Source organism: Mesoplodon mirus (genome assembly GCF_964341445.2).
Source record: "Mesoplodon mirus genome assembly, chromosome: X".
Taxonomy (NCBI): domain Eukaryota; kingdom Metazoa; phylum Chordata; class Mammalia; order Artiodactyla; family Ziphiidae; genus Mesoplodon; species Mesoplodon mirus.
In genome coordinates, this window is record NC_138981.1 from 82,029,238 (window position 1) to 83,182,670 (window position 1,153,433).

The 1,153,433-nt window shown below is 37.2% G+C and overlaps 2 protein-coding genes and 1 pseudogene across 6 annotated transcripts; all 3 read left to right on the forward strand.

Moving 5' to 3' along the window:
• Nucleotides 1-57,905: 57,905 nt before the first annotated feature.
• On the forward strand, nt 57,906-943,939 carry DIAPH2 (diaphanous related formin 2). Of its 4 annotated transcripts, XM_082609566.1 has the most exons (29): nt 57,906-58,355; nt 123,768-123,800; nt 126,348-126,524; nt 146,384-146,488; nt 151,729-151,749; nt 271,540-271,679; nt 295,491-295,565; nt 295,644-295,713; nt 298,297-298,433; nt 301,299-301,407; nt 319,325-319,435; nt 324,753-324,871; nt 326,747-326,863; nt 329,582-329,700; nt 337,087-337,151; nt 340,418-340,522; nt 344,693-345,007; nt 346,583-346,697; nt 453,172-453,273; nt 455,109-455,203; nt 494,993-495,094; nt 508,145-508,384; nt 533,919-534,048; nt 635,130-635,254; nt 714,727-714,891; nt 747,288-747,423; nt 783,344-783,439; nt 933,048-933,114; nt 943,458-943,529. In XM_082609566.1, exons 1-28 carry the CDS (start codon nt 58,221-58,223, stop codon nt 933,089-933,091), a joined length of 3,303 nt encoding a protein of 1,100 aa, XP_082465692.1. In that variant the 5' UTR covers nt 57,906-58,220; the 3' UTR covers nt 933,092-933,114; nt 943,458-943,529. The 4 variants fall into 4 exon arrangements, with proteins under 4 accessions (XP_082465692.1, XP_082465694.1, XP_082465691.1 ...); XM_082609565.1 differs by lacking the exon at nt 933,048-933,114 and having other exon boundaries at nt 57,907-58,355; nt 943,458-943,939; XM_082609568.1 differs by lacking the exons at nt 123,768-123,800; nt 933,048-933,114 and having other exon boundaries at nt 943,458-943,939.
• On the forward strand, nt 272,414-274,879 carry RPA4 (replication protein A4). Its single transcript, XM_082609569.1, has one exon. The coding sequence runs from the start codon at nt 273,267-273,269 to the stop codon at nt 274,044-274,046; it is 780 nt and encodes a 259-aa protein (XP_082465695.1). The 5' UTR covers nt 272,414-273,266; the 3' UTR covers nt 274,047-274,879.
• A 73,222-nt stretch (nt 943,940-1,017,161) lies between the features above and the next one.
• LOC309796913 (protein ripply3-like) lies at nt 1,017,162-1,017,695 on the forward strand (annotated as a pseudogene). The gene has a single exon. The product of its transcript is annotated as a protein ripply3-like (transcript).
• Nucleotides 1,017,696-1,153,433: the final 135,738 nt, after the last annotated feature.

Genomic DNA, 1,153,433 nt, shown 5'->3' on the forward strand with positions numbered 1-1,153,433 from the left:
GGACTAAAATACCTTCATTTTGGATACTTTTATATATTTATTTATTTGGCTGCACCAGGTCTTTGTTGCAGCATGTGGAATCTTCGTTGCCATGTGTGGGATCTTTAGCTGTGGCATATGAACCCTTAGTTGCAGCATGGGGGATCTAGTTCCCCGACCAGGATCAAACCCGGGCCCCCTGCACTGGGAGCACGGAGTCAGCCCCTGGACCACTAGGGAAGTCCCCATTTTGGATTTTTTAAATGAATATAAGCTTATTTTGACTCACTAAATGTTTTTTCTTAAATTATATTTTATCCAATACCAATATTGACAGCAGTTTTCTTTTTGGATGTGACTGTCATACATACATTCAATCACACATTTCTTTTTGGCATTTCTAGATGGCTGAGTTTTGTGAGTCTCTCTCATAAACAACACATGGTTGAGTGGGCTGTCCCTTTATTCAGTATCAGAATTCTCATCCTTCATGAGCCTGTCTCCCTGAAGTTGAAAGGGAGGGTTAGATCAGTAAAACAGACCCATTCTCAAAGGAAGGCTGTAAGGGGTAGACATACCACCTCTTATTATTTAAATGAGCCAAAATAAAAGTTTTAAAATCAGTTGGCTCTAGCAATCCCACTCCTGGGCATATATCCAGAGAAAAATATAATTCAAAAAGATACATGCACCCCTATGTTCATAGCAGCACTATTCACAATAGCCAAGACATGGAAACAACCTAAGTGTCCATCGACAGATGAATGGATAAAGAAGATGTGGTACATATATACCATGGAATATTACTGAGCCATCAAAAGGAATGAAATAATGTCATTTGCAGCAACATGGATGGACCTAGAGGTTATCATTCTAAGTGAAGTAAGTCAGAAAGAGGAAGACAAATACCATATGATATCACTTACATGTGGAATCTAAAATATGACACAAATGAACCTATCTACAAAACAGAAACAGACTCACAGGCATAGAGAACAGTCTTGTGGTTGCCAAGGGATGGGGAGGGATGGATTGGGAGTTTGGGATTGGGAATGCAAACTATTATATATAGAATGGATAAACAACAAGGTCCTACTGTATAGCACAGGGAGCTATAGTCAATATCCTGTGATAACCATAATGAAAAAGAATATGAAAAAGAATATAACTGAACCACTTTCCTGTACAACAGAAATTAACACAACACTGTAAATCAACTATAGTTCAATAAAATACATTTTTGAAAAGTCAGTTGGCCAAATTGCAGGAAATAGCAGTAACATAGATTGAACCTGATCAGGCTTGGTGCTTTAGTAACTCCTTTCCCACCCACAGGTAAGGTCATAGATGCCCCACAAAGGTCACTGCCTCTAAATGCTAACACAGAGAGGTGATATTTCCTAGAGACTTTTCCTCATCTTGCTTCTCAGCATGCTTGCTCTACCTTGGCAGCCTTCTGATTGCAGTCACACTGCTTAACTCTTGTTTCCTTACCTCTCTTCCCTGCTCCTTTGACTTGGCTCCCTATATGAAATATCTGGCCCCTCCACCAACTTGGGACCTATGAGAAATTTCAGTTTCAGCTATTAGTCAGTACTATTCCTGAACTTCTCCATCTTTTGGATGCTATTTTATATTTTGTGGGTATGTTTGGCTCCTTCACTAGGCTGAAAGCACCTGTGTCTTACCCACTTTTGTAATCCCCACCTGGCCTAGTTGAGTACTTTACATGTGCAGGCACTCAATAATGTAAAATAAAGAAGGAAATAATAAAACAAACTATGAGAAAAAAAGAGAATCAAAAAAGGGGGAAAAAATGACTCTTTAAGAATTGTGTTTACATAAAATTGAGATGTGATCAATTGAATGAGGATTTGTCTAGATTGGTTGGTTTTGGTTGTGATAGTAAAATAATTGTAAATATCTATAATCTGTGTGTGACCTTAATTGTTTCTTTAGACTCTTCTAATGAAGCTAGGGAGGGCAGGGTCCAATCATAGTACAATCCAATCAATCTCTCACCCTCCAATTGTTGCATCTCTGGGATCCATTCTCCCTTCCAATTCAACGGGGTGGAGCAGAATCAAGGAATGTGGTTCACATGGTTCATGAATGGCTAGTGATGGTTTTTCTCCTCCTTATGGCATTTGTCATCTCTGCCTCTGCTGCTCCAGACCTGTGCCCTAACAGAAACTACTGCTTCTGTCATACCTCTGGATGTCAGCCACGATGCTGTAGCCTTAGTTGTTTTTCCATTCCATTCCGACAGTCATTTCTGCCCTTACTTGTACATCAGTGTATTACTAAGCCACAAATAGCACTGCCTTGTGCTTTCAAGTTCTTAGGATGACTCTAATGCTAGAGCTCTTTTATTGAACAGTTATCTATCAGAGCCAGCACCACCCCCGACACGGAGCCTTCAGCACAGCACAGCCCCACGCATGTTCTACTCAACCACCCCTTCCTCTCTAACACAGACCACTTTCTCCTAATCAAAGAAGTTTACCTCAATAATAACTTCCTTCAAAGCTGTTCTTTCCTATCTATGAAACTGAATTCTTATTCAAAGGAGGGCTCTTATTCTCCCAAAACTCAGGGAGGGGTATTATTGTTTGGGGCAGATGTTAATTTCAACTTACCCAGTTATTATAACTCATATCAGAGTCCTTAAACCCTCATTTAAGTAAACCCCTGATGGGTCTGTCTTCCTGGGCATCTAGATATGCCTGGACATGTTTCCATCCACAGTGAGTACTTCTACAACCTAGCCTCTCACTCAAAGACTCCTGCTATACTTGAGTAGTTTTATAATTAAAAAATAATAAATGAACTTGTGAGAACCAAATGAGAGCAAGCCTGTGAAAGTGCTTTGCAAATGCAGTGTATTATAATTAGTTCCTTATTGTTTATTTGTTTAATAGAAATCCATGTCCATGGTGGAAGTGAAGGCATCAAATAGCAAAGGTTTAAAAAATAAAATAAAAGACAGAACTGATTAACTGTGGGAGAAATCAAATTGACAAACACATGAAAATTAATTCAAAATCTATGTATAAATAGAATTTCTGTGGCCCTACTGGAACGTAGTAGACACTTGCCAAATGAACAGAGATAAAAGTTGGAAGATGGTCCGGGAGTACCTAAAAGTAGTCATACGCAGGCTGCATATGTTAGGCAACAGAAATCTAAATGAAACTATACATCATGGAGAATTACAAAGCTTGACTCCAGAGGTCAACTGTTTGGGTTTAAATCTGAGCCCTGCCACTTAGGAGCTCTAGGTGAATTTTGACAAATTACTTAATCTTAATTTCTCATCTATAATAAATTAGAGGTGTCATAGTACCATCTCCCCCAAGTATTACATGAGTCAATACATATAAAGCAACATGAATAAACTTTACAATTCATCTACTCATGCCATTGTTTTTCATGGAAGTAAATTGGGCTAGAGTTTACCCAAATTTTCACTAAAGTGGGAATTTGGGGACTTGTTTTTTCAGTTAGGTAGAATTTGGTAAATGCTATCTGTAATTGAAATGAAAATTATTTAGTTTTAAGCAAAAGTTAAGGAGTAATCTAGAATATTCAAGTGGCTTAAACAATCCCCTTTTATAAAACTAGTTTGTTTGCCCTTTTGCTCACAATATGGGCAAAGGGACACACTATCATAGGACAAGATCAAGAAATAACAGTTGATATTAAAATGATTAAAATTCTCATTTACTCAAAATGAGTGCTATAAATGGAGATTACTTTCACAATTGCTATAGAAAACATAATTAATATTCATGTGCAGATACAGTTTTATTTACAAATATCAGATAGTTTACACTGTACTTTGTTTTAAACTACTGCCATAAATGGAAAACAGTTTTACTACCACTATAGAGAGTTGAATTCATAATCATATGTAGAAATAGCTGAAGCTCTGAATATTAGTGAATGTATCAAGCAATTCATCCTAAAGTACAGCTTTATAAAAGGAAATTACTTTCATAACCATTTGAGAGCTTAATTACTAATCAAACATAGATACAGTTTTAGTTACAAATATTAGAGTTTATTGTGTAATACTTGAAAATAACTGCACTCTAAAAGCATTTATTTTCAACAATTCTTGAAAACCAAATGCTTAACATAAACCACAAAATGTTCACCATAACAATACTTTCAAAAAGCTGTTTACTAAAACATGAATTTGGAGCAATAGTAAAAAAAAAAAAACAAAAAAACAAAAAACGATTTGGATACCAGCAATGCTTATATTCTCTCCCAGAAAGGCATGGAAGTGAGTCAATCACATTCCCATTGGTCTAAAAGAAGGGCCGTCTGCCAGAGTCCTGACTCATATGCAGCCTGTTGGCCATATTTAGCCGTGGAGCCTGTAGTTGATTAGCTGTGCTCTGACAATAAATATCCTATCATTGCTGACCAGGAAAATCCCTGCAGTATAGAGAATTTCTAAGACTATACCATAATTCATGTTAACCAGATAGACTCTGTATACATGAACACCCTTAATATGAAGATCTGGTTTCATGATATATATCCTTGTGGAATTTAGTTAAGCAGATAATTAATAGCTGATCCTCACTCTAGTCAACTCAACAATTTCAAGGCTGGTTATCCAGTTTCTGGGGTTATCCATGCCCTGCTTTTTCTCCTACCACTTCCTTTGGATGACAGCCTTTTGACCACGTCACTGTTCATTAGCACCTGCAAAGGATAACTGAAAGCAGATGAACTCAAACCACTCAATTATGCTTCTCATTAGCAGCTCTACTGAGGGTTCTGTACAGGAGGTGGTTGCAACTATTAGGTAAAATTAGGTTTCCAGATTATCAGTGCATTTCAATTATCCACGTTGCTTCTGCCCCTTATGACCCTGCATAATCTAGAGTTGGCCATCTCTACATTATTTTCCTGGCCAGATGGAGAAAAAAGTGGATCTTTAATGAGAAAATTAAAGATACTGGCTATTTGTTCTCTCATTTCTATTGAGAGTTTTCTCCCTAGTCCCTTTTTTGTATAGCTAATGCAAAAGCACACAAGGTTCTGCAAGAATGCATACTAATTGTTATTTGTTTAAATTATTACTGTAATTGGTAAAACCCTGAAAGTCATCTTATGAACATGTGGGTATTTAGCCACATTTCTCACATTGGAAGGGCTTTTTGACTTGGCAACTCATACTAACTCAATCAGAAATACTGTAGCTAGGGAGTGCCAGTAATAATATGCTGTTAAAGGTTTATCCTATGATGCATGAACAAGGGTGTGTCTCCAGGGAAAACAAGACTTGTTTATCTTTCTAAAGCATGAAATACTTTAGTCTCTTGTAATCTTTGTTGTTCTATGCATTTGAACATTTTTATTATAAAAGTAGTACAAGTTTATTTTAGAAAATAGAGATAACCATAGAAACTGTCTATAATCCCACCTTTGAAACCAGTTATCATTTTGTGGTATACACTTGCAGAACTTTTCTTATCAAAAATAGATTAGGGCTTCCCTGGTGGCGCAGTGGTTGAGAGTCCGCCTGCCAATGCAGGGGACACGGGTTCATGCCCTGGTCTGGGAAGATCCTGCATGCCGCGGAGCGGCTGGGCCCGTGAGCCATGGCCACTGAGCCTGCGCGTCCGGAGCCTGTGCTCTGCAACGGGAGAGGCCACAACAGTGAGAGGCCTGCATACCGCAAAAAAATAATAATAATAAAAATAAATAGATTAACCCCACATCTCTTCAAGTGGGCTCATATGTAATATTGTTTTCTAACTTGTTTTTTTCACTCATATGTCAGGCAGGTTTTACTGTACTCATATGTACACTTCAACAATATTCTCTGAATTGGCTGAATAGTATTCCATTGAGTGAATGTGCATAAATTTTTAAAATCCTCTATATTTGTCTATTTAAACAGTCTCCAATTTTTATTATAACAAAAGCCCTGAGAAACATTCTGGGATGTAAACCTTTGTGCACATCCTTAATATTACCTCAAGAGAAATTAGTAGAAGTGGAATTCTGGATCAAAGGTTATGGGTGTGTCTCCAAATATTCGTTTGCTTAACAAATGCCATAATATTAGCCATACTGAGTTTGTACAGATTTTTTACAAGAATGAAATCAGTAATACACTCCTTAAGATTTCACTTTTAGAAAGTAGTGTAACTTCTGAGTTGTGTGTGTGTGTAGCCCTTTTAGTTTAATATGGTGTGGCTGGTTGTTACTCTGATATTGTTTTTGCTAGTGGTTTCCACCTTGTACACATATGTATATTTAATTTACAGTTTACTGGTATCAATCAATTTAAGAGGACCAATAGGCACCAAAAATATTTAATTTCTTAGTGAATTATCACAGTAAAACACTAAATGAGTTTATCTTAATGTGCTCATTAATCTACTATAATAAAATCTATTCTGTCCTTGATAGATATTCTGAAGATTCTTTGTACTGCATCATATTCAATCTCAGAAGTAAAATCAAAAAACAACCCCCCAAATCCCCACTCACAGTTTTGTTGACTTAAACAAGCAACAATGAAATGATTAGTATCCACCACCACTGCCATCCTGCCCCCTTGTCAAGGAAGAAACATATTATCTGAAAATGTATTGAAATCTCCAACCTATTTTTTTTCTAACATCCCCAATCTTTCAACTACCAAGCCTTTTCCATCTCAGTAAATATCTCCATCTTTCCATTTTGCTCAGGGCAAAAACACTGTCATCATCCTTGATTCATTCTCCTTCTCCCACGTGCCATGTCCTATCCATCAAGAAATCTCATTGGCTCTACCTTCAAAACATACCCTCAGTCTGATCAGTTCTCAAAGCCTCCACTGCTATCACTCAGGTCCAAACGACCATCATCTGTGTTTTGGATTACTGTAGTAGTGTCTTAACTGGTCTCCCTGCTTTGGCCTTTTTACTCCTACAGTTTATTCTTCACACAGCATCCCAAGAGATTCTTTTAAAATCTATGTCAGATCAAGTCACTCCTCTCCTCAAAACTTTCCAATGGCATCCCACCTCACTTTGAGTCAAAGCCAAAATCCTTACAATGGACAACAGGACCCTACAGAATATATCACCCCTTCACCCTTCAGTATTCTCTGGACCCCTCTCCTGTTGCTCTCTCCTTTTCTCAGTTCACTTCAATGGTCTCCATTCTATTTGTCTAAAAAGCAGCAGCCATAGCGAACTTGTACTTTAAGATAGAGTCCACATGGCTATAGAAATAGTGGTCGATAAACAATCCACTGTAATGAGCTCAGTGTGCTTTGTACCCCTCACTCATCCACTCTGTAACATCCCATACTCATTTCTTAAACTTCACTTAGTCAGCAAATAGTTATTGAGAGCCTATTGTATTCCAGACACTGTTGTATATGCATTCATCAGTAAACAAAACGTACAAAACTTTCTACCTTAATAGTTTCCATTCTGTAGGGGGAGTGTGGGAGGGGAACATGATAAGTCATTTGTGAGGTATGTTAGGAAGTGATAACTCATGTGTGTATAAGTGCCATGTGTGGGGGTAGTTGTACTGCTGCTCCTTGCCACAATGTCGTATTTGAATTTGACATGTTTCTTGGGTTGTGTTTTGGATAGATCATAGATTCTATCTACGTGCAATATCCTGGCTTGTGATGTGGTTCTCACATGAATTGGCTATTATATGTGGTGATCTTCCTGCACTTTCCAGCATGACCTGTTCCTTGAATTTACTTTTACTCATTCCATTACTTTAACAGGTAATGCATTTATCTCCCTGCCCTCCAGGCCATTAGTAGAAATTATGGCTGACATCTTAAGAATTTGTTGGTGATCTTCTACCACAACCACTTCTTCCCTTCTATTTGGTCTTCTCTCTTGTTTATGCCTCAGGCCTGCCAGTGGCAGTCAGTGACACCCATAATGCATTCCTTCACCCCAAAAGTTTGAATGAAACTGCCATAGTCAGAAATGACTTATTGACCTGTAAGGAATTAGACCCGGTGAGTTAACTGGTTATTTTCCTAGCAATATGTCCAATTCTAGTTAGAACCAGTGTATTTAGGTTTATATTAGTCCATCACTGACCCTGAATATGTACAAATATCCAGAATACTTCTGGGCTTCCTTGATTTCTCAATCTGAGATTTTGTTTGACTATGAGATAAGGCTTTGGGTTATCCCTAAGGGTTTCAGGCAAAACTGAATTTCTTAATCTACTGAACAGCCAGACTATTCAGATAGGCAGAATTTAATTGACACCTATTTAGGAGATTCTGTCTGGAGATGAGTTATGGAAAAATATAGCTCCACTAGAAACTTTTCACTTTTCTCTCTTCAAAACTCTGATTTTCTTCTAGCCCAGCCATGTTCACAGGGGTTTTAAGCGGATTAATTAGTGCTTGAAAAGCACCTTTCTACATGAAAAGTAGCTAAGTACTAATATAATCTTTTAAACTCTGGATGTTTGCCTTTTTTCATTCATATTGCAGTTCTAATTTCATACTTTTTCCATAATGTCACCAGATTGTAGGTGAGCTCCCAAAATAGAGAGTTACTAGGACTAAAACTGTTGTATGACCCAATATGCAAAATAGCTCTGGGAAAGGAATGCTGAAATTGACTTGAATGTAGCAATGGCCTATTCTTTTAAAAGGATTCTTGTTTATTCAATGTCATCACAAACAGCTTTTCAGAGATTTGGAAATGAGAGCATTTTGTATTTGGTGTAGAGCAAAAAAAGCTATTTATGTAACAGTCATCGCAGATTAGTTAGAATGCCAAGGAAAGTTTGTTTCAAAACTCAGACTTGGAATTTGAGTTTAGCAATAGATTAGATTAATTTTCATGAAAATCTTGGTATTGTAAGTTTCTTCCTCCTTTCTTAAACTTTTCATTACATTCTCACAAATAAAGCTTAACAGGTTGTGATGACATATTTCTCTTCCAAGACTGATTAAAAAATATTCATTTGGATTTATAACCAAGTGTCTATGAGAAAAACAAGTCAGAATATTAAGTCTACAGGCAATACAGGAATACCATTGAATTGTAATGACTTTTTATCTTATTTCACCTTTCCATGTATCTTGCAAAAAAAAAAAAAAAGAAAAAAAATGGTAAAAGCTAATAATCTGAGCTGAAGCTTCCAAGTTTTGAAACAAGCAGGTTACTGAAAGGTGGCTGAAAGAGCATGTGGGTGTACCATTGTTTTTAACTCTGAACAAGTTCAAACTTCGGTAGCTGTTCTATAATTAGTACCTAGACTCTTTAATAAAGAAAGGTTTGACAAACAACAAGGTCTTACTGTATAGCACAGGGAAGTATATTCAATACCCTGTGATAACCCATAATGGAAAAGAATATGAAAAAGAACACATACATGTATAACTGAATCACTTTGCTGTACAGCAGAAATTAACACAACATTGTAAATCAACTATACTTCAATAAAATTTTTAAAAAAGAAAGAAAGATTTCTTAGTTTGTTGCATCTACCTGACGGAATGAGGATCTAATCTTCTCCATAATTTAGATAATGATTACTTAATGGTCTTCTGGACTAGCCCTATGCATTACAATGTTAAGGACGTCAAAAATTTAACTACCTTGTCATGTTAATTATTAATTTTGCAAGCCTTACTTTGGGAAATAATGCTTTATTTGTTTTTGCCCTTTTAGGAATTCTGTAGTACAGTCTCTGAAAAATTAAGTGAAGAAAATTGATAGATTATATCACAAACAAAGATGTGTACATTAAATTCTGATGTCATTTTTTTTTTTTTTTTTTTTTTTTTTTGTGGTACGCGGGCCTCTCACTGTTGTGACCTCTCCAGGTGCGGAGCACAGGCTCCGGATGCGCAGGCCCAGCGGCCATGGCTCACGGGCCCAGCCGCTCCGTGGCATGTGGGATCTTCCCAGACCAGGGCACGAACCCGTGTCCCCTGCATCGGCAGGCGGACTCTCAACCACTGCGCCACCAGGGAAGCCCCTGATGTCATTTTTGAAACTACTGTTTCATAAAAATATGAGTTGAAAATTTATACCATAAAGTGTCTTATGAATATATGCTTTCAAAGATATCAGTTGCATTTAGTTAAAACAACCATAATGAATACAGGAGGAAAGCTAGAATACTGGACAAACTATTATTAATGAAAAACGTCAGAGAAGTATCATCTACGATAGTCAATAGATAAACTAAATGGCTAACTTCTAGGAAAAAAAGTGCTTCTATGAAAACAGTAGTATCCTCACATCCTTTCGTGCTTACATTTTAAATTCAGTAAATAAAGGGTGAGCATGTGTTACTTTAGCTATGGATTATAAAGTGTTTAAGACATGGAAGGCTAAGAGTAAGAATGAATGACCAAATATCAGTGTGTATAAAAGGTTAATAGGGAGGTGCTACAGTCCTATGTATGACTGGTGGGGTTGCAGTTTCACCAATTTATTAAGAACCAGAGAAGAATGAATATTAGAGTTAGTCAAGAAGGGGGGGGGGCGGAATTACAAAACACTCCTGGGGAACTAAGCAAATGTTATCATTGGGCAACAGATGAACACTGACAGATACAATTTAACATCTCTGCACACAAGTCAATGCACATTGGAAAAAATTAAGCTGGCTTGCGTACCCTGAACGATTCTGAATTAGTTCATACATCCTAAAAAGGGTGGAAAACCCTTAAATGTCCAACACAGACAATTCAGTGAGATTGTCTGCTCAGTGTTCAGCTGTGGTCAAATGCTAAGCAAAATATTAAAGCATTTTGAAACAAATGAAGAATTAGTCAAAAGATATAATGATACACCACATACATATACCTAAGGTTTGTGAGCACAACATGCACAAAATAATATATATGTACATACAGTAGTTATTTGGCCTTGTTTAGAGCAAACAAATATCTTTCAATTTTATTTTGGTGTCATGAAACATAATTAAGGATATACTTAGCATTTCACTATGCCTTGGTGTCATCAAATAAAATAAAATATACAGAACCACAAATGTTTAGCATTAAGTATGTCTGGAAGAGAGTGTGTAATCATAATAGAAGGTAGTATGGGATAGTGACAGCATAGGCTTTGAAATCAGACACACCAAAGTTCCAATCCCACTGCATCTATAAAATGGCAATCCTTAGCACATGAGATTAACCCACTGTGTAGTTTACTAATTCCCAATAAGTGAGTGTTTGAAAAAAATGCAGATTTCCTGTCATAGATATTCTGATAGCTTTTCTAGATCTCAGTAGGTCCAACTGAACTGCTTATACATTTCTTTAATAAATGTTTTTACTGAAAGATAACAATATGCATTCCAAAAAGTATACAAACCACAAGCATACAGCTGGATGAATTTTCACATAATGAAAAGACCTGTGTGGGAGTTCCCTGGTGCTCTAGGGAATAACATTCAGCACTTTCACTGCTGTGGCCGGGGTTCAATCCCTGGTCGGGGAACTGAGATCCCGTAAGCCGTGCAGTGCGGCCAGAAAAGAAAAAAGACCTGTGTAACCATCACCCAACTCAAATAGAACATTATCAAACTCAGTCTCCTTCATTCCCCTTCCCACTCATCATCCCCCTCCTATCCAAAGCTAATCACTATTTATTATCATAGATTAGGTTTGTGTTTTTGAACTTCATATGATTGTAATCAAAGACTATGTAGTCTTTTGTGTCTGACAGCTTTCACTCAACATTTTTTGTGATATTCCTCCACATTGCTGTCAGTGGTAGTTGTTTGTTTGTTTTCATAGCATTGAATTATCTGAATATACCTTAGTTTATGTGTCCATTCTCCTGTTGATAAACATTTATTTCCTGGCTGTCATATGATGCTGCTGTGAAATTTCTTGTACATGCTACTGGTGAATCTATGTATGTATTTATGTTGAGTGTGGAATTCCTGGGTCATAAGTTAAGCGCATATTCAGCTTTAATGAAGACAGGGAAGCAGTTTTCCAAAGTTGTTGTACCAATGTACTCTTCTATCAGCAGTGTATAAGAATTCCTGCTGCTCCACATCCCAGCCAACACTTAATTTTGAAAGTTGTTTTTTTTAATTTTAGTTATTCTGGTGGGTATCATCGTTTGCTATTAAAACATGTTATTTAGTGCTAGGAAGAAATGAGCTATTAAGCCATGAAAAGACTGGATGAATCTTAAATGTATATTACTAAGTAAAAAGAAGTCAACCTGAAAAGACTACATACCATTTGATTCCAACTCTGACATTCTGGAAAAGACAAAACTATGGAGACCATAAAAAGATCAGTGGTTGCCAGGTGTTAGGGTGGAGGGAGGGATGAATGGGCAGAGCACAGAGAATTTTTAGGGTGGGGAAACTATTCTGTATGACACTATAATGGTCGATACATGTCATTATACATTTGTCAAAACCCATGGAATGTACAACACCAAGAGTGAAGCTAATGTAAACTATGGGCTTTGGGTGAAAATGATGTGTTGATGTAGGCTCCTCATTTTTAATAAATATACCACCCTGGTGGACAATGTTGATAGAAGGGGAGGCTGTGTGTCGGGGGGTGGGTAGCGGGTATATGGGAACTCCCCATACTTTCTCCTGAGTTTTGCTGTGAACCTAAAACTGCTCTAAAAAATAAAGCCTATTAAAAAAAGTAAAGTAAAAGCTAATGGTTCCTGGGGGGATACACTAAGGAAGTAGCCACTGTGGGCTTTATCATAAGAATACAGAAAGGCTGAGAACTGCAGAAATTTTTAAAAGCGTGCAAGCTTTTACTCATACCCATCAACTTCTCAATTAAAATGATGTTTCTATTGTCTTCATTATGTAGGAATGGGAGGAAAAAATGGGAATACATTTCAGGGCCTCTATTTATTTCCTACTGAGTGGGGTAGGGCTGGTCTTTATGTAGGTAGTCACCTACCTGGTAGAATATGAGAGATGCTTAACGGCTACATTTGACCTAAAATCTCACCTGCTATCCTGTCATAGAATCACCTTCTCCTCTCCTGGATTGAAATGTATCCTGCCTGCTTCTCATTTTTAACACATCTAGTATGTTGCTCATCACCAAATGACACATAGAAGGTGTTCAATAATTGTTTGTTGAATAAATTAGTTATTGATTCTGATTTTTTAAAAATAGGATAAACAGCCCCCCACCATATAAAAGAAAAGTTGAGTTCTCTCTTTTTTTTCTCGAACTTGTCAAATTCTTAAAGCCCAACTATCTCCCAACTTTCTTTTAAACTACTCTGTTTATTTTGCTTCTTACAAGGGCAAATAACATGACTTTGAAACAAATACACTGTTTCAAAGGGGTTTGACAGTCATAGTCCAGTTGATTTTGAACTCATTGATGGTGCAGTTAGGAATGCTCATAGTTGATTTTGAACTAATTGATGGTGAAGTTAGGAATGCTCATTCTCAGATGGGCTGATTTCCACATTTGGTGTATAAAATGTATATATAAATGAAAATTATTCATACCTTTTATTGACTGTTTCTCCTGGTAGAAATGTCAGATGGCACTCTAGAGCCTTTACATATAATGAAAAGTAAAGTAGAAGCTATTTCTATGTGTTCAGCTTTATTTCTTGTTCTTTTCCTTTCTGTTATACTCCTCTTAAGGCATTATTGCTTCTTCCTGTAACTTCCTGCTTCCAAGCAAAGTGGCAACAGTGAAGATCTTCTGTCACTACCTCACCACCTGGTCCGGCCCCAAATCACTATAATGCCATCACAGACAGACACCTATTTCATTCCTAGCTTTCTGATTGGTGAGCCTTGGATTTTGTACTGATATATAACTAATCTGCTTTGGAATTAAAATAGTTTGGGATTCTGCAAAGTACTCTAGGAAATGAAAGGTAGAAACAGTAATTGAAGTAAATCAAAAAAAAAAATCACACGTTTGTATGAAAACCATCTGTGATGAGGTTGTGGCAGGGAAAAAGAAAAGTTAAAAGTGAAATGAGCCTTTGTCCTTCTGAATATGAGATGAATGTAAAGTGGGATCAGGAAAAAAATTCCCCTTGGAGTGTTTTATTATCCAATCCCAGAGTGTGGGATTTAACCTTCCCCTCACTATTGGGCACTGTGTCAGAAAGATGTGAATTAAATATATAACTAAAAATACACTTGATGCCTAGGTATCTAGGCCTTGAAATGATAATTTAGCAAATACTATCCTAGAGTCTGACTACTACAAGGAGTGGTTTCCAAACTTACTTATGAGCATGGTCCCCCCAAAAATACATTTTATAAAGTAACCCTTTCTTTTTCAGTTTTTCCTTTGACATGCCAATAAAGCTCAAGTGACCATAGTCAACAACTTCCTAATCCATATTTCTAGCTCGTGAGAACCTAGTTATTCCACAATATCTGGTTTTCTCCCATCACACAAATATCCTCTCTTGTATTAGAAGCAGTCTTCAACTGTTTAAGAATAGCAGCAGGGGGAACTCCCTGGTGGTCCAGTGGTTAGGATTTGGCACTTTCACTGCCGTGGCCTGGGTTCAATCCCTGGTCGGGGAACTGAGATCCCGCAAGCCTCGAGGTGCGGCCAAATACAAACAAATAAACAAAGCAGCAGAACATCTGTAGAAAGAGCAGTTTTTCTAAGTCTTTTAAGTGCCCCTTTAAATCCATTTAATTCAAAAGACAGTAGCAATAAACCAAATCCTACTAAGATGAAATGAATGATTACAGTTCTCTCGTTACTTTTGTCCAAATATGAGCTCTTGGTTTATGCAAACAAGTACAGAAGTTTAGGCACAACCAACCCTTTCTAGTCATGGTTATTAGACTTTGGACATCACTATTTTCACTGTGAGATGGCTAAACGGGCTGATAAAAAGTGCCAACCTACTCTGCCCTTCAGCTCGACCAATAGATTCAGCTCGATAGATTATCTCTATCTCAATCTACTTAGGAATTTTCTGAAAACACTAAGTTTATATAAATGTCATCTTTAAAAGTTAAGGCTGTATTATCACTGCTCCTGAGAGATAGTTTTACAATTGGAAAAACATACTTAAATTCTCTCTGGTTATCAGAGATATCAGAGTTTGGATCATTACTTAACCATCTCCTCCTGTAGTGCCAATCTTGGTGAACCATCTGATCACCCAAGACAGAAACCTGAGAATCATCCTTGAGATGTTCTCCATTTCAAATTCATACATCCAATCTATATTGATTCTACCTCCTTGATATATTTTGAGTCTCTTCTAGAGACCTATAATTAATAACTTCAATCTGGTCTATCAATTTCCATTTCTACTACCTTAGCTTTGGTTTTTAATCACCTAGATGATTATAAATCTCCTATCTAGTCTGCCTGCCATCAGTCTCTCCTCTTCCAAATGTTCCTAAATATTCTAATAAAATGTTCTCTCTAAAATGCAATGGTTAAGTCATTAAAAAATCCATAAGAGATTCTCTATTGCTTTTACAATGAAGCCCACACTCCTTAATATGGGTTACAAGGAACTGGTCTTTACTTACCTCTCCAACTTCATCTCTGGTCTCCTTCCCTTCATAACTCCAACTAGTTTGGCTTCCTTGCAGTTTCTTCATTCTGAAAGCTTCTCACTCCACACCTTTGTATGTGCCATTGTTTCCTATGCTTGGCAAATTTCTCTTGAACTCTCTACTACCAAACTCCAGTACTCTTCTTATTACTTAGAATTGTGTTTAACAGTACATAATAGAGAAGTGGCTACAATGGCTTAAACAAAAACCCAAAGGAAATAGAAGTTGTATGGTATCATCAGGGACCGAGACTACTATTATCTTTTTATTTTACCATTATTATAAGGAGGCTCTTGTACTCATGGCTGTGAGATGATGATTCCATCTCTAGGTTTCATATCTGCATTCCAAGCATGAAGAAAATGAAGAGTGAAGAACCTATCAGTTAAGTTCATTTTCATTGGGAAGAAATGATTTTCAACAAAGCCCTGTCCAAGAGGCTTTCACTTACATGGTCACTCATACCTAGAATGGGTTATGAATGGGTAGGCAGTTTTTAACTAGACACAATGCTGCCTCAAAAAATCAGGGTTTATTTGTATGCAGGAAGGGGAGAATGGATAATGTCTGCCACATCCTTTTACCTGGCTACCTCTTACAAAATTTGGATCAAGTTTCACCTTCTCTTGGAAGGTTTTTATGACACCACAAGTTTGGACTCAGTGTTATCCTGTGTTCCCAGACTAGTGCCTGTAAAATAGAAGGCACTCCATACATTTGGTTGATTGAATGACTTCATGAAAGTTACATCTATTCCTTGTGCTTTTAGCATGCCATATTGTAATCATTACTTTAGATGCTTGCTCCTTCATGAACCTATCATTTTCTAAGGCCAATGGCTGTGTTTTATTCACCTCAGTATTCCACAGTATCTGAAATACAGTAATTTAATAAATGTTTGTGGAATGAATATGTAACAGAAGACATTTTAAGATGAGATTTTATAAGCAAGTTGCACTACTCAGAAGGAAATAAAGATTAAGTTTTCCTCTGTGTTGGGAAATGGCAGCAGGCATCTATCTAAATAAAGTTATCACAGGAATATACTAATCTTAGTGTCTAGCTTAGAACCCCAACAGCTAACTAATCCCAGTAGCTGGAGCCATTCTATTTCTGCCCATGGGATCAACTTCATCTCCAATTCTGGAACCATAATCTCAATGATCAATACTGCCACCTTCATTTTAGATCTCATTCTGACATCCTGCCTTATCATAACCAATCTTAGCTTCATTCCTAACCTAGAATTCATGTCCAAAATTTGTCTTTGTGATTAGGTTCTATCTGCATTAAACCTTATCTTCATGACTTGTTCCTTGCCATCTGTTACAAGACCTCTCTTATACCAATTGTTGGCCTGTCTGGATCTCAACATATCATCTGGGCTCTGTTTAACTGTCTGGACCTTTTCCTAATGACTGCTGCTTAGAACTTTCCAGATTGCCTGCCTCTCTGGCTGCTTGACACCTGTAAGTCTATCTAGGTTCTCAGCCCCATCCTTCCCCTCTCTGGCTCATTCTGTCAGTTCAACCAAAGGCTGGTTCTGACACTTGTAGTGGGGCTGGGTTCACCTAAGAAGCACTTTATCAGAGAAGACCTGGAATCAAAAAGGGAAGCAGATATTTGATAAGAATTCTGAGAAATATTCACATAGTTGAATGAAACCAAACTCTTTATTAAATACTTAATTGTCTCAACTAATTTGCATAATGTTTTCTGTTTCTTAAAAGTCTTAGGAATATTGCTTATATGTGGAATCTAGAAAAATGGTACATATGAACTTATTTGCAAAGCAGAAATAGAGTCACAGATGTAGAAAATAAACATGGTTTCCAAGGAGGGAAGGGGGGTGAGATGAACTGGGAGATTGGGATTGTCATATACACACTACTATATATAAAATAAATAACTAATAAGGACCTACTGTATAGCACAGGGAACTCTACTCAATACTCTGTAATGACCTGTACGGGAAAAGAATCTAAAAAAGAGTGGACATATGTATGTGTATAACTGATTCACTTTGCTGTACAGCAGAAACTAACACAACATTGTAAAGCAACTATACTCCAATAATTTTTTTTTTAAGTCTTAGGAAGTCAACAACTGCATTTTTCTTTTTCATATAAGTGGTGGTTACCATCAACCTTTCTATTTCAGATTTATGGTTGTAGCTGCAGGACACTGTAAGTTTAGTGTTTTTCACAACAGAGTTATCTTGTTTTCTCATGGCAATTCTTAGTTAAGTGGAGGTGTCAGGAAGAAGGCAAAAAAAAAACCCCTAGCATATCTGCTTTTTATGAAATATCACTATATGTAAAGTTGAATCCTCTCCTTTACAAAGAATGATTCTGCCTCTATGCCCAGTTGTCTACATAGGGGACAATTCCTCCTTACTCCTAGTGTACTTATACACAGATTCACCTGAAATAATATGTATAGAGGTAAGTAGCAGATAATTCATGTCTGCACAAATATTGTGGAAGTGGGCAGATTCATTCAAGTTTCTATGGCTCATACATTAGGGCCTATAGTCACTAGTTTCATTATAACAAAGCAGAAGGATGAGTCCTTCTCTTCAACTCTTGTGAATGAGACCTGCTAATTTTCTTAGTCTTCTATCCATTTTGCTAAAAATGGTTCAGCTATCATCAACTCTAACTATCACAGCTTAAGGGTGCATAATATAAATAGCAAGTGCTGGGGCAGATTTGCCAAAATTGTACCATCCCTTATCTCATGCTGCTCTGTGTCTTAGAACTACAACTTAGCACAAGTGGAGTGGACGTGTACAATCCTGTCATTCCCATCTCAGTACTCTCATGTAAGTTCAATTGTTTTTTATTGAAGTATAGTTGATGGACAATATTATATAAGCTACAGGTATACAATAATGTGATTCACAATTTTTAAAGGTTATACTCCATTTATAGTTATTATAAAATATTGGCTATATTCCCCATGTTGTACAATATATCCTTGTAGCTTATTTTATACCTAATATATAATACTCTTAATCCCCTACCCCTATATTGCCCCTTCACCACACCATCCACTGGTAAAAACTAGTTTGTTCTCTATATCTGTGAGTCTGCTTCTTTTTTGGTTATATTCACTAGTTTGTTGTATTTTTTAGATTCCACATGTAAGTGATATCATACAGTATTTGTCTTTCTCTCTCTGAATAATTTCATTTAGCATAATGTCCTCCAAGACCATCCATGTTGCTGCAAATGTCAGCAACAGCCTAAATGTCCATCAACAGATGAATGGATAAAGATGTGATACACACACACACACACACACACACACACACACACTAGAATACTACTTAGCCATTAAAAATGTTCACCCTTTATTGAGAGACTGCTACGAGCATGGTCCTGTGCTAGACAGAGGACTATAAAGAAGTCTGAGACAAGATGCCTGACTTCAGGAAGCTTACCATCTAGTTGACTGGAAGAGGAGACAGAAGTCTGAGTACTATGTTAACAGTCAAAAGCTTAAATCACAACAGAAAATCACAGTATATGTGAAATTTCAAACTCAGTTTAACTGCCAGTAGGAGTTATACCCTCTGTGCCCCCCACGAACAGAAAAGCAACCAGCCCTACCTTACATGGCTTTTCATAGAAGAAGGACACTTAATAGGAAATCAGATGATCTCACAAAATATACTGTATGACAAATACAAACATTTCCTTCATTTTTCAAATATCACAGAAAAAATACTCCTCCCTCACTTAAGAAAAAAAGTCTAAGTGCCTTGTCAAATAGTGTCTACATTGTACACCTTGTTCTTGCATTTTGAATGCATTCCTAACATAATTTAACAATGAATAATAATTTATGAGTCAATGCTGATACTGTTACAGAGGAAACTAGTTAAGCCCTGAGAGAAATAAACAAGAAAATGGGTTTGAGAAGTCAAAGGAAAAGTTCTTATATTTCAGATCTCTCCTATACTTCTCATCCATATTCTCCAACTTAAAAAAGAAGTTGTGTCTGCCAATTGGTGGCCTGACCTTAGACTAAGTTTAATTAGTTAGCGGTCTTCTCTAGCTGTCATCTGGCCTCATTTACCTAGGCTGTAACCACAGGCCAGTACATTACTGAAGCGGAGACTCCAACCATGACCTTTTTGGTCTACTGAGCTGCAGTGATTCAACAGCTCATCTGATCTACCTCTTCTTTCTACTGTGCCCCAAACTGCATCGCTCCTACAAACTTTCACTTCCCAGACTTAGTTCAGTATTTTTCAAAGTGTGGTTTGCAGACTAGTGCACTATAACTAACTATGGTGTTTGTAAAAATGCCGATTCCAGCACCCTCTTCTCAGAGATTCTGATCAAGTAGCTATGGAATGGGGACTGAGCATATGCTTTTTCACATGTTCCCCTTTGTGAAACTCATGCTCACTAAATTGAGGATGCTAATACAACTAGGGAATAGGACCTAAAGCCTGTAAGACCAAACTACTGTAGTCAATGGCCAAGATGGAAATAATTCAATTTGCTGATAACACATTTCATGTGAATGAGGGTCACTCAGGAAGCTTGTTAAACATACATAGTTCTGGGTCCTATTTCCAAAACCAAAGGAGTTATAATCACAAGATGGGCTTGGACATCTGTATGTTTAAAGGGCTCCCCTAGGTTATTCAGATGTATTTTATCAGTTGAGATCCACTGCACTAGATCAATTGCTTCAAGGTGTCCAGCAGCTGGCAGAGTGAAAGAGGTTACTTACAGAAGGCCAAGGCACCCGTTCTTCATTATTGGAATATACTTGTTTTAAAGGGCAAAGCTACACACATTTAAGTGCTTAAGGGATACTTTACACTGAATGTGGCTGGAGTAAGCACTGCAGGGTTTGGAGATGGAGGGAAGCAAAGGTTTGCAATACTATGGAAGAAAGGAGGGAATTAAAAGTGGTACAGTGAGAGGTAGGTGATGACAGGTCCTGGGATAGCCAAGTGTTTCTTCATCTGGCTTCACCCCCTTTTTATTCACAGCAAATCACCCTCCCACTCTGCATCATGAAGGGCTGAGGGCTGAGTCCTTAAAGAAGAAGCAAGCACCCACATGGAGATAGTAGGGTTCTGTCCTCAGCCATTTGAGCTAGTCCTATCAGTTCTGTAAATATCAGCAGAATACCCTCTCCCTAGCTGGAGGAGGAAAGTAGGACAGCATGAATAGACACAGAGCCATCTCATTTTGCCACCTGTATTCTCATACCATCTGCTGTTACTCTGTGCTCATCAGTAACCCACCTAGCTGGTAGGCGCTGTGCTCAGCTGGAAAAAGAGAACACTTCATCCCATCCCACTGCCTGTAGCTTATGACTGTCTATTAATTCCCACTCTCTTTTTCCTCTGGGTCTGCAAGGATGTCTTAGGAGTAGAGGTGACAATCAAGTAGAAGAGCGAAACTGATTTAAATCTACTACTGAGAGTCATGATCCCTTAACACAGGGTTCCAGGGTCTAACTGAAAAGGAACTCAGGGTTAAAAGGAAGCATATAAGAACTCTTCCCACAGAGCCTATTTCAGTCCATCTCCTGGAACACATCATAGTCTACCTCCAGGCTTTAGAGCACCAAACTCTTTCCAAATGTCTAGATCCATAATCCAATCACCTCCTGGATATCATCTAAATGTTGCACTAGCATCTCTAATGTTGACTGAAAAAAATGCAGAACCTAAAACTTGAGAATTATGTTTTATTTAGCAGAGTTTCTGAGGACTTAAGCCCAGAAGACAGCCTCTCAGATCGCTCTGAGGGAGTGCTCCAAAGAGGTAAGGGAGGGGCCAGGATACATAGGAGTTTTGCAACAAAGCAGGTAGTTGGAACATCAAAAGATTACTGTGAATTAAAGAAAAACAAACATCTCAAGTTAATGAATTTAGCACTTTTCTATGTATGTATGGGAAGATGCAAGAGTCTGGGCTCATTGAAATCATTCCTTTGATATGCACCTTAACTGTCTAGGGCCAGTATCCTGCTTTTCTTCATCATAATACCCTCTGGGTGCACAGCTGGGACAGCTGCAGTGTCTGAGGGCTTAATGGCTGCAACATCCTTTGTTTACTGATATGGCAGGTGACATTTTTCATCCACACTAACACTGCATATCAAAAACTAAACCTATCTCCTCCAAACCATTTCTGGTAATGACATTACCATCCTTCCAATTAGAAACCTACAGGTTGTCTTCAGTTTCTCCCTTGACTTTATCCTCTACCTTCAGTCAAGACTTTGGACCGTTACTGATCCAAGCAGTAATGACTAGGACACTGCAAAACAGAGAGGAAGGGATGTTTAGGAGATAGCTGATAGGACTCACCTCTTGGAACACACAATAGCAACAGTATCCTTCACATCTTCACTACCCGGCTTCTGGCTTCCGGTTTCTGTCCTCCTAATGCTTCCCACTCACAGACTTGTTACTCCCCTGTCCACAAACCCTCAGTTTCTCCCCAGCCTTACCTTCAACCCCTCTTCCTGCATAGAAAATGATTTTTTAGCTTTCTCCCACTACTCCTCTACTTGTAATTTGAACTTTAGCCAAATCATACCATTCCTCTTTTCCTGAACACATCTCTTGTTTACCAGTGCCCTTCCCATTGTTTGAAAATTTCTTCCCCCCTCCATCTGTTAAAACCCTTATTCATTCTTCAGGGTCCAGCTCAAAGGCTACCTCCTCCGGCCTCCAATTGAATGCATTCTTCCCTTCTCTGAACTAAGAAGCACTTTATTTCTTAATGCTGCTCATCACCTTCTGCCTTACACACCCTTCCCCCACCTAGGGGATGAAATGCTTGTATTTCCACCACAATTCCGAGCAGTACCTTTCCCATAGTAATTACTTTAAAATTGTGTTAAATGAATGAATTTCCCCTTTTTCAACTTCTAGGGAGATTTCTGTAGAAACCTACTTTTATTAATAATAGAGAAGCTTTCCTTCCAGCCCATGCCTTGATCTCTTTCTGTGTCTGTGTCTGTCTCTGTCCTCAAGTCTAGCTCCGTCTCTGCTGCTTTCTCTATCTTTGTCTCTCTCTGTGTCTCCCCACCCTTTCCCTTCCTCTATCTGGCACTGTCAACCTGCCTTTCTGCCTCTTTTTTCATGGTCATTTCCTTTTTACTGTTGATGTGTCTTTAACTTTTCCCTGCATTGTCTTCCTCTGTCTGTTCATTTCTGTTTCTCTGACACCCTGCCCCCTTCTAACCTGGAAGTCAATCTCTAAAGCGTTTTCAAAGCCTCGCTTAAACTGTAACTCAAAGTCGAGTGTTATTGGGTCTTTAAATTTGGAACTCAGACGGAAGACTAAAGTCTGAAAACCCTGTAACTCAGAGGCAAATCAACTTTTCAGGGACAGGTGACATCAGGGCCTATGGGAAAGGGTCTGAATAGAAATCCTCAGACATTCTGAATGCCTACTTTACATGATAAGGCATTAAGATATAAAAGGTGGCCCACAACAGCTAATCATAATAACAGTGCTAATTTCTCTAACTCTGGCTTCAAAGATAAGGACATGTCAGAAAGCAAACAAAAAGTTCTAGAAAATCATTGACCTCTTTGGCACCTTGCCCAGGAGACTCTAAGGATTCATATATAAGTATGAAAGAATTGAAACGAAAGACACTTGATAATAATAATGCCAATTCTTTTTTTCAGTGTCTAATGTGAGACAAATGTCTTGTACACATTAATTTATTTAATCCCCAAACATTTTATGGAGATGGAAACCAAGGTTGAGGGTGGTTAATTAACTTCATGATCAGTCATCCTTAAGGAGGAGAGCTAGGATTTGAACCCAGGTGTTGTCTGATTCCAAAGCCTGGGCTCTTAAGCGCTCTAGTTTTTTTCAAACTTGTCAGGTTTTAAGAATCCCCTGAGTGGTCATTAACCCTTCAGATTCCTTAACCCCACCCTACATTTACCAAATTCCAGAGCAAGGGCCTGTGAGTCCATTTGTCTAATGAATGACCCAGGTGATTCTTATTTTGGGAAAAAGTGCACTCCACTAAATAGCTTCCCTAGGCATAAGGTCGAGGAGAGTTCCATTTCTCTGGTAGCTCCTAGCACCCCTTGCTCCACTCTCCTCCACTCAGTGCCTGTCCTAGTCTCTCCCCAGAGAATTGAAACACACCCCCCCCTTTAGCTTCTTCATTCAATCTTTTTTTTTTAGTGGACATCTATTTTTTTTTTTTTTACTTTTTATAATTTCACCTGTCTTCAATCTATGGCTTGAGTCAGAAGTACCCACCCTGGTGACATCTGAATTTTGACTTGAATTTTGATCAAAGTCATAAGGAAATGGAGCTTTATTGATGGAATGAAAGTGAGTAGTAGAGTATGCTGTATTCATGTGGGGGGAGGGGATATGAAGGGGTTGGAATCTTCCTGATACTCTTAAAATCAAACCATGTAGATGATTGACTATTTCACCTTTTTTAAAGCCCAACCTTTATTGTAAAAAAGGTTTTCACTTCAATTAGTAGAATGGATCTGATAACTAACACCAAGAAAATGTACAGGCTGAAAATACAAAATAACAAGGACTTACTATGTACTAATTGTCAGGCCCTATGCTCAGTGATTTACATGAATTTTCTCATTGAATACTCCCAAAAAACTTGTCAAGTAGCTGCTTTAGTTATCTGCATTATATAGATGAGGAGAAAGGCTCAGAGAAATTACTTGTCCAAGATCTAAGATTCCAACCCAGGTTTGTTTGACTGCAGTTTGTACACTTAACTCGGCTGCACAGACTCTACTACAAATAGGTCTAAGGAAGGTTTAGGAAATTCACTGATTGTAGATCCCTAATGAGATATGAAAGGACATTTTAGGATATTCAGGGTGTTTTGAAAAACATTTTGAGGTTATTGCTTTGTAATGAAAGCACAGGGTACTTCCACCAAAATATCCCTTGGTATCTTGGAGAGAGTCACTGATTTGATCCAATAAGGCGTTTCCTGTGTTCTTATTTTCTTAGGTTTACCAGCAACTAATTCCTTTAGTCAGTTAGGATACCATTAGGAGCAGTTGTTTCAAATTCACTATGAATTCAGAACCATTTTTATGAATCCTCAGAACCCCAAATTTCTCAAATTTATAGACTCTTATGTTTTTAAAAACATAATCCCAATACCTTTATCATAATTACTTAATAACATCCAGTACCCAATCTGTGTTCAAAGTTTCCCAACTATCCCTAAAATATCTTTTTGTTTATTTAAGTTAGTATCTAAACAAAATCAGCATATTGCATTATGTTGGTATGTTTCTTAAGTCTCTAATAATCTATAATAGTTCCCTTATCTCATTTTCCCATGCCATTTATTTTTTCTTAATAATCCAGGTCACTTGTGCTAAGGAATATCCCACATTCTGGACTTGGCTCATTGTATTCCTGTGCTATTTTTAACATATTGCTCTGCCATTTCCTAATTTATCGATCTTAGACACTATTTATCTACTCCATGCTATGAAAGATGAGGATTTGGCTAACATATTACTCTGTACCTTTGTACTTCCCTCTTTCTAATTATCTTTTCAACATCTTTAGGAATGGAATAAATACAGAAGATTTTTTTTTTTGAAGAATCCATATATATATATACTTACTTGCTTTTTACCAAGTAACATCTTTATTTACTCTTGGCTCTACCGTAAACTACCATATACTATAATAAACTATCTTTTACCCAATGTAGTAGCAGTGAGGGAGTGGAGAATAGAGATTCAAGATATATCTCAGAAAAAGGTCGACAGTATTAAATGAGGGAATGAGGGGGGGAAGAATGACTGCTTCCTGAAATTAATGATTGCCTAATTTCTGCCTTCAACAACTAAGTACATGGTGGTGCCATTCAGAAGAATAGAAGAGGAGAAACAGGTTTGGGGAAGAGGTTGGGGACACAGGAAGAAAACTAATTCAGTTTTTGATACTGAGACATGGGATATCTATAAACAATCATGTAAAGATGCCCAGTAGACCAATGGAAGTATGGATCTGGAGATTCAGAGAGATACATGAGCTAGAGTTACTGATTTGAAAGTCATTAGTTTAAGGGGTGATAGTTGAATCCATGGGCACAGATGATATTGCCCAAGGAATGTATGAAGAGTAAGGAAAGAGGAAGACAAACAACAAAACCCTAAGGAACACTAAGATTTAAGGAGACAGAAGCAGTTGTTACCATGTATGATAAGAACCATAATAAACATATGCATGAGATACCCTAGTGACTCAAAATAAGATTGATAAACTGGGTAGGGAGAAGTTAAAAAGGTTTTACTTTGGTTTGGATATTGATGGATGTATAGAAGTGTTCTAATGGGATGAGTGTCAGGAAAGAAGACAAACACCTATTTTACAAGGAAAACAGAGGACTTCAAATGAGAGTTCTCTCAACTATCTCCCACTATGATACACACCTGTCTAGAATTGTGTTCCTCTAAGTGTGGTCAACAATTCACTTGCATAAGAATCACAGAGGGGCTTTATCGAATTGAATATTATTGGGTTCCACCTTAGACCTACTGAATCAGAATCATTCGGGTGGGGTGCATGAGGAATCCGCATTTTAAACAAGTTCTCTATAAGTGATTCTGAAGTAGATGGTTTGCGTGCTAAATTTTGTACAAACTAGGGTGTGACCATGGGAACATTTGGCTAAAGTGGAATGGAGAGAAAAGGCTTTGGAGATGATGAAATCAAAGAATTGTGATCTTCAAGTTGCTACTCTCTTCTTGCCAGTTTTAGCAGGAAGGCCTAGTGGGAAAATGGGGAATAGGGAGATTTTGCAAAAGTATAATGACACCATCTGTTTTCCGTCATTAGAAAGGAAAAATGAGCCAGATAAGACTAAGAGGAAAGCAGTTTTCCTCTGAGCTGGTCCTATGTCAAATACAGGCACCCTGATGAAAAAGAAGTCAACAGTTGATTTGGTTGATTGAATGTGGTCCTCAACACAATAACAACAGCCAACAAAAACAGCACACTCATGAATCCCCCTGATTTTGTTTTCACATTTTATTGGTTACCTGGCACTTTATACTCAGCTCTTCCTAGTGAATTCCTCTTACCTGAAGTCACTGAATGTTTAGTTTTTCATTTGATCAGTAATTTCAGGGATAAAAATGTCCATGTTTCCCATAATTTTTATCCTGAAAAGAGGAAATCTCAAATCGATCCATTGTCTACTGTTCAATCAGAAAATATTTCTATCTATGTCTCCATAAAAAAGATAACTATATGTTTGGAAACACACAATTTGAAGTTCATTGTGAAATTGATTACTCTTGAGAATTAATTTGTGTCCTTATGGAATCCCAGGCATTGTGAAATTGATTACTCTTGAGAATTAATTTGTGTCCTTATGGAATCCCAGGGATGTACTCTCAAACTAAGTTTGATGGCCTATGAATATTCTGCTATGGCTAGAAATATTATTCTTCTGAGAAATTAGCTAATAGATTTTGTATTTTGTCAGAGCAGCTATCTACATGGGTCTCCTGAGTTGGGTATATCTTGCTGGAAATGCACTTTAACTTCAAAAGATTGTAACATATTACTTTGTTTTGAGGAAAGCTGTAACTATTTCTATTCATTCCTTGTAATTTTTCTAGGAAACAAATCACATCATAAAACAACTGTCTCCTTTGAAAAGACTACTATACAAGGCCCTTTCCTGTGATAAAATTAAGTCAATTCTGGTTCTGAAATTAAACCTGAAGAATAATAAGATTTCATAAGATAACTAACTTTTCTCTTTGTTGATCCACTAATTCCATTTATCATTCACAGTTTTCTAAGATACATTTCCTGGCTCACATACTGTGCTAGTAAGTCACTAAGGCAGGAGTCGCAGATGATAGCCCCTGGTTACACAGAAGTTAGAAGATGCTTTACAGAATATAAGATGTGTGATGAGGAAATAAACTGTTACTTCTACTGTGATTCCACCCAGGAACTGAGGGATTATGTTGTTAAAGAAAAGAACCATGAAACCTAGAGAGAGAATAAGGAATTGTCAGTGTGTGTGCATAAATTTATATAAAAGAAAGATACTAGAGAAAATAAATAAATACTGGGTTACTATAAAGGTATATGATCTGTAGAGGAGAAGAAGCTCTAATGTAGTGTATATAAAATATTCCCAGAGAACCATGAGATTTCTTTCTTTTTTTAAATTCCATACTTACCAAACCAATCTTTTAGTTACTGCATTAGTTTGCTAGCTATTGTATTAGTTGCTAGGGCTGCCTTAACCAAGTGCCACTGACTGGTGGATTAAAAGGAAATTTATTTTCTCACAATTCTGGAGGCTAGAAATCTGGGATCAAAGCATCGGTAAAGTCAGTTTCTTCTCAGGCCTCTCCTCAGCTGGAATATAGCCATCTTCTCTCTGTGTTCACATGGTCTTCCCTCTGTGTGTCTCTCTGTCCTAATCTCTTTTTATAAGAGCATGGGTCATATTGGATTAGGGCCCACCCTAATGACTTCATTTCATTTTATCTACCTTTTTAAAGGTAGATAAAATACAGTTATAGTCTGAGATACCAGGGGTTAAGACTTCAATATATGATGACATGTGTCATCAATATATGATGACACAAATGAACTTATTTACGAAACAGAAACAGACTCACAGACATAGAAAACAAATTTATGGTTACCAAAGGGGAAAGGGAGTGGGAGAGGGATAAATTAGAAGGTCGGAATTAGCAGATACAAACTACTATATATAAAATAGATAAACAACAAGGTCCTACTGTATAGCACAGGGAACTATATTCAATATCCTGTAAAAAACTATAATGGAAAATAATATGAAAAAGAATATGTATATATATGTATAACTGAATCACTTTGCTGTATACCAGAAACTAACACACCATTATAAATCAACTATACTTCAATTAAAAAAAAAAGACTTCAACATATGAATTTTGGGAGGATAAGCAATTCAGCCCATTAACAGTTATTATTTCAGGTTTCCACACATATTAATACAAAGAAAGGTCCCTGTAAATATATATCATCTAATATAAATTTAAAAATTGGATTTTTTGCACAATCTAGCTGACTGTGAGTTACCTTTCTAAAGGTATAATCTGCCTGGGGGATCAATGTTCATTTCTGGATGCCTACTCTGTTCCAGGCACTGGCATAGGTCCTAGAGCTGGAAAGACAAACACATTTCTTGAGGAGTTTGCAGTCTGGAGGAGGGGAATCAATATAAACAAGGAAGTACAATAAAATGTGCTAAATATTATTACAGAGGAGATGCAATGTTGAAGGAGCAAATTCAGCTAGACCCATGGTGACCCAACCAAGATAAAGGAATATATTAAGCTCTAGAATACTGCCTAATTAATACTATTGCATAAAGTATTAGAGCTTATTATTTTCAAGAAAATTTATTCATCTATTTAATTTTTGCCTAAAGTCTTAATACCCATTCCATGTAGATATTCTTTTTAATAAAAACTTTGTAAAGTGCTGTTTATATTTGTAGCAAAAACTCAGCAGAAATATGTTCATTTTTTGTCATAATATGATGATCATGACCTTGCAGAGTGTGTTACACAAATTAAAAATCTATTTTGATAAGATATTATAAGCTAAGCCACCACTGAACACAAGGATATATGTAAGAACTCTGAAATTCAAGGACAGTTTTTTAAAAATAAACAAACTATACATGAATTGTTGCCAAGAACTAGAACAATCCCTAATAATATATAAGAACCAGGGTAGAGGGGCTTCCCTGGTGGCACAGTGGTTAAGAATCTGCCTGCCAAGGCAGGGGACACGAGTTCGAGCCCTGGTCTGGGAAGATCCCACATGCTGCAGAGCAAATAAGCCCGTGCACCACAACTACTGAGCCTGTGCTCTAGAGCCCATAAGCCACAGCTACTGAAGTCCACGTACCTAGAGCCTGTGCTCCACAACAAGAGAAGCCACCACAATGAGAACTCCGCTCACCGCAACAAAGAGTAGCCCCCACTCACTGCAACTAGAGAAAGCCCACGCAGCAAAGAAGACCCAACACAGCCAAAAATAAAAATAAAATAGTTATAAAAAAAAGCACCAGGGTACAGAAGTAGTGAAATAACCTGATATATTATCAAGCACTGTATCACTTAGCAGATACCTATTTTATAAAAGTTATCCTGAAGTTATGATACACTTCAAGAACCATCCAATGGTGTCTAAATTATTTTTCATAATACCACCATTTTCCTGATAACCAAGGATAAATTGATCACAGATCTCTACATATACCAGTGAATCTTCGTTATACAAATAAAAAGAAATATGGCATGACAAATGCTAACAAATTAAGGATGAAGTTGTCAAGGGCTGATAAACCCATTCCATAAAGAAACCAATTTTTTCTTCCTATTGATTTCTTCTTCCTTGGCTTTCTTGAAATAAAATACATAGTTATGTGATTTAGCTTTGAAATATGTAAAATGAGAAAGTTGAACTAAATTCATTTTATGGTCCTTGTCAAGAACTTTGAAGAGTCTGAGATTTTACCCTATGTACAAGTTAACAAGTTTGGCACAGTTTCATAGATGCTGGCAAAAGACGCTGGGGTCAGAAACAAAGGACAGTTTATTAACACCAACAATAGCATTTGCTAGAGTGTCTGCACTTGTACCAGGTTCTTGAGCACGATTTCCCAGAGGGTGATGCAGAGAGGGCTGGAAAGATACCATGCAATAGGGTATATCTTAAGAGAGGAATGCTGAATTTGTCACCTTATAATGGGTAGTCATCTCAGGAGGAAAATACTATCACTTTTCCATGGCTATTCACTACACAAAAATTCTTTTTAAAAAAATTGAGATATAATTCACGTACCATAACATTTCAAAGTGTACAATTCAGTGGTTATGAGTATATTCACAAAGTTGTACAACCAGTCACTCCCCATACCCCTCCCCCAACCACCAATGTACTTTTGTCTCTGGATGTGCCTATTCTGGACACTTCATATAAATGGAATCATACAATATGTAACATTTTGTGACAGGCTTCTTTCACTTAGCATAATGTCTTCAAGGTTTATATATGTTATAACATGAAACAGCACTTCATTTTTTATGGCTAAATAATACCTATTGCATGGATATAACACATTTTGTTATAGCTTACATCACTTGTAAGCTGATGGGTATTTGGATTGTTTCCATCTTTTGACTATTATGAATAATAGTGGCACAAATATTCATGTACAAGTTTTTGTGAGGACATATATTTTTAACTGTCTTGAGTATACAACTAAGAGTGAAATTGTAGTGTCACACGGCAACTCTATGTTCAACTCTTTTAGAAACTGACAAACCGTTTTCCAAAGCAGCTGTACCATTTTATATTCCTACCAGCTATGTATGAGGGTTCCAATTTCTCCACATCCTTGACAACACTTGTTATTTTCTGTCTTCTTGATTATAGGCATCATAGTGAGTGTGAAGTGTTATCTCATAGTGGTTATTATTTGCATTTCCTTAATGGCTAATGATATTGAGCATCTTTTCATGTGCTTACTGGCCATTTTCATATCTTCTTCTGAGAAATGTTTATTTGAACACTTTGCCCTTTTTTACATTGGATTGTTTGTCTTTTTATTGTTGAGTTGTATCACTTTTTATATATTCTAGATACTAGATCCTTATCAGATATATGATTTGCAAATACTTTCTTGATGGTGTACTCTAAAGCACAGAAGTGTCTAATTTCAATGAAGTTCCGTTTTTTGTTTTGTTTCGTTTTATTATACATAAGGAACCAAAGTCAGAAATATTTACACCTATGTTTTCTTCTAAGAGTTTCATAGATTTAGCTTCTCCACTTAGGTCTTCGGTCTATTGTGAATTAATTGTTGTATATGATGTGAAGTGGGGATCCAACTTCTTTCTTTTTCATGTGTATACCCAGTTGACTCAGTGCTATTTGTTGAAAAAATGACTATTTTCCATTGAAAAGTTCCTTTGTCAAAAATCAGTTGACCACCAAGGAGAAAATATAACAATTGTAAATATTTATGCATCCAAAAAAGGAGCACCTCAATACATAAGGCAAATACTAACAGCCAGAAAAGGAGAAATCGACAGTAACACAATCATAGTAGGGGACTTTAACACCCCACTTTCACCAATGGACAGATCATCCAAAATGAAAATAAATAAGGAAACACAAGCTTTAAATGATACATTAAACAAGATGGACTTAGTTGATATTTATAGGACATTCCATCCAAAAACAACAGAATACACATTTTTCTCAAGTGCTCATGGAACATTCTCCAGGATAGATCATATCTTGGGCCACAAATCAAGCCTTGGTAAATTTAAGAAAATTGAAATCGTATCAAGTATCTTTTCCAAACACAATGCTATGAGACTAGATATCAATTACAGGAAAAGATGTGTAAAAAATACAAACACATGGAGGCTAAACAATACACTACTTAATAACGAAGTGATCACTGAAGAAATCAAAGTGGAAATCAAAAAATACTTAAAAACAAATGACAATGGACACACGACAACCCAAAACCTATGGGATGCAGGAAAAGCAGTTCTAAGAGGGAAGTTTATAGCAATACAATCCCAACTTAAGAAACAGGAAACATCTCAAATAAAAAACCTAACCTTGCAGCTAAAGCAATTAGAGAAAGAAGAACAAAAAAACCCGAAAGTTAGCAGAAGGAAAGAAATTATACAGATCAGATCAGAAATAAATGAAAAAGAAATGAAGGAAATGATAGCAAAGATCAATAAAACTAAAAGCTGGTTCTTTGAGAAGATAAACAAAATTGATAAACCATTAGCCAGACTCATCAAGAAAAATAGGGAGAAGACTCTAATCAATGGAATAAGAAATGAAAAAGGAGAAGTAAAAACTGACACTGCAGAAATACAAAGGATCATGAGAGATTACTACAAACAACTCTATGCCAATAAAATGGACAACCTGGAAGAAATGGACAAATTCTTAGAAATGCACAACCTGCTGAGAGGGAAACAGGAAGAAATAGAAAATATGAACAGACCAAACACAAGCACTGAAATTGAAACTGTGATTAAAAATCTTCCAACAAACAAAAGCCCAGGACCAGATGGCTTCACATGAAATTCTATCAAACATTTAGAGAAGACATAACACCTATCCTTCTCAAATTCCTCCAAAATATAGCAGAGGGAGGGACACTCCTAAACTCATTCTACGAGGCCACAATCACCCTGATACCAAAACCAGACAAAGATGTCACAAGGAAAGAAAACTACAAGCCAATATCATTGATGAACATAGATGCAAAAATCCTCAACAAAATACTAGCAAACAGAATCCAACAACACACTAAAAGGATCATACACCATGATCAAGTGGGGTTTATTCCAGGGATGCAAGGATTCTTCAATATACACAAATCAATCAACGTTATACACCATATTAACAAATTGAAGGAGAAAAAACATATGATCACCTCAATAGATGCAGAGAAAGCTTTCAACAAAATTCAACACCCATTTATGAGAAAAAAACCCTGCAGAAACTAGGCAAAGAGGGAGCTTTCCTCAACATATTAAAGGCCATATATGACAAACCCACAGCCAACATCGTCCTCAATGGTAAAAAATTGAAACCATTTCCACTAAGATCAGGAACAAGACAAGGTTGCTCACTCTCACCACTCTTATTCTACATAGTTTTGGAAGTTTTAGCCACAGCAATCAGAGAAGAAAAAGAAATAAAAGGAATCCAAATCGCAAAAGAAGAAGTACAGCTGTCACTGTTTGCAGAAGACATGATACTATACATAGAGAATCCTAAGGATGCTACCAGAAAACTACTAAAGCTAATCAATGAATTTGGTAACGTAGCAGGATACAAAATTAATTCACAGAAATCTCTGTCATTCCTGTACACTAATGATGAAAAATCTGAAAGTGAAATCAAGAAAACACTCCCATTTACCATTGCAACTAAAAGAATAAATTATCTAGGAATAAACCTACCTAAGGAGACAAAAGACCTCTATGAAGAATATTATAAGACACTGATGAAAGAAATTAAAGATGATACAACTAGATGGACAGATATACCATGTTCTTGGATTGGAAGAATCAATATTGTGAAAATGACTCTACTACCCAAAGCAATCTACAAATTCAGTGCAATCCCTATCAAACTACCACTGGCATTTTTCACAGAACTAGAGCAAAAAATTTCAAAATTTGTATGGAAAAACAAAAGACCCCGAATACCCAAAGCAATCTTGAGAATGAAAATGGACCTGGAGGAATCAGGCTCCTTGATTTCAGACTATACTACAAAGCTACAGTAATCAAGACAGTATGGTACTGGCACAAAAACAGAAAGATAGATCAATGGAACAGGATAGAAAGCCCAGAAATAAACCCACACACATATGGTCACCTTGTCTTTGATAAAGGAGGCAGGAATGTATAGTGGAGAAAGGACAGCCTCTTCAAAAAGTGGTGCTGGGAAAACTGGACAGGTACTTGTGAAAGTATGAGATTAGATCACTCCCTAACACCATACACAAAAATAAGCTCAAAATGGATTAAAGACCTAAATGTAAGGCCACAAACTATCAAACTCTTAGAGGAAAACATAGGCAGAACATTCTATGACATAAATCACAACAAGATCCTTTTTGACCCACCTCCTAGAGGAATGGAAATAAAAACAAAAATAAACAAATGGAACCTAATGAAACTTCAAAGCTTTTGCACAGCAAAGGAAACCATAAACAAGACCAAAAGACAACCCTCTGAATGGGAGAAAATATTTGCAAATGAAGTAACTGACAAAGGATTCATCTCCAATCTTTGTAAGCAGCTCATGCAGCTCAATAGCAAAAAAACAAACAACCCGATCCAAAAATGGACAGAAGACCTAAATAGACATTTCTCCAAAGAAGATATACAGACTGCCAACAAACACATGAAACAATACTCAACATCGTTAATCATTAGAGAAATGCAAATCAAAACTACAGTGAGATATCATCTCACACCAGTCAGAATGGCCATCATGAAAAAATCTAGAAACAATCAATGCTGGAGAAAGTGTGGAGAAAAGGGAACACTCTTGCACTGCTGGTGGGAATGTGAATTGGTACAGCCACTATGGAGTACAGTATGGAGCTTCCTTATAAATCTACAAATAGAACTACCGTATGACCCAGCAATCCCACTACTGGACATATACCCTGAGAAAACCATAATTCAAAAAAGACATGTACCAAAATGTTCATTGCAGCTCTATTTACAATAGCCCAGAGATGGAAACAACCTAAGTGTCCATCATCGGATGAATGGATAAAGAACATGTGGCACATATATACAATGGAATATTACTCAGCCATAAAAAGAAACGAAATTGGGTTTTTTGTAGTGAGGTGGATGGACCTAGAGTCTGTCATACAGAGTGAAGTAAGTCAGAAAGAGAAAAACAAATACCGTATGCTAACACATATATATGGCATCTAAGGAAAAAAAAATGTCATGAAGAACCTAGGGGTAAGATGGGAATAAAGACACAGACCTACTAGAGAATGGACTTGAGTATATCGGGAGGGGGAATGGTAAGCTGTGACAAAGTGAGAGAGTGACATGGACATATATACACTACCAACCGTAAAATAGATAGCTAGTGCAAAGCAGCTGCATAGCACAGGGAGATCAGCTCAGTGGTTTGTGACCACCTAGAGGGGTGGGATATGGAGGGTGGGAGGGAGGGAGATGCCAAGAGGGAAGAGATTTGGGAGCATATGTATAACTGATTCACTTTGTTATAAAGCAGAAACTAACACACCATTGTAAAACAATTATCCTCCAATAAAGATGTTGAAAGAAAGAAAGAAAGAAAGAAAGAAAGAAAGGAAGGAAGGAAGGAAGGAAGGAAGAAAATCAATTGACCAGGGAATTCCCTGGCAGTCCAGTGGTTGGGAATCAGTGCTTTCACTGCTGGGGGGACCAGGTTCGATCCCTGGTCAGGGAACTAAGATCCTGCAAACCTTGCAGCATGCCCCCCCCAAAAAAAATCAATTAACCATAAGTGATTGGTTTATTTCTGATTTATAAGAGTACTACACAGTCTTGAATACTATAGCTTTGTAATAAACTTTGCAATCACGAAGTTGACAAAATCCAACACTGTCTAGCCACTTGTTTTTTTTTTTTTTTTTTTTTTGGCTGAACCATGGGGCTTGTGGGATTTTAGTTCCTCTACCAGCGATTGAACCCCCATGCTTGGCAGTGAAAATGCAGAGTCCTAACTGCTGGACTGCCAGGGAATTCCCTGTCTAAACACTTCTATTCAACATTATTACTAGTGGTTTTAGCGTGTGCTACCCAGCATGAAAGAGAAATTAAATACATCCAGATTGCAAAGGATTAAGTAAAACTGTCTTTAGATGCAGAAGACATGATTGTTTATATTGAAAATTCAGTAGAATTTACCAAAAAGCTACTAGAATTCATAAGTGAGTTTAGCCAAGTTGCAAGATATAAGACCAGTATATAGAAATCAATTGTATTTTTATATACTTGCAATGACCTATAGGAAGCTAAGATATTTAAAAGTACCATTTATAGTAGACCAAAAACTATAAAACATTTAGGAACAGATCTGACAAAAGAAGTGAAACCTTTAAACTGAAAACAGAAACCATAACTGAGAGAAATTAGAAAAGACCTAAATAAATGGAGAGATACCTTTTTCATGGATTGAAGGACTAAATTTTGTAAGGATGCCAACTCTTCACAAATATATCTGTAGAATCAATGCATTCCTACAAAGACCCAGAAGGCTTTTTTAAAAAAAGAAATTTACAAGCTGATTCTAAAATTCATATAGAAATGCAAGCAACTTTGAAAGAGAAAAGTTAGAAGGGTAATGCTATCTAATTTCAAAACATATTATAGAACTACAGCAATCAAAACAATGTGGTATTGACCTAAGATAGACAAATAGATGAATAGAATATAAACGGTCCAGAAATAAACCCACACATATAGAGACAACTGATCTTTTACAAAGGTGTGAGAAAAGTGCAAGGTGGATAGAAGATGGTTTTTCAACAAATGGTAGTGGAACAATTGGATGTCCATGTACAAAAACAAAAATAAAACCAGAATTTCAATCCCTTACACCATTACAAAATTTAACTCAGAGGAGGGATCATAGACCTAAATGTAACACCTAAAACTATAAAATATCTAGAAGAAAACATAGGAGAAAAATTTCGTGAACTTGGGTTACGCAAAGATTTTTTAGATATCATACCCAGTGTACAGTCAATAAAATAAAAATCAGTAAATTGTAATTTCATCAAAATTAAAACCTCTGCTTTTCAAAGGACACTGTTAATAGAATGAGAAAACAAGCCACAGATTTGGGAGAAAATATTTGCAAAGCATATATCTGATATAAGACTTCCATTGAGAATGTCAAAACTCAATACTGAGAAAACCGTCAACCCAATTAAAAATAAATATTGGAGCAGATACTTCAGATATTTAGATAGGAAATAAACAGTGAAAGGATGCTCAATATTACTAGTCATGAGAGAAATACAAATTAAAACCACGAGATACCACCATGCATCTATCAGAATGGCTAAATTAAAAGACAATGGCATTAACAAGTAATGCCAAGGACATAGGACAACTGAAACTCTTATTCATTGCTATTGGGAATGTAAAATTATACCATTTCCTTGGAAACACTTCGGCAGTTTCATTTTTCTTTTTTTTAAATCCAGTTTTATTGAGATATAATTGACATATAGTGCTGTATAAATTCATGGTATATAGCATAATGACTTGACTTACATACATAATGAAATCATTACCACTGTAAGTTTAATGATCATCCATCATCTCATACAGATATAAAATAAAAAGAAAAAAGTGTCTTTTCCTTGTGATGCAAACTCTTAGGATTTATTCTCTTAACTTTTGTATATAACATACAGCAGTGTTAATTATATTAATCATGTTGTACATCTTCTTTGGATATCTAAAAAAAATTTATTTGAGACACATTTTAACAGCTTTATTGAGGCATCACTGATATAAAATAAATTGTCTATATCTAAAAGTACAATTTGATACCTCTGACATATTCATATCCTCATGAAATCACCACCATGATCAAGATTATTAACACATACCTCAGTCCCAGAAGATTCCTAAATCCCTCTCTAATCTGTCCCTCTTGCCCCTACAGTCTCCCTCCCGTGATGCACAGGCAACCATTGATTAATTTCTGTCATTATATATTATTTTACATTCCCAAGAATACTGTGTAATGAAAATGGAATCATATACTATGCATTATTTTCTTTTTCACTTGGTATAATTATTTTGAGACATCTATTTTTTTCCATATCAATTGTTCATCCTCTTATTGCTCAGTCATTCTGCTGTATGGATGCACCCTAATCATGGCAGTTTAGTTTACCATATGACCTAGCCAATTCCACGCCTAGGTACTTTCTTGAAAGAAATGAAAGCCTATGTATACATGAAGACATACTTGAATACACAAACCGTGGTATATCCATACAATGGAATACTACTCAGCAATAAGAATCCAACAGCTTGGCTGAATCTCAAAATAAAGATGCCGAGTGAAATAAGTCAGAGGAAAAATGAGTATATACTATAATGATTGCATTTATATGAAACTGTATAAAAATGCAGGGTTTTTTTCTGTCACTAATCTACAGTGACAGAAAGCAGATCATCGTTTGCCTGGAGACAAGCTTGGAGTGTGAAGGAGGAGCTACACAGGGGCAGGAGGAAACCCTTTTGGGTCGATGGATATGTTCATGTCCTTGACTGAGCTGATAGTTTCACAAGGTTATAAACATATGTCTTTTTAAAAGTATTTTATTGTGGTAAGAACATTTAACAGGAGATATACCCTCTTAACAGATTTTCAAGTGTACAATACAGTATTATCTATAGGCATGACTTTGTACAGCAGATCTTTAGAGTCTATTCATCTTGTAAAACTGAATTATATCTGTTGATTAGCAATTCCCCTTTTCCTCCCTGCCCTAACGCCTGGCAACCACCATTCTATTCTTCATGTCTATGAATTTGACTATTTTGGATACAAATTTTATCAACTCATACACTTTATTTTATTTTTATTTTTTTACAACTTTATTGGAGTATAATTGCTTCACAATGATGTATTAGTTTCTGCTTTATAATAAAGTGAATCAGTTATACATATACATCTGTTCCCATATCCTTTCCCTCTTGGATCGCCCTCCCTTCCACCCTCCCTATCCCACCCCTCCAGGCGGTCACAAAGCACCGAGCTGATCTCCCTGTGCTATACAGCTGCTTCCCACTAGCTATCTACCTTACGTTTGCTAGTGTATATATGTCCATGCCTCTCTCTCGCCTTGTCACAACTTATCCTTCCCGCTCCCCATATCCTCAAGTCCATTCTCAAGTAGGTCTGTGTCTTTATTCCCATCTTACCCCTAGGTTCTTCATGACATTTTTTTCCCCTTAAATTCCACATATATGTATTAGTATACGGTATTTGTCTTTCTCTTTCTGACTTACTTCACTCTGTATGACAGACTCTAGGTATATCCAACTCATTATAAATAACCCAATTTCGTTTCTTTTTACGGCTGAGTAATAATCCATTGTATATATGTGCCACATGTTCTTTATCCATTCATCCGATGATGGACACTTAGGTTGTTTCCATCTCTGGGCTATTGTAAATAGAGCTGCAGTGAACATTTTGGTACATGTCTTTTTTGAATTATGGTTTTCTCAGGGTATATGTCCAGTAGTGGGATTGCTGGGTAATACGGTAGTTCTATTTGTAGATTTATAAGGAAGCTCCATACTGTACTCCATAGTGGCTGTACCAATTCACATTCCCACCAGCAGTGCAAGAGTGTTCCCTTTTCTCCACACTTTCTCCAGCATTGATTGTTTCTAGATTTTTTCATGATGGCCATTCTGACTGGTTTGAGATGATATCTCACTGTAGTTTTGATTTGCATTTCTCTAATGATTAACGATGTTGAGTATTGTTTCATGTGTTTGTTGGCAGTCTGTATATCTTCTTTGGAGAAATGTCTATTTAGGTCTTCTGTCCATTTTTGGATCGGGTTGTTTGTTTTTTTGCTATTGAGCTGCATGAGCTGCTTACAAAGATTGGAGATGAATCCTTTGTCAGTTGCTTCATTTGCAAATATTTTCTCCCATTCAGAGGGTTGTCTTTTGGTCTTGTTTATGGTTTCCTTTGCTGTGCAAAAGCTTTGAAGTTTCATTAGGTTCCATTTGTTTATTTTTGTTTTTATTTCCATTCCTCTAGGAGGTGGGTCAAAAAGGATCTTGTTGTGATTTATGTCATAGAATGTTCTGCCTATGTTTTCCTCTAAGAGTTTGATAGTTTGTGGCCTTACATTTAGGTCTTTAATCCATTTTGAGCTTATATTTGTGTATAGTGTTAGGGAATGATCTAATCTCATACTTTCACAAGTACCTGTCCAGTTTTCCCAGCACCACTTTTTGAAGAGGCTCTCCATTCTCCACCGTACATTCCTGCCTCCTTTATCAAAGACAAGGTGACCATATGTGCGTGGGTTTATCTCTGGGCTTTCTACCCTGTTCCATTGATCTATCTTTCTGTTTTTGTGCCAGTACCATACTGTCTTGATTACTGTAGCTTTGTAGTATAGTCTGAAATCAGGGAGCCTGATTCCTCCAGGTCCGTTTTCGTTCTCAAGATTGCTTTGGGTGTTCGGGGTCTTTTGTTTTTCCATACAAATTTTGAAATTTTTTGCTCTAGTTCTGTGAAAAAATGCCTGTGGTAGTTTGATAGGGATTGCATTGAATTTGTAGATTGCTTTGGGTAGTAGAGTCATTTTCACAATGTTGATTCTTCCAATCCAAGAACATGGTACATCTCTCCATCTATTTGTATCATCTTTAATTTCTTTCATCAGTGTCTTATAATTTTCTGCATAGAGGTCTTTTGTCTCCTTAGGTAGGTTTATTCCTAGATATTTTATTCTTTTAGTTGCAATGGTAAATGGGAGTGTTTTCTTGATTTCACTTTCAGATTTTTCATCATTAGTGTTCAGGAATGACAGAGATTTCTGTGAATTAATTTTGTATCTTGCTACATTACCAAATTCATTGATTGTCTTTAGTAGTTTTCTGGTAGCATCTTTAGGATAATCTATGTATAGTATCATGTCTTCTGCAAACAGTGACAGCTTTACTTCTTCTTTTCCAATTTGGATTCCTTTTAGTTCCTTTTCTTCTCTGATTGCTGTGGCTAAAACTTCCAAAACTAGGTTGAATAAGAGTGGTGAGAGTGGGCAGCCTTGTCTTGTTCCTGATCTTAGTGGAAATGGTTTCAATTTTTCACCATTGAGGATGATGTTTGCTGTGGGTTTGTCATATATGGCCTTTATTATGTTGAGGAAAGTTCCCTCTATGCCTACTTTCGGCAGGGTTTTTATCATAAATGGTTGTTGAATTTTGTCGAAAGCTTTCTCTGCATCTATTGAGATAATCATATGTTTTTCCTCCTTCAATTTGTTAATATGGTGTATCACGTTAATTGATCTGCGTATATTGAAGAATCCTTGCATTCCTGGAATAAACCCCACTTGATCATGGTGTATGATCCTTTTAGTGTGTTGTTGGATTCTGTTTGCTAGTATTTTGTTGAGGATTTTTGCATCTATGTTCATCAATGATATTGGCCTGTAGTTTTCTTTCTTTGTGACATCCTCATCTGGTTTTGGTATGAAGGTGGTGGTGGCCTCGTAGAATGAGTTTGGGAGTGTTCCTCCCTCTGCTATATTTTGGAAGAGTTTGAGAAGAATAGGTGTTAGGTCTTCTCTAAATGTTTGATAGACTTGCCTGTGAAGCCATCTGGTCCTGGGCTTTTGTTTGTTGGAAGATTTTTAATCACAGTTTCAATTTCAGTGCTTGTGTTTGGTCTGTTTATATTTTCTATTTCTTCCTGTTTCCCTCTCAGCAGGTTGTGCATTTCTAAGAATTTGTCCATTTCTTCCAGGTTGTCCATTTTATTGCCATAGAGTTACTTGTGGTAATCTCTCATGAACTTTTGTATTTCTGCAGTGCCAGTTGTTACTTCTCCTTTTTCATTTCTCATTCTATTGATTTGAGTCTACTCCCTTTTTTTCTTGATGAGTCTGGCTAATGGTTTATCAATTTTGTTTATCTTCTCAAAGAACCGGCTTTTAGTTTTATTGATCTTTGCTATCATTTCCTTCATTTCTTTTTCATTTATTTCTGATCTGATCTTTATGATTTCTTTCCTTCTGCTAACTTTGCGGTTTTGTGTTCTTCTTTCTGTAATTGGTTTAGGAGCAAGGTCAGGTTGTTTATTCGAGATGTTTCCTGTTTCTTAAGTTGGGATTGTATTGCTATAAACTTCCCTCTTAGAACTGCTTTTGCTGCATCTCATAGCTTTTGGGTCATCATGTCTCCATTGTCATTTGTTTATAGGTTTTTTTTTTTCCTCTTTGATTTCTTCAGTGATCTCTTCGTTATTAAGTATTGTATTGTTTAGTCTCCATGTGTTTGTATTTTTTACAGATATTTTCCTGTAATTGATATTTAATCTCATAGCATTGTGGTTGGAAAAGATACTTGATACGATTTCAATTTTCTTAAATTTACCAGGGCTTGATTTGTGACCCAAGATATGATCTATCCTGGAGAATGTTCCATGAGCACTTGAGAAAAATGTGTATTCTGTTGTTTTTGGATGGAATGTCCTATAAATATCAACTAAGTCCATCTTGTTTAATGTATCATTTAAAGCTTGTGTTTCCTTATTTATTTTCATTTTGGATGATCTGTCCATTGGTGAAAGTGGGGTGTTGAAGTCCCCTAGTATGAGTATGTTACTGACAATTTCCCCTTTATGGCTGTTAGTATTTGCCTTATGTATTGAGGTGCTCCTTTGTTGGGTGCATAAATATTTACAATTGTTGTATCTTCTTCTTGGATCAATCCCTTGACCAGTATTTAGTGTCCTTCTTTGTCTTTTCTAATAGTCTTTATTTTAAAGTCTATTTTTTCTGATATGAGAATTGCTCTTCCAACTTTCTTTTTATTTCCATTTGCATGGAATATCTTTTTCCATCCTCTTACTTTCAGTCTGTATGTGTCTCTAGGTCTGAAGTGGGTCTCTTATAGACAGCATATATATATGGGTCTTGTTTTTGTATCCATTCAGCCAATCTGTGTCTTTTGGTGGGAGCATTTAGTCCATTTACATTTAAGGTAATTATCGATATGTATGTTCCCATTCCTATGTTCTTAATTGTTTTGGGTTTGTCATTGTAGATATTTTCCTTCTGTTGTGTTTCTTGCCTAGAGAAGTTCCTTTAGCATTTGTTGTAAAGCTGGTTTGGTGGTGCTGAACTCTCTCAGCTTTTGCTTGTCTGTAAACCTTTTAATTTCTCCATCAAATCTGAATGAGATCCTTGCTGGATAGAGTAATCTTGCTTGCAGGTTTTTCTCCTTCATCACTTTAAATATGTCCTGCCACTGCCTTCTGGCTTGTAGAGTTTCTGCTGAAAGATCAGCTGTTAACCTGATGGGGATTCCCTTGTGTGTTATTTGTTGTTTTACCCTTGCTGCTTTTAGTGTGTTTTCTTTGTGTTTAATTTTTGAAAGTTTGATTAATATGTGTCTTGGCATATTTCTCCTTGGATTTATTCTGTATGGGACTCTCTGTGCCTCCTGGACTTGATTAACTATTTCCTTTCCCATATTAGGGTTGTTTTCTACTATAATCTCTTCAAATATTTTCTCAGTCCCTTTCTTTTTCTCTTCTTCTTCTGGAACCCCTATAATTCAAATGTTGGTGTGTTTAATGTTGTCCCAGAGGTCTCTGAGACTGTCCTCAGTTCTTTTCATTCTTTTTTCTTTACCCGGCTCTGCAGCAGTTATTTCCACTATTTTATCTTCCACATCACTTATCCGTTCTTCTGCCTCAGTTATTTTGCTATTGATCCCATCTAGAGTATTTTTAATTTCATTTATTGTGTTTTTAATCATTGCTTGATTCATCTTTAGTTCTTCTTGGTCCTTGTTAACTGTTTCTTGCATTTTGTCTATTCTATTTCCAAGATTTTGGATCATCTTTACTATCATTATTCTGGATTCCTTTTCAGGTATACTGCCTATTTCCTCTTCATTTGTTAGGTCTGGTGGGTTTTTATCTTGCTCCTTCACCTGCTGTGTGTTTTTCTGTCTTCTCATTTTGCTTATCTTACTGTGTTTGGGGTCTCCTTTTTGCAGGCTGCAGGTTCATAGTTCCCGTTGTTTTTGGTGTCTGTCCCCAGTGGCTAAGGTTGTTTCAGTGGGTTGTGTAGACTTCTTGTTGGAGGGGACCGGTGCCTGTGTTCTTGTGGATGAGGCTCGATCTTGTCTTTCTGGTGGACAGGTCCACGTCTGGTTTTGTGTTTTGGGGTGTCTGTGGCCTTATTATGATTTTAGGCAGCCTCTCTGCTAATGGGTGGTGTTGTGTTCCTGTTGCTAGTTGTTTGGCATAGGGTGTCCAGCACTGTAGCTTTCTGGTCATTGAGTGAAGCTGGGTACTGTGTTGAGATGGAGATCTCTGGGAGATATTCGTGGTTTGATATTATGTGGAGCTGGGAAGTCTCTTGTGGAGCAGTGTCCTGAAGTTGGCTCTCCCACCTCAGAGGCACAGCACTGACTCCTGGATGCAGCACTAAGAGCCTTTCATCCACACGGCTTTCGCGCCACCCTAGTCTCGAAGCTCCCGCCCCTGCTCCTCAGGCTGTGTCCCCATGGGAGGCGGGGCTGCGTGCTGTCATACACTTTAATATGTGTAGTTTGTTGTCTGTCAATTACACCTCAATAGCGCGTTCACATAACTGCGATAAGTAATAATTGTAGTTAACAGTTAATGAGTACTTACTATGTGCCAAGTACTGCACTAAGCATTTTCTATGCATTAATTAATCTCATGCTGAAAGCAACCTATGATGGAAGTATTATTCTTAACCCCATTTTATTTATGAGGAAACTAAGGCATAGTAAAGTTAAATTACCTGGCCAAGTTCATAATGTCTCATAAAATGTGGAACAAACCATAATGTGTACTTCATCTCATGATGGTAGCTGAAATGTATTCAGCACCTTATGTAGCAGACCCTGAGTCAATCATTTGACATGCACTATCGCATTTCCACCTCATCAGCACTATGAAGTTGCTACTGATTTACAGAGGAGGAAACTGGCACAGTGGAATGAAGCAACATGCTCCAAATTATATAGTAAGTAGTGGAGGAGCGGAGATTTGAATGAAGGACCTTCATCCCTCAGGTGATTCCCAGGATAAAATAGGTTGAGAACTATTCTGTTAAGAAGTTGTACCTGTGGACCAACATGCAGATGGATCTGATACTTGCCTGATTAGACAGTTCACTCTTTGCCTGATGCTGAACACAGTCGTTTGTTGTGTGGATCCCTCACTGCTTTGGTCCACCTGTCTGAGTAGATACTCAGGTACTGACTACACCTTGCATTGCAGTGGAGCCTGCCAAGCCTTACTACCTGACTGACTGCCTCCTTGCCCTTCCCCACCACCCCCAAGCCACACTGTACAGATAAATTGGTTCTCCCAGATCCTTGACCTTAAATACCTGGGTCTCTACCACTCCTAGTTAGTTTCCTTTCCTTACAGCCTTGTGTTACTGATAACCGTAAAGACTCCTAGCAGAGTATATCCACGTTATGACAAAGACTAGGTCACAAACTATCTTACTCAGATTTAAATGTATCTCCTTTCTTATAGATCCATTGATTTCTGTTCACTTTAGAAATTTCATGCACAGCTGAGAGCTGTTAATGTGGAATAAGATGGTTTCACAAGCCATACTCCCTGCTGAAATATCAAGGGCCTGGATTACAGTAATGTCTTATTTCCTTCATGTGTGAACTCAGATAATTTTTGAATATAAATATATCCCATCTCCTTGATCCCATTGCCACCCCTGGAGCTGCTTGTTCTCTCTGGTAGCACAATATTGAGTGTCAGGGGCATCAGCGTTTTCCTTAAGTATCAGAAGCAACCAATTTGCCTCTTTTGCTCATCTACCACTGCTGTGCTTTGCTCTACTCCTGACAGCTCCTGCTGGGTTGGATTTGATCCTTTTCTTCTACCATTTACTCCTGACTCTGTTCTCACCCTTCGTTCAACATTTGGTCTCTCATTCCATTCCATTTATTGCTATATTTTAAACATGCAGTTTAGCACTTTGAAAACATCTGAATGGAAGTGTTGTTCTTGGGATGGCATTCGGAGAGGTACAATTCAGGATTCCCCCTCCTTCATTCAGTTCCATCTCCCTTGCTGGTACCTTGTTGTTCTCTCTCCTGTGTCCTATAACCCTCCACCTCATGATTTGTTTTCTTTTACCCCAGTGGTTCTCAAACTTGAGCATGCATCGGAATCACCTGGAGGGCTCGTTAAACACGAATTGCTGGATTACACCATATAGCTTCTGATCCAGTAGGTCTGGGTTGGTGCTCTAGAATTTTTAGTTCTAACAAGCTTCCAGGTGATGCTGATGCTGTTGCTCTGGGGACTATACTTTGAGAACCACTGTTCTAGATCAACACTGTTCATACAGATCACCGTTCTATCTCTAGGGCTTGTCTACTAGGTCCTTTCTTGTGAACTGCCTTGATGTGCACAGCTGGCAGGTGTGGCTAAGAATCCTGACCTCTGAGGCCCACATGGTAAACTCTCTGGATATGCCACCATCACCCAGAGGCAAGTCTAAATCAGAGCCCCTGATCTTGGGTTACTCTAAAGGTAGAAACTCACTGCGCTCTCTAGAGGTAAGAACTCAGAATCAAGATGTAAGATTTATGTGCTAAAGCTTTTGAAATGTATTTCTAAAATGTAGCTTGCTGTCCAAATTAAGCTAGTTCAGCTATCTAGAAGTAACTGAGAGGAAGAATAAATTTAGAAAATGAGGTGCAACCTACTCCTGAATAACCTAAATGAATGTGGTCTCTCATATTCATACTCATTCTCTCTGTCATTAGTAATTTGGATATGTTTGTATGTGTATAAATTAACAGGACAAATTAAGGATTACCTATGTGCCTATCTATTTGTGTGCTTTCTGTATGTTTTTTAATATATAAAGATACATCTAGGCATTTTTTAAGTTAATGTAATTTACATGATATAAACCTCTAGCACTTAGAGCAGGCTTCCAGCACACAAATAAAATATGGCAGGCAGTCTCCTTTCTGATACATTCTGAGTACTGCTCCCCCTGGCTATTAGCTTCAACTTGACTCCTTGAACCTAGCCTCCACCTTACATAGTCCCTGTACCCTGGGTCTGGTCACAAGCCGACTCCAGCAGAGACTTTCATAGAGCAGTGAGGGGGTTAGAAGTACTACATCTGGCAGGAGGGGGAAGATAATGAACTAAGCTGAATAACAGAGAGAAAGGACGGAAGGGAGAAAAGAGAGGAATTAAAGAGAGAAAGAAGCCAACAGACACGTGTATGTCAAGAGTGAGTATTCTCTGAAGAAACTAGACTGTTTTTATTGTTTGGTTGATGAACTGTCTCTGAAAGCCATCTCAAGGGTGGAGTTCTGAGCAACGTTAGCTTTATTTTAATGTGAGTATAGTCTTCCAAGTGGGTATTGTTTCCAAGAAGAAATTGCTCACCAGTTTCCCAATTTCTGTATTTATTATCACCAAAGGCTTCATCCTTTCTGACTTTTCTGCTGGCTACCATATCTTTAATGTCTGACCTCTGTGTCATTGTACTTTCCTGGATCCCATCTTACCTGTCCGAATGTTTTTTTAGCATCCCACCATCCAATATCAAAAATGTTTCTTTTCCCAGATTCCCAATCTGCATTCTAGTATCCTGCTATCACGACCCTCCCTGTCACTCAGTACTGAAATCAAAGAGAACCTACCAGGAGTAGTAAACTTTGTTAAGTGATATCCTTGGATGATTTCTTTCCCTCTGTCCACACTTAAACATGAGCTTTCAACAAACTTCTTTCTTTGCTTCCCATAACCCTCTATACTCTCTTCCCTGGTTATCTTACCTACTGCCACATCTTCACCTAATAGTTATGTAAATGACTGTAAATCTTCATGTCTGTCTCCAAACCTTCTCAAAAACACCAGACCTAATGCCTAATGCCATTTCCTTCTGCAGGCACCTGAAATGTGGCTTCTTTCATACATAACTCAGTATTATATTTTCCAAGTGTACTTCTCCTCCTAGATTCCTAATCTGCATTGCAATATTATCACTCTCCCTGTTATTAAGTATTGAAACCTCAGAATTTCTTCTACTTTTCCCATTCTCCCATTGCCTATAACAGGTCATCAAATCCTGGGACTATTACCTGTGAAATCTGTTCCCATCTTTCCATTCTCTTTTCTACTGCCCCAAGTCATGGTCTTATTATCGTGAGACTATCAACGAAATATCTAACTAACTTCCCCTGGTCCCTTTAACCAGCCCAACACAACCATGCATCTCATATCCACCAAGCAATAAAGTTAAGCTATGGATGCCTCCCGGCTGTTTACTACTGATTCTCTTTTGTTTCTTAAGACACCTTCTCCCTAGGATCCTGACTCTACCTTACAAACTCTTGGGTCTACAAGCCAAGTCCAATGGAGACTTTAGTCCTGTGCATTTTTTTTAAATTTTTTAAAATTTATTTTATTATATTTTTTATTTTTGGTTCTGTTGGGTCTTTGTTGCTGCATGCGGGCTTTCTCTAGTTGTGGTGAGTGGGGGGCTACTCTTCATTGTAGTGCACAGGCTTCTCATTGCATTGGCTTCTCTTGTTGCAGAGTATGGGCTCTAGGCACATGGGCTTCAGTAGTTGTGGTACGTGGGCTCAGTAGTTGTGGTGCACAGGCTCTAGGGTGCACAGGCTTCAGTAGTTGTGGCACACAGGCTCAGTAGTTGTGGCTCGTGGGCTCTAGAGTGCAGGCTCAGTAGTTGTGAAGCACGGACTTAGTTGCTCTGCAGCATGTGGGATCTTCCCGGAACAGGGATTGAACCAGTGTCCCCTGCATTGGCAGGTGGATTCTTAACCACTGTGCCACCAGGGAAGTCCCAGTCCTGTGCATTTTTACATTAATTAATTGACTGATTGATTGCCACACCGCCTGGCTTGTGAGATCTAAGTTCCCCGACCAGGGATAGAACCTGGACCACAGCAGTGAAAGCCTGGAATCCTAACCACTAGGCCACCAAGGAATTCCCTATTTATTTTTGACTCATTGGTTATTCTTAGCAGATTTTGCCTTGGCTCCTCCTTCTAGCTCCTCCTTCTCTGGACTATCTTGGATACCTACATGATGTCAGGTTTCTATTGCTGGCACTCAGGTTGAGCTAACATACTTATTCCCCAATGAGAGAATGGCTTTTGAAAGTGGTATCCTAATATATCCCCCACCTCTAGTTTCTCATCTTACAACCATCCTACATACCAATGCCAGAGCATTCCCCTAAAACATACGGCTAATCATGTGTTTTTCCTGTTCATATATCTCTCATGATTCTCCACAGCTTAAATAATAAATTCAGAGTTCAGGATGGCATTTCAAGACTTCCCACCTTGGTCTCATTGTGTTTTCCCAGCTTTATCTCCCACTATACCATTACAAAACCTACCCTCCAGCCCCATTAGATGACTAGTCAGTTTCCAAACTCAGCCCACATTTTCCTTTCTCTATGCTGTAGGTCATGCTGTTCCCTCTTTCTCAAATGCCCTTTTCTCTAATTTTCAGCTTTTGGGATACTACTTAAAGGTCCAGCTTTTCCATGAAACCTCCCCTATTCTCTTCCTCCTATATGCTTCTGTAACATTCTCTTGCAGTTAAATGTATACTTACTCGTCAGTTGCCTTGACTACATCCTAAGCCCATTGAGATCATTCATAGTGCATGTCACTTATCCTTAGCACCATGCCCTAGATATAGTTACTACTCAATATGTGTTAATATATTATTTAATTAAAATTATATGTATAAGTTCTAATATACTAGCTAAAATAAAATCTAATTACTTTACAGTTTTAATAATCGAAAATAGTGTAAAAGGGAAAAAAAGCAATCTTTTAATAACAGTTATATATTATCAAAGGGCTGTGCCTGTGATGGAAAAGATTTATTCTGTAGATTTAGGATCAAGCTTGGCCCTGTGTGTCTTTGAATTTGGCCACTATCAAAGCCAAGGCTTTAAGGCATTTTGATGGTGTAAAGCAACAACATGGTGAGGGATTAAAGGATGGAAATTCTGATGCAAATCAGGGTTGGTTCATAGAGTTTAGAGGCAGGTCTTCCCTTGTATAATTTCAGGGTGTGAGGTGAAGCTGCTAGTACTGATGAGATGGCAGCTCACATTAGCCTTTCTGTTTTGAAGGCAGCAGAAAGCCAATGATACAGGGCTACTTGAGAAAATAAATAAATACAATAAAAGTAGCAGCAAAATAGATATCCTAGAATCTAGTTTTCAATTAATCATCCAATGATGAAAAGTCTTTCCCAAAAATTTTCATAAAAATTCATGTGCAAATCTCAAAGAAGACCTCCTGAATGAATCTGATGTACATTTTAGCTTCTAAAATGTTATAATGGAACACTTGAAAGTAAAGGCCTATATATTCTCTGCTACTGTATTAGGTAAAACACAATTTAATGTAATTGGTTTCTGGGTTTCTCTGTTGAATTCATTTATGTAAACTTCTAAGAGTTATTCTGGTACATAATGTATACTTGATTAAGTATGCTGCTTGTGGTCATTTCCATAAAACACTAGGCCCTGGGTCAGAAATAAATTCTTCTGTTATATCACTGTATAGGAAAATCAAACCCCAGATCTCCTGGTTTTGCCAGGAAAGGAGGGGCAAGGTTGGTGTTTGTGTGAAAATGTCAACTCTTTGGAATTTTAAGTAGGTATACGTCACTGTGTGTATAACAGGGGAGGTGGCTTAAATAACTGATCTGTATTTGCATCCAAGGAAAAAATAAGTAATAATGAACAAATAAAAACTGATGTGGGATGCTTGAACCTTGAAAGTATTATTCTCAGAGAAAGAAGCCAGTCACAAAATGCCATATATTGTATGACTATATTTATGTGAAATGTCCAGAATAGGCAAATCTACAGAGACATAAAGTAAATTAGTGGTTGCCTGGGCTGGGGGTTGAGGGGGGGTCTGAGGAGTGGTTTGGGAGAACTGGGGAGGGAAGATGGCTAAGGAAGGGATCCTTTTTGGTGCAATGAAAGAATTCTAAAATTGATTGCAGTGATGGTTGTACAATTCTGGGAATATACTAAAAACCACTGAATTATACATTTAAAAAGGTGAATTGTATGTTATGTGAATTATATCTCAATAAAGCTGTTAAAATTTATGTGGGAGAATATGTAAAACAAAAATAAACCTATTTCAGGGGCTTCCCTGGTGGCACAGTGGTTGAGAATCTGCCTGCTAATGCAGGGGACACGGGTTCGAGCCTTGGTATGGGAAGATCCCACATGCCGCGGAGCGGCTAGGCCCGTGAGCCACAACTGCTGAGCCTGCGCGTCTGGAGCCTGTGCTCTGCAACAAGAGGCCGCCATAGTGAGAGGCGCCTGTGCACTGCGATGAAGAGTGGCCCCCGCTTGCCACAGCTGGGGAAGGCCCTCGCACAGAAACGAAGACGCAACACAGCAAAAATAAATAAATTAAATTAATAAACTCCTACCCCCAACATCTTCTTAAAAAAAATAAATAAAAAAATAAACCTATTTCAAAGACTTGCCTAACTACTGATGCCCAGATATGAAAATGTTTTTATTGTTTACAGATGTCAAACAGGTATTCCTTAATTTTCATTTAGTTGATTATATTTTGAAAATGTCAGAAAATAAACACAAACCACAAAGTAAAAGAGACAATCAATTTTAATTGCATAATTGTAGTCTCAATTTTGAACTATACTCATCTTCAAGAGACTGTTTATACTGATTTTTTTAAAAAATAACTCAATTTCATTAAATAGATAGCATCCCTATAACCACCAATGTGTGCTTCTGTGATCCACATAATTTAGCAAGCAAATTGAACGTTTTTCTCTCACTGTTTATTACTACATTTATGTCCTAGTAACTTATAGATTGGACAATTGCCATTTATGATCTGTTAAGCCACTCTTGAAAAGCACTCTGGGGGCTTTGGTTAATGTAGAACAGGAAGTCTGTTCTTTGTTAGAAGCATATTTTCCAGATAAAATTCAAAGGGTTGCTTTTCAGCATACTGTATAAAACCATAGATAGCACGAATCTGGGAATTATCAGTCTCTAGCAGTCTCAACATTTTCCCCAAAAGGAGACATGGGCACTATTATCTCTTGGACTAATTTTTGTGGGGCTATATCTTAGCAGCACCAAACCCTGTAATCATCACAACTCAACACATTACCTTTACATCCAGGTAAGTGACCACTATTGGTCATTACTGTTTCCAGGTCTTTTCTTGTTGTCCACTTTTCTTCTACTGGGACCAATCCTGCTTCTACTCAGAGAGGATTTAAAGAGCAGTATTTCAGTAGTTTGGTGGCTTAGCATGCAGTGGGCCTATTGCTTCCGGTCCTTCTTAGATCTCACAGACCAGTTGAAGTAACTGGGTCTCTTGGGTGCTATTTTTTTTTTTTTTTCGGAATGTGGGCCTCTCACTGTTGTGGCCTCTCCCGCTGCGGAGCACAGGCTCCAGACGCGCAGGCTCAACGGCCATGGCTCACGGGCCCAGCCGCTCCGCGGCATGTGGGATCTTCCCGGACCAGGGCACAAACCCGTGTCCCCTGCATCGGCAGGCAGACTCTCAACCACTGAGCCACCAGGGAAGCCCTTGGGTGCCATTTTTATTTGCCTGTCTCTGCCTTTTCTCGTGGACTTGACCTGACATGCCGATTGGCTTGGTGCACTACCTTGTTTAGCACTGTTTTGCCAGACCTCTTAAGGGATTGTTCATTTGTTTCTTAATCCCAAACCCCGTGACTGGATTCCTACTACGTACTGCTTGCTTCATTCTCTGCCTAGTGCCTGCCACCAGAGTGGATTCTATTCTCTGCCTGCCTGACAGGACATCCATCGTTAGACTTCCTGAGTTTAGCTGTCTGCCTTCCTGCCTACTGTTACACAACCCTTCTGCTTTACCAACCTTTCCAGACTCTTTCTGTTGGTGACTACAGGAACCTTGTTAGCTTTCCTGTCCTGCCCTAATGAGTCTCTTTAGTGTCTGGGTATCAGGCTCCTTGGTCTGGCTCTGCCTGCCAACAACAAGTACCTGTTAAGATACTATCTCCCAGTTTACTACTAGGTTTTTATTGCCTTGGGCCAACGTCTTAGTAATTCTTGTTTACTTTTTCATTCCCTTTGTTTCCTGTATGTAATCTGCGGAGAGGAACAGTGTGTTCCTTTAAACATCTCTTGGATTCGTTCCTTTCTCTTTAGTTCCTCTGGGGCTACTCTAGTTCCCATCCTCACGACTTTATCCAGCAGGACTCTAACTAGTTTTAGCTAGAGTTCAGCACTGGTGCCTCAAAGGGTCGCCTCAGAGGATAAGAGAGAAGCCAAGCGGTCATGAGGACTGCAATCTCCATTCCCACAGTAACTTCAAACAAGGTCAGCTAGATTTGTATCTGTTGTTGTACATACTGAGCTTCTGTAAAGGTTTTGTTTGGGGGAAAAAAATTCTGCACTGAGAGAAAAATAAGTTGGAGAATCAGTGTCCAGTTATTCTGCATACCACTGCCAGACCAGCTCCTTAAAATATTCCTTTATTTTATAACATTCCTGCTAAATATCCTTATCAGTCACTACTATTATGTCTTATATTTAAATCTGTTTACATACTGGGCAAACGCTATGGGGGGAACCATGTTTCCTACTATTATTCAACATCTATGTTCTCACCATTCTACTCAAGCCCCACTGGCTCCTCTACATTATTGGTCAGTATTGTTTCCAGGCCATTCCATGTGTTGTCTTTTCCTTACTTCCTTTCTTTGCTTTGGCTATTCAAGTATGATTTCTGCTTCAGCCCTTGGCAGTTCAAGTTCTTCTTGAAAACTTCTTCTTCTATTCTAGGCCTGACAAATCTCACCCCTTCTCCACATTATCCTGAATTTCGGGTCAGGACCTCCAAATTAGGCAGCCAATTTGCTCTTACTGTTCCACACATTCGTTTCCTTGTTTGTTTTCTCAAGCAGATTTTATACCTTTGATGGCAAAGAATTTATATTTTACACTCTGTTCCATTACAAGCGTTTGTGTACCACAAATAGCACATTAGTGATTGGTAAGTAGGATAATGGGGTCATTAAAATTAGGTGGAAGGCCAGCTGGTTCACGTGTGAAGTGTTTTAGCACTTTAAGTTTTGACGTGATCAGGAGCCAGCTTTCTCACAATTAAAGAGAAGCCTTCACAATATGAAGACTTTCAGAAAAAAAGAAGAATCCTGCACAGAACTGCCCCTTTTTTTTGTGACTGGTTTAGTGATTTCAACAACCTCTAAATTTCCCATCACATTAAACTAGCTGGTGAAGCTGTGAGTACTGATAATGAAGCTGTGAAGACCTTTTACCGTGTGATTCTAAAAAGTTGGTTACTCCTCAATTACATTTTTAATTCTGATGAAAATGGCATCTATTGAAAGTAAATGCCCTTGAGGATTCACATTGGGGAAAGAGGAAGCGTGAAGTCTACCAAGCATTGATGGCTGTGATGCTGGGTGCAGATGCCAGTGGAGATTCAACCTCCTGAGTGTTTTTATTAGGATGGTTATTGTTTACATTAGTGCTCTGATTACAAATTTGCATTGGGTTTAAGTGACCTTCCCTAACCACGTTTCCCCAGAAGCCCTGTTATCTTTAGTGTGCAATTTTGCAGAACAGGAGATTCTTCAGGAAGACATATATGCCTTTAGAGCAGAACATCTGGTACTTTTTTATTCACACAACATCTAGTTTGGTGTTGCCCATGTAGTATGTGCTTAATAAATACTTGTTTATTCTCAGGCAACCTTTAATTCATAAATATTTTTCCATAACCTTGGAGGTGGTTATTTCTTACTTTTGTCTAATCCATGTTGGCTTTAATTTCTCTATTAATGGCCCAGATTGTTTAGATGAGAACACGTAACAGAAGGGAGACACAGAAAGCCAGAGTGATACTAGTAAGGATCATCAGGATGAATTGGGAGATTGTGACTAACATATACATACTAATATGTATAAAATAGATAAATAATGAGAACCTGCTGTATAGCACAGGGAACTCTGCTTCACTTAGCTGTACAGTAGAAACTAGCACAACATAGTAAAACAACTATAGCCCAATTGAAAAAATAAAAAGAAACCTCTGGGGTAATGGATGGCTCTAAATCAGTTTGAAGAGAGAGCCTAGCAGCCTTTTATCTTTCTTTTTTCCCAGGGCTGGCTTTTAATGTTAACCGGGTGCTAAGCTCATGAGAGGCCAGAGGGAGAGACTACAAGGTCAGCGGGTCTAACACACACTTTTGAAGTCCCAACTGATGGTAGTACCCTTCTTCTTGCTGCAGCATCAGAGAAAAGATGTCTCTCCATCCACCTGCCTATTTGTGTGTCCCAGGAAGGTAGAGATAAAGAAATGTAGTGGGATCAGCCCTAGGACTGCACTTGGTGAGGTGCCTGGTTCATAATCAGTGGACAAAGTGTCCTTGCAGGGAACCAGTGGCTCCTTTTGTGTGTTAGCTTCCAAGAGAGGCCCTGATATTTGAAGGAAGGAGGTTGGTTGGTTGGTTTGTAATGACTGTTTACATTAACTGGAACAAAATGCTGAAAAGAAAACAGCCAGAATTAAGATGGGGCTGAGATAACCACAATAAAGTCAAATGTAAGCCATCTCAGGGACAAACTTTCTCACTTTTTGCAGTACAGATTATGCATCTTTTACATGTACCTCTCATTTGACTTCACCTGGCCTGAGGATGGTGAAACCCAGCCTTACACTCAAAACAATGTTGATCCATTTTCAAATATTCACACACTCAAAACAGAAGTCACTTGTATTACAACGCCTTCACCGCTTTTAAAACCAGACCAATGAGATCTACAAGTGGGGACCTTCATGATCTGGAAGCTGCTCATCTGTTCTGCTTCTCTTGCCAAGAGCAGCCCCCATCCGTCACCTCCGATTTCTTAACCACAGAGTCTCTGCACATGCTATGGTCATTTCCTTTGCCTGGGATGCTCTTCACTCTCCTTTTTTGCCTTGTAATTGCTCAATACTTTTTTGTTTAATATCCTTCCCGATAGGCAGAAAGTTCCACAAGAGCAAGCCACATCCGTCTGGTTCACCACTGGATCCTCAATGCCTAGCAGGGTATCTAACACTTAGTAGGCTGTCAACAAATACTTAGTGTCTTCAGTCAGACCCTTAAGACTCAGCTCAAACATCATCCTCTTTGGTAAGGTGTCCTAGAGTCTCTGGCACTCCGGTGGTGACCCCCCTCATGTGCTCCGTGGGCTCCCTGTTCCTATGTGTTGCAGTGAAGTGCAGTCATTAACAACTGGCCTCTCCCAGTAGACTAGGAGGTTCTAAAGGGCAGGACTGTGAGCTTCATCCTCTTAACCCACAGCACTCTGGATATCACCTGGTATACTCTAAGGATCTCAATAAAGATCTACTGGGCAGATTATTAAGCAACATTTGAGCTTGGGGGATACTCAGCTATGGCGCACATCCACATCTCTCAAACAGGAATTACGTGAAAGCAGTGGATAACCAGGTCACATCTTACTGCAGCGACCACTTCTATGCCATTTTTCAGGGGGGGGGCATTTAAGTAATTCAAATCACACTTGAGTGTGTGTGTGTGTGTGTGTGTGTGTGTGTGTGTAGTGAGTTAAATTCAGAATATACATCAAATTTTAAGTCAAACAGGAACTTCAACAAAGCAAAGTTACCTTAGGGCTCCTTGCCCACCCTGTCTGGGAGCATGTATTCCCTCTTCTCTGCTGTCCTTGGGTAGTTTACCACCTGCACGATTAAAAAGAAAGTTAATGACAATGGCAAAGCCAGGATTAGGACCGCTTTCAGATGTCTAACATTCTTTTTATTCTACTTTCCAAGTTAATTGCCTCATCACAGTCACACCTACAGCATGGTCAAATTTATCCTAATGCACTCTCAAAAAATATGTTCATAAACATATTAGCTTCAGCATAGCAGAATTTAGGTTGAGGGGGAGAAGGGCAAAAGGGTCATAGCCTGAAGATATCTGAATAACAGGCACATGAGCATGTTTATAGACCTGGGATCTAAATGTACACTTCAGGTAGCTTCTCTAGATTGTAGGATGGTGGTTCATTCAAGTTCTGCCCGGCCCCGCTAATGTTCTCAATGTGAACTTTATTTTTAAAGCGGCGTGGGCCTCTTCCTGACAACTGCAGGAGGAAAGATTACGAATACCAGTGGTGCCCTGTTGCTGCTGCTGCACCAAATCACCTAGCATTTGTCTAGAGATTTACATTTTTAACAAAGCTTTGACACACATGATCTTATTCGCTCCCCACAACAACTATAAACCTAAAGTAGCTCAGGAAACTGAAAATAGCCCTCAATCCAATTGTTAGCTCTCCATAGGTGCTTTGGCTAAAGAGCCTTACACCCCCTCGGGATTAAGCAGTGGGCGCCTGCTGCTTCTACTACCTGGCAGCCTGGGAATAAAGGAACTACTGTATTTCTTTGGTGGCAACGCAATCATGGCAACAGGAAGCACCCACTCCTTCCAGTTTCACCCGTACAGTCTGTCTAGGCAATTAATCAGCGCTCCCCGTGGCGGTTTTCCTACAGGATGCTAGTTGCCTTGCCAGTCAACCCCTCCCACGGAGTGGAGCACAACCACACCCCCGGCGAGGCCTCGGCCAGCCGGGAAAGGTGCTCTGGCCTACACGAGTGGAAGCGGAGACTCAGATGAAACTCACACGTGAATCCTGCCGGGCCTCACTGTCCCCATCTCTAAAATGGGCTACACCTCCTCTCTCTTGGCTAGTTCCCTCCCATTTCACGCTAGGCCCCTAGGAAGGGAAATCAGTGCTTAACCGCAGCTTAAAGTCCTTTAGTTTGGCAGCTGTCGCCGCGCCGGGCATGCTCAGTAGCCCGGCCGGCTCGGCAGCAGGAGTAGGAAGCAGCTTTCCGCGCCCGGGCGGCGGACTGCGGGCACTTTGATGAATCACGTGTGCGGAGGCCCTCTTAAAGAGATAGGCACCTACTTTCCCTCCACCCTAAACACCACCCTGAGGGCGGCGGCGGCGGCGACCGTGGTAATTGCAGCCGCTCGGGGGCAGGGCTTGCCCCAGCGCAGAGTAGTGGCAACGGCTTGTCGCGTCGGGAGCCCCGGGGACGTGAACTCGGCAGACCCACTCTCTCCCCCTCGCAGGAGGAGGTGCTGCCGAATCCACGCGGGGCAGCGGGACCGCCCCGAGGGGCTTCCTCAGTGGAGAAGAGGCGGGGTTCCAGGGCACAGGTGACAGGGCCGGAGAAAGATGGAGCAGCCCGGGGCGGCGGCGGCGTCGGGCTCCGGAGGCTGCGGCGAGGAACCCGGTGGGGGCCGAAGCAACAAGCGGAGCGCGGGGAACCGGGCCGCCAACGAAGAGGAAACGAAAAACAAACCTAAATTGGTGAGTGCTCCCGCAGCCCCCGCCGGCCTTGGGGACAGCGAGAGCCCCGGGATCCTCCTGCCGTTGAACACGGGGGGACCCGGGGCCCCCTCCCAAGGGTGACCGCGACCTCGCTGTGCAACTCCGGGAGCCGCTAAAGCAGCGGCCACGCCGAGGCGCGGAGACGGCGTGGGGGCGGAAGAGCACCCCCTTCTCCACTTAACCCCTTTCTCCCTCTTGGCAGCCCGGGAGGCGGTGCGGGAAGGAGAAAGGCCCCACCCCAACTTGGGGAGACCCCGAGTACCGGGTAGGGGCTGTTGTTTGTCTAACTTGTGGGCGCGAACCTTCTTTGCGCGATTCCATTCCCCTCCCACCCTTGTCAATTGCTGGGTTTTTGCCTCTTAAAGCTTAGGGTTCGGGCAGGGGAACCTAGCTCTTTTTTTCAGTCCCACTACTTGGGAGCCCACCCACAGACTTACAACCCCCCCCCCCGCAAAACTACCAGTTAACCAACCGAACAAAAAATCCCCAAAACAACAACAAAAAACACACAACGTAGGCCCCCAGTCTTTCTACTTGACCAGATATCTAAGGAAGAGGCGCCTACATGATTTTTTTCCCCTTGCCTCTCCATGTGCTCTTCCAAGAAACATTTCTTTGGAAGAGTGGGGGGAGCGTGGGAGTTAGAGGCTGGGTGAGGTACCACCAACTGTCGTGTGTGTAATCGTCAGAGTCGTCCAGTACTTCCAGTTAGTTGATTAAGAACGCTCAAAAGCAGTAGGCAGACCGCACAAATCTCCCCGTCCTGAGAGTGTGTGCCCCCGTGGGGAGCAGTCCATTTCCTGCCCCTGACTTCATGTGCAGAGGAATGAAATCTATGGGGCCTGGTATTAGATTGAGAAATACTGGAGTGTCTTCAACTCATCAGTTAAAACGGTTCCTCTTTTTTTTTTTTTTTTCCGCCTTCAGCTTATAGGAAAATGGTTTAATAATAGTGAAACTTAAAAACAGGTCAAATTCTTACCGTATATTGGCCAGACTATTTTTGCCAACCCTGGCAAATATTAGGCAGACGTTTATCAATAAACTTTCTAATTTGGGTGGCAGAGGGGATATGGTTTTCCAGCACAAATTCAGCAAATACTCCTTCTGTCTGAAGGTTCTTCGTTTAGGTCTGGAGCACAAGCCCCATGTTGCATATCTAGTTTTCTGTTTTAACCAGCAACTTGGTTATAATAAGGAAGGAGGCAGTGACGTATAACTATAGCCTTTTCTTAGGGTATCTGGCCATTTGGTATGTACCTGTTGTGCTTCTCTCCCTTGCCTGCTGTTTGCCTTTCAATTATGAACTGTCCAGATTGGAAAACAGTGACCAAAGTGTTATCGTTACAGGAAATATGTAATAGCCTTCCATTATGTGGAAAGGGACATAGTGGGGTAGAATAAAACAACCAGTCTAAATTCTCATTAATTCCACCCTAACTTGAGGCAAATTAAGAATTACTTGATGTGTCCTCTTATCCCCCCCCCCCAGGTATTTACAAGTGAAGGAACTGAGTCACAAGCTCTTTGTGAATTGTCTATACTGGCAGGGGGTTAATGGGATTAATGGGTGCCCCTATTATAAAACTTAGAAAAGTTTTGTGAGTGTATTACCAAAGTTTAATGTATTTAAAAATCCTGATGTTGAAATTTTATCAGTTTGCGGTAAAAGAGTGATCATGTTTCTTTATTTCTTTTTTCTTTTTGGATCCAGTACAAAACTGGTTTAAACAGTGATTAAAAGTTTAAGCAAGGGCCTCCCTGGTGGCGCAGTGGTTGAGAGTCCGCCTGCCGATGCAGGGGATACGGGTTCGTGCCCCGGTCTGGGAGGATCCCATATGCCGCGGAGCGGCTGGGCCCGTGAGCCATGGCCGCTGGGCCTGCGCATCCGGAGCCTGTGCTCCGCAACGGGAGAGGCCACAACAGTGAGAGGCCCGCATACCGCAAAAAGAAAAAAAAAAAAAAAAAAAAAAAAGTTTAAGCAAAAGTAAAAGCGAACTGATAGTTTCCGCAGAGTTTGGTACATCTAGCAAGAGCCTTCCACTTTTAGGATGTATGAGCTCAAGGAAAAGCACTTATCTCTGTCTGTTAGTAACAACACCTTGATTCTATTCTTCCCATCCTTTTGGTCATTTGTCCTGCTTCATCTTTTATGCTTTGACAAGGTAACTAGATAGTTATGAGATGGTATCACTTTCAGTTCCTAGCTAACACTATTTGGTGTTGAGTATAGCTTGATATAGTAGAACAAGTATTTGAATCCAAGAGTTTGTGAATATCAATGGGAACTTGCTTTTGTACTCAAAATAATTTTTGAGCCTTACATGATTTTACAAGCAGATATGTCAGAGTTTATAAACATAAATTTAGGAAGACATTTCAGCACATTTTAAGGCAAGAAAGTTGACCAAATAATAAGACTTGGAAAACTTTTAAAGGAAATGCCTTACTCCTTATTTTGAGTTATCTTATTGAAGTGCTCAACATGTTCTAAGGCCATGTAGAGAGGAGTTCATCTGGGATTCTTAAAATACTACTGGTAAAATAAAGCTTTACCTAGACTAAATTTTATTATTTTGAGTATTATGTTGTTAACCACTGTAGTAGTCCTTAATTGTGTTTGTGTGTGTGTGTAAAGGTGTTGTGGGGGATTGTAAAAGAGAGCCATATGGTAGTAGAAATTATTTGTGTAGGTGATTATGGGGGATAAGGGCTCTTAAACTGAAATCATATGAAAAAATTTGAGTGTATGTAGGTACCTTCAGTTTTCTGGGCCTCATAGTTTTCATCAGTTTCTCAAAGGCATATGTCTCCTATAGAAGAATAAGAGCTTTTGGGTTACCAGAGAGAGAGTAAAGGAAATGCCAGTTGATTCCACTTGAAGAGACTGGGGAGAGGAGGAGGTCACCGACAAGGGAGAAGGGCAATAACACTGACCACATGAGTGGTAGATATTGAAGATACTGCGTCTGGGAGTAAGCGGTTAATTACACACAACTATATAGTATTAGCTAAAATGAAAGTTTTTACTGCATAGAAAATTTAAATTGATAGCTGTGGTATAGTGGATGTGTACAGTATAAGGCTTGTGATTCAGTTGTTTTCATTTAGTTTCTCATTGTTCTGGGAAACTGGAGAAGGAAGGCATGTTTTCTATAGAGAGGAACTACTTTCATTTATATCCTCAACCTTTTGATGGGTATTAGAATTTTTTCAGAGCGACATTTCAGGACTCTTAACGACTTCTGCTTGAGATTAATTAAATCAATTTGACAAAGCTTACTTCCATTTTCTTCATCTGTGCATCCTCATAATGACCCTTTTATTTTGGTTCTTTTTAATGAAGGCAACCTTGTTTTGGACTCATTACAGTTTGGATAATGCCTTAGTAGTAGAGCTTTGTATTTTATGTAACCATCTGGTTAGGCCCAGATTGTAGCATGTCATCAAACAGCATGAATCTTAATTAGTAATTTGATGTCAACCATGGAATGTATTTTGTCAACTCAAGTAGTACAGAGAGCTCTAGAAGTGTCATGAAGGGGACATCCTAAATCCCACGTTTTTAAGGCAGTGACTTAACCATTAGAGAAGCTAGTGTTAAGGTAGAACCAGCAGTCCTCACACACATACCATGGTGTAGAGTGGCTTAACATTCTTTGATGTTTTTGCATTTTGACTTTGTGTTTCTGTATAATTCCTGAAGCCTTTGGTTGCTTAGATAGTAGAGTCACGTTAGTAACTTGAAATAACAGAAGTTGATGTTCTGGTTCTTACATAACTTCCTGAGTATTTGGTTATTTCTTTTTAGTTGGATAAATCATGTTTTGATTTTAATTGATAAAGGCTGTGCACAGTGTGTTCCTGTATGACACAAACACTTACTGAGCACATACTACGTTCTAGGCATTATTCCGAAGATTGGTGATACAAAGTGCCGTTGTCTAGTGAGGGAGACAGGGAAGTTAATTAATGACTATAGAGTGGTGTGATAAGGAACAATGGGAATATGTATTAGCAGGGTGATAATAGAAATGTGGAGAGGCATCTGAATCTAATTGGATGCTTGAGTGTGGTAAGGAAAGGCTTACCATAGTAGGTGACATTTGCACCAAGGCTTGAAGAATAAGGCATTAATTGAAGAAGGGGAGGGAAAGGCACTTAAGGGTGAAAGAACAATGAATACAAAGGTAGAGAGACATGGTAGCATGTCCAGTAAAGAAACTGTGGATAGATGGTAGTGGCTGAAACAAAGGTTCCATATGGTAGACCTGTTAGAAAAGAGACTGAGTCCAGGTCATGATGGGTATTTGTATGCCACGTTAGAGTTTCAGCTTCTTTCTGAAAGCCATACTAAGTCATTGAAGAAATGTTAAGGAGGAGACTGAGCTGATCAGAATTGTGTTTCAGAAAGAAACTTAATACGGTGGAGAATTTCTTGGACAGGGATGCCAGAATGGAGGCAGGAAGACCAGTTAGGAGGAGCAGAATGGCATAAGAGTTTGATGTTTAGGGTTAGAGACCTGGATTCCAATTGCAGTGCATCCACTCATCCATTTCCTAGCTCATCCATTTACTTGGCATATTTCTCTACATCTCAGTTTCCTCCTGCTGATTCGTTGCCTCTCCTTCCTGCTACCCACCTTGAACATCTTCACCAAGTTGGGAAATGTCCGCCATATTTCTCCTTTATAAATCTAACCCGCCTCTCACAGTCCAGCTGGTGCCTCATAATTCTCTCATTCTTCCATCAAACTTCAGCTTACTGAAGGCTCTTCCTTATTCTGAATTCCTATCATGGGTCTGAATGTTATATGCTGATCTCATACCTCCAAAAGATTTTAAAGTGCTTCTGGGCAAGGGTCCTGCTTTATGCCTATTCTTGAAAACCTTGCAGACCAGTGCTGGTGTGCAGAGCTACTCAACAAATGATTATTAGCTGGGAATTCTTTCCCTATAGGCCAGAAATTTTGAGAGTGTAAATTGTTGAAAAGAGGCTTTTTGAAAAAGAAATGTGCCATTTTTTCTCTTAGAATATATGCTCCATCAAATGAACCTCTCTGTGTCCTTTCTCTAATTTTGAAAGTTGAGAAACTTCTTGGCTGGACGATCTCATCCCTTACTGCCTCGTTTGTTTGGTTGGGTTCTTGTGATGTCACAGCCTGAACTTCCATGTGAGGAACCAGTATCAAAAAAAAAAATGGTACAAATGAACGTATTTACAAAACAGAAATAGAGTCAGAGATGTAGAAAACAAACTTATGGTTACCATGGGAGAAAGGGGGAAGTGTGGGAAGGTGGGATAAATTGGGAGATAGAGATTGACATATACAGAGTATTATATATAAAATAGATAACTAATAAGAACCTACTGTATAGCACAGGGAACTCTTCTCAGTACTCTGTAATGACCTATATGGGACAAGAATCTAAAAAAGAGTGGATATAAGTATATGTATAACTGATTCACTTTGCTGTACAGCAGAAACTAACACAACCTTGTAAATCAACTATAAAAATTAAAAAAAAACAACTGATGATGACCGAAGTAACATTTTATTGGTATTAATAGGAGATATCAGATTATTGGCTAAAGAATACTGAATGGAGGACCAAAGGACCTGCGTTCCAGTATTTATTCTATCTTTTAGTTGCTTGTGATCTCTGATGAGCCATTTAATACCAGAGGTTTGAGCCCTTGATTAACATCTGCCAGTCAGCGATAAATGCTTTCCTGATTTGCTTTACAAGATGGTTTAGATAAAACACAGTAATGAATGAGAAAGCATATAGGAAATTCTATATTGCTATGCAAATATAGAGCATTATTGTTAACCCCTTACATTACCTGAATCAAATGTATTGTGGTTGGATAGTTTAATGGCTTTCTTGCAATTTGATAGTTCTAAGATTATTATTGTACGAAGTGCCATAATATGGCTGTGTGGTGATTGATTGCTTATTCTCTCTCCAATTCCATTTGTCCATTTGAAAGATTATACATTCTGTCCTTCTGCTAATAATTCTTTCTGTTTAATGAATACAAGATGTGAGTTTAACTTTTATTTTTCACTCTAATTTTTTTAAAAAAGAATCAGGCTATCCTTTTCTTTCCATGTATCAATTTGAGGCATTTAAAATTTCTGTTAAGAAAGCTTCACTAGATACCTATGACAATTCTGTCTTGTCAGGCAGCTTACTGCTGTTGTACAAATAAGAAAACTGAGTCACTGATGTGTTAAGGAGTCTGACCTAGAGATAAGTTTAAAAGTTCTCAGTTCTCTTGTCAAAGTTAGCTATAGCACTGAGTCATTATGCTTCAGGCACTCTGAAAGTGAAAAATTATTCAATCTCTTTTTTTGTTCCTTTTTGGAACAATTATCATTGTAATCCACCTAGATTTCACTCTGAGTGTCAAGAGCTCTGGCAGTAGCAACATGTCATTGAAGTAAAATTATATTCTTTTCCAACCTGGTCTCAAAGAACACTGTAAATAACAGGATGCTCTGAAAATAGTACATACATAATATATGCTAATTTACATGAATCAGCACATTTGACTAAATAGCACTGGATATCAGTAGCACCATAGGGATGATTATTGAAGACCCAACTTTCTCCTGGTCCTATATTCCATCTGCCATGAAGAAGAGACCAATTCCTTCTGTCAGATTTTGGCTGTTTGATATTTTCTTTTGTCTCATGACTGAAGAAACTAAGATGATGGACAGATGACTTGAAATACAGTTATATACTTGATATCCAAGTGGGCGTCTTGTAGAAGATACTCAAGTGGAAGACAGCTCAAAAATGATGCATGTAAAGGGAGGCTGAGATACATTTTCACGTAGCTATTTATTATGAATGTAGTAGAAAGAAATCAATTCACACTAATTTAAAACTTGTTTACCTGATCAGGCTGAATCCGTTTCAGTCTAAATGATTTAGTTGGGTTGTAGCTTGAACAGACATTCAGCTGAATCCTGATCCTTGCTTGCTTTATGTGAGGTGGCCTGGGGAAAAGGGTATTGGTGCCTTTCTCATGAAATAATGTAGAAAGCAAACTCTTACTTACACAGTAAGATTACACAGTGTAAGCACCACTTACACAGGCTTTGCTTTAATGAAGGTTTTGCTGTATTGCTTTAGCGAGAGTCAGCTACATTGCTACCAGATACAGAACAGCAAATCGGCCTCCAGTCTCTCCGTCTGCTAGGGCTCTATGTCATGGTGCCTAGTGCAAGTGAGAAGTTTCTCAGCTGGCTATTCAGGCAGGCCTAGGTAGGAATCTACGACTTCATTAGGAATGAATGATTTCACAAACGCTATTGATTCAATCACCTGGCAATTCTGGTATTCATCCAAGGGAGAAAAGATTTTGGGTAAAATCCTTAAAAAAAAAAAAAACAAATGCTATTTGTTCTTCTGTGACAGATATCCACATGCTTTTGTAAAGATCTGCTCAAAATTATGAGGAATTTTTCTCTACCTTTAATTTGTTGGTCTTTCCCCTAGCTAAAAGTATCAATAAGAGAGCTAAAATAGAGTTTTCACTTTAGTTATAATATGGGCTAGTTAATAAGGCTTTTTTAATAAAAGGTATGAAAAATTTCAACATACTAAAAAGTAGAGAGGATAGTATAATGAACCACCATTGGGTATTATACCATTAACTATGTATAGTAGTTATTTTGATTTTCAACATTTGCTTCATCCATCCTTTATTTTTTTCCGTGCTAAAGTACTTTAATGCAAATCCCAGATATCATCATTTTACTCCTGCATACTTCAGTGTGCATCTCTATAAAAATTACTGACTTTGTCACATCTTTAAAAATTAACATATTCCTTGGCATCATCTAACACTCAGTTCATAATCAAATATCCCCAGTTGCCTCAAAAAACAGATTTTTAATCTCATGTGTGCCTAATTAATGTACATGTCATCGAGCTCTTTAAACAAATACAGCTTTAAATTAATGGTAAAATGTCGTTCAAAGTTGCTCCACATAAAGTGCTATCATAAAGTATCAGCTCCAGTTAAGTTCACTTGTTTCTTTAATTCTGTAGAACTATCTGGAAAGTTTGACTGTACAAGTGTGGAGAGGCTCCTTAGAACAGCTACTATGTGTTGAGAAAAGAGACCAAATTAAGACTTTTGGCTCCACTCACTAATTGGGTAATCACTCATTCTTCATTTTGCAATTTGTGGAGTGGGGTTATATGCAAGAATTTCCCTCCCAGGGAAATTGTAGACAGTTGGGCAAAGGACTGTCTTCTTGAGCTCTGTCAATAAAGGGTTCATGTAACTCTTTGATACACACACACATATAACTAAGTTTATGTTACTAGCTCTAGTTTCAATTTCCATACACAGGCCAATTTGGTACTTGAAGTGTCTTTGTTTTTTTAGCCTTTTTAATACACTCTAAGTTGCCGCATGTGGATAATTGGGTGAGCAAAGCTTTACAAAGAAGTCTGAACTATTAAGTTTCCTTATTTAGACATTTGTGGGGTTAAAACTGAAAAACCAGGCTACACTAATGAGGTGATAGAGCTGGGGATGGGTAGAGTGGGTAAGTGTGAGAAATCGACTTGGGCAAAAGGCCTACACTCCACACAGATTTACTAAAGAAATTGTGTAACCACTACCTTCCGGACAGCAATTTAGTGCTGTTATTGTGCTGTGCGGCAATAGGCATATAATTTCTTGAGCTTTGCGGACTCAGGTAGCTTTAGGCTGGCAACCCATCTCCACCCTGCAACTTCTAAGCTAACCATTTACTGACCCAATCAGGTGGGAGATTTTTCCTCAAAACAGGAGATGAGTGATCGTTGTTGGGGCTGGACAGGTGGTGTTTTTCATCTTTCGTTTTGGTCGAGGGAGGGACAACTCTGGAGGTGGTGTTTTATGTGCTTCGAGATCAATCACTGATAAAATCTCAAAGGCTTAATAGCATATTATGCTGGCTGAAGCTGCTTAAGGAAGATTCTATGTGGAGAAAGCAAGACCTTGTGTAGACTGCACACTGACATTTTGAACTTAAACGTGTAATCGAGACCAGGGCCGCTGTGTATGGTTGGGCCCCGCTCATGGGTGTGAGACCATAGAGGTCACATCACTTATCAAATCATTTGCCTAGCCACAGGACTGTGACTTCCGGGGACCACTTTTCCTAGTTCACACAGAGGTGTCATACGGGCTAGCTACTGCAGTTAAGACCAGTTGGATTTTATTCTCACACCAGATGAGAAATTCAGCAAGGCACAAAACTTATGTCTCATTTACCACAGGTGTTTTCCATTTGTCATTGATTCGGAAAAAACAGTATAAGCTGTCCATGTATGTACTAGGTTGTCCTAAACCTGCTTGTGAATGATTGCAGCCCTCAAATGTAGAGGGCTGTGTCTTTGAAGATCTAGGCTACAGGTTCAATACGTTGATTACTTTCTCTGACCTAAGGCTCCTCCCTTTCTGCCCTCCTCCTAGTCATTTTCTTGACTTTCTTGTCCCGCAGTGCTTCACATAGTTACAGATTGTACAGGTAAGACTGCATTTTTTTGAAGTTTGTGTCATAACTCCAATTTCTCTTCACTTATATTGCCCACGATTCAAGGCAAGAACTTATGGAAAGTTAAGATGGGTTAAAATAAATTTGGCAGAAACATTTCCTCTAATAATATGCTCTGCAGTCTAATACCTTGTATTACAAAATCAATGTGTTCCAGAAGAGTCAGTGTGTACACAGAACGTTTGTGAGTAGAAATAATCTTTTCTTGGGCTGACCTCACAGCTTGTTTTTCATTGGCAGTGCATTAGCTTGCATTCCCCCCCCCCTTTGGTTGAGTAGCTAATGGTCTTTAAACAAGCTATTAAAGGGAAGAATAATTTTACAATGCAAAAAAATAAAAGTGTCCTGGATTTTATCCATGCTGGTGGTTTGGCTTTTCATGTATTTGTTTTACTAAAGCAGGGCTAACTCATGTTTTCTGATCTCTAAATTCTCAGGCTTGCTGCATATATCCTATGCTTGCTTCATCAGACCGTTTTCAGATGGTCTTGTGAATTTCTGAGAGATCCAAATCCTCCACTTTTATATAAGCCGAGTAGGTCTGAGACCAAATACGAAGCTTTAAGTGGCCATATCTCTGTATAAAATGGAATTGAGGCATTAGCTATACCTTAAAGTAGGAATTGTGCAGGGCTCCATGCTCTTTCTACCAGCTCTGTTGTAGCTAATTGTGGATCAAAATGTTACATTACAAACCCCTGCTTTCAACCCTCCCTTTAAGTAATCTATTATCACTTGCATGTTTCCAACCCTGAAGATCATCACCATCATTTTCACTTGTTTCTGCGAATATTATTAATGGTGTATCCTATGGCATTACAAAATCAGCAGTAACATACAGAAGGGTGGCCAATGGATAGGAAATCAATGACTGAATGTGAAAGATTTATTTAAAAGCATTTCCTATCTACACCTGTCATCAACCATGTTGCCATAAACTAGTAGAAACTTCATTTTGATCTTAGTACCACCGCTTCGTGTTTTCAAGGTGCATCTTATTTTATAGAATCATGCTATACAGAGTTGAAATAAGCTAAATAGGATATCTAACTGATCCTATTAAGTTGTATTTTTTTAAGAGTTTCTGGCAATTTAAAAAGTTTATATAGAGAGTAAGCTAACTACTTCTTAAAATGTAATGCTGGGCAAGTCATTTATCTCTTTTCTCTCTGGGTGTCAGTTTATTCTGTAAAATAAGGGAGTTGAAATAAAGTCTTCAAGGTTCTATTCAGTTCTGACATTCTGGGAGTCAAAGGTTGTTGAGAGCTGTAATGAATCTGCCCTAACATAAATACATGACATCTGGGTTCTAGTTAGAAGAAAAGTTGGCAGTCATGAAAGATGACTGTTTAAGGCTGAATGCTAAGGGTGAAAATACAAGTTAACTTTACTGTCCTGTTTCTGGAGTCTGAGTTAGCCTAGTTCAGTGAAGGTAACGTCAACATGGTTTTAACCATGCATTGTGTGCAGGGCCCTGCTGGCTCTCCTCTGGGTCATCCTCATCCTTGGGTGGTAGCCTTGGTTCACTGACCAAGTGCAGTACTCAAGCCTGCCCAGAGCTGATTCTCAGTAACCAGTAAGATCATACGTGCCAGTTGTTACCCTAAGTACCTTGCATGTATTGGGTTGGCTAAAAAGTGCCTTCAGTTTTTAAGTAAAAATAAAAGACACATTTTTCATTTTTACCAAGAACTTTATTGAACAACATATTCATGCTTTTGTTCCACTACTTTCTGCCATTTTTCAGGCAACTTCATAATTCCATCTTCCCAAAACTTTTTATCTTTTTGAGCAGAGAACTGTTCCAGGCGCTTTTTTTTTTTTTTATTTTTTTATTTTTTTGTGGTCAGGCTCCGGACTTGCAGGCTCAGCGGCCATGGCTCACGGGCCTAGCTGCTCCGCGGCATGTGGGATCTTCCCGGACCGGGGCACGAACCCGTGTCCCCTGCTTCGGCAGGCGGACTCTCAACCACTGTGCCACCAGGGAAGCCCCCAGGCGCCTTTTACAGTCTTCCAGGGAACTGAATTTTTTTTCCCTTAAGAGAATTCTGTAAAGAATGAAATAAATGGAAATCCGAAGGTACAACGTCTGGTGAATAAGGCGGATGAATCAGAACTTCCCAGCCAAGCTGTAACAGTTTTTGCCTGGTCATCAAAGAAACATGCGGTCTGGCGTTACCCTGATGGACGATTATGCGTTTTCTGATGGATGATTATGCGTTTTCTTTTGACTAATTCTGGACGCTTTTCGTCAAGTGCTGCTTTCAGTTGGTCTAATTGGGAGCAGTACTTGTTCTAATTAATTGTTTGGTTTTCTGGAAGGAGCTCATTAATTGAGGACTCCCTTCCAATCCCACCATATACACGTCACCTTCTTTGGATGAAGACCGGCCTTTGGTGTGGTTGGTGGTGGTTCATTTCTCTTGCCCCATGATCTCTTCCATTCCACGTTATTGTACAGTCTCCACTTTCCATCGCCCGTCACAATTTGTTTTAAAAACAGAACGTTTTCATTACGTTTAAGTAGAGAATTGCATGAGGAAATACGGTCAAGGAGGTTTTTTTTCCTTAACTTCTGTGGAACCCAAACATCAAAGCTATTCACATAACCAAGCTGGTGCAAATGATTTTCACTGCCTGATTTGGATATTTTGAGTATGATGGCTATCTCCCGCGTGGTATAACGTTGATTGTTCTCAATGTCTCGATTTGATCACTATCAACTTCAACTGGTCTACCTGACCATGGAGCATTGTCCAGTGAGAAATCTCCAGAACGAAACTTCGCAAACCACTTTTGACATGTTCGATCATTCACAGCACCTTCTCCATACACTGCATAAATGTTTTTTTGCATTTCGGTTGTGTTTTTATCTTTCTTGAAATAATAAAGCATAATATGCTGAAAACGTTGCTTTTTTTCTTCCATCTTTAATACTAAAATGGCTACACAAAAATTCACCAATTTTATTAAATCTTTTTTTTTAAATGCATGCTGATATGACAGCTGTCACGTACAATCTAAATTATTTTGAATGAAGTTAAAGACAACTAAGTGCCATCTTATAGGAAAAACCGAATGAACCTTTTGGCCAACCCAATAATTGTCAAGAACCGTGCAGGGTCTGGGGTTTTATCCTGCTTACCCATCTGTTGCAATTTCCCGGATGATTACAGAGGACTCAAGACTCCCAGGTCAGCGACAAAAGATGTTTTTTTATTCATTACAAAACCAGTAACCAGAATGTCAGCATGACATGCTGGTTCACTACAGTCCTAAGTCCCATGAGGTAGCCCAGGACGGATGCCTACCCAGGCAGTCAGTTGCATTACAGGAGAGGAACACTGAGCTTGGTGGACTTCCCACTTTTTTTTTTTTTTTTTTTTCGGTACGTGGACCTCTCACTGTTGTGGCCTCTCCCATTGCGGAGCACAGGCTCCGGACGCGCAGGCTCAGTGGCCATGGCTCACGGGCCCAGCGGCTCCGCGTCATGTGGGATCCTCCCAGACCAGGGCATCGAACCCATGTCCTCTGCATCGGCAGGCGAACTCTAAACCACTGCACCACCAGGGAAGCCCAACTTCCCACTTTTATGGTAAGCAGAAGCAAGCCTGCTCTTTGTCTGGGGAGGATTGATATTAGTACCTCATCATCTCGGTCACTTGCTACAAACACAACCTTGGGAAGTGGCCTGGCTGAAGTGTTGTCGGGCCTTTCAGCCTTGGCAAACCCAGCAAGAATGTGCAGGGATGCTTGGGTATTGATGGCGGATATCCTCCCCCCATCAACAGTAATTCATTTGATCCTCACAACAGTTATTTTGTAGGTGTGGAGAAAAGGCTCAGAGCCAATCAGTAACTTGCCTGAGGATATGTAGTGGTGAATTTGGAATTCAAGACCAGTGTGCCTATAAAAATCCATGTTTTTAACCAAGATTTTGCATATATTGCCTAAGACCGTAAAGTTCAGAGTAGCTCTAAATTGACCTGAAGACCTAATGGTTTTCTAGACTGGTGATTGTTGGACCTGCTCTAGATTTGCACTATGCTTATGTCTAATTTAGAAGGGAGAGTTCAGGGTCCTTCCATTTTAGTGCAACTGATAATCAAAAGTTAAGATTCTTTGAATCACTGCCATGAAATAGTGGGTCAGATATGTGACCACTTATTAGGAAAGAGCTGTGAGGATGAAAGTGATGAGGCTGTGGATTTTAAGGATGCATGGATGTAATTCTTAAAAATACCAGTCTGGCTTCTATCAAATAATGTCATGTTCAACATAAGGCCTACTGTACTTTACTACTGTTGAATATTCCATATGATTCTCTCTCTATCTTTCTCTCTTTTTTTTTTCCTTTGGTCTTTTTTTTTGTTAGCCATGAAGAGAGTAGTTTCTGAACTGGTTACTTTACAAGCCATCCTGCCTGCTTCATCTTGTAGTTTCTATCTCTCCTTCCCTCCCCACTCTCCTTCTGTTTGTGAAATTCTGTGTGAAGTAAAACTGCTTTGGAAAAGCTAATGCTATCTCCTATTATACAAGTACACGACATGCATTGTTTCTTGTTGAGGGGAGTGCCAAGAACCACCTACCTTCTCCTGCTGCTTCCTTCTCCTTCCTGCTTTGCCTAAATATTGGCTGCTAAAAAAGTGTGGCATATTCAGCCAAGTGCTATCTTTTTTAATTAGGCTGCTCAAACTGTTGTGACAAACTATTTTTGCGTTAACATGTTGACAAGTAATAGAGTCCTAAACTATGGGCTTAGGTGCCAAGTGATATGGAAGTTCATAATGTGATTTGTGGTCTAGTTCCTCAGCCTTAACCATCATTCCTCTCCAAAGGAAAAGGGAACCTTCAAACAAAATGTGATTAGTAAAATAGATCATGAATACACCAGTATATGCCTGGAATCAGGCTATTTCACACTTATGATCACTAATCTTAATGAGCTGAAATTTCTAGGTTGGTTCTTTTCATGGAACTATGTACCATCAGTATGTACCATAGAACTATGTACCATTCTTTTCATACAACTATGTACGAACTAGGAGGTAAAGGCTGTCTTAAGCTCACATGATGACATAAACATAACTGGGGCAGCAGATAATTAAGCAGACTGAGTATTTAAACAAATTTTGTTTTTCAAATATCCATCCTATCTCTTCTTACAAATTCTTGTTTCTTCCAAATATGGTAGTGGTTGCTGATGTCCTTCTTTGGTTTTTGACCTCATCTAACACAAAGAGCTTTGTGTTTTGGACGAATATTTAAGGAAGGATGTAGCATTCCTCTGTCCCCCAAAGTAGGTTCTTTTTCTTTACACCGGTGGTTCTCAGTGAGGTACAGTTTTACCTCCCAGGGGACACTCGGTAATTTTTGATTGTCAAATGTCCAGACATTTTTGATTGTCACAAATAGGGGAGGAGGATGCTGCTGGTATCTAGTGAATAGAGGCCAGGGATGCTCCTGAACATTCTATAGTGTGCAAGACAGCCCCCCATGACAAAGAATTATCCTACCCAAAATGTCAATAGTGCCAAGGATGAGAAACCCTGCTGTGGAACCTATGACTTTTTGTTTACCTAGCCTGAAAAATGCTTGTGGCTCCTTAGCTATTCTTTACACTTCGTTCTGTCCTTTCCTCTGTATTGAGACACGGGGCCAGATCTTCAAGGAAGATGTCTTCAAGGAAGCATCGTTTATTTCATTGACTCCCACCAATTTTATTTTCATTTCTTTCCTTTCCATTACTGGATATCTGCTGGGCTGGAGTGTTTATAACTTTGTAGCTGTAAACGATGCCTCTTATCGTTTATCTCATTTCCAACCTCTAAGAAAAATACTCATTCTCATCCCAATGCATTTAAAAGGCTGTTTTTCCATCTGCTGATTCCTTGATACCTCAACAACTTTTGACACTGGTCACTTTTAAGTCATCATCTATACGGATTTTAGATTCCACGGTCCAGTCTTCTCTGGCAGCTTCTGCCTCTGAATCGGTTGACTGCCAAAAGTAACAGCTTTCCTTGCCTCCCACCTCAAAAATTTTTCTGCTCTTTTCCACGTCCAGTTGCAGGCAATCATATGCCTCTTCCAGTGCTACCTGAATGCAGTTGATGCCAAGCCTTTCTAGCTATTCTGACTCTCAGTTCAATACTAGGTCGTTGTGTGCTGGAAGACGTCTCCTAACTATGGTGCGCTGCTACTAAAAACAGCATATAATTGTTGATTCATTTATCTGAGACCCATCTGAAACCTGAAATACTTTATGGCAGTGGTTTTAATATTCTTCCTCTTTGCAGGGAAAATAAAAATTAACTTGACACCCCTACCCCTTTAACAGACAGACAGACAGACACACACACACACACACACACACACGGTATTTATTAAGCTTACTTACTTACTCACAATGAAGTTTACTCTTGCCTCACTTACCACCAGACTGTATTACTATAATATTAGTCACTGACTGACCTTTACGGTTTCTGTTCCATTTGCGATCAAGGCTAACTTCCCTGTTTCACCAGTGAAAGTCAGTGACTACTTCTCACCCAACTCATCAGGACCAGGCTTATGTTCATATTTAGGGTTACTGTTAAGTTACCTAGTTTTATCTTCTTATCTTCCTTTTTATGTTTGCACATTTATTTAAGTGAAGCCATTAGCTCTGTTGGTCCATCTGCCTGAGATGACCTCTTAACCTTTTTTTTTTCTCTTCACAGTGAATCTACGTACTTTCCTTCCATTTTTTTCATAAATTCTTAAAATCTTAATTGCCTGATTGAAAGTGTTATGGTCAACTTCTTCCCCTTCAACTTGCAATTTCCCATAGAGAACCAGTTCTTTCTGCAACATGCGTGGCCGTGTTCACGGTTGTGCTCATTATAAATGGATGTTACGGTGTATGACCATTCCACACATCAAATCCTCATTACGTATGAGGCACCATACTGAGGGGATAAACACAACTACACATAGGTCTTACTCTTGAGGAGCTTGTGGCCTAGCGAGAAAAGAGGTACAAGTGAGTCTCAAGTAGTAAGTCCTATGATGCACAGGTGTGGGCATAGTGCTCTTGGGAATGTCACATACTGAGCCTGGCAGGGAAGAGAGAGACTTGGCAGAGGCCATACTGGAATCTGAGTCCTGGAGAATTAAGAATAGTTTGGTAAGTTTAAAAGGGAGGACGTTCTCAATAGAGGGATCATCATGTACAGACGTTTAGAGTTATGGAAAAGCAGTTTTGTTTTTTTTTTTATTTTTAAGAGTCGTTGATTTGAAAATGTTAAGATCTGGGAGGGAAGGAAGGCTGTGACAACTTGCTTTGTAACCCAATATGGATGATCATATGACGCATTTTTTCACCAACTCTGTAAGTGAGGTGGAGAGAGGGAACTAACATTCACTGAGCACCTACAGCGTTCCAGGCATTGTTTTGGGAGCTTTACATTACCACCTGACTTAATTTTTATCCTAAATATATATGGGAAGTATAGTTATTTCCCACATTTTACAAAGAAGGGAAATGAGTCTCAGAGGTTAATTCTGATTCCAAAATACACGCTCTTTTATGATAGCATGCTGCCTTCTCAGAAGTAACAGATTGTATTTAAAATTTAGAAATGAACTATATTCTACTTTATGAAAATCAACTTCATATTTTGTATTTTTATATTTTATTTTTCCTCCTATCACAAACCTTACTAAGAGTCTAATAAATGTATCTTAACACATTTCTTCATTGTTAGACTAAATTAGCTGAGAAAGAATAGAGCTTGAGGACCTGGCTGGGAGTTGTCCACAGACATCTAATTTAGAGCTGAATATGGTTTGTTTTACCACTGAGGATTTGGGCAGGCTACTCAGGTGGAAAAGTTCTAGCTCTGAAATTCTTGTTCAAGGCTTAATCTAATTTAATAAGTGTTTCGGAGAAACCCACCCCAGGACTGTGCTAAGCTTTATTAAGGTACTAAAATCAATAGTCGTGGCCTGCTAGGAACACAGACCTAGGGTGGCGGGGTTGGGGTGGGGGATGTGGTAACTGCTACTGCACAGGCAAAACGCGCTGAGAATGTACTGCCGACTTCGTGGAAAGGTTGGCAATAGAAGAGAGTCTTAAAGTACAGGGAGTCCTTCTTAAACAAACAATGGTGGAAAGTGAAGAGGGGGCATTCCCTGTAGTGAGAACAGTACGTACCACTGCCAGGAAGCTAAGGAGTTTGGGCAAGTTTGAGGCCTTAAGAGTTTTAGGCCAGGGAGACCCAGTTGTGCAAGTGAGAGTGGTGGGCAGGGAGAGAGCCGCTCCATCACAGTGAGGCCAGATGCTTCTCTAAACAGTTTGGACCCCATTTTGTAACCCTGGAAGAGTATCTAAGCAGGGGAGTGAGGTGATAGGCCTTACAATCAGACCTTCCTTTAGACTTTTTATAATTCAAAGTATCATGAAGTCTAAAATCTTTTGTCAAGACTCCATGGTAATTGGCCTGTTTGTAGTATAAATAGAAAGGCATCTATTAATTCTGATACCTTTTGGCATGCTTTTATTTGACAGCTTTGAACTAGTGAAATTAAACATGTACCGTAAATAGGGCACTTTGATAACTTACTGTTTTGTAGCGACCTAATTGGCCCTCGCTCCCACCTTCTTCTGTAGATCAGTGCCCCTAAGTATACAGTGTTTTGTTTTTGTTTGCTTTTTTGTTTTTGTTTGTTTTTGTTTTGTTTTTTGCAAATTGATACTGCTGTAAAGGTCAGGTAACTTACATATAATGCTGCTGCTGTCATACTGATGTGTTCTGTTCTGGGCTGAATTACAGTCCCCAGAATAATCCCACAGAAGATGCAAGATTTATGATGCACAAAACTAGGTAAAATTACCCTCACTGAAGTCTTGTCATGATTTGGTTGTTTATTTCTATTTTCACTTATGAATCTCCTAGGACAGTGTAAGAAGAGATGTGTTGCTCCCAACTATGGCAAAGTCATCTAAGGGCTATAATTTGAACTCAAGTCCCCTACTTAGGATAATTCACTTAAACAGGTGAGCTTTGTATTAAAAGACACTGTCAACTTAGTTTTATTACTACAGCTTTTAAAGCTTTTATTACTACAGAGGCCCAACTAAATTTGAGATAAGAGCCAGAGGAATGGAAATTTGTCTATATGCAAAGGATTTCACATACCCAGGATATCAAAGTATGTGTTAATCTGTGTTCAAATCTAGATTTTGCACAAAACTTGTTTTGTAACATGTGACTGAAATAGTATCTATTATCATTGTTTTTATTAATTGTTATGTTGATTTGAACATAAAATTTTAAAAATATGTATAGGGTTTTGAGGTTTAGCTGCTCCCTTAAAAGTAAAAGTAAACTCTCTTTCTGTTATATACGTAACTGTTATTCAGTGTTTTCATTTAGTTGAGGGTAAAGCTATCGATACTTAGGCCAAAATGGAATGTTTTGTGGTTATTTTCTCTTTCTTGAGTTTAGAGATGTTACCTAGCATTTGTTTTACTGAAAGCAAGTGATTATTTTTTGTGCAGTGGTTTGTAGCTATAGAAACAGAACATTATTTTGCAAGGTATAGGCTGGGAAATTTTTCAAGCTCCTTGTTGCATTACAAAATTATTCTAAAAAGACATCGGTCTGTAGGACATGAATCATCCTTTGCTAGACAACTTTCTCAAGAGAGATTTGTGGTTCTTGCAGAATCCCTTTTGAGCCTCGAAGTGCGAAGAGTATTACTACCAAAGCTGAGGACAAGAATTCTCTGAGTTATAAATACATGGCCGTATGAAAGGCGCTTGAGCAGGGGCTCCCCTGGTACGTGAGAGCCAAAAATATTGCCTGGCTTTTTGCCTCCCCTTCCCAGTGATGTTGCCTTGGGACTTGGTGACCCAATCCTGAGTAGGAATTAAGTCTCTGTTTTCTTTCTTTCTCAGTGACCTCCATAAATGTGGTAGTGCTGGAAACAATTTACTTCTCAAGTCTCTCTCCCACTCGCCCTACCATCTGACTTTATTGCCTAAATGTAGGGGCTGATGAGAGGCCTGAACTTTTTCCTTTGCTACTTGCCCCTCCCCACTCCTTGCCTAATAGTGGGGGATGTATTTTCCCTTAGACATTATTCCCTTATTTGATAAATATCGTAGTGCAGTTCAGTTTCCTAATATTCTATTTAATGCTGAAAGACATAGAGTTGTGAAATAGAGGTGCTTGTTATCAAGGGTCTTACAATATTATAAGGAGAATATAACTTGTATACATGTCAGTATTTGATTAGTGCCATATGAATGACTGGGATTTAGAGACAGGAAAGATTAATAATTTGGGTTGAAATACACTAGGAACTGACTCACTAGGTACTTCTTCCTCCCTCCCCCCACATTCCTCATGGGGAAAATGCATTCAGAATTCAAAACAGATCCCGCATGCCACGTGGTGCAGCCAAAAAAAAAAAAGTTATAATAAAAACCAAATAAAACTTTTAAAGTTGATTTCTTTAGTAAACAAAATGTTCCTGATATTTTTAGAAGACCACTTTATATTCTAATGCTAATTATAACCATTGCCATACTATTAATGAGAGATGCCCAGTACATTGAAATAAGTAATTTCTTGATAAGTCTAACTGGTTTCATATGTTACTTGAAAATGTGTTTATGAACGAGCACTATTGTTCAAAGTTGAAACAGGTATGATGCTAAGTTGTATTTCCCTGGGACAGCAAATGAGAATATTTAAGGTATTTTAAATGCATTAGAAATACAGTTTCCATTCTTCTATTCTTCTCATTCCCTCTAATCCTGTAGATTCCCTTTCATATAGATTTGTGAAAAAAGTGATTTTAGGACCACTTGCCTGAAGGCCACCAGAAAAGCTTGCTAAAAAACATAGATTCTGGAGCCCCAGTGAACCAACCGAATGAGAATCCTTTTGGTGTGGGCCCTGCGAATCTGCACTGATAAGCTGCCCAGATGATTCTGTACCCTAAAGTTGGAGAACCAATAATCTCATGCACAGTTTGCAAAATGGCAGCCCTGCAAGTCACATCCGGCCCACAGATTTGTTTAGTTTGGCTTGCAGTCTTGGCAGTATGGTTTTGAAAATTTGATTTCTTTGCCAGCTCTTAAAAATTGGGATTTTACACATTTAAATCCAAATTTCTGGCTTCCCTTGAAACATCAGTGTAATTTTGTAATACTGAACCCATGTTCCCATGTGGCTGTCAGCAGTCCACTGTACCCATTTGAATGGGCCAGGTATTCCGAGATTAACCACAGTCCACCCTTACCACATTTCATCCTGGGGTCTAGTGTTAGGTGACATTTACTTTCCTACGGTTGAGCTGCATCACCCAGTTATATCCCCTGCTTAGAATCCGTATGCATTTGAGTTTTTGACTCTGAATCCAAAAGTTAAAAAATAGTGAGGAAAAATGTTTGGAAAGAGGTGAGATTGGAGGCTGGGAGACCAGAGGATTTATTACAGTAGTAGAGATAAGAAATGAACTGCTGAACTAGGACAGGGGTAAGACTGGTGGAGAAAAGGAGGAAGTTTAGTTATGTAGAAGCTGCCAACCTTGGTGACTGACTGAATTGCGGTAGGATCTGGAAGGGAAAAGGAAGAACAGGCATGGTGGAGTAGGGAGAGAAGGAAGTAGGTGGGAAGATGAGTTTGGTTTTGGACACAGTTACTTTAGGTGATTGTGGGACATCGTTGCTAGGTACTGAGGTATAGCTTGTTAGGGAGCAGAGACCCTCCCTACTGTGTTAGAGGAGAGGATGACTCTGAGAGGAGCATATAAAAATGTCCTGGATCTATGTGTTTTGATTGAAAAAGCATATTAAAATATCTGCCTGCTTTCCTAATGCAAGCTGAAAAAAAAATCTACAAAATTGTGACTAGCGGGAATAGACAGAAAATAGCAAATCGTCACCTTAACCTAACCCCGGAGGAGGCACTGAACAAAGAATCCCTTGGCAGAGGTGTATCCAAGTCCCTTGAGTGTGAGAGATTTTTATCTAAAGCATCAAAGGTTAGCAAAGGTTGACACATTGCTGTAGCATATCAAGATGACACAGTGATTTAGTGACAACCACTGCTTTCCTGCAAATGGTAACTTTCCTTGATCTCTTCTACATTTTTAGTTTTGCTTTGTGAGTATTCGTTAGTACTGTGGACACTAGGAACACGCTGTATTCCAAAGAGTGTTTGTAAGACATTTTTTCTTTTTTTATATCTCTGAAAACATTGTTTCTTTGGGAACATGTTATGTAGGGAGGTTAGGTTCCCAGGGTAGCTCCCCCTTTTCAAATCTGACTTAATGTACATTTCACATGACCTGTTTTATTAATAGTATGAGTCTGGACTCTGGGAGCAGTCATGTACCATATAGTGTAGGAACAATGATCCTTCCTGTCTCTTTTCTAGGTACCGGGCTGACCCTTGGCAATATTTTGAAATTAGTGAATTTTATCTTTGGGATTCCCCAAGTCCCTTTGTGTACCCCTTTTCTATACAGTGGTGCCCCTCACTTCAGATGACACCCCTCCTTCTGTGATCCCCCCTCCAAGATCTTCCATGTTCCTTAGTATTCCAAAATTCATTACCCCTTCTTGCTAAACTCCTCATTTCTGTCGTATAGCTTCTCTCTCCTAAGTATCAGAACGAACTAAGTTATGCTAAAATCATTTCTGCTGGTGCAATGTTATTGTTATTTTTAAAAGACGGTTGTTAACAAAAATTAATTGCTCGGTAAAATATCCAGCAGGTAGCACAGGAAAGTGAATAAAGTTAGTTAATGAAAGAATGTTTTAGGGGAGTGGTTCGTTATATCAGCAGCCCTGATTTAATATTTTCACTTGGGAATAATTGCCTCTAAGCTCTTTCTCCTTTTGAGAAAGAAGTCTTGCCTCTTCACTTATGAGCCTATCTCTCTCAGAGCTTCTCTGTATTCATGACTGCTTCCATGAGAGAAGCAGAGAGGCTTGTGGAGTTGAGGGTAGGTAAACAGGGCCAGAAGAGTGACTCTTCTAAGTTTGAGACTGCTTATACGACCTTTTGAGTGAAGGGTATATTCCAAGATGGCTTAATATAAGCAGCAATTAACTAATAAAAAATCGTTTCATATTTCTTACCCACAAATGGTGAAATGCAATTTCTAAGCTCAGACAATTTGATTATTGAGGCAAATGATGGATAGTATTAAAAGCATTGGTTTCTAATAATTTATAAACTACCTTCTGTTCTTACCTGTTGAGTTGTATGCTTACCAAAGAGTCGCTTTGTTCACAAACCTATACTGCCAGCTGTAATTGCTATTTTAATTATATGCTTTACTTAAACATCATGAAATTGATGAACTGTGTGAGAAAAAAGAGATACTCCTATGAAAATTAAGTAGAGTGTTTTGCATGAGTTAATAAAGCAGCTGAAAAGATCGCCCATTGTATTAAACACAGAAAGTCTACTTTCAGAGGCAACTGAAAGTCTAGGGAAAAATTTAAAAAAATCTAAAAGGATTCCTGTGGCTTTGCAGGTATCTTTAAGTTCTCTCTTCTAAAGAAAATGCAAATAGTAGGGAATGCATTGAGGGTGTGGTTTATGAAAGGAAAACTGCTCTGAACTCTCGCTAAGGAGCCTATATTAAAAGAAAAGGCCTTCGTTCTACATCAGAAGATTAATGAATGAGGTGTATTTCATGTTGTAAGTTACAATAAAACGTTGAAGATAATTTTTACTTTTAATGATTCCTCACTTTAATCAACTTTTAAAAAGTAACCACCCACTGGACCTTATCATGTCTGTACAATACTATACAGTAAAGGCTCATTTTCCATGCTCTGAAATGAAATTCTAGTTAGCATGTCACTTCTTTGTCATTACTGGGCATAGTGAGGGACCAACATGCCTTCAAATTGCTTATTGAATGACCATGGTAGTCAAGCAGATTGTATTCTCATTTTTCAAAATTGACTGATCACAAATTAATTTATTATAACTTCCTTTCCATGAGAGATGAAGGCATTTATTTTTTTTTCTCCCATTTTTTTTTATTAGTTTCTGCTTTATAACAAAGTGAATCAGTCATACATATACATCTGTTCCCACATCCCTTCCCTCATGCATCTCCCTCCCTCCCACCCTCCCCATCCCACCCCTCCAGGCGGTGAAAAAGCACCGAGCTGATCTCCCTGTGCTATGCGACTGCTTCCCACTATCTATCTACCTTACGTTTGGTAGTGTATATATGTGCATGCCTCTCTTTCGCTTTGTCACAGCTTACCCTTCCCCCTCCCCATATCCTCAAGTACATTCTCAAGTAGGTCTGTGTCTTTATTCCCATTTTACCCCTAGGTTCTTCATGACATTTTTTTTTTTAATTCCGTATATGTGTGTTAGCATACGGTATTTGTCTTTCTCTTTCTGACTTACTTCACTCTGTATGACAGACTCTAGGTCTATCCACCTCATTACAAATAGCTCAGTTTCGTTTCTTTTTATGGCGGAGTAATATTCCATTGTATATATGTGCCACATCTTCTTTATCCATTCATCCGATGATGGACACTTAGGTTGTTTCCAGCTCCGGGCTATTGTGAATAGAGCTGCAATGAACATTTTGGTACATGTCTCTTTTTGAATTATGGTTTTCTCAGGGTATATGCCTAGTAGTGGGATTGCTGGGTCATATGGTAGTTCTATTTGTAGTTTTTTAAGGAACCTCCATACTGTTCTCCATAGTGGCTGTACCAATTCACATTCCCACCAGCAGTGCAAGAGTGTTCCCTTTTCTCCACACCCTCTCCAGCATTTATTGTTTCTAGATTTCTTGATGATGGCCATTCTGACTGGTGTGAGATGATATCTCATTGTAGTTTTGATTTGAATTTCTCTGATGATTAATGATGTTGAGCATTCTTTCATGTGTTTGTTGGCAGTCTGTATATCTTCTTTGGAGAAATGCCTATTTAAGTCTTCTGCCCATTTTTGGATTGGGTTGTTTGTTTTTTTGCTATTGAGCTGCATGAGCTGTTTATAAATTTTGGAGATGAATCCTCTGTCAGTTGCTTCATTTGCAAATATTTTCTCCCATTCTGAGGGTTGTCTTTTGGTCTTGTTTACGGTTTCCTTTGCTGTGCAAAAGCTTTGAAGTTTCATTAGGTCCCATTTGTTTATCTTTGTTTTTATTTCCATTTCTCTAGGAGGTGGGTCTAAAAGGATCTTGCTGTGATTTATGTCATAGAGTGTTCTACCTATGTTTTCCTATAAGAGTTTGATAGTTTCTGGCCTTACATTTAAGTCTTTAATCCATTTTGAGCTTATTTTTGTGTATGGTGTTAGGGAATGATCTAATCTCAAACTTTTACATGTCCCTGTCCAGTTTTCCCAGCACCACTTTTTGAAGAGGCTGTCCTTTCTCCACTGTACATTCCTGCCTCCTTTATCAAAGATAAGTTGGCCATATGTGCGTGGGTTTATCTCTGGGCTTTCTATCCTGATCCGCTGATCTATCTTTCTGTTTTTATGCCAGTACCACACTGTCTTAATTACTGTAGCTTTGTAGTATAGTCTGAAGTCAGGGAGCCTGATTCCTCCAGCTCCGTTTTTCGTTCTCAAGATTGCTTTGGCTATTCGGGGTCTTTTGTTTTTCCAAACAAATTTTGAAATTTTTTGTTCTAGTTCTGTGAAAAATGCCAGTGGTAGTTTGATAGGGATTGCATTGAATCTGTAGATTGCTTTGGGTAGTACAGTCATTTTCACAATATTGATTCTTCCAATCCAGGAGCATGGTATATCTCTCCATCTATTTGTATCATCTTTAATTTGTTTCATCAGTGTCTTATAATTTTCTGCATACAGGTCTTTTGTCTCCTTAGGTAGGTTTATTCCTAGATAGTTTATTATTTTTGTTGCAATGGTAAATGGGAGTGTTTTCTTGATTTCACTTTCAGATTTTTCATCATTAGTGTACAGGAATGCCAGAGATTTCTGTACATTAATTTTGTATCCTGCTACTTTACCAAATTCATTGATTAGCTCTAGTAGTTTTTCGGTAGTATCTTTAGGATTCTCTATGTATAGTATCATGTCATCTGCAAACAGTGACAGCTTTACTTCTTCTTTTCCGATTTGGATTCCTTTTATTTCCTTTTCTTCTCTGATTGCTGTGGCTAAAACTTCCAAAACTATGTTGAATAAGAGTGGTGAGAGTGGGCAACCTTGTCTTCTTCCTGATCTTAGTGGAAATGGTTTCAGTTTTTCACCATTGAGGACAATGTTGGCTGTGGGTTTGTCAAATATGGCCTTTATTATGTTGAGGAAAGATCCCTCTATGCCTACTTTCTGCAGGGTTTTTATCATAAATGGGTGTTGAATTTTGTCGAAAGCTTTCTCTGCATCTATTGAGATGATCATATGGTTTTTCTCCTTCAACTTGTTAATATGGTGTATCACATTGATTGATTTGCGTATATTGAAGAATCCTTGCATTCCTGGAATAAACCCCACTTGATCATGGTGTATGATCCTTTTAATGTGCTGTTGGATTCTGTTTGCTAGTATTTTGTTGAGGATTTTTGCATCTCTGTTCATCAGTGATATTGGCCTGTAGTTTTCTTTCTTTGTGACATCCTTGCCTGGTTTTGGTATCAAGGTGATGGTGGCCTCGTAGAATGAGTTTGGGAGTGTTCCTTCCTCTGATATTGTTTGGAAGAGTTTGAGAAGGATAGGTGTTAGCTCTTCTCTAAATGTTTGGTAGAACTCGCCTGTGAAGCCATCTGGTCCTGGGCTTTTGTTTGATGGAAGATTTTTAATCACAGTTTCAATTTCAGTGCTTGTGATTCGTCTATTCATATTTTCTATTTCTTCCTGAGTCAGTCTTGGCAGGTTGTGCATTTCTAAGAATTTGTCCATTTCTTCCAGGTTGTCCATTTTATTGGCATAGAGTTGCTTATAGTAATCTCTCATGATCTTTTGTATTTCTGCAGTGTCAGTTGTTACTTCTCCTTTTTCATTTCTAATTCTATTGATTTGAGTCTTCTCCCTTCTTTTCTTGATGAGTCTTGCTAATGGTTTGTCAATTTTGTTTATCTTCTCAAAGAACCAGCTTTTAGTTTGGTTGATCTTTGCTATCGTTTCCTTCATTTCTTTTTCATTTATTTCTGATCTGATCTTTATGATTTCTTTCCTTCTGCTAGCTTTGGGGTTTTTTTGTTCTTCTTTCTCTAATTGCTTTAGGTGCAGGGTCAGGTTGTTTACTCAAAATGTTTCCTGTTTCTTAAGGTGGGATTGTATTGCTATAAACTTCCCCCTTAGAACTGCTTTTGCTGCGTCCCATAGGTTTTGGGTCGTCGTGTCTCCATTGTCATTTGTTTCTAGGTATTTTTAAATTTCCTCTTTGATTTCTTCAGTGATCACTTCGTTATTGAGTAGTGTATTGTTTAGCCTCCATGTGTTTGTATTTTTTACAGATCTTTTCCTGTAATTGATGTCTAGTCTCATAGCATTGTGGTCGGAAAAGATACTTGATACAATTTCAATTTTCTTAAATTTACCAAGGCTTGATTTGTGACCCGAGATATGATCTATCCTGGAGAATGTTCCATGAGCACTTGAGAAAAATGTGTATTCTGTTGTTTTTGGATGGAATGTCCTATAAATATCAACTAAGTCCATCTTGTTTAATGTATCATTTAAAGCTTGTGTTTCCTTATTTATTTTCATTTTGGATGATCTGTCCATTGGTGAAAGTGGGGTGTTAAAGTCCCCTACTATGACTGTGTTACTGTCGATTTCCCCTTTTATGGCTGTTAGTATTTGCCGTATGTATTGAGGTGCTCCTATGTTGGGTGCATAAATATTTACAATTGTTATATCTTCTTCTTGGATCGATCCCTTTATCGTTATGTAGTGTCCTTCTTTGTCTCTTCTAATAGTCTTTGTTTTAAAGTCTATTTTGTCTGATATGAGAATTGCTACTCCAGCTTTCTTTTGATTTCCATTTGCATGGAATATCTTTTTCCATCCCCTTACTTTCAATCTGTATGTGTCTCTAGGTCTGAAGTGGGTCTCTTGTAGACAGCATATATATGGGTCTTGTTTTTGTATCCATTCAGCCACTCTGTGTCTTTTGGTGGGAGCATTTAGTCCATTTACATTTAAGGTAATTATTGATATGTATATTCCTATTCCCATTTCCTGAATTGCTTTGGGTTCGTTATTGTAGGTATATTCCTTCTGTTGTGCTTCTTGCCTAGAGAAGTTCCTTTAGCATTTGTTGTAGAGCTGGTTTGGTGGTGCTGAACTCTCTCAGCTTTTGCTTGTCTGTAAAGGTTTTAATTTCTCCATCAAATCTGAATGAGATCCTTGCTGGGTAGAGTAATCTTGGTTGCAGGTTTCTCTCCTTCATCACTTTAATTATGTCCTGCCACTCCCTTCTGGCTTGTAGAGTTTCTGCTGAGAGATCAGCTGTTAACCTGATGGGGATTCCCTTGTGTGTTATTTGTTGTTTTTCCCTTGCTGCTTTTAATATGATTTCTTTGTGTTTAATTTTTGACCGTTTGATTAATATGTGTCTTGGTGTATTTCTCCTTGGATTTATTCTGTATGGGACTCTCTGTGCCTCCTGGACTTGATTAACTATTTCCTTTCCCATATTGGGGAAGTTTTCAACTATAATCAATTCAAATATTTTCTCAGTCCCTTTCTTTTTCTCTTTTTTCTTCTGGAACCCCTATAATTCGAATGTTGGTGCGTTTAATGTTGTCCCAGAGGTCTCTGAGACTGTCCTCTGTTCTTTTCATTCTTTTTTCTTTATTTTGCTCTGCAGCAGTTATTTCCACTATTTTATCTTCCACCTCACTTATCCGTTCTTCTGCCTCAGTTATTCTGCTATTGATCCCATCTAGAGTATTTTTCATTTCATTTATTGTGTTTTTAATCGATGCTTGATTCATCTTTAGTTCTTCTAGGTCCTTGTTAACTGTTTCTTGCATTTTGTCTATTCTATTTCCAAGATTATGGATCTTGGAAATAGAATCTTGGATCAGCTTTACTATCATTATTCTGAATTCTTTTTCAGGTAGACTGCCTATTACCTCTTCATTTGTTAGGTCTGGTAGGTTTTTATCTTGCTCCTTCACCTGCTGTGTGTTTTTCTGTCTTCTCATTTTGCTTATGTTACTGTGTTTGGGGTCTCCTTTTTGCAGGCTGTAGATTCGTAGTTCCCGTTGTTTTTGGTGTCTGACCCCAGTGGCTAAGGTTGTTTCAGTAGGTTGTGTAGGCTTCCTTGTGGGGGGGACTAATGCCTGTGTTCTGGTGGTTGAGGCTCGATCTTGTCTTTCTGGGGGACAGGTCCACGTCTGGTGGTGTGTTTTGTGGTGCCTATGGCCTTATTATGTTTTTAGGTAGCCTCTCTGCTAATGGGTGGGGTTGTGTTCCTGCCTTGCTAGTTGCTTTGCATAGGGTGACCAGCACTGTAGCTTGCTGGTCGTTGACTGAAGCTGGGTGCTGGTGTTGGGATGGAGATCTCTGGGAGATTTTCGCTGCTTGATATTATGTGGAGCTGGGAGGTCTCTTGTGGACCCGTGTCCTGAAGTTGGCTCTCCCACTTCAGAGGCACAGCACTGGCTCCTGGCTGCAGCACCAGGAACCTTTCATCCACCCAGCTCAGAATAACAGGGAGAAAAGGTAGAAAGAAAGAATTAGTAGAAGAAAGAAAGATAGAGGGAAAGAAAGGAAGAAGGGAAGAAAGGAAGGAAGGAAGGAAGAAAGAAAGGAGGGAGGGAGGAAGGATGGAAAGAAAGAAGGAAAGAAAGGAGGGAGGGAGGGAGGAATGAAAGCAAAAGGAAGAGTGAATGGAAGAAGGGAGGGAGGGAGGAAGGAAAGAAAGAAAGAAAGACAGGAGGGAGGGAGGGAGGAAGGAAAGAAAAAGAAAGTGGAAAGAAGAAGGGTGGGAGGGAGGGAGGGAGGAAAGAAGAAAGAAGGAAAGGAGGAGCGGAGGGAGGGAGGGAGGAAGGGAAGGTAGGAAAAAAAAGAAAGAGCAGGTAAAGTAAAATAGAATAAAGTATGAAATATAGTAGCGTTATTAAAATTAGAAAGTAATTATTGAAAAAAAAAAAAACGGACCGATAGAACCCTGGGACATATGGTGGAAGCAAAGCTATACAGAGAGAATCTTACACAGAAGATTACACATACACATTCACAAAAAGAGAGCAGGGGGAAAAATCAAAAATCTTGCTCTCCAAGTCCACCTCCTCAATTTGGAATAATTCGTTGTAAAAAGAGGAAAAGGGGGGAAAGTCTTAAATCTTGTCCTCAAAGTCCACTTCCTCAATTTGGGATGATTCGCTGTCCATTCATGCACTCCACAGACGCAGGGCACATCAAATGGACCGTGGAGCTTTAATCCGCTGCCTCTGAGACTGCACAGAGAGATTTCCCTGTCTCTGCTCTCACAGCTCCCGGGTCTCAGCCTTGGACCTGGCCCCGCCTCTGTGCGTAGGTCGCCGGAGGGCGTCTGTTCTTCGCTCAGACAGGACGGGTTTAAAGGAGCCGCTGATTCGGGGGCTCTGGCTCACTCAGGCAGAGGGGAGGGAGGGGCGCGCAGTGTGGGGCGGGCCTGCGGCGGCAGAGGCCGGCGTGACGTTGCAGCAGCCCGTGGCGCTCCGTGCTCTTTACCGGGAAAGCGGTCCCCGGGTCTCGGGACCCCGGCAGTGGCGGGGTGCACAGGCCCCCCGGAAGGCGGGGCGGACAGCGACCCGCGCCCGCACACAGGCCCCGCGGCGGCGGGCGGCGGCGTCGGCATGGGCGGCGGCGGGGGGCAGCGGGCGGCGGCAGCGGCGGCCGCCCACGCCCGTCTCCGAGGTCCGCGCCTTACCCGCGGCTCGCGCCTGTCTCCGGCGCTTCCCTAAGCAGCCCTCTTAATGCCCTCTCCTCGCGCACCAGGAAACAAAAGGGAAAAAAGTCTCTTGCCTCTTCGGCAGCTCCAGACCCTTTCTCAGGACTCCCTCCGGGCTAGCCGTGGTGCACTAACCCCTTCAGGCTCTCTTCCTGTGAAGGCATTTATTGAATGTGGAAATTTTATTTTGTGGAAATGAAAAAGTAGGCAGTGATTTTAATATATAGTGATTGAGTTCTTGTCTAATTACAGAATTTTTTCAAGAATTTATCCAGGGGTAGACTTCCTGGAACTTTTGTGGTCTTCTTAGGTAGTGTTAAGGGATTCTATATATTTGTATGTTGACATTTATCACAGTATTCTGCATTTTTGGTAGGATTTTTAGTAGGGAGGTTGCTAAGTATCATTTATGAGTGAGGTCTGATAGGGGGACTCTGGAACCTTTCCCATATCCTAACGGGTCTTTTCAGTCATTCAGCTACCTAGGCTTACTCTGATCTGACTCAGCCTTCAAGGTAGGATGAATAAAGCAATTTGTCCCAAGGAGTTTGCTGGACTTTTGTCCCTACTGTATTGAGAAAATAACATACTTAACCAAGGATCCTTTATGTCTTTTTAATGTTAGAATGTATAATAGTCAAGTGGTTAGAAATCATATGCAGAGGAGTATACCATATCACGATCTTTACTGCAAATTGCTCCTTCACTGTCCTGTCTGCCATATTCTTCCTGATATTTAAAAATTTGAATTGATTGCTTTTGATGAGCAAAAAAGAAATTTCCATTTTTCTCTTGTTCCTTTGTGTGGATTAGTGCCCTGGATTTGAAGGGCTAGTGCTAGTGAATCTTTGGATAACATATAACACCCCATGATTCCTCTCCTCAACTTCCCCGCTGTAGGATAAGAGAGAAAATTAGCCACTGGTTGGGAAAGTAGTTTTATAGTTTGTGTATATGGTAAATATTTTGTTGATTCAAAATGATTGAATGCTTATGTGTTACTGTGCTAGCTGGATACTTAAATGGGTGAAATATCAGAGAAATTATATGACGTAGAGAAGAATGGGTCTCAGTTTTTTAAAAAAAATTCTCGTTTTTTTCCTTTTCAGAAAGAAATTTTTCTTTTAGTTTACTACTGCTGTGTTTATCTAAGTCAGTTTTAGATGCAGCAGTCTACTCAAATATCATAATGTTTGCTAGCATTTTCTGTTCTTGCATATAATCAAGGTGGGCTTTTTATAGAAAACAAGTCTATAGTAAAAACAAAATTAAAACCCCCAAACTTCTAAATGGACAGCATTCTTGACAAACAGAAGTGATTATCTGGCTAGGTATTGAATTCTTAGAATTTTGAACTCTGCTAAATAAGCGGTTTTATTACAAAGCTGCTGTGAGGGTAACAACCTTGACTCTTCTGTGACTTTGGCCACATTACTTCACTGTTCTGGCTCTCCTTTGTTTTCCATATCTGTCATCTTCTCTACAATCACAATATAGTTTGTTGCAATTTTGTTCCTTCCTTAAGCCTATCAACCTTGTTCCTAACTTTGTGTTTCAAATGTCTTATCCTCTTTATTGTTGTTGCCTCCTTTGTGGATTTTGTTTATGATTTTTCATCTTTTCTTTCTAGAACTCTCCCAGCATGGTTTTTACTTCCTCCTTCTCTTTCATCATTTTTTTTCTTAAAAGGATTTTATTTTCTTAAAAATTATTTTTCTTAAAAGGATTTTAGTTTTATCAAAACAGTATATGTATATAATTAAGGTCAGTGGTACAGAAAGGCTTGTAATAAATAGTAACCTCTCATGCCCCATCTCTTTACATCCCTAGTGTTCACCAGTGGCAACCCCTTTTAACTGTTTTGTCTGGTAGTTTGCTCCTTATCTCCAAGTAGTATGCTTATACTGCTGTGTCTTACCTTATCTATCTTAGATACTATCTATTGACTTCTTGGTATGATAGAAGAGGATTGAGCTCATTGCACCCCTCACCATTCCATGCTTATCATCACAATACTGCTATCACTGTTTTTAGTTCTTCTGGTTTAAGAGTATACCTTCTTTGATCTCTTTTTACATGATCACATGTGATTTATTTGAGACCAGTGAAGAACAACATTTAAAGTCCATCTAGATTTTTTGCAAATTTTATGCATAGATTCTCTTTTGGTCCCTTTCTGATCATTTATATTTGAATTGGTTTGGCTGCTTACCATGAAGAGTGGTATGGGTGTGTGTGTGTGTTCCTGTTCACATGCTTGTGTGTGTGCACGTGCACACCCCAGTACATATTTCAAAGTTCATGCATGTCAGAAAAGATAATAAAGACGAGCTGGAGTAATTCACAGCCTGAACTTGAGTTTGTTTCAATGCACACATTCTCTCCTAATTTTGTTTTTATTTCCTTTACTCTGAGAGCATGTCCTTCTTAGTTTTTGCAATCAGTGGTCTTGGCAGCAGTGTCAGGCTCATTCCTGCCTCAAGGATAGTGCGTGTTTATTTGATTTTAAAATAGACTTTATTATTATTATTTTTAAACCAGATTTAGATTCACAGCAAAATTGAGCAGAAAGTATGGAGAGTTCCCATATACCCTTTACCTCCACACATGTACAGCCTCCCCTTCTATCAACCTCCAGCACCAGGGTGGTATATTTATTACAAATGAGAAACCTATATTGACACATCTTTATCACCCAAAGTCCATAGTTTACATTAGCTTCACTCTTGGTGTTGTACATTCCATGGGTTTTGACAAATATATAATGACATGTATCGACCATTATAGTGTCATACAGAATAGTTTCACCGCCCTAAAAATTCTCTGTGCTCTGCCCATTCATCCCTCCCTCCACCCTAACGCCCGGCAACCACTGATCTTTTTACGGTCTCCATAGTTTTGCCTTTTCCACAGTGTCATGTAGTTGGAATCATACAGCATGCCGCCTTTTCTGATTGGCTTCTTTCACTAAGTAATATGCATTTACATTTCCTCCATGTCTTCTCATGGCTTGATAGCTCATTTCTTTTTAATGCTAAATAATATTCCATTGTCTGGATGTACCAGAGTTTGTTTATCCATTCACTTACTTAGGGATGTTGTGGTTGCTTCCAAGTTTTGGCAATTGTGAATAAAGCTACTAAAAACATCTGTGTGTGGGTTTTTGTTTGGATGTAAGTGTCAACTCCTTTGGGTTAATACCAAGGAGTGGTAAGAGTATGTTTAGCTATGTTTAGTTTTATAAGAAACTGCCAAACTGTCTTCTAAAGTGGCTGTATCAAGAATTTTGCATGGGCTGTTCCTACAGCCCCCACTTATTTTCTAGTTAAACCTCTATTCTTCCTTAAGACCTCAGCTCAGTTCTCTCTCATCACCTCATTGACTCAGTAATTTCTTCCCATTGCATGCTGTCATAGCACATGTATCTCTCCTTTATAGCACTTATCATATTGGAAGTTTGTGCATGTGATTCTTTAATGTCTGTCTTTCCCGCAAGTTTGTAAGCTGTATGGAAGCATGGATCCTGTTTGATTATTTGCTCACCAATTTATCTTTAGCACCTAGCACAGTGTCTGGCATTTTAGCAAATATTTCTTAAGTATATACTGAATGAACGAATGAATGAATGAGTAAATAAATAAATTGCATCAGTGTTCTTTTTCCATGATGATTGATAATTATGTTTTGATTTGGCAAGTTTATTTTGCTTGAAGAATTTTACCTAGAAGACTGCAGAAAAAATAGGCAAAACCATTTGAAACTTCAGGTCAGAAAAGATGAGCCACAAAAGTTCTCTAAACCTCAAAGTTTGTGTCTCTGTGTTTATCCACACATAGGTACAGATACTTGTGTATGTGTATTTTTAAGCACTAAGAATAGCATGTTGTCAAGTGAATTAATCAATTTGTGATGGCTGTTGACCAAGCAAAGAAAAAAATTCTTTTTTTTTTTTTTTTTTTTTTTTTTTTTTGTGGTACGTGGGCCTCTCACTGCTGTGGCCTCTCCCGTTGTGGAGCACAGGCTCCGGGCGCGCAGGCTCAGCGACCATGGCTCACGGGCCCAGCTGCTCCACGGCATGTGGGATCTTCCTGGACCGGGGCACGAACCCGTGTCCCCTGCATCAGCAGGCGGACTCTCAACCACTGCGCCACCAGGGAAGCCCATTAGGTAATTCTTTTGGAGAAGTGTGTCATTATTAAACAAGAGAGAATTCCTGACTTTTCTTGAGTGCCATGAATGGTTAAATCATGAAGTGGAAAGTTCTGTGTGTTTTATAAAAATCACTATATTAAAACTTTGCTTGCATTCTTGGGACTTCCCTGGTGATCCAGTGGGTAAGACTCCACACTCCCAACGCAGGGGCCCCAGGTTCAATACCTGGTCAGGGAACTAGATTCCACATGCATGCCGCAACTAAGAGTTTGCATGCCGCAACTAAGAGTACACAATGCTGCAACTAAGAAGTCCACAGGCCACAAGTAAACATGCCGCAACGAAGGTCCTGCATGCCACAACTAAGACCTGGTGCAGTCCAAATAAATAAATACATATTAAAAAAATAAAACAGCTTACATTCTTACAGGATAAATGTATACTGCACAATAAAAAATACATATAATTTAAATCTTAAGACTTGTATGTGGTTTATTTTTGATAATCATTTGATTATATTTATAATATTATATTTTAATTATATTTTAATATCTGTGGAGCAAAGCATCCATTCGAATCATTCACTTTTGTGCACCACAATATCCTTGCAGTTGAAAGTGAATTTCAGAACAAAGATTTTCAATTCAGGGCAACAATTATTGAATAACGATGCAAGCTATTAATGGAGCCAAATCTCATTGAAAGTCACACTCTAGGGACACTGATTGCAAAACTTCACTTGTTTTGTCTGGATTATATATGCTTCCTCATGGCAATATCGATTAAACAGTGAAGATTGATTCTCTGTCATCATTGGAATTAAGCAGTCATAGTTAAGAGGAAGTGGGACATGTATAAGATGTAATGTGATGCTTTGCCTCATGTTTATTTCTATTTTAAGCTTCCATGACCTAAGCCAAGTATTTTTCGAGAAGTTTGATACATAATTAAAACGAGTGTCTTCATGTTTGATTATTGATGAGAAAAGATGAGGGTTTGAGGGAGTGACTGCTACTCAGTGTATATTTAAACATAGCCAAATGTAAGAATCTTGTCACAGAAATTACTTCATAAACATAATGTTCCTCCATTGTCTCCTTTACTTTTGGACTATCTTTTTTTTTTTAAATGTCTTCTGACATGGCTGCAAAACAAAAGGCACAACCTAGACCCTTTTATGTATTTTGGGTACCTTTCTTTTGAACTGGGTCAACCATAAAACTCTTTCAGTCATCTGGTTAGGGTGTAAAACCTGTTCTGTCAAAGTGTTAAAAAAATCTCAGATTACAGATGATAAACTAAGGCTATAATAAAGTCCACAAATCCTTGTAAATACGTTCAATTGTTGTCCTTCAGTATGGTCACCCTGGGTGATGGGGTTTTGTTTTTATATTGTAATGATGCTGCTACCCTTTTCTCAGAATGCCTTTTGGAATGTTTGTGAACTATATTCAGAACCAGTTTATAAGACACATAGAAAGCCACATTCAAGGTCACATTTTGCTTTGAGTCTGGCATATATTTGAGTGCCTGCATTGGTAATCAGCTTTTACGACATTTGAAAGGGAACAGGTGATTTGAATATGTACATTCTAGTATATTAAAGAATAAACTCAGTCCTGTTATTTTTTTCATACCTTGTAAATGGAGGTAAGTTGGTTACTTATAGTCATTTATCTATCTGTCTATCAATCTATTTAAATAGCTTTATTGAAGTGTAATTGACATGCAACAAACCAGACATATTTAAAGTGTACAGCTTGCCAAGTTTTGCATATGTGCACACTGTGAAGCCATCACCTCAATCAAGATAGTGAAAATGTGGGACTTCCCTGGTGGCGCAGTGGTTAAGAATCTGCCTGCCAACACAGGGGACATGGGTTTGATCCCTGGTCTGGGAAGATCCCACATGCTGCGGAGCAGCTAAGCCCGTGCACCACAACTACTGAGCGTGCACTCTAGAGCCCACGAGCCACAACTACTGAAGCCCGCGTGCCTAGAGCCCGTGCTCCCCAACAAGAGAAGCTACTGCAATGAGAAGATTAGACCCCGCTCTCTGCAACTAGAGAAAGCCTGTGTGCAGCAACAAAGACCCAACACAGCCCAAAATAAAATATAATAATAATAATAATAATAATAAAAAGAACCTCGGGCTTCCCTGGTGGTACAGTGGTTGAGAGTCCGCCTGCCGATGCAGGGGACATGGGTTCGTGCCCCGGTCCGGGAAGATCCCACGTGCCGCGGAGAGGCTGGGCCCGTGAGCCATGGCCGCTGAGCCTGCGCGTCTGGAGCCTGTGCTCCACAGCAGGAGAGGCCCGCGTACTGCAAAAAAAAAAAAAAAAAAAAAAAAAAGAACCTCAACCTTTCAAAAAAAAAAAAAAAAAAGATAGTGAGCATGTATCTACCCGTTCCCACAAAGGGGTTATGCCCTTTGTGAGTCCCTCCCTTTCCCCTTCGTCCCAAACCAAGAATCGGTTTGCATTTTCTTTCAGTTTTCTGAAAGCATTTCTGTATAATTGATTTTGGTAGAATACACCAGTGAAGCCATAGTGCAGTGGGTCTTCTCTCTCTTTTTTTAAAAATCAGTTTTATGGATCTTCTTAAACAACTTTTGGTTTTATTGATTTTTCTATATTGTTTTTCTACTTTATTGATTTCCATTTTGACTTTTATGATTTCCTTTCTTCTGCTTGCTTTGGGTTTCAGTTGCTCTTCTTTTTCTATTCGTTTAAAGCAGCAGCTAAGGTCATTGATTTGAGAACTCTCTTATTTTCTAATATAAATATTTTCTTTGTTATAGATTTCCCCCTAGTTCTTGCTTTTGTAGCATCCCACAAATTCTGATATGCTTGTGATTTTCTTTTCCTTTAGTTCAAACTACTTTCTAATTACTCTTTTGCTTTCTTCTTTGACTCATCTGTTATTTAGAAGTGCATTTCATTCCAAATATTTGGAGAATTTCCAGAAATCTTTGGTTTTGATTTCTAATGTAATTGTACTGTGGTCAGAGAATATACTTTGTATGACTTGAATACTTTCAAGTTTATTGAGCCTTTGTGGTAAATGTACCATGTGTACTTGAGAAGAATGTGTATTCTGTTGTTGGGTGGAATGTTCTAAAAATGTCAATCTGATCATGTTGATTGATAGTGTTGTTCAACTCCTCCATATTCTTGCTGATTTTCTGTCAACTTGTTCTACCAATTATTGAGAGAGGGATATTGAAATCTCTGACTAGAATTATAGATTTATCTGTTTCTCCTCACAGTTCTATCAGTTTCTACTTCATGTATTTTGAACTTCTGTTATTACAGGCATAAACATTTGAATTGTTATATCCTTCTGATTCATTGACCCCTTTATCATTATGAAATGACCTTTTTATCCCTGGTAATATTTTTTTTTGCTGTGAATTCCACTTTGATATTAAAATATAGTTACTCTAGCCTTCTTTTGACTTGTGTTAGCATGGTTTATCTTCTTCCATCCTTTTATGTAACATGTCTTTCCTTTCTCCCCTTAGCTGCTTTTAATATTTTCTCTTTATCACTAGTTTTCAGTAATTTGATTAAGATGTGCCTTGGTGTAGTTTTCTTCATGTTTCTCGTGCTGGGGTTCATTGGGCTCTTTGGATCAGTGGGTTTATAGTTTTTTTTAAAACATATCTGTAACATTTTTAGCCATTATATCTTTAAATATTTGTTATTCACCCACCCTCTTTTCCTTTGGGATTTCAATTACACATATATTTGATTATTGAAATTGTCCCTCATGCTACTGATGCTCTTTTCATTTTTATTTGTTTTGTTTTTCTTTTCTCTGTTTTTCATTTTGGATAGCATATGTTTCATTTCTACAGCATATGTCTTCAAGTGCACTGATCTTTCCTACTGCAGTGTCTAATTTGCCATTAATCCTATCCAGTGAATTTTTCTGCTCAGACATTGCAATCTTCATCTCAACACGTTCAATTTGGGTCTTTTTTATATCTGCCATATCTCTACTTAACTTTTAAAACATATGGAATACAAGTTAAAAAATAACTTTTAGTGTCCTTATATGTTAATTTTAACAGCTGTGTCAGTTCTGGGTCAGTTTTCTTTTTTTCTTCATTATAGGTCATATATTCCTGCTTTTTTGCCTGCCTGGAAGTATTTGATTGGATGCCAGATTTTGTGAATTTTACCTTGTTGGATTGTGGATATTTCTGTATTGCTGTAATTATTCTAGAGTGTTGTTCTGGGATGCAGTTAAGTTACTTGGAAACAGGTTGATCCTTTTGGGTCCTGCTTTTAAGATTTGTTTGGCAAGACCAGAGCAAGGTTTAGTCTAGGGCTAATTATTCCCTTGCTACTGAACAAGAGCCTTCTGAGAGCTCTATGCAATGCCTCATTAATTATGAGTTTTTCCAGTCTGGCTGGTAGAAACAGGTTTTCTTCCTGGCTCTGTGTGAGTGCCAGGCAATGTCCTCTCTCTGAGCTTCTTAGAAGGTTCTTTCTTTTCCCATCCTCAGGTGGTTTTCTTACATACATGCACCATTCAGCACTCTGCTGAACATGTGGGGTGGACCTCCACAGGTCGGCTAAGTTTTGTCTCTGTGTAGCTTTCTCCTTTCTGACACACTGCCTTGTGAACTCCAGCAGTCTAGTATCCCTGGATTCTCAGTTCCTCAACTCAGGTGGTTGGTCTGTAGAGCTTTGCCTGGGTCCCTTCCCTGAGCCACAACCTGCCCACTCTCTCAAGGCAGTATGTGGGGGCAGTTGTAGGGCTTGCCTCATTTTTTTTTTACTGTCTTTGAGGGATCACTGGACCTTCTTGCCTGATGTCTAGTGTCTTGAAAACCATTGTTTGAAATATTTATGTCTCTCTTTTATTTTTTGGTTGTTTCAGGCAGGATCGTAAGTCTAGGCAGAACTGGAAGTCCTAGACACATTGAAAAAAAACAAACCGGTTTGACATAGCTAATTAAACTGATCGAGATTTCTATGTTTCTCTTTTTCGCTACCTCTTGCCCCACCCCAGCACCTGGTCAGTCTTGGCTGAATGTTAGCCAACCCCTTGCAACTTTTTTACTTAGTCTCCAGGTATAATCTCTTGGATTTAGGTCAAAACTGCCGACCTAACAATTACTTTACCTCAATCTGGCAGTCTCTTTTTATTATGGTCAATAATTGTTTGGCAATTCCTTCCTTTACTGAGCTGGGTTAGTTCAGAGAAATTGCATACATAAAGCTTGTCCCTGTTTCCAAATTTTTTCCTCCTAACTGTTCTCTTCTTGGTCATGTGATACATCTATTCCTTTCTGGTTGTTTATTACAACAACCTTTCCAGACTTGGTCAAAATTTTATCCTTCTGGGCTCACATATCAAAGTCTCCAGCTGAAGCATGTATCATATTTTTACTAGAAACTTAAAACAGAAACAGAATTTTAGTGCTAAGGATAACCTTGCAGTTTATCACTTATACGTAAGGAGATTGAGAGTGTACTTCTCAGTCTTTCTAGTAAGCTGCCGTTGATGTTTTGCCTTGTCACACAATATTTAAGATATTTTCGTCCTTGATTTTTTTAAAAAAATATATATTTATTTATTTATTTGGCTGTGTCGGGTCTTAGTTGCGGCATGTGGGATCTAGTTCCCTGACCAGGGATCGAACCTGGGCCCCCTGCACTGGGAGTGTGGAGTCTTAGCCACTGGACCACCAGGGAAGTCACCATCCTTGATTATTTTAAACATTCAGATATAACCTTTTTAGAATGCTTTAAATACATAATATAATTTAGGGATTATTTTATTAGTATAACCTCACATATTCTTTAAGCTGGAACATTCTCATTGGTCCTGTTGACAGGGAGAAGACAAGGCGGAAGAAAATCAAAGTCACTGTTCACTAAGAACAAATGTTACATTTGTCCTGCCTGATCACATCAACATGGATTTTGGCAGACAATTTCCCATCAATTTGACAGATTTTATTCGTGATAAATGTACTTCTAGATGGCTTGCAACAAACCACTCAGTTATAAATGGATATTTCTGAAGTAATCCTTTCTAATTCATTTTCAGTTCCAGGTTTTTCCCACTCCCTTGAAACTGTACCGTATAATGATTTATTTAAAACATATTGGATGTAGAGACTAGTAGCATATTAAATACATGATCTCATTTTGTACTGGTTTTCCCCCTCCTGTTTCCATTTAGTAAGACTGTTAAGTTTGTGGTTCTACCTTCTTTCTGGAATTCAAGGGAAGCTTCTGTTTGACAAAGCTAGGTCAGAGGGAATGAATTCTTCACTGTTGACCATCTCCTAAATTTATATTCCAATTGTCAAGTCCTTGAGGGATTAAGTTAAAATACTCATCTTGTATGTTGCTGAAACTAAATTTAGGGAGATGAAAGCAGAAACTGGGAAGGTTTTTAATCTCTGTTGTAGGGCTTATTATGTTAGATGGGAGTACCTAATTCTTTTTCTACATAATTTAAATAAAGAGAGTAAACATTTTTAATGCAAATCCAAACTGAGAATTCATTTTATAGAGATCATTAACATTTATTTTGTGAAGTTTTCCTTCTGTATTTTTTAAATGCAAACACCATGGGAAGATCTTCTCATATGTGTTCATCACTGCATTTTTGTCACATACTATTTTGTATTTTACAGTTGGTTAGTCAAGTGCTGACTAATGAACACCTGAAAAGGTCTGTGTGTTATTGGTGTCAGAAAATAAATTCAATAGCTTTTATACACAAGCTGAGTCATACCGGCTGAGTTCATGTGAGTGATCAGGGAAGCATGTGACCTTTGTGCTCCATAGCTCTCTGCTCGAATTCTGAAAGTAAACTCTGTAAATGACCTAAGATGTCAGTTTAAAAACTTCCCTTGGTTTTCAGCTATCGAAGATGGTAAGATGCTGCCATCTGTTCTGTGATGGATCACACCATCCCTAGTTCTATGTTTGCTAATTACTTTGTGAAGGTATATTGTTAGCTGGCATGACAATACTGCATACAGGTCAGAGAATATTATAAAATGGTTTTGCTTAAGTTCTGTGTCCCTCGGGTTTCTAATCAGTAAAATGGGGATAATACTAACATCTACATTACAGGTTTGTTATGGGGATTAATTAATTAAACCAAAGCACTGAGAATAGTGCCTGGCACATAGTAGGTTCTCAGTGAATCTTAATTAGTAGCACTAAGGGTAGTGATGGTCTCTCTTTAGGTCTAGCTTTTCTTTCTTTTTGTATACACATGATTAATTAACACCATTCCTTGTTAAATGGTCACCTCTACAATTTGGCAGTTAAACAGAGTCTCATTCATTTCTATCCTTTCCTCCCTCTCCCTGCCCCTCCCTCTCCTTCTCATTTCTTCCCCCTCCTTCCCACTTTCTCTCCCTCCCTGCTTCCCTCCATTGCATTTCTTGGACTTGTTGCTGTCTAGCTGAAGCAGTAGTAATAGACTCAGGATGTAAATATTGCACTTTGAACTGTAGCAGTTTGATTAGAAGATAAAATTTGAAGCCATATATCCAGAACAGGAAAAGAGACCCAGATGTCCCTTTCTTTGGTTTCTAATTTATGTTTTTATAAAATTCAGATTAAATTTTGCAATGTATTTGAACACTGATTTTTAAAATAAACTTCCTATTTGTTTCTTGTTATTTTATTCCCCCACCTAACAAGCAATCAGGTAACTAGGGTGAGGGGGGAGGTCACTTTCCAACAACCACCCCACCCCCGGGTTTCTGAATATGTAACTTCCAGAGCTGTGTATATATAATAATTCCTTCGCGAATGATCCCCTCGCCGATCAACACACACACACTTTTTCTTGGCCTCATAGGTAGGGATGTGGGTAAACTTAATCAGCTAGTCTGGTTGGTCAGTGGAAACCATAGAGATTACAGATATTTCTTAAGATATCTTTAAGTGAATGTTATGACTATGTTTTGAAGGTTAGCTGTTAATTTCATGTTTTTTAGGGTGCTGGTAATTCTTTGCTCATCTGGATTTTTCTCTGTAGATTTATTTTCTTGGTTTTAAAATTCTTCTATATTGTTCTCTTTGATTACTAACTTCCTAACCCCCCACCCTCTTGCCCTCTAGCTGAGTTGGCTGTGGTGGCCCTAAATGCCTATTATATGTTCTCTTTTCTAAGGTCGGACCTGTTTCTTCTTTGGCTACTGATATTTCTTTAGCTGTCATTGAGTTCTTAGGTGCTCTTATTTCTCTGATATGTGATCAGAGAAATATGTGATTTCTCTGATGTATTGTTTAGAGCATTGACTTTGGAGAATAACAAATCTGGATTATCTTGCTTCCATCTTTTAACATCTTCAAGCCATGATTAAGTTAAATTATATCTATAAGCCTTGGGTTGCCCATTTGTAAAATGGGGATAAATAATGGAATGTACGTTAAGGGTTGTTGCATAAATTAAATCTTCAAATATATGTAAAAATGCTTAGTATGGTACTTAGAACATAGTTACCCCTCAATAAATGATAATTATAGTTATGCTTTTATTGTTGGCATCTATATTATAGCTTCCTATCCCTTCTCCTCTCTTACCATTTCAGCTTTGTGACAACCAGTGTTTTGTCTCAGAGGTTCTTTATGTGATGGACGGTTCCAGTGGTGGGAAGGGCTATTATCAAACCTGAGAGAGATCCTATTTAAATTGAGAAATTACCAGCTTCCAGTAATTCATTTAAGAAATGTGTAGCTGCTCCACGGGCCATTAGCTAGGTATTGTATAGTGAATTTGAAGGATTTGGGGGCTGATCAAAGAAAATAGATATGACCACAAGATGACAGTAGTACACAGTGAGCTTTATTTGGGTGATGCTTTGGCAGATTTGCAGTGGGGGAAGCCCCCTCATAGCCTGAGACCTTCCAGAGACAACAGCAGGGAGTCACTCACTACCCAGAAGGGGAGGAGGGCAAGGGAACACCTTGGGGTGAGGAGGATCAGAGAGGGAGCATATGTGTCTAGATGATGTCCCTCAGCAGCACAATGGGGAATCTTTGGGTCAGAGAGCTCCAGAGGACAGCAGTGATTGCGTTTTTTTTTTCTTTTTAATAGCTACAGGGATTATTTTATCTTTGGCCAGCAGATGTTGGGTGTAGTTTCACAGTGTATGCAAACCAGGCAGCTTCTAATGGCTGAAAAATCTGCGTATTGGGGTGATATTTAAAACAATTGGATGTGTAGAAATTTGCATTTGGTACCTGTGGACTTTTAATGGGTCTTAGCTGCTATAAAGAGGTAGACAACATAGGGCCAATATACAGAGGCCATCTTTTACCCATTTATATCACATACCCCAAACTATTTAAGAGCCAGTCCCTACCTCAAGAAATTCCTACTCTCTGGTGGGAAATTACATACTTTGATAAAATGCTATAATCGAGGTTTGAACTAAGACCTTGGGAGTGACATTGAGAATGATACCCTCTAGGAATTAAAAAAAAAAAAGATGCCACTTTTGTGATGTTTCCAGGTTCTTTAAAGCATACGCTCGCCGATGCAAGCACTCAACATCATTGGCAGACACCATGCTTCATTGACTTTTGAGTTTTACAACTCTGCCTCCCTTTTAATGTCTATGGCTTACATGTTCATGTTTAGTCACTGTAGCTTTGGGCCTACATAAAGTTTCATTTCTGCATTTCATGTAGAAGAAAATGCCTCTCTTAGCACATTATATTATGTTATTACTAGAAAGGGAGGAGGTCATTCTAGTACCTTCCTAAAATAAATGGTTACTGTTTAAAAACTCACCTAGGAAGGCACTTGTGCATAGTTTGTGAAATTTGAGATATTAAGAACTCAGTGGATATCTGAAAATGGAGAGACTTTTCAACTTGGTAGGTCAAGTTTGTACTTGAACAGGTGCACTGTAAGTACTCTAGAGGCAGCCTTTATGAAGATAGTTAGGTCCCAGGACAATTTTTTCTTTTTTAATGGAAGGGGTGTATATTGCCCTCGGTTTCCCAGTTAAGATACTCCAGGAGCTTGAACCCCTCCTGTGTTACTCTCTAAACCCTTATACTGAAGTAAGTTGCCAGTTGTCTCTCTTCTATCCCCTTAAGTACCATTGCTAGGGTAGCTAGCCCTGCCTGCAGAAAGGGAAAACCAAGTTTTTCACATCCTGGGTTAGAATGTATATTTTCTACAGAAAGTGTTTCAAAGAGGATGCAGTTGGAACACTACTACTAGTGCTAATCTGAAAAGTGTATTATAGATGAAATAAGAGTTTGTAAACTGAGCTGGGAATTCAACCATCATTGAGAACTTTGTCTCTGTAGCAAAATATAGTAGCAGAACTGAGTCTATATGTTGCTTCAGGGCTATAAAGGGCCCATGTGTGTCCAAAACTTCAATATTATTGATGACATGGCGGTTAAATAAGTAATTTTGTTAAAAATAAGTATAACATTGTTAGCAAATAGAATGATACTTGAAGAGAACTCAAGGAATTTTGTAAAACTCCTGGCTATGGTTTTGATGGTGGCTCATTAATTTGGGGCTAGACCTCATGACAGTACAGTAAGAGAAATTCTATAAATCTTGAAACACACCTATATTTGTACTTCAGTGATCTACTGATTATAAATCTTTCCATCAGTTGCATAGCAACGTTTTTCAAACTTCCCAATCTCTAATTGACTAACCTGTTATAAAGCCAAATTACTCAGCAGTGAGGAAAATAGAAATTTGAACAAATGTTATTAAAATAAGTTCAGAACTTCTCAAATTACCCTTTATAACTTAGACTTTCTCTGTTTTATCAAAGAGCACCTCTCATTGATATCTGAGTGTTATTGGCAAGTTTAACATGGCTGGAGTATTATGAACAGAGATGTATATGTATCTCTTACTGGTTTTTAGGCACCCCCAGGGAAGAACTTGATTCTGCTGGTCAGCAGCCTTTGTTGGTCAAACAATTGCAGAAGAGGTTAATAGGTTCATCATATTTTCCAGCTTTGTGTAACAAGTGATCTATATATTGATGGATAGGAGACACCACTATTGTCTTAAAGTCTAGGTGAAAAGGGAAAAAAAGAGTTCTTTTTTTAAAATAAATTTATTTTATTTATTTATTTTTGGCTGCATTGGGTCTTCGTTGCTGCGCGCGGGCTTTCTCTAGTTGTGGTGAGTGGGTGCTACTCTTCGCTGCGATGCGTGGGCTTCTCATTGCAGTGGCTTCTCTTGTTGCAGAGCATGGGCTCTAGGCGCACAGGCTTCAGTAGTTGTGGCTCATGGGCTTAGATGCTCCATGGCATGTGGGATCTTACTGGACCAGGGCTCGAACCCATGTCCCCTGCATTGGCAGGTGGATTCTTAACCACTGCGCCACCAGGGAAACCTTAAGAACCTTTTTATTTTTTTTTAATTTATTTATTTTTAGTTTTGGCTGCATTGGGTCTTTGTTGCTGCATGTGAGCTTTTCTCTAGTTGTGGTGAGCAGGGGCTACTCTTCGTTGCAGTGTGCGGGCTTCTCATTGTGGTGGCTTCTTTTGTTGCTGAGCACGGGCTCAGTAGTTGTGGCTCACGAGCTTAGTTGCTCCACGGCATGTGGGATCTTCCCTGGCCAGGGCTTGAACCCGTGTCCCCTTCACTAGCAGGCAGATTCTTAACCACTGCACCACCAGGGAAGCCCCCCAAGAATGGTTTTTAACATCAAAATTGTTTGACTGAAAAGTGTCTGTGATTTTGCAATATTAAAAAAAAAAAGACTCCTCTTGTGAGCACACCAGAATCACAACTAGCTGCTGGACAGTCATCGACAGGAAGACACTGGAACTCACCAAAAAAGATGCCCCACATCCAAAGACAAAGGAGAAGCCACAGTGAGACAGTAGGAGGGGCACAATCACAGTAAAATCAAATCCCATAACTGCTGGGTGGGTGACTCACAGACTGAAGAACACTTATACCACAGAAGTCCACCCACTGGAGTGAAGGTTCTGAGCCCCACGTCAGGCTTCCCAACCTGGGGATCTGGCAAGGGGAGGGAGAATTCCTAGAGAATCAGACTTTGAAGCCTAGTGGGATTTGATTGCAGGATTTCGACAGGACTGGGGAAAACAGAGACTCCACTCTTGGAGGGCACACACAAAGTAGTGTGCTCATCAGGACCCAGGAGAAGGAGCAGTGACCCCAGGGGAGACTGAACCAGACCTACCTGCTAGTGTTGGAGAGTCTCCTGCAGAGGTGGGGGGTGGCTGCGGCTCACCGTGAGTACAAGGACACTGGCAGCAGAAGTTCTGGGAAGTTCTCCTTGGCTTGAGCCCTCACAGAGTCTGTCATTAACCCCACCAAAGAGCTCAGGTAGGCTCCAGTGTTGGGTTGCCTCAGGCCAAACAACCAATAGGGAGGGAACCCAGCCCCACCCATCAGCAGTCAAGTGGATTAAAGTTTTACTTAGCTCTGCCCAACACAGCAACAGTCAGCTTTACCCACCACCAATCCCTCCCATCAGGAAACCTACAGAAGCCTCTTAGATAGCCTCATTGACCAGAGGACAGACAGCAGAAGCAGCCTATGGATCAAAAACCACATTGACCGAAAGACAGACAAGATGAAAAGGCAAAGGGCTATGAACCAGATGAAGGAACAAGATAAAACTGCAGAAAAACAAGTAAATGAAGTGGAGATAGGCAACCTTCCAGAAAAAGAATTCAGAATAATGATAGTGAAGATGATCCAGGATGGCGGAAAAAGAATGGAGGCAAAGATCGAGAAGATGCAAGAAATGTTTAACAAAGACCCAGAAGAATGGAAGAACAAGCAAACACAGATGAACAATACAATAACTGAAATGAAAACTACACTAGAATGAATCAATAGCAGAATAACTGAGGCAGAAGAATGGATAAGTAACCTGGAAGACAGAATGGTGGAATTCACTGCTGTAGAATAGAATAAAGCAAAAAGAATGAAAGGAAATGAAGACAACTTAAGAGACCTCTGGGACAACATTAAATGCAAAAACATTTGCATTGTGGGGGTCCCAGAAGAAGAAGAGAGAGAGAAAGGACCAGAGAAAATATTTGAAGAGATTATAGTCAAAAACGTCCCTAACATGGGAAAGGAAATAGCCACCCAGGTCCAGGAAGTACAGCGAGTCCCATACAGGAAAAACCCAAGGAGAAACACACCGAGACACATAGTAATCAAATTGGCAAAAAATAAAGACAAAGAAAAATTATTGAAAGCAACAAGAGAAAAATGACAAATAACATACAAGGGAACTCCAATAAGGTTAACAGTTGATTTCTCAGCAGAAACTCTACAAGCCAGAAGGGAGTGGCATGATATACTTAAAGTGATGATGAAAGGGAAGAACCTACAACCAAGATTACTCTACCTGGCAAGAATCTCATTCAGATTCGATGGAGAAATCAAAAACTTTACAGACAAGCAAAAGCTAAGAGAATTCAGCACCACCAAACCAGCTCTACAACAGATGCTAAAGGAACTTCTCTAAGTGGGAAACACAAGAGAAGAAAAGGACCTACATAAACAAACCCAAAACAATTAAGAAGATGGTCATAGGAACATACATATCGATAATTACCTTAAACATGAATGGATTAAATGCTCCAACCAAAAGGCACAGGCTTGCTGAATGGATACAAAAACAAGACCCATATATATGCTGTCTACAGGAGACCCACTTCAGACCTAGGGACACATACAGATTGAAAGTGAGGGGATGGAAAAAGATATTCCATGCACATGGAAATCAAAGGAAAGCTGGAGTAGACATTCTCATATCCGATAAAATAGACTTTAAAATAAAGAATGTTACAAGAGACAAGGAAGGACACTACCTAATGTTGAAGGGGTCAATCCAAGAAGAAGATATAACAATTATAAATATATATGCACCCAACATAGGAACACCTTGATAAATATGGCAACTACTAACGGTTATAAAAGAGGAAATCGACAGTAACACAATTATAGTGGGGGACTCTTAACACCTCACTTACACCAACAGACAGATCATCCAAAATGAAAATAAATAAGGAAACAGAAGCATTAAATGACACAATAGACCAGATAGAGTTAATTGATATTTATAGGACATCCCATCCAAAAATGGCAGATTATACTTTCTTCTCAAGTGTGCGTGGAACATTCTTCAGGATAGATCACATCTTGGGTCACAAATCAAGCCTCAGTAAATTTAAGAAAATTGAAATCATATCAAGCATCTTTGCTGACCACAACACTATGAGGTTAGAAATCAGTTACATGGAAAAAAATGTAAAGAACACAAACACATGGTGGCTAAACAATACCTTACTAAATAACCAAGAGATCACTGAAGAAATCAAAGAGGAAATCAAAAAATACCTAGAGACAAATGACAATAAAAACAGGATGATCCAAAACCTATGGGATGCAGTAAAAGCAGTTCTAAGAGGGAAGTTTATAGCTATTGAAGCCTACCTCAAGAAACAAGAAAAATCTCAAATAAACAATCTAACCTTATGCCTAAAGGAACTAGAGAAAGAAGAACAAACAAAACCCAAAGTTAGCAGAAGGAAATAAATCATAAAGAGCAGAAATAAATGAAATAGAAACAAAGAAAACAATAGCAAAGATCAATAAAACTAAAAGGTGGTTCTTTGAGAAGATAAACAAAATTGATAAACCATTAGCCAGACTCATCAAGAAAAAGAGGGAGAAGACTCAAATCAAGAAAATTAGAGATGAAAAAGGAGAAATTCCAACAGACAACATAGAAATACAAAGTATCCGAAGATACTACTACAAGCAATTCTATGCCAATAAAGTGGACAACCTGGAAGAAATGGACAAATTCTTAGAAAGGTATAACCTTCCAAGACTGAACCAGGAAGAAATAGAAAATATGAACAGACCAATCACAAGTAATGAAATTGAAACTGTGATTGAAAATCTTCCAACAAACAAAAGTCCAGGACCAGATGGCTTCACACGTAAATTCTATAAAACATTTAGGGAAGAGCCAACACCCATCCTTCTCAAACTCTTCCAAAAAAGTTCAGAGGAAGGAACACTCCCGAACTCATTCTATGAGGCCACCATCACCCTGATACCAAAACCAGACAAAGATACAGCAAAAAAAAGAATATTCCAGACCAATATCACTGATGGATATAGATGCAAAAATCTGCAACAAAATACGAGCAAACAGAATCCAGCAACACACTTAAAGGATCATACACCATGATCAAGTGGGATTTATCCCAGGGACGCAAGGATTCTTCAATATATGCAAATCAATCAATGTGATACACCATATTAACAAATTGAAGAAGAAAAACCATATGATCATCTCAATAGATGCAGAAAAAGCTTTTGACAAAATTCAACACCCGTTTATGATAAAAACTCTCCAGAAAGTGGGCATAGAGGGAACCTACCTCAACATATTAAAGGCCATATATGACAAACCCACAGCAAACATCATTCTCAGTGGTGAAAAACTGAAACCATTACCTCTAAGATCAGGAACAAGACAAGGATGTCTACTCTCACCAATATTATTCAACATAGTTTTGGAAGTCCTAGCCTTGGCAATCAGAGAAGAAAAAGAAATAAAAGGAATACAAATTGGAAAAGAAGAAGTAAAACTGTCACTGTTTGCAGATGACATGATACTATACATAGAGAATCCTAAAAATGCCACTAGAAAACTACTAGAGCTAATCAATGAATTTGCTAAAGTTGCAGGATACAAAATTAATGCACAGAAATCTCTTGCATTCCTATACACTAATGATGAAACATCTGAAAGAGAAATTAAGGAAACACTCCCATTTACCATCGCAACAAAAAGAATAAAATACCTAGGAATACACCTACCTAGGGAGACAAAAGACCTGTTTGCAGAAAACTATAAGACACTCAGGAAAGAAATTAAAGATGATACAAGCAGATGGAGTGATATACCATGTTCTTGGACTGGATGAACCAATATTGTGAAAATGACTATACTACCCAAAGCAATCTACAGATTCAATGAAATCCCTATCAAATTACCAATGGCATTTTTTATGGAACTAGAACAAGAAATCTTAAAATTTGTATGGAGACACAAAAGACCCCGAATAGCCAAAGCAGTCTTGAGGGAAAAAAATGGAGTTGGAGGAATCAGACTCCCTGACTTCAGACTATACTACAAAGCTACAGTAATCAAGACAATATGGTACTGGCACAAAAACAGAAACATAGATCAGTGGACGAAGATAGAAAGCCCAGAGATAAACTCATGCACCCATGGTCAGCCTATGATAAAGGAGGCAAGGATATACAATGGAGAAAAGATAGTCTCTTCAGCAAGTGGTGCTGGGAAAACTGGACAGCTACATGTAAAAGAATGAAATTAGGACACTCCCTAACACCATGCACAAAAATAAACTCAAAATACATTTGAGACCTAAATGTAAGACCGGACACTATCAAACTCTTAGAGGAAAACGTAGGAGGAACACTCTTTGACATAAGTCACAGCAAGATCTTTTTTGATCCACCTCCTAGAGTAATGGAAATAAAAACAAAAATAAACAGATGGGACCTAATGAAGCTTGAAAGCTTTTGGCCAGCAAAGGAAACCATAAACAAGACGAAAAGACAACCCTCAGAATGGGAGAAAATATTTGCAAAGGAATCAATGGACAAAGGATTAATCTCCAAAATATATAAACAGCTCATGAAGCTCAATATTAAAGAAACAAGCAACCCAATCCAAAAATGAGCAGAAGACCTAAATAGACATTTATCCAAAGAAGACATACAGATGGCCAAGAAGCACATGAAAAGGTGCTCAACGTCACTAATTATTAGAGAAATGCAAATCAAAACTACAATGAGGTATCACCTCACACCAGTTAGAATGGGCATCATCAGAAAATGTACAAACAGGGCTTCCCTGGTGGCGCAGTGGTTGAGAGTCCGCCTGCCAGTGCAGGGGACACGGGTTCGTGCCCCAGTCTGGGAAGATCCCACATGCCGCGGAGCAGCTGGGCCAGTGAGCCATGGCCACTGAGCCTGCGCGTCCGGAGCCTGTGCTCCGCAACGGCAGAGTCACAACAGTGAGAGGCCCGCGTACCACAAAAAAAAAAAAAAAAAAAAAGAAAAAAAAAGAAAATCTACAAACAACAATTGCTCGGGACGGTGTGGAGAAGAGGGAACCCTCTTGCACTGTTGGTGGGAATGTAAATTGATACAGCCACTATGGAGAACAGTATGGAGTTTCCTTAAAAAACTAAAAATAGAATTACCATATGATCCAGCAATCCCACTACTGGGCATACACCCAGAGAAAGCCATAATTCAAAAAGACACACAGACCCCAGTGTTCATTGCAACACTATTTACAATAGCCAGGTCATGGAAGCAACCTAAATGCCCATCGACAGATGCACGGATAAAGAAGAAGTGGTACATATATACAATGGAATATTACTCAGCCATAAAAAGGAATGAAATTGGGTGATTTGTTGAGACATGGATGGAACTAGAGACTGTCATACAGAGTGAAGTAAGTCGGAAAGAGAGAAACAAATATCGTATATTAACGCATGTATGTGGAACCTAGAAAAATGGTATAGATGAACCGCTTTGCAGGGTAGAATTTGAGACACAGATGTAGAGAAGCAACGTATGGACACCAAGGGGGGAAAGCTGCGGGGGGGTGGGGATGGTGGTGTGATGAATTGGGCAATTGGGATTGACATGTTTACACTGATGTGTATAAAATGGATGACTAATAAGAACCTGCTGTATAAAATAATAAATAAAATAAAATTCAAAAATTAAAAAAAAATCCCAATTAAAAAAAAAAAAAGAAAATTTGAATCATCTGCTTTGACCTGTTCATGTGTAAGGGCCATTATGGTAGTTCTTGAGTTGCCTATACTTTTTCATGCAAAGGGACATACAGTTAATCATTATTTCATGTTGTAATTGGTAATTGGTTAAACATTACATATAAAGCTTCAGAGGCTACGTATAGTTGCTGGTTTAGTTTAGTTTTATAGTTGTAGCTCTTTTTAAAAATATATATATATATATCTGAGTCACTTTGCTGTACAGCAGAAATTAACAGAACATTGTAAATCAACTATACGTCAATAAAATTAAAAAAAAACTACAACTATAAAACTAAACTTATATAAGTCCCCTACATACAAACAAACTCCATTCTAGGAGAGCGTTTGTAAGTCCAATTTGTTTGTAAGTCCAACAAAGTTAGCCTACGTACCCAACTAACACAATTGGCCATATACCACTGCTTTTACACTTGCTTCCAGACATCCTGGGCTTGAAATAAAGACACCATACTACTGTATCTATACAGTACTGTATAGTAAAGTACACAAAAGCACAGCCACTTGTAGAGGATGCACACATGTGACAGTGTACATCAGACACATGGTCTAACTTATGTGATTAGACATGCAAACGCATGTTTGCATCTTTGAAAGTTCGCAACTTGAAAGTTTGTATGTAGGGGACTTACTATATATATGTGTGTATATATATATATATATATATATATATATATATTTCTTTTACATTATGGTTTATCACAGGATATTGAATATAGTTCCTTGTGCTATACAGTGGGACCTTGTTGTTTAATAGTTGTGGTTCCTAACTCCACCTCAGTTAATTCAAAACGTGAAGAGTCCATTGTGAAAAACACTGTTAGAGTGGAAGAAATTTGAGGTTTATCAGAATAAACATTAATACAATTGATGCTTTGCCTAAAATCACAAAAACAGTCAAGAATTTAAAACTACCTGTTAGTTTGTTATGATACTATTTGTAAAACAGTGACATAAATGAAATTTTTCTGCAATGTGTTATTTTGACAGAATTTCTGCCACTATCTTCAGATGGAATTCCTCATCTAAATGGAAACTAAGTAAAAAACCATTTATGGAACTATATAGGACAGAAGTTTTAGAGGGAGTTATCAGTAATCAGCATAGAATCTTAAGCCAATGGGGAAAAAATTGAAGTTTACCAAATTTGATAATTTTTTGCTAATCCTAAATTCTTCGAAAGATCCTTTTGAAGTTTTCTGAAATTTTAAATCATTTTTGTCTATCATATAATTATGTTTTGCTTAATGTTTAAGTGTTCAATATTTGTTATAATTAGTTATTTTAAACATCTTTCCTGTACGACTGCAAATAAACTGTTTTGTTTTCTGTGGGGAGAAGGTTGTCCACTTTCACTTTGGAAGCCATTTTTACTAGTTGCACCTTTGGAAACATGTGTTCCAGGAGCTAAACAACTGCCACACAGTTGAACTTTTAGACCACAACCTGTTCCTGAATTGGGAATTGTTTGCAAATTCAAGAATATTAGTTAAAAGTACTAATTGTGAAATTAAATCATTGGTTGACTTTCCTAAAGATATGTATGTTATTATTATGTTATTATTATGACGATGTCATGTTAAGATATTATGTCATTATATGTATTATTACAACATACAAGAAGTATGTTGTAATAATACCTTATTCACAGCTCAGGTATAATTTTCAGTTTTAGGCAGTTCATACTCTTGAATCTTTATAGAGGAGTGAATTATTTTGTTTTGTCAGATTAATTTTGCAGCTACATCAGAAAACTAAATGATGTGGTTATTTATAAAAGCTACTTGAAGTAGATAAATGGCAAGTCATTGTGAGGTGAAATATCTCCAGAGTGATAATCATAGCCATTTAGAGGTTATTTGTGTGTTATAAAGATAGTAATCACAACAACAGATATCAAATTACTCCATTTAATACAAGCAGCAATCATATGTCTGGGTATAGTTGCCTCAATAACATGCATAATTTTAAACAAAATTATATATAGTAACTGCCTTGCCTCTATTCCTATTGCTACTATCATAGTCTAAGCTCTTATCACCTCACAACTGGATCTCTCTCTCTCTCCCTCTTCTCTGTTTGCATCTCCAATTCAGTAAATCATGACAGGTTTGAGTGCAGCTCTGTGCTAGAAAGAGTGCAAAAAACTGAGGACACAGTGGGGACCAAGAGAGACCTAGTCCTTACTACATTGAGTTTACAGTATAGCCAGAAGACCGGCATTGATAGGGAATTATAATTTGATAATTGGGGTGTGTTCTAAAAGGAGAAGTCAGGAACCATGGGAGACGATAACAGGACCAACTTCAGCTCAACTGAGACCAGAAAGGGTGAGTAGGAGATGGGCAGATGAAGAAAGAGGGGGTGAGGGGTGAGCGCCTGAAGCAAAGTCTACACGGAAAGGCCAAGATTGAAAAAGAACTTGCACTCTAACCAGTATTGTTATATATGATGAAGACACTTCATCATCTTATATATATATATAAGATGAAGACAGATTTCAGAATATAGATAGAGGTTTTAGAGCTTGGGTTCTACTCAGACCTAAATGCTAATTCCAACTGAATAATTTATTATCTTTGTGCATTTAGGCAAGTAACTTAATGACTGCAAACCTTGATTTCCTGATCTGCCAAATAGGACAATAAATTCCTATATCATAGGATTGCTGTGAGTATTTAAATGAGGCAATGCATGTAAAGCTCTTAGCATAGTTCCCGGCATATAATAAATGCTCAGTAAATGGTGGCTAGTATTTAGGTAGAATAGATCCAACTTGCTGATCTCTGCAAGCTGCCTTTTTAGCCTTTGATTCCTTCCTCAGTCTATCCTGAATATTACAACCTACAACCCTTCTCTGAAATGCTAAAATCTGAAAGTTCTGAAAACAGAATTTTATCATTTGGTCCCGAAACCCAGCCTGGCTTGAGGCTGTATATAATCTTTACTTATCCTGTCTTGTGGAGTATTCATGTTTCCCTGCTAACCTTGAATGCATTTGATTTAGGGTGCCAGCCCAGCTCGCGCTGGGTGTGTTTTGTAATATATGGTACACATACCATATTCCTTTCTAAAATGTGAAGCACTCTGAATTCCAAAACACATCTGGCTTCAAAGGTTTCAGATAAGAGATTGTGGACCTGTACCACCCAAAGTCATCTTTCTAAAATTCCACCTTCTCCATGTCTGTCTCTGAATCAGGAACTCATAAGGACCCTCGATGGTTGTCAGACATAGTCTAGACTACTCCTTGTGGTTTTCAAGACTGTCTCTAATCTGTCCCCACTGTCAACTGAAAAAATGTACAACCTAAAAGTTGAGAATTATGTTCTATTGGGCAGAAATTTCTAAGGACTTAAGCCCAGAAGACAGCCTCTCAGATCGCTCTGAGGGAGTGCTCCAAAGAGGTAAGGGAGGAGCCAGGATACATAGGAGTTTTTGCAAAAAAACAGGTAGTCAGAACATCAAAAGATTACTGTGAATTAAAGAAAACCAGACATCTCAAGTTAATGAATTTAGCACTCCTCTAGGTATAGGAAGATGCAAGAGTGTGGGCTCGTTGAAATCATTCCTTCGATATGCACCTTAACAATCTAGGGCCAGTACCTGCTTTTCTCCATCCTGAACCCCATCAGGATGCACAGTTAGGGGTGGCTGCAGTGGCTGAGGGCTTGATGGCTGCAACATCCTTTGTTTACTGATGTGGCAGGTGACATTTTTCATCCCCACCACCCTACATGTTCGAAATTTAATACCCTCTAACTTGAACCCTTTGTTTCCTAAGGCTGCTTCCCTAAAGTAAAATGTTAACACTGCTCCCTGTCTCATTTCCTTTTCTTCCTCTCTTTCTGTCTATTCAAATCCTACCCAGCAATTAGGGCACAATTCTTTATAGTTTCTTAATGAAGCTATATTTATTTCTTCTCTAAATTCCTATTGTACTTAATTTATTCACCAAATATTTGGGCAGGTATGATGTGCCAGCTACTGCTCTAAATGTTAGAGATCCAAAAGTGATTAAGAGAGGAAAATTAAGGGCTCTGCTATTAGGGAACTTGTTTTCTAGAAGCTAGAACATAAGTAAGTAAATAGGTAAGTGAACAGATAATTTCAGGTAGTGGTTCTGCTATGAAAATAGTAAGACAGGACATGTGATAGTGCCCAGGGAGGAAGAGCAGGAACATACCTCAGAATCTCCTCTGTGGTTAGTTTTCACTCCCTGGTTAGATTGTAAACGCCTTAAGGGCAGAATCACGTCTTAAACTTCTCTTTGCCACAAAGTGCTCAGACTATGATGAGTTCTGAAACATTAATGTTTGGTGGAGACATCTGTCTTCTTTTTAAAACAGAGAAGGTAAAAATTTATTTATTAAATATTGAGCTCCACTTGGCTAACCCATTGATCTAAGAGTATCTATTATGTACAAAGTACTGTGCTGGGCAAAGATGGCTTTCTTTTCATTTCTGTTGCTTTTTATTCGTAGAATTATAAAAAAAACTTTCACGTCCCAACAGTTTTCCCATTTGAAATGGTTTAGTACCTACAGAAGAAGTTACTACTTGAAAAACATGGATTATTCATGCAATTGTTTTTGATTAATTCAGGTACTAAGTGACTTCCTCTAATTCATTAGCATGAACGTTTTTTAAGACCTAAGTGGCAAACATACATTTCTTTAAAAATTTTATTTTTATTTCTCCATTAATTTCTTTTGATTGAGGTATAGTTGATTTACAGTGTTGCATTAGTTTCTGGTGTACAGCAAAGTGATTCAGTTTTCTTTCCTCTCTTTTTAATTAATTTTTATTGGAGTATAGTTGCTTTACAATGTTGTGCTGATTCAGTTATACATACATACATATATGTATTCTTTTCCAGATTCTTTTCCTGCATAGATTATTACAAGATAGTGAATATGGTTCCCTCTGCTGTACAGTAGGTCCTTGCTGCTTATCTATTTTATGTATAGTAGTTTGTATTTGTTAACCCCAAACTCCTAATTTATCTCCCCAACCCCGTACCTTTCCCCTTTGGTAACCATAAATTTGTTTTCTAAAACATATGTTTCTTGAGCGCTTCACCCCTAGTCCTTAAGCTGAACATGTCTCTTTAAATCCCATGCTTCGCACACTGCCAGCTGATCTATCATCTATTCAGAAGTGCTAATGGTGATGGAAGAATGCAGTGCCTAAGAGGACATGTGGGTGTCTGAAAATGCCCCTTAGTGTTAGAAAGGAGATGAAAGAATGTTTTAGAGTAATTTTAAATACAAGAAGTAATAGTTCAATGGTTTTGAAAGCCAATTTTTTTTCCTCCTGTCTTCTTAGAATCAAACCCCTATCTACGATGATCTCAGTTCTAAAAATCAGATTATATATACCTTTGTTGGTGAAACACAACGGAGAGATACTCAACTAAAACAATCTTCATAGTAAAGGGATTTGAATGGCTGAACAGAATGTTCAGCTTGGTTGCCAGATGGTTAAATAGCCTTGAATTGTCTTGATTGGTCTTGCTGATTTGTAAAGTTCAGGGTGAATCCAGGACCTGAAAAGTTGAAAGGCAGCACTTTGAAGAATAATTACTTCCTTCTGTGACTGCTGCTGATCTGAATCAGTATTGGTCAGGGATGTCATCTAGAGATTTCAAACCCTGGATCATTGGTTGAGATGGATGGCCTTTCTTAAAGGCCCTTCTTACTTGGAAAGTATATGGAGGTTATGATAGAGTACCACCCGAACAGTGCTCTCAGAACTTCTCTGTTGTGATTGTTCTTTCATTCATCTGATCTTTGACTAGACTACAACTTCCGTAAGGTGCATGCTTATCTTGTTTATGATTGTATTCCTAGTGCCCAGCACTGAACAGATGCATAGTAGATGCTCAAATATTTGTTCAATTGAATTGAACATGCTTTTCTATATTATATTGCCCTGCCCTAATTAGAGATTAAGAAACTTAAGCTGGGTAAATAATTGACCCTTCATCTTTATTGTGATGGCCAACTTACTTTCTCTAAAAGAGGAGAAAATAGTCAAAGTCAAAGAAGTGTGGCCAAGTTTTTGAGTTGGTGGTGAGACTTTTGAATGTATGCAATTCAGTTGTCCAATTTCTGTGGTACTGGAGTAATTTCAAGATGTTTATAAAACATTGTATTACCATGTAACATTAGCCATAAGAGAGTAGAATCTTTACATCCTGCTGTTTTTGTTAATTTCTGCCTGATCGAGAAAATTAAAACTTAATTTTCTTTTTTTTTTTTTGTCCCAAAAGCATTATAACATTACAGTCATTAAAAACAGTTCTTTAGGAAAACAAAATGATATTTGAACATTCTTCTGTCCTTTTTCTTTTTAATTTGTGTTCTGAAATAAATGAGAGGGTAGAAAATGCAATTACTACCTAGCTACTTTCAAGCCTTATTGATCAGGAACTTCTCTGAGAGTTCATTAACTTGGCCTTATGTTGTTTCATCATGTGTCTGATACAGTCGGGTGTCTGATATGTATAGGAGATATAGAATGAGAATAGATTAAGATAGGTAGCAGAAGGAAGAGGTGAATTAAAAAATGAGAAATGGGGGCTTCCCTGGTGGCGCAGTGGTTGAGAGTCCGCCTGCCGATGCAGGGGACGCGGGTTCGTGCCCTGGTACGGGAAGATCCCACGTGCCGCAGAGCAGCTGGGCCCGTGAGCCATGGCCCTAAAACTTAATTTTCTTGCAATAATGGCTCCTACATTTCAATCAGAACTTCAGCATTAGAGTTTATAAGTAAATCATCCATTTCTCTTATTCTTAAGGGGTTGAGACTCTGGAGTGAAACTTTTATAATTATGCAGTACTCATAGAGTACTGTAGTAAGTTATATTTAATATAACTGATCATAAATGAAGTTTAATAAACTCTAATTGCTTGACTAATTCACAAGCGTATTGCTTTTCAAGAGTAGATTTTTTTTTTTTTTTTTTTTTTTTTTTGCGGTATGCAGGCCTCTCACTGTTGTGGCCTCTCCCGTTGCAGAGCACAGGCTCTGGACACGCAGGCTCAGCGGCCATGGCTCACGGGCCCAGCCACTCCACGGCATGTGGGATCTTCCCGGACCGGGGCACAAACCCGTGTCCCCTGCATTGGCAGGCGGACTCGCAACCACTGCGCCACAAGGGAAGCCCTAGAGTTGATTTTAATGAAAATATATGGTCACTATACTTATTGGTGTAATATGCCCTCATCCTAATGACCATTATCATTAGATTTGCAATAAAAACTTACTAAAATGACTTTAATCAGTGCTTTTAATTCAGGGGTGTGACTCTAATAAACATTTTTTGGTCATTTTTTGTTGTTGTTTTAACTCCATAGTAGCTGTATAGTTTGTACACAGGAGTAAAATCCATAATGTCTGCTTGCAAGTGGTGTGAGAGAGAGAGGTGCATGCACCTATATAAATTACATTCAGATAAAATTTGAGAGCTTGTCCCTGTAGAACATCATTATAAATGAGACTGTATCTTAATACAACCATTTAAAAATGTTTTACAGGTCAATTCACATAAAAATGACTGCAATTGAATCTTGTCAAAGAGATAGATCTTTACAGCTCTCTGAACTTTTTACATGTTGGTGGTGTTTTTGTTATTGTTCTCCTTTGGTAACTTTCTCTTTTTTTGACTAATGTATAAAAAGAGTTGTGCGGCAGAAATAATTTATTTTCTATTGCAGATAACTTAAGTTTAATTTATACAATAATTTCAATGTGCAGTGGCCAAAAATGGCCCCCTCCTAAACTCAAACTCTACAAATGTCCTTAAATATTTTTCTTTTCAATAGACCACATTTGTCTCTCTTTTCTGAATAGTTGTAGAGTTCTAAGTAATGGTCTCAAGAAGATATTTATGACAGCAGAGTTTTACATGAGGGAAATCTATGAGAAAAATATCCATATCAGTCAAATGTGCATAGTTATATAGGATATCCAGTCTGTAGTTGAATGAAACTTGTAAATCAAGAAATCATAAGCAGAGCGTTTTTCTTTATGGTTCTCTATTACAAGTAACTGGGATAATTTTTTACATGAATATAATTTCCTCTTTGTCTTAAGGTGCTCTATCATTCTTTTTTTTTTTTTTTTTTTTTGCTGCGGTACGCGGGCCTCTCACTGCTGTGGCCTCTCCTGTTGCGGAGCACAGGCTCTGGACGTGCAGGCTCTGGATGCGCAGGCTCCGCGGCATGTGGGATCTTCCCAGACCGGGGTACGAACCCGTGTCTCCTGCATCGGCAGGCGGACTCTCAACCACTGTGCCACCAGGGAAGCCCTCTATCATTCTTAAGGATGCCTTTTAGGAAAAAATAGTCTTTAAGAAGACACTAAACAAAGCATAGTTCTCCATTTTTGACCACGGGTCCACATTTGGTTTATTAATAACCAAACTTTAAACTCAAGGGAAGCTCTAGAAATAGAAAGGTACCTAGCCGGATTGACATTCCAGTAGAGGGAATGTGCACAAACAGGACATAATGAGGCATGCGGTGGGAAAAGGATTTCCATTTTTCCATAGCACACAGATCATTGAGGGAAGACGTAAAAGGTAGCCTAGGGCTGAATAATACAGGGCTTTGAATGCCATATTAAGGGTATTAGTCTTTATTCTGTAAGTCATCAGGAGCCATTGAATACAGATGGGCAAGTAATAGTCATTTATAATTTTTTATTGAGTTCTGTGTGCCAAACACTGATCTAGGAATTAGGGGTACATCCCTGAAACAAACAGATGAAAACCTTGGTTCTCATGGAGCTCACAGTTTTAGTGGGAGAAACAGACAAAAATAAATTATAGACTCTGTGAGAATGTGGTAAGTTTTATTGAAAAAAGGAAAGCAGAGCATGCTAAAGCAGGTCAGGAGAGTGTGGAGGAGGTGGGTGTTTCCATTTAAATAGGATGGACAGAGTAGGTCTCCCTGAGCAAGAACTTGAAAGGGGGAGGAGTGATGGAGGAAAGCATATGGAAAATGGAAAAGAGCATTCCAGGCACAGGGAAGAGACAGTATATGTGGCTTATTGCCTTATGGGGAACAGTGAGGTGGTTGCTGTGACTAGAGCTGAGTGAATGAAAGGAACTCTATCTAGTAGGAGATGAGGTCAGAGGAATATGAAGAGTATGCAGCTCCATAGGGCCTTGCAGGCTATTCTAACGATTTTGACTTTCACTGGGAGTGAAAATAGGGCACCATTGAAAAGTTTTGAGCAGAGGAGTGACATGATCTTCTGACTTGGGTTTTTTTTTTTTTTTCTGGACTAAAGTCCATGGTTTATTCAGATTTCTTTAGCTTTTTCTTTTCTTTTTTTGACAGGAAAGTGGTATTTATTGGTGCATGTGAGTAAGGAAGGGACAGCCTCAAGGCTCTCATGAGTGCAGGGCCTGCCATGTGTCCAGGGGGGCATGATTAGGGATGTATTTGACCCCACAGCCATCTGGGAGGAGCCGCTTATCTGCCACCATGTTTTCAAATTCATCTGCATTAAACTTAGTAAATCCCCACTTCTTGGAGATGTGGATCTTCTGGCAGCCAGGGAACTTGAACTTGGCCCTGCACAGGGCCTCAAACACGTGCTCCTCACCCTGCAGCTTGGTGCGGATGGACATTATGACGTGGCCAATGTGGACCCTGGCCACTGTGCCCTAGGGCTTTCCAAAGGCACCGCGTATACCTATCTGGAGCCTAGATTGGGGGCAGCATTGCCAGTCACGAATGTCCACTGGAAAGGGCTGTCTCCAGGGTCCCTTAGGGCAACGCATACAGGCAACAGGCTGCACACACTACTGAGGAGGCTGCTGTTTGCAGCCGTTGCACACCTGACCCCCACAGGGAAAAGAGCATGGTTGGTTTAATTGGCTGCAAACTGACTTGGGTTTTAAAACTGTCACTTCCTCAATGTGTTCAGAATGAACTATAGCAGGGTAAAGGTGGAAAAAGAGAGATAGGTTAGGAGGTTCTTACAGAAATCTAGGGAAGAGGTGATGTGATGGTGACTTGAACCAGATCTTTGCTTGAAGAAGATGACTTTGGCAATGAGGAGAGAATGGTGGCAGAGGTAATTATTAGGAGGCTACTGCCAGTGATTAGACTCTAAACTGGGATGGTTTGTGCGGGAATGAAGAAGAAACTGCAGAAAGATCACCGTGGAACTTGACAACTGTTTTGGCTGTAGGGAATGAAGAGAGGGAGGAGACCAAGGTGACATGGAAGTCTTAAAATTGGATGGTAACCATTACCATAAACATGACCCTTTTTTTTTTGAAAGTCTGTCCTAACACTCTGTGACAACCCTTGGTGCTCATGTAGTGTTTCCACTGGGTTATTAATTATATACCCACTTTTTCCTACTCCATTGTCCCTCCTATTACCCACCTAGAGAGCTGAGAGAACAGCTCTGATTCTTACAATTGTGGCAGTAGTAAGATATAATTAGGAATGAAGAATTATGAAAGACCAAAGAATCTAAATTTGTGTATAGCTTGTATATGAAGAATAATCAGCTGCTGGAAGAATATTAGTGTATATTGGTCAGAATGAATTTAGTAGGTGACACATAAGACGTGTTAGGGAAGGACTTTGGCTGCCAGGGGAATGCTCTTCAGGATGATGCTTGACCCCCTGGTAATGATGGCAAAAGGCAGTTACCCAAAGGAAAATGAAACTGATGGGGCTTGGGGCATATCTGTGAATTTGAGGTTACCATGAACTGTTTCAATTCAGTAGTTCAACCCTAATATCCTACAGCTTACTTATACCACCTGAAGGGGCCATATGTTGACTAAGAGTTAGTATCTAGTGACAACCAGATCTGTGGTCCATGGGTGAGTCACTTAGCCTCTTCAAACTTCAGTTTCACCATTTGTAAATTGAGAGGTTTTGACCATATTATCTCAAATTTCATCCAATTTAATAGTGTCTAACTCCATACTGTGGGATTTAATATGGACAAAAATATGTTAATTTCAAAAAAGAGAGAGAGTGGAGGTGGGAGAAGAGGAGAAAACTCAAGTCTCTTCCCATAAGACAAGGTGGAACTATTGCTAGCAATGCTTTTTTGTTGTTGTTGTTTCTGTCCCCCATGATTAAACTATCAACATATATTCAATTGAGATACAGACTTAAGGCATTCAAGACAAATGTGTACCTTAACTTAGAGAATTTGACTAAAATCTTATTTTCCCTGAATTTACATATTCACTTTGAAGATTTATATGTTTCCAATCTTGAGTTTATAACCTCAAAGGATGGGAAGAAAAAAGCAGGGGTTGCTTGAAGAACTGTATAATCTGTCTAATAAATAACACAGGTGGACAGGTACATATCTGGATGGTAGCAGGGTAGTTGAGGCACTTTTGAGACTTTGACATTTCTCACTCTGATTTTACATGACAGGAAATCATGAAGCTTGTTACTGTGCATAGAACAGTTTTCTGTACCCCACTGGGAAAATTAAAGAGAAAATACCAGATAGAGATAGTCCTAGGGTGGACTGATCTCTCTTAAAAAGGCTTCAGTTCTGATATAAGTAATCCCCCTTCTTTTCTTTCTTGTAGGCAGTAAAGATTGGTTGGGGTTTGTGTCAGCAGGATGTGATGAAGACATAGTACAAAGATGTAGAAGTGTAGATCCCTGAGGGAATAGATGGATTAAAAGTAGAAAAAGAAGTACACTTATAATAATATATTTGTCCCAACTGATGGAGGGGAGGATGATCTTTAACAGCACTTAGTTGGTGATATTTGAAGACAGTTTTATGAGATCCTGTGACGAAATAATTCTCACTTAAAACTCTTAATGGAATTCTCCCCACCAGTGATACGACCATATTTTTCTTAGTTAAAAGGGATGTGAGCATGCATCATGTACATCATTCAGCTTCTGTTTGTTGTAGGAAATAAATATACAGGTTGTGGCAGAAGGGTTAATTTCAGTTCCTAACAGGCTATTTAAAAAAATATGGTTCTTTCCTAATCACATCTCTTAACTAGCACTACAACATATTTCAACATATTTATAATATAATAATAACTGCTTTCGTGCTGATTGTATGTTATTGTAAGATCTTGAAGCATCTTCTGAATCCTGGAAGATTACTAAATTGTTAGCTGTTACTTTCTTACTTTAATATTGCTTTATTATTCCAGTATTGTTTGTACTCTATGTGGTAGTTTTTATTAACCACTGTATTTTATTAACTAGAGTATACCATTTCCAATGATTCTCAACATCAGAAGTAGAAAACCACATGCAAAAAAAAAAAAAAAAGAAAGTGTTGGGGTTTTTGAGAAATGGGTGTATATTAACAGATTCAGTAAGTTCAATGTTATCTAGAATATTTATAAAGGTGTTCGTTAAATTATCTATCAGATGCAACTGAGTTCTAGACTGAGCTGTTTCATTATATGTCATTACTATTAAATGTGACATTTTTCCTGTTGTTCATGTTTTTAAAAGTTTTATGTATCTCAAAAATATGATTATTCATTCTAAAACTTTGAAAAATCTTGAAAGGGCTTATGACATTTTTATATCTGTTCTCACAATTGAGCACTGTGGTAGTGATGTCTGTTCCAAATCTGACTTTGGGAACTTGGGAGTCATCTTCAAAAATGAAGAGACACCCCCTTCACCAAACCTTCATTTTTAATCCTTAATATGTTGTTTTTTTCTTTTGTAAAGAATGTGTTTATAGATGTAAAGTTTCTAATTCTCTTTGAAGAGTTATAGTTGATAAAATAAAAAAATGAGAATCATTCAATTATTTTCTTGTTTGATCTATGAATTTCTCTTATCTGACAGGTATTTTTTTTTCCTTTTTGGTTTTAATAGAACATTCAAATAAAAACTTTGGCAGATGATGTGGTAAGGTGGACTTAGTAGCATGTTATTACCTTACTTATGCATGTTGCCTTTTTATTAAAGTGGGTGGACATTAAAGCATTGATATATGTAAAGATATAAAAAGTCTAGATGTTTACAAAGTACAGTAGAAGGAAGAATTATCAATAGAGTGGCTTTTCTTTTTCTTGATGTAAACATAATCAATTGTATGTGTTCTCAAAATAATTTTGATATTACCATCCTGATATATACCTTAGCCAATTTTTAAAAATCTGTATAAATCTAACTCTGGGAAACACAAATGCTTCCTTTCTCAATAGACATATAAATTGACTCTGAATATGTTAAGCATTAATATTAACAGTAAAGGATATTAATTTAAAATGGAAAGGAAGTTAAGTTCATTATGTTAGAAATGTGGTATTACATTTAAAATCCTCAAATATTTTTGATCTGAGTCTACCATAGTAAAACTTATTAAAAGTTATGGGCTTAAAATTTAAATGTGCCCTTTTATAGCTAAACTTTTAAAATGGGGTATTTTAAGTATTTTTTCTTTGTGAAATTACCTGTCTACAAATAATGTAGAATATCGTTCATGATTTAAGGAAGTGAAAGTATGTGGCTTAACTTTATTTTCTTATCAAGATATAGCTGAAAGCAAAAGCCAATTTTCTAGATGGAAGTGAAGGGCACAGTGGAAGATCAAATATATATGTAAATAATGCTACTCAGTAAAAAAGCCAGCACTGCAAAAGTAAATATTAAGTGATATGAAGGGAAAGGAACAGAGATATGTTGATTTAATGGTCGATTGCATATTTAAATGCTTTTGTGTCCACCATATCTTTTAGTGGAATTTGACTCTTGGTTATATACTCAGCTTATTTGGGATTGCTTAATGTTTTTTCTTGAGTTGTTTGAGTTATATCACATACCTAATCTAACTTAATTTTCCTCAAAGACATTCAAATTTAAAAGAAAATATGAAAATATAGAAGGTGATACGAAGAAATGAATCTTTATGTGAACACTGGTCTAGGAACCAGGGACTCGTGAATTTAGCGAGTCACTTTTTCTGTGAAACGAGAGAGTCGGCCTAGATGATTTTTCAAGTTTCTTCCCAGCTCTAAAATATTATGATTTACATAATCTCTTTGTAAGCAACCATGTACTAAGATCATTTTTGGAATCCTAAATAAGCTGCTTAAAACTGCTCATATTTCTTTCAAAGTACACCTTTTAGAAAAAAAGTGTTCTTTGAATCACAATAAAAAGTATGTTCTTTTAATGGGGTTCAACAGAAGTCGACATAATTGTGGTAAGAACTTCTGTGATGCTTTTTGTACTGTTGAAGTGATTTATAAGGACTTGGTAATGTGGCAGTGACGAGGCACTGTCCTGATATCTAACATATCTGCTTGTTTAATGTGAGCTGACAGTATGCATGCATGTGCTTCCTAACAGAAACCAGAATAAAACTGAGTTGTATTCAGTTTTATGGTCATTACTAATTTTTGATGTCCAGTGTTCTGTGGTTTAAAACAGAATGGCCTATTTACATGCAAGTGGAGTCGTTAACTCACTTTATGTGAAATCGCAAGCTAATTATTAGAGATTGTACGCGGAATCAATGGTTCCAAGTCAATATCCATAAAGTAGCAAGTTCTTCATAGTAGTATTTGTAGGAATAAGATATTTCTGTTTATGTTATATTTCCAGGGCAAAAAGGTAATGTTTTAAATTTTGTTGTGCTTCCTTGTTGGTCCCACTTTTTAGGGAAGAAAAAGGTGTGTGTAATAATAATAATAGTAATAGTAACAACAACAATAGTAATAAATAGTAGCTAAGTACACAAAACATATAACTTATTTAAATCCCACAATAACTGTTTCTTTCTTGCTTTCTCTGTCTCCCCTTCCTCCTTCCCTCCTTCCTTCCTCCTACATACATTAACTTGTTATTCCTATTTTAGAGATGAGGAAACAGTCATAGAGAGACCAAGTAATTTGCACAGGGTAACTGACCTAGTAAATTGCAGATTCAAATCTAGGTAGTCTGGCTCCAGAGTCCATGCTCTTAACCATTATATTCTACTACTACACTACCAAAGTATTCATAAATACTTGTCACAAATATTTTGGCGCTTTGAAGAAGAGAAACATTACTATAATTTCCCCCTTAGATTTGGATATTCTTTTCTTTTCTTTGTTTTTTTTTCTCATAGTTTGAAAGTTGCCGCCAAAGACACGTTCTCTCTCAAACCACCACACGACTTTGAGGCCGGACTTTTCTGACCTAGTTACTGTGCAGAACAGAAATGACAAGGGACTAAGTTTTACTTTTGAGGAATACTTTTCACTGCCTAGATTTCTGTGGCTGCAGAGCTACTTCAAGGTTTCAAAATAGTACAATCTCTAACTGGAGCTTGCTGCTTAAAATATCATTTTGTCAAAAGACAATAATGATATATATTATCCTAAGTGCTATTTTGATGTTTCAGTTCTTCATGTTCGTTCGTGATTCTTGATCTCTTCCTTAGGGCTTCTTGTTTTTCTCTGTTTGCAGCGTGACCGAATTACGAGTTTTAGAAAATCTACTGTCAAAAAAGAAAAACCTCTTATCCAACATCCTATTGATTCTCAAGTTGCGATGAGTGAGTTTCCAGCGGCTCAGCCATTATATGATGAACGATCTTTGAATTTGTCCGAAAAGGAAGTACTGGATCTCTTTGAAAAAATGATGGTAAGTTAGACCCCCTGATTTTCTTGTAATTTTAAAATGTATGAACCCAGAATAGCACTGGGTTCTAAGTAGAGCTGTTTGTATGGACTGTGTTTATATCACATAAAGGGGAGACCAGAAACTTGTTGATACAACAGAACTGTTTTTGAAAGCATCTGTCTTTTTGAGCTATAATATGTCTGTCTCTTCCACTATGAGCTCCTAAAAGCGGGGGCTGTCTTACTTATTTTTATTCTCTAGTATTCAGTGGTCTGTGGCACACTGAATCAATTTTTTAACTACCTAACTTGTGTATCTGTTTCTATAAAGCAAAACAGGCCTAAGTCCACTTTTCTGAAAACAATATAAGGTATCTTGTTAGGTATATGAAATAGAGTTGGAAGGACAGAGTGTAAACAAAACAAAACAAAACAAAACAGTAGAAGGGAGAGAAGAATGAATTCCTCCAAGTTTGTTCTATTATCAACAGTCATACCATCTATATTTTCTAGCACACTTCTTATATTTTATAGCTTGTGATCTAGACTATTTCTTATATTAGATAATAAATATAATACTTTGATTATTCAGCAGTTTATACCAAGAGAGGGGAGAGATGAGGCATTGGACCATCTTGGATTGGTTTGCTTCATCAGAGAAGTGGAGATCCTGATTCATGATTCATTAATTTCTAATTCTGTCCCACTTATCATGGCAGATTTTTTTTTGTGTGTGAATCTCTATTCATTTTGAGTTAAGGTCCACAAAAGTTTCAAAGGTCTCCTTACCCATACCAAAAGAAGAGGTTAAGAATACTGGAAATCTAGACCCTTCTACTCTGCCCATTGTGGAACATCTTGTTACCACCCTGCCCCCAACCCCACTAGTAATTGAAAGTCGTTGAGTGAATACAAATTCCCTTTATCTTTAAACTTTTCCTTTAATGTTCCTTCTGTCTAGCCAGAGCTGACATCCAGCTTTTCCCTTGTCACAAGTCCTGACATTCCCACTCTCTTCAGCCTTTCCTCCTAGTCCTATGGTATACCCTCTTTCCTGCTGCTCCTTCTATGACAAATTCTTTGAACCATCTTTCAACAACCCTTTCTCTTGTAAACTCTATTATCTGCTGACCAGCCATGATGATGATAGCATCTGGCTATCCTTTTGACCCTTCCCTTGCTATTCGTTTTGGTGATTTCAGCTATTACATTGATAACCTTGCCATCGCATTGTTGCCCTTAGTTCCTTGGTTTCCTGAACTCTGACCTTTGCATCCATGTATGTAGCTAATTATAGACATAACTACACCTTGGACTGTGTCACTCTTTGGAATGATTCCACCTCTGAGATCTTTAGCTCTGAAACTCTTCTCGGAAGCTAAACAACCTATATTACCTTTTCCAGGCCCTTAATTTTACAGGGCATGTTTGTGTACTGGTTGAGAGCTTGGACTTTGGGGTCATTCAGCCTTGAGGCTGAGTTCTGGCTCTGCCATTAATCACATTACCCTGTGAAGGTGATACATCCCCTCTACACTTTATTTTCCATAACTGTAACAAAGGCATAAGAGGGTCTACCTCATATGGTTATTTTTAGGATTAGAGGAGATGATATTCCTAGAATGTGCCTGGCATAAAACTTTCTGTAAAAATAATTTTATAAATGTTTGTTGCATTTCCTTCCTTTAGCAAATAAAGCTCTGTTCTTTCTTCAGTTGCCCCTCAATTTGCAACTCGGTTGTCTTATCTTAATCACCCCAAACCAACAACGACAGAAGCAAACATTCTTTGACATTAATCAAACTTTTAAATCTTATTTTAAACTCTTCTTCTCTTTACTCAAACTTCACTCAAATGATAATTACTCCTTTAATCAGCTGACCAATCGGTTACTAATTTTTGCAGTAGTGAAATAGTTCTTTTAGTTTATCAGTGGTATTGCCACCCTCCAGTTCACTTTAGCTCAACACTTACGGGCCTTCTTCCATGCCATTCATTTTCTCAGTCACTTCTAATTGCTTTCCAAATCCCATTGGTTCTGCTTTTTTTTTTTTTTTTTTTTTGCAGTATGCGGGCCTCTCACTGCTGTGGCCTCTCCCGTTGTGGAGCACAGGCTCCGGACGTGCAGGCTCAGCGGCCATGGCTCACGGGCCCAGTCGCTTCGCGGCATGTGGGATCTTCCCGGACCAGGGCATGAACCTGTGTCCCCTGCATCGGCAGGCGGACTCTCAACCACTGCACCACCAGGGAAGCTCTGGTTCTGCTTTTGCAGTGACTTTTACATCTGTTTCCTCAGTTGCCCTCCAGATGCTCTTGCCCTGCTTTAGGCAGTAGCCCTCTCTGGCTTTTTCTCGTGGGCTACGAAAGTAGCCTCCTATCTGGTCTTCCTCCTGTCCTCTAGGTTTTGCCTCTTCTAATCCAGTGGTGATCTATTCATGATTCTGAAACAGATTCCTTTTCCAAAGCCCCAAGTAGGCCCTTCTGTTTTCACAGTCATCTTCTATTTCCCTACTCCATTTCCTCCACTGTGCTTCTAGATGACTATTTCACACCTTTACTTTGCTGCTCAATCCTCAGAACTCTTACCCATCTCTATGCTCTGCTGATGAGCTTACTGTGTAATTTACTGAGTAAACTGAAGTGATCAGAAGAGAACTTCCACAGACTCTCACCACCACATCTACCTAAGTTTGAGTATCTGCAGTCTTGCTACCTATCACCACCATAGATGAAGTTTTCATCTTCCAGTCCTTCCATTTGTGTACAAGGTTCCATTCCTTTAGACCTACTTACTCAAGGACATTGCTCCAATCATTTTCTCCTCTCTCTTCTGCCCTTCCCAGCAGCATATAAATGTGCTATCTCACTTTACAAGTTTTTCATGACCTTATCTCCCTTGCCTGCTACCACTGTATTTTTACTCTCCTTTGAAGGAAGACACCTCCTAATGATTTTGTTTATATTCACTGCCTCTGATTTCTCTTGTCTTAACTTTCTGTCTTAAACTCACTCTAGCTAGGCTTCCATCCCACCATTCCATCAAAATGGCTCTTATCAGTGTCACCAGAGATCTTTATGCTGCTGAGTCCCATGTTCAGTTTTCAGTTCTCATCTTAACTGACCTATCAGCAGCAGGTGATGCATTTGGTCATAAACCGCCCCCTGCTCCCCCTTTATATGTTTTTCCTCCTATCTCTTTGGCTGCTGCTTTTTAGTCTTCTTTGCTGATTCCTTTTCATGTCCTCAACCTTTAAATGTTGGAGAGGCCCAGGGATCCATCCTTGGACATGTTCTCTTCTCTAGCTACACTATCTTCTTTTGTGATTGCAACCAGCACTGTGGCTTCACATTCCACTGGTATGCTCACAATTCTCAAATTTATCTACAGCTTAGTGCTCGTGTCTGAACTCTAGACTCTCATAATCAAACTTCATAATTGACATCTCTCTCTGATTGGTCAGTAGACTTCTCAAAAGTAACATATCCAAAACCAAACTGTTGATATTCCCCTCCAAACCTGCTCCTCCCAGTATCTCCCCCTTCTCAGTTGATGGTATATCCGTCTGTCCAGTTAGTCAGGCCTAAAACTTTGGAATTGTCTTTGTCTACTCTCTCTTTCTCACATTCTACATTCAATTGACTAGGAAACCCATGCACTCTTCCTTCAAAGTACGGTACTTACAAGAGCTGACCATTTCTTACCGCCTTCACTGGTCCCATACTGGTTGAAGCCTCACCCAGGCTGCTACAATAGTGGTAGGACTATTAGGACTCACACAGTTCCTCATTGGTCTCCCTGCTTCCACCATGACCCTCTGCAGTATATTCTCAACACAGAAACATTACCCTTTTAAAACCTGAACAGGCTTCCCTGGTGGCGCAGTGGTTGAGAGTCCGCCTGCCGATGCAGGGGACACGGGTTCGTGCCCTGGTCTGGGAAGATCCCACATGCCGCGGAGCGGCTGGGCCCGTGAGCCATGGCCACTGGGCCTGCGCGTCCAGAGCCTGTGCTACGCAACGGGAAGAGGCCACAACAGTGAGAGGCCCACGTACCACAAAAAACAAACAAACAAACAAACAAAAAAAAAAAACCTGAACAATGTCATGTCACTTGGGTTCTCAAATCTCTACTATGGCTTCTTATTTCCCTCAGGGTACAAAAGCCAGTATCCTTATAAGAGCCTGTAAGGCCCTGTATGATCTGATCCCCACTTTACCTCTTTGATATCTTCCTCTACTATCCTCTTCATTAGCTTCAGTGACACACACATGACTTTTACATGATGATAGCTGTAAGCAAAAATGATTCCTGGCACTTATAATTTTTTTCAATTTGTGTACAGCATTTACTATGTTTTCAAACCTTTTACAATGTTTCCGTTTTGTGGTTTCAATTTTAATTCTAATGTTTCCTCAACAAATTACCACTTTCCTCTTTAAATGTGTTACGTTTTTAAAAAGATTTGCTTGTGGATTCATAAATGTGACTTAAAGAAAGGTACAACTTGGTGCCACATTTTCCCTAATGAGAATTTTTCCTTCCATGGGAATGTTGGAAAAGGAAATCAGACAATTATGATTTGCTTAAAAGTAACAACAAAAGATCAATAAAAAACTTTTTAAGGGTTGTATCTCTTCTTTGAGAGAAGTCTACTTGTACATTGAACATTTTGAATTTTCTTTATTATCTTTAGTTTGTCTGTAATCAGGTTAAGTGAACAAGTTATTTTACGAATTTTCACAGCTTTCATTTACTGTGCACCCTTGGGCCCAGCATGTAACTGAACAGTTTACATGTATTATTTCAGCTGATCTTTGTGACAGTGCTGCAAAGTAGGCAACATAGTTATACTCCATTTTTCAGATAAGGAAATTAAAGCTTAGAGAGAGGCTAAAGAAATTGGTTCTGTAACTTGCCTTAGCTAATAAGGGGCTGAGCTCAAACTTAAATTTAGGTACATAAAATCTAAAAAAATGGCATTTTGGTAATCTCTATCTTTAATAATATTTCATTTAAGCTAAATGTAAAATTAATACACATTTTTTGCACTCATACTGAGTGGAAGTAGAAGGCAACTCTGAGGTACATTGCCTCGCAGGTAAAGCGAGATGGATGGATTGTTTCCTATTGATGACAGAAGGTTCTTTTTCCAAGTTATTGCTTTTTACAGAGCATCAATTGAAAAGAAAGAGGGGCTTCCCTGGTGGCGCAGTGGTTGAGAATCTGCCTGCTAATGCAGGGGACACGGGTTCGAGCCCTGGTCTGGGAAGATCCCACATGCCGCGGAACAACTGGGCCCGTGAGCCACAGCTACTGAGCCTGCGCATCTGGAGCCTGTGCTCCAGCAACAAAAGAGGCCTCGATAGTGAGAGGCCCGCGCACCGCGATGAAGAGTGACCCCCCGCTTGCCACAACTAGAGAAAGCCCTCGCACAGAAGTGAAGAACCAACATAGCCAAAAATAAATAAATAAACAAATGTGGGTTTAAAAAATAAATAAAAAATAAAAACTGGAAATAATAACAGTCCTTTAAAAAAAAAAAAAAAGAAAAGAAAGAGGCCCACAATTTAGTTTTGGAAAACTGTTCAAATGCCATCTTCATAGTTGATTGGGAGAAGACACTTAAGTCGTCAGAAGTTGATTTCCAGATATGAAATTTCCCTTTTTTATTTCATTCTTTGTAGGTGTCCTTCCATGTACAAATAATGTAATAGATGTACTTGTCCTACTTGATGGCTATTATGACAATCTTGTCTCTCTTGATTCTCATCCTTCATTGTGCTATTCCTGTTTTCAGACTTTTTACACTTTAGAGTACTACAAATGTTTAGACCATTGGGCGTAAACACCTTGTATGTGTTTTAAGATAGCATACCTTGAGGAGTGAAACATTTAAAATAATTACATAAAATAGCACAACATTATAGACAGTAACAGGGTATGAGACGCTTGATAAGAAACATATTACGTTAAAATTGCTAATATAATTTATTATTTGGAATTTCTGGGGGCTGATATATTTTGGTGAAACTTTTGGTGAAAGCTTAAGTAATGAAAGGCAATATTCAAATAAATCCTCTATTACTCTGATAATTGAAACTCTTGTTATGTCTGAGGATCATATTTGTCAACAGAAGTTCTCCCTGTACAGGTTTGTAGATGTAGATAATAGGGCAATGTTGGGCTCAATCTGAAATTACTACAGATTTTTTTAAAAGTATTAATTCTTTTATTGGATTACTGTAACTTTAACTACTAATAGCTCATTTTAAACATCACTTGACACTTTATAGCCAAGTAAAATCCTGGGATGAGTCCAGTTAACTGAAAGATCTGAATGGTTAGGTTTTACTTTACTAGTGAGTTAGTAGATTACTAACGTTCCATTGACACTGACATCTGTTCTACGCATTGATATGCCACTTTTCATATTGTGGCTGCTCAAGGAAACAAGTATAGACAGATCTTCTGAGTAACGGTATCCATGGCTATTGCTGACAGATGTAAAGTTCTAAATTTGAAACTTTTAGATGATTGCTTTTTTCATGGAGTGCACGCTATTTATTATCAGTGTGTCTTCAGTAGTTTGTAAAACTGGATTTTGTACTTGGAGTGTAGTCATTGCCTATTAATTGAAAATTAGAAAGTGGTTCTTTTATTAAAACTTTCAGGAGCAGAAAAAAATACCCTCACTCGTTTTTATATGATTTTTATAATTACCTGCATGGGGGTAAACTATACTTGCTCTTTAAGATTCCTGTTCCCCTTTTCTGCCCAGTCGTGTTTTCAAATCTTCCACAAGTGGGTAAAGGTAGTAGGACCAAGACAACAATACTGCTACCACATTTTGGGGAGGGTAACTTTAAAAGATGACTGAGCTATCGTAATATTACATATCGTCTTTAACCCCAAATTCAAATTTGAATGAGGTTCATATTTATCATCTTTTTCATGTTAATCAGAGACATTTTGTATTGTCTCTAATTAAGACTGGTGAAATATCTTCTCCCTTACACTTTAAATATAAGGAAATTAATAATGCTGCAATTGAATAACTATTCAACCTGTTAAGGTATCATAGCCTTTGAGCTTACTGAGAATAACTGAACTGGTCTTTGTACATTGAGAATACTGCTTAAGGACTATTAAATGTTTAATAGCGATAGCTCATTTTTGAATAATGCAATTAGAGCAAGGAGAGAAATGTGTCTGGACACTGTCCATTTCCTTTTGAATATTATTTCCCTTTTGTATGCAACTGTTCTAAAACTGTTTTTTTTTTTTTTTTTTTTTTTGCTTAGGGGATAGGGGATTTCCATTTTAAGCTTAAAAAAATAAACATACAGAGATGTCTTGGAAGTTCAAGTTGGAATTTAATTTCTTTTACCTAGTACAGGATCTATTGAGTGGAAATCCAGCTGGTGTTGGTCACATTAGAGTCCTACAGATATGTCAATAAGGACTGTGTTTTAATATAGGTAATTAAATAGTTTGATTGTATACAAAAGATGAGGCTAGTGATGATTAATGATTTATGATTTATGGTTAATTTCTAGGCACACCTCATTTCAACTTCCGTTATTAAAGGCAATGTTTAATATATGATTCCACATGCAAATGTGATGTTTTATACTTTGTTTCTGTTCAGCAATTTACATTAATATATTTTGCATTTTGGGCTTAATTTAATGATTGTACAGTCATATGCAATAAATATTAAATTATCTGCCCCATATTCCATCTGGTAGAACTCATAAATAATCCCAAAGCTTTTCATTTTGTTCTCTCATTTTTGCCTTTCATCAGTTTTGAGAGCCTGTTTGACTTTGAACCCCAGGTGCTGTCCTTGTTTTCCCCTGACTGCTGTCATGGGTTTCTTTCTCACCCAACATCAGTCTTTTAGGAGTTGGTTAGCTTGGATGAGAACCTTTTAGTGCTCTCAGCATAAGTACTTTTAATTAAAGGTTAGGTTACTGTAAAATAAGTTATTGGTAACATAGGTCTTAAAATCTATAATAAGGCATGGAAATAATTTTCAGGAATGTCTAGATCCTTAGAAATTATCTAGATAGCCTACTTTCCATTTTTTACATTTATATTTCCAATATCCTTACTCTGTATCATTGGACTGAGAGAACACTGGCATCATTTCTAGTCATTTTATTTTCTTACACACACGCCCAAGTAAAGCATATAAAGGAGGAGCAAAACTTACCCTGTAAACAGGTCTCAAAGTTAGCTAAGTCTGGGTCACTTTTAAATTTCCTTCCCAAATATAATTCTCACCAAAAGTTCACAAATGAAGGAGTAGTAAGATAGAAGTCCCAGGAAGAGGAATTACGGGAACTAGGTTTGGAAATTTACTCTGATTGTAGCTGATAAACTTCACAATTCACTGATTCTGTTCTTGATTTGTACATAGAAATGTTTCCTAAGGTATTTTTTCTGTTTGAAAAGTTCCACTAGTGTTTTATGCCATGAAGGCATTTTCACGACTGTGTATTGTTATGTGCAGTGTGCCAGGTCATGTGCTACATGCTGCAGGTACACAGATAAATCCAGTTCCTCACTTGCCCCCAGAGAGCTCAGAATTTAGTCAGGGAGGTAAGCAAGTAAACACAGGATTTCCATAGTAGTAGGACAGCTGTGAATAGGCTACTGTGAGTACTTAAGCCAGCACAGGGGCTCAGGGAGGAAACAGAGAAGATCTGAATATACTACGAAACCCAGTGTCACTTCTGAATTTTCAGTCTTTATTTTTTTGACATTAAAGTGTTCTCAAAGTTTGAATGACTTAGTTCATCAAGGTCCAGTGCCTTCTATATGCCAGGTACTATTCTAAGTTCTGAGGAGAGAGAGAGAGAGAGAGAGAGAGAGAGCGAAACTCAAGGAAAATCCCTGCTGTCAAGGATAGAGGTGATATAGCAGAACGTAAGGTGTAATTGTGGGAAAAAAAAAAAAAGAAAAGCAAAGACATATTTCTGTGTCATGGAGAAGTTTATTTGACAACTCTCTACTGAATGCCAGATACTTTGTTAGGTGCAGGGGAGCATAAAGATGACAAAGACACTATCCCTGCCTCTAGGTTTTTATTTTGTATGACTCCCAAGGTAAGAATAGCTTTTATATTTTTAAATGGTTGCAGAAAATCAAAAGAAGACTGTTTCAGGGCACATGAAAATCTGAAATTCAGTGTTCATAAATGCAATTTTGTTGAATGCAGCCACAACCATTTGTTTACATATTGTTGATGGCTCATTTTACACTGTAACTGCAGAGTTGGGTAGTTGTGACAAAGACCCTGTGACCTGCAAAGCCTAAAACGTTTAGTGTCTGGCCCTTTACAGTAAAAGTGTCAACCTCTGGACTAGTGTAGTAGTCTCTAAACTTTCTGATTAGCTATCCCATTAGAAAAAAATTATATATATATATATATTTCAGCAAGTAACACCAATATGTTTTATTTATAAAATATATACATATATGTATGTACTAATACTATGTATAAAATGCAGACATAGAAAAGAATGAGAAAAACATGCAATGAACAAGATTTTAAAATGATTTAAAATGAGTTTATTTATTAATGGCGCAAAAGCCTTTGCTGTCGCGATTAATAACTTTTTAGTGAGAGCAATGTCAGTGTGTCATTATTGTTTATGTCTTGTTTTAAAAAAGAGACTAATTAGAAGGTTTCGTTCCGAGTCCATTTTATTTTGATATTTGGTTTAATGTCTGTTATAGTTGAAACATAAATCTGACAACGATGCATGGGTCCAAGTGGAACGAGAACATCATTAGCAACACTTATTAAATCATAGTATTAACTTTGCTCAGTCCAATCCATGAATCAAGCAAAAGTTTCCTGCTGAGCCATGGCTAGTAAATTTCCATCTCCCTTGATGACGGTCAGTTGTTCTTGGAACTAATCTGGTGTTGCGTTTTTATATTTGTGAATAAATTGGTTCAAAATGGGCTTTAAAAAAACGGGCTTCACTAGATGTCATCAGGGACATGGGCTTTTTGCATTTTTCCTTCCACATACTTAATGTGTAGACCCTCGCCCCCATGTTTGTCTACTCATATCCACTGCAGACATTGTACCTAGTACCCGGAAGAAGAAAGAAGAGGTGAGTCATGCAAGAGTGAAGGAGACCCACCTGGCAGTTGGGTCTGCCAGTGTGTGGCTTTTTCAATGAAGTTCATTTGAAAAGCAGTTACTTTCTCACCAGTTGTTAACTCTTAAGGGATTACTCGTCCTTTTGTGAATGAAAAATGCCCAAGTCATGTGAAACTTCAGAAGTTTTAAAATACTTTGTCATGAGATAGCTGGAGATCTATCTGTAAGATACATGTTTTCATACTCACTTCCTGTATCATTTTAAAATATTGTAAATATTTACAGTATTTGAAATATCTTGCTTTTATAAACAACAAGAAAAAACACCTACATTCTTGACTCTGCATACCACTGTGTGTATTTTGATTTCAACTTCTTTCTGGCAATGGTTTGAATTTTATATGTGGGCTAACCTTCCTTACTCAGGAATGCTTCCCACTTACAGTTTTTTTCATAAAACATCCTTTTATTAAATAAATCATTTATTTTGACAGTATGTTTTCTCTGTTACATTGTTCCATTAGCAACTCAAAGAAAAGTAGTTTTTATATTTCATTATTGGAACAATCTAGCAAATAATATAAGCTGAGTTGTTTAAAAGAAAAAAAAAAACAGCTGTATTTTCATTCAGCTGTATGATAAACCTCCCGCACTGAGTAATTTTTCTAATACTTGTTTTAGCAAATTTTCAGCAATGATTTCTATGTGTCTTCTGACAGTATTTGCTGACAAAGGAATGTGTTTTCATTTACTGCCATGTTGTTTTGCATGTATTATTTCAGCTGCTTCTACCAAGTGTTCCCCCAGTGTCATGGGAACTTGTGTCTTTTGCTATTAAAGAAAGAAAACATGCAAAAGAGTCTTCTAAACATGTGTCATTAAGTTTACAAAATTTCACTAAGTACTGGATTGCGTATCACATGATTCTAATTATTGCTGAGAAAATCGAAAAAGCTTTCCTCATGGTCTAGATGTTTGGATTTTAAATGGTCTGCAAGTTTGAGGTAGCTTTATACTATCATTAGCTAATATTTTTAAGGTGCAGTATGCACATAAAATGAGAGTCATCAGTGATGATTATGATGATATACATGCATATTTCAGATAGTTACCTTACTAATTTTTAATCTTGTGGGACCAGCTTCTTATCAGCCTTATATTTTTATTACTTTTATCTTATGATATGATTGATGAAAGTCTCAGACTTATGAGTAGGAGATATAACAGTCTAGTATTTTCTTGTTCCCCCTACTTGCATTATTGGTATTATCTTATTATCCTCAATCTGTTGTCTTTGCAAGAATCTTTTAAAGCTACTTTTCAATTTTGTTGTTGTTGTTTTGAGGCTAGACTTGGTTAAAACTAGGTAAAATAGCCTGTAAGTCCACTTAACCAGGTACTTGTAAACTGCAGTACGTTGCAGTACACTGACAGTGAAAAAATATGCATTGTGAATACCCCACTCTTCCCTTGAGATACCTCATGTACCATTTGGACTTATGGATCCAGTGAGGGCTTCAGTGTTAATCTCATGTTAAATATTGAAGCTTATTTTCTTGTATTTTGAAGAAACATCAATATTTCACAAACCACAGTTGATCCTTTATGTAATCTTTGGACTCTGGACACTGGTTCCATGTTGAGCTCAGGATTAAGGATTATGGGAGAGTGAAAATAATATTTGAGTTTCCTAATAGCTAAATAGATGTTCTGAGTTTACCTTCTTGATGGTGAAGAGGTATATGTAGGTGTTCATAGTTGTAGTTTCCTCCAATAGGCCCTGAAAGTAGAAATAGCTGAAGACTTTTTGTGTAGTACTCAGTAACATTCACTTAATTTCATGCTTGCTTGCCCCAGCTTTTGGCTTCATACCATTTGTAGAGATAATGTATTTGGACCATTTTTTTCCCCTTTAACTTTGTTTTCCATGTAAACTTCTATATGTTATGCCACTACATTCTATACAAGTAAACTTAACTGGATCATTTGAAGACATGAGGTAGTTAATTAATACCAGGTACAATTGGCTGTTTATTTACTTATGTAGAAAATTCCTGATGCTTTTATTGGAATTTTAAAAAGAAATGTTCTGTCCTTTCTAGTTCTAGTAGAGGAATTATCTATGGAGCATATCTTTATATGAACATTTCTTTAGAAGAGAATAAAGAAATAAATGTAAAAATCCATTAATTTATAATCTTAAAATAATCAAAGATAACTATAATTGCTGTTCATGCTAGGGTATATTTTTAGGTACTAAGGTATCATTAGTTTATTCTCTTCAGGGGTACAGTTCCCCTCGAGATAGAAGTTAAAGAATACTTGAATAATTATTATTGAGAAGCAGAAGGAAGAGGGCAAGCATTTGATGGTGAAGTCAAGTTCAGATTTACAAACAGCGAGTGGAAAATCCAGCCTTAAACTGGGATCAGTGCATGTTGAAGAAACAGAAACAGTTACTTTATAGAAAATATATAGACATTTTTAGCAACTGTATAGAAAGAAGGAGCAAGTATTACTTCTTATAGAGGAGGAAAAGATGTAAAAACATAAAGGGTTGACATTTACCTTTCATAAAACAAGTGAGGAAAACAGTGGAAGGGTTAGGAAAATAGAAAATGATGTTAGGACACGAGAAAGTTTAAAAAATTATACTGTCACCTGTTTAAAGATTCACTCGGGGGTGAGAGGGAGAAAGAGAGAGAGAATGAGAATGAATGAATGAATGAAAGAGAGTACAAATGAATGAATAGGCAGCTGGTTCTACTTTTAACCTTCTCATTTGACTCTATTCTTATACGGCTCCTCAGTTATAACTTTAAGAATACAATGTGTATTTGCTGAAGAAATGAAGGAGTTTGTGTATAATGGGAAAATTGCATCATGACATAAGTGGTAGGAGAAAAAATCGTTTAGTGTTTACAAATATGGCTTGATACAAATATGATACAAATATTATAAGTGGTCAGTTATTTACTTCAGCATTTCTTAAATTACAAAATACCACATTCTTCTCATGTATTGTGGAAGTACTAACTAAATGTTAAATACACTAAAAGCTTGCTTTTGTGTTTTGAGTACTATAAGAACTCAGTGTGTTTAACACTACTATATATAAAATAGATGACCAATAAGGACGTACTGTATAGCACAGGGAGCTCTACTCAATATCTTATAATAACCTATAATGGAAAAGAATCTGAAAAAGAATATTTATGTGTGTGTATATATGTATATATACATATATATAACTGAATCATTTTACTGTACACCTGAAACTTAACATTGTAAATCAACTATATTTCAATTAAAAAAAAAACTCAGTGTGTTTAGAAGTAATTCCATATTCAATTACTTTTTTTAGAATTAATATTGAATTATGAGTATTGCTCTATTTAGTTTTATGATTGTATTTTAAAGCTGGAATTAATGATTTGGAAGTATTAGCTGCCTAATTAGTAGTATGCTGCTTCTTTCTGTAAAAATAAGATGAGTCATTATGGTCTCCTCTGTTCATGTAAATGGTACCTAGTTCCAATCAACCTATGCAGCAGATTTATAGGCATAAAAAATGTTTGTGACTTTTCTCTATAGATAATTCCTCTACTAGAACTAGAAAGGACAGGACATTTCTTTTTAAAATTCTAATGAAAGCATTCCTCACTTGTTTTATGAAAGGTAAATGTCAACCCTTTATGTTTTTACATCTTTTCCTCCTCTATAAGAAGTAATACTTGCTCCTGTCTATACAGTTGCTAAAAATGTCTATATATTTTCTATAAAGTAACTGTTTCTGTTTCTGCAACATGCACTGATCCCAGTTTAAGGCTGGATTTTCCACTCGCTGTTTGTAAATCTGAACTTGACTTCACCATCAAATGCTTGCCCTCTTCCTTCTGCTTCTCAATAATAATTATTCAAGTATTCTTTAACTTCTATCTCGAGGGGACCTGTACCCCTGAAGAGAATAAACTAATGATACCCTAGTACCTAAAAATATACCCTAGCATGAACAGCAATTATAGTTATCTTTGATTATTTTAAGATTATAAATTAATGGATTTAAAATTATAAATTAATGGATTTTGTGGATTTTGTGTTTGTGGTAAAGCAAATTAAAATATTTAGAGAAAAGCTCCTAAATATCACATTGGTTCAACAGATATTTATTAAATGCCTGGTACATTCCAGGAATGCATACTCTTTGCTTGGAAATACAAAGAAAAAAAGAACCCAGTTTCTTCCCTCAGTTAGCTTATATTGATACAATATAGGAAATTAATATGGAAGAATAGAATGAAGATAGTCATTTCTAAATGAGGTGCTTTGAGGGAAATCTGAAGAATTAGCAGAAGTACATGAGTTAGCCCAATATGGATTTGGGTGTGGTGGAGTACGGTGAGGTGGGATAAGATGGGGGTTAATAGATGAAGAGGGTGCTGAAGTTGACAGCATTCTAGGCAGAGAGAACAGCATCATGAACAAAGTAATGGAAGTGTGTAATAGCATAGTGTATGTAGAAAAACTGCAAACAAGCTTGCATCATTCAAACCTAAGGGGTAAGATGAAAAGTGGTAAAAAAAAGAAAAAAAGGGTACAAATGAACTTATTTACAAAACATAAGTAGAGTCATGGATGCGGAAGACAGGCTTATGGTTACCAGGGGATATGGGTGTGGGGAGGGATAAATTGGGAGATTAGGATTGACATATACACACTACTATATATAAAGTAGATAACTAATAAGAACCTGCTATATAGCACTGGGAACTCTACTCAATACTCTGTAATGGCCTATATGGGAAAAGAATCTAAAAAAAAAGAAAAAAAGAGTGCATATATGTATATGTGTAACTGATTAACTTTGCTGTAAACCTGAGGCTAATACAATATTGTAAATCAACTATACTCCAATAAAAATAAAACAAAAAAAAGAAGGGCCTAGGCCATTTACAGGAAAAAAAAAAGAAAAGAAATGAGACCAGGGAAGTGATAATAACACTAATAGCTAGCATTCTTTGATGGCTAGTTAATATACACGAGGCTTGGGTTCATGATCACAATTAATCTTGACATTCCTCTGAGGTCTGTATTCTCCATATTCCCCTTAGTGTCCTGCCTGCCTCCATGATTCTAGTCTGATAGCATGATCTTAGCAGTGTGTGCCATTGAAAATTGGATTAGAGGTACATGGTAACAGAGAAATGTCACTGGAAGGAGAGCAAACTCTCTACCTAGAGGCTGCCAAAGGTGACATTACCACACTCTTGAGCCTGGCTGTGACGTGTACAAATACAATCTTGTCACTGTTCCAGAGTCGATTCTACTTGGGGATGCAGATTCATGCTAACTACATTTGCAGGAGACTATAATTTAACCAGAACGTTATGAGATGGTAGGGACGTAGTCCAGCGTACATGAGCAGTATTTAGGGGGTTTTGATGGAAACAAACACAATATATGAGTCAGCAGAATGATGTACTTGCCAATAAACCCATAAAATCTGAAGCTGAATTAATAGAGGTATAGTATTTCAAGATGAAGGACGTGGAAGTCCTTTCCTTCCTTGGATTTATCAGACCACAGAGTATTTGAGAGAGACGCTGAGCCATGTCACACGAAGATAGGTTGAAACTGGTAGGTATACTTTAGCCTGAAGGAGGGAATGTTGCCTTCATGTAACATTTACATGTTCCTTTAGTTTATTCCCCTGTCCAATCTGATTATCATTTCTCTTAGTTCGGACTCTTATCACTAGTTACTTGAATTACTTCAATAGCCCAAATTATTAAACATAAGAGAATTCATTCTGGCTACTTTAAATAGAATATATATATATATATATATATATATATATATATATATATATATAGACACACACACACACACACACACACACACACATTAAGAGGTTCGAATCAGGAGGGTTGCAAAACAGGCTCCAGGTAACATTATTATAGGAATAACTTCCAGAACCACACAACTGAAATATCTGATGAAGGAACTGTTGCCACCCCAGAACCATTTTGTCAAACTGTTGTGATAAAAAAGACACGTCTGCTGCCATCAATTCCATAACCACGTCATCTCTGTTGACACCCGTACCAACGAAACAGGTGGCTTACTCATGGCTTGTTCCCTTACATACTTCTGAATCTACATCTCCTATGCATGAATTTCATGGGTGGAAACTAAGCTACCTTACCTGTACTCTGGTTATAAGGGAGACTGACAAATGTGGTTTTTATGGATTCTTCCTTGATGGGGCTGATACTGGGTGAGTGTTTAAAATGTAGAGGGCATGTTCAAGTGCTATTGGGCAACCAACCATGACAGAAGCCCACTGTGGTCTGGTAGCTAGTCTCTTGACCTTCACTCAGATTTTTCTCAAGACCCAAATGCTGATGAAGACTTATTTGCTGACCTTCCCATCTATCCTCTGTGTTCCCAAAACGTCCTCTACATGCCTCTGTTATAATGATTTGTTTGCATGTCTGTCTTCCATACTAGACCATGAATCATTTATTTTTTATTTCTTTAACAGACAAATATAGCATTTACTAAGTATCAGGCATTGTTCTAAGTATTTCACAACTAATAACATTTAATTTGTAGGCTCAAGCACTCTTTCAAATTTGCATTCCCTACCCAGTCTAGCATAGTGCATGGTGCATGGTATGTGTTCAGTAAATAAGTGATCAAAAAATTTAGAAAGTAGAAGAGAAAAAATAATGACACAGTCTTTCCACCTTAATATGATATTAATATTTTGTTGTATGTGTTTTAGATCCAGTCCTCCAAGGAAAAACGGCAAAAATTAAACTGCCCTATAATGGGATGGGCTGCCTGTAGAGGTAGTGAGTACCGTTAGCTGAAGTTGACACAGAACATAGATGAGTGTCTGTGGACTTTATAAAGTGCCATCCAGTCTCGTTTCTGTGATTCTACTTTGATTCAAAGACGCTAGGTCTAGTCAGAGAAAGAGAGCCTGCCTTCAAGTAAGTCATTAACAAGTGGGATATACAAATGAGAAATAAGGAGATAAGACAGGAAAGGTAGAGAAGTAGAGACAGTGATAGAGGTGATTGGGAAAGGGGATAGGTATATATACATGAAATTTATAAGTATTGGTTGTGAATTAATCATCATAGGAGTCACTGCAGTGGATGCAACTATAGATCATGAGATTCTTGCTGTCACTGAAGTTACTATTCAATTGATGCAGTTTGATTACTTTTTATGTATTCTTTGTTTTTTCCCCCCACATTCTCACATATGAATCTTTAAAATAATTTTAGTATTTTTCTTTGTTGGCCTATTAGTTTACTTGATTAAAAAAATAGTAATGGTTAGAATTACTAAGCAAGTAAAGGGATAAAAATACTGATTTCTTTTTCTGTTTTTAAAAAATTGAGATACCATTCAGATGACATAAAGTTCATCCTATTAAAGTATACAGTTCAATGTGTTTTTTTCATATATTCAAAGAGCTGTGCAACCATCACAACAATCACTTTCAGAACATTTTTATCACCCCCAAAATAAACACCATATCTGTTGGCAGTCACACCCCAATTCTCCCATCCCCCCCTTACCCTGCCCCTGACAACCTCTAATCCACTTTCTGTCTTTATAGATTTGCCTGTTCTGGATATTTAATATAAATGGGATCTTATAATATATGGCCTTTTGTGACTGGCTTCTTTCATTTAGCATAATGTGATTTCAAGGTTCATCCATGCTGTAGCATGTATCAGTACTTTATTCCTCTTTGTGGCTGAATAATATTCAGTTGCATGGACATATGACATTTGTTTATCCATTCATCACTTGATGGATATTTGGATTGTTTCCACTCTGCTGCTGCTGCTGCTATGAACATTCATGTACAAGTTTCTATTTTTTTTTAAAGATTTTTTGATGTGGACCATTTTTAAAGTCTTTATTGAATTTGTTACACTATTGCTTCTGTTTTATGTTTTTTTGTTTTTCTGGCCCTGAGGCATGTGGGATCTTAGCTCCCTGACCAGGGATCAAACCTGTACTCCCTGCATTGGAAGGCAAAGTCTTAACCGCTGGACTGCCAGGGAAGTCCCCATGTACAAGTTTTTGTGTGAACAGATGTTTTCATTTCTCTTGGGTATAAGCTGAGTCATGTGGTAACTCTAAGTATAACTTTTTGAGGAACTGCTAGACTGTTTTCCAAAGTAGCTGCATCATTTCACATTCTCACCAGCAGTGTGTGAGGGTTCCAATTTCTCCACATCCTCACCAACAATTGTTATTACCTTTTTTGTCATAGCCATCCTGGTGGGAGTGAAATGTTATCTCACTGTGATTTTGATTTGCATTTCCCTGATGAATAATGATGTTGAACATCATGTGCTTATTGGCCATTTGTATATCTTCTTTAGAGAAATGTCTATTCAAATCCTTTGCCCACTTGTATTTGGGTTATTTGTCTTTTTATTGTTGACTTGTAAGGCTTCTTTTTATAATTTATATACAAGCCCCTTATCAGACATATGACTTGTAAACATTTTCACCCATTCTGTAGGTTGTCTTTTCATTTGATGTTACTTTTTGAAGCATAGTCCTTTCCAACTTGATTTTGTGACCCTTCAAGTGTGTCTTAATGTAGCGGCCCCCAACCTTTTTGGCACCAGGGACTGGTTTTGTGAAAGACAATTTTTCCAAGGACAGGGAAGTGGGGGATGGTTCAGGCCGTAATGAGAGCGATGGGGAGCGATGGGAAGCCGCAGATGAAGCTTTGCTCACCTGCCGCTCACCTCCTACTGTGTGGCCCAGTTCCTAACAGGCCATGGCCTGGGGGTTTGGGGGCCCCTGTCTTAATGTGTTGCAGGGGTTAACATGAGTTTCAAAATGAAGAAAAATATTTTTTCTAGTGAAAATATTATACATGTGTGTGTATCACAATATAAAGGAAGATTTCCAACCAAATTAAAGCTTATTGAACCTCAAAACAATGTGTTGTCATGATATTTTTCTCTACAGTGAGTAGTTTTTGTTATCCCTATACAGGTAACTATGTTTCTGATTTTTTTTTTCCAAATTCAGCAACTTCTCATGAATCTTTCTTCAGTGACATATTGTAGCTGTATATTTCCTGTTAATTTACAAATCATATTTGCTCTTCTAGTTAATAATTATCTTACGAGAACATATGCCAAATAGTAAAGTGTTTTTTTATCTGTTTATTTTTGCTATCAGTGTAAATAAATAGCTTTGCTAAGGTATGATGTATATCTATGCTATAAACTGACAGTTTGTTCTATGGAATAGTTAAAAGTTTTTTTTTTTTCTTTCTGCTCATTTATTGAGTAGGTAGGGATATGAAACATTATTATATGGTAAAGTTTATATAAGATTATGGTATATAGAGTGAAAAATAATAGTGAAGGAGCCAGAAAAATGATGGTTGTTGTTAGTCATAGCATGACTTTCTATTTTAAGACAAAAAATATTGTTTTCTTTTTCTTTTTTTAAAATTTATTTTATTGAGGTATAGTTGATTTATAATGGTGTGTTAATTTGTGCTGTACAACAAAGTGATTCAGTCATACATATATATATATACATATTCTTTTTCATATTCTTTTCCATTATGGTTTATTATAGGATATTGAGTATAGTTCCCTGTGCTATACGGTAGGACCTTGTTGTTTAATATTTATTAATCACTTTTGAAACTCGTAAGCAGAAATTTGATAATGCTCACAATAAATGTTCTTTTTAACAGGAGGACATGAACCTTAATGAAGAACGAAAAGCTCCTTTAAGAAACAAAGATTTTACCACCAAGCGTGAGATGGTCGTCCAGTATATTTCTGCTACTGCCAAATCTGTAAGTAGTGAGAATCTCCTGGCACCCACATAATGAGCTTAGCGTTATCTGCTTAAAAAGAAACAAATCTTGGCTCTCCAAGTTCTTACCTCTATGTACTTATATAGACTTGTAAAGGAAGCATATACATGTACTTTAATACATTTTGTATATATTTCAAAACTGTTCTTAATTAAAGAGCCTTCCATTCTTATAAACAAGACAGACTAAGGATAGAGGGCTCTGAGTTAATCCAGTAAGTTTTGGGGCTGAGTTTTTGTGCACTTACTAACAAATGACAGCAATTTGCAGGTATTCCACTTAATACACAGTTTGTTACATGAACATTTCAGATTTTGAGGGAGAAGATACAAACATAGCCTAGTCACAAGATTTAACTAAGTTTACGTTAAAGCTATATGTCCAGTATCTGCTTGCATGAAATTTTTAGCAATGTTTTTAATAAGCAGTTTTGTTTTTTTTCATTATTTTCTGTGATGCTAACTATGTAAACTACCTCATAATTGTTATTGTACAGCTAAATTTAACACAAAGAAGGGTGTTTAATAGGAGCTTTAATGAACTCTGCGCGAGTCTCAAAAGACTTGAAAGTAGGGTTCATTGAAAAGACTTGTCTTCAGCAGGAAAATCTTCGTGTTTTAATGGAATGTGTTGCTTTGTTCATTTCCTAAGGTGCTTCCAAAAATAGTCTTCAGGTTTGATTTATTTTTGTAAGAAAAAATGTATTTTTTGAAATGGTGAAATATATCTTTTACATTTCTGTAAAGAAGAAGCTTTTCACATTTAGAGTTCATAACATCACTATATTTGTATATATTATATACATGTGTGTATGTATATATGTATGTATCACACACAGTGATTTTATGTTTGTGTAATATGTATATCACACACACACACACATTTACATTTAAGACATACATATTTTAAATTTAAAAACTTGACCAGTGAATAAAATAGCTCTTCAGTGGAAAAATATGTTCTAAAGTTATTTGGCTATCCTATTAATGCTATTTCAGTACAGTAATTGCAGTGGCAATTACTGATGCATTTTGCCCTGAATTCTACAATTGTATTGATTGCATATTGTACCTCAAGCAAACTAAATCTGAATGCTGAACTATTTAAACATAACGCATTGCAGCTCTGCCAGAGCAGAGCAACAGCATGTTTTTTAATTTGCTTCTGGTATCCAAGGGCAGAAATATGTTTCAAGTGATAAGTGAAATTTGCCATGAGCATCGTTTTCAATAGAATTAGGTGAGGCATAGGTTTTGCTTTGAAATTCTGATGAATCTCCTCATTTTTGTAGTTAGCTTATTGTTCACAGTAAAATGCTTTAGGAAGTGCAGGGTGTACATTCAATGTTATTTTTCAAATACCTAAAGGCAAATACACTAGTAAATCTATATAGCTAAATCTGAGTGCAAAGTACAGATAATAATACATGAATAATTGTGTGGTATTTTTAATGATAAGATTTTGTTAGTGTTTCTGGCTCTGTTGTTGTTTTTGTTTGTGTAAGTGGGACTAAATATAATCAAGATTGTATGAAGCTCTTACTCCTTAACCTTTTGATATCGACTCTATGTAGAGCTTGTTTTCACTTATCCTATTGTTTCCTCTTCAACTGACCAGAGAGATGCACACTTTTAATTTATAGACTCATTTTTAAGATTAAAATGCTAAACTTTGGGTAAACATTGGATGAGCTCTCTACAATTGCTTTATTTGAAACATGGAAATTGAATGTTTCTCAAAAGACATGAAAATACTATATTTAAGGTGTTAGGCTCAAAATCAGTACTATAACTATTTAGTATGTGATCCTTATTTGTTTCCTTTAGCACACATAGGAGCACCTGATGTGTGTACAGAACTTTCATTAGAGCTCTAAGGTTATACATTTTATTTGCAAATATTTTTCATGGACCAAATATTATGATGAAAGAAAGCCTGTTGATAAGCATGCTTTAAAGCTTTCTCACTTTGGGGAGACATTCATTAGTGCTGTGTTTTCTGTGGCGAAAACAAAGGAAATTGCATATGTGATTTCCTTTTGAAGGTGATAGGGATGCCATTCAGTGACAAACCATCCTCTCATCTTTTGACCTCTTCGTGATCATGATAATAAAATTTGCATAAATTATAACCTAACCTATGCCCATTTACCTATGTGTAACCAACGTTTCCATCCTGCTGTCTTTTATTAGGCTTTAGATATGCTTTGCTTGTCATACTTTTTTATGCTTACTTTTTCATTATATTGATACACTGATTAAAAATGTTTCCACATTTAAAGTAGATATGATTGTAACCACTTCTTTATGAAAATGCTTTACAAGTAGCCAAAACTTTCATCTTGAAGTAAAAGCAAAGTTAAGGACTACAGTCCATGGTGGAAAGGTCTTGTAGTCATATGTAAAATGTGTGAAAATTATAGTTAAATTTAAACATAAATTGTACATTTCCACCTTTAACACCTGCATTAGTCATTTTGTATGGAGTTGAAAAACAAATAAAATATGAGCTCAATAAGAGACGTGGGTCATTCTCCTGGGTTTGTGGGTAAGGACCGTAAAGCAACATGAAACTAATACACAGGTTTGGGCTCAAAACCTGTTTCTAAAGCAAAGGAGAGTCTTTTATTGTGTAATTGACTATGCCAAAATTAGCCTGGAATAAGATAATATATAAAGGAAATTGAAAGATAATGATGAAAACTATTGCTTAGTTTTTTGTTTTTGTTTTTTTTCCTTTTCAAGTTCCTTAGTAGAGAATGTTGACTTGTGTGAATGCGAAGGAAAAAGTACCTTGAGTAACTCTGTCAGTGATGAATCGACTTTAAGGGAGTGGAAAAGAGCCTCTTCTCTGCTGGAGCTGTACTCATTTGCTCATTGTAGCAAGTGCAGTTATGGACCTGATCTAGGGTAGTTAATATGTGTAGATAATTTGGCCACACATAATCTGGAAGAGGCTTTGTTTTCAAAACACCAACATATGTTTTCAGAAATGGAAAACCAAGCTTTGTTAATATTGCAACACTGTCATATCAATTCATAATCCTGAGAGGCACAAGACATAAGTGACTTAGAGGGAATGTTGCATGTTATTTTTTAACAGCATATATAGATGTTTATGAGGAAAAATTAGTCACTGAAATCCTAACATTAGTTTGCCAGATGTCAATGTCCTTATGAGAATATTAAGAAACTAGCTTATTTCTAACTTAAATCGCAGTCTTTGAAGTTAAGATTTAAAAATATGTAAAATTATATTTTCATGAAGATACATTGAAAGGTATCATTGACTTAAAAAACTCTCAATAGGAAATAATTCAAAATAGTGATACCAAATACATCTCTAATTTTTTTTAGATTGACCCATATAATAAGCATTTGAGAGCTGTAGTATATTTGTATGTCTGTATACATATATTAATGGTTTTGCCTTTGCCATTATCAGATATTTTCTTTCTCAGGTCTTTTCGAGGCATCACCTAGATATGGTGAACAATTGAACCCAAACATGACCAAACCAGTTTCTTTTAGCTTTCCTTGTCTCATCTAATCTCTTTGCTGTATGTGCTTTAGCTAAATGCAATCATTTTGCAATCGGAATGAATCATTAAATGGGCCATATTCTGGTCGTTTCACTGAGTATAGACCTGCCTTAATTGTTAAGAGGGCTTGCATTCATTTTTTTAGCTTCATGTCTGTGCTAAATAAACAAGGGACAAATAAGATCTCCGTCTTTTTGGTGAGAGGAAATAATTTAGGTCAATAGCATACCTTTCAATTCAGAAGGTGGTTAATGGCACCACAGGAGCTTTTATTCAACTAGATAATCACTGCCTGTAAATAGTCTGTTGAATGAATATTTAAGAAAGCTACTTCTCTATTTGGAGATTCATGGATTCCTCTGAAATAATTTACTGGGAAACTGTCATTATCTTTTTGTATCTTGCAGTATCCTGTTAAACTTAGAATTCTTATTGGGATTTCAATTATATTTGATTTTTATTTTTAAAGTACTAGTTGAAAAACAGAGCACATAGTGATAATAAAACTGCTATCAGATTAATGGTTTTCAATTTTGGATTAGGTCTTTTTTGAACATTGCTTGATATTCAAGTGTAGGAAACTGATAACAATGATTTAGATTGGATTTTAGTATAAAATTATGTTTTAGGACTATGATTTATTTTATTTTATTTTTTTTGCGGTACGCGGGCCTCTCACTGTTGTGGCCTCTCCCGTTGTGGAGCACGGGCTCCGGACGTGCAGGCTCAGCGGCCATGGCTCACAGGCCCAGCCGCTCTGCGGCATGTGGGATCTTCCCGGACCGGGGCACGAACTGGTGTCCCCTGCATCGGCAGGTGGACTCTCAACCACTGCGCCACCAGGGAAGCCCAGGACTATGATTTTACTTCTTGCTTTCTTAAACACAAATTCTCAGAAATTCTCTTTTCTCTTAACCATTAGGAAAGCTCAGTCGAGGTTGTAATTCTTGAACTGTTTCCTCCTTATGAATAACTATGTTTAAATACAAACTACTTCTTTGTCTTCACATTATATACAAAACTGTGCTCTTATAATAGAAATTCTAGGATGACCTAGAAAACTAGAATCATAAGCAATCTATCTGCTTTGTAATTTTCAAGTATAATATAAAACAATATTTTAAACCTTAAACTCATAACAATATAAAATATTCCAGTTTTCAACCTAAAGTTTATTTATTAACTTAATGCATGACTTTAAATGCAACATTTATATTCTAAAATACACAATTTCAACCTTAATAGTATACCTGTTAAAATAAGGAAAGAGAAAAAAAAGCAATATTTGGAAAAAAATTTGATTTTCTTGTAGTAATTTTTTTGAGGGGTTGTGGGCTGATAAAATATCTGATGCCTGATTACACTTAATCTTGTGTTACTTGATGTTTACACTGCACTAGCTGAGAAGCCCATTACAGAAAAAAAAAAATCCTCAAGTAAAAATCTTTTATGTGGAATCTTTATTCTGCAGACTTTACACATTTTTGAAATATGGTAGAAATCAATACTGATATATTTGTGTTAGCCTCTAGATCTAAAGTATTAAAAGTATACAGGGGGGTAGCTATTTACTAATTTACTAAACACTTAACTTCTGTGAAAAGCTTCTGATTACTAATACTGTTGCTGTTTGTTTTTTTTTACACCATAACCACTCTCCGTTGACCACTGCATGCAGATAGTTGGAAGTAAAGTTATGGTGAGTACAAAAGATGTGTTTTACCCTTAGAAGTGAATTTGCGCTTTTGGGGATTGAGTGATTTTTGCTTATAGTATTTTATATGTTGGGTTCTTCTTTTGGTGTATATTTTACCAAAACAGTGAGGTGAATATTAAGATCAGGTGAATAGAATTTAGCTATGGTAAGTATCTTTCCTGTGGCTTTGGGAAATGCTTTAGAAGTAGAATATGCTTGTATACTCTGTCTTAGAAAGTTTTACTTCTTTTTAAATTTTTTTTCTTTTTTTTTTCGTAATTGTACCCGTGTCAGTCTTTATGATTCTGATAAAACTGTGTGTTTTACCTCAGTTTTTCAGGACGGCAGGCAGAGACTCCTAAAAGGTTGGTTTATGCTAACAGGAATTCTTATTGAAGTATCTGACTTTGACTTTAGTATCCCTGAGCACATAGTGTAATGAGAGCAACCTTTGATGTTCAGTCAGGAGACCCGTGTGCTTGTCTTTGTTGGGTGCTACTCATCAGCTCTGTGACTTTGAGCAAGTCACGTAGTTTCTCTGAGGTTCAGTTATTAAGTGGGTAAATTGGCTTGCATTATCTTTTAAGGTTCTTTCTGTTGCTGTCTTCTAAAGGTTCTTTTACTACAGACACTGCATTTCAGTGCCACAATTACATGATACACTATTATATCAATACACCAAAAGTGGCGTGTATTGTAATTAAGAGCTATTTGTAATTATCTTGCCTTCATGATTAAGCAGTCTGCATTTTGAAAACAGGCCAGGAAACATTATGTTTAGCATTATCAAGTACCATGGTATCTAGAATAGTAAATATATTTACATTTGTTTTGCTTTTAAAAATTGAAGTCCTCTTTTTTTTTTTTTCTTTTTGAATTCACGTGACATTTAGGGGAAAACAAAGCCATTCATCTTTTGGGGTGATTTCAAAAATCAACAAATATTTCTTCAGTGCTTATTATGTGCCAAGAACTGTGCTAGGCACACTGATGACTGGCAAATAAGAATGAGATGAGACCTTATAGTTTCAATAATATATGTTGAAATAATCAAACCTTAAATTGTGCCGGCTGATTGTAAGTGTAATAGGAATACATGAGCAGGAGAGAGAAGTAGGGTTAGAGTAACTAGAGAAACTCCATGCAAATTTCTTGACTTTCAGGATCTGTTGGCTGAGATTTGACAGGGGAGGAAAGATGATGGAGAAGCTCGCAGATTGTGGAAGTAATATTGAATGCAAAGGCTTGGAGAAAGAACCAAACTGTGTTTGGGAGGGGGTGGGGGGAGAAGAGGGAAATGAGGGATGAGGTTGACTTTGTTGGAACAAAGAACAAAAATGTAAATTGGAAAGATTCAAAAATCAAGTTGAAAGAGGATCTTGAAGTCCAGGTAGAAGATTAGAAATTGGTTGGGGCAAGCAAGTGACATGAGGGAAGCAGGGCTTAAGAAAAATAAATTTGATAGTAGTAGGTAGGCTGGATCAGGCTAGTGGTTCCTAAAGTTGAAAGTTATCAAAATGCAGATTTTGTCCTTCATGGGGTTTGGGATAGGGCCAAGAACTCTGCCTTTTTATCAAGCACCACAGGAGATTCTGATAAGGTAGGCTCAAGAGCTGACTTTGAGAAATACTGGATTAGGATAGAGAAAGATTTGTTTGGGGTGCTACCTAGGAGACATGTGTGAGTCAGTGGGGACCTGCATTAAACTGGAGGCTTAGGTGTATAAGGGTGGGGTTAAATAACAGAGTTTGGGGTAATGAAGGAATCTGGAGCTCATTTTAATGTGGACCAGAGCCAGCCTATATTTCTGGTCTTGGTACCATAAGCAATCCAATGGCCTATGCCAGAAGCTACTGAAAGATTACTGATTTCTCCACATCCAGTTACCAAGTTGTTTCTCCTAAATAACTCTCAGCTCTCTCCCCTAATCTCAGACCCATCATTTAACACACCTGTGACTGCCCCAGTCTCCTCAATACTCTCCTAGTCTTGGCTCTCACACCCCACCCACACATGCTCTACATGGTTACAAGAGATACTGCTTCTACCCCATCAAAACTTTCAAATGACTCCCTATTCCTTTTGTGATCTTATCCCCGCTTCCTTTTCTTTTTTTTTTTTTTTTTTTTTTTTCGGTATGCGGGCCTCTCACTGTTGTGGCCTCTCCCGTTGCGGAGCACAGGCTCCGGATGCGCAGGCCCAGCGGCCATGGCTCACGGGCCCAGCCGCTCCGCGGCATATGGGATCCTCCCAGACCGGGGCATGAACCCGTATCCCCTGCATCGGCAGGCGGACTCTCAACCACTGCGCCACCAGGGAGGCCCCCCACTTCCTTTTCTAATTTCACCTCCAGCTGCATTCTTACATGTGCCTGTCCTCCGTCTGTACAGGAACACTTGGCAATTCCTTAACATCCTATTCTTTAATCCCTCTAAATCAAGCACATTCTGTTTCTTTGAGCCAGAATGCCCTTTTCTTCTTGAGTGTGCCCAGCAAGCTCCTAAATATCCATCAAAATTAAGCTTCATGTCAGTCTTTGAAGGAGAAGCTGTCTTAGATAACACCTTCCTTTCCATAGCACCGTGTATATAGCTCAATTATAATATTTAGCACATTTTATTATGATAAGTTATATGTTTTTCTTCCCCAATGAACATAGCTGGTGCCCTCAAAATACTAGGTCTAATGGGGAAGGTGGACAGGAAAACAGAATATAAGATAGGGCCTGAAGATGTATAGGAAGGGTTGCAAAGTGGCTGCTTATGGTTTAGTGAACAGTTTCATCTTGTCTGAGAGTGTTTTGAAAGACACTATAATGAGAAAGATGTTATGATTGATCTACAGTGAAATGATTTCATACCCATTGTTTTATCTGTGAGCTGTTTATTATGTTGGAGTTTGCAAATCCTGAACTAAGGGGAGGACACTCTAGGGATCGACCAGCTTCTAGAGGAAGTGATGAGGGAATTAATTCTAGAGTTTAGCTGGGAAGGGTGCTTTCAGGAGGAAGGTTTTTTGTTGTTTGTTGAGACTAGAGAGAGGAGTGAAGAAAAATATTTAAAATTACTAGTTGAAAGTCAGGTACAAAAGGGCTTATTTTTCGTGGTCTCACTAATCTACAAAAGATGGGAAGTGTTTGTTGATAAAATGGACAGATAAGAATTTCATAAGAAGTGTTCAACAGAGAAGAAATCCTAGAATAACACTTTAAGTATTCTGGTTGCCTAAAGACTACATATGTTCGTCAAAAAATGAGTGATGTAGAAGTCAGACTGAAACTGGAAAGATGGAATATGTAATGAACCAGGTCTTCATGACCCTGTCTTCCTTTTATCTTTCCAATGTTGATTAGAAGCAGGATTGGAGGCATTTGAGGTCCTCCTGATCTCAGACTACCATTAGCCTTAGTTTTCACTATTCTCTTTCAGAAATTTACTTTACAAATCAGGCTGTACCTGAACATAACCACCCACTCAGCCTCAAGCAGTCTTGCTTCTGACTTGGCTCATTGGATCTTTTTTTTTTTTTTTTGCTTCAAATATTTTCCTTCCTGTGTCAACATTCTCCCCATCCTCAGCTCTTCCATGAAGTCTATCCCAATGACCTTCCCCCCCATTCCCCCACCTCCTGATTTCCTCCTAATAATTTCTCTGAACTTCTATAGCACTTTATTTTTAAATTTCTTTTGGAATCACTTTCTACTCTATTTTATAGTTTCTATTACATTATGTATTCTCTAAGGGCCTTTTTAATAATACACCTATATTACTTTAGTTTATAATAATGTATGTCCTTGAATAATACTTTCTGTTACCGTGCAGGTCTGTCTTTTTATGTCCACAATATAGACCCTGTGAAGGGATACAAATTTTAGTAGAGGTCATGGATTCAGAGGCAAATAGACCTGAGCTCAGATTCCAACTCTGCTACATACTAACTGTGTGACCTTAAATAATTTACTTAATGTCTCTGAACCTCAGTCTCCCTATTAACACAATGAGGATAATAATACTCAATTCAGGACGGTTTTGAAGTTTATTGTTTATATTTAATATATTTAACATATTAAGAACTTTGCAAATAGCAGGTCTAAATTACATTTTTTTGGTTAAATGCATTAAATTTTATGAAATGCTTGGTATGACAGGCATAAAACATGAAGATAACATGGTAAAACAAGATGAGACTTTGAGCTGCCTCTTTTTTTTTTTTTTGCTAAGTATTCAAGATGTGTGCTCTTTAATAGAGTGATTTATTCTGGGTCAAGAATGTTGGGAGGGATTTGGCTGGGTGGAAGAAAGAGAATGTTTTGCCTGTTTATTGGAAGCTATGTGTTATGTGGTATAGATTATTGCTGGGCTTTGAAAAAAATTCATATATGGTCTCAAGATAATATAACAAGGTTATTTTAAAGATTTAATAAGATAGTTGAAGATTTGTTATAGATACTATCTAAGAAAGGGTAGAATATCTTCTTATCAATATCTTAAAATAGCAAAAGAGAACTTAGAGTAGGATAGAGATAGAAAGAACTGAGTGACTTTTTCATTGGCTTCTAGTTATAGGTAAGTGTTGTAAACTTTTAGAAAGAAAATAAATTGTTTTTATTATTTAGTAACACATTGCATGAAACAGGTTTGGGAATCAGCTAAAATGACTAATTTGATTTCACTGCAAACCAGGAATAATGTATCCACAGGAGGAAGAAGAACCATTCTTCTGTGGGAAAAAAGGGTAAAAATTGACATGATTACATGATAATTGGAAAATAGAATTATAATGACCAGACCTAACAATGTTAAATATAAAGTAACTTAATGACAGAAATAGTTGAGCACCTAGGACAAGCAGTAGGGTTCTCTTTTGGGATAGTGTTTATTTTGGCATCATAAAAACCTGAATTTAAATCCTGATTCAGCACTCATTCATTCTCTAGGTCTGGTTAATCTCTGTAGCCACAGATTCTTTTCTTTTTTGGATAAAAATTTACTGCCCACCTATTATGTGCCAGACACTATTCTAGGTGCTTGGATGATGAACCATTACAGATAAATTCCTCATGGAGCTTATATTTCTACTTGGGGAGGCAGACAGTAAGACGCATATCAAATATAACGGCAGGTAGTGGTAAGAGCTATGAAGGAAAAAAAGTAAGATGAGAAAGCCGAGTGTGATCAGGGATGTGCTGCTTTAGATAGGTGAGCTCTCTGAGCAAATGACATTTGAACAGAGACATGAGTGAAACTGGAGAGAGCCAATGCAAATATCTAGGGAAGAGCTTTACAGGCAGATAGAGCATCAAGTGCTCTGGCTTTGAGGCAGGAGTGTGCCTTGAGTATTTGAAGAATTGCAAAGAGGCCACTGTGGATGGAGTGGAGTGAACCAAGGGGAAGTACGGGGGTGTTTTTGTTAAGGTGACTAAAAACATAGGTTAAGTATATCAGGGGGTTGTAAATGTGGAAAGGTAGGTTAAGGTCATTTTAGGAGGGGTATGCCAAGGAGATGGTACTTTAATAGTCAGTGAGGAATCCTGGAAGGTATTGAGCAATGGAATGACAAAATCTGAGTTACATTTGGGGAAGATTAATGGAGCAGTGGAAATTAGAGAGGTTAGAGACTGGGGCAGGGAGATCAAGCTGGGAATTGTTGCTGTACTTGAAGTAATAAGACCCTGGAATGGAGAGTGGTTAGTGAAAACTAAATGGAGGTGATAGATGAGAGAGAGAGATTGCAGAAGTAGAATATATCAGCCTCAGCAAATGATGAAAAAGGGCAGAGGAGATGTGTGAATCAATAATGAGTGAATTTGCAAGCATGGGTGACTGAAGTGATGGTGACTTGAGCCTTCATGGAGAAGTCAGGAGCAAGACTACGTTTGGAGTAAAACAGGATGAGTTCAGTTTAGACATGTTAATCAAGGAGAAATTAGTAAAATCACAGAAACAAGAATAAAGTTATTGCCACGCAAGACCATTTCTTTGGCACTCGTAGCATAGAGTAGAATTTTATAATTAGGTTTTCTGTTTCAAGCACCTACTTTAACTATTGTAAATATATTCTCTGCACATGCTGCTGAACATATGTTGTTTATCATTCTAATGACATTTACCTGTTTATAAACCACAGCCTCATTACCTGTACTAGGGAATGAAGGTCATGTGTGTTTCTTGTTGACTCAGTGGACCCGGATAGAAAAGAGCTAATCATTTTGTTGGCCTGTAGTATTGCTTACTAGATAAGCCATTTTATGTAATTAGGATGTCACATTTGTACGTTTTGCAGTGTTTCTAAATAATCTGAGTCAAAAGGACAGCCCCATCATAGGTGAAGGGTAGGTACACATGTATGTTTCTTTGCCCTAATTGGGGCATGGCAATTTTGGGCACGATTGAGTGAATATTATAGGACCTTTTTCTCAAAATAGAGTCAGATGAATTTGTTTCCCTAGGCTGTTGAAGAAGTTCATGCTGAAAGAAAGTTCCTGTTAACAGTAAACTTATAGCCAGGCTCAAAGTAATAAATTCAAAATGCTATTGATGTGTTTCTTACTACAAGCTACCTACTAATTATAATAGCCATAAAATACCACTAAGCGTGGCAGTATGTATTTGTGGGCTGTTAAGCTGCTATTACATTATTAAATTGAAGTTTTATTAGTTTACTGATCTAATAGTATCGTCATGATTACTTCATGTAACGTTACACTTGTGTCAGACCAATTATTTGAATATAGCCTGTGAAAAAAAGATCAAATCTTACTTTGCTGTTTCTTTTTTAAAAAAATAATTGTATGGTCCAGAAGGGGGAGACAAAACATTGATTATTGGAGTTTGAAGTAGCTGCTTCCTGATAAAACATGGCTTTTTTGTACGCCAATTTGATTGTTTTTTGTTCCTCTTTCTCTTGTTACAGGTTTAGAAATTGTAGGATAGTTGCTACTGAAAAATATTTAGTTTTATGGTGGTGACAATTTGTTAAAAATCTAAATTCAATCAGAATAAAAATAATCAGTGCAATTATTTTTAACTAGTATATATAAAGTAGAAAATCTCATTTGGTAATCAGGTGAAAATAAGACCTAAGACTGTTTAATGAGGGTATATTTTATAAGTGATCTTTTAAAAATAGCACAAGCAATATTAACATTCCACTTTTGGTCTTTCCTAATTTCATATTCATTATGTGCAATGAGTAGCTTCCTTCCCATTTCCTTATGTTTTGATACTTCAAGCTGGCTTGTGTATTATACTTGTTTTGGATAGGAATATCTGCATATGTTTTGAAAAGTTTTGTTATTTAAACCTCCATTCATTTTTAGAACAATTTCTTATCAGTCCCTTCCCTTCCAGTGCATTGTCATAAATTACATTATTTTATCATGCCAGATTAAATTCATTGTTTAAGGAATGCTAAGATAATGTCAATTATAAAATATTAGCAAGTCATCTTACCTTGGGCATTTGGAAACATCGAAAAGACAGTATGAATATTGACTTTCATTTAGACATATATTTTGTAAATTGATGCATTAATATTTATGAGTATGGAGTAGTTATGTTTTATAGTGTATCCTGATATTAGAAACAAAAAGATATCCTTTTCATGTAGAATTCTGCACTGCAAGTTTATTTTCTGTGTATTTTGCTTGTGATCATGTTAAAATTTTCGATTGAGCTTCTTTCTCTGTGTATATCATCAGGTAAAAAGAATACATTTAAAATCTGATGCATGGTATAAGACATTTAACACTCATGTAGTTATTATTTCATATTTATTAAATTTTTATTTATTTTTTATTTTTAAATTTTTTTATTTTTCTTTTATGGCAACAATTTTTTAAATTTATTATTTAATTTTTTTTTTCAATTATGGCAACAATTTTGATCAGCCATAGAGCATGAGATAATTACATGAGAAGTGTTTTTTTTTTTTTTAGTTTCTGCTTTATAACAAAGTGAATCTGTCATACATATACATCTGTTCCCCCATCCCTTCCCTCTTGCGTCTCCCTCCCTCCCACCCTCCCTATCGAGAAGTGTTTTTTAATGTTTGTTTTGGTTGTTAAATAGTATGGTCTCTATACCACATATCCTTTAAAAGCTCTGTGTAAAATTTACTGTTACCATTATAAAACAAGTGGCATGACACAGGGATATTTCTTACGAGAAAATGCTTTCTTGATCCAGGTAGGGTTGTCAGCAGGGGAAAAATTAGACACTCTAAGATGATTATCAATATTAAAGAGTTACCTTAACTTACTGTATATCAAATTTTGGTCTTTTTCTCACATGTTTGATTTCCCATTTCAGTTAATCAGATTTCTTGTTCTTGCTTATTTGTTAGGAAAAGACTGGTTGAATCATAATTAGCTCCTTTGAATGGGGTAAGGGCAGAATAAGATCATCTTAAAAATGCCACCTTAGACTTATAAAGTGCTTTGGAGTTTTTAAAGCCCTTTCACACATTTTCTCATTTGAGCTACATGCTATATGTATTTCTGTAGGTCTGTGCATCATTTTTTCAGGAAGACATTGCCTCCATCCCCAGATTCCTGGGGTCTGGCCATTTTCCATGGAGTTTTTTTTTTGAGTGGTATATACTGTCCAGGGTATTTTGTCAGTGGTCAACAGATATTCATAACGTGAATTAGTATCCAGTTTATATGCTTGTATGAAATGCTTTTTGAGCCTAATGCTTTGTGGGCCTGCATCGCTAAATAATGGTCATGTGACTAGTAACATTTAAGGTAATTTTTTTTATTGTGGTCACCATAATTCAGATACTGGATTACTGCATTCATTGCATGTGCTATTCTAATTGTGACCACAATTGCCTATCAAAACAATATTGAAAACAAAAATGAATTTTAAGAGCGTCAATCAAAGGTACAAAAAACTTTCCAAGTTCATTTTTTATGCTGATCTGTTCGTAAATTTTTACTAACCTGTCATGGCTCCTTTCTTCAACGAATTTGTGATCTAAGGAGAACATAATTGCTCATGCAGTGTAATTCTTGTGCTTTGAGTATAGTAACTACTTTGTATACTTTAGGTGAATCATTTATTTTCATTGATGATGATGCTTTCTTGGCAGAGTGGTTTGCATCCAGAGAGCTGTTTTACAAAGTGTGATTGGCACCTGTATACTAGGTAGATAGAGAGTGTGTGTGCATATGTGTCTGTGTATCTGTATATCCATCTATCTATCCTCTCAGAGTTAAATGAGGTCACATAGGTTCTCTCTATGTTCGAAAGCTGAGAAGTTATGAGAACTGAGACTTTTCCTCAGAATTATTTCAGTTTTTCTTATTGTGTGGAATGTTTTTGCATACAGTGAGGTAAGTATATGTTATGGGCTGAATTGTATCTCCCAAAAGTCCTATGTTGAAGCCCTAACCCCCAGTACCTGAGAATGTGACTATTTGGAGATAGGGCCTTTAAAGAGTTTATTAAATTAAAATGAGGCTGTTAGGGTATACCCTAATCCAATCTAACTGGTGTCCTTATAAGAGGAAATTTGGACAAAGAAACACCAGAGGAATGCACAGAGGAAACACCATGTGAGGACACAGAGAGAAGGTGGCCATATGTCAGCCAAGGAGAGAGGCCTCAGAGGAAACCAACCCTGCTGAAACCCTGATCTTGGAATTCTAGCCACAGACTGTGAGGAAATAAATTTTGGTTGTTTAAGCCACCTGCTCTGTAGTTTTGCTTTTCTCATCATCTTCTTCTTCTTCTTTTTTTTTTTTTTTTTGTTATGACAGCCCTAGCAAACTAATACAGTATATAATATTCATTCTGTTATATTCAACACGTAATAATAGCTAACCTTTAGAGGGCACTGAGTGCCAGGAACTACGCTAAGTAAGTTTCATGTAAAAACCAATTTAATCCTCATAACAATTATCACCCCCATTGTTTGGAGGAGGAAAGTGAAGCTTAGGAAAGCAAGTACATTATCTGGGGTTGTACAGCAAGTAGGTAAGATAACTAGGACTTGAATCCAGTCAGACTGAGTCCAGAGCTTGGCCTCTTAACCAAAACCTGAGTAAGAATTTGGTAGATTCCAGGCAGTTATGGATAATGGTCATCACCATGGGTGCTTACTTTTGCTAACATTATTATTATTTTTAAAATTTATTTTATTGAAGTATAGTTGATTTACAATGTTGTGTTAATTTCTGCTGCACAGCAAAGTGAGTCAGTTATGCATATATATTCTTTTTTGTATTCTTTTCTATTATGGTTTATCACAAGATACTGAATATAGTTCTCGGTGCTATACAGTAGGACTTTGTTGTTTATCCATTCTATATATAATAGTTTGTATCTGCTAATCCCAAACTCCCAGTCTATCCCTCCCTCATCCCTCTCCCCCTTGGCAACCACAAGTCTGTTCTCTATGTCTGTGAGTCTGTTTCTGTTTCATAAATATGTTCATTTGTGTCATATTTTAGATTCCACATATAAGTGATATCATATATTTGTCTTTCTCTGTCTGACTTACTTCACTTAGTATGATAATCTCTAGGTCCATCCATGTTGCTGCAAATGGCATTATTTCATTTTTTTTATGGTTGAGTAGTATTCCATTGTATATGTATACCACATCTTCTTGATCCATTCATCTGTCGATGGACATTTAGGTTGCTTCCATGTCTTGGTTATTATAAATAGTGCTGCTATGAACATAGAGGTACATGTATCTTTTTGATTTATAGTTTAGGACAAACACTTTTAAAAAAATACTCAACAAATATTTTAATTGAGATATAATTGACATATAACATTCTATTAGTTTCAGGTATACAACATAATGATTCGATTTATGTATATATTGTAAAATGATCACCACAATAAGTCTAGTTAACATCCATCACCCCACATAGTTACACATTTTTCATCTACTCTAAACAACTTTCAAATATACAGTACGGTGTTATTAACTAAAGTCACCATGCTGTATATTACATCCCCAGGACTTATTTATTTTATAACTGGAAGTTTGTCCCTTTTGAACCCCTTCACCCATTTTTGCACCCCACCCCTCCCTGCCCCGGCCTACCTCCAGCAACCACTAATGTCTTCTCTGTATCTCTGAGTTTGGCTTTTTGTTTTTGTTTATTAAATTCCACATATAAGTGAGATATTTCAGTATTTGTCTTTCTCTGTCTGTCTTAACTTACTTAGCATAATGCCCTCAAAGTCCATCCATGTTGTCACAAATAGCAGGATTTCCTTCTTCTATGTGGTTGAATAATATTTCACACTATGCATATGTACCACATTTTCTTTATCCATTCATCCATTGATGAACACTTAGGTTGCTTTCATGTCTCAGCTATTGCAAATAATGCTGCAGTGAACATCATGGTGCATAGACCTTTTACTGTTAGTTTTTTGCTTGTTTGTTTGTTTCCTTCAGATAAATATCCAGAAGTGGAATTGCTGGATCATATGGTAGTTCTATTTCTAATTTTTTGAAGTAGGACAAACACTCTTAATCACCATTTAGGTCAAGAAAAGAACTAGTTTGTTGTATTTTTTAGATTCCCCATATAAATGATATAATACAGTACTTGTTTCTCTCTGTCTGACTTATATCACCTAGCATAATGTGCTCCAAGTCTGTCCATGTTGTTGCAAATGGCAAAATTTCATTCTTTTTTGTGGCTGAGTAGTATTCTATTATGTGTATATCTATATCTATATCTATATCTATATCTATATCTATCTATCTCACATCTTCTTTATCCATTTTTCTGTTGATGTGCATCTAGGTTATTTCCACATCTTGGCTATTGTAATAGTGGTGCTATGGAACATTGGGGTGCATATATCTTTTCGAGTTATAGTTTTGTCTGGATATATGCCCAGGAGTGGGATTGCTGGGTCATATGGTAGTTCTATTTTCAGTTTTTTAAGGAACCTCCATACTCTTCTCCATAGTGGCTGTACCAATTTACATTCCCACCAACAGTGTAGGAGGTTCCCCTTTTCTCCACACCCTCTCCAGTATTTTTTATTTCTAACATTTTTATTTAGTCCTTCACGGATTGCTAATAGGGGATTATCTTCCACCAGCTGGAGAATGCTTCTAATCACACCAACAGCACAGAGAGAGCCCTGCCTATCACAGAGAATTAAGTGCCGCTATGCAAATGTTGCTCTATGGGCCAAAAATGACTGAGTAGACATGGTCTTTGTGCTTTCATAGCAGATATTAAAAAACAAGTAACGTTACCTCAGATGAACAGAATGTACTGAGCAACATAAATGTGAGGAAAGAGATACTGCTGCTTTGTAAACCAAACATAAATATTAGAAATAATCCCATTATTAGGTATTACCTTTAATTTCTTAAAGCCCTTTTCCCTGTGTCTAAATTAGATTAGACATTGTGCTTCTTCAAGTTTTATATCATCAGTGTTCACCTTTCTTATGCATTATTGCCTTTTATAATTAATTTCAGTTAAACATTAGTTTTGTTTAATTAAGATTGTGTAATTAAAATGCTTATAAGCTCCCAAAGGGCAAGGACTGTGTCTTAATACTCCTTAGACATTTTAAAATACACTAGGCTATAACAGCAATAAAATAATTAAACATCCTTTTGTTCAATCTCTGCATATTCACAATGCCTCTGACACTGAACTGTATAAAAACTGAAATAAGAAAGGTGCTTTCATAATGCTTTTCAAGAACAGAAGTCCTCTTCCACTGGAAATGCAGTCCAGCATCTTAAAATCTTATTTTTTTCAAGAACAAACTAAATTTATCCTATTGCAGTTCAGGCCCCTTTCCTCTTGATACGTTTCCTACTTCCACTGGGGACAGTTGTTCATCATCACCCAGACAACCTCTCCTAGGACCTTGTAGATTTAAGTGGCCCCTCAGTTTCCTCTTCTCCCACTTGCTTTAACTTTTCCATATCGTGCTGCCTTCTGTTTAATTGCTTTTGGACTGTACAGTTTAGGGCTTCAGAACTGTAAGTGCAACTTGATAATACACCCATTTTAAATGCTCTCATTCTCATTTTACTCAGTGTGTGTAGTTTCTTAGTTTTAACAGTGGCACTGTTGATAGCGATTGTGATTTTTATGTACAGATATGACTAAAATTAAAGACTGAGAACCGTCCCCCACCCCATTCTTTTCTCATTATGTAGGAAACTCCAAAAATAGCTCCTCATCACATGAACTAGAAACATCCTGGATGTTTCACCTGGAGTCTTTCTCGAATTGCTTGCTCACAGCTTGGTGTACAAGGTAAACCATACCCATCCGTAAGCCACCACACAAAATGGATGCTTAGAGCGTAAATTATAACATAGTAGAAATTACTGCATTTGGACTCAGAAGACCTGGTGTTTGGCTCATGGCTCTGTCTCTTAATGGCTAAGTGATTTGGGGTGAAGCACTCAACCTTTTCTGAGCCCAGGTCTCTTTATCTGTAGCTCTCCTGACATCCTAATAGAATTATGAAGTACTTGGTAAACTGCAAAACACACTGCACATAGAAATCATTATTATGGTACTCATGAAAGAAATGATTCTCACGGTAGTTCCTAATACACATTTTTTGGAAGAAAGCGCTAAAGCACAACTACTGCTTACAGTGACACATGCACGCAGGCATTCATTCCTTCATTCCTCAGGATCAGTTTCGAAACCAGTTGTAGTTATAATTGTTGTAAAAGCTCAGGTCTTCTAAGAAGGCTCCCCGGACCACAGACTACATTTAAAAGCCACCCTTTTAATGAAAAGGCACAAGGAACCATGAGAATTATCCCCAGTCTTCCATCTAAATATTAAAATGTCTGCATTTGAAACTGCACGGCCATGGTCTCATTTTCTCATTTCATTTGAACTCTTTTCTTCAGCTGAATATTGTATATACTCTACAAATTAGGGATTCAGCAACTTCTAAACTAAAGTCACATGAACTCAGAGGTGGGAAAGTTTCTGGAGTAGTATTTTGATATTGTAGTAGTACTTAAGAATTTGGGCTTTTTTTTTTTTAAGTAATGCCAAATGTTTACGTACAAAAGGCCATGTTACCTTTAAATATGTTTTAAACCAAATATATGACTGAAAGCAAATACTTTTCAAGTTTGTTATTCTAAGAGTAATACAATATGTTTCAGAAAATTGGATAATGGAGTTAAGGAGAGGGAATTAAAAAAGAAAAAAAAAAAAGACCATACCCTCATAACCCTAACATAAACCACAGTTAGTAATTTGGTACTGATAGCCAGTCATTTCTCTGTTGTGTAGTTTTATTTTTAACATGATTTCTATCACTCTTTGTAGCTATACGTCTTCAGAAATGCATCTCTATTTTATGATGAGGTAAACTGATACAGATGATTTTTGGTAAATTGTACCTTCTGATATCAAAGTCGTATTTTAACCAATCCCGGCACTCTCACTTCATTTAATTACATTCTGGTTACTGTAAACACAGTATCTAGAGGCATTTGATGCCTTGTATAGTTATGGCATGATTTTATATTTAGTAATGTTTGAGTATGTGGACAGTAATAGGCCATTTTTACGTGTTTTCCTGGGTTGCTTAAAAAAAACTAATGAAAAAATGTCCATGATCTATCTATTCCATTATTGGATGAACATAATATACAGATTGCCGTCAAGATATGAAACAACACTAAATCTCAATTTTCTCAGGTAACTATTTATAATATATTTTTCTTATTTATGAGATATGAATAATTTAGAGAAGAATCTAGAGGTGTTGAGTGGATATTAAGTAGCAGAAAAGTGTATCAGTGACTCTCATGAAATTGTGTAAACCTCTATATTCATTACTTTGGGGGGGTGCGGTTGAATTACTGTTGCAAATGAAGCAAGACCATTTGGAAAGATTACTTGTATTAAACAGATGACTAGGCTGAAGTAGCTGCAAAAATGATTTCATGCTTTTGTTTTTAATGTAGTCCAATTATACAATGTCACATCAGATTGTGTGTGAGTATACAAGTGCATAATTTTAATTTTATTTCTGAGTTGTCACATTTTAAGAAATTGATTAAAATCACCCAAAATATTTGATAAACTTTTCCTATATAACAAATTAACCATTGCCACTGAGTTAAAGCAAGATTGAAAGTTTGGCAGTCAGTACCTTTATTAAAGGAACAGATCAATTATTTTATAGTTACCTATTTTGTCCTTTGTAGCAAGGTATTCACTACCACATTTTATAATTTGCTTTAATTTCTTATTTTGAAAAGTTTCAAATCTGCAGAATCATTAAAGAATATTACAGTGAATATTCACACCCGTCACCATGATTCTCTAATTTTTTCACATTGTCATATTTGCTACATTCTCTTTTTATTTTTCTACTTCTCCTTTTTATTCTTTTCTGAGTCTTAGTTGCTGATATATAACTCTTTACCCCTAAATACTTTAGCATGTATCTCTCTCTCTTTTTTGAACATCTTTATTGGAGTATAATTGCTTTACATTGTTGTGTTAGTTTCTTCTGTATAACAAAGCCAGTCAGCTATACGTCTACATATATCCTCTTATACCCTCCCTCTTGTGTCTCCTTCCCACCCTCCCTATCCCACCCAACTAGGTGGTCACCAAGCACTGAGCTGATCTCCCTGTGCTATGCGGCTGCTTCCCATTAGCTATCTATTTTACATTTGGTAGTGTATGTCCATGCCACTCTCTCACTTCTTCCCAGCTTACCCTTCTCCCTCCCCATGTCCTCAAGTCCATTCTCTAAGACTGCATCTTTATTTCTGTCCTGCCCCTAGATTCTTCAGAAACATTTTTTTTTTTAGATTCCATATATATGTGTTAGCATACAGTATTTTTCTCTTTCTGACTTACTTCACTCAGTATGACAGACTCTAGGTCCATCTACCTCACTATAAATAATTCAATTTCATTTATTTTTATGGCTGAGTAATATTCCATTGTACATATGGGCCACATCTTCTTTATTGATTCATCTGTTGATGGACACTTAGGTTGCTTCCATGTCCCAGCTATTGTAAATAGTGCTGCAGTGAACATTGTGGTACATGACTCTTATTTATTTATTTATTTATTTATTTATTAGTTTCTGCTTTATAACAAAGTGAATCAGTCATACATATACATCTGTTCCCACATCCCTTCCCTCATGCATCTCCCTCCCTCCCACCCTCCCCATCCCACCCCTCCAGGCGGTCACAAAGCACCGAGCTGATCTCCCTGTGCTCTGCGGCTGCTTCCCACTATCTATCTACCTTACGTTTGGTAGTGTATATATGTCCATGCCTCTCTTTCGCTTTGTCACAGCTTACCCTTCCCCCTCCCCATATCCTCAAGTCCATTCTCAAGTAGGTCTGTGTCTTTATTCCCGTTTTACCCCTAGGTTCTTCATGACATTTTTTTTTTAATTCCATATATATGTGTTAGCCTACGGTATTTGTCTTTCTCTTTCTGACTTACTTCACTCTGTATGACAGACTCTAGGTCTATCCACCTCATTACAAATAGCTCAGTTTCGTTTCTTTTTATGGCTGAGTAATATTCCATTGTATATATGTGCCACATCTTCTTTATCCATTCATCCGATGATGGACACTTAGGTTGTTTCCATCTCCGGGCTATTGTGAATAGAGCTGCAATGAACATTTTGGTACATGGCTCTTTTTGAATTATGGCTTTCTCAGGGTATATGCCCGTAGTGGGATTGCTGGGTCATATGTTAGTTCTAGTTTTAGTTTTTTAGGGAATCTCCATACTGTTCTCCATAGTGACTGTATCAATTTACATTCCCACCAACAGTACAACAGGGTTCCCTTTTCTCTACACCCTCTCCAGCGTTTATTGTTTGTAGATATTTGATGATGGCCATTCTGACAGATGTGAGGCGATACCTCATTGTAGTTTTGATTTGCATTTCTCTAATTATTAGTGATGTTGACCATCCTCTCATGTGTTTGTTGGCAATCTGTATATCTTCTTTGGAGAAATGCCTATTTAGGTATTCTGCTCATTTTTGGATTGGGCTGTTTGTTTTTTTTTAATATTGAGCTGCATGAGCTGCTTATATATTTTGGAGATTAAGCCTTTGTCCATTGCTTCATTTGCAAATGTTTTCTCCCATTCTGAGAGTTGTCTTTTCATCTCATTTATTGTTTCCTTTTCTGCGCAAAAGGTTTTAAGTTTCATTAGGTCCCATTTGTTTATTTTCTTTTTTTTTCCATTTCTCTAGGAGATGGGTCAAAAGGATCTTGCTGTGATTTATGTCAGAGTGTTCTGCTATGTTTTCCTCTAAGAGTTTTATAGTGACTGGCCTTACATTTAGGTCTTTAATCCATTTTGAGTTTATTTTTGTGTATGGTGTTAGGGAGTGTTCTAATTTCAGTCTTCTACATGTAGCTGTCCAGTTTTCCCAGCACCACTTATTGAAGAGGCTGTCTTTTCTCCATTGTGTGTTCTTGTCTCCTATATCAAAGACAAGATGACCATATGTGTGTGGGTTTGTCTCTGGGCTTTCTATCCTGTTCTATTGATCTATATTTCTGTTTTTGTGCCAGTACCACACTGTCTTGATTACTGTAGCTTTGTCGTATACTTTGAAGTCAGGGAGCCTGATTCCTTCAGCTCCGTTTTTCTTTCTGAAGATTCCTTAGGCTATTCAGGGGCTTTTGTGTATCCATACAAATTGTGAAATTTTTTGTTCTAGTTCTGTGAAAAGTGCCAGTGGTAGTTTGATAGGGATTACATTGAATCTGTAGATTGCTTTGGGTAGTAGAGTCATTTTCACAATGTTGATTTTTCCAGACCAAGAACATGGTATATCTCTCCATCTGTTTGTATCATCTTTAATTTCTTTCATCAGTATCTTATAGTTTTCTGCACACAGATCTTTTGTGTCCTTAGGTAGGTTTATTCCTAGGTATATTATTATTTTTGTTGCAGTGGTAAATAGGAGTGTTTCCTTAATTTCTCTTTCAGATTTTTCATCATTCATGTACAGGAATGCAAGAGATTTCTGTGCATTAATTTTGTATCCAGCTACTTTACCAAATTCATTGATTAGCTCTAGTAGTTTTCTGGTAGAGTCTTTAGGATTTTCTATCTATAATATCATGTCATCTACAAACAGTGACAGTTTTACTTCTTCTTTTCCGATTTGGGTTCCTTGTATTTCTTTTTCATCTCTGATTGCTGTGGCTAGGACTTCCAAAACTATGTTGAATAAGAGTGGTGAGAGTGGGCAATGTTGTCTTTTTCCTGATCTTAGTAGAAATGGTTTCAATATTTCACCATTGAGAACGATGTTGGCTGTGGGTTTGTCATATATGGCCTTTATTATGTTGAGGGAAGTTCCCTCTATGCCTACTTTCTGGAGAGCTTTTGTCATAAATGTGTGTTGAATTTTGTGAAAAGCTTTTTCTGCATCTGTTGAGACGATCATATGTTTTTTATCCTTCAGTTTGTTAATATGGTATATCACATTGATTGATTTGCATATATTAAAGAATCCTTGCATTCCTGGGATAAACCACACTTGATCATGGTATATGATCCTTTTATTGTGCTGCTGGATCCTGTTTGCTAGTGTTTTGTTGAGGATTATTGCATCTATGTTGATCAGTGATAATTGGCCTATAGTTTTCTTTTTTTGTGTGACATCTTTGTCTGGTTTTGGTAGCAGGGTGATGGTGGCCTCATAGAATGAGTTTGGGAGTGTTCCTCCCTCTGCTATATTTTCGAAGTTTGAGAAGGATAGGTGTTAGTTCTTCTCTAAAGGTTTGGTAGAATTTGCCTGTGAAGCCTTCGGGTCCTGGGCTTTTATTTGTTGGAAGATTTTTAATTGCAGTGTCAATTTCAGAGCTTGTGATTGGCCTGTTTATATTTTCTATTTCTTCCTGGTTCAGTCTCAGAAGGTTGTGCTTTTCTAGGGATTTGTCCATTTCTTCCAGGTTGTCCAATTTATTGGCATATGGCTGCTTGCAGTAATCTCTCATGATCCTTTGTATTTCTGCAGTGTCAGTTGTTACTTCTCCTTTTTCATTTCTAATTCTGTTGATTTGAGTCTTTTCCCTTTTTTTCTTATGTGTCTGGCTAATGGTTTATCAATTTTGTTTATCTTCTCAAAGAACCAGCTTTTCATTTTACTGATGTTTGCTACTGGTTCCTTCATTTCTTTTTCATGTATTTCTGATCGTATATTTATGATTTCTTTCCTTCTGCTAACTTTGGGTTTTTTTTTCTTCTTTCTCTAATTGCTTTAGGTGTAAGGTTAGGTTGTTTATTTGAGATTTTTCTTGTTTTTTGAGGTAGGATTGTATTGCTATAATCTTTCCTCTTAGAATTGCTTCTGCTGCATCCCAGAAATTTTGGGCCGTCGTGTTTTCACTGTCATTTGTTTCTAGGTATTTTTTTTTTATTTCCACTCTGATTTCTTCAATGATCTCTTGGTTATTTAGTCATGTATTGTTTAGTCTCCAAGTGTTTGTATTTTTTACAGTTTTTTTCCTGTAATTGATATCTAGTCTCATAGCATTGTGGTCAGAAAAGATACTTGATACAACTTCAGTTTTCTTAAATTTACCAAGGCTTCATTTGTGACCCAAGTTATGATCTCTCCTGGAGAATGTTCCATGAGCACTTGAGAAGAAAGTGTATTCTGTTGTTTTTGGATGGAATGTCCTATAAATATCAATTAAGTCCATCTTGTTTAATGTATCTTTTAAAGCTTGTGTTTTCTTATTTATTTTCATTTTGGATGATCTGTCCATTGTTGAGAGTGGGATATTAAAGTCCCCTATTATTATTGTGTTACTATCAATTTCCCCTTTTATGGCTGTTAGCAGTTTACTTATTGAGGTGCTTCTATTTTGGGTGCATAAATTACAATTCTTATCTCTTCTTTCTGCATTGTTCCCTTGATTATTTTGTAGTGTGCTTCTTTGTCTCTTGTAATAGTCTTTAAAGTCTATATTGTCCGCTATGAGAATTGCCATTCCAACTTTCTTTTGATTTCCATTTGCATGGAATATCTTTTTCCATCTCCTCACTTTCAGCCTGTATGTGTCCCTAGGTCTGAAGTGGGTCTCTTGTAGACACCATATATACAGGTCTTGTTTTTTTTTTTAATCTATTCAGTCAGTCTGTGTCTTTTGGTTGGAACATTTAATCCATTTACATTTAAGGTAGTTATCTATATGTATGCTCTTATTACCATTTTCTTAATTGTTTTGGGTTTGTTATTGTAGTTGTTTTCCTTCTCTTGTGTTTCCTTCTAGAAAAATTTTAAATTCATCTATTGTGTTGGTCATCATTGTTTATTTGCTCTTTAGTTCTTCTAGATCCTTGTTAAACTTTTCTTTTATTTTCTCCATTGTATTTCCAGGATTTTGGATCATCTTTACTATCATTACTCTGAATTGTTTTTCAGGTCAACTGCTTATTTCCTCTTCATTTGTTTGGTCTGGTAGGTTTTTACCTTGCTCCATCATCTGCTGCGTATTTCTCTTTCTTTCATTTTGCTTAACTTAATGTGTTTGGGGTCTCCTTTTCGCAGGCTGCAGGTTCGTAGTTCCCATTGTTTTTGGTGTCTGCCCACAGTGGGTATGGGTAGTTCAATGGGTTGTGTAGGCTTCCTGGTGGAGAGGACTTGTTCCTGTGTTCTGGTGGGTGAGGCTAGATATTGTCTTTCTGGTGGGCAGGACCATGTCCAGTGGTGTGTTTTGGTATTTCTGTGAACTTATTATGATTTTGGCAGCCTATCCGCTAATGGGTGGGGTTTTGTTCCTGTCTTGCTAGTTGTTTGGCATGGGGTGTGCAGCTTTGGAGCTTGCTCATCGTTGAGTGGAGCTGGGTCTTAGCGTCAAGATAGAGGTCTCTGGGAGAGGCCTTGCTGATTGATATTAGCTGGGGCCAGGAGGTCTCTGGTTTTCCAGTATCCTGAGCTCAGCTCTACCACCTCTGAGGCTCAGGCCTGACACTGGTCGGAGCACCAAGACCCTGTCTGTCACATGGCTTAGAAAAAAAGGGAGAAATAGAAGAAAGAAAGGCAAAAATAAAATAATTAAAATGAAAAAAAAAATTTAAGTATTATTAAAATAAAAAATAAAAAAGTAATATAAAGAAAAAGAAGAGTGCAATGAAACCAGTAAACAAATCCACCAATGATAAGAAGCACTAAAAACTAAACTAAGATAAATATATAAGTCAGAAACTAGTCAGTCACGTATGGCAAACCCCAAGTCTACAGTTGCTCCTAAAGTCCACCACGTACGTTTTGGGATGATTCTTTGTCTATTCATGTATTCCACAGATGCAGGGTACATCAAGTTGATCGTGGAGATTTAATCTGCTGCTCCTGAGGCTGCACAGAGAAATTTCCCTTTCTCTTCTTTGTTCGCACAGCTCCTGGGGTTCAGCTTTGGATTTGGCCCTGCCTCTGCATGTAGGTTGCCCTCTGGCACCTGTTCTTTGCCCAGACAGGAGGGGGTTAGAGGAGCGGCTGATTAGGGGGTTCTGGCTCACTCAGGCCGGTGAGAGGGAGGGGTATGGCATGTCGGGCTAGCCTGCGGCGGCAGAGCCCAGTGTGATGTTGCAACAGCCTGGGGCACGCTGTGTGTTTTTCCGGAGAAGTTGTCCCTGGATCACGAGACCCTGGCAGTGGCGGGCTGCACAGGCTTCTGGGAGGGGAGGTGTGGTTAGTGACCTGTGCTTGCACACAGGATTCTTGGTCACTGCAGCAGCAGCGTTAGTGTTTCATGCCCATCTCTCGTGTCCACACTGATACCTGTGGCTCACGCCCGTCTTTTGAGCTTGTTTAGGTGGTGCTCTGAATCTCCTCTCCTTGCATACCCCAAAACAATGGTCTCTTGCTCCTTAGGCAGGTCCAGACTTTTGCCTGGACTCCCTCCCGGCTAGCTGTGGTGCACTATCTCCCTTCAGGCTGTGTTCACGCAGCCAACGCCAGTCTTCTCCCTGGGATCTGACCTCCAAAGCCCAAACCTCAGCACCCAGCCCCTGCCTGCCCCGGCGGGTGAGCATACAAGCCTCTCGGGCTGGTGAGTGCTGGTCGGCAGTGATCCTCTGTGAGGGAATCTCTCTGCTTTTCCCTCCGTACCCCTGTTGCTCCGCTCTCCTCCATGGCTCTGAAGCTTCGCCCCCACCACCCGCCATCTCCACCCGCGAAGGGGCTTCCTAGGGTGTGGTGGATACCTTTCCTCTTCCATGGCTCCCTCCCACTGGTGCAGGTCCTGTCCCTATTCTTTTGTCTCTGTTTTTTCTTTTTTCTTTTGCCTTACCCAGGCATGTGGGGAGTTTCTTGCCTTTTGGGAGGTCTGAGGTCTTCTGCCAGCATTGAGTAGGTGTTCTGTAGGAGTTGTTCCACATGTAGATGTATTTCTGATGTATCTGTGGGAAGGAAGGTGATCTCCATGTCTTACTCCTCCACCATCTTGAAGGTTGTTCTCTTCTGTGTGTATCTCTTAAGAACAAGGACCTTCTCCTGTATAAGCATAGTGTAATTTTAAAACACAGAGAATTTATCACTGATACAATACTGTTACCTAATATACAGCCCATATTCATGTTTCCCGAACTATCCCTTTGGGAATGTCTTTCATAACTTCTTTTCTCTAGAATCCAATCAGAGATCACATGTTATATTTATTTGTCATATCTTTCTAGTCTTCTTTAACCAAGAACAGTTCCTAGACTTTAAAATTTTATTTCATTTCATTAGTGTTTTGATGAGGGCAAACCAGTTTTACCTTATGTTTCTCAATTTGCATTTGTCTAACTGTTTCCCTATAATGAGATTCAGGGTAAACATTTTTTTCAAGCATGCTACGTGGGTCTTGTTTTTCCTCAGTGTATCACTTCCTAGGGCACGTGGATATCAATTTGCCCCATTATTGGTGATGTTAAGGGTGGTAGTTTGGTCGAGAAGGTATCTTCCATATTTTTCTTTGCAGTTAACAAATGATCTGTGGGGTTATACTTTGAGATCACATAAATAACCTGTTCCCCAGTGTCATTTCACATAGTTTTAACGTTGGTTGATGATTCTTGTCTGAATCAATTTATAACTGGGGTTTTTACAAAATGGTGATTTCTAATTTTATCATTCCTTCTACATTTATCATCTAGCATTCTTCTATTTTTTAAAAAAAATTTATTGGAGTGTAGTTTATTTACAGTGTTGTGTTAGTTTCAGGGGTACAGCAAAGTGAATCAGTTATACATATACATATATCCACTCTTCTTTTTTTTTTAGATTCTTTCCCCATATAGGCCATTACAGAGTACTGAGTAGAGTTCCCTGTGCTATACAGCAGGTTCTTATTAGTTATCTATTTTATATGTAGTAGTGTGTATATGTCTGTCTCAATCTCCCAACTTATCTCTCCCTGCCCCCATCCCCTGGTGACCATAAGTTTGTTTTCTACATTCATGATTTTGCTTCTGTTTTGTAAATAAGTTCATTTGTACCCTGTTTTTTTTAGCATTCTTCTTTAAAGTAGAACTTTCCCTTATTTCCCCTTCCCCTTTTATTTTTTAAAGAAATATTATTATGGAATAATGGATTCATTATTTAAATACTGTTCGCTGCCTTAGCTTATTGGTAAAAACTCTGTGAAAACCTTTTAATTACTTACTGAAAATAACAAATAAAAATAAGCAGTTATTATCTGTTTTGTTTGAACTTTATGAGGTAATTATACACATACTAGTTTATTAACTCTCATCCAGGAGCAGTTCTGTTCCCCTCACCCCAGCATTCCAGAAGAAAACATTAGGTATAGTGGAATCTGAAGTAATGAAATGTCTGACATGATCCATTTATTCACTGCAATTGCTATATTTGGGCCTCACTTAGTTTCATTGCTGCATATTCCTTCTGAATATTCTAAACATTAAAATCTACTTTTGTATCTTATCAGACATAAGAAAGCTTATATCAGATTGCTATTTGAATCAGAATGCCTTTAGACATCTTTATTTTCAGAGTTCCAGTGTCTTTACAAAGTCATGAGAGTTTACCTTTAGCTGTTATCAAGCATGAATCTATAAACACCCACAAATGTGTTTTCTGGAAAAATAAAATCATTTGTATATAGGAATGTGGGTTGCCATAATGTTTGATCATCCAGAGCAATGCTTTTCAAACCGTCTCCTTGCATGCTCTCCACCCGAGGCTTTGGTAGATGTGCTTCATGATTTCTGCAGGTTTTTTCCCCAGTTCCATGTAAAAAGAGAGGTTTACTTATTTTAAAAGGTTACAAAAATAACACCCATGTTCAAAGATATCCAGATAAGTAATTTATAAGGCCAGATGCATTCATTTTTGTGTACACTTCAGAATGTAGCTTCTCTTAGCATCTTTAATTTGTTTATTTATTTATTTCCTTTTGGCTGCATTGGATCTTCACTGCTGTGCACGGGCTTTTTATCGCAGTGGCTTCTCTTGTTGCAGAGCATAGGCTCTAGGCATGTGGGCTTCAGTAGTTGTGGCAAGTGGGCTCAGCAGTTGTCCCTCACGGGCTCTAGAGCACAGGCTCAGTAGTTGTGGCACACAGGCTTAGTTGCTCTGCGGCATGAGGGGTCTTCTCAGACCAGGGCTCGAACCCATGTCTCTTTTATTGGCAGGTGGATTCTTAACCACTGCGCCACCAGGGAAGTCCCATCTTTTGGCATCTTCAATGATAAAATGTTCTAAGATTGCAAGAGATGCTGTTTTAAAACTCTTAATATGTATAGATATTTATTTGTGAAAATGTGGGTTTTCTTCATATAATACAACTAAAATGAAATGTGTAAATGATCTATATGCTTTGCTTAATAGAACTATAGCTCTTTTATAAAACACCTGATGTTAGATGTTTCTGTTTATTCAAATAGTCACATTGTTCTTCTTGATTGACCTATCAATTCCCACTAATGGAATACTATTTTAATATACATGGAAAAAAGGTTAGTCTTTGCAAAAAAGTTTGTAAACTACCAGTCTTAGAGAAAATATTCATTTGAATATGTAAATTTAGGAGACCCATTATTTAAAGTATATGTGTTTGTATGAATTTTAAGTGTATTTCCTTTCATGGAACATTGAATCAGGACTTTAAAATTAGCTCTCCTTGATCCTAATAAAATAAAGGGTGAAAATTAGGAATTTGTGCTGCTCTTAAGTAAAAACAAGAATCATTTTAGTGGTCTGGATCGAGGGGTTGTGAAAAGCAGCAGTCACACTTACCTGTAAATCTGTGTGGCTGAAAAACAGATTGTGGCAAAATGGTCAAGGAACTATGAGGGGGGCAGCAATCTCATGGCATTACTGTATTTCAAAGCTGACACTGGAGTTTGTATTGTCCATAAGATCAAGGTAAAGTTTAGCCAAAAGTTTTGTGGCCCTTCACAATCTATTTCCAGGTTCTCCTTATTACCTCTACCATATTCTACTGTCCAGTTTATATCTGTATCTTGATTTCTACCCTTCCAATTAGTCTCTTTGAGTAATTAGGATAAGTGACTTCTTTTTAAAAATTTTATTATTTTATTGAAGTATAGTTGATTTACAATGTTGTGTTAATTTCTGGTGTACAGCAAACTGATTCAGTTTTTTGTATATATATTCTTTTGCATATTCTTTTCCATTATGGTTTACTACAGGATATTGAATATAGTTACATGTGTTATACAGTAGGAGCTTGTTGTTCCTCTCTTTTATATACTACTCCCAAACTCCTAATTTATCCCTTCCCCACCCCCTTTCCCCTTTGGTAACAGGATAAGTGATTTGTGAAATTTCATTATATAAGCATTACTTGCTGTCTGGTTAGGGAAAAAAGCATATTCCTAATTGTCAAAATTATCCTTCGGTTCTACACTCAAAACTATTTTCCTAGAAATATTATGTCCTATAAATAAGAAGAGACTACATAAATATACATAAGCATTTTATGGATGAAGGTAGAGTATGGGGTAATTTCCTTATGTAAGGAACAGCTGTTAATAAATTAATTCTTTAAAATCCTGTTTATATAACTTTATAATGCCTGGAGAATAGCTTAGGTAAAACGTTATACCCAGATAAGTGTTACGTGTAAATAGTGAGAGAATGAACTAACACTAAAATATATTAAAACACATATATTTATAAATTTAAGTACCTTATCTTACTTACAGATGTCAATTTTCAGAGATAAAATTCATACTATTGAAAACAGAGGTGTAAAAATGATCCTATAGTGCTTTTAAATTCAAAGGTGTGAAATCTATATTATGACTTTTATCCTGCTATTTAATGTTATATAAGCCCTACTTTTTGTCCTCAATATTTCTTATTTATTTATAAAATATTTATTGAATATTTATTGAATGTACCAGGTATTTTTCTAGGTACTGAGGGAAGAAAAACAATACAGGAAGAAAGTTCCTTAGAACTTAAAGTCTAGTTGGGCTAGTGTTAGAGTAGATCACTGAAACAATATGTTTTTTTGGGTAAGTCTCAATGTCTTCACTCTAAGGGGAGCAGAGGTCACATTTTCTAGTGTGTAAATTGATCATTTTATTTTATAAAACACAGTTGCTATTAGCCTCTCATAAAGTATTTTCTTTCCCCACAAGGTCTTAGTTAGCATTAACCATCGAGTGCATTAAATCAGACCATACTGAAATCTTAGTAGTAAGCGAAGGCTAGATCTTTTGATACTCGTGAAACAATCAGAACAAATAACACTCTACAAGTAAGGGGTGGGGTGGGGATCTACCATGGAGGGGAGAAAAGCCCAGAATATCTGAGTTATGACTAAAATGGGAGGTGGCGGGGAGAGAGAAAGAGACAGAGAGAAAGAGAGAAACACAAGAGTGCACCAGGCAGGACCAGAGATACAGCCAAAGAAGACTTAGGGATTACATTTTACACATTAAGTCCTTGGTTTGATGGCAAGAGAAAATGGCATGTTCTGTTTGCCTGGTAACTAACTAGAAAAGCCTAGCCTTCTTGCACAGAAGCTAAAAAGAGAAACTAAAAAGTGAGAGAGAGTGGAGGCGATCAGCAATAACATCAGCATTTAGTGGCTTGTGGATGTTAACATCCGCAAGTCACTGAGACAGATGCAAACTAGAGATGGTGGTAACAATTTTCCAGTGGACTTTAGAAGGAGTGATTGAGGTAGCTGGCTGGTGAGAGACGTAATAAAGACACGTGTAGAAGAGCTCTGTATAGCAGCAGGTCAAGGAGCAAAGAGGCTTTTAGACTAAGTCACAAGGCATGGCCTCTGTGGTAATTCTCAACTATAGATGAGGAATGTCAGCAGTTTGAGAACTACTCTCCCTCCTCCTACCCTTGATTCTGAGAATGGACACATGCAACTAGAAAAAGTTCCCTCCCTTCCCCCTGTGGGAATCACTCCTCTATTCTGTGTTTTATGTCTGTCCAAAAAAAATCTGCTGGTACCTTAATAACTCTGAAAGGTATTGTGTGAATGTGGAACCCATGACACACACTGATCAGTCTTTTGGCCCAAGGTACCATCCATCTGCATCTGAATATCCCAGTTTTATCGGTAGTATATTGTAATGTGTTCGGATCACTGGGATGTATAGTCAATGTCGATAGAGACAAATTTCAACCAAAAAACTTAAAATAGATGCATTGGAATGGAAACTTTCATTTCCCTGGAATATATTTTCCTAGAATGTCTCATTCCCTACTGATTGTAGGTCAGGAGGCATTTTGCTTTATTGATCCACTTTCCAGCTATTTGGGATTTTAATATTCCACATAGGTGCACTGGCTTTCTTTGTGAATAATGACACAGCCAGATTACATAATTACAGGTACAGAATTCTCTCATATGGCTAAAAATAATACTGGAATAGAATGAGTGTGTGTATCATCTTAACGAATAAGCCATTTATTTTTATTAAAATATTAAGATCCATATTCAGACTTCATCTGATTTTTTTCATTGTCCATTGGTTTGAATCAAGAAATGTATTCTGGCTTTTGATTTCTTATAGTTATACATGTATGGGATTGGCAATATTGATTGGAATATAATCCAGTCCTTCTAACTTTGGTATATTAGGAGGAGGCTCCTCCATACACTAAAACCCATCTCAAGTATATGTAAAAACAGTAGTGTAAATATAAGCATCCACAATTAAATGAGTGTAATTAAAATCATCAGTTTGGCTATCAGGGTTTATAAAAGGTGTGAAGTTTGAAAAAGTTAGTGTGGAGGTGGTTACATATCCCTGCACTATGTAGAGGACTTGCTTAATTAGAGACAGGAAGATGTGATGGTATGTGGTCCATGAGTTTAGAGGGCAGTGAGTAGCATCAGGGCCCGGATGATAAAGCTGGACTTCAGTGGAGTCTATTTGAACTGTCTAGATATTGGGTTATTGTGGAGGAAATCATCAATACAGAATGGAGACCTTAGAAATGTTGGCTGGACTTTGAATGCAATTTGGAAAATAGCCATTTCTGGAAGGTTGGCTAAATCATAGTCAGATAATCAAAGATATGGTGAGCAACAGTGGTTACAAAGGCAGCCCCTGGAGTCAGTCTGCCTAAGTTTGAATCCTGGCAGGCTGTGTAATCTTGGTTTTCTCATCCGTAAAATGGTGATGACAAAAAATAGCATCTACTTCCAAGCTATGTTGTGAGAATTAAATGTTAGCCACTGTTATGGTTGTCATTACTAGGGGAGTGAAATGAATATGGTTTTGGACAGAAAAAATGAATTAGGCTTGTAGAAGTAGTCAAATATAAGTGGAAGTATCTGATTAGCTGCTGGAGAAGCTGAATAGAAATTAGGTAGAGGGGGAGAGCAAGATTTGTTACTCTGTAGGTCTTCATATAGGAGCCATAGTCCAAACCTTAGAAAACATGGGCTCCCTGAGGGGGAGAGAGTGGACAGAAAAGAGTTGGGGGACAAAAAGTGTATGCAAGAAGTGCTCATGTTTACTGAGCAGAAGGATGAGCTGGAGCTAATGGCACAAATACAAGAGCAGAGGAGGATGTCTTTGAGGAATAGACATTAGCAGGGAGGTGAGTGAAGTCAAGTGAGATTTTCACAAGGTGGAGGAAACCTGTTTATGTTTGAAGAAACCAAGGGAGTTAATCCAAAATATGATTGTACCCACAGGCCCTTTTCCACAGAAAGGTACTATAAGTCCCCTGTCACCGTTGGTGAAACTTTACACCATTGTGTAGTATAAAATTTAGTGCAGTACTAATCAAGAATTTGGCAGCCCAAATGAAATAAACAGGCCCTTGATAACCTCTGAAGAAGTCAGTAGCCTACTGTAAGCGCTCACCTGATTACCAGGGAGTAACTAAGGTGCTGTGGAGAACGGGGCTTCAGGTAATTAGAACTTGGAATTAGTCAGGTCTGTTGTGAGTAGCTGGGATTGTAAGCAGGTTTGGGGAGAGTATTAAGTATGGTAACAAATATCGTCATCCCTTCATGTCCACTGGGGATTGGTTCTGGGACAATCTACTCTCCCTCTCCCTCCCCCTCCCCCTACCCCACTCCGGCTGTGGGTACCAAAATCCAGAGAATGCTCAAGTCCCTTATATAAATTGGTGTAATATTTGTATATAACCTATGCACAACCTCCTGTATACTTTAAATCATCTCTAAGTTACTTAAAATACCTACTACAATGTAAATGCTATGTAAATAGTTGCTGGTGCCTGGCAAATTCAAGTTTTGCTTTTTGGAAGTTTCTGAAATTCTTGTTTTTCCTGAATATTTTGGCTCTACTGTTGGTTGAATCTGCGGATATGGAGCCTGCAGATACAGAGGGCCACTCTACAATTTAGTTATTCAAAATGTAATTCCTAATACAGAAAAGATAACAGATGTATTTAGATCAGTTTCTGTTTGTGTTTAAAAAAAGAAGTACAAACTACTGATTCCAGTTTGATGAGCACTGACAATGTTACTTGCATAGCTATTTAACAGTGGGAAGAAATACTTACAGGAAATAAAGGAGAGAGCCTCAAACTGAAGCATCTCATCCTGCTTGACTTCCAGTGATGACAACACTCATCCTTTTACTTTACTTCAGTAACAATTTAATGTTTTGTTTTGTGGACTAGACTCACTACAGTATTAGGAAGAATTCAGAAGGTAAAGGATAGTCCTGGTCAATACCGTGTATGGTATTGCTAGTAAATTTTCTTTTAGTATAGCGTGTTCCAAATTTTAGAAAATGTAATAATTGAACCTAGTATGCAAGCAGTAGCTTCTGTAAGAAAATAATTGTATATTATGTACTGTGATGTAAACCTTATTGCTTGCTTTGATTTATATGCAAATATTTCTTATTCTTATAGTTTACATTGCTTTCAGCTGCTATCTTAGTTTTTGTGTTCTAGACTATCTCCATTTTTTTTTTCTATGGTTACAGTAACAAAATAGGCGAGCAGGAAAAATTATGGCTACTTCCTGTCTCATTTTATATATCTGCTTCAGTCATAGTACCAATCTTTTCAGCAACCAGTGTTGTTGATGTCATGAATTTACAGTAAACCTGTGGAATTTACATATATAAAACATAGATGTCATGCTGGTGAATTCAACTTACAAACCATGGAATAGAACTCTTGCAGTGAGGCTATTAGTTTCAGGTAATTTAAATCTCAGTGGGAGCCAAGAAATGGATTTTGAACTAATATATTTTTGAAGTCTTCAAAGATAGGAGATCGTAATATTCTGTGTAAAGAAAAATAAGTTGGTGATTTTTTTAAGGTAAAGAGGTTTAAATTTTTTTAAAAAGTAGGTTATTTATTTTTGGCTGTGTTGGGTCTTCGTTGCTGCACGCGGGCTTTCTCTAGCTGCGGCGAGCAGGGGCTACTCTTCGTTGCGGTGTGCGGGCTCCTCATTGCGGTGGCTTCTCTTGTTGCAGAGCATGGGCTCTAGGTGCGCGGGCTCAGTAGTTGTGGCTCGCAGGCTCAGTAGTTGTGTCTCATGGGCTCTAGAGCGCAGGCTCAGTAGTTGTGGTGCACGGGCATAGTTGCTCTGTGGCATGTGGGATCTTCCCAGACCAGGGCTCACACCTGTGTCCCCTGCATTGGCAGGGGGATTCCCAACCACTGCACCACCAGGGAAGTCCCAAGAGGTTTAAATTTAATGAAGTGATTAAAAGTAATTTCAAGATTTATTTGCCCTTTATAAAAATTGTTTTTCGTGGCTTAAAGGAAATTGGTTAAAAAATTAGGATCCTTTTCAACATAATGCCAAATAGGATGGAACATACCATTCAACACTGGGAACTTTTTTTAGTGGGAGGAAGGCAAAATTGTTTGTTGGTGAGGACCGGCACAGGGCCTGATGTCATTTATTCACCAATACCATTGTTGATGAGGATGGTGTGATCACTCTTAAGGGATATTTTATACTAAATTTTGTTATCAGGCAAAACGATATCTTGATAAAATGTTTTTCTAATTTTAGAACTCGAAGGAAAATTTAGAACTATTTTAAAGTGTAGTTAGTAGTAAGACTCAGTTAATTTTCAGACTCTGCCACTCAGGTGTTATAATTGTTAGCTCCTTTTCACACATTTGTTTTCTAACAATAATGGTGTGTAATGGTAGAGATCATAAGTTTGCTCTTCGTTGACACTGCTACATCACTTCCTGCAAACTTCGTAGACCTCTAACCTGGAATTCTAATAATTTGTTTACTTCTCTCTCTTTCAGGAGATTATGGGATCCTGGAGGGTTGGGACATGTTTATGTTTCTATTGCAACAAATCTTGCATAGTGCTTGATACTTAGTTGATAGCTGATAAACTCTAAGAAGGTGCTGACAACTAACATTTAAAGGTCTGGCAAAACTTAGGGGCCCACGACCCTGCCTTTTCAAAATATTTTGAGGAAAATTAACTAACGGCCCTAGTATTACCCAAGGAAGCATATAACTTGTGCAAGTCAAATTATGGGTCAGAGAAAATTGGAATGCCTATGATGGAGTAGTTAACATCTTTTTGTTTCTAATATTTCAGGCAGTGTCATTTTCAAGAGGACTGTTTGTGACTGTGTCCTTTACACAAAGGCTGTGTTTAATTTTTGTATTCCTATTAAGCCTATTACCTAACATTGCCAGTGATGCAATTGATGATGCTCATTAAAATTTTGAATGAATGATCAGGGTTTCCTGGTTTACTGCCAGCATACCCTCCCAACTCTCCCACTAGATGATAAGCAGTTTGAAGGTGGGACCCAAGTATTAGTCATTTTTAAATTCTCCTCTGTCCCACATTCAAAACAGTTCCACATGTATAGTTGGAGATTCCCAAGACCACTCCCACATTCAGAGATACACTAGAAGGACTCACAGGACTCAGAATATGGTTCTACTGACAGCTAAGATTTACCATAGTGACATAGTGAGGATACACCACCAGATCATAAGGGGAGAAGTACAGGTGAATTCTGGAGGAATCCATGGGCAGGCTTCCTTATGCTCTCTCTCTCTCTCTCTCTCTCTCTCTCTCTCTCTCTCTCTCTCTCTCTCTCTCTCTCATAAGGGGTCACATACAGTGTTCTCTTCCCTCAACAGTGAAAATGAAACAATATATCTGCAATATTTCCACCCAGGGGAGCCCATTAGGGAGTCAGAGCCCAAGATTTTTACTGGGGGCTAGTCATGCAGGCGCTATGTTTAGCATGTACCAAAATTCCAGATGCCCTAAAGTAAAGCAAGCACTCAGTATAATCCACATTATTTGTACAAGCAGGCACAGTAAACTGTCCTTACCAGTTAAGGAGCAGTGGGAACTCGCCACAAAACCAAGTTCCCAGACACCAGCCAAAGGTAAACCTTGCTAGCAAGCCTTGATCTTAGACCTGCTATGTTAATGCTTTTCTACATGGCGTGGATTTGTATGAATACCACTTTGGGTAGGAGAAGGAACCTGGATGGCATTTCTTTTTATTACTTCATAATCGTCTTATGCTTAATTCATTAGGGAGATTAAGGTTTCTGTTCTTTATTAGGGGTGCCTTTAATACCTTGGTGGTTTAAATGCCTGTTCATCAGCTTGGGTTGTTACTAAATTCCCTTCTGGAGCTTTATGAATGTACCAGACATACCTGTCTTCCCCATCCCCACAACAGAGCTTGCTACAAGTACAATTGCTTATACTCCATGTCCTCTTGCAAATACAGTCAACTAGGCCATACTCTCTGTTGATTCCTGGTTACAGATAGTTGTTATAAACCCACATAATATTATAACAGCTTCTATTCTGAGTGTTTAATTTTCTTTATTTTGGTTGGTGGGTTGGGGTATTCATAGGATAGGAGCTAAGAAAGCAATAAAACAAAGGAAAAAGTGAGGATTCCAGAAAATCTGGGCATATTGTTGTAGTATCACGTCCTAAAATGTTCAAAGCTTAATTTCTGAGCTGTTTAGATGAATCCCTGATAGATGGCATCTCCATGGTGATTGATAGACAATCACCTTTGATTACTGCTTTATGTAGTTTTCTGTGATAACATGTTTTCTGATTTTAAAGGTTTCCATCAATTGGGCTTTACCTTCCTGCTTTTTGGAATACAATTATGGCAGTTTTGTATTCAGCAGAGGTAGCCTGATCAGAAACTCAGTATTCTGGCTGATCTCAACTATTTGCAGTATGGCCTGCATTTCTGCAAATTAAGAGGAAAAAAAAAGACTCTTGTGTGTCTTAGAAAATTGTGGTGTCAACTCAGGTTCTCACCCAGTTAATCTTGTGTTTTGAAAAGAAAAAAAAAATGAAAGGTGCTATTGACAGTGAGATGTGACAGCTAACAGCAGAAAGAGGAACTATAAAAATATAGCAGTCTTTGGTTATTTCACAGAGAGAAAAACAGCCCGCTGCTCTTCAGTGGTTTCAGAGGGCAACTCTGTATTATTGCACAGAATAGAAATTGATCTTGATGAGGAGTCATCAAGGGGAGATTGAATGTATTCTTCATCAGTGCAGTCTAGGCATAATATATTTTCAGCAAGTTTCCATCAGGAATGGTTAGCTTCCTCCCCTCCCCCCCCTTAGTTGTTATACTTAAAGAGATATCTTTCAAGTACCTATACAGCACACATTCATAGATCACTGACTGCTGGATAAAGGACTCGTATTTTGTTCTTCTTATGAAAAGCTCATGGGATAAATGCATATCTGTGCCTTATTCAATAATATAATTAAAAAGGTTATGGGTATAACTACAGAAGCAACACACCAAGTGCAAGAGGGAAATATCCAAAAATACCTGGTAAAATGTGGAATGCATTTTGCATGTTTTCCTCCTTGCCTCACATTAATATTTCTGAGATTGATATTCAAAGAAAACAATTGGTCACAAGTAAAATATATTATTTTTCAAAGATGTTTCCTGTTCTCGATGAGGCAAAGAAGTCTTAAACTTGGTGGGGAGAGGGAAGACAATTAAGCCTAGAAATAGGATAAAAGATACTTGAACCCTCGTGCCATCTCATGGGGAGGAAAAATCTTCCCACTTTTCAGACTTCAGGTAAGCAGTTCTTTGGCAGGCTGGCAGTTTTACTTATCAACTGGGAGAGGACTTACGCCAGTTGGTTATATAAAGGTCCACCACAGCCCCAGCATCTCTGCTAGGTAACTTTCTATACAGTAACATTTACTGACCACTTGCCATGTGGACCAGGCACTGTGATAAATGGTTTTCATGGATAACCTCATTTAATCCTCTATAACCCTATGGGGTGGTCATTATTTTTATCTCCAGTTTAGGAAGAGGCTGATTCAGAGAAGACTAACCCACTGAAGGTTGGTTATGCCTGATGCTAAACTAAGATCCTGTAAGCCGGGTGGCAAGGCGAAAAAAAAAAAAATTAAGGCAGTGCTCTTTTCCTCCCCGCCAGTTTTCAGGGCTTCCTCTGGACCCCATCCCTCGTTGCAAGGGAGTTCAGGGCTTAGAACTTCTGTTATTACAATAACACATTATTTTATGTGTTGACTGTGTTTTTCAGGATAGCCTTGGAACTTGAGCATTTTATTTAAACTTGTTTTTCTTATTAAATATGTCCCAGCATTTTTTGCCAAATGATTTGTACACTATCTTTAGAATACAACCCACTTGTAAATTGGGACTGCTTCTATAACACAGATAGGGTTGGGGATAGTTTTTCTATCAGATTAGATTGAATATTCCAGTTTGAATCCTGTGATATATAGGAAATTGTGTATGCTGCAGTTAGTTTAACACTTCAGTTGCTATAAAAGCATAATTTCAATAGTATGTAAATTTAATGTAACTTTGGAGACAGAGTTGCTTTGTTCATTTCAATGTTAATTTATTTAAATTTTAGATATTTTAAAATAGGTTTGTTTGTGTAGGCCTGGTAATGTTTTTTGTATTTCAATATCATTACATTTGGAAATGAAAGTTACTTTAAAATGAGCTCCAAGGAGGTGTTAGTTAAATTAGTAGTAATGAGTTTGGTGCTTTGGAAAAAACTATACTTGTCAATGAATACACATAATGAAACTGCAGTAAACTCTCTTTGTAATGCTGCCGTTACAGGGTACACTACCTGTTAATGAGGACTAATTTTGCTATCTCATGATTTTACTATATACAGTGATCGTTTCAGGAGCAGTAGGACTTTAACATATTAAAAGGTCTGCTATTTTGGGATATTGGAGTGTAGGTTCTACCATATTAGAACTTTTGCTTGAGGAACACATACTTGGAACCTGGTTCCAGAATCTTATATAACCATTGGAGAATGATGAAAGAGATCACTCTAGCTTATCTATTTTGATTTCACTCCCTATTGTGTACTTTATTACTGATCTTTCTTATTGTACTCTTTTCTTTGTATTCTATTTCCACACTTAAAAAATAATTTTATACAAATAGTACAACTATCTTGTAGAAAAGTTAGTCAAGAAACCAGACTCCCCTTCCCACCCACAATGCACCTTAATTTTACTATCTTGAGCAAAGCAGTGTTAGTGTTTGTTTTATTTTTTAGTTTTACTCAACAAGATAGTATGGTTATCTTTCCATGTCAAAATATATAAAGCTACATAATTTTGAATGGCTCCATGGTATTCTTTTATGTCAGAGATTTGGTGGATTCCCCATCCTCCAACAAACAGCAGACCATTTGGGGTGGAGGGAGATGCTCTTGGGCTTACCTGGGGGAAATAAAGCAGAGGTGGAAACATAGAGTTACAGAGGGCATGTGGGTCCAAGTCAAGAGGAGAAAGAAACAAGGTATGGATCGGTGCATAAGCAGTGAACTCTAACTGAATAACTCTGTCCATGGAGAATGGAAGCTTAATGAGTGACAGAGTCCCAGCAATTGCATTAATTAGATAAATCTGTCCTTCCAGGGGAAGAAGGAAGTGAGGGCTTGGACAGGAGTATTCTAAGTCTTCTTCCTAGTGCTGTTCCCTTCCAGAGAGCAGAGTGAAAGTCTCCTTCTCTCTTTGGAAACATATCTCATACCATTCCACTGTTGAAAGACATTTGGATTATTTTCAGTTTTTAACCGTGATAATTCTAAAGTGATCATCCTTATTTATGCAACCTTGAAGAATTATTTAATTTTTTTGTCTTTAGATACAAGAAGTAGAATTTCTGGGTCAGGGAATACTCCTATTTGAAGACTTTTGATAGTTGTTACTAAATTGCCAACCCTCACTTATATCTTTTTTGTTCCATTTTTATTAGGGAGGTTAGGATAGAACTTTAGTATTTGAGTACTTACTGTGCACTAGGCATTTACTTTTATCTCATTTAATCCTCACAATTCTGTGAGGTAGATGGAATTCTTGTTCTCTTAGAGATGAAGGAACTGAAGCTTAGAGTGATAAAGTAACTTGCCTAAAGTCACGAAATTTGTGGAATAGAATCAGGAGTCAAATCCAGGTCTGATACCAAAGTTCCTGGTCTTTCCACTGTGTCAAGATGCATCTTTTTTATTCTTCTTTCACATTTCCCTAATCATCAAGCTGAGCTTTGCTAAAGAATGGGTTATTGGGACTGAGGACATGATAGTAATTGAAATGAATGTCCCTGGATTTTGTTTTTCTCTACCTCCACCCTGTTCCTGACATGAACCATTTAATATCTTATTGAGATCATCACTGTTCTTTGACCAGAAACATCAGTCTTTTCCAATCATACAATAAGTTATCTTCTTTGTCAGAAAGATATATATATAAGAAAGGAGATAATGCAGAGCATAAAAAAACATCCTATCACCTGATTAGGGGAATATGGCTTGAGGTAAAAAAAAAAATAATTTGTGGGGTGATTTTGTGCATTGGGCTAATTTCAGAAAGGACGTATTGAACTTTCATGTGCAAAACACTGGACTAGGCACTGCAAGAGTAGTATGATAGAATGGAATCTCATTCACATCAAACTTACAGTCTAGTTCAGAGAAAAAATATACATGCGTAGATATATATATATATGTGTGTGTGTGTGTTTGTGTATTATTTTCATAAGAACTTAAATAATATAAGACAATATGTAAAATATAGTATAGTATACAGTCAATATTTAAGTGTCGTGGGGATATAGAGTAGAGGAAAGCTGTTGAGGTAGAAAGACAGAGACAATATGTTGTTCATATGTGTCTCCTTAGTGCTGATCACAGTGCCTATATCCACAAAGTAGGTACTCAATGAATAATACTCATTTATCAATGGATAAATGAAAAATCATGGAAATAGACTTTTGAGTGGACAGGGACTTTAGAAGTCAAGTGGTCGAGTTTCCCAAACTAGTTCAAATCTACTTGGAACATTAAAATAACCAAATACCATTTCACACTCATTAAATTGCCACCCCCGCCACCACCAATATTCTGATAATATCAGGTACTGGAAACTCTCATTTTCTGCTCATAGGTGTTGTAAATAGGTACAGTCATGTTAGCGTGTAAATTGGCAGCATCAATTCAAGTTGAAGATAAATATTATATATCCTATGACATAAAAAATTCTCCTTTAATATATAGACACTAGAGAAACTCTCACCTATGTGATTGTATTAACTTCCTAGGGCTTCCATAACAAATTACCACAACTTTCATGGCTTAAAACAACAGAAACTTACTGTCTCATAGTTCTGGAGGCCAGATATGTGAAATCAAGGTGTTGGCAGGGCCATACTCTCTACAAAAGCTCTAGGGGAGGTTTCTTCCTTGACTCTTCTGCTTCAGATAGCTCCATATATTCTTTGGCTTGTGGCTGCATTCCTCCAGTCTCTTCTTCTGACTTCACATAATCTCCTTTTCCCAGTGTGACTCTCCTCTGTGTGTCTTTTATAAGGATACTTTTCATTGGATTGAGTACCCACCTGGATAATCCAGAATGATCTCATATCAAGATCCTTAACTTAATTATATTTATAAGAATGCTTTTTCCAAATAAGGTCACATTCACAGGTTCTTAGGGTTAGAATGTGGACATACCTTTTTTGGGGCCACCATTCAACTTACCATTTCAACAGAGGTTTAGAGCAGTAGTATTTGTACTGAAACTAAGCCTAACTTCCATGCTGTTTGTTCTGGTCTTCTAGTAGTTCCTGATACATGGCAGGTTATTTCATTACCACGTCAATAATTGAAAACTAGAGAGAAGAGTGATTATGGCTTTATTGCATTACTTTTAAATTTATTAAGGCTAGTTTTATGACCTGGCATATAGTCTATTTTATTGAATGTTCCTGGTACACTTGAAAGAGAAGATATATTCTGAGGTTGGTTAAAGTGTTCTATAAACATCATTTAGATCAAGTCAGTTAATAGTGTTGTTCGAGTCTTCTATATTCTTAATGATTTTCTGTCGACTTATTTTATCAGTTACTGAAAGAGGCATGCTGAAATCACCGACTCTAATTATGGATTTGTCCATTTCTTCTTTAGTTATGTCAGTTTTTGCTTCATGTATTTTGGAACTCTATTATTAATTATATACACATTTAGGATTGTCTTCTCTATTAATTGACCATTTCATAATAATGGACTATCTTTCTTTATCTTTGGTGATATTCCTTGTCCAAAAGTCTACCTTGTGTGATATTTATTTAGCTACTCCAGCTTTCGTATGATTACTATTTGCATGATATATCATTTTCTATCCTTTTACATTTAACCCATCTGTATCTTTATATTTAAAGTGTGTTCCTGGTAGAAAGCATATATTTGGGTATATATATTTTTTATGCTGTCTGATAATCTCTGCCTATTAATCTCTATGGTCAATACATTTACACTTAATATAATTATTAATATAGCTGTATTTATGTCTGTAGTCTCATTTGTTTTCTGTTTCATCTGTCCTTTGTTCCTTTATTCTCTTTTCCTGCCTTCCTTTGGATTAAGTATTTATTTTTTTATAATTCCATTTTATCTCATGTATTAGCTTATTAGATAAACTTCTTTATTTTAGTTTTCAGTGGTTGCTATAGGGTTTACAGTATGCATCTTTAACTTGTGACAGTCTAGCTTAAAATGATATTGTATATATTCCTGTATAATGTAAGAACCTTACAATATCATACTTACATTCTTCCCTCTCATCTTTTGTTTCATTGTTGTCATACATTTTACTTCTACATATGTTATAGATCTGACCTTACATTGTATTATTTTTTTCTTCAAATAATCAATTATACTTTAAGGAAAACAAACTAGAAACAATGTCTTATCTATTCTCATTCTCTATTTCACAGGCAGTTCTGGCACTCTTCATTCCTTTATGTAGATCTGAGTTTCTATCTGGTATTGATTTCCTTTAACCTAAAGAACTTCCTTTAAATATTTCTTGTAGTGCAGGTTCTCTTCAACTTGATTCTTTCAGATTATGTTTGTCTAGTAACATCTTTATTTTACCTTCATTTTTGAAGGATATTTTCATGGGATACAGAATTCTAAGATGATAGGTCCCCCCCTTTGGTTTTCTTTTTTTTTTTAGCACTTTAAAGATGTCATCTCTTCTCATATGGCTTGAACTGTTTCTGATGAGAAGTCAGCAATCATTTTAAACTCTGATCCCCTCTATGTAACATGCTTTTCTCTCTGGCTATTAAGGATTTTTTTTCCTTTATCATTGGTTTTCAACAATATGATTATAATGTACCTTGTGGTTATTTTATGTTTATTTTGTTTGGGGTTCGTTGAGATTCTTACATTTGTAAATTGATATTTTTCATCAAGTTTGGAAAATTGTGGGTCTTCATTCATTCACATATTTCTTTTGATTTATTGCTTCACCATTTTGGGAGTTTCTTCTGTATTATATCACATTATATTGTCCCATATGTCATTGAAGCTCTCTGATAATTTTTTAACCATTTTTTTCCTTTCTGTGCTTCAGATTGGTAGTTCTTATTGACATTATTTCTATTTCACTCATCTTTTTTTTTTATTTCAGTGTCTAATCTGCTGTTAGCCCATACAGTGAAATTTTCATTTCAGATATTGTAGTTTTCAGCTCTAGAGTCCTATTTGGTTCTTTTTTTATAGTTCCATTTCTATTCTTGTTGTGTTCATGTCTTCTTTAAATATTGAATATACTAATAATATGTTTTAAAATCTTTGCCAGCTTTTCCTGCCATCTCTGTCACTTCTATATTTGTTTCTATTGGGTGATTTTCCTTGTGTCTTTGAGTCATATTTCCCTGCTTTTTTGATTATCTGAGAATTTTTGACTGGATTCTAGATATTAGAATGTGACATTGTTGAATATTGTAATTTGGTTGTCTTAAAGCATGTTAGGCTTTGTTCTGGCTGTTAATTTATATGTAGATCAGCTTGATCATTTCAAGACTTGTTCTTAAACTTTGTATGTATCTAAAGTAGCATTTTCTATAGGGCTAGTTTGGCTCTACTTCTAAAGTGTGGACTTTTTCTGGTCTCTGAATACTCAATGAAGTCTTTCCACTCTGGATGATCAGAATGTCTCCCAGCCCTGTGTGATCTCCAGCAGGTGTTAAGTTTATTGTTTTTTGGTAGTCATTCCTTCTCTAGTACAGTAGTGTTCTCTGCCCATCCTCATCAAGTCCCCCTTACCCTTGTTCAGATTAGTATTCAGCCAAAAACTCAAGGAGACTCCACTGTGGATGTCTGGAACTATTTTTCTGTGGGGCTTTCTCTTCTCTGATACTGTACCCCATAAATCCAAACTGCCTCAGCCTCCCTGATCTTGCATCTCTCTCTCTTCAGCTCTGTAAGACTACAGTACTCTGCATAACTTCCCCCTCCCTGAACTTTAATGGGGAATGTGCCTCCACACACAAAACTGGTATGACTGTAGGGCTCACTTTGTTTTCTTTGTCTCAGGGATCACAGCCCTGTGCTGCCTGTTGTCCAATGTCTGAAAACAGTTGTTTCATATATTTTGTATAGTTCCCTAGTTGTTTACAGATGGAGGGCTAGTCTAGTACCAGTTACTCCTTTATGGCCAGAAGCAAAAGAATTCCCTAATATAGCTTTTATAGATGGATGAGGGGTATTTGGTTGCCTTTCTTTAGTTAATAGACTTTTGAATTTGTGTTCATTTTTTTCTTGGGTGTTGCATTTAAAAAGTAACCTTTCTTAATTCAAGGGCAAAATTTTATATACATAAATATCTAGATAAAACCATGAGGTAGCTGTCTAAGTTTAATTAGTCATACAGACTTGTTTGTGGGTTGTTTTTAGAATTCCTGTATGTATGAGAGACATTTATATGCTGAATTTGTATGTAGTCTGTTTCAACTAAAGAAAGTTATTACAATTGTGACCTACATTTTTCCATTGTATTTTATTCACTAATAGCCAAGTGTTTTGATAGAGCGTAAAGCAACATTTTACTTGTTTCTCAAATCCCTTGCTATGTTCTCTTGCAGAATGAAATTTTTCACTATTTATGTCATAGTACAGAATATAGAATATGAAAAAATAATTGTCCACTTCTCTTAACTGCAATTACAGTTTGAATAGTCTCACAAGATACATTTCTTTTTCCCCAGACATAAGTGAAGCCTCTTTTGAGTTCAGAGCTAAAATTAAGGACTGTTTTCGATTGAGTCCCTAGGACACTCGTTTTTTCATTCTAGGCAGCACTATCTCATTTTTACATTTCCTGTGTTGTCTCTGTAGATGGTTAGAAAAGCAATACTTCATCAAAACGATGGGTTCCTGCCAGCACCCCTCTGTGAGATGGTTATTAAAAGCATGTCCTTTCCTCTCCAATTCAGAGTGCAAGATTTTCACTGAGGTTATATGCTTGAGTTATTCTGACACAAAGGAGAGGGGAGTGAAAACAGCTCCCAAACCTGGGTTTATAGCCTTCAGTATCATTTGGTATTTCAGTGAACTAGGTGAGGTGGTTCTTAATCTTTTTCTACCTCTGTATCATTAACGCGGTTGATCGTCAGTGAGAGCTGCAGTCAAACAAAAATGGAAACTTTGTAATTTATGTATAGCTTTAAAAAGGCAAAGAAATGAAGGATTATTGCAGTTGGTGCAGTCTCCGATACAATTAATATCAAATGCATATAAATCCTATTAGAGATCTGTCATGGGTGAAAAAGGAATATGAAAAATGCGTGACCTATCTTTATTAGATTCAGTTAGAGAGAGACCATACGGAGCTAAGGAGCTTTACGAACTGCATATTAATCATAACCAGTCTTCTGAGATAAACCTATTTCTTGTAACTTATCAAAGCTGTACAGAAGATTAGTCATTCCCTTTGGTAAAAGAATGTTTTACATATTGTTCTGAGTTTTTAACATCACAGCTTTAAAAACTGATTAACAGATATTTTAATACTAAAATATATCTCATTGAATTATATAGCTTAGGCAGCTATTATCCTGTAATGACACCTCAATAGGGAGATGGGCTCTTTGTCAAAATCTCTACATCATTGTTTTGTTGCATATTGAACAAGACACTCTAGGGAGTTATATTAGAGACCAGACAAAAGAACTTTGCTACAGCGAGCAATCATTAAATCATGCAGAAATATTTCTTTCTTAAATCTTTACTTTAAGCAACAATTGGTAGTTGCCAGCACCATTTTTTTAATGTCACTTTCAATTCCTGAAGTCTTTTATCTCTGAAAAGGAACAGATTTAGCTTATGGGGTTGGTTAAGACCATCATGTTAATGCACAATATTACTAAAGATAGGGGATGTATAACAGCTATACTCTGACAAAGATAATTAAGATAGTATTTTAAAAACATGTGAGACGGTTTCATATGATTATGAAACTTTTAGATAAAACATAAAGAGTAACAGGTTTAAGATGTATTTTCTATTGTTGGTTCACAAAACTTAGAGATGTTGAGTGATTTAAACATTCAGTTTCTGACCTCCTGTTGTCACTTGTGAGTGCCCACAATGCATTGTCTTGTCGATAAAAATATAAAACTACATCATGATGAAGATATGTAATAATATATGTCATTTTATTACTTCATTTTAATTTTTCTAAAACAATAGGCTTATTTAAAAAGTTAAAAAATATGGAAGTATACCCATTAAAAATAAAATCTCTCATTCTTCCCATCCTATACTCTAGGGGTAACTACTGTTAATAATTTGGTGTATAATCCTTCTGCATATCTTTAAAAAAACTCATTTATTGAAGGAAAACACATAAAAGTGCACAAATTATAAGCAAGCAGTTCAATGAATTATCTCAAAGTCAATTCACCCTCATAACCAACACCCAATTCAAGAAGTAGAACATTGCCAGTTCTTCCCAATTCCTGTTGCCTTCCTCCTCCCCAAAGATAACTAATAATTTGACTAGAAGCACTAAAGTTTAGTACTGCCTCTTTTGTTTTTTGGCTGCTGCATGGCCTGTGGGATCTTAGTTCCCTGACCGGCGATCGAACCCACAATCCCTGTAGTGCAAGCGTGGAGTCTTAACCACTGCACCACCAGGGAGGTCCCTAGTACTGCCTATTTTTGAACTTTATATTAATTGAATCATAGAGTATCTCCTTTTCTGATTCTGGGTTCTTTCACTCAACCCCTTGTTTGTGAGACTCATTCACAGTCTTGAATGTAACTGTGGTTTGTCATTTTTTGCCCAGGTTGGCAAACATTTTCTTTAAAGGGCAAGATGGTAAATATTTTAGACTGTGTATCATTGTAGTCCCTGTCACAACTGCTCAGTTTGACTGTTGTAATACAAAAGTAGCCATAGACAATATACAAATGAATGTGGTTGTATTCCAATAAAACTTTATTTACAAAAATAGGCTGCAGGCCTGATTTGGCCCATGGGCCATAGTTTGCCAACCCCTGCTGTACAGTATTCCATTATATAAATATATCAAAAGTAACTTACCCATTCAAATATTGACACACCTTTTTGTTTTGGCAATGAATACTGTCATACATGTGTTTTTGTATACATGTGCATGCATTTCTGTTTGGTATATAGAGTTGCCTCCTCAAAGGTTACATACCTAGGTTCAACATCAATAGTAATGTCAAATGGTTTTCCAAAGTGATAGATTAATTTACACTCCTACCGGTAGTTACACTCATCATCAGTTGTTATTGTCAGTCTTTTTAAGAGATATTTTCCTTACTAAATTAAGTTATACATAATGCATGATGATATTTTCATTAAAAAATTAAAACATTAGAGACTCCATATATCAACTTATATTATCTAATCACAAAAGTCCATATAGAAAATTTTGTATAATATGTTGGCCTCTCATTTAACCACTTATTTTCCTTAATCCTCATATGTTAAAGGAGCGACACAGCATACATTGTGTAAATTATGTATTGAACTGATTGAACTGACTTTTATTCTCAACAAATATCTCATGGTAGCATTAGGGTGGCCATGCAGAACAAAGGAGAATACTTCAATCCTAGATAACATAATTTCTGCACATGTACTCTATTAATAGCCTTTTCCGAGGTTATCTATGACCTTTAACTTAGAGTCCAAATCCAAAGTCCTTTTCTCAAATGTCATCTTCTTGAAATTCTTTTTTGGCATTTGGTATCAACTACTATCCATTCTTTCTTGACCCTCTGGTGCTTTCTACCTATCTGTACCCTGTTTCTATTTCCTAGCTTCCCATTTTCCTGCCTCAATAATTTTGCCTAGTTCCTGAGTTTTTGTTCAAGGCCTTTATTCTCCTGCTGAAATTTGCCTGCTGTGATGAGTTCATATTATCATCCTTATGTGTATGCTCTTTTTTTTTTTTTTTTTGCGGTACATGGGCCTCTCGCTGTTGTGGCCTCTCCCGTTGCGGAGCACAGGCTCCAGACGTGCAGGCTCAGCGGCCGTGGCTCATGTGTATGCTCTTTTTTAAATTTTATTTATTTATTTTTGGCTGTGTTGGGTGTTCGTTGCTGTGCATGGGCTTTCTCTAGTTGCAGCGAGCAGGGGCTACTCTACGTTGGAGTTCGTGGGCTTTTCATTGCAGTGTCTTCTCTTGTTGCGGAGCACGGGCTCTAGGCGTGCGGGCTTCAGTAGTTGTGGTGCATGGGTTGTAGAGCCCAGTCTCAGTAGTTGTGGCCCACTGGCTTAGTTGCTCCACGGCAGGTGGGATCTTCCCAGACCAGGGCTGGAACCCATGTCCCCTGCATCGTCAGGTGTATTCTTAACCACTGCGCCACCTGGGAAGCCCGATGTGTATGCCCTTAAATTTACATCTTTGATCCAGACTTCTCACCTGCCTTCTGATCTTATATTTCCAGATACCTAGAAGATATGATTATTTCACCTCATCTTCTCAAATTTAAATATCTAAAGTGAAACTCATAATATTCACCATTTATTTTCTCTTTTCTCCTTCCCCGCAAAGTCCCAACCTCCCCTTTACTCCATTTAACAAACACAGAGTAGATGGAAGTGTTTTATTAAGCTTTGATAACTAGGAAGGAATAGAACAATTTCTTATTTGGTTAAATGAAAGGAAAGGGAAGGAATGGCACATTTGATAAAACTCGTATTAGGAAAGAAATGTATAACTGTATTCAAAATGATATGAAGTACTGTTAACTTGGATATTTGTTCACCAAATATAACTCATTTTACAGCTGTAGTTTGGGGTAGTTAGGCAAGTTAATTTTGGAAAATAGTATAAGAGTAGTGCTAGATCATTCTAATTGAACAATGATCATAGTTCAGTTCTCTCTAGTGTTCCAAAAATAAAGTTCTAAATATATGCTAAAATTTAAAAATAATTTATTCAGCATAAATAAGTGATAACTATCATCTTAAAAAAGGGATTGCTTCTGGGTGGTTAAGAAAAAGCATGTCTTTCCAGTGAGGCACTAATATTCTCTGAATCTAAATGGAGTTAGTTTAAAACTTTTGAGAAAAGCATATAATTAATCAGAGTGTCATTTCCAAATGTGGAAGCCCTTAATCTCATAGGGAATGGGGAGAGTCACTGAAATTCTTTAATATCCTTGATATACTGCCAACATGTAGGGTACTTAGGTGAATTTGCTGGTAAACTAACATAGGTAAAATAACATATATTTGGGTGCCTACTATGATGCAGGCATTATTGTAGCAGCTTATAAGGACAAAGAAAAAAAATACACACATGTATGTTCATGTACATACACATGCATATATGTACACACACATATAGATAGATAGATAGACAGATAGATAGATAAAATCCCAGGTGTAAATGCTGTGGTGAAAAGAATGGAAATAGACCAGAGTAGAGAGTACCAGGGGTGAGGTTTACAATTTGAAGTAGGATGGTCAGGATAGGCATTGTTGTGATATTTGAGTGAAGATGGGAACAAGGTAAGGGAGTGAGCCAAACAAACACCTGATACAGTGTTTATTTAGTAGGTTTTTTTTTTTAATTTTTTGCCTTATAACAAATTTAATCAGTTATACATATACATATGTTTCCATATCCCCTCCCTTTTGCGTCTCCCTCCCACCCTCCCTATCCCACCCCTCCAGGCGGTCACAAAGCACCGAGCTGATCTCCCTGTGCTATGCGGCTGCTTCCCACTAGCTATCTACCTTACGTTTGGTAGTGTATATATGTCCATGCCGCTTTAGTAGGTTTTTAATTTACTTCTCACTTCATTCCTGAAAGGATTCAGTGCCTAAATTAGTTAGTAGATCAAAACTGAAGTAAAACGTGATACAGTGACATTTTCTGCCTTTGATAACATAAGGGAACCATGCTAGGGAAAACGTAGTTTACTCTGGGGAAGTGGTCTGCCTGGACTTTTGTTTTACTGTCGGCGTGCTCTCTGGGGTTCCATGCTGCCCACAGTCGTCACTGAGGGTAGGTATGTCACTGTAATGTTTCCTCACCTGATGAAATTGACTTAGATTGGAACATCACCTCAGACCCTGAACCTGGTTCTTGTGGAGTGCAGATTTTCTAATCTAAATATCCAATGAGAAGGAATGCCAGAAAGTTTACTGGAAACACCTACGTAATGTGAAGCCATTGTAACAGTGATTTTTTGGAAATAATTCTGCCGATGTTATTATCTGCTGAGTGAAATAATGCTGAATTTCTGGTAAAGGTGAAGGCAGATAAGACCTAAAAGTAGTCCTCAAATCACACAGCATAGGAAATTACCTATTCCAGTTATGTAGCATCTGCTCTGGTTGCTGACTTTCCCCATTATTCACCATCACTGTAATTGAGAAACCTGGAATATCTAGAAAGTGAACCCTGAATAGATGGCTCTTAGTTTGTTATGTTACTGCTAAGTATCATTGGAATAAATAGGGGTGTTGTTTTCCCGGATGTTTGGTGATTATTCTACACAGAAACCTAATAGTTGTATCCTGACTTTCCAACTCAGTATTCAGAATTCTAGAATCTGTTTGGGGAATTTTCCTTCTACTTTTATGTAGTTTTATAGATAAATCTTCAGTTTTCCAATATGGCAACGTATCACTCATATTAAAGTGAGAACACACAGGGCTTGTAATTTGAAAAATTAAGGGTTAGCTATTACGTTTTATAGGTTCTAACTATGTATGATCCAATGTACCTTTGCTTAGTTTCCTGGCTTCTGGTTTCTGTTAAACTGGAATTGCCACTTTAACATTAAATGTTAAATATCATATGTTTCTTTAGCTGATTGTATATGTTTAACTCTCGCAACAAGGAAGGAGAGGTATTGACATCCTGGACTCATTAGTGAAGGAACCAGGTCAATAATAATCCAGCTGGGCCAGTGGACAACTTTAAGTAAGGCAGGGAGTATAGGTAAACGTCATTGGTTTAGGCACCTAGGTTTCAGTGTTGAAGAGGAATCATTGATAGTCTAGGAAATTGAGAACCAGAGTCTGGGACCCAGGAACAGCATCTGTGCTAAGAAAAAAGTCCTAAATAGATGTCAGAGATGCTCGGCAAAGGAAAGAGGATACCAGGAATTCATAAAACTTGATATGGAGCTAAAGGTTTTATAGACCATGAGCTTTTCTGCTGAGAAGCATATAAGCGCAGAAAGTACACTTAGAGGGACTCTGGTCCACGAAGCTCAGATTAGGAAGGAGCCCGCTCCTACATCTACTGTCCACCACAGATGAGATTTAGTGTTGCAGACAAACAACAAAATCTCCTTGTGGACCTTAAAAAATACGTGAGCCCTTTATGAGGTCCATGTTTCATATACATTAAAAATAACATATCTCAAAGCACAATCAGTTTAAAAATTGTATAGTTTTTTGCCCACCCTTAATTGGGAAGATTTAGTTTCTTGACCTTTTGTATTACATATCACTCTCATTCCTAGATACTTTAATAAAGATGCCATCCTTCCCACTCCTATCTTCACAATGGGGCTGATTTAACAAATACTCAGTAGATAGGCAAAAATCTCACCAGCATTGATTGGTAACTCAAAGGAGGTGTGGATATGGAATAAAGAATAGAATTATAAAATTTACAAAATGCCATCAATTGCACCAGTACCTGTATTACTCTAAAGACTAATCATTGTTCTGCATTTATAGTGACAAAAGATTTTCTATTAGGCAAAAGAAAAAAAAATGAATGTGCATTCTTTCCTCATACCACCTCCTATTTTTTTTTTTTTAATATTTTCTTTCTTGCTTGCTTTCTTGCTTTATTTCTCTTTGGCTGCATTGGGTCTTCGTTGCTACGCACGGGCTTTCTCTAGTTGCGGCGAGCAGGGGGCTACTCTTCGTTGCGGTGCGCAGGCTTCTCATTGCGGTGGCTGCTCTTGTTACAGAGCATGGGCTTTAGGTGCGCAGGCTCAGTAGTTGTGGCTTGCGGGCTCTAGAGTGCAGGCTCAGTAGTTGTGGCTCACCAGCGTAGTTGCTCTGTGGTATGTAGGATCTTCCCGGACCAGGGCTCAAACACATGTCCCCTGCATTGGCAGGCGGCCTCTTAACCACTGTGCCACCAGGGAAGTCCCTACACCTCCTATTTTGAATGTATGTGCAAGGCTGGTGTAAATCTTGTTTAACAGTTTACAGTAAAAAAATGTATGTGCTTCACATACACACGGTAATGCCTAATTGTCCATTAAATAAGACATTTCACATTTTCAACATGAACGGTTTCCTACTTTTATTAAGCCATTTATTCAACAGAGGAGGGCTGGCACAGCAAGCATTAGTGTAGATGTTTTTCAACTACTACTGTGGCAGGAATGTCCAAAGAAATACATTTGAAATACCACACTGAGGAAAAAATTCTTTAACGGAAATCCAAATAACACCAAAAAATGATCATTACCATTGGACTATAAGATTAGTCTACAGTTTGATTTTGTGACTTTTTAAGGATATCACCATTTAAAGATATCTTACCATTTTCTCTTAAATCATCTATTGATGATTGTTTTAAATTACACAATGCCAGGGATCTTCACTTTATCCTCTTTTATCACTTAAAAGTGGCTTCTTAGACTACCTTGAACAGTATATGTATATGTATTTATGTGTTTTAAAAGTATTTAAAGATATGCTTGGTAAAGATGTTATTAATTGCTTATTGCATATTTCATTGATTGTTATATCAAATAAAAGAGTAAATTATTAAGTTTTTGGACACCCAGACACAAATGATGTTTCCTGATATTCCGTGGTGTCCTTTGGGTATTTGATGTAAACAAGATCTCCATCTCTCTCTCTGTCTCTGTCTCTCCCTCATTGTGGTTTTGATTTGCCTTTTCCAGATGATTAGTGATTAGTGACGTCGAGCATCTTTTCATGTGCCTGTTGGCCATTTGCATTTCTTCTTTGGACCAATGTCTATTCAATTCTTCTGCCCATTTTTAAATCAGGTTTTTTGCTTTTTTGATGTTGAGTTGTATGAGCTGTTTATGTATTTTGGATATTAACCCCTTATTGGATATATCATTTGCAAATACTTGGGTGACGAGAGGGAAGTGTGCTGGTGGGAAGGGCCCATTATTTCTTTAAGTAAGTTACTGCCCTTTTTTCTCTCTCTTACCCCTTGGGACTGGTTTAATACATTTATTAGTCTTCTCATTTATATCCCTTAGGTCCCTTAGGCTTTCTTCACCCTTTTTTATTCTTTTTTCTTTTTGTTCCTTTGATTGGGTAATTTCAAATGACTTGTCTTCGAATATGCTATTCTTTCTTTTGCTTGATCAACTCTGTTGTTAAACACCTGTAATGGATTTTTAGTTCAACGGTTGCATTCTTCAGGTCCCAAATTTCTGTTTGGTTCTTTTTTATATTTTCTATTTCTTTGTTGAAATTCTTAATTTGGTCATTTTTCTGAGCTCGTTGAGCCTATTTTTGATAGCTATTTTGAATTCTTTGTCAGTAAATTCATATACCACTTTCTTTTTAGAGTCAGCTTCTGTAGATTTTTGTTCCTTTGGGCCATTTTTCCTTGGTTTGTGTGTATGTGTGTGTGTTCATTGAACTTTGTGTTGTTATCTGTGTATTTGAAAAAAGAACCAAGTCTCCAAGTCTTTAGAAACTGGGAAAGGCCTTCACCAATCAGCCTTGCTAGAGATTCTGGCAGCCTCTCAAACCTTTTTTCTAGACATGTATTTTCTGGACTTGTGTGTGTAGATTTTTAATTGAGGGACATTTCCATATTTTTTTTTCAGGAACTTGTAATCTCTTGCGCTCTCTGATATCTGTCTGCTGTTCTGTGGGTTCTGTGAAGCAGCAGCATGTCGCTCAGCTCTTTTTTTTTGTTCTCAATGGCCCCCAGCTACCTAGAGTATGCCACGTCTCATCAGTTCTCCAAGTCAGGCCCCACTCTCTTGGGCAGCCTCACCCAAAAATTCAGAACATTGGATATATGGCCCAGTCTTCTCTTACCCTCCCCAGGGAGAAGCCAGGAGCTGGGCATTTCCTCCAAACTGCATGGCTCTGTGTGGAGGATGGGTGTGTGTGTGTCTATGGTACTTACCTGGAGTGCGAAGCCTCTTAACTGGTTTCTGGATTTCTGACCAAGAAAATTGGTCCAGGTATTGTTGTTGAATCAGTGTCTCTGTGGGAGGAAGAGGAGTTTGAGGCTTCATAGTTTACCATATTGCTGACATTGTTCCCTTATATGGTTGTCTTTTTTATCAGTGTGTGAAGTGATAAGAAATTAATTGAAGATGGAGAATAATGGTGCTTTTATGATTTATTTTTGTAACTTTCCAAATCATCAGATAAATATACCATATTTAAATGCAAACAAAGACATTAGCTTTTGACATATTGGGGGCTATTTTTGTAACAAAGGAAAGTTGAATACCGTATTCCCTTCTTGAAAATTAGTGAAGTGTGCTAGTATATTAAAAGCTGTAAAAAGTCTGTTGTTTAACTTTTTAAAAAAACAGTATTTCTCAAACCTGTGTTATCAAGGAACTCCTTTTGGGATAAAGGGAATAATAACCACTAACATTTTGAATCAAGGCACTCCTTTTTTATTGTCTACAGCTAGGTAAATGCTGAATGGTATGTTTAAATATAAAATAGCCCTGAGTCACATATGGCTATTTAAATTTAAATTAATTTAAATTAAATAAAGTTAGATATTTAGTTCCTCAGTCACATTAGCCACATTTCAAGTACTGGTAGCCACAAGTGACTAGAGACTACTGTTATCAGACAGGAAACATATAGAATAAAACTTTTTTTATCATCATAGAAATTTCTAGTGTATAGTGCTAGTATAAATTAAACTTACTCAGTTTTGATACTTACGAGTAATTTAAAATGTCAGTCTTGCTATTTGCTTGTTTATCCTTTCAAAAATGTATTTGCCCTTAATGAACAGACTAGAAAATATGAACTATGGGCTCTGGAAAGAGGATGTAATTTTAATCTGCCAAGTATCCAAATTTTATTAAAAGCCCTATCAAGAAATACTATCTTTCTGGGAGCCTATTTGAAGGAATAGTAGTCCATCCATCCTTCTAAATCAAGGATCAGCAAATTGTGGACTGTGGGCCAAATCTGGCCTGCCACCTGCTTTTCTAAATAAAATTTTATTTGACCCTAACTATGTCCGTTTCTTTACATATTTTCTATGACGGTTTTCATGCTACAGTGACAGAGTTTAGTTGCTACAGAGACTGTATGCCTTGTAAAGCCTAAAATATTTATGATTATGAGTATTATTTTTAACACAGTACTACAGGCAATTTACCATGAAAGACACTGACTACAAATCAGCCCAATTTGGTATGCAAGATGAAATCAATTTTCCATATCCTATGTATAACCGTGGATCAATCCATACCCATAAATGAGTTATGTACTTGGATCCATTTTCTTGCTTATCCCGTGTCCCAGAAGAATTGTTTTTTACTGATTTGTTGTTTGTTTTTAGATTACCCTGAGGAATGTTACAAGAACTGCTCGTCTAAAAATCTGTTACTACTTTTAATATAGCAATGCTATTGTGGATATGGTTCACTATATCATTGGGTCCATTTTATGAAAACCCACATGAACCATATTTTTCAAGTGTAAATGCTAGAAAAACCTTTGCTTCCTTGAAAAGTAACTAACTGTATTTTCTTTCTTTCTTTCTTTCTTTCTTTCTTTCTTTCTTTTTTTTGATTTGACCACCAGAAAATACAGTTAAATCTTTTCTGTAACATTTTTCTTAATCTCGACCTGTTCTGATTTACATTTTTTCCTATTCCTGTTTTCTATTTTTAGCTGTTTAACAATAATAACAGCTGTTTTTAGCTGTTAACAATAATCTTGCAAGACACTTCAAATTCCGTAAGAACAAAGCAAATTATAAGTAAACATTAGTGATTTATAACTGTTCAAATTTTTTTACAAAATTCATGTAAGTGATCAATATCCTAGGCTGCCCATTTTTCTAGGGCATTTGATATTTGAGTCATTTTACCATTAGAGGCATTTCTAGTATCAATGATAAGTTTTATAAACTGTCTGTAAGCTCTTTCTTGCTCAGTTACCTTATGATCAATAGCACATGGTATAGAATTCCTTAGAAGTAGGAATACAAAATCTAACTGTAGTCTGTGTTTCTCCATATGGCTTCAGAAGCAGAACAAACCTGTGCAATTAAGTATGTTTGTTTCTAAATCAGTATTTGAAACTTACTGTATAATCATTCATTTTCTCTTTCATTCATTGATTCATTCAAGAAACATTTAGTGGATGCCTGCTATGCACTGAGCTCTCTTCTAGGTGCTGGAGAAACAGCAGTGAACCAAAGAGACAAAAAGTTCCTTCCCTCAAAGAACTTACATTTTATTGAGACTAAACTTCAATGCCAGTTCAGTAAACTCTTAATTATTGAGATGATTAATGGGAAAGATTGTCTCTTTGTGCCTTCTCCTCACATACACCAAAGTTGCTTCATTTTCTAGTTGAGAACCATGGCCTTGTTTGCTGTGGCAATAAAAGAGACAAATAGGCCAGATCCAACTGGAGGCAGAGGCATGGACTCTTGTTCAACCTCATTGTATTGAGGAATATGGGCAAGAGTGAGCTGATTAGAAATATAGTTAGTTGATCCTAAAATATTCTGGGAGGGGGTTTATGTTTCAACTAAGACATAGATGAAGACATACTCTTTGAGATCTAATCTATTCTTAGAGGTAATCAGGATCATTCACAGGTGATTGGTTTTAAAAATAAAAATGCAAACCAGTTAAATGTATTTGCTGAAAAAATATCCATTGGACACGTAGCATGTATCAGTGTTCTAGGTGCTGCAGATAGAGCATTGAATAAAAGAAACAAAAATCCCTGCCCTCATAGAGCTTGCAGTGAAGATTAGTGACCAAGTGAACAAATAATTGATTAATAAAATAAGACAATCATAAATGATATGGAGACAAAGTGGAGAGATATGATAATGACAGAGTGACTTTTTTTTTTTTTTTTTTTTTTTTTTTTTTTTTTTTTGAGCAGAGAAAGGTTTATTGCAGGGCCAAAGAAAGAGAACGGGTAGCTTGTGCTCAAAAACCCCTGAACTCCCAGAGTGAATCTTTTAACTTGATATTCAAAGAAGGCTTTTCTTTCTTTTCTTTTCTTTCTTCTTCTTCTTTTTTTTTTTTTTATGAGCCCAATTCTTGCATCTCCTCATATCTAGGAAAGCACTAAATTTCTTCATGGTGATGTCTGCTCCTTGTGACTCGTAACCCTCACAAGACCTTCTGCAAAAACTGTGTGCTTGATTACATGTACTCCCCCTTCACCAAAATCTCATATATACTGACCTCCCCCTCCACCCCCCACCACCTCTTTGGAGCACTTTCTCAGAGCTACCTGAAATGCTGTCTCCTGGGCTATAGTTCTCATTTTGAAAGAAGGCTTTTCTAAAGTAGTGATTTGTATTCTGAATCCTGAATGATACGAAGAAACCAGCCATGGGACCATCAAGCCAAATGCCCTTCCATGCTAAGGGAGCAGCTAATACAAAAACCTTAATGTTGGAAAACTCGGCATGGTAGAAAAACAGGAAGAAAGTCAGTTTGGCTGTGAAGTAGTGTGAGGGCCAAGGGATATGGGAAGAGAGCACACAGTGAGGCAGGGGCCAGATCAAGTATAGTTGTTTATGTATACCAACTGAGTGAAACAGCTTTCTATCTTTAAAATAAAACCACTTCTTGAGTAGCCCCGAGAACTTTCCAGCTGCTTATAAGACAGAAGGAAGTCATAATAATTTAGGCTTCACTTAGTCAACACAGGCAAACTCATGTTCCAGTCTTTCATTTTAACTTATTTGTTTTATATTCTCCTTGGCTCTTTTCTCCTTTTGGCTAAACAGCAGAACCCATTGACTTTTTGCTTTACTCTAGATTTCAATCATTGACTTCCTTGCATATGTGCACATAGAGGGAGCTGTGACAGCCCTTGAGCTGGGGCAATGAAGGCAGGAGAAGAGAGCTTTTGAATTGCTGGATGGGTAGGTGATCAATGATGGTCATGTCTACATCTCCCAGGTGAATGCATCAAACATTTAACAATTTTGAACTTGTGAAAAAAAATTGGAATTAAAGTCAATTCTCTAAAGAATATATCAACAGCTTTTAAAATAGTATTTTTTGTTCTTTTAAGTTACCTTTTGGCCAAAGTGCAAGTTTTCAATCTTAAATCTAACGTCAATCACCCTCCCATAATTTTAAGACTGGGGTTTTTATTGGGCTCTATTATATAGCTTTTATTGCCTTTGAAAGTAAGAGACTGAATGTAACTCTGATAGTTTGCTGTCACTAATACAGGTATTGAGTCTTACTTTTAGCTCTTAAGAAAGTTATTTTCACTTTGGAAACACTTTAAAGATGCATTGAGCTTTTTTTCTAAAGCTGTATAATCCATTTACATAAGACATAGTAACACAAGTTTCCCAAATACAAGGCTCACAACAGGCAAAATTATATACGTCTGCCTTAGATTTTCCTGTAGAATACATTGTTTGGGCTGCTTTTAAAACATCAAAAGTCATTCTTGCTACGTTGTGTTTTTTTTTTTTTTTGTCTCGACTTTTTGAAAGTTTCTATACTCTTTCCTAGGTTACATATATATTATAAAGTGCAGTTAAATCTCATGAACAATGGTCTTTTAGACCTTCTGAGTATAAGAAACTGTCAAATTCACATTAAACTCTACTTCCTTGTATTGTCAATTTATTTCATGAATATCAAAAAAATTATTATATAATGATACAACTTTAAAACAAAGGAATATTGTGTTTGGTTTCCTGAATATTGTGTTCCTCTCTTCCCTACCTTCCCAGTACCCACTGGCTTGCTGTTGGATTGTGCATGAAACTAAAGGGAGCTTGAATACATGAATGGTCCCCTAGTATTGTTTGAATGAAAAGGATACTGTTAAATCAAGGGTGGTTTTTATACCCTTGAGCACATATTATTTAAAATGTTAATCAGACAGGTAGCTAGTATTCACAATTGTTGCTACTGGTATATTTCTAAGAATGGAATGTGACAGATAGAGGAAGAGTTATGGCAAGAATCCTTTTCTAGTTTGAGAAGTTACGTTAGATACTCCAAATCAGAAGGGGAAAGTGTTGCTAGAGTAACTGACAAATTATTGAAGGGAAAATATAAATTGATCTCCTACCTCACACCATACATCAAAATAAAATTCAGAACACCTAAAGAATTAGGTGTAATGATATAGAAGACATAAAAGAAAAAATATTTTTGACTGTAGACAAATTAGGAACTTTTGTAAGTCAAGAACACAGTATGCATTATTAAAATGCAAATAATGAATTTAGAACAACTTTATAAAATTTTGATAATGGATTAATACTTTTCTATATGTGTTCTTACTCAGCAAAAAGAAAAATAAATATCTTAATAGAAACACGAGCAAAGGTAATGAACATGATATTGACATAGCATAAGTTACATATATAATGTACGTGGTATGTATGTTATGTACGGGTGGGCTTAATGTGGGTGTGTATGGGCATGTATGGCTGTGCATTGGGTCTGTATATGTTCAGCCTTACTAGTGGTAAAAGAAATGCCTATTAAAATAATTGTGCAATTTAATAAAAAAGATATAAAATAATTATCTGATCAGTGAGGGTGCTGAGAAGCATGTAATCTCATTTCTTGATGGTTGATTTATAAAATAGTACAGACCTCCTGGAAGGCAGTTTAGCAGAATGAAACATAAGTAATACAAATGTTTATAATGACATCCAGCAGTTCTAATTCTGGATGGAATGTCCTAATGAAGCAGGTGTATAAAGAAGATATCTGTATATGGAGGTTCACTTCAGCATTATTTCTAATAGTGAAAATTTAGAGCATAGATGCCCAGTAATAAGAGTTTGTTAAGTAATTATTACATGGTAATTAAAACTAATCTTCTATATATTTAATTATATGAAAAGATATCCATGATATATTAAGTGGTAAAAGCAGGATATGAAATGTATATACAACATATAGTATGACCTCAGTTTTGTTTAACACTATATTGTACACAGGAAAAAAAAAATAAAACTATGTGCTAAAATGTTAATAGCAGTTCTCACTAAATGAGAAATGGTGGTGATTTTTATTTTCTTCTTTTATGTTAACTTTATTTTCCAAATTTCCAACGAGTCTGTGTTAGTTTTGGAATGAGACAAAAGGAAAAAATGATCAAGAAGAAGTTGGATTACATTATTTTTATTCTCAGTGTTCACAGTGTAGCATTCATTGATAGAATTAATAAACTCTTTGTATCTGCCTTGTTTATCAACTCAGAGTTTAGCAAGAAGAAATATTATTTAAATTCCATTTTATTTATAAAGGATGAAAATATATTTTCTGATTTTTTTCATGATGTGAGGGCAGAGGATGAAGGAACCCACAGCAATTCTTTTGCCTACCATTTCTTTTAGATATTAAAAAAGACAAATGTGTCATATGTCCTGTTGATCTAAGGAAAAACAAGAAAACAGATACGTAAATATCTCCACCTTTCCTTCCAAACCCTGACCTTCTGATCATATCTGGATTTTACCTTTAGACAAGGCATCATATTAGTAATTTATTTTGACCACATTTAGGGGGTTTTATATTTGGTGAGACTATAATGACAATGCATTTAATGGGAGTTAACATTTAGAAATAGATTTGTAACCAAGTTTTTTGTTTTGTTAATAGACTGGGAAGCTAAAAATAATGCCTTGTAAGGGCAAAAATTGCAAACAGATGAAATTTAACTGAGCACCAGACATCCAGAGTTGAAGAGCACACATGGGGGAAATTGTATGTCCTTAAATTATCAACTTATTGGGACTGAAATGCTCTGGTACAGATGTGAAGAGTAAAATAAAAACAAGTCTGATAGTTGGTAACATCTTCGCATGTGCTGTCTGTATTACAAATAAAAGTCCCACGGTCCACACTCATGGCAATAAGCTCTTGAAAAACAAACAAATAAATGCTTTGCAATTTCAGTTTTAGATAAGGTATTCAGAAAGAGATGATAACATTGTGCATCACTGTAAGGGACAAATATACTAGTTTAATTTACCTACAGATGTTCATCAGGATGCTTTTCCCTCAAAGTGTTTTTGATGTTCTCGAAAGACCAATCTCATGAGCTATTTAAGGAAATGTCAGTTAATTTGCATATGCAAACAGTTGGGTCCATGGACCATATGATTTTATCCCCTGATTATTTATGTAAAGGTTTAAATTGAACATATACCACATATTAAAAACCTATGCTGCATATTAGCAAATGCATATTAGCAAAGACAATCGCTTTGCTTAGGCATATCTCTTAAAGTGAGACCTTTAATCCTTTGGTAAGTGGTCATTTATATGTAACTGAATAAGCTTTTCTCTCCCTCACAAGTATTAAATACTTTTCTAATCAGATAAAGCTTTCGTTTTGAAAAACTTCAAAATTCTGATGTAAATTGTTTGATTACTACATTTATTTTCTTTCTTTCGTTTAAAAAAAACACTATTTTGCTAAAGAATATTGTCTGTTATATAGCGAACAGACTTGTGGTCGCGGAGGGGGAGGGGGATGGTTGGATTGGGAGTTTGGGGCTAGCAGATGCAAACTAGTATATATAGGATGGATAAACAACAAGGTCCTACTGTATAGCATAGGGAACTATATTCAATATCCTGTAATAAACCATGGTAGAAAAGAAAAAAACAATAAATAAAAAATAAAACAATATGAATGGAGAGGGAAAAAAAGAATATTGTCAGTTATATCTTCATGGAGATTTTTAAGTGGAGTTTTTTTATTGGCTGTGTTTATGTGGGTAGAAAATTATGCTAAATCACAAAACTAGAAACAAGAGCTATTTCTTGCTATGTAAGCAGGTTTACTAGAAATCTAGATAACTATACTATTCTCTTAGATCAAATTTCTTTTATCAGTTTGCTTTTCTTGTTACAAGAGAACATGTTGTATTAGCTGGCCCGTAATGATGATTAGTTTATGCTATACTTCAGTGTTCCACTGGCACCTTATACTTAATATACCTAATATAGACTCCGTCAGTTTTCCTTATTACCCATGTTAGCTTCCCCTCCTCTGCTCTTTCACATTAAAATGTGAAAAAATATATTTGCAACACGTGTGACAAACGCCTCATGCTCTTAATATACAAAGACTTTACAAAATAAGTACAAGCAAACTAAAACCCCAATTTAAAAATGGCAAAACCCGGGACTTCGCTGGTGGTCCAGTGATTAAGACTCTGCACTCCCAGTGCAGGGGACCTGGGTTTGATCCCTGGTCAGGGAACTAGATCCCACATGCCACAACTAAGAGCCTGCATGCCACAAAACTAAGACCCCCACGTAGCCAAATAAATAAATAAATATTTTTTTAAAATGGCAAAACCCTTAAGTGGGCAGTTTACAGCTAAAGAAATATAAATAACCAATAAATATATAAAAGGTACTTTAAACAGAATTAAATAAATGTAGATTAAACTAGCAGTGGCATAACATTTTAAAAATGTAGCAAATTAAATTAGCAAGGGTTAAAACGTCTGATAATATGACAGTAGTGTAAGAGCTTGTATGGTGACCAAGCACTTTCTTCTACTCTTGGCACCAGTCTTTTCCCTGTCATCTTTTAGAAGTGAAATTTCATGATGTCTATCAAAATTTGTCCCAGAAATTCCAGTTGGGATTTATTCTACACTTAATCCCATATAGACATAAAAAGATACAGGTATAAGAATATTGGAGGCAACTTGTCTATCAGGGGAGGATTGGTAAAATAATCTGCCATCACTCTTTCGCTGGCTCGGTGCACTCCAACCACACTTGCCTTGCTGTTTCTTGAATACAGGCAGGCATTTCCACTTCAGGGCCTTTGCATTAGCTAGTCCCTCCACTTTGAAAGCTTTTTCCCCAGATTTTTTACATGACCTACTCTTTCTTGTCAATTAGGTCTCCGTTTAATTATCACTCTTCAAAGAAGCCTTTCCTAACTACCTACCATAAAGTCACTCCTTCTCCTCATCATATTACTATGTATTATTTTCATCGTAGTAGCTATTAGTATTTGATATTTTCTTGCGTATTTCAGTATTATCTGTTTCCCCAGAATAGGGAAAGGCAGTATATAACTTGTTGATTGAAAGCATTGACTCTGGAGCCACAGCTGGGTTTAAATTCTGGCTCTACCATTTACTATCTGTGGGCAATTTTAACTTAATCTTGATGTATTTCACTTTCGTCACTTGCAAAACTGTGGGCGAGGATAGAATCTACCTCATAGACTTGCTGTGAGAATGAAATGAACTTTAACATTTCAAGCAATATTTGAGACATGGCAGATACTCACAAAATACTTGTTGATCAAGTGAATTAAATTATCATTCATTCATGCAAAAGAATATTATAATATACCTGAAACATTGTAAGTTAATAATACTTCAATTTTAAAAGGATTTTTAAAAAGAATCATAAAAAAAGAATATTATGAAACCATTTCAGTGAATGAGGTAGATCTGTGTGTTTATATATGAATGGACTTCAAGATGTGATGTTAGTGAGGATAGGCTAGTTACACTGAGATGTTAACTTCAGAATTTAACCTCAGTCCTTAAACAGCAAAGGCTTATTTCTTACTCATGCTCCATGTCCGTCACGTGTCACTGAGGGTCTCTGTTCCATGTTATTCTTACTCAGGATTCTGGCTCTGCCATATTACAAAAGGAAGTAGAAGATGTACCATCCTTCACTCTACTTACACTGCATCAACCAAAATAAGTCAGATAGTCACATCTAACTTCAAGGGATAGGAAAGTACAGTCCTATTATTTTACTCTAAAGAGGAGAACTTGAAATATCTGTGAGCAGTCATTAGTAATGGGAATATAATTGAGAAAAAAGGGACAAAAGAGCAGGTATGGTAAGAGCCTATTTTTTCAAAGATGTGTGTGTGTGTGTGTGTGTGTGTGTGTGTGTGTGTAAAGTTCTTGGATTTATATTATAAAAATGTGTGGAATAATCCACAAAAAACTCTTAACAGTGGTCTGCTCTGGGAAGTGGGATATTTACTTTTCACATCACACCTTTATGTACTGTTCGATATATTTTTCAGTGTGCACATGTGTTACTTTCATGACTAAAAAAAGTGTCTCTCAGCTTCCCCTCATCTATACTTTGAAAATGTGCCATGACAAATGTTATTAAAATTGAGTCAATATGAGATGCCGTATTTTACATCTCACGGAGAAGGAAACTGATTTAGTAACAAGGAAAAAAAAAGAATAAATAGATGATTTTCTGCATAGAGAAGTATAGAATGGGTTCTTTAAGGACCAGCGGCAGTACTAAAGTTCTATAAACTATCTGGTGGAGGGAGTTTGCATGGTAAAATTTCCAAGCTTACTAGTCTTCTGGGTAGGTATGAACCAGGGAAGCAGGGGCAGACCACAAAAAGATTTTTATATCACTTTGCACTTGGTTAGAAACATGACACAGGGAGGTGATATATTTCTGATCTCTTAAAATTGCTGTCAGCAATTATTCCAGGGCTTTTCCCAGCTTGAAAATTCCTAACTTTCATACTTCTTAAAAAGTAAGACATGAAAAGATACACCTGTGTATGATTTGCAGACAATCGAGGAAGCATTGATTTCAGGTAAAAATCACTTCTGTTTAGATTTTTTGTAATTTGTAATGACTTGGGTAGATTATATGCCTAATTATTTCCCTTGTTGTTTACCTTTTTTGGGACATTTTTTGGAAATGCATACTTTTTGAGGGGGAGACACAAATCATGGAAGTTCTGTATGGAGGCATGAATTTAGCTTGTAAAGTAGATATAGTGATAAATTGAAGGACTTTTGAAATTAAAAAATTAATGAATAATATGCAGAGTGTCATAAGAGATTTATATAGAGAAAACACTGTGAGGGTATTTGAAGGAAGATTTTCTATTATCTTTAATTGCTCTTTGTAATGTGTTTGTAAAACTGGTGTTATATTTTTATTTTAATTAGTATTTAAAGCTATAGTTAAGGTAAAAAATTATGATTAAGTATATATTTTAAATATGTATTTTGGTTCTGTTTTCATAGCCTTGTGTTAAAATGAGTAGTGTAGTACTTACATTTTACATAGGAAGGCAAACACAGTCCTCTCCAAGACTGGTCAAAAAATTTAAAGGGTTAGATTCAGGTATTAATATATATCTCACTATATAAGAGTGAGTCCAGAAAACTCAGATGTGTCTGTAGGTCTTTCACTTACTCAACTGGTTGACTTTTCAAAGGGGTTTATTACCATCCAGCGATATGCTTGAAAGCAGTACTTTATGTGCTTTATACTCTTACATGATCATATTGAAGACAACAAGATTTCCTCAACATTACTGAGCATCTAGTCTGTCAAGGAATGTTTCAATGTAAATATTGTTTCTTTAAATCTGCTGCATTTAGATTGCAACATTCACCACGTACTTCTTGGCTGGTGATCTGTATCAACTAGTTAGACTAGTATTCTGCTCAACAGTTTGAGATACATCTTGAAGAAGTATTTTGAAGTAGGTGTCATGTGCTTCCTTTCCTTAAATTTCTAGTAACTCTAAGCTTTTCCCTTTAGTAGTTATGCATGCATAATTAATACATTTAATAAAATGACCAGATATGATATTCAAAATGGATATTAAAAGCAATATGGTAAAACACAGGAACATGTAATATACAAGCTTGCAGATTCTTTCTATATCTGATATAGATGGAAACCCTCATTTAAATTTTAGTAGTATGCTACATTAGGAAAACCAAGCATATTTGGTAAATATTACTTTTATCTTTTGATCATATTTTCAAAAAAATAATTCTTAATGGAAACGAAAACATGTTAGGTCATAAATAGTCAACTTTTCTTCCATACTCTATTGTAGAGCATGCTGGAAAGAAACAGAGAAGACAGGCCTACTGTTCAATTAACTGTTGTTTACTGAGTTCCTATTATTTACTCAACACTATAATTAAGTATGGAGAATATAGGAAGAAAGTATAAAATACCTTGATTTCAAGGAAGTTAAAATTTTCTTGTTTGATCTTCTGAGAGAGGTTAAATAATTTGTCCAAGGAATTATAGCTGGTCAGGGCAGAACTGAGAGAGAGCCTTGTGATTCCAGAGGTATTTTTATTACTATGTTAAATTGTCTCTTCCATAGCAGGAAAGACTTCGTGGAGTAGATGACAGTTGAATTGGATTTTAAAGGATGTTACTGGGAGAGGAATAAAAAAATGAAATTTTAAAAATGGTAAGGAGGAAGCTGGTTCAATCCAAAAAGAAGGTGTGTGCTAGGAAGTAAGGAAATAATATAATAATAATAATGACAACAGCAGCAATAAATATAGCTAATATTATTTGGACACTTACTATGTGTTGAGCATTGTTCTGAGTGCTTTTACTACATGAAATAATTTCACCATCACAGCAACATGAGGTAGGTACAGTTATTATTCCCATTTTATAAGTGGGGAAACTGAGGTCCAGAGAGCTTGCTTGCTCAGAGTTCCACATGTAGTAAGTGGTGGAACCAGTGTTTGAAGCCTACGGTAGTCTCGCTTTGGAGATCATACTCTATCTAATCTTTATGCTGTGCTGCCTCTGTGTAAATTAGTACAGAGTGGTAAAACCAAGCCAATGTAGCCAGTGTAGTGAATCCACTGAATGTTAAAAAGCCTCTGAGAATTGAGAGAGAGGAAGGGCAAGGGCAAGCTCTAACAAGGTTCCTCAGTTTCTATTGTTACTATGTAGCCAGAGCATGGGCCCTGCCTTCTATCCTCTACCTGCCCCCTTCCAAATAGAGGTGAAAGAGATCTCTCCCTTCCCCCATGGCCACCTGAGCTGACCCCAGAGGGGCAGTAAAACCACCTAAAAATTCTTGGGTTACATGGAAAACCCAATCACCACCCATGTTTGGTGATTTTAAAGACTTTTCTAAAAGAGAAGGGGACCAAAGACTTTTCTAATCACCTTTCACCCTCTCCTACCCCACCGGGGCTAATGCCAAAATAGAAGGGAGATATTTCTATATTTTATTAAAATTAAATATATTTTATTTAATTACTAAATTAAAGTTAATTTTTTTAAGATTTTAAATATTCATTGCTTTGGAAGTATATTGTCTTATCAGGTTTTGTTTTAGATTTTTTGTTTAAAAGATTTAAAAAATTTAAGGTACTTGATTTTATCCAAAAGAATGTTATTTAGTTATAAATACAGTTATCTACTTAACTCTAATACGGTAAGTTCTTCTCTACTGTGAGGGTAGTGTCTGAGTGTCACATTTGACATTGGCCTAGTTTTTACAATTGCACCACTGTGGTTAAGCATGGAGTCTTAACTACAGTGGTGTTCAGGGCCTTGAAAGCTAGACAAGACTTTGTACCCAGAGTCCTTGCCTTATAGGATTATATAATCTAAATGATTTAGAGAACTTTTGTTGTCCAGAGTTTAAGGTACTCATAAAAGGCTGTTTGGTTATGGAATGAATTTTTCTCATGATAAATGACTGTTCTCAAAGGCATATTGATTTCCATATAATTAAATAACTAGTTATACTCTAGTTTATTAGCAAAACAGTCTAGGATTTTGCATAATTTAATGATATAATTAATGACTAACTATTCTTCTTTCCTCTGATAGGCTAAGTAATCAGGCTGACCTAGACCAATTATTTATACTCATTACAGAATAGAAAAAAAATAGCTGCAAAATATTATTTTGCATGATGACTATATTTCTCAACTTCCAATCTTAAGGCACTTGATTAATTTCATTTTACAGCAGTACAGGTACACTTAATATAAGGAATAGAGACATTCTAGCCTAAAGAGTGGTAAAATAAAATTCACATGCAATGTATTCCTTTTCTTTTGTGCTTTAAAGAAAAATGATGTCACTGGGAAGCCAAGCACTCATATTTTAGATAACAGTTATTATATATTAGGTAAGGGTGTTTTGCGAAGTATGGATATAAAAATCTGAACTATATGTCACATTAGGTAATGACCAGTTCCCAATGCAACTGTATAAATAGCTTCATGGATGAACATGTTTACATCTTACTAGCAGCTTACTGTGTAAGAGTGTGTGTGTGTGTGTGTGTGTATGTGTAGCTGTGGGAGCAGCAAGTGAACTTCAGGGTGAGGTAGTGTAGCCTCCCCGATTGATCAAGTCAAAGTAAAGTAACTAGTCAATTTTACTTTTTAAGGGCACTGTGTTTTCTTTTTCTCCTTTGGTGCCTAGAATAGTGCCTAGAAATAGTAGGTGGTCAAAAGTTTTGATTGCATTTTTGTAAGTAAAAAGGAGACTTGGATTTTGGTTATAAAAATATTTATGCTACCTTCAGGGACGTGTGTATGGTATCAAATAGGATAATTCTGTAATTAAAATAGAGCAGGCAACACATCAGAACTATTTTACTAAGGTTTTTCATGTGTGGCTTCTAGAATTTATTTCCCACAGTGTAAATACAGTGTGTTCATCTATTGATCCCTTACTTCTTATTAGGCACCATGCTGGTACTTTTACAGATGTCATCTTATTTACCACATATTCTGACTCAGAATTTCAGCAAGCTGCCCAATCATTTGCTTGATAGTAAGCACCGGGGCTTTTATTTGAACTCAAGTGCTTTTTCTCTTGAATATCCATCCTTGCTGGTAGTAAATCTTCTTCTTCTGAGAGTGGAAGTAATCTTTAGAAACATCCGACATTTTATGCCTTAAATTTGATGAATAAGATGGGTGACAAAATTAATCAAATCCTAGCCTTAAAATATAAAGCAATGAGACATGTTTTATTGTTTGGGGGGTAAACTGTCCCTGAAGGTAATTCCTTCATCCAGAAAGGACGTTCAGAGATGTTTTCAGCAGTGGCAGCATAATTATAGTGTGTATCTAGCCCCTGAGATAACTGTGATAGGCAGTTCACATTTGGAAGATTAAGTTCTGTTTGTTATAAAATGAAACAGGATAGGTATTTTATAGTCACACTTTGTGATGCCAAAGTAAATCATTTTCATGCCATTATCTAATTGTATACATTGTTTTAAGAGATGTAAAGAAATATTATATTAGAGTACAAAATTATATCATTTATGGTAGTGTGGAACATTTGATCATTTCTAAGGGAAAATTTCAAAAGTGTTTAGTTCACCTCAGTTTCTATAGCAGAGCCTCTAAAGTCTCATTTCTTTAACAGGGCCTTGTGGGTGTTCTAAAGGAATGATTGAAATGAAAAGAAATGAGAGAATCAAACAGTGTACCATAATAGATGAAGTGGAAAGTAATTATGTTAATGTTAACTCATTATGAAGCTCCAACCATTTTTACCTGCTCATTTCTGTGTGGAAACCTGTGCAGCTGAGATGCTGAATAAGAAATTCTTGTACAAATGAGCCTAGAGGCATATTTCTAATATTGGAACTAAGCCTATACAGAATTGTAATGAATTTCCCTAAGTCAGTATTTAAATGTGCTACCAGAGAAGGTACTTCTCCTGCCAGAAAATTTGGATTCTAATGTTTATCATCAAATTTTGAGTCATATATTTGAATCTTCATAGCTGCATATAATTCTCATTTGTTAATTACAGGGGAAAAACTGAAACCCAATACCACATCTACATCACGTAGAGTGTCAGATTTTATAGGATGTATGCAGCTAAGAGAAGTATTTTAGAGAAATTATAATGAAAGGATTTATAAGGAAAAAATGTTAGCAGGCCAAAATGTTGTGGATAAATACATCTTGGCAAATATGTGCTGAGGAGTATTTTGTAAGGAAGCAGTTGTCAATTATTTATTCAAGAAGTTTGGCCAAGGGGTGAAGAGCAGGTGCTGTGTTTATATACAAATTCAGAATCATAATCATATATATATCATATAATCATACACACACACACACACACACACACACACACACACACGAAGATACATGAAATGCTTAAGACATTGGGATTTGGAGTTAGGTAGAGTAGATTTAAGCCAAGTCTGTCTGACTCCCAAACCAAAGCTTTTATTCATGGTCAGAGAAGTTTAAAAATGTCATTCCCTAAGTGCTTACACTGCTCCCCTCGTTGCATAGATCTTTTTTGCCCATGTCCTTTTCCTCTGTAGTACTCATCTTTCCATCATCATGTATAATAAAGTTTAATGTTCTTACTTTCTACAACTCAAAGTTCCTGCCTGTATTCAGGAAATAAAATATTGTAGAGAATATTTTTGACTATGTTAAATTGCCAACCATGATTTAATTACTTCTTAGAAAAATGATATGGTGTCATTTTTAATTTTAAGAGACTTAGTGTTTTTCCTACAACAATGAGCAGCTTCTAAAACAATTATGTTCCTAAAACAATTAAATATCTAATTTTTGTCAAATTATGTTCAACATTAATTTAAGAGTTTAATTGAAACAAAAGAATATTTTACCTTGGGCATGAACTTTTCTTTTCCTACTGTCAGTGTGTGAATACTTTTAAGCAATAAACTTAAATTTCATTTTCTTAAAATTAATGTTGGTGCTTATAATGTTCTTTTGTACATAGTGGTATTTAGTGTCAGTCTTTTATGTTTGGAACTTTTAAAACATTTTTGTGTTATTCCCCACAAAGATGCAAGAACTAGTTATACTTTATTTTACCCTTTTAACAGTGGAGTCATGATAGCATAGAATTATTGCACCAGAAGGCATGTAAAAATTTCAACTAGAGCGGAGCTGTCTCGAAGAAATATAATGTGAGACACACATATAATTTAAAATATTCTAGTAGCCACATTTAAAAAGTAAAAGAAACAGGTAAAATTCATTTTAATAATCTGTTTTATTTGATCCAACATATTCAGAACATTATCATTTTAATATGTAATCAATAAAAAGTTATTAATGACATATATTACATTTTGGGGGTACAAACTCTTCAAACTGGTGTGTATTTTACATGTAAAGCACATTTCAATTCCACCTAACCACATTTCAAGTGATCGGTTGCCACACATGACTTCTGGCTACTGTATTGGACAGTGCAGATCTGGAGTGTCAATTTTTTTTCCATCCAAATGTCCCTGATGATATGGCATATGAGAATAGTGCTAATGGCTTACCAAGTAGGACATACCTCCCTTGTAAGGCATTATAAGAAAATCCGGGTGACAGAAGCTGTCTTCTGTATTTTTTTGGGGGGGGGAGGGGCAGTGCATTTCACATGATCTGATGAGTATCCCACCTGAAGTAGGGGAGCCGCCTTCTCCACTGAGAATCATTGATCTTACTTGATCTCCTTATCTTACCCATGAGGAAATGAGGTCCAGATTCATTCCAGGGCCTATGTCCTGGGATAAGGTTGGCAGTCTCAGATTTCTTTCTATCCTGCGGTTGCCTTTCCCCATGTTAGTTTGTTCACTTTTTGGCATAAATCTGTTTTCCTTCTGCTCCAATGTGGATATCTAATGGAATGGAGACATCACATTTCACTAATGATGGTTCTCTGGATGCTATTTTTCTTTTTAAATGTCCATTGCCTCTATTCTCTTTGAATCTCTACCTGTTATTTAAGTCACACCCTGTTGTAGATTCAACAAATCAGAACTAATTGCTTAGCATTTTGAAAATAAATTGCCAATCTATTCTCTGCTTTGAAAAACATCTCTCCTCCCCGTTATTAACTGGTAGTGTCTTTTTGTTCCTTTTGAAAGTGTCTTTCTACTACACTACTACCACCAAGATAACAGTTACTGATCATGTGCTTAGTGTTCTTCTAAGCCCTTTGCCTGAATCATCTCACATAATCTTTTTTTAAAAAAAATTTTAACTTTTAATTTTTTTTAAACATAATCTTTATAACAACCAAAGAAGGTAGCTTCTCTTGTTCTCTCTCTTTTTTGAAGTGAAGAAATTGAAGCTCAGAGAGTTGAAATGACTTGCTCAAATTCATACGACCACTGAGGGATGAGGTTGGTGGGTCACATTCAGGGAATCAGACTCCAGACTCATACTTAATCATTATTCTTTGTGCAACCCCTTTTTCTTTATTCTTTACTCTGCTTTGTGTGCCATCTGGTAGGATTGTCCTATATGTGTAGATGGGCTTGCACTCTCCATACTTTCTTCTTTATCAGAGGGAAATGAGTTACCTGTTTGCATGGTTCTTTGGGCTCTTCTAAGCATTTGTAGGGTCTCCTCTTCCCTTCACCTTCATGCTGGTGGTACCCTCTTACCAAATAAGGTCACACAAAGCCCATCATGTGATGGCTTACTGGGAATTGAGAAATTTAGAATTGAGAAACGGAGGACAAACACAAGAAGAACTCAGGAAGTAGATGAAGCTGGCTCACTGTGTTCCATTCATCCGTGTTCCACACTCTCTCCAATGAACTGTCTCTTGAAATAATCGCCTTCTTCTTTTTATTCCCTCTCCACTTCCATGTTTATAGGCCAGGAGTTTTAGGAGAGCCTCCCAGGTTGTATGCTCTTACCCCTTGAAAGTGCCTCCAGAATTATTATTCAAAAAATAAATCGAATCATGTTGTTCCTTGTTGTCTAGCAATGGTCCAGCTCAGTGTGACAGGCAGTCTCCTTAGCTGCCTGGCTTTCCATCCACACTGCCTGTCATTCCCTTCCTCCCCACTCTCCATCCCCCACAAACCTGAACATTCAGCACTCTGGCCTAACTCTGTTTATATTTCCCAGTGCATTGCAAACATTCTTGCCTCTGTTCATGATATTCCTCATTCACAGAATGCCCTCCTCCCTCAAGCCACTGTAAAGGTCACTGTTTTCCATAATGTCCCTCCCATCCATTGGAATTATTCTTTTTTTTGGCACTCTCATAACACATTTCTTTTCGCAGTTTTCTTGCTTTTAATATTGTATGGGAGTTTTATGTCTCTTTTGTTTCATAGTAAACTCCTTGGGCTGGAAAGAAACACAACTGGCATTTATTGAGCATCTAGGTTCCAGGCCCTATGCTAGGTATTTTTAATTTATATCTGCAATCCCAGCACCGACGTAGAATATAGTAGTGATGTAGTAAATATTTGTGGAGTTTTATGTTGTTTACAGCTTTTAAAATCCATTAGAACTCCTTTTGGAGTCCTAACTGAGCAGTTCCATATGGGGAGGAAACTGACATGTATTAAATGCCTAGTAGGTGCTTTATACATATAATTTCATTTAGTATTGGCAATAACCCTGTGTGGTTGGTAGAGTTTCCCCATTTTTTTTTTTTTTTTTTTTTTTTTTTTTGTGGTACGCGGGCCTCTCACCACTGTGGCCTCTCCCATTGCGGAGCACAGGCTCCGGACGCGCAGGCTCAGCAGCCATGGCTCATGGGCCCAGCCGCTCAACGGCATGTGGGATCTTCCCGGACCGGGGCACGAACCCGTGTCCCCCACATCAGCAGGTGGACTCTCAACCACTGCACCACCAGTGAAACCCCGAGTTTCCCCATTTTAAAGATGAGGAAACTGAAGCTAAATGAAGTCAACCAGTTACCCAAATCATGCACCCAGTAAATGGCAGAGCTAGGCTCTGAATCCAGGTGTGACTGAAGGTTGCCTCCTTAGATTTGAAAATACAGACTTAGGGTAAAGAAAGCAACTTTGGAGGTGGTAGGAGGTAACAATCTTGGCTAACTAGATCAACTGAGTCAAGCATGATGAGTATTATGGTGCAGGCATTTCGACCTGATAACTCTTACCCAAGGTGCACTAGTTTAATTAAGTTGCTTATGTTCCTGTTTCCCTATGTTGATGTATACTATACTTTGGAAGGGTTATTATTGGTAATGTACTTATGTGAAATGTAAGTTAGTAAAAGATGGCTGTAGAAGGATTCTTCTAAATTAGTAAAAAGTTTGAATTACAGAATTTTTCTTTGAAAGAAATATAATGATTGGGAGTAGGTTAACAGCATTGTCCAGTAGAGGACCTTAGGAAACATGATTTACTGAATGTATAAAAGCTTTTATTAATTAGCATATCAATTATTTGTCAATAAGTAGGGGCTTTAGAAGTATTTTGGGAAGAGGTAGAAAAGTAGCAATGCTATTAGTCGAGTGGCATAATTTATGCAGTCCTCATACGGCCCTATGAGATAGGTAACCCGAGATTTGTAAATTGAGGTTTGAAGAGGTTAAAGCACTTGCTTAAATTACAAAGTGAGTAAATGGTGGATTAGCATTCAAATATATATTTTTCCAGCTCCCCCCAAGCACACGTCCTTTCAAATATGCCAATAACTAATTTCAGTATTCTTTCTGTACTCTGTTACTCCATTAATTTTATTAGCAAATATATTTCATAAGTAGTACAAAGATGAATTTCAAAATTGCTCTATCAATAGGCATCTAAAATCTACATTCATAATTCTTGACTACATATGCTAAATGAAAACATATTATAACCATTTAAACTGCCATCAGTCAATTCCTTCTTTTCAGTTATGCATAAGCTTTACATAGGTGAAGTGGCTTATTTTTCATTAAACATGCTTAAACGCACAATTTGAAGGTAATAGTCACTCTGTCACACCTTTTAAATGATATTAATATTTTTCACTCTGTCGTTTATTTCACTTTTCCTTTACTTTTTGGAAAGTCAATTTTTTTTCTTTCGGCTTCAGCCGAAAGAAGATAACATAAAATAAATCCCATCCTTTTAATGTCAATAGTAAAATTGTCATTGATTTATATATAAACTCTGAAGATCTAAATGCTAAATTGTTTTTGGTAATCAAACTTCCTAACCCACCATAGTACACGGTGATAGCTCTGTGTCATATGATTTTGTGGATAACAGTAACCCCAGTGAGTCTAGGAGATTTATGTGGACACACAGATTTTTCAGGGATATTTAACACATTGTAGAGGAAGTGCTATTTCACATCAATATACTAACCCTCTCTGAACCCCCATTCATTGAAAACACTGATCACACCATTCATTACTCAAGCCAGAACTCTTAAAATCTAGCAAGCTTTAACAGTCTCCTTATAATTCAGTTGTGGTTATGAAATATGAAAAATAATATTTTAAGATTTATTTAAAGACACTTTGGTAAGGAAAACACATTTCTTCTTACCCCATCATTAATCCTGACTTTATGTATGGGCTGGTCCCACTTATCCTGGAGGCAGTTAATCATTAAACATTTTTAGTGGCAAAAACCTCTCCTTATAAAAAGATTTTTGTCTTCCTGTCATAAATTTCTCATTTTTCTTCCCGGATTTTTAAGTTAGAAAATGCTGTAAATATCTTAAGGAAGCATTGCAATTTTTCTGCCAAATTAAAATGATAGCTGTCTAATATCGCCTGTTCTTGTTTGTAAGTGTCATGTTGTTTACTAGTTGATGACTGGTCTCTTCAGAGATAGTTATTCAGAGATAGGTATTCAACCCTTTGCAAATATACACTGTGTAGGGGAGGGGAAAATTTCCTTCTACCCTTCTAGGTTCTTCAGTTGGTCTAATAATCAAATGGACATAAGACAGATGAACAAGCGAAAAACAAATTTAATTTTGGATGTATGGGAGTCCCATAAATGTGAGACCCAAAGGCAGTCAGGTAATTGAGACCTATATAACATCCTGAGCTAAGGAAAGGGATAGATAGGGGTCTGGGGGATACAAAGGAGAGGAAGGCCATTCACAGGAAGAAGAGAGGAGATGTTTGGAAAACTAAAGGTTGTCTTGCTATGCAGATAAGCTTCTTAGGTAAAAAGGTATCTCTGGTCAAAGCTCTCTTCTAGGTACAGGCCTTCCTTCCAATGTAAATTTAGGCAGTTGAGGGGGAGGGGGAGAGGTAAAGAGCTATTCCTGAATCTTTTGGGTTTTGATTGCCTTTATCTCAAAATGATCCTCATGCCAAAGTGACATATTTTGGGGTGGAGATTCTGCTCCCCTTCAACTGACTACTTTTCACACAGACACTAGGATGACTACCTGATTAAAATGACATTAATCCTATTAGCCAAAGCCAAGGCTAACTGCTAGGGAAAAGAACAAGCCATCAATAAATTAAAGAACATTACCATCTTGATGGGCTCTCCCTTTAAGTATGTAGAAGTCGATTTATTGATGAGGCACCATTTCCATGTTCAAAAGACAGGGATGTGTTACTCTTTTCTTTAATGAGATGATTAATAATTTTCCCTGTTTCTGTTTCTGTTAAGCCAGATTAACAAATAATTATCCCATGAAGGCAAGCAGGGAAACTGTGCATTTACAATTATTATTTAGGATGAATTTTATTCAGTGAAGCCCTTGACACAGATTTGCATATAGCAAGAATATTTTTGTATTTCACCTTTAGTTTTTCTAATTTCACCTAATATAAAGTATAAGTTAAAGCAAAAGCACCATTTACAGTTGAGTGTGAAAAGTCCTGGCAGTGGTAGAAAGAAAAAGGATTTACTTCAAGCAGTGCATTTCTTTGGATCTCCATGATAGCACTATACTTTATATATGTTTATTTGAGTTCCCTCAATTGTGAAACCTGCAATTTAACGGAGTTAAACTTTGAACTAAAGCAAATGTATAAATGTATCCAATTATATTCATATTCATTGAGTCCAGCTTCTAATTTAACACATTTAACAAAGCAAGGAAAGTTAAAATATGCATATCTTGAGTATTATAATTTGCATTTGAAACTCTGCAGAATCTTCTGGCTGAATGAATCAATAGTGCAAATATTTTTCTAATTATATATTTAGTATTCTTTAATAGTATTTTTGTAAAGTCTAAAGTGTTATGTAAAAGATAGGTTTGTTTGTTTTTTTTTTTTTAAGAGAATCTGGCAGAGATTTTGGTCCCATGTTTCAAAGTACAGTAGGAATTCTGTCTGATATCTCAATTGCTTTTGGAATGCCTAACTTGAGTTCTACATTGTACCTATTTTAATGGTATAGCCACTGCAACTGCTGGACCATTCAGGCCTAGTGGAATCAATAACTATGTTAATAAGTGTTTCTTGAGAGAGGATATCCTGGCTTAGATACATTCCTTATATATGCATTGCCTTTTATTACTGACTTGTTGTCGTTTTAGTTGCTACCACTCCTTTGTTCCCATTCCCATCCCTATGGCCCTCATCCTTTGCTGCTGCCTCTGTGGGTGAAAAGACAAAATATAAGAAGAAACTTGTAGCAGGGCCTTATAACAATTTCCAGTATCTAAAGAAGTGTGGTGTAGAAGCAGCAGCAGACTTGTGCTCTGTAGGCTCAAAAGGAATAAGTAGAACAAAGGAATACGTTACCGTGAGGCATGTTTCACATTAATAAAAGAACTAAGTGATTGATAGCTCAAGATGCCCAGATATGGAATGTCTGCCTTAAGGGATATTGAATGCACTGTTGACAAGGCAGTGAACGATAATGGAAAGAAGGGGTGAGCTTTGCAATCAGACAGATCTGTATTCCAATTTTGGCTCTACATCTTAACAGCTGTGTGGCCATAAGCAAGTCACTGAATGACAGAACCTTAGTTTCTTTATCTCTAATGTGGGAGATGGGGCTTACCTTGCAGGTTGACATAAAGGTTAAGAGATGGTGTGTGTAAAACTCCTTAGCATTGTGCCTGGCATGTAATAGGTACTCAATGAATGGTAGTTGCTGTTGTTACTGTTTTATTCATTTTAGGAGTGATCCAAGGTTACTCTTTAAAAATGATATTGAAGAATTGCACAAGGTAGTGAAATAAATTTGATCATTTGTGTTGTCCCATCTACCTTGCTGATATGATCTTATATCACTTTTAAAGATAAGTGGTTGCCTGGTACTGAGCACTACCCTTCTCTCTCTATGGTATAGTAACTGGGTTAGTAGTTAATGGAGAGAAAACAGGATTATGCCTTGCTCTCCAGACCCACCCCACTCCCCCCAGCATTTTAAGTGAAAATGTATGTTGTCAGTCAGGAACATTTTATTCTGATGATGATTTTTTTTTATGGCTATGTCAACCACTACTCTTTTTTTTATTCTTCCCCCACTAATCTAATCTGGAGCTATAGTTCATGTAGACCTTCAGAGCATACTCCAAGTCTTTCTTTCTTTTTTTTTTTTAATTAAAAAACATTTTTTTGGCTGCATCGCAGCATGTGGGATATTAGTTGCCTGACCAGGGATCGAACCTGTGTCCCCTGTAATGGAAGCATGGAGTCCTAACCTCTGGGCCGCCAGGGAATTCCCCCCAAGTCTTTATTTCTGCCATGCCCAACAATGTGTGTGTTCCACAGCAAGCAATGGTCAATGTTTTTGTTGAATACGTGGATACAGAGGTTGAGCTTTTTGGCAATTTCATGCATTTCAGCCTGTTGTAAGTAAATTGACCATTTGCTCAAAATCAGTCAACATTAAATTCTTAAAGTAATTTTCATGTCTGCGTTGCTGATAATATTTTTGGGAAAAAGTAGGAAATTGAGGAGAATCATGGTAAAATGCAATGCATTCACTTTTAGTCTGACTTTTTGAAGAGAATCTTAAAAGGTACAAGCCTCGGGGCTTCCCTGGTGGTGCAGTGGTTGAGAATCTGCCTGCTAATGCAGGGGACACGGGTTTGAGCCCTGGTCTGGGAGGATCCCACATGCTGTGGAGCAACTATGCCCGTGAGCCATAACTACTGAGCCTGCGGGTCTGGAGCCTGTGCTCCGCAACAAGAGAGGCCGCGATAGTGAGAGGCCCACACACCGTGATGAAGAGTGGCCCCCGCTTGCCTCAACTAGAGAAAGCCCACGCACAGAAATGAAGACCCAACGCAGCCAAAAATAAATAAATAAATTAATAAACTAAAAAGAAAAAAAAAAGTACAAGTACAAGCCTCTTCGCTGGGAGGTTGTTAAGTGATAAATGATAGTGACAGGAGTAGTCATGATTTTTTCCATAAGAGTTTTGGGGATCAAGGTAAGAGAGAATTATATCCTAAACCTTAACTTCATTAAATGCCAACAAAACTGTCACTTGTCTTTTCTTTGGTCATCAGAATTATTATCTAGAACATTATCAATTTATGACAGTAGCATTGGGATAATGGGTTTCTGATTTTATGTTATATACTTTTCAGGTTTTTTTTTTTTTTTTTTTTTTTTTTTGCGGTATACGGGCCTCTCACTGTTGTGGCCTCTCCCGTTGCAGAGCACAGGCTCCGGACGCACAGGCTCAGTGGCCATGGCTCACGGGCCCAGCCGCTCCGTGGCATGTGGGATCATCCCGGACCAGGGCACGAACCCGTGTCCCCTGCATCAGCAGGTGGACTCTCAACCACTGTGCCACCAGGGAAGCCCAGGCTTTTTTTTTTTTTTTAATTTATTTGAATCTAGTATGTAAAGCATAAACATTGTTTTCAAAGTTTGCCTCACTTTGAGGTGCTTCTTTCCCCAGGGATGCCCATTGTTTGCATAGGGCCAAGAATTAATGATACTGTTTTTTCCTGATTTCTATTAAAGATATTTTTTGTTACCTAATCCGGTTTAAACATTGGCTCCTTTTTCTCAACTGTCATTTGTCAGGCGGTGATACCTGATAAAAATCTTTCGTCGTGAATGATGAAGTTATCAGAAATTTGGAATACTTTTGGATTGAAAATAATTACACGGTAAAATATTGCAAAAACTATCTGTGAATGAATAATGAACCAATACATTTTCTATTCACTTAGCACATATGTAAAACAGTTGTTCAGAAGAATGCAGTAACTTTTTTATTGCTTAATAGCTCAGTAACCTTTTAGTGCCTCTACAAATGCAGAATAATTCCTTAAAGTGTGGCAGAATAATCAGAAAAGCTTCTATTGTTTTTTTATTGTAGCACTAAAGGGACTCACACTTGGTGCTTTCCCATCATTTCTACTTCTGTTCTTCTAGTAAAAAACCTGGGAAAAATTATTCCTCGACACCTTGTGATATTTCTGTCCTTAGGGTTCAGTTATTTCAACAAGGTACTCCTGGTACAGTAAATACTAAACTCCATTGGATCAGATCCTTATAGTGTTAACGGTCATAATATAACGTGGTTAATTGGCATCAAATTGAGCTCATATCTTAAAAAAAGTATTTCTTGTTAAGTATAGACACAATCCAGAGAGAGACTGCCTGGTGAGATAATAATAATAATAACAATATGTAATCCTTACTGTGTGCCAAACATTGTTGTGTGCCCCACCCACAAAGAGGCCAAACAAACCAAAAGGTCAGAGTTTGGTGCAGATACAGGTTTATTGCAGGGCCATGCAAGGAGAACGGGTGGTTTGTGCTCAAAAACCCTGAACTCCTTGATGGTTTGGGGGGAGAAGTTTTTAACAGGCAAAATTGGGGGTGAGGGCTGCAGGGGGTGTGGCTTTCTTCTGATTGGTTGGTGGTGAGATAACAGGGCGGTGCTCCAGGAATCTTATGCTCAGCCTGAAGTTACCTCCTCCACCTGGGCGGGGGCCAGGGGGCCTTAGTTTCTGCAGAATAACTCAAAGGTACTTTGTCATGTATTTTCCTTGTGGAGGAACCGGGACCCTGCCCCTTCGCTGCACTATTGTTTCTTTCTTTTTTTTTTTTTTTGCGGTATGTGGGCCTCTGCGGACACGTAGGCTCAGTGGCCATGGCTCACGGGCCCGGCCGCTTCGTGGCTTGTGGGATCCTCCCGGACCGGGGCACGAACCCGTGTCCCCTGCCTCAGCAGGCAGACCCTCAATCACTGTGCCACCAGGGAAGCCCTGCACTATTGTTTCTTGACTGATCCTCCCTTGTCTCTGCATCCCCTCCCTTCCTAGATTAGCAACTGTTTGAATCTAGGAGGCTGAATGAAGCCTATTTCCTACAAACAATAAATGGGGAACATGGGGGACACGGAAAGGATTTGTGCCCAGGAGGACCCCACAGGGTCCTGCTTAGTTTTATCACCACATCCCAATGAAGTAAGTAATATTTTTATTCCATTTTATAGAGGCCTAAACTGAGGCACGGAGAGGTTAAGTAACTTTCCCAAGAATAGTAGCTAGTTAAGTGAATCCACACAGGTAATTTGACTCAAGGATCTATTCTCTTAACTATTATGTTATGCAGCTGGTAGATACTTTAAGAGGCTACCATGCTTCCTGCTTTTTTCCCTATTTCATTTTCAATTGGCCTTCATTAATGGAGAAAACATAGAAAGGGGAAAAGTAGAAGCTCTTCATTTTCACCTGTTTATTCCATCCCTAGTGTCTGCCTCTGTATGAACTGTCTGAAGTCAGTAAAAACTATTATTCTGTCTTATGATTTTAATCATGGTAATTGCTTCATTCTCTGAGGCATGCAGCACTTGAAGTTATTTTCAAACATATTGATTTTCTACATTTATAAATGCTGGTTTAAATAGCAATTGAAATAGAAATTAATAAAGCAAATAATGTTTGGTTTGCATGGTATCTCAGTTCTGAGATTAGGTAATAAGATGAGCAAAGATTTTGCCTAGATCTTATCTCCCCACCCCCATTCTACGGTGAGGTACAGTGATAATTACTATTCATAATGATAACCCTGAGAAGGCATCAATATCTTTGCTCCCTAGAATATACTTTTCGAAGCAGGAATGTGGATACTTCTTTTTCAGAAGTATTTTAATCAACATGGGTTTAAATAACAATAACCAAAAAAGGTAGTGCAGTCATGAAAAGTTTAAAGTGAAAGTTAAATTTACTACAACATAGCATCATTCATGCCAAACAGTCATTCCGGTTAATCAATATTTGGATTTTGAAAAAGAAGTAATTGTACATGTGCTGTACGAATTCCACTGTAGTTGAGTCACAGGGCATATTGATGATGATATTTTGTTTGGTATGGTAGTTAAAGCTTTTTAATTCAGATTCCTACTTAGTTCAAAATAAGTAGGAGTGCAAAATATATATTACCTATCTGTAAAACCTCACCTTATTTTATAATGTCAACTATCTTAGTCCATTTCATATTTTAAACCTGAAGTGGTAATTGATTTTAATTAAAATTTAACAGGTTGAAATAAAATAGACATCAAATTTCTCTTTTATTTCATTCCAATTCAGCCAAACATCTTTTGAATGTGCTAAGCACTGAACATTTCAAAGACCATTAGGAAATGGTTCCCGTGCTTGTAAGCTTTTTCAAGTATCTTGTTGGTCAAATTGATCCAGTTTACCAAAACTTAGTTTTAAGGAACATTCTTCTTAAAATTATTAAATGACTGTGTTCTTCTATTGAATGTATTCATGTCCAGTTTAATAGCACTTAAAGTGAATGCAGTGCTTTTTGGTGGGTGTTCATAGTTCTCGGAGATTTTACTTGTCTCATTTTCATGTTGTCTTTGTAACAGCATTTTGAGGAATATTTGTTTCTACGCAGCTCCTTGCTGCTAGAACTAGAGGGAGCTGGGGTGCCGAGGGGGACTCTCTGCAGAGGGAAAGATACAAAGGCAAGTTGACATATGGGCCTGGATTGGTAATACTTAAGAACATGGAGTCTGAGGACCAGAGTGAGGGAGGAGATTGGGTGTGTTGCAAGAGAGGGAGATGTCTTGTCCTGGGACCTGCAGGAGTCCTTAGGACAGACCACCAAGTGAGAGTCCTTGGCTCCTCACAGAAAAGAATTCAAGAGCGAGCCAGAGTAAAGGGAAAGCAAGTTTATTTAGAGATACACATTCCACAGGCAGAATGCTGTCCTTCTCAGAAGGCGAGAGCAGCGCCAGGTCGTGGGGTCGATGGTTTTTATGGGCTAAGTAATTTCATAGGCTAACGAGTGGGAGGAATATTCTTGCTATTTTGGGGAAGGGTGGGATTTCCCAGGAATTGGGCCGCTGCCCACTTTTTGGCCTTTTATGGTCCTCCTGGAAATTGTCATGGCGTAAGGGGTAGTGATTTTTCGTATTACAGTGAAGGTATAATGAACTAAAGGCCAGTGACTGGACTATTCTCAAAGCCACCTTGGTTTCAGCTGTTTCTAGCCAGTCTTAATGGATCACAGTAGCTGAGCCCCTTCTTCATCATCTAGTGTTTGTGTCCTGTCCCTTCCCCTTCTGTCTCAGGTGGAAGAGTTAAAGAGTCTGAGGTCTCCAAAACCTAGAGCTCTGACTCCCCAGTTTTCTTTTGTTCTGCCAATCCAATGTGACTCATTTGAAACTTTAAAAATAATTGAGAAAAACATTTCCAATACACCTTGTAAATTCTGCTAATTGATCTTTCTGGGAATTGACATTTAGCAAATAGGCTTTTCTGTGACTTATCTAGAGCCCCTGCTGTCAAAGGGATCCCAAATGAAAATGGAAGATAATGATACTACCAATAGCAAGTTTCAGGTCAAAAATTGCCTTAAATAAATCTGAATCTCAAAACAACCCACTGAGGAGTGCAAGGATTATTATCCCTATTTAATATCCCTACTTAATACTTGAAGGTTCAGAGAGGCTGAGTGATTTGCCCTCAAAAGGCAATGAAAATGGAGGCATCGGGACTTGATTCTGGTGTTGTGACTTATAAGGCCAGTTAGTGTTTTTCCTTTAAGCCATTCTGAAGACACACACTTTGTATAGATAATTTTAATTTTAGATTTCTGAGGCTGGGGGTTGGGGTAATGGAGGATGAGGGGTGAAAGAGTACTTCAGTTTGCTTAATTGATGACACATTTCTGTGTACTTGTGCTTAGTAAATCTGTCTTATAAGGAATTATTCCAGGAAGTTTTAAACATTTATTTTTATAGACACAAATTAACTTGTATACTATTAGTTTAAACAATATTAGTAGAATGTTATTTTTGTATATGACAGCATTAGATAATACTAAGTGCTAATCCGTGGATTTTACTAGCTCACAGCCCTATTCTAGATGCCCTTTTCAAGTTTTCAGACTTGGCAGGATCACACAGCATTTTCCGGTTTAAGACTCCTATTTATCTTAAGACAGAAAGAGGTTCTGTTGGTTCTCACATTAAAGAGAAATTCCCATTTCCCATTAATATATTCAAATACATTCACTTCAAAGATACCTATACTGCTAAATAGATTCGTCACTGTGTCTTACTGTTCCCTATTTTAGGACTTTACTTTTCAGAAATAGCTGTAAAACTTTCTTAAGCATTATGAAAATATTTCTGAACCCATCTTAAAACACTATTTACTATATATGTCATTAGTTATAGCTTCTAAAATGGGTTAATTGCACTTCAAGACTATAGCATTTTATTGGTTTTATTTTTTGAAAGCTGCTTTATGTTTCCTAGTTTAATGGAGGATAAGTCAGTCACGTGATGTGTATATACTAGATTTAAATGTTTAGTGCTTGCTTTTGACAACTAGGTAAAGAAGATCTATATACTAGCTCTAGATTTATTTTTGAAATTGAAGAATCGTGCTTTTAAAATTATTGTGGGTAGCTTCAGTTTGTATCATAGTGTACCAGCACTAATACATTACTGGCGTCACCTTATATGATGTATGAAAATATTAGGTACTATGGTATTGGTGAAATTTCTTTTCCCCCTGTATATCTTTTTTTTTTTTTTTTTGCGGTACGCGGGCCTCTCACTGTGGTGGCCTCTCCCGTTGTGGAGCACAGGCTCCGGACGCTCGGGCTCAGCGGCCATGGCTCATGGGCCCAGCCGCTCCGTGGCATGTGGGATCTTCCCGTACCGGGGCACGAACCCGTGTCCCCTGCATCGGCAGGTGGACTCCCAACCACTGCGCCACCTGGGAAGCCCTCCCCCCTGTATATCTTATTCGATTTAATCCAAAGCTAAGTCTTTCTACTGGTACTAGATATGTCCTTTACATCACAATGAGAGAGTCTAATAATAGTGTACAAAAATTTATATCAAAACTAACAAAAATACAAATGGCCTCGTTTATCTTTGCAGCAGTTAAAGGAGACAAACGAAAATGCAAAGTAGTGACATGCAGGATAAAAAACATGCAAACCTTATTTTCCTTGCTGAGCATAGCTTGTTCTATTATGGGTTTTATATGAACATACTTTGAAATGAAATGCCATTAGTTAAAAAACAAAAAATCAGAAGTACTAACCAAGTGGCAGGCTCAAAACAAAATCTTTGTATTTTAGGTATGTCTCAGAGGCATCTGAATTGAAAATTGAGGTATTGAGTGAATATTTTATAGCAGCTATTGTTTTTTTTAAATCTAAGCTTCCTTCTTAGCTCTAAAATTCTTAATCTAATTTGTGCTATGTTCTACACTTTAAATTTCTTAAATTTCAATTTTATATTTTATGATTAGTCCCTCTTTGTTTAGAATATCTCTCTAAGGTAATTAGTAATTTATACCTACTCAGAATTTCTCTGAACTGTTGTTACAGTCAGATAGTTTTTCTTCATTTAATCAATTAGAGACACTATAGTATGATTAAATTCATGTTTAAATGTATTTTACCCAAATTAGAACTGAGAGCTGAGGTTCTAGCTTTGGCATTAAAACCCCAAACATTTCTAACCCTTACTGTAATACCCTTCAAATTAGGACTGGGTTTATTATGTATGTAGCTTATGAAAGAAAGGTTTATGTAGCCTTCTGGTTTATAAATAAATATGATCCATATTGAGAAAGGAATATGTTTTGTTGTATATTCATTTATTAAATATACATTTTTCCATTGAATACTGTGCAAGCAGATGCAGCAGTAGATAAGTACAGCATAGTCCCTATCCTCATGAAGACAGGGGAGACAGATATAAAACCAGCATTCATTTTAATTATCCTAGGTGCTCAAAGGAGACATCCAGGAGATTAAAGGAACTAGTTTGGGAACACAGGGAAAGCTTCCCTGAGGAATTGGTATTTAAGCTGAATCTTTAATGATGAATAAGGATTAGACAATCAAAGAAGGTAAGAACATTTTTTCATCGTGGGCAAGTTAAAGTCTAATATTTAAAAAATATATATAAATAGAATCAGGGATGGAGGATAATTAAAGCTAAAAATTTAAGCTGTTTAAACATTGTGAGCTCTAGAACAGCATGGAAATAACAAAATATGCTAATGTTAGAAACTTGCTGACGATTAATCTTACTGAATCTAGATTTTATTTTGAATGAAGGCCACACTTTGGTTCAACTGCCTGTAACTGGAGTATTAGGAAGGAAATATAGCAGCCAGCCAAATGTCAATGGCTACTTTTTTTTTTTTTTTTGACTGTGCTGGGTCTTCATTGTGGCGCGTGGGTTCTTCTTTGTTGCCGCGTGGGGGCTTCTGTAGGTGTGCTGCACAGGCTCCAGAGTGGTTGGGATCAGTAGTTGTGGCGTGCAGGCTCGTTGTGGCACGTGGGTTTAGTTGCCCCGCGGCGTGTAGGATCTTAGTTCCCTGACCCACGATCTACCCCGCGTCCCCTGCACTGGAAGCCAGATTCTTTTTTTTTTTTTTTTTTTGCGGTACGCGGGCCTCTCACTGTTGTGGCCTCTCACGTTGCGGAGCACAGGCTCCGGACGCGCAGGCCCAGCGGCCATGGCTCACGGGCCCAGCCGCTCCGCGGCATGTGGGATCTTGGCGGACCGGGGCACGAAACCATGTCCCCTGCATCGGCAGGCGGACTCTCAGCCACTGCGCCACCAGGGAAGCCCTGGAAGCCGGATTCTTAACCACTGGACCACCAGGGAAGTCCCTCAGTGGCTGCTTCGATTAAGAACAAAATGTGGGGAGGAGCTTCAAGATGGCGGAAGAGTAAGACTCGGAGATCACCTTCCTTCCCACAAATACATCAGAAATACATCTACATGTGGAACAACTCCTACAGAACACCTACTGAACGCTGGCAGAAGACCTCAGACCTCCCAAAAGGCAAGAAACTCCCCCACGTACCTGGGTAGGGCAAAAGAAAACAGAATAAACAGAGACAAAAGAATAGGGACGGGACCTGCACCAGTGGGAGGGAGCTCTGAAAGAGGAAAGGTTTCCACACACTAGGAAGCCCCTTTGCGGGCGGAGACTGCGGGTGGCGGAGGGGGGAAGCTTCGGAGCAGAAACTGACACACCACTGTAAAGCAATTATACTCTAATAAAGATGTGGAAAAAAAAGGAACAAAATGTAGAAAAACAAACACTTAACAAAAACTAATCCATTAACATATGTGTGTGTGGAATGGAGGGGGAGGATAGTTTCAAACATGAAAGACGCTTATAAGAAGCCAGTGTGATATCGAATTCTCCATGTCATTTAATAAGCAAACTACCCACGACTGGGTGTCTGACCTTTTGACCCAAGTAACTCATAATTGAAGTGTTTGCTAGATAATTTTCATCCAACAAGAAATTCTAAAGTTTCTGTTCTAGGTAACTGTATGCTTGGGCCCCCTGGGTGATAAAAGGTGTCTTATTAGCTGCCTTCAGACGCCCCAGTTCTCACAAAGTTAAATAAGTTGTATGGCTGCCAAGTGAGTTAAGATTTAAAAATAGAATCCAAGTTTTTGTGTGTGTGTGATGCACTCTTACTGTGGTGACACTGTCTTTCAAGTTTGTGTTGTTTTTCAGTAGCACATCCTAATTAGTTAGATTTGTATACTTCAGAAGAGTTGAATGTTTATTTGTTCTAAGATTTTTTAAGAAAGGAGAAAAAAAAAACTTGTTCAGAGGCAGAGAGGGGAAAACACAAACTTTCTGATAATTCAAAGCTGCCTGTACCAACTCATTCACTCTTTCAGCAAGTATTTATTGAATGTTTCTGGTGTATGGTGTTGAAGGGATAGCCTTAAGAAAGAAAAAACATGATCTTTGCCCTCGAGGAGTTTTCAGTATAACCAGTGAAATGAAAGATATGCACATTCTCATCAGACCATGAGATGGAAACAACAAGTATCCTTCTGAATTCAGGGTTGGTTTTGTTTTGTTTTGTTTTGATGTTAGGGAGAGATTGAAAATACCTTAGTATTTCATTTCTGATGTGTTTTACGTGAATATAATGTGAATGCTCTTTGAGTATACATGTTACAGCACTTGTTGGAACTTTCTGCAAATTTATTTACATCATCTGCAGGTGTGCATTCTTTCCATTTGGATAGGAAAGAGTGAAAAATACACTCAAGAATAATAATTACCTATTTTAAAAAACGTTCAGAAATTGCAAATTTTTACTTTAACAGAAAGATTTATCATAGCAGTGAAAGTTCCAAACTCCTGTTTCTAAAGCTACTGTCCATATCTCAAGGAAACACTTAAAATCCACTTAAATACAGATTTCTAAAAATTTTCCTGCAATGTTGTTAAATGCCCATAGAAAAATCCATCTTTTAAAGGTACCACACCAAGTAATCTTAATTGTGTTTCACATAGTTATTGAAACTTATACTGATTTTATTTTGTAGTTAGGCATTTCTTCCCATTCAGACATCCCAATTTTTCTTTAAAACGGCTTTTCTACATGATGTAGAAGAAAACACTGACCAAGAGTAGCCAAAACAGTTGGGATCTGTTGTTTCCTGGGATAAGTTGTGTGAGTTCAGCATCACACTCAGCTTGCTTGGACACTGTTTTCTTTGTTCTGTTCTTATCTGCCCTGAATATCACACGTGGTTGTTATGAGGATTAAATGGCATAATATATGTGAAAATGTTTGTAAGTTATAACTTGCTATGTAATGTCAAGTACACTTATTATAAGGAAGCTAAGCTATAAGTGTTTTTATCCAGTAGAGGAAGTTAACCCTATGCGTGCTATAAAAAAACAAATCTGAATTTCTCTTCCTGTTAAAATGATTTATTATTATGTCACAGTAAATGTTTGAAGCAAAGTATATACCTATAAAAATTCTTTTTTGCTGATATACCAATGATAAAATCTTTGATGGATACAAAGGTATTTAGTAGTATGTGAAGTAAATTGACAATGTTCATTTGATTCTTTTGAAGCACATATATAGAGAGCTTTAATTTTGTATTCCAGGCTACTAGAGAAAGTGATTCACAGTGTATACAAGTTATTTCTGCTATGTATTGGCCCATTTCAGCCTTGAGGCTACTGTGACCACCGATGTAGTGGCCCATGGTGAAAAGGGAGTAAATTGACAGCCATGAGTCAAAGTTTTGGAACTTGGTTGAATTCCATGTGGGGTGGATATAGATGAAATCAAGGTTCAAAAAGATGTGGGAAAGTGGCATTTGATCTGGCGCATTGACGATATCCAAGGAGTCTTCTGATGTGGTAGTTAGGATGCAGCTACTTGATCTTCTAGACAGACCTTTGGCAGCATTGTGGGTCCAGGTGGTCAGTGGTTCGGAGGAAAAACACTTGCCAAATTTTCGGGTTCATAATGTAGGGTGCTGTCTTCGATTCCTAGGGGAAAAGGTTAGCATGATGCCAAGTTAGCTAGGGTTCAAGGCAAGTTCCTATCCCAGCAGGGGATGTTTACCCTAAGTATATTGGGCTTTAGACTCAGGACAGCAAAGGTAAATCTCGACACCACTTATAGGCAGTGATGAGGATCTTAAATATTTTGAGTTTCCTTGGTCATAACCGAGCCTGCAGATTGAAGGAGTCAGTGCCTGGAAGTAGCCAATACAAACCTGATAGAACACACTAGCACCATGAAACATGCATCTGCAACATTACAGATATGTTTAATTCTCTCTGCTTTTGTTGACTTATAAGGGTATTGATTGATATAACCAAGAAAAAGTTGAAAAATACCCCTAAAGACAATAGAACCCTGGACTAGAAATCAAAGAGGCTAGAGTCACAGGTGTTGTTTTTGTCTCATCTTCCAGCTGAAAGCTAGAATTTTTTTTTTTTTTTCGGTATGCGGGCCTCTCACCGTTGTGGCCTCTCCCGTTGCGGAGCACAGGCTCCGGACGCGCAGGCCCAGCGGCCATGGCTCACGGGCCCAGCCGCTCCGTAGCATGTGGGATCTTTCCCGACCAGGGCACGAACCTGTGTCTCCCGCATCGGCAGGCGGACTCTCAACCACTGTGCCACCAGGGAAGCCCCTGAAGGCTAGAATTTTGAGGGTCAGGAGGAGCAAGAGAGTAATTTGCTGACTATGTACCTAAATTAAATATTAAATTCTCAGTTTGATATTTAGTAAAGTGATTTGCTTCAATAGCATTTCTTTATGACAATAATAACCAGTTAAAGAACACAATGAAATGGTTAAGATGGTAAATTTTTTATGTTATGTGTATTTAACCACAATTTTAAAAAAAGAACACAATGAAAAAAACTCATTCAAAATAGTAATAAAGTATAAGATGACTTGAATGAAATTAATAGATGTATATAATCTACATAAATAAATCTACATCACTTGGAGAGCTATAGAAAAAGATGAGAATACATGTAAAGACAATACAATTCTAGATGGGATGAATAAAGACCATAAAGATAAATTTCTCTTTTTAAATTTATACATTTAACATAATTATAATGAAATAAAAACAGACATTTTAACTGAATTGAATCTGACAAGAGTGTTATATATATGGAAAAGGAAACCGGCAAGAATGTAAAATACCATTTTGAGAACCAGGGACAATATTTTGGTGGTAGGGGAGAAGAAAGAGAGAGAGAGAGAGGGAGAGAGAAAGGAAGAGAAAGTGTTTTGTAAGTGTATAATATAAGGAGAGGAGATAGCCATCCCAACACCATTCATTAATCTGCCTATAAGTCTCGGGGGAAAAATAGGTCCATAAGTCATATTGTATACCAAAATCATAGATTAAAAGTAAACAGCAAAGTGAAAACTTTGTAAGCTTTGAAGTAATTGAAGTTACAAAAGAAAAGGTTTACTCCTTTGAATAAATAAAAGCTAAATTATATGGAAAATATAAAAAATAAAACACTGAAGAAATATTTACAAGTTTATCACACAAGGGATCAATGTTGTTAGTATCTAAGTACTGCATAGAGCGTGATGGAGACATTTAGTTTTGGATAGATAAATCTGTAAAAGAAATAGATAATTCACATAAGTGGAAATAAAATCAGGAAAATGGGGAAAATTTTAACGTACCAACTGAGAAATGCACATTTTGAAAATGAGGTATCATTTTCCATCTATTCAATTGGAGCAATAAGATTGACATTACCTACTACAGTGAAATTTGTACCTTACTGTATTGTGCTGGTAGAATTAAATCTGTTTGAAAAGCAATTGGACAGAATATACAAAATGCTTATACCCTTTGACCCCTGTTATATAGTATACTTCAGAGAATTTATCCTGAGGAAATTATTCAAAAGAAGGAAAAAGAGATTCCTTGCAGGATTGTTCATACTAATGAAAAATCAAGGTGGGTGGAAACCTTAATTCCAAGAAGAAGGGAATGCCTAAATTATGGGCCAGACCCTTAGGAGAATATTATCTAGGCACTAAAATGACTTATATAGGCTGTGTGGGAAAATGAAAGCATTCATCTGATACAATGGTTAAAAGAAATTACATGAATGGTGTGATGTATGCTTTCAGCTATTACATTTTAGTAAGCCTATGATCAAAGATTGGATGACAGTGTAAAAACTGGCGTCTGGTATGGTGGGATTTTTAATGATTTTTTTTTTTTACATTCTCCTGGCCAAACTTATTTTTAAGGGGGTGTAGAGAAAATAAAAATGGCACAGACTTCTAAGAATAACATTGGGAATGCTAAAGCGTGCTGCTCGACAATTTGTATTGATCATGTTCTGTGGACCAGGAACCACTTTAAGTGTTTTAAGTGTTTTGCATGCATTCTCTCATTCTGAAATGAGAGAAAGCTGAAAGAGAGAAGGTTTTGGCGGGGTATACTTGTCTCCAAATCATTGAAGGGCTGTGACAGCAAAGCACGATTAGAATAGTCATCTTTGATTCCATTGCGGTAATACAAAACAAAAACAACTATTATCAACAACGTAAAAATGTTAAGGAAACAGAACTTGACTTAATGGTAACAAACCAAAACAGCAACAAACCAAAACAGCAACAAACACACACGTGTTCCTCTTTCTGTATTCTCCACCTCTGGAAATGGGCATCACCGTATATCCGGATGCCTGAGCCAGAAACTTGGCCTTCCTTGTCCTTCATTCCTTGCACTTCCTTATTCTCAGCTTCCATTCTGATATCAAGTTCTCTTGATTTTAACTGCTCAGATATTTCCTAAGCTCATCCTTTCCTTCCCACTCGCAGTGTCAGTTTCCCAGTTTAGGTCACCATCCTATTTACCTAGCTTTCACCACCAGCCTCCTAACTGATCTCTTTTCTTCTGTCCTTGTTTCTTTTCCTTCCATTTTCCACACAAATCTAAACATTGCAGCTTAAAACTCCTCAGTGATTTCACTTTGCTAAATAAAGTCTAAACCTTTTAAAGGGGTTTTCAAGGGACTTCAGGCCTTAGTCTATAATTACTTCACCAGCATCTGCTCCCCAGCAAATAAATTGATTATCTCTGTAAAACACATTTTATCTTTTCCCATCACTGAGTCTTACAGTCTCTCCCTCACCTGTCAAACCTCACTCAAGCTTTTTCCTATGTTCTCCAATTCCTGCTTATCCTTCAGGTTTCATCTTAGACATTCTTTTCTCCATGAAGCCTTTCTGGACATCTGGATCTGATCCTTCTGTGTTCTCATCCAACCGTATGCTACCCCCTTTCTATTCATATTACTAGAAAATAAGGACCACCCGTGTAGAGCTCATTGTCTACTTGGTTTACTCCCAGATCCTCAGTTTCAGCAGATTGGGCCCATAGGAGCTGCTCAATATGTATCCATTGAATGAGTTTCTCTGGTTTTGACCTACAGTGAATATTGTAAACTCCTTAAGATTTGTATTTTCAACTTTCAATTTGAGCACCGTCTTCTTAATCATCCGTTTGTTAACACCAAGCACAAATGCCATACACAGTACATCTTCAATAATGGTTTGAAATGAATGAATGACTCAGCATTTGAATGAATGAATCATTGTAATGGTGACACCTCACTGAGGTTAATAAGCATTCTTCCCCTCTTTAAGTTCCTTGAAGGCAAAGACTGTCTCATTTGTCTCTGTTTTACCTATGGTACCTAACATAGTGACTTATACATGGTAGACACTCAGTGGATAATTACCTTGAGTTCCCAAGATTGAACACTATTTAGAAAGTTCCAACTAATGCTAGTGTTAATTAGTTGATCTTGACCATGTCCGGAATTTGAACTTTAGCTAGATTTCTCTGTATATTTATGTATGTGTGCCTGTATGCATGTCATGTCAACATACAGTATTTAAAGGTAGAAGACTGGTTTCATATTCATTTATACTACTTAGTGACCATTAAAATGATGCCCTCACCCTACAAATAGTCAAAATTCTCTTCTCATTGTTAGGTTGTTGATTTGTTTTACTGTGGCTGTTTTTGTGTTGATCTTGCAAGGGACCCTGGGTTGCTCTGTAACTTTTAAGGCAAAGTCCAGGGCTTGTCCTAATCATTCACTGTGTAATCAGTGAGAGCGTATTAGGATTTGAGAAAGAATTTTTAACTGAAGGAAATAGGTGTGGGAAACCCTTTATGGGGAAGGTTCTTTTTTCTTTCTTTTTTGCTTGATCATAGAACTTCAGGTGACATGTAATCCATATTCCTTCACCTCTTCCTCCCCTCATCAGTGTGTTTTACTTATAAATGTCTGCCTATAGAGATGCGTCTTGAGGCCTGTTTTAACAAACAGAAGGTAATACATATTTGAATAAACATCCTCTTAGTGATTGAGGTTGAAAGTGTACAAACCTTTGTTTGAAGCAAGAGAGAGTTTTCCTGCTTTGTTATGAGGGAAGGGTTTTCTTTTGTGTCCTCAAGTTTCTTTATTCCTTTCTCTTTTTTCTTCTGTATTGTTTTGTATCTCTCCTTTATTATTATTGTTTTAATTCTTTCATCCCTTATCTCTTTTACTCTCACCTTTTGTTTACTCAAGCCTTATACCTATGTATATGAGTAAATTCAACCAAAGCAGATGGTAGAGCTTTCTTTTAAAAATATTTAATATATTTTAATTACAAAAGTAATCATTTTAAATTTAGAAAATCTGGAAGTGCAACAAGTTTTGAAGAGGAAAATATACATCTAAAATTCTATTACTTAGGGATAATTACCATTAACATTTCCATAGATTACCATTTGAATGATAGAAACATTTTTACATAATTGAAATCATACTGTACAAAGAGTTTTGTTTCTCATTTCACATAACAGTGACTCAAAGATATATTTCCCCATCATGAAAACATTCTAATGGCTGCATAATATTCCATTTTAAGTAGATGCCATAGTTTACCTCCTCATTTCCCTACATTTGATCTCTTAAAGTGTTTACAAGTTTCCTTTTCAAAAAAATGATGTCTTGAATATCTTAAAGCATAAAGCTTGGTCTACAATTCAGATTATTTCTGATGCTAGATCCCTAGAAGTAGCATTACTAGGTCAAAGAGAATGCATACTTTTTTTTGAGGCTCTTGGTTCTTCTTACCAGATGGCTTTCTAGGAAGATTATGCCAAGCCTTCATCTTGCTATCAGCATTGTGAAAGAATTTCTATCTCACCCCATGGGCAGGGCTTTTTTGGGGGAGGGGAGATGGACTGGCTTTTTAGTTGCTTTAATTGTATTCTGTGTCAATAAGTGCATAATTTCTGTATAGCTGTGTGTACTGAATTATCAAGTGAATCCATTAAACACAGTATGTTATTTTACGAACACATTTGAATCTTACACAATGTATTTTGAAGGCAGCAGTCACCTGTTATATTTTTTCTACACTTGGAATCTTTTTTTGTGCTGAGTTATTACTCTGTGATATTGCACTACTCTGTTAAATCCCAAACTAAAGCAATTAATTTTTTTCTAAGTTCAGTATCTTTGTGGCTTTGACAACTGAGCCAGGACTTTGAAGAGTCAGTGATCCTGGACAGTATTTTAGGGCAATGAGAAGTGCCAAGGCATAAGAGAGAAAGACTAATGGATAGAACACTGGACTAGAAATCAGATGCCCTAGGCTCTATTCCCAGTTCCATTTTTCATTGTGTATCATGGACAAATTTGATGAAAGAACTTGCCCAATCTGTAAAACAGGGATAATACGTCTCACTTTACAGGGATGCTAGAGGGATTAATGCAATATTTTTTTTTCAAATACATTTGTGTTCTTCAAAGAGAATTCTAACATTAGAGATCAAAAACTAAGGTCAATGTAAAATTTGAAAGTAGAAGTTAATTTTTATACTTTCAAACTTTTATATCCCTAGTTTAGTTTGTTAACTTAAAGCCTTTATTGGTTACTTATACAAAGTATAGATTGACTGCAGTATTTCCCCAAATGTGGTAAAAAGTGATACTGGGTTTATGAACAATTAGTTTCTACTTTAAAACTTACATCATTTCACATATGTTCTTCTGTATTTATCATATATTACATTAAAATGAAAGAAGGAGAATCAATTCTTTAAAAAAACCACCATGAGTTAATATGGCGAGTCTAACAACAGTAGACAAGTATTTTGCTTTACTAGTTTATGATATTTTTATTTAAGAAAAGGTCTATGAAACAGTGACATGAAAAAGAATTTCTTTATCCTCATTGCTTGAGTCAGTGTTTTTTTCTGAATTTGGCAAAGTTCTGTCTATAAATTGATCTCCCTTTTTCTAATCTAGAATAAGTATTTTCTAAAAATAGTAGAAACCTTGGGATGAGTAGAAGAGTTAGGTGACAAATTTGAATAATCCATAAGCCTCATTTAGAAATTTTCATTAAAAACTCGCCTGGTAAAGAAAATGCTATTCAACCTGACTTAGAGCTCCTTGAGGACAGGGGATGTTGCCTTAGACATCTTTGTATAGCCAGTGCCTAGCACATAGTGGTACTTAGTAAATGTTTAATGAGGAAATTAATCTGTGGGTTGAGATAAGATATAAAAGTAATGCATAAAGGTAATCTGCTTCCAAGAAAAATAATATGCAGTAGGAGCTAAAATGTTCTTTGAAATAATATCTTAGATAAAAATAACATTCCACACATGTACCACACTTTTCTAGAATTCAAAGCATTTACCACTCTTTAAAATTCACATTTCTAATGTGGAAACTATGCTGGGTGAGGATATTTCAGACTGGTTCTATTTTGACCACCAAGAGCTCATACTTTGTGTAAAGCCATACAAGTTATTATTATCTGGGAGAAGAGTAGCACTTTTGCTCTTCAATACTTGTTTTAGTTTTGCTTTCAGGGACTTAGCCAGTTTGATAGTGAGTCTGTAGCAATTTTCAGTATTCCAAGGGAAACTCGTGTTTTTGAATGCTTTGGAATGTCGGTAATGTTTCAAACTGGTTTTAATTTGGGGGGCCATATTTAGTGGTAATGGCACATACCATTTTTGTGAATTGTCACAAATTAGTTGTGATATCTACATCAATACATTTATTAGTGTATATGATATTTCTCATAAAAATGCTTCCCTCCACCCTGCATGCAGATTTGTGTGCTTCAATAAATGAAAAAATATAGTGGAGGAAAGAAGCCTCCTCCCTCAACCCTAGGATTTTGTAGAGTGCTAGTAATGTAAAATATATATCACACATTGAATGATAGATATATTCCTGAAGAATTACATAAACCATTACAAAAAAAGTCACTGCCCTTGGGGAAATCTGCTGAATAAGTAAAACTTATAGTGGCTGGTGGATGAAGCAAAGAATTATTGAGAATAATAATGGGGCAGTATGTAAACTCGGGAGTAAGTAATATGTTTACCTCTGGACAGAGAATAAATTAAAAATTTGGGAAGTCATATGGGACTCAGGATCTCAATGGAATATCACTTTTGGGGAGAGATTTATGCTCTCAGGGGTGTGTGTGCTTCTACCCCATATTTGGTCTTGATAATGGCCACTCTCTCTCACAGGCCCCAGGCAATATCTTTAATCCTTATTTTGTCCCAGAACTGTGGAATGTTCAGGCTGCACATGACATTAGAGATCATCTTCTAGCCCCTCATTTTCATAAGAGGAAGAAACAGATTGGCCCGCAGAATCTTTGTATGTTTCATGGCACAAAGCAAACGATGGCTGAGCCAGACTTAAAATCTAAGTGTCATGACTTCCACTCCAGTAAGTTGCCCTCTTTAGCATACTGCCTCCTTAGTATTATTGGTGTTGTGTTTTAATTGGCAACTTAGACTAGCACAGTCTCTCGTACCACATTCTGCTCATCTAAAATGACACATGTGGGTTGTCAACTGGTCAGATCAAATGGACTGATTTATAGATCCCAGTGTGATGAAAAAGGAGAGTTGATCTTTGTGATCCTTACACAAAGGAGGTTTGCATAAGATCAGGAATCTAGAGGTTTGTTTCCAGGAGTCACAGAAGATATAGCTTTCTAAAAGTAAGGGAGTCTGACTGAAGGTGAGAAGTTTGTTCCCATTGCAGGTTAATGAGTGTATCGGATATATATATATATACTAGGCAGTATTTTAGGAAAACATGCCACAAATTCTATCAAATTTGTGTCTCATGAAAAATCACCTGTAACTCATCTACTTTCCAAATCTGGTGTACGTCTGTGTTTACGTGTATGTATATTTTTGTGTATTAAAGCAGCGTAGTTGAAAGCTCTTGTTGTGTATCCATCCATCCATTATCTCCTGTGTTCTGAGCACTATGCTATGGACTGGGGATACAGCCCAAAAGAAGAGAAACAAAGCCCTTGCTGCCATGGGATTTATATTTCAGTGAAGGCAGACAGGTAATCAACAGATGAATAAACAAAGAACATGCCAAATAGTAATAAACAAAGAATATACCAAGTAGTAATAAGAGCCCCTAAAAGAGTGATGTGAGTTTTTTAGGTTGCTATTTTGAGGGTGGGCTATGTCATGTAGGATGGCCAGAGAAAGCCTGTGTGAGGAGGTGGTATTTGAATAATGGGAAGAAGATAACCATGCACATATTCAGGAAAAGGGCTTTCCAAGCTGAGGGAAGAACATGTGTAGAGGCTCTAGTGTGGGAATGGGCTTGAGGTGTTTGAGTGCCAGATAACAGACCACTGTGGCTGGGAAGTAGTGGATAAGGATGGGATGGAATCAGATGAAGTTGTAGAGACAGGTAGGGGCAAAATTACACAGGGCTTTGTGGACCTCAGCAAGGAGTTCAAATGGACCAGAGTTTGTATCTCTACTACTTACGAACTGTGTGTGTGACTTCAGATAAGTTTTGTAACTTCTGTGAGCCTCAGTTTTCTCATTTGTGAATTGGGGATAATTATTCCTCTTCAGGATTGTTTACAAGGATTAGGATAATAAATGTTAAGTGAGTTAATACAGTGACTGGAGCATAGTACACTCAAGACGTTGGATGTTGATGATAATGCTAAGCAATAAATATCCATTGCATACCTAACTATGTGTTAGGCATAGTGCTGGATACCTTACATTTATTTATATTTAAATTTTCAAAACAATTCTGTAATATATAGTGAAACTCAGAAAAATGGTTACACACAGTTAAACATTCCTAAGTAGCAGATATTGGATTCAAAATCAAATCTCCATGATTCCAAAGTCAGTTTCCTCCCACTATATTAAGGGAGTAAAGCAATTATAATGTGTTGGTTGGTTTTGTATTTAAATGCACTTTGTGACTGTATACATGCTTTTAGAGATGAAATTAATCTCTGATGTTACATGAATACCTTTTGCCCCGCAGGAATACCAGTTGACATTCCTCTCAGTGCTTAGGATAATGTCTTGTTCCTTCTAGAAATACTCTCACTGTGTTTTTTAACTAAGTGGATCTGCATAACAATATGAATACTTGCCAACAACATGCCACAACTTTTGAAGAAACCTAAGGAGTCTTCAGGTTTTTTGTTTTTGCAAGATTTCTTATTTTTTCTCAAAGACATATATCATATAGCAGCCTCTTCTTCTTCTTCTTTTTTTTTTTTTTTGCGGTACGCGGGCCTCTCAATGTTGTGGCCTCTCCCGTTGCGGAGCACAGGCTCCGGGATGCTCAGGCTCAGCGGCCATGGCTCACGGGCCCAGCCGCTCCGCGGCATGTGGGATCTTCCCGGACCGGGGCACGAACCTGTGTCCCCTGCATTGGCAGGCAGACTCTCAACCACTGCGCCACCAGGGAAGCCCCAGCCTCTTCTTTTGAAAATGTTTTGCCCTCAATTGTACTAGATGGAAGTGTCAGAATAGTGCATTAACCTACTGAGCTCCATATGGCTGACTTTTTGGGTTGTTTTACCTCCTCTTGTTTTGTTTAAAGGAATGCAGAATTGGCGGCAGAGCCCTCAGACTGGTGTCAGATTTGGGTAGTGTAAATTGCTGTGTTTGGAGAGTAAACATGCGCTTTAAAAAATCACGTGGTGTACTTTTTATTCTTTGATGTACAAAACCCTCACTGAATATATTTGAGAAGTTGAAAGGCTCATTCATTTTGTGAAGTTTAGAAAGACATTACTGATTGTCTAAACTATTGAAGAGATTTAACATCAATGTTTTACTTTGGGTAAGAGAAGGAAATGAAGACTTTTCGAGATGTGTGTATATGTTGGGTTGTTAGATTATATTCATTTTCTCTCTGAGAAGTAAATGACACACTAAAATAATAAACCATTGTAGGTAGACCGTGAAGAAATGTTATTTTTAGAATAATTATTTTGATGAAACAGGAATGTGGGTTCTCTTATAATCAAATTCTCAACTTAGGTCTTTAGAGGTAAGAATGCTACCAGCTGAAACAGATGGTTGGTAATCTATGAAAGTAATGCCATAATATTGGGTAATTTGATCCTGCTGCTTCTATTGGCATAATCTCAAACTGTAACATGATATATTATGTAGCACTTATGAGCCAGAACCTTGTTTGTGCTTTTATAAAAAACTCTACGAAGACTGCATTCTCTAGTACTAGCTCGGTATTCTTATCAGGGTGTTCTTTCAAGTTAGGCTAGGGCTTTGAACAAACAGTGTTTTGTGATATTCATTGTATATGATTTGAGAACTAGAATTGGTTCTCATGCTTCAGAGATGAATTATTTATCACCAAATGTCTTGAATAACTTGTAAATCCATCACTACTGTAGAAAATACAAACAAATGTTTAACTTTGTTAGGTAAAATCAGTCTTTTGAAATGAAACCAAAAAAGATCAGCTTCCAGGTATTCTTAGAGTTTACATATACAAACCTGAACAAATCTTTCCTCTTTTAAACACTAACCAGAAGACTGTCCTCCTAAAATACTATTTGATCCCAAAGACAGTTTCTTTAATTAAACTGAACATTTATGGAGTAGCTGATTTTATTGTAAATAAATTGTCATTTTTAATGTTGCAATCATTTTTTTAGAGACCAGATCACAAAAAGGGAAAATTGAGTATTCAGTTGCATATGTGCACATTCAAATGTCCCCTCCCTTTCACATATTCTTCTCGATTTATAAAAAATTCTATTCTGTACTTCTTGCTGTCTGTTTCTAAATGTAAGCACTAATCAGATTTTCTTACTTGACCTTGTTTTCTCACTTTCTATATTTTCTGTGGGAATCTTGAACCAAACTTTATCACTACTAATATGGAGGCAGTGTTGTTCCATGTTTAAGCACACAGGCCTCAGAGTCAGGATTTGGGGTCAAATTCAGGTTCTTACTAGTAATGTGACCTTGTCCAAGTTCCTGAAACCTAAGTTTCTTGATTTGTAAAAATGCAGATAACATTATCACTTAGCTCAGAGGGGCTGCCTAAATCTGGGAAGCATGTTAATTTGCCCATCTTACTTGGCCCGGCATCCCCATTCACTTAGCTAGGTGAAGTAAGTCTAGGTCCTAAACAATCCTCTAATCCAGTCTTGTCTTTTTAACTGCAATGTTTATAGCTATCGCTTCATCATATTCTTCCCCAAACAAATCTACTGCTCCATTCTCTCCCCCAACTGCTTTTCTACACACTGCCCAGCTCAAGCCATCATTTACAATACAGATATATTTGTCATTCCACAGCCTAAATCCTTCCAGTGCTTTTCTCTCACCTATGGCAATTTCTCAGATTTGACCAAGATATAGCCCCCTTTTAAAGGAAAAGCCTTCTCAAAGACCCCAGTGTTAAAATATTTTAATTAAACTGTTTAAATGTGTGCCAATACAGAATAAGATTTACACTCTGCCCATAAGTCTTACACACTTTATAAAAAAATATACGTGTTAAAGAAAAATACAAAAACCAATAAAATTTAAATCAACATTATTTTAAGTGATAAATGATGTTCTGAACCTAAATTGCTATTTACAATGTGAAGATACTACAGTACAGGAAGGCATTTTTTTCATTCTCTGTGACTAGAGTGCCATAAGATGACCCAATTGTACCATCCGTTTACTACATCTGTGGTTAAATTTTGACTAGTCTAGCAAGCTGCAATGTCATTTGCTTTTTATTTGGTGCAAATACATTGTTTTGATACTGAGACCATCTCTGTTCTCATTAGTCTGAGATAATGAAAGTCATCCTTCCCAGTAACAGTGTGATCCTAAATGCAAATGTGGATGCTGAGATTAGGTGGGGGTAACATGGTTATCCCGATAATCCAGTTAATGCAGAGTTTTATCACATTATCTATCTGACGAAATGAAACTGCAGAATTTTAAGTTATCTTACACAAGTCAGAGGCCATTAGAAATATGTTTGAGGATCCCAGTTTGAGAAATGTTACCTCTGAGCTCCAGTTTTATTTATCTACTAGCAAGTTGGCAAACATTGTGCCTCAGTGTTTATTCTGACTTCTTACTAAAATAACTTGATCTGCCTTGGGTGAACATGCACTTACCTTTTACAGCTTGCCTGACCATCTTCCCCCAAATAAAATCAGACCATCTATCCTTCAAATTCCCGTACCTCCCCATATCTACTTCTGTCACGGCACTTATCACATTGTTTAATAAGTCTGCTTATTGCCCCTCACCCTTACCCAGAGTGTAAGCTCTTTGATGGCAAGTGTATGTCTTGGCTTGCATCTGTACTCCCAGTTCCTGGAACCTCATGAGAACTCAAAAAATGTTGAGTGGGACTATTCTAATATGAAAAAGACACCGTATGCAAAAGAGATAGATTATTTTGTGAAGAAACTGAAAACCTGACTAATCGTGTGTGTGCAGAGAATATGGCAGTCAATTAAAATTTTATATTTAAAAAAGAAAAGCTTCTGCTTTAGTACACAAATGGAGGCATATTCTGAGTCATAGATTCAAAAGGGCAGGACCTTCAAGATCATCCAGCTCAGTGGGTTTAAACTTTATTTAACATCAAAGCAGCTTATCCATAAGAAATCAAATGTGGAATAGGAATATATAAAGCAGATAAACGTGCAAATGTCCTTATTCTTGGGGGAGAGAAGATAGAAGATATGGACACTCCCCCGATGAGCCTTCCTCTGTACGCATCCCCTCTTCAGCCCCCAAAGCAGCCCCGAAAACAACTTAAGGAAATCTGTGGGCCCTTAGAATACAGTTTGAAAATAATCACCTTATCTGCCTAAGGTAGAAGTCTTTTCCTGAGCATTTCAGAAAGATAAGCAGCCCAACTCAGCATCACCTGAACAAGGTGACCAGAAACTACTAATTTCATACTACCAGTATTTCTTTCATTAGGCAATTTTAAAAGACATTTCTCATTAGATTAAGGATAAAATAATATATAATGGCAGCAAACATTAATTGAGTACTTATTATATACCAGACATTATTGTATTTTACATGGATTCTTATTTCATCCTTATAACAACTCTGAAGGTAGATACAATATTATTCCCATTTTGCAGATAAGGAACCTGAGGCCCAGGAGGTCAAGTAATAACTTGACTAAATTCACACAGCTTTTGAGGGTAAGGAGTATTTCTGAAACTTTTTCCCACCTTTCCTCTTTTTGTTATAATCCGACATCGAAAGCAAATTGTACTCCCTTGAAAATAGTTCTGCCCTGTCTTCCAAAAGGAACTCTCTATTTTAGATTCTAGCCGGTTTCTGACAATAATTTGCTAGTTAGACAGTCTCAGGCAAGTCATGACTTCTCCATGGCTCAATTTTCACAGCTGCAGAAAAGAAAAATGGTTTTAGCAGTATCTTCCCCTGGTGTTAGACTCAGATGCAAGAGTATATAGGAAAAGTTCTGAAAGCTGTTTGTGCTATAGAAATATAAGGCCTTTTTGATGTCTAAATCTATGAATCTCATTCAGTGCCGATGACACACATCCATTTATTTACATGTCAATCAGTCATAGATCTTTTACTTTGTTTTTCTATGCTTTGGATATTTTACTATTGATGCACCATTGATAAAGGTAGGCAAGGAACTGAATAAAATTCTGTGTGTTCATTTTGGCTGATAGCACTTAGTAAAATGTTTACAAGGCTAGGGGTCTAAAAATAATAGGGAAATTTTTTGTTTTGTGGAAGGAATTTTTCTTTATTTCATTTACGATTTATAGCTTCATTACCTCCTTAAGATGTAGTTTCTATCTGGGCTATAGAAAACATTTATAATCTGCAAAAGTATTATTAAACTCTCTTTGTTACAGTGTCTAAAGTTACTCTTAGAATTAGGTCTAAAAATGGTAAAGCAGGGAGGGAAAACATTATACTTAAATATCTTTTTTTAAATTAAAAAAATTTTAATTGAAGTATAGTTGATTTACAGTGTTTCAGGTATACACCAAAGTGATCCAGTTCTATCTATCTATCTATCTCCTTTTTCAGATTCTTTTCCATTATGTTATAAGATATCAAATACAGTTCCCTGTGCTATACAGTAGTAGGTCCTTGTTGTTTATCTATTTTATATATAGTAATGTGTATCTGTTAATCCCAAATTGCCAATTTATCCCTTCCCCCCTTCCTCTTTGGTAACCATAAATTTGTTTTCTGAATATCTTAAATATCTAAATATCTTATTCTTAAATATCCTTATGGTCTTTGCCCAACATAACAAATGCTGATGAAGCTTTCCCTATTGTTCTTATCTTTAAATGGTACATGAAGAAACTGGTTATCCTATTGGACATTATCATTGGTGAAATTCTGTCCACTTTCTTGTTGTATTTTGCATAGGTGAGCTTTCTCTATTTGAAAGGGTAGCATATTTTTTCTCCCTTCATGGGGCAGAGGATAGAGTGAATATAGTGCCAGTACAAAATAGAGAAAACAGACACCTGTAAGGGTTCTTAGCTTGTTTTGTACCGTGAGCTCCTTTGGCAGTCTGGTGAACCTGTGGGCACCTTCTCAGAATCATGTTTTTAAACGTAAAGCACAAACTACATAGGATTAACAAGGAAACTAATTATATTAAAATATACTTATCAAACTATTTTTTAAACTTATGACACATTCCAGAGAAATAGAAACTTATGTTTGCACAGAAACCTGAGGACGAATGTTTATAGCAGTTTGTTCATAATTGACAAAAACTGGAATCAACCCAAATGTCCTCAATGGGTGAATGGCTAAATAATTGTAGTATATCCATACCATGGGCTACTACTCGGCAATAAACAGGAACAAACTATTGATATGTGCAATTATTTGTATGAATTTCCAGGGCATTATGCTGAGTGAAAAAGCCCATGCCAAAAGATTACTATTGTATGATTGCCTTTATATGACATTGACAAAATTGTAGAAATGGAGAATAGATTAGTGGTTACCGGGGGTGGAGGGTTGTGGAAGGGACTTGAGTGTGGTTGTGAAAGGTAACGTGAAGCATCCTTGTGGCGGTGGGAGTGTTCTGTATCTTGATTTTGGTGGTTGGATACAAGAATCTACAGGTGATCAAATTGCAAAGAACTTAAATACACACACACACACACACACACACACACACAAATAAGTGCAAGTAAAACTAAGGAACTCTCATTAGGATAGGTGGGTTTTCTCAATGTCAGTATCCCAGTTGTGATATTGTAATATAGTTTTGCAAGACATTACCACTGGGGGAAAACAAGGGTTTCTCTGCATTTCTCTTATAACTGGGTGCATATTTACAATTATCTCAAAATAGAAAGTTTAATTAAAAAATCGAGACAGTAATGGGCTTCTTTACAAGATTTTTTTTTTTTTTTTGGTGGTACGCGGGCCTCTCACCATCGTGGCCCCTCCCATTGTGGAGCACAGGCTCCGGACGCGCAGGCTCAGCGGCCATGGCTCACGGGCCCAGCCACTCTGCGGCATGCGGGATCCTCCCGGACCGGGGCACAAACCCGCGTCCCCTGCATCGGCAGGTGAACTCCCAACCACTGTGCCACCAGGGAAGCCCCTTTACAAGATTTTTAAAATAACAAGACAAAGTGGCAGCTCGTATAACTAGTGGAATTTTTAAGAAATGATGATATTTTACTTTTTAAAAAAATAGTAATTTATTTATTTTTCGCTGTGTTGGATCTTTGTTGCTGGCTTTCTCTAGTTGCGGTGAGCAGGGGCTACTCTTCGTTGCGGTGCGAGGACTTCTCATTGCAGTGGCTTCTCTTGTGGTGGAGCACAGGTTCTAGGTGCGTGGGCTTCAGTAGTTGTGGCACGCGGGCTTCGTAGTTGTGGCTCAAGGGCTCTAGAGTGCAGGCTCAGTAGTTGTGGTGCCCAGGCTTAGTTGCTCCGCGCGGCATGTGGGATCTTCCCGGATCAGGGCTTGAACCCGTGTCCCCTGCATTGGCAGGCGGATTCTTAACAACTGCTCCACCAGGGAAGCCCCTGATATTTTAATATACCACCACAGATGTGGTGTGTGGTGTGATAGGAAAATATCTGTGACTTCTGTTAGTCACAGTGACCAAGTGGTAGGTGCTGCTTATACACTGTGGTCTGTTGCCTACATTCCTAATTGAAAGAGATGCTAAATTCAAGTCAGCAGTTACTGAAAATAAAGATGTCATTTTTCCCCTTCCAAGTTTGCATACTCCCTGAATTGGGACCCAGGGTTAAGAAGCCCCTGGGTTACTTTCTATCTGTTTACATTTCATTATCTGATATTTCTCTAGGGCCTCTGTCAAATAAAAGATAAACATAATGCTTAAGCTTTCTCTTAATCAAGTACAGTGAGTGGTGATAAGGTCTCATAAAAAATGCTAGTAGGCACACACTTTACAGTTTTAAAGATTTACTGGGTGTCCATTCACTCACATGCACGTTGTTCATTATAATTGCTAAATACTAGTTTTAAAAGGCAAATATGGATAGATTTTTAATTTTTTTCTTTTGGCTGTGTTGGGTCTTCGTTGCTGTGTGTGGGCTTTCTCTAGTTGTGGAGAGCAGGGGCTACTCTTTGTTGTGGTGCGTGGGCTTCTCAGTGCAGTGACTTCTCTTGTTGCAGAGTGTGGACTTCAGTAGTTGCGGGGCATGGGCTCAGTAGTTGTGCACGTGGGCTCTAAGGTGTGTGGTCTTCAGTAGTTGTGGCACACAGGCTCAGTAGTTGTGGCTTGTGGGCTCTAGAGCACAGGGTCAGTAGTTGTGGAGCACGGGCTTAGTTGCTCCGCGGCATGTGGGATCTTCCCGGACTAGGGATCGAACCTGTGTCCCCTGCATTGGCAGGTGGATTCTTGACCACAGTGCCACAAGGGAAGTCCCTGGATAGATTTTAAGTATGGAGTAGACCACTTGTTTATTGTGTTTGATATGAAAAAGAAACATGTCAGACTGATTGCTAATTATACAGATTGACTAATTTTGAATATCATTAAATATTTTAATTAGCTTTCTCTAGGAAATCATTTAATGGTGGTTTAGCTTCTCATTGTTAATGTCTCTAAGAGTGTCTAGATCAGATAAGGCTGTTGTTTTACAAGAAATGAAGTTTAGTGTTTGGGGATCAACATTCTACTTATTAAAATATCACCCTTTTGTTTCAGTCAATGATAAAAATTAAAATTTATTGTGTGTTTAACTGAGTAATTATTTGGTGTTATTATGAAGTATTTTCTTCCATACTCCATAAATTATGTGTTTCACAACAAAAGAAATAACAATAAGGCCACAGAATTTAAATATGTGTTTCGGGTTTCCTTGTGTACTTGACATTTCTAATAGTACGTGTGCTGAAAGAATGATTTAAGTATTCATTCTGTGATGGTTTTAGATTCTATAATTTGGGGGTGAAGAGCTTAATCTGGTATTTAATATATAGAAGCTTCAATAAGTAAACAATAAATGTTTTCTCATAGAAAACCTTACACTTAAAACATTTTAGCTAATTATACTTAAATGAACTTAGTCAAATTCTTTTGAGACAAATGGTATGTATAGTCTGAAGAATGATGATGCTTTCACATTGTACCTCTTAATCCCCTTCACCTATTTTGCCCATCTCCTACCCACCCCCACTTGACAACCACCACTTAGCTTTTTGTATCCATGAGTCTATTTCTATTTTGTTTTGTATGTTTGTTTGCTTCATTTTTTAGATTCCACATACAAGTGAACTCATACAGTATTTTTCTTTCTCTGACTTGTTTCACTTAGCATAATATCCTATAGGACCAACCATTTTGTGGCAGTGGCAAGAGTTCATTCTTTTTATAGCTGAGTAATATTCCATTTATACTAGTAATCCATCTATTCAGATTTTCTCTTTCTTCATGATTGAGTCTGGGAAGATTGTGTGTTTCTAGGAATTTATCCATTTGTTTTGTTTAATTTGTTGGCATATAATTGTTCATAGTAATCTCTTATGATCCTTTGTATTTTTGTGGTGTTACTTGTACCTTCTCTTTCATTTCTGATTTTATTTGGGCCCCCTCTGTTTTTTTCTTGCTGAGTCTGACTAAAGGTGTGTCAATTTTGTTTATGTTTTCAGAGAACCAGCTCTTTGTTTTATTGATCTTTTTAAAATTTTAGTTTCTATTTTATTTATTTCCTCTTTGATCTTTGGTATTTCCTTCCTTCTACCAACTTTAGGTTTATTTTCTTCTTATTTTTCTAGCTCCTTTAAATGTAAAGTTAGATTTGTTTGTTTGTTTCTTGGGATAGGCCTGTATTTCTATGAGTTTTACTCTTAGAACTGCTTTTCCTGTGTCCCGAAGATTTTGGAATGTTCTGTTTGCATTTTTATTTGTTTCAAATTATTTTTTGCTTTCTTCTTTGATTTCTTCATTGACCCATTGGTTGTTTAGTAGCAAGTTGTTTAGTCTCCACACATTTGTGTTTTTATTCCAGTTTTTTTGCTTACTATTGATTTCTAATTTTATACACTTGTGGTCGCAAAAGATGCTTGATATGATTTCAGTCTTCTTAAATTTATTGAGACTTGTTTTGTTACCTTACATATGATCTAAACTGGAGAATGTTCCATGTGCACTTGAAAACAATGTGTATTCTGCTGTTTTTAGATGCAGTGTTCTGTATATATATTAAGTTCATCTTGTCTAATGTGTTGTTTAAGGCTAATGTTTCCTTACTGATTTTCTATCTGGATGATCTATCCATTGATATAAGGAGGGTAGGGGTATTAAAGTCCTGCACTCTTATTGTATTGTCTCTTTCTTCCCTTATCTCTGTTAATATTTGCTTTGTATATTTAGGTACTTCTTTGTCTGGTGCATAAATGTTTATAAATGTGATATCTTCTTGTTGGATTGACTCTTTTATTATTGTGTAATGCCTTCTTTGACTTTTGTTACAGACTTTGTTTTAAACTCTATTTTGTCTGATATAAGTATTGCTACCCAAGCTACCTTTTTATTTCCATTTGCATTGTATATCTTTTTCTATCCCCTCATTTTTAGTCTGTGAGTTTCTTTAGGTTTGATGTGAGTCTCTTGTAGGTAGCATATAGAAAGGTCTTTAAAAAAAATCTATTCAGCTATACTTTGTCTTTTGATTAGAGCATTTATTCCATTTAGAGTAATTATTGATAGCTATATAATTATTGTAATTTTGTTAGTTGTTTTCTGGCAGATTTTGTAGTTCTCTGTTTCTTCTTCTCTCTCTCTTCCCTTGTGGTTTGATTATGTTTAGATTCTTTCTCATTTTCTTTTTTGTATTTATTATAATTTTTTTTTGTGTGTGGTTACTGTGAGGTTCACATATGACATCCTAAGTGTATAACATAGTCTTTTAAGTTAATAGTAACTTAATTTGGAACACATTCCAAAACTTTATATTTTTACCCCCCTCATATTTTATGTTTTTACTGACACAATTTACATATTTTTACTTCATACATCCCTTAACTAATTACTGGTTTTTCAAATAGTTTTACTTCTTTTGTCTTTTACCCTTCATACTTGCTTTATAAGTGATTGCTCCACTACCCTTATTATTTATTCATGTTTTCCAGTGAGATTTTTACCTCTTTATGTTTTCTTATTATTAATTAGTTCCTTTCCTTTTTAGCTTACCGAAGTCCCTTTAACATTTCTTGTAATGCTGGTTTAGTGGTGATGAATTCCTTTTGCTTTTGCTTATCTGGAAACCTCTTAACTTCTCCTTCAATTGTGAATGATTACCTTGTTGTATAGAGAATTCTTGGTTGGCAGTTTTTTTCTTTCAACATTATTAATATATCTTGCCACTCCCTTTTGGCCTGTAAGTTTCTGCAAAAAATCTGCTGATAGCATTATGGAATTTCCTTTGCATGCAATAAATTGCTTTTCTCTTTCTCCTTTTAAGATTCTCTCTTTATCCTTTACTTTTACCACTTTAATTATAATGCATCTCAGTGTGTTTTCTCTTTGCGTTCATATTATTTGGAATTCTCTGGGCTTCCTGGACCTGGATATCTGTTTCCTTCCACAGATTCAGGAAGTTTTCAGCCATTATTTCCTCAAATAATTTTTCTGGCCCCTTGTTTCTTCTTCTGGGACCTCTGTAATATGAATGTTATTCCACTTGATGTTAGGATATGTTCTCTTATTCTGAGTATTACTTTTGGTCCCTGAAAAAGGTCTTAATTATAAACTATGTGTCCTGCAATGGGAAATGACAATATATGAATTAATCTCATGATACTACTGTTTTGTATAAGTTTTTATCTTACAGACCTTGATTTGATAATATTAATATAGTTTATACTATATTTTTCATGCAATTAAAATCAATTTTCAGTGTAAATTGCATATAAAATTATTTGAAACGTTGTTATAATTAATATATTTATTTTAAAGTACCTTTTATATTTTGGAGAAATTAATTACTTACCTCTAATAACTTCCCTTTACAAGATGTTTTCCTTATATAATACTAGAGAAGCCATCTAAAGGTTTAGCAATATATTCAGCTTTGTATAACCCACCAAATACATCATTCTTAGAAAAAATAGATAGATCAACTTCTGTCAGGCACTTGTTTTTCATTTCCTTTTTCTACTGGAATTCATGGGACTTACGATGAGAAATTGACTTTTCGATTTCTTATGCTTTTAAACTTATAAGAGCCTCTCAAAAGCACACTGTGAACCTTTGTAGATATAATTCCAAATTTGTAAATCTATAACATTGCTTTTTAAAAAAAAATCTTTATTGGAGTATAATTGCTTTACAATGTTGTGTTAGTTTCTGCTGTAAAACACAGTGAATGTATATATGTATAACATATATATATATATATATATATATATATGTTATACATATATCCCCATATCCCCTCCCTCTTGAGCCTCCCTCCCACCCTCCTTATCCCACCCCTCTAAGTCATCACAAAGCATGGAGCTGATCTCCCTGTGCTATGCAGCAGCTTCCCACTAGCCATCCATTTTACATCTGGTAGTGTATATATGTCAGTGCTACCCTCTCACTTCGTCCCAGCTTCCCCTTCCCCACTGTGTCCTCAAGTCCGTTCGCTACATCTGCCTCTTTATTCCTGCCCTGCCACTGGGTTCATCAGTACCATTTTTTTTAGATTCCATTTATATAGCATTGCTTTTTCAGAAAACTGTAGTGAACAATAACACACTCACTTGATTAAAGTAGCCAAAGAAACCTGACTACATTAGGGTTTATAAATCATGGTCGATAACAGTAATGGCATTACTGTTTTCATGACAATAATATTGTCCTTCCTATTTGAAGATCATACCACTGATAGTAATCGTTATTTTGTGCACACTGTAGTTGAAAAGACCTGTGTACAATCAATAGTTTTTCCCAGTGTCTGCAGCAAGACACCTTTACAGCCTAGAACTGTGAAGCCTTTCCTCAATTTATAAATAAATCTGTATTTACATTAAAGAATGACAGGTCATACTCAGACCAGGTTATACACAGACCAAGTCAATTTAAAATCAGAAGTGGTATCTCCACTGCAAACTTAAAATATTCTTTTTAGAATATTGCATGTTTGGTGTTTTTTGTTTTTTTTTTTTTTGACTCAGGAATTGCAATCTTGGGCACTTATCCAAGAGACTTGAAGACATACAAAAACTGAACATGAATATTGATAACAACTTTGTTCATAATAACTAAAAAAATTAGAAACAACTGTCATTCAATGGATAAATGGTTAAACAAACAGTGGTATGCCGATGCCACAGAATACTACTCAGCAATAAAAAGGAAAGAGTCATCAATTTGACAACTGGGATGAATCTCCAAGGAGCTATGCTGAGTGAAAAAAGCCAATTCCCACTTAGTTATGGTGTACAGTCCTTATTAAATATGCTGTTGAATTCAGTTTGCTACTATTTTGTTGAGAGTTTTTATATCTATATTTATATACTGGTCTATAGTTTTCTTTCCTGTGGTGTCTTTGTCTGGATTTGGCATCAAGGTAATACTGGCTCTGTAGAATGAGTAAGGAAGAGTTCCCTCCTCTTCTGTTTCTTGGAAGAGTTTGAGAAGAATTTGTATTAATTCTTCTTTAGAGTTTCATAGAATTCACTACATTTTTTTTTATTTTTATTTTTTTGTGGTACACGGGCCTCTCACTGTTGTGGACTCTCCCATTGTGGAGCACAGGCTCTGGACACATGGGCTCAGCGGCCATGGCTCACGGGCCTAGCTGCTCCGAGGCATGTGGGATCTTCCTGGACCGGGGCACAAACCCGTGTCCCCTGCATCGGCAGGTGGACTCTCAATCACTGTGCCACCAGGGAAGCCCAGAATTCACTATTGAAACCATCTTGTTCGGGACTTTTCTTTACTGGAAATTTTTTTAAATTACTGATGCAATCTTTTTACTTGTTGATGGTCTGCTGAGATTTTCTATTGCCTCTTAAGCCAGTTTTGGTAATTTGTATGTTTCTAGGAGTTTTCCATTTCATCTAGGTTATCCCATTTGTTGGCATGCAGTTATTCCCAGTATTCTCTTACAATCTTTTTTACTCATGTAAGGTCAGTCTTTATGTCCCCACTTCCATTTCTGATTTCAGTTGTTTAAGTCTTCTCTCTTTTTTTTCTTAGTAATTCTAGCTAAAAGTTTGTTAATTTTGATCTTTTCTAAGAACCAACTTTTGATTTCATTGATAATCTCTATGAAAAGAATAGATAATTCTATTTTCTATTTTGATTCTCTCCTTTCTAATCTTTATTACTTCCTTTATTCTGCTTGCTGTAGGTTTAACTATCTATATTTTTTTCTATTTCCTTAGTTGTAAACGTAGGTTGTTGATTTGAGATCTTTGTTCTTTTCCCTTTACCATACTAACAACTTTTTTATTGACACTAATATATTTTTTTGAATTTCATTTTATTTATTTTTTTGTACAGCGGGTTTTATTTGTTATCCATTCTATACATATTAGTGTGTATATGTCAATCCCAATCTCCCAATTCATCACAGCACCACCACCACCCTCTGCCACTTTTGCTTCCTGGTGTCCATACGTCTGTTCTCTACATCTGTGTCTCAATTTCTGCCCTGCAAACTGGTTCATCTGTACCATTTTTCTAGGTTCCACATATAAGCGTTAATATACGATATTTGTTTTTCTCTTTCTGACTTAATTCACTCTGTATGACAGTCTCTAGATTCATCCACGTCTCTACAAATGACCCAATATCGATCCTTTTTATGGCTGAGTAATATTCCATTCTCTATATGTACCACATCTTCCTTATCCATTCGTCTGTTGATGGACATTTAGGTTGCTTCCATGACCTAGTTACTGTAAATAGTGTTGCAGTGAACACTGAGGTGCCTGTGTCTTTTTGGATTATGGTTTTCTCTAGATATATGCCCAGTAGAGGGATTGCTGGGTCATGTGGTAATTCTATTTTTATTTTTATTTATTTATTTTTTTAACAGTACGCAGGCCTCTCACTGCTGTGGCCTCTCCCGTTGTGGAGCACAGGCTCTGGATGCGCAGGCTCAGCGGCCATGGCTCATGGGCCCAGCCGCTCCGTGGTATGTGGGATCTTCCCAGACCCGGGCACAAACCTGTGTCCCCTGCATCGGCAGGTGGACTCTCAACCACTGTGCCACCAGGGAAGCCCAAATTTTAGTTTTTTTAAGGAACCTCCATACTGTTCTCCATAGTGGTTGTATCAATTTACATTCTCACCAACAGTGCAAGAGGGTTCCCTTTTCTCCACACCCTCTCCAGCATTTGTTGTTTGCAGATTTTCTGATGATGCCCATTCTGACTGGAGTGAGGTAATACCTAATTATAGTTTTGATTTGCATTTCTCTAATAATTAATGATGTTGAGCACCTTTTCATGTGCTTCTTGACCATTCGTATGTCTTCTTTGGAGAAATGTCTATTTAGGTCTCCTGCTCATTTTTGGATTGGGTTGTTTGTTTTTTTAATATTGAGCTGCATGAGCTGTTTATATATTTTGGAGATTAATCCTTTGTCTGTTGATTCATTTCCAAATATCTTCTCCCATTCTGAGGGTTATCTGTTCGTCTTGTTTGTAATGTCCTTTGCTTTGCAAAAGCTTTTAAGTTTCATTAGGTCCCATTTGTTTATTTTTCTTTTTACTTCCATTACTCTGGGAGTTGGATCAAAAAAGATCCTGCTATGATTTATGTCAAAGGGTGTTCTTCCTATGTTTTTGTCTAAGAGTTTTATAGTGCCCGTTCTTACATTTAGGTCTCGAATCCATTTTGAGTGTATTTTTGTGTATGGTGTTAAGGAGTTTTCTAATTTCATTCTTTTACATGTAGCTGTCCAGTTTTCCCAGCACCACTTATTGAAGAGACTGTCTTTTCTCCATTGAATATCCTTGCCTCCTTTGTTGTAGATTAGTTGACCATAGGTGTGTGGGTTTTTCTCTGGGCTTTATATCCTGTTACATTGATCTGTATCTCTGTTTTTGTACCAGTACCATATTGTGTTGATTACTGTAGCTTTGTAGTATAGTCTGAAGTCAGGGAGACTGATTCAACCGGCTCCGTTGTTTTCCCTCAAGACTGCTTTGGCTATTTGGGGTCTTTTTTGTCTACATTCAAATTTTAAGATTTCTTCTCCTAATTCTGTAAAAAATGCTATTGGTAATTTGATAGGGATTGCATTGAATCTGTAGATTGCTTTGTGTAGTATAGTCATTTTCACAATATTGATTCTTCCAATCCAAGAATATGGTATATCTCTCCATCTGTTTGTATCATCTTTAATTTCTTTCATCAGTATCTTATAGCTTTCTATATGCAGGTCTTTTGTCTCCCTAGGTAGGTTTATTCCTAGGTATTTTATTCTTTTTGTTGCAGTGGTAAATGGGAGTGTATCCTTAATTTCTCTTTCAGATTTTTCATCCTTAGTGTATAGGAATGCAAGAGATTCCTGTGCATTAATTTTGTATCCCGCAACTTTACCAGATTCATTGATTAGGCCTAGTAGTTTTCTGGTGGCATCTTTAGGATTCTCTATGTATAGTATCATGTCTTCTGCAAACAGTGACAGTTTTACTTCTTCTTTTCCAATTTGTATTACTTTTATTTCTTTTTCTTCTCTGATTGCCGTGGCTAGGACTTCCAAAACTGTTGAATAATAGTGGTGAGAGTGGACATCCTTGTCTTGTTCCTGATCTTAGAGGAAATGCTTTCAGTTTTTCACCATTGAGAATGATGTTTGCTGTGGGTTTGTTGTATATGGCCTTTATTATGTTGAGGTGGGTTCCCTCTACGCCCCCTTTCTAGAGAGTTTTTATCATAAATGGGTGTTGAATTTTGTCGAAAGCTTTTTCTGCATCTATTGAGATGATCATATGGTTTTTCTTCTTCAATTTGTTAGTATGGTGTATCACATTGATTGATTTGTGTATATTGAAGAATCCTTGCATCCCTGGCGTAAATCCCACTTGATCATGGTGTATGATCCTTTTAATGTGTGGTTGGATTCTGTTTGCTAGTATTTTGTTGTGGATTTTTGCATGTATATTCATCAGTGATATTAGCCTGTAGTTTTATTTTTTTGTAGTGTCTTTGGTTTTGGTATCAGGGTGATGGTGGCCTCGTAGAATGAGTTTGGGAGTGTTCCTTCCTCCGCAACTTTTTGGAAGAGTTTGAGAAGGATGGGTGTTAGCTCTTTTCTAAATGTTTGGTAGAATTCGCCTGTGAAGCCATCTGGTCCTGGACCTTTGTTTGTTGGAAGATTTTTAATCACAGTTTTAATTTCATTACTTGTGATTGTTCTGTTTATATTTTCTATTTCTTCCTGGTTCAGTCTTGGAAGGTTATACCTTTCTAAGAATTTGTCCCTTTCTTCCAGGTCGTCCATTTTATTGGCATAGAGGTGCCTGTAGTAGTCTCTTAGTATGCTTTGTATTTCTGCGGTGCCTGATGTAACTTCTCCTTTTTCATTTCTAATTCTGTTGATTTGAGTCCTCTCCCTCTTTTTCTTTTTAGTTTTTGCAGTATGTGGGCCTCTCACTGTTGTGGCCTCTCCCGTTGCAGAGCACAGGCTCTGGACACGCAGGCTCAGCAGCCATGGCTCATGGGCCTAGCCGCTCCACGGCATGTGGGATCTTCTCGGACCGGGGCATGAACCCATGTCCCCTGCATCAGCAGGCGGACTCTCCACCACTGCGCCACCAGGGAAGCCCTCTGTCTCTTTTTCTTGATGAGTCTTGCTAATGGTTTATCAATTTTGTTTATCTTCTCAAAGAACCAGCTTTTAGTTTAAATGATCTTTGCTATTGTTTTCTTTGTTTCTATTTCATTTATTTCTGTTCTGATCTTTATGATTTCTTTCCTTCTACTAACTTTGGGTTTTCTTTGTTCTTCTTTCTCTAGTTCCTTTACATGTAGGTTTAAATTGTTTATTTGAGATTTTTCTTGTTTCTTGAGGTAGGCTTGTATTGCTATAAACTTCCCTCTTACAACTGCTTTTGCTGAGTCCCCATAAGTTTTGGATCGTCGTGTTTTCATTGTCACTTGTTTCTAGGTATTTTTTTATTTCCTCTTTGATTTCTTCAGTGATCTCTTGGTTATTTAGTAACATATTGTTTGGCCTCCATGTGTTGTGGTTTTGATGTTTTTTTCCCTGTAATTGATTTCTAATCTCATAGCGTTGTGGTCAGAAAAGATTCTTGATGTGATTTCATTTTTCTTAAATTTACTGAGGCTTGATTTGTGACCCATGATGTGATCTATCCTGGAGAATGTTCCATGAGCACTTGTGAAGAAAGTGTGATCTGCTGTTTTTGGATGGAATGTCCTATAAATATCAATTAAATCTCTCTGATCTATTGTGTTATTTATAGCTTGTGTTTCCTTATTAATTTTCTGTTTGGATGATCTGTCCATTGGTGTAAGTGAGGTGTTAAAGTCCCCCACTATTGTTGTGTTACTGTTGATTTCCTCTTTTATAGCTGTTTGCAGTTGCCTTATGTATTGAGGTGTTCCTATGTTGGGAGGATATATATTTATAATTGTTATATCTTCTTCTTGGATTGATCCCTTGATTATTATGTAGTATCCTTCCTTGTCTCTTGTAACATCCTTTATTTTAAAGTCTATTTCATCTGATATGAGTATTACTACTACAGCTTTCTTTTGATTTATATTTGCATGTAATATCTTTTTCCATCACCTCACTTTCAGTGTGTATGTTGTTCCTAGGTCTGAAGTGGGTCTCTTGTAGACAGCATATATATGGGTCTTGTTTTTGTATCCATTCAGCAAGCCTGTGTCTTTTGGTTGGAGCATTTAATCCAGTCACATTTAAGGTAATTATCAATATGCAGGTTTCTGTTACCATTTTCTTAATTGTTTTGGGTTTTTCTAGGTCCTTTTCTTCTCTTGTGTTTCCCACTTAGAGAAGTTCCTTAAGCATTTGTTGTAAAGCTGGTTCGGTGGTGCTGAATTCCCTTAGCTTTTTCTTGTCTGTAAAGCTTTTGATTTCTCCATCGAATCTGAATGAGATCCTTGCCAGGTAGAGTAATCTTGGTTGTAGGTTCTTCCCTTTCATCACTTTAAATATGTCATGCCACTCCCTTCTGGCTTGTAAAGTTTCTGCTGAGAAATCAGCTGTTAACCTTATGGGAATTCCCTTGTATGTTATTTGTTGTTTTTCACTTGCTGCTTTCAATAATTTTTCTTTGTCTTTAATTTTTGCCAATTTGATTACTATGTGTCTTGGTGTGTTTTTCCTTGGGTTTATCCTGTGTGGGACTCTTTGCGCTTCGTGGACTTGGGTGGCTCTTTCCTTTCCCATGTTAGGGAAGTTTTCGACTATAATCTCTTCAAATATTTTCTCTGGTTGTTTCTCTCTCTTTTCTCCTTCTGGGACCCCTATAATTTGAATGTTGTTATGTTTAATGTTGTCCCAGAGGTCGCTTAGGCTGTCTTCATTTCTTTTCATTCTTTTTTCTTTATTCTTTTCCACAGCAGTGAGTTCTATCATTCTGTCTTCCAGGTCACTTATCTGTTTTTCTGCCTCAGTTATTCTGCTATTGATTCCTTCTATTTTATTTTTCATTTCAGTTATTATATTATTCATCTCTGTTTGTTCTTTAGTTCTTCTAGGTCTTTGTTAAACATTTCTTGCATGTTCTCGATCTTTGCCTCCATTCTTTTTCCGCCAGCCTGGATCATCTTCACTATCATTATTCTGAATTCTGCCTATCTGCATTTCATTTAGTTGTTTTTCTGGGGTTTTATCTTGTTTGTTCATTTGGTACGTAGCCCTTTGCCTTTTCATCTTGTCTGTCTTTCTGTGAATGTGGGTCTTTTTCCCACAGGCTGCAAGATTGTAGTTCTTCTTGGTTCTGCTGTCTGCCCTCTGGTGGATGAGGCTATCTAAGAGGCTTGAGCAAGTTTACTGATGGGAGGGACTGGTGGAGGGTAGAGCTGGCTGTTGCTCTGGTGGGCAGAGCTCAGTAAAACTTTAATCCACTTGTCTGCTGATGGGTGGGGCTGGGTTCCCACCCTGTTGGTTGTTTGGCCTGAGGTGACCCAACACTGGAGCCTACCCGGGCTCTTTTGTTGGGGCTAATGGTGGACTCTGGGAGGGCTCATGCCAAGGAGTACTTTCCACAATTTCTGCTGCCAGTTTCCTTGTCCTCACGGTGAGCTACAGCCACCCCCCACCTCTGCAGGAGACCCTCCAACACTAGCAGGTAAGTCTTGTTCAGTCTGCTATGTGGCCACTGCTCCTTCCCCTGGGTTCTGATGCATACACTACTTTTTGTGTGCCCTCCAAGAGTGAAGTCTCTGTTTCCCCCAATCTTGTTGAAGTCCTGCATTCAAATCCCGCTAGCCTTCAAAGTCTGATTCTCTAGGAATTCCTCCTCCTGTTGCAGGACCCCCAGGTTGGGAAGCCTGACGGTGGCCTCAGAACCTTCACTCCAGTGGGTGAACTTCTGTGGTATAAGTGTTCTCCAGTTTGTGAGTCACCCACCCAGTAGTTATGGGGTTTGATTTTATTGTGACTGCGCCCCTCCTACCGTCTCATTTTGGCTTCTCCTTTGTCTTTCGGTGTGGGGTATCTTTTTTGGTGAGTTGCACTGTCTTCCTGTCGATGATCGTTCAGCAGTTATTTGTGATTTTGTTGCTCTTGCAAGAGGGAGTGAGAGCACGTCCTTCTACTCCACCATCTTGAACCAACCTCAAGCATGTTTGGTTTTGATACTAACATTTTGTATCAGAGTAGGGTGGTTGTGATTATTAAACTGACCAAATTTCTTTTGGTTCTTTGTGTAGTGTTTTAGAATAGTACAAACACAGTCACCCTGGCAAGTATCTCCATTCTAATGATTTTCAAATTAAGGAATCATTTCAGATTATGAAAGCTCTTTGTTCACCTAGCTTTGCAAGAGCATGATGTATGCTAATTGCTAACTTTGCATTTTTTTTTAAAGATCAAATGGGCACAGTGGTAATTTTCATTAATCTCATACAGAGCAGCTAATTAAAATTTCCATTATTATCCATCCATTATCTAGTTGTTTCCTTTGTTCAGTATCAGAACAGGATGTTAATAATAAACCATTGTTGTATTACAGCCCTATTAAATACAGTGAGAATTAGTTTAATCTATTGCACTGTTTTGTTTTTAGATGATTTCTTTAATATTATGCTGCACCATATTGATTTTGCTGAAGATACTTTGACATTTTGTAATAGAGAGTTCAGAATTAAATACTTGTTGCTTTAATTTTTTACTCAATATTGAGAAAAGGTGACATACAGTAAAAAAAAAAAAAGAAGTAACCCAAGGACCAGAATGTTAGTGTTTTATTCTTGCAACCTCACTAATTACATGAACTTGGGAAATCAACTTGATTCTCTGTTTATGTAATGAGAGCATTAGAACAGCTGGTCTTTTAGGGCCAGTCCAGCCTTTCCATGCTATCATGTTTTCATAATTTTCAAATATGAGGTTATGTTAAAACCACAGAGTCCTCCTAAGCTTGATAAAAGGCATTTGTTCTCTAAAGTTATATGTCTTCTGTCTTGCTCCATTACATTGTTTGATTCCATTCCTTATAACTGTAGAGTATCCTCAACCATATAATTTAAAGCAGTTTCTAAGGCTTGGAGGAGGGGTGAGTCCCAAGGTGATAGGCTGGCCCAATTGTTCCATAAAGAATATCTCACGCACAACCATGTAGAAGAAAGGATCTAACATTTTCTGAGCACCTTACTCTGTCTATGAGCCAACACATATGAAATGCCTGTTTTTGGCACTTGGTATGCATTGTTTTACTTAAGCCTCATAACAAATATGAAGGGTCAGTGTTCATTACCCCTTTGTCACAGATGAGCAAACAGGTTTATAGAGATCCATTCAGTCGTCTGATCAAAGATTACCTAGAAGGTAGGTGAAGGGCCATGATTCATACTCAGTGGCAGTTTGAGCCATCCCCAGCATACCATATACTGTCTAAGTTTACCTGTTCTATACAAGCATATCTGAATATATTATAATGGAATGTCTCAGGACTGTAATATTCTGAAGTGAAACTAAACTGAATTTGAAAGCTTTGGCATATTGAAGCTCATCATTCATTCACCTGTTTGGTTATTCACCATTCATAGATCCACCATTCATTCAAGAAATATATACTGAGTACTTAACTGTGTGCCAGGTACTGTGTTAAGATCTGGAGATACAGTAGTGAACAAAATAGGCAAGTTTCCTGATTTGTGGAACCTATGTTTTAATGAGGAGGACACAGTAAACAAGTAAAGTGCTAAACGTCATAAACTTATATAAGACTGTTGGGCCGAGACTTAAATGATGAGAACCAGCAATGGAGAGGTCAGAGGTAAGAGTCTTCCAGGCAGAGAAAACAGCAAATACAAAGGTCATTCTACAGGAATAAGCCCTATATATAAGCCTCCAGGGGAGTCAGTATGGCCTTGTCATCCATTAATTAAGAAAATAAGTTTGAGGATCATATGAAAGTGAAAGTGACAGCAGATCTGCAAAATTTTATACTATAAATGTTTTTTATTCCTTTTGGATCTGTAGCCTTAAGAGATGGGTAAATAAGTTATAGAAATGTGGAAATGATTTCACGATGATGGTTTTACTTACTGTGCCATCTGTGTGGTGATTCATTCAGTAGACTTTCTGAACATCTACTATATATCCTACTAAACCAAGAAAAATCAAGTCTGTGGCCATTACACAATATATGGGAGCAAAAAGTATGAAATTGTATTCCTTATTCTGTAATTGTTATGGACAGATTCAATAACAGCACACTTCTGTGGAGGCTCACTAAACCCCATCACTGTGTTAGATACTTGGCATACATGGAGTTCCCAGTCTGGAAGAGAAAGAGACACACATAATGACCTTTGCCCCAGTGTCTTAAGTGCTATAGTAGTGATAGTGTCACAGTGGTACAAGGGAACAGAGTTCCTGTACAGAAGACTTTATCAGACTTTAAACATTTACTGTTTAATGGAATTTTTACAAGTTCAGACATTAAGAATGATTGACAATTTCTATAGCAGGAGGCATTCTCAATAAAAAGCCAAATAGTATGAAACGCTAGGGAATCTATTTCTCATTATTAACATATTGGTTTTTTTTAAACTCTATATCCTCTAATGATATAACTTCTGTCAAATTGGAAAAAAAATTGCTTTCCTTCTTCTAGCTTAGATACTTAGCAGAAACTGAGTGTAATTCATATGAACTTACAAAATGGGACTCAAGCTAGGGTTTTAATTCAGGGGGATACATTTGTAATACAGGAAAGGGGCAGTTATGATTATGTAGATCTGGAATGTGAAACTATGAGTTATTAGTACAATGAATGTGTTGATGATGTTTTCCTCCCAGCCTGTTCCCCAAACTACTTACATAGTTATGGCAAGGTGATGAAGCTAAGGAGCTGTGATGAGATAATGAGTTCTAGTAATAACCCCATGAATATTGGAAATTAAGCTAAAAACTAGTCGCTATCAGATAAATTCATTTAATGGCTTTTTAAGATTACTACAGCATGGGATTAACATAGTTAGGAAAGAATAGTTAGGAATTGGTGAATGCTTTACACTAATTTGTTAACTAACATGCTAATTGGAGACTATATTGTTTTGCATTTTAATAAACATTTTCACTTGGTTTTCAGATAGGGTGATATTCTGACATATTTCAGTAGATTTGGGTTATGTATAATGTTTTGCATTAAATTTTGTTCACTGTATTTTGTAGAATAGAATATAAATAACTAGGAAAATTAATAAGATGACTTCTAAGTGCTCATCCTGTGGGTTAAGGAGGACCAGCTAATGTTAATCCTAATGCCTGGATTGTAAATTTTAGCATCCCTGTCTGTGATACTTTATGCTACTGAAGTCCATATTCTGTTCAGGTTATGAGTACCATCAGTGTAATTTTCCTTTAAATGAGGCTGAGGAGAGTGTTGAGATATATACAACATGATTTTACCACGTGAGTTTTATGACCAAAAGTTTTTAAGCACCTGGCACTCTGTACATATTTTTATACGGTAAAATATTTGCATATTCTATGCATTATTGTATTTTAAATGTTAAAAAAACCCTGTTGTTTGTCTAAAATAATATCTTTTTTTTTAATAGGGAGGGCTGAAAAACAGCAAACATGAATGCACTCTGTCTTCACAAGAATATGTTCATGAATTACGATCTGGTATTTCAGATGAGAAACTTCTTAATTGCCTAGAATCTCTGAGGGTTTCTTTAACCAGCAATCCTGTCAGGTAGGTGCTTTTTTGTTTTGGTATGATTCATACAATTTGTACTGTATATAATTGTTGGGACTGTAATCACTCACGTCATGTAAACCTCACATTTTTCTGACCAGAAGTCTGATGTTAGTTAGTAAAACAACAATGTCTAATTATGAGTTTGTAAACATTTAAAAATATATAGCTAATCTGATCTCTAATAACATGCAATTTTAAGAATACAAATATTAGTTGGATGGTTAGGTCCTCTTTTATTATGTAAAATATGGGTCCAGAAGTTAAACATCCACATTTATATGAAAATCTGTACTCGGATAACAATTATTATCTATTTATTTATAAAATAAATTAAGTACATTGGCTCTATGATATTTTTCCTTTTTAACGTGATAAGTAAATATAGTTTTGTATTCTACAAGTTTTAGATATGTCATTCACACATTTCTGTAGTTTGGGATAGCAAAATTAGTTAATTTTAACCAATAAAGTAAGTAAGAAAATATTAATAAACTCCTCAAAAATCTACACATTTAGGCTATTACCTAGGTACAGAGGATTTTTAAGGAAGAAGTTCTTGCCAATGGTGGATTCCAATAACTGATGTTCTTTTATTAACTATAAAAAGCTTTTCAGTTAATTACACCCCAAATAAAATGTTTTTATAGGGAAAAATAGATTTTCAGTGTAATATGAAAATATTCTGGGATCTACTTACATAATTACTAAAATATTAAGTTCAGAAATGACTGGATAAGAGTATATAGAAACCATATTTTGATTTTATTCTTGTTTTTCCTAATATATGATGGGATTTGTACTTCCCCGACCTATCCACAGAGCCTTGAAAATAATTTAGAGCTCAGTTGTTTCATTTGAATTTATGTATAAATTGAAATATACTATTTATTTTTACCGATAATGCATTTGGCAGAATAACTGGAAAAGCATAATTCTACAATAAAAAATATAAAAAGGTAATGGTAAGATATGACTTGCGTTTGAATACGATAATTATTCAGAGGTGGCCGTCTTGCCATTTTTTCCAGAATGCTTCTGGTTTTAATGATTTGAAAAAGTTTACTGGTGGACAGTAAACGCGGTGTGTCGTCCCCCCTCCCCCTCTCCCCCGCTTCAGCCTCTGCCGCCTCCACACAAAAACTATACTGAACTTATTTCTCTGAAAATTGCTGTTGAGTGGTTGAGTGAGTTGAATAAATGAGTCTTTCAGAAGTGACTACAGAAGTCGTTACATTTAGGAATGAAGCCGGGTTTGGGGGGAACCTAGTAAAAATACATTTTTATAAAGATAGCGGGAAAGGTTTGAAATTACACGCGGGTCCTTTAAGATGTAGGGGAGCAGCCACCCGACAACTCCAAAGAATTGTGGGGCGAAGTGAGAAGATGGCAGGTCTTGATTGGTTAGAGACAGCTGCATCCTGGCGGGTGATTGGCTCCACAGTTGCGTGGGGCTGCTTTTGTCGTCACAATCCCAGCATGCCATTGTAGCCGTTGTAGCCGTTGTAGCCTGCCTGTGGAACTCGCGGAACTTGCTGACGGGAGCCAGACACCACCTCCTCGTCTGCCGGAGCTGCCCTTAAAATGAATAAGAATGGGTTTGGGAGCTATGGCGACATCTCTGCTGCAGGCGGAGCCGTCGGAAGCAATGACCCACCGTCTCAGGGCAGGGTAGGTCTTGCTTTTAAGTCCATACGATACAGGTCCCGAATCCAGGATATTATACCTTGTTGTGTAAACCAGCTGCTCACCTCCACTGTGATTGATAATGTCTTCACGATTAGGGGAATCGAGGTTTCCCTAGTCTCTATCGTGGGGATAATCAGGCAGGCAGAGACGGCTGCAAATTCCGTTCTTTACAAGATTGATGATATGACCACCAAGCCTATCAGCGTCCGCCAGTGGGTCGGCAGAGATAGAGCAAAGCAGGGGATAACTCTCCTTCCAGTGGGAGTATACGCCAAAGTGTTAGGTATCCTCAAATGTTCTGCGGAGGTGAAGAGCCTTGAGGTGTTGAAAATCCGTGTCCTGGAGGACATGAACGAGTTCACCACACATATTCTAGAAACGGTTAACGCGCACATGATGCTGGATAAAGCGGCCTCTGGGCAAAGTGTCCCTGTTGTTCCCTCAGAAATGGATGAGGCCCAGATGCACAGCGAGTACCACCCCGACTTCATCCGGAAGGAGGTGCTGCATTTGATTCACGAGTGTCCTCGACAGGAAGGCAAGAGCGTTCGTGAGCTCCAGACCGAGCTTAGCAACCTGAGCATCGGGACCATCAATCAAGCCATTGAGTATCTGACCATCGAGGGCCACATCTACTCCACTGTGGATGGGGAGCATTTTAAATCTGCTGATTGAAGCACTGAAAACTTTTTTTCATTTTCTGAAGACCCTGCCTCCAGTTGTGACTGAGTTTGACTGTTTGACTTTTAGGAAGTAGATTTCTTTAAACAAAAGATTGGAACTGGCATCCTTTTGGAACTTCACTGCTTTTCCAACTGCTTTGAACTTTTCTATTTTTCTAACTATATTTGAAGCTCAGAGGGAGATGGCGATGGATAAATTGGCCTTTTTGTAGAGTTTACCAGCAAGCAAATGAAAACACTCTTGGATAGATGATTTTGGGGGAGAAAAGGTATAGAAAAAGTTGAAAATTATTAGTTGCATGGGAGCTTCTTCTTCTGAAATACCTACATATTAGGAGAAAGTAGATGCAGTCAAGGAGCCAGTTAAGAGACAAAAAAATATTCTGTTGTTTTTACATTAGACTTATTTTCTGTGTTTGGATTTAGCATATTATAGTCATATTAGTATCTCTTGCTAAATATAGTAGTTGATTAATTCAGATGTGCTAAAGATAGCAGTTTATGAATTCAGGCACTCAGTTCAAATGTTCATTTAGTGATTTGCTCTTACACTGTAGGTTTATGTTTTTTAAAAGATAAGATTATACTATGTTTAAATGGGAGGGTCAGCTTTGACTTTTTTTCTTAAAATATGATTAATGATTGTTTCAAATACAATATGGAGATATTTGGATTAAATTACAATCTCTTGTAGTTGCATAGTACACAGATACCAGACTTTATGTAAGTTTCATGTTCTGATGTATTATTTATAGTACTAAATGCTCTGTTTTATGTATAAGAAGGTTTTATTCTTGTAGGGTAGACAAACAAAAAGTAATAGGAATTTTATTAAACTTTGCAAGTTTAACCAAAATTTATTTAAACGTTTTATTAAAGCATTTTTGCAAATCTTTACCTCCCTGTGTGATTTTTTTCTAAATTCATTTGAAAAGCCTATAGTTTTGTTTTTGAAGATTAATATTGTAATTATCCAGAATAATTTTTTTCTTCTCTATATGATATCAATAACATACATCCTATTTGTAATAATACATTTTAGTATAGGTTATATGACTTATGTGAGGCTTTTAAATAATTGAACACACTAAGCACTCAGTTGTACATACACTGAAGATGGTATCTTTCAAGTTACTAGCTCTGTTACATTAGTGGAAAGAAAAAATATATACATTCAGATAGGTAGAAGAGAAAATCATTACTTGTCTCAATCACAAAAAGAAGGTGCAAAAACAGAAAATCTCTTAAAAGCCAACAATCCATACTGTTAGAATGTGGCCTCTTTTTGCCAGTTCTTAGGAATACTTATCAACAGTTCTTGCTTAAGCTTCCTGAGGCATAAATTTAACTTTTCTTCCCTTCAAAAGCAAAGAAGTCATAAATGACATTCTTTTGAAAACCACAAATGGTTAACATACTATAAATGTGTTTGTTATTTAAATTATCAGACGTCTTTCCAAATTCTAGTCTTCATAAATATAAGAAATTCTGAACTACTCTTTGTCGAAAAGGTTGCCTGCCCTGGGGAAAATCATACTGAAGGAGAGACAGATGAGGGCATATTTCTTCCTCAAGATGTCAGTGTGGAAAGAAATAGTCTAAGAGACATAATATTCTTTTGTGGTATTACTTATACAAATGCTGGAAGCCTGAGATTAAAATCTGATATTTATGACTTCGTAGGTCACTTTCCTAATTGTCAAGTTGATTCAATTGGCAGTTGGCTGGGTAGTCACCTTTCCCCTCACTCTAGGAATATTCCTAGAGCCAAAGAAGCTTTTTGTGGCTGCCTTTGTGCCTGGGAACTGACGCTATATGTATACCCGAATTTAAGGCCAGGGACCACCCCCACTTCCTGCCTCATCCTTTGAGGGGGACTGTCCTCTATCTTTATGACTTGGGGTACTTTTTAGCTTTGTTAATTACCCTAGCACCGCCCCCCCCATTCTTCTTGTGTTTTACTGGGTTTCTGCTGCAGGTAAGGGACTGCAATGGAAGAATACTAAGTAGGTCTAGCTATAATGCGAATGAAAATCAAACATTTTGAGGCAGAAACAATTGCTAGATTGCCATACATGCATATTTAGTGCATGTTAGGGGTACCAGATTTTTCAAATTCCTTTTAAACCATCCACTTGGTATGCAGACTTCTTTTTCAATTTTGTTTAGATGGTGAATAAATTTGGCCAGTGCTCCCCTTCCTCTCCAGTTCTGCCCTGTATGTGAGCCAAATCTTTGAGGATAAGATAGAAATCCTGGGGAAATACCATTGACTATTTTCAGCAGGGACATTTAACTCTGAGGAACCTGATAATTGATAATTATAAGCCACTGGGGGTTGTTTTTCTATGGCTCATAGGCATAAGAAATGTATGCATTTATATTGAACTTGATTCTAAATGAACGGAATAAATAAATTTGAAAATGTTTTCAAGTCAAAGCTAATACTGTCATCACAATTGTTAGTACTTGTTTTATTTTACCTACTAAATTTAGATTTATATTTTGAGTAACTTATACATTGTATTTTTACAATTTCCATTCACATAATGATGAATGAAAAAAGGTAACCACTGAGAATTCTTTAGTCATTAAACCGTTAGTGAGCACCTACTATATGCAATAGGAGTTAACTTTAATTTTAATAAGCTTAAATTTAATTGACTTATGAAATGCTTATCAAAAATAATAATAGTTAATATTTTAACATTTATATAGTACTTATTATCTGCTAGGCACTGTTCTAAGAGAGAGAGAGAGAATGTGTATGTGTGTGTCCCTGTGATTTATAATCAAGGTCCCTGTACCTCGATTTATATTTCCAGCTTAGACCTTTCTCTTGAAGTTCAGACCCCATCTCCAAATGTCTTCTCAGATGCCCTACAGGCATCTTTAAAACATTAAAAAATAATAGCAAGGAACGCTTAACATATATACCACTTTTTATCCCCCAGGAAATGTTCTAAGAACTTGAAATACACACATACAACCAGGGAATCATTATGATTAGTATTAATATTGTTCTCATTTTATAGATGAGGAACTTGAGGCTAAGAAAGGTTAAGTAATTTGCTCCATTTTAATGTTACATGGCTAGTAAGTGTCAGAGCTAAGGTTCCAATCCTGTGTCCTTATCCACTTCTTTGTACTACCTCACAATAAGGAAAGTCTTTTAAAATATCCTCCTTTCATTCTTGTCACATACTAAATATTTTGACTTTATTCCTTTCATTAAAATTTGCCTGACTTGAATTTTTAAAAAAACACTCTGAAATATTTCAGCAACAAGTATAGAGAGTATAAAAACACCTCTGTATTCATTACCAGTTTAAGAAACAAAATTTATTTTTACTATAGTTGTAGAGAACTTAGCCATATAACTCATTAATGTTTAATGGCACTATAACATCCTTTGAGCCTGCATTTTCACTGATTAAAAAATCATCTGAAAGTCTACATCTTCTATAAACCAATGCATTTATTTTTTGAAGTGTACTATCTTAAGAATATATATCATTACATTGAAAAGTCTTCTTCGTATGACCTCATGGCTCTTTGTAGAGAAATTTGGGACTCCTTTGCTCTATACATTATGGATGATACCTCTAGTAATTCAAATGCCATCCATGTGATATTATTCCTATTTACCATTATATGATAAATCAAGAAAGCTTTTTAATTTTACTATTGAGAGTTGCTATTTTTTTGTTTGTTTGTTTTTTGGTAATACCTTAGGTTGGAGCAGTTCAATGAATAGCACTTAATATTATGTAGTTTGTTTTTATATAGCAGTTGGATATCCCAGAAAGGAATAACAAATTCCCCTTGTCCATATGGGGCCTGCATAGGGAGCTTACATTCTAGTAAAAGAAGTCAGACAATTAAAAAATATCTGTATTTATATATACACACACACATACATACATACATACATACATACATACATACATACATACATAAAATGTCAGGTTGTGATCTTTCCTGGGGACAGAATATTGCTATTTCATATCACATGGTCAGTGAAGGCCTCCCTGACTTTAGTGACATGCGAGCAGAGATCTAAAGGAAGTGTGAGAGTGAGCTGTGTTGTCCACTGGAGGAAGAACATTGTTAGAAACAGGAAGCAGCAGCAGCAGCAGCAGCAGCAGCAAATGCTTGGCCTGTTCCAGGAATGTCAAAGAGGCCAGTGTGGCTGGAGGCAGAGAATTGTGAGCCATTGGTAGGACTTTGGCTTTTACTCTGAGTGAGCTGGGAAGCTGTAAGAGGGTTTTGAGGAGAGTAATGGCCTGACCTGACCTAGGTTTTTAAAGGATAACTCTGGGTAGAAGCAGGGAGACCATGTAACGTGTTGCAGTGAAGGAGCTAGAAATTTCACAGGAATTCTAGAAACAGCCGTATAGCTGTGCTTCGTGGAGGGCGATATGGAAGGTCACTTGACATCCCAAGGTAGTCCTAGAGCCTGATTATTTTTGTCATGAGTTTTCAACTCCACAGCAGAAATTCATGGTGCCTCTCCCTGATTTATTCATTGTGAACATGGACTCTATATGAGTCTGCTTCTTTTCCTGATATTAACTACCTGGCCTTCGCTGTATTCCTCATTTAGAATTCTTAATGGGGAGATGCTGGTCCCCATTTGTTTCTGCTCTGGCAAAGCTTTTCATGCCAGGCCACCTCAGCCTACAGGCCCACCTATATGCTGGCCACACCTCTGGTCAGGTGACCATCTCTAATCGAGTCAGTCGTGTCCTTGGGAAGGGAAAGGAAGGCAAGGTGATGTCCAGAATTTGTCCATCTCAGAATGTGTCTCTGGAGAGTGTTGCCCTAAGAAAAGGAGGAGGGGCTTCCCTGGTGGCGCAGTGGTTGAGAGTCCGCCTGCCGATGCAGGGGACACGGGTTCATGCCTCCGTCCGGGAGGATCCCACATGCCGTGGAGCGGCTGGGCCTGTGAGCCATGGGCGCTGAGCCTGCGTGTCCGGAGCCTGTGCTCCACAACGGGAGAGGCCACAACAGTGAGAGGCCCACATACTGAAAAAAAAAAAAAAAAAAAAAAAAGGAGGAAATCAATGTAAGAATAAACCCAAGAAAGAGAATAATTTGTATAATAATAAGTAAATTATATAGAAAACAAAGAAAAAATGGCATGTAGAGGGAAAAATCACCTTGAATGCATCATGTCTTATTTGTTATATAACAGTAAAAGAATCCTTGAAATTCAACAGGAATCATTTAATATTATTCTTCCTTACACAGAACTATCATTAATGAAATTAAATTTTGTTAGCCTTGTTCTCTTTATAAAGAAAATTTTTCTGGATACTAAATTATGAGAGAGAGCATGTTATATGATAGAGTACCACTAGAATGCCAGTCATGATATCTGATTTCCAGGCCTTGATTTCTCACTCTCTATGACGTTAGTCTAATCAGTGAACTCTTTGGGCCTCAGTTTTTCCATATGTAAATGAGATTGGAGCCTTCCAGCTCTAAATTTCTATGTTCTGTGTTCTCTTTTGCTTAGTTCCAATCCTCTTACTTTTGCTATAGGAACAAGATTATTGTTAAGAAATGATTTTGAAGAGTGAGAAAAATATTCCTCTATTAAGACTAAATGATTTCCTAGCATTCTGTTAGTTTCTTGCATTTGTAAATATATTTTACCAACTCTGGACAGTTATTTAGTTTTATTTTATTTTTTTAAAGGTATTTAGTTTCCTTTAAAATATTGAAGGAAGCAGTGTCTGTGTCTCTGTTACATAACTATTTTCCAAAGCTGATATTCATTGGAATCTGGGCATTTGCCCTCTTCATGGCTCATTTGCTTCTGTACCACAGTTTTAACTGATTTCTTTTTGTTCAGCCCCTAGTAAAATAATAAATATATAGACACTCATACACACACTAATAGCTTTACTAAACATTTTCAAAGCACAGTCATTTCAGAATATTAAACAGAGTCATGATATTCAAATTCATATAGTATTTAATCACTTAGATGATAAAGGCTCTAAGAAAGTAATTTCTTTATATTATTTTCTGCTAATAGCAAATATTTAAAAATTCCTTTTATAAGCCATCATTAACTGACCATATCCCAAATCACTCCATTATTTTACATTCCTTCAACATTTATTTTGTACTGTACACATTCACCTGTACCTGCTTATGCTGTATAATAATTTCATGCATGTATGTCTGCTTTTCTCATTTCGATTTTAGACTCCTCTGGGGAAGGGAACCTCTTGCCCTCTTATTTGTTTCATGATGGCAGGTACGGTGTAATTTATATACAATAATGTGTGATTTGATGTAGATGTTGACCCACCATCAGTAAAAACCTATGCTTCTACAGCCATGAGAATGAATTTGCATTAATCTGGCTCTATTTTGTGGCCATGCATTTTAAGATGTAATCGGAGAAAAAGAATGAAGCAAACTTCCTCCATACAAGAGTGAAACCTATTGGTTTGATTTGAACCATATTCATCAGCTACAGACAACATAGCATGCTTTCCACGATGGTCTTTTGTGGTTGCATGGTGAGTTAATGAAACTGAATGTTTACAACTCTATTTAACACCCTAAAAATCCATGAGTTTTGACTATAAAATAAATCCCAATCTGCCACCACAAATCGTATTAGACTTTGCACATACCATGGTCTGTGTGTTTCAGAATGAACAACTATGTTATTTACAGATTTTTGTTCATATTCCTCTACTAAAGTTTATGAAAGGAAGCAGTGCCTGCTGAGAAATGACCAATGAGTTTGGACAATTTTATTCCCAGCCAACCCATTACAGGATGCATAGGTATTTGGCAGTACATTTTATGACGATCCAAAGAAATGTGTAGCAATAAATCATTGTCACTAAGCTTTCTCAACACATGACAAAAACAGGAAATACTGGTTTGAAGAATAGTATGAGAGTTGTGATTGTGTAGAATTCTTTCAGAGTTGTTGCTGAAATTGCCTTATAGCTTGAAGGGTATGTTACCCCACTAGGAAACTGTTTTTTTTCTGTTTTGCTTGGAATCTTAGTTATCTGCCAAATTCATGGCATAGTGTGTATATTCCCTTTCTGTGACGATAGCTTCCTCAGCCAATCTTTTCAAGCAGATGAAAACAGATAAAATATCTTTTAGAGTTTCTGTAGGTGTAGTTATTTGCATTACCTCTGACATATTTGTTTTTACTTGATATTTTCGAACTTCATTTTAGATTTAAACATTTTTCTAGCACATTAATATGCATTTTAACATAATCATCATAATGAAAATAGCTGACTCTTGTCAGTAATACAAATTAGGAATAGAAAGTACTTTCTGAATTATGGGTGTTAATAACTATTTGAACAGCCTATATTAAATGCATTAAAAGCTTGGCAAAGCAGCTGACACTACTTAGAAAGTTAATATAACGTTAGATGCAGATCAATACTCTAAGAACATTTTGCACTGGACTACTTATGGAAAGCAGAATAATGAGGACAATTTTTTATGGTGCAGAAATGGGAAGAGGACTTAAAATTGTGAGCACATCTCATAAGGCAGCATTATGTGCAGTATTGTGAAAGCAGGGTTGTATTTTAAATTTGTTCACTTTAACTTTCAAATGCATAAATCATTTTAGAAGACCCTAGTACATTTTTACATAGACTAGAAAATAGTAAATTCAGAGTAGTTATGTCAAATTGTATGCTTTCTTTTAAAATCTTGGTCAACAATTTGTATTAACAGCAACCATGTTGGCTCATTTAGCTAAGTTGGTCCCATAAATATTCAGTGACATTGAATTTTAATTATATAATATTAGCTTCAAAACAGAATTTTAACTTAATGCAGATCCCGTATTATATCTCATAATAGAACCAAACTAGATCTATGTGTCCTATATTATTTTCAAAAAGAAAAACATAGGAACAGCAAATACTGACTCGGGTTTCTGAAGTATTGTTTCAGTTGGAGAAGATGTTAGAGACATTAAAGTAGAATAAATGATGGCTCCTATGTTGGTATTTATTTTATTATTATATGACATAGGAAACTCCACCAAGGCAATGCATTTTCTCATTTAAATGATGTGTTTTAAATTTGAAAACCAATATGTATATATAATAATTGTCTAAAATAATTAGAAACTTGTAACTGGACATGTAATTATAAAGGTATATAAAATCTAGCAGCAGAGTCTAGGCACAATAGTTAAATGGATTTCTAAATAGAAGGTGAATTTCTTTCCATTTAAAAATATCTTATATGCATTTTATTGTATTTTCTGTATATTCAAAACTAGCCTTGGGAAGAAAATGCTTATAAATATGTGTTGTTTGAGATATTTTTATTTTGGTTTATATGAATTAATTTAAGTAAAGGTCTTAGACACATACTAGAGTTTTATATACTTATTATTATGGGACTATTACTAAAGCAATTGCAGCTTTCAATAAGAGATGCAGATATCCCAATACCATTAAGATGAGGGTAAAACTACAAGCTCCAAGTAAGGCGGGAACGTGGTAGTTTTCAAAAAGTCTAGGACAATGTCAGGTAGTGATTTGAGTATAAAAATAGTTCCAATTTTCCCCATAGCCAAGGGGAAAAAAAAGGCAGAGTATTGACAGACATAGCTGTTATCTGATGAATGACAGTGCATTTATTTTTCAGGGAAGGACATTCTTTCTGATTCTAAACTCAGAGAATTTTATTTTGTGTTTCTTTAAATGAGGGGTATTGAACAACACAGTAGAGTGAGTCTTTGATAGTTTTCCATAAAGTACAGAGGATTTCTGTGAATGTCCATTTCCTCCATGGGGCCTTGAGTTTAAAAAAAAAACCAAAAAACCACAAAGACATGGTATTTCTACAAAGACCCAGAGTAATAGTACTGGTATACAGCTTCCCCATAATCCAAGCTGCTACCAAGGTGTACTTGAGTAATGTCCCTGAGGCTCTCCCTCTGGAATATCTCTCATCTCTACTGGACTTTTGATAGGAGCTGGATAGCTGACAATTCACAATTAAGATGACAGCTAGCACCTGGAGCGCAGGTATTCTGTGTAGTCGATTGAAAGAAGATCCATGTACACTAGATAACAGTGTTTGCTTTATGACCCCAGCTGTTTGATTGGTGTTAGATAATGGGCAGCTAGTTTAGGGAGATTTCCCACCTGGTCAATAAAGCTGTAGGTGTATGTCCTCTCACATCAGGCAGTTTAAACCTGAAAATCTTCTGTTGAGATGGAATCCTTGAAGGGAGAACATAGAAGGCAGTATAACATTGTAGTGTACTTTGAAAAAGTAAATCAGCTTCAAGTGAGATAGCTAGCTTAGTAGTCTGCCATATGAATGTGAATCTCAAACCTTCATATGCTCAGAATCAACCCACTCCTATTTGTTAGGTCTGTTCTGCAGCACCCAGCATTACTGAAAATACGTAGATTTGGTCTATTTTGGAGGGTGCTGCCTGAGTACTGAGTATTGCTATAGGTTTTTTTTAGGGCAAGGCTATGGTACCATACCACCCTTGATACCAGCTTCCAAGAGAGTTACCTGGATATTGTTTCTTAAATTGGTGCATTCAACATTCATTCATCAGAAAGTATTAAAGACTAAGTGCTAAGCTGGAGTGTTAAATGGATTTAAAAAAAATTGAGTTATCATAAATTTCCATGTGTGAATTAGCATTTGTCAAAGAATAAGAATACCCTGAAATGAATCCAGCACTAAAACTATATTAAGCATTTTTCTTTGATATAGAAAATGCTTGGTCAACATTATAAGCATCAATTAAAATGGCAAAATATTTTAATTGTAAGTGGTATGGGACATTGCCCTAGGGATATTCTCTGACCTTATGACATGTTTTGTATCTTGAAAAAAAACTTCTGTCAGTTTATTTCCTCATCATTACTTTCTCCCAGGAATAGAATGCAGGATACGCTGTGCTGTGTTACCATGTGAGCTTTTCATTAATTTTGGTTTCTGCTATTATTTAGTATTGTTTATACATGACAGAACTGATTTTACATGTTGGAATCATGTGTTTGCTGATGACAGTAGTTTGATGCAAGCATTCACCTTCATGCATTTCTCAACTCTTTCAAATGATCTTGGAAAATTGGAGTAATAAAAGTTAAGAAGAGACAGCTATAGAGGAGTTAATTTTGAGGGGCAAGAGCAAATTATACATGCATATGGATTTTTCAAATATGTGGCTGGAAATTTCTGAAAGATATTGATAGGAGGGATGCTAGATAAATATGAATTATCAAATAGTACTGTGGAGATACAAGCACCATGCTGAACACATACTGTGGAGCTTAGGTAAGCATGATTCTGGACTTAGAGCACTCATCCATCTATTCAAGGATTTGGCTCTGAGCCCTGTGTGTATGATTTGGGATCATCTTTGAGACTCCTTGTTCATGACACTTGCCCATTTTCTTATTTGCAATATCTCTTGCCTATTTTTTACGTTTCCATTGTCAATACTTTAGTTCAGGTCTCATTCCATTTGCAGACAGGAATTGACAGAGGAACTGATTGTCCAGCAAAGAGTCCACTGTTCACTGGGTTTGTTTGTTATAGCCAAAGTGAGCAAGGCAAAGTACAGAGGAATAGAGAAGTTAAGGAGGTTAGCAGGAAGTGTAGGGGAGGAAAAAGTTTTACTCCACCCTCTTAGGGTCCCTGGCTGTGTCTGAAAATTAAACTGACAAAGATTAACAGGAGAAAAGCATACAAATTTTACTGAATTTTTACATATACATAGGAGCCTTCACAAGAAGATGAAGACCCAAAGAACTGAACAAAGCCAGAAGCTTTTATACCTTTTAGACAAAGAAGCAACAAATTTGTGAGAAATTGCCAAGACAAAGGGATTTGGGCTAGGGGTAGTAAATGGTGAAGAAGTAAATAGGATGATAAGGGTTAGTTTAACAAAGTTTATTTATACAGCCTTTTGCGCCCTCAATTCCCTGCCTTGGATGATAAGAATGTGTTTCCTTCATGTGGTACATACAGGCAGGATGGGTGACTTTTACATGGGAGATTTATCTCCTGCTTTCATGGAAGAAGGGGCTGGGATGGGGAGCAGTGAGGTCAGAGTGACCTTCTTGGTTCTGCCCTTTGCTCAGACTCCTTCAGCTTAAGATATTCATTATGCCAGGGTGCCATATTTTGGGGCATTGTGTTCTGAACTCCATTGGAAGCAATCTTAAGATGGCTGACCACTTCATTAGTGCTAGGTAAGGAAGCAAGTAAGGCTAACCAAGAACTATTATTCCCAAATTAAAGTTGAATGGCTCCATTTTTTCCAGGTGCTTCCTAATACTTGATTATTGTGTCAGGCCAAATATCAACTAACAATTGCTACATTTTTTGATGTGGATGTTTACAGATCTGTGCTTCACTGGTATGTCTACAATCTATAATAATGAATTGCAATATGGCAGGGCTCTGCATCTGTGCTGAGCAAGTTAACTATTTTATTTATTGGTATATGGGAAGAAGAAAGAAAGTATATGTTTGTATATCCCTGATGTGTTTATTATCTAAAGTTTCCCTTGCTTCTTGATAGAATCCGTAATAAATAATTTTAAAAAATCCCTCACTGGTATTGCTTTCACATCTAAATATACACATTGATGATATTTGAATATAGTTTAACTTTTATCCAATATTCCTTCATGAAAGGAAAATAACCAAAAAACTTGTAACCACTAATTGGTGATATATTTGTTAATTGTTGATAATATAGTTGAATGGGAGGTATGTAAGGACTGAGGAATGGTTGATTCCAATCATGGTTTTGCCATTAACAAGCTCTGTGATCTAAAACAAGTCAATAAAATTCTTTATTTTCTTCATCTGTAAAATGAAGGAGCCAATATGGAGTAACTTAGTTTAATTTCACAGCCAGTAAAGCTACTCTTGTGAGTGCATATTCTTTCATAGAGGTTCGTTTATAAATGAAGATAAAACCTTGTTGTTAATTTAAGTTGTGTTTGTTTCGGTTTTTAACTGTTCCAATTGAAAAGAAAGTCCTTGCATTTTTGAAGGAGGTCAAAGTTACTTAAGCAGTTAAAGCATTATGCTTTCTTTAAAAAGCATTCATATGTTTTGAAAGACTTATCAAATATGTAACTTTAGGAGTAGCTATGTTTCTAGATTTTTCTGAAAGTGAGTGCAAGGCAGGTTGAATATAGTAGAAGGCTAATATTTCTTTCTTAGGGACTTTATACTGCATTGTAATCCTATAAAGGTTTTATCTGTATGTAATATACAGTTTATTATTATTGTTTTGTTGTCATTGCTTTAGATGATTTATATCACTGTGGAAGAGAAAAATAGTGACTTTTTTGGTTTAATTCGTGTTAGATAAGCCTTAACAGTTTTCACGGTGTTTAATGTGGGGTTATTAAAGATTTTGACTGTTCATTGTTCAATGATTATGTTTTGAAAAAAATTATTAAATTTGGATGTATTAAGATGTTTAACTATATTTAAGAGTGCACATATGTACATACAGGTACACACATAATTTCCATAGTATCTTTCTCAGTTTTAGGGGAAGGGGCTTTTAAAATATTATATAAAGATAAACTAGAAAAGACCAGAAATTTACCATTACAGATCACATTCTGAGACAATAAAACATTTGAACTTGCTGAGATTTTTTGACATCCACCATGAGGACCCAAAGAAATGGTTCCTTGTGGTTTGGTTGCAGTTATCCTGTGCTAAAAATATTCAGGAACATAAAATTTCTTTGATCTTTGTCTACATAGCTATCACACTCTATAATGAGTCTTTAATTATATGTTTTTGGAACTGCACCTGGTAGGTGAGAAGGACTGTTGCATTTCTGTTGTTCAGTCATCAAATAGCAATTATCTTTCAACTCTCCTTACCCCTGTTACCATGAAAGAGCATTCATTGACCTTCTCTGCTGCCCACCAGAACTAGTTAGTATAACATGCAGATTGGTGTAGGAAAAAAGGAAATGTGTGGCGGTACGTGCTAATACATCTCTGTTTTCCTCCTTGCATTCAAAGAACTTCTTACCTTATTCACAATAGATAAACTTGGTGTCCGCTCTCTTTCATTTCCAGGGTTTATAAATTAGGAATGTGATTTCCTGGAGTAAGTTCATTTTAACAAAATTCCACTACTAAAAGAAATTGGACGTCCTGTGGAGTGTGTGATAGAATTTTAACTTTATTACTTAGCTTAGGAAAATAAACCAATACATTTTTCTTGTGGAAGTTAACATTTTATTATAAGTTTGACTGGTTATATCACTAAGAAGATGACTTAAGTATGCTAACATAATTATATTCACAATTTCAGACATATGAAGAAAATTTAAAATATGACTGGCTTTTGCTTGAATATTTGGAATGCTCTTTCTCCCTGCTTCCCCTCTATTTACTATAGATTAAAGACTCTATTTTTAATTTCATTCACATTTTTGGTACATTTTGTTTTCATCATTACATTAGGCTAAGACCATCTCTTATATTTTTCTAAGAATACTTTTTAAAGGAGGGTGGAGAGGAAAATATTCTTTGTTCGATAGCCTTTTGGGCATTTTAACAGATTTGGACTTAAGCCATTATGACTATCTCCAAAGTATTGATAATTTTGAGAGCTTAAGAAATTTATTTTAATAAATAAGAAACTTTAATCCTTTGAGGGAGAATTTTACTTAAACTATTGCCTTCAGGAGATTTTTATATGTAACTCAGGCATTTACAATTTGTTGTGAGCAACTCTTAAAAAAATGTGTGAGTAGCATGAAACAGAGCAGGATTTTTCCAGTGAGACCTGATGGGGAGAATAAATGCAGCCAGGTAAAACCCTCTTAAGGAAAAAAACAGAGGATATAGGGAAAGATGGAGTGTCTTCTTTGGTGTTTTCAAAGGAAATTGTAATCTGTTTCAATACTGAACTCAAAACCACTGAGAGCTGGAAAATTGACATATTCAACCTTTTTATGAATCAGGTGAAATAGGTGGTCAGTGAATATCATGCTTCAAAGGGATTTGTACAAATATCTGGAAATGGTAGAGTTACAAATAATAGATATTCTAAATTGGTCAGAAATGGTTCATGTACTAATCTACCATGATGAATAGTTTCAAAGGACATTGAAATGCCCAAGGGTATTGTATTTACTTTCATGTAGACAAACCTGAGTGGATATATATATATATATTTTTAATCTGGTTAAGACCAAGGCAGTCATAGCATATACAAATCCATGTTGTTTTCATTGTTAACATTTAACTTTTTCACGGATATATGTTATTGATAGTGGAATTATCTATGAAGTTGATTTGGCTGAATAAATTATCCTTTAAAAAGGTTGAAAATACTAGGTTTTTCTTGGCTACTGTTTGGAGATATTGATCTGTAGACTGAAGGTATGATACTGTTTGCATTGGGTTGTGCATTGGTTTTAATCACCCAGCACCCTTTTTCTTTCCATAAGGACGTATAACTAAGGTTTGGTTTTAATTTCACTGAAAACATTACATTGGCAACATTGGTATTAAAATGAGATGTTTCCCTGGTATTAAAATATGTAAACACCATTTGCAATTATCTTTAAAGTCTCCTCAACCCTTTGAATTAGTTGTTTCGTGTCTTATAATTTTACCAATTTTCTCAATTTCCCCAAGAAACTCTGGACTATCCTTCATTTTATTTGATGTTCCAGTGATTTGGGTTGTAGTATGAGATTACACATGGGAATAGAACACCATTAGAGAGAAATAAAATTCTTTGTACAGAACACATAACCCTCTATACTAGCCTTTAGCACTGTACAAACAGTGATAAAGGGATGACATGACTAATATTGGACTTCGGCACATGAGACCAATTGCCTTTACTGCTTATGGGACTCAAGATAGAACTTCCTAATTTTAGCTTTAAGCCTTTTGAAAGAAAGACATGAATCTGGACAGTCTAATTATAAATGTGCATGTAGTCACTGCTTCCTGTTATGTCTGTATTGCGTATAGTATACTGAACTCATCTGTCCACTAATCTGATTTTAAGTTATATTTACATGAACTGTAATTAAATAATTCAGAGCCTGAATGTCCAACTTACGGATAAAAGATTGAAGTTTTTGGAAACTGTGAAGGATTTTCCTTTACATTTATGTGTGAGGGAGCAGAGCATCATTTCCTCGTAAAATAGGCACATTTATAGAGTTTTCCTCACTTTGTTTTGCCCTGGAGAGCTAGAGAGGGGAGAATCTTGCTTTCTCATGGACTTAGGGTTCAACGAATCCTCTGATACTTTCATTAAATATAAGATTTTCTTTCCTTTGATCATGCCAATCAGTGTAAGTGGGCCCTTTAAAAATAATGACCTCAGAAGTTCTGAAAGCCTGGGGTAGATTTCTGTTTTAAAACCTTGATATATTTTGATATCTTTCTGTCAGAATTATGCATGAACTATAAATAGACCTCTCTCTCTCCACATCCCCCTTCCCCCACCATCATAACTTCTATCTCTATTTCAATGTGAATTGGCCAGCATTAATATAGTAATGAATATACACAAAGTTGAATAATAGCAATAAGTTAAAGAAAGCACATGATGTGATATGAGTGCCAAATATTTAAATTATGAAATCTTTTCCAAAAAATCAATCAGTAGAAGAAGTTTAGTGTCTACTTAGATTCTTCTGCATATTTCATACAATTAAAATAATTTTCAATAAATGAATGGATGAAATGTTATTAAGTGTTAATATTTTTGAAAAGGAGTCTTTAATTTATGCCTAAAATCATACTGTATTTTGGACAAGAAGATTTAAAGAGCATTCAAGATTTTGATTTTTAATACTTTCAGAAATATCTTAATACAAGTTCACTGTGCACGATTTCATTTAATAGTCACAAAGGCCTTCTGGGGTACAGGTACTATTCTCATCCCTATTTTAAAGCTTAGAGGTTTTAAGTAATTGATCAAAAATAACACAGCTAGAATATGACAGAGATGGGATTGGAACCTAAATCTATCTTCTTCTAAAGCTTATGCTCTTAACCATGTCACTCTGTGATCTCACAGAGATATTCCATTGATGAATGGAGGCTTATTTTTCTGACCTTTGAGTAAACTTGGGAAAAGATCTCTAATTTTTAACTTCTTGAGCAATATAGGGGTGTTGGACTGCCTTATAGATAGCCACACCTTTTATACCTAAGGTCAGAAAATACTGTCTCATTTTGGGTCAGTCCTCTTCTTCCCTAGAAAATTTTCCTGGCTTCTTTTTCAGTGTTCAGTTCTAATCTTGGACTCTTGCTCACTCATATGTTAACTGTCCTCACTTATCTTTCTATTGTTTTTGTTTGGGTGGTTCATTTGTTCCACCTGGTCCCTGTCAAGTCATGGTTACAAATATCACCATGTATTTGTAGCATGTGAAGACAACTCTTTAACGTAGGTAACTTGATAACATAAAATCACCAATATGTTAATACCAAGAAATGAGATTATGGAATCACCAATATGTTAATACCAAGAAATGAGATTACGGGCTATAGCCCATCTTAAAAAAAAAAGAAGTATAAGCTACATCTGGCTCTGTTCTTTCCAATAAGCTGCCATACCTAAATTTGATTGGAAGTTTTAGTTGGAGTCACCAGATATCTTTCTTTAACAGTATTTGGTAGATTTCTTATGAAGCTTAGGACTTTGAAAGACAAGAAAAACGTGGGTTGAAAAGTACCTATCACACCTAAATGAATGAAGTAAGCTGTTAAATAATACAAAACATGTAATTCTGTGTCTAGACATAGATATGTAGGTTTAAGCCCAATATAGTTCTGGAACAACCACTAATTCTTCTTCAATGAGTTATTGTTGGAGCCATGAGCCAGATGTTACAGGAAACTATGTACTGGTCCTGTTAGTAATTTCTAATGGTATGATTGAAATAAACATGGGCTTTGGAGTCAGACCTAGGTGTGTGGGTGTAAGTCCTAGAACTGATACTTGTTGAATGATATTTTGCAAGTTACTTAGCCACTTTGCTTCTCAGTTTCTTTATGTGAAAACACTTTTGGGAATGGCTAAAGTCAAAAAGATTGACAATATGAAGTGTTTGAAGGATCTGGAGCAATTGGAGCTGTTACACTTTGCTGAAGGAGTCCCAAATGGTATAGCCACTTTGGAAAGCAGTTTTTAAAAATTTAAACATGCACTTATAATAAGACCCAGTAATTCTACCCCTAGTTATTTTCCGAAGAGAAATGAAAATATATGCTTACACAAATACTTACATGTGAATGTTTATAGCAGCTCTATTCATAATCATCAAAACCTGGAAACAACCCAGATATTCATCAACTGATGAATGGATAAACAAATTGTGTTATATCCATACAATAAAAAGGAATGTACTACTGATACATGCAATAACATAGTTGAATATCATAATATTTATGTTAAATGAAAGGAACCAGACACTGAAAGCTGTATACAGCATGATTCCATTTCTAATGACATTCTGGAAAAAGCAAAACTATAGGGACACAAACCAGGTAAGTGGTTGCCAGGCAACTGGGAGTAAGGAAAAGGGATTGACTACAAAAGGGGAATGAGGGAATATTTTGGTGTGGTGGAAATGTTCCAAATCTTGCTTGTGTTAGAGGTTGCATGACTATATTTTGTCAAAATGATGAATTTTACTGTATGTAAATCATATCCCAATAAAAAGAAAGGGAAAAAAACTTGTGTTCAGAGTGGTTATGGAAATTATAAGAGATCATCTTCCTCGCCCATTTTTTCTGCTGCTTGGTTCTTCATTTCCTCTGTTGCTTCTGTGTCTCATAACTTTGGGGTCCATGATAAATTGCAATTTCTTATTTCAAAGCTGAGATACTACAGAAAATTGATGGCTTTATCTTTTTCTGCAATCTGAGTCAGATTTTAAATGGAGTGATCAACTGTATTTTTATACTTCTAGATATTCCAGTTAGTACTGCATAACTCAGAGCTGGAATTGGCAGACTCTGTAAAATATACCAAATATACTTGCTTTGACTGGATTCCTCATCTCTGTTCTGTGGCAGTGGGAGTGTATATTATGGTTGGGAGGGTATTTAGAGCAATCTTGAATTTTGAACCTGGGGTCCTGCTTGAGAAAGGCTTCCTCCACTTCTCAGCAAACCATTGTTCTATGCCAGGGGTTCTCAAACTTGAGTGAACATCAGAATCACCTGGAGGAGTAATTAAAACACATTTCTGGGCTGCACCCACAGAGTTACTGAGTCAGTAGGCCTGGGGTGGGACCCAAGAATTTTGTATTTCTAACAAATTTCCAAATGCTGTTGATGCCCCTGGTTTGGGGCACACACCTTGAGAACCACCGATTTATACTTACTCTGGTGTTGCAGTATCAAAATTCCTACCTACATACAGTAGCCAACATTTTGTTTATAAACCACTTAATCATTTCATGGCCACTTTTGTATTGGGTAAAACCTAAATATATGTATATTTATATATAGACTCTCTCTATATATATATACATATATATGTATATATATAGAGACAGACAGACAGTAAGCATTTGGCTAGAGGCTACAGAGTATTTGATGCTTAAAGACAGAGAAATGGCAAGACAAAGGAAAAAAGGTATGCCTAGCTGTACCCCTTCCTCTTCACCTCTTGAGTGTCATCCTACTATATCGTAATTATTTTATTCCCCTAGCTACAGGCTCCTTTTGTACTCCCATTCTCTCTACTTCAAAAGCTCTGAGGACTCTTACCAGTCCTCCTCTGTGCATTGCCCTAACATATTCTCAGTTAAGACTTTTCACTGCCTACTTTGTAATAAATAGGCCCAGCCTCCTCACACTTAGGTTTCATGATTGTATCCAATTTTTTTTTTCAGACCGATAATAATTTTCACTGAATGAAACCAACGTACCATCAGCTGCCCAAATTGAAACAGCCTGGGATGTGTGGGTGACTGATTTCAAGTGAACAAATAGAAATCATGGTCTTGTATCAAATACTTCCCTAGACCAAGAAGCAAATAATCCTAATAACTTTAATAGCACTAGGTATAAAAAGAAACGGGTAGAATTTAGAATCTTTAAAGAATTTGTGAGTGTTAAATTTAAGGTAGATTATTTCATCTTTCCAGATGCCAAAGCAGATACTGAGGGCTGTATATATAAATTTGTTCAGAATTTCTGTTATTTTAAGGTTGCTGTAGGGTATTTTCTGCTGTTAGGATATCTGCTGATTTCTCTCTGTGATAGATTAAATACAGTATTTTATGTTTAGAGAGCTGATGTCCTTTTCTCCTTCTCCCACCACCCCACTGATTATCGAGTCTTTAGAGAAAATAGCTCATTGTACTGGTTGATTACATGCCTCAATTGAATAGTAGCTTGCTGCCAATTATCATTACAATGCCATATTGATTTTTTCTCATTTCTGCTGTGGAAATTAAAGCAGAATTTGTTTAAAATGAATTTCCATATATATTGTGGATGTGATTGGTTCCGAATATTTGAGCTATTTTTAAAATGTATTTTCTTCAGTGATCTGTTATTTTTACTGATAGTCTCTTAGAAATTTAGGTATCTTCTTTGTCGATAAGCTTTACCTTAGGTAGATATGAAATGTGATTTAAAAACTGTGGAATTGAACTATAATCATGTTTAAATATGTAGAGTATACATTTTAATTATTGCTTCACAGGCATCCTGCTGTATGTTAACTTACATTTGTAAAGTTCTTGGGCAGTATGATTCTGCTGATTCTCTTAACCACACAAGTCAGTAAATTTAATTAAATTTTAATTAGAAAATATTTAGTGTTGACTATATGTAATCCATTCTGCTAAGCATTATGGGAGGCAGAAAGATGAGTGAGATCATATAACAGTCTTCAGAGAATTTATAATCCAGAAAGGTGGGTAAAGACACTTGTGGTATGAATCATAATGTCAAGTAGTAAGAGATGCACAGGCATTTGAATGCACGGGCATTCAAAGGGAAAATAATGCATTTGGATGGAGGACTTACAGGGAAAAAAAACATTAATGGAGGAATTGACAGTCAAGTTGAGCCTTGATGGGTTGGGAGAGATGGAGTTGGAGTTACCTTCTGGGAAGAAAGAATGAAAAATGAGGTCAAGCAGGGAAATGCAGGGGAGACTCCAGGAAAGAGAATATGTCTGATTTTTATTGGAACATGTGGTCTAAGGCCTGAGGCTAGAAAGGTAGGTTGAGGCTTGATCAGAATCAGGACTTGAAATGTGTTAAATAGTCCAGAGAAAACTTTTGGACAGAAGACTGTGGTAATCTGGCATTTTATAAAATGAATAAAAGAAAAGAATGATGCTGCAGAGACCCTAGTTGGGAGGCTTCTGCCATATTAAAGGAAAGGTAACTAGGGCTAAATTAGAACGGTAGACAATGAAAGGGGGTCATTCTAGAAGTAGAGTAGTAGTAGGGTAGGGTCATGACAATAAGTCAAATCAAGTTCTCCATGATCAGTCTTCAAGTCTTTTGTCACACATGGGACTTCATCTCCTGCCATTCTTGCTTCTAAGCCTGCTTGTTCAGCTGTGACCACACAGGTCTCCTCACAGATCCTGGAACATTCCAAGCACACTAGCTACCACCTCAGCACCCTATTTGCTTTTATTCCCTCTATTAGGAAAGTCCTTATTTCCTTCAAGGCTCTGCTCAAATATCACCTTATCAAATAATCTTTCTCTGACTACACATTAAAAAATAACATCCTGGCTCTCCTTATTCCATTTGCCAAGGTTTATTTCTCTTCATAGTACCAAAACATTGACATTTTATTCTATAGTTATTTATTTATCTTCTGTCTCCCTTTTAGTAGATGGTAAGCTACATGAGGGTAGGGGCTTAGTTTGTTGCCAGTTATATCTCTGTCACCTAGAACATGCCTGGTACTTAGTGGGAACTCAATAAATATTTGTTAAATGAATGAACAGAATAAATGCAAAGGTGAAAGAGGTGGCGGATCAAGAAATTATGCCAGTATTTAAAGTCTGAAGGATGAAAGGGATAGTAGTATTATTATCAGAATATGGAAGAGGGGAAGAGGTGTTGATTTAGGAGAACAGAGACATAGGAGAAGAGAAATTTGGCTTTGTAAATTCAGGCTTAATTATTCGACGCAGGTGAAACAACCAAGGCAGTGCTGTAGAATGGGCAATCTAAAATGTGAAGAGAAGTCTGGGATTGAGGTAAAGATCTCTGAGTCATCCCCACAGAGTCAATACTCAAAGCAATGGGAGTGGAAAAAAGAAGGACAAGCAATATAAAGACAGGATTAACAGATCTGAAAATCAAAATTTAATTTGGGATATTTAATGTTTTAATTATATAAACTTATACTTTTTTTTCTTGTTTATTTAACAGCTGGGTTAACAATTTTGGCCATGAAGGTCTTGGACTCTTGTTGGATGTGCTGGAAAAGCTTCTGGACAAGAAACAGTAAGAATAAACATGAAAAAAAATCACCACGGGGGACATTTTTAAGCACAACATAATATGTTTTTTCTTTTTATTCAGGCAAGAAAATATTGACAAGAAGAATCAGTATAAACTTATTCAGTGCCTCAAAGCATTTATGAACAATAAGGTAAGTAGTATTTATTTCTGCCTCTGTCGCAAAAGGTGAGAACTTGCCCGACAGACACTATGAAACAGGCAAAATAGTGGATGCTTACTCAGTTTTCAAAAGGGTCTTTATAATGCAAATCATCATGAGTTTCATTTAAATATTATTTAAAATATACTTTGCTTCACAAAATATTTATTGGCAGGTTTTTGCAATCATGCAAACCTACAAGTCTTGTTCCCAAATCAGATAATACTCTTTTTTTTGCATGGTAGTAGGAAAATTTAAATGGGATAGGTTGAATACCATTTCCTTACAGAGAGTTTTTATTCTAATGTAAAGGACAATTCAAAGCTATGATTTGATTTTTTTTTTTTTTTTTGCTGAGAACATTATAAGGTTAAGATTTTTCTTTCTTTTTATGTTCAATTAATGTCAGTGAGTTAACATACATAAAAGACATTTCTGGCACATACCAGGTTTTCTTTTTGTACCTGTGTGATACCACTTGCATTATGAGGGGCTCTAGGAATGCCAGACAAGGGTTTTTCTTCTAAAGGTAGCCTTTGCTCAGGTTATGAAGTTAAAGTCATTTTTTCTATAAACTTGTTTTGTTACTATCTTAGACATGATTTGTGCTATATTCCTATAGGTAAAATACCACTGACTAATTCACTAATTGAATAATTCCCTTTAGATGGTGTTTTAATAATCTCAAAATATTTATTAAAAATAACTAATTATAACAATAACCCAAAACTTGCCAGAAGTGAAATATAGCTATTAATAGCCAATGCAGTAAGATTATCTACTTAAGTAATCTGCAATCTTTCTTAAGTGTGTGAGATTATATATAAGTGTGTGTATATTATACACACATATATCAGCATTTTTTGGCATGTGGAACAGATGGATGCTTGCCAATTGACATGAGTCTCCCATACAGAATATACTAATTGTGCTGTTCTTGGAAGTTTCTTCCAGAAAGATTTCCATCAGTACTAGTACAGAATTTCTGAACTTCTGAGCTCTTAGTCTTTTGTGACAAAGTTATGCAGAATCTGATACCTAACAAGAAAGCAGTTAATGAACATTGCTTCTCCACAGCTCAAGATGAATTTCTTTTTTCAATTGAGGGAAACAAAGAAATAAAGGAAAAACAACACAGTACTAGAAATCAGGAAATATAGTCCATGATTTGGACTATACAATGCATGTAATAATAGGATCATACAAAGCAACCCATTGTCCCTTAACTTCCATTGCTGTAATATTGCTCTGATGTTTAGATTGATGGTTTTCCATCATTTCTCATATCTTCATTTTTATTTTGAGTATGTCCCTACACATTACAAACTACTTTTAATAATAAAATGGAAATTTGAAAAATTAAATGATTTCACTCTCAGTCTAACTGATTTTTAAAGTTACTTTAAGTTTGGTAATTGCATGATAACCATCTCTCTCAGTTTTACACATCACTTATTTTCCTTACTATTTATTATTTACCAGCTACCTTTATACTTACGTAGTCCTTCTATTTTTCTTTGCTTCTTTTTAATCTCATCTCTTCCACTTCCTTTTTTTGTCTTGTCTCTGTAAATTTCCTTATTTATTATGACCTCGAGTAAAGTCATATTTAAGATCTTTAGCTATGTTTTTTTTAGCCCTGAATTCTTTTAGAAGATAAATTAGGAACCATGAAAATATTCAAATGTGTGGTGTTTAACTAAAGGATAGCTTGAAATGGCAATTTTGCTCCAATGAAATGTTGTCGGATTTCACTGTTAAACTGTAAAAAGAAGCAAACATATTTCATAAGAAATCTGAGAAATACTTTGTGGGACAAAGATCAAAGAAAATATTACATTCCTCATGTAGTGAAAACCTGAGTTTTGGGCTTTCTTCAACATTTTTTTACCTAGTCATTCTTATGATGCACATTTGCATGCATATATTCAAGCCTAGAAAATAAATGAAAATGGTGTCTGGCTTCTCTGCCTAGTTGACTGTGACACTTAGTAAAACTCAGGCTCCATTTCTTTCTGTTCATAACTTTTGTAATGCAGCACAACTGCTTGAAAGAGGGAGGCTAAGAGAGAGAAGGTACGGGAAAATCCAAACAGAGGTCTACTGCTTCTTTAACTGGCATGTAGTATACAAAAGAGCTTTTCAACGTTTTACCCTTTTTGTTCAACTTAGTTTTCCATACAAACATACTGGAGAATTTAACCATGAGTTCCAGACATCTCCAGGGAGACCCAGTGACATAAGTAGAACTGCTTTAGAAAAACATATCAGTATGTGCTTTACATATTCTTCTTTGTTGAGAAAATATTGATTGTTCCCATATTTCTTCCAAATTTTTACGGAAGTTTTAGGCAGGCTAATGGAGATCATATCTGACCAAAGGACCAAAACTCCAAGATGCAGTCATTTCAAATAGAAAACAAACAACTGCATTTGAAGAACATTCATCTAATTAAGTAGAACCTCACTGTGGAGGTATTGGTTTTTAGAAAACATTGTTTAGTTGCTTTTTAAATTAAAGATGTGTTCGAAAAACATTTTGAATGAAAGTTGATTTTTAAAATTTTTTTTCAGTTTGGATTGCAAAGGATTCTAGGGGATGAAAGAAGCCTTTTACTGTTGGCAAGAGCAGTTGACCCCAAACAACCCAACATGATGACTGAAATAGTAAAAATACTTTCTGCTATTTGTATTGTTGGAGAAGAGAACATGTACGTATTGCTCTATTATTATATTAACTGCATAGAAAATGACACTTGAGAAATTAACAAGTCCTACTTTTGTGCTGTTTCTTTTGATAATTTGCATGAAAATAGTATTAAATTTTAGAAAAAAAATACTGGTATTTTTACCTTATCTATTTGGATATTAGCTTTTTTTCATTCTTTGAAAAATAGGTTTAAAAAATAGAATCCTAATGGGGGGTTCTTCAAAGTTGGATATTCAAAGTGAATGCATAGAATTTTGTCTGGTTGAAGGTAAAGCAATTATTAGAAAAGTGGGAAAAGGTCAGTTAAAGAGTAATTTTGGCTAAGCACACACACAGGCACACACATATACATACCCTACACAACATACACCCTCACACATGCACATCACAAAATTTGACTTCCTTTACTGAATTAACTAGATGCTTTATTTTGTACTATAATTTTATTTTATTTTTTTAACATCTTTATTGGAGTATAATTGCTTTACAATGTTCTGTTAGTTTCTGCTGTATAACAAAGTGAATCAGCCATACATATACATATATCCCCATATCTCCTCCCTCTTGTTTCTCCCTCCCACCCTCCTTATCCCACCCCTCTAGGTGGTCACAAAGCACCGAGCTGATCTCCCTGTGCTATGTGGCTGCTTCCCACTAGCTATCTATTTTACATTTCATAGTATATATTAGTCCATGCCACTCTCTCACTTCGTCCCAGCTTACCCTTCCCCTCCCCGTGTCCTCAAGTCCATTCTCTATGTCTGCATCTTTATTCCTGTCCTGCCCCTAGGTTCTTCAGAACCAATTTTTTTTTTTTTTTAGATTCCATATGTATGTGTTAGCATACAGTATTTGATTTTCTCTTTCTGTCTTACTTCACTCTGTATGACAGACACTAGGTCCATCCACCTCAGTACAAATAACTCATTTTCGTTTCTTTTTATGGCGGAGTAATATTCTCTTGTATATATGTGCCACATCTTCTTTATACATTCATCTGTCAACGGACACTTAGGTTGCTTCCATGTCCTGGCTATTGTAAATAGTGCTGCAATGAACATTGTGGTACATGACTCTTTTTGAATTATGGTTTTCTCAGGGTATATGCCCAGTAGTGGGATTGCTGGTTCATATGGTAGTTCTATTTTTAGTTTTTTAAGGAATCCCCATACTGTTCTCCATAGTGGCTGTATCAATTTACATCCCCACCAACAGTGCAAGAGGATTCCCTTTTCTCCACACCCTCTCCAGCATTTATTGTTTCTAGATTTTTTGATGATGGCCATTCTGACTGGTGTGAGGTGATACCTCATTGTAGTTTTGATTTGCATTTCTCTAATGATTAGTGATGTTGAGCATCCTTTCTGCCTATGGTAAGTGAAAAGATGAAGCAATATTAATGGAATGAAATTAACTGGTTGGAAAGAACAAAAGGCTGTTGGTAACTACTCAGAGTGCACATAAGTGCCAATTTCAGCAAGTTGTTGCTGACTATGCATTAGATCATTTCTTCTTATGGAAATAATATTGAGTTAGAAGCAAAATTACAGATTTGATATCCAGTTGGTAAGAAACCATTGTGATAAAGATTGTAATACCTGCTATGGACATGAACTAAAATATTTCTTCTGAACACTCTGTGTGGCAGTAATCATTTCAGTTTGAATTAGAATGGGGCAGGCAAAGATTTAAGATTCTTCTAATATCTTGACTTCTCATACCTCTTGGAATAAAATGAGATGTTGCTTAGTGCTGGTTCATCCTTTGAAACCAAAAAACAAACACTGAACAAAAATATTATCACACAACATTAAGTCTTATCTCAGTGAGAACAAACTGAGCATGAGATAGCTTATGCAGATAGGCTTCCTTCCGTAGGTTTTATAGAAAAATCAGTTTATACACAAGTAAGAAATATTTTTCTAGTCTGTTAGGTTTTCAGTACTTAATTCATATAATGCACCCTACCCTGGTATATTTTATGAGTTAATTATAATTTCAGATATAGTTTGATAATAGTTGTATACTACATAGAGGTTAATTTGACTCAGAGACTGTACAGAGATAGTTTCCAATATTTTTGTTCAGGTGAATAAGTTTCTTGTGCTCGGTAATTATAGATGCTTCTCTAATTTACTGTGCTTTCTCTTTTAGGTTTTTTTCCTTGTTCCATTTTCAAAGAATCCTGGGTTTTTTTTTAAGTTCTTTAAAAAATATTTACGGGCTTCCCTGGTGGCGCAGTGGTTGAGGGTCTGCCTGCCGATGCAGGGGACATGGGTTCGTGCCCCAGTCCGGGAAGATCCCACATGCCGCGGAGCGGCTGGGCCCATGAGCCATGGCCGATGGGCCTGCGCGTCCGGAGCCTGTGCTCCGCGGCGGGAGGGGCCACAGCAGTGAGAGGCCCGCATACCGCAAAAAAAAAAAAATAATAAAAAATATTTACTCTTTTCAGCACTTTATTATAAAATTGCAGTCCATTTACACTTGAATAAACTTTGAATAATTGTAAATGCCATATCATGTTTAAGTGACATTAATATCTATGTTAACACATGAAATATCAAAACCTGAAACTTAAAATTTTAATGTTTATCAATTAAGTTTTTTTTTTTTTTAATGTCACCCAGAAAAATTATTTTCCTCAAGACTTTCAAATCGAATTTTCATTTTGGTGCCCTAAAGTTATTTAACTCTATCAACATTTGACTTGTAGAAATATGTGGACAAGAACACAAATCTTAAATTGTAGTGGTCTATATGAAAACATCAAGCACCAGAAAGAAAACAGGGAAGACTGTATAAGGGATAACCCATATTCATATAGTATGTATAAGATGTATTTCTCATTTCTATTTTTTTTCTATAGTCTAGATAAACTTTTAGGGGCTATAACTACAGCAGCAGAACGAAATAACAGAGAACGATTTTCACCAATTGTGGAAGGATTAGAAAACCATGAAGCTTTGCAATTACAGGTGAGTTAGTTTCCGGGGTTATATTTAGAGTATTGGTTTTGTATGACACCAACTCCATTTTAGCTAGCATTTAAATAGAAGGGAACATAAAAATGAAATTCTTCCTTTTGCTTGGTCATTCATAGAAGCTAAGGTTTTGTCTGTGAAAATGACAATTTGTTTAAAATTAGGAAAAGTACTTTGAATTATTATAAATATGATGATCATGATTATCATAAATATTTGGGTAGAAATTTAGTAATTATTGTAATAAGCCATGGAAATTAAATCCTTAGCAATAATCAGGGCAGGAGGGCAAATAGTTCAGCCAGTGCCATTATCCTGAGGGTTAATGAAGTCTGTGTGGGCTTGTTGTAGAAATTTAAGAATACTAAACAAATCTCTTTTTTTGTGCCATTCACGCAGCATTCAGAAGTGTCACTGCCCAGAATAGGGAGGATTGAATTGCAACACTTAGGTCATGGTCTGTCTCATAGCCCTGTGTAGACCCAGCCTACATTTCTTCTTTAGAAAATGACAAAATTTGCTATCTTTTCTTAGATGGTTTCAGGAAATGAGCCATTTTGTGAAAGATAACATTGTTCTTTAGTGATGAGAACTCTTATTTATTGACCGTACTTATCATGTGAGATCCTGGACTAAACATTTGAATTTACATATACTATCTAGTTTAATTCTCACAATTCGGCTATGTAGGTACTATTATTATCTCCATTTTGCTTATGAGACAAATAGGCTGAGATTAAATAACTTGTCTAAGGTGCCACAGCTTGTAAGTGGGACAGTCAAATTCGCTGCCAGGTTTGTTAGTCTGTGGTGCCCATCTCTTTCTTTTAGACAGTGTTTAGCATTTAATGTACCATGGGAAACACTTTCTGAAATATTTTTTAAACACTTGTAGTGTCATTCAACAAAGAGAACATGGGTCCACGTTTATTTTATGAAAGTACTTAGTAGTGAGTGTTTAAATAGTAAAATTTCTTATCTGATATAAAAACAAAGAGTTTCTTTTCCCCTTTTTAATTTTATTGCTAAGTGTAGTTACCTGTTTTCACCAGAGTTTCAAACTATAGTAGGTAGATAATTTGGCTTGTCCAAAGAAAATACTGTAGTGTTACAAAACTATAATCCCTTTCCAAATACTTGAAGAAATTTGTTAATTGTTACTTCTACTCCAGCTATGATGAGCATTTCAGATAGACTTTTATGGTGTGCCTTTTATGGCCAGTGTACTACATTTTTTAATGCTTGGGGGATTTCCTTTCAGTGCTTTCCTTTTTTAAATATACTTCTTATTATACAATTTATTTCAATAAAATTTAACATATATACTGAAAGGTTTGGAAACTGTCTTTTTTAAGATGACTTCTTGAAATCTTTATTCTTGTTCCTGTGCTTGGGCTTACCTAACTAAATCTCATTGACTTTCAGCTGTATGTAGGAGTTTGTACTTGTCTTGCAAAGTTTGCTTAGGAGGAATTAAGTGTTTTATCTATATTCAAAGTTTTCATTCCTCACTCAGATCACTCACTCACTCAAAATCACACAGCTGTTGAGAGGTAGAGCTATGATTTGAAGCCAGGTCTACATGATGCCAACATTTGTATACTGTATTGTCTGACCTTTAAATGACACCCCTGCAATAGAATAGTTCAGCCCACACAATGAGGTGGGAATGACATTTTCTAGCCTTCACAAAGCTGGACTGAATGGAATGATAAAAGTGTCAAGTTTTTAACAAGTAACATGGAAGAATCATAGACGTCTTGCTAGGTATTCAAGAAATTGTTGAATACTGATTATAAATGCAAACATATGCAAATCACAATTTGAAATTTCCTATTTTTATGAGGTACGAAAGTTAGTGATTTGTTATATACAAAGCCTGGTACTCTCAGAAGAATTGTGAAGTGGGTCTGTTTATTTGGATTATTTCACATGGAGGAAAAAATATCTAAAAGTTCAAAACTATATTCAGAATACAGAATGAAAAACAAAAGTTTAAAATCTGTTGTTTAAAGAATGAAATGAGTGCTGTATTTTAACAGAATTACTTTTCTATTTCTGTAGTATCCTGAGACTTCTCAAAAGGTTATTACAGACTCAGAAAGTAATTCTGTTAAAATACAGGACTAATTATATTTTTAAATAATAACTACATACCTCCCACCCCCACCCCCCTGCTTTTTGGATTCCAAAAGAGGTTATTAAGTTCTCACAGAGGTTTTCTAGCTCATATGTAAAGTGAAATTTTGTACCTGTGATAGGAGTTTTATTATCTTCAGTAGTTCAAGAAATAGACAATAAATCATATATCTTCATATGTTCTCTGTTCATTGACTTTCCTTCAGCTGAGTAGCCTTCTCAAGTCTCCCCCATACTACAGTGCCTTCTTTTGATCCTACTTATCCTTCGAAGTAGCTTCTCATCTTATTTTTTTCATTTTATAGTCTAAGTCTCTAAAAGAATCATTCACACTTGTTTTCTCTGTTTCCTAAATTACCTTTCACAACTCAACTTTTTCACAGTTCTTCAAAAGGTTGAATCTTTGAATTTCAAAGTCCAGTGGCTTCTTTCCAATCCTGATTGCTTGGCTCTATTGGTCACTCCCTCCTTGAAAATTTTCCTGCCTTTGGCTTTCTAGGCACCGTCCTCTCCTTGCTCGCTGACTACCTCTAACTGTTCTTTCTCTATCTTCTTCGTGTGTTTCTTCTTATTTCTTGGCTATTTTATTCTTTATGTTCTTTTCTTGGTCCTATTCTGTCATCATTTTTGTTTATACATACATATGGATACACATATACACACGTATATAAGCTCATATACATATACATTTATATGTATTGATACACACATATGTGAATGCTCTCAATTACTTCTCTAGCTTTAACGTCCAACTATGTTCTAGTGACTCCCCAGGTTTTAAGTCTGGCTCATATCGGTATTCAATCCTACCTGTCCAAATAACTAACTGCATGTTTTAGAAGCATCATAAAAATTCAAAATTAAATATAGCATTTATAAGCCATGTGCCAATGTTCTAAATACTTTAATATGTTATGTCTTTTTTTTTTTTTTTTTTTTTGTGGTATGCGGGGCTCTCACTGTTGTGGCCTCTCCCGTTGCGGAGCACAGGCTCCGGATGCACAAGCTTAGCAGCCATGGCTCATGGGCCCCGCCGCTCCACGGCATATGGGATCTTCCCGGACCAGGGCACGAACCCGTGTCCCCTACATTGGCAGGCGGACTCTCAACCACTGTGCCACCAGGGAAGCCCAATATGTTACCTCATTTTAAAACTCACAGCAATTCTCTGCTAGAGATAGTAGTAGTATCCCCATTTTATAGATGAGTAAGCTGAGGCTCACAGAGGTTAGATAACTTTTCTAGGGTCACATAGTAAATAGGAAGTAAAGCTCACTTTAGACCCTAGAGTATCTGGCTTCAGAGTACTTGCTCTTAACCACTATATGGTACCTCCTCTTAGTAAAATGAGCTCATTTTCTCTTTCCCTTAGCATGATTTCCCCCCTAAAATAAGTCTACTCTTCTTCCTGCCTTTCATTTTAGATAATAGAGAGGTATCATTTTCTTCCTGATCTTTGGTTTTCCTCAAGACTTCATTCTTCTTTGTTCCCTGCATCCAATTAATCATCAGTTCTTACAAAAGACTATGAATCTATCCCAGTCTGTCTACCTCCACTGTCTTTATCTTCTCCCAGCAATATAATTCCAACAATTTCCTAATTAGTACCCCAAACTGATACACTCTTCCCCAAAACAGAGAAATGTTTTGTACTACTGTTGGTTATCCTTAAAAAATAAATCTGATTCTAACATAGTAGCATTCCTAGAAACCTATCTATGCTCATGACCCATTGCTTGATAAAAGTGAAAAGCCTAAACATGATGAATGACCTTTCTCAATGTGGTCCCAACCTAACATTCTGGCCTTACAGCCCGTCACACTCCCAAATGTACCATATGTTTTAGCTATACTAAACCTGGTGTTTCCCAAATATGCTGTAGCCTTTTAAATGCCCTCAAACATTTTATCATGCAGAACACTTTGCTTGGAATAGCAACGCTTCCCCAGCCATGTCCCTTTCCTCTTGGTAAGATTTAATGAGGACACAAAGGGAAGGCAAATTTAGGTATGTCCTGCATAAGTCAAGGAAGGCTTCAGTGATGAGGTGATGCTTTAACTGGGTCTTGAAGGATCAATAGGAATTTTCCAGAAAATTATCTTTACTGATAGAAAACCAGTACTCTGGTAGGGTGGGAGGCAGAACGGCTTCCAGTAGGTAAAAATAGAGGCCAGAGTAGTCTGCCAGTCTCTTCACAAAAGACAGAGTGAGGTAATAACAACATATAGTTGAAACTGATTTCTATGTAGCCCAGCAGGAAAAGCTAGGGTACACTGAGCATTAGTAACAGTTGTTTTTTTTTTCCCCTTTAACTTTTATTTTTATTATTAAAAATTTTTTTTAATTGAAGTATGGTTGATTTACAGTGTTGTGTTAGTTTCAGGTGTACAGCAAAGTGATTCAGCTATACATATACGTATATATGTATGACTGTATACCTATGAATGTGTGTGTATATATATTTTACATTCTCTTCCATTATAGGTTATTAGAAGATATTGAGTATAGCTCCCTGTGCTATAACAGTAGGTCTTTGTTGGTGATCTATTTTATATATAGTAGTATGTATATGTTAATCCCAAACTCCTAATTTGTCCCTCCCAATAATAGTTGTTTTTGGAAAGAGAAAGTCATAGAGTTAACCTCCAATGATGTATTATAAAAACCATCCCCAGTCTTCACAGGCTTCTATTAGTCTGAAAGGTGCAATGTCTTAAAGTATTTCAGGAGCTATGTGCAGAAGTGTTTTTATTTTAGCATGATTTAATACATCTAAAAAATGTTGTCTAACATGCTGAAAATAATAAAAAAATTGTGCATGTTATAATTAGATATGGTACACAAAAACATAGAAGTGAATATACAGTTGGTTCACTTATCCTGACCTCATCTATTTGAGAGATTTATCATTTTGGAATATAACTCAGAACCAAAAAAAAAAAGAAAAAAGAAAAAAAATAAAATAATCTGAGTAGCCTACAAAATGTCACCAAATCCATCAAGTAAGCCTCATGGTGACAAAGACCTTTTGGCCTTTAATCAGAGCCTATTAACTCTTTCTTCCTATGTTATCTTAATGGGCCTGATTTTCTGTTTTCCATCCATAGCAGACAGGAAGCATGAGTTGGGAGGTTGGTAGATGATTTATTCCAGACTCGTACACTGAGATGATGAAGAAGCAACAACTGACACAATGAAAGCAAGGGAGAAGGAGATAGAAACATAATAAAAGAGTGGAACTGGAATTCAAAAATTATAACATTTGGTTTATTTGGCATCAGAGCATATAGCCCTGTGTCTCTCAATAGCTCCTGAGGGCATCTATGTGTTCCATCATCTCTCACTAACTCACATATTTAATCATGCCCCTGAGTCAGCAAAAAAATAAAATAACAAATTATACCTAGGATATTTTAAGAATGTGGGAATTCTGGAATTCTCTTCAGAAAGAGTTCCATGCAAAAACAGATGTTCATGCTTAAATAGACAAACCCTCACGCATATGGACTGATTCTCTGTAGCTCGATTCTTTCCACAGTGGTTCTCAAGTGTTGAGATTTTACTCTAAGCATACTTATAAATTAGCTATTAGTGCACTCATACCATCACATATGAGAAAGTAGCTTTGGATAAATCATTTATTATTTGTCAGTAGAGGTACATTTATAATAAAACAAGGCACTGAAGCTATGAATAAGGAGGAAATTTGTGGAAAAGTAAATGAGTGTGTTAAATATTGTGTTGAAGGAATGTCTGATATACTTAGGAAGCTAAATAACTATTGATTGGCAATTTTATACTACTAACATTTTAAAACTAGAATTAGTACAATGGGGGGTTGTATAGAAATATTTACAACATGTAGTCATGTTTCAAGTACAAAAATAACTTCGGAGTTAAAGAAGGATGTCTTCTATTTTAAACCTGTTTCAAAGTTGAATAATTGCCAAATCGACCATTTTTGGTAACGGGGAATCACTAGTGACCTCTGTAATATAAAAAGGAACAGATAGTTTGGAAGTCATCATATTGGTTTCTACAGCACCATTCAATGCTATTGGTCATGCTTGAACAAGGCTGTCTCCTCCCTCAACTTCTATGATACTAAGCTCTCCTCATTCTTCTTCTACCTCTTTGTTACATGTAAAATCTCCTGTCTCTATGCTTGGCCTTAAAATATACTTATTCCTAGAGGTTGATCCATAGTCCTTTGATCCTTTGCTCTGGTCCTTTGCTCATTCTGTACATTGTCCTTGGCAGCATTATCCATCCTTATGACTTCCACCAGCACTTCTATGTGATGAATCTCTCTGAACTCTTCCATTCCAAGTACATACTGACTCACAGATTCCATATATTCAGCTGCCTTCTGACTGGACTTCAAATTCAGTATTGTCCTTAACTGTACTTTTCTTCCTTATCTTCATCCTCTCCTTCCTACTCCAATCCACTCTCCAACCTTCACCTGCCTTTCTCTCTTTATTTACATCTTTATTGGAGTATAATTGCTTTACAGTGGTGTGTTACTTTCTGCTTTATAACAAAGTGAATCACCTATACATATACATATATCCCCATATCTCCTTCCTCTTGTGTATCCCCCCACCCTCCCTATCCCACTGCTCTAGGTGGTCACAAAGCACCCAGCTGATCTCCCTGTGCTATGTGGCTGCTTCCCACTAGCTATCTATTTTACATTTGGTAGTGTATATATGTCCATGCCACTCTCTCACTTCCTCCCAGCTTACACTTCCCCCTCCCTGTGTCCTCAAGTCCATTCTCTACAGCTGCGTCTTTATTCCTGTCCCAACCCTAGGTTTTTCAGAACTATTTTTTTTCAAAGAGATATTCTTTCGTTGTTAGTGTATAGGAATGCAACAGGTTTCTGTGCATTAATTTTGTATCCTGCTACTTTACCATATTCATTGATTAGCTCTAGTAGTTTTCTGGTGACATCTTTAGGATTCTCTATGTATAGTATCATATGCAAACAGTGAAAGTTTTACTTCTTGTTTTCCAATTTAGATTCCTTTTATTTCTTTTTCTTCCTTGATTGCTGTGGCTAAAACTTCCAAAACTATGTTCAATAATAGTGGTGAGAGTAGACAACCCTGTCTTGTTCCTGATCGTAGTGGAAATGGTTTCAGTTTTTCACCATTGAGAATGATGTTGGCTGTGGGTTTGTCATATATGGCCTTTATTATGTTGAGGTAAGTTCCCTCTATGCCTACTTTCTGGAGGGTTTTTATCATAAATGGTGTTGAATTTTGTTGAAAGCTTTTTCTGCATCTATTGAGATGATCATATGGGTTTTCTCCTTTAATTTGTTAATATGGTGTGTCATATTGATTGATTTACATATATTGAAGAATCCTTGCATTCCTGGGATAAACCCCACTTGATCATGGTGTATGATCCTTTTAATGTGCTGTTGGATTCTGTTTGCTAGTATTTTGTTGAGGATTTTTGCATCTGTGTTCATCACTGATATTGGCCTATAGTTCCCTTTCTTTGTGACATCTTTGTCTGGTTTTGGTATCACGGTGATGATGGCCTTGTAGAATGTATGTTTCTCCCTCTGCTATATTTTGGAAGAGTTTGAGAACAGTAGGTGTTAGCGCTTCTGTAAAAGTTTGATAGAATTCACCTGTGAAGCCATCTGGTCCTGGGCTTCTGTTTGTGGGAAGATTTTTAATCAGACTTTCAATTTCAGTGCTTGTGCTTGGTCTGTTTATAATTTCTATTTCTTCCTGGTTCAGTCTCAGAAGGTTGTGCTTTTCTAAGAATTTGCCCATTTCTTCCAAGTTTTCCATTTTATTGGCATATAGTTTTTTGTAGTAATCTCTCATGATCCTTTGTATTTCTGCAGTGTCAGCTGTTACTTCTCCTTTTTCATTTCTAATTCTGTTGATTTGAGTCTTCTCCCTTTTTTCGTGATGAGTCTTGCTAATGGTTTATCAATTTTGTTTATCTTCTCAAAGAATCAGCTTTTAGTTTTATTCATCTTTGCTATTGTTTCCTTCATTTCTTTTTCATTTATTTCTGATCTGATCTTTATGATTTCTTTCCTTCTGCTAACTTTGGGGGTTTTTTTGTTCTTCTTTCTCTAATTTCTTTTGGTGTAAGGTTAGGTTGTTTATTTGAGATGTTTCTTTTTTCTTGAGGTAGGATTGTATTGCTATAAATTTACCTCTTAGAACTGCTTTTGCTGCATCTCATAGGTTTTGGGTCATTGTGTTTCATTGTCATTTGTTTCTAGGTATTTTTTGATTTCCTCTTGGATTTCTTCAGTGACCTCTTGGTTATTTAGTAACATATTGTTTAGCCTCCAAGTGTTTGTATTTTTTACAGTTTTTTTCTTGTAATTTATATCTAGTCTTATAACGTTGTGGTCAGAAAAGATACTTGATACGATTTCAATTTTCTTAAATTTACCAAGGCTTCATTTGTGACCCAAGATATGATCTACCCTGGAGAATGTTCCATGAGCACTTGAGAAGAAAGTATATTCTGGTTTTTTTTGGTTGGAATGTCCTATAAATATCAATTAAGTCCATCTTGTTTAATGTGTCATTTAAAGCTTTTGTTTCCTTATTTATTTTCATTTTGGATTATCTGTCCATCAGTGAAAGTGGGGTGTTAAAGTCCCCTACTATGATTGTGTTACTGTCAATTTCCCCTTTTATGGCTGTTAGCATTTGCCTTATGTATTGAGGTGCTCCTATGTTGGGTGTATAAATATTTACAACTGTTATATTTTTTCTTGGATTGATCCCTTGATCATTATGTAGTGTCCTTCTTTGTCTCTTCTAGTAGTCTTTATTTTAAAGTCTGTTTTGTCTGATATGAGAATTGCTACTCCAGCTTTCTTTTGATTTCCATTTGCATGGAATATCTTTTTCCACCCCCTCGCTTTCAGTCTGTATGTGTCCCTAGGTCTGAAGTGCATCTCCTGTAGACAGCATGTATATGGGTCTCGTTTTTGTATCCATTCAGCCATTCTGTGTCTTTTGGTTGGAGCATTTAATCCATTTACATTTAAGGTAGTTATCAATATGTATGTTCCTATTACCATTTTCTTAACTGTTTTGGGTTTGTTATTGTAGGTCTTTTCCTTCTTTTGCGTTTCCTGACTAGAGAACTTGCATTTGTTGTAAAGCTGGTTTGGTGGTGCTGAATTCTCTTTTCTTTTGCTTGTCTGTCAAGGTTTTACTTTCTCCATTGAATGTGAATGAGATCCTTACTGTGTAGAGTAATCTTGGTTGTAGGTTTTTCCCTTTCATCACTTTTAATATGTCATGCCACTCCCTTCTGGCTTGCAGAGTTTCTGCTGAAAGGTCAGCTCTTAACCTTATGGGGATTCCCTTGTATGTTATTTGTTGATTTTACCTTGCTGCTTTTAATATTTTTTCTTGGTATTTAATTTTTGATAGTTTGATTAATATGTGTTGGCATGTTTCTCCTTGTATTTATCCTTTATGGGACTCTCTGTGCTTCCTGCACTTGATTGACTATTTCCTTTCCCATATTAGGGAAGTTTTCAACCATAATCTCTTCAAATATTTTCTCAGTCCCTTTCTTTTTCTCTTCTTTTCCTGGGACCACTATCATTCGAATGTTGGTGTGTTTAATGTTATCCCAGAGGTCTCTGAGACTGTCCTCAATTCTTTTCATTCTTTTTTCTTTATTCTGCTCTGAGGTAGTTATTTCCACTATTTTATCTTCCAGGTCACTTATCCGTTCTTCTGCCTCAGTTATTCTGCTATTGATTCCTTCTAGAGAATTTTTAATTTTATTTATTTTGTTGTTCATCGTTTGTTTGCTCTTCCATTCTTCTAGATCCTTGTTAAATGTTTCTTGTATTTTCTCGTTTCTATTTCCACGATTTTGGATCATCTTTACTATCATTACTCTGAGTTCTTTTTCAGGTGGACTGCCTATGCCCTCTTCATTTGTTTGGTATGGTGGGTTTTTACCTTGTTCCTTCATCTGCTGTGTGTTTCTCTGTCTTCTCATTTTGCTTAACTTACTGTGTTTGTGGTCACCTTTTCACAGGCTGCAGGTTTGTAGTTCCCGTTGTTTTTGGTATCTGCCCCCAGTGGGTAAGTTTGGTTCAGTGGATTTTGTAGGCTTCCTGGTAGAGAGGACTGATGCCTGTGTTCTGGTGGATGAGGCTGGATCTTGTCTTTCTGCTCTGCAGGACTGTGTCCAGTGGTGTGTTTTGGGAGTGTCTGTGACCTTATAATGATTTTAGGCAGCCAATCTGCTAATGGATGTGGTTGTGTTCCTGTCTTGCTAGTTGTTTGGCATAGGATATCCAGATATGTAGTTGGTGGTCATTGAGTGGAGCTGGGTCTTAGTGTTGAGATGGAGATCTCTGGGAGGGCTTTCACCATTTGATATTACATGGAGCCAGGAGGTCTCTGGTGGACCAGTGTCTGAACTCAGCTCTCCCACCTCAGAGGCACAGGCCTGACACCTGGCCAGGGCACGAAGACCCTGTCAGCCACGCAGCTCAGAAGAAAAGGGACAAACAAAGCATGAAATAAATAAATTAATTAAATAAAATAAACTTAAGAAGTTAAAAAAAACATTATGAAAAATATAAAAATTGAAAAAAAAAAGAAGGAAAGAAGAGAGCAACCAAACCAACAAACAAATCCACCAATGATATCAAGCACTAAAAACTGTAGGAAAAAAAAAAAAACCGACAGACAGAATCCTAGCACAAATGGTAAAAGCAGAGGTTTACAGACAAAATTACAGAAAGAAGTATACACATACACAGTCACAAAAAGAGAAAAAGGAAAGAAAAATCTATATATAAAAAAAGAAAAAGGAAGATAGTAACAAAATCAATAAACAAATCTACCAGTAATAATAAACTGTAAATACTAAACTAAGATAAACATAAAGCCAGGAATAAGTTAGATGCAGGAAGCAAACCCCAAGTCTACAGTTGCTCCCAAAGTCCACCGCCTCAATTTTGGGATGTTTCATTGTCTATTCAGGTATTCCAGAGATGATGGGTATATGAAGTTGATTGTGGGGATTTAATCCACTGCTCCTGAGGCTGCATGGAGAGATTTCCCTTTCTCTTCTTTGTTTGCACAGCTCCTGGAGTTCAGCTTTGGATTTGGCCCCGCCTCTGTGTGTAGCCCGCCTGAGGGCATCTGTTCCCCACCCAGACAGGAAGGGGTTAAAGTAGCAGCCGATTAGGGGGCTCTTGCTCACTCAGGCCAGTGGGATGGAGGGGTACAGAATGCGGGGCAAGCCTGTGGCGGCAGAGGCCCCCATGACGTTGCACCAGTATGAGGCATGCCATGTGTTCTCCCGGGAAAGTTGTCCCTGGATCACGGGACCCTGGCAGTGGCGGGCTGCACAGGCTCCCGGGAGGGGAGGTGTGGATAGTGACCTGTGCTTGCACACAGGCTTCTTGGTGGCTACAGCAGCAGCCTTAGCACTTCATGTCCGTCTGTGGGGTCTGTGCTGATAGCCGCGGCTCACACCCATTTCTGGAGGTCGTTTAGGCGCTGCTCTGAATCACCTCTCCTTGTGCACCCCGAAACAATGGTCTCTTGCCTCTTCGGCAGGTCCAGACATTTCCCGGACTCCCTCCCGGCTAGCTGTGGTGCACTAGCCCCCTTCAGGCTGTGTTCACACAGCCAACCCCAGTCCTCTCCCTGAGATCTAAGCTCCGAAGCCTGAGCCTCAGCTCCCAGACCCTGCCTGCCCCGTGTCGGGAACAGACAAGCCTCTCTGGCTGGGGAGTGCCGGTCGGCACCGATACTCTGTGCGGGAATCTCTCCGCTTTGCCCTCTGCATCCCTGTTGCTGTGCTCTCCTCCGCGGCTCCGAAGCTTCCCCCTCCGCCACCCACAGTCTCCTCCCGCAAAGGGGCTTCCTAGTGTGTGGAAACTTTTCCTCCTTCACGGCTCCCTCCCACTGGTGCAGGTCCCGTCCCTATTCTTTTGTCTCTGTTTATTCTTTTTTCTTTTGTCCTACCCAGGTACGTGGGGAGTTTCTTGCCTTTTGGGAGGTCTGAGGTCTTCTGCCAGCGTTCAGTAGGTGTTCTGTAGGAGTTGTTCCACATGTAGATGTATTTCTGATGTATCTGTGGGAAGAAGGTGATCTCCGCGTCTTACTCCTCTGCCATCTTGATGGTTTTCCAGGCCTGCCTTTCTCTTGTTTGCCCATTCCTGGTTAACCTTAGCATTGTCCACCAAGTAGCATAAACGAGAAACATAAGTCATTTTCGAATATACTCTTTCTCCATCCACCATTCCCTCAGTCACCAAATCCTACCAATTCTACTGCCTTAGTGCTGTACTTTCCTTCCTTAGCATAACAGTATCTACCCCCCGCCCCCGCCACTTTTTTGTTTCAGGGCGTTGTCACATCTCAACGTTTTATAATTTCCCTGGACTCTTAAATATCTTCTACCCTTCATTTCACCCCCTTTTAAATCATTTTCCACAAAGTTATACTTCTGAAATGCCATTCTTGTTATATCACTGCTTAAAATCCTGTTACATCTTCCAACAGCCACTAAGAGTAAAGTCTAATGCTAGTCCACAAAAAATATCAATACTTCATCATCTAACTGTGGCTTTGTCTCTAACCTCATATTCCGTCATTCTTCTGCATATAGTTTTTGATCCAGTTATACTGTACCCAGTTCCCTGAACATTTTATGCTATTTTGTCTCTCTGCCTCCATACCTTTGTACTTGGCAATGCCGTGCCTGGAATCCTCCATTTTATGACTTAATAACTTTCTCTGTACGTTTGTATCTTTCTTCGTTGGTACTTATTTTGACTCAAACCATCTTTTTTCCTAACTCCTGCTGGGCTGGATAAAGAAAGACCTTGTTAGTGTCAAGAAAGTACTTAATAAGGTCAATGTGTGACAATGTCAATAACATTTTAAAAGCACAACTTGTCACAGCTAATGGCAATATGGATAATCTGTCTGAGAATGTCCTAGAGTTGGCAATTATTGTACTATATAGCTCTGTGAATTGTGATCAAACAAATAGATGTTTGTAGTTTTCAAAGCTGGTGAGTTACAGTAAATAAAAGGTTCTAGCATTTTCCCAGGAATTTTGTGAATATATTTTATGTTTAAATATTTTCCCTCTCTATCACTTAAGAAAATGAATGCAATTTCTTTTTGTAGTAATATATCTCGTCAATAAAATTTGAAACATTTAATGACTATTCACCCATTATATTTTAAACATTTTATTGGCGGCAGTTAGGGGTTACAAAGAAAACCCTAAACAAATACAGAGCCATATCTTTAGGAAGCTTGAAATTTATTTTGTGATATTTCACTCTCTATACCACACTCCACACCCCAGGATGAAGACAATAGCACCCTGTGACTAAAGAATGGGTGATTATAAAGAATAGGTGATTATTATACAAAGAATGTATACTATTATGGTAAAAGAAGGATCATAATGTTATAGAAAAATTGATAGTAATTCAGTTTATTGTAATTATGCATGGCAGAAATTATTGGATGCTTTCTCATTGTATGCTTTTATCTACATTTTTATGCATTTGTTAAATGGGTTATATAGATATCATGTAAACATTTCCATATAATATAGGGAGATCATTTAATAACATTGCAAATACAGAAACTTTTTTTACTGGTTAAAACTCATAATCATGGTTCTAGCCTAGTATGTTTATCAATAATGGAGAAAATTCAGACTTCCTATTATTTTTGAATTTTAGTTCTCATGGAAGCTGAATTTAAATCAAATAAATATGGCAGACCATTTTGAACCTTAGATACATTTTAAAGAAACTAAGCAACAGATGAAATCTGGCTAGTGGACTCTGATTTCTATTTAAAGGCACTTGTTTTCTTTCCAGTACAGGGAAAAATGCTATTCAGCAATGCCTGACTTGTGCATTATAGTGTGGTAGAAAGAGTCTACCTAAAAGATTCTACCTAAAAGACTAAAAGTCATGAGGCCTGAGTTCAAATTCAATCTTTGTGTTTTATTATTAGCTATACAGTCTTGGGCAAATCATCTAATCTTCCTAGGTTTTCAGTTTCCTTATCTTTAAATGAGGATATTGGACCGGAGTATTTTATGTTCTTTCTAGCTTTCAAATCCCGTAATTCTTTATTTTCTATCTCTGGAGTTAGAGTTTTGTTTTTTGAAAGTAGATTGATTTTTCATTGTAAGAGGACAATATCGTTCAGTGATGCTCTTAAAGATTTATATACTTGGAAGTCAAACAATGCCAATTTTGAAAGTTCCATTATTCAGAAATGAGTTTTATACTGCTTTGGAGCTTAGGCTTTAGATATTAGGCCAGAATCCTTTTTAAAGTGTCCAGTGCAGTGCTATTCAGTCAAACTTTCTGCAGTCTCCTATATCCGTGCTGTCCAATATGGGAGCCACTAGCCACATGTGGCTGTTGAACACTTGAACTGTAACTAATGAAACTGAGAAACAGCATTTTAAATTTTATTTAATTATAATTAAGCTAAATTTAAATTGTAGTCAGTGACTCTGTATTGAACAGCATGCTCGTGTGTGTGTGTGTGTATGTGATGTGTGTATTTGCGTGCACATCTATGCTGAATAGGGAGTGGAGGGAGTAGGGTGGCAGGAAGTAAAGGAGAGTGAGGGACCATTGTTTTGGATGATGGGATGCTGTCCATAGGTCACTGTTCAGGATATATATAAAGTGGGATGTAACACATTCCAGAAACCATTTTCTATCTCCCTTCCTCCCTTCCCCCCACCCTTCCTCTCTCTTCCTTTTCTATCTTTCTTTGTTTCTTTGTTTCTTTCTTCTTTCCTTCCTTCCTTCCTTCCTTCCTTCCTTCCTTCCTTTCACATTCCATTATGTATTATGATAACCACTTCATTTTTATTGAGGTATACTTGATAACCATAAGATAACCATTTTATATACTAGACAGCATATTAAAATAATTATATGTTTTTCTAATTAACCTATAGTTTCAAAGTTAGGTATTCCCAATATTTTAAACATGAATTAAATTTTATTATCTTACCCATCCTTAAAATATTTTGTTGTGTTAATCTAGGAATGGAGTTTATGAGGCATCTGGAATGTGCTGAAAATTATACTGTATTTGGAGTAAAGTGATATGTTTAGAATCATGAATTTCCTCCTTGCTGTGTCACCTTGTATAAGTTATTTATCTGCTTTGAGCCTCAGCTTCATCATCTGTGAAATAAGGATAATAGTAACACTTATCTCATGGTTTTTGTGAGGGTGAGATTAGATGGTGAATTATGTAAAGCTCCTAAATTGTCTAGTAACAAAAACTAATACAACACATTAATGATGATAATAGTTTGGAGGTTTGTATTTAGCTATGAATTCAGAATCCACACAATGGGTATTTCATATTTTACTTAAATAATAATATACTCTGCCCTATAAACTAATTACATTTTAAAAATTTAACTTTGTAAATAGTGACAATTGGATTGATTTTGTTCCTATCCTCTGAAAAGGGCAGTAATTGTGTAGCAGTATAAAGGAATGGAGATAATTAAGATGATTCTTTTTGTTCTCCACATTAATACAATGTAAATATTCCTATTAAAGAGCATTGCTTTAGCAGATTATGTTGAAAAATGACATGATAGTATGAATATTCATCTTATGCTATTTGTAAGTAATTAAATATCTTTTAGAATTTGATAAACAATAAATAGTACATTGATAAACCAGTGCTATTACCTGTTTAAACTACTGACTTCAAAGTATGTGGTATTTTTTACTATAGTCAATGGATGTAACTTCTTTTTTTAGCATTTAGTTATATATTCATACATTGTGTGTTAAGTGAGTATTTAAAAGCATTGCAACATTTATATTATTAAATGTAAAATTATTTTGATGTTACATTCATTAATTTTTTTGGCTTTTACTATTTTTATAATTTCCTGATCCAAATACTTTTATTGTATAAAGGTACAATTCCAAGACTCATTAACTTGTTTCTTATGGAAATGTTCTCTTTGCTTGTAGGGTATTAATACAAGCCATTAAGCTAGAATTTCTTCTGGCAAGAACAATCCTAGCAGATGGCAACTTTTCTCTCTATTAATTTTGGATTGGACATGTATTTTGGCTTGTTCTGTCAGGTCAGAGTTGTAACATAACAAGAATCATTCATGCAGATACAGTCATAATATACCTATGGACTCATACGCTGTGCAAACTTATATTCCAGCCTACTGAAACTATATGAAGACTTAAACATTTTCTTACTGTAAACAGGAAGGTTAAGTAACCCATTAAGGCACAAGCATCATAATAACTTATCTGATATGACTTTTGAGGTAATGCCAAGTCAATGGCAAATATTTAGTCAGATGTCTAAGTGATTTAGCTTGACATTTGAGCATTCATAAGAATTGGACTGAATTGTTCAATTATCATTTAGATAGCTAGTAATGTTAGAGACAACCTCGATAATCCCTTTTAATGCATGCAACTTTTGATTTTTGAACCTGGATGTGAGCTATATAGGCTAATCTCCTCCAAAACAGCTTAAGTGCATAAGATAAAGGTATAACAATAAATGTAATATAGCTTTTAATATTTGTCTCTACTTGAAAAAAATCACTATCATAATAACAGGTCTGGATGAAGTCAAGTCAAAATACATTTGAAATATTTTTCTTTTGCTGATGTGTTTTTCCATACTAACTATTGATTTATTTGTGCTCCTTTCTATATATACTTAACATATTTACTAAATCTGGTATTTTCCAGTGGTCCCCTTGCAGTCAGCTCTTTGAACACAAGACTCATTGCATACCTTAGAAATAATAAATTTCAATGTGCAGCCCTTCACTTAAACTATTAGCCAATTGCCTTATACGTGAGCAGCATTTTCCAAAAATGAGGAATAATCTTTGGAACACTTGGCAGTTAGCATTTGGTTGACACTCTCCTAGCTTGCAATTAATGGAAAATAACTCCCTCCTCTTTTATAAAAGGGAACCTCAATAACAGAAGAAAACCAAAACCCATTTTCCAGCGTCAGTCTAAGTAATGAATCACCTTTACTTGAAAACAAGCTCTTATATTTACTTTATCATGCAATGCACATTAGTATTTGTGTCATAGTGCCTTCTAGTTTATCTTAATTCACTTGCATTCATTTTTTATATAGTAAATTAATTCATCTTATTCATATAGTTTAATACTCTATATTTTGTGCAAATCTATCCAATAATAGAATGGAGAGAGTGTAACTCAGTGTAATAATACCTCTAAGTTATCGCTGTTCCCTGTTTAACATCAGGGTACTTTTATAGCTTTGTTTGATTTATTTTAGAAAAGTGTTTATAACCATATAGAATTGAGGCCAAGCACCCTCTGAGGACAGCTGGATATGAAAGATACATTTCATGATCTTTTTAAAGGGATCCATATCCACACTGTTGGAACTTGGAGTTTCTCAGAGAAAGTTTAATATTCCTTCATATTGTTTAGCAAAGCATAGCAGTACTTGACCAACCATCATATCTTCGTTAGAATTTCTCTGGACATTAGAAACTCTATTGTTAATGTTTTTGTTTCTACTGTAAAGTCATAATCATTATACTTATATAAACATTTGCATTTCTTGATGTATTTCATAATATATGTATGTATTCCTTTAGTAAATGGAAAAAAATTATCTGAATGCATTAAATATTTCTTTAATTAAAAAAAACTTTTTTTTAACAAAGTTTACTTTCTAATTGCAGGTGGCCTGCATGCAGTTTATAAATGCCCTTGTCACATCTCCTTATGAGCTTGATTTTCGAATACATTTAAGGAATGAATTCCTTCGTTCAGGACTAAAAACAATGTTACCAGTAAGTGGAATGTGCACATTTATTATGCTTATGAACTTTAATGTTTTTCTCTCTTTAGACAAAAGTACTTTCAGCAAAGTAAATAAATGTGCCTTGCCGTTTCCTTTTGTAAAGCACTGGACATTTTGTAAGCTTTTTGATGTTGCAGTAGCGTTAGTCTCTACATACAACTGATGATTTGGAATTCAGCTAATGGTATGTCCAGAAGTGATGGCTTTTTTGGTCTTCTTGAAGTCGAAGGGAACTTTTCTTTGACTTTGAATACTGAGAACATAAGAGACTGCTATTTTTTTGCCATTTCAATTTTTCATTAAAATTTTTTGCTTTCTTCTTTGATAACTTAGATTGATTTCCTTTATATTCAGCATAAGTATGCATAAAATTTTGATTAGTATATTCTAGACACATAACATAAGGTATTCTTGTTATAAATCCATAGCAACTTTTCTAAAGAAAAATTTTATTTCTTAAGTTGAGTGTGGATATCTGTGCTAATTGTGATACTGTTAAAAACATTTTTGAAATAACTTTATAGGCTTGTTCTAAGATAAATGAGCACACTTATTCTATAAATAGAAATACAACTACCATGACTTTATACTTAGTATGTTAACTAAAGAAGGATTTTGTTCAAGACTGTGGCATTTTTAAAGAAGACAAGTAAAATCTCACTAGTTTCTTTATTTAAGCTACTTAGACCATACCTGATAAACAAGAAGTAAATGTAGGGGTGGGGAATAAAAGGACTGAGGAAAGAAAAAACAAAATAAAACAAATGTCAATGAGCGTATATATAGGGTATTCCTAGGGTATTAGAAATACCAAAATCAGGGATATTTCCTGGTGAGGGACTAGTGTGTAGCATGCATCTGTAACTTGTCTTCTGATAGTCTTAACTGAAAGTAGTTGAAACTCATCATCATAAAATATACAATTGGGTCTATTGAAATCCATTTTAATAAGATATATGATTGGATCTGTGCGGTTTTAGAAATTTCTATGTCAATTCCACTTTGGATGGTTCTTTCATCCATGACTTTAAAAAGCAAGAAATTGGTTGCAGTGAATCAAAGCATCATCGTAAGTGACCCGAATAGAGGTTCAATATGCAGTTAACTTAGGCACATTCACTAGTTATAGTGTATGTAACACACTTATTCTTTTTTTGTCACAAATCTCTCCTCATGAAAACTCTGTGGTCTTATGTAGCTAGAGGTAATATTACAGTCCTCATTCTAGTGTGCTTTTGAGTTGCCTACTCAGTGTTTCCATCCTTGTCCTCTCGGAACTGGTCCTCTGTTTCTGGGAGAGTAATCATGTCTTTGGACAGTTGTTGGCCTCAGGGGCTCCTGAAGGTCCTCTACTCATTTAGTAATATGCCATGTTTTTCTGCCTTAGTTGTTGCTGTCTGCTCCAGCTTTCATTTCCCTGTGTCTATTTATAATTAAACATTCATTTTTTACCTTATGCTACGGAATGGCTGGTCAAGAAAACTGTGACTCTCAATTTATTTAAGTCCTCATCTTTTCAGAAAGGGTAGGCACAGTATCTCTTGTCCTTACCTTTTGCACGTTTGCCAGGGTGTGCTCATTTCTGCTGGGTTCAGTGGTCTCATGGTATTTTTCCTTTGGTTACATTGACAGCTAAGATTTTGCATCAGTGTTTCTTAGCTACACTTTCGCATTGGCCCTGTAGCTGTATATAAAGCCCCTTGCGGTACCCTGTACCTCTTAACTTATGCTTCCAGTTAGATTTTCCTTTAACTATCACATCCCTTCAGTATGCCCTGATTCTTAGATCTCAGGGATCCTTCAGCAAGAGGAAAGTGAGAAGTGTCATGTTTCTGCCTCTTAAAGTTTTGGAATAGAACCTACAAGGATTCTCAATTTCTTTTTCTTCCTGTGACAATGGAGTGAAATATGGCTAAATAGGGCTCTGGTTCTCAAGAAGTTGGGCATGTCCCCCTAAAGAGAGTCTATCAAAATCTTATGGGGGGTAGGGCAGAGATGTTTGGTTTGAAAGAAAGTAATCCTCCCCAGGTATTTCTGATATACAATATGAGAATCAGGATCTAGGCAGATAAACCCTGAGATTAGAGGTCCTTCCCTTAATACCATACATTTCACTACTGTTGTTGTTGTCCTTGAAGTTTTATTATCACAACTTGGAGCAAAAGTCAGAATGGTCATGCTTTAATGTATACTAGATGTACCTAACATGTCAACTGCTGTCTAGCTATCTAATTTACTAAATATTTAAATTTCAACCACTAGAATTTATAGTAATATCAAACATCTTTTACACATGCATGGAAGCCTAATAATATATTCATAATGAGTCTTTAATATCCTGGCTTTTATCCTATTTACTCTTATTTTATATACTGTTCTAACAGGAGGAGCTTGCTAGTTTTCTGGAATATATCATATTCAAAGCAGCAAATTAGATGTGGCTAGGGCTAATATAAATTGTTGGTACATGGCTCAAAAATTATAAATATCTGGAATCATTAGGTGTTGGGGAAGAATAGTTCTTAGTATTTCAGTAATCCCTGAGACCATCATTGTAGTAGAGTGAAACTTTTGTTTCATATAATAATTAGAATCCTCAAGACAAGGACAGTTATTTTAATTACATTCTGTAGAAATTTATTTTCAAAATTTGCCCTGTCTCTATAGATAAATTATGATGTTTAAAGAGAGTTTATATTTCACTTACATGGAAAATTTACTTTTCATAAATTTGCTTTAGTAATTTGGGACAAATGAGTTATTAAACAGTATGTAGTGATTTTTAAAATAGTATTTTCTCTGTAGTTAACTTACATTGATTTCTTGTGAAGTTTTCTCCATCTGCCTTTTAGTTAGTTAAATAAATTAAGAAAATTTTAGATAAGTCAGATATGTGAAGGAACAAGATAGTAAGAAATTGTGTCTGTAGGCAGCAGGCATTCTTAACCTCTTTTAAAAGACCGACAAACCCTTTCTTACTCTTTTGAAGACTCAATTTTGATTGCTTGACTGGTAATCAGTCATGTACTGGTAATGGACTTTGATTTCCTTTGAAGTACACCATATTATAGAGACTTATTTATATGTTTTAGAGAATCTGCTGAAAATATTCTGTATCTGTACCGCAAATCTGTTTAAAAAATAACTGAAACATATTTACAGTATTTCACGTAATTATTAGTAGTGTAATTCAGTAATTTTATGCCATTCTTCATTTAAAATATAAACTTCAGTGATGCATTTCCCTTTTTTCAATGGGGTATCTGTCACATTTGTGCTATATGAAACTCTTATTAATTCATTAAATGTTTATTTTATCAAGAATTTTTGAATATACCTTTCAAGGTTTGACATTTGAATGAAAGGAAGATTTTTATATATGTGTGTGTATGTAGATATGCATATATATTTTTACAGAGCATTATTAATGAACACTATGAGATATTTCATTTATACATATCTATATTTTTATATTGTACTGTACATGTTCATATACTATATATCTTATATAACTAATGTGTTGTCCTAATTAAAAACTGAAATAAATATTTAACCAGTTATTTTCCCTGAAAATATTTTAATCATGAAGGTTGAGTCCATGTTTTGTAAAGTTCTGATGCTGATTAAATGACAGTATTTAATTAACTTGTTTTTTCTATTTTCCAAACATATTTGGATGTGTTAAAGTCTGATAGTGAACATCTAAGAAAGAATATCTTGTGACATAAGAATAAGGAAAAATTCCATATTATAAAGGTTTTTTTTTTTTGAGAGAGAATGAAAGTATATTCTTATCAGCTCCTTACATTACACATGAAGTTTTTATTTTTTTTACATCTTTATTGGAGTATAATTGCTTGACAATGGTGTGTTAGTTTCTGCTTTATAACAAAGTGAATCAGTTATACATATACATATGTTCCCATATCTCTTCCCTCTTGCATCTTCCTCCCTCCCACCCTCCCTATCCCACATATTAAAGGTTTTTTCCTGCAATGACCGGCATATTGGGTGTGTCTGGCTCCTGCTCTTTTCTGAATTGAGTTCAGAAATCACCTGATAATATAACTCACCAATGTTAGATAACTTTAATTCCAATAAATTTCTTCATTCCCTTTCAAAGTGGAAAGTTAGACCTAAAACAAATTATTACTCAAGAGGAAACTAAGTTTAAATACATGTATTTGTTATGTATTTTATATGCAATTATATAGAAACATATTAATATTTTCATATGCTCTGTAGGTAAATTATTATGTATGTGAACGTTAGAAAAAGAACATCTAGAAATTGCATAAATTTGTGTTTGGCTTCAGTAATACGCGTTGCATCTCCATTTAAAGTCGTCCTATTGAATAAAAATAGAAACAAGAAAATGGATCCGAGTTTGTTTTATCGACCTAATTTGAAGTACACCGTGCTTGCATTTCCTTTTAGAGTTCAAGCTCAGCTCTGAACATCCTAGTCCCTCTTTCGGTATCACCCTTGAGCATCCACAGTTGTGATTATCGATTTGGGTTTTGAAAGCGGCAACTTAATGGACACATATTAAAAGATATTCCAGGTGATATATATTAAGCCCAACAATCTCTAGTGTGGCATGCTTCCAAAGATTTTGTTTATACTATGATTTTGAAAATTATCAGAGGTTTGTAATGCATGTGCTTATAATGTATTACAAAAACAGGTCTTTGATGCCCAAGTTGGTATTCTGTGATTCGGCTAAGCAAAAATAAAAGATGGGGGAGGAGGCTAATTTTGCATCTTGATTAAAAAAGTCCTGACGCCTTTTTGCTTTAAAAATCACAAAATGTCATTTAAAGTAAATTTGTTTTTACAACTTTCCACGCCATACTTGGGACTGTTGTGCTTGAATATATCCTTGCATTTGTTCTTCATTAATACAATTGATCTATATTCGCATTTTTTGCCAGAGGCATATGTGAATATTCTAACTGCATGAGTTCTTTTGCGATCTTTGATTAGTGTGTTTAGTCAAAATGACAGCATTTAATTTGGGTTTGTAGCAATTAGTTTTTTTCCGTTGCGAAAGTGATCGTTAATTTTTTAATGTGAATTGTCAAAATCTGGAGCATGAAAAGAAATGCGGTGAATGCAATGAGGTTCTTTCATTTTAAAATAGAAAAACAGAGTACATTTACTTTCTTTCAGGAAACCAAGTGCCTGGGTCAATATTTGAAATCGCTTCTGTGTATGTAGATGAATAATAGTGTCAGGCCTTTATTGCCAAAGTATGATGTTGTTAAACTGTTATTCGTCTGTTAATTTTTCTGTTTATATATTAGGATCTGAAAGAAAAAGAGAATGACGAGCTTGATATTCAGTTGAAAGTATTTGATGAGAACAAAGAGGACGACCTAACTGAATTATCACACCGTCTCAATGACATTCGAGCAGAAATGGAATATCCTTTTGACGAACCACAGAAATCATTTTGCATGTACTGTGAAAAAGGGATTTGTGGGTGATTTTGTGAACCATTATTAGAATTCTTGTCTGCCAGCCCAATTTATATCCATTTATTTATATTAGAACTTCACGATGATGCTGTCCTTGAGATTCATGTTGAAGAATTGTCAGACTGTCCTGATGATTTACACAGACTGTATTGAAATCCGCACAATGGCTTGCTGCATTATAGGTATACTCTGCTCAATGGTCTTGAATAGACAAGAACCTAAGGCAGTATTCCTCATGGATAAGGATTTTTTTTGGGAAAAGGTCAGTGAGTTCATATGTGACTATAGGTAATATACTTTTTCAGTTTATTAAATGGTACTCCAGTGACTTAGAGATATCATTCAATTCAAATAGATGTCTTATTCTCAATCCAAATATTTTGGTTCTTTAGTGGGGGGAAAATGTTTAGATGTGATAGGGTCTGACTATAACAATGATGCTAGAGTAGAAGCATTTGAGTCAAATACAACTAGCACATAATCTTCCTATGGCAATGATTTTATACAAAATGATTTTAGATCTGAAAGATTGTTGTCATAGCATTGATGGCCATTTGTTTCACACCCATTAAACTTCTTACTTATGGGTTCTGAGGAAATTGGGAAATACTTCGGAACCAAAATGACCTTTGAGCTGGACTTTTTCTCTATAACGTCTTCTTCCATCTTCCTCCTCACTCTACAGTGCTTTGCTTGCATCTGCCTTATTTATACACACTTCTTTGTGCCTATGAGATGGAGGGCACAAGTGTTTCAACTTTTTCCTCCAATGTTCCTATCAAAGCATCTTACACATGAGTACTGGATAAGTGCAATGAATAACAGTTTTGTTATTATGAGAGATAATTTCTAGTAATTATTCTTCATCAGTGACTCTAGTCTACAGTGGTCTCCATAAAATTAAATGATTTTTATATCAATTAATAAATATCTTGCTTTATATAAATTTCTCTTCATCAGAAAGCTATTTTTGGATCTATTCCATAGCCATCAAAAGGACCTTATGAAACTTTAACACAACACTCTTACATGGGGTCTAAGAAGTAATCCATCATATACTTAATTCTATTTCAGAGAAAACGTTGACATTTCAGGTTATTTTTAAGATGCTGGATTACATCTCCTCTTCTCCTTTTCTTTTACATCGATTTTTCTAGGTCCTCGCTTTTCTTATAAAAGTGAGTCCATTTTTTAAATCTGTTTTCTAGTTTACTAAAAGCATTTAAACTTCTACCACTCTTTTTATATCCTAAGAAAAATATGTTTCAAGTTCCTTATCAAATAATGACATACAAATAAATGCAAACAGTAATGATTTCATATGTGGTAAGTATTTCATCTGTATAAAATAAAACTGGTTTTTATGAACTTTTAGCAGCCCACACAATGCTTATTTGCATTACTATCTTATGTGGGCAGTGAAAAGACAGGAATATTGGCTTGCATGCATTAATATAGGTTTCCATCACAACCACAGGAAGGTCAAGAAAAAACATTTTCATTAATGGCATTGCTGTTCCAATGGTACCAACTATAAGCTGGAATTTTAAAATATAATGAACAGCTGATAATTTAAACGTTTAATGGTTAAATGGTCTTGGAAATACTCTAAGTCTCTTTCACTTGTTAAAAGATTAAAGTGATCCATAGATTAAATTTCTTTATGGAAATGTTTGAAATACTGGAACATGGAGTTGAAGGTTTAGAAACAGTAATGCAAGCAAAATGATATATCAGTGTTTTCAAAACTGAAGCTGCTTTTGTTATGAATGAAACTGTTATCAAGAATCCTTGATTTTTTTCCTTTACTTACTTTCCACTGATATGAATGAAGTGTACCATCTTCTGTATAATATGTTGAAGGACACTGCTGCTGAAAATTACTTATTATCCATTCTACAACATTTTTTGCTCATCAGAAATGATTATTATATCAGGTAAGAAGCTGTTATGAGAGTACAATTTGTATAATTTGAATTGGATTTTAAAGGAAAATTAACAATGTAGTGGTGTCTAGACAGTATATGCATATATATATATATATATATATATATATATATATACATGGAGTATAAGAGTTTGATGACTCTAGATAACATTTTTTTCAATCTATTTTTAATTGAGCCAGAAGAATATACTTATAAAAACGGGGTATGCCATTTCAGTAGCAGTGAACCCAACAGATTTTACTGACCCTATGATGAATTTTTTTTGTGGCACAGAGTAAGCTCTGAAGAGTCTATGGTAGAACTTTTAAGTCCTCGTACTTTTTTTTTTTTTTATGTTCAGTCCACCCTATTCTTCTAGGTCTCTCTCTAGCTGGCTGAAGCCGTGTGTAAGATCTGAGCCAACGGACTTGATTGGCGCCTCCTGAATTTCTTACCCACAAAAATGTGAGGGATAATAAGATTATGTTATTGTTTTGAACCACTAAGTTCTGAGATGATTTTATGAAGCAATAAGTGAAAGGAAATGGGAAATATTATTCTGGCAAGCAATATACACAGGTAAACATAAAGTTCAAATAGTAAAGGGAAAAGAGAAGCGTGGACATCATAGGACATCTAGCAGTATCTGCCACACTTCCCATGAATTTATATAATGTGGTGGTAGGAACAATAGAATATAGAGATAGTATCACTATATTGTAATGTGGTAAAAGTGCTTTAGTTTTAGTGTGCACAGGGTGTGTGGATGTGGATATTTTTTTGAACCTGGTAGCTGAAGGAAGCCCTCTTTCAGAAGTTTAATAATAATAAAAACAGCAATGATAAAATTTGCTATTTAGTAAGCATTTTAAGTCCTTGTATATTTTAATAAGACTATTGTTATTCCTCTTGTATTATCTAGAAATAGGTGTGATCTTATCTAAGAAAATAATAATACTAATATTTCAGCTTTATACACAGCAATGTAATTCTTCTAAATAAACGAATATAATAATAATCCATAAAGTCAGAAATTTCAGAGTGTAGTTCTGGGAATATATCTGAAAACCAGAAAATTAGAGAAGGGTTTCTGAATGACTGAAATTATCCATAAGTTGGTGACCATGATCTTATATTTAACTGTTTAAGAGACTCTTAGTTGTTCTTCATACTCTAATATGCATGAAATTCTAGCAACCTAGGTTCTCTGATTTCTCAAACCTTGCTTGATTAAAGGGCAAAGGAAGGCTACCATGGGGTCGGGTACAGTCACAACAAAAATGACAATTCTAAAGTCCATAGAGAACTATTATAGTTTTCTTTATAGTTCAGGCCAGTTGCAATAACTGATGGGCATCATGATGTTACAGAGACATAGAAAAATGTTTAAAATATGCTGTTTTGTTTTAAGCAGGAAAGACAGTAATCCAACCAAAATGATTGTTGTTTTCTCAAATAAGTGCTGACAACTAAAGGGGTACTGTGCCCATGGGTACACAGTTACCTGGGGAAATAATTTGTGTGAAACCGTCCATTTCTCAGTAACTTTGAATAAACGAGAAGTTGTTCTAACATGACGTCCTTTTCATCCTGAGAACATCCATGTGAGGTAGATGTGCGACTAGCACTTTTATTCTACTTATGGATAATTAATTTGTCCTGAAAGAGAACCATTGTGTTTTCCCTGTTTACCCAGAGTCATTGACTAGATTCATTATAATCCAATATTGTTTACCCTAGATCTGATGATGACTTGAAAAAGCCTCAGATGTGTAATACATATTGCTATTTATTCTTATCCTTGAGATCAGCCCCATGACAAAAGACATATAAGAGCAATTAGAATATGTTTGGCTTTATTTGCAAACTTTTAGTAGGTTGGCTAGTTATCAGCACACTAATTTTAGGGATGTTTATGTCATAGTTTGTCCATAGTAGTATTTCTTTCTGATTTTTTCTCTATTGAACTTATTAGCTGCTGATAAATACTAAATTTTCCCCGAATTTTAATGCAAAAAGTGCCTTTTTAAAATTTTTGCAGTATGTAAGTGGTCATTTTTAAGGCCAGAATTACCTTGATAGATTACAGAATTAGGAAATGTTTCAAACCTTTGACACTGAACAAATTGAAGCTATCACCATGCATATTTAGTGTGTATGCTTCTATAAAATGGATCTTTTAAAATATGTGTATAAATAGATCTTTGGAGTAGTCTGTAACATAAGCGGCTGAGTCCAGTTTTGTAAAAGCTGTTATAGCTATCTTGAGTAAAAGTGTGGCAGTAAATTCAATACATTGTTTGCCATGTAATGCCAAGGTACTCATTCCTTATTGAAATTGAGAACTTGGAGAGGCCTAGAACCATTTCTGTATCCATAGATGTAGAACTAAAGAGTCATTTGTTTTTATTAACTTTAGGAACAATAGCTTAATTTAGTAGATAAGGTTGATAAGTATCTTTGAACACAAGCATGAATCCCTGCAAACTAGAGTATTAAGTCACTAAGTGTTCACAGCTGATTATATTACAATGGGTTTTGCACTATAACATCCAACCCATCTTTAAGCTTAGGCATATTCCTCCTGAGTGAGTGTAATGGCTAGAAAAGAGATTTTTAGCCTGCTAGAAAATGACCTAGTTTTCTTTATCATGCAGAATCACTTCTTAAGAAAATTGATTTGTATAGGTAGAAAACGTATTCAAGATTACTTCTTCTTTTTTGCAGGCCACAGTATTACAAAATAGTTGAGGAGTGTGTTTCACAGATAGTGCTGCACTGCAGTGGTATGGACCCAGATTTCAAGTACAGACAAAGACTAGACATTGATTTCACTCATCTGATAGGTATGTGATATAATCCTCAATGTCATTTGATTGTGTTTTACTCTCTTTTGTCTAATAGACACTTTTTAAGTGTAGCTCTCTCACTAAACTTCCTCTATTAATACCTGGTAAGTCATTGTGTCTGTGGGTACTCATTTGCTATAACTATTAATTATGATGATCATGAGAGTTCTGCCTCTGTGATTGGAGATACTAATCTATTTGTTAAGTTTCAACACTCTTGAATTCAGTTTAAAGTCAATGCCGCACCAAAAACATTATATTAGGGGTGAATGCCTTGCTTTTTAGAAACATGACTCTGAAATGCATTGATTCAATTTATGCTGGTACATTTATGGTTTTGTTGTGAACAACAGGGTCTAATTAGTAATGCTATGTTATTAGTGTTCAGGTCTGAGAAAGGAAATACAGGTTGGTTTCAGTAACTTAAGACCTTTTAATTCTATTAAAGTAGATCATTTTATATTTTCATAGAGCTTAGAGCTAGGAAAGAATTTGAGATGATCATGTTCATCTACTTGGATTGTTGTGGAAATGACCTTATATTATCTGAGACTGGTAACTAGCTACAGTTTCTGGAATAATCTCTGAAGGATGATGTGAAACCTCTTTTGTGAAATATACTATGCCATATGACCTTATAGTTAAGCAGTTTTATTTATACCTAGTCGAAATCACTACTGCTACGATTCAAGCATGAACTCATTTGTCTTTGTCTTTAAAGGTAGGAAACAACAGCTGTTGAATGCCAGTTATATGTTATTCTTCACTCCATAGCCCAGGGAAGACTCACAGTAATATTCAAAGATGAATTCCTTGTTATTTATCATGTATTATTCTCATCTGATTGTGAAACTAATGCTCACTTATCATAGGCAATCTGGAGACTTATGTAAGTGACAAAATAAACCACCAATTACACTTTTCAAGCTCAGTACATTTCACCATTACTCACTGTTCAGCTCAGCACGTCTTGTTATCTCCATCTTCATCTCTCTCCCTCTCTCTCTCTTACTCTCACTCTATCTCCCTCCCTCCTCTATTCCTCTTCTATATATCTATATGCTGATTTTTCATGGAGCGTTATATTATTAGAATTTTTCAATATTAACCTGCAAAGTGTGACTTTGAATGTCTATATAATATTCCATTTTATACAATGTCATAATCATCTTGACCAGTCCTTTCTTATTGTACACACAGATTGTTTTCAGGTTTTTATAATTATAAATGAATTTACTGTGAACATCCTTTATATAAATATTTGGCTTCTTCTCAATATCTCCTTAGGATTGACTCCCCTGAGGGTGTGAACTTTGAAAGGCCAAATGCTTCTCAGAAACCCGTGCCAACGTACCCTGCCCCTGCAATTAATGTGAATGTTGGCCTCACTGCATATTTTTCCCTGGGCTTAATGGACTCAGTAGCTTATTTCATATTTGTTGAGAGTTATAAGGGACTGTTTCCAAATACTTGTATTGGCTTACAATCTATTATGGACCATAGTTGGTGCATATACGCTACTGTTGATTTTGGCTAACTCATTCAGTGTTCAGTGGATATTTGTTTTGGGTACTGTGTGCCAGGTACTTAGGATTGTGTACCATTAATCAAGAGCACTGGGGTGGGAAGACATGAAGGAATCAGGTGAGAGAGGGTAGTCAGTATCAAAAACCCATTATGACTTCATCCACGTATCATCTCTGTGATTGTGAACAAATCATTTAACTTGACTAGGCTTCAGTTTCCTCAGCTCTAAATTCAGATAAGTCATATATATGTGTGGTCCTTAATGTTTTATGCTCAGATGTCTTGAGTAGCTGATGAAGGCTATGCACCTTTCATTAGAACACACACACATACACACACACACACACACAGATATTAGCTGGTGCTTGAAGAACTTCTAGGAAATCAATGGATCTCTTAAAATAAAGATCATCTGGACTTGAGGAGCATAAGGTCTCTTCTGATTTCACAGGTCTGTGAGTCTAGTACTTTTTTTTTTATAAATCAGATCATATCCTGACCTAAATTTCTTCAACGCCTTCCCATTGAGATTTTTATTTTTGTAACATTTTTATTGGAGTGTAATTACTTTACAATGTTGTGTTAGTTTCTGCTGTATAACAAAGTGAATCAGCTATATGTATACATATATCCCCATATCCTCTCCCTCTTGCGCCTCCCTCCCCCGCTGCCTATCCCACCCCTCTAGGTGGTGACAAAGCACCGAGCTGATCTCCCTGTGTGATGCGGCTGATTCCCACTATCTATTTTACATTTGGTAGTGTGTATATGTCAATGCCCCTCTCTCACTTCGTCCCAGCTTACCCTTCCCACTCCCCATGTCCTCAACTGATTCTCTACCTCTGGGTCTTTATTCCTATCCTGCCCCTAGGTTTGTCAGAACCTTTTTTTTTTTTTTTTTTTTAGATTCCATATATATGTGTTAGCATATGGTATTTATTTTTCTCTTTCTGACTTACTTCACTCTGTATGACAAACTCTAGGTCCATCCACCTCACTACAAATAACTCAATTTCATTTCTTTTTATGGCTGAGTAATATTCCATTGTATATATGTTTCACATCTTCTTTATCCATTCATCTGTCGATGGACACTTAGGTTGCTTCCATGACCTGGCTATTGTAAATAGTGCTGCAATGAACATTGTGGTACATGACTCCGTTTGAATTATGGTTTTCTCAGGGCATATGCCAAGTAGTGGGATTACTGGGTCATACGGTAGTTTTATTTTTTGTTATTTAAGGAACCTCCATAGTGACGATATAAATTTACATTTCCACCAACAGTGCAAGATGGTTCCCTTTTCTCCACACCCTCTCCAGCGTTTATTGTTTGTAGATTTTTTGAGGATGGCCATTCTGACTGGTGTGAGGTGATACCTCATTGTAGTTTTGATTTGCATTTCTCTAATGATTAGCGATGTTGAGCATCCTTTCATGTGTTTGTTGGCAATCTGTATGTCTTCTTTGGATAAATGTCTATTTAGGTCTTCTGCCCATTTTTGGATTGGATTGTTTGTTTTTTTGATATTGAGCTGTGTGAGCTGCTTGTATATTTTGGAGATTAATCCTTTGTCAGTTGCTTCATTTGCAAATATTTTCTCCCATTCTGAGAGTTGTCTTGTGGTCTTGTTTATGGTTTCCTTTGCTGTGCAAAAGCTTTGAAGTTTCATGAGGTCCCATTTGTTTTTATTTCCATTTCTCTAGGAGGTGAGTCAAAAGGGGTCTTCCTGTGATTTATGTCATAGAGTGTTCTGCTTATGTTTTCCTCTAAGAGTCGTATAGTGTCTGGCCTTACATTTAGGGCTTTAATCCATTTTGAGTTTATTTTTCTGTATGGTGTTAGGGAGTGTTCTAGTATCATTCTTTTACATGTAGCTGTCCAGTTTTCCCAGCACCACTTATTGAAGCGGCTGTCTTTTCTCTATTGTACATTCTTGCCTCCTTCATCAACGATAAAGTGATCATATATGTGTTGGTTTATCTCTGGGCTTTCTATCCTGTTCCACTGAGCTATATTTCTCTTTTTGTGCCAATATCATACTGCCTTGATTACTGTAGCTTTGGAGTATAGTCTGAAGTCAGGGAGCCTAATTTCTCCAGCGCCATTTTTCTTTCTCAAGATTCCTTAGGCTATTCAGGGTCTTTTGTGTTTCCATAAAAATTGTGAAATTTCTGGTTCTGGTTCTGTGAAAAATGCCATTGGTAGTTTGATAGGGATTGGACTGAATCGCTGGATTGCTTTGGGTAGTAGAGTCATTTCCACAATGTTGATTCTTCCAATCCAAGATCATGGTGTATCTCTCCATCTGTCTGTATTCTCTTTAATTTCTTTCATCAGTGTCTTATAGTTTTCTGCCTACAGGTCTTTTGTCTCCTTAGGTAGGTTTATTCCTAGGTGTGTTATTCTTTTTGTTGCTGTGGTTAATGGGAGTGTTTCCTTAATTTCTCTTTCAGATTTTTCATCATTAGTGTATAAGAATGCAAGAGATTTCTGTGCATTAATTTTGTATCCTGCTACTTTACCAAATTCATGGATTACCTCTAGTAGTTTTCTTGTAGCATCTTTAGGATTCTCTATGTTTAGTAGCATCTCACTTGCAAACAGTGACAGTTTTACTTCTTCTTTTCCAATTTGGATTCCTTTTACTTCTTTTTCTTCTCTGATTGCTGTGGCTAAAACTTCCAAAACTATGTTGAATAATAGTGGTGAGTGTGGGAAACCTCGTCTTGTTCCTGATCTTAGAGGGAATGGTTTCAGTTTTTCACCATTGAGAATGATGTTAGCTGTGAGTATGTCATATATGGCCTTTATTATGTTGAAATAGGTTCCCTCTATGCTTACTTTCTGGAGAGTTTTTATCATAAATTCATGTTGAATTTTCTCAAAAACTTTTTCTTCATCTGTTGAGACTATCATATGCTTTTTATCCAGTTTGTTAATATGGTGTATCACGTTGAATGATCCACTTGTGTCCAATGGCACAGGATAGAAAGCCCAGAGAAAATCCCTCACACCTATGGTCAACTGATCTATGACAAAGGAGGCAAGGATATACAATGGGGAAAACATAGTCTCTTCAATAAGTGGTTCTGGGAAAACTGGACAGCTACATGTAAAAGAATGAAATTAGAACACTCCATTACACCATACACAGAAATAAACTCAAAATCGGTTAAAGACCAAAATGTAAGACTGGACACTATAAAACTCTTAGAGGAACACATAGGAAGAGCACTCTTTGACTTAAATCACAGCAAGATCTTTTTTTGATCCACTTCCTAGTATAATGGAAATAAAAATAAAAATAAACAAATGGGACCTAATGAGACTTAAAAGCTTTTGCAAAGCAATAGAAACTACAAACAAGATGAAAAGTCAACCCTCAGAATGCGAGAAAATATTTGCAAACAAATCAATGGACAACGGAGTAATCTCCAAGATATATATACAGCTAATGCAGCTCAATATTAAAAAAAACAAACAAGCCAATCAAAAAATAGACAGAGGACTTAAATACACATTTATCCAAAGAAGACATACAGATGGCCAAGAAGCCCATGAAAACTTCTCAACATCACTAATTATTAGAGAAATGCAAATCAAAACTACAATGAGGTGTCACTTCACACCAGTTAGAATGGGCATCATCAGAAAACGTAGAAACAACAAATGCTGGAGAGGGTCTGGAGAAAAGGGAACCCTCTTGCACTGTTGGTGGGAATGTAAATTGATTCAGCCACTTTGGAGAACAGTATGGAGGTTCTTTAAAAAACTAAAAATAGAATTACCATATGACCTGGCGATGCCACTACTGGGCATATACCCTGAGAAAACCATATTTCAAAAATACACATGCACCCCAGTGTTTGCTGAAGCCCTATTTACAATAGCCAGGTCATGGAAGCAACCTAAATGCCCGTTGACAGACGAATGGATAAAGAAATGTGGTATATGTATATATACAGTGAAATGTTACTCGGCCATGAAAAGGAATGAAATTGGGTCATTTGTAGAGACATGGATGGATCTAGAGACTGTCATACAGAGTGAAGTAAGTCAGAAAGAGAAAAACAAATATCTTATATTAACACATATATGTGGAACCTAGAAAAATGGTATAGATGAACCAGTTTGCAGGGCAGAAATTGAGACACAGATGAAGAGAACAAACGTATGGACACCAGGTGGGGTAAGTGGTGGTGGGGTGGTGGTGGGGGGGTGATGAATTGGGAGATTGGGATTGACATGTATACACTAATATGTATAAAATTGATAACTGATAAGTACCTGCTGTATAAGAACATAAAATTAAAAAAATATGATAATAAGCATCTCTGTCACCCCCTAAAATTTCTGCATTCTCATTTGTAGTCCTCTTCCCATGTTTCCCCCTTCTCTCCATTGTGAGACAATCACTGATCTTCTCTTGGTATAGACTAGTTTTCTAAAATTTTATGTAAATGGAAACATACAGCGTGTACTGTCTTTGCTGGCTTTTTTCATTCAGCATAATTATTTTGCGGTTCATTTGTGTTGTGGTATTGGCATGTATCATTTGTTTTCATAACTGAGTACTTTCACGGTATATCGATATAGCACAATCTGTTTATACATTTACTTGTTGATGGACATTTGGATTATTTCTTAGTTTTAGCTATTATAAATAAAGCTGCTATGAGCATTCACATACAATTCTGGGTATAGACATATACTTTCATTTCTTTTAGGTAAATAAATAGGTATAGGATGGCTAAGTATAGGTATACAGAATAAACTGTGTATACAGTATTGAGAATATTTCCCAAAAGAGGTTCTTCACTTATTTATATTTTGGAGTGTTTGATTAGACCTGAGAAGTTTGATGTTTGTTTTCTTATTTACGTAATACTATATTCTGCCCCTGTTCAGAAGTTGTTCAAGTGAAATCTTCCTTCAGGAAGCCTGAATTAATGAATGTTATTGTATCCTCCCCTGTAGCCTTATTTTAAGGCCATTTTGAGCCTTAATAATCTTTTTTTAATATGATATTTTAAGATGAGCTTGTTGATTTTTTTAAAAAAATATTTTATTTTTAAAAATTTTTGGCTCCATCGGGTCTTTGTTGTGGCATGCGGGATCTTCGTTGAGGTGTGCGGGATCTTTCATTATGGCACAGGCTCTTCGTTGTGGTGCGGGCTCTTCGTTGCATCGCATGGGCTTCTCTTGAGTTGTGGCGTGCAGGTTTTCTTTTCTCTCGTTGTGGTGTGTAGACTCCAGGGCGCGTTGGCTCTTTAGTTGTGGCGCATGGGTTCCAGAGCATGTGGGCTCTGTCGTTTGCAGCACGCGGGCTCTAGGTGAGGCGCAGGAGCTCAGTAGTTGTGGTGCACAGGCTTAGTTGCCCTGCAGCATGTGGGATCTTAGTTCCCTGACAAGGGATTGGACCCGAGTCCCCTGCTTTGTAAGGTGGAATCTTTACCACTGGACCACCAGGGAAGTTCCTGATCTTTAATAATCTTAAGCATAGCATAGATTCTTTGGCACTTCTCCACCCATAATAAACTACAAAAAATTTTTAAAGAGTTCTATAATTGTTAAAGTTGGCAAATAATGGAATACCTTTAAAATGATGATGATTGAGTCAAATATATTCTTGGATGCTAGGTTTTGTGCCTCAACAATACTATCATTGAATTCAGTTAGTATACAAAAGAAACCTGGTAGTTTATATTTTATGTGCAGTATAGGTCAATTTCCATCTAACAGCAATTGACATAAAAATGATAGTTTACATAGTAGAATTATAGGCTGGTAGCCATTATTTGCCTAGTGATCCAATGCAATAATTTCTAATCATTTTTCATCAATCTTAATAGATTCTTGTGTGAACAAGGCAAAAGTTGAAGAAAGTGAACAAAAAGCAGCAGAATTTTCAAAGAAGGTAAGACTTATCAAATATTAGCCATAATTATGAAATGTAAAATGTAATCACAATACATATTCTACCTTGTTTCCTTATGTGAGGCCTTATAAATGTTGTTTCAGTTATATAGTTCTTTATGTTTCTGGATTCAGACACCACCACAGAATATTGATTTCTTTCCCAGTAGGATAAGGTTGCTACTGTTCCCTGCTCATCACCTTTAATCCATTATGGAAGAATAACACTAACCATATTCTACTAAACTGATAAATGAAATAAAATTAGATTGCTGGAAGCATATAGTTTGAAATGGTCAACCAAAACACATTCCCCCATTGCTTTCCTGCAGCTGTCACTTAACAGTAGTTAGCTCCTTGGAGAACTGTGGAGATGTTTAGCTAGTCTTATCTGTTATGTTCTTTAAATCAGTGCTATTGATAGAAACAGAATGATGCAATATTTTCTTTCTCTTTGTCTCTCTCTGCTTAGACTTATCTTCTTTGAATTTTGTAATTACCATTTTTAAAGTGATGCTGCTACTCCATGTATGTAGTCTTAGTGGAATTTGAGGTTCCCCTTTCTTTGTGTAATGCCTCATGTAAATGCCAACTTTATGAATATCTGAATTTTATTTAGATCTCAGATGGTCTTTTCCTTATTTCATGAAAGCATAGCTACAATTTTATGAACTTCTACGGAAAGTTGCATTGTTTGGTTTTAGACCCTATAAAGCATTAGTATAGTATTTCTCTCCTGTTGGTGGAAGGAGAAGGATTGAAGCCCAAGTCTAAAAGCTCTACAGTTTTGAGTCTTTTGACAGCAAGATAAAGTGCTTACATATTGCTGTCTCTTCAAAGTTATGACTTACCTTGGAGATTAAATAATCACTTTTGCTATCACTCTAGAAATTATAGAGTATTACTGAAGTTACTTCAGGGCATCTGAAGAAATGTTTTCACTCTTTCAGTTACTAGAATAGATTTTAAGAGCTTGAGCATAAAATGTTTGTGTGAAGCCGTCATTTTTATTGGTGAAAGAAACTGTATATTTTTCGATTAGTAGACCTTTATATTTCTAATGTTCTTGTTTTAAGTAGCACATTTAAAATTCCCTTTGGAAATCTTAGGATCTCTTTTTCTCTGGCACTGTAATTAGATACCACAAGGCTGGAGCAAAATTGTGATGATCTATCTGGTAAAAATTTCTGTAAGCATCTATTATTGGAAAAGGAGTCCTGAAATAATAAAAAAGAAATTTCAGTGTTTGATGCTTTATTCTCCTCACCAACATTTAGAATGAAAACATGTATGGTCTCCCAGTGGTTATCTGCGTACCTTCTCTTATTCTGGGTGATTTTAAGAGGCAGTATAAAGTAGTAAAAAAAAAAAAAGAAAGAAAGAAAAGAAAAGAAAAATGAAGGGGGACAGCTAGAATGAGAAGCGGTAGTTGTAAGATCTGGTCTCAGTGTTTCTGCTAGTTAGCTGTGACTTTAAGCCATTTGCTCTCCTTGGATCTTAATTTTTTCATCCTTAAAAGGAGAGAATAAGGTTAGTGGACTTGTAAGAAGTTTTCCAGCTCACATATCTCAGGCTTCTCTGTAGGTTTACAGATTAAGATCATTTTAAATTACAAGCAGAAGCCTTGTGTGCCTCTCCGCAAGTGTACCAATAAACCATTTGTAGAGCAAAATTGTGTGCTTGTGTGGACAGCATGCTTGAGAAGCACACAGGAGAAGATAACACTGGCAAGGAGGCTGGGAGTATAGAATCAGATCAAAATTTTTTTAAATATTTATCTATTTATTTGGTTGCTCTGGATCTTAGTTGCTGTAGGTGGGCTCCTTAGTTGTGGCAGGGGGGCTTCTTTGTTGCGGCAGGCAGGCTCCTTAATTGCGGCTCATGGGCTCCTTAGTTGTGGCATGCAAACTCCTAGTTGCGACATGTGTGTGGGATCTAGTTACCTGACCAGGGATCGAACCCAGGCCCCCTGCATTGGGAGCATGGGGTCTTAACCACTGTGCCACCAGGGAAGTCCCAGAATCAGATCAATCTTAACATGGATACTAGTGAAGTCCAAAAAGCTCCATCTTCTCAGTGACCTGGGAAACAAGGTCATTTGCTGATACTGAAGGATCAGGGTAAGTTTGAAATGTAAAGAGATTAGAAACGATTTGGACCAACCTCTGTGGGACATTTTCCCAGGACTCAAGTAAAGATGAATAAAATAATTAATTAAGTAGTATTGCAGGTTTGACTCAAACACTATTATCCACTTTGCTCACCCACTCTTTCTTCAGACTGGATCTGAATGGCATTTTATAATTTCCAAAGGTCAAGTCTACTATGAGGAGGAATATTTATTAACAGTAAACACACTTTTTCCTTCTTCCACAAACTCTAAAGGCAGTTTTTGGCAGTAAGATATATCACTTTTAAAAACATAAATAACATTTTTGGAATAATGTATAGACTTCTAAAATAACTTGAAGTGACAGTGACAATAAAGGGGAAATGTTCTATAGCTGGACATGAGCAGTATTCACCTGGCTGAGGTAAGTGCTGGGCAGGATGCAGTAAATGGATAGTCACCATTCTGATGGTCTCTTTGGCTTAGCACGCTGTAATTTAACCTCTCATCTTCCCTCTTATGACATTTTATACAAGTGTTTTGGTTAAACATCTGAATGAGAATGCCATTAGAGCATATATCATTCTACTGTCAGATTTTGTGGAGCATCACTTTTTGAATGCTAGACAATTAAGATTATAATAAAAATAGTCTGATTTGTATTAATGTACATCCGTTTGAGCGTTCTAAAAGTACAGTCTCTTATCAAGATTAAATATAGTTTTAAAGAGTTGAACTGCTTGATTCCTAATTTTTAGGTTTCATTTTCTAATTAAATAAACTTAAAAGTATGGGATGAAACATTAAAAAAATGATTAATTCTAAAACCTAACTTTCAATAACAAAACACAAAAATGTCCATTATATATGAAGAGAGCCTTCTTACTCCACCCTTTTAAAATTTTGTTTAGTATGTTTTTTTTCAGAAGTGAAAATGGGTTTTTTTACCTTGGGCTGGGGACATAGTTCTTCTTTACTACCACCCCATCCCCATGGAGGTGCTCAATTGCCATAAAATAATCAAGAGCTCTGATTTTCTGAGTGGCCTGGGAAATTTAAGTAGCAAAAGACACTCCACTTATTTAATACATATTGTTGTTTAAAGCTTTCTCAAAACTGTATTATTAAGTGTACATTTATGGTGGTGATCATTGCAGTTCGATGAAGAATTCACAGCTCGACAGGAAGCTCAAGCTGAGCTTCAAAAAAGAGAAGAAAAAATCAAAGAGCTTGAAACAGAAATCCAACAACTTCGAACCCAGGTAATGAAACAAGATACAGACTTTGTGTCATGTCACATTGAGTTCGAAGGTAGAAAACTGTCTTGTTAGATGAAGGGAAAAAGGTGACCAGAAGCAGACTTTCTGGTAGTTTCCCATTTTACTTGAAATAACTACAGATTTGATTTTCCAGGACAATAAATCATTTTAATGTTTGGATAAAAATATGGCATTCATTGCATAAACTGCCCTGACTATTTTTTAAAGGAATATATTACACAAGCAAAACTCTTTCTTGAGATGAAATTTTCATGATGATTTGAAAAATTGGATGCATAGTATTTTCTTTCAAAAGGAATGTGGAAATGCTCATTAAAGCTTTTTGAGATCTCTTTAAATCTCGACTACCATAATTTCAAAATCTATAAACTTTATATTTCCACCAACATTCCCTATGATGAAAACCCCCCATATACACTTAAAATCTTAATTATGGTGTCTAAATTTTAGAGCTGATTACATACTCTCAACACAACATATTTTTTAAATGAATATAAAGAAACATAAGATTAGTTCTTAGCCTCATAGATGCCCAGTAGGGTGTTTGTTGATTGACTAGGTCTGTTTCTGTCAATCCACTGAAAAGTGACTTCAGAAGTCAACAGTGAACTCCACATTACCCAATGCAGTGGCCTTTTCCTACCCTTAGCCTCTTTCACTTATCTGTAATATTTGGTAATTTCTTTTCACTCAATCTCTCCTTTTTGTGTCATCTGACTTCGTTTTCTACATGTCTCAGAACTCAGTTTCTCTTTGTTTTCATCCTCCAAATGATGACATTCCCCAGTGTTCTGTCCTCTGCTCTTTTTCCTCTGTATGTCCTTGCACTAATATCCCATCCAATATCATAAATTCAAATATCACCTTTTAGTAGGTGTCAAGTCCCCTGGATTTGTCGTCTATTTCCAGCTCTTGATTAGATCTCTGCGTGGGCAGGTCCTGCTGCATGTTGAAATCAAACCCATTATTTGTGGTCACTTCTCTGTCCTCAAACCAGCTTGGTCTCCATTCTTATTTGTTTAAATTTTACCACCAATTTTTTTTTTATTGTGAAGCTGAGTTGTCCTGGCCTTTTCCCCGCCCTGCCTCCTGACAGATTATTAAATTGGTCACTGTTTTATGTCAGTTCTTTCTCTTTTTTACGCTTTGCATCAAAACCCTGAACCCCCCAGGGCCACTCTCTCATTCCATCCTGCCTGGAATATTACAATAGTTTCCAAACTTTCCGCCATGCCTATAGTCTCTTCCTCTTCAGATTCATGCTTTATGTCAGTTTCAAATTAATCTTCTTAAAACACTGCCCTGATTATTGTCACTCCAGGCTTTAATATGTTCAATGGTTGCCTGTTGCATTCAGGATTAAAGAAAAAAATCTCCTTCCCGGGAATTTGAAGGCCTTCTATCCAGGGCTCCCTTATCTCCCCTTTGCAGCCTCGTCTCTGCTCCCCTAACTCCAGCCTCTGTTGCAGCTAAGTCACCTTTCCTCCTCCCTTCACATGTAGAATTTACTGTCTCCACACTTTTCCTTTGGCCAGCATTTCCCAGACATTAGTTACAGAGATGCTAATAGGTTTTTCATGAGGAAAGCATTCCATAGTCCAATAAATTTGGTACGCTTGAAATTCTCCTCTTAGAGATTCATCATTCTCATTAGCATACTAAAGGGTCTGAGATGGCCTACATTAAAGAAACCTGTCGAACTATTTTTCCTATAGCTTTCTCAAACTCATTTAGCCACAGAACCCTTTATCTCAGACCACCTATTAATATCTCCTGCAGAAGAGTTTGTTCATGGAACTTAGTTGAGAAATGCTGACTTAAATTATTCTCTCTCAGAAATGCCCTCCCTTGCTCCTCTGTGCCAGTGAAACATCTCCTTTAAGGATCAGCTCAGTATAACATCCTTTGGAAAGCGTCACCCAAAACTCTGGGAATTTCTTTGAACTTTTATATCACTTTTGTAGACCACTCCTATCATATTTGGTGGTGTGCCTGCTTTATCCCTTCCCCTGCAGCATAAACACTTTGAGGACAATGTCTTTACTTCCTGTGCTTACTCTTATTAAAGTCCCTACTGCACCTAGCACAAGGCCTTACCATTTAATTGTGTAGTTGCTTATTTATTATCAACGGATCTGGAAAAGTGCAGAGTCACACAGTACTTTCTAGTGCACCCCAAATTGTGTCAAATAGTAAATGGTCCATTTGCCGTATTCAATTCTCAATACTCTATTGTGGTCTCATTTAATTGTTCCATTCCTAATAGTTCATAGGAGGGAAGAAAAGGGCTGATATGATTTGATTTTAAGGCTGGTGGCATTTGAGACTTTTATTCAATTTGTAAAATATCTAATTAACTTGAGTAAAAAGTCATATTTTAAAGTAATAGCATTTTTGTGGTTACACAAGTTTTATATCATAAACATGATCTCATAGAGGCAAAATTTTATGTTTATAAACAAGCATTACTTTCATTTTGCTGTCAATTAATACAAATTATGGGATATACATTTTACCTTTCAAATTATTAAACAAATCCATTTATATACAAAATTTATAGGGTAAATTACTAATTTACTGAACTTTTCAGAAAAATTATTTTAATTTTCCTCAGAATTTCTTTGCTATTTCAATCAAGATTGGAAAAATCAGACTGTTTTCTATAGTTTTGCTGCATTAAAAATAAAATAGAAAGAATTTGCATATTTTATTCCTATCCTTCTTCCTAATCTCAGGAGGGGATTGCATTCCAGGAGAGGATTGTCATTTAAGTGTATAAACACTTTAGTTGTATATATGTATATACACACATAAACATTCATATGTGTGAATAAAATATTTGTGGACAGTGTGCACTGAATATTAGGAGAAACATTTCTGTGATGCTGTTTACCTGTGATTGTTAATTTTTAACATTCTTGTAAATGGGTCAATCCTTTAAGTTGATTGTTTCAAAAATAGGCTTCCACTTATTTATTATGTAAAGATAATACTAAGTTTGTTTAGTTCAATTAAGTAGTCTGTGGAGGAAATTCGTATTAGTAAAGATTAGAAGAGTTTCTCCCCAAATTAAAATAACACTATACCAAGACATGTTAATAGTTTTAAACTTTTCATTCAGTTAGTGTAATGTCATATCTCAATTACAGAAGATGCGTGTTCATTTGTAGGACTTTCTTAGGAATGTTTATAATTAACAAACTCACTTTTATATTCATTTTCATTTCGGAAAGTAAACCGTTGTCATCAGTAATGGTTTAAAGAAACAGGTCCAGATTAATAATCAAAAAGTGGGCAATATGGAATGCAGTGATCTCCGTCAGCTGTCATCCATCATTATTAGAGAATGAGCTTGAAGTTTCTTTCTGATGGGAGAAATAAGTTATAATCTGCTCATACTGCAAGCTGTAATTAATTCCACTCAAGGCAACTGACACCCATTCATTAGGAGCTAGTCTGTTGTAGTGGAAAGAGGACTGCCTTAGATATGAGAAGAATCACATGTAAATCTTAATCATATTTCAGACTGTGTGACCTTTGGTTAGTCATTGAACCTCTTTGCAGTTACAGTTTCCTCATCTATAAGCGGTGAGATAAAAATACCCAACCTACATTATAGGGTTATAATAAGGATGAAAAGAAATAATAGATGTAAAACCATTGATAAACCTGTATTATTATGCAATGGATGTTACTTAGCATTAATTCTTGGTATTAGAAGATAGCTAAGTTACTGGTGCTATGAGACAGACTCTTCGTGTAAAGCTAATCGTCTCCAAGGGAATTAAATCAGTTATTTTGTATTAATCATCCCGTATTCATACCAACTAGTCTTAACAGGCCCAAGCCATATACAGTACTTCTTCTTTGCATATATTTATAATGAAAGGTAAGTTTCATTATTTTGGAGGAGTGTTTCACAAAATCTTTGAGCATGCCAACTTTCCTAGCGTTAGTATATTAGCAGAGTTAGTCATTATCCAGGGTTTAGAATGCTTACCAAAAATCTATGCAAGTCTTTTTCATGTATTCTTAAGCCCTTAGATGTTGCTAAATTAAATAAATCTTAAACAACCCAACCACAAATGTCTACTGATAAGTTTTCTTTGATACTATACTTTACTGTAAGCATTGGGTTATTTTATATTTCAGGGACATGGACTCTCAGGTTCATCAGGAATTCCAGGCCCTCCTCTACCACCTCCATTGCCAGGTGCTGGGCCACCCCCGCCCCCACCTCCGCCAGCACCACCTCTACCCGGAGGAGGTCCCCCTCCTCCTCCACCTCCTTTACCCGGGGTACATGGAATAGCATCACCACTGCCTTTGTTTGGGGGACCTCCTCCACCACCTCCCCTTGGAGGAGTTCCTCCTCCTCCTCCGGGAACAGTTGATCTGCCATATGGAATGAAGCATAAAAAAATATATAAACCTGAGGTGTCCATGAAGAGGATCAATTGGTCAAAGGTAATACTATGACTATAGCTTTATGGCTTTGCCTAGTCATAGTTGCTCATTAATGTGTGAATGATGTATTGCTACTTATAAGTATGATATAATAATTGAGAACATGACCACTGATTCTTTTGCTTTCGCTTGTGAGTTCACCGTCTTATATTCATCTTTCATAGCTGGAGAATTGGAAACTCCACAGACAACTTGAAATTAACATAGAAGACAAAAGGAAAATCAAAGTGAAAGTGGTTTTAGAGAATAGTATATGAAAAATAATTTTGATTCTTTTACCAATGTTAACTTGAATTGCTATAACATTTCTTAAATATAATCTTTGTATTAATGGGCCTTTTTAGTTATGTTTTTCTTAGAAAATTATTAGTTTTTTTTTTAGTTTTAAACTTTCAGATAGTGTGGAATCACTGGCAGTATTCAGTAGAGACATAAACTGTTTTTTTATATGATGTGTGAAAGATTTTTCTTTTGAATGTTATTTTGCTTTATTATTATCAAATAACATGTCTTATAAAAAGCTTATTATCAAGATTGACACAGTCCGCATTCGCTGGGAACGAATCTAATGAAAATACAATTAACCAGGCCACCATTTGGGGAAATGTCTATTCCAAGAACATAGTTACAGTGATATCTGACAGTATATACATATTAAATTGGTTTGACCAGAATAATGGTTAAATCATTTTTAAAATTAAGCATAAACTTATGCTTTGCTCGTAAGAATAAATGAGGTATAAATGTTTTTGGAATGTAGTTATTTTTTGTTAGGCATGATGGACCAAACTATAGGACCCAGAAGCTGCTGGCCCAGTTATCTGTGTGTGTAAATGTAATGATATGTTAATTTAGCAATTAAGCATATAGTGTAATGGCACTTACATATCACAAAGCATCATGATATGTACTGGAAAATGCACAGTTCTAATATTGGGTTTCAGTGTAGTGGCTGAGAGCACAGTTCTGTGGAGCTACACTTCCTGGGTTTGAAAGCCATCTTCACTATTTACTAGCTTGGGCAGCCCCTCAGTCTTCCTGGAGCTCAGTTTCCTCATCTTTAACATGGAGATAATAACAGGTCCTACTTCAAAGGATTATTGTGAGGATTAGATGAGATGAATTAATGTGTGAAATCACTTAAAGGAGTACCTGACACATTTTAGGAGGTATGTAAGTGTCAGCTATTATGGTTATTTTCTGCAACCATGGGAAATTTACTTTTCTGAATCTCAGTTTCCCCATTGTTAAAAATCCAGGAGCAAGAAGAAGGTATATAAGTTGGGGGGAGGGATTTACTAAATTATTTTTAAGATTCCTTCCAGTAGAAGATTTTTTAAAATGTAATTTGCTACATGGCCTGTTGCTGTTGTGTGTTTTTCTGTACACTAGTAGAAGTCTGTGACTTTCCCACTGAATGTTTACTTAAAAAGTGTTGTTTTGATAGATCCTAAAATTGATTTAGTAGGTAGATGAATAAAGGTGATATCATTCAACCTTGGTGAAAGTGAATTCTTTGAAAAATTAAATATGAAGTAATAATTTAGAACCTTACCTTTGTTATTTTTGTTTCAGATTGAACCCAAAGAATTGTCTGAGAACTGTTTCTGGTTGAAAGTTAAGGAAGAGAAGTTTGAAAATCCAGATCTCTTTGCAAAATTGGCACTGAATTTCGCTACCCAGATAAAAGGTATATTTTATTTTTTAATATAGAGTTCTTGTTCTGATATATTGAATTCAGTGCTTTGCTAAAAATTTCTAGTAATATGTACATGTATAATTTTTTGGGCAGAGTCAAACATAATTAGATTGACATATTAACTGTATTTTACCTAACAACGAAAGAAGGATAGCTTTTTTCCTATTAAATTTATTTTGCATAAATGTTATTATTCATCTGAAAATATGGGTTTTATTTTTATTGTTTAATATGTAACTTATACTCCTCTATTGTAAAGTTGTCATTTTTACTGAGAAGCAGAGGGGATGAATCTGTTGATTCACAATGTAAGAGAAAATAATGTAATTGGAATAAGTTTGGTGCCATCGTGCTTATGTAGTCTTACATTTGTACTAATCCATTTTGTTTTTTTTGGAAATTTGATAAGTTTTTTTCTATAAGCAGATTGTCTGGAATAATATCAAAATCTGGTACCTAATAAGTGTATTTTACTGATTTGATAATTGAGTGCCTTCTTTATGATTAGATTCTTAACCACTTATGAATTTCACACATAATTTTGGTACTATATAGATAACTTCTCAATCTCATAATTAATCATTGTGGTTTGTGAAATTTTGGTATTTTATTTTAACATTACTATTTTACTAATTATCACAGAATTGATAGCTTACTTAAGCATAGGAGTTTTTTCAGCCTGAGTGAGTCTTTACAACTAAGAAATTGATATATTCCACATGGCCATGCCCTTGGAATTAGCTCCTTTACCATTCATTTGTCTGATTTGTCACAACATGCCTTAGAATGTGAGAATGTGAATTTTGGAAGATTCAGAGAGAGAGAGAGGGAGAGAGAGAGAGGTGAAAATTATTCCTTTTCAGCTCTTCTAGCTTATCTTGAACACTGGAGGTACTTGTACTGTATTTGTTGTTCCTTGTAGATTGAAGCGCACACACATACAGAAATCTGGGGTGATTAGAGTATTCTGAAGAATTTTGACATTTAAGAAAATTCCTGCCATTCAAGTCTTTTGCTTCCCTTATTTGCTCTACTAGACTTCACATTTAAAGGATTCTTCAAGGACTCCAGAGATTACTATTTATTATAATCACTTTTTTTAAATTGAAAAAGTAAAACATGCTTACACATCAAGGTATTAATAATAATAATAATAATAAAAAGATGTGTGGTAAGCATATCCCTTCAATCGCAGACTTACAGCTTCTTCCCAAGAGAAACCACTCTTACTGATTTCCCACATTGCCTCCTAGAAATAGTCTATGCCTCTAGAAGCATATGTGTATATATCATTTTTTGTTTTTTACTTCTTTCTGTTTTCACTTTATATACTTGGATATTATTCCATAGTAGTTTATGTTTATCTACTTTGTTCTTTTCACATATTGCATGGTATTCTGTGGTATGGGCCTATCTGAATTTATTTACCCTGTCTCCTATTGATGGATATTTAGATTATTTCCAGCCTTTTGCTATTTCAAGCAATGCTGTGGCAAACGTGTATCTACATATATGTTTGTGCACATAGGATCTATCTGTAGGATAAATTTTAGAAGTGAAATTCCTGGATAAAATGCTGTCTGCATTTATAATTTTGATAGATATTACCAAATTTCCTTCCAAAGAGTTTGTGTCCACTTATAGTGTTACATCTAAAATACATATGAGTATCTGTTTCCCTACAAATGTTGCCTATCTCAGAGGTGAAATGGTAAATCATCCATGTTATAATTTTTACTCCTTAAATTAGGAGTGAAGTTGAGTAGCTTTCCTTCTATTCAAAGGCAATTTTAACCTCTTTTTCTGTGAACAGCTTCCTCTAGTTATTTGCACATTTCGTGTTGAGCGTTTGTTCTTTTACTTATTGATGTATTTGTATTGAGTCCCATAAGAATTATAGGTTTCATAAAATTTCAGAGTCTGTCTGGACCTTAGAAGTGATTAAGCCAAACTCTATTTTACAAATGAAGAAAGTGGAGTTTGAAACATGGAGGTTATTATAAAATCTATTAGAGTTTCTCAAGGTAGTGTGGTATAGTGGGAAAAGCCCAGAGGAAATGGAGTCATACATTCTTGTATTTCAGCTGTGATACTAGTAACCTCTGCGACTGAATTTTCTCATCTGTAAAATGAGAAAGACTAATGTTTAACTAGAAGTGTGAGAATTAAATAAGGTTATATATTTAAAGCACCCAGCATGGTGCTTGATATAGCAGGCACTCAATAAATATCAATCCCCCTTTCCCTTTCATTTAACATGATGCTGTGTGTGTGTTTGTGTGTGTTTTGTTTTAGCTATTGACACTTCTTACAACTGTTAATTCAGCAAGAGACTTCCATGCTCTTCTGAGCAGCACTTGGAAAAGCTAGTCAGTTAGAGTAGAAGCCATTCTTACTCTGGCTGCTGAAACATAATCAAAGCAAAGTAAAACCAAAGTCATGTAAAGGCTCTCACGTACTCACTACTGAGAATTCTGCATTTCCATTCCTCTTAACTCTGATTCTCTGAATTTTCTATGTGATACTACTACCTCTTCTACTTTCCTAATTTTGAATATTTGAGTCCAAATTAGGTCAGGAGCACCTTTCAGTACCATTACTTTTACTAAGATTTATTTCTGAAGGGACATTTAAAGGAACAGTTAAGCATCATAGCATATTCCATAACATAGCCAAAACAAATTTGAATGATACAAACTTCCATTTGTTTTGATAAGTATTGATTGATCTTAACTCTAACAGCTGAAGTTCCTTGTCACTTGCAGTGCCTTGATTCATAATTTGGTCAATAGGTGGCAGGATCAGTAATAAATCAGCTGGAGGCTCTGGCTCCAGGCAACTCAAACCACACTGCCCTGGCTTTCCTAGCTTCAGGGCACCACTTTTTTCCCTATTCTGCTGCTGTTTGCCACTCACGCTGCTGTGTTCTGGAAGGAGCAACATACTCGTTGTTTCTAAGACCTATTTCCAAAGCTCTTAGACCCAGTGTTCCAAAACCTCTGAGAATTTCCTCCTTCTGCAAGGGGTTTGGAAAGCTTATGTCTCTCTTCTCCCTAAATGCATTGTGAAGCATTACTGGTCTGTGTTTCAAGAAAATGTTTCACTTAGGAGTTTATAGTTGCTTCAGATTGCTAAATAGAAAGAAGTTTTAAAATAGGCTAGTTCTGATACCTATAATATTTAAGTGTGTAAATGTTTAATATAGGAAAGTACCATCAAATTATACTTTCTATTTGAATCACTTATTCCTAGAGTTGTAGAGAAAATTATTCTAAATTTCCTATTATAATCCAAAATGTTTCCATCTTAGGAGAGAATGGATCTCTCATTTCATTTAATTTGTATTTGTTGGGTACCTACTATGTGCAAGGTCTTATACTAAATAGGAGGGATATAAATGAATAAGGTCTTGCCTTTGAACCAGGGAACTCATCTAGTCAGGGAGAAAGAAAGAGGTATACTCCACTTAGTCAATTTTTATTAAATGTTAGCCTAGATAGTTTTAAGAAGCCAAAGGAGCACAAAAGAGAAACAGTTAATTTTGACTAGGGCAAATGGAGATCCCAGAGGCGGTATAATTTGTTCTGGGCCTTGAAATTTAAGCAAAATTTCAATAGGGGGAGAAGGAAAGAAGACATTCTAGGCAGAAAACACCATTAGCAAAATATGGAGAGGGTGAAGTGCATGCTGTGTTGAAAGCACAGCCTGTTGGGTTGGGACTTGGAGTGAAGGTGGTGAGGTGAATTTCACACTGAGGAAATGGGGTTTTGTTCTTTAAGCTTAGGGGCCCAATAATTTGATGATTAGCCATTGAGCGGGTCTTTGGAGGACAGATAGGTAATGGGAATTCACAGATAGATGATGGACCATTGATTGTGAATCAATACCAGTAGTCTAGACAAGATGTGATGATATCCTGATCAGTAGGAGTTCTTAATCTCTGTAGTTTCTTCTAGTTCCCAAATCCTGTGTCCTCATGCTTATAATATTTAGGGTCTTCTTACAAGCCATAATGATGCTGTATGACAAACTAGATCTCAAAATGCTCTCTGGATTAATGACAAAAAGTGTATATATTAGAGGCAGTTGGAAAAGACTTAGTATTGGGTTGGCCAAAAAGTTTGTTGTCCGTAAGATCTTATGGAAAACCCAAACACACCCGATACTTTGGACTGTATATCATACATGTAACTGTTGGAATTTGCATATGTGTTCTAGTTTTATTATTCAAATTGATGATATTTGGGGACATATGAACAACAAGGCTATAATAATAATGTCATTTTCCTTAAAAATCTATGGTAATTATAGATAATAGTGATATTATATAAGAATTAAAGTAATGATGGTTAATATTAACTAAACTTGAAATAAATAATAAAATATGTAGGTTATAACTGCTAATTCTAATTAGAATTTCTAGGGTTCTCTAAAGGCTTCAGGAAGAACAAAGATAGTGTGTGTGGAAATTGTAAGCAATTTCTTTGGTTTTAATGTTGCTTGGAGGAAATTTAAGAAATAAACATAGAAGGCTAATAAACTTTAGCTTCTTCAATAATATATTTCTGTAGTGTAATTTAGCTTTAATAACAGAAAATTGAGGTGTTATAAATATTTCAAATGCATATAAAGATCATTTTGCAATGCTTGAAATATTGGGCTAGCTTCAAAATTATGGTGGAACTGAGTCTGAAGATACATTTATGTAAAAGCACTTTTCCTCTAGGATCATATTTTAAATTATGTTTCTTAGTCTTAAAATCAGCTGGTTGCTTTTGAAGATACCCACCCTTGTTTGGTTGCTTAACACAGTCTTATATATTTAGCAAATCAATGAAAGAAAAACCAAAAAAGTGTTAAAATCTAATTTATCTCTGTCTTTATAATATAGGAAGTCTTGGAATTGACTTCAAAATAATGAGATGTCAGTCTCAGCACACACTCCTTATAAATGGTGCTAAGGTGTCCTGAGAGACCTGGTGTCTTAACAAATAATTTGTCATCTTAATGACATAATATACATGCTTCTTAGTGTAAGCGTTAATATGTAAGGGAACAAACCGAGAAGGCTTTAATTTTTTCAGGCAGCCAGCTAAAAACCATATATAATTTAATCATTCTTATTATATCTAAATTCTTTGAATATATATATTATCACCTTATCAAAGATTTTTTCATTATGAACATTTTAAGTGTTTTAACTTAATGATGACTCATGTTTTCATTTCCAGTTGGCTTGTGGAAGAGGAAACAAAGAATTCATGAGCCAGAGGTCCATGCCATTACTTAATTATAAGAGTCACTAATTGTAAAGAGAAATTGAGGCAGTGTATCTTTAGCCTTCTGAATGAGTAGGCTTCAAAATAGCTCTTTCTTTACATATTGGTGATGGTATGGTGACTGTACTACTACCTACACCATCACTACTAATAACAATAATAATAATAGCAATCATAATAATGACAATAATAGCAGTAATATCACATATATTAAGCATTTACTATGTCCCAAGAGATGTGATAAGCATTTTAAATTCATATCTCATTTAGTCCTCACACCAGCCCTAGATAACCTATATTATTGTTTTATAGATGAGGAAACTGAGGCTATGGGAATTAAGAATTATGTCTTGTTTACATAGCTAGTAAGTGGCAAAGCTGAGGTTTGAACCCAGGTTTGTTCTTAATCACTTCCCCATGTTGTAACAGTGGCTTTTATGCCCTTAGTAATTTGTGTGTTTTGTTGCATAGTTAACTGATCCCCCTTTTTTTTTTTTTTCTGTGGTAGGCGGGCCTCTCACTGTCGTGGCCTCTCCCGTTGCGGAGCACAGGCTCCGGACGCGCAGGCTCAGCGGCCATGGCTCACGGGCCCAGCCGCTCCGCGGCATATGGGATATTCCCGGACCGGGGCACAAACCCGTGTCCCCTGCATCGGCAGGCGGACTCTCAACCACTGCGCCACCAGGGAAGCCCCAACTGATCCCTTTTTAAAGCTATAGTTTCACATATATTATCTTGTGAAATGTGTAATCCTATTATTCTGGCACTGAAGATAGTTCTTTAGAACTTAAACCAAAGCTAGGAAGTTGTATATTTGGAAGGGAATAAGGTTATTTTTTTTCTATGACTAAAATTTTTAAGGCATTTTTTGAATGGAATCTATCAGTTGTAAAGCATTGCTATGACTTAAGGTCTGTCTCTTCTAATAATGAATGAAGGAATGTGGTCTTCATGTCATTAGACATTTGGTAAGGATATATTAATATACATGGGGTACATAAAGTAATGAAATCAGTTTTTCATGGGGCTCCTTTGAGGTTAGCTTTATAACATTATAGACACCTTGTGTTATTTTAATATGACACTTTTTAGCTATGAGTTAGTGAGACTGTCTCTCCCCATTTCAGTAATTTTTGCTTATATACATTGTATGGATTAGGCACAATAACAGGTGTTCAGTTGATAGCATTTACAATTCACACAGATAATCATTCTCATTTAGAATTATTGTTCTAGCTAAATTAGTTTTATTTTGACAAATAGAAATTATTTACATTGAAATCCCATGGAATTTTTTCACACAGCTATATAAAATATAATGGGGTGTGTTTTGGTCCAACTGTATATTGATGGCATTTATACCAGTTCCAGACTATATATTTTACATGATATAAGAAGTAAGGGCAAGAGGTTTCTCTAATTTGTTTAAGAGAAATATATTTAATTTAGGGATATGCAAATCTTGTAGCTTTTCTGAGGCATTATATATAAGTAATCCTTTGGCCAATTAGTCCTTGTGGGTAAGAGTAAATTTAATTCTTTATTTTTAATAGGTTATTCAGTAATATCTGGGTGTTATCTTGTTTTCACTAATTTTAAACTGTGTTTTTTGGGACCATTATTATAATTTTCATTCATATCATTGTTTTTTGATTTGCTTATGTTTTTATTTTTTCCAGTTTTATTGCAACATAATTGACATATAACATTGGGTAAGTTTAGGGTGTACCACATAATGATTTGATATATGTATAGATTGCAAAATTATTACCACAATAAGTTTAGTTAACATCCCTTAACTCACATAGTTAGAAACTTTTTTTCCTTGTGATGGGAACTTTTTTTTTTTTTTTTTTTTTTTTTTTTGCGGTACGCGGGCCTCTCACTGTTGCGGCCTCTCCCGTTGCAGAGCACAGGCTCTGGACGCGCAGGCTCAGCGGCCATGGCTCATGGGCCCAGCCGCTCCGCGGCATGTGGGATCCTCCCTGACTGGGGCACGAAACTGTGTCCCCTGCATCGGCAGGCGGCCTCTCAACAACTGCACAACCAGGGAAGCCCTGATGGGAACTTTTAAGATTCACTCTTAGCAACTCTCAAATATACAATACAGTATATCGTTCACTATAGTCACCATGCTGTACATTACATCACCAAAACTTATTTATTTTATAACTGGAAATTTGTACCTTTTGTCCATCTTCACCCAATTCCCCTACCCCCTATCCCCTGCCTCTGGCAACTACAATTCTCATCTCTGTTTCTATGAGCATATCATTATTTTAAAACAACGTTTAACATCTTGTAGGTGTGTTGATTGAGTGAGCTTAATTTTGTTATTTAGTGCCCTCCAGATACTGTACGGGAGATGACTCAAGAAATTAAAAATTATAACTTAAAAATATCAGTTCCATTTTAACACAAGTTCCTAGGAATACAGTTACACTTGAAAATGGCTTCACATTTTTGTGGAAGTTGGAAGAATTTTAACTTTTTATTTTATTGTTGTGGATAATGTTAGTTGCCTATAGCTATTGATACATAACGAATTATCCTGAAATTTAGCAACTTAAATGAACACACATTTATTTTCTCACAGTTTCTGGAATCGTGGCAGAGCTCAGCTGAGTCCTCTGTCTCAAGGTCTGTCACAAGGCTGCATGTGAGGTGTTGTCAGGGTTGTGATCTAATCTGAAGGCTTGAGTGGAGGGTGATTTTTGTCCACCCATATGATTTTTGACAGCATTCCGTTCCTCCAGGACTGTTGGACTGAGGGCCACCATTCGTCTTTGCTTGCTTTTATCCAGAGGCTGCCCTCAGTTCCTTGCCTCATGGGCCTCTCAGTAATGCAGCTGACAAAAGGCAGTTTGCTTCATCAAATTGTGCACACCCAGAAGAAGTGAATAGAGAATAGAAGCAAAAGGGAAGTCACAGTCTTTTGTAGCCTGATTTCATCATTGGAAGCAATTAACTAGGTCCAGGCTTCACACACGGGGAGGAAATTTACTCAAGGGCATGAATACCAGGAGGCAGGAAGCATTTGGAACCATTTCAGAAGCTGCCTACCATATGGATATATACAATTTGATTTCTCAGTAAGTACAAATGCTATGGCATCTCTCTTCTTGATGACTTCAACAGAATCCTAAGTAGTCTGGTCTCTCTGCCTTCCGTCCTCTTTCCTTGTGATCAGTTTTCTACAACCTAATCAGAATTGTCTTTCTAAAGTATAAATTATCCTGGCACTCCTATGCTTGGAACATTTCACTGACCACCCCTTGTCTCCTAGGGAACCTAAACTCACGCATTTCAAGGTCATTTGCCTCTTCACTCTCCCTAAAACATCCTCAGGCTGGACTCTTTTGTTCCTGGAACAGAGACACTTACAAGGCTTTGCAACTTCTCTCTGAACCTTCACCAATTCTTCATTTAGCTTCTGTTTATATGACACTTCTGTCAGAATGCAGTATTCATAATATATTATAATTGTCTTCATTCATTTGACTCCCCATCAGACACTGAACTTGTTGCAGGCAGGAAGAAGTGTTTCCATTTTGTTTACTGTTTTTTCCCAGTATGTAGTATAGCTTCTGGCAAGTATAAGTGTGTTTGATGAACACACAAGAGAATTACAGTTATGTGTACTTAGTTTCATAGTACCAAGCAAATAAAATAAAGTATGGGTGCTAACCCAAAATTTAGGCACATAGTAAGAAGTGTGTGTGTATTTAATGATTCATTTGGTGATATATATAATAGAACCTGTTTTTTGAAAATCCTTCTTATAACTGATTAAATACCGGAGATCTACATAATTGAATCTGGCTGTGGTAGTTTGTTAACGTTATTTTGCCATTTAAGTTCCTATGATTTAGTAATTCACTTCATTTAGGGGTGTGTGTGTGTGTGTGTGTGTGTGTGTGTGTGTGTGTGTGTGTGTGTGTGTACTACCACAGATTTTTGTTGAAATTTTCAAAAATGAAAGCCAGATTTTTTTCATAGTGGCCTGTGGTTGATTTAGTCAATAATTTTTTTAAATTTATGGTTGGCCCACTTAAATAAACAGAAGTTTAGTGTGCTAAAGTGAATGTCTATTTCATGATTTGTTGTTTGATTCTAAGCAAACTACTTAGCTTCTTATTGTCTCTAAACAACAATAAAGTAGAATAATGATCAGTAAAATAGAAAAACCATCAATCGGAGCCTTGTGAGAATGAAGATAAATACATATCACAGACTCAACAAAACTGACAATTTTAACAATTACAAATGTTAATATCTGTTGTGCACTTACTATATGCCAGATTCTTTGTTAAGTGTTTTCCGTGGATTATTTCATTTAATTTTTTCATCTGTCCTATGCTGTAGGTACTATGATTGTAGCCATTTTACAGATGAACAAAGTGGAGGTAGAAATCAAGCTCAAGCAGGATGATTCCACAGCCCATGTGCTTCACCACTTTGCTTTGCTTACTCTGTGGGCAAAGTCATGGAGATAGGGTTCATTAGAGCAAGACTGAATCCACAGCCTGTGCTTTTCAACATCACTGCATCTCTCTGTAGTATGATTGTGCCAATTAAAGCTCTATTAACAAAAACCTCAATTCAGTATACCCTTGTCTGTCCCATAGGACAAGGATAGGCTATTTATGTGATCTTGCCCTTTTAAGTACTTTATTCTTGTGCACTCAATGCTACCTAGCTTATGTAGAGTATTAATGTATTTCTATTAATATGACCCAGTAAAATTATACTCATAAAGTGACAGAACTGAATGAATCAATTTGCCCACTAAACAAACAAACAAACAAAATGTACATATGGTGTGTTGAAAAACATAGCTCCCAATATAAAACCAATCTAGAAAGAGTGACAATATATTGAAGTTCCTAGCCACTCTTGGCTAAGCTCTCCACATATGTGTGGTGTGCCTTTAGTTTATCCAGTGGCCCAGTACTAATACTAGTCTGATGTTTCCCTGCCTCCCCAGCACCATTACCTCATGCTCTTTGTCATGTGTTGACACTGGCTTAAGGATCATATTTTTAATTTAAATTAATTTTATAGGAACCTAAACAAACTGTGTGATGCATTCAAATGGCAGATATAACTCTTGTGAATTGTCAGTGTTCCCTCCATGCGAATGGCTTACTGAGAGTTGACTGTGTCTGGCTTCACGTGATAAGAATAGACTGATAACATGCTCCTGGCAATGTGTGAGCAATGTGTTGTTTCCTAGCATGTAATTGCTTTTAATAGAAGGCAGCAAAAGTAACTACTCTTTGACATGTGATGCTATTAGGATGTTTGTAGTTGTCTTTGAAAAGAGAAGCTAGTGTGATTAGGTACCTTTTGTTCCATTAACAGCAATAATAAAGACGCTATCACTCCTCTCCTAGGTTTTACTTACTATTTGCTCTTTCAGTACCATTCAGATCACATTCTTGTTAATTATTGGCATTTCTATTCTATTTCACATGCTTTTGTTTTCCCAATGCTGACAATTTAAGTATTTTAATAATTTATTGTATTATCAAATGTTAATATATCTGTATGATGGATCAGAATATGGTTCTAAAATCCTTGTGTCATAGTTTTATAGACATTCATTGTATAAATAATATTATCATTTGGCATTACACAGCTTCTTAATCCATTTTAGGGCATAATCTGACCACATATAAAGGTGAAATAATAGGAAATTAATTTCATAGATTTGAAGCAGGATTTGGGGACACATCTAGCCCTTTTAAAATTATTTCCAACAGAGATATAGTTTAGCTAAGGGATTCCTTTAGAATTTAAAATTCCTTAAAAATTTGAAACTTTTTATCCTTTCCTGAGATGACTTCTAATTAGCCATAGTGTTTGTTAGGTTCACTTATATATAACCTATGAAAGCAGTGAGATTTTTCATATTATTTTCTGCTTGTTATTTGGTTTACTAATGTCTGTCATCCGTATAAAAAGATGATGCTAACTACCATAATTAATAGGGCATGGTACTATTTTGATTTCCAGTGGTAAGAATGTTTTTAAACTGATCATTTCATCTATTTTTGCCTAATGTTTCTCATGACCAGTGATACTCATTTATGATGACAGTGGGTTAGGGGTAGAGTTTGTGCCCATGGTGCACAAACCAGGTAACTGACTCAGTAAGCCTTGAACTCATGATCTTGGTGTGGTGTTATAACCAATTTAAACAATATGATGACAAAGGTAACTGTCACTATTTTAAACAGCTTTTTCTATAGTAGATATGAACTTGATAGTGTTTGCTTTCTGCAGTAGCAGTGCGTGACAACAGCTTCATACTGTAGGGTTCTTGAATTGTTTAATATTGAAGACTTACAAAAGTGCTTTTTAAATTTAGTACCTTACCAGATAAGGATATAACCATATATTATTAATCTTGTAGAAAAAAGAGGCAAGCCAATTAATTCTTAATTTTGCTATTTTCAGGGACATAACTGAATATATTTTAACTAAGCTTTTTTTGAGAGAGATAGTAACTTGTACAAAGCCTTTTCATCATTATCTTAATATTATGGTATCATTTTCACTTTGTTTCAGTGATAGTCTACATTTCTTCATACCTTCAGACATCGAGGCAATTCTTTATTGTTATCAGCTATTATTATCATTCTCTTAAATTTAATAATTTTTTCAAAATACCATTATCAGTTTCCTTGGTGGGCAGATTATATTTGTGCCTTGACGTTTATGTATTGCATAATATTTGCTTGGGAGTTATTACCAATAAATAAGTTTATTAAATTAGACTAGACCTTAGTTAGGATCTAATAAAGTAGTAGTCTTAAGAGTTTGCTCTGATTTTTATGAATATTACAAGTGACTACAAATGGCTAATCTTTTCTTTTTATAATTTAGTATTTATGAGATGTATGTGACAACTCTCAGTTATCTGCTTTAATAAAGTAGAATGAATGTATGGAACTGTTGGGGGTATAACTGGAAGGTAAAGGCAATTAAATGTTTTTATAGTGGTCTTTTTCTTGCATTTCAGTATCTTTAGCTCAGGCCTATTTGTGTTTTTTTGGATTAGGAGTAAGAAACAAAAGAAGCTGTGAAAACTACTGTCCTTTGGCAAGATCTACTAGGGCTTGTTTAAAGACTTTTCAAAGATAATTTTTAAACCCTTGTTAGCAGAGAGAAAAATGTGCTCTTGGCCTTTGGAAAACCCATATTGGTCCTGTCTCATACCTTAAGTTTCTTCTACTGTGCACATTACAGAAAACTGTGTATCTACTATTGAATTTCTTTATGGTCATAAGGATTGCAATGGATTTGTCCTGTTTGGGGTGCTATTTTAAGTTGTAAGACTCTCTTTCTGTAGATTGTCTTAATTCCCCCATCTCCATTTTTTGTCTCTTGTAGCAACAGTGATATTGTTGGTAAGGGTCCAACAAACACCTCAGGATTGATATGGTTAGAATTGCAATAAATACATGTAAAACGGATTCATTCGTGAACTGTGGTAGATTCAGTTTGGTCTGTGAGTGTTCTGTTGGCTGGTTACCAAGGGTACTCTGTATTTCTTAGCCACTCAGCAGTAGACAACCAGGAACATACATATGAACTAGAACTTCAGTGTTTATCTAATGGGAGAATATGGATATAGTGACAGAGAAGAGTTGATTCAAAACGTGTTTGTTACATACCATACATTCTTCTGAACTTTTTATATATATGAAATCATTTTATTAATCCTCAGGAAAGAAAACCTATGAGGTGATGTTCTTATCTCCAGTTCTATAGATGAAATAACTGAGTCACAGGAAGATTAAGTGACTTGCCCAAAGGTGACAAGGGTAGAAGATAGCAAAGTTGAGTTTGAACCCAGTGCCCTTACTTATGCTACAAACTGCCAGGTTCCAGTTCATTTATGTAAGTGGTTCAGTCAGTCATATAACCGGTAATCTAGGTTCCTTTTATTCATTTATGAAGTATATATCATAGAAACCACATTCCACTTCCACTGGCCCGATACATGCCTACGCAGGTCTGGGGTTTATCTGGAAGCCGGAATGGGTGGGTGTGACAGCAGGGAAGAGAGTTAGTCTGGTTCAGTGATAGACGCTAGCTGTGGGAGAATTTCCAGACTATCCACATTTCTGAGTTGCTTCTGTGTCTGAACAATATTATTCATTCTTGGCATCTAAGTGTCCTTGTTTTAGAATCAAATCTTGAAGTGGCATTTGCAACTTGAGAAGGACATGAAAAACTCTTAACAGCAGTTGCTGCTGTTGTTTTAAGCCCTCCAACTGTGTATTAATTCTTACCAAAAAGTCTCTCCTACTGTAACTGCTCTGTAGGAAGGGTTTCAGAATTCCCTTATTAGGAATTACTGCAAAAGGTTTTTCAAGTTTATTTCACTGTTCTCTTAAAAGAATTCTTAACAGATATCGCTATGTCTTATATTTGATATAGTATTTATATATTGATCATTATCCCCTACTATCTACCCTTACTAAAAAGGAGGGGGTTAGAGTCTGTCAGTAATGTTCTCTCTTCCTGGAGGCCTCCAGTTCATCTAACTCCTAGAAACACTGTAATATAGGTACCTAAATTACATTTCACATGTATAATGTAAATATTAATGCTTTCCTAATAGTCTTTTGAAGTTTGGGGTTTTGAATTTCAAGGTCATTTCCAAATGTCTCCTAGGAGGTGACTGTGTGTAGCAGTTGCAGGCATGACATATTTCTTTGACCGAAAGGAATCAATATTTCAACTTATCAACAAGCATTTTTTATACTGTTTCAAATAGATTGCTTTAGCCAAGTTACTGAAAATGTGTAAACCATTTGAAAGATTGTGGAAAGTTTAATTTTATAACAGTTTTTGTCAAATTAGTTATTAAATTGAAATCATGCTATGTCATTTTTATTTTTTGTATGAAAAGCACCTGATCATTTATAAGAATAATCTATTGAATGCACATCAGTACTGGCTTGCTAAAATGTTGGGTGTCCAATGGGCATTCCCTTCAAATTTTCTGCCCTTTCCAATTTTGAATTAAGGTCGGATTAGAGAGTTTACAGAAAATATTTGAAATTTGAATCAGCAAAAGAGGTTATATAATGGGATTTGATATGTTAGTGATATTAATATGTGCATTTGTAACATATCAATAGTTGGACATTATGAATAATGAAACCTATCAGTTTACCTAGAATAAGGTTGCTTTGAGAATTTCTGAACAAATTTTAGCCTGAACATTGCCATTAAGGAAATTCACCTTGGAACCAAGCAACTTTCCATGCAGAAACTAACAGAGTTGCCAGGACATTGGAGCCTGTGGAATGGCTGCTTATAGAACATCAGTATTTTACTTATCATATTAAAATTCATCATTGTGATCTTTGGAGAGGAAAGGAAAGTATGCCCTACTTTATTATTTATATTATGTATATCTGAATAATAGAAATACAAAACTTAAGCAATTAATGTTTTTTAAATTAAATTAAATTTAATTTTTTATACAGCAGGTTCTTATTAGTTATCTATTTTACACATATTTGTATATTTGTATATATGTCAATCCCAATCTCCTAATTCATCCCACACCCACCCCCCCCACCGCTTTCCCCCCTTGGTGTCCATACGCTTGTTCTCTACATTTGTGTCTCTATTTCTACCTAAGCAATTAATATTTTAATAATGCCTTCACTCTTTAGGATGTGTACCCTGAAATCTATAGAATTAAAGCAACCTATTTCCTTTACCATATAGAGGTGGGCAACTGGGGCACATGTAATATTAGACAGCTCTTTGCCAGTCAGAATAGACAATATTTTGATATACTAATAACTGTTAGTGAAGGCACTAGCTATGAGTTAAATATACCATCTAATAAGCTTAATATATTGATATACTAACCACTGTACAGAATTTGCTGGCTGTGGACAATACATTTCCCAAGAGATATTCTCTGCTAATCTCCATTACTGAGCAGTGATTGAAGATTTTTTTTGAGACTAAATTTTAGTGAAAGATGAAATAGTTTTTTATAAACTGTGCATATAATAATGTGTCTAAATTCAGTATAACTAAACTTTGTAAAATAGTCCTCTTTTCACCTATTTCCCTCAGACGCACACATCTCCCCTCTCCCAGTGGGCCCAGATACCTGCATAATCAACCTAGTGACAAATTTACGTTTCACAAATCTTGGATCCACTGATCCACTGATGCTTGGGAGCTATATTTCCGTGTGTAGGTATTAATAAGTAATGATGGCCTACATGGAGACTAATTTACTGTAGAAATGAGTTAACAGCATTATTCTAGCAATTCCTCCAAGCTGCCATTGAGGCTGCGTCTTCCTTGTCTTATTTGCACATTCAACAAATATGTATTGAATTTCTATTATATGCTATACACTACTAGTTTTCTCAGAATGTTTATTGCTCCATTAGTCCTGTGACCCACAGAATGAGTAACTGAATTCCCAGTGGTGAAAAAGGATTTTGTTTATCTTGTTTTGTCATGACAGAATCCCTGTATTTCTGTACTTGCAGCCTTGCTTGCTTACTTAAAGTCAAGATAACTATTTCTACTACCTTCAAGAATTTTCTAGGATCTAAATTATTTCATTGTTGTTGGTTAGACATGCTTAACCTGTTACATGTTAATTGAACCACTGTATTCAATGACAGACAGTATTTTCCAGAAAGTTTCTGCTTAGTTATTCTCATTGCCCTATTTTTATCAGAGTCCTCTCATTGCTTCCTAAAACACAATACGACCAAAATGTTCCAGTGGACTTTGGGGTCAACCTATATTTTGAGGTTTGGAAATGGGAGTGAAAACTACAGCAGTTAGAATATGCAATAAAAGGAAAACTAAATTCATGATAAAGGCTGTTAGGGGTGGTATGATATGCTTGTCACCTCACTATGGCATTTGTTTTACAGAATTAATACAGTAATATGATTTTCTTTTTTTGAGGGAACTGCTTATATTTTCTCAGAAATGTGTTTTTTATTTTCAAGAAGTATATAGTAAACAATCTTTCTAGAAATTCTGAGTCCCTTAATAGTTATCAGTAAGTTTATTTTTCTATACAGTCTTTTTTTTTTTTTTTTTTTCTTTTTGTGGTACGTGGGCCTCTCACTGTTGCGGCCTCTCCCGTTGCGGAGCACAGGCTCCGGACGCGCAGGCCCAGCGGCCATGGCTCACGGGCCCAGCCGCTCCGCGGCATGTGGGATCTTCCCGGACCGGGGCATGAACCCGTGTCCCCTGCATCAGCAGGCGGACTCTCAACCACTGTGCCACCAGGGAAGCCCTATACAGTCTTATATTAACAAATAAAATTATTGAGCATCTACTCTGTACCAAATGCTATCCTTGGATGGGGGGGGAGGGGATATAGCTGTAATTAAAGTAGATGTGATCTTGATTGTGTTAGAACTTACAGTCTAACAGAAACAATATAATAATAAACATGTCATTAAATTAATATGAATTTCAGTTGGTGTTAGGTATCCTAAAGATGTTATAATATAGTGATGTGATAGAGAATTCCTTAGGTGGGCAATTAAGTGTGGCGGTTAATTAAGGGAAGTCATTTTAAAAGCATATAAATTGGGGAATTTATTTATTTTTATTTTTTTTGCGATACGCGGGCCTCTCACTGTTGTGGCCTCTCCCGTTGCGGAGCACAGGCTCTGGACGCGCAGGCTCAGCGGCCATGGCTCACGGGCCCAGCCGCTCCACGGCACGTGGGATCTTCCCAGACTGGGGCACGAACCCGTGTCCCTTGCATCGGCAGGCGGACTCTCAACCACTGCACCACCAGGGAAGCCCAAATTGGGGAATTTAAAACACATATCTTCAGGTGCAGAAGCCAACAGGATTTGTTGATGGGTTGGGTACCGGGGGGTAAGGAAAACACAAGGAATCTGATTACTCAGAGGTTGGGGGCTTGAGCCAAATAAAGTATTGTACAATAAATATCCTATTCTAGCCACACTAGAATCAGAAAAGGCTGAGAGGGATGGTGTTGACAGAAAAAGTGGTCAGAGGATTAAAACAATGTAATAATCAAGAGAAAACCATCTTTGGATGTACTATGCTAGTATTTCCAAAGGTAGGAAATACAGTGCAGTTTGAATTAGTTCAGTGTTGATGCATGGAAATAAGATGTATCTCTTTGGCATTAACCTTTGCTTCAACTCTAGGGGTTTGTGCCTCTTTTGATTTGACTGTAAAGACAACCTTTACTTTTTCCTCTGTGTTTAACTATTTGCTCAAATGAACATTGCACTTTTAAGTGTTTCTTTTGATTTACGCTAGGCTGAGGTCACATTGTGTACTAAGTATGAATTAAGTACGAAATGAACAGTTTTGCTCTGGTGAAAAGAGAATTTTATTCTCATTCCAACTAAATCTGTGATCTAAGGAGGATCTTTACTTTCTTTGTGTGCCTGAGAGGCACCGAAAGTGTACTGATAAAAACCCTATTGTCGAGTTCAGAAAGATAGGTCATTTCTTTCAGATCTTTTACTAAATGGCCTGAAGCACCAGATTCCAAAGTCCACTTTCCATATAGAAATAACACCCTCTATCTAGGAAATTTTAAAAGGTTTTGCATCATCTTGTTCTACGAGTTGAGAGTAAACTTATCGTTTATTAATTATTGGGAAATTGCCAAAATGGATTATACATATGTGACAAAAATGTTCATGTTAACTTTTAAAGTGTTCTTCCTGTGGTTGTATTATTTATGATAGATACTAAAGGGCCTTCTCACTCATTTCTTGGTGCTTCACACTTAAGCAGCTCTCCCTCTGATAACTTAGTCCTACAGAATGAGCGGAATTAGTAAAGCAACTGTGATTGTTAATTATTTCCTTGTCTTTATAACCCAGAAAACTTAGCACCGAATCTTAATCTTCAGTGGGTTGGTTGAGCTTTCCAACTTTATTCATGACCATTGATATATATCATTTGTGATATTTTACTTCATTTCATATAAGCAGAGAGGTGTTTTAGCACCAGTATGACAGTTACGTTTGTGAAAGCATGGGAGAATTGTACTCAGGAAGATAATGCAAATTCTCTGTATGATAATCTTTTCAAATGGCATTCTAGCACATGTGGAAAGCATATTGCAATTGAGATATGCTAACCTGCATCTAATATAGCTTAGTTTATTTGATTAGTGAACTCCAGAGAAAATTTTTTGGAAGGCCTCTGGAAGGTATATAAGAAAGTTTCAAAGCAACTCTTTTAGGTTATTGGTCTCTCTTCTGTTTCCAGTGTTTATTTATCAGTTGACATTTTGAAATAGTAATGTATAAAAGGGATCACACAATTCTAGTCACCGGTTTTTTGTCTTCTAAAAATGTTATCACAATGGGGATTTTAAAACGTGTGTAGTCATGCATGTGCATATGTATGTAGAAGGGTAACCAACATATATTAGTGTCTTATATAAGTTGCACACATAAGCCTATCTATAAATTTATATAACTTGTCTACATTTCTACATAAAATCTCAGTCATTTGTGCATGCCCTAGACGAAAGTGGATTCTGGCCTGCTCAGGAATTCTTCCCTCATACTGGGACTTTAACACAGGGAAAAGGCCAGCTTCAACCTAGAGATGGTAGAAAGCTAAGCAGTAGAAAAAGTGATTTGTGCCAGGCTTGGAAAACCCCAGTCTTTCCATTTCGATATTCCAGAAAGGCTCTTTCTAGGGGCATGGTACCGTAGGGCCAGGACTTCTGTTATGGTTGTTTATTGCACAGGGATGCCCTACTGCAGGTCTGACTAGGACAGCAGTTTGGTGCAAGCTCTACTTGCCAAGTTGTGTATCCGCAGGTCTGCATCCAGCTTCTTTGATTTGCGCAGTAGTGTTGTAGCCCTCCAGAGGCAGCCCAGCGCATGCTGCTCATACGCCAGGCAGCACTGAGCATGACTACTGACCTTCAGTCCTCATGCTCCCCTTGGAGTGTTTCCTGCCGTGCTTCCTGCCCTGTGCTGCTTCATTCTCTCCTCCTCTTTACTTTTCCATTGCTAGCAGGAAACTAATTCCACTAAAGGTGCTTAATTATTTGTCTTTGTTGGGAATAAGGCAAATGTTGACCTGGAGAGTTATATTTGCTATAATTATTATGTCAATATCACTGGCATCTGGAATGTATCTCAGCATTTTCTTTCTTTTCTCAGCACCCTCTTACTTAAAAATGCAGCATCCTTAATTGCAATTTTCATACTTCCTGACCTCTGGGTGAATGATTGAAGTCTTGTGCATTAAAAAGAAAATCCAATTTAAATAAACTCACAAATGGAGGCTGGGAAGGAAATGATAATAATAACGGCTCACACTTCCATAGCTTTTCCTCTGTGCTGAGCATTGTTATAATTGTCTTACATGCATTAACTCATTATATCTTCTCAATAAACTCCTTGACTTTACTATTATTAGTCCCATTTTATATATGAAGAAAATAAGGAACAGAAAAGTTACATAACTTGCTCAAGATAACACAGATACTAATAAATGAGGGGATGATGATTCAAACCTAGGCATTCTGTTTCATGGCATTTTTTAATGCTATAATTTATGAATTTGCTAATTGCCTTGATATCATTTTCCCTTTAACATTTCATCAAGCTGTGCAATAAATCATCACTTATTTTTTCTTGCTATTCACAGGGGACATAGTAGCATCATATCAGTAGCTATCAGAGGTTTTCTGTTTAATCAATATAGTGTTTTGAGAAGTTAGTATATTATAAAAGCACCATTTCCATAATGGATGACTGGAAGAACCAGCTTATTGTATATATGTGAACACATATAAAACCAACAGTTTGTTTTCTCTGTCTCTAAGCTAATGGTGTAAACTTCAGTGTGCCTTAAGTGCGGTTACTGTGCCTCAACTTATCAACGTTTCTTTAGAAAGAAGAAATACTCCAAAATACCTACAGTATAACAAAGAAGTAATGAACATATTGGCCTGTAACATCTTTTCAAAGAGTTGCCCTCATCATCTTTTTCCCCTGCAATATATATATTTGTCTCTCCAGGTGGTCAAGCACATGAAGACCTACACCCTAACTAAAATTTTGTAATGCCTGAGGTTTGTGATAATAATTGAAAGTTCATAGATACATGTTTCACAACTATAGGGGGATTTCCTTGATGTGCATGCTGCTAGACCACTGTTTAGCCTGAAATGTTAATATGATGAGTATAGGGAGATTGGATCCATTTGGACCTATTAAACAAGAAGATTATTTATGATGGTATTTCAACGGGTTAGTTGGCATTAAACCTCAATCGAACTGTCAAAAGGTGACTGGATAAAGAGCAGTGATATCCAACATAATAAAAGCATATAGTAGATAAGGATTTATTCTTTCTCTTTTTAACACAAGCTATGTTGTCTACCATATTCCTTTTGATACTTTGGTACTTGCTCCAAACTGAAAGTATTTGCAGAAGGAGATCTAGAGCAGAAATTTCCTGATGAAATTCTGCTACTGGATGACATTTTATAACAGTAAACATATTATATCTCAGACCACCATGTTTCTTTCTCTTTTACGCCACAGGCAGGGAACAGAATGACCTGCCCATCTTTTTCCTGCCACTTCCCCAAATAGTAGTTTTCTTTTTCCTTTTATTTAAGGTTTTATTAGTATTTTTGTGTTATTTGGCAATCTGATTTTGCTTTGCATTTTGTATAGCCGTAGTAATCCACGTGTGATGGCCACAAATGGTTATAGCTCAGGGAATGGGATTGCATAGTGTGATATGACCAATGCCCAAAAGCAGAATTAATGAGGAAGATTTATGTGGAAGGTAGTACAAAGGAAGAACACTGGGACTGTCTCTAACTGGGAGATCAGAAAAGAGGTCTAGAAATGTACTCCTAGTTGAAAAGATGTTGGGAAGAAGATCTCGAGCAGAACATTGCCTGCCAAAATTCGGGTAATGAACGATGTTCCTATCATGACTGCTTCCAAGGTCGCATACAAGGTGTTGTGCAGTTATTCCTGTGCTAGCAGCAACTTTACTGTATTCTTTCTCTCTCAAAAGACATGATGGAATGAGAGCAAGTTAGAATGACTTTATTACAGAGGAAACACGGAATCTATTTTTTTAACATGACTGATTCACACTTTCGTAAAGTATTTATGAAAATAAAAACTCTGGGAAAAAAAAACCCAAAAAATCTCTGCCTTTTACCTCGGAATTGATGATATCACACCAGTGTGACAAGACACTGTGATTGTTGTCCACTAGAGGGCGTTTCGTGCTAATCCAGTGGGAGAAGCACCTCCTAGTATGGGTTTATTGGTAAAGAAGGGCAATAGACCAATATCTTGGCTCTTTGGGAGAGAATATTACATTTCAGGCCACCATGGTCTTGGCAGTTAAGATGAAGAAGAAAGGGCTTGGCTCCTCAAAGAGCTCATTATTTTTCAAAAGAGAGGGAGATACATAAAGTATCTGTTATACATAAAGTAATTGCTGTACTAAAATGTGATAACTGCTATACAGAACCATGAAAGAATACTATCCTTATTATTGAAGAATAATTAAAGATGAATTCAGAGGTTTTCAGAGGAAAAAAACATTTGAATTGGGACTTGAAGTTTATGTAGTTTTTTTTGGTTTTTGTTTTTTTCCCCAAAAACGAGAAGGCTATTCAGGGCAGATGAAACTACATGAACAAGGGCAGATACGATAAAGCATCACACGTTGGGAGTGAGACGTAAAATGTTTGGTTGGAGAATGTGGTGTGAAAGACAGGAGGGAGATTGAAGATTGAAGTCAACTAGTAAAGGACCTTTTTACTATGACCTATGGTTAACCTTTAATGCATTTTTAATTAGGGGTTAGCGATGTATGATCAGATTGCATTTTAGAATGGTCACTTTCAGTAGGAAAGTGAAAGATTGATGGGAAGGCATTTAGCAGGCTTTTTAATAATCTAATTGAGAGATTTTAATGACTTGAACTGAGGCAGTGGAAGTGGGGATATAAAGAGGGAACTAAATGTTAGAAAGTGAAATTAACAGTTATTAATGGCATTAAACTTGGGGAGGTGAGAGACAGGGAAGAAGGAGGAAAGAGACCTCTAATATGATTTCCATGTGGTGGGTGACGGTGCTACTTAATGAGGTGAGGAAGAGTGGAAAAAACAAAAGTTAGGTGTCTGACATTCTAAGTTTGAGATATAAGATAGTTTAGTGGCTGTGTCCTATAGGCAGTTATATGTAGAAATTTGGAGCTCAGAAGAATATTTGGGTTTGAGAGAGAGATTGGGAGTTTATCTACATGTACATGGAATTTAATATTAGGAGAATGAATGAGATTACCTAAAGAAGTATTATAGAGACAGAAAAAAGAGGGCCCAACGTGAATCCCTGAGGAACACCAACATTTCAAGGGCCAGTGGAAGAGGAGAGCCGGCAAATGAAATGCCAACAAAAGAAGTAGCAAAATGAAGAAAATGTGTCATCATAGAAGCCAAGAGAGGAAAATATTTCAGGAAGCAAGAAAGGGCTGGTTTAATCAGGTAGAATATTGCTGAGAATTTAAGTCAGATGAGGGCAACAAAAAACATTTAGCTATGGCAGTATGGAGAACATTAGTGATCTTAACATAAATATTTTCTAAGGGTTGGTATGAATGGAAGCCAGGTTGGAATTCTTTGGAGTTTAGGACCATTGGAGGTATCTGGGGTGCCAGTCATTGTGATAGTACAGAAGGAGTATGAGTTTGGTAGGAGAAATACAGAATGAACTGTGGATCCTGTTAAGTATGATACTCATCTGGAGATGTTCAGTAGCTAGAAAAGTGTATGATCTGGAACTCACAAGAGCAATCTGACCTGGAGATAAGGATTGGGGAGGTTATTCAGTAGTTGAAGCCTCACTGGATACTCCCAGCCACATTTGACATAAAATTGGGACTAATTTATTATGGAAAATTGACATTTTTTATTAATGTAAAATTCATCACAGTTATACACATGTACATCACAGTTTGCAAAGGAGACAATTGACAAATGAAATGGGTTAGCTTAGCCTTCTCTAAAGACTAATTATTTGAATACACTCTTACATTGGTCAAGGCAGTTAATACCTAAAGAGTATATTTTTTGAATCTAGGATCTTAGTTAATGAAAAAATTTGTTAAAATCAAGCATCCTTTTAAAACCCGAACCTAATCAAAGCAGATAGTCCAATTTAAGTAGCTAGCCTTGAAAAAAGAGAAAGACTTAAGAATATAGATCACTGATTTGTTTCTACTATACTTATACTCTAGATTTTTATGAAGTGCCATCCTAAGTTATCTGCTTATTTATCTCTACTGTTCACTTAAAGATAAAAATACTGTCAGGCAAATAGCTGAGAATCTCTGAAATTCAAATAGTTACTTTGGAAGTAAATTCTCTAGTAGAAGTTCCTCCCGCAGATTATTTCATTCACAATGGAGTGGTACAGTCAGAAATGTGGAAATGACGATTTTTGATTTAAATTATTTTTGTCACATAGTTTTTGATACTAGTAAAGAAAACATGGAATATGATTGACCTTATTAATTTTAATTTTATATAATTTAATAAAAGTTATGTTAGTGATTTTACAGAATGAAACCTTTATCTATTTATGCTTCTGAAAAATGATCTTGTAAAATGTCAAAATTGCTGTTGTATGCTTTTGAAAAATAGTTGATGATTTGTGCTTGATACATTTAAACTCTTTATTGAAGGTCACGGATTCTATTAGGGCATTTTTGTCAGTAAAATATTGACAGAAATTAACTAGGTGGTTGAATTCTCACTGACAATACTGTCACATTTTTAAAGAAATTGTCTAATGATAAGGCCAGATTTTGCTCATTATTTTTCTTAGTAACAACCACTAATTCATTAAATATTGCCTTAATTAGAGTGTGTGTTAAGTGTCAAAACTTAGCGGTCACAGTCTCAATTCTCATTTAATATACATTTAGTTTAAATGTTACAGTTGTGTCATTCTCAATGACTATGTGTATATGGCGTGCATTTGGATGAGATGTAATTGTGTGGATATTCCAAGTGCATTGGTAATTGTGCTGACCTTAATGTATTTTTGATATCAATATTGAATTTAGACATCCGCAATTTGATCTGCAAAGTCACTCTCTAAACTAGTAAAGTCACAGAACAAAAACAATAAGGAAAAGTTGGAATATTGTCTTATTTTCTTATTTAAAACTTGCCCATCACCTAGTCAGTGCAGTGTGTATTTTGTGAACCAGTTTGTTACCTACCTCCTAAACAAGAGTTTCTGTTTTTACATAGCTATGTTTTTTCCCCCCAACCCTGGTTTTCTTTAAGGAGATGGTTATAATAAACACAATAGTTCTGAAGGCCTAATATTGAAATATAATGAGTATATGGTATAGGCAAGGAAAAATAATTTTCCCTTTACCATTTCTAGGTTCTTGATTGAGACCTCCTGTAATAAAGGACAGATTAACAAGAGAAAAACAAACAGAAGTTTATTAACATATGTACCTCATATCTACCTGGGGAGATTACCACCCCCAACCATGGTCCAAGCCACCATCTTAAATACCATCTTCAGCTAAAGACACAAAGAAAGATGTTGGGTGGGGAAGAGGCCAGTTATGGGAGGTGACCAGGAAAAGCACAATAAACAAGAGTAAGGCTTTTTATGCAGATTTCAGTCAGTGCCTTCTCCATTGACAAGATCCTCCTGTGATTTAGTCACCCTTCTCTTCCTGGTACAGAGAGGGAGATGCCCTTATAAATAGAGATTTCCTTTATAAAGGTAGATTTCTCTTATGGAAGGGTAACTTCTACTCTGGTTTCAGAGCTTCTCTTGTATCTGCTGCTTCTCAAAAATAATCAATTGAAAATAATCTTTATGTCAATGAGGCGTATTCTGGGGTGGCATACTCTGCTACCCTTCTATGGATATATAAGCATAATGTCAACAAATCTCAGGATTACCTCTTTTAATGAGGTCAGTGAGTACTTGTATAGTAAGATCCCTTTCTCTCTCTCTGTGGATGTGTGTTTATCCATACTTAGGTGTATTCACATATATGTTCTATTGATGTAGTACAGATCTTCTTCCTCTTATGTTGAGGATACATCCTGATAAACCTGTCATAAGTTGAAAATATCATAAACCAAAAATACATTTAATACACCTACCTACACAACATGATTGCTTAGTCTAGCCTATCTTAAACTGGCTCAGAACACTTACATTAGCCTACAGTTGGGTAGAATCAACTAACACAAAGCCTATTTTATAATAAAGTCATGTAATCTATTGAATAATGTACTGAAAGTGGAAAGCAGAATGGTTGTATGGGTACAGAATGGTTGTAAGTGTATATCGGTTATTTCCCCTCATGACTATGGGGCTGACTGGGAGCTGTGAGTCACTGCCACTGCCCAGCATCACGAGAGAGTATTGTACTGCATATCACTAGCTCAGGGAAAGATCAAAATTCACAATTTTAAGTACAGTTTTTCTGAACATGTATTGCTTTTGCATTGTAAAGTCAAAAGATTGTAAGTTAACCATGGTAACTTGGGACCATCTGTATGTGGACAAATATTTTAAACTCATGCATCCTTGGAGATGCTATGGTTGTGGTAGCTGGGAAATTATGTAAGTATTGTGAAATTATCCCTCAGAATTATTTGGCCTCAGTGTGTGAGAGAGGCTTGGATGGTATATACGGCCTCATATTCCCCCATACCTGGTGTCCCATGATACAGATAACCTTTTTTTTTTTTTCAAGGAAATGTCAGTGTTTAATGTAAACAAACTGAGGATGAAGTTACCTTCTCACTTGTTAATTGACTTGATACATGTCATCTTTGGTGAAGGGATTCTAAATGGGACACTTGAGGATTCTTTTTTAATTTTATTGAAGTAAATGTGTTAATTTCTGCTGTACAGTAAAGTGATTCAGTTACACATATATATATACATTATTTTTCATATTCTTTTCCATTATGGTTTATCACAGGATATTGAATATAGTTCCCTGTACTATACAGTAGGACCTTGTTGTTATAAATGACCTTTTAACTTGGATTTTTGAATCACATTTAGCAAACGGATGTACACTCTATGGCTCTCTAGTACCTTGTTTTTTTTTTTTTTTTTTTCCCTTCAAGATCTTCATTGAAGTATTCAATCCTATTTAACTTTGTATTCCATATAGGAATCATGACACTCTTTTGGTTACTAATGATTATAGATGTGTCTAAGAATCTCAAATCTCTGGACATAGCTATTCTTCATTTTCTGAGAGTTTGTGAGTTTCATGGGCCTTCAGATGACCTTGAGCCATCATTGCCCTTTTTCTAGGCAGGGCTGTATTCCTACCCCCATCCTGATATCATTTCTATTTTCTTAACAATCTTCAATGTCTAATGTACTTCGTTGGATTTTCTCATTTCATCTGATGGTTGTGATCATTTTGATTATATTAAATGTCATGCTTTTAATATTCCTGCTTTGAAAAGGTATTTCAATAGATAGCATAAACATTAAAGGTAAAATGGTGAATTTAGTGCAAATTGTCTGAGGTAGGCAACCAACTATCATTTGTGTAATTCATGCTTTTATTATAAAATGTCATTGTCCACTAAGACTGGCTTAGTTTTTATCAGATTAATTGTGGGAGGCTGTATTCATAGTTAAATGACAGCATTTTACAGAGGAAGCAAATGCTTTTTCCTTAAAGGACATCCTTAGCTTTTAATTTCTGTGATTTAAGTTGGGTATTTTTCCAGTCAGTAAAGATAGTTATACTCTGAAGAAATTTTTATACTGTACCTATATAGTAATTAATATATATTAGCCTTTAACCTCTGTGACATTTCTGTTTAGAATATGTGAATATATTCTGTCATTTATCACAAAACAAGGAGGAAAAAAAAACCCTAAAATCTATTTTACTCACATGTTTTTTGCCATAACTTACTGAGTAGATTTTTGATTGGGGGAAAAAATGACAGTTGTATTAGAAAAAATCATCTCATTTTAATGATTTTACCCCCCTCCCCAAATGAGGGAAGAAATGCAAATGCTCAGTTTATGGGGGATACGTTAATCATTTTGAGTTTGAAAAACTGGATTCCTTTAATATTAGTAATAGTTTTTATTGTTGTTAAGTGAAGCCAAACTCATATATTAATTTTCTAATTGTCTTTGATGATAAAAATGAAACATTGATTTACATGCATTTTTCTGTTAAAGGTAGTCCTTTATGATAGAATAAAAATTAGTGAACTTCACATGCTTTTTTTGTACTTTATGCTCATCAGTGGGGGGTCATGGTAAAAAGAGAAACAAAGCCCCACTAACAGTTGGTCAGAGAAGCAGAATTAGGAAAGCAGGCTTTAGAGCCAGCTTCAAAACTCACTCGTACCACTCTGTAATTGGTGTGATCTTGGGTAATACTTACTATCTCAATCTCTTCATCTATAAAATGGAGATAATAATAGTATCTACCCCTTAGGTTTATTGTGACAATTGAGTCAACGTACGTTTGAAATAGTGCTCATCATGTACTAGATAAGGTAGTTCTTGTGATCATTTTTATCTCTACCAGTAATGTTCGCTTATTATAGCAGCATGTATTTTTTGGTCCAGGGATGTAGTCAATTCTTTGTCATCTGTTTGCAGAGAATATGGTCAAGACCTTTGACACCACTATTACCTGTTCAACTTCCTTGGAGAGTCTGTGATCTGGCTAGTACTTGGTACAGACAGCAATCTTCTTTTGTAGAAAAAGAAACTGTGGGCCAGAAGTATATGATTTTGATTTCTTTTTTTTTTGGCTGCGTTGGGTCTTCTTTGCTACATGCAGGCTTTCTCTAGTTGTGGCAAGTGGGGGCTACTCTTTGTTGCAGTGCACAGTCTTCTCATTGTGGTGGCTTCTCTTGTTGTGGAGCACAGGCTCTAGGTGTGTGGGCTTCAGTAGTTGCAGCATGGGGGCTCAGTAATTGTGGCACACGGGTCCCAGAGTGCACAGGCTTCAGTAGTTGTGGCACGTGGGCTCAGTAGTTGCGGGTGCGTGGGCTCTAGGGCACGCAGGCTTCAGTAGTTGTGTGTGGGCTCAATAGTTGTGGCACACGGGCTTAGTTGCTCCGCAGCATGTGGGATCTTCCTGGACCAGGGATCGAACCCATGTCCCCTGCCTTGGCAGGTGGATTCTTAACCAGTGCACCACCAGGGAATTCCCAAGAGTCTGATTTTGAGTATAGCTATTCTGATGGCTTCTTTGATGCTAGTTTTTTATGGTTTAAGTTCGGCCATGTCTTTTTCTTCATTTTTGAATAATGAATTCCTTCAGTCTAAGCACCATGTGTGAAATGTATGAACTGTTAGTATAGGTGTGGTTGTTTTGGCTTTAACCAAGGAAAAAAGTGAACTCTGAAATGCAGTTTATGGGATTATCTTTCTGTTGATGCCTATCATGAAACTGTGTATAAGTGTACCTAACATGTGATAAAAGTTTAGACTTGAGAATGGAGGGCAATATGATTAGTGACAAATAAAAGACAAATAAGACTCAGAGATTGGCTTTGACCATTGTGAGTAGAAGACATAGGCTTGAAAAAAAATCAGTGATAGGAGTATAATATTTCCAAATTGCCCACTTTCAAAATAAAGGTAGGATGTAATATTTCCAAATTGTTTACTTTTTTTTTTTTTTTGCGGTACACGGGCCTCTCACTGTTGCGGCCTCTCCCGTTGTGGAGCACAGGCTCCGGACACACAGGCTCAGTGGCCATGGCTCACGGGTCCAGCCACTCCGCGGCATGTGGGATCTTCCTGGATCGGGGCACGAACCTGTGTCCCCTGCATCGGCAGGCAGACTCTCAACCACTGCGCCACCAGGGAAGCCCCCAAATTGTTCACGTTTAAAGTAAAGGTCTGACAACCAAGGAATGGAAAATTCCTCCATCTTCAGTAAACAGAGATTGCTGAAAGTTTCAAGATTCATTCAATCTTGCAGCTTTTAGCTCAATAATATTGATTCTTCTTTCTCACTTCTTAGTTTAGAGGTTCAGGTTTCCATAAACATGAGTTTCTAGAAAACATTTAAAATATATGCCTATTTTATGAATTTTGTACATTATAATATCTGTTTTAAATGAAAAATACCTATAGCACTATTGATTAATACAGTAAAAATGAATAATCCCTCCTGTGTTCCTGTTGTCATCTGCCATTATTATCTACCAGTTCCTTGTCCAACCCTCACTGCTTTCAAACTCAGTGTTTTGTGTGTTTGAACCATACTCTTGCTTCATTCAGGCCAATCTTGTTGTGCTCACTTGTGCATATGAGTGACACAGTCTGCTCATATCCCTGTCACAGACACTTCCCGAAATGAAATGCCTGATGCCTCTGACTCAACTAGTCACAGCACTTACCTCCTTCCCAATCTTGTTTGCTTCTTCTAATTATTCCTGATACCAGCTTTGAGAATACTGAGGGGAGCTAAGCATGCCTGCGTGGAGCTTTTCATTTTCTTAATATGCATGCTATTAAGGTGTGCATTTTGCTTTCTAAATGTTCTTGAGCTACTTTTAAATGTTCTCTTTGGTGTCCTCAACCTGTTTCTAGCTTCCTGAGGGTAGGAAACAGGTCATCTATTTGTTTTGTTCCCTTCACAACACCATTGGGTGTTTAGTTCAAGCTCTTTCCTGACTACCACAGTGGGGAAATGCTCAGGGTATACAGATTTATTTTAAATTAGCTTACATAATAGAAAAGTAGGCAAATGCAGGAGTTGGGGAGATTTATGATATCTTTAAAACCCCAAGCCAAATGTATTCCTTATTAGTATGGAGCGTATCAATGTTGAACTGTCTTTTTCTTTTTTGCCTATTCTTTATTTTTTTTAACCCTGAAGATGGGAGCAGGCCCTAGAAATGTTAGACACTGAAGATTGTACCTGTAGCCTCGATTTTTTTTTTCCAGTTTGCTTGGCAAAGGTAGTCTTATTTGGCCATGTGTTTAAGTAGCTCCACATTTGGAAGAATGTTGATTTTCTAAATTTGGTACAAGATTTTATGTAACTTTAGCTTTTTTCTTGAAATCAGAATGAACATTCCAAGATCAGAGAGAGAAAAAAAAATCGTAGGTATAATGAGCTTTTCTGTAAAAAGAAAGGCTGATGAACAGATACTGTCTTGATAATTCAAATCGTTAATCCATGAATGTGTATTAGTCTCACTGGCTGAGAGTCTGTTGTCACTCAGTAGGTCAAATCTAATCCATGTATCTATAGTCTTAACTGCTCATTTGCACACTGGCTTAACTCTGTGTATTTAAGCATTGCATGTTTTTATATATCTAAGCTTGAGTACATTATTAAAAGTTTTATCCATTATCTTTACTTTCCAATGGAAAAAAGTGATAACTTGTATTGCATATATGTACAGTGTCCTGTGGCCCATCCCTGTGCAGACTGCAGCAAGGATGATCAAAATATCTGAATGCAAAGCTGCAATTTCATGTAAACTTTTTGTAACTCTTAATGTGAATAAAGCCAGCAGATAACATTGATATTTTCCTAAAGCATGACTGCATTAATTCCATAGAAGATTTTGACCCTTAATTGTTAGTTCAAGATCTCAATATCCTCCCCTTTTCCTTATTGTTTTAACTCACTGTATTAAACTGATCACTTTTTAATATATAATTAATTATGAGATGGGATAAAAATAAATTATGTTGTAAGTTTTCTTAGCATATCTAATTCTCATTTTATTTGCTGCCAAATCACCAAGAAATGGAAGTGGGGAATAGCAGAGAGTGATTTTTCTCAAAGGAAGATGGAAGATCTTATAGATGTTATTTTCATTGTTATAAAATACATCTAGTACTTGTGAAAATGGTCAGGCTGAGCAGTCTTAGATTAAAGCCAGGCAACTTTGTAGTCCAAACTTAAGATGACCTATAGATCTTTCCAATTCTAGTTTTCGGATACAAACCACACCCCTTTCTGTGTTTACCTCTGTTTCTGCATTTTCCTTTCCTCATTTCCAGCCTTCTCCCTATCTTCTCTCTTTTCTCTGCTCTTTCCTGCACAAACGTATACTACAACCTGTACTCAAGGATGAAATGATCTAACCCTTTATCTCTTAAAAAATCTACCCCATGGAGTATTATTTATGATTATGCTGAAATTGTCAAATGGTTCTGCTTTCTAAACAACTCAAGTCAAGAAGCAAAATCTTACTTGCCTTTAACTCCAAGTCTCTACCTACACATACACTTTCCTGTAATTCCTTCAAAGTGAAATAACCTGTGAAGATGTGAATCCCTCTCAAAGTACCCTTCTCTACAATAATTATAGCTGTTGCAACAGTTCATAAATGGTGATATGGGGCCTGGTTACTTCATAATACTTCAAATTCCGTTTAACAAGTTGTATTAGGTATTGTTTATTCCTGCTTGCTTCATATGTTCATCAGGTATTCATCAAAATAACTAGTTATTATCTGTCATATGTTATATTCTGCTTGGGCTGGGCCTAGCCAAGGAATAAAATGGGATTCTTGACATGGAAGAGTTCACAGTTTAGTTAGAGAGACGGGCGTGTAGATGAATAAATAAATTATACTATAGTGTGCTAAATACTATAGTCAAGGTGTGAAAAAACTGGTCTGGGAATTGGAATTTGTCCTGAGACAGTTGAGAAGGACTCACATTAAAAGTAAGAATTGTTTCTGAAGAATAAGTAGGGATTTTCCAGGTAGAGAAGATAGTAAAGGATATTACCAGGCAAAGAGATTTTTGCATGCATGTAAGGCACTGTAGATGATGATGTTACAAGATTGAATAAGATGATTCCTGCCCAGAAGGAATGCTTCTTACAGAGTGGGAGATAGACATTAAACCAGATAACCACCAGCCATTTTGTTTAGTAATAGTATGGGTTAAGATGCAGCAGGAACATGGGAAGATATTCCTAACTGTGCCTTGTCTGGGAAAGCTTTATAAGGCAGACAACTCTAGTACTGAAAGAAGTAGTTCCTGAGGCAAATGACCTCAACAATAACAAGAATAATATCCACCAACATTTATCGAAAGGTTGCTCTGTGCTAGCCACTGTGCCAAGTACATCACATGTGTTCTCTCATTTAACCCTCACAACTCTCTGAAGTTGATACTACTGAATATTATTGAAGCCGATTTTTTTTTTTTAAAGGTGAAGCTCCAAGTGGTTAAATAAGTCCCCTAAATAAGTCTTATGGAAATGGCAGAACTGGGGTTTAAGCCCAGTCAATCTGACTCTAGATCCTTTTTTAACACATACATTCCATGCAATGAGCCATCTCATATATTACAGTGGAAATGAAAAATATAAATATTAAATATGACACATCCTCTCTCCTTGAGAATTTCATACTCAAGGAGTTGTGCAGTTCAACTCATAAATAGTTATAGAGTAAAATGATATATCCTATGCTGGAGGTATTTTTAAGGTTCTGGAAGCAGCTCTCTAATTGTGAGGAAACCACCAGATTTAGTGCAAAAGATATAGGTTCAATCCCTATTTTTGTTACTACCTATATAACTTTAAACAAATTGTCTAGCTTTTTTGATGTCCAGGATTCTAAATTGAGTTTAAACTCAATAACTGCCTTATAGGGCTATTACAAATAATTAATAAGATAAACCAATGAGGCTGTAGAAAGCACTATGTGACTTTTGAATCTACCATCTTCAAATAATAACAAATAGAATTCCTTTGAGAAAATTCTGTGTCCTTGGTGTTTTGTGCCGGTCTCCACCTATGGAAAGTGATGTTATTGGCTAGAAATGCCTGGGGACACTCCCCTGGGCCCAAGATGAGCCCCCCAGGGACATTTCCCCTGTGGAGCCAGTGCTGTTGCCGGACTGGCCCTTGTGATTCTTACTATGATCCTTAAGATGCACCTCAAAAACAAGCATCAGGGAACTTTGAAAAAAACAAAGTTTATGACTCATAGGCCCTGGAGGGTACATGGGATGCCTGGGGCCACACAGGGAGGTCATAGATAGATAGGGTTTCACAGGTTCATTCTTTACTGGTGAATTTAAAACACAAGAGTGGGAATTAAAGCTCTGGGAGGGAAAGGCAAGAGGACAAATGGTCAGTTATCTAAGTCAACCAGATCTCTCTAAGAAGAGGGAAATTCATGAGAGGTGCGGCCTGGCTCTTCATCTAGTCAAGATGGGTGTCTTTGAAGTGGATGCCTCAGCAATCAAAACCTTAATGTCAGGCACTTACATGACAGTCAAAAAAGCTAATTGTCAAGCACTTACATGGCAATGCAGAGCACATGGCCTTTGAAGTTACACAAAACTTATTAGATCTGGGACCTTGGAAATGTGGTATCATTGTTGCTTCAACTATAAAACAGGGATAAGACCACCAGCTTCACGGGGGTGACCATGCATTTCCTTATACACATTCCCGGGGTGCTGAGGGAAAGCATCAGAGAAGAAGTAGCACTGGGCCTTGAAGAATGAGTTCAGAGTTCACTGCAGAAAAGTAATTTGAAAGAACAGGATGATGCCTTGAGAAGCCTCCTTAGGAAAGCACGTGAAATTTGTTAGCAGACCTGCTGAGAGCTGAGCATTGCCTTGGTCTGATATGTGGGCATCATTACAAGGAAAAGGAGGCAGTTGTGGAATAAACACAGAGAAAACTGAAAGGACTGGAGAGATACCCTCCTTTTTCTTCATGTGTTCATTGAACAGAAAATAGTCATGGAGAAAAGGGGGTGGACAGCTGTTCTGTTCTTGCTTGTCAGTTTTCAGTGGGAGAGGAATGCACAGAGCGAATACCAGGAGAGGCTCATGGTCCCAGCCTGCTGTCATTTAATAGTTTTCGTATCTGCTTTTTATAGGTATTTTTTTTTTCTCTTTCGCTGTCAGCTGTCACTTTGTGGAACTGTCAGTGCGCCTGCCGTACCTCAGTAGTCAGGGCCCAAGTGCTGGCATTAAAGAAATTAAAGGCTGCAACACCTTTTTTTCTATAATATGTCACGAAATTAGCCTGGCTGTCAGAAGCCTCCAATATCAGCAGGGAAACAGTGGCACCAGCAAGGAAGAGACTTGGCTAAGTTCAGAGGGGCAGCAAGAGTACCTGTGGCTTCCAGTCGGGTTCCAAGATAGAAGGTGCAGAGGAAAAGAATAGGAAGGGTCATCAGCATCAACTTTGGAGTTCGATTCTGCTGTGTGAACTTGGACAAGTGGTTTAACATCACTTCTTGTTCTTAGGTAGAAAATTGTTTAATAATACCTACTTTGGGGCTTCCCTGGTGGCGCAGTGGTTGGGGGTCCGCCTGCCAATGCAGGGGACGCGGGTTCGTGCCCCGGTCCGGGAGGATCCCACGTGCCGCGGAGCGGCTGGGCCCGTGAGCCATGGCCGCTGGGCCAGTGCGTCCAGAGCCTGTGCTCTGCGGCGGGAGAGGCCGCAGCGGTGAGGGGCCCGCGTACCGCAAAAAAAAACAATAAAAAATAATAATAATAATACCTACTTTGCACTATTGTGATGAAGACTAACCTAGCACTGTTCCTTCCCTAGGGTAGACATTCAAGGAATGTGAAGTTTTCTGCAGTCCCACATCTCCATAAAGAAATAGGTGCAGTTAGTTATTCAAAATACCCAAGGTCTTGATATTTTAAGATGTCTACCTTTGAAAGCACAGGGTAGGGAGTTTGCAAAAATTATATTGGATGAGACTGTACAACTTAGTCGGTTTGACTGGATTAGCACGTCGAGGAATAGGGAGAAGTGCATTTAAAGAGCTGGCAAGTGAAATGAGGATGGGAGAACTGTTTAAATCATTTTTTAAAAAGAAATTTTGGAGGTTAGGTTGTATCCAACTGGTATTAGGGAGCCTTGGTGGATCTTGCAGGGTGATGTTTGAGACGAAGTGATCTGGCAACTGGACGTGGACACTGGAGGAGGAGAAGGTTTGGGCAGAGGCATGAGGTATGGGACTGTTTTAGCAACCAAGGGGGGAAAGTACTGAAAGCTGAGAAACTGTGCTAATAGGAGTGGATATAGCAAGAAAGAGGCACGTCTTAAAGGATCTGTGAGCATTGACTATGGAGCCCAAGGATCAATTGGCTGATAAGCCTAAGGAAATAGAGAATGGCCCTGATGATGGAGAAATAGGAAAGAGCCTTTTTGTAATGTGGTATACTATTCACGCTTTCACTGTGTTTACTTTCATGAGGCAGTGGGATGCATAATTAGAGGTGAGTTTTCGGCAACCAAAAATATAGATGTTGAAAGGTGAGCTTTTTAAGACTGCCACTCAGGAGAGGAACTAGAAATTTAGCATTGAACCAGGGGAAGTAGCCATGGTTAATGTCAAAGGAAGAAAAAGAGGTAGAAAAGTGGGGATGGTGCTAGCAGTTAAGGTTAGACAATCATTCAGGAAGAAAAAGAATGAAAAAGAATTCAGGGGAAATTTATGGGCAAAACTAGCAGTTTCAGTCAAGTGGTGTATCTGCAAACCAGGTTGTTAGGGTTTAAAGATGGAGTATGGCTTTCCTTCTTAATTTTATTTTCTTTTGATAAAATTCCCTTCTCTTATTGTTTCAGATTCCCAGACTTATCACTTTTGTTGTGTACTTTTCTTTGCCTCTATTTCTCCCCACACTTATATTCTACCATCCCTCCTGAAACATCATCATTTTAACTTATTTTTTTCTAATCTTGTCATAAATCCTGAGCATCCACATTTTCAACAACTTGAACCGGATCAATTCCACAGCCTCTACTCCTCTGAGAACTAGTTACAGACATTTGCCAGTTCAAAACTACTTCCGAGATACCATCAGCTTTCTCACAGTGGGTGGAGATTCTGCAACTCCAGCATAGTGAGTGCTTACAGGGAATGAACTCTGAAGGCAGAGTGCCACTTAACTACCTGAGTGACCTTCAGCAGGTTACCTAACCTCTTACATCTCAACTTACTCATCTGTAAAATAGGAGGGATGATATTACCTTGTAGGGTCTTCATGAGGGTTCAAAGGATTACGAGGTTTAGAATAGTGGTCTGACCCATAGTAAATGTTATGAGTGTTGGGTGCCAATATTTTCTTCTTGTTGTTATTTTGATTTATTGTTATACAGACTTGAAGTAATATATCCCACTTTTATACTTGATTTGATTTGATTTTTTGTATATTGGAGAAATTTATCCGCAATGTAATTGATTTTATTTTTAAAATAAGATGCTAATTCAGTCTCTTTGGGATAGTATCTCAATGGGATAGTATTCACATTTAAAAATGTATTTCAGGAAGAATGGGGAAAAGTAGCACTTCTATTTATCTAAAAAATAAAAATAACATGACAGTTATACAGAAAAGAAATTCGGCTATGTATAGTGTCTTTGAGACACCAAAATTTACCATATTTAGCTTCAAATATTCTTTAATACCAACTTTTATAAGTGAACCAATAAGCATTTTTAATGAACATTATTTTTTAAATGGCACTCTGATGATAATGCTATTTTTTATTGTGTAAATGCTCTGCCCTCCTAAATCCTCTAGTGTTTCATTTTAGGAAAGGTCTCATTTTGATTTTCATGAATCCACAATAAAACAATGAATGAATTCAATAACTACCATACTGTCTTGCCTACGTGCATTCACTCTTTGTTCTTGAAGTGACCCGGCTTCTGGCAATGCTTCCAAGCTTCATATAGTAACAAATATCATCCAATCTGCTGACCTTATGTCCAGTTTACTTTTTTCTTTCTATTTAAAAATTCGTTAATCTGTGCTTCACGACTCACATGCAAATATGTATCTATGTACATGTTAACATGGCATTTTTTATGCAGGGTGGCTTTGTAACATACCTTCCTCAGTTAGAGCAAACAGTACCTCAAAAATCTCTTTTAAAAAAGCTTCTTCATCTAGCAGGCAACAGATGATCTGTGTAAGAGAAAATTAATAGCTGCACCTGGAGTGATCTAACTTCATATTTATACACTGAAACTGTATATTGATCAATTCCTGTATGCTTTCTTTATTTCTGAGCAAATTATGTTTAAATGGTTCTGTTGCTAGGAATGTCTTAAAAAGCTATTATGTTTAAATGCTTCTGTTGCTAGGAATGTCTTAAAAAGGTACTCGACCTTTTTGTTAGAAATACGTAAAATGATTATGTTGGGAACTACTATTAACTTCATATCGTAGGAATCTATTATCCTCAGACTAGAATACTGGTACAAAGGCATGTCTTGAAACAAATCACAAGCTGTCAATATGTTGTGATGAATTTCTTCTATTTTCATTTGAATCAGTAGGTGGGGCAGTTCACCAAGTGTGAAATCGACATTTAATCTTTCTTTTCATGAAATGTAAACCCACCAGTGGCTAATTCATGAAAAATTGAAGCTTGGCTTTTCTTAAGGTTAAGTTGTTCTCATTTGTCATAGAGAACATTTCACTTAGCCTATGAGTTTATAAAATTTGGCAAAAAGTGAAAACATATTTTGAAGTATTAAAATTAACTCATTCTTGACCTTTTATTTTGGAATGGTAATTTTAGTGTCATCAGAATGTCTTTATGAAAAAAATCATAAAAAAGAAAAAGAAAAAAATCAGATAAAATGAAGAGACATAGATAATCAGCTTTCTTTTTAACTGTAAATGTGCTGTTTATTGTGGGTTACTTTTTGTGTGTAAGGAATTGGTCATACTGATGGAGTTTATGCTGTCTCTAAGCTAGTTTATTCTTAAAGATCGGGGTATAGAAGTCCTTTTTTCTTAATAGTTTGAGGCTAGAGCCACTACTTATAGAATGGGTGCTAAGGATACCTTTGACAAGTAGCTTCCGTCTCTTCCCAAAAAAGTTGTTCAAAAGGCGCCACCCAGTTCTTAGGTGCTGCATATTTATCTGTTGTCACTGCTTCTGTAGTTTCCAAGCTGTCCATCACAACGTAATTTGTTTTACTCTCCTAAACTGTAGTATTCCTTAAATCGTTGTGTCCATCTACTTTGTCTGTAGTTGCCTTAGCTCACACTATAGTTCTTCAGGGTTGTGTAGTGAGCAGGAGATAATATATCAGATTCTAGCAGAAACCTGTTGGTGATCTACTTTTACTGGTTAATGTTAGATATGACTGATTTTTGTCCTTGGCAAAACTGGGAGTCACCAGTTCCCATAGTGAAGCTGGGATGGAGTTGCGTACCACTTCTGCTTTGAACACTTTTCTTGGAGCTGCCTGAGGTGAATTGCAGGAACTTTTTAGGTACATTTATTGGAACATGCTTAATTTAGTATTTGCCAAACATAACTACCAGAAAACTTTACCCTTAAAGTGTGTCTCTTAATACTAACTTGCTAATCACTGAATCTTTCTAATATGACCCTTTGAGGAAAGGATTATAAATAGTTACCACTAGTCTTTTCAGTTCCCTATATGAATTTTACTTATTGGACATCAGTATTTTAGAGTTTTTACCCTTTTTTTCCTTTGGTCAATGGTGGTGAGGGGAGAAAGCTCATTTTTCAAAGATTATAAATTGCATATTAAGTCAAAGGTAATAAATACAGTAAAACTTTGATAAAGCACTGTATAATAACACAAATTTGGATATAATTCAAATGGGGTAAGAAGAGATAGGAAGTGTCTCCCTCAGGGTAATTTGGGCTCTTCTTAGTTCTTTTTTTTTTGTGGTACGCGGGCCTCTCACTGTTGTGGCCTCCCCCGTTGCGGAGCACAGGCTCCGGACGTGCAGGCTCAGCTGCCATGGCTCACGGGCCCAGCCGCTCCGCGGCATGTGGGATCTTCCCGGGCCAGGGCACGAACCCGTTTCCCCTGCATCGGCAGGCGGACTCTGAACCACTGTGCCACCAGGGAAACCCCTTAGTTCATTTTATAGTCATATATGTTCAAGGTAAGTTTCACTGGAGATTTGTTTTTGTGTTTTTTTGAGACAGCACAGATGTATTGAAATATATGGTTTTATTAAAAAATTATTTTTTAATTTTAAAAAATTCATGCAATTCTTAAAGGGGTTACTTTCCATTTATAGTTACTACAAAATATTGGCTGTATTCCCTGTGTTGTACAATACACCCTTGTGCCTATCTTACATCCAGTAGTTTGTACCTCCCACCTCTATATTGCACCCCACCGTAACCACTAGTTTGTTCTCTATATTTGTGAGTCTGCTTCTTTCTTGTTATATTTACTAATTTTTTGTATTTTTTAGATTCCACATATAAGTGATATCATACAGTATTTGTATTTTTCTGTCTGACTTATTTCACTTAGCATAATGCCCTTCAAGTCTATCCATGTTGGTACAAATGGCAAAATTCCATTCTTTTTTATGTCTGAGTATTATTCCATTATGTGTGTGTGTGTGTGTGTGTGTGTGCATGTGTGTGTATCTTCTTTATCCATTTCCATGTTGATAGACACTTAGGTTGCTTCCATATTTTCACAACTGTAAATAATGCTACTATGAACATTGGGGTGCACCTATCTTTTCAAATTAGTATTTTGGTTTTTAAGTAATTTGATAACATGACCCTCCAATTTTATGTAATTTATTTTTTTTAACCCCACCTGTGAGCTTATGGTGCAGCTTAATGGTAGCTGGAGGTGCAAGTAGTTCCTAGTAATGAGTTTCTTTAGCACTTTTCAAATGTTTCAGTGATGGTGAGATTAAAAACGTTACCATGGTGTGACTCAAAAAAAAAAATACAGGATTGCCTCTTCTCTAGATTACTGGTACAGTCTTCATGAAACCCAAATAATAGAAGGAGGAAAAGCTATGTGAGTGGAACTGTCCTGCTGTAAATTAATTGTACCTTAGTACATTATGCCAAGATAGCATGGTGGAGAGCCAGGACCTGGGAGAAGCACATGAATGTAGCAGAATCTTAGTTGCCTAGGTGAGCAAGGAAATTACTGTGTGCAAAACCTCTTTGAAGCTATTAGCATAAGATGTTTTAGCATTTGCATTTATTAATCTGCCTTAATGCATTTATGATATATTTCTGTGTTTTAAACAGAAGACCAGATCTAGAAGAAGTTTCCCTTACCATCAACATCATATGTTCATATATTTTTAGTTGATTGAGTGATCATTTAAAATATAGTTGTAAATTGGTGCAGCCACTATGGGGAACAGTATGGAGGTTCCTTAAAAAACTAAAAATGGAGCTGCCATATGATCCAGCAATCCCACTCCTGGGCATATATACGGAAAAGATGAGAAAACTCTAATTGGAGAAGTTACATGCACCCCAGTGTTCATAGCAGCACTATTTACAATAGCCAAGACATGGAAGCCACCTAAATGTCCATCGACAGATGAATGGATAAAGAAGATGTGGTATTTATATACAATGGAATACTACTCGGCCATAAAAAAGGATGAAATAATGCCATTTGCAGCAACATGGCTGGACCTAGAGATTATCATACTAAGTGAAGTAAGTCAGACATAGAAAGACAAGTATCATATCACTTATATGTGGAATCTAAAAAACAATGATACAAATGAACTTCTTTACAAAACAGAAATAGACACATAGAAAATAAACTTATGGTTACCAAAGTGGAAGGGGGGGTAAGTTAGGAGTTTAGGATTAACAGATATGTACTACTATATATAAAATAGATAAACAGCAAAGACCTACTGTATAGCACAGGGAACTATATTCAATATCTTGTAATAACCTATAATGGAAAAGAATCTGAAATAGGATTTATATGTATATATAACTGAATCACTTTGCTGTATACCTAAAACTAACACAATATTGTAAATCATCTATACTTCAATTAAAAATAATAAAATAAAATAAAGTATAGCTGTCTTGTCATGTTAACAAGCCTCTAATTGTGTTTGCCTATTCATATGTGAAACAGGAGAGGCTAGCATCATAGAAATTTAGTACGAAAGTTTGTATGTACATGTTTAGTTTATGAAGCTTTGGGGTGATTTAAAAAAAATATCCTTCTGTCATTGCAAAGTAAGGTGGTAAAACATGATTTTGTTATTATTGGTTTTTAGGTTTTATTTTTATGAGTACTACAATAGTGTTGCTGCTATCATGACAACAGTACCAAAATACCAACATATTTTATACATTATACTTTTGCATCATGCTTACCATGCATTGGCTTTAATAGAAAGAAATTAGTTTATAATATACTATAAACCCATGTGGTTAATTAGGCAATCGTAAGTGGCTGATGCTATTTTAGTTTTTGTTGTTTTAATTAACAGACTATTTTTAGAGCAGCTTCAGGTTTACAAAAAATTTGAGTGGAAAGTACAGTGTTCCCATGTATGCCCTCACCCTGCTCCCAGTTTCTCCTATTACTAGCATCTTTCGTTATTGTGGTACATTTGTTACAATTGGTGAACCAATATTGATACATTATTTTTAGCTAAAATCCTTACTTTTCATTAGGGTTCACTCTATGTTGTACAGTCTATGGGTTTTGACAAATGTTTAGTGACATGTATCTGCCATTATAGTATTATACAGAATAGTTTCACTACCCTAAAAATCCTCTGTTCTCTGTCTATTCATTCTTCCCTCCTTGACCTCCGCCCAAAACCCCTGACACCCATTGATCATTTTACTGTCTCCATAGTTTTGCCTAACCTTTTCAGACTGACTTTTTTTCACTGAGCAATATGTATTTAAGGTTGCTCCATGTCTTTTCATGGCCTGATAGCTCATTTCTTCTTATCACTGAATAATATCCCCTTGTAGTTTACCTATTCACCTACTGAAGGACATCTTGGTTGCTTCCATGTTTTAACAATTATGGATAAATGTGCTATAAACATTTGTGTGCCAATGTAAGTTTTCAACTCATTTGTGTAATACCACGGAGCCTGATTGCTAGATCATATATTTAGTTTTGTATGGCTGGCGCTGTTTTATCCTTCCTTTTTTTTTTTTTTGGACTTCAGGTGCACAGAATTGGACTAATCGCACCCCCTTAATTCATAACCCACTGTTATAATTGATTTGTGGGTGACTCACTATTTATTTATTAAGTTGTTTAATTAGCTATTTTTGATAATATACTCAGTTCCTTTGACTTCATCACCCAAAACAAAATCTAGGACCTTGACAATAACCTTTTGCTTAACTCCTTGCCTCTCTTTACCAGTCCGTCCTGTGCTTCCCCCAAACCAAGGCCAGTACTCTTTAAGTTTAGATTTTAAAATGGTTCACTATGTGTTTTTATTGTTTAAAAGTTAATCAGTTATTTAGGCCATACTTCTCAAGAATAATCAAACAAATGATTCTGAACAGTTTTGACCCTCCGAATATGCAATAGGCCTTAATAGATTTTTACTTGAACTGTTATTAATTTTATCCATTTCAACGCTGTTCTAAGTATTTATGATATATATTCCACTGGCGACATAAAAAGAAAGAGTCTTCTGCTAAAGAACTAAGGCTGTTAGTGAAGTTATAAAAATCAGGAAAGACTAGGATTGTCACATCAATATGGGAAGCAGATCCTTGGGGGAATATGTCAAATTGTTAATGCCAAGACTCCTGTATTTTAAATCTACCTGCACCCTAAAGCTAATGGGAATAATGTCAGTTCAACTGAAACATCAACTGGATTAAAAGAAGTCCTAAAGAATGAGGGAAAGGGAAGCTCTCAGCCATGTGGTGCTGTGGTTGACCCATTCACTTCTCTGTTCAGGTAATCAAGTTAACACGCACTTCAGTATCAATACATTTTAACAAGGGATGGTTAATGTTATTATATGAAACACTTTCTAGTGAGAATCAACCTGAAGCGTACTTTAAATAAACCTTTGTGTGACCTGACTCCGGAACACAATTCCTAATTTACTTAGAGCTCTCTAAACATGTATGTGTGTGTGTAATTATATCTTAGGGGGCTTCCTTCTAATTAACAACAGGCAACTTTTGCACATGTATTTGTAGTAGCAAAGTGATTCTGTGGTTGTACTCATTATCACTCCCTAAAAAATGTTATTACACACAATGAAGATTATTTGAGCCATCAAAAGGGAAGTTTCAGGTAAGATGAATATAACTCTTCCTTTCCGATGCTGTCCTTAACTCTTTGACGAGCAAATAGTCTTTCTTCATCCCAGAAGGTGAGATCTTCATGGGTGGGGGCCATCTTCTATTCCTCTAATGTCCTTAGGGACTTGTGCAGAGAAAGTCTTTAAAATTATTGTTATATGAATGGATATTGAGAGGCTTGAGCAATTTATTTAAAGTAAATGTTACATAGGAATTTCTCAAAGAGCAAAGAATATAATTCAAACAGTGTTAAAGTCTAGAAATTAATGATGGTCAGTGATATTGAAATATAAGGAATAAGTAGATTCTGAATTAAGGAAATCGTTACTAGTAATTAGTTGTTACTATATCAGTACATTTGATAAAGCAACATACTCTGAGGCTGGACAAGTAGAATATATTGTACGCATTTAAAGTACAGAATAGTCATTCAGAGAATATTGACCGAGTATTTCCTTTGTGCGGAGTACTCTTATCAGGGAGCTTATCACGTAGTGGGGAGAGCAGCTTGTAAAGAAACAGTTATGGTATGGTAAGATAGTTGTTCTAATGAAAGCATGCACTAAGAGTAAGAGCAATGGGAAAAACTGGAAAAGAAAACTTAAGTTGGCCTGACTAGAAGTAAGGGTTTGAAATTAGATTATTAAAGGCCAGTGATTACATGGAATGTAATAAAGAATAGGATCTATTACTGGTCTGGGAATGAGAGGATCTAGCTTAAGGTCCCAGCTCTGTAACTTTCTAGCCCTGACCTCAAGTGAGTCAGCTTACTTCTCTGAACCCATTTCCTCCAGTGTAAAGTACAATAACAGTACTAGGTTTTAGTATTAAAAGTAACTGAAACTAGTTTTAGGATTATTTTGAGGGTGATGAGAAACTGGGAAAATGGTTCTCCTATAAAATGCTATATACATGTTCACATACATTGTTTCTAGTGTTGACAGTGTGTGATGTCCATCTTGAACACCTTTGTTTGGAGTACGGTGTGATATTATTTTCCTTCTGAAGTAGAATAGGAAAGGTTCAATAAGGTGACTTTAGTGAGTTTTGGCAGAAGAAAACCTCTGTTCTCTAGGCAGATGTCTGTACAGATATGTGAATTTTGTTTTAATGCAAAGTTGTTTACATTAAGTTAGCTTTTTCTCAGAAAATAATGTTCTTAAGACTGTGGAAGTGCAATTCATTTCTAGTAAAGTGATTTTATGCTAAAATTAATGTTTATTATGGAAAATCTGGAGAAATCATTGGCAAATTTGGAAACAATAGTATATAAATAAAAAATTACTGTCATCTGGAATTCTGGCAGCTCAACATAATGATTTTTAACTTTTATATAATAATCTCAAAATCCATCTTTTCAGATAGATACATGTTCCTTAAAATGTTACATATGTATATGTATGATATATGAATGTGTTAGCTTTTTGGCAATCACAAATTTCATTCCTATTCAGCATATTACAATATTTGATTTTTTATTATTATATAATTTGAGTTTCTGATTTCACACTTATTAGTAGTTTGAAATCATCCATGATACTGTATTGCCATTGGGAATGATGCAGATTTTATTTTCCAATTTTAATTGCTTTATGTTAGATATTAGACTTGCTATTTTTCTTTTTTTTAAAAAAATTTATTGAAGTATAGTTAATTTACAATGTTGTGTTAATTTCTGCTGTACAGCAAAGTGACTTAGTCATATATATTCTTTTTCATATTCTTTTCCATTATGGTTTATCACAGGATATTCAATATAGTTCCCTGTGCTATAAGACTTGCTATTTTTCTTATTCTTTCCTTATTTCTAATGGTTCCCTTCCGTTTAATTTTATTGAAAATTTCATAGTTGTTGTATCTTTCTGTGTGCCTGTTAATTGATTCATATTATTCTAAAGGCTCTAACAGCCAACAAATATCTAGTGCTTCCTTATGTGTCTGGCGTTGTTCTAGGTGATTTACACATATTGACTCATTTAATTCTCACAATAACCCAATGAAAGCTGATAATATCCTCATTTTATAAATGGGAAAAGTGAAGCACAGATTAATTACTCAAGGTCACACAGCTAGTAAGTGAGAGAGATGGAGTCTGAACCCAGGCAGTCTGGCTCCATGGCTCATACTCAATTCCTTCATTATACTGCTCCTCTTGACTTCTAGGACATTTTATCAAGTGAAAAGATTTACCAAAGCAGGCATTTCACTTTCTATTTTCTATTGATATTACATGACAAACATGTCTATGCATTTTAACCTTTATAATATTAAATATTTTTGAGGGTGACTTATTGGAAGCAGATTTGGATTCATGCCTATAGCATTAAGAATGTAATCATTAAGAGAAAAAAAAGTTATGCCGTGTTGGTATAGGTAAGATTTTTAGATTCAGTATTTTATTTGCAATTTACTTTTTACCCATGTAAATTAACAGTTTAAGCTCATTATCTTGGCAGCAACACTACACATAAAAGACTTTCCACGAAAACATAGCTAAAGATGACGAATCTACTCCAGTGTTACCAAAGTCAGATTTCAGTTGGAATGAGTACCAATCAATAAGCAGGCATTTGAAAACAAAATTTATACACACTCACAAGCACACAAAGACACATACATATACACTAGTCATTCTTGCAAGTTATAGTCTGTCTAAAAATTTATAGGTACTAGTCTAGGAAGAAATAGTAGCCATCTGCAATACAATGAGATACTGGGAGTTTTCTTATGTATCAATTCACATGAGAAGATAGACATTGTTTCTTTAGATCTTAGGGACTAATCAAAGTGGATTAGAAATCTTTACACTCTTACCTTTAGGCTATTGTACCCAGAAAAAAAAAGTCTACTTTGTGCATAGATTGTGCTAAAAATATGATATTGCCTTTAATGTTTTCAGTTAATGTTGTCAAACTCTTTGAAATGGAGAGGTTTGTAAGATCCCTGAGTGTCTGGGAAATCTTTGGCGATACCTTCAAACGAACACCCAGGAGTAGTATTCATATCTACGCATATTACCAGAGCGAGTGTCTCTGAAAGAGATGCATGTTTAGGTTGTTCCCACACCAGAGAAAGGCATGCTTTGGTCTGTGTAGGCTAGAGAGGCAAGAATAGCTCTCTTTGTGTGTCAGCCATTTTCACTCCTCCACCCAAATGAAGGCCTTGTCCCCTCTCCCTTAACCCTGTTGGTGCTTGGCGGGGGTTATGTTCAAATGTAAATTTACCAGAGCTTTGTTCTAGTAGCAGGTTTGAACAGTTTCACTTATATTTCCACTTATTTTTCCTGAATCTGATCTGATGAGAAGACTTAAGGAAACAAAGCAACTAGCCAGAGCAGGATGAAAGCTGGTTTATTGCTCTCTGGATAAGAGCTGATTTTTCTTGATTTCTAGCTCAAAACAGCTGAATTATTTCTCAGTTGGGAATGACCTAATCTACTAAAGATGGGCTAGCTCATCAACTCTGACCGCTCCTTCTTTAAAAAGCCAACAGGCTCCTGTTGATTAGACCTGATTCCCTATATTTTTCTAATATCCTAGATTGGGGGTGGTGTTCCTTCTGAGAAAGCTGGCATCTGGCTATCTGGGGGACATTTGCTTGTGGTGGCAACAGTTCTATCATGTTAGGTTTTATGTGCTACTGATAGATTCATCTCTAGACTTAGGAGTTACTTACCCAGAGGTCAATTAAGAATGCAGTAATCTCTAAACCAATATTCCATCTTCAACAGTCTAGAAGTCATGTGGTAATTTTTATAAGTAGTAAACAGACTTATAAACCATTTCAGTCAACTTTCTCCTAAATCTCAGGTGAAGGAGGTTCTCCTCCATTGTGAAAACTGAAGATGGGAAATAGTCTATTCCCCTGGTTGAATGTTGATAGGATCCAGCAGAGACTTACATGCCAACATCAAGTAGAGTATTATCTTTTAGTACCCCAACAGATTCATGGTTCATAATAGACTGAGCTCTTGCCTGACAATTTTATATGTTAACTGGGGTACATTTATTTATTAAGGGCATATTTAATACAGGCCATGAGGACATTATGATACCCAACTAGGGGTAGAGGGAATAAAAGCATTCGAGAATTATTATAATCCAAACTTGAAAATGGAAACGTCACTTTAAAAACAGGATAATGTTATATTTTTGATAATGTCCCCAAAAGTTGACGATTCTTCTTATGAGGACTAATATGTTAACATAGATAGGAAAATATCATTTATAATACTTGTCCAGCTGCCATTTGGTTAGGAAATAAGTAAACAGTGTAGTAGGTGCTCAATAAATATGTTTCAAGTGATTGTTTTAATGCATTAATATCAAATTGTTTTTAAAAAAATGATTCATATTGAAAGCATCTTGGAACTTAAAACATGAATTTACTTTTATAGTATATCTGGGTTATATCATGATGTGCTTTCCTCACCAAGTCTAACTTAATTAGGAACTCAGGGAGTATCATCCCCAGAAGCAATGCTTTTAAATGGGAAGTCAGGGGAGTTTTCATATTTCTGGACTTTAAACTGCAGGTGGCTCTCTTGATCTTTCAGTTCTACGTTTAGGTTAAGAACTGTTGCTCTACCTTCTTCCTGTCCTCTAACTGCTTGGAAAAACATTTTCACTCAGATTATCAGACCTCCTCTTGAAACTTCTGATAATTGTCTTATTATTGGATTTTAAGCAACATAGCTTTGTTTTCTCACATGTAGAAGATTGATTTTTAAAAACATATTGCTTAGCCTTTCTTTAGAATGCTTCTGGTCTTCCTTTGCATGTCTTGTATGAAGATTTTCTAAATACCAGTTATAGTGTTGATAATGCTTCTGGAAAGTATACCAGTATTCTAGCATTATTTTAAAAAAAGATGATTCTATTCATATTTCTTCTTCTCATTTTCAGAGTAGTGTTGCTATTTTATCCCATAACTTATTTTGGACTCATCTGGTACTAAGGGTTTTTAGAAGTACCCAAATAACTGGATATGAAAACCTATTGGTACAACTCCAGGTGGAAATCTAAGTCTCATCTGTCCCTTTATTCATTCAAATGTTTATTTTAATGAAATTGCCTGGGACCGTGAAGGTGTGGAGATACAAACATTTATGCAAATTATGTGCAGAGTAGGTTAGAAATAACATAGCCCTTAGTGTGGATTGTTGAATTATCATGAATCATAATATCACTTTACATTTTTACAAGCTGCAAATCTAATTCTTCCTTTTCTCACGTAAGTCAAGTATATGTAACTGTTACTTTTTAAGGTAATGATAGATTAATCTAAACTATGATGGCTGATAGAGAAAGTGCTATAAAGATATTTCTTGCCAATACTTAATTATGTTAATGCTGTAAGCATCAACGGCCAAAAGATTGTTTGCAATAAAGGCCTTATACTGAGACATTCATTAACTAATGAAATATAACCCCCAATGTCGAATTCTATGTGATGAGAATGCCTTATAAATATGCTTGTAGTAGTGCTATAAAAAAAAAAGGCACCCATACCAAACTGACCTTAAGAATGACACATGTGGCATTACTGCAGCTGGGCTATTGTCTAGGAGATTCACAGAGGAGGCCTCCCAGGAATTATTTGTATGTTCCTTTTGTGTAAAGTTTTTGTCTGGAAAGTCACTGTGCAAACAGTAGCTGTTCGATAGCACCTGCTTCTGTTGAGGGAGAGTGAGTCTTTTATTTAGAGAGCATCAGTAGCCATTTCATTCATCACTGCACAATGGACCTACATAAAGAGGAGCATTCCAATGACGCCAAAAGACATCAGTGCTTCCCCCAAGCAGGGGCGCTTGTCAACACTGAGTCTGCCTATATTTCCTTTTTACTTTTCATGGAATTACATCCAGGTCTTTATTTTGAGGGGAAAAAAATAATTGATGCAGAACAAGAATGGAAAAAGTTTTAACTGTAATTTTGAATTTCAAAAGCTGTATTGTGTCAAAAGCTGTGGCAATGTCATATATAAGCTTGATCATTTGCATAAATATTACTTTAATCTTCTTAAGGTATTAGAAAATTAATTGCATTATAGAAACAATGTTGCCAAAATATTCCATAGAATATATTTAAAAAATGTTCATGGAACTGTTTTCAACGTGCTTACTGTTCTAGCATCTAAATGATATTTTTTGTATTCCTTTATGGCTAATCATCTTCAGTAAAGATGTCCACATTCGGCGCCTCTCCTGCTTCCCTGCAATTTCATTGACTCCTGGCAGTATGATGCCCAAGTTTGCTATTCTATTAAAACTACCTTCTCTCTGGCTTCTAGCTACTACCTCCCAACCTTTTCTGTTAGCTATTTCTTATCATTCTGCATCTTTATATTATGCTTCACAGGATCTTCTCGATACATACTCTCCCTCTTGCTTTTGCTTTTTTAAACAAAGCAGTGGTTTTAGTATATTGACAGAGTTGTGCAGCCATCGCCACAATCTGATTTTAGAACGTTTTCATCATCGAACAAGAAACCCCAGCCCCTTAGAAGTCTCTCCTCATTTCCTATCCTTAATCCTATGCCACTTATAAGCACTAATCTATTGATACTTTGTATGAACTTTGTTATTCTGGACATTTCATAAAAATTGAATTATATCATTTTTGGCCTGTTGTGTCTTCTGACTTCTTTCACTTAGTGTATGTTTTCAAGATCCATCCATGTCGTAGTATATATCAGTAATTCATTCCTTTTAATGGCTGAATAATATTCTATTGTATGATTTACCACAGATTATGTATTTATTCCTCAGGTGATAGACATTAGATAAACAAAGGTTGTTTCCACCTTTTGGCTATTGTGAATAGTGCTTCTATTGATATTCATGTACAAGTATTTGTTTGAATTCCTGCTTTCAATTTTGGGGCCTCTGTGCCTCGGAATGGGAATTACTGAGCCATATGGTGATTCTGTGTTTAATATTTTGCGGAACTGCCAAACTCGTTTCCAAAGTGGTTGTACCATTTCACATTCCAACCAGTAATGTAGGAGAGTTCCAGTTTCTCCATATCCTCTCTAACATTTGTTATTATTTGTCTTTTGATAGTAGCCATCATAAAGGGTATGAAGTGGTACATGATTGTGGTTTTGGGGGTTTTTGTTTGTTTGTTTGTTTTTTGCGGTACGCGGGCCTCTCACTGTTGTGGCCTCTCCCGCTGCAGAGCACAGGCTCCAGACGCGCAGGCTCAGCGGTCATAGCTCACGGGCCCAGCCGCTCCGCGGCATGTGGGATCTTCCCTGACTGGGGCACGAACCCGTGTCCCCTGCATCGGCAGGCGGACTCTCAACCACTGCGCCACCAGGGAAGCCCACGATTGTGGTTTTGATTTGCATTTTCCCAGTGGCTACTGATGTTGGGCAGCTTTTCATGTATTTATTAGCTATCTGTATATCTTCTTTACAGGTAATTATTCAGATCCTTTGCCCATTTTTAGTTGGATTATTTGTCTTTTTATGGTTGAATTTTTATAAATATCTTCTGTGGGCTGTCTTTTCATTTTCTTGATAGTTGTCTTTTGAAACAAAAGTTTTTAACTTTGATTAAGCCTGATTTATTTACTGTTTCTTTTGTTGATTGTGCTTTTGATTTCATATTTAAGAAACCATTGCCTGATCCAAGGTCACAAAGATATGCACTTATGTTTCCTTCTAAGAGTTTTATTATTTTAGATAATTACATTCTTTTGCACATAGATATCCAGTTGTCCCAACACAATTTGTTGAGACTTTTCTTTCCCATAATTTTCTTGGCACCATTGTCTAAAATCCATTGACCATAAATAGAAGGAGTTATTCCTGGACTCCCCGTTCTATTCCATTGATCTAGATCTTTGTGTCAGTACCATACTGTCTTGATTACTATAGCTTTGTAGTAAGTTTTTAACTGGAAAGTGTGAGTCCTCCTTTTTTCCTTTTTTTTTTTTATACATACTGTCTTATCCTTCTGCTTTCTTATGATGATCAGGTTTTCTTCCCACCAGTGTGTGACCACTGTTTTCTTCAGCTTTTCCTTAACATTCTTCACTGGCCCCCATCACACCAAATACCTACCATTATCACATCCTTTGATGGTTTTATATAATCCTATTTTCTTTACTTAGAAAAATATTCCCAAATCCTACCTACTTAATAATGCTCTATGGTCTGAGGAGTAGAAGATGGAGAAGTAAGACAAATAATTCAATAATAATTCAATAATTTAATAATTTAATTGAATTTAAAATTAAATTTGATAATTTAAATTGACCAATTAATATATCTCAGGCCTGAAGCGAGTCAGAGAGGAGGTAGCAGGGATAGAGAGAAGTTTTTGAGAATTCCTTTAAAGGTAGGGTGAACAAAATTATTACTGTTAGAGAAATAATTGAACACTTGAGAGAGAACCAAAAAACAAGTCATTTTGCTGTATATTAGCAAGCATCATAATTGCCACCACTTCCTCCTTTTTCTTCCACCAATCAGATAGTTATATCTGAGAGCAAGATGATAAAATCTCATTTTAGTTGAAAGTGCTAAAGCATGAGGCAAATATTTTTGATGGTTTGTTATACTTCTTAGTATTGATAATTTAATATTACAATGTTATACCTATATGTACCTTGCATACCCATAATGTATAAACTCTATCTGGCAACAAGGGGAAATATACAAATCACAGGAATAAAGAACTCATATTTTCACACTCTTATTTCGGAATGACTTTAGTGTTTTCCCTCATGTTTTCTATATGTGTTTCCACCTTATTCAATTTTGCTACACCTGAATCAGATATAACGTAGTATATAAATAATATCACTGATTTCATTTTTAAAGAGAAAATTATATTAACCCCTTTAGAATTTTAGTGAAGTGTTTCTTCATGGCTCTGTGAAAATATAGTAGTGTCATTTGTACCATGATGGTATAGCTACTGATTCTAAAGTAACTCATGGCTTAAATTTTAGTGAGTAGAGACATAATTTTAATATAAGAAAGTCTTTTATAGACCTCTTGTCTTTTCTGCCATATTTTTGAGCACTGATTTTATTTCCTATTTAGTTTAACTAATTGCTTTATTCAAGACTTTAAGATATTTGTTCAGCTCAGAGGTGTTACTTCTTCTACCCTCTTTATACATCCATCTTGACTTGTTCTGGCTTCCCAAGGCCCACTGATTAACCATCGTTTGCAGTATTTCTCAGCTCTAGTGTGTGAGTTGGAATCAGGCTATGTAGGGAGACGTTAAGTACTTGCTGAAGCTGATGTCTACAGGTTACCTCAGGGGAGCCATTTAGTTATGGAGGCTACTGGATTCTGGAGCCCCACAAGAGGTCTCCATAACTAATTTTCACCAGAATGCTCTATGATAAAATTTTGAGGAATGACCTTATGATGTTTTCATTAGAACCTAAGGGAGAGAAGAAAGCCAAAATTCTGATAACACTATACAGAATGTTAGAGAAATAATGGAAAAAACCCATAATTCAATAAACCTTATGACATAATGTATTCCCATATTTTTGTCCCAGCATCTTTCCTTATAGGAGTTGCCTACCTGTATCCAATCTTGTTAATAGCAGTTTAGCTGCAAATGCTAGTTGCATCTTTCTGTTTTCTTCAGTCGATACACATTTATTAAGTGCCCACTTTTTTCTAGGCACTGTGCTGAATGCTGGGGAGACAGAAATAAGACTCTATGTCCACAGGCAATTCAAGTATAGTGGGGAAGATAGGCAAATAGATTATTATCATAACATGTGATAAACACCAGAAGAGAGGTTAAGTAGGGTACTGGAGGACCACTGAATTCAGTTGAAGGGAAGTAAGCAAGAATTCAGAGTGGATGTTGATGCCAGTTGTGAGTTTCAGAATCTTAATAAAGATTAGTCAATGGAAAAAGGAGATCACAGTAGCAAGGAATTCTAGACAGAGTGGAAGTACAAATCGAGGCCTGTGTTATGGTATGAGGAATCAAGGTGTATTCAGAAAACTCTTAAGTTGTTTGGTATAGCAAATGGGTAGTGTAATTCTAGAGAAAGTGGTAAGAAATAAGTGTATAGAAGCAAGTAGGGGTCAATTCATTAATGGCCTATTCTGCGGTATTTAGGAATTTGGATGTTTTTTTCCTAAAGGCAACATGGAATATGAATTTTAAGCACAGAATTGACATTTTCACATTAAAACATTAGATCACTCTGATTATGGTAGGAGAGGTGATTGGGACATGGTTGCAGGTATGGTGGGGACATTTGGACTTGAGGAAGAGAGACCTGTCTGGAGCTTATTGCAATAGAAATCTAAGCAAGACATTGCACACGTCCAAACGAAAGTAGTGGGAATAAAGGCTGGTACAAATTCTGTAGATGTAGAAAGTATAAAATTTAATTCCTAGAACATGATAAGGGCTATTATATTATATTACTCAATTTACTAAATTATAGTTCTGTTTCCTATGGTTATCCCTGTCATCTTGATTGGGATTTCGAGTGGTGATTGGGCAATTTAGTGCCCAAATCTTTGAACTAATCTCAATTTTATGCCACTAGATAGCTAACAGTAGCTATTATGTGTAGGATTTTTACCGGTCTTATTTATTTCTCTAACTTTTAAGCTCTTGGGGGCTGGTGTAGCATCTCTCTCACTCTTGTCCCCCTTTATATCTCCTATTACTGGCATATTCCACTTTAAAAAGCACTCAAGTCCACAAATTTTAGGGTAAAAAAAAGAATTTGAAAGAGATTACCCCAATTACCTGAAGACTTGTATAATATTTCCTGGAACATTTTATTAAGAATATATTATAAAAACTTTATTTGTACCCTTTAAGTTTTGCCTAAAGGGATGGAGCCCCTTTATTTAAGAGAGTCTGATTTGTATAACTAACTACGTTGGCGGTTTTATGTTTTTCTCAGATAATGCAGTAAACCTATTTTTGGTCAAAATAATTTAATTTCCATTGTTGGCATCTCTGTTGGGATGATTAATTGTTTATCTCACACAGTCATTTGCTGAAGGGCTACTCTATTTGAAGGGCTGTAATACCCATGTAATAAGACACCATGATGCTCTTAGGGAACACATGTAAACCATTGTATGGTAGCCTCCCCAAAGGTTCTGTATTCTGAAAGTCTCAAGTCCATTGCACCCATCCACAACAACTTTTCTTCTTTTTCTACTATAAAAAAACAATTCCTAGTAGGCTATTAAAAATTTTGTTGAAAATATTTGATCTTCAGATATAGTTAGGTATGCCTAGATGCCTCCAGATCAGATATCCATTCTATGTCAAGGAATGAAAATGTGAGATTTTTAGGAGTAAAATCAGAAAACAGTTAAAACCAGTTAGGAATGTTAAATATTTAGAATCCTCACATTCGAAATGTGCTTATTTTCCGAAGTAAGATAATAGCACTGGAGAGCAGAAAGATTCCAGATCTAATAAACTGAGTCAGTTGCATTAGAGTGCTAATAAATGTCATTTTGAAAGGTCATCTCCATTAGTTCCTCTGTTGCTGTCCTTGAGGTTTTTTTCCTCTACTTCTCTCTCTTCTTTTCTTTTTAAAATGATCGCTGGTGTACCATAACTTACTTTTAACTAAATAGAGAACTTTATGAATTATTTAAAGCCTCTATATTTAAGCAAAATAAAGTAATAGAGAATGTCTAAGTAGTATAACAACATAAGTAAACACATACTTTCTTCAAAGAGAAGAACTGGAAAACAAAAGTCACTATCACAAGGATTAGCAAATTCACTCAGGGTCAGATATTTTGTGATACATAAGAATAAATTTTAAAAAGTCAGTGGATCAAGGTAACTTTTCAAACTCTTAAAAATAAACTATAAATATTGTGTAAACCCATATTTTGATGATTATGACGTTACAAGTAGGTATTAAACACAAGGGCCCCCAAAAGAAAATATACATAGATATAAAGGGTAAAAGTGATTTAACTTGCTCTTCTTTTTTTAACATCTTATTGGAGTATAATTGTTTTACAATGGTGTGTTAGTTTCTGCTTTATAACAAAGTGAATCAGCTATACATATACATATATCCCCATATCTCTTCCCTCTTGTGTCTCCCTCCCACCAGCCCTATCCCACCCCTCTAGGTGGTCACAGAGCACCTAGCTGATCTCCTTGTGCTATGTAGTTGCTTCCCACTAGCTATCTGTTTTACATTTGGTAGTGTATATATGTCTATGCCTCTCTCTCACTTCGTCCCAGCTTACCCTTCCCCCTCCCCGTGTCCTCAAGTCCATTCTCTTCGTCTGCATCTTTATTCGTGTCCTGCCCCTAGGTTCTTCAGAACCTAACTTGTTCTTTTGATGACAACTCTTTATATTTGTATATAAGTTGTAATTAGCATGAAGGCAACTGGTCTACCAGTTGGAACTGTCTTTCAGCTGGGAATGTCTTAAGTCAATTTCTTTTTTTTATATCTTTATTGGAATATAATTGCTTTACAATGTTGTTAATTTCTGCTGTAGAACGAAGTGAATCAGCTATATATATACATATATCCCATATCTCCTCCCTCTTGTGTCTCCCTCCCACCCTCCATACCCCACACCTCTAGGTGGTCACAAAGCACCTAGCTGATCTCCCTGTGCTATGTGGTTGCTTCCCACTAGCTATCTATTTTACATTGGTAGTATATATAAGTCCATGCCACTCTCTCACTTCGTCCCAGTTTACCCTTCCCCCTCCCCGTGTCCTCAAGCCCATTCTCTATGTCTGCATCTTTATTCCTGTCCTGCCCCTAGGTTCTTCAGAACCATTTTTTTTTTTTTAGATTCCATATATGTGCCTTAGCATACGGTATTTGTTTTTCTCTTTCTGACTTATTAAGTCAATTTCTTAAACTTTCTATTGAAGGTTATTGATAATTTAACAGGGATTTCAAATTTAAATTACACAAATCTGAAGTTATTAATTTTGTTACTTTTTGTAGAGTAAGCATTTTTAGTGGATATGTTTCTGAGACCGTGATACTGTTTTGTGAATTAATCTTAATGGCAAATACTTTTATTACTGCTAGAAATGAAAAATAAAAGGGTACAGGTATTGCCAGATAGCATTTGGTCAGAATCGTTTGTATATAGAAATTAGATTTTAAAAAGTCAACGAAAAAGAGAAAATAGTTATTTCAATAAGCATTGCAGTCTACTTATATTATTGACGTGTAGATAATTAACAGTTTCAAATATATTCTGAGTAGAAACACATACATGATATAAATTGGTCTTTAAAACAATCTGTATGGTATATACAGGACAGATTTTTTTTTTCAGTGTTGTTAGCCTAAGGTTCCAAAAAATAGGAAAGTGAACATCAATCTGGAGTTGTCAAGTCTGCAAAATATCTTACCTTGGGATTGTGCAGAACTGGTTCTGAAAGAAAAGTCAGAAACTTCATCCTCCAGCAATGTTCTTTCATAACATAGGACTGCAAAAAAGATAGAAATCAAGCTACCACCATGTAACGATTTAAAAATTAATCCATACCTGAGACCCCTGCACCACTGTGTCATTTTAACATAACTTCCTTCTGTCACTTATAAAGAACTGGATTCAGAACATTATAGTTCAGGCAGGAATATATTACCATTGTAACTACTGAACACTCTCTGCTACCTAATTTTTAAAAAGGGGGTGTGTGTATGTGTGTGTGTGTGGCCTGGATATCCAGTAATCTAGGAAAAGTCTCTGTGTAACAGTGAGCCTGGTATTTTTCTAGACATTGTTGGTCTCAGAGGTCCCCATTAAAAAGAATAAGGATTGCTACTTCTCAAACCTTGTCAGATACTGGGCATATTACCTGCATTCACAATGGAGGCATTGAGGGTAGCAGTCTACCTTTGTGATAACCTTGTTTATAGACTTACGGAACATATCGACTACTGTATGCATCATTTCTACAACACTACCAGAGCATTGCTTGTAAGATTTTGTAAGAAATACACAGGAGAAAGGAATCATAGGTCTTGGATTCTGCAATGTCTAACCCAGTCACAGTGATGCAGTGCTCAAATGAACTATAGCAGATTTAATGAGCAATCTAGGACAGAGACACATGTACTGGACACAGCAGGGGAAGATACTACGTGTACAGGGACTAATTATCATGAAATATGAATACATTCATATAAGTAGTCTTGATCTATGGGACTCCTTCATTATTGGGAATGATTTTTGTGCCAAGTTAATGAAGAGAAATTCAGGCATTATACTGTATAAAGAATTTTAAAATAGTATTTTAACTTTTTGATTCTGCATAGTCTCAATTTCTGGAGCACAAAAAAAAAAGAAATTGCATATCATGAAATAGTATGATCAAGTGAAATGGACCTATTTTCTTCAAAGTCTCAAATACACAAGGTGGGAAACAGTAGCTATTCTTCATAGAACCAATTAAGTTGATTATGAGTAGTTTGATAGAGATGCACTAGATATTATCGCTTTGATATTTTAAATAAGGTGATCTGGGCACATTATATTCCAGAATATTTGCCTCTAGCCAGAGTGTTGAAAATCTTGGATTCAGTTCTTTGGGGTCTATAAGATGTCTTTACCAAAGAAGTCATCAATTTTGAGGAAAGATTTAGAGAGAGAATGGAATTAATTTGTTTTAAGTTTAAGGCTTATGGGAAGGGGAACCAAAGAAGTGGTAGGAGGAATAATATTCAAAAACAGATTTAACTCCAGTTGAAAAAAATCCAGGAGTATAAGATCTGTCTGAAAATTAGACATTTCATTCAATTTAAACAATATTTTGTTCTTAGTTTAAGGTTTATAATTTAGCATAAGAACACCTAGAATTTAAAACTACTTTTGATAACTGTTAAAGACTCTAAATTTGAGGAATTATTTTTTACCACTCCCACCCCCTTCAAAACAGTTCGGCATTAGATTCCTCATTTAAATGTATGGCTAGATTTTATGTAAAGTACACAATTAATGTTAATATTTTTTTTATTTTATATCTGACCTCAGTAACATTTTTCATGTGCTTTCTGTTTGCAAACATCTTAGAAACCACTACAAAGACGATATTCTTGAAAAAAGTCAGTGTTTTGAGATGTGAAATTAGAACAAAAACAGCTAAAATAATCCATATATTTATTTTATAGAATTCTTCTAAAAACAGATTATTTGTATGTAGGATCATAGTGCTATGTACCATTTAGCAGAAAAGCAGGCTCTGTATGGCGCTTACCATGTCCAGTGCTCTCATGGTTGTCCACAATACTAACTCATACCTTTATATGCACTCATTGAGTATAACTGGAGCAGGGGGTTATACCTATTTTGGTGATGAAAATAGAATAGGAATAGTAATAAATTTAGAAATAATTATCATTCTATCTGTCCCAGCTTTGAACAAGTCAAAAAGCACATGGTGTTTTTCATTTCACTGTCAGGACACTGTTGAGGAGAGAGTTGGCTGACAACAAGTGGGTCATGAGTCAGACTAAACTGCTCTTTATTTTATGCGAACATACTTAACTTTAGGGATGTTAACTTAGGGATGTGCAGTAGATATATGACAGTCATCAAAATAGCAGAGGATACTTGCTGAGTGTTGATCATTTTGATTGTGCTACATGATGTGCTAGATGAGTTTACCTAAGACTTCATTTAATGCTAGCAGATCCCTTGTGAGTTAAAGGAACTATTTTTTTAATCTCAAAATTGCAGTTGAAGAAACAAATTTATAAAGATGAGCATTTTGCTTGAAGTCATACAAATTTTAAATGTAAATCCAGAATTCAATCGTCGAATCCACTTCAATAAAATTGAATTATATAATTAAGCATTGAGATGGATGAAAATTTCTCTTGAATCAGCTTTTTGATTTAGCTGCTCAATAGATGACCTCATTCCATCTTTTGTGTACTGTACTGAAATATTGCTGTTAGAAAATCATCCTAAGCTTTCTGCTGCTGAGATCTCAGGCATGTATGTATTCCCTTCTACTTCTTCCACATACCTTTTGCTCTTGCAAATGCTTGTAATTTGGCCTCTTTGTCTTGACACTGTAGTTGCTACACATAGTGTCTCTTTCCCCTAAGGGTTACCTTGGGGGATGTTTTCATGTTCCCTTTCATGTCCATTTCTAGTATGTATGTTCATTTATACCATTTAGAAAGCATAGAAGAGATTTATTTTTAAAAAGATCTCTTGAATTTATATCACCTAATTGTGATAGCCACTCTTGCCATTTTGTTATGAATTATTTCAGTGATAGTTTCTGTGTTCTTTTTTTTCAATCTATGTTTGTATCTTTTTTTTAATAAAATAGTATCTTACTGTATATATGGTATATACTATATTCTGCTTTTTGAGCCTAATATCTTCTTGGGACATAAACAGTAATATTTTGCAAATACATGATTTTAACGGCTGTATAAAACTCCTTCATAAGGATATACCCTGATTTATTTAGTAATTCCCCTGTTGTTCAATATTTAGATCATTTCCAGTTACTTGGTCTTATGCCACATGGACTAGTCTTGTATACATTAATCTTTTTGTAAATCTCTTATTGAAATTACTAACGGAAAGGTAGGAGTTATCTTCAACTCTTGTTATGTATTGCTAATTTGTTTCTAAAACCCTGCTCAAATTTAGATTCCTACCAGCCGTAAATGAGTGGCAATCATTTAGAACCATCACCAATGCTGAGTATCATAATTAAAAAATAATTTGTCATTGATGACTGAAAAACTGTATCTCATTGTTTTCATTTGTTTTATTTGCTTACTAATTATGTTAAACAGGTTTAATACATATTGATCACTTGTATTTCTTTGTCCATTATTTGTTCAGATTTTTTACTCAACTTTATATTACAGGGATAGTATTTTTCTTATTTCTTTAAAGATCTTGTTGTATGTTTATAGTAACCCTTTGTCACCTTTATCACAGTTTGCAGTTTTTTCCCCAGAGTTTTCATTTGCATTTTAATTTTGTGTTGAACTTTTTTTTCTTCACAAAAAAAAGTGTTTTTGTTTGTTTTCGTGGAAGGCTGGTGGAACCATTTAAACCAGAATTTCCCGTATAGGTAGAAAAATTTTACTTTAGTTACTCCAGGGACACAGGGGAGAGTATAATAATTGTAATATAGACTCAAGAGAAATTATACAAGTAGTGCTATTCATTGTCCCTGGCTTCCATTCAGAGGGAGCTAAGCTTTGTTATTTTCATATTCCCCTTCCTGAGTCTCCATCTGTGACAGTCTCTTGGCAGGATTTCAATCCACTTCTATCATTTCTATTTGTGGTTGGAGCTGAGCCAGCTTCTCCTGCTCTCTGGGAGGAGTTCCCTGTCACTGTACACATATTGGCTTGGAGCTCTTGTATTGGCAGAACAATATATGCATGTGTGTAGAACATTCAAGTTTCCTAAGACTCAAGTGGGTCATAGCTATGTCATCAAACCAAACCATATTCAATCTGAAAGCGACCTTAAGTCTGAAAATCTCACTGTGCAGATGAGTCAAACCCAGAGACACTGCTTTTGTTTTCTTTCTCAGGCATGAAGACTTCACTGGAAAAAGTGAACTTGCTTGAGTCCTGGACAGCCACACTATGTTGTAGAGACTTTATTGGTATTGATTCCATTACACTTTTACTTTGTACTCATAATATATGGGAGTATAATATTTTCTTGATCTAATAGAAGCTAGGCTACTATAGTGCATGATTCTTGTCAAAAACTCTATGAGACTTGGCAAATAACCTAGCCATTTGAGGGTTTTTCCAGAATGTGGTGTCTGTGGTGGTGTTCTGTCTATGGCGCTATTATGAAAAGCATTCATTAAACACACTTATGTGTTTGTTAACATAGGGAGACAAAAGTAACTGTTTTTCACAGTTTACATAACTTAACAAACATATCTCAGTCAGTGTGAGTACTACTTAATTCACAGGTCTCACAGCAGTTTGGGATAGCCATCATTTCCCAGCTTGGAATGTTATAGGCTGGAAATTTGTTGGGGCCTCAGATGAAATATATTATTCCCTCCTGACCTGACAGGACTGTAGCTCACATCATCAGATGTCAGGGCTTTGAGCAAGCCTGCCTCTGGGTGGTTTATCTTTCCCAGTGATTTAAGACTTGTGGTTGCATTGAATGTACTTTGAATTTCATGTATATCAGCTTTATTAGTTTGTGTTTGGGTTTTTTTGAGGGTTTTCATTTTAATATGTAGATTGACACATTTTTATACACGTTGTTGGAGGCGCTTTTGCAGTGCTACATTTTAAAAATCTAAATAATACATATGGTGTTCGTTGTTTTTCTTTTGGTTGTCTTTCTTTTGATGACTGTAACCTTTCATGGGAAATATTAGTAACAGATCTTTTTTAAAAATTTTTCTTGCTTTTTGTTCTTTTTCCTGTTTTCAAAATAATAATAATAAGTTAGCTTTTCAGACAGGTCTGGCATTTCTTAATTTGAAAATATACTGTTCATTTTTTTTTTTTTAATAGACTTTCTTTTTGGAGCAGTTTTAGGCTTACAGGAAATTTAAGCAGAAAGTTCAGAGTTCTCATATGCCCCTTCCCTCCCCCCACAGAATTTCCCTTATCATTAATGTGGTACATTGGTCACAATTGGTGAACCAGTTTTTTTTTTGTTTTTTGTTTTTTGGGTTTTTTTGCGATACGCGGGCCTCTCACTGTTGTGGCCTCTCCCGTTGCGGAGCACAGGCTCCGGACGCGCAGGCTCAGCGGCCATGGCTCACAGGCCCAGCCGCTCCGCAGCATGTGGGATCTTCCCGGACCGGGGCACGAACCCATGTCCCCTGCATCGGCAGGCGGACTCTCAACCACTGCGCCACCAGGGAAGCCTGGTGAACCAGTTTTGATACATTATTATTAACTAAAGTTTATAGTTTACATCAGAGTTCACTCTTTGTGTTGTACATTCTATAGGTTTTGACAAATACATAATGTCCTGTATATGTGTACTGATATTTGGCTCATCCTTTGATGATGGTGTAGTCACTTCTTTAGGTTATTCATTCATTCATTTAGACTGTACCTTTCTCCAGTAACTATTTATTGAGTGCTCAATAAATAAAATTTGTTTATTGAGTGTTAAGACACTCCGAGAGACTCTGCAGGAAGTCACCAACCTATGCACCCCAGTGATGAAATGAGGTAATGTGTGACAAAAGGCTTTAAAAGGGAAAACCCTTTGCTGACCAAATGGTATAATAACTGATTACTGACTTTAGATTTCTGCTTGTGAAGTGTTTCCCTAAGTTCCACAGGGGTGGCCTGTTCCAATTATATTTCAGACATTTATTTGCAAGGAAATGATGTATGGGGGCTGTTTTAATTGGTGTCCGTTCTGGGCATTTTCCTGTTTGTGATGGACATTTCTTCATGTCTTCCTTATTAGAAGTTAGTGGAGGCATTAGAAAAAGCAGTATTTTTCCTTGAAACTAATTATTCCTTGCTTCTGGGGAAGTGTAAGTTAATGGGAAATTTTGACTTCACTTAATGAATTTCCCCTTGTAAATTTTCTGCAATAAGTCTATCAGTTAGTGAAAAAGAATTCTAATATTTACATTCCCTGAATGGGTGGATCAATTTTTTTTAGTGGAACAAAGCATTCCAAATAAATAAATAAATAATAAGTAAGTAAATATCAGCAGAAATGAGGAGTATAAATGTAGACTTATTTGAGTTAATTTATTTTCTTTTCTAGTTCTATCATTCTTTTTTCTTTTTAGTTGTAAGATTATACATTGACTAGCTGGCCATGATGCCTCCAGGCTAGGCGTTAGCATAATTTCTTGGTAAATTCTTACATAATCTGCTGACTATTGCTCTTGCAGAGGTTAGTTGTTATTGTTCCAGCAAGAGTTTAATTGAGAACATATGATTTGAAGTTAGGAAATCTGAGTTTAAATCTTAGCTGCTATGCAACCAAGAGAAAATATTTTACCTTCTCTAAATCTCAGTTTCTTCTGAGTCATGATAATAATACCTTTCTCATATGGTTGTTAGTGTGATTAAATAGAATAATGTACATGGAAAACATTGCCATTAGTCACTAGTAATTTGTTGTTATAATAATGACTGTAATATTGTCATAGACCAAATTGGACTTCTTCTTGATCCATGAATACATTTCTAATGTTTCTTACACGAATTTATTGAACATGGGAGAGCTTTCTTTTCATAGCTAATGGCTGTGCTTTGGGAAAATTTCCTATTCAGTGTAGAACTACAGTCCTCTTTCTATGTAAATCGGGAAGCTAGTACTTTATTTTCTCCCTCTCAGGCTTCTGATTTATGTTTTCATTGAGTGACTATTGGACCATTTCTAATGTCATAAGATAAAATCCAGAAAATAGTTGAGTCAGCCATTGAAAATAAAGTCTAGTCAAAATTCTTTTAACTATATTACATTTTAAAATAAGAATGCTTGACCTTTGACTTTTACTATCATAATAGCAGCCTTTATTGTCTGTGTGTGTTAACCTAGAGGACTGAAATCCTATTTGTGCTTATTTTTGTTTTGTGAGGTCAGTTCAACTTTGACAGTCCCATAAGAATAAAAGAAATGAAACAATTATCACGAAACTGGAGAAACTATTGCTTATTATCATCTTGTTTTTTTTTTTGCTACTTGGCACTGAGGAAAAATTTAAGTGAGTTTATGCTGAAAACCACTGCTAAAATTTGGAACTCACTGTAATTGGTCAAAATAAATCAGTTTTTCAACCAGCTGTTTTTAAGTAGCTATAAATTCCATTGAAGATGCTTTTATTTTTTAAATTTTTTTAACATCTTTATTGGAGTATAATTGCTTTTACAGTGTTGTATTGGTTGCTGCTGTATAACAAAGTGAATCAGCTATACATATATCCCCATATCTCCTCCCTCTTGCATCTCCCTCCCACCCTCCCTGTCCCACCCCTCTAGGTGGTCACAAAGCACCGAGCTGATCTCCCTGTGCTATGTGGTTGCTTCCCACTAGCTATCTGTTTTACATTTGGTAGTGTATATATGTCCATGCCACTCTCTCACTTCGTCCCAGCTTACCCTTCCCCCTCCCCATGTCCTCAAGTCCATTCTCTACACCTGCGTCTTTATTCCCATCTTGCCCCTAGGTTCTTCAGAACCATTTTTTTTTTTTTAGATTCCATATATACATGTTAGCATACAGTATTTGTTTTTCTCTTTCTGACTTACTTCACTCTGTATGACAGATTCTGGGTCCATCCACCTCACTACAAATAACTCAACTTCATTTCTTTTTATGGCTGAGTAATATTCCATTGTATATATGTGCCACATGAAGATGCTTTTATTTTTTAAACAACCTTAAAGTTTGGATTTTTAAACCACACTTGTCTGACAGTATCTATAGATTAAAATGCATGGACATTAGTTTTGATAGTGCAAATTTACTTATTTAGATGTTTAAAATGAGATTTCTTTTGTGTTATCTAGAGTGAAAGCTGGCAAAATCAAGTGGACATTGTTTTTTGATAATAAAGTTCATATATTTATGGCTGCAAATGTTACTGGGATTAAACTGTTTTCCCTGTTGGTATTTTTTCAAATGAGTGAATTCCTTTTTGTGAATGTGGACAAGCTTCACCAGTTTTAGCATTTCAATTTTGGAGAACTTAAGATGAGTCATTTTTCACAAAAGGCTTTATCTCTTGAATTCTTTGCTATCTTTGCTTGACAGAGGGAGAGGATTTGATGACTTTTTGAAAACTCCCTCTGCTACTTAGCCCCAGTGTTTTAGTTCCCTGTAATAAAAATGGAGCAGACTTGAAAGGCCAAAGTCATGGACACAGAGAAGAACAAACAGCCAATTAAGAGGATGAAAAGAACAATCAAAAAGGAGTGAGAAACAGGAAACCACATTGTCCCCCCAGTGAGAAAGGAGAATATTTCAATAAGAAAAAGTAATCAACAGCTTACTTCTTTAGGTAAACATAGTGATATATTGCCTTTTCTGGAGGATAATTTTAATGGTACATTGCAGAGATTTTGGAGGAGGGAATTGTAGGTGTGCTTTTAATATTTATAAATTATTTTGAGGGCCATGCATGAAGGCTGTCTGTACGTATACTCCCAATAAAATAACACAGCTAATACAGGTGAGATATTAAAAAAAAAAAAAACCTACTTACCATCTAGTGAGCAGAGACTTTCTTTGCCTAATTTGCATTTAGAAAGCTCTAAATTAAAATGCTAAAAGGAACGCAAACAGTTGCAGCCAGTGCTGCTGGTATTGTAAATACAACTTGCTTACTTGATATAATTTTAAATAAATACTCTTGACATTAAGACATAATGCTTTCTGATCATGTAATGGTAAACCACAGAATAATAGAAACATGTTTGAAATGAGTATAGTTTTACCACAGTGCAATATTAATTGTATGCTTCTGTATCTTCAAATTAATTCATGACATCTCTATACAGAGATAGACTTGTATAAAGGAAAATGAATAACTTTTTTGTCTACAAGAATGTCATTTCATTTGTGAACCATTATAACAGAGTTTCTGTCTGGGCATACAACAATGGAAATATGTGATGTTGTTTTATCTTTCAAAAATACTTTGCTGTATAATAAGAAATTCTAATTTGGCAGTAAAAGAAAATCCACTATATAGACATATATTTTATATTTATATAAAATTTTTTGTTAAATCTTACACAAGACAAATACCATATGATATCACTTATATGTGGACTCTAAAATATGGCACAAATGAACCTGTCTACAAAACAGAAACAGACTCACACACATGGAGAACAGACTTGTGGTTGCCAAAGGCAGTGGGGAGGGAAAGGGATAGACTGGGAGTTTGGGGTTAGTAGATGCAAACTATTACATATAGAATGCATAATCAACAAGGTCCTACTGTATAGCACAAGGAACTATATCCAGTCTCCTGGGATAAACCATAATGGAAAAGAATATAAAAAAGAATGTATATATGTGTATAACTGAGTCACTTTGCTATACAGCAGAAATTAGCACAACATTGTAAGTCAACTATACTTCAATAAAAAAAAAAAACATTTTAGAAAACCTTATACATGACCAAATAGACACTCAGTTCTGCCTTGTGTTAATAAATTGCCTAGTATCTTCTCTTTAACATAGCTAATTTATACCTTTTCTTTAACCTCTTTCATGACCAAGTTCTCAATACCCAAAGCACACACCACACAGACACATACAGACAAACAGGTATACACACACACTCTGATTACCCGCCTCACAATTCTTTGACAAATCTAGAAGCACTCAATTAAGAGTTCCTTCATCTCCCCCTGTGAAATCTACCAAATTGCCCTGCATCTATAAGTGTACCTTTTCCTATGACTGTGGATCAAAAGAATCCCTCCACCTATGGAAAAATAGCCTGTCCACTTGGGCAGTGGTTCCCACTCCTCAGTGATTTATCTCCTTTCCCCATGCTATATTTATTTTTTTCATCACAAATGGATCATTTTCAGCTGCCTACTAACATGCCTTAGTATCTCCTCTCTTGAAAAAAAAGAACCACTCTTGACCTCATCACCCTCTGCAGCTGTTACTAATCTCTATGCTTTCCAGAGAGCAAAACCCCTTGAAAGATTTCTGTTAGTTGCTGACTTTGCATTCTCATCTTACTCTCTTTCTTCAGTCCCCTCCAACTAAACTTTCATCCCCATCACTCCAGAGTCTACTCTTGTCAAGATCACCAGTGACCTTCAATGTTTGCTTTGTAATTATTGTTTTAACCTCTCAGCACCATTTGATATAGCTGATCACTCCATCTCTCATAGAGGACATTTATACATGACTCCATACTCTCTGGGTTTCCTTCTTCTCCAGCCCACTCTTTCTCAGTTTGTATTGTTCACAGTTTTAGTTGCTTTTGAGATATGTCTTGGGGCTGGAGTCAACAAGACTTGATGATGAACTGGATGTGTGGGATAAAAGACAAAAAGGAATCAAGAAAGACTCCTAATTGTTTGGCCCAAGCAACTGGATGATGGTGCCATTTATTGAGAAAGGGAAGACTTGGCTAGTGGTAGGGTCAGGGTTAGGAATGAAGAATTTTGCTTTGGCCACGTTATGTTTGAGATACCTTCTAGGCAGAGATCATAGTGAAGATGTCAGGTAAGTAGTTGGATTTGAGTCTGGAATTCCAAAGATTAATTATAGCTAAAGATATCAATTTAAGATCATTGTCACACAGATCATATTAAAATAATGTGTCTGCATGAAATCACTTTTTGATAATGTGTATGTGGAGAAGGAAAGGAAGTATGGGACCAAGCCCTGGTGTATTCTATCAGTTAGAGATTGGAGAAGGGAGGAAGATTCAGCAAAGGAAATTGAGCAGAGTATGGCCAGAAAAAAGTGGAATAATATGGTGTCAGAGAACCAAGATAAGAAAATGTTCTAAGAAGGAAGATATAACCTGACAGATTAGGGAGAAGGACTGTGAAATATCAGTTGAGCTGGCAACATTGGGGTCATTGATGCCCTTAGGAAGTTTCAGAATAGAGTTTGACCTAGATGCCATGTTGGAGTGAGTTGAAGAGTGAAATAGGAGGTGAGAAGGTGTATGCACTGTGGCTAGATAACTCTTGAGAGGCTTGGTTCTGGAAGAGCACAGAGAGGGTAGTATCTGCAGGGTGTATGTTAGTAGGGGATTTAAGATTTTTGTTCAGATGGGAAATGCTAAAGCATCTTTGAATGCTGTTGGGAATAATAGAGTTGAGAAAGAAAGGTTGAAGATATAGAAGAGTGATTAAAAAAAACTGAAAAGAGAAGAATACTAGATCCATATGTAGAAGAACTTACCTTTGATAGGAGAATCCTTTTCTCCTTTATAATAGGAAAGAGGAAGGTGGTGTAAATGCAGGTTTATTTGCTAGTGGCATGATTAGAATGTTTCCATTTGATTAGTGATTTCTGTTTTCTCATGGGTTAGTCATCAGGGTTATCACCTAACAGTTTAGCAATAGTGTGATTTGATGAGGAGTAGATCATTTGAAAAAACTGAAATAATTGTTGGTAAAGAGTTGCCACCATTGCTGGGCAATATTGAGTATTCATTTGAAATTGATGATTATTACTTTAGAGTGATATGACTCTTCCCAGTTATGTCATTTTTTTTTTCAGAAATACTCAGCTGTGAAAATGCAGGCCTAGGAAATAGAGTAGAAGCATTAATAGGAAAGTGCATTGAGTATGGTATGTTAGAAAATGATTACTAATGCCTAGTAATACTTATTTGGCCTTGGAATTTAAACTAGAGGGGGAGAAAATTGAGGACAGGAGAGGAATGATGGATGGTGGGTCAAAGGACTGGTGGTTTCAATGACACTTAGAGATTGATTCAGCAGGGTTACTTAATCAATTAAGCAGGAACTATGGGAGAAAAGATCATCAGATATTGTGATTGAATTGGGATTTAGGAGGTTGAGTTATTTTTGGTGACCATGGTGTAGCCATGGGATTGAATGGCTTTAGTTGAATTCAGTACAACATAGATTTAAAGAAGCACAGGAAATTGAGAGACTAGATAGGTTTGGGATGTGGCTGATAAAGTCAGTGAAAACAACAGAATTTATAGTGGACAAAAAGATAAACTCAGTTGGTCAAGTCCTCAGTAAATGAAGGGGAGTGACCAAGAGATCTGAAGATAATGGAAAAAATGGTGTAGCTGGATTATGCTAGCTACTACCTATTTACCTCACAAGGGTAATATGAAAATTAAACATTGGCAAATGAATTACCTTATAAACTGATGACTGAATGAAGATAACTCATGCACTGTTAGAGGTAGCCCAATGAAAATGGATTCCATTGTGTTTATCTAGTTCGGATGGTACATATAATGAGGACAGTTTAAGTGGAATGACAAAGATGGCTAGCTATGATTATAATCAATTTGTCAAGCTTAGATTGATCAGTTAGGTTTACATAATCCTCTTTAAGAAAAAATGATTTTAAAATAACATGACAGTCATGATTTCAGAGATGAAATGTGCTTTCTACTCTGTTTCATAGGAATGGTCTGTAAGGGACTTACTTGAAACAGTTTAGATTGGTCAGGTTAGCCAAGATTATATATTGGGAGGTAACAAGGCTCAAAGGGAGTCCTAGTGTTTTAGTCTTGGTTCTCTGTGACTGTGTGACCTCAGTTCCATACACAGAAACATGGGGAGGCTGTGTTAAGATATTTTTAAGGACTTCCGGGGAAGATGGCGGAAGGGTAAGATGCGGAGATCATCTTCCTCCCCACAGATACACCAGAAATACATCTACACGTGGAACAACTCCTACAGAACACCTACTGAACGCTGGCAGAAGACCTCAGACCTCCCAAAAGGCAAGAAACTCCCCACGTACCTGGGTAGGGCAAAAGAAAAAAGAATAAACAGAGACAAAAGGATAGGGATGGAACCTGCACCAGTGGGAAGGAGCCGTGAAGGAGGAAAGGTTTCCACACACTAGGAAGCCCCTTTGTGGGCGGAGAATGTGGGTGGTGGAGGGGGAAAGCTTCCGAGTCACGGAGGAGAGCGCAGCAACAGGGGTGCAGAAGGCAAAGTGGTGAGATTCCCGCACAGAGGATCGGTGCCCACTGGCACTCACCAGCCCAAGAGGCTTGTCTGCTCACCCGCCGGGGTAGGCAGGGCTGGGAGCCGAGGCTCGGGCTTCAGTCGGAGTGCAGGGAGAGGACTGGGGCTGGCGGTGTGAACACAGCCTGAAGGGGATTCGTGTGCCACGGCTAGCCGGGAGGGAGTCCGGGAAAAAGTCTGGACCTGCCGAAGAGGCAAGAGACTTTTTCTTCCCTCTTTGTTTCCTGGTGCGCGAGGAGAGGGGATTAAGAGCGCTGCTTTTAAAGGAGCTCCAGAGATGGGCGCGAGCCGCGGCTGAAAGTGCGGACCCCAGAGACGGGCATGGGATGCTGGGGCTGCTGCTGCTGCCGCCGCAGGCTCGCCCCGCACTCCATGCCCCTTCCTCCCCCCTGGCCTGAGTGAGACAGAGCCCCCGAAGTGGCTGCTCCCTTAACCCCGTCCTGTCTGAGCGAAGAACAGACGCCCTCCGGTGACCTACACGCAGAGGCGGGGCCAAATCCAAAGCTGAGACCCTGGAGCTGTGAGAACAAAGAAGAGAAAGGGAAATCTCTCCCAGCAGCCTCAGAAGCAGCGGATTAAAGCTCCGCAATCAACGTGATGTACCCAGCATCTGTGGAATACATGAATAGACAACGAATCATCCCAAATTGAGGAGCCGTGTGGATGAAAGGCTCTTGTTGCTGCAGCCAGGAGTCAGTGCTCAGCCTCTGAGCTGGGAGAGCCAACTTCAGGACACTGGTCCACAAGAGACCTCCCTGCTCCCCATAATATCAAACGGCGAAAATCTTCCAGAGATCTCCATCCCAACACCAGAACCCAGCTTCACTCAACGACCAGCAAGCTACAGTGCTGGACACGGTATGCCAAACAACTAGCAACACAGGAACACAATGCCACCCATTAGCAGAGATGCTACCTAAAATGATAATAAGTCCACAGACACCCCAAAACACACCACCAGACCTGCCCACCAGAAAGACAAGATCCAGCCTCATCCACCAGAACAAAGGCACTAGTCCCCTCCACCAGGAAGCCTACACAACCCACTGAACCAACCTTAGCCACTGGGGACAGACACCAGAAAAAAACGGGAACTACGAACCTACAGCCTGCAAAAAGGAGACCCAAACACAGTAAGATAAGCAAAATGAGAAGACAGAAAAACACACAGCAGGTGAAGGAGCAAGATAAAAACCCACCAGACCTAACCAATGAAGAAGAAATAGGCAGTCTACCTGAAAAAGAGTTCACAATAATGATAGTAAAGATGATCCAAAATCTTGGAAATAGAATAGACAAAATGCAGGAAACATTTAACAAGGACATAGAAGAACTAAAGATGAAACAAGCAACAATGAACAACACAATAAATGAAATTAAAAATACTCTACATGGGATCAATAGCAGAATAACTGAGGAAGAAGAATGGATGAGTGATGTGGAAGATAAAATAGAGGAAATAACGACTGCAGAGCAGAAGAAAGAAAAAAGAATGAAAAGAACAGAGGACAGTCTCAGAGACCTCTGGGACAACATTAAACGCACCAACATTCGAATTATAGGGGTTCCAGAAAAAGAAGAGAAAAAGAAAGGGACTGAGAAAATATTTGAAGACATTATAGTTGAAAACTTTCCTAATATGGGAAAGGAAATAGTTAATCAAGTCCAGGAGGCACAGAGAGTCCCATACAGGATAAATCCAAGGAGAAATACGCCAAGACACATATTAATCAAACTATCAAAAATTAAATACAAAGAAAACATATTAAAAGCAGCAAGGGAAAAACAACAAATAACACACAAGGGAATCCCCATAAGGTTAGCAACTGATCTTTCAGCAGAAACTCTGCAAGCCAGAAGGGACTGGCAGGACGTATTTAAAGTGATGAAGGGGAAAAACCTGCATCAAAGATTACTCTAACCAGCAAGGATCTCATTCAGATCTGATGGAGAAATTAAAACGTTTACAGACAAGCAAAAGCTGAGAGAGTTCAGCACCACCAAACCAGCTTTACAACAAATGCTAAAGGAACTTCTCTAGGCAAGAAACACAACAGCAGGAAAAGACCTACAATAATGAACCCAAAACAATTAAGAAAATGGGAATAGGAACATACATATCGATAATTACCTTAAACGTAAATGGACTAAATGCTCCCACCAAAAGACACAGATTGGCTGAATGGATACAAAAACAAGACCCATATATATGCTGTCTACAAGAGACCCACTTCAGACCTAGAGACACATACAGACTGAAAGTAAGGGTATGGAAAAAGATATTCCATGAAAATGGAAGCCAAAAGAAAGCTGGAGTAGCAATTCTCATATCAGACAAAATAGGCTTTAAAATAAAGACTATTAGAAGAGACAAAGAAGGACACTACATAATGACCAAGGGATCGATCCAAGAAGAAGATATAACAATTGTAAATATTTATCCACCCAACATAGGAGCACCTCAATACATAAGGCAAATACTAACAGCCATAAAAGGGGAAATCGACAGTAACACATTCATAGTAGGGGACTTTAACACCCCACTTTCACCAATGGACAGATCATCCAAAATGAAAATAAATAAAGAAACACAAGCTTTCAATGGTACATTAAACAAGATGGACTTAATTGATATTTATAGGACATTCCATCCAAAAACAACAGAATACACATTCTTCTCAAGTGCTCATGGAACATTCTCCAGGATAGATCATATCTTGGGACACAAATCAAGCCTTGGTAAATTTAAGAAAATTGAAATTGTATCAGGTATCTTTTCCGACCACATCATTATGAGACTAGATATCAATTACAGGAAAAGATCTGTAAAAAATACAAACACTTGGAGGCTAAACAATACACTACTTAATAACGAAGTGATCACTGAAGAAATCAAAGAGGAAATTAAAAAAAATACCTAGAAACAAATGACAGTGGAGACACGACAACCCAAAACCTATGGGATGCGGCAAAAGCAGTTCTAAGAGAGAAGTTTATAGCAATACAATCCCACCTTAAGAAACAGGAAACATCTCAAATAGAGAACCTAACCTTGCACCTAAAGCAATTAGAGAAAGAAGAACAAAAAAAAAAAACCCCAAAGTTAGCAGAAGTAAAGAAATCATAAAAATCAGATCAGAAATAAATGAAAAAGAAATGAAGGAAACGATAGCAAAGATCTATAAAACTAAGAGCTGGTTCTTTGAGAAGATAAACAAACTTGATAAACCATTAGCCAGACTCATCAAGAAAAAAAGGGAGAAGACTCAAATCAATAGAATGAGAAATGAAAAAGGAGAAGTAACAACTGACACTGCAGAAATACAAAAGATCATGAGAGATTACTACAAGCAACTCTATGCCAATAATATGGAGAACCTGGACGAAATGGACAAATTCTTAGAAATGCAGAACCTGCCAAGACTGACTCAGGAAGAAATAGAAAATATGAACAGACCAATCACAAGTACTGTAATTGAAACTGTCATTCAAAATCTGCTAACAAACAAAAGCCCAGGAGCAGATGGCTTCACAGGCGAATTCTCTCAAACATTTAGAGAAGAGCTAACACCTATCTGTCTCAAACTCTTCCAAAATATAGCAGAGGGAGGAACACTCCCAAACTCATTCTATGAGGCCACCATCACCTTGATACCAAAACCAGACAAGGATGTCACAAAGAAAGAAAGCTACAGGCCAATATCACTGATGAACATAGATGCAAAAATCCTCAACAAAATCCTAGCAAACAGAATCCAACAGCACATTAAAAGGATCATACACCATGATCAAGTGGGGTTTATTCCAGGAATGCAAGGAATCTTCAATATACGCAAATCATTCAACGTGATACACCATATTAACAAATTGAAGGGGAAATACCATATGATCATCTCAATAGATGCAGAGAAAGCTTTTGACAAAATTCAACACCCATTTTTGATAAAAACCCTGCAGATAGTAGGCTTAAAGTGAACTTTTCTCAACATAATAAAGGCCATATATGACAAACCCACAGCCAACATCATCGTCAGTGGTGAAAAACTGAAAGCATTTCCACTAAGATCAGGAACAAGACAAGGTTGCCCACTCTCAGCACTCTTATTCAACATAGTTTTGGAAGTTTTAGCCACAACAATCAGAGAAGAAAAGGAAATAAAAGGAATCCAAATCAGAAAAGAAGAAATAAAGCTGTCAGTGTTTGCAGGTGACATGACACTATACATAGATAATCCTAAAGATGCTACCAGAAAACTACTAGAGGTAATCAATGAATTTGGTAAAGTAGCAGGATACAAAATTAATGCACAGAAATCTCTGTCATTCCTATATACTAATGATGAAAAATCTGAAAGTGAAATCAAGACTGCCATTTACGATTGCAACAAAAAGAAAAAAACTATCTAGGAATAAACCTATGTAAGGAGACAAAAGACCTGTATGTAGAAAATTATAAGACACTGATGAATGAAATTAAAGGTGATACAAACAGATGGAGAGATATACCATGTTCTTGGATTGGAAGAATCAACATTGTGAAAATGACTCTACTACCCAAAGCAATCTACAGATTCAATGCAATCCCTATCAAACTACCACTGGCATTTTTCACAGAACTAGAAGAAAAAATTTCACAATTTGTTTGGAAAAACAAAAGACCCCGAATAGCCAAAGCAATCTTGAGAACGAAAAACGGAGCTGGAGGAATCAGGCTCCCTGACTTCAGACTATACTACAAAGCTACAGTAATCAAGACAGTATGGTACTGGCACAAAAACAGAAAGATAGATCAATGGAACTGGATAGAAAGCCCAGAGATAAACCCACACACATATGGTCACCTTATCTTTGATAAAGGAAGCAGGAATGTACAGTGGAGAAAGGACAGCCTCTTCAATAATGGTGCTGGGAAAACTGGACAGGGACATGTAAATTATGAGATTAGATCACTCCCTAACGCCATACACAAAAATAAGCTCAAAATGGATTAAAGACCTAAATGTAAGGCCACAGACTATCAAACTCTTAGAGGAAAACAGGCAGAACACTCTATGACATAAATCACAGCAAGATCCTTTTGGACCCACCTCCTAGAGAAATGGAAATAAAGACAAAAATAAACACATGGTACCTAATGAAACTTAAAAGCTTTTACACAGCAAAGGAAACCAGAAATGAGTCCAAAAGACAACCCTCAGGAAGGGAGAAAATATTTGCAAATGAAGCAACTGACAAAGGATTCATCTCCAAAATTTATAAGCAGCTCATGCAGCTCAATAACAAAAAAACAAACAACCCAATCCAAAATTGGGCAGAAGTCCCAAACAGACATTTCTCCAAAGAAGATATACCGATTGCCAACAAACACATGAAAGAATGCTCAACATCTTTAATCATTAGAGAAATGCAAATCAAAACTACAATGAGATATCATCTCACACCAGTCAGAATGGCCATCATCAAAAAATCTAGAAACAATAAATGCTGGAGAGGGTGTGGAGAAAAGGGAACACTCTTGCATTGCTGGTGGGAATGTGAATTGGTACAGCCACTATGGAGAACAGTATGGAGGTTCCTTAAAAAAAAACAAATAGAACTACCATATGACCCAGCAATCCCACTACTGAGCATATACCCTGAGAAAACCATAATTCAAAGAGTCATGTACCAAAATGTTCATTGCAGCTCTATTTACAATAGCCCAGAGATGGAAACAACCTAAGTGTCCATCATCGGATGAATGGATAAAGAAGATTTGGCACATATATACAATGGAATATTACTCAGTCATAGAAAGAAACGAAATTGAGCTATTTGTAATGAGGTGGATAGACCTTGAGTCTGTCATACAGAGTGAAGTAAGTCAGAAAGAGAAAGAGAAATACCGTATGCTAACACATATATATGGAATTTAAAAAAAAATGTCATGAAGAACCTAGGGGTAAAACAGGAATTAAGACACAGACCTACTTGAGAATGCATTTGAGGATATGTGGAGGGGGAAGGGTAATCTGTGACAAAGCGAAACAGAGGCATGGACATATATACACTACCAAACGTAAGGTAGATAGCTAGTGTGAAGCTGCCGCATAGCACAGGGAGATTAGATCAGTGCTTTGTGACTGCCTGGAGGGGTGGGATAGGGAGGGTGGGAAAGAGGGAGATGCAAGAGGGAAGGGATATGGGAAAAGATGTATATGTATAACTGATTCACTTTGTTATAAAGCAGAAACAAACCACTGTAAAGTAATTATACTCCAATAAAGTTGTAGAAAAAAAAGATTTTTAAGGGATCCTCTGATTCCGTTTTATCATTCTATGAAAATAAATTTGAGACATTTCTATGAAAATTGTATCTTAGCTTTTAGTGTAGACAAATATAAATATATGCTATGTATATTTGTACCCCCTTGATACAGGATTCCAAGCTGTTAGTGATGGTGTGATTTAATGCTTCAGGTTTTCCTCTTATTCTGTAATATCATTTAAATGGCATCATTAAATATAAATCATCATAAATATCATTAAATAGGCATATCTTTAAAATAAGACCAGGAAAATAGCATAACGTAGTAAACTAAGAAACACTAAGGAAAGGTGAGTTATATTTTAAGTTTTTATTTGGAAATCATTTCATACTGACAGAAATTGTGAGAATATTTCAAAGAACACTCGTATATATGTTTTACCCAGATTCACCTACTGTTGACCTCATTCCGCCCTCCCATCTCTTTCTATCTCACTCCTCTCCCATCAACCCCATCTCCATCTCTGGCTCCGTTTCTTCTTCAGCCTCCTCGAATCTGGGAACATTTCCACAGCCATTCTTTGTCTTTTAAAACATTGACATTTTTGAGCAATATGTATCTCCTTTTCTTTAACAGGATGTTTTTTCATCTTGAATATATCTAATGTTTCCTCATGATTAGATTTAGGATATGCATTCTTGGTCAGAATTATACAGAGGTCATGCTGTTTCAAGTATCACATCTAGAGGCACACAATCTCTGTCTGTCCCTCATAGATAGCATTCATTTTGATCACTTGGTCGAGGTATTATATGATTTCTCCAGTGTGTAATTACTATTTTTCCTTCGAAACTAGTAAGCAGTGTGTAGAGAGACATTTGAAGACCATGCAGATCTCCTGCTTCTCATCAAAATGTTCCCTTCGGTTATCTGATATTTTCCATAATGGTTGTAAAATGATGATTTTCCAACCTCCCTCCACACAGTTGGTAATCAGCATTCTGTTGTAAGCAAGACCTCTCCTTTCTCATCTATCAATTGATCAGTATATTGATGTATCTACTTAATGATTGATTTGTTATCACTACGGACTTATAAAATCCTCTTTTGCAGTGGTTCATAATGCATTACTGAATGATTTTGGTGCTCAACTTTTCCCAGATTTGGTCAGAGGGAACCCCCTTAAGCTATCCTTGTGACATACCTACCGCCTCCCTACAATTTTAGCACTACCTTACTTGCTGATATAAAGATATTTTAGTTTCATCTTGTGCCTACTCTTCCATAGCCATGGGATAGCTATTTCTCTGAGGAATCTGATTCCTTTTAGTGGAGAATCGTATGGCAGAGCAATACCTAGATACTAGGTATGTGGTCATTGTTACTGGTATGAAGGAAAATAAAAACAATTTAAATCAACAGAGGGCAAAGCATTAAAAATGTAGTTAGGATATGACATTTTTACCCAAATCATTGGGTTTCACTTTTCGAATGTCCCATTGGTGTGACAGAGGTATGAAACCTCAAACCCATATGTGGTAGCCTAGTTATAATTAATAAGTTTAATTTTAAAAAATAATAATTAGTATGTAAGGTGAGGAAGTAGCAAGTCCTTACCTGACCTAACATAAAGAAAATACTGCCAACTTGTGTAATGGCCATATATTAGTACTCTATTTGAGTTGCTTTGATAACACAGTTAATAAAATGAGAAATTAAAATATCAAACAGAATTAGACAAGGGATTTTAGTGAGAAAACAGAATCTGTTTCCACCTCAGAAAGTTTCAGTTAAACAGTAACTTTAATAATCCACTATGGAGTACTACAGATGAACAAAACTCTTCTTGAATTTATATTTTCAACATAAAAATATCTCTTATGGAGTTTCATAGAGTTTGTTCTGTGTATAAATAGTTCTTTGATTTTTCTGAACATATCTTTATGGTAGTTGGGAAATAACAGTTGATGAAACAAACTCCTACCTATTCAATAAATTGAATAATTAAATTCAAAATTCAATTCAAAACTCCTGCATTCCGTGTTCTACTTTATTTTCTGAAATCACCCTGTTTATTTGAATTCCTTTCTTCCTCCTAAGCATTTACATTTTTCTCTTCACTCTTGCATCACTTGATAATTGACCTTTCTAGAAATCAGCATACATGGAGCTACAGCAACAGAAACCTAGTTAACACACTTAGATATGTTCTTTTATGCTCAAGACATTAAGTGAGCACTTACTGTATTCAAGGCATTGTGCAGGGAGCTCTATTTCTTTAAAAGTTGTTTGAATTACTGGTGTTTCCAGTGAAGCTGATAATAGAGTATGGTCCCTCCCTACCAAACCACATTAGACCACCTTGTAAGATACATTACTCGTTAGGTTGCTAAGGCATAAGGTCAGAGCTTGAAGTTTATAACATAATGACATTTGAAGTTTTCCCTCTCTGTTCATTACCAGTGCCATATCTGGTAGTGAAAACAGATAATACTTTTTATCTCTCTTCTCTCCAAATATATTTATTCCTAAAATCTTATACTTTTAGCTATTAAGTTTTCTCTAAAACATATCTTGGAATTGATGGTGTACCATTTCCCCCTTTGACATGACAGTGACAATTCAAGTGCTTGCTTTTTGAAACATTTTCCTGACATGTGCAAATGAGGTATTTTTTCTTTAACCAGTGCTTCTTTTTGATTCATCTTTTCCTTTTATTGCCTCTTGCTTTATGAATAATTATGTATTCTCACTTGGTTCATTAAGTAGTAGTAGCATAATTATGATAGTATATTTAAAGAATTTCTTTTAGATTGACCCAATCTATATGAGACATCAACAACTTACAAATAATTGAGCCATGTTTGTTTTTTTTTTTTTTCCCCTCTCTGGAAAGGGAATACTAACATTGAAACTGGAGTCATCTTTGGACTTTATTTAAATGTGTCAATTTTGTGAAACCATACAAAGATGTTCGCTTAGCTTAAGGGAACAGAAGAACTTTGTTATGCTCTTTGAGTGTTACATTAAACTAGATCATTGCCTCAGGATCCTATTTAATATGTCCATCTGATTTATAATTTTTTTGTAGTCCTTTCTCCTTTGATTTGTCTTGTCTTTGGAAAACTTGGCACTTACTTCTATTTTATTTTTCATACTGTCTCACTGATTATCTATGCATTCATTACTCTCAGTAATGTTACTTGCTAAATTTAAAGCAAATTATGTGGAATATTGTATCTTGAATTAACAGTCATGTGGCAGGAAGGAGGTAACATGGTTTGTAGGTTTACAGAATGATTTTTTAAAGTATCAGTTTACATAAATTCTTAAAACACTATATTTAGTGTCTGGTCCTATGGTATATCTAGGATAATATAAATGTTAAATATACTTTCACTCTCATTTTTATTATTGATTTAAAGAGACTTTAAATTTCTACAGGACATCACATTTCTCCCTTTCTGGCCATCTATCATATAATTAAGGTGATATGAAAGACTGATTAGAATATTTAAGTCATTAAGATTTTAATTCTTAATTGTATAATCTCCCTTGGCAGGGCTGTTAACTTTTATGATACAGGGAGTATAGAAATTCAGCAGAGACATTTATATATTTTCTTTTATGAACAAGGCTATACAATTTGCATTTTTCCAGGTGGTAGTGGGAATATGAATAGATCACACAGCTGCTGGCTTGGTGGGTTTGGGGGGGTATGTTTAGCAGATGTTTGCAGAATCTGGAGTTTGAAGTACTCTCAAATATATAGAAAGAGACACAGATATCTGTTCTCTAGTTTAACACTTCATAATATCTATTTCTTTGTGATCTTGCTGGTGTAAAACTGTCTTGCTTTGTTCCCTGGTTTTTTTTTTTTTGGCCCCTGCCCCCCAAAGGAAGCTTAGGGGATATATCTACCAAAACCTTTGAATTAGATGGACATTTCTGTTAAGTAGTTGCATATATTTTCAAGAATAATGTGGGATTTCTATAATTAACTCAAAAGTTTACCTACAAGAAAGAAAATGAAAACCGCAGCCAGCTTCATTTCCATGGCTCATTTCTATAGTAAAATCACCTACCTAGGCTAAAGAAAAACCATTTTCCCCATTTCATCTGAGATGAGATAGCCTGTAAAGAACTTGGGCCAACCTGATTTTTTATCTTTTACCTCATTAGCTGCTTTGGTTAAAAATAAACATTGACAAACAACAGAGATTTGGGATGCTCATGATTCAGTTTATAGGTCATCAATTTAGTGATTACTGAATATGTGCTTTTAAGGCCAATTTATTGATCAGTTCAAACAATATTTATTGAGCTACATGAAAGCTACTTTGCTAAGCATTGTGAGATCTACCAAGATGATTAAGTTAGACTTGGACCCCTACATTTAGGAGCTTAATTTTCATGAATGAGACATTCACACAGCTAATAAGAATATACCAAACATAGCAAAGTCGTGTAGGTGAGATTGAGATGAAGTGGTGCTGGTTTTAAGGGAATGAGGGAAGGGGAGATAGTGGACAGTGTCATGAAAGTGGAGGTAAGCTAGCTGGGCCTTTAAGGATGAGTGAGATTCAGGTATTTAAGTAATGTGGCTGAGAAGGAAAAAAAAATTCAGCGGAACAAATTTTATGTTGAAAAACCTGGAGCTTATAATGTTCTTTTCCCCAGGCAACAGCAGGTGTGTTAACATGTGGCTAGACTGTAGAGTTCATGTTAGAGATGGAAGGAGGTGGGCACTTTAGAGGAAATGGCAGAAACTGGTGTTAGAAAGATATGTTTGAACTGGATTATGAGGGCCTTTAATTGCTAGACTAAGAAATCCTGATTTTAACTGATAAGAAATTTGGAAGTATTAAGGGATCTTAGAAGACTGACCTGAGCAAAGCTGTTTTTAAAGACATTTAGTGGAGTTGCTAAGGTGAAAGGGCCTGAGGGCCTGAATAAGAATTGTCCCTTTAAATTAGAATCTCTCGGACTAGAGAACTTATTATTGTTGTGTAGTAGGGTATAGGTAAGAGTTAAAGGTGAGTCTGGAATTTTAAGACTATGTGACTGGGAAAATGGCGATACTTTTAACGTAATTAGGGGAGGGAAAGAGAGAGGAAGAACAGGCTCAGAGGAAGATGATGAATGGGTCTTGGAAACCATGAGATTGAGTTGCTAGTTCTCAGCATCCAGGAGGAACTATCCAGTAGGCTTAGAAATGCCAGTCTAGTCTTGGGTGAAAATTCTTTTAAAGTATATTCCTGGGAGTGAAATTGCTGGGTCGTGGGATATACACACCATCATCTACAAAACTGGTATTGTTGTTGCAGTTGTTTCATGACATCATTATTTGTTTAGATTTGCCCACATGTTTACCCCTTTCTTTGCTCCACATGGCTTCATATATTTTCCACCTTCCTTCTAGAGTCATTTTCCTTCCTTAAAGTATGTCCTTTATAATTTCTTTTAGTGAGGGTCTATTGGTGGCAGAGTTCTAGGTTTTACTTTTTTGAAAATGCCTTTTTAATATCTTATTTTGAAAAATATTTTGTCTAGATATTCTGGGTTATTATTTTCTCTCAGCACATTGAAGAGATCAGTCCCCCAATTTTGGCTTCTGTTGTTATTGATAGGTTAGCTCTCATTCTATGTTTGTTACCTTTAAGGTAATGTCTTTTCTGTGTATTTGATCTTAAGATCATGTGTTTATCTTTGGTATTAGAGTTTACATCACTATGCTTAGGTGTTGATTTCTTTTTATTTATCCTACTTGGGAGTTTTTTGAGCTTCCTGAATCTGTGTATTTGTGTCTTTCTGGAATATTGGAAAATTATCAACCATTATCTCCTCAAATATTGCCTCTGTCCCATTCACCCTTTTCTGACCTTCTGAAAATTGAATTATAAAAATTATACCTTGTCACTCTATGCTGCATTTCACTTAACCTCTCAAATTTTCTATGTATTTATTGCTTAAGTGATACATTCTAGAACATTCCTTCAGCTGTATCTTCCACTTCATGAATCTCTCTTAATCTTTGTTTCATCTGCTGGTAAACCAACCCTCTTGAGTTTTTTTTTTTTTTTTTCTTGAGGTACGCGGGCCTCTCACTGTTGTGGCCTTTCCCGTTGCACAGCACAGCCTCCGGACGCACAGGCTCAGCGGCCATGGCTCACGGGCCTAGCCGCTCTGCGGCATGTGGGATCTTCCCGGACCGGGCACGAACCCGTGTCCCCTGCATCAGCAGGCGGACTCTCAACCACTGATCCACCAGGGAAGCCCCCTTCTTGAGTTTTAAAATTTTAATTGTTACTTTTTTTTTTTTTTTTTTTTTTTTTTTTAGTTTTAAGACATTTCATTTGGTTCTTTTGCAGATCTGCTGAGTATTGGTATTAGTATTTTAATAGCATCTTGCTCTTTATTAATAATTTCAATCCCTCTTATTTCTTTAAACATATTAAATATGTTATTTCTTGTACATGTATCTGTGGGAATATTTTAAGGCCTCATGTGAGAGTTAATATCCTTCAGAGGACATTCATATTTCTTTTGCCAGGTTACTACCAACCTAGAATCATGTTAAAATTTTGGCTTAAGTTAAGACTGGAGGAAGTGTGAATTCAGGCTGTATGAGGACTGGCTTTTGACTAGGAATTCTCAGAGAAGATTTTTACCTTCTCCATTTAGCACCAGGGTTTGATGTGGGCAGTTTTCTTCTTAGGCCCCTTGGGAGATGAGCAAGTTCATTTCTAATTTACTGTTAAACTGAGTTGTAGTCTTCTGGGGCTTTTAGGACCATGTTCTATTATTACTCTTTCAGCTTTGATCAGGCCCTGGGCTTGGTTCCCATTCCCCCATACTTGATGCCTTGGAAACAAGCTCAAGTTCATCTGGCTTTAGCAAATTCACTCAAGGTCTAATGATGTTTACCTCTCTGAGTTCTTTCACTTAGTTTTTGGCCTCCAGGTATTCCTTACTTTCTGGCCAGATTATGCTTTTAAGATTATTTTTAAAAGATTCATCACATTTAGTTCTTTCAGTGGGGCGTAAATCAGAGTATATATTCTGCCATACTTTCAGAAACAGAAGTTCAGGTGACCCATTTTTTGTGGACACGTGACACCTCAAAATGACTTTATTCTTATTTTGTAGTTTCCTAAACATGAGACATTCATACTTGAATACAGAAATTGTGGTGTCCAGTCTTTTTCTGATCCAACTTAGTTACATTTTAATGTTCATTTTTAGAACAGGAAAAAAAATTGTAACGAGCTATTGAAGAATCACAGTGATTTAAGAGGTGATTCCAAGGACTATGTTTTGTCAACAGGTATAGTTTCTAGTCCCACTTTCACAGAAAAATTATCCCCCTCCTCTTTCACAAAAGAATTTTTTTAAAAAGGTGGGGAGGAGACCAAGAAAAAAATCAATTCAGTCTACATAGAACAGTATCGTACTAACAGGCCCTTAATGAATGCATGTATGCTTCTGTGTATATGTGTGTGGTTTCTGCATTTTCAGCTCAGGATTGGAGGGCATTCAGTGAAAGCTGCCTGCATGCAGTTGCTTCAGGCTCTAGAAGCACTCACAGAGGCTCTGCTTATCAGGTAGAGTGACTTGACACTAGGATTTTGCCATGGGAAAATCCGTCTTAGTTGTTATCTGCCACCAGTAATGGGTTTTACCAGGGAAACACATATGCCAGCTGTTAAGTTTCATGCTAGTGATGGAAACAGAAAACAAATCAACCATCGAATCACCATTATTAAATGCAATATGCAGCAATGAATAGCTGTGTCATCTTAAAAGTAATTTAATTATGGATATAAGGGTTGATGTCCAATAACTCTGGAAAGGCTGGCTTTTAATTTGTTAAATTAGAATATGTTTTCATTTCTAATGCATAGAATTTTAAGGAATTTTATGGTTTGACCATGTAGTACTTTCATCCAATTCTGCAAGCATGTTTTAAAAATGCCTGTTATGTACCAAGTTGGTACTAGTTTCCAGTGATACAAATATGGTCAAGATATGGCTGATGGCTTTAAGAAGCTCACATTTAATTAGGGAGCTGGCTATCTAAACTAATGATAAGGCAGTATATTAAGTGCTATATCCATGCTAGGAACAAAAAGCTGTAGAGGTCCAGAGGAGGGAGTAATTAATTCTGCTTGGAAGAGTTCAGGAAGACATCCTGGAGGAGATGAAATTTTAGCCCAGCCAAATGTTTTCAGGCTCAGAAGGAATGGGACATAAAGAGCTTTCAGCTAAGACATATAGGCTTGGAATTTACTGACTTTTTCCAGGAATGGTGAGTACTCTGGTATCGCTGGATCATTGGGCTATCTGGGGGCTATTACTTTACTTACCAGTGAGGTTTTGAAAGGCCCTGAATGCCATGCTTATTACTTAAGCTTTATCCTATAAGGTAGTGAAAAAAATCATGTATAAGTAGTAGGATCATAATATTTTTCAAAGGTAACCACAGTAATGAATGTGTAGAAAAAAACAGAGTAGAATGAAAAAAATTCAAAACGAAAATCCAGGAGACTACTTTAAATTCATAGCTCTTTCATACACATTACATTTTTGGAGTTACTCATTTGTTCTTTCCTAAGACAGAGGCTGTCCTTTAATCGGTTTTGCATTCATATTGCCTACCATAGTGCATAGCTGTAGAATAAATAGATTAATGAATGAATGATCTAAGCAATAATTGTGGAAGGCTGTAAACAAGACAGTAGAAAGGGAAGCAGAATTTTACAGGGTGTGGCATAGGCTTAGGAAGAGAAAGGTCAAAGATGACTTGATGGTTTCTTACTTGTATGATAATTGGGTTATGATACCTTTAACACATGTAGGGAACAGGCAAACCACTTTTCACTCTGCTGTATTTGAGTTCATGTTGGAGCATCTTTATCTGTACATCCTGTGGAAGAAGTAAGAAATTGGATTTATGAGTCTGTAGCTCAGGGGAAAGTCCTGGGCTGGAGATAAAGATTCAAGAAACATAAGCACATAGGTCAATGATCAAAGTCAGGGGAGCAGATCACACAGGGTGAAAATATAAAATAAAAAGCTGGGACTTCCCTGGTGGCGCAGTGGTTGAGAGTCCGCCTGCCGACGCAGGGGACACGGGTTCGTGCCCCGGTCCGGGAAGATCCCACATGCCACAGAACGGCTAGGCCTGTGAGCCATGGCCGCTGAGCCTGTGCGTCCGGAGCCTGTGCTCTGCAATGGGAGAGGCCACAACAGTGAGAGGCCCGCGTACCTCAAAAAAAAAAAAAAAAAAGCTGGAAGCATAGATCACTAATATTTAAGGAGCAGGTAGAGAATACAGTGTGGAAAATCAAAGGCTGGTCAGAAGCATAGGTTTGGTTATCAGGGAAGCCTTTGGTCTTGAAGAGAAAGTTTCCAGAACTGTTTTAGTAATAAGGAGTAATTCAGTAGCTTCCTGTATTGATGCATATGATATTACGGATATATATGCAACACACATATATTAATATAGACTTGGAGGATAGTGAGATCACCCATATCTGGTGTTATGTAATTTCATACCTTAAAGCAATAAGACAATTTCCAGGAAGGAGTGAAGAAAAAAAAGAACAGACACTTCTTGGTTTATGTCTCATTTAATAGAATGGTTCTCTCATTTTTCAAGTGATCAGCTTGAAGTAGTTTTTTTTTTATGTGTGTTTATGCATTTCAGTTTCATTGATTACATGCTTTAAAAGGTTTTAATGTGGCCAAGTATTGACGATGTAGCTGTATGAGTCTTTATGTGGTGGTAAACTCCAGCATTTAATAACTGCTGAAAATGCAGTGTCTTCTCCCTTATTGTATTTGACAGGTTTTTTGTTATTATTTTGATACTCTTTATTTTGCCAAGAGGTAATTCATTCCCAAAGGTATTTTATGCCAGGGAAATTTCATTCCACTTTGTATAGAAGGCTAGGTTTTATATTATCTTTTGAGTGTGCATTTTTACTGTGGATTATAAATTACTGGAGTTACTTAAGCAAAATTCATACCGAGATTCTGTATTTTCAAACTGATAATGACCATATGCACTGGACGGCAAGCCCAGAAAACTGCCAGCAAATAATCATCCTTGTCTTTAGGAAACAGTTAAGTCATTGTGTCATGCTTCAATCACCATTAAATATATCAGTGGATAGACTCATGGATTCATTTCTGTTCTTTTTGTTAAACCAGGTTTTTCCTTTATCATCTTTAGAGATGGAATTTAGGATGTCTGGTATGCTTACTTGTAACTTTACTGAAGCCCTTTTCTTTCTGTAGCTCACTGGGTTAGATAACATGTAGTGCAGTATTTGAGAGTGATTGGTAGAGGCCATTGAATGGAAATTAGCATTTAAGAAGGTTCCTATTAAGAGCCAGTCACTCTGCTTCATGTTTTACATATGTTAGTTCACACGCTATGGGAGGCACCTTGCTGTGTTGGAAGGAATATGAACTGGAAAGCTCTACTGATGTGGGTTTGAAATCCAGATTTATTACTTGTTGGATGGACAAAGTTACTTCACTGCTCTGAGCCTAGGTTTTTTTATAGTAAAAACAGAATATTTACCTTGAAGAGTTATTATGATTTAAGAGATGGAGATCTATAACCTAAGGCACTCATTAGATAGGAAATAATAGAATAATCAATATCATTAATAATAATGGATATTAGAAAGGAAATTAAATGTTTGATTTGAATTCTATCATGAATTAAATAATTCATGCATGGCATACAGAGACATGGGAAGGTATAGGCAGTCACTTTTTAAATAAAACTTTAAAATGTTAATTTGGCAAGCATGTTGGATATCGTAGGTTTGTTAAAGTCAGTGACTGTTTCATGGAACTCTTTCCCTTCCTAGCGTAACATCTTGCCCCCTACTAGGAACTTAACTATTTCTTTAATTGTATCACACTGAAATTGTTTGAGGTAGCATGATTTTGTAACTAAATTGGCCCAGCAAATTTTATTCTTTCATTTGAATATTTTCTGTTAATATGACTATACATGCAGTCAGTAAGTTGAGAAAGCCACCTGCTGTCTTGTTGGTAGGCTACCTAGCTGGTCCACCTGGACTCGGTGTAGAGGGCAGCTTTAAAAACTACCATTAGGTCTGCATATTGTCAGATTTCACACCTTCAGGACACCGTGGGTAACTGGGTGATAGCCAGTTTATTTCCTTCAGCTAATGTTGTAGATAAACACTTCATATTTTAGTTTAGCCCTGATATGACAGAATTACAGTGTTCTAATCTTCATCAGCACTTTGTGACCCAGAAACTTTGTATTTCAATAAAAATGTCAGAGGCTGCAGCTTCTGGAGAATTTACCATTTTAACATACCAATTTTGTTCATTTGTTGACCCAGATAGATGGAGCTGTTGTATTTCTTTGCCGTAGATGTTGACAGGACCTTATGGGCCTTTGCTGTATAAACATTTAGTTTTCTAAACAATAATTTCCAATCTACTTCTGGTGGTACTGCTAAATACTACTTTTCTCTTACTATGACCCTGGAAAATGCTCTTTCATCATCAGGAAAAAGAGGCTGGGGGGCCTCCCTGGTGGCGCAGTGGTTGAGAGTCCGCCTGCCGATGCAGGGGACGCGGGTTCGTGCCCCAGTCCAGGAGGATCCTGTATGCCGCGGAGCGGCTGGGCCGGTGAGCCGTGGCCGCTGGGCCTGCGCATCCGGAGCCTGTGCTCCGTGGTGGGAGAGGCCGCGGCAGTGAGAGGCCCGCGTACCGCAAAAAAAAAAAAAAAAGAGGGTGGGGTACTTGTTTACTGTCTATGTGGACTTTCTTTTCCTGCTTGATTTCATTAATGAGCAATTCCAGGAAGCTTTGGGCCATTGTATCACTTTGTTTCATTCCATTATAGATATTGATGCAACATGGATCACTGAACAGTATAATCTCTTTTGCACAGTTTCTATTGATCTTGTCCAGTAAATCATTGTATGCTGGGTTTGTTCTGAAATTTTTTGGGGCATAAAAGCTGTTCTTGAGTTTGACAATCAGGTACCTTCTTGTAATTGGCAAACTTATGCCAAGCTGGGATTCAGTCATTTTGTTTCTGTCTCCTTCATACTATAGATGGTTATTTCTCCTAACTTCTCAAGTGAGTGGTCTTTATGCCATTTCCCTTCACTTCTTCCCTGCATCCTGTAATATGGCTTCTTTTGTCATTGCTCTCTTGAAATTGCTCTATATGGTCTGAAATGACCTATATTCTTCTGGTCTTTTTTTTTGGGACTTAGTCTATGCTTGACCTTCTTGCTATGTTTGACACTGTTGATTACTTTTTCTTATTGAAACATTTTCCTTTCTCACTGTGGGGGCAATGTGGTCTCCTGTTTCTCACACCTTTTTGATTGTTCTTTTTGTCCTCTTAATTGGACGTTCTCCTCCATGTCCACGACTTCAGGCATCATCCCCAGGGTCTAATCTTCTGTCTTGGATTCTTTCTCACTGACTGTTCAATCTCCACTTAGGCTTCAGTTATATCTTGAAGACAGAAGATCATCAAATTCGCATTTCTCTTCCTGCACCCTCATCATTTAACACTCTCATATTTCACATGTTTTATTCACATAGTATTTCTTGAGTATCATTTTCTAGATACCATGGGAGGTGGAATGGATGTGGGAGACAAATTTGTACCAAACCTGTTGTCTTCCCTCACAAAGTTGTGAGTTTGTAACTTAGGGAAGGCAAAAAGATGCATACATTAGCCTTAGTTAAGTAGGACAACATATGGAAGTACATTATCAGTGATGTAGGAGGCAAACCATGTAGTGGTAATTGGAGGTTTCATAGAGAAAGTGACACTTTATTTGGGTATTAATGGATAGATATAGGTTTGACAGCACAGATGTGAAGGGAGGTGGGCTCAAATTATTTTGCAATCCTTTGGGAGTCCTGTCATATTCTTCTGACTTTAGGTAGACTTGTCCTAGGTAGACAATACACAAAAAATTGCTTAAAATTGGAACCTGTAATCTTTTCATCTATATTAGACACCCGGAATAACCGTATGCACAATAACTCATGTCATACCCATAATATATTTAAAATACATATGTATTAGAGGCAGAACTTCAAGGGTAATTTTAAAGAAGTATAACTGTTTAGCTTTCTACATTTACTTACTCCTATTGTATCTTGTATGCCTTGGCTTTTAAATATACTACACCAGATATCAGATGTAATCTCTGACATTTTAAGTGTCTTTTCAGATTTATCTCCATGAGCTCTTAGTGGAAAGCTAGGTATATTAGCGCTTCTTTCATTCCTCTTCATGGATTGTCACACCCAACTTTGGAGTTCATGTGTTTTTCACCTGATATTTTAGAACCATTTTCCAGGAAGAAATAGGAGTCTTATCATTTCTTACTAGCCAATTTGAAGCTTTTAATTTGATTATATTTCTTTTCTTAAATTTTTTTTAAATTAATTAATTTTATTTATTTTTGGCTGCATTGGGTCTTCGTTGCTGCAAGCGGGCTTTCTCTAGCTGTGGTGAGCAGGGGCTACTCCTCGTTGTGATGCACAGGCTTCTCATTGCGGTGGCTTCTCTTGTTGCAGAGCCCGGGCTTTAGGTGTGCGGGCTTCAGTAGTTGTGGCACGTGGGCTCAGTAGTTGCAGCATGCAGGCTCAGTAATTGTGGCTTGCAGGCTCTAGAGCACAGGCTCAGTAGCTGTGGCACACGGGCTTAGTTGCTCTGCGGCATGTGGGATCTTCCCGGACCAGGGCTCGAACCCGTGTCCCCTACATCGGCAGGTGGATTCTTTACCACTGCATGATCAGGGAAGTCACTGATTATATTTCTTTATGACACCTCTGTTCCAAATTTTATGTATTGACTTCCTGCTCCCTCTCTGTAGTTATGACCAGTGCTTAAGTTCGCATTCAAAGTATCCCAGGCTGAAAGCAGAGGCACACTTTGGTGGCAGCATGAGTAATGCCACAATGAGCCCCCACAGTGATGAGACTGAAGTGGCTGGGGTGAAGTAAAGGCCAGCCTAATGGCGAGCACAGCAGGTTTGAAATAGTTTGCTAGGAAAAAGAGTCAGCAGGTTGCTGTCCTCATGCAGTCAAATTTATTTGCTGTCTGTGACTATTAGGAGCTGCTTCTTACCTGGGTTATTGCCTTCTTTTACATTTCAGGTAAAACCTTCAATTCAAGGGATTTCTGAGGTTTTTTTTTTTACACAATGTAGATTTCATTCTAATCTTTATGAGATGTGTTTGACTTTATATGGTGATAGCTGTATCTGAATTCTACAGATTTCAGAGAATTTGGGAAGGAGTGCAGTGAGGATGCAATGTATTGATACACTGAGTTTTGCTTTGCTCTGAGATTTAGTATTTAATCTTAAACATTGTTTTTATCTTATATATGCCTCTATAAACAATACAGGAACCTCTATTATCTACCTCTTAGGCTCAAAAACTAATAAAAGGTACACAGAAGGCAATTACCAATTATTCTACAATAAACTATTAGGCTTATGTTCTTGTTTTATACTGTATCTTTTATAGTTATGTTAAAAATGCTCTACAGCACTGAATAATGTATTATTAAAACATAGTTGTCACAGGAGACAGAGTTTCTTATAGCTGGACCCTTATCCAACAACTTTTTTTAAGTTCTTAAAAGCTTACAACCCAAACTGTTTCTGGCATTTAGTAGAATAAAGTACCTCATGGAAGCTCACTGTTAAACAGAAGTCACCTAACTATGATCTATTTAGTGATGTGCACACTCACACATAGATGCCAGTTATGGCTATCAATGCCTCAATATTAAACTGAGTGCATCTATGGACTAGATTTCATAGAAGTTTATTTAATTTATTTTGATGAATAGCTTACATGCTGAACTCAGGTTATCATTATTCTCATTGTTTATAGGTGATATCAACATGCTACTAGCTAGGAACATAACTGAAGTTGACCTTGGCATAAAGTAGAGCATTTTCTTTAGGGATTATGTATTTTCACTAGAGTTTGGTTCTTGAGATCTATTGGTCTAAGGCATACAATCTTTAAAATGGCTACCTGGTGTGCAAAAGCAATGAAACCAAGCTCCAGCGTGCTTGCTTCAGTATCATTTTGTTGAGCTCAACTGTGGATTTTGGTTAGACTGAATTTTCCCTTTCTTGAAAACTCTAGTTTTCATGGAATAAAATATTTTAAGTTTCCCTATTTTGCATATTCCAAGCCTTACCTGCTCTGGTTGATCTCGGTGATGTGATAAAAAAGGAGCGTGTTTACATCAAACAACGATGAATCTGTCTTCAACTATCTTCCACTTTCCTTTCAACAACAAATCATTGTTTTTTTCCTTTCTCTTCTAGCATGGTGATAACTGCATCTATAAAAGGGAAGGGAGGCCCTGGTATCTAATATTAATTTCAGTATCATCTATTAATGTATTGTGTATATACACATTTTAAATTAATGTACAAAATGCATTCTTTTTTTTTTTTTTTTTTTGCGGTACGCGGGCCTCTCACTGTTGTGTCCTCTCCCGTTGCAGAGCACCGGCTCCGGACACACAGGCTGAGTGGCCATGGCTCACGGGCCAGCCGCTCCGCAGCATGTGGGATCTTCCCAAACTGGGGCACGAACCCGTGTCCCCTGCATCGGCAAGCAGACTCTCAACCACTGCGCCACCAGGGAAGCCCGAAATGCATTCTTATTTACTCTTAAAACTTCTATGTACTTCTATGTACTTAGAGTGATAGATTATAGCAAGGAACATGTGGCAAGATCCTTGCTCTCAGGGAATATATCTAGTTGATAATTGATTTAAAACTAGGGACTTCCCTGGCAGTCCAGTGGTTAAGACTCCATGCTTTCAGTACAGGGGTGTGGGTTCTATCCTTGGTTGGGGAACTAAGATCCCACATGCTGCGTGGTGTGGCTGAAAAAAATAAAAATAAAAGTAAAGAGTGTTCCATGATAATCATTAGCTTTCTTTTAAAATCTCCTCAGTTGTCACTACTGTGTACCCAGCTGTTGAGCAAGTGTTGCCTTCAGTGTTAGATTCTGAGCTGTAGAAGAAATTACAAACAGGACTTCCATAGATTACCGTTGATGATATTTGCAGTTTTCAATTTGGGGATTATTGAGCTATTACAGAGTGTTGTATTATATGCCAGAGAGCAGTTGTTCCAAACCTTGTTGATGTCCAGAATTACCTGGGGAGTCGTTAGGAGATACAGGTCCTGAGGCCCTACGTACAGAGATCTTGGCATTTTGATTCTGTAGTTATGGGTGTGTTCCAATCCAGATTATAAGTAGCTGAGAGAGTAGGGAAGGACAAGAAGGTGGGGTCAAGCATTCGACATTCTTGATAGTATAACAGGATGATAGGTAGGGATAGAAGAGGGTTATGAATCTGTTTGTCTTAAGAATAGGATAACTCTAAGCTTATTCAAATTTTGTTCTGAACATGTCTTTCCAACATTTCCAGAGTAATCTAAAATATTGCTTACTACTTTGAAATAGAAAGTCACCAACAAACCAAACGACTTAAAAAAAAAAAGAAATGAAAAGTTCAGATACCCCCTCTCCTACCCTCTCAAAATTTTTCTAATGCTTCGATTGCCTTCAACAAAATACACTGATGTGGTTTCTGAACTAAAGAAAATTACTGCTGAAAGATAAAATTGAAACCAGTTGGAATCCGAAAGGGGAAAACAGAGACGATGTAACTGTGGTTGTTTCCCATTGAGCTCAGCCAGTAACAAACCAAATTGAGATACTTAGTAATATTTTTATGTACATAAAGTAAGAGAACTGTATTATATGAAATTCAAAGTTCTGATTTATGTGTGTTTTTTTATAGAACTCGGATTTTCATCTTTTCATAAACCAGTGTATCCCAAGTGAAACATTACCAAACATTTTAGCTCCTTATGAGCTCTCATTCTACCCAGATATTGATGGGATGGTAGAAGCTAATTTCATAATTTTATTAAGGCTGATTTGTTTTTATGGTCATTTTACTTGTAGACATATGATGAAATCATATGAGAATATACAGAGAATAAATAAGAGACAGTTATGGTCTGGGATTAAATCATTGATTCCCGTAGAGTTGACACATTTAAGAAAACATCAGGAGTATAAATGTGTTTGATTACGTGAACGCTATTTAAGAAACAGAATTATCAATCAACGGTTACAGTAAGGCACTTCTAGGTGCTATTTTGCAGGGAAGAGGTTGAACATTTACTCACATTTTCAAAAGTTGAAGCAAGAATAAGTTGACCTCAGTTACAAAAGGAAGGGGATGAGGGACTAGATACTTACTGAGCACTTATTATGTCAAGGGTTGGTAAACTACAGAAGGCAAATCCGGACTGCCACCTAGTTTTGTAAACACATAGGTGTTATTTGAAAGCCACCATGCTTGTTTGTTACTCACTGTCTATGGCTGCCTTTAGGAGACAATGGGAGAGTTGAATAGAATTGCAACAAAAACTGTATGACCTGCAAAGCCTGAAATATTTACTATCTAGCCCTATCCGGGACTGCCACTTACACAACTCCTAGAATTTGCCTCAACTGCTTTTCAAAGGTTCTCTTGGTTCATTCCAGGAGTCTGTGGGGGTGGCAGTGATCACACTTCATCAGCTAATGTTCTTTGGTTTGGGCTTCCTCATCAAGCCTATGCCTCTTATGAGTATATTCCTCCAGTCCGCACAACCACTTTTTAAAAATCTGGTGACTTCTCTGAGTCCTTGGGTCCCTGATATAATCTCTAAGCCTCTCACTCTAGTTCTTCATAAGTTACACAGAAATCAGTTCCTCCAGCTACCTAAGTTGCTTCCCTAGAAGTAACTAATGTAATAAATGTCTTGTAAATCTTCCCGGAAACATTTACGTATATTCCGGCAAATACATATCAATATTCGTTCCTCTGTTTTCCCCATAAATGGTAGCATGTGCTGTACAGTCTTGTATACCTTGTTTGTTTCATTTAATGATATTTGTGAAGATCATTCCATAAAGAGCTTCCTTGGTCATGGATATAGCAGCAGAGTAGTCCGTTGAGTGGAACACACGATGGTTTAATCAGGCAGTCTTCTACTGACGAGCTTTTGGGTCATTTCAAACCTTTTGCTATTAAAAACAATGCCCAGTGATTTCCCCGGCGGTCCAGTGGTTAGGAATCCGTGCTTCCACTGCAGGGGGCATAGGTTCAATCCCCGGTCCAGGAACTAGGATCCCACATGCTGCATGGTGCGGCCAAAAAAACCAAAAAAAAAAAAAAAAAAAACCCAAACAATGCCCAGTGTACCATAGTTTATTGAATCTGTCTCCAATTGATGAACATTTGTAATCTTTTGCTAGTAACAATACTGGAATACATAATCTTAGACATAAATCATTGTGCACAAATGTGAATATATATGGATTATTCCAAAAAATATATATGTGGATAAATTGCGAAATAATTGGAGGGCCTGTTCTTTTCCAGGCACAGATTTAGGTGCTAGCATGTAACAGTGCACAAAACAGTCACAGATACCTTTCTTAAATGGAGCTGACATCAAAGTGGAAGGAGCAGACAATAAATAAAGAAGACATGTATTATGTCAGTTGGTGATAACTGCTATGGAGAAAAATGAAGCAGGCAAAGGGGGAAAGGAGTGCCAAGAGGGAGGAGTTATGATTTTGAAGCACATCATCAGGAAAGATCTCTATGAGAAAGTGACATTGACCAAAGATCTGAAAGAAGTGGGGGAAGATCTGGGGATGATATAACCTTGAGTGCAAAGGCTCTGCTGTGGGAGTTGGTCTGGTATATTTGAAAAACAGCAAGGAAGATAGTGTGGCTGGAGGAGAAAGAATGAGAGGAAAGTAGTAGGAGCTGAGGTCACAGTAGCTACGGAGAGGACATGGAATATAAAGTAAGGCCTTCTGGGCTTCCCTGGTGGCGCAGTGGTTGAGAGTCCGCCTGCCGATGCAGGGGACACGGGTTCGTGCCCCGGTCTGGGAAGATCCCACATGCCATGGAGTGGCTGGGCCCGTGAGCCTTGGCCGCTGAGCCTGCGCGTCCGGAGCCTGTGCTTCGCAACGGGAGAGGCCACAACAGTGAGAGGCCCGTGTACTGCAAAAATAAATAAATAAATAAATAAAGTAAGTAAGTAAGGCCTTCTAGCTTATGGTTACCAAAGGGGAAATGTGGGGTGGGGGATAAAGTAAGACTTTGGGATTAACATATAGACACTACTATATATAAAATAGATAATCAACAAGACCTACTGTATAGCACAGGGAACTCTACTCAATATTCTGTAATAGGGCTTCCCTTGTGGCGCAGTGATTGAGAGTCCGCCTGCCGATGCAGGGGTCACGGGTTCATGCCCCGGTCCGGGAAGATCCCACATGCCGCGGAGCGGCTGGGCCCGTGAGCCATGGCTGCTGAGCCTGTGGGTCTGGAGCCTGTGCTCCGCAACGGGAGAGGCCACAACAGTGAGAGGCCCGTGTACCGCAAAAAAAAAAAAAAATTCTGTAATAAATTATGTGGGAAAAGAATCTGAAAAAGAATGGATCTGTGTATATGTTTAACTGAATCACTTTGCTGTACACCTGATACTAACACAACATTGTAAATCAACTATATTCCAATATAAAATAAAAACATTAAATTTAATAAAAAACAAAGCAAGGCATTCTAGGCTACTGTAAAGACTTTGGTTTTTACTCTGAATGAGACAGAAAACCATAGGGGGTTTCTGAACAGTGGAATAAAATGAATTGACAGGATATAGTGAAGAAGGGCAAAGATAGGATGGAGACAGCTAATCAGTTTACTGCAATAACCTAGGCTAGAAGTTACGGTGGCTTGAAACCCTTGGGTAGGAAGTGGAGGTGATCAGAAGTGATCAAATGCTGGATTTGCTGAAGAGTGGGATGTGGCCTGTGAAAGAAAAGAGTCAGTGATGATTCCAACTTTTTTTTTGCTTGAACAATTGGAATTAAGTTGCCATTTGTCGAGAAAAAGACTAAAGCAGGTTTGGGAGTCAGACAAGGAGTTTGGTTTGGGATGTGCTAAATTAGAGACAATTATTGGGCAACCAAGTGGAAATATCCAGGAGATTAGAAGTTTCTTTTTAGGATACATAGTCTCCCAGTTCCTGTCATTTGAATAAGTCCCTGGTGGGATCTAGAACGCTGACGTTCTTCTAGACATGCTCAGGTACACTTGAAACCCAGACTGAAAAATCCTACATTGTCAAGTTGAGGCCCTGGCTCCAACTCTCTCAGGGTGTTATTTTGCTCACTTTTGCTCAACAAGGTTAATTACCTTCTGCATTAAACTGAATTGTGTGCAGGACTTGTACCAGTCTGAGATGGACCACATCAAGAAAGAAAAACCTGGATATGATGAATGCCCAAACTGTATTCTCAACAAGAAATGCCCTATTAGCCCAGTGGCACTGGGTTTTAGCATCATAATTCCAACCCTGATGTTTTCTCAATACTCCTCTTTGTTTGGGGTTTCTTGCTGGACTTACTGATTTGTGACAAGAAATTAGGAAATTTGACAGAACAGGAGGTCCTCTGAGTGTATGGGATGGCCAGAAAAACATTAGTCCCTACGTAGCAAAGCCAGAGCCAAGCTGCAGGTAAAGGGATTAACTAGAGCTTGAGTCAGGTACTCACAGAGAGTAAAGGTTAACAGGAAGAACTCCCACCACCTCATTTGTCAAGTATGAGGTTGAGGTAAAAACCATACTTGAGTTTTGGCATTTAAATGATCATTTCAAATGAGAGAAACTCTCCCTAAAACCTCTAAGCTAACTTTATTTATCCTTCCTAAAATATCCATTACCTGCTTAGCTATTGAGACCCAATTGAAGATATACAACATTAGCTATGCACGTTGTTAAACATAGTGTTCTGGTGACATTTAGCAGTGTTCAGGAATTGGTTTAATGAACAGGTGTACAAGTATATTAGTTATGCAGATGTTAATTTGCAGTAACATGTGCTGCCTGATTTGGGGGGTTCTTGTCTAAAATACAACCAGTAAGATTTGCTCCTTAATTAGGAAATCATTACAGAGTATGTGTGTGTGATTCCCACCATTAGAACCATTAGTCTTGTGCAATGTGCTCTAAACTTCGAGAACACTCCTGGTAATGCCATTCCTATGGCTTCAGGTACTGTGCAGGTGTCAGGATGAAATCTACCTTTCTGTGGGATGCTGTAGTCAGTGCACAGCTGTAGGCAATGTGGAGAGGGGAAGCTTCACAGCTGCAATATGCGGCTCTTGTAAGAGGAGACAGAAGCAATTTCCCAGTACATATTGCATCAGCCTTTCCTCCCAAGGTTTTGTAAACAAATGTGTTATTCCTCACAAAATGGATTCACAGACAATTGAAAACAAAATCGTGCTTGCTTTCCAAACTGACTAATCTTGACCAGTATTTTTTTTTTTTTTTAAATCATTCTCTCCTCTATTGTTTCTGATTCCTGCTTACACTTGGTACTTGGGATTGCTGAGGCTAACTAACAGTCTGTGAACTGTAAAAAAGGATGGACATATTTAAGTATCAATCTAGCCATATTTTTATTTTTATGTTGAAGAAAAGGTACTTTGCACAGGCTGATATAGCAAACATCCATGCAGCAGCCTCCCAGAATGAACAAATGCTAATAACATTTAGTCTTATTTACTACAGATCTTTGCTTTGTAAGAAATAAAACATTAGAGATAAAGTTGAGGTTTTAAGGGTTCTACTTATTCTAGTATCACTTTCCTCCTCCAAGACAGACACCGTCATTATTCTCCTGAGTATCTATTCTATGTTTTTATAATTTTTCTGTATATATATATGTGTGTGTGTGTGTGTGTGTGTGTGTATACTCATCTACAAATAATACAGATTAGTCTGTGTTTTATTTTTAATTTAGATGAGTGCTAATATACTGCATTCACCATTTTCCACCACTTTTATTTTTCCATTCAGCATTGTATTTGGGATCTCTTCTTGTTGAAATATTTAGTTGTGGCACTGTCACTGTAAATGCTGGGTTGTATTCCATTATATTAATATACCACAATTTATCTACCCATTTCATAACCCCTGGCATGTGGGTTGTTTCCAATTTTTGTACTGTTATAAACATATCTACAGTGAACATCCTTGTCTCCTTGATCGTTTGACGTGTAAGTGGAAGGATTGGGGTATACTCAGGGTAAGCAGACCTTAAATATATTTGGCATTAATAAATGCTTATTTTAAGGTTGTCCTGATTTTTATTGCTGTTGGCACAATCAAATCCTTATTTCTCCACCTTCTCATCCATACTTGGTATTGTGAGACTTTTTTTGTGATTTCCGATTTGATGAGTGTGAAATGGTGTTTCCTTGGTTGTTTTCATTTGCATTTCCCTGATTTACTGATGAGGTTGAGCATCCTTTTATTACTTGCTATACGACCTTGGGCAAATGACTCAAGTTTTCTCTTCCTTAGTTTCCTCCTTTGTAAAATGACAATGGTAATACCTATCATATAAGGTGATATAAAAATTAAATTAGTTAGTTCCAGACACAGAGCAGATATTTAATAAAAGTTGATTTTGGTGGGGGTTGTGATGTTTATGGTTGTAGTTACTACTACTTCTAGTACTACTACCACTATTATTATTGTTTTAGTTATTATCATTAGTACACTTACCTCTTTAGTGTGTATGCAGATACATATACATGTATATATACGTGTGTGTATATATGTATATATACGTGTATAAGCCTTTGTGCATTTTTCAGTTGTGTTTGTGTAATATTTCCAGAAATGCAAAGATAAAGATGATTTGAAGAGAGTGGAAGATAACAATTAAATGAAAAAATCGCTGCAGCTATCATACAGAAATCATAGTAGATTTTCCCTTCCTACCATTGTCATAGTTGCACTCATTTTACCAGTTGTTAATTGAAGCTAAAATAACAGCTGTTTCAACTAATACATGAAAAGTTATTTCCATATAGTTAGAATCACTTCTGGAATTGTATGCAGGTGAACAAAATATGTACATATGTCAGGAGATCACAATTATTTTATTTGTATGATATATCTGAAATGACAGTTGGGCATTACTTGTTGAATATACATGCATATATGTATGTATGAAGCTATACAAATTTTCAGTGTGGCTTGGAACACTACTATTATTAGCTTTATTTACCCTGGCTTTGTATATAGTGCACTTAATAGGAAGTGTCATATTTTACTTTTCCATATATTCCTTCTTTTAAAAAATATTTATTTTATTTTATTTTATTTTATTTATTTTTTTGGCTGCGTTGGGTCTTAGTTGCAGCACATGGGATCTTCGTTGAGGCGTGCAGGATCATTTTTTTTTCGTTCTGGCATGCAGGCTTCTCTCTAGTTGTAGCGTGTGGGTTTTCTCTCTCTAGTTGTGGTGCACAGGCTCCAGGGCGCATGGGATCTGTAGTTTGAGGCACGCAGCCTCTCTGGTTGAGGCGCTCGAGCTCTGTAGTTGCGGCACATGGCCTTAGTTGCCCCGTGGCATGTGGGATCTTAGTTCCCCGACCAGGATTGAACCTGTGTCCCCTTCATTGGAAGGCAGATTCTTTACCTTTGGACCACCAGGGAAGTTCTCATATATTCCTTATTCTATGATGTAACACATCAGTTGATGCTGATTTGAAGATAACAATATTATCTAATATGGAGCTATGCCTTCCAATAACAAAAGGGAGATTTGCTGAGTGCTATGCAGGTATTCGTTCAAGCTATATTATTATGGATAAGGAAATTATAATTGTTATATACCTTTTGGAGATACTTCCACAATTAGTAATTTTCCTATGACCACTTACTAAAGACATGTGAGTAGACATTTAAGTCTTGTGTACCATTATATGTTCATGCTAGGCTAACGCATAGTAGGTGTTCAACAAGTATTTGCTGGATGAATGAGTAAATGAATGAATAGTATTGATGCCGACTTTAGGAATCAATCTTTCTCATAGGAATTTTGAGATAAATTAGTTATAAAAAGTTTATTATGATTTATGGCAGTTATCACCATGTAAATCATTCAGTGTTACCCATTTATATTATCTTAATATTTGCTACAAACTACGAACATCTTGACACATGTTCTGTGTATCCACAGGGATAGTGGAAATTAATAGGGGATTCCTGAATATTGCCTAAATTAGATTGGGGAAAGAATGTAACCATGTTTACTTTACTTATGCTGATGATCATCCCTCAGCTGTAAAGGAATAAATTTATAGTACAACTGCATGTAAAAATCCATGTATTACAGGAAATACAAGAATACTCAGTGGGCATTTTATCTTAGATAATTAGTATCTTGATGTTAACATATCTTTAATAATAATACAAATGTCTTTATTATTACATCATTATCTTCCTACAGACAGTATTTTATAATGTTTCATCATTATTCAGTCGATTAGCATTGCCAGTTTAAGCACACAAATTAATTTAATCCATCGGTTTTAAGCCCAGTGGCTGTATGGGGTTTTCATTTGTACAGGGAGAGATCACGTATGACTGGAGGCCTCATTGTGAACCTGAGGATCATAGGGCCGTTGATACTAAAATCAATTTTTGAAGTTTTTGTATTGAGAATTAAAAAACATCTCTAGTCTCATTCAAGTAATTTGAAATGATTATTGAATCACTATAATTTACTTTGTTTTAAAATAAATTTAAGTTTTATTTTTTTGTTGTTATAAACACATTTAACATGAGAGATACCCCCTTAACAAATTTTTAAGTGCACAATACAGTATTGTTAACTGTAAGGCTCAGTGTTTTACCATAAATCTGTAGAACTTATTTAACTTGTATAACACACTGAACAGTAATGCCCCATATCCCTCTCCCTCCAGCTCCTGGCAGCCACGATTCTACACTGTTTCTATGAGTGTGACATTTTAGATGCCTCATATAAGTGTAATCATTGCAGTATTTGCCCTTTTGTGAATTGCTTATTTCACTTAGCATAATGTTCTCCAGGTTCATCCATGTTGTTGCATATGGCAGGATTTCCTTCTTTCTTTCTTTATTTATTTTTCTGTGTACTCTAGGATGGTGATTTTCTTTCTTTTTTTTTAAACTAATTTTTATTGGAGTATAGTTGCTTTACAATGTTGTGTTAGCTTCTACTGTACAGCAAAGTGAATCAGCTATATGTATACATATATCCCCTCTTTTTTGGATTTCCTTCCCATTTAGGTCACCACAGAGCATTGAGTAGAGTTCCCTGAGCTATATAGTAGGTTCTCATTAGTTATCTATTTTATACATAGTATCAGTAGTGTATATATGTCAGGGACTTCCCTGGTGGTCCAGTGGTTAAGAATCCACCTCCCAATGTGGGGGATGTGGGTTCGATCCCTGGTAGGGGAACTAGGATCCCACATGCCACGGGGCAACAAAGCCCGCATGCTGCAACTACTAAGCCTGTGCGCCACAACTAGAGAGCCCTTGTGCCACAGCTACAGAGCCCACATGCTCTGGAGCCTGCACACCACAACCACAGAGCCCACACACTCCGGAACCCGTGCCCCACAACTGGAGAGCCCACACGCCACAACTACTGACCCTGCATGCTCTGAAGCCCACGCACTGCAATGAAGAGCCTATGTACTACAATGAAAGATCCCATGTTGCACAACTAAGATGCAATGCAGCCAATGAAAAAAAGTAGTGTATATATGTCAATCCCAATCTCCCAATTCATCCCACTCTCCTTCCCCCTTGGTATCCATACATTTGTTCTCTATGTTTGTTCTCTACATCTGTGTCTCTATTTTTTCTTTTCAAATAAGATCATCTATACCATTTTTCTAGTTGCACATATATGCATTAATATACGATATTTGTTTTTCTCTTTCTGACTTACTTCACTCTGTATGACAGTCTCCAGGTCCATCCACATCTCTACAAATGACTCAATTTCGTTCCTTTTTATAGCTGAGTTACATTCCATTGTATATATGTACCACATCTTCTTTATCTGTTCCTCTGTTGATGGACATTTAAGTTGCTTCCATGTCTTGGCTATTGTACATAGTGCTGCAGTGAACATTGGGGTGCATGTATCTTTTTGAATTATGGTTTTCTCTGGGTATATGCCCAGCTGTGGGGTTGCTGGGTCATATGGTAGTTCTATTTTCAGGTTTTCAAGGAACCTCCATACTGTTCTCCACAGTGGCTGTATCAATTTACATCCCCACCAACAGTGCAAGATGGTTCTCTTTTCTCCACACCTTCTCCAGCATTTATTGTTTGTAGATTTTTTTTTTTTTGATGATGGCCATTCTGACCAGTGTGAAGTGATACCTCGTAGTTTTGATTTGTATTTCTCTAATAATTAGTGATGTTGAGCATCTTTTCATGTGTTTGCTGGCCATCTGTATGTCTTCTTTGGAGAAATGTCTATTTAGGTCTTCCACAAATTGTTTTGATTGGGCTGTTTGTTTTTTTGATATTGAGCTACGTGAGCTGCTTGTATATTTTGGAGATTAATCCTTTGTCCATTACTTCGTTTGCAAATATTTTCTCCCATTCTGAGGGTTGTCTTTTTTCTTGTTTATGGTTTCCTTTGCTGGGCAAAAGCTTTTAAGCTTCATTAGGTCCCATTTGTTTATTTTTGTTTTTATTTTCATTACTCTAGGAGGTGGGCCAAAAAAGATCTTGCTGCAATTTATGTCAAAGAGTGTTCTGCCTATGTTTTCCTCTAAGAGTTTGATGGTGTCTGGCCTTACATTTAATCCATTTTGAGTTTATTTTTGTGTATGGTGTTAGGGAGTGTTCTAATTTCATTCTTTTACATGTAGCTATCCAGTGTTCCCAACACCATTTATTGAAGAGGCTGTCTTTTTTCCATTGCATATTCTTGCCTCCTTTGTCATAGACTAGGTGGCCATAGGTGTGTGGGTTTATCTCTGGGCTTTCTATCCTGTTCCATTGGTCTATATTTCTGTTTTTTGTGGCAGTACCATACAGTCTTGATTACTGTAGCTTTGTAGTATAATCTGAAGACTGGAAGCCTGATTCCTCCAGCTCCGTTTTTCTTTCTCAAGATTGCTTTGGCTATTCAGAGGATTTCCTTCTTTTTGAAAGCTAAATAATATTCCATTATATGTATATACCACACTTTCTTTATTCATTCATCCTTTGATGGACATTTAGATTGTTTCCATATCTTGGCTATTGTGAATAATGCTGCAGTAAACATAGGCACACAGATAACTCTTCAAGAATTGAATTTCAATTCTTTTGGATATATACCCAGAAGTGGGATTGATGGATTGTATGGTAGTTCTATTTTAATTATTTGAGGAATCTCCATACTGTTTTTCCTACTGGCCCTAGTTGCTGTACCATTTTACATTCCTACAAATAGTGTACAAGGGTTCCAATTTCTCAATATTCTCACCAGCACTTATCTTTTTTTTTTTTAAATAATAGCCATCTTAACAGGTGTGAGGTGATATCTCATTATGGTTTTGATTTGCATTTCCTTTGTGATTAGCAATGTTGAACATCTTTTCATAAGCCTGTTGGCCATTCCATATGTCTTCCTTGGAGAGATATCTATTTGAGTTTTAATTGAGTTATGGGATTATTCATTTTTTAAATTAAGTTATGGAATATTTAAGTTTTGTAAGTATTAGAAACATATATGAAATAAAAGCATCTTAGGACAAGTGGAATTTTCTAGTCATTATGAAAGCAGGAACTTTTTAATATAGGAAAGCTTCAATACTATATAGTTAAGTTTCATACATCATTGCATCTCTTCAAATTCTATATTTATCTGAGCCTGTGGTTGTGATAGCTAAGGAATGCTTTTAAAGACAAGAAAGCCAAAGGTGATAATAGCCACTGGTCAATATCTACTGATCCTGGTGAAAACATTATTGTTTCTGAAAGCCTGTCTAGTTAAGGAGTTATTTTAAACTAGGTTTGCTCTAATGATTCTCAGAACAGCAGTGCCCACTCATGGAATTCTTACCATTCCTTGAACCCAAGATAAAACCAAATTGTATAATACAAGGAAAATATGCTAGGATTCAAAAAAACAAAACTGTGAACTCAAGATATTTAAGAGATCTAATCTTAATTTTAAACAGTCTGTTCATGTGAAAAGGGGAGAGGTTGAAATATACTTTTTAAAAAAAGCAAAAATATGAAGTCATACAAATTGAGCATTATATATGCCTGGGTTAGTCAGGAATCTGTTAGTTTGCAGGATAATCTTAATATGTCTTTCATACTATAGCATTTTCATTGTATATGTACTTTGTTAATTAGTCTCCCATAGTGGGATTTAAGGCATATTGAAAGATTACGACAGTTTTCTTGACTAATCTGTTTGACTAGGACACATTTCTGAATGATACTAGAAGTAATTTCAGTAAAATTCAGATAAATTTTTATTGACAAAAGGACTGCCTCTTGGACTGTTATTTCTTTATATAGAGTTGTGTTAAGCTGGGAGTGGCTTGAAAATTAAAATGCTGATTATTTTATAGGAGAGACACTGTAGTCTTAGATCCTTTTGGGGAACACTTGTGATGGTTTTAAAAGAATATCTTAAAAGTCATTTTTCTTCCAGTTGACCAATAACTCTCTTATCTTGTGTAAACATGGCAAACTACTTGGCACTCCCATATTATCGTGATTGTCAAGTGTAATTACCTAGCCTGATTGGACTCTCCATCACTTTAGATTGGTCATACTTGTAGAGCTTAGCAGTGTTACGAATTTAGTTATTCAGGTAATTATTTTTTCCTGTGATTCTTATAGTAAGTTCATTTAATTTTCATATATTTTGCACCAGTAAAACAAAGGGGGGGGTGTCTTAATGGACCCACAATATTTTGATGCCTTCTAGAAAGTTTTCCAGATGCTCACATCTGTGAACACATAGCTTAGCAAAAAAATCTACTGTGGTCGTGGGTTACTTTTCCTCTCAAGAAGATCAGTAACTCATTTGTGATCTCCTTAACAAAGATCAGATAAATATTGATTGCCTCAAAATGACATTATATTTTTTAAAAGTAATAAAGAAACAGCATGATGATGGCCATGTGATTTAGTGATGAAATTTAGCAGCAAGAGTTTGGGGCCAAGAGCATATCATTCTACTTGACTGAAAAATGTTGGCTTTACTTTTCTCATATTTTTTCCCATTACCTGCAACCTTGTTTTTATAGTAGAAGAGGTAAACTGCCAACACAGGAATATAGTGGTAGCTGTAGAATTTCTTTGTAGGAGGGGTTTAGGGATTTGACATAAATCTTCATTTTCTTAGCAGACAGGATGTTGTTTTTCACTTTGGTTTGGGGGATGGCTTGTTTGGAGGGAGGGCTGGTGGAAGTGATGGGGGTCTAAAGCCCCTCCTTGACACTGTCACTTCTCACGGTTTCAGGACCTTTTAACTGTTTGGAACTCAAGGGTTACCTTCTGAATATAGCATAAATAAATCTTTCGTTCAAAGAAAGCAAAGAGCACTGAAAAATGGTGAGGGAGACAAAGGGAACTTACTGAAAAGACCATGTCTTTGAGGTTTATTAATTATGGGTATGCAAATAGGTGCTAACTGTTGTCTAACTTGCCAATGTTTCATGTCTATTCTTCAAAACAGTCTCAGCAGGAGTTTTTATATGGCAACCTGTTTAGCAGTTAAAGTTACCTTAGATATCTTTAAAGCAATTTCACTGAATTAAAGACCTGCATATTTTAGGATAAATGCACATCTGCCTTTTTCCTCAATTAGTCCAAATTAGGGAGATTTTACTATATATTTAATTCTATTACTGCTGTAGGAACCTGGTTAAAGAGTAATTAATGCTGCACATTAGGTAAGAAGCAGCAATTGATTTTTGGTTCTATTTGGCTTATCTTTTCTGCTTAAGTGCTGATATTTAATTTGTAGGGAAGCCTCTAAACAGGTCTATATTTTTATGTTTATCCCCTTCCTTGAACTAATGAAATAAACCCGTTTATTGATTTGGGCATGAGCTTTATTAATGTAGTTACTATGCCTTACTAATGTGATTCTGTGTATTTGGATTAGCACTGTTATTATTTATGAATCAACATTTTTCTTTCAGTTCAAAAGAATGCAGAAGCTTTTGAAGAAAAGAAGACGCTGCCTACAAAGAAGAAAGTGAAAGAGTTGAGAATTTTGGATCCCAAAACAGCCCAGAATCTTTGTATGTGATTATTTTCTCAGTAGGGAGTGGTGGTGATGGTGGTGGTGAGGGGTTGTTGGATGTATTTAAAACAAAGTTATAACTTCTTTGAACAGGTATATTTAGCGCCTACTAGGAACAAAATTCTGTGTAAACATGATTTAGGCTGCCTTTTGGCATTCAGCCATAATAGAGACTACCATAATTTAGCCTTGGCTAGGCCAGGTGAAATTTATGAATAATAAAGCTTTGGAAAGTACTGATCATTTAACATTGTTAGAGGCCACAGTGAGAGGAAAGGCAGAGTTGAAAAGAGTGTTATATTTTTTTTCCTTCTGCCTAGGCCTGGGAGTGATAGTTTTAGAGTATTCACTAGTCACATTGGGCAAATCCTTTTACTACTATTTGCTTTATATTTGAAGGAATTGTGATGTGAGCTAGTTGTTAACCACTGTACTTTAAAACTGGTTAGTGAACCTTAAAGCCTTTAACAAAGCAGTCAACCATTAAATACGCTTTTCCTAAAGTAGCTGGACAGTTAAACCCATCTTCATTTACACAGGTCCTAAGTTTTTCTTGACATAGTCTCCACTCTGTATTAAATTCAGCATTTGTGTATGTGTGTGTCTGTGTGTGTGTGTGTCACCACAGTATACTGTGTTTATATTCTGAGGGTACTAAAACACTATGTATGAAAAATTTCAGCACATCAAGCATTTCTAAATATGCAGAGAAATATCTTGGGAGTTTATTTTGTGAAGGAGTGTGCTATAGAGAATCAGATTAAAATAAACAACTCGTCAATCTCATTCTTGTGTCAGTAGGAATGTTGCTGTCAGAAAAGCAGTCTCCTAATAGCTGTTTTGCCTGTGTACATTGCTTACCCGACAGTCCTTTTTTTTTTATAAAGTGGATGTTCAGTACTTAAAAAAAAAAAAAACATAGTATGATCTTAATTGCTAGTTGATATCTGTCAACATTATTTATTTGGATTATGGAGGTCTCATTTGGTGTTTATGTTTGCCTGGACAGGGGAGGATGCTTTTTCTTTAGGTACCAGTGAAGGCATATAGACCTCTCCATGAAAAAAAAAAATTCTTAGGAATATATTTATGTTCTGGTGATAAGAACACATGTATGTTCTTTAAAAAGTATGTTCAATGGAGGTTAAAGTGGAATGTATTGTTGAACAATGCTTTCTGAGTCAGTGTGAGCTTTTCTAGGTATAATTTGTTGAATTATTCCCATATGGCATAATATATATCCATTTAAGAAAAAGTTGACAAGGGAAATCGTTGATTCAACATAAAAGCAACTAATAGCATACCTCATGAATGTCATCAGGGATACAGAGAACATCGAGGATTCAGACACTTTAATTTTTTGTTATGTGGGAGAACTGCAAAGTAGATTGATATGGTTTTCTTAGTATCGGGTTACTTTACTGTCATTTTCGAGAAGTGCTGTATTGGCTGCATCTGACAATCTCCACGGTAAATTCTATGTTGAATTAAAAGGCTTACTTGAGATAAAATTTCTAACTTTTCATGGGTTATTTTGTATTAGCTTCATCTAAAATGCATAAGCATGTAGTCATCAGTGCTGTTAGTAGTTTTATCTTGTATATAAATACGCATGAACTGTAAACATTAGACCCTGAGCTAATAGGCCATTTTGCCTAGATGAGTAGTATAGTCCATCAAGTGGAAGCTACTTTTGTTTATTCATAATTCTGTAGAGTAATATTAGTGATAAGAATTTCATATTTTGAGTCTATGAAGTGGGAATCAGGTATTTATTAGGACTTTAAAATTGTGATGCTGCTCTCTTTTTAATAAAATCAATTTTTATTTTAGCTATCTTCCTAGGATCATATCGTATGCCATATGAAGATATAAAAAACATCATTCTGGAGGTTAATGAAGACATGTTGAGTGAGGCCTTAATTCAGGTAACTTGCATATTTTGCTTTTGAATTTCATTTTCACAGATATTTCTAGATTGCTGTCCTTTCAATGGAGTTGTGTGAAAATGTTCTTCTGTGTTTGGATAATAGAATTAGGAATATCTAGCTGTGTGGACAGTAAGAGGACTCAGACAATCTAGGTTCTAGGTATGTGTCTGCCATTTATTAGATATGTGTCCTTTTAAATTTAAGTCTGTGCACATGTAGACGCATCATCCTCTGTACATAAAATTGCATCTATTTCATCATTACAATGACACTTTTAAGTAGATATTGTTATTACCATTGTATGGACGTAAAAGTGTACAGGCCAAGAGGTTAAAATAGCTTCCTCAGGATCAATGGGTGAATGGTAAAGTTATCCCTTGTTAAGCACTTAACGTGCTGGGGATTGTGCTCTTTATATATTTTATCTCATTGAATCTTGCAACAGTCCTATGAGATAAGTACTATTATCCTCATTTACACATCAGGAAACTGAGGCTTAGAGAGATTGCCCACTGTCACCTAGCTGGCAAGTGGCAGAGTAGTAGAGCTGAGACTCAGAACAAAGCCTATCAAGACTCTAAAGCCATTGCTCTTTTTATTCTATTATTCTGCCTCCTATGGGCAAACTATGTCAGTTTGCTAAAGCCCTATCTTCTCATCTGACATTACTAGGTCACTGTGAGGATTACACCAAATAAACTGCTTGGTAGAATAAAGCACTCTATTAGATCTAATTCTTAGAATTCTTCATATGTTTGACCCTGTCTGGTTTAATTTTTGGAAGGAAGAACTGCAAGATATTTCATGGATGGGCATAGTCATTGCAGGTTTTTTGTTGTTTGTTTTTGAGCCACGTGGCTTGCTTTGATTTTAAGAAGATTGAGTAGTTTATGCTGTAACAATTTTGTTATACCTCCCTTAGACTGTCTCTAAATCTCAGAGCACCAGTGTCTGCCATTTGAGCAGGCTGTGTCTATATAGAAGTTTCTCCATTGCATAGTGTAGGCTTGCATTACAGTTTACCCTGTAAGACTAAGGGTTAATGAGTTTATGTAGGCTCTTTATTATCATGACACAACTTTATTAACCTCAACGAAAGTTACACTGTGCTAAGAAATTCCCTTGTGGAAATGTTTCTTGGAAAATGTGTTTTCTTTGTCCAGCTAGCCAGGTCCAGAGTTCTCTGAGTTGAAATGGAGAGCTGATCACATTTGTCCTGCCCGGCTTAGTCCCATGATTCTTTGCACAGTAGTCAGAATGAGCAAGTTAAGAAGCCTAAATGTGACTTAGTTCTCCCTCTTTTTATCCAGTTGGACAGTTTCATTTTAAAGTACAAAAAGGCAAACAAACATCTGACTCCTATTCAGTAGTTGAAGCTTTCTAGTGTTTTCTGTATAATCAACTTTTAGTAAAAGAGAACCATATTTTGAAGAATTAATCAACGTAGGCATTTATTTTGCCCATTAAGACTGTAGCTTTTCCTTCACGTGCCTTAGTAAATAAAAAAAAAGAATGTAAATATGCAGAATGCTACTGTGATATTTATTTACCAGTAACATTAAAAACATTTATTATTTTTAAGTCATGTTTTCAGCTCTTTATGGAATGTAAGAAACAGAAGGAGTCTCACTTATGAATGGCCCTCTAATATGCAACAAGCTTTAAAAATGTATGTATAGAAATGTATTACGTGGGATTTTTTTTTTCTGTTTCACTTGATTTTGTAGCATAAACGATACATATTTGTTTCTCTCTTTAAATTTCCTGGTCCAGTTGGGAGGAAGGAATTGCTTTCAATTTGGAGAAGGCAGTCAATTATGTCTAAATTATTGAATTCAGCTGGTTTAATCATATCCACTATGCAGTCAAAAGGACTGCTTGTGAAATCACATTATTATGCTAAATCTCAGAAGGTGAGTGAAGGAGAACCACAAAGTGTAGATCCTGCCAGGTTCCTTCTGCGAGTGTTATACCCATTGCTTCCGTGCATTTCCTGTTTGCTGGGGATGGGTTAACCTTTTTCTGTCTCATCTCTTCCTCTTTTCTAGACATCCATTCCCTTTTCTAAGCCTGTATCTTTCTCTTTTTCACATCTCTGTGTGTTTTATCACTTGCATCCATTGCCCCAACAATTTTGTGCTTTCCTTTTGTTTAAAACAGGCCACTGAAGACTTTCTTCCAAGCTGGCTTGCCTTCCTCCTCGATGCCAGATACTCTAAACTTTCTTCTCATTCCTTACCCTGATCAATCAAAACTCATTTTCTTACTTCTGCTTGTAGGAGAAAACAATTTAACATGTAATTTAATAGTATGCATGATTGGAATTGTGCTGCTTGGGTACGAGGCACATATTGTGAATAACTCATCTGAGTTATGAAAGTTAATATTGCATTTATGCAGACAAATCCAATGTCTGAGTATCTTCTAGTAAGGAGGAAGGTCCTGGGTAGAAACAGTCATTTGATTTTCAAGTACCCAAAGGAGACTGCTTCCCTCAGGCCAGAGAAAAGACTAGGTCACCACTGCCTTTCTCCCTGCCATCCTAGAAAGGGCTTGCTTCAGTGATGCAAAAGTAACATCAATTTGCCATTCAAAGGAGCTGTTTACCATTTATGACTAATTACCATGTAGCACATTGATAATGCATAGCATTAAATATGTATCATCAGATTAACTTTGTTGTAAGTTCTATTTGATTACAGTGCTAAACTCCATCCATGCATAATCATAGTTTGTTGCTCATGTGGCATGGTTGTCTCCTCATAACAACAAAAACAACAAAAAACAATTAAGGACACATTGCTTCCCAGAGACTTGAATTAACACCAGTATTATCTCTCCTAGTATGGGTCAATAAGCACTTTCCTGCCAGACAACTGATAGATTTTAGTTATTTGGCAGGATAAATCCTTTACTAACAAAACAAAGCAAAACAAAACAAAAACAAACCCCCAAATGTTAATTTAATCAGCAAAAGAGAGCCCCAAATTTAAGGTTATTAATAAAAATATTAATGTCTCCTTTATTTCAAAATATCTAAATTGAAGCTAGAAACCAAGTTCACTATATGGAAGAAGTTGAAAAGTCCTAAAATACTTACAAGAACACATAGAAACACTTAAAAAGTACACCATATCCTGAGATTGTTGAGGAGCTTCTAATATATGCAACTATGAGTTCCAAATAATGTGTACTAAATTTAGGTGATTCTTCGAGTTATTATTTCAGCTCTGAAAATCTGCTTTAGTGTAATTTAATTTGATCTATTGAGAGAAAACTCTAAGACCAGTGTTTTTAGGGCATCAGTGGTAAAAATGAAATATTTGTAGGCACATTTACATATAGAACATTGACCAAAAAAAAAAAAAAAGAAATTAGCAGTTTTAAAAAAGTGATTCAAGTGTTGAAGGGAAAATAACAGTATATTCTATTTTAGAACATCAGTGCATGCAAATGATTCTTAAATGCTGAGGAAGTTCATGTTGGTAGGGAGATTACGGTCATATTCACAAAGCCTAAGCAGAAAAAAGATGATTAACATAGAAGGCAGTATAAAATTGCTGCAGAATAATTACAAAGATATATATAAAGCAGGGTTTTTTAACCAGGAGTCCAAAGGCCCCTGGGAGACCAATGGAGAGAATTCAGGGGCTCCTGAACTTAGATGTGAAAAATACTGCCTCTTTATTTTCTTTACCTGCTAACTAATATTTAGTATTTCATCTGATTAACAATATAGGCAACAGACCAAAGTAGTATTAACAGTACCTCTAACTTCGTCACTAATAGAAATAATAAATGTTTTCCTATCATATTAAATTTGTGGCAGATATCTTGAAATATTGTTTACAGTCATTACTACTTCAAAATTACACTAGTTATTAAAGCTGCCACTAAATATTATTTTTTAATGCTTTAATCAAGCAGCACATCTATTATTATATCACAATTTATTTTCTTAAATATCTTGATAACTATTTCAATGTAATTGGTTTCTTTTGCATTTTTATGTATTTTACTTTATTCTGAGAAGGGATCCGTAAGCTGGTGTTACAGAGTTCACGGCAAAAACAAAGAGGATAGAAACTAGTACAGAAAAGTTTGCCAATTGAGATGGCAGACTAAGAAGTACCATATTAGAAGGGTGAGAGGATCAGCTGCATTCTGACCACATTGCCCCTCCCCAGACTGGCACAGCACTGCACCAAGAGGGCCCCCTGGGCCTATAGTTTCTCCACTGGAAAAAGAGAGCCCTAGGTGGACGTCTAGCTCCCCCAGCATTGTAGGACGCTTCCCAGAAGGACCATTTGGGCCACACTGCATAGAGATAACTGGGGGAATCTGTGGGGCTCAACCACTGGAGATCAGATAGAGGTGGAGGAGTTGAGGTTGGGCTTACAGCAACAACACTTAGATCTTGGCAGACTATATTTCTGCTTGTAGCAGTGCCCAAGCAGAGATCCCAGCCAGTGGCTCTGCCCATCTTCGGAGCCAAACTGGTGGCCCCATCTGGCTAGAGAGTTTGGTGGACAGTTCTGCCTGATTTGGGTGCCTGGTCAATGGGCTGTGCTAGCCATGGAGCTTGTTGTGCTGTCCTGCCTGGGCTGGAAAGCAGATTTGCAGCCCTGTGTAACTGCTGAGCACAGCCTCTAGTCTTACCTGTCCAAGTAGCCTAGCCTAAGAACCCAGGCCACTGTGGAGCCCATGCTATAGCCCTGCTTGGTCAGAGAGCCAAGCAAGCAGCCTTGCCCAACTGTTAAGCATACTCTTTGGCTCCACGTAACCAGCAAGCTTGAACAGTGACCCTGGATAGTCTCAGAGCCTAATCTACAGTAACACTAAGCCACGGAGTCCAGACTATAACCCCACCCAACAGCAGAGTACAATCTATGACCCTGCCCTATTGTTGAACATCTAGCCTTGTCCAGGCCTGCAGCCTCACCCAAGCAGGGAACCCAGCCAGTTACCCTGCCCAATTGTGGAGCATAGCCTGTTGCCTCACCTGATAAGGGACCATAGACAGTGACCGTGCCCGACCACAGAGCACAGTCCCTAGTCCCACCCAACTGCAGGATACAGTTGGAAGTCCCTCACCACCAGAGAGCCTGGTCAGAGCATAGCCAGTAGCCTACCAGGTCGTGAGGCCCAGCCTGCAGCCCTGTGCAACATTAGGGCACAGCCTGAAGCCCTACTTGATGACAGAGCACAGCCTGCAGCTCCAACTGAACATAGTCCAGCCAGCAGTGCCATTCACTCAAGGAACACAGCCTGAGACCTCAGCTGACCAGGAGCAATTGCAAAGCCCATTCATAGCCCTGCCCACTTGCCAACCAGTAGCACCACCCTACCAGGGAACACAGCCTGTCACCTCGCCTGACCAGAGGTGATTACAGAACCCAGTTAGTGGCCCCACCTGACCACAGAGCACAGTCAGTAGCCCCACGCAATCTGATCATCCACGCAGTAGCCCTGCTTGAATGTGGAGCTCAGCCAGCGGTTCCAGCCAACAGTGGAGCTCAACCAGTGGCGCCACCTCTGACCTCAGATACTGAGCAATAGCGTCATCCAACTAGGGACTCCAATAGCAAGCCCCAATTACCAAAAAAATGCTACCAGCTGACTCATCTAGTACCCCAGGTTGGGCTGATGAGTGAAGGTCTTACCCTGTGATAGCAAACAGATACTAATGCAAGGAGTCAAGAATCACAAAGAATCAGGTAAAAATGATACCACCAAAGGAAACTAATAGGACTCCAATAACTGACCCTAAAGAAATGGAGATCTATGAACTTTCTGAAAAATAATTAAGAATAATCCTCTTAAAGAAGTTCAGTGAACTATAGGAGTACACAGAAATACAACTAAACAAAATTGGGAAAACAATGCATAAACAAAATGAGAAGTTGAACAAAGGAAAAGTGACCATCAAAAAAACACACAAACAAACAGAAATCCTAGAGCTGAGTAATACAATGACTGAACTGAAAAATTCAATAGAGAGATTCAATATCACACTTGATCAAGCAGAAGAGAGACAAGTGACCTGGAAGGTAGGCCATTTGAAATTATCCAGTCATAGGAGGAAAAAGGAAAAAGAATGAAAAAGAATGAAGAAAGCCTACAGGACTATCAGTGAATTTCTCAAAAGAAATATTACAGGCCAGGAAAATGTGGAATGATATAGTCAAAATATTGAAAGAAAAAAAAAAAAGAAAAAACATCTGTCAACTAAGACCACTCTACCCAGAAAAGCTCTCCTTTAGAAATGAAGAAAAGATAAATATTTTCTCAAACAAACAAAGCTGAAGGAGTTCATCATCACTAGAAATACTAAATGGTGTTTTTCATGCTAACATGAAAAGATGCTAATTTAAACTGTAAAAATATATGAATGTGTAAAACTCACTGGTGATGGTAAATATGTAGCCAAAGTCAGATTCTCTAATATTATAATGGTGTTGCATTATTCACTTACAACTCGTTTAACAGTTAAAAAAAACAAATGTATTAAAAATAATCATAACTTCAATAATCTGTTATTAGGTACACATTATAAAAAGTGTAAATTGTAACCTAAAATAATGTAAACTGTGAGGGGCGGCAAGAAGTAAAATTATAAAGTTTAGTATGCTATTGAAATTAAGTTGTTATCAGTTTAAATTAGGATGTTATAAATATATTTTATGTAAGCCTCATGGTAACCACAAAGGAAAAGCCTATAGTAGATACACAAAAGATTATGATAAAGGAGTCAAAACATACTGCCACAAAAAGTACTCAAATCACAAAGGATGAAAACATTAGAAGAAGCAAGGAACAAAACATTCAGAAAACAATTAACAAAAGGCAAAAGCAAGTTCCTACCTATCAAAAATTACTTTAAAAGATACAAGTATTAAAATCTCCAATCAGAAGACATAGAATAGCCTGAATGTATAAAAACAAGATTAAGAGATATGCTGTCTATAAGAGACTCACTTTAGCTTTAAGTACACACATAGCTTGAGATTGAAGGGATGGAAAAAGATACTTCAAGCAAATAGTAACCAAAAGAAAGCAAGGGTTGTGATACTTATAACAGACAAAATAGACATTAAGCAAAAAAATGGTCAAAACAGACAAAGACAGTCATTATGTAATGACAGAGTGGTCAGTTCATCAAGAAGATATAACAATTGTAAATATTTATGCATCCAACATTGGAACATCTAAATATATAAAGTAAATGCTAATAGAACTAAAACAAGGGCTAAAAGGAGAAATAAACAACAATAAAGTAATAGATGGGGACTTTAGTACCCCACTTTAAACAATGGATACACCATCCATACAGAGAATCAATAAGTAAACAGTGGATTTGAACAACACTACGACTTAATGAACCTAACAGACATATACAGGACATTTCATCCAACAACGGCAGACTACATATTCTTTTCAAGTACACATGAAACATTCTCCAAGATAGATCATATGATAGTTAATAGATAGCAAATTTAAGAAGATTGAAATTGTATCACATATATTTTCTGACCACAGTGACATAGAACTAGAAATCAATAACAGGAGGAAAGGTGGAAAATGCATAGAAACATGAAAATTAAACATAACACTCCTGAACAACTAATGGATCAAAGAAGGAAAAAAAGAAGAAATAAAGAAATACCTTGAGACAAATCAAAATGGAAACACAACATACCAGAACTTATTGGATGAGGAAAAATAAGCAATTCTAACTGGCAAGTTTATAGGGATAAACACATCAAGAAGAAAGAAGATCTCAAACAACCTAACTTTACTCCTCAAGGAAATAGAAAAATAAGCAAATACTAATCCCAAAGTTAGTAGAAGGGAGGAAATAATAAAGACTAGAGCAGAAATAAATGAGAGTACAAGACAATAGAAAAGATAATGAAACTAAGAGGTAATTTTTTGAAAAGGTAAATTTGACAAACCATTAGCTAGACTAAGAAAACAAGAGAGAAGACTCAGATAAATACAATCATAATGAAAGAGGAGACATTGCAACCTATGTTAAAGAAATACAACAGATCATAAGAGACTACCATAAACAGTTAGATACCAACTAATTGAAGAAATGAAAAAATTCCTAGTGACATACAACTTACCAAGAATGAATCATGAAGAAATAGAAAATATGAACACATCAGTAATGACTAAGGAGATTGAAACAGTATTTAAAAACCTCTCAAAGAGAAGTCTGGGATCAGGCTGTTTCACTGGTGAATTCTACCAAACCTTTAAAAAAGAATTAACATCGATCCTTTTGAAACACTTCCAAAAAATTGAAGAGAAAGGAACACTCACAAGCTCATTTTTTGAGGCCAGCGTTACCCTGATACTAAAGCCAGATAAGGACACTACAAGAAAAATTGGGCAAAGGACTTGAGTAGACATTTTCCAAAGAAGATATTCCAATGACCAACCTGTACATGAAAAGGTGCTCAGTATCACTAATCATCAGGGAAATGCAAATCAAAACTACAATGAGATATCACCTTGCACCTGTTAGAATGGCTGTTATCAAAAAGACAGATAATGCTGGTGAGGATATGAAAAAAAGGGAACTCTTGTGCACTGTTGGAGGGAATGTAAGTTGGTACAGCCACTATGGAAAAAGGTACAGAGATTCCTTAAAAAATTAAAATAGAACTACTATATGATCCAGAAATCTCACTTCTGTGTATATATTTGAAGGAAGTAAAATCACCATATCAGAGAGAGATCCAAATGTCCATGTTCATTGCAGCATTTTTTTTTTTACAATAACCAAAGCATGCAAACAACCTAGGTGTCCATTGACGGATATGTGGATAAAGTTGTGATGTTGTGTATGTATGTATACATACACACACACACACACACACACACAGGAATATTATTCAGATTTTAAAAAGAAGGAAATCCTGCGATATGTGACAACATGGATGGACTTTGAGGACATTATGCTAAGTGAAATATGTCAGGCAAAGACAAATACTGTGGGGTATCACTTATATGTGGAATTAAGACAAACCAGACTCATAGGAACAGAGTAGGTTGTTGTTTGTTTGCCAAGGGTGGAGGGAAGGGGAGAATGGATGAAACTGGCTCACAGGTACAAAATCCCAGCTATAAAATGAATAAATTCTGGGGATGTAATGTACACCATGGTGACTATAGTTAACAGTACTGTACTGTATATTTGAAAGTTGCTAAGAGAGTAAGTCTTAAAAGTCCTTGCCAGAATAAAGAAAAATTATGACTATGTGTTGTGATGGGTGGGTTTTTTTTTTTAACATCTTTATTGGAGTATAATTGCTTTACAATGGTGTGTTGGTTTCTGCTTTGTAACAAAGTGAATCAGCTATACACATATATATATCCCCATATCTCTTCCCTATTGTGTCTCCCTCCCTCCCACCCTCCCTATCCCACCCCTCTAGGTGGTCACAGAGCACCAAGCTGATCTCCCTGTGCTATGCAGCTGCTTCCCACTAGCTATCGATTTTACTATATATGTCCATGCCACTCTCTCACTTTGTCCCAGCTTACCCTTCCCCCTCCCCATGTCCTCAAGTCCATTCTCTAGTAGGTCTGCATCTTTATTCCCTTCCTGCCCCTAGGTTCTTCATAACCTTTTTTTTTTTTTAGATTCCATATATATGTGTTAGCATACTGTATTTGTTTTTCTCTTTCTGACTTACTTCACTCTGTATGACAGACTGTAGGTCCATCCACCTCACTACAAATAACCCAATTTCATTTCTTTTTATGGCTGAGTAATATTCCATTGTATATGTGATGGGTGTTTAAAGGAACCTTATTCTGATAATCATTTTGCAGTATATGCATATATCAAATAATCACATTTTACATCTTAAACTTTCACAATGTTATATATCTTAATAAAACTGGAGGGCTTCCCTGGTGGCGCAGTGGTTGAGAGTCCGCCTGCCGATGCAGGGGACACGGGTTCGTGCCCCAGTCCGGGAAGATCCCACATGCCGCGGAGCGGCTGGGCCCGTGAGCCATGGCCACTGAGCCTGCGCGTCCAGAGCCTGTGCTCCGCAATGGAAGAGGCCACAACGCAGGAAGAGGCCTGCGTACCGCAAAAAAAAGAAAAAAACAAAAAAGAATAAAACTGGAAAAAACATTTTAAAAAGAAAAAGTTTCCCAGTTACATGACTTAGAAGTTCCCCTTAAAAATACTGCAAGACAGTAAAACGATCAGTGGTTACCAGGCATTAATGGGGAGGGAGGGATGAATACACAGAGCACAGAGGATTTTTAGGACAGTGAAACTAACTATTCTGTGTGGTAATATAATTGTGGATACATGTCATACATTTGTTAAAATCCCATAGAATGTACAAAAGGAAGAGTGAACCCTAATGTAAACTGCGGACTTTAGGCAATATTGATGTGTCAGTGTAGGTTCATCAGTTGTTACAAATGTAGCATTTTAGTGGGGAGGGTGTTTATAGTTGGTGAGGCTATACGTGTGTAAGGGCAGGAAATACATGGGAATTCTCTGTATTTTGCTGCTCAGTTTTGCTGTAAAACTAAAACTGCTCTAAAAAATAAAATCTAATAAAAAAAGAAAGAAACTAGTACAGAGGCTCACAGAAGGGGAGCTCTAGGTTTGGGTGGCCTGTGGTTACAGTGTTTTTTGGGGAGAAGTGTAACTTAAATTGGACTTTGCAACATTATTAGGGCTCAGTTAGAGAGGGCTAGGAAAAGGGAATAGTGGGTAAAGGCTTGAGCATCTAAAGGAAAATATTTATATTCTGCTATGCCTCAGAAGTCATGTAGGGTGGCAATGAGAAAGAGCATGTAAAAGATTTTTTGGGGTCATACTCTTGAGGCATAGAGATCACAAATTAGTGACCCACAATATGTTTTCTTTGGCCTTTGTAGTGCTTAAATGGTAGAATTTGAGTGTTACATACTGTCCCATTTGCTACAGGCCCTACCACCCCCTACTACATTTTACCCACTCTGATTTATTCCTAGTCCCTATAAGCATCAGGCTTTTTGACCCCTGGTAGATAATTTGAATGCCAAGCTATTGGATTTGGACATGTTTACATGTGTGTTTAGGAAGATTTCTGTAGCTGCAGTATGCCAAACGGCTTTGTGAAAAGAGATTACAGATAGGGAGGTAATTGTAATTTCAAGTATAAGGTATAGGGGAATTCCCTGGCAGTCCAGTGGTTAGGACTCCATGCTTTCACTGCTGAGGGCCTGGGTGCAATCCCTGGTCAGGGAACTAAGATCCCACAAAGCCATGTGGCATGGCTGAAAAAAAACAAAAACAAAAACAGAAAAACAAGTATAAGGTACAGTGAAGCCCTGAAATACATTGTGGGTAGAGAAAAAAAGAGGAAAGATGGATAAATAAGAAGTTACAAAGAAAAGATTCATCGAAAAGTCTTGGTGATAGAGAGAATGGTTGTACTACTAATAAAATGGGGCAAATCATGTGGGAGAGAAAATACTTCCAGGGTAGAGGAGAAAATTTTTATGGGTACACTGCATTAGAATATGTGTTGGAAGTCAGAATAGGGATGATGACTGAAATTAAGGATTTGGGGAATCATTTGCAAAGAAATGATTGTTCTAGTTTAAAGACCAGAGAAATTCTTGAGGTTGCTAGTGAAAAAAGTGACCATTGGAACGTTAAGGTCCACATTTCTGGAGACCACACAGGTTGAGGGGATGGATGTTGTTAGAGAAATAAGAACAAAGGGAGCCAGCATATCATAGGGAGTGCCAGGTTCTTTGGTGCATCACAAAAGCTAGCACAGGAGAGAGTTTTGAGGAGTGATGAATAAGAGAATGATATCAGGGGAAAGGATACCTCTCTTGATATCCTGAAATGAAGTGTCATACTTAAAGTAGTTATTTTCTTGCAGTTCTTTCTTCAAACAATCCACACTATTTACTAGACACCTGTATTCCTTAAGCAAATGTTCTATTTATTGCCTTTTGGTCTCTGTTGCCCTTATTTTTAAGGGACAGATGCATTCCTATTGGGCATGCAACTGTCCAGTATAATATTTTCTGCTCCCCTTCCACCTGCTTTGTTTTCTCTGAATTTTCCTTCCTTTCCTCCCTCCCTTCCTCCCTTTTTCCTACTCTGTCTCACTTCCCCCCTTCTTTCTTTCCTTCTTCCACCCTCCTTTCCTTTCTTCTTTTCTTTCATTTAAATAAATTCTTTTTTGTGTAAAGGGTCCTAATCATTCTAAATAATTCTCCCTTGGTGAAATATAGCTCTAGGGTATCTCTTACTTACCTGGAAACTACAGAAATACCTCCATAGATGTCTTTCTGTGATACCTGTGTTACTGAGCTCAGGTTTAGCTGCCTCCGCTCATAAGCCAATAATTCAAGAGGCAAGTGTTGGTAGAAAGGAAGGGTGCTTTGATCAGAAAAGCTGGCAATCTGGGGATAAGGTGGACTTGTATCCAGAGACCAACTCTGAAGATTCTGCTAAGCCATGACAGTTTTTAAAGGGAGAAATGGCAGTGGGAGAGAATCTCAGTGAATCATCGAGGCAGGAGGTTGGGTTCTGCATCATTCTCCATTGTATGCAGACTGGCTGACTCTCTTCAGATGTTATTTTACCTGTGTGATCTGCCTGCAGGATTGCTACGGGAGCTGTAGGGGGTAGAGAGCTAGCCATTTTTATCTGCTTAATTCTACATTCTTACTCCTCTTTAGGAAAGGAATCAACAGGTTAGACAAGGCATGGTGTGCATTCAGGAGAGCGTATGTCAGGAGTTAGTTTCAATAGTTTAGTGATCTCATTCCTATAATTGGGTTCTTTTAAGGTTAGAGGGGAACAGAAATGGACAAACAGGAAAGGGACAAAAGAGCTGCATTCACATGCACGGGAATATTCCAGCTGGCTTTTTCTTCCCCGGATAGTTTCCATTTATGCTGGCTCTGTTACTTTTCTGAAACCCATTCAAGTGTCCAACTCTGAACCCAGTGTGTAGGGGTCTACAGGTAACCACATGATTATGTTTTCAAATGTTATTTTATGTCTCAAAACAGATTTTATGATTTATAGAACTTATTGCTGGGTCCTGACAAAATGATGAGAGTGGAGCAAAGGTCATACAATCCATTCCCCTGATTCCAGGCAATGCTCCTCCTAAGCCATCAAAGATAGATGGGTATCTATCGATTCTGCAGGGGAAAAAGATTCTTCAACTTCCCTCAATTAACCAGTTCTAGAGTATAATTATTCTTATAGTCAGGAAATTCATGCATGTGTAATAGTAGAGCTCGTTTTTGTCTCCTCAATCCATCTTTGTAATCATTGATCTATTTACGTGGTTATCGACCATCTGTATTTTATGCAGGCTTGTGATTCTGCCTGTGTACATGCACTTTACAAGGGTTGATGACTTTAGAAGACTACAAGTATATCAATTAAGGCTATAATGGCATTAGTATTGTAGAATTTGAAAACATTTTTGTCTGAAATAACAACTTGTATTCACCATGTTCATTTTCATAGTTCTTTAGGGAAAATGAAACATTAGCAATGACGGCAACAATCACAAAACATTTCTTTCCCATTTCTCATCATGGAGGAATAAATAGTTACTTTATGTCATGCTATTGTAATCTTAAAATACTTGTATCTGTGAGCTGCTGTTCTTTTTCATCTTTTGCTTCTAACTAGTTAGTTGAGTATTTTTTTTTTTTTCTTTACCCTTCCTTCACTGAAGCTTTCTTTGGCCCTTGTTTGCTACTTTCAGTCTGTTGGTAAAATCACACCTATTCCAAGCAAATGTGATGACTATTTATTTTCATCCCCTCTATGTCTATTGTTGATTAATACCGGTATTTCAATTGTCAACTTTACTGGTTGTGCTGTTTTCCACAATTGATACCAGACTGTTTCACAAAGAAAGAAGAGGTAGCTTTAAACAATTAATTAATTTTTCTTGTACTAGTCAGACTGTAAACCATATATTAAAAAGGCAAAAAAAAATAGTCTATTTATACTTTGAACAAAGCATAGGTCTTATTAATAGTTGAGTAAGATGTGGCCTCAGAGATCATATTTTATGCAGCCTTGTAGACTTTAAGCCATGGTAGAACTTCATTAAAATACTGGCCCTTTCATACTACAGATCCACTGAGTCTATTGATGTGAGATGATGTTTGGGGTTGACTAGGAATTCCCTTGCAATTGTAGAACTTGGAAAGTGCCCTTATTTTCCTTAGACTTCCAGAACCCTGAATTAGGAAATGAGAAGCAAGGTTAGACCCAACCCCCGCTACTCTAACTTGTAGCTATAAGGCTACCTCTGGACAAAAAGCCGAAGTCTCTCAGCCCAAAATAATTGGAGGGCAGAGTGTCCAGTTGCCAATGCCCTCAATTAAACTAACAGAGATGGAGAACAATTACACTCTTTTTTCCTACTATCTTCCTACTCGTTTTTTACTATATTAATTTTCTTTGAATCCAAAGATTGTTGGTTGGCCAGTCATATATTTAATGAAGTATAACACCTTTGTAATTGATTATATCTATAAAACCCACTTCCTCTTTTGTGCATTCAGTAGGTAATCAAAACATTCTTTTCTGTATACAGGGGATAAATATTTACTTACCATATTGTTTTTTTCAATGCTCTATTATAATTCTAGATCTCCTGTGTAAAGAAGAATGGTACCTAGTCTTCAAGTCTAGGAAAGTCATATGATAGTTACAGTATAATTTAACATAATAGAGTGTAGTTAACATGCTATGGCATACTTTAATACAGTGTAATATAGATATAACATGATGGGTATTTTAATCTCTTTACAAAATATTTTTGAGAGGCAGTCAGGAAGGAATACACAAGAGAGAGACTGAATGCTCTTTATTTCTTAAGCTCAGTGGTAGGCACATAGAGTCATTATATTATGTATATATTTTTGTATGTCTTAAATATTACACAATAAATAAATTTTAAATTATTTGACAAGTGCTGAAAGCGTATGCTTAAGGCAGGACTTAATTCTTTTTTGTGGAGTGCTGTCCTGTAAATTGTAGGATGTTGAGCAGTACCCTTAACCTCTGCCTACTAGTTGCAGCCCACCAGTTGTGACAACCAAAAATGCCTCAGACATTGACCCATGTCCCTGAGTGGGCAAAATTGTCCCTGGTTAGAACTGTCTGAAGAATTATTTTTATTTCTGAAATACAGGTAGTAAAGTTTCAGAATATAATAAGCTTCCAATCATTTGCTTTTATTTTCTATGTTCATTGGAAACCCTCATGACAGAGGTTTTGGACATTTGATTATTATAGGCAAAACCAAAACTTGATTCCACGTGTTTAAAAAAATCTCTTTCCCAGGAATGTAAAGTGTTCATGTTAAGTTCAAATTCTGATAGAATACATTCTCATTAAATTGAAAATATCAAGCATTGTTTAAAATATAGGCCTTAATTATTTTTCAGTGGTGAATACAGACAATTCTATTAGTGTGATTTGATTTTTTTTTCCTTTATAATGTACTAGATGGGTTTTTTGGTTGTTGTTGTTTTACATTAACAACTCAATAGTGTTGAACAGTTCACTTTACACCATTTAAAAACCTTATGTTTATTTAAAAAAAAATATGTCATAAAAGTAAGGCAAATAGTATAGTGATTACAACTTTCAGTTTGGAGTCAAAAAGCTGGGTCTGAATCCCAACACTGCCACTTGCCAGCCATGTGAACCTGAGAAAGTTACCTAGCCTCTCTGGGCACCTTGTCTTTATCCTCTAAAGAGGTGATGAGTCTGTTATGAGGATTAAGTTAAACATACGTGAAAATCCCCTTAGCACAGTGCTGGTTACAAGGTAAGGATACAACAAATGACTTTTGAAGTGAGTGAGATCAGTTCAGTTAGGTTTCCTTTTTTTTTTTTTTCCAAACATCCTCCTGCAAAACGTTTAGTTGAATAGTCAGTGCTCAGTTTTCTATGTTAATAGAAAGAATCTCAGCAGGGTGATAATTCTCCTGGGGCATCTTGCTTACTATGCACTGTCTGTAATCTCAGAAACAGAGACATCAAATAGGGACAAAGGAAATCTCCAGGAATAGTCTACCATTTTTGAGAGGATAATTCAGAAGCCTCACTTCAACCTCTTTGATCCTTTATATCATATTCCTTATTCTGTAGTTCTGTTCATTTGCATGCTGCAAAGGTAAATGTAGACTTTAAAGTAGACAAATATACTTGAATTAAGATAGAATTCATTGATGGAGCCGACTGGGGGACTCGGAGATGTGAGACTGGGGACCCTCAGATGTTATCAAAACCTTTTAACCTTTTTAAAGTGTTTTGTAGATTTTTAATATTCCACTTGAATTAATGAAACAAAATTTTATCCACCAATTGTTTCCCACAGTTTTTACTGTTGTTGAATTTATATTATTATAAGTTATTCATGTCTTCATGTCATAAAATTTAGCTTTCAATGTTTGTACTATCATTAAGCATGAGATAAGGCTATCATAATTTGAGGTCCTTAGGGCAAATGATCTGAAAATGTTTTAGATAAATGCCTGGCATTTTTATATTTGTGTTTTATTTGTTTAGGAGTATTTTATTTTAGTATGTTGGGTAGTATTAGAATCATATATTTTATACTTAGAATCACTTAAAATATATGCCAACATATATGAAATCATGGCTTTATGAAATTACCAATATCTATTGTGAATGAAATTGTATATTTTAGTTTGAATATTAGTAAACAGTATTTTATAAAAATCAAAGTACCTGAAATTGAGAACATGACCTTGTTCTAAAGTTTTGGTGGTAGAAGAATTTGTCATATTAAAGAGTTAATCAGAAATGTGATGCATTCCAAATAATTGCTTATAATTTAATAGCTACTTTGAGTATTTGTTCTAATAAAGAATCACAAAAGACATTAAAAGTTTAGGGGCTAAATGAGCTTAGATGACAGTGCTAACAGACAGTGCTAATGACAGTGCATGGCCTCAAGAGTGTTTTGGGTTGGCCAGAAATAGGAAGGTGGGATTGCTTTATGACAGCAAGGAAAGAGGAGACTTGTTAGATGGGTGTAACCTGCTGAGTTGTGGCCTTACGTGAAAGTTTGCAAGCAAGATAACCTCCTAGGAATGGTAAGAAAGCATGAGTGAGAGCAGATATGATACAGAGAATTCTACATGATGGAATGTTTAAAAGATCTTATTTTTCCTTCTCTTCCAACTGTGGAACCTGTCTTCTATGAGGTATTTGCTAGAATACCTCATTGTCTTCCAGACTGTACACATTGTACTTAAATTTAATTTTGCCTTTGTGTCTCAGTCATGGAATTAGAGACCATCAAAAGTTAAGGCTAAAATTAACTTTATAAATTCTCTTATTCATTTCCCTTATTTCATGGAAGGAGAAACTGAGGCTCAAAGAAGTTTATATCACACAGCCAATCTGGGATCACAACTCAGTTCATGTGATGCCCAGTTCATTGATTTCTTTTTTTTTTCTCCTGTTGTTTGGTCTGTGTTTTTCCCTGTTGTGATATGCAGATGAGTGAGGAGGTTGGACAGGAATAAAAAGTAGCCACAAAAGTTTACTAATTATAGAGTTCATGCAATATCTATCATCAAAAGTCAGAGTAGAAATTAAATTATTGTTGAAAATATTTTCTTCCAGTATTAGAAGACATTATAAATGTCTTCATTGACATTCATTATTGTTTGTGTTGTGAAATGTATAATTAGGTGCCAAGAAATAAAGACTTAATTTTACTTAATGCAATATAAGGGGCATATGATTTCATTTCCGCATTAATAAGCAGCATTTTAATAAAATGAAAGTGTAGTTCAAATACTAATAAGACCATCATTTATTTTATCCCATATGAAGGATTCAAAGTGATGGCCCCTTTTAATGAGATGAAGTCTTTCAACTCTCTGAGATAAATAAGAGTAAATATTTTGGCCTTCATTTTATAATTTTTCTTAAATATATATAGTTGAATAGAGTTGAAAAATTACTTGCTTCTCAGGAAAAGTAAATAAAGTGTCTCCTTATTTTCCTTGAGTGCTGTGACTAATTGCTACATCATCTCCTCGGACTTTCTACTCTTCAGTGGTTTATTCTTAAAATACCACTCTCAGTATAGTGGGGAAAAAAAGCATTATGTTGGATTTTAGTCACTTAAACCCTTTGCAACCCTGGGCAAGTCACTTATCTTCTTTTAACCTTAAATTTCTTGCATATACAAGGGGCGATATGTGTACTTCCAAAACTGGGTTATTATAACAATTCAATATGAGCGTATGTGCAAACCGGTAAAACACTAAACAAATAGAACACAAATATGGACAAGTCCCTTGGATGTCTACTTAGCCCTACTCTTTCACCTTTTCTAGCCATGTAGTAAAGATAATTAACTCTTGACTTAAACGTTCAACCATCCCTTGAAAGAGCATTCCCCAAAAGAACTCATCTTCTTGTTCTATACCCCAACTAAAGACCTCCTTTCCTTATCTCCTGGAATTCTTTTCATCCCTTCTCTCTTCTTTGACTCTGCCTGAGACTCATCCCAGCTCATCATGCATTCTTACTGATCCTTTGACTGAAGATTCATTAGAGCCACTCTTACCTCCCATTCCCACAGGACTAGGCTTATCTCTCATCACTTCAGTCATTTTATTGCTTTTGTTTCCTAGCTAATCTTTTTGTCTCTAGGCTGCCTCCAATCCAGTGCATCTTAACTTGATTCAACTCGATTTTATTTTTCCTCCACCAATTCATTTTCTTCCTTAAGAAGCAATAGCAGTGATTGCCATCTGTTTTTGCTTGCTTGCTTGTTTTAAATACTGTAGGGGATCTCTAGTTAATTTCAAAGATTTGTTGAATTTCTCAGTCTTGATTTTGAATAATCTGTACATGACTTGTCTTTGCTTTTCTCCATGCCTTTGCATCCTTTAGGTATCTTTCATATCTTTCAAAACATGACTTAAAACTCACCTTATCCTAGAAATGCTCCCTACTTTCTATACCAAACTGAATATTTTTTTTTATTCTTCGCCTGCACATTTGTACTATGGTATTCATAGTTTTTTGTAATGGTCTTTGAAAATGATCTTTGCATGTGATGCTGACATTCTGAACTATGTCATAAGCATTCTCCGTTTTAGTAATTTTTTTTAGTTCTTTTAGAACCAATCAGATACATGGTATTGTGCTATGTTTATATGATAAACATTCTGTTATCATGTCATTTGGTGGCATTTTAAATTAGAGATTGTCAAAATGTTAGTCTGACCCTCTGTGCAGGGCCATATTGAGGGGGTGAGCAGTCCATGCTAAGATTGGTGTCAGATTTACAGATTTCCCCTTCTTGAATGTTTAGGTCTGTGTTGTCTCTCCGGTGTTTATGAGAATTATAAGAACCATCCCAACCTCCTTTGATGAACCAAAGGTCTTTATCAAAATAAGCATAAGGATTCCATACAGTGTCAAGCAATACTTATATAGAGTCATGATTAGTTGTAAGTGTTTCTACACATTTCTGTCATAGATGACTCTGCTCTGAAAGTTCTTTTGCACTGAACGGTGAAAACTATCCTAGTCTGTGCAGTTTCCCTGGGCCCCAACTGGCTATTTGGAGGGAGTGTCATTCAGCCAAAGGGATATTGGTGGTCTCCATTAATATAAACATGGCAAACAGCATTTTTGGCACATTAGATCCAAAGGGAGCAACCACTAGTTTCAGTTTATGTAAGTTCCATGATGTATATAATATTTTTTTGTTTGTTTGAATTTTGTTTTATTTATTTTTTTATACAGCAGTTTCTTACTAGTCATCAGTTTTATACACATCAGTGTATACATGTCAGTCCCAATCGCCCAATTCAGCACACCACCACCACCACCACCCCCCGCCGCTTTCCCCCCTTGGTGTCCATACGTTTGTTCTCTACATCTGTGTCTCAATTTCTGCCCTGCAAACTGGTTCATCTGTACCATTTTTCTACATTCCACATATATGCGTTAATATATGATATTTGTTTTTCTCTTTCTGACTTACTTCACTCTGTATGACAGTCTCTGGATCCATCCATGTCTCAACAAATGACCCAATTTCATTCCTTTTTATGGCTGAGTAACATTCCACTGTATATATGTACCACATCTTCTTTATCCATTCATCTGTCGATGTGCATTTAGGTTGCTTCCATGACCTGGCTATTGTAAATAGTGCTGCAATGAACATTGGGGTGCATGTGTATTTTTGAATTATGGTTTTCTCTAGGTATATGCCCAGTAGCGGGATTGTTGGATCATATGGTAGCTCTATTTTTAGTTTTTTAAGGAACCTCCATACTGTTCTCCATAGTGGCTGTATCAATTTACATTCCCACCAACAGTGCAAGAGGGTTCCCTTTCCTCCACACCCTCTCCGGCATTTATTGTTTTTAGATTTTCTGATGATGCCCATTCTAACTGGTGTGAGGTGATACCTCACTGTAGTTTTGATTTGCATTTCTCTGATAATTAGTGATGTTGAGCAGCTTTCCATGTGCTTCTCGGCCATCTGTATGTCTTCTTTGGAGAAATGTCTATTTAGATCTTCTGCCCATTTTTGGATTGGGTTGTTTGTTTTTTTTAATATTGAGCTGCATGAGCTGCCTGTAAATTTTGGAGATTAATCCTTTGTCAGTTGCTTCATTTGCAAATATTTTCTCCCATTCTGAGGGTTGTCTTTTGGTCTTGTTTATGGTTTCCTTTGCTGTGCAAAAGCTTTGAAGTTTCATTAGGCCCCATTTGTTTATTTTTGTTTTTATTTCCATTACTCTAGGAGGTGGATCAAAAAAGATCTTGCTGTGATTTATGTCAGAGAGTGTTCTTCCTATGTTTTCCATTAAGAGTTTCATAGTGTCCGGCCTTTCATTTAGGTCTCGAATCCATTTTGAGTTTATTTTTGTGTATGGTGCTAGGAACTGTTCTAATTTTATTCTTTCACATGTAGCTATTGAGTTTCTCCAGCACCACTTACTGAAGAGACTGTCTTTTCTCCATTGTATAACCTTGCCTCCTTTGTCATAGATTAGTTGACCATAGGTGCGTGGGTTTATCTCTAGGCTTTCTATCTTGTTCCATTGATCTGTGTTTCTTTTTTTGTGCCAGTACCATATAGTCTTGATTACTGTAGCTTTGTAGTATAGTCTGAAGTCAGGGAGTCTGATTCCTCCAGCTCCATTTTTTTCCCTCAAGACTGCTTTGGCTATTTGTGGTCTTTTGTGTTTCCATACAAATTTTAAGATTTTTTGTTCTAGTTCTGTAAAAAATGCCATTGGTAATTTGATAGGGATTGCATTGAATCTGTAGATTGCTTTGGGTAGTATAGTCATTTTCACAATGTTGATTCTAATAGGTCGTGTGTCATAAAGAGGGCAGACCTTCAGAGGGTGAGTAATTAGCTGATGATGGAGTGAGCAGCCACATAGGAGTGACTGCTTAGAGTAGGACTACATCTGAAGTGAAGCCAAGATTCCCCAAAGTGATAAACTCTGCCTCACCAGCAAAAAGCCAGGCATGGGATAACAAACGTGTTTGGTCACCCTATATTGATATATTGTCTTATTTGTGATGAGTAATCATTTTATTTTTGTGGAATTTGGCATTGGCATATATTCCAGATCCTCTCTACGTATAGTCTAATCCATTGCTTTGCATTTGATGGCAGAGTAGGGGTAAACTTGGTTCAATGAATGTTTATAAATAAACTTTTAACACATGTCACTAGTTGGGAAAACAATCAATTTTTGAGGATCACAGTGAAGACTGTTATTGGTTTACAAACTCAGTGCTGCAGACCAAAAATACTGTATGGGTTATTTTCAATAGATAATTTGAATATTGCTTCAAGGGGGAAATATTTCAAACAAAACTATATTTGTGATTTGTTATAGGATTTCTTCAATTTTTGTTTGATTAACTCCCCTCAGTTTATGGTACAAATGAATGCCTAAGGATAAGAGTTGTTCAGGATCATCTCATTGTCTCTTATCTCATTCTTTTTAAACTCAATTGACAGTTCTCCATGTGAAAATGTATGGGATATTTGAAAAGAGTCAGCCAAAAGCCAACAATTTTTTTTCCTTAAAAAAAAAAAATCAAAAGTTTGAACAAGATAAGTTAAAGCCTTGGGGATCATTACTTAGCCCATAGAGGAAAAGTAAACTGAGGAGTAAGTCTAGACTTTGCAAATGTGAAGAGTCATTATCTAGATAATGATGAGTGGCTGAAAAATGTCCCTGACTGGCTCAACAGAAGAAATCAATATTGAATTGAATCAGATGAATAGAAGCTTAAGTCCCAAACTGTAAAGTACTAAGGCAACAATGTGAACTCTCTCAGAATGATCAAGAATACCTGAGGACAGAAGATTGAAGTAAGTTTTACAAAAAATCATTTGGGATTACTTTTCTGATATTTGGCTGTATGTATGCACTTCAAAGCATAGCATTAATAAAATGTATCCCTATGTGCCCACATCACCAATATCTGTGAAGCCCATTATTTATCCCTTCACTCCCAAAGAAGCCATTATTCTGAATCTTGGGCTCATCATCTCATGCATTTCTTTATGCTTTTATTACATATGGATATATAGCCCTAAAATATATGCTTAGTTTTTGCCTTTTTAAAACTTTGGATGAGTAGACTCATTCTGCATACATGTTATATTGTTAGATTTTTCACTTTTTTTTTTTTGAGATTCATCCATTTTGATGTATGTAGCTATTTTTTTTTCATTTTTGCCATGCTATAGTGTTCCATAGTATGAATATGCCATGATTCATTTCCCCATTATCCTGTCAGTGAACATTTGGATTGTTCCTAGGTTTTTGTTTTATTACTGTTGTTGTTATTGTTATCATTATCATTAAGACTGCCTGTACAAATAATATTGCCATGAATATTCTTATATACATCTCTCGGTGCAAATCTTGAAGAGCTCCTCCAGATCAGTAGTTCTCAAAGTGTGATTGTTTCAACATCATCTGCATACAGGTTAGGAAAGGATAATCTCCACCCCTAACCCAGACCTGCTGAATCAAACCAAAAAGTTTGGGGCCCAGAAATCTTTGTTTAACTAGCCCTCCACGTGATTCCATAGCACACTGTAGTTTGAGACTGATTCTAGTCCTTTTTTTACTTTTATTTATTTATTGTATTTTGGGCTGCATTGGGTCTTCGTTGTTGTGCACGGGCTTTCTCTAGTTGCAGTGAGTGGGGGCTACTCTTCGTTGCAGTGCGCAGGCTTCTCATTGCGGTGGCTTCTCTTGTTGCGGAGCATGGGCTCTAGGCACTTGGGCTTCAGTAGTTGTGGCATGTGGGCTCAGTAGTTGTGACTCACAGGATCTAGAGTGCAGGCTTAATAGTTGTGGTGCACGGGCCTAATTGCTCCACGGCATGTGGGGTCTTCCCGGACCAGGGATCAAACCCATGTCCCCTGCATTGGCAGGCAGATTCTTAACCACTGTGCCACCAGTGAAGCCTTGATTCTAGTCTTATAATTACTGGGTTATGGCGTGTATGCTTCTTCAGCTTTGCCAAGTAATGCCAAATTAATTTCTGGAGTGCTTGTATTAATTTATCCTACTAACACTGTATGAGAATTCTCATTGCTTTAAATGAATAATTCTCAAACTCAGCTGTGCATTAGTATCATTAGGGAAAGTTAGAAAAATACCATTGCCTTGACCAGATCAATTCAATCATAATTTCGGGGGATGGGACCCAGGTATCATTTTCCCCTTAGCTTTATTTAGATATAATTGATATTCCAAAAACTGTACTTATTTAGTGTATATAATTTGATGAGTTTAGACATATGCATATACCCATGATACCATCACCATGTCAAAGTAATAAACATGTCCTTTACCTACAAAAGTTTCCCTGTGTCCATTTAATTTTTTGTTTTTGTTTTTGTGGTATGAACACATAACATGAGCTCTACCTTCTTAACAAATTTTTAAGTGCATGATACCATGTTGTTAGTTATAGGCACAGTGTTGTATAGTAGATCTCTAGAACTTACTCATCGTGTATAACTGTAACTTTATAACCATTTAACAGTGCCTCATTTCACCCTTCTCTCATCCCTGACAATCACGATTCTGTTTTATGTGTCTATAAGTTTGCCTATTTTACATACTTCATTTAAATGGAGGAATGCAGTGTTTGTCCTTCTGTGACTAACTTATTTCACTTAGCATAATGTCTTCTAGCTCCATCCATGTTGTCTCAAATGGTAGGGTTTCCTTCTTTTTTAAGGCTGCATAATATTCCAGTGTGTATATTTAAGTATGTATACACACACATACACACACACACACATCACTTTTTATCCATTTATCTGTCAGTGGACAGTTGAGTTTTTTCCGTATCTTGGCTACTGTGAATAATGCTGCAGTTAACATGGGTGTGCAGATATCTCCTCAAGATCCTTATTTCAATTCTTTTGGATATATACCCAGAAGTGAGATTTCTGGATCATATGGTAATTTTATTTTTTAGTATTTTGAGGGACTTCCATACTTTTTCCCATAGTGGCTGCACTGTTTTGTATTTCTACCAACAGGGTACAAAGTTTGCAGTTTTCCCCAACCCTTACCAACACTTGTTATCTTTTGTTTTTTGTAATTGCCATTCTAACAGGTGTGAGGTGATATCTAACTGTAATTTTGATTTGTGTTTCCCTGATTTGTATGTCTTTGGAGAAATGTCTGTTTAAGTCTGTTGTCCTTTTTTTTTTTTTAACAGGGTTATTTAGTTTCTTGCTATTATATTGTAGAAATTCCTTGTATATTTTAGAAATTAACTCTTTATCAGATCTATGGTTTGCAAATATTTTCTCCCCCTTGGTTGCCTTTTTTGTTGATTATTTTCTTTGCTCTTCAGAGAAGCTCTTTAGTTTGATGTAGTCCCGTTTGTTTCTTTTTGCTTTTTTTGCCCCTGCTTTTGGTGTCATATTCATGAAATTATTGCCAAGACCAAAATGATACAACAATTCCTCTATGTTTTCAGGTCTTATGTTTAAGTGTTTAATCTACTTTGAGTTGATTTTTCTGTAAAGTGTAAAATAGAATTCCAATTTCTTTGTTGTTGTTGTTGTTGTTATGGAGATACCCAGTTTTCTCAGCACTAAAATTTCCCCATCATGTATTCTTCAACTCTTGCCAAAGATCAGTTGCGTGGATTTATTTATGGGCTTTCAATTTTTTTCCATATGTCTGTCTTTATGTCAGTACCATGCTGCTTTACTTACTATAGCTTTGTAATACATTTTGAAATCAAGAAGTGAGATGATTCCACCTTTATTTATTTTTCTCCATGTTGCTTTGGCCATTCTGCACACACCATCTTTTAAAGCTTCCAGGTTTATTTTTATGTGAAGATGGTATTGAAAACCAGTGTTCTACACCCTGGGGAACACTTGATATTGTAGGAATTTTGTACTTTTGCCAGCTTGGAAGATGTGAATAAAGAATCTCATTTCTTGAATTCAATTTTTTTTTTCTTGAGTATGAGTGAAGTTGAGCCCCTTTGGGGCCATTTGTGGACCACTTATGGGCCATTTGTGTTTCCTCTTCTTTAAAATGCTTGATTCAGTCTTTTGTCCATTTTTTAAATCCTATTGTGCTGCTTATCTTTTTTTATTTGTTTCATCTGAGTTCTTGATATATTTGGAATAGTATTTTTTTTGTTGCTTACGTATTGCAAGTATTTTCCCATTTTCTTCTCTTTCCATTTTCTTCACGGTATCTTTTCATGAACATCTGTTGCTAATTTTAATGTAGTTTAATTCATCAGACTTTTCTTTTAGTTTTTGTGTCTTATTTAAGACATTCCTTACTTATCTAAGGTCATGTAGGTATTCTCCTTCTATTTTCTTCTAAAAGTTTTAAGAAGATTGTCATTTGCCTTAAATCTTTAATCTACCTGGAATTGATTTTTGTGTATACTGTAAGGAACAGATTTAATTTCATTTTTTTACATATGAATAACTCTTATGCCAGCATAATTTATTAAATAATCCATCTTTCCCCTATTTTTGTAATGTTGCTTCTGTTATATATCATGTTTCCAAGTATGTATGGCTCTGTTTCTGGGGTTTCAGTTTTGGAGTTCTGATCCATTGACCCATACATCTGTCCCTGTACTAATATCACACACTCTTTAATTGTTTAATTGTAATAACATTTGATACGTGCTGGGGGAAGTCAACCCACATTCTTGTCGTTTTCCAAGAATGTATTGATTATTCTCTCTTCATTCTGCCACATAAATTTTATAATCAGCTTGTCAAGCTCCAGCAACAACACAAACTCTGTTTGGGTATTTTACTGGAATTACATAAAGTCTCTGGTCAAATTTGGGTATATTGAGACCCATATGACATGTGATTCTTCCTATTCTGGAACATGGCATGTGTGTCTATTTATTTACTTATTCATGACTTTCAAAAACCTTTCTTCACACCCTCCTAATTTATCTGTTGTCGTCTCATATTTTGGTTATGTTTAAAATTTAACAGGTTAGACGTTATTTTTGCTGACTCTTGCAGGTTTGCTTAGATTTACTCACATATTTAACTTACATGAATTACCTTCTTTTTTGTGTGACATAACTTCCTCCTAGGATCACTTTCTTACTGAAGCACATCTTTTTAAAGTACCTTTAGTGAGATTCTAGACATAGTAAAGAGTTTTTATTTGTTTGATATTGTATTTATTTCACCTTTGTTATTAAAAGATATATTCAGTGGGTATGTAATTCTAGCTTGCAAATTTTTCTTTCTCAGCAGTATGAATAAATTATTGCACCATATTCTGGCTTCAATTATTGTTAAGCAAGCTGTAGTCTAAATTAACATTCCTTGGAGGTAAACTCTCTATTCTATTTTTTTGATCTTCTTTTTGTTTTTGGTGTTCTGTAGTTTTATTAAGATGTGTCTTGGTGTGGATTTCTTTTTTTCATCCTTCTGTTTATCTTGATTCATTGGACTTCTTGAATTTAAACATTGTTCTGCTCCATCAATTCTGGAAAGTTATTAGCCATTTTCATTTAGAATATTATCCTTTTCCCATGCTCTCTATTCTTGCCTTCTGTAACTCCAGTTAAGCACATTTTGAACATTCTCACTCTGTTTGGGGTTTTTTTGATTGCTTATTTTTACATCTCTTTCATATTTTATCTTTACATCTGTACTCCAGAGTATTTCTTTCAGGCCTATCTTCCAGTTTACTAATTCTTTTGTGATTTGTGCCTAATCACCTGTTTTACCTATCCAATGAATTTCTAATGTCACTTATTATATTTCTTATATCTAGAGATTCTCTGTTTATCGAATATTCTGTCTTATGTCTTTATAGGTCTAATTCTGTTGTTTGTTTTTGCTGACTCTTACTAATGTTTGTTTACTTCTTTCTGTATCATCTGTATTTTTGTTGTGAACTAATGACTGCTGAGCCTTAATCTGTGGAAATATTTTGAAACTGAAGTTTAAAGGTACTTTGCTCCTTGGAAATTTGCATGAATGACTGCCAGTTATTTGGGAGCACTGCCAAAATGTAATCACGTTAAATTTAAATTCTCAGCATATTTTTTTTGACAACTAGGTATTTTAAATTCTGACCAAAAACCTGCATGGGTGCTGTCTTGTGGTTAGAGGTTTACAGGGAGTAACGTCTTACTCCTAAACCCACAGTCAAGGCAAAAACAATCAAGATCCTGTACTCTTTTACTCTGTGGGTGGGCTTTTTGTTTTTGTTTTTGTTTTCTTTACAGTAAGCCCTTCACTGGGGAGATTATCTTTTGGGGTTTTAGATTTCCATCATGAACTGAGTCTGCCTATATCTTGTGAAAGCTCTAGGCTTTGTGTACCATCTTATGTTTGAGGCCCATTAAACCTAAAAACTCTAGAGCACTGGAAACTGGTACATATTCCTAGGGCAGTCTTGGCCTTCGGTGTTTGGTTATGTCTCTGCATTAATGCTTTCCTTTAGTTTTCTTTCTTTGAGGGGAGGTGGAGGGAGGTATTTCTTAATTTCTTGCATAGCTTAGCTTTTCATCTAAAGGTATTTTTAAGAATTTTAGGTGTTCTGCAAATTGACAGTCCCTAGGCAATTTGACTACCCAATTGACTAGGGTAACTAACCGACAAGAAACAGAAGTCTTTTCTAAAATATTTCGACAACTCTTTTATTGGGAAGTTGAGAGAAACATATTAGATAGTGCTAATCTGCCACTATGTTCAGGTCAGTGTGTTTTAAGTTCCACAGATGCCAAATGTTGTTTCTGCTTAGTTAAAAAACATGTACTTCCCTGGTGGCACAGTGGTTAAGAATCCGCCTGCCAGTGCAGGGGACGCAGGTTCGATCCCTGGTCCAGGAAGAGCCTATGTACCGCAGACCAACTAAGCCTGTGCACCACAACTACTGAGCCTGCGCTTTAGAGCCCGTGAGCCACAACTAGGGAAAGCCCGCACATAGCAATGAAGACCCAATGCAGCCAAAATTAAATAAATCAATCAATAAATTAAAAAACAAAACAAAACATTTTTTCAGCTTGACATGGATGCTTGATGTGTCAAAAAATGTCCAGAGTATTAGATGCTTCACATTGACTGTCTGGTTCTTTAATCTAAGGCATAACTATATACTTCTACATTTATTTTGGATGCAGGTGTCTATAACCAGTACTTATATGAAAACTGGGAAATAAATACTTAACAATAGCTTGTCATGTATGTTTCTATTACAACTCTTTTTGAACTAATTGGAATGATTTACTGGTATTATGATGATCTTGGAAATAGAAGCAACCTTGTGTTTGTGTGTGGATTGTCTTCCTAGACAGTGAAGTGTTTCTACCTCTGGATTTGCATAGGAGTGGTGGCATTCTGATGTGGCCTGTTTCATTTAATGATATGGCCATTCTGTTAGTGTGCTAGTTTTCATAGTCTGCATAGGCTTACATTGTTCCATGTGCCCAAACAAAAATTGTGGAGGAGAAACAGAGTTCTTAATGTGAAATGATTGGATATTGCATTAGCATACACCTGTATATTTGAGTGAAATTTCCAGATTGTCCTTTGGGATATTTCACATAAAGTACTTTGCACTGTTCTCATTTCAAGACCTGTGAAATGTTAGCACCCTTCAAACTCTATAGTTAATCGTAGATAGGTGTCTTGACTGTTGTGGTAGGATTCAGCTTTGGTTGACATCTATATGTAATATTTTATAGTAATATATCCTTGCATTTGTTTGTCATGGCCATGATAAGGGGATATCTAATGAAAACAGAATGTAGCGTAAACAGGATATTGTATACCTGTCACCTATTTTAGCTAATACAAATCTTCTATTAAATATCTGAGAATATCAGTTTGTCTTCTTATAATGAGAAGATATTTTATGTTTAATCTGAAATATGTTAATTTAAAATATATGAGGGCTATATAATTTATAAAGGAATGTTAATAATGTGGATATTGTTTGTATTATACTTAGGCAGAATATATTACATTTAGACACAGCCATACCCACCTCATATGCTATTCAATATTCATAGTCATTCATTCTGTAGGTTCTATATTTTGTTTAATTCTTAAAATCACCTTTTAGGTTTAATATGATTTCGAAGTTTTATTTTTGAGTACAGAGTGGGACATAAACAAAATAGAAGATAATTAGCATCAAAAGAATTAATGCTTTTAGTAATAATCTTTCAGATTAATTGTAAATCATGTTAATTATTTTAGAAGGCAATACATTTTGTCTGCAAATAGGATCATGACATTAGTGGGAGTTGAAATTTTTATATACAAAGTAGTCACAATTTTTCTTTTTATAATTATAGAAGTTATAAATATATCTGTGATCTCCATTAATCTAATACAAAACGAGAACACTTTGAGGAATTTAATTGAAGTTAAATTAGGAAATTTTAGATAGATATGATTTCCATAGCCCAGATTTTTGGCTGTACAATGTAAAAGAAGGGTTGAACCCAAAAGAGATTTTGACAGAAAGAACCATCAGAACTTGTGACTGAGTGACAAATGCCAGTTTGAAGGCTTAGAAGGTGGAGAGGATGCCAGTCCTGTTGGTAGAATGGGGCCTTTAAGAGAAGCTGATAAGAGGTAGGGATGAGGGGTCAGAGTGAGGATGGATTCTCCTTTAGATTTGTTGAATTTGAGTTAACGATGGGACATCTGGATGGGACAGACTGTCGGTTAGGAACATGGAACTTAGAGATGGGCAGGAGTAGTGAGGGCTGGAGCTGTTCATTTGGTATTATTAGCACTGAGGTGTTACTGAAAATTTTCCTACCTGGGCCAAGTTGAAGATCAAATAGGTAGGAAACCTGTAAAAGGCTGCCTCTTTGTAAGATATAAATGTCATACTCCAAGGTCATGAATTTTCTTATCATGTTTTCAATGCTTGTATTTTTTTTTTAATCAACTAATTTTTTTTCTTTTTTGGCGGTATGCGGGCCTCTCACTGTTGTGGCCTCTCCCGTTGCGGAGCACAGGCTCCGGACCTGCAGGCTCAGCAGCCATGGCTCATGGGCCCAGCCGCTCCGCGGCATGTGGGATCTTCCCAGACCGGGGCACGAACCCGTGTCCCCTGCATCGGCAGGCGGACTCTCAACCACTGCGCCACCAGGGAAGTCCCTCAACTAATATTTTTTTAAAGGAGTGGCTCCATGAAAAAGGCTAGAAAATTTCCCACTGAATGCTTGAGGCCATTTAATCAGCATTTTAACATACTTTAGCAGACTCTCAGAGTCTGTTTTAGGGGTTACAGAAATGTTAAGAATTTCAAATCAAAAGGAGAGAATTGTAGCATGACCACCTGACAAGAAATGTATTTAGGATCCAATGCAACAAATTACTGTCACTCATATGTTGATTATGGTTTCACTGTGTAGGGAGGAGTATACACAGTCCTTCTGGACCTGTAATCTTCGTCAGGGCAGAATCTCTAGTGGTTAATGTGGTGGTAAGCACATAGTCAGCAGCCAGTATATATTAGCTGAACGATGGATAAATCACAAAATAAATACAGAACTAGGCCTGGCATCAAAGTATGTGCCATTTAACTCAAACCAAAGAACAAGAACACATGAATGTGATTTCAGAACATGAAAATACACACACAATTTAAGACATGCCATGAGAAAGTGTTGAAAAACATACAATAAATTACAGTAGTTAAGGGATTGAGTTTTTTGACCAGGCAAAATAGGAGGAGGGTTACATTAAGATCACAGAGATTTATCCAAGACTTCGGAGAAACATTTCTTATCTGGGTTTTTCTACAAAATAAAGTATTTGATGACATAAGTTAAAATAACACTTATATATATGTATATATATATCTCCTATATATAAATATAATCCTGTGTATAAATATAAATAAACATATATTTATACATGCTCTTTAATAGTATAATTTTAAAAGGAATAAATAATACATTTTTAAAAAGAAATTTTGGCCCCAGTCCATTTACGTGGGGAATGATAGACTTAATCACAGTGAACCTAACTTGACTTTCCTACTACTAAAAAGACTTAATGAGATATAAGATAAAAAAGAAAGGTTATGTTTTGGCAAGAAGGAAAGGGCATTATGGTTCAATACCTTCACTTAACTAACCTTTAAGTATGCAATTAACATTTAAAGGAAATAAAGTTTTGAAAGTATTATAGAGTAATTGCAGAAATGTAAAAAGTAGTTAAAAGCCTATAGTCTGTTAGGAGAAATCCCTTCAGATAACTGTGACAGTCATCAGAAAGTGAATTTGTGATGCATAAAAGAGGAAGAAAAATCTGCTCATTTGGTGGCATGATTACTGCTTTCCCCTTTGTTGTTTTCTTTGTGAACTTCAGTTCATTGACATTTTCTAGGATGAAATTTTCATACTGACCTAGAATTGATCTTTTAAACACAAATCGTACAATATTTGAAAGAAGATGGTCGGTAGTAAGCAGGAGCAGCAGGAGGGAAAACTAGACGGGTTGAAACTTTACAGGATATTTGCCTATTAACTCACAGTTTGCCAGAATCTAAGTTGTATTTAAAAATGTATAATTTCTAGCTTCTGCTATTATGAACAGCTTTTCCCTTACAGTATAGAGAGTGTCTGAACTCATCTTTGCAATTTATTTACCGATCATAAGTACCGATACTATCAATAGGGCAGCTAAAGTCAAAAGCTATTTACAATTGTTTAAGTACAGAGTCCTTGGGCAATATGATTTTTAAACACTAGCCCAGTCCACATCTGTTCACATGTGTTTTGCTTCCTCTTGTTCCTAGCTGCTGTTGCAGAACCTTAATTGTTTTTAAAAACTACCTACATTAGATGTTTCAATGGCTCTCAGGGAATATCTTCCACATCTCATGAACTAATTTTGTCAGCTTCCATGTAGCTGCTGTGGGTGATTTTCTTCATTTCCTGCTTTGAACCCTTTTCTAAGGATCACTGTATGTGGGGAGAGGGGAGGAGTTTCTCACGGGGCACAGCTGGTATGCACTGAAGCCCTCTCGATGCCAAGGGTGTGGAGTGTCCTGTGGCAAAATACAGAAACATGTGTTTCTTCCCTTGTCTCCTTTTTTAACATCCTTAATCTGGGGGATACCCAAGCCATGCTCATCACACAGCTCCCCTCTCCACAGCACTCAGACATATGACTCTGTTGGGGGTGGGTAGGCCAGGCCTGGATACACATTCAAGAAACAAATGTACTGTGCTCAGAATCACCCTGATCCTTTCCAAAATGTAGGCTTTCTTACTGGGCCCAGCCTGACTACATGATACACACTTCCCTTCTGTTAGGTGGGACATTTCTCTTCCAGGAGGCCTTACAAATAGACTTCCAACTGACTCCAAGGACTGTCCACATTAGTCTCAAACTGTGCCTTGAACATCTGTTTTCTCTCTTGACATGCTATTGAGCAGGTGAAGGGGATAGAGGCAAATGAGTACCACTATGTCTCTCTCTCCTCTGTCTTCTAATCCTCCTTTCTCTTCTATTCAGGAATTGATGGGCATGAAAACATTATTAATGTCTGATCTTCTACGCCATTTTGTCTATAAAGTCTAGTATGTATGGGAAAAAAATCAGGTATCTTTATGTATTGGCTATGATGGCCACTTGCAACATGAGTTTCTAGAGGTAGTGGGCTCATTAAGCAATAAGTCCTATAAAGTAGTCTGCATCTGCCACGCATTGAGAGAGTGTTACTCTAAGCCTTATTTGCAAGTAGAACCCATTAAGCACTGGCAGTTATATAAGCTTGTAACTCAGTCAGAAGACCATATCCAGAATCAGAATACATCTAAACCCACCGAATGTGTTCAATATTTCATATAGCTATACAGAGAAAGAAAAGATATGTCACCTACAGTGGAGCCTGTGTTGTAAAGATGACTTAACAGGTTATCTACAGCTGGAAGAGAAGCAAAATAACAAGTTTCACATTCAGAGCTAAAATTCTATTTTAGGCTTGATTCATTCTGTGATAGTTATTTTCACAGTTAAAACTTTAAATTGAGATGGAGAGTTTGAAATATGCAGAATTGATATTTTTAATATTTATATTAATGTTCTTAATCTTTCTAATTGAGTTTCCCTGTCAGGAAAATTATACAAGTTACCAATCTGATTCTTTGTTTTTCTTAATAACATACTTCACAAAAAGTCCCATTAACAGAGAAAAAAATTTAAAAACAATTTATATACATCAGAAATATTCTAGAAAAATAGAAATAACACCTTGGTATTTACTTACCTTTTCATTCTATAAAAGAAAATGATATTAATGAAGCAAAATAGTAGATGTTCTTAATTTCATTTGATTATATATGTTTATATTGTTATATCAACATCGATATTTCTTTTAAGTCAAAGGACTTGATATTTTAAATCTTTGGTCTCATCAGTTACACAATGGGTGCCATTGCAGGTGTAGAGCTTAGTGGAAACGCAGAATTAGTGGGAGGAGAGAAAAGGTAAATGGAGAGAACAAAAGAGGACTTAAAGTAGACATGATACACTTGTTTCCTGTGGAACTTATGAGGCTATATGTTGTCTACTTTTTTTTTTTTTGATCTGGAAACATCAATAATATACAGTATACCATTTAACCTATTTTAATTGTACAATTTAAGTGGTGTTAAGTATATTTACAGTGTTGTTCAAACATCACCACTATTTTCAGAACTTTTTCATCATCCTAAAAGAAACTCTATACCTTTTAAGCAGTAACTCCCCATTCCCTTCTGCCCCTAGCCCCTGGTAACCACTGTTCTACTGTCTCTAAGAATTTTTCTGTTCTAGATACCACACATAAGTGGGTTCATACATTATTTGTCCTTTTTTGTCTATCTTATTTCACTAAGTGAAATATTTTCAAGATTCATCCATGTTTAAGCATGGATCAAAACTTCCTTTTTTGGCTGAATAATATTCTGTTGTATGTACATACCACACTTATCAATTCATCTGTTGATGGACAAGTAGGTTGTTTCTACCTGCTGGCTATTGAATAATGATGCCATGGACATTTGTGTACAGGTATCTGTCTGAAACACTGTTTTCAGTTCTTTTTGATACATACCTAGGAGTGGAATTGTGTGGGGTCATACGGTAGTTCTATGTTTAATTTCTAAGAAACCACCAAACTGTTTTCCACAGTGCTGGTGCCATTTTACATTCCAACCAGCAATGCATGAGGGTTCCTATTTCAACACATCCTCACCAACACTTGTTATTTCCCATTTTTTTGGCAATAGCTATTCTAGTGTGCATGAAATGGTATCTCATTTTGGGTGCTTTAAAAAATGTTATTATAAATGGAATTGTTTTCTTAATTTCCTTCCAGATTGTTCATTGATGGTACATAGAAATACAACTGATTTTTGTGTGCTGATTATGTATCTTGAAACTTTGCTGAATTCATTTATTAGCTTTAACAGTATTTTTGGTGGATTATTTTTGGTGGATTATTTAGTGTTTTCTGCATATAAAATCATGCCATCTGTAAACAGAGACAGTTTTTTTTTTCTTTTACAATTTGGATGCCTTTTATTTCTCTTTCTTGCCTAATTTCTCTGGTTAGAACTTCCAGTACTATGATGGATAGACATGGTGTAAGTAGGCATCCTTGCCTTGTTCTTGTTCTTAACGGATATGCTTTCAGTCTTTCACCATTGAGTATGATGTTAACTGTGACTTTTTCATATACGACCTTTATCATATTGAGAAAGCTTCCTTTTACTCCCAGTTTAAAGAATATTTTTTTCTCACAAATGTGTGTTGGATTTTGTCAAATGCTTTTCATGCATTAGTTGAAATGATCATGTGAGGTTTTTTTTCCCTTCGTTCTATTAATGTGGTATATTATATTGATTGGTTTTTGTATGTTGAATCACCCCTGCATTCCAACTATTGTTTTACAACTGTCTGTTTCTTCCTTCAATTCTGTCAATTTTTACTTCATATATTTTGCAGCTCTGTTCTTAGATGTGAATATGTTTATAATTATATGTTCTTGATGGGTTGAAACTTTTTTTAATATATAATATCTTGGTTATCATTTTGTGATTTAGAGTCTATTTAGTTTGACAATAATATAGACACCTCAGCTTTTTTTTTGGTTACTGTTTATATGCAATATCTTTTTCCATCCTTTTCAACAACTTTTTCTCTTTTTATTGAAAGTGAGTCTCATGTAGACTGCATATAGAAGATAGGTCTTTTTATTTATTTATTTATTTACTTGTTTTATTGAGGTATAATTGACACATAGCATATCAGTTTCAGGTGTACAACATAATGATTCAGTATTTGTATAATTGTAACATGATCACCACAATATGTCACCATACATATAGAAATTTTCTTTTTTTTTTTATAATGAGAACTTTTAAGATCTACTGTCTTAGAACTCTCAAATATGCAATACAGTATTAATAACTATAGTCACCATGCTGTATGTTACATCCCCATGTCTTGTTTTATAGCTGGAAGTTTGTCCCTTTTGACCCCGCTTCACCTATTTTGCTCCCCACCCCCCCCCTCCAGCAACCACCAGTCTGTTCTCTGCATCTATCAACTTGGTTTTTGGTTGTTGTTTTGTTTTTGTTTTTTTAGAGTCCACATGTAAATCAGATCATATGGTAGTTGTATTTCTCTGTCTGACTCATTTCACTTAGTATAATGCCCTCAAGGTCCGTCTGTGTTGTTGCAAATGGCAAGATTTCATTCTTTTTTTAGGGCTGAATAGTATTCCATTGTGGCATGCGTGCGCGTGTGCATGCGCGCATGTGTGTGTGTGTGTTGTATCATCTTCTTTATTCATTCATCCATTAATGGACACAGGTTGTTTTCATATGTTGGCGATTGTAAATAATAGTGCATTGAACATGGGCATACTGATATCTCTTTGATACCCAGAAGTGGAATTGCTGGATTATATGATAGTTCTTTTTAAAAATTTTTGAGGAACCTCCTTACTGTTTTCCATAGTGCCTGTACAAATTTACATGCCCACCAAGAGTACATAACATTTGTTTGTTTTTAAATCTGTTCTGCAAAACACTTTCTTTTAATTGGAGAGTTTAATTCATTTACATTTAAATCAATTATTCATAAGGAAGGGATTTTTTTCTGCCATTTAGCTGTTTTCTGTATGTCTTACATGTTTTTGTTCCTTAATTTCTCTATTATTATCTATTTTTGTAGTTAGTTTTGTTTTTCTTTTTGGTAGCCTACTATTTTGATTCTTCTCTTTATTCTGTGTAATTTTTAGCTATTTTCTTAGTAATTACCTTAGAGATTAAAATTAACATCTTAAACTTATAATAACCTAGTCTTAGTAATAAGAACTTAATTTCAATTATATATAAACACTGTGTTCCTATACGTTTTTCTCCCTCTGTATTGCTGTTGTCATAGATTACATGTTTATACATTATATACCCATTAACAAAGATTTATAATTATTTTTTATGCACTTTCCTTTTAAATCATATAGAAAAAAAAGAGGAGTTACATACCAAAGTACAATAACATTGACTTTTATATTTATCTATGTAGTTACCTTGCTCTTTATTTCTTCTTATATCTTTGAGTTACTTTTTGGTGTCATTTCATTTCTGCTTGTAGGACCTCCTTTAGTATTTCTGGCAGGACAGGTTTGCTAGCAATAAATTGTCTCTTTTGTTGTTGTTATTGTTACTTTGGGAGTGTCTTAGTTTTTCATTCTTGGAGGAGGATGGTTTGGTGGATATAAAATTCTTACTGATAGTCATTTATTTCAGCACTTTAAATATGTTATCTCACTACCTTTTGACTCCTGTGGGAGAAATCATATATTAATCCTATTGAGGATCTATTAAATGTGACAATTCACTTCCCTATTGCTGCTTTAAAAATTCTTTTTCTACATTTTGACAGTTTAAGTAGGAAGTGTCTCAGAGTGGACCTCTTTGATGTCCTGCTTGGAGTTAATGAGCTTTTTGGATGTGAATATTTATGTATTTCATCAGAGTTAGGAAGTTTTCAACCATTATTTCTTCATATATTTTTTCTGCCCCTTTCTCTTCTGGGAATCCTGTGATGTACATGTTGGTGTGCTTGGTGTCCCACAGATCCCTCAGGCTCTGTTTATTTTTCTTCATTCTTTTATCTTTCTTTTCCTCAGACTGAATCATTTCAATTTCCTTATCTTCAAGTTCATCAATCCTTTCTTCTGCCTGCTCACATCTTCTGTGGAACCCCTCTAGTAAATTTTTCATTTCAGTTATTGTACTTTACACTTCCAGAATTTCTTTTGGATTCCTTTTTGTAATTTCTATATCTTTATTGATATTCTCATTCTGTTCATAACATCATCCTCCTGATTTCCTTTAGTTATTTGTCCATAGTTTCCTTTAGCTCATTAAGCATGTTTAAGACAGTTGATTTAATATTTTTGACTAATAACTTTAAAGTCTGAGCTTCTTTAGGGATAGTTTCTGTCAAATTCTTTTTTTTTCCCCCTTCACAGGCCCTGTTTCCTGTTTCTTCACATGCTTTGTAATTTTTTTTTGAGAACTGGACATTTGAATATACTATAACTCTGGGAATCTGATTCTGCCACTCCTTACAGACTGCTGATTTTTGTTTGCTTAGAGTGGTAGTGTGTATTCCTTGTGTGTGGTCATGGTAGTTTGGGTTTCATTATCTCTTCTGTCAGCCAGTGACCTGACAAATATTTCCTTAAATATCTGGTTCCAAAAAGCAGGAGAGGTGTTTCTATCTGTTTAAATCTTCCAATAGATGCCATCAGGGAAAGCTGCTGCAAGCAGAGAATGTTGAAACTGAGGCAAGCATCTGCCAAACCAACCAAAACTCAGATCTCCAAATTTCGGAGAACAAGGTCCCCACTGCTCACCCTGGCATCAACCGTCTGCTTTTGCAACTCAGGCACTATCTTCACAGTGGTGCTGAGGAATAGTATATGGTATCTGTTTTATGCATGTCATTCTCTTACCAGAGTCTCTCTTTATCAAACACTTCCCTTGTTGTAATTATCCAGTCAGGTTCTACAGTTCTTAAATAGTTTATTAAATCACTCTTTCCAGCTCAGTGGCTGCTTTGATGGAGGAATCAATCTCTGGAGCTTCCTTCTCTGCCATTTTTCATCAACTCTACTTTCTTAAATCTTTGTTTCCTGCTTTTTTCCCTTTGATATGCCTTTTTAAATTCCATACAGATCCCCAAAACATTGGTTGCAGGTTAATGTGATGATAGTTAGAACTGTACCAAAGTCCAAGATAAGCTAGGTTGGGAAGAATTCATTAATTTTGATTCTCTTAGGCATCAAACTTGAACATGCATCAGACTTCATCACTTTTTCTTGGTTCTCCATTAAAGTTGGAATGTATTATGTATTTAAATACAGATATTGTATATATATTCAAGTTGTTCTGAAAGGCAGTTTTAATGTGCTTGAATATTTTAGTTGGGCTGCACACTTGTCCCTCAGACTCAGTGTTGGACTCTTATGTGGCCAGCTGTGAGGTGGTAAAGCTGAAATAGCTGGGAAAATGATGTATGGACTCTAGGGGCCAAGACTAGGCTTGTTTCTTGATAATTGTATTGGAAATTAGGAATCACATAGAAGAACAGAATAGAAAAAAAATGCAGATATTGTAAATAATGGGAGATTAATTTTTACAGGCTTGGTGCGGTTTATAAGATTGAAGATGATCCCCAGTTTTGCCAGTTATGAAGAGTAAAGTTGATTATTATTATTATTATTATTATTGCCCATGAGTTAATTCTACATAGTATTTTTCAGTTTTTTATATAGATTGACTAATTACCAGGACAGGAAATAAAACTTAAAAATTATGCTATGTGTTTAAGGCCCAGAAAGTTAGTCAGTTTTGGATTGTTATTTATTGTCATATGATTTTTTAATTTAACATTTATGTACTGTAGTGCATAGACACCAAACATGTTTATGTATTTATTCACATTAAATTGTCGTTCATTTTTTGGTTAAGTTTTTGGGGAGAAGGGGAAGATACACTGGTACTATGGCAGAACCACAATCAGAAACTTATCCACTTTTCTAGTTAATCACTTTTAGAGTTGTTAATGCATGATTAATAATCCTAATCATGAAATACTAAACTTTTATGCTTTTATTTCTTTTTAGAACCTTATAAAACATCTTCCTGAGCAGAAGGTACTCAATGAATTAGCACAGCTGAAGAATGAATATAATGACCTTTGTGAGCCTGAACAGTTTGGAGTTGTGGTATGTATCTAGCCTAAGGGCCCACAAACTCAGCTTGGAGGTAACACTTATCAGAAACAGTGAAAAAAAAAGACATTTCAATCGCTGATATTTTTTTCTACTGTATAATAACTATATAACTTAATATAACATTAGCTGTCAGGAAAAAAATCCTCGTTTATTATTTATAATATTATTGAAAACTAAATAAATTAAGATTTACATTATGAAATACCTCTAGACATCTCATGGACCTTCCTCTATATCAGTGCTGATATTAATATATGAAAAATAATACATATTATTGTATTGACTGTTTTTTCTTCTATTTAGATCTTGATGCTAGAATTTAGCCCTAAAAGAGTTAGGCTAAGGATAAGGGTGGAAACTAGATAATTAGTAATGTTCTGGAGACTGTTTTCTGTGGTATATATTGTATTAGAAAAAACACAGGAATTTTCAGATATCCCATAGAGTGTCATTAATTGATTGAAAGCTTTACATACACTGCTTCAACTAGAAAGAAAATTTCATAAATACACATCATGCTTTACCATGGTTAAATAATTATTGGAATGAATTATGTTTTCTTATCTCCTCTTCATTTTAAGGGGTACAAAAGATGATGAGGTATAAATATGTATTAAAATATATATATATGTATATATATATACATATACCTATATATACGTATACATATATATATATATATATGTTTTTAGCTTTCCCCAAAACCTCTATTCAAATAATAGGGAAAAATAAAAAAAGATGGTGGGAAAGAGGGCATGATGATTTATTTACTTTCTTAGAGAAAAGCTTTTTTTTTTTTTTTTTGCGTTACATGGGCCTCTCACTGTTGTGGCTTTTCCCGTTGCGGAGCACAGGCTCCGGACGCTCAGGCTCAGTGGCCATGGCTCACGGGCCTAGCCACTCCACGGCATGTGGGATCTTCCCGGACCAGGGCACGAACCCGTGTCCCCTGCATCGGCAGGTGGACTCTCAACCACTGCGCCACCAGGGAAGCCCGAGAAAAGCTATTTTTGACTTAGGTGTTCCATACAAGTTTGTTTGCCATGTGAACAAACAGTTCTATTACAGCTTTTAGTTTTACCCGGGCTCTCTGACCATTTTCCATCGGCATACTAAGACTTCTTAAAATTACCACTGGACCAAATAGTCAAACACTGTCTACTTCATCTGAAATATTGGGCTGGCCAAAAAGTTCGTTCGGGTTTAACCTCTTTAATAGTAATGTATTTGAATTGATCTGATTTGGTACCTTGCAATTTAAAAATCCTGTTTAAAATCAAAATGTGATAGATGGAACAGTGTGCGTTCCTTTTGAACATATGCAATAACTGCTTGATCATATTTAGAGTTTATTAATTTTCAGATATGGCATTGCATATGCTGATGTAGGAGAATTCTGTCAAATCCTTGAAAAGCAAATCAGGAATGTATTTTTAGGGTGAGATAGAGCATGTAAAGGTACCTGAGGAAGAGATATCTCTCATTTTTTAATTAGGCAAATTAATCAACTAAACTGGCCAAATATTATTTACTAAGTAGTAGCAGCACTTTAACACAATATTAAATAGTAAAATTTTCTAGGCCGAAGTCCACACTTGAAACTTAAGCTACTTGAATTCATATTATAATTGAAGCAAGGCTATATACCATCTGAGAATTCAGCTGTGCCATGGTGGTTATGAGTTTTACAGTAGGTACACTACACAATTTCTCTGAAGCCATTTTTTTTCTGAATGTAGTTTATCTTGGAAGATGTATTAGTTTGCCAAGCAAATCCTTCAAGAGGAATATCCTTGGTACCACACTGAGGAAATGAAGTTTGGGGACATAAAAAGCAATATAACTTCTGAACTCAAAGCAAAGTAGAAAATGAAAGGGATTTCTTGTTTGTACACATAACCATAAATAATTCTGGGGCTGTGAACATGAAGTCACCTGGTCCTCTTATTTACTCTCCCCATCCTTAGCTACATGTCTGTAGGCGAAATAGTCAAGGACATTACAAAGTAGTTTATGCTATATAAATTACCTAAGGCAGTATCAATCAGGATGTGCCAAATAAAGTTTAGGCCATCTCATATATCTAGCAAAAAGATTCTTAAGATAAAGATATGACTCAGTCTTTTAACTATGTATGTAAACATGTATATCTTGTATATAATAGATAGTAGATAAGTGTTTTTTGAATTGAATTATAGGACAATTATTCAAACCAAGTATGAGCCTGATATTAAAAATAGCATAGTTTAGATCTCTAAAAGTAAAAATTATGTTCAAATATATTTCTCCAGGTCTATGCTGAAATTAAATTCACTTCTGCCTGGAAACGCCCAAATACTTTTCAATCCTCAAAATATATTGACAGCCTACATTTAGGACAACTTTGGAAATGCATAGAATCATCTGCCCTAATGAGAAAGGCTCCAAACTGGTTGTCTTACTTCTGCTTTCTTCCCCCATCAAAAGTATTAGTGTAGTCATCTTAAAATCTATATTAACCTTATGATTTCTGTATTAAAACCCTTCAGTGTCTTCCAGAGTTTACAAACCTGAGCTCCTTTGCATTCTCATTCTGCCTCTAACTCTCTGGCTTTATGCCTCCCTGTTCTCTTTGGTGAACTGAGCGAATTGGTGTCTTTATGACATTTTAGCTTTTACCTCGGCGGGACTTTCTTTGCCATTTCAGCAGTTATTTTACTTGTTCCTATTCAGTGGTCTTTCATTTTTCCATAGTGGCTGTACCCTATACTGTATCTTACCTGCTTTCCACAAGTCTTCACTCTCTCCCCTCCCCATTCTTTTCACTTACTACAAACAACCTAATCTCTTACCAGGGAAAAGGGAAAGCACCTAAGCTTCAGAACTTCCAACATCTCTCCTACCTACAATTATCTCTACCCATATCTTTTATTAGCTTCCTTTCTGTCAAACCTTAGAAAAAGGGATACTTTATTATCACTAATACTATTGTTGTCATGATTAGTGATAGAAATAAGAGTGTATTGAGGTGTTACTGTGTCTGATTCTATGCTAAGCGTTTTTACATGTACCATCTTATGAATTCCTCATGGCCCTATGAGATTGGCACTATTATTAGCTTCATGTTACAGATGAAAAAACTAAGGTCAAGGAAGGCTGGGGACCTTGTCCAAGGTTACATAGTAAGTAGTAGGTACAGAATTCAATCCCAGGCAATCTGACATCATGGATTGTGATTTTAACCACTGTACTGAGCTGGTGTGTACATCCACGTATGTGTGAGATAGTCTACTACATACTAATTTACTTATCTCTGTTTAAGGCATTATTATCCCCTGCCTACTCTTGTTCTGTTATTCTATTGCCTCTTCAGTTCGTCAGTATGAATGGATAGCTGGATGGATGGATGGATGGATGAATAAAAATCCTTCACTGGCCCTGAGGTCCATGATAGCTACTGCCCTCTCTTCATTACCTAGCATCAGTTTTTTCAAAGATTAGTGTATTTGTTCTCTACTTCCTTGCCTCTAGTTACTATTTAACAAACAGCAATCAGAATTCTGCCTTAAACAATGCATTGAAACTGATCTAGAAGAGATCATTAATTACCTCCTAATTGTATCTAAAATATACATCGGTTCTACTCACTTCTCTTTTTCCGTGCCGTCACCACTTTAGCCCAAGCCAGCATCATCTTTGCCTTAACCATTATAATATACTTTTAGCCTGTTTTTTCCACTTATACTTCTGCCATTTTCCAAATCAGCCTCGGCACAGCCCACGATGTGACATTTCTAGAGTACATTTGTGTTGCATCGTTATTTATCTACCTGCTTAAAGCATCAGTGCATTGTTTTCTGAATTTACCACGCTCTTTCCTGCCTTTGGACCGTTACACACATTGCTCCCTCTTACTCCCACTCGCTGCCTGCCTCTCTCCTGCTTATTCTTCGAGTTTCTGCTTAAATTTCATTCTCTCCATGATGCCTTCACTTACCTATCAATCAAAATTAGGTCTCCCTATTAAACTCTCTCAGAGCACCTTTTTTCTTTTCCTTTCTCATGGTTTTTAATTAAATATTTAATTGTGAAGTTATTTATTGAATATCTATAACCCCTGCTAGATTGCAACTTCTTTAAGTATATGTATCATATTGATTTAATTCACATGACATATACTTGCCAAATGTTTGTTGAATGTATTAGCTTGAATGCAAAATCAAGTGGGCTCTTTTCAGTCCTGTCTAATTCTGTATCCATATGGCACTTGATAACATTGAAGAATTTAGATTGCTTACTGAGTCCTTTTCTTTCTTTGCCTTCTCTAGCGATAAATACTCTTTCCTAGTTTTACACCTATTACCCTTGCCAGTGTCCTGTAGAGTTTCCATTAGTACATAACTTCCTGGATGATAAAAACAAAATCTCATCAGTTAGGGACAGACATATGCCAGAAGTGTGATTACTCCTGCAAGATTCATTAAAATCATCATCAAACAAAAAAGAGTAAAATTGGCAAGACTAGGGAAAAATCTGGCTTTGACTTTTTGAAAGAAATAAACTTACCTGAGACAGTGACTGGGCTGCTAAGCTTTCTCTAAACGTTTTGGTTGTTTTGTTTTCTTTGTTTTTTTTTTTTTTTTTTAAAGCAGCATCAATGGGTTTAAAATAATAAGTTTAAAATAAACCAAAAAAAAAAAAGAGCGAGAGCAAGAGAGAGAGAGAGAGAAAAGAAACAAATTTAAAAAAACTAGCATATCCCCTCTTCCCAGGAGGTCTTCCCAAGCAGACCTCCTGGGAAGAGGGGATATGCTAGTTCTCACACCTTTTATGATCAATAATCCTTTTCTTTAGGGGGGTATATTGGCTGCATAGCTTCCCACTGACTTGTCCTCCACCCTGCCTCACACAGAATTGAATTTGGTACATTGTTGTAATTATGTGCTGTACCTTTACTGGGAATAAAGCACAGATCTTTGAAAGCTCTGCCAGTTAGACCCCCCAGCAGGAGCTTTTAGATTCTTCTGAGTTTTTTTGCAGCTCAGCTGTTCTTAAACCTCAGAGCGTCGGAAACTCCCACTTGTCTTGCACTGAGGATGGAGACCCATACTATGTGTATCTATTAAACTAACACATCTTCTGAGAAAAAGAAGGCAATTATTCTCTTGGTAATCGGTACTTTGTTTTTCTCACCTCAAAAATTACCCATATTTTTCAATTAAAAACATTCTAAAGTTATAATCTAATAAAAAGATGTTGAGATAGCCTTGTGCATAAAAACATTTATAATGAAAATCAAAGATTATGTGATACTGCTGAAAGCACATTTAATTTTTTTCTTTCTCTACATAAATATGTGAAGGCAGGAGGCGTGGATTTATGCCTATTGTTGGAAGTACAACTACAAAGTCAGTGTGCTTTTTATTTTTTTTAAAGTCCCCTAAGAGCTTATGAGCTCTATTCAAGATAGCTTAACCAGGTGAAAAGGAAATTCTTAAAAGCTTTTTTTTTTCTCCTACATATCATCAAAGGCAATTAGTTTGGATGGAAAATTGTAGCTCTTCTGTTCCATTAATATTAAATTATTCAGGTTTGCATATTCATTTGGAAAATTGCATTTTTCTTTATCTGCTTTCATTCAAAGTGTTCAGTGTTTTGATATGTAATGCCTTGATTGTTTCTATTTTCATTCCTTCTGTAAATATGAATGCTAGCTCTTACTTCCAGATGTGCATTCATTTTATCTGAAAAAAAGCTGGTCTAATAATTGTGAGATCAAGTAAAAGGAAACTCGCCATGACTCGTTCTCAAATCCATGTATTCAGATTCTTGTTCATTTCATTAACTTCTCATAATAGTCCATTTTGTGACAAGATTGCTTATTTCCATCAGCTTTTGCAATAAAATGAGGTAAAATAAAACCACCTGAAAACTGAATATTCAGATTAAGTCTGGGGATGTCAATCAATTTTGCTGTTGATTGCTTTTCATTAATTTTTTAAATAAAAAATTAACCCCTTTTCTTTCTCCATATATCAGTAATCCATAAGATAGCAGCATAGCATTACCATTACAGATGCTCTGATGGCCGTTCTTGGCTTCAGACAGTTGTTTTCAGAAGGACGTTTTGAAATTCTTGCTCTAATTCTCAGTGTAGTTCTGAGTTTCCAGTGTCTCCTGGGGCCGACATTGTTACCATTTTCTGTTCCAGACTGTAGATGAGTAAATGTTTGTTGATGCATAATTTCCACATATCATTCTATTTGGGGAAAATATTCTCTATCAACATATCATTGCTTTTCTGGGGTACAGTCAGTTTTCAACACTCTGTTTTTTCAAAGCCTCATTTTACAGATCAACCATGGCTCTTATCTCTCCTGATATCTAGTACACAAACATTTGCCATTGGCTCCATACAGCAGATGTACCTGTATTTATGATTTTGTGCAGTCCAAGTACTAGGTGTACTGCAGAAAGTACAGCAGTGAGCAGTAGAGAGCCTAGTCTGGAGGGGGTTATGTCTAAATAGGATAGTAAAATGATTTATTTAACAGAGAATTACAGATGTCCTTGCTTTATTTCCATACTTCCAGGCAGACTTTTGCTCAGTCATGGAGTCTGGATCTCACAACTTTTATAGGCAGTTCTGCCTGCTTTCTAACTTAAATCCACTCTTCTTTATTGTCACTTTGTTATCATCACCTTAATTATAGTCACTTATACAAAATTATTCTGTATATTCAATGTATCCATACATTGGGTCCCAATAGTATTTAGGTATGGAGGGGACATCTTGTAACAAATGTATATTTCTTACAAATATATCTGTTAATTCAAATGAATTTTTAACATTATATTTTGAAGACACTAGAAGATCAGTTATGTTCACATATGATGGCAGTTGAAGGTGTGTTTCTTAGCAATGCAAAATGAAAGGTAACAGAAATCCCCTTAAAGGTGAGTGACACGTGACTGCAGGAGTGGCATGTGGCTACCTCCTTCTTCGCACATGATTGTTACACTTGGGTCTTTTCTCTTTCTCTCTGGATTCTTATGGTAGTATGGCAGAACATCAATATTCACCAGCTGCATAGGTAGTGAAGTGTATAAAATTCAAATTATATAAACAAAACTGTGTCTAACTCTTTGGGGAAATAACCCACTTGTAGCTGCTCTCACTAAAGCCATCAGGGTACATTTTTTTCTTTTTAATATAGTGCAGATCAGCTAAAGAAATGATAGCTGCTTGATGTGATTTGACAGACAAGTATCTTGTAACACAAAAAAATCCCCTACATAATACAACACCTTGGTCACCAGCCCACAGCACTTCAAGGAATGAATTATAAAACAAAGGATGCCAGTCATCTAAAATGCTGCGAGGAACCACAAGGAAAAACAAACATACATTTCAGCCAAGCTTTTGTTATATTTCCTTATATCACTTAGGTGCATTCAAATGCCTTTACGAGACATGCACCTTTTAATAATTGTATCTGTGCCTGGGGATGTCGCTCAGTGCTTCCTTTGATTTCTAAGCTTAGTTATCCAAGACATTCACTTACACACTCAAATCCTCTAATGGAGATTCAACTATTGTCTATCAGTCTACCCTGGTCTGATCATAAAAATTCACACTTCTGATTGCAGCAAAGTCTATTAGTATGATCAAAGCATACTGTTTTGTGGCTCCTTTAAAGAGATACATCCATATAGTTTCACCTCCTCCATAATCCTCTTGATTTTTACAGTAACACATTTTCAGTGCTAACATTTCTAATAGTAAATGTATATTATGCATTGAAACAGACTGAAGGGAGCACTGCACGATATTTACAAAGTGTGAAATAGATAATGAGGGCCATTCTTCACCAAGCCCTGGTAACACACAATCCTTAATTGTGGATGAGAGAAACTTTATCTCAGGTTTGGGAGAACAGTCAGGGACCATGGTACCTTCTTAGGAATTTCTGAGGGTGAGTAAAGAGGGTAATAACAACAAGAGCTATTGTTTTAGAGTGCTTCCATTGTGTCAGCTACCATGACAGTAATGTTACACATAGGATCTCATTTAAGTCTTACTGCAACTTGCATGAGTGACTTAAGAAATACATTTTACTGATAGGGACATAAAGTCTCAGAAACATTCAGTAACTTGGATTAGATCATAACTATAAAGTAACAGAAGTATAGTTCAAGTCCAGGTCTGTATAACTCAAAAGTCCATGTTTCTTCGACTACAATGTACCTTATAGGTCTAGAGAATGCAGAGAATAGTTTCTCTCCCTCTCTGAGGATTAAGGGGAAAATTCTCTCTAACCTACCCTTCAAAATAGTTATACGGGGCTCTGAATCCGGGCTAAGATTGAGCCTGGGCAATACCATTGGGATGACACATTTGGTAGCTAATGACTTTACATAGGGAGTAGGGTACCCTCCTCCTGCCTCACATCAGCCTACTGTGATACCTCTTCACACTATGCATCTGCTTCCCAATCCAGCACTTTGCTGATACTGGAGTTTCTGTTTGTATGAATGAATACATCCATCCATCCATTTGTTTTACAAGGATTTTTTTTTCAAATCACCTATGATGTTTATCACCTGCTCTGCACTAAACTTTACTCTAGTGAGTAATTGACGGAAGAAAATTTGCCAAGTCAGAGGTCAACTCTGATCCTCTTATGACGCACAACCTCTTCCCCAAATCAGGTTGACTGACGATAGATTGTATCCAGTAACAGCAGTTCAACAAAGTTAATTCCCTAGCATTTCTGGTTTGACATCTTAGCTGAAGACATTATTTTGGGGACAGTAAAACATTACTGTCGGCTGTTAATTTTGTTCAATAGACAACCTGTCTGTCCTCCTTGGGAGAAGATCTGGAAAATGGTTAGTCATCTAAGGAGTGCTTTTAAAATCAGTCAGCAAATATTTGAATGTCTAATAAATGCAAGGACCCGTGCTAGGTGCTACACAAGGTGCAGTCTTTGATTCTTCTCTCTATACACTCTCCTCATCAACAACCTGCCTTTCACAACATCTATTCCAGTCACTCCCAAATCTGCCAACTCTGATACTTATCTCCTCCTAAACTCAAGGACTGAATCTCCAAATGCTATCAGATATCATAACAATACCTAAAACTCAAAATGCCAAGAAACCAATATTATTTCCCTATTATAGAGGTGTCATTTTACTATTCATGTGAGAATTTGGAGGGGGAAGGCTGGAGGGATCAGGGAACATATTTAAATAGTCTATTTTAGTAATTCAACCTTGAAGTACATAAATTTTAAGCTTGAATGGTGAGAATTGAAAATAAGAACCAATTCTAAGAAATTCTTCAGGTTAAAATATAGGCAAGGAATGGTATTAACTTACATTGTCTTTACCAGAATTTGAATATGACTCCAAGATTTGGAGTCTTCATAGTGGGGATCTAATAGTGTCTTTGTTAATAATAAAATACACTGGTGTCTGAGAGGATGGTGAACCAAGTTCACTTAAATGCTAATAAAAATGTCTTGGTAACATCCAAGTAATATTTTTCACTTCTAAATCTCACACTGTTTACCTCACCTTTTCCATAACTCTAGAGGCAGAGACTAAAAAAGAAAGAAAGAATATATATGGATCATTTATTTGGCTCCTACCTAATTATCAAAACAAGACTGCTTGACAGGACTTTCCCCTACTTTACAAATGAGGAAACTGAAGCAGAAAAATTAGGTGGATTAGTTTCACACAGTCTAACTATGCAAAAGTTTCTAGATTCAGTCCTTTGGTTGCATTTGCTACTAAGCTGTACCCTACCGGCCCCCACTGCCTTAGTCCCTGGTTGGCTTACTGAAGTGTAGGCAGAAGATCAGGGGAAGCAAATTCATCTATCCTCATCCTCTGAAACAAACAAAAAAAAAAAACAGTAAACTGCATCAAATCAGCATCTCCTTTGGCCTTCATTAATGCCAACAACATTTTACCTCACAAAAGACTTTACACCTTAGAGCCATCTTTGACTTTCTCCTCCCATAACTGGTCATTTACTAAGTCCCACTGCTTCTTCCTTAATTCTGCCTTTTGTATCTATTGCTTCCTTTCCTTTCCTACTGTCAACATCCTAGGTCATTACCTGTTTCTAAGACCATTTGAAGACTTAACTAATGGTATCCCTGCCCCTAATCTCTCCTTCAGCCACTCATACATACTGCTCTCAGTATGACTCAAGAGACAGCGTGGTGTAGTGGTTGAGAGTCTGGATTCTGTAGCCAGAATGCCTGAGTTCAAATCTCCAGATCTTCAACATACAATTTGACTCTCTGCTAGTTCCTTAGTATTTCTGTGTCTCATTTTCCTCATCTTTAGAATGAGACTAGGGCTAATAACCTTTTCCTAGGGTTGTTTTGAGAATCAAATCTGCATATATGTATATAACACATCTGTAGAAAAATGTCTGGCACAGAGTACTCAATAAATGTCATTTGCCGTTATTATTGTTATTATAATTACTAAAGTACACTTTTGGTCCATTATTTTGGTTGGAGCTGGTATTAAAAAAAAAAAATCAAATCCCTGCTCTTTGGGTTTGTAGGCCAAGGATTGAAATACAAAGTCCAGAAAGGATACAAATATGAATGAAAACAAGAGGTAGTAGAACTGAAGCAAGACTAAAAGAAAATCTATGTGAGCCTAGGGTTTAAATTCCTTGTGGATCTCAGACCAAGGCCACCCTGGTGAGCAGGGTTCCTACAAATCCTACAGAGCATGGGCAGAAGGACAGGTATTTGGTGACTAGCACCTGGTCAAAGTAGTTCTATGGCTTTTTTAACCATCAGGGAGACTGAAAAACCACTACTTCCTAAACATATAAAATGATAGGAAACATACTTCTGTGCTAATGATAGCCAGTTAACAGTGAAAAGAAAGGAAAAATTAAGTGGGAAAGGATTTGGAGACAGTGGTAGAGGCATAAATGAAGGCAGAAAATGACATAGAAACTTAGATTCCCCCACAAACATACACATGGAGATTTGCACATTCATTGAGACATAGACTTTGGTGTGGTTAGCTTCCAATTTTATAGCCTTTACATGGAATCTTAAGGTACTTTGATCTAAATTCTGCCCCTAGGTATATACCTCATATATTCCTAACCTATAAACCTTTTTTCACAACTTCCTTTTGGTCCCCGTTTGTGTTTGCTCGCTTTCTCTCTCTCTCTCTCTACTTGTTTAATTTTTATCTATTTATCCATTTGTATCCCCTCTACTGTGTAGCCTTCATTAAACATTGTAGTCATAGAGTTTAAAGTTTTCTCTTCTTTCAGTGAACATCTCCAGCACTTAATTTCTGTTTACCCATTTAGAATCATGGGCTGGTTCTATCGCTAGGTATAGTTTTCAAGTGATTGTGTTATGAGTTTTGAGGTATATTGGACACTTTTTGTGAGTAGATGGTGTGTCTTATAGTTACCATGCGAGTACTGAAGAAACAGTAGGATGCTTTTTCTTTCTTTAAGATTTTATTTATTTATTTATTTATGTGGTTTCACCGGGTCTTAGTTGCGGCAGGTGGACTCCTTAGTTGCGGCTCCAGAGCTCCTTAGTTGTGGCATGCGAACTCTTAGTTGTGACATGTGTGTGGGATCTAGTTTCCTAACCAGGGATTGAACCTGGGCCCCTGCATTGGGAGTGCAGAGTCTTATCCACTGCGCTGCCAGGGAAGTCCCAGTAGGATGCTTTGAATACTACCCTGATCGTATTAAAAAAAAGCTATTGATAAGTGCTCTGACTTATGTAGATATAGTAACAGGCGGATATTCCCAGCATACTTTTATAATCTGCCTATAAAAAGCATGAAAGCGTATGGGGGATTAGCAGACGGCAAAGGTTAATTTTTGGACAGGCAGACACCCATGGTTAATGTGAAAATTCATTTCAAAGAGTTAAAATGATAAATTATGCTTGCTTTTGTATTAGAGCAGGTAGGGTCTATTCAGCAGCTCATTTTGTTGCTTTTGAAGGGTTCTTTGTGGCTTAAGGACTCTTGTTTATGCTGTCAAGTTCTTTTCATGTTGTCTACAGATATCTCATGCCTACACTATGCCTGGCATTTGTATTTAAAAAGAAAACTAAGCTATATGTGTAAAAAGAATAAATGTAATTAGGATTGTTAATAATTTCATTGTGTGTGTGCTTATGTTCTTATGTGTCTACCCTCCCCCACCTCTCTCCCAGAATTCCTTGGGTGAATAAAAACTAGTGAAATGACTTGGAGTTTTGGGGAATTAAAGACTAAGAGAAATTATTATCGTAGGAGCTATACCAAAGGGAATAGAGAATGTGCACCGATACTATGAAACAATTAATTAAAACCTAAGTTGAACTGTTTTGAAGAAAACCAATATAGATTTCTTGAATAATGTACTTAAAAGTAAGTTCATGTGATTTTACCATAACTTAATTATTTAACATCAACATTCTGTCAAGTAGGTGAAATTCTTTAGAGCATATATAAATATTTAATACATTTTATTAATAAAATCATAGGTTTAAAATTATTAAATGCTCAATCAGAGATAGTCTTCTGGTTTCAGACAGCATACTGATATGTAATTTTTTTTTTAGGAAATGTGATTGCACTTACATTTTCTGTCATCGTGTACATTTTTTATATGTGGCCCAACTATTCACTCAACTCAATGTCATGTTTGTACATTTTCGTACTTTGCCTCAGGGACAGATTTTTGGCAGTTTAAATGCTATTGGTGACTAATGATTATGCAGTTAACATACAGCAACTGTTTAGCTTCAATAATATTTTCTTAATGCGGTAAGGATGATTTCATTTATTCCTTTAAAACTGAACAGCTATTTCTTTAAACTTTGAAAAAAAATATTCCTTTGAAATGTCTAAAACAAAGTAGAATAATATTTGTTAAAACCCAGAGAGAATTCATTTTATTCGGAAGTTTTACAGTATTGTCTATAAAATGATCCCTACTAGAGAGAAAAATAGCAGGCTTTATATATATATTCTTATACAGCATTCCTTATCTTACAGATGAGCTCAGTGAAAATGTTGCGTCCTCGTCTCAATAGCATTCTTTTCAAGCTCACGTTTGAAGAACATGTAAACAACATCAAACCAAGCATCATAGCAGTAACCCTGGCCTGTGAAGAACTGAAGAAAAGTGAAAGTTTTAACAGACTTTTAGAGTTAGTTCTTTTGGTTGGAAACTACATGAACTCAGGCTCAAGAAATGCCCAGTCTTTGGGTTTTAAGATCAACTTTCTCTCTAAGGTAAGATAACACTTTATAATGCCAATTTACAGCAATAATCTCATCTACGAGAGGGGTCACTTTAAATAGCAATAGTACATAAGCCCAAAAAAGTATCCTTTAAAAGGATGAATTTTATGGCACGTGAATTGTATCTAAATTAAAACAGATAAATGATTTTTAAAAACCTTACTGTAGTAAAATCTCAAAGACTGCAAATTCTTTTGTAGTATAGTACTCAGCTCTTGCTGATCAAATCTTTCTGGAGTTTTTAGGTCCAAATAAAATTGCTTTTATAAAGTAGATGCAATCTTGTATTTCAGTCCCTTCAAACTTATTTTATGTCTCTCCAAAAAGTATTTGAGGAGCTAAATTCATTGAGGTGATAGCCAGAAATTGCCTTCTGAATATGTTTTGCTTTTCTCCTCCAAGAAAATAATACTCTTTATTGTTGAATAGTGTTGTGTTATTAAACTTATACTAGGTATCTAGTGCATTAACTAAAAGTTTTTTTTTTAAATCAAGTGATAATCGTTTTATTGTTTTGATTACGCTTTCATTCTTGTGAAAAGTAAACAAAGAAACAGACAAGTGCAAAAGTGATGGTATATGTCCATTTCTAGGTTAGTGCAAACCACCTTATTAAAGGAAAAGATCTGTCTGTTACACAAGAAAACTGAACAGACTCTAAGGGGAAGGCCTGTAAGAAAGCTGGAGACAAAAATAAGTCTGAAAACAAGCGATGTATCTTTGACATCTCACCATTGTTTCACTTCTTTTTTTCTTTCACATCTGAAAACATTACAGAACTTTGGTTAGTTCTTGAAGTATATTATTACAAGAATCCCCAATCTAGGAATGGATATAAATTTCTTTTCTATTCATGCATTAAATAGATGTGCATTACATATACAGGGACTAGCATTTTAATATGTATCAAAAATGATTTGCTCCTGGTAGTTCTCACCCGGATAGACATAAAGAATAACATTTGTAGATAGTAGGATGAATAATGAAATTATATCTGTTTACCCCCGATTTATTTTTGAGGGGTGTAAGGAAAGAAAGCAAGAAAGATAGGAAAGATGGTCTGGCATGCTAGATTTTTGTCAAAAAAATATTTTTGGTCCCTCTTCTTATGATATTAGGGGACATGTGCAATTATTTGATAATACCAACAAGAATAAGGCTATGCTTGTAATAAATTAGAATAACTCACACCCTGATTTATAGGATAAACTAAATATTTAAGACTTTTTCATTTTATTGCACATCATATACTCAACACTAGTAAAAGCATATTTTATCAAGATGCTACTTGTTTAGAGTATACACTATAGGCACAGTGAGTGAATCTTAAAGTGTTCTTGGTTGGCGATTACAAAAATATTATAAATTAAAAGAAAATATCATTGGAAATTTGTATTGTTACCTGTTTCACATTTAATTCATATAAAAAAACATTTAAAACAAACTATCCTAATTTGAACAAATATGTACCTTTTTAAAGTGTCTTAATTTCAAATTAATTACATGAACTGATATTTTTGAGGCAAGAATGAATAAGTCATTTATACGTAGGAACAAAAGATTATATTAATCTCACAGAAGGATTGTACAGTTGCATCTTGTATTTTGGAGAAAGGCTTCTTCCTGTCATCTACCTGTCAAATAAAAGTTCTTCCACACAGCGCTGGTCTGACATCTATCACTAGAGGTATGCTCAAAGGATTCTGCACAAAGATTTTCGCCAACTTCAAATAAAATAAAAAAATAATCTTATGGGAAATACTAGCATGTAGTAATAGATGTTCTAAAAGAGAAAGAAGTGAATGTTTAAAAATCTTCTGCCCTCTCCCATTTTTCAGTAGGATTTTTATCTTCAGGGAAATACTTGTCATTAAGAAAGAAATATCATATGCATGTATGATATTCCCACAATATCTAGGATTAAAAGGATGCTCCTGGAATACAAAGGATTCTGAGTAGATGTAAATGTCTAAAATGACAGAAATTTACTGAAGTACATAGAAATAGTTAGCTTAGGTTTATAAACTGTTTGAAACTGAGTTAACTACTGATGTATGATTAGCTAGAATTGGTGTTAAATTCCAGTTATATTGTGTTATATTGTAAAAGATTACTTGGTTGATTTCTCTCAGTGTTTGTTTGTTGTTGTTGTTGTTAAAAAATAGCAGAGGGAAATTGCTTTGCAGGGCACTGATTATGCTTTTAAAATGATACCATTTACCTAATTAATATTCAATGATAATTTCTTTTCTCAGTGAATTTAAAACTGTAATCTACTGCTTTTCACATGAAGCTATAGATTATGTTAAAATATTCACCTAGTTAAAAAGGAACCACAACATAAGCAGTTAAACTTATCAGATGTTTCTTGTAGTAAAGTAATATTAAAAATTCAGATGGTCACATTTGGCTCCTATAATATTTGGGACAAAAAGGAAAACAGACGGGTTAACTTAAATGTCAAATATCACTAAATGGTACCATTACTATAAGTACTACCCTCACCACAAAATACTTTGTTCATTTGCAACAGTGTAGTATCACTTTGTGAGTCTCCAATCCAGGGTGCTGAACTGTAATAAAAATCATTTCTATGCAGATGAGTCTCCAATGTTAGCTTGGCCCCTGCTCGCCTGCTGGTTATTAAAATTCTAACCAATAGCAGTGTTGTACTTCAAGGCCATTTGTTGTTTGTGTTTTCAGTGTGTAATAACATATAATCTACATAAGAATGAAACATTTAAAAATACTTAGCACTCCCTAGGCACTAAGCTTTGTGGGTATATCAGATAAGGATCTTTGTTTGCAAGCAACAGAAAGTGCCTCTGCCTGATTTAAGCAAAAAATAGAATTTATAAGGAGGAGCTCAGCCAGAAACTGAGGAAAGGCTGAAGAACTTGGCCTTTAAAAGAGCAGCAACTATGGCAGCTTTGAGAATGCAGAGAGCAGGAATGAATGGAAAATCTTTCCAGGAAGTTGCCTCTGGGGTATATTCCATTTTCTTCCTCCTTTCCTTGTATTTGATTCAAATTCTAATTAGAAAGAGAGACCAATTGGCCTGGCGTAGATTATCAGAATACCCTTTGTCCAAGGGAGGGCAAAGAACCTTGAGTGACAGTGCTACCAAGACTACTGTGATGGATGATTGGTCATGCCCTAAAGGAGGCTGTTACCAAGGATGAGGATACCGAAGGTTAGGGGCAGATGAAGGGATAAAAGCCAGGCCTGAACAAACAAAGGCAAAACAAAACAGATGGTCGGTATACCAGGGAATACAAACATTACAGAAGACACATAGAAAGCTCAAGGAGCTTGTGATACAGTTGAGTAGCCAGGAAATATACATACAGAATATTACATAATGTCACAATATACTTCTAGCAATGAATATAAAAATTAATGGCCATTGAGATTACTTTCAGATTAGCAGGACTTCAGGAGGGAGGAATTTTTTGGTGATGGGTGTGGCAGTGAGTGGTACTCATAAATTAGAACAGAAGGATCTTGAAGAATAGGTATAATTAAGTTATACAAAGGGAAGAAGCCATAACCTTATAAGATGGGAGAACACTGGCCTTAGAACTTACATTTTAGCTTCCATTTTGCCCATCACTAGCTAAATTTTCATGGCCAAGTCACTTACGCTCTCCAAACCTGTTTCCTCATCTATACATGAGGAAGTATACCATGCCCCTTGTGTATTTTCATAGGGTTGTTTTCAGGGTCAAATAAAACGATCTTTGTCACAGTACTTTGAAGAATTATAATGTTAAAAAATGGTAGTAGTTCTTTTTAATGATGGTATATGACTAGGAATAATCATGATGTGTTTGAAGCTGAATTGGAAAACTACACTGCCTTGAATATTGGGTGTATGTTGGAAACAAATAACATTGGTTGGCAGGTTGTGAGAAGATTTTGAGTAATTTATATACTAGCTTCAGTATCTTGCCTCCGTAACTGTTGTTTTTTTTTTTTTTTTTTTTTGAAAATCACTCACAGCCCATTTTATAACTTATGAAGGCCAAAAACCTTTGTTTTTCTGCCTTGAGTTAATATCTCCTTCACCCATACTGTGACTTTCCAGTCATTGTAGCTGGACAGAGAGACATAACAAATTATGATATGGTATAATGATGTGTTTTTGTACAGATGTGAAATATGGCATACAAAGAACCTGAAGAAAACATTTAGTTTTACTGTGGAGAAAATTTTAGATATCTAACTTTAATTTAGTAGGGTTAATAAAGTAATGTAATTATGCTACTTTTTTCTAAGATTCATCATTTATATAAAGTGTATGTAACATAAAGGCCTTATTTCCTAGAGGTCATCTCATGGTATTAGTGACAGAGTATTACAGATATCTCCCCAAGTATACAAAAGAAGGCATCTATCTCCCCTAGAGAAGTTGTAAGATGGAGAGTGAATTAGGTTCAGTTTCAGTACAAAATATAATGTACCAGAAAATGTGATTTGTAAGGAAAATGACTGCTGTCTATGGAAGCACAATTTAGAAATTTGTAATTCAAGAGAAAATATATAAAAGATCTAAGCAAAAAGTTACATCTAAGTATTCTAAAAACTTTACAGTATCTAATCGTTTTTAGCTGAAATGATGTGGATTATCTCTATCTAAACTTAGAACCTTAACATTAGAAAGTATCTAATCTAGCCCCTTCAGCCTGCAGATGAGAAAACTGACCATTAGAGAAGTGAAATACTTTGGTTGGTGTGTTGGTCAGCTCGTGCTGCCATAAAAGAATACCGTAGGCTTGGTGGCTTAAACAACAGAAATTTACTAACACACAATTGTAAAGCAATTATACTCCAATAAAGATGTTAAAAAAATAAGTCATAAAATAATAAAAAATAAAAAAAACAGAAATTTATTTTCTCACAGTTTTGGAGATTGGAAGTTCAAGATCAAGATGCTAGCCTGGTTGGTATATGGTGAGGGCTCTCTTTCTGAATTGCAGACAGCCACCTTCTTACTAGGTGACAGTCAGGTTCATAAAGCTGGATATAGCGACCAACTGTTTTGGTTTACCCAGGACTAAGAGCTTTCCTGGGATTCAGGACTTTCACTACTAAAATTGGGGCAGTCCTAGGCAAGCTGGGACAGTTGTTCACTTTAGTTATGAAACTAGAGGTAGAGTTTTGGCCTCCTGATTACGCTTTCTATCTTTCTCTCTCTCACCCTTTTTTTAAAAACATGTAACTGGAACAGCTTGCCTTTCACATTTTTATAATGTCCTTTGCTACTCTTCTTCATCTGGTTTTTACCCTTTAGCTCTTCTTCTCTGGTTACCACTACACACTGTGAGTATAATTATTATAGGACTGTTCACACTGCACTATAATTATTCTATCTCTCTTTCTCTCTAAAGACTCAGAACTCATGGAGGGTGGTTATTATTTTATTCTACATTTTATCCACAGTGTCTATTGTATAGGAAGCCCTCAATAGATTACTACTGAATGAAAGGTAGGCAATTTGATTAAATAAAAGGATTTGTTGTGAGTGTTCAACATAAGTATTAGCATTTTTTTAAGTGAGAGAATTTAGTGTCTCACAGATATAAAGAGTGTATTTTTACCAGTGAAACTATTAAATATGTAAATGTAACACTATGCTATGGTTTAGTTGTAAAAACATAAAAAATGTATTGTTTGCTATCAATATAAACCAAAAATTCACCCTCAAATATGGGTTAATAAATAAATATGGGACTATTAATTTAAAACCAAAGATATTGTTGAAAATAACCACTGTAAAATATACTGAAAGGCACCTTAGCAAAGGTCAATAAATCCTGGTCACTAGTCTACACACTTGGTTGCCTATGCTTTTACAGTTTAGATGTATCCCTTGTGATTCAGAGAGGTTTATTATTATTAACCCCATTTTGCAAATTAGAAAACTAAAACCCAGTGAGGTTATGCAATTTTTTTCAAGATCAGAAAGCTATTAAATGTCCACGTTTGGGCCTAAATCTAGGTTTTCTGTGTCCAAAACCTTGCAACACACTGCCTCTCACTAAATTGTAACAGAAGGTTTAGTCATATGTGGCTCATTTCAAGGAAGCATTACAGAACCAGCTCTGTCCCTTACAGGGTACTGAAAATGGGGAAAATCACAGGTGGACTTTCTTGACTCTCCAGTGGCTTGTAAAATGAGGAATCTCTCTTTTTTATTATTCAAATTGAAATAGAAGTCATTAGAGGAATATTAATAGAAAGTTTGTCTTCCTCTAATAGATTTTAATGTATCCAGGTAGTGGAACCTATATATTTGTAATAAAATAACACCTAATAATCTACATAATTATAGAGCAATCACTTGCTTTGTATGTACAGGCTCTCAGACCATATCAGTTTTGTGGAGGCAGGGTTGGCTGCTCTTCTCAATACATATTTTCTACAAATGAACATCTGTTCTCCAGAGAGATGGCTTACCCAGGATCACTCAGTATTGGAGGCAAAGTTAGAATCCCACATTTCCTGGGACTCAAATTATTTCAGTGGCTCAAGGTAGTTTTTAGAATTTGATGACCTCTTTTGCATCACTCAAATATGCTTTCTCCTATAAGACAGTGTATGGCATTATTTGGATTTGGGGGAGATGTGATTGATAATTTGCTGAGAAGAAAATTGCTTTGAGGGAGACAATTTGTCCTGGAACAATTCTGTGTAAGGGAAGATTAGATTCTCTGTCAAGAACAGGGTTGGATGGAATGTTAGGTCCTCTTACCAAGCTTTCCTTTTATTCCCTGTGGGTCCTTTTAGCCTTCCTTCCTGTGGACTCTTTGCAGCAGAGTTTTCAGCTGGTGATCTCTATGATTCACCTGTTATAATCAGTGATATAAGATCCAAAGCTACAGCAAAATACAGAGGTGCTCACTCATGTTACTTTGCATTTTAAAATGTCACCACATAAAATAGTGATACACCATATCATTCGTTCATTATTCATGACCAATAGACACAAACATCTCAAGTTAAGGGTTTGTCTGTGTCTCATTATATTACGTTGAAGCAAGAACATTCACCATTGTTGACTTTGAAATAACTAAGCACCATAGAATGACATAAGGACAGGATATCATTCTTAATGTTAAATGGTTTTCTTTGTTCAGCTTATTTGATGGTCGACCTTTATTTAAATCCTTTGTGTTGTATTGTATTGTGCTTAATGGGTTCTCATCATTGAGAAGCATTCAGTGTTGAAAAGATGAATGTTCAACTCTTGTGTGACTATGTCAGTGGTGACATTTTATATTCAGTTTTTATAACTGTGTCAAGGGTTTTGTTTCCCGTAGTTCTTCACAAAAATCAGTATACCCAAAGTTGTGATTTTCAAAGAGCAAGCATTAATATTAAGTCAGTAAATGCAGAAATGTTTAAATTTAAAGAACTCTAAATTTATTTGTTTAAAGAAACAATTCTCCATAAGTTCTTTTAATTCCCAGATGTTATTCATTATATGTCCTCAAGCACATATTATTAATCAGTGCATGTGGACTTGTGCACATGGGCAAATGGTAATACTGAAAGATTGCTTCAGTCATCTCATTTCTCCAGTAATCAAGATGTGTGGATACCAGCTCAGAAATCCAATCCAGAGTCCTCACCTCCAGTGTCCTTCATGCCATTTAAAAATCTGAGGAAAACACAGGCTACTTCTGAGGTTCTCTTTTTAAAAATACAGCCCTCTAAGAGTTGGGAACATATGAGCCCGTCTCCCTAATTTTGTAATCCCGTGAATACGCTACCAAATGCTTTGAGGATTGTCCTTCAGTTTGAAAATCAGCTTTTTTTCCACTTCTAAGATGTAAGGTACCTAGTCTCTTTATATCCCTATACTATAGTGTTCTGTACATACAGATTGACTCCTTAAGTAGAAAGAAAACTTGATGAAGGTAGTGTGTGTTTCTGTCTTTAGAGGTGATTTCTTCTAAGATAGATATCTCAATTATTCCAAATGGTCACAACATTTCCCAGATTTATGTTAATGTGGAGACGCATTGCATCTTTCTTATTCTCTGTAGCCTACGTTACAGAATTGAGATGGGAGAAAAGACTGCTGTATCAGCAGGGGTAAAACTATATGATCATGTTAGGCACAGGGATTAACCTATTTTGTAGATGTACTTCAAATTGGTGTAGTTATGAAAGAGTATGTCTATGAGAATACCTTTTTTGAAATCTTGAGCTCTGATGAAAAGAAACAGACTCACACATTTATTTTCCTACTTCCCTCTAAAAATACAGAGTTTCCATGAGCTTATTTAAAGATTTTTCTCTAAGTTGAAATATTCATTAATTTACCTCCATTGCTTCAAATTAGTCAGCTAATACTTTAAATGTAACACTTGTTTGTTTTCTCAGAATTTGATTGCATCTGTTTAGATATTATCACATTTACAACACTATAGGTTGTGTGAAAACTTCATTATATTCCCCCAATTTTCAGTTTATTAAATTCTCTGGAGAACAGTAGTCTATAAATGTAATTTGTCTGATACAGACTTGATTAGTATTCCTTGTCAATACAGGCTGCTTTGGAAACATTTTTTTTCCCTCTCAATATTTTTTTCTATTTTACTTATATATGTGAAGATGTTCTGTCCTCTAAACACACACATACACACACACACACACACACACACCCAAGACTCTTAACTGTAATTCTTAATATTGTGATGCCTATGCTGCTAGCCCTGGTTTTAACTTCTCTGTGTTACAGTTAAATCTGCCTTCCATTAGTCTAGATAACTTGATATGAGGGGTAACGTGAATATATATTGTACATACGTACACACTTGCCTTGTGGACTAGTTATGCCTAGTTACTGCACTTCCCTACGCAAACACATGATCTTTTTGATATGGAAGAGATTCCAATTTTTGAAAGTTTTATGTTAGGGGAAGGATTGAGAAAAAGGAATTAAAAGCCAGACCCAATCAAAAAGTGTGTGTGTGTGTGTGTGTGTGTGTGTGTGTGTGTGTGTGTGTGTAGAGAGAGAATGAGAGTGGGAGAGAGAGATTGAGAGACAATATAAGAGAGAGAGAATGAAGGAGTGAGAAAGTTTCAGCAATGATTTTCAGAATTGGATGATCAGAGAGAAATAAGATTGAGTTAAATACTTCTTACATGTAAATTGACAAACTTGTAAAGAGCTTTTAAAAATGCAAAGTATGAGTTGCCATATTATGCTCCTTATTTTCTGCCAATAATAATTATTTAAAAAGCCAACAATATATATTTGTATAGAGAACTATAGTGAGGGGTATAATTTGTTTCCAGTAGGGGACTCATATATGGCTTTGTTTATGACTCATTAAATACAGACTCATTTCAAGGAAACAAAAACAACGAATACATCTGTATTTTCTTTCATTTTTAAAATTTTATCTTCTTACATTGATATGAAAAACGCAGTCAACTTAATACTGTGCCATAAAGATACTCATTGAAGTCATTGTGACTAAACAATAATGAATATAGTTAACTGTTCTATTGGGTAGTATGGCTGGCAGAGATGAATAATTCTCTAGTTTATAAAAAAGCTTTTTTTTTTTTGGTTCTTGATGAGTCTCCCATATATCAGGAGTGGCAATAAATAATTTCAGCACTGGAGCAGACCAAAAAAATGATGATTTATGGGACTAGCTGTAGGTCTTGCTAGGTTCACCACAAAGACTGTTTCCATAGAGGATTTAAATGAACCCAGCTGGCTTAGTATTCTGTGAATTGCTGTAGTCATTTTCTGAGTTTAATCTTATGACTGATTTTGTAATTCTCACAGTGGGGGAAAGTTGACAACATGAACAGCATTTAGTGAATATAATTAGGAAGCTTGAAGACAAATGCCTTTTTACTCTATAAAAGCTTTGTTCAAAGGGGATTTCGACCCTGTATGAGACTGTTGTTCAAAAAATTGTGGCTACTGTGACTGAATGTGAGTGATTATCTTACAAACTGATTTTCCTGTCCAATGAAACCATACTAATGAAGGCATGGCAGAACTTTAAGAAGGAGGGCTGATGACCATGGAAGGGGGTTTATAAGCAGTTAATATTCAAATAAAACTCTGAACATCCAATTATCCCTATGATAATTTTAGGGAATCTAAGAAGTATCTATATACATATAAATACATTTTAGATAGTATTGGGGCAGCAAGTTGGCCACATTTATTGATTATTTTCTGTGGAGCCCTGTGCTAGATGCTTTGCAGGAATAAAGAGAAATAAAACATATGTCTCTAGTCCTTGAGGGCCTGATGAGCTAGTTGCCAAATACAGAACATTGTAATATTAAAACAAGGGACAGGGAGGAAAAATAGGGAAAAATGGGGTGGAGAGCAGGGGGGTGATGGCTTTTATATAATAGCACACATGAAAAATAGTCTATGTTGCTATAAATACTGGTTAACTAACTACAAAATAACAAAGTAATCTGTTATTTATATGATAGCCCATACTATAAAGCTGCCCCCCTCTTCTTTAGAAAGGAAAAGCACAATACCAGCCTTATTTACAACATGTGCTTTACTTCTCTCCTACAAACCAAAGCTTAGATTTTGCTTTTCCTGACTTCTGTCATGGGGACAAGCACACAAGACTTGCCATTCATTTTTTTTCATCTTTTTTTTTTTAATCTGCATTCTCAGAATACTCTCTTGCCTTTTATGGTACAGTAAGAGTATCTTTAAAACTGCTTTTCATAAGTTTCTACCTGCTTTCTATAATTAGTTCTTATTATTTTTAAAATTTTGGACAAAATTAATCAGTACCTGTTCAAAAACATTAATATAATGGTACCACTGTATGACTGTTATGTGTCTGTATCCTTCCTTATTCGCTAATTGGACAAAAAAAAATCAAGTAATATTTCTTTTAACAAGAGAATGTCCTGAGATTTTTCAGATATATTAAGTAAGAATGAAGAAAGTCACTGTTTAATGCTCTGTGTGAGGAATCACTCTTTGGAATCCAAGCAACTTAGTATGAGGAAATATAAGCTATTTCAGAAGTTGACTATTTAGAAAAAGGAACTGAATCTTAAAATACAAGCAAATAACTAGATACTTTCTTTAATTTTTATTGAAATATAGTTGATTAACAATGTTGTATTAGTTTCAGGTGTACAGAAGAGTGATTCCGTTATACATATATGTTTATATATTCTTTTTCAGATTCTTTTCCCATATATATTATTACAGAATATTGAGTATAGTTCGCTGTGCTATACAGCACCAGCACCAAACTTTTTGGCACCAGGGACAGGTTTCGTGGAAGACAGTTTTTCCACGGACCGGGGTCGGGGTGAGGGGGATGGTTCAGGCGGTGATGCAAGCGACAGGGAGCCCTGGGGAGCGGCAGATGAAGCTTTGCTCACTGGCCGGCCCGCTGCTCATCTCCTGCTGTGTGGCCCGGTTCCTAACAGGCCAAAGACCGGTACCAGTTTGTGGCCTGGGTGTTGGGGACCCCTGCCACACAGTAGGTCCTTGTTGGTTGTCTATTTTATATATAGTAGTGTGTATATGTTAATCCCAAACTCCTTATTAGATACTTATATCAAAACAGAATATTTTACTTTGGAAACCTGTGCTGAAGGAAGTTGAAAAGCATTGTAAGCTATTGAAAGATTTGGGGAGAGATGCTGATGTACGATTCCAATGATTTTTCATCAGCCACAGCCTGGTTCATTCAAATCTTTTTATGTTTACAAGTTTCAGCTTTCATGAAATATATGAGAAATATAGAGAAATGCCTGGGTACTTGTCAATTTCTGGAAGCATCTCCGTAGGACTTTTGTTTGTTGTTGTATTAATTATTTCAGAAGTAAAATATGTTCACAATCAAGAGAGATTTGAACTTAACCTGTAATTTTTTAAAGTAACTTAACTAAAATATAATTGACATACAATCAAATTGACTCATTTTTAAGTATACAGTCTGATGAAATTTGTTATTTGTATATACTGCAATCAAGGCACGAAATGGTTCTATCAACCTGTAGTTTCTTCATGCCCCTTTGCAGTCAATCCCCACTCCCAGCTCCAGGCAACCTCTTATTTGCTTTCAGTCACTATAGTTTTACCTTTTTCTAGAATTTCACATGAATGAGATCATCCAATAATGTAGTCTTTTGTGTTACTTTGTATTTGGTGTGGATTTCACTCAGCATAATATTGTGGCATATATCAGTAGTTCATTTTTATTACTGAATAATATTCCACTGTATGCATATACCACATTTTTATTCATCACTTGATGGACATTTGGGTTGTTTCTACTTTGTTTCTATTACAAATAATGCTGCTCTTAATATTCATGTACAAGACATAAATTTCTTTTATCTTGGGTAAATACCTAGGACTGGGAGTGCTGTGTCTTATGGAAAGTAAGGTTTAATTTTAAAAGATACTGTTTTCCAAAATGCTTGTACCATTTTGTATTCACACCTACAATTAAACCACAAGGACATATCATTTCATACCTGTGAGATGGGCAAAATTTTTAAAATTCTGCTAATATCAAGTATGACTAAGAATATGTGTCAACAGGGAGATCAGCTCGGTGCTTTGTGACCGCCTGGAGGGGTGGGATAGGGAGGGTGGGAGGGAGGGAGACGCAAGAGGGAAGGGATGTGGGAACAGATGTATATGTATGACTGATTCACTTTGTTATAAAGCAGAAACTAATAATAATAAAAAAAGAATATGTGTCAAGGAGAACTACTGGTGAGAATGTAACTTGGTACCTCTATTTTTGAAAACAATTTGGTAAGATTTAGAAATACTGAAGATACAATAACCAGAAATGCAACTCCTAGTATATTCTCTAGATAAGAGCTTACATAAGGACTCTGGAGACATGTACAAGAATAATCACTCTGTAGACATGTAAAGAAATAATCACTATCAATAGAGTAAAAAGACAATCCACAGAATGGGAGAAAGTATTTGTAAATCACATATCTGATAAGGGATTAATATCCAAAATACATAAAGAACTCCTATGACTGAACAACAACAACAACAAAACACAAGCAACCTAATTCAAAAATGAGCAAAAGATTTTAAGACATTTTTCTAAAGAAGATGGCCAATGAGCACATGAAAATATGCTCAACGTCACTAATCATTAGGGAAATGTGAATCAAAACCACAATGAGATACCACTTTATATCCATTAGGATGGCTACTATCTAAAAAATCCAGAAAACAAAAGTGTTAGAGAGGAAATGGAGAAATTGGAACCCTTGTGGATTGGCTTGTGTGAATGTAAAATGGTCCAACCCCTGTGGAAAATAGTATGGTAGTTACTCAAAAAATTAAACATGGGGCTTCCCTGGCGGCGCAGTGGTTGAGAGTCCGCCTGCTGATGCAGGGGACACGGGTTCGTGCCCCGGTCTGGGAAGATCCCACATGCTGCGGAGCAGCTGGGCCCGTGAGCCATGGCCGCTGAGCCTGCGCGTCTGGAGCCTGTGCTCCGCAACGGGAGAGGCCACAACAGTGAGAGGCCCGCGTACAGGAAAAAAAAAAAAAAAATTAAACATGGAATTACCGTATGATGCAGCATTCCACTTCTGGATGTACACATAAAAGAATTGAAAGCAGAGACTTGAACACATATTTGTATACCATTATTCATGGCAGCATTATATTCACAATAGCCAAAGGTGTGAGCAACCTAAGTGTCCACTGACAGATGAATGGATAAGCAAAATGTGGTATATACATACAAAGGGATATTATTCAGCCTTTAAAAAGAAGGAAATTCTGGTATATCCTACAGCATGGATGAACCTTGAAGACATTATGCTAAGTGTAATAAGCCAGACACATTAGGACAAATATTGATAATTCCACTTAATTGAGGTACCTAGAATAGACAACTTAATAGAGACAGAAAGTAGAATAGTGGTTGCTGGGGGGTGGGGAGGGGAGAGGGGGATGGGGAATTACTGTTTAAGGGGTACAGAATTTCAGTATGGGAAAAATTTCTGGAGATGGACAGTGGTGATGGTTGCACAACAGTGTTGAATGTACTTAACACCACTTTACTGTATACTTAAAAATGCTTAAAATGGTAAATTTTATTTTATGTGTATTTTACTATAATAAAATAATGTTCACAGCACCATTATCTATAAGAATATCAGTAATAATGACTCCCCCACCCACCAAAAAAAGGAAACTAGATAATGGAAATGGTCAACACGGGACTGTAACTAAAATTAATTGTTTTCATGTGGTGGAATAATATACAGTCATGAAAACAAATGAATGGACATAGCTAATTATGTAACTCACCCCTAAATAGCAACTCCTCAGATTCTAATTATGCCAGATTCTAATTATACTTTAGCAATATTACATATCTTGGGCCTTAAAGGTTGTTCTTAAATAGCTAAAACCACTAGTGTTGCACCACCAAATGTCATTTATTTACACTGTATATAGATAGCAAGATCAATTCTATACACTCGGTGGTGGTGATAATCTTTAAAGCTATGTACAGAAAAAAAAAAAAAAAACCCAAAACTCTTCCACCCGCTCTCAAACCTCATGCATATAAAACAGTTTTGTTAAGTAAAATCCTCATGACAATAAAAGTCACAAGTTTTAGTTAAATGCTTAAACCATTTCTGAGAGAAACCACTGAAGACCTTAGGGATGTTCATGCTTGTAAACTATTTCTATACCAATTTAGAATAACTTGATTTTGTTGAAACCATTCTCAGAAGAACTTCTATTTGGTAAGCCTCCTATAGGCAGGTTGATTAACTAAGAGCCATTGAAAGTGCCAGACCAGCTTTTCTTTTTAAAGTATAGACATAATTCATTAATTCTTTCTGGCCTTTCCTCAAATAAGGATAAAATGGTTGTTGATTTGCCACTGGTGCTGGCTACTTCAGGCTAATGCATATGCAGGGTATTCTCCTTGAATGCATAAGTAGGGCTAGAAGGGGAGATGGTGAGAGGTGAAGCAGGAAGAACAGGAAAGCAAAATTTGTCTTCTCTGGGAAACTCACATCACCACTGTCCTGCTGAGCCTGGAGGTGGCAATTGAGATGAATCCTTATGCCATTTTCATGTTGTCATGGTTTCAAGTTTAAGCTCTCTTTTCACAGATTGCTGCCATAAATTATGCTAACAAGTGTAAAACTCTTATATTGCTTGATTTTTACACAGTTGATATCATCTTTTCCCTTTTTATAAGAAATGCCACTTAATACCCAAATCAAGAGCATAAAAACGGGACAGTCAGACCTACATAAAGAATTAAGACATCTTTCTACTCTAGATTACATTTGGCTGAATTAGCGTCAGCCCTGGTCATGTAGTACCCAGAAAAGCATTTTGGGTGAGAGTTAGAAATAAAGCCAGGAAAGCATGTATGAAACCTGTCTGGTCTCTGCTACAAAGCTAATGTCTTTATGGTAATTGCAATCCTTAAAAATACATTATCTTTCTCAATGTTATTGCAGCGTGTGGTGGTGTTGAAGAAAGCAATAATTTGTAAACAACCCTTGGCAGAGAGCACAGAACTTAATTTTGTTTAAATAAAGGAGACAAACATTAGAATTCATGTGCTGTACCACGACTGGCATGCAGTAGTAGTTGTTTTGGTATATGCACTGGAGCATTCCTGATTGCTTAAATATTAACTGTTCCATGAATATACAAATATAATAGGGAAAAAAGGAACCATGATTAGGGAAAATTTTTGCTAAAATAACTGAAGTTGAATGATCTGATCATATTGGTAATCTAGGTGGGTTTATTCCAATGATTCAACCAGATTCCTTCACTGCATTTCACTATCTCCTTTACTTCTAAGGACAGTTCGATGTAAATGTGGATCATGTGGCATTGCTATCTGTCAGAACCCTTTTCTTGACACAGAGGGATTAGGCAATTCTGGGTTTTCCTGAGTAAAGGACCTGTTGATAAGTTTGCTGAATTTCATGTGGCCATTTGTATAAACACCAGGGGAAAAAGGACGGGATGTATCTAGAAAGGCCTTCCTTCTGATACAGTCTAGAGACATGGACTTTTATCTCACATTGAAGTTTTTTCTATTTTTATTGAAGTATAGTTGCTGTACAATATTATGTAAGTTACAGGTGTACAATATAGTGAGTCACAATTTTTAAAAAAATTTAATGGTCATACTCCATTATAGTTATTATAAAATATTGGCTATATTCCCCGTGTTGTACAATATATCCTTGTAGCTTATTTGATACGTAACAATTTGTACCTCTTAATCCCCTACTCCTATATTGCCCCTCCTCCCCCTTCCCTCTCCCCACTGATAACCACTAGTTTATTCTCTAAATCTGAGTCTACTTCTTTTTTGTTACATTCACTACTTTGTTGTAGATTTTAGATTATATCACATTGAAGTTTTAATACTCTTAGACCTGCTTAAACATGTCCTGAAAATTTTCCTTAAGTAACGTCCACTCTGCCTTACCATGGCATTTCTTACAATCTTTACATGAAAATCAGTTTCTTCTCTGATAAATATTCATTCTACAGCAATTCATGCAAGAAAACCTGGTGTTTATCCTGCACATTCTTGCTTCTTCTGGAAGAGAATATTCTCTGGCAGCTGGCTGAATATTTGCTTGTTTAGTCATTCTGAGAATTCTCTGGGCCACTCTGCAAGTTGGGTGTAAGATTTCTTTAGCTGGGGGCATACGGTCCACAACTTTGTTCCTACATAATGTGTGGTAACGGAGGAACACGTTCTCACTCTTGGCCTTCCACCACAAATGCTGTTGCCGACATTGGAGAGGCAGCATCAGAATGTGCCTGTGATGGACAGGGATGATGCTTCCCCCCTTTTGCCCTCTTTCTCTTTACATTCACCCGCTGTTGTCTGATCTCTGTAGGTTCATACGAAGAAACTTTCACATATGGGTCACGGTGTTTGTCTACTTAGAGCCAGTACACATTAGCCCGGAAATTAGGACTGGTGAAATACATTTGCAAGGCAAGACTTTTTAGGGAAAACATTGAAACCTGAGGTCTGCAACTGACATTTGTTATTCTGATTCAAAAATTCTTGAGTAAATATTTAAACACTAATTCAGATTTGCCAGTAAGAAGTGAGTGTGCAGCTTCAGTTAGAGTTGAAGGGGTAAACGATCTCCTGGGTTACCTAGTCCATCACTCTGATAATACAGAGTAGACAAGACACGCTGCAACATCATGTGAGTGTATTTTCAATACAGTTTTGGGTGAAGGATGAGGGACAGTTTAAAAGACTTATGAACAATGTATTTAGAATCTTCACAGCATGGGACATACTGTTTGGGTCATCTACTCTTAGATAAGTAGATGGTAAATTATGATACAAATCAGTCTCATTTTTAATGTAAATTAAGAACATTCAGAGAGATTCTGTCCTTCAGATGGCACAGATTGCTAGTCTGCTCCTCTCTAGTTTTGAATTGACACTAAGCTTTGAAATCATATCGGCACTTCAACTTTTTATATGTGAAAGTAATTATGAGAGGGCCCAAGCAAGCTGTGGACAATTGCCAAGCATCTTCTTGCCTGGAAATTTCCTTCAAAAAAGTCTAGTGGTTCTCAAACTTTAGCATGACTCAGAATCACCTGGAGGTGCTATCAATTTTTTGGCCAGTATATTAAATCACATATTGATGGACTCTGCCCTCAGAGTTTCTAATTTGGTCAGTTTGGTGTGTGGCCCCCAAATTTGCATTTCTGTCAGGTTCACAGGTGATACTGATAATGCTGGTTCAGGGACCACGGTTTGAGAACCAGTGAAATAGTCAGTGTCCATCCATTTTTCTTTCTCATGATTTTTAATTCTTATTTCTTCCATTGCCTGATCCCCACAGGCCTAATTATGCTCAATGTATTTGGTACAAATAATTATAATAACCTTCCTTACTAGCCTCACCATTTTCTAGCTGCCAGCTCTGCTGCCCCCTTTATTATCTAGTTATTTGTTATCCATAATCAATATTTTGAATAAATTACCTTACATGTTACCTCCTCTTTCTGGCTGTCCATTGTTTTTAAGTCTGCACACCTGGCACTGTATTGAAACTGCTTGAAGGTTACCGAAGATTTCTCTAGTCATCAAGTCAGTCCTCATTATCTTTGGCCTCTCTGTAGCATTTATTCATTCAACAAACATTTACTGAACAAAATTGATGTATTCCTCTTTCTTAAGGAGTTCACAATTTGGTAGGTGAGACTCCTTGCATAAACAAAATTATATTTTGTGGAATAAACCCTGTAACTAGAGTATATATAAGGCACTATGGGAAAACAAAAACAGAATTTATTAATTCTGTTCAGGAAAGTTAAGAGAGGATCATTAGCACCGCTCTCCCTGAATGACCTGGCCCCCCAACTCCCATCACCTTCATCATCCATGACACTTAATTCAGTCCACTGTGCATTAGACACCCAGTGTACATAAGTTAACCATGTTGTGTTCTGGCACCAGCTCTTATTACCTGTTTACCTAGGTCAAGTTACTTACGCACTCTAAACCTGGTCCCTTACCTATAAAATGGGCTTGTTAATAACTGAGTAACTGAATTGTTTTGAGGATTTTTTTTAAAAGGTGACCCATATAAAACACTTATCAAAGTGTCTGTCCCATAAGCACATGACAGATGGGTTAAAAATATTTGTTCTCCTCCGCCTTAAAGGAGGTACAGGCTACTACCACCTGATGAAGGAAGAAGGCATTTAAGGTCAGGAAGAGCATAAGAAAATGGGTGGAAACCTTCATCCATCCGTGCATTGAGTAAATATGTATTAAGTGCCTGTTATGTGCCAGCCATTGTTCTAGTTGCTGAGTGTATGAAAGTGAACAAAGCAGAAAAAAGAAAAAAATACCCTGTACTTGTGTAGCTGACATTGTAGCAGAGAGACAGACAATAAATAAATAAATAGGGTACATAGTATATTTGTGATAATTGCTATGGGGAAAAATAAAAGAGGGAAAGAGGTAAGAGGTGTTTTGAGAGTGGACTGCAATTTTAGATAGAGTAGCTAGGAAAGACCATAATGAGAAAGTGACTTTTGAGTATAGATCTTGAAAGATGGGAAGGAACTGGGCATTCAAGTGAATAAAAGCGAAACCTTCCAGGCAGAGAAAAAGCACACGCACAGACTCTGAGTAAGACACATGCCTGGTGAGTTCAAGGAGCAGCAGAATGAAGGCCAGCATGGTTGAAGGGGGCTGCTGAGGGATAATAGCTAGAGATAAGATCTCAGTGGTAATGGGGGACCAGATCACAGAGGGACTTTTAGGTTATGATAATGACTTACTCTGTGTGAAGATGGGAAGCTAAAGTAGCCTCTCATCACTTCTAATCTGGATGATGATCATGGTCATGATAATACATTATCTTATTCAATTCTACAAGTGTTATCTAATGCCCATTTTATGGATGAGAAAGCTGAGACATAGATTGTTTAGGGTTCACTTGCCCAACGTCACACAACTAGTGAATGGTAGAGTCAGGGTTCAAACCCAGTTCTGTTTGAATCCAAAGTCTGTGCTCAGTAACTGTTCTGATTAGAAATGTGAACTTTATTATATGAGTTGTAGAGAACCATTGGATTTTTTGAAGGAAGAGAGTGACGTGATCATATGGATGTTTAAGAAGCATTATTAGGTGAAATCATATAGGATAAAATGAAGCAGAGAGGATGGAATGGCCATGACCACCTTCTCATAGATTAGCTCCACATAGCTACCTACTACTTATGTCTAAAAAATGAACTTCCACCTCCTTCCCAAAGCCAGCTTACTCTAGAGTTATTGCTTCCTCATCATTGACACAATACAACCATTCTTTTAATCACCAGAACTAAAAACTTTTGGAGTCTTTGATTTTTCCCTTTCCCTCATCCCAAGTATTTATTTTCAGTGACTTAATCCTGTTTGTCTTCACAATGTGTCTTGAATTTGTCCTTTCTCTGCCTTTGTTTACATGTACCATAGTTATCATTTTAACTATATCAGTCCTTGACATTTACCACCAAATTACTCTCCTACGTCATCTCCTTTCTGTATAATTTTGTGTTGTCTCCTAAATTCTGGGTTCCCTGAGGCTTTGAAAGTACCATGCATTGTTTATCTCTGATCCCTAGTGTCCAGCCCACAGTGGATCATCAAATGTACTTCTACATTCATAATTGCTTTGCTCCTGTCTCCCCTTATAAATGTACAGTGCTTCATTTCCCAAGGGGAACGTTGTAACTTTATTCTGGCATTCACTCTCACATAACTCTCAATAAATATGGTGTCCTAGAAGAGTCTGGGCTTTGGGGTCAGTCTTTCTGTATATATATATATATATATATATGTATGTATATATGTATAGGTATATGTATGTACACACACACACACTTAACAAGCGTAGAGTTGAATTTAGAAGTATTGCTCTGTAGCCCACCCAAGTGGAGAGAAATCTTCATTCAGAAAACATTGATTGCCTCCCTAGTATGTCCTAGCATGCTCCTAGGTACCGTGGATAATAAAAATTAGTAAAACAGGGTCTCTTCCCTTGAAAGAGCTCATACTGACTGGAAGAAACTACTGTGTTGAAATGTTTATAGTGAAGGAATATGGCAAAGGAAGTCATCAATTACTCCTTAGAGGAGTCTTCAGACAGGAGGGGGTAGTTGAGTAGTCTTGAAATTTGAGTAGGTATTCACTTGGCAGATAGAAAAAAAAAAAGAGGAGGGTCAAAGAGAGAGCAAGATGTACAAAAGCACAGTGGTATGACATTGCATGGTATTTTCAAGCAGTTGTAGTCAGACTGAAGTTAAGGGTAGGCACCAGGAAGCAGCAGGGGACACATTAGAAAGGTAGGCAAGGGCCAGCTCGAAAAGGGCCTTAAATGTAAAACCAAGGAGTTTGTGTGCTTTTCTAGTAGCTGAAGGGAGACTTTGCAATGGAAACTTTGAATGGGTTCTAATCATCCTAACAAAATTAAACATTTGAAAACTAACATCTGTGTGGCGAGGTTAAATGAACTGAAATTGTTTGGTTTAAGAGAACAGGACACCTGAGAAGGGAGCTTACACTCTCTGAGAGGTGGTTATACAGAGAATAGCAAACAGTTATTTTCAGTTTCCACTGTCGACAGAGCAAGAAGAAATAGGCTTAAGATCTCAGTAGAAGGGAAAATTACCTATAGAAGGGGTCCTTCACAGAAAGATTGTATGTGACTGACGTAGATGATTAAAATGTTGTTTGCTCAGGCTCTCTGGCTGTGTGCTGGCTTCTGTGTGTTCAAACCGCCTGATTTCAAAAACAAGGCAGAGACTGCAGGTTTTCAGGCTTGAATGAGAGTATTCAAAATGAAAAAATCTTTTACAAGGCAATTAGTTATTCAGATATTTTGCTATCTGCCTAACTGTAGTTTTGGAAATGTATTTGAACACATCACATATAAATATTATCTTTCATAATATAGCACTCCTGTTTATTAGAAAAAAGAAATGATCAGAATTTGCTAGAGAAATAGGTGTTAATTTGTTAAAGGTATTTTGTATTCATGTACCATTTCAGAAAGTTATTAAAGATTAGGTAGATACAGTTAGTATAAACTCAGTTATTAATCTTTATGTGTAACATTTATTGGTCAGAGGATTATAATTAAAATCACTATATGGTTTATTAACTGATGGCACTTTATCAGTGAATATAGTGAATTACTCTTTTTTTTTGTTATCATTTGTTGATAACTCACCTTATTAAGATATTATAAAATGTTAGTTTTTTCAAATAATTCCAATTTCTGGAACTACTGTTTGTGTTTTTATTGTTTGAAAATATGTACAAGACAGAGGATTATAGGGTGACCATTTTGTTCATCCTTTTGCATGTTATAAAGAGCAGTCCTATATCTATCTCATACCCCTGCCTAACTGTTGCTGGTGAGAGGGGAAGCACAGTCTAGGATGCAAGATGGCACTTGGCTCCTGGCTGGAGTGAACCTTGAAATGCTTATGGAATAGCTACCAGTGAGACTCTGGCAATCTGGACAAGTATTATTGGAATATTTGATGTTAATATAAAAATAACATAATTTTGAGTTAACCCAATATCGAAGGGAAGACAATTTTATTTCTTACTAAACTAACCCAAACACTTTGGAAGTGATTTTGAACATACTCAGATTAGATTACCTTTGTACTAACCCAAGAGATGTCTATATATAGCTAGTACACTTGGAAGGGCAAATTATTGCATAAATGCCATTAGCCATTAGAAGCGATGAAGGTGAATGTTCTTAACTGCCTTCTGTACTTGACATCGAACCACACAATAGGTCCTGAGAGAGATGATGGCTAATGTGTGGATCGTGTAGATGTGGTAAGAGAGACTGAAGACATGATAATACAAAGTAAATATACTTTAATAAGTAAAAATGCTTTGCCTTTATATTTTAATATTATATATTCATTTGTTTTTGACCATGCCGTATGGCTTGCAGAACCTTAGTTCCCCAACTAGGGTTCAAACCCAGGCCCACAGCAGTGAAAGTGTCGAGTCCTAACTGCTGGACTGCCAGTGAATTCCCTTTATATATATATTAAATATATATATATATATATATATATATATATATATATATATATATATATATATATATTCATTTTTAAATGATTGGTCTAAGTGTCATGCACATAAAGAAAAATTTAAAAGACCACATATTCCCTGCCAGTTTGAAACCTTAAGATGGACTCCTGGTGTAAGGTTATGTAAAAAATAAATATTGCAATACAAATTTAGCAGTTTGTCTACCATACCAAGATATTTCTCAGCTTGACAGGATAGGCACTTGGCCATCTTTGTCCCTGCTTTGAAAGGAATGTTACAATTCTAAAAAAATACATGCATACTCTGTCTACCACTCTTTCTGATTTCGACAAAGATATTTAATAGTTAATGATATAAATGTTATGCATTGTTTATCTTTTAAAAATGTAACCATTGACTCTAGTAAATTTTTTAACAGGAATTAAATGTATGGCCCTCCTTCTGGATAAATATTTATCAAATACAGTTTCTGAAAATTAAGCACTTATAAGCATGCATGTCAAAAAGGAAATTTTTAAATCACCCAGAAGATTGCCATATGAGCACAGTGCTATTTTTCTATTTTTGTGTTTTCCTTTCTTGTATTCACCATGTGCATTTAAAAAAAATTATGATATACTTGTACAATTTAGTGTCCTAAAAAATTGCGTGGATTTTTTGTTGTTGATGTATGTGTATGTGTATGTGTAAATAATTTGTTTCTATAGAATTCACAAAATATAGATCAATTGCCTTTCCTTTAGGAAGATATGCCTTCAGTTTCCCTAAGCTCCTAATGTTTTTAGGATTTTAGGATTTAGGGATTCAATTAATCTGTAAGAAAAAAGAAAATGTTTATTTCCTTATTACTTGGAATATTCAGCATACTCTGAAGGGGATACACTTTGTTATCATATAACACTGCAATCTCCGGTAAAGGCCTCTCTTTAGGAAAGTGAACCTCCCATTGATTCTTCTACAGCTGCAAGCCTTACTTAAGACAAGTTGCCCTTGAGGTTTTTGTTGCTTTTTGTTCTTATAGCTTGTTCTTGAATTGTGTCATTTCAACCTTGTAGTACTTAAAAGTGTTTGGTGGATCAGCATAATAATGCAAAATTTTAAATATTTTACCTACATGGGATAAATAGTAATCCCAGAAATTCTTAAAGAAATCATTGTGGCCACTTAAGTTATCAGCATCATACTTCCTGTGGCTATTTGTTTTGAGCCTGAAGACTAACATTTCTTTTAAGTTGTTCATATCATTAGAACATAACAGTTGTTAGAAAGCTGTAGCACAAAAAGTATGGGACTGATTGATTAAATATGATTTTTTTCCTTAGACACTAAAACAATAAGGATTAAATTACTCTGTAATTACCTAAATATCCTCCACAGCCTTTACATAAACCTATTTGCAAAGAATATTCATTTATTCTAAACAGTAATCCTTAAAGCTGAAAACCCCAAATCAGTATGAACATCAGTGGACAAATCCGTCATCCAAGGATTATAGAATTAAAACATCCAATAGAATGAGAAAAGTTGATACTTTATACTGTATTTATCCTTTGTTTTGAAGTAAATCCTTGATTTCATTTGCAGCTTAGTCTAGTATGAGAGCTATATTAAAGAAAACACTTAGATTCTCATCATAGATTTTTTTGGTCCTATACTTTAAAGACTTTTATCATTCTAACCGCAGCATCCCTTTTCTAGTGTCTCTGAAAAGAAGATACAATGTGTAGGCAGACAAATAAAATTTGACATATTATCACGATTGTGTGGTCAGATTCTGTTTATAAATCAGCATAAAAAGCCTTCAGTTATTCTTTTTTGATGGCCCATGCAAGTAAACGAGGGTAAAATGTGCTTGCTCTTTTACATTAATTTGCATCAGCAATGGCCAGAAATAAATATAACCTCACAGGCGAATCCAGCTTTCAAGAATATATTTCTGTGATAAAGCAAAGAACAGAATGCTGATAACATAAACACACATTCACTTGGACTATTATTATCAATACTTAAGTGAATGTTCTTTTCATGAGAAAAGAATAGTTCATTTTGCCATAATAATCTAGACATTTTAAGAAATACGGATTAATGTTTAATTTTTTACTTTTTTTGGTCATCTTTCTCTCTTTTAAAATGCGGAGTTCATTTTAAAATCCAGAGCATTGTCACTAGACCTCAGTAGGAACTACCCCAGACATTTAAAAAAAATTTAATTAGTTACAATGAATTGAGTTCAATTTATTCATTTATTTATCTTGTTTAAGAAAAAGTCTCTCGGGCTTCCCTGGTGGCGCAGCGGTTAGGAATCCACCTGCCAATGCAGGGGACATGGGTTCAATCCCTGGTCCGGGAGGATCCCACATGCCAGTGGAGCAACTGGGCCCGTGCGCCACAACTACTGAGCCTGCGCTCTGGAGCCCGTGGGCCACGGCTGCTGAGGCCCGTGCGCCCAGAGCCCATGCTCCCCAATGGGAGAGGCCACCGCAATGAGGGGCCCATGCACTGCAGGGAAGAGTGGCCCCGCTCGCCAGAACTAGAGAAAGCCCGCGTGCAGCAATGAAGAGACCCAACTCAGCCAAAAATAAATAAATAAGTAATAATAATTTTTTAAAAAAGAAAAATCTCTCTATATATATTATTAAAAAATACTAAAAGGGCCTCCCTGGTGGTGCTGTGGTTGGGAGTCCGCCTGCCGATGCAGGGGACACGGGTTCGTGCCCTGGTCCGGGAAGATCCCACATGCCGCGGAGCGGCTGGGCCCGTGAGCCATGGCCGCTGGGCCTGCGCATCCGGAGCCTGTGCTCTGCAACAGGAGAGGCCATGACAGTGAGAGGCCCGTGTACCACAAAAAAAAAAAAAAAAAAAAAACTAAAAATGTTGTTATTCCATTCCAGATCCGAGATACTAAATCAGCAGATCAAAAGACAACCCTCTTGCATTTTATTGCTGAAATTTGTGAGGAAAAATACCGGGATATCCTAAAATTTCCTGAAGAACTGGAACATGTGGAAAGTGCAAGCAAAGGTAATTGATTTGTAACTGCTTTGAGACTACATCTTGTCTAAGTAAATATTTTAAACGGTAGGATTAAATAATCTATAAGCATTAATCGTAATTTTTATTTGGTTACTGATATAAGAAAAGCAGGAAGATAGTTTCCATTAGCTTATATTTGACAGCATAGTGTGTTTTAATGACCTGCTTTTGACCGACTTTATTTTTTTAACGCTCTAGGTTATTGAAGCTTTCATATCTCTGATCAAATAGTATATTTGTTCATTTCATAAATACTTACGTGTATATTATTTGCAAAGGAATCATACTCTGGGGCTGTTGGTGATATCAAAATGATCGTGAGATAGTTCTTGCTTGAATGTGTTTAAAATCTAGAAGGGAAGAAAAGACATATACACAAATACTCTATAAAACAAAGATGAATATGAGAAGTGCTACAGGAAAAGATAATGGACTGTGGTTTAGATGAGAGAGGAAGAACCTTTGAATGGATAGATAAGAGGAGGCCAACAGGGTGAAGCATGAGAATAGGATTTTTACTGACATGGAAAAGGGGTATGCTGTCCAGAGAGCAGACAATATGAGAAGGCACAGTGGCGGAATGTGTTAGGATGGTGAAAGAGTCATTGACTATCAGGCTGAAGTAGTAAGGTAGCCATTTCAGAGACTTCAGTGTCATGCTAAGCAGTCTGATCTTGATGAGGTAGGTGGCAGGGCATCATTGAAGGACTAGAATGGGCAGAACCTGGCACCAGTGAAGAACAGGAGAGGAGGAACAAAAATGTCTCCAAGAATTTAATTCGAACAGATTGGCTTTGTTGGTTAGTAACTATTGTCTACTTTTAGAAGAAGTTGAAAAGTGAAAGAAAGGAGGAAGGGTCAAGGAAACTTTTTTGAAAGTGAGGTTGACGTATGTGGAGAAGTACATTTTTCCTCTTGGATAAGAAGAGTAGGCCATAAATCTTATATTTGAAACTGCACTATAGTAATTCTGCTTCTCTGTAACTCCGAGGACTTTCAGTAAGGACTCAAAAGCATATACGTTTCCCGAGTTTATTACAAATCATATAAACCATTAGTGTCCGTTGAAGGAGAAAAAAAGTGTGTCTACAAAACCCAGAAAGTCGTTTGTGTAATATTGTTCAGTGGTCATCTCTGCCGGTCTGGTATTGTTGATCGCATCCTCAACATATTTCTTGAATTTAATGAAGTTAATGAAATTTCTTTAATTCCTTTAATATAATGAATATTACAGTTGTTGCTGTTGTCTTGTTGGAAGAGAACAATCATAAGGGTACCTATAGCTCCTCTAGTCTCAGCCAAGTATGTATTATACTCAGTTCTATTTGTTTGTTTCCTACGTCTGGGCTTTTGGTAAATCCTTTCATATTTTTCTTTTACGATATCATCAACTTCTTTCTTCCTAGCCATTTCAAGAGCAACACCTCTCTGTTGTATTTTGCTTATTTCTGCTTTCGTGTAGTCTTCCTGACATTGTATTCGAAAGACTTGCCAGAAGTCCTCTTCCTATCTTTCTGTTTGGACTGCGGCAATCCCCATTCTCAAGTTATTTTGACTAGTTCTTTTTCTTTCCCTATGAAATTCAGACTCAGAGTTTGCAACTCAACAAGTTTTTAAGTACATTCTGCCTGCTTGCATCCCCCTTTCATTTCCTTCTAGTTCTCATGTGTCCAGAAATATTTTCTTTTGAGCCATTTTTATTCCTTTCTAATAATCCTGTCTCTGTGTATGATTTCATGCTGCATCATATGCCTGGAAATCTCACCTGCCCTCTCCTCTAAGACAACTGACTATTATTTGTCAAATCACTGTTCAGAATCCATTTCCTTAATTTTTTTAATGTTTTACTACTAAAGCCTTAGAACAAAATACTTGTGAATTTAGTTTGAAAGAAAAAACAGAATGTGGTGTGAAAGATCAAGCCACTTAACTTCTTATTTATAGTTAAATACTTTTCCTTGGTGTCTAACTTGTCTTTTTTGCTTAATACAGATTTCAGTCCTGTTTGAATCACATTCTGTCACCTCCAGTACTGTGTATATAGCAAGCATATCTATATTCACAACCAACCACAAAAATAAAAATAGATCAACACTATATATTAATTCATTTTCCATGATTTTGGACTATCTCCTTGTGAAATGATTGCCTACAAAAAGAAAAAAAGTACCTGTCTTTTTAAACTGGTGTGAAACTAATTCAGTTAATAATTGAGTTATATAACTCATATTTCAAGAATAATTGTATGATTACTAATATCTTCGTTTTTGTTTTTTCTTATACTTTTGAAAATTCTCTCTTTATTTTTTAATTTTTTTTGAAGTACAGTTGATTAACAATATTGTGTTAGTTTCAGGTGTACAGCAAAGTGATTCAGTTATATATATCTATATCTTTTTTCAGATTCTTTTCCATTATAGATTATTACAAGCTATTGAATATAGTTCCCTGTGCTATATAGTAAATCCTTGTTGCCTATGTATTGTATATATAATAGTGTGTATCTATTAATCCCATACTCCTCTTGTATCCCTCCCCCCTTCTGTGTTTTTTGATTATTAAAACCCAAGTACCTATTTTGATAGAATAAGGATCTTTTCTGTCTGCTCTAGCAAATAAATGTATTTCAGCTCAGTGCTAAAGTTATAGACCTCAAATTAACTGACAAAGAAAAAAAAATTACCTTGAAGTGAAAAGAAAACTGAAAGTAAGAAATATGTGGGATTCATGGAAAAACGTATTTTATAAATTGCCTTCATTCCTTGTTAAGCTAACCTTCTAAAATTGTGTGCGTCTTGGACAATGCAAAGCTATGGTATAAACTTAGCATATTTTCCTAGAGCTCAGTAACTCAAAGATATTGGGAGAAAACACATCATTTTACATTAACACAGATATATATTATGGAGTGGAATGCAAAATTCACATGAATTTTTAAAATAAAACAGATGACTTCAAAGAAATTTCACACTTGCCGCAGATCCCTTGGGAAGTGTGTTCAATTTTCTCTTCCATTAGGGGTTCTTGGGTGGGAAACGTTTATGAAGCATTGCCTAAAGAATTGGAGAGTGGTTTGGTTTTGCTTTGGTTTCACTTATTTATTTATCTATTTAGTTATTATTGCAGGGAGTGCAGGAGGCAAGCCGCTCCTATGAAGTTCAGAATCAAACAGTACAATGGAATTTTATTACCAGTGGAATTCATAAAATAATATTTCTCTCGTCATTTTCTTCCAAGTTAAATTATAAATCTGCAGGTCCTCTCGTTCCTGTTTGACATACCAATGAGTCTGTAGAGAGAAAAAAAGTGGTTGCTATAGAGAATCTAATGCCTTTAAAATATTGAAAATATATTTGATAAACCACCATTACCTTTTCCCCAATGAATAATTTTAAAGATTATATATGTATATATAATTATATATAATAGATATATAGATCTGTATTGTATAAAGCATTGCTGGTTTACGAGACCTAGTTTGTAAATCCTTCGTTGTTTTTCCCCACCCTGTGGCTATCACTTTAACTTTCGGCTTTGAGGGTTTTTACAGTTTGATGTAAAACCTCTAGTGTTTTATAGGACAGCTCCAGGGATTAAACCAAAAGGGTTAGTAAAGTTTAATTAAAACTATTCCATTTAGCAGGAGAAAATTATATTAATGTATTTGAAGGTACTATTAATCCTAAGGTTTTGCATACCTCCGAAATGGGTTTCACTTCAGTTAAATTACTGCCATCCTACAAAATAAAAGTTGGTTAAGTTTTCTATAAGCAGTGTTAATTTCTTATGATTTAAATCAACTATTATAAATTTTAATGACCAACCATACCTTTTGATAATCTGCCATCTTTCCATGCTATATTAGTAACTCTGATTAGCTATTTACCCACTCTGACTTTTTCACAGGATTAATCATGATGAAAGTTTAGATTAGAGGAAATATTGTAGGGGAAAATCTATGAGATAAAGGAAAAGAAAAAAGTAAAATCATAGCAGAGTTTAAAAAAAGTTGAGGTAATGCAAAAAACCAAAACAACATTTTCTGAAACTCCAGAGCTGGCAGAAGCTTTAGAGATCATCTCGTCCCTGCTAAAAGAGACCCATGATGGCATTTAGTCCAAATTCATCATTTTACAGTTGAAGAAACTGAGGCCCAGAATGATGAAGGAATTGCCCACGATCACACAGTCAATGAAGGTTTGCAGACCTTTGTCTATTGTTTTATTACATACATTTCAGCTCCACTTTTCTTTCCTTTGTGGTCTAAAATATACAACAGAGATTCATGCTCACATATTGGAAAACGTAGAAAATCAACACTGACCAAATAAAAGATTTACTGGAGTATGAATGCCACTTCCTCTATATAGTACTCCAGTCTCTCTATCCCCATTTTGACAGAAATACCCTTTCCTTTCTCTGAGTCACAGCAGTACTTTAGCTTTATTAGTAATACAGCACCTGCCACATTTGCATTTTTTTTATTTCATTGTATGCTTCTCTCTGTACCTCCTAGGTTGAGTACCTCAGTGGCAAGGAATATGCCCCATTTGTCCCAACAGACTCAGTGCTAGCTCAGCATCTCAGAGAGAAGTAAATGTTCAGTAAATGTTTATTACATTGAATCATTGCATATTCTTTTAGTACAGCAGGCGTATTTCAAAATAAGGCATTATGGGAAGTTGACAAGTTGAGAATAGTAACCTGAAAATTACTGTTTACTGTAAATACCAGAGGAGAAACAAGATAAGTTAGAATAAAGAAGACACCATGACTTAACAATATTTCCTGGTCCATGTTTTACTTCTTTCATGGAGAAAGTTAAAATTGGGAACAATCAAGCTCTTAGTGGATAATATCTAAACTTATGGAGACTGCCAAACCATAAAGGTTTATGGTGAACAGTAAGGATTAAAAGTCTCATAGGAGGGCTTCTCTGGTGGCGCAGTGGTTGAGAGTCTGCCTGCCAATGCAGGGCACATGGGTTCGTGCCCCGGTCCGGGAAGATCCCACATGCTGCGGAGTGGCTAGGCCCGTGAGCCATGGCCGCTGAGCCTGCGCATCCGGAGCCTGTGCTCCACAATGGGAGAGGCCACAACAGTGAGAGGCCCGCGTACCACAAAAAAAAATAAAAATAAATATAAAAGTCTCATAGGAACTAATGGCAACCAACTGTCTTAACGTAATATCTAACTGCTAAAACATCTTTTATTCTAATGACTGAACAAAAAAAATTACTTTTATACTGTCTACAGTTTTATTGAAAAATCTTTTGAGTTATGGGACAAAATCCTACTGTTTTTAGAGCATTCAATGCACAGTAACTCATAGGACCCAAGATGTGAGAAAGTATGAAACCATAGGATGTCCTAGCAGATTTCAACTTTGTGTTTTGGAACAATAAATGCTGAAGAAGGTTTGGAAAAAAGGGAACCCTCTTGCACTGTTGGTGGGAAGGTAAATTGGTACAGCCACTATGGAGAACAGTATGGAGGTTCCTTAAAATACTAAAAATAGAACTACCATATGACCCAGCAATCCCACTACTGGGATACAGCAATCCCAGAGAAAACCATAATTCAAAAAGATGCATGCACTCCAGTCTTCATTGCAGCACTATTTACGATAGCCAGGACATGGAACAACCTAAATGTCCATCAACAGAGGAATGGACAAAGAAGATGTGGTACATATATACACAATGGAATATTACTGGGCCATAAAAAGGAACAAAATTGGGTCATTTGTAGAGACGTGGATGGACCTAAAGACTGTCATACAGAGTGAAGTAAGTCAGAAAGATAAAAACAAATATCGTATATTAATGCATATTATGTGGAATTAAAAAAATGGTATAGATGATCTTATTTGCAAAGCAGAAATAGAGGTACAGACATAGAGAACAAATGCATGGATACCAAGGTGGAAGGGGGGGATGGGATGAATTGGGAGATGGGGATTGACATATATACACTATTGATACTATGTATAAAATAGATAACTTTTGAGAACCTATTGTAAAGTTCAGAGAACTCTACTCAGTGCTCTGAGGTGACCCAAAGGGGAAGGAAATCCAAAAAAGAGGAGATATATGTATACATATAGCTGATTCACCTTGCTGTACAGTACAAACTAACACAGCATTGTAAAGCAACTATACTGTAATAAAAATTAAAAAAAAAAAACTATTGTTTTGGTCTAACTTTTTAGAAGCACAGAATGATAATAAACCAATGTTAACAGAATGTCAGTGGAATTGACCTTACTTAGATGTTAGCAGTCTGAATAAAACTGAGTATATATTGTACCACTATATCATTTTAATAAAAAAGTTAAATTGTTTGTTTAGCTTTTTTTGGACCTTTCCTACACTATTTCAAATAAATAATTTTGCTGAATGAATTACATTCTATCATATTGACACCATAAAAATCTTATAAAAATTGAGAGGAATATTAAGTTTTAGGGAGTCTAATTCATACATTTTCCAGTTTGATATACTTTCTTCCTTACTCTCAACAGGTCACCCCAACTTTTTTTTTGAGGCTTAAATTATTATTATTTTTTTATTAATTAATTTATTTATTTTGGCTGTGTTGGGTCTTCGTTTCTGTGCGAGGGCTTTCTCTAGTTGCGGCGAGTGGGGGCCACTCTTCATCGCTGTGCATAGGCCTCTCACTATCGCAGCCTCTCTTGTTGCAGAGCACAGGCTCCAGACGCGCAGGCTCAGCGGCCATGGCTCACGGGCCTAGTTGCTCCGTAGCGTGCGGGATCTTCCCAGACCAGGGCTCGAACCCGTGTCCCCTGCATTGGCAGGCAGATTCTCAACCACTGCGCCACCAGAGAAGGCTGGAGAGCCTTAATTTTTTTTTTTCCATATCCCCTCCCTCCTGTGCCTTCCCCCCACCCTCCCCACCCCACCCCACCCCTCCCCTCCAGGCGGCCACAAAGCACCGAGCCGATCTCCCCGCGCCACGCGGCTGCCTCCCACCAGCCATTTACCCCACGCCCGGTAGTGTATATATGTACACACCACTCCCCCGCTCTGTCACAGATTACCCTTCCCCGTCTCCATATCCCCAAGTCTATTCTCTAGTAAGTCGGTGTCTTTATTCCTGTCCTGCCCCTATGCTCCTCATGACATTTTTTTCTTAAATTCCATACATATGTGTCAGCACACAGCACCTGTCTTTCTCCTTCTGACTTACCTCACTCTGCACGACAGACTCCAGGTCCATCCACCTCACCACAAACAGCTCAATCTTGTTTCTCCCCATGGCTGAGCAATACTCCATTGTATACATATGCCACATCCTCTCCATCCACTCATCCAATGATGGACACCTAGGGTGCCTCCATCTCCGGGCCACTGTAAATAGGGCTGCCATGAACATTCTGGTACATAACTCCCCCTGAACCATGGTTCTCTCAGTGTACATGCCCAGCACTGGGACCGCTGGGTCACATGGCGGCCCTATCTGTAGTCTTCCAAGGAACCTCCATACTGTTCTCCACAGTGGCTGTACCAATTGACATTCCCACCAGCAGTGCAAGAGTGTTCCCTTTCTTTCACACCCTCTCCAGCATTTATTGTTTCTAGATTTTTTGATGATGGCCATTCTAACTGGTGTGAGATGATATCTCATTGTAGTTTTGATTTGCATTTCTCTAATGATTAATGATGTTGAACATTCTTTCATGTGTTTGATGGCAGTCTGTATATCTTCTGTGGAGAAATGTCTATTTAGGTCTTCTGCCCATTTTTGGATCAGGTTGTTTGTTTTTTTGTTATTGAGCTGCATGAGCTGCTTATAAATTTTGGAGATTAATCCTTTGTCAGTTGCTTCATTTGCAAATATTTTCTCCCATTCAGAGGGTTGTCTTTTGGTCTTGTTTATGGTTTCCTTTGCTGTGCAAAAGCTTTTAAGTTTCATTAGGTCCCATATGTTTATTTTTGTCTTTATTTCCATTTCTCTAGGAGGTGGGTCAGAAAGGATCTTGCTGTGATTTATGTCATACAGTGTTCTGACTGTGTTTTCCTCTAAGAGTTTGATAGTTTGTGGCCTTACATTTAGGTCTTTAATCCATTTTGAGCTTATTTTTATGTATGGTGTTAGGGAGTGATCTAATCTCATACTTTTACATGTCCCTGTCCAGTTTTCCCAGCACCACTTATTGAAGAGACTGTCCTTTTTCCACTGTACATTCCTGCCTCCTTTATCAAAGGTAAGGTGACCATATGTGCGTGGGTTTATCTCTGGGCTTTCTATCCTGTTCCATTGATCTATCTTTCTGTTTTTGTGCCAGTACCATACTGTCTTGATTACTGTAGCTTTGTAATATAGTCTGAAGTCAGGGAGCCTGATTCCTCCAGCTCCATTTTTCGTTCTCAAGATTGCTTTGGCTATTCGGGGTCTTTTGTGGTTCCATACAAATTGTGAAATTTTTTGTTCTAGTTCTGTGAAAAATGCCAGTGGTAGTTTGATAGGGATTGCGTTGAATCTGTAGATTGCTTTGGGTAGTAGAGTCATTTTCACAATGTTGATTCTTCCAATCCAAGAACATGGTATATCTCTCCATCTATTTGTATCATCTTTAATTTCTTTCATCAGTGTCTTATAATTTTCTGCATACAGGTCTTTTGTCTCCTTAGGTAGGTTTATTCCTAGATAGTTTATTCTTTTTGTTGCAGTCATAAACGGGAGTGTTTTCTTGATTTCACCTTCAGATTTTTCATCATTAGTATATAGGAATGCCAGAGATTTCTGTGCATTAATTTTGTATCCTGCTACTTTACCAGATTCATTGATTAGCTCTAGTAGTTTTCTGGTAGCATCTTTAGGATTCTCTATGTATAGTATCATGTCATCTGCAAACAGTGACAGCTTTATTTCTTTTTTTCCAGTTTGGATTTCTTTTATTTCCTTTTCTTCTCTGATTGCTGTGGCTAAAACTTCCAAAACTAAGTTGAATAAGAGTGGTGAGAGTGGGCAGCCTTGTCTTGTTCCTGATCTTAGTGGAAATGGTTTCAGCTTTTCACCATTGAGGATGATGTTGGCTGTGGGTTTGTCATATATGGCCTTTATTATGTTGAGGAAAGTTCCCTCTATGCCTACTTTCTGCAGGGTTTTTATCATAAATGGGTGTTGAATTTTGTCGAAAGCTTTCTCTGCATCTATTGAGATGATCCTATGGTTTTTCTCCTTCAATTTGTTAATATGGTGTATCACGTTGATTGATTTGCATATATTGAAGAATCCTTGCATTCCTGGAATAAACCCCACTTGATCATGATGTATGGTCCTTTTAATGTGCTGTTGGATTCTGTTGGCTAGGATTTTGTTGAGGATTTTTGCATCTATGTTCATCAGTGATATTGGCCTGTAGTTTTCTTTCTTTGTGACATCCTTGTCTGGTTTTGGTATCAAGGTGATGGTGGCCTCATAGAATGAGTTTGGGAGTGCTCCTCCCTCTGCTATATTTTGGAAGAGTTTGAGACAAATAGGTGTTAGCTCTTCTCTAAATGTTTGAGAGAATTCGCCTGTGAAGCCATCTGGTCCTGGGCTTTTGTTTGTTAGCAGATTTTGAATGACAGTTTCAATTACAGTACTTGTGATTGGTCTGTTCATATTTTCTATTTCTTCCTGATTCAGTCTTGGCAGGTTGTGCATTTCTAAGAATTTGTCCATTTCTTCCAGGTTGTCCATTTTATTGACATAGCGTTGCTTGTAGTAATCTCTCATGATCTTTTGTATTTCTTCAGTGTCAGTTATTACTTCTCCTTTTTCATTTCTAATTCTATTGATTTGAGTCTTCTCCCTTTTTTTCTTGATGAGTCTGCCTAATGGTTTATCAATGTTGTTTATCTTCTCAAAGTACCAGCTTTTAGTTTTATTGATCTTTGCTATTGTTTCCTTCATTTCTTTTTCATTTATTTCTGATCTGATTTTTATGATTTCTTTCCTTCTTTTCCCTCTTAGAACTGCTTTTGCTGCATCCCGTAGGTTTTGGGTCATCATGTCTCCATTGTCATTTGTTTCTAGGTATTTTTTAATTTCCTTTTTGATTTCTTCAGTGATCACGTCATTATTAAGTAGTGTATTGTTTAGCCTCCATGTGTTTGTATTTTTTACAGATCTTTTCCTGTAATTGATATCTAGTCTCATAGCATTGTGGTCAGAAAAGATACCTGATACAATTTCAATTTTCTTAAATTTACCAAGGCTTGATTTCTGTCCCAAGATATGATCTATCCTGGAGAATGTTCCATGAGCATTTGAGAAAAATGTGTATTCTGTTGTTTTTGGATGGAATGTCCTATAAATATCAATTAAGTCCATCTTGTTTAATGTACCATTGAAAGCTTGTGTTTCTTTATTTATTTTCATTTTGGATGATCTGTCCATTGGTGAAAGTGGGGTGTTAAAGTCCCCTACTATGAATGTGTTACTGTCAATTTCCCCTTTTATGACTGTTAGTATTTGCCTTATTTATTGAGGTGCTCCTATGTTGGGTGCATAAATATTTACAATTGTTATATCTTCTTCTTGGATCGATCCCTTGGTCATTATGTAGTGTCCTTCTTTGTCTCTTCTAGTAGGCTTTATTTTAAAGTCTATTTTGTCTGATATGAGAATTGCTACTCCAGCTTTCTTTTGGTTTCCATTTACATGGAATATCTTTTTCCATCCCCTTACTTTCAGTCTGTATGTGTCTCTAGGTCTGAAGTGGGTCTCTTGTAGACAGCATATATATGGGTCTTGTTTTTGTATCCATTCAGCCAATCTGTGTCTTTTGGTGGGAGCATTTAGTCTATTTACATTTAAGGTAATTATCGATATGTATGTTCCTATTCCCATTTTCTTAATTGTTTTGGGTTCGTTATTGTAAGTCTTTTCCTTCTGTTGTGTTTCTTGCCTAGAGAAGTTCCTTTAGCATTTGTTGTAAAGCTGGTTTGGTGGTGCTGAACTCTCTCAGCTTTTGCTTGTCTGTAAACCTTTTAATTTATCCATCAAATCTGAATGAGATCCTTGCTGAGTAGAGTAATCTTGGTTGCAGGTTTTTCTCCTTCATCACTTTAAATATGTCCTGCCAGTCCCTTCTGGCTTGCAGAGTTTCTGCTGAAAGATCAGCTGTTAACCTTATGGGGATTCCCTTGTGTGTTATTTGTTGTTTTTCCCTTGCTGCTTTTAATATGTTTTCTTTGTATTTAATTTTTGACAGTTTGATTAATGTGTGTCTTGGCGTATTTCTCCTTGGATTTATCCTGTATGGGACTCTCTGTGCCTCCTGGACTTGACTGACTATTTCCTTTCCCATATTAGGGAAGTTTTCAACTATAATCAATTCAAATATTTTCTCAGTCCCTTTCTTTTTCTCTTCTTCTTCTGGGACCCCTATAATTCGAATGTTGGTGTGTTTAATGTTGTCCCAGAGGTCTCTGAGACTTTCTTCAGTTCTTTTCATTCTTTTTTCTTTCTTCTGCTCTGCAGTAGTTATTTCCACTATTTTATCTTCCACGTCACTTATCCGTTCTTCTGCCTCAGTTATTCTGCTATTGTTCCCATCTAGAGTATTTTTCATTTCATTTATTGTGTTTTTAATCGTTGCTTGATTCATCTTTATTTCTTCTAGGTCCTTGTTAACTGTTTCTTGCATTTTGTCTATTCTATTTCCAAGATTTTGGATCATCTTTACTATCATTATTCTGAATTCTTTTTCAGGTAGACTGCCTATTTCCTCTTCATTGGTTAGGTCTGGTGGGTTTTTATCTTGCTTCTTCTCCTGATGTGTGTTTTTCTGTCTTCTCATTTTGCTTATCTTACTGTGTTTGGGGTCTCCTTTTTGCAGGCTGCAGATTCGTAGTTCCCGTTGTTTTTGCTGTCTGTTCCCAGTGGCTAAAGTTGTTTCAGTGGGTTGTGTAGGCTTCCTGGTGGAGGGGACTAGTGCCTGTTTTCTGGTGGATGAGGCTGGATCTTGTCTTTCTGGTGGACAGGTCCACGTCTGGTGGTTTGTTTTTGGGTGTCTGTGGAGTTTTTATGATTTTAGGCAGCCTCTCTGCTAATGGGTGGCATTGTGTTCCTGTCTTGCTAGTTGTTTGGCATAGGGTGTCCAGCACTGTAGCTTTCTGGTCGTTGAGTGAAGCTGGGTGCTGGTGTTGAGATGGAGATCTCTGGAAGATTTTCGCCGTTTGATATTATGTGGAGCTGGGAGGTCTCTTGTGGACCAGTGTCCTGAAGTTGGCTCTCCCACCTCAGAGGCACATCACTGACTCCTGGCTCCTCAATTTGGGATGATTTGTTGTCTATTCATGTATTCCACAGATGCAGGGTACATCAAGTTGATTGTGGAGCTTTAATCCGCTGCTTCTGAGGCTGCTGGGAGAGATTTCCCTTTCTCTTCTTTGTTCTCACAGCTCGCGGGTCTCAGCTTTGGATTTGGCCCCGCCTCTCCATATAGGTCGCTGAAGGGCATCTGTTCTTCGCTCAGACAGGACAGGGTTAAACAAGCAGCGGCTTCGGGGACTCTGGCTCACTCAGGCTGGGAGGGAGGGAAGGGCACCGAGTGCGGTGCGAGCCTGCGGCACCAGAGGCCAGCATGACGTTGCACCAGCCTGAGGCGTGCCGTGTGTTCTCCAGGGGAAGCCGTCCCTGGATCCCAGGACCCCGGCAGTGACGGGCTGCACAGGCTCCCGGAAGGGTGGCATGGACAGTGACCTGCGCTCGCACACAGGCCTCGTGGCGGCGGCAGCAGCCCCAGCATCCCACGCCCGTCTCTGGCGTCCGCGCTTTGAGCCGCGGCTCACTCCCGTCTCTGGAGGTCCTTTAAGCAGCACTCTTAATCCCCTCTCCTCGCGCACCAGGAAACAAAGAGGGAAGAAAAAGTCTCTTGCCTCTTCGGCAGGTCCAGACTTTTTCCCGGACTCCCTCCCGGCTAGCTGTGGCGCATTAGCCCCTTCAGGCTGTGTTCATGCCGCCAGCCCCAGTCCTCTCCCTGCACTCTGACTGAAGCCCGAGCCTCAGCTCTCAGCCCCGCCTGCCCCGGTGGGCGAGCAGACAAGCCTCTCGGGCTGGTGAGTGCTTGTTGGCACCGATCCTCTGTGCGGGAATCTCACCACTTTGCCCTACCCAGGTACGTGGGGAGTTTCTTGCCTTTTGGGAGGTCTGAGGTCTTCTGCCAGCGTTCAATAGGTGTTCTGTTGGAGTTGTTCCACGTGTAGCTGTATTTCTGGTGTATCTGTGGGGAGGAAGGTGATCTCCGTGTCTTACTCTTCCACCATCCTGTTTTTGTCTTAAATTATTTTTATTATGGAAATTTTCAAACCTATACAGAATTACAGAGAAAAATATAATGAACCCTAGTGTACCTAGTATTCAGTGTCCATATTATAAAACATTTTGTTAGTCTTATTTCCCCATCCCTACTACTACTACTACTACTACTACTGGTGATAGTGATAGTGTTTTTGCAGGTATATTTCAGCCTTTAAAGAAAATCCCAATCTATTATCTAACTAGACTTACTAGTTTATTATGCACATTATATGCATAATATATGTGTGACATATAAGGGCATATTTTTTAAAACACAAATCAATGCCATTACCATACCTAACATAATGAACAGTTTCTTATCATTATCTAATACCCAGTCCAAGTTTCCTTGATTATTTCAAAAGTGTTTTTTAGAGTTAGTTTATTTGAATCAGGGTGCAAACAAAATGTGCACATCACATTTGGTTTTTATATTTTTAACTTTTAATTTATAATGTTCTCTCCTTTTTTGTTAAAAAATGCTGTTGTTTATTGTATAAACCAAGTTAATTATCGTGAAGAATGTGCTGGATTCTGAATGTGGCTGATTGGTTTCTTCTGGTGTTTAAATATTTTGCTAGCCTCCTTATTTCTTGTACATGAGAAATTAGAACTGGAGGCTTGATTAGATCTGGGTTTCTTTGTTTTATTCTTCTTTTCTTTCTTTCTTTTTTTTTTGAAGCAAGTGCTTTGTACTTTTTGTTGCATCATATGAGGAGACGTAATATTGGATGTTCCACTTTCAGATGGTGTCAGCCTGATTTCTTTCTTATAAAGTTCCTTATCAAATTTCACCTCGTGGTCTTAGCACCTACGATGATTATTGCCCTGATGCATTATTTTATTAGAGGTTGCAGAATGGTGACTTTCTAATTTTACTATACTTTCTGCATTTATTGGCTAGAAATGTTGTGTAAAAGACTTTCCTCAGCAACTATTGGCTTTGCTGAAATATAGCTCATACAGGAAAGTTAGGCTAAATGCTCAACTTATTCCCTTTATTTGTCAGTTTTTAAAGTAATGGGTTGGTGATATAGCCATTTCCAGTAATGAAAATGAGGTTTCTTTTTCAGTATGTTTTTTCAAATATTTGCTATATTTTCATCAGATACTATTATTATTCCTTTTTTTAACATCTTTATTGGAGTATAATTGCTTTACAATGGTGTGTTAGTTTCTGCTGTATAACAAAGTGAATCAGCTATATGTATACCTATATCCCCATATCCTCTTCCTCTTGTGTCTCCCTCCCTCTCACCATCCCTATCCCACCCCTCCAGGTGGTCACACAGCACCGAGTTGATCTCCCTGTGCTATGTGGCTGCTTCCCACTAAATACCTATTTTACATTTGTTAGTGTATATATGTCAATGCTACTCTCTCACTTCATCCCAGCTTACCCTTCCCCCTCCCCGTGTCCTCAAATCCATTCTCTACGTCTGTGTCTTTATTCCTGTCCTGCCCCTAGGTTCTTCAGAACCTTTTTTTTTTTTTTAGGTTCCATATATATGTGTTAACATATGTTATTTGTTTTTCTCTTTCTGACTTACTTCACTCTATATGACAGACTCTCAGTCCATCCACCTCACTACAAATAACTCAATTTTGTTTCTTTTTATGGCTGAGTAATATTCCATGTATATATGTGCCACATCTTCTTTATTCATTCATCTGTCAATGGACACTTAGGTCCAATTTTTTTTTTTAAACAAAGTGAATTTCTTTAAAATAGTACAAACCACAAGAGGTCCAACACATGCATAGAAAATATGTTTTCAACCTGAAATGTCAAAAGGACTTAGGAGAGAGAGTCATGTTTTCTTACCGGTCAGTAATCTAGTCATTACCAACCAGTGTTTTTAATTCATAACATATAAACCCTGTAATTAATTTTCATTTCTACAGGAAACTTTTGAAAACATTCATATCTTCAGGGAACAGTGAAAGGAAGCAGAGACCATGGCCATTTGTGCTTGAGTAAAATGCTTCAATATAAATCAGCTATTTTTTATAGACATATAGGCATTTGTTAGGGTACCTTAGCTTTTGCAACCCAGAATCTCTTTCTGCTAGAGAACTGTATGCATAGCTCATCTGTCTCACACCCACTCCATGGCCCAGCCTGTCTCAGAGCCTAGGCTTCTGTGTTTTTCTAAACTGAAATTCCCCCCTCTTCTCTCAGCCCTTTTGAACCTAATATATGTATCTTTTGATGGCCCTCTATGAAGCCTTCCCCAACTGCTTTGGCTTTCAGGCGTCTCTCACTTCCCCTCTTCTACCATAGTACTTACTTGAGCTTCTTAGTTTCGTGCTTGATCCTATACTCTTTTGCATTACAATATCCTATACTCTTTTGCATCATGGCATCCTGGCATGATGCTTTCTGAAATAATGTATGTTATCATAGTTTGCTTTCTCAAGGGAGACTCTAACACAGTATTGGCATAGTAAATTCAGCTCAGTGAATGATTTTGAAACCTCCACCTGATCTTAGCTGCCATCTTTATTTAACCCCAGTGAAACTTTCTGGGTACTTAAAATAGCTAAAATATATCTGCAGTTACTTAATTTCAACTTCTTACACATTGAGCCCAGGTCTTCAAAATGTTTTCTTTAAAAGTAGCTGTTTAAGGCAAAACTAATCTGTCAATAGGATGTTAGAAATCATTATAAATGGTTAGTTTTGGAGTGGGTTAATGGCTGGAAGGGAACATGTGAAGGCCTCTGGGGTGCTGGTCACATTCTGTTTCTTGATCTGGATCCTGGTGACATGGGTGTGTTCAGTTTGTGAAAATTCAGCTAGTCACCTGTGTGCACCAGGGATATATGCTTCAACAAAGCTTTTTTTTTTTTTTTTTTTTTTTGTGGTACGTGGGCCTCTCAGTGTTGTGGCCTCTCCCGTTGCAGAGCACAGGCTCCGGACGTGCAGGCTCAGCAGCTGTGGCTCACGGGCCCAGCTGTTCCGCGACATGTGGGATCTTCCCGGACCGGGGCACGAACCCATGTCCCCTGCATCGGCAGGCAGACTCTCAACCACTGCACCACCAGGGAAGCCCAACAAAGCATTTTTTAATAGGTGTTCATTTGTATTTTTAAAATGTGTAATGAATGATGAAAAGTGAGAAAGGTATTACATTTTAATTCAAAAGGTCCTCGCGTTTTTACTTGTGCTTAGTTATAATGATCACATGTGTTGTATAAATAACTGCTATCAGAGTTGATCTGATGTTATTGTAAATAATTACTGTTTTTCAACAAGTTGTATGTCACTTAAGGATTTTGTCAAAGTGTCTTTTAGTCTGAGAGTGGATGGGTACACTCTCGTATTAAAAAGGAAAAAAAGAAAGTTAAAAAAATCACCAAGCACATTATATGCCATGTAAACATTCAGGGTGAATGTTTCTTTTCCATAGCTGTTGTCAATATTATGCTGTCTTGTATATCATTGAGTCCTAACATGTCCTCAGCACATCCTGAGGTAAAATTTTCACCAAGAGCCTGTCACTGCTGTCATTGTTATGATTGTGTCTTTGCTTCAATGTCAGGAAAGAGGATATGTGGGAATATTGCTTGTTTAATCTCCTTGTGGATACAGTCTTGTTAGGTGAAAAATGAATATTCATAGAGCAAATGTTAAAATGTGATTGACTCCTGAAGTAAAACACGGAGACATATTTGATGCAAGAGGTTTAGGGACTGATGTTAAGTAGTAATGTCAAGGTAGAGAGGGGAGAGTAAGGGAAGAGGGAAGAGTGAAGGAAATGAAGAAAAAACCAGCTCTCTGCCACAACGGCAGAATCATAGGAAGAGGTGGCTCCTGTCCTGAGTGGAGATTCCCTTGTACCACCAGGGGAAATTGGTAGAATCTGGTAATCGACTTGGTTACTGTCACTGCAGTTTTTACCACTACCAGTTCTTTTGATGGATTCATCAATAAGGATGAACCTGGTTTAGGGATATTAGGGTGGGTGATTTTGGAAGAAGAAAGAACAGTATCAGATCTACCTAATAAGTTGCCCCCATTCTCCATTTTTTACACGTTTCAAACGTGGCTTGAACACAGGGGACTACGTGGCTGGGGTGATTTCTTGAATTTAACTGGGTCTTTTTCTGGAATTGGGATTCTACAAGTTGATGAGGTAAATTATAGTAAATAGCAAATGTAATATTGACTTTTGCTAATTTTATATGACCCAAACTCCTTTAGAGTATTTCCACATAAAACAGTCAGAATGGAACTGGCATTTCTATTAGAAGAGTCATTGAAATAGTGAGGGAAAAAAACCCTGACTCCTACTGGAAGCTAATAGCTCTGTGGCAAAGAATTCTGATACGGTCATATCTGAAAGAGACGCATGCTAGAAATAATATGGCCAAGGATGAGAATCATAACATATATATTCTAATTTCAACTTTGTTACTACCTACTTGTTGGATCATAATTTTGCCACTTAACGTCTCAGTGCCTTTTTCCTCATTGTATCATAACATTTCTTAATTTGAAAAATATAGATGGTCATATTTATCCCTCAGGTGATTATGATAATAAAATTAGATATTCAGTGTGGTTATGCCTTAAGAGAAAAGTGTTATATATAAATAATGATTTATTATTCAAGCTAGCATAAAGATATTTATTCCAGATGATTTTGATCAGGTTTTTTATGTTTGTTTGGTCCCATTTAAAAAATGAAGGTCAAAATTCACTTGTTAAATCATAAAGCACTCTGAAATAACATATGATGTCATTAATTTTCTTTTCTTTACATGTTCTTTTACTTTTTTCCATCTCTTAGTCTTTTTGAAATTAGACTCTAAAACGTGATCACATAGGCTCATCTCATTTGAATGACATCTCCAAGCTCTGATGGAAGAATTATTATTCCACATTTAAGAGTTGACCATAAAATTTCCAATATCCTATTCTGATAGGATATCTTTGTCCTTAGTATGTGTAAACATGGAAGAAAAGAAAAAATGTATAGTTTTAATTGAATGTTCTAAATAATAGTAAATGTTTAGGGGAACATAAAAAAAGTGTGAATTTAAAATATTATTATAATAACTAATACCAATGATAATAAAACATTTCTTTTACGTGCATTTTTAAGAAATGGATTCTTCTTGCATTTGTAGCACAAAACCCAAGGCTAATATTTATGCTAGCTATTGCTTCTTCACTTAATTATGCATTTTTTTCTAATACTAATGGTAATATTAACCACTACCATTTATAAAGGGCTTACTAAGTGCCTGGCACTGCAGTAAGCCTGGTTTTAGAGAAAAGGAGCTGAGTCTCAGAAACATTAAATAAAGTGCTCAAGGTCACACAATTAATAAGAGCTAAGATTTTGGCTACTTCTATATCACTTATTCTTTTCATTATAACAACACTGAGAGTAATATCAAAAACATAGTTGAAGAAGATATGAAAAATGAAATTTTTACTCATAAATTTAAGATAAACTGAGAAGGCAATATAAACCTTGATAAATTCTGGATTTTAATGGGAAATTAATTATTACCATTAGAAACACCCAATGAAATCGTATAAATACAAACACTTATTGTTTTACTTTAAAACTACAGTAAACTGATAAATATATAAAATGGTATTGTCAGGATTTAGGGTTTCATTCAATTCATTTTTCCTTCTACATTTTCACAGAGTAGTAACACACCCTGTGGTGATGAACAAAGATTATCTCTATTTCTCACCCTTCTTGAGGGATATGGTCACCAACTAAACACTTGTTTATTTAATTCTAATAGTATAAGGACTTATAGTCCCTGAGTTGCACATTTGTATCCCTTGTTTTAAATATATCACTTTTTCTTCAGCTATCTATTCCATGGAAGTGTGGGGCATGCTGTAAATTAATTTGGGTGTTTATTCATGTATCTTTTACTCCTAGAAATCACACTGAATAGGAGTTCTTCAAAGGAAAATGAGTTATATCTTACACTTCTATTAATTATTTCAGTTGATATCCCAACTTAGAAATTCATTAGAAACAATTCTAATACATGTGCCATCCATGTGGACAAATGGCACATGGACAGAATGTTCTCAGAAGACAAACATACCAAAAATATTCAACTTCATCAGTAAAGGAAGAAATACACATAAAACAATAATATACAATTTTTCAGCTATTGAAGTGACAAAGTTTAAAAACAAACCATCACATACTCAGTACTGACACAGGTGGTATAAGGGAGATACATATGCATTAATGGTCCAAGTTCAAGATGATCTCAATTTTTCGGAAAGGAAAATGTATCAAGAGCCTCAAACTAATTGCAAACATTTAATTTGTCCTAAGAAGATGATCAGAAATGGGTACCAAGATTTATGCACAAAAATTTCATTTGTGGGCTTCCCCGGTGGCGCAGTGGTTGAGAGTCCGCCTGCCAATGCAGGGGACACGGGTTTGTGCCCTGGTCCGGGAAGATCCCACATGCCGCGGAGCGCCTGGACCCGTGAGCCATGGCTACTGAGCCTGCGCGTCTGGAGCCTGTGCTCCGCAACGGGAGAGGCCACAACAGTGAGAGGCCCGTGTACCTCAAAAAAAAAAAAAAAAAAAAAAAATTGATTTGTAACGTTATTTGTAAATATTTGGAAATATCCAAAAGAGCTAAGAATTAAGAAAAATAATAAAATGAATCATAGAACATACATATAATGTAATATATTTTGAATAAAATGAAGCCTTCAATGAACTTTAATGACATGGTGAATACAAATAATAGACAATAAGATCCAAATTTTATTAATCATAATATACGTAACAGTAATATTTGTTGTCAGTAGTATTTTTGTATTTTCTGTGTCTTCTGTGTGGTATATACAATTGATTATTGTTACTTATAGTAGTTATGTTCTATAAAGTCATTGTAAACATTGAATTAGGGAATATTGAACCATTGCTTCTACGGGAAATACAGAGTTAGGTTCCTGCGAGCCTCTGGTCATACAATTTTCATCGAGCAATCGATACATAACCTTGTTTATGTGTGTTTCTGTTTAAAGATACCATATTTAATATATATGATTGATTCATTAACATTGAACTTATAGCCAACAGCACTATAACTCACTCCTGAATGAAACCTATTTAACATAAGTATATTCTCTGTAAGGCACATTACAGCCTTCCTGCACTTAGGAACACCAGACAGCACTTCAGCACTGTGCTTGGGGGTCATTTTAAAAAAGCAAAACCACCCAAAAAAGCACAAAAATGAGAAAAATATGGTACTAAATAGGTTGCAAAAGGACACTTGTTTACAGTGTGAGAGCTGAAACAAGAAGGCATAGTGTCCCCTTGTTCAACCTCAGTTGAAAACATGCACCGAAGACAACTCAAATTTTATCACCACTCTGCACGTGCGCATGTCTCTGAATGACCACAAAATCACTGCAAGTATTGATTGGGGTTACAGATAAATTTCAGCAAGTAGGCAAATTCACAAATATGGAATCCATGAATAATGAGGATCGACTATGTATTTATATTTATAATCATGAAATACTTTTAAGATATAACTCATCATACAGTTCATTCATTCATTCACTCATTTCCTGAACAAGTAATTATTGAGCACCAATCATATTCTGGACCCTTGGGCTATAGTTATGAATAAAACAAAGTTCTCATTTTCATGGGAAAAACAGACAAAAATATAATTGCCTTCAGTCATGAGTATTATGAAGAAAAATAAAGCAAGGTAAGAGAATAGAGAATGGCAGAGGGTACTGTAGTACTACATATAGTGGTCAGGGAGGCCTCTTTCTGTAGGTGACCTTTGTCCAGAAACTTGATTAAACTGAAGTAACATGCCACATTCATATCTCAGTCAAGGATACTTCAAGCAATGGAAACAGCAAATGCAAAATTCGCTGAGTCTTCTAAGTGCATATTGTAGTTCAAGGAGAGTAAGGGAGCCAGTGAGTGGTCGGGGAGAGTGATAGGAAAAGAGGTTGGAGGTGTAGCCACAGGCAAGAGCATGTATGACATTGTAGGCTCTGGAATGGACTTTGGATTTTATTCAGAGTCTGATAGGAAACAATTAGCAGGTTGAGAGTATGGGAGTAATGAGATCTGACTTATATTTAAAAGAATCATTCAGACTGCCAAGTGGAGAAATGGATTGCAATATGGCAAGAGTAGTGGGAGATCAGGAGACCACTGAAGTTGATCAAGTGAGGAAAGATGTTAGTGTCAATTAGGGTGACAGTGGTGGAGCTTATGTGAAATGTAGACTTACTATTTTTCTAAAGATTAAGCCACCTGAATTTGCTTATGAATAGGAAGAGGAGTATGACAGTATGATTCTTCAACATTGACTCCAAAGGCTGTGAATAGAGCAACCGAAATAAGATGGTTTTGCCATCAGTCGAAGTGGAGAAGACTGTGGAAGGACTGGGTTTGGGAGTTGGGAATATCTGAAGTTCAGTTTTGGTCATAGTAAGGTTTCGATACCTATTAGATATCAAAATGGAGACATCAGGTAGGCAGTTGGATATGGGAGTCTGGAGTTCACGGAGATATTGGGGCTAGAGATAGATAGACAGTTGAAAGTGATGAGGACATAGATAGTAGTTAAATCTGTGTGAGTGGATACGATCACCAAGAGAGTGAGAGTGGATAGTCAAGAGAAGTGGCTGAAATACCAAACCCTGAGACCAGGGATCCAGGTAACTGATAGGGTACTTTTGAGTGAATTAGGAGGACACCCATTTGAGAGGGCATAAAAATGCCTCTGGACCTTCCAGCATGGAGAAGAATTTAATTTGATTGAAACTGTAAAGAATAATGATAAGTACAATGTTTAGATATGCTCTATTAAACCAGTGCACCAGATGTTGTTCTGCACATAATGTATCATTTGTATTACCTATGAAGGAGCCTTTGTTTTAAAGAAAAAAATACTAATGTAGTTATGAACACATACATGCAGAAAATCACACGCACGTGCACACACACACACACATGTGCACAAACACACGTAGATATGTATGAGCCCTGATAAACTCTTGATCATCACAAAACTCCATGCAATTGGTCCTCCAAATCCACGGGTTCTGCATCCACAGATTCAACAAATTTCCATCCCCCGTTGGTTGAATCCACAGATGCAGAGGCTATGGATATGGAAAACTGACTGCACCATGCCATTTTATATAAGAGCTTCCACGGATTTTGGTAACCATGGGGGATCCTGGAACCAATCCCATGTATACCAAGGGAAGACTGTAGATAGTTATGTAGAGATGAACACACATGAAATAGTATACAGTGTTCTGGGGTTGAGAGGATCTGCAAGTGCACAAAGATTTATCACCAAGAAAGTCTTTTATTTTTTAATATGTATGACTGCTTTTATTTATTTTATAAATCTTTGGTTACGGAATCTTCTAATCAGAACTCTGAGCATATTGAAATTCTTATGAAAAAAGCATTGAGGAAAATGGACACCATTTTGGTGGCCTTAAGACTCTACCATATGTATTCCTCACTGTATTTTTTTATTGAGGTATGATTGACAAGTTTAAAAGGTGTATATTTATGTTGTACAGTGTGATGTTTTCATAAATTTATGTATTGTGAAATGAATACCAAAAACAAGCTAATTAACAATTCATCATCTCACAGAGTTACCCTCTGTGTATGTGTGTGTGTGTGAGTGCACATGCGCGCACGTGCATGCACATGTATGTGTGGTGAGAATATTTGAGATTGCTGTCTTAGCAATTTTCAGTATACAGTACATTATTATTAAATGTAGTCACCATGCTGTATATTAGGTTTCCAGAGCTTATTCATCTTATAACTGAAAGTTTGTACCCTTTGATCAAAATCTCCCTTTTTCCCCCACCCACTGCTCACTCCCCAGCCTCTGGTAGCCATCAGTCTACTCTCTGGTACTATGAGTTCAATTTTTTTTTTCATTTCACATATAAGTGAAATAGAATATTATTCAGCCTTAAAAGAGAGGAAATCCTGCCATTTGTAACAATATAGATGAACCTGGAGGACATTACGCTCAATGAAAAAGCCAGACACAGAAAGATAAATATTGCCTGATCTCAATTATGTGTGAAATTAAAAAAAAAAAATTGAACTCATGGCACCAGGGACTGTGTGTGTGTGTGTGTGTGTGTAATTTATATATAAAATTTTCCTTATACATTCATCTGTCAATGGACACTTAGGTTCTTTCCATGTCTTGCCTACTATGAATAATGCTGTAATGAATATGGGGGCACAGATATCTCTATAAAATATTGATTTCTTGTCATTTGGATATATACCCAGAAGTGGGATTACTGAATCATATAGTAGTTCTATTTTTAATTTTTTGAAGAACCTCCATACTGTTTTTCCATAGTAGCTGTACCAATTTATGTTCCCACCAACAGTGTATCGGGGTTTCCTTTTCTTCACATCCTCACCAATGTCTTTTGACTTTTTTATAATAGTCATCCTAACAGGTGTACAGTGATAATCTCATTGTGGTTTTGATTTGTATTTCCCTGATGATTAGGGCTGTTGATCACCTTTTCATATACCCGTTGGTCACTTGTATGTCTTCTTTGGAAAAATACATTTTCATGCCCTTTGCCCATTTTCTAATTGGGTTGTTTGTTTGTTTGTTTTTTTGCTATTGATTTATATGCATGTGTTCCTTGTATATTTTAGACACTAACCCCTTATCAAATATATTTCCAAATATTTTTTCCTATTTTGTAAGTTGTCTTTTCATTTTGTTGATTGTTTCCTCTCCTGTACAGAAACATTTTAGTTTGATGTAATTCTGCTTGTTTATTTTTGATTTTTTTGCTTGTGCTTTTGGTATCAAATCCAAAAATTCATCACCAAGACCAAATGTCAAGGAGCTCTCCCCCATCTTTTCTTCTAAGAGTTTTATGGTTTCAACTCCTCACCATATTTTTAAACATTAAAAATCCCTTCAACACCTACTCAAAATACCTACTTGTAGCCAGCAACATTTTTTTTAATATTGATTGATTGATTGATTGATTGATTTGGCTGCATTGGGTCTTAGTTGAGGCACGTGGGATCTTCGTTGCGGCGTGCGGGCTTCTCTAGTTGTGGTGCATGGGCTCCAGAGCGCAGGGGCTCAGTAGTTGCGGTGTGCAGGCTTAGTTGTTGTGAATCATAGTTCCCCGGCCAGGGATCGAACCCACATCCCCTGCATTGGAAGGCAGATTCTTAACCACTGGACCACCAGGGAAGTCCCACCAGCAACGTTTTATTAAATAGAAGACTGATGTGTATGTCTATATATTTATTATATTTTCATGCACTAAAATATAATCATTTGGGGAATTGACAGGCAGGTAATTTCAGGAAATGCATGCAGCTTATTTTTTATTTGTAATTTATTTTATTGAAGTATATTTGATTTACAATGTTGTGTTAATTTCTACTATACTGCAAAGTGATTCAGTTATACGTATATATATACATATGCTTTTTTCATATTCTTTTCCATTATGGTTTATCACAGGAGGATGCAGTTTAAACATAGGTAGACAAGTAGCCAGTAAGCAAGGGTTTTGTGGTAACGATTAGAGTAGTGTCTTCCAAGGCCTGACACCATTGCCATGTGGCACTGAGCAACACTTTTTCAAAGATTTTGCATTGCTAATAATGAAGTTAGGCAACTGTTTTTCCTGAAAACAGTAAGCCAACATCAGCCCAACTAATTGCTTTACTTGAGAAATACTATTTACCAAAATAAAGCCTAGAAAAATGAAATTCAGGTATGCACCTAGTAAACTCCATCTGCGTGATAGATAACCACCTAATCTTGACTTTGGTCTAGCACTAGAAGTTATTATCCTGTTTATGTTGTCTTCTCCTAGAGAAAATTGTACAAAAGTGATCACTGACATTTCAGTTTTTCTGTCTTAATGACTGTTTTACAAAAGCAGCAATATAGGCTACAGAATTTTCCACATTGTCAAATCTTTAATAAGTAAACTAATAGATGTGGAATTAACACCCAGAAAGAAACATATTTCTTAGACTTGAGGATTTTTTAAAATGATTTACAAACACAATTTGAACTCTTTCATTATTTAGTCAAATCTTATTTTATTATAATATCAAGTCCTCCATGATCTGGAATCTTACTTTTTAGTAGCTGAGGAGTCATAGCAGTGAGCCTAGAAAGGAAAGGAGAGATTTTGGAAAAAATGCAGGACTTAAAAATCTATTGGATTTGGGATGCGGTGTGAGGAAACCACCAACGGGGAGACAGTTTGCAAAAACAGTGGAAATAATATTTGTGTGCAGATATTGCACCCAAAAAATGTATGCAAGAATTTGAAATCACCGGTATCTGGTTTTCAAAACACACAATTCCCTGAATGGATTTTACTTCTAGCATCAGCAGTGTCGTATCCCTAACACTTCAAAGTTAAATAAAAGTTCTAGAATTGATGATTTAGTATCATCAATTAACTTTGGACGGAAGTATAAAGAAAAGAAGTATTTAGTCTGTCTGATCAAATTCCAAAACAAGTGTATAGCAGGGTCAAACAATTAGCATATTTGTATTTTGTGTTTTAGCTGTATTTCCATTCTCAAAACTAATTATTTCTCTAAGAGTTACTGTCATTTAAAGTAGTTAGTACATAAAAGTATATGCTGAGCCTTACAGTGATGTTAAAGGCTTGTGAAGTTCAAATAGTTTGCAAAATAAAATTTAACTTTCCATGGATATTAGTCATGGCAGAATTGCCTCTAAATACAATCTTGTATGAAGTCAATCACATTCATGATTTATTATATATGAAAAGAAATGTATATCTATAAACAGGCTTTTTTTCTTGCCTCTCTACCAACCATAATCATTTGATCATCTTCATTCTGTGCCTTACCCTGGTCTTCCATAGCGTTACAATGGGAAATGATTGTAATTAATAAGGCTACTTGCAAGATGATGTTTAGGACCATATTCATGTTGAAATGCTATAATGTTTAAATTATAAGCAAATATCTGAGATTGGAGGAAACAAAGAACTCTATCTCCCATAAGGAATTTTCAGATTCTTCTAGAAATAGTTAATATACACTAAATCAATTCTACATAATTCTCCAGATCGTTAAATTCTAAGTTTGTGCCAACTGGACTTGAGGGAGTATCTATAGCAACTCTGTGGCTAATCAGCGTTGTTCCCTTCAACAGTGCTCACAGCCAGCTATCCACATGTGTGCGGTACTTGCAGCTATGAGTGTTCAGAGCACTGTAGCACCTGGAGACTATCATACAGAGTGAAGTAAGTCAGAAAGAGAAAAACAAATATCGTATATTAACGCATATATGTGGAATCTAGAAAAATGGTACACATGAACCGTTTGCAAGGCAGAAACAGAGACACAGATGTAGAGAACAAACGTATTGACACCAAGAGGGGAAAGGGGAGGGTGGGATGAATTGGGAGACTGGGATTGACATATATACACTAATATGTATAAAATAGATAACTAATGAGAACCTGCTGTATAGCACAGGGAACTCTACTTCACTTCGCTGTACAGTAGAAACTAACACAACATTGTAAAATAACTATACCCCAATTAAAAAATAAATAAAAAATAAACAGTGACTGTCACTGCTGCTTTTGCCAGAGGTTTGGACTCATGTACTTGATTTCCTCTGCTATTATTATTGTTATTATTATTATCATTATTATTATTTGCATGAAAGAAAAAAGTAGTCCCTCCTTTTACATTCAGGGGGAAGAAAAGTGAAGTGCTAATTAAACTGTTGTGGAACAATATCCTCTTCAGTTTTACACTGACAATTTTAGTGCAGAGTCACTTTAACAGGCTTTGCAAATCAGAATTTCTTGGGCGCTTTTTATCTCTGAATTCACCGAACAGTTCCATTCCCTGCAATATTGAACATGCAAAGCAAGACAAGACAGAAATAACATTTATTTCATAAAAGTTTCATTAGCACTCTCACTAGCCGAAGATAAAAGGGAAGAATGTTTCATCGGGAGTCGTATGAGATATTACTGTATACAGATTTTTAGAAACAAAACACAGAAGTCTGAAAAGCCATCAGGTATTGCTTTGAAAGTAATGCAGAATTATATGGATCTCGAATGTGTTGAAAAATAGCTTAAATGTACTGAGCTACTCACAGCCCTTGGCTTTTACTTTTTATGTGAGTTATATCTGAACAAGAATTTTATTATAGTCAGCGTTGTTCACGCCACTATAGTTAAGGTTGTCAGCATTTCCAGTTGGGGTTCATAACTCAGCTTTAGAAGTCACCCTGGGCTGAAGGTTGGCATATGCATTTCTAACTTGTAGTAGTAGTGATGGGTATGAGTGTGATTAAATATGTAGTAAACATTAAAATGAACATATACTACTTTTTATGCTATGAAATATTTTAATGGAATCATATATTGTGGCTCCTTAATTATAGAAACTGTCTGACAAATATTAGCCCTGTCAGTATAACTGATTAACAGAGTTAAAGAAAACTTTTCTCAATCTAATTTAGTCCTTGTAGCCAAGAAACTCTGAACTTGTCTCGGAGCCGTGAGCCAAAATACTTCCTGTTACCAATTGAGTAATGGCTTCTGAAAGCACTCCATAATGTATCAACACTACAGCCAAGCAACTGGTTGATTCTGTTCAAATGTCAGTGAGAAGCATGGGGATTGAAACGTTAAACTGACAGTTTGAGATTTTGTATATATCCATAGCCACATATGCAGACACTGAACAGATTTATAGAAAATGGAAATGTATTTCTTTTGAATTAATCTCATTTTTCTGGCTATAAAATTCACTGCTTAGGAAAACTAAAATATTACAGAAGAGTTAGTAAATATAGAAAAATTAAAGACATAAAAAGAATAAAGAATACGAACCCTTAATCTCTCACACCAGGGATAACCACTGGTTACACGTTGGTGCACGTCCTTCAAATCTTTATATTATGTGTACACACAGGTACATATATTGTAAAATTGGTATCATAAGCTGAATCACAGTATGATTTTTTTCCTATGTAGGAGAACACAAACTTGTCATTAAAATTTTTTCTAATGCATAATTTTCCTAGATGCACAGTATTCCACTATATGGGTGAATGACATTTAACTTAGCACCTATAGTGGCAGATTTTGAAATCTGTTTAATGATTTAATCTTACTTTAGAATTAAAATCTATTGAAACCTTTTAACAACTAGAGTTTGGTCAGAATCTTGTACACTTTTAGATATGTTCATAGTACCCTAGTTACTGCATCCTCAAATGCTAACAATTCATAATTGTTGATTGGAAAATGTATTTAAAATAATTTGTTATTTATTGATTACGTAGAGATGATTACCAAATACTTAAATTCTATTGGTATGGTTGCTATTGATGATTATAGTATAAATGGAAAAGAATTATAAAAATGAATAAATTTGCAACCAGTGGAATGATCATTTCCTTTGAATTCTTATTAACTTGAGGAGTGGATTAAGGAGGAAATTTTGTTACAGATAACATTTCTCCCTTTAAGGGTTTTGTTTGTTTGTTTGTTTTTTGAGGGGGCAGGCATTGGCCATAAGAATAGGATATTATTTAATATAAAGAGTTCTGTGATCAGAAAGACCTGAGTTTGAATCTCAAGTCTGCTTTCTGGTTATATGTGATTTTAAGTAAGGTATGCCACTGTTCTGAGCCTTATTTTCTCGTCCTTAAGATGTAGATCATACTTACCTCGCTGTGTTGTTGTAAACATTAAATGGGTTATTATGCAATTTTTTTCCACACACACACTGTATTTTATTTTTACAAGAGATATATAGACTGACACCAAGCATTGTAAATGGATGACCACAACAAAAGCAACAATGATTGCAATTACCAAACACGAAACACACCCATACTATGTTATAATATTGACATTCAGTCCAGTAATACTCCACTGTAACAGCTCCTTTACTTTTGAGTGAAAATTGATTTGTATATTTTTTGCCACTGAGTCCTTGTGGGATTTTTTTTTAATTCAAACAGAAAGTTACAAAACTTATAATCATCCTCCTCAGTTCACTCAGTCCCATGTAATTAATTTTGTTTTCATCTTGATCTTTCGTTAGAACTTTTATGAATTCATCAGTTTTCCATTAGAGTTCTGAAAATGCTTATTCATTCAGTTCAGCAGTATAGTCAGTTACCAGAAACCTGTACTTGTCAGAGTATTTTCCAAGAATTCCTTGAAGATGAAAGCCTTTTATAGGAACATATTTACAAAAGCATCAGAGCACACCCAAAACTGTCTGTAAATGACAAAAGACTTAAAAATGACCACAGTTAAAGATTTGATAAATGTTCATAATAATGCAATTGATGGGCCTCCCTGGTGGCGCAGTGGTTGAGAGTCCGCCTGCCAATGCAGGGGACACGGGTTCGTGCCCCGGTCCGGGAAGGTCCCACATGCCACAGAGCGGCTGGGCCCGTGAGCCATGGCTGCTGAGCCTGCACGTCCGGAGCCTGTGCTCCACAACGGGAGAGGCCACAACAGTGAGAGGCCTGCATACCGCAAAAAAAAATAATAATAATAGTAATGCAATTGACAAGGAAATTTAGTTATTTCTGAGATATACATTTTAAAGTAATAACTAGAATTATGACTTATAACATTATACCAGAACATATAAGATTTTTAGAAATTTCATGTTATGTCTGAAACATATATATTAACAGATTTCCATACAAATAACCTAAAGAAAGTTTAGTATTAGTTGTTTTGTTTGTTTGCTTGTTTGTTCTTTTATACTGCAGGTTCTTATTAGTCATCAATTTTATGCACATCAGTGTATACATGTCAATGCCAATTGCCCAATTCAGCACACCACCATCCCCACCCCACCACAGTTTTCCCACCTTGGTGTCCATATGTTTGTTCTCTACATCTGTGTCTCAACTTCTGCCCTGAAAACCGGTTCATCTGTACCATTTTTGTAGGTTCCCCATACATGCATTAATATACAATATTTGTTTTTCTCTTTCTGACTTACTTCACTCTATGTGACAGTCTCTGGATCCACCCACGTCTCAACAAATGACTCGGTTTTGTTCCTTTTTATGGCTGAGTAATATTCCATTGTATATATGTACCACATCTTCTTTATCCATTCATCTGTTGATGGGCATTTAGGTTGCTTCCATGACCTGGCTATTGTAAATAGTACTGCAATGAACATTGGGGTGCATGTGTCTTTTTGAATTATGGTTTTCTCAGGGTATATGCCCAGTAGTGGGATTGCTGGATCATATGGTAATTCTATTTTTAGTTTTTTAAGGAACCTCCATACTGTTCTCCATAGTGGCTGTATCATTTACATTCCCACCAACAGTGAAAGAGGGTTCCCTTTTCTCCACACCCTCTCCAGCATTTGTTGTTCGTAGATTTTCTGATGATGCCCACTCTAACTGGTGTGAAGTGACACCTCATTGTAGTTTTGATTTGCATTTCTCTAATAATTAGTGATGTTGAGCAGCTTTTCATGTGCTTCTTGGCCATCTGTATGTATTCTTTGGAGAAATGTCTATTTAGGTCTTCTGCTTATTTTTGGTTTGGGTTGTTTGTTTCTTTTATATTGAGCTGCATGAGCTGTTTATATATTTTGGAGACTAATCCTTTGTCTGTTGATTCATTTGTGAATATTTTCTCCCATTCTGAGGGTTGTCTTTTTCTCTTGTTTATGGTTTCCTTTGCTGTGCAAAAGCTTTGAAGTTTCATTAGGTCCTATTTGTTTATTTTTGTTTTTATTTCCATTACTCTAGGAGGTGGATCAAAAAATATCTTGCTGTGATTTATGTCAGAAAGTGTTCTTCCTATGTTTTCCTCTAAGAGTTTTATAGTGTCTGGTCTTACATTTAGGTCTCTAATCCATTTTGAGTTTATTTTTGTGTATGGTGTTAGGGAGTGTCCTAATTTCATTCTTTTACATGTAGCTCTCCAGTTTTCCCAGCACCACTTATTGAAGAGACTGTCTTTACTCCTTGTATATCTTTGCCCCCTTTGTCATAGATTAGTTGACCATAGGTGTGTGGGTTTACCTCTGGGCTTTCTGTCCTGTTCCATTGATCTATATTTCTGTTTTTGTGCCAGTACCATAATCTCTTGATTACTGTAGCTTTGTAGTATAGTCTGAAGTCAGAGAGTCTGATTCCTCCAGCTCCGTTTTTTTTCCCTCAACACTGCTTTGGCTATTCGGGGTCTTTTGTGTCTCCATACAAATTTTAAGATTTTTTCTTCTAGTTCTGTAAAAAATGCCATTGGTAATTTGATAGGGATTGCATTGAATCTGTACATTGCTTTGGGTAGTATGGTCCTTTTCACAATATTGATTCTTCCAATCCAAGAACATGGTGTATCTCCCCATCTGTTGGTATCATCTTTAATTTCTTTCATCAGTGCCTTATAGTTTTCTGCATACAGGTCTTTTTTCTCTCTAGGTAGGTTTATTCCTAGGTATTTTATTCTTTTTGTTGCAATGGTAAATGGGAGTGTTTCCTTAAATTCTTTTTTCAGATTTTTCATCATTAGTGTATAGGAATGCAAGAGGTTTCTGTGCATTAATTTTGTATCCTGCAAACTTTACCAAATTCATTGATTAGCTCTAGTAGATTTCTGGTAGCATTCAACTAATATTCAACTAATATTTATTGAGCATTTACTATATACTTCAGGTTATGTGCTTAGGGATGTGATAGTGAACTAGACAGATATAATCCCTGCCCTCATGAAACTTACAGTCTAGTGGGAGATACAGAGGACAAACAGATACATAAATATATACTTATGAATTGTGGTAAGTGCTAGGAAAAGAAATGACAGGTTTTCCTATTTTAGGTCAGATGACTCGATTAATATTCTCTGAAGATGTGGCATTTAGGATTTCCAGGTAGAGGAAATAACAAGGACAGTGAGCCCAAGGCAGAAAGAGTTTAACATGTTCTAGGACCTGATAAGCAAGTGTGTTGAAAGGGGAGAGTGGCATAAGATGAGGCTGGAAAGGTACACAAGGGCTAGGTCAGAGTAGAACTGAGTACCCAGCAGCATGCCTGACAGAGAGGAGGTGCTCGATGAATATGCATGTTTCCTTTCTTTTGGCCTTTAGAAGTGAAGAGGTCTGAGCCAAGGGCTTTTTGTGGTCAAGTGACGTTGGCTTTTTTTAGATATATACACGTTTCCTCTCCAATATGGATTATCATCATCATGATCTTTAACTGAGGTCAGCCTCACTTCTGATTTTTGTTAGGTGCCTCTTTTTCTTTCCTTTAGCCCCTTTCCTTCTTACCTCTCCCCTTCTTACCATCTCATTTACCCACAAGCATATAGATAATCTGCCTATTTGTGCTGCTCAGGTTTTCTTGGCTTTTTCATTCTGCCATATTTCCCTCTCAGCAGCCCATCATGGGTATTTTCCTCTACCAGGATTCACCTTTTCTTCTTTTTCTGATTCATCTGTAGCTCGTGATTAGAATTTGTAATACGAATACTGCAAATCACTGAGAGGTCAATAAAACAGTGAGACTCACACGTAAAAATTTCTCAGGATGGTGAATCTTTAAAACTAAATCTTTCTACCCGAAAGGTTACCTAGTCTCCATGGAACTAATAAATAAACCTTGTAGAGACTTATGCCAGTAAAAATAGGTCTATTAAAGTAACCAGCAGAATTCATGCCTCAGATGTCTTGGTATTAAGGGAGAGAAAGGGGCAAAAATTTAACAAGATTATAACAGAAATAGCACTGGTGTTAGTGAAAAGTTGAGTCACAGACTAACAATTTCTGTGTTTCTTATAACAGAAGCACAGACAAGAAGTTCATGGGCCTGTAGTTCAAGCACATATTTTGGGTGTATGTTCTGTGTGTGTAGATATGAATGCTTTTACTACTAGCAGTAATTAATCCTAATGTATCAACTTTGTTTGACTTTACTTAAATAGTTGCTTCACAAGTTTTAAGTATTATTTCCAAGCATTATTCTCAGTACCTTTTGTTTAATATGCAGCCATTATTTATATTTAAAAAAATAATGAGTACATATTTTTCTAATTGTTAAAGTTTTCTTTAAATATTGTTCTAGTGGATTTATTTTTTCTAGTATGAAGAATCTTTTACAAATTGGTTAATAACGTTTGGCATTTCAGAGTCTCCCTGCCAAACTCTTTTTATTAAATGTACCTGTTGTAGGGGAGGAAGAATTTTATTTTCTCCACCCTCCTAAGTTCTCTGGCTGGGGCCCTGTGAAGTAGACTGACAAAAGACAGATTAACAAGAGGAAAACAAACAAGTTTATAAACATGTGCAAATGGCATACACAGGGGAGTATTCAGTGATGAGTAATTCAAAAGGGTGGTTAGAACTTGAGGTTTAATTTAATAGCATGCTAACGAAAGAACAATACCTTTTGTAGAGAAGCGACATGACAAAGGAGAGGGACTTTGAGCTTCTAGGCACAGCAAATTGTGAGAAGGTAAATAAATGAATGGGGAAAATTAATGGAAGGTAAAAGTGAGTTAGTGAGGTTTGCTATGTTGATTCTTCAGTTGCTGTTTATGGGCTGATGAGAGTCTAGAATTGTCTCCAGTGATTAAAAGTCACCCTGCCTTTCCTTGTGTGTATGTGTGTTGGAGGGGGGAGGGGAGAGCGGGGGGCAGAGAGTTTTTCTCAGGTCTCCTTTTTAATTGCCTTCAGCTCAAAATAACGCTTACGTCAAAGTGACATATTCTGGGGTGACATATTCTACCACCCTTCACTGTCATGTGTACTTTTGTCCAATATTATGGAGGTGGGCAAGAAAAAGCATTCATTCTTACAATGCACACAAATCATTGTTTTATTTTGACTAAATCCTCCATATCTTTAACATCACTGATCATGTTTTAATACAATAGACTTCCATTAAGAATGGTTTCCTGGGGTTTTCTTTGTGAGAAGATTTTTTAGCTATACAAATTTAATTTCTTTAGTAAATATAGGGCTATTCAAGTTATCTATTTCTTCTTGACTGAGCTTTAGTAGTTTGAGTCTTTCAAGGAAATTGTCCATATCATCTAAGTTATGGAATTTATTGACATAAAATTGTTTATAATATCCCCTTATTATCCTTTTAATATTTATAGAATCTGTAATGAGGTCTCCTCTCTCATTCTTAATTTGTGTTTACTTTTTCCTAATCAATCTAACTGGAGGTTTAAAAAAAATGGTTTCCTGATGAACATTTATTTCTTCTTAACATTGGAAACATTAAAATATGGGCACAGAATACAGTTCAGTTAAATAAACCTTGTCTACTGTGCATAATACTCTGTGCTAGATACTGCAAGGTGACAAAAAGATGAGTGAGATTGGGTCCCTGCCCTCCAAAGACAATCTAGTATGGGAGTTAGCTACATATACAGCTTGTTTCTTTTTTCTAATCTATCCATGCTTTTGTCTCCTTGTTTTATGTTGTCCATTCTTTTCTCCGTATCTTGGATTATTGACCATAGTTATTTTAAAATTTCCTTCTGATTATTCTGATATCTGTAGTTCTTAAGGTATGAATTTCACATTTTGTTATTTCTGCTGACTATCTCCTAGTGGTTGGTTTGTTCATAAGATTTGTAATTTCTTTACTTGGGAGCTCACCTTCAGCAGAAATTGTTTTCTTCGAAAGTTCCAGATACTCTGGGTTGTGGAGGTACCATATGGAACGGTTTCTGTTTTTCTGCCTCTGCAAAGTTTTACCAGTTTTTATATTGCTTTTTAGTACAGGGTTCCCACACATGTTGGCAAGGCACGGTATCCCACTTTTCTACCCATAGCTTGACATGGTTAGTTTGTTTTCCTGTCACACTCCTCAGCAAGCGGTTGAAGGTTTTCCAGACCTGGTTTTCCAGAAAGGATCACCATTTCAGGCTTCTATTCTTACTCAGAGAGCTCAGTTCCTGCTCCTCATGTTCAAGAAGCTTGTGACATAAATTTGCTTCCATATGCAGATATTAAATCCCTAGTCTTTATGCTTATATTTAGTTCCATTTTCCTCTTGGTCTATCCTTTAGCTTCTTATTGGAGCTCTGGCTTTGATTTTTTTCTTTTTTGTTTCTAGCCCCTGGGAATTTGACAATTGTAATTTTGAACCTGGGTTTTTTCCTTAAATATTATATAGAATAACTTGAATAGCAGTAGTAGCTTTTCATATTAGCTTATGCTACCATTTTGTTTGGTGGAATATTGTCAAGAATGACAATGTAGGGCTTCCCTGGTGGCACAGTGGTTGACAGTCCGCCTGCCAATGCAGGGGACACGGGTTCGTGCCCTGGTCCGGGAAGATCCCACATGCTGCGGAGCGGCTGGGCCCGCGAGCCATGGCTGCTGAGCCTGCGTGTCCGGAGCCTGTGCTCCACAACAGGAGAGGCCACGACAGTGAGAGGCCCGCATAACACACACACACACACAAAAAAAAAGAATGACAGTGTAAATTTACCAAAGTTATATTTCTTTAATGAGTAAAGTAGCTCAATGTATGCATTAACTGATTCATAAGCCCCCTTTTCTAGCTTTATTGAGATATTATTGATACATAACATGTAAGTTTAAGGTATACAGTGGGATGATTTGATACATATATATGTTACAAAATAATTACTACAATAAGGGTATTTAACACCTCCATCCCCTCACATAATTACCTTTTTTGTGTGTGTGTCGTGATATCTAAGATCTCTGATTTCAGATAAGTAAGCAGGATTCACTAAAATCAAGAGTTTAGGGCTTCCCTGGTGGAGCAGTGGTTGAGAGTCCACCTGCCAATGCAGGGGACACGGGTTTGTGCCCCTGTCCAGGAGGATCGCACATGCTGCGGAGCGGCTGGACCTGTGAGCCATGGCTGCTGAGCCTGCACGTCCGGAGCCTGTGCTCCACAATGGGAGAGGCCACAGCAGTGAGAGGCAAAAAAAAAAAAAAAAAAAAAAAAGAGTTTATTGAGAATCTACTTTAATACATTTTTAAGGTCATTACTATATTAGTTCCATTTCAAAGATGTTGTGAATCTTTAAGGTACTTACAGTCTAGTTGGAAGTAAGAAATAAATAAATAAAGTATAATGAAATGGACTAAGTAAAAGTGCAAAGCAACTGTTCCATATTCCTCTAGGTCAGAGTCATTTGGGATGGAGTACCTTAAACTGACAGGTTACACAACTGTACTTATACATGCCCAAGGCACGCCTATCTTTCCTACTTTCCAAGAAGAAATTTTTTAAAATGCCCCTACCCCCAACCTTTATTGTCTGTCAGCAAAAGTGAGGCAGGCTTATGGTTCTGAGTGAACACCACTCTTTTTTTTTTAATCAAAAAGGAGAGACCGAGTTGCCATAGATACAGTGAAATGTTCAACTCTGAGCAGTGCATCACATTTAGAAAAGTTTGGCTTTACTATTTTAACACATGTGACTTTTAACTTCTTAGATGTGTGCCTGTTACCAGCTTTCTTGTGCTAAATAATTGTTTTGCATTCTTGGCAATTGCTTCTTAGAAGTCTTTGTTATTTTGTTACTCTTTTTGGTATTTAAGAATAAATTTAAATTCTCTTCTTTATCCCTCCATCTAATAGTGTTTTACAAGTTCTCTGAACATGAATGATGGGTAATGATTTTCTACAGTGATTGATATAAAAGATATGTATATGTACATCATGGGGTTTGTTATATGGTCCCCCATGGTATTATCTGTTCTCATGATACCTCAGGGCATCATAAAAACAAAATGGAAACTGCAACAGAGGACCAAGAGAGAAATATTCGAGGTAAATAGTAAAGCAGGAGGAGGACACATTGAAGAACATTTGTTCTTTCAACAAACATTTATTGAATGCTGAATATATACCAGGGATTATACTAGGCACTGGTGATACATTGGTGATCAAGCCAGGTGTGGTCACTGCCTTCTTGGTGCTTAGAGTCTCATAGGATAGACAGATAATAACAATTACATAACTATTTGACTTTGATATATGTTAGGAAAGAAACATACCAGGTGCAAAAATGGACAGTAATACTGTGGGGTGGGTGCAGCAGGAGGGCTACTTTTGATAGTATGCTTAGAGATGGCTTCTTTGAAGAGTGGCCACTTAGATGGTGATCTAAAGGCTTAGAAAGAGGTTGCAGTCTTTTCTGTTGGCAGGGTTAGTGTTTCATGGGAGGCATAAAATTGTTTCCAAAGAAGCATCATCAGAATAAGATTCTTTACATCTTAACCTGTGGATTGTGCTTGTTTGTGAATATTTCAATTTATATCCATTCTTCATACAGCGATACAATTTCAGAACAAACAAGTATAGGCAGCAAGTACAAGGTATTCTGCATGATTAAAACTTCAGCTCCTCATAAAACCTCCCTCCTCCCCCTCCCCTCCCCTCCCCCTCCCCCTCCGCTTCTCCTTCCCTCCTACCTCTCCCCTCTCTCTCTGTCCTGTCTTTAGGAATATTAAATCTGTTTGCATACTGCTTGACTATCACTCCTTACATTTTAAGAGAGATGTTAATACTATGAGTTATTTAAGGATAACCAAATATATGTTAACAGTATTCTTCATTGAATTCTAAATATTTTATTTGTTGTTTTGTTTTATAAAACTATGCAGTTAACAAAATTCCTATTTAATTTGTATTAATTGACTATTGCCTTAGGTATTGTATACTGAGTAATTTTATAATATGGGAAAAAGGTAAGACATCAATGCCAAATGTTGTTTTATGGGAAAAAAAGAGCCTTTGGTGTAATGTATCCTACTGCTTATTAATGCCTTGAATATCATTCTGTTTTATACAATAATGTCAATAAAATGGTCAATTATGATTGAAAACATTCTGATGCATTAAAGATGATGCAATAAATAAATGTTTAAGAAAGACTGAGAGGGCTTCCCTGGTGGCGCAGTGGTTGAGAGTCCGCCTGCCGATGCAGGGGACACGGGTTCGTGTCCCGGTCTGGGAAGATCCCACATGCCATAGAGCGGCTAGGCCCGTGAGCCATGGCCACTGAGCCTGCACGTCCAGAGCCTGTGCTCTGCAACGGGAGAAGCCACAACAGCTAGAGGCCTGCGTACCACAAAAAACAAAAAACAAAAACAAAGAAAGAAAGACTGAGAGATGAGTATATCTACTTTTTGAAATTAAGTTAGAATATAATACAGAAATGAACAAATGAAAATAAAAGTATAAACACACACAGGCTACATGGGCTATTGAATAGGGTCTGACCCACTCCCTTCCTTCTAAAAGACTAGAAAACAACATTTATGCAAACAGTTGTCTTTCATATTTTTTAAATGTTAGTAAAGACATTTTCAAAACCATTACAGAATATTTTATGGTTATAGAAAAACACACACATTTACATGCCATGTAAAATATAAAGGAGAAAAAAAATTTAATTTCATGAACTTACCATCCAACTTACCAATCGTAACTTTGTTGACACCCTTGTAGTGCCTCCTGTGTGCTCCTCTTAGGTCCTATCCTCTTTCTTCCACTCCAAAGGTAACCACTGTCCTCAGTTACGTGTCTATCATCCCTTTGTTTTTCCTTATAATTTTACCATGAGATATCCCTAAACAGTATGGCATCTACTTTTGCTCAGTTTTAAGCCATTCTATAAATGGAATCATAAAATTTGCTTTATTCTAATGCAATTATTTTTTTCACTAAACATAATGTTTCTGACATTTACCAGTGTTGGTATATATACTTGAATTTCAGTTCCCCTGTCATATAGCATGCCATTGGAGGAATACTACACAATTTACTTATCTATTCTACTGTCAGTGTACATGTGAACAATGATGCAAGTGTGCAGTGATTTTCCTCTAGGGCAACTATTTTCAAACTTCTAAATCTCAGAACCCTTTTACATTCTTAAGAATTGAGGACTCTAAAAGCTTTTGCTTATGTGGGTTAAATGTATCAATATTTGTTATATTAGAAATTAAAAGTGAGGTAGTTTTACAACAGAAGAATACACAAGCTTACATTGCATTAACTATCAAAACAATGATGATGTTACACATCATCTAGACTCTAGAAAACTCCACTGCACACTCCTGTGAAATGAGAGTGAAAAGGCAAATAATGTCTTCGTATTATTATGAAAGTAGTTTTCCCCTCAGAGACTTGCTGAAAAGGCCTCAGAGACCCGTGGTGTCTCTGGACCACACATTGAGAACTACTGCTCCAGTATAGATCTAGGATTTGAATTATCAAGTGATGGCATATGTCTCTTTAAATTTACTAGATAATACCAAATATTTTTTCCAAAGCAGTTGTACCAATTTATACTTTCAGTAGAAGGATATTAGTATTTGCTTTGCTACACCTTCTGGCCAACTTTAAGTACTGTCAAGCTTTTAAATTTTAGTCAATCTAGTGAGTGTAAAATGGTGTCTTGCTGTGGTTTTAAATTGCATTTCTGTGATCACTAATGAGGCTCAAGATTTTTACTGGCTATTCAAAAAAACTGTTAGGTCTTTTTCCCATTTTCTTTTGGGCTATCTTCTTCCTAATTCCATTAACGAATTCTTTAAATATTGCAGATACTAATCCATTGTCAGTTATATGTGATGCAAATATCTTATCACAGTTAAGACTTCTATTTTTACTTTTTAAAACCATGCCTTTTAATGAACAGAATTTTTAAAATATTTAATATAATCATTTTTATTATTTATTCCCTTTATGGCTTAAACTCTGTGTTTTGTTAAAGAAACTCTTTATCTTAAGACATTTAGGTTATTTCCAGTTTTCAACATTATCTTTTAGAAGAACACTGCATTGAACGTATGAATATGTAAAAATGGGCTTTCACTGACATACTCTTAACTGGTTAGACAATTAGTCCACTGGAACATGTCCAAAAGTGAAATACTCTGATGCTGGTAGGTCTGGAAACCACGTCATACAAAGAGAGGATATAGGAAGAGTTGCAGCAGAGGGTAGTAGAGAGGGGGGCAGGAAGTGGTCCCATCCATAGAAAAATCTGGATGGGATCTTCAACAGTTGTTTATATTTATAGCAATTTTTAAATCAGAAATTTTCCATGTTTCACTGAATTATAAGTCACATGATGTTTGTTATACCACATTATCTTATAGGTGCAAATATAAACTTTCTATGCATTCCAGAATCCAACACAGCCCCATTTGGATATGTATATATATATGCCTGTGTTGTAGGTGAGGAACTTTCATTCTCGTTATACTGATAGTTTACAGAATACATGGTTTGAAATAGATTTCTAGAATTTAAAAATATTTTTAAATCAATTTGGAGAGTATTCAATTTTCTGAAGACAAAACACGTATTTTCTCTTTCTTGACCTTGAACTACTTGAACTCTATAGTTTTCCAGTTTGTTTACTATCTTGAGGAATGTGTAAGTCAATCAAATTATTTTCTTGAAGCTTCTGTTGTGATTTCCAGCAAAAGGGACCATGGAGATGGTGTTTTACCTGATGTTGATGTTGCTTAGTAACTCAGTTGACAGGAATAGTTTCTCAGTTTAGATTTTCAAAAGGCCAAATAGCTTGGATATTATTACTGCTCACAGAAACGTCTGTATCTCTTGCCTTCCTTTTCAAACATTGTATTTACTAAAGCATTAATAAGTAAGATAAAATATTATTTTCATTTTTATATAGCATCTGACTATTTCCAAGTAAGAATGCATTGTCCTAAAAATCAGGGGGAAAATAAAGCTTTTTAAAAATTATTATTTTAGATGATGAAAAGAGGGTTCAAGTGAAGAGTTTAAGAGATGTACCTGATGGGGACTCTTTTTTATTACATATGCATAGAACTTACCGTTACTGCTATTTAACAGTCAAAATCTATAAACACTGTGATTTGAAGATCAAGCCCCCTAGTTCAAATTGTCTCCTTAAACTTCCCACTCAGGACTGTGTACTCCAAGTGAACTGAATTTACTGTCTATTCACCACTCACAATTGCACTTTTTAACTCTTGTCTGTATGATATTCTCTCCACCTAGATTTCCTATATCCAGGACTTTGAAAATGTAATCTTATCCATCATTTTAGGTTCAGTTAAGCTGCCACCTCCTCCAAGTAGGCCTCCCTGAATACCACAACTAAAAGTACAGGCTCTTCCATTGAACTTTAATTTATTTCTGTATCCCCAGAGGCTACCCCTGTGCTGGAACATAGTTCTGACTGTGTGGGATCTTGATCTGCTCTGTTACACTATTATAATGTGTGACATATACAGTAGATAATCCACAAGTGTAAGTTTTCCTTTTGAAAATCTCTAGCATATGTAGATTTATATTTATGTACCTTTTTGGCAACCATAAGAGTTTTGGATTGAGTATTCACAAATCCTAAGTATTCCTCTTATGAGTATTTTTAAGAAGTGAGAAAAGGAGCTTAGTAGAATAGTAGCTTAAATAGCAGTGGTGAGGAGTAGAATGATAGTAGCACTTATTAAGCATTTATTATATGGTACATTATAAGTTGTTCATATGCATTATCTCCTTTATACGTTACAGTCCATGAGGTAAGGTGCTATTATTTTCCCTATTTTACTAATGAAGAAAGTGGGACTTGGGGAGACCTGCATAAGTTCCCACATATAGTCACAGACAGAGTATAACGTCTTGAAATGGAGTCTTAGGATCCAGAAAGGAAAACAAGAGAAATTTTACCTGGGTTTTAAGATTGTCATCCCATGTATGTTAGGAAGGAGGTCACTACTGTGAGTAAGAAATATTGATGTGTATGCATTATGACTTTGTAATGGAAAAGAGCTCCTAACCAATGGAAAAAGGTTAAATTAATATATCTCTAGTGGTCTTAAATATTAATGGGGAAAATGTATTTATAAAAGCTTTCATGCACTAATTTGATCCCTTTATGCCTTTAAAGCTGTTTTCCTATGAAATGTTAACATTTTAAATAATGAATTACCCCAAAGTGGGATTCTTTAGAAACCTAATTCCTGGAGTTAAGTTTCTAAGAGTATGTGTCTGTTTAAAAAAGCTGTCAGTAAAACTACACATACTTGATTTCGTTGTCATTTTAATTATTTTTGACTGATCCTGCCTTCTAGATTCTAAATTAGAACAACCTCTTAAAACATTTTTTAAGGAGAGGTACCTGAACCACTTTGACCTGACACGTGCATACGCTAACTTAGGACTGCCCCCAGCCATACACTTTCCTTAGAGAATAGTGACTTAGAGGGGACTCTATCAGTGAGGATACACGGTTATACTAGCATGTATTTCTGGAAGGAAGGGAAGGAGGGAGGGAGGGAGGAAAGGAATTCATTTTGAATACTCTGAAAGAGATATCTAGCCAGGAGATTATAGTAACCATTATCCCAGCTTTTGGCCACTTGGATGAAAGAATGTTGTTAATACCTACAGTCCTACTGCTACTCAAGATAGTTGTGTGCACACACTGCATTATGAACCTATTTCTACTAGATTAAAAACAAGTTATAACAGGTTTGATGCATCTATTTCACAGCCACCTTTTATATCATTATGGTCTCAGAAGGAGCTATTGGAGAAAATAATCATTTACATTTCCTTGAATACTAAATGTCTTGTTCTAGTCTTCCAGTATTTAATAGGTTGTCATTTGATATCAGCATTTAAGTAATGTCACAATAGGTGGTGCCATAGCTCTATATTGATTGGCATTATAGGAAAATATAAAGTGTTATTTGACCAGTGAAATCAAAAGGGGAGAAAAAATATAAAAAGGTCTTCTGAGCCCTGCTTTTAGGAAATTCACGAATAACTAAAAATTTTTCAAAGGACCACATTCTTTCATTCTCTGTTAGTAAAATACCTTGACTGCCTTCTTGATTCTTCTGGTAGCCAGAGCAGCAGTACGCTGGGGCCTGAATGGCAAGCAGTATTATTTGTAGCACTGACGTCAGCCTGTGTGGAGATTAAGCTATTTGTATTAAACTACTGGTTGGGTTGGAATCGCTGCCTTTTAAAACTCCCCCCACCCCCAGTTTGGCCATTTCTACTGCTGATTTTCAGCAAAATAGCTGACAACTGCCTATGATTAGTTTAGCCAGATGCTACTTGCTCTGGTAAATTCATTTTAAGCATTTGACAAGACTGCAATGGTGAGTGCCAGCTTAACAAAAATATTTTTACAAGACAAAAGATGTATAAAAACTCAGTTACTTTACAGGTATATGATGACTATGCAAATTAACTGACAACGTATCTTCTTTGGTGTTTATTTGTGATTCATTTGTCTACTTTATAGAACAATTGGTGGAGTTATCTTTCGCAGGTGTTTTCAGAAGATGTCACCAAATGGAGTGCTCACAACTTTCTGTATGTTGTTTTGTGGCTCTATGAATTTCCTGTGCCCCAAGACTTAAGGAGTTTCACGGTAAAATTGGAAAGATCTGGGTTGGAAAGTGACCATAAAAATGAGGGGTTCTTTCTCTAGCTACTACTACCATTCAGCATCAACAAAGAAGCTCTTTTCTTACTCCAAACACGTTGTTCTTAAGAATGGCTGTCAAGTGCCTTAGCTCCAGATAACATGGACCCATGATAACTACTTTATTGTCTTTTTTTTCTTTTTAACGTTCCTTTTCTCATTCTTTCTCCTCCTTTATCTTCAGTCTTTCTCTTCCACCCTCCTTTTTCTTAGCATACAGTATACTCTAGAAATGTCTCTTCTTAGTGATTATTGTGTTAAATTTGATTAGTTGAATACAAGTGAATTTAGATTCCAGATTCCATCTCTTCCTTGATATCTGAGAGCCTGCCAAATCCAGCTATCTTTGTAGGCTTTGAGCAATTTCCTGTCTTCCTTCTCAAAGCTGGATGTGATGCTGCCTTTTGGAATCCTGTGTCTTCTCATGTTAGTTCGGAACAGGCTTGAGATGCTGTTCTGTCCAACCTTATTTTCCAAATGAGAAACCTGACCCCTTAGGGTTTCGACAACTTGTCAAATATCACCTAGCAATTAAATGGCTCGGGTAGAGTTAGAACCTAGATCTCATGGCATTCCAGTATTCTGTTCACTTGGTAGTGTTCCTTCCCAACTGGCTTGACTGTGTACATCTGAATATCTTTATACTTCGCTGGCTTCAGGTTCCTCACCAAACTCTGTGACTTACCTGACTTCAGAATTCATACTCAGAGCAGAACACTGATAAGAAAGTTTTTAGTTGTGCCCCATTTCTGTTTCCTTTTTTCCTCTCTTTCTTCCAACCTCCCACCCTATAAGATCTTCCTTTCTCCTTCATTACTGCATTTCAGAAACCATAGAAGTATCTATAATTTTCCTTTGGAATTTCCTGTTTGTTTCTTTTTTCTGCATCACTTTTTCATTAAACCTCTGAAAAGCTTACTTAAAGAAACACACACACACACACACACACACACACAATCACCCTGCTAACTGGTTTTTCTTCCTGGTCTACTGAATAAGCTGAATAAGACACTAGATTGGGAATAAGAAAACCCTGATGTTTGTTCTTACCTTGACCTATGGCATAAATGCTCTGTGCTCCAGTTTTCTACCCATAAAGTGGTTTTTCTCTGTGCTGAAGAGTTATCAACCAAATTTAATTTAAAGATCTGGATATGTTTAGGGCTTTCTCTGAGAATGGTGCATAGAAAATATATGATGGTATTGCTGTGTTTTAAGGTATGGAAAAGAAAGGTGATTGTTTTGGTATTGGTGGTTATTTTATTAATTTTTAAAAACTAGTATATCCATAGCTTTTCAGGACAATGATTTAAAAACCCTATGACAGCGTTATATTGCTCTTTGCACTTATTGTACTACCCTATGCTTTAAATTAACCCAACCTCTACCAAACACCTAGTCAGGTGGTGTTAGTGGTGGAGGTGGGGTTACTTATGTGTATGTGTTAAATGTGTGTTGGTTGAATGGGAGGCTCTAATTTTTTGGTGATCCCAAGCTCTGAGTCTATCTTTTTAACAAAGGCTTCCATGCCATATCCTTATCCCAATCCTAGTTTGAATTAACGTGACAATGGTAGTCTTTTATGAGATTACAAGATTTATAAGTAGGTAACTATTTTATCATTTTATGTAATATATAAATTGCTACCAATAATGTGCTATATATTTAGCTTTTATAAAAAGATCATGGTATGTTAATATGTAATAAAGTGTAGGATTGTGAAAATTTTATAAACACTCTTTTAAGGATGTGAGCCATCGATTAACCATTTTCTTTGCCTGTCACTCTTTGCTATCATTTGTTAGTACCCTTAACGATAAAAATGGACCCTGAAATATGCTACATAAAATAATTTGGGACTTCAGAGAAGGTACGGGCAACTTCTGGCTAGGGGCCTGGCTTCATAGAAGTGGTGGAATTCCTTGTTGGGATTCCCGTAGGTTGAGATCTTGGTATAGCCTGTGCGGACTAGGCAAGGTAGGGGGAAGAGAAGAGGTTGGAATTTAAGGTAGAAAGAACAAATTATACCAAGATAAAAGGTGAAGGAAGTACAGAGTAAATTTGAGAAGCAGTGAGTGCTCCATCTTGCTGAATCATAAGATATGTGTATGGTATTGAGAGAAATTCCACTGAAAAGGAAGTTTGAGACCCTATCAAGAATAGCCTTGAATGCCATTTTTAAGGAATTTAGATTTTATTTATAAGGCAGTAGGGGAACCGTTGAAGAATTTTAAGTAGCAGAGGAATATTATCAGAGGTGGTTTTGAGAAGATTGATCTGAGAGATAAGAATAAAATGGAAGAGGAAAAACTGAAGAAGGAGGAACTACTATTAGATAAGTGCAATAGTCCGAGCAAGAAGAACCCAAACCAGAATTGATGCAACCGGCATTTGGAAGAATAGCTCAACAGTACTTGACTTTTTTTATGGGGACAGGTTAGAAATCAAAGACAATTCTGAGCCGGAATAACTTGCTGAAAAGGGATGCCGTTTTTTTAAGTGAGAGAGTTATCATTTCAGAGAAAGGATCCTGTTTGGGGACAAATGGTTTTTGAACTTCTCTGATTTGAAGTATAGATTGAGTATATAGCTAGAGTTGCCTAATAGGGAGATGTACATATGGTGTTTGCAGGGGTATAAATAATTACCTATTTTTGCAGGTATCCCCACAAAGGAAATAATTGCAATTATGAAATTAAAAGAGGTTGTTAGGGAAGAGTGTAAGAAAGGAAGAAGGCCAAGGAGAGGACTTTGACGAACACCTCATTTGAGTAAAGAAATGAGAGTTGCTAGAGAAGGAAAAGTTAGAGGAGCTGGTTGGGGGAATCATGTGAAAGCAGTGTTAGAAAGCCTATGGAGGAGAAAATTTCAGGAAGAAAGGGTTAATCAACAATCCAAAATTATCAAGAGAAAATACGTGGGTTGAGGATGAAAAAGTTGTTGAATTTGTTGGCCTTGGTCAGAGTGCTGATGCTGTCAGGACAATTTCAGGAGTGGAAAGGATAGGGATCAGATGGAAGGGGTTAAGCAGGTCCTGGGTATTAATGAAGTGAAGTCAAGTTTGTGTAGATTGCAGTCTTTTCAGAAGGTGAACATTGCTTATTTTTGCTTTCATAGCGTTAAGCTGGGCCTATTATACATTTTAATATTACATGCAAGAAGCATTTTTATCATTTTGTAGCAGATTTTTAAAGCTCTAATTTCAGATTTTGAACTGATCAGCATGAGACAGATTCTCTTTAGCACCGTTTTAGTTCTGGACAAAATTCAAGCTGGATATTACTGATTACTCTGAAATGCAAATAGTGCTATTTTGTTTTACAGCTATCTTTTAAAAAGCCATGTACTCACTAAGATAAATATGTGCTGCATGAACAACAAAAAATGAGAAGGAGAATGGACATTATTTGTATTTTGTAGGTTCTCTGATATGGAACTGAATATGCTATTCTTCAAATGCTAATGAGCAGCAAAATGTAATTTGATGATGCACAATTCACTTCTGACTAGCTTCTGTTGATTTGTAGCACTATAACCCCATACCAGGTGAAACTACCCATTTTGAGAGATTTTTATTTGACCAATATTTCTAATTGTGGCCAAATAATAAGATATGATTATCATGAAAATATATTATGTTGGAGCAAATCATACTTTCATGGAGATCCAATTATAATTTCTTGATTGAGTTGTCTGCCACCAGGGACATGAGCTTTTATTTTCCTCTTTCCCCTTCTGCTCTTCTTGCCTTTTCCCCGCCACTGGCAAACAAGGGCTTTCCTCTAGTTTTCAATTTGGAAACCTGCTAGTGGCTCGTCTTAGTTGCAAACAGTGTTTTAATCTCATATGGCTTTGTTGTCACTTTTCTCTTCTTTTTCTTCACCTTGTTTCTATTATTACTGTGTCATGTCATTTACACATACATACATTCCATATACATTACACGTACAGGCATGCACAACGTATGTATACCCATGCATATATAAATACATGTATAAATTCATATTACAGAGTAGTGAGAGACAGGTTGTAAAGCAGAAAGGCAGAAAGTTTAACTGTTTAGCTCATAGTCTAATGAGGCAGGTTTTATCCCTTAGCTTCACATGAGAAAAATCTGTACTCCACAGTCACAAGCTGAAATTCAAAATCCAGCTAGCTATTTTACAAGTATGCCTCTAGAACTTGGGAGATTGGGTTAAAGCATGTATGGCTCAGTGAGACCAATCATTATGATTGGCAAATGAACTCAAAACACCATCTTAGTAATGTTAGGGCAGTCGGGAATTCTGTTTGCACAGCATCCAAAGTGTAATACTCTGAATGAGTAGCAGATTGAAAAATGGTAGAAAACTTTGAGGTTGTGATTCTCCTATGATTTGGAGTAACACTTGTTTCATAGAATAATGAAATCTGGTTTGTTGGAAGGAACCTTAGAGGATCATCTAATTTGTTCTCTTTTTCCAGCACAGCAATAGTTTCTGTTAACACACCTGAGAGAGAAATGTCCAATGACATGGAATACCTTACTTTCTGTGGGCTCCTTTTCCACTAAAAATATATTCTTCTTACTGAATTGTGATCTGTCTTCCTGTAAGCTCTCACTTAGTTCTGCCCTGAGGGACAATATAGGATCCAAGACTTACCTCTTCCTCATAATAGCTATTCAAATATTTGAAGTTCTTTTCCATTTTGTTCACTTTTCCAAAGAACTTTTCTATGGTCTATATGCATAGTTTTATCACCCGTCCCTTGATCATTGTCCTCTCCAGAATGTTGGTTGCTCCCCTTCTCATTTATTATAATTTGTCAATGCCTCTCCTAAAATGTCACAGATTATTTAACCCAGCACTCTAAATAGAGCCTGATCTTTGCAGAATACTATTGAACGATGTCTTACACATTATACATTTAAAGATCAAATCCGTAGAGTGTAGGTTCCCATCTTAGATTATCAATGACAGACCAAGATATTTAGCTTTTATAGTAATTGCATCTTGCAGTGGATACATGTTGACTCTGTGGGCAACTGAAATCCTCATTTCTTAAAAAAGTACAAACCACAGTCAAATTAGATTATCCCAAATCCTGGACCTATGCCATTGATTTTTTTTTTTTTGGTTTTTTTAACAATCTGTAAGATTTGTGTTTATCCTTGTTAAGTTTAATTTTATTCAGTTTTAGTTCAGCACTGCTTCCTTTTACAAAAACTTTGAATCCTGATTCTATCATCTATCTTATTAAAATCTCTTCAGGCGTTGCATCATTTGCAAATTTAACAAGTATACCTTCAAACATCTTCTATGCCATTGATATATTGAAAAAGACAGGAATAAGAAGAAATGCCTGGAACTAACTATCAGAAACCTCCTACTGGGTTGACATCAATCTAATAATTAATAGGCTTTGAATTTAATTTTTCAACCAAATTAAAATCTACCCCCCTGTACTGTTATCCTGTAGGTACTTATATGCCTTTCTAACAATGGTATGGAGAGAATTTGCCCAGAGTCATCATGAAATAAAAATATTCTCTGTTTTTGCCTTTCAGTTGCTTTTTCTCTCTAAGAAAGACTTGTCAGTAACTTGGCATCAGTTATTTTACATAATCCATGCTACTTCTTGATTTTCATCTTGATTTTCAACATGTTTTGTAAGCTCATGAAAACCTTTTGTTTGGTAAACCCACATGGGGCAGGGTTAGGGCTGCTTTATTTTCTTTAACACAACTGAGAAACACTGATACTTTAACCAAGACTTTGCTAAGGGAGAAGCAGGGAAGGTATAAGAAATCTTAAAAAAAAAAATGGTTTGCAACGTATAGAATTTGAATCCCCCTCTAGCTAATGTGACCTACAGGGCCTGACCCATTCCACATGGAGACCTATGGAAAAGAGAGGCTTTACTTTGACCCCTTAATTTGGTCTGCATCCACATCTGCCCACTCTCTCAATTCCTGTTTCTAGAATGAAAGGGATGCTTTATCTCTACATGATTTTTACTAGGAATGACCTCATCCTCTCTGTGAGATTCCACTCTACCTACATTTTTATGACTTTTTCCCATATACATTCAATAAAATAGTAACTTATATAGTAGTAACATGATGACCTTGGCATTCATATGGCAGAGATTACCATCCTGCAATACCGGGGAGTATGGTCATAAACTGCCACCTAATCAGGCAGAAATGTGGAAAATTAGGAAGGAATAGGGATTAAAGACCAGTTAAGTAGCTATTATTGTCTTCTATGTGAGATGTGATGAGTACCTTAACTACTTTGTAGCAGTGGGAATGGATAGACAGTCCAGCAGTAGAATTGGGAAATAGATAAAATATGAGACAAGGGAGAAAAAGAGTCAGATAATAAGTGAAGACTTTGAGCCAAGATGGTTGAATAAAAGGGATACTCTTTCGGGGAACAAGGCAGTTGGGAATGATGTCTACTGGAGGAAGAGAGCAGGAAGAAAATCATGATGGATTTTTAATGATGCTAGCATACTCTGGGTGATTTTAAACATACAGTTAGAAGTTCCTACCTAGAGGGGTACTTGGGGATTGTTGCCAAGAAGATAATAGGTGAATTCAAAGAAGAGTCTTTGGAGCAGAAGAGGAAGGGCTTACAGATAAAATCGTGGAGAATAATGCCTACATTTAGGATGGGGGTTGGAAAGAATTTTCCAAGAGAGTGTTAAGAAAGAGGGAAGATAAACAAAACTGATACTGCATCTCAGGAGCCAAAGAGAGAAAGCATTTTTTGTTTGTTTGTTTGTTTAAGGACATTAGGGAGTAAAACAGCATCATCAACTTCCCCAAAGAAGTAGAGAAGTGTAAGCTAATGTCAGGCGTTCATATTTGGTGATGACATAGTTATCAGAGGCCTTCCACAGAATAGGTTCAGGAGAATGTTAAGGACAGATTGGAAGCCCTTATGTAATATGACCAGGAGTGGAGGAAGCATGAGCAATATATCCATTATAAATATAATTGGCTGTGACAGTAAGAAAATGGCTTTACTGTTACTTCTTCCTTTTTATCCAGTAGTTTTGTGAATGAAAGGGAAAGGGAAGTTTAACTTATTTGTTGAAAAATTACTGGAAGTTTGCTCTACTGTTTTAATTGATTTTAACTTCAGACTGTTCAATAATGAGTACATAGTTTAACCACCACAGGAATGAAATTGAGTTCTTTACTCTGCGTGACTGCAATAACAGACAGATGTTAGTTTTTCAGTAAAAGCAACAAAGGTTGTTCTCTAAATTACTTTGGACTTATAATGCTATAGAGCATTTTAATTACATTCATATGTGTGTACTTTAAAAAAATAATTTAAAAACTTTTTTTATGGTAATAGAAGCACATTTATGCCACATCATGTAACATAGAAAGCCTTCTGTCTGGAGACTGGTGCAAAATGATTGTAACTTTTGCATTTCCATGGTTCTTGCTTTGAAACTGCCACCATCATTTACATTCCCTAGTGATCCAGTTTTGAATTCCATAGGTATATATGAGCACGTGCCAGCCAGGGTGCCAGTAAAAAGCTAAGAAATGAAAAAGGTAAATAACAGCCAGAAGAGTTGGTAAAATTACCTTTTCTTCCCTGTGCCAAGACAGCTATTGTAGCTGAAAAAAAGAGGGAAAGGGTGTGCAGTAATTTAAAATTAAGTAGATACAGAAAGAGAAAAGCTGGGCAAATAATTCAGGTATATAAGCAAGTTCAAGAGATGAATGAAAACATTATTCTGGCCGTTGAGGAAAGAAAGTCAGGAGAAACGTTGACTAACAAAAAGCCATACGTGAACCCAGAATAATCAATAACTAGGGTTGACTAGAGGTCTAGCAGCAGTAGTATTTGGAAGAATAGAAGAAAAATGTGGCCCCATGGGTCATGTTAACCAGAGAGAAGGCTCTGAGAAAAGATACAAAAGAGATTGGCCTCTGAAAATTTGCCTTACTGTCCTCAGGATTCCTTCCTCTCTCCCTCCCTCCCTCTCTCCCTTCTTTTGTTCATTCTTTCCTTCCTTCAATGCTAAGGAATGGCTAAACACTACATCCCCAGATGTATCTCAGGAATACAGATAGTGAATTATAAATGATACTTAAAACCACCTATTACCAAAGAAAATAATTTGGTTCATTAAAAATTATCAGCCTCAAATGGCCCAAAGTACAATAGTAAAGTCTCAACTAAAAGAATAAAAATAAATAAGTGAAAGCAACTAAAAAAAAATAAAATAAAATAACCCTGCCCTTTGCCTAGCCAAACAGAAAAAGAAAACAAAAAGTGAGTAGGATTTATTGTTAGAAAATGTAACCTTTAAAGCTAGCAGGCAGTGTGTGTTGCCTCCCTTTGTAGGGCAAGGCCCTTGAGAGGTGCTTAACTATGCAGGTATGATGATCGCAGAGTTCTTAGGGTAAAAGCAGAGGCGGAGATTGTCACCACGTGGGCAGTAAAGGCTGCCTACTGCAACTCTGGGCACTTTTTGTTGGCTTGTTTAGTTGTGTGCTATGTGTACAGGTGTTTTGGCTCAGGACAAAAACTCCAGTGCTGTTGGAAAATGCCTGTTTCACATAGGCAGTATAAAAATGGCTTTACCAATCTTAAATAACAAAGAAGTAGCAGAAACAGATTTCAAGTTTAATCTTGGTTTCTAGTCACTTGCTTAGCTACCAGTGGTGTGCTCTGGTTTTCAACCAAATTCCATGTGCATTTGTATTTGTAGCCTGTTCTTTGTGTCAGTCTAATGTCCTGGTCATCAGACCACTCATAACTTGAGGGATACAGGTTTTCAGTTATAGCTGCGTCGGTCATCACAAGGGTAATTGGGGAGATTTGGGATTCTAGAATGTTGTGCTAGTGCTGATTGGAAAAAGGTTTTAAAGGCTTAAAGGTTTTTCTGTGGGCCTACTTTTGTTTCAAGAGAATGGTGGGAATTCAAAACCAAGCACTCTCAATACTACCAGTAGTGTTTAAACTTCATCTTGTGTAACTTTTAGAAACTTTTCAAAGTACACATATAAGCAGCTTCAGATGAGTGACATGGGGGTGAGCCTCACTGGGGATGCTGTCCCATCTTGCTCCATAGCAAGAGAGACAGTCAAAGGTTGTTTCCATAACTTGACTATTGTGACTAGAACTTCAGTGAACATGGGAGTGTAGATATCTCTTTGAGATCCTGATTTCAGTTACTTTGAATAAATACTCAGAAGTTGGATTGCTGGGTCATATAGTCACAGAAAGCCAAATACTGCATGATTTCACTTATTTGATATACCATAATAGTCATAGAATCAAAACGTGGGATTGTGGTTGCTGGGGTGGGGGAATATGAGGAGTTACTAATAAATGGGCATAGAGTTTTGGTTAAGCAAGATGAGTAAGCTCTAGAGATCTACTGTGCAACTTTGTATCTATAGTCAACAATGTATTATATACAGTTAAATGTTTTGTCAAGAGGGTAGATCTCATGTTGTGTTCTTACTACAATAAAATAAAATTTTTAAAAAGGGTGTATGCTATGGGCTGCTCAAAGTGTAACTCTATTTCTATATTTGAATTAGCACAATAGTTCAATTACCTTGCTAAATATGGAGAATACCCCTTAAGAAACCTACTATTCATTCATTAGTATTCTATGCTTATGATTCCAAGTGTAAAACAAACAGGACACTTTTCATATTTAAGGCCTTTCAACTTTTGAGTCCATAATATCATCAATTTATAGTTAAATCTTAGGTTGATCAAGGTAAAGAAGAGGAAAATCTTAGTTGCCCTCCAAATCAGTGCTAAAAAGATCAATATGAGTCTACTTTAGACATCTCAAAAGAAGGAATGAAACACTAATAATTAGTATGTTCAATGAATCTAATATGAGAATGGCCACATGCAAAAAAGAATGTATCCCTGACCAGATATGTTGCCTTGGCACAATGAAAAATGAGTACTTTAAAAAAAAAAATAGAAGTCCTCTCCATCCCCACCCCTAACACCCAACACTAATACATGTTTTTGTTCTCTTTTTTTAAAGATGCAGTTGGCTTTATTCAGTGATTCATGAATGGGCCAGCATCCCATCCAGCAACTAGAAGGACGCCTAATACATGTTTTTTTATACATGTACATACACATACCGATTTTATAAACTAAAAAGTGTGGGAAAAGGAGAGTAGAGCCACGGAATATAAAAGCTTGAGGTGGTACCCTTAGTCTTCTTTGGTCATAAAACACTGGTCCACGGACCAGTGTCAGTCTGTAATGTTTCACCAGCCTGTAGTTAAATGATAATGTAAATGCACATGCAAACATACACACGCATAAACACACACATACATACACTCAGAAAGTTAAGCTAAATGTATTCAATATAAAGAACTTCTCCTTTGTTCTGAGATTATTTTCTTTCCACTACTTTTCATGATCAATGTCTTACTTTTATGAGATAGTAGTGGTGATAAATGGTAGTTTTCCTTTAAAAATAATGGCCTAATTTGGCAATATAGAAAGGTAGTCTCCCCCCTTTTGGGGGCATGCTCTCTGGAATCCTTACACCTGGGAACAGCTGATCTAGTTTAATCTCCTTATTCCACAGTTGAGAAAAGTAAGGCCTAGAGAAGTCAAGAGAGTTTCCCATAATTCATTGCCAGGAAATCATGGAATTGAAACTAGAATCTAAGCATCCATATTCCTAGTCCAGAGCTCTGAATCAAGCAATCAATTACCTTTTCTCTTTCCTAAGTAACGCATTTGTATGTTTAAATTAACCTAAACTTTGTCCCTTTTACTTTTCTTCTTTTACCAGATTCATGTCTCCTATATTTTGATATGCCAGTGCTGCATTTGGTTACTTTCATTATGCAGTTGTTAGTTTGTCAAGTACTTTTTCATTATTGACTTGCTTCTTATTTTATCAAAGTGAATTAAAGGTACATTTGTCAAAAATTCAAGGCCTTTCATTGTCCTTGTACTAGGACTAAGCTGTCTCCCCATTGGTATCATTTGAGAAAGGCATTGATAGCATTTTACTTGACTGCCTCCTGGTGCTGGAAAAGCTATTTCATTTTCTGGTGAAGTTTATGCTGATGAGTTGAATGGAATGGGTACTGGTATGATGCATTTAATAACATGTTACATTCATTTATTTTATTTTGCTGTTTACCAAGCAGGATTTTAGCATCCTTACAAATTATTATCTGTCCCAAGAAAATGCCTAGTCAGTTTGTTTTCTCTGCTGGAATTAGGATATGAAGCCAGGTGGAAAATTTAAATCCATATATGATGGGTTCTAATTCCAGGCCTATAAATAAGTTTGTTATGATCATAATAATTTATATTTGTACAAAACTTTGCATAATATAAAAATATTTATTTTGGTTTTCAGTGCATTTTTTTATGTACATTGTCAGACTTTTTCTCAGTAATGCTGGGAGGACATCGGTGCTGTTATTCCCATTTTATAGATGACAAAACCGAAGCTCAAATATCTAAGCAATGTGCCCCAAATTACACAACTAGCCAGTAAATGGCAGAGTCAGGACTGGAACCTCAGGTCACATGACTGCAAGTCTTGCATTTGTTCTGTATTTCAGATCCATGCTAGTGCTTCTCTTGGCATATTGTTCTTACAATATGTCTTCCTCCTTCCCTCTCTGAGAGTGACACCATTCTTAATCAAACATCCCATTCTCATTTTAATATCCTGGAAATGTTTTCAAATTGTTTAATTTGTTTTAGTGGTTCTACCTTCTGGGGTAAGTTACTTCAAACACCATGATGAGAAGGGAGGGAAAAGAGTAAATAGTATTGTTCTAGAGTTTAAACCTGAATTAAGTATAAAATCATAAACTTGATTAAATGAACCATTTTATAGCCTAACACTATACAGAAGCATATTAATTATGTTAGCAAGTGAAAGAGTCCACATTCAGGTTCTAAAGGTCCATTTTTATTGTAGATCCATCAAAATCACGTCTCAAATTCTATAACTGTCTTCCTCAAGGATGGATTACTTAATCAGTAGTTCTGTGATAATTGGTTAAACTATCTGGATGCAGGGTATAGGTCCTAACCTCACACTATATCCTAAAATAAATTTCTTCCATCTAGATTAAAAAAGCAAAAGTTAATAAAATAAATCAATAGAAGAAAGAAAATAAAATGTAGGTGACTATTGTCTGATCTTAGGATAGAGTAGGGCTTGCTAAGCATGAAAGCTTAGGGAAAAAACACAGGTACAGTTTACTAGGTACATATCAAAGAGTAAACTCTGTAATGCAAAAAACAAGGTATGAACAAAATTAAAAGGCAAATGATATACTCTGAGAAATAGTTGAAACATATGTAACACCCAGATATATTGTATAACAGTTTAGAAATTACAGGTATCAGGATAAATTTGTACTTTACTTTTAAAATGCAACTTAAATGCAGCAAAGTCCCTTGTAGTGTGTTATAAGAAATTGCCATTGGCAAAACTGGAAATGATTAAAAGCGTATAGGTTGTTGGTAAATAGAAAGTAGTACAAACCCTAGGATAGCTCACACCAGCCTACCATTTTGCAAATTTGTGGCATTGAAATATGTTCTACATGTTAATGAAACAGAAGGGAAGCTAATACACTATATTATTTTTTTAAAAAAAAGGACTAGGCATCCATGGGGAAGTGATATTGTACGTTTATAAGCAGAAGAGCTTATATCTGTAACTGGATAGTTAAATTATAGGCAAATAAAAACGGCACATGCAAATAAAACACAATGACGTGTCATTGTTTTTTCAAAATAAAATAAAGCAATCCTGGCAGGATTTGATTACTTGTAATTAAAAACATATGAAAGAGCATACCCCTGATCTCTTAGGAAACCATCAGTCGCCTGAAACATACAGTGACAATAGCACAGGATAGGAGATGTTGGTAGCTTATCACTGGATCTGGAACTCAGACTTGGAGTTATAGTCGCAGGCATGGAAAAATCTGCACTCACACATGTGTGGGTGTAGTTTTGTTATATTGCAGTGCATGGAGAAAGAACAATAAAAAAGGGGATTTTCAATATTATATTTTGCCTTCTTTCATTCAGTTCCATGTTACTGCCTTCTTATCTGTTTCGAAGCTAAGCCAGACATAACAGAAGATTGTAGGCATTAGGAAATCATCAAATGCTAACAGAAATTTGTTGAAAGAGAATATGATTCTAGTGGTGTGAAATTCACAAAACTAACGAGGGATTTTTCATCAAATGTTAATAAACATAGAAGTGGTAGAGATACCAAGAAAGAAAGAACATGAAATGCTTCAGTTATGAGCTAGTACTGGAAGTTTCTTACAGAAAGAGGAAAAATGTTCACTATTCCCTTTACTAACAACTTCTTTCAAGATAAAAATATAGATAACAGGCCAGATACCACTGTATAGTTATTTAAAAGGAGATTTCTATGTTGAGAATATGTTTTCGAAGCTGGTGCACATATGATTTTCATTCAGAAAATGCAAATGAGAAAAGGTTTGTAATAAAAGATTTGACCCCTGCCATTGAATATAGTGAATTAACTCCATTATTTCCATTCTTCATTTCTGAGGCAGGTGGATGGATTTATCAGGATCTGTGAAACATTCCAAGGTGTGTGTTATTACACATAACAGTTATCAAGTATACTCTCTAATTTATGATTTGTTCTATATGTGTATAGGCCTATGTATATGTATGCAGATAACCTTCTATTAACTCAGAACACATCACATGTGGAATATAATTTCTCCTCACTACACACTTATGAATTAGGTATAAAGCAATTTTTCTTCTGACACATGAGTGGAAACAGAAGTAGCAGGTGGGTATGGTAAGTAAAACAGCCAAGTAGCAGCAGCACAGGAAGTCACCTCCTCTTTTCCTTCCATTTCATTTTCCTTCTCCAATTACACATTATTGTTTTTTTTAAATATATTTCCTCAAAGTAGTCGTCAAATGTTACGGGTTTCAATTTATATATATGCCTAATTTTAAGAATACTTCTAATTAGAACAGTCTAGGTCCATAAAAAGGAGAAACATTTGGGTGGTTACTCATCTCTTATAAGGTTACAGTGTAAGTTATACTTATAAACTTCCTTCAGGTATCTAACGGATGAATCAATACATAAGAAATTGAATGAGCTTACTTTTGGGGAAGAGAATTCTACAGTAGAAAATGAGCTACATCTGCATTTTAAAAATGCTTTTAAGGTACCTCACCTACTATTGATGACATTTGTTCCAGTCATTTTGTTTACCAGAGGCAGGGGAGAGTGATATTTACATACATGTTACAGAATTAGTAGCTTCCCCTTAATGATGGCTACTGCTCGGCCTTTCCCCTTGGTTAAGTTTGAGGTGTTCAGGTCATTTTATGATCTTGACCACAGCCAAGTTGACTGTCAAGGACTTAGATATTTGCTAATGCCATTTCACCAGATTGTTGTTTCAAAACGAGTTATTTTAATTCTTTTTTGTATTTCCCATGCCTTATGTGTTTCTAGTTGAATAAAAATAAATAGAAAAGAAACGACTATTCAGTATTCCAAAGCAAGCTGGTTATGTGTGCATCACTTAGAGGGCTTTATAGGACTCAAGCAGGGAGACTGGCAGATTCATGACAGTCAGCTGAATACCATTTGTTTCTTTCTAAAGGCAACGGGAATGAATGATTCTGGTGCATGTGTCATGAATGTTGAGAAGCTCATCTCATGTTAAAGGAAAAAAAACCTCATTGGATGGCTCTAGAGAGCTATATAAGAAACCTAAGGATGTTATGCTCTACCTAAAACATGCTGGTCAGATCAGTGAAGGGAGAAAAGAAAAAAAAAAGTATTATATATACATACACACACATACATATATATATATGGAATATAATATAATGAATATATATATAAGGAATGTAATCTATATATATGAAATATAATATTTTACTATCCCTTTTAAGCTAAAATTGTCCAATATTGTGTAAGGTCACAAAAGTGTTTCCCATAGAAAGTTAAGGGTATGAAACTAGAACTTATTTAATTTGAATATGTATGTTATGCATATATATAGGCACAAATATATTTGACTTTGTATTTAATATATTTGCATTTATAATCAATATCTTTATGTAATTACACAATTATATAATATCCTTATGTGCATGTTATTACAAGCTTATGGAACCATCAACAATACCCTAAGTATATTGTTTCTTTTGATCTTTTATTCCATGAAACTTCAGGCAAACAGTCCATACCAGCTACCACATTTCTATCTGTTAGTGCAATGCTGAGTATAGACAAGTAAGCACTTGATAGGTTGAATCACATATATTGACCTTCACCTGCATAGTTTAAGCAATGTGGCCTTCCTTTATCGTAAAGTTGCAGTGATTTCCCGACACATTCCTTTGATATTTCCATCCCTGACAGCCCACAAATCCCTCTCATACTTTGACAGCACTATACTCTGTTAAGAAAGGAAAGCAGGAGATATACTTTGTATTTCAAATATATTAGGTTGGCATGTGAGCTGTGGTCAAACTTTATTAAAGGTGAGGGGAAGTAAATGTAGAAAGAAGAATTAACAAGCAGAGAATAAGGTAGCTTGGGAATTGGGAGTCCGGTTGGTAGCTGGTGGGAGGAAGGGAGCCTAGCCATCAGCACGTTTCCATGGGAAGGTGGTGCTCACTGAGCTTTTTCCTCCCATTTTTGCAATCTCCCCTTTCAATAATCAGCCACACTAGATCCCAACAATCACCCCATAGGGTTGTTTTTTGCTAATTTTATATCTATAGATACAGATATTATATATATATATATATATATATATATATATATATATATATATATATATATATATAATCACAGCACAAAAACTGATAATATGAGGGTTATAAGAATAACTTGCTTTTTCATGATATATTTAAATTGCTTTTATTCCATATATGCACATGGAATATATGTATATATGTATATATACATACTCATGTGTCTATGTATATAGATGTGTATTTATATTATATACTAAGATATGGAGTGGCATAATTATGCATTCCAGACTCCCAAGCAAACATTTATAGAAAGCTTACTCTAGGGACATTTTTTTCCTTCACATCACGCTCCTTGCCCCTTTTTTGAAGCAGTGCCTTTTTTTCTTCTTCTTCTTTTTTATTTATTTCCCAGAATGTTCTAGTTCTTCTGAAATGTTACTCTTCTCAGCATTGAAGCTGGGACCTTTACATACCAACAGCTGTTTTCAGGTCTGATTTGAACCAGGACTGGGGGGAGGGTGGTAAAGAAAGGAGGCTTCCTTACACCAAGTTGATATCAATAGCAACTTAATGCTTTGGCTTTTACTCCTATTTCTATGGAATTGAATTATTTGAAACTTTTTCAGTCATAAAGAAATCTGAATATATGGTCTCTTATATTTCTTTTCTGGACTTAAGTACTTGTTAAAGGTTACCTACTTTTAAAAGAGCTAGACCAAGTATAATAAAATATATACCTTTTTAACAGCATTCTTCAACTCTGCCTCATCTGGACTACTTCTGGAAATGACACGTTATAAAAAGACCAACCTATTTAAATGGTGGAGTGATTATGGGGTCCTAAAATGCTGTTTCATACTCACTGTGGAGTTTAATAGGGAAAATGAATACTTGTGTAATAAAATCTTTCCCAAACAGGCACATTGAAAGACTTGGATCATACATTAAAAAACATATAGGGCTTCCCTGGTGGCTCAGTGGTTGAGAGTCCTCCTCCCGATGCAGGGGACACGGGTTCATGCCCCGGTCCGGGAGGATCCCACATGCTGTGGAGCGGCTGGGCCCGTGAGCCATGGCCGCTGAGCCTGCGCGTTCGGAGCCTGTGCTCCGCAACGGGAGGGGCCGCAACAGTGAGAGGCCCGCGTACTGCAAACAAACAAACAAACAAACAAAAAAACATAAAGGCATGTACAATGCATGTATTCAAACGGTCAATTTATGATATTCGTATGTCATTATATCTCCTGTGATACTGAACAATAATTAAACATGAATATTTAGTATTTGACTCATTTTAAGCTCAGGTGAGCTTATACTAAAATCAATTTTCAAAAATTGGCGAGTTTAAAGTAGTTATGTTTGACCAAAAAAAAGTCAAGGCAGTCATACCTGTCAAGGGTCAGGCAGTGCTTTTAAGATGCTACGGATCAGGCACACTCAGTGTGATGTATACTCGTGACACACTAAAAGCATCCTTGGCAGGAATGATATCATTTGGCAGAGTTATTTTAATGGCCTGTGACCCTGTTTCTATGTCTTTGTTACCAATTACCTTGACTATGTTTTATAAATTTGCTCTGGATTTTGGATTTTGGCATCTCCCTCATTCTATTCTCAGTGTCTCATAGCAACCTCCAATGATCTCCTCATTGCCTCCTGATGTTTGCCACTGCCAATTTCTTGGAGCATGAAACAAACCTACTGTCATTTTATTGGGTTTTGGCACTGCTCCTAACCAATCCTTTATCATGCTAGCAGTATCTCTGTTGCTGTTTCTTATCAAATTAATAGGTGAACTGGATATTTGCATGTTTAATCACATAAAGAAAATATCCATATAGTACAAAAATGTTACCAGTTGTATAGTATAGATGCCATATAACAAATGTCTACGGGGTTCATTTGAAATTCTTTAACACTGTGAACAGAATATAAACCCAAGTTAGGGTGAAAGCTACTCTTTCCACAAGCACTTATGGACATCTTTTAAGATTGTCTAGGACAAGTTTGTAACGATCATAATGATACAATGTAATAACAATGATGGTGGTAACAGCTCACATTTATTGAGTTTTTAGCATATGTCAGAGCTTTTCTAAGTATTTTACATGAATTTATTTAATCCTTACACCAACCTTATGAAGTTAGAACCATTACCGTCCCATTTTATGGGTGAGAAAACTGAGCAGTAACATGCCCAAAGTTATAAAGCTAGGAAGTGTAAGAGCCAGAACTTGACCCCTATTTTTTTCATTCATCAAATTGAGATAGTAAGAGTTGTCTTACTTTCTGCTTAGTATCTGATTAATAAACCTCAAGGAGCTACACAAAGATAATACTTTCAGTAAGTGTTGCTTACCAGTCACTACCCATATATTTAGTAGACAAAACCATATGCAGCTGTGATTGCTCCTACTGAAATTCTTGTTTTACTTTTTGAAAGGAAGAACTCTGCCACCAGCGTGAATCATCAGGGAAATGAAAAGAATTCTGATGTCTTTCACTAGAAATATTCTTTCTATCCATCCATCCATCCAGAGCTTATTGTGCGACCAACACTGTCATAGGTGATAGGAAAATAATAGTAAACAAGACATGGGTCCTGTTTTCAAAAAACTTAATTGAACTCAAGAAGAGAATAGAAACCCATTTATCTTTGATGATTATATATTCACCTTCCTGAAGGCAGATTAACTTTCAAGGAGTCGACCAGTTCTGTGATTCAGATTGTAAGAATAAATTTTGCTTCAAAATTGAATTTAATTTGCTTAATTTGCTTCAGTCTGTTTTCAGATTAGTTTGGGTCTAATTAATGCATTAGTTACTATTAGATAAGGGTTGCTTTTCTCTGTTAGCTACTTCAGCCAAAGAGGAATGTTTAACACAATTCTATATCAATTTAATATGCAGAATAGTCTATTTTCTGTGGAAATATATATTTAGAGAGGAATGTGTGGCATCTCTGAGTGTTTAAAGATAATAAAATATTCTAACAAATGTTCTTACAAAAAATATCTTTGAGTAGGATTCTCATTCTGTTGGCCCAGAATTAAGTGGAATATTATGTAAGCCTTTGCATTATTTTAATTTCGATCTTATTTATTTTTTAAACAGCATTAAGGAAACGAAAGGATGTTTTTAATAGCCCCTCTCTCAAGAATCTAAGACATTGATCAGTTCTTGTTGTCTCTATTTTTAAGTCCCACCCCCCCGAGTCTTTGTTCATAGACAATGTTTATAGAATTATATGGTCTTTATTTGCATTTATTATACTTAATATTTTTAAAGCACAATATTCTTTCTTTGTTGCTACATTTTCCTTATAATTATTTTTATTATGTAATCTTGACTCTAACTGATGTGCTTAACTTCATTAAATCAGTATCATGCTATGAGACACAAAGACTTCTAAGTTTTCACTATTAAAAATAGCTGTATAATTTCTCTCTTTAACTATACATGCCTTTCCTTGATTTGATTGTTTCCTTTAATTGTGCCAAGATCTGTAAACATTTTTCTGGTCTGGAATTTTCTGGAAAAATTATCTTCCAGGAAGATTATATCAACCATCAGGAATAAATAAATATGAGTTTCACCACAGCCTCAAAAACAGTAATTTTTATCTATTTTGTTTATATTACTCCTATTTTCAAAGAGATTGAGACAGCTGTGAAAAGAAATAAATTCAATAAAAGTGTAAAAATAAAAATGAAACTTTTTAAGAATTGTGCCAATAAATATACAGTCATAATCTCTTTTGTTGTAATTTAAATGCCTATGGCTGTGAATGAAAGAGAGTATTTTCCCATCTTTAAAATTAACTTTATCACTTCTTTTCTGCTTTGTCCATTTATTGACTGAGGTCAAGTATTTTGCTCTTTATTTTCTATGAATTCTTTACATAACATGTATTCATTCTAAATGTTTCCTCATTCTCTAATTATCATTATATGATTATAATTTTCAAAAATCTTATCAAGAATTGTAACTATGACTTAGTCTATTTGTATTTGTAAATACTAAGATACTTTAAAATTATGTTCACTTAATTTTTAAGTGAAATATCTTGTTGATTTGGAATCATAGATGCCAAATGAGTTTGTGGGTCTATCACAACTGCTATTATAGGCTAAGTGCATCCTTTTGTTAGGACCACTTATTATCTTCCTTTCGATATGATTTGGACAAAAATCTCTTCTTAACTAGGATGGCTCTTTAGTATTTCATTTAGACATGCTATACCTAACTCACTTTCATTTCTGTTATAGGAAAATTGTACTATTTTCTACTTTACCTTTCCAGCATTGTATTTGTCCTGGCTTTGTTCATTTTGGAGTCTCACAGACACTGTCTGCTTTATGTGGTTATGACAATGATGAGACACTGACTTATGGAATTAACATAGACACGTGCAAACTATTTTATGGTACTGACATAACAAGAAACCAGTTCCGGGCCATGATTGAGACCAGGAGCTACCGAGGTTCAAGAGTTTCTATTCCACAGAGTGCCATTTTGTCCCAAATGATTGATGACATTTTCCTGCCCTATTCTCCACAGATTATGAGAACACTATTGCGGTCTAGAGCTTCTGTAGGTACCCGCTTCATTAAGCATGATCCCAAAATGTCATTTAATTTATTTCTTAGATTGAATGTCTCATTAAACTCTGATGAGGCCAGGAGCTACTTTGGGCTGCACTTGTTATCTTAAAATTTTGTTCTGTCCCTCTTGGCAAAGGAAATGGACAAGACAGTGAAATCAATGCACAGTGCACTTTATCTTTGACAAACTGAAATATTGTTTTGCTAAAATAGGCCCGTGGGATAGAGAGATTAAAATCACACATAAAGCAGATCAGCATAAAGAGTGACTATAAATTTATGTATTATTGGGCATTATTCTATTTTGCTTCAATCACATTTTGCCTTATTTGGACAAACAGAACGTATCTACTTAATTAAACAACATACTGACAGTCCTCCTCTTCCCCAGCCTCATTTAAAAAGTAATGTTCTCATTTCTTGAGTTACGCAAGGTGAGTTGAGGGTAAGGGTTTTATTCTATCCATTTTCAGTAAAAGGGCTATCTCAATGGTTGTTTTTCTTATCTTAGGAACAGATAAGACAAAAACAAAACAACTTTGTAACAATTATATTTCCCCCTTCTATTCCATTGTAGAGTCAGGGGCATGGTCATTGGTTGGTATGAATGAGAGGCAGAAAAAGGAGGTGAATCCTTCCGTAGACTAAATTGAAAACACTTTGTGAGCAAGGAATGAAGATGTTGGCCAGCCCTGGATCATGCTGGCCATTGGAGGACAAGTTGTGAATGCTTCCTTAGGGTTGGGATCACCATCTAGCAGCTGATTTTTCTTTCCTGATTCTTACATCCCACCACCCAGCCACTGCCATACGGCACCCTCATAACATGAATTCCACCCCTGTGTACCATTTCCCTGACCCAACGCCAGAATTTGTAGAACTCTGCTCTTCAGGCTTTCCTTTGAGTCTTTACGCAGCATATTAGAGAGCTACTCTGCCATCTAACATTTTGTAAATAAGTAGTGTCATCTAGCATATCGTGCACTGTTGCCTAAAGTGTCTTGGGTTTTCACTCTGTAAACCGTGTCAGTTTGCTACCTAATCAATTTGAAATTTGGAAAACTTGCCCTTGCGTATAGGGATAGCAGCGGTCTTTTAGTATAAAACGATAACTTTAACTTGAAAAAATAGCAAACCAGAGACCCATAAATTCATAGAACAACTGGCCTAAAGGATTATCAGTCAACCTCCATGTTTGGTAAAAGGGCAAGAAAAGAAAATCTGGGACCATTTCAATACGTACTTTAATAGTATCTTGGGATTCTACCATTCCATGGAATGATGAATTTTAGTTCTAAAATCCATAAACATTATTCATGTGACCTGAAGTAATATGGTATACCCATATTTATTCTGTCTTCTACTGAGTAAAAAAAATCCCTTATTAGCCTCAGAAATGCCACTTGAATTAACATTGTGAACTCTAGTTAGGAGTAGGTAAAATTGTCAGAAGATGAGTGGAGAGTATGACAAATATTTAATGGAAGTTATCAGTTTGCATTTTAGGGCATTTAAAGATAATGATCTTGACTCACTATTTTGTAGGTTATTCAAGAAAATGTATGTTAGAACATTTGGTTTGGGTTTTTGCTTAAATCATCAGATGCATGGCTAAGGAGGCCTAATTTTGGTATCATCTTATTTAAATAGTCTAGATTTTTAAAATTGTATTAATTTTAAGGTAGCCTCAATCAAGATCCTGTTTTCCTCTTTCTCAAAATAAAATAAACAGTGTGGTATTAAATAATAGGAATTCTGTTTTGATTTTTTTTTAATATTTATTCATTTATTTGGCTGTGCCGGGTCTTAGTTGTAGCACATGGGATCTTCATTGTGGCGTGTGGGATCTTCATTGTGGTGTGCAGGATCTTTAGTTGCAGCATGTGGGATCTTTTAGTTGCGGCATGCGGGATCTAGTTCCCTGACCAGAGATGGAACCTGGGTCCCCTGCATTGGGAGCGTGGAGTCTTAACCACTAGACCACCAGGGAAGTCCCTTTGTTTTTGTTTTTAATTGGGGTTATTAAAGAGGAAAGCAGTGTTTGGTAGGTGGGTGAATCCACGGGATTTAGAGTCATGGAACCTGAGTTAGAGTCCTTGCTCTGCAAGTGACTAGTTGTGTGGTATTAGGCATGCTTGTAACTTCTTCCATCACTAGATTTCCCTAGTAAAATAAGTATAATTGTCATATTTGCTTCTTTGAGGGTGTTGCTAAAATTAAGTGAGATAATCTACATAAAAAGTGCTTTGTTCACTGCATACACAGGAGCATCTGTGATTTATTACCTTTTATAAATTTTCAAATTTGTAAAAAGTCATTGGTTAAATAGTTGAAAGGTAGGCTTGGGTATTTTAATCATCATACAACCATTATTATGGTTAAGTTTGTCTGTATGCTGTAAAGGAATGGTTGAAATGTGTAGCAAATGCAGTTTGGGTTGTTGATGTTAAGAAATTTTAAAAACTTGGAATTCACATGAAATTTTGATAATAGGTCAATGTTATTTTCTCTATAGAAATTACCTTCATTATCAAGAAAGGGATTGCACATGTTTTTCTTGTTGGAGTGTATGAACTTTAAGAAGGCAACCTGAGACTATTTACTAAGATATGAGATGAAAATGTGTTAAAATAATGAAATAATAGACGTATATCAGGCTCTAACTTCAGTTGAAAACAGATCACGTTTGGATTTCTCCAAACCAAAGGAGAAAAGATTGTTTTTTCTTCTGTTTTCCCCCCTTTCTATGCTACTCATCATATTCTCTTAACACTGCTTCTGTTTTCACTTGTTTGCAAGATTAAGAAAAGCATTTTCGTTGAAATGTTAAAATATGCACACTGTGTGCATTATGGTTTTAATATCATTAAGACTAACCTCGGGCTTCCCTGGTGGCGCAGTGGTTGAGAGTCTGCCTGCCGATTCAGGGGACATGGGTTCGTGCCCCGGTCCTGGAGGATCCCACATGCCGTGGAGCGGCTGGGCCCGTGAGCCATGGCCGCTGAGCCTGCGCGTCCAGAGCCTGTGCTCCGCAATGGGAGAGGCCACAGCAGTGAGAGGCCTGCGTACTGCAAAAAAAAAAAAAAAAAAAAAAAAGACTAACCTCTACGTCAGTTCTCTCATTTCCTATCAAATTGCTGTCAGTTACCAAAGCCATCTAAATACTACTACATGATATGTTTTAGAATTGTGCTTTGCATTATCAGGTGTTAGGATGCAGCAAATATTGGTTTGTATCTTTAAAAATGTTCCCAGTAGGCCTTCCCTGGTGGCGCAGTGGTTGAGAGTCCGCTTGCCGATGCAGGGGACACGGGTTCGTGCCCTGGTCAGGGAGGATCCCACATGCCGTGGAGCAGCTGAGCCCGTGAGCCATGGCCGCTGAGCCTGCGCGTCGGGAGCCTGTGCTCCGCAACGGGAGAGGCCACAGCAGTGAGAGGCCTGCGTACCGAAAAAAAAAAAAAAAAAAATGTTTCCAGTAACTCTTAACTGTATTAAATATTAGTGAAGGGCTGAATGTACTACTTGGACAATATGCAAATGCACTATTGATTTACTGTAGAGAAGCATTTTGTTAAAGTGGTTATATTTTCATTTTCACTAATTCATTCAATAAACAGTTATTAAATATCTATATATCAGAAACTGTGAGGATACAAAGATAAATACAGTGTAACATCTGCCATCCAGAGTCCCACACTGTAAAAAAAAAAAAACAGATAATCTAAGCATGTAAATTACAGTACAGCCTGTTAACATACATTGTACTAATATCAACCTCAGTGCTTTGGAGTACAGTAGACATAACAAGCAACTGTCTGTTGGAGTCCAAGAAAGCTTTACTGAGCAACTGGCTTTTGGTCTTGATCTCAGAGGACAAGTGCGAGATTGCTCCATAAAAAGGAAGGAGTATAAGAGCATAGAATTGCACGTGCAGAGAAATGGGGTCATGAAAGGATCTAATATCCATAGACTAAGGAGTAGCTAATTGTAGGAGCATAGAATGAAATGTATGCTATTCAATACTTGACAACTAAAAGGCCAATCTTCTATTCTGACATTCCACAGGCCAAACCATATTAATCGTAGAATTTGAATATAGCATGTTTTCACTGAAAAGTGAGAACAAAAAGTATTTATTGTGTGTGCATGGTGCTAAAAATTGTAATGTCTTCATATTTATGATTTTCCTAGAAACGGCTTTCTTAAAAAAAATCCTAAATTTTTATGCCTATTATAAAATTGGGTATTGGGTTTCTATTTTTCTTGGGTTATTCAAGTTTCTTTCTATAATAACAAGGACAATTTAGATAAGACATGATTAAGCTGGTCAAATTTTTGGTCATGAAAATGACAGAGTTGGTTTAGCCTATTATAATCTGCTTAAAAACAAATCTCTGATATGCAACTTCCATATAGCATGCAATCTAGATGAATAGGTTTAGGTTTTGTTTTTTTTATTTTTATTTATTTATTTATTTTTGGCTGCGTTGGGTCTTCGTTACTGCATGGGCTTTCTCTAGTTGCGATGAGCGGGGGCTATTCTTTGTGGCGGTGCGTGGGCTTCTCATTGCGATGGCTTCTCTTGTTGTGGAGCACGGGCTCTAGGCACGCGGGCTTCAGTAGTTGTGGCACGCGGGCTCAGTAGTTGTGGCGCATGGGCTTAGTTGCTCCAGGGTATATGGGATCTTCCTGGACCAGGGCTCGAACCCATGTCCCCTGCATTGGCAGACAGATTCTTAACCACTGCACCATCAGGGAAGTCCCTAGGTGTCTTTTGTTTTTAATAACAACTTGCATAAAGGAAATTTAGTGATCTCTTAAATCTGTCTGCTGATAGACAGGGGCCTACTGGTCTTCCTCTTAGGATTCTTGTAATATAGTTTTCTTGGATATTAGGTGGTTTTGTTTCATTGAATTTCAGCAGTTGATTGGTTTAAAAGCCTTTTACTGAGTTGGGTCAACATTCCACCTTGAGGAGGTTTTTCTTTCTAGTCATGCAAGAATTCAACTGTTATTAACAGTGATATGAGTCATTCATGTATACTAAGAGGGAAATAGGTTCCAGTTGTTAAAAAACCTGTTAATTTCTAGTTCTAACTGTGGGTAGCTCTGTGAAGTGAATCATATCACTGCCTGTGGAAAAGAGAAAGGGGAATCAAGTTCTTAGCTCACCATCAGCCATATAATCATTGAAGATGAAGAAGGCTAAAGAGAGAAATCCTCCACTAGGTGTTCTGTCATTCATTCAGTAGGCCTTCGTGTGCCTTTTTAGCCATGAGATTATACATTAAGGGACTGCAAGGTGATGTGTGAAACCCATATTTTATATTAAAGTCTGTTAGATATATAATGTGGGTTTATCTGCTTGTTTGTGCTATTAAACAGCTGCTACCTTCTGCTGACTAAGTTAGATTTCCATAATGGGAAAAAATATATATTTACCTATATAGACACATATGCATATGTACATATGGCTCATACATTTATATAGAACACATATATCTTATTGACAGTGAGGAAAAATTGTAGTTTATTTTCATTTGTAGTTCACATGCTTAAAATATTTTGTTCCTAAAGATACAAGTATGAAATTGATCTAATAGGTTCAACAATCAAATCTTGAGACCAAAGTTGTCCTATTTTGTATTATTGTGTAGTGATTAACCCCTTTCTCATAATATTAGAGACTTACTCACTGGACTCATCTATTGAAGGAATTTTTAACTAACATTTGGATCAGCCCAAGAACTGGTGGATTTACTTGTGAAACGTTATATTTAGTGTTTCTTAGCCAGGAATGTCATTATACCAATGCAGATACTATAAGCCCTCAATTAATGACTCTTCTGTGGGAAACCTCGATCTTTTTTTTTTACTTTTTATTTTTACCAGCTTTATTGAGATATAATTAACATATATTTGTGTTAGTTTAACGTATACAATGTGTTGATTTGATCCACTTATATACTGCAATATGATTACCACCATAGATGTTAACTAACACCTCCAACACATCACATAATTACCATTTTATGTTTGTGTGTGGTGAGAACCTTTAATATCTAGCCTTTTAGCTATTTTCAAGCATACAACGCAGTATTGTTACTTATAATCACAAGGCTGTGCATTAAATCCCCGGAACTTATTCATCTTCTCTATGTGGGTATTTGTACTCTTTGTCCAACATCTCCCCAATTCCCCTGCCCCCTTGCCCCTGGTAACCACCTTTCTACTCTCTAGCAAACACCTTTCAAAATGATGTTGACTATGTTAAAAATATTTTGTAATTATACAGAGGCCTGTCATGTGGGTTAGAGATAAAATTGTTAGCTCATGCAACACATTTCTCAAGAAAGCGACAAATGTTGGTTAAGAGAACAAGTGGGGTAGGTAAGAAAGAAGAATCAGGTTGTGATGTCTGTATGACCCTGAGAGAAGAATTCCATGTTACAAATAAAATATACTATGCTTTGAGCTTCATCTCAAAAGCTTTCTCGTCAGTGGCAATACCTGCTCTGGAGGCAATGGTGTCTTCCTTTGAACAAACACTTTTCTTGTAATTCTTTTATAGAACTCATGATTTTCTGCCTTGAAGGGTACTTTGACTACCTGCTCTCAGCTATTAGAATCTAAAGTCAGAAAGGGGGGAGTGGGAACACGTGAGACAAAGACTTCTGCCATACCTAACACAATATTTCCCTCACATAATAAACACTTAATGAGAATGTGTGGAATTGAGTTTAATATTAATCAGTTTAACACAAGAAAATGTAGACTATAGTATGGGTTAAAGTCCAAGAGGCTGAGGACAAAAATCAAATAGAAAGAAATGTATTTGATGCAGGCCTTTCAAGCTCCCATACAAAGCACCAGGGCCGTGCCCATCTCCTTCTCTATATCACTCACACTTATCAGTACAGAGGATCAAGACCACATTAAAAACTATGGTGTCATGTCATCTCACTTCAAATTCTTGTTTCCTCAAGCCACACGGAAGAGATAAATAGTTTAAGTCACTCTCATACAAACTCTAGCTACTACTTAATTCCTTTGGCCCCCTGCTTTGGAAGGCAGGAAATACACCTCTGTTCCTGGGTTTCTCATGGGTACTTATGCTGCCACCCTCATGGTCACACCCCAAAGTTGCTCTGTTTGCAGCTGCCATGTTCTGCTCTGTGTCCGCTGACTCAGGCACCACTGTCACCACACTCATCCCCCACCCACTTTCCTGAAAGCCACTGTTCTCTCCCCACCCACAGTGAAGGAGATGTTTTCCCACCATTTCATGCTTTCCCTTAACTAATCAAGTATTTGCTCATAATTTGACATGGGTGTTTAATTCATACTTCTTTGTTGTTCTTAATTCAATGGTGCACACTTGACTTTTGCAAAAAGAAATTTAGGATTTCCCAAAAATTAGAGCTGAGGCATGCACTAGGAATACAAAGGCTAGCACTCTTAATTTATGTTTTGAGAAGTTAAGGCAAGCTTTTCATGTGAGTTTGACATTTGAGCTTTTCAATAATGATATGAAAAGCACATGTAATAAATTAGACTAATGATCTCAGTTATTGAAATATCTCACGTGTATATGTATTTTATTCCATTGGCTTTATCAACTTTAGCTTTGTGACCAAGGAGGACAAATTAAATACTGCCTTCCAATGCAAGAAAAAAGAAATCACGCCCAATATATATTCTAATAAATTTTCTTATCTATGGGTTACTGTAACTCATACTTAAAACAATGTTATTTATTAAAGTCAGAATAGGATATCTTCTGCTTCTTTCAAATAGACTTCTTGTAGGCAGTCTTCAGAGAAATTATTAAACTTTCATATAATGAGTATACAGTGAATATGTTCTGCACATATGGAATTAGCAGTCTGGTGTAGGTTAAGCTGTACCTGAAAAATATTGTTTCCTATGTTTAGCAGGTTCTTCTGAAAGCAAGTCATAGAGAAAGGTGTATAATTATTTCAATAGTAAAATTTAAAACTCTGTGCTATAGTGTTTTTTTTCCAGTGTGTTATGATTCTACCATTTAATTTGATTGTTTTTACATCTTTATTGGAGTATAATTGCTTTACAATGGTGTGTTAGTTTCTGCTTTATAACAAAGTGAATCAGTTATACATATACATATGTTCCTATGCTATAGTTTTTAATATTTTAGTGTTTTCCATGATAGGTAATTATCATAGGCAATAATAATAATATATTATTTAACTATCTTGTCTTATAGGATACCAAATGGGAATATTACATGTAAATAGTTTGATTATTGATTCTTTGAAATAAAATTTGGGATTTTTTTAATTGTCATTAAGTCTGGGGAAAAACAGAAGTAAAAGAAGGCAAACAGATTTTCTTCCATGATACTTCACCAAGTTTGAAATGTAAAGATGAAAAAAGGAAAAATGTACCCATAATCCAGTAGGTCTTATAAGTACTGTTGTTGTTATTATTTTTTTAAATCACATTTTAGAGCCATATTTTTATTCTTAGGGATTCACAGCTGTATAATGAAATCCACTAAATAAGTATGACCAAACATATCTATACGGGTTTTATGTGTGATTGTTTTGCAGGAATATCAATAATACTGAAATGGAAATAGAGCTCTAAAGAGAAACTACCTTGATGAAGGTATATGCTTACCCATAGTTGTAGCCTATTGTTATCCCAAGATAGACTTTTCATATTTCTGCACCATCATTTTTCATCTCACTCACCAAGTGAATATCTTTTAAAGATGTCAGAATGATTAGATTTACCGTCTGCAAGATACTCATTGTTGAGAATTATAGACCAGTTAGAAGATTGACAAGGACAAGTTAAAACTGAAAATAGGTCTCTCACCAGGCATGCAGAATCATAGCAGTGATTCAGTAAATTCTCAGGGATATTTTCCTTTCATGGTAGGAAAGGGGGACAGTTTATAGTTTGTGATTGTTTGCAGAATAAACGCTGCAAGTAGAAAATTACACCTGTATTTATTGTCGATCCACATTTGTTATATAATGCATTTTCCTCCTCCCCAGATGTTCCTCACCTTCTGTCAAAACGTTATTTCTTTTGCTATCTTTTGTTGAAAGTAGTTCCTCTCAGGCCTTATTCCCTGGATTCTGCCACTTTTGTACTCCCCAGCTAGAGAAGTGAAAGTTTTGTTTTTAAAAACCTGAATGTACACGTTTCATTCTGACAAGTCCTCTTTTTCAGGATGACCTTATCAGCGATTACAAATTTTAGAAGGAAGGAAAAAAAAAAGAAATCTAAGATGACCTTTAATGTCATTATTTAACTTGGGTCTTCAGGAGAGCAAATAGAGCAACAGCCTGAAGATGTAGGTTTATTGGTAAACATTCTGTTCCTCCATCTAGTAGCAGACTGACAGTGGAATGGCAGAACAGCAAGGAGCAGGATGGGGCGTGGTACAATGGGGATGAGGTTAGAATGGGGGAGGTGGTGCCGAGCAGATGGTAGCTGGGAAGCGGTAAGTGTGCTGACAAGCTGTGTCCATCACTGCGTGTTTCAAGAATTCCACTTTGTGGCTTGTGGCCTCAAACTTTACTCATTTGCTATCACCATATAGCTTCCCTTTTTGCAAACAGTTCCTATAAAAAACATTCTTTTCCATACACTGTCTAAATGCTATTTTTTAACTGAAAAATTCTTTAAATTCTATAGTGCTTTACAATTTTCAAAAGTTTCACACATGATTTCATATAAGCCCATAATAACCCTTATATGTGTTATAATTAATCTACTGATATGTAGGAAAAAAGTGTGCACTGTGCTTGGTCTCCTAATAATCACACACACACACACACACACACGTGTGTGTGTGTGTGTGTGTGTGTGTGTGATTATAAATAGCTTTGCCGTACAATCTATTTGTATAGCAGGAGCAAATATTGTTAAAAACAGTTCGGTGGACTTTTTTTTCCTCTTTTTCCCTTCGGTTGTAGGACTCGTGAGCATTTGCTTGTCTCATCTTTAGTTGAAATTCTGGTTTCCTTTCAAAAAATAAAAGGAAATGGCCTAATTTAAGTTGAAATAGATCCTTGACTACAGTCTCATATTTCTGCAAAAATGCATTCACTGCAAATGTTACCGCCATTTCCAGTGCCTAAAATGTCCTTAGAGGATATACATAGTGCATTAATTTGAAGTTTTCACCCATATGGCACAGTTGAAGAAAAAATATATTGTATTAGGTCAAACCACATGTAATTGCTGATATTTAACCATTTTTGAACTATAAATAGCAATTTGGTATGGTTCATCCTGATCTGTACATTTTTTTTTATTCTTTATGTTGAGTTTGAGTAAAATAAATAAATTATAGACCATGTATATGTATGTTTCATCTTGCAGCTAAATAAAGGTGATATGTAATTTTACAAACCTTCAGAGTGTCTAGCTCAATTAAAAATAGTTTGCCCAGGTATTGAGATTTGTCTTCATAAAAGTGCTCTGAGAAGGTTGGTTGATAATATATTTTATTAACCAAAGCTTCTTTTGCTAATACATCTACTCAAACGTAACTCTGTTATATATAAATATATTCATTGCAACAGAGAGGCAGCTAAATAATGTGTTTAAAAATAAATGAATTGGGGCTTCCCTGGTGGCGCAGTGGTTGAGAGTCCGCCTGCCGATGCAGGGGACACGGGTTCGTGCCCTGGTCCGGGATGATCCCACATGCCGCGGAGTGGCTGGGCCTGTGAGCCATGGCCGCTGAGCCTTCACGTCTGGAGCCTGTGCTCCGCAACGGGAGAGGCCACAACAGTGAGAGGCCCGCATACCGCAAAAAAAAAAAAATAAATAAAATAAAATAAATGAATTAATTCTTATGGTGGTCACTGGAATTTCTTGTTCAAAATTGTGTCCAAAATAATAGCATTAAACTTCTCCCACAATTTAACAAAATGATTTTGCTCCCTATTTTTTTCTTTCTGAGACAGTTTTTAGATTAGAATGAACTATAAAGTGCACAGACGATTAAATATCTGTCTCTTTAGTCTGAAAGTGCTTAATTTTTTGAACTGGGATGAAAGTTGAACTGGGTTTTGTATTCGGATGAAGTTATTACAGTATTGAAGTGTTAATTACATGTCTGTAGCAAACCTCATAGTATTAATTACACTGTAGCATGTATCTTTTTTTTTTTTTTTTTTTTTTTTTTTTTTTGCGGTACACGGGCCTCTCACTGTTGTGGCCTCTCCCGTTGCGGAGCACAGGCTCCAGACGCGCAGGCCCAGCGGCCATGGCTCATGGGCCCAGCTGCTCCACAGCTTGTGGGATCTTCCCGGACCGGGGCACGAACCCGTGTCCCCTGCATCGACAGGCGGACTCTCAACCACTGCGCCACCAGGGAAGCCCAGCGTATATAATTTTTGAGAAGTGTCTCAGTCACATCCAGGCTTGTTCCTTCCTTTTGTTGTTTATTTTGGTATTTGAAGAAAAAAGGGAAAGTCTAGTTTATCAAATAGGAAAAACAAGTGTTCATGAATGATAAAATATTTCCAACCAAAGTAGGTTAACCCATATACAGAAATTAAAATAGATTTTAATGGTAAGAATGCATGTTATAAATGAATCATCTCTTGGATTTCTCTTAAATTCACTGTAACATGATATTATGGAAAAAATTTAAAGGAAGGTCTGAAGGTCATAATATTAGACTTCATTCATTCACAAGCTTGAATTAAAGCACAGTGCTAGTATAATGTGACCCCTGAATTCTGAGAGAGAATTGCCTGGAGATTATGCTTTGTTTTGTGGTTTTAGTTTTGTTAAAAGTGGAAAAAGTATCTTGGTTTTGCTCTTGTCCTTGAGTTTTTCTTATTTCTCAGCCCAAAGTGATATTTTCTTCTTATGTAATGTTTACTATTTTAAATGAAGAAATTTTCTTATTATATATATGGTTTAGTTTTTTACTCTAATTTTCAGATAGTTTATTTTACTGTGCTCTTACTGGTTATAGATGGTTTCCAACTCTCCTTCCCTAAATTTTAGCCCACGAATAGTGTTTTTCTTATTTTCTCAAATAGGAGTGATTCCAGTTGACTTATATGAGCTTGTGTATTTTTTCATTTGTTTGTTTTTGCCGTTTTGTAAATGTTTACCCCACTACCTTTGGGGTAGAAAATGGTAGATTGTACCATATCTTTATAGTCACCATGGCTTGATTATTTTAAGTTCAAACACTGTTAATTCCTCATTTATTTTCTGATATGTTTTCATTTATTTGTACGTTTCTACAAATATTTTATATAGGTCAAGTTACAAATTTCATTTCTGATAACTCTTGTACTGTCTTTCTCCATTTTTTACTGTGTATTTTCTGATTACTAAAACGTGTAGGGTAATTGACATTTAATAAACTTTCCCTAATATGTAGTAAAACCAATATTTCTACTGAAATAAATTAGTAGTGTCCTACCAACAAGGACCTACTGTATAGCACAGAAAACTATACTCAATATTATGTAATAACCTATAAGGTAAAAGAATCTGAAAAATTATATATATATATATATATATATATATATATATATATATATATATATATATAAAATCACTGTGCTCTATACCTGAAACTTATATGATATTGTAAATCAATTATACTTCAATAATTTTTTTTAATTAGTGTTGTCCTCGTATTTATGAGCAACAACTTTAAGCAAGCACTCAACTCCTTGTAGTTTAGGAATTTGATCTGTAGGGTCAAAGATGCATGGATCGGAGAATTTCAACATTAGGAATTCAGGAAGCAATGGTTATCTATTTCTGAAATTTGCGGGGGTCTTGTTAGGTTTTTTTTTTGGTCATTGTTCAAAAAACAGATGGTGGGTCTAGCTTTAAAGTAAATTATTAATTATAACTGTTATCCTTTTTAGTTTAAAATCAAATGAAAAGCACAAGACTAGATTAGTCTTGACTATCAAGTGGAATTGCATGTACTCATGTAAAGCCACTGTTTCCGGACCAAATTAGACTCTTATTAACTATAAAAACATGATGGTGCTTAATTTATTTGGGTTGTAGTGTTACCTCAGTGGTTAGTTTTCAGTTTCTGAAAATAGCAGTTTTCAACATTTCAAGATTTTCAATTAGACCGTAGTGACAAACGCCAGTCTTGCTAATCACTAGAGTTTAGTCAGTAAAATTACGATATGGTCTTTTTTTTAACTATCGTCAGGTCACTTAGTATCTGCTTAATCTTTTTATGCTTTAATAAACTAAGGGAAAGATTGAGATCATTAGATATCCAACTGTAATTTAACACTGTCAAGATTAAGGAGGGGATTATGGTCATTAGGAGTAAAATGGTCTCATTTATGGACTGAGAACAATGAGTCCCATCAATAAACTACTTTCTGCCTCTAATGATCCTACTTCTAATTGTGTGCAAATCTAACAACAAACTCATTACCTTCTTTCATTCTTGAGGGGACGATGGCTTAACAGAAATTCTTTGAGTATGTGCTGCTTTTATACTTCCTTGACTTTTGGTACCTGTTTATGAAAGCAATAAATTATTTCTAGGTGAACTGGTATGTCTTTTAAGGGAAGTGTGCTGTGTTCCTTCTCAGTTTTTCAGCATAGATTTGACAGAGGAATAGATTTTCTAAGATTAGATAAGCTCCAAAATCAGTGGCATCTTAATCTTTACATGAGTCATTCATTTTAGACAGATATCTGTCTTATACAATTTCCAATTCAAAATACTTGAATGTTCTAAGAATTGAAAATGATCTCAGCGAGGGGTTCATAAAGGAGGCGTCTCATATTGGGCTCTCTGTCATTCTCTCACCTTTATGGTAGAAATTCTCTTAACCCACCTCCTCGTAACCAAGTTGCCTGAGAAATCAATGCTCACACTTCGCTGGATGTAAGGTGTTGACTGATGCCCTTGCAGCTAGTAGGCTGTCCTCAAGTACATCCTGGCACTTGTACTCTTAACGTTTGAGATCGTGGCGTGCCACAAGTCTATTGTGCTTATTCTCCAAACCTCCTGTATGTGTCAGTTGTACTTGTTAGTTCAATTATGTCTTTCTTTTTTTTATTTTTTAAATTAATTTTTATTGGAGTATAGTTGATTTATAATATTGTGTTAGTTTCTGCTGTACAGCAAAGTGAATCAGTTATACATACACATATATCTACTCTTTTTTAGATTCTATTCCCATATAGGTCATTACAGAGTATTGAGTAGAGTTCCCTGCACTATACAGAAGTTTCTTTCTTTTTGTTTTCTTATTTATTTATTTTTTATACAGCAGGTTCTTATTAGTTATCTGTTTTATACATATTAGTGTATATATGTCAATCCCAGTCTCCCAATTCATCCCACCACCTCAGTTATGTCTTTCAATTAAATATTATGTGAACGAAGAAATAGTGTTTCAAAAATATGTCATTTTGGGGGGCTTCCCTGGTGGCGCAGTGGTTGAGTCTGCCTGCAGATGCAGAGGACACGGGTTCGTGCCCCGGTCTGGGAGGATCCCACATGCCACGGAGTGGCTGGGCCCATGAACCATGGCTGCTGGGCCTGCACGTCCGGAGCCTGTGCTCCGCAACGGGAGAAAAAAAGTCATTTTTATGAAAACTATGTTGAATACTTTGCAAAATGCTTTATGCTTGATAAAGTCATTTTAAGTTTGCTGTCTAATCAGGGTGGGTAAGAAAACTTAAAAGATAGGAACCAATTCCAAAAGCCTTCTGTACTCAGATTGTTCCATGATTGTATTTAAGTTCTAGCAACTTAAATCTAGAAACCAATCTAGAAACTGGCTGAGAGGGTATATTTTGTGTGTAGTTTATATGCAAGCAAGCCTTGGCACGGAGCCAATCAGAGGACCCTAACTCAAATAGAATACCTTAGTTCTACATCAAAAAGATTGGCAAATGAATATTATTTATACTTTTTCTGTTAAAATATTTAAGATGTATGTCATGTTTTATGAACACCTACTTTAACTGAACTCTTTGATTAACTGACCCTGCCTGATTTTCTAATTGTCTTTCTAGTCATGTCTAGTGTATTAAAAACTATATTGCTGCTCACTCATATTCACTAGAAGTGTTAACTTCATATTCTAAGTCCATCCTTTTCTCTCCTTTCTGCAGTGTAAAAATGGGCCATGTGTGTTTATACCTTGAAGATTTTATTTCTTCCCCCAAGACAAACTCCATTTCTATAGGCTTTTGTCATTTTACCCAGTTAAGGTATTAAAAATCATACAAACAAGCTGAAGGCATCTTTTTTCTCTCTCTTGTGAATATTATTACCAGTGTGAATATGTTACCAATAGCACACAGACCATCTGAGGAGGAGAGTCTCATGGTGGCCAGAGAATAATTTTGTTGGCAATCTTAATGCTAAGATCAGAGATAAATAGGGAGGGCTTCTTGTGGGGCCTGACCATGGTACATCCTGTAAGAAAAATGTGATGCCTCTGCTCTAGAGGAACTTACAACCTTTTTGAAGAGATAAGATTTACAGATAAGAAATACTTAGAGAGCCGTATAAGATACTGAAATGCCTAGATGGTAAAGGGCAGATTATAAATTTTCTAGGAGCTAAGAGAAAGATAGTAAAAAGTATAATTATGTTACCAATCCTAGAATGTTTACCCATCTCTAATGATTGAATCAGAGAATGGCTCAGGAAGACTTGGAAGTCTGGGTGTTATCAATGGAACATCCTTTCCATTGTAAATTGGAGAATAATTTATAAAACGTAAGACTACAAAAATACATACTATATTAGGAATTACCTAATATAATTTAAAACATGACAAGACATTTCTGAAGGGTGAAGAATGAATATTTGTTTAAAAGCATGTAATGCAAATGTTCAGGTGGTCAATGAAGTCAAAAGAATTCTGCTTCTTAGGATGGAATTAGAACTTGTTGCATCATCTAAACCTTGGCATGGAGATACTGTCCTACAAATGGCAGTTTCATCTGGTTCAACCATTACATTTATATTCAAAATTCCCATGGGGACATTAATCAGTAGAAATGCATATATCTACATATATATATGCACACGTATTTCCAGTAGGCACATTTAATATGTATAAGAATGCTATATAGTAATATAGAAAATATAGTAACATTAAAATATATACCACATTTATTCATTCACTTAATTTGATCAGCATTAACAAAATACCTGAGCTATTCATGGCACTGAAGTGTTCTGGACACAGTATAAGACTTACAAAATCATTGAAGCAGTGTGCTTCAACATGATACATAAATAACATAAGGGTATTTCCCCATTCTACCCGTTTATTATTTAGGACTTGATGTAGTTTGTTCTTAGTTGACTAATGATTATACTATTGGTTAGTAACATGTTTTTTTCATTTTACCCAATATTTATTCAGTCGTACTATGTGTGATGCACTGTGTTAGGCCCTGTGAGAAGAGCAAAAACTACCTCTGACCTTCAAGAATGTGACCATAATATAATTTCCCTGATAAAATGATTGCAAAGAATTTAAGCAGGTTGATTAAGATAAATTTTTAAAAGACATTTCAAACAGTTCTTAGTTTATTCCAACTCTTGCAAAGTCAAACTTACATGCAATAGTGAATACTGAAGGAAACCAAGAGTCTTCTTTAGATCCCGTAAGTAGAGGCAATAATCAAAAAGTCAAACCCATTTGCTACGTTCATGTTAGTGAATATAAGGCATAGTTAAATAAAACTAACTGCAAAACTGAGATCCAGTTTTTTAATATCCAAGTCATTCCTAGGCAAATCTTTAAAACCTTAAACTATTTATATTCTTAAATCTTGCCCTCCCCCGAATTTATATTAGAAAATTCAGCAAGTACCTGAAGCAAATCTTAGGGGGAAAATGATAGTTTTGCTGCCTAATATTTTGAACTTTTGACTACAAATAATATGAGGACATGAGTCCTAAAATGATTGGGTTCACATGCTGGATTCTGTGTTTATGGTGGAAAATTTGAAAATACTCTTTTACGAGGAAAGAATTCATGTAGAAAATGAAGTCTGTTGATGTATAGTAAGACAAAAAGAAGTGTCTTACAAGCGAAAAAAAGAAAGTGTTTTCCAACTTTCCTTGTTGTTCTAGTACTACTCATTAGTGTATGATCACTATTTTCTTTCTAAGATCATACCCTTTATTAGGCAGCAATATTCTGCTAATGGAGAAAAGAAAATGAGCGGTTTACAATTATGTAAATAAGGCATAGTTTTTCTATTTCTGAAAAGTAATAGAACATTTCCTCCCTAAATGAATAAAGTCTCAAATAAAATTAGAATCCCTGTACCTCGCTACTCATTAAAGAGTGACACTAGTAACAATTTGCAAAGAGCAAACTGTATAAATACAATAAAACAAGATTATCTTGGCAAAATTGAGATTTCTCTCTGTACATCATGCTAAAAATGCAGCTGAGAGCTGGTCTTTGCAAGATCAGTGAGGGATCTCTGCATGAAATGTGATTTGCATATTTAAAGAATTGATTTAAACCATAGCTTGTAACCCACGCCACAGAGAGAAAAGCAACATAACATGGATGCACCATTGTCCGTCTATGTGTAGCAGAGTCCATGTGTTTGTCAGGACACTAGTGCATTTTTAATTCTCAGAGGCAATAAGGCTGGTGTATGAAGTTTACAGAAGCTGTTTCATTTTATGTCCACCATGGATATTGTGACTATTGTTTATCTCTGAGATAGCACGGTAATCTTCTATTAATTTGCGTTACTTTAAGGCCTTCTATCCTAAAAACCTCTTGATTTGTGTTCAGGATATTAGTCATATTCATTAGTTTCTAACTGCATTTGGTAACCTCTGGTAGCTTTTGAGACTTCAAATGTAATTGAAAGTTTTCATTTTAACTCATAGAATCAAGGAGTGATGGTGACATCAGTGTTCTAAGAACACATTTTCCCCTGGAGGCATTTGTGAGATGGATTGAAAGTGTGGAGACCAGTTGCAGTAGTCTAATCTTTGGGTGATGTGAGTCTCAGAAAAGTGGCAGTTGCCATGGAAAGGCAAAGATGGATGCTAAAATGCATATTGAAAAATAACAATTGACGAGAATTGGCTAGGTGTGGTTAATAAAAAGGATAAAAAGTAAAATCTAACTCACTGGTTTTAAGAAATGACAGCTGAAAGAATGGTGGTACCATTGTGGCAAACAGGATAATTGGAAATAGATTTTGGTTTCTGGCAAAAAGTGGCTGCCCAGGTTTGGATATGTTGCTTACCAGGACATGGACCACCCAATGGGATGTGTTTAGTTGGTAAGTGAGAAGAGAAGACTCTTCTTCAAATAAGAGGTAGGAGCTTGAATATAGAGATTTGGGAATCCTCAGCTTATATACAATAATGAAAGCCTTGATGTGAAAGCAATGCCTTAAGATGAAGAGTTTTTAGAGAAAAGAGCAGAGGGTCTTGGGAATACTTCCATTTACATGGTAGGGAGAAGCATAGAAGGCAGCAAATGAAACAGTTAGAAAGAAGAGTCATATTGCTCTATAGAATGAAAGAGAATTTGTATTTGGAGTTGAATCAACATGATAATATTGGCCTCAAATAATTTTTCCAGGTACCTAGAAATTTCATATCCTATACTTTGGGCCTAAAAGTAACCATTTTATGAGTTGATAGAATTCTAATGAATACAAGTATCTGTGGCATAGAATAGAGATATTCCTGAAATGTTTCCTATGAAAAATATATCTCATGTACTGTGCCTTGCTTTCTAAATAGTACCTTTATACATAGAAAAGAGAGTTAGGGGGCTGTTTTGGCCCCATCCTTCTGCCAACTACAATTTCCCTGTATCAACATCTCTAACACCATCAACTCAAGTTTTTTATGGCACAAGCACAGTTTACAAAGAGTTTTCACAACTCATTTGTAACTTTATAACCACCCTATGAGGCCAGCAAGGCAGGTGACATCATTCGTGTTTTACAGGTGAGAAAACAAAGACTCAAAGCAGTTTATGTGTCTTATGCAGTCATATAGAAAGTAAGTGGGACTCGGGTCTTCTAAGACCAGCTTTCTTTTTGTTGTTATCCTGCTGCCCCACATTTATTATACCTTCCCTGAAGACCACTGTAAGTGAGACTAGAATTTCATCAAAGCGGATCCTAAAGGTACATTATGAATTTACTCTCTGTTTTACTGAGTAAAAATCCATTTAGGCAGTATGCCATACATTAGGTCAGAGGTCAAAAGTGACTGTTTACTGGGCTTTTGGGGACACATTTTGAGGCATATTAATTCCTTCAAGCTTCTTGAGTAAATTACTCTTGAAAGGGTTCTTATTGGTACCCTCCAGAGGCCCAGATGAGTTAATTGGTTTACAAGACATATGTGGATTGCACTCAGGGAATAGTTCACTCATCTCTTAACATCTGGATGTACTGTTTTATTTTATTTTTTTACTATTATGTATTCATGTCTGAAAACTGTGGCCATTTAAAAAAACTATGGCAAGTAAACAGTATGTATATAATTAAGAATAATTCACTGTAGCTCTATGCACATTATAAAAATGTTAAAAAAAGAAAAAGCCTTCAAATTTATAGCACCATGTTAAAAATATCCCAGTGTATCTATGTAACTATGAATTCAGTGTAATTTAAATAACTAAAAAACATTTTTACAGCAGCACTCCATTCTCATTTTGAGAGAATTACCAATTATTTTTATATTATCTGCTTTGGAAATATGGGAAACAAGATTGTTCAAGATGTTTGTGTGCATGTCATTCCATGAACCAAAACACAGTTTTTGTTAATCTGCATTCCCCTGGAGAGATAATCAAATATTGCTCTGCTAAAATCTGATTTTCACCTTATGCTAATCATATCCTCTTCCTCAGACTTCTTCTCCTACTCCCTTCTAACTATAACACTCCATCAAAACAAGAAACAAAACAAAAACATCCTCCAAGAAAGAAAATTACAGAACTACAAAAGCAGTATAAAAACCAAGAAAATGAATATGTCTCTTTAGTAGAAAATAAGAAATGAACGTTGATGACTCTGCCATTGAAAATGAATCCCATTCTACCACTTGGCCTCAAAGTTCCTTGGCCTGGATTCCATCCCCATGAATTTTTCTCTCCACTTCAGCTCCCCCAAAAGCATGGAAACAATAGCCTTTGTCATAGAATATGGCTGCCTCCAGGATTCCATACTTTGAAATGTGCCTTTCATTCCCACAGCCATCCTCACACAGCCCTCGCCTCTTGAGCCTGTCTGTTGGCCTCATTATGACTTCACCTTTACCCTTCCTTACCCTCTCTCTTTTCTTCCAGTCTATCAGTTCCCTTCTCGCTGCACTCACCACATCACCTGACCTGTACATTTCTAGCACACACTGCCAGCACGTTGGAATCTCACACTTTTCCTCAAGCCCCCCTCCTTTTGTCTTCTGTCATTCATACCCGGCTATTCCTATTGCTCTGTTCCAATTCCAAGTCCTGCATAGATAACAAAAGTCATACAGTCCACCTGATGGGATCTTCTATCCCATGATTTCTAACATTGAGCTCCTAATGGAGTAGCGACCGATTTCCGTTTAACTCAAATCCTCTCTTGTTCTCCCACAGCAGCAATTCCAAACTGTGTTTGTTCTCCTCAAGCCCCCAAGTCCATCCTCTGTATGCCTAGAAGATCACCTTTTCTCCTTCTTGACTGAGAAGATGGAAACTACCCCTTTCATTTACAGTTACATGTCTCAAGGAATACATCATCCTCCATCTCTTTCCAAAGTTTCTTACTTCCTGCTCACTTTTTTATTGAAGTATAATTAATTTACAATATTGTGTTAGTTTCAAGTGTACAGAAAAGTGATACATTTATACATATGTGTATATATATATATATACATATATTATTTTTCAGATTGTTTCCCATTATAGGTTATTACAAGATATTTAGTATAGTTCCCTGTGCTATACAATAGGTCCTTGTTGTTTATCTGTTTTATCTATAGTAGTGTGTATCTGTTAATCCCAAACTCCCAATTTATCCCTTCCCCTCTTTCCCCTTTGGTAACCATAAGTTTGTTTGCTATGTCTGTGCCTACTCACTCTTTAACGCTTATAATCTGACTGGTACCTCTCATCAATGTATCCATCCTTGTATGTACTTGTTTTAACCTCTTTACAAAATTACAAGCTCTGAGCATAGCAGGACTGTGCTTTACTCCTCTCTCAGGTCCTTGTCCTTTGATATTACAATGTTGTGCCATTAGCAGACACTAAATAACCATGTGTTAAATTAGGGACATAAAAGAACTTTATGTACCAAGTTCCGCTTGTACTTCTCATACTTGGAAATGCTGCTTAACTAAAACTTGCCTTTCCTTATTCCTAAGAGCCAGTAGAGCATATTGGTTAAAAGCACAGACTAGACTACATAACTTCACATACTAGTTCTGCCACTTACTATGTATATAACCTTGAGGAAATTATTTAGTCTCCCTTTGCCTCAGATTTCTCATATGTAAATAGGGATAATAACAGGATATATCTCCCAGAGTAGTTATGAGAATAAAATGAGTGTGTGTGTGTGTGTGCATGCACGCATGTGTGTGTAACACTGGGATGTGTAACTTGTCAACTTCCTAAAATGTATTGGATTATCATTTTAAAGCCCAGGTTAACTACAAATAGATCAGTTATATAGTATACTTCTTGGTCAATTATTTATTAGATCTTTAGAAAAGTCTGAAAGGAAATATAAGGTAGAGATACAATACTGGAGAATTTGATTTACATCCCTCTGTGTTACTTTGACAAGTGATCATTTGGCCATTGAGATTACATATCATATTACTTTATAATGGCTGATTTTTCCTCTTATATTGGCTGGCTTACACGACCTGGCTTTGAGTTTCTGCATGCACCTATTGCTGTTATATTTTACTTAATTTGAAGATTTTTCAAATTTTGCCAGAGGTGCCTTGATCCTATCTGCCTGTGGTATTATGCTAGCTATATAAAAAATGCTTTTTTTAGCTGTTAAATAATTATTCTGTTGATGCATTTGGCAGAATAAGCTTATATAATCAGCTGCACCTTGTGGAATTCACAGTATGCATTTATCCTCAGAAGGATGGAAATAGTTGTTGTAAAGAGACTCAGGTGCATTGTGATTGGAAGAGGAACCAGAAATCCAGAGACCTGGCTGTATATACATGGACAATCACTTTTGATTCCTCTCTTTCTCCATATCCTCATGAGCGATCTGGGCTAGGAAATTGCTATTGCCCGTCCCAAGAGTGTACTTTTATTCATCTAGAGCTCACGGTGTTTGCTAGAGGTGAGGGGTGAGGAGTGAGCAAAATGGGTGAAGGTGGTTGAAAGGTACAGACTTCCAGTTATAAGATAATCAAGTTCTAGGGAGGTATGTAATGGATAGCAAGTGACTGTAGTTATGACTGTAGCTGTGTTATATATTTGAGAGTTGCTAAGAGACTAGATCTTAAAATTTCTCATCACACACACAAAAATTTTGTAACTATGTGAGGTGATGGATGTTACTAAACTTATTGTGGTCATCATTTCACAATATATACAAACATCCAATCAATGCATTGTACACCTAAAACTAATACAAAGATATATGTCAATTATATCTCAATTAAAAAAAATAGAACACAGGTCAGCAGACATTTCCCATCAAGAGTCAGAAGTTAAATATTTCGGGCTTTGCTGACCACACAACATCCATGTCACAAGGACTCAGCTCTGCAGCCGTAGGCAATGTGTCAATGGCCGTGTTCCTATAAAACTTTACTTATAGACACTTAAATTTGAATTTCATACAATTTTCATGTGTCACAAATTTTATTTTTTCATTTTTTTGCCACCACTTATAAATGTAAAAAGCATTCTTAGCTTGCAGGCCATATAAAAACAGGCAGTGAGCCAGATTTGGCCTATGTGCAAGTAGTTTGCCAACTCTTGATCTGGAATAACAATTTATACATGTATTTATATATTTGAGGACATACAATATGTAAGGTATTACCTTATGGTGCTTGTATTCACAATTATTTTCACTTTCCTTTCCCTGATTTCGTAACTGATCATGAGGCATTTGAAAAATCCGAAGGGCTTTTGACCAGATTATGTGTGTATGTGCTTGTAGATATTTTTTCCAGAATACTTCAAAGTCTCTGAGCTCTTTATTCACCTTTACTTTGCCGAATGTTTTCCCATCTGTGTAGATGAATGAAGGTTTTCGACAGCTTTTCTTTACATGGCTTTCAAAACTAGTTGCTATTTAAATTACCCAAAGGTTTCTGTAGCCCTCCCTTGTATATTTGATGAGTCCCTTTTTGCAGGGGTGGAGGGACTTTTCAGGAACATATTTGAATAGATTGAAAATTCTTCATGACAAAGTTCAGATATTTTGGGGGGGGGTCTTATGGAAGATGAAAGATTTAAAACATCCTTTGTGCCTCTAAGGTAGTTCATTTCTTCAGGACCTGAGACATATCCAGTGATTTTTGGTGGGTAGGTGTTGCTTCATAGAATCTCCTTATACACTTAAAAAGGTTCTTTCCCTTCTTTGTTAACTATCAGATTCACCCTATGTCCCAATATTGTATCTCCTATAAAATTCAGAATGAACATGAGTGATATGGGGGTACCATTCAAAGTTAGGGAGTGTCTTTTCTTTTAAAAAGAGATTATTAAAACAAAATGCATTAAACAGTTAAGATCCTACTGTACATAAACTTTCATAAGATGATTTTTTTCAATTAATATGAAAGAAATCACATGTATTACAAAGTTTTTGTGAATTTCTCATTATTGGCTATATAATTATCATTCATATCATTGTACTAAAGTTTTTACTTAATTATTCCCTTAACTCTAATCATCTAGATTGTCATTTTATATAAGATCATATGATTTTCTTTGGCTAAAAGCCTGACTTCTCTTTCAGGCTTTTTTTTTTTTTTTTTTGAAGATAGTTAACAACAACTAGTATTACTGTGTCAAATGTTAGAATATTTATAAGCCACTTAACTCTAATTCTTTTCTTGGAAAGTTATGATTTTTTTTTTCGGTTTACATTGTACAAGAGTTTCTGTAACTGTATCCTCAGCAGTACAAAGTAGTCTACACTTTAAAAATCATGTTTGCTAATTGGGTAAAAGAAACATGGTGTCTCAGTTCAGACAAAATGTATTAAGCACTCACTGTATGGCAGGTACAGTGTTAAAAGCTGAGAATAGGAAATTATTTTTGATAGCCTCACTGTGCTTTCAAGGAACTAAAATTCTTTTGAGAGAAATAGCCATATAAACTATTAGAATGCAATGAAAAAACCTTAAAAGAATCAAAAGTACTATGGAAGCACTGAGAATGGGGTTACTACATCTAGAGATGTCATGAAAAACTCCATAGACAAGTTGACCTTGAACAGAATGGGAATTCCAGAGAAAGAGAGTAGAGTGATGGTTACCAGGGTGGCGTGGGATAAATTGGGAGATATTAGTCAAAGGGTACAAACTTCTAGTTATTAGATTAAGCAGTTCTGGGGATCTATTATACAGCATAGTGACTATAACTAATAATATTGTATCAGATACTTGAATGTTGCTAAGAGAGTAGATTTTAAATGTTCTCACCACAAAAAAGAAATGATAATTATGTGACAGGACGGAGGTGTTAACTAAAGCTATGGTGGTGATAATTTTGCAGTACATAAATGTGTCAAATCAACACATCAGTATACTTAAACTTACATAATGCTATGGGTCAATTATATTTCAATAAAGCTGAGAAGGAAAAACAAAAACATACAATAAAATAAGAAGTAGTAACATTTGCTTTTATCCCCCCATTATGGAGGGCAAAAATTTTTTTTAATCAAGTAAAAGGAAGCAAGTGCTTCCTGGGGAGTGGGAAATAGGGGGCAGGAGACAGCAGGTGCTATTTTCGTAACCAGTTTTATAGAATGATTTGACTCTATAAATTATGTACATTTATAACTTTCATAAAAAGAAAAACTGTGCTTAAAACTTCCACAAAGAAATAATTAAAAGTTGCTTATTCTTTAAAAAGAAGAAGAAGAATGGGAGTTCATTAGTCCAGGGTAGCAGAAAGATATTCCAGGCAGAGAAATGTGAACCAAGGGAGGGAGACATGAAAGAGAAGCTGAGGATGGCAGTTCAGGAGCATTAAGTGTGGAAGAATGACCTTAAATGCAAATGAGAGATAAGGAGATGGAAGTCATCTATTTAAAGGCCTTATACATATTGATCCTGTATGTGAGGGGAGCACAAAAAGAAATAACATCTTTCTAATTCTATAAGGTACTAGTTTATATGATAAGAGCTCTGTCTACATCATTTCACTTTATCACTATGACAACCTTATAAGGTTAGAATTGTTTTCCCCATTTCACTGGTGAAGAAACGAAGGTTCATAAAGTTGAAGTAACTTGCCCAGAATCGCATAATAAGTAGTGGATAAAGAATTTGAAATAGGTGTGTCTGACTCCAAAGGCCATGCTTTTTTTCTCCACCATAGCATAGCACACCATTGGATACTGAAAGATTTTAAGTATTGTGGTGGCAAAATCAGGTTTTAGTTTTTAAAGAATAAGTCTGTCATAGTGTGGAACCAGATTTTATGACGCCATTGTTGATTAATTTGGAAGTGTGTTTCTATTCTAGGAGGACTACTTCGTCAGATGTATTGTTCATTCGGATTCCAATCCCAATTCTACTGACACTAGTCAGCACCTCGTAGTGCTGGGCACTCCGCTACGTGTGTTTTACCACATTCTGTAAATTAGCGTTAATTGTGGTTGAATACAGTATTTTAATGCTGAAACATGTTTTATAACGTTTGGCTAGTTTGAGCTACTAGAAAAACTGTTTTGGAAGAACATGTATGATGTTCAGGGCTAAATCTCTTTTGTCAGCAAGTATTACCAGCATGACATCTGGTTGTGTGTCATGGTTAGAATTTCCTGTGATCACAGGTTAAAAAATGTTATTCTGCAACTTTTAGCAGCCAACCATATTTAATACTGAAATAGTGGTTTTGATTTTGGTGGGAAATTGATAGACCTACATAATGAATATTAATTTCTAGTTGACTGAGGTTGAAAGTAATGACCATTTGGGTGGAATTCTTATTTGAGTTTTCTTATCCATTACTGGCTCCATAGAAGACCTCCAAATCCTTTATAAATTGGCAAAATAATTTCGGTAAAAGGACCATAATTGTTAAACATTTATTTTCAAATACTGAAGGATAGAGATTACAGTGGCAAATGTAACTCGCTGACTAACTGGATGGACAGTGATGGATCTTTTGAAATTGATGGAAGGTGAAATTAATTTTAAAAATTTAGAAATAAAAATAAAGGGATAAATAAATAGATCCTTTAAAAAAAATAAAGGAGAGAAGGACTTTATCACGTCCAGGGCAGCAACAGGGTTACTGACTTGGGAACTAAAGCAGATGTGTGCAGCATCCCTTTCTACTCAGTACACTCAGGAGTGGTAACTATATTGTTCCACTCTGATTAAAATACAGGTAATCACTGCTGTCAGCCTTAAAAAAAAAAAAGTTCACTGATAAGAAACTCTGCAATTAATTTCAATGACCATTCAAAGAAAAACAAGCAACAGTGAAAGCTAGAAATGTGTATACCCTAAAATAAGTTTGTAGAGCTACAAACAGGAAGAAGACATGCTTGCCATGAATACCTCAAGTGGAGCTGGTGGGAAAGAGGGACCAAAGAAGGATGAAACCTACTTTGTCTTATATTGACTAAACCACCCTTAACCCTTCCACTTGTACCAGTGTTAATGTATCAATTATGTACACTGTGAAGGAAAAACAATCGAGTCTTTCAGATTTCTCCTTCTTTTAAGGAAATTTAGGCAGATATTTTCTTGACTCTGTGCTTTAAAGGCCTGCAGCTTTTAGATTTTGTGTACTCCCCCCCACCTCCAAATGCAATTAGCTGTGTGGTTGTTATTAGCAATATTTGTTTCAAGAGAAATATAACAGCAAGACTTTTTTCGGGGGGACAATAGGAATATCCCTGGTACCTATGAAAGTTCAGAGTAACTCACAGCAAAGTAGAGGAAAGAGGAAAAATAGGAATAAATTACAAGCATAGCCTAGAGGAGAATGACCTTACCCAACATCTAGAAATGTCTGTACTTGGAATGAGTCAAGGATGAGGAATTATTACCTAGACTTATACAGCCAGAAAACTAACTGTACTAAATTATATAATGAAACAATGTAACTGAAGTTGGATCTGTATACAAATGCCTCCCTATTTCCTGTATCCAGCTCAGAACTCTCTTCTGACTTCCAGATCCATATATCCAACCTCCTATTTTCAATCTCAACTTGGATGCTTCATACAGTTGAAACTTAGTTAGTCCAAAGCTGAATAAACCCACGAATATTCCCCCAAAATCTCCCTCCTGATGTCTCCGTTTCCTTTGTTCATGCCGGAAACCCAGGAATCATTCTTAACAATCCCTTCTTCCTTACCACTCACATTTTATTCACCCCAAGCCCAGTCAGCTCTGTGTCTAAATTACATACCACAACCATCTTTGGTCACCCTAATCCAAGCCACCATCACCTCCTGTCTAGACCATAATCATTGTTTCTTAACTCTTCTCCCCTTTTCTATTCTTGACCCCCTCCCTCCATTTTCCACATAGCTGCCAGAGTTCAATCTTTTTAAAAGTGTAATTTTCATCAGCCTCCCCTGCTTAAAGCCCTTCAGTGCATTCCCATTACTCTTAGGGTGAAACCTAAAGTCCTTATCATGGCCTAAAAGGCCCCACCTACCCCTCAAACCTCATTTCCTCTTTTAATCCATTGTTAGGTTATTAGGCAAAAACACTTAAGGTATAGTAGATTTATGAGATGATAACACCCAGATAAAGCCCCAGTTTATTTATGGACTGATTTCAGTGGTGAGGAACTTAGAAAATCATTACAGTTATATCCTCTAATTTGTTTAGTTTGCACTGCCAATCTCTTATCTGGGGGCATATAGTAATCCTTTTAGTATCCACAGTCAGTTAATGAAGAAGGAAAACGTAACTCAAACCTTACTGTACCCTTCCCAAGCCTCTTTTATCTGACCTGTAACCCTACTGCCAAGCAGAACTGCCAATTCAAGCAGCACTAATGTGGAAGGGACTCTGATGACTCCAACATTATGACCTCAGCACTGACACTGACCTCATGACAACCTGCATTCAGTTTGGGTGAAAGTCGATGGCTTTATGTAAGTACATATCTGTGGACTTCACTCATTAGACTTGTTCCGGGAGAACCCAGGCAAGTGCAAGAATAACCTTGCAAAATCGTACAGTCCCAGTGATTTCCCTGATGAGTGAGTTCAGAAATACATTTCTTGGATAATTTGGCCATAGTCACAAAAGTTACACTCAAGAAGGCTAACAGTCTTTTAATATAGAATTATAGCTTTATTTATTTATTTTTTATTTTTTTAATCTATATTTATTTATTTATTTTTGGCTGCATTGGGTCTTCATTGCTGCGCACAGGCTTTCTCTACTTGTGGTGAGCGGGGGGTACTCTTTGTTGTGGTGCGCGGGCTTCTCATTGCGGTGGCTTCTCTTGTTGCAGAGCACGGGCTCTAGGCGTGCAGGCTTCAGTAGCTGTGGCGAGTGGGCTCAGTAGTTGTGGCTTATGGGCTCTAGAGTTCAGGTTCAGTAGTTGTGGTGCCTAGGCTTAGTTGCTCCATGGAATGTTGGATCTTCCCAGCCCAGGGCTCGAACCCATGTCCCCTGCATTGGCAGGCGGATTCTTAACCACTGCACCACCAGGGAAACCCAGCATGCGGACTATTTAGTTGCGGCATGCATGTAAGAGCTAGTTCCCAGACCAGGGATCGAACCTGGGCCCCCCGCATTGGGAGCATGGAGTCTTACCCACTGGACCACCAGGGAAGTCCCGCATTATAGCTTTATGATGACACTACCTACATGTATTTAATTCTTGCCAAATAACACGTGGAAGAAAGTATTCAAATGGTTTATCAATCAATATAATCTTTCTGTACCTTATTAAGGATATAATATACCAGGAGTAGGGGGGTTAGTAAAGTTGCCATTAAATGGTTCCTCGGATGAGAACATTTGTGAATGCTTTTTCAAGAAGCCGTAGTTGTTTTGATGTGAAAAAAAAAAAAAACAGTGCTCATTTCTCACAGCTGGTTTATCAGAACTTTGGCAACATTGAATATAGTTGTTTTTCACATGTTTTTTCTGTGTGATTTTTTTCAGTAATTATTATAGCTCAAAACTAAATGCATACATAAACATAGACTCAAAATTCCAAAATTTACAAAGATGTAATTTCAGATTTTGTAAGATTTTTGTCCTTTCTAGTCTTTAGTCAACAAGTCTACATTTTACATATTTTTCCATAATTTCACTAATTTAGTTTTAAGGCCTCCTGTTATAGGTAATATTAAGTAGCCTCCTTTCATAAGGGTCCTTTTTACCACTTGTGTTCTGATTACAAGCAAAAGAAAAATGCATTACATAGACTTGACAAGTGAAGACTTTAATATAGGATTGCCATAAAGGATTTATCAATATCTGAAGGTTCTAGCAAGTTTTTTTGCTAAGGAGAATACCATTCCAGCCACTTACATAAAATCTCCAAGCGAGGACAAGTCAGTATAGCCCAGCCTCAACTCAATAAAGACATGACTTGGGGACTTCCCTAGTGGCGCAGTGGTTGAGAGTCCGCCTGCCGATGCAGGGGACACGGGTTCGTGCCCTGGTCCGGGAAGATCCCACATGCTGCGGAACGACTGGGCCCATGAGCCATGGCCGCTGAGCCTGCGCGTCCGGAGCCTGTGCTCCACAACGGGAGAGGCCACCACAGTGAGAGGCCCGCATACCGCAAAAAAATAAAATAAATAAAAAATAAAGACATGACTTGACCCATTATAATTATTCCAGTTTGTGATGTGGGTGAGTGAGAGATCTTTTACTATAAGAAAAACAAATGATCTTTAAAAAAGATTCTTCATAATGAGAACAAACTATTCCAACAAGACTACATCTAGCATTGCTTTATAGAAGCTTCAGCTTGCACCTGTTCTTCCCAATCCTGGCCTTGAGCTAAGACTGTCAACAAGAGTAAGAGATTTTAGTTTGTTTTTTAGTCTTTGATTTAAAAATTCACACATAGTATTTGCTGCAGGCAGAATAACAGTTGGAGAAGAGACAGCAGGTGAAAGAACTCGATGCTTCACAGGCAACTTGGCTGTCCAGTGCTAGTGGGCCAGTGGTCAGGCTACAGAATTTTGGGTTGCAAATCATGATTCAGAGGGTTTTAAACTTTTCTTCTCTCCTCCTTTACCCCGGCTATCCTTTCACCATACCTTCCATAGTTATTAGCAAGGTTGTTTGTTTGTTTTGTCTTTTCTTTTCGTTAGAAGGCTCCACTTCTTTCTTTAAAAAAAATACATTCAGACTGAGGTTTACAGGCTGAGATCTCGTACAAATGTATGAACCCAGACAGTGAAATATACTTAGTGAAGCTTTTCGAGTTAAACATGTATATGGTTTATAAAGTAGTTTTCATGTTTTGTTATGGATGTTCCTCTGCTCTCAGCATCAGTTCAGGCCGTATGATGGATCCGATTGAGAAAAACTGCACCTTATACCCAAACGCACATGTTCCAGGGGCAAGTGATGGATGGCTCTTGTGAACACACATTGAGGACATACGTTTTAAAATTTCATTTAGTAAGGACTCTAGTTAAGTTGTGTTTTCTGTTAAGGTGACTTTTTAACATTTTTTTTTCTCCTAAGAATGAGTCATTCTCTAACAGATTTTTTTTTTAATTAGAGGAATTTCTTATTTGGGTGCCATTTATCACTTATTTTCTTTAAAGGCCTGAGAAGCCCACAGTGCTGACTGAGCCTTTGCTATTTTTATTGTATAAACACATTTGTTTCATTTTTGTGTATCACAGTCATATAAAATGAAACTATTAACTTATAAATGTACTTGAGAAAGAATACAACTGTGCCTATTGTTTGGGCTGCTTGTAATGTCCTTTTCTTTTATACATGTGCCTTCTGGATGAGTCACTTTAATGTTATGCTGCTCGGCTGATAGTAATTCTTCAACTAAATATATTCAGTTAAAGAAAATTACAGGGTGCATATAATCAGGTTGGGGCCTATTCACATACAGACTTGCAAGAGTCAATTGTTACCTGGCCTTTCTTAGAGCAAAGATGTCAAGAAGTGCTGGGTTACTTTGTCAATGGGTAAAATTAATAGAAATTTTTAATTCAGAGGAAAAAATTCCTCAAGTTGCTGGAAAAGCTTTTATATTTACATAAAATTACACATTCTGCACATGGTCTGGAGAATGTCACCAGAGTACTGTGACTTTTTTTTTCCTTAAATGCATATCAGTTCTCTTAGGTACTATGTAATTGAAGAGTCTTTCCATATAAAAATCTCACTTAAAATATTTTTCTTACACTTTACTTTTCTTCAAATTATGAATTGGAGCAAGTCTGTCATTTCAAATGTTTTGAATAAAGATCAGGCCACTCTCATATATTTGCTTGAAGCCAGCAATGAAGTACTATATGTATATTTTTCAACTGAAGTAAGCAGATAAATTAGATTCGTGGGGAAGGTTTCTACCTACGTATAACTCAAGAAAGTGTACTAAGCTTAAAATGTTATTTATGGAGTATAAGGAAGAAAGCTATAATAAAGAACCTGATAGCTATAATTTAATTTTTTAGTGTTATAATTCAGATTCAGTGATTCAGTAGCAGATGTAAAAAATGAAATTAGTGAAAAAAGTTAAAGTGCCACCAGACTGACTAATCAGTCATTGAAAATGCTTGTAGTGGAAATTTACTTAGATAGAAAATGTTTGCCCTGTCACTAAAGACTCCTTAATTTATATTAGTGAACTAATATAATGACAGGCACAACAATAAACCCTGAGGTGGGGGCTATGCAGTAGACAAGCATTTCTAACCCACTCTGGTACTTAAATGTTCTTGGAACACCAGCTGCCTTACATCTCCCTACCACCTCCAGTAAAAAAAAAAATATATATATATATATATTATATATATATATATAATATATATATAATATATATATTTCTGTCTTTCTCTCCCTCTTTCACACACACACACACACACGCATGCATGCACACACACACCCTGAAGATATATTAGAAGAAATGTAGGCTAGGATCTAACTAGTTACATAATCAAATTGTCTCCTAACTCTTAAGATTAAAACAAATGTATTCAAGGCAAATAATCAGGCAGGTAAACACATGTTAATTCTTTATAACACTTACAAAAAATCTCTTATGATTTAGACATGTCTAGAAAAGCAAAGTAACTAACTTGTAAATGTCTCCAGAGAAATAATACTGCACAGATTTTAATTTCCAGAAATATTCTTTAAATTTGGAACTTGCTCGTATCTCTAATAAATTGGCTGTTCATTAGTATAACTGTCACTGCCTCCCAGACGTAAAATTCCACGTACCCTGTAAAACCTACAAAAAGAGAACCCAATCTAAGTTTAGTTCTCTTGATTAGAAAGAAGACCGGTATTAAATCAGGCCGTAGTGAGGTAGCAGGTAGGGAATGACTGCTTTTTTTATTCAGATTACATCTAAATTGTTGTTTAGTTTTTGGTGGCACGTTTACAGTAGGAATTTGTCTGTTGGTAGAATATAGTGGGAAGGATAGTAGAATATGAAATGAATATTTATAGATTACCTATTATGTACTTGTTATAATGATAGAAACTTTATATTAATCAAATTATTTAACTTGAATGGCTACCACTTAAGGAAGGTATTATTATCTTTATTTTGCACATTGGGAAATGAAGACCCAGAGAGGCTAAGCGACTGGCTCAAAGTAACCCAACTATTAGTGGATATGGTAGAGGTTAGAATCTAGGTCGACCCTGACTCCTGTCCCCAAGTATAGGTGACATACCCTTGTGCCAATGGGTAAAGATTTTTTAAAAAAAATTTTAATTGAAGTATAGTTGATTTACAATATCGTGTTAGTTTCAGGTGTAGAGCATAGCGATTCAGTTATACACACACACACACACACATATATGTATGTGTGTGTGTATATATATATATATATATATATATATATATATATATATATATATACTTTTTCAGGTTCTTTTCCCTTATAGGTTATTACAAGATACTGAGTATAGTTCCCTGTGCTATACAGTAGGTCCTTGTTGGTGATCTATTTTATATATAGTAGTGTGTATATGTTAATCCCAACCTCCTAATTTATCTATCCCCCCACCCCCTTTCCCAGATTTTATTTCAAGTTGTTGGCCTTCCAGAACTAGAGACACTGCTTTACATTTGCAATTTCCTGACAAGACATCATTTAGCTCATACTATACCCCTTCTTGAGAGTAGTATATACCTCATAGAGTTTTTGTGAGAGTTAATACATAAAACTACTTAAAATAATATCTAGCACATAGTAAGTACTCAGTAAATGTTAGTTATTACTTAGGAGCATAAGTAATGACTAACCCTTATACCTTAGGAGGTCTAGTTGAAGGAACCGGGTGTTTGTAAGCTGGGCAGATTAAGAAGATGCAAGTGACACCTTTCCTGTAAAATAGGGAGTAGACTTGAGCAGTGTTGATTTAAGGCAAAATGAGGAATAATGGGTAAAAAGAGTTCAAGTAGGCTGGTTTCGATTATAAGCAAATAAAATTTTTCTAATTATATCAACTGTCAAAAACGAAGTAAGCCACTTAGGGATAGAGTGAAACCCCTGTTGTGGGTCTAGTTTATGCAACACCGTAGATTAACACCCCTTGAAATAGAATTCCACCAATGAGAGAATAAGAAATGAGAAGGAGCCAGCAGGTGAAATTCCCAGCCCCTTTAACCAACTCTTCCAAGTTGGAGTTGCTTTATTTGTCTTACATGGAGACCAGGACTGACTACATGTTTAGGGGGACCTAGCGCAAAATGAAATTGCAGAGCCCCATTTAAAAAATTACTAAGACTTTCAAAACGGTGACAACAAAGCGTTAAACAAAGTGCAGGGCACTTTTAATGCAGCCATAAGTTTGCATGTGGGCTAACATCCTTGGATTCTTACATCTCCAGTACTTTATTTTCTTTCATTCATTCATAATGTTAATAAATTATTAGAGAGGGAGAATAGAGAAGCTGAAAAAAAAGTGTCCCTTACTTCTCTTCCTTATCTCTGTTTCTCACTTTCCCCTTTGTCTAAGCATCTCCTTCAACTTTCTGCTTCCTTTCATACTCACATAATAATTGATATGCTAACTTCCAATCACTTTGGTCGTATCTAACTTCTACATGCACATCCAGTTGCAGAAGTGGGAAAACATTTAAATCTGAATCAAAATTTCTTGAAATATACATATTCATTCAACAAACCTTTATTGAGTACCATGTGTGGTAAGTACTGAGGGAAAAGCCAAGTACTAGGTAGGGATCTTACCATTAAGTAGCATGAGGTTTTATAGCAGAGACTCTATATACAAAAAACGAAAAAAAAATTCTCACTTAAAGCAGAAGGTGGTGTGTGGAAGATCACTTAAACAAATAGAAGTGTCTATAAATGGTAGAGAATTTGGACTAGAGCTCTAGAGGGATTTACAGAGGACTAAGGATTTGACAGGTGGAACTGAGGAGGACAGATGTCTAGAAAACATTGTTTTATTCAAAATTCAACTTTAGGGTAAAAGCAATTTTAGTGGATTAAAAAGAATGTCTCGTTATTTGAGTTACCTAGACTTTTGTGTGCATAGCAACTTGATTAGGCTGTTACTCTGTTGAACAATCAGAAGAATCCTCATGATCACCACCTTTTTTACTACTGGAATTACTATTGCTTTTAGCAGGAGGATTACTATTGTGACTTAAACCTCGCCTATGGGCACATTTTGTTTATTGCAGAAAGTTGTCATGAGTTTATTTCTTCTGTGTAGCCTATATGACATAAACAACTTGTCAACTTCATATCTTCAGTTTTTCAGTCAAGCAAGTGGGAAAGGAGAAACCCTTTGAATAATTAGCAAGAATCTCCTGGAAAAACCCAAGTGAAAAAGTTCAGCTTTAAAGTCAGAGAAAATGGTTACCTCCACAGCAAACTCATCTTTTAAATAAAGCAAGCAATGATTGCTGAGCCATTAGTACATTTATGGCAGGACAAAACTCTCTTCGACTTCTCCAATAAAGAATAATTTCCAAGCTTGTCAGATCTAAACAAATGGAACTAAATTGGACATAGCTACTTGAACTGACAGAGTAATAGGAAAAAAAAATAATTTGTCTTTAGTGTTGGTGTTTGATTTTCAGTCTCTTGAACTTCCAGGTATATTTAAGCAATTTCTCCTCATTGAGTTATAAAGGTGTACGTGTCAGCATGATGAATTTGTATCAGAAGACTTTGGCTGAAATTTGCCAGTCTCTTGAATTTTTCATTGTAATACTGATATGCCTCTGAATGAGGCTGAAATTTACTTTAAAAAAAAAGAATTGTAATATTATTCTATTTCTGTTTCATGGTCCTTTAATGAAAAGAACTGTTTCAGAGACCTGGATTTAAAAATCAATGTCACGGGATCTTCCCTGGTGGCGCAGTGGTTGAGAGTCCGCCTGCCGATGCAGGGGACACGGGTTCGTGCCCCGGTCCGGGAAGATCCCACATGCCGCGGAGCGACTGGGCCCATGAGCCATGGCCGCTGAGCCTGCGCGTCCGGAGCCTGTGCTCTGCAACGGGAGAGGCCACAACAATGAGAGGCCTGCGTACCGCAAAAAAAAAAAAAAAAAAAATCAATGTCACAGGCTACCTATCAAATTCTAATAGTTACCTGGCCTTTTCAACTAGAAACCTGACAAATGCCATTGATATTGATAGAAGTGTCTTCATACATAATTGGCAGTCATAGAGTAATAGGGTGTCTATAAACTAGTGTAAGCTTAATAAAAAAAGTACCTCTGTGAAAAGAAAGCATTGTGAGAGATCTGGAAAGTGTGCATGTATTTAAGAGTAGTTGGAATACAATACTTAAGATTATTGGTTGTCAATGAGGAGAGAAAAAGAAAAGTGCAGAGAATGTTAGGGGTAATTAAAGCAACTAACGATAGTGTTTGAGGGCTCACTGAAGCTTTGTGGGTGTGTATGCACACACATGTTTGCTCTGGTTTGCTCTAAATTCTCTGTATCAACAGTTATTTATCATTTCTCTATGAGTATGAAAAGTACTAAAGTCAGGAACTTTTACCATAGATATTGGTTTATAAAAATCAGGATCTTTCAACAAGAGAAAAATATTTGATCCTTTTATGTAATTTAACTTTAAATCATTTATATAGCCAAGAACACGCACTAATAAGATAGGATCTCTTTGAACCTTAGTTTCTCTTTAATCTTCAAATTAGATTTTAAAGAATGAAATATTAGGAATTCCATCAATAAATTTAAATAGAAATGGATTCATTTGAGCTAATGGCTGAATAAAATGATGACGTTGCCATATTAAACATGATGATTTGGTATATTATATTACACATTTTCACTTATTTCATGGAGAGTAGAATTTTTATGAGTAGTAATTCAGAAAAATGTGAGTGGATTTCATGGAACTATTCTCCACATTAAAAAAAATACTTGAACTGATACTGTTTTCTTTTAGTTGTAAAAGAAATGTTCTAAACACTTTGCACATTGTTCTTTAGTTTCAGCTCAAATTCTCAAGAGCAACCTTGCAGCAATGGAACAACAAATTCTTCATCTGGAACGTGACATCAAGCAATTCCCCAAAACAGAAAATCAACGTGATAAGTTTGTGGAAAAGCTGACGATATCCTTTATTTATTTAAGCACTTTGTTTATTTGTTAGTTTCTGTGTGTGTGTGTGTCTGTCTGTCCATATACCTATTTACCTTGTGGTTAGTTCTAAACTTACCATTCTATTCACAGTTTGGATGAATTTGTATATAGGCTGTTTTTATATTACCAGCATAAATTTTAGTTCATGACGTTTTGAATCCTAGAGTAGGCAAGGGAACAATTATATAAGAAAAAATGCCATTTCTCAAAGACGAATTTCATTTGAAGGCCCACAAGATATGCAAGGTAAGTCTTTTGAGGCTTGATGTGACCTAAAACAAAACAAAGAATCTCCTTATTGTTTAAAGGAAATGATCAACAGAAGAATTTTTTTGCTCAGAGGTTTTTTTTCTTTTTTTCTTTTTATGTGTGTGTGCAGGTATTTCCTGAGGTGATATGTGCATTTTCAAGGGCAATCAGAGGATAACTGGTATCAGTAGACTGAAAGGTTACGAAGAATAAAATGGATGCATGCATGGACAGATAGATTAATTAATCAGTAGATTATGTATTTAAGTAAATTGTAATAGCTATCTGTATAACGTTAGGCATTGCCTGCTACCTAAATGTTTTTAAATCCCTATTTTACATATAGTGTATTCATATAAATTACAGAAATATATGAAAGGAAAACTTGAGAAATGATATTTAGCTTGAATTGTTTAATGTTAAATCTGTTGTCTAAAGATAAACTACATTAGAGCTGATTTTTTTTTTCTCTTTTGGTTTTTAAAAGTTAAAGCCATATCCTACTCTTCTGGGTTTAAATAAATATCTTGAACTGCAGATTGATTCACCATTTTATATCTCAAGAGGGAATAAATACTTTAAATTCTTTATCTGATAATAAGTAAATTCCTTCAACAACTATAAGGCAGTCACCTTGTTTCAAGGTTAAATCTATTGCCTTTTTCTTCTCTGATATGCTTTCTTTCCTGCCCAACTTGGAAGTTATGGTCCTGAACTTGAATTACTTGAGAATGGCAATTTAGGTTTATGTGAAAACAAATTTTTATATTCACTCTTTTGGTTCATGAATTAATACTGTATTTTGTGTGGTCCTTTAGTGATCGTGAGTAGTTATATAAATAGGAATATTGGGAACATAAGTTTGTGGGTGACTGGCAGCAGGAAATCCTCAAAAATATCCTTGGATTACATAACTGTCCACATCAGGATATTTAATGTGAAGATATAACTTTGTTGCTGATTAGATTTTTCTTTCAAATTTGTTATATTGTCCTGTGGCTGGAAGCACCACCTACATTTTTCAACTTTTGATTTTGATTCTTGCCTCACATATTTGAATTTAATTCCTGATTCCCTTGTTCTTTTTAACATTTTCTTCTATAGTTGGCTTGTGGCCACACGACAGCATACAACATTGAGGGGTCTTCGTTGCTCATTTAGAAAAAGAAAAGTAATTTCAAACCCTCATGAACTTGGCCTGGACTCTATTTTAATTCTCTCTTTATGCAGGTAATTAAGTGCTTTAAAATGAAAATCCAGAGCCTTCTGTATCTGTATGTTACAGATGAATGGTTATTCTTCATTTAAGTGACACTATAGTGTGACTGTCCACTAGGGAATTGAAAACTGTATTAAAATGTATTGGGCTGTTACTTTGCATATCATATTTTAAAAAGCAAAATAAAATACACAGCAATTTATTTTAGAGAAAAAGTTAGACTATTGTGTTGAGTTGTCTAAAAACTCCAAATTAATAAATTACAATGATAGAACTGTAGCTCAAATTATTCTTGCTTCGGGAGACTCTTTGGACACCCAGTGAGAGTTTGTATCTTCTAGAAAATGGCAAACAAAATGTTTAATCATCATATGTATATATGGACACCCAGTGAGAGTTTGTATCTTCTAGAAAATGGCAAACAAAATGTTTAATCATCATATGTATATATGATATATGAATTCTGGTGCCTTCTTAATATTTTTTCTACTCTTCTGGCAATTCCAAAAGAGAGGGATATTTTCTTGTGGGGTACTTGATTCTGTTTTAAAATTAGAGCCATGATCCTATTTCTAGTATAGGATTCTTTGTACTGGATGATCTTTCCAATGTTTCTGTCCCCTGCCAATAAATTCTTTTGCTTCAGACACTGGCCTTTTAAATTGAATAACTATGGGCACAAGTATGGGGGTAGTTTCCCCTTGAAAATAACCTTACCTACTTAAACAGTAATCTCTCAATAAGGAGTTCAAAAACTGAATTCAAAAACTGAATAGCAGTGCCAGTCCTCTGGGCTTTCAGAAGGGCATCAGTGCTATAGTTAGCAGCAGTGGCATGATGTCCAAGGGCAAGTGAGTATGCAGGTTGAATCTTCACCAAATCTCCAGGTTGGGCTAAGTACCATAGCATCCTATGTTCACCCTTACTCTTTCACAGTATTGATTGAACTCATAACATACTCGGAATTGACAGGCCATGGAAATACAACAGTGCACGAGATAGAAGATTTGACCACAAGTTGCTGACAGTCTGGCATTTACCTGCTTCTCTGTCTTGCTGGCCCAGTGGCCAAGATCAGGTCTAGTGTGTTAATTTCTATATGCCCATCCCAATGCACAGCACCTAGCAACATGAAGGCACTCAGTAAATGCATATTGAATCACAGAATATTATAGCTATAGAGACAATGGAGATCATCTGGTCCAAGATCCTACTTTGACTTAACACATCAAAGGGGATATTGTTGAAAGAGTAGTAGGCTGTGCTTGTAGTTATAAAACTTTTCTTCATATAAATTTTCACAGGAACTTGAGTCACATTGAATCACCTTTTCAGAGCATGTAAAGTGTAATCAGTTTTAGAAAAGATAATCCACACCTTTTAAAAGTAAATGTCAAAAAAATTAACCAAAAAAAAAAAGAGAATGATACCTCTCCTATGAATGGAGTGGCCCAGGCTATTTCCTGCCTCCTAAGCAATAGTCATTGGCTTTTGAATGAAGCTTGTCAACTCTGCTTCCCTTTCTCTACCCCAAATTGGTTGCTTGTTCCAACTCAAAAAAAAAATGGAAGGAGTAAAATAAGCAATATTAATTTTGTAAGACTACAAAACAGGGAGAAATGGAGAAAATTCTCTCATAAATCATAGGAGAGAGTTTCTAGGATGAAAGGGGATGGTCTATAATGGATACAATAGCACCATATATATTGAAACACACATGGTTCAAAAATCTGGATACCATGTGTGAGAATTTGCTATTATTCTGATTTATTTAAAAAGCAAATTTCTTTGTATTCTTCATGCCAGTATGCTCATCATAATAATATTGGAGAAGTTTTAAGTTCAATTGTTTGTACAGTGAATTCAAATAGAATCTATATTCCTTTTTGGGTAAGTTATAAAAATGATGATAATATTCACTCATTAATTGAATGTTTACTATGTAGCAGACACTGCCTAATTTTACATACTTGAGCTTTTAAAAAATGGTCGTATTCATTAAATGAAGGGTATTTTCCATATCTGGTGATGAAATTGATCACAGTTGTCCCTTTGTCATTGTAGTGAGCTCAAATTGTCTCAGGATAGCAACCCATAAAGTTATTTGTCATAGCCCCATGGTTTTAAATTCATTAATTTCGAAGGGTCATCTCTTTTTATCTTTTAAGGTTACCAGGAATTCTGTAGTCTCTGTCTGTGTTTGGCACCTATTGCAAAAATTGGTAGGGTGAGGTTCAGAATCACATCCGGTTTCAAAGTTTTGAAAAATAACCCATGCTAAGGAGGGGTGAGAGGGAGCACTGTGAGTGGTCTGTGTGCCAATCCTGAGGCTCATTCTTGGGGTTTTTTGTTTTGTTTTGTTTTTTGTTTTGTTTTGTTTTGGCCACACCATGCGGCTTCTGGGATCCTAGTTCCTTGACCAGGAATTGAACCTGGGCCCTAGGCAGTGAAAAATGAGGAGTCCTAACCACTGGACCACCAGAGAATTCCCTGAGGCTTGTTCTCATGGATTTGACATTATATGAGGATTTTGATTTTTTCAGCTTTTGTCTTTTGACCAATCATGTGACTATGAAACAGTTTTTCTTTCTTTCTTTTAAATCTAAGCATCACTTTTACTTACTGCTCCTTGCTTTTTCCAACGGGAAAAACCATTCTTAAAAGAGGGCTTCTTAGACTTTAGAATATGCGTTGTGGTCCATTCTTAACATCTTACACTGTCTAAAAAACACGTTATCCACCGTGTTGACCTTACTGCTCATATCCTGTTGACAAATTTCTTACATTTACTTACATAGATTTTTGTCAATGGCAGAGCTGTCTATTGCCCCAAATCAGCTTAGCTTTTTGATTGACTGCTGGCTAAATCATCTCACCAACTGGAGGGCAGGGAGGACTGAGCAGCAGGGGCCCCATTAACACATTGACAAAAGGAGCTGACAGAAAGTTAATGACATTAACACCCTGTAGCTAACTATCAACACCTGGGAGTTTCTCATAGTAGGAGGGAGAGTCATTTGAAGTGGTTAAAAATCAAGTTCCGGAGGAAGCACATTGCCCTGACCAGACAATTCAGAACAGATTCAGGGTCTCTACTGCACTGCAATTACATTGATTTTTCTCCCACTATTCTTTATTAAGTGAATAATTTTTGAAAAAATGAAAAACTAACAGGGTTAGTGTTCAACCTCAGTAATATTAATCACATTTGAGAACATGCCATATAAAAAATAGACAAAACAAAAACAAAACGGAAACCTCAAGAGCAAGGTTTTTTGTTTTTGGGTTTTTTTTTTCCTCTCTGGTATGAATGTACTAATCCAGGCTGTTTTCTAGCTGCCGAAAAGTCGAGAGGTTTAGGTTAGACTGGAGGGAAGTTTAGTGGCTCGGACTCTCTCTCATTACCTTTAATTGCCTGCTGGTCTCAAACTCAGAAAATTAGGAAGTTCAAAGCAAAACATTTTTAAATGAGACTGCTCAGGGAGAGAGGGTCCAGGATTGAAGGAAGGAAGGAAGGGAGGGAGGAAGGAAGGAAGGGAGGGAGGGAGGACAAAGAAGGAAAGGAAAGGAAAGGGAAGGAAGAAAAGAGACAGTGAGCATATGGGAGCAGTAATAGAGAAAATGCATACATTGAAAAGCAAATTGTTTTAGAAAATCACATGGGGGAAAATATTGCGTTTTTAAAAAAGGAAGATTGTTAGCATTCTTTGAAATATACACTCTTCATAATGGTATTGGAAGGTTTGTTTTTTTTGTTTTTTTTGTTTTTTTTTTTTGTCCACTGTGCATGCTTTGTAGGATCTTAGTTCCCCAACTAGGGATTGAACCCAGGCCCTCTGCAGTGAAAGCAAGTTTTCTTTTTTTTTTTTTTTTAACTTCCATTATTTGTGCATTGATTTGCAGTAGAAGGCATGATCATCTATAATAATAAAAATAAAAATGATAAAATAGTAATAATAGCAACTGTTTAGTGAATGTCATGTGCCCGTCACAGTGCTAAGAATATATAGGTGTCTGTATAAACTCAAGTGATCTCCAATGCAATACTATAGGGGAAGTACTATGATTAACCCCATTTCAAATATGTGAGAATTGAGGCTATAGGGGTTCAAAGATTCAAACACGTGTGTGAGATCATGTATGTTACAAGTCTGGTTAATGAGGGCCAGGATTCAAGTAAGTCTTGGTCCTTCAGACTCCAAGCCTTGTGCTTGTAACCATGGTATTGTGCTGCCTCTAGGGTCAGAAAGCTTTGTAAATCTGAGATGAATTCCACATTTGTTCACTGTGAAATAATGTGTCGCTTCAGAAGAAAAAGCATTTCTTTTTGAAAGGTTTGTAAACTAATTTAAAAATTAGCTGCTCGTGTCTTCCACAAAGTCTTCCTTAATCATAGCAATCACAATTAATTTCCTTGTCCCCTGTGTTCTCATAACATTTTAATATTTTGATTATTGTGCTCGCTGACTTGCCTGTACTCTGCTTATGTACATGTGTGTTTTGAACACTGGGTTATAAAATCTTTTGAGATAGAGATCCTTATTCATCTTTGAGTACAACAAGCCTAGCACAATGCTTTATAGAAAGTTGTCGTAATAAATGTTTATTTAATATGTTAGAGGTCATTGCAAAATGATTAATGTTAAACAACATTCTGGCAAGTAAACAGAAAACATTAGCTTGTGATCCTGGCATAACTTCAATTTGACAAGAGAAAGGGGTATAACATGTTTCCACTGTTATTCCTTTATATGTTCTGATTTTAAATACAGGTATTAAGAATTATCTCTTTAGCTCTTAGAAATCACATTCTAAGAAACTGTCTCAATGGAGCATATGGTTTTTCAGATCAGTCAGTTCAAAAATTTTTTATTTGAAGAGTCTTGCTTGTTTGAACTTCAGCCTGAAATTACCATGAGCTCCATTTTTCAAACTTTGTTTAGGGAATTGATGGACATTTGGTGCATGATGCTAATGGTGAGAGAAGAACATACTGCTTGGTTAAAGGGTACATAAACCCTTTCAGGCCACTAGAGACTCATCTGAGAAATCATCTTTTTCAGAACATAAAATGGGACATAAGTCATCTGAAAGAATTAATGTACCCTCAACCTTACAAATTCTCATTCCTACCAGAAGCTAAGTTTTAAGAGACTAAAAACCTTTCTATGGGATTTATTCATACTGAGTAGAAATGATATAAAAAAAGAAGTTTGAAAAACTAAATGACCCAATGTGGTTATGGTTTTGTGTATGCATGTATACTAGAAAACATGTAGCATATACATGTATCTATACATAGATAGAGATATGATTTAAAGCCATTCTGGTATTCACAAGAGCTTAAATTGGATATCGTAGCAATGAATATGAGTTTGTTTCCTTTTGCTTTGATTTCAAATTTACTAAACTTCTTTTATTTTCAATTATTGAAGGCACACATAGTATGTTAAATACACACAGTTTATAGGCAGTGATGGTGATGTTAGTATAACTAGTCAGTAAATATACTCTTGCAGCAAAATATCAATCAGGTATTATTTGAGAAATGTAGGTAAATACATAAGTGTCTTTTTCTATATTAGATGTCTGTTCAATTATTTCTAGTTAGGCTCTCTGAGATATAACTTTTGAAAATTATAGCAAGTAAACTTAGCTTTTCATTGAACGTTCCCTGTTCCTTTCTTCTGGTTTTAAACTTTGAGGTATGGGAAGTGAAAACAAAAAAATGCAAGAAAGCAAGTCAATATGTTTAATAAACATGTAATGATACTGTCCTTTGTGTTGCAAAGGTAAAATAGGATAATTACCTACTACATTGTCCCAATTCATTACTGAAGTTAGAAATGGAAAGAAATACATAAAAAACATCACTGAAATTTTTCAGTTGAATCTTAATGATGGATATTTATATATCCATACACATACACATACACACATACCTCATAAGACAAACATTTAAAATTACAATCAACTTGAGAGGATTACATCTCATCTACTCATTTAAAGCTTAGGCACTCACCAGTGGTGAGAATTGAAAATGAATGAAAAATTTAAAAAGAAACTATAGAAAAGCTTTCCCAAGATCATTAGTGAAAAGGAGAATATGACCTAGTCACCAATTGATGTTGTCTGGGTAAGAAAAGTCATGAGTAACTGAGTTGAAAATGGTTCCAAGGGGATGAAGGTACCAACTCCTCTTTACCTTATCAAAAGCAAACATTTAGTAAGTGGCTTTTTTATAACAGCTAAGGCATTATCAACTTTGTGCATGGCAACACTGATTACTCATCTCCAGATTTCTGTATTATGGTCCTGACTCAAAACCTAAAGAGATCCAATTTCATTTTGCACACTGTTGAGAAGTACTCTGTCCACTTTATTTGCCCCATATATATAAAAGTACTTTTGAACTTTAATGTTCTGTACAAATGCAAAGCATTTTTATTAATCCATTTGAATGAAAAGACATGTGGATGAGTATCAATAGACCTAAGTGTTAGCCTTGGTCTTTGCAAACGTAGGAAAGACACTCTGTTTCCTCATTTGTAAAACTGTAACGAAAATACTTGCCTTGCCCACCTCACATATGTTTTTATTAGGACTAGGTATAGTAATGACTTTGAACATGCTTTGTAAAATGAAGAAATAACATACAAGGTGTCATTGGTCATTCTGCTCTAAACCTCACAAATGGGAGATAAATTATTTCCCCCAAGGAAAATATTCTTTGTAAACAACCACAGTCTGCTTTTGTCCAACTTCATTTTATCTAAGTTGTTTTTTTTTTTGTTGTTGTTTTCATTTTTTTTTTAAGACTGAAAGAAAAAATATACATTCATGTAGTAAGTGCCTATGGAAGAAGCAGGAGGCTTGTACTTCATTAGTCTAGGAGTATCCAGATGTTTGGGATTAAACAAATCCCTACGTTTTTCACCTAGGTATACAAGAGAAAGAAGCAACTAATAGAATTTGAAGATACTTGTATACTCCATGAAAGGTGATATTCTAAATGTTAGGGCACCTATAAAGTAAGATGCAGGTATGTTTCCTGCTTTCAAGAAGGCATGTAGTCAGGGAGATAAAAGTGATAGAGAGAAGATAGCAACAAATAATCCAAGCTCATTTCATAGTAAATGAGTATAGTGCAGACTAAAAATGCAATAGGCCTTTTCAATATTTCTTCCCCTCTTTTGTCTATAGTGAGACAGCATTCCAGCTTTGACCACAGTTGGAAATTAATGTGGCAACTTTATTATTTTGTTGGAAATGTATTCTCTAGCCAAGCAATAGACCCAAATGAAAAGTTAATTATGGAAATGCATTCCAAAGCCAAATGGAAATGACTTGTATATTAGTCTTTGTTTTGCATCAACTATTTCCCTCAACGCAGATAATTAAGAACTGACTGTACCAACAATTTCTCTAAGTTCAAAAATAAGTTTCTTTCCATGTTTTTATCAGTCAATCAACATCTACTCATTAAGCAGCTACTGCAGAACCTAGCACCATACTAAGTACCATGGGGCTGAAGCATAAAAATGAAGTACAGAATATTCTCTGCTCTAAAGAAGCTTAACATTTACTTAAGAGCATGTGTATGAGAAATAAGGCACTCAAATGATGGTGTTTCATAAAGTTTAATTGTGTGACATTGTTACTGAACCCAACTTGGGTCCGCTTGCCCACATGCAATAAAGCCAATCTACTGACCCTGGGTTGTGGTAAAGGAACAGACAAGGAGTCGGGGCAGCTAATGCTCAAAAAACCCGAACTCCTCAATGGGTTTCAAGAAAGCATTTTTAAAGGCAAGATGAGGGAGGGGAGTTGCAGGGTTTGTGATCAGCTCATGCACAATTCTCTTATTGGTTGGTGGTGAGGTAACAGGGTGATGTCACAGGGGTTAACATTATCAATCCTCAGGCTCCAGTAGGTCTGGGGGCTGTGTGCTCATGGTCATCAAGTAGTTAACCACTTCCATTTGATGACGGTTTTTACATCTGTAAAACAACTCAGGAAATGTACATCAGATACTGTTATCTATATATTTCAGGGAGGAACTAAAGAGTCTGTGACTGCCATATGACTGATTCACTGTTTAAATTCTTACCAGTTCTCCTGGCTCAATTGCTGTTTTTGTTGCTGCATGGTCACATCCTTTCAATCATTTATTCCTTTTTTTCTTTTAATTTAATTTAATTTATTTTTTATACAGCAGGTTCTTATTAGTTATCTATTTTATACATATTTGTGTATATATGTCAATCCCAATCCCCCAATTCATCACACCACCACTGCCCCCCCCACCCCAATCATTCATTCTTGAGCCAGGCTTTTGTGACTGAGGGGAGGCCTGGGAAACTTATAGCTTTTCTAGGAACAAGAGGCAGGCAGAGGACATTGCCAGTGGGGTGGGGGGAGTCCTGTCCCAGGAAGGCCCCATAGGGTCCTGCTTGGTCACAATATTGGTTTTAAATGCATTAAAAATTCACCAAGTAGGGAAGGTTGTGGGGTTTGGAGCAGCTTCATAGAGGAGATAAGACTCAACTCCTGCTACAACATTAGCTCTCCGTGTGCAGGAAGTTTACTGTGTTGGTTTTGTGTTGATCATCTTTTGTACTCCCAGTGCCTGGCACACAGTAGGGCTCAATACATGTCTGGGGAGTGAGTGAATGCATGATTTACTCTCTGCTGACATTTCAAGGATGTTGGAGTATTTGTAGAGGTAGTAGTTAAAAATATTTTGTTAGATCCTCTCATGGGTCATCCAAGATGTAATTCTGTTTGACTTTGAAATTCATTTAATGTCTATTCAAACAAACCCCCCGAAAGCCCCTCATTAACTATGTCTGATTCGATAAATATGAAAATGATTTTGCATTTCAAGAACTCACCCATACTGGACTGTATGCAGATATTCTAGGATTGGATGGAAGGAGAGTCAGAATTTAAGATTTGAAGTGATCAACTAAACATTATAGGCCTTATTGTATTTACAAACAGGATTTTTTATTACTAAACTTTATTTTGTTCAGTGATTCCTATATTATAGAATTAAATAGCTTAAATTCATATTTCATGTTAAAAATAATTAGTTATAGGAATTGAGATACCATATGATGAGCATATGTGTTAGGTTATTTAACATATCTGTCTAAAAATTCAGCTATCAATACAAAATTGACCCAGAGAGTTTGCCCTCTGCTCTCCCTTTTGTACACAAAAGATTGTATCTCCCTTTTCCCCACACGTGTATTGTCATTCCTTTAATGCCCGAATATGCCTTGTGAACAATGCATTAGGTCTGTGAGGTATATAAAAATGAGTAAAACGTGGACCTTTCATTTCAGAACAGAATCAACAATATACCCAAACGGTTGTAAGACAATGTGGGTATGATAAATGCAATATAAAGTGGGGAAATTGCTCTATAAAATAATAAATCCTAGTACATTCATAGAGGTTTCCAATCTGTGTAGAGTGTTCACATACATCATCTTAGTAATTCAGACCACTTCTGATTTCAGATCACTTCTGACTGAAAACTTAGGGGAAGGTTTTATGGAGAGTTACAGACCAGACACAAGCAAAGACTCAATCTGTAAAGATCAAAAGTGTGTTGAAAGAATATCAAATACACATGATTGGCTCAAAGTAGTGAGAGTTACAACTAGGAAAACGAATAAAAAATCAAATCCCAAAAGATCAAGAAGAGTGGTCTGAAGAGGTTGAACAGTATTTGGTGGGTTGTAAAGGGCTGAAAGGCACATAACTTTACTTCTCCTTTCCCTGTTTCCAACCACCACATGGCATTTGCTTGAATGAGGTGCTACTTGCTACCTGCCAATTACTGATCCAAGTAAGGACTAAAATCAGAATCGTTTCCAGTATTAGAAAGATTGTATTTGTGTGTGTCTGATGGGGCAGATGGATTTTTTTTTTTTTTACCTTCAGTTTAACTGTCCTGTAGCTTGGATTTGTAATACAGCAATAACAACTTATATTTGTATAGTATTTTACAGTTTAAAAAGCTCTTTTATCTTCCCCTGTCTCCTCTGAAATGTTCCATAATGAAAACTGTTATATTAAGTCTTGCACCTAGTCGATGTTTATGAGGAGTTATTCATTCCACAAATATTTACCTAGTGATTCTCGCTATGTGCCAGGCATTGTGTTAGATACTTGGAATACAGTGGTGAGCAAAAAAGACGTGACATAGCTTCAGGGAGGTTTTAGTCTGATGGAAGAGATGGACATTAAACAACTCCACAAGCAACCGTGGCAGGTGACATGGAAGAGATTTATAATGCCATACCAGCCAGCAACCTAGTTAGGGAGATCTCTCTTGAGAAGGTGATGCTTCAGCTGAGATGTGAAGGATGGATAAGAAGTCAGGGAAGAGGTGAAGATGAATCTTTACTTCTGCCTGTTTATCTATAGGTGTTAAAATATTTGACAGTTTGGTAGCTTGATGATGATTTGGTTCATTGAAATTCTAATTCATCTATTTTCTTGTCCGTGGTCTTACTGGATTTGCACTTCTAGCGGAGTTTTAAAGTTGGAGAGTTAGAAATCTATCAAGTGGAACCAAATACTGAAGACATTTTATGTTTTAAGATCTTTTAACTTTTTTCCCCCAAAGTTGCTTTTACTATTGGTTAAGGATTGAATGTGAGTATTTTTGAAAAGCATTTTTGAAAAGCTATGTCAGATTCAGTGGAAAACCTAAAGCTCTACTAACCTTGTGGGAGCTGGAATTTTTTAGCTAAAGAGATTCCAACAGATTTAGATATTTATCCAAACCAAACTTTCAGACCACCAGAGATTTTCCCATTACTTGTTTACATAGAGCTTAACTACAGTGGTTTCCATTTTCAACATTTACTTTTTTTATTTAAACAGCTTAATCGAGAGCTATAAAAACACTGGATCAGTCTTTTCAAATAAAAATGAAATGCAGCTGCCATGGGTTAGTCTTACAGAAGAAACCCTGCTGCCTACAGGAAGTTTAGGTGTTAAAATTTTATTAAATACCAAAAGATCTAGTTTGGATTGTAAAGTCATATCTTTTAATTACAAGTTTATAAAAACCTGGCAATTCTTTTGATTTGTGTCTGGTGTATGTGCACGTGCATGCATATGTGTGTGCATGCGCCTGTGTGTGAAATACCAAAAGAGTAATGAGATTAACATTATTGATATGTTAATTAAAAGAAGATTATGTTAACTCAAATACACATTGTCACACTACAAATGAGACATATTGCCTCACTATTTGTTTTTCTGCACATATTTTATATGTTGTTATTTATCTTTTTCATAACTTAAAATGCCAAGATGTGCTTAGGTTAATAATACTAATATTGATCCGAAACTCTTTGGACTTATGAATGATTTTTACCTATTTTCCTCTTCTGTAAATCATTGCTTTGCATTTAAATCTTAATATTTTAAAAAATAAAGTGTTTTAATCCTCATTTTATTTAGAGGAAATAAAAGTATCACCTTTCAATAAATTAGCCTGAACCCAGAAAACCAGGGAAATGAAATGATAATTCCAAGTTACACAATTAAGTACATTTTAAGTACAAAGGGATTGTATTAGGTAATCTCGAATGTCCCTTTCAGCTCTAAGATGTTCTTATATTCTCAATCCAGTGTAGTATATCCATCCTGTTCCACTCAAACATTAAATGCATAAATGTTGAATTAATTTGCTCCCTGATTCATTTTACCAGTATTCATAGTATAATGCTATAACATTGTTTTTACTGATAACAAATTCATCTGTTCATTCAGCAAATATGTATCAAATACCTACTATATGCCAAGCTCTGTTGTTTTCAGTGATGAGAAACTTATATATATATATATATATATATATATATATATATATATATATATATATATATACACATATATCAATCTTTGAGCATATAATCTGGTGCAGTAGATGGTCAAAAAACAAATTCATAGTATAATACCAGACAGTAATAAGTGATAAGAAAAATAAGATGGGCAAAAGGATTAAGAATGATAGTGTTGCTTTTTTAAAAAGATAAATTCGTCAGGAAGGACCCCTCTTGAGGGAGTGACATTTAAACAGAGATTTGAATCAAGTGAGGAGATGATTTGTGTGAATAACTGAGAGAAGAGCTTTCCATGTAGAGGGGACAACTAGTGTTCTAAGGCTCTAAAGTGCAAACATGAGTGTGCTTGAAGCATGTGTCAGGCTGAGGACATTTTCTTCTACCCTTCTAGTTTATTCTGGCTGGCCTAAGAATTAAGTTAACATGAGACAGATTAACAGGAGAAAATCAATCAAAAGTCTGGTAACATGTATTCATGGGAGAGACCCAGGAAAACTTGAGTAACTCTCCAAAATGGCTGAGACCCTCACCCTTAAATACCATCTTCAGCTAAAGACAAAAGAGGATGTTGAGGGTAGTGGTTTAGGACTTCAAAGGGGAAGAAGGCAATTGACCTAGAGAAGGAAAAGCAAATGTTTGGTAAACAAATCTTTGCTGGTCTATGCAGACAGTGGGACACAGAGAGGAATTTTAACAAACAGACTCTGCTAGGTTCCTCCCTGTCTACACACCTACTTCATACTATAGTTATCTATGGTGATAGCTCCCTGCCTGGACACATCCTCTATCTACATTCTAAAGGCAGTTAGGGGGAAGGTCAAAGGTTCTTCCTGAGTCTTTTGGGTCTTGATTGTTTTCATCTCAAAATAATCCAGATGTCAGAGAGATATTTTGGGGTGACAAAACTTTCTTCCCTCCACAAGGAATAGCAAGAAGGCTAGTGTGGCTGTTTTGCAATGAGGGAGGGAGAAAGGAAGAAGGAGAAAGGGTAGTGAAGGTAAAATCATGGAAGACCTTGATGTATGATGGAAAGCCATTTGAGGATTGAAAAGAGGAAGAATGATGGTTACAGAGATGAGGAAGACTGGATGAGGTAGAAGGGAGGTTGTAGCAGTGGTGAATCAAAAGTTTGGCTTCAAGATGTTCAGTTTGAGACACTATTAGGCATCCAAGTGGAGATTCAAAGCCTAGAACGTTTGAATAATTGAGCCTAGACTCTAGGGAAAGATCCAGACTGGAGATAAAAATTTAGGAACCATCATCACATAGATGGTATTTAAAGCCATTAGACTATATAAGATTACCTAGAGAGTACAGACAGAGAAGAGAGGTACAAGAACTAAGGTCTGGGCTACTCCACCATTGAGAAGTTAAGAAGATGAGAAGAATTTTAACAAAAGAACTGTAGAAATAAAAGATACAGCTAGTGTGGTAGGAGGAAACCAGAAAATTGTACTGGCATGGAAGCCAAGTAACAAAAATGTTTGAAGAAGGATCCATTTGACTGGACCCATTTATTCTATGCATTGATTTAAAAGGTATTGCTATGGCTTCGTTAAATTAACATTTGTTAAGTAGAGCCCCAGGCCAGTTCAGCAAAAGGGAAGTTTCTTACCCTCAAGATCTGGAGGAAGTACAAAGCAGGCCTCCAGGGGCCCCATGGGGAGGTTAAGGCTGGGTGAAGGCAGAGGGAGAGGGCAAGACCTGGGGCACATGCCTTTGTTAGGGTCCATGGGTGGACTGCTTTGGGGTTCCTGGGCTAAGGCCAGATTGGTCAATTCAAACCAAAAAGAGCATGTGGGGGGGAGGTTGTCAAGCTCTTCAGGGGTCTTATCTACTGATACACTAGGGGAAGGCCCTGGGAGGTGGGGGAGACTTGCTCATGTGGGCTGCTAGGGACATCACATCAGGAACTTATATTTGCTTGTGACTCTGTGGGCTGTTACTCAGGAAGGACTAGTGTTACCAAACCACATTTGTGTCTGCTCGTCCACCATGCAGCAAAGCCAATTTACTGACATAAGGTTGTGGTGAAGGAAAGTACAGTGTTTATTGCAGGCAGCAAGCAAGGAGTACAAGTGGCTCTTGCTCAGAAAACGCAAATTGCCAGATGGTTTTCAGGGAAGCATATTTAAAGCAACATTTGGGGTAGTGTTGCCAGGGGCATGACTTTCTTCTGATTGGTTGGTGGTGAGGTAACAGGGTAGTGTTTCAGGAATCTTAATCATCAACCTTCTGGTTCCAACAAGTCTGGGGTCTGTGGGCTTGTGGTCAGCATGTAGTCACCATCCTCCACCTGGCTTGGGGTCTTAGTTCCTGCAGAACAAGGCAAAGATATGTGTCAGATAGTTGCATATATCCCTTGAGGAGGAACTAGGACTCTGTTTTACCACTGAACTGTTATTTCTTGACTGCTTTTCCTTTGCTTCTGCATCCCTCACTTCCCTAATTAGTAACTGTTTGAGTCTGCTCTTTGGAACTCAGGGAAAGTCTAGGAGACCAAAGTCTTTCTACAAACAAGAAACCAGGGACACAGAGGGGCTTTTTACCTGGGAGGGTTCCAGCGGGTCCTGCTCGGTTTCAGTTCCCCCTTTTCTTTGATACTCCTCTATCCTGAGGGGACCAGGGGGCAGGACAAGAAAGAGAATAAAGTTTTGGATAGAGAGGTTAATCATTAACTCAACAGGAAAACTAGGTTTTAGGGGGACTCGGTTTCACTAGTGTCAGTTCAAGGACCCTGCAGGCCACTTGGCTATATTTAATGGATGCTGAGGCAGCAACATCACGCACTAGTTTAGTTAAACTCTCGACCAGTAATACGTGTAAGGCATTGAGCTCAGACAGCAGAGAGGAGCTAGTGACTTCAGAACCTCTCAGTATTTTATTGACAAAATGTAGACTCATATCATGCATTTCTTCTTTTCTCTATTTGTTCAGATAGCACACACAGAGTTATGTTAGATTTTTTTTCTTCTATTGTACCTGACTCTATATTTCCAGATCAATCAAAATGTCCCCATTAAGTTGTCAGTTAAGTCACAAATAATTGCCATAAGCCATTCATTTCATGTTTTTAGAACCCTCTGCATTAAATGCTATCAAATGCTTTGAACAAGTTTTCAGTGAAATCTCAATTATTTTGTAATTTCAGTAGCATATATCCCTTTGTAAAATGCTAGAATTATACCTTTTTGTTTGTTTGTTTTGAGGTTTGTTATTGTTGTTTTGGTTGGGTTTTGGTTTTTAGGGAATAGCCTCTGAAGTTCATTATTATATAGAGCACTAGGCATCTCATTAGGCACAGTAATTGTACTTTTATCTGCCTTCCTAAACAATGTTCCAACTATAACTTAACCTTATTCATATGATCTTGGATTCTCAATTCCTGTGAAGCGCTCTAGAAATATTTGTCCTGGTGATGCAGTATTATATCTGTCCATCCTACCTTAGGTCTGAAACTCTATTTCATTTCCTGCTTTAAAAATATCACCTTTGTGTTCTTGGGGCCCAGATGATTGCCCCCTTGTGTGTGAATACATGCATGAATGTGTGAATATATGTCTATATCTTTCTCATCTTTCTCTTTCTCAGTCTCTCTACATGCATGTGTTTCTCACAGAAATACTTATGCACAGACACACTCGTATACACACAGAGAACATGCCATGCATTGTTTAAGGGCAGTGTGTTGAAGCAAAATTGGCTCTTCATTTCCCTCCTGTGCACATGCATACATGCACACACATATGCCCATGCCTTTGATGCCATCAGGGCAGTCTGTTCAGTCAAAATGCACACATACATTTTGGAGAAGTTCCATGGCTTCCAGGGCTATATTTCTGTTGGTCCTCTTTACCTTCTACCCTCTAGGAATTCAGGGATGGTCTATCTTCTGTCTCTTTAGAACTGACTTTACTCTCTGTCATCAGTGTTTACTACCTGTGTTACGGCTCTTCATTTCTGCAACAGTTATTCTACCATTATTTTTGTTCCAGTACCTCATCAGTCCAGATCAGTACAGAGTAAGAATATCAAAGCTGGAGGCCACTGACAGTAGTGGAGATGAGAGGCACTCAAAACATGCTCTTCTCTCTTGGTAGAAAGCTGGGGCCTAGAGAGGAGTGGTATTTAATAATCTCCATCTGCCAGTGGCATGCACAATGACGAAGAAATGGTTGAGACTGAAAACAGTATGAGTTAAGAGAATCAAATATTTCCTATGTGCCAGGCACTATTCTGGGCCTTTCAGGTACAGGGCTTAATGAGACGGACAAGGTCCCTGTTCTCATGAGCTTAAATCTTAGTTGGGTTGCGTTGGGGATGCAGTGCCATGAAATGAAATAGTTATGTGATAGTGGCTGAGGTGCTACTTTCGGTTGGGAGGGCAGAAATGGCCTTTTTGTCACGGTGACATTTGAACCAAGACAAAAATCTGGGTAAAAGCATTTGGGGTTGGGAGAAGAACTTGTTCAAAATTATGAAAATGGAAATGAGTTTAATATATTCAAGGAATAGAAAGAAGGTCGATTTGGTTGGTGTGTGGTTAACGAAGGGGAAATTAATGTAAGACGAAAGCTGAGAAACAGGTAGGAAATAAATCATGTCAGTCCTTGTTCGCCAGGATGAGGAGTTTGAACATAACTGAACCAATCTAGGTGTTGGGTAATATTATTATTGCTATTGAGTTGAGTTTTAACTAGCCAGTTCTCCAAATGAGTTAGTGTTTAGGATGAATCCTAGCTCAGTGCTAGAGAGCTCATGGAGAATGTCATAGTACTTGCTGCCAAAGGAGTTTACAGTATAAATAATATATTCTTTTGATTTAAAAAAAATAAGATTCTTTTGAATTGTGCCCACAACTTTGGAAGAACCAATATTGGCTATTTTCTTTTTGCTTTAAACAAATTATTTTGTCCCATAAGCATTTATTTTGATGATGGACTTGAAATTGTGAGTTTCATTCACTCTAAGTTTGGACAGTATTATTTTTATGTGCAGTGCCTTAGAATTAGTGCAATGGCTATCATCATCCTTACTGGAACACTGCCAGGACATCTGGCACCATGTTTAATATAAAGCAGTTATGCCTTCTACCTCCAAACAAATGATTCATTGGTGGTTGGATATCTTATAACTTCTCCCCTTATGTACTTCTCTGCTATAATCTAATTTGTAAAGTGGAGCGGGAGAAAAAGTGAAAATTTAAAAAAAAACATAGCACATCAAGCCTTTGTCCTGGTAAAGCATGTCGCATCTTAATCTGTGTTGTTTCAGTAGAGTATCAAACAAAAAAATATGATTATAGTTTTTACTTTTTTACACTTGGTAGGAATTTTTCTGATCCGTGCATGCTTTTAATTGCCAAATCTATTTTGGCTTTACCTTTAAAGAAAAATCACTGCATTTTGCTGTATTTGTCAAAAATGACAGGCTAATTCTTTGAGTCAAACAGTGTATGTGAAATGTGATTTTTGTTGCTTTTCTGAAGTGTAGCACAACTTGTTTTTCGAAACCTCCTTTGCTGTGGTTAAGATTCCCATGGCATAGAACAAATTGCTTATTTTGAGATTGCAAAGTATAGCTAATCCACAAGAATAAGCTTTCTAATATCTGCCATCAAACCAAGAAATGACGTGTTGCGCCAGAAACACGCGCGCATAAAAGAAATGATTTTCTTACACAGGATGCTGCCACTTGGACTGTGCATAGAGTTGATTTGTAATATAAATTAACTCTCCAATTATCGATTGTTCCATCTGACTTGGACACATTAAAGCTCTGCAAAGAGGTTCCGAGTTATCAATAATAAGAATGCTATGTATGAAATGTAATGGGGTGTGTCAGCTGGATCCGAGTGAGATATTGTAGTAAATGTTGCTCAGCATTACCATCTGTCACCTATTCTTTTTGCATAATATTTTAATCCATTAAAATGTGTCTTTTTTTCTTTTAAAAAATTAACCTACTTCGGTTATAGCAAAAAAAAAAAAAAAAAAAAAAACCCTTTGAGGTAGTCTCTGACCACTGACCTTTCCAGTATCCTAAGGGTTTTTTTGGTTTTTTTTTTAACTTTTTTTGTCTTGGTGCCCTCATTAAGATGAAGAATGACAATCCCTAGAAATAGAACATACCAAGCTCCCAGGTGCACTGCTAACAAGTAGTAAGTCACATTAACTTCCTAACTCCTCAGACAAGAACTACATTTGGCCATGAGATATTGCTTCTGAAACTGCTTGTTCTCAGGAGCCATGATTGAATGAACTTAGGACTTGCTTTCACTAAGTGGAATGGAAAACTCATGTCACAGCATGTCAGTTCCTGCTTAGTGAATAAGATACTCTCTGGGGTATAAATTAGGCAGTTTACATACATAACTCTTTTAGGGCACCTAGACCCCATTGATTTCCTTGTGACCTCAGTGTGTGAAATAGTACCCATGTGACTTAAAAGACTTAACGTACAGCTACACTGTCCAACTTTGACCCCCCCAAATAGTTCACTCATCTGGGAGGGTCTGGTTCAACGGGGTCTCCTCCCTCTAATGAGAAAGGGAGCTCTTTGTACCCCTTTGCCTTGCTGCTCTCAGGTCACTAAATGAAAGGAACTTGCAAGTCATTTAGAGCCATTTACCAGATGAACCATCGTGGCCTGAATAAGTTAAGCACTGTTAAGTCTGGCAATTTACCATAATCAGAGAGTTCCAGCAGAAAATATGCTGGTTCTGATTTCTAGCCAATTTGTGTTTGTGCAGTGCTGCTCTTGGCAGCTCCCTGGGTTATTTTGTGTCGCCTACTGTTCTAGTCCTCCTCTTGTTCTTAATTTGTAAAATGAAACAAATTACTGACCCTTGAATTGTGTTATTATACATGCTTGAGTAACTTCATTTCATTTACAAAAAACTTCATTTATTTATTATTTACACTCTACCTACTTCCAGAACAATGTGTACTGGCTTATTTTTAAATCTTTCTAATTCCAATCAACTGAGTATTTTTGTTGTTGTTGTTGTTGTTGTTTGTTGTTTTTTTGTGTGTGCGGTACGCGAGCCTCTCACTGTTGTGGCCTCTCCCTTTGTGGAGCACAGGCTCCGGATGCGCAGGCTCAGCGGCCATGGCTCACGGACCTAGCCGCTCCGCGGCATGTGGGATCTTCCCGGACCGGGACACGAACCTGTGTCCCCTGCATCGGCAGGTGGACTCTCAACTACTGCGCCACCAGCGAAGCCCACAACTGAGTAGTTTTCCAAGGCCTATCCTGAAGAAGATATGTCATCCAACGGTATTTCACATTTACTGGGCTACTGTGATATGTTGATTCTTATAGCATTTCTCTGGTCACCTATAAATGACTGTATTAACAAAATGTCTTGCCTAGGGTTTACTCTCACTTCTTTTCAGGTGGTATGGCCTATTGGGAAATAATATAGAACTTAGGTTAGAGTTATGTACCTAGTTCTTCCAAATATGTGACCTTGGGAAAGTCACTTGCCAATTCTTGCTCGAATTTACGCAATTTTTGTTTAATTTATTAATTTTCTTTATCTTTTTTGGCTGTGTCGGGTCTTAGTTGTGGCATGTGGGATCTTTTGTTGTGGTGTGCAGGCTTCTCTCTGGTTGTGGCTCATGGACTTCTCTCCAATTGTGGTACATGGCCTTCTCTCTAGTTGTGGTGCATGGGCTCCAGGGCACATGGGCTCTGTGATTTGCAGCACACAGGCTCTCTTGTTGAAGCGCATGAGCTCAGTAGTTGTGGCGCATGGGCTTAGTTGCCCCGCAGCATGTGGGATCTTAGTCCCCTGACCAGGAATCGAGCCCGTGTTCCCTGCAGTGGAAGGCGGATTCTTTACCACTGGACCACCAGGGAAGTCCCTACTCAGTTTTAAAAGTAGTGTTTTTTGCATCTCTCTCCAAACTTTACAAGGTTAGAATAATCAATGCAGTAAATGTCAGTTGCAGATAAAGTGTTTAAGTCCTATATTTCTCCCATTGTTAACACCAGGTAGAGTAACTGTCAGTTGATTGAAATGATCAAGCACCTCCTCCCGTGTACTCAGGCATTGTTTAGACAAACAGGGGAGAGAGATGGCGAGGCAGGGTCCCTATATTAAAGAGTCCACAGTATGGTGGGGGAAAAGCCAAGCACTCAGCAAGTGTGATAAATTCCTGATGGAATCGGTGGCACAAGTGATATATACAAATGTGCCATAGCTGGCAGGAAGTGGAAGCAGTGACCTCTGATCAGGGGACTGGGGAATAGGTGAAAAATGAGGATAAAACAAGATAGGTGTGGAAAATTCAAAAACTCTTTGTAGATACTAAGACACAATCTTACCGTCAGTGTCATTGATTGTTTTAACAGACATTTGTGTAGTATTTGCTATATGCAAGACACTGTTCTAAATGTTTTACAATGGTAACTCGTTTGATCCTATTGATAACCACAGTGAGGTAGATGCTATTAACTTCATTTTACATTATGAGAAAATTGGTACAGAGGGGCTAAGTTGCCCTAGGTTACAGGGCTACTAACTGGCGGGGTTGATTTTGAACCTGAGAGTCAGGCTCTAGAGGTGGCACCCTTAACTAGGTTTGCTATAGTGCTTCCCCATCACCCACTGACACAGAAGTTGACATCTATGCTTGAATCCAGTGCTAGAATCCCTTCTATGGCATCCTGATGTGGCCATTTTGATCTCTATTTGAGGACCTAGAGAAATGACAAGGTGCTAATAACTACCTGTTGAAATAGCTAGCTACATTTCTGGACAGCTGTTATTACTAAAGAGTTCTGAATTTGAGCCAAACTCTGCTATTCCTATAACCTCCACTCACTGATTCCGTGTCTGCATTCTGACATCACACAGATTAATTCTACACCTCTTTCCACATGATGACTGTTGAAGTATCAGAAAACATGTCCCATGCCTCCTGCTTGAATTCTGCACTGTCTTTTCCATTTGCTGGGCAACAGGATCTAAAAAGAAAATGGTATTTGGGAGTAATTCGCAAGTTCCATTATTTAACTGAGCACTTATTTATAGAGTTTCTACTATGTGCAAAATGTTGTACCAGGTGCTACCAACTGGAGAGAGACTGAATAGCAAAGTAAGTTCTCTGCACTGAGCTATTCAGTTCCTACCCAAGATGTTGTAATTATCATATAAGATACAAACTGAGGAATAGACCTATTGTCTGCACTAATTGAAGTAAGGTTTGAAATAAGTGGTGGCTTCCTAGGTGCACTTGTATGCATGCCTTAATTACCCCACCGGATTACAAACCTGTGGGCAGAGACCGCTAATCCAGCCTTGTATTCCCCACAGCTCCTAGCGCCAAGCCTTGTGTGGAGCAAACGAACAATAAATGTTTTTGAATGAATGAATGAGTGAGTGAGTGAATGAGTGAGAGAAATACAGTATTTATTAATGCTGTGCTTCAGATAATTATTCTTATGAAATTCACATGTGGTAATAACAATAAGGAAGCCAGTTTTACTTTGCCGTTTGGATTTCTTTAAAATTGTTATTTTGCCAAGTTAAATAATAGCACTAAAGAAACAAATTTCCCCAGGAGAAATGTCTGAGTAAAATGTTTGAAAGACAACAAGGCGATTCAGCAGCCAGAAGTATAGGACTTTAACAGTATTGATTAGTGCTCAACTCTCTTTGAAAAGATTCACTGTTATCATCTGAGAAGTTCTCTGCCACCATGTAAGCCCAGTAGAGTCATTTTCTAGGTTACCACCGTGGAGTGTTCCTTTGGAGCCTATTTTCCTGGCTAATATTGTTATCATAGTGGAAAATGCAGCAAAAACATGGAATCTGTACTCTGATCATTCAGTTGGCATTTGTATAGTGCATCACACAGTCAAGCAGTCAAGTTCAGATGAGATTTTAACCCCAGTACATTATTGTTTTCTCTGCTTTTTAAGGAGGACGGGCTGTCTATGGATATATCTATATATCTATATCTATATATCTTTATTTTTTTTTGCGGTACGCGGGCCTCTCACTGCTGTGGCCTCTCCTGTTGCGGAGCACAGGCTCCAGACGTGCAGGCTCAGCGGCCATGGCTCACGGGCCCAGCCACTCCACGGCATGTGGGATCTTCCCGGACCGGGGCACGAACCCGTGTCCCCTGCATTGGCAGGCAGACTCTCAACCACTGCGCCACCAGGGAAGCCCTCTTTTTTTTTTTTTTTCCATTCTGTAGTCTGTGAAAAGTTGTATGAGTGGAAGGGTACTGTAAATAATACAATGATTCATGCCCATGTTAAAAACTTCAGGCGCCTATTTGTGAACAAATTATTATCCTTTCTGCTGTCTCACTTGGCATAACCTTAATATCATGCCTTTATTAGTGTTACCATACTGATAATTAACTGAGGAATTTAATGTAGCATAATTTTTAAAAATCATTTTAAGAATAAGTCAACACTTATTGTACAGGACCTCTGTGGAATAACTCTAGGATAAGACCTAAGATATAATAGAATGGGAGAGGTTCTTTTATTATTGTTAAAGATTCTGATAGTGCTAGGCCTGTAATTAATTAACATTTTCATTAATGATCTGTAAGGAGTACGAGTAAACAACATTTTAAGTTCATGGGTAATAAATTAATAGATGCAGAAAATACCAATGAAGACAGGGAAATAATTCAAATAGACCAGAGAATTTATAAGATACAGAAATGTAACAGGAATTCCATTGGCCACATGTCATCCCCTACACCAGCAAATAAAAGGCAATATCCACTGCATTCAAGGGGTATACAAAATAGGTAAGTGAACAAAATAAATAAATATCATTGTCAACAAGGAAGCAACAGCTATTGTTTGTGATTGGGGCTCTGAATATATCCACATATAAGTAATTTAGCTTTGTCCGCTGAGCCTGTGCGTCCGGAGCCTGTGCTCCGCAACAGGAGAGGCCACAACAGTGAGAGGCCCGCATACCACCAAAAATAACAATAATAATAATTATATTATCTGAATGGCAGAACTTGTAAAGAAGCTAACATTTATTGAGTGTAAACTATTAGCCAATCACTGTATTTAGGCACTTTAAATACATTATTAGTTTTTTTCAGCTTGTCACACTTTATAGGCTCAGAGACATTATGAAAATTCCCAAGATCTTGTACCCATTTAATGGTAGAGTTGGGTTTGAACTCAGATCTTTCTATGCTGCTTCCTATAATAATATGAAAGATTGCATAAATGTGTGTGTGTGTGTGTGTGTGTGTGTATGTAAAACAGGTTTGGAAACATTTACCATCAGCTAAATGACATACTATTTAGTGATGCTCAGGTATTTTCCATTAAGCTTATGTTCAAGGGGGAATTATCACATTTAAAATGGCCCCAGAAGTCTGTTTGACTAATTAGGCCACCTGGGGGCCAGGATAATAGTTATTTTAGGTTTCCACTGAGTCAATACCCTGTTTCACATGTAATTTGACATTGGTCATTTTAATGAATACTTGGGCCTTAGGAAACTTTTCCGCTATGCCAATAATTCCACATATTTACTCTTAGCCTTGACATCATTACCAGCAAGAAGTAGAAGTGGCCATCATCAGCCTCCTTCTAATTAATGACTTGAAACTTTTGCAGCAAGTAAAACTAGTGATCAGTGTGTATGTGTGTGTGTGTTTAGAGAGAGAACCTGGAAACAATTTAGATTTTCTCTGTATCTAAACTACATGAACTAAACAGGTACTGAACACACATCTTTGAGTTCATTAGCTCATCAGGAACACATTTCTAAGAACCAAGAAGACTGGATAATTAGAACCCATTTTGGCTACAAGAAGTATAACAAAGTCATGTATCTTGTTGGTAAAGATAAGTAGAATCATGTCAGTATATAAAGGGCAGTATTTTTCTCCTGTCATCTTTTCAGCCCAAGTTTTTAAAAGATTTTATCATTTTGAAAAGGGTTATCTTTTCTTGGTCTTTAATCCTAAGACTATATGTGGTGGGAAAGTTGGAGACAAAGTCAGGCCTTCCCTTGCTGATCCACTACAGTGCATTCCTACCATAACGAAGCCAGGCACCTGTTCATTAGCTACAAAATTCCAGCCTCATCTCATTTTTTACTTCTGAGAGATGGAGTACTTCAAATGAGCTTCCTTCCCCAGGCAGAGCCAGCAAAACAATCCAGATTTCTAGCCTTTCTAGATTTCCACTATCAGAAATGACCTCAGAATCCTTCTCAAGTGCAGCATCCTAGGCAGTCTTTACCAGTTGCTTCGAGTTGTCAGGTAAGCTGAAATATACACTGTTATCACCTCTAGAGTTTACCATTTAATGTCTTCTCATGAATGGGGAATGTCTATAGTCATGACTCAGTGTGACATTAAGTAGTTTGGACATAAATACATTAATTGAGATATAGTAAATAGCATTTATATGAGAATTGTGCCTGAAATATATACAGTTGTACTCTGTTCACTCCATAGAAGAAGAGCAATTTAGGTGGCTAGATGTTTAAGGTGTTGAAGTTAAAAAAACAAAAAACAATTGAAGTGAAACTGAAATGTCTAAATGACATAATCTATGATTGACCATTGACTATTTCTGCTGGTCAATGTTAGATGTCTTATGTGATTCATTAAAAATATTCTAGGGAAGAAACTGCTATAACTAAAAAGGCATGTGGGATATTAGAGTACTGAATTAGCAGATATGGATTCAAATCCTGATCCTGCAAAAAAAAAGAAACAAAACAAAACAGCTGTGAATTTGTTTGAAAATCAGTTCATCCCTCTGGTTATCAGTTTCCTCATCTGTGCAAGTGAAGAAGTTGAACTAGATGATTTTTATAGTTCTTTCTAGCTCTGAAGGTTGAGTCTGCTTCCACTGTTGTACAGGGGATCTAAACATTGTTTCCTCTTTCAGTTTGGAAATTCCCATGAATCTTGCATGAATTAAAGCCCATTAAAGAAAACTTGTAAAGTAAAACAAAGCCATTCACAGAAATGAATAAATGATGCAGTTAAACATAGGGGTAGTGTCTTCATTGAGATACTTGTTTGTCATCCAACCAAAAACCTTTAGCATGTTCAACATAGTAAAGAAAATCCATTCAGCCAAGAAATACCATTGAGCACCTGCTATATATATCACATACTATAAAATCCAAGCCCAAAGTGGCCTATATAGCACAGAAGAGAAGCTAAGTGCTTTATATAAAAGGATGACACTGCATGGCCAAATGGGTGCCTTTCCAATATTAGGTGAAATGCTGGAAGAATCTGTCAGAGGTGAGAAAGATCACCTTTGGAAGGGAGTATCAGGAGAAGTTTGAGTGGATAGAGTGGCTTTAGCCAGGATAAGGAAGGTCCATATGTATGCCCCAAAGACCCCAGCTGAGTTACAAGCATAAGTCCACCAGTGTCCTCTCCTAGCACCCCTCCCACTAGATTTTGGAGCTACCTTTCCCTACTCCCAACCCTACTCCTCGGTTTGAGTGTTCCTTGTCAGGGGACTTTGATCAAATCCATGCTATTACCCCAATTGAGAACAATTTGTAGAAATGACTATAGTGCATTGAACAACTCCACTCCAAAAATATGGATTTAGGGCCATGCTGCTCTATTGTTAGCATCCCTCATTCTAAATCCTTGAAAAGAAGAACTTTTTTAAGCTTGCTTTTTTTTTTAAATTAATATATGTTTTAGAGCAGTTTTAGGTTTATGGAAAAACTAAGCAGATAGTACAGAGTTCTCATATACCCTCTTCACCCCTCCCAGTTTCCTCTGTAATTAACATCTTGCATCAGTGCCGTACTTTTGTTGCAATTGATGAACAAGTATTGACATACTGTTATTAAAGTCCATAGTTTACATTAGGGTTCATTCTTTGTGTTGCACATCTATAGTTTCTGAAAAATGTATAATGACTTGTATCCACCATTACCGTATCATACAGAATGGTTTCACTGCCCTAAGCATTCCCTGTGCTTCCCGTATTCATCCCTCCCTCCTTCCTTCCCTCCCTCCTCCAGAACCTCTAGCAACCATTGATCTTTCTATTGTCTCCATCTCCATAGTTTTGCCTTTTCCAGAATCTCATACAGTTGGAATCATGCATTATGTAGATTTTTCACACTGGCTTCTTACACTTAGTAATATGTATTTAAGGTTTGTCCATGGCTTTTCAAGGCTTGGTGACTCATTTCTTTTTATTGTTAAATAATATTCCATTGTCTGGATGCTTAAAAATAGCCACGGGTTTTGAAAATAGTTCCAAGGCATGTCCGTATTCAGCTTTGCCCCTGGCACAAGTTGCAGTTTATCAGTGCAGCATATTCTGTTGTCACAACCATAGAATCCCAGCCACTGAGATAAGGAAGGGACCTGCAGCACTGGTTTGCTGGACATAACAACATGTAGGAGAAAGATGCAAGACAGATTTTCAGGTATCTGCAGCTTACGGCTGTGTTCTGTAGCTTATTGAATGCCTTAAACGGTGCAGTTCTCCTCTCTGGACTTTGGTTTCCTGATGTGGAAAATAAGGTAGGTGCAAGATGAACTCTAAGCGTCCTTTAAATTCTGAAATGTGATAATCTGGTCTCATCCTCTAGTTTCTTAAAGGTGAGAAAACAAAGCACAAGGAAACTAACTAATCTCAATCAGCTAATACAACAAATTATTGGCACTGCTTGGACTAGAAATTTAGTCTCTACAGTTGGTCTAGCATTTTTTCCCTCATTTCACCCTGTGCTTCCTAATTTTTCATGTAGGAACCTATCTTTTACGTAATCAGTGGCTTTTTTAACAGCCACTGATTACGTAAATTGGGGGAAAAATAAGAAATAGAGATTGAAAGGAACAGAATCTTTTCTCTTTATCTGAGCTTTGACTACATTGAAAATGTGCATCCAGGCTTCTATTTCTAAAACATGTAATTCTATAGTGTCCCGGAGGTAAATGCTTTTTATAACATTTTCACCACTGATGGGTTGTTCCCACTTATCATAGCAGATTTAAAAGGATAGTGAATATTTATTTATATCCATAATAGCATTGCAAAATGTAACGGGTGAAAATAAGTGAAAGAATATTCTTCCTGGGGTGTCTCTTCACTGTTCCCAGTCAGGCCACTACACTTATAACCTTGTAATGCTGTAACCACCTGTGACCAAGTTCATTATCAAGTAGATAGGTGAAGGAGTTAGCCTTTCCGCTGACTTGGTTGCAGTTCAAGTGGATACCAAAATTGCCCATTTTCTACATCATAAATACATTGAGAGAAAGGTAGATGTAGATAGATATGGATTTTTTTCTCCCTCCTTTTCTAATCTTTTAAAATCCTGGAGTTTTCTTTTTCCTTAATTATCACAAGCTTTCTTAGTCTCGGTCCTTTTTCGTGTTTAGCCTCTTTGAACTGAGGGGTAAATAGATCTACACCAGATTAGAATTATATTACAGTAGCTATAATTAAGGGCTAGAGTAGAGACCTTTTTAATAACAGATCTGTGAAATCTGAAGTTTCAGTGAACATTTTGAGTAATCAGGGTTAAAATATTTGTTGAACATGATAGTTGATTAAATTTTTTTTCTAAATGAAAGTCTGGTTACTAGAAGTGTTACGTCTTCAGGTTACCTAGAAAAGGTGTTGATAAGCTAGATGTTACATCAGTTCTCATTCTTGGAATCATAGAGTTTGATTTAATTAACAGAGAAAGTTCTGCATATACAATAGGGGATAAAGTGTGGATTTTACTTCTTTAATAGTTTGACAAGCAGATTGCAACAAACAAAGCATTTGGAAGCCTGTTAGGGTCCCAGAGGCCTTATCAATATGCAGTATACTTCTCTGCATTTCCCCAGGTCCCTGAGGTAGAGATGTGATGAATAAAATTAAAACCACCAGTTCTTTTTGTGTAGCTTTCAGCTATCGCTAATTTCAACCGAGAAATGACTGTTTTACAGGTATACCTTCAGTAGTTTCCAAAGTAAAGGAAGTTAAATGTAAAAATGTGTTTAAGTTGCTCTTACATTGAAAGATTTTCTACTTTCTGTATCATGATACGTTTTCTTTAAACTCAAATACGAGAGTAAAACTCTATGCTCCTTGAGGATTGTTTTATATTTAATAGTGCTGTTGATACTCACAAGGGACAAAACATGCAGAAAAAGAATTTCTTAGAAAAGTGATATATATTTATGTATTAACACATCACTGGAATAGCATAATCCATGTGGAACAAGTTCTTCTTCAGAATTTGATTTTAATAGATTAACATCCTTACTATTTACTATATTTGTAGCTATTTATGATTGAACAGATCTCTCTGGTCCCTTTGCAAAGATTTCTTGAAACTTACCAAAATTCATGGGGAGATCATTTAAAGCTCCTGATACCTTTTACATATTAAATAGAAGACCTATGAAAAAGGTTAAGGTAAAGCAATTCATTGCATATACATTTGCAACAAAGTTCATTGAAGTCACTGGAAAAAAATGTGTAATGGAAGGCTCATTAGCTTGATATAGAAGACCACAAAATGTAAAGATTGCATTAATATTAAATATACTAAGCAATTTTGACACCCAGTAAACACTTATTTGAAAAGTCTAGCCTTTTCTAATGTTAAGTCTGAGAAAAGGGGGAGTTTTTTAATTGAAAACCCACATGAGTAGTTGCTTTTAAGGAAAAAAAATGAAATTTTTACTTACTGATTAAGAACTCAGTTGTGTCGGTTGTGAAGTTTGGGGAGTGGGAAAACTAATTTGTTAAATTAGGCCCTTGGAGGGCTTCCCTGGTGGCGCAGTGGTTGAGAGTCCGCCTGCCGATGCAGGGGACACGGGTTCGTGCCCCGGTCCAGGAAGATCCCATATGCCGCAGAGCGGCTGGGCCCATGAGCCATGGCCGCTGGGCCTGTGCGTCCGAAGCCTGTGCTCCGCAACGGGAGAGGCCACAGCAGTGAGAGGTCCGCATACCGCAAAAAAAAAAAAATTAGGCCCTTGGAGTTCAACAATAAACTAGATGAAGTCTCATGGGCTTTTGTATAGAAAAAGGCACCTGTATTTTGTCTTAATGTGCCTTTGCCGTCACAGCTGCAACTGAATCACACCCAGAAGTGCTAAATTGCAATTCCCAGTAGCCATTTTCAGTGCATTTTTAAAAGAATGTATCCAAATAACAGACCAATTGAATTAAGAAAAGCACATTCTTTAACTGAATTCATCCTTAATCCTTTCCTTTTATTGTCCTCTCAATAGATACACTTTGTATTTTTGCTTTTTAACAATTTCAACCAGAGGCATGTTGTAACTAAAATGAGGTTAGGAACAGTTCTAACATGATAGTAGTGGCTCTCTGAATTAATTTATGCTTGTTGTTTTTTTCTGCCTTACCAAAAATGTTCTTTTCAGTATTATAGAACAAAAAAAATCATGACTTGTGTCACGATTTATATAGCATATTGTCCCTGCTGTATGATACACACCTGTACATCCTTGAGGCTATCTTACACCCAACAGTTTGTACCCCTCACTCTTCCACACCTGTATTGCCCCTCCCTCTCCCACTGGTAACCACTAGCTTGTTCTGTTTATCTGAGTCTGCTTTTCTGTTTTATTCACTAGTTTGTTGTATTTTTTAGATTCCACATATAAGTGATATCATGCAGTATTTGTCTTTCTCTGTCTGACTTATTTCCCTTAGCATAATGCCCTCCATGTCTATCCACGTTGCTGGAAATGGCAAAATTTTGTTCTTTTTTATGGCTGAGTAGTATTCCAGTGTGTGTGTGTGTGTGTGTGTGTGCGTGCGCGCGTGTGCGTGTGTGTATCACATCTTCTTTATCCATTCATCTGTTGATGGACACTTAGGTTGTTTCCATATCTTAGCTATTGTAAAAAATGCTGCCCTGAACATTGGGATGCATATATCTTTTTGAATTAGTGTTTTTGTTTGTTTTTCAGATATATACCCAGGAATGGAATTGCTGGGTCGCATGGTAGTATTTTAAACATTTTAATAACCAGCATGGCCATTCCGATGTATAATGGCTGAATATCGGCCCAGTACGGTGTTCAACAGGACAAGCTAATTGACAGTGGTGGTTGTCACATTCATAAGGATATCTCTTACTGGTGTTTCTGTGTTCAACACATAAGAGTGACACGATTCCTGACAGGTGAATGAACATGCTGTGACCCTTTGTAGTAAGGCCGACTGCATGCACCAGCCCCATTCTTCCTCTCACCAGCCCCCAGGAAATCCTCAAACTGTGACTATTTGGAGTTACAGCAATGGAAAGAGAGAGAGTGTGTGTCCAGTGAGCCATATCTTACTTGTGTATCTTTCTCTTGTCTCCATAGACTATGGCTACAGAGAGGGCAAGGGATGTATCTTACTCATCTCTGTCTCTACTGCCTAGTACAGTACTTGGCACAGAGCAGGGGCTCAAGAGTTACTGAACAAATAAAAGCATTGAACCCCACTAATAAAATACCACTCTATTGGTAATCAAGAGGCATAAGTTAAAGAAATAAGCTCCCTAATCTTGCCAGAGTCATTAACCTAGCTGTAAGTTTACTTCTTCGTCTATAAAACAAAAAAAGTACAATGTCGTCAATGCACCAAGTGTGAAGCCAACTGGCCAAGTGTTTATAACAGTCAGATTGACAGTGAAAAAAACCTGAAAACAACCTCAGTTATTTAAATTAATGATTCCCCCTTCCCCCTTTCTTGTATTTCGTGCATCATGACATGAATCTTTCAAATTATGCTTCCCTGAAGGCTTGTAAGATTCACTTATGGTCAGGCTGATATTCCATATGATCTCTTCAAAGGCTGTGTTGCACCATTTTTAATACTACATCAAGATGCCACGGAGCGGCTGGGCCCGTGAGCCATGGCCGCTGGGCCTGCGCATCCGGAGCCTGTGCTCCGCAACGGGGGAGGCCACAGCAGTGAGAGGCCCGTGTACCGCAAAAAAAAAAAAAAAAAAAAAAAAAAAAAAAAAAAAAGATGTCAGGGTTAGATCCTACAAACTTGGTTATTGTTATCATCTTACAACTTGTACTCGTAACCCATATGTTGAGCAAGCAAATCCCATAGGAAATAGTCAGAATGCAATTGTGTGTCTCCTGTTACCTATTTAATGTTTATTCCGTGGGGATTATCTTGCCCTGCACATAGAGGGAAACACAGACAGTCCCCCATGGCTTTCAGATCTCTGAAGTCTCTTTAAATTGCGAACACAGTCTCAATCCAGAAATCAGAGTGCTGGCCTCTAGCGTGCTAGTGATACTGGCAATCTAAACTCACAGGTTTCAAGTTGAAAGTAAAAGCATTTCTGCTTCCCAAGCTAGGCTATTGCAATAGTGCAGGGAGCCTCCCCTGCCACTCCCTTGATGTGGGCTGATGGCATTTCCTCCAGCTTGCCACTTCCCCCTTGTCCCACTTTTCTCAGGGCTCCATGCCACACGCATTATAACACAGATTCTCTGTCAGTGTACCCGCCCCCTCTCAGATGTTCCTCTTGTATAGGACTTAAATTAAGGCTCCAGATCATCTCTCTTCCCCACCAGGCTCACTTCTAGTCCATGGAAAACACTCATGCAGGTCTTTGTCCTGAAAAACTCTGTAGGGATCGAAGCCCAGCTGTGTCTATGCCCCTGGACCAGGCCACTTTAGCTTCTTCAGGAATAAGTCAGGTACCCCTCTTCTGTGTCCCCCAAAGTCATAGAACACATTCATGCTCTGAATAGTCTGATGGAAGCCCCCTTCTCTAAGCTTGAATTGAAGGATGTAGTATCTCCGTATACATACACACCCTTGGCAGATGTCTTACATCATGACAACAGCTTTCTCCAAAGAGTCTCTTTATAAACCCTGTCCTCCTCCACTCTGCTAACCTTTTATAGTTCTGAAAGTTCTGCATATGGGAGTCTGCCTACAGACATTTTTCTATCGAATGTTTATCTGACATTGGCACATCACTAGATGGGAGTCCAATCTAGTTACACATTAAGTGTGTTTTTGTTGTTATTTTCGCACCTAGGATGCTTCAGTAGGCTCTATGAGACTGTAAAAGGCATTTCTATACTTTGTGGTGTCTGGTGCTTTTATTTGCCACCAGAAACATGCAGATTACCACAATCAGGGTGTAGATGACACAATTCTTAGATTGCAGAATAAGCTCTCCTCTGTTTTGAAGTTGATATCTGACTTCTGTAAAAAGAAGTTTAATAAAGCCAATTATACCTTCAGAAAGATGCACATCTTCTTGTCTTTAGAGAGGAAGACTTAAAGATCTAAATTTTCTGTGTGACTGAAAGAGTCTAGTTGTGGGACATTAGAAACGTGGTGGATCTGGGATATTAGCTGTGCAGAGTAGCAGGAAACACTAACCACATTCAAACAAAAAAGCTCATAGATGATGCTGAGGGCTTGGCTGTGGTTGGATTTATGGATTTTTATTGTTGCTATTTTGTAGTTACGTGATTTTCTTCAGTATCATGCAGTCACTCCAGTATAAGAGTAGAGATATTACTTGTAGTATTGGTCCAGAGTTGGAGCTTTCCTTGGCAGATGATGAAGAAAAATGGTAGAAGGAAATTGATAGGGCTAGGGATTACAGTTTAAGTGATAAGCCATGGAGCCATACTGGGTGGTGAAGGAAGGAGGCCAAGAGTCAACTAATAGATGGCTTACATAAAAGGATTTCTGCACGTGAAGAGCAGGGAATGAGAAGACTTAAAGGCTGCGATCACAGTGGATCACAAAATGGGATGTTTTACTTGGAGATTTCAAGAGCAGTGCAGTTCTGGGTAGTCACATCACATACATGAAGTGAATAAGAAAACTTCTCTGTGAAAGAATGGATGTTGTAGAGAGTGAGAGTATGTGAGGGTAGAAGGTCTTGAGACTGCTGTCATAGAGGGGGATTTTGAGTTTAAGATTTCAGAGGTGGAATAAGCATTCATTTGTCCTCCAGGCAATGACAAAGTACCAATATGTGGCAGTGAGAGAGAGGAGAGCTAGTGAAGTGATGCACAATGTTTTTGGTAGGATTTACTGTAGAGGATGAGTCTGTGAGCCAGGCACCAAAGACCTCATAAGTATGGTTGAATTTTTTGTAAATTTTGTCAATGGAACAGTAGTGGGGTGGTGGTATAGTTGAACAGCATGCCTATAAGAAACAAGGATTAGAGTGGAAAGGTAAGAAAATGAAAGCAGTATTAGGAAAAGAAAATCACTTCCTTCATTTTGTGTCTACAGTGGATTGGGTTCTTCATATTTGTTACTAATTTGTACCCTAACTCATCAAAATACATATTATTTTTATCTTGTTTATTATGGAAAATAATAAGTATATACAAAAGTAGAGAAAATGACATGATGAGCCCCAGTGTACCTGTCATTCAGCTTCAACAATTATTACTATTTTACCAATTAATCCCTATTTCAGGTGAAAAAAACCTGAGATTGATACAGTTTAAGCACTTTGCCCAAGATTCCATGGCTATTTCACAAGTGACTAAGCCAGAACTTGAACCCAGATCTGTGTGACTTCAAAGCCTATGTTCTTTCCACTACACCATACTCTTCTCATATAAACCATTATTGTCTCTTTTTAAAAACATCTTTCACTCTAGGAGCACTTCTCTGTAACATTGGAAAGCCAACCAGTTGAAACTGGTTCATCTCCTCTTCTTTGTTCCAGGTCAATTGGGAGCAGTATTCCTTCTCTTGTAACAACTTTATCATTTCATCTTTTTGGTTTACTAATGTTTTTATATTGGAGAATTCTTCTCAGATATTTTCTGAGCATACCAATTTTTTTTGTCCAGGGTACTGCTGCTGTCATGGTTATTTTGTAGGTAAACATTATGTTTCGCTCAAACGAATTGTGGACTCTGTCAGCCAAATACAGGATTGTTGAGAGAAAAATATGAGCGTTTAGCATGATGTAAAATCTTGCTTTCTAAGTTGATGCTAAAATGTGACATGTCCATAATTATGTGATATTTGTCTATAATCTTATCAGGTGTTGAAATGGTAGTTTCACACCACATATATGTTTCAACATATATGGATGTTGTTAATTCGTTCAGGAGCTCAGAAATATTCAAGATAAATCACAAGTACAACATATGCGGTAATGTCTCTAATCTTTTCAATTTGATTTGCTTTAAACAGTGGTCTGGTATGTCTTCATTTACACTGTCCATGTAATAGGCTTCCCCAGCAGTCAGCTCTGGTAATTATTTGGCTTATTTATACCTCAATACCTTGAGCTGCTACATCTCATTTAACTTATTGCTCTTTAAAGTTCTTGTAACTCAGTGGTTCTTAGCCCTGGATACACATTAGAATTATCTAGGGAAGTCTTAAAAAATACTGATGCCTGGGCACCATCCCAGACTAATTAAATCAGAACCTCTGGGAGTTGTAGCTCCGAGAACCATGGTGATAATTCCTATTCTTTGACCAGTGCCACTCAGAACACTCTGCTCGGTGTGAGGTTGAGGCAGGTAAAACAACAACAGTCCAGTTCTTTACCTCATCCCTTCCACTTTTTTTTTCTTCATTTGGCAGTAGGTTTTTTTTTTTTAATGTGATTAAAAACCATCACATTCATGGGTTATCAGAGCTTACTATTTCTCCACCTGCCTCAAATTTACTATTGCAAAATGCAACAGGATTCCAGAAGTAAGATTGCATTTGAAGATTTTAAAGGAGATCCATTTGCTCTACACTCATGTTATTGTGATACAAAGGGAGAAGGGCCAGGAGACTCTGAGCAGAGACAAAGGAGTTTGAAAGAGGATGAGACACTGGGGGAGCTAATGGTTGTTTAGTGTGAAGGAGCCTCAGAATAGCTGTAGAGGTAAGTATGAGCTGTATTCTGAAGGACTTTGTATCTCATTTCAAGGGGTTTGATTAGGACCAAATACATAATTTGTGGGGTCAGTGCAAAGTGACAATGTGGAACCCCTGTTCATAAATCATTAAGAATTTTAAGATGGCGGCAGAAGAACATTAAACCAAGCACAGAACCCTTTTAAGTATGGGGCCCTGCGTTACTGCCCAAGTCCCTTCCCTCAGAGCTGGCCCTGACTTTAGTTAAATTCTGAAGGTAGTGGGAGACAGGAAAGGTTTAGGCAAGGGAGTGACTTAAGGCTCATTATAAAGATTGCTCTGATCGCTAGGCAGACAAATGGATTGTTGAGCTGAGACACCAGGTACTACCAGTGGCTTTTATGAAAACTGGTGTGTCTATCTCCATATTTTTTCTGTGATTTTTAACTCTTATGTTGGTAATAGTAGTGATGGTACTAGTAATAGCTTCCATTAGTATAGCACTTAAACACTTTCGTGTACACTATTGTCATTTGATCCTTCAACCACCTGATTGTCAAGCAAGGTATATATTGTTATCCTTGGTTTATAGATAAAGAAATAGTTAAGTGACTTGCCAACAATTATGTGGCTAGTGGATGATGTATAAGGGATTTGAAGCAGCCCTTTTGACATTGCACTACTGATATTTCTACTCTACTCGTATTACTAGTTTTATTATTAAGAACTATTTAATGAAAGCAATTTTTAAAGCATCTTTTTGTCCGTTTGCACTTTTTGGTGAATTGCACTAAATTGTAGTTAAAGACATTGTCCACAGTGTTTTCAAAGCTCCTTGTACATACAAATATCCACATGATGGATTTTTTAGTTGAATGCCAGCAAGATTTTTTTGTACCAAGATGTCTGTTTTCTTTTACTCAGACATTAAAAAATGTTCCATGCACCACTCTTTAACCTGGCTGTCAGGGAACTTATATTCAAACTCAGCACCCAATTTTCAAAATTAGCTCATCCAATCCCTTGACTCGCTCTAGATGGTGTCTACTGTTTCTATCCTTGACAATGCTATTTTCACATTATATTCAAGTTTCTCATATTACATTTTATGTTACTTCAAATACATTTGGAAGCATTCAGGATATAAATCCTTACCTTAGAAATGAAATAATAACCATTTGGAAATTTGTGCAAAAGAATAAGAAGAAGCACAAAGGAATGTTTAAGTGGCTGAGCAATAGTATGGGGGACTTACCCATTCAAGCTGGTTAAAGCAGGAAGTAGCTGACAAGTCAGATAAGCATCCACTAATTAAATAAAAGATAAGATTGAGTGATAACAGGCAAGTTAAAAAGCATGTGTGAACCTGCAAATGACTTAGGCCAACCAATCTTCTACTCCAGAGATTGTATAATGTCACTATAAATTCCAGCACTTCTGTGTCCTACCCATCATCTCTCAATTTTTTATAGTCTCTCATGCTCAGGCCCTATAATTTTTATTTTTGCTCTCTCTTTCTTTTGCTCTCTCTTTCTTTTCCCAACCAATCTTCTACTCCAGAGATTGTATAATGTCACTATAAATTCCAGCACTTCTGTGTCCTACCCATCATCTCTCAATCATGCTCAGGCCCTATAATTTTTATTTTTGCTCTCTCTTTCTTTGACATTTCTTTATTGTTAATTATTTTGTGTGTATCATGGCTAGAGATTTAGATGTTGGAAGGTCTAGTCTTTCACAGTAGATATAACAACTAAATTTTTGAAATGTATGTTTTATAAATATTTGATTATTTTTATAGACTCTATGCTTGGATTGTTTTAGGTGTTTGTTTCTTTGTTGTAATTTAAGCAGTCAGATTTAATTACATCCCAGGGAAAAACAACATCCTTTTAATAGCTTCGGTTTCACATTTTCTTGATTCTCTTGTCTTTTTTAGTTTCTTTCTAATTTGTACACAAATAATGATTCCAGTTCAGAGTGGCTACTGCAAGAGATAATACTTGAATTTCAAAAACTACCTTATTCCTTTTATGATAATAGTATGTTAAAAGTATCTAAGGTAAAATTTTAGCATCTGAGACCAAGTGGAAAGCAAGCTTCTCTGTGTACAAAAGAGATTCCATAAAAATAGCTTGAAGGAAGCTATTTAGAAGAATTTACTGGCTGGATACGATCTGTTAGTCCACTAGTCATAACTATACCTAAATGGATTATTTGCCTTCTTATCCTGGGTAGACTCATAGTCACAAACCAGCCCTTGCTCTCTACCCTGTAGTTCACCTCTCGAGTCCCAGACAGTCCCTGACTGTCACTCATAGATTATCTGATGGTCACCTGGCCATCCTCTTGTTTACTTTCACTACCCAGTGCCAGACTATCCAAGCAAGGTTTTTATAAAGATTATATCTTTACTTATTAGGAATGGAAAGTAATTTAGAAATATTCTAGTCTATTGGCCTTAATTTATGGATGAGTAAACTGAGACTTAGAAGAGGTGACTTACGTTTGCATTGAATAACATTTTGTAACCTTTTTATTGGAATCTGAAGACAGAGACGATTTCTATAGAGTTTTGTAGAGTTTTTAAAGAAATTATATTTTCCTTTGAGTTATTTGAGTTGTGTATGTGTATAATAGTTACAGAAGGGACACTAGTTTTTCTTATTTTGTGTAGATAATTATAGTAATGTAGAGCAACCACAAGAAAAAAATTAATAGTAATTAACATAACAATTTAGATATATCATACTCTATTGAACCTTGAAACGATTTGTTATATACTATCATCATTATATTATTTTCTCTGGAAAATGTGTAGGTCATAGCACTCGATTATAAAATTGAGAGTAGATATTTATAAGTTAAGAAAATTTCAGCTAATGTTTATGGAGTTCTAAGTATATGACATTACGTGTATATTTTATTTTATGCCATTAGCATAGTGAATCTTTCCTTTGGATATGAGAAACTTCATCTTTATAATTTCCTTTCCCTTTAAAATGTTCTCACATGTAATTTCTTTTTTTATATATGGGATTTTGTAATTATCCATATTATACATCATCCTATGTATGTATACCTCTAGATCATGTAATAGCCATCATCTGTATTACTTATTTTCCCTCTGAGACCTTTAAAATGCTCTCACATGTAAACATGTGGTGTTGATTTCTTTTGAAAATGTTTCCAATGTGTAATTGGCATGATGGTGGTTTTACAGCATTAATTCCCCAATGTTTATGTGAACCTTACAGGATTTGAATATGAAGAAGAAACCCTTGACTCACTTCCATTAGGACATGTGCTCATCTATACCTTCTCTGGTTCTTGTTTTTACCAAAGATGTGAATTTGCATCCTGGCTGGCTTCAGTTATAGGTACTGGCTACAGAGCCTTTTTTTTTTTTTTTTCTTTTAGAAAACTAACTGGCTCCTATAGGAATCAGACTCATGACCTTGGCCTCATTAGCATCATGAGCTAACCAACTCTGACATGTAGAAATTACACAAGTGACAAATCATAAGAAAAACAGAACTAAAATATGGCCTTTGGGGAAATAATTTTCTTAAAGAGTATATCCAAATTGAGACCTGCATTTAGCAGCTTATATGAAATTCTTGATCCCACAGAGTTGCTTGTTTTAAGAGTGAAAAACAATATAAAATAGCAGTAGAGATTGAAAGCAAGCAAGTTGTCCTGACTTACTATTTTCTTTCCTGTGTAATATAGATTTATATAGAAACAGGGACTCTAACCACCTGTCAGTAATATGTTTTTGTCAATTTTCCTGTAGATTTTTATTCATGAAAATAGCACTAGTGGCAAACATGAGCTAGTGAGTCAAAGTATCCTGCACAATTCCCTAAACTACTCTGCCAGTTTATTTCAGTGATTTATAGTGCCTCGTTTTTTTTGTGTTTTGGGGGGTTTTTTTTCGGTGGTGTTGGACCAAAGCAGAGTATGAGTGAAAATGGCTATGGGTTGTAGTGGTTTTGATAAATGGACAGGTACCAAGTATTACCATTGGAGTGACTTTTTCCCCTAAAGATAATCATTGCTATTACTGTTACTACTATTTTGTTTCCACCTTACAAAATATGGGGTGGAATTTGATCAAGTTTTTATTGTGAAAACTGAGGACTGTTTCTGATTCTCTTGTGAATTTCATGACTTTGGGAAAATTCTTTATTTGTACACCACAATTCCCCTCTGCCCCGTAATACAGGGACACGAAGGTATTGAGTTTGATGTGAGAATTAACACATTTATCAGTGAATTTTCTGGGCAAACAAAAATAGAACACATTTGCACAGCCATAGTCGTCTCAGGGGTCAAGAGCATGTGTTAAATCCAAAATCATAAGCAGTATATAATTCTGTTTATGGTTTTGAGCACATAAGACATGTTTCTTATAATAACTAATGCTGTAAAACTAACACACCATTGTAAAGCAATTATACTCAAATAAAGACGTTTAAAAAAATTGATATTTTTAGCTGTAGATTCTAAATTACCCATTTCATTACTTTTCTTTTTTTTTTATTTTAGGAAATTGCTTGGGGATTTGGAACTATTGGTTTTTTTATTTTTTTTATTTTTTTTATTTTATTAGTTTCTGCTTTATAACAAAGTGAATCAGTCATACATATACATCTGTTCCCACATCCCTTCCCTCATGCATCTCCCTCCCTCCCACCCTCCCCCTCATTACTTTTCTTTTTTGTTTATTTGCTATATCAGAAAGAATATTCCTATGACTTGATAAAATTTTATGTACCTCTAAATAAGCATGCATTTACATAAAGTCAGAATTTCACTGGAGAGCTTTCTTAGCAACTGCCCCATGGTTTACAATATCATCCCATCATGATAACTGCATATATTAATGTAATGTTTGCATCAAGATGCTTCCAATTTCAATATGGTATATTTCCTAGTATGATTTGTATTAAATATTAACACAATAATTTAATATTTGACTTTATGCTTTCTGGTTGTTATCATAACTGAATTAATTTTATCCTCATACCATGATGCTAGGCATTTAGAACTTAGTAGGTAGTTGAAATTTGAATAAATAATGAAGATGATATAAATGAATTTTATTTAACTGATAAAATAGACACATGGATTGAACGTGATACCTGACATTGTTGATAACAAGAGTCAGCAGAGTTTTATTATGGTTTCCTTATTTTTTTCAATCTGGAAATAAATCTATTATATGATAAATACAACATAGTTTAACTTTAGTTACATTTAAAAAAAATGAAATGATAAGATTTAAGAAATCATGTTTGCAAAACTCATTTGAATAAATCAGAAATGTAGAAATTCATCATTAGACAGCCCAGGATGTAGAATTTGTTATTAAACAATCTATGAAATTATAGGTCTGATGTATGTTATTTTCACATTTACTATTAGGGAACTCTCAATTCTTTTCTTCCCCCTTTCGGGGTTTGTACCTGTCACACAGACTACAAAGAATGTTAATTTGTTGGCCTGCCTCTCTTGAGAGGTTTGCCACATTTTTGAGGTAGAATAGTAAAGGAGCTATAAAAAGGGAAAGTAACCAGAGCTAGCTGTGAAGACTAAATGAGACAGATAAAAAGGGCCTAGCATAGATGTGGCATATAGTGTCCTATAATTAATAGTAATAATAGTTGTTATTATTATTGATAAGGCCTTGACCTAAATAATGCTGGGGGCCTTAAATTATCATTAGCATTAATAATACTAACGTTGATATTAGTATTATTAATACTATTATATTTTGAGGTGACAAGAGATACACATGAAAACATAATTCAGGCTTAAATATGATGAAGTTCCCAGTGAGGACTACCATCAACCCATCTGGATAAAGTGTTACATTTTGGAGAGTGCTGGTAGAAAAGGCTAGAAGGAAAAGTCAGAGGATCCTGAGTTACAGACTATATAGCTTGAACTTTACCTTATAAAAATGAACTAATGGAAAAATACTTTAGGAAGACCAATATCATAGATTTGAATTTCAGGAGCTTTAAACATTGCTGAGTGCAACCCCTACCATTTTTGAAATGTTGCGAGGTTTGGGTGATTTGCCCAAGGTCACACCATTTGTTGGTGGCAAAACAAGCTCTTGCACCTCAGACACCTGACATGAAGATAGCCTAGTACTCTTTTCATTTAAACAATGTCCAGAATGGATATTATAAAGGGATTGCCAAATGTCACTCTAAAGCAAAATATTTTTATATTTTTAATTTCAGTTAGAGAATCAAGAATTATGCATATACATTGGAGATGATGTAACCATAGTGACCAAAGTAAACAGACTTTTAAATTTTAAATTAAGGCACTTTCATCAAAGCTGCATAATAAATGCCATTTATAGTTACTTTATTCTCTATGTCGTACATTTATAATACATTCAAAATCAAATATCAAGGCTAATTTATGCTCCAACTGAAAAAGCCATGTCAGTTTTCTTTATGTTCAAATACTAGTTGAGATTTGTTTATTGCACCTCTTTTAGAACAATAGAAGCTTGAGAATTATGCTTGGTAATAGAATAGGAAAGCATAACTATAGATATAAGTGATTAACAAGAATTCTTTTCCCAATTGTGTGCTGTAAGACTGACAAACATTGGATTAATATTGAATAGCTAATTTACAATTCTGTGCTGTTTGCAGAGATATCATATTTTGCTATTCTTAGGAATTGCAGATGAGTTGGTTTTGGAGGTTTTCTGATACCCAAAAGACTTTTAAAAATGGCAGAATTTCCCTTACGTTCAGCTCTTATTTCTAAGGCATACGCTCACCTTGAAACCCGCTATTTTTTCTTTTTAACATCTTTATTGGAGTGTAATTGCTTTACAATGGTGTGTTAGTTTCTGCTGTATAACAAAGTGAATCAGTTATACATATACATATGTTCCCATATCTCTTCCCTCTTGAGTCTCCCTCCCTCCCACCCTCCCTATCCCACCCCTCTAGGTGGTCACAAAGCACTGAGCTGATCTCCCTGTGTTATGCGGCTGCTTCCCACTGGCTATCTATTTTACATTTGGTAGTGTGTATAAGTCCATGCCACTCTCTCATTTCGTCCCAGCTTACCCTTCCCCCTTCCCGTATCCTCAAGTCCATTCTCTACATCTGCGTCTTTATTCCTGTCCTGCCCCTAGGTTCTTCAGAACCATTTTTTTGTTTTGTTTTAGATTCCATATATATGTGTTAGCATACGGTATTTGTTTTTCTGTTTCTGACTTACTTCATTCTGTATGACAGACTCTAGATCCATCCACCTCACTACAAATAACTCAATTTCGTTTCTTTTCATGGCGAGTAATATCCCATTATATATGTGCGCCATCTTCTTTATCCAGTCATCTGTTGATAGACACTTAGGTTGCTTCCATGACCTGGCTATTGTAAATAGAGCTGCAATGAACATGATCCTGGGGAGTTGCACGTTGTCTCATACAACTAGCTGTCCCCTATACCTTGCCTATCCCAATGATGCGAGGAAGACTTGCTTGATTAAGATCCCAGTTCCGGGGCTTCCCTGGTGGCGCAGTGGTTGGGAGTCTGCCTGCCAATGCAGGGGACCCGGGTTCGTGCCCCGGTCCGGGAAGATTCCACATGCCGCCGCGGAGCGGCTAGACCCGTGAGCCATGACCGCTGAGCCTGCGCGTCCGGAGCCTGTGCTCCTCAACGGGAGAGGCCACAACAGTGAGAGGCCTGCGTACCGCAAAAAAAAAAAAAAAAAAAAAAAAAGATCTCGGTTCTATTTTGTTTTGCTGCTCTTGACACTCTTAGTACTTGACCTAACTTTTTGCTTTTCAGATTTGCATGTCCCTTTTTTTAACTTTGGTATAGATAAAAGGTTTATGCCCTTATTGGTTTGAATTTTTGTTATTTAGTGTCTTTGATCAGTAATGAGAAGTAATTTGCTTTAGCCTCTAATGGATTATAGTCTGTTTTGCCATTGCTTTTGCTTTTCAAATCCATATGGACACTGGAAGGCTAGATCTAGTTTCTGTTACCAACAGGAGACACCCAACTATAGCTTACATATATTGTAAGATATACAGAGAAGGTTGCAAATTCCCTATGTTGTCCTCTGCTTCTTAGTCCCATACCACTCAGAAAATGGTACATACCAGTCTTGATAAACTAGCATTCTCAAGAAAGAAGGTTGTGATAGGTTGTTATTTTGAGATATTGAAATTATGTTAAATTATGTTAAATTATACATGGGGGAAATTATTTATTTATTGAATTTAGTGTTCTCAAACTGTTCTACAGAATATTATTCCATAGGATGTGAAAATAAAATTAAAAAGAAAAGGTTGGTTGAGGGTAGTCAGGGAAATTGTCTGTGGCCAATTGTGGATATGCTGGGTTAAACAAAGATCAACAAGTCTATTTACTGCAGAATTGCTCCTGACTTAATATGCTACTTTTGTTGTAAATTTCTAAGAGGAGCTATGATATGAAATGTTTCCCAACTTATTTAGCCATGTGTGCATCTGTGTGTGTGTGTGTGTGTGTGTGTGTGTGTAATACCTTTTAACATCTCAAGCATGGTGCACGGTTTGGGAAAAGTGGTCTAGCTATTTATTCTTGTATGCCTAAAATGTAAGTGAAATGAACCAGGAGAAAATGGTTAAAATTTCATTATACACCATACCTTAAATGGCTGCAGACCTTACTGGCAAAGCTTCCTGATTATAGGAAATTCCCCTTGAAATGTTCAGGAGGAAGGAGAAAAAAATCAAATAGGATTACTTTTAAAAATGCATTGGCAATACCCCTGTTGTTGGATATAAGAAAGAATAGAATACTTTAGCTACTATCTAAACAATATGGATTATATTATATCTAGGACTTTAGAACGTTATAAAGCTACACATGAATGCAAGCCTGATTATCAGTAATTAGAAAGATGTTGCTTTCAGAACATGTGATCCATTTACACCAACATGCCATAACCCCGTCCAAGGGTTATCAGTTTGTAAACATATTATTTCCTGTGTGAGTTAGTTAAAACATTCTCCGGGTGTTTAACAATATCTTTAGTTGAAATGAAAATAAGTCACAGTGGCTGAACGTGAATACCTATAACAGCAATATGAAAAACATGGGACTGCAGTGAAGCTGTGATCATGAAAAACTCTCCTGTTACAGCATAAAACTCTCTGTGAACCATTACTGAGAACAGAGTAACACTGAGAAAAACCCACGTAGATATATTGCCAGAAACAGTTGCCCTAGTTCTGTAGTTTCAAATGGAAGTTGCAGAGACTCCCATATGGGAAAAGCACTTGTACATATCTCTCTGATGGCATTCGTCTCATGATGTTTGATTCCATTTTGATGGGTTTGTTGCTAGCATGATTCCTGCTGTCACTATGATTTGTGTTTATTATAGCTGTTTCCTTTTTAATAAAGGATGCTGTTGCATATAAAGACTGACAGGAAGCTGTCTTTTCAGAAATTACATTCTGTATGCTGCACTAGTCATTGCCACGTTGTAAAGTGAGTATTTTGCTACCAACGGAGCAGGATTATATTTTTTTAATGGATCGATTAGTGTGTTTTGTTGTTACGTTATAAGAAAGGACCTAGCGTTATTTTTATTTTGTATTTGTTTTTAAATAGTGTACACTTTTAAGGAGAAATAGCAAAGTAGGCAATACTGTGTGGCTGAACATACTTTGATAGAAGAACAACTCGAAGACCAGGGGAAATGAGCATGCAGTAAGGGAGAGCACATGAGATTGACCACAATGCAAGAGTCCCAGGAGGAGAACATCCAAAGTCAATAAGCATCATTTCTCCTAAGCTGAACTGAGGCAGTGTCTAATGCCATAGTCAAGACTCGGAGCTGAGAGATCCCAGGCTGAGAAAATAGTCAAAGAATGGGAGGCAAGGAGGCAGGGAGCTGTCACTAGGGCAGGTCAGCCAGTTGTGCTGGGTAGTGTTTTTCTCACCTGGAGATGCTTTTAACGACCTCATGCCTAGTGACATTTTTAAATTGATGTCTGGCCCCAGAAAGGTCTGTCTGTAAAATAAATTGAACAAGGTTGAATAGAACGTATATAAAAAAGAAGTTTCAAGAAACCTGGTGTAATTAATTTACAGTGTGCTAGTCCATTGAAAGCGTCTCTAATCAGGTGCAGACTGGCTCCTCCTGTGCTTCCGTCTCCTTCTCTCTCTTTCCCACTCTCTTTCTTTCTCAGGTTAGAAAAAGTTCTCGACTTAGTTAGCCAAGGATGCACCATGCTATAGGAAGTAAGGACAGAAGTACAGACAGCAGAATTCGGCCTATAGCTCCTTTGGTTCCGAGTTGCATGAGGGGATGGCACCATTGGCGGTGGGGGGAGGTAGTGGTCGGGAGTGATAGGCTTACTTGTCCCCTTACTGTCAGCTGTCGCCAGATCGGGAAAGTTCAACTTTTGCTGTACCACTGCTCTTTTTCATACACACCTATCATCACCATTCGTATAGTATTTCTAGAATGTCTACATTCTCATTTAAAGGAATGTGTACAAACACTGGGCTTTCCTCATCCCTGAACCAAATTCAGAATTACCGAGGCCGTGGGCTCCATCTGAAGGGAGGACAAAAGAGTCAAGGCCAGGTATCCTGGAACAGTATCTTTCTCCACTTCCTGCCGTCAGTTTACCACTCCCATCCCCGCTCCACATGCGCGTACACTCTCTAATATCCTTTCATCTGGAGGGTTAGGATACTGCCTCGTTTTTTGGTTTTTTTGTTTTTGTTTTTTTTGCGGTACGCGGGCCTCTCACTGTTGTGGCCTCTCCCATTGCGGAGCACAGGCTCTGGACGCGCAGGCTCAGCGGCCATGGCTCACGGGCCCAGCCGCTCCGCGGCATGTGGGATCCTCCCGGACCGGGGCACGAACCCACGTCCCCTGCATCAGCAGGCGAACTCTCAACCACTGCACCACCAGGGAAGCCCTGCCTCGATTTTTGTAGGACCTTAGTCACAAATCTGTTTCCTCAATGATACTTTTGTGTTTATCAACATAGCTTCTTGGAAGCACTTCTGATATATCAACACTTACTTTGGAACTTTATCCTCTACCACAATGAGATTGACTTTCAGCTATGTATCTCAAGTAGGAATGAGGATAAGAAAGACTTTCCCTACCAAAGGGACAGTTAACAAAGGCTGAGAAGTGGGAAACTCTAACAGTTAAGGAACAGTGGACCGTTATATTTAATTGGATGATTGGGTAGATAATGAATTGTGCATGAGATATAGTACAAAATAAGGTTGGAAACGTCCATTGAGGCTAGCCCCCTCAGAGTCTTGAGTGCCTAAGGAAGAAGCTTTTATTAAATGTGTAAGTCAGATTTTTGAGTAGAGCCTACTGTGAGGAGGCAGACATGAAGAAAAGGCCAGTACTGAATCATCAAAATGATCTTGCCAGTTACAGACTCCTTGCATTGGGAAGCTAGAAGTTTATTCCTTTAAGATAGAAATCTAAGTGAAAGACAGAGAAAGACAAATATCATATGCTATCACTTATATGTGGAATCTAAAAAAAATAATAAATGATTCAAAGGAACTTATATACAAAACAGAAATAGACCCACAGACATAGAAAACAAACTCATAGTTACCAAAGGGGAAAGGGGTGAGGGATAAATTAACAGTTTGAGATTAACAGATACAAACTACTATATATAAAATAGATAACCAACAAGGACCTACTGTATAGCACAGAGAACTATATACAATATTTTGTAATAGCCTATAATGGGAAAGAATCTGAAAAAGAATATGTATATACGTATGTATAACTGAATGACTTTGCTGTACACCTGAAACTAACACAACATTGTTAATCAACTATACTTCAATTAAAAAAAAAAGAAATAGTCATAGTTGACTATAGAGAGAAAAAAAGTGAAAAGAACATTTGTGCAAAAGCTAATAGTATTTGCCTGCCTTTCAGCTTTAATCCTTCTGTCTTACTTGGCAAACCATCTTTGGCCCTAGTCAGAAACAGCCTTGCCCTTTGTCAGGAAGGAAATCTTTTTGGTGAAAGAATGATAGTAATCTTTTATGAGAATTGAATGATCAGTTGATTGGAAGGAGACTATAATTAAATGTGATTTATAAGCAATCGACTTTGCCTAAAAAGTTTATGAAGCCATGTAAAGGTTTTCTTTTTATTTTTTCTTAATATTTACTAAGCTTTTATAGATTTCAGATTCAGTCTGAACAGAGAATAGAAAAAGCATTAGCTGTATAAATTTTATTAGCACATAGGGCTATTAGCTGTAAGAAAGTATTACCAAAGACTAGATTGGCATGACTAAATCTCATTTAGAGATTGGCTGTTTCTACCTAGTAATTTTATACCTGCCATTCAGCGACCTGCACTAGGGTAGTATTTGTGAACCAGGTGGCTTAAAAGGCAGATCATATAGATTCTCCAAACTTAGCCTTATGAGTCTCAGAGATAATATTATCATTTACTTTTCAATAAGTTTTTGATATTAAAAGGAATCATTTTCAAACAGTGTCACTACTGTCTAAACACTAGTTAGTTAGACATGCATATTAGCAATGATAAAAAAAATAATAAAATAAAATTAAAAAAGACTGAGGCAAGGTTGAAAAGAAATAGAATGACCTAGGCCTAAATCACGTACCTTCCTAATTAAATGAAACAGGATTTCATTACTGCTTAACTGACTGATCTTACAGACAGACCTTGACTCACTTCTGGGTCAGAAGTCTTCTCACACTATGTTTATTAAGGCCCCTCGTATCTGAAGTGGCAGGGCTACTCTAATCCTCAGACCCTGCCCCTTTGCTTTGCTTGCTATCCTCCACTTTGCCCTCACTTCTGTACCACCTACAGGTTTTATGTGTTAAAAAACCTGTGCTAGTAGGTTTTGATTCAACATTTTATCAGTGGCTTGCTCAATTTTACTTTTTTTAGCGCCAGTTTTCACTGATGCGGTCTCAAGACTAAAATAATAATGAAGTGCCTGCCAAAGGTAATGTTTTCTAATGCCACATGGGCTTTAGCAATAAGGTAACTTTGTCATAGAAGAAACTGAAGGAATTGTAGTCACACTTTTTAAATAGTTTGTTTTACTAGTGTTGCTATAGAAAATGCCTTATAAATAACATTTCGAGAACAATATTTCTGTGAATCTCATTATAGCTGCCAGAATGTTTCCCGGCAACTTTTCTTATGTCTCCCAAGAATGCTATGTGTAGATCCTGGTCAGTTTTCAACCATTTTCATAGATGACGGCTTTAAGTATCAATTATACAAGACTGTGGATAAGCTATCTAAGATTTCATGTCCTCTTCTGAAGGATCTCTTTGAGTCCTTGAGAGATAGAGCCATTTGGGTGAAGAAAAGCAGGAAACAGTTTTAGGGCCCAAGGCATGGTGAATTCACAGGCCTATTTCTTCCCTGCCAGTTCTCATCTTGACGTAATAACCAAAGTTGCTGGACAAGCTATCGTGACCTTCCTGGAGTGAAAAAGGGAAAGGAAAGGAAAAGAAAAGAAAAGAAAAAGCTAGACTGGTGTTCTGTTCCTAAAGAATGCCAGAGAGAACTTTAGAGAAATCCTCCCTATACTGCTTTACCTGGTCCCCTCCTAGAATAACACAGTGATTCATGAGTCAAATGAGATTTCCTTACTCTGAATTTGCAAAGGGACAAAATTGCCTGCAAAGAATCAGTATGAATGGGTTTTGAAGAATAGAATAGAGTAAAAGGTAAATTAACTGACTGATGAGCTTAATTTTTAAGACCCATTCATTCATTCATTCAGCAAAAAGTTATTGAGTGCCTGCTAAATCTCTGTGTTTCTAGAACTGATATACTAGTAAGGAGAAACAAACATTTTTTTTTTAATTACAGGATATGTCAGAAGATGATAAGTGCCATAGGAAAAAGAAAGTAAGAAAGGAGTTGAGGGTATGTTGGTATTTGAGATAGGGTAGCCAAGGAAAGCTTCCTTGACGTGGTGAGTTCGAAATAAGGCTCTAAATGAAGTAAGTCATGCAGACATATGGAGAAAGAGCATTCCAGGTATGAGGCAAGAGCAAGTGCAAGTGCAAAGGCCCTTAGGCAAAAGTATACTGGGAAATCCTGGTGTGATACAGGAAAAGTAGTGAGTTCAGCATGCCTGGAGCAAACTAAATGAGGGGAAGAGGAATAGAAGATAAGGTCAGATAAGTCCTGAGGAAGGGAGGGAGTTGTACACCCAAGTGAGGTAGGGCCTCATGTGTCATTAATAAGGACCTGAGCTTTTATTAAAAGAAAGATGAGAAGCCATTGAAAGGTTTTGAACAGAAAAAAAGACGCACTGCCACTTAGATATTGATAAAAATCACTCTGACTACTGTGTTAAGAACAGAGTGATCAGTGTGGCAAGTTGGAAGTAGGGAGACAAGATAGGAAGTTATTGCAGTAATCTAGGCTGGAGATAATGGTGGCTTTGACCAGGGTAGTGTTAGTAGAGGTCATGAAAAGTGGTCAAATACCTTGATATATCAGTCTGAACCATATGAAATTGCCAATATGTAACATTTTTGATCAATAAAGTCTATGACTTCTAATATTGTTCTTTCTAATCTTGAAGGTAGTATGGAAAGAATTTTACTAGAATGACAGAATGAACATATGAGATAGGAGAGGAGTCAAGGAAAAATGCCAAGGCTTTTGACCTTAGTAATTGGTAAGAATAGAGTTGCCATTAATTGAGATGATGGGGAGCCCAAGGCTGTTAGTTTGATACCTGCTGGAGCTAGTTAGCTTTCTGTTCCCAGACACTGAATTAGTTTAGTTTCCACCAAATATTTTGTTGCTGTATACCAGTGGTCACAAGTGGACACTAGATAATAAGGTGCATGTTCGTTGTAGATCTGTGCCCACTGATGGCAAAAGTAATCAAGATTTCCTGTTATACTGATTGATATTGGATCAGCATGGTCATCTTCATGTTAGAAGGATAGAGCGTTACTTGTATCTTTTATATAATGTGGTTTAAAATATGTGATTTCAATATTTGCTTACACTCATACCACCTCTTTCAACTTTCATTGTCCCAGCTCATTTTCTTCCTGTTTTATTATATTCTTTCACGACTTCCTGTCACTCTAAATCAGTTAAGATTCGGCTAGGCTAAGTGTATGTTGGTACATACAATTTGGAAGGCTTGTCTTTATGTTCTGTGATCAGGTGTGGAAATTAGGACTTTGGAGTCAGGCTAGAGTAGGGTTTTACCATTTTCTAAGTCTGCTTTCAGGAAGCAATGAAGGTAGATACACACAAGCCCAAGTTGAACAAACTTTGCATCCTGACTTGAATGGCCTTGCCAGCAATACTGTATACATCCATAAAAGTGAAAGTAAAATACTTGACCATGTATTTTCTTTCGGTACATTAAAGATATGAGGCGTGTTCATCACAGCAAAATATAACTTTGTGGAAAATGTGTACTGCTGAGTTACGTTTAAGTCAGAAATTAGCAACCATTGATAGCTATTTGTCAATAATGCTGCTAATATACTTTTTAAAGGAGTCCCAGTAGTTGTCTAGGACGAGTTAAAGGTAAGGGTCTATCACGTGGCCTGACGTTATCTTTTTGCCTGACTAGTAGTCTCTGTGATACATATCTTTGTCTATTATGGGGGCTGATTTCTTCTTCTGCATTTGAATTTATAAGGGGAAAAATAGAATTGGACTGAAAAAGTGTTACAGAATTTAGAGGAATACTTATATACATCATACAGTGTGTCCAAATTTAGAAACCATAAAAGCTGTTTGTTCAAGCTACTATTTTCAAGATAACACGTTGTGTATTAACATAAGTGGTGCCCCAAGTCGTTGGAAAGCAGGCTTGGTTTTGTCACTGGGAAATGTTTCAGTTGAAGAATCCTTAGCAGCAAATTGGTCCACATTTTAAACATTTTCCTCCCTTAGAAAAGGATGATGAGAAGCAATATTCTACCCTTAGTATAGAAACCTACCTTTAATATATGGCTGTTGACTAGTTTTATTTATCATTCTCCTTCTTTTTATTAAATTCTTATCCTTCTTTCCTCTGCCCTTCAAGACCCAGTAAGGGAGATAAAACAAGAACACAAATAAAACAAGAAACATGACATGATGTGGTTGTAACAGATACTTTTATAGGTTAAATCCTGTTTTTACTGGAAATTAGCATGTGAGTAGATGTGAATTATACATCACATATATGTATGTGATTTCATGATTCAATGCAATTGTTTCTCAAAGTGTGCACCAAGGTATCCTAGGGATTTTCCTCAAGATGCATTGGAGACTGTTGATGAGATGGGGACCTTACCACCCTCCACCCTCATCCCCCTACACACATGCTCACACAGAACAGCTCCATTTTTATCTCTTTCATCTTTTTGTAAAAGTAAGGCTTTGTGAAATGAAAGCATTCTTTTGATTAAAACAATTTTTTTAAGCCACAACTTTAGTAGAAAGAACATGATATTTGGGTTGATATAAGAGAATTCTAGGTTAAAATTTCAGTTCTGCCCTTAGATGATGCTTACATCATCCATCACCATAAGCCCTCTACAGAAGTCTCTCAATTGTCAAGATCAAATGAATGATTTGTAGACAGCACCTGTTGCAGTGGCTGACCAAACATTCCTATTGAATTAGAAGAATGTGGATTCTATTCAACTATTTTGATATCATGGGTCTTATTTTAAAAACTTGGAAAAAGCAGCTTCACATATTTCTTATGCTGATGGTTGTTGATTTCATGTCTATTCTAAGTTTCTTCGTGTGGTTTTGCCTAAATAACCATAGCTGGCATCCATTTAACTATCTACTTGTATTTGTTTCTGATTCCCACAGAACATATAAGCATTTCGATTACATTTGATTCTGTTGTGTTTATCTTTTGTCTTTCTAATTGTGTAGAATTTGGAGCTCTGGAGCAGAGAATTGCCAAATTTTAGCCTCACTATAATGAGATATGAGACCCCTTAGCCCTTGGGGTAGCCCATGCCCTGGAGCCTGTTGTCTCAGTACATGAGCAGCCTCATCCATTTCCCCCAGAGTGCCAGGCAAATATTATCATTTCTTAAATATACCACAATATATAAATTGTATATAGATGCATAGAGAAGCATAGATGGTCCTTCTCCTATTTCCTTTCCTCTTTTTCCCCTTCCCCTCTGTTCCTTCTTTTCTCACTTTCTTGCCTTCAAACCCCCTGATTTATAAAGACCAAAAAAACAAGGAGACTAGGGGTAGGGAGCATAGGCAATTTGATGAAGGCAAGAGAGTCCAATTCTTTTTTTCTGGACCTCAAGCCCTATTTAGATAAACTTTATTTACACATTAAGAGGAAAAAATATGTTTTGACAAGTTGACTAGATTCCCTCTGGGTTTCCATTTGCCTCAAGCAAAATCTGCAACAGTTGTGTGTACGTGGGGCAAATGTGTTCACGTATTGGAGTCCATGCCAAATGAAAAAGTCAGATGTGCACTAGCTTCCATAATGGAAACAGCACGAATTGAAACAGAAAGGTAATAGAAACCAGTGCAGGGTGTCTAGGCAAGATGAGAAAGCAAATTGCCTTGAATATGAATTGCATGATGACTCTTGTGATGTTCCTATTATTTTCTGAAAATTCAGGATGGCTTTATGTTGAGCTTGAACCAGAAGGATTGCGTGTCCATTCTGGGTGTGATCTGTAAGAAATGAACTAAAACAGGTGAACACTGAAAATGTTAAAATGTCATCATTTGTTTTACAGCCCAACCACCAGTTTTCTGATTACAAAGTGAGTTTTTCAGTTGTATCCATTGTTTGTCAGTAGTTCTTATGATTAACTTCTTTAAACTCAAATAACGTATTAAGAATGCTTTAAAATAAAAGGTTCAAGGGCATTTTTTTAATGCCTCACCTTCACTTGCCTAGGGAACACAAGGCAAGATTCAGACTTGAATATCATTTTCCTCTCTTAGGGGTGACTGTTCATTTTTTAGTTGTTTATAAACAGACATTACTCTTGTACTTCCTATTACCTGGTGATAATTCAAGTTAAATCAGCCAGATGTTAAAACGCGTACATCAATTTGATGGGAGAAATATTGGTATTAACACCAAACCACGTTGAACCTTTGTAAACATATATTTTTGCCTAATAATACCAGAGGGAAATTAGTAGAACTGGGGAATATTACACTTTGCATTTGCAAAAGAATGAGATTCTGGTACTACTGTTCATATGCATAAATGTGACTGAAGGTAATGGTAATTACCTGTACCCCTTTCCACTTTAAGAACCAGTGTATCCTGACCTTGTCAGTGATTGTAATCATTCCACTGTAACTGATTACAGTTTTTAACATGTCACATCATCACCAATGTCTTAAACATCACCCATCATTGGAGAAAGGATAGTGGTAAAACTACAGAAACATTCAACTCAGATAAGGCTTCTCAGTTGTATTGTTAAGAGTCAGAAATATAGAATGCTTTCTCATAAGGACTCAAACACAAAAGGATCTTCAAGAAGCAACAGTAGCTGTGGGCTTCCATGGTGGCACTGTGGTTTAGAATCTGCCTGCCAATGCAGGGGATGCAGTTTCGAGCCCTGGTCCGGGAAGATCCCAAATGCCACGGAGCAACTAAGCCCGTGCACCACAACTACTGACCCGGCACTCTAGAGCCCGTGAGCCACAACTACTGAGCCCACATGCCTAGAGCCCATGCTCTGCAACAAAGAGAAGCCACCACAGTGAGAAGCCTGCACACCACAGTGAAGAGTAGCCCCCGCTCGCCACAACTAGAGAAAGCCTGAGTGCAGCAACAAATACCCAATGCAGCCAAAAATAAATAAATAAAATAAATAAATTTTAAAAAAGAAAAGAAAACTAATAGACATTCCAGGAAAAGGACAGGAAAACAATTATTAAAAAAAAAAAAACAACAGTAGCTGTATTTTTTTCCCTTCTGAGGAAAAGATCAGATTAAAAATCTTGCCTTTTGATACACTTCTCGAAGCACTCTTTTTTTTTCATAATTCTTTCAATCTAGAATGTTGAGCATGACTGTTTTCCATTCATAATCTTGAGAATTTTCTAAAATTGATGAGTAAACAGGTTTTACAGTAAGAAAAAAAAAAGTTGTACAGAACTCGATAAGGTATTTGCTTGTCTTTCCAGCTATCCTGAATGTTTGCTATCCCACCTCTTCAATAAATAAGTTTTAATCTATGTTCCTTGCCCCCTCCATGGCAATGTAGAGATTTTAGGGTGTATTCACACGAAAGGCAGTAATAAATCAAGGTTGGTAAAACATCATTTTTCCTACTCTAATTGGAAAGATTTAGCTCTTTTATACGTCATCAGAACCTTCAAGTATCTCGAACATAAAATTTTCATAAAATGGTTTCAAAAAAGAATTAGTGCCTAGTATAGCACTTGGGACTTAGTAGGCATTCAAGACATCATCAGTGTTCCTGACGATACACATTTAAATATATTCTTTAAAAGTTATTGTTTCTGCTAAGCAATGCATTACTTTCTAACAACAACAACAACAACAAAGCCTATTTATTTGTTTTTGTGGAATATTCAGACCATAAATATTTAAACAGCCTAAGGGACCGTATGTTTGAGTGTTACTCTTGGTGCTAAAACTGGGGAAGTCCCAGGAAAACTGGAACAAACTGTCCACCCTCAAAATTATTTCTCAAGTTGAGGTTACATTGTATGTAGGTCAATCTGAGCTTTTGGATAATTTTTTACCTTAAAACCTGAGAGTCCAATGAAGGATCCTTCCTTTTACTTGAAATATATAACATTATATTCATCATAGAAAGAGTAAAAAGAAGAGTATAAAAATTATTTTCATTAAAAACTAGATCTTTAATTTCAAGTGGTATTAGTAGAGATTTTATTACTAATTCAATTAATATTTATGAGTCCACTATGATTTTCAGTTATCCTTTATGACATCATTTATAAGATGACTGAATAGGAGCACATTTTCTAAGCTGAACTATTTAGAATAGTATTAAGCAATTCTTCAATAGCTGGAGATTGGAAGAAAGAGGGCTAGGTAGAGAATTAACCTCTGAATCACATTACATACTAGGAAATTAGGGTTACATTTACAGTGGTGTGGAAACAAATTTAAGGATAAAGCGTCTAGTGGAACTTCATAACCTGTCTCATATATGTCAGAGATCAAAGTATGTCATGTGAAAGATAGCATTACTGTGTAGTTAAAATCTGAAATAATGCACATAGCATATGATATCTAGACATTATCACAGCCCTGAGCATGCAACAAAATGTGTTTAACTGTCATTAGTATACTGTTTCTTCTCCTAAGTTATGTTTCCTTTTAGAATATTGTCATTGCATAATAAGTAATACAACTTAAATGAACTTATGTATAATTATAGTCCTATTCACATACACTGATATATACGTGTGTTTTAAATGGTCACTTGCCAGATCTTTTTTTTTTTTTTTTTTTTTTGCCTTACGCGGGCCTCTCACTGTTGTGGCCTCTCCCTTTGTGGAGCACAGGGTCCGGATGTGCAGGCTCTGGACGCGCAGGCTCAGCAGCCATGGCTCAAGGGCCTAGCTGCTCCGCGGCATGTGGGATCTTCCCAGACTGGGGCACAAGCCCGCGTCCCCTGCATCGGCAGGCGGACTCTCAACCACTGAGCCACCAGGGAAGCCCACCAGATCTTTAAAGTTACCTTCAAATCTTGGTTGAGAACCAGATTGGAAATTATTTTGATTTTATGCATGTTCAAACAAATGACATGCTAATTTATACCTCTTGAAAGATATTTGCATGTGGTATACTTTAGAAAGACACAATTTTATTAAAGTATTTGGATTAACAAATGGTAGTGCCAAATGCAAAAGCCCACAGCAGTAGAGTTGAGCATTTAATTACAAGTAAATTTTAATGTATGCATCAAATATATGTCCCACTGTATTTAATGAAAATACATTGTTTGTATTTCTCACTTTGGAGGCCCCTTTGAAGATAGTAAAAGTGTACTTTCAAGACAGAGAATAGTCTACATAGTTTGTGGATTGGAGCCAAATAGTCTACATAGTTTGTGGATTGGAGCCAGTGTTCCCCTGAGTTTATTCTTATTAGTTTTAATGCAATTAAAAATGTATTTAGAAGCCTAATAATATTATTCATGGCACATTTCTGTAAGTTTAAGCATACGATTCTTTGGGGAGAGCAAAAAAGAAATAAAATGTATTTTGTGAGTTAGAGGGGAAGCTGCACATAGGTTATAGAAGGGGCAATGTCAAAAGGAAAGGAAATGAGCACAGGGAAAGGCCATATTTTTAATTACTTCCAAAGGGTGCTCGTATATGCTTTATAACTGTTCATCTCTGTTTTTATGAAGTGCTAACTCCTTGAAGCACAAAATTACATGTGTGTGCCTGAAGGCATATGGAAAGAAAACACACCAGAAACTATTGCTGACTCTTAGCCACTGGTTTAATATGTACAGTTTTGGAGAGGTTTGGGAGTCCAGCTGAATCTACTGATTTTGATTAGTTTTTCAAGAAGAAGAAGAAGAAAACACATTTTCAATTGAAAACCTATCCCTCAAAATTTGTTAGAGACGGCGCTTTGAGATTTTCTTCCTGACTAAAAAGTAGGTTGTTAATAGCAAAAGGTCATTTACAACTCTAGGATTTACTGTAAACTATGATATACCTTTGCAAATAGAAATCTTTTAACATTTTCTCTTAATTTTTTCCCCATTCCTTAAAAAGCAGGCACAGAAAAGAGATGCTTTTTCAAATAACTTAATTGGACCTAGTTCTAAAATTCATCCCTCATTTGTGTATTCAATATCTCAGTGCTCTAATTTGACTCTACTGATAACCAACTTTAAGGGAAACAATTACTCTTTGGTGCCTAAAGATGATTCTGCATTTCGTAAAACATATTTCAAGAAAACGAGTGTTTTGCCGGTAATTGAAAGACTTCCATGATATTCCCACTTGGGAAGCCGCTTTCTCTAATGGTTCTGGCAAGTCTCCAGCAGGGGTTGGTGAGGGCTTATGAAAAGGCGTGCATTGTTTACCACTATATAGAAAGCTGTAATCAAAGGAGCAAATAAATACCTCATGTTCTAAAAGTCAGATATACCACTTAATATTTTCAGGTGGCAACTGTACTGTCATTTCATGTAAAATGCCTTTCATTAACTATAAAATACTGTACCTGCCTGCCAGGCTTTGAATGTCCTTCTTTTAACTATGAAAGTAAACAGTAGAGAAGTCACATACTTCTAGTGCTTTTTAGAACAGATTTGCAAAAAGAGAGAAAAAAAAGCAAAAACTCCTTTATAGTTTGCTAGCATTAAATAACATCTTAGAAAAGAATGCCATAGTGATAGGAAAGCATGATAAGTTCAGTAAAATGACAAAACAGTCAACCCCACATTCACAGTGGATATAATCAACTAGTCAAATAATAAATTTTTAAAATCTGTCTTTTACAATTTTTTTTTTGCTTTTCATCTCTTGTATTTTTTAATGATGGCATCTCCATTTTTGTTCCTGTTTTTCTGTCTAACATAACAGACATATTTTGATAGTCTATATTCAAACACAAAGGTTTGAGAGATCAAGAGGAACCTACAAATAGTGCAGTATAAAAGTCCTGTGCAGCTTAAGACTTAAGAATGTATTGAGGTCCAGAGGAAAACACCACTCATCAGCTCTTTCAGTGCTCTCTCTTTAGGCAGTGATGACTTAAACCATCTATACCAAGAGTGCTAGAAAGCTATAGAAGCAAATTGTTTTTCTTAAACATATATCACTCATCTTAGAGTTTAAAGACAGTGACTCTAGTGACGATTGCTATTTGTGTACATGGCTATAGAAGAGATAGGTGAACAAGCTACAGCATCCACTTCACGCATGTGAGTGGTGAGCTGGCTCTTCTGTGGTTGACAATGTGTCTTTTTAGTACAGAGTGTGCATCTGCAGCCCTGCTTCTTAGAGACATAATGTATTTGATAGCCTTGCTCAAAGAGAGAAACTACATATAGACATCTTCAGAAATATAGGACCATCTGGTTAGAATTACTTTTAGTGGACACATTGAATATTAGTCGTTCATCATTGATACCGTGAGCAGGAAGGACATTATATTGGAATGCACAGCAGCAGTCCAGTCTGGGCAGTCACGTAGATGTCTTAGGCAAAAGTAAGTTTTGCATTGCTTAGGTTTTCTTCCTAATGTTACTTTAGGTATTTTAGGCATGGTGCCTGGTTTTCAATTCTTGCTAAATATTTCTTAATGCATACTTCTGAGGAACCTCATTTTAACAGGATCTTCTTTATTTGATCTACATCATTTGCAGCATTGTTTCTGTTCTTTAATTTAGTGAAGGGAAAGTTAATGATTGTACTCTTTGGAGTTGAAAGTCTGTGAATTTAAATATACATTATATAGAAGTCTAATAAATAAAAGATTCTTTTTTTCAAAGATGGTCAAATACAAACTGAAAGCAACTACCATCTGTAGAAAATTTTTCATAAAAAATCACTGTCTGCAGGAACAAAAGCATGTCATTGTAAATACCAACCTTTCTTTATGCATTATCCAGTAAAATGACATTTTAAAAGATTCACAGTGGGTAGCATATGGAATACTCCATAAACACTGACTAGATTTAATAATGTTTGTATCACTGTTTGGGAACATGTACAAGGAATGCGACAGCCATATATTATTAACATCAAAATAACTCAGAAGAAAAGCTCCTAATTAAAGCAGGACTGATCTAGAAACTTAGCAAAATTGCAGCCAGAAATAACCACCTACCCACCTGCCTGAGACTTGGGACTTTCTTTTATGCATATAAAACAGACTTGCTTCCTAGGGCTGTGAGATGGCTGCTATGAAAATTATAATGGGCTGTGACAATACCATTTTCAGCTTGTCCAGAATGGTACAAAACCTAGTCTCAGAAGGACACGTTGCTGCTTGAGTTAAGGTTTCAGCCAAGTGGCATCAAAGGAAAGCAAGATGGGGTCCACAGTTGTGCTGAGCTGCACTCAATGACTCTCCGTGATTGATTAACATCCTCCTGCTTGGCAAATGTGCATATATTAAGCTCAGCATCACAACAGCAAAGACTCACTCACGGCCTGCCGTGGTAATTGATGCCCACCTGTCCTGGGAGAGCAATGTATGTAGTGCTTTTGTGTTTTCATAGAAGGGGTCTCTGTGCTATTTTCACTCGGTCATTTCTAGAAGAGGGAAACAGTAACAAAGTAAACAGGAGGAGGTTGTTTGATTAGACAGTTTGAAATCTTGTTGAGAAAGAATCCCCACCACTTACAAACGGAACAGTTATAGTATAATTTCTATGCTTGCATTCTGAAATATAAGAATGTTCACCAGGTTTTATTTTTATGGACAAGTATCTGCAGGCTTAGGGAATTTCTTTGTTATGCATTTAATCCTTTTTCAAAGTTGACATTTCCCTAATACTTACGTTGCCTTTTAATTTTTTAAAAAAGACTTTACTGAATTTGTTACAATATTGCTTCTGTTTTATGTTTTGTTTTTTTGGCCCCGAGGCATGTGGGATCTCAGCTCCCTGACCAGGGATTGAACCCACATGCCCTGCATTAGAGGGCAAAGTCTTAACCACTGGACTGCCAGGGTAGTCCCTTCATTGCCTTTTTAAATAGCATTTTTCATACCCTTCCCTATAATCCATTTAATTAATTCCTTCTTAATTAATTAATTGCTCCTCCATAAGCAATCACTTTTCTTCCCTGTTGTTGTTAGCTTGGGGCATGTGTTTTTTTGTTTTGTAATATCAAAACATATAGGTATATAGTATTGGGGCGTCTAGTTTCATCATATAATTATTTTGGTCTAAAATATATATTATTAGCTCCTTAAGTATTAGGTTATCTTATTGTTTTTTCTTAGATCTAGAATCTGTCATTGCTCTTGTTTAGCTTATATGCACCTAAGTTTCAATCCAGTTTTAACAAAATGCCATTTTTATTAGCTGAAAGTTCTAAATCAGTAGTGAAGGTGTAAATATTTTCTTTCTTTTCTACATGTTCTTTTTAGATATTTATCCTCATTTTCTACTTTTGTTTTATTTTGACTGGGAAAAAAGTAATTTATAAGCTAAATAATATTAAAATATATAAATATTCTGTTAATTTGATTCATAAAATGAGCTCAAGGGGCTTCTCGTATATGTTAGACCAGGGGTCCCCAACCCCCGGGCCACGGATTGGTACTAGTCCACGGCCTGTCAGGAACTGAGCTGCACAGTAAGAGGTGAGAAGTGGGACCAGCAAGCAAATCTTCATCTGCCGCTCCCCATTGATCCCCAATCCCCGTCACTCGCATTACCGCCTGCACCATCACCCCTTCCCCCCCTCCCCATCTGTGGAAAAATGGTCTTCCACAAAACCGGTCCCTGGCGCCAAAATGTTTGGGGACCCGCTGTGTTAGACTATATAGCCATATTCATCAATTTTTTTTGCTAGTACATGAGTATTTTTATCTAAATTAATTTTCATCCACTAATGAATATTAGGAAGCATTGTACATCATTAAAAGTCTTTATTCCTAGACTAAGTATTTCCCAAGAAGTATTACTATATAAATATATTATTTCTACCCTCTCCCTTTCCATCAAAAAGTAGCTTTAAGGCATTATGATAAAAATGATAATGTATTTATAGAGACAGGATAAATCAAAAGCAGTAAAGATGAAAGAATCAGATTAGACATTCCATTTGCTTACTCAATATGGTGTCTTTTATGCCCAGGTTTCCATCTTTACAGAACTTGCTGGGTCTGTTTCACCCACACTGCAATCTATCTGATTTTCTTTTCTCTGCCATCTGCTGTTCAGTTAATACATGTTTAAATGTGTGTTTTATGCAAAATACTAACAGCCTAACATTTTGGCACACTTCGCTCTTATGTCTTGACAAAGCCTGGGCATTTGTGGGTAAAAGAGATATATTTTTGTTTGTACATAGAGATGAGTGAAAATCACTCCCAGCTACTCCCCTCACTAAAATGAGAATACACTGAGATGCTAAAAGGAAAGTACCCACTTTAAAACAAACAAACACGAAATCTTATGTATGAGAGTGATTTAAGTATTAATATACAAAAGAAGCATACCTGAACAATCAGTATTTTTGTTTTGTTTTCGAGACTTTCACTAAACTGGGCACTGGTATATATAACCTATTCTATCACTTGTTTAGAGCTTATGCAGAGCTTTTGTAGAAGTATCTGAATTTCCTTAGACCAGCCAATGACTACTTCCAATATTTTCAGGCAGCAATAGGTCTTCCAGGGCACCCAGGTGTTATAAAGGGGAGGGCACACCAGAGGGAGCCAGCCGGGTTCTCTACTTTTAGAGTCAGCTTAATCATAGAGAGACTGTTTCTATTGTTCTTTGCTGTTCCCTGGGTAACTCTGCCTAATACTTAGAAGCCTTCTCTTGGCATTGTCACAAAGTAGCTCTAAAATGTGAGTCTCAAAATTTATCTAGGCACATCCGCTGGCATTCTTTCTGCCCTCTCTTCCTTCCAAGACACACACACACACACACACACACACACACACACACACACACATCCTCTGGGCTCCTAAGCAAAGTCTGTATACTAAATTGACGGGGCAGTGGGTGGAGGGGTGGAGAAAGCCACTGGCCCCTCTACCTTGAGCTTGCACAGAACCGTGAGACTACTCAGACGTACAAGTAAAATTTCAGATTCAGTTTATGTGTATGTATGTGTTTGGGTGTGTGTGTGTGTGTGTGTGTGCATGTGTGTGTACAGTTAATGACCTCAGTAGAAGTTTGCCCTTTTTAAAATTGTGGTAAAAAATACATAAAATGAGATCTACCCTCTTAACAACATTTTAAGTGTGCAATACAGTATTCTTAACTTTAAGTACAACGTTGTGTGGTACATCTTGTTACCAGTTGAATTAGGCCCTGCTGCTCGCCACTTACAAAATCAAACTCATAAAGCTTTTGTAGAGGGGAAAGTTGTCTTTAATCAGAATGCTGGCAATCTGGGGAGATGATGGACTCAGTGTCCCCAAAGAACCACCGCCAAAGATTCTGCTCAGCCATGAAAGTTTAGGAAAGGGGGGAAGTAATCTCAGTGAATCATTTAGATAGGGGGTCAGAGTCATCGCCATCCCCCACTGTGTTCAGGCTTGTGTGCAGCCTTGTTGACTCCTTGTGATCTTCCTCTAGACTTTATCTTGTTCACACAGTTTGGTCACACAGCTTGTTCTCGAGATTACCGAACGGGAAGCTAGGGAAGAGATCTGGTCATCTATTTATTTTTTATTCCTACTTCTTTGATCTACCAAAAGAACTGAGTTAGGCAAGGTATTGTGTGATTAAAAGATCTGAAAGGTGTGCTTGGGCTGGAGATGAGTAGAGCATGGGTGTTTCCGGTTAAAAGTTAGTTACCATATAGCTTTGCTGAAATGACAAGGAAAGGGGCTTCCCACTGAGGGTTGTTTCCTTCAAAGAGCTGCTTACAACCTCTCGAAATTTTTCATCTTGCAGGACTGAAATTCTATACCTATTGTATGGCAACTCCCCGTTTTCCTCTCCCCTCAGCCGCTGGCAACCACCATATATTTTCTGTTTCTATGAGTTTGATTACTTTATTAGACACCTCATATAAATGGTATCATGCAGTATTTGTCCTTCTGTGTCTGGCTTATTTCACTTAGCATAATATCCTCCAGGTACATCCCTGTTGTAGCATATGACAGACTTCCTTCTCTTTTATGGTGAATAATATTCCATTGTATGTATATACCACATTTTCTTTATTCATTCATCTGCCCTGAGACATTTAGATTTTTCCACCTCTTGGCTATCGTGAGTGATGCTGTAATGAACATGGGAATGCAAATATCTCTTTGAGATGCTTCCTTTTTCCTTTTTTTTAAGTTCAAGTGCTGACTTTGAATAACACATTGACATTGAAATATATATGATTCCTAAGATCATGTAATTTTTTGAGATGTCAGAGACACCTAGACACAGCAAACACAGTGAAAGATAGATTCATAGTCCTAGTTTATATCCATGTCACAAATACAACGCTACTGAAGCTATTTTGTTATTGTTTTCCTAAAGCAGAAAACTTTCACAGGCACATTTTTATCTTTCCAACAAAGGAGAGAAAAGAGAAGGGATGTGTTGTTTGGAAGTAATACCACTGTATTTGAATAGCTTCTTCCACAGAAAGCATCTAAAACTGTCTTTCAGAATTAAATAATACAATTTCATATTTAAGACATACATTACATTGATACTAGAGAAAACACAGCATCCATTAGTGATGCAGTAAAATTAATCAATTGTTATATATGTATATATACATGAACATACATAGGTCCATACATGCGCATACACATACATACATATTTAGGGAACCTTAAAAAATGGATGAAGAGTTGCTGAAAAGCATAAGAAATGTGGTGCAAAAAAACACAGCTTTGTCTGAGAAAATTCTATTGTAGCAAGAATAACATTTTCCTAGTGGAATGTCTGGCCCAGGGTTGGTCCAGAATAACCGACCATATTGAATAAATGCAGGGAAACATTCTGAAATGTTTAGGTGCCATGACGGAGGTATTAGATTAATGAGCTTTATATCCTGAAATGAACTTGTTTTCAACCTTGCAAAAAATTTTAGTAAATGAGGAAGAGATTAGGCTTAGGGTTGGGGTTACATGATCATCTAAAAAAATTTTATATAAGGTGATGGTGTGAATAGATTCTGATAAGTGAACATAGATCTTCAAAGCTTAGACAACTAGGAGTTGGAAGTTTAATGTCAGGGATGACAAACAGCCCAGATTGAAAAGAAACAAGAGCCATCAATAAGCAGTTGGGTTAGAAATACAAAGTTGTGTTTAAATGCCATTATTTTATTTTAGAGTAACATGTCAGTCTTTGAGGTAGTTTATTGTGGATTAAATTCAGGATGAGATTGCTCTGCACTTACAAGGTTCTTACCCTGTTTTAGAGATTATAGGACATAAAAAAGATGTGCAAAATATATTTTTACCACCAACTGCCTTCAATCTAGAATCGGAAAACAATATAAAATTAAGCAACTAGCTTAAATAATATATTCAAGTATTTCCATTAAAGAAATCAAAGTATTCATTTTTTCTAAAGTGCTTCCATTTTTACTGAATATTTATGGAATCAAGCATTTTACAGCTGGAAAGAACTTCACAGAATTTCTATTCTTGTTGCTCTATTTTGCAATTGAGGGAAGTAAATCCTACAGATGACCCTGTCCATGCAAAAAAGGGATTAAATCTCTTACCTCAGTTCATAGGTCTTTCAAAAGCACAGAGTTGCCTTTTATCTTTATGAGTAAACTTGCTTAAGAAGACTTTTTCCTTTTCGTTACCACTTCTTTACCTCGTTGGTGATTTTAATTAAGGAAAGATAAGCAAAAAATGATAAATCATTATCTGCTGAATTTGAAGCTACCACTCGAATTGAAAGTGCATGGTTGAAAACTGTCTACAATTCAGTATACTAATCCCCAAACTTGAAACGGGGGCCCTTGGAAACAAATGTAGGAAAAATAGAAAAAAATAAATGCTCAAAGAATTCACAGAATTATTTTACAGTAAACGATCAATCCCAAGCACCTAGACATTCATTTCAGAGCAGCAGACATGACAGAATTACCTGGTATAGTAAAAATTAAAAAATAAAAAACAAAAAAGGGTGCACAGTAATGATGAGAAACATAAGAATTCTCAGATACTCGGCATCACCATTTATAACTAATTTTGTAACTGTGTACAGTTATTGTTGAGTCTGTAGTAATATGTCTCAAAGTCCTTTACACCCTGACTCTGTCACTACCCAAAACAATAAAACTCAATTCCCCAGGGACATACCCTTTGTCAAAATTCACACTGACTACATATTTTGCTTCATTGACATTTGTAGTAAAATGATCTTTTAAGATCATTGGAAACTGTTAGCAGAGACTGCGGGATCTGATATTTTGCTCTTTTAGCTGAAGTTATTATAATCCCAGGATAGTTTCTATTTAGGGAGAACATATCAGAGCCAAACATATTCAGACTAAGGGCATGTTCATTGAACCCACAAGAGTGTTGGGGAACAGGCTTGAGGTACTGTCCTGATCTAGATCTGAATAGATAAGGGGAAATCTTTGCTCCATTTGCCTTGGCTTTGCAGTTCTCACTGTTGCCATATAAGCTGATCTCCAAGTTATCAAGGAGGCCACTATTTCCACCTGCCTGTTAGATATTACCATCCCAGTGTTTCCTAGCTATCTCAAACTCAGTGTGTTCAAAACTATTTATTATTCTCCCTCTCTCCCTGCTCCACCCACACTAAATAATGTTCCCTTTCTTGTCTCCCAAGTTGTATTAAAAAACAAGTATACAGAAAACACAATTTGAGTTACTAGGGCAAGAAAACTCAAGTATCCTCAATACTTCCCTCTCTCTAACCACTAACATCTAGTCTAGTCACCATGTCCCAGGGTTCAATGTCTCATCTCTCCAAACCATCCTTTCCATGGTTGCCAGAGTGAGATTCCTACAAACCATAAGACCATATTGCTCCTCTGTATAAAAACCATTGATTAGCCATTACCTCCAAAGAAAACTTGAAAACCTTAACATGCATTCAATACCTTTCCACGTGTAGTGAAGGAAAGACTTGCCCTCCATGTTCCTGGGTTCAACAGCTGAGTCTATGAAACAAACTGACACTAGACAGGTTAGCCTGAAGATAAGGTACACAAATTTATTAAGATTTAATATTATGACATAACAGGGAGAAAAAAAGTGAACACTCAACAAGTGGTGATATTTGAGAGCTTATACAACATCTTAATAGGGGAAGGGGAGATGGGACGTAGGCCACTTAGAGGAGAGTAAAGGATTTTTAGGAAAGATGAGTGGAACCTCAGGAGGATAGATGGAAGATATGATAGTGTGAGGCAAAGTTTGTCTGGGTGTGGTGTCAACTTCTAGTCTCCTCTCCTTTGGTAAGAGTCATTCTTCTCTGGTTGATGAAACTCCCAGGGAAGAGGTTTATGACAGTTGAGTTCTTTTTGGAGTATCTGTCTTTATGCAGATAAGGGGAGTTCAGAGAAAGCCTCTCCCTGCATTTGCTCTTTTCCCAAGTGCCTTCAACTCAAAATAATTCTTATGCCTAATGGGCATATTTTAGGGTGACTTATTCTGCCACCCATCACAGGCTGTCCTCCTCTACAGCTCCCTGTGTTCCCAATCTATGTTATCTTGGAATAGTCCAAGTTTCTTGATAACTCCAGATACAGTTATACCTCTGGTCATGCTATTCTCCTTGCCTGTTGTGTCTTCTCTTTGGATAGAAAAATCTTTTCCATACCTCAAGATGGAAGTCGAAAGTTACTTCCTTCTGAAACCTTACCTAATAATCTCAGAATCACTTCTTTCTATGTGTTTCTATAATTTTCTGGAATTCCTTTGTGGAGCTTAGTTTATTTTACCATGCACTTTTATTTATTTACTTATTTATTTTAAACAAGAGAAGCAGTATGGTATGCTGGTTAAATTCATACTTTTATGTTATGGGGGAGCTATGGGGGTAAGGGTACCCAGGTTCAAATCCTGAAACCACCACTTACTGCGGAGATGGCACTGAGAAGGTCAGTAGGCCTCCCTGAGGCAAATTTCATCATGTGTAAAATGGAGTTACTGATAGCATATATGCATCAGAGGGCCGTTGGGAGGATTAAATAAAACAACACTTGTAAAGCATTTAGCTCAGTGCCTGGTTCATTGTAAGAGTTCACTAAACATTAGTTCCTGCTACTGTTGCTCTGCTATTATTTATCCGTCTCCCAACACTAGTTTGTAAATTCAGTGAGGGTTAGGAGCCATGTCTGATCACTTTATTTACTTCCTTTTTCTCTACTTAATCTCCCAGTTTCTTATACATTGTTGCCACATGATAAATGATGCTGAGAGCTGAACATGAGGTAGGGCTGGAGGTAGTACTTGATCTAATTAACACCCGTGTGTGCAGACTATGAATATTCAATAATAATACTGACATTCCAAAATATACACATCAATCTCAAAATTTTCTAATCATAACTCTTATGTTACTCTAAATGCAACTATTTATATGCCAGTCTCAATAGTTATGCGTTGCCTAACACCTGCTATTTTTTAACTGCCTTTGATACTATGTAAATTCTCAATAATTTATCAGATACACTTTAATTGGATGTTTACATAATATATACTCTTCTTATCAGTAGTTAGGAACTAGCTAGTAGACTTACTATCATTTGGACAGTATTCTGTGTTGCATTAGTCCTAGGGTTTTTTCTTATTGTTGTTAGTGTACGTGTATGTGTTCATTTAGCTAGCTTTTTTTATGCCTTTGAGCAAAAAAGATCGGATGGTATCAGTTCCCTGTTTAAAACCCTTCAATGACTTACATCTGTCTCAGGAAAAATTTCAAAATGCTTAAGAGACCTATAGAATCTGGCCCCTACGGACGTCAGGACCCATCTCCCTCCTATCTCCCACTTCCTCCATAGGCTCTAATAGTCCAGGACTTTTCTCTCTCCTTTATGTTCCTACAGTATTTAATATCCTTCAGAGCCTTCACTCACCCTACTCCAGTGCTCCTCCTGGCTCTGCCCCTTCAGGTCTGAGTTTTAATATTTCACCCCTCAAGTGGCATTACCAGACTCCTGGCCCACCCGTACTCCCACAAGTCTGAGTTAGTTCTCCCAAATATACACTCTTTAACAACCTGTGCTTTGCAATCACAGTTTTCAATTTGTAATTTAAAATTTTTTCTACTTGTTTAATGTATGCTTTCCCATGAATCTGTAATCTCCATAAAAGGAGTGACCAGTGACTTTGTATCAATATTAACTACTATATCTTCAGAACCTAGAAGATACCTGGCTCAGAGTAGGCCCTTAATAAATATCTTTGACTAAATGAAAAATCACTCTGTTAGGTGTCTCAGAATGCAAAGCTAGAGTCTGTCTTCAAAGGAAGAGTAAAAAGAAATGTACACAAAAGGCACAGTGAGTGAGTAATGAAATTAATGGGGTAGAGAAAAGTAGGAGGGCTTGAGTGTACCTCTTACTCACCTCTTACCTCTATAATGATCATCACATTTGTGGCTTTAACTGGAAACTGATTTAAAAGCATTTTCTTTATACCCAGCCGACTCAGGCCATCTGTGAAAAAGTGGGCTCATTACAAAATTGGTTCATCTCTCTGGAAACATAATTGCCTCCTATATGTTAAAAACTGGAGACTGGTTCAGAATTCCTATCGTTGGCTATGCTATCTTTGTTATGTCATTTAAATGTCCTATGCCTAAGTTTTGTAATCTGATTGTTAAAAGAATTTTGTAGTCTAAATCCTGAACCATTTTAAACTATTATGTTGAACCCAATTGCAGGTTAATATATATATTCTATATTGTTCTTATTAATGTTTCACATTTTAAAATATTCACCAGTGTGTATTTATCACATAATGTGTGGTCTCTAAGTAAATTCCAGCTGCTATAATATGCCTTAGTATTAGTTTTTAAAGATAAATTTCTTTAAAATAGTAACCATTTTTTACTAAAAATTATGTATTCAAATTAAATGAAAAAAATTAATATTTGGTTTTTAGCATTTAGAGACATCTTTTCTGACAGGTTATGGAAAGAGGAAATACTGTCTGTATTCTGTAATAGATTTTATATTTGTGACTTCCTTTTATTTAAATGGATAATTATGCCATGTTCCTAACTAAATCTTGTGTGAAGGTTAAGTGGATCTCAAGTTGATTTTTCCATGTTCTCAACAATCCAGCAGTAATGATATTTCGAATTTCAAGTTTTTTATTAAAATCATAACTAATGTACTGCCTATTAATATGAGAACTTGTAAGAACGGATTTGACTCAATTAGCTGTGAGGTACATAAACTCCTTCATCCCCAGTGCTCTGCTAATGCTTATTCCAGTTCTAATGGAACAAGTTTTCTGTATTAACAATTATTCTTCACATCAAAATTAAGTAAAATGACGAACAGTAGTGTTAGTAGTACTCTGCCTAGTATTTGATGCAGCAATGCTATTGTAGCGCAACGAAAAGTTTTCCCCGGTCCTCATAAGGTCCCTGGCTGCATCTGAAAATTAAGATTGACAAAGACAGATTAATGGGAGAAAAGCATACACATTTATTGAATATAAGTTTTATGTGGCATGGAAGCCTTCATTAGGAAATGAAGACCCAAAGAAATGGTTAAACCTGAGTGGTTTTATGCTAGGTTTGATAAATAGTGGAAAGTCATAGAAATATATGAATGGGCAAATAGTATGAAGTGTAGTAAACTGGGGGGGGCGGACTAAGAAAGGCCTGTTCATTCAGATACTTCTTGGTGCCCCTCCTCCATCTTGGAGATAAGGTTGTTCCTTTCTTTGGGATATAGGGAAGCTACCTCTCACGTCGGCGTCTTCTGACCTGTTTCAGGGGAGAAGAGCACTGATCTTCCTACTTCTTCCATTTTCTCAAATTCCTTCAGCTTAAAGTATTCAGTATGCCACCATGCCATATTTTGGGGTAATGTGTTATGAACCCCATCAGCTATTGTGCCAGTTAGAGGGCAAGGGTTATAATACCTACCTTCAATCAACTTATAGACAGCTAATTTAGCTACTGAAGATAGTTTAAAACTATATATAATGTATATAAATATACACTATAAAAGTATAAAATAATATAAAAGTATTAAAAATATTTCCTATTTGAATATATGCCTATGGGTGAATTATAGCTATTTCAGGTTGAATTTCAAGTCCATACTATTATTATATTAGTAAGGAATATAATCTATAAATATGTATATAGTCACACGAAAGCATAGATGATAAAAGCTTTAGACAATTCTGTGTAGTGTGTAAATACGAAAGTAATTGTGTGAAGACTGCCTCCCTATGTCAGATTTTCAAATGAGTTAATATAAAAATGCTTTGTGGGACTTACGATGTATGTTTTATAAATTGTTTCCAAATTCATGATTGATATCAAATGGTTTAAAATTAATAATACTTTTTGAAGGTTAACATTTTACCTCCTAGCTTTTCAAAATGCTGACCACATTTTAGCTTATAAACCCTGCAACAAACACTTCTCTTAGAGAGAAGATGATGTAATTTTACAATAGTTCACAGTTATCTTCAAAAATTTCTAAGCCGGAAAAATCAGAAATGCTTGTCTTTGTAGAAAAAGGAATCTGAAAGTCAACTAATAAAAGGAAAATTGCTCTCAATCGCTTTTTTCCCCTTACAACTGATAACTTTACATGCATTTGATATGCCCACTTTACCACTTTAAGCTTCTATTTCTTTTAGTATATAAATTGCTATGAATTACCCCTATCTCTGAACTTCATCTTGGAAAGATCATTGTTTTTCCAGGGTTCTTCTCTCTCAATATTTCAAGGACTCCCATGGTTGCTTAAGCAGGTGGGAAGAGGTCAGTCTACATTTTGGTCCCAGAATAGTCTAATCATCTTCCACAAAATACCTTATTCTTTGATACCAATACAGCCATTGTCACCATCTCCTGTGGCACCAAAGGCCAAGAAATCTGGGCATCCAGGAGCAAATGGCCTTTTCCTGCTGCTCTCACCATTTTCTTCAATAGTTCTTCAGGGAAAGGCATCAGAAGAGCTTCTAGCATTAGTTACACAGTGTGCCTGTAACTGTCCTTCCTATTTCACCCTAAACATGGCCACTGGCTTCTCATTCCGTGCTCTCACAACCCAGCTAAGGGCAGGCTGCCTGGCCCAGAGAAGTCCATCACAAGAGTCTACAACATATTTTCTAAAGTCTCTCTTATAATGAAGCTTTAAATACTCCCAAATAGGAAGCAGCAGCTCAGTTCAAATCTCTACTTTCTCCCTCTTCTCTGTAGGCACGATCCCGTTATATGCACTTTACATTATAAATAGAACAGAATTCTATAGGTAGCTATAAGGATGCCTTGTATCTCTATGACAAGAAAGTGGCTTTTGGCCTCTAGGATGAAAACTACCAATGAGCCACAAAATACCCTTTCATAAAATACATTTTCTAATAAATTATTTCTTTACCAGGCATCCCAGAAGATAACTTTAAGACTTATTTCCTTTAAAATGTATTCTCAATTTCAGGTCTCTAATATGGGAGATAAATAAAATGCCCAATTTAAAATGTTATCTACTAAAGTGTCTACTAGGGCCACATCTAGGTCTAATTACACAAACAACTTAAACAGACCATCATTCTACTGATAAATATATTCTATTGCATATATAGTTTTAAAATAAAATCAATGATTGAAGTCTACCTTTAAAAATGAATTTAAAATGTCAAGATTGATGAAAATATGAGGGGATTGAAAATTTTTCTCAAGTATTCAGAAAATCACTATTAAAATATTCTCTATCAATAAGGTTTGTTGTGAAATTGGTTTATCTTAAGATGTATAAGAAGGGTTTTAGTTTCCCAAGTATCCAAGTCAAAGCCATGGCTCATCTTCCAATGTGATGTTATAATGAGACTTTTCTCTTTCACTAAATATTTCTTGAGAAACTATAGCATAGTTGTTAAGAATATGAGTTCTGGACCCATTCTCAGTTTGTTTCCATTACTGTGACTTACCAGCTGTCTGACCTTGGGTAAATTCTTACCTCAGAAAACAGTTGTGAGGATTAATTGCATTAATCCATGGGAAGCGTTCACAATGACTCCCACAGTGTAAATTAAAACAAAAAAATAAATAAAAGATTAGGTATAATGATCATTATTATTATTGTTGATTTTAGTTATTTTTTCACTGCTACTATTTCTGCTACGTGTTTTAGGGGCTGATGATGTTACTGAACTCAGGTTCGGCTGCTCACCACTCTAAAGTCAATGATCAAGAGGCAAGTGTCAGTAGAAAGGAAAGGTGCTTTAATCAGAAAAGCTGGCAATCTGGGGAAAAGATGGACTCATGTCCCATGACCAACTCCCAAGATTCTGCTCAGCCATGACAGTTTTTAAAGGGGAAAAGGAGGAAGAATCTCAGTGAATCATCAAGGCAGGAGGTTGGATTCTGCATCATTCTCCATTGTGTGCAGAGGGGCTGACTCTCTCTTCAGATGGTATCTTGCCTGTGTGATCTGCCTGCAGAATTGCTAAGGGGGCCGTTGGGGGTAGAGAGCTAGTCATTCTTTAACTACTTAATTCTTCATTCTTACTGCTTTTTATCTAGGAAAAGAACCAACAGGTTAGGCAAGGTGTGGTGTGCATTCAGGAGAGCATAAGTTAGGAGTTAGGTTAAATTACCTAGTGATCTCATTCTTATAATTAGGTTCTTTTAAGGTTAGAGGGGAACAGAAATGGGCAAACAGGAAAGGGGCAAAAGAGCTGCTTTCAGTGAGTCAGTGGTCAACAAGACAGGCAAGGTCTATTCTCCTGGGCTATATTTTTAAGTGAGGAAAGATAGGCAATGAACAGGTAAATAAATAAAAGAGATAATGTCAGATAGTGATAAGTTCTCAGAATGAAATAAAATAGGCCAGAGTAATAGTGATGGGAGTGGACCTTTTAGACTGGATGGTTGGGGAAAAGCCTCTCTGGGGAGGTGGCAGTTGAGCTGAGGTTGAATGACCTGGTAAAAAAGAAACATTCTAGGCAGAAAGAAGAGCAAGTGCAAGGGCCCTGAATTGGGTATGAGAGCTTGCTAGGCACAAGGAAGAGAAAGAAGGTTAATGAGTCTCAGCATAGTGCTTAAGAGGGAGAATGGGGTGAGATTAGGTTGCAGTGGTGGGTAAAGGCCAGATCATGTAGAGCCTCATAAATACTGAGAAGAAAATTGGATTTTATTCCAAGTGTTGTGGGAAACTATCAGAGGGTTTGAAGGAGAGGATTTACATTTGAGATACCAATAGATGCCATGAACAACAAAAAAAATTAAGTAGAGATGACAAGCAGGCAGTTGATTATAAAAGTATCTCAGGGGAGAGACTGGAGCTACAAGTAATTTGGGAGTCATCAATATAGATGGTATTTAAAGTCATGTGAATTGCTCTGGTCAGTTAGACTATAGACAGAGGAGTCAGGACCAAGCCCTCAGGGTACTCTAACATTTTATAGAAGTTGCCAGAGAAGGAGAGGAGGTAAGAGGAAAAACATTTTAAGCATGAGGGTGTGTGTCATAGAAACTAAGAAGAGTGGCTAAATGTGTCAGATGTAGCTGAGACATCAAAAGGAGGACAGAGGGGTGAATGTTGGATTTGGCAGCGTGAAGGTCATTGTCATTATAAATAGTACACTTCTACCATGTGAAAAGAATGTTAGACTAGTATCATGCAGGGGTCTATCATGATGTCTACTATAAGGGAGGAAAAATAATTGTTTCTCTACCCTACTGAGTAATTGGCTGAGGACCCCCCCCCACCGCTTCCCCGTAATACAAGACAGAATAACAAGAGAAAACCAGAGAGAAGTTAATAAACTTGAATACCTCATGTGTACCTGGGAGATACTCGGAAAAAAATGAGTAACTCCCCAAAGTAGCCTAAGTCACCAGCTTAAATACCATCTTCAGCTAAAGACAAATGAAAGATGTGAGGACACCCATAATGGGGGAGAGGGTTACAGGGAAAAGCACCATACACAAGGATAAGGTTTGTTCTGCAGGATTAAATCTGCAACTTCACCAGTGATGCACCTGATACCCTTGATTCTCTGGTGTCATCCTTCTCTTCCTGGTACAGAGAGGAAGACACCCTTACAAATGGAGATTTCCTTTATAAATGGAAATTTCCCTTTCAAATGGGTAACTTTTGCTCTTTTCAGAGCTTTTCCTATGTCTGCTGTTTTTCAATCAGCTCAAAATAATCTATGCCAAAGAGGCATATTTTGGTGTGGCACATCTGCTCACCTTCACTACATTCTAACCTTAGATGGATGAGTGCCTTTGTTTTTTTTTGGGGGGGGAGAATGTAATTTATTATGTTTACAGGTTTATTGATAAAATGAGTGCCTTTTATCTAGTTTCCACAGCTCTAAAAATAGAATAGTGGTATTTGCCTTTTTGGCAAGGTTGTTATGAAGGATATGGAACATAGTGGAAGGAAAAGTATATCGAAAATGGTAAAGTCCTGTACAAATGCAAATTAATAAGTAGAATTATTTGTAATATTAGATTATAAACTGCTTCAGGGTCTGGATTAGGCTTTAATGATCATTGTATCAAGCACAATGCTTAGCATAATACTAACCAGTATCTTGTGTTTAGTGGTTGCTCAAAAAAAGAAAATAAAAAATGTCTTAAATGAAATAACGAGGTGGAAAGGAATGATGGTGTCCAGTTCTTTTTCACCTGCAGAATCCCAAGTAGGATTTGGTGACAGGGTTGCTCTTGTGAAAGATTTCAGTGCTGAGTCATGTCCTGCATCCCTTTTACAAAGTACTCACTGTGAAGAGAAGTAAAGGACTTGGAGACTGGGCTGCTTTCCATTTGTTATTTCTAAGCGAAACCATTCCCAGAGGTTTTCAGATTTTCTCACTTTGGTATACAGACAGAATTTCCGAAATCAGTTTTTCTTCTAGGAGAGCAAATTTATGAAATTGTGTATCACCACATGGGCATATTTTGGCTGGTGAAAAATTGTGTTATGATAAATGGTAAATGTCCAGTTTTTTTGCCTTTTTTTCTTTAATCTTTGGCTTTTTCTGTGTGTTGTACAGGTGTTGAGCCTTCCGAAATATACAGTTTAGTACCTTGCTGCAAATAGAATATAAGTAAGTGACCTTTGCAAAGCGCGTATTCTTAGCAAGTCTGGCATGAGTCTGTTTTATTTAGGCAAGAGAGACTAGAAAACAAAAATCTAACTTTCATTCTGTGCTGAGAAATAAAGAAAATTGTCTTATTTCTGCAGCTCTCAAACAGGATGTTCAACACTCTCTTAAAAATCAAACAAATAGGGACTTCCTTGGTGGCAGGTGGTTAAGAATCTGCCTTCCAATACAGGGGACACGGGTTCGAGCCCTGGTCCAGGAAGATCCCACGTGCCACAGAGCAACTAAGCCCACGTGCCACAACTACTGAACCTGCACTCTAGAGCCTGCGAGCCTCACCTACTGAAGCCCATGCGCCTAGAGCCCGTGCTCCACAACAAGAGAAGCCACCACAATGAGAATCCCACACACAGCAATGAAAAGTAGCCCCCGCTAGCCGCAACTAGAGAAAGCCCACGCATAGCAACAAAGACCCAATGCAGCCAAAAATAAATAAATTAATTAATTAATTTTAAAAAATCAAACAAATATATGTTGATATTCTCAGAGGTAAAATCAGAATATGTAGGTAGCATTACATACAACCCTTTTGTTTGTAAAAAGCAAGTAGAATAAGTCAGAAATGCATTAATTCTTTCTGGTCTATTGACAGCAAAATGGACTTGAGGGTTGAAAGATTTAATGTCACTCCTTAGCAAGGAAGAGGTTGTTGTGTGGCTAATATGAATGCTAATACTTAAGTAGCATAAGAAGGAGCCTGGTAAGGGGAGCATCTCACTTTTAAAATCCTGCTGTATCCTGTAAGTGTCAGCTGTAAAGTAATTTTCCAGAAATGGTCTGATTTCCCCACTGACTTCCATTGTGAAACTAGAGCTGTGTTCCCATGGAAAATAAATTTGGCCCCAGGTTATGATAAAACACACTGAAGAGTTCAGAAAATTTTATAAAATCCAGCATTTCAAGACACAGTTATCAGTACCTGTTAAAATAATACTATCACAAAATGTGAACACACTGTAGTAGATCTTAAAATAGCACACCCCAAACTGTGCTATTATTCTTTTTGTTTAACAAGTCCAAGTCTAGTACCTTTACATTTAAAGACATTTTACTTCTGTGATCATTATTGATTTTTAATAGACTTAATTGTAAAAGGTAGATTTGCTTTCCTTTATATTCTTCATGGTTAGTCTACTTACTTTTTTCTGAAGCATTCTTTTTTTTGCGGTACGCAGGCCTCTCACTGTTCTGGCCTCTCCTGTTGCGGAGCACAGGCTCCGGATGCGCAGACTCAGCGACCATGACTCACGGGCCCAGCCGCTCCGCGGCATGTGGGATCTTCCCGGACCGGGGCACGAACCCATATCCCCTGCATCGGCAGGCGAACTCTCAACCACTGCGCCACCAGGGAAGCCCTTTTTCTGAAGCATTCTTATCAATTAACATTCAAAAGCTTTCAGCCATAGAAGAAAGACCAGAAAGAAATGTCCCAAAAAGTTCACAACACTGAGTTGCTGGAAATTTTAGTTTACTTACGTTTTTATATTTCTAAGTCACCTAAAGAGATAATTTTCTATATCTGTATCTTCTATAATCAGGAATAAAGTCGATAATTTATTTCTATAAATTTACACATAATGAGATACATTTAGTCAGACACATTTACATACCTGGTTCATTTTATGTTTGGTAGTAGTGGTAGTTGTTATCACTTTTTTGATAAAAATTTTAAAACAGTGATGTAATTAATTTTGGGATAAATACTGCTGAAAGTGTAGTCCTGGTGTTACCGAACCAAACTTGGGTCCTCTGGCCATGCACAGTAAAGCCAATCTACTGGCACCAGGTTGTGGTGAAGGAAAGTGCAGCATTTATTATAGGCGCCAGACAAGGAGAGTGCGTGTGGGTGGCTTGTGCTCAAAAGCTCCAAACTCCCAGAGGGTTTCAGGGAAGCATTATTAAAGACCAGGTGAGGGAGGGGGGTTGCAGGGTATGTGATCAACTTGTGCACACTTCTCTGATTAGTTGGTGGTGAGGTAACAGGGTGGTGTCACAGGGGTTAACACTGTCAATACTCAGGCTCCAGTAGGCCTGCAGGGCTATGTGCTCAAGGTCACCAAGTGGTTAACCTCTTCCATTTGGTGGGGGTTTTAGCATCTGTAAAACAACTGAGGAAATGTGCATCAGATACTGTTATCTAAGCACTTAGAAAGGAGTTAAAGGAGAGGATATGGAGGAGGGGTCTGTCATGGGAAGGCCTCATTGGGTCCTGCTGTGTTACACCGGACTGGCAGCCTCAGTATCATCTGGGAACTTGTTAGAAATTATAATCCTCAGGCCCCTGGGCTCAGGCTCAGCAAACAGCATTCGGGTTTGAACAAGCCCTTTGGGCGATTAAGGTTCTAGAGCTACAGCAGAATCTCTCTCCCCCTCTCTCTCCCCTCTCCATCCTTCCCTCTCCAAAGCTCTTCCTCTCGTCCCTTCTTTTTCTCTCTCCCTCTTTTTCCCCTCCTCATATGGGATATATGTGTATAGGTATATATACACACATATAGATACATAACCTATATATAGAATTCACTGTAACCTCTCCATCTATATAGAATATGTATTTCTAAAAAAATAAAATATATACTTTTTTCCCTAAGTTTTTCATTGCTGTTTGTTTCTACCCTATCTCCCTCCTAAAAAGATATGAGGCAGTTTTCTGGTGTTTATACTTCTGTGTTTTCATTTAGCAAACATGTTTTAGCAAATATGTTCTTCATGGTTATACATTAAATAGTTCTGCCTCATTTATAGATTTTCAAAGCTCACTGACCAATATGATGACTCCAGCAAGTTGTTATGGGCTGAATTGTACCCCCCCAATTCATGTGTTGAAGCCCTAACCCTCAAAACTTCCAAAATGTGACTGTATTTGGAGATAGAACATTTACAGAGGTAAGTAAGTTAAAATGAGGTCCTTAGGGTGGGCCCTAATCCAATATAACCAGTGTCTTCTTAGGAAGCGGAGATTAGGACACAGACAACATGTACAGAGGGACCACCAGGTAAGGATACAGGGAGAAGGCAGCCATCTTCAAGCCAAGGAAAGAGGCCACAGAAGAAAGCAAATTTGCTGACACCTCGATATTGTACTGCTAGCCTGCAAAATTGTGAGAAAATAAATTTCCGTTATTTAAGTTACCTGATCTGTGGTATTTTGTCATGGCAACCCGAGCAAAGTAATGCAGAAGTGTTTACAGAAATAATGTTATAATTCAGTCCTAACACCTAGTGATTGCCTTTGAGGTACTATTGGATCAGTTTCCTTAACAGAAAGCTACAGCTTTACAAAGGGTGCCAGAGAACAGTATGAAAAACTACTCACCATGCACAACAACATGATAAAGCTCTATGAGAATCTTGGAGAATACTTTATTTTTGACGCTAAGAGAGTGAGCATAGAAGAATTTTTCGGTGATCTCAGCAACTTCCAAACTTTGTTCCTGGTAAGTAATACACCTTAAAGCCTTGCAAGGCCTGTTGCTTTTGTTTTTATATAATTTCTTCCATAGGCATTTTATTTTATGTACCTACTGACCATATTGATTTCATGTTATAGCCCTTTAACAGGAATTGACAGATATTTTATACCTGTGACATGGATTAAAAATTGTTGGCTGGCTTAATGTATAATGAGAACCTAAATGAATTATCTTCAACTTTAGGTACACATGGGAATTTTACTGCTGAAATTTTATAGAAAATGAATGAATTGGTACTCAAATGACCCTGAATTTTTTATACAGCATATTATAATTTGACCTAGCTTAAAAATTAACATCTAAAATCATCTTTTACTCAATACATTAAAATGCTGTGACTGATGAATAAGTTTCTTTCATAGTCTAGATGAGAAACTGATTCTAAATTGGACTCTGTATCAATAAATGACCTGAAATACCTAAAGTTTCTTTCAGAATGTGAGCTCTCCTTTTTCAACCTGTAACTTGGGGATAATGGTAAACGTTAGCATTAATCGGAGGTCGATCATCAGGGTGCCTGTTATGATGCTAGAGGGAAGCAAAAGCTTTGTTGTATAAATGCTGTGGGAATATTTCTCTGCATCCAGTGAAGACATAGAAGAGCACAGTCTCCGATTATGATAGTAACAGAAAGATATGCACAATAGTTGATATCAAACAGGTAAAAGTCCCTTTATGTTAAAGAAGGAATTCTAGCAATTATCCCCAGTAGGAAGATCAATCAACAAACTAATTCATTGTAGTTAGAGGTATGTTTCTATCCCCAAAGCAATCCTTCGCTAAATAAGACTCTCTCTCTTAATTGATGGTGTTGCTCCATGAAATCATTTGATTTTGGTGTGATTTGCACAGTCTATGAAATACAAATATACTTGTGGAAAGCACTTGCTTTCATCTACTGATTTAGGACAGACAACCGAGAGTACACCCCGGCTTTGATAATAGAAGCTAAACCAGAAACTTTCATAAATATGATCATTTGTCTTATTTTTTGCTGAGAATATTAGCTGATTTTTGTTTTAGGTCTTTGCCTCTTAATAGACACACATATTTAACTTTTTAGCTGGTCAATAAGTAGCAAAATATATTCTACAGGCAATGAGTGGCTTTTTCAAAACTTAGACATTAGGAACACACCCAGGTTATACTTACTTGGATAATTTTCAAAAAGAAAAAAAAAATGTATGTTGAAAAGGGACGGGGACTAGAAAATACACTTCAGTTGACACAGAAAAGATAAATCCAATAATTCTCTTTTTTGGTAGCATCAATGTCTATGGGTTAATAGAGATAAATAAATATAATTAATATTGTCAATCTCTGTGAAAAAGGACCTTGTTTTTAACATAAATAGGATCCTAAAACACTGCCTGTCATATTATGTGCCCCCTAACTCCCCAATATGTGGACATAGAGTAGAATTTGCTGTACTTCTCTCACATTGTAGCATTTGTTTAATTATAATTCCTGTGTGACAGCCTATGTTTAGTCCTATTAGCCAGATGCTTAGAAGCCTTGCCAAGAACTATACTTGTATTATTTCTCAGTCCTAGCTTAGTTTTACAAAGGTAAGGATATTATTGTTAAGAAGAACTGATTCTATGTCCTGGTGCTCTCACAAACAAGCTATGTGATTAGGTAAGTCATTTATCTTTCTAGCTAGTTAGCTAGTTAGTTAGTTAGGAAATGGTGGGATTACACTGCTGATCTCAAAGAACTTCTTTCTCTTTAGAGTCTATGAGTCATGGTGGGAATTTCAGAGAGTCATTTGTATTCCATACATAAACAGGATATATCTTTTTGTCTACTGGCTTCACTGTGGGTGTATCTTGAGTACAGGGAAATTATTTGTCACAAATCATTCTCATTGTAAATAAGTTGACATTCTGAAGCCTGGTTGTGTGTGCATTTAAGTTAACTTCTTGCGAACCTGCTAAGAGTTTGGGAGCTTTCAAAACAGGTGACCAGCTCCTACACTGTGTCTTGGCCAGCCATTGCCACCTGTCCTACAGAATACTACTGCTACCACTTCTATTTACCAATCCTTTTAGACTTGCTGTCATGAGAAGTAGTGTGCAACTTTTTAGCTGTTTTGAACTTGAGTTGGTCACATAACCTCTCTGGGCATCAGTTTCCTCATTTTTAAAATATGAGTGATAATTCCTGCCATGGCTTCCTCACCACAGTGTGAAAACACTTCATAACCTATGCTGTGCAGATGGAGAGTATTATTAGCCATTCTCTCCCTGTCCATTCAATTATTACTTATTGAGAACCAACTTGATTTTGGTAATGCTTTAGTCCAGAGACAAAAGGAAGAGAATGGTTTCTATCCGTGAGTGGAGGGCGACGGACAAATGCAATATAGTTTGATAAGTGCTGCCATAGAAATATGTCAGGGTGCTATAGTAATATAAAAGAGGGGCTGCCTAACCCTGCCTGAGCTGGCCAGAGAAGCCTTCATAGGGAAAGTGACATTTAGACAGTCTGGAAAAATCCATAGGACTTTGACAAGCTGATTTTGACAAGTAGGTTTAAGGGTTTTACACCTGACCTATAAGCCGAAGACTCCTAAATCAACATCACCAGCTTCAGTCAATCATCTATGCTCACCATGTCCCTGTTTCATAGTGAGCTTAAAGTGATTTCATTCTCCCGGTGGGGGATGAGCCTTGAAAGAGAGACAAAAGTTGTCATCACCACAAGTTCCCATTTTCTTAGTGCTTTGTGTGTTTGGCCTCAGGGTTCTTGGCGCTTAAAAGCATATTGGGCTATAGATGGAAGCAATAAAATATCAGTAGTGCTGAGAAGAAAATAAGAGTTCTGATTCATGTGCTACATAAAATTACTTCCAAATGAGCTCAGAGTTTCATCTTGGGAGATCTATTTGGCATGTGTAGCATAAACAAAATACAGATATGAAAAAAATCTTCCTAAAAGAGATAACCTCTAAAAGGTGGGGCATATGGAAATAAACAAAAAGGGTTGACATTATGGATTAAGACCTTTTTCAAAATAATCACATTCAAATGAATGAAAGCAAAATTGGGCAATCTCTATGAGATGCTGCTCTATAAATTATTCATATCATTCATATTACATATTACTCAACTAATAAGGATATTGAAGATGTTCAGTTGAATGTCCTATATATTGTCATGAAGATATATGTAATTGGAAACGTTTCTAAATACAGAATTAAGACTCTCTTTCTAGTTAGCTTCTCTGAGAGCAAGAGAGTTTTAAAAACTGCTTATAATATAGGCAAGGTTAATTAATAATCCCTAAATTTAAGTTGAATATTTTGTAGAAGAAAAATTCCAGATTTACATAATATCAAAGCATCTCTTTTGCTTATTCTCCTTTATGCTTCAGTCATTCGACTAGTTCAAATAGTTGACTGCACAGTCTTTTTTCTTTCGAGATATTTGGAATAGAATGTTCAAAATCAGTGAACCTTGTGTGTTTCACCACCATGCAGCATCTTGCTTAGGCATAAAAATTAATTTCAGCTGTTGGGAAAGTGTTTGAGGCAAGTATTATACTTCAATAACTTTCATAGCTCCAAGTAAATTATAGAAAATATTTCTTTTCTCTTTTAAATCTGTCAGTTTTCCGCTGCTTCTGTGTGTTTTTGTTTTGTTTTTTAAAGAACAATCTGTTACCCAGGCACTCAATAAATATTTGTTGTGTGAACGTCCTCATTCTATATCTTATATACTAGAAATAGAGGAACAAGGCTTTATAGGATTACTAGATCCATTGGCCTAACTTAAGAAGAAAATGTTACCATTACTCTTAATCAGGCTAGCAGATTTCCCCTCAACAAAATAAGTGTTTGCTACTGTTCATTTGATAACTAAACTTTAAGAATATTTTTAAAAATCAAGTCTTCAACGATTTTTCAACAGCTCTTAGATGAGCGTTAAAATGGCTGTGTTAGGAGGCTAAGTGATATCTATAAATCATGGAGTTTTATGCCATTGTTTAGTCTTGTTGCTTCTACCTCCTAAATATTTTTGGACTTCACTCATTTCTCTCCAAGCCCACTGACGCTACATTAGTTCTGGGCCCCTGCCATCTCTCAGCTGGACTATTAATTACAATGATGTCCTGACTGGTCTCTCTGCCTACTTCTCCTACCATTTCTAACTTCTAATCCATTCCCCACATTATAGTCAGAGTAAAACTTAGAAAACCAAACAAACAAGATAATGTTACTTTCCTGACTTATGATTCTTTAATGACTTGTGTCTTCAGGATAAAACCTAAACTGTTGAAAATTAATGTGGTTTACAAAATCAAAAGAACTAAGATTACTTAAAGCCCAGACCATCCTAAGGTTGGCTGAATAAGCCATAATCACTTGAACTCTCCTTCCAGACTGGGAAAAGTCAAGTATTGACAGTGGAGGCAGTGGAACAAAACAGCAGGAAGTGCCTAAGAGAAACTGAGCCTCTTACAACAGAGAGCACAGTATCGAAGGCTTAGTAAATGAAGGCTCGGAGGCAAATGTGTGATTGTCATCTTGTGTTAATTGCTCCCTAGCTAGTGCAGCATCGAGAGTTATGACAACCAAGGTCACTCTTATCCTAATTCTCAGTTAGGGATGTTCTTCCTTCTGTCTTAAGTAATTGTTCTTTTAAAATCTAACCTTATCCGAAAGCTCCTTGTAGCCATTTTGGCTTATGGAGATACTTAACTTTGAGAAGCTCTCATTTTCCTCAAGCCATCTTCCTCTTCACAAGGACTCAATCAAGTATAAGTCTAAGCTATAATTGGAAAGCAAGGTGAGCATCTGCATCTGCACTCAAAGGCTAAATTGATAATATATAGAACATTTTATTCATTCATTAAAGGCAATTTGCCTTTAAAGAAATGAGGATGAATTTTTGCATAAAAAGACTGTGTATATAATTCCTTATCCAAGAACACTAAGTTATTTTGAAACATTTTTAAGGCTTCAATTCACAAAGCACTTGACATTTAAAGGAAACTTTAGTACAGTATTGTAAAAATGGTGGACTTATGTTAGAAACCAAATATGTTCTTGAGCAAAGAAGTCTTAATCAGTAACATAAGCTCTATTATCTAGAATTCCGTCATCCAAAATCTCTATTAGATGCCTCAAAAGTTGATGCCTATTTGCTTTGCCAATAAAATGGTAATTAATATTATGAAGATGCCCTTGAGAAACAGCAAAGACCCTGATGTGCCTCTTGAAATAATATAGTTTTATTTGTAAGCTAACTGTCTCATCACCTGTGAATTCAGATGTTTACACTAGTAACAATAATCCAGATATCCCAGATTATCTCTTCTCTACCCCCACTGGCAGGACTCAAACTCTCTGCAAAGTCTCCACTCCCACAAGTACATCTGGAGTCATCTCATATGGGCTCAAACATGTGTCATCTATAGTCACCGCTTGACATTTGCCCACACATATTTGAGTGCCTCCTATTCTAGGGTGATGAGAATATAGCATTAAACAAAATAGACAAAGTCCTGCCCTTCCTGTCCTCCTGCAGCTCCTGCTCCCCTCTGCTGAATGCCTTTTGCTGGCAAAGCTGCTTGAGTTGCCCTCAATGATAATGGCCACATCCAGGCCAAGGTTGCAGTCTCCTGCTGCTCCAATTTTGCCATCAATCCTTGCAGTACTTGAGTGTGGGGTTATGCTCAGTGCAGACGTAGCCACGCTTCCCGAGACCCTTCTTAAAAAGTTTATTTCTCATCTCTTCTGATCCCTTTCTCCTTGTAGGCTTAAAAGGTTTTTTTTTTTTTTTTTAAGTCCTAGAGACCTAAAGGGGATCCTCAAACCATAATCCCCTCCATTGCCCTTCTTCCTCCCTTTTGTTCAGGCACCTAGGCAGGTATCTTCCTTTTCCTAGAAGCCAGGGATAAATGAAGTACCAGCATAAATCCTTTCATGCAGATAGAGCCCTAAGGGCCCACCAGCTCCCCCTATTTAATCACACACACCCAGATAATTCCCTTTGAGCTCAGATGGGACCACCCTGGCTACATAGCCTTAGGTTTATTCTGAGCTATTGCAACTCTTTGAAAATAGGCAATCCATGTAAAATACATGGTAACTCTATTAAGCAGAATATTTGACCAGAATACTTCATTCCCCAGCTGTGCCGGAGAGCAGACTTTACTGTATTATACAGACATCATTGAATTCTTCTTTAGAAAATGATGTCACCTATCAACTGTTGTATTCTGTTTGACTATTTACTTTGGGCCAGAAGTAGATGCCCTATTTTTCTGATATGATTGTTCCTTGTATAAAAAAGCTAAATACTATATCATAAGGAACTAAAGGAATATGTAATAATGGCATCCATGACTTAAAGAAAACCCACATTCCCCAACATGAGAAAAATGCCTACTGGTATAAATGGTTTTTAAATGGGTACACATTTTAGATTAATATTATAACAATTTAGGATATCATAAATGTTTCTAAAGATATTTCTCAAAGTTGTCAGAATTGTTTATGGAAAGCTGGATATTGCCCTTTAGAAATCTAAGACAACATAATACCTCACACTGAAAATATTAACAAAATCAGTTCAATGCCTACTTTTCTCATTAAAGTCTAGTAATAACTAGAACCAGGAAACAAAATGCAACATCTTGGGCTTCCCTAGTGGCGCAGTGGTTGAGAGTCCACCTGCCGATGCAGCGGACAAGGGTTCGTGCCCCGGTCCGGGAGGATCCTGCATGCCGTGGAGTGGCTGGACCCGTGGGCCATGGCCACTGGGCCTGCGCATCCGGAGCCTGTGCTCCACAACGGGAGAGGCCACAGCAGTGAGAGGCCCGCGTACCACACACACACACACACACACACAAATGCAATATCTTTAGTTCTAGCAATAACACCTCACATAGAATTTTTCAAGGAAGTGTTCCCCATAAATAAGTTATTATTGAATTATGTCCAAACACCAGGAAGTGATGCTGAAACTCGGCCTCTGTGCACTGGTACCGGATCGAATTTTGGAGACAGAGTTTTGGGTGAAGTACAGAAGAATAGCTTTATTGATTTGCCAGGCAAAGGAGGACACAGCAGGCTCATGCCCCTCAAAACTGTGTGTCCCAACCCAGAGGAGTTTGGTGAGGAGTTTAATAGCAATGGTTCAAGGGCAGCGTTGCTAGTAAGTATCAGGGTATGTGCAGGGTCTGCATTCCTTGAATCTGGCCTCCCGTGGTCTCGTGATGAGCTGTGGTTCTTGAGGTTATCAAACTATGACCTTCTCTCTGGAATGAAGAATGCTTCATCAAGCAGTTCATCTTCCATTTGTTGGGAGTTTTAGTTCTGCAGAAGAGCTCAAAGATATTGTTATGTGTATGCCTTGAGGTGGAACCAGGACCGTGCCCCAAGGCTGCACTATTGTTTCTTGGCTGCCCCTCCCTTGTCTTTGCATCCCCTCCCTTCCCTCATTAGTAACTGTTTGAATCTGCCCTTTGGAACTCAGAGAAGGTCACAGAGGCTGGAGTTTATTCACTACAAACAGGAAACGGGACACAGAAAGGCTTTCATGCCCAGGAATCCCCCCAGAGTCCCGCTCGGTTTCACTAGCTGGAAAGTTATAAGATAAGCGGGAAAATATATGAGCTGACCTTTTCCAGTGGCCCTGAGATTGGCCAAACCTATTGATTGTTATCAAAGCCTGCCTGTTAAAACCTGAGCAGGAAGATTCCAGAGGTTAATGCTCCTGGTGTCACCCTCTCAGCTTGCTGTTTTTCTTCATTCTGCTTCATCCTCATTTGTTTATCAGAAAACATGCCCTAGTCCCTGTAGGAGGCAGTAGGAGGCAGGACTTTCCCTGGAACCCTGCCCATGGAGCCCCTTTTGCCCAATATGTCTCCTCCCTCTTCTTCTCCTCCCCCCACTTCCTCTCCAGTTGCTTTAACAACTTAATCAAGAAACCCTTCATCTAAGAAACCCTTCATCTAAGAAACCCTCTCTACAGCTCCAGCTTTAGCCTAGATATCCCTTCTGGGTGCTTTCGTACCTCCATCCTAGCATATTTTACCCTGTAATGTGTTCATCTCCATATCCTCGGTGACCAGCACTATAATTAGCCTACCATGGGTAGGCTAATCACTAAGGATATGTGTGTGTGTGTTTGTGTGTGTGTGTGTGTATACACCCACCCCCACACACGCACACATACATGCACACACACACACACACACACATATACTCATTGAGTTATATTAACTCAATGAATTAATATAACAGTGAATGAACCAAACAACCAAAGATGAAGAAAATCAAAATTTTGGCTGTCCAGAGCTCACATTCTAGTGGAAAAGGCCATCAAAGGAACAAATTCTAATAATAAAATGATACATATATACGAAGGGCTTGTGAGAGAGGAGAGGAGAGAGGCATTTGTTCTGTCTGATTTAAGGAAGGCTTCAAAGAAGAGACATGTGTACTGCAGCCTTTCACATTTAAAGAAGTCCTTCCTTTTTTTGTTTCCCCAACTGGTTTGGTGTTTATGTATAGTGGTAAACATGTATATTTCCTAGTTTTCCGTGCCGAGTTCAAAGTGGAAAGACAGCTACTTCATTTCCAGGGAAGCAGCTTTCAGGTAATTATTATGATCTAAAGGTTATCTATCATATGGTTGGACAGCAGTAACCAAGCTTCAATTACTTATGACTGACAGCCGTCCTGAGCAATAGGCTAATCAAGGCAGATTATCTAGGGCAAAATCAGTTACTTAAAGATTGACTTGTCTGGTGTTACTTTGGGGCAGTGGGTCTTATCCAGGGATGATCTTGCCTCCCAGGAGACATTTGGCAAGGTCTAGAGACATTTTTGGTTGTTACAAACAAGGAGGAAGTGCTGCTAGCATCTAGTGGATGAAACCTGAGATGCCACTAAATATCCTACAATGTACAGGACCATCCCTCACAACAAAGAAATAATCCTTGCCAAGATTGAGAAACCCAGCTTTAGGGTTAGCTGCTAAAGATTTTTTTTTTTTAATTTTCATTTGGAAGACAATGTGAGGTGACTCAAATTAATAAGCAGAATTTGTACTAGATAAATTAATAATGCATCTATTTGTCACATCAATTTAATATATTAACAATAATTTCAATTATTGATGCGATCACTGTAAAGTATTGTTTTAATTACTGATATTTTCTGTATCATTGAAAGCTGTTCTGGTTCATATGACTTGTATAATTTTTAAATCATGCATGTAAATTGTAGGAAAACTAGAAACCATAGGCAAAAAAGAAAAAAAAAACAAACTGAAATCCTACTACCCAGAGACAATATTAATAGCTTGCCATATATTCTTCCAGACATTTGTCTGTGCAAGTACATATGTATTTAAATTATGAATGTATTTTTCTTAAAATAATAATAATAAAAAGTCTTGTGAAAGTTTAAGCCCTAAGTGTATATTTACTTGTACTTCCTAGCAGCTTATGCCTGTATGTATATGACCATCAGCATTTAGTGTATAGTGCCATTGGTTATCCCTTCAGTTGTGATTTAAAATATTAATTAGCTGATTTCATGATGCCTTTTCCAAAATACCTGGTCTTTGGTGCCATGCTAGCCATCATTGACTATTGGAAGTTACCTGTAAATAGACCAGTGTAATCTTGCTTTCTCTTTTTGTTTTTACATAATACCCTCATTAAACTTGCCTGTGGCAATTGGTAATTGGTGAATTGCTAGTTGGGCCCATTCACACTAGTGCTTCATAAGCCTTCTGCTACTTGTCTCTGCTGTACATTTTGATTTAAGAACCATTATTTACCTCAGCTAGGCTGTCTTTTAGTTAACAAATGCAAACTGTTAAATCACAAAAACCTTTCACAAAAGTAATAGTATGATTTGAAGTCAGACCAAATATCCTTCTAAATATATCTATCTATATTTATATAAATACATTTATATAAATATATTTATATATTAAATATATATATATTTTTTTCCTTTTGTTTCCTCTCATTCTCTCCTTGAATCAAATTTCTAAATCATAGAATACAGTCTTTGAAGCCTTTTTTTTTTATATCTAAAACATGTTATAATCCTGATGATGAAACAGTTTCTATTTTTGCTCATATAACTGTTTTGATTTTATTATCTACAAGTGTTTGGCCTCACAATAATCAGAATGTCCTGATTTTCTTGATAGGACTTTTAGGCAAATCAGAGATTGTATGGTATTCCCGAAAAGCCAGGAAATAGACCAGTCATTCGTTTAAATCCTGGCATTTTGAATTGGAAGATGTTCAAAGTCTATTATTCTTCAAGATCTTATAAATTCTGTGTTCAAATTCGTGGATTACTCATTATGATGGTTTAGTTGAAGTCATTTATTTTTTTCAGGTTTCACTAATAGTGCATAAAAGATCCAAACTTGTTTATATGGGGACAGTATAGTTTGGAATAGTATATAATTTGTTTTTGCTCAGTTGTCTTTGGTCTAGAAGAAAAAGAAACAAGCTTCATGTGCATTAGAGACAAATAAAGCAACAGTGATTCAGAAGAGCAAGACAGATGATCAACTAAAATGTGGATGAAATAATAAATATAACTGTAATGACCAATTGTAATCTCCAGATGGGAGATATGGGTTGATGTCCCTTACAACCTGGAAACTTTATTTTGAAGATTAATTATTTTTAGTGTTATAAGCCATTCTCCTTCATCAGATGACATCTCTAAGAAAGTATTTGCCCAAATACTTGCTCCTTAGTTTAAAATACAAGATTTATAAATAAAAAATCAATTTAAGATTAAGCTTCTTTAATACATCATAATTATGTGGTTGTTCTTTCATACTGTATTAAAAGTCTAAAGCATATAATATTTTCATAGAAATACATTTTTATTACATTTGAGCATTATTTAGGCCAAATATGTTTTAGATAATCCTTTAGGCAACAGGCTTTAATGCATAGGGCAAATTAATTTATAACTATTACTGTAACTATAACTGCTTACGTATGTAGATATTGTTGCTCAAATATTTTTGTAAGTGCCTGGAAAGTATCTATAAAATAGACAACCCAAAAGTACATTGCTGCTCAGCATTGTTTGAATTGCCAAAAGTTCCAAATTCACAAAATACAAATGAAGGAGATGTTTTTTTTGTGAAATGCACACTTGGGTTCATTTAAATAGTTTAAAAAACAATCTTGGGGAATAGAACTTTAAATAGAAAAGATTATTTGTTTATTTCCAAGGTACCCTTCTTTGTTTGTTTTCTGTCTTTAGCTGGAATATGCTGATACAAGACAGCTCTGCTTTTCCAGCTTGCTTGCTTGCTTTTTCTCATTCATTCATTCAGCAAATATTTACTGAGTTCCCACTGAATTAAAGATAGTGTTCTAGCTACTGGCACTTTTTAGTTTACTAAAATTTCTGCCCTCATGAAATTTGACTTGTAATGGGGAAAATGAGATAATAAACTATAAACATTATTATTAGGAAAATTATGTGTTACAACATAATAAACGCAATGGAAAGAAAAAAAAAATGTGCCAAATGGGAAAGCCACATGGCAATGGCTGACAGGTTTCAGCATTAAAGTTCCTTGGACAGGGCTTCCCTGGTGGCGCAGTGGTTGAGAGTCCGCCTGCCGATGCAGGGGACACGGGTTCGTGCCCGGGTCTGGGAAGATCCCACATGCCGCGGAGCAGCTAGGCCCGTGAGCCATGGCCGCTGAGCCTGCGCGTCCGGAGCCTGTGCTCCGCAACGGGAGAGGCCACAACAGTGAGAGGCCCACGTACTGCAAAAAAAAAAAAAAAAAAAAAAAAAGATAAAGTTCCTTGTACAATCAGTATTTTAAATTAAGACAGATTTTAGCACTATAACTTTTTCTGTAAGTATAGGAATCACTGAGTTTTCTTGTTTAGAAGACTTCACTAGTTACACTTAGATGATTTTTTTTATACAAACCCTAACTATTTCATAAGTTGTGTATCCTTATGTGGTATAGGAGAAATAAAAATGAATTCTGCCCCCATTGAGAGAGAGTCTTCCCAAGGGCTTTATCATTTCAATTAAATAATTATAACCTTGTCATCTGAAATGTGGAGTCTATGCAAACAGAGATCTTTACCTAGAAGCAGACAGGAGCTCTGACAAAAGATGGGATGTATAGCAAAGCATGTAGTACAGTAAAAGCATATTTTTAGTGCCAAAAGAGTGAAAAATTCTAAGGAACTTACAAAGACATTGAGTTCATCTTGGATTCTTTTCGCACTGGTCCTTGTTCTCTGCCAGCTGTCAGCTAATTGATCTGATAAACTAATGCAGTACTGTGTCACTCAATTCTCCACTACATGCATGCCCTTTAAATTCAGGATAGTGCCTTAATCTGGCAGAGCAATTCTGCTGTCAAGAACTTCTTGCAGCATGGCTAGCTGATAGAGGAAATGTTGGGGAGAAAGGCAGCCTTTCTTGTAACTCTGAAAGAACATCATGTAAGTGGCTGCCTAATCTTTCTAGGTCTAAGATTTTTTTCTCCCGATCAAGGACATTCCACAACTCAACTTGTCTGTTTTGGTCTCATAATCCAGCTCTATGATCTGTGTTTTTCAGATTGGCATCCTCTGGTGTTGGCTTCCCCCGTGATATAGATCAGGGATCACCAGTCTATGACCCAGGGGCCAAATCCAGCCTGCCCTCTGCTTTTGTAAATAAAGTTGTGTTGGCTCACAGCCAAGCTCCTTTGTTTCTGTATTGTCTGTGGCTGCCTTCACTCTATGATGGCAATGGTGGTGCTGAGTCTTTGAGACAGGGTCCATATGACCCACAAGACTGAAAATATTTACCATATGGCCCTTTACAGAAAAAGCTTGCTGACCCTTAATATAGCACATGCAAACAAGGGGGTGGAGGTGAGATTCTGATAGGAAAATCACAGAAAACAGATACAGTCTCTTGTGTTTTAATTTTCAAATGAAGTCCCTCCTTAAGAGGGGTTAGCTTTTAGAGAAGATGGGAATTAGGAGTTTCACTAGAAGAGATGTGGCATCAGCTGGACTGTTGATTTCCCCTTTCCTTTCCAGGTGACATTCATGTCTTTATATATTGCCCCTGAGACAGAACTGCTGCCCTCATCTTGCATGCTCAGCAGGATACTGCTGGGAGTGACCCAAGCCTTAGTGAGACCCAAGTCTTTCTTAGCCAATAGTCCTGAACTTACTTCTGTATCCCTGGAGGCAAAAGATACTGTACTTCTATGTCATTTTAGTGCCTATAGTATATTAGATATACAATATATGCTTTATACTCCTTATTTTCCCCCTACTCTGCCTTATACTATGATACACACGTATCCCAATCAGTAGAACAATCCTTTGTCATAACGTGGGCAGAATTTCTTGGTTTTGACTTTCAGGAGGAATATCTCCACAGTCTATTCCTTTGGATCCCCGTCCTTCAATCTTAAATGTGAGCATTACCAAGGGTCTACCCTTTGTCCTACATAATTTTTCCTGAGCAGTTCATATCTGTTCTCACGGTTTCTACTCTTTCTTGAGTTGTGATCTTATTCTTCAGCTCTAGCCTCAAGTTTACTGTCTGTTGGATGTCTCCAACTAGATTTCCCACAACTGTCTCCAACTCAGCATATTCAGAATGGAACTCATTACATCTATTCCCAATTTCCTGTTTTGGTTAATTATATAACTAATTAATGAACATATTCTCTGTTTTGGTTAATTAAATAAACAGATTCTCTGCTTCTGTTAATTAAATAAACATATTCTCTCTTTTGGTTAATTATACGACTTGATATCTTCTTCTCCGCCCCCATTCACATCTATTCAACCCCAAGTTCATGTTGATTCTGTCTGAATCACAGTCACTTCAACTGCCCTAGTTTTGGTATTTGTTGTCTCTCCCCTGCAGTAATCTTTTCAGTCATCCTGACTTCAGACTTAGTAGCCTCCAAACCATCTTTATACCACTGGAAGATATTTCTTTCTAAAACCTAGGTCTCCCATTTGCAGTGACATGGATGCAATTAGAGATGATCATACTAAGTGAAGTAAGTCAGAAAGAGAAAGACAAATGCCATATGATATCACTTATATGTGGAATCTAAAATATGACACAAATGAACCTGTCTACGAAACAGAAACACAATCAGGGACATAGAGAAAAGACTGGTGGTTGCCAAGGGGGAGGCGGGTGGGAGAGGGATGGAGTGGGAGTTTGGGATTAGCAGATGCAAACTGGTATATACAGAATGGATAAACAACAAGGTCCTACTGTATAGCACAGGGAACTATATTCAATGTCCTGTGATAAACCATAATGGAAAAGAATATGAAAAAGAATGTATATATATGTTTCACTGAGTCACTTTGCTGTACAGCAGTAATTAACACAACACTGTAAATCAACTATACTTCAATTTTAAAAATTTAAAAAATAATAATAAAGCCTAGGTCTCACTGGGAGACCCATTTTCTCAGACCTTTAATGGCCACCCACGGGTGACAGTAAAGTCTAAACTATCATTTGGAAACCCTTGGCAGTCTAATTTGCCCCCAACCACTCTTCTTTTCCTCTGCTCAGAATGCCATCATGTGCACCATCGTCCTTTCACCTGGTGAAATCATTTTCTTCCTTCAAGACTCCGTTCAGTGGTGACTTTCTCCATTACATCTTTCCTAATCTCTCCTCCTCAACTCCAAGGAGAATTCATCACTCCCTAGTTTGTATGTTTCCATCATGTGGTTAATGTGATGTCACACTGTGCTCATTATAATTGGTGGTGTGCAGACCTGCTTTCTCCTTTATGCTGTGAGTTCCTCTGGAATAAATGTATCTCACCTGTCTGTGAATTTTTGTCACACAGCAGAGTGTGTGGCACTTAGTCACCAGCAGATATTTATTGATCCATAACCATATTTGTAACTGGTGATCGTGCTCCTTCTGTGCTAGACACCCAATAATAAATGTCTTTTGTATTAAATGCTTCAAAGTCCTCTAGCTGTCTCCTTCCGCTTCCCCTGGCCTTCCTTGGCCAGTTTTTCCAAAACCTTTCATTATTTTAATGATTCTTTTGACTCTTCATCAACATTGATTCAGCAAATATTTGACTGAAGTACTTAAACTTATCTACATTCACCCCATCACTCATCATTGTGAAATCCCAAAGTGACCTATATTTTCCACGTACATATAACTCTTGAGTGAGCTATCCAAAGGCACAGGAAGTACCTCATGTTTACTGTTTTATTTGTACATTCTAGTATCCAGCCTCTCATTTGTCAGCATTACATTGTGATTTACTGTTCCCTTATGACTGACTATGACCCCTTAAATCTTCATTATTTATCCATGGCCAACTACTCCCCTGCTTATGTCTCTAGGATGTTTTTCTCTTTATGGTAAAAATTATTACAGAAGGACTATTCTTCAAACATACACCTGATCTTTCTACCTTCTCTAAGTCTTGCCATCTTCAAAAACCCTTTGAAGGGAATAAAACTTTTATTTAGGGGAGTTGCTGCATTTTCAAAGAAGAAAAATAGTCGTTAAGTTTTACAGGATAAAATTTAGTCATATTAAATTTCTTAAGTATATCATAGTGTTGTATTTTACCCTTATAGTACTTAAGCATAAACATGCACAGTATGTAGAAAGTAACATTGAGATTTCATTGTAGTAGAGTATCTGTGAGTCAGAAAGGCGTTATACAGAAGTTCACACTGAAAAGTCAAATCTAAAACACAACGTTTATTATTGCAAAGTTTTGTACAGGAAATAAAATCCAGTGTGTCTGTAAACTCCCTAAATCCCCTAGTAAGTTATTTGTCCAACATGTCAGGCCTAATGGCAAAATCCCTCTATACCAATAAATAAGGCAACTTAAGCAGAAGATTCATGATGAAGCCAGAAAACCCCTCTATAAATAATGGCATAGTATCCAGGGAGGGAGGAGGTAAAAGAGAGGGCAGTAGATCATTAGCATAGTAAGACAAGGATATTTCCATCAGTAAGGAAGCAGTGATATTTGGCCAAATCTAGGTCATGATCAAGGATATAATCACAAGTGGGATGGATTTTACATTGTGGAATGTAGCTGCAATGCGCATATACAGATGGAATGGCTTGCTTCCCAGAAAACAATCACCACCGTATAACAATGTCCTTATTATTTCTAGTTTTGAAAAGAGGATCTTAAAGCAGGATACCCTGGTCCTGCCCTCTATCCTATCTAAACCCAATTGTGAAGTGATCCACACTCTAATTTTATTTTCAGGTATTTTTACAGATCAACTCTTTCTGGCTATACCAACCCCAAGTTCAAGGGGTTGAATAACAAGATATTCATGTAATTTTTCCTGTTTTATGAACTACTGACTGAGACATACACACTTCTAGAGCCAGAATATCCTAGAATAGAAAGTGAGGAATTCCCCGTAGGTTTATCTCGTAACTCAGGCTCCTGGCATGTTTTCCAGAGCCTTTTAGCAGCTAAATAGCTATTCTTCAAATAGGTTTTTAGAGAAAGCATGTTCATAACTTGACTTGGTTCCCCTGCTTTGCCATTCTTACTATAAAATTCTTTTTAATTCTCAAACAGAGTTTCTCTTCTTAGAGTTCAAATGCAGGCACTGTTATTCTGCTTCTGGAAATCTGGAAGATATCAGATAAGCTTTGTCGTTTAAATAAATATCCACTTCCATGGATAGAGTTATATCCCTTAATCCTGTCTTCCCTGGGCTTAGTTATCCATCTTTTTTTGGTTCCTGGTTTGGCATTTCCCAAACTTTCAGCACTTCCCTTATTCTTCATTAGAGTTCTCCTCAGGTTTTTATATATCCCTTAAACAAAGGAAGATCCAGATTTGTGAGGCCTGAGTTTATATAAATTGGGATGATCCATTTAGGAAAAATAATATGAAAATATTTTTCTTTTGCAAGCTTCACAAAAACACATGGGCAGGTGAACACGTTGCCAGCGCCCCTCCCCCACCCCATGCAAGTGAGGGGTACTGATGCTCTTGCTTCATTTAGCTTCATGGTGAATCTGCCTGCCTCTTCCCTTAGAGTTGTTCCTCCCATAAATTAAGCATGGCTCTTTAAAAAAGGCCAAACTGTCAAAAGAGATAAACCTAAGTCAGAATGTTGTTATCACACATGCTAAGCTAGTATTTACACTAACTTAATCATCACTGTCTTCATTAATTAAGAAATACTTATTACATGCCACCTTTGTATTAGATGCTCTGTTCGGCTTATACTTGAGTGCTTATCTGAATATATCATACGTGAAGCAAACTAAACCAACACAGCACCTGCCCTTTCAGATGCTGTTAAACTAAACCAAGACTGAAGCAAACGTACATAAAGGAAATCTTTGGTTATCTGAATCCATGTTACATATTTAACATATATGAAAAAGGATGAGCGTATCTTGATGTGATGGTTAGGGAAGCAGTCCTTGGGGTCTCCAATTTAATCTGAGGGAAGAGAGGTTTAGAAGTATGCTCTCTCTCTTCTACTTAATGAAAATGGCATTTCCCTTACCAACAATAAAGCATGGAAGTGTCAGGTTCACTGCAGGACCGCTGTGACCTCTAGGGGCCGTCTTGCCATGCTTTACTGTGCCTCATCAGCTTTCCTTTTTTTATTTGTGTTGCTTGGCTTCCAGTCATTGTTTAGTGTTATATATGTTTCTCTATGTATGAAAAGTACCCTGATTGTTCAGACATCAATAAAGGGAAAGGTGCTACTCCATAATTACCGGAAGGACATCTTTCTCTCAATATCCTGGAAAGTGGGACAACAACTCATCAAATAATCACTTTCTTCTTAGAAGAGCACAGAGTTCTGACTGGCAATCAAGATGGCTTTGTGAAAAGCAAATTGAGCAAAACCATTTTCGTTTACTTCTGTGAAAGAATTGGTGCCTTGTTAGTCCAAGACAGAATCTTTATTCACAAAGAATTTGATTCCCTCCCACGTGACATTTATTCTCAATGATGATTGAAACAAAAAAATAGGATCTAGACTCTAGAATACTATTTCAACTGACAGTCTAGGAGATTGACTGAAAGAGGACTAATACTCTAGTGCTTCTTTGGATGACCCCTAAGTGCCAGGAGCACAAGAGCCTTGTCTGTAATACTTTCGCTGATCCCCCTACATGGTAGTTACTCAATGAAAGTTTCCTGCTTCTCAGAGAAGGTACAAGTCACTGGGTGCAAATAAGGCTCCATTTGCCTTAGCTTTTGTGCTTCCTGGGCCTTTTCTTCCTTTCCCTGTCTTTCCCATCACCAGAAGGACAGAAAAATTATCAATGGCAATAAGTCCAGAGGAATTTTGAACACTTCATTAAAATTTATATATATATATATATATATATACATTTTAATATGTATATGCAAATTTAATATATATATGAACATTTTTTTGATGTGTATCTTCCCTCAGAAATAAGTTCAGTTAGGAATTAGTCAAATAGAAAATAATTAAGGGCATCAAGCAGACAACATATACACAAGAACATGCATAAATTCACTAGGAAAAGGTTTTTGATTCTTAGAGTAATAATCGTGAATCAACAGTATATGAGGTATGACTATTTTTTAAAGACAAACCAGAAATGTGTAGAGTCAAAGGAATTTTACCCCCATTGTTATCTTAATTGAAAGATAATGACAGGGCTTCCCTGGTGGCGCAGTGCTTAAAAATCCGCCCACCAATGCAGGGGACACGGGTTCCATCCCTGGCCTGGGAAGATCCCACATGCCACGGAGCAACTAAGCCCGTGCACCACGACTACTGAACCTGCACTCTAGAGCCTGTGAGCCACAACTGCTGAGCCCACGTGCCATAACTACTGAAGCCCGCATGCCTAGAGCCCACGCTCCGCAACAAGAGAAGCCACGACAATGAGAAACCCACGCACCGCAATGAAGAGTAGCCCCCGCTCGCCGCAACTAGAGAAAGCCCGCGCACAGCAACGAGGACCCAACACAGCCAAAAATAAAAACAAATAAATAAATAAATTTATTTAAAAAAAAAGAAAGATAATGACATTTCCCAAAATATTTTGTAAATGCCTGTTTTAGATTTGTCCGAAGGGTTATGTGGCCTGTGCTTTAGATCTTTTCAGGGGTACTAAATCTTTGCAATTTGAAGGTAGATTTGATTTTTGAACTCAGCCAAAAGTGATAACGAGCCAAGTTTTATGAATAAGGTGTATGATCGAACTGGGTAACAAAATCTCTGGTCAAAAATATTGCGGATCTAAAATAATGAGACTGATTTTATTTGATTCAGAGCTCAATTCTGAAAGAGGAGTTTCAATCACAGAGTAATGGTCCTCACCAAAATAAGTTTATGGCTTCCCAAGGTGGCCATTTGAAGGATGGGATTCCTGGTTTCAACAGATATATTGGAACCAATCTTACAAGTTTACAGTTGCACCTTAAAATGTTACAAAACAAATGCTATGATGTGTTGTGAGAATTAGAGCGTGGAAAACTGGGAATAGCCTTACCCTAGATATTGGTTAGTCCATCTTTTAGGGTATTTTTTTCCCAGCTTGGTTCATTTTCGGGGGTGGGAGAGACATACATATGAGGATGGAGAAACCTATAATTTAAAAAATAATGTCCAACAAGGAGAGAAGACCCAAGGGAAAACCTAAACATTATTAAATTTATAGCGAGGACTCTGTATGAGAGACTTGTTATTTTATTTTTTTTTAATTTTTAATTTAATTTACTTATTTATTTATTTATTTTTGGCTGTGTTGGGTCTTCGTTTCTGTGTGAGGGCTTTCTCGAGTTGAGGCCAGCGGGGGCCACTCTTCATCACGGTGCATGGGCCTCTCACTGTTGCAGCCTCTCTTGTTGCAGAGCACAAGCTCCAGATGCGCAGGCTAAGTAGTTGTGGCTCACAGGCCTAGTTGCTCTGCGGCATGTGAGATCTTCCCAGACCAGGGCTCAAACCCGTGTCCCCTGCATTGGCAGGCAGATTCTCAACCACTGCGCCACCAGGGGAAGCCCGAGACTTGTTATTTTAGAAAATGATGTTGAGTGGCTTAATTTGGAGTCCAGACTAATTTTCCTAAGGTCCTCTCTTACCCCATCCCTCCTCCTAGCATTTACCCTACAAAGTCAGAAATTCCCCCACATTGCATTTGAGGATCAGCTTTACTTTTGTGGGACTCAGGCACCACAGTGCTTCCTGGGGACACGTTATACTTCCATGAGGAATTTTTTAAGGAAGATATTGACCAGGTTTCTATTTCTCAGCAGCTAGTAGACAAGATATGGACTTAAGAAACTAGCAACTTTTAATTAGACATCAGTAAGTATTTCCTCTTAGAAGTGATTAAGCATCAGCATAGGTTCCTGCAGGAGTTCATGGAACCCTATTCACAGGCAGAGAACTGGAGCGCATTTCTTGAGGGTCTTTCCTGTTCTGAGTGTATATTTCTACTTGTCAAGGTAATCTGATATTCTTTTCCAAGTCTCCAAGGTGCTTTTCAACCCACCCAAATTGGTCTCATCAAAAACCTAATTGATTGTGCTGCCTCTTGCATCTTCTAAGATGGTGACAGTAATAAGGCTGTAAACTCAGCTCTCAGAGCTGTAACATACCACTTGTTTTGCCCTTTCCTCCCCACCCACTCCTCCCCAAGATGCTTTCCCATTAAAATATCTTATCAGTCACTTCAGAATTTTATTTTGTTCCTTTGGTTCAAAATATAATTTTTTTTAAGTTATAGATTAACTTCCTATAGGTGCCCAAAGCGCTTCGTAGATTTTAATCAAGTCGAGGTCCATAGAGGCATGTCAAACTCAATTGTTTTTCTTTCCCAGATGGAAAGAGGGATACTCCAATACCTACTAAGAAAAATATGTCTGAAGAAACTTGCAGCATTTGAAAACCTCTTCCATGCTCCAGATTGTCGATTAACTTCTAGCTAATCAGAGTTCAGCTTTCTAATGGACTGTGACGGGAGAGGCAATTTTTCCTCCAACTTCAGATCCCATGTTTTTGCAGTTGTAAGGCAAATTTTAAAAGAAGGCCTTGGGGATTACATCCAGCCTTCATTATCGGTGCATGACCGCTTTGTAACCAACTGCAAGTTTAATATACAAGGAGATTTGCACATAACAGTCTTCTTTTCTTCCTTCTTCTCATTTTGAATAATTTACCTTTGAGATTCTCTTCACGACCACACTAGTGTGCAAAGATCTGTTTGTCTGTCAAACCTCCTGATATGTACAGCATGTGAAAGATGCATTAATTTTTTACTTGTTTCCTAAGGAGGCTGAGCAGTAAGCTGGTTGTGCTGAATACAAGAGAGGACTGCTTTAGTGAACATGTACTGGAATTCACTTAACTGGCTTCCTCTCCTGCAGCAGATCAGTTTCTTCTATGTCTCTCCTCTGCCAAGAGGGAGTCATTTATACAAATAAACTCAAGGAACTTTTCATCTAAACTTTCCTCCCGAACCTGAGACGGTTTGGTCTTAAACCAAAAGATCACTGGCAAAGCTGTGTGTTATGAACGTGTGTGGATCATGCAAATATCTCATTCAAAACAAAGATCTCCTTTTCAAAGTTAGAAAACATCTTTTCTTTTAACCTTGGAGGTTCTATGTAAACACTCATCTCTACACAAGTGAACTTTCGCTGCAGAGTGTGGCGCTATGTCCCTGTGACAAATGTCATGGATTTCAGCCCTCAGAAACACTAAGCATTGGCATTTTTAAGAAAATAAATGTAGAGGTCAGTGAACCACAACCTTTGGATGATTACGAAAGAAACCCACCATTCGAAGGTGGATGATGCTTATTTCAAGGCCACTCAGATTTTCCACAATAAAGAAATATGAGATGTGTAGGGAATTATGTATAGAGAGGTTCTTGGTAATTTCATGTTTTGAGAATTCCCAGGCTGAAAACTATTATTATGTAAATCGACAAACTCCAGCTTCCAGTTCTTAGAAAATGAGAAGCGTATCTGAAGTTTAACTAGGTTTTGACCTTTTATGTTAGGAAGACTACAATAGGGAAGAATGGAGCTAGGAAGTTCATTAGGGATTATTTTATGTAAGGTGGTCAGGGAAGTCCTCACTGATTAGGAGACATTGAAGCAGAGACTCGGTAGCCCTGTCTGAGAGCAGAGAGAACATAAGTGGAAAGTCTCTGAGGGAAGTTGACCAGCGGGGATAGAACAGAATGACCCAGAACAAGTAGAGGGGGGACCAGATCATGTCAGGCCTTGTAGGCTGTTGGAAGGGCTTTTTTTCTTCAACTCTGAGTAGGAATAGATGGATTCTCTGACAAACAGACTGAGAGAAAGGAGGAGGAAGGAAGGAAGGGGAATGAGCTGAGGACAGAGCTTTAGGGGAAGATAAAAATTAAGGGTGGGAGAGGGCAGTGTAGTCGAGGAAGGAAGGAACATAGTATCTCTGGAATCTAAGAGGGCAGAAAATATCTATTTTGTTTGATTTGGTTATGTAGCCTATACCTCTGTGACTCATACCATAGTTACTTAGGTTAGTGAGCACAACTTAAATCTCCATCTAACTACAGTATCAGTACATATGTTTGGTGTCTATTACTGAGACACCTAAGCACTCGAGCAAGCTAATCAAGGTTTCAATTACCCCAGTGAGAAAGTTAGATTTCTCAGTTACAATCACAGTTGACTGGTTGATGAAGTATTCATGAGATCTTCCATAAGAGGAATTTTATAGGTCGCTTGCACCATAATAAGTGGAAATATCTGGGAAAGAAAAAAGTTTAGCAGTATTACGGTGCTGATAGAGCCTTCAAAGGTACTGACTCTCAGTGTGGTTGCTGCAGCTGAAAATTCTTTGCCCTGAGCATTTGTCATGACTCCTTCAATCCAACATGCCCTCTAAAACACAGTGAAACTAGAGAAAAGGAACATCTAAAGTTGTTTGATGTTAATTAAAGAGTAGGGGCTTCCCTGGTGGCGCAGTGGTTGAGAATCCACCTGCCGATGCAGGGGACACGGGTTCGTGCCCTGGTGCGGGAAGATCCCACATGCCACGGAGTGGCTGGGCCCGTGAGCCATGGCTGCTGAGCCTGCGCGTCTGGAGCCTGTGCTCCGCAACGGGAGAGGCCACAACAGTGAGAGGCCCGCGTACCGCAAAAAGAAAAAAAAAGTAGGATTCTTTCCTTTTTTTAAATGGAAAGCCATAAAATTTGTGCCCAAATCACTGCTAGCATCTTATGTAGGTTTTTCTCTAATCATCTGGTAGTTCAGTTCTTTGTTCAAATACTGAAAAATTCATCTCGGCTCACATTGTCTCTTCCCATTTGTAACCTGCCATGACCATTCTTAAATTGGGACTGACAAAGACCTGGAAGAGTAGATGCATCCAGATTTACTATGACCTTTGGTATTCTTTAGGATTTTCACCCACTTGTACTAACGAATAGGGACCTCAGCCCAAGTTACACATCAGTAGTGGTAACATATATTGGGATCTGTGTTTCCCAGTAGCCCTTACCCTTGGTTACAGGCAAGTGCAGCAAATTTCAGAAATGTCTAGCAGCCAGAACAATTCAATCAGAGAATGTGGTAGGTATCTACCTATATGAAGCAGAGTAAATGGGAAGGAAGGAGAATTTTGTTAAGGAAAATTTTTTTGGAAAATAATGAAAAGGCATCATACATAGAATTGACTTTCCTTTTCATCGTCATGCTCAGCACATCTCTGGGACAAGGAAAGGACATTGCTGCTCTAACCCTAGTTCACTGGTCTGGACCACCTTTCCATCTCTACCTTTTTTGCCTCCTGTTATGCCTGGAATTAAATGAGAACCCCAACCAGCAAAAAGGTTATAATGTTCATCTTCTCTTCTCTTTGAAATCCTCCAGTAGATGGTTTTCCAGCAGGACCAGCAGCCTCCTATGGGTCAGGTGGGGAAAGTTTAAGAAAGTTTCGCGAGGCCTGGGGTAGAAGACTGAGTGTAGACTAATTCTCCTTTAAGCAGACCAAGTGAATGTGACATTCTGAGATAAATACTCACAAAAGGAAGAAAAGCAAAGTTCTTATTTCCACATCAAATGGCATTAGAGTATGTGCTTCATTTTCTCAGGGAGATGACAGAACTAACTCCAGATGTTAAACAACAAACAATAACAGCAAAAAAAAAAAAAAAATCCACTGCCTTCCCCCAGGAAACTTCATCCCTCTGTTTTTGCCACAATCTCATAAGTTGTGTTGAACCTTAAGTAAGACGATGTGTGCATTTCATTATTAGTCTACATAGCAAAATGTTCTATGATGTTTTTGTTTCTTAGATTTGTCAAATACAGTATATAAACCCCAGAATTTTCCCCCAAAACTTATCGTTCATTTTATCTATATCTTTTTTTCTCATGGCTCAAGAAGGCAACTTCTGTCATCTGTTCAAAGGTTTGGGGTCTGAGAGAGATTGTGTGTTTCATTTCTTCATAGTTTTAACTGATATTGCAAGATTTCCATATCAAAAAGGAGTCTTCCTTCTCCCCAGTGTACATGAGCATATGTGAGCCTGCTCCTGGGCTAGAGGAAATGGAGTACAGATCCTGAAATGGTACTGCCCAACTGTGGAATTATATAATAATAATAACCAGCCCATTTACTGCATACTTCTTCTATGTGCCAGGCAATGTGCTTAATTGCTTTCGATGCAATATCACATTAAATCACAAACCAACACTGTGAAGTACAGTTATTTCGTAGATCAGCAGAGCAGGCTTAACACAGTTAAGTAAGTGACCCAAAGTGATAAAGCATGATGATCACTAGGCAGCTAGGATTTAAACCAGATCTCTCAGCTCCTAAAGGCCATCCTGTGTTCACAAGGGTATGCTGCTCTACTCAGAGTGTTTGGATTATGGGTCCTGATTTGAGAGGAACAAAATAAATAGGCCTCTTTCCCATTATTTTTACTCTGGGAATAAAATTTCTGGGTCAGGAAACTTTAGAAATCTTAGCAACAAGATGCATTAAAAAATGGAGCCTTAGAATCATCATACCTATCTAAGAAAGATAGAAATGTACAGTATCCAGGTCAGCACTTCTTTGATTTAAATTTTAAGTGTTCTATGTTACTTTAAAAGAGGTGATTAAAAGAAACAATTTCAAATTCTAAAGAGGTTAGCATAAAACAGAAAGAAGGTAAAAGAAAAAAAAAGCTCCAAAAGCACCGTTTGAATTAAAGTTAAAAGAGGATCAGGTCCTAGGACAGTTCAATATAAAAGATGTGGAGAGAATTTCACCTATTTCATTGAGTTTTCATTAAAGAATAATCTCTCAGTGACTTACATTTAGTGTATAAAAAGACTTTCAATATAATACATACCAGGTTTCTTTATATTGTTGCTAAATGACTTGGCTCAGTATCATCTGCAAATCCTTCTAATATCCCTGATGTATGAAGAAACACTCAGGGGCATGATCACAGTGTGCCTCTGGCACCAATATTGCCAATTTGTTCGCCAGGACATTTCCAATACATTCTTTTAAGGTTACGTGACTCTCTTCTAACACAGCTTCTGATACTGAAATGAATCACAATCTTGACAAGTGTATTCACACAGGTACCCAGGATGATCCAAAACTCAGAAAAGAATAAATTTCTAGGTTTTTTTTTCATGAGTGCCAAGTGATGGTGATATATATGGATTTTTAAAATTACCTTAGATGCCAATAATATGGTACAGTTATAAATTATGTTCAGTATGCTTATGAGGGTAGATGGTGTCAAGATGCTACATTTCTAGTCCTGGGTCACATCCTCATGTCTTCCAAAAAAGAGGGAGGGGGTTGTGCAGAATAAACTATTGAAAACGTATGAGGTAATGTGTGCTTACTGTTTAAACGTTCAGATGTTTCTTTTACACATAATAATCACTGCCATCATGTATTGAGCATTTCTCTGTACCAGGCATGTCTTCAGTGTTTTATATAAACATTACTTCCCTTAATCTATTTAACAACCAAGCGATTTCAGTAGTAGTGTCTCCATTCTACAGATGTGGTAACTAAAGCTCAGAGAAATGAAGTAACTAACTTGTTCAAGGTCACACAGCTTTTAGGATAAGGGTTGGGAATTTAGATATGAAACCAGGTTAAGGTGACTCCAAGATATATTTTTCTTCCTAATTGCTGCACTTCTCCATCCCTCAAATAAACTTTGTCTTCCAGTGAGATCACAGTGCTCGCAAAGTGCTTCTGAAGTCAGCACTGGGATAAAAAGCCATTGAAGGCAATGGGAGTAAGGAAAGGGTTTTGGTGGGAGGTGGTTTTTGTTTTTAAATATCACGAGGTTGGATGCTGGGTTTATGTAGACCTGACATGAAAGAAGCTGACATCTGAGCCCCTTGGAATTTTCGAAGCCAGTTTCATCCATTTCATAAAGCTTAATTAGAATATATGAGAAGTCTTAGCATTTACATGAGCTTTTTTTTTTTTGCATATGACATTTTTAGTCCATAGGTCTCATTTGTTAATTATGCACAACAAGGGAAATAAGATTTGTAATTTATTCATACTTTTCAGTAAGGCAATAGAGTCTTACAATCAGTGAGAGACTTAAAATGAGGTTAGTGAATACATTTTGCAGTAAATCCTAGAGACAATTTTTGTTACATTTTGCTCCTTCTGTGCTTTTTCCTGACTCTTGAAAAATAGATATGCCAGTAAAACTGAGACTTTTTTTTCTGTAAACATTTCTTATCTTGTATGAGGTTACTACCAAAAAACTTTCTCAATTAGCAGCATCCTTTTAGCAGAACACAGTTCTGTACATTGACAGAATCTAATCAGCTGGAATTCCCAACCCTAAGAAATAATGATTGACGCTTACTTGAGAATCATGTTGAAGTATAGGAGTTAGCATTTTAAAATGTTTAGTGAGGCTTAACAAATATACAGTGTTGTTAACCACAGTCAATTATTTAAAGGTTTTTTCAAAAAAAATTCTGAGCTTAAATTTGTTCCTGTTGCTTTTATTCTTTTAATCATTTGGGTTTTGTTTTATAGGAATTAGGGTGAAAAGAATACATCCCATCCCTCAAAAGGGTTCTCTCCCCATCAGCTTTCACATTTTTTAGAGAGTTAAACAAAGTCTTGAAATTTCCTATCTTGCTCTCTAGTAAAACTAAAGGTTGTTGATATGAAACCATAGTTAAGATTTCCCTTTCTCTTTTTAAATTTATTTCTTAAGGAGAGAGAAGTAAACAGGCACGTGTTTCCCATCCCTAATTTCCTAAAGCCAGAGTCAAAGAGTGAAACCACCAAGACAAATAGGATGTTCGTTTTAGGCCTTCATGAGGCCTCTTCATGAAGACAGAATTGGTAATATCAGAACTGAATCTTACTCCACAGTCTGTGTTGCTTGAAAAATATATGCCTTTGTAGATGCGTTCATTCATTTCTATTAATGCCAAACCACAGAAATTATTTTCCTCTTCTGTTTCGGTCTCTTTGGGATTGCACATGCCATTTCAAATTGTGTGATTGTTTTGTAGTTAAATTTATTCCTAAAACATTTAAGGTGTGAACTGATGAACCTATTACTTGGTCTGTTTCATTGTTTATAGATTTACATTCATGGTGTTTTAGTAGTGCCAGTTGCAAGTCTACCTTTCATATAGAAATTTAACCTATTCACATACGCCAAATTTCTCTACTGGCGATTCAGTGATATTGTTGACTGATTTTATTCTACCCCAAATTGCATTAGTTCAGATTTTTATATAAACTATTTTTTTAGTTTTACTCTATTTTTAAGAAAGAAAAAGGAATGAAATGTGAAGAATGCTACAAAATAGTATGATTCAAGTCAATGAATCACATAATGCCTATCAGTGATCTATATCAACATTTCTGTTCTCAAAATATAGTTTAGACTTGGGCTTTCTTGTGTTTTTATAATTATTCTACTGTCTTCATTACATAATCTTAGTCTATAAAAGGATGCTTATAAAAAATCAACAGTCTTGGGAATAGGATTGCCAAATTTATCACATAAAAATACTGAATGCCCAGTTAAATTTGAATTTAAGGAAACCATGAAAAAATCTTTTTTTAGCAATGTGTCCTAAATATTACATGATTTTTTAACATAAATATATCCCAAGTATTGTATGGATAATGAATAATTTTTAGTATCAATATGTCCCAGATATCGCATGAAATTTTTTAGTATAAGTATATGCCAAGTATTGAATAAGATATACTTACACTAAAAAAAATGATTCACGGTTTATCTAAATTCAAGTTTAACTGAGTGTCCTGTCTTTTATCTGACAACTCTACTTGGAAGGCATCATGGTAATGTGAGTGAACATATGTGCTTCTGGTACTTAAGTAGCTGTGTAGCCTTGGGCATCTCACTTAACCTACCTCAACCTAAGTTTCAGCATCTGTAAAATGAGAACAAATACTAGGTTTTCTATAAATATTTGAAGTTATTTACTTAAAACACCTGGCACATAATAAATTTCCATTAAACAGTAGCTGTTATTATCAGAACAAGGAAGAAATACAAAAGCAAGTTACCAGTTTTTTCCATCTTCATAATAAATGACAGCACTCAGCAGCTAAATAGCCCATTAGATTGATAATGGAAGAGTCCACCTGATCTCAGGTGGCCTCGGCCTCCAGCGGCTTGAAGCAGGCTTTCGGTTCCCGGCCAGAGATTGAGGTCGGGTTTCCTTTGGCCAGTCCTTTTGATTTGCTTGGTTCAGAGTCCCTATTTGGCTCAGGATCCTCCCCTGTGTGTGCACGCGTCTCTCAGCCAAGATGGATTCTAACGAAGAGGCCTGTGGGTAGTTGGCACCACTTACTATGGGGTGGCGCCCCTCCCTTTTTGACCTCCAAGGAGCTTTCTAGTTGGGAAGGTTTCCTTGACTTCAAGAATGAGAAAAATGTGGTCTCCTATCTTCTAGCTGGGCAGGGCCCAGCCTCCTCTCTCAATTGTCCTGCTATTCTCATCTCGGAGTATCGGTCCACAGAGAGCGAATCTCCAGTTGCTTTCCCTGGGTTGCAGGGGCTGGCCCATCTACCTCCTGCCTCACACCCAGATGTTGGTTGATTGTTTACCAGATCAGAGATTTGACTGATAATAAAATGTACACAAGCATTAACCTCCCTTCTCTCCTCTTCTACTCACCTTCTCTCATATTACTTACCAAAGATCATGCAACTTGTTAATATCAGAGCCTGAATGTATGTTGCCTTTGCACATTGTCTTTTTATTCTAAGTTATAATTTTATTTCAATCCTGCCTTTTTCAAACATCTACTTTTTAAAATTGTATTAATTTTTATTGAGATATAATTTACATATCATAAAATTCACCATTTTGCAGTATACAATTCAGTGTTTTTTCATATGTTCACAAGGTTCTGCAACCATCACCAGTACATAATTCCAGAACATTTTCATCATGTCCAGAAAGAAACCCCATTCTCATTAGCAGTCACTCTGCATTCCCCCCTCCTCCTTCCCCTGGCAACCACTAATCTACTTTGTCTCCATGGATTTACCTATTCTGGACATTATATATAAATGGAATCATAACCATATGTGGCCTTTTGTGTCTTCTTTCACTGAGCATAATATTTTAAGGTTCATCCATGTCGTGGCATGTATCAGTACTTTATTCTTTTTATACTTGAATAATATTCCATCATATGGATATATATGTACCACATTTTGTTTATCCATTTATCAATTGGTGGACATTTGGGTTGTTTCCACTTATTGGCGATTAGAAATGATGCTGCTAATGAACATTCTTGTGCAAGTTTTTGTGTGAACACGTGTTTTCTTTTGTCTTGGATATATACCTAGGAGTGGAATTGTTGTGTCATATTATAACTCTATGTTTAGCATTTTGAGGAACTCAGACAGCTTTCCAGGATGACTCATTATTTTACATTCACACCAGCAATACAAAGCATTCTAATTTCTCCAATTCTTCATTTATTATTATCTGTTTTGTTGTTTTTTATTATAGCCATCCTAGTGTTCATGAAGTGGTGCTTCATTGTGGTTTTGATTTGCAGTTCCCTAGTGATTAATGATGTTGAACATCTTTTCAAATACTTATTGGTTCTTTATCTTCTTTGCAGAAATATCTGTTTAAATCCTTTGCCCATTTTTAGTTGGGTTATTTGTCATTTTATTGTTGAGTAGTAAGAGTTTTTATATATTCTTATCAGATATATGATTTGCAGATATTTTCTCCCATTCTGAGGGTTATATCTTCGCTCTCTTGACAGCGTTCTTTTTTTTTTTTCCCTCCCTTTTGGCCGCCCCGCACAGATTGCCGGACCTTAGTTCCCCAACCAGAGATCAAACCTGGGCTCTGGCAGTGAGAGTGCCGAGTCCTAACCACTCGACCCCCAGGGAATTCCCTTGACAGTGTCCTTTGATGGATAAAAGTTTTTGGTTTTGATGAAGTCTTATTTATCTATTTTTTCCCTTTGGTTGTTTGTGCTTTTGGTGTCAGCCACATTGTCTTTCTTCCATGAAGAATAAAACAAACACTAAACCCTGAGAAGAGAGACATGAGTTATTTTCCCAACTTTGCAATTACATAAATGTGTGACCTTAGGCAAATATTTAAACTCATTCAGAACCCAGTTTCCACATCTGCAAAAAGAAGCTGGATTCAGCAGGCAGACAATTTGCAATTTTGGGTGAATAAATTAATCTCTATGAAACCCCCTACGTTAGTGGTTCTCAACCTGGGTAACATTTGGCAATCTCTGGAGACAATTTTGGTTGTCAGTACCGGGGAGGGGTGCTACTGGCATCTAGTCAGTAGAGGTCAGGAGTGCTGCTAAATATCTTACAAGACACAGGGTGCTCCCACAACAAAGAATTGTCTTGCCCCAAATGACAATAGTGCTGAAGCTAAGAAACCCTGTTCTAAAATTATGACTCTATTATTCAAATTTATTTTAAGTGGTAGTCTTTGAGTTTGTCTACAGGAGCCAGATTATTTTGTGCTCTTAGCCTAATGTTAGATGTACTAGTGTTACAGGGGCAGGAGAAGGGGGAGGTACCAATAATTCTTGCAAATCAAGAGAATTTTTTTGAAAGTGTTTTCAAGGCTTTTAAAAACTATTATTACCTTTTAATACAAAGAAAAAAATATTTCAGTGTAGACACCTCCAGGCCAAGGCTTGTAGATGTATTCTTGTTATTGAGTCCTTTTCTTTAGGGTTTCTGGAACAAAATAGCTTTTGTGAGATAGTTGGTACATGCTGTGAAGTATGTCTGATGAATCATAAGAGGAAAAAAACCCAGAACAACTTGATGGAAGGAACTTGCAGTCGGTGTATCTCTGCATTAGTGATTTCTCTTAAATGACTATTCTCTAAAATACTATTAGTCCAGCAGAACACTTTACTCCAGCGTTCTCCTATACAGTCTACTGGAATGTACTGATTACCTTGAGTTCCACAGATAATCTATCCAAAATAAAATAGACAATAGCTTGAAATATGCTTCAGCACTCTTAAAGACCTTGGCATGTAAAAAGCTATTAAACGTGCAGGTGTTTCCTTCCTGTAATAATATAGATGGAATGGTGACTACTTCTGCCACACCCACCCACCACTATCATTGTTGTAGACAAAGTGTTCTAAGTATTTTATAAATGTATCTCATTTTTCTTACAAAAATCTTATCACATAGTTTAAAAAAGAACATTTTTCAGATAAGGGGAAAATGTAAAATAGAGTGGTACAATACCTGCTAAGCCATATTTCCCTCTTAAACTTTTCCTTATGTATCAAAACTATTTCATATTTCAACCACAGAGACAATATATTTATTGTTAAAAAATCTGTGAACATTCATGTTTCGAATTTTCTAGCACCCCAGGTAATAGCAGTTAAAGCCTGAGTTACATATAATTTTTTTTCAAGAAGAATTATCTTACGATTATTTCTTTCTCTCAAAAGTATATGGGGGCTTCCCTGGTGGCACAGTGGTTGGGAGTCCGCCTGCCAATGCAGGGGACGCGGGTTCGTGCCCCAGTCTGGGAGGATCCCGCGTGCCGCGGAGCGGCTGGGCCTGTGAGCCATGGCCGCTGGGCCTGCGCGTCCGGAGCCTGTGTTCCGCAATGGGAGAGGCCACAACAGTGTGAGGCCCGCGTACCGCAAAAAAAAAAAAAAAAAAAAAAAAAAAAAGTATATGAATGTACCTCAAAGCTGCTGTAACACTTTTCCATCTCTGAGCACCCACGCTTGTGTGTATAGAATTTTAATGTTGCACAACTCCTCCAATATATACGTAATGGAAGAATTTTTGTTTAACTTTGTTTATTTGTACAGGAAGCAGTGAAAGAAAACAACAAGAGAAAAGAAATGGAAGAGAAGACTAGGAGGGCAAAGCTTGCAAAAGAGAAAGCTGAACAAGAAAAGTTAGAACGCCAGAAGAAAAAGAAACAACTCATTGATATAAACAAAGGTATGAAGTGCTTCTGTTTTTTAAGAAAGAGGTATGAAGTGCAAAATAATTGCACTTAATTATTGATAATTTTGAATTATAAAGTGAATAATGGTTTTGGTAGAAAATTCACAATATTATTAGTTACTTTTATCAAATGTCTTTCATGTTATTATCTGTATTTCTTTTCATCCTGCACTGAACACAGGCTTTTAGATAACCAATGCAAGGTAATATGTTGTTGCAACACTCTTTTTTTTCTCCATTTATTTTACCAAATCATATTATGTTCTGGATGAGACAGTGGTAAGAGAAGAAGAGAGTGAGATGAAAAGAGAAACACTGGTCTGGGGAGATGAGCCTTATGGCTCTAATTTTATTTTGTTGACACATGTCTGTTGACAGTACAGTAATAATTAACACCCTCTCTTGGGGGCTTGAACATTTCAAGTCATAATGATATTGATAGCACTGTTATAAGTTGCAAAAAAAATAAGGAGAAGCACCTTGTCCAGCTGTGAGCCTACAAACAAAACACTGATCTATCCACATAGTATACGGTAAGTTGTTTTCTTGGTTAGCAAGAATGACTGTATATTAAAGGTAGATCTTTTTGGTTTGGTTTGGTTTTCTTTTTAAAGAAGAAAGGGTAAGGAATGAAAGTGATCAGCACCAGGTAGCTGCAACTTAAGAATGCAAAAACATAGCCTTTGCCACTGAGGGTTAGAGAATTGAAAAACAAAACAAAATCTGAACAAGATGCAAGATAATATGATTAATATGGACCACCTATTTCTAAGTATAATGATATTAAAAATTGCAAGCACTGTATAATGTTGACTGTGTGCCATATTTTAAGTAAGTTAATCTTCATAACATCTCTGTGAGGTAGGTACTATTATTATCTCATTTTACAGATGAGGAAACTGAAGCTCATAGAAATTAAGGAACTTGCCAAGGTCACACAAATAGAAGTATTAGCAGCAAGATTAGAATCTAAGTAGTCTGGCGATAGAATCTTTGCACTTATAAATGCCATTGTCAAATAATAATAACAATAACAACAACAGCAACAGCTAGCATATAGTACTTACTATGTACCAAGAACTGTTCTAGGAATTTTATGCATTTGAACATATTTAATCCTCATAAAACCCTAGTAGGAGGGTGCTACTATCTCAGTTTTAGATGAGGAAACAGGCACAGAGAAATTAAGTGAGTTGCCCAAGTTGACAAAGATAGTAAGAGGTAGAACCAAGATCTGAGCCTAGGCATTCTGTGGCCAAAGTTAATTATTAATTATTATTACATATTTTTAATCATTGTCAGTCACTCTGTAGTAATGTCCCTTAATGGCGAATCTTCTGAAATAATATCTATACCTTTCTTCTTCATATCTCTAAAATACATAAAATTTTTCAGGAATTGACTGCAGTTTATATTTTTACCCAGGAAATAAATATAACATAATTTTAAAAGATGAGAAAAGTATATAGAAGGGATACAACAAGGTCCTACTGTATAGCACAGGGAGCTATATTCAGTAGCCTATTAAAAACCATAATAGAAATGAATATGAAAAATAATATATATATATATATATTTTTTTTTTTAATAAATGACTATGATTTACTCGGGGGGAAATGGAGCACAACAGTACTTGTAAGCCACTACACAGATGTGCTGACATCCCCAGTTTTATAAGTGAGGCAGAATCTCAGTGCAACATTTGGGTCTTGCAAATACAAACACACACACACTCACACATACACTCACATACACACACACTTCAAGGTACCCACCTGTAATACTGAAGGTGTGGAGATTGACGTGTTTTTCACTCCAGTGTTTCTTTGCTGATTCATGCCCACTCCATAAAATCCATGTTAAAGGCGAGGTCTTTCCCTGAACTTGATTATTTTCTGTCTCCTTGGATTGGGTGGGACATGTCTCACTCAATTAGGAAAAGTGCTAGAGCACAGTATTTGTAGGAAGTTATCACTTAATAGGTGATGGAGTCAGTAGAACTGTGCTGAATGTTAGTTTCCTTACATGCATGAAGAAGTACTGAGAGAAGAGGCTGGAAGAGGTACAGGACAGACTGTGCATTCACTTGGCTATGCTAAGGGTCTTACCCTGAGAGCTGTGGGAAACCTATGAATGTTTCTAAATGGGAAAGTGATATGCTTTTATCTTAGAAAGATCATTTTGACAGAAGCATAGAGAATGGACTGGAAAGGGAACAGCCTGAGACAACAGAGGTTAAGAGGTTATCATTGTCCTGACAAGAGATGATGGTGGCCTGAACTAATGCAGTGGTAGTGAGGTTACATAAGTCACCAGTAAGAGGTGTATTAGATTCTCTAGGTTGTGGATATGCAGAGACAGATCTATTTTAAGGAACTGGCTTGCATGATTATGGAAGCTGGCAAGTCCAAAATCTGCAGGGTAGGATGACAGCCTGGAGACCCAGGGAAGAACCAGTGTTGCAGTTCAAGTCCAAGGGCAGTCTGCTGGTAAAATTCCCTCTTGCTCTGGGGAGATCAGTTTTTTGATCTATTCAGGCCTTCAGCTGATTAGATGAGGTCCACCTACATTACAGAGGGCAATCTGCTTTACTCAAAATCCACTGATTTAAATGTTTATCTCATCCAAAAACACCCTCAGAAAAACATCCGGAGTAATGTTTAAACAAATATCTAGACACCGTGGCCCAGCCAAGCTGACACATAAAATTAACCATCACCAGAGGGTTGTTAAAAGGTAGAACTGACTGACCCTGATGATTTTAGATGTGGGAATTAAGGGAAAGAAGCATTAAAGAAGGTGGTACCCTTCATAAAGAAAAAACAGTTCAAGAATAGAGCAGACTATCAGGAGGGTTACAATGATTAGTGACATTTTGAAACTGTTTCATTTTCAGAAACCTTGTAAAGATGGGAAATGTCTAAGAAGCCATTGTGTGTGTGCATGTATGAAACTCAGGAAAGAGGTTTAGACTAGACAGACAGACTTGGGGATCATTGATTTTTTTTTTTTTCTTTCTTTTTGCGGTATGCGGGCCTCTCACTGTTGTGGCCTCTCCCGTTGCGGAGCACAGGCTCCGGATGCGCAGGCCCAGCGGCCATGGCTCACGGGCCCAGCCGCTCCGTGGCATATGGGATCCTCCCAGACCGGGGCACGAACCCGTATCCCCTGCATCGGCAGGCGGACTCTCAACCACTGCGCCACCAGGGAGGCCCGGATCATTGATTTTTGAGGATTAAAGTTAGGGTATATTAGTTTGCTAGGGCTTCTGTAACAAAGTACCGCAAACTGGATGGTTTAGGACAACAGGAATTTATTGTCTCACAGTTCTGGAGGACAGATGCCTGAAATCAAGGGGTAGGCAGTGTCCTGCTCTTTCTGAAGACACTAGGGAAGGACCCATTCCAGGCCTCTCTCCTATCTTCTGTTAGTTCCTTGGCTTGTGGCAGCATAACTTCGATGGTCGCGTGGCATTCTCCCTGTGTGCACGTCTGTCTCTTCACATGGTGTTCTTTTTGTTAGGACACCAGTCATGTTGGATTAAGGGTCCAACCTAGTCTAGTTTAAATTCACCTTAATTAATTACACAACTTATAACATATGAGTTTGAATGAGATCACAGGGTAAAGTATAAATCAGAATTTCTGAAAGTATTTGGTCTCAGAACCCATTTACACTCTTAAAAATTACTGAGGACCTCCAATACCTTTTACTTATTTGGGTTATATGTATTGACATTTATTATATTAGAATTTAAGTGAAGACATAATAAATAAAATTATTTAAGAAATAATTTTAAAAGTAATTATTTATTAATTCTATTAAAATAAACTATTATGTGTTAAATAACATTTTTTAATGCAATGTAGCTTTATCTTCCAAAATCTCCCCTTCAAAAAACTTAGTAAGAAGAGAAAAAAATAGTGTTGTAAATCTTTTCAAAATGTGGCTTAATGAAAGACAGCTTGATTCTCATACCTGATTCTACATTCGTTCTAATGAGATATCGTTCTTCATGTAGCTTCTAGAAAGCACTATACACTCATGAAAGAATGAGAGAGAAAAAGGCAAAAATGTGTCAGTATTCTTATGAAGATAATTTCAACCTTGCAGATCTGAAATGATCTCAGAGGTCTCCACAAGTTCCCAGATTACACTTTTGAGACTCTCCGGGGTGAATAGTGAAAAGAGGGAGTCAAGGCAGAGTCTGTCCAGTTTTGTGCCGAGAACATAATCTTGTTCCCACATCACACTGCCCCCCTCCCTGACCTCCACCCCAAGTATGTATCAAGCTTTCACTACTTCCTTAAAAACATACCTACAATAGAAAGAAAAAAAGAAAGAACCTATTTTGATTGTGTCTATAATATGTATATATTTTCATTTGCCAAGATTTGATTGATGACCTCTTCAAACATCATTGAAGGCATAGTATATAGATCCAAATAAGTTTTTTATGCAAATGCTGAGCTGAGTGATCTGAATGCGAAAGACACACTTTAAAATAGGATTAATCTTTTGTATATTCTTACCATATCTCTATTTACAGATCAATTAAATAATATACTTCACCATTAGATTCTTGATTTGTGGCCCATATGTGGCAAGTACTTATTATTATTATTGTTATTTATTGTAATATTATTTTACACTTAAGAGTATATGTTTGTTAGTACTTATAAATATGTTTTAAAAAGAGATCCTTCCATTGAAATTGTATAGTCTTAAGAAGATGAAAAGATGCAGAAAAGAAAGAATAAGGACAGAGTTGGGTAATTGGGTGTCAAGATGGAGCTCAGTGTCGGTGAGTTTCTTAGTATCTTATAAAAGATGCTGTTGTTAACTAGGTGGAAGTCAGTTGCAGATATTCTGAGAGCCTGGGAGGAGGCATGATGGAGCTACGTAAAAGGTGAATCCATGTTAGAAATGAGAATGAGGTGCCATAGAGAACTTTTAAATGTGTCCAACTAGAATGGTGTTATCCACTTTCCACTGAAAGAGAACTGATATAGAACATTTGATTGCCATTGTGAGATACATATAATTTAAACTGTAGAGATAGTTCATGCACATGTGACTAGAGATACATACCATTGGAACCCGGGGATCTGACCTATAACAAAGGTCGTCAAGTAAAGAGTCTTTTGGGTAAAGGAAGCCACTTGAAAATTACAAACAACTTTGAAAACACAAATACTCTTTCTGTAACGTTTGTATTTCATATCAACTTAGCAAAATTGCCAACCTCTCCCTTTTAAAAAATCTCCTGTGATCCCATATAGCTAATAAGTAACAACAACAATATATATTTATCTGGCATGCAAAATTATATGCATTCATCATGAGGAAATATTCTGGAATCTAATTATTCAGAAGAATAATAGGATAAAGCAACCACAAAAGATTATTTCTATAATCTAGATGTGATCAGCTGAGCTCAGAATTAAGTAAAGATATCATGGAAACCAAGCAGCCAGAGAATTATACCTTTTCAGTTAAATCCATTAAAAATGCCAAGTTTCAAAAAAAAAAAAAAGCCATGTTTCAAGGCTCCATTTTGAACGAATTAGAGATCCAAAGTCAAAGGCCATGATAAGAAATAGTATTTTTTTAATTGTAAAAGGGAAAAAAGACATGGTTATATATTAAAGAGACCATCATTTGCAAACATTAAGTGGCATGCCTAAAAAGTTATTAAAGTCTGTACATTAAAAAAGTGGAGATCAGTCCTAGCTCTCCCACCTGCTCGCTTTATGACCTTGTTCTGTTCCTTCATCTCTTCATGCCTCAGTTACCTCATCTGTAATGGAGGATAATGACATTTACCTCCTATCATTTTAGTGAAGGTTAAATGAGATAATTAAGTACAGTATATAACAAGGGGCCTAGAATATTCTTGCCACTGCTGATGATGAAAGAGTCATTTTGTGCTCACTGGTGAATCAGAAAAAAGTTCAAGACAGTTCAAGACATAGAACCCATCCTTTCTAGTTGACAATTTTGTCATAGAGATGTGTATGGGAGGAGAAACTGTTCATTGGCTGGGGCCCTGTAAACTACACTGACAAAAGACAGGTTAGCAGGAGAAAATACACCTGGAAGCATTTGGTGATGAGTAACTCAGAGGGCTGGTTAGAATGTGGGCTTATATAGCATCTTAGCAAAAGGATAATACATTTTGAGAAGGTTTTTTTTTTTTTTTTTTTTTTCTGTACGTGGGCCTCTCACTGCTGTGGCCTCTCCCATTGCGGAGCACAGGCTCCCGACGCACAGGCTCAGCGGCCATGGCTCACAGGCCCAGCCGCTCCATGGCATGTGGGATCCTCTGGGACTGGGGCACGAACCCGTGTCCCCTGCATCGGCAGGCAGACTCTCAACCACTGCGTCACCAGGGAAGCCCTATTTTGAGAAGTTTTTAGATGAGACAAAGGAAGAGGACTTTGAGTTTCTAGTGTGGCAAATTGTGGGAAGGTAAATATATGGGGGAACTAATGGAAGATAAGGGCTAATTAGTAAATTGTCATGTAGGTTCCTCTGGTGCCATTTCTGGACGGATAAGAGTCTATCTAGAGTAGTCTCTGGTGAATAACTTCTGTTATTCCTGGTAAAGAGTAATAGAGGGACACCTTTACAAATTTATATCCTGCTTTTAAGGAAATAGCTAGAGGGCCGAGAGGTTTTCTGGTATCTGCTTCTTCTCACTTACCTTCAGCTCGAAATAATCCTTATGCCAAAGTGGCATATCTTTGGGTGACATATTCTGCTACTCTTCAGATGTAATAAAGCTGAACCAGCAAACAGTGTACTGATAAATAATAGAGATCATTTCGAACTATCTAAAAGGGGAGATCAATGAGATCTGGTAAAATGATGTAAGGCTTCGTGGAGAAGGCTAAATATGGCCTCTGAATGTATCTGTTGAACTAGATGCTGAAGGATGGGTAATATTTAGCTAAAGCAGGGGCGAGACTATTCAAGTAAATGGGACTAACGTCAGCAGTGGTGCACGTCAGCACGGAAGGCAACAGGCCTCACAGAGGATCTGTTCAGTGGCCCACAGGGAAGTACATCAAAATGATGACAAGGACAGGTCCTAAGTTCAGGTCTCAGATCTACAACTGAGTAACCATATAATCTCTGACAAGGTATTTCATCTCTCTGTGCTGTAAGTTCCTGCTCTATGAAATGGAATAGTAAAACGTTCCCTTGTTATTGTGAGGGTTAGATGAGGTAACCCACAGAGACTGGTGTTACTAATACTCTAGCCTATCCATTACATGTTGATGTCATTGGTCTCTGATGAATAGTTCAATGTTCAGTAAATATTTTCTCATGTTGTCATTGTCCTCGTTGTCATCATTGGCAGAGGAGGGTTTGAACTGGGAAACTGTTGGAAAAGTAGGAAGACTGTCAGAAAGACTGTGAAGAGCCTTCCAAGTCAGATGGGAGGTTGTGATGCGATGAGGTAGGAGAGCCAAATTGATTATAGGAATTTGTTCAGGGATCACCCAGGTAGTGAGCCAGAATACAAGAAAGGAAAGGTGAACACAAGGTGGATGTAGCTGGAAGAGAACAGTGAAAGGTGAAAAAAGAAAAAAAAAAAAAGGAGTTAGCTCATAGCTGATGCTCTCTTCAAAGGAGTTTCAACCTGTGGCAGTTTAAGAAGGTGGTAACAGGAAAGAAAAATGTCATAAAAGAGATGGAAAAAAAGGCAGTGAGAGTTGGAAGCAGTGGATTTACTGATGGCCTAGACTTTTCTTAAGAACAGCAAGGTTTCATCAATATATAACTATGTATTAATGTTTTTTGACATATTAGGTTATTTCATTCATCCAACCGACATTTATTGCACCATTTCCCAAATAATTATAATTAAAGCATGCACAGTAATACACCATTTATTTAAATGTAAAATTGAGAAAGCTAATTTAAATGCAGCAAAAATATGCTAAATCAATAAATGTACTCTAAAATGTGTGTAATAGTATGTAAACTGTGCAAAGTACTTGGCATAATCTATGTTCTCCAACCTTTGATTATATTAATATATGATAATTAACTTAGGGATCACGGAAAATAAATTAATTAATTCTGTAGGTAAAGTAAGAAAGCTTACTGAATATTTGTAATATTGGTGAATAAATCTCTTTTCATGTTTCTGGAAGTCAGCAAATTAATTGCAAGGACTTGGAGGAAGCAATAAAAAGAAGTGCATTTAAAAAAGGGTGTTTTGAAATTGGAAACTCTAAATGTGATTCTTATGCAAATATCATTTAATCAGGAACAGTTTTGCTCCTCCTTATATAAGATTATATGGAAATTAGAATTGCCTATTTACTTCTAGTATGATGATAAAGATAGCTACCTGAGTCAGATATCATGATAAATCAGTCTTCTGAGAGTGAATAAGCAAATTTTAACCAATAAACCTAAACATTTAAGCTCTATCATTAGTGGTGAATAGCAATTTTATTTTTCTGTTTTCCAAGTTTTAAAATAATTACATCTTATAAGTGAATTAATTCATTTCACATTACATTATTTTCATCTGAATAGATCAAAATTATGTTTCCTAATGTCATACCCCAGGCATTAAATTATAGTAACCAGTAGTATAGATTAGAATACCCCTAAATAATGGAATTGATCCCAAGTAGTATTAAAGCACCCCCGATAATATCGGGTTGGCCAAAAAGTTCAGTCATGTTTTTCCGTAAAATGTTATGGAAAAACCCAACCGAACTTTTTGTCTACCCCTATATAAATTCCTGAGACAAAATGGGTACCACCATTCTGGCGTATTTTACAAATGATAGTGAGCAGCTCATAGATGCTAATGCAAAACTAAATATTGACCTAATAAGCCTTATTTATGAAGAAAAAAATAATATCTGATATTCCATTTATTTAAATTGTCTTGCTCCCTATATCAGCAAACATTTCAAGAAATCTGTTTATTCAAAATCAGAACGTTTTCTCTTTGTTCTCTAGGTTTGTTTTTTTCAGTGGAAATATGTGGTGTGTGAGTGTGTGTGTGTTGAGCAATTCACCTAACCCTTCTGATCCTCAGCTTCCTTGCCTATAAAACAGAGGAAAGAATGGCATCCACCTCCCAGGATTTTCATAAGAATGAAATGAGACAATACGTACAAATCTCTTAGCAGTTGCTTGGTACATGGTTAGCACTTAATAAGTGTTAAATGTTGTTATCCCCTTAATAATAATAGTTATTTCAGTGAACATATCATGGAAAACAATTAATAGCAATAATCACTACAATAAAATCTTAGTTGACTAGAATGCCTAGGGGAAGAGGTGTTTTGATTAATCTGATTTTGCAATTATAAGAAAGCCATTTGGGTATCAGTCTTTATCATTCATAATCTTTCCGAACTCAGTGCACAACCCTCCTCTGACTCACCCAAATACCTTCCCCCAGTATTTTTGGCTTCACATTTTACACAGGTGAAAATGTGCCACGTATAGTGTTTAAATATAGGTTTGTACATACAGTCAGCCCACAATATATAGATCACTGGTAAATCAATAGAACTTTGTTATTGTCTCTGGACCTGTATTCAGAGCATGAGTGATCATTGCAAACAAGTGTTGGAGAGTGGGCTTCATCTGTTCTAATTCCAGAATACACTCTAGATTAATCGAAAGTTCTAGTTATTTTTCCAGTAGTCTATTTGAGCCACTTATCACTAGTAATTTTTTTCTGACCTCATGCTAGAATAATTACATTTCTGGCATCAGTTCACTGGAAATAAGTGCTAAACTCTGATTCTGTCTGCCTTAGCAGTAAAGCAAATTTCTACACCAACTAAAAATATTCTTTTAAATAGGACACAAAAATAAATATGCGAAAGAAGATAGGTAATGCACTTTAGATCTCATTAAGGGTTCTTACATTCTAAATGCAGAAACTCTGATTTGCAAAAACTCTAAGAACTGTCTTCAGTGTGTTGAGCATTTAACAAGATTTCATCAGTTTTTATGTAGAAGATGAGTACTGCTGGCAGTTACAAATTTGGCTTTTCTCTACAGTATGTGCTTGTTGCCATGTATGCCTTATGTAACTTCACTAGCCAGAAAACCATGAAAATATTGGAGCAGGTGGATGAAAACAATCAAATTGACTACGTAAGAAATGACCAAAACACATTGTAGATGGCCTAATCATTTATTAGAAACATGCTTCCGTTCCATATTTCAATATTCTAATTCTTATTACAAAAGTGTCAAATGAATAACAGCTGTTATATACCAACATTGCAATTAACTTGGCTGTGTTCTCAGTCAAATGCATTTAGATTCACATCGGTAATTACACCTAACAGCTTCATAGAACCAATAAGCTGCACTGGACCCAGCTGAGTCTCTAAGGACTTCTTTTTCTTTGAATATTATATTTGTTCCACCCACATTGAATCCCTGAGCCCCCGGGCTGCTTCAGAATCAGGGCAAAATCTATTGTTATGCTAAACGTGTGAAAGGCTTATTATGGGTGAAAACCTTTCAGTGATTTTTAATTTAATTCTGCAAGTGTTTACTGAGTGCCCACAGTGTGCTGAGCAGGGTGACACACCCTAATCATAGTATTGTTGTCTGTTAACTCAGCACCATTAGCCTACTTAAGGGGTTACTAACCGTCAGCCTCTCTGCCTCTGTGTGTGTCTTTTCTGTAAGAAATAATGGCTCTTGCTGCATATGTATGTATGTGTGTGTGTGTGTGTGTGTGTATCCACTCACACAGGACCATGCCATATGCAGCATATAGCATATATATTTCATTTTTTCCACATATTTTAATATATGAAAAATTCTATTTTTCTTCTTTATGTCTAGTCAAGCCTCAGTCCTCAGTCACTCCCTTCACACATGAACAATCTATATAGTATATGATATCTTGACTAGTTAGAAAAAAATGGGAAAAAATATCTTAGTTTAAGAAAGCAGTTATGCCTTTGTTATAATGGTATTAGAAACACATTATAACCTAAACTTAGAATACCTGATTGTCATCTAAATCAACAATTGGCTTTATATACTATTTCATAGTAGCTCAGGAGATGATGGCATGATTCATTTGGGAAGGAAAAAATAATTATCCTTTTAAATGTGCAATTAACTATGGATGCCATAATGCTTTTATTTGTTTGAACCAGTATTGGAATCTACTCTAAATGTACATTATATATATATAAAAAATTATCTCTTCATCAGAGGAGATATTTTAGAGGTCCTGATTTTGATTTAGTCTTTTACATTTGCTGAGCCCTGGAGAGGGCTGCCTAGGAATTACTTAGAGCATCGCTAAACAGGATGTATGGCTATAGGTCTAGGGAGTTGCAGGCACAGCCCTGCTGAGGGTGGGACAGTGTCCCAGGGGTTCTTTACAGACCTGTAGGTTCTGTGGTAGAAGAACTGCATACTGAGTTAGGCTGTACTGTAATCTGAAAATCAGAATACCTTGTTTTGTTTAAGCGTTTAGTCTCCCATTTTTATAACGTAACTCCCACCCCAATTTATTTTTTAATTTTTTAATTGAAGTATAGTTGATTTACAATGTTGTGTTAGTTTCAGGTGTACAGCAAAGAGATTCAGTTACACATATATATGTGTTCTTTTTCAGATTCTTTTCCATTATAGGTTATTACAAGATATTGACTATGTAGTTCCCTGTGCTATACAGTAGGTCCTTGTTTATCTATTTAATGTATAGTAGTGTGTATCTGTTAATCCCAAACTCCAAATTTATCCCCCCGCCCCAATTTTTAAGCTAATCATTTTATGTAGTTGAATGTCTGAAGTTGAAGTTTTCCAAATTCCCTGTTTGTCTCACCAGTATGTACACATTCCTGGTTTGAGTTGCTACCTCATCTGATTTTCTAGAACAGTATTTCTGTGAAAGGAAAATGTGTTCCCTCTAGTCCTCTTTTGTCAAAAACGCTTTGCACTTCCTTTTTTTTGCCAATTGAACCTTTTTTGAAATGCATCAGTAGGGAGAGCTTGCCTAGCCTTTGCTAGACAAGAGTAGCTGTAGGTGCATTTAAACAATCCAACTTGAAAAGGGGATTTCTCTCTTTTTATTTGAAAACAATTGAAAATGAAAGGTGTGTGTCTCAGGATAGAGTGCTTAACCGACCTTGTTCTACTGCACTTCAGTATGGTATATGAAACTGCCTCCCCTGTGTCTTTCCCCAGTGTTTTAAAAAGATGCTTTACTTGTTTGAGGCAACTGGTTCTGAGTCAGAGTTCTTTCTGGCATAACTGCAATCCATTATGTTGTTAGGCCTTGTTATACTGTTCTTTGCATCTCAAAGAGTGAATGCAGCTTTGTTCGAAGGGCTATCTGATCATATTTTGAGGGGAAATGGAGATTGAGCTATAGAGGTGAACTATGGCTACATTAAGCTTTAAGTGTACCCACGCTCCATCCCCACAGTACATACAGCCTGGACTTTTCAGTAATCTCATGTAAGCTCCTGTCACCCAGGCATGTTGAAAACTAGCCCTTTTCACCTGAGTAACCATGACAGTAAATGAAACCCCCTAAAGGTACCTCTCTCCTCAAGGGTGGAAAAGGAGGTGGCCGTGAGGGGTTTGCAGTACAGTTCCCAGCCCTTCTTCCTGTCCCCTCTCCCATTTTAAGACCCCAGAAAAATAAGCATTTTTATAAAGAAATGTATATTGTAAATCAACTATACTTCAATAAAAGAATATTGATTGATTAAATTAAAAAAAAAGAAATATACAGGTTCTTTCTTTTAAAATCATAGGTAATTATAACCTTAGGAAAAGCTACTGTGTGCTTTGGACTTCAGTAGTTAATGCTTCTTCTGCAGGAGAAGGCTCTTTAAAGACAACAGTTAACTAAGGACTGATTGGAAGTTACATTCCAAAGTAAAACTGGAAGTCTGTATTCCCTCACAAACTTTTCCACAGACAGTAGTATGTGTTAAAGAAAAAAATGTATTCTTTAAATAGAAAACAGGGCCAGGTTTTGTTTCGTTCTGCTTGCTTCTTGGGGGGCGAGGAGGATAAGAAGCTAGTTGATCATCTCACAACTATGGTAGTTGGCCATCTCTAAATCTCTGGTATTCAAGAAATACCAAGTTTCAGTTCACAAAATGCGAGTCCTTTGTTATAAGCATCTTTTTTTGGGGGGGGCCTCTAGGCAGTTTCTGAAACTAGTTTCTGACTCCCATGTGATGCTTTTATACAATATTTATCCATAAAACCTTTTGCATTTTTTTGAGTTGATGGTGCCTTTTTGTCATTCAGCTGCACCTCTCTCGCCTTCTTGGGGATTGTGACACTGTCACACTCTTCCTGATGCATTGCTTCCTGGTGGGTGACATCATGATTTGCAAGCAATCCAATATATAAATAAGGTGGTAAGAACTGCCTCAGCAATTCAGTTTCTGTTTTAAAGGAATTAAACAGTCTCTTTCTGTTTTCTTACATTTCCCCCTACATCGTGTTTTCACAATTATATTAGGCACTATAGAAGGGCCTCTTTTCACTTTCACTCCATTTCAAAAAACATTTGGTTGACTCAAAATCTCCTTGGAAATGTACTACCCCATGTGTTATAATAGACCTCTCCTACCATATACATTTTTATCACACTAGAATGTATCATTCAGCAATAGCTAATAACTACTCATTTTCTAGGAGCATCTCAGGAACTACAGATGCTTCTTCAATCAGTATGTTTTTATTTTTGCTGATATTAAAGGAGTGTTTATCTAGAAAGAGTGATAAGAGTGAATTATCAAACTTCGACCTTCTTGACTGTAGACATTACATGTACATAGGTGTTTTGTGGGCTTTGGTAAGCAAGAAAATATGTGTGAGATCAATAAAACTTTAATATGTTCAAAAGTGAATATGGATGTGGTTTTACTGGATGAACTCCTTAGCAAAGATACTTTTTAAGTATAAGAAAGGTTACAGTATATACAATGTGTGTATACATACATACATACATATATACATACATGCACATTATTACATGGACTCTCACAAATAAGTGGCTATTTGTATGTGTCTATGTAATAATAGAATTGACTATCACAACTTATTTTTCAAGTTCCACTGAAGTATTTAAAGCTAATTAGAAAGGCATACAGTTGCAGCAACATGGATGGACCTAAAGATTATCATATCAAGTAAAGTAAGTCAGAAAGAGAAGTAAGTCAGAAAGAGAAAGAAAAATATCATATGATATCACTTATACGTGGAATCTAAAACAATGATACAAATGAGCTGATTTACAAAACAGAAACAGATGTACAGGCAGAAAACAAACTATGGTTACCAAAGGGGAAGGGGGGGAGGGATAAATTAGGAGTTTGGGATTAACAGATATACACTAATGTAAATAAAATAGATAAACAACAAGGTCCTACTGTATAGCACAGGGAACTATATTCATTATCTTGTAATAACCTATATTGGAAAATAATCTGAAAAAGACTATATATATAACTGAATCACTTTGCTGTACACCTGAATCTAACACATCATTGTAAATCAACTAGACTTCAAAAAAAGAATTTTTTTTTTTTAAGGAAACAGAAAGGCATATGGTATTGATGTCAGGGTCCTGCATTACCCACCTTAGAGCAAGATGGTATGATAATTATTTTCAAACAGTTAGTGTTCATTTATACTACCCACATATTGCTCTTCATTCCTTTTTATATTTCAGACCATACACCTGGAATTACTCTTTCTGCCTGCAATACATCTTTTAGAATTTCCTTTGAGTGAAGATGGCAAACTGTTTGGGCCAAGCCTCTTTAGGAACTTTCTGGGCCAAGAGAGACCCAACCCTTGTCCCACCCTACCCCCAAAGCTTAGGACCTTTGGCCTTCTTATTAATCTCACAAGAGTTTTCCTTCCTGTAGTTCTGTCTCACCAAAAGTGTTCCTCCTGTGTCCTGACTCATTAGTTTCAGTCATTTTCTCCCATCCCTTAGTTTACAACAAGCCAAAATATTTCATCCAGCTTTGGGCTCAACCTGGCTTTATTTCCTGATTTAGGGCTTTGTGTAGTCTTATTAGTCTCAGTTTCAGGTTACAACTTCCTGATTTCCTCCTGGCTCACCCACCCCCTTCCCCCCAACCCTGCTCCTGTTGCTAATTGGCAGGCTAATGCAGTGCCATCTTTCAGCTTGAGTTTCTTCCTTCGAAAGAACACTGCCATCATCTGTTGATATCTTGTGACACTTTGGCAGGTGCCTCAGGAACTCTCCCACAGTGGGTGGGTTCAGATCATGCCCTTCAGATTCTTGGCATTCTCCTAGGCCAGTGGTTCTCAAAGTGTGGTCCCTCACTCAGCACACCGCTCAAGGTCATAAAGCTAGTTTAGTGCTAAATAGGAGAGCCAGGAGTAGAGCCTGCCTCATCCACTGCTCCTTCTGCTGTACTACTCCACAGTGCTAGTCCTTTAAATTGTTTTAAATTGTTTAAATGTAGTCATGATTGATTATTGTACATGTGAAAATGAGAGACTTGTCCTCCAAGCTTTACATTCCTATCATTTTTGAACCTTCTGACAAGTGACAGGATCAGTCAGAATCAAGTAGTTTTCAGGGACAAGGTGGGAGGATATCCTTGGCATTGGAAGTTTACAGGGAACTCAGCAGAGTATTTGTGTTGTCCAATATGGCTTTGATGGATGGATAGTGCCAGGTTTTTCCAACTATAACATTCCAAAATGAACTCAAGCAACTGATTTACTAAGGAATGATCATTTACATTGTGTGTGTATATATGTATACGTATATACATATATATATGTATGCATATATGTATGTGTGTACTTGATTTGTAAAGTGAATTACCAAAGAAATTCTTAAGTATCAATGTCCCTGATATGTTAAAATAGAGTTTCTTGGTCATGGGGAGGAGGTAGATAATGAATTACATAACTAGGAGCACATCTATTGAAAAGCAAGTTTACTTTATATTACTTATTAATTGAGTATTAGTATATTTGTTGTATAATTATCATTATTTGTACATAATTTAAAGCCTTTTGTTTGCTCTTGATGGATGGATTCAGATAGCAAATAAACGTGTGAGTTTCCATTTGTCTTGGGTTGACATCTTTGCCCCATATACCCTCATGGATATGAACTTAGAGGAAAGGAAATACAAAGCTACTGTTTCAATCTTTTCTGCTTTCAATTTTATTTTCAACAGCCAAACATTTCTTTTCAATGATAATTAGAGCATTGAGACCATTTTCTTACTAAATCACACTTGAGTGGATTGAAAAAGTTAGTGTAGCCTCTAAAGGAAGTTACTCAACCACTGGGAAATTTTTCTTTGATATGATTTTATGAATGTTAAAGAAAATAGCATGGGGACTTCCCTGGTGGCGCAGTGGTTAAGAGTCCACCTGCCAATGCAGGGGACACAGGTTTGAGCCCTGGCCCGGGAAGAACCCACATGCTGCGGAGCAACTAAGCCCGTGAGTCACAACTGCTGAGCCCAAGTGCTACAACCAGTGCAGCCCATGCACCTAGAGGCCCTGCTCCTCAACAAGAGAAGCCACTGCAAGGAGAAGCCTGTGCACCGCAGTGAAGAGTAGCCCCGGCTCGCCACAACTAGAGAAAGCCTGCGCACAGCAACGTAGACCCAACACAGACAATAAATAAATAAATAAATAAATAAATAAATAAATAAATAAATAAATTTTAAAAAAGAAAAAATAAATAACTAGACAGATAAATAAATAAATAAAAAGAAAATAGCATGAAGAAATTATCAGGAGTAGTCAGTACTACATCATTCTGAAGACCTTGTAATCTTTTTCAAATACTAATAAGAAATTTATGAAAAATGGACAATCAAAATTGTTTATTATGTTACAGATGGGTTTTATTTTTACCAGCATTGGATACATAATTTGTGGGGCCGACTGCAAGATGAAAATCTGTGCCTCTTGTTCAAAGATTGTTAAGAATTTCAAGATGGCAGCAGCAGAGCATTAAAGCAAGTATGGGGCCCTTCTGAGCCCAAGACCCTGTGCGACTGCACAGGTCACATACCCAGGAAGCCCCTGTGTTTTGCCTAAGTGTACAGTGAATGAAAGAAGTAAAATCCACATGCCTTTGTTCATGGAACAAAATGAACATTTTAACTTGAATAAAAGTGGGAATCTCTTAACAAGAATCCCCTTTTAAAAAAAAGTCTTTTCCTGCAAGCGACCTCTTTTATTTATTTCAGAATGTCTCTTCTTTTCCCATCAATTCCAGCATGATCTCTGTAGCAAATGAAATAGGGAGCTTTTCCCATGAGAACTCCCATCAAGAAACATTCTTCTTCGGCCCTCTTCTGATATATTAAGGAATAGTTTTCATCTGTCTTAAAGTAGGTTTGAACATTTTCCTCTGATGAATACTTTATATACTCTGAGTAAACAGCTTCAAATTTCTCACATAGTTTTCTGAAGAGATTCCTATTTCTTTTTTTAAATCCCCAGTGGCTTAAGGTATCCTATCTACAGATAGTTTACACCACATTTCTGTATAAGTAACATAATAAGACATAGGATTTCATTCTGCAGCGTTGTCTTTGGGTCTGTTTGCACTTGATGTTGACTTCATTTAGAGTAATATCCATCCTTTGAATTTGTTTTCTGTGATTTGGTTTTCATAAAACATGAAGATGTTCTCTAGATTATCCAGGCCAGTTCCCTGCCTCAAGGTATATCCGTATGCAACTCTGTAAGACAAATGGTTAGACAGCATGTTTCTAAATGTCCCAGGAGAAGGAAACTGTAGTAGAACCAATAATCCTTATATAGTGAGGGATGTCTGGGGAACACCAATGCACTTATATTCCTCACAAGTTCCATTGTTCTTGAAAGCAATCATTATTCTTTTCTTTTTATTGAAATTATTTGATGTGTCTTATACCCTTACTTTAGGCAAAGTGCTTTATTTTGAAAACTAACCTTAATTATATTCTCGTGGAGGAAAGCAGACTCTTCTAACCAATATATTCCACCATGTAAAACTCTTGAAAACTTTATCATCACATTTGTCCATTTGTCAGCCCTTTCTGATATGTAGACATATCCTGGTTAATCATTATTGTTATGTGTGTTTCTTTCTTTTTTAATGAAAAACTATTGAATTATTCAGTTTTTCTTAAAAGTTCAATGATTTTTATATTTCAAATGCTTTTTAGTATTCAGTATATTCACAGCATGCTCAGAGTTTCTCTCACTGGTCCACTGGCTCTAATATTTATTAGAATAATTTTATTTACCATATGTTTATGTCATATTGGAAATGTTAGGAGAAAAAATTGAATTTTGAATGTGAAAGGTCCTTTCTTCTTTTATCAAAAGGAAAAAATGCATTTTCTGACATTAATAAAAGTCATGCTGGCATTCTCTTACAAGAAACTCACTAAAATGACAAAGAGCATGAAAAATGTAATTAGATGTTTGGTTGAACTGTACTGGTTGGTTGGTTTTCCTATCTGACAAATTCTAATACACAAAAATAAAATTACAATTAATAAGAAAGTGCAAATGTAGCAGACATATTGGTATTCTACATAATATTGAGGCAGTTATCATTATTTCATGTGATTGCAATAGAAAAAAATAAATTTGACTTTTTTTGCAAATACTGGTGAACTTTTCTTTGAAAAATACTATAACAAGTGGATTTATTTATTCAGTTCTCAGTGAGGTACTGGCTGTATCAAGGTTTTGGCAAAACAAACATGCATTCTCTATCTCTAAGTATATTAACTAATCTATAAAGGCTTGACATTCATTAATGCTTGCCACGGGAAAAAATGAGTTCTAGAGATTGTGTTTTGCTCAGTACTGGATAACTTACTTTCACAGCCCTACTTAAGCTTTGATTTCTAAATCTCTCCCTAGTGAAATCATACCTCAAAGATGTTTCATGAAAATGACAAGATAAGCTGCCTTGCATCCCAATGCTGTAGTAGGGGCAAGGGACAGAGTTCTGGGAGATTTTGCAAAACCATCCTAAGCTTTAGGGAAAGAAGTGCAAATGATTGACCTCAGTGAAAAGTCAGCAGCGTCGCCATCATGAACATAATAGCTCAGAGGACGTGTTGACTGTGTGCCGAGCACGGGCTTGTCTTGATTTTGTATTGATGACTCATACAGAGTTAGAACATGGAATTTGGAGTTATGGAAAATAGGGACTATTGGAAAGACTGTGCTTTTCAAGTTCTGCATTTTAGAAAATATTTTAAAATGCATATCATCATTGTCATAGCCTTCTGCATTGTACAATCTTCCCTCTTCTGTTTTGAAATATTTTTTTTCAGAGAGTTGGTAATAATTCAAATGACTTCTCTGTATCCCTAAATAACACTTTGAATCATATGAAACTGTTGCTCTTTAACTACTTTTTGGCCTATAAAAATGGCAGCCTCACATGGTTCAAACTAATGAAAAACACACAATTCCCCAAACAGAAAGGTAATATTCTCCTATTACTTAACCACTCTTTTTTTTTCTTTTTAACATCTTTATTGGAGTATAATTGCTTTACAATGGTGACTTAGCCACTTTTTGTTGTGTATGAAACCCAAACTCTGTCATTCTAATGAGATTAAGAGACACTGTCATTTCTTGGATGGAGCTGGATGTTGACAAGGTTTCCTTGGACACCTATTTCCATATCACCTCCTACATGAGGATGATTAATCCATCCAGCACATGTTGACTTCTCCCAATTTGACTCTGAGGTGGAAGTGACCTCTTCCTCACTTTACTCCCCAGTTCAGGATGTACCTTAAAATAGCTTCCTCTAGACTGGATAGAAATAAGATTTCAGCACTGAATATATTCTCTAAGTATACTTCTTTGTTCAAGACAGTGCTAATGTGAATGCTTAGTTACTAAAACAAATGTAACAGCATTTTTAAAGCCTCACAAGGCAGGTAATTGCTTTAAAGCAATGATGGTGCATTTTTTCCTTCCTTTTCCTGAAGTGGAAAATCCTAGTCTTCTCTAAGACCCAGGATTCCATACGTCATAAGAGCATACGTTGTACATTCCTTCTAAAGGATGAGGATAAATTTCCCTTATACTAAAAATCACCAGCTGCCACGGAAGTGCTGAGTAAAAGATAGTCCTTATCATTTCTTTGTGGACTGCAATTTTCCCCCTTGATATAGGCTATAAATAGGAAATAAACAGTCGAATGAAATCATATAGTATGCAAAGATTTCACTGATAAGTTTAGGTGAGCAAATCATAAAAAGAACAAAATAGTACCTGGTCCTAAATCTTTGCCAAGGAGTGTTTAGTGACTTCCTCACTCTCTACCCTTTGGGCAGATACCACTTTTTAACCCCATTTTTGAAGAGTAACAGATATTTGGTTTTGATTTTTTTTTACTTATCTAAGAGAGGGAAAATAATTAAGAATATTAAAAAATTTACTGTTCAGTGGACAGGGAAAATAAACAGTCATTTTAATATCCTTTATTTAATAAAATCAGCAGTTCTTCCCTTTATAGTGTATTTATCTGAGGTAATTTATCAATACACGGACTATACAAAAATAACTTGCTTTTCTAAATGGTAGAATCTTGGCTTCTGCAAACATTTGAGCCATGCCCAAATTATAATGTAAAAATTAGGGTGTCCTATTAAATTAATGTTCTAAGAGCCAAAAAATCTACAGTATTTTTCTTTCTGTTCTTCAGATATATGTTAAACAAGTAGAGATTTTCAGAGTATTTCATTTGTATTCAGTTTGATTTGCAAGGCTCTTTATTAGCCAAAAATTCTCTTCATTTACAAATTAGACTACATAGTAGAAGAAATACATAATTGACCTCTTTGCGGAAATGCATCTTAGGAGGATGCATTACAGTTCCCTGTTTTGTACAGTGCTATCCACTACTAAGTGTCCAGTGGTCATGTGTTGATAGCTTGAAAGAGTGAATTAAATGCTAAATAAAGAATGTGCTGGGGGTATGAGTGAAGCATACTGTGTCTAAGTCCTCCCTGCTTTCTTCTTGGGAGCCTACTATCCCAAGAAGAGAGATGGCTGAAACAATGAAATTGTAAACCTTTTCTACTTAATCCCAAGTAAGAAATTTAGTGCCTGTTTACAAGTCCTGTCTCTGAACAGAGCTCTATACATTTTAATAAAAATATAACAATATTTACAAACAGTAGTCACCCAACAGTAGCTAGATAGTGATATAGTTACTTCATAAAATAGTATAATATAAACCATGGAAGTTTTTGTGTGTAAAAGTAAAAATCAAGTAGACATGTCAAACTAAAGTGCTTATGAAGTTAAGCTCCAAGGAATGACAATGTTTAAATGCCAGTGTCTTCTCTGGTTTTACCAGCTTGCAGTGGGTTATTTAAGTTAAGCATAATTATCATCTATGCCTTTTTTTAAAATAAATTTATTTATTTTTGGCTGTGTTGGGTCTTCATTTCTGCGGGTGGGCTTTCTCCAGTTGCGGCAAGCGGGGGCTACTCTTCCATGAGGTGTGAAGGCTTCTCATTAAGGTGGCTTCTCTTGTTGTGGAGCACGGGCTCTAGGTGCATGGGCTTCAGTAGCTGTGGCATGCAGGCTCAGTAGTTGTGGTGCGCGGGCTTAGTTGCTCTGTGGCATGTGGGATCTTCCCAGACCAGGGCTGGAACCCGTGTGCTCTGCAGTGGCAAGCAGATTCTTAACCACTGCACCACCAGGGAAGTCCTTATGACTTCATTTTAAAAGAACAACATAATGTTCAGAAATTGACGTAATTATATCTCTGAGGTATTGGTGCCTAATTTTGTAATTTTATGCCATTTTCTACTAACTGATCGACCCCCGTGTAATTCAATGGCATCCATATTATTTACTCAGTAATCTGTAATTATAGACTTCCTCTAATGAAGCACCCTATGCTTTATTGCCCTGTGTTCTTAGGAGCTCTGTGGGTTTCAATTTTAGAAAATTTGAACTTGGAGGGGAATTTTTTTCCCTGATGAACATTATAAAGTAATGAAGAGTTTAATCACTGTTGCCTTGATTGTTTGAAACACCAAAAGGCAATACCACCTAATATACAATTACCATATTACTTTTAATATGTCTTCTTTTTAATTTAAAGGTTGAATTCAATTAAATGGTAGTAGCAGTATGTTAAATTTACCATGAGTATCTGCCTCAGGGAGTTATTTATTTATTTATTTTGAAATTAAATTTTTTCTATTGGAGACCAACTTCCTTTTATTTAGTAAAGCATATAATTAAGGTCTATCTAAATTTTAATTATTTAATAGAACAGGATATTGTTAATGTGTATCTGTATAAATTGCCTAAATTACCTGAATTTAGGCCATTTATGTTTCCAAAGCACTCACTCTAGGAATTTGACCCCTGGAATAGGTCTGGTGAGCTGAAGTGTATTCACTTTAATAATCTTCCTAAAAGCTATATCCATTTAAACTTGAAAGTATAAAGTATCTATCTTTTTTGTTGTTGTTTGCTTTTTTCTTTAGAATTTACATTAATCTTTTGTTTCTTAAATTAGGAACATGGGGGAAGACATATAGCTGTGAATACTTAGGATCTGTAGAAAATGGTAAGGAGAGGTAGCTTGGTTGGTGTGGTTGGAGGAGCCAAAGAAAAATCTGGAAATAATTAGTGAGACCTTTGGAATTTGGATTGGATCAGATGAGCATTGAATCTTGGAAAAGAGGATAATGTAATTAAAGTTATAGTTTAGTGATAGGAGAGACTAGAAACAAAATTCAGCAAGTTGATTCATATAGGTTATCCAGGTTAAGGGATAAGTGTTACACTAGGGGAGGAGACTCTGTATTGCCTGTGAAGATGTGCTATAGCTTAGTCACTATTTGACTTTGGAAATGAAGAAAAAATACTAGAGACCATTCAACGGTTCTAAGCCTGGAGGATAATCAAAAATGAGAAAATTGGGATAAGAAGTCATTAGGGGTGTGATTAGGTGGGGAAATCTGTGGGTGATTCCATCCGTCTGAGATGAGTCTGAAATGATAGGAAATTTTATAAATAACATTGTTTGGGCATAGCTAATGGTTTGTCCTTGAAATGGGAATGCAGGTAAATAGTGAGGTTGTGAATTAAGGCACCTCCATCATAGAAGAGAACTAGAAGCCTTGAAACTGAGATCACTTCCCAGAGCCCAAGAAAGAAAGGCCACAGACTGTCCAGTGACACTTCATTCTGCTTTCTAAATAATTATTTTTCAGCAACTTGTTTCAATTCCACCAGGAGACAGGAGTGAGATTGCTAGAAGTACAAATATACATTCTAGTTGATCGAGAAGGAAGCCAGCCATGCTCAGAGTCAGACTGGCTCTCTCCTGGAGCAGATTATTAAACTCCTCTTAAGGAATTATTGAGGGATTTAGATCAAGGCTTAAAGGTAAATCCTTCCCTCTCCCATTTTGAAACATCAATGTAAATTACACTATTGAGTTATGATAATGCATATCAGAAGTGCATACCTTCAGCTCCTTTTCTGAGGCATGTGGCAATCGGCAGCTTCTTAAGCAATGCTGACCATGATTTGTGCCACGCATTCCTCCCCTACCTTCAAAATGGGCCAGAGATGGATTCTTGACCCAAGGACAGCCATCTGTAGGCTTTTCTATTTCCTAAGAAATAGCCTGTCATGAACACTCTTCCTCCAAAGGATGGTCTGTCCTGGTTGAATCAGTTTGATTCTTTTTCTTGGGGAGTTTGGACTCAAAGACACAGAGATGGAGAGATAGTTCAGAAATAGCAGAAAAGAAAATAATAACAAATACTAAGAGTAGGTTCACATGGTAGGTGAGAATGGACATCAAAGTACTGAAGTAATAACATTAATGGATGACTAGGGCTATTGTTGTAGCTGGAGGATTAGAGTCAAAGTTACATATTTTTTTAATTTTATTGAAGTATAGTTGATTTACAATGTTGTGTTAATTTCTGCTGTACAGAAAAGTGACTCAGTTATACATATATATATATATATTCTTTTTCAGATTCTTTTCCAATATAGGTTATTACAAGGTATTGAATATAGTTCCCTGTGCTATACAATAGGACCTTGTTATTTATTCATCCTATATATAATAGTTTGCATCTGCTAATCCCAAACTCCCAATCCTTCCCTCCCCCACACGCCTTCCCTTTAAGGTTGTATCATTTTTTTTTTTTTTTTTTTTTTTTTGTGGTACGCGGGCCTCTCACTGTTGTGGCCTCTCCCATTGCAGAGCACAGGCTCCGGACGCACAGGCTCAGCGGCCATGGCTCACGGGCCCAGCCGCTCCACGGCTTGTGGGATCTTCCCGGACCAAGGCACGAACCCGTGTCCCCTGCACTGGCAGGCGGACTCTCAACCACTGCACCACCAGGGAAGCCCTAAGGTTGTATCTTGAATGGTGTTTCACTTCTTTGTGAGTCACACCTGACCACGTAGCTGCTGAAGCCTGTTTCCTATTCCTTCTACTTCTGCATACATCCTTACACTAAATCCCCACCTTTGTCTCTCGTAAGCCCATCTAACATGTTCATCAAGAGGATTATAACATTCCCTGTCCTCCTTTTTCTCCCCCCCCACCCCAGCCTACTGGGGGTCAAATTTTTCCATGAGAGAGGCTGGGGGAGTGAGCGGGCAAACAGCTTATGCCACCCATTCTCCCCTTCAGGCCCTTGGGTCCAAGAGACTAACCAACAAGGGGGAAGGAAACACCTTGAAGCAAACATACAATCAATATTTAAATTACAACCAGAAAGTTGTAGAATCTTCCCAAGATGTCATTAAGGGACATGAAAGTGAGACTTAACATTATATGTCTAGGAACAATGCTGAAAAAATGAAAACCAATTTTATGTTTGTTCCTTCACTGAGTTGAGACTGTTCAAAAAACTAGTTGGTCATACATGCCTTTTTTCATACTGCTTTTTGCTTTTTGAAAAAAGCAAAAGTGTATAATATCATGTTAAAACAAGATATGTGCTCCTCAATTTGAAAGTGGTAGTTGTAATAAGAACAAATCAGTTTGCAGCAGTATTCACTCTTGGGGCATTCCAAAAAATGACTTGATCAGAAAGACACACACACATGCACATACACACGTACACACATGACTCCTTGCACTTTAAAAATGTATAACCAACAGTTAAGTTCCTGTGCAAAAGTGGAGTGAAGTTGTCATTGCCTTTCTGACTGGAGAGAGGAAGAAGAATTCAAAAGATGGCCTAGCAACAGATGAATTGTCCACTTGTTTCCTGTACTCCAACCATCAGCAACTAAGAGTACCAATTCCCTCTCGTACATTTTTATACCTGGTGGTAGGCTGCCACTGTAGCTGTGGTGTGTGACGTTTGTTAAAACTACCTGACAGGACTCTCATCACAGCCGTTCTTCAAAAGTTACTTCCATCCCTCCCTTACCTGGTGCCTATGCTAGGCACCAAGGAACATAAAAGTATACATTTGACCTCATGATGGTGCTCTGTAAGCTCAAACTCTCCATTTCCTTCTCTCCACGACTAGGGCTGTGTTTGTATTTCTTATGATGATGGTTAGGTTCATTGCATGGTATCATGTTCTGATATGGCCATCCAGTTGAAGTCCAGAGGTAAGGAGCTAGGTCTTCTGTAACAGAGCTGAATTTACTCTCCGTCAGTCAGAGGCTGGTTCTCAGACAGGAAATCAAAACTTGGAAAGCAGGTCTCCCACTGGCCTTTGAAAAAAAAACCTCTCTTCTCTTTTTGTAATTGTTCTTTTGGAACTAACTTCAAGGATTCTTAAATGTAAATCCACATAGAAGTGTATGTATAATTGTTGCTTCATGAATGATTCTGTCTCATTCTTGGCTTTGGCCCTCTAAAAGGAAGCATTTCAATTTCAAGTAGGCCGACATCGACTTTGCATGTTCTTTCCCACCTTCCACCCATGGTGAGCCCGTTTCACTGACACGGAGGTTGCCAAGCTCCTTCGGCACCTCAGAGACAGATTGTGAGTTCCACAGGTGTCTGTATGTAGCGTGATGCTGATGTTGACAGTGTGTGCTCTAGAGCAGGGGTGAGCAAACTTTCTCTGTAAAGGGCCAGATAGTAAATATTTTAGGCCTCGAAGGCCAAAAATCTCCGTTACAACTACTCAGCTCTGCTGTTGTAGCTTGAAAGCAGCCATAGGCCAATACATCATGAATGAGTATGGCTATGTTACAATAAAAGTCAGGTACTGAAATTTGAATTTGGGGAAATTTTCATGAGGCATGAAAGATTATTCTTCTTTTAGTTTTTTAAAAAAAGCACTTAATATGTGAAAACCATTCTTATGATGTGGGCTGTACAAACACAGGTGTTAGGCTGGATTTGACCACTGGGGCTATAATTTGCCAACCCCTGCTCTAGAGACATACTCCTGAGGGTCTAAGGCTGGTTCTGTCACCTCCCAACCTTGCGAACTTGAGTGAGTTACTTTACCCAAATATGCCTCAGTTTCGTTACCTGAAAAATAGGTTGGCGTAGGGATCCAACATCCCTTAGAACAGGGCCTGACATATAGTAAGCTCTCAATAAATGACAGACATTATTACTATTCCTATGTCCCAAAACATCTTTGCTTTATCTTTTCAGAAAGTCACTGAGATTTACCTTGGCAGATGATTTTGAATTTATTCTTTTTCCAAGTTTGTTTTTGCTTAGTTCTCCCTTCACAAGTGTTCCATGCCCTTAGTAAATGATTGATTCTGATAAGACACACAGTATTTCAAAGGTATCTTTGAAATATTAATTATTTAAAATATCGAACGTGAGATATTTTACCAGAGGCATCAACATTGGTTCTGGTAAGCGTTAACATTCAGGTTTATTCAGGCTTATTTATAGAGTGTAATTTTCTTCTCCCAATCTTCTAGCATGTAGGTAACTGGGGAAAAAATGAATACGCATAAACATTACTTTTTAACTACCATTTACTATCAAGCTGTCTTACCGCAGGTGGACTGCCCAAAAGGTGCCTCTGGCCATAAAATTTCCTTCACTGAGACCACCAGTAGAAATCCATTCAAGTGTGTTAACAGGCAACTCTTTTTTTTTTTTTTTTTTTTTTTTTTTGTGGTACATGGGTCTCTCACTGTTGTGGCCTCTCCCGTTGAGGAGCACAGGTTCCGGAAGCGCAGGCCCAGCGGCCATGGATCACGGGCCCAGCCACTCCGCGGCATGTGGGATCTTCCCAGACCGGGGCACGAACCCGTGTCCCCTGCATCGGCAGGTGGACTCTCAACCACTGCGCCACCTGGGAAGCCCAACAGGCAACTCTTTAAAGTGCAAATACATTAAGGAAAGTTAACTCACCAATTTAGCTACTGTGACAGACTTTGAGGTGACACCTACCATGTAGATATTTGGGGAGAAATCACTTTATCCTTTACCATTCATCACTCTGGAGTGAAATATCCATTAGCTTGTGACCCTCTAGTACAATATTTATTTCATGACAAAATGTACCTATAACATTAACCTTCAATTAAAAGTGGTAAAGAAGAGTAGTATTCACTATGAAGTTTATCTGAATCTGATAATTCCCTTCACTATAGGAAACTGTTCATTATCTGTTCTGGCAAGGAGATGCGATAACAGAATGAATGAACTCTCTAACCAACATTTTCCTCTATAGTTTTAACTTTAATTGCTCTGAGATTAATTTTGCTTTTTGGTGCATACCACTGTGCAAGGCCTCAACCTGGGAGCATAATGTTTTTCTGTTTTGTTTTGCAAATCTTCAACTGCTGCATAATGTAATTACTAGTCTGCCCCTAGCTCATCCTGTGGTTTCTGGTAATTTCTTCTAAGCTCCTCTGTCCTCTTTTCCCTCTTGAAAGTTTTCTTCTTTTGAACAGGAACATCTGCCTTCATTATTTCCCTTAGAAGTTTATACATTCTATTTATGCCCTCTTTTAATCTCTATGGAATAATATCTTGATTTTTTAAACACTTTTCGTGGCCCTAAATTACTTCATAGACTATTATCTTAGTTACCATCTGTTGGTTTGTCAAGTCACCATTATCTCCATTCTTCACTCACTTCCAATTAAACTGCAAACTAACAAAAACCTCCCATCAGGTAGAGGCTTTCTAGATGTTTGTGGACTGCAGTAGAAGTTGTTCAGGTTTTTGTCATGTCTTACCTCTTATTGTGTTGAATTATAAGAGCTATTTGTCAGCCCCAGGCCTTCATTTTTTTCAGACCCCAGAGAAGGAATTTTGTTTCCCACTTTTTCGATAAGTGAGTGGTCTTCTAATTTTGTGTCATCTACAAATCCATACATCTTGCAGCAGGGTCTTAATCTGGCCCATAATAGATAGCGTGAAAAAGATTGAATCTAACACTGATTTTTCTTGCCCTCCACTTGTCACTGCCTTCTTATGCTGTCAGCTTCCATTTACCACTGCTTATGACCTTGCTCACAAAACCAGTTTTACTGTTCTATTCAGTCTTTTACCAATAATGCCAAAATTGACTATCGTACTTTGCCCAGGGTTATATACAGAAAAATATTTGTCACTGCAAATTCAATTGTATTCTTTGCAGAACTTCTCACCCACTCTGGTCTATTTTGCATAATACTGTGAGGCTGATCTTAAATGTCACCTTTATCATGTCATTACCTTGCTGAAGATCTACCAATGGCTCTTTAGAGGCCCTTTCATCACATTCAAACTTCTTACTTTGATACCCGAGGCCCTTTAGAACTTTACTCTGATGCTCTCCTCATGGTTTCTCATGTACTCCGTGCATATTTGATTTCAGGTGGCCACGCTGATTCAAAACCACCTCAACACATTTTACCCTCTTAACATTACATGATATGAACAGGCAAAACTAATATACGGTGATAGAAATCAGAACAGTGGTTGCCTTTGAGTGGGGGAGGCAAGAGGGAACTTTCTGAGGATGATGGAAACATTCAGTACCTTCATCGTGGTGGTGGTTACATGGGTTTAGGTACTTGTCAGAATTCATCAAGCTGTACGCAAGATCTGTGCATTACAATATTTGTAAATTTGTACACAGACACATGCACACACACAGAGAAAGTGAGCAAGTAAACATATGCATATACACGAGGAGTTATTAAATCTAGACTTTACGAAACTGCAGTGAGGTACCACCTCACACTGGTCAGAATGGCCATCATCAAAAAGTCTACAGATAATAAATGCTGGAGAGGGTGTGGAGAAAAGGGAACCCTACTGCACTGTTGGTGGGAATGTAAATTGGTGCAGCCATTATAGAGAACAATATGGAGGTTCCTTAAAAAACTAAAAATAGAATTACTATATGACCCAGCAATCCCACTACTGGGCATATATCTGGAGAAAACTCTAAAAGATACATGCACCCCAGTGTTCGTTGCAGCACTATTTACAATAGCCAAGAGTCAGCCATAAAAAAGAATGAAATAATGCCATTTGCAACAACATGGATGGACCTAGCGATTATCATACTAAGTGAAGTAAGCCAGACAGAGAAAGACAAATATCATATGATATTGATTATATGTAGAATCTAAAAAAAAAAATGATACAAGTGAACTTATTTACAAAACAGAAGTAGACTCACAGACATAGAAAACAAACTTATGGTTAAATAAATTAAATTGTTTTTTAATTTTTTTAAAAAAATCTGGATTTTACTCTCTTTAAACTGGTCACTATTCAACGTTTTAAATGTTAATTTTTTTCAGGGGCTTAACTTAATCCCTAATTCTTCCACGAGCCTTCCCTACTCTTTTTTTTTTGGTTATGCTTTTTTAAAATTATTTTATATTTATTTATTTTTGGCTGCATTGGGTCTTTGTTGTGGTGCATGGGCTTCTCATTGAGGTGGCTTCTCTTGTTGCAGAGCACGGGCTATAGGTGCACAGGCTTCAGTAGTTGCAGAACGTGGGCTCAGTAGTTGTGGCATGTGGGCCCTAGAGTGCGCAGGCTTCAGTAGTTGGGGCGCACAGGCTCTAGGGCGCGCAGGCTTCAGTAGTTGTGGCTCACGGGCTCTAGAGCGCAGGCTCAGTAGTTGTGGTGCCCGGGCTTAGTTGCTCCGCAGCATGTGGGATCTTCCCTGACCAGGGATTGAACCCATGTCCTCTGCATTGACAGGCAGATCCTTAACCACTGAACCACCAGGGAAGTCCCTCCCCTACTGTTTGAACCCATGGAGAACATAGTTTTATTTTTTAAATTATTTAATCTACCTAAGTAGTATTTTGTGTGGTAGGATCCTGCCCTCACTAAGAAGCCTTTTGCTTCTTTTGGTTCCCTTTATTTACTTTTGGGCCATTTTTATTGTTTGATGGCAACTTCTTCAACTTTGAGTGGCTCAACTTTTCCAGAAAGCCTTAATTATATAATTGAGAATTCAAGGAGGCAATTGTAGTGAATAATGAAGCTATTATGACCAGGTTGTAAGGATCTTAGGGAACGATTTTTATGGTATTGGTTTTACTTTAGTCATTTTTGAGGAATAATGAGCTAGAGTTGGGTGTTAGTTAATGGAAAAGTCCAAGGCACTAGATGTTTATGTTCCTAGAGGAATAAAGGGTATTTAATTAATAATGTTTGCTTAAAAAGGAAGAAGAGCTCAGAGTATTTTCAAAAATTGTAAAGGGTCAGAGATTTTACTCTTCTTGCATGCCAGCAGGTCAGCTGCCACAGTTTCAGGGATGCCGGCAGAAGACACAAGATTCCTGGTTCAGAGACAAAGAACTGTTATCCACAGCACAGCAAGCAGTGTGAGCTTCATGTTCGAATTGCTTTCCCTTGCACTCCAACTCCCACAGGGTGATGCCAAGGTGGGCCCAGGTGGATGCTAGGCACAGAGTGGGTTTGTGTTATGTCTGAGGATCCCACGCTTAAAGAACCAAAATCTTTTATAATGGACTGAAAGCAAACCTGTCTGACATCTGCCCTAGAGGGAGATATAATCTGTCTTCAGAGTAAACCTACCCTCTGCTCTGGAGGGAGACACTGTGCCTTCAAGGCCATTGACTCTAAAAAATTCTTGAAAAGATAGTCCAGAACAAAGGTCATCAACGCCTGTGCCCACAAAATGTACAGAAATGTGAGAAACCCATAGGGAATTCCCTCTAAATAAGTTTGTGCTAGCTATCGGTGAATAGTCTTGCATAAAATTGTCATAGAGATCATTAATTTACCTAGTGCTAATTTTAATCTGTGGCATCTCCAAACTCTTCTGGAGAAATTAAGTTGACACAACCCAGGTATGCACTGATGCTGAAAGGTGAAATCAATGGGCATTCAGGATCCACTGAATGACCAACACTGTTGGAAATATGAAATAGAAGATACAAGCCATGCCTTTCATTATACCCAAAGATAAGTAGCTCACACAGAGCCCACTGGACTGCTTGCAACCCTTCTAGCTCCTTAATACTGTCTGTGATCTAATTTCAGGATGAAAGATTAGAAAGTTGCCTCTGAATTGTTATTTCTCAGACATGCCCATATGTTACTGTTTTAGTGGCTAAAAAACATTACCGATTTCTCCTTGATATTCTTTCACTCAGTAAAATATGTATTGTAAGTTTTAAGAAAATGCATTTTTCTATGTAACTCAGTAAGGTTATTCTCTTTTTCAATGAAACATAAAGCACTTAAAAGATTTTTTTCCCCTGAGTTTGATCTCATAGACCAAAAAAAAAAGAAAAAAAAAATCCAAACAACTACTCACTACTAATCACATCTAAGTAAGAATTAATGGTTCTGTGAACTTGGAAATTCTAAGTGAACTGTCAACCTCACACAATTCAATCACTGACCAAATTGCAATGAAACTTATTTGAAATGAAGGATAACTTTCAAATGATCATGTTTACTTTCATTTTGTTTTAGGAAGACTAACTGAAATATAAATCTATAATATATTCATAAAAGCTTTATTCCTTAAGGTTAAACATTTCATGAAAATTTCTCAGTTCCTTTGAAAGTTATCATGAAGCCAATGAAAAAGTAATGGTGGACTGGTGGACTAAAACTTATATTTCTTTCCTTAAAGGCATTACTGATGTTTACAAAGACCTGGATTTTTTTTTTAACAGAACCATCTAGCATATGCCTTCTCAGCAGGAGCAATATCACCCCCAAGGGAATCAATATTGGTTCTTGGAGAGGTGGGAGGAAAAAAATCTTAGATATTACAATGGTTTGTGACCTTCCAAAGGACCACAATACATAAGCAGATATATAGTTATATCTGTAAATATTAATGTGAAGGGGATTAGGAAAAAGATATCTAACAAGGTTCTGTTAAGGGAGGAGGGAATGATAATGGAAGAAAAAAGTTGAGAAACTGATCTGGCATAACATTTTTTAAGTGTTTTCAGATGGCAACCACTAAATTAAGCAAAGGGATTTATTTGTAATTCCTCTCTACTTTATGTCATATTTGTTCTTTTCATCTCTTTAGTCTGTAAACAATATAATAGCTTTAAAGAATTTTAATGAAATGACATCCATAATGTTGTTGTAGATTTTTTCATGTTTGCATATTGTTTATGTAAACTCATAAATACTCTTTGGTATTCTGTTCTCGTCACTCATATACAGATATTCATCTTTCTACATAGTCTTCATAATGACTGTTTTTATGAGGATGCCTGATATTCTGTTGTACCGCAGTTCTCTTCCGGTTGTACTTCTGTGTCTAAAAATTCCTTCTGTGTATTCTTTTCAGTTCTGCTTCTCCTGACTGCCTATTAAAAACTGAGATCCTCAGGAATTGCATCCTATGCCCCTCCTTCTCATACATCTCAGGGTCATCTCACCCATCTTCCAACAGCACTCTCATCTTTAGCTCCAGCCCAGACTTCACTCCTGGGTTCCAGATTCATATTTCCATCTTAGTTCCTGGACCAGGGATCAAGCCCATGCCTCTGGCAGTGGAAGCACAGAGTCCTAACCACTGGACCACCAGGGAATTCCCCATATTTCCAACTTCTTACTGGATTTCTCTACTTAGATATTCCTCAAAAAAAATTTTTTTTTCCAAACCTGTTTATCCCTTGTCCTCTAGATGCTTTTTCTCCCCGTTGATCTCACCCTTCCAGCCAAGTCCTAATGAATGTACTAATACCTTTAAAATATCCCTCCTCTCTATTCACTCTGCTAGCCCTTTAGTTCAGTTCTTTATCTCTTACTTAGACAATTGCACTATACTCCTAAACATCTCCCTGCCTTCTGTCATGCCACCCCCAGAGTCATCCTCCATAGTGCTGTCTGACAAGTCTTTCTAAAGTATAAATCTAATCAAGTCACTTCCTATATTGCTTATGGCTGCACTGCCCAATACAGCAGCCACGAGCCACATATAGCTGTTGAGCGCTTGAAATGTAGCTAATCTGAAGTGAAGGATGAAATAAAAACATGTTAGGTTTCTGAAACTTGCTCTAATAAAAAGAATGTAAAATATATAATTTTTGTATATATTGAGTTAAATATTAATACATTAAAATGCATTTCACCTCTTTCTTTTTTATTTTTTAAATATGGCTACTAGAAAACTTAAAATTATTTAGGCGGCTCACATTTGTGACCTGCATTATATATCTGTTGGAAAGTGCTGGCTTATAAGATAGTGCTCACACCCGTATCATCATGTTAAAAAATCAAATTCAACTGAGTAAATTTTAAAGAGCTAATTGGATTTATTCAATGAATCATAAATTGGGCAGCATCTCATCTAGTAAATAGAAAGGAGCTCCAAAGAGGTGTACAAAATGGAAGACTTTTATAGGAAGAAGGAAGCAAGACAAGGAAGTTCTGCTAGCAAAGAGTGGATTGTTCAGACAAGGTTACCTTCCTTTGTGGGACAGTGGGGGGTCTATCAGGTAGATTTCCTTACTAGTGTTGACCAGGAAATTCCAGATTGAGTGGTTAAGATTACATTCCTGGGAAAGACTGAAACTGCAGTTAGGTTAAGTATCAAGTCTCCGGTTGTTGATGTGAGTCTTAGCACAAGTGACTCCATTTTGTGCCTGTTGTCTCTTTTTTAACAACAGAATTATGATGTTTCATCATCTGGCCATCACTTGCCTAGTTCGTTTCATCTTCTTCTAGCTGTCATGCAAAGATTGACCTGGGTGCATACCTGGGCCCCTCCACATGCCAGCTGTGCCATCTGGAGCAAGATGCTTAAACTCTCTAAGTTTCAGTATACCCAGCTGGAAAACAGAGATATTTCCTGCTTCAATATGTTGTTGGGAGGATTATAAGATATAACCAATATGGGAATTCCCTGGCGGTCCAGTGGTTAAGACTCAGCGCTTTCACTGCTGTAGGCCTGGGTACAATCTCTGGTCGAGGAACTAAGGTCCCACAAGCCACGTAGTGCGGCCAAAAAAAAAAAAACAAACAAACAAAAAAAAAGATATAACCAGTGTGAAGTGCATACTGCATAAAACTTAATTCTCCAAGATATATTCCAGCCATGCCAGACTTCCTTCATTTCCTCTTTTCTTTCCATTGTAAAGAGCAGGTCATGGTTCAGATGTGTCTGCAGCCTTAATATTCCTAAAAGTGCACAATCCTCTTTCCCTGTTTAGTCACTGGGGTTCTACTTTCCCTTTATTTTTCCTGTTTTCACCAAATATTATACCTGAGAACCTCTGTGTTTCCTTTTATTTTTTCACTCAATATCCTGTCCTAAAGAATTCATTTTTCAAAGAATAAATGATTGTAACATTGAGGAAATCTCAAGTCAAATGAAGAGCATAATCAAAAGAGATTTTAGCTTATTCGTGCCCCATAAGAAAATATTTTTTTTCCTGTGATCTGACACCCCACAGTCAATTCTTTAAACAAAGTAGGATTTAAATTTAACTTTGGAGTAACATCAGAAATAATTTCTTCTCCCTCACTGCCCCCCTTTTCTTCTCTTAACCCTCTTGCCTACAAGTGTCCTCTACCCCAGACCCACACACTTAGCTACCACTCAAATTAACCACCTGGAGAGGGTCCTTTTCATCAGTGAGGCCTGTTGAGAAGAGCGTCCTCAGCTCACTGTGGATCATCCACAGCTTCGCAGAGAGTTTCTGGCAATGGACACCTTGCCCTAGCAAATCTTAAAAGTATTTTTGACAGCCAGAATTGTCAAAGATAAGAGTAGGGTGAAATGTTTTATATACGTTTCCGTTAGGAATTTCCATGAACATCTCTGAGTACCCTGCTCATAGGAAAAGTTCAGAAACACAACAGCATTCTAAAAGGGGTGATGAGACTCTGGCTAATGTCTCTCAAATGTAAAATGTGGACTTTCAGATGATGTGGTCACCTTTGCCTTCTGCAGTGTCAGCATTTCAAAATGGGTAAAGGATATGGATTAGATAGGAACTGAATGCAAGTGTGTTTTGCAAATAGTGTCTTTTAAGATAACTGCAGATGATGGTTGAATGCTTAAGGTATTAATACAATCAGTATTTAACCTTGTGTAACTCCGCTTCATCAAATCATGCTCTGCCCGTTGATTGCATTAAGCCGGGTCAGTGGTTTCTTGCTTAGGAATATCTTATAAGAATCTGAACAGGAAGGCAGCAGTAGCTGATCAGCTACTGTTTATTTGCATACTGAGCATGTCATCAATAATACAAAAGACAAGGTCTTTAAGTTGAAAGAACAGTGGGATTGGCATGAATTTTGCTTAATGGTGCATAATAAGGAAAGTAGTCTGTGGTGCCAGAAACTGACAGGATCCATTATGTTAAAACAGATATATGTCTTTAATTTAGGGGTATTATGTAAATCTGACAGGAGTTTTTCCCTTTATTTTCCTGTAGTTTAACTTTAATTGCTCCAAGATTAATTCCAATTTCTCCCTTCCTCCAGAGGGTGATGAGACGGGCGTGATGGATAATCTTCTAGAAGCCCTGCAATCAGGTGCAGCATTCCGAGACCGCAGAAAGAGGATTCCAAGGAATCCAGGTAAGGGCCATTCCAGCTCACATGATATTATAGAATGTAAGTGCTCAGAGCCAAGTACCAAAAATAACCCAAAATAAAAAAACAACCTTTCTCATGAAAAAAAATGTTTTTAAACAGTTGATCTCAGTTCATGTGTGAAATCTCAGCAGGCTTCTATATCTACGTGATCACAAGTTTCAACTTGGTAAAAGCATCTTCAAATAACTGTAGGCTTTGCAAAAAAAATTTAGAAGCAAGGATTCCTGCTGTGTTTCATATTAAATATTTTTAATTGTGATTTTATGAACATGTGGTTTGAGTAGAAGATGGTTTAAAACCATAAATGTAATTAAATCATTCCAAGTAATTAGTCCTAATGATGTCACTTTAGCTATTTACAGGTAAGGAAACTGAGATAATGCTCCTTTCCAGAGGCCATTTTGGCTTTGCAGTCCATTCTCCATTCTCCATGTTACTAAAGAGAGGACAGGCACAGGTGATCCAAGATCCCCAAAAGTCCCAAAATGTTCGAACCCCCCTTTTGTGTTTGTTTGATTAGTAACAAAGCCGCACTATGAAAAATTGATCTTGGAGGAAGAAAAAGCATAAAAGAAGCAGAACAACCTGCCTCACTCAGGTGGACCCAGAAAGTTGTCTGCCTTTCCTCTTCATACCCTATGACTGAAGTAAATAATAGCTCCTCTCAGAATAATCCAAGTAGGCTGAGCTATCCATCTCCTCTAAGGAAATTTTTATATTTTTAGTCCCTATCTTTCTTGAAGTAGAGGGAGAAACTAGGTGTGTTGACTGTAAAAGCTCTCTTCATGGGCTGTAGAGCTATACGGAGACATAAATGAAAAAAGGAAAATTAATAGTAAACATGGAAACTCTACTTAATTTAGATTAGTAAGATTTGCCGTGAATAGCCTACAATTCAAAAATATTCTGTGTTTAGACCAGAAACGATCACATTTTATTAAAATGGAAATGGGTACCTCTCAAAACCATTGTACTCCAACAAACCAGTGAAAGAAATGGAGCCCAGAGAAGAATGGTCCAGAAAAGCTTTTGGCAATGGTGAAATTCATGGTGGAAGACAATATAAGTTATATTTCATCTTTTTCACATTTGAGTGAATCCCGATGGGTACATTAGCCTGAAGGTTAGATTTGGTTGAGAGGACAAGAGTGTTTTGGTTGGAGTGTAAGACCGCTTTATGTGGATGAAGACATTGCAGATGGCCTACAGAAAGAGTGGAAGACTGCAGGAAAGAAACTTAACATCTATATTTATATGTCCATATTTTTTACAGTAATGCTGCATAGCAGAATGTTAGGAGCACTACTAATCTGTCCTCAATCTTTACCTGTAAAATGAGAATATTCTATCATGCTACCAGAGGCCCCTGCCACCTTTTAAGGAAAATAGAAACCTTCCCTGCTCTTTGTTGAACAATCAGAGCATTAATAGGCAGTGGAAGCAAACTGAAATAATTTTTCTATCATTTCTGTTCTCTGTTAAGCAGCTGATAAGTAAAAGCATGTTATTCTGTGCCATAAAAGAACTGCCATCATCTTTCTAGGCTGTTTATTTTTAAAATACATTTGCTAAGGCCCCTGTCTGACTAGTCTCACACCTCATTCTGACTCTAGAACAACTGTACTGAGAGAAAGAGATCATTCCATGGGGTTTCTGTGAGTTGGGTACTCAAGGGAATATAGTGTTGTCAACTGTGAAACACCAAGAATATATTCACAAACTGCATAATTTTTTAGTACTGATTCCAAGTAATCTAAATTGGGACCTCTTTTGCTTTGTAGTTGGAGGGCCTCCATGAACACGTAGGGTCAAAAATATCAGCCCAGTTAGCCCTGGCAGTCATTCCAAGTGGCAGCAGCCAATGAAAATATCTAGCGGTAAGAAGAAACTAGAAGGCAGACAGTGGCAGTGATTGGTAAAGCATCTCGGACATCAGTAGAAGTGCTTGAAGGGATGGGGAGGGAAAGGCAGGCACAGAGTTAGCAAGTCTGCCAAAAACTCTCCCGTCTGCTTCCCTCTTTCTAAAAGCGACAGAACTGGGGGGGCTTTTCCAGATTTCCTCTCTCTTTCTGCCTCTCTTAGCTAAGATCATCTTTTCCTGCTGGCCTCCTTTTGTTTTCACTTTCCTAGGTACCTTATTTGGTTCCTTTCCAAGGTCCCATTGACTTTCTATTGCTACATTTTCCCTGTTTAACCCCAGCATCCTTGCTCCTGTCCAGAAACCTCTACTTCACCATGATGAGATAAAAGCAGAAAAATCAAATTATAAAGAAGGCTGTTTTCTCCAAGTAAAGTTGTATCAGAGGAAATAGCCAAAAAATCTGGAATCAGAGTCAACACAGACAACAAAGAGGTACTGCTCCACTTGCCAACCCCATTATCATTGCTTACAGATGGACACCCCGGCATGTAAAATACAGAGCCCTACAATTGTGCTTCTAATTGCAGTGTTTTCAATTGCATATTTAAACAAAATCAGGTGAGAGTCTGTATTCTTCATTAGAAAATCAGAATGTTAATAAATGGTATGATTAGTTACCGACATTGCAAATCTTCCACAGTGAGCCGATGTTCCCCTCCCCAAGAATAACTCATATTAGTTAACTCAGAAGGAGCTCCCAAATATTGCCTCCAGCCCATTCAGCTGAGTGTATTGTTTCAGTTAAGGGCACCAAAACCATTTTAAGGGAGACGATCATATCAGCAGTGATATTGAAAATATAAATAACTGATATAGCATGGGCCCCAGCCAATCAGAACGTGCACAGGCTATAAGTAGCCACTATGGCTGCTACTGGCTGTATTACCCAGATTATGGCTGTGTTGGTGTCAAACTTGGAGCTTAGGAAATGAGCCCCTAAACATTTATTCATGCATTGGACCTCTGTTCTGTGAAAGGTACTATGCTGGACATGATGGCAGATGCAGAAATAATTAAGATAAGATTTCCTTCGTTATAAGACCCTTGTGTCTTATAGGAAAGATAAAAAAAAAGACAGAAGGACTACAGGATAAGGCAGATGATAAGGGGCATTATACACCAGATGTTAATAACATACTGTGTGAGTTCTGAGGAGGGAAATATTGTACCATATTGATATATCAGAAAAAAAATCATGGAGAAAAAGGCTTTGAAGGATGAGTATGGATTTCAGCAGTAGGAGCTGGAGGTGGGGATAGTGGGCATTTGAGTCAAATGAAACATCATTAAGAGCTTAGAAAGTGCAAAGCATTTTGGGAGAATGGCCAATGGTACAGCTAGTAAGAAAATAGGTTATATAAAGTGTAAAAGTATGGAGATAATTCTGGAAAAGTGGGTTGTTACCCTATCATACAGTGCTTGAATAAGAGGCTAAGGTGTTCGCATATCATTCTTTAGGCAATGGGAGTATATTGTTTTTAGCAGTGGAAGAATATGATCAAAGCTCTATATTAGGACATTTAATCTATAGGAATGTAGGTGATGAATTAGTCATATTCTTAGTCATATGACTAATTCTTAGTCAAAAGGAGATAATTTAGGGGAAGGGGAGTAGCCAGGAGTCAAGGATAATCCTAGGGTTTTGACTTTGATTAGCTGGGAGGACAGTTGGGTTATGAGAGAAAACTATTTAGATCAGGAAAAAGGAATAGTGATAGAAGACAAATTCTGTTTTGGGCAAGTGAAACTGAAAGTGGTAGCAGAGCATTGAGGTCAAGATGTCCAGAACTTTCTTGGAAATATGAATGTAGATTTCATCACAAGAGGTTGAGTTTGTGAGATTTCTGGTTATACTTGGGAAATGGAAGAGATTATTAGAGAGATTATTAAGTGAAAAGAGATCCAAAACCAGAACCTTGAAAATGCCTCCCCTTTGGGGCTAAAAGTAGAACTAGCAGAGAAGATAGACCAGGAGCAGTTGGGTATGTAGGAGGCCAATCAAGACATTATTATTCTAGAAGCAAAGGAAGGCAGAAAACGTGGGCATTTTCAATAATGGCATATGCTACAGTGGAATCACAAAGGATAAAGACCAATGATTTGCCATTTGGGAGCTTTCTGGTGACATTTTAAGAGCATCTTTTCAATATTGGAATGGAATTGGGAGCCAGAATGCAGGGACTCAGCAGTGAGTAGATGGTGAGGCTCTAGGGGTAGATAGTATTCATTCAACAATGAAACAATTCTATTGGATGCCCCCTGGGCGTCATGTGCTGGATTAGGTACTGAGGATGCAACACCAAACAGGACTCTTGCCTCAAGGAGCTCACGTACCATTTGGGAAACATGAATATAATCCACGTGATACAAGTGTAGTGCAAGAAACTAACATAACATTTCAAATCAACTATACTTCAATTTAAAAAAAAATTTAATTAAAAAATGCAATGCAATCTTATATGTGCCATAATGAGGTAGGAATCGTGTGCTTGTGCAGCACAGGACATAGAGTAACTCCCTGCATCCCCTCCCCTCTCGTCTTTATATTCCCTAGAATATGGACTACACTTTCTAGAAGTTTGGTTTGCGAAAGGAGCATCTCAGTTTTCCTTAATTATCTAGGATGGATTTATCATCTATAAATTTGGCCAAATCTTTCTGGACCCTCTTTGTTACAGCCTGTGTTAGCACTTAAGGTAATAAGTCCCATATGTTTACAATCTACTTTGTAAAGAATTGCCCATCAGTATTCCCAACTTTGTCATTATAAGATCAAAGGCAAGCTTTGGAGGAAAAAGAAACACATGACGAAAAACCTTGCAGGAGTAAAAACCACACTTAAAATATTAATACACAATGCCACATCTGTTTTCTTTCTGAATAGCTACAGATACTTAGAACATGCTTCTTCTCTTTGAACCAACTCCACCTCTTCCTTCTTTGCCCACTATAAGTATAAACAGGCTTCTCGACAATAGATAGATATCTAACTTAGCTATTTTGGCTCTGACTAGATTTTGATATATAGTTCTAGACATTAAAACACACACACACAAGAAAAGCATTATGAAGAAATGAAAGCAGGAAACAAAAGAAATATACTTTGGTTTTAGAACCACTCGGCAACCAAGAAAACTAAATTTGAAAAAAACAGAAGAAACTCTGGAGACACATGATCCTACTTCTATGGATCAGCAAGATAAAAGTCTGAATGAGAAGGTATAATTTACCATTTGAGAATAGAGAGGAGACAAGAAACAATGATATTCAACAGAGGAAAAAAAACAAACTCTAAGTATTAGGAGAAGTATTTTCGTAGCAAAACACAACCCACATTTTCTTGGGCCTCTCTACCTCACAGTAACCAGTTTCTTCACTTTCACCTATAATACCATGCATTTCCCTGCCTGCTGTTTGCTATAGCAACCGGCACTCTCCTGCCTTCACGATGCCAGAGCCTGTGAGAGGTCAGTGGCAAAGAGGGAAGAAATGCCTCTCTCTTCCTTGAGTGTGACACTCCACCAATGTACTAAGATAATATACTACTTAAGCATCAAGGTCTTACAGACATTTTTAGAAAAACAGCTTTCAGATTTAAGTTACAGCCCTCTTCATCTCCGTAGGATTTGGCCCCATACAGCAAGGCCCAAAGACAAGCCCATGTAGTACTCAGTATCCTCCTCCTTTTTTGATGACCAGGGTCTGTTGGGGTTTTGCGTTTGTTTTTCTTTTATTATTTTTACTAGGTCAAGCTGGTCATTCATTCTAAGCTGTTTACTTCTTTCTCCCTGTGGAAGAGTTCTTTCCCTTGAGCCTCCTCAGTCTCTGTTTCTAAGTGTTAGAATCTTAGATTAGCCAACTAAACCCCATTTTGTCAATAGTACAGTTATTAGATTGGAATGTGCAGTTCAAATTTAGTAAAAAATGACATTATGCAAACAAATAAACACACAGCATTCATCCAACTATTTATTTATTTTTATTTTTTTTATTTTATTTATTATTTTTTTTGCGGTACGCGGGCCTCTCACCACTGTGGCCTCTCCCGTTGTGGAGCACAGGCTCCGGACACGCAGGCTCAGTGGCCATGGCTCACGGGCCCAGCCACTCCGCAGCATGTGGGATCTTCCCGGACTGGGGCACAAACCCATGTCCCCTGCATCAGCAGGCAGACTTTCAACCACTGTGCCACCAGGGAAGCCCCTATTTATTGATCAAATAGTAGGGACCAGGCAACAGTGCTAGGACCTGGAGGGCAAAGATGGATAAAGCATGGGTCTTGCCCTCAAGAACTCAGTGGCTCATGGGAAAGACAGAATTATACATAATGTAAATGCTATGATATAAGTATGTACAAAGTCCTAAAAGAGGAATAAACTGCCTGGAGAATTCAAGAAAGTTTTCATGATGAAGGTGGCATTTGAACTGTTTTGAAGGATGAACAGTAGTTTGTCTGGAGAGCAGGGGGAATGGTGCCAAATACATGCAATGGAGACATGGAAGGGAACAGTGGTAATGATGAAAAGTTTGTTGCAACAAAAAGCCAACACACACACACACACACACACACACACACACACACACACACGAAAGCAAGCGGGGTTGAGACTGGAGATAACCAATTTGGAGAACATCTGCATGTATATGAATATAGAAACCTTGGGATCACCCAGGAAGAGTATGTCCAATGAGAGGTAAAGGCCAAGACTAGTGCCTTTGGGAATTACAATATTTAGGCGGAAAATAGAGGAATCAACAAAGGGCACTGAGAAAAAACAAATAGTCAGAAAGGGAAGAAGATAAACAGCAAAAAGTGATGCCTGGAAGACCGAGGTTAGAGAGAATTTCAGAATGGAGAAAGTCAGCAAGGTCACATCCTGCAGAAAATTAAGTAAGTAGAATGATGACTGAAAATAGACCAGTGGGTTTGTCAACTGGCAGGTAACAGCTGTCCTTTTCCCGAGCAGTTTCAGTAGAATGGTGAGGGCCAAGAGGGAGGATTTAATGGATTAAAGAATGAAGAATATCTTTTGTTCCTTAAGTGCTGGCGCTTGAAGGAAAGAAAGGGAGTTAGAGAATGAAAAGATAAATTGTATCTCTTCTAGAGATTCTGACAGGAAACTCTAGATGCTTTTAAGGGTCTTGAATGGCATTGCCAATCATAAATTATGCCTGGTTTTACTTCCAAATATAGGACACTTTTCCCTCTTAATTCAACTGTATTTATTGAGCATAAACTATGTGATGTACTTAAAATACTTTAGCATGCTTGGTGTTTTACAGTTAACAAAGCACTTTCTCATCTGTTGTGTGTATGTGATTCATAGCCATCTAATAATGCAGAGTTCTGTTTGCATAAGTTAAAATGAAGGACATTTGTGGCTCATACAGAGAGTTTAGCTGGTGGGGGTGGAGGTGGGGAAGGAGACAAAAAGGATCAAATAATCCTCAGGCCAGCCATTCAGTGTTCTCAGGAGCATTAGCTCGGTTACCTCTTGGCAATAACTAGAGGGTGAATTCTAGGATCTTGGTGAAGTCTATCAACATTTAGGTGACAGTTAAAAATATGAGAGCAGGTAAAATAATCTGGGGAAAATGAGTAGAGCAGCGGGCAAAGGGAAAACCCTGGAGAAAACAAACATTTGTGACACTGGTTCTTAGCCCTGGCTACACACTGGAATCACTTTGAGGTACTTCTAAAAAATACCCATGTCCAGTTCCTCTCTGAAACAATCAAATCCAAATCTATCGAGTCAGAGTCTGAGCAATAGTATATTTTAAAAGTAATTCAGGTATACACTACTATATATTAAATAGATAAACAACAAACACCTACTGTATAGCACAGGGCACCGTATTCAATATCTCATAATAGCCTATAATGGAAAATAATCTGAAAAAGAAGAAATATGTGTGTAACTGAATCACTTTGCTGTACATCTCAAACCAACACAACATTGTAAATCAACTGTACTTCAATTAAAAAAAAAAGTTACTCGGGCGATTTTAATGTGTCACAAAAGTTGACAACCACCAATTTATGGGACTAGCTTGGAAACCGAAGCACATAAAAGACAGCATGAAGGGGTTTGTTCTGGAGGAGTGGGGAGAAAAAAGCTAGTGTGGTATCGCTGAGGCCAAAAGAATAGAGCTCTTCAAAGAGTAAGTGCTGAATAGCATCAGATGTAGCCAGGAGGACCAATAAAATAAGGATTGGAAAGAATCCAGTGGATTTAACTGTTAGGAATTCATTGGTGACCTTAGCAAAAACAGTTTTAGAAGAGTGTGTTTGGACGGGGGTGAGAGTGAGGCAGATGCCTTGAGTTCTAAAATGCTATTCGTTTTTAAGGCCACTTAATTTAGTGTCTTTTTTTTTCATCGCTTCATGTGAATCTTATGATGAAGTGTGTACCTGTATTAGTTACTTAATTTTTGTTTTTTATCTTTTTCTTTACGGAAATTAAATTTTACTTTCAGGACAGACACATACATGTATTGATTAGTAAGACCTAGGTTTGCATTAGGGAGGCTAGAAACAGAAGATTGCTATGTAGTCTATCCTTGATTATTCTTTGACAACTAGAGAACAAATTGAACACAGACCATTTATGCCCTATTTATATGCAAAATTGTTCTAAGCAAGCACTGATGATGTTCTCTATAGAAATTTCAATCACTTTGCTTGTCTGTTCTCCTACACAATATAATCAGCTCTGCTGCAGATTTCTTCACTGGTGATCTCTGCAAGCTAGTAGGAGATAAGGTCAATTTCAGTTGATTTTTATGAGAATATGAATTTAACAGGCTTCCTTTAGATATTGGAATATGGGATAAGTTAGGACAAGCAATTATTATGCAGCAGTAAATTTCTCTTGGTAGTTTTAATTCCATGTCAAGAATTCGCAGACATGCTAATGTTAGTAGCTGAGCTCCCATAGCCACCTGCTTATTTACAAACCTTCAATTCAGGAGTAAATCGTTGGGACCCTATATGTCAGGTGCGTGATACCGCTCTAACATGAGCAGACACTCTGTGCATCTATAACTATGTTAAATGACAAGGTATTTATCAGACTGTCATAAGTATCTTAAATTTTCTAGAAAACTAATTGCTTTCAAAACTAAAAGGAAATAATTGTTCTAATTGGTGGTTGTAATGATAGGCTTATTTCTCTCATATGGACTCGGTAGTATATTATTGAAAATTTTCCTAAACGGGGATAAGAAATGATAAACTCTGCTTCCTGTCCAGCTGAATTCCATCTGCTGCCCCAATGGCCAAAGGCAGCTAGATTCACCTGCAAATGAATGTACTCCCTACCCATCTCCCAGTTTTAATGAAACTTTTGGAAATACCTCTCCTGTGTATTATGATATGAACCTTACTCCTAGTAGTTTCTTTCCTTGTGTCCATTAAAATGAGAGGAGCCGAAGGAGAAGGAAGGAAGAGGGCAGTGGGTACCTAAGGCTCTATAATACCCTTCTGAGATTCAGGTTCTTCCATTATTCATTGGTATTTTTTGCATTTGCAAAAGGATGAGCCCAGATACCTTGAACCTAATATTGTGCTTCACCTATTCCAGGAAGCCTTTTAAGGTTATGCTCAGTGTCAACTCTCTTAAAGATACTGATGATACAAAGTGTTAAAATACGGCAAGGTTTATAACTATATTTCACTATTAAAAGATTGTGATATATTTTTATTACCTAGCACATACCTCAGTATAGTGTATACTCTTGATAAGTGCTTGTTGAACACTTCACAATTATCAGAAAAAAGAAAATTGAATCTACATGAAAGCCTTTTCAATATATTGTACCTAAAGCTATCTCTCAAGTTTGAAATTTGAAGGATGAAGGAAATAGAAATTCCATTCTACATCAATGTAAATGGAATTCCATTAAATCTGAGTTTATTTTATGGGCAAGCTCGAATGTCCTAGGTATGTTACCTTCACATGACCTTTTCTACTCAGTAATGTTTTTAGGCTTGACAAGTGAAGAAAAATGCTGAGTTTTTGTTGTTGTTGTTTTGGTTTTTTTTGCGGTACGCGGGCCTCTCCCTGTTGTGGCCTCTCCCGTTGCGGAGCACAGGCTCCGGACGCGCAGGCTCAGCGGCCATGGCTCACGGGCCCAGCTGCTCCGTGGCATGTGGGATCCTCCCGGACCGGGGCACGAACCCGTGTCCCCTGCATCGGCAGGCAGACTCTCAACCACTGCGCCACCAGGGAAGCCCAATACTGAGTTTTTGTAAAAAACGAAATATAACTATATGCCGTTGCTCTTATTCTTACATCCACTGTACTTGCATTTGATTGCTGCCTCTTTGTCATTCTCAACTCAAATCGTGGTTTGTTCTATTCCTATGACTTAGAGGGCAAAATTCCTAAGTACTACTAGAGAAAATACAGGGAAAGTAGATTGACAACAGCCTTTTAAGTTTTACATATCTTCTCATCAGTCTTTGCAAATATGTCCTATAAGACAGGGGAGGTGGACGGGAGTTAGTGAATCTCTTTAGAATAACATTAAATAGTAATTGTTTTTCCAGTTTTCTCACAGATTTACTCAGGAGGACCAATCTTTCTGAAATTTAAGGGGTTTTATCTATTACGTAGGGGTATTCTAGGGATTTGAACTGTTTGTTTCAGAGACTTTCTAGAATCCAGGATGATATTTTCCCTTTCCACTTGGGAAGGTTTTAGCTTGAGATTTCTGGGGTTACTGGTCTGTTCTATTGTTTGTCTTGCATAGATGTAGTATACAGCAAGCAGTACAGTACTCTCTGGGCAATGAACAGGGATTTTTTTTTTTTCATGTCATACATTATTCACCACTCTGCAGTGGTTTCAGAAAGCCAGTGCATATCCTGGACACAAAGAAACAAAAAAACACAAAAACGGGATATGATTTTCATCTTGTTGTTTGGAAAGTTAACACTGTTGTACATGGATTTCATCTTTCTTGCACAGTTAGAATTCCTGTTAGACTTTTAGCAGCCTTATAGCTATTAATCAAAAGTGTACATGTTTATTGTGTTTCCTAATAAACTGATAGATTATCTTCAAATATTTGGAGTTAACCTGTGAAGGGAAATTTGTACCAGGAGGGATAAGAAGTATGGCTTTGTGTGGATAGGCCAGTGTTTATTTTAGTTATGTTTGTGACTTCATCTCAGTCATCTATATCAGTATTATTTTATGTGACAGAGATCATGAGAGATGACTGTGCTTTGTGCATAATATTTGTAGATTTTATTTTATTATCATATCAACAGATAATTGGAATCAAACATAAATATTTTTGAATTGAAAAGAAAAAGGACTCTTTAAAAAACTTTTCTAGTACGTAGATTTCATTTTAAGGTCCAAATTGAACTCTCGTGCACATGTAGAGAACATTAAAACAAGTTCAGTTAATAATCCTAAAAATGCACAACATGAAGGCACCAAGTGCCTTCCGTAGTGACTGGGGTAATGGTCCAAGATAGAAAATAAATTTAGAAATGACGTTCCAACATAATGAACTTCTAGGAAGTTATTAGAGGATATTTAAAATGTTGAATTCAGGGTGGTAGCAGATTGGGAAGGGCAAATGGGAAGAAAAGTATCACATCTAGCAATTTAAATATTTTTTTCCAGTTGCCATAAATAGTATTGATTAGTTTGCATGGCTCATTTAGAACTGAAACTTCCTGGCAGAGGAAGATGCAAAGTACTGAAAAAGGATTATGGTCAAGTTGAATGGTGTCCACACAGATTCTTTGCATTATAAATTATCCTTATGCTTCCAGTTTCTTAACTTTTTTCCCACTTACCATGCTTTGCGGTCCTGGGGCCTTTTGTACACCACTTTCCTCACTTCCCTTCTGCTGCTTCAGAAGAATCCTGTTTTATCAACTTATCTCCCTCACAACACTGTTTCCCACCTCCATTGTCCCAATCTGATTTTCCACATGCTAGCCGTGGAAAAGAAAAACTAGGGGGAGGAAATGGGGGAATATAATTATATCAGTATTGTTTGAAGTCTATTTTATTTCTCTTAAATCTCAGCATTGTCTCTTTTATGAAAACAAAGACCACTGGCAATACTTATTGTTCCAAATAAATCCTCTCTTACTTTATGCCAAATTGTTCCTGTTCTTGGTGGCAGGGAGGGGGGCAACGAAGGACATTTCAAAGGGACAGGGAAACGTTCCTGGATGGACTCTTGGCTCCCAACCTTTTTGGAATTATGATGTCATTGCTGCTGAAATTTATAAGTACTCCTGATAGTGAGGAAAGCATCAAGTAGACAATAAACCTTAATAAATTACATAATACATAAATTATTTCATCAATTAGTATAGACAGTTGTGAAATGACTACATGATTTTTTGCTCTCAAAAAGTATACACTCTTAAAAAGAAAACCAAAAATACCTTTTCATAAAAATTCCTCAAATCACAATGCACTGTTATTTACAGCTTGACAGGTATGAATGTCTTCAATGAAAAGGAAGATGTTCAGGATTTCAATGAGTAGTTTGGCAGGTTTAGTATTTTTTTATTTTTGTCTCTCTACATTCATTCAAATAAAATATTAGATTTTCCTGGAACAGGTCATAATTAAGTTCTACTCTAAGGAGATTTCTTTATTATTAAGGCACATAAAACAAAACTTTCTTAAAAAAGCACTTTTCTTATAAGCTAATATGTTAAATTTTTCTCTAATATCTTGAAAACATACGCCTCCGTTCATTTACTTTTTTCCTTAACTTGAAGACTAACTCCAGTAAAAGAAAGACTGTACAGTGTGTGTGCTTATCTGTTTACCTAAACTCAAGTGTGGCCCTTGGAAAGTAGCACCGCTTATCAATCGTGATTGTTTTCATCAAATCATGCAAAAACATTTTTGTTATGCATTATGCATAATTTATCCAACCACTACTTAACTTCTATTCTTGACCATTAAATAAGTTTTGTTACCCTCGTTGATTTGGCTACAGAAGTTAAATGTGGCAATATTTTTTTTAATGGAAAAGAAGCTCCATTTTGAAGTATCCCTTCTTTTGGCTTTTCTGAGCTCTATAACATGTGGTACATGTCCTGGCATAATTGAAGGTAAAAAGGGTAGTGATTGGGTAGAATTCATCACAGAATTTCACTTCCTAACTGTGTATCCAAAGGTGCTTTTGTACCAATTAGCTATGACCTTTTATTCTAGCATTAAGGTATGAGATTATTAGAGGCAACCATTTCTGAAATATTTTCTTTCTAATAGTAGTTTAAGCAAATTTCCTTGCAGTGCTGACTCTTTTTCAAGGCGGTCCCTACCCCCCGTGTGCTGCTTCTTTCCACTAAGCTGCTAAATCTTTCGCAGAGGAAATAAACGTAATGTTTCTGGAAATGTGAAGAGCTTGTGCCCTTTTCTGAGTGTCCTACTTAAGAAATATTGCAGCTGCAGTGGCATTATGTGCCTTCGTTTCTTTCTGTTTCTCTCTGCAGGTAAATTCCTGCTTTAAGGTAGACCCACGCTCTTTTATTCCTAGAATTTTCCTCTTCTAAATGATGTGAAAGCCTCAGTCGCGTTTTTAAAGCACATTGTTTCTTTGTCAACTTATTTCACATCAGTTGACCATGCAGCTTGTAGGAATTATGGGGACATATGGGTTTATGGGTAAGAGGGTCTGAATGAATACTTATAAATCCATCTTTTCTATTAGAGAAATAACCCAAAGCAAGAGCCCTTTGAACACAGTCATAATAACGCGATCTTTAGAGATGACACACAGTGCATTCCCTGTGTATGTGATACGGGGAACATCTCCACAGCCCATAAAACGTCAGAAATGCAGCTAAAATGAAAACAACCCCCTGGTACGTTTTCACGGTGCTTCAGTCATAGGACAACATTGCTGCCAAGTGAAAAGGTCCCATTTGACTTGCATTTGGGGCAGAGAATGAGAGAACTTTGCTACGGTTGCCTTGTTTATTCCCCTTCCTCCAAAGCATTTCTTTTATGTGATTCCTCCACTTTCCCACCCACTTGTCATTTTATTTGTTTTCAATGTGAATATCATACTATTTATGACATGGTCACTGCTTTTGAAGTTCACTTTCCAGAGCTTTAAGTTTTATTGAGAAGATGATAATTTTCTTAAAAAAATAAAAAAAAATAGGTTATCAAACAAATTAGTTAAATCCCACTCAAATAATAGAAGGAGGCAAACTTGACATTCAACTTTGACATCTCATTTGAATCTTTTGTGCATGCTGTTCTGAAAGCTCCTACCACTTGTTAAATTTGAATGGGAGAGAACAAAACAGAGATAGTAGAATATTACTTCTTTTTCACTACCTTTAAATTAATTGTAGATTACATGGAACCATATCTTCATTATTAAAGTGAGAAATTCAATAAGTACTCTAAAGTGTTCTACTCTTCTAACTCCTTTACTAATGTCAAGATTCTGCATCAGAAGAGCAAGGGAATTAATATTTTGTTATGGTTAAAATGTTTTTTTCTTTCTTAACTAACAAACTTAAAAATTCTTTTTTCTCACATTTATGATTCTTCTTAGGCTAATTGAAACAGAATTCACATGGGTAATTTATATTACTGACTGCCTGCTGCTTAAACATTCATGGAAGGAAAAATCAAGTTGTGGAATAAAAAGAAATAAGCCTGCTTTGAAAAGATGATATTAACACTTTTGGTAGTTTATATTTTCTTAAATAAGGTAGTTTTGAAACATGCAAATATGTGAAGCTGGAAAAGAATCTTCCTTATTCTAGCACTGGTTATGTATGACTCATGGTTAGCACTGGTGCAAGCTGGTAATTTACAAACCTCAGATTTTTACTGCTCTTTGTAACCCTATGTGTCAACTGTACAAATGATAAAATAATAATCAAAGGACTGATGGTCAGTATAATAGCCATTGTGCTCTAGATATCTTTTATGCTTTGACATTAAATGTCTCTCTTGCCTTGGTATCTACTTTTTAAAAATCTACTACCCATTCCTGATACTATTTAACTGGGGTTATTAGTCCTTTGACAGTACTGCATGCTATTGACAGTATCTTTTAATTTGCTTAATTTCCTGACATTTTCTATGTAAATGTTTTACATTGGGAGTTTTAAATGCCAGATTTGTGCTTAAAATAGAAAAGCCCTCCACTAATAAGATTTAGTCATATCACCTAAGTACTACAGAGTTGTCCCAGATGTAAAGAGGGGGAGATAAAGAAGGGATCACAGATAATAAATTTGCCCTGCTTTCTCCACAAAGTTATTACAGCAAGCCTTAAGTCTCAGCTTTTATTGATAAATATAAATATGGGTTATGTAAGGAAAGCCTATGCCTGTTTAAAATAGCATTCAAATCTGGTTTTAGTCATTGCGTTGGGCCAAACCGCTCCATAAGCAGTCCCAAGGCAATCTGAAAACAGGTATTTGTTGCATAATCTGTTTTTATTGCATATGTATTTTATTTTATGATTTTGTAATTAAAGTAATAAAACTAAATAATATTTCCTGGCTAACTAGCAGGTAAACAACTTGACACAATATAAATGTATTTTATCTTGTGAAACAACTGATGGTCATTCCAAAGCAAGATTGTTGGGGAGGGGTGGGAGAAGGTAGGATTTTCAATTGGTTACCAGGCTTTTAACAAAACAATTCCTATTATAATCCTAGAGAATTTCATCTGCCTAAATCCCCACTCAGATGACAAGCAAGGAGTGAGAGCTGTAGTCAGGAACAAAGGATAAGGGGACCAATATCTGAATGAGCCCCTCCTCCCCCCATGGTGCCCTTTAGAGGGACCCATTATGCCCTGGGTTAGAACCTCTCACCATTGCTTGTGAAAATACTTGGCATTGAATGGTGCTGTATGTCTTACATTCTACTTACTAAAATTGCTTATACAATTTCAATTGGCTATGGTATTTATCATGTTCTGTCCTCAGCATTATGTAGCATGGTTAAGCCTACAAAGCAGCTGCTTTTTTTTTTTTTTTTTTTTGGTGGATCAAGTGATTATTATGTATTGTGCGAACATCAGTTCAAGTTTCTTGAGTGCTGTGGCATCTAGATGAAGGGTAGTAAATAAACATTAGGCTTTTAAAAAAAGACTTTTATGCTATTCTTCAAATTCTACATTGCCTGGAAATAAATAGTGGCTGTAGGACCCTTTTATTTCAATAAAACTTAGATATATACATCCATTGGTGAGCACATATACATCTGCACCTTAATGTTAGTGGAATTTATTTGCACATGGGTATCAAAAGGTAAAAATCCTCAAAGATATTATAAAATCATGTTATATAGTTCGGTTTTTACAATGGTTCAAAACTAAGGGATGTCTGTGCGTACCATGAATTAATACGTGTACAATTTTTTAACCTATAACACCCTTGAAAAAATACCTTCAGAATGATAAGCAGCTTGGTTAGTTTCTTTTAAAGTATGTGGGTCTGGGGAGGATGGGTTTTAATTATAAAAGCCTCTTTGAAAATCATACTTGGTAAAACAAGCTATGTTGTATGTCTGCATGTACATATGTAACTCCTTTGGTGTCTAGTAATAACTAGGTGCCATTCTATCATGTTTTCCACTCTCTCCTTGGGCTATTTCAAGTCTGAGACTTTCTCATTCTGCAGCCTCTGCCTCCCCACAGGTTCTGCCTTGATCCCTCAACCACATTGTCTCCTTTCTTCTCTTTCCATCTGGGAACTCTTATGTCCCACAGTTTACTGAAGTGCTATAACTACAGCCTGTATCTCTTATTAACATATCTCTGTGCTATGCTTTTATGTGGTAGTATAGAATATTAATGCGATTAGCACTATTCATTAAGATGTACTGCCCATTCGAGTGACAGCCTTAAGTCACAGGATAAGCCGCCTTTAAAATGGTCTACTTTTTTTTTTTTTTGAAGGAAGGGAAAATTTGTAATTAAAAAAAAAAGTTAAAACCTCTCAGAAAATCTACCATGGCTAATCCACTCAACACCCTCTCCCTCAATAAAAGAGGAAGTTTCGACATTGAAACTTGGGGAATCTTCATAATGATAGCACATTTTCCATACTTTAATAAATTAATCCATAAGTTAATCACAAGTGAGGATACTTTGCTTATTTCCTACAGTGACTATGAAGATAAAGTGACGAGCAGACATACAAAACAAACTTATGGTTACCAAAGGGGAAGGGGGGGTAAATTAGGGGGTTGGGATTAACATGTACAGACTACTATATATAAAATAGATAACCAACAAGCACCTACTATATAGCACAGAGAACTATACTCAATGTTTTGTAATAACCTATAAGGGGAAAGAATCTGAAAAAGAATACATATATTTATATTTATATATATATATGTATAACTGAATCACTTTGCTGTATACCTGAAACTAACACAACATTGTAAATCAACTATACTTAAATTTTTAAAAATAGTTAAGCAAATAGAAATTACTAAAAAGTTAAAGTGAGATGGTAGTTGTGAAATTTTTTGAAACTTTTAAAGTAAATTTATTTAAAGCTTGAACAAAGCTTTACAGTGTTTAAAAGTTGTTATCATTACTACATTAAATCAATACCATTTATGTCAGTGGCTTCTCATTACTCTTAGGAAAATTCAAAATTTTTACAGTGGCTGGAAAGGCTCTGTATGATCTGACTTGTACCTACATTACCTGCCTCTTCTTGAATAGTTCAAGGCTGGGAGGACATAGAGCACTCAGCTACAAAACTGTTATCATATTAAAAAGAGGAACATTGTTTTGGGTGAAGAGATCTTCCAGTATTCATCCCTGAAACTGGAGCTTTTGGTAATACTTGAGTAGTCATTTGATGGTTAAGAAACTGTGATACCAGATTATTACGATTGTTTGGTCATTCTTATGAAAATAGGTAAAATGTTATTGGTTTCATTTATATCTTTAATTGATTAAGGTAATGAACAAATAAAGTGTAAGCCGGAATTTATGAGGTATTTAATTAATCACAGTAAATATAGTATATTGAACTTCCAGTTACACTGCTTGTCAGACTTTCAATATAGGGTAAGCCTGATATTTTCTAAATGGAACAATTAGAACGAACCTTATTTTAAAGTATCCACCTCTCCATACTCCAGGTTCTAAATAATTGTAGTGATATCTAATGTTGCTACTATTATAACTTTACAAAGCAATGGAAATATTGCCTGTACCCTGGCCTTCATAGTTCAACCTTAGACTTATATTTCTGTGGCTACATCTATAATATAGAAATTGTTTTATTTTCCTGGCTAACCTATTCGAGTGCAGTAAAATTTTTGAAAGAAAAATTATTTTGGATCAAGGACAAGCAACTCCAGGAGTTAAAATAGTCATTTTTTCCCCTGATTATTTTTCAATCTAGAATTTTTTTTTTAATATTTTGCTTTGATACACTGAATATTCAAACATTTTAGTTGGAACTGGGCTACAAAAGTAATATATCTTTCTAAAAAAAGAAGCTGATATAGTCAAATATGCATCTAAGAGATATCACTTGTTTATACATAATAATATCACCATAAAGATTTTCATATTGTTATTCTGATTTAAGTGTCCCTTCCTGGAGACAAATGTATATTTAAGTCTTATGATCAGAGGAGCCATAGCCATCACAGCTCTGTCAGAAGCAGAAACGTACTATTGATATTAATGTTTTAGCTTTCCACTTGCTTTCATGAAACCTATGAACAGAAGCTATCAGTGTCTAGAGGTTGGCTTCAAATGACAAATTCAGCATGCTGTAAAAAGTGATACTAGGATTTCCTGCTGAGGTCATCCAGAATTTGGCCATCCTGAGAAATGACTGTGGTTGCATTCTTATTCTCAAATATAATTCTTTTTCTTTTAAATTTTTTTATTTTATTTTTGGCTGCATTGGGTCTTCCTTGCTGCGTGCGGGCTTTCTCTATTTGCAGCAAGCGGGGGCTGCTCTTCGTTGAGGTGCACAAGCTTCTCATTGCGGTGGCTTCTCTTGTTGTGGAACACTGGCTCTAGGTGCGCAGGTTCAGTAGTTGTGGCATGTGGACTTAGTTGCTCTGCATCATGTGGGATCTTCCCGGACCAGGGATGGAACCCATGTCCCCTGCATTGGCAGGCAGATTCTCAACCTCTGTGCCACTAGGGAAGTCCCCTCAAATATAATTCTTATTTAAAACTCTTATTCTCTAGAGGTTCTTGTGCTCTTATTATATTTGATTTTGATGGTAAATAATGTGACTGTGAAAAGGAACCATACCACATGAAGAAGGACGTCACTTATAGAATTACAAATTGGTCAGTGCCCCCTTGCTAGTATTCTAGAACCATCTGACTAAAATAATATATGGTTTGGTTTCTTTTTCAAAAAGATAAAATGCGAAACACAATGGAAATGGACTTCTGAAGTATTCTGTCACCCATATAATAAATAATGGCTAAGATTGTTTATGATCTTGGCATATTATATGTCCTCAGTAAAGGTCTGTGGAATGAATAAGTTATCTAAATAGATGTATTATCTATTTTATCTGGAAGTGGCCAGTGAACCAGCTCCAGCCTCTCTCAGCTGTGGTCCTGAAGCCCCTGGAGGTAAGGCTGCCAAACTCGGTCCAACTAGAAATTGTGAAACAGCCCTGTAACTGGGCTCCAACCCCTCATAGCTGCAGTTTGTGAGCGGTCCTGCCAGTCCAGGAACCCAGTTAGAGACACTCCCATCTGCACCTCTTGAGATCCTGAAATCACCCTGTACCTGGCTCCAGCCCCTCCCTGCTGGGGTCAGGGAGCAGTCCAGCCGACCCAGGCACCTGGCAGAAGACACACCCATCCAAGCCTCCAGAGTCAGTTCTACAAACCTTAGTCCTGGCAGTGGACCCTTAAGCTGCCCTGGGACTTGGTTTTAACACTTCTCAACCCTAGTCCATAGCCAGTCCTGCCTGCCTAGGGACCCACCCAGTGACCCGGCAGGAACCCTCTCAGGGACCTAGTGGGAGTCATACCCATCCATACACCTGGTGACAGACACACTGTCTGAGGACCCAATTGTGGATCCTGAAGCAGACCCTTGTCCCAGCGCCACCCTACTGAGCAAGTTCCTAGAGGTCATCCCATCCACCCAGGGATCACACAATATCCACACCCACCTGCCAACTGCAGACGCAGTGATAGCCTTGTGATCCAGCTCCAACACGTCAGGACTGCAATTCCAGAGACAATCCACTTAGTCTGGAGAACCAACAGGAAAAGGTATTTACCTCCTGAAACCCGTCTGTGAAAACTAGAAGGAGGGCTTCCCTGGTGGCGCAGTGGTTGAGAGTCCGCCTGCCAATGCAGGGGACACGGGTTTGTGCCCCGGTCCGGGAAGATCCCACATGCTGCGGAGCAGCTAGGGCTATGGCCGCTGAGCCTGCACGTCCGGAGCCTGGGCTCCACAACGGGAGAGGCCACAACAGTGAGAGGCCCGTGTACCGCAAAAAAAAAAACAAAAAAAAACAAAAAACAAACTAGAAGGAATGTTTGCTCCTTCAAATGTACAGACACCAATGCAAGGCTACATGGATCATGAAGAATCAGGCAAATATGACATCACCAGAGGAAACTAATTAAAGCTCCAGTAACTGATCTCAAAGAAACGGAGATCCATGGATTGCCTGACAAAAAATTCAGAATAATTATTTTAAAGAAATTTAATGAAATTCAAGAGAATACAGATAAACAAGTAAACAAATTGGTCACAAGCAATGAAGGAGGTCACTATATAGTGACAAAGGTGTCAATTCATCAAGATAATATAACAATTATGAATATATATGCACCCAATGTTGGAGCACCTAAATATTTAAAGCAAATATTAACAACTAAAGGGAGAAATAAACAGCAATGCAGTGATGTTAGGGAACTTCAATACCCACTTCCAACATTGGATAGATCATCTAGACAGAAAATCATTAAGGAAATAGTGGACTTGAATAACACTACAGACCAAATGGAGGACACTATGCTAAGTGAGATAAGTCAGGCAGAGAATGACAAATACTGTATGATCTCACTTGCATGTGGAATATTAAAAAGGCGAACTCGTAGAAAAAAAGTGTAGATTAGTGTTTGCCAGGGGCTGGGGAGTGTGGGAAATGAGATGTTGGTCAAAGAGTATAAACTTTCAGTTAGAAGGTGAAATAAGTTCTGGGGATCTAATGTGCAGCATGGTGACTACAGTTAACAATACTGGATTGTATACTTGAGAGTTGCTAAAGGAATAAATCCTAAATGTCAACAACATCAACAAAATTGTAACTACGTGAGGTGATGGATCATTTCACAATATATATGTATATCAAATCATCGTGTTGTACACCTGAAGCATACGTTATGTTATAGGTTGATTATATCTCAGTAAAGCTGGGGGGAAAAAAGAAGGCTTATGAGAAGAACATCTCCAAGCTATAGACCAAAAAAAAAAAAAAAAAAAAGCAATTAGAAGGGGGAATAAAGTTGATCCACTGCATTATCTTAAAAATAATAAACGAAGTGAAATGAGAATTCTTTATTACTTACCAGGTACAAAGCATCATTTACCTGGGTCAAGTCAGCATAAAACCTGTAATTGCTGGTTTTTAGATAGATAGATAGATAGATAGATAGATAGATCGATCTAGATATCCAAATCTAGATCAATCTACCTATTTTTCACATTCTTTAAAGAAATATTTTCAATATTTATTATAGCCAGACCTTTAGGGCACCAAGATGGACCTTCCCCCAAGGCTACTTACTATCTAGTGTGGACAAGAAAGACACATGAAATTAACCATTAGGTTGAGCCATATGAATTGTCAATTTTTGATCTACAAAACAATGTTCATTTTACTTTCTTCCACCTAGTGTAATACAATATGATTTAATATTGAAGTGAATACATGGTGGTGTAGGAACACAGATGTGTAAGCAATTCATTCTTCTGAAGAGAGATGATGTACATTGTCTCTGCTTATTCAGCAAAAATGAATTGGAGTGGGTCCTTTCTTGTCTGTGTACCAGAAAGATGGTAGATCAGACTCATGCATTCAAATATGGTATTAATTGGCATTGCAGTACAGTAACACTTCACTTCTCTGAAATTCAGCTATTCCAGCAATCATGCCTACCTGGAAATGGCATTTGTCTCTTCAAAACATGGCCATAAGCCTAAAAGTAAACAAAAACAAAAATATTTCTGAATAGGCAAAAGGAATGTGATCAAGTCCCTAAACAATAGCACATGGACTTTCATCTGAAGACAGCTTTCCCAGTCCCTCGCTCAAATCTATTTATTCTTCTGTTAGACACAGTTCTGTGAAATTGGGTTTTCTGGTTTTTCATCCCCCAGCAATTGGGAAACAGCGTAGTAGGATGGGGAGAGGGATGGTTATGTTAAGACCCACTGGCAGCAATAAGAAATGATAGCTAATATGCTGACTCCAGTAGAGGAGATGAACTAATTCGCAAAGCAAAAGCACAGGATACAAAACTGGTTATAATTGATCTCGGCTAAGTAAAATATATGTATATAGTTTCTAAAAAGAAATCAGAATGAAATATGTCAAAATATTAACAGGCTTTGTGGCTATGTCATGGTATTATGGGTGATTTTTACTTTCTACTTTTCAAAATATTCTGTCGTGACCATGTGCTGATTATATCATTGGATTTAATAAAATAATAATTTAAACATGAAATTTTTAAGATGAAAAAGAACTTTAAACACAGAGTAGTTCTGGTGTATTTAAAGAAACAAATAGACGTACCTCAAGTATGCCCTGAGGACCTTGGTGGATTTAGAGCACAGCACAGTCTTTGATGTTCATGATAATTATGTGAATCAGCAAAGATGTATTTTTAGTAGATTCCCTTTATGAAGGCAGCAAAGTGTATAATACATCTTCAAAACATTTCTATACAAAATAGCTAAGCTAAAAAAACGTTGTTATTTAAAATTTATAAACCCTCAGCTATCCAGACCAATGCATTTTCTGAAGTTTCTGGATAGCTGAGATATCATTTTAGTTCTTTTCTATTTTAAAATGAAATTGCTCTGCAGCTATTTGTCCTATTAAATTATGCAGTATTATTATATCTAAGCTTCTTTTCCTAAGTGTCCATAGTTATTTATTGAGGGATTATTCTCAGATGGCCATGGGAACAAATGTTGCAGTGATTGTCTTTATTCTTTTGTAAATGGCCCAGTTAGATGTTAAAACATATCTTCTTTTCTCAAATATGAGGTTTTTACTGTTTGATTTTTGTCTTTGCTGGTTGACCCTTGCTTTTTCAGACTTTCACAAAGTAAGAGACGAAATATTTACATATTTCCAAACTATTGCAAAGTATTCAAATCAAACCATAAATTATTCAAGATATTTGGAAAGTTTCCTGGGAAAAACATATACAACATACAGAATATAGTATTTAGAATCATATCTCTCTGCTAGTCGTGTTACAATTGAAGCACAGTTGCTACTCAATCCTCTCCTCCTAAAGATAAAAATCAAACAACAACAACAAAACAAAATAAATACTAAAAATGAATTCATGGCCCCCGTGGAAGAATCTCAAATATTATCTTCATTTTTTATGTATGCAGTATGCTTGTAGCATTAACTGAGTCTTCATTATTGCTTAGCAATCTCCTTATTCATTATTCACTGAGCCACATGCATTGGTGCCTTTTTCAGACTTTCTATACTCTCCCCAATCCTGCAAACTGAAACTCACACCTGTCAATCTTAGTAAATGACCTAATCTTCCAAGTTCTCTCATTTTCCCTCAGTCCCCCTTCCTAAGGCCCACATTATGCTCTTCATCTCACCGCTCTTACCTCCTCCACATATATATATATATATATATATATATATATATATCCGTATGTATGTACAAGGTATGGATTGGGAAATTGCCTCTCCATATTGGGTGGTTTAGCTGGAATTGCTTCATCTGATATCGCGCCTTGGTGGCCAGCCAGTCCTTTTTTTCCCCCCTTACTCTTTATTTTGAAATTTTCAAATACGTACCAAATAGAACAATATAATGAACTCAGCACCCAGCTTCAACAATGATCAGCTCCTCATGAATCTTGTTCCATCTATACTCCCACTCTTGGATATTCTCAAGCAAATCCTAGACATTACTTTTTAATTTTTATTTGGAAACATTTCCATATCTATCCACAAAATATAAGGATTATTTTTAACATAACCAAATAATATTATCATGTCTTATTGCCCAAAAAAGTGTTCTTTAATTTTTTTTAATTGAAGTATAGTTGATTTACAATGTTGTATTAATTTCTGATATACAGCAAAGTGATTCAGATATATATATATATATATATATATGTGTGTGTGTGTGTGTGTGTGTGTGTCTCTCTCTCTCTATATATATATATAGAGAGAGAGAGAGAAAAACATATATATACATATACATATATATATTCTTTTCAGATTCCTTTCTGTTATGGTTTATTAAAAGATGTTTAATATAATTCCCTGTGCTATACAATATGTCTTTGTTGTTTATCTATTTTATATATAGTAGTCATATCTGCTAATCCCAAACTCCTGTTTTATCTCTCCCCCCTCCCTTTCCCCTTTGGTAACCATAAGTTTGTTGTCTATGTCTAAGTCTGTTTCTGTTTTGTAAATAAGTTCATTTGTACCATATTTTAGATTCCACATATATCATATGGTATTTGTCTTTCTCTGTCTGACTTACTTCACTTAGTATGATCATGTCTAGGTCCATCCATGTTGCTGCAAATGTCATTATTTCATTCTTTTTTATGACTGAGTAATATTCCATTGTGTGTGTGTGTATGTGTATACACACACACACATACACTACATCTTTATCCATTCATCTGTCGATGGACTCTTAGGTTGCTTCCATGTCTTGGCTATTGTAAATAGTGCTGCTGTGAACATTGGGGTGCATGTATCCAAAAAAAAAAAAGGTTCCTTAATAACAAATATCTAGTTTTCACATTTTGTTGATTGTCTACTACTCCCCCCCTTTCCTGTTTGAATCAGGAACTAAATAAGTTCTATTTATTATTATTGTTCTTTTAAACTGTGAGATTCTCCCCAATTCATCCCATATACACTAATATGTATAAAATAGATAACTAATAAGAACCTGCTGTATAAAAAAAATTAAATTATTATTTTTTTAAAAAACTATGAGATCCCTCTTGTATTAGTTATCAGTTGCTACATAAATTATCCTCAAAACTTAGCAGCTTAAAATAGCAAATATTTATTATCTCAAAGTTTCTGTGTCAGGAACTTGAGAGCAGCTTAGTCTGTCTCATTGTCTCTCATGAACTGACAGTCAGGATGTTCGCCATAGCTGCAATAGTCTGTGGGCTTGACTGAGGCTGGAGAATGGGCTTTCAAGCTCACATCTTCACCGTGTGGTCCTCTCTGTAGGGCATCTTGAGTCTCTTCACAACATGGCAGCTGGCTTCCCCAAGAGTGAGTGATCTAAGTGAGAGCAAAGAGGAAGCCGCAGTACTTTCTATATCCTAACCTTGGAAATGATATAACAGCACTTCTGGCATATTCTATTAGTCATACAGACCAAACCAGAAACAATGTGGGAGAGAAATACACTAGAACATGAACACCAAAGGGTGAGGATAATTGGACAGTCGTCTTGGAGGCTGGCTACTACATCTCTCTTTCTCTCTCTTTTTTAAAATTAAAATTTTAATTTAATTATAATTTGTATAATTATACTTTAATTATAATTTGTATAATTATACTTTAATTATAAGTTTTTTAACTATAATTCTCAAAATTGTTTTTGCTGAAGCAACCAGGTCATTTATCTGATAGAATTTGTAGTTTGCTTATTGCATCCCAGTGGTGTCATTTACATATATCCTTGCCTGCCCCCCACCCCACCCACTCCATACATTTCCTATAAACTTAGATATAAAAGCTTGATCAGATTTAGGTTCCATATTTTGGGCAAGACCTCCTTGTAGTTATAGGTGTGTCATTTTATAATGGAGCACATGATGGCTTGTTGGCTCTTCTTATATTGGCAGCTATTGACAGTCATTGCCTAGATCCATGAATTCAAAAGAGTGATATTCTATCTTTCCCTCCTTTTTTATTATTTGGAATACTTCAATAAAGAGCAATGTCCTCTCATCAGCCATTTGGTTACATCGAAGTATATTTTGTACAGAGAAGGCAGGATAAATGCTTGTTTTTCCCTTTATTTACAAATGGTTTGTTTTCAGAATGGTTTGTTGGCTCCCTAGCATCCCCCAAAGGTAACAAGTGAGGTCTGGGAACCACCATGAATATGCTGAAGCAGAATGTCCAGGGGTGGGTCCTAGGCATGGGGATTTTGAAAAAGCTTCCTAAGTGATTCTGATTTGCTCCTTTATTAACTTCTACTGGTCACCATGCCCAGAGTCTGACTTAGTAGGTATGGAATGGGGTCCATGATTCTGTTCTTTTTTTTTTTTTTTTTAATCTCCAGGTAATTCTCTTGAGTTGACAAGTTTGGGGAACTACACTAGATGGTACCTTTACATACTTACTGTGGCTGTATGTGTCTATGCTATTCTACCAGGACATGGGTATCTCAAGTTTGCCCTCCTGCAACAAACTGTTACATTGAAATCTGTCTATCATAGACTCTGGAGTTAGACTGCTTGGGTCCAAATCTTGGTTCTGCCCCTTTCTAGCTTTGTGACCTTGGAGAAGTTAATTGCTTCTGTGTCTCAGTTTTCTCATATACAAAATGGAAATGATAGTAGGATTCACCTGATGGTTGTTTTGAGGACTAAATGAGTTAACACTGGTCAAGTGCTTAGAATAGTCCTTGGTAAGCCGTTCTTAAACACATAATAAAGCTTGTCTCCCTCTGGGAGAAATATCTAATTTTTTTTTTAGTAAAATCGAGGCTTGGTTCTTATTACTATTAATGTCATCACTATTAAATTAACTGTTATTTACTGAATACTTCGTATATGCCAGGCATGGTGGATTACATATATTCTCTGGTTCACTTAATCCTCATATCAATCCTACAAGATTAGCAATATTATTCTCATTTTACATATAAGGAAACTGTGTCTCCAAGAAGTTCAGTAAGTTGCCCAACGTAATGGAGGTAATAAGTGATGGTATAGATGAGATACATACTAAAGAGGCAGTGTGATGATTCGGAGCACAGAATCTGGAGCTGAGCTATCTGGGTTCCGATCCTAGCATTGCTGCTTCCTAGTTGTGTATCTTGGTCAAGTTACTTAAGCACTCTATATTTCAGTTTCGTTATCTGTAAAATGAGCATGATAGTAATACCTACCTCATAGGTTATTATGAGGATTAAATGAATTAATACTTGCAAAGTACCTAAAATGATGCCTAGTACATAATAAGCACTTTGTATATACTAGCTAGTTGCTATTACTGCACTATTCATTATTATCAATTATTTATATTAGTTTGGGTTTAAAGAAACGGCAGCAGTTAAGAAGGAGAGATGGAAGGTGCTCAGGAGGAAGGAAATAAGTGTAGGAGCGTTAACCTTCAGGAGGCAAGAAAAGGAGAGCTGTTTCTACCACGAAGACGGACAGCAGAGAAGGTAATTGATGTCTAGGCAAAAGCAGATGGTGAAACTTTTGGGAGACAGACTCATTCAGACAAGAAGGTAGAAATCAAGATCATCCTTTAGGAATGAGGAAAGGAAGGTAGAGTTGGAAGCCTGTGGACACAAGGGGAGTTTGGACACACTTGGCAAGTAAGCCAGGGAGCACAGAGTAGATACAACCAAGTGGAGTTTTGTCCTTACTCTAACATAGCTCGATTCCTGGAGCCTAAGGAAAGGAATGTCTGGGGAGGGCGATCCCAGGTTATTGGAGGAGTAGCTCAGTAGCCTAGTGAGGCCAGAGTGGGATGGTTATGATGTAGAAGTGAAGGAGCATTGAACAGGGAATCAGGAGACTTTGGTTCATTTTTCACCTCTACAATCACCTAGCTTGTATGACCCTCAAATAGGTCACTTGACCTTTGGATCTCAGTTAATTCCCTTGTGAAATGAGAGAGCTACATCAGTTTATCTCTAACATCCCTTCTCACTGTAGAATGTATGATACTAAGGGACTGATTCTAGAGTCTAGCTGCAGAGGAAAGGAGTTGATTGAAATGCCAAAAGTAGGAAAGTGATGGGAAGGCTCAGGGACGTTAGCGTGAAGGTTCAATAAAAGTGAGGGTAAACGAGGGAACTCATGCTAGTCAGATTCAATCTCCCAAGCTTTGCTGCCTTTAAAATTTGTTCGCATGGCATGTGCAAAAAAGAATTTTAAGACTAGTTTGTCATTTTCTGTAGCAGACATTGTGGATGTTGTGAATGTGATAGGCAATGTCAGACGCACATGAAAATAAATGTTATTTATTTTAGTTTACGTATCCAAAATGTTCATTAACACATCCAAAATAAACAGTTTACTTCTAGGGAGTTATTTTTCTGCTTTTAAGCAGAGAATAACAAAAGAGTGTTTTGTGCTCTCCTGTACCCATGATAACATTATGCTTTGGAGTAGCTAACTAGGTTGCTTGAACATGCTGTTACAGAACTGGTTAATCCATAATTCAGCAGGTTCTTGGCTTCCAAGTTGCCTTATTGACAAGCCTGAAGAAAGTGGATGGAACTAATTAGCACTCAGCATTATAAAATAGGAAGAATTAAAAAAGGCAGCTTCAATATTAAACTGAGACCCCTATGAAGATATTCCCTTTAGTTACGGGGATTTTGAAATGATGGACAGGCTAAACCAAAACTCATAATCCTATTACAGTCTCCTATAGACACCTAATAAGCTTCAAGAGCCGTTGCCTTAGAGCCTGGGATATTGCCATCTTCCTCTAGGCTTTTCTGTATATAGCTTATAAATTCTTTACTGTTCCCACTAAATACTTTGTTATTTAAAATAGCATAAAAGAGAATATATAAGTATATATACATATTGATGCATTTTGACTGTAATAATACTCTTGGCCTGTAGGGAACTTCAAATTATTAATAATTTCAGAGGAAAGCTTTTTAAGAAAAGAGCTCCAGGCTTAGCTGTAATGAGGCGTTTGAAAAGGAGGAGGGGGGTCTGTTTGTGTGTTTAATGAAAATATTGAACCCTTTGGGATGTTATGAACCATGGTGTACTAATAAATGATCTTTCCATTTCAGTGTTCCAGCAGACATCTTTGTACCCCCCGATGTACCCTTGTAAAATGCCTTTAGCTCACATTTCCTTTTAAATATTTCTATCTCCTGACATATGCTACTGGGGATGGGGTTGTAACAGGGTGAATCTGATAGAGAAAGGACAGTACTAAGAAACAAAGTTGGTGGTTTAGAATAATGAGCCCATTTTCAGCTGAGCTGTGCGGTTCATATGAATTAATTAACCCCTTACAAGCATTTGTCTGACAATCCTGATTCTCATTCAGTTCAATGAGTTTTATAATTATCATTTAACTAAATAGCACTAAAAACTGTTTATATCCTGACATTAAGGAAGCTTTGTAGAATTCTCTCCCTATAAATCATCTGAAGTTGTTTACAATTTGCAGTCGTCTTGTTTTTCTTCTGGTTTGTGCTCAGGTTGCTGGTTTGCTGTTTTAAAAATTATTTTCAGGGTGCTAATTATAGAACATACGCTAGAGTTTGGTCTCAGTAAGGAACATTTTCACATTTTAATTGGAAGAATGTAGGCTTAAACTATTCTCTATCATGTTAAACAAAATGAATCCAATGACTCTAAATGGATATAGGATAATTAATTACTCATTCTTAAGACCTGTGCCATTTAGTTCCTGGTGATAAGGTGGTGATAAAGCACTTTTACCCAGAAAGAGAGAAATGCGGGTATTGTGTTGACAATGCAGGAAAAGAGTGCAAGAACACTGGAAAAACATGTTTGAGATGGAAAGCATGTGGGCCATCCCTGACTGCCTATGTCCTGTGTATGTCATTACTTTTAATGTTCATACTAAAAGGTAAGCTAATATTAATAAGTATTTTACTTAATTTTGTCTCTTTTGATTTCAAGAAACAAAAAACTATTTAAACTGAGTATTTATTGAAGAGATACAGAGAGGCTCAAGGGAATTGAGGACAAGAAATGTTGTACATCTAGAGCCAGATCCCCAGAAGTGGGATCTTTGTTTTATATTCCAAGTAGTTCTCAGGTCCTCCACAGCATGAGTTCATGGGCTTTTTTTTGGGGGGGGAAGAGTGGAGTACTTTGCTTATCCTGTGCTTGGAGGGAGACTTTACTTATCCCAATCTAACTTCCCCTTCTACCCCCTGACAAAGACTCTTGGGTCCCAATTCCATATTCCTGTGTGAGGAATGTTATTTGGTGCACCTAGCCCCTCCTATATTTTCTGTACCAGAGCCTAGGATGACTGCCCTTTAGGTCAGGTTCCTACACAGGTTCAATCAGCTATTACTACTTGTGTCATATGATAACTAATTTCTCACATCAACCCTATTATTAAGTACTATTATTATACCCCCTTTTATAGAGGGGGAAACTGAGGCAAGGAGAGGTTAGGTAAGATTCCCAAGGTCATGTAGCTCCCAGGTCTATGCTCTGAAATGGCATACTCTACTGATAGGTACTGTGTGGTGAGTTTGGAGATCTGGTTTCTAACTTGTTGCTATGTGAATGACGGAGGGAATCACTTTAATCTTTCTGGGCATTCAGCCATTCCCTGAACAGTTTAAAAATTGTTTTCCTAATTTTTTTATTAAAAAGCTAAAAGAGGGAATAGTAGCCCAATAACACATTGTCTCTGGGCTTGCTTAGTTAAAAGGAAGAGACATCTAGTCAAGCTAGCTTGAGTGAAGGGGGATTTCTCCAAGGATATGATAGGTGACCTTTTGGGCATCCAAGGACAGGAAACAACAGTTAGACCACAGTGTGCCTTGGGCTGGAACCAAAACTGGCAAGTTAGAAATATAAGTTGCTTTCTCTGACCTTCCATGGTCTCACTCATCTCTGTCTCCTCTTTTTCTTCATTGGTTTCCTTTGTTTGAACATGACTGCCACAGCTGTGATACAGCGTGACCCTTTCTTCAAGTGCCTATCTTTATGTGACATTGGTCCCTTTGAGTGCAGATTCTTGTGACAGAATCTAACTGGCCCAGCCTAGCCTATGGATTTATTCCCCTTGAGTCGGGTGTCCAAACTGTGTACAATCAACCAGGGAGGGATAAGATCACAGGGACCATAGGATGGTTGCCTCTTGCACTGACTTTGGAAGAGCAGATTCTTCAAGTATAGGAAGGGCAAGCAAATGGTCTGTTTGCTATACCCATCATCCTAGCACTAATGCTCTTTTCAAACATACTGTGTATTTCTCCATAGATCATTGTTTTGGCTGCGTAGATAATATTTTACCAGTTAATAAGCACTTTACTATATGCTGGCTACTTCACTAGGAGAATAGAAAATGCTGGGCCTCCATTTCCTTATCTGTAAGATAAATGATCCTGTCTAGCTTTAGAATTCTGCCACTTGCATGCACACGCACATGTACCTATATATTTATGCGTTTATTATATCTTAATGAATATGTTGCTTTTATTACCAAACCAAAAAGAATTAATTTATCCCAATAAATGTTCTTCAAAGTACCATGATTTGAGCTAAAGAAGAAATTCAGTATCATTTCTTTATAGTCGCACCTAGCTTTTAACCACACATTAGTATTACACGGCTTAATTACCCAGCTTATTTATTCTATTTGGCTCTGAAATACTCATCTGTTTTCCAAAACTCAAACCCACTACAAAAGATCAAAGATTTGCTGTCACTGAGACTATTCGGAAGAATGTGAGGCTGACTCTAAATATATCCCAAAGAGGCACTTCACAAATGTTTCACACCATCATTACTTGATTCTGTAATTCCCAAAGTAACTACGTTAATGAGGATAGATCTCATTTACCAACACATGGAGGTTATTTAAAAAATCATTCACATGACTTATAGTATCAAAATTATAAGAAAGTATACAAAATACAAGTGCCCAGTTCAGTCCGTAGTTAGCCAGTTATGAGACTTAAAATAATTTGGTCAGCTACTCTGACCCATGATCAGTATACTTTTTCTTATGCCCACATAGAAAAAATATAGATTGAAGTGCTTTGTACACACAAGAAATTAAGTAGATGAATTTAGAGCTTTGAGAAGAAGGAAAAGAACACCTTGCCATGGATCTCCTCCTGAACCAGACAGTTTAACTAATTCTTGTGTGTTGTTGTTTTTGTTGTTGTTTTGCCATAGTTAAACACAATCAGTGCTGCAAATACAGGCAGAAGCTCCAGATGGGGTAGTTGAAATTCAGCAAAATAGATGGACCTGGTTTCATTTTGGTGCTTAGACACTGTCTTTTCATGACAGCTGTGTAGCTTAAATGTGTGTGTGTGCGTGTGTAGATATGTTTGTATGTATTTCTGCAGACAAATGCAAAATCATTGGGTTAAATATGCTGTATGTGAAAAGTGATTTGAGAAAAGTGTTGTATATATTTTTTCTCTTTTCCTATAGATTAAAATGTCTTCATTTCCCTCTTTTTTTTTTTTTTTTCTTTGCTGTATGCCAGCCTCTCACTGTTGTGGCCTTTCCCGTTGCGGAGCACAGGCTCCGGACGCGCAGGCTCAGCGGCCATAGCCCTAGCCGCTCCGCGGCATGTGGGATCTTCCCGGACCGGGGCACGAACCCGTGTCCCCTGCATCGGCAGGCGGATTCTCAACCACTGCGCCACCAGGGAAGCCCCCATTTCCCTCTTTTTTAAATGAGTGTCTAGATTAGTCATTCTAAGAGGAATGAAAGACCATTTTAAAGCTACAATTAGAATTCTATCTAAATATAATCCCATGAGCACGCCCTTTATCTAAGATTTAGAGCAATCAATTTACTTAATTTAAGAATAACTCATAGGAAAAGTCCAACATAAAAGTGGTTTCTGAAGTTTGAAATGTTAATCACAGCTTCCATACTGTAAAGTCCCATGATCCTCATTTAATTCCAAGGTAAGTCACTCGTTATTTCTAGGAAACTACTAATAGTTAGACTAATTCCTTTTTGTTGTTGTTGCACAAAGATCTGAAACCAATGCACTGTCTTCCTTCTGTCTAATAGAGTAGTATACTGGTTTGCACACTTTACTGGTGGAATTAGCCTTTAATACCTAAGATATGCAGTGTAGAAGACTCCTTCTAAAGGTGACCCAGGGACTCCCTTTGTACAGGACACATTTTTGGTGTTAATTGCAGTCCTGACTCACTCCTGTCCTGGCCTTATGACTCGTCTTACCTGTTGTACATTTATAAGCTGGCTCTAATAGCTAAGGAAGAAACAGAAAAATAAAATAACTATAAGATAAATGGTAGAGTTTTTTAAACTTTAAAATATATTTCACAGTCTATAGGGGAATAAGCAGATACTTTGCATATATCCTTGTGTCTCTCTGGTGTTTTCATATGCCATAATTTACCCCTTTGGAAAATTCTAGCAGAGACCATGTATTTTCTATGGGGATATACAATTAGATGCTTCATCTAAACCTGGAACAATGTGATTTGAGCTGATTTGCAGAGGGACTAGAAAAGCTGAAAAATCAGTTTGACAACATTTCTGCTGGGATTGGCCTTCACTAACGATTTGTGGTGGTATTTGGAGGCCGTGCCACTTTAGTCAGATCAGTGGGGCTTAGGATATGATGCCTACAGTAAAACCTGAGTTCACTGCTTATCAGGGAATATGCAAAGGCTCCCAGGCTGAAGGTTCATTAGGTCAGTCTGTAAGAGCTGTCAGTCAGATCAAGCTGGCAGGAGAATACTTAAAAAAAAAAAAAATAGAAGCAAAAATTTCCCACTTAGGATTTTTCCACATTGTATCCCTACGGCCGTCACATTGTCCATACCAGGGAGTAGACTTTTTTTTTTTTTTTTTTTTAGGCCATTATAATGTTCCAAATGTCAGCCTCTGGCCACAGTCACTTATGAGCATGGCTGCCACTGTCCTCTTTGTAATCATCATCGTCACCTAGAGTGAATAGAGTAGCCCCAGTATCTTACCACAGCAATGGAAACACAGAAGGTGCTCAGATGTTGATTGGTCTTAACTGAACACCCAAAACAGAAACTACTGTGTGAATCTAGCATATATATGGTCTTTACCACCCCATTCCCCATTCCTTTTGGTCTAACAAAATTTAACAAAATTATTTCTTGTGTTTCAGCCATATCGTCAAGGTGTATTGTTTTCTATTTAGCAAGCCTGTATTATTTATGTTTGACTTTGGTATATCTATTGCTTGAGCATGAATATAACACTTCAAAGGGCTTTTTAAAACTGAATCATTACTTGTAAAGGAAACCAAGAATATGCAGTTTGAATATGCAGTTTGTTAGGTTTTATGTACACATTTTATTTAACACTAACACATTAGCTAATATTTATTAACCATTTAGGTGATCAGGAGTTTTGATCGCTAGATCAACACAAAGGTAATGTGTTGTGTATACCTGTTGTAACTCGAACAGACTGATGGGTGACACAGTTGGCCTCATCAAATATGCAAGAAACCCCAGTAGGATTAGCAAAATAAACAGTTCACCTAAGAAAATGACAAGTGGATGATGGCATGCAGGCTGTAATTATTAACATCATCAATATAATGTGAATAAATAATAAAATGCAAATTATGTAGTTTTTGTTTAACTCTTGTTTTAATCAACACCAAATTAAGCTAGTTATGTTTATGAATCTATGTTTTAATTCTGATATTTAGAATTAATTACTTCTTCCTGAAATAATGGCCTTCTCAGAACGGAGAGTTAGAAATCTATTCCATTAAACATAAGTTGATTTTATTTCCAGGTGGCATCCATTAGGACAAACATCAAGAAAAGGCCACTGACCAAAATGTTGATTCCCTGGCTGACACCTGGAAGAAAAATAAACTTATGTTTAATGAAGTAGACTGTCTAAATCCCTGTTTTGAGAAGAGTGCACATTCATGAATATGCATTCATTGCTAAATTCAATAGATTCTAATAGTGAAGGACATCCGTATCATAGAAAATAGCATCTATTCATTAACTTACTACTTTCCAAAGAAAGAAGCAAGAATGCAGCTTGGGATGGAATGCTGGCAATAACCAGTTTGTTCCTTTTTTGTGTAACACATTCATCATGAACTGCATAATAACCAATGAAATAAAAATGTGATTTGTGTCTAATCTATAATCTCATTTTTATCCTGAGCCCGTATTATAAATGTACTGTTCATCATTTTGTCTTATTCAGTGTTCCAGGAACAGTATAACACTTATCTTTTTTTTTTTTTTTTGCATATTTCAAAGACATTTTGTTTATTTCTTCTTTTCTACAATGGTAAATCATCCTTGCACAACAAGGGCTAATCCAAGATCAGCTACTGGCCTAAGAGCTGTTTTAAACAAGATGGGATGATTGTACAACGTGACTTTTCAAGATAATCAAATGGCAAAACAAGCTGTTCATTCTACCCAGTTCCCTTTTCTTTCTGCAAAGGCACTGTATTAGTAACCATCTCACTACATCTTCACAATATTCTGGAATGTTAGCTTTTATTTTCTCAAGTTTACAGGAGAAGGAATAGAGGATTAGAGAAGTAGCTTGGCCAAGGTCACAGCTAGTGAGCAGTTGAATCAGAATCTGAACACCAGTTCTAATTTGCCTAGTTTGTCTAGTTTGTCTAATTCCAAACCACACGCTCTGCTATTTCCTTGCAACGTTGCCTTTCACTTGAGGGCTCATGCAAAAGGTTTATGAGATCGTTCAGATTTTCTTCCATCATACTCCTAGGAACACGTGTAGCTGAATTTTTAGCTCTGGCCTCAAATAAGGCTAGTAACACCATTACATTTTTAAAGAATTGAGTAATTAATTTGTGGAAATAGTCATTGGAATACTTTTAAGAGTTCTCAAATCATAGAGTTGAAAATTCATGCTGTGCTCTAGGCATTAGTGATCCTGAGTCATCTCATGCAGGTAGATATAAATCCTTTTCTTAAAGATCTCTGGTGAAAAATACTTCAGGCTTTTCCATAGTAATTTACTTCACTGCTGAAAAGGCTTCCTTTTTTAGGGCTAATGACACTATGTCCAGTTCCAGTGAATTAAGCCAATAAAATAATAATCCCTTTGAAAATTATAATCTTCAAAGGGTCCCTGGAAGTTACTCATAGGAAGTTTCCGTGATTTTGCCATTTCTCTAGGAGAGGAAGTTAGGTGTGAACACTTAACTGATCAGGCCTTGGGTGGGTCACAAAGAGATTTTTATTTTGCATTTGGATTCCCTTTATGGTTTAAATCACAGATCTCTACCTTAAATGTAAATGAATGAGATGTTGAGGATTGACGTAAGTTTTAAAATTGTCACAGTATCTCTAGTATTAGTAAAATGCTTGGCACAGAAGTGATCAAAAATTATCTATTGAATGAGCCAATGAATTTCTCCAATTGATACTACTTCATTAGGCCTTTCTTCTACTTCTCCATAAATGAATCCTGCTAATTCATGTTCCTCTATCTTGGTTCATATTATTTCTCTCACCTGGAGTTATCTTTTCTTCTCTTCTCCATCTATATTAATCCAGCTAGTTCTTTCTGGTACAATTAGTCGATACATGAGTCCCGTTCTGACTGTTCTACTGTCACAGAGTCATGTCCCCCTCACCCCTGTTCTTTTAGCCCACATGGGCTGTCCTACATGCTTTAGCCTTTTACTGTATTATTAGCCAGTCTTTTAAGATTTTTATCCTTGTTTCTCCAACCATTATGAAAAGTGGCCATGTTTGACACTATTTTCTCTCCCCTACATAATGATTTAAATATAGACTAGACCAGGAGTTGACAGACTTTGGCCTACAGGGCAAATCTGGCCCCAAATCTAAGAATGAGTTTTACATTTGTAAATGGTTGAAAACAATAACAAGAAGAAGAATAAAGTTTTCTGAGCTATAGCCATGTTCATTCATTTATCTATTGTCTATGGCTGCTTTGGGGCTACAACAGTAGAGATGAACAGTTGTGACAGAGACCCTATGGCCCACAAAGCCTAAAGTACTTCCTACCTGGCCCTTTACAGAGAAAGTGTGCCAAGTGCTGGAGTAGACCATCAGTGAGTACTTACTGGTTAAATAATTCAATATCTTATGACTCTTCCATTATGAAACAAGATACTCTGAAAGGACTGGTAATTATGTTGTCTTACCTTACATTAAAAAAAAAAACAAAACAATAAAAGCAACCTTTGGAGCACAGATCATTCTTGCCTTTTACTTGCTGAAGTACAATTTTTATTTTCTCCATCTCCAGTAAACTGACATTGTGCCCTTAGCAGCTGGAAACCTTCTAAACACATGCAGAACCTCTTCCTGTGGAGATTTTTAAGAACAGGGTAGATGATTATCATTCTGGGATAGACTAAATAACCTCCAGTATTGTGCAGCCCAGTGATTCCTGGAATCTCCTCTATATGGAAACCTTGCTTTACTACAAATGAGAAATTTGATTTGTGAAAATGAAGTCTCATCCCCAACAACTCCCTGATTCTCTTTTGCCAGAACCCTCACCCCTCCACTTTGGGTTTAATCTCGTTCTTTTAATTAAATATGAAATCATTAAAGTTCACAGAGTTTAAACCCAGCGGTTTGATTTAGTGATAAAAATCTGTGGTTTGTCAGCATTTCAAGGCATAATCCTGCCTTCAACCTTATCTGACAGGTAGTCAGCCTAGCAGGTCTGAGGATGAAAACCAGAGCATCTCATCTTTTCAGGCCTGACTTGTTTTGGAGGCATAGTTTACAATTGCACTCTAGAAAATGAGTAGGATTAAATAAGGAGAAAAGGCCCCCTTTGGCTTTGGCACAATTAATTCGTTTAGTATGCAGTCCTGGGTGACTAGGCCTGCGATGTGCATAGGTATATTTCAAATGGGGGAGGGGGAAGTCCCCCAAACATAGCCTATTTGATTAATGTAAATTATTCTTTACTCACTGAATATGTAAAGTATGTAAATTTAGTCCTGCTGTCAAAAGGTAACTTTGTGCCATTAGTTTCTGCAGCAGACAAGGCCTACTGCATATCCCATACTGCATTTGCAGAGAGGTAATGCTAATGACAGCTTGAGCACTTGCCTTAATGAGCCAGAAAGGTGTTCGTTTTTATTCGTGTTTAGCTACGTAGAGTCATCTGAAATAGAGATTATCTGTAGATATTAAAGAGTGAAAAAAGGCATGGGTTATCTTATTGATGTGTTTCTCCAAGCATGTTAAGAATGAACCATCAATCAGTTCTTTGCCAAGAAAATGGCTTATTGACAGAGCTATATAGTTAGGTGATATGCCATCTTGAAATGAAAGTTTTAGATTCTAATTATTGTGCTAGCTAAGTAAATACAGTTGTCAAGCTGCATCTCCCAGTAATTTAGGGAAAGGTTGTAGGGCTTCCTGAATTGATCACAAAATACCATTAGTATTCCAGAGTGAACAACATGACCCATTTAAAACAATAAAGCGCTGTACATGAGTCATCAGGAAGACGTTAGAAATCCACCTACGTGCACCATATTCCATGTAAAATTCAGTCAATTGCAGCTTTACTTTGTGTTGTTAGAACCCAGTACATAAATACTTGAGAAATTTCCTGTCATCTAAGTCTTTCTTTCTTTTTCTTTTAATTTTTATTTATTTATTTATTTATTTTTGGCCGCGTTGGGTTTTTGTTGCTGCGTGTGGGCTTTCTCTAGTTGCGGCGAGCAGGGGCTACTCCTCACTGTGGTGCGCAGGCTTCTCATTGTGGTGGCTACTCTTGTTGTGGAGCACGGGCTCTAGGCACACAGACTTCAGTAGTTGTGGCTCGCAGGCTCTAGAGCGCAGGCTCATTAGTTGTGGCTCACAGGCTTAGTTGCTCCATGGCATGTGGGATCTTCCCAGACCAGGGCTCGAACCCGTGTCCCCTGCATTGGCAGGCGGATTCCTAACCATTGTGCCACCAGGGAAGTTCCTAAGTCTTTCATTCTAAGTGAAATGTTCATATTTTCTCATTGATTTCAGTCTACCTGGAGATAAGTCACAACACATTAACATAAAGATGGAGAAAGTCATGTTCGAATTTTGGGTTAAGTCATGAACTATATAAATACCCAGAATTTACTATGGTGTTTTGATTTGGTTTAAGACTATAGCTGTACTTTTCACACGGAGTCAAGAGGAGTAGTGGTTTAACACGTTAGTGTTGTGGAAGTGTAAATTTACACATCAGCCACTCCCCTGAGCTAAAGATTTGCATAAACTGGCAAAGTTCAGCTTGGGCTTGTGATAGAAATGTAATAGTGAGCGTGTAAACACTCTAAGCTAAAGTTCCTCTCTGTCGCCATTGTGTACAGCCGATGCCTGCATCTTGCCTAATCTTAATTAAATTATATGTCTCCTGGGTCTGAGGACTGAAATTCTGAAATTCAACCAATATTTAAGAGCTTAAAAGGTGCTTTTGTACAGAACTTGCACTGTGAGATATGACTTCAAAAAAACCTGGGCTGTAGAATTAATTTATTTTGATTGAATGAGTAGTACTTTATAAGAAACTAAAAATAGAACTACCATATGACCCAGCAATCCCACTACTGGGCATATACCCTGAGAAAACCATAATTCAAAAAGAGTCATGTACCACTATGTTCATTGCAGCTCTATTTACAATAGCCAGGATATGGAAGCAGCCTAAGTATCCATTGACAGATGAATGGATAAAGAAGATGTGGCGCATATATACAATGGAATATTACTCAGCCATAAACAGAAATGAAACTGAGTTACTTGTAGTGAGGTGGATGGACCTAGAGTCTTTCTTACAGAGTGAAGTAAGTCAGAAAGAGAAAAACAAATACCGTATGCTAACACATATATATGGAATCTAAAAAAAAAAAACGGTTCTGAAGAACCTAGGGGCAGGACAGGAATAAAGACGCAGACGTAGAGAATGGACTTGAGGACCTGGGGAGGGGGAAGGGTAAGCTGGGACAAAGTGAGACAGTGGCATGGACATATATACACTACCAAATGTAAAACAGATAGCTAGTGGGAAGCAGCCGCATGGCACAGGGAGATCAACTCGGTGCTTTGTGACCACCTAGAGGGGTGGGATAGGGAGGGTGCGAGGGAGACGCAAGAGGCAGAGGATATGGGGATATATGTATACGTATAGCTGATTCACTTTGTTATACAGCAGAGACTAACACACCATTGTAAAGCAATTATAATCCAATAAAGATGTTAAAACATATATATATATATATATATATATATATATATCCTTTTCAGGTTAATCCATTGTGTTAGAAAGAAAAAGTTATGCAAGTGAATCATCTCTATAGTGTTCAGAAGGTGAATTAAATAATTACAAATTGAAGTACATTTCAATTTCAACTGTCATGTGAAATTATATTTTCCTATCAATGTCTTATTGAAATCTCACATTGATTTCTGTGTGTGTGTTTGACCACTGAAGTACAGTGTAGGGACTATTATAGAATTTAGATTTAATGCCAAGGTACTCGGTACTTTTTCCAATTACAGATCTTCATGAGATTTCTAATGAAAAAAATACTAAAAAGCTCCTCACCTCAGCTACATCATAAATGACCAAAAACTCAGCTCTCCAGGCATAAGTCACTGATAAGTGGAAGAGTGACTCTTCTAGTTAGTCAATCATTTGTGGAGTTTTCCAAAGTTAGCGTGCATCGTAACTTTCCTATCAGGTGAAAACATTTCATGAGAATTCATCTTTTGGTATTGTCGCGAGTGTGTAACTATCCCCAAAGAATCATGACGTGCATACACTTACAGCATTCAATTTGTGAGGCTTGTTGCTAGTAAAGTCAAAAATTCTATTCCACAGTTATACACTCATGGAGGTGGTAACTGTCAAATTTTATTCTTTTTTCAAAATCCCAAAGAAAATGTGGCATTCTACTATGTCTTCGAATCTCTGAGTATGTAAATTCATTTATGTTAATCTATAACACATTATTTGGTTTCATTGCAGCTCTGTTTTCAAGCTGATGATGCTAAAATTTGTGTTAATTCCCATCTAGGCATATAGGTGTACTGGAAATCACCTAATTTGAAATTGCAGTTCTTAGAGTTAGCTCTAAGAAATGTAATTATGTAAAGGATATTTTGAATGAAATATTGAATAAATTAGTGGAAACATAGTTAATTTTTCAATACATCCCAAAATAGTAAGCTTGGAAAGTGGTGCTTTTCTACTTTAATTTTAGTCCTGTACATTTTATGGGCAAGAAACAAGCTTGTGCCTATATTAGGCAAGTCAGATGAAATGCTAGCTCCATTAATTCAGGGAAACTAGGCTCATTTGATGATGATTTAATGCTGGTTAAAAGATAAGATAAACAAATTCTTGCTTCCTTCCTATAAATTTTTCTTATTTTTTTCCAGATTTTTTCTTGGTTTGCTAAATCTTCAGTTAGGTTGTGATAAGAATGCCATGGGACCTCACTGTTCTTTAACGCTAGTGATTGGTTATTTTAATTCCGTTCTTGGTAGTCACTTTTTAAATATCAAACTTTTCCGTAAAAGGAGAAAGGAAAAGAAGAGCTGTGACTGACAGTGCCTTGCAAGCATTCCAGCAGTTAGTTATATCTGAAGTAGGCAATGCACCTTTTGTTTTTTCCTTTAGAATCAGTTAATAATACTGCATATTTCCTTTTGGAAACAAGAAAGAGTGAACCCCGTATGACAGTTCTCTTATCTGTGACAGATCTATAATTCCTAAGTCCTTCCTCCCAGCCTCCACCCTCCTTGGGGGCTACTTCTCCCTGATTCGTTTGTGGTCATCAGAGAATTACACCAGACAGAATAACACGGTCATGAAAGCCTGTCTTACCTTTCTACTGTAAAGGTATTGCTTCCCCAGACAACTGAAACTTGACCTACACCTGTGCCCCAGGAAAAGAAAGGTCAGGGAATCACTTTGCTTTCTGGGAGGCTTCAGAGATCGGCACAAAGGAGAGGAGGAAGAGCCTTGGCATCTGCTTCAGAATTGCATGCAACTGCTAAACTTCGATCAAATCTTTCTATGGCACATCATCACCATTCAGTGTATACCTCGTATATGAAAACTGAATACTAGCCGTTGTGGGGTTTCTTTAAAATTGTGCCCTTCATTTGTTTCTTTTGCATGTTCTATTTCCCCAATTAACTTTTTGAGCCCTGGGCAAGTTAGTTAACCTCTCTGGGCCTCAAAGTCCTCATCTTTAAAATGAGTGGTGTAGAATAGATGATCTTTATGATCACTTACATTGCCAACATTCTATGCAGTGAAACCTCAAGGCTGTAAACTATATGAGAGTAGGAGCCAATTTTTTTTTTTTATCATTTTTTTATCTCCCCACAGGGCCTAATGTAGCTTTGAGTTCACTACCTTGCTCCCACTATGTGAAATAGAGAATAGATTTTAAAGACAACTGTAATAAGTACTAAACTAGTTTAGAAATTAGACATTCCATTTTATTTGAAAGTCAGGTTATTTATTAGGTGTAGATGTCATACGAACTTGCATGTTTCAAAAGAAAAAAAAAATTGTGGTAAATGAATCATTGGGTTGGGATCATGTAATCCTATTTAGAGGAATAATACTTTAATAACTGGCTCCAAACGTGTTGTTGATTGAATTGCATCCCCCCAAAAAGATATGTTGATGACCTAACCTCCCCTGTACCTGTAAACATGATCTTATTTGAAAATAGGGTCATTGTAGATGTAATAAAGTTAAGATGAGGTTGTACTGAATTAGTGTGAGCCTAAATCCAATGACTGTTGTCCTCATAAGAAGGCCATGTATGGACACAGAGACCCACAGGGAGAATGCCATGTGATGATGGAAGCAGAGATTGGAAGGATGGAGCTACAAGCTAAGGGATGCCAAGGATTGATGGCCACCAGCAGAAGCTAGGAGAGAGCTCTGGAATAGATTATCCCTCAGAGCCCCCAGAAAGAACCAACCTTGCCAGCACCTTATTTCATACTTCTACCCTCCAGAGCCAGGAGAGAAAACATTTCTGTTGTTTTAAGCCACTCGGTTTGTGATAATTCATTGCAACAGCCCTAGGAAACTAATATAGAAGGTTTGGACACTAGTCTAGGAAGAGTCCCCAAGGGATACAGCTCCAGACCACTGTAGGACATCCACCCTCAGCCTAGGACGTCATTATAAATCTAGATGGAACTTGACCATTAAGATATCTTTGGGGGCAACTCAGAATTCCTTAAAAGATCAGGAACTATCGTCTAAAAGCTCTAATCAGCCTGAACTAGAATCCTATTTGTTATAGCTAGTACTGGTCCCTTGAAAGCCACCTTTGACCCAGGATTTCATACCCACAAGCCTAAGGGTAAGAAGCAGAAAGACTGTGCTGTAGAGTTCTCATCCATTTATTGATATACCTTTTTCTACTTTATGCAGGTTTTCTTTGTCCGTTTTTAGTTAACCATTTATACAGTTAGATACTAAGGATCTTTGAGCTCAGAAATACTTTTTTAAAGAATGAACAATGAATAAATCAATTTAAGCTGTTTACTTGCCCATGTGGAATAACCTCTTTCCTACTCTCTACCTATGAAAACCTCATCCATGCTTCCACTCTGTACAGCTCAGATCTCTTCTGAAGGCATCATCAACCACCCTATTTTGAAATAATCTGCTTCCCACAATTACATAATTTATGCTTTCTATGTAATTCCCTTGGCACTTAGCAAGTAGTATCCTTTGTTATAGTTTTTTTTTTTAATATCTGTGTGACTTACCTCTTCAATTAGATGTTCTAGAGGATAGGGATTATAATTCATACTCTTGTATCCCTATCCTGCACCTGCAGTACACAAAGAGCAGTATATGCATGTCATAAAATAGGTTGTGATAAGTATTTTTCAATTATGGTGGGCTAATTATGACAGAATCAACAACTTAATTCAGCAATTAACTGATTCGAGGCATAGCCTTACACATCATTATTTGACTAAATCAAGACAATCTGTCTTCTAAGACTCTGGTACAGAATTTCTAGTTAATAGTGGTTAGCATAATTAATTCTCTTGCCTGATATTTTCAAGTTACATTATTGCTCTGAAGTCATTTTTAAAAGCAATATTTATAATATAATTGGTAAAAGTATGGCATCATTGACCAATGAAAGGAATTGCTTCTAGTTTCAGAAAAGAAACTAAAGCAGTGTAGTCTACTAGAAATTGCAGGTCTCCCCACCAAAGTGATGGATTCATGATCACATAGAGCATTAGGAAAGCTAGTTATAGTTTGCTTAAACCAGTCTCTCTCTTTATGGCATCCTCAATCTTTTTAAACAGCTAGGATATAATAACACTTTAAAAATTAAAGTATTTCCCATAACCAAAAACTTGATATGAAATGAGCAACATTAAGCACAAAACAATTGAAGCTTCAAACACTGGAGCAGGCAAGAATTTTAAACAGCCCAAATGAATAAGGATGCAACATTGTCTTGTTTCTTCAGGTGTAGTCATAATCAGGCTTAGAGGTTAGCAGGAAGAGATTTTATAGCAATAATGGCTCCCAGTACCATTTTTCTCTTGTGACTTTGACTCACAAAGGTGAAGCTTTTATTTGAAGATTTGATACAATGCAGCTGCAGACAGCAGCGGGAAGAATTTGGCCGAAAGGCTGGACCCTCTCAAACATCTGTGAGAGAGGGAGAGATGGAAAGGGAGAGACTGACTGGGAGAAATTGAGAGAGATGGAAAAGGAGGAGGGGAGGGGGCAAGGAAAAAAAAATTTACATTACCAATGACAAATCAAAGCTGAAAGTTTGCCTGGCCTGTTGTCATTCACTGCCATTCATATTTAGAAAGCAGACTGCTGTGATAATTGATTTGATGGTCCAGCTTGAGTGGAAGCACTTCTGGGCATAGCAGGCCTCAGAGATGCCAAAAAAGAAGAAAAGGTGGGAATGAAATAATGCACTACTTTCTCCTCAGAGGCATGTGGCCCAGTTTTTAAGAACAGAAAAACATGCTTTGGGGTGGGGAGAATAGAATGGGGAGGAAACCTAAAGAACTTAGTAATAAATACAAAAAATGACCATATAGCTCCAGTCAGATAAAAATAGGCATTCAAACCAAGACAATGAGGGGAAATATTTTACTGACAGGTGAATAATAGGGGAGCGTGGTGGAAATAATCTGATTTTTAACAGACTCTGTCCTTGGGAGTGCCTTTTTTGCTGTTCTTTTGTATGGGGACAAAAGTGATTCCTTTTCTAAAAGGCCTTTTAATTTTTTAAGCTTTTCATACTAGATTAATAGTTCAGAAGGAGAAAAAGAAAACAATAATTGAGACTGAAAAGCTATATATGTGCCTGGATTATCTAAACGTCACTGAATTTATTTCCATGAAGCAAAAGGCAATAATGAAGCCTGTCCTTAGATTTGTGTGTGGAGGGCGGTATTCGGCCACTGCTTCCTGCTGATATGAATAAGTTAGGAGACTAAAGTGTCAGTTGAAGGGGAGACTAGAAAGAGAGCGAGATTTTTTTTCAAGTACTGAATTCACTGCCTGACCTCTTAATCACAACTGCCAATTGGATTGTGTGCCCTGTCATCAATTTGAGGACCTAAACAAAACTAAATAAAAGACACAGCTGTCAAAACACAAATTTTAATCAGAACCTGTTTGTCTTTTGAGAGAAATGTAGTTATTTATGTTCAAAAGTAGCTTACTCCTTTACTGTGTTCCCGTTCTGTCTTTTCTGCCCTCTCTTTTCTTCTGCCTTCCTTTCTTTCTCCTTTCCCTCTTCTCTGAATTCCCTATCTACCTGCCTTTACTTAAACCTACAGAGAAAGCTTGTTGTTGTCTGGCCTCATTGAATCAGACTAACCCTGTTTCGTACATATGCAGTCATTATGCAAATATCAATACATTCACTTCACATCACATCACAATTTCTGTTCTCCTGGTAAGTTTCTCAATTACAGTGAGACAGTGAGCATCATAACTTTTAGAAAAGGGAAAGCAATCTCAAATATATGACTTGTTTTAAAAAGACTCATAGAAATTCATACGGAGAAAGCAATGTTAGCTATGTCAGTATAATGGATGGTGGTATTTCTCAAAGTCTGTAAAAAAAAAATCAGCATGAGAGTTACCTGGGGAGCTTATTAAAATTTAGATTCTCGGACCCCACCCCAGATCTACTGAATCCCAGTATATGGTGCCCAGGAATCACATTTTAACACGTGCCCCAAATCATTCTTGTGTGTACTACTGAAATTTGAACACTAGAGACATAATGGTTAAAGAGCAGTGTTTAATCAGATAAACTGGATTCTGATCCATTTTTCACCATTACTAGCTGTGTCAACCTTGGTAAATTCCCTGGGCTCTCTAAAACCCAGTTTCCTCACCCATCATGTGTACATAACAATGCTTATTACCTAATAAGGTTTTTCTGAGGATCAAATATAATTACTATAAAACACTTAACATAGTAGTTGGTGATTATAATACCAATATATAGTCCATATTGTTGATATTGTTTATCTTTTATGATTTAGAAATAGATTCTTTCCTATGGGTTGTTCATTTTGCCTTTGAAGTAAATATAAGGCTCTACTTCAATATTATATTAGCCCATACAGTACCTTTTTTTTCTACAGTATTAAACTACACATTGTCTTTGAAAGTAAACAATAATTCATGAAAAAGAGAGCAAGAAACATAAAGGTTGGCAAAGGAAATGAAAGAAAAGGAAGAAAGGGGAAATGAGAATGAAATACAAAGATCAAGGAAGAGAGAACAGGAAAAGGCAGGGAGGGGAATATAGCTTTATTGGTGATCTGCTCTGTGCCAGCTATCATAACAGATGCTGTAACACACATAACTCCGTTTCTTTCCACCCCATTTTAGTAGGAGGGCAACTGAGACTTGGTTAGGTCAAGTAACCTACTCAACTATTTTAAAACTTTACTTTTTATATTAATTTTGTTATTCTTTGCAAGTGTTAAATATTGTTCATCATCAAAATCTATACCATAAATGTTTTAACAAAGCAGTTGTAACAGTGTATTCCAAGTTTTACTTACTTAGAGGTCTAGATTAGGTTCCAGAAGATCTACATTCAGATCATGAGTTTATTATTCATTTACTTTTCATGGGATTTTGGCAATTTACTAAAGCATTTGGGAAAAATAACAAAGGTGACAATTTTCAACCATGTGTCTGCTTCAGATCTAGTTTATTATATTAAATTAGTATTTAAGCTCATTCGTTGTGGTATGGCTGACCTCATGTTGCTTGATATGATATTTATCCACAAACAAAATGATTCTTTTGCTATAGATTAAAATCAATGAACCAACCGAAGAAACAAAAAAGCACATAAATCATCCTGAAGGAGTCAGGACTGGTTCTCCTTTAAGCTATAGGATCCTCCAGTAACCAGTGCCTTCCCTTTATAATCACTCAAGTTTATTATGTGGGAAAGAGCAGCAGGTTTCAGAGGACTCCTATGAGTCTAAGGGACTGTGTGGCCCCTTGATCCCACTTGATCCAGTAGCTGTGTTCTAAATCAGTATTCTGCCACAATCACTGATTTTAATTCTCTCCAATTATACTCATTCATGGATTCTGTTCAGTGTAGAAGGCATTTTTCTTAACCAAATTAACACGTTTTTAAATAAATGACATTGGATTCACATTATGTCCTAAATGAAAGAATAAACGTCTCTTTTATTTTTAAAGAGTTCCTTTATCTGACCAAGTTTCTTTTTTTTTCTAATTTTTATTTTATATTGGTGCATAGTTGATTAACAATGCTGTGTTAGTTTCAGGTGTACAGCAAAGTGATTTAGTTATACATGTATCTGTTCTTTTTCAAATTCTTTTCCCATTTAGGTTATATTACTGTACCTTTTTCATGTCTCAAAGAGTTAATAAGATTAGTCATACCCATCAGTTCATGTTACCCAATAGGGAAACAAAACTATCTTAGACTACAATAATGGTACATGCTTATTCTCAGAGTAGAATACCCTTATTAATATTAATTGTATGTAGGCAACTGGTTATACATCTTATTCATTATGAATGTATAATTAAAGAGCATTAAGGTACTGAATTTATTGAGTGAGGGGGGAAAAAATGCCTAGGATGTTAATGTGATACTGCAGACACCAGCAGCACCACCCATCTCACACCCAAAGATAGTCAAATATTATCATGTCTAAACAGGGAGAGTCTTTATCTTCATAGCATGGAATGGAGAAAAGATCACTGGATATTTTTTCATATCTAATGCCAGTGCTTCCTAGCTCTGTATCTTAGTTCAGGCTGCTATAAAAATGAATGAATGAATGAATGAATGAATGAATAAATAAATAAATAAATAAATAACATAGACTTGGTTGCTTAAACAACAAACATTTATTTCTCACAATTCTGGGGGCTGGGAAGTCCAAGATCAAGGTGTCCAAGATCCCGTGTCTGGTAAGGGCTCACTTCCTGGTTTGTAGACAGCCAGCCTTCTCACCATGTTCTCACATGACTGACAAAGAGAGACAGAGAGAGAGACAGACAGAGACAGAGAGACAAGGAGAGAGATCATCTCTCTCATGTTTCTTGTTATAAGGATATTAATCCCTTTCATGAGGGCTCTACCCTTATTACCTAGTTACCTCCCAAAGGCCCCACCTCCAAAAATCATCCCATTGGGGATTAGGCTTCAGCATATGAATTTTTGGGGGGACACAAGCATACAGTCCATAATACTCTGTTACCTCAGATAAACCTCTTACCCCTAACGCCTCCTTGTATAAAATGAGGATAAATCATATTTGCCCTACCTCAGAGCCTTGAAGTGAGAAGGAAATATGGTAATATATGTAGGAACCATTTGTAAACTGTTAAGTTCTATATAAATGTAAGGTATTACTTCATGCCTTTTCAAATGGACTGAAAGTCCATTTGGAAAATGTAGTTATCAACTTTTTACAGTGATTGCATTCTCATTTTCCAGAGAAGTCCAAAGAATTGATGAAATTAGAATTCTTCATTCATCAAATCCTTGTTGTGCCTTGTTGATTTTTGCTTGAGGTGACCAGATTTCACTGATGCATTTTTATACAGCTTTTGTTGAATATTCCTTGGTCCAAAAGCTTTCAGCTTTATGGCTTTGAAGCTCCAATTCCCTGATCAATGTCTGAACTTGTGAAGCTTGAAATTTGTCATTTGGCATTGACTTATGTGTAAATTTGAGCCAAAACTCAGTGTCCTTTAAACATCTCGGGGCAGATTTTCAGCATGACCTCATTTTTACTGATATGGTTATGTATTTGTAAGTACAAATTGCCACATTTGTCCTCAAGAGAACACAAAGTGGTCATTGCACCTGCCATGAGGTAATTGAAAGTGCAAAAAACCACTTCTACAAAAAGGTCTTTATAACACTCCCTTCCCCCAATACCCCTCCCCTCCCTTGCTCTGCATGTACAGACAGAGGAGGAGAAATAATGCTATTAGCAGGCTCTGGATAGAGGTCAGCATTCCTTCTCAAGAAAAATAAACTGCATCTAATTTGTGCTTCTTTTCTAAAAAAAAGATATACACGAGATAGTCTGAGTAATTTAAAATAAAAAGTTGATGGAAATGGCTATGTCTTTGACAGTTATTTTGCTGCAATGTTATATACCCTTTAACTTAAGCAAATAAGTAGTTTTGACTATTGAAAAATAGCTTTTGAGACCAATTATAGAACTTACAGTACAGCTTTAGTTTTAGTTGCCTAAAACTGTATCCTCTGCGGTAGCTCAAGACCAAGAAAGTAGCATGTGGTTTGAATATGTCCTTCCTTGCGCCAGTGTTCTCTGGGTCCTTTTTGTACTCTAGAGCTAGAAAAAATGAGAGAGCTATAAAAAATGAAGCCAAACTCAACCTACAGCTTACCTAAACAGTATATATGTTGCAACTGACTTATAAAATTAATCATGCCAGGGGAAAACTTCCTAGCCTTTTTGTGAGACATTACTTGTGGCCATTCTAAGCATTGCCTGGAAATTATTTGCAGAGCTTGAGTTTACAGTTCTAGTGATATATATCCACATACCTTGTAGCCTGGCCTACTCAGATACTCTGGTGTCAGTTGACAGTCACTTTTTTTTCCCCTCAGAAACAACAGACTGTTGTTTAAATGGGCAGTTTCCTTTACTTAGGTGAGTAATACAATTTAATGCAGGTTGATGTGCGCATTTCCCCTTGAATGACTAAATTACAAAAGGCCATCTGGAATCCCCCCTCCACTCTGGCACTGTTAAAGCAAAAAAGGGTTTCAGTGTGGTGCTCAGGTAACTGACAGGGTCCCTGCAGGCTGTTTGGGGCCTAATATAAAACCAAACACTCCCCACAGGCCACCAGTCTAAAGGATAAGAGACAGGAATTCCCACAATTAAGTTTTATTCATGAATTTGATGGAAAATGAGATCTTAGAAGGTGACTAAAAATGTATTCAAGATGATGAAAGGAAAGAAAGAGAAAGGTGATAAAAGTCTTTGAAAGCATGTTTTCAAAGGAATGCTGTCACATATTAAATATACAGTTTGAACTCTTTCTTGTCCTGGTGATAAATGTATATCAGAGCCAAGATGACTGTTCTGTTTCATTTTATCCCTTCCCTTACACAGTAAAATCCATAGTGATGACCAGTCCTGGAGAGTGTCATTCTGTTATGTTAGGAAATCATTGCCTATTTGGTAGCCAAAATGGAAGAGAATTAACAGCTCACCCCGTATGGTCAAACCTTAGAAAAAGCAGCAAAGATATCCAAATGAAACAAGCTCTAGTCTTTTCAAAGCCAAAGAAGTGCAAGAAAAGCACTGAATTTATTAAGGGGCAGAAACTATCCCAGAAGGTTATTGCTAGAATTCAGATACTAAAGACTGTAATAGAATTGCACCTTTACAAAGATTAAGAGTAACAAATTGGATTTGAATTACTACCATTTCGAGTCTTAAATTCGTGCAAATGTTAAAAAGAAAAGAGAGCATAACCACGTTTTAGTTTGCAATCTTCACAGGAGGTAATACAATGAATGAAAACAGTTCTCTTAAACACCCTTATACAGATTGGTACATTCCACGGGTAAGTAGTCCCTTGTGACACTGAATTAGGAGAAGCTTTTGATAGTTTTCTCTTAGAGAGAAAAAGAATTCTCATAATTTTATATTCCCTAAATTAAATTTTAAAACCAGTGCTTTTTCCGATTAAAAAATTTCAAAATAAAGGATACACCTTTGGGGCTTCCCTGGTGGCGCAGTGGTTGACAGTCCGCCTGCCGATGCAGGGGACACAGGTTCGTGCCCCAGTCCGGGAAGATCCCACATGCCGCAGAGCGGCTGGGCCCGTGAGCCATGACTGCGGAGCCTGTGCGTCCGGAGCCCGTGCTCCGCAACGGGAGAGGCCACAACAGTGAGAGGCCCGTGTACCGCAAAAAACAAAAAACAAAAAACAAAAAAAAAGGATACACCTTTGAGTTGGGAGTTTCTTTCAGTCCTCAGTCGAAGAACTCGGGCCCCTCAAAGGACTGTTGGACAGGAAAACAAGGCCCTAATAAATTTTGACCTAACCAAATTCATTTAAATCATCGTGGGAATATTGTTAGATCTGTTGGCTGGAAAAAAGTCCGAGTTTCATTAGTCCAAGGTGATTTGAGTAAAAGAGGTGAGCTGTTATTGCTGGGGGTGCAGAATGAAAGCCAAATTTTAGGATTTGGCCAGGACCCAATAAAATACTATCACTGAGAAGACACTGGGATATATGCTAATGGTCCTTCAGAAGATAAAAAGAAGAGAGAGAATGGAGTTGGCCCTCTACCTCTGTCCTGCCCCTCCCCCACCTCTACCTCTGTCCTGTCCCTTCCCCACCTCAAGTTTTTGAGCTCCTCTCTGCTAACCTCCTCTTCCTTTCTCTGGCTCAACCACTTTGTAACTCTTACCACATTCCTTACCACATTGTCTCCGTACTTTATCTTTTGCTTTCTTGCAGTTGTTTAATAGTGTATCAAGGGGTTTTTCAATTGCAGGGAACAGAGGCCTGGCAGAGTGTTAAGGAAACCTGGGGAAAAAATAACAGTAGTTGCCCAGCCATGCCTCATCAAAACTAGAATGTCTCAATTACAACAGCAGCTCTGGCAGGCTGACAGCAGCTCTGGTGACACAGTGACCACTCTGCTGGGAGTCTTCCTTCCACTTGTGCTTACTAATCTGTCCACTCTCATGCTCTGCTGTTGTGGTGACTCACTCGGCTACTCCGTTTGGTTTTTTTTCTGTCTATCTAATTCTTCTTTGTACTCCCTAACAATGAAGGTAACTCTCTGTTCTCCTTTTACATCAAGGGGTCTGCATATTCGTGGCTTCTACCACCATGTTGCTTTTGCTTAACATCTCTCGTAGCTTCTGCTGCTGCCTACCATTTGTATCCCTTTCTGCATATGTCTCATTAAATTCCCCCCAGAAAGGTTTGGTTGGTTTGGTTCAGAGCAGAGGGTCCCTGCAGGAAAGAGCTCTCCTGGTAGTCTATGGATATTTTTCTTGAGCACTTACTCATTATCTAATCTACTGTGATGGGGATCATATTATACCAAGCATTGTGGCCTATATAGAAGGTACCTCTTTGGAAGAACACTCTAAGTTATCTCAGAAGAGGGCAGTGCAACCTAGAAGCATCATGCCCAGAATATTTTGTGTATTGAGCCATCACATCAAGGGACTTGAGGTACTAATGTTTACTGTTACTGTATATCATTGAATCTAAGATGATATCAATTGTAAGATATACATTACTTTATGTATACCGTTAAGAAAGAAAGAAGTGCTGCCAATTAAACCACAGCACACCATTGGTTATTAGATGTATCCCAGTCTCAAAGACGTTATGGTGAAACATGGTGTCTGTCATGTATCTGAGATCGTCATGGGATCAAAGTGTGTTGAGTGAGCCCCCTGACGCATAGAGTGGGGTAAATGCTAAAGGCTGGGGGTTAGGTTACAAATCTGAGAAACTAGAAGGTAGTGTCTGGAGGATAGATAGCTGGTATCTGTCTGCAAGTAAGGAGTAGGCCAGTCACTGATCCAGAGTGTGGTTTGGGTCAGGGATCTGACAAATATCAGAAGGTGGACCCAAGGGGAGAGAGGAGTACATTCCCATATTGTTTTAAATGACATGGGTAGATCAGGGATGTCTGTTTGTGTTAAATCTCCACTTATACTCAATTCAGTTATTTCTTTTGTCTTCTAAAACACCTCTTTGTTTATTACTTGTACATTAACTACATCTCTGGAAGTAAGGTCATTTAATAAAACAAATGCTGTATTTTGTCTATAAGGTGCCTAAAATAGCATGGCCAGGGAGAGTTAAGCTTACGATTGTGATACGTTAATGAATAATCTCTAGCTGTTGACACCTTTTTTGTTATTAGGAAGGTAACATAGCTTTAATCATAATTATGAATCAACATGGCTCTCTTTGAGTCTCTACTGAGTTAGTAGAGCAAAGTCCCACATTAATGTGATTGGCATGGAAGAAAGTCCTTACCAGACTCCCCTTGGCTCTCATGCCAACTGGGCAGTTATCTGAGGAGAGAGCTCCCAGGCGATGGTCCCAGCATTCAGGGTTAGGTTTACTCCAGGTCTGTAGCTATGAGATGTAAGACAGCTGTTGGTTAGGACCACATTTCCCAATGTGTTGCTACTCAACATTTGTTTTATCAGACATTGCTATGTCTTGTGCAAAAAAGGGTTGGGTAAAAATGCTGGATAAGATAACGTTGGGTAAAATAAAGGGTTCTGAGAACTCTCTCTTGCTGAACCTCTGGGTACTACTTGTACATTCCACAGCTATCATAGGATTATTTTCACAGCTACTATGATTTTCAGGTTGGTCTCTTGGAGCCCTTTCACCTTCTGAGACCTCAACGCCTAAGATAACTAATCTTTTCCTACACACTTCAAAGCTACTGTGGTCCCAGCCCAACCCCAAGGGGACTCCTTTTAAACTATGAACCAGAGCAAGATGGCTCAGGATGATAGCAAAGTACCTAGTTATGTGTGTCACTGCCCTAGACATTTCACAAGGAGAATTTCAATAAGGGGAGCATTTTGGTTTCTGAGCCTAAACTAAACTCTCAGTTATGCTCTGGAAGAAGGCATTCAAGTGTTCATATTGTCTTTAGAGCACACTGGAAGGGCTAGCCTGATAGGCTGAACTTTATATATCCTAAGAAAGAGCTTAGCTTTAATGATAAAAAGCTCTCTCATACACAGTACCTTTCTATCTATTATTTCAGTACCATTTGTTGTACATATTGGAGACTAGGGTAACAATGTCTATAAATACACTTGGATTCTACAGAGGCCATTCAGTGATATTTTGGGGGGCAGAATAGGATGAAGTACAGTTGACTGTTGAACAAGGCGGGTTTGAACTGTGCAGGTCCACTTATAAGCAGGTACTTTTCAATAGTAAAAACTATAGTACTATACAGTCCATGGTTGGTTGAATCTGCGGGCTGACAGTAAGTTATATTAGGATTAACCTCCACAAGTTGTTCAAGGGTTAACTGTATTGAACAATTTCCAAGTGACTATTTTAAACAATCACAGAATTGTTTATTGAACATTTTTTAAAATAATCACTCACATGAGGCAAAAATTAAGTATAAAAATGTATAAAGTGAATTTACAATAGCCAAGGCATGGAAGCAACCTAAATGTCCATCTACAGAGGAATGGATAAAGAAGATGTGGTACATATATACAATGGAATATTACTCAGCTATTAAAAAGAATGAAATAATGCCACTTGCAGCAACATGGATGGACCTAGAGATTATCATACTAAGTGAAGTAAGACAGAAAAAGGCAAATACCATATGATATCACTTATATGTGGGATCTAAAATATGACACAAATGAACTTATCTACAAAACAGAAACAGACTCACAGACATAGAGAACAGACTTATGGCTGCCAAGGCGGAGTGGGAGACGGATTGGGAGTTTGGGATTAGCAAATGCAAACTCTTATATGTATGTATAACTGAATCACTTTGCTGTATACCATAAACTAATATAACATAAATCAACTATACTTCAATAAAATAAATTTGAAAAATATGTATAAAGTAAAAAGTCTCCCTCTCATACCTGTTTTCATCTCTGCCCAATTTCCAACCCCACTTCCAAACAGGTAAATGCTCCTTTTTTTAAAAAAATTGAAGTATAATTGATATACAATATTATATGTTACAGGTATATCAGTATATAATATAGCAATTCGCAATTTTTAAAGGTTATACTCCGTTTATAGTTATTATACAATATTGGCTATATTCCCCACGTTGTACAATATATCCATGTAGCTTATCTTATACCTAATAGTTTGTACCTCTTACTCCCTACCCGTATATTGCCCCTCCCCCTTCCTTCTCCCCACTGGTAACCACTAGTTTGTCCTCTATATTTGTTATATTCACTAGTTTGTTGTATTTGTTTCGATTCCACATATAAGTGATATCATCCACTTTGTCTTTTACTGTCTGACTTATTTCACTTAGCATAATACACTCCAAGTGACTTAAATGACCAGCATTGGTCCTTTGGTGATGGAGGTAAGTCTTCGTCGTTATAGGTGCCTTCTTGGGAGCCTGGAACATGTGTTCTTCAATCTTCCCCTTCCACTCCTGCACATGTGCTGGGTCTTCTTGCATCTATTCTTCTATTTCTTCCTTTCCTTTGTTTTTTATTCCAGTCTTCTATTTTCCACCCCCCAGCTAACTCGCAGGAAATGCAGCAGGCTGCTCTTGTCTGAAACTAATTTAGCACATACTCCCCACTGAGCCTCCTCCCCAAATCTAGCATCAGGAATAAAAGTCTCATTAGTCCTTTTGGCAGTACTTAAGCAAATGCTTCCCATGGCTTCATGCCTGCTAATTTGTGTTCTCCTTCTATAGAGCAAGGCACATTGACAGGCCACTGTACAAAGACGAATACTCTTCTTTGGGGTTGTAGATTTTCTAAATAAACTGAGAACAGTGGCTGAAAACCAGATTACCTGGAAGTTTAGAAGGAAAAGGCTTTGAATGACCTCATCCAGCTTCTTTTCAAAAGTACTATGTATTTTTCAAGTTTTAGAGTTTCTGGAGACAATTAGCAGACAGTAGTTGCAAGAAAAAGAACTTTCATGAGATGTGTAAGCTGTATGACTAGCATTAACTCATACCTAAAAGTTTAGCCAACATATACTGATATTATTCTTAAAAGAAAAGTTTGTGTTAAGGAGTTTGTCTTGTACACAGAGACATGTATCAAAATGAAGAAGATGGGTTTTTGTTTTTCTTCTTAGTATGTATGAAAATGTTACTATGTATTGCAGGATGATAATTTATTTCCATAAATTAAATTTTATAATTAAAGCTGACCTCTACTTGTTTATATATGGTTGTGATAGAAAGGTTTTTGTTTTTTGGTGGGGCGGTGATAGAAATATTTTCTGGCTTTTAATAAATATGGCTTTTAAAAGAATTATTTCAGTTCAACTTTTCTCCTCTTTTAAGATCTTTGAACTTAGATCTTTTCTTCTTTTTCTTCTTTTAAACATAGCTGCCCAAATATGTCAGTTTTGTATTGAAATAAATGAATTCATGAAGTTGCTTTCTTCGCAGCATGAGGGGCTAACAGCTAGAATAAAAATAATCAACCTAATATTTCTTGTTGCTGGAAAATAATTATGAAAATATTACACAGAGGAAGCCATGCTTAAAATAAAGGCTTCATATTGCATTTAAAACTCAAGTGGGACTTTCAAGTATTCTGTTTAGTAGAATAATATATTGATGAATCCTTGGAGAACTAATTATGTTGTTTCACATGAATTACAAATGCATCATTTGGCTGCATTATAGTCTTACATGTGTCCTTTACGATTAATCATTGTTAAATGTTATAAATGTAAAATTTAAGATGCAAAGAGAGCATACTTTTTATACAAAGTGGTCCAAACAGATACCAGTATTTTAATTTGAGATCTATGACTGGTCTACAGATTTTCTTTTCCTGTTTTTACAAGATCAGTGTATGAATCTGAGAACTTCTCTTAATAGCATTCCCTCTCTAAAATCCATTATTGATGTTAAGTGTAAGTCGTGACAGTAATTTTTATTATACTACTGAAGGCTTACTTCTGGAATCTGAGAAACAGAAACATGTTATTAAAATTTTTTATTTTATCTGTAGCTGCCTTTTCAAATGTGTTTCCAAAAGTCATGGATTTTCAATTTAAGCCTTTTACTATGAAAGTCACAGTTTCACATGGGAACTGAAATTCTAGTAACACAAGTAGTATACACCAGTGCAGAGTCCTAGTAGTAAGTTTTAGTGAGTTATTTAGGAGGTGAAACATTGATTCCCTTATGAGTCAGTCCATTTCCGGTCTCTTTCTGAAAATAGTGTTGTTCCCATTAGTGCTGCCATTTTATAGGAGAATATTCTATTCCAAAACCAGGATATTATTGGTAACTAAGTAGGCAGAAACCATAGATATTGAATAGTTTAAGTTAAATGTGATAAACTTTTATAACATAAACATTTATGGACCAAAAATACTGTGATATGAGGAAACACAAAGTAGAAGGACCATTTTATTAACTGCTACTAAGTACCCTGCACTGTTCTAAGTACTGGGGACACTGAAAGGATGGTTCCTTTCCTCAAGAAAATAATTTCTTGATATAAGAACAGTGTATAAACACTGAGTAGAAACACTCCAAAGGGCCAACCGTTGAAGGAATTCACAGTGAATTGACATATTACAGACAGATCTACTCAAGGATTGTGGTATCCAGGCAAAGTCTACATGTATTTGAACTACCCTGAATAACTGTCATCCTCTGTGATTGCTGAAAAAATTGTAGATGGGAAATTATAGAGCTGGAGGTACTCTTAGAGACCACCTAGTCCAAATCTCTCATTTCCCAGAAGAGGAAAACTAGGCCCAGAGAGAGTAAATTTAATCCAGGTCACACAGTGAATTCATGACAGTGGGGACTAGAACTCAGCTCTCTTAATTCTCAGTCCAGTCTTTCTGGAGGAGACAAACACAAATCTTTTTCTCTTTTTTTCTTTCTTTCTTTTTTTTTTATTGGAGTATAGTTGATTTACAATGTTTCAGGTGTACAGCAAAGTGATTCAGTAGATAAATATATATATATATATTTATATTCTTTTTCAGATTCTTTGCCATTATAGGTTATGAATATGGCTACCTGTGCTATACAGTAGGACCTTGTTTATCTATTTTATATACAGTAGTGTGTATCTTTTAATCCCAAACTCATAATTACCCCCACCCATTTCCCCTGTGGTAACCATAAGTTTGTTTCCTATGTCTGTGAGTCTGTTTCTGTTTTTTAAATAAGCTCATTTGAATCATTTTTTAAGATTCCACATATAAGTGATATCATATGATATTTGTCTTTCTCTATCTGTCTTACTTCACTTAGTATGATAATCTCTAGGTCCATCCATGTTGCTGAAGATGGCATTATCTCGTTCTTTTTTATGGCTCAGTAATATTCCGTTGTATACATATGTACCACATCTTTATCCATTCATCTGTCGATGGACATTTAGGTTGCTTCCACATCTTGGCTATTGTAAATAGTGCTGCTTCCACATCTTGGCTATTGTAAATAGTGCTGCTATGAACATTGGGGTTCATGTGTTTTTTTCAAATTAGAGTTTTCATCTTTTCCAGATATATGCCCAGGAGTGGGATTGCTGGGTCATATGATAACTCTATTTTTAGTTTTTTAAGGAACCTCCACACTGACAAACCTTTTTCTTTAAGCTCTCTCCCCATCCTCCCCTTTAATGATAAAGACAGTGACACAAGAAGTCTGTGGAAAAAGGAAATTCCCCAAATGAGGAAAAAAGGCCCTGGATAGAATGCTCATGAGGTCAGTAAAAAAATTGGAAGACAAGGTGAAAAAATGGTTAAAAGGAAGGAGGGAGCAAATAAAGACCAGAGAGAGAATTCAGAGACACCCAATGGCAAGAATGAAAAAAAAAGAAAAAATTACAAAGAAAAGAGGACTGAAATAATTATTCATTAGCACTTATTTTTATGGAAAAACAGGCTAAAATGCCATGGGTCTAGTTTTATGCATTCAGTTTGCTTCAACATTTTTCTTTTTCAAAATAAATAGAGTCAGCTCTGTTAGGTACCCACGCATTAAACTGCAGAACTCTGTTACCCGGCACATTTGTACAGCTGCTGAGTAGTGATGACTGATATGCATAATGATGACCCTGAGGCAGTGTAATGCCCCAAAGCACCTTTTGAACCATCAAAAAAAAATTCTATTATGTTCAGCCTACTTTCATTTTAAACCGTATTTTATATTCAAATTCTTAGAAAATGGGGAATATGTTTATGATAATATCACTGGTAATTATCTATGAAAGCATCTTAAGTTCACCATAGCACCTCATAACATAGCTAAGCCACAGAGTAGATATTTTACTGGAAGGAGAACGACGCTATGTTGTCCTACTTGTCTTTCCAGGTGTTTCCTTAGTTGTTTTTTTGTTTTGTTGTTTTAATTTCTTACTTTCCTTGATCCTTATCTGATGAAAAGTGGAATACATAGCCTGTCACAATGTTAACCTGCCCTGCCCAATTGTTGCCCATCTCATCCCAATGATGTTTTGAAAGTACATGTTAGGTAAATAGATTATTTTACCTTCTGCTACCTTACAAGTCTTTTGGTATTGTAGTAAAGGAAGGTTATACTGTTTTCATTGGCTCTCAGATGTCCTTTTCATGTAAGTCAGCTGTCAGGCAAGCATCCTGGATCCCTTTTCTAACATCCATATGAATATCCATGATAAATAAGTCATTGCTCACTGGAGCTGCGTTTATGAAGCAGGTCCTGCACTTACTGTTTCTTTCACATGTGCAATGACAACAGTCAACCTAATTGACTATTACTTGGTCAGTTTCTGTGTAGGAAGTGATGCCAGGTAAAATATAGAGGAGAAATCCAAATTCATAGCATTTCTGTTGAAACCCAGAAAGATATCCTAAGAGAAAAAATACACTAATTTGAAGTTTTTCAAGGATTAGTGTTCCCAAAGGATGATTTTGAGATTGCCACAGTCTTTCTTACAACCTAAACCATATTGTTATGTGGGTCTCTAAGAGTGAGTCGCTAATAGACACACTGACATAGTATAAAACGTATCACGTGGCTGTAATAAACATAGGTCAGAATTGTGATTCATTTACTCAAAAGCCAGGAAGCTATTTTCATATATTGTCTTTCCTAATGGGAAATCTAGAGGATCAGGTACAAAATGGTCAACATTCTCAGTGCAAACATCGATGTACAATTATGTCTTTAAAAGTCCTTATCATGTTTTACAATTAAGGAGGTTGTGATGCCTACATTGCAGAACAGGCTTCCTCTTCTGTGGCTGATGCTGCTTTTTCTTTTCTGTGTCATGTCTGCTTTGGAATCATCATCATTATGGGGTATGACACTAGTCATGTTAGGCCATGCTGCTGACAACGGTGATTTTCAACAGGGAGAAGTAACATCCCTGTAACATCCCAGGGAAAGGGCATCCATCATCATGTAATTTAAGGAGAAAAACCCAAGATTCAGAAGCAACGTTAGCAAAGACAGCTGGATGCAAGGAACCATTTGAGTAGGATTACAAACATCCTAGATTGTATAGATTAGCCCTGGATTGAAGGAAAATAAGAATTGAACGACCTCCTTTGTGTAAATGAGCATCCTGGAGTGTGCAGAATGGAGCAAATAGCCTCACTGCCTTTTGAATCATTTGGATGCCATGTAAAGAATGAACATACGCAGTACTTAATAAAGAAAGGTCAATTCCGCTGTAGTGATCACTGAAGCATAATGCAGCAAATGAGGTAGGTTTTTTTGGTTTTGTTTTTAACTCATCAATCCTAGAACATTCGAACTTATCTTTTCAGGAAGTTGTGGGCTTTAAAAAATATCTCAGGCATCTGTTATAACTAAATGAACAGCAGTTTAAAGCCAACTCCACACCTGTACTAACAAATTGAAAATGTCAAATGATTTGTATATAAATACCGATGTGCAGTTTCACTAACAAGGTCTCTGGATTGTCCCTGTTCTTCTTATTTATCAGACTCTAAATGGATTGTTGAGTTGGTATGGCTCTGTATATCTGCTAATCGTCTCTCTTTTTATAGAATATACTGCTTTGATTATAGTTAACAGCCAGCTTGGAAAGATTTGTCTTGCCTATTATGCTTGGTTCACCTCATAGCAATGGCATTTGTATGTTACCAAAAGTAGACCATTGAATTCATCATCCTCATCCAAAGAAAAGATTTCAGCATAACGTTTCTGGATATCCACTGGCATTTTTCTGCATATGCTAAACTAGGAGGATGTGCCATAATTTTGGTTTATCCATTCTGAGAGGTGCAGAAATAATTACATAGATTCATCCATGAGCTGCAAAATTGCTCCCCTAATTCAAGTCATCAGAACTAAACTTATTTGAACACTTTTTCAATAAAAGTCCTGTCCAAGATCAGCTCAAATGTCATATTCCTTGTTCATTCCAAGTTTCCTTCTCTGAATCTTCATACCCTATCATTAGTTCTATATATACTTCTGTCCAGTTGTCTCCTTTCCTTATCCATTAGCTCTTAGAGGGGATCAACCATACTGTCTTTGTTATTTCTCCATTGCTTATACAATCTTCCATTTTCAAAGGGTCGTAAAAAACAAACAAAGAAGAATAAGCAATAGACACCATATGTGAACAGCAAAACCTTAAATATTTACTCTCTGACCCTTTAGAAGGAAAAGATTGCTAGCCCTTGTTCTAGATGTTAGGGACACAACAATGAACAAAACAGACCAAAAATTCCTACTTTCAAGGAAACTAAATTCTATTTATAGGTCTATTTTACATGGAATAGGAACCCATCTTTGTTAACTTCACACTACTTACATATAGTACATACTCAATGAATATTTGTGAAGTGAATGACCGAGGCATACATGGAATCTGTCCTCCAATATCACATAATATAGACAAACATTCTATATAATGTGATTAAATGTATTTTTTTAACCTTTATATTAAGACTCTTTTCCTGGAGTTTTTAGATTAAAAAACTGAAACACTACTTACTTGTCAAAGAATTTTTTATTCTGGTACTTAATAAAATGGTCTCCTATCTTAGTGTAACTTTTATTCCTGATGAGGTCTTGATTATGGAGCCTCCTTATGAGAGATAATCATAATTATATTTGATTCTGAAAGCTTTCTAAAATGGTAGATGTTTCACAAGAGATCATTTTGTATACGTGACAGTTAAAACAATGAGTTTGTCTTCCAGGGAGTCTCCATCCTTGAATTCTCCAAGTTCATAGTGTTGGAGAATGGGAATTCAGATGAAAGCATTTTACTCCATAACATAACATTTTACTCCATAACAAAAGACAACCTTTTGCTTGAGACTCAGAGTTGGCTAATATTATGGCAGCTTTTTACAAAGTCAGGCCATAGATGCCACTGATTCTCCAACAGAGCGTACAGCCCTTAGAAGCTGATGATTGGATGCTGAAGATGAGTTGAAGGGTGATGAGGGGAGAGTGGAAGGGAGGAAGGGGCCAGTGAAAGGGCGCAGGAAGTGGAAAGGGTGGGATTATGGTAAGGGTAGAGCCGGCAGATTATGGTGATGGTAAAGAGGACTATGTAATTGCCTTTTCCAACCCCTAAATGGCAAAGTGTCCCACCTAATCAGTTATCTGCTGTAACACCCTCCTATCCCCACCCAAACCATCACTACCACCAAGTAATTTCCTATACTCTCCTTTGTCTTTTAACATTCAAAATTAGAAGTAGATGAGGTACTGATCTAAAAAGAAAAATCACATGACCTTTTCTTTAAATCTTTATTTCCATTGGCCCTTTCATCTGCACAGCCCTTACTCCCAGTATCCTGCACACTTTCCCTTAGACACTGCACTACTGTGGATCTAAATACTTTGCTTTTTTAAGGAACTGCTCATTCCTCATTCCTTGCATAGATTTATAGCTGACAAAATGAGAGTTTAAAATGAAGTAATGGAGACGCTTAATTATAAATGAAGGAAATTGAAGCATACTACTGTATGTACTGATTTACTTTCGGTTTCTTGACCTTTGTCAAGACTAATGAGATTAAATATCTAGCATAGAGAATGGATAAAATTTTTAATAGACCTGCCTAATTAGCATTGTTAGGAATTCTGTAAAGTGGAGAGTTATGCCAGCAAACCTGCGTGTGCTGTCTCTTTAATTGCACCTACTGCTCCCCACCGCCAGCCCACCCCGTCGTCCTCTCATATCTATGGTTAATACATCTGGAGTCATTACATTATGAAGTAACAAACACAGGAAACCATGGATTTGTTCTCTAAATGCAGATAGCTCCTACCCAGCAGAGTTTATAATTTACAGAGCTTAAACTGCCCTTTGAAGGGGGCTAGAATACTGGGTAATGATAGAAAAGCAACATTTGTTAAATCCAGTTTTGACACAGGACTTGTCTCTGGGCAAAGCAGTCTTTCATGATACCCATTTAAATCTAACTGTTGCCCTTATGTAGCAAAACAGAGAAGGGACTTCTCATTCTGGAAAGGTACTAGATCGTTGAACTCTACTTCTGAAGGATCATACTCACGCATATAAAATAACTCATCAGTCCATGAAGATATTCAACCAATAGTATTTATTGAAGAAATATCATGAGCTTAGTATTTGTGGGAAGTATAAAAGTAGAAAGCATGGTCCCTTTCCTTGGGGAATCAGACTTACCAAAATCAAACAATTATGCACAACAATAAACGTACTAAAATGTTGTTCTATAGGTTCTGGTATATCCTAGATTTTCCAAAATAGTCTCAATTCAGTATCACATCATGTGTTCACATTGTTACTGCAAAAAAAAAAAAACATGCCTCTATGGTAATAGGACCTCAGGGAGGGACAAGATTACTGCAGTTTGAAATATTCCAAGAAGGCTTCACAGAGGAGGCAGGGCAGTTTGTTAATCTTAGAAATATTGCATTATCTCTTTTCAGATAATTTTTTCTAATGAAACTTCTGCTGTTTCCCTTTGAATTTTTTACTACTTGATTTTTTTTTCTTTTGTCTTCCTTTCCACTCATTCATAATAACCCAGAATTGGAAGCAATTCCACATCTTTTGAATTAATTTTTAGGTTGTTTCAACCCTGCTTCTATCAGAGTCCCCATTCAAACACATTTCACTGTGCTAGTTCACAGTAACATGGAATAAATAATTACAGAGCATTTGAACTCAGTAAACTCAGCATTTGAACCCATTCATTGTGGTCAGGCAGCAAGTCTAATTCTGTTCTCATTTTATAAACATTCGTTCCATGGTTTGAAGAAAAAAAAAATTACTTGAAAGCCCTCAACAGTCTGTCTTGATTCTTGTTTTCTTCTTATCAATGAAACAATAAAAATGAGCAATTCAAACCATCTCTCTCACAATTCTCACAAAGCAGGGCAATGATGTATAATTTATGTATCTTTCATCTGTAAGGCTGAGATTCATTGACAGGACAAAAAGGGAGGGGGAGAAAAGACATCTTTCTACATAAAGTGATGATAGTTTTCCCCAGCTTTTCTAAAAAAAAAAAATTATATGCAAGGCTATATTTTGGGGGGGGAACAATAGCATTTTTATAAGTTGTTATTAAAACATATTGCTAATAAAAATATGAGCAGCTGAAGCTTTGGTCAGACATATTCTTAGTTTTTCAGAAAACTATAGCTTTTATGATTTTTAAAAAATCTATTTACATGCATCATCTCCACATTTCTCTAGCCCTGTTTTTATTAAAGGAAACCCTACAGGCAAAAATGTAATTTTTCTAAGATTGCACATATGGCGGATGTCAGAACGAACAAAATGATGTTATATAGAGCCAAATGCTGAGTTAAGACACCCAATGCTGATACTCATCAGACCCCAGAATAGGTGTCTGTTAGCCACAGAGGTAGAACTCTGTGGAGGTAGAACAGCTCACCTGCAAAATCAGGTTGCTCTGAAAATGAATGACACTCTACTCTTGGGCCAATTCCTGCTGGCCCTGGCACTAGGAATGTAATCTTTCATGGCAAATCAAATGAGCAGAAGTCTTGGGGCCAGAAAGCTATGAAGCTCTATCTAAACTTTAAATGGACATGAAGACTGCTCACTGCCATGGAACCTGGCAGGGGTTCTAAGTGCTCAGGAGGCAATTTTATTTTGTTTCATTCTATTCTACCATATTTGGGGTAGGCAGAACTGGAAGTATGCGATAAACCTACGTAAACAATGAGTTCTCGATGTTGATATTTACTAGAGATCTAAAGTCAGTAGTTTCTTTACATGTAGTTCTAAAACTTGAAGAGATAACGGAAGAGCATAGGACTATGTTTGAAAAGTCAGAATGGGGAAGACTTCCCAGAACAGCTTGACATTTTATTAATCCCTGCTGGAAAACATGTTGCAAACTTTTTAAAAAATTCCTTCCAATTATTTTAAAGTCCTTATATATAAGGATATATTAAAAATATATATGTCTTTTTTTTCTAGTTTTCTCTCAGTAGTGTCCACTTAATCTGGGTGGTTTCTCAAGCCATGAATTAGAATCTGTGTATTAGGGCATCAGTGAGTGCAGCTTCAGTCCTTAAATGAACTAGGACACTCCGAAATGAGAAAATATGGGATTTTCCAAGAAACTTTTTGGCTGTCATCCTCCAGGACCCTCCCTGCCCTTCCTATTCTTAAACCTTTCTCTCTAGCTGAACATAATAGATGCAGACCTTCTATTGCCTCCACTTCTAGAAGCTGGAATTTTAAAGCCTCGAGAATCCATCAAGAAAGTTTGCTCAGCCCCCTCAGGATTCCCAATGCCAGCTTGGTTTCTAATCTTCCTGAATAGTGACTCATCCCTCAAAGGTAATTTTGGATTGAAAATGGCTTTCCAAATCTACATAAATAATTTCTGGATTATTTGCTAGTTTAAATTAGCCATGCCACTGTTCCTCTCCATTAGCCTAGATAATTGAGAGTTGGCTGTATATTACCTGATACCTATAAAAAGAATTGAACATTCTGAACAGTACATTTTAATGGCTGCAATTTCAGATGCACAAAGCCAGGCTGGGCTACTTCATTTTTGCTCACAGTGGTATACAGATGTGCCTCTATTTAAGCACACTCAATAAAAGAAAAAATAGTATTTTACAAAAATGATAAGCTAAGGTGATTTTTTTTTCCCTTCATGGATCTCTTAACTTAGAAAGAGATTCACTGTAGGGTTACTTCTTTAGGCATTTCCCTGATGGCATTTAAAACATCTCTGTTTTAAAGAAAAAAATCAAATTTATGAATAACTTTCCTGCCACAAATACATCATAAGTCACCTGCATCTGCAAGAACAGGTTAGAAGATAGTTATTGCCACATATCACTCACCAGCTAGATGTTCTGTCTTTTCTTTAAAAATGCTTAGATGCCTTTACAACGATTTGTAAATGTTTAAAGAAATAGTTGTCCATCCATAGCCCTCCATGAACCTAAGAAGATGAAGTATACTTGTGAGTGTGATTGATAAGGATGCCAGTAATTTTCAACAGAGGTTACTATTTCAATGGTGGCCCAGATATCCATTTGTCAATCTTTGTCAAATAGCTTATTTGTTATTCATTTTTCTGCAGCCCCTTAGATTGTTTTTCTTCTTTCCCCACATCCGTCCTCCCCCTTTTCCCAATGTTCCATTCTAAAAGTGAATCAAGAAATTCACCTCCTCAGTCTGGATAACAAGAATGTTATTTAGTTTTTACTTTAATCTTAGCTATCCTTAGACCTTCTTTTCTTCTTAGTCTTTTCCAATTGAAATAAAAAGGATTTTTGATGTATGTAGAGACTCTGTTTTTGTAGGGAAACTGTTAAAATTGTACAACTTCAAAGGATTTCCAAATGTTGCATTTTCAAAATTGTTTCATCTTGTTTTTCCTTATACTTCCTGTTGCTCTGTGTAGTCCCAGTGATGCCTGAAGGCGCTGAATTTTACATTCTAGATTGGTTGCAGGGTTCCACGTCTAGTTAACAGTTATACCTTTTCCCACAAATAACAGTGCTTTCATGGAATTAATTACTCAGAGCTGATTTATTTCTAATGAATTTTTGTCAGACCATGATTTTAAAATATACTCTATTTTCCGTGTATAGAAATGTTTTCCCCCTCTAGATAGAACATGGATACATGTTGATTGCATCCTAACCAGATAGGTATCTTTGGTCCATTCCGCCAAGTTATTATCCCGGATTTAAATATGGAAGGGCTGGTTATTCAACCTTCCTCTTTCCATCTAAATTGGCCGGCAGGCCTGCCTGCCTTCCTTCCTTCCTTCCTTCCTCCCTCTTTCCTTTCTTTTCTGTAAGCATTCATGTATTTATCCCTCATCTACTTCCCAGAATGATTTCAGATAGCTCACAACAAAAGGCCATTAAAATAAGATTAAAAATTAGAGGGAAAATTTTAGGCAGTTACTACAGATACCTAAATTAAGAATGGTTATTAGGGCTTCCCTGGTGGCACAGTGGTTAAGAGTCCGCCTGCCGATGAAGGGGACACGGGTTCGTGCCCTGGTCCGAGAAGATCCCACATGCCGCGGAGCGGCTGGGCCCGTGAGCCATGGCCGCTGAGCCTGCGCGTCCGGAGCCTGTGCTCCGCAGAGGGAGAGGCCACAACAGTGAGAGGCCTGCGTACCGCAAAAAAAAAAAAAAAAAAAAAAAAGAAAAAGAAAAAAAAAAGAATGGTTATTATTATTGAGCATTAAATTTAGCTTCGAGCTTCCTAGAAGCCAAGCCAGAAAGAAAAACCTGATGTATTTTATAGCTCTCATTATGAAAACAAAGACAGTTTAAAATGATAGAAAAGAACAACATTGTCTTCAATAGCAGTTTGAGATACCAACTAGAGAGAGAGACGATACAAAATCTCCTCTAAAATAGAGATAGTACCAAAATATTCTTCATGGTCATTTGCTTCATCAACAAGGCACTTCCTTATTTCCTTTGATTGTGTTCACTTATGAAGCACAATTAAATATCATTGCATTTGTGGAATACCTTTGCAAGATGTTATAGGAAACAACATTTATTCTGAAATAAGTCCTCTTCCCTCTCCTCATTCCCCTTTCCCCATATACATCCCTTCCTTGTCTTTCCTCACCCCCAAAAGTATGTGACTGGTGATAGTTCTGGGACCAGAAAAAAATCATTTATTTCTAAGTTATGAAATCATAAATTTACTTGCATGCATGTATCAAGTACCAACTTTGTGCCTCTCCCTCTTTTCAAATTATAAACAATTTCAAATGGACAGGAAATGTTAACCCTAGAAATATTTAACCAAACAGACCTTATAGAAGGAGTTTGTGATTAATAACGATTCACCTATCTTACCAGTGGAAGTTATTTGCATCTATGTCCTAGAATCATAGAAATTTAAAGATGGACATGATCTTAAAGTACATTTACCAACTCATTCCTTTTACATAAAGTTTAAGGACTTGTGCAGCAGGCTCACATACCTCATGAGTAGAAAAGTGGACACTAGAACTCACGCCCTCTGATGACTATTCAACATAAAATCACAGGATTAGGTATGCATTCAAATTGCTGTGGCATCCCCACATGTCACAAACCCGAGCCTCATATAATCTTTCCCCTTTCTATATAGAACGTATATTCCTGATTATCATGTAGATTCTCAGTTTTATTTTGTTTTTGTTGTTGTTGTTTTTGTTTTTGTTTTTGTTTTGCGGTAGGCGGGCCTCTCACTGTTGTGGCCTCTCCCGTTGTGGAGCACAGGCTCCGGATGCACAGGCTCAGCGGCCATGGCTCACGGGGCCAGATGCTCCACGGCATGTGGGATCTTCCCGGATTGGGGCACGAACCCATGTTCCCTGCATCGGCAGGCGGACTCTCAACCACTGCACCACCAGGGAAGCCCGATTCTCAGTTTTTAACGTTCATAATGAAATTGTTTATCTAACAGATGAATGAGTCTTTGATCCATACATTCCGTCAACAAATACTTCTGAACTATATAGTTTTTAATTTGAGGTCCATTTGGTTAAAAGTCATGACTGCTCTCATTAGCACTTTAATTAGCCTAATTCTGTATTTCAGAGAGGCAAAACTGGGAACTGAGTTTAACTGATAATTGAGGTACAAGATTCCTTTTAGGCAGATGGAGCCCTGACTTTTTGTCCTTATGTTCATTATCAATATTCTGTATGCTCTTGTTTTTACTAGGAAAAGGAGCATCATCACCACATTACCACAAACAGTAAATCTGTTTCCCTCCTGCCCATGATTACACCTTTCTCTTTTTAAGGGTCTAGATGAAGATTTTGATGTTCACTCCTTGAGGGCCTTCCTCGACGCCTGTCTGTTCCCCAGCAGCAGTCCTGAACTGAGCGTGCAGTGCAAGAAAGTGAAGCTGGTGATCACCAGCAGAGAATGGAAGGCATTTTTAACCCTTTACATAACTGATTCAGGCAGAGCTGTTTTGCTTTGTTATTTACAGTGGTGCCATACCCTTTCATGCCTTGGGAGATCCCAGAAAAAGGGCAGCTAGTTGAGTAAAACCTCAGTCTCACAGGACTTTCACAAACAATGGCAATTTATTTCATCCCAGAGGCAAAGAGGATGTCATAAGACTTTTGTTCTTATTACGTATAAACTTTCAAAGCAAATTAGTGGAAAATTTGAATGTTTTCCTCTCTGTGTCCCTCTGCACCTCCATACCCTCACCCCCATATTTTTGAGACCAGATAGAGGCAGAAAGTTTGATGGGGGATTCCTTTGTCCCTAAGTTCTATCCAGAATGCTCTCCCTTCCTAATATGTATAGAAATTCATTCGAAAGAATTCAAACTAACCTCAGATGCAAGTCTGAAATAATAACCAAGATTAAAAGGACTGAACATCTCATTCATATCAATTCCAGTTCATAATCCTATTTTATTTAAGTGGTTATCCTTGTCCTTTGGAATTCCAAGTAGCCACCGGATGCCAGTGCTGATAATAATACAGCCTGCCAAGGGAAATTATTTCTTCTGTTTCTACAGCTCCCAGGGTTCACTTTGTAGAATCTGTCTTGACATAATTTCTCTTGTCCACCCCTGCCCTCCCCTTTTGGGCAATATTTGGGAAAAAAAAAAAGATCTGGGGGGGAGAACTCATTCAAGAAAATTTGGAGCAGTTTCAAAACCAGATTTGCCCATTAAAAATATTACTTGAAATAGATAGCAGCTGTTGCTTCCTTTTTGCAGCTTTTTATGACCTATTTCATTTCTATTTTCTAAGTTACTTAAAAAGATTTTAAACTATGGCTTGTAGTAGAATTTCCCCCAAATTATTTGGTTCTTACATTTATTTTCCATATTGTTTTTCATAAAGTTTCTAATCACCCTCGTGTTAGAAATAAGAAATAACTAGATTTTAATGTAAAGCCAGTAACCCTCTCTTAGCTCTCCTTACCCTACTACTTCTTCTCCAGAGCTCTGGAATATTTTGACAGAAACTTTTGCTCATGGCTTTGTTCCGTGTATATCACCACCTACCATCTAGTTATTTGTTCATTGTCTCTGTCTTCCTCCCCTACCAACATGTGAACTCCATGAGAGAAAAAAGTTTTGAGCCTTCTAGTCATGCAAAGACTCCACAGTACCTAGAACAGTGTCTGGCAAATATTTATAGACGTATATTTTCCACATCTATATACCTTTATACTTTACTTAAAAATACACACTTACAAAAACAAACAACATATACAGTCTGTACATTAACAGACATTCATTCATTCATTCAATAAATATTCATTAAAAACAGCGAGCCAGACACTAGCCCCGAAAGAGAGACACAAAGATAATTCAGATACCACACCCTTGCTGTAACTGTTAGAACACAACTGCAGAAAAAAATTTACAATCTCCGCCATCTCCATAGCTGTTTGTGAATTTCTCCACAAAACTGTATTTCAGTGTTGTGTCTGTGATGCCACTATTCTGACACCTTTCTATTTCTCCTTCGGTTGATGTTTCCTTTTCTCCCTACACATTAAATGCTCTTGTTGACCAAGGTTCCACCCTCAGCCCTTGCTCTATGTGAGACTCTGTCAGTGTGACTTTTCCCACCCTCATGTTTTTACGTATCTGTCATACAGATGTTTCCCAGACTTACATAGCCAAATATCTACTGAACACTTCTACCTGGATGCCCCACAGGCACCCTCAATTCAACATGTCAGAATCTTCACTCTGCTTTTTCCTCTAAAATCTCTTCATTTTTTTGATTCTTCGTAGGGAGCCCCACCACCCAGCCCGTCACTCTGACTAGGGACTGGGGGTGACCCTTGACTCCTTTTCTATGATAAGTCTCCACATCTCACAATCTCCACATCCTATTTCCACTCCTGTATATTTCTGGAATGTGTCACCCCTGTGCCATCCTAACGTCCACTGCCCAGTTTCCATCTCTCACCACGCTTTGCCGAGACTTAGTGCAGCAATCTTCAAAATGGTATTCCAGCTTCTGGTCTTGTCCACCATCCTTTTGTAACTTTGCTCACTGTGTCCCTCTGCCTCGACCATCCTCCCTTATTTTTTTCACCTGATTTATTATTGCTCATCCTTTCAAACTCAGTTTGGCCCTACGATCAGGAGGGCTGCCTATATCTCCTCAGCCCTCCCCTGATGCTTTCAGCACGTTGCCCTTGCCAAACTCCCACACCACTCTGTGCTGGTTTCTTTGCCTGCCTGCCTCTCCTATTAGACCGTGAGCTCTCTGGGGGCATGGTGTCTTATTCATGTGTGTAGATCCAGCATTAAGCATGTCACTTGCAACTTAATTGGCCCTTCTGAGATGTTTGAATAAATGAATAGATGAATGAACAAAAGAACAAACAAGCCAGCAGAGGGTGGCTTTGAGGTATGATATTAGGGTATAAAAGAATATAAAATTATATTCTTTCTCCTTTAGCTATCAATCTTATAAATTGATTAGGAAAAATAATTAGAAGTTTGGGATTAACATATACACACTACTATACATAAAATAGATAACTAATAAGATAACTATATATAAATAGAGAACTAATAATCTATTTAAATAGATATCTGTATAAAATAGATAACTACTGTATAGCACAGGGAACTCTACTCAATACTCTGTAATGACCTATATGGGAAAGAATCTAATAAAGAGTGGATATATGTATATGTATATGTATAACTGAATCGCTTTGCTGTACGCCTGAAACTAGCACAACATTGTAAATCAACTGTACTTCAATTTAAAAAAAAAAAGGAAAGGAAAAATAAAAACATGAAAGGGCTGTAATCTACCAGCCCACATGCAGTCCTATGTTCCACTGCCATTTCATCCAACTTGGCCTTTTTGACACTGATGTTACAGAAAGTATATTGTCCTCGATAAACTGCTAGAGCTTTGGAATGTTTTGACAAATTCTTTTGCCCATGGCTTGGCTCCATGTAAGCCCCTTGACTGTAGACCTAATTTGCATGACTGCTATAAATGAAAAATGCTTCTTTGTTCCTACTTCAAATACATAAATCTGACCTTGATCAATGTCAGCAAACCAGGCCTCTGGCAATCACTTCACAATTTTGACTGTCCAGAGAAATTCCTTGTCATCTTTAGATAACTGTACCCTGGCATGGCAGGTTGAGTTAGTATCAGTGGAGCCTTCTCAGACCTGTTTCCTAACAAAAATGACCTCAAGCAGGAGTGTGTAGTTTTCTCTGAGAAAACTTTTCTTACTCTGAGCAGATTGTAGCCTCCACAAATGTCTGAAGCAGTCATGCAGAGGTTGCTTTATACAGATGATTGTGACACTGAACATGAGGGATTTGAATGGCTGTCCTAAAGTGACCCATCAAACAGAAGGGTAAAATGCCACTGCTTTTGAGGTCTTAAAATAGAATCTCCTCTTATTGAATCCATAGGAATGGAAAGTTTTGTGATCAGGCCACTTGAGAAGAAGGAATGAAAAATAAAAACCAATGCCATCCTATCCATTTGTCACTTTTTAACAAAAAGCTAAGAACAGGCATTGAATTTTGTACCATCTTTAGTTAGTATCTATCCCAGCACAGTGCTGAGTTTCATTTCCCTCCAAAGCATGTTACTCTTTCTACTTTTGCCCAGGCACCTAGGTTCAAACCCTTGGAGTCAACTTTGACTCAAGCCTCTCATTGATTCCCTAGATTCAGTGATCACCAATAGAGATTCTATCACTTGAAACTGTTGTACCTTAGGTACTCTAAAATTCTCTTATTTGAACACAGCCACTTCTTCTTCCATCTTTCCTGGTCCATCACACCCACTGTACTTGTGCTTTTCCATTTGGTGTTCTACAAGCCATTGTCTCATTCCCTCTTGGTCTCATTTTTGTCCCTACCCAACCATGAACCAACAGCCATTTTAGCACTGTACTCAAGAATACTCCTAACTTACTCATTACCCAGTTCTTCAGTTGCTTTTGGCTTTACAACCCCTAACCCTAGAAATAGCCATTGACCCGGTTCCTCCTCTGTTGCCCCCCAGGCTAATTCATGCTGGTAGGCAACGCCATTCAACAGTAGTATGTTGATTGGGTTCATTGTTAGTGAAAGAAAAATTTTCAATTGGTTAGATAAAAATTTGAAAGCAAAACATCTGTCCCAGTATATCTCCTTGGTTCTGAAAAACTGATTTCTGTAATTATTGAGAGGTTTCTGTAACCTGCATGCTTAACTGGTGTTTTGTGTGTTGAAAATTATTCTCAAAAGATTAAAAATAGAGCATCTGTTGTCCTGATAGAATTTTCTTTAGGATTTACATGAGTCTAATCTGATAGAAGGGAGGAATGTAATTGAAAACTGGGAAGAAAAATTCAGGCGTGAAACCTCATCATCCTAATATTTCTTTTTCCCTGATTAAGAGCAACATACCAACATGTGTTTTTCAAATAAAGGCAGTCCCCTTTTTAAAAATGGCTTGTAGACAGATGTAGGGCATATAATTGTTTGAATCCTGATTACTCAAGTGGGAAAACTTTGCTTGGATGTCAGCTGTTTGGAATCCAGAAAGCATTTTCCCACAGAAGCAATGTTATAAATTGTGGTTGGCCCCCCCCAGGATACCAATAATGTCAACAAAATCCTATACATTTTCAGTGAACAGTAGCAAACACTTTTGTGATACAGTCTTAAACAAAAGCACTACCACTGAATAAGAGAATTTTATATTTTTAGCTGGAATGGTGGTACTTGAGAAAAAACAGTTCTAATTATAAGAGGATGAAGAAGTAGATCGAAACTGTGTAAAATCTCAGAATAGGATTCATGAGCATTTTTAAAGACTTTAAATGACACCACGTGTTCTTCATCAAGCCTAATTGGATTTTAAAACCTGTGAACTCTTGCTTCCTTTTTTTTGTTTGTTTTTTCGGTTATAGGGGTTTGTATAGTGGGACTACTGTACTACAGTGGACATCAGTTAAAGGGGGGGAGGGTGAAAATATGGTGCCAGAGGAAAATTTTGGAAAGAGGAGACATATACAAATATGAAGGATTAAAAAAAATAAATAACGTATATGCTTTAGCCATCCACAAGCACTACCATCCAAAGGAAAAGGAATTCTTGCTTATTTAGTCAATTCTCAGGCCATTTTTTATATATATGTAATTAGACAGAAAAGTTGAAATATGTTAGAGAGCCTAAGTTGAGCTATAATATACAGGGAGGGAAGAGTGAACTGCAGAGCTTGCATGAGCTGAGGTAGGGAGAAAACTATTTATTGGCTTTTTTTTCAGTTGTGTAGGATAGATCTTAGGATGGAACAGGAAGAATTGGGAATGTGGTGCTTTGAGTTGTGAAAGGTTGAGTCAGAGAAAGGTATAGAAAAAAACTTTTTTTCAGTTTTGTTGCACATTATAAATTGAATCCTCCTTTGGGTGTCCTTGGAGAGAATTCAGTAACTATTTACATTGTTTTTCAATCATGTTTTATTCAGATTGATTTTTACTTGCATACAGCTCCATGCCAGTAGGGAACCGTGGGGTAGCTTGGCTTTGCTCAAGTTATACAGGTGTGATAATTTCCCAAAATGGGATGAAGTGAGCTGTCAGTAAGGATGAGGAGATGAGGAACTCCTCATAGCATGATTACCCTGAAGAAAGAGAAGAAAGGTGATCGAGGAAGGACCTTGAGCCACATAGTTCTCTATGCTGCTCACCAGGTAATTACCAGATATTCATTCAACAAATATTTACTGTGCTAAGTGCTTGGAGATGCAGTGGGAAAAAGTACTGGGGAGGGCTTCCCTGGTGGCGCAGTGGTTGAGAGTCCTCCTGCTGATGCAGGGGACACGGGTTCGTACCCCGGTTCGGGAGGATCCCACATGCAGCAGAGCGGCTGGGCCCATGGGCCATGGCTGCTGGGCCTGCGCGTCCGGAGCCTGTGCTCCACGATGGGAGAGGCCACAGCAGTGAGGGGCCCGTGTACCACAAAAAAAAAAAAAAAAAAAAAAAAAGTACTGGGGATATAATGGTAAGCATGATATTGTCTCTGCCCTCACATAGAGAGCAGGTAGAGAGAAGTAGGAATTAAATAGGAAATCATAATGAATTGTGTTAAGTGCTAATGTGGAAGTACTATGGAGTGTTAAGGGCATATATAGAAATGTCATCTAACTCAGACTTTGGCGATTACCAATCACTTCCTAGAGCATTCTAAGCTGATACCTAAAAGATGGATAGGAGTGAAGCAGGAAAAGAAAAGATGAGTGGCAAATGTTCCTAGCAGAAGAAATCATATTCAAGACTGCATCACATGGCGAGGACCTGGGTGGGGACTGAAAAAAAAAATTGCCAAAGAAGGATTTCCACTTCTGACAATGATGTAGTAACCTGAGCCTCAATTGGGATCTACTAAAAACCTCTATAAATGCCAGGTAAAAAACAAAAATTCTATTTGAAGGCACGGGAAAGCTATCAAGGCAGCCAGGGCTTAAGTTAAAATCTTAAGGAAGGAAAACTATAGAGAAGTTAGCCATATGGATTTCCCCTTGGGGCATTTGCCAATTCTTGATTGCGTGATACAAAGTAGTCACCAGAGGTCTCAGCTATCTTGGAGGGATGGGGAGAGAAGAAAGGTGGGGGGCTGTCAATCTGTCAGCTCTTGAGAGGCCAAAATCTTGAAGAGAAGGGATGAGCAGAGAAGTGAGCTTGGCACTCAGTAGTTTTTCCCTCTAGGCACGTGCCAAATTCGTAAGCTATGCATGGCGCGAGAGCCTTACTAGTTGAGCAGAAAATGGCTGTAAAACGGAGTAGAGTTTTTCCCAGTCTCACAGCTACTGAAGAAATAGCAATTAATGTTCATGACCGTCCAAGGAGGAGTGACCCCAAGAAACACCTCAGGACATCAGTTGGGACCCCTGAAGAACCTGCCCTCTGGGAATGGGGGTGAACTAGAGGTAGACTGAACCTGCAACTCAACTTCTAGTTATTTTACTCCTTGATTAGATTAAGGTGATCTGCCTCTACTCTAGCTGCCTACAAATGATAGGGTGAATCCTCTCTGAAGGAAGATACCGTTCAGAGCCTCTATGGGTTTTTTCATACAAAATGCCTGCATTCAATCAAACATTAATAGTCACAGGAAGAAACTGGACCAAGGGAGAAATCGGACAATAGATATAGACCTACAAATGATCTAGATATTGGCACTCTCATAGACTTTTAAATCACTCTGATTAAAAAAGTTACGATGTTATCATGTTCAAGAAAATAGATGACACTGTGGAGAATTTCACCAGGGAACTGGAATCCACTTTAAACAATTAAAGAATAGTCAAAGAGGTAAGAGAGTGTCATTAACATTAGTGAAGACTGTTTCAGGAAGGAGGGAATAGTGGATAGTGACTCATGCTGCCAAGACATCCTTTGGATGTTGTAACAAAGAGGGTAAGTATTGAGAAGTCCTTTGGATTTTATAAGTAGCTTGTTGGTGACTTTGGATGCAAACAGTTTCAGTGGAGTGATGGATATAGAAGCCATGGTGATGATAAGGTCATAGATTTGAAGTGAGTAGGGAAGGTGACTGTGCAAACATAGATAGCATGATGGACTTAGTTAAAGTTTTGGTCCATGAGTTTATAGTGACATCAATCTATATGGCTCTGTAATTTTCTCTAGTAATACTCATCAACTTGGGTAGAAATCTAGGGATCGGTTGGACTATTAGGTTGATTCAGAGTTGGAGTTTCATCAGCAAAGTTTGAGAGAAGTACAGTGGGCCAGGGGAATTGAGGAATTAGTGAGAGAGAAGATAAGAATGCTTTTGGTTGGGAGTACTAACAGCTAACCCAACTTATAGTGGTTTAAACAAGTATGCACTTATTCTCACATAACAAGTGTGGAAGTAGGTGGCTCCTCCCATTGGTTCAGTGGCTCGAGTGTGTTAGAGCTAGAATCTCATTCTTTTCACCTTTCCTTCATGGTCACAAGATAAATCTCACAACTTCGAGCATTCTATCTGCATTCAAGGCAGGCAGAATGGGGAAAGGGGGAAATGCCAATTCTGTCATTTTCTTTTATCAGGAAAACTTTCACTATCATTTCACTGGCCAGAACTCTGTTACATTTGTCACTGCAAAAGACGCTGGTAAAGTGGCTATTTAGTTTACTTACCTATCAAGGTGGGGGACAGTGTAATTGGCAATGGTTGTTGGTTTAGCTAACCGCTGTTATCTGCAACAAAACAACAGATATACTATGGGCTCTAGGCTGAAGGTGGAAGGAAGTTAGGACAGGAAGGGACATACAGCTAAAAACAAAGTAGAGGGGTCCAGAAATAAGGAATGCCTTTTAAATGGAAGAAAGGGTATAGTAGGAATCACTATGTGAAAGAGCTGGAAACATAGGAGTTTGCCATCAGAGAAAAGGATGCATGAAGTTATTTTCATTTCTGGGGTGGAGTTAGTTGAATTAGTTTGAATTACTGTCTTAAATGAGATGTATGGAGTCAATGATTGAAACATCTGTGTATGTGTGTGTGGTGTGTTGTGCGGGGCACAGGGAATAAAAAGTGCCCCATGGGGGGGGGGTGTGCAGTACTGACCGTATGAGTAGAAAAATAATCTCCAAAAATATATAATAAATGTTCATTAAGATTTCATTAAAAATCCTAACAAATTCATGATCATGTTCTCATCATCATCTATTTGCTTTTGACATAAAATAATTCACATTATTTGTAGGGTGGCAAAATTGGGTGTGACCAAAGCCTTAGGTTGTGCCTTTTCCTAATGATTGTGCTTCCTGTGGTCAGTGTACTGGTGGAAGTGAGTTTTTACACGTTCAAGAACGTGGAGATTTCCCTCCTTGCCCCGTCCCACCCCCTGCACATTTCCATGTCTGCTTCCTTTTCCACTTCTGTCTTGTACCCTTTTCTTTCCCTTTCTTCTCCTTTCTCCTCCTTTCCATTTCTTTCTTTCTGTTTCCTTTCTTTCCTTCCTTTGTTTCTAATAATGGAAAGAGTGATAACTTTTGTAGATTAAGAGAATGGAGCCTGTATACAAAGAGACCTACTTAGACCCAAGCCATGCCATCATAAATCTGAGATGATTTTTAAAAGTGATGTGTATTCTAGTACAATCTACTCTACTATCTGAATTTTTACAGACATAGCATACATTACAATTAAAATGCTTTTTAGAGTCCCATATGTTTTACAAGACTATAATTAAATGTGTATATTCATATATACACATACTATTTATCTGTCATGTGCACATATCTATTTGCATCCATATATGTAATTTACTGAAGTAAATTTCCAGAGGTGGAAAAATAGGCTTCTCTAGTCATACAGACTACTTTTTAAAACATTGCAATCCAATTTTTAGAGAGGTGATTATTACAATTTATTAGTCCATCACCATTTGGAACAATAGCTGTTCTAATGTAATTAACTATTGAAAGAAATACATTTTAAGTGTTCTAAATTGCATTTCTAATTACTTATAACTAAAACTTTCTAGAATTTTAAAATCCATTTTGTCTTATGAAAAGCTTCAGTGCTTATCCCTGTTGTTGCACTATTACTTTAGATTAGAGTAACTTCATCTTAAAATTACATGTCAAATATCATTTGCTAGGAGTAACGTGAAATATATGGCTTCCCTCTGAGGAAAAAAGCCCTTTCAGCATTTTTTAATATCATATACCTAAACAGAACTTCCAGAATGATTAGATCACATCTGGCCCAATGTAGATCTATTTGTACTTGCATAATGCATGTACATGTACACACTGGTATATTTTATGGCTATTTGGGTGCATTGATTTTTCTATAAAGAGAACTATTATCCACATCTTTTTGCACAGAAGTACACTTAAACATTGGCATAGGTAAACAACTTAAGAAAATAAAACCCATGCTTGGCACAACTATTACTGGTGTCACAGATTTTACAACTGTAATATTTCTGAAAAGCTAGCTTGAATACTTTGGAACATTTTTTTCTGGGTGAATGCAGAGGCAATTTGGTGAGCTGTAAAACTTCTGCATTTCATTTTGCATTCTAGTCTAGGCCAAATCTTAAGTGTCACTAAATCTGATTCCATCTTGAATTGCCGCCCAGTATCATCCCCAGAAAGAGGCTTTTTCCCCCACACTGGGTAAGTGGGCAGTTTGAAACAAAGGACATAGCTCTGTCAGCAGGTAAATATTAAGAATGGCTAAGAGTCAGAAATAGGTTAACAAAATCCAAAAAGTAAATCCCAAATCCAAAAGTACAGGCAGCTTTAACTCTGCATTCTTTTTCTCTTGTGATCCTGTTTGAAGAAATGTATCAGTTGATTCTAAGTAAAAATCACTAGCATACTGTAGAAAAAAACTGCTAAACATTCCTTCCCCTCACTTAACATAAAATTAAAATCTATCTTAATATAGAGAACAGACTTGTGGTTGCCGGAGTTGGGGTTGTTTAGGGGAGGGAAGGAATGGGAGTTAGGGATTAGCAGAGGCCAACTATTATATATTGGATGGATAAACAGCAAGGTCCTACTGTATAGCACAGGGAACTATATATTCCATATCATATGATAAAACATTATGGAAAAGAATATAAAAAAGAATATCTATGTATATCTGAATCACTCTGCTGTACAGAAGAAATTAACACAACATTGTAAATCAACTATACTTCAATAAAGTTTCTTTAAAAATCCATCTTAAGACATTTGTTCCCTCTATTCAGGAGGAAGAACCTCTCCATAGACTGTGTAACTGCCCTGAGGACATGGTATTTGACTAACAGCAGAGTGAGCTAGCTAGCCCAGTGACTTGCGAGTGACAGAAAAGTTTGGTTTCGTCTGCTGTATTTAATATGTAGAGTAATTAGTCAATTTTTATCTTAGTGGACAAGCCATCTGGCTTGGGTCCCCAAAGTCATCCTTTTTTTACTAATTTTTATTTGCAATAATTTCAAATTCACAGAAAAGTTGCAAGAATACTATTGAAAATTCCTGTATACCCTTTACTCAGATTCACCATTTTAAACACTTGGCCACCTTTGTTTCGTTATACCCCTTTACTCCTTAATATTTCAGTGACTGTTTCCTAAGAAGAAGATTATTTTCTTAGGGAACCATAGTATAATTATCAAATTCAGGAAATTTATCATAATATAATACTTTCATCTAATCAACAGTCCATAGTCTGTATTCCAGTTGTGTCAGTCGTCCCGATGATTTCTTTTATAGCATTTTCCCCTCCAATATAGGATCCATTTCAGGGGCCTATACTGCATTTAGTTGTCTTGTCCTTTTAGTCTCCTTTACTGTAGCCCCTTGTGACATTGCATCACCTTGTTAAATATGAAGAATGCTGGTCGGTTATTTTATAGAACATTCCTCAGTTTCGATTTTTCTGATGATTAGGTTCAAGTTATGCACTTCCATTTGGAATATTACATGAGCCAAGTATGTCCTCCTTAGGATTTCCCATCTAGAGGCACACAATGTCTTTCTGGCCCTCGTTGGTGATTGTCATTTTGATCACCTGGTCGATGTGTTGCCTGGTGTCTCCACTTAATAGGTATTATTTTTCCTGTTCAAAATAATAAGCAATCTGTGGGGAGACACTTTAAGACTGTGTAAATATATTGCTCTGCATCAAACTTCCCCCATAGATTTAACAACTATTGATGATTCTTGCCTGAACCAATCTTTACCACAATGGTTGCGAGTCATCTTGTGTTAATTTCTTTGGGAGCAGGGGAAGAAAATCCAATAATTTATTCTGGTAATTTTCAGAAGAATCCAGTTGATTTCCTTCCACAATGTTCTAATAAAGGAAATTGTTCTCTCTGGAATCAGAGTAGTCTATTCAATGTAACTCAAAATGAGCAGTAATTAAAATCAAATGATTTTTGCTCTAGAATCAAGATAAATGTATAAATGCTCTCCAACAAGTTATACAGTAAACTCTGCTAAAACAATACACCAGGTATATATAAACATGATTTCAGTGCTTCTTGAAAAAATGAAAGTATTTTTAATTGATTTAATGGCAGAATTCTGTAGTTTCCAACGACCTTATTTTTTTAGAATTTGTTTATGTACTTTCAAACTTTTCAGCCTTTGCTTTTCTGTGTCTTTAACAAATTATCACCTCATCCATTTATTCATGTTTCATCTAATTTATATATTTCTATTCTTCCTTCCTTCTGCCCTTCCACATTACCTAAATCCTTTGTGGTTGGGAGTACTTAAATTTTTCAATTTGGTTTTCTCAGCCATTTTCTAAAGTTGGAGATGAGACTTTTCAGGCATCACGATGAAAGAGATTAAAGTTGCATTATATCAATATTATAAAATGTTTGTATCAGAGTTGCTAACTAATGTTTTATATATTTAGTTAACTGTACAAAAGTCAACTTCTGTCCTGTATAACAACCCTAATTTTAATATTTTAATATAAATTTTTTAATTAAAAAAATTCATCTTTTCTATTTAGCATCCTCCATAAATAGCCAACAATTTTAGTGTTTCAATGAAAAAAAAAAATTCAACATCCTCATGAACCCTAACTGCTTAGTGTATATATATATATAAGTAAATTGAAGTAGGTGAAAAAAATCATTTACCTGACAACTTTCTAGTCACTTCCTTAAGTCTCTGATACATTTTGGATAAACAAAAATTATGGAAATTAGGTTCATTGGCTACCTCAGCCAGATGATGAAGGTCAACATCATTAGTGATAAGACATGTAGATAATATGTTCCCTTCATGTGATAAACATGGCATTTTACCTTTGTGGTTTTCCTTCCCGAAACATATAAGCTCAGTCTAATCAAGAGGAAAATAGCAGGCAAACCCAAATCGAGGGACATCCTGCAAAATATTTGACCATTACTCCTAAAAACTGTCAAGGACATCAAAAACAAGGAAAGTCTGAGAAACTGTCACAGCCTAGAGGAGCCCAAAGAGATACGATAACTAAATGTGATGTGATATCCTGGATGAGATCCTGGGACAGAAAAAGGACATTAAGTAAAAAATAAGGAAATCAGAGTAAAGTATGAACTTTACCTAATGATAATGTATCAGTGTTGGTTCATTAGTTGTGATAAATGTACCACACGAATGTAAGGTAATAATAATAGAGGAAAGTGGGCATGATGTATATGAGAACTCTGTACTATCTTTATAATTTTTCTATAAGTCTAAAATTATTTTAAAATAATTTATTAAAAAATTAAGTGCCTTAGGAATATTATATTTGATATGAGATGTAAAGTTAGAAATTCTAAAATCAGGAAGTTCCTGAAAATAAAAAATACCATAATTTTTTTATACTTGATAAAGAATAGATAATGCCCAAGATCACTATAATCTAGCTTTTGTTTTAAGAACAAAGTATTCAAATATAATTTGATATTTACTGATATACTGATTTTTTAAATTTTTTTTATTTATTTATTTTTTGCTGTACACGGGCCTCTCACTGTTGTGGCCTCTCCCGTTGCGGAGCACAGGCTCCAGACGCGCAGGCTCAGTGGCCATGGCTCACGGGCCCAGCCTCTCCGCGGCATGTGGGATCTTCCCAGACCGGGGCATGAACCCGTGTCCCCTGCATCGGCAGGCAGACTCTCAACCACTGCACCACCAAGGAAGCCCCTGATTATTATTAATCAGTATTTCAAGTACTATATGTTGCAGAAAACATGAAAAAAGTAGAAAATGATTAAAAGACTGTGGTCCCTGTACATGGTAATATAGGTGAACATAATTTATACAACAACAGAGAATAGAGTGTTGATTCCAATCTTTTATGCATCCTTAGGGAAAGCACTATCTAAATGAGATAATTGCTTTACACTTCATGGAGATGCCATACAACTAAAACACTTGTAATATCAGGGAATTCTAAGAATTTCAAGGACTTTACTAAATGAAGAATTAGAGGAAAATACAGATGAGTGAATCATAAAGAGTATAAGTTTTAAAATGTATCAATGGAAACTCATGCGCAGCTCTTACAATATGTGGCATTTTATGGACTAAGGCAAAATAAATCCCTTTGAAAACTTAATACCATTTTTGACCTTGAATACTCAGTGTAAATTTTGCTGTGAATAAGAACCCCAGTTAGCAAATTACTCGGCTGTATTATTGAGTGTATGAAGTCACATGAGCACTTCTGGCTCTTTAGAATGAAAATATTGTATGAGTCAGCTTTTGAACTTTCAAAGAATTTCTATTGGTCTGATCTTAACACATTATAGCTACATGAAAATTATCCTCAACATTTGGATCAGCTATTTTTAAACAGAATATTTTGGAGGTATGACAACTATCCTAAAAGACAAATAGCCATTTCATATTTATACCAGAGTATATTAAATTACCAAGGCCTTCAAATACCCCACACTAGAAATACCTATTTGTAGAATAGGTACACTGGATCATTTACCTCTTCTTTCAATGGCATTTTGTCTTCACACCTTCTGCCTCCATAAATCCAGCAGCCCAGTTGCACTCTTTTCAAGTATGTTTAAATATTGGATTGAGAAGCATATATCCTGTGGCCTCATAAAATACTATTGCCAAAGAATATGTCATCAGATTGAGTGAGATCCAATAGAGACCTGCATTATACAAAAATTACACAAAATTATACACAAGTGATTGAGTCTAAAATATATTTACTTACTGCTGAATTATAAGCAAGGTAAAGTGCTAGGTGCTGTCCAGTCTGAATATTAAAGCTGAATAAACCATAATCCCTATCTTCAAGGAGCGTACAGTTCATTGGAGGACACAAGTACAGAGGGAAATAATTTTAATATGGTACATGTACATAATTCTATAATAGAGGTAAAAACTAAACTATACGGAAATATGGAGGAAGGAAGGATTAGCTTTTACTAGGGACCTCTTGGAAGCATTCATGGCAGGAAAAGTATTTGAACTGGGTCCTAAATTAATGGGTTAAACTTTCACAGGTAAAAGTGGAATAGGAGAAGGGGAAGTAAGCGTGGGATGGAAGCATTTCAGACAGAGGGAGGCTGAAGGTGGAAATGGGTACAGTGTTTACAAGTAGTCCAGTGTGACTAGAGTAAGAAATCAGATCACAGGAGGTCAAATAGATGACATGGGAGTTTGAACAGCATCTTGCATGCAATGGGGAAACCATTAAATGTTCTTGGGCAATAGAATTTCAAGATCACACCTGATGTTTGAATGGTCTATTGGACAGTCACATGAAGGATAGAGGGAAGGGACAGAGATCATTTAGGTGATGCAATGATAAGCTCAAGTTTATGAAAGTCAATTAGTTAGCTTAATTTTAACAGCTTAGAATGTGTGGTAAACAGCCTCTGAGATGGTTTCTCATGATCCCAACCTCCAGGTATTCATGTCCTTCTAATAATAGAATATGGAAAAACTGATGGGATGTCATTTCTGAGATTAGGTTACAAAAAGACCTAGCTTCCATTTTGTATGCTCTCTCTCTGTCCCTCTCATGGATCACCAGCTGCCACGTTGTGAAGACACTTAGGCAGTCTGAGGAGAGGCTCACATGTTCAGGAGTCAGTGGCTACCAGCAACCATGTGATTGAGCTTGGAAGACTATCCTGCCCTGGTTGAGCCTTCAGATAAAATTGAAGCCCTGGCCAATGGCTTGACTGCAACCACAGAAAAGACCTTGTGCCGCTGGCACCACCCAAACTAAATCCAGATTTTTAAGATATAGAAACTGTGAGATCATAACTGTTTATTTTTTAGCCACTGAATTTGGGGGTAATTTGTTAGGCAGCAGTAGGTAACTAATGCATATAGTAGGTCAAATTCAATATCTAGCCTGTCTTGTCTTTGTGCTAGATTATCAAATATTTCATCTTTGTCATTTCTGTACATAATATGGCTTGAAAATTACTGGATTATTAATAACATCCAGAATATTCTCCATATTTCTTTGTATAATCTTAACTATTATATTTGTTGTAGAAGTATTTCCCCCCAGGTAATACTTCTAGTTGTTTGCGCTGTGTGTAAAGTGCTCATTCAAAAATATCTTTGTGATCCCTTGACATTTAAAGCTGTTGGAGGGACTTCCCTGGAGGTCCAGTGGTTAAGCCTTTGCCTTCCAGTGCAGGGAGTGTGGGTTCAATCCCCGGTCAGGGAGCTAAGATCCCACATGCCTCATGGCCAAAAAACCAAAACATGAAAAACCGGAAGCAGTATTGTAACAAATTCAATAAAGACTTTAAAAATGGTCCACATCGAAATAACCTCTAAAAAAAATAAGTAAAGCTTTTAGAGAAATGAAAGACACAGGATTTATATGTAAGAGAGGTCTTAGGAACCTATTTTGTGTTTTTTGTTGTTGTCGTTTTTTAAATAAATGTATTTATTTTATTTATTTTTGGCTGTGTTGGGTCTTCGTTGCTGTGTGTGGGCTTTCTCTAGTTGCGGCTAGCGGGGGCTACTCTTCATTGTAGTGTGCAGGCTTCTCATTACGGTGGCTTCCCTCGTTGTGGAGCATGGGCTCTAGGTGTACGGGCTTCAGTAGCTGTGGCACGCAGGCTCAGTAGTTGTGGCTCACAGACTCTAGAGCACAGGCTCAGTAGTTGTGGCACACAGACTTAGTTGCTCTGCGGCATGTGGGATCTTCCTGGACCAGGGATCGAACCCGTGTCCCCTGCATTGACAGGCGGATTCTTAACCACTGCGTCACCAGGGAAGCCCCTAGGCACCTATTTTGAAATTAGACACTTCTCGTATTTTCTGTTTATTCTTTTTAGGAAAACAAATTTGTTTTTAAAGATTTTGGAGTACCGTAGTTAGAGGACAGTAACTTTGAGGATTTGTTGCCACTTTGATAATGGGGGGGGATAAAAACCTACTGGAAAATAATTAAAGAAGTTGCTAATCAGTTCATTAATCAAGTGTATCTGCTGCACATTATACAGAAACAAATTGAAAAGGGTGCTGTGTTAGCCAGAAACTCCCTCGCAAATAAAGTCAAGAGGGAAGATAAACTAAATTGACTTTCCTTTGTGGTTGATTTCTATCTAAGGAGATCTGTCTCTAAAACACTGAATGAAGAAACTTGCACCTATGCATAGATTCAAGCTTCCACTAAGACTCTGCACTATGCCTTAGTTCTCAAGATTACTTTGAACTATATTTAATCAGTCTGTCTTTAGTTTTTGCTTTTGGTTTTGTTTGCATTTATAACCCGTTGACCACTTTCATTTTCTGAATGCTAAATATACTTAGAAAGAAGAGGAAAAAACTAATAACACCTTGCTCACTGCATTACAACAATGGTTTTGTAACCCAATCAAAGGGATTAAATAGCTGGATACTAAAAGATTACCCAAAATTCTGTCCATGGACAAAAATATTTGTCAGCAGTTAGAATGAATCTGGTCCTTCCCACTCTCTATGGTGCCTTAGCTATAATTATGGCAGTGAGGCATTGTAGCCTGAAAAAACATAGATTTTCAATTATAATTAGAGTAGATCTTCCAGAGAGGTCTCTTCACAAGGTCTAAGGTTCTCTAAAGGGTAAAAGGGGTGACTAAAATCTGACTTAAAACAATATAGTCCTTCCTCTCCTCTCTTGATACTGACCTTCAAATGTATTGGTGTTTTTAAAAGCCAAATCCTAGAAGAATTTGCAGGTTCAGAATTGGAACTCACTTGAGTTTCATTAGGTTTGAGCCAGACACCAGTATGTGTTATTTTCTGAAAGCAAAATAATTTAGATTCAAAGCAATAGCCTATGAAGGAGAAACAGATGACCTGGCAATTGCATTTAAGACTCCCTTGGGGGACTTCCCTGGAGGTCCAGTGGTTAAGACTTTGCCTTTGAATACAGGGGGTGTGGGTTTGATCCCTGGTCTGGGAGCTAAGATCCCATGTGCCTTGTGGCCAGAAAACCAAAACAGAACCAATATTGTAACAAATTCAATAAAGACTTTAAAAATGGTCCACATCAAAAAAAAAATCTTTAAAAAAGAAAAACAAAAGACTCCCTTCGTATGGACAGATGTATATGATAACTTATTTTGATATATCATTTTATTTATCTATTCCTTTAATTTTGGTCCTCAATTTTAAAAGAGTTCAGAAATATTAGACTTTTGATATACACATATATATAATGGGCATAAGTCTGAAATCCACAGATTTGGGTACATAAGAAATGTAACTTTATTTTTTGTAATTGAACTTAATTCTACCTTGAGACCCTATCCTACTGGGTAGTACCATAGAGAATGAGAAAAAAAATAGAGAAAGATATATATAAATTTATACCTCATATGCTATCCCCACCATATCGTAAGCATGTAATACCCATTCATTAGGAAGCAGATTACATGTTTACTCCATTATAGATTATCTAGGATTATGTTGAATTTACTGATGAGAAATATGGGCAAAGAAATGCTACTGGATACAAAGTATTTTCCTTTCCAAATGCATTAATTTAAGCGATTGGCCTATGATTATCCATCTGCTCTAGCAGTGAAAGATCCCTAAAGACAATGCTTGCCTTCTATCTTTTTCATACTCAGTATGCTGTTGGCATTAGCAAATATTTGCCCAAAATGGCTCAACTCAGGATCCAGAAGAGAGAAATATATGAACTGCAATGAGTCATTGATAAGATCTGAGTGAAAAATCTTTACATTTTTTTAAAGGCTTAGATGAATGGACACAACTTTCTATTGTTTTGTTTATCTTTGTCTTGTTTCACACTCCCTCCCCAAGGGCATGTGTGTGTTTAATGAGAAAAAGAAGAGTTCTGCAAGTGGGAAATGCCAACTAGAAATGGACACTTTCACAGGAGTGGAGATAAAGATAAAATATTATATAATTTACCCCTGTGCACAAAATGCAAACCAGATGTTTTTTCCATTGATTTGCAAAACCTACAGTAGAATTTTCTGGTAATTAGCATCTTGCTGAGACTAAGTGAAGCAATACTTAACTTTAGAATGGTTTAATGGACTTCAAGTCATATGACGTTGTTTTGCATGTTTTTTTAAAATAAGGTTGTAAATTAAAAATGCAAAGAAAGTCCTAAATAACTTAATATCACCAAGTTATTATCAGAGAATTGATCATCAATATGCAACTGATTAGAAGATATAAATATACGAATCCATCATGTATAAAATGGTAGGTGCTGCAGAATTTTAAGCTGTGAAGGCAAGTGCTTGACCAATAACAATTACCTGTAAAGACAGTCTAGAAGCCAAACAGTGGTTTAGCATCCTTGTTGGAAACTTTCTTTAGAAGGGAAGATGTGTGACCTTCAGTTCCTTTGCTAGTCATCAGTTATAGACACTTAAAATTTTATATTTATAATAATTCTATAACTTTCTAGTAACTGTTCATACAGTGACATTGAATTTTCTAGACACGATATATGCATATATCTCTCCTGAGCTCTCAGGAAGGAGAGAGAGGGAAAGTGAGAAAGAGAGGGCACGAGCAGGGAGATAAGAAAAGTAAACTACCTACTACTTACTGCTTATAGGCGTGGTAAAAATTGCCCATTCCTCATGGGTAACCTAACTCCCCAATTCACCCTGACATTTCCTCCCAGATATTAAAAGCCAAACTAGATTTCTGTTTCTGAAGCAAAGGAAATTAAAGAAAATTCAAGTCAAGAGGATAAGGAGAAGAGAAGAGAGTTAATTATATTTCGCAAGGGTCCCAATCCACTTAGATCCTTACTAGGGTACTCAGCATTTTTTCACTGTGGCATTTGCATTTAGCATTTTTTAAATTGGGATGAAATGATTTTTATAGGTACTAGAGGAATCATTATGAGGTTGCCAAGAAGTACTGAATATCGTAACCAAAGCAGGGGGGAGGGTAGGTAAGTTCATCTCACAGAGGAAAGCAAATTTTCCTTCTCTCAAGTCATCTTTCTGGTCAATATTGCCTGTATATCACATGCAATGAAAAGGGGGGGGGGCAATTACTGAAGTACTCAATAGGAAGATATCATGACCTAAAATAAGTCTTTTGTGACTCTATCCATTCCTGCCATATCTGAAGGGAATGCAAATATTTCTACATTGCTATGCCATGATACACTTGAGCTAGCAAGGGAAGGACAAACTCAGAGTGACAGTTCTTTTTTCCGGTGTTCATACATGCCTGTGTGTGTGTGTGTGCGTGCGTGTGTGCGTGCACACCTGAGTGCACATGCCAAAATAAATTTGGCTTCACTGATTGCATTCTGGAATTTCCTTTCCATTATATGCCCTGGACAAGAGGGCAGATGGGCAGCATAATCACAAAAACATCACAAAAATAAAAATCACAAAAATAAATGTGGTTCTAGAATTCTAAAGAGGAGGTGTTTTTCTTTTCCTCTTAGGAGAAATAAAAAGTATCATGTTTAAATTACCAACTAGGATCATGGACTTTAAAAGCTTTGTTTTGTTCTGTAAGGATTGTGAAAGAGTGTTGCAAAAGGAGATAGTGAGATCTCCTAGAATGCATTGAAAAGACAGTGGCTGATCAGTTTTCTGGTGGTTTTGGCACATAAGCCTACTTGGAAGCACAATGTGGGTCTAAACCAACTTCAGCGGAATCAGATGAGAGCTGATTCAAAATGGGTTCTTCTTTCTGATAGGCATGAGATTAAGCAGTTTGCTGGGCATCTTGGAGCTGCTGCCACGGCATGATTAATTTTTCATATAGTCATATGGTAACCAGTTATGCCAGCCTCCCAGTCAGAAGGCCCTCAGTAAGTGTTTCAGGCTTCAAGTAGAGGGATGGGTAGGGGTAAGACAAGACTCTAGCTGAGGTTTATATGAGAATGTAACTAATAATGGGTGCTAGAGGCCCAGAATACCAGGCTGAATTGTTGGTTTGGAAAACTCAAATATATTATGGATATATTATTTGTATTATATGTAAGTAAATACAGATATGGGTTTGATCATTGAATCTCATATTCTGATTTGGGTCTATCAAAGGCAATTCTTTCTGGGTATCAGCTCCGAAAATGGTGATTCATTACTACCTGCTAAATGTGAAGAAACGGGACTTCTCAGTGGATCTTTCTTGATGGTGTTTTAGATTCAAAACTGACAGTTTAACCTGTTCCCCTTTCATGCATTCTTGCAAAGCCATGACACTGCAGTCAAGGGAGACATAATCCCCTTTCCTGCCAGGGCTCTGGGTGGTGGTTGCATCATTCTATATCCTGGAACACACGATTCTGCTTATTGGTCTTAAACATACATGCTAAACTCAGCAGCAAAAACATAACCAATATATGGTAGAGAAAATGACCAGGAGGGGACATTTTTTTTTTTTTGGAGGAGACATTCTTTAAAAGCCAAGAAATATACTGAATGAATAGTCTGAGATAAAGGTGAAAAGTGGAAAAAGCAAGCAAGAGTAGAAAGAATAAAGGGCTCAAGAGAGGATAAGTATTAATATCAGAAGGTATATCCATTATCAATTGCTGTATAACAAACCACCCCAAATTTAATGGCTTAAACCAATAATTCATGATGCTGCAATTTGAGCAGGCCTCAACTGGGCAGTTCCTCTGTTAGGCTCACCTAAGGTCACTCATACCGCTACAGTTATATGGAGGCTCTGCTGGGTCTGGATGGTCCAGGGTGGACTCGCTCACATGCCTGGTGGTTAGTTGGAAATGTCAGCCCAGCATTTCCAATCTCATAGCCTCTCCAGAAGGAAGTGCAGACTTCTTATATGGCCTGTGCAGTGTTTCAAGTGGTCAAGAATGGAATCTACACAGTCTCAGGGGGCCTGGGTCAGAAGTCACACAGTGTCACTTATGCTGCATTCTATTAGCCAAAGCAAGTCACAAAGCCAGTCCAGAGTGAAGGGGTGGGGGAAATAGATTCTACCTCTAGATGGGAGAAACTGCATGTAATACGTGTTCATGTTTAATCTATGATAGAATTTAAAGGACTGTGAAAAAAAAATCATGGCCAAGTCTAGTGTATTCTTAAGTGGAATCATTTTTAATATCCGCCATTTTAAAGTACTCCTTGAAGAGCCTCCATTTAACATGTTTTAAATGTCTCAACATATATTATTCTTGAATCCATTGAAAGATAATAGCACTGAGAAATATTTACATTTTATTCACTCAAAAAGCATTGAATACCAATTGGTGTCAGGCACTATGATTGATCTGTCACTCTCAAATCTATCAGCAGCCTGAGATGTAAAATGATTCTTTGCTGCTTTATTATAATAATTGTTGAACTTTCTTTGTAAATGCATTGCTGACCTTTGATAGAAAAAAGATTAATTCATATATTTATTCATCAAAAACACAAGAAGTACCCTTCCCTATCAAACTCCTTCAACTGTCACCATTCTACTGTCCCAGAGATTCAAATAGTATCACATCACATGAAATTGTAGTTGGAAGGGAAGGGGAAAACTAGTAAGGTTTATTTAAATTGAATTCCAAGCATATAAGACATCCTCTTCCCAAGAAATGAAAGCTAATAGAATATTAAATCAATAATATACATACTTAAATGAATATTATTTAATGTGATAGTTAACCATTATGTAGAGTGTCTAAAACCAAAGTGATTCAGTTCTCATTACAGCAACAAAGTGAAATTTATAAATGGATTGTCACTAGCTTCTTTTCAGTTTGTTGTAGAGTATTCCTCTGAGGAGAGAGGGAACCAGAAATAAAATCAATGCACGAGATGCAGTGTTTCTGCATCTCCATTTTTCCACCTCAGTTTTAGTTTTGATGTTATTTCCCTCTGGAGGCTATCTGAAAGCTAAAATCCTATATAAAAATCACTTAGGCCATGCCATTTTTACTGACTAGAAGTCAGCTTTACTATAAAATATACCACAAGATATTACTTTAACAGTTTTGGTTCAAGGGGCACCAGGCTCTACAGACTACCTGAGCTCCAGCAGTGGCACATTCTTTTAGTTGGGACTCTAATGCTTGTCTGAATCATTGGGCTAACATTCTATTCATATTTTCATCTTAGAAAGGCAAGTTAAACTCTACTTTTAAAGGAGGTTTAAAAAAGAAGGCTTAAGAAATAGTAAAAGAAAAAGATCCACTGAAAAATAATTTTACAACCCACTCAGTTTCTTGAGTATGTATTGCAGACCTACTCTGCATCCAAGCTTGCTGTCCCTGGCTGCTATGGAAATAACAGAGACAAATTCAAACAGTCTCTGTGCTTGAGGTACTTAGAATCCAGTTGGCGAGACAAACTGAACACTTAATTATGGACTCAACTTGGTATTCAAGACTTTCCATGGTATAGTCTTCAAGAGACCTTTTCTGCCTGTTTTTTCACTACTTCCCCCATCACCTACCCTCTACTCCAGCCTAACTGAATGATTCCCTTTTCTCTGACTATACCTTACCTTTCCAACCTCTATGGCTTTCCCCACCATTTTCCCCATATCCACGCTTCAAGGCCCATTTCAAATACAAATTCCTTCATGAAGACTTGCTGCCTGAAAACACACACATCACTGCCACCCACTTGCCCCCAAATCCAACGCTGTTTCCCCTTGTCCCTCTGTCATTGCACTTAATTCTTTGTGTTATAGTTGTCTCTTTATCCTATCTCCACCACCCATTAGACGTGGAGTACTGAAAGCAGAGACACTGTTTAGCTCTATCTCCTCCAGTACCTAGCACTTAGAGGCAAAATAGCTATTTAGTTGAATTAAAAGTGAACGCAAGAAAATTTTGTGACCATCTGCCAAAATGTATAGTCCCTGTGACAGTGTAGGAGACAAGGTAGCTTTTTTTCTTGGAAGTTTGATAAAAAATATATACTCCTGTAAAATGAATCACTTGGCCAAAATTTAACTGCAAAACTAACATTACTGTATGTTCATTACTCTGCATAATGTGTTTCTCATATATGTAAAAGCACATTATTTAGTCAGAACTATCGTGTTAAATTTCCCCAGTAATTCCTAAGGGCTGTCAGCTGCTCTTTAAATCTTGATTTTCTGTCAGGAGTAATTAATAATCTTACCTTTGAGTGAATTTAGAAGCAATGAGGGATTGAGCAGAAATATTTGAATACCGTCTCCGTGGTAAATTGGATAACCAATTTTCAACTTAGCCTTAATAGGAAAAAAAGAATCAATTGAATTCAGAACCTGTTTCTTCCTTTTTAATATTTCCTCCCCTTTTTAAATGAGTTAGAATGGAAGGGTATAGTTCTTTCTCAGTGTGGGGAGGGAGGAGTCTATTTTCATTCACTTTGAGAGGTTTCTCAAATTCCAGTGAGCCTTAATTTATGGACAATCCATATAGCTAACTCTGAAAGGTGATCCTCTGGAAATCAAAGGAAAATTCAGTACAATAACACAGAAATTGATTTGCATGAGATTTAAATAGTGTTTATTCTACAAACAAAAGCATTCCTCTCCTCCCTCCCTGCAAAGGAATTTTGTTGTCACATACTGATACTAACACATTGAAATCACAACTCGGTTCCTAAAACCAAACTGCCCTATATATCCAGAGATGTTAACTTACTTCAAGCTAATAAAATATAGCTCTTAATTTTTAGTTTCAGCTACACATCTGTACATGACCTCAGATTAAAAGTTCATTAAAATTACAAAAGGTTGAGAGACATTGATAAATAGGCTTAAAATGTTGTGGGGGTTTCTTTCGCCTCCAATCACTCTTTTTTTCTAACCCAAGTTGCATCATGTACCATCCAGCAGTACATTTAGCTGTCATAAGACTGCTGATAGAATATGTCCATCTGCTAGGCAGTGAAGAATTACAATCACTTTCTCAGTGAAGCAATAAGGTGGAGAGTGTATTTCTATCTGTGTAGTATGACCTCATGTGTGTCCCTCACTTCCACTTTTTTTTAACCAGGCAGCAGTTTGCTCAAAGTTAACATTTTTCATATAGTTAAGAGGAAATGTTAGCAGACACAACTCCAAATTATTTCTGTTTGCAACTCCAATCCTATACTGAGCATTTGAATATAGATGTGGTTCACGTTCATGACAGTCATTATACTTTACATGAAAGAATGAGGTCAAACTGTGGGGACCCCAATCAGAAAGAGCTGAATGCCTGTGGACACCTCATCCTTTCTCGCTGCCTCCCCTGCTCTTGCTAGGGATCAGTGGTATCACCTATCAGACCGATGGTAAAACTTTACAAGAAATTGTCTTCTGTCTCGCTCAGATACATTACTTTTCTAGCTCAAACTCTGCTTGGGGCATGGAAGGTTCTCTCTGGTTAAGTTGACCAGACCTACTCTTCTAGCTTTTGCAGTCCTAGAGCAAGAAAAGTATAAATGTCAACAAGCAGAACAAGATGAGTATAACCAGAAGTAGAAAGAAGCCAGGGGATGAAGGCCAAAATCTATAATCATCTGTGGATAATTGAGCATTATCAGCAAACCCCTAAGCTTTTGCTTCAAAAGATGTTGAAACATGACCAGCATGCCTCTTACTTTGCATAGGTGCTGTTCTTTGAATTTCTATCCAAGCCTGTGCTTTTAAAGTCAGCCTCAGATAAGATGCTTGATAACCCTTCTTCTTAGAAGTCACTCTAACTCCAGCATCTCCTTTGAGGTGGCTTCAGGTTTTCCATGCCTCATTTCAGTTTCCAGCATTCCAACCTTTGCTCCCACACAACTAACATTTTTGGTACCAATCTGGGGCAAGAGCTATCACTCATCTAATCCTCAAAGAATCTTTACAGGATAGATATCATTATCCTCATTTTATAGATGAAGCACCTGAGGCCCAGAGAAGTTAAGGAAGCTGCCAAAGGCCATACAATGGCTAAATGATAGTTAGAATTGATACCAGATCTGCCTGATTCGGAATCCTTTGTTCTTCATGTTGTTCCATGTCGCCTCCCTATTTAGGAATCTTATTTATATATATATATATATATATATATATATATATATATAGATAGATAGATAGATATAGATATAGATATAGATATAGATTAGTTATAGATATAGATATAGATATAGATATATATAGATAGATATAGATTTTTTTTGTAACATCTTTATTGGAGTATCGTTGCTTTACAATGGTGTGTTAGTTTCTGCTGTATAACGAAGCGAATCAACTATACATATACATATATCCCCATATCTCCTCCCTCTTGCGTCTCCCTCCCACCCTCCCTATCCCACCCCTTTAGGTGGTCACAAAACACTGAGCTGATCTTCCTGTGCTATGCAGCTGCTAGGAATCTTATTTATATTTGCCCTTCACATATATCTATCCTATTGGAACTAAGTTGCAGTAAGTTTAGCATCAGTTCTTTTGAGCTGGTCTGGGTTCGACATTGCTGATGGAAATTCTCCAGTGGCCTCCAGATCCAAGTTCAAACCCATGCTCCAACGTCTGCCAACAGAAACCACTCTCTTCTAGGGAAAGGAGCAGAACTGAGGATGCCAGAACGCTTTGTGCAATCCAAAGCCAAACTCCCCAGTCATTCATTTATTCATATTCTCTCTATCACTAGCCCCCCCCACACACACACAATTTTTTTTGTTTGTTTTGTTTTGTTTTGCGGTATGTGGGCCTCTCACTGTTGTGGCCTCTCCCGTTGCGGAGCACAGGCTCCGGACGTGCAGGCTCAGTGGCGATGGCTCACGGGACCAGCCGCTCCGTGGCATGTGGGATCTTCCTGGACCGGGGCACGAACCCACGTCCCCTGCATCGGCAGGCGGACTCTCAACCACTGTGCCACCAGGGAAGCCCCACACACACAATTTTTGATGGACACACAATTTTATATCATTTTTAATCTGGAGAATTTGTTCCTCTCTTCTTTTCTAATTACTTGGCCCTACAACCTGCCCACAACAGTATGACTCACTCTCTGTGACTCTCCTTGAGGGCCCTTGTTATGAGTTCTCATTTCTGTGCCTCCTTTTTGAATATGCTCTAAAGAGCAGGGGTGGCCTTTGGCGGGAAAGAATGGCATGTCAGGATGGCTCTGTAAGCCATGTTGCTTTTCTTAATCATGAAAAGGCACCACTATTCAATGATATGCCTTAGTTTTCTAATCTAATCGAATGTACAATGATAGGGTATTGGGGATTAAATACAAGCCCACTTCTATCCAAAGCTGACAATTCCTTTAAAGCAATGTGTAGTATTTTGCTCATTTCTTGTGAATGGTTTTTTGCATATGCCGTACATAATTTTCCTTGTATGCTCTGTGCAAGATGACACCTTGAAATGAAAAAAATATCTATAAAAAGATTAATGTAACTCGGTCTTCTGGCTAAAGGTTTGATTTAATTAATTGACCAAGTTGACTCTAAACCTTTATGTTGCTTTGAAGGTTTTTTCTTGTCACAATAAGAACTTGAAAGATGTCCAAGCAGCTCACTAAATTACCTGCAACTGAAATAAGTTAATTCATGTTTGTTATTCAAAAGAATATATTTTGGAATTTTGCTGAGTTATTTGTACATGAAAGCCCACATCGAGAAATCTGCCCATTTATAAAATGACAGGTAGAGATTTTCCCAAGTGCTGGGAAAATATTTTATCTAAATTTTAAAAGAAGAAGAAAAGAAACTAATTTGAAAACACTTTAACATTTTTTGTGAATTTAACTTGCTTTTTATTTGATTTGTTTGATTTTATTCACCTATGATCCAATTTGTAGATAGGCTGACTTGCTAAATGGCTTCAGTATTTGGTTTTAACTTACTGTAAAGTGGATCTTAGAAATTAAAGTTTCAGGTTAAAACTTGCCTTTCAGGTCATCTTGCCTAAGTGTATAAGGAAATATGGAAATAACCTAATGTGCATAAACACATTCAAAATATTCTATAGCTCTTAAAAATGTTTTTAATTTTGAAATAATTTTAGGCTTACAGGAAAGTCACAAAAAATACAAAACTAGTCTAAAGATGTTCATATGCCCTTCACCCAGATTCCCAAATATTAATATTTCATCACATCTGCTTTATCATTCGTTCTCTTTTTAGATACAGACATACACACATGCATTGTTTTTTCTGAATGTTTGGGAGTAAATTGTAATATGATGTTCCTTTACCTCTAAGTACTTAAATGTATTTAAGTATAAAATGAAAACATTCTTTAATGTAACAGTACATTTATCAGCATCAGTAAGTTCAAATTGATAAAATCCTATCTAATTGATAGACTTTATTCAAATTTTGTCAATTCTCTCACTAATATATTTTATAGCAAGATAAAAAAATGCAAGATCACACATTGCATTTAGTTATGTCTTTTTTTTCTGTGCACTTTTTTTTTTTTAACATCTTTCTTGGAGTATAATTGCTTCACAATGGTGTGTTACATTCTGCTTTATAACAGAGTGAATCAGCTATACATATACTTATATTCACATATCTCTTCCCTCTTGTGTCTCCCCCTTGCACCCTCCCTATCCCACCCCTCTAGGTGGTCACAAAGCACCGAGCTGATCTCCCTGTGCTATGCGGCTGCTTCCCACTAGCTATCTGTTTTACGTTCGGTAGTGTATATATGTCCATGCCACTCTCTCACTTTGTCTCAGCTTGCCCTTCCCCCTCCCCGTATCCTCAAGTCCATTCTCTAGTAGGTCTGTGTCTTTATTCCCGTCTTACCCCTAGGTTCTTCATGACCTTCTTTTTTTTTTTCTTAAATTCCATATATATATGTTAGCATAAGGTATTTGTTTTTCTCTTTCTGACCTACATCACTCTGTATGACAGATTCTACGTCCATCCACCTCTCTACAAATAAATCAATTTCATGTCTTTTTATGGCTGAGTAATATTCCATTGTAAATATGTGCCATATCTTCTTTATCCATTCATCCGATGATGGACACTTAGGTGGCTTCATGTCCTGGCTAGTGTAAATAGAGCTGCAATGAACATTTTGGTACATGACTCTTTTTGAATTGTGGTTTTCTCAGGGTATATGCCCAGTAGTGAGATTGCTGGGTCGTATGGTAGTTCTATCTGCAGTCTTCTGAGGAACCTCCATTCTGTTTTCCATAGTGGCTGTATCAATTCACATTCCCACCAAGAGTGCAAGAGTGTTCCCTTTTCTCCACACCCTCTCCAGCATTTATTGTTTCTAGATTTTTTGATGATGGCCATTCTGAATGGCGTGAGAGGATATCTCATTATAGTTTGATTTGCATTTCTGTAATGATTAATGATGTTCAGCATTCTTTCATGTGTTTGTTGGCAGTCTGTATATCTTCTTTTTAGAAATGTCTATTTAGGTCTTCTTCCCATTTTTGGATTGGATTGTTCTTTTTTTGTTATTGAGCTGCATGAGCTGCTTGTAAATTTTGGAGATTAATCCTTTGTCAGTTGCTTCATTTGCAAATATTTTCTCCCATTCTGAGGGTTGTCTTTTGGTCTTGTTTATGGTTTCCTTTGTTGTGCAAAAGCTTTTAAGTTTCATTAGGTCCCATTTGTTTACTTTTGTTTTTATTTCCATTTCTCTAGGAGGTGAGTCAAAAAGGATCTTGCTGTGATTTATGTCATACAATGTTCTGCCTATGTTTTCCTCTAAGAGTTTGATAGTTTCTGGCCTTACATTTAGGTCTTTAATCCATTTTGAGCTTATTTTTGTGTATGGTGTTAGGGAGTGTTCTAATCTCATACTTTTACATGTACCTGTCCGGTTTTCCCAGCACCATTTACTGAAGAGGCTGTCCTTTCTCCACTGTATATTCCTGACTCCTTTATCAAAGATAAGGTGTCCATATGTGCGTGGGGTTATCTCTGGGCTTTCTATCCTGTTCCATTGATCTATCTTTCTGTTTTTGTGCCAGTACCATACTGTCTTGATTACTGTAGCTTTGTAGTATAGTCTGCAGTCAGGGAGCCTGATTCCTCCAGCTCCATTTTTCGTTCTCAAGATTGCTTTGGCTATTCGGGGTCTTTTGTGTTTCCATACAAATTGTGAAATTTTTTGTTCTGGTTCTGTGAAAAATGCCAGTGGTAGTTCGATAGGGATTGCATTGAATCTGTAGATTGCTTTGGGTAGTAGAGTCATTTTCACAATGTTGATTCTTCCAATCCAAGCACATGGTATATCTCTCCATCTATTTGTATCATCTTTGATTTCTTTCATCAGTGTCTTATAATTTTCTGCATACAGGTGTTTTGTCTCCTTAGGTAGGTTTATTCCTAGATATTTTATTCTTCTTGTTGCAATGGTAAATAGCAGTGTTTTCTTAATTTCACTTTCAGATTTTTCATCATTAGTGTTTAGGAATACCAGAGATTTCTGAGCATTAATTTTGTGTCCTGCTACTTTACCAAATTCATTGATTACCTCTAGTAGTTTTCTGGTAGCATCTTTAGGATTCTCTATGTATAGTATCATGTCATCTGCAAACAGTGACAGCTTTACTTCTTCTTTTCCAATTTGGATTCTTTTATTTCCTTTTCTTCTCTGATTGCTGTGGCTAAAACTTCAAAAACTATGTTGAATAACAGTGGTGGGAGTGGGCAACCTTGTCTTGTTCCTGATCTTAGTGGAAATGCTTTCAGTTTTTCACCATTGACGATGATGTTGGCTGTGGGTTTGTCATATATGGCCTTTATTATGTTGAGGAAAGTTCCCTCTATGTCTAGTTTCTGGAGGGTTTTTATCATAAATGGGTGTTGAATTTTGTCGAAAGCTTTCTCTGCATCTGTTGAGATGACCATATGGTTTTTCTCCTTCAATTTGTTAATATGGTGTATCACATTGATTGATTTGCATATATTGAAGAATCCTTGCATTCCTGGAATAAACCTCACTTGATCATGGTGTATAATACTTTTTATGTGCTGTTGGCTTCTGTTTGCTAGTATTTTGTTGAGGATTTTTGCATCTATGTTCATCTGTGATATTGGCCTGTAGTTTTCTTTCTTTGTGACATCTTTGTCTGGTTTTGGTATCAGGGTGATGGTGGCCTCGTTGAATGAGTTTGGGAGTGTTCCTCCCTCTGCTATATTTTGGAAGAGCTTGAAAAGGATAAGTGTTAGCTCTTCTCTAAATGTTTGATAGAATTCACCTGTGAAGCCATCTGGTCCTGGGCTTTTGTTTCTTGGAAGATTTTTAATCACAGTTTCAATTTCAGTGCTTGTGATTGATCTGTTCATATTTTCTATTTCTTCCTGGTTCAGTCTCAGCAGGTTGTGCATTTCTGAGAATTTGTCCATTTCTTCCAGGTTGTCCATTTTATTGGCATAGAGTTGCTTGTAGTAATCTCTCATGATCCTTTGTATTTCTGCAGTGCCAGTTGTTACTCCTCTTTTTTCATTTCTAATTCTATTGATTTGAATCTTCTCCCTTTTTTTTCTTGATGAGTCTGGCTAATGGTTTATCAATTTTGTTTATCTTCTTAAAGAACCAGCTTTTAGATTTATTGATCTTTGCTATTGTTTCCTTCATGTCTTTTTCATTTATTTCTGATCTGATCTTTATGATTTCTTTCCTTCTGCTAACTTTGGGGTTTTGTTGTTCTTCTTTCTCTAATTGCTTTAGGTGCAAGATTAGGTTTTTTATTTGAGATGTTTCCTGTTTCTTAAGGTAGGATTGTATTGTTATAAATTTCCCCCTGAAAAGTGCTTTTGCTGCATCCCATAGGTTTTGGGTCATCATGATTTCATTGTCATTTGTTTCTAGTTAGCTTTTGATTTCCTCTTTGACTTCTTCAGTGATCACTTCATTATTAAGTATTGTACTGTTTAGCCTCCATGTGTTTATATTTTTTACAGATCTGTTCCTATAACTGATATCTAGTCTCATAGCGTTGTGGTCGCAAAAGATACTTGATACGATTTCAATTTTCTTAACTTTACCAAGGCTTGATTTGTGACCCAAGATATGATCTATCCTGGAGAATGTTCCATGAGCACTTGAGAAAAATGTGTATTCTGTTGTTTTTGCATGGAATCTCCTATAAATATAAATTAAGTTGATCTGGTTTAATGTATCATTTAAAGCTTGTGTTTCCTTATTTATTTTCTTTTTGGATGATTTGTCCATTGGTGAAAGTGGGGTGTTAAAATCCCCTACTATTATTGTGTTGCTGTCGATTTCCCCTTCTATGGCTGTTAGTATTTGCCTTATGTATTGAGGTGCTCCTATGTTGGATGCATAAATATTTACAATTGTTATATCTTCTTCTTGGGTCAATCCCTCCATCATTATGTACTGTCCTTCTTTGTCTCTTGTAATACTCTTTATTTTAAAATCTATTTTTTCTGATATGAGAATTGCTACTCCAGCTTTCTTTTGATTTCCATATGCATGGTATATCTTTTTCCATCCCCTCACTTTCAGTCTGTATGTGTCCCTAAGTCTGAAGTGGGTCTTTTTAGATAGCATATATATGGGTCTTGTTATTGTATCCATTCAGCCAGTCTGTGTCTTTTGGTGGGAGTATTTAATCCATTTACAGTTAAGGTAATTATTGATATGTATGTTCCTATTACCATTTTCTTAATTGTTTTGGGTTTGTTATTGTAGGTGTTTTCCTTCTGTTGTGTTTCTTTCCTAGAGAAGTTCCTTTAACCTTTGTTGTAAATCTGGTTTGGTGGTGCTGAGCTCTCTCAGCTTTTGCTTGTCTGTAAACGTTTTAATTTCTCCATCAAATCTGAATGAGATCCTTTCTGGGTAGAGTAATCTTGATTGTAGGTTTTTCTCCTTCATCACTTTAAATATGTCCTGCCACTCCCTTTTGGCTTGCAGAGTTTCTGCTGAAAGATCAGCTGTTGACCTTATGGAGATTCCTTTGGTGTTATTTGTTGTTTTTCCCTTGCTGCTTTGATATGTTTTCTTTGTATTTAATTTTTGACAGTTTGATTAATATGTGTCTTGGCATGTTTCTCCTTGGATTTATCCTGTATGGGACTCTCGGTGCTTCCTGGACTTGATTAACTATTTCCTTTCCCATATTAGGGAAGTTTTCAACTATAATCTCTTCAACTATTTTCTCAGTCCCTTTCTTTTTCTCTTCTTCATGTTGGACCCCTATAATTTGAATGTTGGTGCATTTAATGTTGTCCCAGAGGTCTCTGAGACTGTCATCAGTTCTTTTCATTCTTTTTTCTTTCTTCTGCTCTGCAGTAGTTATTTCCACTATTTTATCTTCCAGGTCACTTATCCTTTCTTCTGCCTCAGTTATTCTGCTATTGATCCCTACTAGAGTATTTTTAATTTCATTTATTGTATTGTTCATCATTGCTTGTTTCCTCTTTAGTTCTTCTAGGTCCTTGTTAAATGTTTCTTACATCTTCTCTATTCTATTTCCAAGATTTTGGATCATCTTTACTATCATTATTCTGAATTCTTTTTCAGGTAGACTGCCTATTTCCTCTTCATTTGTTAGGTCTGGTGGGTTTTTACCTTGCTCCTTCATCTGCTGTGTGTTTTTGTGTTTTCTCACTTTGCTTATCTTACTGTGTTTGGGATCTCTTTTTTGCAGGGTGCAGGTTCGTAGTTCCCATTGTTTTTTGTGTCTGTTTCCAGTGGCTAAGGTTGGTTAGTGAGTTGTGTAGGCTTCCTGGTGGAGGGGACTAGTGTCTGTGTTCTGGTGGATGACGGTGTATCTTGTCTTTCTGGTGGGCAGGTCCTCATCTTGTGGTGTGTTTTGGGGTGTCTCTGGCCTTATTTTGATTTCAGGCAGCCTTTCTGGTAATGGATGGGGCTGTGTTCCTGTCTTGCTAGTTGTTTGTCATAGGGTTTCCAGCACAGTAGCTTGCTGGTCTTTGAGTGAAGCTGGGTCTTGGTGTTGAGATGGAGATCTCTGGGAGGTTTTTGCCACTTGATATTATGTGGAGCTGGGAGGTCTCTTGTGGACCGGTGTCCTGAAATTGGCTCTCCCACCTCAGAGGCACAGCACTGACTCCTGGCTGCAGCACCAAGAGCCTTTCATCCACATGGCTCAGAATAAAAGGGAGAATAAATAGAAAGAAAGAAAGAAAGAAAGGGGATCAAATCAAATCAAATAAGATAAAATAAAATAAAGTTATTAAAATAAAAAGTAAAAAATAATTATTAAGAAAAAAAATTTTTAAAGTAAACAAAAACTGACGGACAGAACCCTAGGACACATGGTGAAAACAAAGCTATACAGACAAAATCTCACACAGAAGCATACACATACACTCTTACAAAAAGAGGAAAAGGGGAAAAAATTATATATCTTGCTCCCTAAGTCCACCTCCTCAATTTGTGATGATTCGTTGTCTATTCAGGTATTCCACAGATGCAGGGTACATCAAGTCGATTGTGGAAATTTAATTCGCTGCTCCTGTGGGAGAAATTTCCCTTTCTCTTCTTTTTCACACAGCTCCTGGGGTTCAGCTTTTGATTTGGCCCTGCCTCTGCTTGTAGGTTGCCTGAGAGCGTCTGTTCTTTGGTCAGACAGGACAGGGTTATAGGAGCAGCTGATTAGGGGGCTCTGGATCACTCAGGCTGGGGGGAGGGAGGGGTATGGATGCGGGGGGAGCCTGCGGCAGCAGAGGCCGGCGTGACATTGCACCAGCCTGAGGTGTGCCGTGTGTTCTCCCGGGGAAGTTGTCCCTGGGTCATGGGACCCTGGCAGTGGCGGGCTGCACAGGTTCCCAGGAGGGGAGGTGTGGATAGTGACCTGTGCTCGCACACAGGCTTCTTGGTGGCTGCAGCAGCAACCTTAGCGTCTCATGCCCGTCTCTGGGGTCCGCACTGATAGCCGCGGCTCGCGCCCTTCTCGGGAGCTCCTTTAAGCAGCGCTCTTAATCCCCTCTCCTCGCGCACCAGGAAACAAAGAGGGAAGAAAAAGTCTCTTGCCTCTTCGGCGGCTCCAGACCTTTTCCTGGACTCCCTCAATCCGACCGAAGCCCGAGCCTCAGCTCGCAGCCCTGCCCACCCCAGCGGGTTAGCAGGCAAGCCTCTCAGGCTGGTGAGTGCTGGTCGGCACTGATCCTCTGTGCGGGAATCTCTCCGCTTTGCCCTCCGCACCCCTGTTGCTGTGCTCTCCTCGGCAGCTCCGAAGCTTCCCCCCCTCCACCACCCACAGTCTCAGCCCGTGAAGGGGCTTCCTAGTGTGTGGAAACCTTTCCTCCTTCACAGCTCCCTTCCACTAGTGCAGGTCCCGTCCCTATTCTTTTGTCTCTTTTTTTTCTTTTTTCTTTTGCCCTACCCAGGTACTTGGGGGACTTCTTGCTTTTTGGGAGGTCTGAGGTCTTCTGCCAGCGTTCAGTGGGTGTTCTGTAGGAGCTGTTCCATATGTAGATGTATTTCTGATGTATCTGTGGGGAGGAAGGTGATTTCCGCGTCTTACTCTTCCAACATCTTCTCAAATCTCTATAATGTCTTTTTAATCCCCTTTAATCTGAACATTTCCCATGCCCAAAATGCATTACTTGGCTCTAACCGTGAGGAAACATCAAACAAATCCACATTCTACAAACTAATTTACCTGTACTCTTCAGAAATATTATACTTTTTAAAGTTATGGCACGTCTCTAGTAGAGTACAGATGCATTTTTTCCTTTTTAATTTCCTCTAAGAAAAAGAAAAACTCAAAATAATACCTAAGTATGTTTTCAAATAAAGACCTTTTTTTTTTTTGCGGTACACGGGCCTCTCACTGTTGTGGCCTCTCCCGTTGTGAGGCACAGGCTCTGGACGCGCAGGCTTAGTGGCCATGGCTCACGGGCTCAGCCACTCCACGGCATGTGGGATCTTCCCAGGCCAGGGCACGAACCCATGTCCCCTGCATTGGCAGGCGGACCCCCATCCACTGCACCACCAGAGAAGCCCTAAAGACCTATTTTTGAATGTCAAAGAAAAACTCAAACTCTCAAATTTTAATTTAAACATAGAATGGCCATTTCAAAAAGAAGTATTATATAACAAGTTAAGGAAAATCTATCTTTCATATAGAGATTTCAGACAATTGCTTGTTCATTCTGAGTTGAGCAATATTTCTTCCATGGGATTTTAAACTAAGAACATTTTCCTGCTTGTTGAGTACTTTTGTTTCTTACATTCTGCCTCACAGCCATCTCCCACTACCATGCATATAACACCACCACCTAACTCTGAGCCCAAAAGTCTAGAAAAGAGTTCTAAATGGTATATGAAGTTCTTACGAATCTTTCCTCTAAGGAGGGATAGGTATGGGCAATTGGGAAGACTCATCTCCCCAAAAAGACCTCCCACAGGTCCTCTACCAATTCAGGCTGCATTTAGTTAAATAAGATCTTCCTATAAAACACAAGTAAGAATATCTGTCACTATCAATATTTTATACCTCTATATTAATTACTCCACTCTGACTACTTTCTGGTTTGTAAGTGAATAGAATATTTTGTTGTGGAGCAGGGAGAATGGGAGAAGTAATGTAGGGCAAGGGTTATTTGGTGAAAGGGTTAGGGTTAGAGGTGAGAGTGGCTCTTTGGGCCCCTATACTAGGGAATTATAAGTAGCAAGAGGGCCCTGTACATGCACTAAAAGGCAGGGAAGGAGTGCCTAAAAATAGGTAGAAGGCCACCTACTTTGCAATTTTGCCTGGTAACACCAATCTATGCAGCCGATGCCTGGTTTCAAGTTTGTCACATCTGCAAATGATGATAAACTAGATCAGTAACACTTCCTGGTTATTGTCTGATTGTATGAATTTTGAAACTAATATTTGCATTGTTATGATTCAGTAAAACATGTGTGTCATGGTAGGTTTTTTTTTTAAATTTTTTTCTTTATAATTTGTTTAATCCAGTGGCTATTTTCAGAAGTCCCTAGGTGGATTTCTCACTCTGGTTATTCCCAAAGCATAGAGTCTCCCATACTGCCTATTCTACATATAACTTCCTTCCTAAGACATTTTTTTAATCCCTATTTTCCATCTCTCCATTCTCTAGAAATGGCGTTGTGAAGGTAAAAGCCAAAAAATTATAGCATGAAGTCATTTCCTCATTGGAAAATGAGGCAAATGGTCCACAGCTATGTATGAAACATTTCCGACTTAGGATTTGTGAAAGTAGCACTGACTCAGCTAGTAATCATGGCAAGTGTATAGACTTAGACTTACTAAGACTTACAGAAGTCTAATTTTAGTCCATAACTGTGTGACCTTGATCTGGTCACTAAGGCTGTCTAGGCATCGGCAGTCTCCCCTTGCATGAAATGAGGTTGTTGGACTAGATGATCTTTGCATTTTCTCCCAAGCTATGAACTCAATAATTTTGAGTGTAGGAACTTACAAAATCACTTAAGGAGGAAAACTTTCATTCATTTATGGATGCAAATTTATTGAGCTTCTACTATATATGGCATTCCATGGGAATGAAAAAGCCAGACATCTTAACCTTACTAAGTTATTTTGTTTGTACATATCTAGAGAAGAGAATGTGAAAAGTTTACATGAAAAATCAGCAAGTCAACATTGTAAATAAATAGATAGATAATAAATAGAATCAGCAATTAATACAGCCTCAGTTAAATAGTGGACTTCCAGTGGATGGAATCATAACATTCGGGGCTAAATTATATTTGAGAATACCTACTCTTAATGAATAGGTTTTTATGCTGTGGAACCATCACCTCAAAATGTAGCATCTAATCCATTTCACTCTTCACAGTTTTCTTTTTGAAAGTATAAATTTCTTTCCCATAAGATAAAGTAAAAAGAAAATCTCAAGATGGCTAGAGTTTTTTCTTTTAATGATAATACAACTCCATATGGAAAAGTAATATATGTGTTCCTATCCGAAGAACCCCCCCTAAATTAGAACTTCTAAATCATGGAATTTCGAAGAACTAGTAATAGTTGTTGACTTCTTAATCATTGCTATGTGTATTCATTTACTAGGGTTTCTGTAACAAATACCACAGCTTAAACAATGGAAATTTACTTCCTCACAGTTCTGGAGGTTAGAAGTCCAAGATCAAGGTGTTGGCAGGTTTGGTTTCTCCTGTGGCCTCTCTCCTTGGCTTGCAGATGGCTTCCATCTTGCTGTGTCCTCACATGGTCATTACTTTGTGTTGCCTCTGTCCTAATTTCCTTTTCTTATAAGGACACCAGTCATACTGGATTAGGGCCCACCCTGACAGCCCCATTTTAATTTAATTACTTCTTTAAAGGCCCACTCTCCAAATATAGTCACATTCTGGGGTACTAGGGGTTAGGGCTTCAACAAAGGAATTTGGAGGGACACAATTCAGCTCATAATACTATGTTTCTTTCCAAAATAATGGACCTGGATTTATGTTATTCTTACTACTGTTTTGTGCACTGAATATATTTTAATTTTGATTATATAATTGCCTTGCACATGTATCAGCTTATCACCATGTGCCAAGGATGTGAAATTTACTGCTTCAAAATACATCCTAATTAAGATAATTATATATTCACAACATTTTCATAGCATTTGATTTTTTTCCTTGTTAAACATAACAGAGAATTGGATGTTGTTCACATATCACAGATCAGCCAATAAACCAGGCATTTTTACCATACTCTGTGTTGATAAGGATTTTTTTTTCCCCATGGCAACAATAAATTTTGTTGCCTTCAACTTCTAAGACTCCCTTAATTACAAACACAATGGACTTTTTTACAAGGGATATTATATATGCAGCAGTTGTTTAAACCTGAAATAGAAAAATTAAGAGGGAAAATATTCAAGTCCAGTGTGGCCCAGTGCTGAAACACAATACTGCAACTTTTGACATTTTACTGAATCTGCAACTGTATTCTCTGGCTGACTTTAAAAGACTTTATGTAATGAGTAGGCTAAAAAAAATGGTTGGGAAAATGTAAAAGTAAAAGAGTTTCAAGAAAGTATGATAAAGCATAAGGCCTAACTCAAATTATATGCAATAGATTATATGGCTGTGGTGCCAGCAGCCTGGATTTGTATCCTGACAATTCCTACTTACTAACTGCCTTTACTTCTTTGTACCTCCGTTTTCTCATCTGTCAAAGTGGATAAATAACGATACCTATATTACAGGCTTGATGTGATGAAGAACAGAATAATTCACATGAAACATTCAGTACAGAGCCTGGCATAGAGTAAATTCTCAACAATTTCTAGTTATATATTGGTGTATGTGTATATATGTATATGTGCCTATGTATATGTATACTTGTATATATATATATACACACACATATATTATTCATATTATGTATGTGAATACATAAATATTAGAATGCATCTTCACATTTGCCACCCTCCCTTTGGTATACTACTAGGGTGTATGTAGCTCAATTACAGGCTCAGTTACAATTATAGAGCTCCTCCTCTCATGGTGGAAGCTAGCAGAGACATAGCCAGCTGGTGAAATCAGTCTCAAATGGTACATCTTTCTGTAATCAGACATAGGATCCATAGCAGGATGCCTAGTGATTGCCTCAGACACTACCTCTAGCCTAGAGGAGAATTGTGGTGCAGAATCCAAATCCCTTGCTTCCATGCCTCTCAGTCCCTGAGCAATCTCTTGATGCATAGAAAGCTTTGTAAAGGTCCTTAAGTTTTTCTTTGGTCTACATGTGGCCTTTATGATTAACTCATTTTCGAGCTCTCAGAAGACAAAGACTACACCCCTCTCTCATACAATCCAGAGATACCTGCTAGAAGCTTTCTCACACCTTAAACACTGAGTAAATCATGAAGTCCAATGGGATCCTGAAACTAACCCATAATCCAAGAAACTGAGAAAGGCTAAAGAGGTTCCCTCCTCTGGAACCACAGTAGTCTAGAAGGCTCAAGAAATTAGTGAACGGCAGGAAGGATAGTGGTTACTGCTTGGACTACAGAGAAAAGGCTCCCTGGATTCAAATCCTAGCTCTGCAGCTCAATAGTTGTACGACTTGGGTGAGTTGTTTGACTTCTCTGTGCCACATTTTCCTCCTCTATAATCTGGAGATAATCAGATTATCTACTTTATAGAGTTCTGAAGTTAAGTAAATGTGTATTTGTAACATGCTTAAAATAGTTCCTGGCACAAAGTAAGTGATAGCACTTACCTTCAGTATATGCGACATAAGTAAAATCAAATAATGGTTGACACCTCCTAGCTACTTAAAACAGTGGCCCCAAAACTAGTCTGTTCCACACAGGTCTTCCAGACCAAGAGCCACTATAAGTCTAGTAGAGCTCTCCCAACAAGGCAGCTGTATATCTCTCAGCGTTTGTGTTGGGGTTCGTCAGACAGAAGAGTATAAGTTGTTCCCAGCCAAGGCCTTCCTGAAGAGGCTTAAAGAAACAGGCTGGTGGGACATTTGGTATGTGTTTCTCTGATGCTTTACAGTCTGTGTTTCTAGTGACTGCATCATTAGTGTGTGTCTCTTTTCTGGGCTTGCACTCTGTCATTACTCATCTGTGTCTGTTTTGACTTAAACTGGTCCCTGGAAGAGAGGAAGAATATGGATCTCATTGAGTTCTAATATTTCTGTATGATGATAGCTCTAGCACCAACAAAGAAACAGTTGCATGTCTGTTGGCTGCAAACCAGATCTTCAGAAAAGCAGTTATATGGCAACCTTTATGAAATGCAATCTTCCTTTACCTTCAATTTTGTGTTTTATTTCACTGTATGGTTTTTAAGTGAGAGAGGTAAGAAGAGAGAGCTAGCTACAAGGTGGAAGTTGAAATATTTTTACAGAGACATCATTATAGTCAATGTGATTGACTATAGTTGTAAGTAGGGTGAGTGGGAGAAAACCTTATTAAGAAAATGAGAAACAGCAATGAAGAAAAGGACTTCAGGTAAAAAACCTGGAAATCAGTGTTAGTGTAGGAAAAAGACTGTAAGGTAGAAAAGGAATTTTTTACTGAAAAAATGAATAAAAGGTGATTTTATTTTTATTTTAAATAAGACTGTCAAAGCATTTCATAAATAATAAAGCTTTCTATGACTGTAGAAGATGGTTATTCTTGTATAGCAAAGGCCGTGTTAATGAAATGGCTAGAGAAGTAACATTTTACCTGGTTTTATATGTAGATCTACTGTGTGCATTACTGTAATTTTTGTTGTAAACTTCCCCTAAAATAGGTTTTGTGAACAACAACAGTAATAGCAACCATCCTCATGACTCTACCGTTCTACTATGGACTCAGGAACTTTCACATGAGCATTCCAGCACTATATATCCCATTTTACAGCACAGAACACCAACCAAAACTTCAAAGGGAATATCGTGCAACAGAGAAGCAGTTTCATTAGGTGAATCATGATCCTAAATATTTCAGCTGTGGCTTTGAGAGCTCTGCTCTATTCCCAGTGGATATGATGGTAGAGAGAAGCAGTCAATTTTCCATGGGTTTTATGTCTGTTCCCTTCCTTCTAGCCAGAATCATCTTGGAATTAAACATGTATGGAAGTTGTAAAGGGACTCTCCATATGCTTACTGAGACTCTTAGCTGGCAGAGAAGAATAGATGCTTTGGAGAATTCACTGGACATAGATCCTCTACCGAGTAAAAGGATCGCCTCTGTTAAGTCATTCATCATCCACTTATTTATTTATTCAATAAAAATATATTGGGTGCTATATTAGTTTCCCAGGGCTACCATAATGTATTGCCACAAACTGGGTGGCAAAACTAGAGGTTTATTCTCTCACAGTTCTAGAGGCTAGAAATACAAAATCAAGGTATCAACAGGGCTGGTTCCTTTGGGGGGCTCTGAGGGAAGAATCTGCTACATATCTCACTGCTAGCATCTGGTGGTTGCCAGCAATCCTTTGCATTCCTTGGCTTGCAGCTGCATCACTCTAATTTCTGCCTTTGTTGTCACATGGCCTTCTTCCCTTTGTGTGTCCTCTGAGTCTTTGTGTTGCCAAATCTCTTTCTCCTAATAAGGATGCCAGTCATTGGATGTAAAGCCCACCCTAATCCAGTATGACCTCATCTTAATTTGATTCCATCTGCAAAGAACTTATTTCCAAGTAAGGTCACATTCACAGGTACCGCAGGTTAGGACTACAATATATCTTTTTGGAGGACACAATTCAACTCACAACAGTGCCTTCTTTGTGCCAGATACAGTGCTGGATGATGGGGATGGAAAGATGAATAGCATGCAGTCTCTGCACTCAAAGACTTCATTCAAATGGAGGTAGACATAAATATATAATATATTGTCATAAATAATATACGTCTCAAGAAAATGCTCTGGGAACACAGAGAAATGGGCGACTAACGTTGTCTTAGGTGACCAAAAAGCTTTTTTATGGAGCTGTCTTTTGAGGCATGGGAAAGAGGATATTGGAGTTAATAAGTGAATTCATGGTCATGAGTATGCAAAGGTCATTACAGAAAAAAGCAACAATATGTATAAAAAGATGATGTCATGAAAAGACCCAGCATCCTTCAAGAAAGTCAAGGAGATGTAACTGGACTGTAGGGTTAGTTGTAGGGAATGGTAGGATACACGGTTGGGCTACATAGGAGAGAATGAACAGGTGGTAGATGGTAAAGGGCTCTATTTCATGCCAAAGAATTTGGCTTTATAATATATAATAGAAAGCCTCTACCAATACCATTGTGGATATTTTTTTAATCCTTAAAGTAACAATGAATGGACTTAAGTAGTATCATAAAATGAAGTGAAACAGTAGTTAATAAAGTATCTTGCAAAATGAGAAAGGCCATTTTGATTTAGTGAAAATTATTGGAATTATGCAATAATTTTAAGGAAATGCATGTTTATTTACATCTAGTATGTTCAGGAGCTTCAGCTAAGTTAACAAGATTCAGTCATTCAAATATTAGTGAGGTCCTTAAGGACCCAGTTTTAATGAACAAATAGGGCTAAATTGTAATTAGCATATCAATTGTATGTAAATTGATGCTTGTAAAGTACTTGAGGGGATTTGAAAAGTTTGTTCTCTTAAGCATTTTAAATATTCTCCTTATAATCTTATTTATACTATTAATTTTAGATTATCTATGGGGAAGGAGTTTGCTTAACAAAAGTAAACGTCAACCCTAGTCCCTGGGAAACTTAAGAATTCTGAGTTAGTCACTTTTTATTTATTTAAGTAAGTATTGTATTACGTAACATCTGTGAACCAGATTCTGTCCTAAGTAGCAAGGATTCAAAGATATGACAGGGCACATCACTATCCTCATATAACTGACAGTCTAATGGGAGAGACTAAGGTGGAAACAAATAATCACGTTAAAATCTGTTGAGTTGGATAATGGTGTATACGGGTTGCTGGGTGAATGCAATGGAAGAAAGACTCAGCTCTTAGTGGGAGAAGGGAAACAGGCGATCAGGGAAGGCTTTATATTTAGGTTGAACTTTGAAGGATAAAAAGTGGTTTTCCTAGTAGACAAGGAGGCCAGTATGGGTAGTCAGTATCTGAGGTTTGGGGCACAGCTCTTTAAAAAGCTGAGAGAAATGGAGGCTTTGCCATGGTCCTAGAACTGCAAAAACTGAAAAGTGTATGGTTTGGGGGGGAAAAAGTATATGGCTTGAGGTACAGATGTGAAGAGGCAAGGTGAGGGATGAGGCTGGGGAGTTGGACAGCAGCCAAGAAGGGTTCTGATACAAAGGAGTTCGAACTTTTATATGGTGTATGATCCACTGACATGTTTTAAGCAGAAGAGAGCCATGATCAAATTTGGGGTTTTAGAAAGTGACCTCTGGGAGCCATTTGGAGTAAGAGACTAGAGCAGTGGTTTTCAAACACTTTTTCTTTTATGCAGAGAAAACTTTTCCAAATAAAATCTTCTAGCTAACCAAGATAAGAGTGGTATTTTATTAGAATAAACATGTGTGTTCAAAGGTAGAACATTTATTTACTAGGGGGTGGTGAAAAAAGACAGCTTCAAACTAAAAAGTGTAAAATTGGGGATTATACGTTACAGCTTCTGTGTTACATCAGATTCAGCATCAAAATTACATCTAATTTATTACTGTACCATATTGAGACAGTTCTGGTTTGCAGTAATCAGTTGCTGTAAATAATGTTTTAAACAACTCTCCTTGCCATGTCAGGGTATTCTTCAGTTGAACTGATCTAGAAATATAAAAAAGGACAGATACTGGGGGGAAAAGAAACCCTAAAAACAGTCACAATGGCTCAAATAATTTACCATAAATAGAACATTCAAAACTTTTTCAAAATTTAAAAATCATGTTGGGGGATAAAGGAGGAGTTTGGGATTAACATATATACACTACTATATATAAAATAGATAACCAACAAGGACCTACTGTATAGCACAGGGAACTATACTCAATGTTTTGTAATAACCTATAAGGGAAAAAAATCTGAAAATGAATATATATAACACAACATTGTAAATCAACTATACTTCAGTAAAAATTAAATTAAGTTAAAAAATAGGGCCTCCCTGGTGGCGCAGTGGTTGAGAGTCTGCCTGCCGATGCAGGGGACACGGGTTCGTGACCCAGTCCGGGAAGATCCCACATGCCGCAGAGTGGCTGGGCCCGTGAGCCATGGCCGCTGAGCCTGCGCATCCGGAGCCTGTGCTCCATAACGGGAGAGGCCACAACAGTTAGAGGCCCGTGTACTGCAAATAAATAAATAAATTAATTAATTTAATTTAATTACATTAAATTAAATTAAAAAATTCAATTCAACCTATAGTGTTACATCTCTATTTTATGAATTCACTTTTTGTTTCCACATGCATGGTAGACACAGTAAATGTCTGCTGAATTAATATCACCAAGAACAAAGTAAAACTTTCACCAACAAAATACATACTTAAATAGCATGAAACCACAAGGATTTAAAATCAAAAGTAGTTCTCTTGCAAGAGAGAGAGAGGATATGGGGATATACGTATGCATATAGCTGATTCACTTTGTTATACAGCAGAAACTAACACAACATTGTAAAGCAATTATACTCCAATAAAGATGTTAAAAAAAAAATGTAGCTCTCTTCTACAGCAAGACAGATATTCACTGGTATTTGTCCTCTGGTCCAACTTCCAACTCTGATTTATACAATCCTGACCTACCAGAAAACTGGGATAGATATCACGTCATATCTATCCCAAGAAGATCAAAAAGAGGTCCTTCTTTAAGAAATAAGAGACTCATGTAAATTTGTATGGGGTTAGGGGAGAGATGTCCCTCTCCAGTTCCATTAGAAACTGCTGCTAAGAAGGGTTGGGAATAAACATCTTCGAATCCTACCCACCTCTCAAGATCCACATCACATTTCACCTTCTCTATGTGACACACTGATAGCTCAATATTTCCTAAGGGTTGCCCACATGCCAGGAACAGCACTAGATGCCAGAGATACAGACATGAAAAAGAGTAGCTCAAAAAAAAAAAAAAAAAAGAGAAAAAGAGGAGCTCTCATTATAATTCCTAGCATCCGTTTTCACTCGCTTGTTTTTTAATTATTTTGCCCATCTATATACAAGACTCTAAGGCCCATAAGAGCAAAGTTTCTGTAAGTTTAATTCAACATACTTTTTTTTTTTTTTTTTTTTTTTTTTTTTGCGGTACGCGGGCCTCTCACCGTTGCGGCCTCTCCCGTTGCAGAGCACAGGCTCCGGACGCGCAGGCCCAGCGGCCATGGCTCACGGGCGCAGCTGCTCCACATCATGTGGGATCCTCCCAGACTGGGGCATGAACCCGCGTCCCCTGCATCGGCAGGCGGACTCTCAACCACTGAGCCACCAGGGAAGCCCTAATTCAACATACTTTTATTTGCCACAAGCTTTGTGGCAGGTCCCATGTTAAGTGTTAAAGATACAAAGATGTAGAAAAAAATCCTTAAGTAGCTTACAGTTCTAACCTGTATAAAACCTAGAGGGCTACAGTATACATATGCATAGCCAGTTAGCTGTGAGGATAAATCCTTCAATGCTCTGACTAGATCAAAAATGAGATTAAAATATATATTCTCCTTTTCAAATGTGTCATTTTGATTTCACTTTCTTCTTGGGACCCTGTGGATGCCACATGAAAAACCCTTAGGTTCCACTCCAATTACATCCATACTTCATATCCTAGGATGGGCCATCACCCTACAAGGATTTTATTATGTTAACCATCACAAGTCCTTTGTATTATGAATGTGTGGGGTTCACTTTCACACATTACCATATATCTCAGCATTCCTTATACTTATTTAAAGCGGATGGTGGGGAACCTTTATTTTTTTTATTTCTGGGAATATTTTGGTGGTGGTGGTGGTGGTGGTATTGGGATATTGTTATTGAGGGGATTTTTTTTTGTGTGTGTGGTATTCAGGCCTCTCACTGTTGTGGCCTCTCCCGTTGCGGAGCACAGGCTCTGGACGTGCAGGATCAGCAGCCATGGCTCACGGGCCTAGCCGCTCCGCGGCATGTGGGATCTTCCCGGACCGGGAAATGAACCTGTGTCCCCTGCATTGGCAGGCAGACTCTCAACCACTGCGCCACCAGGGAAGCCCTATTGGGGGGATTTTTGTCACCTTCTTTTACTGATTATCGCTATGCATCTATCATATTTGATGATGTGTATCCTTTGTTTTAGTATCATCCACTTGGATCAGTTCCCCTTCCAGGTTTCTGTTTGTCTTGATGCGTGTGTTTGTTTTGCTGTAAAAGAAAATCAACAATTGAATTGCCAGTGACAGACACACCAGGACCATTCTTAACAGATGTGTAGAGATAATTTCTCTTCCCTTAAAGTCTGTAAGTTATCATCCTCTATAATGCCTTTTAACTGCAACTCAACCACAGTAGACTACTAACTACCAAACAGTTGACTGCTGCCTAGGATGTGTTTTCAGTCGTTGGCTTTTCTAAGTAATTATTTGTCAGAAAGGAAGGGGAATGGATGAAAATATCCATTCTGACACCTCCCAAAATGGAAGTGTTAGTTGACTGTATCTGTTACATCACCCTGTACCCATTCAGCATCACTAATCACAATGCTAAGTGACCTTTTACTTTACTCGCATTAAACTTGTGCTGCTTGACCTTTGAGCCTCAAGCAGGCCTTTCCCTGGCACCCTGCTGTATCTTTAGTACTAAACTCTTGAATCATTATCCATCCTGAGGATCTGCCTTGCCTTAGAGGTACTCTGACATTTGCCAAGACTTCCCATTGGACTTTGCAGACATTTCCAGATCATGACAGTGTCATTTGATATCTTGGTTTTAAACATCATCAGAGTGGCTTGTGCTGAAGAACCTGAACTAAAAAGAAAATGGTAAAATGAAAAAAACAAGGCTCTTTTTTCTGTGCTTGTTCAGATGGCAGGGAGAAATACTTAGATTTTTTTTTTTAAATTATGAGCACAGCCATAAAGCCATGATTATTTTTCAAGGGATCGTAGTATAAAATAGAGAGCCACCAGTAGGAAAGATACAAAGTAGCCCATTTGCAAGAGGGTTTATTTTTAGATAAGCCTTGCAGTTAATAAAGCCAATTTTAATAAAATTTATTGCTTATTAACTGCTTGAAAAAAATTTTACAATACCTTATTTGAGCCTCACAAGAAACATGTGAACATAGTAAGATAAATTGACCTCCTCACTTTGCAGGTGAAGAGACTGAGGATTAGAAAGATTGACTCATTACTGGTTTCCTGGCTTGAATGAGGCTGAGCAAAATGTAAGCCTAGGACCTCTGAGTCCAAATTCTGTGTGCCTTCCACTATATCATGTTGAGTCTACTTCTAACGTGAAATTTGTGTGGATCATTCAGGAACTTTAAATGACACAGCAACCCGTGTTCAGGTCAGAACTTAAAACTAAGGTAGATATTAAGGCAATTACACAATCCATTTCTTCACATACTAAATTAGCTACAACAGAATTTTAAAATCTTGTCTTCATTATTTTCTGTTAAAATGTCTCTGGGAAAATTAGAATTCTGCTAATTGATTTTTTAAAATCCATAGTAGCCTTCATGCCATTGAGGCATATCTGAGAAGACTAAAATCTATTTTATTTATTTTACAATCTGAAAAGGGAGTCTTATAAAAATTAATAAGGCTTCCTAGAGAAGGAAATAAAAGTTTTAAAAATGAAGTAATGATAAACAGTAAGCTCCTTACATATGTAAGAGGCATATAGAATTACAAGGCAACCTGGCGGGGACCAATTGGAAGGATTGATGACAATGAAAGTAAATGCATTTTAGGATATTTGGCAGATTAATCCTTTGTTGTTATGCCCTCAGAGATACGAGGCCAGTATCATGTCTTAAATCTAGGCTTCTGTTACAATCTACTTTCATCATCACTGTGAAGAACGGTGAAATTAAAAAAAAAAAACTATCACTGTGTGGAGCATTTTTGTTTAATTGGAGGATAATTTTACACTTAGTATTTCTCCTTCAATTTCAAACATTATCACTTTAATTACTTCAAGGAAGTAGTTGATTCTGTCAAAAAGTTAAGGAAACTGAAGAAAGAGTTTGCAGTTGACACTCAGCTGTTCTGAGTTCTGAAAGTGAAATGCCAAGCTGCCAGGGGTAAACTGCAGGAAGCTCTCCTGAGGTTCACGAGTGGGCTGAGAAGTGGCAGATGAGCTTCTGTGTGGGTAAATGTATTTAGGAAAAAAAAAAAAAAAAAAAAAAACGAAAGTAAAATAAGCCAGGCTGCATTCACAGGCTGGCAGGCTTCCGGCTTCTCTGTTCCCATCTTGCAAAGGGATCTAGGAGTGACTGGTAGCTGTCCCCTGAAAAAATGAGCTCGGGAACTTGCCATAGCCACAAAGGTCAACATTTCTGCTGGTCTGCATCTGGAAAAAGATTGGCATCCAAACAGAAGACATTCTGCTTCCTTTGTACACGATTAAGGTCCTCCAGACTTGATGAAATATTGCAGGTAATTCTGATGGCTGCTCCTTTTTTAAAAAAAAAAATACTGCTGCTGCTGCATCAGGCCAGAGAAGGCATTTGTAATGAACTGGCAAATAGTGAGAATTCCCTGTTATGAAAGGCTAAAAAATATTTAGGACTCTTCTGTTGGAAAATATAGTGGTTCCGTGAGGCTATGCTCAGAGTCCATCAAATGAAATCATAAAAATCTTTGGGTAGGATATGTGCAAACCTGTTTACCAAAGCCGAGAATATTGGAACTAAGGAATATCCTTGAAACATTACAGAAGTAAACAATGGGGAAGGGGTAGTACTATACATGACTCGTGGAACAAGTTACCCCAGAAGTTGTGAGAACTAGCGTATTTATTTATTTTATTGAAGTATAGTTGATTTACAGTGTTGTGTTAGTTTCAGGTGTACAGTAAAGTGATTCAGTTATACATATATATATCTATTCTTTTTCAGATTCTTTTCCCTTATAGGTTATTACAATATATTGAGTATAGAGGACTAGCATATTTTGAAAAGTAAAGTGATTCGGGTCAATTCATCAATGAATTGTGTAGACACGTGGTTAGCAGAGAGAAGGTGGGAAGCAAAGGAGGACAAACCATTTCTTTCTATAGAGCAGCCCTTGGTGAAGCTCACCAGAAATAGAATCATGTGGCAAAACAGATCATGAGTGTGGTATTCTTCAGGTTTCTAGTTGAAAAATGTATTCAAAATAAAAAAAAATGTATTAAAAGGGTTAGTATTGAAGATGGTAATGCATTTATGGATTGCAAAAATTCTTGTTCTTGTCCTAGTTTTGACTTCACCATTGTTCATATAAAGCACCATCCTGTCAAAGTCATGGACCTAGAAATTCAGGTTCAGTGTTTATGGGGGCTGTACGATGTGGCACTTCAGGTTATGGACTTTGAAACTCCATGGATATCCACTAGTTATTCACTGCATGATCTTGAGCAAGCATTTTAATTTCTTGGAGGCATACTCTCCTCATTTGTAAAATGGCTTCCTAATACGTACCCTGTAGTATTGTTTGAAGAATCATTGACATATAACATGTGCAAGTCACTTAAAGTTCATGACACCCAGCAAATGCTAAGTGGCAGCTCTTACTATTATCGTGGCTGAAATGAGCCATGTGTACCACCCTGGATTCAAAAACATGTAACAAATATGATGGCTAAGGTGTGCCCCCATTTTCCTAATAGAATTTTTTTTTAAGTTTTTGACCATTTTGAATATAGATAGCCTCTCAAAAATGTAGATGAAATAGTAAAATATCTAATTATGATATTAAATTCATTTAATTGTACAGATGTATTCAACTTGCATATGGTGTAATATAGTATCCTCATGTAGAAAAATTGCTTCCCCCCCCACTATCCCATCTTGTAAAACAGTGTTGTTCAAATTCTTCATACATATCTCTGACATCAGTGTTTCTATAAGCACGGTAACCAATTTTTGAGTCACCTAACGGTTTTCTGGAACACATCACATTTATGTCCAAGTTGTTAGATAGAGATACAGCACTTTAATCGGTGTATGATAGCATCCCTGTCACTTTTTTTTTTTTTTTTTTTGTGGTACGCAGGCCTCTCACTGTTGTGGCTTCTCCCGTTGCAGAGCACAGGCTCCGGTCGCACAGGCTCGGCGGCCATGGCTCACGGGCCCAGCTGCTCTGCGGCATGTGGGATCTTCCCGGACCGGGGCACGAACCCGTGTCCGCTGCATCGGCAGGCGGACTCTCAACCACTGCGCCACCAGGGAAGCCCATCCCTGTCACTTTTATCCCAAGCCACACATCCCTTTGCATAACACTAGGTCAGTTGATTATTCCATTCATTCTAAATATGTATATTTTTTAATCATCTTTAGGTATCTACTAAATTGCAATTTTAGGTGATCTTTCAAAGACTTTTGTTTTTTGTTTTTTAACCATCATATCCAACACTTTACTCTGAGAACATACCCTGTAAATAATTCTTAGGTCTTGTTACATTTTGTGGTTTCCAAACCCTCCCCCCAATTCTGTAAATTTACCTCCATAATCACCTAAAGCTCAAATCGAGTTTGTCCCAGACTAATGTGTGTTCTCCAAAGAGTACTTTAATATTAAAAAATACAGTAATTTAGATAAAGCTTCTTATAATTAAAGAATTTATAAGGACTTAAATATAAGACAGTTTCCTTTTTTCTGAGACATAACTGGGAGGGGGAGGTGTGCCTTGGATTTAGGAGGGTAAGAATATACATGTTCTTAATTTTTACCCAATTATATGACTTTGAAAGCATTCATATTTTTAATTTTTATTCATTCCATATTTATGTTGAGTGTTGGGATGATCCAACCATGTAGGTGGCAAAGTTCTTCCTGTTATAGGGATTTTCAGACCTTGGAGAATATTCAATTCAAGAAAAATGTATAGAACACCTACTATGTGCACAGCATTTGCAGGGAGAAAGATGTGAGTTGAGCCCCTGTTCTTAACAGCTTATAAGCTATTCCAAGGGGATAAAACAAATATACAAATAATTCTTACCTGGGAAAATAAACAAGCTATAAACTGCTCTGAGGATTCACAGACAGGAGAAGCCATATCCAGTTGAGAAATATCAGAAAAGCCTTCAGGTGGTCAGTCATATTTGAGATGAAACTTAAAGGATGTGTAAGATATTCATAGGCATTTGGAGTAGAATAGGGAGTAAGGGGACCTGAGCCTAATAGTGGGGCAAAATGACATGAGCAAAAGGATGGTTGAAGAAAAGCAAGAAGGATATTCAGGAACAATGAATAGCATATTTAGATGTAACAGTTAGATGTAATGTAGAATTTATGCAAACAATGGGGAAATGAGGCTGGGCTGTAAATGAAATGAGGCTACATTGCAAAGGCCTTCTAGGCTATGCTCAAAAAGTTTATTTTTATCCTGTAAGCAATAAAAGATTTATTAACTGGAGACCGCGTTATGCAATCGGGTTTGTATTTTAGTTACCTTTCTAAGTCGATTTATAAAAATAACTGTGAGGAGATGCAAGTAGTCTCAGAGAGAGAATAATAGATTGGGAAATAATTTAGAGATTTATTAGAGGATTTGGAGACCATTTGGGTATTGGGTTTCGAAGCATAGGAAGATGGGCGATGATTAGGTATATAGCTATCCCATGTAGTTGTATAAGTTTAGTGGAGTAATCAACAAATTTGGTTACATTGACATTGGAATAAATGCATAAGGGTCCTCTAGACGAGGTTCCCAAGGCAGTTCATACAGGAAAATAAAAGGTAGAGAGAGAAAGTTTACATGTAAAAAGAAATACATGATAAATCATCACATGGAAAAACACAATTTTCACCAGCAAGAAATTCTAATTAAAATAACAGTAAGGTAGCAACATGTATCTATTAGAATGTCTAAGCACAAAGTGAGGTGAGGGAGGAACTGTAGGGAAACAGGTACAGTCTGATGGTGGTGCCATTGCACGACAACTCATAGAAATGTGTACATGAAACAATGTAAAGTGAAAGAATTAGATCCCAAGAGAGTATATAAACACTGATTATATCTATAATAATGTGTGTATGTTGACACATACTGGAAAAGAATTTAAAGGAGTGTAAGTAGTTTAATGTTCATTTGCATTTTCTTTCTGGAACAGTTATTTAAGTGCGTTCTAATTTAAAAAGAATGGAATGAAAAATGATTTCCCATCACACCCCTAAAACACATACACATACACAAATCTTTGCAAATAGATTGTGGTAAAATTTGATGTTCATTGTTTGAGATGTTGCAACATTATCTATAAATCAAGGATGTAATTAAAGTTGTACTTCCTTTCGTTATCTGCCATAAGTCTGATGAGGCATTTTTTGATCACTGTTTATTATAGTAATGAGGAAAGAGGAGATCTTCTCCGCATAAATCCTGACAATCTGCATTTTAAATCCTTCCTCACCATGAGTTCTTTCCCCTAAAATAAATACAGAAAGTATAAGCTTGCTATTGCTGATTCTTGCTACCATCCTCTCAATACTCAGTAGCTCATTTTTTTTTTTTTTTTTGGCTGCGTTGGGTCTCTGTTGCTGCGGGCTTTCTCTAGTTGCGGCGATCGGGGGCTACTCTTCATTGCGGTGCGCGGGCTTCTTATTGCGTTGGCTTCTCTTGTTGCAGAGCACGGGCTCTAGGCACGCAGGCTTCAGTAGTTGCAGCTCGTGGGCTCAGTAGTTGCAGCACGCGGGCTCTAGGGTGTATGGGCTTCAGTAGTTGTAGCATGCGGGCTCAGTAGTTGTGGCTTGTGGACTCTAAAGTGCAGGCTCAGTAGTTGTGGCACATGGGCTTAGTTGCTCTGCAGCAAGTGGGATCTCCCCAGACCAGGTATCGAACCCGTGCCCACTGCATTGGCAGATGGATGCTTAACCACTGCACCACCAGGGAAGTCCCCAGTAGCTCATTCTTGACCTCTACCTGTTAGTTGATAGTTGTGTTTCCCCCCCTCAAGGTTGATACATTGAGATGTGTTTATTAAGCACACATAGCTAAGGTTCAGATTTATATGCAACTAACACACTGAATGAACTGAATGCCTACTATGTGCCAAACGTTGTTGCCTGGCACTCTACAGAGAAGATCTCACTTGATCTTTTTTTTTTAATTTATTTTATTTTTTATACAATTTTTCAAGGTTACAATCCATTTACAGTTATTTCAAAATATTGGCTATATTCCCCATGTTGTGCAATGCATCCTTGAGTCTATCTTACACCCAGTGGTTTGTACCTCCTACCCCTGCCCACCCCTATGGTGCTCTTCCCCCGCATCCCCATTGGTAACCACTAGTTTGTTCTCTATATCTGTGAGATCTCACTTGATCTTGGTAGTAACCATCTGAGGTCTGAAACATTATCCCTATTCTAGGCATCAGTTCAGTATGCAGTTCTCTTCAGAGCCTAGGACAGTGCTCTTTCTTTTCTGCCATGGTACCTCTGAAGTGGCTAGCTTTCAACAAAAAGAAGGTACACTGTGTGTTATGGCTTATAGTATAGTTTTAAATATATCACATAGATTTTTATTTATTTTTTTATTTTTATTTTTATTTTTTGTGGTACGCAGGCCTCTCACTGTTGTGGCCTCTCCCTTTGTGGAGCACAGGCTCTGGACGCGCAGGCTCAGTGGCCATGACTCACGGGCCTAGCCGTTCCGCGGCATGTGGGATCTTCCCGGACCGGGGCACGAACCCGTATCACATAGATTTTTAGAAAGCAGCATATTTTTAAGAAAGATCTTCCTAAAAACAAAGAAAAAGAGAAGTGTGCTGCTTTTCCTCACTTAAAAAAAATGTATATAGTTGCTATAAAATTTCTTTATAAGGGCATTTCAAAACTTGATACAAAGCAATTCAAAATTATACCAGCAATTTAAGTGGAATCCAAGCATGCAGCAAGATTCTCTACTACATTAATGATTTCAATTAAATAAAACTTATGAGCTGATAAAAAATTTTGAAGCTGTATTTAAAGAGGTGCATGATGTTGGCATGCTGACCAATTACAACAGGAAATTAATGTAGCATTACATAATACAACACATAATGCAAACAAGGAAAATTTTGAAGTAAGCCATAGAAAATCATAAACAAACCAGAAGGACTAAATGGAAGCATCAAGGGGTGATCGGTACAATAAAGTATATTAACTATAAGAACGTTTTCTCACTCATCATATAACATTATTAAGACTGCATTGGGATGTATAATGCTAGCTTCTATGTGACTGCTGGAATACTAGTGAGATTGGAAATGTATACCAGATGATCACCAATATTTTAAGGTGGGGGCAGGAGGAGCTGCTGGTATGAATCATGTAGAAAGATGAATTGAAAAACTATCCTGTTTAACAGAAGAAAAGGAGAGTTTGGGAGGAAAGGTAAATATTTTAGAAATAGGATATATGGCTTTAATATAATGAGATCCATATACATAAACCATGTATACACAAAAATTCATCTCCTTTTGCTCTAGTCACACCATGTTTGTGGCTCACAGGAGTAAGATGAAGAGGTCATTGTTCAGAAAAAGAATTTGAGTTGAAGTCAGTGAAAGAAACAGCATTTTCTAGCATTTAAAACAGATACCCAATAGTAAGTAGCATACAGAATGCATGCAAAACAGGTATTGCTTTCTACTCAAGTTCTAAATACTTCTATTGACGACGTACAGCTCATTCAGATTCCAGAGACTAATTAGGAACAGAGACTTTATGAAACCGAGCACTCGTTTAACTTGTTCACCTGAGTTGGCTTTGAATTATATTTTATTACCAGTCAACCTAAATTAAAATACCCAACTCATAGCAAAACCCTGAAAACAGTGTCTTGAATACTAAAGCACATACTGTATGTCAGTAACATGGAGGTCAGGACAAAGATTAACAAAAGCAATGACACTGAACATTGACGTGATACCAGCAGCTTTGAGCCTGTTCTGTCAACAATGGGGAGCATGATAGAATCACCAGAGAGAGCGATGCAGTGACTTTTCTAACTTACATTCAGAGCTTGAACAGCTTTTAACTTTTTGATCCTAACTATGTAGAAGTCTAATGCCATATATATATATATATATATATATATATATATATATATATTTATATATATGTATGTATGTATATATATGGATATATTTATACACACACACATACATCTGTGTATATATATATCCTATAATCTGTATTTATATATATATATATATATATATATAATATATACATATATTATAGGATTTATATATAGGATCCAATGAACTTTTTCTTACCAAAGAGCTGGATCACTGAATGTTGTATTATATTACAGGAACTTTAAACTTATTGTTACTTCCTAATTACTTCTTTTGAGTGTTTATTATACAGGGCCATCAGAAGATCGTGTTCTATCATTTTATTGCTGTCTTCCTTCATTAATATCTATTTTCTAAAAGCATAATCATCTATTATCCAATAAATGAAAGAACAATTATGATTACATGGGTCATTACCTTACATCCCATTCCCTGCTTTAAGCCTCTCAGTTTCGTATCTTTATTGCAGGGTATTTATGACAAGTTGATTCTCTTCTCTGGAGGTCAGTATCATCATCTCTAAAATGAAGGGTTAGACTGAACTGAAATAATCAATAAATACCCTCCCAGTTCTAAAATTCTATGTTCCATTATCTCCAAACTATTATACAAATTCATGAGGCTCTTTTAAAAATAACTATCTTTTTAAAAACACTTTATTGACCCGCATGAATTGAGAACTGAAGTGATATCAACAACTCCTCTTTTCTTGAATCTGTGATGAGGGATTCATACATGTGTTTGGAAATGTTTAGCCTAAGACAAGGCACAGGGATAATCAGTCTTTAGGTTTATGATGAAAGAGTGACCAGTTTTCACTCTCTTGGTAAAGGATAGACTAAGAAGGAGCAAACTGTACCAAATCCCAGAGTAGATAACTTAATGGTGCTCCACAACATGTTGTAGAAGCTGGAGATGCTTAGGGAAGGTAACCATTTATTATAAAATATCAGGTAACCTCCCCTCTAGAGCAATTTAAAGCCAGGGAGTTTTAAAAAGAGGAGGAGGGTGTAAAACAAGATTGGAGCTGTTTCTCCTAATTCCACATGCAGGCATTTTATGTATTTACTTATATATTTGTTAATTACTTATTTTTCTGAGCTGTTTCCCCTAAGAGAAAACCCTCAGACCTAGCTATAGGAAATTGGCATTTAAAGATATAGACATCATCATTGCACCCAAAGTTAGTTTGTATGCACAAGTTTATACGTAGTTAGTTTATATGTATCAAGATGCAGTGACAGAACCTGATCCCTCCCCTTCCTCCACACTAACCAATTTACAATCTCAATGTGTCAGAAGCTTGTGAATTATGTTGTATCTATTAATCAGTAATCACAGCGCATTGTGTAAAAAATAGACATACTTTCTTTCTAAATAATCATTAAGTACAAGTTCAAAATTGAGTAAGTCACAGTTGGTGGGCACAGAGACATAGCTAACAGTTAATAATGGGCTCATCTGGTGAACTTCAAGGTCTTCTTTAACATTATATGATGAAGGTCGTGGGTGGGCAGTGAGGATGACAACCCAGCCAAGAAAGAAGCAGTTTTAATTTTTGTTCTTTAAAAATAAAATTCCCATAAGTTATTCAATTCCATTTAAATATTGCAAAAAGCTGAATTGCAAATGTTAACCTAAACATGAATAAAAAATGTTGATATTTTATTTAACCTGAAAATAGTAATTATGGATAGGCTGCTTTTATGATTTTCATGTTTAAAATATATCATTTTACATTGGGAATACAGGGGGGATTGTCACTGTGTTGTTATAATAAGAAAATTTGTTTTGACTGCATTAAAAATACAGAAGATGATTATTGCAATATAAGGGGGAAAGTTGTTTGCTTTTGACAGTCTGTCAGTAGATGTAGCTTAGGAAGAAAAGTATGGTAGCCACTTTATATAAAGCAATAGGAGAAGGACACAAGCTCAGAGAAATTTTTCCCAGCTGCTGTTATTAAAGAAATTCTTTTATAGAAGAGAGGCTGCTTTTTTTTTTTCTTTCCTTTTTTGCTTCCATCTCTGAATCCTTTCCTTTCATGTCGCATGCAAAGCGTCTGTGCATGGCAGCCTGTAACTTCTGTTATTGAAACTGCCAACTGTTAAAATGGATTGAGTTGAACCAGAAGAGAATAGCCCCACTGAGGCAAATGCATTTCTACACCCCTCTTTAATAAATATTGTAAGGAATAGCTAGAAAGTTTCCCCTCAGACTTTCATCTAAAATTGTTAGATTATAGCTGTGTGAAAGGATCATTATTGACTCCTGTCAGACAGTTTTGGAGAGGAGGTGAAGCGACTTGTCTGCTGACTTTGTGTGCTTTGTCAAATCAGGCACTTCGAGCAGAAGTACGAAGTGAAGGCTGATATCAGGCAGTGCCTTGAAGCAGGAACTTGGGCTCATCTCCTGTGACTTGTTTCTTTGCTTTTTTTTCTTTCCTTTTTTTTTTAAGTAATCAGATTGGATTGTAAAATGATGGGAATATGACTGTACACAAACACATTTACTGCAGGCTCAGCAGCCGTTACATATCATTAGTGAAAGGAGGCAAGGGGCAAAGGGAACCATTTTGATGTCACTTTCATTCTTTTTAAGCACAGATGCACTCACTGATGGGAAATAAACTGGCATCTGTAAAATTTTAGAGACTGGTAATACTTTTATGCCTCCTTTTCCTGTAAGTAAACATATAACTTTTTAATAGTCATTAATATGAACTGAAAGAATGGGTGATGTTGGACTTGCTTTTAAAGATGCCAGTTATGAAGCAGCTATGACTTATCAGAATCAGTATATTTCTGTATCAAAATAGTATATCCTTTTCTTTCCTAGGTACGTACTACTAGTAATGTACCACTGTGGTTAACGTTAATGTCAAAATCCAGTATTTCAAAGGTGATACATTTTTTATTAACAAATATAATTTGACCTTAACTTTCCATATATAAAAGGTCGTATTCCTTACACATCAACTCTAAAGTTAGTCCAGTTTTCTGACATTTCTTGTTCTTTATTCTCCTTGACAAAGAATCACTGTAATAGGCTTGCTCTGCAAAGTGGGGGGGGGGTTGTTTGTTTGTTTTTGTTGTTGTTTGCGCTTCTGAACATTAATTGTTTTAAGGAACTGAATGTTTTACAGCAGGAAGTGCAGGGTTTAACCTCAGCCACTCCCATGCCCCTACCCCCATTGCCAAATTCATGCTTTCTGTTTTGAGTGAAATTCCAGGGAAGAGCGAAATTGCTAAGATGTAACTGGTCCCAAGGAGTAATCTAGACAGAGGGGCCCTTCCAGGAAAGAAGGTGTCTGTGTCCCAGCATAGAACCTGGCCCTGCCCTACTTCCAGGCATCTTACACATCCTTATCGTCATTTCTTCTGTATTGTGATTTTTTTAAGTGAAGCACTTTTAGATGTCCCATATGGTTTAAAACAAATCAGAAATTCATGTCCTAAATGTTTCGTTAGTCAGAATAATTAAGTTGATCAGTTCTGGGAGCAGTGGAAGCAAAATAATGGGGTCACTGAAGCAGTCAGGCTCTAATGGGAACCTGGGCTCATTCAGATATCAAATCTAATAATTGTTCTACACCTGTACTCACAGTCCCATTGAGCAAATTCACATTAAAGGTTTAGTGGAACACTTTCCATGCTGTGGTCCAAAGGGACTTGCTACTGTTTTCACAAGAAGGCGCTGAATATTTTTGGCAATACATTTTTTGTTATGTGTTAACGAAGCTCTGAGTGTGTATGTCTCTGCCCTGTCCCTACTTAGGGAGGGAGAAGAGGGAGATATGTATAACCGGGAATGGTTTTCTCACCAGCGAAAGACAATAAAAGTGCCCTCAAGCATTTGCCACCTGGAGGCAAGAATATGAGATGATTGAACTCACTGGATGGGGTAGAGTGGGGAGAGTTTTGTTAAATAACGGATGTAACCTGGTAGAAATGAGGATCACTTAACTCTTTCCCTTCATAAAGTAAAATGCTGTCAAGCATGATTTTGGTTATTGAAGTAGAAAGGAGCAATTAGGCATTTTTTAGTAATGCACTCTTTCATTTCTCCTAAGTCACTATATGACTGTAGCAGCAAATTGACTGCTTTTGATTCTCCTACAAGATAGCTAAGGAGAGCTGACAGACCTAAAAAAAAATTTAAGATCTAAAGAGTGGAAAGATGAATTTAATTCTGTCCTATAATGACTGTTGAACTAACAGATATTCAATAGAACTCTCTCATTGGAGGCTTCAGAGCATACAGGGAAATTAAAAGATTTGCAGTATATCCTGAACAACTATGAAAAATATATGGCCAGTCCTCTTTACCAGAAAAGGCCATCAAAGCTGAATTAACTTACCTAAAGAATAGTTTTAATATACACACACACAAACTTCCTCATGAACATTATGCTCTAATATTTTCACGTTCTTTGTGGATAAACAAAAGAACTACTCATCTGTGTATTTATTCAAAAAAATCACTTCTTAAGTGCCTGTTATTTTTCAGGTGCCAAGGAAACAGATGCAAATGGCAGTTCCTGCCTTTCCAGAGCTCCCAGTAAAGTGGGGGAGACAGATAGTTGACACAGCGATAGTCACAGTAGAAAACTTGAGCTGAGGAGGACTTCCCTGGTGGCACAGTGGTTAAGACTCTGTGCTCCCAATGCAGGGAGCCCAGGTTCGATCCCTGGTCAGGGAACTAGATCCCACATGCATGCCACAACTAAGAAGCCCATTTGCCACAACTAAGGAACCCACGTGCCGCAACCAAGGGAGCCAGCGAGCTGCAAGTAAGAGCTGGCACAACCAAATAAATAATTTAAAAAAAAATAAATAAAATTATTTTTTTAAAAAAGAAAGCTTGAGCTGAATCTTAACAACTGCATAGGAGTTTCTCAGGCAGGAGAAGAAAAAGGAAGAGAAACATGTCTCAAGAAAAGGAACAGCATTTACAGAGGCAATAGGAGAGCACAATATATTCAAGGAAGAGCAAGTAGTTCAACGTTGCTAAAGTATAGGTATGAGAAGCTAGGAAAATGAACTGTCATGAGAGGCCTTGGATACTAAAGGAACTTGATTTTTTATTGCATGGGTGATGAGGAGTCATTTCTACCTTCTTTTCCAGAATCTCCTAGCAATGTGGAAGGTTGATTGAGTCGGGGTGAGGCTAGAGGCAGGAGAGATTCAATGGGAGTCTATTATAAGAGCATAGGCAATGGAAGAAGGCCTACACTAGAGCAGTGGCAGTGGAGATGATGAAGAGAAAGGAATAGATCCAAGAGTGATTCAGGAGTTAGAAGTGACTGAACTTGTTGAGCAATTGGATATGAAGGTGGAAAAAGGGAAGGAGCCTAGGGCAATTGTTGTTTTTTTGTGTTTTTGTTTTTGTTTTTATGACTTAATGTATGGTGGCTATAATAGTTTTCCAGGCCTGCTATAACCAAGAACCATATAGACTGAGTGGCTTAAACAAAATAAATTTATTGTCTCATAGTTATGGAGGCTGGAAGCCCAAAGTCAGGGTGTCAGCAGGGCCATGCTCCCTCTGAAGGTGCTAGGGAGGGCTCTGTTCCTGGCCTCTCTCTTAGTTCCTGGTGGTTTGCTGACAATCTTTGGCATTCTTTGGCATTCTAATGACTTCCTTTTAAGTTAATTACCTCTGTAAAGACCCTATCTCCAAATAAGGCCACATTCTGAGGTAATGGGGTTTAGGGCTTCAACATAAGAATTTGGAGGGGGGACCCAATTCAACACATATCATGGCCCCATTCACCAAAATAAAGAAACATGAAAGGAGAGAATAGGATCAAAGGAAAGGAAATCAGTTCAGTTTGGATACTGTGAGGTATCTTCTGAACAATCAGGAGAAATGCTTAGAAGGTGACTGAAACTGGAGCCTAGGGAATGTAGAATTGAGATCCATTAGCCTAAAAGAGATAGAGTAGAGTAGTTGAAGTTTTGCAAGTGGATGAATATACCCATGGAGGGTAGCTCATGGAACGTATATAGAGTAGTATGAGAAAGGACAAAGAGTTAAACCCTGAAAATTACTAACATATAAGGGACAAGGAAAAGAATGGTAGCTTTAAAAGATACAGGGAAGCATCAGGCAAAGAGGTAATTTGAAAATTAAGAAAGAATGGTAATATAAAAGCCAAGAAAGGAGAGATTTTCATGGAAGGAATAATTGTCAACAGTATCAAGTGCTACAGAGAGGTCAAGGAAAATAAAAATTGAAAGAAAATTTCTAAGCTTTAAGGCAGGAATATGATAATTATTCAGAATAGGCCTATTTATAAATATGGTCATCATGGTACATGCCCTGTATTTTCAATAGAATTTCACTCTATTTGTATTACTAGAGAAAAGAATGAATTTATTTATACAGTGTAACATTTTATACTTATAGAAATTGTATCTTTCTACATGATCTAGTTAATGTATAAGAAAGTTTTCACTATTGAAGTATCTTTCAAAAGGTAGTTAAATAATCCTGACAGATCAGACTCTTTTAGAAGCAATACAAGCAATTCTGCCTTGGTCTTGAAATTCTGATATTTATGGTTATTGTATTTTGTGACTAGTGCTCAGAAGAGGATAAAATAGAGCCTCTCAGAATGAGATTGTAATGCAGTTGGTTAGAAGAAAGTCTTTTAAGGAAATATCCTTCCCTTCAAGTCGTTGCCTGTTTGTATGTGGTCAACATTGGAGCTCTCAGAGCTGTTAATGCCATTTTATGTACTACTTCACAATCTAACCATACATACTATCCTTTTCTCTCAATTCCCCTAAAAACACGAAGCCCTCTTCAGAACCAATTTCAAACATTCACAATTAGACCCACAGTAAAAGAAAGTATAGAAAAGGTAGAGTTTGTAAACTATTTCTCATCCCTACACATGTGTGTATGTGGGAACAAATGGCATATTTGTGTCTATAAATCCTCATAAAAGTTTTGTTCCGAGAAAGAACAGGAATATATTAAATGGCCATGTAGTATTGAGGAGGCTAATAAAGAGACTGAAGAGACGCATTCTCGGCTATCATGGAACTATCATCTTGGAAAGGCAATACATGAACTGATAGTGAAAACTGTGAGACTGTCTAAAATTAAAAGCTGAATTGTGTGGTACAAAGTCCGTGCTCTTAGAGTCCAGAGGAGAGGAAGGCTAGAGAGGTTAGGGAGGTGGGATTTGAATTGGGCTCTGAAGGATAGGTAGGCTTTCAAAGAGGGGAGGGAGAAGGTGAAGGTGGGCACCCAAGCAAAAATTTGGACTATGTATAGGTGTGTTCACGGAATAGTTAGAAGCCAACTGAATTAGATTTAAGGGTATGTAACAGAGAATAAGGGAAAATCTGATTGGATAGAGTGGGGTCTGTGTAAAAAAAAAAAAAAAAGGAACATGAAAACCAAGTATGTAATCCATAAATTTCTCCTTTTTAGCTGCCACAAATTTTAGAGCCAAATTTATTACACATATAGTCTAACTTCCCTGAGCTACTGTTCACGTTTATCTTCAGATGCCTTATCTTGCAGTGAATTTCAATCTATCAGCCCCCCAAAGTTCTTTTGGAAGTTAACCTGTTATAATTTTTATTGCTGGTTTGTCTTTTTTTTTCTTTTTTTCACCACTTCAAATTAGAGTTGAGCCAGGTTAGTCTTGTTTTAAATCCACAGCAGCCTTTTGAGCTGGGGAGTACGGTGTCTTTGGGAAGACTGCTCAGAAAGGGGGGATGGAGGATGACTTGAATGGATGACAACCTGGGTGTAGTGATTAGTTTAGCTAGTACCTTGTTTCTCAAATTTTAGTCATAGTAAAAGGTATCTGTAGATTCATTTTAATGGAAATCTAATTCTTTTGGATCTCTGGTAATTGACCTAAAACTATTTTTAATATGTTGTTACTTAAATATGGACAAATATAAAAATAGGCATAAAGTCCTTATGCTTTAACAATTTGAATAAAACTATAAAGCAGATAAAAATAAAATTAACATTAATGTGTCTACGGATTCTAGATTTAATAGTTGAAAGATTCAGCTTTGAATCCAGTTATATATTTTGACCTCATTGAAACGAATGCAGAGAATCTCTGTTGTATAAGTAGACTGAACAAAATGGTATTAATCAAGGCTTTGTCATCTAACTCAGGATCATTGGACTCCACACTGAGTGAAAACTCTGGTATTGAGCAACTCTCAAATTCCAGTTTTAATAGGGTGTCAACTCGATAATTTTGTAAAGTTGTCTTGCTTACAAGAAGGTAAGGCTGGGAGTGAAATCTTCATAATATGGCTATCTAATCCATTTATTGCTGGAACCAGGAACAGAAAAAATTATTCAGTGCATATTTACCCCCTGTTTATTGCTAATTAACAGTTGCAAGTTGGTTCATAAAAACTACATTCTCAACGTACATCTGCTTACACCGTGAAGACAGTACTGACTTCTTTGTCACAGGACCTCATATGTCCAACTTTCCTATGCTGTGGTGTTTAATAGTATCACCCTCTGGGATGACTCGACTCTGAAAATTTTTCTTTAGTCATATTATTGTGAAAGTTTCCTTAGTTCAGGACATCATGATGTTGCTTGGCTTTTGTATAATACACAAAGAAACAAATGTATATATCCATGAGCTATACACTAGTTTCTTATAAGGTGATACCGAATATGCATATGTCAATATTTTTTACATAAAAATGAAAAAAACAAAACAAAACATTAAATATACCTTGCTTTAAGAAACAATGGCCTAGTGAGCTTCACTCACTATTTTTTAAATGCAGTTGGCCCCAATATTAGGAATTGCATCATGTAATCCATTTCTGTTGTATTAGGCTCTTTTACAACAGAAACTTACTCTGGACATCTACGAAACAAAATGGGTTTCACTCCCTTCTGTGTGTCTGTTCATTCTGTTTTATTTCTCTTTCGACTGATTTATTACCCTACTGAGTAGTACCCTTCATCACAAGGTATGTTATTTCTCTTTTGACTGATTTATTACCCTACTGAGTAGTACCCTTCATCACAAAGTATGCCATGTGTTACTAGCCAGCCTATGAATTGGCTGCCCTTGAGGGGGCCAAGTGTCCATCGTGGTCCATTCACTGAAGGCCAGTGTTGGTGGGGGGGAAGCCTATTCAGTGCTGCTCCCCTAAGTAAAAAACTATGAGCAGGACAGTCTCAGCTAGAAGTGGTGCTGGGCATGTCAGGCACAGTGGCCTGAGATAACTGTTTTGCTCTATGAACACACCGCATTCAGGATCATGGGAAATGCAAGTATAAGTTATATTCATTGCTTCCACTTACTCCTCAGCCTTCTGCAATATGGTTTCTGCTCCCCTTATTTTACTGAAATTGTTCTCATTAAAGTGTCTAATGACATTCATATTTCTAAGGCTGATAGTTTTCTGTCTTTATTTTACTGCATCTTTCTACAACATTTCATATTATTACTTATTCCATTTTTCAAAATATCTACTCCCTTGGATTCCATAATATGTGCCCCAATGTCTCATTCTGTCCCTCTCTGATTATTTGCTGTCTGTTTTCTTCAAGGACTCCTCTTCCTATGCCCATCTCTTAAATATCAGTGTTTCCCAGCAGTTGATCATCAGCCAACTGCTTTTCTCACTCTACATACTTTTGTGAGTGATGGCTTCAACTACCATCTATGATAAGTATCCCAAGTCTCTCACACCCTTTCCCGACCTCTCCCCTGAACCTCAGTCGTGTAATATTTAACTGCCTGCTGGACAGCTCCATCTGGATGTCTTAAAGACACCTTCAACTTGAAAAATCCCAAACTGAACTCATAATCTTCTCCTTGAATGCAACTTCTCCTCATATACCTGTTTTAGTCACTGGAAACACCATTTTTTTCAAATGTATAAGCTAGAAATTTTAGAGTTATCTTTAACTCTTTCTCTATCCTCCATGTCCAGTTACTCCCTAATTCTTGTCTTGTCCCCTTTAAGCCTCTCCACTACACGATAACAAAATGGATTGATCTTAACAATTTCACTCCCCATTGCACATCTAAAGTCCGAGAGCCTTTAATCTGGATGTTACTTCTCTAGCTTCAGAGCCCAGAGTCCCCTTCTTTTAATCAACACATATTTACTTGTAGTCACACAGACACATTTTTTCTCATGTCTTTTCTCCCTTTTCTCACAGTGTCTCCTTTACCTGGAATATATTTTTCCTCCAAGCTAATTCATTCTCATCTTTTAAGAATCAGCTAGAACATTGCCGTCTCTAGAAAGCCTTCCCACAGATGCTTCCCTCTAAGGCTTGGCTAAGTGTTCCTTTTCTGTGCTCCAGAAGAGTATACCCCTAATCATAATACTCAGGGTAACTGTATTCTCATTATCTTTATATGCTACCCTCACTTCAGGGAGAATATCTTGATGGAAAGCTCTGAGACTTTTCATTTTGTATCAGGGGATATAATGTAATTCAGGCTCTAAACTTTACTCACTGAGAACTGTGTAGCAGATTACGGAAGCCCTAACACATCCCACTAGACTAATTTTTAAACCAAAGGCCCCAATCACTACCTAATACCTGCCTGGAAAGAAGAGGCTGGCTCATTTCTCTCTGACACTATGACAGGCACGTGGTCAGTGTTCAAGAAAGGAATGCTAAAATAAATTGCAGGCCAGTTTTTGTACATAAGGAAATATACCTGATATGGGAACCGACCCAGGTTATGACGGCAAGACTCCCTCTTTCCAGTGAAACCAAATTAAAGGTCAGCAGGTTGCCTGGTAAATCTGCTGTCCTACAGATCATCCAAAATTAAAATAAATAAGGAAACACAAGCTTTAAATGATACATTAAACAAGATGGACTTAATTGACATTTATAGCACATTCCATCCAAAAACAACAGAATACACATTTTTCTCAAGTGCTCATGGAACATTCTCCAGGATCAATCATATCTTGGGTCACAAATCAAGCCTTGGTAAATTTAAGAAAATTTAAATCATATCAAGTATCTTTTCCAACCACAATGCTATGAGACGAGATATCAATTACAGGCACAGATCTGTAAAAAATACAAACACATGGAGACTAAAAAATACACCACTTTATAATGAAGTGATCACTGAAGAAATCAAAGAGGAAATCAAAAAATACCTAGAAACAAATGACAATGAAAACATGACAACCCAAAACCTATGGGATGCAGCAAAAACAATTCTCAGAGGGAAATTTATAACAATACAATCCTACCTTAAGAAACAGGAAACATCTCAAATAAAAAACCTAACCTTGCACCTAAAGCAATTAGAGAGAGAAGAACAACAAAACCCCAAAGTTAACAGAAGGAAAGAACTCATAAAGATCAGATCAGAAATAAATGAAAAAGACATGAAGGAAACAATAGCAAAGATCAATAAATCTAAAAGCTGGTTCTTTAAGAAGATAAACTAAATTGATAAATCATTAGCCAGACTCATCAAGAAAAAAAGGGCGAAGACTCAAATCAACAGAACTAGAAATGAAAAAGGAGAAGTAACAACTGACACTGCAGAAATACAAAGGATCATGAGAGATTACTACAAGCAACTCTATGCCAATAAAATGGACAACCTGGAAGAAATGGACAAATTCTCAGAAATGCACAACCTGCCGAGACTGAACCAGGAAGAAATAGAAAATATGAACAGATCAATCACAAGCACTGAAATTGAAACTGTGATTAAAAATCTTCCAAGAAACAAAAGCCCAGGACCAGATGGCTTCACAGGTGAATTCTATCAAACATTTAGAGAAGAGCTAACACTTATCCTTCTCAAGCTCTTCCAAAATATAGCAGAGGGAGGAACACTCCCAAACTCATTCTATGAGGCCACCATCACCCTGATACCAAAACCAGACAAAGATGTCACAAAGAAAGAAAACTACAGGCCAATATCACAGATGAACATAGATGCAAAAATCCTCAACAAAGTACTAGCAAACAGAAGCCAACAGCACATAAAAAGTATTATACACCATGATCAAGTGAGGTTTATTAGAGGAATGCAAGGATTCTTCAATATATGCAAATCAATCAATGTGATACACCATATTAACAAATTGAAGGAGAAAAACCATATGGTCATCTCAATAGATGCAGAGAAAGCTTTCAACAAAACTCAACACCCATTTATGATAAAAACCCTCCAGAGAGTAGGCATAGAGGGAACTTTCCTCAACATAATAAAGGCCACATATGACAAACCCACAGCCAACATCGTCCTCAATGGTGAAAAACTGAAACCATTTCCACTAAGATCAGGAACAAGACAAGGTTGCCCATTCTCACCACTGTTATTCAACATAGTTTTTGAAGTTTTAGCCTCAGCAATCAGAGAAGGAAAAGAAATAAAAGGAATCCAAATTGAAAAAGAAGTAAAGCTGTCACTGAAGATGATATACTATACATAGAGAATCCTAAAAATGCTACTAGAAAACTACTAGAGGTAATCAATGAATTTGGTAAAGTAGCAGGATACAAAATTAATGCACAGAAATCTCTTGCATTCCTATACACTAATGATGAAAAATCTGAAAGTGAAATCAAGAAAACACTCCCATTTACCATTGCAACAAGAAGAATAAACTATCTAGGAATAAACCTACCTAAGGAGACAAAAGACCTGTATGCAGAAAATTATAAGACACTGATGAAAGAAATTAAAGATGATACAAATAGATGGAGAGATATACCATGTTCTTGGATTGGAAGAATCAACATTGTGAAAATGACTGTACTACCCAAAGCAATCTACAGATTCAATGCAATCCCTATCAAACTACCACTGGCATTTTTCACAGAACTAGAACAAAAAATTTCACAATTTATATGGAAACACAAAAGACCCCGAATAGCCAAAGCAATCTTGAGAAGGAAAAATGGAGCTGGAGGAATCAGGCTCCCTGACTTCAGACTATACTACAAAGCTACAGTGATCACTATGGCATATTAGTACAGTGATATGGTACTGGCATGAAAACAGAAATATAGATCAATGGAACAGGATAGAAAGCCCAGAGATTAACCCATGCACATATGCTCACCTTATCTTTGATAAAGGAGGAAAGAATATACAGTGGAGAAAAGACAGTCTCTTCAATAAGTGGTGCTGGGAAAACTGGACAGGGACATGTAAAAGTATGAAATTAGAACACTCCCTAACACCATACACAAAAATAAGCTCAAAATGGATTAAAGACCTAAATGTAAGGCCAGACACTATCAAACTCTTAGGGGAAAACATAGGCAGAACACTCTATGATGTAAATCACAGCAAGATCCTTTTTGACTCACCTCCTAGAGAAATGGAAATAAAAACAAAAATAAACAAATGGGACCTAATGAAACTTAAAAGCTTTTGTACAGCAAAGGACACCATAAAGAAGGCCAAAAGACAGCCCTCAGAATGGGAGAAAATATTTGCAAATGAAGCAACTGACAAAGGATTAATCTCCAAAATTTACAAACAGTTCATGCAGCTCAATAACAAAAAAACAAACAGTCCAATCCAAAAATGGGCAGAAGACCTAAACAGACATTTCTCCAAAGAAGATATGCAGATTGCCAACAAATAGATGAAAGAATGCTCAACATCATTAATCATTAGAGAAATGCAAATCAAAACTACAATGAGATATCATCTCACACCGGTCAGAATGGCCATCTTCAAAAAATCTAGAAACAATAAATGCTGGAGAGGGTGTGGAGAAAAGGGAACACTCTTGTACTGCTGGTGGGAATGTGAATTGGTACAGCCACTATGGAGAACAGTATGGAGGTTCCTAGAAAAACTAAAAATAGAATTACCATATGACCCAGCAATCCCACTACTGGGCATATACTCTGAGAAAACCATAATTCAAAAAGAGTCATGTACCAAAATGTTCATTGCAGCTCTATTTACACTAGCTAGGACATGGAAGCAACCTTAGTGTCCATCCACAGGTGAATGGATAAAGAAGATGTGGCACATATATACAATGGAATGTTACTCAGCCATAAAAGAAATGAACTTGAGTTATTTGTAGAGAGGTAGATGGACCTAGAGTCTGTCATACAGAGTGAAGTAAGTCAGAAAGAGAGAAACAAATACCGTATGCTAACACATATATAGGGAATCTAAAAAAAAAAATATGGTCATAAAGAACCCAGGGGCAAGACGGTAATAAAGACACAGACCTAGTAGAGAATGGACTTGAGGATACGGGGAAGGGGAAGGGGAAGCTATGACAAAGTGAGAGAGTGGCATGGACATATATACACTACCAAACGTAAAATAGATAGCTAGTGGGTAGCAGCCACATGGCACAGGGTGATCAGCTCAGTGGTTTGTGACCACCTAGTGGTGTGGGATAGGGATGGTGAGAGGGAGGGAGACGCAAGAGGGAAGAGATATGGGGACATATGTATATGTATAAGTGATTCACTTTGTTATAAAGCAGAAACTAACACACCATTGTAAAGCAATTATGCTCCAATAAAGATGTTAAAAAAAAAAATCTGGGCTTCCCTGGTGGGGCAGTGGTTGAGGGTCCGCCTGCCGATGCAGGGGATACGGGTACGTGCCCCTGTCCGGGAAGATCCCACATGCCACGGAACGGCTAGGCCCGTGAGCCATGGCCACTGTGCCTGCGCGTCCGGAGCCTGTGCTCCGCAACGGAAGAGGCCACAACAGTGAGAGGCCCGCGTACTGCAAAAAAAAAAAAAAAAAAGAAAAAATCTGCTGTCCTAGGGGGAAAAAAACGAGTGACTGGTTTTACTAGATGCATCGCTCAAGCCAGCCTAGAATCTCTAGAAATTATCTCTTCCTACCCCAGGGGACAACTCTGTCCAGACAACTGGAAGCCTAAAGCAGAGAAGTAGTAGAAAGCCTGGCAACATTTCTCTACTCATGGGATGACAATAAGAAAAATAAATAAATTGCTATAAAAGATTTTCATTGCTTCCGAAGGACATAAGAAATACCCTCGCTCATGACGACTTGTGAAATAAATAAAAAGTCAGAACCTTGATAAATTCTGATTTCCTAACTGATCTTTGTTAGTCTTTGTTTTTATATGCTAATCTGAAAAACACTTTTATAAACATGTTTGCATCTTATCCATTGTCCCAAAACTGGCTAAAACATGTCATAGTCTCCATAATGAGGCTGTCTAGACTTTAAAAAGTATAATAAGATCTTCGTGCTGAAATCTGTAGAATGTGCCTCTTACAATATCAAATATGAAAATGTTAAGCTTTTACTCTGTCAGGTACCATTCTGGTCCTTTTACGTTATTGCCTCATTTAGTTCTTGTAACTATCCTCTTAGGTAGGTATTTAAATATTATTTTCATGTTCACAAATGGGAAAATAAGTTTAAGAAAACATTGCTATTAAACAATGGAACAAAGATTTGAACCCATATGGTCATACACTGAGGACTTTGTAATACAACATTATAAATAACTGTTAAAGGTAGAAACCACTTTTTGCTTGAGGATTGTTGACTGATTCGTGTGTGTCTGTGTGTGTATGTGTGTGTGTGTGTTTCACATCTATCAAAAGGTTAATATGGGCCAAGTACTAGATTATCTCATTCTGTTAACACCCTACAATGTATGTACTATTATTATTTGCAGATTAGGAGACATGTTTAGGGAGAATCATTTTTGCAGATGCATAAATATGAGGGTAGCCCATTTCATTAGAACACTGAGTCTAGTAATCTACATTAATAAGTTCAAAGACTACATATACCAGTTAGCTTTACTTTATCCCATCATCATTTGTTGCTCTAGTACAAAGGTAGTAAGAAAGAGTATAGTAATGCTTTGTGCCAAGACTCCCCTCTCCAACCTCACACCGCCTTCATTAACCAGAAAGAAAAACCCAGTATGTATGTCTTATTGAAAATGGGTCAGTATTGTCCCCCATCAAAGGACAGACTTTATTTTTAATTTGTCATTTACCGGTAACATATTGCTGAAAGGAATTTTTAAGTCTCATTTGATTTTACCATTGGAGTAAAACTCTCCAGATGATTCCATGACATACCTCCTCATCCTTCTGAATTTATACCTATCCTTTTGGATAGGCAATGTCTACACTCACTTCTTAAGACTCCAACTTTTAGAATTTAGAATCTAAGATTCATAATATCCTTTTATAAATGACAGCAGTATATGAAGACAAATTTATTTGTGCCCTAAAACGAGCCTACTTGTAAGTCATTACTTTCTGACCAGGGAACATTCTGTGGCCCTTTTTTAAACAAAGCAGGAAATAGTACCTGACTGGTCTTTTTTTTTCCCCCATTATAGTGTACTTAGTGATGGTGTTATCAACAGAGGATTCATGCAGATTATTGAATCCTAAACTGCCCTTTAAGTTGAGAACAGTATGTGCTTTTGCTCTGAAGGCTAAAAATTTTACGTCTTACCTAGTTTGCTTCCCTAGTTTACCAAGTTAATCATGCTCAATGCCAAAAACTCAGACATGGAAAAATATAAAAAAGAAAACATAATCTCGCCATTCAGAGATAACCACTGTTTTCATTGGTAGATAGCCTTCCAACTTCTAAAAAATATATTTTTTTCGGACTAAGAATATGATATACTCTTCTGTAACTTGCCTTTTCAGTTTATAGCCTCTTTCTGTCAAGTACGTGTAGATCTATATGATAATTTAGAAATGGCTGCATTGTAACATAGTGTATATGGGTCCCATCCTTTATTTATCAAACCCCATGATGGACAGATAGACTTTTTATGATTTCCACTAGTGTAAACAGTGTTGCAAAGAACATTGATGTACAGCCATCCATATATATATATATTTGTCTGATAATGTGAGGACTGGCTTTATTCCAGTAGACTTAAACATCAGAAAGGGTTCTTTGACACTTTTTGTATGAGGGATAAGTTGCTAGTCAGTAACCATTTTTCATCATCTAAAGGCTCAGCCTGAACTTGGGTTGTAAATAGATTGCCTTAGAAACTACAATTACAAAGGCACTTCTGTCAGTTATGAATATGACATTGAGAAGCTGTGTTTTAACTCTGTCCTAATTGCTCATTTTTAAAACAACTGCTGACTGGCTTCTACCTTAAGGGACAGCTTATATTTTAAAACAATGGCACTGGCAGCTGCTAAAGTGTCTGTGATATTACCCATACAGTTTGCCTTTGTCCATACAACTGGTTAAGTAATTAAGCACAGGCTAGCGTGGGGAACACTACTAATAGGAAGCACCTGTTTATAGTCTCACGGATTGTAAGTTGTAGCTTAATATCTTCTCTCCTCAAAATCATAGCCAGTGGGATATTTCTGTGATCCTGTCCTTTGGGAAATGGAAGTATGCAGGGGAAAGCCTGCCATTTCTGCCTTGCTGTAGAAGCCAGCGAGCTTACATAACCCCAGAGTACCCAGGGCTACTGAAGCTGGGGAGTTGGGCTGATTACTCTCAAACTTTCATCATCAGTAAGAATCAGGTAGCCCAGACCCAAGAGATAGGTTGCACACGTTAAAAACTAAAAGAGTAGATATATAGTCTTAGAATGATTTAGAAACAAAAGCAGATGACAGGTAAATATATTCTAGGTCAGCATATCAGAAACAAAGCTCAGGAAGATCACAAATAACTGCCACAGAACATGACAGAGGATTGTCCATCATATGATCAAAGTTAGAGAAATGGCTGATGCCTAATGTTCTTAGTCACAGGGATCTCTGTCACACGTGGAATAGAAAGACACAGAGATGACAGGTGGTAGGAATGAATGACCCTGTATCCACATTGTCATTTAACAGCTAGTTTATCTGCATCAACCCAAATGGTTGCTCAAGCTCTCATCTTGCCAAGTACTCTTGGCCCAGGTCACTGCAATCTATGTTTGCCTTGATCAGCTCTTCTGCTGCCACTCTTAATAATGCTAGCTAGGCTTCAACAACAGAACCTAACCAGATAATGCCAGAGGACCTCATTTCTGCTGGGTGGTTTTGTTGTGGGCTTTTTCTGGGTTGCTTGTTTGTTTGTTTTGAAACAAAACTGCTGTCTTCTCTGTAAATCATTCAGGATTGTTTTTTTAAATACCATTAAAACTAAAATCACGTGTTTATGGAAACACTACAAATCTGACCAGTTTGGTGCATTCCCTATCATTATTTTCCTCCATGTCCTAGAAAAAAATGGTTAAACATGTAGAGAAATCCTGATTCTCCCTTTAATTGCTTTTCATACCCTCTGAATAGGAAAAAAATTGGTAATTAAAATAGTCAGCAATATAAGGAACCAGAACTCACTTTTTCTAATCAAAAATTAACAGCTACACTTCTATTTCCTCTTGTTGAAATCCCACCTATCTGTTAAGGGCTAATTGGGATGAAGTTTTCCCTGACCCCCCAACTTCTACACTCAAAAGATATGATTTTTCTCTTCTCTTAACCTCAATTGTACGTAGACTGTAAGAGATGCTATAAGAGACATGTAGTTAGTTTCATGTTATAGTTGTTTGTACATTTATCCTTTCCTTCCTAATAATTTATAAGGGTGCTTATTATGGTACTCTGCAGATATTTTATTCAGTAAAAATTTGTGGGTGGATGAAAGGGAGGAAGGGAGCATTTTCTTACCTTTGCCTATATTAATGGCAAATTATATTCCCTGTGTGTAAGCAGTATAGTGGAAGGTGAATTTGCAGGACCAGTTCCTGATTCATTGCTAATGATTGGATTATTACTTAATCAACAGACAGTTTTTGAGAAACCACTGTGTGTAACCCACTGTGATAGACACCTGAGCAGTTCTGTTACAGTTTGTGTAGTTTCTGCTAGTTTGCTCTTTAACATAAGTTTCACATATCTAATATACTTGGGAGCTTTTCCAACTATTTTCTAACATTATTCACATTTTTATTTGTCGCCCTTTCCCATATTTTCCAGATAGGCTGGCATCGTCATTGGACTTTCAACCTCGTAGAAAATTTGTCTTAGGGCCCAATTGCATTTCCTAGTGAAGAAGCGAACATAATGCATGGCCAATAAATAAAACCAAGGACATTTAAAAAAATCCTATTCATTAGCTTTGACATTAAGTCCAAAGATAATCGATGGCAAGGTCTGTGGAAGTTGAAATACTGAATATACTGATTTTATTTTTTCTGTGCCATACTTTTCCAAAATCCCTTGAAATACTCAAGTTATCAATTAGGTAAATACTAGTCATTTAAAATCCCAAGAGGTTGGTTGTACATGTTATGAAAATATCATGGTTATGACAGATAAAAGTAAGCATTGCATATTTTCTACATTTGTAGCTTAACATGGATTAAGTTTTTAATGCCTTGAAGTAATATTATTGTACTATGTGGTTTTACTTTTATCACGTATTTCAATCTTCCTAAAGTTGCTATAATTGAGTTTATTTGATAATGTACCTTTATATTACTACGAGACTTGATAGTTTGCAAAATATGAGGTTCATAATAGAGATAGTCAAGTTACTACCTGGCAGGGAGGATAAGAAGAAAGTGAAATATAGAAAAGTGATTTAATCTCACTACTGCAGTTTTGTAAAATATAATTTGTTTTTCCCCAGCATAGCAGAGTTTCATGCTGATAACAAGCTACTGAATTAATAATAATAAATCCATTGCAACTATTGAGACTTTTCCTTTAATAACATAACGAATGCTGAGCATTAAGAAAAGGAAAGGCATTCTTTGTACAGATGTTACCTAGAGCAGATCTACATCCCCAAGCATAGGAAAAATGCCATCATACCCTGAGCAATATCAATGTGAAAATAATTTGTGCATCTCAATTAGAATACTGTATTTTCTACACAAAGGCATGCTGTTTCCTGGAACACATCTGCTTATTTTCCAATTGGAAAGATATTTAGGGGTCTATTCTGTTATCATTACATGTGCTTAACTCCAATTACAGTTAATGGGAGTTGTGTGTCTATAGTCACAGTAGCCTCTGAACTACTTTAACATTATTGCTTTCCATTACCATCCTCGTTGAAATAACTTTCATCTCTTCTGCTGACCTGAACTACCATGGTAATCTGGGTTTCTGTTTCCTTTGCGTGGATTTATTTGCATGTAATGAAGGATATAGATTACATAACATGGCCTGTTTCTAGTTTTGAAAACATTACAATGTCACTGAGATTAGAATAGGGTTAGAACTATTTAAGTAGAGGTAATTGGTTGGCTTCTAGGCATGCATTTTTGCACAGCACCCTGTGTATACAATTCAGTTGGAATAAAATAATTTAATATATTTTATCACCTGTGGTATCTAGTGGAAACCAAATTTGTAAAACATATAAAATATATGAAAAAATAAGGTTTACAAACTAGAGGCACTAGACTTTATCAACAACAAAACTATACATTTAATTCCAATTATTCAAAATTTTGACAAAGCAAAAATAATGAGAATAAGTGTATTATAAAATCTCTAAGTAGAATTGGTGATGCTCTTTTCCTTAGTGCTGGCTTGTGCTGTATTTTCAGAAGAAAAGTGGTTAGCCAGAAGGAAAGAAAAAAAAAAGTGATCAGAAGACAGGGAAAGAGGCTTATTAAGTCTTTAAGAAAATGAAGAACCTGAGGAGAACTCTTAAAAACATCGTTAGGGACTTTAGAGTCACTTGACTCATTGGCACTCAGGAAATAGACATCTGCCTAGCCTTACTAGGATAGCCTAGTTAGTACCTATTGGGTTTGTCTGTCAAACTGTATTGTTTTCAAGTTGTTTTGTGATTAGAGCATGATGTAGAGTTCTAAAATGTACCCTAAAAATACATGTTTGAAATGAAAATATAAATTATAGAGGATTATCTCCACTAGGCATTAAAACATATTATGAGACATATAATGAAATCAGAAGTCATTGGCACAAAAATAGTTAGAAAAATACTTAAGGCAATGGAACAGAAATGTACCCTAATATAGATAATTTAATATATAAAAATGAAATATCATGGGGCTTCCCTGGTAGTGCAGTGGTTAAGAATCAGCCTGCCAATGCAGGGGACACAGGTTCAAGCCCTGGTCTGGGAAGATCCCACATGCCGTGGAGCAACTAAGCCCGTGTGCCACAACTACTGAGCCCATGCTCCTAGAGCCTGTGCTCCGCAACAAGAGAAGCCACCGCAATGAGAAGCCCATGCACCACAATGAGGAGTAGCCCCCCACTCGCCACAACTAGAGAAAGCCCACGTGCAGCAACAAAGATTCAACACAGCCAAAAATAAATAAATTAAATAAATAAATTGTATTAAAACACACATACACACAAATCTTAAAAAAAAATCATGAATCAATGTAGAAATTCATGATTATTCAACAGATGATGCTGGGACAACCCATTTCCTCTTTGCAAGGAAAAAAAGCAAGCAAGCAATGTGGAAACTTACCTGACATTGTACAACAAAATAAATTCTAGATCATTTAAATAAGTGTTAGAAAAAATCAAACCTTAAAGGAGAAGAGATATCAGGACTTCCCTGGTGGCACAGTGGTTAAGAATCTGCCTGCCAATGCAGGGGACACAGGTTCGAGCCCTGGTCCTGGAGGATCCCACATGCCGTGGAGCAACTAAGCCCATGTGCTACAACTACAGAGCCTGCACTCTAAAGCCTGCAAGCCACAACTACTGAGCCTGCATGCCACAACTACTGAAGCCCACACACCTAGAGCCCATGCTCTGCAGCAAAGAGACGCCACCGCAATGAGAAGCCCGTGCACCACAACGAAGAGTAACCCCTGCTCACCACAACTAGAAAAAGCCCACATGCACAGCAATGAAGACCCAACACAGGCAAAATAAATTAAATAAATAAATAAATAAATTTAAAAAAAAGAAGAAGAAGAGATATAGTTGAATGTTTGTCAAATGTCTCTGGCTAGAGAAAGACTTCCTAAGGTTAACAATAAAGGAATGGATCACAGTGTAAAAGATCGATCAACTTATTGGGCAAGGGATATGACCAACAGTTAAAGGAAGAAATATAAATGGATAATAACATATGAAAAATTCCACTTTACTAAGATTTGAAGAAGGGCCAAAAGAATCAGATGCCATTAGTCACTTTTCATATTAGCACATTTAAAAAAAATTAATACCCAACAATAAGACAGACAAATTCATTTACTTACTGCCGATTGGATTTAAATTAATACAAGTATTCTGGAATACAATTTGGACTTAATTTTGCATACTTAACAATGCCACTTCTACACATGATGTATATAATAAGATATAAACTATAAGGATATTCATTGCAAGGCTTTGTATAATAGCAAAAACTTGGAAGCAACCTACATGTCCAACAGTAGAGAAATGGTTAACCAAATTGTGACATATTTATATAAAAAGAAGAGTATGTGGCCATTAAAAATCATGTTTTCAATATCATGTTTCAGAAGTTTAAAGACATGGAAAATTTCTACAATAAAATGTTAAATGAAAAAGTAGAACACCAATTAGAATATATAGTTCGAGCTCAACTTTTTTTTTTTTTTAAAGACATTATTCTGGTAAGTGAAGAGAATGAATCTAGTCAACAAACTGGCTGTCCTCCACCAAGAGGTTAGACCCAAGCCTAATTCTGTTGCCACTTTCCTTCCAGTCGTTTCTAGTGAGTGAGAAACTGTATCAAGTCAGGATCTCCAAAAGCACAGAAAAAAACATAAACTGTTTTGGAATCATGGGACAGAAGGGAAAAAAAAAGATGTAAGTTCATATGATATGATTTCACTATAACAGTCTAAAATAATTATCTTTCATCAGTGTTTGGCATGCAAATAGCTACTCAATAGACATTTCCCAAAGCAACCTAAAGTTTTCCTGGTTTTCTTAGCCTGAGCTGCGCAAATCCCATCCTCTGTTTGCTCTTTTTGCTGGGAACAATGCCTGTCCATTAATGGTCAATCTGCCACACCATCATTTTTGAAGAGCTTTGGAGAAAAGAAAGCTCACAGTAAATTGCAGAGGCTTTCTTTTCCTTTGTTTTCTAGCCAACTAATTATCATTAAAACGGGATGTTTTGTAGCACAATGTGCAGTATGTGCCAGGCACACTTATTTTATGTTACCCTATTGGGAGAGTATAGTTGCATTGTGTTAGGTCAACGTTGATACATCTAACGTGCCTATGAAGAACCAGGAAGGAAACAGTTCTTCTACAGACAACAGATGGATGCCTAGCCTGGGGAGAAATGAATAATGGACATGGTCTTTTTATCACATGTTTTCAATCTCAACTTGACCTACTCATGCAATATCCAACACACAGCCCTGTACCTTTGGCATACACTCACTTTATTAGAGGAGTAATTAAACGTTCCCAGGTTACATTCCACAGGCTTGAGTCCTTTGGTCTATCTCACACCACATTTTGTTTAAGCTTTATCTATCATATGCTTATTCCTCAGTTATCTCACTTTGACAAAGTTTTCAGTAGGAAGGAAATTAGCAGAGTAGATTTAGGTATGATCTGAAATTTTGTGACATTCAGGTATTTCATGGATGATGTGCTTTGTACATAGTTGTTGAATAAATGATTGCATGAATGAATTTTACAGCAATACAATAACAGGTTTAATCTATTCACTCAGGACTCTATTGGGAAGGTTTTGAGATGAATGCCAAATCAATTTATGCTCAGAAAAAGCATAGAGCTTCCTGCTCTTATGACAGTGGAGAAAGGCTTGAAAGTGGTTTGAACTGGTTAACCTGATATTCACAATGTGCAGAATCATGTCAAAGCTGGACCATGTATTTATATTCTCTTTTTGTGACAGATTGGCATATTGTTTTAGGTTTGGTCACCCCTCCTCCATGGACTGCACATTTTCATATAACTATCCCCCTCTCTTCAATTTCACACTATGACCAGGTTACTGTCTGTAATATCAGAATCTTTTCACCTTCACATAGGGCATCAAGCCTTTGGTGACCAAAAAGAATCTGATAGGGTATGTATGCCCAACTATGGTGGACTTAGAGCGTACATCTTGGGATGGACATCTCAGGCTCTACTGTTGCATTAATCCTTGTGTTTACAAACAATAGAATCCCTTAGTGAATTCTTAGACCATGAGGATACATTGGACTCTCTAGGCTTTCTTATTCACTGTGTTACCTCATACATTCAGAAAATGGAAAGAGAGGAACATTATGACAAATCATGTTCCCTCAACCTCTGATGAAATGTATTTTCCTGTATCTCATTGCACAATATACCCAACAAGTATACACACATAGCCTGATGCCTCCCCCCATCTTCCTCTCTTTCATTTCCAGAAACACAACAAGGCAAATTGGAAAGGGAAGCCACTACTTATTAACAAAGCCCTCTGCATCACCTCAGGTAAATACATATTTTTTAAACTATTGACTTTTTGGAGGAGAGACTCCTATTTTTTTCCCTGTAAACTATTCTAGTATCAGTAGTGTTGGGAGAATAAGACTGGGTAGAAAAGTGGATTTGGTTCAGTCTGGGACTCCTGGAGCTCTCAAATCATATCACATGGGCACCTGCCTCCTTCACCTATGTTTCCAAATAGGAAGTGCAGTCACTCTCACAATCACCCAAATTACTCCATCACCCCAACAGCAATAATAACTAGCATTTGCTCTTTTCTCATAAATTTAATGCCAACCATGTGTCCTGACCTTATGAGGGTCAAACCACTGATTTTTTACCCATTAGAATTTAATACTATAAATATAGAAGTTGTATTTTTAAATATTCAGTGATTCTCAATCTCTGCCTCAAAGAAGGCATGAATCCAAGTATGAAAATTGCTATCATTAGATTTCGAGCTATTAGACTGTGAGAAGAGATGAATATTTATATTCATATATATCTATATTATATATACATATAACATATTATCGTCCAAACTGCACTTCTACCTGATCCATACAGCTCTAAAGTATAAATATATTTTGTACCTAAAATAGTTTTAACATACATATAGAGAATCGTAAATAAATCACAGAAACCCAGAGCAGTCTTGCTGTCATTGTTTCCTTTTTCTTCTTTTTAACATCTTTATTGGAGTATAATTGCTTTACAATGTTGTGTTAGTTTCTGCTGTATAACAAAGCGAATCAGTTATATGTATACATATATCCCCATATGCCCTCCCTCTTGCATCTCCCCCCCATCCCACCCCTCTAGGTGGTCACAAAGCACCAAGCTAATCTCCCCGTGTGATGTAGCTGCTTCACACTAGCTATCTATTTTACATTTAGTAGTGTATATATGTCAGTGTTACTCTCTCACTTTGTCCCAGCTTACCCTTCCCTCTCCCCGTGTCCTCAAGTCCATTCTTTACGTCTGCATCTTTAATCCTGTCCTGCCCCTAGGTTCATGAGAACCATTTTTTTTTAGATTCCATATATATGTGTTAACATACGGTATTTGCTTCTGACTTACTTCACTCTGTATGACAGACTCTAGGTCCATCTACATCACTACAAATAACTCAATTTCATTTCATTTTATGGCTGAGTAATATTCCATTGTATATATGTGCCATATCTTCTTTATCCATTCATCTGTCAATTGACACTTAGGTTGCTTCCATGTCCTGGCTATTGTAAATAAAGCTGTAATGAACATTGTGGTACATGACTCTTTTTGAACTATGGTTTTCTCAGGGTATATGCCCAGTAGTGGGATTGCTGGGTCATATGGTAGTCATATTTTTAGTTTTTTAAGGAACCTTCATACTGTTCTCCATAGTGGCTGTATCATTTACATTCCCACCAACAGTGTAAGAGTGTTCCATCTCATCCACATCCTCTCCAGCATTTATTGTTTGTAGATTTTTTGATGATGGACATTCTGACCAGTGTGAGGTGATACCTCATTGTGGTTTTGATTTGCATTTCTCTAATGATTAGTGATATTGAGCATCCTTTCATGTGTTTGTTGGCAACTTGTATATCTTCTTAGGAGAAATGTCTATTTGGTCTTCTGCCCATTTTTGGATTGGGTTGTTTGTTTTTTTGATATTAAGATGCATGAGCTGCTTGTATATTATGGAGAATAATCCTTTGTCAGTTGCTTCATTTGCAAATATTTTCTCCCATTCTGAGGGTTGTCTTTTGGTCTTGTTTATGGTTTTCTTTGCTATGCAAAAGCTTTTAAGTTTCATTAGGTCCCATTTGTTTATTTTTGTTTTTATTTCCATTTCTCTAGGAGGTGGGTCAAAAAGGATCTTGCTGTGATTTATGACAGAGAGTGTTCTGCTGATGTTTTCCTCTAAGAGTTTGATAGTGTCTGGCCTTACATTTAGGTCTTTAATCCATTTTCAGTTTAGTTTTGTATATGGTGCTCAGGAGTGTTCTAACTTCATTCTTTTCCATGTAGCTGTCCAGTTTTCCCAGCACCACTTATCGAAGAGGCTGTCTTTTCTCCATTGTATATTCTTGCCTCCTTTATCAAAAATAAGGTGACCATATGTGCGTGGTTTTATCTCTGGGCTTTCTATCATGTTCCATTGATCTATATTTCTGTTTTTGTGCCACTACCATATTGTCTTGACTACTGTAGCTTTGTAGTATAGTCTGAAGTCAGGAAGCCTGATTCCTCCAGCTCCATTTTTCTTTCTCAACATTGCTTTGACTATTCGGGGTCTTTTGTGTTTCCATACAAATTGTGAAATTTTTGTTCTAGTTCTGTGAAAAATGCCATTGGTAGCTTGATAGAGATTGAATTGAATCTGTACATTGTTTTGGGTAGTATATTTTCAAAATGTTGATTCTTTAAATCCAAGAACATGGTATAGCTCTCCATCCATTTGTATCATCTTTAATTTCTTTCATCAGTGTCTTATAGTTTTGTGCATACATGTCTTTTGTCTCCCTAGGTAGGTTTATCCTGAAGTATTTCATTCTTTTTGTTGCAATGGTAAATGGGAGTGTTTCCTTAATTTCTCTTTCAGATTTTTCGTCATTAGTTTATAGGAATGCCTAAGATTTCTGTGCATTAATTTTGTATCACTCTACTTTACCAAATTCATTGATTAGCTCTAGGAGTTTTCTGGTAGCATCTTTAGGATTCTCTATGTATAGTATCATCACCTGCAAACAGTGACAGTTTTACTTCTTCTTTTCCGATTTGGATTCCTTTTATTTCTTTTTCTTCTCTGATTGCCATGGCTAAAATTTCCAAAACTATGTTGAATAACAGTGGTGAGATTGGGCAACCTTGCCTTGTTCCTGATCTCAGAGAAAATGGTTTCAGTTTTTCACTGTTGCGAATGATGTTGGCTGTGGGTTTGTCATATATGGCCTTTATTATGTTGAGGAAGTTTCCCTCTATGCCGACTTTCTGGAGAGTTTTTATCATAAATGTGTGTTGAATATTGTCGAAGCTTTTTCTGCATCTATTGAGATGGTCATATGGTTTTCATCCTTCAGTTTGTTAATATGATGTATCACATTGATTGATTTGCATATACTGAAGAATCCTTTCATTCCTGGGATAAACCCCACTTGATTATGGTGTATGATCCTTTTAATGTGCTGTTGGATTCTGTTTGCTTGTATTTTGTTGAGGATTTTTGCACCTATGTTCATCAGTAATATTGGCCTGCAGTTTTATTTTTTTGTGACATCTTTCTCTGGTTTTGGTGTCAGGGTGATGGTGGCCTCAAAGAATGAGTTTGGGAGTGTTCCTCCCTCTGCTATATTTTGGAAGAGTTTGAGAAGGATTGGTGTTAGCTCTTCTCTAAATGTTTGATAGAATTTGCCTGTGAAGCCATCTGATCCTGGGCTTTTGTTTGTTGGAAGCTTCTTAATGACAGTTTCAATTTCAGTGCTTGTGACTGGTCTGCTTATATTTTCTATTTCTTCCTGGTTCAGTCTCAGAAGGTTGTGCTTTTATAAGAATTCATCCATTTCTTCCAGGATGTCCATTTTATTGGCATAGAGTTGCTTGTAGTAATCTCTCATGATCTTTTGTATTTCTGCAGTGTCAGTTGTTACTTCTCCTTTTTAATTTCAAATTCTGTTGATTTGAGTCTTCTCCCTTTTCTTCTTGATGAGTCTGGCTAATGGTTTATCAATTTTGTTTACTTCTCAAAGAACCAGCTTTTAGTTTTATTGGTCTTTACCTTTGTTTCTTTCATTTCTTTTTCATGTATTTCTGATGGGATCTTTATGATTTCTTTCCTTCTGCTAACTTTGCCGGGTTTTTTGTTCTTTCTCTAATTGCTTCAGGTGTAAGTTTAGGTTGCTTATTTGAGATGTTTCTTGTTTCTTGAGGCAGGATTGTATTGCTATAAACGTCCCTCTTAGAACTGATTTTGCTGCATCCCATAGCTTTTGGGTCATCATGTTTTCATTGGCATTTGTCTCTAGGTATTTTTTGATTTCCTCTTTGATTTCTTCAGTGATCTCTTGGTTATTTAGTAGCATATTGTTTAGCCTCCATGTGTTTGTATTTTTTACAGATCTTTTCCTGTAATTGATATTTAGTCTCATAGCATTGTGGTCGGAAAAGGTACTTGATATGATTTCAGTTTTCTTAAATTTACCAAGGCTTGATTTGTGACCCAAGATATGATCTATCCTGAAGAATGTTCCATGAGTACTTGAGAAGAAAGTGTATTCTGTTGTTTTTGGATGGAATGTCCTATAAATATCAATTAAGTCCATCTTGTTTAATGTGGCATTTAAAGCTTGTGTTTCCTTATTTTTTTTCATTTTGGATGATCTGTCCATTGGTGAAAGTGGGGTGTTAAAGTCCCCTACTATGATTGTGTTACTGTCGATTTCCCCTTTTATGGCTGTTAGCATTTGCCTTATGTATTGTGGTGCTCCTGTGTTGGGTGCATAAATGTTTACAATTGTTGTATCTTCTTCTTGGATTGATCCCTTGATCATTATATAGTGTCCTTCTTTGTCTCTTGTAATAGTCTTTATTTTAAAGTCTATTTTGTCTGATATGTGAATTGCTACTCCAGCTTTCTTTGATTTCCATTTGCATGGAATACCTTTCTCCATCCCCTCACTTTCAGTCTGTATGTGTCCCTAGGTCTGAAGTGGGTCTCTTGTAGACAGCATATATACGGGTCTTGTTTTTGTATCCATTATGCCAATCTATGTCTTTTGGTTGGAGCACTTAATCCATTTACATTTAAGGTAGTTATCGATATGTATGTTCCTATTACCATTTTCTTAATTGTTTTGGGTTTGTTTTTGTAGGCCTCTTCCTCCTCGTGTTTTCTGCTTAGAAAAGTTCCTTTAGCATTTGTTGTAAAGCTGGTTTGGTGGTGCTGAATTCTCTTAACTTTTGCATGTCTGTAAAGTTTGTAATTTCTCCATCACACCTGAATGAGGGCTTCCCTGGTGGTGCAGTGGTTGAGAGTCCTCCTGCCGATGCAGGGGACACGGGTTCGTGCCCCGGTCTGGGAAGATCCCACATGCCGCGGATCAGCTAGGCCTGTGAGCCATGGCCGCTGAGCCTGCACGTCCGGAGCCTGTGCTCCGCAACAGGAGAGGCCACAATAGTGAGAGGCCTGCGTACCGCAAAAAAACAAAAACAAAAAAATACCTGAATGAGATCCTTGCTGAATAGAGTAATCTTGGTTGTAATTTTTTCTCTTCATCACTTTAAATACGTCCTGCCACTCCCTTCTGGCTTGCAGAGTTTGAGCTGAAAGGTCAGCTCTTAACCTTGTGGGGATTCTCTTGTATGTTATTTCTTGCTCTTCCCCTGCTGCTTTTAATATTTTTTCTTTGTATTTAATTTTTGACAGTTTGATTAATATGTGCTTTGACCTGTTTCTACTTGGATTTGTCCTGTATGGGACTCTCTGTGCTTCCTGGGCTTGATTGATTATTTCCTTTCCCATGTTAGGGAGGTTTTCAACTATAATCTCTTCAAATATTTTCTCAGTCTCTTTTTCTCTCTTCTTCTGAGACCGCTTTAAGTTGAATGTTGGTACATTTAATGTTGTCCCAGAGGTCTCTGGGACCCGTCCTCAATCTTTTCATGCTTTTTTCTTTATTCTGCTCTGTGGTATTTCCACTATTTTATCTTCCAGGTCACTTATCCATTCTTCTGCCTCATTCATTCTGCTATTCATTTCTTCTAGAGAATTTTAAATTCATTTATTGTGTTGTTCATCATTGTTTGTTTGGTCTTTAGTTCTTCTAAGTCCTTGTTAAACGTTTCTTTTATTTTTCTCCATTCTATTTCCAAGATTTTGGATTATCTTTACTACACTTGCTGTGAATTCTTTTTCAGGTAGACTGCCTATTTCCTCTTCATTTGTTTGGTCTGGTGGGTTTTTACCTTGCTCCTTCATCTGCTGTGTTTTTCTCTGTCTTCTCATTTTGTTTAACTTACTGTGTTTGGGGTTTCCTTTGCACAGGCTGCAGGTTCATAGTTCCCATTGTTTTTGGTGTCTGCCCCTAATGGGTGAGGTTGGTTCAGTGGGTTGTTTAGGCTTCCTGGTGGAGGGGACTGGTGCCTGTGTTCTGGTGGGTGGGGCTGGATCTTGTGTTTCTGGTGGGCAGGGCCGCATCCCATGGTGTGTTTTGGGGTGTTTGTGAGCTTAGTATGATTTTAGGCAGCCTCTCTGCTAATGGGTGCGTTTGTGTTCCTGTCTTGCTAGTTGTTTGGCATGGGACATCCAGCACTGGAGCTTGCTGGCCATTGGGTGGAGCTGGGTCTTAGCGTTGAGGCAGAGATCTCTGGGAGAGCTCTCGCTGATTGATATTATGGGAGGCCAGGAGGTTTCTGGTGTCCCGTGTCCTGAACTCAGCTCTCCTACCTCAGAGGCTCAGGCCTGACACCAGGCCAGAGCACCAAGACCCTGTCAGCAACACAGCTCAGAAGAAAAAGGAAAAAAAAAGAAAGAAAAGAAAGAAAAATTAAAAATAATTTAAAAATTCTTTTAATTATTAAAATAAAAAATAAAATGAAGAGAACAACCAAACCAATAAACAAATCCACCAATGATAACAAGCACTAAAAACTAAACTAAGATAAACATAAAAATCAGAAACAAATCAGTTACAGACTGCAAACCCCAAGTCTACAGTTGCTCCTGAAGTCCACCGCCTCAATTTTGGGACAATTCATTGTCTGTTCAGGTATTCCACATATGCAAGTACATCAAGTTGATTATGGGGATTTAATCTGATGCCTCTGAGACTGCCAGGAAAAATTTCCCTTTCTCTTCTTTGTTTGCATAGCTCCTGGGGTTCAGCTTTGGTTTTGACCCCATCTCTGCATGTACGTCGCCCTCAGGCATCTGTTCCCTACCCATACAGGAAGGGGTTAAAGCAGCAGCTGATTAGGGTGCTCTTGCTCATTCAGACCATGGAGAGGGAGGGGTACAGTAGTCATAATTGGAATGCGGGGCCAGCCTGCAGCGACAGAGGCTGCCGTGACTTTGCAAAAGCCTGAGGTGTGCCGTGTGTTCTTCCAGGGACGTTGTCCCTGGATCACGGAACCCTGACATTGGCGGGTTGCCCAGGCTCCTCGGGTAGGGGTGTGTGGATAGTGACCTGTGCTTGCACACAGGATTCTTGGTGGCAGCAGCAGCAGCCTTAGCGTTTCATGCCCATCTCTGGTGTCCGTGCTGATAGCTGCGCCGCCACGGCTCACGCCTGTCTTTGAAGCTCATTTAGGTGGTGTTCTGGATCTCCTCTCTTGCCTCTTAGACAGTTCCAGACTTTTTCCCGGATTCCCTCCCAGTTAGCTGTGGTGCACTAGCCCCCTTCAGGCTGTGTTCACGCAGCCAACCCCAGTCCTCTCCCTGGGATCTGACCTCCGAAGCCCGAGCCTCAGCTCCCAGCCCCCACCCTCCCTGGTGGGTGAACTGACAAGCCTGCCAGGCAGGTGAGTGATCATTGGCAGTGATCCTCTGTGTGGGAATCTCTCCATTTTGCCCTCTGTACCCCTGTTGCTGCGCTCTCTTCCGTGGTTCCTAAGCTTCCCCTTCGCCACTCCCTGTCTCTGCCAGTGAAGGGGCTTCCTAGTGTGTGGAAACTTTTCCTCCTTCACAGCTCCCTCCCAGAGGTGCAGGTCCTGTCCCTATTCTTTTGTCTCTGTTTTTTCTTTTTTCTTTTGCCCTACCCAGGTACGTGGGGGAGTTTCTTGCCTTTGGGGAAATTTGAGGTCTTCTGCCAGCATTCAGTAGGTGTTCTGTAGGAGTTGTTCCACATGTAGATGTATTTTTTGTGTGTGTGTGGTATGCAGGCCTCTCACTGTTGTGGCCTCTCCCACTGTAGAGCACAGGCTCCTGACACGCAGGCCCAGCGGCCATGGCTCACGGGCCCAGCCACCCTGCAGCATGTGGGATCGTCCCGGACCGGGGCACGAACCCATGTCCCCTGCATCGGCAGGCGGACTCTCAACCACTGCGCCACCAGGGAAGCCCCTAGATGTATTTTTGATGTATTTGTGGGGAGGAAGGTGATCTCCACGTCTTACTCCTCCACTATCTTGAAGGTCCCCCGCTGCCATTGTTTCTAGTGTCATTTTCTCATAAACAATGTTGGAGGTTGACATTTCCAAAATACAAGTGATGGCCCTTCAGGATTGCTTCTACTTATAATTATCTCATATACATAGGTACCAATTAGGTACCAAAAAAATTTAAAGAGAGAGAGACAGAAAGAGAAGGAAGGGAGGGATAGAGGGAGGGAAGGAGAGAGGAAGGGACGAAATATAGAATAATTCTCTCTTGTGTATGCCAAGAGCTGGATTTGGGCCGTCAACCAGTGTTTATCCTGCCTTCCAAAAGCTTCAGTGTCCTTTCCCCAGTTCATTTTAACTTGAAAGTTTATTTTCTCACACCAGATGCTACCAAGACAGTTGCAGGTTGATGTGAATCCTGTCATCACTTCATTACTGCTGCAAGGCTAGGTTTTAGTATGTGGTACGTCTCTTGAATCCAGTGGTCAGTGAGGGGTGGTATGGGGTACCAATAGCATTCCTGGAGTGAGTGTGAATGCCAGCTGACCTTAGTGTGTAGGACCACCAAGGCACAAGCCTTTTTTCTGAGCTGGGACAATCCTCTGTAAATGGTACCATCATTCTCATATCTGATAGCTTTAACACTGAATACTTAAATGCTAGCAATGCAATGGTAGCCATCATATTATAATCTCATTTGTAAATGTCTTCTAAGAAGTCCCAAACCAATCTGTATGCAAACCAGTGACATCTAAGTAATAAGCCCTTTATCTAGGAATGTTATCTTTACATTTTTAGCTGAATTGTGATCCATATCACAAACTAAATAATGGATTTTTTAATGGTATCTTTAAAAGGATGCCCAAATAATCCATCACTCAGATATATCTCTGAATAGAGAAAACATCTCTTTCTTTCTCACCTCTCAGTGATATTATTGCATTATAAGGCACTTTGAGCTTATGGCTGGTTGGTTCAGTGCACTCATTCTGTGGTGTTAATGAGGCCAAGGTTATGGAGGCCAGTTAGCTTTTGCTCTGTGTACTGACCACAGACTACCCGGAATCACTCAAGAAACAGTAGCACAGATGAGAAAGATCCCATGGCAAAACCTGAACATTTCTCACAGTCCATCCTCCCCATGGGACAGGCAGAATGTGCTCCTTGGGTATGATCTTAGGGAGGAAATGAGTAGGAGCCTGGGAGGCTCCAACATCTACCTCTGAACAAAGCAGGCCTGACATTTAGGCATTAACTTTGCATTATAATCCCCTGTCATACCATTGATTTGCTGTGTAACCTTCATCACTAAAGCAGAGATAATAGGATAGAATGAAATGTGCTCACCCCCCGGGGATGTTGTGTGAATTAGCAAATTAATGAGTGTAAAGTGTTAGCATTTATGTAAATGCTGGTAGTTGTCATTATTTCTAGGGACCTAGTCTCATTCTAAATAGAGAATCTAAGTGCATTATGTTTTTGTCAGAAAGGGATTTTCACCGACATCAGTTGCATTTAAGCTGAGCGTAAAACGGAGGTGATAATAACATAGTAGTGATCATCACAATGCAGAGCTGTAAACCTTTTTCCTATTAAAGCTAAAACTATTTTCAGCAACTTTCAATGCTTTTAAACTTTGCTTTCCAAGCTTTGTGCCAACAGTTCTCTCTACAGTGATTATTTTTCCCGTGACGGGTGAGGGGAATGGGACGTATTCATTATTCAGTCCCATAATGACTATATAATGTATTGAATTTGTTTACATCACATAATCAGGCAAAGACTTGGTAACTGATTTGATTGCCATATATTGCAATCATTGTAAAAAATAAAAACTCTTCTTTGCTCTGCCCACGCTGGTGTGCTCTAGACATAGCCAACATACAGATTGAAAACTCATGGGGAATTGAAGTGCTTTCCAACAAAAGGCACTGTACATAGATCCTTTCAATTTAACATCTTTACCAAGGAATTTTGTTGTCGCCTGCTATTTCCAAGGGGACTGTGCTTGAGCGAATTCTTCCATCTCTTTTATCACTCTGACTTCACTTACCAAGAAAAGTCATTTAATGCTGATTGCAAACTCTTGAACTCAGCCTGGGAGCTGCAGCATGAACGCCTCAGATGTTGGCTCCTTGTTATTTACATATTCATTTGAAGTAATTTTTCAGGACTGTTTGAAAACCTCTCTCAACCTGACATCACGTAAGAGCTGGGATCTAAAGCTCACCATGTTTTTGGTTCTTTTTCTCTTTGTCTTACAGATAACAGACGAGTACCTTTGGAAAGGTCACGCTCTCGCCACAATGGAGCTGTCTCATCTAAGTGATTCCCGATGCCAAAGAATATGAAAATACTTAAAAGTAAACAAAATCATACATTTTGGGAAGAACAAAACATCATGCACTCAAGGGATGGAGAGGAAATAAGTACATTTCTGCAAAGATCAAGCTAAGCTAGATGCAATAGTGTGCATATGTAAAGTTATTGCAAGACTCCTCCCACAGTTACACTAATACGAACACAATTACCAGGATTATAAAACATGCGTTCCCTTTTAGTGTAAAGATGTGTATTATTTGTTACTGTGTGTGGCCTGACTGTGATGATGAAAAGTGTAAGAAATTGAAGAGTTCCAAAGACTTTCAAGACCATTCAGTCTGTCAAAAATGTATAATATTATAACTCAAATTTGAAGTCACCCCCCCCCAAAAAAGGAAGTAAAGAGAAAAAAAAAGAATAGAAAGATAGTCAGTCAATGTCTACTTCTGATTCCTATTATATAGAAAAGGAAAAGGCCAGTGAAAATGTGTATGTTAATGGTTTGGAAAGGCACTGATATTGCACACTCTATAAAAGAAGCCATTTTTGGAAACTCAGAAAAAGTACTGCTTCACCCCCCGTCAAGTTACTTAGAATCTTATCTCAAGTGAAAGTTGATGGATTCATCTGCTTCGGCTGAAATTAAACTTATCATTAATCTAGAGTTTCAGCATGATATTGCAGGCACTTATCATTGCTAAAAATAAGCCAGAAAGTTTAACAGAAGCAGTTAGTTAGAGAAAATGATTTAAACTTTATTTAAAGAGGTATTTTCTAATTATGCACATATATCTACTTTATACAAATACTTTATATGGCTGTTTTTGAGGAAAACCTCACATTTTAATGTTTATGCTAGGGCTGACCCTGCAAATTCTGTTACCTTTATTCAGATTTTTAAAGGTAAATATTGCTCTCTGTTCTCCATGGTTTATTTCTTCTCTCTATTGCTTCTTTCTCCCACAACCCCCTTGAAAGCAGGGAATAGAGTTCTAGGAGACCTGAGGGGAAAAAGATTTCTCTCCGCAGGAGGCAGCAGAAAACTGTCCGAAAGGTCAGTTGTTTTATCATCTGCCTTTCTACTCCCCTTTCCAGTTCCGCCATGGTGATCTGAAGAAGAAAAAGAAATTATATGTATGTATCTGTATATATGTGTATATATTTATATCTCCTGCTACAATAATTCCACATCCCAGTGACTAAGTGAACTTCTCAATCATCATCATACTTATTTACCTTATATTAACAAATTCAAATGATGCTGCCGAAACAACTCTAGGAGGAAAAAACAGGCTCTACATTTTTCTTAAAAAGATGAGGGAGGAAAAGTTATACTTAACTTGTCTATTATTTTTAAAAATGCATTGTAATAATGTATAACTTCTCTGGACTAATCCATGCAGATGATTGTAAAAGATTTCTTATATGTATATTTCTTATAAAGAAAATCCTATTTCTACTTCCTCCAAAGCACATTATAGACATTCAGAAAGAACAAGTGACTGGCTTGGCAAGTCACTCCCTGAGATAATGTAACCAAGTGACCAATAGCTCACAGTTTCCTTTTTATAGATGTACAGTGATTCAAACTTCTGCCTTTTCCTCCAGTGCATTCTTACTTGGGTCTTATCCTTTACAAAGCTCTGAAGCTGCTACAAGACAGAAATCAAAAGCAGTAACAGGATCTGAGATTTTACAATTTTATCCTATCATCTATCTTAAGACACACACATATGCACAAACAAGTTTAAGGGACATATCAATTTCACACACTGTTTTTTTAACAATAACAACAACAACAAAGATTTAGGTTCTACTAATTTATGTAAATACTTAATGTATGTATTTTTAACTTCACAAAGTCTTTTCTGAAATCTTCATGGTATGGCTTCTTTGAGTCTTTTGATAGCTTTTCAGACTGTAGGAAAATGATATTTTGAAATATTCACCCTGACTAATATTTAGGGGCATTTGCCATGCCATATTATCAGGCTGGTCAAGGTGGACATACTGATGCATATCACCTTTTCCAGATGTGAACTTGCCTTATTTTTTAGTTTGTGGGGAAAAAAAGTACTATTATTGATAAATTATATATTTGTATTTAGAATAAGTCCACATGCTTTTCACAAACATTATGAGACTGTTCAGGGTCTTTCACGAAGTTCTGATAACTCAAAGGGTTTGCTTCCCAGATTTATAATGGTCCTGCTCTAGCCATTTGCAGTTTTGTTTTAGATTGAAAATTATCACCAGAAAAAAGTACATAGTGACATTTTTAGTATAGAACCAAATTATACTAAAGTCTTTTGTTGGGTTTATTACTGCCACACGTGAGAAGCACCAATTTATGCAGATTTTCTTCAGAATGTTTTTTAAAAGTGCAAAACCCTTTAAAATGTTTACTAGTTGTACTAGATTCCTTTGGCTGCTGTAACAAATTAGTACAAACTTGGTGACCTAACATATCAGAAATTTATTCTTTCATGGTTGTGGTAGCCAGATGTCCAAAATCAAGGGCCATGCTCCCTCCAGAGGCTCTAGAAGAAACTCTTCCCTTGCCTCTTCCAGCTTCAGGTAGCTATTGGCATTCTTTTGGTTACGGCCACATCTCTCTCTGCCCCGTCTTCACATCACCTTCTCCTCTGTGTATTTAATCTCCCTATGCCTCTCTCTTATAAGGATACTTTTGTTGGAATTTAGGGTCCACCTAGATAATCCAGGATAATTTCATGTGAAGACCCTAAACTTAGTTACATCTGTAAGACCCTTTTCCCAAAAACGTAACATTCATAGGTTGTGGGGATTAGGATGTGGACATATCTTTTTGGAGGTGACCTTTAGCCCATGACAGTCTGCCCTCTGGACCCCCAAATTTATGTCTGTCCCATGTGCAAAGTATATTCACCCTATCCCAACATTCCCAAAAGTCTCAACCCTAAGTCTAAAATCTCATCCAAACATCTTCAGTTCAAAAGTCCCAAAGCTCACCTAGATCATCTAAATCAGCTATAGGTGAAAACCCTGGGGCAAAATTCCTTTGCGTCTGTGAATCAGTGAAACAAGACATCAACAGGGCCCCTGCTTCCAGAATACAGTGGTGGGACAGGCATATGATAATAGTTATAGACATTCCTATTCCAAAAGGGAGAAAATGGAACAAACATAGAAAGGAGTCACCTGTCCTGATGATTTTAAGAATTTGGCCAGGCAGAATCCCCTTAGGTTTCAAGGCTTGACAGTAATCCTCCATGTCTCAGGGCTACACCCTTTAGGCCTGCAGCTCTGGCCTCTTGGCCCATGGATCAAGTCTCTGCCTCTGTGCCCATGGCTTGTATTTCTGCCTCTAAACCTGCAGCTCTGCCCTAGGGTTGATCTTTTCTATTGAAGGGTATCACCTCTTTGCAGGTTTATCAGCCTACTTCCTGCCTGTAAAGTTTTGGTAGTCTGACCTCCTTCTCTCATTTTGTCCTGTCTCTGTCCCTTTCAGGCCAAGCTGGAACTGTTTCTGCTGGTATAACTTTCTCAAAAACTTTGTGGGCTCCCCATATATATCATATTGATTTACTAGTGAGACAAGAGAGTCCTCACAGATCTTTGCCAGATAACACCACCTCTGTTCCTGGCTTCTACTGAGATGACTGAGTGGATCAATGAGTGAGTCAATGCCTAATCTCTACAGCACTAGCCAAAGGTTATCCAGCCTTGGCTTTTCTCCAGAGCACACTATCCACACTATCTTAACAGTGAATCTTCATTTTAGCATGTTTTGCAATCTGAATAGGCCCAGAATTTCCCGAATCATCAAGTGCTGGGTCCTTTCTGCTTAACAGTTCTTTCTTCAATTTATCCCTTTCCTCTTATATTTTACTCTAAGCTCAAGAAAAAACTAGGCCATACCGCCAATGCTTTGCTCTCAAATTTCCTCAGCTAAATATCCAAATTCATCACTTACAGATCTACTTTCCACACAACAGTTGGAGACAATTTGGATAAGCTTTTTGCCGCTATATAGCAAGGATCACCTTTCCTCTAGTTTTCAATAAAATGTTCCTCAGTTCCTTCTGAGCCCTCACGAGACGTGCCTTTAACATTCCTATTCTTCCCGACAGTCTGTTTAAGGCAATCCATGCTTTTTCTATCAATCACATACGTCAAAATTCTTCCAGCCTCTACACATGATCTAATTCCAAAGCCACTTCTACATTTTTAGGTATTTGTTACAGCAGTCCCTGACTTCCTGGTACCAAAATCTGTAGTTTGTTGCTATGGTTGCTGTAACAGAGTACTCCAAACGTTCACTTAAAACAACAGGCATTCATTCTCTTACTGTTTTGGAGACCAGAAGTGGTAAATTGAGGTATTAGCAGGGCTGTACCCCCTCTGGAGGCTCTAAGAGAAAACCTGTTCCTTGCCTCTCCCAGTTTCTTGTGACTGTCATCATTCCTCAGCTTGTGGCCAAATCTCTTTCTGCTCTATCTTCATATCACCTTGCCCTCTGTATGTCTAGTCTACCTCTGCCTCCTGCTTATAAAGACACTTGTGAAGGCATTTGAGGCCCACCGGTTTATCCGTGATAATCTCCTCATTTCAAGATCCTTAACTTAATTACATCTGTGAAGACCCTTTTCCCAACTAAGTTAACGTCACGGGTTCTGAGAATTAGGACATGGAAGTATCTTTGGAGAGCCACCTTTCAGCTCACAACATTAGTCATTGAACATAAATGTACTTTTCACATTTTGAAATGCATCCTTGATGCTCAAGCCAAATTCAAGGTTGTCGCTATAGCTACTGTATGCACAGGCTACTGCATGCTTTGATGTTAAATGGCTGAACAGGCTATTCTAAAATTCAGTTGATAATTTTGTTACTGTGGCCAATTAGCTTGAAAAAATAATTGGTTCCAACTTTGAGCTCTGGTGTATCTTCTCTGCCCCTTTTATGGAGTCTTTGGCCAAATGTTTTCTATGATTAATAATGTAGGTATAAAACTACCTCTGATACAGAAGCGTTCAAGTTTATTTTAGATATTGTGAATCCCTCAGCTGAAAGGAGAGGTGATGGCAAAACCTGTTTGAATGGATATTGAGGGAGATTGTGCCCATACCAAGACACTCAGAAGTATTTCAGTCGCAGTAGAACTGTGGATTCATGTTCTCATTTTGCCTCAGCATAAACAGCTGTCTCTGCAGGACCAAGAATGACTTGCAATCTATCTGTAATGCATACTTACTTATTCAATAAAGTTAAGGTTACATTAAATGTTGTGCTGCCTATGATAATTAATACTAAGGATGGGTGAAAAGGCACAAACTGAAGAAGTATAAAGATGGAATGTAAGAACATTCTAGAAGGAGAAGCTTCAGCTTAACAGAAGTACAAAAGTATTTCTATAAGGACCTGGTCAGGTGGATATCATGGGATATATTCAAAGACACGCCCACCTGTGGGAATCATAAGATTTTCTTTAAGTAGTCTTTAGCACTTCTTGCCAGAGTAGTGGAGAGATGTTTGCACAACTTACTTAATTAAAAGTCCAGAAAAGTCAGAAGGGTGATTTACATCCTCCAGAGAAACTGTTTCTACAGAAAAGGGTTTTTTACCGTGATTATAGAATGAAAGTAAATGGGCTTCAAATGCTCAGAGGGTTAAAAATCTGGAATTAGTCATAAAGGATTTTAGATACTTATTCTCTGGAGGGCTTTCAAAAGAATTTCTCATCATAGGTGGGCTGACTTGAAGATGGAGGGTTGGACAAGGTAATAACCAGGTCTATAAGTGATATGGTCCAAAGTACCTGGCAAGACCATTGTTTCCCTTGGAATGGTTTGCTCCAGGAATCAAAAAAAAATTGTCTTTTTCTCCCCCAAAGACCCAAGTAGGCAAACTCCTTTGTAGGGAGTCTGAAAACCTTAGTATCCACAACTACGGGAATTCGAGCTTAATGCCAAGAGCTCAAAGGAAAATGGAAATCTGGAAATTGATATATATGCAATGCATGTAACAGGGTGTATAGTTTTGATTTATAGTAAAAAGAAAGCTATAGCCAAAGATCCCATTTACAGACTGAATTTATTTAGATGTCTAGAGTCCCAATAACCACAAGTAAAATATTATTATAGTTAGTATCCACTGCAGGGAAAAACAACTTGCAAATTCATGAATTGTGCAAATCACAACTTTGTTCCTAGTTCTTGGAGATTAGCCAGAGTTTAGACTTTAGCCATGATGAACTTATATCTTGGCTAATAGAAGTTCAGCCAGTATTTTTACCTATATTTTGGCTAAGGTGCAGAAAATATGTTCACCTTTTGATGTGTATGAGCAAAGCACAAGGGCTCTTATCATATTATTAGAAATATTAATAATAAACCTTCAACTTCTCTACTTCGCTAAAGGCTCCAGTGTGGCTATTCTAATCACCGAGTGCCCGTTCAGTGGACATCATTACTTTTCAGGACACCATTATGAATTAAACACAGCTCCTGCCTTCAGGGATCTCACATTCTAATGGGAGATGGCACATGTACAAAAAGAACTGTAATTCAAAGTGGAAAGCACATGATCAGTGTTGTAAGAGTGGTACAGATAAGGCCTAGGGGAGTTCAGAAAACACAGTTGACTTAGGTGAGGTGGGTATTGAGGTGGAAAGCAGGTATCAGTATAGATTTTTTGGCACTGGTGGCATTTGAAATGAAATTTAAAGGGTAAGTAGGTTTGGATATGTCAAGTTTTTATTCATTCAGTCAAAATTTAATGAGCACCTACTGTGTGCCAACCACAATGCTAGGCTCTGAGACCATAACAGTGAACTGGACAGATGTGGGCTCTATTCTCATGGAACTTAACGTCTTTTTGAGGAGGGAGGGAAGGCATAAGCAGAAGTACAATTTTGATGTGCATATGCAAGGAATATGGAGCAATTCGGTTGGACTAGAACTTAAGATTCCATGAAAGGCAGCAGTGGTTGTGTGGTTTGGGCTTGATTTTATAAATGTTGGGGAATACTGAGGGATTTTGAGGAAAGAAATGACATGGAACACTTAAGGAAGATGGTGATGGAAGCTCTGTGTAAGACAGATGGGAGAGGTCACAGAAGGCCAACTTTGTTGGAGGCAATTGCAATAATATTTTTTTTGCAATAATACTTTTGATAATTAATGAAGACCTGAACTAGGATAGCATCAGTGGGACAGATCCAAGTAGCATCTAAATAACTGGCAATTCAATTAGGTGTTGAGGGTGTGAGGAGAGGAAAGATTCAAATCTGACACCAAGGTTTCAGGCCTGAGTGACTGATGGGCTACTTTCAACAGAAAAAATTGAACACAAGAAGAAGAGCTCATCATTGCAGTGATACCATGGATGTGTACAGCTGCAGCTCTGACACTTGATACGATCCTACTATCTGTGTTGTTGAATGGCTCAAACAAACCTCATGTACAAGTAGCATCAAGTCATGAAGACATAGAGCAGGCAGGAGAAAACGATTCCACACAGGAGCGTATTTAGTGATACTGTAGTGATTATGGTAATAAGGACCAGGGTAACCTCTCTAGGCTGTGTTCTTTTTCTTTCCTTTTCTTCTTTTCCCCTTTCTCTTTCCCTTTCCAGTCCCTTCTCTTTTGTTTTCTTCTCAATAATACTGAAAGTCAAAACACTGGATGGCTGTTCAAAGAAAGGAAAAACTGACAAAGATTGAGTGGACATTAAAATGTACTGATTCAGTTTTGGTCCCATACTGACAGGAAAGAAAGGCATGTAGATGAAGCATAATTCGTGGGAAACGCTTTAATTAGTTCATAGCTAGGACTTCTTAAGTGTCTGGTTAATATTTTAAGTCATACATTTACGAGGTTCTTGAAAAACCATTACTCTCTAAAATAACAGCAAATTCTCCTGTTTTATTGTTTTCTCAGGAATCTCTCAGATTTTCAAACTCTACTCAGGTCTATTCCCTTTATGCTAAATACCTTTCTACTCTAACAACCATATAAGGCTTCCCTCCTCAGTACGTTCAACTGCTGTGTACATGTGACACTGAATGGCCTTATTTTAGCTAATATTTTTTTTTGTTTTGGAAGGGGACCTGGTTTACGAATCTGCTCCATCTCCTCCCTACCCACAAACACCTTGTGTTATTGTCCCTTTGTTTTCCTACAAAAACCTGCATATCACAATGGGAATTACATTGAAAATAACCAAATCCTAAGAATTTTCTCTTTAAACAGTTTTTGGAAACCTGTGATATGTAATGGCAGAGTGACCTAGACTTGCTGACAAAAATCAAGTAATGAGTATTTTACCCGGCTGAACAGCTGAACGACTGGTAACACTTATGGTGGTGCTTGGAGGAGGGAGGAAAGGGAGATGAAAGAGGTCAGGAATAAGGCCTCCTTAGCAGAACTCAGTATAATGATAAAAATCAAAGCATCTGTTAGATGTCAATGACCTTTCAACTCTAGAGCATCTGGGATAAAAATCTGACTTGCTGTGACCTTGTATTGTGTGGTGCTTTGTACTTTCAAAAGGACTTTCACTTTTCACATCCATTATTCCATCAGCTCATTTCCTCTCAGTCTACAAGCATCCTCAAGTCTCCTCTATCTGATTAAACAACAACAGCAACCTTCCCGTGAATCTTCTCTCCTTCAGGGCTACCACGGATCACCTAATTGCCAAATCCTACGAATTCCCCTTTATCCTCATCCTGCTTACTTTTTGCCAGTTTGGCACAAAATACACCTAGCCTTGTCTTCTCCCACCACTCAGAAAATTCTTCACTCCCATTTATTAGTGGTTGTTTTCACATATTTACTAATATGTAAATATTCACATATGTAGGGGGTCACATGACCCCTAAATACAGGCAGTATCTCCAGTGTTCATTTGTATTGTCCCCACCATCAGGGTCGTGGTAGCCATATCCATGGCTCTGACAATTTCCCATGAGCAGGTAACTTAGATCTCGCCAGAGCGCCAGAACCCCCATCCCTCTGTAAAGGATAGCTCACACGCTAAACTCAGTATACTCCCAACCAAATATGTTCTTCTCCAGCAAGCTGACCCTTCTCTCCAGGTTGCCCGTGTCATTAGGGGCACTACACTTCTCCCAATCTCTAAGGCTAAAAACACCAGAAGCATCTTTGTATTATTCCTTCTCCCCTAATATCCAGTCAGGCACAGAAGTTGGTCTCCCTGTTTTCAGTGTTTTAGCTCTTCAACCTGTCCTTCGCACTGCTAGAGATTGTTTCCTAAAACGCCATTCTTGATCAAAAATTTTGATTGTTCCCCTTAATTAACAAAACTAGTACAGGCATCAAAGTTTCCAGGAGCAGACTCAAACATAACTTCCAAGCCCCTTTGCCATCCCTCCAGCCATGCTGCACTGGGTTTATCATTTGAGCCTGCCAGTGATAAACAAACATATGATTACATCCTCAAACACGTATATACATTCATGCTATTTTATGCACTTTACTCTGACTGGTATGACCTCACTGCCCAACTTCACCCTTTTTCTCCTATTAATTCTTCAAGGACCAGTGCTGCCTTTCTGAAGCCTTCCTTAATTCTCCTTTCCTCATTAAAATAAATTGTATAATCTAAGCTCCCGTAGCAATTTGTTCATGCTCCTATTATGGCCCTTATTTCATTCTGCCTTCTACTAGAGTTAGTTGTCTGTGTCCTTGACTAAAGTGTAAGTTTCTTGATGGCCATGACTGTCTCATTCATCTCTGTGCCTTTACACAAAGCAATTGCTCAATGAATTAATGTGTAGTGTCAACTCTCAGTGAATTAAACAAATGAAAAGGAATGTTTGGTACAGGTAATGGAAAATCATAGCTAATTTCCTCATCCAGGTGAGAACGCAGCCTTCATCATTGTCCTGGGATCTGAGGGCCTGCCTAAGGTCAGCGTTGAGGACAAGCCTCCCGAACTGTGGATGACTGGAAGTTGATTTCAGAGGAGCACTTTCAGGAGCTGATGACTGATTGAAGGCAAGGAGGAAGGCTTTTCCTCCAAGGTCAAGCTTTTAACAAGTATCTGCAAAGTACACTGAGGGATTTGGCTGTACTCCAATTATGCTAATATGTTTTATATATGGTCCTCCAGCATCCAGGAACCACCTCCCTAAACAATTTAATAAGCGTAAATATCAAGGCAGAGTTGTAAATGTGGAACTTATTTGTAGCATACCAACCTTGTTATTATCAAATGTCATGGGATATAAGTCACTGCAATTACGCTGCCTGCTTTTTATTACGTTTATTTTACTTTTTAAAAGCGCAGTAAATCCCCATAAGCTTCCCCTCTCCTGCCCTGCCAAAGGAACCTGCCCTGGCTGTGTGTTCTGGAGGGTCACAGGATTAATGAGCATCCCTGGAGGAAAGGGTCATTGACTCCACCCACTGACACGTAGCCCTGACCTCAGGCTTCACTGCAGCTTTCCATAACTCAAGCTGTGGGACCTAGTGGGTTTCTCAGTACAAGAGACTTCATGATATAAAATACACAACTGTTGCTTCCTCCTGCCTCCTGCCACCCGAGCATGTGTGCATGTCCCTGTCATGAAGAGGCTGGCAGTTTTGCAGAAAGCCTTCAAATTCTTGATTGCCAACTTGGTGTCATACAGTCCAGAGCCACCTCTTAAGTGGTCTCTTGGCAGGTGAAAGTGAGGGGGCATAGGCCTGATTTTTTGTTTGGTTTGGACTGGAAAAGGACCCACTACACCCAGCCCATAATTTCTATTTCCCAGTTGTCTCTTTCTCTCCCCCTCCTTTCCACTTTTCACTAAATTGCAACAACCACTCAGAAGGGGAAGGGCAGGTGACTCTTGTACTCTATATAAATAAGCATTCTATGGCAACGGTCCTCTTTTCTTTCAAAGGAGCCCTTCTGGTCTCTCTGTCGTCTTCCGCAGGCCTCCCTGCTATTAGGCAGGAAACCTGCCAGGCTGCAGGCCTGTTGGCAAGTGAATCTGTTTTTAAGGGTTTTGAAAAGTGCCACTGCTTTCAAAGTTTCCTTGCAAGAGAAGGACAAAAAACAAAAAAAAGTAGTTGATCCTTGCACCCAGGAACTTCTTTAGGAGCTTTATCATCTCTGGAAATTGCTACATCCCCCCACCTTCTCAGTTTATGATCCAACAACCAGGTTAACAATAAGCTATTCATTTGTTCATCACTTATTCCACACATATCCACAGAGCAACTACTGTGTAACAGGCAGTATATAATAGCAAGCAAAAATAGATGTGATCCAGGTCTTCAGGAGCTTATAGTCAAGCGGAACATACCAATGATAAACAAGTCTACGTTGTCTATATGATGACAACTGTGTTAAGTGCCTAAGAAGGAAAGAATGCAGATACTATAAAAGAAAATAATGGTGTATGAGTGTATGGTGGGGAGGGGGACCTAAATTAGACTCTGTGGTCAAGAAAAGCCTCTCTGAAAAAGTGACATTTAATTGGAGACCGAAAGGATGAGAAGTTAACCAGGTGAAACGTGAGCATTTGTGAACAGTCAGTGTAATGGAAACAAAGCACATATAATGGGGTAGTGTGTCAGTCAGCTGAGGCTAGGTTGCACTAAATTGCAAACAATCTCTCAAACTCAATCACCATAGCAAAAGGCCCCGCAGTAGCTACAGGTCATCTGTGGCTCTGCTTCGTATGTCTTCCTTATTCCAGGATCTCAACTGAAGGAGGAGCCCTTCTTTGGGACATGCCATTCTAACCACAGAGGGAAGGGAGCAAAAGAGGCTGAACCATGTCATGGCTGTTAAAGCTTCTGATTCTAGGTGGCGGAGGTCACTTTATCCCACATTCCATGGGCCAAAGCAAGTTCTATGACCAAGCCCACATCAGTTTGGTAGGGCTCATGGCAGGAGGCAGAGACACTCTCTCTAACCGGGAGGAAATATTAATACCTGGAAACAACCGTACAATGTACCACAGCACGTGTCTGAGTTCCACCTACCCCTCTCATTAATAGACATTTCTGACATTTTACTTAACTTCCAGGGCCACAGATTCCTCATCTCTAAAAAGGATGTTTAAAACAACTGAGGGGAAGCTAAAATAGTTTTCTCAGGGTTGGGTCCACCCCTCAATTTAGGCAGCAGCTTGGGGGAAGTGAAATTTTATAATCTAGAGTCTAAGATTTTCCCTACATTTTCCCATAGCATTTTATTTCAAGTGCAGTGATAGAAAGCAAGTTTGGGCCTGCTACCGTGGCCACTAACTAGCTGTGTGATCTTGGCCAAGAAACTTAAACTCTTTGAGCCCCGGACTATTGTAGGGATTATGTAAAATAATCCATGTGAGAGCACTGTGTGTATTTTTTTTTTTTCTTTTTGCGGTATGCGGGCCTCTCACTGTTGTGGCCTCCCCCGTTGCGGAGCACAGGCTCCGGATGCGCAGGCCCAGCGGCCATGGTTCACGGGCCCAGCCGCTCCGCGGCATATGGGATCCTCCCAGACCGGGGCACGAACCCGTATCCCCTGCATCGGCAGGCGGACTCTCAACCACTGCGCCACCAGGGAGGCCCCACTGTGTGTATTTTAATGCCATACAAGTACTAATCATTATTATAATTATCTGACCGATTTGATTACCTCTACTAAGACCCAAAAATCTGTTTCTCTCATACCCTCACTTCTACACTTCAGCCAGCCACCTCAAGCTCACCACATCAAAAATCAAAATCGGGGCTTCCCTGGTGGTGCAGTGGTTGAGAGTCCACCTGCCGATGCAGGGGACACGAGTTCGTGCCCCGGTCTGGGAAGATCCCACATGCCGCGGGAGCTGCTGGGCCCGTGAGCCATGGCTGCTGAGTCTGCGCGTCCGGAGCCTGTGCTCCGCAACAGGAGAGGCCACAACAGTGAAAGGCCCGCGTACCGCAAAAAAAAAAAAAAAAAAAATCAAAATCATTTTCTCTCCCAGGCAGCTCCCATCCACCTCCCTCTCCAGGCTTCATTATGCTTATTACTGTCACTGACATGCTTCTAATCACCAGGGATGTAAAACTTCATGTTGTCTCTGACATCTATACCTCCACTCAGTTCTATCACTTCTCCCTTCATAATATAGTTTACATTGATCTCTTTCTGATTTCAAAGCTACCACCCAAGCCCAGACCCTAACCTCACTCCTTGTTACTGTCATAACTGCTCTTCCTGACCATACTTTCACCCCTGTCCAAAGCAGCCATTTGATCATCTGATTCCTACACTCCAAGCCCTGCAGGGGCTCACTAGTGAATACAAAATTAAAGTCCAAACTCTTTAGCTGAGTAGCCAATGCTCTCCACAATTTGGCCTGGCCCACTTTTTCCAAACTTCCCTCCCACCTTTATCCATATACGCCCTGCTGCAGCCATACCTACCGAACTCAACACTCTCTGAAAATCTCCATTACCTAGATGAGCCCTGTTCAGCAGACATCTAATGCAAGTCACAGATGTAATTTTACATGATTTAGTAGATACATTTAAAAAAGTAAATAGAAACAAGTGACATTAATTTTAATATATTTAACTTAACCCAATATATCCAAAATATTATCCTTTTAATATGTAATCAACATAAAAATTATTAATGAAAAACTTTACATTCTTTTTTCTTACTATGTCTTCAAAAACCTATGAGTATTTTACACTTACAGCACATCTCAATTCGCACACACTAGCCATATTTCAAGTGTTCAATAGTCACATGTGGCTAGTGGCTTCCATACTGACCAGTGCGATCTAGCCCCTACCCTGTGGCTCAAGGCAAGCACTATCCTCTGCTTGAAACACCTCCCACTCAAACCATCACCTGTAGAAATGCTACCTTCCAAAGACCCAGCTTCATAGCCCACATGCTCTCAGAAGTCTCCCCAGATTTTCCAACTGGAATTCATCTTTTCCCTCTCCTACTCCCATACACATTATTTTATTGTATATATATATTTTTTCTTTTTTTTTAATTTATTTTATTTTTTTGCTTTATAACAAATTTAATCAGTTATACATATACATATGTTTCCATATCCCCTCCCTTTTGCGTCTCCCTCCCACCCTCCCTATCCCACCCCTCCAGGCGGTCACAAAGTACCGAGCTGATCTCCCTGTGCTATGCGGCTGTTTCCCACTAGCTATCTACCTCACGTTTGGTAGTGTATATATGTCCATGCCGCTTTTTCACTTTGTCACAGCTTACCCTTCCCCCTCCCCATATCCTCAAGTCCATTCTCTAGTAGGTCTGTGTCTTTATTCCTGTCTTACCCCTATGTTCTTCATGACATTTTTTTTTCTTAAATTCCATATATATGTGTTAGCATACAGTATTTGTCTTTCTCTTTCTGACTTACTTCACTCTGTATGACAGACTCTAGGTCCATCCACCTCATTACAAATAGCTCAATTTCATTTCTTTTTATGGCTGAGTAATATTCCATTGTATATATGTGCCACATCTTCTTTATCCATTCATCCGATGATGGACACTTAGGTTGTTTCCATCTCCGGGCTATTGTAAATAGGGCTGCTATGAACATTTTGGTACATGTCTCTTTTTGAATTATGGTTTTCTCAGGGTATATGCCCAGTAGTGGGATTGCTGGGTCATATGGTAGTTCTATTTGTAGTTTTTTAAGGAACCTCCATACCGTTCTCCATAGCGGCTATACCAATTCACATTCCCACCAGCAGTGCAAGAGTGTTCCCTTTTTTCCACACCCTCTCCAGCATTTATTGTTTCTAGATTTTTTGATGATGGCCATTCTGACTGGTGTGAGATGATATCTCATTGTAGTTTTGATTTGCATTTCTCTAATGAGTAAAGATGTTGAGCATCCTTTCATGTGTTTGTTGGCAGTCTGTATATCTTCTGTGGAGAAATGTCTATTTAGGTCTTCTGCCCATTTTTGGATTGGGTTGTTTGTTTTTTTGTTATTGAGCTGCATGAGCTGCTTATAAATTTTGGAGATTAATCCTTTGTCAGTTGCTTCATTTGCAAATATTTTCTCCCATTCTGAGGGTTGTCTTTTGGTCTTGTTTATGGTTTCCTTTGCTGTGCAAAAGCTTTTAAGTTTCATTAGGTCCCATGTGTTTATTTTTGTCTTTATTTCCATTTCTCTAGGAGGTGGGTCCAAAAGGATCTTGCTGTGATTTATGTCATAGAGTGTTCTGCCTATGTTTTCCTCTAAGAGTTTGATAGTGTCTGGCCTTACATTTAGGTCTTTAATCCATTTTGAGCTTATTTTTGTGTATGGTGTTAGGGAGTGATCTAATCTCATACTTTTACATGTCCCTATCCAGTTTTCCCAGCACCACTTATTGAAGAGACTGTCCTTTCTCCACTGTACATTCCTGCCTCCTTTATCAAAGATAAGGTGACCATATGTCCGTGGGTTTAACTCTGGGCTTTCTATCCTGTTCCATTGATCTATCTTTCTGTTTTTGTGCCAGTACCATACTGTCTTGATTACTGTAGCTTTGTAGTATAGTCTGAAGTCAGGGAGCCTGATTCCTCCAGCTCCATTTTTCGTTCTCAAGATTGCTTTGGCTATTCGGGGTCTTTTGTGTTTCCATACAAATTGTGAAATTTTTTGTTCTAGTTCTGTGAAAAATGCCAGTGGTAGTTTGATAGGGATTGCATTGAACCTGTAGATTGCTTTGCGTAGTAGAGTCATTTTCACAATGTTGATTCTTCCAATCCAAGAACATGGTACATCTCTCCATCTATTTGTATCATCTTTAATTTCTTTCATCAGTGTCTTATAATTTTCTGCATACAGGTCTTTTGTCTCCTAGATATTTTATTCTTTTTGTTGCAATGGTAAATGGGAGTGTTTCCTTGATTTCACTTTCAGATTTTTCATCATCAGTATATAGGAATGCCAGAGATTTCTGTGCATTAATTTTGTATCCTGCAACTTTACCAAATTCATTGATTAACTCTAGTAGTTTTCTGGTAGCATCTTTAGGATTCTCTATGTATAGTATCATGTCATCTGCAAACAGTGACAGCTTTACTTCTTCTTTTCCAATTTGGATTCCTTTTATTTCCTTTTCTTCTCTGATTGCTGTGGCTAAAACTTCCAAAACTAGGTTGAATAAGAGTGGTGAAAGTGGGCAACCTTGTCTAGTTCCTGATCTTAGTGGAAATGGTTTCAGTTTTTCACCATTGAGGACGATGCTGGCTGTGGGTTTGTCATATATGGCCTTTATTATGTTGAGGAAAGTTCCCTCTATGCCTACTTTCTGCAGGGTTTTTATCATAAATGGGTGTTGAATTTTGTCGAAAGCTTTCTCTGCATCTATTGAGATGATCATATGGTTTTTCTCCTTCAATTTGTTAATATGGTGTATCACGTTGATTGATTTGCGTATATTGAAGAATCCTTGCATTCCTGGAATAAACCCCACTTGATCATGGTGTATGATCCTTTTAATGTGCTGTTGGATTCTGTTTGCTAGTATTTTGTTGAGGATTTTTGCATCTATGTTCATCAGTGATATTGGCCTGTAGTTTTCTTTCTTTGTGACATCCTTGCCTGGTTTTGGTATCAAGGTGATGGTGGCCTCGTAGAATGAGTTTGGGAGTGTTCCTCCCTCTGCTATATTTTGGAAGAGTTTGAGAAGGATAGGTGTTAGCTCTTCTCTAAATGCTTGATAGAATTCGCCTGTGAAGCCATCTGGTCCTGGGCTTTTGTTTGTTGGAAGATTTTTTATCACAGTTTCAATTTCAGTGCTTGTGATTGGTCTGTTCATATTTTCTATTTCTTCCTGGTTCAGTCTTGGCAGGTTGTGCATTTCTAAGAATTTGTCCATTTCTTCCAGGTTGTCCATTTTATTGGCATAGAGTTGCTTATAGTAATCTCTCATGATCTTTTGTATTTCTGCAGTGTCAGTTGTTACTTCTCCTTTTTCATTTCTAATTCTATTGATTTGAGTCTTCTCCCTTTTTTTCTTGATGAGTCTGGCTAATGGTTTATCAATTTTGTTTATCTTCTCAAAGAACCAGCTTTTAGTTTTATTGATCTTTGCTATCGTTTCCTTCATTTCTTTTTCATTTATTTCTGATCTGATTTTTATGATTTCTTTCCTTCTGCTAACTTTGGGATGTTTTTGTTCTTCTTTCTCTAATTGCTTTAGGTTCAAGGTTAGGTTGTTTATTCGAGATGTTTCCTGTTTCTTAAGGTGGGATTGTATTGCTATAAACTTCCCTCTTAGAACTGCTTTTGCTGCATCCCATAGGTTTTGGGTCGTCGTGTCTCCATTGTCATTTGTTTCTAGGTATTTTTAAATTTCCTCTTTGATTTCTTCAGTGATCACTTCGTTATTAAGTAGTGTATTGTTTAGCCTCCATGTGTTTGTATTTTTTACAGCTCTTTTCCTGTAATTGATATCTAGTCTCATAGCATTGTGGTCGGAAAAGATACTTGATACAATTTCAATTTTCTTAAATTTACCAAGGCTTGATTTGTGACCCAAGATATGATCTATCCTGGAGAATGTTCCATGAGCACTTGAGAAAAATGTGTATTCTGTTGTTTTTGGATGGAATGTCCTATAAATATCAATTAAGTCCATCTTGTTTAATGTATCATTTAAAGCTTGTGTTTCCTTATTTATTTTCATTTTGGATGATCTGTCCATTGGTGAAAGTGGGGTGTTAAAGTCCCCTACTATGATTGTGTTACTGTCGATTTCTCCTTTTATGGCTGTTAGTATTTGCCTTATGTATTGAGGTGCTCCTATGTTTGGTGCATAAATATTTACAATTGTTATATCTTCTTCTTGGATCGATCCCTTGATCATTATGTAGTGTCCTTCTTTGTCTCTTCTAGTAGTCCTTATTTTAAAGTCTATTTTGTCTGATATGAGAATTGCTACTCCAGCTTTCTTTTGGTTTCCATTTGCATGGAATATCTTTTTCCATCCCCTTACTTTCAGTCTGTATGTGTCTCTAGGTCTGAAGTGGGTCTCTTGTAGACAGCATATAGATGGGTCTTGTTTTTGTATCCATTCAGCCACTCTGTGTCTTTTGGTGGGAGGATTTAGTCCATTTACATTTAAGGTAATTATCGATATGTATGTTCCTATTCCCATTTTCTTAATTGTTTTGGGTTCATTATTGTAGGTCTTTTACTTCTGTTGTGTTTCTTGCCTAGAGAAGTTCCTTTAGCATTTGTTGTAAAGCTGGTTTGGTGGTGCTGAACTCTCTCAGCTTTTGCTTGTCTGTAAACGTTTTAATTTCTCCATCAAATCTGAATGAGATCCTTGCTGGGTAGAGTAATCTTGGTTGCAGGTTTTTCTCCTTCATCACTTTAAGTATGTCCTGCCACTCCCTTCTGGCTTGTAGAGTTTCTGCTGAGAGATCAGCTGTTATCCTGATGGGGATTCCCTTGTGTGTTATTTGTTGTTTTTGCCTTGCTGCTTTTAATATGATTTCTTTGTGTTTAATTTTTGACAGTTTGATTAATATGTGTCTTGGCGTATTTCTCCTTGGATTTATTCTGTATGGGACTCTCTGTGCCTCCTGGACTTGATTAACTATTTCTTTTCCCATATTAGGGAAGTTTTCAACTATAATCTCTTCAAATATTTTCTCAGTCCCTTTCTTTTTCTCTTCTTCTTCTGGAACCCCTATAATTCGAATGTTGGTGCGTTTAATGTTGTCCCAGAGGTCTCTGAGACTGTCCTCTGTTCTTTTCATTCTTTTTTCTTTATTTTGCTCTGCAGCAGTTATTTCCACTATTTTATCTTCCACCTCACTTATCCATTCTTCTGCCTCAGTTATTCTGCTATTGATCCCATCTAGAGTATTTTTTATTTCATGTATTGTGTTTTTAATCGATGTTTGATTCATCTTTAGTTCTTCTAGGTCCTTGTTAACTGTTTCTTGCATTTTGTCTATTCTATTTCCAAGATTTTGGATCTGGGAAATAGAATCTTGGATCATCTTTACCATCATTATTCTGAATTCTTTTTCAGGTAGACTGCCTATTACCTCTTCATTTGTTAGGTCTGGTGGGTTTTTATCTTGCTCCTTCTCCTGCTGTGTGTTTTTCTGTCTTCTCATTTTGCTTATGTTACTGTGTTTGGGGTCTCCTTTTTGCAGGCTGCAGGTTTGTAGTTCCTGTTGTTTTTGGTGTCTGTCCCCAGTGGCTAAGGTTGGTTTAGTGGGTTGTTAGGCTTCCTGGTGGAGGGGACTAGTGCCTGTGTTCTGGTGGATGAGGCTGGATCTTGTGTTTCTGGTGGGCAGGTCCACGTCTGGTGGTGTGTTTTGGGGTGTCTGTGGACTTTTTATGATTTTAGGCCACCTCTCTGCTAATGGGTGGCGTTGCGTTCCTGTCTTGCTAGTTGTTTGGCTCAGGGTGTCCAGCACTGTAGCCTGCTGGTCGTTGAGTGAAGCTGGGTGCTGGTGTTGAGATGGAGATCTCTGGAAGATTTTCGCCGTTTGATATTATGTGGAGCTGGGAGGTCTCTTGTGGACCAGTGTCCTGAAGTTGGCTCTCCCACCTCAGAGGCACAGCACTGACTCCGGGCTCCTCAATTTGGGATGATGTGTTGTCTATTCATGTATTCCGCAGATGCAGGGTACATCAAGTTGATTGTGGAGCTTTAATCCGCTGCTTCTGAGGCTGCTGGGAGAGGTTTCCCTTTCTCTTCTTTGTTCTCACAGCTCCTGGGTCTCAGCTTTGGATTTGGCCCCGCCTCTGCGTGTAGGTCGCCGGAGGGCGTCTGTTCTTCGCTCAGATAGGACAGGGTTAAAGGAGCAGCCTCTTCGGGGACTCTGGCTCACTCAGGCCGGGAGGGAGGGAGGGGCACGGAGTGCGGGGCAAGCCTGCAGCGGCAGAGGTCGGCGTGACGTTGCACCAGCCCGAGGCGCGCCGTGCGTTCTCCCAGGGAAGCCGCCCCTGGATCCCGGGACCCCGGCAGTGGCGGGCTGCACAGGCTCCCGGAAGGGCGGTGTGGGCAGTGATCTGCGCTCTCACACAGGCTTCTTGGCGGCGGCAGCAGCGGCCCCAGCGTCCCACGCCTGTCACTGGGCTCCGCGCTTTCAGTCGCGACTCGCGCCCGTCCGTGGAGCCCCTTTAAGCAGCGCTCTTAATCCCCTCTCCTAGCGCACCAGGAAACCAAGAGGGGAGAAAAAGTCTCTTGCCTCTTCGGCAGCTCCAGAGTTTTCCCGGACTCCCTCCCGGCTAGCTGTGTCACATTAGCCCCCTTCAGGCTGAGTTCTCGCCGCCAGCCCCAGTCCTCTCCCTGCGCTCTGACCGAAGCCCGAGCCTCAGCTTCCAGCGCTGCGCGCCCCGGCGGGCGAGCAGACAAGCCTTTCGGGCTGGTGAGTGCCGCTCGGCACCGATCCTCTGTGTGCGGATCTCTCCGCTTTGCCCTACCCAGGTATGTGGGGAGTTTCTTGCCTTTTGGGAGGTCTGGGGTCTTCTGCCAGCGTTCAGTAGGTGTTCTGTAGGAGTTGTTCCACGTGTAGCTGTATTTCTGGTGTATCCGTGGGGAGGAAGGTGATCTCCGCGTCTTACTCTCTATTGTATATTTTTTAATGCAAGTAGGTAATATATTCATTTGTTTCAAAACTCAGAGGGTGCCAAAGGATATGCATACAATTGACACCTCCACCAACTTGCCCTGGAGGCAGGCAACGTCATCAGACTTTTGGGTATCCTTGCACAAATCGTATACGTATACATCTTGTATAAATCTTATATGTATACAAATACATGTGTAAACATACATGTCTTCCCTGCATTCTTTCCTAACAAATGGCAGCATGTTTTAAACATACTGTTCTGTACCTTGCCTCTTTGTACGTAATACTCTGTCTTAGAAATCGTTCCACACTAGTACACAAAGTATATCTGTCTCCCTGACAAGGCTTTTAATTCTCAGAGGATATAGATTTTTTTTTCCTGTATCGCTGCATAGCTCTGTGTTTTGGACTCTGGTGCTGTACATAATACTCAGTAAACGTTTGTTAAAATGAATTGCTCAAACTGTTACCAGATTACTCTTTCTAAAATGCTCTTTTGCATAGGGTACCCCATCCACATCAAAACACTATTGACTTCTAATTGCCCACAAGATACCTTTCATATTCAAGGACCTTCACAGTCAGACCCACTCTTCCCCCCAGACTAATCCTTACTCCCCAGAGATGCATCCTTTGTATTAACCAACAGGTGTCCTCACTGGAGCTTTGCTACAGGTTGACATGTATGTTTATCCATCTCTGTGTGCATGCACGCATGTGTGTATTTTACTCCAGTATCTTCCCAACTAGACCATAACCCAGGGGTTCTGTCTGATGCCCTTATTTACCCCCAGGACAGTACCTACAACTCAGTGATACTCTGTGTATAGTTGATGGACTTGGAAATCTCTTTCTTCAAACCTTCTTTTCTCCCTTCCCTTCCCTTGAGCCTGGCCTGCCCCAGGCTGGATGATAATTAACCAGATTCTGCATTTCCTTTTTTGCAGAAACAGAAGACAGTTTGTTTCTCTAATCCATTTTATTTTTAAATCATTCTTTCTTTATTCAAGTGATTCTCAAGCCAGAGAAGTTGTAGGCAGAAGCAGTGACAAGGGTCAAAGCACAAAATTAGCATAGTTCCTGCCAGGGAGTTTTTCTTCCCGTTTTCATGCTTTTGTCTAGAATCCCATTTATTTAAATCCGAAATCACCAACTTTTCTTAAGTTTCAAACAATTAAAGCTGCTTTGAGAGTCACATCAAAAGCAGATATGGCACTACCATGGCTGGCCTAACATTTCAATAAAGCCCAGTGGTACTTAAATGCGATCAGCTCAAGGATGGAAAGAGTGACAATAGCTACCACTTACTAATCACTCTATAGCAGGTGCTATTCTCAGGCTTTATGTTCTTTTTTTTTTAACATCTTTATTAGAGTGTAATTGCTTTACAATGGTGTGTTAGTTTCTGCTTTATAACAAAGTGAATCAGCTATACATATACATATATCCCTATGTCCCCTCCCTCTTGCATCTCCCTCCCTCCCACCCTCCCTATCCCACCCCTCTAGGTGGTCACCAAGCACCCAGCTGATCTCCCTGTGCTATGTGGCTGCTTCCCACTAGCTACCTATTTTACATTTGGTAGTGTGTATATGTCCATGCCACTCTCTCATTTCATTTAATCCTCACATCCATCCTGAGATGGGTTCTATTATTCAAATTTTACAGAAGAGTAAACTCAGGCTCAGGGAGGTAAGGTGGCATGATCAAGATCTCCATTAGGAAGTGACAGAGGTGGTACTTTAACCCAGAGAATATGACTTCAGAACATATGTTCTTCACCACGAGGCATATTTCCTGTTTTAGCTTGAGACAGCAACTGCCTTTCTGGTACGTATTTCTCGAAACCCATCTATTTGAAGCCCTGGAGAGCATGAGTGCATTCAGTCTCATATCTGCCTCCCTTTTGTTTCCTCTGCCCTTCACTTGATCCAGATAGAACTGTGCTACTTTTCCACTAAGCCTCTTCATCCTTGCACTGCTGCTAGCCAAAGAGGACTCAGTATCTAGCCTCTATATCTCAAATGTTCCTGCTATTCAAAATATGCTTCATGGACAAGCAGCATCAGCATCACAAGGGAACTTGTTAGAAATGAAGCATCCCAGACATCACTCCAGACTACTGAAGCAGAATCTGCATTTTAACACATTCTCAGGTGATTCATGTGCACATTAAAGCTTGAAAAGCACTGCTCTCCATCTTTTGGAGTACTCCCTTAGTAATTTCTTGCAGAGTGTTCCAGAAACGCAAGTCTAAAACCTATGGCTCGAAAGGGAAGGTATCATTTAAGCTGCTCCCTGTTCTCTGGCCTTGAGGAGCTCCAGAGTCAGTCAGAGGCCATGCTAAGAGTAGATCTTGCTGTCTTTAGAATAAAATATATGTGGGTGAAATGAAAAGTCAGCTACGTGTTTGCCACCATTTCCTTCCCATATTTCATTCATGCTTTTCTGGTGTCTCACACTGCCTCAACACAGACACTTTCCTATATATAATGAGGAAATTTTTAATTAAAAGCATCAGAACATTTGAGCACAGATAACCCTTTAAAAGTTAAGTTTATCTGTATTTACAAGCCTCCATTTATTTGGTCGTGACAATAGGATAAAAAAAGAAAAAGAAACCCTGTCTCTGAAGGCATATGGAGGAATGATTAAGCTAATTTACAATAATTGCTTTAATCTTGGTATATTGAATTGTACAGTCTAACTCTCTCAGTTCTCTTGGTCTGAGGTAGAAGCAAAATATACCACTGTGCTCTATATTGTACCTCTGAATCAGAGTGGAAATTCTGCCCTATATGCCAGCCTATCACCCACATTTTCCATCAATAGACAAGGAGAGATCCAGAAGCAGATCCTCAGTCTACCCCCAACACCTAATTGCTGCTCTACTTACTTCTTTGCATGAAGATAGAAAGCCCATGTTCAGAAGCAAAGCCATTAGCAACTATTCATTTTTTAGCTCTAATAAATTGACCAGACCAGAACTTAATTGGGGAAGGTACTCAGGCACAGGACACAGGACAAGGGAATAGGAAGGAGAGGAGGGAATGGGTTGAAGCCTGGGCAGCTGGGAAGGCCAGGACAGGGCTCAGGATGGGGAGAGGGTAGATGAGTTACACAGAGGTCAACTTTGCTTACTTCATGGTTATGGTTCAGAACAGTCCTGCTGGCTGCCATCGCTAACAATTGCAATGGACTCACCCCTACACCACTCCAGGAAGTACAGGGAAGAGGAAGACCAAAACCAGGCCTGACCCAGCCAGTCCCATCAAGGCGAGAAGTGGGCATTTTAAGGGACCACGAGCATTCCCAGATATTTGGCTGAGAGTTATCATCCCATTATTTCACTTTTAGAAAAACTACACTCTTCATCTTTTGCCTTCAGTCAGCTCTGCTCCACCAGCGATTCCAATCTCAAAGTCTCCTAAAGGGCTCTGCCAGATGTGACCAAAAGCTCATCATGATCTGATATCGGATATATGGCCTCAAACAATAGGAGATGATGAGCATTGTATGCACATGACGTTTATGTAAGTCTCTGTCTCCAGATTTTGGCAGGAAGCATTGAAGTAACAAAACAAAACAAGAAAAAAACCACCACTGCTTTTGAATTGGAAACGGAATGCTTGGCAGCTAACCACATGGCAATGCAGCCCACTTTCAGCAACAGAGGGCATGGTGTGTGGGCTTTCTTGGTGTCAAGGCTTAAAAGAAAGGAATTATCAGAAAGAAGCAGATGTAGATCATTACTGTTCATGTTTCCATATACTAACTTCCTTCTGAGGGGCTTAGTGCCTTCTACATCAATGATCTCACTTACCCTTGGGGGTTTGGGGGGACCAGGGAAGTCAACACATAACCACATACTCCCTAAGTGTTCACAAAATGCTTTAACATCTAGCATCTTCTTTGAGCCTCACAACAGGTCTGTGAGGTCTATGGAGGTTATGATGCCCTGTTTGTGAAAGAGTAGCATTTGAAAGCCAGAGCTTCTAGCGCCAATGGCACTACATCCCAGATGCCTCAAAGGCAGCAGCTTTCAGCACCACTGTTGCTGTAGGTTGCATATGCTGTTCTTTAACTGCCAAGGAGGTTAGGGGGATAGCCATGTGCTTCAGAAGGGGACCTTCCCCTGCCTCACTCACTTCTTATTTCTTACACTCTGACTCCTTACTGAAAGTTTATGACTCAAAATGCAGAGTTTCTATATGTCTCCTTCCCTCCAACCCCAGGTAGTTTATTAGCCTCCATAGTTCTCATAGTCTCTCTTTATACCTAAATTCAAAAACATTTCTTGAGTTTTTAAAACTATGCCCCTTTTGGATAAATATCTTACATGTCCTGCCACTTCTCCCCTCTCCCCTGTTCCTTGCAAAGACACTGGTATACACATTCACACCCAAGTGAGAGTCCAGACTCCTAATTTGGATAGCCATCATCTTATCCCTCCCAACAGCCAGACTTTCACTGATCTTTATTTTCGGTCTTAAGAAGCCAATATGCTTATTTTTTTCTCTGCTACGTCTAAGGTGATTGATAGAGTATTGATATGACCTTTCAAACTATTTCTCTCCCACCTTGATTCTGAAACATACAGCCCCTTGAGAATCATTTTTCTTTTATTACTTATCAAGTTTTTTATAACTGTCTCCATGTTATTCTACTAGACTGTGACCTCCTTGAGGACAGCTATGTAATCTTTGTATCTTTGTATCCACAAGTGCCAAGCAGAGAGACAGGGAGGTAATAGGTACACATTAAATATTTGTTGAATGAATGAAGAAATAAACAGTGCCAGAAAAGGACTTCTTCAACGCTACCGCATCATCTCCCTCCCGTCTTGCTCTGTTTTTAGCAAAAGTACAAATTAGAAGTCTTTAAGACTCTTTAACATATGACTCTGGGGATAGTGTCAATGAAAAATGACAGGAGTTCCCTTCCCTATTCCCTCTATTCTGTCTATGACCCCATGGAATCTTTACTGCTCAGGAGCTATGTGCCTCTGCTTGATTAATTATACACTTCCTTCTCTCATCTTGAATGTTTAAACTGACAGTAATTGCCCAGAATTGAATACATGACCTCTAAGAATATGTCTACTAAAAAAAAGGGCTGGTTTCACACTGTAATCTGTCATAATAATTCTCAAGGGGGTTGATTCTGTAAAGTAGAAGACGCTGCCATTTCAAAATAAAGGTTCAGGTCAGCTTCACTGGTCAGCCTACCACCCATACCTGAGCATGAAAATACCTTAGTATTGTTAGCTGTTTACAGTTTTCTTATATCCACTAAACCCATGCATCACAAACCATCTGGAATGAAGAACCATGCCTTTTGTCTTGATTTGTTTCAGATTTTCAATCTGTAGATACTTTTATAAAATATAATAAAAATTTCTAGAAAAAATATAATAAAAAAAAGACATGCAAAATAAAACCCCCATTTTTTGGTGAGCATAAACAGACATAAAAGCACTCTGTAAAATTGCTGTAAGGTTTCCAAATGCTCACTCTCAACGGCTACACTTACCTGATTGTGGACCATCATCAACCTGCAATGGAGTTCTGCATGAGATGGTGTGCTTATCCTGGCCTTAGCCAGGACTGTGTATGGCCTGAATTGTCTTTGGACCTGCAGGGCCAAGCCTCCATCATGCATAATCATTATCATGTCCCAAAGAACAGAGGCACCCTTAGTTAGAGGACTATGAACACTTGTGGGCATAAGTTAGAATTGATGTGAGTAACCCGGCATTGTAACTAAAGATGCAGTCTCAAGAGATAGACTTGGATTAGAATTCTGGTTTAACCACTTACCAGATGTGTGACCTTAAGCAAGTTATTTTCCCTCTCTGTGCTTCAGTCTCTTCATCTGTAGAATGGGGATAATTATAGTATCTACCTCATAGTGATACTGTGAGGATTAAATGATGCAATGTATTTAAAATAATTTGCCAAATGCCTGGCACACAGTACAAACTCAGTAAGGTTGGCTATTGTTGCTATGTGACCAGTAGTGGTGTTAACATTCCCTCCATTTCATGGGAGAGGGAAATTCCAAGTTTGCAGTCCCACAGGCCCCTCACCTGGTGACTCTGGGATTACAGAAATCTCTTCATTTAGTGTCTCTCAGGCTTGGCTCTCTTAGGCATGCTGTCCCTCCTCTTCTCCCTTCTCCTACTACAGGTGATTTCTCATTGCTCCCATCAAAGCTTCCACAACCCAGCGAAGTCAGTCTACTCGCTACTTTCTTTCCTTGCGCTCAACTGGCTGATTCTACTTCTTGACACTTTCTCAGGACCACCTTCAACCTGGAATGCCCCCTTCTTTCTTCTGTCACAGGTATTTACCTTGTTCAAACTCAATCTCCAAGTAAGCCTCCATATGCAGTAGTTCTCAAACTTTAACGTTCATAGAGGTACTTGGGGAACCCATTAAGGATGTCCTTTCCTGAGCCCCACAACAAAATTCTGATTTTGTGGGTCTGGGGTAGAGCCCAGGAATTTGATTGTTCATAAAGCCTCCCCTTTCCCACTCCTCCAGGAGGCTCTGTGGCATTAACTTTTCTTGGATCACAGATTGAGAAATAGTGTTCTATGTGAAAACACTAGTTAATGGCACTTGAATCAATTCTTTCTCCAGATTTCCTTAAATGCTAATAATTTTAATAAAGTAACACCTTATTAACTCAGCTCCATTAAATTGGAATTCTTGATCATTGGATAGAAGCCAGGCTGCCAAAAAGAGACGTGGGAGGCTGAAGATGAATCTCCCTTCAAGTTGATGAGTAGAGCTAGCCATGCATATTTAGATAGGTGCCGAGTAATTCCTTGCTGATTTATTCATTGACTGAAAGTTCCTTGATTAGGCTATTCAGGACCTCATCTACCATTTTCTCTCACTTGGATTACTGCCCTAGCCTCTTACCTGGTCTCCCTACTTGCACTCTTGCTGCACAGTAGTCCATTCTCCACATAGGTGCCTGCATGATCTTTAAAAGATAAAATTCTAGTTGTATCTCCTGCCTAAATAAAACCTTTCAATGGTTTCCTGTTGCTCTTAGGATAGACACCAAACTCTTTACCAGAGTCTACAAGGCTCTGCATAGTCTGGCCCTGCCTATTTCTTCAACCTCATCTTGCTTCCCTCTCCCCTGACTCTCTGTGCTTCAGACATGTTAGCTTTCTTTCAGTTCTATGACCAGACCCCATCTCCTCCTGCTACCGAGCCTGTGCATATGCTCATCCATGGATATGGAATGCTCTTCCCATTGTACCCTCCCCACCCCACACACCCACACAAACACATGCTTAGTTAAACCCTACTCAGCTTTTGGATCTTGGCTCAAATGTCTCTACCACAGGGAAAACCTCCTGAGCTCCCTACTGTGCGTTAGTTTCCCTTGCTAGATCCTTTCAAAGGATCATGTATCTTTTCCTCAGAATACTTGTCTCACATTGTGATTATACAAGCATTACCATTTGTGTAATTGTTTGATTAAAGCCCAACTCATCTTTTAGACAGCAAGCTCCCTGAGGGCCCAAAGCCTATCACTCTATCCTCAGTATCTAGCATAGTGACTAGCAGATAGAGGAAGCACTTAATAAATATTTAAGTCAATGGACAGGATGAATCCCTTCTGTTTCTTCCAGAGCAGACCACAACAATCCAAACTTCTCTACTTTCCTCCCAAATCTAACACTATCCCGACTCTGTGTGTAGGAGTGTGTGAGTGACATGAGTTCAAATTTCCCCTAGAGGAAAGACCCCAATCAAGGTAATAGGATTCCAAACCTACCCACTTAATCTTTAAGATTTAGAACTGCTCCCTCAGCCAGGGAACCAAACAAGCATGGCACTGAATATCCCTGCCTATTGACTTCTGCACTAAATAGCATGGTCCTAGAAGCCACCTAGGCATTGGAAGGTAATGATGGAATCCCTGTTCAAGTTGTTCAGTTGCAGTTCAGCATGTTTCAATCTTGTTAGCTATCAATCACTTTAGCCAACAAATGCCCTCTACACTAAACACTTAACAGTGGTACTTCAATTAAGTTATCTATCCGACTCTTTCTGGTATGCATGTAACTATAATTCTTGAAGTGAAATTAAGGGGGAGCAGTAACATGAAATTGCTGATGATGGTGATGGAGAATGGATGGCTAGTGTAGCGTGTTATGTGTCATTTCTTAGCACCAGATGCCATTCCAAATTTCACACAAGAGTGGAGCCAGCATTGGACAGAAGAGCTACCTTAACAACTTGGAAAGCTTCAGCTCAAATAGGTCCAAGAGTTGAAATATATTAACTCCTTGTCTGTAAGCTTATGAATCAACCAGTAAAATCATAGACACAAAAAGATTCAGAACCTTTGGGCTAGAGGATAAATGAAGACCTAGATTTTTTAAAACTCAGGTTGAGTTAGTAGATTGCCTTAGCACCCAGCATAGGGAAACTCTACATGGACTCCTATGACTCTGGCTGGAGGTATGACATGCTAATGCTTCTGTCTGTGAGAACCTTAACTACAGAGCAACTAGACAATTTGAGTGATTTTCTAATTGGTCATAATTCTCCAAGCATTCTAATATCACATGCTGTCCCTGTAGTCCATCTGAGAAGAGGCATGCCACAGAAAGAGCATAAAACCGATTGGCCTCACAATTCCTCTATCTGCTCAAATATTCTGCTATTTGTTTTATTGTTTGTTTGTTTGTTTGTAATTGTGGCTATTTTAACTGTTCTGTCAACTGATGCAATAAGGGACATTCTTCAACATCTGAGATGCTGTTGGCAGGACCTGTGGATTCCGAGTAATTTGGGTAGCTTTCTGCAGGGTTTGCAGAGCCATTTTTAATATAATGATTTTTCAAATGAGTATGTGTGTGTGTGTTATGACTTTTCCTTTTTAGTCCAACCGGCAAATGGGTAAATGAAATAAAAGCCAACCAAAAGTAAAGTTAATTTGAAGATTTAAAAAGGAAATATTCTGTCAAAGTGCTTTGGTTTTCAGGTAATCTTAGCCCATCTTCTATACATATTTCCATTAGTCTCTATGATTAGGAAGCCTGCTGGAAAATTTCCTTCCTTCGTGATACTCAAAGTTTTTGTTCCATATGTAATTTTAAGTTTCTCAATAAAACCATCTGCTGTACAAAATAATCTCCTGTTTGCTAAAAATTCATTTGTGAAAAGTTTGGAAAGTGTCCACTAGATATAATTATTCCCTGCCTACTCTTTTTTCCCAGTCTCCACCGAAAGCATGCATGAAAAATTTCCAAAAATGAGGTGATAACTGAGATCAGATGATGAGTTACTACATGACCTAGCTACTTTACTGTAGATAACTGGACTGTGGAGCAATGCTAGACCCAAAGGCAGTATTTATGGGCTGATCAGCAGCCTCCAAGGTGGACTGGCCTAAGAATCCTAACCAGATCCTTACTCATGGGGAGTCTCAATTTGAGACTCAGACTCAGTCCATTGGTCAGTAGGGGGATAAGTAGCAGCAGAGACACAATAGCTGAGCTAACCTCACAGCAGAGCAGTAGAAGTTGGAGTAATAGAATACTCCTTGTGAGAGGAGAGCTTACTGTTGTATGAGTAAGGATGGCCAAGTTCTTTAGAAGGTATGTGTGGCTCATTTATTTACAGTAAACATTCATTAACTGAGATATGTTGAGGATGTCACTATTCTTTGTAACTTGACTGTGTCTAACACATGGATCAACTTTAAAAAATTTTTGAAGTCCAGCTGTCAATGTGGATCAAACAGAGGCTGAAATAAGAACAGAGGTCTCCTCATTCCCTGTGTAATGGTATTTGCAAGATCAACTTTACTTCCTTATCAGAAGAGCTTTAGTCCTCAAGTAATTGAAAAGATAAGTCACAGTTGAGATAATGTACTTCTTCAGACTTGCTGCTATCAACTGCATCAACACTATGATGTTGGCTTGTGTGTAGAAAAGGCTGGTAATGATTCTGTGAGATCATGGGTAAATTTCCAGATTGATATGTATAAAGTATTTGATAGACAAAATGGAATTCCTAGGAATTAGTTGAAGAATACCTCCATGTTGTCATCTAAAGCCCTGGTGAGGAAAACCCACACCCAAGATAACACTTAACTCATAATCCTTCAAAACAGGAAACATTTCTGCTCAAGTGTTTCAAAAGAAGCCTTTAACCATCAATTGTTTGTTCATACCTTATCAAATGTACCTTTTCTAGATGAACCTGCCTCTCTGCTAGATCTGTCCAAAGCTTGGGGACACTGCCAACATTTCCCTTACTTCTTGGGATAGAACCAAATACTCAACCTTCTAGCAGTTATTACTCCAGGACAAAGAAACTGTACCTATATTAATCAAAGAAATCTAAAGTCTGATGCTGACTTTTCAAACTCTAAACCCTCTATCCCAGCAAAGTTTTTGTATACTATGAAGTTTCCAGACTGGTGAAACCTGTTCTAAGGTTTTGAAAACACTGGTAGTTTCAACTAATCTAAAGAAACAAAGCAGCTTAAAAGCAACTTTGACTCAACTTCTTTGAACCTCTGTAGCCACACTTATAAAATGAGAATGATAAAACCTGCCATGCCAACATACCCCCTGAATCCTAGAATGTGAATGTTGGAAATGCCTCCCCCAAATCAACTCATCCAGCCTCCCCCTTTACCTCATGAGTGAAGTCTGAGCTTCAAATGGCCAATGTAGATGTATTTAGAAAGATGCTCCAAACTATTAGCATCATCACTCTTCGTTTCTTATTTGAATGATGCCATTACTAACTGTTCCAAAGGAGCCTCTTGACTGTTTACTTATTAGTTACCTTCATTGGAAAGACTTCTATTTTTCACTGCACCCCCCCAAAACAAAACAAAACAAAACAAAACAAAAAACCTTTCTGTCCTGGACTTTAGCTCTATGCAGAATAATAGCCAGTATATTTTTTTCATGTGTCTGCCTCTACCTTTGATGGTTCCATCTAAATGGAAGGAGGCCTGTGATAAATATAGACTCTTTTGCTTTTAGTTTTATTAAACTTTTTATTATGAAAACTTCAACCACATAAAAAAGAGAGAATATAAAAAAAACAACCTCCCAGATGATCATCACTAAGCTTCCACAATTAACCACCCATAGTCAATCTTATTTCATTTATATCTCATCCAACCAACCCCTGGATTATTTTGAAGCACACTTCATCCATAAATATTTCAAAATGAAAACAGATCTTTCTTTCAAATACTAATTACTGGGATTCTGATTCAGTGGGTTTGGAACTGGGCCCAGGAATCTGTATTTGTAGTAGGTGAAACTGATCCACAAGTATGGCAACAGCTGCATTTGACTCTCATTTTAATATAGAGAGACATAGAATGTAGACAGGGAAGTCATTAGCAGAAGGGTACTCCATTGTTCTGTCACAGAGACACAGCCATGTTTTGAATAAAGAAATAGTCTTTTTTTTTAATATAGAAATATTCTGAAGCCCATTTGGAAAAGATAACATTTGAATGGTAAGTGCTTTGAAAATAATGGGCCAGATACCAGGAGGCAACTAAGCCTTCCCAGTCCACACTGAAGTCTTATGCCTTTGAGCTCAGCCTTCATTGACTGGACTACTCATTTGGAAGTTAATCACAGACAGCCTTGTGACAGCTCATGTATCATGGAATTGATTTCACTCTTAAATTGCCTTAGCTCTAAAACTAAATTGTAAGCTTCTGAAGGGTAGGGACCTTGCCTGATCCAGCTTTGTACCATGATCCTCCACACCCCCTGACAGAACCCTGCATGGTGTCCTGTCACATGTGATAATTTACTATAGTGCATCACCTCTTACCTTACTCACACCACTAAGGGATTCATTCACCACATTTTTATACTAATGTGCTAAATGTAGTGAAAGAGTGATTGTCTCACAATATCCCTAAATACTAGGACACCCATGAGTTATGATTCAATTTCCTATTGAAATTTCCTATTGAAATGTCCTGGGCTAGAAATATTTCTTCAGTGGCTTGCCATATTGACTGGAATTGCCACTCCTATTTACTTCTTTAAATGACTAGATCGAAACCCTAAAGTTCAAACAGGAATGTTAATCCATGAGCTCCTTAGTATAAGTGAGGTGACAGGGATGATGGCATTCATGATGCAGATCCTTTTGGTGTCATAAAGGGAGCATGGGCATTGCTTCGGGTGGATAGCCCAATTGGGATTCTCTAGTGTAGGTCGTGGGGCTGTTGAGGGCCCAATGGGTGGGAACAGGTTTGCTGAAAAGGGACACAGTATAAAATAGTTGCTATGAATGCAGGTTTTGGAGTGAGATGGGTCTATCACAGTCCTGGCTCTACCATTTACTGGTTGTGTGACATTGGAATAGCCACTTAACTTCCCTGTGCCTCATTTCCTTCATTTGTAAAACAGGAGGTTTATTATAGAACCTACTTTATTTGTTCATTCAACAAATTTACAGGACCTTCCATATGCTAGGCTCTGTGCTCGCCCTGGGGATGTAGCCGAGCAGGATCCTATGGGGCCTTCCTGGGATAGACCCCTCCCCCATATCCTCTGCTTTAGCTCCTTTCTGAAGTACCTAGATAGCTGTATTTCATGCATATTTCCTGAGTTTTTCAGATGCTAAAAACCACCACCAAATGGAAGAAATTAACTACTTGATGATCATGAGCACCTATGGATCGATCATGTTAACCACCCTATTACCTCAAAATCAACCAATCAGAGAATCACTCACAAGCTGACCGTGTACCACATGATGCTCTTCCTTCACCTGGCCTTTAAAAATGCTTTGCTGGGGACTTCCCTGGTGGTCCAGTGGATAAGAATCTGCCTTCCAATGCAGGGGACACAGGTTCAATCCCTGGTCAGGGAGCTAAGATCCCACATGCCATGGGGCAACTAAGCCTGTGCACTGCAACTACTGAGATGGTGCACTCTAGAGCCTGTGCACAACAACTAAAGAGCCTGCACGCCACAACTACTGAGCATGCGCACCACACCTAAAGAGCCTGTGCGCCACAACTAGAGAGAAACCCGTGCACTGTTACTAGAGAAGCCCACGTGCCGCAGCGCAGAGTGAGCATGCCACAATGAAATATCCCACATGCTGCAACGATGATCTTGCGTGCCACAACTAAGACCCAACGCAGCCAAATAAATAAGTAAATATTTTTAAAAACATTTAAAAAAATAAAAATGCTTTGCTGAAACCCTTCTAGGAGTTCAGGGTTTTTTGAGCATAAGTGGTGGATGGCACCGCAGAAAGGTATTTCACAATTTGCCCAAGACTCATGTTGTATACATTGTATACGTAGTGGTAAAGAAAAACGATGGCTTGGGTCCCCCAAGCCTATGGAAAGGCTAGAAGGAACACACAAAAGGCTGTTTGAAGAATGGAGAAAAAATTTCCCTAGCCAAGAAGATATTCTTATTTCTGCTTAAAACCACAGCAGACCAAAAGAAGCCCTGTTACAGCAGCAAAGATTATGTCAGTGTCCATGCAAGCCAGAATGTCTACATAACATGGATTTGTGTAATAGCTAGAGCAACAGAAATGTGATGAGTGAGCTTTCTGTATTTGAGGCAAAAATCTCATATACTTCACAGATTAACGTTTGTACAATTGTGGGCAGAGAGGGTGAGAACTTTCTGCTATGAGCATCAACAGGCCTGGTATTGAGAATTGATCATCTGGTAAGAACTAGGATATAATTCAATACACAGAAAATGAAGAATAGCTACAAGATGATAAAGAAATAAATGATATGGAAGAGGAGGGCATAGAGCTTACATCTGAAGACAATAACTGAAATTCCAATGTAGAATATCCAGGGAGGGATAATGACCTTGGGCTTGGTTCAGCAGGAATTGATAGCACAGTGGTCTGATCTGACGGGTGGGGTAGGGAAACAGCACCCAGATGTCCAAGAGTTGTGGCTGGTATAAGAGATAATGGTACTAGGGCAACAACACTAACTTTAGCCCTCACCAAAGAGTATGGCTAACACTTTCTAATATTTTCTATTGTTCTATATGTTCTGCCCTGGTCAGGGTTACCTTAATAACTTGGCCAGGCTGAACCTGCAGACCCCTTGCAACAGTGACTCCAGCTGGGGAGGCCTGACATCCGATGTCTCTGTTTTATTTGTACCATAATTGTTGAGGGGAGAGAGAGAGCACACAAGCTACAAGGTCAAGCATAGCAGGTACCTGTAGAAACATCCAAACCCACCCAACAGTATTCTCACTCAAAGATCCAGATGTAGATCTACAGACTCATATTCAGATCCACATTCAAGAGTCAACATGCAATCATTTTTCAAGTGACTACTTATTCCTACCTACCCTTAATTTATTTAGAAAGCTAATGCTTATGCATATATTCATGGCTTAAAATAAAGGGCCATTGAATAAATGTAAAGATGAGTTTTGAGCAGGTCTTTTGCCTACATTCTCTTTCTCTTCCCGAAACTGACTGATGCTAGATTCCAAAGGTCACTTGTCTTTAGCAATTACTCTGAAGCGCTGAATCTTACCTGCAGTCTTTTAAGCATTCTAGCCTAAAGAGGATTCATTCTCTTTTCTTGGAAATAAATGTGAACTGTCAATCGAATACCACTAATAAACGTTTCTAATTGATGTTTGAGGAGGGGATTTTTTTCCCTTAGGCATGCTGCTTTTTATCTGGGTCAGTGGCCTTGTTGTTTATTAAAAAAAATTATTTGTGCATTCATAAAGCATAGGATGGAAGTTAAAGGACAAAACTTCACTTTTCCGTTTGTCAAACTGGATAAAGGCACTATTAGCACCGAAGGGTTTTTTCCTTTTCTCATGATTTAAGGCTAGTATATTATAAATAGCCAAATCGAACACAGATTCAGATGTCAGTTTCACTTTAATGGGATGAAAATATCTACCTCAGTCAAATGCCTGAGGCTAAATCATGTGTTGGGAAATCTGAATTTTGCCTCTTCCATTGCCTAGTTCAGTGTCCCATCATTTTGTAACTGTAAAATGGGGATTACAGCACCTACCCCACAGAGAGACTGTTAAGATTAAAGTAAATAATATAACCATTGTGGTTGTCATGGGAACAAATAATATCTGATTTCAAAGCAAAATGAGAAATAAGACACAGGCTTAGGGCAAATGAAGATAAAAATATCAGCTTTATTATTGATAATGCTGAACTCAAGGATATAACTTTGACATGCAGCCAAATGGTCTTAGTAGTTCTCTCCTCTCCACCTCTAATCTTTGAGATGGTTCACGTAAAGGAGAATTTGGGTCTGCAGAGCAGACAAACTTACACAGAATGTGCTCCTAGTTCTACCCAATTGCAAAACATGGGCCAATGGATCTGCTCAGATAATTCAATCCTCCTCCCATGGGTAGGATTGTCAGATTTAGCATGTGAAAACACAGAACACAGAGTTAAATTTGAATTTCAGATACACAATGAATAACTTTTAGTATAAGTATGACCCATACAGTGTTTAGGGCATAGTTAGTCCCCCAACATTGTCTGAAATTCAAATTTGTTTATCTGAAATTCAAATTTAATGGGACATCCTGTATTTTATCTGGCAACCCTACCCATGGGATGAAAGTTAGTAAGCGTGGGAAGAAAATTTAGGAGTGTGTTGCTCTAGTAGAAGAAGCAGTACCCATAAGGCCATAGGAATGGAGGGTTCTCCTGACCGCCATATGGTATGGAGACAGTGTGCACTAAACACATGTTATTGCTTTCCTTCATGCCTCGAAGACCCTCACAGTAAACTCATTCATACCAAGGCACTGGTTTCTTACTGTGTTGCTCTTCAAGAAGTATTTTTACTTTAAATGAGGGCCAGGGAGAGGTTAATGTTTAACCTACAGAAATTCTTCTCAATGATTGATTTTCAACCTTGACTGAGCATCAGAATGCCCTGGGGAGCTTGTTAAAAATACAAATACCCAGCATCCCCTGCCCCAACTTTGATTCTGGGGAAGGATCTAGGCATTTGTATTTTTAACAAGCTTCCCCAGGGAATTTTGATGCACAGCAAAGTTTAAGGCATATCATTCTAGCATATAAGTACAGTGTCAGGGAGCAGGGGATGGGTGTACTCAGGGAAAGGTATATGCCTCTACACAACAAGTGACCTGAGAAAATATTATGCCACTGCATGGACCACTGGTTTAGAACCACTGTTCAAGACCATAGACAGAGAGAAGCACACCTTCCTTCTCATTTTAGTAACAACAGGCCTAGGCTCCAACAGTAAAATGATGAGTATTGAAGAACTGGAATAGAAGTCATTTCCCTTCCAGAACTCTTCAACCACATTAGATATTATGTGTGACTGGCTCTGAGGGCAGACTTGGTCAACCATACTGTTCCTTCCCACTGCAGATTATAGTCCAATGTGAAAGGGCTACAAGAGAGGTAACTAAAGGGAGGAGGGGGTCAGAAAGGAGTAGGGAGGACGGGTCATGGAAAGCTTTACAGAGAAGGTGAGTTATCCTTCAGTCTTCAAAGGGTGAGTAGAAATGCACAGAGGTTAGCAAGGCTAGCAAATGAGAGACTAACAGAGGCAGAGAAAGGCTAAGACAAACAGTTACATAGTCTAAGAGAAACTTTTAGAATAAGACAGAAATAGACAGCTATAAGGAGGAGAAAGAAACATACATGCACACACACACACACACACACACACACATTTACACTAACAAAGAGAGATCCTGAGAAGACAGAGAAAACAGAAAAGGCACAGAGAAGGAGATGCAAATCCATATTACAAAAATAGTTACAATCACCCATACTGTAGGATATTCAGTGCCATTTTGACATGGCATCATGGTGAAAGAAAACACTGTATATATACTTTTATATATGGTATATATACCATACATATATGTATATATATACATATATATACTTCTGAGAAAATATATATACGTATATATAAGTATATATATGTATATATATATACACATATATATATACTTCTGAGAAAGTATATATATATATATATATATATATATATATATATATACTTTCTCAGAAGCCTAGTTCATGGCCATGCTAGATCTGAATGTGTAGGAAACAAATATCACCCACCTCATTTGCTCATTCTTTATGACCTTTGCTATGCACTAATGGCTCTTTTCAGGGAAGATATTGATTATCATTCTAAAAGTAGGCAGATACATCATTAATATATTTAATAATTAAGGGTGGAATCATAATACAGTATTGAAAAGTAAGGCAGCCTTTTTTCCTGAACTGGATCTAAAAGTAGAATCTCAAATGGCTGCTACCACAATTCTCCAGGACTAAAATGTGTCCCCCTCCCAAATTTTTTTATTATTTGAATTCATTTTCTTCTTTTTATGAAACTTTTGGAAAACCCTTTGCAGCTGATGAGCCCAACCATTAAGTGTAGGTGATTTGGCTTCTGCTCTGGGTGATGCTGTTGAGTGCACCGGCTTCCTAGAAGAAACTCGGTCAAGGGAGATCAATTTTGCTTCATGGTGTTTAATATCACCTCAAGGTCTTTTCCCTTCTGTTTCTTTTTCCTCTTCCTTTTGAATCATACATTCAAATAACCACATGTGTGAACATTCAAAGGAACACATCTCAGCATGTCTTTGTAAAGGTACGGAAGACAATGTGGCATTACACATGCTCAATATGCTGTTTTGAATTCTCTAGAACTTTGTTGCTCCAAAATCAAATATCTTCAGATAAAGGGAAAGTATGTTGCTCAGTCAGAAATGTGTAGGTGCCAAGTTTGATTTCTCTTCTGTATCTTTACCATTTTCAGCATCTATTTTGCAACCTGGAGGGTTTTTTTTTCCTGTTTTCTTTTCCATTTGGAGTTTAGAAAGTAAGCAGCAGTTAAGGAATCACTGTGTCTGGGGAAAGGGACTGGATGATTTCTCTTTGAAAAGCTTGTATTAGCTCTAGATGGAAACACAGGATGGGAAAGGAGTGGGTGATAGCTGGCATACATGTGATAGCTCAATGAAAAAACGAGAATAGGCAAGCAAGGAGGGCTTGCCCATGTTCTTCAGAGGAAGTGGTCACTATTTCTGTTTGGCGAATGGAACTAAGGATCCTAACTGCAAAGATTCCCTACTATGTCCCTGACACAAAAAACAAAATTTTCATTCCAGGGAAATGCAAAGAGTCCCTCAAATTAGCAGCCCTTTTCCAAAGGCTCCTAGTGGCTTACTGCAATGACATTAGCATCTTCAATTCCTGTTCAGATGATAACTGAGCTCATCATTGATTTCTCTGCCACTGTTACAGCTGGTGTCCTCCTCCTGTTACAGAGGCACTCACCAGGGCCCTTATTCCCCGACTCAGGACCTACTTATACCGCCTGCACCCTTGTTCTGCTACCCTTGATTCTGGAGGAGAGTCTTTCTACTACATGGACATAGTATTTTCAAATGTCCTGAATGATCATTACAATGATTTTGTATCCCCAATCCAAAGTAGACTTACTCCTTCAGGTTTATAATTCTTGAAGTATTAAGAGCAATTTCCTCCAGAAAGTATCATGAAGTATTTGAGTAACTCTTGGCATTTCTCATTGACCATTAACCACTCTCCCAAGATAATGCACAGGTAAGTAGTCCTCCCCCACCTCCTTTCCCATAACTCCCTCACACAATACCAATCAATCATTGAACAAATGTGTGTTGAGCACTTGTGCTAAGTACTAGGGATAAAGTGATGAATGAGACATATAAGGTTCTTACTCTCACAGAGTTTACAGTTTAGCAGGAGAACAAGCAAGTAATTGCATAAAAGTGCAATAAGTGTTATGCAGGGGAAAGCAGATTTTGCACTAGAATCTAACAAACCTCTCTAGGGAAATGGCACTTCAGATGAATCAGGAAGGCATTTGCTAGGAGGAAAAGAGGTGAGGTAGGGGCAGAGATTGTTCTCAGAAGATGGCAAGTATGAAAGACCAGAGGAAAGAAAGAACCTGGCAGTTTTGAAAAACAAAACAAAACAAAACAAAAAACTGAAAAAAACTTAAGCATAACTGGAATGTAGAACATAAAGGGAAGTGAGGTAAGAGATAGGACCAGGTAGACAGGAAAAATCTATATGATGGGGAGCCTTGTAACACATTCTGAAAACTTTAGGGATTTCCCTGGTGGCGCAGTGGTTAAGAATCCACCTGCCAATGCAGGGGACCAGGGTTCGGGCCCTGGTCTGGGAAGATCCCACATGCCGCAGAGCAACTAAGCCCGTGCGCCACAACTACTGAGCCTGCTCTCTAGAGCCCATGAGCCACAACTACTGAAGCCCACATGCCTAGAGCCTGTGCTCTGCAACAAAGAGAAACCACCACAATGAGAAACCCACGCACCGCAACGAAGAGTAGCCCCCGCTTGCCGCAAATAGAGAAAGCCCACGTGCAGCAACGAAGACCCAACGCAGCCCAAAATACATTAAATAAATAAATTTACAAAAAATAAATAAAAATAAAAAAAAAATCATATGTGTGTGTATCTTAAGTCTTTATATACATATAAGATGTATCATATAAAAATATTTTTAAAATAAAATAAAAACTTTAGACTTTATCATGCAGTAACAGGAAGCCATGTATGGGATAGAAACAGGGTTGCACTTCGGAAAGACCACTCTGACTATAGTGTGGCAGAACTAATTGGAACAGGGCAAGGAAGGGTGAGGGGAAAAGAGTTAAGAGGCTACTGTTGTAGTGGACAAGCTACAGGTTTTGGTGACCTGAGCTGAGGTCCTGGCATGGGGATAGAGCTGACTGGACAGATTTGAGAGATAGAATATATTCAAATTAGATATGGGAAAACAGGGAAAAGAAAGAATCAGGCACCTGATTTCTGGATTGGGTAGCTTACTGGGTCAGTGGTAGTGTCACTTATCAGGGTAGAAAATACAAGACAAGTAGCTGGTTTGGGGAGGAAGATGATTTCGGTGTTAAGAGTTTGGAGCCTGAGGTATCTTTAAGACATGCAAGTGGAGATGCCAATTAGATAGATATAGGGAACTGAAGCACAAAAGAGAGGTCAGGAATGAAGTTATATTTGTGAATATACGAGCTAGGCCACGAGGAGCATGTAGAGTAAAAAAGCATAAGACCTAGAAGATAGCTTTTCAGAACACCTGTCTTAAGGACTTGGCAGAAGAACAGAAGTTTAGAAAAAGTCTGAGAAGGAGTGGTCAGATAAGTAGAAACAAAACAAGTAGAGGGCAGTGTAACAGAAACCAACAGAAGGGGGTATTTGAAGGAGGAAGGTCAAACGTCAACTGCACATGGGAGGTCAAACAAGATAGAACAAGGCTAAAAAGAGCACTTGGGATTTTATTACATGCAGGCCACCGGCTACCATGCTCAGGACATACTCAAGGGAGTCATGGTAGTTGGGTGGCTGTGTTGGGGGGTGGGATTTTAGGGGCTGGGAGGAAAACCAGAATGCAGTGGGTTGAGAAGTAACTGGGAGACAGGACAATGGAAACAGTAAATCTCGACTAGACCACTCTTGTGAGGAATTTGGCTGAGAAGGGAGTAAACAGACGTCAGAGAAAGGTTTTGCTGTTGCTGCTGCTGAGTGTCCCTGGAGTCGAAGTCAATATTTGGATTTTTTACTCATTGACTATGACATGGAATTTATATTGACTGCAAACTCTTTCTCTCGGGGAAATGAATCCTAGGGCAACACAGGAAGAAAAGAGACTGGAACCATTTTCAAATTCACGAGCCTTTGTCCTTAATTTCCCAGAAGCCACTCAGTCCTGAAACGCCTTTGTCATCTCTCCCATGGGACCAAGGGATGCAATTTTGGTGATACTCCTTGCCTTCTCAGAGTTCCTGTGGTGAGTGAATAGATGAGCCCCCCGACAGGACTCTTGCTGCTACTGAGCTATTCCTAGCAATCTCCTTTCTCCTTCTGAGAGGATAAACTATTCAAAAGCATTGTTCTTGTTGTTAGTATTCAAGTTTTTAGGAAAAAATGAAAACACATTTTTCCTTACACTCCTGTATTACCTTAGGTTTCATTCCTCCAAGAGCAGGAATTCATGGTCAGCCTACATTCAAGGCCAGACTTGATGATTAGAAAGCAAAATATCTACTTCCATTCCAGAGCCCCGCAGAGGTTAAGTGTCCCTTTCATAACCCCAATTAGAAAACTATTTTTGAGTTAGGAGAATGCAAACATGTTTCTCATCAGCATATTAATCTCTTCTCCGATCTCTCTGTCAATTTTGACACCTTTCTTCATCTATATCCTAACTAAGCATAGCAATTAACCCTCAATAAAGATTTGAAAAGTGCCAAATTCCAGGCTTTCTGAGGTTTAGAGTTTAATTCCGATAATCAACTGAAAAAATCTCCTTGCTTAGGGTTAACCTTCTCTATGTATATGAACTGCTGACCCATTTTTATCTTAGGAACTTTAATATTAAAAAAAGGAACAAGGGGCTTCCCTGGTGGTGCAGTGGTTGAGAGTCTGCCTGCCGATGCAGGGGACACAGGTTCGTGCCTTGGTCCGGGAAGATCCCACATGCGCGGCTGGGCCCGTGAGCCATGGCCACTGATCCTGCGTGTCCGGAGCCTGTGCTCCGCAACGGGAGAGGCCACAGCAGTGAGAGGCCCGTGTACTGCAAAAAAAAAAAAAAAAAAAAAGGAACAAAAATGGTTTCCCATTCACTCCAAGCATGGACAGTTTAAAAAATTCCTCATCTGGCCTGCTCCTCCCTATTTGTTAGAAAGTGGGATAATATATTTCTTCTCTGGCTTTTTCAAAGACTCTAAGCCCCTCTAGGTAGAGTGGAGGGGAGATGAGGGAGGGAGAGATTGATGGCTTTCCAAGACAGCAATCCCTTTGTTTGGTAGTCTCAGAATGAATTTTCCGTCATCTTTCAAGTGTTTCCTACCCATGAAATTGACAACGCACGCTCCAACTCCACTCTCCCCAAACTCCCTGGGCTGAGCTGGAGCACAGCTACTAGAGATAAGTGGCATCTCCAAGGCTACTGAATAGGCAGGCTGTTGAAAGAGTCACGATTAGCTGGAAAGGCCTCTCGCCTGTCTGCCCACCTTGCTTTCAGACCTGGACATAGCATTGCTGCTTTCCACACAGCCCACAGCCGTGGTAGGCTTGTGCCTGGGCACTGGCCTTCTTCTTTGGAACAGGCTTTGCCTCTCCAAAAAAAAAGAAAGGCACTTTTGAACTACCTTTCCCATCATGTGATCAATATGACACCACCGTACAATCCATCACAGATGATGACACCCATGCGTACCAGTATGAATGGGGTGTCGTGCAGTGCAGAATGTGGAACTGTGGCAAAGAGAGCCCATCTGCAGCTCACAAGGCATGGCTGATGTTGGCTCTGGTAGCAAAACCACTTCCCTGGATAGATAGGAAATTGCCACCGCAGGAGATGTTAATATTTGTGAGCCTTAATAACAAGCTTGAATTCTAACATAAGGCAGTTCATTGTTATGCTGCAGAATGTGAAATCTCAATGTTTTCACTATTCAAACTCATCTTACTTCACAACATGATTTACCACAGCTCTAAGGAGCCAAGAGAAGGGAAAAATATAAGGGAGGGGGCAGGAAAAAGATAGTTGGGAGTGGAAACACTGATGAGGCCAGCTTTGTGAGCAAATTTCATTGCCACTGATAATGTAACATTTAGCTTCGATTAAAGCTCTGTCTTGTGGAATGTGTGCAGTGTCCTAAATACTGCTTCTTTAGCCCAGTCGCTGATTTTTTGGTGGATTCCACCCTCCAAACCAGCACTGTGCTACATGCAAACTTGGGGAGCAAAGGAGGAGGAAACCACCCCACAAGAGATATGCTTTTGTCCAAAGACAGGCTGGAAATGTTTGCCTTCCAGGTTCAATTTCTCCTGTCAGAAATTTCCAAACAGATGGTGGAAGAATTGGTGTTTGACCAGATAGTTGGACAACCAACAATAGAAACTAATTGTCATAGAATTCTGCGAATGGTACCTATACTAATACTCGACAAAACATAAGTTTTGTCAAGTATCCGGTGTTCTCTTCAGTGAAGAATAAGTTAAAAGAGCTAATTAGGCGAATGCTTCTAGAAAACACTAACTCGCTTCAGGAGGACTCTGTTTTAAATACACACCAAGGTGCATGTAGACAGTCTACCCTTCTCCAGGAGGCTGGCATGCCTGTTGATAGCTTCTACTTAAGATAAAAAGTGGCCTTGAAAAGTTACTCTGTGGTCATTACACTGAGATCATTTCTACCTCTGAAGCCCTGATATCTTGCGAAGATTCTGAGTCCAAAAAAGCAGAAACAAAAGCAAACCCAAAAAACCTAAGGAGTCAAAATACAGATTTTTCAAACTGAATAATGTGCTGAGAACTCACGTCTTCCTTAACGGAAGTTGTCAGAAGTCTGGATTTAGCCTGCCGTCAAGTTTAGTGAGTGGATCCCTCCACATAAATCCCAAATGCCTATTTTCTTGTGGGTATACAATTGAGCTCAAGGAAGAAACTTCTAGTCGGTTAGCTAGCATTTCCAGAAGCTTTCCTGATATGGTCATGAGAAGAATCATGGTTAACTCCCAAGACAACGAGAAAAATTTCTGAGACAACTGTTTTTCAGATGTTGGAGAAAATAAAAGGCAAGCTTGCAGGGTGTTGCCTTTCTAGGACTATATTTTTTAAAGCCGGACTCGGTTTGCAAAGTAACGTCCATCTATGTACTCAGATGGCGGGAAGTGGGAGATCAGAAACCTGTGTTTCTTGAGAGGGGCAACTAGATATAAAGTCCCATCTTTCCCAGCTGCCATCCTGTGAACAGAAGCAGCTTGGAATGTATCAACCTCTGTATCTGGACTCTCCTGAAAGATTAACCCAAAATTGCCCTTCCCACTTTAGTGTCTCAAGATGTGACAAAGAAAACTCATGCCTCATTTGTCACCTCAGACAGTTGACAGACACTTTGCCAGTGTCAAATTATTTCAGTATCTCTCTACTTGTACAAACTGGATCAAGGAGGCATCTTAGAAGGTGGCAAAGGAGAGGTCTCTAATCCTTGCATGGGGCCACTCTATGGCTGAATGGTCCATCCGACATCACTGTCTCCATTGTCTGTATGTGTTGTGCCTTTTACCCCTTACATTAAGATATGATTGTTCAGGAAGCACCATACTATAATCTGATCTCCATAGATAATCAGAAATGGGTAAGTCCTTTCTATTGACTGGTAAGTGTTCGTTATATGCTTTATTGGGATGATAATACTGTGTAACACAATTTAAGATGAAATGTAACAATAGTATATGCACAATGGGAAAGGAAGTGCAAAAAAACAAATTTTACTATAAGTATTTGGTGCCAACATTATATACAAGTTATTTTTAAAATACAGTTTTGCATTTAAAAATAAGTTTATTTTCATTATGAGGAACTTTAGAACAATTAAGAGTATACTGCATTTCAATGGGACTTTTATAATGGGCAGCCTTTGTACTACATCACCTTATAACTTCCTTTTGAATAGCAGGATCAGAGCTACTGTGTTATTTGTCCCTGGTGAATGTAGCAGAAATAGAACCTGCGATACAAATGTTAATAACTCAACAGGAATCCCATCTGTTACAAAATCCTTTTGCTTTCTTGTCCACTTCTTAGAACTCTGCCACAGATCCATCAACTTCTTGTGACTAGCAGAGCACTGTGCTTTGATTGCAGTAGTTTAACAGCGATGAAGGAGAGGGTACCTTTTTGTGTTTTTTCCACTCTTTTTAGGTCTGAACAAAAGCAGCCGGCTGTGCTAGTGAACACAGAGTCCTGCCTACCAAGGGGGAAGAGACCGCGGGAGTTATAGTGGTCAGGAAGACAGTGGCATCAAGGAACCACTGCTGCTGCCCAGAGATTCACCTGCAGTATTGGCAATCTCTAGTCAGCTGGGGGTTTCACAGCGAGGAAACAGCATCGCAGCAAAATAGAGGAAGTGGCTGAGACTTTAACTGGAATTGTACGGCTGAAATAATCTAAAGCCAGCCAGGATGTACAAAACACTTATGATTTTGCCTCAGGTTTGTAATCACAACCATTTCATGAGACTCACCAATAAGATCAAATCCTTCTTTACGGGTCTTAGCTGCCCTAACGCCCCCAGCAACCACAGAGGGGATATCTGGTCCACATTGTGGAACACATTATAGTGAGCACCAGAGAACCCAGAAGAGGACGGAGACCTTCACTTGGTTCTCAGTTCTGCCACCTGCTTATTATGAGTTGATGGCCATGTGACTAAGAGAATGAATGTTGCCATCAGAGAGTCCTGGGTTCAAATCCTAACTTGGCCACTTCCTCCTGGGCAAGTTGCTTACCTCCGAGTGCCATTTTTCTCATCTGATTAATGTAAATCCTCATGGGATTTTAAAGAAAAGATTAAGTTTTAGAAGCTGTGAAAAACACTTAGCATGGTGGCACACACACGCCAGGAACTCAATAAGTGGGATTTGTTATCATGAATGAAAATAATATATTTTCTGTATCAACTGGGGTTAGTACTATTATTCTAATTCAGTATCATGCTTGAGCAAATTGTAAATTCTTTCTTAAGAGGCTCATAAAGGGCAACATGCTGACCCATCTTTCCTCCTCTGGGAATCTGAAACCTCTAAGTAGAACAGAAGTCAAAGAGTTTGCAGGGATTCCAAAAACTGGTCCATTGCTTCCAAAACAGCTTTCTAAAAATGCATACAACTGGGAATCACTGTCCAGAGAGTCTAACACAAAAGCAGACCAAGGAATCTCCATTTCAAAGATCTGATAAGTGATTCTGACACACGACTAAGGACTGAAAACCACTGGTTGAGAATGTTCTTCCAAGGATTGCCAATGATGCCACATGAAGGACAATAGGCCATGTTAAGAAACAATGTAAACTCAGAAATGGACAGTGGTAAAGATGGCAGACAGTGAATGGGAGGCTGGCAAGATTCAGGAAAGGATGGAGATGGAAGACAGGTAGCTGGGTGGTGATCTGAGAAGTAAGCACCATCTGTCAGCTAGCCCGTTCAAGGTGCCAGAGATTCTGGAGAGTTAGCAGATCAGGATCAGCCAGACCAATCGGAGGGTTATTGTAAACTGAGGCTCATGAGATCAATTGTGCACAAACTTCCTCCAGAAACCAAAGGCCTTTAGAGGATGGCATTTTTGGATTCTCTTACTCAGCTAGCTTAGTCTTAAAGGGCCTCTATCCCTTTATTAATGACAGTCATATATAGGCCCCAAAAGAGAGGGGGAAAAAACCACACCATTGCAGAAGATGAGATAAGAGAGAAATCAACAGACTTGCTACTTTTTTGATTTAGGAGAAGGAATCATTAAGCTTCTTTTACTTACACCTAAGACAACTGACTTTCCCCCTATCCACATCCTGATTGTTAGAAATCACCCTATGAAACAGACTTCTCCGCATATCCACACTGTGAATTGCCCTTGGCAATTTTGCAGAGCCAAGTGCTAGGTTCAATAGTATCTATTCAATATTTAGAATGTATTCATTGAGTGGATCGTACATATTGAGGTGGTGCTTATTTCTTTGTACACTAGAGGCTACTTTTGTGGGATAGTTCTGTTTTCTACATAGTGCATAGTCGATTTCTTGTGTTGATTGAAGCTAAGGCTACACAGGGCCACTTGATCAACTGTTTTTTTAAGAATTAATCAGTGGTTATTATCTTGTGCTATACACAACCTGAGCCTGTATCTGTGCTCAAAGCCTGACTTGACCACTTACTATGTGGCTTTTGTTATGTCCCAGAGCTTTAACTCTAGTTGAACACCTGAACTACCATGAAACTCTATTTTACTTATATTCAGAGTGAGGGCTCATACTTTCCACCGCAATGGGTTGTGTCAAAATTGTTTGGTGGACTAACATACCCCACAGCATCCAATTCACTTCATCTTCATCACCACCACCCTAACATAAGCCATCATCTCTCACCATCTCTCATCTAAACTACAATAGCCATTAAACTGGTCACTCACTATGCACTTGTGTCCCCTCTCAAAATCTGATAGTCATATACCAGGCAGAGTCACCTTTTCTAAATGCAGAACTGATCATGTCAACTTACTTTCCCTCCTTCCAGAGCCTGTGCTTTAAAAGCTTCCCATAGTTTTCAAAGACAAAACTCCTTACTATGGCCTTCAATACCCCGCAGGGTTCCTGTGCCTACCTCTCCCTCAAATTTCCTCCTGCATTCTGATTTTCCTAACAATATGAGCATCAGCTACTTTTAAGGTTTTAGTTCCTGCTAATTGCGGCCATGATTTAGGGTGTAGATTCAGTTTCATGCTCATTCCCAACACTGGGCATTTGTACATGTTATTCCTTGTGTCTTTCATTTTTAGTAGTTATCATATTGTACTGTTATGTGCTTATTTTTATGATAATTTGGATGACATATGTATTCCCAGCTAGAATGTAAGTTTCACACATGTCAAGAATGTTTCTGTACCTCTGGGACTTAGCACAGTGCCTGGTACCTAATATACAGTCCATAAATACTTGCTAAGTGAACAAATGAAGACTCTGTATATAATCAACACCCATTTCCTTGTTAATCTTTCTCCTCCAACTTGCTACAACTTCAGCACATACCTAAGCAACCAGTGCTTGCAGGGAGGTCCATAGTCCACACCCATCTGGACAGATCCTCTGTGGGCATAATTCCATTTTCCAGACCTCCCTGGCCTCAAATGAGAATGTACTCATTTGGTGTCCTATCTCCTTAATATTCTAGTCTTGAAGAATCAGAGTAACTCTTCAAGAGTAATGCTTAACCTGTATCCAAGCTTCCAGAGATCATGTCTTAAATATATTCTCTTTTTATATGAGCAGGACTTCCTATGAAATGGAGGGTGGTGGGAAGGCATGGGATGGGGCCGTGTCATAGAACCTATCAGAAGCTATGGATCCTTTCTCTGTGTGTATCTTCAAACACACACACACACACACACAATTTTATATACGCTTTTAGGGGATCATAGGGGATCTCTACCCATGGAGAACTGAGCTATTGGAGAATTTAATTTTAGGCTATGTTGTTGCTAAACCAGAAACCTGGCTTTTGATATTCATAATTATTGAAGTTGGGTGATGGGGACAAGGGAGTTCAATATACTATTATCTCTACTTTGTATATGTTTGAAATTTTCCATTATAAAGAGTTAAAAAGCTAAAGTGTCAGTCCAGCTATTTTTTTTAAAAGAGAAGAAAACAGAAGCATGATTTTTATAAAGAAATATTTGACACCTCAAGACTTCTTTGAGTGGGAAATTGATCTTCCCATTCACCCAGGCTTAAAAGTTTAGCACCAACTTCAAATCCTCCATCTCTCTTGGCCCCTCAGTTAATCAGCTGCCAAATCTCGCTAATTCTATCTCGGTAGCTCTTGCACTGCCTCTCACCTCTCCATCCTCCCTGACACTGCGATTGTTCTACATTTCATTATGTCTCACCAAATCCACTGTAGAAAAATCTACTAACCTTGGATGCCAAACTTCCCTTCCAAACCTTTCACTGACCCCTCTCACTGAAAGTGACCTTTTTCCTCCTCTTGACATCATGAAGCTGATCACAGTCTTCCTCCAAGTATACCAATTCATGTTCAAAGTCTGTGTGTACATACCTTTACAGTACTTAACCTATTTTGAGTTACAGACCTTTTGAGAATCTGATGAACATTACAAACTCTCTTCCCATGTCACCTGCCACGCCCCCAGAAAAATGCATGTAATATCCCAATCCAAACACACAAATACTTTTGTTTACAGTTCTAAGAGCTCTATGCATCCCCGCCCCCCCACAAAGATCCCCCAATTTTCAGATGCAGAGCACCCCACACCCCGCCCCAGGTAATAAGCACTCTAATTAGAGACATTTCAGGGTCACACAATGCCTTACTCACAGGCTCAGATTGTGAGTGGCTCCATACCAATATTCTCTTTATATATCATCCCTCTTATTTTTACATTTCTTCCCCCTTGAAGCACAAATGAAGTATTTATCTAATCTGGATTGGCAGTCAATGAATTTTCGTGATGACCACAAAAGGAACAAAGAAATGAGTCACAAAAAGGCAGCAACTTCTCTTGTTTCTCTTCTTTCCCACCCCCTTAAAACCCCATCTGAAAGTGATCACTCCTTTCTTCTGGACTGCATTGGGCTGAACACTTTTCCCCCCAGATTACACTAAGTTGATCCTATGAAATCACTGTTAATCTACTATTTTTGACCTACAAAAATGGCAACATTGTATGGTCCAAACTGATTCTCATTTTTTTAAGAAATCTCTTTACTGGAGTGTGAGATTTTGAGGTCAGGCACGGCTGTTCTCCTCCCCACCTCAGATCCTGCATACAGTTGGTGCTCAGTAAGTATTTATAGAATGAATGATGTCTACTTATTAAGATGTCTCAAATTAAAATAAGACCTTTCACTTAAGGAGATGTTGGTGAATGGAATTTGAGTAAGGGTGTTTGACAACCCTTGACCCTTTTGGGAACCCCTTCATTGGAAAGATTTTTAAAAAGATTTTATGAAAAACGTCAACAAAAATATGCACCTACCACTTTTAGGTAATATAATGAAGATCCTGCTGGAGAAAGCAAAGAGGTGTTCTCTGCTGAGCAAATTGCATGCTTTACCAAACAAATAATCCAACTCTGTATAAACTAGAGACAAGGAAGCACACACAGCAGCCAAAATTCCTCCCCTGTCCCTTGGTTAGAAGTTCACACTGTCAGAGGCTTCTGAAATAAACTTTTAGCAGCTACTGAAGCAAAGGTATCTTGACTTGTATTTCTATCTTAAAAAAAGAACATCTACTAAGTAGCAGTACTTCCATGAAGAACGTGAACCCTTTGTGAACCTAGCAGAGACTTGGTTGAATGTGCCCACATAAAAATTACCTAAAATTTTACAAAGCACAAAATACATGGTTTTATTTGGTGGGGGGAGGGAAGAGTGGACTTTGCAAGAAGACAATATATCTTTACAAAGAAATTTATACACATGGCAAATTTTGCTTTTTAGCACATTGGAGGAAGTGGTGTTTGCAAGGAGAAACAGTATTTTCTCCTAGAATCAATGACCTGAATCATTTTTAAAAATTCAAGATTAAAGTATTTTGAAATTTTGTTTCTTCACTGACAAAATGATGAAGAATATTCTCCCCAGTACTACATTACAGATTTGGGTGTTGTACTAAAAAGACTGATTTCATGAACCACAAGGTATATCATACTTTTAATTGGCACAAAATTTGTATTCAGCAAAATGAACAAATCTTAAGCGGACAAGTCAATGATGCTTGATAAATTTATGCACTCAGGTAACCACCACTAATCAAGAGAGAGAGCATTTCCATCATCTCAGAAAGTGCTCTTGTGCCTCCTTCTACTCATATTTCTACCCTACTTTGAAAACAGCTGTTTTGATTTCTATCAGCATAGATTAGTTTTGTCAGTTCTAGAACTTCATAAAGTAAGTCATATAGTATTTATTCTTTTGTTTCTGGCTTCTTTTGGTCAACACAGTGTTTGTGAGATTCACTAAGTCGTTCCATGCATTAATTATTCTTTTTTATTGCTGAGCAGTATTCCACTGTATGATTACTCCACATTTTGTTCATTCATTCATCAACTGATGGCCATTTGGGTTGATTACACATTTGACTATTATGAATATTATTTTCTTAGTGATTTCTCTGAGAATTACAGTGAACGATTTATAATCTAGTTAGGATTACTACCAACTTGATTTCAATAGGATATAAAAACTTTGCTCCTATATAGCTCTCTCTTCCCCTTTATTGTTATTACAAATTACATTTTTAAACTTCTGTGTCCATCAGTGTAGATTTATAATGACTGTTTTACATGGTTGTCTTTTAAATAAGAAAAAGGAGGAATAAAAAATTTTAAAAATTATTAATACTGACTTTTATATTAACCTGTGTAGTTAGCTTTACCAGTGTTCTTTATTTTTTCATGTAGATTCAAGTTACTCTCTAGTGTACTTTTATTGTAGACTGAATGAGTCCCTTTAGCATGTCTTTGAGGGTATGTCTACTAGTGACAAACTCGCTTAGGTTTTCTGGTTTATCTTTATGAAGATAGTTTTACAGGATGAGAATGCTTAGTTAACAATTGTGATTTTTTCTTTCAGCACTTTGAATATGTCATCCCACTGTTTCTGGCCTTAATAGTTTCTGATGAGAATTTACCTGTTAATCTCATTCACAAACGCTTGTACATGATGAGTTTTTTTTTTCTTGCTGCTTTCAAAATTCTCTCTTAGGTTTTGGCTTTTGACAGTTTTATTATAATGTGTTTTACTGTGGATATTGTTAAGTTTATCCTACTTGGAGTTCATTGACCTTTTTGGATGTGTAGATTGATGTTTTTCATCAAATTGGGGAAGTTTTCAGCCATTATTTCTTCAAATATTCCTTCTGCTCCTTTCTTTCTCTCCTTCTGGGCCTCCCATTATGCATATGTTCATATGTTGGTATGGTTGGTGTTGTCCTACAGTTGTCTTAGGCTCTTTTTATTTCATTTTCCTTCATTTTTTTTTTCTTTTGGTTCCTCAGACTAGATAACCTCAATTGAACTCATGTCAGGTTACATTTTCTAGTGAGTGCCTCTAGTGAACTTTTCATTTCAGTTATTGTACAATTTAACCCCAGAATTTCTATATGTTTCTCTTTACAATTTCTATCTCTTGACTGAGATTCTCTATTTCATGAAATATTGTTCTCAGAGTTTCCTTCAGATTTTTTGTATGTGATTTCCTTTAGCTCTATAAACATATTTAAAATAGTTAAAGTCTTTGTGTAGTAAGTCCTATATCTAGGCTTCCTCAAGGAGAGTTTCTATTGATTGCCCTTTCCCCTATGTACTGGCTATACTTTCTTGTTTCTTTGCATGCCTCATAATTTTTTGTTGTTGAAAACTGGACTTTTTGAAAATTATAATGTGGCAACTCCAGAAATTAGATTCCTCCCTCCCCAGGGATTGTTGGTGCTGCTTGTTGTAGTAGTAATTGGCTGTTTGGTTGTTAGAGACTTTTCTGAACTAATTTTGTAAAGTGTGTATTCTTTGTTGTACATGGCCACTGAAGTCTCTGTTCCTTCAGGTTAGTAGTCAACCAGTGACTGTACAGAAATTTCTTTAAAGGCTAGAACTAAAAAAAAATCTCCTAGTCTTTGCAGATGGGCACTGGGTGTGTGTATGTTTCGGAATATGCTAGCAACACTCAGCCAGGCAATTTACAACTCTGCCTTATCTTTCACTTCCTGTTTGTACAGAACCTGAAAGTCAGAAGGAGGGGAGAGCTGAGGGCTTTCTCAGGTCTTTTATGAGCATATACACAGCCCTTTGTGGATTTGTTTATTTCTCCCTTTTGTTATGTCAGCTTTAGCTGAAGCAATATTTTTAGCTACAAAAACAAATTTAGTTGTCATGTCTTTCCTATATAGTAACACTTTTATAGTATGAAATTTCCCTCTTTATCTCAAGTTATATTTATTAGTTTAATAATCACAAAGAAATACAAGCTTTCTTATGTTTATTGTTTGTACAATATAACTTTTTCTATACTTTTATTTTCAACCTCTCTGTGTCATAATATCAAAACACAATGCCTGTAATAGCATAGATAAAGTCACTTAAAAAAAACAATCTGTAAATTTTGGCCTTTCAGTTGGAGAGATTAGCCTACTTACATGTAGAATAGTTTATTGATATGGTTGGGTTTAAGTCTACTATTTTGCTTTTCAGTTTGTTTTCTAGCATTCTCATTTGAGTTTTTTGTTTCTCTATTTCTCCTTTCCTGTCTTCTTTTGGGTTAATTAATTTTTTTAAGTTTTCCATTTAAGTTCCTCTTATAGCTTTAACCTTTGAGTTTTTGTATTATTTTTAGTATGTGCTTTAGGAATGACAATATGTATCCTTAATATTTCAAAGTCTACTTAGAGTTAATAATATAAAAAGAGTAATTTTCAAGATGTTCTATGTACCTTGTTATTGGGAAATTTGATTATGAAGAGCCTTGGGTTTTTTTGTTTTATGTATTTATATTTCTTGGGGGTTCACTAAGCTTCTTAAGCTTCTTAGATTAGTATATTGATGCTTTTCATCACATTTGGAAATTTTTCAGGATTTTGACTTCAAATGCTTTTTTTGTTCCATTCTCTCTCTCCTCTCCTTCTGGGAATCCAAATACATGTATGTTAGATGGCACAGTTTTATTTGCTTGAGGTATTAGATCAGGAATAGGCAAACTACTGCCTCCTGGACAAAAATGGCCTGTTTTTATAGGGCCCTCTAGCTAAAAATGGGAACTAAGAATGGTTTTTGTATTTGTAAAAGTTTATATAAAGCAAAAAGGAAAACAAAGGGGATTATGCAACAGAGACTGTATTATAAAGTCATAATTATTTATTGCACTATCTGATCCTTTACACAAAAACATTCCTGTCTCCTGTGTTAAGGTTGGAGTTTGTGGATGCTATAATGATTGGAATTTGAAGGGGACAATATATATATATATATATATATATATATATATATATATATATATATATATATATATATATATATATATATATATATATTTAACATCTTTATTGGAGTATAATTGCTTTACAATGGTGTGTTGGTTTCTGCTTTATAACAAAGTGAATCAGTTATACATATACATATGTCCCCATATCTCTTCCCTCTTGTGTCTCCCTCCCTCCCACTCTCCCTATCCCACCCCTCTAGGTGGTCACAAACCACCGAGCTGATCTCCCTGTGCTATGCGGCTGCTTCACACTAGCTATCTATTTTACGTTTGGTAGTGTGTATATGTGCATGCCACTCTCTCACTTTGTCACAGCTTACCCTTCCCCCTCCCCAAAGCCTCAAGTCCATTCTCTAGTAGGGTCTGTGTTTTTATTCCCATCTTACCCCTAGGCTCTTCATGACTGCTTTTTTCCCCTTAGATTCCATATATATGTGTTAGCATACAGTATTTGTTTTTCTCTTTCTGACTTACTTCACTCTGTATGACAGACTCAAGGTCTATCCACCTCACTACAAATAACTCAGTTTCGTTTCTTTTTATGGCTGAGTAATATTCCATTGTATATATGTGCCACATCTTCTTTATACATTCATCTGTTGATGGACACTTAGGTTGCTTCCATGTCCTGGCTATGATAAATAGAGCTGCAATGAACATTTTGGTACATGACTCTTTTTAAATTATGGTTTTCTCAGGGTATATGCCCAGTAGTGGGATTGCTGGGTCGTATGGTAGTTCTATTTTTAGTTTTTTAAGGAACCTCCATACTGTTCTCCATAGTGGCTGTATCAATTTACATTCCCACCAACAGTGCAAGAGTGTTCCCTTTTCTCCGCACCCTCTCCAGCATTTATTGTTTCTAGATTTTTTGATGATGGCCATTCTGACTGGTGTGAGATGATATCTCATGGTAGTTTTGATTTGCATTTCTCTAATTATTAATGATGTTCAGCATTCTTTCATCTGTTTGTTGGCAATCTGTATATCTTCTTTGGAGAAATGTCTATTTAGGTCTTCTGCCCATTTGGGGTTTGGGTTGTTTGTTTTTCTGTTATTGAGCTGCATGAGCTGCTTGTAAATCTTGGAGATTAATCCTTTGTCAGTTGCTTCATATGCAAATATTTTCTCCCATTCTGAGAGTTGTCTTTTGGTCTTGCTTATGGTTTCCTTTGCTGTGTAAAAGCTTTTAAGTTTCATTAGGTCCCATTTATTTTTGTTTTTATTTCCATTTCTCTAGGAGGTGGGTCAAAAAGGATCTTGCTGTGCTTTAAGTCATAGAGTGTTCTGCCTATGTTTTCCTCTAAGAGTTTGGTAGTGTCTGGCCTTACATTTAGGTCTCTAATCCACTTTGAGTTTATTTTTCTGTATGGTGTTAGGGAGTGTTCTAATTACACAATTTTACATGTAGCTGTCCTGTTTTCCCAGCACCACTTATTGAAGAGGCTGTCTTTTCTCCTCTGTATATTCTTGCCTCCTTTATCAAAGGTAAGGTGACCATATGTGCATGGGTTTATCTCTGGGATTTCTATCCTGTTCCATTGATCTATATTTCTGTTTTTGTTCCAGTGTCATACTGTGTTGATTACTGTAGCTTTGTAGTATAGTCTGAAGTCAGGGAGCCTGATTCCTCCAGCTCCTTTTTCATTCTCAAGATTGCATTGGCTATTCAGGGTCTTTTGTGTTTCCAAACAAATTGTGAATTTTTTTGTTCTAGTTCTGTGAAAAATGCCATTGGTAGTTTGATAGCGATTGCATTGAATCTGTAGATTGCTTTGAGTAGTAGAGTCATTTTCACAATGTTGATTCTTCCAATCCAAGAATATGGTATATCTCTCCATCTATCTGTATAGTCTTTAATTTCTTTCATCAGTGTCTTATAATTTTCTGCATACAGGTCTTTTGTCTCCTTAGGTAGGTTTATTCTTAGATATTTTATTCTTTTTGTTGCAATGGTAAATGGGAGTGTTTTTTTAATTTCACTTTCAGATTTTTCATCAGTAGTGTATAGGAATGCCAGAGATTTCTGTGCATTAATTTTGTGTCCTGCTACTTTACCAAATTCATTGATTAGCTCTAGTAGTTTTCCGGTAGAATGTTTAGGATTCTCTATGTAGATTATCATGTCATCTGCAAACAGTGACAGCTTTAATTCTTTTCCAATTTGGATTCCTTTTATTTCTATTTCTTCTCTGATTGCTGTGGCTAAAACTTCCAAAACTATGATGAATAATAGTGGTGAGAGTGGGCAACCTTGTCTTGTTCCTGATTTTAGTGGAAATGGTTTCAGCTTTTCACCATTGAGTACGATGTTGGCTGTGGGTTTGTCATATATGGCCTTTATTATGTTGAGTAAAGTTCCCTCTATGCCTACTTTCTGCAGGGTTTTTATCATAAATGGGTGTTGAATTTATAAAAAGCTTTCTCTGCATTTATTGAGATGATCATATGGTTTTTCTCCTTCAATTTGTTACTACGGTGTATCACGTTGATTGATTTGCATATATTGAAGAATCCTTGCATTCCTGGAATAAACCCCACTTGATCATGGTGTATGATCCTTTTACTGTGTTGTTGGATCCTGTTTGCTAGTATTTTGTTGAGGATTTCTGCATCTATGTTCATCAGTGATATTGGCCTGTAGTTTTCTTTCTTTGTGACATATTTGTCTGGTTTTGGTGTCAGGGTGACGGTGGCCTCGTAGAATGAGTTTGGGAGTATTCCTCCTTCTGCTTTATTTTGGAAGAGTTTGAGAAGGATATGTGCTAGCGCTTCTCGTAATGTTTGATAGAATTCGCCTGTGAAGCCATCTGGCCCTGGGCTTTTGTTTGTTAGCAGATTTTGAATGACAGTTTCAAATTCAGTACTTGTGATTGGTCTGTTCATATCTTCTATTTCTTCCTGGTTCAGTCTCGGCAGTTGTGCACTTCTAAGAATTTGTCTATTTCTTCCAGGTTGTCCATTTTATTGGCATAGAGTTGCTTGTAGTAATCTCTCATGATCTTTTGTATTTCTGCAGTGTCAGTTGTTACTTCTCCTTTTCATTCCTAATTCTTTTGATTTGAGTCTTCTCCCATTTTTTCTCATGAGTCTGGCTAATGGTTTGTCAGTTTTGTTTATCTTCTCAAAGAACCAGCTTTTAGTTTTATTGATCTTTGCTATCGTTTCCTTCATTTCTTTTTCATTTATTTCTGATCTGATTTTTATGATTTATTTCCTTCTGCTAACTTTGGGGGTTTTTTTGTTCTTCTTTCTCTAATTGCTTTAGCTGCAAGGTTAGGTTGTTTATTTGAGATGTTTTCTATTTCTTAAGCTAAGATTTTATTGCTCTAAACTTCCCTCTTAGCACTGTTTTTGCTGCATACCATAGGTTTTGGGTCATCATGTCTCCGTTGTCATTTGTTTCTATGTATTTTTTGATGTCTTCTTTGATATCCTCAGTGATCTCTTGGTTATTAAGTAGTGTATTGTTTAGCCTCCATGTGTTTGTATTTTTTACAGATCTTTTCCTGTAATTGATATTTAGTCTCATAGCATTGTGGTTGCAAAAGATACTTGATACGATTTCAATTTTCTTAAATTTACCAAGGCTTGATTTGTGACCCAAGATATGATCTATCCTGGAGAATATTCCATGAGCACTTGAGAAACATGTGTATTCTTTTGTTTTTGGATGGGAAGTCCTATAAATATCAATTAAGTCCATCTTGTTTAATGTATCATTTAAAGCTTGTGTTTCCTTATTTATTTTCATTTTTGATAATCTGTCCATTGGTGAAAGTGGGGTGTTAAAGTTCCCTACTATGATTGTGGTACTATTGATTTCCCCTTTTATGGCTGTTAACATTTGCCTTATGTATTGAGGTACTCCTACGTTGGGTGCATAAATATTTACAATTGTTATATCTTCTTCTTGTATTGATCCCTTGATCATTATGTAGTGTCCTTCTTTGTCTGTTGTAATTGTCTTTATTTTAAGGTCTATTTTGTCTGATATGAGAATTGCTACTCCAGCTTTCTTTTGATTTCCATTTGCATGGAACATCATTTTCCATCCCCTCACTTTCAGTCTGTATGTGTCCCTAGGCCTTAAGTCAGTCTCTTGTACACAGCATATATACGGGTCTTTTATTTGTATCCATTCAGCCAGTCTGTGTCTTTTGGTAGGAGCATTTAATCCATTTACTATTTAAGGTAATTATCAATATGTATGTTCCTATTCCCATTTTCTTAATTGTTTTGGGTTTGTTATTGTAGGTCTTTTCCTTCTCTTGTGTTTCTTGCCTAGAGAAGTTCCTTTAGTATTTATTGTAAAGCTGGTTTGGTGGTGCTGAGCTCTCTAAGCTTTTGCTTGTCTGTAAACATTTTAATTTCTCCATCAAATCTGAATGAGATCCTCGCTGGGTAGAGTAATCTCGGTTGTAGGTTTTTCTCTTCATCACTTTAAATATGTCCTGCCACTCCCTTCTGGCTTGCAGAGTTTCTGCTGAAAGATCAGCTGTTAACCTGATGGGGATTCCCTTGTGTGATATTTGTTGTTTTTCCCTTGCTGCTTTTAATATGTTTTCTTTGTATTTTTGAGAGTTTGATTAATATGTGTTTTGGCATGTTTCTCCTTGGATTTATCCTGTATGGGACTCTCTGTGCTTCCTGGACTTGATTAACTATTTCCTTTCCCATATTAGGGAAGTTTTCACATATAATGTGTTCAAATATTTTCTCAGTCCCTTTCTTTTTCTCTTCTTCTTCTGGAACCCCTATAATTCGAATGTTGGTGCGTTTTATGTTGTCCCAGAAGTCTCTGAGACTGTCCTCAGTTCTTTTCATTATTTTCTCTTTATTCTGCTCTGCAGTAGGTTTTTCCACTATTTTATCTTCCAGGTCACTTATCCGTTCTTCTGCCTCAGTTATTCTGCTACTGATCCCTTCTAGAGTATTTTTAATTTCATTTATTGTGTTATTCATCATTGCTTGTTTCCTCTTTAGTTCTTCTAGCTCCTTGTTAAATTTTTCTTGCATTTTCTCTATTCTATTTCCAAGATTTTGGATCTTCTTTACATCATTATTCTGAATTCTTTTTCAGGTAGACTGCCTATTTCCTCTTCATTTTTTGGGTCTGGTGGGTTTTTATCTTGCTCCTTCATCTGCTGTGTGTTTTTCTGTCTTCTCATTTTGCTTATCTTACTGTGTTTTGGGTCTCCTTTTCACAGGCTGCAGGTTGGTAGTTCCCGTTGTGTTTGGTGTCTGTCCCTTTTGGCTGAGGTTTGTTCAGTGGGTTGTGTAGGCTTCCTGGTGGAGGGGACTAGTGCCTGTGTTCTGGTGGATGAGGGTGTATCTTGTCTTTCTGGTGGGCAGATCTTGTCTTTCTGATGGGCATGTCCACGTCTGGTGGTGTGTTTTGGTGATGTTTGTGGACTTATTATGATTTTAGGCAGCCTCTCTGCTAATGGATGGGGCTGTGCTCCTGTCTTGCTAGTTGTTTGGCATAGGGTGTCCAGCACTGTAGCTTGCTGGTCGTTGAGTGAAGCTGAGTGTTGGTGTTGAGATGGAGATCTCTGGGAGATTTTCACCATTTCATATTACATGGAGCTGGGAGGTCTCTTGTGGACCAGTGTCCTGAAGTTGTCTGTCCCACCTCAGAGGCACAACACTGACTCCTGGCTTGAGCACCAAGAGCCTTTCATCTACACGGCTCAGAATAAAAGGGAGAAAAAATAGAAAGAAAGAAAGAAAGAAAGAAAGAAAGAAAGAAAGAAAGAAAGGGATAAAATAAAATTAAATCAAATAAAGTAAGATAAAATAAAGTTATTAAAATAAAAAATAAAAAATAATTATTATGAAAAAAAATTTTTAAAGTTAAAAAAAAAAAGGAAAAAGAACGGATGGGCAGAACCTTAGGACAAATGATGAAAGCAAAGCTATAGTGAAAAAATCTCACACAGAAGCATACACATACACACTCACAAAAAGAGGTAAAGGGGAAAAAATAATAAATCTTGCTCTCAACGTCCACCTCCTCAGTTTGGGATGATTCATTGTCTATTCAGGTATTCCACAGATGCAGGGTACATCAAGTTGATTGTGGAGATTTAATCCGCTGCTCCTGAAGCTGCTGGGAGAGATTTCCCTTTCTCTTCTTTGTTCGCACAGCTCCCGGGGCTCAGCTTTGGATTTGGCCCCGCCTCTGCATGTAGCTATCCTGAGGGCCTCTGTTCTTCACTTAGACAGGACGGGGTTAAAGTAGCAGCTGATTCAGTGGCTCTGGCTCACTCAGGCCGGGTGGAGGGAGGGGTACAGATGTGGGGTGAGCCTGCTGCGGCAGAGGCTGGCGGGACGTTGCAACAGCCTGATGCAAGCCGTGTGTTCTCCTGGGGAAGTTGTCCCTGGATCACGAGACCCTGGCAGTGGCGGGCTGTATAGGCTCCTGGAAGGGAGGTGTGGATAATGACCTGTGCTCGCACACAGGCTGCTTGGTGGCAGCAGCAGCAGCCTTAGCGTCTCATGCCCGTCTCTGGGGTCCACGCTGAAGGCCGTGGCTCACGCCCGTTTCTGGAGCTCCTTTAAGCAGTGCTCTTAATCCCCTCTCCTCGCACACCAGGAAACAAAGAGGGAAGAAAAAGTCTCTTGCTTCTTCCATAGATCCAGACTTTTTCCCGGACACCCTCCCGGCTAGGCGTGGCACATTAGCGAGGGGGGAAATCTTGAAAAGAGGAAACCTTACATGGGTTGAGCTTGCAAATCTGCTTATCAACTCCCCTCCACCTCCATGATGCTCAGGCTGGGAATTGGTCTCAGGGAAAAGACGTATGAAGGTGGTCCCCAAACAGTATGATTTCCTTTCTTCAACGGTCAAAAAACCCTACAATTTCTGAAGGCTTTGCTTACTCTCCAGTTCCTTCAAATAGCAGTTATTTTTATGTTTTCTTTTCCAGAGTTTATAATTGTTGTGTATGGGAGTTTTAGTCGATATAAGCCAGTCTTCCATCACCAGAACTCGCCAGACTGATGTTTAATAGCATAAGAATTATAATAAAGCAATGATCAAATGGGCAAACTGATGGACATTAACACTTAACACTCAGTTTGTTTACCCAGGTGTTTTATTATAGATTCTGGGCTACACCTTCTCACCTTACCAAAGGGAGCATCTTCTAATTTGCACAAGTGTCTATGTACTAAAACTATAAAAATCATCAGGATAAGGCTATGCCCCAAATATTCATATTTAGTAATTCTACCTCCAAGTCATAGAATCAGAAAGTTGGAATGGACCTCAGAAGATACACCCAATATAGAAATCTACCTCACAACATCCCAGATACGTGGGCATTCAGACTCTGATTAAACTCCAAGAATTAAAAGCATTACACTTTTTATATTTTCTATAATATATCAATATCCTTTGATTCCAAATACTTCTTCCACATTACGAGGTGGCTTATGTAATTAGACTCAAGATTTAACAACTGCTGACTTGTGAATCAAAACCAGTCTTTTCCCACCTCTGTTGGAATTAGGTTAGTTCTCACCCATGGACTATGCAGAGAGCTTAAAAAAAAGTGAAGGATGGGGCTTCCCTGGCGGCGCAGTGGTTGAGAGTCCGCCTGCTGATGCAGGGGACGTGGGTTCGTGCCCCAGTCCAGGAAGATCCCACATGCCACGGAGCCGGCTGGGCCCGTGAGCCATGGCTGCTGAGCCTGCGCATCTGGAGACTGTGCTCCTCAACAGGAGAGGCCACAACAGTGAGAGGCCTGTGTACCGCAAAAAAAAAAAAAAAAAAAAAAAAAGTGTGAATGGTGCCCAGAAATTCATGTACATGTTTGAGGGCAGTTCTAAGTTCCTAGCTAAATCCCTCCAGGTAATCTTTACTTTTTTAAATTAAAAAATATATATATTTATTTATTTATATTTTTGACTCCATTGGGTCTTAGTTGCAGCACCAGGATCTTTCATTGTGGCACGTGGGCTTCTCTCTAGTTGTGGTGTGTGGGCTCCAGAGCGTGCAGACTCAGTAGTTACAGCACACTTGCTCTCTAGTTGTGGTGTGTGTGCTCCAGAGCGCAGAGGTGCAGTAGTTGCAGCACACGGGCTTTCTAGTTGTGACGTGGGGGCTCCTGAGCATGTGGGCTCTGTAGCTGTGGCATGCGGGCTCTCTAGTTGTGTCACGTGGGCTCAGTAGTTGCAGCGTGTGGGCTTAGTTGTCCCACGTGGGATGTTAGTTCCTTGACCAGGGATCAGACCCACATCCCCTGCATTGGAAGGTGGATTCTTAACCACCTTCCATGTAATCTTTAGACTGAGGAAGCAACTCACACTGGATGCCCAGGGAAGGCAACAGAAGCATTATTTTTCTGATGTACCTTTCTCTGGTTTAACAATCGGCTGAAGCACTTGTGATATGTGGGAAGCCAGAGATATCCACTTATAGAGACATTCTACAATAGACATACAAATTAAGGTGTGGCAAATGCACTCTTCAAAGACGTTTGCAAGATAGCTCTGATCTTCCTTTTCAGCCAACTGAGTTTGTAATACACGAAAGAGATTCAAATTAAAATAAATATTTCCAACATGAATTGGTCCTTTCAATGGAAACCTTTTAACCACTTGACAAGATGCAGGCCATGAACTTTATTTATCTTGCATTTCTATCTACCTACTGCTACCCATATAATTTAATGGGGGAAAATGGCCATCAAGTAATAATTTGTGGCCATAATTTCATGTACAAGTTCATGCTGTTGCTCTGGTATTATAATTTTACAGATAAATAAACACTACATCTTAATATTTGTTCTCTAATTTCATTGCAAGATATAGAGAAGTCATTAGTCATATGAAGATTTACAGCTTGAAAATGTAGTTTCCAGCTAAGGCAGTTTATCACCCATAAGAAATATAGGGAAGCATATGAACTATTTTTATCTGTGTTAATTACCATGCTATCTTATTTCCACTTTCCACTTACGTACTTGAAAGACTTGCTTTGCTTGTCAGCAATCTCACTCTATTTTCTTTTTTTTTGCTTTATGCGGGCCCCTCACTGTTGTGGCCTCTCCCGTTGCAGAGCACAGGCTCCGGACGCACAGGCTCAGTGGCCATGGCTCACGGGCCCAGACGCTCCACGGCATGTGGGATCTTCCTGGATCGGGGCACGAACCCATGTCCCCTGCATCGGCAGGCGGACTCTCAACCACTGCGCCACCAGGGAAGCCCTCACTCTATTTTCTGTATCTACAAATATCTCAAGGATATTCAGGCCCTATATTCCTCAAGTGAGAAATTCAAAGATAAGAGAGTCTAGTCTTTGGTTAAAAAGAAAGCACCTAACTCATATTTTTGAGGTGGGGGAGATAGAATTCAATCATAGACCTTAGATTTAAAATACCCTAAATGTACCGTTTCTAGGTTATATACCAGGTAAAGTGTTATGCTTCTTAAGTTTCTCTTCTTTCCAAAAGGTGTGTGTGTGTGTGTGTGTGTGTGTGTGAGAGAGAGAGAGAGAGAGAGAGAGAGACAGAGAGAGAGAGAGACAGAGAGAGCGCTAGCAAGAGAGGTTTTTGTGTCTTGCTAAATACCATATTTTAGGTATAAATGCTAAAACCATAAATGTCTCTTATAAATTATTTTTCTAAAGTGGGAGGAAATCAGGTTGACTTGAACTTGTATGTGCATGTAAGTGTGTGTGTCAGGGCCAGATCAAATAGGTATTTGAACCATTTCTTTTATAAGTGCCATCTGCAAAACTCATATGATGCTTTGCAAATGAAAGAGAACAAATAAACACTCCTGCTCTTCAAGAACCAAACCACTCCTCATAGCAGTACTTTAACAAGCCTTTGTTTTCATTTCAAGGTGGGAGGTGAGGGAAGGGAGTACGTTCCCGATCCCAATGACCACCACCAAAAGAAATAAAATTATTTTAACAATTACCAAAATACTGCATCTTCTTAAATTTGTTCTCAATGCTCAGTTTCACACTGACTTGGCTCCACTGCTAGAATTTGGTAAGATTCATTCTCACCACTTGCTTTGTGAATGAAGTTCATGGAGCAGCAGTGAAGACAATTTTCTTGGGGTTCAGTGGGACTGTTGACCCCAACTGTTAGAATATTGGAGATTCTCTCCAGTCACACACACTGACCCTCCTCCAACACACATACACACTCTGGGAATTAGAAAGAGAAGGATTATGTGTGAGAATGGTGTCATTTACAACCAAGCTTCCCTAACTTTATAGAAATAGTTACTTCCTAAGCATCTCCTGTAAGATTTGAGGCCCAGAGATTGACCAAGTGGGCTAATTATTAGTTGCCTACATACTGATTCAAAGTTCTGTTAATTCTCAAAGGAGTATGTGCAGAGAATTGACAAGAAACATCCATTAAATGCATTATGAATGGTAACTAAACCTTCTATGCTTATAGGAATGCACCCCAAATATTAGTCAGTGTTGACTGGAAAAAAATGCACAACCTAAAAGTTTAGAATTATGTTTTTTCTGGCAGGCTTTATAAGGATTTAAGCCTGGGAGACAGCCCCTCAGGTAGCTCTGAGGGACTGCCCCAAAGAGCTAAGGGAGAAGAAGGGATATATAGGAGTTTTTGCAACAAAAACCAGGTAGTCAGAACATCAAATGATTACTATTAATTAAAGAAAACCAGACATCTCAAGTTAATGAATTTAGCACTTTTCTATGTATGGGAAGATGCAAGAGCCTGTGCTCATTGAAATCAATCCTTTCATATGTACTTTAACTATCTAAGGCCAGTATACTTCTTTTCTTCATCCTGAATCCCCTCTGGGTGCACAGTTAGGGGTGACTGCAGTATCTGAGGGCTTGATGGCTGCAACATCCTTTGTTTACTGATATGGCAGGTGACATTCTTTGTAAACAGTGCCTCATAGATTTGATCAATGTTTAGGAGGCATTTTTGACATTCCTCATCCACATCACCCAGAAAATCACCAGTTGTTGAACATTATCTGAATGTCCTAGTCTATACTTACCATGTTGGGTATAAGCTAAACACTCTTGTCTGCCTAAGAAAATACTGCTCTTTTTCCCCAACAACGTGCATATATAAGAACCAGGTCATACTTGCATTACAGGGAATAAGAGGGACTAGACATCTATTTACTCCCTAGTTGAAAAGGACAAGGGTTTCCCTTGCTTGAGATCCAAAATATTTAGCTAGGATGAAGGCTTACTTAATAAAAAGGATGTTGATTTATGCCATTTTAATGATAGTCTTCAGCTAAATAGCCTTCTGATATGAACCATTCACACATTGGCTGGCATTTAAAATAGATGAAGATGAACAATAAATACACCTTTATATTACTTCTTCCAGGGTGTGAATAAAACTAAGTGTTTGGGGCAAATTTATACACAAACAATTTAGTGGATCTCACAGCATTATTAACATATAAAGCTCTTAGTGTCTGGTTTCTCACTCAAATATGTGCTGCATTTCACCACAGGCACTGAAAAATCTGCTACGTTTTACAGACCAGGCAGACATCAGAACAGCAGCAATAAGTTTTTTTTTTCTATTTGGGTTGCATTTGCGTGTCTCTCAACTGTCATAAGAATTTACCCACTAATATCTGTTTTCATTGCCTATAGATTTCTTTCTTGGTCTGCTCACCCAAAGTAGTTAATCAAATTATTTTTACAGTTAAACAATGCTAGATCATTTTTTAAAAGTGTAACTTAGTGAACAGATGTGAAAAGAAACTCTGCCTCCCCCATTTAAAAAGGATTTAGTGAATACTTTTAAGATACCTGAGTAATTTATATAACTTTCACCCAGATATCCAATGTCTAAGAATTCATCCTAAGAAAATAATCATGGTTGTACACAAAATATATCCACAAAGTGCTCATCTCAGTGTTATTTTCAATACCACAAGATTTTAAAACAAGCTAAATGCATTGGGATTAAAGAAATAAAGGTGTAAACACCTGACAGAATACTGTTACATGCATAAACCATAAACACATACACAAAACTTATATTAGTTCACAAGGGTTCCCTCTAAGTGGAAGAATTTTGAGTGATTTCTGTTTTATTTAAAAATTTCCCCCAAATAACAATGATTTACTTAGCTCAAAAATATACAGGTCAGGGCTTCCCTGGTGGCGCAGTGGTTGAGAGTCCGCCTGCCGATGCAGGGGACATGGGTTCGTGCCCCGATCCCGGAAGATCCCACATGCCGCGGAGCGGCTGGGCCCACGAGCCATGGCCGCGGAGCCTGTGTGTCCGGAGCCTGTGCTCCGCAACGGGAGAGGCCACAGCAGTGAGAGGCGCGCGTACAGCAAAAAAAAAAAAAAAAAAAATATATATATATATATATATATATATATATATACAGGTCAACAATTTGGGCTGTTTTCATCTGGGGGCTTCTGCAGATCTGAGTCAGGCTCAGCAGATCTTTGCTGTGGCCCATGCATGTGTCTGTTATTGGCTGCTGGGTTGGCTGATGACTGGTTAGCTGTCTGGTGGCTGATTGACTGTCTGCTGAGATGTGGTCTTGTAACCTCCGGTAGTCTAGCCCAGGCTCATTCACATCCTGGTAACGTTCCACGCTTGACAAGTCCATAAGTACTAATGCACAGGTGCTTTTCAAGCTATTGCTGCTGCTGCTTCTTTTTTTTCTTTAAATATTTTAAATTGTGAGTAATAAAAACCCATAAAATTTATGATCTTGACCATTTTTATGTGTACAGCTCAGTAGTGCCAACTACATTCACAGATCTCTGGAACTTTTTGTGCAAGAGATCTCTAGAACTTTTTCATTTTGCAAAACTAAACCTCTATATCCATTGAACAACAACTCCCCATTTTCCCCTCCTTCTAGCCCCTGGTAACCACACTTTTCTGTTTCCATGAGTTTGACTACTTTAGATATTTCATATAAGTGAAATCATACAGTATTTGTCTTTTTGTCACTGAATTATTTTACTTAGTATAATGCTCTCAAGATTCATCCATGTTGTAGCATGGGAAAGGATTTCCTTTTTTAAGGCCGAATAGTAGTTTGTTGTATGTATATATCACATTTCCTTTATTTGTTCATACACTGATGGACATTTGGGTTGCTTCTGACTCTTGGCTATTGTGAATAATGTTGCAATGAACATGTGTGTGTAAAAATCTCTTTGAGATCCTGCTTTCAATTCTTTTGGATAAATACCAAGAAATGGTACTGCTAGATCATATGGTAATTCCATTTTTAATTTTTGAGGAAACTTCATACTATTTTCCATAACACCGCACCATTTCACATTCCCACCAATACTGCACAAGGGTTCCAATTTCTCCACATCCTCACCAACACTTATTATTTCCTGTTTTTTTTTTTTAAAATTTTTTTATAGTGGTTACCCTAATAGACATGAGGTGATATCTCATTACATTTTTTTTTTTTTTGAGGTACGCAGGCCTCTTACTGCTGTGGCCTCTCCCATTGTGGAGCACAGGCTCCGGATGCGCAGGCCCAGCGGCCATGGCTCATGGGCCCAGCCGCTCCATGGCATGTGGGATCTTCCCGGACCAGGGCACGAACCCATGTCCCCTGAATCGGCAGGCGGACTCTCAACCACTGCGCGACCAGGGAAGCCCCTCATTACAGTTTTGATTCATGTTTTCCTGATGATCGGTGATGTTGAGCATATTTTCATGTATTTGTTGGCTATTTGTCTACCTTCTTTGGAGCACTATCTAGTCATGGTCTTTGCCTCTGTTTTTCTCTTTGTGGTTTTCCATATATTTAATTTTTTTTTGCAGTGAGCACTTATTAACTTTTATATTGAAGGTGTTATTGGGAATAATAGTAATAATAATTTTTTAAAAATGTATAAAGCAAGTTGTTGCAATAAGTAGATGGGCCACTCTTGACTGGCTAATTGAGGTAACCTATGGGTGGGGCAACTGCCCTTGTTTAGGATTAAACACTTGAAGAACACTTAAAGAGGCAACTTTATTCCAAACCAAGGCCCCTCTATCCTTTGTGGATCAATTTGCTCGGGTGACATAAAGCAGGGCAGGCAGAGGGTTAAGCAAGTCAAGCTGAGCTGGCAATGCAACCATGAAGCAGTAACAGCCTGTGCCCAAAACCCATGTGGGATGCTTGGTGATCTTGCATACAAAATCTTGATCTGGATACTGCAAATGATTGTTCTCTTAGGGATTTTGATATTTAGAAGGGAACTTTATTATGTAATTAAGGTTTATGGCTTTTATCTAGCCAATTCAGAAGGGGTAACTAGCTAAATCACCAATAATTTTGTAATCTGGATTTTAAGAAATGCTCCGTAAGCATTTTAAGGGCCAACTTTGTATAAAATAAAGATAAGCAAAGAAAAGCTCATAACAAGGTTTTAACTTTAAAATTTCAGTCAAAAATGTAAAGCTTGAGTTAAATGATGGGTGTCAATGAAGTGGATTTCCCAAATGTCTGGACAGGTAATAGTACTAGCAAACCTTGCTGGATGGAATTATTGCCCTGAAAGGAAATAATGGGGAATGATGGAATTTGAACCTCTTAATTGGAAAGCAAGTTATGATTATTTTCTTGGATGACAGGCTAATATGATAGCAGAGTGATTTGGCCAGGTGTACACATTTATTCTGCAGAAGCAAATGCAAACTGGACATCTAAGTAATTATGGGGAAGAGATACTGGGTTCAGTGAGCCAATCACATATATGAATAGTTCTATTCCTGCTTCTGAACTCCTCCTTTATTGAAATCCTAGAGAGCACGCATGTCTAAGACCCACACTCAGTCTTATTACACTACAAATCTTTTCCTATAATGTTCTGCCCCACACCCTCAGTATCATCTAATTTTCAATACCTCTCTCTTTCTTTGTGTTATTGTTCCATTTCTCTCTCCTTTCGTGTTCTAATACTTGACCGAAACTGCATCTTGGATCACATTATGTTGTCTCACTGTCCACCTCTTCAGCATTTCACAGTAGTTTTCTTTTTTGACCTGATAAGCAGTATTTTATAATGAGCTTATTATCTTATAGCTGAAATTTTCGATCTCATTTTCAATCATTCCCTGCCATTTTGACTACATCATGTCTCCACTCCTTTGTTTTAGATCAGCAGGCTTGATGTGGTATATTATAGTGTCCATCTACCTACAACATTAATATTACTCACCTCCTCTTCATCCTGACTTATTTCCTCTGGGACAAGTCCATCTAATTATCCAGTCTTGTCTCTTGCTTTCTGTACCACAATGCTCCCTGCCTCCTAAGATCAGTGTCCTATTTCCTTTCTTGAAAGATTAGCTTTCTTTTTTTTTTGTTTTGTTTCTAGCCACAGAGCCTTGCTCCACATTATTATATGGTTCACTCTCGTCCTCACTCAGCCTCCCATCTCTAGTCACTGGTTATGGATCATAGTATTCTATTAGTTTCTGATGATTTTTTAGCCTTCTTTTCCCCCTCCTTCAGCTTACATAAAGAAAAATACTCCTTAAGGATATTTTCTTCTTATTGTTCCAAAGTAAGAATGAACAAACATTCAATAATCTCTCACTCTATAACTGTTCTCCACTCCTCCCACCCCCACCCTCTCCAGCTCAGGTCTCTCTTTTCCTCTGGTGAATTCAATCTGTCATATGTTTATTCAGTACATTTCCACATTCAAAGTATTTAAGAAGCTAATTAATCCTTGGAGTACCCTTCTGGGGTGCACACCCAGGCTACAGAGGTAGTTGACATTAAGGCTGGGAGCAAAGCCCAAGAGTTTCTGTTTTCCAAGTCATGTTCAGACTATGTTTTCTTTCACTCTCTCTCTCCACAATTGAAATAGATACCATCAAGAATAAATTACTTGGATTTAATTTACAAGAAAGCTGCCAGAAATTGTGTGACCTTCCTAATACCCCAGATTTCTCTAATCAAACCCGTGTTAGTCCTCTGTGAGCTGCTTGGGAGCAGCTGGGAGTCAAACCACAGAACAAGACTAATGCATATCATATATATTTTTTTCTCCTTCATGCAGAAAGACAGAATTATTCACCCAAATCTGTCATCACAACAAGTCACTTCCAAGAATACGGTAAGGAGATGCTGTATGAGGTGGGGGGGATGAACGTACAAGTCTGGAGAGTGGGGTGATGATAAAAGAAAAGGAGGACTAAATCAGTGCATAGAGTTGTGTTGCTGTGGTTGACCACATTATTACAAAGACACAATGGGATAGGAGAAAGAGCTCCCTTATCCTCAACTCATACCAAGATCCCTTTTTGAAAATATACTCTTTTCAGCCCTATGGCTTATATGCTATATGCAGCCATTTGGGATTTATAGTTTGGCTTTTAAGGAGCAAAATGAGTTATTGTTTGCCGATTCACTGTTTTATCTGGCTATTATTATTATGTTACCACGAAGTAAGGCAGGGCTTTTGTATAATGAGGAAAAATTACTAGCAATTAAATGACTTTCTTCTTTTTTCAGTTCAAATGCAAAAGGTAATTGTTTAACCATTACACCTAAATAATGGAGACCATTGGTGATCATTAATAAATAAAACTGTAAGTACAACTGCACACTGAAGAAGCCAGCTCAGTCAACACTTTCTTGATAAAGTAAAAATACAACAATCTTAAACATATTAGATTCTCTTTAATTCCTATTGCCTTGCCCTGCAATAGTGAACACTGCTGTTCAATCTTAGGTGAAATACAGTAATTGTTGTAAGAAGAGCTTGGTTAACTGAAACTTTTCCTGTTGACACACACTATTCATAGAAGACTAGACTATTTCCTCTTGAGAGGTAAAGGACTTATTAGGGTCCTTATTGAAAGATGCAGGAAATCTGTCACAGCCATTTTGGTGCAATTGTTTTATTTTTTTAAATTTTTATTGGAGTATAGTTGATGGTATAATTGTTTTAAACTAACTTAGGTCCGAGTCATAGGTGTAGAAAACAAACTTATGGATACCAAGGGGGGAAGGGGGAGGGTGGGATGAATTGGGAGATTGGGATTGACATATATACTATGTATAAAATATTAGATAACTAATGAAAACCTACTGTATAGCACAGGGAACTCTACTCAATGCTCTGTGGTGACCTAAATGGGAAGGGAACCTAAAACAGAGAGGATATATGTACATGTATAACTGATTCACTTTGCTGTACAGCAGAAACTAACCCAACATTGTAAAGCAACTATACTCCAATTAAAAAAAAAATTAACTGAGGTCAAATAGTCATCCCAATATGTAAAAAAATTTAATTGTCTTCCTATTAACCATCAAGTAGTACCTATAACAAATACCCTGATCATATACCATCATTCCTAGAGCTCATTTCATATTAATAATTATTATAAGAGCCACAACAACTACAGCTAACATTTATGTGCTTAAGTGCCAGGCAAATAAGTGTCATGACTGATCTTATACTTGGCACATGTTATCTCATTTAACATTCATTTGTCCACATTTGCAGATGCGGTAACTAAGGTTGAGGGATGAAGTGACTAGACAAAAATGATCTATCTAGGAAATGGTGGAGCTAGAAAGTAACATTGGAGAGCTTGTTCTTGACTACTTACTTACTTTGTTTGGGCTTCTATAACAAAATAACAGAGACTGGGTAGCTTATAAACATCAGAAATGTATTTCTTACAGCTCTAGAGGCTGGGAAGTCCAAGATCAAGGCGCTAGCAGATTTGTGCTTGGTGAGGGCCTGCCTTTGCACAGATAGTACCTTCTCTCTGTGTCCTCACATGGTGGAAGGGGCAAGTGAGCTCTCTGGGGCCTCTGGGGCATTAATCTCATGCCCTTATAAAAGGTCATGAGACCCTCATGACTCAACCATCTCCCAAAGGCCTCACATCCTAATACTATGACCCTTCAGGGGTTAGGGTTTCAATGTATGAATTTTGAGGTGACACATTCAGATCATAGCAATTGCTATACTATATCACCTCATCCCAGGTTTAGGCATGGGAGAAGATCCAGAGGTTTTTTTTTTAAGTTTTTTTTTTTTAATTTATTTTTTGGCTGCATTGGGTCTTCGTTGCTGCATGCAGGCTTTCTCTAGTCATGGAGAGCAGGGGCTACTCTTTGTTGCAGTGCACAGGCTTCTCAATGCAGTGGCTTCTCTTTTTGCAGAGCATGGGCTCTAGGTGCATGGGCTTCAGTAGTTTCAGTGTGTAGGCTACGTAGTTGTGGTTCACAGGCTCTAGAGCGCAGGCTCAGTAGCTGTGGGGAGTGGGCTTAGTTGTTCCGCAGCCTGTGGGATCTTCCTGGACCAGGGATCAAACCTGTGTCCCCTGCATTGGCAGGTGGATTCATAACCACTGCACCACCAGGGAAGTCCCCAGAGTTTTGTTTTAAAAGCTTACTTGCTAATAAAACTTTCTTTAAAGCACATAATTTAATGATTTGCTTTTTAGGACACATAACAATGTCCCCAAGTAAAACAAACACAGAACAACAATTAAAAATATGGAATACCACCGGGCTTCCCTGGTGGTGCAGTGGTTGAGAGTCCACCTGCCAATGCAGGGGACACGGGTTCGTGCCCCGGACCGGGAAGATACCACATGCCGCGGAGCAGCTAGGCCCGTGAGCCATGGCCGCTGAGCCTGCGCATCCGGAGCCTGTGCTTCACAACGGGAGAGGCCACAACAGTGAGAGGCCCGCGTACCGCAAAAAAAAAAAAAAAAAAAAAAAGGAATACCACCATTTCAAATTGCCATGAATTCTCATCAATTTCTTTCTTTCTCAAGGTTCAAATCTTCACATCTACCTGGTAATGATGATTGGAAAACACATTTAGTTTAAGAAATGTTACTCGAAGTATCTCCTTGTTAGAAGAATACTATTTACAAATTCAACAAAATAGTAGTGACTTATTTGCGGTTTACTATTTACCCAGATGGGATGAGTACATTCTATCTCCTGTTCCCCTGGGGTGAGCTATAGCAATCTCACTATCAATGCAAAACAAAACAAAACAAAACAAATCAATGTCTTGCACTGATTAAGGAAGCAATGACAGCTTCCACTGAATTCCACACTCCTGGAGCACAGATTTTCCAAGGCTGTTCTCTCATCTCCTCCACCCCTTTTCATTTCCATAAAGCTAGCATTCATTAATTCCTGATTTTTTTCAACAGTGTTATTTGTGTGTGTGTGTGTATTAAATGCATAAATGAGTTGTCAAGAAAGTAAGGAATATGCAGAGGAAGCAAAACAAAAACAGGAACCCAGAGAAGTAAGCTTGCTTTTGCTCGGAGAACATTAACAAAACCGTGAATTTGAGCTTTCAGCTTTTTATGACCTTGTGGGGTGTAGGGGATTAGAGATAAAGACCAGAGTCAGAGCGCCCTCGCCAGAGCAGTTAAAGGCGTGGCGGATAGCTGGCGCCGCTGGAGGGGCGCGAGCTCCAATGGCACTATGAGACCCGAGCCGGCGGCCGGAGCCCGGGAGGCACAGGGATGCGTCGGTCACTGCCACCGGGATGGTCCCCGGCTACCACCGACGCTGCTCCGGCCCAAGAGCCAAACACCATGGAGACCTTGGATCCTGACACCCCCCGCCCCCAGGATGCTGAGCCCACCAGAACTGGAGGTGAGCTTGAGCTCGGGAGTGACCAACAAAGGAAGGGGGCCTTTGGGTTTCAGCATCCTGTTAAGACTTTTTACCCATTTCTAAGCGTCAAGAGTATCTGCAGAGTTCGTGCGAGAAGGTGCTGGCTAGTTTCCCTGTGCAAGCCACCATTCACTTCTGCAGCAATGAGTCAGATTCAGATGAGGAGCAAGAGGAAGAAACCCTTCAGTGCCAGAAGGCTGGAGGCGGCCCGGGAGGAAAGGGCAGAGACAGGCTGACAAACCCAGGACGGCAACCTGGAGGCCATGGCGGCCTTGGTGGTAAGGGTCCGCTCTCCAGCCCTGACTCTCCAGAGGTGCTGCGTGCCCCTCATCCAAATAAGCCTGTCTCTCCTTCACCAGACCCACCTCACATATGCCCTGGGGGACAGCCCTTGGGGACAGCTGCGCCAGGACACTTTGCGTTTCCACTGGGTGTACAAGAACTTGACTGTCTCTGGCCAGCACCCCACTCTTGGCAAGGACTCAGCTTTTACTCGTCCTTCTCTTGGTGATTTTTTGAGCCTCATTTATACCTTTGAGAAAGAATTCTAGGACCAAGAAAAGGTTTGAGTCCACATGGGTTGTTATCAGGTAGGCCAACTTTCAAAGCACGTTCAGCAATGTCACTGTGCCGATCAAACGAAAAATTATTCCATGTCGATTAATAACCCACCCACACCCATGCCTCTCACTTAACCTGAGAATTCTTCTTTAGCTATTTCCACTTTCGTAAAAGTGATTTTAGATATTGTCCAAGGTTGATGTGGTTGTTTAGTGGCATTCTGAAAAAAATTTATTTATTAAAAACACAAAACACTGAATAATTTTCATAAGAGTAACAAAAATAAAAAGGTAAGGATTTGTGGGGGACCGTTCTGGATAAAAATGTATATGATTCTTGTCTAAGGTCTGTCTGTGTGAATAGAAGAGCTTTATCTCTTAGTTTGGGACTGCTTTGGGCTTATTACTTGAATAGAATAACACTTTAAAAAATTTATTGGAGTATAGTTGATTTAAAATGTGTTGGTTTTTGCTGTACAGCGAAGTGAATCAGTTATACATATACACATAGAATAACACTGTTTTCAATCAAAGTATCTAATGCAATATCATTTTCAGCTTTTTATATTTTGATGACCAAATGAGTGTATTTGTCAAGGTTTTTTCTTACTTAACTGTCTTACGTGTGGTTGTCTTCCCAGTTTCTACTTGACATAAATATTTTGAAAGACAAAAAAAAAAAAAAAAAGACCAGAATCAACCAGGTGGGACATCTACTATAAGACACCCACTCTCTTATAAAATTAGAATTCCAAAAAGCTATGTGCCCAGTACAAAGGTAAACTGGAAATAGACATACTCCTCCTCACACACCAAGGGATTCTAAAGAAAATCGCCTGTCTCAAAACTTGGTGTTGGATGGTGGGGCAAAAATCTCCCCTGAAAATTAAGTTTAAAGTGTTTTTTTGTTGGTAGTGACCTCATGCAGGTTTTAGTGGATCAATTGCTTATCCATATGGAAAGAAATAAGTTTGGATCCTGTGGCTTATCATAAACAGTCTCAAATTCTTTGAAACTCCTTTCATCACGAGGTGGGGTCTATTTCTCCTTCCGTTGAAATTGAGTGGCCTGTATGACTTTTCTGAATAATAGAATATAATAGAACAAAAGAAGATGTGCCACTTTCTAGGCTTGGCCTTTAAAAAAAATGGCAGTCTCGGGCTTCCCTGGTGGCGCAGTGGTTGAGAATCTGCCTGCTAATGCAGGGGACACGGGTTCGAGCCCTGGTCTGGGAGGATCCCACATGCCACGGAGCAACTAGGCCCGTGAGCCACAACTACTGAGCCTGCGTGTCTGGAGCCTGTGCTCTGCAACAAGAGAGGCCACGAGAGTGAGGGGCCCGTGCACCGCGATGAAGAGCGGCCCCCGCTTGCCACAACTAGAGAAAGCCCTCACACAGAAACGAAGACCCAACACAGCAAAAATAAATAAATTAATTAATAAACTCCTACCCCCAATATCTTCTTAAAAAAAATTTAAAAAAAATAGCAGTCTCCACTTTCTGTCTCTTGGAACACTTACCCTGGCGGAAGCTAGCCTACACGTAAGAAGTTTGACTACTCTGAGACTGTCATTCTGTGAAGAAGCCCAAGCCAGCCACCTAGAGAGGGCACATGGATGTAACATCCATAATGTGGGATGATCCAACCCAAACTGTGTGGGCCAAAGTATTTTGAAAAGGAATTTGTGATGCTGATCTACTCCTTCATTTAAGAGTGCTTTCTCATCCTGCAATGCAGCCATCCAACCATAATATTCAAGCATGAGGAATAGAGCATCCCCCAATGGGAAAAGCTGTAAGTTGGGTTTGTGATTAGTGCATGAGTATCAGAGCCTTAAACAGGCATACACAGATGGAAGATCAAGTGTATATTCTGAATAATGGAATAATAGTAAATTGGGATTTATTTAGACCTAGAAGTTCCCATTGTGGGTCTGTCTACTGATTGCATTTCCAGACTGAACTCACAGCATACAGTCCTTCACCTTTTCCAGCCTAACTTGCATTCTCAACCTCAGGCCCACACTGTTTCATCAGAGTATCCTTTTATTTACCATTAGTTTCTAACAGATTGCTGGGGAACAGAAACAGAACCACCAAGCAGGCACTAATCTCAACAGTCAATGACAGATTGAGCAGGAAGGCATAAAGAACCCAAAGAACGATTTCTGAATTGCAAATTTTCCATGAAAGCTGAAGAAATGACTAGTTTCCTCTGATATATTTGCATTGCCAGAAATGATAAATGAAGCTGAGATTCCATTATTCATAGTTTTAAGCGAAATTTGTTTACACTACTGCTTAGTATTTATTTAACCTCCTTTAAGAAGTGCTAATTTAATAGCCCTCAGAATCCATCAATAAAAAAGGAGGTCACTGTTATCTAACCCATCTCAAAAGTGGAGAAAGTTAGACTCCTATAGCCAGACTTCCCCATTATTACACGGTGATAATGTGACCTTGGGGGATAGGTGGCGATGTCACCCTATCTGTCTGTGATTGAGCTTCTCCATTTACCTAAGATAAACTTTTATATTTTTTGTCCCAAAGTTTCCTCACCTCAACATGATATCAGCTGCCAGGCAAATGTGAATTCATGTCCACATCTCATTGTGGGTCCATGAGCATTCCAAAAACACATGGCCCTAGACAGAAAAGAAGAATTTTTTTAAATGATATTTTTTATGCTCTGATTAGTACTAAATAAAACCTAAGAGTAATGTCCAGATGTCGGGTTTCTAGACAGGAAAGAGTTGGGATGGTGATAGGAGGGAGGGTGAAAAACACCATGGAATGAGGAGCTCTGAGCAAGACAAAGCCTGGCGGCAGCAGGTGCCTTAGACGGTACTCTGAGTTGAGGTTTAACCACCTTTCTTTTCCCAGTTGCAACATACAGGATAGAGACTGTTGCTGTCTAGTCACCTCCCTTTGAATATGCCCAGAGCTATATGCAATACCGTTTTCTGTGTGTAACCCTGCCCATTTAGCTGCTACTCAAGACAGCATGAATGGAATGTAAGTAAATGAAAGTGATGTCATTAGAAGGATCAATTTAATTTCACTCTCTTTGAAATAATTAAATCATACCCAAACATCAGTAGTTTAAATACAATTTTTATCAAATCCCTTGCGACACACCAAACAACTCACAGACATACACACCAGCTAGTGAAGCTTCCAGTTCCCCTCTTTCTCCTCTGACAAATTATACCTCTTAATTTGTATGGCTAGAGTCTGAGCAAGGACTGATCTCTTTCTTTGAATTCCTCACATGCACCTACGGGTGCTCCTGTGGGTAATGTACCGATAAATACTTTTCAAGGGTTAGAGATTGGTGAATAGTTTATACAGTGTTCTTAGATTAAGATGTTGAGGAGGAATAAACACTGCTTTTTGAAAGGTGTGCCATTCAGTAAAAGACCACAAACAACATGCTTAGCTGACTGACTCTAGACAGACTTTCATTCATTTTGTTATTTTGTTCTATTCAATGGATGCTGTATGGAGGTTTTCTGTTGGGCAATCGTGATCTATGAACATGTCTTCAAAATTATTGAAATGCCGTGAGTCTGGGAATTTCTTACATGTATACAATATGTTGTGGCATATGAAGAATCTAGGTGGCAGGCAATTTGGATAGTGGCCATGATCACTAATCAGAGGACAGACTTCACGTGTGCTTAGTTTGGAAGGTACGATTGATCCCACGGTGACCTTTTCAGTTACACTCACACACAGTTCATAATGGGTTTTCAAGTAGTATCAATGTATAAAAAGGTTAACTGAGGTCTAAACACTTTGCAATGGCCAATGGCTGATGACTGGGAGCTTCATTGGTTAAGCTTGTTGCAACTAGCCACCAATGGGACTGTCTGTCCCCTTTAAAGTTCTTCAGTTCTGTTACCTTTCCATGTCAATTCAGTAAATATTATCACTAATCCTAATGACAGTTATAATAATGATATTTTCCAGGCACTATGCTAAGCCCTTACTCTTGAGGTAGGGACTGGAGTCACCATTTTATAAGTGAGGAGACTGACTAATAGAATGCTTAAGGTAGAAGGAGAAAAACTGGAGTCTGAACTCTGTTGTCTTATGCTCTTAATTAAATGAAAGACTGCTTCCCTAGTGAGCATATTTGCTAAGCCAAGGGACTAAGTCTTGGGACTTAATTAATAATAAAGCAACTAGCTGGATTACATGATCTACTTTACCAAAAAGCCATAGATATTAAATGTATTATAAATGATATTTTGTTGGTTTTAGTTGTATTAAACATATCTAATTACTCAGATTTGTGACTGAGCTGGTTAGATCTACAAAAACAAAGAAAAACTTTCAGTGCCATTCTAATCATTTGAGATCATTGGCTGTGACTTGATGTAATTAGACTAGAATCAAAGTCTGAATGTCTGACCAGTGCCTTCACTGAACTCGTTCAAAGCTTATAAATATTTCAGGTAATTTTCAATTATCCTGAATGTTTTCTGCACACAGCAGGGCTAGTTGGCCCATTTGCAGAAATAGTTGCTGATCTATAAATGGGTTAGGTTCAGCCTATGGATAGCTAAATATATCTTCATGCATACAGGGAAACCTCAGTGATACAGGCCAAATACAGGGAGGGTTAATCTCAATTTGTGAAGGGTTTAAGTTACATATTTAAAAGATTAGATGTAGTTTTATTATTTGCAATAACACCTAATAACAAACTAACTGGTAAACAAATATTTCCAAGTGAGGTCATTTTATAAGAGTTTTAATGACAAATAAGACTCATTTGGAATAAGTAGCACTCATTTGCATGTAAATAATTAATGTGTCAAAGCCCTTAAAAAGAGATCAATCCCTCCTAGGTGAAACATGCCCTTTTGCAATCTTCTTTACACTGTTACGTTGCTGAACTAACTATTCGTTCAGAGATAGTGCAATGGTATTTTGAACAGGAAGTGGGTAGAAATTTAATCACAAATTCTCAATTACTGGGGCCCAAAATAATGATACTTTTCTGTATAGTCGCTTCTTAATTATCCACATCAATGAATGTGACACTGATAATTTTGAAATCATTTCTATTTTACCTGTATATCATTTCGGGGAAAGTTACCTTCTCAATTATATTTTGCTTAGGCTTCTGTTAAACTTAAATTTGCATTCTGTCAGCACACGTAAATGGGCAGTCACAGAGACGGTCGAGAAGCATGTAATAGTTGTGCAAACCCTGTCTTGGATGAATCATTAAGCATGGTTAATCCATAAGTTGAGAATCATCCTTATTAGAGATTTCTTCATTTTTGAAAATGTGTGCAGCAAACCTCCCCAAACAAATAAGAATTCTTAGTTCCTAAGAAAGGATTCCTAAGAAAGGGACTGTTTCACCCCAGGAGAACCTAGTGACCCCAGAACTGGGTCTTGGACACTGGGCATATGGTTTAGGGACACCTTGAGGCTTTAAGTTTTCACGAGACTTCTCACAGGCAACCGGGACATCTGGTGTGGTAGGTGTGATAAGTAGGTAGGTAGGTAGGTAGGTGCCTTCTGGAGTACCCAAGATTACATGTGAGTTACCTTTATTCAAAAAGATTAATTGTTCCACTGGTGTGCTTTAATGAGAGTGGCAAATGCACTGCCCCCACGCCCCCATCACATTCCTAGTTTATCAGAGTAAAAATGAGACAGAGCTGATGGCCAGACTGTGCCATATACAATGATCAAGTGAAACAAAATGCTTTGAAATCACTTGGGGGAGAAATACTGATGTTACAGATGCCCCTTCCCCTTCTCTTGGATCTTTCTGGATGCTTTTCCATTTTGTTTAGGAGGCTGTAAACATTTTAGATTGGTCGAGATAAGGGGAAATGGAGAGTTGTTGGTCCATGATGGCAGGGGGAAAATCAAAAAGCTTGATTTAGTTTTTCTGTCCCCATCTGCAACATACACAACACTTGGGACAGAGATAGCTGGTTGACCTTCAATATCTATTCTCTGCATTTGTAAGAGAATTTTGAGTTTTAGCAGGACACATGCTAAACACTATATTCCCCAGCCCCCCTTGTACCTCAGTATGGTCATGTGGCTAAGTCCTGACCATTAGTGTGTAAATGAAAATTTCATGTGTGGCTTCTGAAGAGTGTCCTTAAGGAAAAATAGTGCACTGTCCTTTGCCCTCTTTTTCCTTTCTGCTGTCTGGAAAAGTGACACAATAACCAGAGTTTAAGCAATCACCTTGGGTTACAAGCAGGAGAGACACAGCCTAGAGATGATGGAGCTAAAAGCTGGGAGAAGACCATGTCCTGGTAACTTCATGAAACTGCCAACTGTGCCCTGGATTGTCAAACTTTAGATTTCTCAAATGAGAGGATTAAATCTTGTGTGTTTAAACTACTGTTAATTTGGGTTTTCTGTCACTCACAGCTGTACCTAATCCTAACTGATACAGCATTTAATTAAGTTCTTTCCTTATAGAAGGAAATGTATTGCATGGGCAAAGGGCAGAGAAAGCCCTTTGGAAGGGGATTATTTGTTGGCAATTTTCTGGTCACCAGGTCAAAGCAGCCCTGTGTCCAAGAACCATCTCCGGGGCCGTGGAAATCATTGTGCCCTTAGTTTCTGGGTGTCAGTCAGCAGCTTCACGCTGACAATATGTTGTCTCTGTGTTTATCTGTTGGTTTGCAACAACAGATGCCACTATTAATCCTTTCCTACCTATATGCTAACTGCCTGAATGCTAACTTAATACAAATCTGCTCATTCTCTCATGATTGCAGTCAGGATGGGATAAGGGAGGAAGAGTGGATTCTCGGCAACTCTGATTATGCCAACGACCCCATGATTGCCTGTTTCAGCAGCACACAGAGGAAATGGCATGTAAGGGAACAGCGGATCTACTCTGTGTGCAAATTGCTAAACTTCCCTCCTCACATCACCATTCTGGAAATGTTGAATTCCAAGTTCAGACTGTTCACTATGTGTTAATGGGGTTGACAATTGACTGTGCTTAAATGGTATTAAGGTAATGCATTTGAACATCAAAAGTTTACAACCCAAAATTGATCACCTTGGCCAATTTACACAAGAAGGATCAATATCATCAGCTCCCCCTCTCTAAATGTTAACAAATGCTTTAACACAACACTTCTGACCGTGGGATGCAGATTAAAATTAGATACGGAATTAAGTTCCTTCTACACAGTAGAAGAGTCAATTTGAAAATCCTGATAATCAGCCAGAGCTGCCCACAAGGCTTGGCTTTATAGCATTTAACAGGAAAGGAAGCTTGCTCCCCACACACCTAATGATTTTTTTTTTTCTTTTAATTCAGCTGTAGGAAAGACACGGACAATAATAGGGTTAGGGATTTTTCCATAACGGTCACCACTCAGTCTAGGGAAGGAATAGCTCTGAGTTGTGCATGGTGGATCCCTGCTTCCATCTCCTGAGAAATGCCTGCAAAGGCAGGAAGGTCCCCAAGCCCACTCCCCATTCATACAGCCAAGAGCAAGCTGGACCAGCCCTACTGAGAAAGGTCCCCTTTTACATGCTGTAGGGGTTCACAACAGGCCTCCCCAAGATGTGCCACTTTGGCACATGGATTCTTTTGTGCTAAAGACAATAGAGACCTTGTGGGCTCAAGAGAAACTTCTAGAAGAATTTAAATTGGAGAAAAAGAGTTATTACCAGGGATAAAGTTTATTTAAGTGGCCCCATCTATACAGCAGGGCAAACATCTAATTACCAAACATCTACTCTTCTGCTTATCGTCCTGTAAATATCTCTCCTGTTCTTGGAAGCCCCAGACCCCTATCCCATTCCTCAGCTCAGGATGGCCTGTATACCTCATTTTCCCTTTATGTCTTTGACCCTCTCATGTATGTGGGGTTCCTGTACGTATGAAAATTAATTTGATTTTCTCCTGTTAATCTCTCTCATGTCAATTGAATTCTTAACTACCCAGAAGAACCTAGAAGGGGAGAGGAAAATTTTCTTCCTCCCCGACAATACACACCACAAAGATTACAATTATCCTTAGTAGCAGGGCTGCCTGTCAAGTAGGTGTGACCCAAGCTCAAGAGCAACTTCTGATGGAAGGACGCCTTATATCCAAGAGCTTTCACATATGGCGTAACTACTATGTGGAGGCAGAACAGACTTGTGAAAAACTCTCTCTACCCCTTCTTCCCCTTGTGGTACGCCCACCAGGAGCCAGTACCTTTCTGATCCCTCATTCTCTCCCCATTCCAGTCATGCTTTCTGTGAACTGTGATGTTAGATAGCTGGATACAAATTAACTCACATTCATTACATTCACATCTTAATGTATTGTCTTTTCTAGAAACAGTCATAATTTAGGCCAAAGCATAACCAAAGAATCTGTGATGGTGACATTTCAGGTCGGTGATTCTCAAGCTTAGCCAGCTTAACAATCACCAGGGAAGCTTGCTATCATTACAGATTCCTAAGTCCCATCAACAGAGAATCTGATTCAATGGATCTACTTGGGGGGACCCCAACCATCTACTTTCTAAATGGACCCTCATGTGTTTCCAATGCAGCTGATCCACAGACCACTTTGGTCTAAGTGGTTGCCTACACCTTTGGTCCATTCTGCAAAATATTAATACTTTAAAGAAAATTCTTAAGAGGAAGACTCTTTGTAGTTTTTTTCAAAATAAGCATATTTTATTTAGAACCAGTTCTGGTCCTCTGTTTGGCATTTTTTGCTGTAAATAGTCATGAGGTTGGCTATAATAACGTTTGTACTGTTGGGCAGGTAGAAATCATCCAGGGATATTTGGGGCCCAAAACACAACAACTACCCCCTGTCATAGTCAGAAAGAAACTGAGGGAAGTTATTGACCCTAGCTCCCTCTTCCTCTCCCCATGCCTTTCTGCTGGGGAGAGTAAGAAAGAGCAAAACTTATAAATGAGTCAGAAGGGTCCAAAGGCAGATTGTTGCTGGGGACACTGATAGTGATGAATGACAATTACTTTCTGGATTACAAAAGTCAAAGATACAAAGGATTCTATCCTTCTGCAATCCCTGCACCAACACCTGTCTATATTTGCCCTCCTTCACAAGCCTTCTTCTGGCTGTGGACTTTGTTTCTTTTCAGCTTCTCTTTTCAACGACCACCACCACCATATATAACTAGGGACTCTACATGTACATATTCCACTTAATCATAAAACGAACCCTGATAAAGTTAATTTATGTATCGGGACCCACAAAATGGAGGCCACCCCAGTTGGCCGGCCCATGTCACAAATCTAAACCTAGGTCAGCCTGTACTTACAGGAAACCCCTCACTGTCAAGGAAACTTAACACCAATCACAATCCTTCAACTCAGCTTTAGCTGGATTACCTTACCCTAGAAAATAGGACCCGCCAGCCTTGTAAGGAAATCTACCTCCTAGCCAATCATATCCTGTTTCTGGGAGGCCTCTTCTAATGCTCTAGAAAACTCACTCTTGCCCCACATTCCTTGGGAAGAGTGCTCCTCTGCTTATGAGGCACCATATTCCCCAAATCCATGGATTGTTTACCCTTGAATTAAAGGACATCAAACTAGTTACTAAAGTGTTTTCATTTTATCATTTGATAACCTGAGTGAGATGGGTACTATTTTATGTCCTTTTTCCAAATGGGAATAATGACAAAAGAAAGGCAAGAAAATTGAGCCAAATACACACTCCACTAAAATATGAACTCTATGAGGGCAGAAATTTTAGTTTGTATCTTTCACAACTGAATTTGGATCATCTAGAACAATGTTTATAATATAACAGTCACTCAATAAATATTATACCTACCTGTATTTTTGTCTAAGGTCAATTATTTATTTTAAAACAAGAACCACAAATACACTCAGACTAGGTTAAGCAAAAGGAATTTAGGTTAAGAAATATAGGAAGTCCCACAGGCCCCCAATGACAGGAAATACAGCCAGATCACATGGGTCTTAGAAAGTGCTGAGACAGATGGTCTGTTTCTGTCTGTCTCTTTGCAGCTTTGGGGGTCTCTCATATGTGCTGCCTGTCTGCTCCCAATTTCCTTTCTGCAGACGGAAGCTTCATTGCAAAGTTTACAGCCCCTTTTCCCTCTTCTCATAAGCTTGCACATTAGTTTGGTTGGCCATAATAATAACTCTGGATTCAACTTCATAGATACCAGGTAAACCAGTTTCTCTTGCCAATTTTCAGGGGCAGTTGGGCCAGGTTTCCAGCCTGGGCCCTATTAGCTGTGATCAAAAGATAGAGCCATGTGAGCTACCCCTTCTGGCCAGTGTCTGGATCAGATTCCCTAAAGAAGTTTTATAAGCAAGGAGGATATGACTGACATCTCTAGACTAGGTGGGGAGCCAGAGATGCAGAGTGGCATTAGAAGAGCTGTGCTAGGGGGCTTCCCTGGTGGTGCAGTGGTTGAGAGTATGCCTGCCAATGCAGGGGACACGGGTTCATGCCCCGGTCCGGGAAGATCCCACATGCCGCAGAGCGGCTGGGCCCGTGAGCCATGGCCGCTGAGCCTGTGCGTCTGGAGCCTGTGCTCTGCAATGGGAAAGGCCACAAAAGTGAGAGGCCCATGTACAAAAAAACAACAACAACAAAAAAGAAGAGCTGTGCTATATGCCAGAGTTGTCTAGGACAGAGGTTAGCCCACTTTTTCTGTAAAGTGTCAGATGGTGAATATTTTAGTCTTTGAGGGCCAGACAGCCTGTTCTGGCAACTATTTAACTCTGATTATAGTGAAAAAGAAGCCATAGAAAGTAACTAAAGGAACGGGTGTGGTGGTGTTCCAATATAATATAAAATACAAAAATAAGCAGCAAGCTGTTCTTGGCCTGAGGGCTGTAGCTTGAAGACCCTTCTTCTTGGACAAAGTTCTCACTAGGAAATATGTCAATTGTCCATATTCCCATAAACCTGGCTTCTGGTTCTCTGGACCAATGACATCTTGTTTTTAACTGATTTCTTTTTTAAGCAATCAATGATTTGCAATGGCCTACTTGTTAAGATGCAGAAGCTCCTGTTAAGAAGCAAGTGCTTTGCTCTACTACAAGAAGGGTGCTTTAAGTACCAAGTCATACTCATATGAGTGGCTTAAATGACAGTGAGTGATTATGCTAGGATGGTGTAATTACCTAAGCTTAAAGGGCCATTTTCATAGAAACAACCCTGGACCAGCATCTTAACTGGGAAAGATTTTAGTGGGTGCTGTGTTCTCTCTTTTTACAAGATACCTTTCCCAAAGCTTCTTAATATAGTATGAGAAATAAAATATGGGTCCAAAAAATGAGGGGAACTTGAACCAATGTGTGCCACCATCAACTGCATGGGTTGTTTGTCAAGTAGAAAGGCAGAGAGTTTTAAATGTAGTTTTATTTTAAAGAGTCTGTGTTTGTCGATGCAGCCCATGTGGCTTGGGTTAAGCTTGTAATAACTTCACAAGTGCTGTGAAGAAGCCCCAATTTCTCTCTGAAAGTGGTTTTGTCATACTGTAATATAAAAGGATAAGGGAGTAATCTGACCGTGTGTGGCTGGGTGGATGCTGTTGCCTGCAGTTTATTATACTTAGGTAATGCTTAACTGCACACTTGATAGACATTACTTTTATGTTGTGGCTCCCGGACTGTTTTATGCTCCCTGGTCATTATGCTAAGAAATGAGGCTCACTTACATTTCTGAGTTAAAGTCCCCTGCTCTTACCGTATGTCCTAATAAAGATTCTGACAGTGTTAACTATAAAGCTAAGCTCCCTCTTTCTCAACTAAAAAGAGAATGTGTCTACTCTGAACAGGCTTTGGGGCCCCGAAAATGGATGGATTTGCTAATAAGATAGCCAGGTTCCAGTCGAGACAACACATTAATTAAGGGCTGTTAAACAGAGCTGTCTTCAAAGTGTGGGACAATCATCCAGCCACTGGCGGGGGGGAGGAGAAGGCAATGAGGGTAGCTGTGGTAAGCACCAGCTCCAAATCATGCCCCTCTTCAAAACCAGGATTGGAGAGTTAATGTACCCTCTTCAACGTAACTACTTCAGTAACCAAGCAGGACCCTATGGGGCATTCCCGAGACAGATCCATCCCCCATATTCTCTGTTTTAGCTCCTCTCTGAAGTACCTAGCTAACAGAATCTGATGCACATTTCCTGAGTTGTTTTACAGATGCTAAAATCCCCACCAAAAGGAAGTCATTAACTACTTGATAACCCTGAGCACATAGCTCCCAGACCTCCTGGAGCCTGAGGATTGATAATGTTAACCCCTGTGACCTGGCCATGTTAGCTCACCATCAACCAATCAGAGAATTGTGCACGAGCTGATCACATACCCCGAGACTCCCCTCCCTCACCTGGCCTTTAAAAATGCTTTGCTGGGCCACGTCTCATTGCCAGGGACCCAAGCAAGATGTCTGCCTCCAGCCAGAGTTCTCATGGATGGGCATACCTCCTGATATGTCTGCCATCAGCTTTTAGGACCCCGGGGTGAGCCATGGTGGCGACCACCCCCCCCACCTCCCTGGGAGACCCTCCAACACCAGCAGATCCTGCTCACACTAAAAGATGAACCATAAACACTCTGAGGAAGAACCTACTCACTACTCCTCTACTCTTGGGTGTGTGATGACCAGTGAAGCATCCACCAGCGCTGCAAGGGGTCCAGAGTATTTTTTGCTACCTCAGTGCCCTGTGCCTTCAAGCAGAAGTGGTAGTAGATGGTTGTGTATCAGCCGATCCATTCTTTTCCTGAGACGGCAGGAAAACATATCAGCTGGGTTTCAATGGAACTTGGCAGTGGGGACATCCTGCTGATGTGATATATACCTCATCAGAGTGAGGCAGGAGATAGATGGGCTGCGGGCTGAGCAGTTGGAGTTTGTCCCCTGTGGACAGATACCCCAAGATGAAGATAATAGCAGGAGCGAGGAGGAGCTGAGCCCTGTCCAGATTAGAGATAAAGAGACTACATATTTCTCATTCTAAAGGTCAAGGAGACCTTCCCTACTACACATACACAGGACCCCCTCCTCAGGGGCCAAAAAGGGAGGGGACGCCACCCCATAGTAGGTGATGTCAACCTACCCATAGGCCTCTGTGCTAGAATCCATCGTGGCTAAGAGATACACGTGCACACAGGGGAGGACCCTGAGATAAACCAAATATGGACTCAGAGCCAGGCATACGAGATGATTGGCAGAGAAAACCCAGAAGAAATGCCCCATATAAGTGATTCAAACTACCACAAAAGTGCAACTCTTTCTCTGAGTCTGCCTGGGTGAGTCTATTCACACGTCCTCTTCTCCTAATAAACACTTTACTTGCTTCACTACTTTCCATCTCTTTGTGGAAATTCATTTCTACAAAGCCGATGGGCCAGGGCCTTGTCACTGGCTACTGGTCCCTGGTGGTCTAGTGGCTAAGATTCAGCACTCTCATTGCTGCGGCCTAACTTCAATATCTGGCCGGGGAACTGAAATCCTGCTTCAAGTCGCTGTGGGCCAAGGCCACTGGAGATCAAGAGTACACGTGTAGGGCTTCCCTGGTGGCGCAGTGGTTGAGAGTCCGCCTGCCGATGCAGGGGACACGGGTTCGTGCCCCGGTCTGGGAGGATCCCACCTGCTGCGGAGAGGCTGGGCCCGTGAGCCATGGCCACTGAGCCTGCGCGTCCGGAGCCTGTGCTCCGCAGTGCGAGAGGCCACAGCAGTGAGAGGCCCGCATACTGCAAAAAAAAAAAAAGAGTACACGTGTATCTTTTACCCCTTTCACCCCCTCTCCCACCTGTTTAGGTCTTCTTTGTCTCTCTCCTGCTATCACACAGAGATGATATAAAAGAGGTTCTTTGGCTATTTGCAAAAATAAATAGATAGATAGATAGATAGATAGATAGATAGATAGATAGATAGATAGATGATAGATTGATACTTTGCTGAAACCCAGGGGGAATTCAGGCTTTTTGAACACTAGCTGTCCCAGACTCCTTGCTTGGCACCTTACAGTAAACACTGCACTTTCCTTCACCACAACCCAGTGTCAGTAGATTGGCTTTACAACGTGTTGGTGAGCAGACCTGAGTTTGGTTCAGTAACAATTCCTTAGGCAGCGTCATGCTTTCCCGGCTTCTCCTTTCAATCACCCTCCACCTTGGTAATGAGCTATGTCATCGGTAACTTATCCCAAGAAAAGAAAGATTAGGATAAATGGTAGAACTGGTATTTTCAAGCCACAGCCAAAACAGTCACTGCAATCTGATTCTCACGTTAGATGGTGTAGAATGACATTTCATATGCTCAAAGAATAGCACCCTTAGTAAACTGGCTTAAGGTTTCTTGCTCTTTGTTTTTAGTAACCTCAAACTTACAGAAAAGCTGTAATTACAGTACAAAGAATGTTTTTGCCTTGAACCATTTAAGAGTCAGTTGATGCCCCATCACCCCATAATACTAGTTTAGTGCATATTTCCTACAAGCAAGTACATTCTCCCACATAACCACAATATTACCACCCAAACCAGGATGTTCATTACTACCATCACTTTGTAGGGGAACATAGATTCCCACCCTAAAACATGTCTTTTTGGCATAATGTTTTAAGCTGGTTATTTTCTAAGAAACAGCAGACATGGAAGTTATTCAGTTTTTCTAGGACTTTCCCATGTATGCATGCTGTTACACTTTGATTTTCTCCTGTTAATCTGTCTCATGTCCATTTAATTCTTTCTCCCTGACAGCTTCCTACAAGCCCATTCAAGTTTTGCCAGTTGTCCCAATAATGTCTTCTAGAGTAAGAGGATCCAGTTCAAAATAAGGAGTTGCATTTAGTTTTCATGACTCTTTCTCCATCTTGATCCTGGGAAGTTACCTTAGTTTGACTTTGACTTTCTAGACCTTGACACTATCAAAGATTATAGACCAAGTTACTTTGTCATTTCTCCCTCAGTCTGGGTTGTCTTCTGTTATATTCTAATGAGAATCAGGTTATAGACATTTGGCAGGAATATTACAGAAGTGATGCTGCATTCTTCTCACTACATCTTATCATGTGCCATGTAATTTCTATTTGTTCTATTAGTGGTGTTCACTTTGATAACTAGATTAACTTAATGTCTGCCAGGTCTCTCTGCTATAAATTTTATTTTTTTTTCCTTTAGCATATTTTGAAATTTTTTTAAAATTAAATTTATTTTAGATTTATAGCAAATATATATTATGGCAAATCTCATGTATCCATCACCCACTCTCCCCTAATGTAAGCATCTTGAATGACCATGTTAATATTTTATGAGTGGGTACACTGAAGCCATGTAGGTATTCATTCCTCATTAAGCTTTCAATTTATTCAATTTTAAAATTTATATCATCACAGGCTCAGGACTTACTATTTTATTGAATGGAGAATAATCTATTACTATCAATAACTATTTATTGATTTTTATTGAGGTGAAATCCATATAACATAAATTTGACTATTTTAAAGTCAACAATTCAGTGGCAATTAGTACATTCACAGTGTTGTGTAATCACTACCTTATGTACTTCCAAAACATTTCCATAATCCCCAGATAAAATACTGTACTGGGTTTTTTTTTTCATATAGCGACAGATTTTAATATATCATTTCTCCCCAAATAGATGTAAAATATAGAGGATAATGGAGATTCTTAAAAGGAAATTTTAGACTACATTAAAATTATAATAATGCTAAGGCTACAAAAATGAAAACAATAATCTAGAAAAAGAATTGTGCTTGCTATAATAATTCACTGCTTATCAAATACCTATTTAGAGATAAGCAGGGGATTCCCAATGGAAGAAATGTCATAAACAAGATGTAAAGGGAAAATTTGGGATCATCCTTGATTTCTTCTGAATGTCAATTAATTTCTTAAGGAACACCTTGAAATGTGTTCCTTTCATTTTCATAGATCAGGCATAGCTCCTCCTTTTATTTTTTTAACATCTTTATTGGAGTATAATTGCTTTACAATACTGTGTTAGTTTCTGCTGTATAACAAAGCAAATCAGCTATACATATACATATATCCCCATATTCCCTCCCTCTTGTGTCTCCCTCTAACCTTCCTTATCCCACCCCTTTAGGTGGTCACAAAACACCAAGCTGACTACCCTGTGCTATGCAGCTGCTTCCCACCTGTTATCTATTTTACATTTGATAGTGTATATATGTCCATGCCACTCTCTCACTTCATCCCAGCTTACCCTTCCCCCTCCACATGCCCTCAAGTCCATTCTCTACATCTGCATCTTTATTTCTGCCCTGCCCCTAAGTTCCTCAAAACCATTTTCTTTCTTTCTTTCTTTCTTTTTTTTTGTTTCCATATACATGTGTTAGCATACGGTATTTGTTTTTCTCTTTCGGACTTACTTCACTCTGTATGACAAACTCTAGGTCCATCCACCTCACTACAAATAACTCAAATTCATTTCTTTTATGGCTGAGTAATATTCCATTGTATATATGTACCACATCTTCTTTATCCATTCATCTGTGAGTGAACACTTAGGTTGCTTCCATGTCCTGGCTATTGTAAATAGAACTGCAATGAACATTGTGGTACATGACTCTCTTTGAATTATGGTTTCCTCAGGGTGTATGCCCAGTAGTGGGATTGCTGGGTCATATGGTAGTCCTATTTTTAGTTTTATATGGAACCTCCATACTGTCCTCCATAGTGGTTGTATCAATTTACATTCCCACCAACAGTGCAAGAGGGTTCCCTTTTCTCCACACCCTTCCAAGCATTTATTGTTTGTAGATTTTTTGATGATGGCCATTCTGACTGGTGTAAGGTGGTACCCCACTGTAGCTTTGATTTGCATTTCTCTAATGATTAGTGATGCTGAGCATCCTTTCATGTGTGTGTTGGCAATCTGTATATCTTCTTTGGAGAAATGTCTATTTAGCTCTTCTGCCCATTTTTGGATTGGGTTGTTTGTTTTTTTGATATTAAGCTGCATGAGCTGCTTGTAAATTTTGGAGATTATTCCTTTGCCTGTTGCTTCCTTTGCAAATATATCCTCCCATACTGAGGGTTGTCTTCTCATCTTGTTTATGATTTCCTTTGCTCTGCAAAAGCTTTTAAGTTTCATTAGGTCCCATTTGTTTGTTTTTGTTTGTTTATTTATTTATTTATTTATTTACGGTACACAGGCCTCTCACTATGGTGGCCTCCCCCGCTGCGTAGCACAGGCTCCGGACATGCAGGCTCAGTGGCCATGGCTCACAGGCCCAGCCACACCGCAGCATGTGGGATCTTCCCAGACCGGGGCACGAGCCCATGTCCCCTGCATTGGCAGGCAGACTCTCAACCACTGCGCCACCAGGGAAGCCCTATTTTTGTTTTTATTTCCATTTCTCTAGGAGGTGGGTCAAAAAGATCTTGCTGTGATTTATGTCATAGAGTGTTCTGCCTATGTTTTCCTCTAAGAGTTTGATAGTTTGTGGCCTTACATTTAGGTCTTTAATCCATTTTGAGCTTATTTTTGTGTATGGTGTTAGGGAGTGATCTAATCTCATACTTTCACAAGTACCTGTCCAGTTTTCCCAGCACCACTTTTTGAAGAGGCTGTCCTTTCTCCACTATACATTCCTGCCTCCTTTATCAAAGACAAGGTGACCATATGTGCGTGGGTTTATCTCTGGGCTTGCTATCCTGTTCCATTGATCTATCTTTCTGTTTTTGTGCCAGTACCATACTGTCTTGATTACCGTAGCTTTGTAGTATAGTCTGAAGTCAGGGAGCCTGATTCCTCCAGGTCTGTTTTCATTCTCAAGATTGCTTTGGGTATTTGGGGTCTTTTGTGTTTCCATACAAATTGTGAAATTTTTTGCTCTAGTTCTGTGAAAAATACCAGTGGTAGCTTGATAGGGATTGCATTGAATCTGTAGATTGCTTAGGGTAGTATGGTCATTTTCACAATGTTGATTCTTCCAATCCAAGAACATGGTATATCTCACCATCTGTTTGTATTATCTCTAATTTCTTTCACCAGTGTCTTATAGTTTTGTGCATACAGGTCTTTTGTCTCCTTAGGTAGGTTTATTCCTAGGTATTTTATTCTTTTTGTTGCAGTGCGAAATGGGAGTGTTTCCTTAAGTTCTCTTTCAGATTTTTCATCATTAGTGTATGGGAATGCAAGATATTTCTGTGCATTAATTTTGCATCCTGCTACTTTACCAAATTCATTGATTAGATCTAGTAGTTGTCTGATAGCATCTTTAGGATCCTCTATGTATAGTACCATGTCATCTGCAAACACTGACAGCTTTACTTCCTCTTTTTCGATTTGGATTCCTTTTATTTCTTTTTCTTCTCTGATTGCTGTGGCTGAAACTTCCAGATCTATGTTGAATATTAGTGGTAAGAGTGGACAACCTCGTCTTGTTCCTGATCTTAGAGGAAATGGTTTCACTTTTTCACCATTGAGGACGAGGTTGGCTGTGGGTTTTTCATATATGGCATTTATTATGTTGAGGTAAGTTCCCTCTATGCCTACTTTCTGCAGGGTTTTTATCATATCAGTGTTGAATTTTGTCAAAAGCTTTTTCTGCATCTATTGAGATGATCATATGGTTTTTATCCTTCAGTTTGTTAATATTGTTTATCACATTGATTGATATGTGCATATTGAAGAATCCTTGCATTCCTGGAATAAACCCCATGTGATTATGTTGTATGATCCTTTTAATGTGGTGTTGGATTCCGTTTGCTAGTATTTTGTTGAGTATTTTTGCATTTATGTTCATCAGTGATATTGGCCTGTAGTTTTCTTTCTTTGTGACATCTTTGTCTGGTTTGGGTATCAGGGTGATGGTAGCCTCATAGAATGAGTTTGGGAGTGTTCGACCCTCTGGTATATTTTGGAAGAGTTTGAGATGGATAGGTGTTAGCTCTTCTCTAAATGTTTGATAGAATTCGCCTGTGAAGCCATCTGGTCCTGGACTTTTGTTTCTTGGAAGATTTTTAATCACAGTCTCAATTTTATTGCTTGGGATTGGTCGGTTTATATTTTCTGTTTCTTCCTGTTTCAGTCTCAGAACATTGTGCTTTTCTCAGAATTTGTCCATTTCTTCCAGGTTGTCCAATTTATTGGCATATAGCTGCTTGTAGTAATCTCTCATGATCCTCTGTATTTCTGCAGTGTCCATTGTTACTTTTTCTTTTGCATTTCTAATTCTACTGATTTGAGTCCTCTCCCTTTTTTTCTTGATGAGTCTGGCTAATGGTTTATCAATTTTGTTTATCTTCTCAAAGAACCAGCTTTTAGTTTTACTGATCATTGCTACTTTTTCCTTCATATCTTTTTCATGTATTTCTGATCTGATCTTTATGATTTCTTCCCTTCTGCTAACTTGGATGTTTTTGTTCTTCTTCTCTAATTGCTTTAGGTGTAAATTTAGATTGTTTCAGATGGTTCTTGTTTCTTGAGGTAGGATTTTACTGCTATAAACTTCCCTCTTAGAACTGCTTTTGCTGCATCACTTAGGTTTTTGGTCATCATGTTTTCATTGGCATTTGTTTCTAGGTATTTTTTTATTTCCTTTTTCATTTCTTCAGTGATCTCTTGGTTATTTAGTAGTGTATTGTTTAGCCTCCATGTGTTTGTATTTTTTCCTGCAATTCATATCTAGTCTCATAGTGTTGTGGTCAGAAAGGTACCTGATATGATTTCAATTTTCTTAAATTTACCAAGGCTTGATCTGTGACCAAAGACATAATCTATCCTAGAGAATGTTCCATGAGCACTTGAGAAGAATCTGTATTCTGTTGTTTTTGGATGGAATGTCCTAGAAATATCAATTAAGTCCATCATGTTTAATGTATCATTTAAAGCTTATGTTTCCTTATTTATTTTCATTTTGGATGATCTGTCCATTGGTGAAAGTGGGGTGTTAAAGTCCCCCTACTATGATTGTGTTACTGTCTATTTCCCAATTTATGGCTGTTAGAATTTGCCTTATGTATTGAGGTGTTCCTATGTTGGGTGCATAAATATTTACAGTTGTTATATCTTTTTTTTGGATTGATCCCTTGATCATTATGTAGTGTCTTTCTTTGTCTCTTGTAATAGTCTTTATTTTAACGTCTTTTTTCTCTGATATAAGAATTGCTACTGCAGCTTTCTTTTGATTTCCATTTGCATGGATTATCTTTTTCCATCCCCTCACTTTCATTGTGTATGTGTCCCTAGGTCTGAAGTGGGCCTCTTGTAGACAGCATATATATGGGTCTTATTTTTGTATCCATTCAGCCAGTCTTTATTTTTTGGTTGGTGCATTCAGTCCATTTACATTTAAGGTTGTTATCAATATGTATGTTCCTATTACCATTTTCTTAATTGTTTTGGGTTTGTTATTGTAGGTCTTTTCCTTCTCTTGTGTTTCCTGCCCAGAGAAGTTCCTTTAGCATTTGTTGGAATTCTGGTTTGGTGGTGCTGAATTCTCTTAGCTTTTGTTTGTCTGTAAAGGTTTTAATTTCTCCATGAAATCTGAATGAGATCCTTGCTGTGTAGAGTAATGTTGTTTGTATGTTTTTCCCTTTCATCACTTTAAATATGTCCTGCCACTTCCTTCTGGTTTGCAGAGTTTCTGCTGAAAGTTCAGCTGTTAACCCTATGGGGTTTCCCTTGTATGTTATTTGTTGTTTTCCCCTTGATGCTTTTAATATTTTTTCTTTGTATTTAATTTTTGATAGTTTGCCTAATATGTGTCCTGACGTGTTTCTCCTTCGAGTTATCCTGTATGGGACTCTCTGTGCTTCCTGGACTTGAATGACTATGTCCTTTCCCATATTAGGGAGGTTTTCAACTATAATCTCTTCAAATATCTTCTCAGTCCCTTTTTATTCTTCCTTTCTTCTTCTGGCACCCCTATAATTCGAATGTTGGTGTGTTTAATGTTGTCCCAGAGGTCTCTGAGAGTGTCCTCAATTCTTTTCATTCTTTTTTCTTTATTCTGCTCTGCAGTAGTTATTTCCACTCTTTTATCTTCCGGGTCACTTATCCATTCTTCTGCCTCAGTTATTCTGCTATTGATTCCTTCTAGAGAATTTTTAATCCATTTATTGTGTTGTTCATTATTTTTTATTTGCTCTTTAGTTCTTCTAGGTCCTTGTTAAACATTTCTTGTATATTCTCCATTCAATTTCCAGGATTTAGGATCATCTTTACTATCATTACTCTGAATTCTTTTTCAGGTAGACTGCCTATTTCCTCTTCATTTGTTTGGTCTGGTGTGTTTTTACTTTGCTCCTTCATCTGCTGTGTGTTTCTGTGTCTTCTCCTTTTGCTTAAATTACTGTGTTTGTGTTCTCCATTTCACAGGCTGCAGGTTCATAGTTTCCATTGTTTTTGGTGTCTGCCCCCAGTGACTAAGGTTGGTTCAGTGGGTTGTGTAGGCTTCCTGGTGGACGGGACTGGTGCCTGTGTTCTGGTGGATGAGGCTGGATCTTCTTTTTTTGGTGGGCAAGACCGTGTCCATTGGTGTGTTTTGTGGTGTCTGTGACCTTATTATGATTTTAGGCAGCCTTTCTGCTAGTGGGTGGGGTTGTGTTCCTTTCTTCTTAGTTGTTTGGCAGAGGGTGTCCAGCCCTGTATCTTGCTGGTCATTTAGTGGAGCTCGGTCTTAGCATTGAGATGGAGATCTCTGGGAGAGCTTTTGCCAGTTGATATTACTTGGAGCCAGGAGGTCTCTTATGGACTAATGTCCTGAACTCAGCTCTCCCACCTCAGAGGCACAGGCCTGACACCTGCTGGAGCACCAAGACCCTGTCAGCCACATGGCTCAGAAGAAAAGGGAGGAAAATAAGAAAGAACAAAAGAAAAAAATAAAATAAAATAAAGTTATTAAAATAAAAAAATATTAAAAAATTATAAAATGAAAAGTAATTTAAAAAATGAAAGAGAGAGCAACCAAGCCATAAAACAAATCCACCAATGATAACAAGTGCTAAAAAGTATACTAAAAAAAAAAAAAATGGACAGACAGAACCCAAGGCCAAATGGTAAAGGCAAGCCTATACAGACAAAATCACACAAAGAATCATACACATAAACACTCACAAAAAGAGAAAAAGGGGAAAAAATATATATATATATGTATAAAAAAATGGAAGAGAGCAATGAAATCAGTAAACAAATCTACCAATGATAATAAACTCTAAATACTAAACTAAGGTAAACATAAAACCAGAAACAAATTAGATGCAGAAAGCTAACCCCAAGTCTATAGTTGCTCCCAAATCCACTGCTTCAATTTTGGGATGATTCGTTGTCTATTTTGGTATTCCAGAGATGCAGGGTACATCAAGTTGATTGTGGAGATTTAATCCACTGCTCCTGAGGCTGCTGGGAGAAATTTCCCTTTCTCTTCTTTACTTGCACAGCTACTGGGGTTCAGCTTTGGATGTGGCCTTGCTTCCATGTGTAGGTCACCTGAGGGGGTCTGTTCTTCACTCAGACAGGACGGGGCTAAAGTAGCAGCTGATTAGGTGGCTCTGGCTTGCTCAGGCTGGGGGGAAGGGAGGGGAATGGAATGCAGTGTGAACCTTCGGTGGCAGAGGCTGGTGTGAGGTTGCAACAGCCTGAGATGCACCGTGTGTTCTCCTGGGGTAGTTGTCCTTGGATCACAGGACCCTGACAGTGGCGGGCTGCACAGGCTCCCAGGAGGGGAGGTGTGGATAGTGACCTGTGCTTGCACACAGGCTTCTTGGTGGCTGCAGCAGCAGCCTTAGCATTTCATGCCTGTCTCTGGTGTCCACGCTGATAGCCACGGCTCATGCCCATCTCTAGAGCTTGTTTAGGCAGTGCTCTGAATCCCCTCTCCTCACGCCCCCTGAAACAATGGCCTCTTGCCACTTAGGCAGGTCCCGACTTTTTCCCAGACTCCCTCCCAGCTAGCTGTGGCACACTACCCCACTTCAGGCTGTGTTCATGCAGCCAACCCTTGTCCTCTCCCTGGGATCTAAACTCCATAGCCCAAGCCTCTGCTCCCAGGCCCCACCCGCTCCAGCGGGTGAGCAGAGAAGTCTCTCAGGCTGGTGAGTGCTGGTTGGCACTGATCCTCTGTGTGGGAATCTCTCTGCTTTGCCCTCTGCATCCCTGTTGCTTCACTGTCCTCCATGGCTCCAAAGCTTACCCCCCACCACCCCCCGTCTCCAGCAGTGAAGGGGCTTCCTAGTGTGTGGAAACTTTTCCTCCTTCACAGCTCCCTCCCAGAGGTACAGGTCCTGTCACTATTCTTTTGTCTCTGTTTTTCCTTCTTTTTTATTCCCTACCCAGGTACATGGGGAGTTTCTTGCATTTTGCTAAGTCTGAGGTCTTCCGCCTGTGTTCAGTAGGTATTCTGTAGGAGTTCTTCCACATGTAGATGTATTTCTGATGTATTTGTGAGGAGGAAGGTGATCTCCTCGTCTTAATCCTCAGCCATCTTGAAGGTCTCCCTGTACTGTTTTCTACAGTAGCTGAACCATTTTCCTCTCCCACCAGCAATGTATAAGGGTTCTGATTTCTCCACATCCTCACCAACACTGATTATTTTCTGTTATTTGATTCTAGTTACCCCTGTGGGTATAAAGTGATATCTCTTTGAGAGTTTGATGTGTGTTTCCTAGTGACTAATGATATTGAGCATCTTTGCCTATGCTTGTTTACTATTTGAATATCTTATTTACAGAAATGTCTATTAAAGTCTTTTACCTGTTTTCAAATTGGATTGTCTTTTTTTTTTTTTTTCAGTATGCGGGCCTCTCACTGTTGTGGCCTCTCCCATTTTGGAGCACAGGCTCCGGACGCGCAAGCTCCACTCACGGGCCCAGCCACTCCGCGGCGGCATATGGGATCCTCCCGGACCGGGGCACGAACCCGTGTCCCCTGCATCGGCAGGCGGACTCCCAACCACTGCACCACCAGAGAAGCCCTGGATTGTCTTTTTTGAGGTTGAGTTCTTTATATTTTCTATAAGATAACTCTGTGTGAGTTCTTTATATATTCTGCATAATAGACCCTTAACAGCTATTATGATTTGCAAATACTTTTCCCTTTTCTGTAGGTTGTCTTTTCACTTTCTTGATAATGTTCTATGATGCAAAAATATTTTTAATTTTGATGAATTCCAACCTAAAAATTCAATTTGATGAATTTTTAATTTTGATGAATTCCAATCCAATTCTAATGTATTCTTTATATCTAAGAATCCATTATCAAACACAAAGTCATGAAGATTTAAACCTATGTTTACTTCAAAGAGTTTTCTAGTTTTAGTTTTTATTTAGAGTGTTGATCCATTTTGGGTTAATATTTGTATGTGGTGTGAGGTAGGGGTTCAACTTCATTCCTTTGCATTTGGATATCCAATTGTCCCAGCATCATTTCTTGAAAAGACTATACTTTCCCCCACTGAATGGTCTTGGTGCCCTTGTTGAAAATCAATTGGCCATAAAGGTATGGTTTTATTGCTGGACTCTCAATTCTGTTCTATTGGTCTATATGCCCATCGCAGTGCCAGCACCACAGTATTTTCATAATTGTAGGTTTGCAGTAAGTTTTGAAATTGGGAAATATGAGTCCTCTCATTTTGGTCTCCTTTTACATTTTTGTTTTTGTGTTTTTGGCTATTGCAATTGCATATAGATTTAAGATAGACTTTTCCATTTCTGAAAAAGAAAGGCCTTTGGAAATTTGATAGTGAACTCATTCAATCTATAGATTGCTTTGAGGAGTATTGCCTTCTTAACAATATTAAGTTTTCCACCCATGGACACAAAATGTATTTCCATTTATTCATGTCTTCTTTAATCTTTTTCAACTATGTTGTATAGTTTTCCATGTACAATTTTTGCTCCTAGTTGGTTAAATTTATTCCTAGGTAGCTTATTCTTTTGGATATTATTGTAAATATAATTGTTTTCTGAAATTCCTTTTTGGATTATTGATTGCTATTATATAGAAAAACGATTGTCTTTTGTGTGTTGATCTTGTATTTGGCAATATTGTCGAATTCTTTTATTAGCCCTAGAAGTTTTTTTTTTTTAATTGGGTTCATTGGCATTTTTTACATATAGGATCATGTCATCCATAAATTTAGTATTTACTTTTAACATTGTCCCAGATTTGGCTAGTGGGAGACTCATTCAAACTGGCTCCTCTGTCCTTTAGATATGTCCTCATTATTCTTTGAGTACCCTCTTACTTTCTATCACATGCTATTCTATGATCATTTTGTATTCTCCCTGCCCTAGCTCACAAATCATCCATTTCTGCAAAGAGTCATTGTTCCTTTTTGTGGATAAGGGTATTGATGAATCAAGATCTGAATGGTAGATATGATTGCTGTCACTGTTCCCAGGCCCTCTCCATGAACAGAACTAGGGGACATGTGTATTACATACTGTACATACATACACACAACTTAACATCTATTAATTTTATCTAATTATGTATACTGATAACTATGAGTTGACACCAATAACTTTAATTCCAATCTAGCACCACAGGGTTCATTCTAGTTTTTTCCATTTCCATATTTTAACTTTTCTCAGATAGTGAGAAACCTTTCTCCCATTATTCTTAATGCATTGATTATTTGATAAATCCTCTTACATGTACTAACTTCCCATTGTTGGTGCCATGTCCTCCCCTGAGCAAATATTTTTGTCCTACTTAGGCTCTGAATGCCATGCTACACAGCTGTCACTGTCCACAATGTGGATTCCTCCTAATCCTGCTTGTGCTCCCACAGACCTTACCAGGCCATCCCCCATGTGGGCTCAGGCTCTGACAGTCCTCCCTAGACTACCTCTTTCTGGGCTGTCCCTCCACAAGGCACCCTCTTCACTCTTTTTTCGCTCTGGCACCCCTTACTTGGTCACCCATATGTGTGGATGCTTCCCTGACCCTGTTTTGCCTTTGACACCCTTCTCTAGGCCCATTAGCTGTCCCTGTCCCTCACAGTATGGACGCCTATCTGGCTTGGATCCTTCAAATGACTTTAGGACTAAATAGTTCAGGAAGGAAAGGGAAGGGAGGTGGAATGGGAATGGTTTGTTTGTTTGTTTTCCCAAGGCAAACAAACTGAACAGTTAAGATGATCTGGTTTTTAAATATGAGTCGACAAAACCTACATTGAATGTGGGGATGGAACTATTTAGTCTCATTTACTACCCAATATTGAGTTCCTTAGACAGCATCTCTGAGAAGGAGTTATTTAACTACTGCCTGAACACTTCATAACTATCATATTAGAAAAGAGCTATACTATATGCATATTTAACACAGGCAAATTTAACTATAAGCACATAGATCAGAATGGAGGAGAGGAAAAAAAGAGGTGAGGAGGGAGAGTGAGAGTGAGGGAAAGGAAGAAGAGAGAAGGAGAGGGAGAAAGAGAGAAAAACACCATGAAAACAGTTCTGTTGATTTTACTTACCTTTGCACTCAGTGGGAATATGCCTTGGACTGAACAGTTAGTCATCATAGCATTACTATAAGGTAGCCATTTTAGCCCCATTTTATATATGAGAAAATTGAGGCTTGAAGAGACTAAGCCATGCCCCAGGTCACACACCTAGTGTGTATGCAGAGCTGAGGTTCTAACCCATCTGTCTGACTCAAGAGCTATGTATTCCTGCATCCAGGGATGTGAAGCCCACTTCCTGTCATGGCAGCCCATTCTAGCCTTGGACTGCCTTGACTATTAGAATGTTTTATCCTTTAATAGAATTGAAAATCTGTCTCCCTGAAGTTTTTCCACCCATTGGTCTTGGTTTTACCCTTTGGGGATGTGTAAAACAATTCTAATTGCTCTTCCACATGACAGCCCTTAAAATATTTGTAGACAGCTACCATATCCCCTCAGTTTTTTGCTCTCTAGGCTAGACAATTCTAGTTCCATCAAACATTTCTCTTATGAATGAGAAAATGCCTTCCCTCTAGCTTGTTACACTGCACTAATTTTCCAAGGTAAGAAGGATTCAATTCATGCCCCAAACATATTCCATTGTATCCAGGGCAAAAGGAGAGTTAGACATTTGCTTTTGAACTGAAATGGCAAACAAGGAATTCAATCTGCCTTCCACTGTAGATATTTATTAGGTTCTGAGACATAAGTGCTAAATTATCTTTTTCACTTGGGTCTTTCTGTACATAAGGCCAAGCCATTGGTCTAGATCCCATTCTTCTTTTGAGGAAGGTCCAGGAATTTCCATGAAAGATTGCTACCAACTATCTGTCACTAGGAATGTGTAATATTACAGCTAGCACAGTACATTTCAAAATTACCTAGAGATCATATATCCAATAAAGGGCTAGTATCAAGAAGATATAAAGAGCTCTTACAACTCAGCAACAAAAAGACAAACAACTCATTAAAAAATGGACAAAGGACTTGAATAGATATTTCTCCAAAGAAGATATGCATGTGGCTAATAAACACATGAAAAGATGCTCAACATCATTAGTGGTTAGGGAACTGCAAACTCAAACCACAGTGAGATAACATTTCACACTCAGCAGAATGGCTAGAATAAAAAAAAAATAAAAAGTGTTGGTGAGGATGTGGAGAAATTGGAACACTCATACATTGCTGGTAGGAATGTAAAATGGTTCAGCCATGCTGGAAAACAGTTTAGTGGTTGCTCAAAACGTTAAACATGGAAATACCATATCACCCAACTATTACACTCCTATATAGCCAAAGGAACTGAAAACAAAAACTTGTACACAAATGTTCATAGCATGACTGTTGTCAATAGTCAAAAGGTGGAAACATTCCAAATGCCCATCAACAGATGAATGGAGAAAGATACAATGGAGGATTATACAGCCATAAAAAAGAATGAAGTATTGACACATGCTACAATGTGTATGAACCTTGAAAACATTATCTTAAGTGAAAGAAGCCAGACATACAAGACCAAATGTTGTATGATTCCATTGATATGAAACATACAGAAAAGGTAAATCCACAGAGTCAGAACACAGGTTAGTGGTTGCTATGGGCTAGAGGGAGAGGGGAATGGAGAATTACTGCTTAATGGGTATTGAATCTCCTTTTAGAGTGATGAAAATGTTTTGGAACTAAATAGAAGTGATAGTAATACAACATTGTGAATGTACTAAATGCAATTTAATTTTACACTTTAAAATGGTCAGCTTTATGCTATGTGAATGTCACCTCAATAAACACAAATACCTGGAGCTCTCTGGCAGGTGAGAGGATGATAGGGAGGGCAAACACAGTGTTTTTCCCTATTTCTGTCATTCAGGGCTAAGCTACTTGTTTCAAAAGATGTTCTAAAGAAATAAATGAACCCAAGAAGAAATCATGCTAGCTTAGGAATATGGTAACTCTACATTATCAGAGCCAGGGCATCTGTTTTCTAGCCAGATTGTTCTTAAAACTATGCTAATTCAGTAAAATAATGACAGTTATAATGAAATGGTCACAAACATCAGGCTTTGCAGATGAGTATATTTATCACTTAAATACATAGTTGTTAAGTCAGGGCATTTCTCCATCATGTACTATTTTGGATGGAACCAATCCTTATTTTCTGGAAGAAATTGATTTTAACTAGAACCATTGCATTTTAAATTTCCATGCAGTGCAGGACTAACTCAGTATTCATTAATATTTGTCATACATACTTTCACTCACACGGTGTTTTCTCCCCGGATTCAACAGTCTATCAGAGAGTTGTGAAAAGGGATTGTCAGAGACAAAATCTCGAACTGTCCCAAAAGAGCCATATTTTACTTCTGCTCCACATTCGTTGAGTGAACCTCACATCTTTTCATTGTTAAAAAGCCAAATTCTCCAAGGGCTTCCACTCCTCCCCGGGGGAAAGTTAGACACTTGGAGAAGCTGCATCAACTTACAGACCACAAGGGTGCCATTTGGCAAATTACAGCTTCCATGTTCTCGGACCCTAGAGAAAATTAATACACTTTCCTAGACTGTCAAAGTTCTTCTCATACGTAGTTGGGAAAAGCAATTAAAATACTGAGTAAAACTTATATGTACTATTTGGATATGCTGAGTCAAACAGGTAAAATTAGATTGTTGTCCTGGAAATTCACAGATGAAATAGCTTTCTGTGAGTGTTAAGGTTAGGGTAGGTAACGCACTTTAATTGCTAACATATCAGGAAAAAACTTTTTTTTCATCCTAAAATTGGAAGGTTGCATGGGAATTCTTTTAAGTATTGCTCAACATCACTTACAGCAAAGCCACAGTTTCATCCACAGATTCCATTGTCAATGTTTCTCCAGTCAATCACCTTCCCCTGGTTATATAGAGCATGTTACATGGTATCCTACAAAGAGGGATGGCAATGACCTGTATGGGCAATTTGCTATCTGAGTCAATTATTTTGTAAGGGGCATATGCGTATCAGAACTTACAGTAACTATTGATTTACTTAGTAAATTAGCAGGATAAGCCATTATTCCTAAACTGATTTTCCACTTCTTCCTTTTCCTTCCCTTCAATTGTCCATAAGCATATTTTTTTGTGACTATACATCACTACAGACTGACAATCATTGAGTAACCAAAACAATTTCACCACCAAATCCATCATCTGTTACATTACCACCACATTTCACATATGGGAGCAATGGATATAGAAAACACTAAATAAAATGGTGTTGCTCTAAAGAAAGGACAGATTTATTTATTTTTAAGAGAGGCTAGATTTATTTTTAAGAGAAAAAATACAGCTAAGAATAATGCATTTTCTTATCCCCTCTGCTTTGAGGTCCTGACCCACGAATGTTTTTGTGGTTTCTTTGCTTGATTGTTAATAACCCTTAAATGACTGTAGAAGGCTGTGAGTACCACTACTAGTTAGAATGGATTTGCTACTGTGCTTCCCATCTATAATCTATTAATTATGCTTTCCTAACTCACTACCTTATTGGAGAGATGGATAAATAGAATTCCTCTAGACGTCTGCTATTCATCAGGATTACTTGTGCAGTTTATATTTGAACTCCCATTCTGCAGATTTTGAAGTTACTCTTCCTGTTCTAGTTACTATTGTTTTGTAACAAGTCACTTCAAAATGTCAAGGCTGAAAATGTCAACAATTATGTTATCACCTCTCATGGCTTCCATGGGTCAGGAAGTCAGGAAGGGTTCATCTGGGAGGTTCTGGCTTGGAGTCTCCAATGTAATTGCAGCCAGACAGTGGCTGGAGCCAGATAGTGGTGGGCTGGAGCAAAGGAGGCTGGCCAGGCATCTCTCTCTCTTCCTGCACTTTCAGTGCTTCTCCATATGGAGAACTAGCCTAGGCAAATTTGGGCTTCTTCATAGTGTGGCAGTCTCAGGGCTGTTAGACTGCTTACAGGGTGTCTAATGACTCAGCATTGCACTCCTGGGTATATATGCAAAAAATCCCAGAAATGTTAATTCAAAAAGATACATGCACCCCAATGTTCATAGCAGCATTATTCACAATGGCCAAGATATGGAAGAAACCAAAGTGTCCATCAACAGATGACTGGATAAAGAAGATGTGGTATATATATACAATGGAATACTACTCAGCCATAAAAAAGAAGGAAATTTGCCATTTGCAGCAACATGGATGGACTTGGAGGGCATTATGCTAAGTGAAGTAAGTCAGACAGAGAAAGACAAATACTGTATGATGTCACTTATATATGAAATCTAAAAAATACAACAAACTAGTGAAAATAAGAAAAAGAAGCAGACTCACAGATAAAAAGAACTAGTGTTTACCAGTGGGGAGAGGGAAGGATGGAGGGGCAATATAGGGGTAGGAGAAAAATAAAATCATTATTATGAGATTATATGAAATTGTGTGTGAAACTTTTGAAAATTGTAAAACACCATAGAATTTAAAAACTCTTTCATTCAATTAAAAAAATAAAATAAAATAATTTTAAAAAGTGATTTTTCCAGAAAACAAGGAAGAAACCTTCCAAGACCTAGCTTCAGAAATCCCACTGCACTATTTCTTCCTCATTACTGGTTACAAGCAAGTCACAAACCTAGCCAGATTTAAGAGGGAGAGGAACTAGACTGTACATCTTGATGGAGGAGTGGCAACTTTCTAGAGAGCATGAGGGATGGGAGCTTGCATTGCAGTCATCTTTGGAAAATACAGTCTCCTAAACCTCCATTGATCACAACTTTTCCTCTATCTTGTTCTTCTCTAAGTCCATGGTCAATTGAGGTTTTTCCCTTTTGGAATCAAACGCAACATCATGATGAAGTATTTATTAGGCTCCGTCATGTATACGATGCCATGCCAGATACTTTAGGCTTGATACAAAAAAAAAAAAAAAAAAAAAAATCATGGTCCTTCCCTTCTAAGAGATTATATTTAAATGTAATATAAACAGATAAGTAATATACTTTTAATTTCCCTTTTGTCAAGTAAAAAAAAAAATTGAGAAAGAGCAGTAAAAGAACTTATCACATTCTTAAAATCACATCCCAAAGACCCTTCCCTTTGAACAAAGAGACTAAAAATTTATTTAATGAAATATTTTGTTACTAGATATTTTGCTTAGGAATTCTTTGCTTGAAATTAATGGAATACCAACTCAATGTAGCTTAAGGGAAAAAAAAGAGAGATTATAAGGAGGATAAAGGAGTGTTTCAGAGAATGCATGGACAGAAATGTAACTGGGTTTCAAGAAGAACTTAAAGTGAGAAATTAAATGTCATGTGAGATTTCTCTATTTTGCTCTGCAGTCCAGGCTTTGCTGCTGCTTTTATCCACATCATAGAAAACAATGCAACCTCAGTGCTCAGGATTCCATGTTCTTGTCCAGTCACCCAGAAACAAACTGGTTTCTTTGTCATCTCCATATCTAAATTGGTTCAGCTCATCGTTGGTAAATAACAGGCCTGGCTAGGAGCTGAGGTTGCAATGTCTAACTCTGACAGCTTCAGCTACAATCATGTAGAGCAAACAGCTTCAATCCTTCAAAAAGGTGTGCTGGGGAAATAATCTAATAGATGCCCACTAAGCCAAGATGGAGGAAAGTACAAAGGGTTGATGTTGTGCACAGGTAGCATAAGAAATTGACTACCTGATACTATTAAAAAGCTAGTAAGAGATTGGTTCAAGATGGTGGAGTGGAAGGACGTGTGCTCACTCCCTCTTGTGAGAGCACCAGAATCACAACTAACTGCTGAGCAATCATTGACAGGAAAACACTGGAACTCACCAAAAAACATACCCCACATCCAAAGACAAAGGAGAAGCCACAATGAGATGGTAGGAGAGGGGCAATCACAACAAAATCAAATCCCATAATGGCTGGGTGGGTGACTCACAAACTGGAGAACACTTATACCACAGAAGTCCACCCACTGGAGTGAAGGTTCTGAGCCCCATGTCACGCTTCCCAACCTCAGGGTCTGGCAACGGGAGGGGGAATTCCTAGAGAATCAGACTTTGAAGGCTAGTGGAATTTGACTGCAGGACCTTGACAGGACTGGAGGAAACAGAGACTCCACTCTTGGAGGGCACACACAAAGTAGTGTGTGCATCAGGACCCAGGGGGAAGGAGCAGTGACCCCATAGGAGACTGAATCAGACCTACCTGCTAGTGTTTGAGTGTCTCCTGCAGAGGTGAGGGCTGGCTGTGGCTCACCACAGGGACAAGGACACTGGCAGCAGAGGTTCTGGGAAGTACTCCTTGGCATGAGCCCTCCCAGAGTCTGCCATTAGTCCCAGCAAAAAGCCTGTGACCTCCAGTGCTGGGTCGCCTCAGGCCAGACAACCAACAGGGAGGGAATTCAGGCCTACCCATCAGCAGACAAGCAGATTAAATTTTTACTGAGTTTGGCCCACCAGAGCAACAGCCAGCTCTACCCACCACCAGTCCCTCACATTAGGAAGCTTGTACAACACTCGTAAATAGCCTCATCCACCAGAGGGCAGACAGCAGTAGCAAGGAGAACCATAATCCTGCAGCCTGTGGAACGAAAACCACATTCACAAAAAGATAGACAAAAATGAAAAGGCAGAGGACTATGTACCAGATGAAGGAACAAGATAAACCGCAGAAAAACAACTAAATGAAGTGGAGATAGGCCACCTTCCAGAAAAAGAATTCAGAATAATGATAGCAAAGATGATCCAGGAACTCAGAAAAAGAATGGAGGCAAAGATAGAGAAGATGCAAGAAATGTTTAACAAAGACCTAGAAGAATTAAAGAACAAACACCTAGAAGAATTAAAGAACAAGCGAACAGAGAAGAACAATACAATAAGTGAAATGAAAAATACACTAGAAGGAATCAAGAGCAGAATAACTGAGGCAGAATAATGGATAAGTGACCTGGAAGACAAAATGGTGGAATTCACTGCCACAGAACAGAATAAAGAAAAAAGAATGAAAAGAAATGAAGACAGCATGAGAGACTTCTGGGACAACATTAAATGCAACAACATTTGCATTGTAGAGGTATCAGAAGGAGAAGAGAGAGAGGAAGGACCAAGAAAATATTTGAAGAGATTATAGTCAAAAACTTCCCCAACATGGGAAAGGATATAGCCACCCAAGTCCAGGAAATGCAGAGAGTCCCAGGCAGGATAAACCCAAGCAGAAACACACCAAGACACATAGTAATCAAATTGACAAAAATTAAAGACAAACAAAAATTATTAAAAGCAACAAGGAAAAAATGACAGAAACATACAAGGGAACTCACATAAAGGTAACAGCTGATTTCTCAGCAGAAACTCTACAAGCCAAAAGGGAGTGGCATGATATATTTAAAGTGATAAAAGGGAAAAATCTACAACCAAGATTACTCTATCCAGCAAGGATCTCATTCAGATTTGATGGAGAAATCAAAAACTTTACAGACAAGCTAAAGCTAAGAGAATACAGCACCACCAATCCAGCTCTACAACAAAATGCTAAGGAATTTCTCTAAGTGGGAAACACAAGAGAAATTTTGTTTTGTTACAAAAACAAACCCAAAACAATTAAGAAAATGGTCATAGGAACATACATACCAATAATCAGCTTAAATTTGAATGGATTAAAGGCTCCAACCAAAAGACACAGGCTTGCTGAATGGATACAAGAACAAGACCCATATATATGTTGTCTACAAGAGACCCACTTCAGACCTAGGGACACATACAGACTGAAAGTGAGGGGATGGAAAAAGATATTCCATTCAAATGGAAATCAAAAGAAAACTGGAGTACCAATATTCATATCACATAAAATAGACTTTAGAATAAAGAAAGTTACAAGAGGGCTTCCCTGGTGGCGCAGTGGTTGAGAATCTGCCTGCTAATGCAGGGGACACGGGTTCGAGCCCTGGTCTGGGAGGATCCCACATGCTGCAGAGCAACTGGGCCCGTGAGCCACAACTACTGAGCCTGTGAGTCTGGAGCCTGCGCTCCGCAAGAGTGGCCGCGATAGTGAGAGGCCCGCACACCGTAATGAAGACCCAACACAGCAAAAATTAATTAATTAATTAATAAACTCCTAAAAAAAAAAAAAAAAAGAATGTTACAAGAGACAAGGAAGGACACTACCTAATGATCAAGAGATCAATCCAAGAAGAAGATATAACAATTATAAATATATATGCACCCAACATAGGAGCACCTCAATACAAAAGGCAACTGCTAACAGCCATAAAAGGGGAAATCGACAGTAACACAATAATAGTGGGCGACTTTAACACCTCACTTACACTAATGGACAGATCATCCAAACAGAAAACTAATAAGGAAACACAAGCTTTAAATGACACAATAGGCCAGACAGATTTAACTGATACTTATAGGACATTCCATCCAAAAATAGCAGATTACACTTACTTCTCAAGTGCTCATGGAACATTCCCCAGGACGGATTATATCTTGGGTCACAAATCAAGCCATGTTAAATTTAAGAAAATTGAAATCATATCAAGCACCTTTTCTGGCCACAGTGCTATGAGACTAGATATCAAGTACAGGGGAAAAAACATAAAAAACAAAAACACATGGAGGTTAAAAAATACCTTACTAAATAACCAAGAGATCACTGAAGAAATCAAAGAGGAAATCAAAAAATACCTAGAGACAAATGACAACAAAAACACGATGAACCAAAACCTATGGGATGTGCAAAAGTAGTTCTAAGAGGGAAGTTTATAGCAATACTATCTTACCTCGAGAAAGAAGAAAAATCTCAGATAAACAATCCAACCTTACACCTAAAGGAACTAGACAAAGAAGAACAAATAAAACCCAAAGTTAGTAGAAGGAAAGAAATCATAAAGATCAGAACAGAAGTAAATGAAATAGAAGCAAAGAAAACAATAGCAAAGATCAATAAAACTAGAGGCTGGTTCCTTGAGAAAATAAATAAAATTGATAAACCTTTAGCCAGACTCATCAAGAAAAAGAGGGAGAGGACTCAAATCAATATAATTAGAAATGAAAAAGGAGAAGTTACAACAGACAATGCAGAAATACAAAGAATCCTAAGAGACTACTACAAGCAACTCTATGCCAATAAAATGGACAACCTGGAAGAAATGGACAAATTCTTAGAAATGTATAACCTTCCAAGAATGAACCAGGAAGAAACAGAAAATATGAACAGCCCAATCACAAGTAATGAAATTGAAGCTGTGATTAAAAATCTTCCAACAAACAAAAGTCCAGGACCAGATGGCTTCACAGGTGAATTCTATCAAACATTTAGAGAAGAGCTAACACCCATCCTTCTCAAACTCTTCCAAAAAATTGCAGAAGAAAGAAGACTCTCAAACTTACTCTATGAGGCCAACATCACCCTGATACCAAAAGCAGACAAAGATGTTACAAAAAATGAAAATTACAGACCAGTATCATTGATGAATATAGATGCAAAAATCCTCAACAAAATACTAGCAAACAGAATCCTACACCACATTAAAAGGATCATACACCATGATCAAGTGGGATTTATCCCACGAATGCAAGGATTCTTCAATATACTAAAATCAATCAATGTGATACACCATATTAACAAACAAGAAGAAAAACCATATGATCATCTCAATAGATGCAGAAAAAGCTTTTGACAAACTTCAACACCTATTTATGATAAAAACTCCTCAGAAAGTGGGCATAGAGGGAAACTACCACAACATAATAAAGACCATATATGACAAACCCACAGCAAACATCATTCTCAACGGTGAAAAACTGAAAGCATTTCTTCTAAGATCAGGAACGAGACAAGGATGTCCACTCTTGCCACTATAAATCAACATAGTTTTGGAAGTCCTAGCCACGGCAACCAGAGAAGAAAAAGAAATAAAAGGAATACAAATTGGAAAAGAAGAAGTAAAACTGTCACTGTTTTCAGATGACATGCTACTATATATAGAGAATCCTAAAGATACCACTAGAAAACTACTAGAACTAATCAATGAATTTGGTAAGGTTGCAGGATACAAAATTAATGCACAGAAATCTCTTGCATTCCTATACACTAACAACAAATATCTGAAAGAGAAATTAAGGAAACAATCCCATTCACCATTGAAACAAAAAGAATAAAATACCTAGGAATAAACCTACCTGAGGAGACAAAAGACCTGTACTCAGAAAACTATAAGACACTGATGAAAGAAATCAAAGATGACACAAACAGATGGAGAGATATACCATGTTCTTGTACTGGAAGAATCAATGTTGTGAAAATGACTATACTATGCAAAGCAATCTACAGATTCATTGCAATCCCTATCAAATTTCCAATGGCAGTTTTACAGAGCTAGAACAAAAAATCTTAAAATTTGTATGGAGACAGAAAAGACCCTGAATAGCCAAATCAATCTTCAGGGAGAAAAACGGAGTTGGGGGAATCAGACTCTCTGACTTCAGACTATACCACAAAGCTATAGTAATCAAGACAATATGGTATTGGTACAAAAACAGAAATAGAGATCAATGGAACAGGATAGAAAGACAAGAGTTAAACCCACACACCTATGTTCAACTAATCTATGACAAAGGAGGCAAGGATATACAGTGGAGAAAAGGCAGTCTCTTCAATAAGTGGTGCTGGGAAAACAGGACAGCTACATGTAAAAGAATGAAAGTAGAACACTCCCTAACACCATACACAAAAATAAACTCAAAATGGATTAAAGACCTAAATGTAAGACTGGACACTATAAAACTCTTAGAGGAAAACATAGGAAGAACACTATTTGACATAAATCACAGCAAGATCTTTTTTGACCCACCTCCTAAAGTAATGCAAATAAAAACAAAAATTAAAAAATGAGACCTAATGAAACTTAAAAGCTTTTGCACAGCAAAGGAAACTATAAATAAAATAAAAAGACAACCCTCAGAATGGGAGAAAATATTTTCAAACAAATCAATGGAGAAAGGATTAATCTCCAAAATATATAAACAGCTCATGCAGCTCAATATTAAGAAAATAAACAACCCAATCAAAAAATGGGCAGAAGACCTAAATAGACATTTCTCCAAAGAAGACATACAGATGGCCAAGAGGCACATGAAAAGCTGCTCAACAGCACTAATTAGTAGAGAAATGCAAATCAAAACTACAATGAGGTATTACCTCATACCTGTTAGAATGGGCATCATCAGAAAATCTATAAACAACAAATGATAGAGAGGGTGTGGAGAAAAGGGAACCCTCTTTCACTGTTGGTGGGAATGTAAATTGATACAGCCACTATGGAGAACACTATGGAGGTTCCCTAAAAAACTAAAAATAGAATTACCATATGACCCAGCAATCCCACTACTGGACATACACTCAGAGCAAACCATAATTCAATAAGACACACCCCAATGTTCATTGCAGCATTATTTACAATAGACAGGTCATGGAAACAATCTAAATTCCCATCGTCAGACAAATGGATAAAGAAGATGTGGTACATACATACAATATTATTTATTTAGCCATAAAAAGGAATGAAATTGGGTCATTTGTAGAGACGTGGATGGACCTAGAGTCTGTCATACAGAGTGAAGTAAGTCAGAAAGAGAAAAACAGATATAATATATTAACGTATGCATGTGGAATCTAGAAAAATGGTACAGATGATCCAGTTTGCAAGGCAGAAACAGAAACACAGATATGGAGAACAAATGTATGGACACCAAGGCAGGAACACAGGGGTGGTAAGGTGGTGGTGGGATGAATTGGGAGATTGGGATTGACATGTATACACTATTATGTATAAATTAGAAAACTAATAAGAACTTTCTGTATAAAAATAAAATAAAATAAAATTCAAAATAAGTAAATAAATAAAATTTAAAAGGCTAGGAAAAGGCCTTATCAGGTGCAAATCTCTCTCCCAATAATCTATCAAAATGTTACTCTCTTCCTTCTCATGTTACCATATTTATTTTGAAGTATAGAGGGAAGCCAGCTTGACATTTTTAAGTAAATATTTGATTCTCAGAAAAAATGATTGACATATTGTATCAGACCATGACCAGAATAGTGTATTGAAGTGTCTTGACATATTGGTTGGTGTCTCACAGTCAGTTGTGAGATATCATAAGTAATATGGGGGAATAAAAATTTCTGAAGTTTAAAAGATTTTTTAAAATCGAAGTATAGTTAATTTACAGTTTTGTGTGGAAGTGTACAACAAAGTGATTCAGTTATACATATATATATACATACATATATTTTTTCAGATTCTTTTCCATTATAGGTTATTACAAGATATTGAGTATAGCTCTCTGTCCTATACAGTAGGTCCTTGTTGTTTACTAAAATATTTATTTAAAAACTAAAATAAAAATAGAGCACTTTCAAGGATAGCCCTATAACATCACCACTTGTACTTCTTCCCATTTGGGTATGTTTTCTTGAGTGGGCAAGAATTACAGATTGGACACAAGGAATTGCAGAAATCCTGGTATGTGATGGGAGTAGTGTATGTATGGGAATGTCATCACACACATGCATTGCAGTGGAGAGAAGGTTGGAAACCCCTGCATTAAGAATCCTGAAAAGCTTGAGAGAAGATCCAGGAGAGATCAATTTCCATTTGATTGCAGAGCTTAGGGAAATGTAGCCAGGAAAGCCCTGGGCAGGCTCTAGGTGAGGGGCGGGTGAGCAACTGTATTTTGGACAGGGAAGAGAGAACTACAACAGGTCCCTGGAGAGAGAAGGCTGCTGCAAAAGATCTGAGGTACTGACAAAGGGGGAAGAAGGCAGGGTACTGAAGAACAGTTTCACATATCTCATCATTTTGCCCCCGACAAATCCTGTTTGTGCAACCTCTTTATCATACACTTAAAATTTTTTCATCAGGACAAACTTTCACATAATGAGACTCCACCTGTCTCATTAACAAGTTAATCAAAGCGTTCGTGAGCCACACGCACAAGGCCCAGAAGCTCATCTCCAACACTTAGCAATTTGTATAGTACTTGAAAAAAATATGATTCAATACCCGTGCCAAGGCTAAATTATCTCAAATTAGCAACCAAGAAAATAAATGTACAAGTAAATGGCAGAAATCGGATCACAATAGTCTATTTCTATAGGGAGGTGGACTAATAAGTGCCCACAAATGGGCTCTAAGTACCTGGATGAGTATGGGTGATATTTTCTGTCCTTCATATTTCTAGTTTTGCGGTGTTGCCCTTCAAGGGAATACTCACATTGTTAAAATGAAAAAGAAAAAATCTCTTGCAAAGTCTCAATTTAGGTATGCTGCCACCAGGTGGTGATAGTATGGCACAACCATATAGTCCAAGTGATAAGGCACAAACTATAAACATGTGTCTTAGGGAAAAGATTAGCACACTATTCCCATCACCTATTGAAAAAATAAGTTTTAAAAAAAAAAGCTTTGCTTAAACCCATAAAGACATAATTTGGCTTTTAAGATTTTCTTTTGTTTTAGTTTTTTTCTTTTCAAAGAAATATATGCCTATGTACAATTTGGTGTCAGTTTTACTAACCTTGAATTTTATGATATCATTCTGAATTATAGTCAAAAAGCCATCCTATGCATTTGGCCCCAACTTCCAGGAGGCCAAAATGGAAGTCAAAATGACCAGGGTACTTCTCTCTCAGGTACTTTGTCTTTTAGTGGGCAGCCAATCCACCTTGCCTGGCTAATCTGAAATAAGTTCCTTCTGTCTCTCCACCTTATAACGACCCTGCTTCTTTCCCCTAAACCTACCCAAAGAATAAGAAGAGAAAGGCACCTTGTTATTTGGAGCAACAGCTTGTGTTCTCCACAATGCTATTTGCCATATTTCCTCAGTAATATTTATTCTCTCTCTCTCTCTCTCTCTCTCTCTCTCTCTCTCTCTCTCTCTCTCCCAATGGGAAAAGAAGGGAGAAACTATATATATATATATATATATATATATATATATATATATATACACACACACACACACACACACACAAATATTAGTTAGAATTTATAAAATAAGATAGTATTTCCATCTCTTTAATAGACTATTTTACTGCTTTGATTAAAACTACAGGTCCCTTGATTTACACAACAGTTCTCTGATTTTGTTTTTAGCTGTTTAGTTAGGAGAGTGGCCAGAATGATGTTTCTAAAACTGAATTTTTAAAAGGTCACTATTTCATACATAAAACAGAGCATTCTGAATGAAAAAATAGATTGGTAGACGAAATTATATTGATTATATCATGATATGTCCAAGTCTTATGGTTGGCTTATGTGAGACTAAAATCATCATCATCACCATCACCATCATCAGTGTCATTATCATCATCATCACCATCCACAATTCTCCGTTATTTCTTGAGCAATTAGTACCCACCAGGCTCCATGCTAGGTGCTGCCTACTTTGTTACAACAGAACTCAGCCAAAGGTTTCCTGTTGTTCACAATGCCTTCTCAGGCACAAACTTCTTCATGTTTCAAACCTCATGCAGTGTACTTTCACTACAGCTTTCCATAACAGAGAGCAGATGTTGTTACAAAGATTCCCCAAAGGTGAGTCAGAAGAATCAGAGTCTTTACTGTATAATATAGTAGCATATTCAGGACACTAGATTTGGCCATAGGAAGTTCTGTTGGGGTGAATTGAACGTTCCTGGAGCCTTGACTTCTTGGCCCTCTTTTTTTTTTGGCCATTTTTTGTGTATCTTGTACAGGCAATTGATGTAAAATGTCCCTCTTTCTTGATGTGGCGTTTGTTATAAAGACCATTTCTCACTGTGGCATAGCATAGTGACCAGCATGATAGTGTGATGTGCATCTGTTTTGGTACTGATCTGAACACTGTGGACCTTTTACAGAGAGTTCATCACAAAGCAACGGCTTTTGCCATCCAGACATTTATCTGTTCTTCATGGGTAGTTCTGCAAGAGATGATACTATGGTGATAAAGAAAATATATCCTTAAGTTGCAGAGGAAATCACTTAGCAGGATGACAGGTGTTATCTGGGTGCTGTTCTCTGTCTCTGGGGTTCTGGTGATCAGACCAAAGCAAAGTGAACCTTGGGAAATCCAACTGAGCAATTGCTGCAGAACTCCCTGCCTGAACCACAGTTTTTCATTCATCAACCTTCGGAAACCTTAGTTCTTTTTTTTTTTTTTTACCAGAAAATATTATTGTGTGGTATGTTATATTCAATTTTTAAAAACTATTTTAAAAAATGATCATAGATAGAACATGTTCCCACCTGTCCCAATCTCATAAATTGCCATCTTTGAATGTCAGTGTAGGCTATTGCTGAAAACAAGATAAGCAATAGAGTTCAAGAATCTAGTTGGAATTATTTCCAGCAAATGCACCCCTCACCAACCCCCAGCACTACCAACCTCCCAACCTCCAACTCTTCGTATGACTACCTAGACGTGGGGATAAAATAGCACATAAGACTAAACTTTTGAAAGATTTCTTACATATCAGCTCACTTATGGCAACCAACACCTTTAGTAGACCTGTGAATATGACACCCAAGTCACACCTATTGTTGACGCTGACATAAAGAGCTAAACAGAATAGCCGATGGGTACCAAGTGCACAATGAATTGTGTTGGAAATATTGTTGTGAATTCTCCAAGTCTTACATGGACTAACAACTCTTTTGAAACAAGTACAATATTATACCCCTGTGGTTAGCATAGCATTCATGATTTCTTTCAAAATAGACCACCAGTACTGCAGATGATTTTTAGACATTCCATGAAAAATAGTTTACTTCTACCTGAGGTTAAAGCTTCACCTACTTGTTGTAAGAGCTGTTGGACATTATATGGTTGATTTCTGGAGCTCTTGATGAGAACCACACTCTCTCCTAGATACTATTTGACAACTCCAATAATTTTAGGCAAATAGTGACAGTATTAGTTCATCTTTTTCACCTTGAATTTTAGGTTGTATGTAAGAAGATGGGGCTCACTGTGGTGTTTAATTACACGCTTTACTGAAGCAATCAGCCTAACATCCACAATATCAAGGTATAGTGGCAAATAATACACTGGACTCATTTTTATGTATTATAGTCTAGGTTGGAGATCCAGCAAGCAGAGTTTATGGGTAAGGCATCAAATAGACCACTGTAGAATGAGAAAATAAAAATTCTACTGCTTTAGAAACAAAAAGATTTGGAGTTATAGAAGACAAATGGGTGAAGATGCAAAGACATATAGGGCTCTTAACAGATTTATTCCTTTCACAGTCTAAAGTAGGCAAGCAAAAGAGAAAAGGTCTGATCCACCATCATAGTACATAAGTGCTGGTGCAGTACTTGAGAGTTGTTAAGGTACAGCTTGTTGGTAACATTTTGAAAATTATTTAAGATAAAAATAAATTAAAATTGAAGTAACTTCAAAAGAATACAATTAGAGCAACATTAGCAATTGTCATTGTTTTCCCTCTCCCAAACTAAAGTGTTTTTTTCTTTTTTATAGAAAGAAAAACTCAGTGCAGTATGAGAATCACTTAATTCTGTCTAGTATCATTTATTGCACAGAGGGTTTGGCCACCTTTTCTTATCCAGGAATTATTGCCTCACTGTGCACCACCACTACAGGGATGGGATGGCAGATGTTACAATGGCAACTTGGGATTTGCAGAAATTTTTCACAGAAGAGAACAATGGGTTAGCGATTCAGGGAAGGAGGGGTTTCATACACTATTTGTACCAGAAAAATCAATGATGTTCCAAAACCCACAAAAGAATGGCAAATAGGATTTCAAATTAAAGATGGCAGATTTAAAAAAATACTAGCCTTTGATTTATCCCAAAAACTAAGGGGATATTTTAAAAGGCATAAACCTACAATCAAAAGTAAACATGGGGGTATTCCCTGGTGGTGCAGTGGTTGAGAGTCCACCTGCTGATGCAGGGGACATGGGTTCGTGCCCCAGTCTGGGAAGATTCCACATGCCGCGGAGCGGCTGGGCCCATGAGCCATGGTCACTGAGCCTGCGCGTCCAGAACCTGTGCTCCACAATGGGAGAGGCCACAATGGTGAGAGGCCCGTGTACTGCAAAAAAAAAAAAAAAAAGTAAACCTGAAAGCTGTCCAGAGCAGTAAATTTTTGGAAGCTGGAAAGCATATGGGTAAGTAGTACCTGATCTAGAAATCCCAAGAAAGCCTAATCCTAAACTGACAATGGGGAAAGAGAAACAATTCAATGCACATTGTCAAATTTTACATTAAGAAACAATTAGATTTAATAAATCCCCTTTTCTTCTCCACAAACTAGAGAACCAGCCTTCCCATACCTTGACAGAAGATTAGGAATTTATACTCCATAGAGGGTAAAATAGAGACTCTGAGCAGGGGCCAACAGTTATAGTTGAGGGTTGGGTACTGTATTGAAAAGAGAAGCATTAGTTGAATATTGAGACCCCCAGTGCTCTCTTGCCACTCATCTCTCATGATGTCATTATTGAGGCAGCAAATCTGAAGTGTTTCTGTGTGAATCTAACCAACACAACAGGAAAGACCTAAAAATACTGAAATGAGAGATTCTCTAAAGAAATGACTCAACCAGAATACCCTACAATGAAACATGCAAGCTCAAAGTTTATAACTGGCTTTTCAATTTCTCATCCTTCAACATGAACAGAGAGCAAAGGATGACTAGGGATATGAGGAAAGTCTCATATGAATGACAGAGACCAAAACAACAAACGCATATACAAAAGTTGAACAAAAGAAACTGGGGAGAAACAGACTATGCAGTTGAGATATATGATATAAAAAAGATCCATGAAACAATAACATGTTTTGCACACACATACCCCATTCAGGGAATAAGAAAAATATCTCAGAAATTTTAAAAAATATAGCAGAAATAAAAACACTCAAAAGAGTAGACTGTTTTAAAGACAACATCATTGGAAATCTTTAGAATGTAGAGTAAAAAGACAATGATAGGAAAGGGAGAGAAAGGGTTAATGGAATTAGAGGATCATTATAAGAAGTCCAACATTAGAATATTAAGAAGTTCCAGAAAAGTAACAAAGAAAATGTAGTGAAGAAAATCAAAACAATAATTCAAGAAAAATTCCCATTTCTAAAAGACATCAATCCAGATTGTAGTGGCCCATTACTAAAGCATATCACTATGAAATTTCAGGATACTTAGGACAAAGAGAAGATCCTACATGCTTTCAGAGACAATGTACTGGATTCAGAATGACAAACATTTTCTCAGTTGCAATACTGGAAACTAGATGGCAATAGAACAAACTTTCAATATGTTATGAGGAAAATATTTTCAACCTGGAATGCTATACACAACAAAACCATTAATCAAGTGTGAGGGTAGAATAAATACATTTTCAAACTTGAAAAATCTCAAAAAAATACCCCTCTTTCCTATGTAAACTTTTCCGGAAAGTAACTAGGACATATCTTATGCCAAAATGGAGGAGTAAACCAAGAAAGAGGAAGGCTGATAATAAAAGTCACATGGACTCCAACTTAGAAAAGAGACAAAGGCAATTCCCAGAATGATGGTGACAGCCAGACTCAGCACACTCCACTCTAAAAGCTATAGGAGATATTTTTGCCAAGAAGATGAAATTAATAGAATACTTGATGTATCCGAATGTATTAAAGAAGATTTTTACATGGGAAAGAATACCTATATAGAAAGCTAAGGGAAAAAAACAAACACAACTACTAACTATAAATTTTGATTTAATCAAATGATGTAATTAGGGAAGGATGGGAAGATAGGAAGAGAATATGCTTCTATGTCTGTGTGAGGTTGGGGATGATAAAAGAGTTAAGCCTAATTTTCAACAGTGGGATACTAGTAGATTACATCAAAAACTAAAAACTAACAAAGAAACAATTTAATCATATCACTTAGACCTGCAATGTCCAATAAAATAGGCACCATCCACATGTGGATATGGAGCACCTGAAGTGCGGCTAGACCAATTGAGGAACTGAATTTTTAAGCTGATTTAATTTTAAACAATTAAAATTTAAAGATCTTAAACTCAATTCAGTTATTGGAAAGCTTTTAAGTGTGTCTGGAACAACTTGGGTATGTGAATTTCCTTTTTCAACCTATAGGGAATCTAAACACAGATCAAACATTTCTAATGAAAATTTAACATCCAAATAGAGGTGTGCTGTAAATGTAAACTATATACTGGATTTCAGAGGTTTAGTATGGAAAAAAATGTAAAATATCTAATTAATCTTTTTATATAGAGTACATCTTCAAAGATAATATTTTGGACATATTAAGTTAAATGAAATATTCTTAACTTTTTTTTTTTTTACTTTTTAAATGTTTCTACTAGAACATTTACAATTGACATATGTGGTTCTAATATTTCTACTGGACAATGCTGATTTAGATTAATGGCATTAAACAGCAAAACAAACAAACAAAAACCCACTAAAATAAATGAAAGTTATCTCCAGGGAGCAAGATATAGGATATAGGGAAGGTCAAGGGGCCACTGTTTTTCATATATTATAGAATTATATTATATTATAAAATTATTTTATTATTACAGAACTCTGTTGCATTATTTGACTCTAATCTTTATGCATGTATAATGTTGACAAAGAAAAAAACAAGAGTGGAAAACCAATTTCTCAATATTTGTGCAGCTTCACAGGACTACACCTATTTTCATTTGCACTTGATGTTATTCTCTGGAGCTAGGGAAACATCAGAAATAATGTTTTCAAAAGAAGCAGGATGCCAAGAAACTACTCGGTACTAACAGGCTATGTGTCCACTCTGCCTTCTCAGTGTGTGCATCAGCTAGCAAGCTGTGCTTTATGCAATATTTTTCCCCCATAAGAATGAGATGGGGCTTAGGAACTAAAGGTATAAAAACATAATAAAAATTCAATTTTCTGAAGCATTCAAGCTGTATAAATAAACAAAACCCCATGACAATTTATCATTAAGGTCTGAAACTTCCTTTATCATCTCTTCTAACATACCCACAATCTACAATCCCATTCTGGGAAACCATAGCATATTCTTAAAAATCAACTACTGTTGCTAAACAGGAAAAGCAGCCAGGAACTTTGAGACTGCAGCTCCAGTGAAAAATAAGTTTGGATCTGCATTGTTTCTGGTCAGCTTCAGTACTGCAGTAATTAGAAATGATTTTCTTGATTTTTCTTCAGTCTTACTAGGCGGTAGAACTCCCAAGAGAGATAGGTGACAATTTGCAACTAGCTAACAGGCACAACAATACATTTGAAATAGCAGTCCTCTAGAGAATTATCAAGCACAGACTGTAAGGGGGACTGAAAGAAATTCATGTGGGACAATGGAGGAAAACATTAAAAAAATAAATCTCTCTTCTCGACTCTTCCCTACTTGCCAAACTTAGCTCCCATTGGAAAGTACCATTAAAATAAAGAGAAAAGGCTTATCCTTATAATTTTTGTGTGTATTTGCATTTGAAATAGATTTTATCTAAATCTCATTTACATTTTTGTAATCACTTTCATACTTGACCTCTGTACATTCAGAGTACTTTTAGTTCTTAAGAAAAGCTTAGAGATACTAAATGAGAACTAAGGAGTTAACTAAAAAGTCAAAATAGTAAAGATTATTCAGGCTAGAGAAAGAGATGACAGAGGGGCAACTGAACGTTGGTCTTCAAAGAAACAATCAACTTGGGAATAGTGCAAATGAGGAACAGAGAATCTATCAGAGAGAGATTTACTGATCAGCGAAGGTCATTGGTATACAGAGTATTTTACCACAGAGTTTGTGAAATTTCTTTCTTTGTTAGCCTTCAGCAACAAGATAAACGTGCACTTTATAGAGGATTTAACACGGCTTTTAGAAAGCTAGGGAAATTAATAATCATATGGCCTTTCTTAAGGTCTTTTTCAGGCATAGAAGTCCCTAATCATTTTCCCATTTTAAACTACCTGTTGCATACCTATCATAAGCCAAACATCGTGCTAGGCTCTGGAGAGAGCAATGAAAAAGAAAACCCATCTCCATACTCCTGAAGCTTATTAAATGATTCCACCATGTTTTGTGAAGGAGCTGGGCTAAGTAATCTCTGATATTCTTTCAGCTTGAAAATTCAAGAATAGACTGACAAGATCGTTTCTTGTCAATGGCAGAGGGAGAAGCATAATCCAGAAGGAGCCAGTTTTGAAGCTAACCAACAGGTAGAGCTTATTAATGGTAATTTCTTAATTGACTTTGTCCAAAAAATGTCAATGTTTAGAAACTTAGCCATTTAAAAATCTTTTCAGGTGTGACATTTAGAAAGCTAAAGGGACTTTGTTTTTCAAAGCACTTAATGATCATGGATTTATCCCACAAGCCTGGGAGTATGTGACTCAGAAGTCACTGACAAATATTCCTCAAAACCACCTCGACAGCACTGGAATAGTACCTGCATAAAGCAGGCTTCTACAGTTACAACACATGCAAATTTCTTCCTGGGAACTATATTGCTCTTCACACTCCTGCTTCTGAAAAGAAAAAGATTCCCTTGAAAACAGCTCTTCAGAAAGGAGGAAAGCAAACATGGTTGACAACATCAGCTCAAGTAACTCGAAACAAGCAAGGTGGGATGTGACCTGTTCAGAAGTCAGACAGATCTCCATGATGTCATCTTGAGAGCTGAGTTTTCGGGCCGTTCAGGCCACCTTTACTGTCTGCTCTGTTAAGGCTGGTCCTCACCTTTTTCCTTCATCTCCCTCATTGAGAACAGGAAGTGAGACCAACGCAGAGCATACCCAGTCACTGAGAGGTCTTGGGAAACTTGACATTGGGAACCTGGGAGAGAAACCAAGGTTCCCTGGTTCTATTCTTCACAGAATGTGTTGCATCCCAGATGGAAGTATAATGATATAAGAAATATGGGACTGTCCTTCAGGGAGATACTCTTCTAGGGAATGCTCACTCAATATATGCTGTTCTTTGGGTAAACAAATGCTATCCTGCCCTCCCCTTCTCCCAAATTCAAAACAATAATTCAGTTAGTACTAACAGTCATAGGTTTGCCTACATCCTACATATAGTGAGAAATTGTACAAAGAAACCAGTCTACTGAGGGGTATTAAAGGAGGGGGCAGGGAACTCCACCCTCCTGTCACACAAGGTACTCTCGGTTAGTGAGTAAAAACTTGTTAGCTCAGGAGCCAAATTGCTTGGTTTCAATTTTCAGCGTTGCCACTTATAAGTGTGCTGCCTGGGACAAGATATGGCATCTCCTAGTGCCTCAGTTTCCTCATTTTTAGAGCAAAGATAATAATATTATGTTTTGGGCTGAATTGTCTCTCCCTTCCCTCAAAATTCATAAGCTGAGGTCCTAACCCCCAGTACCTCAGAATGTAACCATATTTGGAGATAAGATATTTAAAGAGGTGATTAAATTAAAATGAGGCCTTTAGGATAGGGCTCTAATCCAATATGACCTTGTAAGAAGAAGAGCAATCACCAGGGATGCACATGCACAGAGGAGAGGCAGCAAGAAGGGGGCCATCTATAAGCCTAGGAGAGAAGCCTCAGAGGAAACCAACATTGCCAGTACCTTGAACTTGGACTTCCAGTCTCCAGAACTTCAAGAAAATTAATTTCTGTTGTTTACGCCACCCACTCTGTGGTATTTTGTCATGGCAGCCCTAACAAAGTAATACGTAGTATTTATCCTTATAAGAGTGCTGTGAGAATTAAATTAGTTAATCCATGTAGAATGCCCCAAATGAAGGCTGACATATAGTTAACACTGTTGTGATGAGAAAAAGAACTTTTGAGAAAAACCAACTTTTGTTTTTCTGACTTGCTGCCCAGGCATTTTACAGTATGATAACCCTGTACACACCCAGAGTTTGGACATTAAGATAAGGACTTGAGTTTAGGATGCCCACCATAAGTTCCTGCTTTGCTTTTCCCTGGGACACCTTTTAAAATAACCATATAAAGTTAAGCCTGCAAAATGCTAGTAACCTCTGCCCCAACCACCTTATAGGTAATAAGTACTTGCTGCCCTGCTCTCTATCTCCTGCTGGCTTGTGACCTGGGATGAAGGACTACCCTCCCCCTGGCTCACTGCACTGCCAGCAACCCCCAACCCCGGATCTGTAAGCAATAATAAATCTTGTGATTCGATTTCCTTTGTGTGGCTGTATTGATTGAAACTGCACCTTCAATCAAAACAACCCCATGGGTTTCAGGTTCCCAAAGTGGGAGGTAAGATGCTGAGGGAGCTCCCTGCCTTCCCGGTGTGGTGGCTTGTGTCTCCCCATTCAGCAGGTCACAATCTGCATATTGTTCATTTAATACAACAGCTCTGGCTTCTCAACACAACTGTATGTTAACTACTAAGTGGAACAACAAAAGGGGATTATCATTGTTGTTGAGTGTAATTCAAAGCCACCTGCCCATTGGCCTTTGACCTTACTTGGGACAGGAGTCAGGCCTCTTCCTGTTCATTTTGCTAAAGACCTGGATGAAAATAGACCCCAGATTCTGCCCTGAATGGGATTCAACATTCTAGGGATCCTAATAGGAATGTTGTGATTGACTCTCTGGTGGGCCTAGGAAGTCATGTTTAGCATTCCCTTTTAGAGCAGATTATTTCACTAAGAAGTCTGCTCTTTTTATCCTAGGGTTGTGAATGGTTCCTGTGAACGTTGGTTTAACTTTATCATGCACCATCACAACCTATCAGTTTGTAATAACACAAGTTTTATAGATTCTGTATATCAGACACTGTTGAATATAAAAATGTAATGATTTGAGCACATGCAAATTATTTTTTTCTAACTCTGTTAGATTAAAAATGCACTGGGCTAAGCAAAAAGTAGGTTAGAGTTTTACAGGAGAGTATTAATTTTAATGAATGAGTATTGCTTATTATTCAGGAGCAAGTGATGGTGTACACATTCAACTAACCTAGTGAAGATGCTTTATACCTACTGTATTTAGTATTACTGATCCCCTATAATGCTTTCTTTCTAGAGACCATTAAAGTGATTGCTTCATACCCCTCTAGAAGTCTCAGAATGGGATAGCAAGCCCTGTTCTGATTTGAACAGCATAAAATGGTTAGCTGTCTCCAAATCTCCCTGGTCTTCAACCTGTCAAAGTATCTCAAATATAGCATTGCTGGTAGAACTCTCTGTTTAACTGCAAGTAGACCACCTGGGCGAGTTATCATCACATTGAGTGACCCATTATCACTTCACCTTTCTAAATCTCAATTTCCTTAACACAATTTAATAGGCTCTTTACATGGACAAAGTGAAATCATGGATAACCACACACTAATCTTTGTTGAACACTTACCTATGTAGTGAACTTTGTGAGTAATTTGCTGCATACATTACTTCAATTAAATCCTCAAAATGATACTGTGAAGTAGATATCATTATTATACTACTATATATAACCCATTTTCTACAAAGAAATACAGTACAGTTGACCCTTGTACAAGGTGGATTTGAACTGTGTGGGTCCACTCATACTCGGATATTTTTCAACAGTAAATACTACAGTACTACAAGATCCATGGTTGGTTGAATCTGCAGATGTGAAGGAAAGGTAGATATGGATGGCCAACTCTAAGTTATAGGCAGATTAACCCTCTGTGTTGTTCAAGGGTCAACTGTAATACTTAAAGAAGTTAACTAACATGCCTGAGGTTCACAGAGCTAGCAAATGCCACAGCTCCAGGCCTAGAATTCAAATCTCAGCTCAAAGGTTACCTCCTCAGTCTTCTTGACTCCTCTAAGCTAAAGTAGTGAGTACCCTCCATGAGTCATTCTCTGTATTATCACCATCATTTTGTTTTCTTCTCTTTATAGCACCCAGGATTGTCTAAAATTTGTATTCATCTGTTTTCTTCTTTGTCTCTTTTCCCCCAATGGAATCTCCAGGCAGGGGGCTTGCCTGTCTGGTGTCCCCAGTGTCTATAACAGTGCCTGACACAGAGTAGGATGGAATATTTGTTGAATGAATTGATGCTTGCCTGAATAGGAAGCTGTGTGGTAAACTGGAAAATTCTAGTTAATGGCAAGGTATTGTATTCATTACCTGAGTTTGGTTAGTTAATCATAATAGCTGGGTCTGGGAAAAACCTAGAGAATGTTTTAATTGGAGAAAGGGGTCAGATACCCTACCCTAGTGTGTAGAATTTTGCAGTCAGGGGCAAGAGGCCTCCTAAGAGAAGTGTTGAAAATAAATATTTGACTATACTTCAATTTTACCCATGAAATATGCAAAGCACCCTCAGAAGTCCATTTATTTTGGTGAAAAACATAATTATGTGACAAATCATAACCTTTATGAACCTCAGAAACCATTTAATTAGATCAGGGGAAAATACCTGCCCTGCAGAAGTTCACAGGATCAATATAAAGATCAAATGAGATAATGCATACAAAAGTGCTTTGTAAAATTTAAAGTCTTGTGATACAAGGGTAAGGTGGTATTAGGATGTTAATTTGATCTACTTGTTTCCATTTCAAATGGTTAACATACAATTTATTTCCTGGAAAGTCTTTCTGTAATAATATGATTATGGAGACTCTCCCAACGGCACTGGCTTATTTCATCAAACTCAGAGCTAGAAACTGCGGTCTTTGCAAAGTACAAGTGTGAGAGGCTTAACTGTGGTGGTCTCTGTGTACGGAACCTGAAAAGACTGCGGGATAGATAATCTAGGGTGGAAGGCAGACTTACTTTTCATTGTACACTGTTTTGTACTGTTAGAGATTTTTTTTAAATTAACCATTTACAAAATATCTAAAAGGAAACAAATGAAACTGAAGGGGAGCAGATTTTGCTATCCCAAAATATGTCTCTTTGGCTTGAGGATTACTTGGAGCTAAAGGCAAGCAAAATGCAGCAGATTCAGGAAAAGCTTCTTTACCTCCCCCTCAACTGCCTAAATTTACATTGGAAAAGGGGCCTGTACCGGGAAGAGAGCATATACCAGAGTTCTCTTCTTACCTAAGAAACTTATCTGCATAACAGGGTAATCTTTGTTTCCCGAACATCTCCTCTGTCTTCCTGTGAATGGTTTTACTCCCCTTTGTATCCCCAGACCCCAACCCCTGTCCTTAGCTCGGGATGTTATATAAGCCTCCATTGCCTGGCTGCTCTTTGCGTCTCATGTTTATGGGGCTCCTATACATACAAAATGTGTTTGTTTTTCTGTTAATTGGTCTTATATTAATTTGATTATTAGACCAACCAAAGAACCTAGAAGAGAAGGAAAATTTTTTCCACACCTTCAAAACAAAGAAGCAATAAAATTACATATCAATATGATCAGGGTTATCTAAGCCAAGAAACTTTCAACTGAAAGGAGGTACAAACTCCTTCTCTGTGTTTTTGTCTGAGTGCATGTTCCATGCTCATTTTTGCCCTTGTGGTTATAGCAGACACTTTGTAAGGCAGATGCCTCATTCAGAATTTTCCCTTCTCTGAAAATGACCTTGGATACAAAGTGGTCATTCTGTCTTCTTCTGCCCAAAGCTGACTGGTTTAGTGGTAGATATTAAAATTGAGAAGCACTGCTCTAGAAGGAATACTCATGAAATACACCTCATATTTCTCTGTAGGTACCTTAGCTCCTGGCCACCTTGAGTTTGTTCTTCACTAATTCCAGGAAACATTCTAGTGACATTTTAATAAACTCACCCTTTCACTGCCCACTATTTAAGCTAGCTTTAGGTCAATGGGAACGAGACCCAGTATTTTTTGTTTTTAAAGTTCCCCAGGTGATCCTAATATTAAAATTAAATACAAAATGGAGACCGGATTTGAGAATTCCCTGAGCTGACAGACCATCTAAGCCACTTAAGCAAAACTAAACCTATCTTATTTCATGAACATAAGTGAAACTTAGGTTATTTATTGTTAATGCCTGACAATCATAAAAGAAACTTAAGTCATCTTAAAAATGGTAGGAGATAATCACTTTTAACCAATCCCCTGCTGTCTAGAAACCTCCAGTGTAATAACCAATCATTGTAAAGGATAAACAGCTTCCTCATTTTTACTTTATGAGCCATCCCGTAACTTCATGCCCCTGAGCTTCATACCAGTCTTTGAATTTGAAAGCTCCCAGTTCATAAACTATTCTTATATGTATAATAAATTCTTACTAAATACTATTTTTTGATTTGGTGGTTTTAATTTAGCTATTTCTGGATTTTGGTCACCAGTAGGCATTCAAAGCTGAGAATAGTTACCTTACTCCAATGTTAGGAAAGGTTTAACGTGCACATGACTCACCTGAAGATCCCGTTAAACTGCACATTCTCATTCAGTAGGTCTGTGGTGGGGCCCATGATGCTTCGTTTCCAATAATTTCCCAGATGCTGTCGATGCTACTACTTTAGGGGTGACATTTGAGTAGCAAAGCTCCACATGGTTTCTGTTGCTTGAAACCAAAAGAACCTTTTTAAATATAGTATCTTTTCTCAGGTTGCAACCCCATCCTGTAAGGCCTTCCCACTTTTCCACCTATTCAGATCCTATCCATCATTCAAGAGTCAATTATAACCCTATTTCCTTGATGAAGTCTTCCGTAAATCATTATAACCCCCTCTCCTTGTTGATGGCCCATGGCTCATACAGACCCCATTACATAATATGACATTTAATTGTCTTGGATGTAGTCCAAAACATCCCACTTACAAATGGTGGCCCCTATACAACTATTTCCTATGTAATCTCATCTCTCCCAAATGTGTGTATGTGTGTGTGTATAATAATATAAATGTAAACCACATATATATATTATATATAATATATATATATGCTTAACCCAGCATGACCTCCAGTCCAGTAGTGGGAACTAGGCAGGTATTTAATTAATATTTGTAGAATTGAAGGTGTATGAAAAAAAGAAGTGTAACCACCACAGTTACCTAGTGAAAAAAAATAAAAAGTAGAAGAGATTATAAAGGAAAATGGTAGAATGACCTAACATGACTTATAGCCCTGGATACCAGAGGATAGATACATTTACATAGAGTTTTGATAGAGGTTTATCACATAGATAAACCACATAGAGGATAGTGGTTTATTGCCTAGGAAATGAAGATGGATCTGGCCATGAGTATGCTCTAGTCATGTGTGCAGAGCCCCAGTGCCTCATGTATCCCAAATGTCCTTTGGCAAGGGCATTGAACCAGACAGTCCCTGGGCTCAGTGATTTGCTTTAAACCAAAAGAGGAAGAGGAGGAGGAGAAGGGAAATATCACAGAATGCTAGAGCTGAAAGCTACCACAGAGACAATCTTTTATCCAACCTTCTCATTTTAAGGATGAGGAAGCTGAGGCTCAGAAATTCCCAGGTTAGAGATGAACAAATATTGACCTAGAACTCAGATCTCCATTTGTAGGACAATGCTGTTCCATGGCTCTAACTGATCTGGTAAAAATTCTTAATCTATGTAGGAACCCCCAGTCTCATAGTGTCCCCTGTGTTGTCTTTGTCAGAGATGGGAAATTCTGGCATCTTAGTGAAAGAGGCATGAAATGGCAGAGGTAGCCAGGCCCTGTGATGTGTGGATCAGAGAGGACAGCACAAATGAACGTGGTCTACTGTATACTGCCCTTGCTTCTCCTGAGTCCAGTTCTCTTTGGTCCCAGTGGAGGCCCATGATCTTAAATGGATTCAAGTCAACATAACTCCTTTGCTCTGCTTAATTTTGGTATGAGCAGATTATAGGTTTTCCCAAGGATGAAAGGTTAGATAAATGAAAAATGAAATGAGCAAAATTCTTCTTGAATGTTGACTGCCCCCTTCCGGGGACCCCTAGAGTCTCTTCGTCATGCTCTTTGTAGTGTGAAGTTAAGTGGGGTCTAACTAAAATGGGTACTAAAGCCTGGTGCTACATCATGACTCAAAGAAATCTCAGAGCACCTGGTTCCACTTTCTCATGAAACAGGTATACAAAGCCCTTCCAGAAAGTCTATTTGTTAACAAAAACAAAAAACAACAACAAAAAGTCTTTTAATCTGTGGATTCATTTCCAAATGTGGGGTAGAAATAACACCTGGTAACCAAGAGATGGCCATCTTAGTTATCAGGTGTTAACTGATACAGAGAATTGAGAACGTTCTCAATTTTAGAGAGAATTGAGAATGTTCTCTTTAAAGCCATACTGCATTCTGCTTTAGCAGGAAAAAATTAAAGGGAAACTGAGAAGGACCCAAAGAGAAATAAAACTTCAAGTTCCCAATAGACATGAGTTAAAGGATAAAAGGCCAACAAACTTTCTTTTCCTACACTTTCATTTGTCTTGCTGTCATTTTAACACATGCATTGCTGTGTTCCTGTTTAACTCCCAGAAAAGTAGCACCAATGTTTATTACTACATCAGTGATTTCCACGGAAAAAAAGAATCATTGGGGTGATAGCTGATGCAATTTCCCTAAAAATCGGACTTGGTCTGTTCCTTTCAAAAAGACAAGGAGAAAGATTCTGAGTTAATATGAACAGTTTTGTCATAGTGTATCATTACTTGAAAATGATGGCACTCAAGGTTTAAAATCCAGATAAATCTTATACTCTATCTTTATAAAACAAAACACAAAAACCAAACAAAAACCCTTGCTGTCCTCTAGAATTGTTATTTATGTAGTAAGCACACCTTTGCCACAGTGAGGCACATTAGAGAATAATTAAAGTCACTGGGTCATCTCCATTTTGAAGCCACCATGATTTAATGCTGCACAGGGAAGTAATTAGGTGAATTTGAAACCATAGTCTTAGGGGAGAAAAATAGGGCAGAACATATTCCAAGAAGGGATCACAGACAGCCTCAGCTACCACAATTACACAGAAAAGAATCTAAAAATAAAGGTGGAGAACAGGCTGTAGACTACTTTGTACTCAGCAGCTTATAGCTTGGCTTGTCAGTCTAGTGTTTCTGTTGGCAAATTCTGGGAACTCTCTACCCTCAAAATGGGGAAGTGCTTTGTAAAAAGCCCAATTCTTAGTTTCCACAGCTGAGAGAGATTGTAAACTTGGCTTTATAGGGGCTTGGGGCTTTCAACTTTTTTTATTGCCTTCTCAGTGCCCCTTATGCCCACACTCCAAACTCAGGTTGGAAATGTGTAAATGGAAGGACAGAAGAATTTCCACTGGAAGGTTCACATTCCCAAACAAGCAAAACTCTAAGTGTATAGAGACAGTAACAGTATAGTCATTCTGATTTCAGGTCCTGAAACCAAATAGACCCGAGCTCCTGTCCCACATCTACTGTGTGTCGCTTGGAGTAAGTGCCCGGTTCAGCTCCCCATTTAGCTCCTGTCTAAGCTCTATGGAGAGCAGGACCTGGGTTATAAGTAAAAACTTGCAAGCGACTTTTTGCTGAAAACGCTAACATTATTGGCACAGAGCCTGTAGTTCCTTCATCAGCACGTGAGAGTAAGCTGCGGATAACCAAGTCATTGCCATTAAGTGGTCTCATCTGTACTTGTAGATCCTGAGGCTGGGGAAAATTCAAATTTGGGAAACATTTCTTTATAGCTCTCTCTCCTCTTTGAGGCCAGGGCTGTGTCTAAAGATCTTCTGTAGCCTTAGTGGTGCTTTCCTACAGAGCCTGGCTCGGAGTGGGCACTCAACGAGTGAAAGAACGGAGCTAGCATCCAAGGCAGGGAGCCAGGATAATATAGGAAACTCGAGCTTTGGTACCTAAGTTATCCAGACGTAAAAACTGAGGGGTGTGGGGCAGAGTGATGATGGGGAAATACTCAAGGAGGCCACAACAGGATCAACCTGAATGATGAAAATGCATATGCATCTTGCCACTGACTACTAATGCATGTGCTCATGACCAAAGTAAACTAGATTTTAATGCTTGTGGGACAAAGTTCAACGTGTTATATGGAACATGAGGAAAAGACATGGGGCCTTCTTAGGGAGCCACTATCACCTTGAGTTCTCTGTAGCATTCTTTTCCCATTGGACCCACTCCTCCCTCCTGGTGCATTTTCTTCAAGCCTCTGGAAGCCTCTCCTGTTTGCATCACTTCCTTGACCAGAAGAATAGCCTGGTGACCTGCAGAACTCTCCTTGGCCCAGAGTCTCTAGACTCCTCTGAGGAGGATAATTGTGTTTCAAAAAGCAGGCACTGAAGCAATCTTGGCATGCCAGGCTAGAATCAGCAAGAACAGCCATCAAGGATGGGACCGTGCAGGAAAAGTAGGATTTTTTTTTTTTTATGGTTTTGTGCACCTGCTAGCAATCACTTATTCACCTGCTTGGTGTGTTGGCTGGATTTTTTTTTTTTTTTTTTTTTTTTTTTTGCCATACGCGTGCCTCTCACTGTTGTGGCCGCTCCCGCTGCGGAGCACAGGCTCCGGACATGCAGGCTCTTCAGCCATGGCTCACGGGCCCAGCCGCTCTGCGGCATGTGGGATCTTCCCGGACCGGGGCACGAACCCGTGTCTCCTGCATCGGCAGGCGGACTCTCAACCACTGCTCCACCAGGGAAGCCCTGGATTTTTTTTTTTTTTAATGAGACTTTTGCTAGGTGCATTTGGCAAATGATCTGTAGACTCCAAATTCTAGTTCCATCCCTTATTACCTCTGGGACCTTGGGCAACTCCCTTAACGTTCCTCAGCCCAAGTTTTTCCTTGTTGCTATCATAGGGGGAAATAATAGTGTCTCCCTTCCTCGACTGTTGTGGGAGATTAAATTAGATAATCCCCGTAAAGCGCTTGGTGTGGTGGCTGGTAAATCAGAAGTGCTCTACAAATGTTAACTCTATTTTAAAATTCAAGGAAGTGTTTTTAGAACTTTGGGGATTTCATCTCTGTTGCTTCGAGTTTGTGCTTCCCCATTTGGTTTTCTTGGCCTAAGTCTCTGTGGGATGGGGCAGAGGTTTGGGGAAAGTGAAGGAAAGCTACTGGAATGTACTTTGAGGCCTGAAATAAAACTCCCCAAGCTGGAGGCATAATGTTGGGGGATTAGGCTGCTTACAAGCTAGGAAATGATGGTCTCTGGGCTCTATCACCCCAGAGTAATGAGTACTCTGTTCTGCCTAAGGCATCCCCTGGCTGTTCAAGCATCTGTTTAGACTGTATTTGTTTGTCTAACTGCCAGATTCCTGGGCACTCAGATGCTTATGTTCGTCTTGAAGCTGTTTTAGTATTTACTCACTTAAAAAAAAATCCTTGGAATTGAAAGATGAAAACCAACGGTAAAACAAGGGTAATGATCCAAAATCAGGCAGGCAAAATCAGGAGGCATCAAACTTATAAATGTGGACCCAAACAAACATTTAGAGGTTAAGGTAGAAATAGAAAATTCTACACAGTGAGCCAATTAAGGTTGCAGCACATGGTAATTTTTGACATGTCTCTAGCATAGCTTTATCAGTACTATCAATACAAAGATTTTAAATGCTTAGTTTTGTGGAGAATGGGTTAATGTATCACTACCTTTCTTGGGAGTGAATCAGAAGCTCTTTCTTACTTTGGTCACTGTTTCTGAAAAAAACTTGTTAAGAATGGATGTTACAAGGAAGACAAATAGGTTAAAACCTTAAAAATATAAGGCTTCGGGCTTGCCTGGTGGCTCAGTGGTTGAGAGTCCACCTGCCGATGCAGGGGACACGGGTTCATGCCCCTGTCTGGGAAGATCCCACATGCCGCGGAGCGGCTGGGCCCGTGAGCCATGGCCGCTGAGCCTGCGTGTCCGGAGCCTGTGCTCTGCAACGGGAGAGGCCACAACAGTGAGAGGCCCACATACCACAAAAAAAAAAAAAAAAAAAAAAAAAAATATATATATATATATATATATATATAGCTTCACTTTAAATACCCAATGAACTAAAAGTTTTCGACATTCAAAGATATTTCCTGGATCACTCTTAGACACCTAAGAGGTTCTAAAGAATGTTCTTCAGTTCACCAAAAAATATGAAAAAAGAAGAGCACATCATCCTGGCACCTGCTTCAATGCCACATACAGCTGAATCCCCACACCACATAAGCTTCTGAGATGGCAGCAGGCTCTAAAGCAGAATGGCCTGAAGAGTGAAGAGAGAGTTGGTACGCCAAGCCTAGAGCCTCCTTAGGAAGCCCTACATAAAACCAGATGGACCTCCCGGGGGGTCATTCTACTTTCAGAACCTCTGGTGACACAGTCACTAACACCAAAAAGAGATGTCCAAGAGTGTTAGACACCTAGAGGGGATCAGAATTTATTGGAAGGGGGTTAGAAATTAAACAGCATGAGCCTGGATGGTCCTTAATGGAAAGGGTGAATCTAGGAGGCCCTGGGTCTGCTGTTTATTCAACCTGCACTCAGGAAGTAGGCTAAGCTTGGGAAGCATCCACCTTCATCAGTCTATGCTGATATCCAGTGGCTTCTACACAGCCCCTAGCAAGACTCCTTTAGAGTCGTGCTCCTACGGTTCCATTTACAAGAAGGTGAGCTCAGGTTTTTACTATCACTTTAAATCTTGACTTTCAGGCCATCTGGAAACTTCAGAGAAGCAATATGTTTTAAACATCACGTGGTCCATACCTCTGTATTTTACAGACAGGGAAATACAACTGAGAGGGGGAGTGATTTGCTCAAGGTCACATAGGTAGTGTACAGAAGTGCCTGGGCTACAATCCAGGTGTCCTAACTCCCCATTCAGTGTTCTCTGAAGTACCCCAGAAAGTGAGATTTTGTTGCCTCACCAGCCCAGTCTCTTGCTTAGATCTATGCAAACAAAGCATGTTGTAATGATTTTGAGGAACTATTGAGAGTCCTGAATACACTGCAGTGTGGAAATGAAGTCTACAGTATATTGATAAAGTTGCCGCTTTTGTTTTTTCACTAAGGATTTGCCTCTGGAACCCTCTCAAGGAGTTAAAATTCTCTACAGTTGTCAGTAATTGCGTGTATGCATAAACAAGCAGTACAATTCAATAGAGGAGTTAAATATGTGATTAAGAGATATCTTGAAATCAATGGGAAATTGTCTTAGCTTAGCATAAAGAAGGGTGTTTTTTGTTGTTGTCGAAAGAGGCTTGTTTTCCTTAAGTCTTTTGATGCTTTATTAGTTGCGATAAGGATGGTTAAAAATGATATTTTCCTCCTAGGAATGGCATGGATTTAGAAAATTTCAGCTTGCCCAAAGCACAGTGAGTTTAAGAATATTACATACAAAATTGAGATCCATATTTTTTTCTCCTCATAACCTTGATACGAATTCCAAGTCCAGTAAAGCCTAGTTCACTGGGATGTTACTAGTGTATGTCCCTGGAAAAATCTCAAAGACACTACGCCTTGTGAATAAAAAAGAAAGCAAATAGAGAGTAGACCTTTAGGAAATCACACATTTCTTAAGCCGGGCATGGAACAGTTCTCAAACTTCAGCCCAGGGCTTGTGAAAACACAGATTGCTGGGCCCCTCTCCTAGAGTTTCTTTTATTTTTAGCTGCATTGGGTCTTCGTTGTTACGTGCAGGCTTCCTGCGGGCTTCTCATCGCAGTGGCTTCTCTTGTTGCAGAGCATGGGCTCTAGGTGCGCGGATTTCAGTAGTTGTGGCTCGCGGGCTCTAGAGCTCAGGCTCAGTAATTATGGCACACAGGCTTAGCTGCTCCATGGCATGTGGGATTTTCCCAGACCAGGGATCGAACCCGTGTCCCGTACATTGGCAGGCGGATTCTTAACCACTGAGCCACCAGGGAAGTCCCTCTCCTAGAGTTTCTGATCTAGCAAGTTCTCAGGTGATGCTGATGCTGCTGGTCCAAGGGCCACACTGAGAATCACTAGTTAAAAAAAAAACAAAAACAAAAAAATCCAAAACTTCCCCTTTACAGCATCCGTAGAGAATCACACTGTTCTGAGAGAGCTGATGAAAGTATAGGGCCTAGAGTCAAAGGAATGTGGCCTCAGTGAGCAGTGAACCCAGGTTCATGACCTAGACCACAAACCCAAGCAGTGGATTACAAGCAGGGACCACAGTTTGAGAACAACTGGTATAGAGACTGCAGAGGCAAAAATCTCCTCAGGGAGCTCCTAGCCTAGCAAAGGGCATGAGTATGGAAACAGATGGTTTATAATACAGTGTGATAAGGAGATAACATTGGGTATAGAATTTAGGTATGGACTATATTATGAAGGTAGCATGAAAAAATCATAGCTACTCTTGAGTTGTTGTTGTTGTTTTTTTTTGTATATTGCAGTATATATCATCTAAACTGCGTTAAGTATTTTACACGGACAAGCTCATTCAGTCCTCAACAATCCTAAGGTAGGCATTATTATGACCATTTTAGAGATGAAGAGACTGAGCCCAGAGAGGTTAAGTAACTTGCTCAAGGTCAGACAGATAGTAAGGAGCAGAGGTAGGTTTAGAATTCAAATCCAGTCCTGTGCTCAGAAGAGTGAGATCAATTCTTTTGGGTTGAGAAAGAGGGGTGGAAAGAGAAAGAGAAAGAGCAAGGGGGAGGAGAAAGAGAGGGGGGAGGGAAGAAAGAGGGAGAGAGGTGATCAGGGAAGGGTTTCTAAAGATGACATTTGAGCTAGGTATTGGTGAAAAATAGAAAATAGGAAACATTTGTGTTGGGGGGCATTCCAGATATAAGCTGTGATCACTGGCCAAGTGTTCCTTAATTGGGGTTAACAGGGGCAGAAGATAAGGGTGGAGGTGATGGAGAAAAATAAACCCCATTTCGAAAGGTCTAGTACAGCCTGGCAAGGAGAGTGGTTCCTTGGTGCCACCAAAGAGAACAACACAAAAATACCTGGGGCAGGGTCAAGGTACTACTGAGTTGGAAGGCACTACCAGATTCGAGCAGTCACCTGCATACTCTCTGGAGTCAGACAGTCTAATTTGCTTCTCTGCCTTTATAAGCTATGAGGCCTTGGTCAATTTCCCCAACCGCTTTGGGTGTTCATTCTTCCTCACTTACCACTTACTCATTTACTGGTAACAGCACCTTCTCAGAGAGCTATGGTGATGCTTAAGTGAGGCAATACACATAAAATAATCTCCACAGTGCCTGGCAAACAGTAAATGCTTAATAAATCGTAGTTGTAATTTTATAAAACAGTAATTCCTAACTTACCACATGCCAGGCATCATTCTAATACAATGATTGGCAAAGTGTCGATCCCCAGACCAGTGGCATCAGAATTATCTGGAAACTTGTTAGAAGGGCACGTCTCCAGCCCCATCCCAGAGCTACTGAATCAGGAAGTCAGGGGGTGAGAACCAGCACTCTGTTTTAACAAGCTCTTCCAGGTGATTGAGATGACCACAAAAGATTGAGAATCATTGTTTTAAGCATTTCACGTGAATTGACTTCATTTATTCCCCATGACAACCCAATGAGGTAGATACTATTATTATCTCCATTTTATAGATGAAGAATCTGAGGCACTAAAAGGTAAGTAAGTGACCAAGGTCATACAGCCAGTAAGAAATGGAAACAAGATTTTTAACCCCATTTTTAAAATTTTCAAAATTTCAAAAATTTCTTGGGACTAGCCTTTCTACCTCTTTTCACTTCCTCCCCTTTTCTGATATCATAGCCTGTTCCCAGCTATCCTCATGACTTTAGTGTTCTGCACCAAAAAGAAGTCACAACCTATTGCTTTATCTATACCCTTTTGGACCCACTTGGTCTCGAACATACATAATGCTGTGCATGAGGCTGGTCAGTGATGAAAGGGCAGGTGTTGCACCGGCCATACCACTGGAGTGATTCTCTGTGTATTGCTTGCTGAGGTAGAGAAGTCTGATATGGAAAACACCATTGTCAGCAGTGTCAACTTAGATTACAAAGGACAGTGGCTGTTTGGGGAACCATTAGACAAATTATTTTGACATGCTCTAACAATTTAAATACCTTTCATTTTATTTTGCAAGTAAAAAACATTTGAATTTCATGACTTGACCACACCACGAAACCATCTCTGGGCAGAAAGTGCAATCCCAAGTGACCTTGAGTGATCAGAGTTTTACCAGTATGCTCTTAATCAGCAAGCATATTAAGGTCTGAATAGCATGAACTCTGCAGCTTGAAATGGTAATTGTGCCTGTTCTCCTTTCCTTAGCAAGCATCCCTAATCTTCTTTGTTTCTTAGCCACTTTGATGGATTCTTTTCAGGGCTGGCCAATATATCACTAAAAAACACAGAACAAGCACTTTGAGCCAGATCTGAGGATTCTGATCATTTAGACCCCTACTAAAAGCTGGTTCCTCTTGAACAATTATAACAAATACTCTGCTAATTTTGACTCAAATAGTCAGGTGGCAACCACACCTGATCTCTATACAAAGGGACAAGGGAAAACATAATGATCTTCAGGGAGTGGATATTTTGTCAAATTTTCTTGCTGATTATGACCTACATGGAAAGTTAAAATGTGTAAATGTGTAGGAAAATATCTTATATTGTCATAGAACTACAAAAGAAGATGGGGATTATGGTTAAATAAAAACAATTCCCAAAGATTCACATTATATTCTAAAATGTATTTTTGTACCTTAAATAAATATTTCAAAATATCCTACAAGCTCCCTCATGACAGATTTTTAGAGAGGTGTGGTAATCATTAGTTCTTGTCATAAATACATTTTTTTATTGAGGGGAAATTCATGTAACACAAAATTAATCATTTTAAAGTGAATAATTCAGCGGCATTTAGTACATTCTGGTGTTGTGCAACCATGACCTCTATCTAGTTTGAAAACATTTTAATCACCTCAAAAGGAATCCCGTACCAATTAAGTCATTATTCTCCATCCAACCTATCCCCCAGCTCCAGACAACAACCGATCTGCTTTCTATCTCTTATGGATTTACTTGTCCTGGATATTTCATAGAAATGGAATAATACAACACGTGACCTTTTGTGTCTGGCTTATTTCACTTAGCATGTTTTCAAGATTCATCCACATTGCAGCATGTATCAGTACTTCATTCCATTTTATGGCTCAATAATATTTCATTATATGTATTTACCAGAATTTGTTTATCCATCAGTTGATGGATATTTTGGCTACTGTGAATTGTGCTCCTATGAATACATGTGTACAGTATTTGAACACCTGTTTTCAATTCTTTGGAGTACAAAATGTAAGAGTGGAATTGCTCAGTGATGTCGTACTTCTATATTTAACTTCTTGAGGAACAACAGTAGCTGAACCATTTTATATTCCCACCTGCAACATATGAAGGTTCCAATTTCTCCACATCTTTGCCAACACTAGTTATTTTCTATTTTAAAAAAATTTAGCCATTTTAGTGGGTGTGAAGTAATAACTCATTGTGTTTTGATTTGCATTAGTGACTAATGATACTGAGTATCTTTTTATGTTTTTGTTAGCCATTTGTATGTCTTCTTTAGAAACATGTCTATTGAAGTCCTTAGCCCATTTTTGAACTGGGTTGTCTTTTTATTGTTGAGTTTTAAGAGTTGTTTATATATTCTAGATACTAGACTCATCAGATACGTGATTGCAAATATTTTTTCTCATTCTATAGATTGTCTTATGATCATAATACTTTTGTTCTCCTCTTTTCAATAATATTATAGGACTACACTTCTCTATAACTCCTTGATGTGAGAAGAAGTGATATGCATCACTTCTAGGTGGAAGGTCTAGGAGCTAGTGTGCTGACTTATGTAACCCCAAGTGAATGCCCCAGCAATGAGTAACACTCTAGATCATGACTTCTCTGTCAGCTTGAGTTCTGGAATGAGGATGACATTGAGCAGAGTGTACCAGTTGACTCAAAATGAACATGTATCATAAGCAAAAAACAAACTTTAGTTGTTTTAAGTCATGGAGGTTTGGGTTTTTTTTTTGTTACTGAAGCATAATAGCCTTGCCTGACTGATACAAAGGGTCAAATAAGTCACTAACTGACTTATCATCAGTAGTAGTTATTACACTGCACAATGCTCCCTACAAATGAAAGCATGGTGAAGAAGAGAAGTGGATTGTATCCCAACTGGGCAACCTGCCTTCATGCTATCTCTACTCCTGGAATTGGTGATATTCTTTAAGAAAACATAAATCTGATCATGCTATTATCCTGCTCAAAATTCTTTTGTGACATCTTATTCCTCTAAAATTATTAATGTGGTTCAAAATATTTAGCACAATCAACAAAACTGTTTATGACATCACCTCTACCTAACTCTTAAGCCTAATTTTATGTCAGTCAGACTATTTCGACTTATTTTTTGTAAATACACATTTTCTAAAAAATCATCTATTCTGTCTAAAATTTTAATTTTCCTCCCAACTGCTTCCATCCTGATACTTTTGCATTTGTTATTCCCTTTCCTTGGGATATTCTTCATCACTACTTTCACCAACTCCCCAATTCCCTGCCTGCTGACTCAACTTCAACCCATCTATTAGGTATTAGTGTAATTTCTCAGGGAGATCTTGCTTGATCCCTCACTGCCATTTCAATATTCTTCACCTGTGCTCTCACAGCACCCAGTACTTCATCACTTATTATATGATCATTATATTGCAATGAATCTAATTATTTAATATGTCTTTTCCCAGTAGAATACAATCTCCCTGAGGGCAGAGACCTTGCTTGTATTATTCAACATTGTGCTTATATTGCTTTGAACAGTGTCTGACACATGGTAGGAAGAATTACTGAATTAATCTATTGGCCTTATGTCTTTTGCAAATGAGTCAGGAACCAAGGCTGAGCTAGGGCTCAGTTTCAGTATATAGTTGGCATTATGCTACCTTTACTACCTTTCATGAATCAACTTTGTAGACTGAAGTCACAATTCACCTTTGGTTCTAAGCATTTCTGAGTTTGTCAAAAGGCCTCATCTTTGTGAGTAATTGGACTTTGAGCTTTCTGATATTGACAGGCTCTTTTTTGTTTGTTTGTTTTAACATCTTTATTGGAGTATAATTGCTTTACAATGGTGTGTTAGTTTCTCTGTATAACACAGTGAACCAGCTATACATATACATATAACCCCATATCTCCTCCCTCTTGTGTCTCCCTCCCACCCTCCCTATCACACCCCTCTAGGTGGTCACAAAGCACCGAGCTGATCTCCCTGTGCTATGCGGCTGCTTCCCACTAGCTATCTATTTTACATTTGGTAGTATATATTCGTCCATGCCACTCTCTCACTCTTTCCAAGCTTACCCTTCCCCCTCCCTGTGTCCTCAAGTCCATTCTCTACACCTGTGTCTTTATTCCTGTCCTGCCCCTAAGTTCTTCAGAACCTTATTTATTTATTTATTTATTTATTTATTTAGATTCCTGGGCTTTTGTTTGTTGGAAGATTTTAAATCACAGTCTCAATGTCAGTGCTTGTGTTTATATTTTCTATTTCTTCCTGGTTCAGTCTCAGAACGTTGTACTTTTCTAAGAATTTGTCCACCTCTTCCAGGTTGTCCATTATATTGGCATAGAGTTGCCTGTAGTAATCTCTCATTATCCTTTGTATTTCTGCAGTGTCACTTGTTACTTCTTCTTTTTCATTTATAATTCTATTGATTTGAGTCTTATCCCTTTTTTTTTCATGATGAGTCTGGCTAATGGTTTATCAATTTTGTTTATCTTCTCAAAGAACCAGCTTTTAGTTTTACTGATCTTTGTTGTCATTTCCTTCATTTGTTTTTCATTTATTTCTGATTTGATCTTTATGATTTCTTTCCTTCTGCTAACTTTGGGGTTTTCTTTTTCTTCTTTTTAAAATTGCTTTAGGTGTAAGGTTAGGTTGCTTATTTGAGATGTTTCTTGTTTCTTGAGGTAGGATTGTATTGCTGTAAACTTCCCTCTTAGAACTGCTTTTGCTGCATCCCATAGGTTTTGTGTCATCATGATTTCATTGTCATTTGTTTCTAGGTACTTTTTGATTTCCTCTTTGATTTCTTCAGTGATCTCTTGGCTATTTAGTAGTTTATTGTTTAGCCTCCATGTGTTTGTATTTTTTACAGATTTTTTCCTGTAATTGATATCTATTCTTATAGTGTTGTGTTCGGAAAACATATTTGATACAATTTCAATTTTCTTAAATTTACCAAGGCTTGATTTGTGACCCAAGATACGATCAATTCTGGAGAATGTTCCATGACCACTTGAGAAGAATGTGTATTCTGTTGTTTTTGGATGGAATACTCTTTAAATATCAATTAAGTCCATCTTGTTTAATGTGTCATTTAAAGCTTGTGTTTCCTTTTTAATTTTCATTTTGGATGATCTGTCCATTGGTGAAAGTGGGGTGTTAAAGTCCCTTACTATGATTGTGTTACTGTCAATTTCCCCTTTTATGGCTGTTAGCATTTGCTTTATGTATTGAGGTGCTCCTATGTTGGGTGCATAAATATTTACAATTGTTACATCTTCTTCTTGGATTGATCCCTTGATCATTATGTAGAGTCCTTCTTTGTCCCTTGTAATAGACTTTATTTTAAAGTGTATTTTGTCTGATATGAGTACTGCTACTCCAGGTTTCTTTTGATTTCCATTTGCATGGAATATCTTTTTCCATCCTCTTACTTTCAGTCTGTATGTGTCCCTAGGTCTGAAGTGGGTCTCTTGTAGACAGCATATATACGGGTCTTGTTTTTGTATCCATTCAGCTAGTCTATGTCTTTTGGTTGGAGCATTTAATCTGTTTACATTTAAGGTAATTATCGATATGTATATTCCTATTACCATTTTCTTAATTGTTTTGGGTTTGTTATTGTAGGTATTTTTCTTCTCTTGTTTCCTGCCTAGAGAAGTTCCTTTAGCATTTGTTGTAAAGCTGGTTTGGTGGTGCTGAATTCTCTTTAGCTTTTGCTTGTCTGTAAAGGTTTTAATTTCTCCATCAAATCTAAATGAGATTCTTGCTGGGTAGAGTAATCTTGGTTGTAGGTTTTTCCCTTTCATCACTTTAAATATGTCCTGCCACTCCCTTCTGGCTTGCAGAGTTTCTGCTGAAAGATAAGCTGTTAACCTTATGGGGATTCTTTTGTATGTTATTTGTTGTTTTCCTCTTTCTGCTTTTAATATTTTTTCTTTCTATTTAATTTTTGATAGTTTGATTAATATGTGTCTTGGTGTGTTTATCCTTGGATTTATCCTGTATGGGACTCCCTGAGCATCCTGGACTTGATTAACTATTTCCCTTCCCATATTAAGTAAGTTTTCAACTATAATCTCTTTAAATATTTTCTCAGTCCCTTTCTTTTTCTCTTTTTTTTCTGGGACCCCTATAATTCAAATATTGGTGCATTTAATGTTGTCCCAGAGGTCTCGGAGACTGTCCTCAATCCTTTTCATTCTTTTTTCTTTATTCTGTTCTGTGGTGGTTATTTCCATTATTTTGTCTTCCAGGTCACTTATCCATTCTTCTGCCTCAGTTATTCTGCTATTGCTTCCTTCTGGAGAATTTTTAATTTCATTTATAGTGTTGTTCATCATTGTTTGTTTGCTCTTTAGCTCTTCTAGGTTCTTGTTAAACGTTTCTTGTATTTTCTCCATTCTATTTCCAAGATTTTGGATCATCTTTACCATTATTACTCTGAATTCTTTTTCATGTAGACTGCCTATTTCCTCTTAATTTTTTTGGTCTGGTAGGTTTTTACTTTGCTCCTTCATCTGCTGTGTGTTTCTCTGTCTTCTCATTTTGCTTAACTTACTGTGTTTTGGGTCTCCTTTTTGCAGGCTGCAGGTTCATAGTTCCCATTGTTTTTGGTGTCTGTCCCCAGTGGGTAAGGTTGGTTCAGTGGGTTTTGTAGGCTTCCTTGTGGAGGGGACTGGTGCCTGTGTTCTGGTGGATGACACTGGATCTTTTCATTCTGGTGGGCAGAACCACATTCGGTGGTGTGTTTTTCAGTGTCTGGGACCTTATTATGATTTTAGGCAGTGTTTCTGCTAGTGGGTGGGGTTGTGTTTCTGTCTTGCTAGTTGTTTGGCATAGAGTGTGCAGCACTGTAGCCTGCTGGTTGTTGAATGGAGCTGGGTCCTAGCATTGAGATGGAGATCTCCAGGAGTGTTTTCGCCATTTGATATTATGTGGAGCTGGGAGGTCTCTAGTGGACCAATGTCCTGAACTTGGCTCTCCTACCTCAGAGGCAAAGGCCTGACACCTGGCTGGAGCACCAAGACCCTGTCTGCCACACAGCTCAGAAGAAAAGGGAGGAAAAAAGAAAGAAAGAAAGAAAGAAAGAAAGAAAGAAAAGAAAAGAAAGTTATTAAAATAAATAATTATAAAAATTAAAAAAAAATAAAGCAATTAGAAAAAAGAAAGAGGGCTTCCCTGGTGGCGCAGTGTTTGAGAGTCCACCTGCCAATGCAGGGGACATGGGCTCATGCCCCGGTCTGGGAAGATCCCACATGCCCCAGAGGAGCTGGGCCCATGAGCCATGGTCACTGAGCCTGAGTGTCCGGAGCCTGTGCTCCACAGCGGGAGAGGCCACAACAATGAGAGGTCCGTGTACCGCAAAAATAAATAAATAAATAAATAAATAAGAAGAGAGCAACCAAACCAGAGCACAAATCCAACAATGATAAGTGCTAAAAACTATACTAAAGAAACAAACAAAAAAGCCGACAGACGGAACCCTAGGACAAATGGTAAAAACAAAGCTATAGAGACAAAATTACACAAAGAAACATACACATACACACTCACAAAAGGAGAAAAAGGAAAAAATATATATATATTGTTGCTCCCAAAGTCCACTGCCTCAATTTTGGGATGATTTGTTTTCTATTCAGGTATTCCACAGATGCAGGGTACATCAAGCTGATTGTGGAGATTTGATCTGCTGCTCCTGAGGCTGCTGGAAGATATTTCCCTTTCTCTTCTTTGTTTGCAAAGCTCCTGGGGTTCAGCTTTGGATTTGGCCCCGCCTTTGGGTGTAGGTCACCTCAGGGCATCTGTTCTTTGCTCAGACAGGACGGGGTTAAAGTAGCAGCTGATTAGGGGGCTCTGGCTCGCTCAGGCCGGGAGGAGGGAAGGTTATGGAATCTGGGGCGAGCCTGTGGTGTCAGAGGCTGGCGTAACATTGCAATAGCCTGAGGTGCGCCATGCGTTCTCACGAGGAAGTTGTCCCTGGATCACGGGACCCTGGCCTTGGCGGGCTGCACAGGCTCCCAGGACGGGAGGTGTGGATTGTGACCTGTGCTTGCACACAGGCTTCTTGGTGGCTGCAGCAGCAGCCTTAGCATTTCATGCCCGTCTCTGGTGTTCACACTGATAGCCCCAGCTCACACCTGTCTCTGGAGCTCGTTTAGGCGGTGCTCTGAATCCCCTCTCCTTGCTCACCCTCACACAATGGCCTCTTGCCTCTTAGGCAGGTCCAGACTTTTTCCCGGACTCCCTCCTGGCTAGCCGTGGCACACTAGCCTCCTTCAGGCTGTGTTCACGTGGCCAACCCCAGTCCTCTCCCTGGGATCTGACCTCCGAAGCCCGAGCCTCAGCTCCCAGCCCCCGCTAACCCCGGCGGGTGAGCAGACAAGCCTCTGGGACTGGTGAGTGCTGGTCAGCACCAATCCTCTGTGTGGGAATCTCTCCTCTTTGCACTCTGCACTCCTACTGCTGTGCTCTTTCCCATGGCTCCAAAGCTTCCCCCCGCCACACCCTGTCTCTGCCAGTGAAGGGGCTTCCTAGTGTGTGGAAACTGTTCCTCCTTCACAGCTCCCTCCCAGTGGTGCATGTCCAATCCCTATTCTTTTGTCTCTGTTTTTGCTTTTTTTTCTTTTGTCCTACGCAGGTACGTGAGGAGTTTCTTGCCTTTTGGGAAGTCTGAGGTCTTCTACTTGCATTCAGTAGGTGTTCTATAGGAGTTGTTCCACATGTAGATGTATTTCTGATGTATTTGTGGGGAGGAAGGTGATCTCCACGTCTTACTCTTACACCATCTTGAAGGTCTCCTGTTTTTGTTTTTGTTTTTTTACATGCCACTTCCGAGAAATAGAGCACAGAGTTGCCTTGTTAGTCTGGGCAGGCAGCTCAAGCATGCTTAAGTCCCTGAGTTTTTATGAATATGGCTATGACTACAGATCAGGGATATAGTCTACCATAATAGTCCTTATGCGTGCTTTTAACAGCAAATACACCATTCTAGTTGCACTTATTTTGGGTTTATTACTATTTCACTTACATCTTTTATATAAGAGAACACATAAAAATACAGGTAATAGAAAGTGTTCTGAGTTTTTCCCTCCTTAAAACAGTGAATCAAACAAAACTTTCAATCTTGTTGATTGCCAAGCTAGACTATGTTATTTTTATTCCACATTCATAAGCATTTATTGAGCAGCCTAGCACTTAATCCTCTTCTAGGTGAAAATAGTATAAGACTAGTATAAGACAAGTATGGTCCTTGTCTTCCACAAGTTCACCACTTGGAAAAAGTAATCAGGTGCAACTTTCTCAGTAAATACTTTCATACCTTACATCCCCATAAGTCCCTCAGCCATCAATATAGATTGACAATCTGCTCTTACACTAGAGTCCAGTGATTGATGGATGCACATGTATAATTTAAAAATGCTGTCTGTTTAGAGCCAACAGATATAGAAACCCATCTATTCAGAGAGTACACCATAAAACAGAAAATAAAGCAGCAAGAACCTGGATGGATGTATAGACTAGCCATTTATCCCAGTTTTCCACAGTGACTTACCACTGCTGATGCCAGCATGGTATGAGGAATCTAACAAGTGTGAGTCACTCATCTTTGTCAATCTCATGCGTGTTTCTCTGAACTCCTGTCCCACCCACACTCTCTTCCCTCAATTGTTATAGAAACTATGGTCACTGGTCTGCGTCCTCACCAAGTACAAGTAAAAGGGGCAAAAGAACCCTGTTGCATTCTTATTGTTTAGAGTGAGGGTAGTCAATCTCAAGTCAATTCCCAATGTGTAGCAACTCTCAGCAAGACAAGGCCTAAAGACAAGGCCTGTATGTTTTCCAAGGCAGAGGATGGCTTTTTTTTTCTTTTTTTCCTATAAAGGGACACATATTAAATATTTTTATCTTGTAGGCTACATATCAATAAATGTGGTTGTGCTTGAATAAAACTTTATTTACAAAATGAGATGATGGCTGGATTTAGTCCATTGGCCATAGTTTGAGGACCCCCTGGAATTAGTCAGGGGGTTGTCATTCAATTGCAGCACACAGCCTGTGAGGACATACAGTACAGTCTTCCTCTACCCTGAGAAATGTTCTAGGAAGAACAATTTCTGAAATTGTTGAGTTATCCTCACTCTCTCTGCAAAATTGCATTTAATCTACAAAAATCTTCATAAGCCCCAAATTCTATAATGCAGTTTGAATGGGTCACAGAATTCGTTTTAAGATGAGAGCTGAGTTGATTCATATTTGACAAAGGAGTCAAGAATACTTAATGGAGGAAAAAAAATAGTCTCTTCAATAAATGGTGCTGGGAAAACTGGATATTCTCATGTAAAAGAATAAAACCCCTACCTTACACCACTCACAAAAATTAACTCCAAATAGATTAAACCTGAAATATAAGACTGAAAAACACAAAACTCCTAAAAAAAAAAAAGATAAGAAAAAAGCTCCTTGACGTAGGTCTTGGCAATTATTTTTTGGACATGATACCTATAAGCACAAGCAACAAAATAGAAAATAAACAAGTGAGACTATATCAAACTAAAAATCTTCTATACAGCAAAAGAAATGACCAACAAAATGAAAAGGCAACCAACTGAATGGAAGGAGATATTTGCAAATGATATATCCATTAAGGGGTTGATATCCAAAATACATAAAGAACTCACACAACTCAATTTCCAAAACAAAAACCTGATTAAAAAGTGTGCAGAGGACCTGAATAACGTTTTTTTCAAATAAGACATACAGTTGGCCACAGGCACATGAAAAGATGATCGACATCACTATTCATCAGGGAAATGCAAATGAAAACCACAATGAGATATTACCTCACATCTGTCAGAATGGCTATTATCAAAAAGACAAGAAATAACAAGTGTTGGCAAAGATGTGGAGAAAAAGGAACACTTGTGCGCTGTTGGGGGGATTGTATTGGGTTGGCCAAAAAGTTTGGGTTTTCCATAACATCTTACGGAAAAACATGAATGAACTTTTTGGCCAACCCAATAAATTGGTTCAGCCACTATGGAAAACAGTATGGAGTTTCCTCAAAAAATTAAAAATAGAACAATCGTATGATCCAGCAATTCCACTTTAGGTATGTCTGAAGGAAACAAAAACACTATGTGGAAAGATATCTGCACCACCATACTCACAGCATTATTTACACTATCCAAGACATAGAAACAACCTAAGTGTTCATCAGTGGATGAATGGTAAATGCAATATTGCTCAGCCATTAAAAGTGAAGAAATCAGGCTTCCCTGGTGGTGCAGTGGTTGACAGTCCACCTACCGGTGCAGGGGACACGGGTTCATGCCCCAGTCTAGGAAGATCCCACATGCCGCGGAATGGCTGGGCCTGTGAGCCATGGCCGCTGAGCCTGTGCATCCAGAGCCTGTGCTCCGCAACAGGAGAGGCCACAACAGTGAGAGGCCCACATACCACAAAAAGAAAAAAAAAAGAAGAAATCTTGTCATTTGTGACAACATGGATGGAACTTGAGGGTATTATGCTAAGTGAAATAAGTCTGAGAATGACAAATACTGTATGATCTCATATGTGGAATCTTTAAAAAAAAAAAGAGGAAGAAAAAAAAGGAAACTCATAGAAAAAGAGACCAGACTTGTGGGTTATCAGAAATGGGGGTGGTAGGAGGGTAGGGGAATTGGATGAAGGCAGTCAAAAGGTACAAACTTCCAGTTAAAAGATAAATAAGTCCTGGCAATGTGATGTACAGCATGGTGACTATAGTTAACACTGCTATATGGTATATATGAAAGTTTTTGGTTTTGTTTTTGTTTTTTGTGGTACACGGGCCTCTCACTGTTGTGGCCTCTCCTGTTGTGGAGCACAGGTTCTGGATGCACAGGCTCAGCAGCCATGGCTCACAGGCCCAGCCGCTCCATGGCATGTGGGATCCTCCCGGACTGGGGCACGAACCTGTGTCCCCTGCACCGGCAGGTGGACTCTCAACCACTGCAACACCAGGGAATCCCTATGAAAGTTTTTTAAGATAATAAATCCTAAGAGTTCTCATCACAAGAAGAAAAAACCTTTTTTTCTTTTTAAAAATTTTATATCTATATGAGATGATGGATGTTAACTAAACACTGTAGTAATCATTTTACAATATATGTAAGTCAAATCATGATGCAGTATACCTTAAACTTATACAGTGCTGTATCTCAATTATATCTGAATAAAAATGGGGAAAAAAGATGAGAGTTTTCTACTTACTAAGTAAAAGTAAGCGAGGTAAAGAGGGAGACAATAAGTATCATAGGCAGAGGAAAAGCTGTGTGCAAAGATCAGGATTTGAGAAAGAACATAGCATCCATTGTAGACACTATTTATTGCCACATCAACATCCATTTAGCCTTTTCTTACTCTGAATATGATTTCAATTTTGCTCAGATATCCGAATCCATCTCTGGATACACAGGAGAATTTGATTAGTTTAAGCTAATTAGCGTGTGGCATTTCCTTGGTGACTATTATTTGTTCAGCCCAATAAAACTTAAAGGGAGAGACCTAATCCATGCTTCAAGGAGAGATTTTCCTCTCTCTTTCCTGTTGGATGTAATCAAAAAAAGCTTTAACCCTTATTTCCATTGGCAATCCTCTTGCTACACCAGCCTTAACATGAAACCAAACTTTGGAGAGCTTAGCACAAACAGAAATAAATTCAAGTATTTCATAATAATAATTGAGTAACAAATGATTTTTATCCTATCTAGAGCATGCCATTCTTTGTACCTCTAGTTTTGAGTTAATATTCTCATTACTTGAGCTAGTGTGAATCAGTGTTTTCTACCTAAAGTCAAAGGTATCCTGACTGAGAGTATTTGACAGGGTGAAAGAAATTCAGCATAACAAGACTATGGAATGGAAGAAGATAAAGCTGGAGAAGTAGGCAGAGGCAAAGTCTTGGGGACCTTATCTCTGCTGGCAACACACACTAAGCTCAGGGAGTCCAAATAGAAAGAGTTCTTCTACCAAATAGGCAGTCAATGAGGAATAGAAAGATAAAGCAGGCTTATGACATTTAGAACTTCATTCTTATAAACACCATAGTTCAGTCACTTTTTTGTGGTTTAATTAGCTCCATTTTATTTTATTTTTATTCCACATCAGAGATAAGTTATATAGTTTGTGAGGGTTGAGAAAATGTCTTTTGAGTACAGTAGGGGATATGGAAATAATATTGGAGGGGTTGATGCTGTTTAGTGGTCAGAGTCAAACCCTAAAAGACTTTTACAAAACTTAGTCCACAATGAAAAAAAAATGTAATAAGATAGGGAGAACTGATCTAGGAGATCCAAACTTTCCCATTACATAAAGAACAGATTAAATAAAATGAAAAACAAAAGTTTAGAAGAAAACTTTGAGCTGAAAAGGGTCAATATAATACAAATGAAATGAGGCAAGCAAGATCAGACATTTCCTGACTGAATTTTTTTATTGATAAATTCACAGTTTAACAATAAGACTTATGAATAGCTATGTAAAACATTACTGTATTTACACTAGTGATAGTGTCAGGAGAAGGGAAAGAATCAAGAAATAACATTTCACTCCCCCTTGCAAGAACACCAGAATCATAACTAGCTGCTGGACAATCTTCAACATGAAGACACTGGAACTCACCACAAAAGATACCCCACATCCAAAGACAAAGGAGAAGTCACAATGAGATGATAGGAGGGGCACAATCACAGTAAAATCAAATCCCATAACTGGTGAGTGGGTGACTCACAGACTGGCAAACACTTATACCACAGAAGTCCACCCACTGGAGTGCAGGATCTGAGCCCCATGTCAGGCTTCCCAACCTGGGGGTCTGGCAATGGGAGGAGGAATTCCTAGAGAATCAGACTTTGAAGTGGGAGTTGATTGTAGGACTTCAACAGGACTGGGGGAAACAGAGACTCCACTCTCTGAGAGCACAAACAAAGTAGTGTGCACATCAGAACCCAGGGGAAGGAGCAGTGACCCCAGGGGAGACTGAATCAGACCTTCCTGCTAGTGTTGGACGGTCCCCTGCAGAGGCGGGGGGTGGCTCTGTTTCACTGTGTGGACAAGGACACTGGCAGCAGAAGATCTGGAGAGTATTCCTTGGTGTGAGCCCTCCCAGAGTCTGTCATTAGGTCCATCAAAGAGTCCAGGTAGGCTCCAGTGTTGGGTTGCCTCAGGCCAAACAACGAACAGGGAGGGAACCCAGCCCCAACCATCAACAGTCAAGTGGATTTAAGTTTTACTAAGCTCTGCCCACCAGAGCAATAGTCAACTCTACCCATCACCAGTCCCTCCCATCAAGCCTCATAGATAGCCTCATCCACCAGAGGGCAGACAGCAGAAGCAAGAAGAACTACAATCCTGCAGCTTGTGGAACAAAAACCACATTCAATGAAAGATAGACAAGATGAAAAGGCAGAGGGCTATATACCAGATGAAGCAACAAGATAAAGCCCCAGAAAAACAACTAAATGAAGTGGAGATAGGCAACCTTCCAGAAAAAGAATTCAGAATAATGATAGTGAAGATGATCCAGGACATAGAAAAAAGAAAGGAAGCAAAGATCGAGAAGATGCAAGGAATGTTAAACAAAACCTAGAAGAATTAAAGAACAAACAAACAGAGATGAACAATACAATAACTGAAATGAAAACTACACTAGAAGGAATCAGTAGCAGAATAACTGAGGCAGAAGAACGGATAAGTGACCTGGAAGACAGAATGGTGGAATTCACTGATGCAGAACAGAATAAAGAAAAAAGAATGAAAAGAAATGAAGATAGCCTAAGAGACCTCTGGGACAACATTAAATGCAACAACATTCGCATTATAGGGGTCCCAGAAGGAAAAGAGAGAGAGAGGTACCAGAGAAAATATTTGAAGAGATTATAGTCAAAAACTTCCCCAACATGGGAAAGGAAATAGCCACCCAAGTCCAGGAAGCTCAGTGAGTCCCATACAGGATAAACCCAAGGAGAAACACGCTAAGACACATAATAATCAAATTGGCAAAAATTAAAGACCAAGAAAAATTATTGAAATCAGCAAGGGAAAAATGACAAATAACATACAAGGGAACTCCCATAAGGTTAACAGCTAGTTTCTCAGCAGAAACTCTACAAGCCAGCAGGGAGTGGCATGATATGCTTAAAGGGATGAAAGGGAAGAACCTACAACCAAGATTACTCTACTTGGCAAGGATCTCATGCCAATTCAATGGAGAAATCAAAAGCTTTACAGTAAAAAAAAATAAAAAAAATAAAAAATAAAAATAAATAAATAAATAAAAATAAAATAAAAATTAAAAAAATTTAAAAAAAATAAAAAAAAGCTTTACAGACAAGCAAAAGCTAAGAGAATTCAGCACCACCAAACCAGCTCTACAACAAATGCTAAAGGAACTTCTCTAAGTGGGAAAAACAAGACAAGAAAAGGACCTACAAAAACAAACCCAAAATAATTAAGAAAATGGTAACAGGAACATACATATCGATAATTAGCTTAAATTTGAATGGATTATAGTCTGCAACCAAAAGACACAGGCTTGCTGAATGGATACAAAAACAAGACCCATATATATGCTGTCTACGAGACCCACTTCAGACCTAGGGACACTAAAGACTGAAAGTGAGGAGATGGAAAACAGTATTCCATGCAAATGGAAGTCAAAGGAAAGCTAGAATAGCAATTCTCATATCAGACAAAAGAGACTTTAAAATAAAAAATGTTACAAGAGACAAGGAAGGACACTACATAATGATCAAGGGATCAATCCAAGAAGAAGATATAACAATTGTAAATATATATGCACTCAACATAGGAGCACCTCAATACCTAAGGCAACTGCTAACAGCTATAAAAGAGGAAATTGACAGTAACACAATAATAGTGGGGGACTTTAACACCTCATTTACCCCAAGGACAGATCATCCAAACAGAAAATTAATAAGGAAACAGAAACTTTAAATGACACAATAGACCAGATAGATTTAATTGATATTTATAGGACATTCCATCCAAAAACAGCAGATTACATTTTCTTCTCAAGTGTGCACGGAACATTCTCCAGGATAGATCACATCTTGGGTCACAAATCAAGCCTCGGTAAATTTAAGAAAACTGAAATCACATCAAGCATCTTTTCTGACCACAACGCTATGAGATTAGAAATGAATTACAGGGAAAAATGTGTAAAAAACAGAAACACATGGAAGCTAAACAATACATTATTAAATAACCAAGAGATAACTGAAGAAGTCAAAGAGGAAATCAAAAATTACTTAGAGACAAATGACAATGAAAACATGACAATCCAAAACCTATGGGATGCAGCAAAAGCAGTTCTAAGAAGGAAGTTTATAGCTATACAAGCCTACCTCAAGAAACAAGAAAAATCTCAAATAAACAATCCAACCGTACACCTAAAGGAACTAGAGAAAGAAGAACAAATAAAATCCAAAGTTAGCAGAGGAAAGAAATCATGAAGATCAGAGAAGAAATAAATGAAATAGAAGCAAAGAAAACAATAGCAAAGATCAATAAAACTAAAAGCTGGATCTTTGAGAAGATAAACAAAATTGATAAACCATTAGCCAGACTCATCAAGAAAAAGGGGGAGAGGACTCAACTCAATAAAATTAGAAATGAAAAAGTAGAAGTTACAACAGACAACACAGAAATACAAAGCATCCTAAGAGACTACTACAAGCAACTCTATGCCAATAAAATGGACAACCTGGAAGAAATGGACAAGTTCTTAGAAAGGTATAACCTTCCAAGACTGAACCAGGAGAAATAGAAAATATGAACAACCCAATCACGAGTAATGAAATTGAAACTGTGTTTAAAAATCTTTCAACAAACAAAAGTCCAGGACCAGGTGGTTTCACAGGTGAATTCTATCAAACATTTAGAGAAGAGCTAACACCCATCCTTCTCAAACTCTTCCCAAAAATTGCAGAGGAAGGGACACTCCCAAACTCATTCTATGAGGCCAGAATCACCCTGATACCAAAACCAGACAAAGATACTACAAAAAAAGAAAATTACAGACCAATATCACTGATGAATATAGATGCAAAAAGCCTCAACAAAATACTAGCAAACAGAATCCAAAACCACATTAAAAGGATCATACACCATGATCAAGTGGGATTTATCCCAGGGATGCAAGGATTCTTCAATATATGCAAATCAATCAATGTGATACACCATATTAAAAAATTGAAGAATAAAAACCATAGGATCATCTCAATAGATGCAGAAAAAGCTTTTGACAAAATTCAACACCCATTTATGATAAAAACTGTCCAGAAAGTGGGCAGAGCAAGAAACTACCTCAACATAATAAAGGCCATGTATGACAAACCCACAGCAAACATCATTCTCAATGGTGAAAAGCTGAAAGCATTTCTTCTAAGATCAGGAACGAGACAAGGATGTCCACTCTTACCACTATTATTCAACATAGTTTTGGAAGTCCTAGCCATGGCAATCAGAGAAGAAAAATAAATAAACAGAATACAAATTGGAAAAGAAATAAAACTGTCACCGTTTGCAGATGACATGATATTATACATAGAGAATCCTAAAGATGTCACCAGAAAACTACTAGAGCTAATAAATGAATTTGTAAGGTTGAAGGATACAAAATTAATGCACAGAAATCTCTTGCCTTCCTATACACTAATGATGAAAAATCTGAAGGAGAAATTATGGAAACACTCCCATTTACCACTGCAACAAAAAGAATAAAATACCTAGGAATAAACCTACCTAGGGAGACAAAAGACCTGTATGTAGAAAACTGTAAGTCACTGCTGAAAAAAATTAAAGTTGATACAAACAGATGGAGAGATATACCATGTTGTTGTATTGGAAGAATCAATATTGTGAAAATGACTATACTACCAAAGCTATCTACAGATTCAATGCAATCTCTATCAAATTACCAATGGCAATTTTTACAGAACTAGAAGAAATCATCTTAAAATTTGTATGGAGTCACAAAAGACCCCAAATAGCCAAAGCAGTCTTGAGGGACAAAAACGAAGCTGGAGGAATCAGACTCCCTGACTTCAGACTATAGTACAAAGATACAGTAATCAAGACAATACAGCATTAGCACAAAAACAGAAACATCAATCAATGGAAAAAGATAGAAAGTCCATACATAAACCCACGCACCTATGGTCAACTAATCTATGACAAAGGAAGCAAAGATATACAATGGAGAAAAGACAGTCTCTTCAGTAAGTGGTGATGGGAAAGCTGGACAGCTACATGGAAAAGAATGAAATTAGAACACTCCCTAAAACCATACACACACAAGAAAACTCAAAATGGATTCGAGACTTAAATGTAAGACCGAACACTATAAAACTCTTAGAGGAAAACATAGGAAGAACACTGTTTGACATAAATCACAGCCTGATCTTTTTTGATCCACCTCCTAGAGTAATCTAAATAAAAACAAAAATAAACAAATGGGACCTAATGAAACTTCAAAGCTTTTGCACAGCAAAGGAAACCATAAACAAGACGAAAAGCCAACCCTCAGAATGGGAGAAAGTATTTGCAAACGAATCAATGGACAAAGGATTAATCTCCAAAATATGTAAACAGCACATGCAGCTCAATATTAAAGAAACAAACAACCCAATGCAAAAATGGGCAGAAGACCTAAATAGACATTTTTCCAAAGAAGACATACAGATGGCCAAGAAGCACGTGAAAGCTGCTCAACATCACTAATTATTAGAGAAATGCAAATCAAAAGTACAATGTGGTATCATCTCACACCAGTTAGAAAGGGCTTCATCAGAAAATCTACAAACAACAAATGCTGGAGAGGGTGTGGAGAAAAGGGTACCCTCCTGCACTGTTGGTGGGAATGTAAATTGATACAGCCACTATGGAGATCAGTATGGAGGTTCCTTAAAAAACTAAAAATAGAATTACCATATGATCCAGCAATCCCACTACTGGGCATATCCCCAGAGGAAACCATAATTCAAAAAGACACATGCACCCCAATGTTCATTGCAGCACTATTTACAATAGCCAGGTCATGGAAATAACCTAAATGCCTATCGACAGATGAATGGATAAAGAAGTTGTGGTATATATATACAGTGGAATATTACTCAGCCATAAAACGGAACAAAATTGGGTCATATGTTGAGACGTGGATGGATCTACAGACTGTCATACAGAGTGAAGTAAGTCAGAAAGAGAAAAACAAATATCGTATATTAACGTATGTATATGGAACCTAGAAAAATGGTACAGATGAACCGGTTTGCAGGGCAGAAGTTGAGACACAGATGTAGAGAACAAACATATGGACACCACGGGGGGAAAACCACGGTGGGGTGAGGATAGTGGTGTGCTGAATTAGGCAATTGGTATTGACATGTATACACTGATGTGTATAAAATTGATGACTAATAAGAACGTGCGGTATAAAAAAACAAACAAAAATAACAACTAATACTAAACTTTCTTTGGGTTATTTGTATGGAAATATGTTAATATAAGTGTTTCAGACATTACATGAAATTTCAAAAAATCTTATATGTTCTGGTATAATGTTATGAGTCATAATTCTAGTTATTACTTTAAAATGTATATCAGAAATAACTTAATTTCCTTGTCAATTGAATTATTATGAACTTTCATCTTTAACCGTGGCCATTTTTAAGTCTTTTGTCATTTACAGACAGCTCTGGGTGTACTCTGATGCTTTTGCAAATATGTTCCTATAAAAGGGTTTCATCTTCAAGGAATTCATGGAAAAGACTCTGACAAGTACAGGTTTCCAGTAACTGATTATACTGCTGAACTAAATGAATAAGCATTTTCAGAACTCTAATGCAAAACTGCTGAATTCATAAAAGTGCTAACAAAAGATCAAGATAAAAAAAATTATTTACATGGGACTGAGTGAACTGATGAGGATGATTACAATTTTTGCCACTTTCTGTTTGAATTAAAAAAAAAAAATCCCCCCCAAAAAGTAATACCATTTCATACCTGACATTGACAAGAGAAATATAGGTACAATTTTAAACACAAAGGTAAATTTAAAAGGTAGTTAATTTCTTCCAAATATCTAAACAAAAATATAAAGAAAAATATAGTATATAAAACAAAACCAACAGCGTAAAAAATATGAGAATACTAAAGCAAGAGAGCTTGTTGAAGATAAAGCAAATGTAAATGAGTTAACTCCTGTAATAAAAAGAGTTTCAGACTGAACTGACAAAAGGAAAACAAAACTACTTGCAACATATGAGAGATATCTAAAGTGCCGTAGAAGTTAAAAATATTTTTTAAATGAGCAAAGATATAATAGAAAAATGTAATAAAATGAAGAGGTGGTGATGAATAATAATCAAAGTAGAATTTAATAAATGGGGCAGAGTCACTTTACATAAAATAGTATATGGTCAATGAATGGCCTAATACAGTAATGAACAATGTGGACAGATACTGCACTACCATTTGCACATGGATTAACTAATTTAATGTTCAGAACAATACTATGTGGTAGACATGGTAATTATTCCCAATTTATAGACAAAAAAACTGAGCACAGAGAGGTTCAATGACTTGTTCAAGGTTTTCACTGTTAAGGGCATAACTGGGATTTGGACCCAGGTCTTTATGACTTGAGAAACACTCAGACACTACCTTACTGTATCTGAAAGTTTAGTCCTTGCATTACCTGCATTAGAACAGTTACTAAAAACACAAACTCCAGGCATCACCTCAGATATATTCTAGAGCTCTGAAATTTGAATTTTAACATGGACTCCAATTGATTCTTCTGCATGCTAAAATTTGAGAGCCACTGAACTACATGTACTGCCTCCTAGAAAAATGAGAGAAACATAACTGAAGTGGAAATCTTTAATCCACCCTTTCTGTCTTAGACAGATTAAGTAGAAAGAACAATAAATGATTTAAACATTAATCAGGCTGTCATAACAAACTTAAAAGACTACAGAGAATATATTACTTTAAACCATCCTCTTTACAATTACAAAACTGATCACACATTAGATTCTAAAAGAAAACAAATTCCAAAAAGCCGAGGTAGTAAAGACCACTTTATTTGATCACAATGTGCTAAAACTAAAATTTAACAACAATTTAAAGGACACAACTAGTAATAATTTAAAACAAACAAACAACAAAAAAACCCCAAAAAACCTTTCCTAAATAACTACAGACCATCCTTAACTTATAATGGTTGGACTTATGATTTTTTGACTTTACAGTGGTGCAAAAGCAATACACATTCAGTAGAAACTATACTTCAAATTTTATATTTTGATCTTCTCCCGGGCTAGCGATATATGGTATGTTATGTTCTCCTGATGTTGGGCAGCAGCAGCCAGCCCCAGTTCCCAGTCAGCCATGTGGTCATGAGGGTAAACAACTGATACACTTACAACCCATACAACCATTCTGTTTTTCACTTTCAGTACAGTATTGAATAAATTACCAGAGATATTCAACACTTCATTATAAAATAGGCTTTGTGTTAGATTATTTTGAACAACTGTAGGCTAACATAAGTGTTCTGAGCACATTGAAGGTAGACTAGGTTAAGCTATGATGTTCAGTAAATTAGGTGTCTTAAATGCATTTTTGACTTAATGGTATTTTCAACTTATGATGGGCTTAGTGAGATGTAACCCCATGGTAAGTTGAGGAAAATCTGTATTTAATCAACTAAGAAAACCCATAGCTGCAACTATAGAACTACACTGAGGATAATAAATATAAAGATGTATGAGTCCACCCACCAAAATGTCTACAATGAGAAAGATAGAAAATAACAAGTGTTGACAAAGTATACAGCAAGTGGAACTCTCACTCATTGCTAATGGGAATGAAATGGATACAATCACCTCAGAAAATGGCTTGGCAGTATCTACTTATGCTAACTTATATGCATACTCTATGACACAGCAATTCCTCTCCTAGGTTAATAACTAAAAAACTGTGTTCATACACTTACCAGCCCCCAAACAGAAACTTCCCAGTGTAGAATGGTTACATGAATTGTGGTATGCTCACACAACTCACTATTATAGAGTAGGAGAAACAACAACCTACAACTATATAAAACAATACAGATGAATCTTATAAATATAATGTCACATGAAAGAAACCAGATACAAATGCATACATTCTGTATAACTACAAAAACATTCAAAACTAATCTGTGCTGTTATAAGTCAAAATAGTGCTTACATTGGTGGTAGTGACTAGAAAGTGTCATGAGGGGGGCTTCTGGAATGCTGGTAATTGTCTGTTTCTTCATCTGGAAGCTGATTACCCATGTGTAAGTAGAAGGAAAACATGATACAAAATTATTTATGTTTCTAATTTTAGAAAATATATATTTTTCAATATACATGAAAACATTTGTGTAGTAGACAGAATGCCCCAAAGATGCCTATACATGCCCTAATTTCCAAAACCTGTGAGTATGCGCCCTTACAAAAAGAACTTTGCACATGTGATTCTGTTTAAGGGCCTTGAAATGGGGAGATAATCCTGAATTATTTGAATGAGCTCAATCTAATAACATGGGCCTTTCAAAGCAGAGAATCTTTCCCTGCTGTGGTGAGAGAGAGCTATGTCTATGGAAGAAAGGCACAGAGAGGTAACATTGCTGGCTTTGAAGATGGACAAAGGAGTCCATTAGCCAAGGAATGTGGGTGGCCTCCAGAAGCTTGAAAAGGAAAGAAAATGAATTTTCGCCTAGAGCTTCCAGAAAGGAATGCTGCCCCACAGACACCTTGATTTTTAGCCCAGTAAGACCTGCATCTGACTTGTGACTTAACAGAATTGTAAGATAATAAATTTGTGTTGTTTCAAGCCACTATGTTTTTGATAATTTGTTATGGTGGCCTCAAAGAGAAACCTAACAACACAGTTTGGAAGAAAATAACACCAAGAAAAGTGTAATTAGAGTGATTGTCTCTGGGTACTGGAATTACAGGTGACTTTTATTATGATGTTTTTCTGTAGTTGCTAAACCATCTATAATGGAAGGGAGGAGAGGAGAGAGAAGATTGTTAATCTTATAGATTAATCTATTGTGTAAAACCTTATATAAAAAGACTAACTTGATTCAAATAAATAATACTTAAATTTGAAAAAAACAAATAAACAAAACCCTTATGCACATTTGATTATTTCCTTAAGCTTTCTTTAAGTGGTATTACTGAGTCAAAGGCTACAAATATTTTTAAGGGCCTTGAAATTCAATGTGAATCCCCTTTAAAAAGGTTGTACAAATTTCTACTCCTACCTAGTATTTCTCTTTGCTAAAACTTTTGGTGAATTGGTTATGCTAGTTCTCTATCATTCACTTCATGCATCTCAAGTAAATAAATAAAACAACAGTAAAATACAGAGCCAAGAAAAAGGAAGCAAAACTGAAATACAAGGCAGATACTCTATTTTCATGTTCTCTTGTAATACACATCCTTGGGGCCACTTCACCATACAGAGCATGCCCAGGGGTGCTTCTAAGCCACTCAAGGTTCTCTTATGACTCCAGTTTAATATTAGTACTTACTTTCTCACCACTCTGTTGAAATTCAGAAGGGCCAGCAGCTTCTTCAAAGTTTCAGAACAGTCTCCTCCTGGAACATCTTGAAGTGCCATTCCTTTTAAAAAGCCATTTATTTGGAACATAACCTCTCTTCTAGCCTTTTTTCTTTCTTTCCTGCATCATGCTTCTCTACCTGAGATTCTCTCTGCAACAGGTTTCAAAAGCAAATCTCTAAGTAAGTACCTGAGCTTTTAAGCCAGTACTCCTCTAGGACTTGAATATTTTCTGCCTATGGGGGCGGGGATGGCATGATTTTTCAGCTGATTCCAATCAAGACACTCAGGCTATAATGGAAAAGAATATTAAAAAAAGTTTATCTATGTATAAATGAATCACTTTGCTGTACAGCAGAAATTAACACAACATTGTAAATCAACTATACTTCAATTTTTAAAAAAATTTAAAAGAAATAATAACATTTCAATGAATCTAAAAAAAAGACACTCAGACTGGTAAGTAACTTTAAGGTATGGATTCAAGGGACAAATTTTGAAATTGAAAAACATGCATGTGATCCTTATCACTTGCTGCACTGTATGTTTCTAAAAACTATTAAAAAATGAATTAAGCAGGAACTATCATGTAAAAAAAAATGCAGCTATCACAATCCTATCTAAATCCAAGGTGTGAAAAAATACAATACATATGCCATATTAAATTAATAATATTTTCTTGGCTTCTTAGAATTTAGAAGACACATGAGGGGAATGGTTTAGGTAACCCATCTGTCTTTTAAAAAACCATCCAAGTAATTTACAACTGATGTGTTTTTTTCTTTTGATAAATCTCCCAACACTAAGCTGTGACATTTAAAAGTCATTCATCTGAGGAGCTTCAAGATGGCGGAAGAGTAAGTTGTGGAGATCACCTTGCTCCCCACAAATATATCAGAAATACATCTACATGTGGACATCCCCTACAGAACACCTACTGAACGCTGGCAAAAGACCTCAGACTTCCCAAAAGGCAAGAAACTCCCCACGTACCTGAGTAGGGCAAAAGAAAAAAGAAAAAAACAGAGACAGAAGAATAGGGATGGGACCTGCACCAGTGGGAGGGAGCTGTGAAGGAGGAAAGGTTTCCACACACTAGGAAGCCCCTTCACTGGCGGAGACTGCGGGTGGTGGAAGGGGGAAGCATCAGAGCCACGGAGGAGAGTGCAGCAACAGGGGTGCAGAGGGCAAAGCAGAGAGATCCCTGCACAGAGGATCACTGCCGACCAGCATTCACCAGCCTGAGAGGCTTGTCTGCTCCTTTAACCTCATCCTGTCTGAGCATGGAACAGATGCCCTCAGGCGACCTACACGCAAATGTACTGCCAAATCCAAAGCTGAACTCCAGGAGCTATGTGAACAAAGAAAAGAAAGGAAAATCTCTCCCAACAGCCTCAGGAGCAGCAGATTAAATCTCCACAATCAACTTGATATACCCTGCATCTGTGGAATACCTGAATAGATGAAAAATCATCCCAAATTGAGGCAGTGGACCTTGGGAACAATGATATATATATATTTTTTCCCCTTTTTCTCTTTTTGTGAGAGTGTATGTGTGTGCTTCTGTGTGATTTTGTCTCTATAGCTTTGCTTTTACCATTTGTCCTAGGGTTCTGTCTGTCGGGGTTTTTTTTTTTTTGTATACTTTTTAGCACTTGTTATAATTGGTGGATTTGTTATTGGTTTGTTTGCTCTCTTCTTTCTTTCTTTTTATTACTTTTTAAAAATTCTTTGACTTTTTAATTTTTTTTTATTTTAATAACTTTACTTATACTTTTTTTTTTCTTTCTTTTCTTTCTTTCTTTCTTTCTTTCTTTCTTTCTTTCTTTCTTTCTTTCTTTCTTTCTTTCTTTCTTTCTTTTTTTTCTCCCTTTTCTTCTAAGCCATGTTGCTGACATGGCCTTGGTGCTCCAGGCAGGCATTAGGCTTGTGTCTCTGAAGTGGGAGAGCTGAGTTCAGGACATTGGTACACCAGAGACCTCTGAGCTCCAAGTAATATCAAATGGTGAAAATCATCCAGGGATCTCCATCTCAATGCCAAGACCCAGCTCCACTCAACAACAAGCAAGCTACAGTGCTAGATATCCTATGTCAAAGAACTAGCAAGACAGGAACACAACCCCACCCATTAGCAGAGAGGCTGCCTAAAATCAAAACAGAGTCACAGACACCACAAAACACATCACCAAATGTGGATATGCCCACCAGAAAGACAAGATACAGCATCATCCACAAGAACACAGGCATTAGTCCTCTCCACAACAAAGCCTACACAACTCACTGAACCAATCTGAGCCACTGGGGTCAGACAACAAAAACAAAGGGAAATACGAACCAGGAGCCTGCAAAAAGGAGACCCCAAACACAGTATGTTAAGCAAAATGAGAAGACAGAGAAACACACAGGAGATGAAGGAGCAAGGTAAAAACCCACCAGACCAAACAAATAAAGAAGAAAGAGGCAGTCTACATGAAAAGAATTCAGAATAATGATAGTAAAGATGATCCAAAATCTTGGAAATAGAATGGAGAAAATAGAAGAAATGTGTAAAAAGGACCTAGAAGAACTGAAGAGCAAACAAACAATGATAAACAACACAATAAATAAAATCAAAAATTCCCTAGAAGGAATCAATAGCAGAATAACTGAGGTAGAAGAACGGATAAGTGACCTGGAAGATAAAATAGTGGAAATAACTACTGCAGAGTAGAATAAAGAAAAAAGACTAAAAAGTATTGCAGTCAGTCTCAGAGACCTCTGGGACAATGTTAAATGCACCAACATTCGAAATATAGGGGTCCCAGAAGCAGAAGAGGAAAAGAAAGGGACTGAGAAAATATTTGAAGTGATAGTAGTTGAAAACTTCCCTAATAGGGGAAATGAAATAGTTAATCAACTCCAGGAATAACAGGGAGTCCCATACAGGATAAATCCAGGGAGAAACACACCAAGACACATATTAATCAAACTATCAAAAATTAAATACAAAGAAAAAATATTAAAAGCAGCAAGGGAAAAACAACAAATAACATACAAGGGAATCCCCATAAGGTTAACAGCTGATCTTTCAGCAGAAACTCTGCAAGCCAGAAGGGAGTGGCAGGACATATTTAAAGTGATGAAATGGAAAAAAATACAACCAAGATTACTCTACCCAGCAAGGATCTCATTTATATTCAACAGAGAAATTAAAACCTTTACAGACAAGCAAAAGCTAAGAGAATTCAGCACCACCAAACCAGCTTTACAACAAATGCTAAAGGAACTTCTCTAAGCAGGAAACACAAGAGAAGGAAAAGACCTACAATAACAAACAAAAACAATTAAGAAAATGGTAATAGGAACATCGATATTGATAATTACCTTAAATGTAAACAGATTAAATGCTCCAACCAAAAGACATAGACTAGCTGAATGGATACAAAAACAAGGCCCATATATATGCAGTCTACAAGAGAACCACTTCAGATCTAGAGAAACATACAGACTGGAAGTTAGGGGATGGAAAAAGATATTCCATGCACATGGAAATCAAAAGAAAGCTAGAGTATAAATTCTCATATCGCACAAAATAGACTTTAATACAAAGAATATTACAGGAGACAAAAAAGGCCACTACATAATGATCAAGGGATAAATCCAATAAGAAGATATAACGATTGTAAATATTTATGCACCCAACATAGGAGCACCTCAATACATATGACGAACGCTAACAGCCATAAAAGGGGAAATCAACAGTAACACAGTCATAGTAGGGGACTTTAACACCCCACTTTCACCAATGGACAGATCATCCAAAATGAAAATAAAAAAGTAAACACAAGCTTTAAATGACACATTAAACAAGATGGACTTAACTGATTATAGGACATTCCATCCAAAACAACAGAATACACTTTCTTCTCAAGTGCTCATGGAACATTCTCCAGGATAGATCATATCTTGGGTCACAAATCAAGCCTTGGTAAATTTAAGAAAATTGAAATTGTATCAAGTATCTTTTCTGACCACAATGCTATGAGACTAGATATCAATTACAGGAAAAGAGCTGTAAAAAATACAAACACATGGAGGCTAAACAATACACTAATTAATAACAAAGTGATCACTGAAGAAATCAAAGAGGAAATTAAAAAATACCTAGAAACAAATGACAAAGGAGACACGATGACCCAAAACCTATGGGATGCAGCAAAAGCAGTTCTAAGAGGGAAGTTTATAGCAATACAATCCCACCTTAAGAAACAGGAAACATCTCGAATAAACAACCTAACCTTGCACCTAAAGCAATTAGAGAAAGAAGAACAAAAACATCCCAAAGTTAGCAGAAGGAAAGAAATCATAAAAATCAGATCAGAAATAAATGAAAAAGAAATGAAGGAAACGATAGCAAAGATCAATAAAACTAAAAGCTGGTTCTTTGAGAAGATAAACAAAATTGATAAACCATTAGCCAGACTCATCAAGAAAAAAAGGGAGAAGACTCAAAGCAATAGAATTAGAAATGAAAAAGGAGAAGTAACAACTGACACTGCAGAAATACAAAAGATCATGAGAGATTACTATAAGCAACTCTATGCCAATAAAATGGACAACCTGGAAGAAATGGACAAATTCTTAGAAATGCACAACCTGCCAAGACTGAACCAGGAAGAAATAGAAAATATGAACAGACCAATCCCAAGCACTGAAATTGAAACTGTGATAAAAAATCTTCCAACAAACAAAAGCCCAGGACCAGATGGCTTCACAGGCGAATTCTATCAAGCATATAGAGAAGAGCTAACACCTATCCTTCTCAAAGTCTTCCAAAATATAGCAGAGGGAGGAACACTCCCAAACTCATTCTACGAGGCCACCATCACCTTGATACCAAAACCAGACAAGGATGTCACAAAGAAAGAAAACTACAGGCCAATATCACTGATGAACATAGATGCAAAAATCCTCAACAAAATACTAGCAAACAGAATCCAACAGCATATTAAAAGGATCATACACCATGATCAAGTGGGGTTTATTCCAGGAATGCAAGGATTCTTCAATATACGCAAATCAATCAACGTGATACACCATATTAACAAATTGAAGGAGAAAAAACATATGATCATCTCAATAGATGCAGAGAAAGCTTTTGACAAAATTCAACACCCATTTATGATAAAAACCCTGCAGAAAGTAGGCATAGAGGGAACTTGGCTCAACAAAATAAAGGCCATATATGACAAACCCACAGCCAGCATCGTCCTCAATGGTGAAAAACTAAAACCATTTCCACTAAGATCAGGAACAAGACAAGGTTGCCCACTATAACCACTCTTATTCAACATAGTTTTGGAAGTTTTAGCCACAGCAATCAGAGAAGAAAAGGAAATAAAAGGAATCCAAATTGGAAAAGAAGAAGTAAAGCTGTCACTGTTTTCAGATGACATGATACTATACATAGAGAATCCTAAAGATGCTACCAGAAAACTACTAGAGTTAATCAATGAATTTGGTCAAGTTGCAGGATACAAAATTAATGCACAGAAATCTCTGGCATTCCTATATACTAATGATGAAAAATCTGAAAGTGAAATCAAGGAAACACTCCCATTTACCATTGCAACAAAAAGAATAAAATATCTAAGAATAAACCTACCCAAGGAGACAAAAGACCTGTATGCAGAAAATTACAAGACACTGATGAAAGAAATTAAAGATGATACAAATAGATGGAGAGATGTACCATGTTCTTGGATTGGAAGAATCAACATTGTGAAAATGACTCTACTACCCAAAGCAATCTACAGATTCAATGCAATCCCTATCAAACTACCAGTGGCATTTTTCACAGAACTAGAACATTGTACAGCTTTAAACCCAATATCTTCATCCTCTCAGCAGATGCCTTGCTTTCTTCTGTTTTATTAAATACAAGTTAGCTCTCCCTCTTTTCTTAAATTTCTCCATGTCACCCACTCAATTTTCCTTCCCTACTTCAATGTCAGAAAGAAACTTTTCTCATTCAGTCCCACTCTTTTCAGGACTATCAGTACTTGTCCACTTCCCTTTCACTGGAACATTTCTTACATCTTCAATCTGTTCCCTCCACTAACTTATTCCCTTTGGGTTTTAAGCAGAATCAAGTCTTCCCATATCTGAAAAAAACACCAAAACTACCTTGCTCAACCCTGTGACTTTTTAAAAGGTACGTTTTTTGTTTTGTTTTTGTTTTTCGTTTTTTCAGTACGCGGGCCTCTCCTGCTGCGGAGCACAGGCTCCGGATGCGCAGGCTCAGCGGCCATGGCTCACGGGCCCAGCCTCTCTGCGGCATGTGGGATCCTCCTGGACTGGGGCACGAACCCATGTCCCCTGCATCGGCAGGCGGACTCTCAACCACTGCCCCACCAGGGAAGCCCCAAAAGGTACGTATTCTTAAGCTAGCACTTACTAAGCTCTTACTGTGTTTGAGAAAGTGGATCAAACTCAACTTTTACATGAGTTATTTCATTTAATCCTCACACCTGCCTTATGAGGTAGGTAATGTTATGCTCAATTGACAGAGAAAACTGAGGCTCCTGAGTTTAAGCAACTTGCCCCAAATCATGCAAGTACTTTGTGGTGGAGCTGGGACGTGAAAACATAACTGTCTGACTCCAAAGCCTAAGATCTTAACCACTGCACTGGGTACTATTTTTCTCATTCCCTCTTTCTCTCTCCATCTCTCCCTCTCTCTATATCCCTCCCTCCCTCCTTCTCTCCTCCCTCCCTTTGCCCCTCCTTCCTTTCTTCTCTCCTTCCTTTCCATTTTTCATTATCCTCTTTCTCAAAAGGATATTCATAGCATCTACCTACCTCACTCATTAACTTCTGGCAATGACTACTCTTTCCACAACTGCATTACTATTCTATCAAATAATCTTCTAATCTTCTAAATTTGACTTTTTTCCCCCTTCTCTTATTTCCAGTCTCATTTACCTTTCTACAGCATTTAACAGAGACAATCATATCATTGTTTTTCTGTATCCTTTTTCCTCTTGACCATATTAACACTGCACAGTTCTAGCTCTAATATGATCTCTCCAAAAATTCAATTATTCATTCATTCCTTCATCTATTCATTCATTCAATAAATATTGATTGAATATCTATCATGTGTTAGGCCTTGTTCTATGTGCTAGGAATATTACCATGTGCAAAACAAAGCTCTGGTCCTCAGAGAGCTTATATTTTAGTGGAGGGTAAGAGGCAGTACAAAATATTTTTTAGAGTGTAAACTGTGTAATATGTGTATATACAAAAAAGTATAAAAAAAGAGTTGTATCTGGGGAAAGAGCATGCAGGCAGAAGAACAGAAAATATAAAGTTTTTGAGATAGGAGCAGCATGGAAGCCAGTTGGAGCACAGTGAGCAGGAGGAGAGAGGTGGTTATGCTGTCAGAGAGGTAGACAGGGACCAGGGCACATAGGATCTTATAGAACATATAAGGAGGTTGGCTTTTGCTTGGGGTAAGATAGTAAGTCATTGGAGGATTTGAGAAAAGTGGTAACATGACATGGCTGTTATTTTAAATAATCACTTTTCCATGTTGGCAATAGATGAGAGGAGGACAAAGATAGAAGCAGGAAGACCAATGAAAAGACTATTGTAGTAAATCTCAGTGAGTGATGATTATCATTGCAGGAAGTTTGGTAACAGTGGAGGTTGTGATATATAACTGAATTAGGGATATATTTTGAAGGTAGACCTAACAGGATGTACCAATTGACCATCTGTGTGGTCTGAGACAATGAGAGAAGTCAAGACTTTTAGTCTGATTTACCGGACATCCACGTGTTGTGGAAAAGGAAAATTATACATGTAATGAATATAAAATTACAAATAAAAATAATATATGAAGGCAAATATTTATTTTGAATGTGTTGTGGTCTGCTTCCAAGATGGTCCCCCATGATCTTCACTGCATCCTGAAATATTTTAACTGCAATGTCATAAAAGATCCTGAGCCAGAACTACCCAGTGAAGCCATTCCTGAATTCCTGACCCACAGAAACTGTGTGAGGTAATAAATGATTATTATTTTAAGACACTAAGTTTGGAGCTAATTTGTTATGTAAGAAAAGACACCTAATACTGATTTTGGTGCCAGGAGTGGAGTGTTACCATAATAAAAACATAAAATATGGGGAAACTTTGAAACTAGGTAGTAATCAAAGGGTAGAAGGATTTTTATGAGGTGTTATATTAAGCCTAACATTGATGAGACTGTTCATAACATCCTGATGGGCTTTGAGGAGGCTTCAGATGTGGGCTTAAAGGAAAATGGGAAATGTTAGAAACCGGAGGAAAGGGGATCCTTGTTATATAGGAATGGAAAGTTTAGCAACACCATCACCAGTCAAGCCTTCACATAAGTGCAGTGCCAGCTGACATCTTAACTGCAGCCTAATAAAAGACCTTGAATGACAACTACCAAGTTAAGACCTTTTGAATTCTTGATGTACAGATGTGAAACGATATATCTGTTATTGTCTAAGTTTTGGGCTAATTTGTTATTGCAGCAATTGAAAGTAACCGTTGTTACAAAACAAGAAACAATATCACAATAAGTCATCTATTTTTTTAAAAAAACCTGGCAAAGACCACAAACATGACACAAATCCAGGAAAATAACATAATACTCATAGTAATTAACTGTCTGGTACATGGCTATACTATCTTTTTTTCCCTACAGTTTTTGTCTGTAAACTCTTTGAGAAGAAGTCAATCATCTCTATCATGGTTGATCAATTTTTTTTTATTGATAGCTTTTGCACTTTCTTTCACCTCTTCAACATATATTGGTAATATCATAGGGAGATTAAGGTTTTTTGTCAAATTTGGGAAACTTCTATCAAGTTTATTTAATTTATGAGCTGTAAGATTTCAGAGTACTTCAATTTTTTTGTACAGTGACTAATATTAAATACTATTTGAATTGATGACATTCATTAACCAGTTTTGCATCAATGTGCTCATTGTAAGTAGCATTATTATGAGTTTTATGTTATCTTTAGCAATGTCAGTATTTTGTATCAAATCAGCAAGAAATTTAAATCTTTTCCTGATATATTCATATGATTCACTTCTCTTCACTATTTGAACTCTTAAACAATCCAAGAGCCTATTCATTACTTCTATTCAAAATTTATCTCTTCCTCTTAATGAATTACTGCTTTTGGCATAATCTGGAAAAAATGTTTCAATTCACTTCTCAATGTCAGAATAATTTCTATTGATTTCATCACTCATCTTTATTACTTTTGTTTCACATTTCATTAATTTTTTATCTGAATTTTCTCTCTGTGCTTTAATAAATAAATTTAAAGATGACAAAAAGAGTACCTGTCATATTCAGCCAAATAAGGAGTCTGTAAATTTTCACTTGTTTTATGGAAAGTTTCCAAAGCATCTTCTCAAATTTGCTTCTTAACATCAGAATAATTTGTATTTTACCTAATAAATTTTACAAAATCATATGACTATGTGAATACATACCAGCTTTTAGAGTCTTAATTTTAGCAGAAATGGGGTGATGGCTGCAGAGAGTGTTGAGCTCAAGGGACTGTTTGTCTAAGATGAGAGAATAACAGAATATTTGTGTGTTGATTAGAATGATCCATTAGAGGGGGAAATTTTGAGGATGTAGAATAGCTGGGCAATTATAAGAGTGATGTCCTTGTGGAGGTGACAGGGGGTGCAACTCAGGACATACATCAAGGGGTGAACAAGTCTTCCATTTTAGCAGGAGAAAAGGAAGACTATATGGCATAGGGTGTAGAGAATTGTAGATTTAGAGGTGGAATTGTAATTAAGTTCTCTTCTGATTGTTCTGTTTTCCCAGAACATCAGCTGAGAGTGAGAGGGAGTGAGTGATGCTGGGTTAGAGGTTTCAGGAATGAGGAGAAGGTGTTTTGTTTACTGTCATACAGTCTACATTACCACACTATCTGGTACATGTTAGGCATAACTACACATGAAAAGTCATCACATTCTCATTATACTCTCAAGATATCTTTTTTTTTTTGAAGTATAGTTGATTTACAATGTTTCAGGTGTACAGCAGGTATACAATGTTTCAGGTGTACATATGTATATTCTTTTTCAGATTCTTTTCCATTATAAGTTATTACAAAATATTGAATATAGTTCCCTGTGCTATACCGTAGGTCCTTGTTGTTTATCTATTATATATATAGTAGTTTGTATCTGTTAATCTCAAACTCCTAATTTATCCCTCTACTTCCTTTCCCCTTTGGTATCCATAAATTTGTTTTCTATGTCTGTGAGTCTATTTCTGTTTTGTAAACAAGTTCATTTGTATCATTTTGTTTAGATTCCACATATAAGTGATATCATATGATATTTGTCTTTCTCTGTCTCAGTATATCTTTTGACTTTCTTCCTTCACATTCTCATACTAACTAGCCTGTTTTAGGCATGCATCCTTCCTTGTCTAACTGGTCTACCATCTTTAGTTTTTCTTCTCTAAGCTATCACCCCACATTGAGGTATTATTATGCTTATGTTCCTCAATAAGAGAATGTTGAGTGAATCAATGAATGGACAACTGATTATGCAAACATTAATACATGACAATTATAAAGACAATGGATTTCTTTACAGAGGAAAGTGAAACATAATGTAAAATGAGAGCTCTCAAGCTTGAGTTTACAGAACTCTCAAGAATGAGGGTCATATACCTTGACAGAGAGAGAGAGATAGAGACTAAAAAGTAAAATTCTGTCACTCTTGACCTTATGTCAGTAACTTTTGTTTTGTTTCTAGAAAAATACAGATAAATGATAAAAATAAGTCAACATATGTTACTCGTCTGAAAAGAAGTACAAGTTTTAAACTTTAAGACTAAAAATGCATATTTGTTTTTTAGTAGCAAAGCAAATATATGTTAATTGTAGGATACTTGAGACATACAGAAAAGTATAAAGGATCAAATAAAACCACCACCAGAAATGCTCGTTAACATTATGGTTTCTTTTTTTCTAGTTATATATTTTAAATTGAATTCATATTTGTATTCTGACATTTTTATTCATTTATGTTCTAAACAATCTGTTATTAAATATTCTACTACCACTGGCATTTTTCATAGAACTAGAACAAAAAATTTCAAAATTTGTTTGGAAAAACAAAAGACCCCAAATAGCCAAAGCAATCTTGAGAACAAAACATGGAGCTAGAGGAATCAGGCTCCCTGACTTCAGACTATACTACAAAGCTACAGTAATCAAGACAGTGTGGTACTGGCACAAAAACAGAAAGATAGATCAATGGAACAGGATAGAAAGCCCAGAGATAAACCCACACACATATGGTCAACTTATCTTTGATAAAGGAGGCAGGAATGTACAGTGGAGAAAGGACAGTCTCTTCGATAAGTGGTGCTGGGAAAACTGGATAGGGACATGTAAAAGTATGAGATTAGATCACTCCCTAACACCATACACAAAAATAAGCTCAAAATGGATTAAAGACCTAAATGTAAGGCCAGAAACTATCAAACTCTTAGAGGAAAACATAGGCAGAACACTCTATGACATAAATCACAGCAAGATCCTTTTTGACCCACCTCCTAGAGAAATGGAAATAAAGACAAAAATAAACACATGGGACCTAATGAAACTTCAAAGCTTTTGCACAGCAAAGGAAACCATAAACAAGACCAAAAGACAACCCTCAGAATGGGAGAAAATATTTGCAAATCAAGCAACTGACAAAGGATTAATCTCCAAAATTTATAAACAGCTCATGCAGCTCAATAGCAAAAAAACAAACAACCCAATCCAAAAATGGGCAGAAGACTTAAATAGGCATTTCTCCAAAGAAGATATACAGACTGTCAACAAACACATGAAAGAATGCTCAACATCATTAATCATTAGAGAAATGCAAATCAAAACTACAATGAGATATCATCTCACACCAGTCAGAATGGCCCTCATCAAGAAATCTAGAAACAATAAATGCTGGAGAGGGTGTGGAGAAAAGGGAACACTCTTGCACTGCTGGTGGGAATGTGAATTGGTACAGCCGTTATGGATAACAGTATGGAGGTTCCTTAAAAAACTAAAAATAGAACTACCATATGACCCAGCAATCCCACTACTAGGCATATACCCTGAGAAAACCATAATTCAAAAAGAGACATGTACCAAAATGTTCATTTCAGCTCTCTTCACAATAGCCCGGAGCTGGAAACAACCTAAGTGTCCATCATCGGATGAATGGATAAAGAAGATATGGCACATATATACAATGGAATATTACTCAGCCATAAAAAGAAACGAAACTGAGCTATTTGTAATGAGGTGGATAGACCTAGAGCCTGTCATACAGAGTGAAGTAAGTCAGAAAGAGAAAGACAAATACCGTATGCTAATACATATATATGGAATTTAAGAAAAAAAAAATGTCATGAAGAACCTAGGGGTAAAACGGGAATAAAGACACAGACCTACTAGAGAATGGACTTGAGGATATGGGGAGGGGGAAGGGTAAGCTGTGACAAAGCGAAAGAGAGGCATGGACATGTATACACTACCAAACATAAGGTAGATAGATAGTGGGAAGCAGCCGCATAGCACAGGGAGATCAGCTCGGTGTTTTGTGACTGCCTGGACGGGTGGGATAGGGAGGGTGGGAGGGAGGGAGACGCAAGAGGGAAGGGATGTGGGAACAGATGTATATGTATGACTGATTCACTTTGTTATAAAGCAGAAACTAATAAAAAAATAAATAAATGGTAAAAAAAATAAATAAATATTCTTTTAAAACATTTGTTGTAATGGCTGTAGCATATTCTGTCTGAGAGGTATATTATAATTTAAGCATTTCTTTATTGTTGGTCATTTATATTGACTTTCTTTTCAGATAAGCTAAAAATATCATGAGACAGAAGTATAGTTATCATCATTATCTTTCCACCAAATGATGATTTTATGAGTTCAGAGGAGTGGAATTCAGTGCACAGTTATTTGCTTCTTTTTTTCCTCCATGATCTTTGTCACATCACCTTATATCTTCTATCTAAAATAAAGTTTATACCCTTCCTTCTGAAAAATAATTCCAGGGAAGCTGTCCACATTTTTCAAAATATCTGAGCTCTGGAGCAGACATAGCTTTGCTACTCTTCCTTTTTTTTTTTAATTTTTTATATTTTTTTAATCCTTTAAGATTACAGCAGGGACAAAATACTTCAAAGAAAAAATACTCATACAAAAGCTATACAGTCTTTTTTAGATAATGCAGCTAGATCTCCTTTGAAATTGGACTCTACTTGTAGTTTCCATTTTGTTATACTGAATTTATTAAGATTCCATGAAGATGGAAGTAATATGAAGAGCTAAGAGTATATATCTCCTACTTTCCTGGTTTCTATTCCTATTTGCAGGTAATTTGGAAATTCCCAAATTAGAGAATAAAAAACACCTTTATGTTACAGAGGTTCTAAATTCTCAGAACACCTGTTTTAAAGGCATGCTGCTCTGTTGATGAATCACCCAAGCTTTATAAAATGATTCATCATTAATCATTATAATAAATAGGCTTAACAATTCATAAGCTCAAAATAATACTATTTTATTAGCTCCATGTTTATTAAAACTGTATTACTTTGACTAAGTGTAGAAACAAAGAATATTCAAACAGTTTATTCCTGAAAATGGCAGGCCTTTCCATTCCTTCAATGTTCTATTTAGCCATATCCATCAAGGCGACATTTATTAGCAGAGGGGAAACTTGGTAAATGGCTTTTTTTCTTTCCTAAATGGGAATAAATCTTTTGCACGTTTCTGCACTGAGCATATACTTAACTCCATACAGAACTATGTATTGTACCTCAAGTATGAGAGCCTAGATTCTTGAAATTTCCTGTCACCTGGGTATGTTTTGAAGTATTCTGTCTCCATTTCTAAGTCACGGATGAGAAAACTGAGGCCAGCCTGGCTCATTAGTGAGATCAAGGTCACATCTGTGCTCAGACAAAGCTTTGAGGAGAACTAACAGCCCCTGGGTTTCTGACCTGTTGCTGAGTCAGCAAGAGACTCTGTTTTCCAGGCACAGTATATTTCAACTCTGCTCTTCCACACCTGCCTGGGGCTCTTTCTAATCAGTGTCAGACCAGGAGTTTTTAACACTAATGCCCGCAGACTAGCATATGTCTTTACTTATGTGCCTTAGAAGCATGCTGTGTACAGGGGAAGCTGTATACTGGGATGAATATGTGGAGATTCATGGGCTTTGGACCCACTTTGGAGCAGCTCCACCACTTAATGGGGCAAACCACTTAACCTCTTTGAGCCTTAGTTGCCCCATATTTACAATTGGAATGGGAATGTTTCAGTTCCTCTGTCTGAGGATTTTGTGTATTTAGTGAGTTAACTTAGGTATGACACTTAAGCCATGCCTGGCACATAATAGGCACTCTATGTTTGCTCTAAAGGAATATGCATACTACTGTGCTGGAAAAGCTTTAAGATTGCAGATCCATCTTTTTTGGGGGGCTTTCTGTAAATGAATTTCTGAAGGTTGTTTTGGTGTTTTCTATTGTATCAATGGATAAAGCACTTAGCTCCAGGATTAACATGGCAGGAGTAAGACTTCTAAATGCAGTTATTTTTCTGGGAGCCTAAATAATGGTGAAATTTTCAAAAATGACTTCAAAGTTACCCCAGGGAAAAAAAAAAAAAAAAACAACAACAGTAATGGGCAGAGCTTCTTTCTCATGCTTCCATTTCATTAAGAATGAAACTAGAAATACAAGAAATGCTAAGAGAAATCACCTACTCATTTTATTGAAGCTTTCTTCCCCTCAGGATGGCATCTAATTGCTTCTTGAAGAGTTCTGGTGATTTGCTTTTAAAAATGTGACTTTATGTTTCTAAAAGCATTTTCCATATCTGTGACTGGGAAGGATCTGAGGTTACACCAAATTTATACTTGCTCTTTTGCCTAAAACATGTGCTTTGCACACAACATACACTGAAACAAATAACAGGTCCCAAATTAGAGAGAACTCGACCACTTTATCATTGCACCTTGCTGTTATCTGCCTTGGACCCTGGGTTATTTCTCTTAAGGGAAAGAATGTTGGAGCTGCAAGGCATAGGATTAATTACTTTAACCTACTTCTATTTATGAATGTACAATTCCTGTGGCTCTGTCTCCATCCCACTGTTTCTGAATAAAAAAACAGCATAATTTAGGCTCACCCACTAAGGTCCTGTCCTCATTACTGCAAACTAGACCACGAACAATCCCTTTCCCACTGATGGCCTTTTCCCCGCCATTTTAGTCTTGTTTCAAGACCATATTGAGACAGTTTTTCACTAATTACCAAAAGAACCTTTATTGTTATTTTGAATTTTAGACCAATAAGGGCATATCAAACTCTTCAGAGGAAAGGAACCCTAGAATATATAGCTATCGAAGATATAAATTAGTAACTACATAAAGGTGACAAGGAAAATTCCCTAGCTAAGAAGATCAGTTGTCTCTCTATCTTACATGACCTATGTTTTTACTCCCTTTGCCTAGAAAACAACTAGGATCAGCAGAATCTAGATTTTATTGTTGCTGTCACAAAATGCTTCCCTCCCTGAAAAACTTGAGAAAGATGTGTAAGGAAACGAAATTCAAGAAAAGATGCAGGGGGGATTTGCCTGGTGTCTCAGTGGTTAAGAATCTGCCTGCCAGTGCAGGGGACACAGGCTCGATCCCTGGTCTGGGAAGGTCCCACATGCCGTGGAGCAACTAAGTCCATGCACCACAACTACTGAGCCTGTGCTCTAGAGCCCACGAGCCACAGCTACTGAAGCCCGCATGCCACAACTACTGAAGCCCACGTGCCTAGAGCCCGTGCTCTGCAACAAGAGAAGCCACTGCAATGAGAAGCCCGCGCACCACAATGAAAACCCAATACAGCCAAAAATAAATAAATAAATAAATAAAATAAAATAAAAAAAAAAAGAGAAGATGCAGGGGAAGAGTGGGGTGTGTGGTAAAGTCCCAAGGCTATACCAAAATAAAGGACCCTACTCTACCCTAAAGCATGCAATTGTTAAGTGGTAGGATTTGCAGCAAGTCCCCACTTTCCATACAAACTTTTCAGGACCTTTTACTGAAGTCTACAATTTCTTCAGGTGTAGTTAATTTCATTTGGTTGGAGGATTGTCCCTTATTCAAATGTCAATCCCCTGGGGGACTGAGCACAAAGAAGCCTTTTGTTCCTAGGGAATGTAGGTTACTAGGCACTTCCCTGCAGGGAGATGGGTGGAGTGTAGAAAGAAGATGGTAAGCCAGACAGAGAAAGACAAATATCATATGATATCACTTATATGTGGAACCTAAAAAAATGATGCAAATGAACTTATTTACAAAACAGAAATAGACTCACAGACATAGAAAACAAATTTATGGTTACCAAAGGGGAAAGGTGGGGAGGAGGGATAAATTGGGAGTTTGGGATTGACATATACACAATACTATATATAAAATAGATAACCCACAAGGACCTACTGTATAGCACAGGGAACAATATTCAGTATCTTGTAATATCTATAAGGGAAAAGAATCTGAAAAAGAATATATATATATATATATATATATATATATATACACACACACACATATATGTATAACTGAATCACTTTGCTGTACACCTGAAACATTGTAAATCAACTATACTTCAAAAAAAAACTTATTTAATTAAAAAAAAAGAAAGAAGATGAAAGTACAACAAACGAAGAGGGGGTGGTAATGAAAAGGGATGAAATAGGGGTTTTGGAGGATGCTAAAAACAAACTGAGAAATTGGATGGTGAAAGATTTTCCTCCCTGCAGGCAGCAGGAGACCATGAAGAAAAGGTCGAACTTTGTAGCAGAAACCAGATGCTTCAAAAGAGCAACTGTGCTTTGTGCTCAGGTGGGAGAGCAGATTGGGGGTGGGTGTGTATGAAGGGGTGGCAAACTGACTATACAGCCTTGCGAGCTGATTTTAAATTAAACAAGGTTAGATGTGTGTGCATATATGTTGAGATGAGTGTCGGGGTGGATCGGGGTTTCTTACAGAGAAGCTGGAGAGTTTTCCATTTCTGGAGATGTGGTTAGTGAGTACCCTAAATTCTTTTTGAGGCCAGAACATGACAATGTTGAGTTGTAGCTCTCTCTACCTTTGCATGCTAGTATGGGAGAGCATTACCAACTGTAACCCAGATGTTCATTGACTTGCTAACTTCCAACTGCGTAGAAACAGGGTCTCAGCATTACAACCTGCAAATGTTACCCAGTTATTTCTGAGAGTCCCCAGAGGAATGCTTCACCTGAGCCTAAAAACCAGCTTGTCAGCTACTTTCATGAGTAGGATCTTCTGTATTCTTCCCCTCCAGCTCCCATTTGTTTGTATTCACTGCCCTTAAAATATCCTGGTGGGACCTCACCACTATTATAGACCATAATGATGAAGGGTAGCAAAATATAACACCCCAAACGTGAAAAAATATAAAAAAAAAATATATCCTTCTCTACAAAGATAAGGCCATTGTCTACATCAAGGACCTTGTCTCTGGGTAGCAAGATTGTGTTTTGTTCCTCAGCTTCTCCCTCTGACCTACTATCTTTGTAACAGTGCCAAATCCAGGCCAAAGACTCAATGTAGATAGATCTCATTCCATCCTCTTGAGCCTTCACTCTAGTCTCCCTCAGTACCTTCTCCCAAGCAAACCTTCTTCTTTCCTCATGTAGTTGCAAAACAAAAGCTCCAGCATATGTGACTGGAAACCATTGCCTTCATTTTGGTGAAGGGTAGTAGAATATGCCACCTCAGAATATGCCCCTTCAGCATACAGATTATTTTGAATTAAACATACTTAGGGAACAGCTGGTGCAAGAAGGACACTCTGGTCTTCTTTTGTCCTCCTGAAAGCAAGAGATAAATCTCTCATGTGAGAAGACTTCCCTGGTGGTCCAGTGGGTAAGACTCTGCACTCCCAGTGCAGGGGGCCTGGGTTCAATCCCTGGTCAGGGAACTAGATCCCGCATGCATGCCGCAACTAAGAGTTTGCATGCCACAACTAAAGATCCCACATGCTGCAATGAAGATCCCGCATGCCACAACTAAGAAACAAAGCAGCCAAATAAGTAAATAAATATTAGAATAAAAATAAATTTAAAAAAAAGAAAAGAAAGGGTTATTTAAAAAAAAGAAAAATCTCCCATGTGAAAGATACCCTTCCTGTACCAGGAAGATAGACACCCTTACCACTGGAGACAGGGAATTTAGGGCCTAGAAGGCTGTATAAACAAACATAGTTACTTCTTCCCCATTTGCTATCCCAAGCCCAAACCCGTTTGTCTTGTCAATTCTTCACAAATGTATTATTTCTTTGTCTAAAAGGTGTAAAAGCTTTCTGCTCTGGTCACTTCTAAAAGACTGTAGATAGAGGACCTATTCCAGAAAGGGGGTTATCACCACAGATAACTATAGTATGTATAGTTATATAAGTATAGTAGGTGTGGGAGGAACCTAGCAAAGTCTGCTTGTTAAAATTCCTCTTTGTGTCCCATTGTCTCTGTATGGCCCAGCAAACATTTTTTTACCAAACATTTGCTTTTTCATCTCCATGTGAATAGCCATCCTCCCCTTTGAAGTCCCAAACCACTCTCCCCAATATCTTCTTTTGTCTTTATCTGAAGATGATATTTAAGGTGAGGATTTTCGCCATTATGGAGAGTTACTCAGTTCTCCTTGGTCTCTCCCATGTATACATGTTATTAAACTTTTGCTTGATTTTCTTCTGTAAATCTGTCTCATGTCAATTTAATTCTTAGACCAGCCAAAAGAACTTAGAAGGGTAGATGAAAATGTCCTCCTCCCCAACAATTCTCTGAGTATATTCAGTAGTTTGGGAGGTGGTCCTTTGCTAAAGGCTAGAAGCAGGGGGTGTTATTTGTAATGTCCCTTTCAACTCTGTTAGCAGAAAATATGGATTCTCCAGATCACTGATAGGGATACTGAGACATTTTCCACTTTCCAAGTGATTTCAAGACTGACATATCTTAAGTTGCTTTTAATGTATAGAGGAAAAACTGCACAGAAGCAGTGATTCCTGTCCACCTTGTATAATAAACAAAATAAAAGTCTCTTAAAACAAATAAGAACCGTTAAAGGAATTCCCTACAATCACCACCGCCAAGAAAGAAAGTCATAAGTTGCATAAAATCTGTTTTAGTGTAATCAAGTTTACATAGCCAAAGCAATCGAGTAGGAGGAATAAGCAAGTTTGTTTGCACAGGTTAAGTAAAAACTAACAGAGACAGACCCCAAATGGAATGATTAAGGACAAAGAATAACTAGATGTGTGGGAGTGGAAGAAAGACTTTACAATGCTGACGCCTCAGTAAAAGTTCAAGGCAAGAAGACTGGATCCAAAATATAAACTACTAAAAAAGATAAAGTTGTGTGCACTCAACTGGAAATTAGAAAATTGAGATTTCATTGAAACCATCTGCAGGTTGGAAGAGAAGTGGTATTTCCAAATTTTAGAAAACAACAACAACAAAATTTTTTAAAGATAAAAGCGGGATCATATGGACACTCCACCAGGCTACTACTTAATTGGGAGACACATACAAGGCAAAGCATATGTTAAAGGGAAAAGTTAAGGAATAATTGCTGTTGATTTAATTTTTATAACAAATCCTACTGCTGATAGGGAAACAAACTTTATATATATATATATTTTTATCATTTAAGCCCCTTTATTTATCTATCTATCTATCTATCTATTTATTTATCTATCTATCTATCTATTTATTTACTTATGGCTGCGTGGCATGTGGGATCTTAGTTCCCTGACCAGGGGTTGAACCCATATCCCCTGCATTGGAAGCTCAGAGTTTTAACCACTGGACCACCAGGAAAGTCCCAGGAAACAAACTTTAAAGAAGTAAAATCTTGTAGGAGAAAACTCTATAAAAGCTGATGGGGAGAAATGGGCAGAATTGCTTGCCATGCCACTTAGGGAAGAAAACAACTTTACATGCAACACAAGAGACAAGGAATGCTATGCAAAAACATTTTCTATAAATAATATAACAAAAGGAAAAAAATACTGTTTGAATGCCAGCCAAAATGTAGTGCTGATGTGAAAAGAAAAAGGGTGAATCTGGGCGATGGGGAGATGGCTGGCTAGGGCCCTGGAGGCTGGATCAGATTATTGTTAGCCGAGCCCTGGGTCAATGTCCTAGGCCCTTTACATATAGTAGGGAGGTACTTCCTCTTCCTTTTCACAACTAGCCCATGGGGCAGTGGTGAAGTGACCTGCCCAAGGTCACACAGCTAGTAAGTGGCTGGAACTCAGTCCAGGTTGTTCTGACTGTAAAGCCTGTGTTCTTTCCATTAAACTGGGATATATCTAGAAAGCACAAGATCATCCTTGCAATATATTTAGTAGAACGTGTAGTCTGCAGAAGGTTTACATTTCTCAGCTCCACAATCACAATGCTATTAAGAATAAGAGGTGCTTTAGGAGAGCCTCAAATATGTAAATAAAACATTGAAATGTAACTAATAAATTCTTATTTACATAGGAGAAAGGATAGGCCTGGAAATGGGAATAAAGAAGGCAAAATATCCCAGCCCCATGTACACAATAATTTAATAGATGATGGAGATGGAATGTTCTTAATTGTTAAAACAGACAGAAAGAAAAACTGGGTTTCAATACAGGACATTACAAAGAATATCATTATAAAGAAGAGCTCTGTATTAACAAAAACATTTCTATTTCTCTTGGGCAGTTCAAGCTAATTTGCTGTGGTAATAAAGAATTGTCTGCAATAAATAATCCCATACAACAAATGCTGTTTCTACTCCTTAAATTTATATTAATTATATTTGGTAAAGAAGGGATTATATTGTGTGTTTTCATACTGCATTTTGTGGAGCTGACGTGTAAAAAAACACTAACCCTTCCATGTACCTTCCACACTTCCAATAGCCTCATAACTGGCTTCCTTGGCTCCATTCTAGACCCCTTAATTATACCCTTCCTACTGCTGCCAGAATGAAGTTGGTAAAACACAAGCCTGACAATGACAGTTCTTTGCTTCAGAGTTGTCAATGACACCCCATTGCTGGAGCCTGCCTTTCCAGACTCATCTCCAGTTCTCCCCTTAAGCACTCTTCCAGTTAACTATACCGAATTACTGACTTCCCAATAGGAGGAAGCTGCACTGCCTTTGTACATGTTCTCCTCCATGTCCAGAATGTCTTTTCCCAACTTTTTTAAACCTGACAATGCCATCTTTCCATTAGCTCAAATAACATGTCCTCAGTGAATCTTTCCAGAGCCCATCAGGCAGAAATATGATTCATTTTAATATGTTTTTATGATTAATATTTCTGGAATCTGAATGTGTCTTATCATCAACATGGATATTTATTATGGTGGTGTTTACCCACTCCACTGAAAATCTGTTACCTGTTAGATAGTACATCTTAGGATTAAGGAACTATTACAGTTATTCCCTCATCTTTGTTACCGTAGCACTGGCATTCATTCATTTAACAAATCTTTAAGTGCCTATAAAGTACCAGACAATATGCCAGATGCTTGGAATACAATAGTGGAAAATACAGACATGGTCACTGTCCTCAGTACATTCTTGTTGTGGAGACAGACAAATAAAACAACGGGTAAACCTCAAATTAATCAACAAATAAAGTAATGGCATTGCATGATGTGTTACAAAGTAAACAAACAAGGTGCTACTAAAGTGCATCCTTTTGGAATGCATTTATTGTTGTGGTTGTGTCAGGTGCAACCCATTTCCTTCCTTTTCTTGGGCATATCATCAGACAATATCTCCCAGTCTTGCTGCATCTAGGTGGGACCATGTGACTAGTTCCTGCCAATGGAATGTGAGGGGAGGCCATGGGTGTCACGGCTTGGCTAAGGCTGTTAAAAACAGGTGAACCTTTTCCATATTCTCTCCCTCCCCTTGTCACCCAGCCAGAAGCAGAGGATCCGGTGGAGGACTCTGAGGCACTAGGGATGGCAGACCACACCATGGAAGGAGTCTGGGGTCCTGAATGACTTTATAGAATGCTTCCCACTCATCACCTAATTGGACTATGTGGAGAATGAGAACTAAACCTTCATTCTTTGTAATCACTGAGATACTGGAATTGTTTGTTACAACAGTTAGACTACCTTGACTTATAGGGTGATTGTAACCTCTTATGGGCCCAGATCAATGTAAGGATTTGAGACAGTGATGACTATCTCAGAAAAGCTTTTATTCCCACTTGGGAGCTGTCACAAAGAATCTTGATCTCACAATTCATGAATTGTTCTGTAGGTAATTTAACTCTCCTTATCATATATCCATTGCTCTATCAAGGAAGTGACATTAATCTGCCAAAGCAAAAGAACTCTGACCTCTCCCAGAGCAAAGTTTAGTAGTTAGGTAAGCGAACTTTCTAAGTGTCTTTTGACCTTCTGATGTACAGTTAGCTAATTATTGCTATAGACCCTTTTTGTAGTGCCTTAATCATTCTTATAACCACTAAATGGTATATGTCAATTGGAAACTTGTAGCAAAACAAGATGAAAGATTTAACCTCTGTCTTGGTGTGATGACCCATTTGAACACACACTGCTCCAACAGGAACTAGGATGTGTAGAAAGACATTCTACCTGCCAATTAATTAAGCTCATGGTTTTCAGTAGTCTTGGTTCATGACATACAGGATAATTTGGTCAAGCATTACAAATTATAAAGAAACATCTGTTGAGACTGGGGCAGAGATAATGTGGTTTCCTCCAAGTTGAGTCACACATGTTCTAGAAATAAAGAACCCAAAATATTGTCTCTAACCCACTTTGCCTAGTCTGGGTCATTTCTGCTGGATGAGAAATGAAGAATAACAATTTCATTAAGTACCCATGTCCCTATTTGGACATGTTAAAAAAAATGGATGAGTTTAATGAATTTAATGAATACTGTTTAATTCAACATTTGAAAATACAAATGGGAGTGATATGGACTTACAGTGAATAGGGAGGCCATGTGGACTGTGAGAGAAGCCCAAACAACATCAAAATTTTCAAATTGTTAGTGCAATTGAAGCTGTAATATTTAGAGACTTCATTAAAAACTCTCAAATGGACATCTGTAAGTTTGATGAAAAATTGATGAATAGAGATGTGATTGTTTTTTATGAATTACTTTTCTTGGGAATAATGTGCTGCTTGGAATACTTTGAGAATATACCAAAAGAAAGCCAAGCAATATGGTCTGACTGCAGCTGACAGGGAAAGGGCAGTACATGGCAGCCAAGCTGGACAGGGCATCCGTGGCTCTAAGCTGCAAAAGGAGTGAGCAGTGACAGATACTTCCAGACACTTGGTTACAGACATTTAGCAAGAGACCCAATTTCTAATGGACTCAGTATATAAAGAATTATATGTCCTCTCCTGGTCATTCCAGACACCTAAATTATAGGCAGCTAACTGTGCTGAATAACAGCTTGAATGCTGAAATAAAAGACACTCGTTTGAATCCTGGCTAAATTGGTTACTACTATGTGACCATGGACATATTACTCAGCCTACCTGACCTTCATGTTCCTTATCTATGAAATGCAGATAAAAACACCTATTGGTGAGTATTAAATGACATGATATAGAAATAGCATTTGCTTAACACAGTGAACAGCACATTTCAAGAGTTCAATAAATGGCAGGTATTAATAATATTGCCTTCCAAAATGAACTTCCTCCACTCCCCCCTCAACTCTCCACCCCATTCTCCGTACTCGTGGATATATGCTTGGGTAATTTTAGTAAACGGGCTAAGTAGGAATATTGTGAAGCATATCCACAAAGTTAAGTTACAGCAATTTCATTATTTCAAAATATTTAAAATCAATACCAGAAAGAGAAATAGACATGTTAGTAATTATGATACAATAAGATTTTGTTGACAAGTAAATTGTCTTCTTTCACAAAAGGTAAACCTGTCATCTTTGGTCTCGAAAACAAAAAAAAATCACAATATGTGATTAAAAACCTGAGAATAAGTGGAATTATTTAAATTAGGTTCCATAACTCTATATTTCATAATTATGAGAAGCTGCTTATTCAAAATTATGTGTAATGGCATGATTGTGGAATTTCCTTACTAATAAGGATAAAATACTAATAAAAAATCAATTTTTCATCAGTTCCATGGTGCTAATCATAGTAACCAATCTCAGTAGCATTATTTCATTAATACTAATAGAAAGGGGAACAAACTTTACAGTTTAGGCTTAAATTATGGGGGAGAATTTAAAAATAACAGCTGTAAAAAACAAACTGCTCTTCTGCTTGTCACTACTGTATGGAATAGTCCAATAATTTCTCACTGGAAGGCCCCGTATAAGGTATATTGAACATTGCTTGTGAAACACTTCAAATCCTCTGGTTTCATTTCCCACCCAGTCATACCTGGGCAACCTAGTAGGCCTTGACCAGCTTCAATGCCATTGACAGTCCTTTGTCTCTGGCCAGCCACAAAAGACTCTCACTTCTGGGAACAGGGCTTCTCTGATTCCTTGCCCATGGATGCTCCAAGAAGGCATTTGGCATTCAAGCAGGGGCAACCTGGAAGTGAGGTGGGGAAAGTTAATACCCTGTACGGCAACTTTTAGCCAAGCGGAAACAGAGCTGATGGTTAAACATTTTTCCCATTCTTTTACATGGATGGTCTTGGGTTGCATTTCATGAGGCAACTTAGATGGTCCTACATGACTGAGCACTCAGTGGTGGGCCACCTGATAATGCATCCTTGAATTGGTTCTCTTTTCTTTCCCTGTTTCATGCCCTCTGTCTTTCATTCCTGGTTTATCCCATAAACCAACTCTGAATGCTTGGGAGTGGGCTCCTGGGGCCATGTGTTGAAGGTTTCTGGTACTTAATGAGAAAGAATTCATGATCCATTACACCAGTGAGTGTTTTCCATCCCTGATTTAGGGGTTTCAGTTTGCAATCTGAAGGACTTCTTTCTCACTGAAATCTATCAATTCATGAAAATATTAATATAAGTTTGATTACTGACAAACCCTAGCAGGTTCATCATCACAAAAACCCAAGTTAGATGTGTTTTTTGAAAAATTTGTCTTGTCAAAATTGGGGTCATCTTCAGGGAGCATGCTTTGCTATAGAACTCAGATTATATTCACTACTCTGAAGTTTCCTCCAAGTTCTAGTCCAGAAAACCGCAGAAGAGTTAGAGAGTTACTAAATGAGCTTTAGTATAAAGCTATGTGTGTGTGTCTAGTGATGTTTTTAAAAACCATCTCTTGAGTGAGTTATACTATTAATCTGATTTACTCATTAGAACAACTGAAAATTTAGAAGAACTATTTTACATATGATATCCTGTTAAAGTTATTTTAAAAAGTTTTATTGAAGTACAGTTGATTTACAATATCGTGTTAGGTTCAGGTATATACATTTGGTATCCTTTAACACATGGAACACCCCCTAAAGCTCAGAGGAAAAATCATGAAATTCAATCAACTTGAGTTACATCAAATTATATTCTCTTTGTCCAACTCAACCTACATCACTTGGATCAAATAGAATACAACTGACATAACTTAGAGCCTATAGTGCTATATATATTTTAGATATTTCCTCTAAATTATCTATATTGCAAATTAAAAATATTGGAAAGTTTACAGTGCAGATGGATGATGTGGCAATCCTTGAGTGAATTTTTCTTGCCGCTTAAGAGCTGGGAAAAGCTGATCCAAACGTTTTCTCATATTTTTAAATTTCACTAACAATTTTAATATAAGTTCCTTGTGGGGAGGCAGTAGTCTTTTTCTGCATGAATCGTGACATGTGTATGGCCTTTCTTTTTCTTCTGATGGACATGTCTACACTGCAAGAGACATAAGATCCTGGGTATTTGAAAATTAAAGAACAGCAGCAAAGGGCCAGATGCTGTAGTTATAAAAGTTGAAAAAGTATTATAAACACCAGGTGTGCCATATAAATGCACAGGTTTTTTACCCTGTCACACTATTATCATATGGTTCCAACATCTGTTCATTCCTGTCCAGGCTTCCCACAGATAGTATTTATTAAAATCAAATACACACTAGCTCTCACTTATGTGCCTTGAGCAGGAAGTGCCACGGTGGCCTTATTATGAAGTATAAGTGAGCTGATAAAAATTAATTTTTATCAGTAAACTTACAATTATCCTTACAAGCCAATATAGTATCATCTGCCTTTGGTGTGCCTTCTACTTGCTAATTACTCCATGGTTTCTAGGAGAGTGCGGCCAAAACAAAAAATTTTACACTAATTCTAAATAATTAGAGGATGAGAGGAGAGGCCAGTTGAGATTTGTGAAGAGTCTACAGTAAAGAAGATTATTTAATGAAATGCTGTTTTCTTATTTTTAACTAGAGGACATATTAGGAAGTATAAATAACTGTAAACAAATAAATATTTTAATGAAAGTATTAAAAAGCCTCAAAGGCCTACACTGTAAAATGATATATTAGAAGCTGCCAATACAGAGGAAGTAACACTGGTCTGGAAATCAAGTCTTATGATCTGGTTTTTAATCTACCCCTACCACTCTTCAGGTCTTAGTTTTCTCATCTGGGAAATGAGACTGGAAAATATGTACTATGTTCCCTTCTGGTTTTGATGATTTATGACTCTAATGATAAAAAACCTTCAGTGATAGAAAATTCTTTTCTGTAGCCCTATGATTTCACACATTCTTCTGTTTTATGATTAGTGTTATGGACAGCATGTTTGTGTCTCTCTCCAAAATTCATGTTGAAACCCTAAGCCCCAGTAGGATGTTATTAGGAGGTGGGGTCTCTGGGAAGTAATTAAGTCATGAGGGTGGAAGCCTCAGGCTGGGATTAGTGTCCTTATATGAGGAGGAAGATAGCAAGCCCTTTTACTTTTGGCCATGTGAGGGCACAGCAAGAAGTCAGGGATAGTCTGAAGCACGGAAGAGGGCTCTCACCAGAACCTGACTATGCTAGCACCCTGATCTCAGACTTCCAGCCTCCAGAGCTGTAAAAACTAAAGTTCCATTGTTATAAACCACTTATGGTACTTTGTTATAGCAGCCCGAACTAAGACAATTATTTTTCTCTAACGTAATAGAAAATACCCACATTGTATCTGAGTTGTCATAAATACCAATCAAGTAGATTACAAATTAATAATGTTTTCACTGAATTTTTTTAAAAAATGAGTAAAAAGATTAATGGGGAATTATGAACTATCAAGCAAGTGTTGGAAGAATTGGCTGTCTGCTGGAATAGGAAAATCAGAACCTCTGTCTACCTCATATCATACACAAAAATAAATTCCAGATGGGTTAAAGACTCTAAACCATACACACGCCTGGTAGACACTGTGAAGTACTGCCCAGACGTCTCTTCAGTGAAGGACTTACTGCTCCATTTGCTGAGAGTGCTGTCAGGAGACAGTCTTCAGATGCCGGCCTCTTCAGTAATTTCTTCAGTTGCAAAGAGCTGCCTCACGCAGGGTCACACCCCTTCCCAGGGCAGCCCACATCCAGTGACTGATGAAAAAGCAGGAATATATAGGCCTGGCTCTCTCAGCCCAACTCAAAAAAATTTTGAAGCACCATTTGAGCACCAGAGGTACCCATGAGGTGGGTTGAGGTGGTCATTGGCTCAGCTTCTTCCTCTGACCACTTCTGCTTCCTTGCCCTCCATTTTCCACAGGTGTTGGTCCCAAGATCATTCCCTAAGAAATATCCAAAAGGCTAAACTTTGTTTCAGATTCTGCATACTGTGGAACTCAACTTGCAAAAATACATTCTAAGAAAATGTAAAAGAGTATTTATCTTGAAAATAATTTTGTGTGGGAAAGTCTTTCTTAAACATAACATAAAAGCTAGAAGCCATAAAGGATGGCTTTATGTAAAGATATGATGTATGTGAAAATTAAAACTTTCTTTCTGTATTATGAAAAGCATCCTAAACAAAATTAAAAGACAGACATTGGATTTGGCAAGAATTATTTTTAATGTACATAATAGACAAAGCATTTATATCCACAATATATAAAGAACTCCTACAAATCATTAAGAAGGCACCGCCCCCCCCGCCGAAAAGCCTGATGGAATTCAAGGAAAAGAGATGTTGCCAATAAAATAGGAAAAGATGCTCTCAGCTTTATTTGAAATCAAAGAAACCTTACTTGAAATCAAAGAAATGTAAATAAAAACAATAAGCTAACTTGTAAAATGAAAAAGATTTATAGTATACACAATTGGCAAGAGGGTGGGGGAAATGGGTGCTTGATATATGTGGAAATGTAAGTTTTTTTTGAAGGACACTTGGACAATAACCTAACAACAATTTAAATATGCATATCTTTTGATCTAGAAATTCTCCTTTTAGGAATATATGCTAGAGAAATATTAGCACATGCACACAAAAATATGTGTACAAGAATTTTTTGGAGAGAATTATTTTTATAAAAGAAAGAAATTTGAAACAAACACCCAAAAAAGGAGAGTATGTTTAAAAATATTATTGTGCACCCATACTATGAAATGCTATACAGATGATAAAGGAATGAGGTTCATCCATATGTATCAGTATAGAAAGATATTTGTGATATATTGTTAACACAGAGAAGTTGCAGAAAATGCATAATATATTTATATATGTATGTATATGTATATATTTTATAAATGCATAGGGAAGGTTCTGGAAAAGATGCACACTAGGACAGGGGAGTTGGGAGTGGTGTTGTGGAAAGAAGACATTTACTTTTACTCTAGATACCTGTGAATTATTCAGTACTTTTATATGGAGCTTGCATTACTTTTGTTTATTATTTATTATTTTTTAAAAAAATTAATTAATTAATTAATTAATTTTTTGGCTGTGTTGGGTCTTCGTGTCTGTGCGAGGGCTTTCTCTAGTTGCGGCAAGCAGGGGCCACTCTTCATCGCGGTTTGCATTACTTTTATAATGAAAGCATTTTAAAAGATAAAAAATAAAATATACTAGGTGAATAAGACTTGATGCTCTTCATTTCTTTGTAGTGCTGAATTACTACTACTACTACTCCTCTTACTACTACTACTGTTACTAGAGACAGTCATTTGGAATTTCCTTCAATCTAAATACTCCATAATGTATTATATAGAGTTCCATTTTTCTAAAAATGATCTAATTTACATTATCTAATCCCACTCTAACCTGATCCTCTTTCACACAAATATCTTGAAAACCAAGTAAGTGAAGTGGGCTCCTGAATCTTGTAGAAAATAATTCATTTAAAATTACCTGGATTCAAGTCCACAGGATTCACTTCATTCCCCCAAGAAGCTACTGTCAGGGAGCAAAATTTTCCAAGATGTATCTCTTTGGCATGAAGATTAATTTAGGCTGATTGTTTTTAAGAAACAGAAGACTCAGGAATTTTTTTTTTACCTCCCCCGTAACTGCCTACAGGAATTTAGATAAAGGGCCTGTTCCTGGAATAGAGCTATCACCAGATATCTGCAAAGAATATGGGCTAGGTGTGGAGAGAAAAACTCAGCAAAACCTAGAGATCAGAGTCCACTCTGTGTCCCATCCTTTCTGCATGGCCCAGCAAATATTTGTTTACCAGACATTTGCTTTTCCATCTCCATGTGAATTGCCTTCCTCCCACTTGAAGTCCCAAACCACTACCCCCAACATCTTCTTTTGTCTTTAGCTGAAGATGGTATTTAAGGTGAGGATTTTGGCCACTTTGGAGAGTTATTCAGTTTTCCTGGGTCTATCCCATGTATACATGTTATTCAAATTTGTTTGATTTTCTCCTGTTAACCTGTCTCTTGCTAATTTAATTCTTAGGCAGTTGGAGGAACTTAGAAGGGTAGAAGAAAATTTCTTCCTTCCAAGCATAGTGGTTATCTAAAAGTGAAGGAAATATCTAAAAGAGGGCAATGAGCTTTGAAAAGTGGAAAGTAGAACTTCAGAATATGAGAACATCTCCAAAGTCACTTTTCTCAGAATAGTGAAGTAGAAGTTTGGAAATGCCAGTTGTGAACTGGGGGTGAACAAACAGTTTTGTGCTGTAGGATCTAGTTTAAAGGAAGTCACTGTTGGGAGGTGAGGTTTACACCTTCATCCTTTGCTCTGTGATGCTGAGGTAAATCCTTCACCCTCCAGTAAAATTCCCTGCTCCTTTCAAGTTTTTACCCTCTGGCTATGCCACAATCAGTTCCTCTTCCTCTTCCTTACAAACTGACTACTGGCTCACTATCTCACACTCGGTGAAGACTTTGCTTTCTATCCTGACCGAACTTGCTGTCATTTGGAGATTTAGGATTTGTATGGACAATCCATCCAACTTCAGTTCAGGGGTTCCCAAGTTGGCTTGCACATTAGAAATATCTGTAAAAGTTTTTAAAAAGTGCATATGCCTGAGTTCCACCTACCATATCAGAATCTCTCAGGATGGGGGCCCTACATTCTGTAACCTGTAAACCCACCACAGATGATTCTGATATACCATCAGAATTGCAGCTGTCTTGCAGCCTTGGGTTTTCGTCTGCTTCTACTCTTACCTCTGCGTTCAACATCATGGTTACACTGTAGACATTTGCATTACACTACAATTCTGTACCAAATTCCAATGTGTGGCTTTTTCCCATGCAAGCAATTCTCTGACACCAGCTGGGTGTTCTACAATTCAACTGAATTCTGATGCTATCTACTCAAAGGTAGCATCAGATTCCACAAATTAAGGGGTCAGTCCCACAAGACTGCCCCTCACTTCAGATGCCCATCTAAAGTCCAAGTTGTTACCTGTGCTACTGACTGACTGGCTATAAATCTGAGGTTCCCACAACCCCCTCCGTGGGTTCAATTAATTTGCTAGAGTGGCTCACAGGACTCACAAAACTCTCTGAACCTCATCCTTTTGTGCTTTTATGGAGGCTTCATTACAGAGGCATGACTGATTAAATCATGGACCATTGGTGATTGATTCTACCTGCAGCCCCTCTCCCCCTCCTTGGAAATCAGGGGATGGGACTGAAAGTTTCAACCCTTAAATTCTGGTTGGTTCCCCTGGCAATCAGCCCCCTCATCTTTAGAGGATTTCCAAAGTCAGCTCATTAATATCAATTCAGTTGACAAAAGGGTTTGTTATGAATAACACGATGATACCGAGCAGGACCCTGTGGGGTTCCTGGGCACAAAAGCCTTCCTGTGTCCCCATTTCTTGACTACAGGAAACAGGCTTCATTCAGCCTCCATGACTTGCCCTGAGTTCCAACAGGCAGGTTCAAACAGTTGCTAATTAGGGAAGGGAGGGGATGCAGAGACAAGGGAGGAACAGTCAAGAAACCATAGTGCAGCCTTGGGGCAGGGGCCTGGTTTCCCCTCAAGAGATACACATAACAATATCTTTGAGCTGTTTTGCAGACACTGAAACCCCTACCAGGTGGGAGAACTTAACTGTGTGCTGCCCACAAGCACATAGACCCCAGACAGGTTGGAACAGGAAGGTTGATGATGCTGACGACCGCTTACCTCACCACCAACCAATCAGAAGAATGTCCAGAAGCTGATCATGCCCTCTTTGAACCATTACTATAAAACTTCTCACTACCTACAACCTCCAGGTTGGGACACACAGTTTTGAGGGCATTAGCCTGCTGTGACCCCTTTTACCCGGCAAAGCAATAAAGCTATTCTTTTCTACTTCATCCAAAACTCTGTCTCCAAGATTTAATTTGGTGTCAGGGTACAGAGGCCATATTTGGCTTCAAAGACACCCGTTTCGGCTTAATGGCTCTGAAGGGATTTCAGAAACTGAGGACAAGAGGCCAAATATTATGACAAAAGATGCTCCCATCGCTCTTATAGCTCAGGAAATTCCAAGGGTTTGGGGAAGCTGTAAGCCAGGAATCGTGGACTAAAGACCAAAATATTTATTATACATCACAATATCACAATTACTTTAAACCACACCACCTAAGGAATCTTACACTCCAAGAATACATTCTCTGGTTATAACCTCCAAGTTTTCCAACTCATTTGTTCCCCAAACTCATTACAGCTGCTCTCTCCTATAAGTGAGACATTCACTACCTTGGCTACTGTACTCCAATTTCCTCTAGTCTATTTGCCCTTTACTGGCCTCTCCAAAGTCACGTAACCTGTCCCTTCTGCTGTATCAGCCCAGAAAAAATGCAACCCTCAGGTATTCAAAATTATTCTCACTCTCTTTCTTTGCCCAATCCCATTTATTCTCCACGCTGCAGCCTGAGTAACCTTTTCAAATGCAAATTTGATCATATGGTGGACTCCCCTCCAACTTGCTTTACTTAAGCCTTTAAATGGCTCCCCATGATTCTTAGGATAAAGTCCAAACTCCATAACCTGCCATATAAGACTAGTTATAATTTGTACCCTGTGTACATTTCTGCTCTGCTATCTCTCCTCTTCATCCATGCTAAAATCCTTATACTTTCACCTACACTCATCATGATGTTTCCCATTTATGAGTGTGTTCCCTCTGCCTCAGATGTCCCTAGTCCTCTCCTTGCAAGCCTAACTCCTATTTATCCTTTAAAGACTCATCCCATGTGGCACCTCCTCCCAAATTTAGTCTTAAATATGACATGGCTTCAAAGACTCAAATTCTCTTTTTTGGCAGTTCTTCAAGATTATATTTCCACTTTTTATTGTGGTATGAACACTTAACATGAGATCTACCCTCTGACAAACTTTTAAGTGCACAATACAGTATTGTTAACTATAGGCATGATGTACCATAGAGTTCTAGAACTCATTCATCTTGTGTAACAAACTTTACACCTGTTGAACAGTATCTTCCCATTTCCCCCTCTCCCCAACTCCTGGAAACCACTATTCTACACTCTGTTTCTATGAGTTTGACTATCTTAGCTACCTCATGGAAGTGGAATGATATAGTAGTACTTGTCTTTTTGTGACTGGCTTATTTCACTTAGCATAATGTCTTCCAGGTTCATCGGTGTTGCCACATATAGCAGGATTTCCTTCTTTTTAAAGGCTAAATGTATTCCGTTGTATATATACACCACATTTTCTTTCAATTTTCTGTGCACTTTCTGCAGTAAATTTGGTACCTACACTCAGGGTGATATTAAAATAGTGAGCAATAAGAACAGATGCCTAACCAGTACATACAGGTTGTATACCAACCCTGCTTAGACCACAAAAACACCTTAATATTTAAAGACATTTTTTCCTTTCCTGTCTCCTCTTCCCTTCATCGGTTCCCCTTATCAGCAAAACTATGGGCAACTGATCTGGGGCAGAATCAGCAGCTGAAATCCTCACTGTGTACCAATAATATGTGGAAATCTCAGGGCTGAATTGTTTCCATCCTCATACATCGCTGGTAACAGGTTCCATCAGGCCTCCACATTCCAGCCTGCTCTGTCCTGGTTGTCAGTGCTCTACATACAATAGTAGGTGCTGGTTTAAGTAATCATTTCTTTTCCAAGAAAGATGACTGACAAGAGGAATTTCCCAGGGACACACATAAGTTAAAACATAAGGTCAATATATTATACGGTGATGAAAAGATTTGTTGAATTGGAATAAAAATCTCAAAGTAGGGATGTTTCCCTTTCTCTTCCTTTTCATATAATTTGTCTCTATATAAGTCTATCCTACCTATTAGGAATGTAGTTTTTAGAGGTTTTATTCCATATTCATCTCTCTATTCTCAATGTTTAAGATAGTACCAGGATAAACAACAAGGTCCTTGTGTATAGCACAGGGAAACATATTCAATATTCTGAGATAAACTATAATGGAAAAGAATATAAAAAAAGAATGTATATATAGGTATAACTGAATTACTTTGCTGTATAGCAGAAATTCACGCATTGTAAATCAACTACACGTCAATAAAAAAAAATACACGTTAAAAAAAAAGATAGTACTAGGGACTTCCCTGGTGGCACAGTGGTTAAGAATCTGCCTACCAATGCAGAGGACAGGGGTTCAAGCCCTGGTCCAGGAAGATCCTACATGCCGCAGAGCAACTAAGCCCATGCACCACAACTACTGAGCCTGTGCTCTAGAGCCTGCAAGCCACAACTACTGAACCCACATGCCACAACTACTGAAGCCCACACGCCTAGAGCCCATGCTCCGCAACAAGAGAAGCCACCACAACGAGAAGCCCACACACAGCAACGAAGAGTAGTCCCTGTTCGCGCAACTAGAGAAAGCCCGCGTGCAGCAATGAAGACCCAACGCAGCCAAAAATAACTAACTAAATTAATTAATTAATTAAAATTAATTAAGTATGACCAGGAAATAAATGAATAAATAAAATATTTTTAAAAAAGAGAGAGTACCAGACATGAGTTGCTCAAGAAATGTTTGTTGAATGACTGAATAAATGAGAAGATCAATGACCCATTCTTTAGTAGAGTTGAGCAGTTATTATTTGGTAGGAGAAACCAGAATCTGAGGAGGCTGTTAGACTCCTACTAAGAAAACTACAGCAGTTGTGGAGCAATTTAAAGTTGAGCTGAAATTCTTTAGCATTGTTATCTCAAGTGTCACAATAAGAAATTCATTCTTTTGTCCTGTGAAAACTCACTTGTGTGATACATAGCATGTAATCCCAAACCGTTTGTATGCTGTTCAAAGAATTGTTCTGCATATAGATTGGCTTGTGTGCCCATATGCTTAAAAATTCAATTTAAAGGAACAGCTGGATTAGTCAATGAGATTGAAGCTTCTCTTCAACATTCATTTTGGTGAAAGGGGAAGTATCCTACATTCATTTCTGTTTAAAGAGAGACGCTGCGGGATATTTGATGCATGTCTTGCAAAGAATAAATGGAATATTAACATTTTCCTTGTTTATCATTGTTTTCTCCATTGCTTATTCTCTGTATTGCAGATGTTGTGGCTATTTCTTGATGGTTTTCAAGCTCCAGTTCATTAAGATTACTGCAATTGGTGTCTCTACTGAGGATTTCACTACAATCTTTTACTAGCAGGCACATAGCAAGGTGAATATGCTTCTAAATCACATTTATGCTTTCTTCAAAATTATAACAGCTGGTTTATCTGATTCTGTACTGTCTCTCTTCTCAAAGAAATAAATTAACCCCCCAAATATCTTCAGAAGCCAAGCCAAAGTCAGTGTTTCTAACACATTTCAAAAGTTAAAATAAGGTTTTGGGTTTTTTTTTCTCCTTGTTTTGTTTTAAGCAGGGTAAAAATTCTGAATTGAAAATATTGAAAAAAATATCAGATATACTCAAGCATGAAATAAAACAGTTTTATCATCCCCCATGGCTATCTTCTCACAGGCAATGTAGGTCTCTCTTCATTGATCAGCTCCCTTTTATTGCACAGTGTTCTGGGAGGAGCAAAGTAATCTTGATTACCACAAGGGTCAAAGAAACTGTGAACCTGTGGATTAAACTTGCAAAAATGCTGCCTTGATGAAGACTGTCTTTCTTGTCTTCTGGTAAATCTCAATTTGCAAATTAAAACGGAAACTTTAAGGCCTTTCTGATATCTGCTTGAATTCAAAATGGGATCCAATTTCCAGATTCCTTTTTCTGACATTCCAACTCATTGTGCTACATACAGCTCAAAGCTGCCAGAACATGTTTTTCATTCAACCACATGAAACTTGTTTGTAAGTGTCGACTGAGCCCTTAATCCTCTTCAAATAGGTTAAATAAGTCAATGTGGGAAGTAGTGTCATGGGAAGGAGTATCATGGACTTGGAACTAAACAGATTTAGGGGGAATTAGTTATGACACCCTCCCTCACCCCCTACCTCCCACCCCCCAGAGGGCAGGGATGTTTTCTCTGACTGGTCACTCCTCTGGCATGACTGGTAGAGGGGATGAAGAACAAAATGTCTCCAGCCCTCTCAGCCTAGATTTCTCTAGGCAACTTAACTCAGCCTTGGCTCATGGGCCTGCCTATCTCTATTATTAGAACCGAAAGAAAAATTTTCTGTGTGTGAATTCTCCTCCAGAACGACTTTGCAAAAGATAAGCAGAATAAAATAGAGCCTTCTATTGACACAAGGACAGAAGAAAGAAGGAGAAATGGGGAAAAAAGACATTTTTTTGCAATATTTGGTTGACATGAATCTGGATCATACTCATTGGTTTCTACTGAAGAAACAAGATCCATATGGGTTCCTGGGTTGAGAAGGGCAAATCCATGTGAATTGGAGCAATCTTTTCCTGGAGTAAGTGCAAGAGGGGACCTTGGCTTCTTGTGATACAGAATCTTCCAACTCAGGCTCAGCCAACTGTGGCCTGCCTGCTGTGGTCAAGTTTTAATAGAACACAGCAGCACTCATTCTCTCTTTTGTTTACCTATTGTCTATGGCTGCTTTTAAGTAGTTGCAACAGAGACTATCTGACTCACAAAGCCAAAGTATTTACTGTCTGGCCCTTTACAAAAAGTTTGCTGTGATGGGAAAAACAACTTTTGAGGAAAATAACTTTGTTTTTCTGAGTTGCTGTCCAGGCATTTTACAGTATGATAACCCTGTACACACCCAGAGTTTGGACACTGAGATAAGGACTTGAGTTTAGGATGCCCGCCATAAGTTCCTGCTTTTCTTTTCCCTGGGACACCTTTTAAAATAACCACAGTTAAAGCTAAGCCCGCGAAGTTAGTGACCTCTGTCCCAACCACCTTATAGGTAATAAGTACTTGCTGCCCTGCTCTCTATCTCCTGCTGGCTTGTGACCTGGGATGAAGGACTACCCTTCCCCTGGCTCACTGTGCTGCCAGCAACCCCCAACCCCGGATCTGTAAGCAATAATAAATCTTGTGATTCGATTTCCTTTGTGTGGGAGTATTGATTGAAACCGCACCTTCGGTCAAAACGACCCCACGGGTTTCAGGTTCCCAAAGTGGAAGGTAAGATGCTGAGGGAGCTCCCTGCCATCCCTGTGTGGTGGCTTGTGTCTCCTCATTCAGCAGGTCACAATCTGCATATTGTTCATTTAATACAACAGCTCTGGCTTCTCAACACATTTGCCAACTCTGTTCTACCCAACAGAGATCAGGAAGAAATGCAGTGGTTCAGAGAAGTGGTCAATGGATTTGATCACTTTGGGGAAACATTTAAAGTTTATAGTATAAAGTTTAAACTGAAAATATTAGTTGCAGGATATTATTTAGAAATTGTAGCAGTCTAACACTTTTTAATTGATTTGTTAAAATTTATATCATATATACTGCTTACAATATAAATAATTTCTATCATGGAGATATTTTGTTGTGTTATGAAGATTTTGTAGTCACTGGAAAGGAATAGAAACAAGGGTACTATGTAAAATGCTACTAATAATTATTATCAGTCAGTAGCATTGTTTGGGCACTCACTTGGTAAAGAGCTCTGTTCCAGGTCCAGTGAGAGATGGGGAGAGCCCAAAAGAAGCAGATGTTGTAACTAAGGGTCTTACTAAATGATCTAGTTCAGGAAGTCATTGCATATTCTTGCAGTGACTTCAGAAAATTCACAAAGTAATATAAACCCATGAGAACACATGAATAGAACTCAGAATCTAGGACAGAAGGATTTGCCTGTATGTCACTCACCCGGATGCTTTGACAGGACTTAGTCCTGTGGATGTGCCTGATTCCCTTGTTTTAGGAATTTCTCTAAATGTAGATTTCATACTTTGCCTTTTGAATTTCATCTTGCTGATTTCCGCCTATCATTAAGTATGTCGAGATTATTTTGGAACTTGTATCTGGAGTTTAGTGTCGAATTGTTTCATTCTGTCATTTTATTTCCTTCCAAATATTATAAGCGTGATTTGTATGTCTTCATCAAGTCACGGTAGAGGCATAGAATCCCAGAGTTAGCTGTGACCTTAGAGGTGATCTAGGGCAAAGCCTTCTCAAACTTTAATTTCCATATGAATAACCTGAGGAGCTTATTAAAATGCAGGTCCTCATTCAGTGGGTCTTAGGTGGGTCCCAAGAAGTCTGCAGATGAGACTTTGAGAAGCACGGTGTGAGAGAATCACCTAGTGAGAATTCGTTCTGCAGTATCTCTGCAGATTTTCATGTAGCTTCCCTGTGAACACTCCTAATTTACACAAAAAACTCACATTTTAAAGCAAACTACTTCATCGTGGAGAACTTCAATGGTTAGTAAACCTTTATATTGTTGGTGTCACAACATTTGAAGTTTTTCTGAAGCACCATAATGATTGATATTGAACTAAGACCTTCAGCCAGTTCTTTCTTGTTGGTCTAAATTAAGCCCACCAGGAGACCCTGCATCATAAATTGTTGCAAAGGCTATTGTCTGAGAGAGGTGAAGCATTATGGGAGGCTGGACTTGGAACTTCACTCAGTTGCTGGCAGACTACCTCTCTGTCCCCAATGTTCCACTTTCCTCTCTCTCCTACATTCAACACATATCACATGCACACTTTATCATATGAACATTAATAACATTTAGAGGGATTCAAGCTCCAGGGTAGTATGTTATCTGACTTCAGTGTTGTGCTGGTAAATGTTTAACTACCGACTTGGGGGGGAGGTGGTGTCTGTGTGTGGAACTGTGGCATTTGCTAATTTCCAGGGTATGAATTCTCCCTCCATGGGCTATTTCTACCAATAACTTAACAACCAGCTTGCAGAATTCCTGAAAATTTAACAGCCAGTAGGAATCTGCTCCAGTGCAGCTCCCAGTTCCATTTGACCCCATTATAACAAATAACAGTTAACATTTATTGAACACTTACTATGCAAGAGGCACAGTGTTAAGTATATGGTCTCTAACAAAATTAAAATGAGACCCTATTCATTTATTCAGCAAGTTACTGAATTCCTTTCATGCTAGGTGCCAGAGAAATAAAAATGCATGGGAAACAACCCTTACCCTCAAGCAGTTCATGGAGTCTAGTGCGGGAGATAGATAGAGAAACAGATAAATTACAGTGTAACATAATAAATAATAGAACAGATGGTGGTGATAACTGATTTAGTACCTATTCTGGGCCCTACTGGGGGTACGAGAAGATGAAGGGAGCCTTTTTCTTTACCTCTTTGCAAAAGCCCATGCTGACCATGTCAAAACATCTTCTGTGGATAAATGTTATGCAGATATCTTTCAGATTTAATAGACTTGAAGAGCACATCAGTTTCTTTAAAAAGAAAAATTTTGACATGCATGTAACATCTTCTACTTCGAATTGAGTCTGTATTATCTGTCCTATAGGCTTTAGAAAGAGAATATAGAATACAGACAAGGAACCTTTTGAGAACTGACAATTTACAGACCTCAGGAGTGCTATCCTTATTCAAATTCAATTTCATTTTAGAAAGCTTGAAGGCATCAGACTGTTACAAAGATAAAAGAACCAAGTATTAATCTTTTGAGTTAGTATCTTACTCAAGCTGTTGAACCTGTGAAGAGTTTTTTCAGGACTCTTATTATAAAACTAAAGATCAAGCAAAAGAAGTAAAAAAAAAAAGGCAATATAATGACTACTCCTCATTTGATTATTGCTAACATGATTATAATTCATTACAACTTCTTATTTGTTTTTATTGCTTTAAGTCCTTTATGGAAGTAGGATGGGTAGAAATAATAAAATAGTAAATAAAATAATAAAATACAATTTTTTGTATTTTAAAATCTTCTCTGGAAGAAATCCAGTCTCTGAAATCTTCTCTGGGAGAAATCCAATCTTGTCTGCCTCAGTACTCTATTTGTTTGTCACTTTCATATTAGCTTACACAGGCCAGAATTATATTTTACCATTATGGTCAGAGTGTGAAAACAGGGTTTGGGGTGTATCAAAAACCAGTCTTGATGTGACAGAACAGTGTGCCACGAAGCAAAGTTGTTATGCTTCTTTTCTCTTCTGTCTGCCCTATGTGGACCTAGCACGAGTGAGGTGATGATTTAGTGTAGAATTCTTGATATTTCAAAAGGAACCCTTCTAAGCAAGCTTGCTTTGGCTTTTCACAGGATTATAGGAGACGGAATGAAGGATGAATCTTTGAAAGGAAAACAGTCAGGGGTATCATAATCAGTCACGACCTCACCTCCTAATTCCCTTCAAGGCCTTGGGGCAATCTGTTGAAATTTTTAAGTACCAAGGGATAGTAATGTTTTTAATTTTAAACAAAATTTAGTACACAGGAAGAAAAAGTAAGTGAGAATAACTCAATAATTATTTGAGGATCAAGTCTGTTAATTGGGTGTATATATACATATATAGTTAAATGATTACCTTTGTGTTCAGATTATATAGCTTTCCATTCTGTTTTACTGCTCTATAGGCCTTTGAAGACGAAAAAAATCTCTCTTGGTTTATATTCAAAAGATGAACGTATTGGCACTTCCCTGGCTATCCAGTGGTTAAGACTCTGCTCTTCTGATGCAGAGGACGTGGGTTCAATCCCTGGTTGGGGAACTAAGATCCCACATAATGCGCGGTGTGGCCAAAAAAAAAAAAAAAAGATGAATGTATTGGCATTTTTATGTTCCCTCCTTTTTCCCTTTGAAGAATAGTCAAATGGGGAAGCTACTATAGGCTAGGGTGATCATAAATTTTACCAAATTTTACCATCCAAACCAGGGTGCTTTTGAGAATGAAAGGAGGTACTATTATTAATACACTATAATAATTATTCTAGGAGATCAGGAATAAACAGGGACTATCTCTTAACAAAATTGGATATATGGTCATCCTAACTGTAGGTCATTTAATCACTGTTATTTTGTTGCCATCTGGATTTCACTGAAACATCTAAAAAACATGTGAGACCATGTAATTGAAAAAATTGTCTGGGATTCATGTGGGTTCATATCACAGAAATTAGATAGGGTCAAGCAGTAGTGATTCTCTCCCTTATGACTGAAACAAGATAGTAGGAAGAAGGTACTCTGAAGCCTTCCAAAGTTAAGAGATGCTTTTCTTAGGTCATTACTTCTCTTCTAGCTCTCTTGAACTTATGTATACACACTCCATGGGGCTCAGAAACCTCTCCCTACTTTATATTCCTATTGCAGCTGCCTGAGTGCAGGATTTTTTCATATCTCACTTGGACTACAGCAAACACCTTCCAACTGATCTCCGTGCTTTCAGTCTTTCTACAAGTCAAATCCTATCTGTTTATCACAGCCAGACTGATTTATGTAAAAGTTGACCATACCATGCTTTTTCTCAAAATCATTCAATGACTCCCAATCCCTACCGTACAAGGTCAAAATCCTTTTGCAGTATATACAAGACCCTCCATAAATTCATTCCTGTCAACTTCTTCAGTATCACTCCTTTTTTTTCTTTCTTTCTTTTTTTTTTTTTTTTTGCGGTACGTGGGCCTCTCACTGTTGTGGCCTCTCCTGTTGCGGAGCACAGGCTCCGGACGCGCAGGCTAAGCGGCCATGGCTCCCGGGCCCAACTGCTCCGTGGCGTGTGGGATCTTCTCTGACTGGGGCACGAACCCGTGTCCCCTGCATCGGCAGGCAGACTCTCAACCACTGTGCCACCAGGGAAGCCCAGCATCACTCCTTTACAATAATACATTGATTCTATTTCTCCATACACACCATGGTATCTTTTGCCTCACTCTTATCCATCCTTGAACTTATCTCTACTTTTAGAAAACTTGGCAAATGATTTTATTCAGGAGGAAGGATGGTGTTTATATGTGAATATCTGAGTCCATCAATGTTTTTGTCATTTATATTTTATTTATATTTATTTATATTTATACAGCAAAATTCACTGTTTGTTGACTATTCTGAGTCATGTAACCACTACCACTACAATCAAGATACAGAACAGTTCCATCACTGCCTTCTCCCCTGCTCCCTCAAAAATCTCTTGTCATCTTTGTAGTCAAACCCTTATTGCCTGTCAACCACTGATCTGTTCTACATTCTTACAGTTTTGTCTTTTCTAGAATAACATGTAAATGGAATCACACAGTATATATGTTTCACTCAGCATAATGAATTTGAGACACACCTATGTCATTGCAGGTATCAGAAGTTCATTCATTTTTATGTTGAGTAGTGTTCCATTGTATGGATATACCGCAGTCTGTTACCCTCTCCCTGGGTGAAGGACATTTGGGATGTTCCCAGTTATGGGTAATTATGAATAAAGCTGCTATGAGCATTCTAATACATTTTTTTATGTGGACACAGGTTTTCATTTCACTTGGACATAAGCCCAGGAGTGGAATTGCTCAGTTGTACGGTAAGTGCATATTTATAAGAAAACTGCCAAACTGTTTTCCAACATGGCTCTACTGTTTTGCATTCCCACCAGCAGCATATGAGGGTTTCAGTTCCTCCACATCCTCACCAACATTTGGTATGCTCAGCATTTGAATGTTAGCCATTCTAATAGGTGTGGTTTTAATTTGAATTTCCATAATGACTAATTATGTCAGGCATCTTTACATAAGCTTTTATGTTATCTGTATATCTTCTTTGCTGAAGTGTCCCTTCAAAGGACTTGCCTATATCATTATTGGGATTCAGTTTTCTCATTATTAAGTTTTAAGAATTCTTTATATATACTTAATATAATTCCTTCATCAGGGATACAATTTGCAAATATTTTCTCCCATTATGTGGCTTGCTTTCCATTCTTCTAACAATGTTTTGCAGAACAAACTTTTTAAAGTTTTATTAAGTTTAGTTTATGAATTTCTTTTATGCATCACACTTTTACTGTCATATCTAAAAATTATTTGCCTAACCCAAGGTGTGTCAGTTTGCTAGGCCTACCATAACAAAATATCACAGACTGTGTGGCTTAAAGAACAGAAATTTATTTTCTTACAGCTCTGGAGGCTAGAGATCCAGGATCAACGTGTCAGCAGTCTGGGTTTCTTCTGAGGCCTCTCTGCTTGACTTACAAATGGTAACTTCTCAGTGTGTCCTCACATGGTCTTTCCTCTGTGCATACACATGTCTATATCATAATCTCCTCTTCTTACTCTTATAAGGACATTAGTCATATTAGATTAGCACCCACTTGTATGACCTCATTTTACCTTAATTACATCTTTAAAGGCCTTATCTCCAAATATAGTCACATTCTGAGATGCTGGGGATTAGGGCTTTGACATATGAATGGGGGAGATGGGTGGAAGGATAATTTATTTCATAACACAAGGTCACAAAGATTTTCTTCTATGTTTTCTGCTAAATACAAATGATTTTAATAGACGGAATTGTAAAGTTACTTGGTGAGAACAGAGACTGATTTGTTTAATGCTGTAATGCCAATGCCTAACACAGTGTTTGACATATTAAATTGCTTACCAAAAACTTGTTGAATGAGTGAATGAATGTGAATCACATTCACTACTCTGTTCACGCTCTCTGAATCTCAGAGAATGTTTGTAGCTGTCTTGCTGAAGGACTTTTATGGTATTTATCAGACCCAAATCATTCCCTAAAAGCCTATCAAGAACCATTCAAAATTGCCCCAAATGGCAATATCTGCTAGAGACAAACATGAGACTACACTATGACTCAGCACTTTTATTCCCAGGTATGTATCTTACAGATTAGTACATATGTTCACCAGGAGACCTGTATAAGAATGTTGACAGCAACACCCATTCATAAAAGACAAAACTAGGTGCATCTAAAATATTCAACAGTAAAATCAATAAATTCTGACATAGTCATAAAATGGAATATTATACAGCAATGGCAATGAACATATTACTTATACATGCGACAGCATGAATGTGTCACAAAACCAAATATTGAGCAAGAGATGTCAGACAAAAATACATATTTTATTACTTCATTTGTATAAAAGTAAAAACAAACAAAACTTACCCATAGTGATAGAACTCATAACAGTAGCTACCTTTAGGGAAGAAGGAATTGGGAGGGGCTATGAGGGACTTCTGTGAAGCTGGGCATTTTCCATTTATGTATATGGGTGGTATGCACAAAAGTTCACTTTGTAAAATATCATGGAACTGTGACTTATGATTTGTGCTTACTTAAAAATTACTCCACATGGACATGGTCTTGTTATTTCTATATAAACTGCAGGAAATCTTGAGAAAGTATTTTACTTTATTGAATTGAGCTTTATTGAAAAATAAAGCAAAATAGAATCTAGATTATTTTTCTATTTAAAAATATTAGCTATTACTGTTTTCCCTTATAACTTTTCCTTACATCGCTTTCTTATCAAAATTCTTTGGCTGTGTGGAGAAAAAAATCTGAAAAAGGAAGCAACACAAAGGGAAAGTGCTTTTTGTAGAAATCCCAAGGAAACACTAGGATCCGGGAAGGTTATATGGTCTGATCTTTTGACTGCCCGGAGTCTGGTCACATATGACAATTCTGGTCCTTACACAAAGTTGATTTTGTAATACTAGCTGCCTTTCTTATTAGTAGTTGAGGCATTGAACTATATGCTTTTTCACTGTTGGTCTATTTGTAATTTGCATTTAAATTTCAATAGTGGAGAGACATTCTTTGTAAAGAGATGCTCAGTATTATGTTTCTGCAATGCTAAAGAATGATCTTTGAATTGCTACCCACCTGGAGAGGTGGCACTTGCTTATTTATTTAGTTCATAGTACTCTTAGACACAAGTGGAGTCAATGACTTTTTTTAACTATAAATTTATTTATTTATTTATTTATTTATTTATGGCTATGTTGGGTCTTCATTGCTGTGTTCAGGCTTCCTCTAGTTGAGGCGAGCAGGGGCTACTCTTTATTGCGGTGCATGGGGTTCTCATTGCAGTGGCTTCTCTTGTTGTGGAGCATGAGCTCTAGGCATGTGGGCTTCAGTAGTTGTGGCACATGGGCTCAGTAGTTGTGGCTCACAGGCTCTAGAGCACAGGCTCAGTAGTTGTGGCACATGGGCTTTGTTGCTCCGCGGCATGTGGGATCTTCCCAGACCAGGGCTCGAACCCCTGTCCCCTGCATTGGCAGGTGGATTCTTAACCACTGTGCCACCAGGGAAGTCCCAGAATCAATGACTTTTGAAAACCAGAGTTGTTGAACATCAAGAGATGCCCTGTGTGTGGTGTGTGCACATGCATGTATATGTGTTTTGGAAAATATGAACATTAAAATTAATGTCTGTTCTAAGAGTAACTTCACTTTGATACATACATCTGGATCAGTTAAGGGAATTTGTTCTTCTAAATTAAAATCTTTTCTCAAAAGATTTTAGCATTAGATTTTAGCATTCTAAACTAATACAAATTTTTACAAGAAAGGAAAATATAAAATACCACTCTCAACTTCTAAGAGAAGCATCTTTTTAACCCTATTTTCTAAAATAGGATATTACATTTGTATGTAATCTTCTCTATTATAGATCAAAAATTGGTAGAATTTTCTTTATAATCTTAACCAAAGAATTCAGTCAAGTTAATATTTTTCAAAAATGCTAATAAGATGCTGAATCATGCAATTGCTTTTTGGTATACACACTTTACCAAATCATATATATATATATATTTTGTGATACACAGGCCTCTCACTGTTGTGGCCTCTCCCATTGTGGAGCACAGGCTCCGGACGCGCAGGCTCAGCTTCCATGGCTCACGGGCCCAGCCGCTCCGCGGCGTGTGGGATCTTCCCGGACCGGGGCACGAACCCGTGTCCCCTGCATCGGCAGGCGGACTCTCAACCACTGAGTCACTGAGTCACTGAGGGAAGCCCCCAAATCATATTTTAATTGATTTTATATGATCAACTCTTTTTCATGAGATAGGGGATTTCTCCCTTCTTAATACCTATGAGATTGTCTATGGGATAATCTAATCAATGGTTTAGCAATTGGCTATTTCTGTGGATGTGGAAAAAAACAAACAAACATAGGCTTGACATTCTGTCCATGTGATGCCAACAAGTGAAAATGAAGAAAAAAGTCCAGTTGTCAATTTGCTATCAAAAATCCTAGTGACTACATTGAGCCCACAAATTCCTTTTAGATTCTTTTCAAAATAATGTTTTATTGAAGTACTTCCATTAATGACAGCAAAGTGAAGTGGTTATGCAAAACCTTGTGCAGTTCATAATTACAAAATCTAGAATATATATATTCCCAACAGTTTAAAAGATTAGGTGTCCAGAAGCAGACAGAAAAAGGAGAAAAATTTACTCTTGAAAATCTGCAGTTCAAGGAGGCAGAATTACAAGTTTGTGGCTTTCTTTCCCGGGGTTTCTCCCTACTCCATGTTTATGACAGCCAAAAAAAAAAAAAAATCAGCATTATGATAGCAGAGAAGAGTTCAAAACTGGAAAAGCAACTGTAAATTTAAGGGGAAAATTCTGGAAGCAAGAGAATTGCAAAATGGGTGAGACACAAAATCTGAACATAAACTCTGTGCTAATGCTGGTTTACTGCTAAACTACACATGTGCAAGAGAGATACCAGGGCATCTGGTGAGAAAACAATGAGGTTTTTCTACTCTTGAAAAACAACTGCACTAGGTGCACTAAGAGGTTTGTGAGTTTGCTGCTTCTCTTTTGTTAAAATCTGATTCTGTTCTCCAATCTGCTCAGGTGGGCAGAAATCTGAAGTGTTACTGGCTTGAGGTATCAGAGGACAGAACCCCACTATCTGTGCCCAAATCTTTGGCTGACCATCAAGATATGCAGGTGCAGGTGAAACTCCTGAAAAGCTGAGGTAAAAATAGCAGTAGCAGGAAACCTTAAGAACTGAGCAAATATATCAGGGCTACATTCCGTGGAGGAGACAGAGTTTACAGTTTCAATTCTTGCAAATTAACTTCCTATTATAGCAATAAAATCCTCAGAATAAAACATAATCCAGAATCATCATAATGTATTATCTGCAATGTCCAATTTAAAAAATTATAGATATGTGAAGAGACAGGAGAGTGTAACCCACATTCAGGAAAAAAATGCAGTCAATAGAAAATACTTCAGAATGGGTCTACACACTGACTATAATGGACAAGGCTTCAAAGGTGTTATTACAAATGTATTCAAAGAATTAAAAGAGAAATTGCATTAATGAGTGATCAGAGTTAGAATCCCAACAACAGCAAATATATATATATATATATATATATATATATATATATATATATATGTATGTATGTATGTATATATATACATAAAATGGAAATTCAAGAACTCATGATAGTGCTTTCTAAAAGTCTGATTCCAGCTATTCTTAAAGCAAGATACTCCTTGCAAGATACTCTAGTTACTCTAGATACTCTAGCCAATCAATTCATTTCTTACCTTAAATTTATTTTTAAACGTGTTGCTGTCATTTGCAATAGTTAATACAAAAATAAAATCAATTTAACCAGTTTTGACATTTGTCACAGTTGTAAATTGTCACATTTTACAGAGATGACCTAAATCACATTGACAAAATAATCTCCCCTCAAACTACCTGGCAACTATGAAGAAGATGAGGAATTTATAAGCCTGCAAGAAAAAAGCAAAGGTGGGGAACCATGGTGACCTATAGAAACATGAATAGTTTTAGACTCATAAAAATAAAATTAGAAGTATACTAAAGAGTACATCAGTGGTATTTTACACTGTGTAGTAAAGAATTTGTCCTGCTCCAAAGAGAGGACTGACCTTGGTCTCTGGTTCCTGGGAGGTAATGTCTAAGCCCTTGAAACTTCCTGAGTAATAGGAGTGTCTTTGTTATTCATGGTGGGCCCCTTAACTACATCTGAGAGTTCATGCTAATGAGGTGACTTATAATGAGCCCCTCAGACCATGTGGTATCAGCCTGATCTCTGGGGACAGGAGGAGTTTGCTGGAAATTGAGTTCAACCACAAGGGCAATCAGTCAATCATGCCTATGCAATGAAGCCCCAATAAAATCTCCAAACACAAAGCTCATGTACACTGGGAAGGTAATACATCCTGGAGACAACGGAGGTCTTGCATTTGGAATCCTCCATACCCTGCCCTATGAGTCTCTTCCTTTGGATCTGTGCCTCTTTTCCATAATAAACTGTAACTGTGAGTATAATAGCCTTCAGGGAGTACTGTGATTCTTTGTAGTGGATTTCCAAACTTGAGGAAGGTTTTGGGAGTTCCCCTGAACTTACAATTGGTGTCAAAACTGAGGGTATTCTTGGGGACGGTTTTCTCCAAATTTGTAGTGTTAAAAAAGAAAATTCAACCAAGTAAATTTGAAACTCTAATTGGCTTTATGCAGCAGCTCACCTAGCAAGCAGGAGGGCACTCTGAGAAGTACAAAATGTAAGGTATTTATAGGCAGAAACTGGGCAGGATGAGAAGGCTATTAGCAAAAAAAAGAATTGTTTCAGGCCATTTCATCTTCTTTTGGGGTGAAGGGAATGGCAGGGGTTTTATTATGCTAATAAGGAGGTTCCATACTGATTGGTTTAAAATTCCACTCCTGGGAGAGGCTGAAACTGCAATTAGGTTAAGTATTTAGGTGGGTCTTACAAGTGACTCCATTTGGGGTCTGTTTCTTTTTAACAGTAGTTAGACTAACTCCTTGCAGTTGGTATCAGAAGTCTTGGGAAGACTAGGCAGTCTGAAGGACTGTGCGCTCAATCCTCAGAGTTTGGCTAATTCTGGATATATACACTTAATAATAAACTGTTCTGTACAGTTAATTTAAATCTATCATTACTTACTTTCTGGACATGTGAAGGATTACCTCCCTCAGAGGTAAATTTACCATGAAGCTAACGAAGCTTACGCTCCAAGACCCTCACTTGCAGGAGCAACTTCCAAATCCTGGAAGGGACCATAGCAATGTGTTCCTTCACGTGGTCATTCCCTTCTTTTAAATTATCCTCAACAGAATCAAATCCTTGTTGCTGTAGAAGTTATGCCAAAGTAAATTCTTGAAGGATACACTTTCACTTAAGGAAATTTTGTGGTGGGTAAGGGATTATACTCCACATAGAACACATCCCAGATATTTTTTTTGGACAGCCCTAATTTTTTTTTTTCAAAATCACAACTTTATTTCAAATCTTCTGAACATTGGCTTGCTTTTATAAACCATATTCAAATGAAGTTACCAAGATTTTTTGCTTCTGCTCATGATGAAGATGCTTAAGGCATATTTAACAACTTTCTCAGTTTCTTTATAATGAGTTGTACAGTTAACCACATGACTCTAGTTAATATTTCCAGGTCTATTTTTAAATGCCTCTCAAAAATTAATAATTGACTAGGAAATCATGTTATACATATTTGATAAGAGAAATGAGAGGGATT

Coding starts and splice junctions, on each gene's coding strand:
- DIAPH2 (XM_082609565.1), top strand. CDS start 58,221: ATGGAGCAGCCCGGGGCGGCGGCGGCGTCGGGCTCCGGAGGCTGCGGC. Junction 146,489..151,728: donor TTTCTGCTACTGCCAAATCT/GTAAGTAGTGAG, acceptor CACTGCATGCAG/ATAGTTGGAAGTAAAGTTAT. Junction 319,436..324,752: donor GACTAAAAACAATGTTACCA/GTAAGTGGAATG, acceptor TTTATATATTAG/GATCTGAAAGAAAAAGAGAA.
- RPA4 (XM_082609569.1), top strand. CDS start 273,267: ATGAATAAGAATGGGTTTGGGAGCTATGGCGACATCTCTGCTGCAGGC.